Source organism: Corvus hawaiiensis, chromosome 2, assembly GCF_020740725.1.
Source record: "Corvus hawaiiensis isolate bCorHaw1 chromosome 2, bCorHaw1.pri.cur, whole genome shotgun sequence".
Classification (NCBI taxonomy): Eukaryota; Metazoa; Chordata; class Aves; order Passeriformes; family Corvidae; genus Corvus; species Corvus hawaiiensis.
The window spans coordinates 83,842,821-84,996,253 of record NC_063214.1 but is presented as its reverse complement, the minus strand read 5'-3'; the positions used below and the strand labels follow the sequence as shown (position 1 = coordinate 84,996,253).

Below are 1,153,433 nucleotides of genomic sequence, written 5' to 3'. Positions count from 1 at the left end.
TTTATAAAGTACAGGAATATTTTCATTGTAGCTCCTAACATAAAAATAAACACCTTTTTAGTATTCTTCCACAGCTGGCATGAAGTCCCACTCAGTTGTACCAGTTAGTCCATTGCAATGATGGCCATTCCTCCCAGTTTGTTCCTCTTAATTTGAAGACAGAATTAAGGCAGGCAAGGTGCAGAGATCCTGCTGTAATAATTGTTCACCATCCAGGAAGATGTGCTGAGAGAATCCCAGACATCCTCAGGTGGGATTCACTATATCCTATAGCAAATCAGCTATATGGTTGTGTTTTTTCTTGGTGTTTCTCCTCTATGAATAGCACATGGGAGACAAGAAATTCAGGATCTGGTCATTATGCGGAAAATCTAGACAGTATATTTTTAGGGGGAAAAAAGGAAAAACAAAGTCAGCAAGAATTTTTTCTATAAGGACAGAGGTAGCAAAAGGACATCTAAGGAGACTGAGATTGTCATGGTTTAACCCCAGAAACTATGCACCATGCAGTCATTTACCCCATTCAATCCCCAGTATGATAGGGAGGAGAATCAGGGAAAAAAGGCAAGGCCCATAGATGGAGATAAGAACAGATTACTAATTGAAATAAAGTAAAATATAATAATAAGGATAAGAAGAAGAAGAAGATTTAAAAGTGAGACAACAAAAGAGAGAGGGAGGAATAAAACCCAAGAGAAACAAGAGATGCCCCACACAGTTGCTCACCACCCACTGACCAATGCCCACCCCATTCCCCAGCAGCTCCTGGACAACTCCCCTCAGTTTATATACCAAGAATGACATTCTACTGTATGGAATATTCCCTTGGTCAGTTTGAATCAGCTGTTCCAGCCATGCCCACTCCCGGCTTCCTGTTCATCTCCTATCAGAAGAGTAGGTGAAACTGAAAAGCCCTTGATTTAGTGTAAGCACTACTGAGCGAATACCAAATCATCAGCATGTTGTCAACATTATTCTCATATTGAATATAAAAAAACCCAGCACTGTGCCAGCTAGTAGGAATAAAATTAACTCTATCCCAGTAGAAACCAGGACAGAGAGGTAACAAGGAGAAACATGAGGTCTTCAATCCCTTTTTTTGCTTCAGTTTTCACTGATAAGAACCCAGGAGCTACAGGCTAGTCAGCCACACCTCAGACCCTGGGAAGAGGATGGACCAAATGTGCTTAGGAGTCTTCTCCAGTCGTATAAAAGATGACTGCAAAGATTCAACATTAATTTACCAAGGCCAAATCATGCCAGAACAACCTGGTGTTTTTCTGTGATGAGATGACTGGCACTGATACAAGGGAAAGGGCAGGATTATGCCGCATGCTTTGACTTTATCAAGGCCTTTGACACAGTCTTCACAGTCTCTGTATCACCAAATTGGTAAGATATGGGCTGGATGAGTGAACAATAATGTGAGTGGGAAGTTTGCTGGACTGCTGGCCTCAAGGAGTCATCATCAGTGGTGCAAATTTCAGCTGACAGACAGTTAATAGTGATGAATGCTGGGACCAACACCGCTTAGTGTCTCCATTAACATCATGGGCAGCAGTGTACTCTCTGCAAGTTTGCAGGTGATACCAAGTATATTGCTATTCAGAAGTCCTAGACAAGCTGGAGAAACAGGCTGTCAGCAAAACTTTTAATATTTTTATAAAATATCTGGATGCAGGACTAGAATGCAAATTAGCTAAGTTTGCTGATGATACTAAATTGGGAGTGGGTGTGAGCTCCCTTGAGGGTAGAGAGGCCTCACAGAGAGACCTGGATATACTCTGGACAGAGAGCTGGGCAATCAGCAACCATGTGAAATTTAACAAGAGCAGGTGACAGATTCTACACCTGGGGTGGGTATAATCTTGGTTACATGTACAAACTGGGGGATGACAGTCCGGAGAGAAGCTCTTTGGAACGAGATCTGGAGGTTTGGGTTGACAGCAAGTTGAATATTAGTCAGCAATGCCCTGGCAGCCAAAACAGTCAAACATGCCCTGAGGTGCATCAGGCACAGCATCGCCAGCCCGCCAAGGGAGGTGGTTGTTCCACTCTGCACTGCACAGTGAGGCCCCACCTTGAGTCCTGTGCTCAGTTTGGGGCACATCAACACAAGGAGAACATCAAATTATGAGAGTGTCCAGAGGTGGGCAAAGTTGGTGAAAGGCCTCAAGGGCAAGACTTACAAGGAGTGGCTGAGGTCACTTGGCTTGTTCAGCTTGGAGACGAGGAGGCTGAGGGGGGACCTCATCACAGCCAACAGCTTCCTCAAGGGGGGCAGTGGAAGGCAGGTGCTGATCTCCTCTCTGGTGACCAGAGATAGGATACAAGGAAATGGGATGAAGCAGGGGAAGTTCAGATTGGACATTAGAAAAAGGTTCTTCACTGAGAGGATGACTGGTCACTGGAACAGGGTCCCCAGGGAAGTGGTCATGGCACCAAGCCTGTCAGAGATCGAGGAGAGCCTGGGCAACGATGCTTGTCACATGGGTTAGCTTTAGGCAGTCCTGTGAGGAGCAGGGTTTTGGACTTCATGGTTCTTATGTGTCCATTCCAACTGAAGGAATTCTATGACAAGCAAATGCAAAGTCCTGCATCTCAAATGGGAACAACTCCATGAGATAGTACAGGCTACAAGGCACACATTTAGGAAGCAGCTCTGCAGAAATGGACCTCAGGGGCCTGGTGGACAAGTAAAACAAGTAGCAGCATCTGCAGCAAAGGCCATCAGTATCCTGGCTATAAAAGTGCAGACAACGGATCCAGGGAAGGACTTCTTGCTACTTTTGAAACTGCATTTGTAGTACTATATTCTGTCTGAGGGATCACCACTGCAAGAAAGAGAAGGACATACTGGAGCAAGTCCAGTGGACTTAGTGATTAGAGGGAGAGAGGGATGATTGTTATCTCACTGCCCCTAATTACTATCCCTGAACACATAGGCTGTTAGAGAGGAAGTCACATGAATTCATCCACTGCAAGTACCTTGGGTGATGCTCATTTACTGAATTTTTCAGTGGAAAAGCATGGAGACACAGCCTGAAGCATCATTCAAGGTAGAAATCTTTTTCCAGAATTTGAAGTATTTTGGAGGGCTTCTTGTGCTCCCACTGCCTATACAATCCAAGGGATTTCAGCACATGAGACAGAGGTAACCTCCCTGAACCTCAATTCTTTTTTCTCAACTTTCAAGAAAAAGTGCACAATTAAGTTTCATCACAGTTTAGCAGCTTTTGGGTTATGCAGGAGTCTGTGCTTCTGCTGTGACACCTGTGTGAGATTTAGGAAATTTCACACTTAGTCTTATTTGTCTGCAATGAGACAAGTTTTTAGTAGGCAGCCTTCTGCTGCAGTACTGGTGTCAGATTTCCAATTGAAAGTGTTCCCCCACTTGTGATTACCTGAATAACTGAAGGTCTTATGCAATTAAACTAGGGGTATCTGAAATATAGAGATTCCATGGCTTTGATTTACCCTCTACTATGAGCCTGAGCCACAGAAACTCTGCAAGACACAGCTGACAATGCTGTCAGAGTGAGGAAGTTGTAATAGAAGACATAGTTATACTGTAAATATTTTATTTCTCATTACTAATTTATTCTATTTTATATCAATATTTTAATGTCATTTGCTACAGAACATCGTTATCTTTTTTTTTGTCTACAATGAGATTTAAAGACCCCCAAATCCACTAAACTTTTATATGTTTGATTCTGTGTTGGATAAAAGAGAAATGGGGACTTGAACAGCACCTACTCTGTCCTGTATTTCTTATGGTGACAAGTAGTCAAGCTTTGCTCTCCCTGCACATTCAGTGAGACTCCAGTCCCTCAGTCTCCCTGAACTGTCTCTAAAACAGACACATATTGACACTCAAAGGTATTTTCTACCTGGTTAACTCAACAGCATGGCAAGTGTCAGGACTCAATGGAGAACTCACAGTGGATGATGGTTTTCTCATAGAGACACTTGCAAGGGAATTTTGTCTCTCCATTCCTCACCTGTCAGAAATAGTGTTCTCATTCTCCATTTCACTCAGTCAAATTCCTAGTTCAGCTACTAATGCAGACAATTGCTACTGTTGCAGTGTAATTGGTGCAAAGCCTAGGGGATGGGAGGTGGAGAGCTTACATATTAATTATCCCTCCTAAATGTCTGCACAAATATGGAGCTGGGAGCTTATTAAGGAATATTAAGAAGCTGGACCTCTATCTGTTTCAAAATACATGTTTAAAATTAAAGTTGTTTAAATAGCAAGCACCTTTTACAATGTATAAATTTACTTTAATTTAACCTTTTTCTTTCTTTGAAGACTTGAAGATTTGAAGTTTAGCCTGAACAAAACATGAAAAATAATATGACAGACTGGAGTAGGTCTGAGTCCAAAGGCCTATCATCAGAGACACCAAGAGCTCTGAGCTTTTTCAAAATCATCTGCAACTGATCATGTGCAAGACAGGTATCTTTTGTTCTTAATCTCCCTAAAATGTATTTGTTTTACATAAAAAGGGACATATTTTCATCTCAAAGGCATCCCACACCACTGTACCTAGCAAGCTTGAATGTGTGCAATTAACAGAACTTGTTCCATTGCCTTCTGCCAAACTTATTGATGATCCTTGACCAGTGACAATCTAATAAAACTATCCCATGAATTGTGTAAGGAAATTTCCAAGAACAAAAAAGTAAAATATAACTATACTTTATTTTATGTTATAAAATGAGTGAAAAAGACTTTACTAAACTGCTGCAGCTTATCACAATCTTATCTGCTTAGAGAGACAGCTTGCAGTGCTTTCCCTTAGAACAGCAACAAAAAGCACTGAGGAGCACAGAAATAAATTCTTCACTGGATGAAGAATTTGCTTTATAAATCTGTAGTAAACTCAAATTTTTGAAACATGAATATCTGAAATCAAGGGCCCACATCAATACCTAAGCCTGCCTGAAGAAGTGACCTGGTTTTTAACTGATACTGGGCATCCACATCCTCCTTTTGATTAATACAGCAGAAATTCAGCACATACCACGAAATTTGGTGCACCATACGTGTGGTTAAAGGCACCTGAAAATCAGACCACTCACACTTAGAAGCATAAACTTTTGCCCTGAGATAGCAAAATCATCTTTTACAGGTACATACTACAGTTTCTATCATATTGTTAGTAGTCTGCAGGGTATGAATGGTGATGCTACAAGTTCCTCACTATAAAGGAATTCTTCCTATTTGCCTTCTGCTAACTTGCCTTCTAATAATTTCACAAGGAACAGTTCATTTTTTTCTTTAAACTTATTCCAAGTCACATATGGAGGACATCATCAACTTTGTTCTATGACAGCTATTGTATTTTTGGGTTTTTTTTCTGTGGGGTTTTTTAATGGAAATCAATGGATCAACAACCAAGATGGAGAAGATGTAAAAATGAACACTGGGGTTTGGGGTTTTTTCTTACATATGATATCCAGATAAAGAATTCCAACAGTTCTTGGTTTTGGTAAGAATTTTCTGTTTCATCAGTTGTTGGGAAACTTGTCATCACTTACTGACACAAATACTATGGCTTTCTTACATCACTGCTTTTTTCTTCTCTGCCAAACTCCCCATGCAGCTGACTGTGCATTTCCCACACAGAGCTGTGCTGGATCTTGCACCCCCAGCAACCATGGGGACAGTTTGTCACCTTTGCCAAAACATTCTCTCTGACTTCAAGAAAAAGAGAGACAATGACACTGCTGGTAGTGTTCAACTGTTTGCACTTCCTCCTACGACAGTGTCCCCTTTCCTTCCACTATAGTTAGTAAGGCTATAGCATGTAACCTTAAGGTAGAGGAAACAGTGTTTTTTTCTTAGGAGGTGCCAGCATGTTCATTTTTACAGCTCACATTTTCTGTCTTCTTCAAAAGGAAATGACTAGGCAGCATTCTTGTCAAAGCATTTTCCTGACCCAAGCTTCTTTTTATAACTTCTACAGGGCTAATTGTCTCTGTGTCACAAGGCTTTCAAGGTGTCAATACTGAAGTTTTTATCTTTCTGCCCATAAGCCTTAGAGCTGGTGATCCTAATAAATCATCCTGAATTGTGCTGCAGTACTCTCACAAGGATATATATAGTTCTTTTGAAACTTAAGGAATGCTTTTAAGTCAAGTTCATTGTACTGAGTTGTTTAAAAACCAGTTTTGCTTTTCACACTGTCACCTTGAAACAAATCCAAATAATACTTTAAAATAATCTCCCAAATTAGTTACCTATTACAAATTCACCGCAGATGTCACAAGTGCAATGTAATGTAAAGTGTTCAAGTACAGAGTTTTTAATGCATTGAAAAAATTTTCAATCTATAACAGTTTGAAGATAGCCTGCACTAGTCTTGAACTATGAGCAAAGAGAATTCAAAAATTATTTATTTTTTATATTTTTGCTATTTTATTTAATTTTTAAAAGTGATTCATTGGAATTGTTTATGTATTGCAAGAGTAAAATATCTTTGTCCTTCAGATGAAAATAGGAGTTGTGCTTATGTATTTTGACCACATTTTTAACACTTTCCACGGAATCTTCTAATTTTACCCATGTAGTCAAAAAAAGTTGTTAAGCTTGAAGATCTGGGGGATTTTTCTGCTGGTCATTCATCTGGAGTATTGCCTTTAAGTTTTGACACAATGAGCTCATTTTTTTATTTCCAACTGAAGACTTTCAAAATCATTTCTAGAAATCCATATTACTTGTGTCTTACATTCTTCAAATTACTTTTTCACAGTTCTGGAAATTTGCTGTTTAGAAGTATCTTTAAAATTCTGTGTCCACCACAAAGATCATCATGTCTAGTCTGCATTTCTTATTTAATGAAGCAATCATTTTTGATTCCTAGAAGAGTTGGAGATGTTTTTTAATAGTTGGTCCAATATTAATTGTGGTTTTTTTCTACTCTAGCTCTTCCTTCATTACTGTTTTTGCCTATGGATAGTTTAAAAATGAACCCGTGAAAAAACCTACAGAAGTAAAAACAAGCATCAAAATAATTCCTATAAATTACTCAAGTCCAAATCCAGTGTTCTTCTGTCACTAAAAACTTTTACCGCTCAACTACTGTAACTAAGACAGTACAGTGTCAACGTGAAAATCCCTAGCAATGTTTAAAAATATGCTGCTCATATATAAACAGGCATTTAGACATAAAAATACAATTCAGTTTTCAAACAGAAACAAACAGAAACATCAATTTATGCAATGTAGATAACAGACTTAAAAACCAACCAACCAAAACAAAACAAAACAAAAACAAAGAAAAAATCAACTCTTAAAAGGGAGAACTCCCCCACTTGCTCTTCTCAGAGTGAAAGTTTTTGTCTGAAAGGAAGGCCACCATGACCTTTTTGCAAGGGTGGATCAAAGCTGGTACTCGTTCTGGGCAGAGCCAGGTTAGGCTGCTGGACAGCTGCCCCCACCAACCAAATGGGGGACCTGCAGCTGCTGGAGGCTCTGTGCCCTTCTCCATCCCGTTCAGAAGGATCACATCAGGCATTTGAGTTGGACCTCTGTGGAAGGATGGACAGGAAAGCCCCAGGGGACTTCAGTGTGAGGGGCTGGCCATAACCTCACAGCACATAGGGCAGAGGATGCCTCCAGACCCTGCTGTCGCACAAGAACCCACCAGATGTTTCTGAGTGAATGTCTGGATTGTGAGTAGCACTTTTTATGGTTTTAATTGTCAGGAAAGCAAATAACCAGGTTTTTTTATGTTGTAATGGCATTTTGAGAGAAGAAAAATCATCAGTTGTCTAAACTAGACTAGAGGACAAACTATACAAGTGTGAATCAGCACATTGCTGACCCACTACATATAAACATTTTAGATTCTTATGTTTCCCAGTCTAGCAGAAACTTTCCATTCTCTCTAGCATGTTCTAGCACTCTTCTACTCATGTGTTTTTTCCCATGCATTGAAATTTGCTGATATCATATCAGGAGAGATCGGAAGATGTTTGCACATGACTCAGTGCAAAAGGTTGCCTTTCCCATAAGCCTTCCTCTTTCCTGTACTTTTCTGAAACTGAATATATGAGACCTCCTTACATAGTAGTGAGGCTGACAGTTATGAAACTAATGAATCCTAGTACTTTGAAGAAAGTTCTAGGACTAAATCGTTTAACTTGATAATAATTTTGTGCAAACGTATTCACTTTCAAATAAAATATAAAAAGGCTAAAGACTAACTTGTAGTGTACTATGAGTATATATATTTTTGCCAAGAAAAGGAAAATTGAGTACCATTATCAACGTAGAGAAAACATGCCAGATATAACCTTGATCTCCTACTGGTATGAGAGAGAAGCCTCTGTAAATGATAAAACTGAAACCTTCATCTGCTATACCTCTATCTCACAGTAATTGTAGCAGTTTACGTCATCCTCTGAAATATTCCACAAGACAAAGATGAATCTTTTGATGTATCCACCTAGTTTACTACAAAAACAGAAGGCAAAGTGATTGCAAAGGCTGCAGTTGCATTCAGTAAATATTGTCACTCCTTTTAAAACTTGTACAGGGATGCATGAAGCATCAGATACTAGCAAAACCAGCGTGGTACAAATATTTGCCTTGTCATTCTGGAAAATCCTTGACCAACAATGACCATGGTGGAGAGCTTTCCCACCACCTGCTTTTGGGCACTCAGTATTTCCAAATAAGCCTGATTTTCCTGAGCTCCCTTTACGCACAAGGGGGAGATAAAAGTATCGCCACATTGAAACTGATTCAGCTTCACTCCAGAGCCCCAGTCAGTGGGAGCAATACCTGCATTGCTGACTGCCACAGGCTTTGCTTTTGTACATACCAAGTGTCCCTCCTGCTGAAGAAACAAGCCATCGCAAGATACTGTGACACAGGTGTATTTCTGTATGCAATCTCAGAGCACTCAAAATTATATTTCTGTTTTCAATCACTCCCTAAGGTAACCTCTCTCTCTAAAGGGAGTTTATAGTTAGAAAAGAGGGAGACTACTTTTTAAGCTAGACTTGAGTACCTAAAGTTTTAGTACTAAAAGTTAGAACATGTGAACTATCCCTGAGTTTCAAGAAAGGTTTTCAGAGCCCAATCAGAAAATATAGAGAAAAAATATAGAATTAATTTGAAGCTTCATTTCACAAAATAATTCTTTTCTTATTGCTTCGTTGTCTCATGGATGCATGATGAAAAAGTTTTGGAGTAAATTTCTTTCGTTCACTTTAAGGATACATTGTCAAGCTAATCATTACACAAGCTTCAGCAATACTGCCTGCACTGTGCTATCCTGATTTCATCAACTGTTAACTCTATAAAATCAAAGAGGGATAAAGTTCAAGATAATCACTGATAAAGACATCGTGAAATAAAAAAAAAATAATACTATAGCTACTGTTCATTGGAATTTAGAGAATTTAGAGGTCAGAACTGTCGAAGGTTTACATTCTCAGATACAGTACAAACATTGCCTTTGATAAAAATAAAACTCCTACAGACTGTATCAGTCAGTACTGTTCACAGTGGTGAGTAGTTAAAAAGAACGAGAATCTTAATTTAGCTTCGCTGCATATCTCGTAGTTATAAACACAGCACCACAGTGCCCTAGCCTCGTCATAAAGTGTTTTAAATGAGCTACTTAAAAAGAACAGTGCTACGTCATTTGTTGGCTTTCATACCCATGAGATCTAGAACTCGATGCATGAGCCCCTGGGATAAAAACTAACATTTGTTGTGTGGATTCCTTTAGGCACAGCTGATGCTAACTGCACAGCAACAGCTACTTGATATTATGTACTCGCAGCTAATTCAGGATAAGTGTTAAGGACTAACAGGTTTGTGTACAAAACAGTGATGATTAATATTCTGTAAGATTTAGCCATTATCAAGAAGTATGATGTTAAGCACTTAATTTACTGAAGTTAAATTTTAATGTTTAAAGCTGGCCTAATTTTTCAGCCTTCTAAACATTCCTATCACAGTGATCATTAATTTCCTAATGGGTATGTGCTCATTCGCAGTGCTGTCTGGCTTTATCCCATACCTTGAAGTAGGCAGAATTGTTACCATTAAATTAAAAGGAAGAAGATCCAGGGTAAGTTCACTGTTTAATATGTTTGGAAATAGTCACTTTTCCTTCACTTTAGCCATCTTCCATCTTTCTCTCACATACTGATTCTCATGCATGTTTTTTCCCACCATAGGAAAGGATGATATTTTTCTCTCACTGAAGTAAAAGAATTTCTCTATTTCTCTTTTATTTTTGTTGTGAACATATATTCTTTATGAAAGGCTAAAGAGAAGCCAACCATATATGTGAGTAGATTCATGACTTTTACATAGCCAGAGATCCCATAGAAACATGGGGTTGGAGTGCAAGCTCTAGCCAAGATGTCTAAACCAGCAGAGATGAATTACACTGTGAAAGTGGCAATTTCTCTTCATTAACTGGTAAAAGAATTCAGGCACTTAACTTTGAGGTGATTCAAGTTGGCAAAACAAGTGCTGCCCAGAGCAAAGAACTGATGAACATTGTTTCATAATGCTGTCAGGAGTTCAAGGCCACTGTTTAAGTGCAGGATAATGCAGGAACCAGAGTGAGCTGCACAGGCATATGATGGATTTCTTCATTTTCACATCAAGTTTCTTCCTTCCAGGAAACCCTGGACATCTGAGTTTTGGAGTCCTCGCATAACTGGTGCTGGAAAATAGGAGACACTGAGGCTGGCAGATTTCATGGCTCTGGCAATAAAAAGCTTGAAACAAAATTATTTCCTATTGGCTGAAAATGTCCTTATATCCTGTATGCAACAAAAATTGACTGAGCCATATGATCTTTTTTATCATTGCTTGAGAAATCTGAATTGTTTTGAGACCCCTCTGTTTTCATTACAAAGAGATTTGTGTATTGTAACAAAAAATGCATGTCTTTGTAGCAGAAGGGTCTAAACCTCCTAACAGGTATATTGCCTCCTCTAGTTATATTCTTGACCCACACTTCACTTGACTTGAGAAACTAAGAAGTCTCAGTAATATTCATTCCTTTTTTTCCCTCTAAAGATGTAGAAATGTATATCCAGCTCAGAAAAGCAGTAATCAGTGCAGCATTTGGGTACCTGAGAAACAGTAGCTAGGTAAACTAATTTCTCTTATTCTCCATCAGCAGCGTAATGACAGCAAATGTGGTATATGGTTTCCATTGAAATGCTAAACCATCACATATTTCATGACCCTCAACTCTGCATAAAGTATGCTCTATAAAACAAGTTTTTGCTGATACACACATCTAGAAGTGTAATGAAATGAAAATCTACACTCTATGCTCAGTTGTCTCCTCAAGGAAAGCGACAGATTTGAATGCAATAAGGGACAACTCTGGGATGGTGGAACATTTATCTATTTAAAGTAGACTCAGAACAGAAAAACTACATGTAGCTTACCTCAGCAGAAAATACAGGGCCAGAAGCAAATAACTTTTGGGACTGATCAAAAGCACCTGGAGTAATAAATGTTGCTGTAATATACATTCTCTGAAAAATGAGGATTCAGACACAGAAGGATTCATCCTTACCTGATGTTTCCAATGTCTACAATCTACATCTAAGTTAGTCATCCTGAGTGCCTGGTTAGAGGGTGTATTTTCAGGTGTGGTTTGTCCAATCTACACTTAACCTCGTATTTAGGATGGGAGGTGCTGGCTTCTCCCTTGTTTAGACTGGAAATGCTTGTTCCTTCCTGTGGCCTATAAAGGAAGGTGACCTGAGGAACCCATCCAAAGATGTCTCTGCATTACACACGCACACCTGATCCCTTTTAGAGATGCTGAATTTAGGTTACTCAGCACATTATGATTTGCCACTCTTGCCTTCTCCCAGGCAGTATTCTTGAAACTATGCAAAGCACAGAGAGAACAGGAATTTGGGAAGATATTTCATCTTGGGTCATTGGTGACAATTTGCCAGTGACACAGTCTGGCAGGGCAGAGTAGTTTACAGGGTCACAAATATCAGCTCTACATATACTGCCCTCCAAGGACAGCGGATGACCTGAAGCTCAGTGATGCTTACCACATGTTTACACAAACTGAAGTTCAGAATAACCATAAAAGTATCCTGCCCTCTTTGGTGTTACCACAGTGCTAAAATTAGTGCTGAGTTTCATGTACTTAACAAATATGTAAATATTTATAAACACTCCATCAGCATTTTTGTCCCATATGACATTTTCTTTGAATGACTTTTAGGTCACTTTTAAATACAGTGCCACATTTCAAGGGCTGTCTTAATATTACACACATTAGCAAACTGAGTGCTGTCTCTTCCGCTGGGACTAGGTGAGAATTGATCTATTAATGCACAATACACGAAACCAAATTTAACTTCTAAATTGCCTTGTTCCTTACCATGTAGGAAAAGAGCACTCTGGAAGTGCCTGCTAATTGACGCATTTTATGGTCACCAACAAAACCAAGAATGCATAGAGCAAGGGACTGGTCGGTTTCTGGAATTAGTGCCAACTCTTCAGAACTTCCAAGCTCTAAGAGTTGTTTTCTAGACCTGAAGTTCATGACTTACTCTCATCCTAGGTACTTGCTACTACTGGTCCTGCTTACTGGTACTACTAGTAGTACTACTGCCTAGGTACTACTTACTACACGTGACAACTGCAGAAGACCAGGGGAGACAACAACTGCCTTACGCTGGATCAGAGCGATGGAAAATAAGAGTCATTTTGCAAGGGCAGAAATTCCTCTGAGAAAACTCTGGGAAGGGTCTGATGATCATATAATGTTGTTAAATCTGGAGAATGACAGTGGAGGAGATGTTTTCTGGGAGTTCTGTTTTCTTTGGGCAGAAGCTCTACTTTTAGGTTATTGCCCATAGAGCTTGTCTTTGTGGGGGTGGCACCAAAGTAAAGCCTTTGACAAGAAGGTATGGCTTGCTGGGATGCAATTTCCAACACATGAAGAAGTGAGACAGAGGAAAGGGTTCCTCAGCAGTCATTCTCTTCCCTTTTACGCACTCCGGGTACCTTTTTTCTATTCATCTTTTTTTCATGTTTTTGCTTGGTTTTTTTGTTTGGAGACACTTTCTAGTTTAATGAAGAGACTATGAACTGAAGCATCTGCCTGTATTTTGCTAATGCTACTGTGTCTAGAGTCCCAAGAGGGAAGGGAGTGCCAAAAGTTAATTTATGTAAGTTCATTAGCCCTAGGTTTCCTCCCCTCTTGTGTGCACAGGACCGACCTTTCCCAGAAGCTGCCTTGACTTGTGCCTGGCCTGTTGTCACTACCTCCTTGATTTTCTAGTTTTTCATGCTGCAGATGTGTTTTTCACCACATTTCTGGCGCCAGAAGCAGACTCACGTCCTGCATTAAATTCACAAGCAGCATCTTAGCATTCAGAAGGGTAAAGCATGTTCATCAGTTTGTCAGATAAAGTCAATAAATGCTTGTGATTCAGCAGCAAAGGCCAGCCATGTAAACAGAATCCCAGTAGGCAAAACCTGCTGTAACACCCTTCATCCTGGGATCATGTCAGGCCAGGAAAAAGCTCAGCCTCCAGAACACTGCAGTCACAAAGATGTTGCTTGCTGGAGCACATGAAGAGTTTTGCTTTTCCAGGACACCATGGTAAAGGAGCATTAGTTTGTACATGCCCATCAATCACTGTGCAATCAGGATATAACCAGACCACACGTTGGCCAATAACACCAAAACCACAGGAAACAGCCTGATCAAAGTGTTTAAATAAAAATACGTTTGTATCATGGCTCACCATGAAACATCTCCCAAGCAGACTACACCAACTCCTTATAACTCCAGCTAAAGGAGATCTTCAGAGCCCAAGTTAGCGAGCTGGCACTAGCTCAAGGTTGCCTTGAAAGTTATCTTTTCAGTGCTGTTTTATCCCAGCGACAGCCTTGAAGAAAAGGGGGTTAAAGTGTCAAAGGTGGCATTCTAGACCTGCTGCAAGTAAAGAACTTTTTGATAAATGCTGAAAGTTTCCACAGTTAAATGGAGAGGAAAAAGAGAGGCAGAAAAACTTCCTTAAGAACAATAGAGTATTTTGAAAAATGAGAACACTGTGTGGTAGCAGTGTTTTTTTCTTCACACTCCTCTTTCTCTCTAACATCAACTTCTCACATATGCTTATCCATTTATGCCTAAATTTATGCATCAAATATTGTATATCTTATTTCATTCCCCTTACTTTTAAGTACCTATCCCTCTCCTAGTTGCTGAACACATGTTAACAGTAACAAATATTTTGTAAATGTCATTTTAATATAGATATTTAAATATCTGACTGTTCTTTAGCTATAACAACCCCCAAATAACTTTTTCAACTTTCCAACAAATTGAGTTTTACTGTCCATAATTTTGTATATAAAAGTGTGTACATCTATTTCCCATTTCAGGTTACATATATGTGTTATTAATAAAAACATTATAAAAATTATTCAAAAACCAGAGCAATTCACAAGTAATAGGTGTATCAACTGCATCAAAATTAAAAATAAGGAAATTGTTAATATACAGTAATAAAGAGATGTGTACATCAAAGTTAGAAGCTGACAGACTAGAAATTATTGAATATCTAAAATTAAAATGCCAAAGCTGGATCTGATAAATAATGAGAAACCGATTGACTCAATTACCTCAGAGGAAATGAGTTCAGCAGTACAGAAATAAGCAATCAAGTCGATGAGTATCAAATAGAATATTTTATAGATTTTTTTGGAGAGAGAGAGCAGTCTTTCAGACAAGGAGTACATCCTGGAGCAATGCATGGCGAATGAGAAGAACTCTTACAGCTGTGATTTGTAAGATGAGCGAGCTAGAACCTCATTCAGAGTGACAACATTTGCCCTGTTTAATCAAATAAATAATTAATTTTTTATCACAATCCTGTCAGATATCTTAAAACAGGTCACAGATAAACTAATTCATAGAGATCAGATTGATTCACTCCATGGCCAATTTATGACTGATAATTTCTGTAAATTATCTAATTTAATACAGCAAGTAAATAAATTAAACATTTCTTCTACAGCAATTCCTGTTGATACACAGAAAGGCTTTAAAAGGCAATTTACTCAAGATCTGAAATGAACTGAATTTCCAATATCTCTTACTAATCCTTTATTAATATATTTTAATGCCATTGCAAGGTTTTTTCTAGTCTTTGCCAATGCATGCAGTGAAGATGGAGGAAGGGCCAAAAGCTTAGACATTAGTCTTGCAGCTCAATATGATCAGCACTGAGGGAAGCAGTTCTTCACCCTTTGACTTGTTTATTCCTTCTTTAGCTGATGGAGGAAATTAGGTGTTTAATAAAACCTCAGAAGTCCTGGCTGCTTAGGCTGAGTTATCTCAGGTTTCCCCTGCCTTTTCTGTGATGAGTTGGAATGCTCTGTAATGACTGCTGTTCATTATGTCACACAGACACATTCACGGGGACAGAGCTGTGCTATGCGCCAATTCTTGTCAAAACAACCCAGCAAAACAATGCCCCTGAAAAATGTGCTGTCATCATGACATTTGCTCTCTAGAGGGGAAAAAAAAAAGGCGGAGAAAGGGAATGGAATCGAAAGTCTAGTCTCGAAAGCCTGCTGAAGGAGGCAGCAGAGGTCATGGATAGCAGCCTGACAGTTACAGCATCCACATTAGGGATGTGTGGGACCCACCTAAGGGATGCCCCTGCTCCAGGAGAGTTTCTTAACAACCGAGCTGTGGGCATTGTAATCCCTCCCATTGATCCCTCTCTGTTTTGTGTAATATTCTGAAATACTCCAAGCAGAATGAGAATGACTCAGAAAGAGGGAAACTTAAGCCCCAGTCCCCTTTCTAATCCAGTTCATTCTTGGCTTATATTTACAAAGCCAAGATAAGCGTCAGCAGAAGAGGCTGAGAAAACATTGTCAGAGGACATGTATGTTCACCCCACATCCCCGGGAAAGACCAGAAGGATGTTAAGCAGGAGAAGCTGAACGCTTGTCTGCAACAGCCTGAGAGAGGCAGAGGTGTAGCCCCAGGACAGGGAGTCCAGCCCTGCCTCCAGCAAGCTGGCAGCTGCTCTGAGGCAGAGTGAATAAAAACAATCCAGCAGCAAAGAGAAGCAGAGGTAAGTGGCATGATGTTCCACAGCCTCAGTCTACCAGCCAAGTCTACCAGCCTCCGTCTACCACCATTTTCAAGGATTAACAGGCTTCTAATCAGAATTTGAAAAACAAAGAGAATAAGATGTTGAATTACTCCCAGCAGGCAAAACACAGGGGTCTGAGGAAGAAGAAGAAGCATATTTCTCCTCTTCTGGCAATATGGTATCTGTTCCCTTTTTCTCTTGTCAGTATAAGAACTTCATCGTGAAGATAAATGTGGGAACAACCATTTCAAAAAAGACCAAAGCAAACTCCTCTGACTTTTCCTTACAGCATACTTTCATTTTTATGTAACCTAGTCTTTCGGCAGAACTGCGACAAATATCATGAATTATTATCAGCTACCTTGAAACAGTAAGGGCTTTTTTGTAAATATGTTATTCAGAGAAAAACACTTTGCCTAGATCCAATCAGAAACTAATTAGAATCAGCATATGCTTTTCTGCACAGTTACCGTGTCATCTGGAACACGAGATGTACAAACCCAGATCTAATCAAACTGAGATGCTTGGCTTTGGGAGCATTATCATCTGAAGAGTCTTCTGCAGTCAACAGAAAAAGAAATAGCAGCATGATTCAACTTACCTAATATCTTGAACAATCCTCTAGAAATGATTATTGCTCCTCCTTGACTACGGAAGGGGTCTGAGAGTGTGATTTAGTTGCATGAGCACTGGTAACCAACAGTATTTTGGATGGCACAGGGTATCCACCCAGCCTGCACCTGCCCCTTGGAAGAGCACGATCTCTCCTAAGTCTCATGATATATCTGCCAGGCCTAGGCAGGTGTCTCAGGTACCCCAGAGAATCCCAAATGGCACCTTATGAGTTGCACCATAGCTAATTCTGCATGCTTCAGGTAGGGCCTGAAGTCATCATTGGTGAGCCTGGGCCACTGGGCCACTGCTATAGGCTCAGGTGAAGGGTATCCAAAGCTGAAGGACTATGGCTTGGCTAAGAGGGAGTCAAGGAGCAAGGAGCTGCTCAGGGCAAGCCATGAGCATGGAGCTGTTTGTTCTGGAGTGAGGCGCTCCTGTGCGGCAAGGGAACTGCTGAGACACTGGCGTTATAAATCTTATGTGTCATGCTCTGCCTGAACCCACTCCCAACTGATACCAAGTCATGCAGCCATCAGGCACATATAAACACAAATCCCATTCTCCTGCAACGTTTCTTATTCTACACCTATTGACATTATCACAGTTATAGAAATAACACTTAAAGAGAGAAACAACCAAAGAAAAAGCCAGAATGTGCAAAACTGTAATCTTTGGCCATCACTAAATTCTTCTCTGTCAAATTTTCTTGCCTGATGAACATCCCACTTGTCCTTTTGGGGTTCCCTTTTGGATAAAGCTAAATATTTTCCTGTATCATAAAAAAAACCTTCAGTTTTATCATTAATCATAGAAGACATTCATATGAAACAATTCATTTTATGGCAACACAGTAGACTTTTAAGAGGAGATATGAGAGGTTTTCCATCTTATGAGGATCGATGTTGTTGTGCAATCAGGAGAAATTTCAGTCCATTTTTCAAACCATCTGAAGTCTCATGTATTGAAGAAAAATTATTTGGCGCATATAGTTTCAATTCAAGTGGAATATATGATTCTATGTGACTACAGTGATATTTTTAACACTGGCCACTAAAGACTGTGACTGAGACTTTGCCAAGCAAAATGCAATAGTCTCTCAGGCCAATTGCAGATTTTATTTAAACAAATGTGCAAGATAGGACACATTCTTTGCACAATTGAAAACTGTTCACCCGATTTACAGTCAGTACATAATGATGTATGGTTGAACATGTTTAACCAATAATTTCAGAACATAAAAAGGCACAGTCCTATCCTGCTATGACACTATCCAGCTCAAGGATCCTAAAGCAGGTTCCTGCACTGGAAATCTAAGCTGTCTGCACAGAGAAGTAGCATCTGAACTCTGTCTATGCTAATTTTATTTTGGGCACCCATAGCAGATACTTCAAGTCAGGTTCTGAAATAATCCCTACTTTGTGTAATTCTGAGACTGAGCAAGAGGTGGACAGAATGTTAATACTGAAATACATGTAGACTAGCCAAGACTGACACAGAAGTAGGAAGATGGACATCAAAGACTTTCATTCATTTGTTTAATGTAAATATATTAGTGTTTTAGTCCTCTGTGTTGAGGAATACCAAAACACCACTCCGATATATTATATTTAAAACAACTTCATTATTCACAAATGCTCCACCACGTTCAACTTGTTAGGACCACTGTGAGTCTGATGAAGGTGAATGTGCTTTGATCACAAGGTGCATTGAAGATTGTTTGTCCATCACATTGATCAAGTGGAAGGAAGATTGTTCATGTGTGACATTGACCAGGCACAATCTGCAGAACTGCCCAAAGAACAACGGCTTTGTAGAGTTCTGGCCTTTTCAACCTTCAGCTTGGGATAAGAGAAACAGCTACGTGCAGAATTGTTCTTAAACAACAGAGACGTTGCTGGTCGAAGTAAGAAAGAGTGTCACCTTTGATAAGAATGAAGGACAGAGACTCTGTTGAGAAGTCGCAGGAGCACCACTGTTGGAAGCCAAAGAAGAGGACATGATGAAAATCCTTAAAGATATCGGACTGTATACTGTGAAAAAAAGGAAGCTTTTGCAGATATTCTTTGAATGGGCACCCACAAATCATCCAAACACGTTGGACACAAGCCCAGCTTCATGCCCCAGGACCTCGGCTGGCCTCCAAGAAGCACCATGGGCAACTGGATCAGGTGAACTGCAGAAGCTAAGGGGAAGCATGAGAGAATGTATAAGTATCTGCTTGCGAGGAAGCTTCAGCCAACAAGAGCACTGACACTCTTTCCCTTGCAACAGCCACATCTAAGTAAGATAATTCAAATATTAAATATTAACCTGGTGAAATGTATATACTTAAAAACTGTACATTAACTTTTACTTGGAGCATTTGTGCCCCATGACAAGACAACCTGAATAGATTTAGCTTTGTCTTTGTAAATGATTGTAAAATTTCTCTAAAACTTGTTCCTCAGACAAACAAAAACTTAAGGGGAACAAAGCAAGGTCAATCCAAAGCTAACAAGAGCACAACAAAAAATCCTTTGAACAGACCTTGAAGCTGAATGATACACCAGAGCTATTTACTAGTGAGATAGGCAGTGCATGTGCTTGATGACAATAATAATGCTGTTATCAACATGGAAACACTGGGTTTAAACTTAATCTTTTCCCTGATAAACTCTCCCTTCACCAGCCCAAGCATTTGTAGCTAAAAGCATTTCAAACTCAAACTCAGGACCAAACTGTGTATCCGTTTGTCCCATTTCTGTAAGGATTTGAAGAATGTGCATGTTAAATGCAAATGCTTGAACTCTAGACGCCAGAAGCCGAGGAGCAGAGCTGAAGGATCTGAGAAGGTCCTTGGGGAGCCATACAGTCAGTAAAACACCAGTGCAGCCAACTGTGCTGAGAGCTGGCCCAGGGCTCAGCAGCACTCCATGCTCAGAGCAGTAGCTGAGGCAGCAGAAGTGGGGGTGACAGTATCCACCCAGCTGCAGCAAACCAGGGCAAACAAAAGTAATAAGCAGATACTTACTGTTCACACAAGGTCTATAGTCTTGTAAGGAAAATAAAAGTCTTGTGCTAAAAAGTTCAAAGAGGATCTTTTAACTTTTTTTCAGCAGTATATGAAAAGCCTTTTTGCTCTTCCCTAAGATGCACATGTATTTAGAAAAATCATATGTAAAAAAATATATTTCTGCTTCCGATTTTTACAGTGTTGCAAAATTTTTTGTTAAATTTTCACTAATTATTGTAATCAGTCATAGAAATGTAATTTCATTTTTGCTGATAGAAGACATGTACAAAACACCTGAAATCAGAAATGTGTTTCTTGTACCTACGCTTTTCAGTAGCTTCTCCATCATTTCAGAGTTTTCCCCAACTTACTGAAGTGAGAGACTTCCATGACCAAAGCTGGTGATTAGCATGGGGTGATAAATCTAAGTAAAAGGTGAGCCACAGCTACAGCAGGAGAAATGGAGAGACAAAGACAACTTTGCTTCCCACAAACAGAGAGTCAGTCGTTGAGGGATCAGTCAACATCATGTAATTAGGCCATTGATGCCTGAACATATGCTTTGCACCAAAGCACAGAGGTACACGGAGCTTTCTCCAATGTCCAGGAAAAGAAATGGCAGTGCCTTTCCGGTCTTCTACTTTTGACAGCCATGAGGAGGAAAATTAGTACATAATGCTTTGAGAGCAAAATTCCTTCCCTGATGGTAAGAACAGAATGTACAAATCATCATGTGGGTTTTGTTGTTGATTTGCCAGTAGTAACATTCAAGTTGTGACATGAAGCTTTATAATACAGTAAAGTTTATTTTGTATAGATTTTTTTATTAAAAATTGCCTCCCAGGTTGCTTTGCTAAATATTGGACTTGTCTCAGTTAATCAATAAATACAGCTGCAGGAGAGGAGAGCTGTCAGATCTGTAAGCAAGGAAAACAGTTTTCAGGTGGTTTGAGCACCAGGAGTTGCCTCCTTCTTCAAATATCCACTAACAAGCAATTGGCGTGTGCTCATTGGAATAAAGAGGGTTCGCTAAAGAAAATTTTGCTCTCTGTGGCATTTAACCTGCTCTTCTTCAAAACAGAAGATGTCATGTGTCACCATCCACATATTTGATGCAGAACAGTCCTAGAGAACCCAGGAGGAATTTGGACCAGCTGAGGAGAGCAAACCCTAGACTTCCCATGTCAGCTGCTCAGAGTCCATCAGTAACAGTGGAAGGGCGAAAAACAGGCAAAAAAGCTGTGCCCTCATTTTGTGTCACTGCCCACCTGTTTGAGCTCTTGCCTAATATGCAGGATATTTTGCTTCCCGGCCAAAGGGTTCAGAGTTGTATCTTCCCAGTTCTTCTAGTTAGATGTGGAAAAAGTGAGCGTTGTCCCACATTAGTACTTATGGAGAGAACTTCCCCCAAAGCAGAGATAGCAGGTGTAACATCACATCTCTTTAAAAAGCCCCTCAAAGTATACAGTATAAATCCATGCAAATATAAGCATAAAAAGAAATCTAATGGAGCATCTGGTCAACAGATGTAACAAGTCTCGTCTAAACCAAAGAGACTTTCACAGTTACTCTCAAATTTTTCATGATACAATACCTGCAGATAAACCTGTACAATCCTCATATGCCTTTTCAAATTAAGGCAGAATTCTTGCTGCATCCAGGAATCCTTCTCCCTCTGCCTGGGCTTCCTTTGGCCATGTTTTGCCATGATCTTTGCCATGCACAGGTTTACAGCATGTTTCAGAAGAGACTTGGCATCAAGAGTTACCTTTTAAAAGGTACTCTTTACAAGCAAAATAGGCAGCAAGAGAGAAAACAAATTTGCTTAATGGCGTGTCTTTCGCAGAATAATATATTCTCAGATTCAAAAAGTGTCAGCAACATCTTCATGCAAGCCTATTCATTTTTAGGAGATTATAACCCTCTGTGGTTTTTTTGGTTCTTTTTTTCTTTTCCAGGGGTCAGTGCACAGACACAATTTACTAGAGCACAGTTCAGTTTTATTTCAAGTACAGAGTGCTAACAAGAACCCATAATAAGGACTGCTCATTCCAGTTCCCCTTATAGTGATATCCTTGACACTTCCCATAGAAGTGCATTAAAATCAAACTAGGCCAGCCCTATATGTGATCAGCAGAGCACTGTTTCTACATTATAAATCATCAAAAGATTCTTTACAACACAGCTTAACATTTGAAACTGTTTATAAGTGTTCCTCATTTTCACTTTTTAATTAAAACTAATGTACTGTGATGCGCATTTTCAGACTACTAAGGAGAGTAGAAGTAAGCATTTACACAGTCACAAAAGCAAAACCTCAGAGTGTGGATCCTTGGACACATTCCTGGCGTCCCTGCTAAGCCTAGCCTGAATTTTCTGATTCCAACCATAGCAGAATAAGAACTTAGAGTAGGAGTTAATGGCAAACACTGGAGGATGGATTAATAGCTCTTTGGCACTTTGAAGTCTACATCCAGGAGTGAAGATGAAGTGCAGTTAAATGCCAAGTATCATAGAAGTCACCAAACATAATTCTTTCCCAGTTCTCTTCAAAAGTGAGTTTAGAAGTTGAGGTGGGGAATTAACATCAGACTGGAGGTCTGTATTTAGACCTAGCAAGAAATCATTGAAAAGAAAGAATGGCAACCCTGAGACACAAATGAAATGAGCTGCCAAGCAGATTTTTCACAGTCATGATAATTATTTTTGAAATCTCACAGCTTGATTTTCTCCAAGTAGAAAGCAATTCTCCTCACTATTCTCTTTCATGACAACTTGGGCATCAGCTCCCACAAAACTGATTTTCACTTGCAGTGGTACTGTTAATTATTATAATGAGATATGCAAGTATCTAAGGCTCAAAAAAAAAAATCCAGATATGGTGCCTCATTGTCTATTTAATTAGAACACAATAAAGTGTAGAATTTATCCTTTTCAATGTTTTGCAGAAAATTTTCACACATGTGGTAAATCTGTTAGAAATTTCATGCATAGCTAGATTTAAAGCCTCCCTGATGTTTGTCAGATACAGCTGAAGTAGTGATTTTGTGTTGTAGCTATAATTAGGTGGCATATTGCCATGATTTTCCCTTTTTCTCTTTTCTTTTTGCAACTCAGATGTCAAAGCAAATTATCGATCAGCTGTGAGATGTAAGGTCGGTTATGGGGAAAAAATTAAAAATTAAACCTAAATTTTCATTATTTTTTCATTTAAATTTGCAGGTTCCTGAAGCCTATTCTCAGTATGTGAGAATGTGTCCCCCACTCAGTTGCTGTTCTTCTCTCATCCTAAGGCAGCCTGTCATTGAAATGTTCTCACCTGGGAAGTAATTGCTTGTTTCAGTCAGTATCTTGGTGACTGTGCGTCCTCACAAGAACTATCCCCTGTTTTGGCTTTTTTGATTCTTCTGACAACAGAAGAGGCAAGAATTGAAAGGAGATAGTCTGCATAGTGTTTGAGAGCTAGCCAGTGCTGTCTGGATGCAAGCAGAGGGCACTCCATGAGGAGAGCAGAACATGAGATGAATTCCCACCACCCCAAGGAGTTGTCTGCAAAGCTTTCAGGCAGCAATGGGCACCTTGTGCTGGCAGATGCTCTCACAGCTGCTTCTCAGAGATCATGTAGAGACATGGTTAGAGAAACTGACTTTCCTTTTCTCCACCTCTGAATAGCTTTTCTAAATCAAGGGCAGGAGGTAGTGTCAGGGGATTTGGGAAATGTCCTTCTGCCATTTCCAGCTGTGTCCGCTCTCTGGGTACTCAGATGAGAGATGGGGTGAACTTGTCTGAACTTGCTCTTTCAGTTCCCTTCACCACCAGCAGCAAGAAACACATCTCATCCTCAGCTAGACATTTAAAGCAGGAGAAGGGAACCACATTTTGGAATGTGCATTTCAAAGGTGCTTGGGAAGCCTTCTATGGAGCAGACAATGTACAAAAAGAAAAGGTGTCTTAAATTATGCAACATAAGTCCCACTCCAAAGTCCAGAGATAATGATCCAATCCTTTCCTGCACACACTGTGCAAATAGTTTGGGAAATATACATTCATTAGTACCTTTCATAATGACAGACACGAAGTGGAAGGGAAAAATAATTTACCTTTGCTTTCATTTTAAATCCCTTTGCTGTGCTGTTTAAAGATTTGGTTCTTTCATGCAGAAGCTGAATTCCCCCAGAGGGGGAAATTACACTGCCCATTCAACAGCAGAATTTTACATTTTTTTTAATACCTAACTATTAAAAACTAAATGCTTCTTAATAACAGAATTGTATTTTATATTATATAGCTATTTTTTTATTAAGGTAATAATACTGGTGATGTTAAATAAAAATTCCCTCAGTAATATATAAATCTCTGATTTCCAGCTTAGTTTGCAATTTCTTCAACAGTTCTCTGCACCTCAATGGCTCAGATAGCTACAGTATTGATAATTTGAAGATTTCTGCTGTGCTAAATCAAATCCTAACAATCTTGAGACTTGTCTGAAACCCAGAAGTAGTTGCCTTCCTTTTCTGCTTTTGAGCTTATTGACTCAGGCTTGAACTCCTTCAAGTTGTACTGGGTCAAAGGAATGCCTTTCTGCCTCCTTTCTTCGCAGTACCCATCCCTCTGGCATGACTGCACTGACCAAATATCATGCTCATTTTGCAGGGTGAAGGACAGTGGCAAAAAAATCCTAAGAAAAACTTACCACAAAGTTACATGGTGTTTAAGCAGTTACAGTATGACAACACCACCTCCCTGAGCTGCAGCTGTTATTTCCTACTCCAAACACGAGCAGACTAATGATTTGCCTCCTCACCTCTTTCTTCATACCTCTGCAGCTTGTCAGTGAATCCCATACTATTTCTAACATTACTGCTGTCTTGCTTTCAGTCTCCTGCTGAACAGCATGTCAGTAGGTGGCAGCCCATGGCTCATTAAGGCAGCTCTGAGGTGCTAAATTCATAGCACAGTCTGGATTTACAGCTTTTTCAGTGGACAATTTATTATTTTAATGCTTTTTTCCACCGTCTGTTATACTGGGAATGATGGAGACTAGCAGTAATGTGTCTAAATCCAAATTTTACTGCAAATTGCCCAATTTTATGTTCTCTAAACTGTGGCCCACAGTCAGACATTATTATTCACCATGTACAAAGTGTAGTGAAAGATTGGCTGGATATGTATGATCATGCGTTACTGCAGTAATTCCCATGGGGAATTGAAAAGAGCAGTTCAGGATACACCTCTCAACAATTTTTTAACAAACACAGAAAGGTTGCTGTTTGTTTTCGAGAAGGAATAAAAAATAAAAGATGAAATTCCTTCGTGATATTTTCATTCTAACAGAGGACCTTTCTGAAGCACGTCCAAAATTGTGTATGTAGCAACCAAAATCCCAACAGCTAGAAACAAGACCTGTTAATTGCACACCCTCAGTGACTCAAGAACACAACATCACGAGCAATCAGAGAAAATGCCTCCACTGCCCATGCAAAACAAGTAAAGAAGGGACATGAGCTTCTACTGAAGCAATGGTACACACAGCATAAGCATGTGAGCGATTGCATTTATGTGTCCATCTGTACCTTCTTTCTGAGTCTTTGTCACACCCACTGCTACATGGTCAAATCTTGTCAAAGTGGGTTGGGTGTATGATTCATCCTCACTAGTGGATAGCTCAGACCTGGCAAACTGTTCATTTGGGGGTGGCTTTTTTTCAGTTTATGATGTTAAAATTAGGAATGTGAAAAAATGGATAATGTTAAAAATAGGAACTGCCTCATAGGAGGGCCACATCTCCAAGCTCCCAGCAGAAATGAGTTCCAGCAGAGCAAGGTACAAATGCAATAGAGAATTTGCTGGCTGGGGAAAAGACCCTCAGGACAGCCCCAGCAGGCAGGGAAAAGGAGGAGAACAGGAAGGCTGATATTCTGTCCCGGCATGTCTGTCTGGGCAGAAAGGGAGACTAGCTTAGAGAGTAGAGGCAGTTTCTTCTTCCCCTGTCTTGTGTAGAGCTGCTGTGATAGACAGTGAAGGCAACGCTTCCACCTCTGCATGAGCATGAAGCATGGAAACAGGTTCATTTTTACCATGGAGATGTCCTGGCAAATACCATTACAGCATTCCTAACTTTGTCAGCAATGTTTTGAGCATTGCAGCAGCCAGAAAATAAGGCTCACCTGTTCTGATAAGCAGAAGATTTCATTCAGCCTGTATGACTGATGTGCCTGAGTCCTGAAACTGAGCAGGGCTCTGACCACAGCTTGCACAACAGTGACACCTGCACAACCTGCCTGCACTTCAAAATCATCCCAGCAGAGACAACATTTTCTTGGGAAGTTCAGAGGAATAAAAGGGAAATAACAAAATAGGTTACCAGGACTGTGTTTACTAAGGGAGAAGAGAAAGCAAGAGACCGAACTGTCCTTCCAAAGGCAACCTGACATGAAGGAGCCAAGAAAGGACTTGGTAAAACTGTTGGCACAGATTGACACATGCACTTATCACTACCACCCCCCTCTCTTATGTTTCATGACCCACAATAACACAAGCTTAGCACTGAACCAGGCTCAGAAGCATAAAAAGACTTGCTTTAACCTGCTTGTCCCCACCATCTAGAAGTTGGGTAGATGATAGAGTTACCATTTCATTAGGATAGATTTTGATAGAGATAGCTGAAACCTCACAGACGCGGTGGTTTTGGTTATTGCTCTCAGATACGCCACTGTGGTGGACATAGGTCAGCATGAGATGGTAGGTGCCACACAGCCTTATGGAGGCTGACCTGCATTATAGGCTCCTTAGGGAGATCTGGGAGGGGAAGGCAGCTTATCCCATGGCTGCCTGATATCCCTGTCAAACATATGGTAACAGGTCAAGCAACAGCCCTAGAAAAACAGGGAGGAACTAGTAAGCAGACTGGAAACATCGGAGTGCCTGAGAAAAGGCAGACTTCGTAGCACTCAGCAGGAAAACTGTATTTGACTGACAAGAAAACAGTGGCAGGAGGGCAGAGGCTTGCCCAACATCACTCAGGCAGTTACAGATAATTAGAGAAGTTGAGCTTCAAGTACGTCACCCTGTGTTTGGTCCTGCTTCTCCCAAAGATGTTGATGTGGTGTTAAGGACAGACTGATGGATAATGTCTTTCAGATGCCAGGTCTCCTGTTTAAAGCATGACTGCTTTTTGTACAGTTGTCAGCCACAGTTTTTAATCAGGAGCTAAGGAGCTGATTTTCCAAATTGGATTGGAGGTTAGGATCAAATGTTAACTTTTCTAAAAAATTTCCCTTTGAGTTCTCCTACTGTGAAATTCTTGTTGCAAATCCCTTAGAAACTACCTTCTCTTCCTCTGAAGCACTTCTTCCTTTCTGATATTCAAATTGAATGGTAGAAAAAGGATGTAAACACAAAACATTTGGAAAGCAATGGAGTTGGTTGGTGAGGTGTTAAAAATTGATTAAATATTATTATATATAATTTCTGTTTTCACTCTGAAAAAGAATGAAGTTTCTCAGTAATGAGTAGGAGCACCAGCACCACCTGCCCTTGAAAGTCTCCCTTCTGTGCATACCTCCAGACCCATCCAGATACATTCCTTCCTCTTCAAGGGATCACTGCTGCACCTGGAGACTTCCCTGTCCCTTATTCTACAGGAACAGCATCCAGACTCAGCTCACACTCTGCATTCAGCCCTTTTTCCTGGCAGCCTTCATCAGGCCTCTCTGAGCAAAACTGGTACTACTGCTCTCTGCTTCTCTCTGTGACTCAAGCACACACTCACACAGTACAGGGAAAATTGACCTCAAGTAAGACCTTTTCCCACACTTGACTTTCAAAGAAATAAGCCCGGAAGGCTAGTAAATCAGATGAAAATCCAAAGTCAGCATTCTAAATGTCTCAAATTTCTGCCAGATGGAAGCAGTAGAGCACATACCTTGAGGCTCACATGGTGTCCTTTGTACCAGCCTCTCCCTTCTGTCTACAATCCTGTGAGACAAGTTTGTGACAGGAAAGGATTTAAGTGTCGAAGCGGTTGTACTTCCTATGGTACCAATGCCCAACCACAAGACCAGCTGTGAACCTACTCCCCTATTTTACCACCTTCTCCACATGTCTTCACTGGCATTTTTACCTTATACACCTTTTGTGCATGGCACACATGCAATGAGCTGTTCTGGAATAGCATTCCTCTATCCTCCTTCAAACTCTAGCTCAGGACTCAATCCAAATGACGTACCGATTACATTTACGCACATAGCAAAGTCAAATATGTTGATATTAACCTCCTAACATCTCCTCAGAGGAGTGAGAGGTGCTGTGCAAGTCCATGAAGACACCAAACAACTCTAGACATAGCACCAGCCTTATCTAAGTGCCAATACTCCTAAAAGAGAGCTTAGTGGGCACTAGTGAAAGCCCCATTCATAATTATTTTGAGCATTTCTAACACGAAACAAAGAGGCTTTTTGGACTTTCTGTCACCAGAAAATAAGGCAACACTGGTCTGAAATGGAAACATCAGTCTAAAGCCCTTTCCAAATTTGTTGCCCTTTTATTGAGACACAGACATAAAGCCAGCAGCTGCAGTGTTGCATTCTCCACCCCTACCCCACACACCTTGCAGGGCAGCTGTCCTCTGCACAAGCCGGTCACAGGCATGACATGCAGACTGAGTGCAGTGTAAGTATTTATGCAGACAGATGAATCCAGGGGATTCCACTCCATTATTTGGTCATCTTTTATCTCAATCCACCAAACTTTTTCTTGTGAGCCTATTAGCCACACTTTGCATCATGTGTCCAGACATGTGTTTGAAGGTTATTTGCACTGAGTATCAGATAACAATACACATAATAAACAACCAACACTTAAGCATGCATGAATTTTCTATTAAATTGGCTTGTTACCACCTCAAAGAAAGAGATGTGAGTGACCACAGCTTCTCTTTGAAATGCATATTTCTGACCTTTTCTGTCATTCATTTGCCAGCTTGTCTCAAAATGAAGCCTTCCTGGGGAAACAGGCAGATTGCTCCGAGCCATGTCTCTCATGTTGCTGATAGCACAGCTCATCTTACTCACCACAGGGCATGACTGTCACCTAAAGGTGGGTTGGGAGGTGCCAACCTTCATTTACTCATGTTTTCTTCTGCACAATTGAAAGGAGGCAGAGAGGAGGAATCCCCTCAGAGCTAAATTGTAAAAGGAAACTGAGGCTTGTACCTTGCACAGGATGAACCTCGGTTTCAGTGCTTTTAGTAGACGTCAATCTAATGGAGCAGATCTTTAGCCTCTCTGTATTTTCCCTCACTTGTATTTTTCATATTAACTGTTGATTGACTGCCTTTAGCCAGAGGCTTTTTCGGGCCAAGATCTATATCTTCCAGTGACAGATCTCCAAGCTGCACCTATTAGAGTACAAGTGACAGGAAACCATTCTGGTACAAGAACTTAACAAATTCTGAGTCTTTTTAAAAGTTTTTACATTCTTCAACCATATTCTTATACACTATTTGAAGTCAGGGACATAGTTATGCCTGAGCATATGCTAAAATGCTCTGCTGCAGGAAACCATTTTGTATATTATTGCCAAAATTTCATCCTTCCTTAGCTGGCTTTAAACTGGGTGGCTCGACAGCTGATGGCAGGAGTGCTGCAGCAGCACAGACCTCAGGGCAGGATAAAAGCCATAAAGTCTAACCACCTTTTCACATAGATTTTGCAGTCTTTTTTGGTGTTGCTGCTACACATGCAGCAGGTAACAAGTTTCAGTGAAGGCAGCTCAGTGCTCATTACAGTGCCAGTTCCAGTGCTTGCATATGCATCAGTAACCAGGAGTAATGAGAGCTGGTTTCAGGCCCTGGTGCACCAGGGCTTGCTGTGGCTGAGCATGTCATCTGCCTGCTGGGAGGCAGATGTTGCACTTTTACTGTCTGGAGAGGCAAAGAAGGACAAAGGCGAAATTTTGAGAAACCTTGTTTCCTGTATCCTCAGGGTATAGATCTCCTCAAGAGGTGGCCAGCTAAGTGATGCAGATGCTTCAGATAACAGTCACATGAAACTGGAAAAAAATTGTGGTAGAAAAAATCCTTCCCTATGTAAAGATGAGAGGATGAGCATTAGCCTAGTGCCTTCTCTCTCACACTGAGCACTTGAAATCTTCACAGCATGTAGAGGAGCACGTGGGAAGTGGACTCCTACACTATTTGCTCAAAATACATCCCAAACATGCACAATTTGGAAAAAAAATGTGCAAAAATATGTCATATATTTCAGTGGAGGGGTTTTTTGTTGTTTTATATCCCACAGTTTTCACACTGTAAGCACAATAAAGAAAGTCCCAGAACACTCAATCTTTAAAGCCTTCCTTGGTCAGTTGTTAATTAATGTTTTTTAGGGGTTTGGGGTTTTGTTTTTGGCTGGGGGGGGGAAGGGGGTGGTTTCTTTTGTCGGTGGCTTGTTTTTTCTCTAGAGCTACAGTGACCTCCGGTGGCCAAAAGAAGCCTTTCCCGCTTCTAGACTTATTTTAGGAACGGTAAAAGTATACCTGATTATTATCTATGTGTGACAGGTGGGTCTGGAAATGGAGACAGAAACTAGATCCCTGCACTTCTAGATCAAAGCTGAAGACTAACTATCATCGTTATCTCGAATTAAGGAACAGGAGAGAAGTTTAAAGTATTCATTATCTAGACACTTCTTTAGCTGGTATGCTTTTAATTAAACGGAGTTTGTTTATCTATCTATAAATCCTTCTCTCAGCATCTCTTCATTTAGAGTTTAGTGGGATAAATTTCATGCCTCTTCATCAAACATGAACCCAAGTAGTAAAAAAGCCCATCAAATATTGTAAAGTATGGAAAAGCGAATTCCAAGTTACAAGAAGGAACAGCTAAAGTGTGAAAGAAAAGTGCAGAAACACATATACTAAGCATTAAATACTTTCTGGTTCAACAACTTTACCTATTTCAGCTTCAGATGTGTGCAATAGCTTTGCTCAGTCCCATGCTGGACTGATGAACATTCATGGGAGAAGGGATGTAATGGTGCAGCCCCTTACACAGCCCACAGTATGCTAAATCTTATTCTGGCACTAGCCCCTGCCACGCAGTGCCACATACGTGCAGACAGACTGCCAAACCAGCACACTCAACCTCCTCAGACACGGCTTCAGGTGGGAGATACCATCTTGCCCACCGCTCATTTTTTAAGTGACATTCCTCATTATGGTTTCTAGGCTACTAAAATACCACCATGGTTTCCGAGGCTATACTGATACAATGAGTAGCCTGATTGTTGTTAGGCATAAGTGAAAAAAGCCCCCAGGCTTAATACAAGATCAAATAATGGAAGAGCAACTCTTACTGGTCCTTTTCCAAGTAGTGTTATGGAATTCACACATGCAGTCACCAGCAGTGGTAGCACAACCATTTTTCTCTACTGTATACACAGGCTCCCACTCCCCACCACACAACTACTTGCATTGTTTTCATGTCACTCCATCTCAACACCAGATTCCCAGGAAAATCTTCTAGGCCTTGATAGGACAAGTGTTAAAGTACCTACAGAGGTTACATGTTTAAAAGGCATAGGTGCTTCTTCTTTTTGTGTCAAGAGCTTCCCTACAGGTTCATTCACTGTGCCGGTGACTCACAGAAACACATGCCCCAAGAGATGAGGGGGTTCTTGGTTGAAAAAAAGACCGAAGGACAATGAAACAGAGGTGTTATCAAAATAAGACATCCCAATAATATCATAAAGCTCCAAGTAGAAGCCCATAATGCCCGAAAGGGAGGCAGTAAAGTCACTTAAGCAGTGACAGAATCCACTTTGAATTATCACAGTACCTTGTTCCGTCTTTGCCTCAAGATGCCAAGACTTCTAGAACTTTCAGCTTTAGACAGATACAAGCAGGGTCTTCTTGAAGTGTCATGTTGTCCAGCTATTTAAAACCCACCTCTACAACCAATTATATTAAAATACTGTCACAATCTTTCTGTTCATCATTCAGCTCAGTTACAACTGTGCTCTTTGCTTTGGGAAAATACACTGGCAACAGACATACCCATTGCTCAGTGTGTTGATCTCCTGTACGAACAGATCCCTGATCACTGGGAGGGAAGGCTCAGGCTATGGTGGTGCTGTGCATCTTTCTTGGCACAAAGTAGCCCTAAACATGCAAAAAGGTGGCATGATTCCTAACTTCTTAGAGCATCAGCACATTTGTGGGGGGATTGCATTTCACAGGAGAGAACAGGCTGTTAGCTTCTGGGAAAGAACGTTCTGGCTGAAGGAGGAGGCACCTGCCACTGTCAACCTGGATTGCAAGAAACAGCAGAAGGGTGGCATGAACTCCAAATGCTGAGACAAGGTCAAGTGAGACTTCTGCATACCAACAGAGGTACTACCTCCTGTTACAGTGAGCCCTCAGAAGAAGAATACCTGTAAAAGGAGACAGAAAAATAGGGTTTGGGTTTCAGCAGAGACAGAGAGAAAGAAGAGAAGAGAAGAGAAGAGAAGAGAAGAGAAGAGAAGAGAAGAGAAGAGAAGAGAAGAGAAGAGAAGAGAAGAGAAGAGAAGAGAAGAGAAGAGAAGAGAAGAGAAGAGAAGAGAAGAGAAGAGAAGAGAAGAGAAGAGAAGAGAGAAGAGGCTTAACAGCTCTTGATATGCTGAAGTGTTTGCTTTGACCCAGATTACCTGTTGCTCAGGCAGTACACAAATTTGAGTCTCTGTGGGAACTTCATGGTGTCTGCATCTCTCTGGAATGGACACAACTTCAAGGGATGATGATCTATTTCGTACTAATAAGTAATCTATATCTCTTGTGAACATCTGGTATTTGGCTTGTGGGCCACAACGGACCGAACTCTCTAATATCGTAGGCTTATCTCTGAAGTGTTGTCTTAGCTGGAGAAAAGTTCCTCTTGGAAGAAAACACTAATTATCTAATGAACTGGTTCAGTAAATTCTTCTAATGACTAAGAGAAATGTAAGATACAATAATAAATAAATAAATAGTGACATTAAGGTTTTTAATTTGCATGCTTGTCTTTGATATTACCTCAGTGAAATATTAGGTGCTTGCCTGAAGCTGCAAGGATATATCCAGTCCCTTCAGTATTATTTTTGAGGCTCCTTAAACAATTAGCAGAGAGGCAATGCCTCAAGACTTCTGCCGAGTCTTCAAATGCACTTGTCATCCATGTCTCCATCTCTCCATTTATATTACACAGAATTTAAACACTGTGGTAATGATCTAGTTTGCATAAATTATGTATCTTCTTCTCCCACTAAAAGAAAGAGTAAGTGTCTCTTGATCCAGTCTGGGAAGCAGTGGTGCAGAATTTTATGTATTTGTCTAGTGGCTATGGCACTTACTCAAGAAGATGAAGACTGAAGTTCAAGGTTTTTTCTCATCATGGAGCTAGATGGGGACAATCTCTGCTTTGGTTCTGCATCTGGATTGCTCTGCATCCAGAAAGGTAGGAATTATGGGATCAGATACTAGATACCCAAGGCTAAGCTTAGCCCTGCAGGACGAATGACAAAGCTCTTTCAGGTGGGAAGATGCATTAAGGAGTCTCCAATAACTCTCTAAACCGCATATACATTTTATATCAAATTTCTAGGAGGCAGAAAAAATGGATGAGGCCACACACATGAAAAAGCATCCCAGATCTATTCTTTCCTCCTCTTTCTATACTCTGACATCCTTTTTATTTCCGCAGCTATCACAACCTCTGGTACTGCTGAGATTACAAGTGGGTATCCTTATGTACTAAATAAAAGGCAGATTCCTCTTCACAGGCTATGTCAGACAATTTGTCTTACAAAACTTTTTCCTGCATCTATTATTCAGTTGCTTAAGGCTGCTACATGGACTATCTGCTAGGAGGTTACTGAAAATGGGCACTAGACTGCAAAGAAGCATTGAATAAAGCTGAGCTATTTTACATAGCTCAGAAATAATTTCCATATGATTTCTTATCTCTGCAACCTCCTGCACAGCTTGTTTAATATTTTTTTTTCCCACTGCATTTTCCTGATTATAATTTGCTGGGACTCTACTGATAAAGTTCATTTGCAGAGTAAAACCGTGGGTTTACAGCACATATCCGTTTCAACAAACACACTTTGACTGAAAGTTATTTGCTTTTTGTGCATCTAGGAAAACCACATTTCAAAAGTTGAAGAGTCTGTGTCCACTGTTTCATCTGAGCCAAAGTCTTTCAGGCACCTGTCTTGGAGCACAGGGTTCCACCTGTTCCAGGAGACAGAGCCCTAATAGAGGTCCCCAGACATTAGGTGTGACCACCCGGATGAGTCTGGGAAACTGTAAGGCTTGTCATTTTATTCAGATTAAAACACTCTCCAACAGCTTCCTTCTTTGATGAAGGAGTACAGCCCAGAAAGAGGCAAACTGTGCTTATGGAGTGCACTTAAAAATATTTCAACAGTTATCCCTGCTTGAGCACGGAAGTTGGACCAGATGACCCACTGTGGTCCCTTCCAGCCTTACCCATGCTGTGATTCTGTGATCCATATCACGAAGAAATGGGCAAGAAAGTGATTTTTTCTGCTTATAGTCTCCGAAATTCTAATTCGGATTTACCATCTATCTCCATCTGTGTCTCCCCATTTTAAAGCAAAGCCGTACTATTTGATTCAATAAACTGGAATGAAGCTATGTGTCTTTCTTATGGTTTATGGCAGCACAACAGCAGAATCACAGAATGTTCTGAGCCGGAAGAGGCCAAAAGGATCATCAATCCAACTCTCAAAGTGAATGGCCCATACAGGGATCAAATGCACAACCTTGGCATTGTTAGCACATTGGTCTAACCAACTGAGCTAATCTTAGAGGGGGAGAATGTTCCAGAGTTTCACTGTTAGGTCACCACAACCATGTAATTTGGTTGTTCTCACCACTTGGGGAACATTGCTGACAATTTTATTTTGAGAGAACAGCAGAAAAAATCGTGAGAAAAAATGTGCTCTGAACAAAGATGGTTTCTACCATCAAGAAATCTGTACAGTTACCCAGAATGTTCATACACTTTTACCAGTTAATACAGTACTGATTGACTGTTGGTGGGAATGCAGCCAAGATTTAATGACCCTTCTACTCTGCTGCCAAGGATGAGCCCCTTGGAGTGCAACACTCATTGCTGCACACAGGAGTGTAATAACCACAGACATCCCAAGAGCAACAACATTTTCTGTTTACATGAAGTACTTTCAAGCTTGAAAGAATGTGAGTAGGGTCAATAACATGGAGAACAGATGGCCTATAGATAATTTGTAATAATAATCATCTGATAATAATCTGGGTAATCCGATAAAGTAATCATCTCATACTAGAGGTTAATAACCTCTAAAAATCAATTAATTTCTGTAGAAAATTCACCTAATTATGGACCTTCTAGGACATAAGCATTCAGGATTTCAATGCATTTGGACTTTATGCCTGGATAGCCCCTAAAACTGCAGCATCTCTTAAGTAATCCTGATTTACTTGTCTCTTGATTTCCAATTACCATTCTGCCCCAGAGATAGTCATAGTCACACTGGTGTATTGTAGAGCCTTGTGTCATAGGTTAGCAAGCATAGTCCCGGAAGGGATGTCCTTGCTAAGGGGTGCTTACAGCTTCCTCTGGGAACTGATAGAACCTATCAGCTGGCCAGTTTGAATATGGACAATTCTCTAAGCCACTTAAAGTTGTGACCACCTCTGTGATCCACATTTAAGAATAGGCAAACTCCCCCCCAAGCTCTCTCTCGTTTCCGGCGCTGGCACAGGTGGCTGCGGGCCCTGTGCAGGGGGCCAGTGGGCCCGGCCAGGCCCTGCTTGGGCCAGGCCGGGCCGGGCCACGGCCATCCTGGGTCGATGGACCTGTTCCAGCCGTGGAACCCCCCCCACTGCCTTGCCGTGGGCAGCCGGAGCGGCTCGGCTCTCCCCCCTTTCCACTGCGATAAGAAAAATTCAACATTCCAGCTGCAAAGCTGCAAGGCCGAGGTGAGATTAACCCTTTTTATTGCTGTGAAGAGCTGAAAACCTGAGGGAAGAGAGAGAGGAGATGCTTAAAGCTGAAATTCTGTTGCGAAGCTATGATATATCAGAGTATCCTGTTGTAATTTCATGAAGATATGAGAGGTGGAGTGTTCAACTCCTAAGCAAAAGCACCTGCGCTGAGATAGACAGATGCTGACGCAGCTGTAATTTCATGAGAAGTTTGGACAGGGAGAGATGAACCAGATGAGGACTTTTGCTCCAAACAGGAAAGGAGAAAACCTCAGTCCCTAGAGATGAACCAGATGAGGACTTTTGCTCCAAACGGGAAAGGAGAAAACCTCAGTCCCTAGAGATGCTCCCAGAGATAGTCCTAAAGATGAAGATGATGAAGACCCTTTGCTCCCAGGGAAGGAGAAGGGCCTCTGTTTTTGTTCCTGAACGGCTCAACCTTAAAATTCTACCCCAAAAAACTTCAAGAGTGGATCCTCGAAAGCAGTTGCGGGAAAAGCTGCAAGTCAGGGTAAAGGACTCACACGCAGGCAGAGAGACTCCTCTTCCTAAATGGACTGAACAATATTTGGAAGTGGGCGGCTGTCTCGTTGTGATAATGTTTTCATAGCATGAGCAAGAAGAGACTTCTCTTTCTAAATGGACTAAACAAGGTTATTATGGAAGTGGTAACAGACTGAACATCTTAAGGGTTGTCTTTTTACATTGTCAGTGGGAGAAGGGAGAAAGGTGGGGAGAGGAGGAGAGTTCTGAAGGTGGTATAATTTTTTTTCCCCTCTTTTAGGTTTGTTAATAAACTTCTTTATATTCTTTCAAGTTTGGTGCCTGCTTTGCATTTCTCCTAATTCTTATCTCACAGCAGATAAACAGTAATGAGTATTTTGGACCAAACCACTACACTAAATTGGTGTTTCCGCCCGGGAACAAACCGAACCCGCGACACCTTGTATTTCAGATAAATGGCAAAACTGCTGTGCTGTGATCCACAGGCCTTTAAGAAGGACAGGAAAAGAAGACAAAGACAGGAGTGGATTAGTACTCTGTGAGAAGAGATTCGGATAAATGGCATCCTGCTATAGGTAAGACAATGGGTGAGCCAACAGCATACGGGTAAAATCAGAGAGGACACCAACACGGGCATCTGCCATAGACCATCTGGTAGAGAAAAGCTGGTGGGCAAGCCTTCTTTAAACAGTCTGAGGAAGCATCAGTATCATAGTCCCTGGTTCTCACAAGGACTTTGACCATCCCAGATATATGTTAGAAAGGTAACTTGCAACACTTCAAGGAACTCAAGAGGTTTCTGGAGTGCTTTGGGGTCAAAAATCAATTTTTTGATGCAGATGCTGGACCAGATAGGGAAATTGCTCTGCTGGATATTCTACTCATAAATAATGGTCTCATAAATAATGAGAGCCTGTGGCTGTATTGACTGCAGCAACCCTGAAATGGGGGTTGTGGGGTCTGAGAAAAGAGAAGAAGGCAAGTAGCAGAATAAAGACTTAGATTCTATGATATTAAAAAAGATTCTAAAGAATTAGATTTCCAGAGAGAAGGTTTGAAGAAATGAATAGGTGAGACCTCATTGCAGACTACCCTGAAGAGTAAAGGTGTCAAGAGGTTAATCTTCAGGAACAGCTTCCTCAATGAAGTTTGGCCTATGCTATCATGCAGAAAGTCAAGAAAACTCTGGAAAAAAATATGCATGAAAAGGAATATATTCTGAGTGAGCTAAAACCGAAAAAAGAAGAAATACCCAAAAAGTGAAAACATGGATAGGCTACCAAGGAGGAATAAGAGCCATTGCTCAAACAGGCAGTGCAGGAGTTAGGAAAACTAAGGCTCAGCTGGATTAGAAGGTACGGATGTGAAGGGCTTTACACATGAACAGCGAAAGGAAGTCAGTTGAAAATGTGACTTCACTGCTGAGTGGGGTAGGGTAAAAAAAAAGATGTGACAAAGGCTGAGCTAATCCATTCCTTGGTCTTTACTGGCAAGACCAGCTCTCAAGATTTCCATATCTCCCTGTTTAGTGACAGAGTTTGGTGAAAGCAGTAGGAGTGGGGACAACTAAGCTGGCGTCCACTTAAGCCCACTGGGCACACAGAAATCCATGGGACAAGGCAGTGTCCTGAGGATGCCAAGGAAGCTGGCTGATGTCACTGTAAGATTGCTATCAGCTTGAAAAGGTGACAGTCAGAGACAGCTCCCAGTCACCAAGGAAAAAAGCAAATATTAGTCCGTATTCAAAAAGTACAAGAGGGAGGCTCAAGAGGACCACAGTCCAGTCTGCTTCATCCCATCTCCAGGAAGGCTGTGCAAGAAAACCTCCTGGAAGACACTTCCAAGAACATATGTTTGCAAACAACCAATACAAATTTGCTAAGGACCTGAACAAACTAATTACTCTCTATGACTGCTCCTGTGGACTAGCAGAGCACAGCGCTTTTTCTTCCACCACTTTATCACATTTTTTTCCTATAGAGGCTTTGTAGCTCATTTGTAGAGATGGAGATGGAGGAGTGGTTAAAAAACTGAATGGGCCTTTAGACTCAAAGCTAGTGAACAAAAAAAAGCCCAAGCAAGAAAACTGTAGGAGTGATGCAGGTGAGTTCATGACAGGGACTGATGTCATTAGTTTCCATCAGTGACATGGACAATGGACTATATAAACTGAAATTAAACGCTACCAAGACACCAAACAGGGGAAGGGCAGAGTTGCTGCTCAGAGGGGCTTTGGCAGACTGAAGGAATAGGCTGATAAAATCCACATAATCCAACATAGTAACAGGAGGCAAAAGCACAGGCTTTGACTCATGCCAACATGAGTTGACAACCTAGGGAGTGCATCTGCAGAAGAGGAGCTGGACATCCTGATGGAACAGGAACAAAGACAGTGCTGTAGCCTTGCAGTTGATGCAAGTTAACTGCACTGGCAAGAGTGTGGCCAGCAGATCATTCGAAGTGATTATTATGATTATTACCCTTCTACATGGCATAATGATGCCCCATTCGCAGCACTGTGTCAGCTTGTGGAGCCACTAGTAATAGAAATCTTAACAAACTAAAGAGAGTTTGAATAAGAAGAACTAAAAGGGTAAAGGGGCAGGAGGAAGCACAGGCTGAGAGTACTAGGTTTCATCAGCTTGAGTGGTGGATCTCATAGCTGTCTTTTGTTACATAACAAGAGGGCTATTGAGAAAATGAAGCCACAGGTGCACTGCAAAATGACGACAGAGGCCTAGCTGCAGCAAGAGAAATTCCAGTTGGATATCTGAGGTGGAGGTGGGGGGAAAGAAATTAACAGGCTGCTCAGGGGTATTGTGGATTCTTCTTTCTTCAAGATTTTCATGTACAACTGGAGAAACTGAGCAGCCTGTTCAGACTTTGAATACAGCCCAGATGTGAGCAGGAGGTAGGACTAGGTAGCCTTCAGAGGTGCCAACCCAACCCGAATGATTCTGAAATTCCAGGCTATCCAACACAGCCTGTGTATTGTATGTTTGGATGGCTTAATTATGCAAAAGGAAAATTTGTTATATTATTCTGGCCTTGTGGTTGTTTAGCAGTTTAGTTTAGAACACTTGGTGGAGAATGTGGCCTATTACTGACTGCTTATACTTTTAGGGTGTTTATAATTTATCTAGAGTGGCACAGAAGTATTTGTTTTTATGCAATAATAAAATTAATTTACTTTTTTTCTTAATGTAAGCAAATTCAAACAAGGTGGAGCACAGGAAATGTTATTTTTACTGTGAAAGAACTTTGGTACTGGACTTTCCCCTGTGAGTGAGGTTAAAATCCCTTGATATTTAGCTCAGTTTCCTCTTTGCTTTACACCTGTGTAACAACATTACCCTGAAGTCACAGACCTATTATAAGAATGAACATGTCAATTTCTTAATCACACCCATGGAGCAATGACATCTTGACAGCTTCTTTCTATGTCACTGAACTTATCTCGAGATCACCTCAAGGTTACCAGTGCAGTAAAAATGGCTGAATAGGGAAAAGTCCTGCACCATTCAGGTCTGCAGAGTTCAAAGGGTGTTAGCTGAATTGGTGACTTCTAAATCCATTTAGGTTTCAAGGTCCTGGGTTGTTTGGTAAATGTACGATTCCTTCAGATGACTGAGTCACCTGTGCTGACATACCCAATGTTACTGGACTTAAAGATCCATTCAGGAGGACACACGCGATGTTCTTTAATCTTTTTTGCTCACCTAGCACTGACTAGTGCTTGTATAATAGCCAATATAAGTTGTTCATCATTCAACTGCAATTTGGGCCAGGGGTAGTTATTTGGGCATTTTTGGCAGTTGCCTATCTTAGGCTGGGGCTCCATTACTGCTTCTAAATGAAAATGAGATTTGCACAGGAGATCTGTACTGTCATTTGAATTTTTTTTCTAAATTTTCAGCGGCTGCAGCTTTTTCTTACAGTTGTTATAAGAGGTAAAAGCCCAAGTGGGTGGGTGTAGTAACACAAACAGAACCAAATCACTCAGCTGCAACACTGAAACTCAGCAAGAGAGAGACAAAACCACAACACGACCATATGGAAACTCTACAATGTTGAAACTGTTTGTTTCTTTAATTCTGAGAGGCAAAAGGCAACGATTTGTAAAAAACCTTGATGCAATTATAAAATAAGCAGCAGAGTAAATCACTGTAATAATTCTACATACACTTTATACAAAAAGAACCCTTCCTGAAAATATTAGCACTTGAAAAGCATATTGTTTGGAGAAAACTTAGCAAATACCATCAAGTTACTAAAATATACTGCTGCTCTTAGCTTGAAATACATAAAACCCAAGGCATGGATTGAACCTATACCATACACCCCAATTTATCTCTTAAATTAGTTTGATTACCATAACACCCTATAAGCGACTGTAAAAGCCTACCAGCATAGGCAGATTCTCTAGCATTCTTTAGAAGTGGAGCTTTAACTGACCTTCTTGGCCCCTGCCTTTCAGAAACTACAGATACAAATGCCATGTGTATTAGCACTATAATGCACTGAATGACAATTTGATCCTTTATCTGTGATATTAGAATAAAGAATAAGTGGTTATTAAAATTATGACTGACTTTAGGGGTCAGTAATACTTGACATTTATGGGAGACTTATTCTCAAAGAGCATTGATAAACTCCATAGGCAAATGCCACATACAAGCTCACCGTCCACTGGTCATGGCTAATAACCTGCCCATCACACCAGAGGACAAAAGGTGGCTGTACAATAGAGCAGCCAGTCACTAGACATTTCCCAGGAAGCTTCACACAGCAGTGCTAGGCAGACTTGTGAGAAAGAGAACTGATGTTACATTCCAGTACATATTAACAAGCTGTTGGGCCTAAAATGCTGAATCCTGACTCCATTTGACAAACACATCTCCTGCTGCCTTCAGCAGAAGCTCAGCAGGGGTCAGTCTGTGGCCCAAACAGGAGGGCTAGTCAGCAGGACAGCTATTTAAAAGTGATCCCACTTAACCACTTTGCTGTAGTCTTCCACTTTCACCTTCATTGTTTTGGAGTTCACAAGATCATTTCACCAATTATAGTGCCAATCCATTTATCCATGAAACATTTGTAGACTGAGATGCTCTTTCAAATGCAAGGATTATGGTTACAACTGCAGTAGATTTAATGATTGCAAGCAAGTCAAGAAGGAAGCAGGGAGACGAAATCAAGCAATGGCAGAGAACCCTGTTTGTTTCTTAATTCACTTGCTCTAAACTATTTCTATCACACAATGTGGGAAAAAAAATTCCAAGTATTTCCATTTTGCAGTCATGTTTTTCTACAGCTGTAATTATCTAAGGACATATGCATAATAACATCTGTAAGGAGGGGTAATACTCCTTGTCAGCTGGTAAAAAGTCTAATTTTCTAGCTATACTGATTGATCCAATAAAGGATGCTACCTCTGTCTACAAACTTTGTCAAGGAAATTTACTGATGAGGATTAGATATTTCTCTAATAACCTACAAGGCGAAATCTCACATGTGATTTCTTAGCAGGAGAGGTAGAAAATACAGTTGACTCCCTTTCTTTTCATTTTGCCTCTGGGCTGAGACATGCTACTGATTGTTTTAATTTTATCCCAGAGTCACCCTTCGTGTTTCACCAAGGATGCCCCCATCACAATCAGTATCAAGAAAAATGGTCTACCCCTGTGCTATGGTTCCTAACCATTTATTAAGTCAGTCTCACTGTATTCTCCTTTTCTTCCTCCATCTTACCCTCTCCCTGTAGCTACCTTTTCTCTGCAACCCCCCCTCCAACAACAGATCCCTCCTTCCACATCCTCATCCGCTTTCCTTTCAAACATGGGATACCCAGTTCCCACTGGAAAAGTTTGGCAGCTCAATCTCTCCTCTCTGCAACACTTCATGTCTAACACTGGGCACCAATGCTCAGCTGGGACAAAAAGTACATTCCACATCACATTCCCCACAGTTGTGCCAGAGTAAATAAGTAACATGCAGCTGCCACAATCAGAGATAAAAGCAATAGTATGTTCAGGAAATCAACAATAAAAAATAAAAAACTCCTTGAGAGAATATACAAACAGGAGCTAAAAAGATAAATACTGCCAGTCCCCAGAGCCTCCATATTACTAGGGCAGTTGCCTGCTACAGTAGAGTTGGTAAAGCTCTCTTCTCTAGTTTGAAAGAGACTTGAAGGCCTCAAAATCAACTACATACAGAATCAGAAAATACGATGTGTGGAAAAAATAATTTTATTAATGTTCCCAAAAGAACACTCTTGGATAGAGCACCGAAAACAGGAGCATGCAGTACTGAGTGGCCAGGAGGAAAGAATTTTGTTTGCTCACACTAAAAAAAAAAAAAAAAAAAAATAAATAAATCTAAGCCTATCCATGCCTCAGCCACACCATGACAGGCTGGTTTCGTTTTCTGCCTCCAGCCACCAGCAGCCAGCAGTGCAAAGCTCCTCTCTGGATGGCCACTGTCCTTTTTCCATTGTTATTCCCTCAGGTTCAGATAACCGGCTATTTTTGGAGGAGCAGACCTCCAGACCAAGAATTTAAAGTCTTTGCGAAGGGCAGCTGGTGATACACTGTATGCTTCTAATACAAGGCCTTTGTTCAAGCAACAAAACATTTAACTCCCGCTTGTCCCATGTGTGTAGCTGTCTGTTGCAGAATCCCTGAATTTAAGTAAAAAATGGAAGCATAATCAATAAATTAAGAGCAACTAATATATTCTATCTCTTTATTATAACAGTGTGTTTCCCAGGTGGTGAGTTTTTTTCAGCTAATTCAATGTCCTATTAAGGGTATTCAAAGGAAGGATTAACATGATAGTGAGAATGGGGAAATATCAGATTTGACACCAAAACTTTTAAATACAAAGATTTATAGTCTTAAGTTTTAAATAATTGTTTGAACTTGTAAGAGACTGCTCAAAGCTGCAATTGAAAACTTTTGGAAATGTTCATTGTATGAGCCATAACAATAATGGTAAGACTTGTGAAAGTTATTAGAGCTGTCAGCTTAGCACATAAAAGTCAAGAAAATGTCACAGATATATCTCTTCTGTGTATAACACTGTTGGCAAATTGAATTTAGGAATTTATAGGAATGCACTAGGAATCTGATGATTTGTTTTACCTATCTAGAAATGCCATTCATGTAGGTGTCAGCAGCTACTAAAATGGAAATTATTGAACAGAGAACAAGCAGGACAGCTGAAATTGTCACCTCCCTGTATCTCTCTTTCAGACCATCAGTTTGGAAGGTCTGGCTTTCATCCTGCCTTTCCTCATTGCTTTATACAAGGCTATGTTCAAACTGGGAAAATTAGAAATCATCTCTAAGTCAAACAGCGTCTGAAATCTGTCCACAAATTGGTTCTCTTTCTCCAACCTAAATTTCATGGCCCACAGAATAACAGTATCATTCTTGCACAAGTGATCAAAAGTTAGGAGGAGTTCATCCAGGAATGGATGGTAGTAAACTACATCAGCAGCCATAATGTAGTCAAAGTGACAGGAAGACCTAGGAAAGTTCTTTTCCAGATCAATTCCCCAAGACAATTCTTTAACACAAGGCTGGTGCTTGCATTTCTGCTTTGTATTGTGGAGAACGTTGTGCTGAAGGTTTCCCAGTAGTTCTGGCAAATCTGTGGCAGTCACAAAGGCACCTGTGACACAGAGAAAACAAACATAATATTTGAATATACATCAAGACTTGAGTAAAAGCCCATTCACAAAAGCCACTGCACAAGGAACTGGTTTTATCAGGTAACTCTCACTGAGGGCAATAAAGAAATGTAGATGCTCCCAATAACTCTTAGACATTGTGCTTAAAATAAGTATTGCTTCCTAGTAGGTCTACTCTACAGCTTGCCACCTAAATGCAGCTGGTGGGGAGAATGAGATACTTACAGTATGTTGATATCACATTGGTTAAAAGTACAGTGGCTGACTAGGGACTGAAGAATACCAATTACCGAATCCAAGAGGTCAGCATGAGATGTAAGCATTGCCTCAGGTTCTTTCCTTCTCATGCAAGAAGAAGCTTTCTCAGATTACAGAAAGCTAAAGTTCTGTTAAAATGCAGAACCCACTGACCTGGATTACTCTTGAAGACGAATAGGGTGCCATGAGAGTAAACACAACAGTGTCTGCAGCAGAAAAACCAAGTTGCTGAAGGAAAATACTGAAACACAAATGGATAGAAAGTGACCTGGCATCCAAGAGCTATTTGATCAAAGGAAGAGGATGCACTGGTCATACCTACATCTGGGTCAGTCTATTTGCCACTGACATCCTGTGAAGCCACTAATTTCTTATTTTGATCCCCAGTTTAACACAGTAAATGACAACCTATCTACTGGGACCTCCTTTATTGCATCAATACACTCCCAGAAAAAACCCAACAGAGCATGTTTCCAAACAAGCCTTTTAGAATTTACTGTTTCTTGCTCTTGGAAGCTTTCAAACAACAGTCTCTTAGAAGAACCAAGCCTCGTCCTCTGTCCTCCACTATTCATCTGAGAGATGTTTCCAAGAGCATAAGAGAAGTGTCACATACTCACCCAGCAAACTGGCTACTATGGAGACCAAGCCAGTTCCGGCTCCAATTTCAATCACATTTTTGTCAACCAAATTGCATTGTTTAGAATTAGTTTCCAAAAAATAACACAGAACGAGAGCCTGTAGGGGAGGAAATCCATGAACATACTGAACAAATTAATGAAATAAATCCCTTTACTAAATATGAGTTGTCATTTAAAAGCATGCAAAAAATTGTTGTCTGTTCAAATGAGCAATATTCATTCAAGCACTATCCCTAAAGGATCACAGCTCACTATGATCTTTGGGCTCTATAGGTCACAAAATAAATGCTACAACAGGTCTCCATATAGGTCTGTGAATCATTACAGCCAGAAGGAACAACTGCAATTAGATAATATGTCACAACATATAACATGAGCTGTGAAATTCCAGTCACCAGTTCTTCCTTATAACTGGACTTACTTCTGGTTGAGATAAAAGGTGTCCTTCACAAACACATCTTGATATAAGGACTACTTGTGAGAGAAAATCCACAACCACCCTTGTTAAGTTCTTCTAATAGTCAGTTATTTCTGACAGTAATTAATTATTGTTAGGGTTCAAAAGGGACAAATAGATTTACCCCCTTTTCTTCTGGTTCAGTTTGCTTGCAGTTTCTATTTGCTTACCTTGTTAAGCTTAGCAGATTTTCATAGTAAATATAGCCACAAAGAGCATCTACAACAGACTCCTTACACATGTGTATACAAACTGTGATTAAGAATCTTCTTCAGCTTTTCTGCTCTGTCTCACACTGACCAGTGAGTTTTAGCTCACTATTGAAATAGAAATTGCTAATTTTATTTCTCTGATAAAGATGGTTTCCAGATTTTCTTCCATATTTTTCCCAGACTTCGATAATTATATAGTCTCCACTGAAAAATAGAAGGTTGTCACATCCTCTCACAATGCAGATGGCCATTTGGAAAGGCAATTATTAATGGCTTGCTCTGGCAAAGAAAAATTAGTTTTGCTTTTAACTAATTAAGAATGAAAAGGAAAGGAACAGAAGGACTGCTGACCCAATGTTGACATGCTACAAATTCAAACAAAACTTTTGTTTCCTACCTCTTAATTCAGAGCACAGAAGAGAAGGTAATGCAAACTTACACATATCACTTAATCAACAGCACTTTGATATAGAAATCAGTCTGTGAGAACCAGGAATAATTAAAGTCAGGTTCCTAAAGATTGTGTCTGATGTTTGACATTATATTGACATTATATTTGACATTATATTAGGATTTCCTCCTAGTTACATTAATTCCTATAATTCCTTCCCTCAGGGTTTTGGTGTATTCTGTTGTAGAAAATGGTTGACATAATCAAAGTTTCTGAGGGTTAAATCAGGGAAACTTTGAAATCTGCCTTCCTTTCCATGAAACATGCAGAAACTTTACTTTCCTTAAAGTTTCTGCACTCTTGACAAATTTGGCTGACATTTTCAGATGATTTCAAGTATATCTAGATGGAAATGGAAGGGAGAACATTAAGAGACAGAGATCAAAAAAGGGTTGTCTTCCTTCCACAACAAAACCAGCTAAGCCCTTCCAGATGAAAAAAATGTTTTTCATTGAAGTCCATGATTTTGTGAGAAAAATTGGTAGTCAGCCAGACTTTCCATGAAGACATGCACTGAGGTCACTAAAACATATAGTACAGATGACTGGTCCAGGTCTCCTAAAACCAGGAATATCATTTGGACTTCAAAACAGAAGAGTAGGACAACTATCCTCAGCTGAACTGTGGTCATACTTCTAAAAAATAGTATGATCCTAGAAGGATGATGCAGCTGGGAAAGAAATGGAGCATCCTGGGTCTCTCCTATAGGGACACAAATTTCAACATGCATCGTGGCACCTTCCTGGAGATTTCTTTCAGTCTTAATCATTTCAAAACAGTAAGTTTTCTGCATTGTACAGATTCAAAACTTGAAGAAGGCTCCTTGTGCGGTGAATGTGTTGATGGTTCTTACATCAAGAGCCAAGGACAGTGGTTCTCTCCAACTAGATTTCTGGCTGTCTAAGGAACTGAAAGCTCCAGCTGAACGTTTTCCCATGTCTATGTATTAACAAGGTAATTTTTTCTTACATGAGTAGGTTGAGTAGCTTCTATGAGTGCTAACACCTCGTGAGCTCGTATCACAGTTGTTTCCTCAACCTGGATCTGCCTGCTACACAGCCATCTGTATTTATAAAATGTACAGAAGTGCAATCATCATAAAACTGCCATATTTCTTTCAAAGTATGCTTGTAATTGGCTAATAGGATTAAAAGCCACTGGCAAGTGAGGAGATCATACACCTTGCGTGACTGGGGCACGAACAACAAACACCATGTAAGATTTGCGAAACATGAATCCACACAAAACCAGGTTAAATTCAGGTTTGGGATTTGCAGAACAGAGACAGAGAAGCACAGAATTATTCCCCTGGTTTTACAACATATAACAAAATATGTTTATCATACAAAACAAATTAAAAAGTGCTAGAAGACTCCAAATATAAAAAATAATGACACTACAAAAATATTGTACCGATGGCCAGACGACTGCCCCGTAACAATCAGTGGCTTCTGTAATTCTTATCTCATGGCCGGCAAAGTGAAAGCCTTCCCAGGTCTTATGAGTTATAAGATCAGGAAAAAAACGCCTCCCCATGATTTCTGCAACTATCTGTTCATCTTCTTTTTCCCCTGGAAGCAAAAGTATAAAAGGTCAAACAGGCTGAGTGAACTGATTATGAAACTACCAATTCATATTGAAAAGCTGATTTGGAAGCAAGAATATAAATTACATCTGTGAATAAAAATACATTTCACCATTAATGGTTAGCATGGTACACAGCAATTCTTCTGAATTCTAATTGAAATTTTCTGCATGTAACTAAATAATTTCCTTCCTGTTTTGCTGAAGCAGCCAAGTTCATAAAAAGTAAAGAAGGGGAATGTCAGCATACATTGCTTTCCATTTCAGCAACCCAAAGGAAATTTTTAAACCTCTTTTTCCCTTCAAGAACAGCTGCCTTAGTATAGGCACTCATGGTTGTATGCACCCGGATTTTTCATTATTCCCCATATCCTTTTACTGGTCACTTTCCCCATATTATGGTTCTTTTTGACAGTAAACAAAAGGAGCCAGAGTATCATTTATAAGTCTGTCACAAAACTTGAGAAACAGATCCTAGCAACACAAATTATGACAGACAGGAGTGAAAGCACTTGTGTTGTCAGGAAAGCTTATCCACCCACCCCAACAGAGCCCTGTCAGAGGGATTCTTTCCAGTTGGCTTGATATCCTGAATGCCATCCCTGTTGCTAAGCAAAGAATATTTATGATAGCTAACACAATCCTGGATAACTCTTCTAACAGGAGAGGATTCATTCCTTTTTAGCTGAATACTAAGCTAGTTTCAGTTTTGCCATCATCACACAAAACTGCACCACAATGTTAGGAAAAAAATATGTAAGTGAAATTGTCTAGAGCATTTTCTTAGCAAAGTCTAGATTCATTCCAAGTTTTCACAGGAACTTCTCCTTCATTGCCAACTGTGATCTGTTGGAAAATCATCAAAAGCAAAACATGTTTACAAGCTACACCTTCTAGAAAGCATTCTAGAGATTTAGATAACTGTGTTACCACCTCAGGCAAAGAGTTTCTGTATCAAGCCTGAAGCTCCCATTAAAATCACAGATATTAATTTGGGATCTGCATGGAAATTGCGGGCCTGATGGCTATTAAAAATAAAACCATTTTTGCTTTCATCAACAGAAAACACATTGGTCTATTGAAGAGTCTTCACATTCTCTTCCCCCTCGAATCATTGCAGTCACAGGACATAACACCCCAAGTGTTGTCATTTATTTTGCCACATGCCTCAGCATTTTTATTGTGATAACTTACGGACAAAGTTATCTCTCCCTTCCTTGTGATAGAAGGCCCAAGGAACAAAAGCAGGGGTGAACAAAGAAAAAGATGATACCAAACATAAAGACATCAGGAAGCTGCTCAGGCTCACTAGCCAGTGCTTTAAGCTTGTAACTCAACTTTCAGCATCAGAGGAAACTAGAGAATAGATGCGAACAAGGAAGAAAAACCAAAAATATTCGCTCTTGGTATGTTGACACTAAGACACAAAAACCCAACAAAAACTGACTAACCAACCACAATACTTGTAGAATTTATGGGGGGGGGGGCCCCTAATCATGGGATACAGCAAAATTAAAAATAATGCCATGCATATACTACAGGAAGAAATACAGTTTTTATAAATTTTATAAAGGTAACTAAAATAAAATGCTCAACAATGAAACAATGGTATTTTAAGATGCTAGGAAACAAGCAGTATTTGTCAGCCTCTTCAAGCTTCTAATGTTAAGCTGGGAGAAAACACATGCATCACTGTGCCTGTAATCAGGGAGCTCTTGACAAACATGAGTTAAGTGCCAGGGAAATGCTGCTTCTGGGCAAAATTAATCTTTCTTTTATGAAAGAAATAATAAAAAGCTGTCTTATTACACATATCATAAGTGTATTTAATAGATCATCCTTCTTTCCAAGCATACCAGATATAGCCTGCTTTTAATCTTCTCCGATTGCTTAGAGCAGTCTGATCTTGTTCTGTGATCATTACTGGCTGTGGAAGTAAAAGCTATTCTTTCTATTACCTTTCAATTACAACCATTTTTCTTGATTCTTCCTCCCTTGACATCTGTTTTGGATCCAATTTTGTTGAGAACCCGGTAACTTATTAAGCCTTAACTTATAAAGCTCCTGCCAGAAGATCTATAAAACCTTTGCAGTATTACAGCTGCCCCTCTGGCACTTAATAAATATTTCCCACCTATTCCCTACAGGATCAGAAAACTTTCTACTTCAGCTTTGCATAGCACCTACACTAACAGAGTTTGTAGGCCACTGCACTCTTCCTGAGCTGAACTGTCTGTACCCCTGAAAGAAGAATCCTGAATCTGCTGATTGTTGGGGAAGATGAAACAGGAAAGCCTTGGAAATATGATTGCCTGACAAAAGATTTTGGGAATATGAAAACTACAGGCAACATCGAAATGAAAGCCACTTTTGAAATACCAGGTCTTAGTTACTGAACAACTAGAAAACAATGGTATGGCCGACTGAAGTAATCCCCTCTTGATGGAACAATACCCTCTGCTTGCAAACAGGTCCAAGGGTCAGAGCAGACCCTACTAGCTCAGCAGAAGGGGTCCAAAGAGTAGTTTTTAGAAGTTAAGATGTAACACTCTATGGTAATATAAGAACTCTTATAGGCTGTATGTAAATGCTATAGGATTTGTATCTTGTATTAGATTGGTTAGTGACAATTAGAATATTCAGTGCAGAAGATGATTTATTGTATTGTAACCAGGACTTCAGACATTCTCATTCTCTCTCTCTTCTCATTCTCATTCTCATTCTCACTCTCTCTCTTCTACTCATTCTCATTCTCTCTCTTCCACTTCCACCCATGCTCCTACTCTCTCTCTCTCTCTCTCTCACCCGTTCACTCTCTTGCTCTCTTGGGCCTGCTCAGAGCTGAGTCTACCAGCTCTGAGCAGTGCCCCAATACCCACGCCCTTTACAATAAACCGGCTGTGTCCCAAGACCTGCCTATAGAGATCTCTCGTCTCCATCCATCACCGTCTACGTCCGGCCGTCCCGACTGGACCCCAGAACCCCCGTAACCTACAGCTGATCAATAACACCACTTGAATTTTTGCCCATTTTATCCTTTTGGTAGTCTTCCAGGTGGCTTGTCTGGAGAAACTTACACATTTTTAATTTTTTTTATTTCCCTTTAAGAAGACACTAGTATTGTGAAGAATCAAAAAGAATATCTTTTTCATCAGAGTTATCATATGTTAGACAAGGCCTGAAGAAGAAAGTTTATAAAAACCAGGATGCTAATGATCCTGACAGAGTGCTGACAAAATAAGGAGTGCAGACTTTTAGTCGGATTCACTTATTTCATACAAGTTTCCCTTCGCACAGCAAAAAGCACTCCTCTGTTTGCTGCTTTTTATCTTTCAGAACAACTTCTTGTGGGAGTGCACAAAAGGAAAGAAGTTAATTTTACTGTAACTGCCCTCAAAGCAGTGAGAATAGAAATATAAAGAACTAGTGGGAAATCTTTCAAGTGACACAAAAACTGTTGTAAGTAAAATCCAAGTGAGATGAACTCTTCCAATGTCTGAAAACATCAAGAAAATTCTACTGGTACTTTGATCAAACTAGTTCCTTGATAACAGATGTAAAAAGCTGAAAGGGGGTTATTCTCCTGGAAGTGTTTACCTCAGTGTTAGTCCATATTCTCTTGTTCAGAAAAAATGTTCTGAAATTATGAGTCAATGAATGGATTCTAATGACATTTTAAGACAAAAAGAGATGACTCATGAGTAGAATAGGGTCGGATAAGAGAAGAGGAGGCTTGACTGACCTGGCTCTCAATTCTTGTAAGAATGGAAGTGCACAATGGGCATTTCCAGCAATACTCCTGGAGCACAGATACTGAACTATCAGAACTTAAAAGTCTGACAGGAGTGGCTCCTCCCTTCTTCACAAAGCCAGAAGAAAACAAACACACAGGTTGTGTTTGCCAAGATAGCTTTGCCCTCACTCCGCTTCTGTGATGTGGAGAAGCGCAGAAGTGGTACACACACAGAATTGTTTTCTTCAGCCTATTCATCTTTTTGCATGAGCAAACACAGAAATCGCTGGAGTTTCTGGAACCTTATTTACAGTAAGATGAGGCAGTTTGATCCTGTCCAGGTAACATATAGAAATTGAGATCATTTTTCTTAGTGAAACAGATAGAACTCCTTTGTGTTGAACTTGTGTACACAAAGTTACCGTCTATAGATGCCCCAAATTCTTCAACAATATCTTTAAGTTTCTTAAGACTTTTTGTCTAATAGGTTAATTACTTACAGTGTTCTTTGGAATATTTTAGATAAGGTTTGTTTATTATAGAAGTCTAACATCTTTGGAGCATGTTCCATGAGCTCCCTTGATTTTACATTAATATCAGGGCTGAGGGAAAAAGCTCATGTACTACTGACACATCTTGCACTGTATCAACCACATCAAATGAGTGTAAACATCATTCTCAAAGGCAAAGAAACTGAAGTGCAAACAAAGTTTTCCAAAGAGACATACTAACCATGTGGAAGACTGGAGTTGTGAAGTCAGTGGCAGGTTAGTTAGAGGAACGTGTGTCAAACTGCAAAATCTTGTGTAGGGAACCAGAGGATTTTGCTGACACATTCACAAGTCATGGTAAACAAATGTTAAAATGTTATGTATTAGAAGAAAACCTAAAGAAAGAAAATTATGTGAGTTCTGCTGAGAGAAAGCTGGAGAAGTTCTTCAAGTAGGGAAGGGAAGGGTAGAAGTAAAATAACAGGAAATAGACCAGAATAGGTCAGAATGGAACAAGTTGTAAACTGCAGCATCTTTTTATATAACACTGAGGGCAATCTTTATCTGCACACTTTTTACTTAGAATGAGTAGAAATATTACATGTTTAGAAACGAGCTACATGATCAGCTATTTACATCACTTGTCACATAAAATCCTGCCTATAAGTATACAGCTGCATCAGAAATGGTAAATTTAAAATTCACTTGGGTATCTCCCATCAATTAAAAGCATATGTTAAATCTCTCACTGCATCACTAGTGATACCGCCTACAATATTGTATTCTCCACTGAATGAAAAAGCAGCAGAGACAGGCATTGTAAAACAGCATTTAAAATGCATAAAAAGTATTTAAAATGCATAAAAAGCAGCAAAAAAGGGGTTAAATCAAAATTATATTTTAAAAAATGTTACCACTATCTAGATACCTGAATTAAAACGTAGCTAAAAAAGTAAAAGGGCCTTTCCACATGAAAGCTGTGATATACTAGCAGTCAACATCTCCATTTTCAGACTCATTCACAAATAACACAGAGAGTAACAAAACATACTCCAAGTAATTTGGTAGTGGATTAGAAGAAACATTAATTCAGAAACAATAGTTTCACCCATTGATTCATTGGAACAGCCTACAGGGAAGAAAAAAACCATATTAGTCTCTTTCTAGTGTTGGCCTGACTGTCCTTAATCTCTTGAGGTCAAATGGCGTCACAGACCAATGTCATAAGGAAATAAGATCCAGTCATCTTCTGCTTCTCTCCTGCTTTGATGGATTTTCTCCAACTGGCAAAAGGAATGAAATCCAAGACTTCAGCATGAATTTGACCTGACAAAGTCCAACCCTACAGCAACATGTTCTTCCTTCTTCAGAAGCAGTATACTTTCACCTATAGAGTTTAGATTTTAAATTTACCATTTAGACTTGTCGTTACAAATATTTCAATACCATGCATAAACAGCCGTGAAGATGGTTCCTCTATGACTTCTCAGCAATTGCCTCCTCACAGGAGGACTACCTGTTCTGATATTACTGATTGAGTAATGCAAGAGAGTTTCCAAGAGATTCCAAGAATTCATATAATATCCAGGACGCTTCAGATCACCCCCCACTCTGGACACATGGGAGTGGAGTCATCCAAATTAAATACTTAAGATGTATTTTATTTATATTATGTGGACATAATATATATAATACATATTTCTTATATTACAAATATCTGTAATAGCTATCTATATATCCCAAAGTCAAGAGGATACCTGCAAAATGATCAGTAAGGGAACAAACCGGCAACTAGCTCTGTAAGAGATGACTGGAGAAGAGTTACACTACTCCACTGACAGAAATCATCCAAAGGTATCCCATATGGATATTTCCAATGGCTCAGACCAAGTTTATCCTAAAACTACATAAAGGTCACAATAATAAGGGACTCTGGAGTCTCAGAATTTTTACTGAGCTACTGACATGTCAGGATCAGAGTCCTAGTCCTGCAAGCATTACAGACGGCTCCATGGAAACATACACAATCCTGAAGCACAAAGCAGTCCTTAAATTTCAAGCAGTATCACTTTATTATCTTTATTTCATTCCATTTATTTCTATTTTATTCCATTTCAGCCTAAGGGCCCTTAAAGGACAGGGTTAGGAGGGGAAGTTAGTCATGCCCTTGACTTCACAGAAGTCAGATGTAATCTACACCTTTCTAAGAATATAAAGCAAAGTACCATTCCAGTATGTCTAAACTGCACAGCTAATTTTTCCTTACTTCATCCCTACCTACAAAAACGATCATCAGGTAAGTGTAGGCATTCCAGTACATTCGTTACAAGCTCAACCTGCTGAAGTAATGGCAATGAAGGGGTGTATTATATTGATTAGTCTGAGATACCATGTCAGGGTACTGAAATTCTTGAAACTTTATACTTTGAAATGCAGAAATACAAAACTGCCACCCACAGGCAGCCTCTTGTCAGCCAAGAGACAAGATGCACTTAGCCCAGAGCACGAGGACACAGGAACAGGAGAAGCGTTTGTTCACAGTATCCAGTCTATGTATTTACCCAGGCTTGAGAGGCACGTTTTCAATTTCAAATTTGCACCACTGCTATCCCAGCCCTATCCAAGTCACAGGTCATCTAAAAACCATTAAATGGCTGAAAATAGAAGTACTGTAATCATTTTATCTCATGAACACATAATGAATTCAAGTTTGCCAAGTTCTTCCCTTGTTACTTCGTCATGTTTGTCTGTCATTGAAAATATCTCCAAGTCTAGGCTCAGAAGCTATTTAATCTCTAAAAATAACTAAATTATTTCCTTTTGACTACAAAGCAGACTGCGTTCTTAAATTAGGTGATCCAATATGCATTATAAAAGGCAGCTAATTTCCTGACAGATAGGAATAAACTCAAGAAAATGCTGTCAGTTTTCACCTACCAATAATTCTGGATTTCTAAAATATTCCTCTGCATAAAGGACCTGAAAGTAACCTAACAACACCAACCCATGCAATCATACCACTCTTCTCATGTGGCAGTTGAGATATATAATTTATTGTCGAAATGCAGCTACTGAAAATGCTAAAGAAGTGAAAATGGAGAAGATGGGCACATGGCTGAGACAGAAGAATAAGTTACAGACTTCTCTACAAAGTTAATGTATGCTTTGATTAATTGAGTGTTGACTCCAAATTCTGTTCTATCTATACACAAGAAGTTTTCACCTGAGTTTAGCAAGGTCTTAAGCGAAAGTGTGTCTCCTTACTGAGGGGAGAGAAAGAGAACAGAGAAGTGTTAAACTAGTAAGGTGGGCCATCAGGAAACCAGGACTGCAAGAATCATGCTAGAAGGATAACAAGCAAGGAAAAGTCCAACTACAAATTGGGCACTCAGTTGTGAAGAGGCAGGCTTGGGGTCCATACTCAGGTCACAGAATGTTTTTCACATTTTATAACAGTCTTTGAAGTCAGTGAAAAAGCGTCAGTGGGGAAGAGAATGAGAGAGATAAGAAGAATCTTCAGAAGTAACTCAGGAAATATGAATGAGATGCTATGTCACTCCCTCTCCCCAGCTGAATTAACTTAAATTGTAAGTTACAGGGTTAGGATGCTTTTCACTTGGCTCCATTCCAAGTATGTCCTGTGTAAGGCACCTTTCTGGACTCCACCAAGATGCTTGAAATGATGGCAGGAATTGCCATCAATTAGGACATCTGCCAGGCAGAGAAAGTAGAAGGAGTGTGTCCCTTCTAAAATGTCAGGAGTTACGTGAAGGTTACTAGGTCAGCATTTTCTCAGATATTTATGGATTAAAAACTGAGCCATGGCCAAGTGAAGTGAGACGATGGACTGTCAAGGACAAGTACACCTTGCAAACTTGTTCTTCTCCTTTTGTCTCAGAGATAAAATTATTCTGGGGTGAATTTACATAATGCAACTGGGGTAAAGCAATTTAGTATCCCAAGAAATTAGGACAGGAGTGGTAGCATCTGGTCTCAGAAACATTTAACCAAGGAGAGTTAAAGTTAATACGAGAAATTATGAGAGGAAAGAAAAGAGACATCTAACAATGCAGGTGTGGAGAGCTGATTGTTTAAAGTCACAAAAGGAATGATCAGAGTGGGCGAGGACCAACCTGTAAGCTGAGAACCAGTAGTAATGGGAATCATGAACAAAACTAAGGAGTTTTAAACTGGAGAATGTATGACAAGTAAGTTAATAAGCAAAGGGGAAGGCACCAAATATAAAGCTCTCAGACCATGAGGGTGGTGCAACACTGGAACAGATTGCTTGGAGAAGTTGTGGATGCTCCATCCCTGGAAGTATTCAAGACCAGGTTGGATGGGGCTTTGAGCAACCTGTTTTAGTGAAAGGTGCTCCTGCCCATGGCAGGGGGGCTAGAACTAGATGGTCTTTAAGGTCCTTTCCAACCCAAACCGTCTTGTGAGTCTATGATCCTATGACTGAAAGTTGCAAACAAACTGAACTGGAATAAGAACCCTGAGAAATAGATACTGAGACTGGGGAGGTGAAATAATAAAATAGGAATGGGGAAAGCAGTAGAGGAAAAGGATGAGAACAAGGAAGGCACAGGCTCAAAGTAATTGAGCAGGCAAATCTCCATGCATCAGGTTCAGCACCCTTCCACCTCCAGGACTTGGCATGGAATTTAAGATGCCAAAGTCTGGTGTCAGATAAAACTGTAAAGACATCCAATTTTCCATTCATGTCTCCTTATCATCTTGACTAATGTTTATAGACATGGAAGAGAACTACCTGACTCTACACAGACCACAGTTCAGCTGAGATTTTAAACAAAAATATTATGAAAAATAAATTTTTTTTTTAAATCTCCTGCTTTTGCCTTCAGCTGTAGAACATAACTAGATCCCATCCCAAAACATATGCATTTGTCTAATACCTTGCCTACTCCTGGTGACCACTAAAGAGGGGACTACTTATGAAGCTTTAGAATCTTCAAAGATGTGCAGCCATGAAAGTACTTAAGAGGAAACACTGCCAACAGCCCCTGGAGGTATTTGAAGGTAGGGTCTGAGGCTGTCTAGACAGAAACCAAGCTTGTAATAACCAATTCTCCTAACTGACAGCCTGTAAACAAACCTCTCTGAACAGCTTGAGCATAGTCACAGCCTCATTCTCTGGAACTAGACACAGGCAAGAAACTGGAGGACAGATGCCAGGCACCAGCAGGAAACTGCCAGGACAAGACCATGAAGGTATAACACAATTAATATACCACGTGCATTGATAGCACAATACAACTGCACTTTGTGTTGCATTTTCTGTACAAATGCCATAAACACGGTTCTTCAGAAAAAAAATTAATCACAAGCTCATTGTCAGCAAGACACTTTGTTCCTTATACTTCACAATATTCTTAAGTGTAACAAGGAAACATAATGAAACAAGAAACATTTTACCTTCTTGTCTTTCCAATTCTCTGACCCATTGATTTTGTAGCTGATTACGCTGTGATGATGTCAAATCCATACTATGCCACAAACCCTGGGACAGAGAAACACAAGCCTGTCTGAATAAAATTGCTTTATATCTTCTTTCACACACAAGCTTCATTAAAAAAAAATTCCTTGTATTATGCCACAATTTACTTCTATTGATAATAAAGACATGAAGACACGTAAGTATCAATATTCAAGGCATAAAAGTACAAGAAGCAGCAAACTAGTTCAACTGTTACACTGTCACAGAGGAAAAAGAACAGATTTTTTAAAAACCAAACCAAACAAACAAACAAACAAACAAAAGCTTTGATAAATGTTTAGAACTATTTTATGAAATTTTAAACTTATAGTCAATTAAAATCAGGTTGGGTAGGCTTATAAAGGATTTAAAGGAAAGGTAGAAACAAATTCCTGAAAGAGAAGGAAAATTGCACCAATAGGATCTAATCTTGTTTGAATTGATTGGCTTGGAAGGCAAGGAAACCTAAAAGCTGAACATGAGAGTAAGGGAGCAGGATTCACAAATAATATGCTGAACAGAAAGTATATGTGCCTATATGAACAGACAAAGAACATACTGGAGAAAAAAGTAGTAGGAAAGGTGGGACAGAGAATAATACAATTTTCAGCTGTCTGCAGAAAAGCAGACAGACAACCAACAGTCTCCAGTTCTTGATATTTTACAATCAGAAAGAACAGCAAAAAGAGTTCAAAGCAAAAATAAATAAACCAGTGTTTTGATTATTTTTGTTACTTTGATATCATTTTTAGATGTTCACTCTAATGTGGAAATTTGACTGATTTTTGCCAGGATGGTTACAGGCAGCATACAGTTAATCTCCAGATGTCTAAACACCCAACAGGGTTGCAATTAGATAAGGCAATGACTAAAAGAGTATCTCTCTATAGTGGGACCAAAAAAAAAAAAAAAAAAAAAAAAGTAAAAAAGGAAGGGCAATCAAAGTAAAAATATATTCTGAATATCAAATCATCCTCACAGGGCAAAGTCTTAGGCAGGTTTTTCTCTCAAAACTTCAGGATAAAGAGGACGGTATGGAACAGCCCTCTCCTGTTTGAGAGGATGCACCTTACTCTCTTGACTTCTCACTACAAGACACACAGATTTAATGTTTAACTTTGCTACTACAATACCAGCAGCCATTATCTTGTTTGAAGGTGAAAATAACTTGGGGGCTTTCTACATGTCACCACAGCACACAGAACAAAAATATTGCCATTATATTTATGTCTATACATGAACTTAGCAATAGCAACATCATTAGATAGGCAACACAAAAGATACTCCGTGGGATTCAGTCTTTGTATGCAACTTCAGAATAACAAGTAGCATAAGAAACTACGGGGTTATTAAGCAGAAAATGCTACACACATTCATCAGCTTGTTGTCTACCTCAGCAGTATAAAAAAAACCAAAAAGACAAATTTTCTTCCCATCAGAAGACAAAATAAAAGGTAAAATCACCCTACAGGACAAAGCCTTTGTATTTTGTGGTCGTCTACATTTTTTATGTTGTTCTAAAAATATCCTGAGGTACACTGAACTACTAGGCATTCAGGAGTGCTACAAGCTACTAAACAGAGCAGAACAGCTCAGTTACGCTGTTTAAAGCAAATGATACAAAATAATTTAGAGTAAGGGACAGAGACAAGTGAAACGCCACTGGCAGTCACCGCATTTTGGTCAATGTTACCTGAATCTCTCACAGCTTTCCAAAGATGGTGCTCCAACAGCAGCACAGTCCTTTTCTTGCTGGTGGCTTCCCCCCAGACAGCCGCAGGCAAACGCGTGTCCCGAAGCCTGTGTCACACATTGCCAACATCCCCACACCGGGAGCAGTAATAAATCCCGACAGCTGCAGCACGAGCAGAGACAGGGAACCACTCACCGGCCCTTATGTAAGGGAGCAATTGTGTAACAGCAGGAGGCACCCACTCAAGGGAGCTACAACCAACCGAGTAACCAACCTGGGAGTACTGTTTACAAACACAGGGTTAGTGGCAGGCTGTTAGCAACCTCTCACTGTTACTAAAAAGTAACCAAAGAGCTCAAAGTCATTCTTAGGAGCCAAAAGGGTCTTCCAAGAGAAAAATGTACCAAGAGGCAGCGGTGCTTTTGCAGCATCATTATAGAAATACATGCTCACATTGCAATGCAGAACTGTCACGAGGTACACAACCCCCAAAATCCTAACCCCACAACACAGCTGTCACCCTGAATAAATATAAACATACCCCTTCTCCATACCCAAGATGTCCATTTGTTCAAGAGATCGCAAACACTGTCGTGGGAACAAATACAGGTATCTAAGACTTCTCTTTTTTAGACTGTAATCAATTCATGACAGGAGCCATCTCTGACTTTAAGCATTTTTTAGAAAAATTAGACTTCAACCTCAACTGGGGTTTCTGGGTGTTACCAAAAAATAATAAATTATTGTGCAAAAATACTAAACAAGCCCTACAGAGACATGAGGGTCTCTACCATAGTCAGCAGAAGAAATTAAAGGGAGCTCATCTACATTTATAAACAACTCACCAGGACCTGATACACACTTTTAAAGTACAATTCAGTAATGTTAACAAGTGATTTACAAAATAGTGCTGTAAACTGGTTGGACAGATTGAGAATTTGCTTAAAATGTTATAATCTTTTAGAAGAGTAGTATCAAAAGGGATGATTTTCACCCAGTATCATCTGTACATGAAATATTAGACTCCCTGCAATTGTAAGGGCCAAATCCCATCCAGTTCACCTCAGCCATGCACCCATTAGAGGGAGGATAAGGTCTCACACAAAAATTTAATGTATGGACTTGTATTTCAAATAATGAAACAATGAGAAATGCAGCAGAAATATCAAATGAGAAGGAAAAAAAAAGGCATGAAGGACTAAAATGTAACGCACAAACACAAGTAAGACAGGTAGAATTACATGCTTTTCCTCCTTAAACCACAGGAGCCAGAAATAAATTCGATATTCAGAGAAGTGAGGTGTGTGAGAAGTCTGAGCTTCACACTGTCACTCGCAAATTAATCCAATGTGAGTGCTGCAACCAGGAGATACCTCTGAACATCACCTCTGTAAACAAATGTCTTTGGACACAGTCATGTAACTCCAAATCTAGAAACATGTGTTTTACATGCAGAACACAAACAATTGCTGAACATCAGATTATAGAAGGACTTACTGTACTGTATGTTTTTCCTTGAGATTTTTTGAGGGTTTGCATCATCTCTCTTCAATAAAAAAACATTACTTTGGTCACAAAAATTTCGAAACAGGCTTAGTCTTCTTTCCTCAGAAGGAAAGAAGAAAAGTAAAAAACTGAACTTATTTTACTTCTCACACCACCTAGAAATAACCCAATTAAGTTTCAGAATTTCATTTAAATTTGAATTTAGGGAAGGAACAGATTGCAGGTGATTTTAACAGCTCTATCAAGTCAATTAGAATGCAAATAAATGGACAACATGCTTTGGCTCAATTTAAAAATCTGAAGCCTGGAAACTTCTATCAAGTGCAATCTCGGTCTTTCTGAGTAAATGTGCTAAAAATAGTGTTTTCATTGTTTAGAATTGCTTCTATTTAAGTTCCGGACAGAAAATGTGTGACAAAATGCATTAAAAATAGGGATAATTTATTACATTTTATAAATAATTCATTAGAATATTTACAAAGCTCAAGTCAGAAAAATCACACACAGTTTCTCTTTTTTAATTTTTTTTTCTTTAGGACATTTTATTTCTTATTCCTCTCTTGCTCCGCAATCTCTTTTTTCTGCCTTCAAACACAGGTTTGGCAGTCACCATGACTACATTTCCCAGGTCTTCATCCTCACCACTTGAGCTACTGCACCCCTTTTTCTCTTTGAGGTCTTCTGTCTCTGTTGCAGACATGTTTTTCCTCCTTTTGCTCTTGCCTAAATCTCTGCCCTTGGATTCCTCCACTGAGGAGTCACTAGAAGTTTCTGAAAGGTGCAAATTTCCAACAAAACCACCTCCATACAAAAATTCTTTTCTGGAATCTGAATGTTTTCTTCTCTTTCCACTCTGTACTTTTGTTGCCACAGCTTGATTTGCACCGCCTGCGGTACCTTCCCCTTTCCTTTTCCCAGGCTGTGTAAGTTCCACCTCTGTAACAGCAGTGGCTGTTTCCTGAATTTCATCATCTGCTTCTTTTTCCTTTCTCTTCAGACAAGTCACAGCTCTGCGCAGTCTCTGACTTTTAATAGCTTGTTTTTCATGCTGTTCTAGTCTGAAGAATGAATCAATTCGAAGCTGAGTCTATCAAAAATAAAACAGAAACACATTTGGATATTTTTGTGATGGGAATTCAGTTGTAAGCTATGCTATAAAGCATCCAAAACTGAAGCAGGACAAAGGACTAATGAAATTAATACATATGCACATAAATGTGAACAGTAAGATGCATCATTATAGCAATATTCATACTTTATAATAAATTAGGCAACAAGAACCTTTACAGAAACTAATAATTAGCAAACTCGAGAGAGATTTCATAAATATTGTGCTGCTGGTGATTAGACATATGTTGCTATTGTCAACCCTAATACAGAGAATCTCTGTAGTGCTCTTAAGTATGTCCTTACAAACACATCCTTAGCTTCCAGCTGTTAAAGCAGAATGTTTACTAAGTAAATGCTCTAAGTGCACTTCCCATTTGTGCCTGCAAGTGCAAGAACAGGCAGGCTTTTGACTCAAGTTCATTGCACCACATGCTGCTACAGGATAAAGACTGAAGAGCAGAAGCAGTAGTCATCACACCACGTGGATTTCTGCTATTCAGTCACAGCTAGGCTTTTTGTATAGGCTAAGCCACTTGTCTACCTTATCCCTAAAATTGTCTAAGAAAGACAGACACTTCCAAAGGATAATCCAGTCAACCTGAAAGTATATGTATTTAATGACAGGGCTTTTGCTCCTTTTAGCGATACAGAGAACCTAGAACACTGGTTTAGACAAGGTATCTATCTTTTGTATGGCAAAAGGAGAAAAGAATCTGATAGTGGGGACCAACTTTACAACCGACTTTGATATCACAGCAGGCATCACTATTCACTTTCAAGTGTAATTAAAGTTGACAGAACATTTATTTGGAAATTAGAGTAACATTATTAATGGGCTCAACAGTTCAGTCTGCACTCCTCCTCGAAGGATGTGTACAGCATGAAATGGGCAGTATCACTTCACCAAGATTTCAGGGGCACTTTTATAAATATTTTTTAGAGACAGCACAGTCTTCTAGAAGTACTGAACTTGCTTGAGGTACCTGTAGCTTCCACTATGTCCAGAACAAACAGCAGCCTGGGCTTGAGATAGGTGCTTGATAGGTAAGAAAACTTGAAACCAACAATTGAAATTATGCAGAGTACCTCACAGCACACTCAAATCATACAGAAATGAATTCTAGAGAAGCAAGCTTAGTGACTTTTAAAAAAACAAATACATAAAAAGATTAAAAACCAAAGCCCAGCTTCTGAGAAAGATTTTACTTCAAAGCCTTGCTGTTCTTTTTAAAACACTTCTCTCGCAATTTTCCAGTTACCCTTAAACTACAGGTAGGTTTTTACTTTACCTGCTGCAAGTTCAGCTGTTTCATCACAGGCAAAAGGATTCCATCTATCTTTGTCCTAGTCCAGCCAAAGTGATCCTTGCAGAATGTGCAGGAAGTTAAGGAACTTTATAAAATGGCTATTACTGGTATTTTGTAAACACATAAAATGAAAAATCCCTTACATAAACAATGTCTGGAAGAAAGTTGCTCCACTACAAAGCTTTTTCTACTTCAAAATCAGTCTAAAGACTCTCAGTTAAAACAACATATCACTATCACGCTACTACATCTCCATTAGTTGCAGAACTTTTTCTCTTTTGATATTTTAGAAATATCAACATTTCTAAAAGTATGTCTCAGTGAAGATAGAACTTTTTTTGGCTAAATGGTATTGCCTATAAACAAACCTTATTTTTATATTTGCACCCACTGGAAGTTTCATTTACTGTTTAAAACACTTAGCTCTGCATTCATTGCCATCTACTTTTCAACAGTCAGCTGCACCTCAGACTGCAACAGAAGCAAAAAGCAGACATTATTGGAAGAAATGCAAGGAATAACTAGGGATAAACTGCAGACTGAAACACCATTTCTGTCTAGGCTTTAACACTTACTTGTGAGAAATGGCAAACATGCATAGGGAGTGTGCAAACAATCCCACTCTAAGCTGAGAAACAGGCACAGGGCAGTTACAGAAATATCACAACAAACTAGTCAGTTCAGCTACAAGGTTCTCCATGCATGCAAAGTGAGGCAGCCCACTCTCTCAGGAGGGCAGAGCAGCCCTGAGTGCCACACGCGCATAGCTGCATTCCCTTCCATTCCAGAGCTGCTAACATTTTAGGGGAGCACATGCAGACAGGGCTTGGGGCCCCTTACAGCAAAGAGATGTTAAGAACTTGACACTCCATTACCAACTCCTTATGACCTTTGAGTACTTTTACCTAACAAGTAAAAGGATATTCCCTGATCTGCTCTACATCGGGCTTTCCCCAGGTGAACGAACCCCTTGACTCATCTACCACAGGCTTCAGGTATGCTTCTGCCACTGCTGGATTTGGGAAACCTGAATAAAGCTCTAGCTCTCGCAGCTTCTTCTTGACCTTGGTATCACGTGGATTAGGCCTCAGTTTCTTATTCTTCTGAGCCTCATTCCACCACTCACTGAAAAACAGAGAAAATTATTAATTGGCCTCATAAAATAAAATCGGAAATATCAAGAGCTACCATGCTAATTTCAATAGCCTTAGTCTCCGTACTTCACTTACTACAAGAGATGAGGTACAAAATTTCCCAATGAAAGATGGCCATAGGGAAAAATAATCTTGAAAGTAGAAAAGACAAAACACACACATTAAATACAGCCATTGTAAGCCACAGTAGCAAACATCACCTGGATTCCCCATAAGCTGCTAAACAGAAGGCCCCTACTTCAGCCTCACTTGCAGTGGTTCTTCCACACACAATTATCATTTTTGGAGGTTTTTTGGTATGCAAGGAAAAGAAAGGGGAAAAAAAGACTTCTAACCATCCTTGCCATTGCCACTACAGCTGCCTTGGCCCTCTTCAAATCTTGTTCTTGCCCACACCCTTACCTGCCTGTCGCTTTCCAGGTCATCCATTCCTCACTCAAGTCCCCTTTCTCTATGAGCAAGCTACAGCAACCTCTCAGCAAGCCAGGGAGAGTGAACCTCTGCTCCACTATGGATCCAAGTCTCCAATGAACTCTGAGACAGATGCACAATTTTACAGCTGTTCTGCTGTCTTCATTTGTCTTACTGTGATTGATATATCAACTTGTCACCTTACCTGCCTGTCATTCCAAATAGTGATACAATGGAGTCACATTTTAGAGCTACTTAGTCCCATTAATGATACTCAATGATGGGCATACGTTTTGCTGCATGCTTAAGCATCAGAGAAGCATATTCACAAATAATCACAATATGGAGATAGAAAAAAGCAAAACATGACAAAACATACGCGAATTTTAAGAGAGGTTCCAAGCCATGCCCAGGAAATTCATTCAAAATCTCCATCGCTGTTACAAAGCCAACATTTGGGATGCCCTCAGTGTAGTCACTTCCAAGCAAGTACGCCAAATTAATTAGCTTGCTTCTATCTAACCCTGAAAAAGAAAGTGTGTCAATCCAGCATCTATTATCTTACAAATTGAAAAATATTATCTGAAAGGCAAAAACTGAGAGGAACACAAAGGCATTAACTCCGTATAATTATATTTAATTCAATATCAGAATTTGCTAAATTATATTCTGGAGCACTATCAATATGCCCCTGCTAGCTCAAGTACCAATAATTGTGCTACCTTGGCAAATACATCTTGCCAAAATGAAAATGTTTCATTGGACATCAGGAGGAATTTTTCAATGGAAATGGTTGTTATACATTAGAATGGACTGTGCATTGAGGTGTTAAGAGTCACCATCCCTGGAAGTGTTCAAGAAACAACCGGATGTGGCACTCAGTGCCATGGTCTAGCTGACAAGGTGGTGATCAGACAAACATTGGACTTGATGATCTCAGAGGTCTTTTCCAATCTGAATAATTCTGTGATTCTGTAATTTCAAAATTCGGGGTTGTTAAGAGATTTTTTTTTTTTTACATTTATTTAATCCAGTTACTGTCCTGTTCTCATCTAATGCTGACCTGAATTCAGTAATGCCAGAATCAAATAAGAACATTCTGGTTGAATTCTAGTCCATAATATCAATGCCTCTGCTTCCTAGAAGTGTTTCCCAACTGGGAGCCTTTTGCTCTGTGCTGGTACTATTAGTAGAGAAGAGCCTGTGAAACAGCCCTAAAGAAGGAAGAACTCAGCAGACCACTTCTATTTGATAGGCTATAAGGTCTGGGGCAACCAGATTGATTTTTAGTCAGATTCAAGAGTTTAAATTTGAAAATTTTTTTTTTTTTAAATTCGACACAGCAAAGGAGGGATGTGAGTCTAACACAAAGCAAGACCACCATCACACTAGTCATGATATCCATCAGCTGTCCAGATAGAAGAATTTCTGCAGTGCATGGGAAAGAAGGAGAAGCACAAAACTGCAGAGCAATGTGATGTAAAGACTGACGATGACTATTTTCTCCCAATAAACAAATAAAAGATTTGGCTTATCACATTAAAACCAGTTAAAAATCACAGACATGCTTTTACAGCAATCCTTTCCAATTAAGCTACAGTAGCATAATTAAGTAGGGGAAAAATATTTCATTCAATTTTCTGGAAGAAACCAAAGCTACATTTTTCGCCACATAAAAATATTATGAAATTTTTCATGCTAAAGACATTAAAATACTATTTCCAAGTCTACAGCCCCTCAAATTGAAAATGTAAAAACTGATTTTAAGAGAGTTCTGCTCAAGACATAATAACAAGTATAAATTAGCTCATATTTTGCCTAATACTCTATGTGACACAGAAGCTTAGTAGTTCAACAAAATTGGCAACAATTTGATTACACTAGTTCAAGAGTAATCTGAAGGAAGAAAAAAATCTGTCAGTGTCAACTATATGAAAAATGTTTTACACACATTCCAAATCCTCTTTTAATATATTACATCTCAGTACGTCCAAAACTAACTTCCATCTCCAGAAGACTAAGAATCTGATGACACCAGAATATAATTTTCCCACCACATAAGAAAAGTCATGCTAACATTTACCCAGAAACTGGTATAATAGTTCATATCTCCAGCTTTGATGATCATCACACTAACTCAGTATATTAAATGCAGGTGTCTGCAGATTCAGGGGAGCCATCTGGCAATAAAACAGCAACCTAACTGAATGGCTTCAGAGACTCTCCAAAGAACAGACATTGTAATAACAGACACAAAATTCTGTAGAGAATACAATTTCAAAGAGACAGATGATGGAGCTGTCTTATTAAAGAATGTGTTTAACAAATCAATACCTCAGGCTTACCTAGCTGGTTCTGAAAGTCAACATATTGATAATATTCTACATATTTGTTCTGACTGAAGAAATTTTTATAAACATGTCGTGCACCAAACAACCAAACATCACTGTCATCAGTGATTGTCCCAGAGGTCTGATCAGTAAGGTCCAGTATGGCACACTGTGCCTCTGCCTCCATCGGAGCTTCAATATATGGAATGCCAAACAGACGGAGGAGCTCCTGTAGGATGGAAGGAAAACAGTTAATAATTCATCTAAAGAATTAACTTCTAATATACTTCTGCTTGACTCAAAACTGCTAGACTCACACTTGGGAGTTATTTAATATTTGACAACAAATATTAAACTTCCGGTAAAAAGTGCCAAGCTCAGTTAAGTCAAGGGGGAATCCCCACTCAACTCCTCTCAGGCAGACAGTGCCACATAAGTCAAGCACCACTTAAGGACACTTTTACCACACAGTTTGAGAATCTGCCATCTTAATTACACAAGCATACTTAAGTATGGTTTTCCAAAGCAAGGAGAAAACTCCATGCATTACAATTATGTGGGCTCCATGAAAGAAAGATGCAGATTAAATAAAAAAAGTAAAATAAAAATATTCATGTTTAAAAAAGGATTTGGTCATCACTTTATCTAAGAAAGTAGTACAAAAGCATATGAGAAACACTCATATCAAGCAGGAAACTGGGAAGACTAATCATTCCTTGGATAGTGTTTTGATATGCCTCTATTTTGATGCATTTTTGCTTTTATGGGATACATTACATAACCCCAGTTAAATATCCCACACGCACTAGGTTTACAGACTTGTGCTAGTTACACAAGCCTGGATTACATTCTTCACTCAGACGGCTTTTGAGGCTTGACAGAATCAGTCTCAAGACTTTAAATTTTTACTGTAATTAAGAATAAAAGCACAAGATCAAAAGACAATTATAATGGTGTGCCTACAATTATATGGCATGTAATATTGCAACAGCAATCTACTGGCCTTTAAAAAAATCACCTGGAGAAACAAGCATGTGCAAATATTTAACCAAGATTAAAATATCATTTTAAAACTACCTAAACTGTCCCATTAGGAAAAAAAAAATAAAAGCATTTACATATTTCTCAGAATTAATCTGTTAGTGTAAGTTTATTACATCACAGACACTATCACTAGTCTACTATATTTTGGGTATGTTAACCCAAACACATTGTATTAAACCTTGAAACACTGACACAAAACTAAGAGGCTTATTCAGGCATTACTGGTAAGAGTCCTTCTAATTGCTTACTCAGGGCATAAAACTATACAGACTTCTTGTAATTTTTTACCTTTTAATCCCTAGGAGAAATCAGTTTACCTAACACACAAACTGCATCAATTATTTGCTGCTGAATATAGCTTCCTAATATTTTTTGTTCATTTTGCACCTTTCACAAAAACAGGCAAAGATCAAATTGGCCCAAGCTTCAAAATTGGTGCTTAAAAGATACACTGACTTATCCACAACTACATTATTATTTTATAATGTTATAACACTTATTTAAAATTATTGGACTTGAAGATTACCTCTACTCTTTCAGTATTTTAAATCAAGCAAACTGAAGAAAACAAGCTCTTAAGAGGAAGAAAAGGTGCCTTATAACTAAGCTTTTGAGTAAATGACTGGGGTGGAGGAAGCAAACAAATCAAAATGACTCAACAAATACTACCTGGCTTTCCAAGAACATCTGTCCTGTTACAGAAGCAGCAACACGTTCCTGCTGCTGTTTTTGAGACTGAAGCGTATTCTGCTCAGCAGAAAGGTCCTTTTCTAATTCTTCTAGTTCTTCCTGAAAATATAAACCAAGATTTTTATTATTTCAATAATTCAGGTATACTTAGTAAAGTAAAACACTAAGTCTCCAACTACAGTTATTCTAGTAGTATATGTTCCATTAATTCATACTAGGAAGTTGTTAGCTTCTCTAATGGAGCAAATTCTAAGACTAGAGATGGCTCTAGTCATCAATGCGCTAAAACCTTGAAATTTTCCTTTGATTTTAGCGAGAGAGATCTTTAAAGAAAGATCAGTTCCCATACAATTAGATACATATGTGAGAAAGAAATGAAACAGTAAGCAGCTGCCCAATAGTTTTCCTTAACAACTAGTTGGAGACAAAGCACTCCATTACAAGCTCAAAACAAGAAACAAGGAGTTACCAAACTGATGTCTTGCCACTCATCCACTGCATCTTTACCATCAGCTTCTCTTTCAACATTCTGAATGTTTCCCAACTGCACTTCATCAGACTCCTTCAGCAAGTCCTGTGTGACAACATCAGGTCTGTCTGTCTCCACTTCTGGAAGTGCCGTTTCATCACCCAGTTTTTCACCATATTTAGTAGGAAATTCAGCCTCATTACTGATTTCAGCATCCACTTCAATAAAGCTTCCTATCAAAGGAAAATAGAGATTTGTACACATTTTTAACTTGGGCAGTGACTTTTTTCTTCTATATGCAGTACATAAATATAAGGATTGTGAAATTACATAAACCAAGTGGCTGACTTAATGTTTATGTTAATACACCTGTTAAGGTCAATGTACACAACATGCTTTCCTGACTCTCCATATTCTATACTCAGGTTTCAATAATAACATGTGACACCAAGGGAAAAAACATAGCTCAGCTTTTCTTCCTGCCTCCTACATATCTGGGAGTAGATGTATTTTAGAGCATTTCTTACAAGGAGAAAAGGTTACATTCAAATGACTACAAATACAATATGGTCCTATTTTCTCATCTTTTTACACAATTAAAAAGCACATACCACCAGAATCACTGTCTTCGGACTGTGACATCCCTTCTCTTTCCTCCTCATGATCCCTTGCTCCTGGAAATAAACTAATATTCCCAGATACATTTTCCGCTGTTTGGGAAATTACTTCCTGTGTATCTTCAGATATTTTCAAGTTTTCCTCATTTTTAGAAAGCTCTGTTGTTTCAGCATAAATCAAAGCCTCTATACCAGTTTGCACAGGGGAACAGCTTGGCTTCTGCACACACAAATTCATATCCTTATCTCCCGGAGACTTTAAGTCCATTTTGGAACCATTTTTTAATTTGTCTAAGTCTTCATTGCCTTTTCTAGTATTGTCAATATAAGAACAATTTTCAGTTCTGGACACACTGGTATCCTTTGGTGAAATATGATTCTCAGAACCATTTTCTTCCTTGTCTACATCTTCTGTGTCTTTTATAGTATTGTCAATGTAAGTTTCAGCTATAGACATACTGGTGTCCTTGGGTGCAATATGGTTTTCTGAATCATTTTCTTCTTTGTCTATAAGTTCTTTGCCTTTTCTAGTATTTTCAATAGCAGAATAATTTTCATCTCTGGATATACCAGTGTCTTTGGGTGTAACATGACGTTTTTCCAACTCCTGACTCTTCTGTTTAAATTCAGCATCTTGCATAGTCACTTGGATTGATGAATGAATTGTAGCTGTAGGAATGTTTTTTCCCTCTTTAACTTCAGCAGTCTGCTCTTCCTCATCTGAGCTACTAAGCAGAAAATCCTTCACTTCTGGTCTTTCTGACAGCACTCCATCAGTTGTAGCAGTAAAAACTTCCTCCCTTTTATCATCTTCACTCAGAGCTTGCTGAATTGCCCGCAGTGTTCTTGGGGACACACTGCCTTCCTCTGATACAAATTGGTCCATGTTCAATTGCCCTGCATCCAGTTCTTCTTCTGAGCTGCTTTCTACCATAGCTGCCTGGATAGCAAGCAAAGTCCGAGGAGAGGGGGGTGCTGCCACCACACTGTCATCTTTCTCTGTCTGCATCTTGTCAGATGCAGCCAGCTTTGCATTAGCAGGAGATTCATTGATTTTATTTAATTTAGTCAATTCATGCATTTTTGATGAGGGTCCTGCAGTAGTTTCCAAGTCTCTACTCATAGCTTCTTTTGCTTGAATACCTGAAAGAAAGTTTTGTGTTGAAAAATACTCCTTTAAAACAACATTCCATTTTACATAATGACCATCACTATATAAAGATTAATAAACCACTTTTCTGTAGATTTACAGATCACAGTTAATGATGTATAACAGTAATGCACATTTCATACAAAGTACTGGCTACATGCACCAACAAACAATATTGAGGTTTTTCTTAAAACTACCAGTTGCTGAGTGTACACTCCAAACAACAGGTTTTACAAAATTAAGACCTGACATACCCTTTATCAGAATATAGTGAGAAGTCTCTTCAGAGACCACCCTTCTTGATTCCACTTCTTTCACAAAACCACCTTCATTTTCATATTGTGTTTGGATTTCACCCGAGTGCTGTTGATTCATTTCTTTTTGTACATTTTCTATGCACCGATTGAGGTTGCTTTTTTTAAGCAAACCCCTAAGCTGGTACTGGGAAAAGTCATTGGAGTCCTCAAAAAAACAAAACAAAACAAAAAACAAAACAAAACAAACAAGTCAATTGAAATAAAACACCCCTTTTAAGCAAGTTGAATTCCCACGCTCTGGAAGAGTGTGGGAATTGTTTGAAGAGTTCCTTTAAACAGCTAACATTTGTCTTTCACTGGCTGCTGCACTCCAAAGTAACAGCAATACTACACTGGCAACACACAACAATCCTAAAAGGTACCCGTAGCTCTGAGTGCTGGCTAAACAGGAGACCTCGATTTTGTGACCAATAAAACTTAGCTGGTTATCAGACCTCACCCCCACCTTAAAAAAAAGGCAATTAAAAGAGAATCCTTACGTGGATCACTTTAAAATGATGATTCTTAGCTTACACTTGGACACAAGCCATCATTTGATCTGATATATATTGGACTTTCAAGATCTCACTGTAGAAGTGGCACTATAGGATTCCCCACTTCACTCTGAACAGCTTAACACATCTGCCTAAGTTACAAAAGCCTTTTCCCAGCTCCCAGCTCCTCTAACAACCTCAGGGTTTGGAATCGAAGCCGTGTTCATTCTGTCTGGTTGATCCACACCAGTAGCATGTTCTGCAACCTTGGGCATCATGCTGATGAGGCATGAAACACAGCATGATTTTTAACATTTTTGCCAAATGGAATTAGCTCTGCTAATTTTAGTGCAAATCAAGAGATAAGGCTGTTAAGAGTCATTATCTCATTGGGGTTTTTTTCTCCTGAAGGTAACATCTTTTATTAAACAGTCCAGGGCGTAAAGCTTTCCAGATGTAGTACTCTTTCTTCATCTGCATTAATGGCAACAGCTCCATTCTGATGTCTTGAAAGCTGTTTTAAGTATTACCTCTGGCATTGCTTCAAACAATGTTCTTCTTCGCTTCGTAAGTTCTTTAATGTCAGTCAAGATCTCATGTTTTATTTCTGGAGGCAGTTTGTGGAAATCTTCTGATTCAATATCTATAGAATAAGGATTTTCACATAACTGTTCCTATAAAAATAGAAAACAACAATACATATTTTATGTATTGTTGCACAGCACAACAAAAATACTACAATATTTAGAGCATCATTCCAAACAAGACAAAAAAAAAACCAAAAGAACTTTGTTGCTGCTTCCCATATAGTGAGGAAAACAAGAAAAAAAAAAGTAACTACTATGTAATAAAATAATGTTAAGTAGCTCATTACTGATGTACAATATACAGAGAAACTTGGTTTTATTCTTTTTACAAAAAGATACTTAGCATAAATCACAGAAGCAGGTCATATAGCCTCAGCTACTCTGATTTTATCCTTCTAAGAGGTTCTCCTGAATGAGAACGACTTCAAAGACAAACAGTCTTTCCAAGAATTTTTTCTGGGTTTTTTTTTTTTTCTATTGATGAAAGCAGAGATAATTTTATTACTTATTACGTCTTCTTCTTAGGTTATATATTTCTCTTCTCCTCTTCCTATCAGATCAGCACATCAGAAGCAAATACAGAATTTATCTGTGAAAACTAAAGTACTGACGTTCTTCAACATCAGTTCATACCTGGAGAAGCACAGGAATTTTGTTTAATATGCTGTCTTTTACTTGCATACACATGTGCACAAATGCATGCATTTCACCTGCATTGTTACAAAAACCAATGTCTTCTCCACATGTTCAGAGGAAGTAGTAAAAAGAAAAAAAAAAAAAGAGTACCAGAAGAATTTTCTATTCTGCTGTATTCCAGTGGAGAAATTACATTTATATTTCCTCATTAATAGGAATTCTTAGAGTACTTGTTTGCTTGTAAGTAATGCTATAGTAAGACCTATATCTCCAAACAACTGGATTTTTTAAGCGCTTCGTTTGTCTTTTAAGCATAGCATATGAATGAGAAGATAGCTCACAGTAACAAGGCAACTAGGTTGCACATACTTGCAACATCATTTTTTGGCTCATTCTCATTTGCCATTCTTTTTCTTCCTCCTCCTCTGAGCTAAAAAACACAAAGAGAAAACAAAAGGTGTAGATATTCACCCAGGGAAATAGAGTTTCTATTTTAAGCAAAAAGACATTAGTCATCCCTTTGCTGGTTAAGTACAAAAATTCACATCATCAAACATATATATATATACCTATATACATATATATATATACACACACACACAAACACACATACAAATACATGCACAGGTCAAAAAGATCTGAACAGAGAGTAAGAAGGCAAACTTATGTCACTTAAAACTCGATTGGGACAACTGCTGCTGTTTAGATTATGACACAATTCTTAATTGGTCAGCATTTGAAGTTTATAAAAGCACAGATGCGCAAAGAGTGACCCACAGGGCAGCTTCACGTTCTCACTGGGTGTTATTTAAGAAGATGTCACAGGTGTGACAAGTACAGACAAAGCCTGCCTCTGCTGAACATGTCAACACAAAACAGAATCAAGCTGCCACACAGGCAGCAGCCACCCAAGCTTGAACAATCAGTCAGTCCCATTTAGTTGTATGGACATGGCCACAGAGACTGAGGTAGAACTTTCATCCTTATACATGAATCCAGTGTAGAAATTTAATCTGTGGGCTGAAAGCCTCTTCTGTTACTTTCCCATAAATAACTAGAAGGCTTCTGTATCCAAAAAGAAACTGAAATAAAATATAAATTAAAGAAATATACTTTATATATATATTACAGTGTCTCATAGGTCAAAGGCCTTTCATCTGCATCAAAAAATATGGTTTATACTTTTATCCAAGTTTATTAAAAGCCATTTAATCTATTTTTCTTAATTCTACCTACCTGTTCTTCTCTTCATTCTCTAAAGCAGGCAATACATACATATCATCAATTCCTTCTCTTCGAACTTGTGTAATACTGGGAAAAGCTTCATTGCTTAGGGAAAAAAAAGAAAAAAACAAAACAGCAGTTAACAACATCAAAAAGACTTACTATCACTTATAAACAAGGGAAAAATAATTTTTATTCTTGCCTTTTGCCTGTAAGAGCAGTTTTGATAACGTGTCTCTTCAAAAGTGTTTTCAAGAGTTTCTCTGTAGTTTTCCTGGAATCATTGATGGCAATTTCCTTTCTTTGTCTTCGCTTAGCCTATGAAAATAAGATTACACCAACAATATTTTGCTGGATGCTGAAGATGCACATCCAGTGAACCCTGTTAAAATTCTGTGTGCTGAGCCTAGGAGCTACTCCTAACTCATCCTACACCAAGGGGGACAGAGCCTTCAGAACTTCTATGTCTGTTTCCTCTGTGGGACTCAGGAATAGCTTTCAGCTTCTGGGTACAAGCGTCTGCAGAGCTGAGTTCAGGTCCATTCCGGAGCACAAGCCAGGCTTGCATCATCATCTATTTCTCTGCAACTTGGCTCCTATGCAAATCAAACCTGCCTGTATCAAAAGAGAGCTGCTGCATCTTCCAAGAGCTAACCCAGGCTGGAACTGCAAAGGACACCTCCGCAGCAGTGGACTTCAATCCTCCATCCCCACAGCTCAGAAGCATAAGCAGAACAACAGGAAGGACATTGAAAATGGCTACTTACTATCAGCAGACCTACATCCTCTTTTGTATTGCAGTGACTCAAAAAGGTACTTACCAAGGTTTGTCTCTTCAGAAGAGGTGCTTCTCCATCAAAAACAAAGACAGGTCGAATCCGGAAAAACAGTAACTTGCAGAGTCGATGGAACAGAGTGAGGAGGTGAGCATTCCGTACAGAAATACCGCTACGATCTCTGGCTCCCTTTATTGCTTGGTTCAACCAAATACTGATATCTTAAAGAACCACTGAGAGGAAAAAATGTGTTCTCTTACACATATTCCACATTGGGATTTCCTATAAAGTGCACAGATTTGACTGAGTGGCTTTTGCCCACGGCTCCGGGCTTGTCTTATCAAAACCGAGATTATCCAAATAGCTATGAACTTAGAAAAAGAACAAATCATTGCCCCTATTTCCCTGCACAAAAAGCACAGTGGAAGCAAAAGTGCAGCAAATACCTCCCCAGTTATTTTTACAGGTAAATGAAGGGTAACTTCCTTACACGTCTTTCCAGAATTTAACCAAGAATACAGGATAGGAAAGCTGATGTGTTAAGTATAAAACTTTTTCATCTTGTAGTCCTACTGAGAGCAGCACATTTATTTATAAAGTGCAAAATTCTATAGTCCAACGCTTGTATAATGAACCTGTTAAAAAAAGTCTTATTTTTTAAAAGATGAAAATAAAAGAGCTTAGTATTTCACATATTATGAAGTAAAACGCCCACTTACCAGAACGTTGGCAATTTAAAGGTAATAAAAATAATAAAAAGATAATCACTTTTAAATAAGGGAAATAGTTAAAATAATCTCCCTTGCAACATCGGTTCCCCAGCTTTACTTTTAAAGGATACCAACAGCAAGAATTTTCCCTTCCAGTGTTTCTGGGTTTATGGGTCTCCCGGTGCATTCGAGCAGCTTCCAAAGTCCTTGAACTCCCATTGTCCTTTCTTAGCTGCTTTGAGAGAAAACCTATGAGGCACAAAAGAAGGAATAGCCCAAAGACTACACGGCCCGCGACTGCTTCATTAATTCAAACAGAAATAACGAGGCAGCTGCTCGGGCTGGGATAGCCAGGGGCAGGGCCAGGGGCAGGAACAGGCGGGGGTCGCGGTCCCGGACCTGCGGCGGGGAGCAGATCCTGGCGCAGGGACGCGGAAGGGACGCGGAAAGGAGACCCCACCATCCGCGGCCTCTCCGCGCCCCGAGCGCAGGCCCCATCCGGCGCAGCCCCGCGGGCCGCCGGGAGCCGCCGTGCGCGGGGCGGAGCCGACGCGGGGCCCGGCCCGGGAGCGGCCGCCCACAGCCCGCCCCGCACACCGGGGCCGGGCGGCTCCCAGCGCCCGTTCTCCAGCTTCGGGAGCACCGCGCTTCCTGAGGCCGGTGGGCTCCTCGGCTGCCCGAAGGAGAGCCTAGCGCCAAACAGCAGAGAATAACATAATCAATTATGTTGGAAAAGATCTCTCTAAGATCATCGAGTCCAACCTGTGACCGAACGTCGCTTTGTCAACTAGACCATGATCTAAGTCCCACGTCCAGTTTTTCCTTAAACACTCCAGGGACGGTGACTGCACCCCCTCCCTGGGCAGTCCCTTCCAATATCTAATCACCCTTTCTGTGAAGAAATTCCCTTATGTCCAGCCTAAACCTCGCCTGGTGGAGCTTGATCTCCTCTCATCCTGTCACTTTTTACCTGGGAGAAGAGGCCGACCCCCACCTGGCTACACCCTCCTGTCAGGCGGTTGTAGAGAGCGATAAGGTCACTCCTGAGCCTCCTCTTCTCCAGCCTAAACAACCCCAGCTCCCTCAGCCGCTCCTCATAGGATGTGTGCTCTAGACCCTTTACCGGCTCTATCACCATTCTCTGGCTGGAGAATGAAAAAAGTCTCCTGTCCCAGGACAAAAGCCCACAATGCAGAACAAAAGCAGTCCTATGTTTTCCACCCCCGAACATGACTGCCCCTGCAGCCTGTGCTCTCTTTGTTCTGGCCCAACCATAGCCCCAGTGCCCCTCACTGCATGCACCCCACGACCTGGGAATCCCTAGGGAAAGCTCCCTGCAGCACAACCCCAAGGACACGCACCTGGCTCCTGCTAGTGCTGAAGAATCCGTACTACGTACTCCGTGGATGAAGTGTGATAGTCTCCAACCCAAGAGCAAAATAACTGTACAGCCAGAATTTCATCACAACCTACTTAAGCAGAGCAGCCAGCTACCATCAGAGGAGAGACCCTGTTTCTCAGTGCAACTATCACTATTAAGCAAAAGTTATGAGAGACACATGTAACTCTGGCTATGTTAAGTTCTAAATCCCCTGAAGAACACAGCTTAAGTACTCTAAATAAAGCTGAGTCCTCAGCCCAACCTCAGCCTGCAAAAACAGGGTCTGAAAACAGTTGATCTGGAAAATAAAGTTTCAAAACCTATGGGTTTTGTTCAGTCATGAGGCTGGCAGACTTCGAGAAATTAAACATTAATAGTCCCAGGGGCTGCACAGAGCACCACTCTTCATGACCCAAGAGATCCTACCTACTTTGCTAAGTAGCAGTTGCAACTCTGATCAGTCACTTACCTACTTTGCTGAAGACCTTCACTAAATGCAGGGCCATCATTTCCATGAAAAATGAAAAGCAAACAAGATAGAAAACAAATTTTATTGAATGAACAAAAGTCTAAAAGTCTCCCATTTTTGGTTAACAAAAGCAGCAACCTACAAAACCCCTGCATTCCATGACAAATCTTTTTATGTCAAAAAATTAATCCTTGAGCAGGTATGAACATTTGTACACAGAACAATACAACTGTTGAGATGTGTTTGGGCAAACAACTAGATTAACCAGGGAAAGAAAAAAAAAAAGAAAAAAAAAAAAGACTTCACCTGGGACACCTGAAAAAGCTTGAATTGTTCTGGCTGAGAGGTATATCATCGGGGCTGCCAGCAGCTTTCAGCACTTGCATCCCCTTCACACAAAATGAAAAGAGCAGCAGAGAAAGGACAGAGGTTTTAAGACTGAACAAGGAAAAGAACTGCCAACAGAACACAGTGTTCAGCTAGCTCACTTGGCTAATGGTAAATGCAGCTTTTTAATACCGAATTTCATAAGCTTGTGTTAAGTGAGTCCGTGCTCTCAGGAGGCTCCAGGGTAAGAATTCAGCCACTCTACCCACAGAGCAAAAGTAATAGAGAAGTTCCATCCTCGAACAGGTGATTCCTCAGAGTCAAAAACAGGCAACCAGATAAGGGAAAAGAAACGGAGACCTTCTTGACAAGATATGATTATCCAACTGACAGAAGTCTAGTGGGAATTAAATGGAGAATGTACGTTCTCTTTGTAAATCCAACAAGTTTTCTAACAAATGTGATTTTTTTTTTCATTTGCACTGGATATGGGCAGCCTTACTAAAATGAAGTGATAGAAACAAAGGCAATGTTTACTTTTATCCTTACACCATTTGCAGAATAACCCTTTTTTATAAAGTCATACCATAATTTTTCATGCTTTTGAACAATAAATATTTTCAATGAAGTCTGTTTATTACATTGACTGATTTCAATCTGTTCTTTTGTTTTCACAGATCAGGACATAGTACAATTATTTCAAAAGAATGATAGATTTGCTATCATATTCACCTTTGCAAAATTACAACAATCTGTGCTTATTTGTCACTTTATACATCAGATCTCGTCCATTGCAACCACATCAATGTATTTATTTAATAATTATGAAGCTGTATCTTATACCATAATTTCTATTCTTATGTGTTCTAGGACTAATAAATCCCTAATAAGTTTTGATTAAAACTAACTTTAATATATCAACTCTATCATCTAAAGTTAATTTTAATCATTTCCATCATAATCATTATAACTCTGATACCCACTGTTCCTCCTCTCCCGAAGATTAGATTTCTTCCACATGGATTCTTGATGAAAGCTAGCACTGAAAGATCGACCCAGTCGTCCATGTTGTTTCTTAGATATATTGTCTTCACTCTCAGATTTGGAAATTCCTTGTCCTTGTGTTTGGGATTGTTTATTCTGTCTAACATTGCCAAATGGAAAATTCCAAGGACCAAATCTTTGCCAGTTAAGTCTCTGAAAGGCAATGATGCAATGAAGATTTCCTCCAACCTAATCGAAGTAAAAAAGGTTCTTTGTTAAATGCACACTACAGGCACATTTCTAACATACATAGATATTTGATATCAACATTTTGGCAAGTAACACAATACTTTCAAAAAGAAAACAAACAAAAAGTGACACAATACACAAACCAGGAAAAAAAACAACAAACAACAAAACAACACAATCCCATATACACAAATATACAACTTGCATCAATCAGTTCTGATTGTTTCCCAGATTCAATTACTGCTTTCTTTTTCACCTTTTTGATCTTTTTAAGCTACCTATTTTATCTTTCATGGGCCAGTATCTTCTTATCTTCTGCTAGTCTTTTTTTACTTTCTAGCTACCTTCTCAGAAATAATCTGTTCTGGTCCATCCTGATCTTGCTGACACAGTCTTCCACAGGGTCTTCACACCTGAAATAATCTCTTCAGTCTATTATTTCTCACAGACTTTCCATCTTCAAATCACAAATACATCCTCCACCCATGAGATACAGCCCTATCTATAGGAAAGAAAGCCACATGCATTGACAGTAACTCCACACAAGGGAGACACGCATTCTTTTATGCCCAATCCTACTTGATTGTACTTCTTTCCCACTAAAATGTCATTAGAAGGTCACACCCCAAATGGTCTGTAATTTGTCCGCAGAACATTTCTATACTTGCTGCAGCTACATTTTAAAGCAACAAAGTTAAATACTGTGACCAAATACATTCTGTATACACAGATATTGTGGTTCATCCTAGCATATACCAAGCTACTGATGTTTTATATCTTGTCCAGCAAGTAAATCTAAATGACTTTGTTATGCAAGAACTCACATTATACTTTTGTCTTCAGCAGCACTTCATAACAGAACAAATTTCTTCAGTGAAGTTATCTTACACTGCTAAAGTATGAGTAAGTTTGCAAAAACCTACCATGAGTTTCCTCCCATCTCAGTGAGTTTACCTTACCTTCTTTGTTTTTCGATGTTGCAATCCTCTCTCCAGGTGTCGAATATCTAGATATTCTGGATTTTGAGTGTTTAGGTCAGTGACAATATCTGTCCACCTACAGAATAAAATCATTACTACTCAGCTGACATAAAACCTCAGCAGCAGAAAGACTCACATACACATGCACGCAAATACAGATCTGTAGCTTTAAATAGTCTTACCAGTGATTTAAAGATAAATGAATGTGTGAAGTTATGAAAGCCTCAATATTAAGAGACATCAAGCTAGATATAAAAGTGTCACTTTTAATCAAAGCATTCACAGTAATTATTCCTGCTCTTGGGAAACGCCTTCCAAAGTAAGAGCACCATGAGTCATTAGTTACATTCCTTACGCTTACCAATTCATCAGTTTGGGAAAGAAAGAAACAAAGTGTGGTTTAGACAAGGAGAAACATTAGCCTTTTCTTTATTTAAACCTCACCTACCCTTTTGTATTATTTTGTTCAATTCCTTGGTTTTTTTCGCACACTAAATGTGCTTTTACCAGACAGCTCTCATCATAACTAACTCCTCCATTTTATTTAATTCTAAACTATCAATTCAATCACTCCCCATTCATTCAGCTTTTCAAAGATTCATAATTCCTTCCAGCCCAACTGAAACAAGTACTTTCATATTCCAGACCCCTTTAAACCTGCACATCACCTTTTTATTTCTATCAGTGTCTAACTACTTGTTTCTCTCTAACACCACCCTCCAAGTTCAGAAAATGCATTACTACTCCAACCTTTGCCCTCTTTCCTTATGCATAGAACTCTCTCTGCCAGCTCTCATTAGGAGTGCAGCAGGAGGAAGAATGTCTCCACAATCAAAATTAGTATTACAAAGGGTTTTATTATATATTCAGAAACCTTTTCCTGTGCCATTTGTAGCTAATATACCACAGGACAAAGTTCTCCCTTTGGGATCTACAGTATGCCATTTCTCAGTAACCACATGCATAATGTGCTTTTAATTTTGTTGCACTTAATCTTGTAGTCCAAAATACCCAGGTATTTGCAGTTGTCACATCACTGACAAAAAAAAATTAAATATAACTAAGCCATGATATTTCTACATAGCATCCTCTAGCTCTCCTAGTCTGTATGTGTAGTTTAGACATCAACTTTGTATGAGTCAAACCTCATCATAAATGTACTGTTTAAATGCACAGATAAGCAAATAAAACAACAAAGTACAGGCTGTACCTGTACCTGAGCTAGATGTCAGCAGCAACACAATATCCTGTGCATAGCCCAGACACAGCCTGTGGATGTCCTCAGCTCCACCGTAAACTCCTCAAAGGGCCATGCAGTCTTTAAGCCACAACTGGCACGACCGTAGATGGCTGAGGTGCCTTTTCCTCCTGACTAACGTGAGCTGTGTCACACTCAAACAAAAGATACGGGCTTTGGCTTTCAGGAGCCCACATATGTTCTGACAGGTGATACAAAACTGCAGAGCCAGCCTTGAGGTCAAAACACAAAGCCTCTCACTAAAGCAGCATCTGTTTATGTCAGATACATACATATATACACATGTATATAGTCATTAAAAAGAACTAAAAAGTCCCTCGGTGACTCTGAGTAGAGAACTCCAAACTGATTTGAAAGAAAACATTGGGTCACAGAGAGCCTGTGTTGGTGAGGCAGAGTTCAGCCCTCAGCGCTGTTAGTGTGGTTTGTTTTGAAGTGCCAAGTTTTGGGAAAGGTGCAGTGGAAGCTGCTGCATTCTTACCAAGTAACATACCTTTTACAGTGTATTGTTGGATGCTTTCGGCTCGGCTCTCCAATTAAGATCCAATATTCTACTTCTTGCTGCAAGACACGACCTCTGTTCAACAGAAGATACAATCCTAGTAAGATTTATTGTGCATACTAAAAAGAAAAAGAGATATTAACAGTCTGTTGTCCTTTTTAGGATTTTTTAACATTTAAAATTGTTTCCTCAGCCAAACTAAAAACCAGCTCCTGTGCTATAGTGCTCACAATTGCATACAGGGAACCTTTTGTTCCACAAGGCCTGAAAGCAAACCTTGGGGATGCTATTGCACATTAATTGGAAGGAAGACAGATTTTCACTAAAAGCAGTTTTACTTGGATGAAAGACAGTCTGGTACACAATGTAAATATAAATATATAGGAAACAACAGAAATAAGAGTTGTGGAAAGCCACATAAATGTGGTACAAACAGCTTCCTCCCCATCTGTGATGCCTAGCAGTCATGAAAGAGTTCTTTCCACTATTTTTAACCTATACCTTGGCTGGCAGTTGTTACTAAGAGTTGTAGGGTAACCTGTAAGAACAAAAACTGGCAACTTCAAATGCTTCCTTCTAAGCATCCAATACCAGATATTAAAGATCCAAACCTTTGAACTAATCCTAGTTTGCAATCAACTTCCAAGAAGCTCAAAGCTTGCGGTAACCTTGTCAGGGAAAATTTGTGACAGGTATTAGGACAGACTGATGAGACACACAGAAATGCTCTGTGACTTCCTGTGTATAATTATCTTATGAAAAACTGCATCAATGTCAACTGTGACAAAACCTGAGACTTTTCTGCCTATGGTATTAGACAACATATGGCCTTATTTCCTGGAACAATTTGTTTACTTAAAAAAAATTCCCTGTAAAATAACAATGTATTCCATCAGTGCAAAGATGGGAAACCAAGACACAGGATAGATTAATTGACTTACCTAAAGTCACACTGGAAGTCTGTGGTTGAACTGGGAACTGAACCCAGGTCTCCCGAGTCCAAATCCAGCAACCTAAGATCATACAGGAAGTCTGTGGGTGACCTAAGAACTGTCTCTAAGCTCAGCCTAGCAACCTACCTACCCACTCCTTTTGGGACCTAAAATGTTTATTAGCTTGATTTTTAAATAAAAACTTTCCTTTGTAACTAGAGTGCAAAAACTGGTAAACAAGAACTGCTCCAGGATCTATGGGTAGTGCTTCTGCAACAAAACTTTTTTTTTCCTCAGCAGAGTCAGAAAATACAAAGAAAACAGGATGCTCACCTGGTCTGACCTCCAGCCTAAAGTAAGGCTATAAAAGCTCCTTGAAGTTGTTATTTCATGTTTCATTGTTAGAAGAGAACTGTTGTTAAGAAAAAAAGCTAATATTGACTTAAAAATAACATCACTAGTGACTAAGAATCCATTTCAGCCATGGGTAAAGAATGAAAGTGTTGTTCTGACTCATTACTAAACAATATAAATTTAAATTAATTATCAGGCATGTTACATTTCCACACACTGGACCATACTATTTCTCAGATTGCATTTTTGACCTAGTGAACTTTTTTTTTTTAATTTTGGTCTTCCAGGGCAGATTCTTACTAATTGATTGAGTAAGTGCGTGATTAACATTTCGGTAAATTCAAGTAGGCTAATGTGTTGGATTTCTATCTGGGGCATATTTCTTACACTCTCCTCACAAACCTGGCAAGTCAGTGAACTCGTTTCAATAAGAAACTGTATCCTTTTGTTCATATATTAAAAGCTTTCATTAACCCTATCATAAGCCTCACACTGGGGACAAATTAGATTCAGATGATTATGCTTTATCACCTCCAATCAATGACCATTTTGAACTCCAAAAGTAGAGCTAGCATTCTCCATTCCTTGACGTGACCCTACCTCTTCAACACAGCCAAACTCAGACTGCTCAGCAAGCAAATAGCCAGTTCACTTTATACGAGTGGCCTATGCTTTTCATTGTTTGACGTTCCCCACTATTGGTATCTGCTAATTTCCTCGGGGATTGACTACTTATGCTCTATGATAATGCTCATAAATACAGACCAATGGTTGAACCTTGAGAAAGTCCAACAGAATCCTTTAATACATACCATGTTTGCAACTACTTCGAGAGAGGAAAAACAGCTTAATATGATTCAGTGAATGAGATAAAACAAACTACTCTCCACAAGAGAGTGCATAGAGTACTCTACTACGTTTAGCACTCTACATCGAGCAGCAACGTAAATACCTTACAAAAGCTAACACATATCATCTCAAGAATTAATATTTTCAAAGTTAAAATTTGTGCGTTTAATGCAAGACTCCCCCTAAACTCAGTATGACTATTAATGCTATTATCCTTTTTAAAACCAGTATTTAATTCAAAACTGTATCTACTATTGCATTATATTATCCTAGTAGCCTCACCCTGACAAATCTGAAATTATGATACAGGTAACTGTATTTTTATTCTAAAATTGGCATATTAAGCTTATAGAAGTAGTCCAGCATGTCAAGCATTGTTTAAAAAAGCCAAACCTACTGTCAAAGTCCAAAGTTCTCTCCTAGCTTTTCTTCCCCTATCCCCTGCCAATTCCTGGTAACAAATTATTCAGATATCTTTACTTTTCTATGCCTTACACTCCAGTAGCTGGAGTTTACCATCACCATTATTAGTCAACATTAATGCAAAAAAAGTACATAATCACCATCCTGCAATACCCACACAACCCCTGCTCTTGCCACACACAAGCACTGGTTTCTAAGTGTAAATTTCATCACATTCACCTCATGAGGGATTAATATCACTGTAGACTTTTTGCTTCTAGTTTATAAAGGAAAATTGCAACATACACACATTTCTTTTGTTTTCCCTTCCAAGTTCTCTAGAAACAGACTCTCCCCATAATTACTTAGCTTTTTATTGTTTAGCCTTAAAAAAACCCCACCTGGCCTTTTTTCAGCCCACACGTTTTTATTTTTCAGATTAGTTACTTTCACTTGTCCTTCAATAAAATAACCACCTTCTCTCCATCTGGCTAAAAGGCCTTTAAACAAACAATTTCTTAATACCACTTACAGTTTCTCTTTTAAGTTCTCTCAGTGTAGTCTGTTTAGTTATGTTTCATTTTAAATCAGTCCTTTCAAATCACACTGTAGTGTTTTTCTAGCTCAGACAAATGCCTATATGACACAAACTGAAATGTTATTTATGGAGAAAAATGGTATCAATTTGAAGTAAATTTTTCTGTATGTGTCTTCCACTAAAATAAGCATAAACACAGTATCTTACCTATAGGCTTTACTAGCTTTTACTGGGGTTGCTTCAAATCCAATTGGGCAAAAATAATGGTTTTGGCAATGGTAGATATAGGCCATTGATTCGTCTTTCAGTCCACGTGTTAGCTTCGCAAGGGCCCCTGCAGCTACAAAGAAAGGTCAGGTTACAGGCCAGGGTGCTTTGGATCCTATGTAACATATTCAGCAGAAAAAAAGACCTATTTCACAACAAAGTAGTTATACTGCTTTTTGAATGGGAGGACATGACCTGACAGGCATGCACAAAGTACACTTTTGATTTTGAACTTATTATTACTCTTTTGTACCAGACAGGAAATTAAATACTATCTGCTGCACAGTCTGTGCCAGGGAAACACAATATAAAGTATGCTTTGTGTTTAGATCAAAATCAAATTTACAAGAACCAAAAGTATCTCTTAACCAAGGAAATACACGCTGCAACAGAATGTAGTCCCACTGCCCCAAGTCAGATGGGGCGCACATTGATGATACTGCTGAAACCACTGAAAACACCCAAACATTTTGGTATCATGAGTTTCTTGCAGCTTCCTAGTCTCAGGAACACATATGGGCATGCAATGGTTTTTAATGTGACCACAGTGCTCAGTTTCAGGAGAAGACTAGAAGAGGCACTGAAACACGACAATTTTCAAGTGGGATACCAAGAAAAAAAATATTTCCATTTTCATAATCTCTAAAACTTTTCAGCATGGTTTTGTGCTTATAAAAAAACCTTCAGTTAGAAGGTAATTACCCAGACTATACCAAAGGATAGTAAACTGTGCATGAAAGAAAATTTTTTTAAATAGCACGCCTAAAAAGTAGACAAAAATGCAACTTCATAAGCTAATTGAGAATAATCACCTAACTTCAGAGAGAGATGTTAGCTAAAGTCAAGCACAACAGATGAGTTCATTATCTTTAAAACTGGGCTTTTAAAAAGCATAAAACATTTAGTAAGGACTAATACTTTTTGCTCTCCCAGTGGATGACAGCAAACAAATCTTCCCACACACGAATGCAGAACTGGAAATGCAGTGTTTTCATGGATACCTTAAAATTCCAATTCTGTGGCAGCAGAATATATAGCACAGAATGTATTTTATCATAATAAAAGTACAAATGAAAATTTTAGCTAGATAAGAGAAAAAGTAAAAGCAAAAAAGTCAACCAACTTGGAGCTATTCAATACCTTATCTCAGAATGGAAGTACTACTTACAGACTTTGTCCTGTCAAATGCTACACACTGCAGGATTTTTCAATTTATACACTGTAAGATGAATGCTTTAGGATTAGCTACGTACCAGTTTCTCCAGCTGTCTTGTTCTTCCCATGAGGTTTATATAGAACATATGAGCATCCCTTGATATGGAAGTGATCATTTATTTGCCTAAACCATCTGAAACAATAAGCTTAAAGACTGTAGTAACTCAAGAGTTATTAAATACAATGTTATTTCCTCACACTTTCCTTATGCTTGACAGTTTAGGAAAAAAAGTCTTGGTGTGCTACTAAGTACCTACCTCACTAGTATTTAGATTGTAGATGACTATGGCACCCAATACAAACGAAACTTTAAATATCCTAGACAGTAAAATAAATACATAGAGCCTTTTCCTTCATTCTGCTTTTCCAGATTTGACATAGATCCATAATAACCAAAAATCTGGATGTGAAATGTTGGTCCTATTGTACTGAGTCCAGTCACCTCTAATGTTCAATTACTCAGCCTTTAGAAAGACACACAAATTCTGAGGTGCCAAACTTCAATCGTGATTTGTAAGGTACATAAATGAAATCTAAGACACCAGAAGGGACCCTTCAAGTGAGACTTTCTGCTTATCCTGTTGGGTTTCTCTCCCCTAAACTTCACAAAGCCTGAGCATTACAGGAGCCTCAGACTGCATCTCCTCACCGCAACACTAAGCAAGGACAGGCCTGCAGTTTTTCCACATTAGAAGATTTAAATTCACATGTTTGAAGATAATACCTCAATCACAAAGCTATGTTGGGCAATAGGGCTGGCTCTCAGCCATCCTGTTTCGAATCTGCCAAGTACTTCAAAATTACTGGACCAGGCAGGAAAAAAAAAAAGAAAAAGATGAGTAACTTCTCTGCAACACACAGGACACTCACAGGGGAAATTGAAGAAGAATTACAAGTTAAATTTTTGTCTGTATACACTGTTGACATAAAGAGACAGAACATTGTATCAGCTTGGTCTATAAGAGTTGCTACACCCTGACATATTCCTGAAGAGGTACAAATCCTGGATCTGAATTTCCTAAAGCAGGTAAGGAAATTTTCACAACACTTTCCAACAATCCAGCCAGTATGCTGGATGCAGAAGAGACTGCTGCCACATTTTCATATCCAGCACCATCCTGATCAGCCAAACACTATATATTGCCCTAAAAAAAATTAACTAAATCAAATGCAACTCATGAAGCAAGAATAATGCAAAATTTTTTAATCTTACCAAAGTGTAACACAACAAAGCCCTGTCAAAATGTTCAGCACTCTAGTACAATACGCTCCTTGGCTCTGTTTAATCCTAGAATGTCTTATTAATTTAATACCCCAAAAAAAAAAAAAAAGTACTAAGAATTTAGGTCCAACCTATAAATATTAGGAAACAGCAGAGAAGAAGTGACAAAAAATTTCAAAGTGTTCTGTGACTCCAGCCCCATGTTTTTGTTCCTGGACAGCTCCACTAGAGCAAAGGTGCAGCACTATCTCATTTTCAATTCTTAAATTACATTTTACTTAAAGCTAATAATGTATCAATTGTCTTTTCAGGCTGTTTCAGTGACACTAGCAAGTATTTAACATGCATTTTCAAAAACAGGAACGCAAGTATAAAGAGAAAGTTTCCTAACCAGAAGGCTGGACTCATTAGAGTATTATACAACCATTACACAAACTGAACCAAAATTCAAATAGACTTTCACACTGACCTGACCTGTGTAACAACATCACACCATATAAAATGGCCAGTGCAAACAACTCTTTGGGAAGTTTCATTGTCAGAGTACTCAGGTATGCTTCATTATTCTAAAACTTAAGGGGATTAACATGTCGGCCACTTTGTTTTTAAATAAATGAACTACTACTGTATTTTTAAAGGTTCTATCTCCTAGCTGCATCAAAAGAACCAAACATACCTCATTAGAGTTGTATTTCCAGTGAAGGGACCAAACCTAATCTCCTCAAATGGGGGCTGAAAGCCCAGTATATGCAGAGCCTCTTCTTGAGTGATGGGTGGTAAACTTTAAAAAAAAAACAACAAAGAAGTATCATAATTAGAAACATATTTTTGAAGTTCTAGAGGCAAAGCAAAGCACTCTGTGTGTGACTTTACCTTCCAGCTCCCAGTGTACTATATAAGAAATTCCAGCAAGACACTAAGGATGAAATTCCACAGGAGGTCTTGTATTGAGGTCGGCTAACACAATACCTTAAACAAAAAACCCCAAACACATTAGTAACACATTACTGACTCTTATATGATAAACCTCAACTACTTTTTTGTGTGCCATGTCACTAAAGTGCCACATTGTATTAAATGTTTTTATGTCACCTGTATTAAAAAAAAAGCAAACAAAAAAACCGAAACAACTCTATCCCTAAAAAAAAAATTAAGCAACTATGTTAACCAATTTCTTTGTTAGATGCTACTACCCTATTTCATATAAATCAGTCAAATTTCTAACAGCCCCATGGGAGTTCTGTACAAACGACTGTCAGAAAATATAACTCTGTACTAATATAACATATGGATTTTTCCAGTCTCTTCTAACATGTGAACTTGTGGCAAACTGCATCTCTACCAATTTACTAATGAACGTCATTCTGGGTCAGAGATTCCCTAGGTTAACTCCAACTTTCTGATGTCACAGACATAAAGTAAGAACTGGACAGATGCATTAAACTAAGTGAATTCAGTGAACTATATTATTACAATAATGGTCCTATAGAAACGACAGATTCTGATCAATTAAAATTGGGAGTAAAACGTATCAGTGGTACATTTAAGGTTACTTTTTCCCTGACCATGCTACTGAACTTGTATTTCTTTTTGAAATGAATCTCCACATAAGTTTTTCCCTTTACTGAAAGTAAAAGGAAAATTTAGAAGGAAAAATATTTTAAGAATTCCAACAGATGGAAGAGAAGCTCTAATTTTTCTTGTAGAATGCATCAGACAGTGTGTATGCTTAACATATCCCCTTTCTACTAAAAAAATTAAAAAGACACTACCAAGAAGTTGGAAATCGGGTAACTAGCAACAGTGTTTACTGAGAAACTACATGGGTAATTTTAAATGCAATTTATAAATACTACCATCTCCGAAGGTCCAACACTTTTCTCTCCTTCACATCTTCAAGAGCTGAACGCTGAGGACACTCCCTGTATTGTTTGCTCTTTTTCTCCACGGATTTTTTCTTTGTCCCTTGTTTCTTCATGCTGCCTGCAAAACAAATTTCAGAATCAAAAGGATGCCTAGGTTGCCATTCATAGCTTTCTTCCTAAATACTCTTAGTAATAGCATACAGCTCAAATAGAGACACTCTATTTGAGCACACAGCTCAAATAGAGACACAGTGTAAACTGGGACTAAATATGAATTGAAAGGAGAAAGCTCAAATACAGGAGAAAGCTCTAAACTGTCAACAGGTTTGTAAAGCTGCCATTAGCTCTGTAAACAACACGGTGTTTAGATCATAAATGGAATTAATGATGACCTGCCCAACTGTTTAGAGAGGTAAGTCAATCTGATTATTCTAATGCGTTAAATCACCCATCCCAGAAATAGACTCTCAGACCAACATGGACCTCTCATCTCCTAACATTAAGTACACAGGGAACATAATGAAATGCTTGTTTTTCACTGCCAGCCTTGCAAACAGCTACAGTTTCTGATGAAAACTTATATGCAAATCCATTAATAATAATATACACCCAAGGTCTTTTCCTTTTTATAAGCCACTGTGACAGCAGAAAATGGAGAGTTGGGCCACGTGCTCAAGCAGAAGTATTTTTGTCCCATTTTGAAGCCATACATCCAGAGGTATAACGTACTAGGTTCTACTAAAACAAAAGAAAAAAGTCACACCAATAACACAGGGGGAGGGCTGGGGGCACAACAGCAGAAACCATCCCAAATACTATACAGTTAAGCAGAAGCCAGCCTTGTTTTGGATCCACTTCCCCTGGCAGTTACACTCGACTTTCTCTCCTTCTCTCTCACTCTCTTCTGTCCTGATAAGCAGGTTCCTTGAAATGAAGTACAGGCTCTTCTATAGCACTTCCTCACGGGACATGTGCTGGCCAACCCCCTTCACAGACAAGCTGTAAACATGAAGCCTTTTCCTTTCACATCAAAACTTCACCACCTCACCTGCTTTGTTCTTCAGATTTGAGTTCACGCCATTGAACTCTGATTTGTCTATTTCCCATGCCAGTGGAAGCTTTCCAAGATTGCCAGGCAGGCTTTCCAAGTTAGCATCTTCACTGTAGATTATCTCTGAAGCACCAGTTTGAACGCTGAGCAAGTTAGACGTATTATTTCCAACATTTAAGGCAGCACTGCTTGATAGGCAGGCACTAACTGAAGCACTTGGACTTTTACAAATAGATGTTACTCTGTTTAAAAAAGCATAGTCTGAGCAGATGGTATAAAACTTCTCTCTTGTATGAGTCACAGGACATCCCCATGGATAATGCCCATCTTCCCTAGACACCAGGGATGCAGTGGAGGCATCTGACATGCAGTATGGCTTCACGGGATCATGAAGAGAAGCTTCTGGGGATTCTTGCCCAGGTCTGTTTTCAGTGTTTCCATTATTTCCAGAACCATTTTCTTTTTCATCTTCTGAAATAGTAGGCATTGAATGATACTAAAAGAGTATTGCACAGTTAGGAATACTTTTTCTTTATGTTTTAATTACAACAGGGTTTTCATCATTGCCTCCATTGCCTCTGCAAGGTATCAATGAGGTACCTGAAAGAAAATGGTAAGTTAGTATTGGTGTCTCATTCGACATAAAATATACACAAGGCTTATCTTTGAACTCATAGCAAATAAAAGCTGAAATACCGTTCAAAATACCACAACACACATGGTGTCTTTCCCTAAGCATCTCTAGAACCTCACAATCAGCACTTTTTATCATTTTTGAGGTGCCAACAGCATACACTGCAGTGATATCATGATGAGGACATAATGAGCAATTACACTTATAAACCAGCACACGAATAAAAAAATAAAATAAAAAAATTACAAGCTTTCCATATTTACATGGTTGTGGTTGATCTTTTCTATCCCTTACAGTCACAATACACTGCTAATGTGGAGTACAGAATAATTTATACAAATTAATAAATCATCATACAGCATTTTAAGGTCACTTAATTCTGCTGAATCCTGCAAACTTCTGCTGCAAGTGAAGTTCAAGCATAATATTACAGTAACTATAGCCTCTATCGATTGTAAATTGACAACACTACCCTCAATCTGTTCCAGTGTTTTCCTCCTATAGCTGTTAACGGTTCCCTTTTATTTTTATGCGCCTCTTATTCTTCAAGACGTGAGAAAGAAAAGCAGGTTTTGTTTATGGCAGCTAAGAATTACCAAAAACACATTTAGACGGCTGGCTGGCTTGCTTTGAACGATCGTTTTTAAAGGGCAAGCTGACAGCGTGTGTGCTATCTGTCATCTCAGCAGCTCGCACGTCTACAGACACGCGCCGCAGATCGGAACCTGGCGCGAGGGAGGCAGGAATTCCGCTCCACAGCCGCCTCCTGAGACACCGGCTTCGGGTCGCTGCCCCGCACCTGCAGCGCCCCGGGAGCGCCTCTGGCCTCCCACGGCCGGCCGGGTTCCGCCGGCGGAGCGCAGGGACACATCCAATCACCCGCCCCTCCCCCCGCGCTGCCGCCAGTCGGTTCCAGAGTGAACAGCCGCGGCTTGGGGGAAGGGGGCCCCCCGGGACCGTGGGCTCGCTCCCCTCCTGGGCGCCTGCGAGGGGCGGCGGCGGCGAGGGCGGCGAGGGCGGCGGGGGCAGCGAGGGCGGCGGGGCTGCCCCCGACCCGTGTTACCTGCGCGGAGCGGGGCCCGCCGGCGTCGCCTCCCCGGCCGCGGCGGAGCGGGGACGCGGGCGCGCCGGAAGCAGACACAGCCGCGCGCTCACCTGCGCGCCCCCGCCGCCCCCCGCCTCCTCCGCCGCCGGCCCGCACCAACTCCCGCCGCCGCACGGGGACGGGGGGGAGGCGCGTGGCTGCTCGGCGGCGGCGGCCGCGCTCCCGCTGAGGGTCCTCACGGTGCCTCGGAGGAACCGGTACCAAGCGCCTCCCAGCTGGGCCGTGACTGCGCCTCAGCGCCGTCAGTGGCGCCTCTTCAGTCGCCCTCCCCCCCCGTGCGTCCTCATGGTCTCGCCCGCTGTTGCCCCGCGGGCGAGCGGGGGAGGGAGGGGAGGAGCAGGTCGGGGAGGGCGGTGGCGGGAGGTGCCGGGCACTGGGCGCGGACAAGTGAGAAACAGATAGGCTGAGGGAGATGGGCCTGCTCAGCCTCGAAAAGAGGTGTCTGAGAGGGGGCCTCGTCAATATCTATAAGTATTGAAGGGAGAGAGTCAAGAGGATGGAGCCAGGCTCTGCTCGGTGGTGCCCGGCAATAGGACGAGAGGCAACGGGCAGAGACTGATGCACAGGAAGTTCGACCTGAATATGAGGATGAATTTCTTTACTGTGTGGGTGACCGAGCACTGGAACAGATTGCCCAGAGAGGTTGTGGAGTCTCCCTCACTGGAGATACTGAAGAACCGTCTGGATGCAATCCTGTGCAGTGTGCTCTGGGATGACCCTGCTTGGCCAGGGAGCTTGGACCAGATGACCCACTGTGGTCCCTTCCAACCTGACGCGTTCGGTGGTTCTGTGGAAAAGCAAAAGCATTGTTGGCTAATGAAATTTTGATACAAATGGCCCATCGCCACCACCAGCCGGAGCGCTACAGGTGCTGAGTGAAAGCTCCCAGCTCCGGCACTGCTGCCCACTGGAACTGCTCCCTGGGCAGCTCGGGGTCACCCGTGCCCTCACCGTGTCCCCTTGGGGTGTGGGCATCTGCCTGCCCCAAAGGGCTCAGCGTGGCACAGGGCTGCCCAGGGGATGCCCCCGGCACCAGTCCCTGCTGCCCCGAGCTGCTGTTAGGTTAAAGCGGGATAGGGTAGGCCAGGCTCAACACCACTCTTGGCTCAGCTTTGGAATCACACTTCTAACTTGGCTATGTCTTCCCGCTGAGCTTGGGGAAAGTGTAGGAGCATAACAGTGAGCATTGGGTTCTCCTGGGGAACAAGGGACCGATGTCTGGACGTTTTATTTGCACCGGGGTTCTCTTGGTTCCCCTGACAGTAGTAAGAACGTGTAACAACAATGCTTCTGTAAAACTGTATGAAGGAACAAAATTTTAATTTCAGGTAACAGTGTCTGGAACTGCTGACAATATTTCTAATCTCATCCTTCACTGCAGTCAACAAACAGAGTGACACTGAAGATACAACTGGAGCTGCTCTGATACTGCCACAAATATGTAAAATTGATTAAATTTTAAATATTCAGATTTTTTTCATTAAATGATTGGTTTTATAACAAAGTCGTTATCAAATTTTAAGTAAAATATCAAAAAGTTATATGATGTCCTCAAGATAGAGGATTCACTCCTGGCAATTATGACACTGTGCCCTCAGTCCACAGAGCCTCTATTCCCAGCAATACTTTCTGTGAGAAGTGCTGCAATTAATGGGAAAAAAAAAAGAATCTAATATCTCCTCAATTTTTAGTGTTATTTGATAGTTCTCAGTGGTTAGGCTGAGCTACATTGCCAAAGTGCTCGAGCAATTGTGGATACAGCCATGTTTGCAATCCCCTGGACATGAGAAAACCTAGATCACATTCAGTAGTTTATGTGGTTTCATCCTGAGGCAACCTGCCCCTTGTAATGGAGAGCATCCCTTATGCCTTTGCCAGCTGGAAGCCTGTTGAGCCTTAGTCAGCCAACAGCCTTTGATGTAATTAAATAATTCTGCCTCCAAAGCGTTTTTGTCTGAGCCAAATTATAGCCATTAGGATAGCAGCGATGTTGGCTTTGCCAGCCAAGACTAAAATTAGGTTGCATGATTTATCTTAAAACTTGTTTGGGTGCTGACAAGTAGTGCCAAATCTCTGCACAGATTCCCTGAGCTGCACTTATGTAGGGGAAAAAAGCTGGAGGAGAGATCATCAGGAGGGTAGAAGTGTGTCACCTTTACTTCATCACTGCTGTGCTTTTTTTAACATGTCATTGCCATCCTGCTGAGAGGAGGAAGGATGATCTGTGAATTCTACAGCTATCAAATTTCTTTTTAAATAAAAACATCTTTAAAGTTCTCTTCCACTAGAGGAGACTGGCTTCTCTCATACAGCAAAGTATAAGCTGAGGAGTGTGATTTCTGCCTGTAAAACACATCAGGAGAGTAAAGATGGGGAAAGGAGAGGAGCTAACGGGTCATGGATATACAATAGAGTCTGTGTGAATTTTTAGACTAGAAAATATAAGTCTTCTAACTGCTGAATGTCCTGAAAAGTCATGTCCATGAGAACATAACAGGGCAAAAACTATGTATTTAAAAGCTGGAGCTGGGTAATATTTAAGGCATTTTGTAATGAGGTTGTTGGTTAGAAAAGACTCTCTTCATTGATCCAAGTTGTCATTTCTCAGCTTGCAATTTTCTCCAAGCAAGTGATTTTTGTGTGCTTTTCTCTAAGCATATTTGCAGTATTTCAAAATGTAAAATACAAAATACCTTTGAAATTCATGAGTCCTTGCTGATGATTTTCAATTTTCTATATTGTTTGCTTTAACAAGAGAGAAGCAATAAGGAGCAAAGTTGAAAGTATCTTTCGGGATATAAGTTCTGCCATGAAGAGGCCTTAATTTTTGTGAGGTTTCTGTAGCTAAATGTTGACAAAGAAAAGCATTGGGGTATGTGTTTGTACAACCTACCTGAAAGGAGGTTGTAGTGAGGTGGGTGTTGGTTTTTCAAGTAGTAAGTGATGAGAGGAAATGGCCTGAAGTTGCACCAGGGAAGGGTTTAGATTGGATATTGGGAAAACTTTCTCTGCTGAAAGAGTTGTGAAGCAGTGGAACAGGCTGCCCAGGGAAGTGGTTGAGTCACCATTCCTGGAAGCATTTAAAAGATGTGTAGATGTGGTGCTCACGGACATGGTGGAGTCGGCAGTGCTAGGTTAACAGTTGGACCCAATACTCTTAGAGGTCTTTTCCAACCTAAATGATTCTGTAAGTAGTTAAGAATAGCATTAGTGTTTGGGACTAGCTCTCTGCAATTGGAGGCTGGATTACTTGACAGACAAAGGGCCATGGAATCACCAAAGGCCTGCGCTGGGTGATTGCCCTGGTGGCAGCAGGTGAAGTGCCCCTTCACCTCTGCTTCAGACAATCCCAGATCTGCACTACCGGCAGCCACACATCACAGAGTCACAAAACTGCTAGCGTTGGAAGGGACCTCGGGAGATCATCTAATCCAACCCCCCTGCCAAGGCCGGTCACCTGGAGCAGGTGGCATGGGAACACAGTGGGTTTGGAATGTCTCCAGAGACGGAGACTCCACGGCCTCCATCGGCAGCCTGTTCCAGGGCTTTGCCACCCTCAGCGTAAAGAAGCTCTTCACCTTCAGCTGCTTTGAGGAGAATTTTGAAAAAACATTTTCCTGATTGTAAACTCCATTTCCCACCCTGACGTTTGGGAACGGAGTGAAGGGAGGCTGGTGGGCGGGGGGGCGAGGAACTTCAGCTCATGGCACGGGTTAAACAGCGGCGCAGAGATGTCCGGATGCGTAAATGATGGCCGCGGGCAGAGCCAGCTGTCCTCAATGCTTCCCATGCTCCCGGTAATTCCCGGGGGTTCACCCGGCGCCTCCCAACCGGCCGGCGCCTCTCGGCAGCGCCGCCCCGCGATGCCGCTGCCCCGCCCCATGGAGCCGCGCCGGGGGCGGGACTGCCCGGCGGCGGGGGAGGGCGGGAGGCCGGTGCCGGCGGTGTCGGTCCGTCGGGGGCAGCGCTGCCGATGCGTGCGCTGTGGCCGCTGTGCCTCGCCCTGGGAGCCGCGGCGGCGGCCGCGGGCGGGGGCGGGCGGCCGAGCGCCGAGCGCAGCGCCGTGTGGGGGCCCGGGCTGCGCGCCGCGGCCGCGCTCCCCGCACGGTACTTCTACGTGCAGGCCGTGGACGCCGAAGGGCTGAGGTGAGAGCGGCGGCGGCTTTTCGGGGAGATTGTGGGCAGGGTCAAACCGAGAGGATTGCGATTTTGTTGTTGAAAGGGCAGGCTAAAAGCTCTCCACGTGACTCTTTCTGTATATCACTTATTAATCTTTTCAAGGAGTATCAAATAACGGCGCGAGGGGATGAGATAAGAGGATGAAAATGTTCAGCAGCAAAACATACGTGTTAGTCAGTGGAAAAATTCATTATTTATTCTCCTTTGTCAAAACTTTAGCAGTGACTAATATATTTAATTTGTTAGGCTCAGGCAGCCTGCTTCTTTCCACTGTTAGGAACAGTCGTATTTCTCCTACATGCCGAGGTGCAAGATCAGTAGAATAATTTAGGAATTACTCCATAGGCCAGTAGGTAAACTTCATAGGAATGAAGTAGGACGAGGAGCAATGGCCATAAACTAAAATACAAGAAATTTCACCTCACCATGAGGAAAAACTTTCCTCTGAGGGTGGCAGAGCACTGGAACAGGCTGCCCAGGGAGGCTATGGAGTTTCCCTCTCTGGAGACATTGCAAACCCTCCTGGACACGTTCCTGTGTCACCTGCTGCAGGTGACCCTGCCTTGGCAGGGGGATTGGACTAGATGATCTGCAGTGGTCCTTTCCAACCCTAACAACTCTGATTCTGTGATTTTCAGAGGATGCTCGTTGCTTTCCATTCCTGTAGGAAAACTGGTCATACAGCCTAGGTAGGAGCTCAGAATGCTCCATCAAGGTCATCCAGATTAAGTGTGCCATGGCTTGTGTGAGTATGGAAGCTGCCAGTTCAGCTTAACTCGGGTAGTAAATATTTCTTGCATTTAATTGAACTGGCAGGTCTCGAGTATGTCTGGACTCGAGTAAGTTTTAGGAAAGGTGACCAGGATCTTGGGCTGTAACCCCCTAGTTTGGCTACTCCCACCACCTTTCTCTATCCCAGGGTCTCCTTAAATACTTGGGACTATATTTAAAGAGATGGAAGAAAGGTGGAAGGAAGTTGACAGCATTTTGACCGCACCAACTTTGTTAATACCTCAATGATATGTGATAAATTCATGACTATTCAGATTATTTTATTTGCTTTTATGGAGGTTTTTCTATGTTTGGTGTATGGTGAATTTTACCAAAATATCTCATTTGCACATTGAATTATCTGATCCCTCTATAATGTTTTTCCCTGCTTTTTTTCCCCATATAAGCTACCATAATGATTAAGTTTAACTTTGTTCTGTATTTCCTTAAATAATACCTGGAAAATAAGGTAATCTGAAAACATTTTGCTTCTGAATGTAAAATAATAGACTTACTAACCTGCTAAAATGAAATTTGCTCTAGTATTTTTTTTTAATAGAATTGTAGAATGGTTTGGGTTGGAAGAAACTTTTAAAGATCATCTCGTTCCAACCCCCTTGCCATGGGCAGGGACAACTTCCAGTAGTCCAGGTTGCTCAAAGCTTTGTCCAGCTTGACCCTGAACAGTTCTACTGATGGGGCATCCACAAGTTCTCTGGGCAGCCTGTTTCTGTGTCTCACCACCTTCATTGTAAATGATTTCTTACTTATATCTAACCAAATCTACCCTTTTTCACTTTAAAACCACTGCCCTTGTTCTGTCCCTACAGGAAAGGACGCAAAGATATATCCACCAAGATCCATTTATCTGCATGCTCTCTACCTTCCCATCATTTTACACTTGAGCCACTACCAATCAAAAGCTCTGCTGGCTTTTAAAGGTGCTTTGTTCCCATATAGTCAAAGACTGTATTTCCAGTAGGGCACCAAGTGTAGGGTGTCAAGTGATTTTTGGAGCTGCGCTCGTGGCTGACTGGAACCTTCTTGATATCTAATGCTTCTAATGGCGTGAGACATTTTAGGTAGCCTACCAAAATTCTCTTTGGAAAAATCACACCTTGATTGTGAACATTAGCATGTGCTTGTAGGGGCCTAACGTGGTTCAGAGAAGTCACTGGAAATCTGTTGGCTTGCAAAGGAATGGACCAGACTAAGAAATCTTCTATATGTTTCCTTTGTTTATTAAGCTCCCACTTATTCTCTGGGTAGGTTCACTTCATCACCAGGTGAAAATGCATTCCAGGTGAAGATCACTGCTCCCGAAGAACAGTTCACTCGTGTTGGTGTGCAAGTATTGGACAGGAAAGATGGTTCCTTCCTCGTGAGATACAGGATGTATGCAAGCTACAAAAGCCTGAGGATAGAAGTCAAAACTGGAGATAAGCATGTTGCAAAGTCTCCATATATTTTAGAAGGTAAGAGGCACCACTACACACAGGTTTCCTACTATGGCTCACAAAGTGTGTCCCAGAATGTCTTCTACTACAAGCATAGGATTCTTTGGGACCTCGGTGCTTCTCTGGACTATCAAATCCCATCGGAATTACGGATTTATTGTATGTGTCCTACGCATAGTATTCAAAATAATAAAAGGAAGCAAATGCTGTGAAGCTGTTGCCTAATAAATACATGTGGGGTCTCACACAGAAGCTGATGTAGGCTGACATGACTCCATTAGAGTTAAAAAAATTTTCAGACATGTCCATTTAGAGTTGCTGAAGTTTTGGCCCTAAGCAATGAATGTTCAGTGTCTGACCCTCTTCTGTGATCGCAACAGCTCAATATTATGACTTATTAAATAATAATTGTGTTCCCAATAGGACCTATTTACCATGAAAACTGTGACTGCCCTCAGGAGGAGAGCAGTGCATGGCTGGAAGAGATGAACTGCCCTCAAACCATTCCACAGATTCAGAGGGACCTAGCAAATTTTCCCACTGTTGACCCAGATAAGATTGCAAAAGAAATTCCGCAGAGGTTTGGACAAAGACAGAGTTTGTGTCACTACACCATCAAAGACAATGAGGTATGGAATGGGTTGATCTGAAGTCCATATGGGAATTTGGTGGGAAGCCATGTTAACTGGGCAGTTCGTCTGTTCCCAGTTGTGAATGCTTCTTGTAGTCTGTTCTTTAAGAACAAGACTTTGCTTGCTTCTCTGTCCTTGACTACTTTGCAGTTTGTGTATGAGCTCAGCAGTATCTGTCCTGCTTTGTAAGTGCTTTTTTGTCCATGTAACAGCTGAAACACAGTGAAAGCAAATTACTTTCCAGCCAATCAATAGAAGTACTGGGCACACACCCAAGACTCCTAAATGCTAATTCAGTTTCCTGTTCTCTGAGCAGTACTGCTGTGAGGTGTCGCGATCATCTAATTTGAAGTGCATCAATAAATTACATCGTGCATAATTCTGAGGTAAAGAAATATCACTTTTAGCTGCACTAAGGATCAGAGCTACAGTTCTTTATTACAAAGCTGTACTTACTTCAGTGGAGTTTTATACAGAAATTAGAAGAATGGAACACCACAGAAATAAGCAACAGTTTCTGTTTCCATGAAACAGACCTCAAACATCTGCAAAAGCAAGCAAAGCTTGTAATTTTTTATTTTTATTATTTTATTTTATTTATCACTTTTCTGTGATTTCTGTTGCTTCCCAGCTGATTCACAAATCTGTACAGCCATACAATCTGTCTGATGAGTTACTAAGCGATTAAAAGAGCTCTGAACTGTGCCAGCCGTTCTCTGGAATGAAATCACCCAGTAAAACCTTTGTTTATTTTCAGGTTTATATAAAGACATATGGGGAACATGTTGGCTTCAGAATTTTCATGGATGCCATACTGCTTTCTTTGACAAGAAAAGTGAGTACATCTGTACAGCCACTTATTCTGCATGTCCAAATTTATAGAAGCCTGGGCTTAAATACACTTCAGTGTATTTGTTGCTGTTTCTGTTAAAAAACTCTTCCTCGTTGATTAATTATGGAAAGATCATGGATTTTCCTTGTTTGAAGCTGTCATGTTCTAGAATGCCATCTGATTGGAGTATCACGAAAGTTAATTGAATAGCAGGCTTTTATAGGTGATTTTGATAAGCCAGGACAGGGTGTGTTGGTTTGTTTGTTTTCTTTTTTTCTGTAGACGAAATAAATCATCCTGTAACATCTAATAGAAAATTCTGTCTCTGCAAGTACATTTTACAGGATGGCTTAAAAAAAGTAGGGAATGTATGTTGTTCTCCATTAAATTCCACTGAGAAGGAGTAACAAAACCCCAGCAGGTGGTGTGGTGGGAAACTTATTTGATGTACAAGAAAAAAGCAGCACACAGACTCTTTCCTAGGAAAACGCTGAAAAAACCCTGACATTATGTACACAGTGACAGAATATAGCTGGGCTGAAGTTTCAGCACACACAAATATGTCATTTTTACATAAAAAGAATAGTAAGAGAAATAAGAAGATAGCCAAGTTAATATCTATTTTGACTGTAAAAAGAAAAAGTGCCTTTTCTTTTAAAAAGAGGAGAAAGGAGAGGAACTACTGAAGTATGGGGTTCTTCACCTAAAAAGCTTTCTTAAAAAATTAGTAAAAACAAACACATTATTTATAAGTAGCTGAAAGATAAGGTAATTGGTATGAAACAACATGGATTTATCATAAAATATGTCACAGTAGTAAAATTCCTTTCTATAACAAGGTAATAAATTTCTATTATGATGTCAAGTATCTTTATTTTAGGCTTTTGGGGCTAAGTCTCAAAAGCTTTTCACAAACAAGGTAAAAAACTCTGCACAGAAGAAACTAATGTAATCTGCTTGGAAAGACTTACTTAAATAATAGTTGCCAATGCTTCCAGAGACATGAAAGGTGTCACAAAAATATTCTTCAGAGATTTATTGTAGGTTCAGTCACCATTTAATAACTAGTTATATTTTGACTGAATGATGGACTAGAGAATACGCTTATTGAATTTTCAGATAACAAAAATGAAAGAACCTTCAAGCACCTCATGTTACAGAATCATAATTTTAAATTTTCTTAACAAGAGAAATTTATGGAAAAATAGATAAAAATTAAGTGACAAAGGCAGGATAATACACAAATGCTGGAGAAGTGTTATAGTTATGGCAGCTGTTTAAAACAGGGAGTGAGAGGTTATTTTCTGCAGAAAAGTGTGAAGGTTACAGTGTCACTGGTGTAATGTGACTCAGCAGTGGCACTCTGCTGCAAAAAGCTAAACGCAAGTTAACATAACACGTGAAAGAAATGTCAAGTAACCTTTCCACTATCCTCAGGATTAGTAATGGATCAGTTATGCTACTATGTTTGCCTTTGAGTGTCACGCTTTAAGGATTGCTCAATTGCTAACGTTGCTGAACTAATATGGCACAGGAAAATGGGACAAGTGACTAAATGTACAAATGAACATTAACTGGGGTTTGTTTCATCTGACATTGTCTAAGGGAGGACATGATGTCTAAGGGAAGACATGAATGTAGCCTGCAATTTTCTAAAAGATTGTTCTCTGGAAGATGGAAGTAAACTGTTTTTGGTGTCAGTAGTGTTGGACAAGAAATAATGGAGTTAAATTACATCTAAGGACTTCAGACTAAATGTCGAAGAAGGATTGCTAACTCCAAAACCAGAAACTGTTTACAGATCTAGAAAACACAGTTTGTCTCAGTCCCGTTAAATATCTCAAGAATTTCTCTTAGGACAGTGTCAATGAGTGACATTAGATAGTTGGTTGGAGAAGAAGATATAAGCTGCTGAGTGATTCTGCCGCTGAGGATGTGTAGAAAATACAATTTGTAGGGGTTTATGCCCATTACAACCATGAGATGGCACTGTAGTAATGAAGCTTAGTGCTGAGTATTAGACTGTGTGGCAAACACTTTGAAAAGAAGGTAGTATCTTCCACTATTTAGAAGAATGTTTGATATTTGGCAAATTATTAATTTCTTTTGCTTTGAAAGAGGTAGCTGAGGGGTATGTATTGGAGATGTATATTTTTAAAAATGAAATGAAGAGAGTGAGCTATGACATTAGATCTGCACTGACCTTTTATGTGCCTTCAGGGTTCTGTAAAACTCAGCCATATGTCATGTTTTTTCTTTTGCTCTCCTAACGGAACTGTCCCACCATTTTCAGTGTCTCCTCACTAGGCAGCTGGTCCTTTCTTTGGAAAACTACAAAGCTGCCTTTCTTTGTACCTTTTTTTACTTCACCTGAACATACTCAAACCACACACAGTGCTTAATATAGGGGTATTAATGCCTTAATATAGGCATTACAGTTTCATGTAGCAGCAAAATTATGCCCTCTGTCCTGCTTCCTGGCCATCGACAGTACTTTGCTTGCTTTTTGGCTGCGACAGTGATTTCAGGTATGGTTCTACACTACCAAATCTTTTAAATAAGTGATGATGTTATGCTTAATAATTAACCAGAGTGCTGACTAGATGTGGTCTTCCCATCATGGCTGTTTATTTCTGTTTCTTCTCTTCTGTTGGATTTAGGCATCCTGCAGACACAGGGTGAATCAGATCACTGATGTGACAGAAAACTGATTTACCACCCAGCAGCAATTTTCATATAGTAACAAGGTGATCCAACTTACCTTGGAGCTATACAGTTGCTGACAAGGTCCCAGTGCTAGCCTGATAAAATGATTGTGTGGTTAGTCATGAAAAGTATAACAGGAAACCATCTTCTAAAAAGGGTGCTCCTATGCCTTATGTGACTTTGTACAAATCTTCTTTAAAAAATACTATTTTGTAGGCTTTACTCTATGGTCTCAGTACTTCTAACAGGTTTCTAAACTTCAGTGATTTATTACAGGTACATTAAGTATATTAGACACCTGGCTATTTTTTCCTCTTAGATTGTTTAAAAAATGTGAAATGCCAGCAGAATACTGTTCTGTGTTAAACTGCATTTGTACCTACTTTGTTTCTGTTTAGGTGAAAATGCCAGATGTAGAATTTTTTGTAAATTTGGGGGACTGGCCTCTGGAGAAAAGGAAGCCCCCACAGAACTTGCACCCGATTTTCTCATGGTGTGGGTCCAGTGAGTCAAAAGACATTGTCATGCCAACATATGACTTAACAGACTCAGTTTTGGAGACTATGGGACGGTAAGAAATGGCTTAAACTCTTGACAAAATTCACAGTGAATGATCTTCCATAGAGATCCATGACTTAACAGTATATTAACTGTTTTCATTTACTCATTGAGACACTGGCACCCTAGGTAGGCAGTAACTGTGTAATCAATATATTGACATTATACTTCACTGTTTCATTTCAAAAATCGAAATTTATCCAAACATGGTCAAGTCACTGAAAATAGCACTTAAGAGTGTTTCAAGGCTAAGCATTTGATTTGTTTGCTTTGTTTCTCCCCCCATGAACTTGTTGACAACTGGCCAGGTGTCTTTCTTTCCTGATTTTGCTAGAATCCTGTTTTTGTGCACCTTTCATATCCCAACTAGCTAGAATTCTTGTACTAGGAGCTACCATCTCCCACCTTGATTACTGACCATAACTAGCCTTGGCAACTGCTCTGTTCTGTCTTGAAACACTACGAAGATGGCTTCTAAGGGGGATCTTTGTAATCCATCTTGAACTTGTTTATCATTTCACTGCATTTAGTTCATTCCATTTTTTTTTATCAAGACTTTTTCTAAATTTGCTATCCCTTGCCCTCCCAGTTTATGTGTTTTAAATTCTCAACATTTTAAAGGACGTGCAGTATGTTTTATTAAGCAAGATACATTATCCTGCATCACCTTCATCTGTCTGGCAACCATATCCACTTTTACTTACTTTTTTCCATGACAGCTGACAGGTACTCTTTCTACATGCCATGTTGTTGAACTGATGCTGTCATGCCACATGCCTGTGAACTTAACATTCATTATGTTTCTATTGCTGCAAATGACTCATACAGTAACACAGCGTGGTGTGCTCATGACTTACCTTCATCTTTGCTCTCTGTCTATGGGTACTGTGAACTCGTTTAAGTAATTGCACTTTAAAAATTAGTTTCCAGTAGGCTACACTATGAAATCACTTCTTTCTCCTGCAGAGTCAGTCTGGATATGATGTCAGTCCAGGCAAACACTGGCCCATCGTGGGAAGACAAGAATACCACAGCCTTCTGGAGAGGACGTGACAGCCGCAAAGAGAGGCTCGAGCTTGTAAAACTCAGCAGGAGACATCCAGAGATCATAGACGCTGCTTTCACAAACTTTTTTTTCTTTAAACATGATGAAAGCCTCTATGGCCCTATTGTTAAGCACATTTCATTTTTTGATTTTTTTAAGGTAAGCCGCTAATCATTTTTCATAGAACTCAGTTCTCACTGTTTCCCATTATCAAATAACTTAGTTTGTATTATTGATAATAAAGTGATTTTTAGTTTTTCAGGACACCACAAGTAACAAGCATGACTAGACATACCTCCAGTGGGATTAACTGCTATGTAGCTCTTACACTCAGGATAATAATGTCTGACTTACATCTAAAGGTTCTGTAGAACCTTGTGTAATCTATGTAACTTCAAGTTCCTTTTTATTTCTTTTTCCTGATTCAGCGATCAGGACTACTAACATAACTAACATAGTGGGAAAATCAGTGGATGAAGTGGCACATCTACCCTCACATCCGAGGATGAGCGCCTAAGAATTCCCGGAGAACTTAATTGATGAAGCTCTGTGTACTCTGCACTGTGACGAATTCCAAACTAGATAATAAAAGCTTCTTAGACATTGATGCTTGCCTAGCCAGTCCTACATGTCTCAATATCGGCAAGTCAGTAACACCAGTGCCCTCAGAATATAACCTAACCCAGCCACTGGCATCTTGTGGTTTTTAATAACTTCTGGTCCTTGTCTTTCCAGTATAAATACCAAATTAATATTGATGGCACAGTGGCAGCATACAGATTGCCTTATCTACTAGCAGGAAACAGTGTGGTGCTAAAGCAAGACTCCATCTACTATGAGCACTTTTATAACGAGCTGCAGCCGTGGAAACATTACATCCCATTTAAAAGTGACCTGAGTGATCTGCTAGAAAAATTACAGTGGGCAAAAGAACATGATGAAGAGGTAAAATACGCCTTTAGAAGTACTCACTGATGTTTCTAGAAGAGGAAAAAATTGCATTTCTTTAAAACAAAGCAAAAAAATATTAGAAGGACTTGAAAATTATTTTCATCAACTCTACAAACAGGGAAAACACTTAAAAATGCATAATAATGTCCTTAATTTGAAATCAAATTGAACTTCAGGAAAAAAAAGAGTATTTTCATAACAATGCCTTAACATTTAAAAAGAGTGCTTTATTTGAGTTATTCTAAACTGTCAACATCATATGTAACTCCCCAGTCAACAGTAGCACCCTGAAATAAATACTAGCTCTGGGCAATAAAAGCAATAAACCATACTTTCATTTTTTTCAACAGGCAAAAAATATTGCAAAATCTGGACAAGAATTTGCAAGAAACAATCTCATGGGAGACCACATTTTTTGTTACTATTTCAAACTTTTCCAGGTCAGTATATTTTTAACGGCTACTGGCACAAAAATAGAAATCACACAGTGAGAATTCAGGGCAACAGAGCTGCTGGAAGTTGGCCAGTCTTGAACTTGAAGCCACGAAGCAAGCAGCAGCAATTAAAATCTTCCTTTGGTTTACAAACATTGTATTCAGTTATATCCTGTGAAACCCCTTAAGACTACGCTGGCTCTTTGAGAGGCAGTCAGATCCCATAAATCTTGATCTAATCTGCCAGCATACGTTGCCCACAATGATCAAAGAATTCCACATCAGACAGACACCCTGTGAACCACAGCTGAAAATATCTGTGCATTAGCACCGAGATACCAAACTCCAGGGAGGCACCCGAAGGGGCTCCCATCTGCAGCTGAATGTCCGCTCACCCTGTCAGTGACAGAGTCTGCAGGAACACATTGTGTAGCCCCAAAGTTGTTACAGAATGGCTCAGCTGAGTTGCTGCAGTATTGGCAACCAGATGTACAATCTAAAAAATTTATGAATTAATGATACCTTCCTTTTTTTAAAACTAGGAATATGCCAGCTTGCAAGTGAGTGAACCAAAAATCAGAGATGGGATGGAGAAGGTGCAGCAGCCTGATGATGACCTTTTCCCATGCACTTGCCACCGAAAAAAGGTACAGTACATGCAGAGTTAAGTGTAAGTACTGGGTGTCTTCTGTTCCTGTTCAGCCCCGCTGGAGCATGGCTGCTCAGTGCCCCACGGTATCAGTTATCAGGCCAGGCCATTAACACCTATCGAACTTAGAAACACTTCTTGATGCATTTGCAGGACTAGACAGTGAAAAATTAAGCTTCCAGTTAACTGAACCATGTTTCTTCTTTCTTGACTTTCTTTCTTGATTTTCTTTCTTCTTTCTTGCAGGCCAAAGATGAACTCTGACAGAAGTAAATAATTTTTTTCAAAATTTACATTCATTCAGACTGTCTTCTTAAAGAAAGAAGAAGAATCTGGATTAGTATGCCCATGGATAATGTCAGTGGGTATTTTAAAGTTTACCATTTCATGATCTACATATGGAAGAAAACAAAGCCCCCCCGATTTCCTTTTTATCATGCAGTGGTGGCATGTTCACACACATTTTTATAATTTCTTTTTTAAATAAAAACCATGTTTGTAACAGTCATGTGTTCCTGTCCTGAGTTACCTTAGAAATGCAGATACTTTTTACTCATGCTTGTTTATAGTCAGTCTTTTCACTAGCAGAAAAGGGCAGACAAGAATTGTACATCTTCCCCCCTACTCATCTATCTATCCATCCATCCATCCATCCAAAGGCATCTTTTTCAGACCAAACTTTGTTCCTTCAGACACAATCTCAAAGACAGGGCTGTGGGGTTCGTAATAAGTCTTGTTAACCTGAAGGAAAACCACAATTCCAATACTGCTGTAAGCCTGGTTATACCAACAGGTTACTCTCAGCCCATAATGAGAAAGGCTGCAGCTGCCAGTACATACAAAGTGTTTCATCCACTCTCCAGTGTCAGAGCTCGGACAGGGACCTGAGTTCCTCCTGCTAATGGGTGATGAGGTGCAGACCCTGGCCTGCCTCTTCAGAGCCCTCGGGATAGAAGCCTTGTGTGGTATGTCACAATGGATGCAAACTGCTTCCTGCTCCAGGAGTTCCTCCATCACTAAACACAATTTGTCTTCTATGAGTTTTTATATATCAGAGGGCCTCCTTTACACAAAGGACATTGCTGAAGGGGACTTCTCAAAACTGTAAACAAAACCATATTCTTTGCTCCACATGCCCAGCTGTGCCTGCATTACCTCTTCCTTCCCACACAGGCAGAATCTGGCTCCCTAAGGTGGCAGACACTGTAAACGACCAGAGATTCCTCTCCCTGCCTCACTGGTTTTGAAGCACCTGGGAGTGCCAGCATACAGCACCAAGGCAGAGTAGGCTCACCAGTCTCAGGGGAGGTGCTGGCAGAACCCTACAAATCAGTAGGTTTTAATTGCAAGCGAGTGCAGCATCAGTAATAGACTTGGGAATTGAAGACCCCTAAAGATACATTGTCCAATTAGATTTTTTCCAGTATATTACTTCAAATATTAGTCAAAAGCATTACTTAATCCTCTTCATCCCCAAGTGTTGTATATGGTTATTTGCATAGAAACACAGAGAACAATGCTCCCATGATGTATTTTGTTATTTCAAGAAGTTCTTTATTGTTTTGCATATTTTTTTTCATTCATACAAAACTTTATTTGCACTTGCACTTAGACCTCTGAAAAGATCAGTTTAAAAAAATATATGCCTCTCAAAAATAACAAACCCCTTATTGGCCACATTTAGGAAAAACTAAATGAAGATACTGCTTGAACACTGCAAATTATTTGTGCTCCAGTTGAACATTCTCTCTAAGCCAAGAAAAAACTCGCGCATTTATTTCTTCCATGACATCTTCTGTTGTTCGTCCTTTGACTGCCATCCCATGGTTTGCTTTATCAATCCAATGGATTTTTTTAGGGGCTTTCATTTTGCTCACCACACCTTCTAGCAATTTCTATGGAGAAAATAAGAATGCAGATATTAGAGAATCAGCTGCTACAAACTCTGAAACTCCTAGATGTCTCTTGCTTTGCCTGTGCAATGCATAATAGGCAGCTGCTAAAATCCAAATGGATCTGTGTGCACATGAAAAACACCTTGATAGGAAAATGGGATATATTATCTATCCAGGATATAAATACTGGGATCTGCTCAATGCTTCACCCTCACTCAAACAGAGAATAGCAGAAAATTAGAACTTCAAAACCTGCACAGGTCACAACCCTGTGCAGGCACCCTCCCCATACTGACAAAGGAGTCCATTTTTACCGTCAGAGGGTAGTGCTGGCAATAAAAACATAGAACTGAAGAAAGATTTGTCTACAGAGGCAAAGTAGCAATGTAATTCCTTAGGGACTGGCTTTGACACTGTTGAAGTTTCTCAGCAAACAGATCTAAGAACCAGCTCATGAAGTGGAAGATTCCCCCATTAAGAGGGCACTCCAAGGATCTGCTGGTTGCTAGCCTGACTTATTTTAGCAACAACTCCTCGCAAAAGCACTATGACTCCTTAGAAGCTGTCCAAGCATGAAAAATGCCAATTGCACATAGCCCCAAATTCAAGCTGACCTGTTCAAGAACAACAGATACCTGTTTGCAAGAAAACAAGGCAGAAAAGCAATTTCCCTGCCTACCTCTGCACACCTGCTCTTCATCTCTGCAAAAATATCACTTTCTACCACAGAAGCCTGGCTTGTGGGTAGAACTGCTTTGCTAGAAGAATTTGCCATGGCAATGTGACCAGTGTGAAATTGGTGGCACAGCACAGGTTTTGTAACTTGAAATAGTTAAAACAAAATAGTAAATAACTCACTCCTTCCATAGCCCACTTTTAATTTGTGCAATCCTATTGAAACCATTTAAATCAGTGGTATTTCAGTGGCCCAAAGATGAGCATGCTAAAGTGGAAGATCAAGCATGATCCATTAAGTTTTAAGCAGCAAAAGAAAGCACTGCCAGGCTTCTTTGTGTCTGATGAAGTTTCCTACCCAAGGCTTCCTTCAGAAGACACCTGTTCAGGGAAGGCTGTTAATCAGGTGAAATACAGACATCACTGAGGCTCATTGCTGCTCCTCCAGACTGCCCTGTCATGGCAGGATGTACAAGGGTACTCACTTTTTCACACATCTCGTCTGCTGATCCTGAGACAAACAGCACTGGACACCTGGTAAGTAATAAATCTTCATCCCGGAGCTTGGACTGCAGTTTGGGTCGATGCAATGGGTAAGATAAACACACGAGACCTTGAATGAAACCATCATCATCATCATCCTGGCTCAGCTGACGTACCACAGAGGCAGCAGCTCGTGAGCCCATGGAACGGCCTTTCTCCCATGTAGAAATAAAGGAAAAAAGTATTATCTGCTGTCACCTCATCTGCATTCTGGTTTAGTACACAACTCCCAAAACCAATCCAACTGAGTTATTTCAGTGGTATGAAATGCTAGGGATGTTCTACTCCATGAAAAACATTAATTCTAATTTCAACATTTTCTGCTGAGATATTTGTCTAGTTATAACATTTACACCCCTGTTTAAAAAAGAAGCGGAAAAGAAAGAAAATATAAATGGATACAGATCCTTTGCAATACTGAAAGGAACAACAGCCTATCCTGGGGGCAAGGGAAGAGAGGGACTGGTCCTGTGCTCCAGAGCCTGGAAATTTGAGATAGCCATGATACTATCTTGTTAATGCAACCTCAATTTGCCCAAATTCAAAACAAAATTCTGTGCTCAATGTCACTTTGCTCACAAAACAAATCCAGCAAGTGTTTATGCACACCTTGGACTTCAGCCTAAAAGTAAAAGTAGAAGGGAGAAAAAAAAGTGTGAACTTGTAACATGAGGTCAGTCAGTGACAGCAAGGGAGTATCAAAGTATCTCCTCAAAGAGGAGGCATATGAACTGACAGTGCACTGTAATTGAGTGTTACAAGTGGCTGATTCTTATAGCAGCACAGATCTGGTTTCACTTAGAGAAAATTTAGAATTTCCCCTATTAAGATATTCCTAATCTATTCCCCTTCTCACATAACAGCAGACTTTTTTTATCTGCCACTAGGTTTTAATTACCAAAACCTGTTTTGGGAAAACTGTTTTCCATTTACTAGTAACCAGAATTCTTCAAGACCTGCAGTTAAAAAGCACACATGGATAATCAGAAAACTCATGTCCTGTAATTTGTGACAAGGAAGTTTTCTCCCAAAGTACCTGTAAAATACAATCTATTGCTCTTCCCTCCTCTGCAGCAAGATCTATGGGATCATAAGGAGGGCTCATTCACTTCTCACCAAAGTGGGATAGACTTGGAATACTTACAGATTGCTATTATTAGAGACAGTAAAAGAGAGAAAATTATTGATAATAAAAACAATACCTGCAAGGAAAACACCAGAAAGTTTATAATCATCAGAAAGTTTCAAGTATTCCTAAAGAAATAAGAGAAAGAGAAGCATTACAAGTCAGAATTCAGATAGCTGGGAAGCTAGGGATCTCTTCTGTTTGTAGCTACTAAACACAAAATGGGACGCTCTTTCAGCACTGCAGATTAAACAAAGAACAGATACATACAAGGCGCTCTTTTGGGGTTTATCACATTAATGGTTTCATAACATTTTGCAGCAACAACATAATTTCACATTAGCTCTCAGCAAGTCTGAAATACCAGATGCCCTCTCAAGTTACCAAAACATAAGTGATTACTATGTATCAACTTAGTGATAGTAGCAGAACCCATGCAGGCTCTTGGCCCATCAAAAGGCAAGGCGGGTTAGCAAAAATGCCCTTCATTGGGGTTATGTATTTCCAATTAAAAGTTTGTGACATGATCAGTTAAGCCCAACAGAAAAGATAAAATTCAGCAACATTTTTTCAGGTTTTAGGAGATAACTAATCAGATGCTACCTTAGCAGATGCCTTCAAATTACCTTTGCACAGCAGCATGTTAACATAAACGCACTAACAACATTATGCATCTTTAAAAAAGAATGGAGAGCCACATTAAAGACAGCAAAGTCTGATTTCAAATTAATGTACCTATAATCACAATGACATCATACAAAATTCCTTTAGAACTGGACTTTGTTCTGCTATAAAAATGCCTCATGCTCGATGCAAAGCGCTTCCTATGTCCCACTAAAAGTCCCTAGATAATCAGTAAAAAAATTCCATTCCTTCCAACATGCTCCAGATCAGGGAGATAATCTTAAACTGATGCTCTCACAACAAAAGGCTGCTCATTTTAGCAAAACCTAGGCACATAAGGACAGCCTTAATAAGGTAGCAGCAGAAAGAGAAAAACAGATGCAGATAACACTTTAAACTGATTTTGGAATCAAAGGTTACGTATGTTCTAAGGCTCTCATATGCTAATCCCAATCTCCCTTGCTTCAAATCCTGCTGTGACCCAGTCCCCTACTCTTTCCCAAAAGTCTATTTCTCCCAGCTGCCAACCCTCTAAGATCCAGCACAATTCTCAGATCAACTTCTTTCTATCAAAACTGCTTCCAAAGCTGTCTCTTCATCTCCCTTCCCTCACCAAGCCCTCCCAGATCACCACGCTCGCTTCCATTCTAAATTGTTCCATTTTTTTGCAAGCTGTAAATTTTCCTATTAAACACCCTTGCTTTTTGTCAAGCTTTTCTTTCTCCCTGAACTCAAATCTGCACACTTGTGGCAGCTGTTCCAGCTGTTGCCCATCTAAGAATTGCTCCGGTGTTTCTGTTCACACACAGTGCTCCATTTAGCTAAACATTGGTTCTAATTTTCCCCACTGCTGCTTGACTAATCTCTGGCTGTAATTTAAGAAACCTGGAAGACAACACCCGTTGATCTAAGATTTGCTCTAAGAATTTGGTCACTCCTTACCACAACTGTTTTGAAAGCCTTAGTCCTGTAAGCAACATTAAGGCCTTTACAAGTAAACCGCAGGCACAGAACTCCATGGGATGCAAGACAGTCTGCCAAGGACACTAACTGAGGGAAGTTCATGTCTCCTCCAGCTCCATGAGTAAGAATCACTCCATATGTTGGTTTCTTCTCTGGGACAGAAAAGATAGCATCAAGGTATTTGTTTCCAAAAGGTATTTTCACTTTAACCTAGAAATGAAACAAAACCCAATATTACTTAAAAAAAAAAAAAAAGAAAAAGCAGACAATTAAGAAATGAACCAAAATTGCAAGCCTGTTATTATTTCTTCTGTTTAAGAGTACTAAACGAGTAACTGCACCTCTGGTTCAAAGATTTTCCACGCAATAATGCACAAGTCACTTTATGACTCCACACCTTATGTTCTGCATTAGAAAATGAACCATACCTAGCTTCAAAGAATAAACTGAAATTATTCTGACCATCTCTATATTTCTACGTGTAGCTTTTCCAGACCTAACTAGCTGCCTAAACCACAAGACTACGTGACATTAAGACACAGCCTAGCAAAAATTTGGAATTACAGTGTGTTAGCCACTGAGCGAAGCAGCAGCCTGCACAGAGGCAAGGACTGAACCTCCCCCAGGGCCAGGAGACAGCACAGGTTCAGACAAAGCCAGCTCCAGGGGGACAGAGGGCCTCCACCAGCAGACAGCTGGAGGAGCTGATCCAGACACAAGACCTGCTGATGTTCTGCGGAATGAACGGCGACTGGGCAGCACACGTGCCCCTGTGGTGGCTTCTGAGAGCAAAAAGGACACCCCGGGGCTGGGATGGAGCACACTTCACCCACTGCTGTCTCCCGCCGCGGTCCTTGCAGCGCTCCGAGAGGAGCTGCCCAGGCCGAGGCAGGTGCTCAGCGGCCTTGCCGAGCTGCCGCTCCCACAGCCGCGGGAGGGGATGGCAGATGCCGGACAGGGGGATGGCACAGGACACGCGGGACGGCCGGACGCCTGCACACGGAGACGGGCACAGCTGCAGCTGCCCACCAGCCATGGATGCACCGCTCCTGGGAAGGCAGAGGCGGCAGCGCACCCAGCCCGCCCGCCCTGCCCAGCTCCAGAGCCTCCTCAGAGGGGAAGGGTGGGCTGCAGGAGCACACACATCCCCACAGACGCCAGGCACAGGACCCAGCAGCGCCCGCTGGCACAGGCCACTGGAAGCGGCCGCAGCCATACCTCGGCCGGCCCGCTCATCCCGCCGTGACGTCACGTGAGTGACAGCCCCCCGCGCCAATCCCGCCCCGAGGCCCGGCTGCTGCGCCGCTGATTGGGCAGAGCCGGGCGTGGCCCCGCCCCCAGGGGCGGGAACCGGCAGCGGCCTGCGCGGGGGACCGGGAGTTTGGGATGGGCCGCGGTGGAGCCGTGTTAAATAAATAAAACCCCCGTAAATAAATAAAGCCCCACGTAAATTGTTTTTATTCACCTGTGTGCACAAAAACCCCATGGACTGCTAGGTGGTAATTCAGAACAATTTAAGCCAATTGCTTAGGGATTGCTCAGAAAGTCAGGTTCTTACTGACTTCAAGAATTACAGATGTGATGCTTATGGTAAGTTACAGATTCACAGAATCATTTTAGTTGGAAATGACCCCTGAGACCATCGAGTCCAACCTATGACTGAACGCCACCATGTCAACAAGACCTTGGCACTGAGTGCTACATCCAGTCATTTCTGGAACACCTTCCAGGGATGGCAACTCCACCGCCTTCCTTGGGCAGTCCATTGCAATGTTTAGAAACCCTTCCCATGAAGATGTTACTCCTGATGTCCAACCTGAACCTCCCCTGGCACTGCTTGAGACCATATTCTCTTGTCCTGTCGCTGGTTGCCTGGGAGAAGAGGCCACCCCCCACCTGGCTACAGCCTCCTGTCAGGTGGTTGTAGAGAGTGGTAAGGTCTCCCCTGAGCCTTCTGTTCTCTCCCCCAGCTCCCTCAGCTGCTTCTCATAAGACCTGTGCTCCAGAAGCTTCACCAGCTCCATTGCCCTTCTCTGGACTTGCTCAAGTGCCTCAGTGTCTGTGTGGAAGTGAGGAGCCCAGAACTGGACACTGGATTCAGGGTGTGGACTCAGCAGCGCTAAGTACAGAGGGAAGGGTTAGATGTCCAGAGTGACATCAGGTAATTCTTTTTGGCAGCTGTCAGCACACTGGATCTCTGTGACATTGACAAACAGGGGCAAGACACTCAATGGCTGGTTTTCTAGGTACCAACACACATCTGTCCCCTGGGCTGTGCTCTATTGTACAGTAAATAACCTACTGTGTTCAAACGCAGCCCTAAACTGGTGGAAGACAGCACCAACAATGTACAACAGTGCTTGCTGTATTTGTATATTGAGTATTTCATAAGCCAATAAAACCTCCAAAATCCTCTATTGCAAGGTATTTAGTCAGAGCTCATGTTTTCTTACAGTATCAGTGTATAAAGCTCACTCATATCAATTAGGGTGCCCTATTATTTAGCTGATTGAAGGTGTCATCACCAAGCAGAACTTTGTTTTTCATATGTTCACCTGCTGGAAAATAAATGCACTCTGGCTTGTGCCCTCAGGGTCTCACTGTCAGCCTGCCAGCTGGACATTATCAAACACAGGGATGGAAATATTGCAGCCCTCTGAGAAGTGAATCTGGCAGGGTAGCTCAGGTTCTGAGCTGCTGTCTCAGCGACCATTCTGCTGCCTCAAGGCCAATTCCCACCAGGCATTATCATAATAAGTGTGGAAGACAGAAGTGGAGAACCTGGGAGATTTACAGGCAGATTTATTTAACTGAATTTTACCTTGCCTAAAAGATGAGATGCCTAAAGTGAAATGCAGAATCATAAAGCTGAGTGAAAGCCACTGGCACAGCCTGCACAAGTTGTGCACCTTCTGTTGGGAGCTGAACCACAGACAGTGTCCAGGCAGCTGCTCCTGGAGCCATAGCTCACATGTGGGGAGTCCAGCAGACTAGGAAAAAGTCAGATTAATTTATCTTGATTGGAAATCACACTATTCTGATTAGTACTTAACACCAGTTAAGCCTTTGTAAATGAGATACTTGGCAGAAGTGGACTGAGAAGATTTGTTGTCCCAAAGTAGTTACAACCTCAACTTAGAAAACAGGCATGCAAGAGGAAGGTTAAGAAAAACTTCATATTAATTTTCTGGGTTTTTTTCATCACTGCTTTCTTTCCTATACCTAATGGATGTTTATGTGCTCTGGTATAATTTATATTTTTGGTGCTGTTTTGCTCCTTTCTTGGTCTGCTTTTTGCATTCTCTTTCTTTTTAATTTTTCCTCACTCTTCAATCCACCTGCTATATTTGTCCTGCTTTGCACACATACTGTCTCCAGAGCAGCCCTTGAAGAACAGGTATCCCATTAAATCTACCCATGTGTAACCCCTTCCCACTGGAAAACTACTTTCTTATGCTTTCTGCATTCAGCAAGCTGCTACTGGCTTACTTCCTATTTTCTCTGTTCATTTTCTTGGCCCCAAACTCCTTTCAACACTTAAAGCTCTTCTGTGCATAAGCAGAGTTTTTAAGGCAGGGTAGCTAATACCCAGAAAACTGCAAATGCCAGGCTGGATGGGGCCCTGAGCAACCTGGTCTGGTGGAAGGTGTCTCTCCTCACGGCAGAAGGGTTGGAACTAGATGATCCTTAAGGTCCATTCCAACCCAAACCATTCTATGAGTCTATGATGAAATGAATGCGTGAGGAAGGAGAGAGAGACTGTCATTCTTTAATCCTCTGGTCCATGGCAGTACGATTGGACCAGTTATTATTGCCAGTATTTTTGCCACACTTTTCCTGCTGTGTTTCCTTCTAGAAGATAATGACCCCAAGTGTTGCTAATATGTGAGAGGCTAGGAAATTGAGATATAAATACATATATTAGATTCCAACTCATGGGCAAATTATTTATGATGGATAAACTCTGGGTTTTATTGAGTTCTACATATCTAATAAAATACATTAATTAATATGCAAATTAATTGGTTTTTAATTTGGCAGCATAAGGCAATTCTCATACCAAACTATTCCGAATTAGGCCTTTCTGGGTTTAGGGGGACATTTAAGAATATTCTTGTTGATTTTCAAGTGTGCTGAGTAACTCTTCTGAAATCCAGTTATATTCCCTGCCAGGAGTATTGAAAATCCTTAGGCTTTTTCTTACACACTTAAATATGAATTAATATTCTAAGTTAAAGCTCCCCCCAAAAAACCCAATCATGAATCTTTTCTGAACTTCTGAATTAATCTTTTTAATTTAGCATCTAAGAAAACATGGTTTCTTAGGAGCATGGCATGGTTTCATAACTTTAACCTTACATCACTCCTGGAAATAGAAGTTTATTCTGGAGACAATATGCAGTGCATAATAATCTAAGTCTGTCAGCAAATATGAAAATCGTTGAAGGCATGTGATTTGCCATTTCTCAATGGGAATATGTGTTGAGTGTTACAATAACCTATGCACTGCTGTAAGCACCTCTGACAGATTTGATATGCCAAAGGCAGCTGGGTTTGAAGAAACAGTGGCTGTTTATCAAAGAATGACATTATCTCCAGTCTAAACTTGGGACCTGATAACTTTCAGTAGCACATCAGACAATCCCTGTTCTTTTCTTCGGATTATAAATACAGCATTTCATATCAGAGACTTAGATTAACACACAATGGAAACAACAGAGATGACCTTTTGCATTAATCTTTTGTTGGAATAGATTTATTCAGAGGAATGCATAAAAGCAATTATAAAAGTACAAAAACATATGGTGGGAGGAGGTTCTGTATTTCAGTGCAAAATAAATAGTGGCTTAAGGACATTGGGATCACAAACATTTTTTCTTTTCTTAAAGTTTTTTAATAGAAGACCATAAAAAGTTTTTGTTTGTTTTAGGCTGGAGACACACATTTGTTCTAAAAGTTCAACTCTCCCTCTAAATTACAAACTTGACTTTCGAGCAAGAACCTTCTTTTTTTTTCCTGAGGATGTGGATACACACCAGCACGTGGACATGCTGTGTTCACAGGTATCAAAAGTAACTTAACTAATTTTATGAAAGTGATCAGCAAGCTATTACCTGATTAGCCAGTATAGTTTCCTGTGTTTAAAAGTGGTGATATCCATAACACTGCTTAGTTTTTAAATATTGCATCATACTGCATGAGGGTCTGAGGCAGTTTTGAGGTCCTCTATGACAGAGGAATTGATGCAGGCGATAAGCAGAACCACTATAACCTGCAGAAAAATACAGGACTTTAGCATGGCGTGTGTGAATCCCCATGTCTCCAGGGTGATCTGGAGAACTTGGTCACTGGCAGACTTTCTCCTGTGAAGGGTGAAGGGTGAAGGAGTAAGCCCACCTGTTTTTAGTCTATTCAAATTGTAGTGTATCAGTAACATGCTTACATAGTAAACGTGCTACTGATATGCAGTATATAATATATAATAAATATATAACGTGTGTATGCTAGACACCTATTTTTATGAAATTATGCCCTGTACAGAGACTGGTTCCTTTTGTAGCATTATATTGGTCACAAACTCTGGGAGCACAGATAACATCACGTGGCAAATGTGCAGTGCATAAAAGCTTCTCTGTGCACGAGACTCTCTGGGAACATTTCTGGCTTTGTAGTTGTGGTGCTAAATGGAAGTTCCATACTTTAATTAAGGAAGGTGTCATCATGAAACGTGCTTCTGCATGGCAAATTTGGATGCTATACATTTCTCAGAGTCTTTGTTAGGGATTTTGAATTCCCTCATTGTTCTTGATAAATGCAACCACTTTGTTTTACAGTGGCAGCTGTTAAAGTTCTTGTGTGTGCTGGGACTGCACGGGGCACTGGCAGGAGGTTGCTCTAGTTATTCTCTCCCCTTGGCTGGCGGTGAACTGATCTGGCCAGGAGCCAGTGGAACAAACCTTTCTGCTCTCACTGCTGCAAAGAAAGAATTAATATTTTTTGCATGTTCATACAATCTTTGAATGCTGAGCTCAATTCCATGTATGTTTTCCTTCTGAAGTTTCACTCTATCTGTTGCTTTTTAAAAGATTAGCACGGTTAGGGATGGTAAAGAACGTTATTGCTGCTGCTAGGGTTACTTTTGCTGTGAACACTGTGTTAAGATTTGAGTCTCTTTAACATTTAATTCTCAGTTCAAAAATAGGATACCCTCTGCAGTTGGGTCATCAATCATCCAAATAAATTACTTATCTGGAATTTATTGATAGTTATAATTATAAACATAATTCTATGGCCCCTAAATATGGGCACTCTGTACATTTTGCATCTTGCTGCAAGACCCTAGGCCATTTTCACTTCCGTTAATATGATTATTATGAGATGCAGAAAGTGACACCGCACTTCTCTTTGCCTTAAATTCACACATAGGTTCACAGAAATTAGAAAATTAGGCCCTTTGTTTATTCATAAGTTGTCAGAATGAGTAACTGCAGAGGGTCTGCAGATGTATGTTGTACCTTCCTCAATTATCATTCCTCCAGGTCACTTCTTTCATTTAGGCAGACAGAATCACAGAACCACAGAATCATTTAGGCTGGAAATGATCTTTGAGACCATTGAGTCCAAACTTTGGCTGTACACCACCAAGTCAACTAGACCATGGCACTGAGTGCCACATCCACTTGAAGAATTTCAGGGATGATGACTCCACCACCTACCTGAGCAGCCCATTCCAATGCCTAACCACTCTTTCAGTGAAGAATTCTTCCAGATGTCCAACCTGAACCTCCCCTGGTGCAGCTTGAGGCTATGCCCTCTCATCCTGTCTCTGGTTGCCTGGGAGACCAACCCCCACCTGGCTACAGCCTCCTGTCAGGCGGTTGTAGAGAGCAAGAAGGTCTCCCCTGAACCTCCTTCTCTCCAGGCTAAACAACCCCAGCTCCCTCAGCTGCTCCTCATAGACTAACTTATGATGTTTCTAACTCTCTTTTCCAAAGCATTCCAGGAATTCCTTTTAGTCTCACATCACCTGTATAGTTAAGAAGTGTATTTTCTACTCTGGAGTCCAAGATATTTCTGAACACAGTGAGTTCAAGAAAAGAGTGCAAGGAACTCTCTCTGATTTATTCTTCTGTTCCAACAGAATATCAATCTCAGTTGCATTACTCAGAAGTGTTTTCTGGCTTTGTATGTGTGCTCTTGAAAGTTAATTTATGCTATGACTCTCTAGTCTGATAGAAAGAAGCAGTGGCAAAGTTTAATAAAGTCAACATCTATTGCTGTTCACAAAATCTACCGCACTGGGGTAGGAGGAGAAATAATTTGGTTTCACACAATTTATCAAATCCACTGTCAGTAGGTTTCAGAGAGTGTGTATTTGTTTAGTGCCTAGAAGTCAAACTGAAAGGTCTAATTATTACCTTCTTATTTTCCCCTTTTATATTACACACTGTCATAAACTTACATTTGTAATAGGATCTAGTTTGCTACCAGCTATATACTTTTGGCTATAAACATCTGTACTCATATACATGCACACCAGAATTGTTAGCAAGCAAAGAAATGAGACTGAAGACTGACACATGTGGCTGTGGGTGGCCCCAGGCAGAATTTTTAAAGAACTGTTACTTCCAGAGCAGTCTTCTAGTTCATAGTGTGTTCATAGGACAGTTCATACATCCTCTAGCTGTGCTCAGTGAGTCTTAGGTGGAGGAATGCTTGCAAGGCTATCACCAACTATTTTAAATCCTCCTGGTGTCATGCAAGGCTGCACTCAGTGCTCAACCAACTAGTGAATTCATCTCAGCTCCTGTGCTCCATGCATCAGTGCTTGCAGTTGTTAGCATCTTAAGGCACTTGGTAATCACAGAATCATGGAATGGCTTGGATTGGAAGGGACCTTAAATATCATCCAGTTCCAGCCCCGCTGCTGGGGGCAGGGCCACCTTCCACCAGACCAGGTTGCTCAGAGCCCCATCCAACCCGGCCTTGAACACATCCACTGATGGAACATCCACAAGTTCTTTGGGCAACCTGTGCCAGTGCCTCACCACCCTCACAGTGAAGAATTTATTCCTAATAACAAATCTAAACCTAGTCTCTTTCAGCTTAAAGCCATTGCCCTTTGTCCTATTCTTACAGGACCTTGCAAATCCAGGTAAGTGGGCATTCTTAAGTCTTACATTTTGTGCCGTATCTTGTTGTAAAGTATTTGAATGAACCTTGATAGTGTAGCCTGTTGTTAAGTACTTTAACCTTGATAGTGTGCCCCAGCCAAACCATTTTTAGTTATTTTTTCCAGAGCCCTCAGAGTGGGACCAGGCTGGAATTACCCTCACTGGCTTCACCTGGCCTTTCCACCTTCAGCTGCAGCACATCAGCCCCAGGAAGGTTTTTAAGCACCAGTCTGAAGACTCGAGGGGAGAGGTGGGTTAGGCTTATATTTGTTCCTTATCCTTTGTTGGCTTGTTGTTTGGATTTCTGGGATTAACTTGGTTGCTGATCACTGGATGGGTTTTGTTGCTGTCATCATCTTGATGCTGCTTGCCTGGGTCAGGAGCCCCACCTGTTAGAGCCCTCAGGAATTCATCAAGGACTGAAAGGTAAACTGTGCTAAAGTGGAAAAGAATTGAGACCAAAGAAGCTGAAAAACTAAATACCAAGACAGCAAGGAATAGATAAAAAGGACTGTGCTGCGCTAGATTAAAGCCTATCATATTATCAGAAGAGTGGGGGTGGAGCTCATTGGCAAAATAGAAAAACCAATCAAGCAATGTGAGATCTCGTGCACAGCAGTTACAAAATGTATGTGTATTGTTTTACGTAAAAGTTGTAAAATGTGAAAGTAGGTAGCGTGTATAAGTAAGTAAAATGTGTAAGTAGAGTAGTATGTAAAAGTAGGTGGAGTGTATAAATAAGTAAATTGCATAAGTATTGTGTTATGTAGAAGATGTAAAAAGTATACGTAGGTAAGAAAATGTATAAGTAGAGTGATATATATGTAGTATAAGATAAGCAAGTGCAATGTATAGGTAGGTAGAATGTATAAGTAAGGTATTATGTCAAAGTTGTGAGATGTGTGAACACAGGGGTATTTTAAACAATAAGATGCTTCTGTGTAATCATATTGATTTGTTGATGAGAAGGTGTGAGTTCCTGCAGTATCTAAAACCAATCTGAGCACATCTGGGGAGATGACATTTGGCCACCCTTCTTTCTTATCTGCAGTCTCCCTCCCAAGGAAAGACCAGCCAGAAACAACACTGTTCCAGACCTTTCAATCCTGATCAAGTGTGTTCTCACATGTGTAAGAATTTCTTCACATCTTCTATAGCTTCCTGAAAAGCAATGGTTAAGTATGGCCTGAGTGATCCTTCCCCCACTTGTTCATGCTCTGCAGTTTTGGTTGTAAAATTTTCAACAGAGATGCATGGAAGCGATAACATTAAATGGTGACCAAACTAAGACTGCTCTTTGAATAAGACTGAAAGACCTGCTCTGATTATTCTGGGCTTTTTGTGCCCTGCAGTCCCTCAGCTGGAATTAATGGATCAAAGCTGTTATAAAACTATGTGGGTATGGCTCTTGTAGCCATTGCAAAGACTTTGATGGGCTGGGAGTGAAGGCTCCAGAATGGTGCAGGTAGTAGTCCATATGTTGTACATGGACTCATTTAAAATCCAGAATTTAAGCAAAGCTGAGCCTCATAAGTACTTCTCTGCTACATCAAGTGTGTCCTGACCTATTTCCTCTCTGAGCTTCTTGTTAGGTGAAGTTAACCATGTCAGGTATCCTGACTCCACTTGAAGTTGTGTTGGATGTCACAAAGTGTGCTTTTCTTTTACATGGGCACTTTGATTGCCAAGTGGAAAGTCTTTCACGAGATGCTGTGAGAGCAGCAGATTGCTAAAGTCCACGTGACAGCTTTTAGCCTCAGCTGTGTTTGGCACTTCTTCTCCTCAGCCCTTATAAATCAATAGATTATATGATGCGAATAAGTTCAAGAAGATGGCAAGAAGAAAGATGAAGTGTAGGATTTTATCCACTGTGAGTACTCCTAAGACCCTGTAGCATTATGAGACTTTTATTTATGTGGGATTGGTCATCCCAGGGTTAACCTTTGAACTTTTGGACATGCAGCCTTGTCTTGATCACCTGGATACTTCAGCAAGCTAAGCCCTTTGGAGACTGGATCTAAAAACACAGGTCTCTCAAATGTCTGTTCCGCAATTAATCTCATTAACTGAAAAGCAACTTCAAAAAAAGAAGATCATTACACTGCAGCCTTCTGGGAAGACACTAAGGATAGTAACATTACACTCGCAAGTTGGAGGACTTGTTTCCATGGGGAATTTGTAGGTCTTTGCCAATTGCAGCAAATCAGACAGAGAATGTCTGAGCAATGACATCAGACGTGCTGTGGAGTCGAGGCAAGTTGGTGATAAAAGTCAGAAGGAGGCAGGCTTGGCAAACTGCATCATGCCCATGCTGGCTTGTGCCAGGGCACACGGTGAGGTTTTGGCCTTGTGCTTGACAGTGTGATGGACAGGGACAGAGCTAATGAAAGGGGTGGTGAAAAGATGACCTAGGGAAAAGTCATGTGCAGGATGGAATTTATGGTGCTATTTATTTTGTGGGTTAATTGCTACTTTCAGTCCTCCCAATTTTATATCCTCCAAAGAGAATATATATGCTCCTGTGGGTTTTACTTTGATTTTGGGATTGTGGGTAGCTGTTTGGTTTTAGGGGGTTTTGTTTTGGGTTTTATTTGTTTTGTTGGTGGTGGTTGTTGTTGTTTGTCCCCAAGAAAATAACTGCAGGATTTCTGGCCAGTGAGTTTAGAATACTGACCCTTAGGAAAATGAGCCATTCCCAGATTAAGGGAGATCTCTAAGCCCTCAGCTTGGATCAAGATCAGATTTAGCCCAGAGTAGTACTGTTGCCAAATCAGGCTTTGGAGCCAGTGGTGGCAAAGCATGTTTGTGAACTTGTCATTCTCTTAGATGCTCTGTTCGCTTTGAGCTCTTGGTCTTGTCTAAATGCTGAGCTGAGGTTATAGGCCCTTGTGGTCAGGACTGAATTTGTATCTGCAAAAAAGGAGGTCAGATCAATTGATCAGTGAGGTAGGTCAGTTGATTTGTCAAAGAAGAGTTGGAAGAAAGTAATGGTTTTGCATTGATTTTTGCATCAATCTGTTAAAATACTTAAAGTCTTCCTTTCAATATTTGCTAGTGAAAATGAAATGCAGCTGAAACACATCTCAGTAGGTGCTTTGACAATACTGCAGTTAAGTATTTTTTTAAGTGGCAAGGCATTTTACTAGGACTGCAGAAATGAGAGAATCCAGCTATGTCAGCTAGCCCTATCCCTGCCAGTGCAATGTTGTATGACGTTTGCTGTGGTGACTGTCAGGAACTTTTAAGACCACTTTATGGCAGCAGCCCTTGTGTTTGCAGTGACACAGCCCCACAGAGGAGATGGAAGAGGCTGTGCCTGTACTGGTACAGTAGGTAATTCTGTTTAGTCCTTGCAGCTCTCTCTCACTCCTGTAAGTTTTTGCCTATATCAAAGAGTATCATTGACATCAGCTTTTTGTCCTCTCTCCCACTACCTGAAGGAAGTGTGCAACCAAGCACATGTCTTCTTCTGAAATGGATTGCTTGTTTTCTCCTTGCACAAACAGTGCGGGGTAGTGCATTTTTAATGTTCGTATGACAAAGTGTTTATGTGCAAGGTCCCAGTCTCAGATCTCACCTACATAGTAATGAATGCTGGCTCATAAGGTTTAATACAGACCTGCACTTACACTGTGTTTTTATTCAGCTCCCAAGAGCATTCCTCCTTTTGTTTGGCAGGGCAGGCAAGTTTTCTGCAGACTGGCCCACACAGTGGGCACCCCAAGTGGCCTGGCCTGAGCAGGGTGTGCTGACTTTTGACCAGGCAGGGCCCCCCAGGTAAATCCAGTTGAATCATTGAAGGAGAGGCTGGAGGATGCAGCATGCCATGTTGGGTTCTTCTCTTTCCTGGACTGATCCCTCTCTGTCCTCTTTCTGATTTGTGTCAGTGGAACATTGTAGAGAGGAGTTTGGTTTCTGCAGCTCTACCATTACTTAACACTTGCAGACCCATCTCTGTATTTTGGAGTAGCAGAGCGGTCAGAAATGTCTCATTGTCATCTCTCAGATATGTCCCAACATTGTTTGCTACCAAAGAAGTGAAACTGGATAGTTGGCAATCAAATGAGCAGCAGCGACATGTCTCTTCTGCCAGCCTGCTTTACTGGATACGCTCTGTGTGAGATCAGGGGGCTTTACCTGCACACCTTGCCAAGAGCCTCATATTCTGAGAAATCTGAAGACAGAGAACTCATTGTTTCGTGAAAATCTACTCCTTTATGCTCCTGTTCCTATGGATTCTTGTTCTGACCTTCTTTCACAAGTTTTCTAGTTTATTATCTGAGGCTGATAATACCTCAAATATGTCAAGTGTTGCTTTGCATCCCAGTTGTTACATCCTTTTCTTTAGCTTTCCAAGGACACTCACCTCAACTATCTTTATTTCTTTCTTTTATTTTCCTTTTTAAGGAGTTTTGAATTCTCCAGTGCCAGTTGCTTTTTTTTTTTTTTTTTTTAATCAACTTGAAGAAGGTTTAGTCATGTGCTACTGGTGCTGACAGTTTCCCATGCTAAGTGCAGGTAACTTGACCTGCACTATACCTGCTGATTCCATGGGTTATTGGTTCAGCAGAAGCACCAAAGCAACCCCAGTGGTAGCTGTACTGGTAAAGCTAACACATGCTGAAAGTCAGGTGTTCATCTGCATGGATGGCCTAATGCTGGCTCTACATCCTGAAGTTCCCAGAGCCTACTGCACTCCTGTCTCAGCCAGAACTGCAGGAGTGGGATTCCTTCTTCTGCATCTTACACACGTTGAGAAACTGCTGAGAAAAATCAAGGGAAGAAAATGACTGAAATATTAATAGAGAAGCTCTTCTATTTCCCAGTGTATTCCTTCCAGTCCCTAACCAGCTGTGAAAACAAGACTGCATCTTTGGAAGATACATGTACATTTGCTACACTGTTTATGTGGCACCAGGTCTTTTAACTAATCTGCAGGTAATTGATAAAAGGATTTTCCAAGCCACAAGGACTGGTTAGAGCATCTTGAGCCTTAAGGGACCACAGGGATCATCCCTAATGCTTTCTGTTCTCTGCAGAGGAGGCACAAATGGACACTTGCAATACATGCACATTGGTGGGCTATGTTTGCAGTTGTGGAATTTCCCACTCTTCATTCGTAGTGTTATTGTTGTGCTTATTGCAGCTAATAAAATACAGCAGGAAAAAACCAAAACCAAACATCCCTTCTCATGTTTATACCATTGACTCTTTGGCCAAAAAACTTAATGGGGTGTCTTTTCAAACACCAGCACATGGGAATACGCACACAAATGTGCAGGTATGCTGATGTATATGCAAAACAGAACTCTTTTTTTAAGCTTCTACCAGAATTCTTACAAGTTCATGCCCTGCAGGATGAAACAAACTTTCCTCTGGACAGTCTAGCACAAACTCAGCATTTAGGTCTGATTAAAGCCCCAGTCTGAGAGGTTAAATTGCATTAAATGTTGCAGGAGCCTCATGCCACACCTTTGCAAGGGGAGTGGGTAGAGTTCATTCACTGTGAAGTAATGCTTGTGTTAATAGTTAGAGGTAGGATGACCAGGAATCCATGCCTGGAAAATCTGTGATCTTGATGATTTCAGTGCCCTCTCTGGCATCCTGTGAAAAATCTCACATGACAGCTTTGAAGGTGGCTGGATTCCCTTGCCAGTCAGCTGCTCCCTTCTGAAAATTATTCCCCAGATCTTCTCTGGATGGCAGAAATCCCCATCAAAACACTTGTCAGAAGGGAAGGAGCAGCAGCACTGTGTAAACAGCCTGAGGAGTGCCCTCATTTCAGATGAGCCTGTGAAAAACACTGCTAGGTCAGTAACATCAAACCACTGAAATGCTGCAGCACTGGAGCTCAGCTTGAGGTAGGGTTTGGAGCCTAGGCTGCACCCCAGGCTCCTGGGGAAAGCTTGTCCCCAATGCTTAGGGGAATGAGCTGGAAGGTGCATCCATGGGCCAGAAACACCTAGAGAGTGACATCCTTTGGGATTGATGAGTCAGGAATATATAAATAAATAAGTCTTTGTGCAAGGGAGACCACCTTTATGAAAGGTATCTGGTCTGCAGCTTAGGCAAAGGTGCCAGAGAGGTGAGGACAGCACCTCTCTGTGTGCCCCACAGGGTCTATGGATAACTTTGGAAAGCTCCTGGGCACGGCTGTGCCCGTCGACGGCAGTGCCCTCCTTGCTTTAAGCATGCAGATGCTGCAAGATCAATGTCCCCCAGGGAATGTGACTTTTCAGAGATGTTTTGGAGGCCATGCTTGAAATACTTAGTGCTGGTAGGCAGCCTGTGAGGCAGGTTTGTGAACAAGAGGTCAGTGAGTCAGGGAGTTCTCTCTGTGGATGCAAGACTGTGCCTGAGGATGTATTTGAGATAGAAGTGGCCTGAGTGTAGCACAAAGCCCTTCTCTGTGCCCTCTTCCCTAAGGCTTGCAATGTGTAGCTCTGGAGGAGATTCCCACCCTACTGCCACCATGTCCCAAACAGTAATTTCAGGCTGCCTGGCCAAGCAGGCTTTGAAATGATGCCAGGATATGATTAATAAATTCCCATGTGTGTGCAGGAAGGGCAAGGAAAGCAGCGCTGGGAACAGCTGTGGGAGATTGCCAAAAGCATGAGGTGACCTCCATCATGGCTAGGTTGCTGTCTCTAGGCAGCAGAGAGGTACTTGAAAAATTCTGACTGGATCTTACCCCACAGTTCCCACCCCTGGACGGACTCTCCTTTTCTGGCAAGTGGGAACTGCCATCTTTTCCTCATCAGCCTGAGTGCCATTACTAGTCAGTCAGGAGAGGTGACAAACTTCTTGGTGGCAGGAGGCAGCCCTAGCATGCTGAGGCCTCTGTGATGGGCTATAGAGGAAGAGATGATGGCTGGTTTCACCTTTGTTTCACTCACTGGAGAGGAAGGGCATTCTACCTCCACTCTCCTGGGGCCTGGCAGTGAGTTCACAGAGGTTCTGTGAGCAGGGGTGAACTCCTGCTGCTGAGGCAAGTCTTTGAAGGTTCATCTGTTTTTCATTTTCTTCTGATTGCCAGAAGTCACAAGCATGTGGTCCAGCCCCTGCCATGAGACAAGATGTCCATGTCCTGTTGGAAGGTGGACACATGAGGGTCTACTGCCTTTGACTTTGCTCCTTCCCCCATCGGTACTGGTACTGGCCAGTCCTCCTACACTCCCTCCTGTATCCTTTCAGTGAGTTGGTCTACAATGCTCTTGTAGAAAGTCTTGTTGCATTCAGGGAACTGAATGGGCAAAAAGCTAGAGAAAATTATTTTCTGTTTTGCCCCTGTGAAGTTAGTGTCCTGACCACTGTTTCCTGCATCAGGTTCCCAAGGGATGATAAGAGAAAGGGGGATCAGTAGGAGCAGCCTGTCCCTGCAGGTGGCCCTTTGCCATCTCATTGCTGTCTCTGCAGAGGGACAGCACAGCCTCCATCCCCCTCGGGGAGCACATCTCAAGACAGAGCACCTCCCAGTTCTTCCTGGGTGAATGAAAGCGCCCCAGCTTGCTGAGGCAGGGGCACTGAAACTTGTGTGAGGGAGTGAAGAGAAAAGCACTGTCCACAGGTACATGTGGCAGATTTTCTTTTGTTGCTGCTTACTATGGGAAGTCAGGAAGTGGACTGTTCCCAGGGTATTTTGACCATGCAGGCCTTCTCACTCAGCAGTAATACAATCCCCACAGAAGCAGGTTGATCCTATATACTGAGGTGCAGAGGGTAATGCCTGGTGCATTCTTTGCGTCAGCCTTTTTAACTCACTCAGTAGCTTGCCACAGACTGAAAAAAGCAAGCATAAAAAGCTGTGCCAATAGATGTGTAAAATGGAATAAAAATGGAGAAAGGTAAATTGTGTTTCTGAAACTTAGTGAGGTGTCAGATATTGATCAAGATAACTTTAGTCTTTGACAATGCTAGACAGTTTAATTTCCCTGCTCATTTATTAGCAAAATCTTTCTGTGTATAATGTCTCTTTTACTTTGGAAGAATAGCAACACGTTAAAAAAAGCCCTCATTCTCAATTTAATGAAAACACACAGTGATTTTTTATATTTCATAGTTGATAAAAAAACATCTCTCCCAGGAACAAAGACTTCCCAGCTTAGGAAGCATCAGTTTTTCCTTGGTTGCAAAGCTCACTTTTTGCTATAATTGGATATTAACACCTCTGACACTGACAGATATCAAAGGCAACCCTCTGGCACTATCCCAGCAGGTCGGTAGTTGAGCTCATGACAGGGCTGCAAAGTGCTTCTGACTTCAGGTTTCAGTTTCCCAGGGGAGGCCCATGCCAGAGTATTCCCTCTTTCCTCAGAGGTGTGGGGAGCAGGATAAGGAGTGCGCCTGGCTGTGTCAGGTGTCCAGCTTCAATGTATTTCCTGGTACCACAGGGATGCAGCATCACAGTTAAAATATATGGATGTCTGGGTGTGCTTGAAGTGAGATATATTCACCTGGGTTCAAAAGCTCACTGCACATTTTTAAAAATCATAGAATCATAGAATATTTTGATCTGGAGGGGACCCACAAGGATCACTGAATTTCAGCTGCTGGCCCTGCACAGGACAATGTGCCTGAGAGCATTGTCCAAACACTTCTTGAACTCTGGCAGGCTTGGTGCCATGAAGAACCTTTTCCTACTGTTCAACCTAAACCTCTCCTGACACAGCTTCATGTTGTTCCTTCATGTGTGTCAAAGACTTTGCGAAGCCCTTTTTAAAGAAATGTGTGTTTGTGTGTGTGTGGAGTCCATGTAAACACATATGCATATATATGTATTTCAACCTGAACTTGATTTCTCTTAGGTGTATGGACAGTCACTGAATGGGACGGTGGGGCTATTCCATGTAGGTTATGCCTCTTAAGCTCACTGAGATAAGGAAACACGTTATTCCAAACACTTTCAGGATCCTTCTGTATAGTAAAGTCAAAAGATATTAGGAAAAGTTTCCAAGGGAGGCTGGCAAGCTCCAGGATGCAAGAATAGTTACTTGGGAAGAGTTGCACCCTGTGATGGAAATAAACACTTACAAGCTCTTTTAAAATAAAAAATAACCTTAAATGTGAACACCCCTAAATGCATCTGCAGTTTATTAAACAGCTGCTTTCCAGGCCATATTTAACTGAAGAAGGAGCTGCTTGCATCACATACCCATCAGATCCAAAGGAGTTCACTTCTGGGAACCAAGGTGAAACACAAGCTTGTAGGCGCATTCATAACTTGAACATGCCGTGCATTGCTTGATGGTTATGGCTACCCATGCCTGAGTCGTGGGCTACATGTGTACCACGGTGACCTTGGTCAAATTAGAACTTGGGGTGCTGGCTTGGTGAAATAAAATTATGGAATTAGGTGGCCTGATTTGTATCATGAGCATTATTCTAACAGGACTGTGTTTCCATTCCAGCACAGATGTGTCCCATTACCCAGGAGGCTTTGAATCACAGGTGTTACAGCATGTGTATATTAAAGTCTGTAATTCACAGGATTTGTAGCTTCCCTACTCTCTTTGCCTGTGTTTGAAGGAGGAAATCCCTGTCCAGATGTGACAGCTGCATGGGATGAAAGGACACTTGGCTGTGACAAACTCACTATGCTAAGTGCTTTACAGGCAGACAGGCATGGTCCCCACTCAGGAAAACTCAACACTGTGTGATCCAGTAAGAAGTCATTGACAGTAGAAAGTGAAATGAATAATGCAATTGCTGAGGTACCAATTCAGCAGGCTTGGGAGGGCCAGAGTCTCTGGTCTGCTGAGGCCAGGTTGCATTGTAAGTACAATAAGTAATGCCCTTTTAGGTTTTTTTAAATTACATTTTGACAAGTTTTAGTCATGGATTTCCATCAGGAAATTACAGTTCTCTTTTCATAGGGAACCAGTAATCCTGATGCCTGGAGTCTCAAACCGCCTGGGTGAGGTGATATGACTGGTCCAGCAGCCCAGCAGAAAAGGCAGCCTGACTTAGTCACTGTCCCCTTGCACTAGAAATGCCATAATAGACGTGGAAAATGATTAGGCACCTGGTCAGAGGTCTAAATGCAGGCCTTTAAAGCAGGGAGAGGACAAGATTAGAAAAGCTGCTGTTCTGGTGAAAGGAGTCTTTGCTCACGTAAAACTGTGCCAGTGGATTTTTCTAGCCAGGAAATGAGGACAGTATCCTGGAAACAGAGCAGAGTAAGAGGGAGAATGGGAAAGAAATGGACAAGTGAGGTGACTTCTCAACATCTCTATTGCTGTTGATGTACAATGCAAATGTGCTGTATCTGTGTACTGAATCTGGCTGGCAAAGGGGCTGCAGCACTCCTGCACAGGACAAGCCCTCAAACCACAGGCTTCACTCCTGGTGTGTGAATACCCTGTTGATTGATTTAAATGAGGCAGCTGCAGGACTCTTGGTAGGGTGGGAGTCTCTGTGCCAGCACAGAATGGTGACTGGAAATAAGAATGTGGCTTGTCTTCCTTCTTCACTTCTGTTCCTCTTCCCACCGCTTCCCACCTCACAGTGCCACTCTTTCCTTGGCCTCGCTTGGGCGCTGGTCAGCCACTGTGGCACACACAAACCCTCTCCAAGAGGAGAAGTCCCCTCTCCTGTGGGGAGAGGGTTACCAAGCTCAGTGATGTCACAGCCAGTGAGTGTCAGGGCCATGGAAAGGCTGGGAGGTGGCTGGGGAGGCAGGCACAGCTGTGGGGAGCAAAACTCCTGCTTGCAGTGGTGGGAGCACCAAGGGCATCCAATTTTTGATGTGGAGGTGGGTGAACAGGTGGGTGCTACTCTGCCAAGCTCCCCAAGACCTGGATTGCTGATGGCTCCCTATTGTGGAAAACCCCTTGAGCCAGTGGGAACCATCCCAGGTGCCCATTCAGGCTGTCCCCTCCTGCCTCACAGAGAGCTGAGTAGGTCAGGCCTAGGATCAAGTGATTGGAATTTTGATGCTTGACTCAAGAGGGTCTCATGGCTCACTTGAAACTAAGCCTGAGCTAATTAGTCCCTGAAGACAGCAGGTCAGAAATAACCTGTCTGGCTCTGGGTGGCATGGTGGGAGACTGGGATGAGGAAAGCTCATCTCTCCCATTCTGTGCTCTCACCTGACATATGCCATGAGGTGTGTCTTAGCTGGCTCCAACCCAGCACTGCCTTGTCTGCCGAGGGGTGAGGGATGAAGGATTTCCTAAATGCTTTTTCCTGAGTTATTTTGGTTCTGCCAAAAGCCTCTTGCTTTGTGTTCAACTACTGTCATTGTAGTTGTCATTGGATCAAACACTGGAGCAGGTTCTCCCTGCACATGCTGGGCACTATTTGGGTTAACTCCAGGTGCTCGGCCAAGTCAGCTCTGGCAGCAAGGGCCCTGCAGGGCACCACCTCTTCCTTCCTGTCACCAGGGGTGACACCAATTGAGACAACCCCTGGACTTTTCTTCACTTCTGTCTCACCTTTCAGCAGTGCTTCAGAGCCCTAAGTATAGGGAAGGGATGTTTCCAGGGACAGGAAACACCAGGCATTTCAATGTTTCTGATAAATTATACTCACAATGGAAAAAATGAATATCACATTTGTATCCAGAGATCAGAGCAATGGAGTTAAGTACAGAAGTCTCTTATTAAACAACCATCAGCCCGATGCTGTAATTGGTATTATACAGAAACCATTATACATATACTGAATATAATTATATCCTTCTTACACTTAACAGCTACTTATTGATTTTTCCTCCTCTGGATGAGGCAGGCTGTTGCTCTCTTGCTATCTTTATGATTTTTAACTTGGCTTCTGCAATGAAATAAAAAACCAGTCCTCACTTTAAAAATATGTGGTCATGTTTCTTAAATGAAACAGTGTGGTGCTGAGAGTACCGAGACTGTAACTCAAGTTGCTGATCACAAACAGCCAAAGTCATTTTTCTATCAGGATATTGCCTTTCACTGAACCTGAAGATTGACTTACAATTTGTTGGACCATACGTATCTGTTGGACCATGGATGTCTGTTACATTTAGGAAGAGTGATTAGCAAACACTGGCAAAGCATTCTCCTAAGTAATATGGCACCATTACTCACTGCTGAATTTAAATGATAAGATACATATTACACCCCACAAGCTTAGCTGTATGCAGGTTTTGCCTCTGTTGTTTATAACATATTTCTAAAGTAGCAGATAAGAATTTTGGTGGTTTTGGAGCTGTACTTTAGAACCAACAAATCAAAGATCCTTATTAAAGGAGCTTCTTCTATTCAGAGCAGCATAGCTAGATGTTAAGCTAGAAGTGCAGAAGAAAACCTTTAAAACACTGCAAGATAAGAAGTGTGTTTGTAGAAATTGTCCCCTTCAACTGAGGGATATTTGTTTTGTCATAAAAAAATAATCATTTAAAAATTTAAAGTGCTATTCTTTTAGAGGGATTTTATACTGCTTTGGCTATTGCTGGTCCTAGGTAGCAGCTGACTTGAAGAAGCTGTGCTACAAGGCTCAAGATAGTCATGCCAGCAGCATTGCTTTTAGGAAGATACATTTTGTCACCAAGAACTAAGGTAATGACTATCTGGTCCTGAATTCTCCCATCAGTCAAGCAGCAGAGAAATGTTCTGCTAGTCAGACCACACACAAACCAGTGACATGGCTTTCTGCAGAAGAAAAGTGGCCACAGAGAATGCTCTTAGACAAATATTCCTGCTTGCACAGGTGTATCGGAGCTCATGAGACCCGTTTGGTTGTAGCCTTTAGAAGAGAGCCTGTAGCAGTTTGGTGTTCAAGAGAAGGGCTTGAAATGATGGAATAGCTTGAATCTGCATGGGGAAGCTGACAAGAGTTGGTAGAGGCAACCTTATCCTCATTAGCAACATCTTAAATCACTGCATGAATGTCCTTTCTCATGTTTCCTGCACAGATGCTGGAGATAATTCTGAGTCTATAAAACTTTGCTGGATATAGCTCTGTTTGCAGGCTCTCATTCCAGTTTTGAGGAGTAAGTACATTCTTATCCGGACTTCACAGTGATACAGTTTGGAAAAAACAACATGCCAAAGCAGTTCTCTTCCATGTGGTCCTCCTTCAGCATAGACAGCTGCAATATCTGTGCCCACCAAGTGTCACACACTCACACCTTTCAGTTTACAAATGTTTTGAAATGTCGTGGGGGTGGGAGTAGTGTGCCTGCCTACCTATGCTATTTTTTCTCTTTAAATGAGGATTTGCCCTTTAATCTTGCTAAGAAGCACAGTTTAACTTAGAGGACACTCAGCTGTGGAACTTGCTGGCTCATAAGGGGTTGGAGCAACTTCTTGCCATGTAAGTCTCAGTCTAGTGAGGCACCAAGGATATGGAAAGGTGTCAAGTAATGCCACCTCATGCTCAAACACATTTGTGGTTGTCATTCAGCAATGTGCTTGCACATATTTTTCAATTTAATCTTATTGGGTTTAATGGGATTTGGAGTGTCCCTAATGTTTGTGCTACACCTGTGCAATCGTCTGATTTGCAGCTTCAGCCAGAGGCTGAACAAAAGCAAACTGTTCAAACCTGCTTTCACCCTTGCACCCAGCACCTGTGACCCTCTGCTCCTCACAGACCTCCGTAAAATGAAGACTGCACCTCTTGGCAGGTTAGATAAATGTCTGCCAGGAATGGCTCAGGTGTAGTTGCTCCTTCCTTCGACTGGAAGAATGGCCTTCCACATGCAATTGCAACCCAATTTTCTGAAATTTCTAGGAGTTAGATGATGGTTAGACTAGTAGATGGATGACAAGTACAGCTACTAGCTAGTAACCAAAACTGAAACAAATCTTAATTATTCTGATTTTTCTGTAGCTGTTAAACCTTTCTAACTTTACTTAGGTATCACCTCCAAGAAGAGGAGATGGGGGAAAAGAGAATGTTTTCCTGTTGGAAAGAGAATGCTTTTCAACTTACTGATTAGGGGACATACTTTTTTACATACAGTCCCATTTTACCTGTTACTTCTCTCAAGTGTTGACACAGACAGAAAAAAAGTCTAGGTCATAAATGGCAATCATAAGCCTCTTGGGCAGTTAAGTCCAAAATGTCTATCTTGTGAACTCCTACCCCAAGCTGTTGTTTGTCTCTGGCTACATCTCCCCTGTAGCTCCATTTTCATGGTAAAATTTCCATCTCACCAGATGCTGCCCATAGATGCAATTAGTCAAATCCAAATGTTTTTGTCTGAGCACAAGGACTGGTGAATTTCCCAAGGAGACGCTTTTCCATCTCTTTCACCTTGTAAGAAGAAGACTTAATTTTAAGTTTACTTCTTGCCTCCTGTCATACTTTGCTTCTGAATCCCTACACTGAACACATTTGTGGCATCCTTGTCTAGGTGACAGGGGATTCAGAAGCCTCTTTCACACCAGGGGTGCAGTTACAACAAGAGGGACTATGAAAAACTCACTTAAAAATAATCATCACCCTGTAAGCTGGATCGCCATTTGGGGAGGTAAGAGAAGGATGGAATAGAGATAGTTGCACCCATAAATCATCTAGTTGTGGGTTAAAAGGGGCTTTCAGTTCCTAAATCTTGTTATTTTTCCAGTGAGATAGCTTTATTTTGGGGGGTCAGGCTTATACCTTATCTTAAAATTTAGTATCTTGGCTCCTTCTTTAATCAGCAGAGATCTGTTTGATGCAGTCAAGGGAGCCTGGAGGATAATGCCTCACCAGCACAGATGGGCTTCAGCTCTTTAATGTTGGCTCCTCCTGCCATTTGATACTCAGGGCAGATGAGACATCTGCACGGGGCTGGTAGACGTGATGCAAGATGGAGAAAGCCCACATTCTTTTTGGTGAAGCAACTGGATGCCAACGGGGATACTCCACAACACCCAAAATAGCTTTAGACACCTGCTTTAAGGCTACAGAATCCTGGTTTTAGAGATTAATTATTTCTAGATTCATCGATTATACAGAATATATCTCCATGCACTGGAGTGAACTGAACTCCCACACTGATGCCTGAATTTAGATGCTATCAACTCGTATTGAATCTCTTGCTCCAAATGCCCTAAACATGGGTACCCTACCTGGACTTGTGGCTGCTGCTGCAGGAGGGTGAGGGTCTCCCAGCAGTGCTGTGTCTTCTCTGTCAAACCCATGCAATTATTGCAGACTTGCTGAGGTGTTTCAGACGGCTTTAGGCATCTGTATTTATTTGTAAATTATCTGTATTTGTATATATTAAAGCCACCCATGTCCTTACATGGCTGTAAGAGTGCTGTCAGTGTGTTCACTGCCAGGAACACTCTGATGTCCCTGGGAGGGGAGAGCCAAGGTCTGTGCTGATATTATTCACAAGACTTTTATCATGTCTGCTGTGGGTTCACCACTGGCTCACACAGGCAGCACTGATTCACTCTGTGCTTATTTTGCACTGCATTCTGTTTTCCAGCGCAAAAAGCATATTGGAGGCGGATGCTGAGATTCCCATTTTTTATCCTACGGTTTTCTGACCTGGTGGTTCTGTCTAAGCAATATGAGCTGTGCCCTCTGTCACTAACAGCACCCTCAGAAATACCCCAGTACTTTTTTATTAATTAGAGCCACTCTGTCAGGTTATTGTATTTTTTTTTTTTTTTTTTGCCAACCTAGTCCTCAGGAGAGATTTGTGAATTTTATTTCAATATTCAGTGGTTTGAAATTCTTTTTTGGCATCAGCATAGACTTTGCAGAGTGGCAGGATGTGTACTGAGAGTCTGAATAATTCAGATAAAATTCGTCCTTGGCTTTGTCTGACAGCCTCTTCGGATGAGAACAAACATTACCCTCTGTGCACTGTAGTAAAGGGGTAGGGATAACAAGAGAAATCTTGACCTGTAGTGAGCTGTGACAGGAGGGAATAAACTAAAAAAATTAATGGGGATCAATCCCAGGCTAATGAGGAGAGAGTGAAGGTCTTGACATATTTAATTGTTTACAGTATCTTCTCTGACTTTGCAAAGAGATTTGCTGGATGGACGTAGAGAATTGTGTCTGTGTACTCCTGCTGATGAGCATGTTTTTCAGTTGTGAGACTGCAGTTCATGTAGGTGCCATCTCTTTTTTTACCTCAGTGATCAGGTTTAAGGATAACAAACTCCCTTCCAATAAACCTGTAATCCCATGTTGCTGTTTTATGCCAGGGGAGGAGTAGTGGGGATAAATGAAACCTCCCCGCCGAGGTGCTGAAAGGTTTCCATTGTCAGTTTGACACAAGCACAGGAGTGATACAGGAGAGCAAAGATGACACCCAAACTTAAAAAGGTTTGGGCAAACTTGTTATTTGAGAGCACATTACTGTGCTCACATCCTCCCCAGTGCCTGTGTGACATTGCAGAACCTGGTCAGCAAGGACTGAGAAACCCCATCACAAGTGCCTTTGCAATAGATACATCTGTGAGTGCACAGCAGGAGGACCAACAGCTGGGAGAGAACCACATCCATCAGCAATGAGGAGGGAGGCACCCCAGGCTGATCACTGCCTCCCGAAACACGTGCAGGGGGAAGCCACATCAGGAGCAGAGGAGCTTTGGCAGCTCACATGGCACTACCCCTAACAACATTCTTTAGAAGAGCCGCATTGCAGAAGCGATAATTAAAACCAAAGTTATTCTTCTAATTGAATCTCATAACTCATGCATGGATAACTGCCTAGGAAATCATTTACTGCATAACATCCATAATAGCTATTTCCATTTGAAACAGCTGGAGAGAGCTCCTTGCAATCTGAGCAGTACATTTCAGTGTTTGAGCAGAAAGAGAAACAAGGTAAAAGTATCCACACAACAGCACAGTTTGGAGATACGTGAGTAATAATTTCCTTGCAGAGAGGCTTCACACAGAGCAGTGACACCAGAGCAGGTCATGAACACTCAGACAGGTGTGAGCATCACTCCTTACCACCCAAGGACACAGGAGCAGAAAGGCAGAGCACCTGCCGGTGACAGCAAGCTTGCAGGCAGGAAGGCTGGAGCTCTGGGATGGAGAAGAGGATGAGCAAGGGACACAAAACCAGGTTTGGAACACCAGATGTAGTTGTCCAGGATTGCTGATTAGCCTGTGCTCGGTGGCACGATCTGGTTACTCATGGCATACATTTCACTTGAAGATAATCCCTACACTGTATAGCTACTCCTCCTCTGAGCTTCTGTCTGTGCTGCAATGCTGCAATTGCAGTTCTCGAAGAGCTTTTAAAACAATTGTGGTTTTGACCAATTGGCTTGAAAATGGAGGCCTGGAACCACATCCTGGGAGGGGAGGAGGCCAACAAAGTATTTGTGGGGCCCATCACTGGTATGAAATGTATAAAGTAACCCCTCATCTTTTTGGTGGTGCTGGCAGGGAATCATTTTAACCTTGATGTAATAGCTATCCCAAAATATCTTTTCTGAATAGCCTTACAAAAGCTGCCAGACAAATCTTCCATAGCCTTAAGTGTTACTGGTACTTTCCAGATAACGTAATTCTGCTTTTTCTGGGCCATTCCTAACATACTGCAGGCACACTGCATGACTGCACAGGCAGTGGCACAACAAAAGGTTTGCCAGGGCTGACTTCCTCCCTGGCACTGAGTTCCTGGGCCTTCTGGCCTCTCACCTTCACAAAACGCACTGATAAGGTAGGTGAAGCTGAGGAAATAAGCTAAGATTCAGCTGTCTTTCTAATAAAATAAAAAAAAGCCAAATCTCTCCCTTCAAACAGTCAGACCTTGATTTATGTCTCTAATTTGTGCTTCTGCAGACTGAAACCAGAAACTAATTCTGATGTCCTAAAGAAATCATGATGGGTACACTGCCAGCAGTTCCCTCTTCAGTGAGCTAGGAAGGACTTAATGATCACTTCTGACTGAAGATGTTTGTTAAACATCCAGATTGCAATCCTTTTAAACTTCTGTAGAGCCAAAATCAGCATCCTATTCCTACCTAAGAGATGGACAGCACAGGTTTTCCTGTGAAGCAGGTGCACAGCAAGACACAGCAGATAAGGCTGTACTGAATTTATTAGCCCATTTATAGCTCCAGCCAGCAGCTAAAAAATGTGATGATAGACACTGGAGCTCATTAGATTTTTTAAAAATAAATATTATTCGTGACTCAGGATTAAATTCTGCAGTTCTTTCTTGGACAAACCTGCTGAGCTTTCAGACACACGACGCTGCAGCACACAGATCTTGATTAAATCCAAGTGAAACTGGAGGTTTCAGAACTATCCCTTTCGCACCCAAACTCATTCTATAAATGGAGAAAGGGAGAGGCAAGAAAAAACTTTTAAAAAAGCACAATGCCAAATGTAGAAGAGCCCTCTTAAAGATAAACTTGGGAAAAAATACGAAATATATGTTTTTTGCAGTCCAAGGCAAAAAAGCCCCCTGTCTCCAGTGACACAGAACTTTATGGTAACCATCTGACATTTCCACTATGGTTTCAATAATGTCATCAAGAGTTTGAGGACTAATTGAGGCACAGACCTGCTTTGATTTGCATTAGATTTTTTGATTTGCACACACAATAGTTAAGGAAACACACTGTATTTGTATTCTGCATCTGTATAGTGAAGCTCATACAAGTCCAGGTTTGTTAAAAATCACAGGGATTAATGGTGGGCTTGGCAGTGCTGGGTTAACAGTTGGACTCGATCTTAGAGGTCCTTTCCAGCCTTAATGATTCCAGGATTCTAAGTCAATAGACTCTTCCATCTAATATTTTTTAAATACTTCTAGTATTAGTCTGCAAAGACTGATTTCTGAATACTTATTCCTGCTGCAAAACAAATTGCTTCATTATAATATTGCTTGAGCTACTCACTAGTCATTCATTTGAAATGACTTTAAATACACTCTTACTTTCCTTCTAGAGAAACACCACATTTCTCACAAGGGGAAGAGAAGCAAGGAGACTTTTCAGTGGGATACCATTAATCAGAACCTTCATTCTTGCTATTCAGCCATTTAATCAACCCTCACCACAACAAAACCCTCATTGGCTTCAGCAGCTTTACCTGAATAAGAACTTGAAGAATTTGTTGCTTGGCAAATATTATTACAACAGGGGATAATTATATATCCTACAAAAAAAACCCCAAACAAAACCAACCAAAACCCAACAAAACAAAAAATCAAACAACCCAACAAAAACAAAAAAGTAAGCTGTTAAATTATAGCTCTGTCAGTGTTAATGGTGGTAACTGTAATCAACCAAAGCCTGTAGCCCTGAGAGTGGGGTGTTCATCCTTGACACAGCCAGCTTCAGTTGGTCCCTTGTTTGTGTATATGGTAACCAGCCCCAAACAGATTGAGTAAGGGCAGCCCCTGCTGCTAAACTTCCAGTTCAGCATATTAAGACCATCACAATCTTAGCTCTATAAAAAGCTACATGGAATTAGTTCAAGATCTTTCCTTGCCATTAGGAAAAAATAGCAGATGGCATTGAGTCCTTCTCTAGACAAGCAGCAGAGAAATGGTAGAGGGACCACAGGAGGTAAGAGAACACCCCATGGCAAGGCAGGGGGCTCCTCAGTGAAGAGCTTTGAGAGAGTTCAGATGAAAGTTCAGCTTTAGTGACTTCTCTCTGCAGGGAGCAGCAGCTCTCCAAACAGGTGGGATGAATAAGTAGATGAGAAAGAGGTGAAAAATCTGTCCCTGTTTAAAACAGAGGAGAACTGAGATTAATGACAAAATTCAAACTAAAATAATAAGGCAAACAGCTTCAGATTTTGAAAAATTAACTAGAGAAGGTTTGAATATATCCTCAAAACTCACTGCTGAGGGAAGCTGAAGTGTGTGACTTTATTAAACAGGAATTAATCTGTGTCAAAAAAAAAAAAAAAAATCCATGGACAAGTTATATTGCCTCTGCTGTCAAGATGTGAAAATGAGGGCAAAGGATCTGATTTGCCCACGACTTCACACAGTCAAATGCATTTTTCACATGCAGCAGTGTCAGAGGTTGTGCCTCTGTTCCTTCCCTGCCTTCCCTCTGCAGCTGTACCTCTCTAGCCAACCTCCCTGTGCAAGTGTGTGGCATCTAAATGGTCTTTACTATAGTAACAGACACTTATGGAAGCTGGACAAAAAACTCAAAAAGGAAATTACTAGTTTAAAAAAAAACCAAAAAACCAACCGGTTAATTCTGGTATTAGAGTGTGCACTGAAACAATACTCCAGGGCTCTTCACTTAAAGAAAAGTGAAGGAAGGTCCTACTCAGACCGCCAAAAAATTTTGACTCACCTGTCCCCTTGTTTTTCTTGCAAGACAGGAAGAGCTCTTGGTTCAATAGACAACATAGACGGGCACAGAAGGTACAGAACACATCTATCATCACATGAATGAGGCTCTTTAGGCTAATCCAGAGCAGCATAAGTTACAGAGGAAGGTTAGATTTTGGAAATAAATCCTCAGTTTAGAGTCCCATTCCTCACCATCTTGGCTCTTGCAATAAATCCAAGTGATGCAGCACTGGTTTCCTCAACAGCTTTGCTAATGAGCTGCAGTGCTTGCACTGCCAGGGAAGGACAGAGCAGGCATTAAATGCACAAAACACAGCTAACAGCAGTCAGGAGCTGGTGACAAGGCGGGCACAGCCCGGTGTCCCTCTTCTCAGCATAAAATCTTGGAGCATTTCTTCACTCTTCCATGCTCCTGAACATGAAAATCCCCTTTGTGTCAGCACAATTTAAAATAATTACTTAGAATCACAGAATGGTTTGGGTTGGAAGGGACCCAAAGATCATCTAGTTCCCACCCCTTTACCATGGGCAGGGACACCTTCCACTAGACCACGTTGCTCAGAGCCACATCCAGCCTGGCACTGAACACCTCCGGGGTGGGGGGAGGGGACATCCACAACTTCTCTGGGCAACTTGTTCCAGGTTACTTGCCTAGCAACACTCAGCTTTACTCCCCTCTTTGAGATGTGTGTCATCTCATTGTATGTGCAAATAAGGCTAAGCCTGATTAACATGAAACATTGAATCAACTAAAGAAAAAAAATAAAGTTTTTGTCAAGCACTGAGACAGGCTGCCCAGTGAAGTGGTTGAGTCACCATCCCTGACCCAGGCAAGCAAAAGAAGGTATCTACCAAGGAAAATGGATTTCTTATTTTAAAAATAATGAAAACAGTGTGTTTGGTTTGAGGTTCATATTCAGTGTTATCCTACACCTTTCACTGCCCTTATTCAGGAAGGCCACCAGAATTAACTTTGGGTATTAGTGACCTTAAGCTGAGAATTCATTCCACAGCCATAATGAATTGGGAAAAAAATGCCGAACACTGAAGATCATAGAATGCTTTGGGTTGGAAGGGATGACCTTTAAAGGTCATCTAGTGCAATCCCTCTTGCAATGAGCAGGGTCATCCTGAACTAGATCAGGTTGCTCAGAGCCCCATCCAACCTGACCTTGAATGTTTCCATAGATGGGGATCTGTCCATCCCCCAGCATGTATTGGCAACAGGGGTTGCCCCGATACAGGTGCAGCACCTTGCATTTGGTCTTGTTAAACCTCATGAGATTCCCATGGGCCCACTTCTTGAGCCTGTCCAGGTCCCTCTGGATGGCATCACATCCTTCAGGTGTGTCAACAGCACCACTCAGTTTGGTGACATCTGCAAATTTCCTGAGGGTGTACTCAGTCCCTTTGTCTATGTCATTAATGAAGATATTAAATAACACTGGTCCCAGTACAGACCCCTGAGGGACTCCACTTGTCACCAATCTCCATCTGAACTTTGAGCCATTGACCATTACTCTCTGCATGTGACCATCCAACCAATTCCTCAGCCACAGAAAAATTCACCCAAAAAATCCACCTCTCTCCAATTCAGAAAAGGTTGTTACTGGGGACCCTGTCAGAGGTTTTACCATAGTCCAGATAAATGACATCCGTTGCCCTTCCCTTATCCACTGATGTAGTCACTCCATCATAGAAGGGCACTGGGTTGGTCAGGCAGGACTTGCCCTTGGTGAAGCTGTGCTGGCTGTCTCCAGTCACCTCCCTGTTCTCCATGTGCCTTAGCACAGCTTCTAGGACGGATCTGCTCCATGATTTTCCCAGGCACAGAGGTGATACTGAGAGGTTGGTAGTTCCCCGGGGTCCTCCTTTCTACCCTTTTTAAAGATGGATACTTTGTATCCCTTTTTCCAGTCACCTGGAACTTCACCTGACTTTTCAAGTATCATGGGGAGTGGCTTGGCAACTACATCAGCCAATTCCATCAGGACTCTGGGATGCATCTCCTGGGATCCCACAGACTCCCGGACAATCAGATTCCTCATGTGGTCATGAACCTGATCTTCGCTAACAGTGGGAAGCACATTGCTCCCTAGCTCCTGTCTTGTGGTCCACTCACTCAAGAGGTGTGGGAAGAGAGGCTGTCAGTGACGACTGAGGCAGAAACGTTGAGCACCTGAGCCTTCTCTTCAGCTGCTCTTACCAGTGTGTCAGCCTTGCTTGTCATGAGTGGTACAGTTTCTTTTTTCCTTTTCTGGCTGAGATATCTGTAGGGCCCCTTCTTGTTCTTTGCATCCCTTGCCAAGCTGGGCTCCAGCTTTGCCTCAGCCTTCCTCACCACACCCCTACACTGACAGACTGTGCCCCTATGCTCTTCCCAGGACACCTACCCTTGCTTCCACTGCCCATGCATTTCCTTCTTGCCCTTTAGTTTAACCAGCATGTCCCAACTCAGCTATGCTAGACTCTTGCCTTCTTTGCCTGATTGATTGCTCCTGGGAAGCACAATCACTTACACTCTGTGGAAAGTGTCCCTAAAGATCTACCAGGTCTGTACCGCTTCCTTGTTCCTGAGGACACTTTCACAGAAGGTCCTATTTACTACCTCCTTGGAGAGCTGAAAGTTGGCTTTCCTGAAGTTTGCTTTCTTAAAGTTCAGGGGCCTAACTTTATTCCTCACTTGACCCATATCTCTTAGGACTGCAAACTCCACCAGCACATAATATTGGAAGCAGCCTGGGCTGCAGTGATCGACATCCCAGAATAGCCTGCTTGTGTGGGTGACCATCAGGTCCAGTATTACATCCCCTCTGGTAGGGCTGTGTCAGGAAGTTATCCTGCATGCATTCCAGGAGTCTCCTGGATTGCCTAGAGCCACCGTGCAACTTTCCCAGCAGATTTCAGGGTGATTCAAGTCTCCCCTGTGAGCACAGTGCCTCCTGTAGCTGGAGCAAGAAGGCTTCATCAATAGGTCCCCTTAATCTGGGGCCTGTAGGCACCAACACGACTTTCTCTTTGCTGCCTTGGTCTCTGGTTCTCATCCCAGGCTTTTGACCTGCTCATGGCTGTTCTTCAGAGACAACTCTTCACACTCAGTGCAGCTCTTGGTGCAGAGGGCAGGCCCCCCATCTCTCCTTTCTCCCCTGTGCCTTCTGAACAGCCTGTATCCATCAACAGTTGTACTCCAGTCATGGGATTCATCCCACCAAGTTCCAGTAGTGGCAACTAGGTCACAGATTTCCAGCAGCACAGTGGCTTCCAACTCCTCCCATCTGTTTTCCATGCTGCCTGCTTTGTTATAAAGGCACCTCAGCTGAGCTGTCGGCTGTGTCATCTTCCTAGAGAAATATCCCTTAATTCCTGTGACATATTTCACTGGTGTTTCCCTGTCAGGGATGCCAACCTGGAATAAATTCACCTTGCAGTTCTTTATACTTCAGCAGACCATGCCAAGACCATGCTGTAGACACTTAGCTGGTTGCTGACAGATGTCTCCAGCAATAAGAATGAGGAGAATCTGCTCTAGAAGTGTGAGCCTGCCATTTTTCATCAGTCATTCACCAGGTCACCCAGGCCCTCCCACAAATCCTGCAGAAGCTCCAAGACCATGAATATTTTAATTAAAGATTCATGGCACACTGAAAATAGGAGACAATGTCTGAATTCCTATACTAGAAAAAACAGTGTTCCATTTTCACTGGTTTTGTTTGGTTGGTTAGTTGGTTGGTTGGTTGGTTTTTTTCCCATTTCCTTATAAAAATGCAACAATCCCTTTGTGTTTTTGATTACTGATGTGGTTTTAGAGGTATATAGCTGTGGTATATAGCTGCCTCTGGTGCCATTATAATCTCTTTCCTAGGTGGTACTGAGTTAGAGACTGTGTATTATGTGGTACTTGTCAGCACTGAATTTCATTTATCACATTATCACCTCTCATAACATGCCAGAGATCCTTCTGGAACTCTGCAGCTTATTTTGCTTTTCACTGTCTTGAATAATTCTACATTATTGTCACCACATTATTTTCCACTAGCTTTTAGGAATACACTCAGCAGCACAGTTCCTCCTGGGTCATTGGAAACCTGACCATTTATTGCCTCCTAGCTGTCAAATTATTAAAACAAAAGATAAAACACCTTCTCCCAACAAAACTCAATTTCTGTAAGGATCTTTAGTGAGTGACCTATGAAAAGCCTGTGGAAAGCCCTGGACGCTGTAAACTGGAGGACCATCCATGACATCTTTGTAGACACTGTCAAAGAACACACAAAACCTTCTGTACCTCTTATTTATCACCAGCCCTGCTGTTCCTCTCAGTTTAACTAGCACAGATGTCAGACTTACTTGCCCCACTGCTCCCTATATGTCTCCAAGACCCCCTTAGAAATACACCTCACATTTGTACAATTTCCTGTGCTTGGGTATCAAGCCTACTTTCAGATGCAGGCACGACATTTTGGTGTGGAGCTGGTAATACCACTGTGGAGTTCTGAGTAATTACCATCTGGTCCTGTTCATCTGTGGTTATCAATTTAACTGACAAGAATATAATTTAACCTTTCTGGCTTAATCTTGCTGTCTTTTGGCATAAATCTGGCAGGCTTCTTGCTCCTGATGTGTTAAATGACTGTAAATGACTGTAATCCCTGTTTATCACAATCATTTAAATTTTAATAGTTTTACACCACTTTTATGCTGTAATTGCTACTGTTAACAGCAGAGGAACTTTTAAATTTGTTCTAAAATTGAAACACTGTAATCTATAATCCAATAATATGAATACAATTTTACTCTGCCTATACACTGAAGAGAATGCTACTGCTGAGTTCAGTGACAGAGCCAGGAAAAATACTCTTCCCAGCTTTCCTGATAGTTTAATAGCACTAAATGGGAAAAAGACCCACACTACCAATTAGGTTTCACATTACCAGACTTAACACACCCCCCAAACCTATGCAAGCTACACAATTCACATTAAAATACACACATTCTAAAAATACTTGAAGTTTGCTTTACTTGATCACATTTGGCAGCCTGTTGCATTTTGTCTTCCACCAATGGTCTAAATGGCAAAACTTCCATGAGTGTTTAGAGAAACAGAAAAGCCAACCAAATAAGTCAGAGCTTTGTGGAACTGGACGTTGAACTAATAACTGAAAAATGCCCTTTTACACATAGAACTGAGGTGATGTAATGCCCTCAGGCTGCCCATTCACAGAAGTCTGGAGAAATTTTAATTCCCTGGGGCTACCTGTGGGATGTGCCCAGCCACTGCCCTGGAGGGATGTCTGCTGAGATAAGAGACTTCGCAATCGCTCAGCAGGACTCCCTGGAAAGGACTTGAGTCATGGCGAGGAAAAGTAGACCCACAATCCTTTGGGAGACCCTATGCAGATCATTCTGTAACCCATTGGTCTGTCCCAGACCCTCTGTAATCCATTGGTCCCCTTGCTGATCCCCTGTATCCCTATAAAAGAAGACCAGCTCGCCTCTGTAGAGGAGAGAGCTCGTCCCTAGCCTTCCCTTCGCCGGAGGGAACCCACAGTAAAGCTCCCTTCGTGCGGAACCAGCCATACGGGTCTTCTCATCTCTCTCTCTGGTCTGGCTTGGCCTGGAGGCTGCCCCGCAGAGCTGAGCTGGAATCACGAGCTGATAATCACTAAAGAGCTGACAGCCTCTGCAAGGGCCCTCCTGCCAGCAGCTGAGGGAAGACACCGGGCCTCGGGAAGGCGATTCCTTTCGGGACCATCTCCCCGGACCGGTCACCTCTTCCTGGGTCACAGCCTCGGACCCCACCACCAGCTGTAATAGCTACCCGTCCAGACAACACTCATTTTCAATGTTAAACAAGAAATAATTGGAAGTTGAGTGTGGAACCAGAAGTATTTATAGGAATTATATAGTAAATATATGTCAACAAAAGCTACAATTCAGAGTATCAGTGCTGATTCCTCCATGAGTTATAAAAAAAAATGAAGCCATGCCTGCATGATTCATAAATAAGCTGTAACACTGTCCCTACAGTTGCTATCCTTGCTACAAGAGACACAACACAGAGTAAGCCAATTCCTCTGATTTCATTTAACAAATAAACTGTTTATGTCCAGCACCAGCCCCATTCCAAAGCTTAGGACAGAACTTTGACAGCAGCACCAGTCGGAGCTACATTCACCCCTGGTGACAAATACAATAAACATGACAGTGGGAACATGCCTGCTCAAAAGACCACGTCTTAAAAAAGCCATGGCAGTCATTCCAACAGCAGCTTATCTTCATATTTCCAATAACAGCTACTGACCTACCTCAGGACCACTCACTTGCACTACTTGTAAAGTCAGGCAGGTCTGTGGAATGCAATGTTTACAATATCAACTTAATACGGTCACTATCTTAATACTAGTTCCCAAGTATAAATTAAAAAGTATCTTTTAACTATCAAATTTCAGAGGAAATAAACTGATGAGCATTTGAATGTGGAGCCAAGTGTTTTCTGTCCTTGGTGTGACTCCTAGAGACACACAGCAGCCCACACATGGAACAGCTGCCGTGACACAAAAGGTTCGTTTTTTACCTTTGCCACTCCTCAGAAGAGCATTGCCCGAATTCAAAAGCTGTTCACTCCAAAATGAAAACACCTATAAATTGAGTTAAAAATCTGCATTCCCTCTGCCTCCCCCATTTCTTTCACCAGCCTTCAGCTCTTCATTTATTATCCAGGGGTTATTTTCTAGCTTTATGACTTTCAAAGTAGCTTTTAAATTTTTCTGTCCTCTAATGGGATTGAATTTCTTCTGGCAGAATCTTTGCAAAGAAGGAGAAGGGAGGGCAGAAGGGCAGCAAAAGAAAAACAGGAATATAAACCTCTCAAATTCTTAAGATGTGTAAGGAATACACATCTGGTTCATCTTCAACGTCTATGACATCCATCTGTTTTAAAACAATCAGCTGGAAGATCTTCTGATGAAAGTGGGATTTTCATGATTTTCATTTGTTTTGCACCCTCTTGCACTGGATATGACCTGCACTGAAGATGATGAGAAAGTTGTTTTTTCCTTAGGACTGACACTTCCCCATACTGTCTGTGACTCAGGATGAGGAGGGTACCCACAGCTTCCCCAGCCAGACGTTCAGCAGGGCAAGGAAGACTTGACCTTTTCCTGGTAGTGGGAGCTTCATGACCTTTCCCCTATGCTTGGGCTGCTGCCAAGTGGCCACACTCATTATTTATGTGCTAGTTTGCCCACAGTAAGTTGCTTGCATGGTTCAGCTCTGCTGATGTAAGGCGAACACAGGGAACGCGTCATCTGCAAAAACAGAACCAGAGTCTGGAGGAGCCAAGAAAGGTTTGTATGCTTGGGACTTCAAAGTCTAAAAGAGTTTTGATTTTGTACTGCACATGTGGAAGACTTAAGTGTAACACGGTAAGTTCTTCAAGCACTGCCTGGTAATGTTACTCTAAATAACCTGCAATCCGACTGGCTGGAGGGGAAAGTTATTCTTTTCAGGTGCACGCCTGTATAAAAACCTCTGGAGCATGCATCCACCCACAGGAAACTTCCCGTGGCCTCTGCCACATCAGGTACCCACACAGCTGCCCAGCTAACCTCGCCTGACATGCCTTTGTGTTCCCTGCTAACTAACAACAGAAATACCTTTGTCTGAATTCTTGTATTTCATTCAGGTCAGCTCTGTGAGCCAACAGAATCCAGCTCTCTGTTTCGTGCAGAGTGACGGTCACTAGCTTGGGGTATTTGGGTGCATTTACCTTGGAGATTCAAATGTCACATAGATTTACTGTAGTAATGTTCCTAGCATTGACATTTCCTTTATTTCCTACCATTTATATTGTTGGTGTTTTTTTTTAATCTAGTGCATGATAACATGAGAAAATTGCATGAGCTCTAAGAAACAGATGTTAACATATGGTAAGTGTATGGTTAAGCCCGATCTTGCAACGAACAGACTGCAATTGCATTCTCCATGTAAGCAAATGAAATTGGCTTTTGCCCAAATATTTCAGACTAACCCAGAGTACACTGTGCAAGTCTGTGCTGAGATGAAACACATTTCAGCAGAGTTGTGTTTACAGCTGAAGACCCAGAGACATAGCACTGCTCACTAACCTACTTTTTTTTGGCCACGTAGCTGGATATTAAAAGCTCTTTCTGAGCATCGATTTCAGCAGTTTAAGAGGCACAAAGTTTATTCTTACAGGGGATAAACTGTTACCTTAAGGTTTATCATCATCTTACAATTTGCCCCTGTTTCATTACCTTGTTAATTTTATGTAATATTGTCAAATAGATATAGTTTTGTGAATTATTCTTTCTTCCTTAGGTTCTGAAGAAATCAAATGTGATTTTCTAAGTTTTATTCACGACAGATTAAGACTATTAATGAAGTCAATACTGGTTTGAAAGAATTTAGATAATTATTTCCCAACATGACTAATTTGGAAAAAAACCTAGTTGCTAATATTCAGAAAGAGCCAATATTTTCTAAGGGAACAGATTTTGCTTGCAACGTCATCAAACTAAAATTCTTTTAGAGATATATAATTTTCAGTAAAATATGGATCAGAAAAATGTCAAAGCAGGGAGAAATGGGGTTTTTTTTGTAATTCTAGGAGTGCAGCAGCAACTTGAACATATTACACATAGAGAATGCAATAATGCAAACATTACCTATTTGCAAACAGCTTCTCAATACCCACTTGTGCCTGTAGTCTTCATGAACAGTTTGTCATTTAAAATGATAAATAAAGCTGTACATCATTAAGGCCAAGACACTAATATACTTGAATTCTTGGTTTTATAAGACTAAAGCTGTCCTGTAGTTTGCAGCTAAAAAACCCCTTACTTATAACTCCTATGAAATATATAATTGAATACTTATGGCAGTAGAATAAATGTGCGTATATATCCATATATACGCACTTATAAACCCCTTTCTGTTTAGCAAAAGCTACACCTCTACAAGATATTATTATAGCATCTAGAAGCTCCAGCCATAAACCAGAGCCCAGTGTGTCAGGTGACATACAAACACAGAGTGCATAGTGTTTATCCCCCAAATCACCACCTAAGAACCCAGGTAACTGATGGACTTAAGGACCACACCAGCAGCAGGGTAACCACTGGTGCGGATTGAGGCCTCATGATCATTTTAAGGGATTTAGTGAAACCAGCAAAGTTTCTTTATAAATATTTAAGCAGATTCCCATTTTAGGGGAACTCAAAGGACAAAGTGAGGGAAAGCATAACAATTTTTAATTTGAAAATGTAACATAACAAGTCTAATCAAGTTAGAGCTCTGAATGATAATAGGGTATACATATATATCAGGATCAGAGATACAATTTTATTTGCTGTAGGCGCTTAATAGATGATTGACAAATTTGTATTTATTAAGCATGATTCCAAGATATTTTCTGGAATTCACCCACAGCCAACTGAAATTTTGGCCTGTTGTAGTAAGAACTTGTTTAAGCAAGGAAAAAAAAAATACAGGGGGATCACTTTCCACCCAAACTGACAAATTAACAGTTTACTCATTCAATGAGCCTTCTGGTTTTATAAATAGTAGAGTACTGGACAAGGTAAAGTTTTCTCCTGCTTTTTAGTTCCAGGATTGGCTTTTTCAGTTAAATAGCACAAATGTCATGCAAAAGAGCCTTACAAAAAACCTCACCAAAACAAACAAAATACTCACCCAAAAACCCCCAAATATGAGAATGTAGTGCTCTGCATGTTTCAATATAAAATGTTCAGAAGACTATATCTTCAACCAAATGCTTCCCAGCTGTAGCCATCACCATTTCTGACAGATTCTTCTCTTTTCATTATGTACCCTCCCAATTGCACAAGTCTGAGAATATTTTCACAGAGATTTCCTAGAACATTAGAATATGAACAGATTTTATTCTAGCTTAAGGCATGAAAAGGAGCCATTGCTCAAGTCCAGAAGCCTATTTTTGATTAAATGAGAAATCATTGCTGTTGGAAGAAGGCACACTGTCACACGTGGAATGTGAACATGGATGCACTCACTCATATCAGGAAATGCAGTAACTGCACCATTAACTTCAGTCTCTTACCTACCATCATCGTACCTCGAATCACACACAATGGGGGAAAGCCAGATCTTGTTACTAGCCAGATGGAGACCCTCTGAAGAAAAAAAAAAAAACCGTGCAGAAATCGATTTAAAGCACTTTAAAGCACTCTTTTCTGTAAGAGTACAAAATCACTGCCAAGACTGAGCAAATGCAGTGTCAGAGGAATTAGAACAGAAATCACGTCCTTGTGAATAAACACAGCAGCTGATATAAGAAATGTATCAGGTATCAGTAGAACTGTAATGGTGTCAATATCATGTGCAAATTAAATCACCCACGTAAGTCAGCAGTCACACTGCTCCTTAAAAAACTACCTGCAGGCATTGCTAAACCTCTTGGCCATTGGCAAAGATTTACTCCTTTCCAGCCAGGATACCTAAACCAGCCTCCTGCAGTATGATGCAACCCAAACAAATGATACAACACTTTGTCTGCAGTGCCTGTGGCTGGAAAGAGCAAATATGCAGTCTCAAGAATGAGCAGAATGGACAAATGTTTTTATCCTGGATAAAAACATAGCTCACTCCAGCCATCATGTTATGTGGCAAAGGTGAACTTGTACAGCCTCTGGCCAGAGCAAGTCCTGAACCTTTTGCTCTTTAAATATAGATGTGTCTGTGTATATATCTACAGCTATCTATATGTACCTCCACACACTCACAGATATATGCATATACACAGGTGCTTCACTGAAGAAAACTCTAGTCAAGCAAAAAATTCCACTGACCTATTTCTCCCCAAGTAAATCTACATCAAGTCCTGTTCCTGCTTTTATTGATGTTAGCTGGTATCAAGCAGTTCCTTCTTAGGTTGGGTGCTGCCTGTACACTGAGGAGGCACAGTCATTCATAACAGAGTTATCCAAAAAGCTTCATGGATTCAATCTTCTCACTGCAATGATTTCCTGACTGCCATCTGCATACTCTGCAGTTCACTGCATTTCAGTGTAACTGAGTTAGCTGTTCTGCAGGAAAAGACAGAGAAGAGAAGGCAACGCTATGCAAGGAGACAAAATCAAGAGCACTGGCTGCAGCAAATGAAACAGTTTTATCTATGGAATCGTAAGTCCCAAGTTTTTTGAAAATAGTAAATTACACAGCTAAAAAGTCACAGACATGAAAAGACAGGTTTTTTTCTCAGCTATTGCTTCAACTGATAAGAGTAGCTCAATTTTCAGACTGACTAGTGGTATCAATTCAGTGACATAATGTCAAGCTTCTGCATAAATGATAAAATAAACACAATAATAAAAATGATAAATGAGATATTAATAAAAATTCTGATAGCATTACTACATTTCCAGAAACTGCTTGTACCACCCAGTGGAGCGGGGCTGTTACATTTCATCCTGTCCCTTCAATCCATCACTGGAAAAAAAAAACCAAAAGGCCACCAAAGCCCACCCAAACTACTCAATCTCCTTTTCCAGTCATATTTCATATGAAGAGAGTGCCTGCAAGATTTTATAGTATTACTTTTCCCATTCTATTTCAGCTCTTTTGCCATGATCTCTGCACAGCAGCCACCATTCCCCAACAAAACTGAAGGAACAATGGACTGCCAATCCAAGGAAGAAGAAGCCTGCGAAGAGCAGTGTGACACTGAAAACTGCACTTGCAGCTCCAAGCATGTAGAATCCAACACAGGTTTAATCCAATTTAAATACTGCAATTGCTATGGCATGCTAGCATATCATATTTTGATTTTTGTCAGTCTTCAAATACAGTAGATGTCATCATGTCCCTTTTCCTTTGATATCCAATTTTCCCCATTATTTCCCCTTATGTTTGCACATATTATCAGATCAAATCTACAAAAATACTCCATTGCCATAATTAAGATATATATTTAAAAAGGTCTTTGGATTTTACTTAGACATCTAAGAATTATTTCTCAATTACAATCAGAGATATGGCTATCATATGCATTGATTGGGCTGGCACTGTTAAAGCTGTGGTATTACAGATTTCAACAGGCTAAACTGCTCCAACAGCTACCAAGGATTCCAGGCAGGCATCAATTAAAATTCCTGCAAGACAGAGCAAAATTTTCCCTTGCAGTTAATTCTACACATATCCTGCTAACAGGCTTCCAACAAAAGTTCAGTCATTCAGAATAGTGTCCTCATTTTCAGTGACATCAGATGGAACAGTTCAGCACAGATCTGAAAAACTTCACCCACGAGCCTCCTTGCTATGATGAGACAGCCTAGGACAACTGTAGCACTGACTAGCTGAATCACATTGTGTATGTCAACATAAAAGTGTCTTACAACCCTCCTTCTGTGGAAGGATGCTTAAAAAACAACTACTAAGTGTAAGGTTTTCTTCAATGTGAGATGCAAATCCCAAGTCCTTCTTACGTAAAAAGCAGCTTGCTGTTCTGGAGCTGCTGGCCTCACAAACAAAATCTACAGCACAAACACCGAAATACAAGCTAACTTGGTCCTGAAAGTCTTCTAGCTGTTATTATATGGAATATAATTTTATATTCCATATATGAGTTTTATATTTGAATTGTTAGCTTTTCCTAAAAGGCTCATTTCTATCTCTAAATTGCTCATTTGAACACCTAGAATGGCAGGAAATGACCATTGTTCCTTTCCCTCCCTGGCCAGACAGACTGTCTTGTTTTTGGATAGCAACTAGTCTTCACTGAAGGGGTGGTCAGGCATTGGAACAGGCTGCTCAGGGAAGTGGTGGAATCACCACCCACAGAAGTGTTCAAAAGATGCATAGATGTGGCATTTGGGGACGCATTTTAGTGATGAACATAGTGGTGCTGGGTTGGTTAATGGTTGGATTTGATGATCTTCGAGATCTTTCCCAAACTTAGCAATTCTATGACTCGAGACCAATGTCCCGAGAACTTTTCTAGTCCATGTGCCCACACATACTGTTTTTGTAAAATACTTTTTACCCTTTAACAAGTTGCTCACAAACACATGAAATCTTAACTTTTCTCTCACAGGCTCACCAGTAACTCTTAAAATACTGCAGAACTGGGTTCCTAAAGTTTCACACTACTTTGATAAGGAGCACTACACGTACGCTGGCCACCAGATTGTCATTCAGGAGTCCATAGAACACTTTGGAGCTGTGGTATGGCCAGGGGTGAGTACACAAGACCACACACGGAAAGCTGACGTAACACAAGAGCAAACCAGGACAGGACAGCAGCACACAAATATTAAGGAAGCTTTCTTAGATGATGCTTCTGACAATGGAAGTTTTCCTTCCATATGCAGAATTAAGTCCTTCAGCAAAAAGCTCTGCCTTAGGGTAATTTGTCAGTTCATGCCAAAAGGACTACAGCACCAAAGGTTTTGTACATTGGATGTAGGGATTGAAAAAAAACTCAGTAAGGGAACTCAGGAAGAAACATTCCGCTTCCTCCATGCTTCCAATCAGTCACCGCTGGGAAGTAAATAATCAGCAGTATAAAAAGGAGGCTGAAAAAGAAAACTGTGAGAGATTAAATAAGTAAAGGATGTTATAATGATTAAATATACTTATTTTAAAGAAAAGGCTGGAACAGTTTCATTACAGTATGGAAAATCATACTTTTAAGCAGTTCTTCAGTCTCTGCTTCTCCTGCTCTTAAAAACAGAATTTTATGCAGACTAAGAAAACTGCCTTTGAGGGAAGAGAGGGTCAACTGATAAAGACATGAAAATTAGGATTTCAAACTTTTTCAGATCCACATTTATTTAAAAAGCTCACAAAAAAATGGCAGACAATTTCAAAACAATAGAGAGCATATGGGTGGGTGAAACAGTATCTTATTTTGAAATGTCAGATCGTCAATTCTCACATTAATCAAGTGTCAGAATGCAGATGGTAAACTCTCCAAGAAAATTGAGAGGTTGCACAAATTGGACTGGTGATTCATTAGCTGTCAGCTTTCCCAGAGCAGGTAGACAGTGTTGCATTATGAAAAGCACAAGAGTTAAAACAGTAATACAATTCTAAAGAAGAGAAGCAAAAGGGGGAAGACAGTTTCTTTGGCATCAGTTTATGTTGTTTATAAACAGCCCATTTATATTCTACTAAATGACAAAATCTTTACGAAGGCCTGATAATATTTCCATACAGTGTTGTTTGGGTTTTTTCCAACAGTTATACTACTATCAATAAACAAGTGTTGAGTTTGTAAATAACCAATTTTTAATATTTTGTTTGCTAAAAAAATTGTAACAAAAAATGTTTTCAAAAAATCTCTGCTGAAGCCTGAATTTACTTTATGATAGTGACAGTATAGCGTAACACTTGTGATAATAAACCAGAACATTACTTTCTACATATTGTTAAACTTTGCTGTTCTGACTGTATGGTTCACATCTTAACACTGCCTATCCCTGTGGGTCCCTTCCAACTCAGCTTATTCTATGATTCTGTCTTGAGCTGGCAGAGGACTCATGCAGAAGTGTGTAGTAAATCCATATCACATAAACTTAAAACTAAAAATAAACTGCTTTAATTTTTTTTATATATAAAAAAAACAGGATACATCACAATTCTTCCCATATTACATTTTTGTTATACCTTTCAGTGTTGCTCGTTATACTAAAAAAAAAACAACACCCTTGTATAAAAACATCTAATGAATTTTTGTGCAACTTAGCTGTTACCCTCTTATGGATATGTGTTAACCATTTTAGGCACTGGCTTTATCTCAATATCTGGAATCAAATCAAGAACAATTCAACCTCAAAGACAAAAAAGTTTTGGAAATTGGTGCTGGAACAGGCTTGCTTTCCATTGTGGCCTGTATCTTAGGTTGGTAAACTTGTATTTCCTTTTGGATTTCTAGTGAAAGATGATCTAGCTCTGCCCTTGTGAATTTAAGGCAATGAAACAACAGTTGAAGTAAACTTTGTCACTGTTTTTTGGGTTTTTTCTTTTTTTTTTTTAATGAAAATTATTGTAAAATACTGTTTTGTTAACTAAGTAACTACCCTAGTTATTGGGGAGGGGGAGGCTGGACCAGTTATGCAGATTAAGTTTTATACAAGTTCAACTACATGCCTATGAATTTTGCCCTCTCTCAAGTGAAAGGATGAGAGGAAATAGCCATTAGTTGTGCCAGGGCAGTTCAGATTTGATATCAGAAAATTTTTTTTATTTTACAGAAAGGGTGGTTAGGCATTCGAATAAGTTGACCAGGGAGGTGGTGGAATCACTGTCTCTGGAAGCATCCAAAAGGCGTCTGGATGTGGGACTTGGGGATATGGTTTATGGGTGGTTATGGTGGTGCTGGGTTCATGGTTGGACAGATGATCTTGAAGGTCTCTTCCGACCTTAGTGATTTTGTGAATTTAAACAAACTCATGTTTTCTTTAGGAGCTCACGTTACAGCTACTGATTTGCCTGAAGTTCTTGAAAATCTCTCATATAATATTTCAAGAAATACGAAGAACTTGAATATCCACAAACCTGAAGTGAGAAAACTGGTATGGGGAGAAGGCCTCAATGAAGACTTTCCTGTATCAACTTACCATTATGATTTCATACTAGCAACTGATGTTGTGTACCATCATGCAGCTCTGGACCCCCTGCTAGCAACAATGGTGTACTTTTGTAAGCCAGGAACAGTATTACTATGGGCAAATAAGTTCAGATTCAGTACAGACTATGAATTTTTGGAAAAAGTTTGCAATATATTTAATACAACCATTTTAGCAGAATTTCCAGAATCAAATGTCAAGCTGCTTAAAGCCACAGTAAGAGAGAATTAAAGAGAGAACTATTACTGATCTTGATTTAGTGGCAGCACCTCACAGTTTGGAATGCTTTCCAGGATTATGTTGCACCTTCTGTGCATTTATGGTTGTAAAGTTGCAGATGCATCTAAGTTTTGCACTGCAAGTATGGAAAAACCAGCAAGGCAAAAGATACAGCAATTTGTCTCTGGTTGATACATACGATCTGTTCAAACTGACCAATTCCCCTCCACTGAAGGAACCATGTTAGTAAGAAGGCTTTAACAAAAAACACTGATCTTCTGGGCTGCACTGAACCTCTGTTGTTTGTAAGCTGCTTTCTTTCAGCAAGTTTTATTTATGTACTCATCCAGAAACCAATACAATTTTTAGCTTCATTATTTTTATTAATTATAAAAATCTTTTAAAGTATCAGAGTTAACATGGTGGTTTTTTGATCTTCAACTTTGCACATTTATTCTGCTGTGTTTTATATTTTTAACATTAATAAACATCTATGTATAGCTTTACAGTATCTGATCAAGATGTAACTGTCTGGCACTTTTAAACATGTATCAGCCTGTCCTACATCCCCAGCTTCACCAGGATTTCTGAGTTTGCCTGAAATCACTCCAAAATGAAGATTTACAAGAGTACTATGCATCAGCAATTCTGAGAAACATTGTAACAGTTGGAGAGGTTGAATTTTTCTTAAAAACATTAAATGTAAACTCTTGCAAACAATACAGGTGTACATTACTTTCATCTAATAAGTAAGATTGTAGCTACTCTTGAAGTAGCTTTAAGGCCTTCATACAATTGAAATTAAGATCAAACATGTTAAAATTCAGTGTACCATAAAAAATACAGAACTTTTACAGGCTTGTAGTTAAAAGTAACAATTCAGAACCTAACATGCATGCAGTAATTCTTCCCAACCTAATTCCAAATCCTCAATGTTGGCAGTTCTGGCACATCCATTGCCAGCAATGGGATGCACAATAAGGAAACTCCCTGATGACAGGAGTTAGGTTAACAGGTATTAAGCCATACTCAGGTGCCTTTACTGATAAATACACACAATTTAATAATCAGCATTCAGTAATGAAAACATGCGTTCGAATAAAAAGTCAAATTTCTCTTTTCCTATCCTGTCCCATATAAAATCATTTTAATTTTACAATTTTCGATTCTCTAGAATACACAATAATCAGGTGGATACATGACAGGAAGCCAATTTGCAGTGAAAGTTGCACAATGAGTCCATCCAAGCAACTTCATTAGCTGAAAAAAAAAAAAGCACACATTAAAGAATGAGTCTTACTCTTTTTAACATCTAAATCTAAACAAACACTGCACTGATATCAACATCTTACTAAAAGTGTCTACTATCAGAAACACAACAGATTAGAGATCTGGTGAGCTTTGAATTCCTTAGTCCTGAAAGGGGGACCCCTCCTCCCCATTCTATATGATCTACATTCTCTAAATGTAATGCACAAGAATTTAATGATAGGAATTCCCATTGATTCTCCATTAAATTCTACTAGCAGTAGTTATGATTAATAATAGTAAAAAATAACAGTGGTAAACAGCAACATAAGGGGATTTTTATGCAGGTATCTTTGACTAAGTTGTCTCTACTTCTTTTATGCCTCAAAGTAAGTTCCAGAAAGTAAATCTGCTAAAAAAGACAGTTACTCAAAAACGAGTTATTCTAGAAAAAGGAAGAAAAAAAATCACTATTTAAAATGAAGGCTGAGTTACAAAACCTGGAAAAAGTTAAAATGTTACATTCAGTGCTTTCTAAAATGAGAAGACTACAAAAAATTCCAGAAGACTTATATCTGACTTCTGAAAGCTTATGCAGCAGGAACACAGCCCCATTACTTGAGCAAATGTTCCTTACCTGAATGCAGTTTTTTAAGTTGTCCTTTGTTGGCTTTTCTTCTGCAAGTTTGGTGGCAAACTTGAGACCTCTTCCATACATTTTATTTACCAATGCATGCTTATAGGCAAAAGTCAAAACCTACAATGCAAATTAAAAAAAACCCGAACAAATTAGGTATCTTAATATCTTACAAGGCTTAACAAGTAATATCAAATTCTGTTGAGGTAGCAGAAGTGATTCAAACAAAGTAAAACATTTACACAAGATAGCTTTCTCTTTGCAGTATAACAGATGATTCACAGTAGTCATAAACATGAACTTCCTAGAGACTATTTCTGAGTTCACAAACATATTTGACTTCAGAACTTCTTATGTAACACAGATATCACTATTTTAATTTTTTGTCACATTTCTAGCTTCTTTAGATTTTCATTCTCTGCAGGCAACCATATGGCATATTAAAAAGATAATTAAAGAATCACCAACCAGGCAGGTATATTTTTGACCCAGAGAAGCAAAAACCAAATTGAGAATTTTAATGCCTAGGTAGTCACAAACTTACTGCAGAAACAAGTACGAATGTACACAGTGAATGATATATACAGACAAAGACAGAGAAATGTACATAATTATAAACAAGCAATGAAGACAGGTAAGCATGAAGACAAGCCTCAAGTTTTAGGTCAGCTCCTCACTATTGGTAATTTTTTAAGAAGAGATTATAAAAAAGCTCCTTCTTGAGAACACTATTTCTAAAAAACCATCTTAAACTCCTTACCAATGCAATGCTTCACATGAGCAAATCAATGTGTCTACCTAAGAACTACTGTAAAATAAATCAGGTTCTTAACACCCAAACACTGACAATGTTCAGGGTGTTGCAAGACTGTTCAAACCATTTCACCAGTTGCAGCACTAAGAACTAGAGCAATCAAGACACTTCCATAGATTCCCTTTGGAACACTCAGAGTAAACAAGATACTTTTCATTTTTTACTGAAGAGTGACATAGCAGTAAAGTTGGTGAATATGGTATGTGTCTGTTGTTGGAAGTGTTTATGAAATCTTTTATTAGAGCTTGCTATTCATTGCCCCTCATTCATTACAACATTTTCCTTTGCTCTGACTCCACAATAAAGGTTGAAGACTTCCCACTTAAAATGTCCCATTAAGAAAAGCTAACAAAATCCCCTCAAGGATGTTCAGGAATACGTTTTACATTACAGAAAAAAACCTAAGTATTTCTCAAGAATATACACATTAAGGAACCAGAGATCTGAATCTTGCAAGGAGTGAAGAACCTGTCTAGTTTCAGCAGCCTGAACACTTCCATTTTAACGTTAATCACATGCACAAGTCTTTGCAGGATCAATAAATAGTTAAAAGATAAAAAAGAAATAAACCTAATTATCAAGCAAGTCAAGGTATAATTCTGAAGCTCCAAGATACTATGCCAAGTACTCAAGAGTTGCTCATTCTTCTTCTGTCTTCAAATACTTATTTTGCTGTGTGGAAATATTACTTAAGCTGTTGTAGCTTACAACACACACATATATGCAACAATGAGCATACAGCACCATTCACATATACAATTTTCCAAATATTGCTATTGGAAAAATACTCTGCATGCTGCATTCTCCATCCAATTATTTTGGATATTTTCCTAAAGCAAAACACATTAGCAAACATTTCTGAAAAACTGCTCAGTGGATCCATTAGCAGACTTAGTTAGCTAAACTAAACTAAAAAAAAAAAAAAAAAAAATTCCTTCTGTAAAAGATGATAGAACCACAAAACAAAACAAAACAAAGAACCAAACAAAAAAAAAAATCAAATGAAAAATGCATTGGAGCTCTCAGCAAATATAACATATCAGAGGCTAACCAGAAATAATGTCACTGCTCTATGAAGAAAGCTCTTACCTGACCCTGTAAGTTTTGAATGGTTATTGAACATCAGTGATAAAGGCAGGAGGAAAGCCACTTGACAGCATTTCTTTCGTAACAGGGCTTCCTAGAGTTTTTATGGCAAGAAAACAAAGCATTTTACGAAATACCCTTGCTCCGGCCAAGTAAAAGGTTGGGTATTTCTAAATGAGAAAAAGGTTCTCTGCTGAACCAAAAGGTTGAAAACAATGCTCCAAGAGCTCTTGACATAAGACAATAATTGCTGTCTTAGTGTTTGGAGAAAAACCCCCAATCAACTGTATACAAGCTCAGCAAAACTACTAAAAATTCATTAGCACTTTAGAAGTTACGTACAATGCAGGAGTTGCTTTAAAATCAGAATTTGTTTACAAACAAAAGATGTTAGATAAGAAATAGTACTTTACAACTTATACACATATTGGCCAAATTAAGCCTTATAGATAAAATACTGCAAGCTTTATAAGATCACAGAAGTAAAGGTTATGATTCCTTGATATGTGTAAGGAAAAGGTAAACTGGAGTGCTATGAAGATGTAACAGAGAAAACAGCTGCTATCTGAATGTATAAAACCATCAAATAAACCTATTTGTATTATCCAAGACCTAATTGTTAGATGAAAGAATAGTAATGAATTCGAAGTATTTGATATTATTTCATAACTATATAATGAAATAATAAATTATATAATAAAAATAATGAAGGCCAGCTTTTGCATAACAAGTAATATGGCCCAGAAACAGTAAAAAGAGCAATAAAAGGGTACTGAGAAAAGGCAGTGCATACTTCTAGGATATTGGAGGGAAAAATCACTGTTAGATACTTTATTTCCCAAGCTAATGGCCTGGAATACTATGTGTGGGAGCCAGACCCATGAAAGTGTTTGGATGTCCACCTCCTAACTAGCTGCCTAACTTGCCATTGGCTATAAAGATACATATTTAGGACAGTAAAATGCTGAAATGATCTCTCCCAAGAAATTTGTGAGGCTGAAGTATTTAAAAGCCAGAAAACACTCTTAAAAAAAGTATGTTTGAATCCAGCAATACTAAAACACCTAATGAAACTTTTCTAGTATCCAAATGCTGTTATCTACGGAAACAGACTTGCATAATCAATTAATTAATCATTTAAAGAGTTGATTAAAAAACACCTGTATTTACAGACAGTTAAAATACTAGGTTAAACAATATAATCTGTAGGTAACATACTCCAGCTACTTGTAAAAACACTGAAATTGTAATTTCTACAATTCCCAACAAACAAGCTTTTTCAGGTTCATATACATCTATGGTAATAAACTAAGCTTTTTTAGCTACATTTGTTGATTTTTCTCTGCTCTATTAACTGCCCTATTATAAATAAAACCTACATTAATATAAAAAAATTTACTCATTTTTAAGAGAGGGAGGGGAGTTAAGGGAATCAAATGTCCAGCAACACATTTTTGGCAGTGACTGAATAAAATCAGCTGGAAGAGACAGCTGCATCTGACAATGTATCAGGAAAAACAACCCAAGCTAAAGATGTTTAAAAGATAAGACAGAAAGGTACGGGCCTTTTACTTGTTTTTAAACTTATTTTTAAATGTTGAGGGGCATTAAATTCTACAGATTGGTCATTCCCAATAACATACAACATCCCACTACTCTCCTGTAGCAGTTGTGTTTAAAACTGAGGATTTTGGCCTACAAAATTTAAAGCCATGTTCTAGGAAAAAGAACTAAAGTGCCATTATAAACATGTTAGCATAATCAATCAAATACTTGCTGCATAAAGTTGTCTTAACTGGAGTCTATTTGAAATGCTTTTGTGTACACAGGGGACATAAATATTTTCTTTCATGTTTTGTTTAAAATGAACCTTCAGACAATAGCTGAAAGTGTGAACAAATGCACTTACTATCAAAAGTAAAGTTACTTCCCTACATACTTGCTACAATATGGGGAAAAGCAAGTTACTTCAATGACAAACAGACAATTCAAAGGAAGTAACAAATGCCCTGTGGTGCCCAAGTGCTATATCTGCAGAGGAGAGATGAAACAAGGGACAGTATTTTATTTACTAGAAGGTGAGCAGAAACACACAGAAAAGTGATGATGCTCTTGATTCCTCTTTAGAAACAACCTAAAAGAACACATGGTCTCTCTTGGTTTTCAAAAATTTACTTAGCTTTTAATTACTGACAGCTGCATGAACTTTGATTTATGGGAAGCTTAGAACTAAACACACTTAAGAGTAATAATTCTATCTGAAGTCATTATTTTATATATATATATATATAATTGAATGATCAGTGCAGTATTTAAATGCCTTTCTCACTCAGATGTTCCATCTTTCAAGTGCCAGTATCACACAGCCATGTCTAGATAAAAGAAGAGCTCCACATTTTCATCAGCAACACACTGCTTTAGAATAAGCTGTCTCTTGACAACTCTCCTTTGAAGGACATTCACACAAGGTCTATCCCTATCTGACTTGACTGCTCCACTTTCAAACCTCTTATGTCTGTGCTGGTTTAGGATGGGCTAATTAATTTTCTTCACAGTAGCTGGTATGGGGCTGTGTTTTTGATTTGTTCTGCGAACAGTGTTGATAACTCAGGAATGTTTTAGCTGTTGCTGAGCAGTGCTTGCAGAGTCCAGACCTTTTCTGCCTCTCATCCCACTCCACCAGTGAGAAGGCTGGGGGTGCCCAAGGAGCTGGGAGTGGATACAGCCAGAACAGCAGACCCCAAGTGACCAAAGGGATATGCCGTACTATATGACACCACACTCAGCATATAAAGCTGGGTTAAGAAGGAGAAAGGGGGAAAGTTTGGAGTGATGGTGTTTGTCTTCCCAAGTCACGGTTGCATATCATGGAACCTGGCTTTCCTGGAGATGGCTGAACACCTGCCAGCCCATGGGAAGTGGTGAATGAATTCCTTGTTTTGCTTTGCTTGCATGCACAGCTTTTGTTTTACCTACTGAACTGCCATGTTTGCACCCTGCAAGTAGCTCTGTAGCTCTCATGACAGTCAATCAGTTTAGATTTCAATTTGAGTAATAAAACTCAAAAAAGTAGGAAAAAGAAGACATATTACATAAACAGGATGGAAGTTATTTCCATGTGAAATGCTACAAAAATCTAGAAAAGTTTTGTTGGTCTTTTAGTACCAATTTAACAATACGGAATAATCTATTTTCAGAGCAAAATCTGAATATTTGACAAATCCATGGTTAAGCCAGTCAAAGAGAGAGGTTCAATTCCTCATCTGTAGAATTCAAATCAGAGTTACTTATTCCAGGCCCAGAGCACACAGCTCAACAATGTTATCTGTCTTGAAATAAAAGCCAAAGAGTGAAACACCAACAAAACATCTATATTGGCATTCTTCCACAGAAATTATTCCCATCAGCTTTAAAAAAATAAAAAACAGGAGACAGAAGTAAACCAGGGGTTACTGTACTGGAACAAAGTATTGCATTTACAAACAGACAGCAAGAAAATCATGTGCCAAACAATATGATCGAAGCACCAAAATCTGCTACCACATATTATAATCAGTTAATGATTAGAAGAGATATGCTGAAAAGATGTATGTGTACAAGGACATATACATTAAAGTGAGGAGGGTAAGCACCATCAACCTTCTTGATCAAGCCTCCACCCAAAGCACAAGTTCTTACAGGAAGTTTATCTACTGTCAGGGAAGTTACATGTTTTTGTTCTTTTTTTTCTTTACTCTTAGAAGTTTCTCTTTTGTAACTATCTGAAGTGCTTTGGTAATTTTACATAATTATCAACAAATACCCTGGTCACTCCATCTTCCACTAAAACACAGCCATATGTGACAGTTAAGTTCAGAAACTAATTAACATCAATAGCTCGAAAGTTAAAAATACAAAGTCAAAACCTCTCTAAATTAAAAGCTACATAACTAATCACCGACAATGGAATTTTTTTCCCCTCTGAAATTGCTGTCTTGAATGAAGGAGAAAAAAAATTCAGCTCTCAGGATCAGGAACTCTGAAATGTCAGGGAAGCCTGTGCTAATAAACATGTAAGCATAATTAATTCCAAGGGTTTCTCCTTTACCTCTACAGACATTACTGACAGCAAAACACAAAACTTCTCTTGTCCATAGCGTGGAAGAGGCTACAGCATGCAGGACTGAACAGGGTATGGATGCTGCACACTTCTGTGTGTACAGCTACAACAGCGCACAGGTTAATCAAAAATATTCCCTGGAAAGTACAGAAAGAAGCAATTCAATAAAGGAAGCAGCTTTTTCGTGGAAGTCTGGTACTGTCTTACACCCTTCCCTTAATCTCTACATTCACTTGCACAGAGATGGGCTTACCATGGATTTGACAGGCTTGGCAAAATCACCGTGGAAAGAGGTCATAAAGGAAGCACAACATACGGGGACATCATGGAAAAGTAGAAGAGAGGAATGTACAAGGCTGTGCACACAAAGGCAGTGCATAATTCCAGAAAAAAAACATCAGAAAACCCAACATGCAAATGAAAAAAAATCTGCTCTGGTCTCTTACCTTGCTGTCAAAAAGATCAGTCCATTTTGTTGTTTCCCAGAATGTCTCTGTCAAAGCTTCCGAGCAGCTCTCATGATCCTCATCTTTGCCTTCTGCATCACTGGAAGCAGCCCCTTCTTGGGTCTGCAGATGAAGAAGTTGGTCAGCCAGTGCACTGCCCTTTCGACAAAGTGCATCCACTAAAGTACTCTTCTGTTTTTCCATTTCACTAGGGAAAGAAAATACAGTATGAAAAGTATTTAGGGCCTTTTGCAAATACCTCCTTAAGAACAAAAACAGTGCTAACTCAGTTTAAGTTTAAAAGTTTACAGTAGTTAATACACACTGATGTCATGATGATTTTTTGCCTTTTCTTTTATACCCGTTATACCTTTTTACAGCTTCTGTATTCTTAGTGCTTTTTGCCTACATTCTTGGACTTGTTTGTTCAGCTAGGAGACTGAACATTTTAGAATCTTCATAAGTAAGGGTTGATGTGCCCCAGACCCCAAGGTCCTCTCCAGAACACATTCTGTAAATTAAGATAGAACTATCCAGGGGAAGGCTCCTTGGGGAGGGGGGCTCATTCAAGCCTCTCATTGGAGAATTTTTGATAGATATGCTAATTAGTAAAACCTATAATGTTATACCAGATCTTTTGACAGTGGGCATTGTGGTGTGCATTTCAGCACATTCCACCTGGACGTGTGCACCTAAGGATCCTTAAAATAAATACCAAGGTAAAATCCCTTTTCCTTTCTAACCGTATTTGACTCTTGATTTTAAGACCAGAAAAAGGCATCGGTACAAAATGAAAATAAGCAGAAAGATAATTTTTAAAGAAAGGCTATTTACTATAAATTAAACTAATCATAAAAGATTACCTAAAGACACTATTCATTAAAGATACTCAATCATTCTTCTGCATATGAAATGCCTTAGATGACTTAAGGCAAGGACAACTCAGGATTCTAAAAGTAAGCCAGGATCTAGAAATACAGCTTTATAGTTCCTGGCTTTGTAAACAGAGAGTGAAATCCACCACTAACATAAGCAGATACAATTCTGCTGACTTCAAAGGAATTGCATCCATTTAAAGCATTGAATTTGGTGTTCAATTTCAGATGTTATATTCAAACCACATGACCTAATGGATCAACTTACCAAGAAATGTTTAGAATGAAGTTTATTATGTCAAGGCTTTGCTTTTATATCAGCAATTCTAGAATTACACACAAATCTGAATTCAGGATAGCCAGAACAGACAGACTAGCTTTACAACTGAAATCTGGTATTTTATAGATAATCAACATAGATGCATCTCCCATTTTAAGGGCCTAATATTCAGATCTGCTGTTCTGTTACTAAAACAGCACCATGCTACACACAGCAAAATCCATCTCCATCTTCTCTTATTCTCTAGCCTAAGGTGTCACCTTCAAAATACTGTCTTCCTAAGGATATATATAGTGATAGCACAGAGGAACAATCTAAAACTAAATAAGAACAATGGGTCTCAAAAATACTCTGAAGCACATGATCACACTTTTCACAAATGAAATTTTTTGCAAGCAGTTACTTCTTAGGCTGGTGTAAATTTTGTCTTCAAACACAGATCTGAAAGGTTGCAAAACAAAGAAAAGGCAGATAGCATTCAAACAGATACTTCTACTGATACTCCAGTGGTCCCTCTGATCTTAGATTAAGCTTGACAAAACAACTTAATATCCCATTTTTCTGATACATTTACATCCTGAAAGCACCCCTGTTTATTTTATTGAATAAATAAAAAATTGGAAGTTTCAGTGTCCCTGCATTCTGGAGATATAATAAGAGAACACAATAATTGTATAGTCATATTTTAAATTGCCTGTGCCACAATAAAATAATACAAGCTATCAAAAAAAGTTACAGTCATTCCATTTCTTACATGCTGAGACAAAGTACATAGACTATAGAAATAGGATGCAGGAAAATTATTTACTGGGTAGGTACTTTTTTATAGTAGTTGCATCAGGCCTAGGATCAGTCTTCATGGCAAAATATACTGCTAATGCTGTTTGATCAATATGAGAGATTACTGTATTTGCAGCTTCAACGATTTCATCAAGTCTTTTCATTCGCTCCTAAAAGCAGAATACAAAAAGATGTTCAGCACCATGAAACCACACTACTTCATTGTTGATTCTACTGACATTAGGGTGATTGCAAAGCTATGCAGAAATAACATTTGATAATTCAACATGCTCTTTTCTCCACTTCATTCAAATTTTGCTTAAAGAACTCTGAAAACTCTTCAAGATTTCCTGCATGCTTAGTCCATTTCACTGAAAACAAACTGAAATAGGAGGTTGGTATAAGCAAAATGCAGAGAAAGAAAATCACCTTTCAGTACAAATCAGTACTCTTATATAATGCAGTGGTTATTCAATTCAGAAATAAATATCAAATCAGAACCAAATAAAAAGAAAAATATTCAAGCTAGTGGCATATGCACAAAAGTGTTTGTCTTCAAGATTAAAAAAAAAAAACCCACATGCAAACTGTTCTGTTCACAGCTCCTATTTTTGAGGACAATGATGGAAGAACCTGGATTTAGCTGTGTCACTTTAGGGGGTAACTGTCCTCAGTTGTCCGAGTCATGCTGCTAGGAGAAATTACCAGTGCAGAAGAGGAAAAGAATTGGGATGTGTGTTTGTCTCAGTAGCCACCATTCAGAATAAAACTGTTGTAGACTAAGTATGCAAGAAAATTTACAATCTGTTTAACTGAACAAGGCATAACTTGATGAGCAAACACACTCTGGTTAGGCATCTTTTCTTTTATTCTGCTGTGGGATTAAGTAAATCACACTCAAGGGAGGCACCTGTCACTCTAATTAGAAATTTCTGCTTTTTAATACTGAGTACAGTCACTTCAATTTCAAATGTATACAAAGAAAGGCTCAGTTGCTTAAGCTACATGGATGTATTGAGACAAATCAAGTGTAAGAAGTGCTAAATAACCTTTTCAGAATCCAGCTGATGAAGTCTTGCAACATACAAAGGAAGATGATTAGGAAATGCTTCTTTCAACTCACTATACATGTCAGTGGTATCCAGCCTAGAAAATAGAAGGATATAGCATGAAAGACAGATTTTGAGTATTTTTGTGAACTTCAAGCTGCTTCAAGCTTGTGTAGTAATGACAGCAGACATACTTGGTCATCCACTGTATTTTTAGGTCTCTTAAAGCTTCAGCAAATTCTTCTTTTGCATCTTTTTCTTTTTCCTGTTCTTTTTCTTTCTCTTTGCTGCCATTTTTACTCTTTGATGGTGATGGTATCAGATGATAGTGAACAGTAAGGACATCCTGGAGGTGGGAAAAGAGACACATACTGAGAGGGATACAGTACATTTTTTTCTGATGTCATATGAAAGCTACATCATAGCCAGCAACTACTCTGAGCTACACATACAGTGAGTAAGGGTTCTGAGAGCAAAGATATTAGACAGTAAAAATTCAGGAACTCCTTTAAGTTTTTATTCTAAGCAATGCAAGAATGTAAATATTAAAACAGCATACTAGGTATAAGAAAAGAAAGCCTAAAATTTAGCCACTTTGACATTTTTACATTCACATAATTTTACATAATATTAGTTAAGGAATAAGGAAGGTGTTTTTCTGTTTGTTTGTTGATAAAAAAGCAGGTAACTTGGTTAAAAGGCTAAGGGAAAAAAGACAGAGATCCTATTCTACAAATCTGGCAATAAACAAATGAATAAAGATGGCTGAATTCTAAAAAATAATACCACAGTAGGATAAACATGAAACATGTCACAGGATATGCTTATTCCTCCCAAGATACTATTTCTTCCATGTGCATACTGATGCATCCACAGTCAACTGATTTCCAGTTTGCTGCCACAGACTTTCCAGTTTCACCTGTATCTCTGTTCTAATTAAGTAGACACAACAGCAAGATTTTTTTTTTTAAACCTTAAATGATAGCATAGAAATATCACTATAGTTTGAGTTCATGCTACACCAGTCAATAACCACCATGAGAAGATCAGTTACAGCTATTTAAAAGGAAAATCCTAACTCAGACCATGTTCTTGAAGTTACATAGAAGTTTGCAAATAAGGTAGCATTAGATTTCATTCATTGCTTCTAAAACATCAAACTGCTGAGTGAGGCCATTTTGTTCTTTTTGGTTTTAACGTTGCAATCTTTAAACAAGCCTCTACCTACAGAGTGAGGGCACATATCCCATTACTTTACATATCAGATATTTCACAGAGAATATCATGGAAGTTTAAATCCTCTAGATACCTCTACTCTGTTTCAACACGGTGCAAAATATTGAGCCGCATGCTCAATTACTGTGGCAATTTAATTATTCTTACCAATTATTCCAGAATACATTTGTGGGAATACTTCCCATAAACCAAGTCAGTGCTGTGTAATAAAATGAACCCTTGTGTACAAGATGGAGTTAAAGTTACTTAAATAGCAAGTAAAAGGGTGACAGAAACTGCAGAAAGGGACTTCAATATTACACTTCTGAAATATTCAAAAATCATGATGCAGAAAAATTTTATTTGAACTTATAGTTCAAACAGAACAGCATCTTGCTGTGGGTTACTGAACACAATACTGGTAAAAGTGACTACAATATCCCCTTAGAACAATTTTTCCAGCTTTAAATTTAAATACTTTAAATATTTTTAAATACATTTAAATATTTTTTGAAAACTAGTTTAGATAACTAATCTGCATTAACATGTAGCTTTCACAGAACTATCCTGCACACATGCATTTCAAGTATGAAGTGCACGACCAGTCAGTACACCTAAATGAGCCTCCAGCAAGACCTAGGCCAGAGCATGACAAAACAGGTCATGGAAGTAAGTACACACAGGAAGAGGTCAGGAACATGGTATGGGGCTCACTAAGGTAAATATTGTTGCAGAAAGCAACAATACAGTTCACTAAAGCAAACCAAACATTCTAAGAAGTCTAATAAGCTAATTCAGCACAAAAATCTTAATCTACAATGTTTTCTAAAAGATGTCCTCCCTCTATTGAGACCAGTATTTTCCTACAAAAGAAACCTGACTTTCTAAGAAATACTCTTCCAATAAATGAGGATTTCCTTCTTGAAAGTCCTTTTTCATTTCACTTGGCAACGTATTTTTGGAGTTACATATATAGATGACCTCTGCATTCTCAAGCCTTGTCTATATGAGAAGGCTCTGTAACTCTGATTTAAGTTTCAAACCAAACATAATTGGATTAACAAAATCTCACTTATGTGGATGAACACTTGCATTTTGAGAGACTAATCCCATGTAGCTAAACCATCAACAGTAAAATGTCATCTCCCCTTTCTCTCACATAGGTACTTTTGGTCTCATGAGGTTCTGCAAGCCTTACAAGCTATGACCATTGAAAGGAAAACAATGACCTTCAGACCCAGGTACCCTACTCTCAAAAGAGCTTACAGAGCACACTTCTCCACAGACCTCAAACTTAATTCATGGGATAAATAAAGTTTAGGTGTTTATCACATTTAACTAAACTATTACAAGGCCTTAAGATGGACTGAAGGCTTCTTTATTTATTTTATCTGCAAACACTAGGATCCATCTATAACACTTAGTAACTCCCCAGATACCAGAAGATTTCAGAATGGCACTGTCATTGCCATTACAGAAACATAAATCATTAGAGACTAAGGAGAAGAAAGGCAGCTCTTCACAATTCAGCAGTTCAATGTGTTTTCTTATTCAAACTTCTCTCTGACAGGAACAGAATTCCTAGAGTAGTGTACTGGATTTCATTTTATATATAACTATAAAAAGATACAGAGCTATAGACAGAGAAAGACAGCAAGTGAGCATATTATCCACTGAAAAAATTTCTTTAAGGAAACTTTCAAATTATCCTCTAGAAAGATACGCAGTATTGGGAAGCACACAGGATATGCACTTTGGTCAGTGTACTCTGTGGAGTATCATAATCCTCACTGGGTTTACTTTTAACTACAAACTGCACACATAAACAAGCACAGTGCCCTCAAAACAGTCACCTTTTAAAAGAGGTTAATTAACAGTTAATTTGGCTTCCAAATTTCTATTTAGATTTCTCTCTGGTGTTTTAACATCTAGTACTTTACATGTAAAACACATATAAAACTATTGTTATTTGTACTTCAAAGCATTCGCAGCAAAACTAACCACAGGAAAAAGAGCTCCCTCTAGGAACACATCCCAGGTCTCATTTTCCATTTAGTAAGTATCTTCATATTAATGCCTGTCTGCACATAAAGATGAATATACATATGGAATCTGAATCTGTTTTAAGAGGCCTACAATTTGTGCAGTGTTGCTTATTTTTATGGCAACTCTCACTTAATAGAAAATTAATTAAGCTTCTTGAAGTCACCAGGCAGGCTTACACAAAATTTTATCAGACACATACTGCATCCTATTTTTGAACACCTCATGATTAAACAGGGATAGTATGTTAATGCTCAAAGGAAGTCACCCTTTTTCATTTGACTTCACAATGGTATTTATTAGTCTTCCACTAGTACTTATCAATACCTGCATAATGCATTTCTTGCTTCAAATTGGAAGAAAGGATAGCAGAATAGGGAGAAAGTTGTAGAAACTTTCCATCCCTTGGCTAATTGTTACATATTGCTGTTCAAAAGTTGCATTATGTAAACCAACAAAAAATTATTCTTACAGACCAGAAAAAGTCAATGATATGTTTTTCATTCTAACTATGTTCTGGACAAAGCTTGAAGACAAGTAGAAAAAGTCATCAGATTGTAACTGCATTACAAAGGAAAACAAAGACACCTGTTTATTATGTGGAGAGAACCCCTTAACATTTTTGTACAGTTATAAAAGAATTAACTGTCTTTGGAAAACTAGGCTGCTATTTCCTGGCATAACCACAAACTGCTTTTATGCAAAATCAGAGATGCAGTCAGGCAGACTGAAACCTGCTGAACGTCTGGGGCCAGAGGGTGATCAGTGACACACAGTTGGAGGTCAGTAACTAATTGTGTGTCCCGGGGTCAATTCTGGATTGAACCCTGTTCAATATCTTCATTAATTACCTGGATGATGGGGAGGAGGGCACCCTCAGCACGTTTGCTACTGACACCAGACCAGGAGGAGTGGCTGATATGCCAGGAAGTCTGCTGCCATCCAGAGGGAACTCAAAAGGCTGCAGAAATGGGCCCAACAGAAGCCTCATGAAGTTCAACAAAGGTAAGTGCAAGAACTGGAAAAGAATAAATCCAGGCACAGTACATGCTGGGGGCCATCCAGTACGAAAGTAGCTTCGCATCGTGGTGGGCACCAGGTTGAACATGAGCCAGCAGCGTGCCCTTGTGGCAAAGAGGGCTCCTAATCTTACAAGAGGGCCTGGACCTGTCTTTGAAAAACATGAAAAATCTACACATACTTTTTTGACTGTCTACATCACAAAAGAAACATATAAACAAGTTTTCTGTGCTGATAAACATCTTAACTGCATGTAAACTTATGACAGGGCAAGGTCAATATCAAAATTTTTAAACTAGGAAGGCCTCTGAGTTGCATTCTCAGCAAAATGTGTTAATTAATAGAGCTCTTGCAGAACAATGCTCTGAAATACACAGGTGTTTTATTTCACAGAATATACCGAGTTGGAAGGTACGCAAGCATCATCAAGTCCAACTCCTGGCCCTGCACAGCACCATCCCCTACAGTAAAACCATGTGCTCAAGAACATTGCCCAAACGCTTCTTGAACTCTGTCAGGCTGGTGCTGCGACCACTTCCTTGGAGAGCCTGTTCCAGTGCCCAACCACCCTGTGGGTGAAGAACCTTTTTCTAATATCCAATCTAAACCTCCCCAACACAACTTCAGGCCACTTCAGGTCCTGTCACTGGTCACCACAGAGAAGAGACCAGTGCCTGTGGCTCCGCTTTCCCTCACAAGGAAATTGCAGACTGCAATGAGGTCTCCCCTCAGTCTTCTCTCCCACAGCTGAACAGACCAAGTGACCTCAGCTGCTCCTCATGCAGCTTCCCCTCCAGGCCCTTCACCATCTTCATTGCCCTCCTCTGGACACCCTCTAATGGTTTCATACCTTTCTGATATTGTAGCACCCAAAACTGCACACAATATTCCAGGTGAGGCTGCCCCAGTGCAGAGCAGAGTGGGACAATCCCCTCCCTTGCCCGGCTGGTGATGCTGTCTGTGCCTGATGCACCCCAGGACAGGGCTGGCCCTCCTGGCTGCCAGGGCACTGCTGACTCATGTTCAACTTGCCATTGACCAGGTCCCTTTCCATGGCACTGCTTTCCAGCATCTCATTCCCCAGTCTGTCCATACAGCCAGGGTTGCCCCATCCCAGGTGCAGAATCCAACACTTTCCCTTGCTGAACTTCCTATGGTTGGTGATTGCCCAGCCCCCTATTTTGTCAAGGTCTCTCAACAGGGCCTTTGTGCCTTCAAGGGAGACAACAGCTCTTCTCAATTTAGTATTATCTGCGGACTTGCTCAGTATCCCTTCCAGTCCTGTGTCCAAGTCATTGATGAAGATGCTGAAGAGCACAGGCCTGAAGATGGAGCCCTGCAGAAATCCACTAGTTTATTTGCTGCTAGTACACTGATTAGTAATGGAATTACTAATCCATTAGTAGATGGAAGTAACAAGAAGGACAGTTTTTATCTGGGCTTGGGTGGTTTTACTGCTCAGATCTGAACACAAATCTCTGTTCTAAAACCAAAGGAAAAAAACCCCAACAACCAAAAAAAAAAACCCCAAAAGACTACAACCTCTGGAATCTGTTTAATAGTTTTGTTATTCAAATTGTATTATTATGAGAGTTATTCCCTTGTTAGAGATTCACTTAGTGAAGATCTTATACCCTATTCAACAGGAAGCCATGCATTCACAGGGGATTTTAAATTATCTTTCTAAAGGTGATCTGCATGATTTTCAGGTATGAAAATAAAACTCAGCAACGTACACTAAAATCCTGCTTGGAAAGCCTGATCACATTCCCACACGCTTATTACACCAAGACCAGAGTAAGTTAGCAGGTTCAGCTTCCAGCTCACTATTCACAAAATAATGGACTGGACACATGACTATAAACAATATTAGTCATAGTTCTTAGGTCTTACTTCTAACAAGAATCCTGACTAATCTGCATGTCACTCGAGAACAAAGTACCTTGAAATCAACAGCAAGTAAATACCCTTACAACTTAAGAACAAGAAAAAACCCAGTAATGTTATGTAAGTAGTCTAGTAAAATATTTTTTTGCATCTTTTAAACAAACTCGTTTCACACTCTGCTGGCAAATTATTGTATGACCTGATGTGAAAATATGAGAAAGCACAATATTAAACACTGTTATATTAAAAGTCACCCCCTTTCTAAACTATCTTATACACGCTCCAAAATTCAGTCTGTGAATATTACTACCTGCTACATGACTGTATAAACTCTAGCTTCCTACTGTATACTTTTTGTGGCCGTAAAGAAGACAACTCTCAATTTAGTAGACTGGGAATATAGTTAGATTTCAATTATTCAATTCAAATTAAAGTGTTAGGTTCATATTTAACTCTTAACCTGCAGACAAAATAGGCAGAAATGCTTGCCACAAAAAATCTTGAGCACAAACACTGAACATTTCTGAGTATTTAATAACATGAAAAATCGCAGACCACTAACACCACATGCATTTTTACAGCACTTGTTGCAGAAGTATACAGATGCACACGTGCCTCTCAGCTATGTGTTACAGTAGTGTTTTGTCATTCTACCAGTAAACATACTTAAGGTGCTGAAGTAAGTAACTCAGGTCTAAGCAGGTAGATGAAGGAGACAAATTAAAAACCAAGACTGGTAGACAAATTCTTTAAGTCATATGCAAAAAGACTTCAGTATATCTTTTTCAAAAACTAATATTCAGTACCTTTTTAAATTTTCCTTGTCGCTTTGCTGCAGACTGCCCCTGGGAGTTAGAATAACATACTGTAAGAAAACATGCACACACCACACAGGATGGAGACACCTTCTCTGTACAATTAATAGTTATACTTCCAACCTACAGATTTCCAACCTATAGAGAGTCACATCTATGATCAAACATGCTCTTAAAGCATGCCCTTTCAGGTTTTTAAAATTAATAAACCAATGCATCACTGCATATACAATCCATTACTCCTGCAATATAAGCAAGTGTTGTTAACCACTTAGCTTCAATTAATAAATTACAGAAATTCAGCCTTAGAATTTTAGCTTTTTGACTGTTTAGTGGCATTGTTCTATTTCATAATAAATATAGACAAATTAAGATACATTTTCCCTTACCTTGCATCCACCCACTGACTTAGAGACAACTTTGCTGCCTAGTCCTCCTTTTTTTGTCTCCTGGTACATATTGAGGTTCACTAAAGGCAGCAGAAAGTATCAGATGCCATTTGATACCATCCTTTTTCCATTGAAATATGATCATAAGAGTAATGCTTTATACTATGACATGAGAGACACCTCAGCTAGAATGTCCTTCTGTGTAAGATCTCAAGTATTCCCCATCACATGAAATTTGACAGGCTGTATCTACCTATCTCCTGCTTCCTATCCCAGAAACCACTGTACATAGCCACTTAGTCTGGTTTTAAAATAGAACATGCAAGAATTGCAAACAGTAGTTCAAGGAAGCGCACAGTTCTAGCTAGGGAAACTAAATTAGACTAGTGTAACTGATTTATCATGGATTTCATAAAAGCACATTTGCAACCTTGCAGGAATCACAAATATTAAACTAGGTGTTTTAGAGCTCCTAGTTACTGGGTTTTTCCTCACTGACACATAAATTCTCCTGATACATTCTCACCTGCAGTTACATGCAATCTGCCCCAAAAGTACTAGCTACAATCAATTCAGATTGAATTAACTAAACTTTTATGCTCAACAAGATCTAAAGGTATATGCCAACCTACTCACAGAAACTTATTTTCTATGAAGATGTATTCTAGTTTCAGATGTTGTTCAGCCATATCTAGTGGTATATGGACACAGATCAACTACCTCTGAGTACTAACAATCACCAGGATTGACTAAAATTTAGTCTCAGGCTTACCATCTGTTTAAAAACAGCTAAGGGAATCTTCTAAACACTGTAGCACCAGATACACAGAAAAGTGACATGGTTACTATAATCACTGTTGCATTATAGAGTCATACAAGTTAAAAAAACATTTTTCACAGGATGCTGTGTTATGAACAAAAAGATGCTTCTTTTTCTAGCATCACACACAGAGATCTTATACCATTTTGTTGAAGCATACCGTCATACTAGTGGTTGACAACATCAGTGTGTAGCAGGTAAGAAAATCTGTTTATGTATTTGAGTCAGCACAATTCCTACTACTTGGTAGTGGTAACATATGTGTTTAGAAAGCACGTGTTTTTGCTGAAAATTGCATGCAAGCAACAAAGAGTCTTACAGAACCAACATGCACGTAACACTATATGCACGTATTTTTCATTCAAAAATTACATTAAGCTAGGGAGTTACAGATGTTCAATTTTAAAGGCTGCACACCAACAAAAAAGCAGTTGCTTATAGAAATAAAAGATTTCAGAGTAAAAGAATTAAAACTCAAAATTTAGAAAATGCAATGAAATTTGAAATTAGAAGATGAAAATAATAATAGAACTACTTAGAAGTTATGCTGACTTTATAGTGAAACAACTGCTTCTAAAACGTATTATGTTACCAAATCTAATGCTCTTTAAAGTGCTAACTCCACACAATACAGCACTTCCTGGCATGCCATTTGCTCGCTAGAAAGAATTTCAGAAAAACCCCCGTCATCCATTCCATATACTCACAGCTTTCTTTCCAAGTTCTGTTTTAGACAGAGTAAGACTTCCTGCAAGATAACATCCTGGTCCTGCTCCTTTAGGTATTCTGTTCAAAGAAAGTAAGCCCAGTGTTAAACCCAGGTTCACTAAGGTTTCATGGAAACTACAATAAAGAAGCCAAGCAGGGGAAGAGCGACACAAGGAATTACCAAGCCTGGACAGGTAGACACTATTAAAGTATCATTTTAGTGAGGTGCAGAGGCAGTTGCCTAGATGCAATGAGAAAAACAACTTCATAACTTACTTGTCATCAGGCAGAGAAGTAACAAAGAATGGCTGACTGTGTTTTGGTGGTAACGTCAAACTGTTGGATTTCTTCTTCCCTAAGAGAGCAAGGCTATGGTTTTCATAAATATCTAAGCTCAAGGTACTAGACAACCTGTGAGAAACAATAAAGGGCAGGTCTTTGATGCGATCCAGCTCACTGTTCTGCTCATGACGAATTTGTAACCGAATGGTATAATCTCCTTTTTCCAGTTTCACAGAATACTGAAAGAAAGAAGTTCTCATAAATGTCAAGATTAAGTATTTCACCAGTCATAAAAAACCCCGAAGCCCAGAAATAAGGCAGTCATGTTCTTGATCCTTATAGCTCTAGCCATTTAAACTATACCAGATTGCTTGGTTTTGGAATCTCCTGAAAACAAGAGTGTTTTCAAGACATGATAGCAACCAAAACACATTTTGTACTGACTGAAAAAGAAATTAAGTTTTCAGACCACGAGACAGGCTGACATAATACAGTATTAAAATAGGAACAAATTAACTGTTAAAATAATAATCAGAATTCCTGTTAAGCTTTCACTTCAAAACCTCGGCAGGTTTGCCTTAATACACTTTCAATTTACTATGTTGGGGTGCTTTGCAGTTTAGACCACAAAACATCTTCTCCTGTCCCAAACACTCTACCAATTTTCACACCAAGGGACTCAGTATTCCTGTGAGATGCAGTTTAAAGAGCTGCCAGATTCTTTGTCCTGAGCTTGTTACTCAGGAAGATGCAGATATTGTCTCCGTTATTTTAAAAAATCCCAAAAAAACCCAAAACAAGCAACAACAGAACTAAAAACCAGGAAAACAATGCAATTGCTGAAAATAATTTATAAACTTTAAAGCATGTCTCTTGAAACTATCTTTTGTACACTTCCAGAATGATCAATCTATCAAAGTTAACATTACATTGATGATATTCAACTGTGATTTTAGATTGGTAAAAAACAGTTTCAAAACAAAAAAATTATGAAAAAAGCTTCTTTTGTGATTTTTTTTTCTTTTTTTCATTTCTCTCTACTTCCCCCATGATCCAGACACACAGTCTGTTACAGCAGAGATTGCCACAGAGGGTAGAGTATCTACAAGTGTTGTGCAAGAGATAGCAACAGGAAGTAAAAAAAGCTGAAGCATTAAAAAAGCTGTTTGAAGATATCAACAGCACAGAGGACAACATTCATGAATACAGAAGCCTCTGCTCTATCAGCACACAAGTCAGACTACAGGAGAAATAATGGATCCTTTCCACCTTGCACAGAAAAGTTTAAGGTATTGTCTTTGTAAAAAAACAAAATAAAGAACGACACGATTTTGAATTCATTTCTTGAGAAGCACCAAGCAAAATCATAAGAAATCAGAAGTTAGCAGCTTTTCTTCTTTCTCCTTCCTCAGGAGAGAAAAAAACCCAACATGTTCTATTCCATGGACACACATCTGAGTTTTTTTGATAGAGATGCATCATCATTGAACCTTCTATGTCTTCTTGTGAACATATAAGAACATTAAAACTACACATCAAGAAATGTTAAGCGCTAACAAGAGGCTTGGGAGGTGAAAAAGAATGAACGTTTTTACAGTCTGCAGCAAACAGAAGGAAAAAGAAGTACATTACTCTGTACCTGGTGTGGATAGGCATCTCCTGAACCCATTTGTCTTTTGTTCTGGTCAAAAATAATCCAGAGCTGACTATCAAACTCAGATTCGTACAACAATTCACAAAGAAGTGGACAGCTTGGAGTTACTTCTCCACTCTTAGGCTATTAAAAGAAAGGTTAAAGCATTTAATCTACTACAGAATAAAACAATTACAATCCTTACATACATATTCAAAGAGATAACTAAGCTGTAGCCTGTTTCAAGCAACAGTCGCTTTTAAAGTGGACCGAATGGAATTTTGACTGTAGAGCATCTAGAGTGTGAATCTAGACCTCTTTTCTGAGAGAAAGCTAGTTAAAATTAAGACCTGGTTTTAGAAAACATGCTGTGTTTATCAATAACTTTAAAAAAACCAACTACCATAACCCTTACCTGATGGAAGTTATAGGTCAAAATCATCTCATACAGTTGACGATTATTCGGTAAAATATCTCTGGAGCCCAAAGGTTTTATTTTTGCACTCACTGGTCTGCAGTTAAACAACAAAAGGTACTCTTGAGAAACATGTATCTTCTATCAAAATTTGTCTTGCTTAAGTAGAAGCATGTTCTGAGGTACAACTGAATTCAGCACATGCCATAACATCTCATATATTGTAACTATCAAAGCACCATAAATTCCTCAGTTAAAACTAATGTCAGTCCAAAAACAAGGTTTACTGACACTACAGACACTGCTAAAAAAAAAAAAAAAAAAAGCCAATGTAGTAAGCATATCTAAATGCTCAAAATTAAAGGCCATTAAAAGTTTAAGGGGAAAAAAATGTCAGGTTCCGTTTCTAGTATCCATGCTGAAATCAGTACTTGTATTCATAACTGAAAGATTAATGGCACTGCAATTAGAAGACAGAACAATTGGTAATTCCTTGTTATAGAAGGTTATATCTTCAGAGAATGTAAGAAGCCTTACAGAAATCTGAGTAGTAACACAGAAGAATGTACACTACGGAGTGTCTATGTTAACTCAGATACAGTTGGGAAAAGCAGCCAAAGTTCAGGGCAGCCAAACATTTTAGACCTTAAACATCAAAGGCTATAAACAAAACAATAATGATATAGGAAAAATCTCAGCTTCAGAAATAATAGCAGAATCAGGGTGGTCTGGCATCATTTAAGTTTACATTTCATTCATTAAATCAGGCAACTTTTAACTACGTGATCAGAATTTGTTTCCAAGATTCTGTCAGCGCTTTTATCGTCAAGGGCACAGAGTAATCACCCAGTAAGATATGGGTGCTGGCTGGGTCAGACCACACGTCCATTTAACCCAGGTTTCCTGGTCTGGCAGACACTAGATAGACTGCTGACAGAAGTCTTAAGAACTGAGTAATACCACACACGATATGTCTCCCTAACATTCACCCTCCCTCCAAGCACTTGAAACGAGAGACAGAAGGAAAAGCCATACAGTAATTTTTCCTCTGTGTTATAATTCATTAGTTCATTCAAGAGACACTATTCATGCCTTAATACATAAATATTTCTCCATTGTTTACTTAATTGCAGTTCATTTACTGTCAGATGAGTGCCTTAAATATTACAAGGAGTAAAGAGCATTTCCATTTTCCAAACCAAGAATGAGGCAAAGCTATATTAAGGGACAGCTTTATTTCCTCACTTAGGGCACATCGAACGGATTATTTCTGAATCTAACATTAGGTGATATGTTCATTAAACTCCTGGCAACCTCAATTCCACTTACAAGTACCCAAAAGCCCCAGACAGAGCCCAAGGCTCCACTGACAGACCCAGATAATGGAAAACTTTGGATTACTGAGCACTGTGAAATTGTCTGCCCCACATCTCAAAAGTACCGCTTAAACCATATGGCAGTTCTTTATCCTTCTGAAGTGACCAACTTTAATAACTGTTGCACTGTAGAAATTTTCCAGCAAAGTTTTTCCTCCAAATCAGCATGTGTCAAACTGACAAGGTAAACACAGCTTTTCATAAAAAAATCTGGTCAAGATTCTACAAAAGCACTTTTAATAAAGCAAGAGAGAGAGGACAGTCTTCCCAGGTCTAAGTTTGGCAGGATCCCAAGCAGATGCTTAGGGGAAAAAAAAACCACCACAAAAAAAAAAAACAAAAATGAAAAAACAAAAACAAGAAACAGTAGCAGGTAGTAACTCCAATAACTCTACAATTTCCTTCTTTAGATATTAAAGTACCTTTTACCTCTAAGTGTCTGGAAAGCGTAGAATATTTTTGTAAATTTTTCTTCTTTCAAGTTAGCTTAAGGAAAGTAAAGTTTTTGAAAAAAGAGAATGCTGACAAATTAATTGATGCTTCCAAAGCCACTTTGAATTTGACAGGAATATTTTTGTAATCCTGAATTTCACTGCTACAGTGTTACTGTTTTAACTCAACATATGAGGAGGTTTCCCAGTCTCCCAAAACAGTTCCCCAGAAACTCCACCTGAGCGTTTGAACCCAGCTTTTCAGATTTATGCACGGAGCAATATCTTCGTATTTCAACAGGGACTGAACATCAAACCGTACGATGCCTTCTGAAGCGTGCTAGAAGAAGAGTATAGAACAATTATGCTTCTGTGCACTTACAACATCAGATGGGGACCACCTGCTATGACCCTCAAAAATACAACATAAGCTATAATTATTTATTCTTTAACAAGTAATACTGTGTCATTTTGAAAGCGTCACAAGTGCATCTCTATTTTACAACAGCACATAATACTGGGACTTGCAAAACTTTAGCAACTGGAGCTGAAGTTTTATTTATCCATTTTTTCCCCTTCCTAATTTAAATACTTTGTACAGAACTGGTAAGTCATACTTCAAGTAGGACTATCTTTGTTTGTGCATTTGTGATGATTTCCTTTCAATATTTAATATTCTATATTGTATATATTGAATTAAAACAAGTATTTTATGGTGCTTCCTAGGACTATTATTAGAGAATAGATTAACTCTGCAAAAGAGAAACAATACTGCATACATAGACTTGGTGATGGGCAAAATAATTAGAAAAATTTATTTCTATCCCGTAACAAAGACACTGAGCACTATTAAAATTTATTTTATGAAAGTTACTGATGCTCAAAAAGGAAGGGCAAAACTGTTTGCATTATCTTATTTTTCACTGTCCATTATTCATTTGGTGTAATCCTGCTGGGCTGGGGGGCAGCTGCTGTGCACACCATCCCCAACAGCTCTTTCTTTTCCTACTCTACCAATTCAAGACCTGGTACCTTAGCATACTGCATCCACTCTTTCTTCCTCAGTTTATTCAGCTCTTAGAGCCTGAATACATCCGAATTCCCCCATGGGACAGCTATAATTTGCTCTGGCCTTTAGCTGAAAAAAAGGCAGGAGCCAAGACAGATTAGCATAGTGCTGCTTCATGTAGGTACCAGCTCTCAAAGAGCTCTCTCCTAAGGTGGGCAGTGTCGAGTCAAGCCAGGTTGCATAGGACAGCAAAGAACATAGGACCAAGACAAAGTACTCTAAATAGCATACTAACATTTTAAGCAACTTTTTCAATCCTTTAGTATCACAGAACATGAGGAATCATGACACTGCCCCACCCACTGTACCTTCAACTGCCCTAAATGATACATCTCAAATCAATCACCATATCTCAATAGAACACTGAACAGAAAATAAATTTTAATGAATTTTTACTCTGAATATGGTATTGAGAGTGCTGGTGTTTTAGCAACAAGTCTAGATATTCAAGTTCAAGAACTGTGGTCCCAGCAAAGTTTATTTACATAAAACACTTGGTACTGTAAGCATATTTATATTTTCAGCCTTTTAGGACGTTTTTTCTACTGGTGTTGAGTTTAGGGGTTTTGTTTGGGTTTTTTTCTCTTTTTTTCACTACTGGTTTATAATGAAAAGGCATAGAAAAAAATCATAAATAATGGTAACTGGCATTTCTCTGGGACTGAACTCCTATTTAACAATTTTTAAGAGAGAACATGAAAGTCTCACGTACAAAAATACTTCTACTGTTTCTAAATACAGGCAAGAAGAAAAGCTATTTTTTTCTGAGTTACTACAGGATTTCACAATAATTCAATACAAGCACTCTGGAAAACTTACCATGTTTAACTGAGGAGCAGCACAAAGTACACCATGGAAAGAAATTGTGTAATTAATGCTAACATCGCTAAGGCTTGCCCACCACCGAGCAACACAAAATTCAATGGTTTTTCCAGCCTGGGTAACAAAAGCACAAAGTTAGACTCCAGCTCCCATCTTCCTCTTCTATTGACCCCAGCCTCCCTCAGCCCAAGCCAAAAAAAAAGATCAGAATACAATTCAAAAGAGACCTCTTATGTCCAGTTTACTCCAATTGTATAGATTTGTACAGTACCAAGTAAGACAGTATACTTGGCTCAGGAAACACAAAACTCCAACAAAACAGCATGACTGACAAATGCCTCAAAACAGAGTGCCAGGGAGTACTCTACGCTGTAGGAGTACCCTACACAGAAAGGTACTGCTGTTAAATGTTCTGTCTTCCATTCTTATCCTTCAAACCAGGTGGACAGGTTAGTTCATAGATCAGTTTAATGTGTGTCCCCTAAAAACAGGTATTAGAAAAAGAGATCTCACTCTCTGCCTAAGTAAGATGACATGAAACTTGGGAGGTTTGGGTTAGTTTTGTTTTTGTCTGGTTGGTGGGGTTTTCTGGGTTTTTCTTGTTTCAGTTTTTAAAGAACGTGATAAAATTCATGTGTCAATGGGACCAACACAGCTTACAGTCTCCCACATGACATTTTTACAGAGGGCAAGTGACTGAGTAGCACAGAAGTTATAACTATTCTTAGGCCTTAGAGCTATACAACTAAACTGAGCAAAGCAAACTTGACAAACTTGAGAAGAAGGCTCTGCTACCCACACCCCTGAACTGATAGCTCATTCCCTGATGGTTCTGGACTCCTGAGCTAGCATTACCCAGGCTAAGACTGCTGTACCTAGGATGTATGAATGTGAGCCAGTCAGTTACTCCCTTCATCTTCAAGATGAAGATGTCCCAGATAACTGCATTAAACACTAAAGGCAAAATATGCTGAACTATCCAACAAGTCATAGTTCCTATTTGAAAGGGAAACAAACTGCTTTGTATAATCAAGTACAAACAAACTGAAGAGATTAACATGTATGATATTACCAAATAGCTCAGAAACACTAGCAAGCTATTAGAGATCTTCTCAAAACTGAAAATCAGATGCATTCACTACTGTAGCAAACACACAATGTCTTGGGTCTGAGGTTTTTCTTAGGAAAAAAAAATCCCAAATAAGTTATGTTATACTGCACTGATACATTACTTTATGTACCCCACCCTTAAGGTAACTTACTAAGACAGGAAATGCTTCAGTCACTGTGCCTTTTTCTGGTAAGGATGAAAATTTGTAGAACTCATGACTTCTGTATGCTTTTTGTTTCACAAGCTGAACAGCATGAAGTACAAACTTGGCAGTCACATCAGCTGAACATGAACACACAGTCACTTCTAGATTAAGGAAAAAGAAATTTCGACTGAAGACACAAATTTTAAAAGAAAAGCAGAGATTCACCAGAGAAATACTACTTTCATGAGTAGTTTTTATGCTAAGAAGTTATGCAGTACCCCAAGTGGCTCCATATGTGAAAAATGCTTGTATCAGTTAATTTCAAAAGCCCTTTCAGGTTAAAGGAAAACCAGCTAAGTTCAGAGGATGAAAAGAGAAACATGTCTCGATTAAATGGTCAAAATTAATCAGATATACAGATGATACACCTGTACTAAGAAAGACTGTTGAATTCCAAATTAAGAGTCTTATCACTGACTTCAGTCTAAATTAAAGATTTTTGAAAGGATTATTGCTTAGTAATCTCACAAAGACAAGGAAAAAAAAAATCCCTTTTTTCCCTCCTTCTTGCAAAATTTTGAGCTTTTTACCCATTGTGAAAATCACATTTTCTTCAGTTATGACTTCTTTCAACACTACATCCATACACCTTAAAAGCTAAATAAACCTCAGACATTGATACTTTTCCATAAACATGGGGCATTCTTCCAGGTACACACAATAACTTCAGATTGTTATTGGCTGGTTTAAGACTTAGAATCAAGATCCTACTATGCCAAAAACTGTGAAATAACTCAAAATCACTCCTCTAAGAGCTTAAAAATCAAAAAAATATTTACATATTCACAGGCCAAACCTTCAGTATTTATTCAGGCAGAACTCAAAATTATTTAAAACCAACTTTGTCAAGTCTGACAGATGCAATTTTCTATTTATTTAATGTGGTTATTTTCTTTACCAGCCCATGTAGCTCCCTGTGGAACATCAATGAAGTGCCTTCGGATCTGACCAGGTTTAAAATGAACATCTGTGTATGTCAGGTCATAGCTTGATGATTCATCTACTCTGTATGTCAAAAGGAAAACACAAATAGCAGTCAAACAAGCTATGAAGCCAATTTCTGAAGCATTTTTAAATGCAAAAATACTCTAAAAATGTGTAGAATGACGATATTCAACACCAATTATTTTAATCCTTCTAGTAAAGAATCCAACAGCACAATGTATCCAAAAAATTTAAAATGTCAGCTCCACCACACTATGTAAACACCTTCCCACCTCCCTGAAATTAGTGTTTAAACAGAAGTATCACAGAATCCTCATTTTCAGTGGATCTGCTTTTCCTGGCCGAGTGAATTGCCACTGAAATGAGCTAAGGTATAGAAGTAGCAATATTTCCATGAACGAGTTAGAGAACAGTTACTTTTTCTTTCCCCCTTAGGGCAGATTGTCCACCAAATAAGTTTAATAAAATACTCTCCTTCTTTATCAACATCACTTAAGTCTTATGTTTAAACCAATGACAGGCACAGTACCAACTCTAAACTTACTGTATTGAAGTCATGATCAAAGCTTATCCCAATGTACAATGGCCAAATAATGCCCTCTGGCCCTATGTACTCTCATTCACCAGGTAGAAATGAAAAACCAATCTCCAGTTGACCTACATACATGAATAGTACATTGACTGACAGTTTGGTCAACAAGCCAGAAGGCATCTGTATGCTGATGGACCAGGAAGCTGCTGCTACTGCCACTGGTGGCTAAGCCCACCAGGAGACGCTGCTGTCATGACCAAAGCTATAAAGAGCTGCATAAGTCTGCTGTAAGAATCTTTTCAGCTGTTTGTAGGAAGTTCAGGAACTCTCAGAGTTCTGGATTTACTGACCTTGTGGGTATAACAACAGTGATTGGAACTCTGAACAGAGGGCCTGCATTAGGTGTTGCTGTATCATATCCACACACCTAACAAAGTAAAATACAAAAACATAAAATCTTTGGTCAAAATCAAACTGTAGAAGACAACATTCAGCTTAAACTAGTTGCAGAGTATTTTGAATCTTTGTAGTTATCACTGAGGAGAAAAGGTCATTTGACCACTATCACCATAGAAACAGTAAAACACCAACAATCACTGAGAAAAAAAAAATTTTTCCCATTTTGACTCATTTCAATCCTTCCTCAAAAATTTTCAAGCTTTCAACCCATATCTGATAGCCCCTATATAAAAAGCTCAGCTTTGTTTCAGCTCAGAATTTGTGTCAGGCTTATTTTAGTTCAGCTAAAATATTTTTTATTGCTATATAAAAAATACTTTTATCCTTCTCTCCTAGGATTATGTTTGAAAAACTACAGTTTGATTTACCGTGACTTTCATAGTCAAGCTTTAAAAACTATCTCTGAAAATCTGTTCAATCAGAGAATCATTTGGTTTGGAAGGGACCTTATCAATCGCACAGTTCCAAACCCCCTGCCATGGGCAGGGACACCTTCCACTACACCAGGTTGCTCAGAGTCCCATCCAACCCAGCCTTGAACACTGCCAGGGATGGGGCATCCACAGCTTTTCTGGGCAACCTGTTCCAGTGCCTCACCCCACTCACAGTGACTTTGATAAAATGTCCTCAGTGGTACCATAGAAGACTTGCAATTCTAAACATCTCAAGCAAACTTCTAAAGAGCAAGCTGGTACCACCTTCATTATGACCAACCACAATGCAATGGAAACATTTCAGTGTTAAAATGAACATTTGTGATGAGAAGAGAGGGGATGAAAAATGTTTTTTGTTGGTTGATTTTTTTTTTGCAGGACTGAAAGAGGATAGCTGAGAGAGAAAATGAGAAATTTAATGTACTTCCTTAGTACATTGGACCAAATTTGAATGTAGAAGCCTAAAATCAGCAAAATCTTCTACTGTACACAGCCATTACCACACATTTTTCTCCTTCACCTTCCAAAACAGGATGGAGAACAGGTGAAGAAACAAGAAAATTTGTTACACCACTGTGCTCACTCAACTCCTTAAGGTAAAGGAAAATCTTTGTTCCATACAAGACTGCATGGCAACACCACAAAATAGAGAAGTATTTAACATCACAGAAAACCACAAATCTCTATCCTCAATAATAATACAGGATTGAGATACATAGCCAAGGATTAAGATACATCCAGAGGAAAAAAACTTAGTCAATGGTTATTTGGCTTATGTTTTCTATATGCTTTTATTTTTTAAACACAGATAAAGTTCTACAGACATGTGCTATACAGCATTGTATAGCACAAGTGTTGCTGAACCCTGGCTTCAGTCTGTATAGTGAAATGCAGTGTAGCACTATCTTCTGGTCTGTACAGCACACAGATTTTATTTCCTTAAAAATAATTTCTATAAAAAGTTGACAGAGACCCCATAAAGGCACACGAGCGCAGAAAACCTTGCTAAGATCACCAATACTTCCAAACCTCTGTATAATGTACTCCTCCTCTCAGGCCACGTGGATCCACACGAATATTTATGTGTCGACACTGGTTCATGAGTTCTAAATGACTAGGACACTGGACCCACGGTGCATTTGAAGTTAAAGCTAAATGAAGCTGGAGAGATATTCTTTCAGTGTTTTCTGTTAGGAAACAAATTTAAAAAACAACTCAATAACACAATTATGTGTACTTAGTCCACTGTAACTCAGTATTTGCCATTAAAATGTATGCATCAGTAAAATATAACAGAATTCAATTCCTTAGGGCCCCTGGATATCAGATTCTGCACAAAGGAGAGTGTCCTATATTACTTCTTTTAACTTGACAAAAACAGAATAGCAGCAGTAGGCAGTAAAATAAAGGTGATACCCAGCTTTAAAACTCCTCTCCCCTGAAACAGTCAAATCTGACAAAGTCAAACACAGGCTGGGAAGCAATACTTCAGTTACCCACAACATAGTCTGGAAGCAGGTGTAAGCTTCCACCTATAGACAAAAAGTGTTGCCCTGTGGTGGCTGGTGAAAATACATTACAAGGGACAGAGAGTTTTCAGTAAGACAAGTCCCTAGTACCACAAGAACCACTTTATGTTAGGGTGACCAACAAGGCTTCTCCCAGGACGCTTGTTCTGAATTCAGTTTGAATTCCCCGGTTGGCTGTCAGCTCTACCCCCTCGTCACTCCCCCAGAGCTCCCCATTGGCCCCCGTTCCCTGGTCCCGCCTTTTCGTTCGTATTTGCCTCTGCAACCTTTGACAGTGTGGCAGCAATAAATGCTCCTGGCGGAACACACACAAATGCCCTTCTCGACTCCTTGCTACCGACTATAACACTGAACCCCCCACGGAGCCAGGCAGGGACAGTAATATTGCCTTACGCAGAGAAATACAATAAAAAACAATCACATTGATTTTGAATGCTATGCTATTTACCAAACTACATTATAAAGCATACGAAGCAAGAGGTAAAGTCTATTAAAATTACTATGATAATCTAGTCAGATTTTGCAAACAATCTGGCAGATTCTGCAAATTAGCTTCTATGCCAAAAATGTATTAAAGCACAGCTTCCAGAAAAGCATCCAACACAGTTGAAATGTTTTAGCAGGTTCCTCCTGCTCCAAAGATAAGTAACACTTGGAAAATTTTTTTCCTGTTTCCTAGTCCTAATTAAGCTTAGCTTAATTTTCAGGTATTTCATCACATCTTGATTAAGCAGAGAAAAGAACACACTATTACAGGTACATGAGAAGCAATAAGAGCTCAAAGACAGCTTCAACAGATAAACTGAGCAATCAGACTCCCTTAAACTCTTTCTTAAAGTTTCTCTTACTCGGTCTTGTTGAAGACACCAGACACAGTACAGAAATAACTAGGGAAAACAGGTACCAGGGAAAACTAGGGAAACAACGTCTACAGCTACTAGTCATCCACTGCAAATGCCTAATTGTTTTTAGATTGCTTATATCCTGCAGAAGTTTAGGGAACGATTGTTTTGTGTCATATGTTAAATTTAAAATGCACCAATTGCAATGTAAGCTGTCAAGCAATTAAGTTATTCGGAGTCAGTAACCTGCCCCAATTCATAGCCTTTCTGCCCCAAAATAAACTCATCCCTTTGTCACATGCCAACCTTCTTGATGATCACTGGTTTTATGAAAGGAATAATCTCAGTAACAAGATCTCACATGGCTCACTTCGTAAATACAACATAACTCACTCTCCCAGTGAGTTCCAATTTTTACTAAATACAGTACAGAAGAGCAAAATGGTTTGTGGAAAAAAAAGTCAAACCTTATTTTGATCTGCACAAGTTATTTTTACTCTGTTAGTAATAAAATCTGTATAAATTCCTGTAATGCCCTTAGATATAATTATTAGATATTAAACGGAAGTCTAATTTGTTAAACGAGATTTTTCTCAGGTTGTGAAAACTTAGATAAAGCCCAAATCCAGAATTTACAGTCTTTAAATAACAGAGAAACTAATTTCTGAGTAAGTGCTTTCATCTTTAGAACAGTCATCAACCTCTGTCAAAAATTATCTACAACAAAACCCCTGAAGTTTTGTAATTTCATGAAACATCAGGGGTCTATGATTATTTTTCTCTGTCTCTCCCTAGCTCCCCAACTTCACTTTAAATTTCTATAGAACCAAGAGAGATCTCTTTTTTGCAGTGAGAGAAAGCATGAAGCAACAGACTCCCCAAAAAATATGAAAGCCCTGCAGTTATAAATCTGGGGTTGGAAAGGCAAAGTTGTTAATTAGCCTATCTTCCTTTACCATGAAACTTTGGGTTACACTGACTCCTTTTACAGCACAGATTCCTATCACTCCTCATTATCACAGCTTTTTGTTTCAAGTTCACACTTGTATTTCCCTGCACCTCCACCTACAAAAGCTCTTTCCTACCTGTATTCTCAGGAAAGACAGGTTCTATGCCAACCCCATGATCAGATGGTGCCGCTGTCTGGGCTGGATCTCTGAGGTAGATTCCACGGTTGCTGCCGACAGTAACTGTGAAGCCGATGTTACTTGTGAATGATGAATTCTGAATGAGGTAGTCATAGGCTTTATCAACCTGTTAGAAAGAGCAAGTTCTAAATTAACAGATTTCAACGTAATAGCAATTTATGCATATTCCCTCCAATATGAAGTGTTGAGCAAGCACAGCAACAAACAGTAAAGTACCTCATATGCTACCCGAGCCACACGTGCTTGCATGATACTCAATACAGAAAATGAGACAACTTTCACAGTCTGCCACAGAGAGCCCAGAAAGCCAAGAACATTTAAAATAAAAAAAAAAAAGGCCAAGTCACCTCTATTACAAATCTATCAAAAGATTCCTATTCAGAGATTATTTAGAAGAAGAGGACTTCAAGGCCCAAACCTACTAATCTAATTTAGGTGACTTCTTCATAGGTGGAACAACACTAGTGAAAGCATTTAAAACTTTTATACAGTAAGAAGCTGAGCAATTCAAGAGACAAGTAATAGAATACCCATACAAGTTTTATTTATTGGTATGAATTAAAAGAATCAGGTCATGAAATCCAGCCCTTAGTCTAAGTACATGAGCTGTCACAATAAAGTCACATAACAAATTCACCTTTTTGTTTTAAGAAGACACCCTTCTACCTCACTTGCTATTTTACCAACTACAAAAATCTTAAATTCTCTTCTACTTGACAGCAAGATACCTTCACCAGTGAAGATTAGGGTGCTCTCCTTTGAGACAAGTGGACACATAACAGCTTTGTCTCCCAGATCAATTTTAACCACATTTTAACACATTATTTAATCACAGACTACTAAAACACCAACTATGACTGGTGCATTTCATTTTTTATTTGATATGGCTACCACCACTGCTGCCTTCTGTATCAAACTTGGCATCACAGATGCGCTTAGCAGACATTACCTACTAGGTCCTAGCCTCTCCAGAACATGAGTTTTGGGCTAAGCATTTAATATCTGGCATCTTGAAGCCAAGAGAAAAATCTTAGTATTTCTATTAGACTAGGACAAGAGCGACTGTAGGCAAAACCAGGCCCAGCTCTGAAAGAACATAAGCTTATGCACACAGGGAGACACTCAGTATGCCTTCATCACACAAAGGATCACATCACAGATTTCCAAGCTACTCTGAAGCCCACAGGAAACCATGAGCACTCAGAATATTTAGTGCAGGCCTGCAACAAAGTCACTGTAAAATTGCAGCTGTACTTCTTTGTGAACCAGCGTGGGTATCTATTTTCACTGTCCAGAACTTACAGTTCCAGCTTTTGTCTGGACAGAACAAGTACAGCTGTCTCTGACAATACAAAGAAACATTTTTGGACATTAGGACAGAATTTAGGCGCCCAGATCTACATGTGGGTGATAAAAATCTACATCCCACTTTTATGTCCATGTATCTTTTTGATCAGTCTAAGAATGTATCCAGTTATCACATTTATTTTACAGTAACTGCATGCTGAAACTGGAAGAACTTTCTCATTCCTCCTCTCCTCCCACTACATTCCCTTCCTCTCCCCCAGTGAGATTTGAGAATCAAGTAGCATGGAACAAACTGAGTGAGATCCCCTCAAAAGCTGGGGTTTTTTTGTAGGTTAGTTTCTCATCGGCAGTTATTTATATTATACTGGGGTTTTTTTGCTTGCAAGTACCTGAATAATACCATGTCCTTGTGCAAATACTTCTATGTTTTCAGCTTTCACTGCAGTATTTTCTAAAGCTCTTCTGACAGAATGAACAGTGTAATGAACATTATTAGCTTTGAGTCCTGAAATTAAAAATAAGGGTGTTACTGGATACAATGAAAATTTTAAAAGCAACAGCATTTTTTTAAGAGGAAAAAGTATCTAACCTCTTTTAGATGATGCATCTATGTTTAACATTGTAGCACTTTACCTGACAATACTAAGGCAATGCCTCCACATGCATTGGGAGAAGACATGGATGTGCCATTCATGAGTTGTGTTCCTCGCAGAGTCCAGTTTGGAACAGAAGCAATAGCCCCTCCTGGGGCACTGATACTTACTCCAAGGGCTCCATCAGTGCTAGTGTTAAAAAGCAATGGTTAAAATACCAACTTTTTTTTTTTTTTGCACACTTTATCTTGAAGTTGTCAGTACATTTAAAAAAAAAGTTCGCTTTAGAGAACATTCACAACATTTTACTTCACTAAATCCATTAATCCATTAAACCCAAGAAAAAGTGTGCCACTAAGTAACAATTTACAATGTCATGTTAATCATCAGCTATGCCTGTTTTACAGTGAGAGGTTTCTAAATTTTCACTCTTTCAGTATTCTCCACCAGACTTCATTTTAGCCAGCAGAGTACTTCCTGGGATTTGAATTAAAAAATGCACACAACCACCCTATTAAACACTTGAATAAATAAATTAGTGTTCTACACAGCCTATTCAATGGTTATTACTTTCAAAGAAAAAATAGCAAAAGGGAGAGGAAGGCTAGAAAAGATACAAAATCTAGACTTCTAATTTTGCACATTGACAGTTCACTACCAGTTCAAGTTTTGAATTACAAGCCTGAGACAAGAGGGCAAGGGGAGAACACGTAAAAAGTAATGTTAAGAGGTAGATCAGGATCAGCTGGGCCTACAACCCATTTTTTCTTTCACAAGCATATTAAAGAACCAAGCAACTGTGTGCCTATGGAACAGTTAAAGTAGCATCTGGTTTTCAACTCTATGAGCCAGATATGCTCCAACTTTCTTGCTCTGTATAGACAAAAATTGCACTGCTTGAATGAGGACAACCCTGTGCCTGAGCTATTAAGTTCTGTGGAGAGGCATGGTATTTTAGGTTACTTATATCCCACACTAACAGCTTCGTATGTCGAACACCTGTCTGAAATCAGAATATTCCAAGTATGATACTGCAATGTGATGTTTGGACATATTTGATGACAGCTGTATATAAACTCATAAAGAGGTTCTGCATCCCAACACCTCTGGACAAGCAGTGCACAGCATATCTGCCTGAAAGCCTCTACTGCTTACTGGGACAGACTGATCCCTACATGAAGACTGCTCTAGCAAACTTCAGGAACTCTCCAGTCAGCTGCATATTGCACCCTAAAAAAGGAGAATCTCCCTTTGGCCAGACTTGGCCTTTTAGCTGACATATGCTCATTCTGACTATTTTACAGGGCACAACAACTAAGCACACAAAAAGCAATTTATATATATATATATATGTGAGTTTGTCTATCAAAATTAATTATAAATCCACCTCCCTTTCTCACCTGAAGGCAGAGAGCACATTTCTCTTTTCCCTACACAAAACATGACAATTCTTCATATTAAGATTCTTGATACAATATACTTGCCTGTAAATATACATACACCGTAACAGCTAGAGAACAATCCCAAAATCTAAACACAGGCAAGAACTCAAGAAGAGATGCTATTATTTTTTTCTTCATTAGTTGATCACATTACTATCAAATGCTTCTGAGACATGAAATAAAAATTGGAGTTTACATTGCCCTTAAAATTTCTTTTCTAGATCTTTCAGAAAATTTTCTGTAGCGTGAGGTAGAAAGCAATTTTTTCTGCCTACTCACACCTCTGCTGGACTCAAGCAAAACCCTTGAGTAAGTTATGCCATCACAGCAATGTCACTAAAGTCAGAAGTAACACCACTGCAGTAACAGTATTTATTTTAATCTTCAACACTTACAGCCTATTTAACTTCACCACCACACTAACTTAATGGAATAAATGCTATAGAAAAAAGTAAATTAAAAAAAACCAAACAAATTTCCAAACAACCTTTCAGTAACTTTTGTCATCTTTGAATAGGTCTGCACCCAAATACTTTCCTGAAAAATACTGGCTGTGCTAAGGCAATTCCATGCTATACACTCTCCCCCAGGAGTTCCAGAGCCCAACATACAAAACTGTTGCCAGAGGAGCAGGCTAGTTATGCTCTTTCCACAGGAAAGAAATATTTTTATTTTGGTATTAGTGACCAATTTTAGATCCTGAGTTACATAATCTGAACCCCAAAGTAATCAATTTGTTCTTGGAATATAACCTACCTAGGCCCTCTGGATGACCACGTATATTGATTTGCTGGCAGTTTTTCTCTTAAAGAGTATTCAGCAACCATCATGTCAGGTGACACGTAGGCACCAACACCTGTAAAAAACATTCAAGCGTTTTAGATGTAATAAGAATTTTTATTAAAAACTAAAGTAAAATACTTCTGTGGTTGAAATTCATTATGAGAAGAATTCTTGCTTGACATTTAAAATGGAAACACGCATTTTCCATCTCATTAAATCCAGGTATTTTTGCAAGGCAAGTGTAAAACATCACGCTATGCAGTAACAATGCTGATGGGCACACTGTATAACATTAAAATATCATGTAAACGTCCAAGTTTCACTTTTACTCAGCTGGAATATAGTGTATTCACCTTCTACATGTCTTTCACAACAGGCAGCTTTTACATGTCGTCTCTCTCTCTTGCACCCCTTTCCTCTGTTTACACTGCTCTGTCACAAACTACAACAACTGCACATCAGAGCAATCCATGTGAATTGGTTCATGTTCATGTGGCTCACAGCTACACCCCTGGAGCAAATGGCCATATCCACACATCTCAAACAGTCAGGGGAGAGAGCCTTTACTGGGTATCAGTTCCAAGTGCACAGAGTATGTAAATGACTACTTCAAAGCCTGATAAAGTAGCACTTCTAGAAGAGAATGCCAAGAATGCACATTGCAACTATGTCATTTACCTATTTGAAATGATAATGCTCCACTTTGTTTAGGGCACAAGCACTACCAGGGTGGTAGAAAACTACCATACCAAGCTGACAAACTTGGCAAGGCCTGTGTCCATGTGAACTAAGCCAACCTGTCAGCTGTATTTTGCTTTACCCTCAAAAAACAAAAACTCTATCTGGCCCACTCCAGATGGAGGACAGGAGAAAGCTACTTGGCATGTGGAGTGAATAATCACCCAGTCTCTAGAGTGATACACCTAAGTTGAATTGACAGAGTAGAGGCACTGTAAGAGCAAAGCCAGTGCAGACCTGAAAAGAGCTTGTTAGTTCCAGTTCCAACTCCCAGTCTCAGTAGTGAATTAACAGCAGATAAACTTTCAGAAAGTAATCAGCATTAATTCTACTAGCTGCCCTGGAATAGCAGCTCTCCAGCTTTCAAGACTTCATGCTAGTCTCCTTACACACTGGTCTCCTTGCATAAGAATTCTGAGACTTAAAAAGCATCTTGTGTAATGCACTAGTGCGTCAATAGCAGATTTATATAAAAATTAAGACTAAGGAAGCAACCCCCTGAGAGCTAGACATTTTGCTGAAACTTATAACTCAATCTCTCACTAAAACAAAACCATGTATTAACCCATCAGAAAGAGAATTTTAATGACAGTAACAGACTTGCACAGAAGTGGCACTGCAGCTGGAAGAATTCCTCCCCTACAAGGACTTGTCTAGGTCCTGACATGCGATTATTTTATATCCAAATTAAAAACATCTGTATCACTAAAAATAAAAATTAAAAGTATGTGATAAAGACAGATGATCCAAAACTGTAGTTCTAAGAATTCAGAATACATTGCAAGACTTTCCAGAAGATTAATTAGAATCCAACTTCGAATCATATTTTTGTAAGTTGCATTTACCAGCAGCTATTGGTTGGAGCAAAGTGGTGTACTTAGACAGTTACAGTTGAAAAAGTAATCCTGAAATATTCAAATAAGTCAGACCAAAGATTTCTTTTGCAAATTTTATACAAAGCCACATCAAATCAAGACCATTTCTCTCCTACCTCTTTTCTACATAAGTAAGGTCTTGAATTGTAAGTAGATAACAATCTAAATTTGTATACCTCAGCATAGAGCAAGTGCCTCTCTCAGAATTAACCTTGTAGCCCAGCAGACAATTTTTTACATTTACTTCAGCAATCAAATATGTAACAAAAGTACAAAGTTTGAAAAGACAGAAGCTGAATACTGCCAAAAATTCTTTCAGAACAGATTATTTACCTATTACACTAGATGTAGTTCCACCAGGACATCCTACTGTAGAAAGGCAAGGACCATTATTTCCTGCACTTGAAACATAGATTACATTATGTTTCCACACTGCTTCATTAATCACTTCACAAATTCTCCTGAAGTAAGAGAAAGAAATAAATCATTTACTCAACAATATTGCTTTCTTCCACAGGACAAAGCTCCCATTTCTAGTAGAACCTCTGACCATTCACCAAACAGGGAATATTATGCAGCCTGCTTCCCACACCTAGCAGAGGTGGTTCCAGTACAGAAGCTGACCACAACAATATCTTCGGGTTTCAAAAAGGAGTAATAACTATGTAGTGATCTTAGGTCTTCAGAAAATATCCCACAGATCATGTGGTGTTGCAACTACAAAAGTTCTTTATTATGTTAAAAAATTATTTGTATATGTATTATAAATCTGTGTATTATATATTTGTGCCTATATCATAAATTAAAAGCTTTTTTTAAGGGTTTACTTCTTTCAAAGCCAGTTTAAAATTTATACTGCACAGTTTATAACATATGAATCATATGAGCCTGGATAATCCACTCTTAGTGACTAGCTGACTTACACAAAGCTCAACAAATACAATTCCACCTCTGTGAAATTAAAATACTTTAACCACAGCACTACTCACCCAGAATTTGGCCAGTGTGTTGCTTCTCCATAGCTGTAGTTGACAAGATCACATTTGTATTTTATTGTTTCTATCATCTGATAAAGTAAAAATGGAAAGCAAAATATGTACTAGTCAGAGAAAGTAAGCGACTTCAGGAATGACAGAAAACATCTGCTTAAACTGATCTGCTACATATCTAAGAAATACAGACAAATCTCTCGACTCTAGAAAATAATTTACTGCAACCAGTTATATGCTATTTTCCCAACAAACAAAGAAAATTTTAAAAACCTACTCCCTGAATAGCCTTATTCTTGCCATGTTCCCAGCTATAATTAAGACATTACCCTAAGACAAAACCGAGGACAGCAGATGTCACCAGTATTGTCTCTAATGTCTGTCCTCAAGAACATAAAATTCTCCTTTCCTGTGCAGTTTGGTTGAACTCCAAAAAGTTGCAAAAAAATTACTGTTCATGTTGCTATATCAAAATATTCTATGGGCTAGAAATACAATTTTCTAATTTCAGATCCTTTTCTTGTGTAAAATTTCTCCTTATCAACTCGCTGTACAGAAAAGCTCTTTATCATTAACAGGAATGGTATTTTTCCTCACTTGTAAGAAGAGTTAACACAAATACAGCAACATACGTAGTGACTAGTCTCTACTCTAGATTTGTATGTCTCCTATAGTTATTTAAGCAACTACAAAATATACACTGACAACAGAAAGACCTTTAAGCAAGAATGCAATAACTTCTCTCATACATCAAGCTAGTCAGACACTGCAAGACTGTTAGCCTGAAAAAACTTTGTAAGTGCTCTATGCAACAGAAGTCTTGTTTTACATTAAAACACTAGTCTTAAAATATGCTTCAAAATACACTCTGGTTGCTTTTATGGTTTTTGGTTGGGTTATTTTTGTGAGCCTTTTTTTTTGGCGGGGGGGTGGTTGGGCTGGTTTTTTGTTTTTGTTTTCTTTGTTGGAAATATTGTAGGGCCATAAAAACAAAGCCTATGAACAAGTAGGGCATGAAGTTTCACAATATTCTACACTTAAGTCACACTGCTGAGATAAATCATTTATTCAGTGAAATACCCACAGCTCTTATTAGACCAGTGCCAGTTTCCATTGTACTTAGTCTCGTATCACCAATCTTGATTGCAAGAATCTGAGCTCCAGGAGCCACACCATTTCGTTCTGGTTCTTCTGGAAAGTATCCAGCTGCAATACTGGCCACATGTGTTCCATGTGCTCCTGTGCAAATGAAAAGTGTGTACGTTTAGTGGACTTCATTTATATGAACTCAATACGCTACAGCTCAATTTTCACTTACTGAACTGTAAGCACATCAATCCAGTCAGTTGCCAGTCACCAGTGGTGCTGATACCAAAAGGGTGACAGTGTTCACCGGGACTCAGCAGTGGAGCAAGCCCTGTTTAATATTTTTATTGATGATCTGGACAAGGGGATCGAGAGCGTCCTCAGCCACTTTGCAGACAAGTTGGGTGGGAATGTTGATTGGCTGGAAGGTAGGAAGGCTCTACAGTGGGATCTGGACAGGCTGGATCAATAGGCTGAGACCAGCTGTATGAGGTTCAACAAAGCAAACAGCTTTTTGAGGAGAGAAAGGAGGCAGCAGGAAGAGAGGAATGACGTATTAACTTAATTCCACTAATAAAAGTTACTTTAAAGGCTCAACGCTTCCTACTCAAAGTTATGAATATTACACCTGAGACAACTCACATAGCAGGGATTAAGAAAACAGAACTGCACAGAAACATAGAAAGGAACAAAAAAGTTACCATCTATTTGGAAACCTGGACTGCTTATGTAGCTCTACTGAGATGGGATAGTTTCATGAGGAATTAAGAGCATTTTTCAAAGCAAACGCATTCATACCATCCTAACCACTCTGTTTGCTTCCAAAACAAACCATGATTTAAAGAATACACTGAAACGGGTTCAGAGTGGTTTGTATAAAAAAGTTTGTATAAACCTAAATTAAGATCAATACCCATTTTGTTTATGGATATTACATTTAAGATTCTTAAAGTATACAAGTACAAAGGAGAGCAACTAAAAATCAATCATTGCCCTATATTTAACAAACAAAACAAAAGAGGTTTTTTGAAAGAAGGTTTGCTTTAGTTTAGGCTTTAAGATGCAGGAACATCTTAAAGAGTACCTAAGTATGCACGTTCTATGTATATATGCTTATGTACATCAAGTTGACAGTATTTCATACAAAAATGCAAGCAAGTTTGGTAATGAGCTGTCATTACAGATTTAGTTAGGAAATATGAGTATTGCTTTTAAAAGCCATAATAACAGATGCTGTATTATGACAGCTGCCTCAAGCCATCCCAAGTATCAGTATCAGGACCCAATACAAATTACTGCTTCTCATGATACCTACTTAGCAGCAAAATATTCTTAAGATTACTTTCATTTACCTCCACTTGTCACAATAGAAAGGAGGTTTCCATCATCATATATATTCACAGAATAATTCAGCATCTCAGATGTTCCAAAAGATCCATATTCCTGAGCCTCTCTGTAGGTTCTCAGCACTGTACAGTTAGCTAAGTCACCACTCTCACTTGTATCTATGCAGGCTCTGTTGACAAAAAATAAACAAACAAAAATGCAATTTCCCAGCTGCTGCAAACTTTCAGTTATCTACCCTCTCCAGCTGAGAATAGCACAAAGACTTCAGGAAGTTTGGTTCTGTGTTTATGGTATCTTTACATAGTTCTTTAAGCAACTATTTTAAAACCTGGTTGTTTATACTTAAGATTTAGAAACTATGAAGTTACCTAATAAACTGGTTTTCAAACGCTACTAAATCAAATAAACCTGTATTTGAAAAGCAAGCATATGAAAATTCATGCAAGTTCAAGGAAGAAATTTCACTCAAGGTAGATATTCAGTGCTGGTACACAAACATTTGAAGTTTTACTGTTCTGTATGATGCACATTATCAGTCAAGAAATGTGCCATGTTACATCCCTAAGTCTGTGCACAGACACCTGCTTTGTTTTGTTTTTTTTTTATATCACCAATGGATAGTCAAAACAGTTTTATTCTGCTTCAGAAGAAAAATCCCATAAGCTTACACTCACATCACACTGTCTTCAATAAGACTTTATTCTACCCCATCTTCACTTGGGACCAGAATTTTGTCAAGAAACTCAACTGATACAGCAGGATTATTTTAAAGAGAAAAATACTTAAAACCTCTATAAAGATGACAAATATAAAAGGTAAAAAGTCTTCGATGGAAGCTGTTGTTTTATGTATAGAACAAGACATTTTAGACAAGTTTAGTCATTTACCTCCAGGTCTCACCATCATACCACACTACACAATCATATACTGGGCCAGGATCGCTGTATTTTTTTTCAAAAGAATTCAACAACTCCACTTGATTTTGAAGTTCTTCCTTTATTAGCTTATTTACCTAAGGTGAACAAAATTCAGTTAGAGTATTTCCAAAATTATTACAAGATAGGTAATCCCACATTCCTTTCTGGTGCTATACATTTGTTCCATTACTTTCTCAGGAATGTTAGACTATCCTAGGAGTCACAAATATCTAGAAGTTCAATGGCTTTTAACGGTGCACTATTTATTTTTGGCCTATGATGTAAAACTACTTCTAATTCCTGTAAATGTAACATTTAAAGCCATTATTTTCTTAAAGACTGTTGAATGATAAAGTAGTACCTGAGGCATTTCTGGTACTTCATTGAAATTGTACACAGTTTACAAAAGAACGAATATGTTTAGAAAATTCCATTTTAGAAAATTTGAACACAGCAAGGATGGTGGCATCAAAAATTAGCACATTTAATTAAAAATAAAACTTACTGAAAATATTGAACAAATCTTTTGAAGTAATACCATTTTCATAATTGACATCAACTTTCAAAAGTGAGCAACACTAAGCAAACCAACCAACCATCCATATAAAGACTTCTAAAATTAATCAGAAGATATGCTGGTAAGTTATCTGCCAAAATACTAACAAGTACCCTTCCTTCACTCGTCTAATGAAACATTTTAATCCTGCAGCCAGTAACAAACTGTTGCAAAGAATAAGTTTATAAATTTAAACTTAATGCAAACCTGTGAGGGAGAGCTATGAGCAGCATCAAATTCTTCCTGTTTCCTACAGGCCTCTGCTAGAGCCAGCCTGTGAATAGGATCCCAGAGCTTCTCCTTGCGTTCTTTCTGTAAAATAAAACAGAGGTTCCTCAATATATTAAGAAACATATGTCAAAGTATCATGTCTACAAAAATAATTTGAAATTCTGATTTGAGACAATGGCTAAAAAAGTTCCATACAATAGTATAAATAAACATAAAATGTCACATAATTAAAAAAAAAAAAAAGGGTATCAGTAATTTCTGTACTTTTTGCCTCAATGGACCACTGTGAGGAAGAGCACTGAGCCGCCTCCTGTTGCTCTGAAAAAAATCACGGAAGAAATGGATCATGTAAAGAACAAAAAAATCAGAGAGAACAGCTTGCAAGCGCTGGTTAGCAGCCTAAGTATGTTAGCAAATCACATGCTGTGGTTTTCTAACAAAATCAAGAAACAGAACAGTTAAATATGACTATATACCAGAAAGAAAAGATAATTCTTCCTTACCTGAATCCTCTCCTTAAGAGCTTTAGGATAGATATCATAGCCATTTTTTATGCCAATGTGATATTTGCCTGAAGGATTTACCCAGTTTGCTGGAATCTACAGAAAAGTATATTTAGAAATAGGTTAACTAATGGCATTAAAAAAACTCCACAAACAAAAAAGCCCAACACTGTCTAAGAGAGCTTAAGCAGAACAAACCTGCAAATACTGCCAACTTAATTCCCTGTCTCCATAACAGTAACTACTGCACTGTTTTGACAGCTTGACATGGCATTTTCAATGCAGTTTCCAAAGAATCAGTATCAGGTCACGTGACACTGCCATTGAACATCTTTAAGTATCAGTTGCCCTGATAGTCTACTTTTAAAACACAAAGCCTCAGCTTTACTGACTTTACTGGGGAGAGCTCTGGGGAAATAATAGTACTATAAATGAAAAGACACACTCTAACACGAGGGAGTGGGGTTGGAAGTCATGACAAACATCCGAATATCTCATTTCACATCTTGATGCAATTTAGATTCAGTATATCAGGATCTGCTCATCCTAGTAACAACAGTAGAAGAGCAACAGATTCAGCTTTACAATCATCTTCCGTGCAAAACTGAGAAGAAAGTTGACAGCATGGAAAGATCCAAAGATGTAATGCCCCCATATCATATCATATCATCAATCAAATCAGGAAATCAAGAACATGTTAGCAACATTAGCAGTTCTGTGTACCCAAGACCTCTACTAGATTTTGTGTCCTTTATGAAAATCCTACACCATTTCTGTTCTACGCATAGTGAGAATTCAGTGAGTCTAAACTAGGTCCTCACAGAATTTCAGTCTCTAAAACTATTCACCATGCCCTTAACACAATTCCTCTTGCAGCTTATGCAAATGTGGAAAATACTAGCATTTTTAAAGACACAACTGTGTCTGACAGTTTTGAAGTATATTAGCATATTTTCTTCAGCCAATTTTCAAAGCTATATCTGATACTGTTTTGAACAAATAATTTAATTATTATCAAGCCCCCCCAAAAGCCCTGTACACATCCCCATTCAGCTACAGAAAATATTAGAAATAAAGACATAATAAAAGTGTAAGAAACACTAAGCAATCTACATGAAGATGAGCAAGTGCAGCATTAGGTTTGGGTAAGATCTGGTTTGCTGGTGTCAGTTGGGCTAGGGTTGATTTTTCTTCAAAGTAGCTGATATGGGGCTGTGTTTTGGATTTGTGCTGAACACTCTTAGTAACTCGGGAATGTTTTAGCTGTTGCTGGGCAGCACTTGCACAGAGTCAAGGCTCTCTCCCAGGCTTTTTCTCTCACCCACCCCAGACAGTGAGCAGGCTGGAGATGCACAAGGATTTGGGCGGGGACATACCTGGGACAACTGATCCCAACTGACCAAAGGGATATCCCATACCCTATGGCATCATGGTTAGCATATAAAGCTGGAGAAAGAAGGACAAAGGGGGGGTCGTTCAGAGTGACGGCATTTATCTTCAAGTCACCATTATGTGTGGAGCCCAGCTTTTCTGGAGATGGCTGAACACCTGCCTGCCCATGGGAAGTGATGAATGGATCCCTTGTTTCTCTTTGCTTGCGTGCAAGGCTTTTGTTTTACCTATTAAACTGTCTTTATCTCAATGCATGAGTTTTCTCAGTTTCACCCTTCTGATTCTCTTCTCCCCACATTGCTGGGGGAACACTGAGTGGAAAGCTCTATGGTGCTTAGCTGCCAGCTGGGCTTAAACCACAACACCTGGTTAAAAGGAAGTAAGTTCTATAAAAACCAAAACAGGTTATAAATTTGTTAAGCAAAGAAGATGATGTCCAGTGGTGTCTCTGTACCACCAAATACTCACCTTTAAAGTTCTTCCAGAAAGACCAGTAATTTCTCCATCTTTAGGCTCTGCAATGGTACATGTAGTTACATCACCACTGCCTGTGGTGTCAATTATATCAACTATCTTGGGTTTCCCATCAGTTGTCATCTGAAAATATGAGCACAGAAAAACTGAAAATGTATTTGATTACCATTTGGCACACAAACCAGAAAAGTTTTGTTGTTAAAAACATCAACTAGCTTTCTTAGACACCCAACCGTTAACTGAAGGACATAAAACCAACTTGAACTCAAGACAAATTTTCAAAGAACTAAGACCAATATGTCCATCTTTCTGGTTCATACAAATCCACTTATTTCTAAGAAGGATTTAGAAGAGAAACAAGTAAAAACACTGTATCAACAAAGCACAGGCAGACTCAATTTAAAACCAAGCCTAAATTTGCAAAAAACATATTTGCAAGAACAGCTGTTTGTTTTCATATTATTTGCCGTGTTGTTTCTGACCCCTCATTCTGGGCAAATTTTATAGTAATGAGTGCACAAGTAAGAAAGTGAAAGTTAGAAGTACAAGCTCTCACAAGCTGGAGTCTCTAAACTGAGCTTAAAGGAACCTAAAAGGAACACAAGCCACCATTACCTTATTTTTCCTGTTTCAAAGATTCTGCTTTGTGTTTTAATCTATTTGAACTATTAGTAGCTATGGCTATATACATCTAATACTTATATAAGGAGTATTTTTGCCAGGGCGAGGAGAAGAAGAGCTGACTACCCATAAGGAGTTTATGAGCATAAATTTAAAGCCTCCTCAAATTAAAACAAAACTGGCCCTCATGGACTTTAAAGTAGTTGCAGGCAACTAAACATGACAGAAGAAACTATCTAAGGTTCCCTTCACCTAGAGGACTCTCCTACACAATTACCAATAGCACAGTCAAGCATTTCTTATTTATTTAACATTTAGCAAAAATACTCAAAGTTATTTTCTTGCAATAACATGCTTCATCCAGCAGCTACTAGTTTATATAGCACAAAAACTGTATTTCATATACAGTAGTATTTGCTTGAATATGAATTCAGAAGGCTGGAGCACCTCTCCTATGAGGACAGGCTGAGAGAGCTGGGGTTGTTCAGCCTGGAGAAGAGAAGGCTCTGGAAAGACCTTATAGCAGCCTCCCAGGACCTAAAGGGGGTCTATAAGAAACCTGCAAAGGAACTTTTTACAACTGCACAGGCAATGATAGGACAAGGAGGAATGACTTTAAACTAAAGGAGACTACTGGGCCAGGTATAAGGAAGAAATTTTTCACTAAGAGAACAGTCGAACACTGGAAGAGGTTGCCCACAGAGGTGGTGGACGCCCATCCATGGAAACATTCAAGGTCAGGTTGGATGGGGCTCTGAGCAACCTATCTAGTTGAAGATGTCCCTGCTCATTGCAGGGAGGCTGGACTAGATGGCTTTTCAAGGTCCCTTCCAACCCAAACTGTTCTATGATTCTATGAATTGACCATATGTACGTATTTTTACAGTTCTACATCAAAGACTGGTGTAAAAAGAAAAAAAGAATCCATCATCTTCCTAGTATCTCCCATACATTAACTACACTGAAAGTGAAAAAAGCTTCACATTCAGAAAAGCAGCAACATTTGCTCTTTTCTACCATTTACATATATGGAATTGTTGCCTTTATTCTCTATTAATAATTCTGATGTTAGACATAACATAAGGAAGGTAGTTTTGTTCCAATAATGCTCTGAAATTGTGAGGTCAGCTACTGGAAGCTACTGTCAAACTGTTTCATAAAAGTCACTCTGATGCTACCAAAAGGACAAGAGTCAAGCTCTTATCACATCTCAACAAACAAGGATAGATACTTCCATGGTCTCAAATTCTCATGGCTTAAAAAAAACAAACGACAAACAAAAACCCAACCAAAACCCATACAACCCATAAAACAACCTCCCAAAAACTCAACAACACAAAACCAACCCAAACAACAAGCAACACCCCCAATGAAAACTGGATTTAAAAAATAAAAAAGAACCAACCCCAAATATTCCAAACCCATAGCAACCATAAAAAGAGCATCAATTTCATTTCCCAGAAGGTAACAAATACTGTTTTTGAAGAGGCTTGCTAGGGAAGAATTTTCATTACAGAAACCAACACTGCTACTCTGTTCATAGAAATTCAAGTTCACTGAAGAAAATCTTTTAGACCACGTTAATGTGGTAAAAACATCTACTGAACAACAGCTATACAGTAGTGAAAATTGACTTGTGGAACAGTATATAGGCACTAAACCATATAATTTTCGAGCATTGGTAATTAATGTCTTCAGTCTTGGCCTCAACTCACACAAAATTCAAGAGCTGCTCCAATACTAAAGCGACTGCAAGTCAAATCTCAGTTTATCAGCACCAGACATTTTTCAGTATGCCTCTACTCAAAGTGAACTATTCAGTGATCAAAGTACAAGAAAACAAGAATGAAAATGTAATCCAAGGTGACTTGTTTAAAGAAGGCAAGTCATACAGCAACAGGTGGCCAGAACACAGATTTATGTTGCAGCAAGCTTGGGTAGTTTTAGAAGTTGTTTCCTAGCCAGAAAGACAAGGTGCAACTCCTACACTCTACGGCTCTTTGCCTCCTAGCTGAAACCTAGCAGGCCCGCACATGCACGTGAGTTTGTACTGTCAGAACAAACAAATCAGAGTCTTTCAGTCAGACACAAGAAACTCAGAGTTTCAGCTGGTCCAAGGTTCAATTCCTAACAGCAGCAATGCAGACAGGTTCACAGTAATTTAGTGCAAGTAACTGATACAGCAGCTCCTGCTGCCATGAACTGCTCTTCAGCACACTGACCACCAGCAGCAATGCCAGAGTGAAATTCAAACGTTCAGCTCGGTTTTCCTTTTCACATCTTGTAATTCTGAGTTTAAAATTATAATGAAAAATAATAAAGTGAACTTGATCAATTCTCTTATGTGAACAGAAGAGTCCTGAAGTAATGAATTGATTACAGATAAAAGGTACATTTTAGTACCTTTTGCATTAAAATTTTAAAGAAAGAACTTTTATATAGTTAAAAATATTTTATACTGTATTTAGAAAAGTCCCCCAATCCTGCCTTAATTATCATGGCTTGCCTACAGGCATTTGAAAAACAAATTAGTAGTTTAAAACTGAAAATTATTTTGTTGTTTATACATTTCTGCTTGAAGTTTGAAAATCCTACTTACATGTTAGTTCTGACTTTGTAAAACAGATAAATTAGTAAACTGAGAACACTAAAATTAATCTATGTGCATAATCCTAGCACCTGATCAGTTATAACAGAAGTAGAGGAGCACCAGTATCTATGACAATCCCAATGGAAAAGGGAAAGCCAGATACATTTGAGCAAGTTTTTGCCAGACCATACAATTACTGACTCCAGCTGACAGCTACTGCAACCACAAGAGACGAACAAGTTCTTCAGCACTTTGGTCGCGGGACAGCTGATCATCATCATCACAAATAAAATAACTTCCAAGCAATTTTTTTAAACTCAGGGCTGAAAAGCAAGTAAAAGCAAACTAGCTGCTACTGCTAAGAAGTTATCACATAAAAGCACAAGGTAATGTTAGTAAATAATAATTCCAAAAGCCACTTCACAAAATAAGTAAATTTGCAAAAAGCAAAATGAAGGCAACTAAACATGACAGCAAAATGAACTGACTTATCTATCATGAAACATAAGAAGCCACAACGGGAACAGGGAAAGAACAGGGTGGGGTTGAGCACAGACTATACATATACAACCACAACACTCCACTAAATGCACCTAAAATTTCATCAGTCACTGTGCCTTAATGAGGAATTACAAACCATGACTTGGCAGACAGTAGGAAATACATTCTACCAAGAGGACTGAAAGGGGAAAAAACTTGAATGAAAGCAGACAAACTAAACTTTACAGTTGCTGTCAACTGGTGGAAAAACAACGGAAGAGGAGGTGAAAGGAATTTCCTAGAGGGCACTGGCTACAAAAGATTCATAAAGAAAAGGAAAGTAAGTACAAGACTGATTAACATTTTATGTGTCAAAGAAAGCCAACCAACAGGAAAAAGATTTAAGAAGGTTTGTTAAGCTTAATAACTATTCTCCCTATAGCAGCAAGTGTCCAGGGAAGAATATAAATATAGTGGTATTTCCCTGTTAAACTCTGTACCCAAATCTTTCTGTCCCTCGAAAAGGGAACAAACACTGCTATCAATATTTACAAACCAAGTCACAGAATCAACAAGCAAAGGAATCCTATCCAGTAATGAAATACTAGGGATCAACAAAGAAATGAACTGTTTTGTTTTGACTAAGAACTCCATTATATTCAAAACAGGGTAGCTCATTTTAGCCTGTAACAATTATTGTCATTAACCGGAACTCGAAGTTGTAATACCTATTAACCTTGCTATATATAATGTCTCCTCTTCCCTCTAAGTAACTGATTCAACTCTCAGAGTTCTAACTCTATGCCAGGTCAGGAATTGACAATAAGACTGACAGTAAGAAAAAGAAGCAGCAGCAAAGACAGGGGCGTAAAAAACAAACAAAAAAAAAATCCAAAAATTGTCCCAAGGTTAGAAACTACTTCTTGCAGTACAGCTATGCTGCGTCACTTCCAGTGCCCAGGACACTGGTTCATTGCAGGGAGGCAAAATGCAAACTGCCAAATACTCCAGAGAGTGAGGACAATATCTTGCTGAACACCTACAAAGCTATTCTAGACTGTGTGCTGCCTATGCCTCCTTTGCAACTCTCTGTGCAGTATGTCTCCCCCGTCTGTGGTTTAGCAAGTCGCTTAAGCCAGGTCTATTAAGTGGGCAGTGTGGACAAATCACAGAACCTCTTTACAGGTTTTTCTAACAACCCTGCAAACTTACTCTCACCCACTGCAACATGAATTCTACACTCTGCCCTCCAAATTTTTTACTTCTTTTACAAATCTTGTACTTTACTACCTGCAATTTTATCCTGTGCATAAAGAAAATAAATTGGAGAAAACTGATATGGTCAGCAGTGAGATCATGATGGTTCTTAAGTATCCCTTATGAGCCTTGGGTTACCTATATCAGAACAAAGCTTCCCACTGCTACCCATAAATTTTTATTGGAGTTTTGTAATTGTCGACCACTCCTCATTCATAACTTCTAGAAACTTAGGGTTTTTTGCTTTTGTATGTGAAACTTCAGAACTATGCACATCATCTAATTTATATTCATGTCTTCCTAATTGTCTTCTACTACTTTCTGCTCTGCCCATGGTATTATCTTGCTTTCTATTTGGCTAGCTTCCATTAAGCTTTCCAATTACTATGCCACTTATCCACAACTTCTTGCCAAAAGCACCAGCTTCATTTCTGCTTAAATCAATCAAAGTTATAGCTGTCCACTCCTTCCTTCCACCCAACCTGTCCTCTTAACTCATATTTTAGTTTAACTGAATCCCATAAGGAGTCACTTCAGAACACGGAACTAACAATCTGCCAGGGTCAAGTCCCAGAACAAGGTCACAAAGGAGTTAAATCTACACCAAAGAAAGGATGGAAACCAACACAAACCCTGCTTAGTCGAAACAAAACAAAACAAAGGATTCAGCATCCAAGTGAGTTGCATACAACTCCGAATCATTCTTCCAAGGACTCTTCTGCCATCACTCAGGGAAAACATGCTGACAAGAAATCAAAAGCAGCAGTAACACAAAAGGCCACATGCAAATTTACACGATAAAGAAATGTTACAAGACAGCGGTTAGAAGAAATACGTGCTGAGAAATGCCCAAACTGACATCACACACAGAAATTTACAAAACCGAGTGGAGACACATAGCCGGCAGACCCAAAAAAAAGCTGGCAGAATCGAATTCGATACAGACTGCTACTGCAATAAAACGCACGAAAAATACACTAAGAAAGACGGGTATGCTAATCATGCCAGAAATATACTTTTCATGTAAAAGACCTAGGCGGCTGTGTGTAGCCTCGAGCTACGTACTGGCGAAGTAACGCTAAGGTTTAACACAAACACAAAGCGTTCCTTTATAATGAGCTCTGCGTGAGAGAAGGCAGCCCAAGAGATTTAAGTGCCATAACACGCCTGTGGACGGCTTAGGAGGAGGATCCTCACAGCAGCACCCGGAGACCGGTGTGGAGCCCCCAGCTCCGGCATCTCCCCGCCCTCCCGCACCCGAGCCCCCGCTCACGCCCGCTCGGCGGGAACCGTGAGCGAACACACAGCCACGAGTCCCCGGGAGAGGGACAGTCCCCGGGACAGGGACAGTGCCCGGGACAGCCTTCCGGGGCCTCCCCTGCTCTCGCCGCCGTTGCCTCGGGCCGCCCGAATGCCATGGCCGCCCCCGCACACGTCCCCGTCCCCCCGGGGTTGGTCCGGCGGGACCTGGGGGCTCTTTGCGGGCCGGGGCCGTGACCCAGGACCACCGCCGCCCCGCTCTACCTGCATGCCTGGCGCCCCGGGGTCCACGCCGGTGTCCAGCACGGCCAGCAGCACCCCCCGCCCGTCGAAGTCGGGGAAGCGGGCAAGGAAGGCGGCGGCGCCGGTCTCCTTCTTGGGCAGGAGCCCGTGGAACGGGAACGGTTCCTCAGCGGCGGCCGCCATGGCGCGTAGACCGGGGCGCGGGGCCGGCGACGCCGGGGCGGGAGGACAGGCTGCGAGAGGCCACGGGAGGGCGGCGCATGCGCGGTACAGACCCACCGGCCCGCGGGAACGCGCACCCCCTCGCGGCCCGCGGCGCGAGCAGCGCCGACACTAAACTGACCAATAGAACGCCAATGTGGGCGGGGCCTGCTGTGGAGGTAGCCAATCACGGGAGGGACGTGTTCCACGCGCCGGGGTCGTGGCGGCCACGTACGGCAGCGGCGGGAGCCGAGGGCACCTTCCAGCTCCGCGCCCTGCGGGCGGGGCGGCTGTGGCGGCTGTGGCGGCTGTGGCGGCTGTGGCGGCTGTGGCGGCTGTGGCCTCGGGGGGCCGGTCCCGCCCCGGCGCTCCCGGCCGGCCGCGGGCTGCGGCCTCGGGTCCTCCGAATCGAAAACAGAATCACGGAATCACTTAGGTTGGAAAAGACCGCTAGAGATCATCAAGCTATGAGCCACCATGTCAACCAGACCATGGCACTGAGTGCCAAGTCCAGCCTTTCCTTAAACACTTCCAGGGACGGTGACTCCACTATCTCCCTGGACAGCCCATTCCAATATCACGCTTTCTGTGACTAATTTCTTCCTGGTGTCCAACCTGAACCTCCTCTGGCACACACCTTGAGTCCGTTTCCTCTCGTCCTGTCGCTGGTTGCCTGGGAGAAGAGGCCGACCTCCACCTGGCTGCAGCCTCCTGCCAGGTAGTTGTAGCGAGCAGTAAGGTCACCTCTGAGCCTCCTTTACGCAAATAACCGGTGTGCAAACATTTACTTAGGGAATTTTTTTTTCTTCTTCTTCTGCTGATTCATTGTTCCGTATAAAACGGTCCCGTGTCGGCAGTACCACTGCAACTGTTTAGCAAAGAGGAGAAAAAAACCCAAAAATCAAAAACCAACCAACTAAAAAACCCCAAACAGAGAAAACCCCAACCACACAAAAAAACCCAAAAAAACTCAAGCAAAAAACCCCTACAACAAAAACAAACCAACAAGAAAAAAAAAAAAAACCCAAAAGACTACCTAAAAAGGAAAAAAACCCCAACCCAAACCAAAAAGACTACCTAAAAGCTATAGGGAAGCTCAAAATAAAATTTTTGGTGAAGTTGTTAAGGGAAAATCTCAACTTGGAACTTAGGTTTCAAAGATATTTTTCTGGTTTTCATGCTTAAATACAAACTTGAAAAAAACCCCAAACAATGGAGTATCTTGAAAACATACACACAGAATGTCTTTCGGAAAGATGTCTTGTTTGTAGTATCTGACATGTGGCTCTTCAGCCATTTTAGCTGGTAATAAGTGTAAACCTGGCTGATTTCTGAGGGATCACTTTGCTTGATTCAGGCAAGTTTCTATTTAGAGTTACCTTAGCAGACAAGGGTAAATTAACATGTTCTCTGTAAAGCAAAGGGGATTTTGGCTACTGAGAGTTTTTCTGTTTGTGCATTTTTTGTTTTTCAGGTCTAATGAAATTATTATGGAATGTTTGTTAGACATTCATATTCATTGAAATGGAGCTGGCATTTGTTCTTTCTCTAGCAGAAGTGAGAGAGTGTTGCTAGCAAATAGTGGTAGTTCATTTATTTTTCCCATTTTGTGAGCTACCATCAGCATTGTCTTCCAGCTCACTAATGGCTTTAGAGAGCCACATGATTTTTATGCAAGTACTAAAATAAACCTGGAGAGCATTGCCTTAAAAATACACAGTATTAAAAAAGGAAAAAAGTGAAATCTGTCCCATATGAACGTAGTGTGCAACTCAATCTGCTTCCCTCTTTGGTTTTCAATCATGAATCAAAATTTTACATTTTGATGTTTGGATACCATGTGCTCAACTTTCTTAGAATGCTGATGGTGTCTGACAGCCATAATCAGACTTTTTTTTTTTTATTACGTAAAACTTTGACTGATCTTACCACAGTGGAGAGAATTATTCTGACAGGATGGTTGTTCACTTGGCTAATACCTAATTCATTGCCTATTTGAAGTTAGTTTTCCTTCTGTGTATCATTGCTAGTGCATCTCATTGGGAGAAGCTTGTATTTCTGGCAGCATGTTGACATCAACAGAAGTCTCATATATCCTATTCCTAGTACACTTTGAGACATTAAACTACAACAAATTCTCAAAATATTTCACATCCCATTCAATGAAAAAGCTGTGTGTTATAATTTGGAAACATTTATTGCTAACCCTGAGAATTTCTGCCCGGTTCCATTGCCTTGGTCTCAAAGTTATACCACAAACAACTCATCTAATTAGCAGATACAGATTGTTCAGGTACGTATAAATTATGTGCACTGCCAAGTAGCAGGGCAGGTTCTGCAGGAAAACCCAGGATTTGAGGAAGCTGTGCCAATCAACTTTTAACAGACTTGAAAGTGATACCATGAAAACAAAAACCCTAATTTTGGTGACAGTCTTTAAAATGTAGCTATTTTGTAATTGTATGATTACAACTGCAGTGTTAGGACATGAACTTAAGGGTAAAGTTGTGCATCTTACTGAGACTCTGCAGATCCTGAACATCCTGAGAATTTTTGAGTTTTAAACTCAGTCCTGAGCTTCTCAGATTTCTTATGTTTAGTGTGCTAGGTTAATGGTTGGACTAACACTCCCAAGCCCTCCACTAAAACATGTCTTTAAGCACCACATCTACATCTATTCAAATACTTCCAGGGATGGTGACTCAACCACTTCCATGGGCACACTGTTACAGATGGGGAAAACCTTTTTATCAGGACCTATAGCAATAGAGCAACTAAAAGAGGCTAGCTTCAGACGAGATATAACAAAAAGTTTGTCTTACAATGAGAGTGGGGAAACACTGTAACAGGTTGCCCACAGAGGTGGTGGTACAGTTTATACTGAGTGCTATCATGCAGCACTTACAGGATGGCCAGGGCATCAGACCCAGCCAGCATGGGTTTATGAAGGGTAGGTCATGCCTGACCAGCCTGATCTCCTTCTATGACCAGGTGACCTGCCTGGTAGATGTGGGAAAGGCTGTGGACGTTGTCTGTTTGGACTTCAGCAAGGCCTTTGACACTGTCTCCCATAGCATACTCCTGGAAAAGCTGGTAGCCCATGGCTTGGACAGGAGCACTCTTTGCTGGGTCAGGAACTGGCTGGATGGTCAGGCTCAGAGAGTGATGGTGCATCCAGCTGGTGGCCAGTCACCAGTGGTGTCCCTCAGGGATCTGTACTGGGACCAGTTCTGTTCAATATTTTTATTAATGACATGGATGAGTATTGAGTCTTTCATTAGTAAATTTTCAGACAACACTAAGCTGGGAGCTTGTGTTGATCTATTGAAAGGAAGGAGGGCTCTGCAGAGAGACTTGGATCAGTTGGATGGATGGGCAGAGTCCAATAGGATGAAGTTTAGTAAGTCTAAGTGCCAAGTTCTGCATTTTGGCCACAAAAATCCCCAACAACGTTACAAGCTGGAGACAGTGTGGCTGGACAGTGTCCGGGCAGAAAGGGACGTGGGGGTGCTGGTCGACAGCCGACTGAATATGAGCCAGCAGTGTGCCTTGGTGACCAAGAAGGCCAATGGCATCCTGGCCTGTATTAGGAATTGTGTGGCCAGCAGGAGCAGGGAGGTCATTCTTCCCCTGTACTTGGCTCTGGTAAGGCCACATCTTGAGTACTGTGTCCAGTTCTGGGCCCCTCAGTTTAGGAAGGATGTTGAGATGCTTGAGTGGATCCAGAGGAAGGCAACAAGGTTGGTGAGGGGTTTGGAGCACAAGCCCTATGAGGAACAATTGAGGGAACTGGGATTGTTTAGCTTGGAGAAAAGGAGACTTAGAGGTGACCTCATTGCTCTCTACAGCTTCCTGAAAGGAGATTGTAGACAGGCAGGGGTTGGTCTCTTCCACCAGGCAGCAACTGACAGAACAAGAGGACACTGTCTCAAGCTGCGTCAAGGAAGGTATAGGTTGGATATTAGGAAAAAGTTTTTCATGGAAAGAATAATGAAGTACTGGAGTGGTCTACCCAGGGAGGTGGTAGAGTCACCATCTCTGGATGTGTTTAAAAAAGACTGGACATGGCACTTGGTGCCATAGTCTGGTTGAGGTGTTAGGACATGGGTTGGACTCCATGATCTTGGAGGTCTCTTCCAACCTCCTTATTCTGTGATTCTGTGTGGTGGATGCCCATGCCTGGAAACAGTGGAGGTTAGATTGGATGGGGCTCTAGCAACCTGATCTAGTTGAAGACGTCCCTGCTCATTGCAGGGAGGTTGGACTAAATGGCCTTTCAAGATCCCTTCCAAATCAAACCATTCCATGATTGATTCTGTGAACATCTAAATGTCTCCAGTTGTCTAGATTTGCATGGGCATGTGATGCTCCACACAGACTCTGCTCTGAATACTCCCAGTATGGATGTGCTTCCATGTCTGCATCTGAGACCTGGCAAAACTATTCTGGTCTTGACAGCCCTGAGTGATTCCCACACTGCTCATGAGTCAGGCCTGTCAGGATGCCGAGCCAGGCAGCGATCAATTTGATTTCATGTGCAGCCTAATGAACTGCGGATGAGAAGACTAAGGATACTTTCTGCATCATCTGCCTGGTATTACACTCAGAAGTCCCATGCTGGGCTTCAAATCTCTTTTCTGTCTGAGCATGCATCTTTCTGCAAATTAAATGCTCTAGCTGTTGCAGGATTCTGAGTCAGGAGGTTCTGTTTTGCATGGAAACATCCCAAAGTGAACCCGAAACAACATGAATATCTTTCTAGTACAGGCATTGACATGAACGTAGAAGTACTGGGCTGTTCTTTCTTTCTCTAATTAATGTTAAATTATTCTATTCAAAGTATCAACTAGAGTTGGGCACAAGCTCTTTAAATTTCAGTTGAGAGCAATTACCTTAGTCACTATGTTTCAGATTTCACCCACTCCTTCTTTCAACCCTGCCTCAGTTACAACATGCGGAGAGGAGGAATCATCCTACCAGTTAGAGCGTGAGAGGATGTGCTCGATCAAATTGTGTTAGGCAAGGCAGGCACTTCAGTGTTCTGAGTGAGGTCATTAGTTACCAAGGTGCTCAGTAGAGACTCTTCCTTATCCCCCCTTTATGAGAGAGGTCTGGTTTCAGGGAATAATGGGGATAGATAATCCTTGAGTGAGGTGGATGTCAAGATGTGACTTAATTACTGCCATTGCCTTCTGTCTCCCTTCCTTTCCCATTGGCTCTCGTTATTCCTGTGTAAGCATAAAACAGCACAAATCCTCCAGAACAAGCAGTTTCCCACTCCTTCCCAGACTGATCCTTGGCCATTGACTCTCATTCTTCTGCTTTCCCAGTCGCTTGTGCTGGTGTGGCTTCATGATGGAACCGATAAAGGAATATATCTGTCTGAAAACTATCCCATATAAGCAGTTGGAAGCTGGTACCTGAGATAGGCTCCTGTACCACCTCTTCCATGCATATGCTGGTGCAGAGTAGAGATGATCCAGCACAGTACTCCACAGTTAAACACACCATGGGACTAAGGCACTACATGAGAGAACTTGGCCACTGCATGTGGCCCATGACACACTCTCTCAGGGAAACAGGATTTACAGGATTTGTTGGGGTTTTTTTGGTTTTTTTTTTTTTTTTTTACCAGGTCCTGTACTGAGACTTCTGCAAAGTGCCTGGATAGCTACGAGCCAGTGTAATTTTTTTTTGTGTGTATGTATTTAATAAAGATTTGAAGAGAAGACCCCATCCCAGTTCTTTTTTCTTTGTTTACTACCGAGCAGTTCAGCATGGGCAAGAGTATAAAATCTGCAGAGTGAACTGTTCAATGCTCTTACTTCACAGAGAGGAAAACACTCATCTTTTAGTTTTGATAACTAATCTTCCTTAGGGGACAATGTATCTTTAGTTTTGTCTTCAGAAAGTTATTTACTCGATTGGATCAATTTACCATGTCCTTCCCTTGACAAATATAAAATAAAAAGATCATTGCATACATATAAAATTATGACATCATTAGTGAACAACAGCTGGCATTACTCTCCAACATCATCATATTTCAAATATGTCTGTCAGAGTTACCAGAATGAATTCTTATTGTTCTCTGTCACAGACTCTTGAGGCCTAGCTAATGTCTTTAGGGTGTGTTTTCATTTACAAACTTGTTTAAAATTGTCTGAAATTATATCCATATAGAGAGGATATAATAAGAGGATATAATAATAAGGATAAGTTCATATATTGCTTTAAACACTTTCTCAATAATGCTGGTCAAAGAAATTATTAGTCCTGAAAATTCAAGAAGGTAGGGTTCATTTGGCACTGGCCTCAGCAAAAAGTTGCAGCTGCAGTTCAGTACCAGTTGAGCCTCAAACATTTAGTGGTCTGTGGCAAAGTTGTTAGTAGGGTTGCATTTTAAAAACATATTTTTGTGAGAACAGGGACCCTCCTTTAACTATGCTTCAGAAAAGAGCAAAGAAATTACTGACTATAAATTCATACTTTATATTTCTAGAGCTGAGCATGCATATTCATTTGTCATGTTTCTCTGAAGCTTAAAATAGAGTTCAGTCTTTTTCCCAGACTTGGCCTTGTATAACTTGCAGAGATTTGTGATAGAAATACAGAGACTAGTAGAATGAATTATGGATGGAATTGTATGTATATAAAAGCACCAAAAGAAACAATATCAAACAAAGGTTAAAGAATGTCATATGCTGATAGCCAAAGACACAGTTAACGTCAGTCCAGGGGTGAACACCAAGGAATCCATTGTTTACAGCAAGACCAGAAGGCCTAAGTTCTCATGGGGCCACAGCATGACAACGCTTGAGTAGAAGATGTGAACTCTGCTAACAGGAGGATGACAGCAAGGTTGCAGCCACAAAGATGCCCAAATGAGGATACACAGTCCATGGGTATCAGTCTTCCAAAAAGTATATGGAGGAATCTTTAAACAAGATTCTGAAGCATAAGTATATGCCATAGTGAATAATTCACAAAGTGAATTAAAACTATGTCTAAACCCCATTGTCAGCAAGAGGAATCCAAGGGGTTTAATTAGAAGTTGATAGCTACTAAACCTTGTCCATCTGTCATGAATAAGTGAAATTGGCCAGACCACTGGGATGCACACATCTTGGTGCAAGTGAACATGAGAATGCAGGAGAACAATCTATGAGATAATGAATATAAATGATCAAAATTGGTTTTGTTTAACATAGGCAGCATCTTCTTCCTCCAGCTGGTTTCACACTGATTTTTGTTGTTTAGAAATTTTGTAATCTCAGGAATACTGTATTTATAGGGTGATTGCCAAAGTAGTTGGTATTTCAAGAGCTATTCTGTTACATGAAAGTCACTTTGGAGTTTTTAGGCTTTTAATTAGTTGGATTTTGTAAGACACCACAACTGTGTTTCCTTTTAAATTTATGAAATACAGATACACTTACACAGACAACATTATGTCATTGTTTAACCCCAGCTGACAGCTAAGCCACATGCAGAATCTAACTCACTTCCCGCTGCTGGGGTAGGGGAAAGAATCAGAAAGGTAAAATTGGGAAAACCTGTGTGTTGAGATAAAGACAGTTTAATAGGTAAAGCAAAAGCCATGCACAGAAGCAAAGCAGAACAAGGCATTCATTCGCCACTTCCCATGGGCAGGCAGGTGTTCAGCCATCTCCAGGAAAGCCAGGCATCACACATAACAAGGACTTGGGAAAACAAACACCATCACACCAAATGTCCCCGCCTTCCTCCTTCTTCCCAGCCTTTGTATGCTGAGCGTGACACCAGACAATATGGGATATCCCTGTAGTCAGTTGGGATCAGCTGTCCTGGCTGTGTCCCCTCCCAGCTTCTTGTGAACCCAGGCTGCTCGCTGGTGGGGCAGGGTGAGAGGCAGAAAAGGCCTTAGAGACTCACAGAATGTCCCGAGTTGGAAGGAATCCACAAGAATCATCAAGTCCGGCTTCTGACCCTGCACAGATCAACCCCCAAACAAAAGGCTTAACACTGTGTAAGCACTGCTCAGCAGTAATTAGTATATCCTTGTGCTATCAATGCTGTTCAGCACAAATCTAAAATACATCCCCATAGCATCTACTAGAAAGAAAATTAACTCTACCCCAGCCGAAACCAACACACTGTTACAAATTTAAGTACAACAATTAATGCTTATTTATGATGGAATGTAAATCCTTATGAGCTCTTTTTGAAGATTTCCTACATCTGTTTAAACTCTAAAGTGCCACCTTAGAAAGGCTGAAAAACACATCACATATCTGCACACATATATGAAATATGTACATATTCCCTATAATGGAACTCAGGAGCTTTTGTCTGACAAATGCTTTATGCATTTGGAAGTAAATATAGGAGGCATTTAAGGTATGTTTTCTTAGACAGAAACTACACAATATGGCAACTAGGAATATTTCCAGATTTTTCCGAAAGCACTTTTACGATATTTTTGGCAGTATTTTTGGGGTTTTTTTTCAGTTGGTGAGCCTGCACTAAAATGGAGACATCATCTGAGATCTAAAGTTCTAGTTCTTGTCTCTAAGGGATAAATTTGGATATCAAATATCTTTCTTTGGCTTACTCAAATAGGAAATGGGCAGCAGCTGTTGGATTTTGGTAGTCAGGATTAAGGAATGTGCTTTAAGGACCAGCATATCCTGAAATAAAAGAAAAAGAAACTGCATTAAGGTGAGAGAAGTTACTGTGAATTCCCTAAAATGTGCCTTTTGTGAGAAGTCTCTCCAAATGGCAGCAGGTCTTTCCTTGACTACAGTAGTGTCCCTGCGCCCCTCTTAAATCTTTGTTGTGGTACACCATGCAGTAGTACAAATACTCAGTGACAGTTTACCTTTATTTTAAAGCAGAGGCAGCTACTAACCTTATACAAACTAGTTACAACATGTAGCAACACTTTACACTGGCAAGTAATTTCCCTAATTTTTTTTAATGACTACTTGAACACATTGGTAGTCCTCAGTGGGGATATTGCTGCCTCTATTCAGGGTCATAGGGAGTCAAGTCTGTGACTTGAAGTAGTATGTTGACAGTGATGAGGTGACAGCTATCTAGTATGTGTTTTTAATTTGTATCTGATTTAAAAATATTAATAACTCTAAAGCTAAGTTTTTCAGACTGTAATCTCTTCAACAACGTAGTCATCTGGAGATTTAATGGCTGGGATGTGTTTCTGTTTTGTAAAACATAAAAACAGCACCCCTCAGTCATTGTTTTTGAGTAATGTCATGAATTAGATATTTGTTAACGTTTTCCTCTTGAGGGCAGCAAACATTCAGAACTAAAAGTCATTTGTGTTTCTTAATGGTGTGATAAAGAATATTCTGGATTTTAAATAGATCAGAGTTAGCTTGTCCCTTGGCTCTCATGGTTTAGGGAATGCTTCACTTACAGCCCTACAATTCTTGTACTAAAGGACAAAACCTGAAAGTTTAAGTGAGAAATGCAGCATATGAAATCAAGACCTTAAACCAGCTGAAATAAGAGTAACCAAGTAGAAACATATAGAATCACAGAATCATAGAATCATCAAGGCTGGAAGAGACCCTTAAGATCATCAAGTCCAACTGCCAACCTATCCCTACCATCTTTAAGTTTCAACCTCAGTTCTCTGTTAAACTAGATCAGCCTTTTCCTTCAATGGCTTATCTGTCCACACATGGGGATGGCCTGCCCTGAATATTAAACAATACCTTTTTAAAGTGTATCCAGCCTTCCTGAAACTCCTTTGCCCTTCAGGAGTGACTCACAAAGGGCTCTATCTATCAATGTCCTAACCAGGCCACAGTCTGTCTGCTGGAGGTCCGAAGTGGAAGTTCTGCTTGTACTTTTCCTTATTTCACCCCTTATAGAAAACACTAACGTTTTGTGGTCATTATGCCCAAGATGACCACTGACCACCACATCACCCACTAGTCCTCCTTTGTTCACAAAGGTCTAGCAGGGTACCTCCTCTGGTAGGCTCATTCACCAGTTGTGTTAGGAAGTTGCCTCCCACATACCCCAGGAACCTCTTAGAGTACTGTTGGGGTTTTAGTTTAGTCTTAGGTTTTCCTGTTAAAGGAATTTTCTCCCATATGCATGTTGCTAGGGGACAAATAGCTGTACTTAAGAAAGACAAAAAGGGGAGTGGGGCGGGCCTGGCTACTCCTTTGTCTACACCTGGGTGTGGGGACAGTTCGCTCTGAGCGTCCGGAGAGAGAAGCTGCAGAGAAAGGAGCTGCTGCTTCTTTCTTTTTGGCCGTTCTTTCTTCCTGCTGGAAGCAACGCCGGGACCCCAAAAGCCGTTTTTCCCTGCCCTGCTGGAGACCGAGCTGTGGCTGCCCTGCTCCGCTGCTGCTTCGAGCTTTCGCTACGCTGTAGCCCTGCTCGCCCTGCCTGCCTGGGCCTCCGTGGGTTTTTTTCCCATCTGGATACATCTCGTCTGCCACCCGGGATTTGCGTTCGTCCCTGCCGTTCCAGCCTGCTGTTCCTGAGAGCCCGGGATCAGCTGCCCAGGGGTTTGTGAAGCCTTTGTTCCATCCCTTCCCGGGATCCCGGGGCACCAGAGCCGCGTGCTCCCCGAGCTCGCCCCGGAGCTCCCCCTGCAGCCGCGGGGGAACCATCGCACCTGCCCTGCTCACTGGGAGCCGCCAGCGATCCCTGCCGGCTGCGAGCGGAACTGCACCCGAGGGGAAAGGGCCCGACAGCCGAGAAGGCTGGGACTGGGTTTGTGATTGCTGTTACTGCCATAGTTGTTGTTGTTTTGTTTGACTGGTTATATACATATATATAGAGAGTAAAGAACTGTTATTCCTATTTCCCACATCTTTGCCTAAAGGCCCTTGATTTCAAAATATAATAACTTGGAGGGAAAAGGGGTTATATCTGCCACTTCAAGGGGGGCCTCTGCCTTCCTTAGCAGACACCTGTCTTCCAAAACCGAGACAGATCTTGGCGCCCAATGTGGGGCCTGAGGGCATTAAGAGATAGAGGTGAAAAAGGAATAACAGTTCCTGGATAACTTTATTTTGTGTGCTGGATATTGGAACCTTGTTAGGCAGCACTATGTGGTCTAGTTTACCCTGGTTTGGGTGGCATGTAGCCGTGGCTATATTCTTCCCCTTTGCAGCTCCTTACTTGAATATGGGTCCTCTGACTAAGGCTACCATTGCTGTTATCCAGCTTGCGTTATGGGTCGAGAAGGTGAGGAATTCATGGGTTTTTAACTTCCTCCGGAATGTGGGCACATGGATAAACAGCTATCACACACTGAGCACATGTTTTTGGGGTTATGTTAACAATGGTACCTTCTGTGAGGAAATGACACCAGGGGAAGTTTTCTCCCAACCCCTCAACCAGTTCTTTGGGCCCACCCCATCAATTTTTGAAGGGTTTAAATTCCCTCTGAATACTAACCATCTGCTGCTGATAGGCCTACTCTATTTAGCATTCAAGGATAAGTTGAGATTGGCTTGGATATCTACCCGGACACCAGCCCCAGAGACTAGAGATCCTACCCCAGAACCTGACACGGCCCCAGACACTAGAGATCCTACCCCAGAGCCAGAGCCTGCCACAGCCCCAGACACTAGAGATCCCGCCCCACAGACTGATACTGCCCAACAGTCCACCTCAGAAATGGACTACCCAAACTGGGTGGGGGCACTGGCAAAAGGGATGCAGGAGATGTGCCAAGAGATGGGTCAGGTGCGCCAGGAGATATGCCAGGAGATGGGCCAGGTGCGCAAGGAGATGTGCCAGGAGATGGGCCAGGTGCGCCAGGAGATATGCCAATTGCTAAGGGAATACACCTCCTCAGCTAGTGAAAAACCCTCTCCCTGCCCCAAAGAGGGTGAGTCCGATGGTGCAGCAGTGGAACCCACGGATGTTACAACCGTCCAGGCTTCAGCTGAACCACAAGGACAACCACAGCCAGCAGCAGTCGCCCCTGTGCAAAGGAGGAAGTATAAGACCAAATCAGTACGACCAGTTAATGATGATGGGCAACCAGGGCCCTCACAACCAGCAGGAGAGCCAGAGCCAGAAATCATCACTGAGTCCCTGTCGCACGACAGTCTCCGTGCTATGTGAAACGACATTGTGCGAAGGGGGCGTGAGCCTTATACCACCTGGCTGCTTCGGGTTTGGGACCTTATGGGCACAAGTGTGCAACTGGATAGTGGTGAGGCAAGGTATCTGGGATCGTTGACCCAGGACCCAGGTGTGGACCAGATATTTGTGAGGGAGCCAGGGCCTCTCTCTCTCTGGGAGCGGCTCTTAATGAGTGTGAGAGAAAGGTTCATTCACAAAGAAAGAATGCGGGAGTATCATCATAGAATGCAGTGGAAGACACTCGAGCAAGGGATCCAACAGCTAAGAGAGGTGGCAATATTAGAGGTACTCTTTGGGAAGGATGGACAGCATGATAATGACCCCGATAAGGTCAGGTGCACAGGACAGATGATGTGGAACCTGGCAAGGCTAGGGCCATCACAATACACCACCTTCATTGCAACGATTGATGCTGACAATACCCGAGAAACAGTGGGCTCTGTTGCCAACAGGCTCAGGCATTATGACAGCATGATCAATGGCCCGCTGAAAGCTCATGTCTCTGCTGTGGTCCAGGACCTCAAAGAGGAGATGAAGGAGATGAGGAAGGAAATGAGGGAGGAGATGAGGGAGGAGATGAGGGAGGAGATGAGGAGGGTCAGTGTGGCACCAGTGCGAGTCACAGGCCCCCAAGTCAGAGCCCGTCGTCCCCCTGCTAGAGAGAGAGAGTACACCCCACGAGCTGAGCTGTGGTTTTTCCTGTGTGAGCATGGGGAAGACATGAGAAGGTGGGATGGGAAACCCACCTCTGCCCTGGCAGCGCGGGTGCGTGAACTCAAGGAGGGAGGCACTAACCGAGGGGGTTCCGCTAAGGTGAAGGTAGCCTCAGCCTCCCGTGACCGAGCTGCCAGGTATTACAGAAGGGAGGATGATATGTCGGATCCCCTTGAAGGTACCTCGAGCATGTACGCCCAGGGAAAGAATGATAACCAGGGCTAGAGGGGCCCTGCCTCTAGCCAGGAAGAGGCACGGGAGAACCGAGTTTTCTGGACGGTGTGGATCCGATGGCCTGGCACATCAGAGCCACAAAAATATGATGCATTGGTTGATACTGGGGCACAATGTACTTTAATGCCATCGGGACATGTGGGGGCAGAACCTGTATCCATTGCTGGGGTGACCGGGGGATCACAGCAGTTGACCCTTTTGGAAGCTGAGGTGAGCCTGACTGGGAAGGAGTGGCAAAAGCATCCGACTGTGACCGGCCCAGAGGCCCCGTGTATTCTGGGCATAGACTTCCTCCGGAATGGCTACTACAAAGACCCAAAAGGACTCAGGTGGGCATTTGGGATTGCTGCTGTGGAGGCAGAGGGCATTAGGCAATTGAACACCCTGCCTGGACTATCTGAGAATCCTTCTGCAGTTGGGCTCCTGAAAGTGGAAGAGCAACGAGTGCCAATTGCCACCTCAACAGTGCACCGCCGGCAGTATCGGACAAATCAAGATGCTGTGATCCCCATCCACAAGATGATCCGCGAGCTGGAGAGTCAAGGGGTGGTCAACAAGACCCACTCACCCTTCAACAGCCCCATCTGGCCTGTGCGCAAGTCTGACGGGGAATGGAGATTGACTGTGGACTATCGTGCCCTGAATGAAGTGACTCCACCGCTGAGCGCTGCCGTGCCAGACATGTTGGAGCTCCAGTACGAGCTGGAGTCCAAAGCAGCAAAGTGGTACGCCACTATTGACATTGCCAATGCATTCTTCTCCATTCCTCTGGCAGCAGAGTGCAGGCCTCAGTTTGCCTTCACCTGGAGGGGCATGCAGTACACCTGGAACCGACTGCCCCAGGGGTGGAAGCACAGTCCCACCATCTGTCATGGACTGATCCAGACTGCACTAGAAAAGAGTGAGGCTCCAGAACATCTGCAGTACATTGATGACATCATTGTGTGGGGGAACACCGCAACCGAAGTGTTTGAGAAAGGAGAGAGAATAATTCAAATTCTCCTGCAAGCTGGTTTTGCCATCAAGAAGAGCAAGGTCAAGGGACCTGCCCGAGAGATCCAGTTCCTGGGAGTAAAGTGGCAAGATGGACGACGTCAGATTCCCACTGAGGTCATCAATAAGATCACAGCAATGTCTCCGCCGACCAACAAGAAGGAAACACAAGCTTTCCTAGGTGCTATAGGTTTCTGGAGGATGCACATTCCCGAGTACAGCCAGATCGTGAGTCCTCTCTACCTGGTTACCCGCAAGAAGAATGATTTCCACTGGGGCCCTGAACAGCAGCAAGCCTTCGCCCAGATCAAACAGGAAATTGCTCACGCCGTAGCCCTTGGCCCAGTCAGGACAGGACCAGAGGTGAAGAACGTGCTCTACTCTGCAGCCGGGAACAATGGTCTGTCCTGGAGCCTCTGGCAGAAGGTGCCTGGTGAGACTCGGGGCCGACCACTGGGATTCTGGAGCCGAAGCTACAGAGGATCTGAGGCCAACTACACTCCCACAGAGAAGGAAATCCTGGCAGCTTATGAAGGAGTCCAGGCTGCCTCAGAAGTAATCGGCACAGAGGCACAACTCCTCCTGGCACCCTGACTACCGGTGCTGGGGTGGATGTTCAAAGGAAAGGTTCCCTCCACGCATCACGCCACCGACGCTACTTGGAGCAAATGGATTGCCCTCATCACGCAGCGCGCCCGAATTGGAAACCCAAGTCGCCCTGGGATCTTGGAAATAATTACAAACTGGCCGGAAGGTGAGACTTTTGGGTTATCTTCTGAAGAAGAAGAGGAGCAGGTGACACGTGCCGAAGAAGCCCCACCATATAACGAGCTACCAGAGAGTGAAAGACAATACGCCCTCTTCACTGATGGTTCCTGCCGAATTGTAGGCGCTAGCCGGAAATGGAAAGCCGCTGTATGGAGCCCCACACGACAAGTTGCACAGGCTACTGAAGGAGAAGGTGGATCGAGCCAATTTGCTGAGCTCAAAGCTGTCCAATTAGCTCTGGACATAGCTGAAAGAGAGAAGTGGCCAAAGCTCTACCTCTACACTGATTCATGGATGGTAGCCAATGCTCTGTGGGGTTGGCTGGAAAGGTGGAATAAGGCAAACTGGCAGCGCAGAGGAAAACCAATCTGGGCTGCTGAAGAGTGGAAAGACATTGCCACTCGGGTAGAGAAGCTATCCGTGAAGGTCCATCATGTAGATGCTCACATCCCCAAGAGCCGGGCTAATGAAGAACATCGTAACAACAAACAGGTAGATCAGGCTGCGAAAATAGAGGTGTCCCAGATAGACTTGGATTGGCAACATAAAGGAGAACTGTTCCTAGCTCGATGGGCCCATGATGCCTCAGGTCATCAGGGCAGAGATGCCACCTATAAGTGGGCACGAGACCGAGGGGTGGATCTAACCATGGACAGTATCTCCCAGGTTATCCATGACTGTGAGACATGCGCTGCGATCAAGCAGGCCAAGCGGGTGAAGCCTCTGTGGTATGGCGGGCGATGGTCCAAATACAAGTATGGGGAGGCCTGGCAGATTGATTACATCACACTGCCTCAAACCCGCCAAGGCAAGCGCTATGTGCTCACAATGGTAGAAGCCACCACTGGGTGGCTGGAGACCTATCCTGTGCCTCATGCTACTGCCCGGAACACCATCCTGGGCCTGGAAAAGCAAGTCCTGTGGAGGCATGGCACCCCTGAGAGAATTGAATCTGACAATGGGACTCATTTCAAGAACAGCCTTATAAACACCTGGGCTAGAGAACATGGCATAGAGTGGGTGTACCACATCCCTTACCATGCACCAGCAGCTGGGAAGGTTGAGCGGTGTAATGGACTGCTTAAAACCACCTTGAAGGCACTGGGTGAGGGGACTTTCAAAAACTGGGAGATGCATTTAGCAAGAGCCACCTGGTTAGTTAACACTCGAGACTCCACCAGCCGAGCAGGCCCTGCCCAATCTGAACCCCTACAAACAACAGATGGAGATAAGGTTCCAGTGGTGCACATGAGAGGTATGCTTGGAAAAACTGTTTGGGTAAAGTCTGCCTTGAGCAAAGACAAACCCATCCGTGGGGTTGTTTTTGCTCAGGGACCAGGCTGCACCTGGTGGGTGATGCAAAAGGATGGAGAGACCCGATGCTTACCTCAAGAGGACCTTGTTTTAGGGTGAACTACCCATGGCTCTGTACTTGTATCAGTATCAGCATGTATATTTGTATATAATTTGGGTAATGCATAGATTTATATGGTTAAAAAAAAGTTAAGTTTCATGTAACATGTTAGTATGGGAAAAAATTCGGGGTGGATAATGTTGGGGTTTTAGTTTAGTCTTAGGTTTTCCTGTTAAAGGAATTTTCTCCCATATGCATGTTGCTAGGGGACAAATAGCTGTACTTAAGAAAGACAAAAAGGGGAGTGGGGCGGGCCTGGCTACTCCTTTGTCTACACCTGGGTGTGGGGGCAGTTCGCTCTGAGCGTCCGGAGAGAGAAGCTGCAGAGAAAGGAGCTGCTGCTTCTTTCTTTTTGGCCGTTCTTTCTTCCTGCTGGAAGCAACGCCGGGACCCCAAAAGCCGTTTTTCCCTGCCCTGCTGGAGACCGAGCTGTGGCTGCCCTGCTCCGCTGCTGCTTCGAGCTTTCGCTACGCTGTAGCCCTGCTCGCCCTGCCTGCCTGGGCCTCCGTGGGTTTTTTTCCCATCTGGATACATCTCGTCTGCCACCCGGGATTTGCGTTCGTCCCTGCCGTTCCAGCCTGCTGTTCCTGAGAGCCCGGGATCGGCTGCCCAGGGGTTTGTGAAGCCTTTGTTCCATCCCTTCCCGGGATCCCGGGGCACCAGAGCCGCGTGCTCCCCGAGCTCGCCCCGGAGCTCCCCCTGCAGCCGCGGGGGAACCATCGCACCTGCCCTGCTCACCGGGAGCCGCCAGCGCCCCTGCCGGCTGCGAGCGGAACTGCACCCGAGGGGAAAGGGCCTGACAGCCGAGAAGGCTGGGACTGGGTTTGTGATTGCTGTTACTGCTATAGTTGTTGTTGTTTTGTTTGACTGGTTATATACATATATATAGAGAGTAAAGAACTGTTATTCCTATTTCCCACATCTTTGCCTAAAGGCCCTTGATTTCAAAATATAATAACTTGGAGGGAAAAGGGGTTCTATCTGCCACTTCAAGGGGGGCCTCTGCCTTCCTTAGCAGACACCTGTCTTTCAAAACCGAGACAAGTACTTCCTCTCTACTGTGTTGTATTTCCAGTAGACATCTGGCAAATGTGTTTCCATGAGTACCAGGGCCAGCAATCGTGAGACTTCTGCCACACACTTGTAGAATGCCTCATCAGCCTGTTCATTCTGCTTGAGTGGTCTATAACAGACTCCCACCATGACATATGCCCTTCTGAACTTCTCCCATGATCTTTACCCATAGGCACTCAACCTTGTCATCTTCATCATCATCTATTCCAATACAATCAAAACACCCTGTAATGTACAGTAATGTACAGTAAAACACTCTGTAATGTACACCTCTCTTGCTTCACCTGTCTCTTCTGTAGAAAGCTTATAGCCATCCAACAGCAGTCATTGTCATAAAGTTTAAACATGGCTTCATAATAATGGAGCTCAATTGAAGTCGGTGTGAGAAGCTCAGGTGCCTTGGACATCTCTGATGATTCATGAGCATATTCACACATGACCAGCCACGAAGAATGACACCAGTGGCTATGTTCTGTCTACTGTGTCTTTGTCATGGACATAGTGCAATATGTCCAAACAGAGAAAAGGAAACAGCTACCAACCAAATAGCAAAAACTACTAACATATGTTGTGGGTTTGCCCATTTATTGTTTGGGTGTCCCCCATGTATCTTCATTCTTCAGTGAGGTCTCATGCTGCAAAGCAAGTAAATGAAAATTATTGCAGTGGTCAGTAGGCCTGTGACAGGTTTCAGAAAGTATTTCTGTACCTCAATGCAACACCTGTCACTGTTACTTCTTGTGCTGGTCCATGTGCTGCATCAATGCCATTGTGCAAACTCAATTGTCGTTAGCAAAATCAGTGCAAATGTAAAGAAACGGTCTTTCTTTCCTCATTCATTAATTAACAAAAGAGGAGTTTGAACTAGTGCACTGAAAATAATGATGACTTCTGTGTAGTCTTTGAATGAAGCTAGACAAAAGATTAAATTAGACAAGTGTAAGTGTAACCTTTAATACTGGCAATGCTACAAATACACATTGGTATATCTCATTTTACTGTTGCCTAGATTTTATTAATAGAAACTCTGTGTTTCAGAACTTCTCTCTTTGCTTTTGACCCAGAATGTATGCCTTACCCGGGAATGACCTGCTTCCCTTGAATTTACTTATTAGAAAACATCATGCCTTCAAACTTGGAGAGTGATGCAGAGATCGTGGGAATTATGGAAGGAGTTTGATTGTCCTCTGCTTGTTCTTTGGCTTACTTCCAGCTCTCAGGAAAGCTGGATAGCATTCTCAGTTTGGTATATCTGGTTTGTACCAAATTGCACTCTCAGGGAGTACTTACTTGCAGTCTTATAGCAAGAATGTATACTCTGGATCTGTTATCCAAATCCCATGCTTCAAATCCCCAAGTAGTTTACATATATTTGAATTCTTTACCCATTGTGATATTGAAGAGCTCATCATAAGGCAGAAAAAATTTGGGGAAAGGATCTGAGAGGAATATCATGTAGGCCAAAGGAATAAAACTCCTTGTGAATGATGTGAAAGGCAGTGGGTGTTGCATGTCCATGCAGGCTTGTGAAGGAGACCTGACCTTGCCAGTTATTCTATATGGTGTGCAGGGTGAACTGCACCTAGGCTGGTGAGAGAGCATATGGTTCACATACTCCATCTGTCTGTATGGTTGGACTTACTCCCATCACTTTCTGGGATGGTTGACTTCTCAGCAGCTGTTTCAACTTGTTCCTTGCCCATCTGTAAGACTCTGATGTTGGATCATATGGAGCCCACTCCTGCCTGTGCCTTGAAGAGAGGCCAGAGGGCAAGATCAGGACTGGATGGATCATCAGTTCATCCTGCATAGGGCTGGACTGGGGAGCCAGACTATCCCTTGTCCATACACAGTGCCATACACTCTCTTTTGTTGAGGAACTCAAGGACTGGATGCTGCTGGTCATTCTTCATTGCAAATTAAGGCACTGATGGCCCTGTGTGGAGCAGCCAGAAGGACAGGTACTGTGGGAGGTGACTATGCTGGGGAAGCTGGGGAAATCAGTATTGCCTGGTTTCTTTTTCCATTTCCTTGCCTAGGTAGATTTCTCTTTTGCCAGAAGAGCAGCTTATCCAGGCTAAACACAATTTTTGTCCCTATCCTCCAACATGCCCTGAAGACTTAGTTTAATGAAATATTGTATGTGTCTGCTTGCTGTAATATATGGCAAGCCTCTGCTTTCAAGGATTTAAAAACCCCATATCTTGTTCTGGCTATATTAACATTTTACATGTTACAGTTAACTAGATTAATAAATGGCATTATACATGCCAAAATCAAAATGTTTTCTGTATCCATGTGAGTATCTTTAAGTGCTTTCTGATTTTTTTTTTCTTACGTCCACTAGTGTTGTAGCATTTTTTACTCTAACATAATTCAGAATTATGAAGTATTGATTTTTGCACAGATATATGTGTGCCTTTCTTATATGGGTATTTTGAATTTTATTAATATGCATACAATGTAAATAGAAAATAATAGCATTTGATACTCAATATAAAAAATATCTCCCAGATTAGCCATGCAACATATATAGAAATAACTAACTTTATGGCCACTAGATGTGACTGTTGCTCTATGTATACATGACTGAAGCATCATTCACTGCTCTTAGTTGTAGTCGTGTAAAAAAAAATCTGTGGGATAACTCTACAGCTTTCTAGTGTTGTGTCCTTAATTCTATACATTGAATAGTCACCATTTCTCTTAAAAATTACACCTTAGAATTTGTAAAGCAATGAAAACACATTATTTTGTTATTTTGAAGTCTTAACCATTAGCTCTTTATATTAGAAGAAAAATATTATTTCTAGAAAAATCAATTGGTTAATCAATAAATAGATTTTTGCATGGAAAATCTGTTAGATGGTTTTTCATTCTTCGGTTTGATTAGATGCTCAAAATATTCTACAGTTTAGATAGAACTGAAAATTGAAAAACATGCCTCTTCATATGCTAATTTGTTTCCTCTGACTCCAAAATAAACCTTAGGGCTAATTAACAATACTTTCAATAATTTTTAGGTTTTTTTCCATATCACATCAATGAGATGCCTTTTTGTCCTGCCTAGATAACTAGTCCAAAATGTCTCCTGGAGTCAGTCTTCTATTTATTCCTGCCCATGAATTAGTGAGGAATACATATATGGTCAACAAAGTGGAATCACAAAGGGAAATAATTTTGAGGTAAAAACAGTTCAGAATAGGACTCAAAAACTTCAGAATCCTCAAAAATAAAGGAGCTGCTTTCCATAAGCTTTAAGAGATTGTGAGGCATGGGTGTTACATGTTGATTTTTAAGTCAGTGCAGACAGTCCACAGATTTGAAAATATTGGTTGCTAACATCAAAGGTGAAACTTCAGAGGAGATGAAATTCATGCCTATTGTCTCTTATCCTCCCACTGCACATCACATTGGATAGTCTGACTCCCATGTCCTCAAGCTTCTTATAGGTACTGGGGTAGCTGTGCAGTGTTCCAAGGCCATCTCTGCCCCAGGCTGGACAAGCCCCCTGCCCAAGGGACACTGCTCCAGCCCTGACCATCACTGAACTCGCTGCAGTTTATTAATGTCTTTCCTGTGCTGGGGAACAGTATCTAGATGTAGCTAGTGAGTGCTGAGCAGAAGGGGATAACCAATGCCTCCCTGATCTCCTGGCTGAGCTCCAGGGATGCAGTCCCATATGCCTTTGGCAGTCTCCAATGCCAGGGGATGCTGGTGGTTCCTGTTCAAGTAATTGGTTGGAATAAGAAACACAGCATAGGAATAAGTTCTCAGCTGTTTAGATATTAGGAATTGATAAGTAAGTTCTGCATGGATCTGTGTGAAACACGTGCGTGTGCCTGGAGAAAGGAAGTGGCAAAGTAAGAGTTTTCAGATAATACTTGATCTTTGAGGGAAATGAAGGAAGAATGTATCATATATAAATCCTTCAGGAGACTGAGGGCAAAGAAAGAGTGTATCATATATAAAATGCAGCATTATACATTTTTGTATGTATGTCTACTGAGAAGTGCCATTTTGAAATGTTCTGCAAGTGCCATTTTGAAATGTTCTGGATGCATTGGTGAAAACACCAAATCAATGCTTGATAGAGGTCAGAAACCTAAATATTAGGTTGTTAGCAGAAGGTACAGAGTACAGAGAGTAAGGCAGAATGTCATTATGCCACAGCTGTATGGTTCATTACATACAGTTCTGCTTGCTTCATCTCAAAAAGGGAAGAATACAATAAAATGTCCACACAGGAGAAATAAGAAGACAGAAGTAGAAGAAGCTTCAGAGAAGAGCTGCAAAGATGATCAAGTTCATGGATTTCTCAGTAAACTGAAATGCTGGAAGTAGTCTGGAAAAGAGAGACATAGGGGACATCAGGCAGAAGTCTTAACAGATGAGTAGTGTGCTGAAAGTAAATAGGAATAAGTTCTTCTCAAAACCTGGCATGCAGCAAATAAAACTGGATGGATATCTTTGCACACAGTACAACTGAGCTGCAGAATCCATTTTCATGGGATGTTGTGGCTATAAAGAATTTATGGGATCAGAGACCTCATGGTTCTTAGTCAAGTAGCAGTTATTAATACTTATAAACCACTAAGTGTACAGGCCACAAAAATTTGGAGGAGTTTATTGTACAGGAGAAATATCCTACATGTTTCTCCTGTTCTTTTCTTGAGCATCCCCCCTTGTTTACTGCAAGGACAAGGTACTGGGCTAAAGGGACCTCCTCTGTGAGCCAGTGTGGTTACTCTTATTTCATCATTTTCACAAAAATATATCATATGGAGGAATGAAGAGGGGCTTCTGTTAAGACTGCTTAATGCAAATTCAAAAGTTAATTTCTTACCTGACTATTGAAGTCCCTCTAAAATGGCATTACAAGAAAAAAATTGTAACAAAATTGTACAATAAAAAATACATTTTAAAAGTAGGATCTAATATAGTATCACAAAGACAAGTAAGTACTGATTTAATGAAAATTATATTTCTTAATAATTTTCAAAATACTAAGTGCAGATCAACTACTGGATGCCTTATGATTAAGATTATGAGTACAGACTATGTACTAGAACACGGCTTCCAAGATGGTTTGCAGAACCCCTTATGCAATTCTACTGGCTGTCCACCAAAAAAAGAGGGGTTTGGTCTATCAGTTGGAAATGTCTGTTTGATCCAATTCCTCCCTTTTAGTGTTTTGACTGCAGTCAAAGAATTTATATATTTTTCTTAGAAGCTTCAATTTGTCCTTTAAAAAGAAATATTCCACGTTCACACAATTTTTGTTTCTTCGTCTTCATTTTTTTGCAGTATATACTAATCTTTACCTCTTCATGCCCTCACATTTCAGAACTCTTATTGTCTGCTGCCCTAAGGGAGTCACACACCTTTTCAGATTTTTTTGTTAGATGTTATCGTTATTGGATTTTTTGTCTCATAATCCTCTTGTATTTCAGTTTTTCCAAATGAAATATAAACCCATGAGTAAAATATAAAAAATATCAAATCTGATGTTATTTTATCAACTTATCAACAAAGAACCTTTTTTTTCTCATGAGAAATACTCATGTTCGCCCTTGCTTTTGCTTTAAGCTATATTTTTGTTGTTCATGCCCGTTATAAAATTATGCTAGTGTCGAATAGAATAGAATCATAGAATCATTATAGTTAGAAAAGACCTCCAAGATCCCAGGGTCCAACCTTGGACCAAACACCACTTTGCCACCTAAACCATAGCACAAAGTGCCACATCCAGTTGTTTCTTGAACACTTGCATGGATGGTGAGCCCACAACTTTCCTGGACAGTCCATTTTAATGCTTGACAAGCCTTTCAGCGAAGAAATTCTTCCTGATGTCCAAACTGAAAGATTTTTTTTGTCACTTATGTAATTTGATTTGAAATGGAGTACGACTGGAGTTTGGTCACATTAGTACTTCAATTATAGATTACTGCAACAGATTGTGACAGGCCACTGTTAGTGACAGGTTAGTAATTGTTAGTGTAACAGGTTAGTTAATGAAAACAGAGGGAAAATATCAAACAAATGTAGATCTCATTTTTCTCACCCCTATGGGAAATGAACATTCTCAGTGCCAGTTTCACTACAGCTTTAATACAAGTTTCAAACTTTATTGGCAGTCTCTGGGCTTCAAACAGCAAAATATTGGGTTCTGTTTCTGACATGTTTATAAGCCTGTAGTCTGACATCTTGCAGAGAAGGTTACCTTTCAGCTCCCTTTGGGCAGCTTAAAGCTCCAAGTGTCCCACTGAGGATCTTCCAGCCTTGTGTGGTGTGAAGTCTGCTCAATCACCAGTTTGGGATTTTTTTCCTTTCCTGACAGCAAGAGCAATGGCTAAAATCTCAGCATTCCCCATAGTTTTCTCAGTCCTGTGACTAAACTCTTTGAAGTCCTATTGTAAATGACCCAGTGCACCTTCCCATCTTTGAAGGCCCAAATGAATTGTTTAGATATAGAAAAATGCTCTACTCATGACAATTTTCAAAATATTCAGAGTAATCAATCACATCCTTTGGAGACTGTGGGAAAAAATTATCACCATCACCTAGTAGCAACCATTCTTCTACTCCCTACCACCACTCTCCAAAAATCTCACAGGATTTCACAAGATGTCAACTAATTAGATGTTGCCGTGTGTCTGAACCAGCCTCTAATCCCTCTTATTCCTTCTGGCTGATGGCATGTCATCTGCGCTCTAATTTGACTAACCGACAGTGTTCTGCTTGATTATATGGCATTAAGGAAAAGCATTAGGGGAAAGAGGACAGTGAGAGAATTAAAGCTGAGACATCTCTTGGAGGAGTTGTGGGAACAGTGAAAATCCATTGAGTGAAATTATATGTTCCAGGTGATAACCAGGAGTGATAAAGACATTTTTCAAAGACAAAAATGAGAGTTAAAATCACCCCTTTTGGAGAAATGGGATTTGTGGGTTCTTTGTGTGGACTGGGTGAGGCTCTGACAAAGCAATCCTAAAACATGCATGCACTCTTCGCCTTGAGCAATCTCAAGAAACATTTCTCTGTAATTAGTTTTTTAAATGAATGCACTGAATTGCTGTGGCTAAATTGCCTTGGATTTCAGTTAGGTATTAAAGCCACTGGGCTAGAAGCCAGTCACTATCTACACTCTCAACTTAGTTTTCACAGGATGGGGTGAACAGATTTAAAATCACCACTGCTGACTGAGAGGTCTTGCTTCCTTTTCAGTGTGCCTTGCTTCCTTCTCCAGCAGCATGCTACTCCTGCTGAACTTTTGGAAACAAAATTATTTTGCTGCAGCAGCACAAAGCAAACAGGATTTTTCTTTTGTTTGTTTGCTTGTTTGCTTGTTTGTTTGGGTTTTGTTCTGTTTTATTATGGGAAGGGAGCAGGACAGAGCAGCAAATCCACCAACCTTTTCAGTGGTGAGAAGCCATTAATGAGGGCACCTGTCTGTGAGGGGGGATGAACCCTTGAAGTTCAGTGAGACGTAGTTGTTGCTGGGAGTGTTTAAAAGGCAGGTGCTGACTGGGAGCTTTGAGAGCTACAACTCCCAACCCCTCACAAAGAGAGAAAAGAGAGTTTCTGTCATGTGGGTACACTGATGGCATTTCCCAGGGTTACATCAGAAGACCTTCCCTCTGCGATTGAGTACTGTGCCAAAGTTCATTAAAAGCCTCGGTTAAACTTGTCAAATGGAATAAAACCCTGTGGTTATACTGGTCAAAAAAATTAAGTTGACTCTTAAGGCCCTCATCCTTTTGGACCCAAGCCTGTCTGGCACGTGCAACAACCCAACATGACTTGAAGGCTCAGGTTTTTAAGTGGCTTTGAGGCACATTTAAGGGGAAAGCCCAGGCCCCTGCAGCCCCTCAGCATGGACTTTGCCTTTCCTGCAGCATTAAAGGTATGGGCTTGGTGGGCTCAGTTGGGTTTGCTGGTCACCTCACCCACCCTGGAGGAAGGGTCACATGGACACAGAGTGGACCAGTTCACCCAGGCCTTCCTGGTGAATAGCCCAATGCAACCTCCATCTGGTGGCACTGTGTGCTGGTTTTGGCTGGGACAGAGATAGTGTTCTTCACAGTATCTGGTATGGGCTGGTTTTGATTTGTCCTGGAAACAGTGTTGATAACTCAGGGATGTTTTAGCTGTTGCTGAGCAGTGCTTGCAAAGAGTCAAGGCCTTTTCTGCCTCTCACCCCACCAGGGAGTAGGTTGGGGGTGCACAAGGAGTTGGGGTGGGACACAGCCCCCAACAGGACAGCTGACCCCAACTGACCACAGGGATATCCCATACCATAGGGCCTTGTGCCCAGGATATAAAACTGGGGCAAGAAGGAAAGGGGGAAGTTTGGAGTAATAGTGTTTGTCTGTCCAAGTGACATCGCACATGATGGAGCCCATCTTTCCTGGGTATGGCTGAACACCTGCCTGCCCATGCAATGGACAATGAATTTATTTCTTGTTTTGCATTGCTTGTAGGGGTGGCTTTTCTTTTACCTATTAAACTATTTCTCACTTCTACTCTTCTGATTGTCTCCCCCTTCCCTCTGGGGGAGAGTGAGCAGCATTGCATGGGACTGAGCAGCTGGCTGAGGTTAAACCATGACGACAGACTGGAATGAAATATGGGCCAAGATTCACTGTAGATAGCTTGGACTAAATCAAAGAGGAGACAGCAAAGTAGCGATCTGGTTTGCCCAGCAACCTGCTTTGCCAGCACTGGAAGGGAGTGACTGCTTGTCATACCTCTTTATGTTCACAAGGAAATGGTGAAGACCAGGTGTTTATTATCCTAAGCCTCTCGCTGGACATTTACAGACCTTTAGCTAAACATGCCTTGTAAGCACCAACAGCACTTGCTCAACTTGTTCCTCTCCCGCTCTTTTCAGCCAGCGTCACAGCAGTGATCCTTGTGTCCAGGCAAGGTCTGCCTCATCTTCTGGACCTGGCACCTACAGATCAATGTTGTCCCTGTGTTTCTGGACCTAGCTAAATTGCTACTATCTGACTCAGAGCTGACATGGGCTCCAGGTCTGTGACAGATGAGAAAAACCAAGTTTTATGTTTTATAAGAGCTAAGTATGGAACAGCTCTAAACAATTAAACTGTTACATGCTATTAATGGGTTAATCTAGGAGTCATGGCAAGAACAGATGAATACAACTAAAGTTTTAGCTGCAGTTTTCAGTACCTACTTAGAGAGGGATGTTCTTGCTTAACCAAGCATGGCTGCATAGCCAAACTTACATCTATCCACTACAGATGCTGAACTCATTTCAGATCACTGCTCTTCAGAAGGTGTGAACCTGAGCTGCAGGGAATGTAGTGTATGCCATCTCTGAACTGAGTTAGGGGAATTCATATGTTTTATAGTGTGCTTCTGCTGAAGCCACAAGAAAAATAAATGACTGAATGAGTAAAGTCTCTTTATGTCAGTGGAGATCAAATTATCTAACAAATTAACAATAAATACCTTGCTAAATTAAATCTTATTTTCTTCAAATAGCCACAAGGAGTGTGAACATTCAGCAGCAAGCTGATTGCATAAAAACAAAGGCATCTTAGACAAACGCCAGATATTACAAACAAGGTATTATTTAACATCCTGATACTCAGATAAGAGTACATGAATGTGATTCAGATTTTACATAAGCATTCCCTTTTCTCTTTAAAGGAAATCAAAGGTGCATTGCAAAGCAAAATGATGCTTCAAGTCAAAATTATTATACTAATAAAATAGGATTTAATAGTGAAAGATGTTTGTACCTGCTTCCTCTCAATGAGATACAACCTACTGCTCACAATATTACATTGCCCATAGCTATTTTCTCTTCTCCCCTATGGATACACACATACATGTATGCATGCTTTCCTATGTAACATAGAGACACTCTCATCCAGTGCTTTCACACATCCTCAAGGGCTTTTTCAGCTAATGGAACATGCTGCATCCTTAGGCTGAGATGAAATATTCAACACCTTACAGAGGTTATGCAATCATTTTTTTATACGTAACTTAGCTACTCTGCTTTACATGGATTAAAAAATTCATAAACACTTCACTCAGTTAAATTTACTAGTACAATGGAGTCACTCCCTGCAAACACTCTGTATAACTTTCTCATGGTGGCAGGGAGCCATTTTTTTTCCTTTCCTCCAGAAAACCATGAAGAGACGTGAAAATTGTCATCCTTTTGTACCTTTTTTTTTCTTATTACAGAAGCAACAGTGTCTGAAACAAGTTGTCTGTAAAGAGTAATCCAACTGACTTACTGCATGCCTTGTTCCCTCATCTGCTTTCCTCCTATATGTCCTAGATCTCATTCCCCAGCCCTGGATGCTGAGAGGTAGACTACTGTAGCTCTCTATCTGCAGGCTGGCTCCCAAGCTATCACCAAACCAGGTGTATTGCAGCTGAATTTTGCCAGACCTTTTTTGAGTGGGAACATTAATATAAACTCCTTTTCAGAACCACCAATTTTCATATGGTTTACCAGACTTCTTTTATTTTTTCAGGTTTTGCTAAAAATGCCCAGTGGGTTCAATGATTCTTGGTGGGTGCATCACACACCTGGATGCACAAGCAGGTAGGCAGAGAAACTGTAAATTTTTTTTTGCCTTCAGAAAGCCAACCTAGGAAAGAGAAGGGACATAAAATCCTGTTCAGGACAAGATACAGCCATTAACTAAGAGGGCATGGGATAGAGATCCCACTGTGGAGGACCACTCTATTGTGGACAGGTAATTCTGTACTTGTACAAATGCTTTTCTTGTTCCAGTTACTGCTAGAAATAAGATACAGGTTAACTGATTGTATGGACTGATCAAAAAGGACAGAAATATTTACATGTCTTATACAACATAAAGATTAAAAAACAAAAAAGAAAGAGGAAAAGAGGAAAAAGCAAATAGTACTCCGAGCAGCAGTACTGTTGGGTTCTGGTTTGCCTGGTCTCTGATATATTTAAAACTTCACCTAGTCTGTCATAGTGAATTAAGATTGACTGGTAGCTTCAAAAATTATTAGACAGTGAACAAACGGAGAGGTGAACACAGAGGTGGATAGGCAAGACAAAAATACCTCTCCTCTCCAATCTACACCTAATCAAAGTTTAATTAAATTTTCTCATGAAAGTCACCTGGATGAGAATCCTGATTTATGCTCCCATGATTTAATCATATCATCATCTGACTTTCTGACTGAGAAATATAACTATTATTCTAAGTGCAGAAAGATCCCACTAAGTTTCTTGCGTAAGAATCAAAAGTCCTCAGGTGCTGGTTTTCCAAGCTGAGAGTAATATTTTAGAAATCAGTATGCCATGGATTTTATTTCCTCCCCTATGATGATTTGTTGCCCATTACTAAGTTACATGAATGAATATGTTCTGTTAATAGTGACCACACAAAACAATTCGTAAGTCAGAGACAAATCCTGAATTCGGTTGCCAGAAGCTGTGTCACTTTTCTTTTTCCTTCAGCTTTCACTCTTTAACTATATTTAAAAATCAGAATAGTATTTATTTAAGGTCCTTAGTGACTTTGTACTGAGCAGTAACAGCGATGGAGAGGTTGTTCTAGGGGAGGGCGAGAGAGGGGACAAGCCCATGCAGGGCTTTTCCTGGACCTCAATAAAAGGGGCCTGACAACAAAAGACTCAATAATATAATTGCTTTAATAAGACAGACTAGAAAGAAATATAGATAGTGAATAGATGTCATGTTCTTTCAGATGGAGGGCACAGGTGTTCATGCAGCATCAGAGCTAAGACTGAATGGAATTTCCCCATCAAGCTATGCAGAGCTGTTGATGTCTGTGGAGGCAAGGTCTTGCTTTTTGGCCATTTGAGCAATTGTATAATACAATAATTGTACTGTATACAAGAAAACTGCTGTATTCCTACAGGATGCTCACACATTAACTTCTTGCTACCCTTTTTTAGATGAAGTCAAGGCCAGGCAGGTGCTGCGATCAGTAGCGTCAGGTGGGAGCTGCCTGCAGGCTCCCCCAGTACCATGAGTTGGTGGAGCTCATCCTGCAGTCAATGGACACAGATGGCACAATAGAGTCTGAAGGCCACGCTGGACATTCAGCCCAGTGCATACTGTCCTGTGCCTGCTCAGGTGACCTGTGGTGTGGCTCACTCCCTCCTCAATGAGCAGCGCTCTCCTGATCAGAATCAATGCACACCACCCCTTGATCCATGTAGAATTTACCTTTTACAAAGCTATAAGTTGCATATTATATTAATAACATGGGGGCTTCTCAAGCCCTAAGTATGAGCCCTAACAGAGCAGATGAGACCTATCCAAGATCACTGACTCCTGGAATGCAAAGTCTTCAGCAAGGCTCTCTGTACAGATGTGTTTTTAAGATTTTCCACTGCACCTTCCATTTAAAAATAAGTCAGTACATATGAAGTGTGCATGAATCATTTAAAAATGTCACCAGGGAGTTACATTAAAGGGTAATGTAATACTCTGTAGAAATTAGAAATAAATCCCCTAGCGCAGAAAACTGCTGTACTGCAGAACAGCAATTACAAGCAAACAAAGGGAAACAACAAGATTCTTGAATATTCTGGCTGTATCTCTGAACCTAATTAGCTCAGCCTCCAACAACATCAAAGAGTGCTTCATTAATGAACCTCTGAATCATCTGTACTCATCTGTGACTGATAACCATGACTCAGTTTTACCAGTGACGAGGATGAGGTGGTTTGGTAATAAAGACATTAAATCATTAAATTGCCCACTATCTCCAAGTTCTGCCATGAACTTGCACGGGCAGGCTGTCATCTCTGCACCTCAGTTCTTCAGTGAAAGGCAATACTCCTCAAGACTGTGACATTTATATTTCTTGTAGAATGGATCATGCATTGCAATGAGCCTTGAGCCCATCAGAGTCTCCTAGGTAGTCCTGAAGCACTTGAGAATGCTGAGAAAGCGTTCACAGAGGGGGTTCTCAAATACAGAATGACTTAATGTTTCAGATATTTCACAAGGAAGAGATTTCGGAAATGTCTAAGCTGTAGCAGTTGGGAAAACGGGAGCATGGTTTTAAGGAAATGATAATTAGGAGTTCATAGGAGAGGAATGAATAAAGGGGAAGAAATAGTGAGCAGAGCTAAGTTTAAATGAAGAGAGAAAAGGCTGGGGTAACTCAGGGAAAGAAAATAAAGTTGTTATCAGATTATGTGGAGGGAGATTAATGAGAAAAGTGAACAGAGTTATTCTGATAGGGAAACCAGAGAAAGCTGTTTAATGAACAGGGGAAAGAACTACCTCAGATAGTTAATTAAAACAGTACTGCTCCTGTAAGATACTAGGTAAAACTCATAATCACAGATGCCATCATATGCAGAATTGTACTGATGACAAAAGTACATTTTAGCTGCTTCTTTTCTTGCAGAGACACATCAATAATGCATACTTTAATTACATTCAACTACAGAACCTATGTATTAGAGTGGTGACACTTTGGTGATGAATAGAGATATTCAACAATTTGTTATTTTGCAGAGTACAGTACTGGGACAAGCCTAACTTACCTGTGTGGAGTTATAAATCACATTCTCTAAGGGAAAACTGGAATATATGTATTAAAAAGTGCATTCTATTGAATATTAGGAAGTCCCTAACATAAATACTGGGATGAATTCTTGCCTCCTCATTGTAACTAAGATATACTGTTAGATATATCTGAAGTAAAAACAGTCCAAAGAGTGACAACAAAGCAGAAAAAAAAGATGATGCTTCTATGACAAAAAAATGTTGCAAAATCAAAGATCTGCTAATCTGAAAATTAGCAAAAATAATGAAAATATAACACTTCAGAAAAAAAGTTATAATAGTTTCAGAAATTTAGATACTCTAAGCAGGTTTATCTGATTCTTCTAATGCTCTTGCAAGTCCATCAAGTAAAACAAAGCTGAAGCTGTCTTTACATCACATATTTTCAAGTGGCATTAAAAATTCTGCACAAGTTTTCTTGCATATTGGCATATACCCCTTACAGTGCTCTACTGCTAACATACTTTTCACAATACAAGAATGGTAAGATTGTCTGCCTGAGAAGCTGTCAGGCAAAATCCTGTTTACTCTAGCATGTCATATAATCCAAGTATAACAAATTTTATGTCAGTTTAAGATTTTGAATATAGCTGGATCTGACATCAGTTCCCAATATAACAAATTTTGACTGTCAGTTTAGATACTTTAAAATTTACTTGTTGTGAAACTAAATTGAGATAACAATGTTGGCTTTTCATTTCTTTTAAGTATAAAGTTTAAGGTTAAAATTTCTTCAACCACAAGTAGTGTAACTGGAGAGCAGTAACTGATTGCTGTTTGACACCTGAAACTATCTTGCATGGCAGGAATTGAAGTTAGTTATTGCTTTCCTTTTCCTTTTCATCTTTTTCTTTTTTTTTTATTTGCTTGACTGTAGACAAAGACGTGCTTTTCAGATTTTACTTCTGGTGAGAAAGACATTTATTTAAATGTGAAATGCTGGAGGTGGACAGTATGGGCTATGTCTGTGACATCTGATAGGAGAATTTCCCAGATCATTTTCAGGACATGATGGCATGCAGCTTGTATTGGCCTAGAGACTGTCTTGTGTGGAGGTAGGAGTGTTGAAGAGTGGCTGCTTTTGTACAGTCAGGCATCTGGTCTCTGGCCCTCCCTCAAGTGCTCGCAACAACTTCACATCATGGAGCTCCCCACACCCACAGGTGGTCCTCATGGCCTTCTGGGGTCTGATGTAGCTCAGGGCCCACCACACCCTCATGCACAGAATCCCTTTAAAATGTCCAAAGGGCAAGATGCAGCTTTTCCATTTCTGGGTGCTAGTGATATTAGTTCAAGGGTAAGCTGCCAGGAGGGACTCCTTTGCTTCCCTGCTGCACAGAAATTTTGATGCTGAACAACCCAGACCTCCACAGCAGCCAGAGCTTCATTCTAATGGACATTGTCAAAAGTGTCAGAAACATTGTTCAGAGAGGGCTGCATGACATAGAATGGCCCCACCAGGGAGTCAGCACATGATACTTTCAGACCCCCTAGGCAACACCCCGATTTCTGCCAGACTCCTGTAGTCCTACAGCCCAGCTTCCATATATGCCTCAATCCCTGCAAAGTCCAAGTCATAGAAGGCAAGGCCTCTCTTCACGTGGGGAAAGCTCCATGGAGGTGCCTCATATGGGGTCAGAGAGACCCCATCACAAAATAGCAGTATGGAGTCGTGCTGCTAATTACTGATTATTCAAGGTTTTCCCACTCCCCTTCTGGGATGTCTTCAAAGCCATCCTCACCTCCTAGCTCACAGTTGAGTGAAACTTTTCCAGGCATTGTGGACCCATGCATGGCCCTGATGGAGCTTGTGGTGCCATTTGTGCAAGGAAGCTCTCCTATCAATGGAGTGTTCAGATGCTTCTGTGTCTGTAAGTGCTCACAGCCTGTGCCAAAATCTAATTCCTTTTAGACACATGTAAGCTGCTAAATCTAGGAAACTTCTGTGTGCAGAGATGTTTGGAGAAGAAACTACTTCTGAGTGTTAGCTTTCAGACAGCTTTTTGGGGTACATATTTTCCTGACTCCTGCAACATACTTCCCACCTTTGTTGCTGCATTTCTGAGAGATACCTCTAGGCCATTACCCGAAGTAAGTGTGGAAACACTGCAGAAAACTGAGCCAGATTTATTGGTTATGCCCCTTCTATCATTGAGATGTCCCAGATCAGTTGGTGAAGTAGAAGGGACTGGCAGGAGATGTTGTAAATCCTATGCTCAGTTACGTGTTTGTAAGGCCAAGACTTCTGTCACCAGTGAAACAAACACGAAAAGTCTCTATTGGAAACTATCCATGTAAAGGAAACTTTCAGTGCTGAAGAGATCTTAAGGAAGTTGGCTTATGTCAGTCCTGTTAGTCTCTGCCAGGGAACTGGATATCTAGTATTTAGTTTTACTTTACTTCACTCCTCAAATAAAATTGTCTTATAGTCAAGTTTCTTCTCCTTTCATTCCCAGACTGCAAGAATCACCAATCAGACACAAATGAGGCTTTATCCCCTCTATCAGAGCACTGTAACATCTTATTTTATACTTCCGCTCTCATCTTTCTTTGAAAGCTCATTCACGTTGGCTTTTGTTTTTGTTGAACATCCTCAATCTCTCCCTTCTACAAGTCTGAGCTCGGAGCACTTGAAGCATTTATCATCATGTGAGATTGCACTGGAGTGATGTGAGGTGTTACCACTGAATAATTTTTCATTCTCTGTAATCCATCATATGAAGTCAGACAGTGCAAGCACCACAGGTTTTGTGTGGCAGCAATAAAGTTCTGCAGTGGCAGAAAAATAAGCTAAGAAGATTGTACAGTAAAACTTTTAATTCGTTATTCATCCTTAGCCTTGAATATAAATACTAGATGGACCCCTCTCTCCATATTTAGCTAGTGAAGAGAGAGGGGTGACTTTTTGTGAATGAAAATGAAGATGTGGGTAACTAAACTCTTCTATTGCTTTTTCCTGTCAATACTATTCCAGACAGAATACAAATTCAACAGGCCAGATTTTTTGGTCAGTGAGACATGGTAGTAGATGCATGGAAGTGCAATGAATTTGTGGGGGAAAACGACTGATCAGCTCAAGCTATTTCATGTGGAGTGGAAGTCCACTAGAACAGACAAATGCTAAAATGGATGGGTGTCTTCTGTCCTGTGTGACTCCCTCCTGGGAACTAAAAGTACAATTAGGACAAAAAGTGCTGTTCCCAGGAAGGTAGAATAGTCATTCAGTGTTCAAGTGAGCAGGAGAAAAATGTGTTTTGTAAAGATTGTTTCATTCTCTGCAGTTCTTGTGGTGCAGAATCACGCATTAATATTTGCCTTGTCATTCAAGTCTAAGACAAATATCTTAATCAAGATATTATTCTGACTGAAGTTTAAACATAGAACCAAGAAAGGTTAAAAACCATCTCATAGCATGAATGATTTGCTATTAAAAATAAATCTTACTTGTAGAAACAAAAGCTATATGAAAAATACAATTTGAAGCAAACAAATTTGAAGCAAACACATCAACTATCTTGTACAAGTGCCAGAAGTACCAGTATCCTTCAGATCTCCACAGCAGCACAACCTGAAAATACCATGCCCCCTCTCCACTAGGCAATGACCCAGGGAATCATTCTTGGACTGGAAGGCTGGAGTTATAGGGAGACATGTTCCTTAATGCACTCTAAGAAAATCACAAAGCAGAGAGATTAGTATAGGAGGAAACACAGTAGGTGGCTGGCCCGACAGTGGTTTGCTTCCTTCCATAGTCAATGGAGAGAGGAACAGGGTCCTGCCAGGCCAGCTGAGAACAGGAACCTACCATCATGTATTCTGCATTGTCCACACCTCCACTGCCTTAAGCTAGAGCTACATGAAAGAATTCCAAAAGGGAGAGAAAGGCAAAGAAATGAACAAAGTAAGAAAATGGATGGAGAACTACAGAGAGCGAGTACGAGCCAGAAGGGCACTTGGATGAGGAGGAGACCCACAGTTACACAGCAACTTGATTTTGCTTCTCCCAGTAGGAGAGAGCAGAGTTAATGCTTCATCTTGCAAGAGATAAGGACCCAGTCGAGGATCTCAGATCTCATGTTAACTGCAGTTTACAGCAGAATCGAATGAATGTTTCAAGCTGAAAAATTGTGAGATGAAAATGTTCAGTGAGAGAGACTAGAGACTGTAAACTTGGAAAAAAACAAAAGAAGGAAAAGACAACATGAAGTTTTGCTGGTGGAGATGTAAAGAAAAGGATGGATTTTGAAGGATGTTGAAAAAGTAAAGTTGACCATAAGAAGCCTAAGACATGTCAGAGAACTGCACAGCTGGAAATTTGAATTACTGGAAATACATCTGAAATGTCAATGACAATTACATAAAAGAGGGACAGGAAAAAAGAAAATTCAGTTTCAGTTGTCTTAAGCTAAGGAAGTACAGGCCTAAACAATATTCCTATGTTTCCATTGAGAGAGTCACAGAGCCAAACCATGTCCCTAATGCAGGCTTTTATCTTGTACTTAAAATTTAGGCAGATAGGGCCTCCTCCTCAAGGCTTTTAAAAGTACACTCTTCACTCCATTAGATATAGAGGAGACATACAATTTACAAGAACTGATGAGCTAGGAACAAAAAAATGAGGCAAAAATCTGGTTTCTGAGTTAGTCTAGATCTGTGCACCTCACCCCTCTCCCCTTCCCCCCAGTATTTGGGCAGAGGAGTAGGCATAGGTCTATGAGGCAAGATTCCACAAAAGAAGGAGAATTAAAAATATATGCCAGGAATACGCTGACTGAGGAATGGAAAGACTGCAGAGCAGACAGGATATGACACTGAAGTGCAGTGAAACAGGAAGAAGCTGATGAAAAGAGTCAGTGACAAGAGCAGAGGAGCAGTTACTCAGAAGGATGACAATGCCTTCAAAAACAAGTCAAAATTGGACTACAGGAGAGCTTAGCAGAGGATCCCAAGTTTTTTTGTGCCCTGGATATATCAGTTAAGCAAGGAATGGTTGTAACTTCGTAATTCAACTGTTAAAGACAGGTTTGAGTCACATAAACTCATATCCAGTTCTTAATTTCCCTTGCCCACTTTGAAGGGTATTTCCATTTGGATTTGATTCAGCACCATTATTACTTTTAGTGGAACTCCAGTGCATATTGAGATCTGGAGATATTCCTAATTTTTAATGGCATTTTGATTCAAATTTAATACTTACTAAAGAAGGGAATATATAGGATTTATTGGAATTGGAACTTATTTTGTCAATGTAAGCCATAGCACAGTAAAATTAAATCAGCTCATGTATACATTCACCAGTAATATGAAGATAAATTAAAGCTGATCATATAGATCAGAGAGTAAAATTTGGCTGCAGTTCTGTAGACAAAGCTACCCTTCTGCAAAGCATCAAAGAAAACTTCTCTAAGGACTGGTCTGCAAAGAAGCCAAATTTTTTTACTCCACAACAAAACCTGTTAGAAGTCTAATGCACCAGAGATGGCTCCTGCGGAAGTGTAGTTTGGTTAAAGTCTGTTGAGAAAGTCAGTCAACATGTTTTCACAGCAGTTTTCACTATTCACTACTGTTATGGTGAACTGCAAAGTAGCAGTGTATAATCACATCCTGCTCTGACGTAAAAATGGGATTTTTAATTTAAAATAGTAGTTCTCACATTGCCTTCTCACCAGCAGAATATTTTAAGCAGTACTGCATACCATGGTGCTCCATCTGATCTGTACTACTAAAATTCAAAGCATAAGAAAAGGAGATTCATTCACATGCCTCAACTATGAAGTACACATGCTGTTATTGTTTATTTTACTCTAAAATCTTGACCTCCATAGGAACATTGTCATAAGAAATTAGGTGTGATAGCTTTGAAATAGTATTTTTCCAGTGGAAGCCTTTTTAGATTCAACCTGAAGAAAATACATGAGATGAACACACCTTTCAAAAAACCTCCAGTCTATCCCATTTGTGTTCACTTAAAATCAGTGGGAAGTAGCTAAATGACACATCAATTTTTAATCAAAAATATTTTAGCTAAACATATTTCTTTGGGAAGCTACAACAAAATGAATTATACAGTTCTTTCACTGTAGAACTCAAAAGAGAATACTTAATAACACCGTGCAGCACAAATTGTGCTTGCATAGTGATTTTCACAGGGTGTCTTAAGGAAAATTACACATAAAGAGTAAAAACCTACAAATTTAGATCATTGAGTGGAAGCCAAGGAGAACAAATAAAATTTAGGGCTGGATTTATAACCAGAAATTGAATCAACAGAACAAACCTCAATAGACAATATGCTCCAGATGTGAGAAATAGTACCCCAGAAAATCTCTAGCTTCCAACAAATGTTATCATACCATTAAAACAGCTGAAAAAAAAAATAGCACAGTTATTACCATAGTGACATTCTGCCACATATGTGAACAAAAGGCAGTGGGTTGTGCTAGGTTAAAATAGCACAAAAGATGAAAAGTAATATAGTGCTTTTCACAACAGACATACTGGCTGAAAAATGGAATGATGAGCAAAAACATACCAAACTGCAGTAATCTGTGTTGGTCAACATGTGCGTTGAGGTCCTTGTAACAGACCAAAACTTGACTAGTAACAGTAATCCTGAAAGGAGTAAAGTTTCTGGACCTGTTGGTGTTTATCAGATGTATCAGATGATAATGCAAAACTGAGTTTTGATCTCATCAAGCCTCTGAGACAGTGACTTCCCAAGTGGTTCCATGTTTTTCTAGCTAATTTGGTGTCATATAAATTTGACATTTTCACTAACCAATATCTAAGCAGTCTGTCATGAGTAATAGAGTTGTCACCCAGAAAATTCTGAATGCTCCCAATGCTCGGTAATTTGAATAAAAGTCTTTAATCAAAACTTTTAAGCCTTTGAACACAGTTGGGAAGGTGTGCATCAGAAGCCAAATGTGGTATGACAAAACACCTCTAACAATACTTCAATCACATTGTGACTATGACAAAATATTCTCTCTTCCTTTGCCAGCAACCTGTAGCTGAGCTTTTCTAAGCTGGCACTTTTCTTCACTGCCTCCTGCACGAGGCTCAGGTACATGACCAGATTGCTGCAGGGTACAATGTTAGTAGTCTGTGTCTGCTGAGAAGCAAGAGACACCAGTGCACATACTCCTAGACTATGGCAATGTGCAGAAAGCCACTCGCTGCTATCCTTCCTCACAGTGGGCTGCACTGAATGGTATTGCATTGCACTTGTCTTGAGCTGGGGCACGTTTGTCGGCTCAGCCATCCAGCTGTTACAGTGGCTGTGTGTGGGCTTGGACACTCACACTTCCACGCTTGCTCCTAGTCTCAGCTGATGTTTGTGTCAGCTTCCCAGTTAATGTCACAAAGCACTCAGGACTTCAGTCATTGCATCTGAAGCCTTCTCTTGCCTAGTCAGAAAAATCACGGATACTAAAGTTGAGGAAACTTGTCAGCAAACTAGGTTGTTACTCTCCAAATCCCAAGAGTTGCTATTAGGGGAAAAATCCTCCCACCAAAACCAAAAAACTCTAAAAACATCTATGGACGGAAAAAGAAAAGAGCAAAAAACTTCTTTTGCTTTGAGTCTGAATGAGACTGGAAAGCTGAAGGGACAGGAGTTACGTAGTGTTTTATCATTAATTTGGAGTGCCATGCATTTGCCGCCTTACAGCCTGATAGGCGATGTTACTTGGTTAAGGCAGCATGGCATCAAATGAAAAATGGGTATTTCTATTTGCCGCTCTAGGTCTGATATATTTTCCTTTGGAAGAGTGGCACAAAATCACAGAATATCAATGTTTAAAGGAGAACAATTGAAGTTCTACTGAATCTGTGGTTACTTTTTGTCATGGTTAAACAGAATGACGACATACAATGGCAGTTGATTTACTAAAAGGGGAAAGAACACATAAGATAGCATATTAAAATTTACATCAAAATGTCAATAAATCAGAGGAGGAAAGTGAGACTTTGTGGCTTTATCAGAAGAAAAATGAAAGTAATCTATTAATTTTGCGTGCAATAATACACAAACATATACTAATTTAAACTGCTATCTTGGGAGAGACAGCTTGTTTCAGATAAAACTGATCTGCCTTGCTGTCTCCGATGTGTGGTAATGCACAGGTAATGTGTGGTTCCTTAGGGAATACAGAATGTGAATTAATCCATCTCCCCAGGGCTGACACTTTAGCAGATGATGAAATGTACATTACTTAATCAACAATAACTTTTGCGGTCTTTAAATGGGTGAACATTGGAAGGCTTACCATGGCTATGCCCACACCTTGCATAAGCATGAATGAATCAAGCAGTAAGTCAATAAGTCAATAAAATCAGCTACAGAGGTTTTGTTCATTTTTTTTTTCTACTTCAAACATGATTTTTTTTTTGGTGAAATTAGGAACAAGAACTGCAGGTTTCCTTATTGACGAGTTATATTACTTTGAAAATTCACCTACAGCTGTATACACCAACATAATATTATGAAACACTGTTGACTAATAACAGCCAATTTACTGCACAGTTAACCTGTCAAAGTCATTCTTTTACTATGCTATTTTATTAAATAATTAGAAAAAATTATCACAAAAAGAATAATAGTACAGCATAGTACTGATAATTAGCACTTTGTGAGAAACCAAAGCATTTAAGATGTTTGTTTCTTGTGAAGCATCTTTCCTGATTTACTTGCGGAGCTATAAAGCACAGTAATGATGCTTCAGAAGTCTATTTCATTCTTTCATTGAAGGATGAGGATTTAATTTTTAGAGGAGAGTACTGAGAGATGAAAGGCCTGGATATTTAGGGAAATTTCTTCATATCTCAAAGTCCTGATGCCACCCATTTCCTCAGTAATCTTTGGAAAGTGCCAACTACATGAAATTTAACACTGACAAAAATACTGTTCTTAAAAAAAATTCCTTATGTCTGATACTTACACAGTTGATTCACCATTAGCTGGGGATTAAAAAAACCTGACTGGCTTTCTGCTGCATGAATTTTCTTCCAAACTTCCTCTTTTTCCTCACACATTTAACAAATGTTACAGTAGCAGGATATATAAGTTCATTAACGGAGGGCTTAATTGTGCCTTCATTATAAATAGCAAGAGAAACTTCTGGAAAAGTTGGGACAGCAGTATCTTAGTATAACTTTGCAGTTTCTGTATTAAGGCACATAAATTATATGAGCTTAAGCACGCAATTAAATGTTATCAGTATTATTAATGTTAAAACCGAAACGTGAGTCAATCTCATCTCCACTTCTTTCCAGATGGGACCCTTAATCCTGAGATTCTTCCCAAAACAAGAAGAATGTCAGGTCTTAATTAACTCACAGGAATGTTACAAGTCTCCAGTATTTTGTAAAATGCTTTGAAAATATCAGTAGTTTAATGCTAAATTAATGCAGTCCTTATTACAATAATTATTAACTGTTTACAGTTGTAATCAGGTTGCTAAATGCCCTGCTCATTGCAAAGAGGCCGGAAAAAGTTCAATTTGTTGCATAATCAGCTATCTGCTCTTCAGTACACAAGCTAAATATAGCAGAAGATGTCAGCTACTAAATATGTAAGACTTGACGAAACAGCTCCTCTCTAACCTCAATTCTTCCAAATGAGTGCTATCAAATTCTGCTAAATTTTAACTTTCTTTAAATATCAGTGTGGAAATAAACAGGCTCAAGCCTGGTGTAATTTAGATGAAAACCATCTTCATGTGAAGCAGGAATGACCAGAGCAATGCTGTCTTCCTTGAGGTTACAGGCACACAGCTGCCCGTGTTTCTGTTGCAGCTTCCAGCTTTCCCAAGTGTTATGGTTGGACGAGGTCCTTGACACTTGTATCTGTCCTAGATGTCTATTTTAGAATAGATTAATTGGTACTGCCAAGATTGCTGTGGACAGTGGCAATGCCAGGATCCCTTGGGACAACTGAGCAACTGAGAAAACTTGGGTCAGAATCATCCCCCATAAGCTTGGAGAAGCTTTGAAGAAGAGTCACAGTCTGTAACTATTTACAGCAGCAGGAGATACAAAATAGGATGAGAAGAGAAAGACAAGCTGTGGCTTCCTGCTGAACAATAAATAGTTTTGAATTTCCAAAACCAAAGGTGGGAGAAGCAGAAAGAGAACGCTCCATCTGGCTTGAAGCAGTTGGAAGAGCTGACAGGAAAGAAGGACTTTCTGTTATTTATCAGACTCTTACTGAAAAATGCAAATGAAGGGTTTCTCCAGCAGTGACAAAAGCCAAAAGCTTCTTAAGAATCCACGTGTTCCATGTTAAGGAGGGGAGAGCTGATATTCCTTCAGACCAGTAAGAGCTTTTGTTTTGAATCAGTTTTATACAAAGTGAGAAAAATGAGAACATTTTAGCATTGTCCACAGAGTTGGCAGATGTGAATGGACCTTTTGTTCATTTGTTTGCAAAGGTTTGGATTTTGCCTGCTCTGAATTCAGATTCAGCATAGTATCCTCATTATTCTTGGAGAGTAACATTAAAGTGTCAGATGACATCTGCAAATGAAGGTGAAGATTTTTGGAATTGCTCATGTTTCTTTGCCCTTCATCTGATAGTGAGGAGGGTAATAGTGAATAACTCTAGTTGGGATGGGATTAATTTTGCCTAAATTCAGACACTTAAAATCTAGATATGTGCAGAAGGGTCACTCAAGCAGTGGTGAAAGGTCTCAGTCGCATTTCCTCCTGGATTTAGTTCAAGACATAAACGTTATCTGCATGTACCAAGACACCAGAAACAAAGAGTAGGCTGTTTCTAGACTTTAAAGGCAATAATAAAAAGAGCTGTAACTTCAGGTAAAACTCAACTCCAAAGAAAGCAAACCTTGCCAAGAAAGGCAGGTATGATTAACTGCAGTAACAGTGATCTAATGGACAATTATCAGACTCAAATAAAGAAAATTATAAGGAAAGTGCAGCGCTCATACTAACCATTTTAAGATTTTTATATAGGGTTATCACCAATAGGAGATGTATATAAGAAACTGTAGGCATAGCTGACAGTCCCTCCTACAGTTCAATTTTCCTGACACATTCCTTTAGAAGACTGTTTCCAGTTACTTAAAATGTTGCCAAAGATTAACCAAAGTTCTGGACTAATTTTTTTCCTAGGCTGTGAATTTGTAGTTTTTTACAAGATTTTATGTAAGAATGACCCTAGGGACAAGCTCTTTTTCTTTCTGCTATTAAAAGTATATTTGTGAAGAGTTTATGAATGCTCCCACACTACAAAGAGGAACCTTCAAGTTCATAGACAGAGTGTGTTTTCTCCCCTATAATGATCTATACAAATTTAAACTATTTAGAAAATTACCAAACATGCTTAGTTTGGTACTAAGGCAATAGAGTTGTATCATTGCAGTGGCTGAAGACGTTACCTGTACAATGCACTGGATAGATGGATCTGCAGGGTTCTCAGCATCCCACAAAATGAGTGTTGTGGCTTCACTTTAGAAACAGATGCTGGATTCAGAACCAAAATTCAGCTGACCAAATGTGCAACTGTACTCACTGCTCAATGGAGACACATCAGCCATTTGCCAGGAGCTTCTGGTAGCAGGTATTGCTCATACTAGCCCTAGATAGCCCTAGACACTAGCACCAGTCTACTGAAGTGAAAGTATAAATAATGAAGAAAAGAAGAAGAGAAAAAAGAAGAAAAATTTGAGGATTTGACTAACAGCTTCAATGTCTAAATAAAATGGTTAGGAGATAGATTTTTTTTTCCAGACACATGAATTTTAGAAAACCAAAACATAAGCAAACACTATTAAGTTTATCACAGGTTTCAGCTACTCATCGTGAGATGCTTCTTGGAAAGTCCAAATTCTATGTGCTTTCATCAGAGGGACCATTCACATGCTGAAATCAGACTGTGCCACTCTGCAATAAATTCTGCCGACACCTGTGTATTCCTGAGCCATGAACTGCACTTGAGAGTGACTGAGCTTTGGCTGCCTGATAACCTCCACACAATGTAAAAAATGAGACAAGTAGAAATTTTATGGAGCTACTTATAAGCTTATCTCCTCCAGAAAGCCTCACTTTCTAAGTCAGTCAGTGGCAGAAGTCAGTGCAAACCTGACAGTGACACTATTCTTGTAGAATAGTGTGTACTAATGCATCTGGAAGCAAAGAGAAGGTAATGTCAAACTCCAGTATGTGCTAGCAGAAAGAAATCCAAACAAGAAAAGAAGCTGCTAGTAGTTTTCTTTTCACTTGAAGTTCTATTTATTTTGCTAAATCATTGAGCTACAACTAGAAAATCAGAGTAAGCTCTTGTTGTCTTTCCTCCAAGGCAAAGACTAATCCTGAACATGCCTCAAAAGCTGGCAGTTTGAAGAAAAGTCAACCCACATCTCACTGAGCACAGTGTTGAAAACCCACAGATCTATCACTGTAGCAAAGTGCTTTGCCCCTTTCCTCACATTAGCTGACACCCGACCGTTGTTTGGTACTGTGGTACTCCACACTCAGGGCCAACACAGAGCTGTATGTTACTCCTCCATGCCTGCTGTATCTTCCTTTCTCTCTCACTAGACTGGTCTACTAAGCTCTTTGCTAACACTTCCTTCTCTATGTTGCTTAGACTTGGCACTTTGTCTGCAGTTCTCATTTGTTCCAGTCCTTTGACTTTCTTCTCTCACTGCACTGCTTCTGTTTTTGTGCTGAGTATCGGTCCCAGCCCTAGTTCAACTTCATCTCTCACCTCCCCATCAAGTTTGTTTCTGGACCTCATCTCTATTTCCTGCATGGTACATTTTTTCTAATCACAATCATATTTTCTTCTCTATCATTTTCTCTACCCAAGCTCTTCTTTTGCAGCAGTCTTTTCAAATCTGGGATAAAAAATAATACCCCTCATACTCTTTCTCCTGTCTGTTTCTTTCACCTAATTTAAATTGAGATAACTGTTCAAAATTTTGAAGACAGCAGGTTCCTACAAGTGTTGCATGGAAGGTGGGGAAGCAAGCAATCCATGTGCAGAAAAGAGAGTTTGTTTCTTCATTATCCAAGTGCCAGAGTAGCTAAATTCTCATACAGATCTGCTGACCATTTTTAAGGAAATTTTAACTCCTGCTGTTGTATTTAAAAACCAAACAAGCCTGAGAAACTAAAAAGGCTTCAGTAGAAATGAAGAACAAGCAAATGTAAATGTCTGTAGCTGTCTTGTGTTGTTTCACTGTGCTGTAGTTTTAGGAAGAAGGAAGCCATTAATTCAATATAGATCATAAATTGATAAAACAATAAGCAAGTATAAATACATAATAATTAGCTATACATTAGTTATATAATTAAAGGTACAAAATTTTAGATATTTTAGTTGTAGCAATGCAGTCCTATCTGTTAAATCTCCCAATTCAAGAGAGGAGAAGAATTTTTTAAACTTTTTTTCATGCCTGTTTCACAATAAAGTAATTTGTCCCACTTTATGCTTGCACAGTGGCTCATGCAACAGAATTTTACTCTGCTTGGACACTAAAATAAGAAAAAAATTATTATTCATCCATAACTCCACAAAGAATAAAAATGGAGAGCAGTAATTTACAGTACTGCATTTAGAATTTCCTCCTGTTTTACATCACTACTGGAAGTGAAAAAGGTGAGGTTGAAACAGGAACTCTGATCCTCAAGGAACAGCACTGCCATTCTTCATTCAAAAGCTTTATCAGAGACAGAAAGGGAGCAATTGAGTAAGACAGTTTTCATCACATGCTGCTTCACCAAACAGGCTTTTGACATAGTCATATTTTGTGTTCCCCAAAATAGCACTTCAGCATGCTTCAGTTTATGAACTTGTTTTTTTTAACTCCTTTGAATTTAATTAGGCTATTCATCAGTTTGGTAAATGCAAAGAACCTTTAAATGGGGAACAGTGATTGATTTTTAAAGTGCTATAATCACTTCATCTAGCTATAAAAAAATACTTTCCAATATATTTCAAAGTATATTAATATTCACTTTTTAAAGTACATCTTCTGTCCTTATTTTAATATATAACCAAGAAGCTACCATACTATCACTAGGTGAAGTTCTTTGCCCAGCAATGCTCCTGTATAAAGCTCCCATTAATATCCATCCTTCATGTGAACCTTGCTGACACAGGAGGACATTTTGGGAGTCAAATAAAGTTTGTCCTACACAGAGTCTGGATCTGGGTCTGAATGGACTCGCATGCAAACTAAATGTGTATGGCTATATCAGCACATCACCCACTAGCATAAACTACCATTTTCTGCACCCAAATAACAGTTTGAGAGGGGTCTCAAGCATTTGTGTGTGTGACTGCACTGAGCAAGGTTGAAAAACTGCAGAAAAAGGGAAGCCCAGAACCTGCTAATTTGCCAGCAACCCTAAGGAATCATGCAATTCAAGTCTCCATTTTGCAGAGTCTTCCACCAAATTGCCTCAGAAAAATACTTTATATACTGCAGCATTTGTAACTAAGTCAGTCAGTCCCAGGGAGGGAATTCACCCCTGGAATATGTGTATTCTAAACGTTTTCAGCCATAGATGGTGTCACAGACATGTTCCTGCTGCAGAAACAGAGGTTATTGCCTCAAAGAGCAAGAGTTACTCTTCAGACGATCAGTGTGATGGTTTGCAACTTTCATGTTCTTGGCAAGGCCCAAAACCAACAGCTCTATCATCAGAACCATTGCCTGTGTGACAAGGCTGACTGATCTCCCGGTGTATTGTCACCACCACAAATCTGTCTGCTGAGGCCTCTGAAGAATACAATGAGCACAGTTCTGCTGTGTGAAATGCCTGTAACTCTGCCTGGGGCAGGCCAGCTCTGGTAGGAGAACTAATACCTGCACTTTCTCTGAGTCTGCTCCTCTGCAACCAGCAAATGCTGCCATGTAATGAAAGGAAAGGCAGTGGGACACCTTCAGCTTCCCGTTTCCATACAGCACATGCTTCACAGCACTTCTGCATGGTACCTTCTTCTGTACCAACCTGAGTCGTTTACTTGGCTGTCTCACTTCAGCTTCTGTCCTCCTCATTTATCCATCTGCACAGGATCAGCTCTTTGCCATCTGTCAGTGGAGTGTCATCCTGCACTTTCCCTAAGTATTTTTCTCTTGCTTTGTCATTAACAGCATTTCTTTTCCATGTGTCCCTTCATATTACTTTGCTGCTGTTCCTTACCTTACCTTACCTTACCTTACCTTACCTTACCTTTACATTACCTTTACCTTCCCTTTGTTCCGTCTTGGCTAGAGCAACATAGAGGCAGACTTGATCCCATTCCAGCCCCAGCCCATAGCGCACTGAAATCCTGCATGAGCCATGAGGAGAGTGTAGTGATGTGGTGCACACCGGCAATCTGCCTTACCTTTAGCAAACAAGAATATATTCTACTCAGCCCATGGATATTAAAAATTACAAAATGTGTGTGGGAGTGTAATTGCCATTCCTCTCATTTTACTGTTGGGTTTAAAGCATGTTAAATTGACCACTGTAAAAGTATTTCAATTATGCTATTAACAGCAAAGAGAGAGCCAGTCATGAGTCACACCAGTAAATTTTAGGGAAGACAAACAGACTCATACTGTGTGCACACAGACCTCTTCTATTGATATAATTCTTGGTAATCCTGAAGTGCCTGACTCAGTGTTGCATGTAAAGAGCTCAGGAGACTTCTAGTGCTCAGGCATGCTCTCACAGCAACTTTGTCCACAGGTCAGAGAAAGGAGCCTGGAAGGACCAGAATAAGGCAAGTGCCCTTTGCACAGGTGGAGGAGGAGGAGAAGAGGGTGGCACCAGCCTATGCACAGTGTTTTCCAAGAGGATCAGTGGATGTGTGGATTCTGGCCTTGAGAAATGAAGCAGGCTTATAAAGCAGAGAACTGTAGCCCAAACATTTTTCTTTCAGGAGAAAACAGTGTGCAAATGGGCACGTAACTGCAGGTTTTTACTGAGCTTTACACTCCTCTGTCGCATAAAAGTCCTGCAAAAGAACTGTGCTTTTGTTTTGGGAGGGAGTTTCAACTCCTTTCAATGAAGAGCACTGAACAGCAAGTGAACTCTCTTCACTCTACTACATTTTATCTGACAGATTTAAATAATTCATATAATAGCTACAAAAAAATCCCAGAAAGCAAAAGCATTTTAAAATTTGCTTCCATTTGTGTACTTCAGGCTCCAGTGAAACAGCTTAAAAATACAGGCCCATTCAAGCTGAAAGAGGACAATTTTGGGGGTTCTTGCAAAAAATACTTTTATTCTCAGAGTAGTCTGCTCTGACTGATCCTTTTCTTCCTCAATTTTGTTGCTACAAATAGCAAACTCTCCTGCCTCCAATCTGCATCACCTTGAGAGAAAGAATGCTGCTTACAGGATTCAGAACACTACACATGCCATCAAAATATTACAATGCATTTCAAGTCTGGAGACAACACCATGGAAATATGCCCCAAGAATGCCAGAGGTAATGAAAGGCTGATGAATAGAACATGAGATGGAGGAGCCCTGCTCCGTCAATTTCTTCTTCTTTTTTTTTTTTTTTTGTTTTTTTTTGTTTTTTTTTGTTTTTTTTGTTTTTTTTTTTTTTTTTTTTTTTTTTTGTTTTTGTTTTGTTTTGTTTTGTTTTGTTTTATTTTCCCTGGGAAAGCTGATGTATTTTCCTTTTTTTTTTTTCCCCCAAAGAATAAGTTATTTTCATTTATTTCAGTTCTGTCCCTCTGTTATACATAACATGCCCATACTGGTTACAGGATGTGTGAGTGCTTAAAATGGATTCTGGCTGCAAAATTAATTCCGCTTTCATTCAGATTACAGGAAGTTTTATCTACATTTTTTTATAAATGATTGACGCAGATACCTTGATTAGTCTGTTAAAATCTTTGGATTCTGTTCTTACATAATAAAAATAATTTTTAGAGGTTGTAATTATTTTTTTAAACTGTAAACTATTTCCATACATTTAATAAATTAGCAATTAATGATGGCAATATAACTCTAACATAAGAAATAAAAGGGAGGATTGTATCAAGTCAGCATAATTTAGCAATTTGCTTGCACATATATCTCAGGTGTCTAACAAAGGCAATTCTTCTCAAGTAAGTGCCAAATTTTCCTGCATAGACAATTAAGGTGCATCATGGGCTTTTATGATTTCCGAAGGGAGAGAGTTGCTGTTTCTCAGAGCTGAATGGCCTGGATCCTGCATAATGAAAAGCAGGAAGAGAGTCCAATTGTATGAGATCCTATTATATTGAAACATTTTTGCTTGCAACTTTAACTAGATAATCACGTCTACTTAGAAGATTTTAAAAATGAACATTTTATCAAGCTCTGGAGTTCTTTATGCTCTTGCACACACTTTCAGTTTGTTGCCTTTAGCTGCTGGAGAGTTAAGAGAAGGCACTCTTTCATCATGCTAGATTTTGCAGAGAAGTGCTGCATGTCAAGGACTCATCCCTGACAACCTACATTGTGCTTCATGACATCCATTTATACCAGTCTTGTTGTATTCCATCCCATGACCTGGGATAATGAGGTGTATGGCTGGTGTACCAGGACTTGATGTGTTGCAGCATGGCATTATCTGCCCTGAGAAATGTGAAATGAAGGCATTGTCTGCAAAAATATAATTAAGGAAAAGGTTTCTTAGCCCTTAATAGCAGACCATGAACACTACCAAGGCTGCTGCTGTTTTTTGAAAAGAAATAGAATAAGTAATGCCAAATGGAAATGGTTTTATTCTTCTTAGGTTGCAGGAAGCATTTTGGAGAATACAGAGCCTCAAGAAATATGGAATGAACCAAAGCAACTGAAATCAAGGTTATATAGTTCTTTTGAGAACCTAACTGAGGCTTTGTGTTTGAATAATATATTATCATATTTTCACATCACCTGCAACCCAGTAAAAGGAGTTATTCCTTGAAAATAAGTATTCAGAGAATTCATATCCTCACAAAGGAATCATGTCATGAGAATCAAAAGTAAAAGGTTTGCTGGATGATCAGGAGTCGAGGATAAAATTTTCTTGTCCTACCTGTTCATGAAATCAGCCTACACTGCTGCTGAAATCACAGGGCTTTTTTCATAGAAAAAATACAGTCATGTAATTTATGGTTATACAAACAAAAATGCAGCACTAATCATATGTTCTTATGACTAATGGGAATGTTATTTTCTGTAAGGCAGTGGCACCCAGGAGTAGCCCTAATATGGATTTGTCATCCGTTGCATTTAGAGTCCTGGAATTAGGTGTTATACAAACACAATGGCATGTGCTTGGGAGAGCTTACATCCTAAGTTGACATAACTAATCAATGAACCTCATTGGTAACAAATAGGGGGGAACATTGAGAGAAAGAATAAAATGTGGAGAATAAGAACCGTATTATATAAGTGAGCAGAAATGCTCATTACCTTTCTTTCTTGAGGACCTTTGAGAAAGACAAAGCTAGATGTCCGTCGAGGCTCATTGTATGGGAGGATGTGAGAGATGGGTAACCACAAAACCCAGGTCCTGGCAGGGATGCTGCACTTCCCAAGAGAGATCAGTGTTTGACAAAACCCTAAGAAGATGGTTTGACAAAGGAGGAATACAAGTGGAAAAATAAAGTAAAATGTCCCAAAGAAGAAAATGTCTACAGGATGTCTACAGGATCAGGACCTTGATTTTTATCTTCTACAGAGTTCTTTATAGTGAGCTCCGTGAAATTTAAAAGCCATCCTTTCCCTTTATTCATGGGATGAAGCTGTACAGAGATGATGACGCTAGTTGTGCAAGTGAGGTGAACACTATTATCCGTCACTGGCCCATCAGGGCAAGAATCTGTAAATTCCATTTTCATGGTATGACAGAATAAAAATAAGCATGGCAGTATCTTCATTAAGCTCTAAAGTCCCTGTATTAACGGCTAGGTCAGTGTGGATGCATGGCGTTGTAAATGAGAATTAAACTGTGAGCATCTACGTTGTTCTGCAGTACTTTCCTCAAAGGGATGAAGCACACACACACTTCTGCCCGGATGGCTTTAGGCCCCACATTTCAAGACTAGCTGACCCATTGTTGCTTGTTATGGTCAGAAATAGCTTCTTGAAGTAGCACATATAAGTGGAGTTAACCTGCTCTAATTAGGGTAACACCATCAGTCAAGAGTGCAATCTTAACAGGTTCCTCATGTTGGTTCTGTATATCATCTCTCCTTCAGGTTTTAAATGTTCAGTTCTGGCTTTATGAAGGCATTGAAATACAAGAACCATATAAACCACAATGTCCCACTGCCTGAAGTCCTAAATATTGGTGACAGCACAATTGAAAGAAGGGCAGCAGTTCTAATTTTGTCCTGTCTTTATCCTGCATGTGTTGGACATCATTTAATTGCCAAAGCAGTCCAATGACAGATTCCAGTAAAGTGAAATTGCTTTTTCAACTGTTGCAAAATAACAATCACCAGGGTTTGGAGAAAATTGCTGAAAATGATGACATGAATATTGCACACTCAATCACATGCTCCAAAAGAGTCACTGATATAAAAAATTGATTACAAAAGGTGCTATACCTTGTTACCCACCAACATGCATAAAAGATGCCTGTTGTCCAATACAGCAAATGTTGTATAAATTGAATTTGCTGCAGAATATAATTATTTCTGTTAATAACAGTCACTAAAGACATTCCAGGCTCTGAGTTTTTTTACATCTGTTGAACTTTCAGTTTTTTTGATTATATATGGAAATTTAACCAGTAATATTGAATTCACACTAAACCCCTTTACAGATGAGGTCTTTTGCATGAAGAAAAGATGCAAATTTAGCAGTAAGTTTTCAAGGTTTTCATGATACATTGTTGTATTACTGTATAATTATTTTGTAAGCAGAAATGGAGCAAATTCACACCTGGGGTAGTGGAGTCTGTATTTAAGCTTTAAGCAAAAGTTCAGTTCACACTTCGGGAGTGTAGAAATCCTCAGAGTTGACCATGGAAATATAAGGGTGTGCCCAGATGAAAAGATGCAATTGTACCCCTCAGCTCAGGGGTCCTGGGCCATCCTTGCCCTTCTGGCATTCCATCGTCTGCCCACATCCCTCAGAGGAGTTCTGCCCATCCCAGGGAAGCTCCCTTTCTTTATACTGCACAAATCATATTACTTAATGCTTTGAGCCTTCTGTCATTTAGAAAAATGTTCAGGTGAAATGCACATTTAATTACCTCACTGAGAATGTCACATATCATTGTTGGTGTTAATCTATTGTTAGAAATGCCACATTGGTTCTGGAAGTTTCTGATATATATGTCTTTTCACACCAGCCTGTAGAGGTGGGCTGCAGGTCCTGCAGGTATTTCCATTACAATATACTGGATTTATCCAGAGGAAACAGTGGGAACAAAGAGCTGCATTTATCTTTCACCTTGGCATGTGCACATATATTTCATGCTAGACCCTGCATAAAAATTTTCAGGGGGCAATCAGGAATGGATTGAAGGAAACTGACTGAAAATGTTCCCTCCACAGTTTTCACAGGAAGTCACAGAATATGTTTAAGATATCTTTAAGAGCCTTTTTTACTACTTGCATTCTTTTTATGGTGGTTCACTTTTCAGCTGACAAAGTGATTTATTAACTGTCTTTAAAAAGTTCCATTTCATTGAACAAATGAAAAATATCAAAACCTGAAGTTTGACCCAACATCAATATCAAACGTTTGCAGACTTGGTTTATTTTTCAGAGAATAAACAAAAGGAGAATTAATGAATACTTAATATAAGAACAAATTAGAAAAGAGTTATTGTTAGCCACAGTGATTGGAAGACTCAACTCGCTGTGTTAATTCCACTAGAGGCAGATGATAATCACATTTGAAAATCATGACTTTCCCCTCCCCCCCTGCATAAAGAGCATTCATGCAGAAGGAAATGTAGTTTTAATTAGCAAAATAAAGCAAAACACTAACCTGTGTCCTACTACTTTGCCTTCTCCTACCCACCATCCACCTTGGGAATGTTGCATGACAACTGGTGTTGTCATTTCCATTAAACTCACGGAGAGGTGTGACTTGGTGCTCCTGCAAGTAACTACCGCAGGGAAGATGGTCTCATTCCCAAATACATGAACACACACACATTGAGTGCAAAGGCAAAAACTCTGAAGCAGTCAAAATTCATTTATTCATAGAGAATGTGATTTCCTACTGTTCATGAATGCCATTAGTTTCATTTAAGCCATTTATAACTCCTTCATTGCATTTTGTTTAAGCTCCAGCCTTCTTAAATTGATCTTCTTTTCATTTCAACTAGTGTTTAAATACAGAAAGGTACATAAATATGAAAATACTCAAAATTTTGATTCTACTCATTTTACATCTTCCTAATGCTTGTTCAACTGGTTGTCAGAGCAGTTAAGAATGGAAAGGATCAAATAGTACCCAGCTGCAGTGACACCTGGAAATTCACTAGACCTACCTGTGCCAGTCAATTCAAGCCAAGGGTCCTCCAAGAAAAATGGAAAATCCACATGATCAAGTGAGACTTCATGCAACAGCCCCATTACCTCGTTTTATCGATGTCAATTTTCACTCACTCCCTTCCACTCACTTCCACGTGGTGGAAGGCTGAAGAGGTCCAAAACCCTCCAGAAGAGATTCAGAAGTTCTGTGGCCTGTAATTTCTTAAATGGTGCTTCAGCACCAGTAGCAGAGGAACAAATGGTGCATGAGTTTCATCTTTGGGACTGTACATACCGTTTTCCCCAAGCAAATCCTAGACACTACTAGCAGATGATTTACCAGCATAAGCCAGAATACCTTTAGGCTCTTAGAAACACAGCTACTCTGAACATTTCCTGGTGTCCATATGGCACAGCAGCATGTAACAGAAACAAACTCAGTTTTCAGAAAGAATCTGGAAAACTGTTCAAGGAAAAAGATTTTTTGAGTAGAGGCAGAGGGTCAGGAATGGAGATCCTGCAGTGAAAGAAGCAAGAAGCTGGAGGCAGTCAGGGCAGATTGCTCCACTGAAATACACACTTCCTCAGTGGAAAGATGACCAGAGGAAAGGCAGGTTTGAACCAGAACTAAGTACTAAGGGTTTTCCAAATTTATCTCTGAGCTCAAATTCTAAAGGAAGCTTTGCACAAAAGTATATCTTTTAGTCATTTAAAAATTAAAATTTTATTCTACTTCTTGAGCTTTTCAGAAAGATGAACTAGAGGAAAAATTTTGCAACTCAAGGAATACTGAAGATACTTTTTTTTAGTTGCTCTTGTATAGGTCCCTACTGTGTTAGAACTGGCTGAGACACAGAGAAGCCCCTGCACAAAAGCAAGGAGAGGATAAAGAACAGGAGAATGTCATTCTTTGGTGAGACAAAAATAGAGCATAGACAAGAAAAAATGGAGTTTCTGACCTATCTTTTCTTCTGTGAGATACCAGATTGGTAAACAATAAGTGTAGCTTGTCTCCCTGGTGCTAGCTGAAGGCCAAAGATAGCACATCGACCTTCTCCAGGGTCTGCTGGGACTGGAGTAACCTTCAGGGTCAGGCTTGTCAGATTTGCTGATAGCACAGGAGATTGTCTCCATGGCTAAAACACAGGCTGCTGTCATATATCTTTTTGCTGCTTATCTAAGTGACCATGAAGAAAAAAATCAATTTAGTTTCTCTGAAGTAGAACTGCACAAAATTCATGTGGCTGGAAAAATGTGTGGTTAAATGGTGTTAGGATTTGTCATAAGAATAAATATATTTAATTATAACGTCTAGTTCTCCAACAATTTTTAGATTCCTACATAATAATAAGAAACTCAATTTATGTGAATGGTTATGGTGTCAGGATGTTGACAGAGCATATGACAGGTGTTTCTGGGGAGACAAAACAAAAAGAATAAAGAGAAATAGTGCTATATAGACTGGAAAATTTCAAAGGGAAACTCCCCACTTCAAAGGAGCATACTCAATAAGATGAGAATGCTGAAATCACAGGGGAAAGAACTGTGTTCCTGAGCAGTTCCATGTGTCATCCAGGTCCAGCTTAGTCAAAACCAACTCACAACAGTGTTTCAATGCTCAGCATCCATAGCTGGATACCTTCTCCACAATATTAATTACCTGGATTACGTTATTCCTTAGGCTTTGCCAGAGAAGTTGTGAATGTCCCGTTCCTGGAAGTGTTTGAAGCCAGGCTGGATGAGGCTTTGACCACCAGATCTACTGGAAGGGGTCCCTGCCCATGACAGTGGGGCTGGACTCAATGATCTTTAAATGTTCTTTCCAACTCAAACCATTCCGCAGTTCTATGACTTCTGCTTTAACCTCCTCAAATAAAGTCAGAATACAACTATAATACTTCGAATAGTAGAAGCAACTCTATCATTTTGGCTTGTCTTGCTTTTATTTGGTTCCAGAGATCAGATCCTTCCAAGATGACAAGTTTTCATTCTGGGAGTTTCTGGTAGGCACCCATCCTTTAGAACTGAAAAAATCATCAGGAACAGATAGTCCTGTAGAACTACACTCCCCACTGATAATTTGTTAGGAAGAATACGGATTCTTCTAAAAGAAAAACACCATAAAATTATGCTTTTTAGATAACATGATTGCAGGAAAGATTTTTAAGCATGCAAAAATCAGTTAAGGACCTATTTTCTGTAGAGATATGGTGGAAATCATGTGTCTAAATAACATTTTTATATTCTGAAATGTTCCTCTTCAGTGAATTTTCAGTTATTCAATTTGCCAGCATAAATGAACAATTTTCATGATCTACTTAGGCAAACATATTGTACTGAAACCTGAAATGGTTTTAAATTATATATATGGCTATTTTATTTTTTAAATCTGGAAGTATTCCTTTCATGTAGCTGCTGACGATTATTAAAGAACAGAAATGTGTTCTTTACATATCATATAGATGTTCATGAAGTGATGACAAATATGTTCTGAAAGATCTATCATAAGTGGCTGTCTTTGACTTTTTATTTTTCTTCTGTTCTGGAGAAGTAATGTCCAATTATTTTCTGTCTTTTTCCTGATGGCAAAATATATTCATTTTATGACATAGCTCCAATAAGCTTGCTTTGTTGACTACATGCGTTTAGAAATATTTTACTCTATTCTGATATAACTGTTTATTAATAAAACTATAATTTTATAAATTATCTTGAGAAACATCTCTAGCAATATAAATCTGTTTGTCTTCAAACCATTTTACAGTGATATGTTTTGGACACACTGGGACTTTTTTGAGCCTTGCATCTAAATTTTAAGTCACCTACTTCGTCAGGGAGTTAAATACATTTCCCTGTAAGTAGTGCACTTTACAGGTTTCAAATGTGTTTTCAAAACTACCTCTGGCAAAATCTTTGCTATCGAACAAGGCACATATTCAGCTTTTTTCTTCCTTTTGGATCTGAGCCTTACTCTAAGAAGAAGAGTGAGGCAGTCAATATTTCTCGTCTGTTTGATTTTCTCCTTGTCCTGTCCTTGAATCTTAAAATGTTATAATTTCTTTTTAGAGAAGTTGTAATATGTTCACGATGACAAGTAGAAGTTAAGTAGTTAACTCTGCTTTCTTTTTAAAATATAATATAAAAACACCCTAGCTCTCTGCTTTCACAATGACTACAAATGGAAATTCTTCCCACCCCCCGATTATTTTCAAGCAATGTTTTTCAGAACTTAGAAATTTTTTTTTTTTTTGCTTACTCTATGGCCATCTTCATCACCTTAATGTCAGCCTTCAGTGTTACACTGGCCTTAGAGATATTAGCATCACCCTTGATCAAGACGATGCTCCTCCTTGACTGGGGGAAAAAGAGGGAACATCAAAGTGCAGGGGAGAGATTCAATAATGCCTTTGCACATAGGAGCAACACGCCGCTGTAACAGTTCTGCAATAGCTGTACTTCTGTGCTGCAGTAATGTGCTGTGCTACTGTAATATGCTGGACTACCATAGCAGCTCTGCTATCCTCACTTCCAGAGGAAGAGTCATAAAATGAAATTGCTAAAAATAACCCTTCAGATGAGAAGCTGTTCCTATTCAGCTTATAAAAAAGAGGCTGAGATAAGATCTTGCGTAGCTACTTGTACATGTGGGGAAAAAAAGATCTTACAAGTGTGTAGTTCTGGCTTTTAGGAAAGAAAGTAAAACTGGAAGTCTATTCAGTATTATATAACATAAGACAACCAGATCCAACGAGCAGAAGTCAGGAAAATTCACCTTGACGTATGATGCAGCTTTCTAACAGGGAAGATGATAAATTAACGCTGATTTTGGAGGGTGGTGCAGTCACTATAATTGGAAGGTGACGTTAGCTGCTGTCCTAAAGATAGGATTTGATCCAGCTTCTGAGAGTGTGAAGACTGCACAGGCAGGTACCAAGTAAGCCTAAGAGGTTATGGTCCTTCTTGCCTTGAATCTTGTGGCTTTAAATACCACTCTGCCATCCACTTTCAGCCACACATTGCTAGGGCGAAGAGGGTGCAACAGTATTGCCTGTGCAGTGCCACAGAACTGGCAGTTCTGCAATAAATGACTGTAATTGGTTCCCAAGGCTCCTCATTACAATAAGAACAACAACTGGCCAAATTTTGTTTTCTCCATTTTTCTCCCTTATTTTAAGACATCAGACTTTGACTGGAGCAGCACAACAGATGAACTGGTATCCTGAAATGCACCTGTCAAAAAATGGATGATTGACATTTACTCAAAGTCAAATTGAACATCAGATTTGAGATGATAAAGAAATGCTTCTGGGAAGAAAAATATATCCATACTGGAAGGACTCATGGCACTTTTTGCAATTTAAATAAAACAGGTCCTTTCAGTTGTAGTAGATTCCCTTCTCTGTAGACTGATGCCTCAATCTTGTCTGTTCCCACTGTATGGTACAAAAGGGTTTAGTTGCTTGAGGATTGAAATATTTAAGTCTAATTAAAGTCATTGTGTTCAGAACGGAATGTGTGGGTGACATTTACAAGACTTTAATACATGAGAAGTCAGTTTAAGTAATTTAACAGTCATCTCTGGCCTCTATGACATACTCCATGAAATGGTGAAATCACTCCTTCTCTTAATTGATCTCCCTCATAAATACAGCATCAAATCCAGCCATCTGGTGGCATTTGTTACCCTAAAGGTTTTTGCTTACTGAGAGTCTTTTGGGCCCTTCTGAATCCCATCGCCTTTTAGTTTCTGCTACAATGTGTACCCTGCCAGCATGGATGGGCAGCCTGCCTCTGCCCTGGTTCCTCTGTGCTTCCTCATGGGGGAATCTGTAGGTCTCTCAGCTGGGAGAAGGGAACTGGTGCACTAAGCCATGCATGATTTCCACAACATCTGGAGCGTAGAGATTCCAGAATCACCCTCCAAAACTGGGAGCTGGTGTCTCCACCAGAAGCCAAACGGTTTAGACTCACAGCTACCACCAGGAGAAAGGTGTCACATCTTATGGGACTTACTAAGTTTGCCTATGATACTAAATTGGGAGGAGCTGCTGACTCCTTTGAAGGCAGAGGGGCTCTGCAGAGTGACCTTGAAAAATTTGAAGGTTGGTCAATCACCAACTGTATGAAGTTTATCAAAACAAGTACCAGATTCTGCACTGGGAATGGGACAACCTCAGATGTACGGTACAGACTGGGGAACGAGATGCTGGAAAGAAGTGCTGTGGAAAGGGACCTGGGGGCCCTGGTTGACTGAAAGTTGAATCTGAGTCAGCAGTGCCCTGGCAGCCAGGAGGGCCACCTGTGTCCTGGGGTGTGTTAGGCACAGACAGCATTGCCAGCCGGGCAAGGGAGGGAATTGTCCTGCTCTGCTCTGCACTGGGGCAGCCTCACCTGGAATATTGTGTGCAGTTTTGGGTGCCACAATATCAGAAAAGTATGAAACTATTAGTGTCCAGAGGAGGGCAATGAAGATGGTGAAGGGCCTGGAGGGGAAGCTGCATGAGGAGCAGCTGAGGGCACTTGGGTCTGTTCAGCCTGGAGAAGAGGAGACTGAGGGGAGACCTCATTGCAGTTACAACTTCCTTGTGAGGGGAAAAGGAGGGGCAGACACTGATCTCTTCTCCGATGGTGACCAGTGACAGAACCCAAAGGACTGACAGGAAGCTGTGTCAGGAGAGGTTTAGGCTGGATATTAGGAAAAGATTTTTCACCCACAGGGTGGTTGGGCTTTGGAACAGGCTCCCCAATCCTTACAGAGTTCAAGAAGGGTTTGGACAATGCTCTCAGGCACGTAGTGTGGATCTTGGGGCTGTCCTGTGCAGGGCCAGGAGTTGGACCCGATGATCCTTGTGGGTCCTTTTTAACTCAGCATATTCTATGATTCTGCAAAAAACAGGAAGAGCCCAGTAGCTAACAGGCTCTGAGTCCCTGTCTGCATGGCTCCAAGAAAAGGAGCTTCCCGAAGCTATAAATACATTCATAAGGTAAAGATAAATGAAGAAGACACAAGCAATCACAGGAACAATCCTTTACACAGGGAAGAGGTGTCCAGAACCTTTAGCATGTCTGTACCAGAAAACTAAACAATTGGTAATGAGATCTGCTTTACCACTTCTCCCCAGAACTAATACAATTGTCCAACACCTCAGATTCACTTCTACCAGGACCTATTTTACCTGGATGATCCACACCCTCACCTCGGGGCATTGCTTTCCATCCCTTTTCCCAGAAGACCAAAATCCCACTCCTTGTTTTTGGTTATGCCTTCAAAACTTGACTCCAAGCTCTTACTAAAATCCTCTTGGAACACTTTTCAGGCAGGGTAAAAAAAAAAAAAAAGACATTAAAAAGAGATTAAAAAACAGCCCCTCATATACAATCCCATTAGTCATAGCATCCCAAAACTCCACTCCCTGCCCAGGACTTCTTTGAGCTAGAGCGGGTAGAACATTGAATAAAATACTGCCATGTCACAGACACTTAGAATTCTTTGAGCATTAGCTTAAAAAAGCCAGGGAGTCTGGTAGAGAGTGTTTTATATTCAATTTGTGCTGTACAAACAGGCAAAAGAAAGTACAGGGAGTGGAGAGTCAGGTTGGTTCCTTGATTCCTTGGAAGTCAGCAAATTGTTTCACTGTATCCTGAAAGCACCAGACATACATACCATCCAGTGTGACACAGAGAGGTTTTACAATGGGAGTTTTAAAGCACTGATTATAATAAGTTCTGTGGAAGGGGAGTCTGTGCAGGCAAAACACAATGTGTCTACCTGATCTATGAAAATCTGCAGAAATTTGAGGTATTTGGCCTGGCAGGAGAAAAGAGAGTGCCTGCATTTCCTTTAGAGTTAATGGTGCAGGGTAGGTGTCTCTGAAGACAGTGGAAGGGAGATGCAACCTCACTAAGTCAGATCTTTATCTTCATTAATTACACAGAGACTAAAATGTTAGATGACTTTGCCTATTTAGAATCCACTCCACATAGTCCTCTTTGAAGATATCAATCTAATAAAGCATGACCAGCTCTTTTTAAAAATAACATGATAACCATTGTGTCCCACTTTTATATCACATAGATAGTAACAGAGCAAGTGTTTGCTCCAGAGTGGGACAGCCTTGGTCATGCACCCTCACAGACTCAGGGAAGTTTGTCTTTATCTTTCCCAGGAGGATCTCCTAACAGGTTCTGGGGTACTAAATAGAGGAGAATATTTCCTCTCTTTTTTCTAATGTGGAAAGGTACCGGGTAAAAAAGGACAGTCGTGGAGTTTCATACCTTGGTCACTGTTATCCAGGGATTTCTTGAGTATAAATTCTGTCCTTTTTGATATGCTTTCCTACTTCTTTTCCTTGAAATAACACAGATATGACAGGTGATTGAGACTTCTCCCTTTCCAAGTTGCAAGAAATATGTTAACAGCTGTTTGTGTGATCAGCCACATTCATAAGTTGCTAACATGTATGAATGGGCTATGGCACTGGGGTGGAGGAGGGCATAATGCATGTAATATATAGAGTAAAAGCTGTAACATAACCTCTGAGCTTCAACTTTACTAACAGAGGTAGCTAAGTTACCCCACAGGGACTGCTGTTCTTCCCTTTGTGGTGATGTGCTATCTGCAAGTTTATCGGCTGGCTTTTTTCAAGGCTTTCCAACTATTAGGAACAAAAGCACATATCTATCATAATATCTGAGGTGTTCATAAAGCAACATTTTCCACAGCAACTCAGTGATGAACAAGATCAAGCAGAGAACCAGAGCTATTTTTGCAAAGGAGGAAGATAAAACTATCATTTTAAGATTGTAGGTTAGGAGGGTCATTCCTCCCTTCCCTCTCTTGCTGTCAAAAATAAACCCAGTGTAGTGGTTTGGTCCAAAATACTCATTGCTGTTTATCTGCTGTGAGATAAGAATTAGGAGAAATGCAAAACAGGCACCAAACTTGAAAGAATATGAAGAAGTTTATTAACAGACCTAAAAGAAGAAAAAAAAATTATACCACCTTCAGAACTCTCCTCCTCCCCCCACCTTTCTCCCTTCTCCCACTGACAATGTTCAAAGACAACCCTTAAGATGTTCAGTCTGTTTACCACTTCCATAATAACCTTGTTCAGTCCATTTAGAAAGAGAAGTCTCTTCTTGCTCATGCTATGAAAACAGTATCACAACGAGACAGCCGCCCACTTCCAAATATTGTTCAGTCCATTTAGGAAGAGGAGTCTCTCTGCCTGCGTGTGAGTCCTTTCCCCCGACTTGCAGCTTTTCCCGCAACTGCTTTCGAGGATCCACTCTTGAAGTTTTTGGGGTACAATTTTAAGGTTGAGCCGTTCAGGAAAAAAACAGAGGCCCTTCTCCTTCCCTGGGAGCAAAGGGTCTTCATCATCTTCATCTTTAGGACTATCTCTGGGAGCATCTCTAGGAACTGAGGTTTTCTCCTTTCCTGTTTGGAGCAAAAGTCCTCATCTGGTTCATCTCTCCCTGTCCAAACTTCTCATGAAATTACAGCTGCGTCAGCATCTGTCTATCTCAGCGCAGGTGCTTTTGCTTAGGAGTTGAACACTCCACCTCCCATATCTTCATGAAATTACAACACGATACTCTGATATATCATAGCTTCACAAGAGAATTTCAGCTTTAAGCATCTCCTCTCTCTCTTCCCTCAGGTTTTCAGCTCTTCACAGCAATAAAAAGGGTTAATCTCACCTCCGCCTTGCAGCTTTGCAGCTGGAATGTTGAATTTTTCTTATCGCAGTGGAGAGGGGGGAGAGCCAAGCCGCTCCGGCTGCCCACGGCAAGGCAGTGGGGGGGTTCCATGGCTGGAACAGGTCCATCGGCTTCAGGATGGCCGTGGCCCGGCCCGGCCTGGCCCAAGCAGGGCCTGGCCGGGCCCACTGGCCCCCACACGGGGCCCGCAGCCACCTGTGCCAGCGCCGGAAACGAGAGAGAGCTTGGAGGGGGAGTTTGCCTATTCTTAAATGTGGATCACAGAGGTGATCACAACTTTAAGTGGCTTAGAGAATTGTCCATATTCAAACTGGCCAGCTGATAGGTTCTATCAGTTCCCAGAGGAAGCTGTAAGCACCCCTTAGCAAGGACATCCCTTCCGGGACTATGCTTGCTAACCTATGACACCCAGTTTGTCATGAAAGTCTCCTGCATGTAGGTTTGCATGAATGGGCTCTACAGGGACGTACGGACATGGATGAGGAAAGAGTTACTGAAAACAGCCATCTGAAGGCAGGCAATGGAGCTGAGAGGGAGCACGTGAGGCTCTGCCAAGAGCTGAGGAAATCCCAATCCTCCTCCAACCCCATGAGAATGGATAAACCCATAACACCACAAGTCAGTCGAATTTGAGAGTAGTTGCCCATGGGCACCAGCCTCAGCAGTGGGTGAGGTGTCTCAAAGGACGAGGCTGCCTCCCTGCAGAGGCTGTGATCAGACATGCCCCTGCCTCATGGGGCTGGGAGCCTCGGAGGGTGCCAAGCCAGGCTGACGCCGGAGCCCTCAGAACGAGTGTGTGGCTGGGGCGGTCGATGGATAATTGTAGTAGTCTGCCTCTGTTAAGAGTAATGGCTTCAGTAATACCGAATATCAGACACTAGCAGAGGTTTTTGTCTCCCCTGATTTGGCAGCAGGGGAAAGGGAATTTTCAAAACTTCCAGCCTATTTTATACAAAAACCCATCCTTTCCCCCCCACAAGATTACTTTTTTTTCTCAGCCTTTCATTTTTAAGGCTGTCTTGACTACCATTTGGGGTTCTCAGTAATTTATGATTATTGTTATCTTTTTTTGTTTACTTCACTGGAAAAACTGTATATGCGGGGAAGAAAACACGTCAAAGCATGAAATGTTCTTGGTTTATTTTTCAGGGATAAATAAAAAAAAAATTACTTCAATTTAAACAGAGAGCATATCTGAAAAGAACCAACACTTGTCAGGTAGCTCTGTTAGGAAATAACTGAGAGGCCTCCTTGAGCGTGCTATGATAGGAACAAATGAATACAGCTGTGCAACTGCCCGCATGTTCTGGGTAGAAGAGGGCAGCAGATGGACTGTATAAGCTGTTTCTTTCCTCAAGATTCACAGGCACTTTCTGCCTGGAAATAAGCTCAGGTTAGTCTATTAGGAAATGAATAAATAGTGAGATCACTTCACAGGCTTTTTGTAAAATTGAGTCTTCAGCAATCCTAAATATAAATCCACATTGCTTGGTACCAATCTTGTCCTGCTCTATCTATGGTTAGAGTTTGTCTGTATATGGGAATTTAGCTACAAGATAAAATAGTCCTTTATATAAATATCTTATGAGTCAGTCCCAGCTGTAACTCCGAAGTGGTGAAGTTGTTAAGTAAATGCTGTTAAGAGAAATGTAAAATGAGCTATGATTTCTTCACAAGAAAATGCTTTTATGGCATTTAATAAAAGAAAAAAGGTTTTAAAAAAGCACCATTGAACCCCATGTCATGCTGTACAAATGACTATTTGAAAAGTAACAGGGTTAAAATAAGATAAGAATCAACATGTCTGGCATAACTCCCCTGATAGGTTTACATCAGTCACACTGGGGTATCCTATGATGCTTCAGTAGATCAAATCTTACAATATTTTCATTATAAGATAAATGGATCTTCTATGAATATGAGAAATGTACCCTGTGCATAATGTGTTTCTGTCTGTTTCTGATAAATCTTTGTATTATTAGCTCATCAAACCTAGTCAGTTATTCTATTATTAAAATTTGTTAAATTATTAATATAATTTTTAATCGGTTGAATTAATGCTTATAATGGTGGCTTGTGGTAACTTTGATTTCTACTTCTTCTTACCATGAATATTAAAAAAATTATAATTAAAAGACACACCATATTTCTGCGTTTCTTTTTTCATCTGGGGTATTTCCTGGAAATATAAGTTATGCATTTTCTATTTTTTTTGTCACAAAACAGTTATTTCCTTTGTAGCTTCATCAAAACTGGACTGCCTGGGGAGCAAGCCAATTTCATCAGCAATTAAAAAGGTCATTCTTTTAGATTTTAAAATATACTGAGTAACATTTTTTACAGGCCATATGTTAAAATAGAACCATGTTCTGATAAGTGATCATCATGTACACTGGTTTCATGGGATTCTAATTTTTATTATTCTTTAACGGTTTTATTCCACATGTATTGCTTTATAACCAAAGTGTACTTGCCAGCTATGCAAATGTAAGTGTGGGAGCATATGCTATGTTTCTTAGGTATACAGAGACAACTTGGGAAACAGGCTGCATCAGCAAGAAATTTTGGTTTGGTTTCATTTATTTCTTTAGATGTTCCTGGATGCCACTGATTTGTCTTGTAAACTGCCAGTAAAAAGCTTTGTTCCTTTGTGGTCAGTCACACCTGGCCTGCATTGCTGACACCACCAGAGAGCTTACAAGCACTCCCTTTTGATCTGATGACTTTACATAAGGCCCATTACAGGATGAGGATGGTCACCTCACAGACAGGGACATGGACAAGGCAGAGGTGTTTAACACATTTTTTGCCTCTGTCTTCAACACAGATGATGGACCAAGGGGATCTCAGCCTCTGAACTGGAGGACCATGACTACAAGAATGATCAAATCCCAGCTGACCCTGAACTTGTGAGGGATCTGCTACTCCAGCTGGATTCCTACAAATCAATGGGGCCTGATGGGATACATTTGAGAATCCTCAAAGAGCTGCTGATGTCACCACAAAACCTCTCTCGATGATTTTTGAGTGGTCTTGGGAATCTGGAGATGTCCTAGATGACTGGAAGCTGGAAAATGTTGTCCTGATTTTCAACAAGGGCAAGAAGGAGAACTCTGGAAATTACAGGCCTGTCAGCCTCACTTATGTGCCTGGTAAAGTTATGGCAAAGATTCTTCTGGGAGATCTCATCACAGTCTACAAGTTCCTTGAGAGGGGAAGAGGAGGGGCAGGCACTGATCTCTTCTCTGTGGTGACCAGTGACAGGACCTGAGGGAATGGCCTGAACTTGTGTCAGGAAAAGTTTAGGCTGGATATTAGAAAAAGGTTTTTCACCCAGAAGGTGGCTGGGCACTGGAACAGGCTCCCCAGGGAAGTGGTCACAGCACCAGCCTGACAAGTGTTCAAGAAGCATTTGGACAATACTGTCTGGCACTTGGTGTGACTCTTGGGGATGTGTTGTGCAGGGCCAGGAGTTGGACTTGATGATCCTTGTGGGTCCCTTCTAATTCAGCTTTTTGTGTGATTCTGTGATTCTTTGATTCTGCGATTCTCTGAACTGTCCTGGTTTTGGTGGTTAAACCACAATAACTAAATTAGCATTGAGAACAGATCTGTGGCTGGTGTCACTCCTGGTGTTGCTATAGTGGAAGCAGATTAAGCTCACACTTCCGAGTCAGGATGCACTGCACAAAGAAAAGATGTGTCCATTTTCCAGGATACAAAATGAGGAACAGATCAAATATAAAACAATGTTCCCTTCTTTAGAATGAAAACTGGACAGAACGTCAGGCAGAAAAGAGAATTTGCTGCAAAACCAAGACTCCAGACCAGAGGGGAAGGCAACAGAAACAGCAAAGAAGAGGTGTGAGCATAGGCAAGGCCCTTGAAAACTGGCCTCTTTCCTACGAGGGTAAGTGGGAAGCTGAGTGTTGTGTGAGGGTCAGCACTGTGGGTTACTCAGAGTGACCTGCTCTGTGGCTTAACTGCACCTGTACATGCAAATGACATCAGTTTTCTCAGGAGAGAGGTGAGGACGAGTGGTATAGCTTGCTTGGGCTAGCTGCCACCATCAGGCAGCAAGGAATAGAGAAACACTGTGAAGTGGTGGGAATTAGGAAATTATCTGAATCATGGTTTGGACCACTGCAGGGCCATTTTCCAAAGACTTTACTTTTTATGTAATGTATGACACAAAATCCTTTACATTGAAGACGTAATAATATTAGGAAATTATGCCAAAAGGGTATTTAGCTTTTTTGATGAGGTTTAGATCTGCAGACAAGCACTGCTGCCACAAGTGGTACTGTCCAGCTTTCTGCAGAGCACTGCCTATGTTCTTTGAAACACCACTTTCAGAAAACACAGCCTGTGCTACCAGAACTGTTCAGCTGGAGAGAAATTATTTCCAATTTGTTTCTTTGCATATGAAATGAGTATCAGTTTCATCAGTGTCATGCCCTAGTTTAATGAAAGAGAAATGAGAATTCAATCGTCATGTTTCCTCTAGGATGAAAACCTAGACCTCCTAAACATGGCTGCTTAAATTTAAAGCATCTGAGCTTGAAGTTACAGACCTTAGCAAGATGATAGTAGGAAAATATTATTCACTAAGATTAATCTGTAAATGTTTTCTGAGCATTCAGAAAAGGTGTAGGTCCGTGCAGCAGCTGGTGAGTAGCACTATTTCTCTCATCTGAATCCCTGCAGATGCTAGGGAAATGACTGTTTACCTAAGAAGCTGCTCCCTGTCTCAGAAGCACATGGTCAGACTTCTTGATGCCCTGAGAAAGAAGCAGGAACAGACAGTATCACACTGGAGACATCATTATTCCAATGGATGTGAGGAGGGGCTTTCCTTTTCTACCTGAAGGACATAAGAGGAACACACAGATTAACTGCCAAGCTGCCATGGAAAATTAAATACTTGATCTGGTGTGCTAGGCTCTGAAGGATGTAGGTCTGGGAATAAGATGCATTCCTGGGATAGCTCTGATTAAAAAATTAAACACATCTAAAAATTAACTTAGATCTTGTAAAGAAGAAGGTAATTGAAGCAGATCTTTGTATGGGATCCAAATGATTATCATGTTAAGCAGAAACATGCCTAAGGTTGAGCTACTGAGTGCAGGGTTGTGATGTGAGAGTAAAGATGGGAATGCTGTATGCCCGAGTGCATCTTTGGTCACGTGTTTTTCCAATACTGCATCATTCAGCTTGAAGCTAAAGAAGTGGAAAAAGAACAAACAAGTGGGTGCATAAAGAGGCCCTGAGATTTTGGTCCTACTTGCAGTCCTGAGATGAATCTTTGCAAGCTGCTTGCTGCTGTGTGCAAGAAAGAAACAGTCTCACAGCAGCAGACAATGGAGAAGTAATAAAAAAATTAAATTAGATAAAATTCGTTTAAATAATGAGAAAGAATATAGAGGAGATGATCTCAGAGGCAGGTGCCCTTTTGAGAAAGTAGCTTTATTAGATTTTGATTTAATTTATTAAAACTAGGCTGATGGTGTCCTTTTTTAATGCTGTGTAGAACGTTATCTTTTACTCCTGTTGATGGAGAACAACAAAAAGCAGTGCATTTAGAATTGAGTGTGGCTAGAGGGAGGAACTGAAAGTTTTGTTCTGTTTTTCATCTTTGCGTATTTTACCGCTATTTGTCAGTTGATGCCTGATAAATAGGCTTACTGCAGAAAAGCAACAAAATCTTAACAAGTTTATGGTACCTTGTGGCAGCTAACTTGAAAATAACCTCAATAACACAATGACTTAGATTTGGTGCCTCAATAGTGAAAAAAATCAAGAAATCATAATTTTGGTAGTTATTTTAGTTAAAGATTTTCAGGTCTAACATGTTTTCAGTTGCTTAATATGTTTTAACTTCCTGTCTCTTTCAAATGAAATCCAAAGAGACACTATGGGTTCTTTCTATGGTTAGATCAAGGATGACCTAAACATTGTTTTTATCAAACCGTATTTCTTGCTCTTTCTTAACTAAGCTTCCTTACAGAGCATGTTTTAAGAAGGAAGAAATAGGGCCCTCATCCCTAAATTGAACTCCTTCCATTTTCAAATGGCGACATGGCTATAACAGCTCTGGGCACACTGCAGCAGGGCTCTGCCTGGTTTTTTGTCCTTGGTCCCTCATCAGTCCTAATGTAATTTTACTTCTTTTTAATAAACGGTTTATGAAAATACTTGTAAATGAAGCAAACTCAAATTTTCCCATATATGTAGTGCTCTCTACATTGCTCTGTGACTCCATGAGAGTTTGTGAATGGTGTAAAGAGAGATGAGTATAAACCAGAGTAGGAAACTATTGAATCAACCTGTGCTGACTATTTACTTTCCTCTGTGTCATTCCGATATATTCCAGGGATAGTTAGATCCTAGATGTCTAGGCAAGTCTGTTGCTTCCTATGGTCTCATTCTCAGAAGATGCTTCTCCAGCCTCTACCCCCGCTGACTGGAAAGTATGGAAAATGTTCTTTCCTGCCCAGATTCAGGCAGTCCTGAGATGGGATTCAGAATGCATTAGGAATATATATATAAAAAATGCGGGATCCTACGTTATTTATTAAAGAGCACAACTGTTCTCTGCTTTGCCTAGTTTTCCACAGCAGTATTTTCATCCTTGCCATCTGTCACTTAAATTGGATTCTTTCTATAACTCCATTGAAACCCAATACATGTTAGAGGTGGATTAATAAATATAATCAGTAATCTATCCATTCCTAATTGACTTCTACTAGCCTTATCTTGCCACCTTTCAATGTGAAAATGAGCCTTAGTTGAAGAACTAATAGCAGAATTTTTGCAGCTGCTGCAACATCTGAACATATACTAATATTGGTTAAGCTGGTTTCTGTGTTTCTTGATTTTGCTGGTCTAGATGTGACTTCAGATGGGTAAATGGGTTAAAGGAAATGGCCTTAATTCTGTTTTTTAATGCTTTGTTTCTTTATCTTTTAAATGAAAACCAATGAACTGTTGCGCCTGAGGAGTAAATTTTTTCCTTTAAAAAGTGGTAGCAGAATGGCCCAGATGTCTCTACAGAGGATGATTAGACCATTATTCTAAGCCATCTTCTGCTCTTAACCTGTATCCCTAATAATGAATAGCAGCCCCAGTGATTCAACAGTGATTCCAGATTATCAAGGATGCATATGGGAAACGAATTGGGCTTTGCTTTCCAACAACACTCACATTTTAACACACCTCATTTTGAGGTACCTTGTTCTACGGTTCTGTGACAGAAGGCACAGAGCAGTCATTTAGTGTAACATAAATGCAAGATCTAAGATGTGCAGTAGATACATTGTCATTCTCTCTTGTAATTTATTATTTACAATATGTTCTCATTCATTTGCAGTACAAAAGTACATCACTATGTGTTTTAATTTATTAAAGAGTAGACGGTTATCTCTAAGGCCCATGCTCCAAGTACAAAGTAAAGCTTTTAAGTGAAAAATTTTTGGTGATTTCTGGGCAAACGCTGTGCAGTACAAGCGGCTACTCAAAAAAATTTTGTTAATGTAGCTGAAAAGCTGGTGAGTTGCCCAGATCAGATCTAAAACTAATAATTTGGTTGGGAAAAAAAATATGAAAAAGATGCTAACAACTCAAAGTGAATACTTCTCCTTTGGGAAAAAAAAATAAGAAGTTCTTTAGAAAGATGTTCTAGATTAACAGCTTGTTCAGCACAAACATCTACTAAATATTGATAAGAAGAGAAAGACTTGAAGAAAAAAGTTATATGTGTGGTGCAAATCTCTACCTTCAACAATAACAGTATTGAGAAACTATCTGGAAATGACAAGTGTTAAAGAGGTACCATCACTGAAATCAATTAGCAGAATGTAATGCCAGAATCTGTAGGAGAAAAAAACCCCAAAAAACCCCTAGAAAAAACAAAGATGCTAACTGGAAGATGTTGACTGGAAGAACAAGGAATAATAATCGTAGGACCTGCTTTCTTTTCTCACTGAGGAAGCTGTGCTAAAGTTTTCAAGCTGGGTATTTAAATCAACATTTTCACATAGCAATCTAAATAAATGTCCCAATTTTCAGATTTGCTGTACTGTTGCAGCTTTTCTTGGCTCCAGAAGGTATGAATTCTCAGCACCTATAAAGATCAAGCTGTTTATGTGGGAGGTGATCATAGTAGAAAGTGAAACTGATATGGCTTAACTTGCACGTGCAGAAACCAGCATGTCCACACAGAGGGTATTTTTCAGAAGTTGATGTCTGACTGCCTACTATTTCATTGATTTGATTGCCAGTATGATAATTTTTGAAATTAACCCAAATTGTTTTCATTCTGTGTTCATTGGCATATCACCTATATGTAATAAAGGATTGGACTCAACTTGAGATTAAGGCTTTAAACATGATCTCTATTATGGAAAGCTAGTCAGTAGGGTCAGTGAAATCAACAGTGGTTTTTGGCTCATGCAGTGCAAAGCAGACCTGGTGTCTGTTTTGAGGGGAGCAGAAAAACGCTAAACTACAGTCTACTCTAAGTTCTTGACACTCCATTCACTGTGCTGAGGAAATCTCAGACTACCTTGGGAACACAGACAGGTATCTCACATATTGATGTATATAGATTATGTGTAAATACATGTAGACCTCTTACATTTAGGTATTTTAAATTGGGAGCTGAAATCCACTCACTATCACTACCATCAGGCATAAAAATTCAGTCTTGAACAGTCTCTTTATACAACCATTGTAGAATAATTGCATTCCTACATGTAAAAAAACCAAAAAACAGTCATATTATAGCTGTCTCCAGCAATGATTATATGTTAACATGCTCTCAAAACCAAAGCATATAGAAAAATTACACAGTAGAAAACACAGCTTTAGAGCCAAAGAATGGATAGCTTTCCTTTGTAGTCTTGACCAAGAAAAGATTTTTTTTTTATTTATGCAGGAAGAAAATGAAAAAGTGGGTCAGCTGTGGGGACAGATTTCCAAATCTCAGTTTTGTCTCAGTGGCACAGCAAAATTGCCTGTCAAGGTACTCAAGCTAAACCTGAATTAGTTCTGTCTTGGGTAAGCCTTGGATCCTTTTATGGTAGGAAAAAAAAAAAAAAAAAGGAGAATAAGTATCTTTATTCCTCTTGATCACTTAGGCTCTGGAAATGATTAGTGATAATAAAATCTGGCAGGTAGAGAGTTCTTACTGAAAAAATTCAAATGACAACTCTTGACACTGTCTCTGCTTTCTAAGCTCTTTAATTCCTTTATCTGCTCTGTGGGTTTTTTTGCTCTTATTTACCTGGGCAATTCACAAATTTTTGTGTCATGACATCAGACATATACATAACATAGAAGAAAGAAAAAGCTCTAGTCAATACCCAGCCCATGTGTGCTTTACTATACTGGACTGTTGTTACAGATAATAGCAATGACAGAAGACAGAGATTAGATAATCATTCTCTTTATCCTGAAGAGAGCACCTTGCTTCCAGCTCTACAACTTTGGCCATTGGTTCATTTTGCAGGTGGGCTGGATTCAGTTATTCGCATAATCAGTAGCAGATACTCAGGTAGGATTTCCCCTCTTGTCTCTCATGGCCAAGTCTCTAGTTGCTCTAGTATCTTCTCCTTTCCCAAACGGTTTGATTTCTTCACATCTTTCAAATACAACAAAGTCAGATGAAAAAACTCTGCTGAAGCAGAATTATTTTCTTCCACTTAAACACTTAAAGCATTCTGCTGTCTTTCACTGACACCATTTTTAATTTGGCCACAGAACTGTAACACAAAAGCTTTGCCCTTTAGGAACTATAAAAGTTTCACTAGTCAGTCTTCATAGCAATTACACATATCTGAAATTAAATCAAGCAACTACAGATACCAGACCATTGTATCACCTAAACAACTTAGACTAAGCTATTTTGAGTCTTTCCACTGTCCTAAAACCTTCACTATTTGTTTCGTTTCACAGTTAATTGCTTCTTCAATGCCATTGTCCTTAAGTCCGTGAGACATTTCTTGCAGTATATTTATCTTAACTGTACCTACTTCCTCAATGTTTTTATATTTCTCAAGTTACTATCCTCTGCCCTACATGCTCTTGCACTCTATGAAATTCCTGTTATTGAAGGAAAAGAGGCTCAATCTGCCTTTGAAAGCAGTGCCTTGACCAGGTTTGTTTAAAAATTAATTCCTTCTGCTCTATTACCCATAGCTGTATTTTGTCTGAATGACCACAATGATCTCAGATTTCCTACAGCTTATGGTCTCTGCAATGACAGATTTGTGTTTCCACAGAGCAACACACTGAAGAATTAGCCTTGCAATTTAAACAGGGATGCTGCCCAGCCTCCTGCCATAACCAGAGGACTTTACAGCTGCTTGTAAGTCACGGAGTAGTCAGGGCTCTGCTCTCAAAGTTTCAGCCCGTGGAGGAGGCTCTGTGCTGAAGCCATCTGGAGTTGGTACCAGGGCAGCCCCCAGCAGCACAGCCAGCACAGCCGGCACAAGCCAAGATGTGCCTGCAGGCTGAAAGCTCAGTCTGTAAATCACTCACCACTCTAGCCCCCGCCCAGTGCCTTAAAGGCAGTCACTGCCATGTGGGTGCCGCAGGTTAGGCAGAGGCAAGCATGGCTACCACAACCTGCTTGAGCAAGTCTGCTCCATGTCCGATGGAAGGAATTTTAACAGGCTTCCTGAAGACAAATCCTACACGCAAACCTACATGGGTTCCTCCTGCATCATATGCTGCCCTGTTTGCTGACTCTGTGCTCTGCCAGATCGCCTGCACTTAGCCTCTCCCTTGGGGAAAGCAGGGGGGGGTACACACCCAAGTGGACTGATACATGTTTATGGCCACTGGACCTTACATTTGCCAGGGATATATGTTCACACAGTTAAGGCATGCAGGAGCACTTCCGTTTCTATGAACATTGCTCAAGTTTTTTACAGACTAATGAATGGATTACATTTTGTCTAATGTGGGGCAATATCTCAGCAATCTCAATCTGGCTGCTAGTTCCAATTTAGGTCTTTTATTCTCCCCTGAAAAAATAGATTTAGTCCAAGCACAGTCTTTATGTTTTACCAGATCCAGCATGCCAGAGTCCTGACACTGGCATAAAACTCCTTTTTCACACTGCTACATTAAAATCAACAAATTGCTCAATAAGGCAAACTTGGCACTTCCTTGTAAAGCCTCTCATGGGGCTTCCAGTCCAGAACAGGGCAACGGGCTGGGGTTTCTGATCTGGATTTCTGACCATTTCATGTATCACTAGGTCCACGTCACACTCATATCCCATCCACCACCCAGTTAATGTCTCATAAAATCTTACTATTCTCTATGGAAACAGTAGGATTCCTTCCACAATTGCTCCTGCTGAGTATCAAGGCCCTAGGCCTCTACTGAGCAGGCAGCTCCAGGTTCTTTTTCTCCTGTTCACTTAGCTCATTCTTTCCCACGCAAGCAATGCTGTCATGAGACACCAGGTTGCAGGACAGAGGCAGACAATTGAGGACAGCACTCATGCTCATGAACATATCTACTCGCTTTAGTAAACCAAAAGAATCCCAGGCCATCCATGTATGTTCGCCTTTACCCAGGCTGCTCAACCAGGCATCACCTCTACAGGGCACCAGTGCATCACCAGTTTAGGGCACTGTTCACCTGAGCTGCCACAAGAACTCCCTGCACCTCTTTCATCACTGTGGAACAACAGGAAAATCCTCATACCTGGTAACTTCTTTTTTTATGTATGTAACAATGGATTTGGCCAACAGCTGCTTGTAAGAATTTCGCCTATTCCCCATTTTCTCTCTTCCTTTCTCAGGCAAGAAATGTCACCCTTCTAGTCCTACAGATATTGGTACTGGGCTGGAACTGGTGGATCAGCATGTTCAAATTTGTAAGATCATCCAGTGTTCAAAATCTTGCTCTTCATTCACTCAGGGCATGTGCACCTGTATGCTGAATCAAGGGAGATTGACAATCCCTCCTTCTTCCCTTTCCCACTAGGAACAAGGTGACATTTCCAGAAAGGCTCAACACCTTTCTCTCCCTTCCTCTTAGTACTTGGGAACTTCTCTTTGATGTTCTCTCCATGGAATAGTAAAAAACCCTCTACTATTAAGTAAGATGAAGGGTTCATCCTCCCTTTCTCCTCCAGACACTGCCCCTAGCATAGAAGAGGAAGAGATTAAGGGTTTCAGAACAAGCTGTCTCCAAGGATAGCAAGAGTCTACAGGTATAAACATTTAGTTTGGAGTACAGCTTGTAGGCAAGACACCTAAACTGAACTGTGCCTTTGTCTGTGTAGGAGCTGAGTATCTAAGCCCCCATGCAATCAATAAGGATTTAGCAGCTCCATAGAATAGCTTATACACAGGTAGCAATCACTGCCCTTTTGAGATTCTCCAGGATGCACTGTGTGGTCTCCACCTGCAGCTCTGTAAGGGCCCTGGTCTCCCATAAATCCAGAATCATACATTCCATGCCTGATGCTGCAAGATATCCTAGGACATCTCAGATGCCTCTAGATGTCTAAGTTATTTTGGTTTGTGTTTTTTGGGGGGTTTTGGGGGTTTTTTTCCCACATTGGGTCAACTCTTCTTTCAAAAGGCTAATCTTTCTGTGACTTTGACTTTGCATAAAGAGGAATCCTGAATAAATTCTTGCTCTTGCTCAGGTATTTCTTTGCAGGCCTGCCATGCTTTGGGGACCTTTTCAAGGGCACTAAGTTATCAGACAGGCAAGGTGTGTATTTGTTGTCTCAATTGAGATACGAAATTTCTTCTTCTGTTATAATTCTGGTAAATTATTAAATCATATTACTACCATCAGAACCAGCCCCCTTATGTTCCTTAGCCACAATTCCTGACAACTGAACAATGATGAGATGCTACAGAGAAGTTTTACTTTCATTTAGAAAGCAGGGAGTTACATGCTAGCCTGAGGGAGGTATATACCAATTACTTGGGTGGGAAGCTGATAAGTGACTTTTTGTTTTTTACAGATGACAGACTGTGCCCAGCTACATATTGTTGGCTCTTGTGGTCAAGGGAAGATAAACAAAGACCCCAGATATTTTGGGAATACTCTGAATCAGTTTTTTGTTTGTAGGGAGTTGTGACATATGAGCTACCATGAATAGCACTAGGGCTGTTGTGAACTCCCAGCCAGCTGGCGGCAAGGTGGCCAAGCCAGCTTGTCTTCGCGGCAGCCTGTGGAACATCCGCATGCCAGTGCAATAGCTCAACAGGCATCACAGCCAAGGTGATGGAACAAGGGACCAAGCCACTTGTTAGCAACAAGCAGTATCACCTCTTTGACCTTTGCCTCACTCTCTTTCTAACTTTTCTTACATTTAATTTATCAAGCTTTGCTTCTTTTTAGTTTTACAAACTTGGGTGCTCAGAGGTAGGAACTCTCCAAAGTTCTGCAAACCTCGTGGGCTACTTCTCACTATATAGCACTGCATTCCTGTATGTAATTCTTCATCCTTGTAAAACAGGGTAATGATGCTTAAACATCGTGTAGATGAGGATCTAGTCACCAAGCAGCTCATCTATACGTATAAATCCAGAATCTTACTGAAATTAAAACTATTGGAAAATTTCCGTTTCCTGGTGGTTTTTTTTTGGTGTGCTGACCAAATGTTTACTGTAAGCATTTCCCAGTGTTGGTAAGCAACAGATCCTGTCAAGGCAGAAAAAGCACACACACAAACCTCTGCATTTTTCATATTTTAGTCTTACCCTTCCTTGAGCAATGCCATCTTCCATGGGCTCAGGAGAAAACACCAACATCTGACCATGTCTAAAGAAATGTGAATATTATTAGAGATTCCATAGATGAAAACAGTGTCTGGGTACTTCCAGTTTGTACTCTGATACTGGAAAAAGTGAATGGTCAAAGAGCAAACCTTTGCTCAAAGAGGTAAAGATGATCATAAAGGTGGATATAGATTACTTTGCAATGAGAGGAGAGGAGAGGAGAGGAGAGGAGAGGAGAGGAGAGGAGAGGAGAGGAGAGGAGAGGAGAGGAGAGGAGAGGAGAGGAGAGGAGAGCTGTTCACTGTCCTTCTGTTTTCTCCTTCCACTCTCTTCTCAGCAGCCCCTTTTTACTACTCATAGTATTTCCCCTCATTTGTTCATGCTCTCTGTCCTATCTTCCAACATCTTCCAGTATCCAAACAGCCCACAGAGCTTCTAAAGGGGAGAGGGAGAACACAGGCATCAGCTTCCAGCTCTTCCAGCGCTACCACTGCCACGCGTGGCTGCAAACGGTCTGGGCTCGGCTGGTGCAGCCCTCCGGCAGAGGCCAGGGAGGACTGGTGAAAGGGCAGCTCTCCCTGGGTGGGCCTATGGAGAGCATTGACTGGCCCTGCTCAGGAGCCGGTCCGTATGCCCATGGCAGTGTTGTCCACTCGGCTGTGCAGCAGGTGCTTTGTGGGGCTGTTTTAGCACTCCCTCTCTGGGAATTTGTGGTACCTGGGAACCCCAGTCCCAGCCCAGGACTGCACCGTTCATGGCATCACCATACCGTGAGACATACGGTGCTTGCCTCTGCCGGGCCAACTCCCATACCTCACCAGAACACTCTCTAGGTCTGATGCCAGCAGGTTGCAGAAAGAAACACCCCTCGCGGGCTGACTTAGTTCGGGACTGCGTTGGTCATTCGTGACCGTTGAGAGCATGGCATGGCCGAGATGGGCAAGAGCCACACTTGGGGGAGGGACAGACTTCAGGGCCCAGGGCACTTCGGGTGAGGGGGACAGGGGTGCACGCTGGGCGGCCAGCCCCGGGGCAGCCCGCCCGTCCTGCCCGCGGGCGGTGCCGGGCCGGGCCGCACGTGGCTACGTGACGGCGATCGGGGCCGGCGGGGCTCGGCGGCTCCTCCTCCCCCGGCGCCCGCCGGCGACTGGGCGCCGAGGCTGCGGCGGGCGGCGCGGGGCGGGGGTGCTGCCTCCTGCGCGGCGGAGCGGGCGCAGCGGCAGCCGGGGCCGGAGGCGAGCGGCCCGCGCGGGCGAGGGCGGGCGGCGGCGCGGGGCGGCGGCGGGGGCTGCGGGGCATCGGCGGGGGCTGCGGGCGGGGTCCGCGCCCGCGGCCGGCAGCGGTCTCTGCGCCTCAGCCGGGCTTCGTCGGGTGCTGGCGGTGCGCTCTCCCGCCGCGGGGCTGCACAATGGCAGTCGTTCAGTAGGATGGATCCTGCCGTGGCTTTTGTTCTGCAGATCCACCCATCCTCCTAGCAGTCAAGTACCAGGCTATGGTTTTCTCTCTGGGGATCTTTCTTCCGCGTTTTGCCGGTGTCTCCGATGAGGTTTTGGCCTCGGCTGGGATTTCACTACCTTACTTTTCGTTTGGCTTCACGCTGAAAAAAGGGATTTCTTACATTTGCTCTCCACGCTTTTGGTTATAATCCAGTGTTGCTCTAGAGGGAACAACCGTTCAGCCTGGCTGAAAAAAAAGCATCCGTTGAAAAGTCTCAAAGAAATATACCACGTGAGGAAAAAAAACTGGGAGAAGATCGGAATATAATCGTTTTTTCTATGATAAAACTGGTGCCCCTCTTCAGGAGAACTGATCTCAATTTATTATTATGCAACCACAAGGATCTCTTCTTTCTCAGGGTGTATAAGCTGCTGGATTGCTTTTCGCCCAAATCAATGTGGTTTCTTTGGAACATTTTCAGCAAAGGATCGCATATGCTGCAGTGTCTTTGTGGCAAGAGTCTTAAGAAAAACAAGAACCCAACTGGTAAGCAATCCATTGCAATGCGTTGTTTTTCTTTAATGCTACCCTGTCTGTTGCTCGCCGAGGTAGATCTGCAATCCTGCTGAGGGGAGAAGGGGGGATATATCGAGGCCAGCACGGACATGCATGTGCATACGTGTATGAATAAGCAAGGAACGGTTTGTATTAGCTTCAGCCCCTGTCACCACCAAAAGGGGTAAAAAAAATAATATCAAAGGCCATCCTAGCCCAGCTATTTCCAAGGAGGAAACTTTTATATCACTACCCTTCTTGAGGGGAAGCTGGTGGAGCTCCCCCCTTCCGACCCCGATGCAAGCCCCTCGTGGAGACCCCCAGTCAGTTTTGGGAAGAGGAGACTGGGTCTCCTGTGCTGGTGTTAGCCGGCCCTGCCTGCGGTGGGTGAGTGTGCCGGGGCTCGGGTCCTGCACAGCACTTTCTGAATAGCTTGCAGTATGTCACCCCACACGCACACACACCCACCCACCGCCTCGCTCGGCTTTCTAAAGGCAGACACCCCCCTCTCCCGGCCTGGGGGCTTCCCGTTGTCACTCACCCCCGGCACTCTAGGCCGGGAGGGTGGAGGGTGCTGAGGAAAGGGGGTAGACACTTTCTTGGGGCTTGCGCCCAGACGGTAACTCAGCCAGCTATGCCGAGTGACAGCAGCAGCACCGCCGGGTTGGCTGCGCCGCTCCTCCGCCTCTCGCTGCCGGGATGACCCCTCTGTGCCACACGCCGGTGTCTCTGCGTCCGTCTCTATGTCTGCCTGGCAGCCGGAATCATGCGCTTCGGTTCAGCCCGGCTCCGAGGGGGAAACTTGCAGTGCATTACATAAGAAATGCAAATGCAGGTGCTCTGGGCCGCCTGGTCCCTGGGGGTCACGCTGCTGCTGTTGCATCCCTCTTGCTCGGGGCGTCCGTGAGGCCAAGCCCGCGGCTTGGCGAGCAAGGTGGGCGAGAAGGGATGCTCGGCGGGCGGGGGAGCCGGGAGCTTTTCAGGGGAAATACCGGCTCTCCCCGCCGGCCTCTGGTCCCCCGCTCAGCCTGGCTCGCTCACCCCGGCCGGCAGGTTGTCTGCCAGCACTTGCGTGCCTGGGGAGGCGAGAGCCGCCGGAGCCCAGGCTGTGAGGGGAGGGATGCCGTGTGTGCGCGCTGGTGTGTGTGTGCCGGCTGCCCTGCAGTGGCAGCTCCCGAGCAGGAGGCTCCTGACGCTGGCACTGCAGTGTAGTAGATCATAGGCTCTCGTTGCCTCTCTGACACCCCAACATCAACAAGCAGCAGCGCTGGCAGCCCGCACCCCTCTCCTTAAAGGCAGCCGGTGTGCCGGCTGCTGCTTTGCCCAGCCCAGGTCCGGTGCAGAGTCGAGGTGGGCACCTCGGCGGATTTACCCTTCCCCGCCCCCGGCTTCCGTTTGCCAGCTCGTCTCGCCCCTTTCCCCCCCGCCGCTGCCGCAGCAGTGAAAAGCAGACACTTAGCATACCAAAGAGGCTGAAATGCCCCGCCGGAGGCTGCGCTCAGCCTCCCGCAAAGTGTCCTTCGCTTCACTCGTCCCTCAGTACTGCAGCCAGCCGGGGGTCACTTCCCAGCCGTGTGCCCCCCCCCCCCGGGTGGGATGGGCCACCCTCTCGCAGCCCCTGGGGACGCCCCTCTCCGCCTGCCCGGGCCGCGCTCGTGGGGGCCGTGACCGCGGGGAGAGAGCGGAGCGGCGGCGTGGCCCTGCTTGCCCTGCCCGCTGCTGTGGCTCCGCAGCCCCCGGGGGGCCGGCTCCAGAGCCCTGGTGCTCTGGGCAAGAGGCGATGCTCCTGAGGAAGGGATTTGGTGGGGGGGGAGAAGAGGGGGCTGGTGGTTTCTAGACCTTTCAGTTTGCATACCGGGGGGTGAGGTGTATACCCCTCCACAGACACACACCCTCGTCCTCTCCTAAAGAAAGATTTCCTTGCGGAGGGCCGGCTGTCAAGACATCGGCCCCTGAAGCCGAGTTGTGTCCCTCGGAGCACCAGGCAACCGCAGCACAGCTTTCCACCTCCCCGGGGACTTTACCGCACTTACTCCCTCTGCACGGGACGAGAGGATTTGGGTGGCCGGAGCGGCACTATGCTCCGCAGCCACTCTGCCTGCGAAGGGCTGGACTGGCCCGAGGAGGGCTGACCCCCTCTTCTGAAGGAGTGGGGGGAACACGTTTAAGCAAGCGAGGTGGGCAGGGGGAGGGGAGCGGGCTGGGGGCGCGGAGTGGGGCCCTGGTGGGGGCCACCCCTCCGGCCCGGTCCGCGGTCTCACTCCCCGCCCGCACACCCTGCGCTGATCTGCTCCGCTCCGACTTGATCCCGTCAGAGCAGCCGGGACGCTGAGCGCAGCCGAGCTGCACGCCCCGTCCTGGCACCCCGTTCCGGGAGCGCCGAGCTGCGGCTATGTGTCTGAGGAGGCTAATAATCTGCTTGGCCGGATTAGCTGGTAGCTCGGTCACAGGCGCCGTTGCTCTGACGGCAGATCATCTCCATTCAGGCTGGGGTGTCCCGCGGGAGCGCAAGGAGCCGGTGCCGCGATGCGCGGCCTCGCCTGGTGCCCCCGGGCCGTGGGGCTCCCCGTCTGCGGCAGCCCGGAGACCCCTATCCCCGCTGCGGCACGGGGTGCCGCTACCGCCTCCGGCCCCCTTGGCCCGCCAAACTTTTCGGGAGCCGCTGGGCTTTTTAGTCTCAAAAGGCATCAAATGAGCGAGCAGCTGCCGCTGATCCAACCGTGCGGAAAATCCAGCAGGTTGGGCAGCAAACGCTGGCTGTAATTGCAGTTTATTTAGCTATTTTCGGCCTGCTGCACTTTTTTTGTCCCTTTCGAGAGTTGGTCTATTTCCAGAAACGGGCCTGGGTGGCTCCTTTCCAAATGTTCTCTGCTTTGCGTTTCCTCCGCACCGCTGGCTGCAGCCCCCCTTCCATGTGCGGACCCTCTCCCGGGCTCCCCCGCCGTCCCGGGGGGCCTCGCCCCGCCTGCACCGGTAACCGGCACCGGTCGGAGCTCCAGAGAGTGGGGCAAGAGCGCAGGGAGGGTTGGGGAGTCCGAAGGGCTGTGTGTAAGTCTCTGTCAGGGTTGCATCAGGAGGCTTTGGTTTATGGTTGGCTGAAACCCCTTGGTTTAAAATTTGTTATCCTCAATAGAGGAGCCGTGTTTGATTGCTCCAATTATTTACCTCTTTATATTTCTTCATAAGGAGAAAAACTTTGGGAATCAATAGGTGTTGCTGATTTTTTTTGAGTGTTCCTGAGTTTAATGGTACCAAAACTAATGAAGCCCCACATATCTGCAGCATCCTGTCCCTCATGAAAACGTTTGCCATGTGTCAGGTTCCCTGGGACTCACTTGCTTTTGCAATTATTTCTATCTAACTCTGCCCTTCCTGCTTGTCATACACATAGAGAGGACTTCAGAAAGTGCAAGACCAAAGGGACTTTTTCTCACAAATAGTTAAAAAGTTCTCCAAACCATAAGCCCTGAATCAGGGCTTGTTATAATAAGATACTGTCCTCATGGCTTTCCCACCAGCATCTCCAGGCTCCAAACTGGGTATCTTCAGCTGGGGAATGGCAAAGTCATGGGGAGAGTTTGGAGCCTGAGGAGAAGGGGGCAAGGAGATTATCTCTGGTTTCTTTTTGAAGCAAGTCCAGCAAGTGAATAGATTTTTTTTTCCAAATGACCAGTGTTTGGGTGCGCATGGGAGGTGTGTTGGCTGGAGTACTAGATGCCCCCATGGCGAGAATTGCTATCACATTTCACTCCTGGTGGCAACCCAACAGACAGAGGATGGATCAGGTTTCCTCTCCATTCATTTCCAAGGAGAAGCATCTCTGCAACACAGTCAGGAATGTTGACAGGAGAGTAGATGGCAATTGGCATTACTATAAATATATTACTGATGGAGGATTTAGTTTAGGAAATTAGTATCAATCTCACATCAACTTCAAATGCAAAAGCTATTTAAAAAGCAGTACGTCTGAAATCCAGGCTGCAGCTGAACTGGAATCTTTGCATAGTTGCATAGTCCCATGTTAATTTCCTTCTCCATAAAATAGTTTGGCTGGTATTTCATGGTTGCTAACAATTTTGAAAAAGCTTCTAAGCACAGCCATGCGAGGATCTTGAAATGGAAGCTTGTGTCCTGCCCATAAAATATAGTGTATGTGTCTTTATCTGAATTCTGATAAAGTTTGGCCTCCCCACTGCTTTTCTTACTCATAGAAAACAAACCTCCCACCAAAAGGCAAAGACAGTAAGAGCTGTGGGATCAGGTCCTTGAAGTTTCTCTCATGTAGGTCTGAAAAGCAGCTCTGACTGCTTAATTTCTATAATGGAAATTAAGCCATGGTCTGTTTCTCTTGCTCAAATGTAAAACTGCCTATTTACATGTATTTCACCTATTGAAGTTTTGTCCTCTATGGAATACATTTCCTGAATTTATACAAATTTAATTATTCTTGATCAAATTAAATTGCATACTCTACTTATTAAGGGGTGAAATTTATGCCTGCTCATGCATCTTGCTACTGTAATAAAATGTTTGCACCTAGTTCAATGTCTGCTAATGACAGGCCATTTATAAATGAATTCAAACATAAAAAGGATGATTTAGGCTTACGGAAAATATAAAAAATGTATTTACAGATATCACAGGTTAAAATATTTATGTGTATGCATTTTTCATTTGAGCTTCATGTTTATTCTACTTAACCATCTCGGATTATGCTAAGTATATTAATTTTAAGCTAAAATTCCTATTTACTTCAAATTTTAAAAAGGAATGATTTAGACATTCAGAATTTGTCCCTTTGTAAAGATTGTCTGTCTAGGAAATGCCTATAAAAATATAATCTGGACATGAGAGAGTTGCTTGAAACTGGAAACCAGTTTTTCAAGAGGACTTCATAAATCTAGAGAAATGGGAATCAGGCTGTTACATTGACTCTGAGGGGGAATTTTGTTGCTGGTGGGCTCACTACTGAGGTTTTCATAGGAACAATCAACATGTAGGATAAAATGCTCTGAATCTGGATTGCAGATGGTAAATGAAATGGTTGTGTGCAAATTAAACTCTGAATATTTACAGATGTTTGCCAAATGTGCCTGTAAACAGTGAGTCCTGCTGGAGCATGTTTCATTCAGTCAAGGATGATCTTGTTGCTTTGGGAGCAGTGATTTGTTTCTATACCTAGTTCTGGTTTAGATGGCTTTTGTGATTTTGGACGCCCTATTACTTACCTATGCCTTCCCTTCCTGCTTGTTAGAAATTTCAGGCAATGTCTGAGCATTGCACAAGTGTGCTGTTGGCCCTTTTGTTTGTTTTTTGCATTTCAGTGAATGATAGCTTTTCAGAGATAAATTGCTAGTTTCCTGAACAGTTTACTGAGTAACAAAACATTGAATTATCATAAAATTTTACAATCTCTGTTGTGAAAAAAAATTGCTGAGGTGTATCACGAGGCTTGATGTACAATTAATGTATCCAAGAGCTACTTGCCACTGTACCGAAGGAGTGTATATGTGTTTATAGCAGAAGAACAGTTTACCTGGAAATAAACTTTGTAGGACTGCACCCAAGTTTAGTTCAGAAAGAGACCCCTTCTTGCACAGGTGGTCCTTCTATTGTCACAGCAAATGAAGCAGGGAAGGATATCTTTTTATTTGAGATCATACAATAAAGTGTTCAAAAGAGTATATTCACCTTCAGACCAGCTATTAAAAAAAATATGTATTGTGTTCTTGAAGTGGATCCTTACAGTAGATCCACCCAGAAGTACTGAAAATAATAATTGCAAAGGGAACTGCCGGTGTTTAGCACCGTGGTGGACTGAACACACAGCAAGCAAAATATAAGCGATGTATTCTTTTCAATATACTCTGCAGCAAAGAGATATAGCATGTGAATAACTAACAAAGTTGTTGTCTAAAACAGGAGCACACTGACTCTGAAGAACTTTTTAAGGGCAAGACCTCAAAAATCATTAACTGAAAGGCATTTAATGGATACATGGAATGCAGATTTGGTGTATTTGTAGCATATGCTGTTAGAAGCACTCATAAATAGTAGCAAGGAAAGTAAACAGTTGCTGATGAAACAGCACTGAGAAGTCAGAATAATAATATCTGTAGTAATACCTGCACAAGTCAGATTAATAACATCTTCTGCAGTAAAATTCAATGCACTAGTTTAGGTACCATACTGTGGTGAACATAATCAAAATTTTAATAGTTTTTGAGTTAATATTGAATGGTTTTGTGGGTCAAATGACAATAGGTAGCACACAGTTGCTGACAGAAATTGATAGTCTAATTTTAATGTCTGTATTTTGTCTTTTCGCTCTGACACCTGCTTATTTGACTTTCAACTGGAAACAGCATGAGGACTGGCACTGAACGAGTTTAGTGCTTGCATGGAGTAGACACTCTCTTGGAAATTACCTGGCTTAATCTTTTTGTGGCACTAAAATGTACCTGATCCTGTCAGACAGTAGAATGAAACCAAGGTTAAACATTTTAATTCCACTGGAATTTTTTGGTTTTTGCTCGAGGACAGTGATACAAATAAACTGTAATCCTCTATGAAAAACAATGTTCTGAGGAGATTCCCGAAAGACCTGTATTTTACTGAGCTGAGAGAGGAATAGACTTTGCTTTTCACTAAAAATTTATCATGTCATCCGTGTTTTTTTTGTTTATGGCTTTGACATCTGAAAGGATAAGAACATGGTGAAGATACAGAATGTGCAGGACTTGTGCCTCAGCTGTTGAGCATGTCCTGTCTCCATCTCTGGGTATCAGTTGGTGTGAGCAAAAATGCAAGATATGAGCAAATCTTTGGGTTTGATCCTTCCGCTAATTTGTCCTCTCAGTTTTCAGCTGTCACTGGACTGTCTGAAGTCAGAGCTTGTATTCAGGTCACTGTGTGTAGTAGCTTCTGAAAGAGCTACACAACTTTAGTTATCAAACAGCATTTCTATTTTGGGCATCAAAAAGCTTTGCATGGCAGCAAGCTCCACATAACCACGTGCTGTGTGGAAAGGATGTGGAGGAGTTTGCACTTTCTGTGGGTACTCCTTGGTTCTTCTGCTGAAAATCAGAGGCTAACACTGCTATTCCTGCTCCTTGTTTGTGATTACTGTTTATGGAGAGCTTTTCAGGTGAAAAGCACTTCTTTTATGGTGACTTTTCCTTCCTTGAACTGTCTTGAAATCCTGGACATTTCTGTCATCTTGGCTCCTGTGTGGTATAACTTGCGTTTGCTGACAGTATAGGCTATCTTTGACTTTGGAGGAAAAAAATGAGGCAGCAGCTGACACGTCCCCTTTGCATGAGCTGCTTTCGTCCAGCTAGAAGAAGTTAATTTCTATGGATTTTCTAGGGCTATGGGATAAGGAAGTATCTCCTGAAAGGGGCAAGTTTTCACAATGTCCTTTCTCATGAGGGAAGAAGTGGAATACTACTCCCTTGAAGAAGCTTTTAAAGAATTAAGCTCTAGTGTGACTGAAAACTAGAATTTTGTACTGTTGTTGAATGGTTTGAATAGGAGAGAGAGCTTGCATATAAAAGCAAAGACTTCTGTTTACATATAAATCTCTTGCTTCTCACTAATGCTAGCAAAGGAAACATACAGGAATTTCATTGCCCTTTAATGAAGTTTGAGACGAAAATGTTAATTTAAAGAAGGCAAGTTTGCCAGACTTGTTACTCTTTCAGTAAACGTATTTCTAAGCATGTCCTGCTACAATCAAACAAAACATCCAGATGAAACAGTTCCCAGTTCATGATTCTCATTAAAGAAATGTACTGTGGAGCATTATCATTGCTCAGTAGTTTCTACACATATCTACACTCATTGCTGTATAGGTGCATTTATTGACATTGAATGAGATGAAGAGGAACGACCAGTGCAAAACATAGTGGAAAATAAATGAAAAAAAAATGTGGAAAAATTATAGCACAGGGAAATGCTTAAAAAACCCCTGTTAAATCACTAATACAGTATTATCTTATAGAATTACTGATCAGGAATATCTTAATAAGAATTAAAGTAATAGTAGTCCCTATTAATTTGTAGTGCTAATGACACAAAAAGCCACTTTACTGTTCTGATTTTCTTGGAACTGGAAATTGCAAGTCAAACCCAGACAGCTAGTAGTTCCTGAGAAATTGAACCTAAATATGATGTAGGTGGATTATCCCACTAGGAGATCAATGCAAGATCTCAGCTGTGAACTACCTTTAGGATGTCTATAGCCCAGGCGCAATTTTGTGGCTTGGACTCTTTCACTAAAATCCATATTTTAAAATAGCGTTAACAAGTGGATTGAAATTTGTAAAGCTTTGCACCCCTGAGAGAGTTCTTCCTAGTCCCTTGCTGTTTTAAATCTTTTTTTTCTGTTTGTCCCCATGTGAAGGAGACTTTCTGCCTTAAAAAGTCTGGTTACACAGAGTTTCATAACCAACATTTACTAGTCTCCTGGCTTTACTCAGACATTTATTGTCTCTATGAATACGACCTTGATCCATCCCAGACTCTGTCATCTCCATTATAGCCTCTCATGTCTCTTTGAGTTTTTTTTACCTTCTTCTTTTGCGAGCATCTCACGTTTTTACTTTGGATAGGGTCTTTGAGGAAAATTAGCCCCTAATTGTATTTCTTTCAGATATTTTTAAGTCCTCTCCACTACTTTGAATAGTTAGCTAGTGACCATGAGCATAACCACTGCACAGGCTTATTTATTAATGATATAATAGGTATTTAGGATGGACGGAGTGTAGGCAGATGGACTAGCCTTTATTTTATTGGGCACGAGCTGTATACATTATTGTTTTCCCACTTTCTGCTAATTTACAGTAGCAGAACAATAGCAGAATAAAGAAATGCAGAGGCTGTAAAGCAATTGTGATTGATTAGGAAAAGACAGTAAAATCAGCAAGAGCATTTAGAAGACCTCAACAAATGTTATCCTTTTGATTTGTTTTGAGGATCATTTGAGGATAGCACTTGCTTGAGGATAAAATGATTGTGTGAGATTCTGCTGTTAAAACAGGACTCCTCAGCTTCCAGGGAAGTTTTCTGGATAATAGTGCTGGGCATTTCTTATTTGAGTTGGTAGGGAGTTGGTTCCAGGTCCTGGCTTTGTCTGTTCACTTAGGTGCTATGTATCTTCTTGAAGCTTTTGGCCATGGCACCCTGCAGAAGAGATCCCAGAGAACTGCAAAAGCTGTGTGGATGCAAGGCATGCCCCTTATGTCCATAACCTCAGCAGGGCACAGACAGAGTAAACCTGTGGTTTGGATCTTGCTTGCTTTTGATTCCCCTTGTTCGCCTTCGAGCTCACTTTTGATCGACTAGTTCAGGGACATTATTGTAGGAGAAGATTGTAACATGCCTCTTCAGTGCAACATGCTCTAGGGTTTCTGCTGACCAGGGACATGAGTAGCAGAGCCAGTGACTACGTGTTACTAAACCGTGTTTTCTGAAGTGTTGAGCTCTGGCTGTATGCACAAAGTTTTGAAACATGGCAGAGATGAATCCTCTTACCTTTGAAACTTGTAGCATGGACTCTTCCGTAGAACAGGGTATCTGAAAGCAGTATGGATTATTTTACAGAAGATAAAACATTATGTAGTGTTTGTATGGAAGAACCACATTGTTTGAAGGTGATCTTATTTTATTTTCAAACTGGACTTCGAACGCTGATAATGTTTGTGGAATAGTGAAAATATAAGAGAAAAGAAATTAGGCTGTTGTAGTTTCCTGTGTAATACATATCTGGGTAAAATAAATCAGGTTACATGGTAGGAGAAATTTGCACCAAAGTAGTGGGAATAGAGTAATTGTGATTTTCTGTTCTAGTGTCTTTCCTCATTTAGATTCGTCTTTGTAGTTTACATGAAATGATGTATCTGAAGCACTACTGACATGAAGTGGAGATGAATCCCGTGATTTGTGTGCCACAGAAGATAGTCTCTTCTGACTGAAAGTTTTCTGTGAAAGTATGTCTTTGAAGACATTGGCTTTCTTAGCATTTCACCATCATGGATGTTGATTTTGACCATTGCTGCACACCATTGATGAAAACACTCTCTAAGGGGTTCCTCAAGATAGCTACATAAATACGGTGGTCTCATTAAAAAAAAAAAAAAGAAAAAAAAAGAAAAGTGTTTAAGCACAATGAGAAAAAAAAAATTGTACATAGGTGTATGAAGGTGAATATCACAGCAGTTTAACTGTAGGGTTATTAAGTTTCATGCTACTAAGTTTCTCTTGGATGCTGGATGAGAATGATTTTATTCCAGTTGTGCCAGCTGCCATCTGTATGAAACAGGAGGCAGAAGTTTAGGACCTTATAACCAAAGCAGAAGTGAGCTGTACATTGTGCAGTCTGGGTTAAAATCTTTTCAAAAAGTATCAGGAGAAACAGCAAAACAAGGGTTTGTTATGTTTTCGAAGTTCCTTTTCCTTGGACTTCAGTGGCTGTTTGGAGTAACTATGGTCTCGGTTGGCTGCCAAAAAGAACACCTGCTAATAGATTTAAGACAGAAGATGAGGAGAAGATAGATGCTAAGCCCTTGTAGTCATATATGTAGGTTAAGAATTTGGGGGTGGAACTTGCTGAAGTTGGAACAAAAGTAAGTCAGAATGTGATGTTAGTACATTAGGTGAGTTTTTATCAGGGGCTACGTGGATGATACATGAATAGTGTGGGATGCTCTCTCTCCCACTTATTCTCAGAGGGAGATGAAAAACCAGAATGACAAAAGAAATTATAAAGTAAATAATAGAGGGATTAAAGGAGTCTGTAGTCATTTAGATAGATTAGTGATAGAGAGTCCTAGAGGCAAGCAGAATTTAGAAATTGTTGAAGCTATTTATCAATTGAGGAGCAAATAGATCTGAAATTTAAGGACATTTTCATTGAAAATGTCTATTTCTAGAAGTGTTTCTTTCCAAGGACATATAAGAGAGCTATATTTGAGAGTCTAGCTTCTCTCAATTTATTCCATTTCTAGCTATCTTGCTAAAAGTGAGATATCCTTGTAAACATTGCTTTGCTATTATAAATGAAGGTGCTCCCACACTCCCCTGGATAGGTCTGAAAAAGTGGCCTCCAGGGTGATCTTAGGCTGAGTGTCCAGGGCCTCCTGCCTGCCTGCTGTCACGTGGATACCCTGTGAGCAGCCTGTCTGGCAATCCTCCATGCTTTGGACCTGCATGGGTGTGTGGAGCCCTGCATGTGCTGCAGCTGCCTGGGGTAGCACCTGCAGCTCACCTGCAGGAGGGATGATGGCACAGGAGTTGGCTAGTGAGGGTGGCCCTCAATCTAAACTGAAACAGCCTGTGTAGTTGCCACAGCAACTTCTGGTGAGAGGAAATGTAATATCCCCCTCCAAACTGTTTTACAGCACAACTTTTAAAATGCAGAATGTATGCTTCTATGGATCTTAAGCTGTGTAAATCTTTGTATAAGACACCATGGTACAAATTATAGAAGAAGGTACTATAGGTTCAGTATTAATTTGTGTTTTTCTTCCAATAGCTTATTAAGTTCACAGTCAAACAGGTCAAGAATGTTGGGTGCCATTCGGTCCTTGTAGATGACCAAAAATGCGTCAAGGAGCCTACAGTGGAGATCTTCAAGTAACTTCAAAGGGAAAGCCAGTCTCTTCATATTAACAGATGGCAAGTCAGAATTGTGAGTAAGAAATGTCCACCTTCAGTTTGGCATTGATATCCTTCTCCCACCTTAAACTCCTCCTAGTTGTTCAGGAACATAAGACTGAATTTATATTGCTTAATTAAAAAGGGCCAGGGATTGATCCAAGTCCAAATGGCTCTGGCTGGCTCATGTCCACACCACTTACAGTTACCACCCTCGCTGGCAGATTTAACTTGGAGAGAGCTCACTGAGGTGGTGCCCAGGACTTAAGGAAGAGTGTGGATGACTAGGGCTCTAGCACTTCTTTAGTTTAACAATCTGAACACAGTCAAAGAGGATCACAAAAAGCCTTTCACTCCCAGTAATGAAACTTAAGGAAAGCTCTGCTTGTAGGGTGATTTACTTGTGCCCCCAGCTTCAGCGAGGGCCTGTAGTTGGACTAATAACTGCATAACACCATCTTGGAGAAGCTGACGGGTTATTAGAGCTTCAATAAAGTAGATGAATCCCAGCTTCCTCCTTTGAGGAAGGAGCTTCCTATGGGCCCTTGGTTAACCTTGCGCAAAGCTGGTGGAGGAAGGAGAGCAGAGTATACCTGCTTCCAAGCAAGTCTGGCAGCTGAGCAGCACAGATCTGAGTCTGCAGGGAATGAATCATAAGGAGTTTCTGAGGAGGATGAACGAGACAGGAAGGAAAGCTCAATACTGCTGGGGAAAGGAACATATCTCCTCTTTTTTCTCTCTTTCACAAGAAGAAGATGGAGTTCCAGGGTAAGGAAAAGCTGAAGGACAGGAGATTTCCTCTGTCCCTGAATAAAATAGTTTTTCTTCTGCTTCACTGTCTTGTACTTCCTTTCCTTCTCACTGACCTTATTTGGGATCATCCCTTCATTTGTGTGAGCATGTGCAACAAAACTTGTCAGCACTATCAGTCATCTCGGTAACCTGTTGTTTCACTGCACTCCCGCTTTCTATTTGCTGGGCTACATGGGCATCAACCTGCATTGTCAATGCATGTACTTCTTGATCTTCCTTTAATTAAAGGATATCTATTTCTCCCTACATGGCCACCAGTTTCTCTCTCCCCTTATATAGTTGTGAGGAAATGATGAAATAAATAGGTTTTTTTTCTGATTATTGATGCTTTGAATATGTTGGCAGACTAAATCTGGTCATGGTCTGTGAATTTAAAGGGTCTGGCTTATAGTCTGACAGTATGGTCCAGAATATTTGTGTGGTTTTCTTAAATTGATGAAAATTGGAGAGCATAAAGCAGTTTGCATTTTGGTTTTTGTTAGGTGGAGGTTTTTTTACTAGTTTTTGGGAAAATCAGTTTGTGGCACTTGGAATCCTTTGATTCTTTTCTGTGAGGATGCTCAGGGTATATTTACTCTTAGATTTAATGCGAAATGTGAAAAGATTGAATTTAAGCAGTAAATTCCTCTTTCTTCATCAATCTCTTGAAGGCCCCTTAAGGTGACTGTTCCTTTACAAGTTGAATTTCTGAAGAAACCCAAGTATCACTGCTTAATCTGGGGCTAAGAAGGGTATTGCATTTAACAGAGATTTTTGTGTTTTCTTTGCTTACAATAAAAGCAGTTATGAAAAGCTCTGGTGATGGGACACAATTGTGTTTTGCCTTAAAATAAGGCACAGTAGGGGGCTTTATTCAGGCTGTGAGCTTGTTGGAAAAAGCTGGGATTTCTGAAACCATTCTAAACACACTGAATTTGGAAGGCAAGTCAAATCTTCTAAGCCAGTAAAGTCTTTTTAGCAATAGAGGAATAAAACACTTTCAGTATAAATACTTCTCAATGTATTAGGTATCTTGGAAACAGTTTCTTCTGTTAGTAGAACATTGATGTAACATGTCTAGGATTTTTCATATGGCCTGGTAATTAAGACAACTTGGGCCAGACTAACTGCATTGAGGTTCTTTTCAGAAGTGAAAGTACTTTATTTTCAGTCCTGCTAAGATGGAGAAATTAAGTTTTTTTGGTGTCTTCTCATTTACAGTTTTTTTCCTTTTGTCATGGTAACTGAAAGCACCACCTATAATCCTTCTTCTAGGAAGTATCTTGCTATTTGCTTTACATGGCAGTGCTCCATGGTCATATTCGGGTCATCAAAGACATCCAAAGATGTGTTTTACAGGAGGATAAAGGAAGCATTCTCTCCATGGCCAGAACATGGGACTGTTCTTGTGGTGGTAAATGATCTTTGGTCTCAGAAGAAAAAAAAGCAGAGGTTTTTTGGCCTTGGCACACTGCTTTGGCTTTTTTAAAATCTAGCTAGATTTAAAAACTTAGATCCTTTCTTGCTAATCCACCACTCCATGGCCCCTCTAAGGGAAGGCCCCAGTTTCTGTGGAAGACAAAAATTTTCTTGTACAGATTAAATAATTCTGTCCTTAATCTACTATTACTTGAATCATTCTTATAATATCAGCCTCAGTCTGCTTCATCTTCTTGTCATTTTATCTTACAGTGACTAATTTGCAGAACAAGCATACCTTCCCTTGTTTGCACTCAAGGGCATTAACTAATCTAGTTAACAAACTAATCTAGGTCTAGAAAAAACAAATAGAACAAGCAGCAAATGATCAGCTGAGACTGAACTACAATTTCCTTCCATGTGGACATGGTTCTCTTGGGTTTTCCTCTAGAGACAACTGAGTTTTTTCTCAGAATCCCAAAGTTCTTGGTTTTGTCAGTTAGGTACAGGCAACAGTGCAATACAAGTCAAACTGGAGGTTACACAAATAGATTTCAGAAGTCTCAGTGTGTCTTCAATGAAGGACCTCGAAGCAAATTTATTAAATGAAAGGCTGACTTGGCAGGAAGTTCTAATCCTTTTGAAAAATACTTCTAAAAAAAGAGTATCAGAGAATGAAAGTTCAAACTGCCTACATTGCAGTATACAAATTAATAAGCGAGTCACCTGGTAGTCTCCTTGTCCCTGGTACATGGCACTAATGTCTTCTCCCTCAGGGGGATGTACCGTACCCTAAGTCCCTGACAGAGTACTACCATTTTTTTAAAAGTTTTTTTTGTTTTGTTTTTAATCCAACATAGAAAGATCTGGCTAGTATAGAAATATGTGACATTGGTAGATCTTAGCAGTACTTTTTGAATAGTTCTAAAAATACTCATTCTTTTGAGGTTAGATGGAGTGGTGAGTATACAAAGCTTCTGAAAGAGCACTGGTGGAAAGGCCAGTATGTAAAATATTGCCCAGTAGACTGAAAAACTCAATAATTATGAAATAAAAGTTCATCACTGAAAACAAATATAGCAATTCTTGCTTTAAGTTCAGAGATATTTACCTAGGAGAGCAGTTAAGCCAAAAAACTCCATTATATTAACGTGGTACCCTCTGCATGTCCTTGTTAAGCCTTTTGAACTGAGAATACACTGAGACAGGCAGTTGGGGTAGTGAAACTATTTTCTGGAGGGTTTATAGGAACCAATTACAAGCAACTCGTTTAAATTGGTGCTGAGCAGTTCTACATTGACAATTGTCTTAGTGTCTGGAGTGTGGCACTTTGCATACTCAACTCTGCACTTTCAACACGCAGTGCTTTCATAGCAAAAGGATGGAGCTGAATCTTTTCTGCTCAGATATTTTTACAAGTTCTTTTTTTTTCTGTTTTTTTTTTCTGTTCAAATTGTTACCACTCTTTGTACAAGATAATAAATTAGCTGTTGCTCCTATATTTCCTGTAATAACTCTATTAAAAGGCACCATTTCTGTCAGAATATTCCATGGATAATGACTGGGCAGATTGTTCTTGCCCCTAGATGCAGTTATCTAATTAGAGATTATCCTGTTACACAGCACTTTAAGTTGTATTTCCTTTTCTTAGCCCACAGAGGACGTAGAATCACAGAACAGTTGGGGTTGGAAGGGACCTCTGGAGATCATCTAACTCCCCTGCTAAAACAGGGTCACTTAGAGTGGATTGCATAGGATCATGTCCAGTCAGGTTATGAATACCTCCAGAGATGGAGACATGAACATGGGAAAATTATTTTTGCCAGTGCCGTGACCTCTACTGCAGCCCATCTACTTATTCTCCTCCTTCTGCTTTCATCTCTCTTCCCATCTTCCTTTCAGATAAACTTATGAGAGAAAGAGTGAAAATCCTGCTTTAGAGCATCCAGTGGGAAAATTTTTCCACCTGAGGATGGGATTTGGAGCAAAATTTACTCACCACTCTGCTTCTGTGGGTACAGTACAAAGCTCCTGTCAGTTCACATGCTTTGCTGTAGTGCACAGCAGCACTGTGTGTTTTCCTGAATTTTAAATCGTGATGGATTTAAAGAAGCCTGAGAGCTAGGATGCTTCTGCTGTGCTCCATAAGAGGCCTCTTGGTCTTTCTCCTGGTTTCCTTTAATGATGAGAGGAAGTAACCAGGGACACCTTAGTGGCTGGCAGTGACCATCTTTTGAGCATGCTGTGTGGCCCCATCACCTGATGAGTCTCAGCAAGGTGATGTTTCCTAAGAGGAGAAGCCTTTTCCTCAGGAGTGAAGAGGTTTTGAACTTTGAGTTTATGGTACTGTGGGACAAATACTGCTCTTCTGAGAACAAGATCCACTCAGAACAAATTAGGGTGTATTTGAATAACAGATGGGGAGTGAAAAGCTTCTGAAGTTTCTCTAGAGAGAGAACAAGATCTGCTCACTGCACTATCCAGCCAGTGAGCAGAGGGATTTTTGTGAGTGGAGTAGAGGGAGGAAAGAACAAAGCCAGTAAATTCGCTGGTACCTGGATGCTCAGCAAAGGAGCTTCACATTTTGTGGCTGTGAATCAAAATTTTTGGGTCCTCTTACTGGAAGTTCTTCTCTTCTTCAAAATGTGAGAAAAAAAAAAGAAAAAAGAAGCTTTTGTTTTATTATAAAGAGCCTTTCTGCTCTTCTATTATACTGACAGTATTCACTGTATACTCCTCTTTCTTCCTGCTCTTCCCTGCTCATGGATACCACGAGACTGTTGATACTTATTAAAGAACCTTTATTTTGTTTTTTCTCATCGTGCAGCAGCCATTTCAGTTGTGTCCTCAAGTTTGCTCCATTTTTGGCAATACTGTAAGGAGGGTTTAAGAAGATAATGTCTAAACAGAAGTTGATTAGTCATATTTACGATGGATGCACAAGGACCTGAAAGAACTCCTAGAGTACAATTTTGGTAATACTTCTCTGATATCTTATAGTTTGGCATGTAAAAAGAAGCATGAAGGGTTTTTCAGTGGATGTTGATTCAATTAGATTTTGGGCTTTTTGCAGGCATTTTTTAGTTAAAAAATTCTAGTGATAATCTGAGAAATAAATAGGTTGCATTACACAAGTTCTCATTCTGCTGTTAATAGAGCTCAAAATGTTCCTAAAGGTAAAGTGTAATGCTCATGGTGGGATAAGGCTCATGGCCTAACTGTCATACCTTGGAATATCAGCTGTGTTACAAAAATTTCCATTTGTGTGAGAGCATTCAGCTTCAGACCAAAGGTCTTTTGCCCTTGACTTGGATGAGTCTTGGGGAGAAAATTTCCCTATGATTATTTAATGAATGGGATCTATTCAGTTAGCAAGACTATGAAATGGAAGGTGCCACTTGCCTATTTGGTTTTCATGTTTAGTATTACCATTCAGTTTCTTAACCAGCCTTTCCCAACTCTATAGTTTTACCAATGCATTTCAGTATGTTGAGAGGTTTAATGATGAGCTCAGTCATTCAAAAATCATATTAATTCAATAATAGCAGGCTCAAGGCCTGTCTGTGTCTCAGTCTTTAGCCAATGAAGATGCTAACTTCAAATTCACTGTTTTTGAGAGGAGTTGTTCCAGCAAATAATCCAATTATTTGATTTTTCCTTCAGAAACAAAGAAATTATTATTTCTGAGTGAATTCTATTCTATTCTATTCTATTTCTTTCATTTATTACTATTTTAACCTATGATTTTTTACTTACATAAACGGGAAAATACCTCAGTAGGAGATAAGGAAAGTATTTCATCTTAGCAATGTCTTTTAAAAGCTAGAAATTACTCACTGTTTACTCTAGCTAACCTTGATCCTAAGTAAATTTCTATGTTATTTTTCATTGGTCTTTGAAATTGTTCCAGACGTAAGAGGAATGTAATGCTTTATTTGTTTTATCAGTGGCTTGTTCTCTCTTATAAACGAAATAGGTCACAGCACCTATAGGAGTGGAGGGACTAGAGTTGTGGTCATGTACATCTCCACTTTTAGAACCAAGAATGGAAACCTGTCTTGCCTGAAATACTTTTTCAGGCACAAAAATGGTTTAGAAAAATGTCACCATACAGTTAAAATAGTTTTAGGTGGTCACTGTTCTTCATCCCAACACCCCACAATACTTACTGCTTTCTGTCCAAATTCAACTTCTCCTATATGCAGTAACAAAGGGTAAGATTTTATTATTGACTCCTCTGCTTTGGCATGGTATTGCCATGGTCATGAAAAAAGAGCACTAAAATTACATGCTGACTGTGCCAGATACATCCGAAGAAAATCCCTGTACAATAATGTGCACTCATTCAAACTGTGCTATTCATATGGTAAGGGTAGAGATTATACTTTAGTTCTGCACTTGGCATACCAAGGACAAAGTAGTTCTTAGCTCATTCTTGCCCTCATCTTCCTGCAGACTGGCTGGCACAAACTTATTTCTTCTATTCTGGGCACAGAGAGATGTCCAGGAGGTTGATTCTTGACAAGGTGGGGAAGGCCCTGTCTCTGCTGTTTCTGCAGCAGCCAGAAGGCTAGAGGCAGAGCCATGGCTGCAGGATGTAGAATAATACCCCGTTTCTTCCAGTTGCAACAAATCCATCTCTGGTGTTACATGGAATGCTGAAATTCTGCTGATTAAAAAGGCACCTAATTCACAGATTCCTAGTGGCATGTGGGATACAACTGCAAAGCCAGTACTCTGCTTTCATATGGATAGCAATTAAAGTTGACAACTCAACCTAATTTTTTTGTCATATTTTTTGAAGTGTCATTAGACACTTTCTGCTCCTCATTCGTCGCTGTTCTGTAATAGTGAGTTCTACTTAAGTGGCAATTAAAGTTTCCTGTTTTCCTCATTTCCTCTGCTCAGTTGACAGTGTACACTACTGTCAAATGTTGCAGAAATGAAAATAACAAGTTATGGGATGTTGTTTAAAATATTTGACAAATAGTGACTTCTAATGGCCCCTACTTGTGGGTCTAAGCAGGTAAATGAATGGTGAGGGATTTTAGCATCTTTCAGAATTTGGGCTGTAATTCACATAGAGTTGCTAACATACAATATTTACGCAAGTGGAAGCTATATTACCTGTTCTACTGCACTCTCAGCATCTGTTCAAAGATGGATGTGGTTGATATCCAAATGACTTGAGCACAGCACGTGCAATGTGGGCAGAAATCCGGGATGTATTTTCAGCTGTTTATGCTTGAGTGAGGGCAACTTTGGAAATCAACAAAGTGGGGGAACAAAGAACCACCTCCTGCCTGTTGCAGAATTGGGATCAGTTCTTTTTCTAGTATTTCTGGTATTTTCTTTTCAGATCAGTTCCTTGACTATGGTTATGGCACAAAGCTAATGCACGGGCATATGATGTAAATAAACATCCTTACTGCAGACATGCATTCGTTGTCTGGATGGCTGAGATGGCAGTGGGAGAACAAAGAAAAGAAGTCATGCCCCAGTTCCTTTGGGCACGTGAAAGAAAATTGCCCAGGAGTCATAAGTATGTCTCTATCTGATGTGGGCACAATGTTGACATCTCTCCTATGTTTAAGCTACTGGATCTGCAGCAAGATATCAACAGCCTCAGGAGAAAAATTAGCCACACCCTCACCATAGAAAGCGTCTCAGCTGATGAAAACTGAAAGGGTTTCTTTCACATCAGTGATGCTGTGGAGATTTGCTTCTGTCACAACAGCACTTACTCCCTAAAAGGACTGCCACATAATGTAGTGTCTGAAACAAGCGCATTACCTTTTTTTCTGTATGAATAGAAGTAATCAAAAGTGCTCTGGAATATTTTGCAACTGTAGTGATTCAAGGAGAGAAGGGTAGAAGTTTTTGTCTGGTTTCATTGATAATTCCAAGCATTTTGATATTTTTGAGGGGGGAAAAGAGTGTAAAAGTAATTAGTGCTATGGAAACAATCAGATGTGTAGCAGTTTTACTTTTTTTTCTCCCTTTTAAAATTAGGTCCATTTAAATGCATTCATTCAGTGGTGTGCTGAAGGCTCTGAGAGAACAGGGCATGCACCTGGAGCTTTGTATTCCTTTGGTTACTATGTGGTATGTAGAAACTCCAGTTTGCAACATGCAGGTTTCTTCAGCTGTACTATAGAAAATACAGACAAAAAAAATTAATTGCTTTAGTTTCTTGTATCCATCCTGATCATAAATTATTATGCAGGTGTTATTTAGTACTTCCAAAATTTCTATGGGCTAAAGGAGACTTACTAGCCTCTATCTATTTAGAAATAAGAAAAGGAGGACTAGAAAAGCATAATGATTTAATATTTTTGTATAATACTCTTTCTATGAATACAAACTTATTTTCAATACCTTAATCTAAAACCATTCCTTGCTCACTAGCTTTCATACTCTGGCATCCAGCAAGTTAAACCTGGTGCATGTAATCACAGTGCTTGTTTTCATCTTGTTTTTGTTGCTGCTTGACGATATTTGTCAATACAGCCTTAAAACAAACAAAGAAATTAAAATTCATTAAAAGGAGCTGCAAAATCAAGCATTCAAATGTTAGGCCTAATTGACTTTAGAAAGCTGTAATGCTTTAACTACTGCAGCAGGATTAAATCCTGTAGTTTTGAAGGGTGTCGTACCAGGGAGGAATAAGAAGCCTGGGTACAAAGCAACCTCCAGTGTGTAGAGTGGTTAACTTCTTAACTAATGTCCATTATATGTATTAATTTTGTTCAAGTAGGGCTTTAGTTGCTTGACTGCCTTTTGGTTGTTTTCTTTGTCTTCACTGCCTGAGCACTGAGCTTTTCCTGAGCACTGAGCTTTGCCTGAGCACTGGAGCCACACAGTAGGGACTACCTCACAGGCAGCTTGGGAAAGGGGTTAGGAGCAACCCGAGAGAAAATCCTCCTTACTCGCCAATCAAAATCCTGGCCTGAAGCATGCACAGCAGAGCCAGAGATTTTAGCTGCTAAATTCTAGTAAGTCTATTAGAAAAACACATTCTGAGGTTTTCTGTAGTGCTTTTACAGGTGTCTGCTCTACTTCATGGATGCACTAGACCTTTTCAGAGGATTGACTGAGAATTTTTTTTTTTAATATGGGCAAAATGTTTCCAGACAGCTCAAGCTGACAATAGTAAGTCTCAGGAGGACTTATTAGCTCAGGTGTGATTAGAAATCAAGCTGTGTACTTGTGCTGCACCATGGCCAAGTGAATAATGTTTCTTATTACGTGGTGTACTGAAGAGCCCAATACATAAACATCCAAGTGACTACTACCAGCGCTGCCTAGACCCTTCTGAAACTGGTTCTCATCTGGAGCTACAAAGCCCCATATGAATGCAAACTGGTGCCAAGTACCTCATGCCATCTCTTCACTGGTGTGAGCATAACTGGGGAGAGGAAATGTTCCCTCCATATGCAGAAAGTCATTAATGTAGGTGACAGTTCCTTACCAGGAATTGTGTCCAAACCCTTTTCAGGGTTGGGGGCTACTGCCTGCTTAATTACAGAGGCTTTGAGGACTTTGACAAGAGAAATGGTTGCAGTTGCAGTTTGAATTTACAGCTACTATTTTAAAGTGACAAGAGCATGCAGGATTCATTGTTCATTTCTTCCCACATTTTCTTTGTTTTCTATTGTTTCTTGCTTTATCACTTATATGTCAACATTACCAGGCACAGTATTTTCTTTATGGCAAAACTTTATGCTCTATTTTTATGAACTAAAGCATAAAGTTTCACCACAAAGAAAATGAACTATGGTGACCACGTTACTTAAAGCTGTAAGAGGATAATAAAAAATGAAAGGTGGTGTTTCACTGCAGAAGCAAATGGACTTTATTCATGACACTGGGAATGGCTTATTAGTTTGGGCTTTCTACCCCCTAATAAGAAAACTTTATGGAAGGCTTATTTTTGTCACAGAATCATAGAATAAGCTGAGTTGGAAAGGTCCCATCAGGATTGAGTCCAGTTCCTGGCCCTGCACAGCACCATCCCCAAGGGTCACACCCTGTGCCTGAGAGCATTGTCCAAATGCTTCTTGAGCTCTGTCACACTGATGCTGTGACCACTTCCCTGAGGAGCCTGTTCCAGTGCCCAACCACCCTCTGGGTGAAAACACTCTCTGTGATACCCAGCCTAAACTTTCCCTGACTCAGCTTCATGCCATTTCCTTGAGTTCTGTCACTGGCTACGAGAGTGAAGAGATCGGTAACTTCCCCTCCTCTTCCCCTCTTGAGGAAGTTGTAACTGCAGTGAGGTCTCCCCTCAGTCTCCTCCAGGCTGAGCAGACCAAGAGACCTCAGCCACTCTTTGTAAGTCTTCTTCTCCATACCCTTCACAACCCTTGTGGCCCTGCTTTGGATGCTCTCTAATAGCTTAGTGTCTAATTGCTTAGTGTTTGTCAAATATACATAAGCCCCTATGTATCAAAGTACTGGAAAAAAAATCAGTGTAACCACAGCAATGTTTCCCTTTGTGCACTTTCGGAAATGAAGCCTGGGTTTTCCTCTCTTGCTCTTTTCAGAAAGTGTTACACAAAGATACCCAGGTCATTGTATGCAAGTCCCGAAGTGAAATCTAATTTTTTTTTATCTATTGCTTTTAAAAAATGGCTTCAGTCCTCAGGTATTTCACACTGAGCAAAATACAGCATTCAAAATTCTGCCTGAACTATTGTAAAGAAAATGTAACCAATTTGATACAGCTTTTCTCATACCAGTATGAGGCAGTTCACATAATGCACATTTATGGAATAAAGAATACATGCCTCTGGAACCACAAGAGAAAGGAAAGAAGAGCTTTTAGTTTTGTCTCATGCATGGATGTACATTGCTTAGTGTTGATTCCCTATTGTTTTTTATTCTTTGTCGTCACTGTCTGAGCACTGAGCTTTGCCTGAGCACTGGAGCCATGCAGTAGGAGCATGTGCTGGAGAGACTGCTCGTTGAGCCATGGATGCCAGGAAGGCACTGAGGAAGGTGGAGTGAAGGTGAGATGAAGGCAGGTGGTTTGGTCTTGGAAACCAGGTGTTTTTTTCTTTTGCTGGAAGTTTCTGATTGTTGCGAGGGCTCAGTGATTGGGAAGATGGCTCAAGCGGGCTTACTCATGTTTGACTGGGAAGAAAGCTCTGAGGCAGGTTTGAGAAGGGGGTAGGTTGGAAAGGTATTGTCATATGCAGTAGCTTGGCAGGTAAAGATGCAGACTGGGTCCTTTTGTGGTGAAAGTGTTTGCTCTTCCTTACTTTGACTTCAATGCGGAGAAGGGATGGGTTGGGGTGGTCCCATGTGACTTCTGGGAGAAAGGGGCCAAGCTGTGAGCTGAGACTGCCACACGAAATAGATGTTTGGCAGCCCCAGTCACAGCCTGAAATGCAGCATTTGTCATTCAAGCTTTCACAGGTAAAGGTGAAACAACAGCATGTCAGAAGCAAATTCCTCTGCAGGGTCAGAAAATGTGACCCCAACTCTCCTGCCTGAATCTTCCTGTAATGCAGTTTCCAGTCTCAGAAAATATGTCCCAGTCAGTCTGGAAAACATGAAAATCTTGTCTGAGTTCACCATAGCTCTTACACTCTAGCCTGGATGGCAATTACGTTTTTGGCCTTCTGACACCAGCTGTGTAGGTGAGCCAGAGCAGGTCTCCCATCTGCGCCTAGATCTGTAACATCCTGGCTCCTTTCCTGTATTGTGATCTCAGTGGTTTGAACTCAGGCTAAGGGCATGTAGGGGATATATAAAACTGCCCCTGAGAATGACTTCCATAAGCTGTGATTAACCAGTTTGGAGCCTTATCTTCTAGATATTTTCTGGGGAAGTGGGTGGAAGAAGAGGACTGACTGTAGAGAAGTGTTCTATTTCATTCTCTGGCTGCTTAAATAAAGATGAAGCTGGCAAATTCCCTTTTCATTCCTATTACTGTTTTTCTCTTTTTGCTCAAAACTCCCAAGCAATGTGAAATAAAATGTTACAGTTTCAAAGGAAAATTGGATTATACTCAATTGGAGGGAGGGAAGGAAGAAGAAAACAGGCTTTATATTTTGACAGAATTCAATCCAGACTTTAAAAAAATAAAATGAATAATTTTGCAATATTTTGTAAGACTCTGTTTTCTAAAGACACAGCTAATCAGATATGCATGCAAATTTAACATGGGTTGCCAACTCTCAGAAATTTTTTTTTTTTTTTTTTTTTGCTACAATTATGCGGCGTAAAAAATGGCCTCTTGTGAGAAGTTGCTGACAGCTCAGCAGTTCTGCTTCAGTGCTGGCTGCAGAGGGTGGGATGGCTGCCAGTGCAGGAAAGTGGAAGATGGCTTTGGACTGGGATGCAGGATGCTTCCAGTTGAGGCAGGTGTTGCATAGCCTGCACTGGTTTCTGCTGTCCCAGGAGTGACAACCTGCATGACAAAACAAGAAGCCTGTGGCATCTCCTCACCCATCCTTTCCCATTACATAGGGTGAAATGAGAGAAAGAGAAGCAAAGCAGAAAGAGTAGCAGGTGCCCAGAATCTCTGTGTTTCCCCATTTTTCCCTCTATTTGCATGTAATCAGGTCCAGAGGGAAAAAGGTGAGGTGAGGAAAGGGGTAAGAACAGTTTGGAAATAATATTCATAATAATATTAATTTTGCTTGTGGGTTATAATCTTGTGAGGTTGGCAATACTATATATATGTATATATATATATATACCCCCCTGTATAATTTGATAAAATTTGCAACTTGAAAGAAAATGGGAGGCAATAAAGCATTTTAGAGTATTTCCCCATTACTGTGATATTTAAGTGCTGAAGAGGTAGTTACATCTTTATTAATTTGGTCTCTTATTTATTTGGATTTTTTTATAAAAACCTAATTACGCCTTCTAGATATCAGTCTATTGATATTAAAAATCTAAGGCACACGTTTATTGCTTTTAGAAGAGAGATACAGTGTAGTTCATTTTTCTGTTGTATTCTCACATATGATCTTGTTTATTTCAAGACAAGAACAAATCTTAGTTATGCAGTATTATTACCTGTAGTAAGTTCTGATGAATGGCTATGTAAGCCAACAAAGTCTATACAGAGATTTGGTCAATACAGTGCTTTGGTTTGTGCCGAACAGTGGCTGGAAAACAGACCTTCATAGCCTCACTTGTCTCATCACAGGGTTCCACTTGGTTCCGTGGTCAGACTGGGAATTTTAAACCATGTTAGACAGGCAGCTGAAAGGAAGAAAACTTGTTCATTTTTACCAGTCTGCAGATAAGTGAGAGTGAGGGCTAGGTGGTAAACAGTAATGAATGCTAGGCTGACTCCTTTGCTGCTGTGCACCGTGTGAGGCCTCCTGCAGTTGTGTAAAGCACAAACACCAAATCCGATCTGTCTGCCTACTGCACTCTCGTTTTACATGGTTATGAACTGCACAAGTGACAGGAGGAGGGCCGGGGACTGAAACAATGTATGGGCTGGGCATGTGCCACAAGGACCTGAAGCAGATTTACTTTATTGCCATGTGGCACTGTCATCTTCAACATGACACTGCTCCCCAGGTCCGTGGGATGGAGGCTGGATGTGTAGTACGGCGTCTGTGGCACCGTGCTCCAGCTCCAGGCTCAGAGCCCACGTTACGCCCAACCTGGAGCTGCTACGCCTCCTGAGTCTCTACCTAATAGGGAACATCCCATTTTGTTCAGCTTTTTGGGTGTTGCAGAGGAGCAGTGTCAGATGTTCTAACTGAAATGGTAAGATTTGTTGCTCGAGCTATAATTCCCAAAGTGTGAATGTTTTCAAGTGCTAATTTTAACTTTAAGACCAAGGATTTGACGACTATTTTTAACTTACAGACTTGATTCTCTGTGCTAGGAAACTAAAGATGGATACAGTCAAAGGATGTTATAAATACAGTGTGCCTATTCTAAGTCCTCGCTTTCTGCGTCGATCACGTAATGGGTATTCAACCTGAGTGATTTGTATTGTAAGGGAATCTTGACTTTTTTTGCGAGTTATAATTGAAATTAAAAGGGAGAGATGTAAAACCTCAACTTTGTAGTAGATGAGTGGTTATACTATGGGTTGAAAAAGATAATGGTCCAGAAAAGCATGTCTGGTATGGCAGCCTTTGTACATATTTTAAAGGGGTGTTTGAGGGCAGACAGCATATCAAAGCTGATGAATACAAAATGGATCACTTATGTATTTGCTATGAAATCATTAAAGTTTGACACTGTGCATCCTGTTGAGATAGCAGCTTGTATTTTTCATTTACACAAACAGAAGCAGAATTATCTTAATTTCATGTCAAACACACCGTATTTTTCCTCTTTAGAACTTTATAGTCAGATTTCAATTGTATATAGCCACTTGGATTTATGCTCAAAGACAGAACAGAGTGCAGTGGAGCTGTTTTATCTCCTGCTGCAGGTAGCTTGAATCTGTTCAGAACATGGTTACTCATAGAAGTAGTTAAAAAAACTTATTGTTTTTAATGATTATTGGAGAATATAAATGAAAAGTAAATATGGAATTCAGACTCATGAATGGATATACTGCAGATCAGATGAGTTATGCTTGTGTAATCAGCAAAAGGCACATTCAGTTTAAGCTCTGTCAAATTAACTTTAATTTTGAATTGTGAGTATTCAACTTCTGATACATTTTTGCAATGAGCAGCTTATTAAATATCCGTAGGAGAGGATGCAAATGCATAAAACATGCTCAAAAGAATTTTGAACAATGAATGCATTTATGGAAAACATGTTCTGTTCCTAGGCAATTCTTGTTGAGTAATAAGTGCTAAATTTGACTTAATTGCTGGCTATTATTATTCCTTACTGTTTCATGTGGTAAAACCATTGAAAATGACCCAATTTTGTGAATTGAGGATTAAATGAAAAGAAAGTGAAATAGCAAGGATGATTTATTTCATTTTGTACTGAGAAAAGTTTTCTAATCCACTGTGTAAAAATAAGGTGAATTCAAAACATCTGGGTGAACCTTCTCTGAGAAACAGAGACTTTAATATGTTGTAATGGCATGAGATTAGATGGAGCAGTGCACTCAGTATGTGCAACCAGCAGTGAGAGAGTGACTTTTGCTCTGAGTTTACCCAAGACACCTTATTTGATGCAGTTCTAGCTGGGGAGTGATCATTGGGTCTGATTAAGATTAGTCGTAGACTGGCATGGTAAAAAATTTAGGCTGTATCTAGGTGGTGAGTGTATCTGTAACTGCTTTGCTAGTTCTTTGTTCTGTGGACGTGAGCAGGTGTGGATGGGCATGTACAAGACACAGAAAAGCTGTAGTTGCACACAATACCATTAGCTAATTAACCAAGTTCCTCCAATGGGAAAATTACGTTTATCAGTTATTGTACCTAAGCAAAGCTTTGCATTTGTGGACTAAGGAAAGGTGACTGACCACAATCTTATCTTTCATTGTTGCTCTTTTCAACATGAAGTACATTAAAGATTGTTAATATTTAATATGACATCTTTATAAACAAATATATTAATAATATAATAACAGTGTTATAAAACACATATATACATAACATTATATACTATACATTATAATATTAGCCATGTCATCTTTTTTCTAAGATACAAATTTTGTATTGCCCAACTAACTGTTATGATTCCTCAGAAAGAGGCATATGGGTTGTTAGAGAAGATTGAAAGGAATGTGTCTTGTGTTTGAGGTGGAAGGTGAGCCCCATCCCTGGTGTTGATGCAATTCACTGAGGAAAACTTTACTGTAGAAAGTTCCATTCTGCCAGAAGGATGAACTTATTTGCCAAATCCTCACAGTACTTGAACTATGAGATATCTTGATGCTCAGCCATTGAGATCTTTAAAAATAGGGATTAAGGCCTTGAACCTGATACTGCATGGAAAATGCATGTAATCCAAAACCAAATCTGATAATCAAAATGGGTATGGAGATGTGCTCCATTAAGTTGTGTCACCTGCTATTCACTGTTCGGTAGAGATTAAGTTGCTGATCTGCAGCTGAGTGATGGTGAAAGTGCAAACATTCTAGGGAAGTGCAGGCCTCACCAGCTGAGAAGTGAATCAGTTTCATTGTAGTAAGGAAAATCAAGTAAAGTCTACTATCATAATTTCTCAATGAAGACCAATATCCACCAGTCCTTTGTGCTGCTGGTCTGTGTGTGTGTGTACACACACACACACACAAATATATACATGTATGTATATGTGCACCATCTTTTCACAGCCAGCCTGGAACGCAATATGAAGAATTTAATGCTATTCTATGTGCTAACATCTGTGCCTGTGTAGAGCTTTATGGCAGAAGGTAGTCTTTATGGTTCTCTACAGCTTGATTATGCACTGGTGCCTTTGAACACAATACCTGTACGTGGTTTGACATGTCAAGAGGTGCAATTAAAAGGTGAGCTTTCAGATTAGCTGTTCATAAGAATTGAAAAAGGAGGGTGAGCCTTATTGAATTTACCTTTATAAGTGTGTACAATTTCAGATTTGATAGAAATGAATGTAGTTATAATTAAAATGGTCTTTCTATAACATCTTCTGTTCACACAATTAGAAAAAGAAGGCTAACCTTTGTGTGAGTCTTTCTTGAAGAATGTCTTCCTTAGGGAGAAACTGAAATCCCTATTTTAACTCCCACGCTTAATTACAGTTGCATGTAGCCTCATGGCAAAGCTCTCCTTTTTGTCTGTTTTTTTCTGCATTAATTGTTGGAAAAGATATCTTCTTTATATGGCTAGGTGAAAAGTCATAGAATAGAGCAGCATCCCTCCATAGCTGAGACAATACTGGAAAACAAATGAATAGGATTACAATAAGTAGTCATCAAAAAGGCTGAAGCTCTAATTTTGAGTTTTAAAAGCCTGCATTTTTCTTAAATGCAGGGATCTTGACGGGCAGTGTGCCAAGATTTTGAGTTTAATTTAATATTATCTGGAACAAGTAGTCTAAATCAGAGAGGAGTCATGACTGTTAGAGTAACATGCAGCTGACATAAGCAAAGAAACCTTTTGGAGTGTGGGTTGGAACCCTTAAACACAGATGAAATAATTTCTGTGTTAATACCTTAACCTTATGTCCCTTACATGACTCATATAAAAACTTGTAGCTTACTAATATTTTAGATGCATTATGAAAATACTATTGTGTATTTCTTTTGCTTTATTCATTACAAAACACTGTTATGTAGCCAAGTTAAGCTCACAAAAAGTCCTGTTTGGTTTTATATTAACAGAAGTTTTATGGATTATTTTATAAATAAGGGCCTGATTCTCTTTGCCATTGTCTCTTGCTGATTTAATTCTCTAAGAGACAGTGAAAACAATCAGTTCCTGAGGGAGTGAAACCAAAAGAGTCACACCTGTGCACATGAAATCATCCATGGAATCTGCTTTAAAAATTGCTCACTAGAGGACAGGCTCAAAGACATGATTAGTATTGATTTTGTTTTTTTTTAAGTATGTGAACACACCTGTAACTCAGGTGTGTTCAGGATTTCCCTTTCTCCTGAAGTTACGGTTAATAAGGTACTTCTGTCAGAAGGCAGTTCTGGTGCTGCAGCAGAGCTGCATTTACTACATCCGAGGGGGAGGTGAGTTTCATATGCTGTGATTCATGGTGTGACTCTTGGGGATGGTGCTATGCAGGGCCGGGAGTTGGACTCGATGATCCTTGTGATCTTGGTGTCTTCCAACTCAGCTTATTCTGTGATCCTGTGATGCTGTGATTACTGACTGGTGCAGCATGGAGGAAGAAAGACAAGGCCAGTCCTTCTTTTTTTTTTTGAGGGCTCAAAGTGCAAATGATGTGTATGTGGGCAATGAAGTTCAGGCCAGGTGCTGACTGTAGGCACCCACTGTGTGCTGAACTCACAGGCTGCCCCTGGAGGTTATGCAGGCTCCACCCTTGCAGGTATTCTAAAGGTAACTGGACAATGCCCTGAGCAACCTGGCATGATCTTGGAGCTGACCCTGCTGTGTGGGGGAGGTTGGACCAGAAACCTTCTGAGATGCCTTCCAGTCCAGATTGCACCATGGTCCTGTGGAGTGACCAGCAGCTGATTGCTGTTCAGTTGTCCTCAGTAGCACAATCTCCTGCTTGTGGCAGCACCTGGTGCTGGAGGACCTGTGTTCACACAACCAGAGGGGTTCTCCAGTGGTGCCCTGGCACACAACTTTGGCCATGGGACCGCTGGGAGTGTGGAGCGCATCAGCAGTCCAATGTAAATTTCAACTTAAATACAGCCTGTTCCTTGTAGTAAATGGTTGGTGTTGGCACTCTGCTGCTGAGAGATGAACTGGATCTTAGCATGACTTGGAAAAATCTCGGGATTTTCCAAAATGCTGTCAGACTGTTATAGATTTGACAGGCCGTTTTTGCCAATAGACAGTGCTGGAATATTATTTCTTACCTTTTTTTTTTTTTTTTAAATCCCATTCTTAGTATTTGGAAGCAGTAGGACACAATTTGTTCTATATTCTGTATAGAAAACTCCCACACATTGGTTATCACTGCATTAGGTTAGTCAAATCTAACTAGTTGCACTTAGAACTTTTTTTTTTTTTTAAATTATCAGGCATAGATATTATTCCCCATTGAGTTAATTTAAATTGTATTTTGTTTGAAATAAATATTCAGGAGTGGTTTTTCCACTTGGCTCTCAGATGAATATAAATATGGTTCTGTTGCAAAGCGTTCTTTGCCTCGGGCCATATTTTTTATAATATTACACTTACAATATAAATAATTCAACAAGTAGACATATCAATAGATGCTGACAGTTTTGGCCATCAGACACAAAGAAAATAAAATAAATTCTTTATTCAAATAAGGAACTTATAAACATGGAACTTTTAAAATTTATGTTAGGGGTCAGGTGGCATTCAGGTGTTGAGATTCTCTTCCTTTCATGAATTGCACTGGAATTTCCCTTTTTCACTTTACAGAGAATTCCTAAGTTCAGTTAAATTGTGCAAGAAGTATTTTGCCTTAACTTGCTTTAAAACATCATCTATATATCAGACTCTATGAAGTAGCTACATCTCCATAATAGCTGATTTTTTGAATAACATGATGATGTAGGTAATAGAATGAAAGCATTACTTAAATGTTCTTGAATGCCAAAAATTCTATATAAAAGCCTGTCTTTTTTAGTACATAATAGTATTCTTCTGGGTTTAAATTTTTATAAATACTAATTTCCTTTTTATTTCTCAGCACAGCCGTTTATCTTGAATAAGTAAGATATCCAGCCTCATACAGACAGGTTCAAAGCATATCTATAAGCAGAAATCTTCCAGGACAGTATTTAGATAATATGGGTGCAGATAGCAACAGTTTAAGTCATTCCATGTGCTGATGGTGTGCTCACTGGAAAATCAGATATATTTGAATATATAACATTAAATCATTTAAAGGTATTGGGAAGCATAGATAGCAGTCCATTTGCATCTATGTCCACTTCAGTACAGCTGAAGTATAAGGGGACAGATCCTAAAGGATAAAGGGTATTACAAACTTGCTGATGTCTTCACATCAAAAGAAGGTGATCTGAAGAATATTCATTCCATATGCAGCACCTCATACAAAGTCTGCTAGGGTTTATAACAGATCCTTAAAATTTCTGTGGATTTCACTTCAAGCTTGTGAACCACAAGTAATACACTAGATCTGCATGTGGAATTGCAGGTCTGTAATCTACTAATAGCTTTCACTTCATGATTGGCAAAATATTTACAAAAATTGCCAATGTCTGCAAGAACACTTTGATACTTTGCCATGGAAATATACTTAATGCAGCATGTTAGTACTTGTTGTTTGTTTTCATGGATTATTTGTTCACAGGAGATAGGGAATATCAGCCCAGTTTTGTAAGAAACTGAACTCTCACTGACATTCATAGGAGTAAAAGTCACTCAGTACTTTATAACACCCAGTATCTTGCAATATCACAGTTTATGTTGTTGGAATAAAATATGACAGGATAAATTGAAGGGGATTTAAACAGTGTATGCCATTACCAGTTCTTGTGTTGGAAAGAGGAGTGGTGAGCAAGGCTGAATGCAATGAAGCCAAAGCTTGGTTTCAAGCACAGCTGTTAGTAGTTCTGATGATAAAGCTGTCCAAAGAATGGCAATTCTCACTGGCAAATACTTGCCTGCTTGTCAGAGACTTGCTGCTTAACTAAGATATCTAGCAGTGTTCATGACCAGGCTGAAAAATGTTGGACTCAGGATCATTGCTGCATGTTTCCTTTACAGCTTCAAGGACTGGAATTTAAAGTACTAGTATGACATTGTCATAGAAGTTAATCAGGAAGAGAAAGTCAGGGTTGGGAATACAATGCATAGGAGAAGTCTGTGGTTTTAATTATGTATAATTGCAGTGTGATGTACTGTGTGCTACAACTGGTACCTGACATTCTCAAGAAATAGGCAATATTTACAGTATCCTTTAGGGATGCTGATTTACTGGCTCTTTGAAGCTTGTGGGTATTTCCCAGTATAAGTATTCTGTAATGTTGTAATAGCAGAATACTTATTTAACATGTTAACTAATAGAATTTACATTTCATTTTAAAAAATGGAACTTCGCATAAAGTCATACCATAGTTTTGTAAATGCCTTTATCTGAATTGTGGGGGTCAAACACAAGAATACTTAATGTTGCAGAGTGGGGTATTTTGTTGTTTGAAATTTGTGAAATTTTGTGAACCACAACCAGCCCATCAAAAGCTACTTTCTGATAACCCTGAGACCTAACCTGCAGGCACAGGCAAAAAGAAATTCAGAGATTTTGGGAACACAGCATCTTCTGCATTGGAAGAATATAGTAAATCTAGCTGTTCAGAAAATCCTTGTAAAGAAGCAGAAAAAAAGATGAATTACACCAATCCACTATTGTTAATGTGGATTTTCATATCATTTGTACCAAATTTTCAGATTTAAACATCAGAAATCATGCTGGATGTAACATAAAGGATGGTACCTGGCACTGAAGAGACAAAGTATATTCCTCTTATTTCTGTAGATTTTCTGGAAGGTTGGAATAAACAAATCATCTTTCTTACATCCCCCACTGCAACATGAGGAGGACACCTTTCTACCACAGAGCAGTACTGAAAGGATAAATAAACAATGTGCTGGATGATGTGCTCAGAAGTGATGTAACATTTTGCTGTATTTATACCATGTTTTTTGCAAAGCCATTTGCTTTTGATTTGGGTGGGATAGTGCCATTCTAATACAGACAAAAGCTAATAATTTATTAAAGTACATGGGTTTGGATACAGTTTTTTGAGGACTTCAGCTTCTTTCCTTCACACCAAAGTGTGCATGTTTAATTTTTTTTTTTTTTGCCACAGCTGTGAAATAACTTGTGGTGTGGAGCCACACTGATTGCTTGACAAGGAGGAACAATACCTCAGGGGTTTCTGTGCATCACTTGTGTGTTCTGTGAAATCTGCTTCTGGAACTACTGCTGTGCTATATTTCTATGACTAAAGAAAGGTACAAAGAAAACGTGACAGAAGTCGGCACTGCAATTGGAAACCCATTGGAGTGTAAAGGATCAGTGTATTGTATGGATATCCATATACCAATATCATGTTATGAGTTATGGATCTCATTTTGGAGCAAAATATGCCTACGCGGGTCATTTAGCAACCTTAATCTCATTTTATAGGAGAGTAATTTATAAATGTCACGATCTCTGAAGAAGTAAAATTGCTTTGTATACACTTTGTTTATACAGGGTACACTCACAGCCAAAGCATTGCATGTATTGTAATTTATTAGTGTTGTGTTCATCATCCTCTCTAATTTAAAGCAAATAAGTGAGTATTGCCAACAGTCTTTACAGGGATAAGAAGGAAAGTCTGAATATGTGAATATGGTACTTTTTTTTTTTTTTTTTTTTTTTTTTGGTATGGTCTTCCAGTTGTTTCAGGCTCTGAATGTCTCTGAATGTCTCTTCTCAAAGCTCATGCAATCTTAGAATTTATTGACAGGTACAGCAGCTTTCAGGTGCATTGCAGGTACTTTGCCTGCATTTCCTTAAGGTCACGCAAAGCTGTAAATGTCAGATTTAATTAGATTACATACATACCATTTATGTTTTAAATATTCTTAGCAGTAATCTGTCTATTAAAATGGCAATAGCCAAATGCTTATGATTCGAAATGTGTAATTCCCAGCATTCTATGACCTATTCAAAACTCCTGGAGGCCATATTATACCCACTGTTTTATAAAGTGGCATAATGATTAGTACACTATTCGTTTTGGGGTTTTTTTTTAGTTATTTAAATGCTTCAGCCATTAAATGTATTTCCTAAAATGTATTTCCTATTATTGATATTTAGCCTATATATTCAGTAAGCAACACTTTACAATTACTAGGAGTTTTTTGTTCCTAATTGACACATATTTTTCTTAACACTTATATGCAGTTTAAATTCTTAATTTTAGTTCATTCCTTTCAATTGCTTTGTTACCATTTGGAATAATACCAAATATTGTATTCTTACGCAGAGTTGAACAATGTCAAAGCAACTCTTTAAGTTAACAATTCCATGCTGCTCAAGCACTGTCTTACAGAGCAAGCCACTAAGCAAAGCATGTGTATTACTCTGCTTATTTAGTTTCAGTCACAATTTCCTTTCTGGAAAACAATGGGTTTCTGATTTTCATCTTTCCTGTTGCTGTAGCTGCTGCTGTTCCTTTTTTAATACTGTAATTTTTATTTTTTTGTCTGGTCAAAGTGAGGCTTTGTTGAAAGCAACCTTTTACATTTGTATACTTAAATAGTGTTCCTCAGTGGTTATAATTTTATTATCCATGAAAAATTGCAACCTCTTTTTGTTATCCACTTGCAAGCCACTGTGTCTATCATTCATCCCTACTCTTTTGAAAAAGGTTGAAAACTAGGTGTGTTTCCGTCTTCCCCTGTGACTGGAGAGAAAGATCAAACAGGTATCTGCTGTTGGGTCAATACTGCTTGCTTTTGAGGAAATGACCAGCAGTTAGCCAGGTACATGAGCATTGGTTTTGGTGGGGCCACACAGATGAAATGTAGAGCTGAAGATCTTCAGAGGGCTCAAAGCTAGCATAGCTCAGGCTGCTGTGTACACCTCTACCTGTGGAAACCTGATTGTATTTCTCTAAAGTGTGACAGGAGTGCCAAGGAGTGTTTGAAAGCATGCAGGTAGCAAAATACCTGGTTTATGAGGCCTGTAAGTCCCCTTCTCTGTTCTCATAGTTTTCCACGCTCAGGCTTTTTTTATATTTCTCTCAGCGAGGAGGCAAATATATCAGTAAACCAAAAAATGTGTTTATGTCTATGTGGGTGTATATAAAATCTTTAATCTGTCATTGGTTTCCAAAGAAGAAAAGAATTTTCCATAGAAACCCTGATAGTAATAAGACTGGAGATTGTGGTTTCTTTACAGAAAGTTATAGAACTATGGAGGTATAAATCTCTGTTAAAGATTAAAAATACCATTTTTGAGTCTGTAACTGCAATAGCAGTGTTTTCTTTAGATCAAAATAATTCTATATTAAAGGGGCCTTTTCGTGGCTTTTAAGAAACTTTGTGTGTGTAACAGCTTAATTTCTACAGCTATAATTTCTGAAAAAAAAGAGAGGAAGCTCATAGCTATTTTCCTAATTCAGACTCTGAAAAGAAATATGATGACACATGTGATTTGTACCTTGCTCAGAAGGAAAAGAGAGACAAAGAAATCACAAAAGTAGCTTGAGCTGAATAACTGGCTTTGGCTTGGCTGTGTCCATTGGTGAGGATCAATAATGCCAACAGGATTTTTTTCCTGTCTTCCTGCTTTCTGCCCATCTCAGCATTCATAGGCATCACTTTATGCATTTCCCTCTTCACTTGTAGGTAATCAGATGATCAAGTAATATCGTTACGCTTTGCTCTGTAGAGCCAAAGTGCTCAGAAAGAAGAGCAAAGGTGGATCTTTCTCTGCTTACGGCTTCATTTCAGTATTACTGAGGTACATTGCAAAACATAAAAAGTGCATGTCAGTGACAATTACTGTCTCTACTTCCAAAATAGTAACAGACCTATATTATTCTTTTGATTCCCTTGGGGATAGTAGCTTTTACAATTTTCTATGATGGTTGATAATTTGTTTTGTCTTCTAGGAGTTAGTTCCAGCCCTGAATGTGATGTCAAGAAAGTGTTCCAATACTTGTATGAATTTCACTGTTGAAAATGGCAGCCCTGTTGCTGTAGTGGGATACAGGTGTTCTGGAGGATCACATGAAGTTGATTGCATCACACACAGCTTTTAAAGAGATTTTGGTACTATGGAATTTAACTCATCATTTAACAGAGCAGGCAGGTAGTGATGCACTTCATGCTATTGATTTCTCTGTTCTGACTGAATTAGTTCCTTTAAAGATTAGAGGAGTCATAAAGAGATAGTAAAGGCTACTGAAAACTATAGCTATGTAAATAATATGGAGGCTTTACATTTGAGCACATTAAAGCTCAGCTTTCATTTGCCGAGATCAAGTCCAACCTTTTTTAAACCCAGGAAGGTGGAAGGTGTTTTTATTGGAGTGGCTCCAGTTAGCTTTTCAGAAGCAGACATAAATTCAAATTAACAGCCTAGTTACTGAAACTCTTCATGGTCTCAGGGCAGACATTCATTGTGGGAAGGGCTATTGTGGAAGAATTTGTGCACTTCCATCTGCTTTTCTCCTTGCCAGCATTTCTTTAGTCTTCCTAAGATTCAGTTCTTCAGGAGACTGGACTAGCAATGCAAAGTATATTGACCAGAACACAGTTCCTTGTAGGTTTCTGTGGACCTTGCTAGGCTTCATTAAGGTGTGTGTGTTGGACACAATGTTTCATACTCTCAGGAAAGCTGGTTGTCTCAGCCCGGCAAATGCAAGAGTTTCCAGTAGGAATGGGGACACTGCAATCATGGACAATTCTGCAGTGCAGCATCCTCTTTCTAGGTTTTCATATAGATGAGCTGAAAGAGGGGAAAATAATACTCCATTGAGAGGCTTATAATACTCCATTAGAAGGATTGTATTTATTGTTTTATCCTTGACAGGAGAATGCATTTTGGCTTACTGAGGGAGATGAAGGGGCTTTTATCTCACCCACTCAATTAATGATAGCCCCTGAGCTGTTAATACAGTGCTTATTGTAGATCACTTACTGTGGAAAACTCCTGGCATGCCGCTGAAGGCTCCAAGACAGACCAGTGCAGAAGCTCTTTGCGCCAAATTCATGGTTGCTGCTCAACTCCCCTGTTAAATGTTGCTTGATTCCTTCTGTGTACTGCCAAAGAAGCATGAAAGTCTTGAATGCAGAGTGAAGAATTTAAGCAAGGCTGTGGATGAGTTTCATATGTACTGAGGGCATATGCGAAATGATCGCAAGTATGACAAGGTTGGCTGAATTAAGAATTCTGAATTAATTTATCATCTGTCTGATTCCTCTTACAGCCTTGGAATGTTTGCTTTTTCATAGCAAATAATTGTAGCTGCCACAGTTTTATAGTTTTATTTTCAATCCACCGTGGATAGTCAGAAAAAAAAAAAAATCATCACATTCTTTCCCTCTTCTTGTTTATTTCTATGCCTTTGGCTCAGAGAGTATGTTGCAACAAAGAACTCCATTGAGCCAGAGCAGCATGATGGTTACCTCATGACAATGTGACACAACATTTTGTAAAAGCACAGGTGGTATGGTACCTTCTTATTTTGAACACCACCTGGCTAAGAATGTATTCCTAAAATTTTACTTATTGCAATCTAGTGTTTCATACTGGAATAAAAACAAAGTGCAACATAGTGTGGAGAGTGTCCAAGGAGCCACTATCAACAGCAGGAGGAAAATCAAGGGCTAAGCATGGAAAGCAATGAGTTAAGGAGCCAGCCAAAAACATGCACACATTGCTTATGCTTCAAAATATGTCCCTATTCTACACCATGGTTTGTTTTGTAAAATACAGGCTTTGTGTCTTGTGTTTATTTCTTAAAATACAAAAAAAGAACTAGACACTTGGTAGGCCCTGGCTGGTTGTGAATCTATTGATACATGTCTCTGCCTCTCAAAGTGCTCACTTCTGCTTCCCTGTCACTCTGCTCCAAAAACCTCTGTTGGTAATCATATGTTGGAGATGCAGATGGCTTGAACAAATGTCAGAAACCCCAACTTCTCTCTTGGACACACAAAGCTTTATGATTTTACTGTGCTAAGGGCACCCTCTGGCCATGAGTTGCTTCTAGAAAAAATGTCTGTTATCATTTGACCAGGAACTGTACACACGCATTTAAAAACCCCCCTTGCTTGCCAAGGCACAGTCTCCTGTAATAGGGGATTCAAATGGCAGTCATAGTGGGTTTAATGAAATTAACTCTTTTCCCGAGAACAAGTAATCTATTCTAGGAGTTTTACTTGTTATTACTGCTAAGAATGTGTTAGAATTTTCACTGCAGAGACATTTCATATTTTGAGGGAAAATAATTTTCATCTGTCTGAAATTTGGTGTGCTAGTTGAGCCTTTATTTAGACATCTAAATAAACAGATTTGTTTTATCAAAATATTCCTCATACTAAATTCAGCACACTATGAAAGTAGAAACCACTGCAGCAGGACTTGTTGGTGTTCATCACTTTTGGAAATATGGTACTTACATTTGATTTAGGAAGGTGACTCCGAACAATCAAATTTAAAAATTTGAAGTTTAATGCATAATAATACGTAGTTCAGAGCTGCTGTGTCAGGAAGACACCATCTTAAAATAATATACTCTACCAGCAAGCATGTCTTTTTCTATGGCTGTTTCTTTATTGCAATGGTCTGGCTTTTTCTGTTTTAACATTAGAAAACTGGTTGCTCCTGTACTTGAAATAGATTTTTTTCTACCTCTTTCTAAGCTGTGTCAAATGTTCTACATTACAACCTGCACTGTCAAAACATCATCAGTGTCTTGACACAGTTTTAAAGTGGGAAGTCTCAGCAGCTGAATCCGGATTGGCAATGCAAGTAATGCTACCTGGGGACAAAGAAGTTAAAGAGAAAGGTTGAGGGATTTAGGTAACACATAATTCTGAGCTGGGTTCAAGGAAAAGTGAGGAAGTTTACTTACTCATTGATTTCCTAGGTGCTAGCTGATACGTGATAGTTTCCTTGGATTGTCAGCAGATCTCAGAGTCTTTGAGGCTACGGAAAGTGCCACAAAGCTGTCCTGTGGAAGCAATCAGATTTGTCTTTGTTGACACCTCTGCTGGCTCTAATATAGCACAGCAGACGGTTTAGGCCTTAAGCACTACCCCGGAGCCTCAAACTCTGTCATGCTGCTGGCTGTAATGAAAAAACATGGAGCAAGACATAGAGGTAAGAAAGACAAAGAGTAAGATCAAAATGTGCTTAAGAGGGTCTAGCAACAACTTTTGGAGACTTTTCATAGCATGCTGTGAAAGTTGCTGCTTTTTACATTTCATCTAGAATGGAACAGAAAGAGATATCAAGGGAAGAAAAGTCAAATGAAATAGTCACAGGTACAAAATGGTGGAGTAACTTTTTGCCTTCACAAATCTCATGGGCTAGGAAATAAGATCATCATTCAGGGAACCACAGGCTATGAAAATCAGGTTTAAGCTTAGATCAAATCTACCTGGAAACATCCTAATTGCAACAACATATCATAGTTATAGTAAAACAGATTAATTTTCATGATTAGGTAATAAAAGATGGGCTTTGTCCTGAAGCAGCATTCTTCTGGCAATGATTCATCCTCAGTTCTCAGATGCAGGCACAAAGGACACCCTCTTCATCCCAGAAGTGGCATCTCTAGAGAAGCTAAGGGAAGATTTAGCACGGAAGGGCTGACTGCTTGCTAAAGTTTATTGACGTCTTTCAGCTTGTATAAATGTTATCCTTTTGATGAGTTAATAAATTTATACATCTCATGTCTTTCTTTCCTGCAATGCTTGTATTACATGACTTTGGTTTATTTGCCCTGTTCTGCAATTAGTGTTTTAGGTAGTGGTCTTCTGTAGATTGCATCATTTAATTTCAGAACTCATTTGGTAAATAGTTTTACTTTCCTTCTCATTAGGGAGTCATCACTTCTCTTCTGCCTATAACTCTGTGTGTCCCTCGTCTGGTGGTAGGCACTTTGCTTAGTGGTTCAGGAGAAATGTCAAGGTTTGACAGTGGTATTTTGGCCCAGGCTGGTTAGGAACTGCTAGTTAGACTTAAAAAAATGTTTTTTCATAGCTTTCTTAAGCTCCTTCTCAGCAAGTGCTAGCTATGTAGGTTTGTAGTGCTGAAGCAGGTCAAAGGGCTGTGCCAAGTATATGTAGGAAGGTGTGGGAACATTGCTTTAGAAATATTGAGTCAGACAGAGTAGTGAAAGCTGACAGCGTATGCCAGAAGTAAAGGCAAGGTAACTCAACACAAAAAGCACGTCTGCTTAATGTCATTGCTGAGTCTTGGCCTTGGTTTGCTGTTGCTGAGGAAATTAGCCTAATAAGAACATCAGTGGTTGTTGCCTCAGTGTGCTTAAGAAAAGGACATGATATGATTAATTTCTGTTAGAAATAGTCTGTAGCTTCAAAGTTTTTCATTATTTCTACTTAAAGAAACTAAAAATTAGAAAGTCATCCTGTACATGCATTGTGAAGAAGTAAAGGAAACAAGAGGAGTGTGCAGTTCTAGTATTTCTTTTGCTTATGTTTATTAATTTTTTTTTTTTTTTAAAAAACGGGTCCTGGCCCATATTTAAGGAGTTGTATGTATAAGAGCTGGACCTGCCATGGAAGATGCCATGGAGACTACTAGTTCAATTTCCCTTTAAGGCCTGCCAGCCTTTTGTTTCTCATATAAATGACCAAAATGAAGTGTCAGTCACATGAAACAAATACATCAAATTTTGTTGGTTTTCCTGCCCTTTTCATGAGGGAAAAAAAAAAAGAGAAATCCTTGGATGTTTTACTTGTTTTATCGTTTTAGCAGCTGGGATTGCTTAATCACACAGCCATACTTTACTAGAGTCTCCATATGGCATATGAATGTAGGAAAAGCAAACTATACATCACAAGCTTTCTCCTCTGTAATTTATAGACTAGAATATCATAGAGAGGGTCAAAATGATACAATGGAATAGACTATTTCAGTTGGAAGGGACCTACAGCCACCATCTAGTCTTGCTGCCTGACCAATTCAGGGCTGACCAAAAGCTAAAGCATGCTGTTGAGTGTGTTGCTCAAATGTCCCTTAAACGCTGACAGTCTTGGGGCATCAACCACCTCTTCAGGAAGCCCGTTCCAGAGTCTGAGCACCCTCTCAGTAAAGAAGTGCTTCCTAGTGTCCAGTCTAAACTTCCACAAGTGCAGCTCTGAACCATTCCCACATGTCCTATTACTGAGTATCAGGGAGAAGAGATCAGCACCTCCCCCTCCATGTCCCCTCATAAAGATGTAGAGGTAGCAATGTGGTCTTCCTTCAGCCTCCTTTTCTCCTAAGTAGACCAACCTCTGAGGGCTTTAGCCTTCCAGCCCTGTTTGTCCAGCTTTGTTGTCTGCCTCTGGAAGCATTCTGTGGCCATCATCCTTTTTAAACTGTGGGAGCTTAGGCTTGGCTTTTGTTTATTCTCTTTTTCCAAAAGTTGCATCTTTCAGTTTCTTTCTTTTCATCACCTTCTCTTCACTCTTTTGTTCTCTCCTTGTTCAAATCTTTTTATTTTATTGTAAAGACATGGCTACACTCATTTTTACACAGTAGCTATTGATCTAGCGGTGTTGCTGGAAGGTGAGAAGCTGAAACAATGAGCAGTGCGTCACTGGTAACTTTGGCCTCATTTCTTTTTAATTCTTTTCTTATAGTGTGAGTAAAAATCACTCAGAGGAGTTTGAAGAGCACACACCTGTGCACTTTCTGAACCTATTTGCACATGTAAAGGCAGCTGAGGAGGTCTCTGGCTTCCAGTTCCCACCTTCCCACCTCAGCTTGTGATCGTTCGGGTACAAGTGGTCTGTGGATCCTTACTGCACACCCAGACTGGGAAATATTCTGTGTTAAAGAAAATTTTTCAAAAAAAGTGCACAGCTGATGCACTTGCAGACGTACAAGCACCTAAAGCCAAAGTAGGCTTTGGCATTTCTTAAAATGGCTTTGCCTCTGAGAACAAATGTTTGTGAAGCTACGTCCTGATGCAGAGAAACACATAATAATGTAAAGCATTTGTTTAATAAGAACTGTTTTCATCTACGATAATCTTTTTTTTTCCTGTTTGGACTTACACTTCAATATCTGTCCTTGAGACCTTTTCATTCATTGTTTCCTTTAAACTAGGACTTTATGTTCTGGAACGACTAATGTCAACATAGGTCAAAATGATATTAATCATCTTCCCAGATACTATGGCAGTGACATAGACGCAGATTTTTAAGAATAGGTCCCTGTATGAAGGAAGTAAAAGAGCTGAGATGACCTTTTCTATTATTGCTGTTTGATTTTCTCTGGTGATGTTGAATATTTGTACACTTAGCAGGGTTGTCTGGTTTCTAAACCAGATATGTATAAAATTAATGTATAAAACTAAACTTTTTTTTTGTCTTTTTAATAATTTTTCCTTAAAAGAGCATTAAAAATCATCTCATAAATTAAGACCAAATTAAATTTGGTTCGTGGGAGAGTCGATAGTAGTAGGAACACAGTATCTGTATTCCACCATAAAAGAAAGGAGAACTGCAAAGACATTCAGCTTTCAGACAGTGTCTTCTGCTGTGTATTCTCAGATCAGATGCAGGCTCATAGCAGATTTTTGTGCAGGTTGATGTCAAGATCAGTAGGCAAAAGTAATATATCCCCTTCATATTTTGTTTTGGTCACCTGAAGCATGTGCTGATAGAGAGAACTGTAAAATGTATCCCCCTTTGTGGCTTTTCCTTCCTTCCATTTTCTTTTATCAGTTTCATTGATAGAAAATCATGTCTCATTTGAAATCCTCACAATTTCTTAAAAATCTGCCTTGAAAACTGCCCACTGACTGTGTTAATATAAAAGAAATATCTATCTTAGCTGTTGATAAAGTGGTTTGTAAAAATGTTTCTCACTGTGATATCTAGATGCTGAAACTTGATTAGGAAAATTACCAAGATTCATTTGCTTCTGGAAAGTGACAATAATGGGTTTGAATACTGTGAGGTAGCATGATTTCATGAGATTTACAGAGAGTCACGAATGTAAGTCACTTGAGAAACAATTTAGACAGAAATTACTTCTGAGCATTTGATATCCAGCTACTCTTGTTTATAGAGTTTTAGTGATTAGTAGAACTTAAACCCCCAAGATATAAAATATCTTTTTAGAAATACTGAAGATGTGATATTTTTAGTTTATAACAGTGAACAAGGAAGGTATGGAAAAATCCCAAACTGACAGTAGTACTACTTTGAAATCTTAACTATTAACTGTTCTCCACTCTGTACTCAAAGTCTGTGTGATCAAAGATTGGCTGTGGGTTTCAGAACAGCAGGACCTTCCTGGCACTTTAGAGGAGGTCCCTCAATTACCGTGCAGAAACAGAGACTGAAATTCTTCCCAAGATGGAGCTAGTCAATCGATGGATCGTGATCACACATGGGATGCACTGCAGAGTCCTTACTCTGCTGAAGTCACCATCAGAAGAATCCCCATGCATGTCAGTGGCTGTTTGGGTTAAAAACTCACCAAAATACCTGACAATGGTGTTGAGTCCCAGTGCTGGTCACAGTGTTTATTGTTGTTAATCTAGGTTAACTGTAAGTAATGCTTACCTTTTCAGAAAGACTGAAATCTTGTCAATTTGAAGCACTAACAGCAAAATCCCTTGCTGCCCAACAAAGAGAGAGTGAGACAGAGAAAAAACACCACAAACGATATTTAATGTAATGTTTTTCTGATTAGCACTGCAAATTTAATTAATTTCTTTGTAATGATTAATTAAGTTTAAATATTCTTTAGGTTTTGAGAGAATATTCTTTCTTGTATCAATCAGGCCAGGTAAATATTTTTAAGATCAAATTATGGTGTCAGAGAGACATAAAACAGTTTTTTAAGTATGGGGTTTCATTAGTACTCTCTCCAGAGCTTAAGCTTTGCAACTGTTTGTTATTCTCAAATTTAAAACCACATTTGACTATAGATTCTAGTGACAGAAATTACTGTGTATAGGGCACACAAATGCTTGTCTATTTAAACTCACATAAAAGTAGTTTTAGAGATGAAGAGACCTCCTGTTCTTTGTTATCTACAGTTCTGTCCTTGCATCACTGGTAGATAGTCTTTTATCTTGTCAAACATGAGTAAGTCTACTAGGAATCATTAATACCAGAAGAGGCTCTCAAAAGAAGTGTTTCAGTAGATTTATTGCACTGTGTATTGTGTGCTTTTTTGGTTTCAAAGGGGGATGCATCATGTTAAAATACAGTAATTGTGTCCATGTGTCTTTGGAAATGGGATAACTTAGGGGATGGGAGCTAAATGGGTGATAGAAAACACAGCTGTAGAGAGAAAAAGATTTGCAGAAAAATATCATCTTTTTTGGCTCTGAATTAATGCATTGTTTATTAGTACAAAGTTCCATAAGGTATTTTTAATTATTTGGTGTAGTAGAGATAGAGAGTCGGGGTTTGGGGTTTTTTTCCCCCAAAATGCCATCAATGTGGTCATGTAAATAACTTCACAGTCAAGAAATGGATGTACTCAATGCATTGTGATATCTTTGTTCCATCTAAATGTGTTTTATAATATCTGCACTTTTTAAAGTGAAGTTCCCAACTTTTTTTCAGTCCATCTATATATATAGTTGGGTTTTTTTGCTTCTCAGGTTCTCTCTTGTTCTGTCATGGAAACTAAGGTTCATGCCAAGATCCAGTAGAAATTAATCTTAGTTTATTTGTTTATAAAAATCTCTGATTTCTCATGAATTATTAGTCTATGTTTTTGCTTCTGTTAGTTTAAATGGGAATAGATATGGGACTCAGCTATTCATTTTTTAGTATTTTAAATATTAAATATTTAAAAAATATTTTAATATTCAAGTTTTTAATCATTGGGAAATGATAGATATAGCAACTATCATCTTGATTCACCATTATTTTTTGTTTTTCAGCGATGTAAGCAACAAAATAAAGGAAAATTCTAGTTATGGACGTTTTCTGATGTTTGTAAGAAGGTATAGAAATTTATATGATATTACATATAATTAACAGTTTCAGTCCTAGAAGAAACTTCATAAAGTTAATGGAAGCAATTAAAAGTTCATTCCATAAGCAATAAATGGATTTGCCCTCAAAGTGGTTTGCAATGAAGTCGAAATTTAATCATAATAAAATAAAATCATTTGTTACGTTCTTGATGACTTTCCAAAGCACTTATCTGAAAAGGAAGGGGAGAGGGACTTTAAAATTTTTTTTCAAATGAAATACAAGTTATGTGAGGAAATGTTGTTCCCATGCAATTACAAAATTTCATCTAGAAGTTCCATACCAAAATTTCAAGTCCTTAAGAGATAAATCAAACAGGACATTAGAGTCTGGCATGGATATTCCAGGCATTTTCTTAAAGGCTCTCTCATGCCTATAATTCTTTCTCTCCAGGAATTAACTCCCACTGCTCTTGCTCCAGGTGGAATGAAACCTTTCCTTCATCAGGAGAAGATTGTTGGTTGTCAGAACTATCATTACCTGCAGATACTGAGGACTGTTAAAAGCAAACAATGCCAAATCATGGCTGCCGCCCCCTGGTTAGACTAATACTGCTTTACCAGGAGTTTCTATAAGTAGTAAAGCAAGAAAGGTTTTCTCCAAAACACTAACATGCAATGTATTTATAAATTAGCTTGTAGTTCAGTAGTGGTGCAGGAAAGTCTGTTAATGTTCCAAACTGAAATCAGTTTAAAAATTAATCTAGTATTAAAAATAAATAGTTGAATAGCTGATGTTTCTAGTGCCCACCTGTGAACAAAAGAAGCAGACAGCAACTCTTCATTTGGCAAAGACATTGGAAGTGTGCTGAAATCAAAATTAAAAAAGGATTTTTAATGCCATTTTGTAAGTTTTGAACAGGGATGTGAGGGGAAAACAGGCTGTTAACTGGTGAAAAGCAAGGGTCACTAGAGTAATATCCGGGAAGTGAGAAATGAAGTTTGAGGCATTGATGTGATTGAGCATGGTACATTTGCAACCTCAGCTTTTCACCCCCCATCATCTTACCAGCAACTTTCCACTGACTGCCTGGTGATGGCTGATGTCTAGGTCAGTAGAGAGACCTCGAGAAAGTCTGCCCTTTCTCTGTCTTGGCTGCACAGAGCCGTGTGATGCTGGTGATGGAAAGGAGAAGAATTTGCATAGCAAATTCTGTCCATTGTCTGCCAAAACTGTACTGGCTCCCAGTGGCCATCTGAAGGGCTGTGAATTACTAATGCGGTGTATCCAGGTCTTTTTCCCTCTTATTTTTTGCATTGCTTCAGGAGATACATGAGAAACATGGAGGAGAGAGATGGTTTTTCCCTGTTGTAGGGAGGATTTCCTGGTACAGGGTGCAAAACAATGATGGAACAATATGGGGAAACTGATCTTTCCACAAAAGGACTGAGGCTGAGCCACCAGCACAGCACTATGTGTTGGTCTCGTGGCTGTTCTGCTTGTTCTACTTTCAATGCTGTTTTTTATAACCTATCATCATGCTGAAGCTTTTCTTCCCTTCTTATGTTTTTTTTTAATGGAGACAAGGGAAGGGAAGAATAAGTTGGGTTGTATCTCTTCTGAATTTGTGTCTGGTAGTAAAAAAAAATCTACAGAATGTCCTAAGAATAAGACTGAACATCTTAGAAGTTTAAATATACTTTCTATCAGCAAAGCAAAGGGATATTTCAAATAGAATAGAATAGAATAGAATATTTCAGTTGGAAGGGACCTACAACAACCATCTAGTCCAACTGCCTCACCAATTCAGAGATGATCAAAAGTTAAAATGTATTGGTGTTCAACCGCCCTGTTGGCAAAGAAATCCGTTTTAATGTCCAGTCTAATTTTGCCAATTGAACTGTGGTGTTGGGCTTCTATGGGAGATGGGCTGGTGCACCAGTGACACAGGTTGCTCTGAGGCAGGTCTTCTGTTCAGAGATGGGGTGTCTTGCTCTGCACCTATGAAAAAGTATTGGAGCTCACGCCTTGATTCAAGAGGTTCTGAGCTCCGTGAGCTGACTCATCTGAGGACATACGCTACTCGAATTCTAAGTGAAGTGACACAAATAAAGTATCTTTCAGAGAGTTGTAGATTATTTAAAAAAGTATTTTGTAAAAGCTTGAAGGTGACTGAAATGAGACCTTTTTGTATATTGTCAGATGTCAAGAAAAGGATAAATAAATGCAGCATGCATTTTCTTAGGAAAAATATGCATCAGGGAGTGGGCATAAGAAAGTAAGATCCAATCTTGGTATTTGGTTTTGGAAATTTCAAAGGATTTGGAGCCAAAAATTTTATTCAGTGTCAGGACATCCTACAAAGATCTGCAAGGGGTAAGCAGATGGATGTTCAGAGTGTTCCTTTTCCCACTCTCTTGTTGAGTTTGGACCAGTTTTATGACAATTAGCATGCACCCAGAATAACAAGCTTAAAAAGCTGAAGGTAAAGAAGAAGCTTAAGCATATGTTAGAATATTCTGGGTAGACATATAGAAACGAGAAGGAGGTTTTGTCTCTTTTCTTGGTCTAGACGTGATGGAATTAAACCTCTAAATCTGATCTGGTAGTCCTAATTTAGTTTCGTAGCTGATGGAGGGAAATGGGCAATTTCAAAGTGTTTCATCTGTCCATTTTTAGATACATTGTTTGGGCTGAGCTGGATTCCTCTTTGCAAATGCTAGTTTATTTCCATTAGATAAGGAGTGATCAGGCTGATTTGCTCAGACCTCAATGTCTAATATTATATTCCTATGTTAGACTGTGTGAATTTCACCTGCATTGTAGGGGGTAGGAAAGCTGATCAAGAAACATGTTTTATCATGGTAACTTCGTTCTAGTCCATCTGCAGTGACTCTGTGACTCAACATAAGGACCAGTCAATATTTCCCTGCCTCATTCTCGAAGTCAGACTGTTTCCATGCAAAAAAAAATCAAAACAAAAAATAGAGAGGAAAAAAAAGCAGCTTTGAAAGACAAAGATGGAGAGAAGATCACTAAGAAGGAAACATACTGTTTCCATTCGGCCCATCAGAAAATGTGTGACCTCACTGTCTAAAGTGATTGTTTCTCAACAGATCCTCATTAATGAATTGAGGCAGAATAGTACCAACTTACTGAACAATTTTGGTTTACGTGCAGCACTGTGACAGGCTGCCATGCAGGACTACTGGAGGCTGAGCAGAGTTTTACAGCGCCACAATCTCCCACTTGCCTGTTTCCTAAACACATCTTCATGAGCACACTTTGTGGCACCATGGGCTGTTTCCTCTGAACAATAATTGAATTTATACCTGGAGTCTTAGCCCCTGGGAAACAGGTTTTCATGAGAAACAAAGATATCAAATGCAGAGGGGCCTCTAAGGAATATTGTGCAATGTTCAATGTTACACCTGCACTAAAACTTAAATCTTAACATTGTGGATGCTGCAAAAGACTCTTTTGTCACATATATATAATGCAGCTATCAAATTCCAGTGTTTACTTGAAATGTTAGGTTTTTTCTGGTGAGATTTAAACATGATCAATAATTAGTATATGGAATGTACATAGAGAGGATGTATTGTCCCACAACACAAGGTTGTGCTTCCTGACTGTATATTGCAAATATTTGGATACATTATGACCTTGATGATCTTGTTTGCTATTTTGTCTCTTGGGGCCTTCTCCTTCTCATTCACCTGTATTTGTAGCTCCCTCTGGGAGACATGGGGAAAGAGAAGAGGTAGGCCTTGCAGAGTACATGCGTGCATTTACCTGACACGAAGTTATTTTTCTAAGCACTTACTTGGACTGTATTCCTGGAATCTTCATCTCTCCATGGCATCCCTTATCTTCCCTCTCAAGGCCCTGCACTATCTGTCATTTACTGCTAAGACCCAGCTGGCCCAGGATGCTCAATTATATCTTCCATTTTTTAATTATCAAACAAGTGGTTTTGACTTTGCCCCTTAATCTAGGAAGGGTTGTTACCTAAACTTTTCCAAAACTCTTTATAAACCTTTATGTGTATAATTAAAGAGTTATCTAAAAAAGTGCTTTTTCTTTGCGAAATATAAATTCTAACCTCTACAACAGAAAAGCAAACTATGGATTTATGCAACATTCAAAATTTTCTTTTAATTTTGTTTATCAGCCTTTATCACTATGAATATGAATGTGGATATAAGACTTACTTTCTCATGCATTCTCTCCCTTTTAAAAATTTGTTTAGGGGTTTTTTGTTTGTTTGTTTGTTTTGCCTACCTCATTGAAGTATCTCCCACTTATACCTTATTATCTTTATTCACTATATCTTCTCGTCTTCAAGCTCTACAGGCTTGGGGTGGAGGGCGTTACCTGCCTTCTCTGTTGCTCTTCTTCCATTTCAGAGAACAAAAAGTGGTATTCCAATTCAGGCTGTACTGGTCCATGAGCAAGCCTTATAATCAAACCCAGAATTACTTTTTGTTCAGATTGTATCCAGCATTGCTTGTTTTATTGATTTGCAGGGTGAGCAGGTATCTTCACTGAACTCTTCTGCAGGATGTCTATGTTCTTCTCTCATGAATATTTTATCTGCAATTTCTTCCTATTCGCTACTTACTTTTATTGCCTACAATTAAGTACCTGTTCTCTGAAGCATAGAAATACTCACTCCTTTCCCATTATTTCTCTTTTCTTCTTCCTTCTGCACTATTTAAAGATATAAATATTGGTGTTTTACCACCTGAAGCTATTTAAAAATCCTCAGTTTTCTTCATACTGTGGTTAAAATAGTGTATTCATTCCCTACTTCCGTGTCTTTTTGATAAGTTTCTTCACTTTTGTTTTTAAAAAATACTTCTCTCAGAAGATTGGTGCAACAGTGTCATTTTATGCTGTGATTCCATGGAGGAAATTGAACTTAATTGGTTTTTTTCACTGTTACTTAGTGGCTTGTAGTTTTTCTTGAACTGATTTCAGCATCTTTTAGAGAAGAAACTTGAGAATAGCTCTGAGTGCTGCATACTGTGAGAGAAGCTGTTCTAAGAAGCCACCATTTTTGAGATTAAGTGTATGTCACATATTTTGCATGTGTAGCTGAAATATCTTATAATCACTTGACATTTGGAGCTTTTTCTTTTATATCCCTTAACTTTATGCAATTGACTTCCTTTTCTTGGTCACTGGCTCTTGAAATGCTAGTATTACAAGTGAACCAGGACTGCTGGTAAATGATGGGAAGTAGCTCGGTGAGCCCTTGCACCAGCTCCCTTAGTACCCTGCAGTGGATCTAATCTGGCCTCATATGGCTGTGTGTGTCTAAGTGGTGGGACATTTATTTTCTATTTAATAGATTAAGAACAAAAGGAATGTTGGCAAAAGTGTCAATCCAACATGGAATGAAAAACATTAAATTGTTAGCATGATTCAGGAAGAAGAGATTGTTCAAAGAACGTTCTTTTCTTGTATTTGGAAAAAATTAGGGCAGTGTATCCTTATTACATGAAAATAATTTAGACATTCAAATTCTGGTTCATAATTAGGATGGTAAACAATTACTGCTCAGGAAAAGCAGTTTTAAATCACCAGAACTTGTAAGTTGATTGGAAAGTTATCTGCCACCCTAGTGTTAATTTTTAATATATATCAGAAAAATACTGCAAATCGAGAGAGATATATCACAGGAAAACATTGCTTCAGCATTAGAGAAAAGTAGTTCTTCTGATATGGGTAATCATAAATGGACATCAGCACTGGGAAAAATAATGAAAACGTTGACACTGGATGTAATTATTAATGTCTTAGAGAGTAGGAAGTTAATTAATAACAGTCAACATGGTTGTATGGAAAACAAGTCTCACTGAGCAGCCTTTGTTTCATTTTGGAGATGTTACAAATTAGATTGAAAGACTGAAAGAAATCTGTGTAGGTAAAATCTAGTTTCTTAAAGCTGTTGTTTGGTTCTACATATCATTCTAGTTTTTTGGGTTTTGGGACCTGAGAAGTTGCTTGTTTTGTTTTCATAAACTTTCAAGATTAAATTTAAAAGTTACTGCTGATTTAATGCAAACAAAAAGAAAGCAATCATGTCAGGAGAACTGTACCTTCTGGGAAGAGGGATCACGGGGCATGACTTGGATTGTTTGGGAAGGTCTGTCTGCTACAGCAAATATACACTAGGACTGTAATATGGAGACCATATTACAGAAAGGAAGACTCTGCAGAAAGGTAGAGACTTTCAGCAGTATTTGGGAATTATATTGGATGAATACATCAATGTGGGCACCAGGGTGATACTTTGGCAAAAAGACTGTAATCAATCTTTGAGCATGTTAGCATAAATATTGTGGGTAAACCAGCCTTGTTCTGATTGCTAATAACCAGTACAGGGTATGGAGTTCTGATGCCACTGTTTTTTCAAGAGACTTGAGTAAAAGGAGAAGATAAAGGGGGAAAACACAAAAAACCCCAAGGGTTTTAAGGCTGGAGAAAACACCTTTTAGAAACAGATATGGGGAGCTCAGGCTTTTGTAATGTGCTTTCATTACAGTCTACAAGAACTAAGACAAAGTGTCAAAAATCAGGTTGCTTTTCACTTTACCTAGTGGGCCCATGGGGATCTCATGAGGTTTAACAAGACCAAGTGCAAGGTGCTGCACCTGTGTTGGAACAACACTGGGTATCAGCACAGGCTGAGTGATCAACAGATCAAGAGCAGCCCCGCCCAGACGGACTTGGGGATGCTGGTGGTTGAAAGGCTAGACTTGACCCAACAATGTGGGCTTGCAGCCCAGAAAGCCAGTTGTGTCCTGGGCTGCATCCAAAGCAGCGTGGCCAGCAGGGCGAGGGAGGGATTCTGCCCCTCTGCTCTGCTCTTGTGAGACTCCACCTGTAGGGCTGCATCCAGCTCTGGGGTCCCCAGCACAGGAAGGACATCAGCCTGTTGGAGCAAGTCCAGAGGAGTACCACCAAGTTGCTTAGAGGGGTGAAACACCTCTCCTATGAGGAAAGGCTGAGAGGATTGGGATTGTTCATCCTGGAGAAGATTTTGGAGTTGCAACCTTCCAGTACCTGAAGGGAGTCTACAAGATGGAGAGGAACTTTTTACAAGGGTATGTGGTGATAGGACAAGGGGAACAGCTTTAAACTGAAAGGCAGTAGGTTTAGATCAGATATTAGGAAGAAATTGTTTCATATGAGGGTGGTAAGGCACTGAAACAAGTTGCCCAGAGCAATTTTGGATGCCCTATCCCTTGAGGTGTTTAAGGCCAGGTTGAGCAAACTGGTCCAGCAGAAGGTGTCCCTGTCCATGCAGGGAGGTTGGAACTAGATGACCTTGGTGGTCCCTTCTAACCTAAACCATTTTATGATTCTATTCTATGATTCTAAGGCATAGGAGAAACCAATATCTGATAGCTGAAACTGGACAAAGTCCAAAATAGTTAATGATCAAAATGCCTGATAGATAGAACAAATTATTAAGAACTGTATTTTCTGCCTCCTTATGTCTTTAAATCTAGACAGAGTACCTTTCTGGAAAACATGCATAGGTTAAAACCAAATTATTTCATTTAGTAGCTTTTCTAAATCGGAATTCTCCTTGAGTCACCAGACCTGCCTAAGGCACAGGAAGGACCTCTCCTAGGTTTTTGTTTGTTTGTTTGTTTGTTGGTTTTGTTTTGGTTTGGGTTTTTTTTTGTTTTGTTTGGTTGGGTTTTTTTTGGTTGGTTGGTTGGTCCTTTGGTTGGTTTTTTTTTGGCTAGGCCAGTACCCTCCCATAAAAATGGTTGCATTGCCATAGTTTTAGTCACTGAAAGCAAAGAATTGATACTAGTACCAGAGGAATTTCCCGCTTGTATAACCTGCCTCCCTTTCTGTAATTCCCCTATTCCTTTTGGACATCACTAACCTGAGAGCTTACCCTATATTCTACTTTGGAAATGTAGATATCCCAGAAGACACAAAATTTGCTTTATTCAAATCCTAGTCTTTGCTTCAATTAGAGTTTTGAATTAGAAGCTATGAGAGAATTTTTAAGAACATACTAAGGGATTTGATTTTTTTTTTACGTTTTTTCCTTCTTTTTCCTCCGAACTGATGTGGCTGATATGTCTGCCCGCATGCTGAACAGAAAGCCCAGCCTAGAAGCTGAAGTAGGCCTTTTGGCCTGAAAGATTAAGCACATTAAAATTAAACACATTTGTTGCCTTTCACCTTGTTTAATGTATCTTGCATGTTACAGGATTTTAAAGCGACATTTTCCTGTAAGTTCTTTGACAGACTATCACATTTCTTCTGACCTCAATTCTAGAACATATCCTTATTTAATAAGGGATCTTTGAGATTTCCTGTGTTAGAAAGTTAATAATGGACTTGTCAGAAAACCATTTCTTTGCAGATATTTCTAGGGAAAATAAGCCCATCTAGGTTCCTTTCATGTTTCTCAGCTGGGTAGATGAACCCATCGCTTTAGTGATGTCATCACTTTAGACTACAACACTCATATCCAGGAAGCTTTTTGTCTCAATCATTAAAAAAGGTTTTGTCTGTGTTATCACCTCTAATTAAAAACACAACATTAAATTTGTGTTAACAAAGATGTGTGCACACATTAATTTTATTTTTAGGGGTTTTAATGCATTAGAGTATCAGATGGAGGATATACCTGTTCTCTGTACTTTTCTTGGTGGATTGTCTGTTATATAAGTATTTTTCCTACTTTTACCCAGAACTGCTAGAAGGAAACAAATGCCTTAGTAGGCAACTTCTATTTTCTTCTCCCCTAAATGCCTTCATTTTGGCAGGGAGGAACCATCTGCACAGTACTGTAATTTCTTCCCACTAATGTACACTCTGATGAGAAACATAGAGGAGAAAATCAGTCCTTGTTATAGACAGATTTAGGGGGTGGTATTTGCTTGACTAAAAGGCTCCTCACTTCACTTTTTTAAAGCTTCATAGTAATAGTTTTTGCCACAGGTGTCTCCTGTGTCTAGGTGGCCCTTCCAGTTACATGAAAAGTGATTAATGCCAACTCCTGCTATCTGCGTTTTGTGTTTTGCATTTTGCGTGCACGCTCATATTTCCTGTCTCCGTACTCAAAACACGTCCCAGTTTAACAAAGACTTCTGTGAGTTTTGTTGAGTTGATATAACATGAAAGATGGTCAGATATTTAAATACTTCCAATGGGAAATACAACAGAAATACATATAGGCAATAAGAAGACGTCATTTTGAAGTTTAAGAAAGCTCGATTGTCCAAATCTGAAAACAAGGAGTGTTTTTTCAAGAGCATATGTCGTTATGTTATAATAAATTTACAGATCTCCTGTTTTCCTGTGAGCAAGGGGTAGGTTCAAGGAACAAAAAAGCCTTTGCATTTGAATATTTCCTAATCACAGCAGCCTTGGAGGGTTTATAGACTGTGTCTTTGATCTGAGGCCATGTCTTCTATAAGCACTATGTGTACGTTGATATTTGGTTCCTTTTAGGGAGAAAGTCTGAGGCAGGCTTGCCTTTCAATACGTTCAAAATGAAGCAATTAAGATATGTGTTACAGAATCATGGGGTAATTTAGGTTGAATGGGGCCTCTGGAATTTATCTGGTTCAATTCCTGCTCAAAGTGGGCCTGACCACATAAGGTTGCTGAGGGTCAGTGTTGAATATTTCCAAGGATGCCAATAACCTCTCTGGGCCATCTGGTTCAACATTTGAACTCCTTCTGTATATTATCATACAAATGAAGGTGTTTAATGGAAAAGCTCTTCTTTTGCACAGATTGGCATTACAGAGCCTCTTTTTCTAAGGTATTATGTCTTCAAGTTCAGTGAATCAAGGGATTTTCTCACCTTTCTTTTCCGCCATCAGGGCAATGTGTTCCTGTTTTTTTTATGGAAAAGCCATACATTAGAGTAGCAGAGGTCCAGGTGATGCCTCACTTTACCTCCTTCCTGTCAGCTGAGTTATCTATACACAGGCAGACTAGACCCACTATAGTTTTGTCTGTCATTTTGTCAGGCCCAACTTTGTATGTTGTCTGTGATCATCTGGAAGGATTTTTAGTTGTTTTATTTCTGGTTTGGATAATGTCTGATCAAAGGAAACAGAGTTAAGGCTGATGCGGGAGAAACACTCCTTAAGGTAATTCCGTGATTACTCGGGAGAGCATCACTTCAGAAAAATGTTAGAGTATAAGGAAAAATGAGGTGTGCTTGACAAAGTAAAGAGTTTTAAAACAATTGGTGCAACAGCAGCATGGCCACACATATTTTTAAACATGCCCTTAAATAAACTAAGGGGGAATTATACTGATACAAAATGGAATTATAGGTATGAGACGGAATTATGCATACAAATATAATACATACAAGATACAGGTAACCTTCTTGAAAAAAGGGAGGGAGGCAGGAAGGAAGGCAGGAAGGAAGGAAGGAAGGAATGAACACCCTGGCTTTGGAAAGGGCAGCATATGCCACAGAAAGATCTTTTCTTTCAGTGTGCTATGCTGAGGAAATGGCATGCTGTTTATTAATAGCAACAGAAAGGTCAAATATTGCTCCTTTTGCTATCAGCTCTATGTTCTGTCTGCTGCTGTCCCTAGAAAATTCCTAGGGCCTACATTAAGGGAATGAAGGTTATGTTGCAAGTTCACATCAAAAAGATGATGATGTCTGCTTCAAGATGTTACTTAGGAAATTATAGGCGGAATGAGTACATCTTATAATTTGATTACTGGTGATGTGTGTCATGGATCACAAGGTCAAAAGCATTGGAATAAATTCCTTCCAATTTTAACACATTTTGCTGGTATTTTTATTTTAACATTTATAAGTAAAATGCAAAGCCTGTGGTTTGTGTCGAGTGCATGCAAAAAGACTGAAACTTTTCAGTCAGTTGGTGCCACACAAAGGTCTGCAAAGGTCCGTACTATCTCTATGCACTCCAATTTCAGAGCTAACTTCCTTATGTGGAGCCTGAAAGAGGAGGTATGTGGGACTTTGTTGCATGTGGGGCAAGCCAGTAAAGCCTTTTTTTTTTTTTTTTTCCCCCCCTGGGAGCAATGTGGAGGATTCTGTGCTCTGTGTCAATTAATATTATTCTACTGACAGTGAGGGGGTTTTCTCCACTGTTAAGAATATGACAGAAGATCAGTGATGAGAAGGTTTTTTTAAAAAGACTGGAATAGCAGAAGGAGGGAAGTCTCGAAGGGAGAAAAATTATTTAAAGTGTGACCACTCAGTTCAGGAAGGATACAGATAGTAAAGAATGCAAAGGATTGAAAAAGGTAAGTTAAAAGCTCTGATTACTCAGAGATGCAGGGGCAAGCAAACTAAAAGAACAACTAAAAGAAAAGTAAATTAATTAATTAATTGCAAGAAACTCCTGTAGATCAGCAATTCAAATAGATATCAGTAATGAAATGAGTTAGGGTTGAAAGGTTTATACAAGGTACAAAGCAATCAGACACGCAGCAAAGAAACACCAGTAACTGGGCTGGTTCCTCAGCCATGGCCCTCAGTGCTGTGGCAGTAGCTTACATTTTGGGGATCTACCTCTGTGACTTTGGAAAATTCTGTATCTCAACACTTTGAGGCATAAGCTAAACTTTCATTATTACTGAGGGATTAGAAACATTTTACTTTTTCCCTGAAAGAGTAATTTCATGATTTCTTTTGTCGTTAACTGAAGAGCTTTGAGGGTGCTGCTGTAGAAGACATTCCTGGAATAGTCACACTACCAGACAGGCCTAGCTTACTGTTTCTGGGTTGTGCTGGAGCACAAGCTCTGTGTGTTTAAAATGGAGCTCAAGCCTATTTAGTAGTGCAGTGTGATAATTACAGTGTCACCGTGATGCTCCTGAAATAGGATTTAAAATTCTGCAAACTCTCACAGCAGCTTTCATAGGACCAGATGCTTCTGCTCAATCTGTGTTGACTCAGCTCAAGTGAAAACTGCTTGAAGTTTTTGCAGTTGACGAGGAAGAAGTTGCTGTCTCCAGAAGAGAAAAAAAAAAGTTTATTTTTAACCTTCTTTTACAGATTTAAGAAACTGCGATTTTATTTTATGAAAAATCTTTTTGAAAAGACTTACACTCTGTTGTATGAACATAAACCTTGAACTAGCTTTATAATCACTAAAATCGACAGAAAATAAGTGTTGCTTTTCTTTTATAGAATAAGACATTCTTTTCAGTTATTTAAGTATTTATCAAGCACACTTGACCAGATTTGAATTGCAGAATCATTAAAAACAGGTTAAAGACCCCTTCTAGTTTCCAGATCTATCAGTAAGCTCTGTATACCCCTCCCTCAACCATGGAGCTCCTTTCAGCTGGAGAGTAGCTTGTCAGAGACAAGCAAAAATGTCTTAATACTCATATGTGACTTTAATAATTCAGTCTTTCCATCATTTCAGGGAGGATGACATTATCTGAGTGCAAAATGTAAGAAGATATTTGTTACTGTAAATTCATTTGTGTTAAAGTTATTGATACTTTCAAAATTTCATACAGTGCTTTTCGGGGGGGAGATTTGTTTGAAGGAAGGGATCATGACTTCCCTGTCAAGTGTCGTTAAGATGTAAATCATTGATTCCTTAGAAAGAACAAACATGATTTAGTCAGTGATGATTCACTCTGAACTATATATGACCAATATTCTTGAAAGGCTTCTCTTTTTTTCGCTTTTTTCTTCTGTTTTGAGTTGGTAAAAATTGGAATAATTTTTATACAATAAGTCATTGCAGCTTCCTGACAGTTCGGATAATTTTTGTAGCGTTCTGTCATCCGAATGACTTGATGCATTTGGTATGAATAGAGATGGGAACATTTTGTAAGTTATAACCACAAGATAATTTATTCATACAGGGAAGGGATTGTGTTTGATAACTGATAAATTTCATTCTGTTTTCATGATAAAAGCAAAAATGGGTGTGTGGATTGCAGCTGCTCGCTTAATAGTGTTAGTGATGACTAAGGAGGGAATGGATCTTTCTGTGGGTTATATAATCAGTTTAAAAGCTCTCCACATTCTGCCTGTAACACTTTATTACAAAAAAAAAAAAAAAAAAATTAAACAAGAACCCATGAAAGAGAGATCTTTTTTCTTTTTAAAACACCTACCTCTTTCAGAGGAATGAAACAGCCAGATAAAGATCAGGCATGAAGTATTTGAACAGTACGTCTAGGAATAATTTTAAAAGTGAGCACTGAATCTCGTCTGTATTTAAATGAAACTAAATATTATGTTTATTTAGACTAAGAGATTCTCATTTAGGAAACTACGAAGGGAAGGGTTGAATATTTAGCTCACACTAATTGGGAGCTTGCTTGGAATTATGATAATTATTAACAACTGAAGGAAGTAGCAAAACAGATCTTTTTTTCTTCATACACTAGGGGTTAGTGCTTCCTAAAATTGAGCTTTAACTGAAACAGTGATAGCCTATATAAACACACAGTCCACAGGGCATTTGAGTTGTTTCGTAGCCTGGGACTGACTATTGGCTCAGCAAAATTTTAAGTATACGCTTATCTTCTGTGTCTTGTATACATCACATTTACCCCTACTTAGATTCTCTTTAAATGGAGCAGCCATAAAGATGACCTCCAGCAACCTCCCTAAAATCCAAACAAAACAAAACAAAAAAAAGGAGGTATTTCAAAAAATGTGGGCTTGGGTGTTTTGGGGTTGTATTTTTTTTTTAATATATATTTTTTTAAAGCAAGCACAATCTCAGAATAGAAGAAAAACCTTTTATCACATAAGCCCAGAGGTTTCTTATCATCTCCAGGGAGGATGAGGGTGTGTTTGTATCACTGGTTTTCTTCCCTAGACACCAGAGAAGGTAAATGCAAAGAACAGACATTGGCATTAAGGTGGTAGTGGGAGATTTCTGCTTTTATTCCCTTGCATGGGAAAGAGTCTGTTACAAGTTTACCCAAATCCAGAAAAAAAAAAAAAACAACAAAGAAAAGAAAGTAACTGGTTGATTATGGTAGGGAACCATTTTAAAAGAGGTAGGTGGAAGAATCCCACCACAACAAAAACACTCCCTGGCCTTCCTCAGACCCTGACCTTCATCCTGTGACCAGGCACATAACACCACAGGCAGCCTGTATATCTCCTACTACCCACATTTTTCTTCACTCTTTGTTTTATCACAGTAATTTAATACCTTGGCTACCTCAGGTGCAGGATGAAAGAATTATTCCCAGCATTGGTAAAGCACATTAGCTGGTTAAGTAGAAAGTGTCAGAACTGTATTGTTGAACACTTCTGCTGGGTTATTTTCTACAAGGCATTCTATTTTTCTCAATGTTTTCTTAACTGGAATTTACCTTTCTTTCTTCACAGGATGTTTTAGCTTCTGGAGGTCCTTTTGTATTTTCCATAATGCTTGAATGACTTCACAGCTTTACAGAAACAATATTTCTTTGGTGTTAAAAATATATGTTGAAGAAACCAAATGTTAAATACAATGGGATCTACTAGCTTTTGAAAGATCAGGCTTGGACAGTAATTGGTGCAGACTGGCTGAGCTGTACAGGTTTATATATGCAAGATGGTGATGTGTAAAGGGCAGGGAGAAAGGAGAGAGACAAGGGATTTATAATAATAATTTTGTGACACTTTGACAGGAAGCACCAAAAAGAGTAGAAAAACCCATCGGTAATGTGAAAGTGGTTCTGTCCATTTCCAAATCCTTTTGTGCCCAATTTTTTTCCTTATATGTGATACTGGAGGCATCCACTTATCTCTGGAAAAAATGGACATGTATACCAGGTTTGGAAGCAGTTCCAGGAAGTCTGAAAATAAATTGATTCTGGGAAAACACCTACCTGTACACTCAGGTAGTGTTTCTCAGCTTGTTCTTCCACATGATTTTCATAATCTCAGAAGATATTTTGCAGGATTCAAAATCTGGTGATGAAACAAGGCTGGTAGCAGTGCTGACAGCAATTAACAGAGTAATTCTGTGACAGTGGACGGCCTCAAATACTCTTGGAGAGATAACTTAGGAAAACGTTACTAGAAACCACAGTGCAAGCTGAAAGTTTAGCACAGTTTAGCAAGCAAATTGTTGAAGCAAAAACTTCCAGCAGTCCTATTTCTATGCACTTGCAAGCTTAGTTTCTTAGTTCTGCATCCTGAGGATTGGGAAAGTCCTGCTGGGTTGGTGACTTCCATGCTTGGTACATCTGCTCTGGCTGACCATGTGCGGTGAGCTCCAGCAGCCAAGTTCTCACTTCTGTTTTGCAAGGGAGTAGCTCAGACATTTGTTCATGCACTCCAAAGCACCATGAGAGAACCAGAGCAATCCTTTTCAGCTGTTGATTTCTATATAAATAAATAAGTATAGAGGGTAAAATTGTTTGCTGCACAGTTACCTAACAGAAAGTTATTTTGTAATTATGGAGAAAGTAATAAAGTCTGCCTGATCTTTATACCAAAACACCTTGGACTTAAAGGGAAAGAAGAAATAGAACAGATAACATTTTACTGGCCTTTACTGCTTCTGTGGTCTGCAGATAACACTAAGATTACAGTCTTGAACAGAGCATCTTTTCAGAAATACTAAAATTTTTCACATTAATCTCTATTGAAACTGTTAAAATTTAGTGTTTTTGTCAAGTAAATGATTGAATGGATGCCATATCATTTATCATCTTCTGAGATAGCTGGGGCATACATATGAAGTTTGAAGGATCTATTAGCTTATATATTGCAATTTTGTGTTGGCTGACAGGAGCTTAAAAGACAAACAGTCCTGATCACTCCACTGACCTCCTCTCATGTCATACAGTTATGGGAGATGGTATCTAGGCAACCTGTGCAATGATGATTGCATTGTTTAATAAAAAGATTGCAAAGAGGCCTGTTTAGCTCCTGATATGAGTGTTAAGGTAGGGCGTTGCCTACCATGGTGAGAGCATTGTGCTGTGCTTCCTTGTGCTGTGGTGATGTGAAGCCAGAGCAAAGCTGTTCCTTACACAAGCAGTGTCTTTAGGTATCCCCAGGTGGGTCTGGCATAGAAGGAAGCATTAAACACTGTCATTTTGGGCACCAGTATTGCTGGAAGAAGTGTGAAGGTGAGAAAAATATGACTTGCACCAATCTCTGGTATTTCTGCCTTTACCAAACAGTGTTGGTAGGAGAAGATGGTCCCATCATACACAACAGCATTCTACTGTAACTGCAAGGATAGGAGGCTTATCACACTTGTCTACTGGAAACACAAGATAATTTCCTGTATTTCCATAGGGAATTACTTTATTATTATTTTATTAATGAAATAATACTGACTTTTATTTTCAACCCCCTAGAAAAAGAGGTTTTTACCTTTTTTCTTGCCAGACTACGTTATGATTGAATGCAGGGTGTTTTTTCTGGAAAGATACATACATGTGATTCTTCCTGATTTAATCCTAAAATTTAATTTAAATTCTTTTCATTGTGTCTTAAATTAACTCTTTTACCAAAAATGGCTTTAGTAATCTTCAAACACTTGTAGGACACTGACTTGCTCCCCAAGAGAAGCAGCTGTTTTATAGTAAATGCATCTAGTTCTTTTTCACTCTAAACTACTTTGTGCTCTCTCTTATCCTCTTTATCTGATTTAGCTTTGCTCTTTAGGTAACATGTTGCCACTAATTGAATCTGATGATTCAAAGGTAGTTGCCCTCAAGTGCTGAAGAAACACACTCACCGATTACTAAAGAAGGTGTTTTAAAAGGAGAGGAAGTGATTCAGTCATCAAAAAAAACCCTGAGAGAAATCATCCTTGACTTTACTAACTTTAATTTCATTATCAGCAAGTACCTTTATTTTTTTATTTCCTTCAAAATTCAGGAACAGCTGAGTTGAAAGTTACATACGCCTTCCTTTTCTTCAGTAAGATTGCAAGATTGTTTACATCTCCGTTCTCTTAATATCCTTACTAAAAATTCAAATATTGTGGGATTTTTTCCCTATAGGTAATCTGTAAATTTATTTTTATGGAGTATCGCTCTCTGATGAGGTGTAACAACACCAAAGATATGGCAAATTCCAAATTTTTTATTATTTTTTATTTTCTTAAAATAAACTTTCTGTTCTAGAATAAATAGTTTCTTGCTTTTTCTCCATTAATTCACAAGCTTCTATGTGCTGCATGTGTCTTATGTAAATCCACAATATTTCAATTTTTTTTCTCTATCTGATACTTAGTTTGGAAGAATGTAGTTAAAATTACAAAATATGTATTTTGGAGCTGAATCTTTCAGGAGAGATTTTTGCCTAGAACCTTCACCATCTCCTCAGCAGATTTTATCACCAGAACAAGATTGCAAAGGGTACTGTATGGGACTCCAAGACAAAAAACTCCATGGTCCTTTCTTCCTGGGTGGAAAGTATGAGATCCTCAGCAGTTATAAACAGCGTAAATTATGCTGTAGCTTTAAACAGTATAAAATTATGTCAAGGTCCATTTTAGCACTGCAGAGAACTGAAAATATACAGGTGACATAAATTCAAGAGTGTATGGTAGTCCTTTGCAGAATGAGCCTGTTTAATCTGGGATAACAGTAGCTGTATGTGTGCCATTTAGCTGATCTGGGCATGAGTAGAAAGTCTGATACTCAAAAAAATGCATCAACTTTACCACATCCCAATGCAAACAGCCTGTTGAGTGCATAGGCAGGCATCCCAGGAAGGGAAGACTGTGCTTGTGCACTGTGGGTCTGATCTGTATTTATGCAATGGACATTTGGCTATGGTTTTCTGAACATGTGACAACATGGACAGGGCTCCTGCTGCTATACTGACCAATCTGGGAAACACTCAGACTCCTCTCAGGAACTCCTTTGGGTGCTGTGTTCCTATAATATCTAGGTGGAAAGAGAGGTGTGTGCAGAGCAGATGTACTCTGTGATATTTGTCTTGTGTCTTGCAGGGTAGTGCTTGATGAGTTGAGCCAGACAGAAAATTGCCAGTTTTGCTTAGCATCTGGACAGGGAGCAACAGCACTGAAGCTGTCATTCATATGGTGGGTCAGAAAGTGAACAGCTTCCTGAAAGCAGATAGGAGATCTTTAGACTTGGCTACAACTCTGCTTTGATGATACCAAAACTTTAGAATTAACTAATTGACACTGAAAATCTGATGTTTTCAAGAACTGAGTTGCAGCAGAGTTGTTTTATTTTATTTCCCTTAGTTAGCCATTCCTGAATTTTTAAACTCGGACTGTAATTGGTACGCTTTGGTTATAGGTGTATAAAATTGCTTTTACTGTCACGTGCTGAGGCCAAGGATAACACTGATGTGGTGAATGAGTTAACCTCTGTTCTTAGAAATATATTATCTGAAGCATTGCTGAGATAGATTATCTGTGCTTCTGGAAACGTTTTCACATTTCTGCCTATAAGGTATCACCTGCATCTGTTCTTGCTGTAGTTGACAGTATCACTTTTTCAGACAAGAACTTGATTTTTCTTAAGACTTGGGGTTTTTTCTGAATAACAAATAATCATTATTCTGGTCTAGCTCTAGGAAAGAAGATTCTCAGCTCTAGTTATTTATTCAAAGCCTGTGGATGTCTGTGTTCAGTAGCAAATAGGTATGATGGGGCCAGTTCCTAAATTTTTCATGCTCTTGGTTCCCAGATGAGCTAGGTGCTTTAGATTCACATGTACAAGAGAACACGAAATAAGTACATTTAAGTAAACATACATATAGCTGTTTTGTTCTCATGGGTTATATAAAATATTTCATGATTTGCTTTTTGTGATCCGAAAACTTAGCAACAATATCAAAATGTTGTCAAGAAATTACTTCAAACAAGCCCATGATTTTAAAAATAAAACCTGTCAGGTGTTGCGTAAAAACTGAACTCCATGGGACTTGTGCTTTTCCTCTTATTTTATCAAAATGCTGAGAAAACCAAGTGTTTATTGGTTTCCTGAAGAAGCCTACCCATAGAAGGACATCATTCAAAATAGGTAAAAATTTCTGAAAATATTTTTTTCTGTTGGTAATACAATAGTAAGGGAGACACTTGGGACATTTATTTTGCTCTTGTGCATTATAAATTCCAATGTAGATAAGCTGAAATCTTGGTGAAACAAAGAGGAAATGTTTTGCTACGTGGGTTTGTTCTACAGCTTCAAGAAAACATAAGGCCTATGAGGTGGAATCCATTTTGCTTGATTTTTGAAATCTGGAAGACTGAATGTGAGATATTTCTCCTAAGCCATTTTAACAGTCATTAAAGAGGAAAAGACAACTCTAGAAGGTGGTACTTGCCATACTAAAATAGGCACTTGTATTTTACCAAATGAAAAATTAACATCTGATGTAAAAATGTGAATGCCTTAATTTTAAACACCTAATCTAAGTTAGATGTAGTCCAACCTAAGTCAAGAAACTGTTCTTCTAGTTCAGTAGCACCCATGTGAGGAGTTCAAGTAACATTTTACCTTCAGTGGGTAAAGTTCAAACCTGACCCTTTAGGTGGTAAAGCTTGTTTACCTTTTTACCGTTTGTTGCTGAGGCAGTAGGCCAGGCAGGGCTTTACAAGGTGAGGATGCACTATAGTTTTTTAAAGAGTGTCATTTTACTCTGGCAAGTTGTATTCAATAGTTGTTACCTAAAAAACAAAAGCCAGCTTTAAGTAAATACAAATTCAAATTAAGAATATTATTACAAACACATAATGGCTGACAAGTGTTCCTTATGGAATACCTGCCTGCCAAAGTTAAACCTAACCCACAAACACTAAACCTAGTGTTTGACAAAGACAGATTTCAGATCTTTGCATAGAGTCTGATATATAGATTTAGTTTGATTTTCATAAGGTATTAGTTCCTGATGTGGATATAGGGAATTCTTTTGCAGTATCCTTTCAAAATTACTTCCCTAAGAGTGTTTGGGCATTTGATTATCTCCTATTTTCTTATAAAACTGATTTTAAGAAAATGTTAAAATGTTTTTAACTCATGCCACAGAGTCTTTATAATTTAATTAATATGGAAAAACCCCAGATCTTATAAATAGACTTAGATGCAGATAGAGAAAAGTCTGGCTTTCCAGATTGCATGATCCTTAAAAAGGACATAGAGTGGCTCTTTGCTGTGCAGGTCTGACTTGCTTTTCAGAGCCAGAGAGAAAGAAATGTATGCCTACAAAGGAAATTGTGACATAATGAAGAGGAATGAGAGCTCATTTAAATTAGCCCTTTATTACTACTGGAATATAAATCAGCATTTAATCTGAGGGTCTTTTTTCATCACCGGTGTGGGTGTGTTCCCAGAGTTCCTCTACTGCCACTGGCTCTTCTGCCTCTGTGTTGTGCAAGAGGGCTGGGGAGGGCAGTGCAAAGGACTCAGGTGGCTTGGATTGACCTGAGCCTGGATCGAACTATTCAGAATTTGAAAAAGTGCCAAAGCAGGAGTGGGGAGGAAAAAGAAAAACACATACACACCCTCTATTACAGCAAGAGGAGGGGAAGGCAGCAGCACGACCTGCCCCATACAGCTCGGAAGGGAAGACTGTGTTTGGTTGAACATCCAACAACATTGTTGCCCATTTTCTGCCCCTTTGTGCCAGCACAGGATTGAGTCTACTGCAGGAGCTGAAGTGGTCTGCCTGCCAGAGCCCAGGGACATGGCTTGGGGCACCTGCCTGCCAGAGCCCAGGGACATGGCTTGGGGCACCTTTTGAATCAGATAAGCCTGCAAACAGAAGCAGCTGGGAAGTGTCTCTGTAGTTTAAGAACTTCGATATGCAATCACAGTACAAAAGAATGATCTGGCCAGTAAAATGAGATTACTGGATTGTCACATTGTGCTACCTGATTTTTCTTTATTAGTATATTTGCTTACTTGGAGGCTGCAATAGAAGACTGCTTTTAAGAGAGTACCTGACCAGAGATTTTATACAAGGAGAGTGTGCCTTGTCTGTTGCTTTTAAGATATATTTTATGAAAAGAACTTTATTAAAAAATAAGTAATACAGTGAGAAATTTTCTAGTCTGTGTATTAGGCTTTCTGAAGAGAGTGAATTTTTTCATACTAATAGAGGTGATTGCAGTTGGCATCTGAACGTCAAAAGAAAGAAGGTGCTCCAAAGGAAACCAGGAGGGATCAGTCCTTCACTATGATGGTTCAACTTATTCCTGCCTTACAGTGAGAATAAATAACCTTTCTTCTCATTGATTCCGCTGCTCTGTAGTTCTGAGTTGTCCCAAGGCTTAGTTTATTTAAACGTACGTTGTGTGACACTGGACATCTGATGTGACGACTCAGCACTGTGGGCTTTCACCCTGCAGGCAGGATTCAGAGTGGATTGCAAATAGAGTCTTATGCAATGTTGTCTTCAAGAGAAAAATACTTCAAATTATCTGCTTTCTAATGAAAGAAATGTTTTGAGGAACATGTACCAATTTGCTGAAAATGTTTTTGTGCCAGTAAAAATGTTTATCTAAGTTGCCTGCCAGGTTTGTGTGCAGAAATGCTAATGCTATTTTATGAGATGATTTTGAGCTTTGAGGTGGGTTACAATGGACTGCTGTCATGTATTGCATATCTTCAGCCTTCACAGGAGCCTGATACTATTCCATACCATTGCAGAGGCCTCTACAAGTTACTGTAATCCCACTTCTTAAAGGTTGTGGTTTCCTTTTCTTTTCTTAGATTCAGGTTGATGAAGCATATTAGTTATTTCAGTGTTTTAGATGCTTACTGTTATAATTGCATTACTTTCTATGGTTTTCTTTCCCTTCTCACATTTTCAGAAATCCAAACAAATTTTCCTCTGGCATTCAAATGAATTTTACACTAAAAGAAGAAGAAGAGGTCTCATCTCTCTAAGCTGTTCTGATACACATAGATAAATTCAAGGAAATATGGTGCTAACTGAGGAAATCAAACATTTATTCATCCTCACCACTCAAATTTACCTTGCAATTAGCTGATTTCACTGTTCTTAAAACAAAGCCTGTGCAAGGTGCAAAATAATGCTGAGAAAGAAGGTAGCCTTGAGGTAGTTTTTTGTCTCTGAGCTAACATCAGACGCTCATGACTCCTCAGAATACAACAAAATGGCATTTCTGACATTTATCCCTTTCTTCCGTCTTTCTGTCCTTCATGCGTTGAGTTTCTCCTCTTTCCCTACATTTTTACTTTCTTTTCCCCATAATAGATGAAAATGGTTCCTATTATTAACGTTCCTTTTTCTCTATTATAGAGGAGAAAGTTCCAAAACACAAACACAAGCAGCAGCCATGAGCACTGTTTACGTAGAATTTAGGTGAGTGTTTTGTGAGCATCCAGCAGCTATGGAGCTGATAAGGCAGGATTCAGGGGAAGCAGATGAATTATACTTAAATACTGTTGAATGTTCACTAATATGTCCCTGTCAGGGACATTAGTTTTCTTAACCTCTCAGCTGATTCAGGTGGCTGACCTTGAATAAATATACACTGTTACAAATAATTTGCTTGCTTCTGGCAATTTTTGGTACTGTGTCCTTTTCTGTACAAAATATACAGCCACCCACTGCATTTTCAAATGATGTGCAAATTTCATGAGTGAGAGTAAAATGTTTGGTCCCACAGCAGTAAAGGTTTTGTTTATAGTTCTGAAAGGTCTTAGGCATGCATAGCAAATATTACCTAATTAGAAGCCTGTTATCTGAAAGATAGTACACTTAAAAGATGTGACACTTTTATTTGTGAGTTTTTCTGTGTATGAATATGTACCTCTCAATGTTATGCATTTGAACTTATTTCTACTGAAAGATCTTCTTTAAAAAAAAAGTCCTAAACACAGTTAATAATTTTAGAAATGCTTACCTAAAATATTAAGTACATTTATTTTTCAGAAATTAATGAAAGAAAGCTCAATAACAATGGCTGTCTCCAAGCAAATATGCTTGGTGTAGTAGAATGATAAAAATACATCTTACGAAGCTAAGACAAGATAACAATTTCCAAAGGAACTAAAACAATTGAGTCCCAATTGTTTAATATTTATTGTTTTTATTTTGTACTCAAATGCCTGTCTAGTTAACCAGAAAGTTTAAAAGGACTAAGTGAACCATTGAGAATGCAGGAAGCTTTGTGTGTGTGTGTGTGTGTGGACAAAGATAAAAAAGCGGTAAATTGTTACATGGAAAAGTGATGCAACGGTGATTACTTGTAATATTTTCAATTTACAGGCTGTTTGAGATGGTTTGTGAGCTGCCTCTTAAGCAGGAGATAACACAATAACGCTTTTCTAGGCTTTCACTTCTTGAGAGATGTTCCCTACCAAAAGGGCAAGAAGGAACTAATTTTTCTTTCATATTCTTGGGTTTGCTCTTTCCTGTGTCATAAGAATGTCTTATTCAAGAGATTCATAACTTCCCATACTGTGTTTCCACCAGATGTAAACACATCCTGGAAAAATAACCCCAAATATGTAATAGAAGAGAATAGCAAGAGAGAGGATAACATGCACAGAACAGCTGTTGTAATAGCAGTGACTGCTTAATGATACAAGGGATGCTCAGTTTGCAGTAATGTCAACCCATATATTCAGAAAAAAGCAGTGAACCCGTGTGCACCCTGCACCCTGGTGTGTGAGACTAAAAGCTCGCCTGCGACTTCTGACTCTTCTGACTTCTGACTCTCAGGTGAGAGATAAAATGCACTGCCTCTTTCCAGAAACTGAGTGGTTCTCACATAATGTGGAAGTGTAGCTCCTACTGCCTTTGGGCTGGGAACAGGGCTAGGTGCTTTCTCACGTTTCCTTCTGAGGGACTCCTCAAGCACTGAGCTTCTCTGAACATGAGTTTTCATCTCACTCATGCCCACTAGTACCATGGCAGCTTCTGAAGCACTAAGCCATTTTTGAAAAAAGCTCAGTTTCCTGATCTTGTCAGCAAGCACTGTTTCTATTCTGCCGTGAGGGTGAGCTGTGCAGCAAGCACTTTGCATTACCTTGTCTATTTGTGATCCATTATAGCCTGTGTACCTGTAAGAGGATCACTGAGATTTAGCAGGAGCCATTAATGCACTTATACATCCATCCCAGTTTACTTGCTCTTTTTGCTAAAATCCTCTACTTTGGAGTCAGATGAAGATTATACATATCATTGTTGGAACAAGCAAAACATTTACAGGATCAGAATTTGATCCCTATGCAAGCATGAGGCTGAAAGATATAAACAGCATTCAGTGAATCTGCCTGCTTTGACTGAATAGCATGAGAAGAGAACAGATAAGATACTTTAAGAAACAGATCTTCTCTAATCTAATCTAATCTACTCTGTGTATAATTTGATTTTATTCAGACTCAGAGGAAAGGTAATTTTTTTTGACATCTTTACAGAAGCCAGATCAGCAGCCTTTCCATCTTGAACACTGTGTATTTTAATTAGTTTAATAGCCTAAAGGCTGCAAATATAAGTCCCTTGAGGTGAAAGATGAGGAGTCAGGCAAAAGAGATGTCCCAAAGAATGTCCATACCTAGCCTACATGGTAGTGGTCACCAGCTTCTGAGGATCCCATTGGGAATACTCCATCCTTCTAAGCGTTTTACAGACACCCCTACTCAGGCTCATCAAAACTACTGTAGCATATTTAGGCCCTCAAGTATCTGACTCAGCAGGACCCCTAAATAGCTTCTATCCAGGCCTGCCCAGCTTGGTTATAAAGTCACCAAATAAGCAAAAAGAGAACTAGGCAAAGAAAAACCTTTTCCAGGGAATAACTTCTAGCCTGTAAGTTTCTCAATCCTCCTACATAATTTGGCAGCAGAATTAAAGGACTTTCAATTAATTTTTTGGGGTGCAGAGCTGATCTTAATCTTATTGGCTAGCCGTCCACTTTGTTATAGGGCAAAACCCTCTCCTTTTCTCTTTTTCCTTCTGTGGCAAGGGTCTACATCCTCAAAGTGCTGGCTCCAAGACTTTTTATAAATTTTTTTAGACAGTAGGGTTACATCTACTGTTAACTAAAAGAAAACCAAGGATCTTGATAACCACTTTTTTTAGGATGAGCTTCTCCAGAGCTGGCTGGCTGGCTGGCAACAGCATGGTACCTGTTATTGGTTCCTCTCTGGGCCCTGCGTGGGGAATGTGTGGCTGCCTTTCAGAGCAGCATTTTGATGTGTGATACTCAGGCTGCTGCAATCCCTGGCTGAGAGGCGCGTGCCTAACCCTGCAGAACTTGGGACATAGCTGGTGCCCATCACGTGGTATTTGTTTCTACTGCCTTTTGGCACAGTTTGCACTTTATAAAGTGTCCACAGAAGAGTAACTAGGATTTTTTTAGAGAGGACAGTAAATCCAGGATTCAGTTGCGTGATGAAATATCAAAGAAGCAACGGGAAAACTTCTGTGATTTAGCAGTGTAGGTGTACCATAAGAATCTGGCAAGTTGCGATACAATGTTCAAAGGCTCCTTTTGAGCTGTGTGGTTGAGGTGGCAATGTGGGCTCTTGAGATTTTTTAATTTTGCTGCAAGAAAAGTATCTGGGAGAAGTTAACATTAATGTGACTGCACTGCTTCTTATATCAGAAGGCTGCCACACAGACATGCTTGTTTGCTTGCTGTTGCTGGGGTAGTCTTTGCCAAGGCCCCTTCTTGCTGCCCTAAGCACCAGCATATCCTCCTACAGGTCATAACATTTATGGCTGGATCTTCCCTTGACTGTTTAAGACAGTTTTCCCACTCTAGGGCTTTCATCTAGTCTTTTGAATAGCCTGTCTCTTTCTATACGCCTCCAGTATATGTTGTATCTCCACTTGGGATGACCCAATAAATGTATATTACATGCTTTCTACTTTTTACCCTCAGTGTTGGCCTTTTCTCATTGGTGCAACCTTTCAAATTTTGTTATGATGCAAAAGAAAAACAAATCAGGAAGTCCAAGCAGCTTGAAAAAGTTTAATTTTGTCTTTCACTTATCTCCCAAGGTTTTGAGTCCTTTGCAAACTTCATCTTGTTAAGAATATGTAACTGTTACAGCCAAGGGCTTTCCAGCCATGATTTCTGATGTCTAAAACTCTTAGATGAGGTTTGAGCCTTGTTACACTACAGCCTCTGACTCCCACTGACCTTTAAGAGAGACTTGTAAAACAGTCATTACAATTTTTCTGCCGGGAAAGATTTTCTTTTGCTTTCTGCCGTAATATATAGAAGGTGAAACGGAAAAATGAAATTTTTATTGCTATCTCTCAGCAAGTATTTGGCATTTTATCTTATGACTGAGAAAAAAATCAAGGTTGTGTTATTCAGTTCCTCACCATTATCTCATTTTCCTGCTGGGGTTTAGTGTGGGCATCACTGGGGCCTTTGTGTGGAAAAATCTTCAAGCAGATGGATCTCTATTCTCCTATTGTGTCTGGAGAGAATACGGAGGGTGGTGTCTTCATGTATATTATTTAACACTGCTGATAACTGTTACAGTCCTGTTCAGAAATGGTCAATATGAATCTCTGATTTAAGCACTTGTTGCAATCAGGTCAACTGATTTATGTGTGAAAAATTCTGGATTTATACATTAAGAGATATCCTGCTCTTAACAGACATCCCTCTTCCTTTCTTCCAAGGGTAGAAGGTGATTTCTCAAGGTTCTTGATGTCTTTATCTAATTTCCCATTCACAGCTACTAGAATTGATAATGGGTGAAATGTAGACCTTAATTTTTTATGTAGATTAAAATATACTAAGGCTGTAACCCTTTCAAAGGAATCAGGGTACATAATTGTCAGCACTGAAAAGAGGTTCTTTTGGTCCCTGTCATCAAGGCATTTGAAAGGCATCTTAAAGAAGAGGTTCCAGCTGCTTATAACCACTCTACTCAGTATTTCTTTGCTTCCTAAGATGAGTGAAATGCCTGTAGTATGTGAAATAGTTTTGAAAATTATAGTTCAGCAACTTACTTCGTCTGAAAGAAATGGTTCAGTAGAGGAATAAGGATTAATTATGTGGCAGAAAAACTTTGTAGTATAAAAGATAAAACTTCAAGATATTTTAGCTTTCCTGTTCATTTGTCATCTTAAGATGTAAAAAAAGAGGTCTGTTGCAGTTGGATCAGTGTAAGGAGTGTCCACTAATTGCTCTTATCCTGAACTGCAGCTCATTCTTCTGTACACTTAATCAGGATTTTGAAGTCTTCATCTTTAGACAAACTGTGGAGCAAAAATAAAGCTCGGAGATGCTTGTCCAGCTTGATTAAGAATGGGAATAAAGAGAATATTTTCAAAATAATGTAATAATTTATCATTCTCCAGTATAAGAGGAGCTTCATAATCAGTCTGGAATGAGGGGGTTTATGTGTGTGTTTGCTTGTTTGTTTGCTTTTAACATTCTTACAAGCCCACAAACCACCCCTTTTTTTCCCCCCCAAGAATTCTTCATCCTCCGATAACCTCAAATCTGCCAGACAGTTAATGGCTAAACAACCTCTCACTATAGTCTGATCAGGGAAGACAGGATTTTCCAATCCTCTTTCTCTCTAAAGGCAGTTTTTCTCATGCAGTTTTGCCAATCTCTGTCTTTCTTGATGTTCTGAAAAGTAACAAGGGAATTTCACTAGCTAGCTTGACATCTCGACCTGGATGTTGGGAGCTGGGCCCAAGAGGATCTCATGAGGTTTAACAAAACTAAGTGCAAGGTTCTGCACCTGGGCTGGGGCAACCCTGGTATCAACACAGGCTAGGGGATGAACAACTGAGAGCAGCTCTGAGAGGGCTTGAGGGTGCTGGTGGATGAGAGCCTGGACATGACCTGGCCATGTGCATTTGCAGTCCAGAAATCCAATCATATCCTGATAGCACCAAAAGCAGTGAGACCAGAAGGTCAAGGGGGGTGATTTTGCACCTCTTTTCCAGTCTGATGAGATTCCACCTGTAGGGCTGCATCCAGCTCTGGGGCCCCCAGCACAGGAAGGACATTGACGTGTTCAAGCAAGTCCAGAGGAGGACTTGGTGGAGGACACCAAGATGAATAGGTGCATGAAGCACCTATCCTATGAGGAAAGGCTGAGAGAATGGGGATTATTCAGCCTGGAGAAAAGAAGAATTTGGGGCAACCTAATGGCTGCCTTCCGGTACCTGAAAGGAGCCTACGAGAAAGATGGAGGCACATAGTGACAGGCCAAGGGAGATATGGCTTCAAAGTGTAAGAGAGTAGGTTTAGATTAGATTAGGAAGAAGTTCTTTACTGTGAGGGTGGTGAGGCACTGAAACAGCTTGCCCAGAGAAGTTCTGGATGCCCCATCCCTGGAAATGTTTAAGGCCAGGTTGCACAGGGCTTTGAGCAAAGTGGTCTAGTGCCTTATATTCTATATTTCTAGGAAATCTCTGCAGCCAGTGCTGCTGCAGCTAAATAGCTGTCCCCACCCCCGCTTCCAAAAGGTCAGTAGTCACCACTGAGTCCTTACAGATGCCTTTCCTCCCTACCATGACTCTGTCACCTCTTCCAGGTTGCATATATGACCCCTAGTTGGAAAGTTTTGTTCAGAGGTTTGAATTTTAGGGGTCAAGTATTTTCCAGGATTGTCTTCCTTTTAGAGAGAATGGTCCAGCTGGTATCAAAGGGTGCTCTTCATGGTCTCCTGCAAAGTATCTCTGCAATCACTGAGTTAAACCACCACTTTCAATACGCACTTCAATTCTTCAGCCAGATCCTGTTAGATAATGAGGAAACTATGGCTCCTAACAGTGAATTCACTTGGTAGCATACCCAGGGGTTTTTGTGCTGCTAGCGGAAGTTACAGAACAGGCACTAAATGACTATTAGATTATCTAAAATGGCCTTTTTATTTTGACATGAATTATTCCAACCTCATTGTCAAACTTGACATCCAAGGCAGGGTCAGGAAGCAGAGAAGTCCAGAGTATAGATGTCAATTCTCAATTTATATGGATTCAGTATTTCATTTACCAGACATCATGAATAGCATTGTCCTTGCCAGCATCCTGCCCAAATGAGGACTGTGCATTCAGTCAACAGCAGAAATGGGGGTGTGCCTTTACAAATAGTAGAACAGTACAAAAAGGTAAATAGATAGATACTGGAGCTGGCTGATATATCTTGAGGATCTGCACGGTGGTGTGTTTTCCTTTCTCCCAATATTATGCTGACACTGTGATGCCTTTTCCTGTTCTTAAAATCAAGAGTCATACACGGTTAGAAGGGGAAAAGGGATTTTACCTTGGTATTTATTTTAAGGATCCTTAGGTGCACTCATCCAGGTCATATGCATCGAGATACACCCCACCAAGTCTATACCCCAAAAGATCTGGTATAACATTATAGGTCTCACTAATTAGCATATCTATCAAAGATTCCCCAATGAGAGGCTCAAGCGAGCCCCCCTCCCCAAGGAGCCTTCCCCTGGATGGTTCTATCTTAGTTTACAGAATGTGTTCTGGAGAGGACCTTGGGGTCTGGGGCACACTGATCCCTAGCTACGAAGCTTCTAAAATGTTTAGTCTCTTAGCTTAACAAACAAGTCCAAGAATGTAGGCAAAAAGCACTAAGAATACAGAAGTTGTAAAAAGGTATAACAGGGGTATAAAAGAAAAGGCAAAAAATCTTCATGGCATCAACTGCATCAAGTGTCTGCCCTGAATACATAGGAGAATTGGGAGAAAATATTATGTAAGTGAAATACTAGAATTTAGTATTGTCTTTGAGAAAATAGGGAGTTTGACATGTTCCTTACAGACATAATTTATTGAGATGAGATTATTCATTGTTTAGTCTATGCTTTTTACTGGAATTTTTTGGTCCCTTTCATGGTGGACCTCCCTTTCTGTTCTTTTTTTTGTTTGTTTGTTTTGTTTTGTTTTGTTTAAGGGCTTGATTCAATGAAAAGACAAATTGCCTCTGTCCTGCATGTTTCAAAGCTCAAATGATGCAGGATGTGCTAAGGCATACGGAAGAGATATACTTCCAGATGCTGGGAATATCTGAGTGTATACACAATACAGCTGGAATTTCTAGAGCTAAGAGAGGAGATGAGAATATGCTGAATAATAAAATGTATTTCATTTCAAAAGAACACAGAAGTGACAATTGCTCATGCATCTTATTTCCTACTGTGTGGTTTGCTGCAGTCTCTCAATGAAGAGCTAGATAAAATAAATAAATAAACAGGACACGTTCTGTGGCTGATTGTGGGACATTGTATTCCAAAACAGCAGCCATCAATAACAAAAGAGGGTAAATATCAAATTGCACCCCTTCACAATGCATCCCTAGTTAGTTTAGTGATCATAAATGGTGTTGCAAAGGGACGTTTTCCTGCCGTATGGTGCTCTGCAAACAAAACCACACTTTCCTCAAGCTTCCATTAATTTGGGAATACTCCAGTTCCAGCCTTCTTTCTTGTTTTCTCTTTGACCAAAAAAAGGGTTTGTGGTCTCTTAATGACTTCAACACCCTGTAATTTTGGCTGTGTAATGAACAGGGTGAGCTGGGGTCCTGTGAATGCATTGTTGGCCCAAAGGGGTACCATGCTTGGGCTTGGGTTTTCCTATGGCTTCCTGAGATGCTGGAGACATCCAGCACCCCCTTTTCAGGAAGTCCAAACTTTCAATTAGTACAAGAAACTATAGGTGCAGGATCTGGTTTACTGCTGTGTATGCTGAAATCCCCTCCTTTCTCTCACCTAGAGATAGAGTCTATCTTTAAAAAAATCAACTTTCTTTTCTAGTTTAGTTCAGTGGGGGATCTTGATAGTTGGAATGATGTTTCTTGTCTTTTAATGATTTAATTTTTGTTTTTGATCTCCCTAGCTTCACTTTCCTGACCTAACCGTCTTGGATGGTGTTCTCATTCAATGGAAGGTTTTTCAATATTGAAGAATATCCATTACTTAGTGATGCCAGCACTGCCTTAGATTTCATTTATAAAGTAAAAATAATAATAGATATGTCAGGTTATTATAAAAATTAAAATATAAGCTGTCGTTTAGCAAAGGAATACACAGGGAGTTCATAAAATCAGACTGGTTTCCACACCTTCATGATATAGCGTTCACAGGACCCCACAGTAATTATATTTTATAAACTCCACCACATCAAACTGTGAACATGTCTTAAATTTCTGGATATTCTATTACCACCTGCAGCTTTTCAAACAGAGAAACCTAATAAATTATCAGCAGAGGGATTCAGGCAGTAACAGAAAGAGAGCAACTGTGGAATTCATCTCTTTCTTTACAACAGTGCAAAAAAATCTAGTAAAGATGATTTTACCAATAACCTGTGGTAAAGCAGGGAATTTCCTGGGGTTCAGCCATTGTACAGCAACTGGTTACTGCAGAAGATGACCAATCCATTGACACGTCTGAACAAGCTGAAATTAATATGATTGCAGTCCCTGGATACAGCTGAAATTCATATAGAGGCTCCCAGTGCCTCAGGCACTTCCGTGTGCAGTCTGGCCTTGTCTTTTTAAATGCTGTATAGGATGATATGTAGGCTCCATAATTACCTACTGTCACTGCAAGTATTGCCCTTTGCTTTCAGTGACCTTTTTCAGCTGTAAGAAGCCATGGGTTTTGGACTTTTATTGGTTTTTATTGTTTGCCAGTCTGAGCCCTCATGTTTCCTGCACCAGAGTAACCATTTGGATGGACAGGCAAAACAACTACATGCTTTGGTAGGACTGACTTTGGTTCCAGTTGAAATCAATTCCTCTAGTTCAAATAATGTCTTTTCTTGTCGACCTCAGAAGATATGTTGTTGAAGCCAAAAAAAACCATTGGACTATACTTACCTGTACAGAAGAAAAATCCAGGTTGAGTGGCAGAGTGATGCCTGAATCACTTGTTTTAAGCCTCATATGAGAGGAATCCATGCAAATATAGATTCTTGTATATTATAAAATATAAACTAGCAAAACTAAGTTGATTTAGACAATATGTTAATTATTCCACTGTTTGCCCTCAAAGAAAAGTAGGGGAAAAAATGAACACTGAGAAACATGAAGGAAGTTATAAATGCATTTTGTCTCCTGCAAGCTTCTTCTTGTCTGTCTTTCCTATGGATGCTATAGACATAATTTAATTTTTTTTTTTTTTGGTCACAAATTATTTTATAGTCTTCTGAAAAAAAGTCCCAGACAGGACAGGAATGCGATGCAATTGTCAGTGTAAAGGAATAAATATTTTTCCTCACAATGTAACCCTTGCACTGTGACTTTGAGCATCTGATTCAGGATTACAGGATGTTGATGTTATGGAGGTTGTTTAATTAATCACAAATAACATGGAAAAAGAATGAAAATTTGTCTCTATGTGCTGTTAATTACAAATAACTTGATTTCACTTTATATTTGCACCATATTTTATTTGTTTTCCAAGCAACATTTACAGATGCAAGTTTAGAAGGCAGTAGTTGGCCACAAGGAGGTATTCAATTTGCCTATGTAATAAGGGGTAAACCTGGCCTCTCAGGGATTTTTAAGGGCATTTACTCCATTGATTGTATCAGCCTCTTTGACACTTCAGTTGTGAAGCTTTAGCAGTGCTTGAAAACGTACGTGCAAGTTAGGGAGAGCAGATTCCTGCCACCTGCTTGCTTTTCATAATATGCATATAGCTTTGGTTATTTTTTGTTGAAGATGAAAGATATGATCAGAGCCGGTTCAGATATTCCTGAAGTAGTGTTCACCTAAATCTGACAAGGAGATGCAGGAGCACAGATACACAGCTACAACCTTGTTACCAACAACAATCTTATTACTGTACTTGAGCGTTATCAGCACCTGAGCCCTGCTTCTGCCTGTGTTGTACAGATTTACCCAGGGAAAGTGCAGTATACAAATACTTGAAGTGTCCCTGGAAATAGCCATTATTGGCTGACCAAATTACCACAATTTATGCAGTTGGTTCTCATTAGCCATAATGCGAACATGTAGATCTCTCTATTCGGGCTCAGTAATCCCTCTCTCTCCCGTGTGGGAATTTTTGTGCTATTCTCGGCAAAAGTAGTGCATTTATTTCCAAGTCTCTTCAGAAGAAACTTCAACATGTACATGAGAGGCACGAGAGGAAGATGATGGGACTGTAACAGTAGTGAGATATTTTAAAGTTAATTTTCTTTCCTTTTCTTCTCTCCATCCTTTTATATCTTCCCTGTAAACTCTCTGCATTAGGGACCTCAGAAGTCATAAAAAAATTATCACCCCATACCTCCTCATCACAGCTACTCTCAGGAATGGAAAAGTGTTTTGTATCATCATTCCACCTCACCCTTAGGCAGAGCAGATGTCCTTTGCAATCACTTATATGGAAAGCAAAATTGCTTGTTTAGATTTGTGTTACGCAGATAAAGCACAGTGATTACACAGATATCGTACAATTGTAACTGGTTGTGTCATTTTTATAGGTTAACAATTCTACTTCTCCTACTATGAGGCAACTTGCATTAAAGGCAGGTGCTAGAGCTGCCATCTCCTGTGACTTTTTGGCACAGAGGAATGAAGATTATTCCTCTGGAGGAAGTTGTTTCTCAGTATTAGTGTGTCCTTTTTTTATCTCTCTGTATAGCATGCAGATGCAGCAATGTGAAACCTGATGCAGGTTTACTTACAAGACTGAGTAAAGTCAGATGGCTACTGTGTAGAGGATATGACCTGATTATAATCTCCATCATTTGCTGTGTTGTGGTGCCTTGAGAACTTTAACTCCATAACAGGAATATTTGAACTGAATGTGGTAAGACAGAGACATGGGCTTTTGATGTTGACTTTGATGCTATTATGTTAATAAAAATAGTAACACTCATCAGACCATTAATATTAAATATTTTCCCATGACAACATGTAGCATTATCTGTAGTGGAAAACCACCTTGCCCTTTGGCTTGTCACATTACAAGGACCTACTTTATGTTTGGCTAGTTTATGGTTTATGTTTCTCCTGGCCTTTCTCTTGGTGTCAGTCTTCAGCAAATGCTGGAAATATGAGGTATAATATAGAACTATGGGAAATCCTCACAGCTGTCTGCAGCTTCAGAGTGGATCCACTCTCCAGTGCCTTTGAACAGAATTTGCTGAGGTAGAACACAGAGGCTGTCATTCTAAAAAGCTATAAAAAGAGTATGACTACATGTATATGTAGAGGGGGTAATAATAACTATTTGCATTGCATTTTCGGTTTCATAGGACAATTTGCCATTCAGAAAATTCCAATTTCCCCCCTTTCTTTTAAAATATAGAAAAAATGCACAAAACTTTAGTCTTGTAACAAACTTATTATTTCAGCTGCACTCCCAAAGCATTTATATTTTAGTCAAAATGCCTTAAGCATTTGAGATAAAGCAGCACTACAGTCTGAACTATGAATAGAAGGTAGGCACTGATGCTTTGTAAGATATGTGGCATTGGCTTTTAGTCATCTACATATCTGCCTTGAAAGTAGATGATTGCAGTGGAATCTGAGGCCTGTGTTGCTCTCTGTCATTTCAAGCAACAAAAATTCTGAAAACAAAGGGAAGTTTAATTCTTTTTTGGTTTGCCTTGGCACCTTAAAAGAGTATGTCATTAGCCTTGATGGAACATTTCATGACACCAGTTCACATTCAAAAATGTCTGGTGTATTTTTGGCTCCTTGTCAGAGCATCTTGAGACAGGACACATTTGTGTAGACTTTGAGCTTCACAATCAAGCTTAAGCATCCCATTAATGCTCATTGTTCTCTGAGAAGACTGATAGTGCTCGCTGACCTCACCACCCATTTTATAAGTAGGAGGATGTTTAAATGACTGACCTCCATGAGAAGACCTGACAAGTTCTTTGTAGCCTGTCAGAGTTGCCTTGCTTTGGAAAATGATTGAGCACGAATTTTTTTCTCTCTGAGCCCAATGCTCGTGGAAGGTTGGCAATGGATACTGAAACATTATTGTAACATTTCAGATTCTTTTGAAAGAATATGAGAGTCTGTAAGAAATTTCTTTTTAGCCTTTATTTCCAAACAGAAACCCCTGTATTTCAAGATCCTTTTGAATCATGTACACTCTCTTTATCTCACCCTATTGCGCTATGCATGACTGTATCCTAATAGGTAGCAACTCCTGTTGCTGCCTTAGCCTCTGTAGAGTGACTTCTGCTGCATGTCTCTCCCATGTTATTGCAAAGGAGAAAGCCAGGCTTGTGCTGGCATCTGTGCAAGAGTGAGAAATGTATAACAGTATTATATCTGGCAAGTCATATGGATGCCTTGTTTGATCACATCAATCATTGGCTTTGCAGCTGAGACTTTTTAATGATAGTACCAAGCACGTTCCAGGAATCTGACTGAAACAGAAAAGGCTGGACCCAAAAGGCTTTTCTCAGAATCTAAATGTGTCTCACACAGAATTCAGAAGCCAGTGCACAAAGTTGTGATGTGGAAACTGCTGTTCACCTCCTCCCTAACCTAGGAAGGGCAGCATGAGTTCTGCTCTCTTGGACTACAGAATTTCTTGGGCACCTGCAGTCTGACTTTTGCGACAGTAAAGGCTCTATGATTCTTGATGTGATCAAATGGCTTGCACTTAAGCACCATTTGAATCCAAAGCTTCCTCTCCTTTACCCTCTGGAGCACTGCTAATCTGATCTGAATTCACTGAGCTGCTCAGACAGCAAGTAACTAATGTTGGTTCAGTTTCTTAGTGAGCCAAACCTTCCAACTCCCAGGAAATTGCCCAGTACCACTTTGTAGGCATGTCTCAGCAAGGAGAAGGGAAGCTTCTCTGTTTTCTGGCTTCCTATCACCATGTAAAGCAAGCTTTCTACCATATGAGAGCGAACTACTGTGGTCCCTGGCTGAGTTGAGAAATGTTCATCTAATGTCATTAAAATCAATCTTTGGAGCAGGAACTGGCGCTCTCTCAGGTGTGTATTGCAGCTACAAAATACAGTGTTTCTAGTTTTTAGGTGGCATTGCCTGGTATGAGGTAGAATAACTGTCATAGATGAAAAAATGGATTGAACTGTCAATGCCATGAGGGTGCCCTCGTGGGCATGGGTGAGTGTCCCAAGTGGAGCCGCTGAACTCCTGAGCAGGAACCTCCTACTTGCTGGCTGCAGCCAGTGTAAGTTGCTCGTAAACTTTGGTAACAGCTGGACTAAACAAAAGTGTCTTGTCCTCAGTTCTTCAATTAAGAGAATCATGAGCCAGAAACGATTGGGTGTCTGATCACATACTTCTGCATGTAGACAATTTAGATGAGGAAAACTCAGGGCTTGGAGTGCTGGAAAGAAGAGCTGATGTCAATAAGAAGGGTTTCTGAAAAGAAAAAAGTCTCTGAAAAAAAGAAGAGAGCCTGGAAAGATGAAGGTGAAGAACATGGTTGGAAGAAAGGTCATGGAAGTGATCCTGGAGACCAAAGATCTCACACAGACCCAACTGGAGATGGATGCCAGGCAACACTCAGGGACCTTGGCTTGTAGCAACCAACATGGGTCACGGTGAGCAGTGACATGGTAGGAACTAACTTGACTTTTTTCCTGACTGTCCTGAGCCAGAAACAATATTCCTGCTGGAAATGGATGGCAAGGTCTAGTAGCCATCTGGCAGTGGGGGCAGTGGAAGCATGAGTGCCTCACAATCGAGTAAAATTCTTGTCTCACTGGTTGTTAAGTAAACCTCAGTACCCAAATCATCGAGGGGATGCTGTTCACTCTGTCATTGCACTCTGAATCATGGATCCTGTGGCTATCAGGTTCCCGGTGACTTGGAGCCATCTTACAATTGCAACTCTGCCTTCCCTTAGGGAGCAGGAATTTCTGAAGCTGGAAGGATTTTTGACCACATCCATTTTGCCTCTGTCATGCATTAGCAAAGCCTACAGCTATTTCAGGCCAGGAACTCATACCAAGTTAGCATTTTCTACTAAAACTGGGTCTTTGGAAGGGCTTACAATTATCTAACTCAATGATGCGACCTGAACTTTTGTAAGACAGATGGTTTTAAATATAAAAATACACTTCCTGTAGATACATATTTTTGACTTATTTCTCCTCTCCTCTCCTAACTGAGTGACAAGTATTTAAGACTTGCAGATACCTCAGTACAACTCCAGCATAGGATTCTCATTTTCTTCACCTTTCTTTCCTTCACCCTTACTTTTATATCTTACATATCTTACATTTCTCTGATTTGTAACCCCCATGTTCTTTTTCACTGTTCTACTGTATCTTCAGGTCTCCTCTTTCCCTAAGTGCTAGAAGGCTTTTAAGTGCAAGTTCATTGTCATGGAAAAGTCTGTGAAATACTTCCAATGTCCATGTATACTCTTTGTCAAGGATTTATAAACAGAAAAATTCAGTGTCCTGTCAAAGGAGGAAAGGCATTTATTTTCTTTAGTTAGGGAAAATCACTAGCAACAAATTTGGCTTATATGTAATAATGCCAGTAGTGCTCTGCAGGTAACTCCATTTTATTTGATGTTTAGATTTCATACATCTGGTAGAAGTCACAGAACTGGTAAAACCGCTGGATTGATGGTGGGGTATAAGTAATGAGCAGTGTTTTGGTATCAAAATGAGAACAGAAATAGGCCATATGGGACACTGCTAGTAACACCGCTGGAGGTACTTCTGGCATGAGCAGTGTACATGTGCTAGAATTAGGTCATGCTCCTTGTCCAGCTTCTAGCACAAAATTGTCTGACCCTGGCACTTGCCCCAGTGCACCTGAGGGAGAGCGATCTGGCCTGGCATCTGCCATCAGTTTTAAATCTTAAAACGGAGATTTATGATAGTCTGTGGAAAAAACATTGCCTTAAGCAGATCTGCTGTGGTCTGCATTACCTTTCCTGAGGGTGTCTGTGATTCTTGACAGAGTCTTGGTTGTTAGGAAGGAAAAGAGGAAACTGGAGGGAGCTTATTTGAAAGAAAAAAAAAAATCTGGCGGGGTTAAGTAGGACGTTATGAGAAGATATGTCCCTATAAAGACTCAGAGTTCACAAGCTGAGTATCCCAGCTTTGAGAGGCACAGACCTTGGGGATTTCTTCACTCCTTCTCTGCAGCACAGACCACAGGTCAACAGCTGAAATTATCTTGGTACTTCTAACTCACTGGCTGCTTGCCATTGCAAAAGTATTAGATATTGTCTACATGTCAAACTCTCCTGTTCTCTTTGTATAAAAAGTGACTTCTCAGCCTCTTTGTAGGTTGAACTTCTTATGTCTTTACTGGTAAATAAAGTGAGCCAGGAGATGGCCTCTGGCCGTGCAGCCAGCTTTTACAGCTTGCTTTGCACCCTTTGGGTGATGCTCTTCCATTTTAAAACAAGGCTACACACACCTAGCTAAAATCCTGTAAGAAACAGCTTTAACATTTCAATATTCTGAAAGAAAGTTCGCCAATCCAATACTCAGACATGTATATTTGTACCCAACAGGTAGATGTTTATCCAACCAAAGTCTCTGGACCTTTTCTAGAGGTGTTCATTAGCCAGCTAACATGTAAAACCTACCTGATGAGATCTGTTTGTCCCATACTAGAGATATGGAGAATGCCAGGACAATCTAAACATAAGGTTAAATGGGTAGATAAAAGCTGTGATAACCCACAGGTGCAATGTAGGGTGTGTATGTGGCATGGGAATAGACCTTCTTTATATCCTACCTCCTCTTATATCCACACCTCCAGTATGTTGGATTGGGATTTGAATATTAGATGCTGGGATTACCATGGTTTATAAAATTTATGCTGGTGCGGGAGGCAAATATTACGTGTTTCTTCTGTGAAGAGGTTTCTCTGTGATTTCTGTTACTAATGCTCTTGTAGAATTAATCAGATTTCTATGTTTTAACTGCACAAAGGTTGATATATGTGTAATAAATATTTCAACACATTTTTTCTTTTGTTCCTGCAGTGTAACATGACATTTATACTATTTATTGCCCAACCAATCCTACGTCTTGTAAAACTATGTGATCCTCTATAATAGAAAGTCCTTGTGGGCCTAATGTCAATGATGCAGGTGAAGAAACACTGTCTTTTTGCTCACAAAAGGAAGCTTTTGTGCAGTGGAAAACCACAATTGTTTTGGATTTTTGCTCTGCAGATCACGTAATGTTGTATATATAACAATGAATGGATAACACAGCAAAATATTACACCCTTTTAAGATGATTAAATGAATGCCTTCTTTGACTGATGAACAGCTTAATGCTAGAAATAACTTAGGAGGCTTTTTTATGTCAGCCTGCTTGTAGAGAGAGTGTGGCAGTGTTTTAAGTAGTGCAGTATGTTCTGTGAGTTTGGTGCAGTGCAGCAAGCTTGTATAATATTAGCATCATCTTGATGTTACATTTGGATCTTAACTTAGAGAAATGGAAAGCATCCAGTGTTTTGCCTTTCTTTTCTGTGTCTCTTCTCCATGTCTTCTTTTCTTAAAAATAAAAGTATAGCTTAACAAATGAGTTCCAGTACAATGTTGCTACCAGCAAGCCCACCATTTGCTGTGGTTTGATGTTTGTCTAGATGGTTAAAGACTTTTGAGCAAACTTTGTGCTAACCCTGGGAATTCATGGGTCTAAGTCCTGTTGTAGTCCCATGTAAGTAGGGAATAGATGGTAACACACTTCTGTGATTTTCTCAGTTTAATGTTCTTAAAAAACTGTTTTAGGGTCAGATCCATTTGTTGTCAAGTATTATCAAAATCCCCAGAGCTGGTAGTTCTTGCAGTACTAATATTTTGTACTTTGTTTTCTCTAAAATCTTTGGAAACATCCATGTAACACATTTTCCTTTTGCTACGAGGTTTGATATTTTCTCACTTGCATTTGTTTCAATATAATAGGACTCCACAACCAGATTCCTGAATTCTAGAATGTGAAGCTCTTAAAAGAGTAGAAGTCTTTAGCTTCTGTCTGTGAGTTTTTTCCTGCAGTAAAGGTGTGTTTTTCCAGGCCTCTTTCTGTAGGTCTGCTTAGTCTCATAGTAATCTTTTCTGCTTACTCATAAAGGGGCAATCTAATTTAGAAGGCTGCTTCTCCTGAAAGATAATTTTTTTATCTGCCAATTCTACCCTTATTTTTCTAGAATGAAGTCATCTTTTTCATAACTGAGGACTAAAAATGATGAATGATTTAATTTATTTTTCCAGGCAGAATAAAGCACTTTTTTTTTGTATCAGGCTTATTTCAGAATTAATGCACCTAAAACACAGTCAGCAGTCAACTGTCTTATTTTCCTCAGTTCCTTGCCATGATTACTAATTAAACTGCATCTTTTAAATGTAAATATACTGCAACAAAGTAAAATTGTTTTATGACCATAAATCTCATGGGTGTTGTTGCTAGTCTGTTTATGCACACTGTGATTATTCTGCAGCTCTTAGGAGGGGTAACAGTGATGCAGTGATTTATAATCTCAAAAAATATCATTTACCAATCATAAGATTCAAATGCCTTTCAATGATAAAATCTTAGGGATTTTTTTGGCAATACATTCGCCCCTCAATATTTTCTGATGTCAAATGAGTGACAGGAGAAAGAGAAATGGGTCAGGTAGGATCTTTCTGGTATATTGAATATATCGCTATATGATATTTTATATGCACTGTTACATATTTTCAATCACTTTGTCAGCCTCCTCTCTTCTTTTTTTTTTATTTTCTCTCTCTCTTTTTTAAAAAAAAATCTATTTATTGTTTCAAATCCTGCTCTCCTTCTTTCAGTTTCCTGAATATACTACCTGCAGGAACAGCAATTTCTGATTCAGTTTACTGTTACATAGTTTCTACTAAAGGAAGTTCATTCTTAAATGATTCCTGTAAATGAGCTTTCTAGCAGAAAATGAGTCTTGATGTTGGATGCTGCACCAAAATCTGATGATGCAAAGACATCTGGGCAAAGGCAGAAAGGAGATTTAAAGCTGACTTTTTTCTTCTGAACTCATTCTGCTCTCCCACACACATACATGCACAATTTCTCTCCTCTGCCTCCTAGTACATTTGCCACCTCCTTTCTTTCTTACTTTTTTTTTTTTTCCTCCCGCAATAAATGTCTAAAAACTGGAATTAGAGACTGGTTGCAGTCATGTTGCATTCATTGTAAAAAGAAGCTCTAACTGCACTGGCCAGGAAGCAAAAATCAGCATTCCTCAAAGGTCATGGCATGCAGTGGTAATGAAGAAAAAAGCCACTGAAATTCCTCTCAAACCTCTAGTCTCTATTTTTGATAGCTTCTTATTCTCAAAGTTTTCATTTAAACTCCTTTTTTTTTTTATGTACATGCCTTATATTTCTAGTATTTTTAACACTGAGTGTAAAGAATAATGAATTTAAGGACAGCCGCTGCTCTATTAAAAAATAGACTTTTTTCTCAACTGTGCTTGGGTATGTTCCCCACAGGATGAAAGCTGCACACGCTCTTTAGCTAAGATACTGCAGAGCCCCAGTGAACATAAGGGGGTTTTATACCTCCCAGATAGAATACAGATCAAAGGATAGATTAGGGTGGAGCCTGGAAGTCATAATATATTTTTAAAACTACTAGACTCTAGTCTTCACCAGTACCTCATCTCAGAGGTAGTTACCATAAAAATACCGATGGGTTTCTGCTGAAGAAAGGCTGTGTGAAAGAAATAGAATCTGTCTGATATTCAGAAAACTTCTAAACGTTACCAGCCTCGAATGCAAAGGCCTGGGAGGAGCTGGTGAACATTCTAATGGCTCCTTGCAGGAATGGCATTTTTGAAAGTATTATGCTTGTTTCTTCCAGAGGAAGGACCCGGCTGATGCAGTTACCACCCCCAAAAGTGTGACCTAAGTGCAAGTTACATCACACTGCCATTCAGAAAGGTGATGCTAGACATTTAGAAAGAAAGCTTTAAAAATGCCTAAGATATATTCCCAATTAATTGTAATTTCCAAAGTTTTGAATTCAACTCTTTCTCAAACTCTGCATTTTTCAGTAGCAGCAATTTTTTTTTTTCTTCTCAAGCTCTCTTAAGGAATTTTATCATCCTCTGAAGGAATACCATTTTTTTTCTGTCACTTAAAGGAATTAACTTTAGGAAGACCTTTCCGTTACTAAATATCTTCTTTGTTCCCTTTGGTTTTCAAGGTTTAAATGTCTTTGCATCTGCTGCCCCTTTTTTGTGTTTATCTCTTTTTGTGGTACGCAGAGAAGACTTAATGTTAGTTAGATCATGGCAGATAGACTGATATGATGGTTAAGAAAAAAAATCTTTGCTATTATCTAAGACATCAAGATGTGTGGTATAAAAACTAGATGACTCCTCCATTGTCTGATCTTGACCAAACTTGCTAGTAGTATTTTGATGCAAATAAGGCTTTGGGTCGCTGAATCTTTGCTTTTGTCCAGTGTCAAGATAAACATGGCTAAAGATTCAGGGACTTTGGGAGATTATACCTCCAGTATTTTATGATATCCCTTCTTCAATTTCTTTCTGAGAGAAAAATGCTTCTCTAATTATAGTGGACAGAGATTTTCTCATTCATTTGTCCTATGACCATTTGGAAGGCTCAGTCAATCACACCTTTGTAGAACAACGTGAGGCAGTTTAAGCATTGAATAAATCTCTTCTTCAAGGTAAAATGCAGCCTGAGAAGAATGTTTTGGATAAAAATCAGCTACAAATCTTTAATGAAGAGAGGCTCTCCTCTCTCATTTTGCTCTGTGAGAGTACTGTGAAACAAAGGGACTGAACAACTTTACCTAGTAAAATCTGGATTTTTCTTCCTTCATTAATAATCAAGAAATTTTCATCCAGTCTGAGCAGGCCATGTACAGGAGTATGGGAAGATAATTTCTACTCTGGTGCTAATTTATTCTTAGTCACGAAGAAGATGCTGGAATGAAGGTGCCACATCAGCAAGCAAGGTGGGCACCCCAACGGGTATGGACTGAATGTAAGTTTTGTAGGCGAAGCGAGGTGAAAGACTGCTACTAAACATCTCCCTCATTTCCAAAACTGGGACTAGAGCATCCAAAACTGGATGCTGAATGACCTAACAAAAAAAAAGATAGTAAATTCTGAAGAAAATACAGATGTTTGTGCCCCAAATTTGAATTCTGAGTTATATTTTTATTTTGGCTGGCCGTTCTTTGTTTTCCCCAAATTACCCTGCCATTCAAATTTGAGCAGTGTATATTCAATTTGAAATAAATATGGTATTAGGTATTGTATAATTAGATCTATGCAGTAATTTAAAAATACCCTAAACCAACCTAAATTTCTTCTTCAAATTTATGAACAGATTACTTAGATATGAAAAGATAAATAAGAATTAAAACATATCCCATATTAACTGCAGGTAGATTACAGAGGTGAATGCAATATTTACAGGGTGCAGAATCTCAAGTCTTTTGAACGTGAGAGATGAAAGAAAGAACATCTAAAATTATTAAAGTCTACATTTCGATATTATAAAAATATTCTTAGTCAATCTGTTCATATTTATATTCAGTGCTACCATGGTGGTAACATCACACTGGTGAGTCAAAATACAAAAAGAGAAGCTTTACTTTTTCAAGAGTGAGTAGGAGAGCAGTTTTCATGCATCTGCAGAGTAGCAGCAAGACTTACTGGAGTTTGTGCAGAATAAATTTCTCAATCGCTTACAAATGACTGTCAGATGTAGGGCAGCATGCAAATCAAGCAGATCACAAACCCAACCCCAGCATAGCTCAAGAACAGAATTCTTGAAACTTTTGCAGTAATAAAATTATAAAATAAGAAAATACAATATGTAATAAAGAAGATTCTGGAGTAAGTGTGTCAGTTTACTACATATTATGCATAATTATTCATACTGATGAATTAACTATGGTGAAAAATTAAGTACTGCTGTTTTCCACACAGTAGGATAGAAAGTTTATGAATAGTCAATCATGTAACACTTCTTAAAATTAATGACTTGTTTGAAAGGATATATTTTTCTCTGTGACCACTGATGCCTCAGACCAAGGAAACATCAAAATGCTTCCAAATTATTTGTTATTACATAATCTCAGTGAAAAGAATCTATTGTTTCATTGGTTATATTTTAAAAGAATTAGGAATATCTTAAAATATAAGAATGTATACTCTATAAACTGCTTTCAGTTTTGACAGGGTATCTTCATCTGCAGCTAAGAATACTTCTATTTGTAGACACTATCTTGTCTAGAGATAAATGAAATTTAGGATGAGCATTTATTTATAGTATTTGCCAGCTTTTGTGCTGCCACTTTCAGCAAAGCCAAACATCATCAATTGAAAGCTGTGTAGTAAAAATTTTTATTTCCTTCTTGCTATCAACTCCAAAATACTCACACCTGTTTATAGTCAATGAAATTTCCTCTGGCCTCTGTCACACTTTTCAGCCTGCAATTAAAAGTATATAAAAATATTTTCCAAGTGTTTTAAGTTGCTTTCTACTTTGTATGAAGACAGCAATTTTAAAGTCCTTAATGAAAGACAAAGAAGAGGTGCTGCCAATGACATAATTTTAATTTCTATTTCTGTCACAGTATATTTAAAGTTTTTATGAAGGAATTTGAAAGCTAGATAAAAAAACCTATTTTATACATGACAAAGTTTTTGACACAGTATAATCACCCGAAGAGTTAATGATAGTAAGTAATTCCTGAAAAAAAATCTGGTTATTATTTTTTCAGTATATACATATCATGAAGCAGAAAGACACAGAGACTTTAATTCTACAGTGTATTAGCACATAAATGTCTGCCTCTAAACAGTAATTTCAACAAGAAAATTTACCTTAACTTGCTTTAGCCATTTGCTCTTGTCTGGATTTTAGTCATTCTGAACTCATGATGTTCAGTCTTGCCTCAAACACAGCAGTGGAAAGACCAGTTATCTAAAGAGATCTGGACAGATTGCACAACCTGCTGAATATTGATTCTGTTAAGCCTGAGCTTCCAATTAAAGTTCAGTTTTTCATACCCAGAGTTCTGTAAATGAAGAAAGATGTATTCAAATAAATTAAAACTGATAAGTGCTACTTTAAGTAATAAATTTATTTTTGATTATTGAACAGTACATTTGGAAGCTGTAGACGTGTACATTTCAGGAAAAGTACCTGTTATGTGGCATTGGACAGATCATGTGTTATTTCATTGTCTTTTTCCATCCAAGGAATATTTTGCCTCCAGTTTGACCTTATTATCAAAATAAGAATTAAGTGGTAAAATATTATACTGGGTAAAATCCAATAATCAATAGGAAAATTTTACTCAGGCTTGACTAGCTGCAATAAACATCTCCTGGCAATGATAGAAACGGATGTTTAAAAACAAAATACATTAAGGTTTTGGTTTTTTTTCCCTCCAGTAAAAATAAAATTAGACCATGAACTAAAGGAACTCATCAGATGTACAGCATGTTGTTGATGGCAAAAGGAAATAAATAATTTATTTTCAATGATAAATCCTCATTTGTTTCTTAGCAATTTAAAAACAGAATGTAAATGTTGGCTGTACAGATAAAAGCCTTCTTTGAAAGGGTGTATCTTTGAGATGACATCATGCTGAAACATATCACTTTTTTGTAACCTGATTCATTTGACTTTTATGATTTTATTAACTGATTATTTATGCCTTTATGCAATTTTCTTCTAAAGAGGTTTGGTGCTAATTTGTTTCTGTTTAATTAGGCAATCAACTTTGTGTCTACCTGCTGGTAGAAAAAAAAGAAGTGACAGCCTTACACAATGTGTTAATTTAAAACTGCAAAACATCAACTTGGACTAAAAACCCCAAATGGGCTTAAAATACATTTGAGGATTGTTAATGGTGAGATTTTTATGTTAGCACAACTCCATTGCTGGGGTATAACACATGTTTTCTTGCATAGAATATAACAGAATTTTTTCAAATAAAACATTCTTTAACTCAGTAATCCTTCTGAGACTTCTAAATTCCCTGAAAATCTCATGTTTAAGTTTGACCAGATTTTTCTTCCTTTATTCGATTCAAGTAATGTCTCTTACCCTTTAAAATTCTTACTGTAATCCCTGAGATCACTTGCAGGATAAAGTGATGCCTGTTCTCCCAAGAATGTGAGAATTCTTAACATAATGTCTTTTGGAAGGTGCAGCACATAAAATCAGCAAATTTCTTCAAAAGAGAAGAGATTAAACATGTCTGCAGCATACTTCAACAATTTAGGGATTTCTGGGACGACATATGGAGCCAATTCCCAAGTTGTGGACTTCTTAAAAAAAAAAAAAAAAAAGCCCCGATAACATTTTATTTTTCTGTATTGAGAAACCTGCGAAAATATCAACAAGAGCAGTTATCTTCAAAACCTCAAAATGCAGTCCAGAGTAGCTCATTTTGGTTACACAACGTGGAAGAAATCAAAGCTATCAAACATTTCTGAGCCCTGGGTCTCAAATCATCTTTTGCTTCTTTTTTCTCCACCTGCAAAGTAAGTGGAATAATAACTATACAGTGTTTACAAGCTTGAAAGTTAATAACCAATGAAAAGGCACCCAAACCCTCTATTATATACTTCCTTTAAAAATATAAAATACCTCTCAAGTATATGTAATATCTTGCAGTGAAAATAATATGGTTTTTTTGGTAACTTCTTTTTACCCCTTTTCATGTGATATTTTCAAGCTTTTCATCATGAACATGAAGACTACACATTTATTATAATTTTTTTAATAGAAACCTCTCATGGTAATGTACGATTTTAATTTCAAAATTTAAAGGAAAAAAGCTCCAAAGTACTGAAAACCTTTTCATAAATTAAGGAGCAAGTATGCTACTTTATTACTGATTTGCTATGGCACTTCTGGCTTCAGGAACTGCCACTGTTTGGAGCAGTAGAGGAGTATAGAGTGTTCTCTGTTCTTGCATTTACCTTATTTTTTCAATTATGGATTAAAAAAAAAAAAATCAATAGTTTTAAAATAGATTGTTCATATTATGGTTCAATTATCCCATTGAAATGTGTTCTTTCGTTCTTCTTTTGTTTGATACTTCAGTAATCTTTGTCAGCTTTGCAAGCTTAAATCTTCTCACAATATGGTTCAGTTATTGGCCTAATTAACATACAGCTTTACATGATTGAGTGATCACTGCAAATTAAATACCAACAGGGGCCATTGACCTAATGTGCAGACAATCCCCGAACTAGATCCTCAAAGTTTTTAATGGCTTCAGAGTGTGGAGTTAGCACCATATAGCACTGTGTGGCTGAGCCCTGGGATTAAAAATAGTTCTCCAGTTAAGAAAAGTAGAGAGGACTTGAGTGTGCCCAAAATACTTCACGGTGTCTCACTCCTATCAATGAATGGATCAGCAGAAGGAAGATGAAAAGTGACCTTGGTCATTATTGTTATACCATTGTAAAAGTTGAAATGACATTTTGAAGTGAACCATCCCTTTCTTTGGGAAAGCTCAGCCTCTTTATGATACTCATTTTACTGGAAGGGGGGAAGGGGAGGTAACACTGAATTTGCATATTTGTAACAAATGAAAAAGTGTGTATACTTCTGATGGAAAAAAAATATCTCAGAGCATCTGTAAATATTTGGTGTAATATTACCTTAGAACTGTTCACAGGTGTTGATGACTAGTACTTACCAGGGGGCAGAGCCAAGGATATTTGCAAAGCCAAAGCCAAGTGGATCCCATGGCTCTGCTTAAGTCCTTTCTAGGACTTATTTGGAGAAATACAAGGCCTGATCCCATTGGATTAAGGGCAGAAGCATGTCTGTTGCTAAAATTTAGGGATGAAGGATATGAAAACACTCTTTAAAATGCATGCAAGAATGCCAGTTTGGGTTTTCTCTGTGACATCTGCCTGTGAGGGTCTGTTTTAAGAACAGCTAGGCTGTGTGCTATGTAAAAGTGTGGTTTGCCTTGTTAGAAACTTTACAGTTTAGGCAGTTATTTGAGCTGCTTACCTCACAGCCTTACAACAGTTGTGCAGAAGCTTCTTCCCTGACTTCCCAGTTTATCCCATTATAAGCCAGACCTGTAACCTACAGGTGACAAGTGGCACAGGCCACCAAGCGCACCATTACCCAGGAAATACCTTGACCACCACGTTTTTGCTGGTGTCTGAAAGCATGAATGACATCAGGGTTTGGGTTTTTTTTCCTCTGATATTAGATGACAGATTGAGTCAAGGCCCATTTGTTAAAAGGTTTTCTTGGCATCTGAAGCCAAAATATTCTTTGAACACTTCAGAGTGAATAAGTGCACTTCAAAACATGGACATAGGGTTGTCTTTCATTTTTGCCCCTGTGTACAGCTTCACAAAGTGAAACAAAGGGAGATTTATTGGAAGAGGCTTCTCATGATTTCCATTTATTTATTTATTCATTTGTTCATCCATTCATTCACATATTTTGAAAAGACTCTATTAATTTCATTTGTGCATAGCAGATAAAATTAATTACTGCACTGCAGATAATAGCACATAAAGGTCATCCTCAGAATTGTGTTTCACTTTGGTGTCTTTATCATGCTTTGAAGATAACGGTTTGATGTTGTTTGTACACTGTGGAGTGCACTTCTATCCCTTGGGAAGCATACTGAGTAAACAAATAATAGTAACAGAATGGTACAGCATAGCTGTTCTGCAGTGTTTGCCCCTGCTTTAAAAGTCTCAGCTGCTTAAGCAATGCCTGATGACAGTGCAGAGTTCCTCAGTCTGTAAACATGGAGGCATCGATCTGAAGACAACGAAATTGATGTATCTGTGTGTGAGAAAAGGCATGTGGTGTTCTGGCAGCTATTAAATTATTCCTAGTGATTTGTTGCTGTGGAGCATTTCTGCAACATTCTTCCTGTGCATCCTCTTCTCACCCCGTGCTGGATTAGTCAGTTTTCAATGGGTCTGGGAAGAAAGGTGTTTTGCTTATCAAATGTTTTTGCCCATACGCAGTGCAGGAGTATAAATGAGGTTGCTTGGGAGAAAAGTGTTACATTTCATCAGCACTCACATAGAAATTTTCCTGTGGACAAGTGCTATGGGCTTACTAATGGTCACAGAGCATATGGTTCAGCTTCCCCAGTTCAGCATTGAACTGGGTGACAAATGAGATGCAGATAGCAAGTAGCATGTGTTCAGGGCCTGCTTTGGGAGAGATTTCATTTTTTCCTTTAATATCTATGAGCAGGCCCAGGTTTCATTGTCACATGATGGAGTTAGCTGGGCCTCATCAAGATGTTTGGTCACACCATGGGCCCATGTGGGTCATATGCTGGAGGGGGTCTGACATGACATAGCTCCTGGGTCAGGGGAGGTGCATACACATGCCTGTGCACGTCATCCCAACCCTGGCTGTGGTGTGGCTCTGCTGCTTCTCCCTGTTGGCTGCAAAGCTGCTGGGAAGCAGTGAGTTGCCAGGACTGTGACAGGGAAGGGAGAAGATAAGGAACAAGGAGTGATATGAGGAACTCAGGGGTTGGATCTTGATAAAAGCTTAAGCTCCCTTTCCTCTTCTTCTTGAAAAGTAGCCCTCGATGTTTGTTAGAGGTGTGTTGCTGCTAAGAGGCAATTATATGGCTTAGAAAAGCATCTTTTGGGTAGATGTGAAGACGAGAGAGAGAGGAAGGTGGCCCCATTACAGCTCATCTTCTCATGAGCATTCTGTAGAGTTAAAGTAATTTCTGACCTGTGAAATAGCAAAAAAACCTTAGTTTTAAAGATGCTGCTTTTCAAATAAGATTAAGAGTATACATTTTAAGTCATTTGGGAGACTTGGTAGTTTGGTAGGAATGATAATGGTGTTTGAAAACTTCTACTTGTAGATAATGCTCAATTCAGAATGTTTAATGCTATCCAAAAATCTAAGTAATTTATCCAATAGCTTATTGAAACTGTGTTGGTTTCCATGCAGCTTTCACTAGAAAGATGCCTGCTTAATTTTTCATTAATTAACAATTAATGTTCTAAGTATGGTTTAGAGAAAGAACAGGAGTCCTAACAGTAGTCATGACTACAACATGTTGGTGGACTACTGTGAAAGGCATCTGTTTATGGCCATGTAGTTATGGAGAATATGACAATCTTTTTCTCAAGGTCACAGTCATGCCTCAGAGAAACTGAGATAGCTCTCAGTATATCAGCCCAGTGTTCAAATGATGTGGCTTGCAAACAAACTCCCTGTATAGAAATTTAAGAGGAGAAAACACCATTTACTGCTTAACTCCAGATGTTGTGGGTTAGGTTCTTTCTAGGAATATATAAGCTATTGTTGTGGTTTAAGCCCAGCTGACAACTAAGCACCATGCAGCCATTCACTCGACCTCCCTGTGTCCACCCTTTACCCTGGTGGACAGGGGAGGAGAATCAAAAGTAAGACTTGAGGGTTCCGGTAAGAACAGTTTAATAATTGAAAACAACGTAAAATACAATAATAATAGTAAATCATTTTAATAGTGGTAATAAAGAGGGAAAGGAAAAAAATCCGAACACATGATGCACAATACAATTACTCATGAACTGCTTGCTGACGCAGGCCCTGTTCCTAAACCCAGATTGCGCCCCCCTTCCAGGTAACTCCCCCAGTTCATATACTGGACATGGTGTTCTATGGTGTTAAATATCCATTTGGACAGTTCAGGTCACCTGTCCTAGCTATGCTCCCTCCTAGTGGGTTTTTTTTGTGGACCTCCTCAATGGCAGAGCAGGAGGGCCAAAAAATAAAAATTTGCTTATTTTACTATAAATTCAACTTACAAAAACCAAAACATCAGAGTTTTATCAACATTTTTCTCATTCTGAGTCCAAAACATAGCACTGTAGCAGCTACTGAGAAGAAACTAACTCTATCCCAGCTGAAACCAGGACAGCCATAAAAAAGAGATATCCTACTTTGCATTATGAACAAGTGTTGTACAGGTCAGAGGTGTTAAATTTGAAGTGGTTTAGAGCACGTCTGGGTCATCTGCAACCAGGAAAGGATGCAGTATGTCCAAAGTACTTGTAATAAGCTGTAAAATAGTTTGAATTACCTCTGATGCCTTTGATAATTACAATGTGATCCCTGGCTATTGATAGAAGTATTTCAAAGGAGACATAGCACTGAATCTGGAGGACATTGTTAGGGCTGATGAGATTGCTCCTAATCAGTAAGTGGTTCATCATCCTCTTAAAAGCCAGTTGGGAAAGCCAGGAATACAGAAAAAAGCCTCAGAGGAATGGTGTCACTGTGTGTCACATTACTCATATCATTAGACGAATTCTCGTAATAGTTTTTTGTCTAGAAATAATTCTTCATGACAAGCAATATTTGTGTCATTAAATGTTTGTGCCATGTAATAGGACCCAGGCTTGAAGGGTGTAAGAGAAAAATTGGTGAGATATTTTGAAGCTCAGATTCATGTTCCAACTTTTTTCAGTGAAAGGACAATAAGATAAATATGCAGCTAGAAAAAATGAGAAAAAAAATTCCAAGAGTAAGGTACTTTTCCTTCCATCCTTAATTTCCTACATTTATTTAAAACAGGTTGGGGGTATTTTTACAGTGGCTGCCCTGCCAGTAGATTATTGCTGTCCAAAAGGGAAAAGTATTTGTGCTGTAAGTGCCCGTTCAATTTTGGGAAGTAGCACTTTTCACACTGGTTACTAAACCTAAAGTCAATAAAAGCCGCTGTGTAATTCTGACATTCTGTCAAAGATTTTCAAGAGGTCCAACAAACTAGCTAGGGATATCTAAGACAACTGTTCTGAAGCCATGAAACTTAGCTGTTCAGGTTGATATGTTCAAGTTTATTCAGGTTGTTAGGTTTTTTCCTGTAAACAGTTGTAGAGAATCATTCGTCCAGGCCTTGTTTACGCTCAGTAGCTACTCAGTGACTGGAGAATCTGTAGGGTGCTTTCTTCCTCACCAACTGACACCTTCCATTTCTTAAAAAGAAATTGTCAAATCAAAAGCAGTGCAAAAAAGAGATTCTTTTTGAATTCAGAATAGCTTAAAAATAATCAGTGATCAGCTGGTTGTTCTGTTTGTTGCCAACTCACAGGCTGCACTCCAAAAAGGCTGTTTGTGAGTGGAGGCCCTGCATTGTCTTAAATGAAAGTTGGGCACTCACTTATCTGAGAGGATCTGAGCCTTGTCATAGAGGGGGAGAAGAGGATAAAACCCTTAAAAGTAGTGTCTTTCAGATACTGTGCATCTCTTGAAGGTGTGCCAGAGACTTTTAACTCATTTAGCTAGATTATTTAACCTGTTTTCTTTTCTTATGACAATGGACAAAGGTGCACTTCCTCCTGCAAATCTGAGCAGAGCTCATTTGGGCAAAATTTCATTGTTTCATACCCAATAATTCTCAAGTCTAAAGAGAGACAGTAGGAACAGAATAGGTTCAGACCTATTCAACAATGCAGGAAGCTGAACTGCTTCCAGAGAGCTTGCTTTGTCTGCTGGCAGACTCCCTGAGACAGGATATTATGGGAAGACGCCTCTGTCTCTCCTCCACCGCCCATCTCCAGCCCTTTGTATAAGAGATTCTGCACTCTTTTGTTTTTGCAGCAAAGAGGTGGCTCTGTGGAGCCCCTGTGTGGTGGGGCCCACATTCACAGCTTTGTTCCCCATCAGGATGTGCAGGAGGTGTAAGTATTAGACATAAGATTTCTCATGACATTGCCCCAAAGCAGGGAGCCGTGGGACTTCTGTGGATGACCTGTGGCTCTTCATCTGTCCAAGAACAAAGCTCCCCTGCAAAACAACACCACACAGGTGGTCCCACGAGGGACAGTGGGCTGCACGTGCTCATCCCTCCAGCCTTTCCAGGGGACTGGAATTAGGTCTCCTTGTGGCAAACCCCAAATGAAATATGGGGCTGCTTTCTCCAAGGCAAGCACAGGCAACATAAGCTTTTGATGTGCTTCCTGCCGAACCAGGCAGCAGGCCTACTCATCACCTTGCTTGATCCATTCATTGCAAAAGAAGACTGAGGCTAGCCTGCTGGGTCAAGGCTGGGAGAGTTTTCTTTGCATCAGCACAAGACAGACAGCTGTGGTAGTAAGGGAAATTGTGTGAAGCATACCTAATCTCTCCTAGTCACACGTATCTGCTGATGCCTCATAAATGTACCAAATCATAAACAAACCAAATAAGATACCAAATTACATTATCCAGCATCCTGGGCAATATATCTCATACTGCTCTGAGCTCTGCTCTGCCACCAGAGCGCAAGAAGTGCTGAAATCCAGGTGCTGAAGCAGTCAGCCCATTCTTGAGGTGATCACAAATAGAAATGAGCCTCTTTATGTTATTTCCAGCCACCCATAATTTGAGTCAGAACTCTTTTCAGTCTGACCTGAAATAACAGTATCACTTTGTATCCTCAGTACCATCTTTTCCTTGTTTCTGAATGTGACAGTTGTTCCCACTCATGGGGAGGAAAGGAGCACATCTGCACCCCAACGTGCTATGGTAAGAGCAGAGGACTCATAAATTCCTAATTTCCTATAGGGCTCATAAGATTGTTGATAAGCCTTTCTCCAAACCCATGAGATGATATCCCTGACCTAGCACAACAGCTTTTGTCATCGCCATGGCATCAACTAACTCCAGGCTTCATCTTCAATTTTAACCTTGGAAGATTTACGTCTCAGTGAAGTCTTGAATGTGCCAGTTTTCTTCCTAAAAGCTTCTGTCTCCACTAGATGAGGCAATGCTGAATATTTTAGACCCTGTGAGGCTTTTGTGGCTTTGCAGCTAGATTGGTCCAAAAAAATCTGATGAATTTGTGCTGATAGTTGGGTTTAAGAATTTATTCTGCTTACTCTGGTGAAATCATTATAGCTACCACAGATCAGTTGTTAGGAGTCAGGCCTTGCCTACAAGAATGCTCTAAGATGGCTACTATTTCTGTACCAGAAAAATTTTGTAGTTAGATTTGGACCGCTTCTGATAGTTGAGATCTGCAGACAACCTCTCTTTTGGAGCAGAGCTCAGTGCTTAACCTTATGAGGCACGTTTGGATCCACTCCCCAGATTTGGTCAGTTAGAAGGTCAGCTAAGAATTTCTTTTTAACTATCCCTCTTTTTCTCAAAACTTTGGAAGTATGGGAAGTTTTTGGTAAGCACCCTGGTATAGGAAAAAAAAATCATTGAAGAAAAAAATGAGAGTTTCTTAACAGTACCTGGAATTTGATGGAGACACCTGCCCTTCATCCCTACCTGTATTCCTGTTTTCTTGCTAAAGTCTCCTGGCTTTACAAATAACAAGATTATAGAAATTTGAAATTATTTCCTGGCTATTATGGATTTTTAGGGTCATGACTAAATAGATGTTACAGTGAGTTTTTAGATGTTTCTATTAGCACAAGTCTTCTGTTATAGTGCAGCTGTTCACCCAGAAGGGATGCCAGTTGCCCTTCTGTTTGCAATCTGCAATTGCAGTGAGTTGCTGGATGCCCGGCAATGCCACACAGCAGTTTCTGCCTTTTTACACCGTGGAACAGATACTGATCACCACATTTCCTTCCAAGTACTGTCATGCTCAAACCTTCTCTCTTTAACCTTGAGAAGTCAGGATCACACAGACCAGTACATTCTACTACATAACTCATAAAGAAATCTAAGAAATGTATTAGCATTTTCTTCACTTTCTTTCACTGGAGTACTTCACAAGAAGACTTTGCTCATAAACCTTCCTGTGAGCTTGGAGGAAAAGTGATATCAAACTGGACATATAGTTGGGACAACTTTAAAGGGAACTCTATTTAAATTTGGTGATGGAAGATCTCTAAATTTAATAAGCATCTGTAATGGACTTTACATTTTGTGCAGCTGGAGTTCTTAGTGATTATTAGATAGCTGTTAGGCAGAGAATTAAGGCTTAATGTAGTTTTCAATGTGTTTAGTTTGACAGAGGCCATGCAATTTTTGTGTAACACAGTAACATTTTTAAGCTGATTCAAGCACTTCATGCAGGCATGCTGTCCAAGTTTTCTTATTACAATTATGCATAATAACAATAAAGTTATATGAAAATGACAGTGCTTAGGTAATCACAGTACCTAAGCATTTGTCCTTTATTGTGAAGAGCAGAGAAGTGGAAAAGTGCTGGATGTGGGGAAAGGAAATGAATATTTGCCCTTGCAGAACACTCTTCTTCTACTGGATTTGCATACAACTCATCATACCTTTTCTGCATCTCGGTTATGCTTCTGTCCAATTCAGCAGGAGAACTCTTTTTGTTTGATGTTGGGGAACAGGTCTGAAACCAGGAAAATTAGTTTTGGTTATTCTTGTGAGAGAGTGTACAAAAGCATACAGTGGTTTTCTCTGATTGCCCCACTCTCTTCATATCCAAGTAGTAGTTCACATTGGTCTGACTGGTAGGAAGGTCCACAGGGTACAGGGGAACAGACATGCTGGCTGTAAACATGCTGCTTTCCAGATAAGCAGTATTTTCTGCAGTGGCTTTATTCTCATGCTGCAGGTCTCTCCTGTGGCTCTGGGCATTAGGAAGCCTGCCTGTGCCACAGCTCCTTCCAGGCCTCTGCAAAAGGTCCTAAGCTACTGCTGCCCATGGAGTACATAGTTGCTCAGCACCGTAGAGCACACAGGGCAATAAACATGCTCAATTAAGTTTCAAGAAAGACTTTTAATGTGTGTGACTTGGACAGGGTCCCCTTCAAACCTTTTACACTGCCAAAGTATGCTCTAGATGCTGAGTAAGGGGACCTTACTTGGTGATAAAAAAATGTTGTCCATTCATTCCAATTCTTCCTGTGAAGACTGGTGAAACCCAAAACATAGCTTGTTGACCCCTTATGTGTAGTTGCATCCTATCTGGACTTCCTTTTCTTCCTTCTAGTGAAGTTGTCCTTCAGTGAAATCATACTTAAAATACTGTTGGCTTATGCTCCAGCACCTCTTTGAGTAACTGCTGAGGGCTGGATACAGAAGCAAGGACATCTGAACAACTTCTTCCGAAGAAGCTGCTCAGACTTCCAAATATAGCATATAAATACTGTTTAACATGTAAACCCCTGTCATTTTTCACCTGGCTAATACCGAGCTCCTATACTTGCCTGTTACTGCATTTAACAAAAAATACAACATACTTCTGAATTTTATGTATCATGATTAACTTCTGGCTAGCTTACACTCTTTTTTGAGACTTTATGTACCTTAGCAGATGGTGTTAAAGTTTCTGTGAATAGTTTAATTTAATTTCTTCCCACTTTCTTAGCATTACCCTTTGCTTTTAATTATTTGCTTGCAAACTAGCTGACACAAACTAGTTGAACACACTGATGACAATGGATTGCAGTAAAATTATAAATTTTAAGATGTCAAGATTTAAGCAATTAACTGTTTTTAAGGAAAAACTTTTCAAAAATGTGTCAACCTCTTTATTACAGGTTATTATAAAAAATAGTTACAATAATTTAAAAAATCCATTATAATGTTATGTGATAGATACTCCTGAAATTTGGCTGCATATTATCTTGGACACAGTCACACTGAAAGGGAGAAACACAAAGACGAAATTTATCATCTTCCAATTCTGCAAAAACCATCTTTTTGTGTGGGATCCAGAGAGTTGGGGCCTTTGTCAACAAAAACACTGGGAACAGATTTATACTCAGTTATGTCATAATCTCATTTTCAGACATCTAAATATATAGCCTTTTCCAAGGTGTGCAGTATGTGCCATTAGTACAGTTCAGAAATATCTGTAGGCATTTAATTCTGAAAGTTCATTATTTCAGGCAGGAACGATATAGGTGTGAAATGCCATCAAATGTACTGCTGGATAATATAAAAGACTTTTAGGAGAATCTCTGGAGTGCTGGTTAAAGTTAGACAAGACACCTCATGGTGCTCAAAGTTGTGCTGTGTGTCTCAGACAGTGAATCCAGAATCTGACACAGTGGGAGCTTCTAAAAGCTGACCACTTTAGAAGTCATGTACACATCGAAGCATATATATTGCATCCAATCATATTAATTTAATTTTAAATGATAATAATAAAAATTTTTCTACTTGCTAAAGTACTAGCAAAAACAAAAAACCCCAAAACAGTGAAAATTTTCATGGTTATGTGTTCTAAAAATAGTATTCTTGCTGTCCTATCTGTTATTAATGGCAATCTCCACACCTTACAATCTTGTATTTTCTGCATCATTTGCTGCAGTATAGAATGCCATGTTATTTACAAACTGCATCTGTCAATGTATGGAATAGTTTTACAAGGTCCTGTTGACAACAGTTGTATGTGAGCTAAAAACCAAACTTAAGAACCTTAAGTTTCAGGTATTTTGTGTTTAACTTATCTGGAGCCTAAGCCTGAATCCAACTGAATTTTAATAAAGTAAATAAAAAAAATAAATTAATGCATTTCAACTGATGAAAAAAAGTTATTCCCTCTCTCATGATTGTAAAATATCCTCATTTTTCTCTCTTTTTAGAACTTTCTGTGCCTGTCAGCAACTCCATTTTACACTCTGGCAACATACAACTTTTCAATCTCCTTTTCCACAAGCATTACACTGTTCCACTTCTTCTCATATCCACCAAAAAGCATCTTCTTAGTTCAACAGTGAATCATTAACTTCTTTTACCTGGGCACCAGCATCATTTGCCATCAAATAAAAAAATTGGTGCAGCTACTTTGATAGAGTTGCACAGGTTTCTGGTTTTATAAAAAAAGGAAAAGCTATATTTAGCTGGAGTTACATTTACTGAACTGCAGCCTGAAGCTGAAACCAGTTTTCATTTTGAAGTTCTGTTTTTCTGCAGCTATAGTACCAGCTTGCAATACTGGCTCGGCATAAAAAAGACCAAATTCATGCTGGAAGCAGACGTTAGTGTCTTCTGAAAATTTCGAAATGAAAAGAAACGCATCTTTGCGTCATCCTTCCCTAAAGTTCTGACTTTAGTCTCTCCATCTCCACTGCTCAAAATAGCCCCTTACTGATATGCCAGAATCAATCTCCTTGCACACCTGTATGGTAGCTGTACTATAGGAACATCAGATGTATCAGAGCAAGGCTGCAAGTGGTTCTGCAGCCTACACTGTGTGGCTCAGTTCTAACCTCACTAGTGGGAGTTTTATCCCTGCTGCAGAAGCATGAGAACATATTTCTAAGTGTGCCCATGGAAATATGCAGGGAAAGATATAAATATGGATATATTAACTGAATGCTTATTTGCTCTGACATTGAAAGACACTCGGTAGTAGTTCAAGCTTATATAGCTGTGAACAACAAGGTCTATTGAAAAATTTTCCCTTTATTTTACAAAGAACGTTGCCCAGCTCTTCTGAGCATTCATTTTTATTTACAGTTGCTATCATAGGTAAATTAAATCCATATTTGGCTTCTTTCTGTATAATGTTGTAGAAATAAGATGGGGTTCATTTTGGTATTTTGACTTGCCTGTGGTACTCTTTTTTCCACTGAATTTTGCCTGGAGAAGAAATAGAGGCTTTTCTTAAGTCATCGTGAATATATAGTTTTAGTAGAGTCTTCTCATTTAAAGAGCTTCAGATATCTTTTTCATGAACAGGGTGTAGAAAAAAAATCGAAATTTATCTAAGTAGTAAATAAAAAACCAAAACAAACCAAAAAAAGAACAAATGACAAAGCTTAAATACATAATAACATTCTTTGTATTACCTAGGAAATACATGTAGTGGAAACATTCAGTTGCAAAATCTCATGTGCTTTAGCATTTTTAAAATGCTAATAAAATGTTATTGGGACATTACTGGCATTTTTATACCCACACATACCTTTTACTGGTATTTCTGTACCTGTTCTGCCCTTTATACTTGGTCTAATAAAAGACCACGAGTAGTTATGATGAATAATGTATTTGAAAAATGTTGTCCTTCTTTTCCCTGTCTAAGCCAGTCTCACGCTCTTACAGTTTTCCAGCACTTACTTGCCTGTGGCTTTTCCAAGACAGCTGCACAGTATGATAGGCTTTCATCTCCATTTTCTCAGCAGCTTTTATTACGGTGTCTTCACTGCTTTCTATTTGTTCAGACAGCTTTTCTTTATCTTCCTAAAGGTGCATTTGGAAAGGGACCTCAGTATCACAATTTTTATTGAAATCACTAATTTAATCTCTCTTTTTATTTATTAACATGTCTTCTTTTTTTGTAGTTCTTTCCTCTTAACCTCTGAGGAATAAGAAAAAAAACAACGTAAGAAATACACTATCAGTCATGTATTTCTTCTTGTCTTTGTCTTTTCTTCTGCTGATTTTCACTCAGGTTTACTGATCCCTTAGCATGAAACTCTCGTCACCAGGTTTCTTATGAATACCAGAATACGTCTGTCCAAATTTTCTGCTCAACTGTGCGACCCTAACTGAATGCATTAGCATCACAGAAGTCAATAGATATTTAATTAATAGCAATATATGAGATTGAGGGGTCAGAATTTGTTGCAAGTAAATGTTGTCACCAAACAGAGCTTAATAGTGAGGACTTTCACCTAACATGGGCTTCAATTTCAGGCTACTGATTCCCTTAAATTAATTTGTTCTGCTGAACTATTTTAATAGAAGTACAAATGGAAAGAGTTGGATACCTCAGAAGTATCCAAAGGCAGAGCCATTTTGCTGGAATCTGTATATTTATTTTAGATGGACGTGCTATTCTTCTGCAGGTATTTCCTGCTCTCCATTTGCAGTATGAGGAACTTTATTATTTCCTTAGATAACGGCTTCACCACTTCAAGTTTGAGTGCAAATTATCCGCTGCAGTCTGGCAGACTGTGCCAACAAGGTTCAGCACAGGCGCAAAATCTTGCTTAGGAGCACTGTAATTTTCTTTGCAAAACGGACGTGGAGTTGTTCTGTAGATTGCCCAAGATTTGTGCTCAGCTCCAGCTCAGCCTACGCTGGCTCTTATGTGCTTTAAGAGCTGTACATGGCCCAAGCACCTGTGTTAAGAATGCAGAGCAGACTGCCCCATGAAGTCAGTAGGGAAGGAATTAAATTTTCTCGTCAGAAAGTAATGGGGATTTTCTTTGTTTACACTTGAATTTCAGAGCCCTATTTTTTTACAGCTTGGCTAAGCTGAATGCATATTTAAAGAATGGTACAAGAGATAATATTTAAGTGTGGAAAACTGTGAAAACAATTTAAACAAGTCTTTCAGTTAAGCTTGAAAATTGCTTTCTGGCATGTATACAAACAAGAAAAGCACACAGAAATGCCTGCCATTTAATATCCAATCCATTATTTTTGTAATAACAACAGCTGAAAGAATAAAACTCTAACTGGAGATGCATACATGTGCAAGCACAATCTTTTACTCCTTTGCAACTGCCTATGCCCAATGTTTGTCAACTGTGTATTGACATGTTGGTCAGAAAAACTTTTGCTTAAATGAGAAATGTGAATTATTGTTGCAAATAGTTACCATCAGAAAATAACACCCCTGATTCTGAGCTGCTGTTTCATGATCAACAAATATTTGCTCTATAGAGATTAATTTCAATGCAGATTAAGCTTAATGCATTTTTTGTTTAATTATCTGGTTTTGTAAATGGCAGGTACAAAGCCTCTAGCATCATAATACACTGGAAAAGAACTTCTCTAGACAGATTTAGAAGGACTACGTTGCTCACAGGCATTGAATGTAGCACTGATTAGGAAATTTTCTTAAGGTTCTAGTTCTTAAAGCAATACAAAATCAGATATTCACTTTAAGTATTTTATATATTCTTAGCTCTAGGGCCTGCAAGAGAAACATCAGGAAATGATTCAAAAGTGTTGTTTAAATGTTCAAAAAACAGAAAGCACCCAAATGGTGTTCCTCTCCCACCTAAATTCTGCCTAAAAGCTTGTGGGGACCTGGTTCAAGAATTGTGGAACCAGTAATAATGTCAAGGGTGTGGGAAATGCTTGGGCTTTCACATACACACACACACACACACACACACACACACACACGCACGCATGCTCACACGCTCACACCTCCATTGTATTGATAAATTTCCTTTTCAGAAATAAAGAAAACTGTACCACAGGAGTGGGGGAGCTACTGAAACTGAGTAGGCATCTGAGGCTGTAATGCCATAGAAAGAATGAGAAAGCTGTACTGCTTGTTCAGTGGAATGAAATAAAAGAAGGAAAAAGAGAAATAATGAGTACTGAAGGAAATATCATTGGTCCTAGGGCTTTCTGCATAGTGGTGGCATACTGGCATTGGGGAGAGTAGTGTTGTCTAGAAATCATGAACACCTGCCCCAATTCCCAAAGCCATTCATAATCAATACTGAAAATTAAAAATAATTTTTAGTTGAATTTTTTACTCTGCTTTTACTGGTTGAGATTCTATGCACTGGATTTTTCACAGCCTTAGTATAGCTTCAGAGATACTGAATGGGGAGATGAAGCACAGAAATAGTTATTTGTGTTGATGATAGCACACATGCACAAATAGACTTGAGGAGCTCATGGAGAAATCTGAGACAGATGATAATTCACAGCAATATATATAATAACTATTGTGCATTTTTATTCCTGACACTTAAAGGATATTAACCAAAAGCACTGGTTAAAAAGGCTGAAGGAAGAGAATTTTATTTCTTTGGCAAGGTGCTGGTAGTAACAAGTTAGTACTTAACAAACCAATTGAAACACTTGGAAAATCGTTGTTATGTCTTCTGGGCAAATTTTGTGCAACTAAACCCCACACAGCCACTCACTCAGTGTCCCTGCATCAGGATGTGGGAGACAATTGGAAGAATAAAAGAGAGAAAACTCACAGGGTGAGATAAAGGCAGTTCAATAGGGAAAAAAACCCCATGCAAGCAACCAAAGCAAAGAATTCATTCACTGCTTCCCATGGACAGGCAGGTGTTCCCATCTCCAGGAAAGCGGGGCTCCATCATGCCTAATGGTGTCTTGGGAAGACAAACATCATCATTCCAAATGTCCCCCTTTTCCTCCTTCTTTCCCCAGCTTTATATGCTGACCATGACACCATAGGGTATGGACATCCTTCTGGTCAGTTGGGGTCAGCTGTCCTGGCCGTGTCCCCTCCCAAATCCGTGAGCACCCCCAGCCTGCTCTCTGATGGGGTGGGAGGCAGAAAGGACCTTGACTCCATGCAAGTGCTGTTCAGCAATAAGGAAACATCCCTGACATATCAACATGTTTTCCAGGACAAATCCAAAACAGTCCCACTCCAGCTCCTGTGAAGAAAATTAACTCTCCCACAGTCAAAACCAGCAGAGCAGATGACTTCAGCAGATAGCTAGAGACAGGATTCTTAGAGACAGGATAACAGTATTGGCACATGGCCATTGGAGGGCACTTAACAGTATCAGTTTGTTCCAAGTCCTGTCACTTGTATGCGGATACACAGACACCGCTTGTTTCATTTCCCAAGAATGCATTTGGCCAACCTAAATCAGCTGCAATCTCATCTCTTTTTTCTGGTGGCTGCATGAACCATAAATAAATTTTATTGTTATAGATGTCAATCTCCTCAACAAATCTCATCTAAGCAATCTCTTGCAAAATAATATCCTTCCAGTTCATTCTTTTTTCAATTTCCCACTTAACAAAACATGAGGTTGTCCTGGAAACTCAGAAATCTGGCAGAAATGAATTATCTCCTCAGAACTTTTTGACAATTTGAACCTTTTTTTCCCTCATGGCTTATTGAACTGATCTACAGACCAGTCCTATTTCACCAGATTGCAAAAGAAGATGCTGACTGTGACACAGAGTTATGGTATTTTAGCATGAGGGATAGTAGGTACTTCTTCTGATGGATAAATTTGATTTATGTAAGATGTCTGTTGGAAGTCCTTTTATTTTTTGTTTTTCAGTATGAATTAAGAGACCCTGAGTTATGCCAGTTTAAAAATGTCTTAACAGTCAGGTTTTGAGAAGTGGTGTGAACTTGAGTTTCAATTTTTTTGTTCTAGAGGCAGCTGCTCTATGAAAGCTAAAAACAATACCTAGTACCAATCTCTTAAGGGCAGGAAGTCAAATGTCTCTCTCTGGTTTGCTTATCTAAACAACAGGCAGAGATTTGAAGCGGCCCCAGTATGCCAATTACAGGCTTTTAATAAAGTCTTCCAATGTTTGTTTTGGGCAAATTTCATTTTATGGATCATTCAAATGACTGGCAGCACTCATGTTCCCTGGTGCTGAATAATAAAACTGTATAGAGACAGTTAAGTTAAAAAAATGTTTCACCAAGGAGCCACACTCAAGCATTCTTACTCTATTGAAATTATTGTTCTGTTCACGTCTGACACTTTTTTCTCCCTTGTCAAGAGGAGAAAAGAATGTTAAACCCAATGATGATGATTTTTGCTACCTTATATTCGTACTTGCATATCTCCATTGAACCACACAAAAAAGATAAAATTATAGGAAAAATTCATTGGAGTTGCAGGTTTTGAAATACACCTAGCTATGAAATAGGCTTTAATCCTACAAGCACAGACTTAGCTGAATGTAAATGAATAGTTCCATTTAAGTCAGTAATAATTTTCATGTACATAAAATTAAAATAGCATTTTTATTTTCATAGGTGTACAAACACAGAATGGTTAAAGTTCACCTAGTTCCAACCCCTTTGCCATAGGCAGGGACACCTTCCACTAGACCAGGTTGTTCAGAGCCCCATCCAGTCTGTCATTGAACACTTCCAGAGGGCTTCCATTTTGTACTGTTTAAATCTAAGACTACACTATGCTTTTGTTTTTCCTCGGAGCTGGATGAGTTGATGACTTGGGATTGGAAAAATAAGGCTTAGAAACAGGAAAAAGAAATCATTTATTATAGAGACCCAATGTTATTCTGCTTATTATATGCTTTTCACTCTTTTATATGATAGCTACCATTTAGGCACTAGGAAAACTTCACAGAGATTAGGATTTCTTACAGCATTTTTAATATTTATAGTTTTATTTTAACCTTCATTTCTTGTTCTTTCAGCTCAACTCAAAGCATGTATTTTCAGATCAAAAGGAAAGTGATTAGAAACTCTCCCTTTCCCCAAATTGCCTTGTTCTTCAGAACAGACCTATTCCTTTACAGATTGTAGGTGTGTTCATTCCTTAATGAATTAAGAATTCATGAGACACTGTCTCTCTGGTTTTTTGTGGAGTTGTCTGTGCTGCTGCTGCTGTTTTGTATTGGTGCATGGTACTGTAACCTCTAACTTAGGTGGAACACTGTTGATGGGTTTTTTTGCCTGAAGTGTATAGACTGTAGCTCCCCTTGGAAGGAAAAATAATGCAGTTTCTTCATTCATGCAACTTGCTTCTGTGTACTTGCATGCTTCATTTTAATCATGGTTGAACTACAGAATCACCACTACTATGCTGCTGTAATATTTTCACTATTACAGCAGGGTTCTTGAAGACTGTAGAATAATTTTTGAGGGAAAAAACCACAAATTTGTTCTTATTTCAAAAGGGCCAGGAGTGTTAAATCTTTACATTACATTTTATCACTTCTCCAGACTGTTTCCTCCAAGTGCAATAAGCTAATGTGCTTTTCAGTGTGCACAGTACAGATAAATGCTAGTAAAATATCTGAAGTCATGGTGTGGGGTAGGGTTTACAAGCTCTTTCAAGCAGAGAAATGGTTAATGTAGGCACTGGCAAGACAGCAGATGGGATGATGAAATGCAGCTGCAAGGGATTAATGCACTCAGGAGAAGGCTGCAGAAGAGGGGAAGTGCCTAAGGAAGTAGGGAGAGCACTTAGAGGACTGCTGGTAAAAGGGCATGCTGTGAGGCTCAAGGTGACATAAGCCTCTGAAATTAGGGAATAAGAAAACAGCTATGTGCAGGGGAAAAAATAAAGATGCACTTTTGGGAATGGGTTTGAGGATGAGTAAATAAGAGCCTTTCTTCCTAGCAAGGCTGCCCCTGGCAAGGATGAGCACTCAACATGTTTGTAAGGGCATGGGTAGGCTTCAGCTCCCCAAACTTCAGAAGTCTTTTATGTGACAGAAGTTTGCATTTGAGCTTATTGGTGTTGGCCCCTTCACTTTCAATGGAAAGAAAGAGATGCTTTTAGGGAATGATTCATCTGACCTGTTTTGAACACCTGCCTTAGGAGGAGTTGAATCATGTCCTAGAAGTATTTCTCTCTATTGACTATAAGGAGAGCCTAGGGCAACTAACTCAGATTTAAATACCTATATTATAGATATGTTGGCTTGTCCAGATATAAATGGTCCCAAAGAATACCATGTCAGTGCAGAAGTCAATGTTTGAATGTCATCATTGTGACAGCTCTGGAGCATGAGCACTACAGCAGTTTCTCCCTATTTAACTCCACTGCTTTGTTTCTATTCAGGATATGGGCAGTGGGGGGTGGTGGTCTAAGCACAGCCACCTTTTGACACTGGATGTATGCTGAGGTCTGATGGCTGCTGCATAAACCTATGGCTCTGCCAATTGCCCCAAAGCTCTGCTGATTCTTAGAAATTGCTTCCCTTAGACCTTCAGGTGAAAAATTCACAAAGGAGAGAGAAAGAGAGAGGGGAAAAAACCCAAACACACCAGGTCCTTCCTAACAATGAAATTGGCAAGCCTACCAAGTTTCTGTGAAGGCTAAACTATCTCACAGCACCATTTGTAAAGAAGTACTTCAGTAATTACAAAGAAGATTGTGAAATTTTGCTGTGGAAGGGATAAGGTTATCTTGAAGTGAGATTTTTACATGGGAAAGGTAAGGTTATCTTCACATCAGCTATTTTTCCCATGAAAATATACTCAGTTCTGTCTGAATGGCAAGCCTCCATGTACCTCAGTTTGCCTAAGCTTGACTTGGTATTTGTGGACATATCTCATATGATGTCACTGTGTCACAGATTCCTAGCTGTGAAAGCAGGATTGCTGCTACAGCCCTCACTTGCAAAGATGAATTGTCCTGAAGCTTTTGTTTAGCATAAATGATGGCAGCCCTCAAAAAACCCATGAGGAAATAAATGATTGTTCTTTCAAGCTAGGGTTTGAATCATTTTAAGTAAATAAGATATTGGGCTAAGCATCCAACAATAACGAAATGTTGCATTATTGCAATAATGAAATGTTGCAACAACATAAATGTTCATCAAATGTGCACCATGAAGCTGATGTCTTTACAAATGCATTGTGGGAAAACAGTTTTAAAAAATGGCTTCTCCTAATTCTGGCATTTCCTAAAGGTCGAGTATGAGCAAGTGACTTTGCAACCATAATAACATTCTTTGATGAAACAACCACCTGGATGGCTGAGGGGACAATACTGGATATTGTCTACCTTGAGTTCAGCAAGGATTTTGACACTGTCTCTCACAAGATCCTTGTAGGCAAACTCAGGAAGTGTGGACTGGATGAGTGGACAGTGAAGTGGGCTAAGAACTGGCTGAACAGCAGATCCTAGAGTGTTGTAGTCAGTGACACAGGGTCTAGCTGGAGGCCTGTCACTATCAGTTCCCCTCCAAGGTTCAATATTGGGCCCAGGGTTGTTTAACTTGTTCACCAATGACTCAGATGAAGGGACAGAGGTCTTCTTAGCAAGTTCACTGATGACACAAAGCTGGGAGGAGTGGCCAATATCCCAGAGGACTGTGCAGCCCTTCAGAAGGGCCTCAACAGGTTGGAGACATAAGCTAATAAGAACAATCTGAAATTCAGCAAATACAAATGTAGGGTCCTGAACCTGGGGAATAATAACCCCAGGCACCAGGACAGTCTGGGGGCCAACTTGCTGGAAAGCAGCTTTGCAGAGAATGACCTGGAGGCCCCAGTGGGCAACAAGCTGTCCATGAGCCAGCAGTACTCTTTAGGAAGAGCATTGCCATGAGGTTGAGAGAGGTGATCCTTCCCCTCTACTCAGCCCTGGAGAGGAATATTGTGTCCAGTTCTGGGCTCCTCAGTACAAGAGAGACATGGAGAGGGTCCAGTGAAGGGTGACAAAGAGGACGAAGGGGCTGGAGCATCTCTCTTGCGAGTAAAAGCTGAGGAAGCTGTATCTGTTCAGCCTTGAGAAGAGACAACTGAGAGGGGACCTCATCACTGTCTATAAGTATTAAGGGGAGGGTGTCAAGAGGATGGAGCCAGGCTCTTCTCAGCACTGCCAAGCAACAGGACAAAAGGCAAAGGACAGAAAGTGATGCACAGAAGTTCGACCTGAACACGAGGATGAATTTCTTTACTGTGCAGTGACCAAGCACTGGAACAGATTGCCCAGAGAGGTTGTGGAGCCTCCCTCATTGGAGATTAAAGAACTGCCTGGATGCAATTCTGTGCAGTGTGCTCTGGGATGACTCTGCTTGAGCAGAGAGGTTGGACCAAATGTCCCCCTGTGGTCCCTTCCAACCTTACCCATTTGGTGATTCTGTGATTCTTTAAATGAAAAATATATGTGCAATATAAAAATATTTTAAAAATAAGGTTTTTAAGGTACACTGTAATTATAAGTGTGTATATAATCTCTAGGAACATAAGTTTGAGGCTGTGATTCTGTTTATAATATTTGTGCTAAGAAGTGAAATATCTTCTGTTATTATCAAGCACAAGCTTAAAATCACTGCAATTTCTCTATAAGCCCATCACACACCAAGTTTGGCATATCTCCTTTTTCTACAGTAGAAGCTTGGATATTTGTCAACACAACAGACTTGGCTAGAGGAAGTAAATTTAGGTCAAAATGCAGATCTATATTCTATATTTATTCTTTACATTTACAGTGAGATGATATCATGACTGACTTTAAAGATGGCAATATTTGAATTTAAAAATTAATGGAATTAATTCTTATTTTATAGTTTAGAAAAAGTTCTGCCTATTTTGCATATTAATTATCCAATTATTTCATACCCAAAGTTCAGAAAAGATAATTTTCCAATATCACCATTTTTCATTAAACCTCACCTTTAACAAACCAAAGCACAAAGAAGCCAGTCCATCGCCATTAGGGTGTTTTTTGGTTTTCAGTCTGTGTTCTGCACATTTTCATATACTGTGCTTTTCTTTCACATGCAATTCAAATGACTCAAGGAGAATTAAGTCTTTGCTTAATGAGTAGTAAACAAGCATGTTTTCAGAATTGGCCCTAAGAAGTGAATTTTAATCAGGAAATATTTTTGCCAACACACTATACATTCACCTGGAATTTGAAAGAAAATCGTCCTTAATGAGATTTAGATTATCACCTTACCTACATATTTTTTGTGTATATTTTATTCTGTCTCAGTGCTTCAAGTTTGTCTAAATAATCTTTAATGATCCTTCTAGTCCAATGTTTGATGATACTCCCACATAAGGGGAGAAGAGAACTGAAGTGGCACAAATGAGGCCTGCTCTCTTACTATAATTTTATGGATGCTGAAGCTTTCTTATAGCTAAAAGAAAACACATCCAACCTCCTCTTCTAGTAACAGGAGCAAGGGAAAACCTGATTAGGAGAATTCATTGCTTATTGTATTTGTATTATATGTAAAGTTCTCTTTATGTTCCAATGTTGAATGAAAGGATCTGAAGCTTGTATTTAAAGTTAGACGAGACACCTTGTGGTGTATTTAAAAAGAAAGGAATATTTAACTGATAATACATAATTATTAAAAATAAAATATGAAAATTCCCAAATTGCAAGGCATGCCTCACTACAGAAGCCACGTAAAACAGATGAGGTTATTTGATGAAAATGTTGCTGGAAAGGAGAACTCTCCCATCCAGATAACCAAGCAGTTTATCAAGGCTGCCTAGAGCTCTAAAACTGTCTCAGATTAGTTTAATTTATTTACATTTTGCTTGAATAAAAAGCAAAGTCAGGTGTGCTGCTAAGAAAGCTAACACTGCCTTTTTAAGGTATCTACTTTTTTATATACTCTGAGTTGTTAATCACATTTGATACATTGGTTTAAAATCTATTATTTGAAGGGTTGGTTTAAAAGAAGGATATCAAAGATACGTGGATGAGCCTTTTTGAAGGAGAGACTAACAACTTGTTCTTTGTTGATAGAAGCTTCTGACTCTCTAGCTGCACACATTGTACTTGTATATTTTTATATTTTTACTTGTCAATAAGACATAATACTGTTTCTGACTTCTGACTAAATTAAGGAAATATCTGAGGCAGACTAATTTATTACTTTCACCACCTTAAGATACGATTTGAATATGTAAAATAGATAGGGCAAATGACAATTTCCCATGAATTTGTTTGAACAAATAGTTGTAATTAAATACTAGTGAACTCTCTGCATTAAGAAATGTGGATGTAAATAAACCTCATATCTGGGATCTTGAATGTTTGTTCATATTTATAAACATGCATACAAAGTAATTTTTTTTTCACTTGAAACTTTTGGTCACTTTTAAGACTTCTTTCATTTTCAATATCAAATTTGCGTTTCCCTTTGCTGGGATTTTGCAATTCTGTACCTGAAAAGGGTCTTTATCTTTGGTATCTGCTGGACTTAGTCAACACAGATTGACTTCTTGCAATTGCTGATTATCTTTTTCCCAGAAAGAAGCAGTAGCATAAGTCTGCCCTGTGTTTGATAAACAGGTTTGACAAACACTCTAAAGATTCACTCGAGAAATATATTCTGAGTGTTTCATGATAACAACAACAGAAGCTGCATAAGACTTAGTAAGCTGAGGGAGTAGAAAAACTTCAAGGAAATAGAGAAAATAAAGTAATACCTAAAACTTTTGAAGATTTGGAGCTAAGTCCTAGTAATTTGTATTCTGGGAAGTGCATGGCCTGTCTGCCAAAACCTTTAAAAACTCCCCCCTGACTTTTCTAGCGTGGCAATTTTTATATCACTAAGGACAGGCAAAATGGGTTAAGTCAGTCACTGTCCACTTCAGGTATTCACCTGAAGTCCAACCAGAACTGATTTTTTAGTGATTTCATTGCCAATTAAATATAGAATATGAGGGCATTTTTGTATACCTATGTGGTAAACATCCACTCCCCCTTCTGCAATTCCAGACGGATAAATGCATATTTTTTGGTACTCAGGAAGTACTTGAGGTGCCTGTGGTGCTCAAGAACAACCTGCTTACAAATTCAGTGTGGTGAGTTTAATGAGTTGGAAGGCAGTTCAAGGTTTAACTCGATCTGGAAGACAGCAGCTGTAGCCATCACTTGTCCTTGTGACCCAGGAGCACAGGAGGAGTAGCTGTGGCAATAAATACTGGTGATCATGCAGAGTTCAGTCACTGGTCTGAACTGGCACTGATAGGTGGTCAGGTCTCCTTTTTTGTAATGTGATGTAAATGGCCAAACTGCGAGCTGATTTAATAAAATATCTATTAACTTCAGCAAAAAAAAAAAAAAAAGTCTAAGCTTTAAATGCCTTTTTTTTGTGATGTGTTGGGATAGTTCTGTTCTTTATTTTCTTTTTTTTTTAACTTGGTCATAAATGTTTCCCTTTTTGGTTATGAAAGCAACCACTATGTAATAAGTGCATAATAATAGCTTTATAGGTGTAAAAGTCAAAATGCTATTAGTGCTGAGAGGTATTGTTTTACCAACTGTATCTTGTGTGGAAGAACCTAATTTTTAATAATATAATTTGCTTATTGTTATGTATCACAAAGTTAACCGTCAATGACATTTCCCATGCACTTTCTTTTTTGAACAGAAATACTTTTGCCTGCCAGGTGCCATGTTATTAAAGAACGTTAGTTAAATTAAAATTGCACCTAGACTGAGAGTTTTCACAACTCTTAATGGACTTTTTGCAGTTTGCTTCCAAGTACTTGTCTACTAACAAGATTCCAGGCATATAAGATAAGTGTATTTGTGGGGGGAAATTGTGTGTGTAAAAATAAAGCCACTTTCAGCTGCACGTCTTTTGAGCCATAAATTTATCACAGAGAAGGTGAAGCAAAGTAAGCATCTCTCCTGCCATTGCTGCTGTAGTCTGGCAAGGCACTGAGCTGTAGCAAAGGGGAAGTACCTGCCCCAGGTACTCTGAAATAAAAAGCTAAAATAGCAGGGAGGTCTGAGCCTGTCCTACAAGAAGGGTGGTGCATCCTGGGTGGCAGGCTGGTGGCAGGCAGTAGCTGTAAACATCTGGAGGTGGGAATGTGGAGAATGACTCTCAGGAGAAATCAGCTCCCCTCCTTCCCACCCTACCTTTATGCCACAATATTTTCTTACAGTTCTTCTGCAATAACCTACATTTAGTGAGAGCTTTGTTACACATTTATGGTCTTGTGCAATTTGATAACTCCTCCAGACAGCAGAGTAACTTTCCACAATACAAGCATATTATTTCCGAAAATTGTCAGGGTCTCAGGAGACTTCATCAGTATTTATAAAATGTCTTTAGATGTTTCTATGAGAGCTGTTTTATACTGTGATAGCTGTTGTGGAACAGGCCCTCCTCCCTCCCTCCCTCTATCCTATACCTACAACAAACATCTCTACAGTGGTAATGAGAAATTTCTGTAGCGCCAAGACAATTTTTTTCCTCAAAGGGCTGTACCGTGCATTTTATGGCATTCTCTACATTGGTATTCAAGTCTTGCATGTGGTAGCATGGCAGAGCTAATCACATCAATACAACGTTCTGAACTGGGCCTGAACCAAAAATACCAGATTGACTCTAAGTCATACAGGCATTTTGTCCCACTCTAGTCTCATCCTAAATTGAACTTCTCCCTGTCGCCTCCAGTACACAGTGCCGGCAGAGAGAAGACACAACAGAAGCAGTCTGAATTGCTGCCCTGTCCATAAGGCTGTCTCAGTGTTCCTTACCTGCATGTTGTTCAGCTGAACATCTGGATGATTTGGGGTGGTTTCTCTTTTAATTGCTGTGCCAGCCTTTGTCATGCCACACATTCCTTGTTTCATACAAGCAGCAACCAGATTCATCACCTTATGTTCTAGTTGTCTTGTTCTGGATGGGTCACTGAACTGTTTTCTAGACTATGTGTCCTGTTACCTGCATTGAATGAGAACAATGTATGGGGCTATAACGTACAGAGAACTGACAGCTATAGCTGTTTATGGTTTGCATCTTTCACAGAGAAAGAATTGAGATTGCACTTTTCAGCTTCAATGTGGAAATAAATAGGCACTTTCTAAAAGTGTCATACTAGGGTAAAATCGATGGGAGCAACACAGAGACAGATTACAAGAGTACAAATGATCCAAATCCAAATTAGAAACCCTACTCTAAACTTTCAGAAGTCAAAAGATGGAAAGAAATATTTTTAGTTCTGCATATTTGACCAAAAACTAGTGTAACAATAATATTGCAAAATATAGATAACACTCTTCCACTAATTGTGAAAACATCCTTTAATGGTGGGATTTCTCCAACTGATACTTATTCCTACAGAATATCTCACTTTTATATTTTTTTTTCCTTCTTTCAAATATACAGATTTTAATATGCTAGTAGCCAAGTTAGCACTTCTTAAAGATGTCAGAATTTTTGAATTATAACATCAGAAAGAAGTCTTGCTTTTATTAAGGAACAGAGGGAAATAGAAATTATGTTTCCATCTTTTACACCTGGAAGACTAAACCTTATCTTGATAAAGTCTGCAGAGATTAACCCCACGTACAGAAGCTAATTCATATATTTTAAAAATGACCAACCTTGGTTTGTTTTGGTTTTTTTTTTAGAAAGGACTGTGTGCATTATGTCTTCAACCTGTATGGCACTATTTGCATAGTTTTCAGCATTCAGCCATCTACAAATTAATAGCAAAGGGAAACAGATATTTCCTAATTGCAAGAAATCAGAAAATGTGTTTGGGGCAGATTAGCCTTTACATTGTCCAAACAGGACAACCAGTGGGAGAGATCAATTTCTGGAGATGGATGATTCAAATATGCATGCTCAGCATCATCACCAAAGGAACCTTAGGCAGCCAGGTCACCCCTGAATGACTATATTGGTTCCAGGAAGTAGAAGCAGTACTATTAGGAACAGGTACCATAAATCAGTGTCAAAATGAAAAATCTTGAACAATTAGAAAGTAATAATATTGTACTGTTGAAAAAAAAATACAAGACTCAGCAATAAATTTACTTGAGTGGAAGATCCATATGTCCTCCAATAAAATTAAAAGACTCATAAGCCTTCATTTCAGTTAAAGATTTATAACTCATTACCATGAGAGTAAGACTGAACCATAAATTCTGGAGGAAATTTAGAGACTAGCCAGCAGGAATTTCTTTTCTTTGTGTATACAGATTGAATTATTAAGCTGGTCTTACAACATTATTTTTAAACTTGCTGGTCATGTCTTTATTTTCTAATTTCAGCTTGCTTTGAAGATTTACTTTTTTCCCCCCCCTAAATTGCCCTTTAGAATATTTCTTCTGATTTAAAGAAAAGCGATTTCTTGTCTGGTAGTATATCCTTCACCACCATTCCTGGCTTGCAACATTTATTAGGAGGGAAGTTCAGATCCATGTTTTCACTTTTGGGTTTTTCGGGTTTTTTTAGGAGTGGAAGGCATACTTGGAGAGATTTGGTAACAAGACAAATCCATGCAATGGGCCATCTATCACAGTATCATGTCTCTAATGGTCAGCTGTAGCAGTTGCTGGAGACAGGACAAGCATACTGTGAACTTTCTTTTCACTAATTATCCCAAATTTCAGTAGTCAAAATTTAAGAGGCTTTCCTTTCATGCTTTCAAGGTGACAAAACAATTGCTAAGGGTCAGAAGAGAGTACCTCCTGAAAACTTGAAAGAAATAGATTTTCCCCTAGGCAATATCAACTGCTTCTTAACATTCCTAACTTTTCAACATCTGGGAACAACCAACCCTGGAAACTAGTGTTATACTAGCATTAATGTGTTGTTGCAATATCTAATGCCTTAAAAAATAGTTCATTGTTTCTTTAATTCTTTTCCAAAAATGATAAATAGGCAATATTTGTTATGTCTCAGAAAAATTAGAATGAGATACGTTTTTCAATTTCACTGCTGTATTCTCAGGGCTGTAAGTTTGTCTGCACATGCTATTTTCAGTTGATAAATTATGTTTTTTCTGTCTTATTATATACAGACCTATATGTAGCACATGGTGACTTTTCCCCCTTATATATAACTAATTTGTTCCATACAAATGTAAATTTTAAGGTATTTTTCAAAATCAGGCAGAGTGAACATGCATTAACCAGGAAGTTAATGCACAAAGGTTGCAGGCTTTTTCTTTCTTTGTCTTTAATTTCCAGCCAGCTTTATATGTGTTCAAAGCTCAAGGCAAGGAGTTTAAAATAGCCACTGAGGTCAACAGGTAATTTTTAGTAGTAGGCAAAGGTAAACTTGTCTATTTTGAAGGGGGTGTTTTCATATAAAGACATCAAGTGGGCCTCCAGCTTGCTTTCAGAGCAGGTTTTTACTAGACAGTAGATAAGCACTCTTGAAGAAGCTGCACTTCACAGACCTGTTTCACCTTTCTTCAACAGTGCTGTCATGATGTTTCAGGTGGATTTGAAAAAAGTCTGAATGGTTGTTCACCTCTGCTTGCCCTCTTCATACCCTGGCCTCTGGGTGCTTGGAAGGGAGCTGTGCTAAATTATCCCTCTTCCGTGAAGCAATTGTTGTGCTTTTCCTATTCCTAACTTGCTTTTTGGGCCACATTCAGGTATGACCCCAGTAAGGATAGGGCTCATTCCCAGGAGGTAACATCCTCCTGCTCTTCGCATGTTAAAGCCATCTTACTCCTTATTTTTGAGAAAGCCACCAGTTTTTTACCTATCCCTGCTGGTATCTGCAATAACTTGTGATTGTATCAGCAGTAGTGTGACCAGCAGGAGTGCGACAGTGATCCACCCCCTGTGCTCAGCACTAGTAAGGCTGCACCTCAAATCCTGAGTTCGATTTTGAGTCCCTCATGACAAGAAGGACATTGAGGTGCTGGAGCATGTGCAGAGAAGGGCTGGTGAAGCTGGTGAAGGTTCTGGAGCACAAGTCCTATGAGTAGCAGCTGAGGGAACGGGGGCTGTTTAGCCTGGACAAGAGGATGCTCAGGGGAGACCTTATCACTTCCTACAACTACGAGGCAGGAAGAGGAAGTGTGGTCTCTTCTCTCAGCTAACAAGGATGAAGGAAAATGGCCTCAGGTTGCACCAGGTGAGGTTTAAATTGAATGTTAGGAAAAAGTTCTTTATGGAAAGGGTTGGCAGGCATTGGAACATGCTGCGCAGGGAAGTGGTGGGGTCACCTTTTCTCGAGGTATTAGAAGATGTGTAGATGCAGCACCTGGGGACATAGTTTAGTTGTGAACTTGGCAGTGTTAACTATGTTAACAGTTGGACTTGATGACTGTAAAGGTCTTTTACAACCTAAAAACCCCTGTGGCTCTATGATTCTACTATACTGTATAATTTTAATTTGTGCTTTCATTATGCACCACTGACCTATATAGTCATATAGCTACTATTTACACTTTGTTAGCGGAGTTAAAAGACGCAGGAAAATTACAAAGGTTTTTCATCCTGACAGAAGTTCTTGAAGTGCAAGTTCATAGCCTTTACCTGAAGATCACCATTTTCCTTCAGATTTATTGTGTAGAGAAGTCTAATCCAAAGTCTAAGTTTTTCAGTGCATATATGTATATGATTTTGTATATGAATAATTTTCATATTTGTATATGACAAGTAAGGATACAAACCTAACTAATCATATAAATAATATCCTTTATAAATTTAAATTTAATTTGAAAATATCATTTTAGTTTCTGAAAATCAGATACAGTCATGGTCACTGTAGAAAGGTAAAGACAGATGTGTAATAAATACCATTGTGTAGGAGGATGAGAAGAATATTTGCATAATATGAGACAGAAAAAAACAGAGTTACCATATACAAAATCAAAAGAAAAATAATTTTGTGAGTGGAGTTTTTGGCAGCTCGTTCTTTTCAAATGACAGGCTTACTTAAATTTCCCCTTGTAAATACTTAGAGAATAGTTGGTATGAAAGCTGTCATAGTTTCCCTACAAATGCATGCTACTGATTATTCCAATATATTTTAATTTATTGCAGTGCTAAAGGTAGTGTAGTCAAAGACTGTACTCTTGCTATACTGAAGCAGAAGCTGAATTAAGTACAAGAAAAATAAAATATATTAGTTATTAGACGTGTATCACTTTTATAACCTAATTACACATTAAATAGTTTTTAATGTGTTGGAGTAGAGAAAATGGTAATGAAAATGCTTGAGTTAATTTTAAGTTGAGAGGACCCTACTAGAAGAAAATTTAGAGGGTGACAGTTAGACTTTGCATCTGGGGAAAAAGTTTGGTGGGAAATGACAGGATCAGCTGGCTTTTCACTAATTAGTGAGAACCCAGATGGAACAGCTGTCTGCTGTTGTGTTCAGAAATGCTGTGGTGTAGAGAGGGGAAAAAAAAGGAACATCTAACCCAAAATTAGTAAATTAATTTTCCTACAAGAAGTCATATATTGAAGTAGTTTCTGGATACCTACCATTGTGTTCACAAAATGCAACTCATCAGCTCAATCTGAGTGTAAGAGTTTTTGCAGAGTACAAAATGATTAAATTTCAAGGAAATGGTTAATTTTCAAATTGGTCTGTAATGAAACTTCTCTACTCTGAATGGATTTATGCCTGAAGTTGCTCTCTTATCTCCTAGTAGGGCATTCTGTTTTGGTAGATAAATGAAAGATTTGTAGGGGTAAACATACACAGGCAGACAATATTGAGGCTGTAAAGAAACACCAGGACTAAGTGCAGATCCGTAGCATTTTAACAAAGCCTTTTTTTCCACCTGCCACACCCTTCAAAGCAGTAATCTGTATAGCAGCACTAATGAATACAGATTTTGGGTTCCTCATGCTGCTTGGAAAGCTTCCTGGGTTTTAGTCCACATTTATATGCCCAGAATTCTAGAGCCCAGTGTAGGCAATGCATCTTGTACAGGCCATATGTTAATGTTACCTGAGTTATAAATTGGTGTGGGGCAGAACCAAGTGGTTTGTGTTCATGCTGCAATGAAGTATGGAAAGGTCTCTCATTTGGCTACCTATTGCAAATACGCTGGACCTGCAACATTAGTGATGGAGTAAGGCAGAACCATAGAAACATCATAGAACAGTTTGGGTTGGAAGGGACCTTACCAATCATCTTGGCAACCCTCCCTGCCATGGGCAGGAAACCTTCCACTAGACCAGGTTGCTCAAATACCTTGTCCAACCTGGCCTTGAACACTTCCGGGAATGGGGCATCCACAACTTCTCTGGGCAACCTGTTCCAGTGCCTCATTATTCTCAGGATTTCTTCCTTGTATATAATCTTAACCTGCCCTCTTTCAGTTCAAAGCCATTAGCCCTTGTCCTATCACTACAGGCCCTCATAAAAAGTTCCTCTCCAGCTCCTTGTAGGCCCCGTTTAGGTACTGGAAGGCTCTGGAAGGTCCCCAGAGCTTTGTCTTCTTAAGGCTAAATAACCTCAATTGTTTCAGCCTGTCTGCATAGCAGAGGTGCTCCAGCCCTCTGATCATCTTCATGGCCCTCCTCTGGACTCAGTCCAACAGGTTCATGACCTTTTTATGCTGGGGCCCTCAGAGCTGAGCACAGGACTCCATGTGGGGTCTCAAAAGGCAGAATCACCTCCCTGGACCTGTTGGCTCTTTGGACACAGCTGGGTTCCTGGGCTGCAAGTACACATTGCCAGCTCCTGTTGAACTACTTCTCAACCAACACCCCCAGGTCTTTCTTATCAGGGCTGCATCAAGTAGTGTTAGCTGGAGTTGTGGGGAGCCCTCCTTTCCACCAACATGTTTTCTTCAGGTTTAGGGTTGAAGGAAGTGTGTGACAGCTCCACCATAGGTTATTTTGAACTGTAATCAAATCACACCTGGAGTTAATCCATTTGTCCTTCCAGGGAAGTCCCTCCATTTTTGTCTAGACCTGACTTTGCTACCCCTCTGCTTCTCTTGAAAATGTATCTGTATAGAGACAAACTTATTCTTGGCTTTGGGCAAGTTGCACCGAGCCTGTCACACAGGGACATTACCATGAAGTATGCTAAAATGGAGTAAGGTATAATTCCTCATGCAGCATAAGTGGATCTAAATGATACTGCTGAGAAAGGTGGCATGTTGACATGCCCACCCCACCTGCCAGCGTCCCCTGACCTGGGCACACAACTTGTGCCTGCTTAAACAAAAAGCAGTGTGCCCCAGTGAGGCCACCTCTGCCATCCAGCTGAAAACACCCAGCAGAATGGGGATGGACCTTGGTTTCTAGTGGCTGTGCTGCTGCATGATACATCTGCACCAGGCCTTCTTGGCAGATGATCCTGGTTAGATGTGCCACAAGGTGGCTATGTTAACTGTGTCTTCACAATATGGGCATTTGAGTTGCCTTGAAATATCTGTAAATTCATCCTCATCAGCTCTCTTTTGTAGACAAGCCTTCCAGCTTTTTACAGCACCTTTTTTTTGTGGGTGGGGAGAACGATGTGTGCTTTAGTTTTGTAAGTTTACATCTCAAAAGACCTTTGGATCCTGAAAGAAAAGTAAATATTAAATCCACAAAAATCTTGTTTATTATAAAACTGAGGATTCAAGGAAGGTGGGAATTGATGTAAGAATTGACTGTTATTCCATTCAGAGTTATTACCACCTACAGATTTTTACTGGGTAGGAAGTAAAATCCTTGTTAATAATAATGTTATTTGTAAAGAGTAATGCCCTTATTCCCTCGGGTAACTGACTTCATTAAGTGTACATGATCTTTAAAGTGGCAGGCAGGTGGGGTGAATACAAGCTCTAGTGATAATCACTTGCTTGGTGGACTCACCTTAATGCTCTTTCTTTCAAATCTCAGGCTTTCTTTCTTCCATGATGTTTAATATTTTAGAAAGTGGCTGTTACAAAATTTTGTAAAGGAAGCTGACAGGAATAAACTGAAAATGCTACCCTTTTCTTTTTGTGACCCCACGGGTTTTTGCTGGATATGGAGAATCAAGCTCTGTCTTAGGATGAGGCATAAAGCTGCATAGGATAACACCACCTGGGAGTATCTGTTTTGTTTAGGATTGCTGCAGGCTGATGTTTTCACCTACTGTGTGCCTAATAATTGCATTAAACAGAATGGTATTCCTTTCCTTCCCCTATAACTGTTGTTTTCTTCTTTCCCAAGTGTGCATTTTTAATGTTTTGCCTGTTAATTTGATATTTGCATCAGAAGTCTCAGGATTTTTGGTCACAGATGAACACAATACAAAGTAATAGATTTTTCCTGATTGATTTCATCTGACATATTATGTATACTTAAATTGTGTTCACATGGATAAGATGGCAGCTTAGTAAGGTTTTTGTGCAACCAGTCTTTTTTTTGACAGGGTGGATGGAAATCTGAAAAGAGAAATTTTCCTGATTTGTATGTACAGTGACTACTGATGAACACATATAAAGCCATAATAAATTTGAGAAATAGCACATGAAAAAAAAAGAATAAATGAAGAAAGATGAAACTTCTTGAAAATCTTTCCCTAAGATTTTTTCCCCTTCTGGTGTCTTTCATAGTATCAAACTGGGTAAATTTCTTGATTTAGTATTCTTTGGGGTTGCCAAAATAGGAAATTAATTCAAAATAAGAAACAAACTTTTTTGGGGGCAGAAAGTTAAAAAAAAGTTTTTAAAGGAGAAAACCACTGATTTTTAATTCTACTTTATTTTCATTTTAGATAGAGGTTTCAAGAAAGGGATTCAAATCATGCTCCTCCTCCAGAGTATCTCTGAATCTGTAAATAATTGCAGATATTCCACTTCCATAGGAAGGTCCAGTTGCAAGAAAACCTTGAAGCTCTCAGGTGTCACCTCAGTTCCTTTAGTAGAATGAATGTCCCAAGAAAGGAATGAATTTTAGTTGCCAAATAATATTTTCATATTAGACCAAGCTGAGAAAGGTTTTTGAGTTTTATATTTATTCACTGAATAATAATGCTTAAAGTCTTTATTTTGAGTGAAAAATGAAGCAAAGGTGTTATAATAGAGATTCTCTAGAGAAAAAAAAGGAGTTTTTATTCTGACATAAATTTTTTGACAGGTTGGGATGATATTGATGTTTTAGTGAATTGAGGCTTAGGATGATGCTGTACTTATCAAATCTGTCCCAAATAACTCAGAAGGTATAGCCTTGTAAAATATACACCTCTTATTTTTTTTAGAATTGGTTTCATTAGATGTGTGTCAGTTTAATTATTTCTGCAATGAACACAGAATGGATGAAGAAATGTACCTTGCTTTTTTACCCTTTCCTCAATACCTGGAATTTGGATAAGAAAACCCTCACAATTTACTACATTCCAATAATACTGAATATTTATTTTAAATGTTTTGGAATGGAAAAAGCAAGCATATTTTTGTTTTACTAAAAACCATCAGTCCAATAAGAATGATTGAATAGCTGTAATTTCTCTTGAAACCATAAACTTTATCAAACCTTCATTCACTAGTTGTTTCTTGTGTTCTTGGTGTCAAGTTATGAGAAAAAAAGCCCTGTAATAGTTACATAATTTTAATCCTGGTGAAAGATGATTGCCCTGTCTTAAGACAGAAAAAACCTATTGCAGTTGGTAACAGCTTCTGAAGGGCAGAATTTCAGGTAGCAGAGCACCTAAGTGATTCTGTTTCGAATTACTGGGCACTTGAATAGGTATAAAAAATTGTATTTTTTAACTTGTGGCCAGGGAGATTCTTCAGTCACTTACAGCACTCTATGAGAAGTTAAATTCACTGATGTATTTTCAAATTTTTCAGGAAGAGGATTTTGAGGCTTAATCTCTCATTACCAAACTTTTGTGCTTCTAGCTACCACTGGTGAAGTTGTACAAGTGGATAAATAAGTGAAGCAAACGAGTGTATTTTGAAGTGGTTTGCTTTTCTGTATAAATTATCTTGTTCAGATATATATGGCAAGCTTGCAATGCTTGGGATCCTTTCACTTGTGTGTTCAGCCAGGAAAAGATGAGCAAACCTGTAATGGGAAAATCACATACGAGAATGGAAGTTTGTGAGGTGCAAGTAAGATGAATTGTTGAAATATAGGTAGTTAGAGAAAGGGTCCTGAGGAAGGAATGAAGCAAAGGTCACTGTGAGACTAAATGTAAGCAAACCATTGGCAGGGGCAGAACTCAGATTTGCAGCACTGCGAAAAGCTTTGCCGAAGCAAGAGGAGGGTAAAGACCTTTCCAGGATTCTGTGTTGATATGAACTTTGATACCCAAAAGAGACTTTTTTATGTTAGGTTTTACAAAATTCCCAGAGCACCCAAACTAAGTAGAATCAACTTCTGTTATGGACAGTGAAGCAGGCTATTTAGGGTGCTGGCATTTCCCACACCGACACTGAATCCCCATCTCAGTGCTCAAGGATTACTGAGAGGCAGCACCGCATCTTCTTCCACCAACACAACCCCACGTCTCCTTGAGCCCCAGGCCAAAGTGCTACGGTGCTTGAAATCTGTGCTGGAACAGCTGTTCAACACCTTGTGTGAAATAGCTCTACCAATAATAATTATATGGAAAGCACTCTCCTTCAGGAGCAGGAGCAGGGGTCAGACTTGGTCTGTGACCCTTCTGTGCCTACCAAGTGTGAACAAAGAGGCTGTTGAAAATTGAGTCTGAGTGAGGTCTTTTAAAAGTGTATTTTGTATCCTCTTACATAGGGACTAGGTTTTGGATTAGACACTTCCTTCTTTCTGTTCGTCAAAAAACCATTAAATTTTTTAGCTCAAGATTTCAACTTATCTAAACCTGCAGTTATTCTTATAGCACTTTATTTAAGAGTTGAATTCTCAATACAAAGTAGTAGTAATAACAATAAAAGCCCAACAGCCAAGGATTGCTTAATGTAGTGGTGTCCAGGAAAGCACAAATCCAGTAATTCTGATACTGTGTCTATGTGTGCTCACGTAGCCCTTAGATTTCTTTCCTTACCCATCTAAGTAAGAGAAGCCAGCAGATCTTCAGGGCAGTCCCTGGTAGTAGGACTTGGAACAGGGCTACTCTGCTCATGGAGGTCTCTCTGAGTGCTTCACCCACTGCTCTTCTAAGGTCTGCACATCTCAGCAAGGCTGACTCAAGACTTGCCCTTGCATTAACATGGCTGTACATTGTCTGAGTGTTTTTATAGTGACCACTGTGTACTCAGAGACTAGGCACACGTTTGCAAGGTGGAGTTCTTTGGCTACTTCTTGCCAAACAAAAGGTTGTCCTGGAAAGAATAAGTTTCACATCATAAAAATTCAGCTACAGCCATGTACATGAGTCACCTCTAAGAAGGTTTCTCATTGTCTAGAAGAGGAAAATAACTGTATTTGAAGAAGAAGGAACTCAGATGTGATTGATTCATCTGACCTGACATTCAGGCAGGTGTTTACAAAGCACATGGTTGATCAGAGTATTACTCAGCTGTGAAAAAATATGTACTCCATACTTGTCCCATTTCTTTGTAAATTCTCAGCTAAAAATTGATTTATTTTTTGAATTAATGTGTACCATGCTTTGTTTGTTTGAAATAGTTTTTTTTTTTTTTGCAGATCACACTCTTCTACAAACTGTTTTGCTCAAATCAATATTTGCTACATTTATTCTCCAAGATGTGGGGTCATCCTATGACATGCTCATATCTTGAAAGAGCTTCTGACATTCATGCCTGTTTACAGTACTGAGTATTTTGCAGCACTGAACTCTGATTACCCTTTTACTGTCTTTGATCTCTGCACCTGAGTCTGTCTGCTTGAGGAATCTCTCATTTCTTACCATTAATCTTTTCAGCTTGTGTACTGTTGTTTAGTGAAACTTTAAAATGGGCATGTAAAAGATTAGTCTGTTGATTGCATTGGATCCCTTTCACAGCAGCCAGTAGAGTTGCCTACACTGTTCCTTTACATGAACTCCCTTTTCACAAAGGACAACTGAGGAATAAATTGTCCCCTATTCCCATTTTGCCATGCAGGTGTTTATTGATTGCAGTGAAGATAGACATATGCAAAATAACATGCAACATCTGTTCTAACAGAGCATTCAGATTAAATTTATTCTAGTTGAAATGACCTTTGAATTCAGACACAGTCTGGGCATATAAGGAAAGAAAGGGTTTACTTGAAATATAATTACTCGTCTTAAGTTACAGACTTCCCAAGTCCTGTGCTTAGTGTTTAAGGCTACATATATATATAAAGAAAGTATATTAGAGAATTAATTAATAAACTTATACATGGAGTCTCTCTTTTTTATTTTAAAATAAAACCTCAAAGCCCTTAGACTTTGAACAAAACTCCCCACCCGCCTTTCCGAAAGTGAACCTTGTTGTGTGTTAAAGTATTGTAGTACGTAATTTTCAGATAGGAAAAACACTATATTTACTAAAGGCTAGGCAAAGAAAATGTGACACACTGGTGAATAGGGTGGGTGATTTAGTAACAGGAGGCATGGATAAGGCTGATAGATTCAATGTCTTCTTTGCCTGCGTCTTCACCAGAAAAGTCTCTCAGGTCTCGTGCTCAGTGAAAGGTTTGGATGAAGAGAATGACTAGCACTGGATGAGGACGGGACCAGATTGGCTGCATTCAAGGCTGCCTAGAGACTTGGCTGATGTACTTGCAAGGCCACTTTCTATCATTTTTGAAAGTCAGTGAGAACAGAGTGGGTTCCCAATGAATGGAAAAAACAAATATTGCACTTGTCTCTGTAAAAGGCAAAAAGGACAATCTGGGGATCTACAGAGTTTCAGCCTCACTGTGACCCCTGTGGGTGTTTTAGAAAAGTCTCCTTAGAGCACATTTCTGGGCACATATAGAAGGTAACTGGAAGCTGCCAGAATTAATTTTCCAGGAATAAATCATGTCTGACAAACTCGACTGCCTTTTTTGGATAAATTTATTGGATTGCTGGACTAGGGGAGAACAGTGAATGGCACTTACAACTTAACCAAAGCTTTCAGCTCCATCTGCCACCATACTCTTCAGTCCAAGTTAGGACACTCCAGACCAGATAATGGACTACCGGATGGGTGAAAAGAATGGATGATCAGGCTAAAGTTCAGTGGTTGTGCTCTACTCGGAGGTCAGTTACAAGTGCACTACTGCAGGGGTCTGTCCTGGGTCCTACCCTCTTCAATAACTTTGTCAATGTCCAACCAACTTGGAGGAGGCAATGGAAGGCAGCATCAACAAACGGAAGTCATCAGTATGTTTGAGGGTAGGGCTGCCATCCAGAAGGATGTACATAAACAAGAGGAGTCATGAAATCCTACAAGGCCTTATGTGAAGGCCTGCAGTGGGGGAGGTCAAGTTGGTCAGTGCTGTGGCAGGCTGAGGAAGAGGGGCTTATTCAGCCTGGGGCAGAGATGGCTGCAGAGGACCTAAGCACAGGCACATGGTGCCTACAGGGAGGGAACTGAGAAGTCTGAGCCAGTCTCTGAAGCAGTGGCCACAGACAGAAAAATGGGAAAAGCAACATTCTTTTATAGGAGTGTATCCCATGTCCTTCTCAGGAGGACACTTGGGCAGTGGGATAGGACATGCCCATAGAGATTGTGCAGTGTCATTCTTGCAGGGTTTCAAGATGAAATAGCTTCACCTGAGCGACCTGGTTGTACCTCAGAATTGACCCTCACATGAGCAAGAGGTTGGACAGAAATAAAATTATATTTAGCTTTCACAGAATGTAAGGTAATGTATCAATTTCTGTGTGTTCAGACAAGATTTTTAAATTGGGAAGTGAGGGATTGAGCTGTCTTAATCTGTAAAGTGTGTTCTTTTCAGAGTTTGAGCATCAGTATTAATAAGCACTGGGTATGCAGAGGCAGAATAGATGAAAAGAGGGAGATTTATCTTCTGAATTGGTGGTGTCTTCACTTCGTTTCAATCATAAGAAAGTATTTTACTTAAGAGTTGGAGCCCATATACTTCAATTTCTTGTAGATAAACTGATTCCAGTGTGATTATTTACTGGATGTATTCCATCAAGTATAGTGTTTAATGTTTCTCTGACTGATTGCTCTGACAAAAATTCCTTATGTACTCATATAAAAATAAAAAGGGAGGCAGGGAGCTTGAGTTAGCAGCCTTCGAAACAACAAAATCATAAATTCACTACTGGGTTGCTTTTCTTCCCTTAAGCCTGACATTGTTTTCTTCTGAGTGAATTTATATCTTTTGAAGGGTGAAGAAAAAAAATGGCAACTGTGTTTTGCAAATACAAGAATCTGTGAAATAGAATAAATTGCCAGCTATTGGCTTGAGTCTGAAACTTGAATTCAAGCACATGGTTGGTTAGTCATACAAGTATTCCTCAAGTAAGTCAGCACCCTGTTCTCAGGTGTTAGGTTTGGCATTGATGTGATGAACAATTTAAGATATTTTGAGTTGATTTTAGTATTACAGTTGTAATTATACCTAGGCTGGCTGTGTGCTTCCTTTCTGGTTATTGAGTTTTTAATCTACATTTGAGTGTTTTGAAAGCACAGACTGCTTTTTGTATAGGAAAGGTACATGCTACCAAAATATGAAGCAATTTTATGGAGTATATAAGGTATCATGATGAATGCTCCCCTTCTCCCTACTCTCCATTAAAACAGACAAAATTTAAAAAGACCAAGGGCCTAGTCTAGTGTATTTGTTACTGCCTTAGATCTGCCCACAGCTGTCTCTTGAGGCATGCACAAAGATTTGAGAGGCAAACGTTGCCAGATGGCTAATGCTTGAAGGGAAGGTTTTCCTACAAACATTGCAAAGTACAGAAATGCTGAGGCGTAGCAGCATTCTACAGGCGTAGGACTGCTCTGTGCTTTGAAGGACGTGCTCATGCATCTCATCTCCTGGAGTGGGGTCAGAGGCTCAATCAGCTTTTCAAGTGCCCTTGGCACAGCTGACATTAGCATGCACATTTGTGGTCTTGACTGAATGAAAAAATGAATACACTGTAGGGAAGTGTTTAAGATTAAGGCGCCTCTAATGTGCAAGTTCCTCAGCATCCCACAGATGGACAGGGAGAAAGAAGGCATAAAAAGGGAAGGAAACTCTGGAAAAGCTGTTGGCCTTGAGTTAACACTGTGCTGGACACACCGTGAGTGAGGACAGGACCTTGTGCCAGCTGGTGGCTGTTGAGAGAGGAACATGTTCTTCCTCCTCTGTCCCCATCCCTGCCCTTGTGTACAGCTGATACAGCCAAGCAAGAGTCTATTGAGTACAAGAAGTGGTCTTTTATGCCTTAGTTGTTGTGGCTGTGTTATCAAAATAAACTTTTTGTGGTACTGAGGCAGTCTCTAGAGAGGAATATCACATCCTGTGACATAGTTGTGCTGGGACAAGCACTTAAATCTCCTATACAGATGAATGGGAAAAATAAATTCAGGTCATTATTGTGTATTTATAATTTCTTCTTTTATAAACTGTGTTTGGGGAAGAATAAACTAAAAAGAATGAGATTAGATACATGTAATAGCTATATATTACTAGTTTTCCTGTCCTGTAATATCATTTCCATTAGATTTTGGACATTTGTGAAGAAATGAGCCTGATTTTAAAAAGTAAGGATAGAGTCCTTGGTTGTAACTTCAGAGTATGAGCCATCAAGTCTGGAAGTGTAAGCAACTAGTGCATCCATCTATGCTTTGCATCCCCAAGGTCTCGCATCATGTCCAGCATGGATTTTGACAAAATGGAGAGAATGTAAGGATTCCTACAAATATTCAGGTCTGTGGTTCTTGGGGGAACTCTACTCAACCTGTAGTATAAGATTATGGTCTGAGGTGATGTTAGCATCCCTTCCACATTTGCAAGCTTCTACCTTCATTTGCTCTTTTCTCATCATAGTTGCTTAAAATTCAATTCTTAACTACAGAATTACTATAGAGAACATCATACAAATCTTAGACAGCTGAATGCACTCAGTGATCTTGGAGAACTCTTTCAACCTTAATGATTCTATGATTCTATTATTCTAAGTTTTACACCCTTTTCTGAGCATGAGAGGTAACAGTGAAAACTGAGCTGTTGTATACAAGTTGTTGGCAAACACTTTTCCTTGTGTAATAGATTTTCTAACCTTGAGATGTTGGAAATGAAAACACCAAGCAAAGCAATAACTCTGGATGGTTGTGTTACTGGGAAGCATCCCATAATTGCTTCCTAAAACACTTAATCATGAAATTCTTTGCTTCCCAGACTTTATGTAAGCAACAGATCATAGGTCTGTTGAAAAAAGAAACCTCGGTAAATTGCAGAGGAGTTTTATTGTTATAACCTATAGAGCATCTCTTTCCTTACTGTTCATCAGGATGACCTTCTTAAGAAGTCTAAAATTTGTTTTCTTCAAGGTATGAAAATGATTAGCTTAGGCATTTATAGGATGCAAGTGTTTTTCATCACCTTTGAACAGCAGCACATTTTTATCTGTAAATAGATGTTGTTGGAAGATATCGTGTTGCAAGGGAATTTTACTTGTTGGTTGTGACTCACACCTGAAATGAGTGAGTAATCATTGATAATTTGACAGGCAAGCACCATTAAGTTACAGAAAAATGTGTTTAAAGTTACTGCAATATTAAAATATTTGTAAAACCAAATTCAAAGCATATTCCCCTAAATGCTAAAACAAATTTTCTGCTACAGTTGCAAAAGCAATGAACTTGAACATCTTTATTCACACAAAAACCCTTTTTCTTATAATACGAAGTAAAATCCAAAATTAGTAGTCTATTAGGACCACATGCCATGTTTCAAATTTTAACAGTTATTCCTGTAGTCTTTCCTTAAAGGAATAAAAATAGGATAAAAATATCAGCCTAGGAACATTATTTTTCACTGTTTGACTTTTGAAGGCAAAGGAAAATATACCGTAAGAGTACCTACAGAGCTACCAATTAGTGCTTGGTAAAGAACTGCATAGTGGAAATTACTTGCAGGATGAAGGAGCCAAATAGTGGTACAGATCACATTGATAAATAATGTACCTCAGCAGCTTCCTGTGGTTTTTAATCTCAGCTGTTTCAAAATGTTTTCCATAACTGTATGAATAAACCACTTATTACACGCAGTAAAGAGTATTTCATTATTTTCTTCCCTGAACTTGTTATGGTGGATCATGTAGCACACCTCACCTCTAGAAGAGAAGAAATAGAAAGCCAGCAATGCATGCCAATCACTCTTCCTTAAGAGGTGGAAGGATATGATTAAGTGGTACAAGTTTAAACAGCACTGTAAATCTCTTACAGAAACAGGAGTGGACTGGACCAGTGAGATTTCTGTACCTCCATACAGAAGATGTTTCTGTATTTCAAAGGGAGCCTCAGCTGAGGCCACAGAGCCCCACAAAACTCCACTAAGATCTTGAAGAGATCAGGCATCAGAAGTGTTTCAGGTAGAATCTTTCTACACAAGGCATTCAGGCACTTGCAAAAGATTATTTAAATGAAAATCACAGAATCATAGAAACATAGAATAGCTTGAGTTGGAAAGGACCTTAAAGGTCATCTAGTTCAAACCACCCAGCCATGGACAGGGACACCTTTCACTAGACCAGGTTAGTCAGAGCCCCATCCAGCCTTGCCTTGAATGCAGCCAGGGATGGGACATCCACAACTCCTCTTGGAAACCTTTTCCAGCGCCTCTCCACCTTCACAGTAAAGAATTTCTTCCTAATATTAATCTAAACCTACTCTCTTTCAGTTTTAATCCATTCCCCCCTGTCATCTCACTACATATTCTTGAAAATAGCCTCTCTCCATCTTTCTTGTAGGTGGTATATTGCAAGCCACATTTCAACTTTTTTTTTATGATATTTATATTTTTAGGAAATACCAAGTAAGGATTTTTTCTTTTCTTTGTTTTTGCATTGGAAGGTGCTATTTTTAGTGGTTTACAAGTTTAACAACTTTAAACATAGAAGTGAAACTATCAATGCTGAGTGCTTGCCTCAGAATAGCTTTGGTTTGCTTAGTGATTTTTGATTTCTTTTTTTTTTTTATACTCAAAGGATGTATGTTGAAGGGAGGCAGAAGACATGCAATTCTGGGGAATTTCAAGCTATATGTACTTTGGCAGGTCTTTGATGATCTGTAGCTGAATGTGAGTCATCTTAGATCTGAAATGGTGTCATGTTTTAACCAGGTGGCTAAACACCACACAGCTGCTCTCTCACTCACCACCCCAGTGGGATGAGTGAGAAATTTGTGGAAAACAAAAAGCAAAACTCTTGAGCTCAGATAGAGACAATTGAATAGAACAGAAATGCTTCTTGTGCACCCCCACCCTGCTCAGTAGTGGGGTGGGTTGGGAGGCAGAAAAGGCCTTGACTTTATGTAAACACTTCTTAGCAACAACTAAGGCTTCAGTGTGTTATCAACATTATTCTCATCCTAAATCCAAAATACAGCACTGTACCAGCCACTAGGAAAAAAATTAACTCTCCTTCATCTGAAACCATGACAATACCCACCCCTAATTGTATACCATTTCCATCATGGACAGGTCCCAACGTTTCCAACATATTCTTTCCTGTCTTTTGATATATATATGCAGATATAGTTCCCTTAGTCTATGGGCCATTCCTCTAAAATATCTAAGGTGGGCTGATCTTTAAGATTTGGGCTGATTTTTGTATTATCCTGTAGATCGGTCACAAATGTATAGTGCAGATAGAGCATAAAACCAGATCTCCCTCTAGAGACAGCTTTGTTTTGTTTTTTTTTTCTTGAACTTTCAGCAAAACAACATGAAAGCTTGGAGAAAACCTAACTTCTTTTTGTAAGAAAAATTCCACACCAGTGATGGCAAGCCTGGAAATGGGTGATATCCAAGTGGGTTCCACTTCCATGTAAGGATTGGACATGAAAATTTTGTTTCACCCAACTGCCACTTTCTTCCTTCTGCTGTATAGTTTTTGAAAATTAAATATTTGTTTTGATTTTTGCCTTTTTCTCCTTAATGTTAAAGTTGACTTAGAACCCTGAATCTTCAATACCACTTGAGTATGGAGGCCCAAAACAAGCAGGGTATGGCATGTTTGGAAGAGCATGCTGGTTGCAGTAGCTGGCTTTGCCAGTTACAAAATGCCCGTCAACACAGACACCTTAACTAAGATTCCTCTTCAATTGTTTGCTGTATATATTAAAGAATGTGATTTTTTTGAAATGTGTGACTATTTTGGAATGTACCTATGGAGAAATGAACAAAAAGTATGTATCCAGCAAACACAGAAGTGAAATATTGATCCAGGAACAAGGCGTAGGCAAAGATGTCTCAAAGAAGAAGCTGCAGTCAGATTTCAACCCCCACCTCAACAAAACAGTTGATGTGTGAGCTTTTGCTGAGATGAACTAGTTTAGCATCAGAGTGTCTTCTCTGAATATACTGTAATAAAGGGAAGGCTTACATAGTGTCATAAATATTGCTTCATTACCTTGGCAATTTCACTGCTAAAACGGGTAACTCTGAATTCCATATAATGTTTGTTTGGTGTTACAAATAACAGTGTAACACTTTTTTACATAGAGGAAAATACAGAGTTATATTGTATTTCTATAAATAAACATAAATAATTAAAGGTGTTTAAAGCGTGTCTCTCACTGTCAGTAATGAATTCAGAGATCATTTTCAGTTTCGAATAACTGGGAGTGCACCAATGTCAGCTTTTTAGTGGATGTCAAGTCCCTAGAGCCAGCTTCTCTGTTCTACAGATCTGTTCTTTTTATGGAGCCTACATGCTACTGTAGATGTCAGTGGGTACTGTGGGTTTCTTTCATATTAGCACATCTTTATCTGTGCAGGATAGATGAGAAAGAAGGGAACAGGTGAAGACAAGCAATGAGAATGTTAAACAGGAACTGACTTCCATTTTTGTGGGTTTGTGTTCCTTTTAAATTTCCTTTTATTTTTTCTAGAAAGTGTGTGGTTTTATTTTGTTTTGTTCTGGTTTTAGTTTTTGTTTGGCGCTTTTTTTTTATTGTTTTTTTAATGGGTAGAAGTCCTGCTTGAGTGCGTTTTACTATATTTAGAACTAATGACCATTCTCTTAGGTACTGGGGAAGGGATGAAAGAAAAAAAGTTAGCTGAGATGGACTGCTGGTTTAAATATTTTTCTTAAGACATAATGTACTAGAAGAAAGCAGCAAAAATAGAAAAAGCCATTCTTGTCTCAGGTGCTGGAAAGATGTAGGCAGAACACATGGTCTCGTCAGCTGCTCTGTGATGTGTTGAACCTGTAGCAGGATTGGGCTGTTGAGACTATTACTGAGTTACCTCATTTGTCACAAATTCACAGAAATGTTGTCTTGTACAAGAGATGGCCTTGCATGTCAAAATGAGACTGTCAGATAAGAGAGAAACAGGCAGCAGTACAAACCAGGTATCTCCCAGGACTTGCTCATGATCTGGCCAAAGGTCATGGGTGTGGTGCTAAATCTACATCCATCTCTCTGCTGAGTCTTACTGGGACAGCACTCAAAAAGTAGATTCCTCACTGTCCTAATGGGTCTGTGGCTCTGGGGAATGATGAAAGGGGTAGTAGTGACGAGTGTTCATCCCCTTAGTTTACTTGCTTCCATAGTTTTCCTTCCCATGTAAAGTTTTCTTCCACCTCACCTCTGACCTCCAAACCAGAAATAAATTAGTGAAAAAAAAAGATGTAATTTACTTTATTCTTTTGGGTCCTTTATTGTTGTTCCTTTAAACACCGTTCAAAATTTTTTTCTTTCTGTCGAAGGCATTAAATCTTTTTTCCAGATTAGATCTCCTGTCCTGCTCCACTTCTGTGCCTTAATCCAGTAACATCAGGATGTTGGGATGCATTATGAGTCTTCACACAGTTTTCAAGAGTGCAATCTGAATAATACATACTCTTATATAATATGGTGATGCTTATATTAACTAGGTGTTTTGTAAAGTTGTAGTGGTCAGTCTCTTGAAATAGGGTGTTTAAGGATGTGAATATCTCAGCTAGGATGGCCAGGTCACCTAGTTACAGATATTTAACATGAGGATACACTCTGGCTTTCTGATCAAAAGAGAGAAACCCTGAATGGGGAGGATTTCTGAATTATCCTTGAATTCACAAAAAGCCCAAGAAAATAATATTCCAAAATTACATACTCATAGTGAGGCACTTAGAATCTCAAAGCTAGTTGATATAAACCTTTCTTTCCAAGCTCTGGTCTGTGAACTGCTCTCACGCCTGCCTCTCTCCTCAGGGAAAGTTCATCCATTAGTATTCCCATGATTTGAACACAGCACTGTGTTCCCGAGCCTCATTTTTTTCCCTACTTGCCCTTTCCCACTCCTCTTCTGCTGTTCTGTCCCACTGTGTTCTTTCTGTTACTTTATTTGACATGATATAATAAAGAACAGGCTCTGGGAAGAAAGATCTGGGCATTAAAGCCTCTTTTTAAAAATCCATGTGCATAAAGTAAAAATAACAAAAACTGTCAAAAGAAGCTGCTAATATGAATGTATTTATTTTATCTTTTGTGGAAAAGCTTGACTCAGCTCCAGGACTTCAGGACTACAGTAGTCAGTAATTTCTATATGAGTAGAACATCTATTTCTCTTTTGAAATATGAGACAATCTGAACCCCAGGTTGTCAGCTGCTTTTACAAGTTTGAGAGGGAAAAAAAAAAGAAGAAAAAGATAGACCAGCTATTTTTGAACCATTTATCAGTCAATAATCCAAGTCACTTTTGGGAATGGTGTTAAAGCATACCTGCAGCATAAGCGAATACACTGAAAACTGCAACAGCTTAGAACCATATTCCTGGAGGTAAGGGGAGTAGTGGGGTCATTTCACAAGCAAGGAGAAACAGTGTGGGAAGGAAGGAGATATTTCAGCAGGTACCATGGTAGCTCTTTTAAGCTGATGACTTCCCACTGCCAGGGACTGGGCTCCCCTGGCATCCCTGGTGCTGTGCAGCCCCAGTGCCCAGCTGTACCCACCCAGCCAGTGCCGAGCTGTGCACACACCACAGGTGGTCGCCCACGTCCACTGAGGTGGGAGAATCGCTCACATGACTGAAATCAGGAGCTCATCTGTGGGCTGCTGGTTCTTCTGTTTGGAGACTGGCTGGGAGGAGAGGAGATGCTACGGAGATGTGATTCATTCCTGATAATGAGTGGGTGAAACTCAGGCAGGCAGAAAAGCTGTGATTCAATGAACCTCCTGTACAAATAGAGGACAGGAAGAGAGCAACCAGCAAGGGGGCTTGGAGAATGAGCTAGTGTGTACCATTTAAAAAGCTATACCATTGTGTTCCCTTGAAATAGTTTTTTTTGAAGGCAATCACAGTTCTTTATAACACCCAAATATTACAATAAATATGTGTTCCTTAGTGCATTAAGACATTTCTCTCTAGAATTTCCTTTATTTGCTAGATAATGGATTGATTTGAACATCATAAGAAAAATTACAGGCTAAGAATAAATAAATCTGTAAAAAAGTATATAGAAATATTTTTCAATATTTGATCAGAATGATATTTTCTCTGCTGCAGTAAATTCACTATTGTAAACCTGCAGGGGGAAGAAGTAAGCAGAGAGAAATTATATAGCATGCTGCCAACTTCACAGCTCCTGGGTGGGATGAATCAGATGGAGAAATGAAACCCAGAGCTGAAGGTCTATTCAGCATCTTAGAAGAAAAAACGCTGATGAAGGAGGAAAAGAAAAAAGAGGCATAATAAATAAATAAATAAATAAATGATAAAAATTTAAACTCCTGAACGTGTCTACTTGCATTCCTCCCACTGTGATACTTTTTATCTGTAGCTTTTCTTTTGAAGTACCAAGTCCTTCTCAATTTCATGAGCAGAAGCAATAGACTATGCAGACTTTTATGGATATTTCAGGGGGTTGGCACCGACTGAAGAGCCGTGCTTATGAATTTCAGCACAGCATCAAACTGCCAGAGGGTGTACTCTCTAGGGCAGGGATTATTAGCCCTTCTTTTGTGCTTTGCTGAGCCTATTTTAGATACTATCCCTGGGCAGACAAGGGCTCTGTTCTGTGGTTGCAAAGCCCCAGCTGACAGGGCGCTGACACTGCGGCACCGCTGTGTGATTACCCTCTTGTGCTGCCACATTCCAAGGAGTGCTGATAAGAGTCAAGCATGGACTTCATTTCCGGGACTTGGGAGTGTGATGTGGGTCAGAAGAGGTTTGGCTGGCATTTTCACTCACTGTGTTTCCAGCCCTCACCTAATATCACTATAAATATTCTTTTTCAGTAGTGTGAATTAATTTGTTTCTATCTGGGTTGTCATCTCAAGATAACAAACACATTTTAGGACAGTCATTTAAGAGGTAGCTATATTGAACTGTGGAAATCAAGATTAATATTGACATGTTCATGCATATTATTACTTTATATTTGGACAAAACCAGTAGGCATTTCTTAAAGAACTAAATACATATAATTATTTGTTTGCTCACTCCTAGACAAAAGTGTCCTGACCTTTCCTCCAAGTTCTCAGAAAGTAGTAATGATAGAAAGCACACTTCATGAAGGGAAACTGAGAGGTCAGATGAAACTGTAAAACCTTACCTTGTAGGCAGTATCCCACTATTCACAGGTAGAGCTACTAACTTGAGGAAGAAATTTCCTACATATCCTTCAATAAAGGCAAGCAGGTGCAGCAGGGTATTTATTATCATAGGGCAAGTTATATGATGTGCAAATATGTTGGCAGCTTGGAAGACTTCTTCTGCTTTCTCATATTTATGAATGTATCTGTCTCAAGGGATAACAGGGAAATGGAGAGGCCATTTCTCTCACCTAGCAATATTGATCAGTGAAGCTACTGTTTCCACGAATTTCTTTAAAAATTCCTTCCATGACTGGAAGCTTCTTCTTTTGAAATATATATATATGTAAAGCTGATATAATGCCTTATATCTTAATTGAAAAGCCTGGAGTGTTCATACAAAACACTACAGAAATTACAGTGCACCTATAGAAATTTACACAGTGGACAGGGTGAAAGTTTATAGGTGCTCTAAGTAAGTTGAGAAAATCCTGAGTGATGAGTCCAAGGCTTGTATTCATGAAATGAAAATTTTTATTTAGGAAAGAGTAGGTATTAGAATGCTTTGCTTTCATTTGAAAATTAATTTAAGCTGTAATTATAATTACAACATCAAATTCCATTACATCTGTGCTGCTTATTATTACTTTGTATGTTTAGGAAGTCTTTCAATGAGGTTTCTGAGCATGTTAGCCCATGCTGAGAATTCACCTTCCCGTGAGCATTTTGGAAAAAACTTTATTAAAAAGCATTGAGAAGAACACTGATATTGCAGTTAGAGCATTGGTTTTAGTGTCAGTACTGTAAATGTAAATGTACTGGAAATGATGACCCATTTGCAGAATTCTTCTGACCTTAGCAATCTGTATTTCATGGCCTTTTTTATCTACATTCAGTAATGCTTTCTATTTTAATCAAAACAGTTATGGTGGCAGACTCCACACTTGGGCTTGGGATGTGGCACTGTTTTGTCAGGGCATCCTGTTCTCACATTCAAAGTAGAAACTCAGTGCAAGCACTGCTAAAAACACATGAGGAAGCTGATTTGGATATTCTGTATTCAGGGCATGAAAGTGTCAGAAAGTTTCTTCAGAGCACAGAGAAACAAAGTCTGTGACGAAGGTTCAAGGGGAAGTTGTAAGGACCAGCCTGGAGTGAAGGTTGGCTAGTGGCTGTTTTCATGGCAAAGCCGAGTACTTTGGCAAGGGTGCAGTGAGTCTCTGCTGCCCCAGCAATAGCCTGGAGGGGAGGCACACAGTTCATGTGGGAAGAAGCCCATGGGAGACTGACAAAATCTCTGATTAGACAGGCAGTCTCGTTGTGGGCAGCCATTGTTCCTGGCACACAGGATGTCCCCAGACTGCTGTGCTAATACGGGCTCGGGTGTCTTCACACTAGAGTTAACAGCTGTAGGCTGGGTTGAACATTATCTTGGTTGACCATTGGTGCAGGTACAGTAATTCCACAGCAGTATCTTGTTCCTTTACACTCTGGTTGTTCTTTCTGTTCACTTTATTGATTTGCACAAAGGTTTCCTAAACCTGGACTCTGTTTCATTCGCTTCAGCAAGGGCTGGTATTTGCAGAACAAGAATCCAAATTCAGGTTTCCTGGTTCTTGCAGTCCCTTTTGGGCTCCACTGTTACCTCTTACTGGGGAAGGCTAAATGTATGAGGTGCTTACTCCCTCTGGACTGTCTTAGGTAACCCAATATCTGCAGCTTGCCCAGGTGCAAGTGTGGTGGCTTGAGCAAATCTCCAGTTTCAGGAATGAGCTTAGCTGCCCCCAGTTGTTTCAAAAAGAGCAGAACTAGTACTGCTTTTAATTTCTGGGCTTTGTTAGCTTATTTTAGAACTTTCCAGAAATATACTATTCTGCTGCGGTTTATAGAAATAAGTCTACCTATGCTTCTGTATCTTCTCTGTGGAGCCTGGCTCCTGTTTTCAGAGAGAGTAGGGGTCTCACAGGATAATCCAGTCCTGAAGCAAAAACTAGCTACTGTTGCCAACAAGAATCTGATGCTATAGAAGGCAAGTAGAGCAGTGCTTGAGGGAAGTGCAGTGAAGGCATTTTTGTCATTTGGAAAGCACAGAAACTAATGAGTCACTTCTTTAAAACTGAAGTTTTCCCCAAAAGACACTACTAGGACAACTAGCTGGTGTTTGTAATTTTGTGCACCTCATTTAAAGTAAACCTTATCTTGATTTTGAAAAGGTCAGAGGGAAGAGGAGAAAATGGTGCTGATTGAAAACAAAGTTTTGGGTTGGGCATTTTTTTTTGTTTGCTTCTTTTGCCTTGCCCATAGTGATGCCGTTCACATCTCACAGGCAGAGGTATTGTCTCTCTGGGCAGAGGTATTGCAAAGCCCCTATCTTCAAACGTACCAGCAATGTAAGTGGAGAGATCCAGTAAAAGATGGTCCTGAGAAGAAGGGTGAATTTTTGATCTTGCTGAAGGAGGGAATCATAACTCCTTGCCAAGGAAGAATTTGAAAAAAGGCAAGTTTGAGAAACACCAAGCCTCCTAAGGAAAAAAAAGAAGTATTTATAACTTTGAATATCATCTATTAGAAGTCAGTTCCTAGAAAATTAATTATTAAAAGATAAGCCACTTTAATAGTTATCTTGTCATAGTATTTTGAATAAAAAGGTTTTTACTAACATTACATAAAAACCAGTCAATTTAGAGAGGATGGGAATTAACATGAAAAATTCCAATAAGAAATGAATGAGGGATATGGAAACCAGTTGGGACTGAGGGAATGCTACTAATAGTTGCTGAACTGCATGCATAAATATGCAGGTGAATAAGAGCTTAGATTAAAAGACAGAAATATATTCATTGCATTAGTTGTTTCAAATTGGAGGGAATATAAAATAGTTAAGTCATAGACACTGAGATTTGTTAGTTCAGTTTTAGGCTAACTTCATACATCTCAGAAAAATCTTGTCCCTTATAATACTTTTGTAATTTACTTTTTTTTCTCTCCTCTAGTGCAGATTAACCTGATTTTCTCCCTCTTGTTTCCACCACAAATTAATCCTTACTTTCCACTCAATTTATTTGTGACTGAGAATTGCTTCAAATGTAGCACTGTGTAATTTATCCCTTTCTAATACAAAATCAGAAATAAAGAAGCAAATGGATTAGCAATTCTCTCTCCTTAAATGGAATAAGGGACATTGTTAAAAAGTCATTATAATATCCATTTGAGCCTTCTAGAGCTATTAAAAACTTATATTTCACATTCAATATTAGAACATACATGCTGCAGAGTACATGTGTGCTCTATCAATTGAATGGGTACTATTTACATGAATGTCATTTTCACCATTTAATTAGATGCCTCTGAATGTAAACCTAAAATTCATTCTTTTCTCCATGGGGATCTCTGCAGCTTGGAGGAACTTGTATTCTGGTTTTTTATTCTCCAGTTCAGGGGTCAGGAGGGACAGTAAAACTCTTAAAAGAGATTTAAATTCATCACTATTCACATGAACATAGTGCCTGACAGTAATTTGCTCAAGTTTTTGTCACATGTCTTTTATATAGCTGATGTTTACTTCCAAGTAATTTTTAAAATATTTTTCCTGTCTTGACAAGGTTTCTTATAAATAAGAAGTAAATTGGTCAGGCCATGACTTCCTTTGAAAAGAAAATTTCAAAAATCTTAGGAGGTATTTGGTAAGATTTTCAATAGTCATTTAGTCCAAAAGTTCAAAAGAAGGAATGAAGTATCAGTGATAAAGGAGAAGGAAACAGATATCTTTATAAAGGGTATAAAAGAACAAACTAGATTAACTCAGTGTGTTCACTTGAACTTGGTTGGCTTGCTTTTACTTTGTCCTTTTTCCTTCTCAACCAAGTATTTCTCAATTTTACCTGATACAATCAATCCTTCCATCTACGATATTACCTAGTGTTTAAGGATTACAGACAACCCAAACTCTAGCAGAATCAGTGAATTGAAGAACAGTCTCTTCAATATCATATCTCTCACTGGAAATATCTGAGGGTAATTTTAGGTGATAAACTGTAGATCTGCTTAAAGTAGGCACTGCATCACTGTGGAGTAACTCTCTGATGTGAATATTTCTGAACTTTGCAGGGTCTGAAACACACATCTTTTCTAAGCACATCTTGTCTAAGATTGATTTATAGCCAGCTCCAGGCAAGGAACATGTAATATTTATATTGCCTCTGGAGCAGCCCAAAAGTGAAATTAACTCTCATGACCAAAGACTTGGGCCAAGTTTCTGGGTATTATATTGTAACAGTGGAGGTGTGCTTTCTCCAGTCATCCACCTATTCCAGACCTTGAACAGATCTTCACAAGTTATTGAAAGACACTTCTGAAAGATAATCCCGTAGCCTGTATCATTCACTATGAAAGGCTTCCTGCCTAGGCTCTATACCTTCATGGTTTTGGACAGCTCTTTTCCCTGCCAAAAGCTCCTGAATATACCCTTTAAGTGGATTTTTTCTTTTGTTTTGCACCTCTGACTGCATCATTCATCTCTGTTATTTCCTGAGAGAAATAAGCACTTAAATCTTTCTATTAGGTAGTTTTAAAATCAGATGGATAAATCATGAGTTATTGCAGAATGTTAACTTTTGACTTCTTAATAGTTTACAGTTTTCACAGCTCCTCTAAGAAATTAGAATTCAGAAGCAAGAAGGGATACTTTGTGACTGATTAATTTCTTGATTCTCTTAGAGCCTGATGCATGGATTGCTCATCAATTTTATGGGGTAATGTATCATGCCACTTATAAATATCTCATTATCTTCTCTATGCAAACACGTGTATCAGAAGTACAGCAGTTGAATGCATGCAGGATTTATATTTCCCCAGGAAAAAGTAAAACTTCAGACTCATTATAGCATCCCTAGACCCAGTTGGCTGGCATACCAAGCATCACCTGGTTTGCTGAGAGCTTCTTACAGGTTCAGGGTGGCAGAAAATGTATCCTAGTCAGGGTGTTAGGCAAGCATTTGGCATGGTCACAGGAAAATTAATGTTTTTCTTATTTTTTATGAGAATTTCTTGCCTTTGTCCCTTTTACTGTGTGATAAAAGTGGAATTAATACATGAGGAAAAAGTAATGCTTTACTTGTAGGGCTTGTTTACACAAGCAAGAGCCATGCAAATGACTTGAACATTCTTGTTATTTTCAACTTTTTAGTGCTACTAATTTTCATCCCAAATATTCAGTAAATATATGTTTAATCAAAACCAGAGGTATAGATAGAGATTTATAAATGGAGATTTTAGCAAAGAAGACTGGAAAAACCTTTCCTTTTTTTGGAAAACCAATAATTTCAAGGGATATTATTGATTATGACGGCTATTTTTATGGACCTACCATCTCAGTAACAATCAGAAAGTATCAAGTGCTAGGAATTTATAGGAAAATAACAGAAAACTGTAAAAGAACAAAGTGTATGTGTACAGGTCTGTGGCTCACTCGTATCTTGAGCACCAAATTGTTCATATTCCCTCTTGTCAAAAAGGTCATGTTGCAGAAAAGGAAATATTCAGGAAAAACCAATGAACAGTCAAAGGCAGGGAACAGCCTCCCCTACAAGCTGTGACTTGGGGGGCTGGCCATATGTATTTGGTTCCCATGGCAAAGTTTTGGTAGCAGGACGAAGTGCAAAGGTGGCTTCTCTGAGAAGATGCCAGAAGGTTCCCCTGTGTCTGAAAGAGCCAATGCCAGCTGGCTCCAAGACAGATCTGCCACTGAGCCCGCTTGTGATGATGGTAGAGATTCTGGGATAATGTATTTCAGAAAGGGCAGAAACTGCTGGGAGACAGCGCCTGGGAAAGAACTGTGAGAATATGTGAGAGAAGCAGCTGTGAAGACATCAAGAATGGGAGGGAGGAGGTGCTCCAGGCACCAGAGAAAAGATTCCCCTGCAGCCCATGGTGCAGCCCATGGTGAGCCCCTGCACTCCATGGAGGTCCATGGTGGAGCAGATATCTGGAGGACCCCATGTCAGAGCAGGTGGGGTACCCAAAGAAGACTATGATTCCATGGGAAGATCATGCTGGAGCAGGGTCCTGGCAGGACCTGTGGACCCATGGAGAGAAAACCCATGGTCAAGCAGGTTTTCTGGCAGGACTTGTGACCCTAAGGGGAGCCCTCACTGCAGCAGCCTGTTCCTGAAGGACTGCACCCAGTGGAAGGGGTTCACTAAGAAATGCAGCCTGTGGGAAGCAGTTCATGAAGGAGTGTATCCCGTGGGAGTGCCCTCATACTTGAAGAGTGGGAGGAGGAAGGAGGAGCAGAGACAATGCATAAGGAATTGACTGAAACCCCCATTCCCTGTCTCCCTAATCTGCTCACAGGGAAGAAAGTAGTGACGTCTGGAGGGAAGCTAAGCCTGAGAAAAAAAGGGAGAGGGGGAGAAGGAGGTTTTAGATTTTATCTTATTTCTTGCTATCTTACTGTGTTTAATTGTCTATAAATTAAATTAATTTCCCTAAGTCAATTAAAGTTTTTCCCATGACAGAAACTGAAGTGTGATCTCTCCCTGTCCTTATTGCTACCCATAAGCCTTTTTTTTCAGTTTTCTCCCCTGTCCTTTTTAGGGGAAGGGAAATGATAGAGCAGCTTGGCAAACACCCAACAGCCAGCCAAGGTTAACCCACAGCATATGACACAAATAGACGACATGGAGATGGGGAACATGGAGGATAGAGGCATATAATAATTCTAAAATCATGAATGCCATGGCAAAAGGAGACACTGCATGCTGTCTCTTCAAATACAAGAACTAGGGGAATGAAATTAATCTGAGAAGCCCATTACAAAACAGAAAAAAAGAGAAATTTCTTCATGGGATTGGAATCAGAACCAAGGAGCTTGCTGATAAGCAGTGTTTTGAGTGATTAAAGGTTACATGGTCTCTAGGAGGAAATAGACAAGTGCTTGGAAGAAGTATCTTTTGGGAGTTAGTAACCGAGAAATCACATCAGGCTCTGTAAATCATCCAAGTGGAAAACATATGGAAGCTAGGAAAGTACTCAGGGGAATCATGTTCAGGTAATGTTCTGGATGGGGCTCTGAGAAACCTGATCGAGTGAAAGCTGTCCTTGCCCATGGCAGAGTTGTATTAGGTGGTCTTTAAAGGTTCCTTCCAACCGACATCATTCTGTGCTTCTGTGTGGTTGTCCCTGTTTTTACTCTCATCAAGCAGGTGGCTACAGCCATTGATAGAAACAGAATACAATACCAGATGAATCCTTAGACTTACAGAATACTGATATTTTTAAGAGGAAATACAAGAATGAAACTTATAGATAGCTATAGTTAGACAAGATGTATCTCACTCAGATTTCTGAGAGGAAAAGTCCAATGTGCGTAGTTCAGGGGAGAGAAAGGGGATGAATATTCTTCCTGGTATCAGCTCTGACATCCCCTTTGCCCATACAAGCAAACATCTGGGTACAAATGGTGAGTAGTATCACTTTGAAAGCACTGCTCTGAAAAGGCTGTAGAAATGTTGAGAAGTACAATCTTTCAAAATACTGAGAATAGGAACAACGTACAACATGCAAAAAAGTATCTCTCCACTAGGTAATTTCTAGTAAATTTTCTTCAAAGTTCAGGTCATTTAGGTAAACCTGCACCAAGGAAAGGAGCAAGCAGTTTAGAGGCAGACACTCCAACACATGAAAGGAAGACATTAAAATTACCTCAAAGACTGCGAACAGCCTGTTTCCAGGCAGGTATTTTGGGGTTATTTCTTACAGTATTTTTATTTTGTTTTGAATGATATCATACTCTTTTCTTGTAACCTGTTGTATTCAATCTTCCATTGAATTAACAATCCAAAATTAGTGTCTGAAGGAGTATGCTGTGAGGGACATGGGAGCTGAAATTCTTACACCACAGCCTAAACTATTATTTAAAGTATTGACAAATAGATTAGTCATATTCTTTTTGATGAAGATGAAATTATATCTATGTTTCTTAAAATATAAGTGTTCTTTCATCAATTTTTATGAATTTTCCTTATATAGAATCAGAGAACAATTTAGGTTGGAAAAGACTTGTAAGGTCATTGGGTCCAACCATAAAGTTAATCCTGCCAATTCCACCACTAAACCATATCCCTAAGTGCCACATCTTCATGCCTTTTACATACCTCCAGGGATGGTGACTCCACCACTTCCCTGGGCAGCCTGTTCCAGTGCTTGATGACTCTTTGATGAAGAAATTTTTCCTAATATACAATCTAAACCTCTTCTGGCCCCACTTGAGGCCATTTCCTTTTGTCCTGTCACTTCTTACCTGGGAGAAGGGACAGACCCCCACCCTACAATCCCCTGTCAGGTAGTTGTAGAGAATGATAAGGTGCCACTCCTAGTCTCTTTTTCTCCAGGCTAAACAACACTGGTTCCCTCAGCTGCTCCTCATAAGACTTGTGCTCCAGACCCTTCACCACCTCTGTTGTTTTTTTTTGTGTATGCAAATCTACCTATCATCTAACCAGCTTTGAAAAACTCAGCTTGCATTCACCTTTTCCAAGTACTTTGACAGCTTTGTACAGAAAGGTTACTCGCTACTGCTGGTAAATACTGATTTCATCCCTGATTTCTCTTAGAACAGCTTACCATATACTAGAGAGTTTTTGCAGTTTACTACCCATCACTTTAAAGTGAACAGAAGTCAGAGGTATGGTACAATAAAAATATGTAAAATCTGCCTGGGTTCATGAAAACTTCATTTTTCTTAGGTTTGACACAGTTTCATCCTTCTGAGGGATGCCTTCTTGTTTCTAATAACCTCCCTAACCTGCTGTTCAGTCCTCATGACTTTTCCACCCTTTCTAAAAACACTTTTAAAAAAATCTGTGGTATGCATTCATCAGTGTTGCTCATTCAACAATCTCCACACTGACTGTCAGGTTTTAATTCTCTTAGCTGCTCGTTTTAAACAAGTTTCATTGTCTTTGTGTGTCTCTGCCTCCTGAAATAGAGGAAAATTGTGGTGTATCTTTTTGGCTTTTTTGCTCATGTAAGGACAGGGTTTATCGTGATTGACACGTGCAGTTTTGATCCAAGTCACGTGTGATAGGCAGAACAAGCTTAAGAGCAGTTCTGGTTAAGTCCCGGTTTGTGGGCTGCCTTCACAGCTGCTTCAGGATGTACTTATCGATGGCCTTGTAAAAATGTGATCTCTGTGTCACAGTGTGAATCTTCATAAGGGTCCTATTCCCCCGTTTCCTCCCCTTTCTGCCTCCAATCTCCCGTGGGATAGCAGTTAGTGCTGCCATCCTCCCTAGGTGGTCACTAATGTCTTATGTTCTTCCTATTTAGGCCTTGAATTTTGGTCTCTAAGGACATTGAAGCCCTTGATCAGGCAGATAGTTTGTCTGTTTTGATTTTTATCAAATTGTGCTTCTCCAGTCCAGTGACTTTTGGGAGGATGAGTGTAGACATGAGAACATGAGACAGGAAGGCAGCAGCAACAGCAGTTAGGGAAAGGGGTTCTTGCTCCAGGAATATGCCCGGATTTTCTCTACAGTCAGAGAAGCAAGAGGAGGTCTGCTAAAGACCATTTAATCCTGCATTCTTTAAAATAGGACTAGCCAGTTTATTCTTAAACTTAGATGGGCTGTTTCTCAGTTATTTTTCCAATTACAAAATATACATGTGAGGTCTCACTAATGAGGGATTTAAGTGCCTAAAGTATGTCTTCAGGGAATAGAGGTCTGTTATGTAGACTGATTGGTTTGCTCTCCCTCCTCCCGCTGAAAGTGGTCCAATTAAATCTTTTAATTTCTGAGGACAGAGGTCCTTAGCTGGTAGGACTCACAAGAGGAGGGCAACAGAAATGGGATACATTGCTTCCTGTGCTTGGTCTAAGGACTTATTTTGATATGAAATAGTTAATGTGTAAGTGAAATCCTTGGAATAGAGATTGTTTGCCAATAAAGCAACTTTACTCCTTAACTCTCTCAGGCTTCCACCAGTTCTGCTTAAGCTTGGAAGCACAGTTCCAGGTGCCTAAAGGACTTTGAAATCCAGATTTTGAGGACTAAAAGTTTTACTCTTTTCAGGGAGAATGGAACACTTCTTTGCATAAAGAGAGATAGATAAATGAGGATGGGAAAAATAGGATGAGAGTTGTATTTTTATGCCTGATGCTTATAGAAGAACTTAATTCCCCTTAAGTAGCTCAGAAGAGATATGTTAGTAATTTAAGAGGTACATAGCAGTTAAATGGATTCAGCAATAGAAATACTGGTTTTGTGTAACATATAAAGCTTAATAATTAAGTGATTAATTCAAGACTGTGTGAGACAGTAAGCTTTCTGTGCCATTCCATTTGGAAAGGTGCAGGCACTAAACCATCTCTGGTTTGAAGGTGAGCAAAGCTATGGCACCCCATGACAGCTGATGAACAGCCTATAAGTACATAAAACATGTTTCAGCAGCTGCTGTGATTTAGCAAATTTAAAATCAACTTATGAAAGTTGAAAACACAAATTTTTTGTTAATGTTCCAAATAATACATGTCTTTGCAAGTGTTGGTCAATTTCAAATTTAGTAGACATTCCACAGAATAGTAGTATTACTGCCTGAATTGTTTGATGCTAGGCTAGAAGTAGGTCCTCGTGGACCTTCTTCCTAAGAACAGAGTGTGCTGTTTTGTTCTGGATCTTTTTTATGACTGTACTCAGAGGAAGCACTTAATGGGTGGCAATTCGCGGATCTGAAGTCAATTTTCAGTGTACATGACTCTGTGGACTATATTTCAAAAACAACATCACAGGGATTTAAATTATTACCTTTAAAGAAAGGAAAAGTAGAAAGTTTTTTAGTACTTTTGTTTAGCAACAATATTAAGCTTCCACTGGTATGTGTGTTCCTGTTCAACAACCCAGTGAAGCTGCTTAAACTGACAACTTGCACTGAGTAACTCCAGCCAGAATTATTCTTATCTGCAATCTCATGTATCAAAGCATTTATATTCTTTTGTTCCATTTCATATAATGTAAATTTTCATTCTGAAGTGTCTGGGCAGCTTTCTGGAGTTCAGAAAGTATTGTGACTAGCATCTATCATATCTATTCTTGCATCTATCCCTTATGGGAAAAATGAAAATAGTGGACATGTTTTGAGTTTATAAATGAAGTCAAAGCTGAAAATAGCTTTTGTACATATTTGTGCCCTTTTGTTATTCAAGAAATGCATTCCAAACACTTAGCCCTGGAGAAAATAATGCCTCTAGTGCAGATGAGCTTTACCCTCACCGCAGAAAATTTCAGCATGTCAGAATAACACTGCTGTTGGCAACATTGCTAATGTTGGCCTTTCACTTATCCTTGCTTGAAACAATGATGTACTTAAAGACAATAACTGAGTCCTTGGGCAAGAATAAATACTGTACAGAGAGCTGGTTCAGGAAGCAGAGGACAGTTTTGCTTCCCAAACAGTAGAAAATGATATTTGAAGGAGGTGCTATAGCATTTTGAACTTAGTGTTTTCCAAGTGCTGAAGGCTATAAAACCAAATCTGCTGTGTTACCTCACTCAGCTCTGAATTCTTCATGAGATAATATGGTCACTGCCCACTGGCGTGAAATGGAGGACTTCATGTCACTGGAGAAGAGCAATGTGGCTGACAGACTGATGCCACTACTGGGTGCCTCCAGCAGAAAGATTATTTCAGGCTGACTTTTAGGTGTATCCTGATATAACACCAGCTCTAATACCATACTTTGGCTAAACAGAAATACTAACGAGCTAAGAAACAAGATCAAGCTTTTTCCTGGCTAGAGGAATTACTTTTCTGGTATAAGTAACTCGCAGCAGTCTGGCCATTAAAACTAGCATAAGGTTAGTCTGTCACCTTCCCATATCCTGCACTTGATCTAAATAAACAAATAAATAATGTCCCTCCAAGTACCCAAGAATTAATCTCTCCAATAAAATTTTTTCTCCTAAGCTGTGTATGTGTTAGTTTTAACCCTGTGGGAGTTGCTTTTCTATAACCATGTCTGGAATTTGGCCCTTAATAGTGACTGAGTCTTCACTCTGTAATGTAGGTCAAGAGAAGAAATTAAATGATGACATTGTGCTTGCTTGCTGTGGCATCCCCCAGGAGTTGGTGTGCTCCCTACTGATTGCCTTGAATCATTAATCAAAGGGAAACGGCATTGCACAGCCTACAATATATTCTCAGCAGGCTCATGCATTGATGATGCTGCACCATGAAAAAGACTTAATTGCATTGACAGTCCATTTTTTTCACAGTTTAGAGTGTTTATCAAAATTGTGCTTGTAGCATCTAAAAATACTGTAATTAATGCAGCTTTTGGCCTCTTCACACAGTTTTCTTTTTAGTTTCTTCTGTTAAAGAAGACAGCTGTTTGCTAGGAAAACAAATTCATCTCTTTTCCTTCCCTCTCGCGCCTCCTGTTTTGTATTTGAGTGCATCAGTAGGAGGCTCACAGTTTGTTGTAAATGTTCATTCACAGTTTCTGCAGATTCCTACATTCATATTCACAAAGGCAGAATATTTCAAGATGTCCTTCATATCAAGTTACTGCTACTTCACATCAGACATGAGGAATACAAAATATAGGCATTGCTTCCAAAGGCAAAACAACGCAAACCAAAAAGCCCCCAAACAATAAGGTACAAAACCCACTGTCCTCGAGGAGTATGTGGCAATTTGGATCAGCCATTTCTTCATTGTTAAATTGTTTCCTTTCATTGCTGACCTAAGGGTGGCTTGTGGGTATTAACATGCAGACTATATTATAGAACAAGGAAAGCAGATCTTCTTCGATAATATAAAGCATCTGCAAGATGCTCCTCCAAGGGGAGGGAGATGCTGGTGAGGAGGTTTGTGACACCATTAGGCAGCTGCTCTTTGCCTTCTGGGCAGACCAGGACAGTGTTTTCCTTTTTCCTCTTAAATATTCAGGCTGTGAGAGCAGGAAAGGACACAAAAGCATGACACATAGTTTGGGTCAACACCATGAGCTGTTGCTCCTATGCTGCACAACGTGTGTGTGCGAGGACCTGCAACCCCATGAGAAAGCCAACCTGGTTAGTGGTGAGCAGACTGGGAGTAAGGGAGCAGCATCTGCCCTCCTGTGCAGAGAGCAGCAAGAGCAAAGGGAATTTGTACTGGAAAGAGATCTGGGTTAAAAAAGACACTGGGGAAAAAAATATCTGTTTGAGCATTAACAAAAAAGAGATTTAACATCTGTTTTGCCCACACCTCTTCTGAAAAATAGTATTATCATGACTCATTTTTGTCATCCATCTGCTACCATTAACTACTGTAAAGTGCTCTGTTGCATCAAACATCCTCATCAGGTTTTAAAATGTTTCAGTTCTACGTATTGCCTTGTAAATCTTGTATTACAGTGAAGAAGACTGTGTATGTAGAAGAGCTTTGCAATTTCACTGAAATGACTATTAATACCTTATAGACTGCAACGGTAAAGCTCAAGTGGAGCAGTATATGAAATCCTATGGTTAAATAATGGATTTTACAATACTATTACAGTGGACTTTATATTTCTGCTGCTGATGTAGGACTTGAACTTCTATTAAAACAGGAGCCTATTGAACATTTTTATCACTGTCTGGCGTAAAAGCCTGCACTGTGTACACACACAATGTGAAGGTTCAAGATCAGAGACTAAGTGGAAGTATCTTGAGTTTATCAAATGCTTTCTACTCTGTGAATAAAGATATCTGGAGTCAAGCTGCCCTTACACTGCTAGTTGGTGGTGCATGTTAGATTGGGTTTCACAACTGATAGCAGAACCAGAAATGGTCACGTGGTGAAGCCTGCACTTAAGCATATAAGCACCACGAGGTGAATTAATCAGGAAAACATACAAAGCAATAAATAATAAATTAAATATAATTAAAGAATAAACATTGATATAGTTAACAGAGAAAATTAATGAAAATCAAATGTATTTTAAGTAGTCAAGATTTTAATGAAAGTTCATTTAAACCATTTTTTCTCCTTCAGTACATTAAAGCAGTGTTTTCTATGGGATGGAAGAGCTTGAAAAATTCTGTATGGTAGTCTTCAAGGATATTTATTGAGCAGACAGATTTTTTTAGGCTCCTGGTTGCTGTAATCTTCCAGAGTAATTTGAATTTAATGTATTTGGAAAAGATCAGACCGCTTCCTTTTCCAGTACAAACTTTGCTTTTGGAAGTGCTGTTTCACAGATTAGATTAAACTTAATGCATTTAAAATTTGAGGTTTAAAACCACTGAAGAAACAAGGTGCCCCTAGAATAGAAGATGCAGGTTTTGCTGGCAGTTCTTTTAATTTCATTCATCACCAAGACAGCATTAAAGTGCAGTGGTTACGTCATTGCTATTAAAATTACATGAGGGGTGATGAAACACAGACCCAACATTCTGCACCTGATCACAGATCAACTGTTGAAATCACCAGTGGCCTTTACATTTTAAGATCTTTTTTCTTGTATAATGTGGAGAATAATGGGTCTAGCTTGTTAATTTTCCTTTGTCCGTGATTTGGAAAATGACAGAAAAAATTATTTTGTAACAGAAAACTACTTTCTGCTTTCCCAAAGCATGGTACTGTAAAGTGTTGGATGAATAGGAAAGAGTCCTCCCTTTGCATCGAGCTGCTGAGGCTTTTCCAGCCTTTCAAAGAGGCTGTCATTACGGATGAGAATACTGACATGTGAAAGCCCTCTTACCTGCTGATGCAGGGAAGTGCAGAGCGACTTCTCTCTTCCCCAGCCATGCCCAGCTGCCTTCACTTCTTAGCAGAGACACCCTTGGCCTTCAGCTTAGCAGAGAAAGAAAAACAGCAGAAAGGGAAACATTGGTCATTTAAGCTTACTCTAAAAAAGCACATGGATTTTTGAATAAGTAGCAGCTTTTTAGCTAGTTGTCTGTCATCATCCTGTTTCACTGTGTCCCCAGACCAGGGCAGTGAGGCAAGCCCAGGGCACCACGGGTACCTTGAGAAAGCTGCCCACAGCCCATGAGGATCTGCCATGCCGAGAGCAAATGCTCTGCTTGCAGCCCAGTGCCTGGGCACCTGCAAATGCCCTGACCCACAGCATGAGCACTCATGTCTCTCCTCTTTTCTCCCACTCACATGGGGTAAATGTCTTCCATGGCGCAGCCACAGAGATGCTATGATGCCATCTCACTGCAACCGTGTATTCCTGGCTCTATTATCGCTTTCTTAAAGAAGTGAGTGTCAAAGACGTCACTAAAGGAGACAGAAATGATGGGTGGGGTCAGCCCGAAAGAGAAACTGCAGTTGGCAGCTTATTTGATTACTGTTTGTTCAACACAGAATCATCTTCACACAGGCAGGCTCAACTTTTCACTCCTGTTGTTGTCCCTTCTCTGGTCCAGCAGTTTACAGAGTCTTTGAGAAAGATTATCAACTTTAATGAAAATACAGGGTTAAACCAGTAATTTAAGTTCAACTGTCACTTTAATATTACTCCTAGCTTGCTCCATTTAAACTGCCTTTTGTTCTGTGCTATTTTAAAAACTCTTAGTAATTTCAAATGCTAAAATACAGGTGCTATTACTGATTTTTTAAGCTGTTCAGTTACACTAACATTGCAATTCTTAAAATATTCCAGCCTAATTTTGCCACTGAGATGAAGTTTGGGTTGTAACTCCACAGGAATCAGCTCTGGAAAAGCAGAAACCAGGGTAGGTTGCAAGCAGTTCCTATCAAGCAGCCATTCAGATAACTGCAGTGCCAATTGCTTTACAAAAAGCCAAATTGTTATTTTCAATAACTGGCTCCTGCCCACGATGTTTGCTGGTATCAACATCTAAAAAGTCATCCATGGCTGATGATTATTATACTGAAAAGGATATGGAAAACCTGATGTTTTTTCAGGGTGTATGAACTTTGAAAAAAAGAGTTTTAAACAATTTCCTGTATAATTTTTTTTCCTGCTCTTAAACACAGAAGAGTAATTTAGGGAGATATTTCAGTTGTCAGTCGATTTCAAATGTTGTTAAGGGTTATTATTCCTCATATAAATCATACATTAAACTCCTTTAGCAGTCACATGAGTTATGGGCAGTGCTGAATGCTCTATCTCTTGTTCCTTACTAGCCTAATACATAATTTTGTGTATATGAACAACACACAAACATCCCCAGTTGTAAGAAGTGTAAAGTTTTTTTACAAAACCAACAGACATTTACTAGAGCATCTATGGTATTTTGCTTTTCCTTCACTCATGGATTAGTTTTTCACACATTCAGGTGATGTGAAATGTCTTGGCATACTGGAATACTGTAATTGTGAAACTCAAGGAATTCATGCGAAGTCATATTGCTTCCCTTCAAATATGGAAACAAACTTATACCAGCCCTCCTTTCTAGGAAAAAGGGAAAAAAAACCACACCCAAGAACAGACCAAGTTTAAAAAAATAGATTTCTAGGTCCTTGACTGAAAGCTGCTTTTGTTCTTGTACTTCTGTGGCCATGGGTTTTGGCAGCCTAACAGCACAAGGTGCTGTTTGTCGAGTGACAGTGTTTACTGCCCTGAAAACCAGGCTCAAGATCCTTTCATCACTCTTTGATACACTGGTTAATTATATAAGCTGGGTCATTGAACTAGTACTCCATAACCACTGGACTAATAATAGTGGGTCACAACTCTTTCTCATCCTCACTTGGACATTCATGTGGTTTCTGTGTTTCTGGATCCTAACATAAATGTGTTAATCCTTCTACAGTAATTTATCTTGAGCATATCCGTACAAACTTCTCTTGCCACTCATCCCTGGGGTGTTTCAAGTAGTTCTTTCACTGCCACTCACCACTGTGTAACCAAGATCACTACAGGGCTTTCTGTTGCTGCATTACTCCTGTACAAACAATTATTACTGAGATCCAGAATAAGACTATTTTCTACGCAGAGATCATTGCTTAAACTGTCATTTTTCTCCTGTCTTGCTGAATACAACACCATCACCCCTCCCCAAAGACTTGCTAAGCTATGTTGTGTGTCTCAGGCACCCAGTGTGTTTCAAGACATCAGTAACAGCACCAAACTCTCTCAACATGCTAGAACCACTCATTACATCTATAGTAGGATTGGTGCTGTAAGTATCTCCTGGATAACTATACCTTAATTTGCTGTCTCCCAATGGGTTGAGCAACTGGTCCTGCCCAATCTTAAAGTCTAAATATTCCTCAGATAGTGGAGCTGCAAGTGTTGCTTTCATATTGCTGGAGATCTCCTGCTCTTGGTTTCAAGGCTTGACTCTTGAGATCTTCTCTTTAATTTCTAGCATACATTTTTGCCAACCTATGCACAAAGGTGGTTAGTGGTTTCTTACTCATTTGGCTGTATCTTCTCCCAGGCATTCAATTTTTAATTTGAAACTCAATTATTCTAATTGCAGTGCCATCTTCATGGCTCATGCAGCATACTTGGAAAAATAAAAATGCAAAAAATCCCTCTGTGCCATCCTGCAGTCAAGCTCCATACACAGAACTGCAGGGGTCCATCTTGTCTTTACTTTACAGGGGCCTTGCTTGTATATCTTCAGGGTCTGTATTAGCAAGCATTAAAACTGCTTGTATCTTTTGTACATATTTGCCTTCTCCTTTTTATTAGGTTCCCTGGGCTCTCCTCCCTCCTGGAGAGTATACCCCTCCCTGCCGACCTGCCCTTCTGAATCCAGACTGTTTATGTTAGCAGGGTTCAGAGGACCCATAATCATGTGCAAGGGATGAGTGAATCCTCCAGCGCTAGTTTTGAATGTTAGCTCACCATAACTGGACTCCCTCTGGCACCCATCTGATAATTACAGACAATAGTTGCTTTTACATGTGACTCTGGACCCATATGGCTTTCATTCTGTCAAACAAAGCCCTGTAGACACCATTTCCAGCTGCTTTAACACATTTCAACTCTGGCTGTATGCACAGTTCATTTGTTGTTGTTGGCGTTTCTTGTGGGTTGCACATGAACCATTTTGTGGCTGCACAGGCTGTTTCAGGCAGGTGATTTTGATCTGCATTGGTCAACTGGGGATGATTTGTTTTCACAAGGAGCAGTACCAGGTGGACAGGGATCATTCCAAACCCCTCTGTGTTAGTCATCAAGACCCTGCTTTGCTAGCTGTCCTGTAGCTTATACTGCTCTACCCATTTTATCTGTTATTTCTGTGTAAGCATCTCAGTTATCTTCATGTAAGAGTTGTGATCCTCACCTTCCCATCTCCTATACTCTGTTTTCTCCAGCAGCACTTGTAACAGCTACCTTAGCCTTAGCCAACTCAATTTTCTTTTTTCCCCACACATTGTGATATCTGAAGCTTCTTTCTTTGGTCTTTCCTCCCACCCTTACCATCCTCTCCTACCAGCAGCAGATTTTAGCCCTTCTGCAGCAAAGGTATACATTCTTCAGCCTTGTACTCCCCAGCATGATCCCCACAGTGATTTTTTTCTTCCCCTAATGCCCTGCTCTTATCTTCACATTGCTCTCACTAGCTGCCCAACATTCCTCCAGCCCAGGCCACCCTCCCTGTTAACTCCTCCCTTCCCATAAACAATCCACTCTTTTCCAAGACTCAGAAACTTACACAGCTTTACTTAAAAGACTCTTAAAAGCTTCACATGTCTATGGGTGAGGATACAAATGTACTGCCTGTTCTTCTACCATAGAAGCCATGGTAGTCTCTCTCCTTCAAAGGCCATGACTGTACTCACTGCTGGATTTGAAAAGTCCTTCACTGTCCTGCTTGGCATACATGACACGGGTTATGACCTTTTTACCAACTTGGTATTTGAATGTTCTTGCTCCCTGTGTGTGACAGTGATACAATTTCTATTTCTGCTCCACTCAGGCTCCCACATTCTTGCTCTTATAGCCTTGGCTGTTGAGTTCTCCTCATTCTCTACCAACCTCTTTCATGAAGAAAGGTGCCTTTTGGTGTTGCCAGGACTCATCTGGCGCAGAGTGGATGAAAAAGAACAGGACTGTTTTTTTACTTCTTTTACTGAACAAAATTGAAAGAAACATAATTGCTAGCATTTGTGTTGTGCTAGGCATTTTTTGGGGTTACATTCATGTGTTTCAATTTGCACAAAGCCTCAGGGCGGAGACAATTAAAGAAGAAACAATTTTCGACTGGAATCGCACATGGTAGGCGAGCTCTTTTGTGCAGTGCTCTTTGTGGTGTCCATGTACTGTCCTTCATATTGCTCTTCATATTGCTCTGTATACTTACCTTCATATTGCTCTTTATATAGTGCTGTTTCACAGGAAAACATATTTTATGTAGTCTGATCAAGTTGGTGTTTTGGCAGTTTTCATATACTTATGCATATGCAACTATATTATGTATAGGTGAAATGCTGTTTTGTGAGGTGGCCTTAGTTTTGCAGCAACTTTCCAACCTACTCATATCTCAAAGCATTTAGTTCCACTAATCCTTTAAGATCCCAGGAGCCCATAGCAGCTGCATTCTGCAGCGGAAATAGTCGTGGTCAGCAGCAGTAACCAGGATTCCCTGTGCTGGACATTGTCCACTTGCAGTAAAAATTAAGTGGAACTGAAGTGGTTTGTGGGCTCTTTTAGCTGCATCATGAGAACTGTAATTGTATTCTTCATTTAAAGCTTTTGAATATTAACAAATCTGTCAAGACATTAAAACTACTATGGAGTTTCATTAATTCTTTCTTTAGCAAGGAAAAGCTTGGGGTGGAAACTACAAGTAAAATGGCACTGAAGTAAGAAGAAAAAGTTTGTTTTACTTCAAGTTTTGTTGCGAAGCTTTACTTTAATGAATCTGGAGGGGGGTTGTCTATTGTTTGTTAGTCCTATAACCAGCCCTACAGGGGGGCTGCTCATGAGCATTGGCTACACAAAAGTAAATTTCGTCATGTTTTTTATCTTGTCTGTGTGCAGTTTCCCATTCAGTTTTATCAAGATTGAGCAAACCTATGGAATTAGTGAATTGAACATAATTTCCCATGTATGGAAGCAGTTTCAGTTTTTTATTACTTGCCATCACAGTCATCTTTGGCTTACTCTTAGCAAATATCCTCTGCAATGTGCTGGTTTTCAGCTGTTCCTAACAGATTTAAAATTGTCAAGACAGTGTTTTCTGTTCTCTTGCTGCCAGTTTTGACAAGGAATTTGCTTCGTATTTTACACGTGCTTTGGTCAGCCAAACTGATTTTCTCTCTCTCCGTTTTTTTCCTATTGTTGACAAATGTGCAGTTCTGGAAGCCCAAGCCTATTCCACACCCTTTTCCCACTTGCAACTGAAATATCGAGCATAACTCACCAGAGATTTTTCCTTGCAGGTTTGCTTTGTAGGACCCCCAGGAGTCTTACTGGTATTTGTGGGTGGAATAAACTGCAGTGCATGTCCCAGTTTACTAGAGCTTTCTGATGTATGGTGGTTAAACTTCACCAGTTAACACAATTTGATTTGGGAATTCCGAAGTAATAGGGAGATTGCTACAAATCAGATAACTTGGTCATGTTAACCAGCTACAGATTTGTTAAAAAAATATTAGAAAATGGAAGATTTTGTTGATGAAAATGGTAATTAAAAAATAGCACAGATAGAAATCAGTATGTTTTACTCCATACCTGTTTTAATACCGGCTAATCTGTGAGGGTAGACATTTAAAATTCTTAGGCCCAGGAATGATGTAGTACTACCAATGGAGAAGCTGTTAACTTGGAATCTCCTTCTTTCTTTTGAGAGAAAAGAGAAAGACTAGAGATAGAAAAGGTTAATACAGCTCATTCCTTATGAATTCCCTGTGCTCCTTGCCTTTATATCCCTGCTGCTGAAGACAGAATGCCTTTTCCTTCTGAGGCTTCTTCATGGAGGTTAATATTACAAGGTTAAAAGGAGCCTTGTGAATGGGCACAAAGATGTCGCAAGGAATAGGAGAGTTTTTATTACTTTTAAAATTTCTTTTCTGTCTTTTGTGGGAAGAGATTCACATGTGGTTTGCATGGTTTGCATTCATGCCTTTTATTTGAAGGTGGCTTTGAATTTTGGGGAGATTTATCATATGCGTAATCACACATGCATCTAGCAACGTCTGAAATCTGTTTCACTCTCGCTGCAACCCGTGTGTTTTAAACATGATACACAAATGAGTATTGACACTGACAAGTCAAACCTGGATTAGTTTACACCTTGTAGTCCTGTTTAATTTTGGATAACATTCTGAGAATAAAAGGTATCCTTTCATTATGCATCTGCCTAAAAAACAAATGATTCAAAGGGTGCCAGTAGGGACTTTGTCCTGAAAACTGGAGCTTGCTATTAAAATTTGCCAGTTTGTTACTTAAAAAAAAAACCCCATCAAAAAAACCTATGTAAAAAAGTCAGAATACAGGCAGTCATTATCAGAAGTATGTGAATTTCAGATAGCATTTGCATCACAGAACAATAAAAAGCCCACCTTTCCTTATAGAAAACAAGCATATATGCTTCCTGGTTGTGGCGGCCAATGATTCTGACCCCCCCAAAATTTTCGTTTTGTTTTGTTTTATGGTGAGAATATTCTCTTACAGCAAGAATATATGCTAGCACTTTATAAAATGTTCTGCTGTACATCCATTAAATGCACTGTGGGCTTCTCTTCATTGAGTATGCTGCCATCATTGGCTTAATAGAAGCACTATAATTTGAACTCTTCTAACAGCTCATTTGATTTTATTTCTTTTTAATAACCTTAAGCCCCACACTTTCTCTGTTTTGGTTTTGCTTGGTTTCATTTTTTAGTTAGTTTTCTTCTTCTTTTGCATTGGCAAAGAGCCTCAATATTTCCTTGCATCAGCTGCAAAGGTTATCAGTCCATCAGGGCTTTTACCTGATACCCCTAAATTCCTGGGGGCTAACCTTAAAAAACAAAAGAGAACTTCAAGAATCTACCTGGATGTACTTAAGTGGAGATGTAAGAATAAATTCTGATTACAGATAGAAACTCTGACGGTGTTTGTTTTCCATCCAAGCCCTTGGTATTTTCTCATAACATGCACACTCCTCCCAAACTGCAAGAACTATTTAATTTTATTTCATTTCATTCCAAAGGATCTAGTTATTGCCCTTGTTCTACTTGTTCTCTAGATAATGATGTATAATATGTTTCTGGGCAAACGGAAGCCCAAAACAAGAAACTGAAGAAAAGAAAGGGCAGCTTAGTATTTTCAAGAAGGAATGTTTGATTCCACACTGGTTAAGGCTTAACATCAGAGAATCCCAAAACACCTAAAACCTCAAAGGCTGTATTCAGAATGTGTGCAGCTGTTACTGAACATTTAGCTGTGTTTTTTTTTAAGGCTGGGCAGGTGGATGGCACCCCCACCAGACCCCTGAAAAGGTCACCTGCTTCAAGTAGCACACTTCATTTCACCCAAATTCTAGAATTAATTTCTCTGAACTCCCACCCACAGTATTTCCCTTTTATTAAAGTTTGCCTAATTGTTGCAGTGGGGATCCTGCAACACGCATATATCAAACCAGGAGTCCCGTGGAAAGGAAATATATATATGGACAGATAGATTCTTGCTAGCTGTTTCAGAGATGTTTATTTTTCCAGCCGCATGGCCGGGGCTCTGCCGAGGAACTGTTTCAGTCACGGGACCAAGGGTCCTTCTGCCCGCGCAGGGAACACAAACCAACCAATGGGAACGAGGCTGAGCAGGGACAGGGAAACCCCGTGTCTGTGCCCTCAGGGCCCCTCTCCCAGGGCTCCATGGCAGGGGAGCGACCCCAACACCTCACCCGTTTTATTTTAATAAAAGGAGAATGAAAACAACTGGATAAACATAACAAGAACAGTTTCAAAACAAAACAAGCCACCCTCCTGAGTCTTTAAATGTCCAAACAGATTCTCTGGAACATCTTAGGGCTGACAGAAGGGAGACAGAATTCTCTGAGCATGCTTTGTGGGGAAACTGAGGCAGGAGAGGGTTTAACTTCTTCCCTCCCCCTTTTCATCCCCCACTCGGCATTGGAAAGGGATTTTTGGGGAAACAATTGGCAAAAGCATGGTTTTGTGAGGGAAACCATGGATGAAAAAACGGATTGGGAGTACACTGGGGGTAATAGGACATAGGGTAAAAGGGAAAGGTGGGATTAGGAAAGGGAAACTGTAGGGGGGGCTTACAATGGAGATACTGTCTAACATGACTACGATTTTTTGCATATATACTGCCTTTTACAGGAACACCATCAGGCCCAGTGACCTGCGATGCTTGTAACCCTTTTCTCCCTAGTACAATATTAAATTCCACCACTTCTCCATCTCCCAAGCTTGGGATCCATTTTTCAGGGTTATTCTTTTTAATAGCAGTTCTATGCACAAATATGTCTTGCTGGTTGTCATACCTTGTTATAAAACCATAATTTTGCTTAACATTATACCATTTTACTATCCCTAAGGTCTTAGTTGCTATGATCTTTTCCTTTTTCCGAGTGGCTGCTGTTTTCTGTCTCGCTGCGTCTTTGCTCTCTCCTTCGGTCGCTCCCGTGTTGGAATTGTCGGGGCTGCTCGTGCCTGCGCGCTCTTCCCGGGGTCGCGTTCGGGGCTGCGCGGGCCGGGCCGGGCCGTGCCGCTCAGTTCTCCGTGCGTCGCCTCCTCTGGTCGCAGCTTCGCTGCCGCTGCCGGGCGCTGCACCCACGTCTCGGCCGGGCCCCCGAGCGACGACCCCCCCGCGCCCTGCTCCAGCGCGCGTCTCGGCTGGGCGCGGCTCCGCTCCACCGCCATCGCCGCCAGCCGCCGCCCGCGCGCCGCCCCTCTCAGTCGGGCGTTCACGGGGCTCGCTCCACCACGCGCTGCACGCGGCCGTGCGGGTCCTGCCGGGTCCCGCCGCTCCCACCGCGCCTCGCTCCGCCACCGACACTGCGGCTCGCGTGGCTCCGCCCGCGCGCGGGAACTGCCTCGCTGCTGCTCTCAGAGCGCTCGGTGCACGTGGCCTGGGCCGCACGGTCCCTGCGCCACGCTTCCCTTCACCAGGACACAGCTGACATTGCTCAACAGTCTCGGTAACTAAATAATATTCACGAAAATATTCTTCCATCGGCATATATTTTGACTCCAGTATTAACTGTGTCCAAACGGTTTTCCAAAAGCCCTTGGTAAGAATTAAATCCCAAGAAACATAGAAAAAGTTCTTAAACAACCATGCCAGGAAGTGTTTCAGTTCTTTTTCAGCTTGAATCAAGCTAAAATTTACAAATCGTTGTTCAAGAATCATTTTAAGTTTAAGATAAATGTCCATATGCGGCTCTGAGAGCCAAGAGTCTTCCCACGGTTCCTCCATAGTTTAGATATGGAATAGCAAAGCAAAACCAAGAAGAGGAATCCAAAGTTTCCAGGGTTTACTCACACAAATCAGTCGCTTAGGGATCGGGGATCGTTCTGCTCACAAATCTCCACCATTTGTTGCAGTGGGGATCCTGCAACACGCATATATCAAACCAGGAGTCCCGTGGAAAGGAAACATATATATACGGACAGACAGATTCTTGATAGCTGTTTCAGAGATGTTTATTTTTCCAGCCGCATGGCCGGGGCTCTGCCGTGGAACTGTTCCAGTCACGGGACCAAGGGTCCTTCTCCCGCGCAGGGAACACAAACCAACCAATGGGAACGAGGCTGAGCAGGGGCAGGGAACCCCGTGTCTGTGCCCTCAGGGCCCCTCTCCCAGGGCTCCATGGCAGGGGAGCGACCCCAACACCTAATTTAATTAGCCTGACTCTCTCCTCCTGTCTTTCTTCTCTGCTCTAGGGTGTCTCATTTAATATTCACATTAATACTATTTTGTTAACCCTAATAAATTTAGCTGTATGGGTAATAATATTAAGCCCCCCTTTTTTGAGTCTCACTCCTGTTCTCCATTATCAGAAGTCCTCTTCCTTTGAATGTGAGGTCATCATATCTTTGCATCTTTCAGCTTATTTTTTCCTTTGGCTTTGATTTCCCCTGAAATTCCCCTAAAAAGCTTCCTATATATGATTTTTTTTTTTTTTAACGTGCTGATAATTTACCTTTACTTGTTTTCACCAGAATGCTTAATCAATAAGAATTTTTGCTTGTAGTGGAATTGAAATAAACTATTATATATCCCTCTCTCATATCTAGACATATACTATTTGTATTATATTAAATTAAAAAAAAAAAAAAGAAAAACAAAAGAAAAAGAGCATGGGAACAAGAATACAAATCTTAGCCTTTCTGAGGTGCCTTCTGAAATGCTGCTGGCAGTGAGGCCAGCAGCCTCCTGGATGGGCAACAACCTGATCCTCTGTCTGTGCTTTAGCCTTCCCAGCAAGCCTGAGCCCGTGGCAGCTTACAAGCTGCATGGCATATTGGATTGGATTGTGGGCTCTTTTATAATTTTAATATATAGCACAGCTCCCCTCTATGCAGACTGCAGCAGTGTCCACCTCTGTATCTGAGCAGTCAGGCTCTCGGAGTATATGCATGTAGTTGCTTTGCAAGGAAATGCTTTATCTCCCCAAATCTCTACTGCATGTCCCAACTTCCGTAATGAAAGTAACTTTTTTCCACTTTTTTTTTGGCCTCGGTAAACATTTTGCTCCTCTTTCTCAATGTATGATCACTGTAAAGATATCTCTTTGCAGTTATTTTTGAAGATACTTCATATTTCCTCTTGGTTTCAGACAGGGAGAAATCTATAATGGGAGTTTGTAGAAAATTTGATTCATTGCTGTGTTACTCTGCCTAAAGCCACTCTAACTCTGTCCAGCAAAATGGAATTGGATCAATTCCTGGGAAAATTGCTGGTATAAGAGTCATGTGAAACTGGGGTAGTGCAGTAATACATCAGACCTATTCCCTTTTTAGTTGTTTTCCTGCATCGCTCTTGATGCTTCTCCTAGAGGTGCACTTAGTAACTTCTGCCATTCTGAATGCTGTCTTTGTAGGTTTCCTGGATGCCTACAATGAGCCTTTAGCAGCCATCTGGTAAAATGCACTGTGGTTTGTTATTTACTTAGCATTTAACTATGCCTTCATAAGCTTCAGTATGTAATGAAGACCAACACTTTCCAGTGAGCAGCACACTGAAAGCAGGTTTTATATCATGCTCTATCCAACTGTTAAAGAAAAGGAATTGATATTTAACTGTAGGGGACTTCCACTACAAAATAAGAAAATTAATTCTTACTTTTACCTTGTGTGATTCTTGGCTTTCTGGGGTTTTTTTTTTCAGTTTTTTTCAAGAAGCACAGTCAATCTCAGAAGTTGCCATGGGCAGTACCATCAACTTTGAACTTTTTACCGTAATTCTCTTGCCATTTCTGATTTAGATAGTTTGTCTTTGAGGACATTCTATTTTGTAAGGGTTTTTTTTCTTCAAATTACACAAATAGAAGTGCCGGGAATGGAGTTATATTGACACATTCCCCAACATAACATACAAGGGATTAAGGCAAAGCTGTTAATTTTCTCTGCTTCCATTGATGCAATTTGGAATCATCATGACGCTGGCAAAGGAGACTATTTAACAACATTGTTCTGTTGCTATTTATAAATGAGATCTCATTTAAATTTAGAACACAAAACCTTCCTGGGTGGAAAACTGCCATCTTGTGTATCTGCATGCAGTGCATTGCAAGGGATCCAATCTGATCGCTGTCAATATCACAGCTGCAATACAGACAGCAATAATGAGAACAGCACTGAGCTGTCCTTAGGGTTCGATTCTGTAACCTTGTCACTTCTGAACCTATGCCCTCAGCAGTATGTGGGGTTTTACAGAGACGTCTTTAAATGTAAATCAGGAGTTGTGGGGCATCTGTTGTTTGTACTGAGGGACGTCAGAGCTATGGGAAGTCTGAGCTCCCAGGGGTGCCTCCCAGCTACACCCAGGCAGCACCTTGGGGTGCATGGAGGATGCCTGTCCTTTTCTTTCCCCTTCTCTTCTCCTGCCAACCCTCTCTTTCTTCCCCTGGGAAGCAGACTGGGCCAAGAAGAGGTGGGTGTGTGGGAAGCACTGGGTTTTTTCTGAGCCAGCACTGCCATTTTGGTGTAAGTTAAAGAATCTTAGTGTTTGCCTGGCTGCCAACAATGAAAACATAGGCTAAAAACTACTAAGAACTACTGCTTTGCTGCAAACTCACAGAGAAAAAATATTGTTAGTAAATAAGACTATTTGTAACCCAAATGAGATATTTTGGATATTGATGTAGTCAGTTCCTCTGTGGAAATTCTCACTAAGGTATGTAAGACTTGAAGTCCTGGATTCAGCTCTGCTTCTACTGTTCCAAATTCTTGTAATTTGCTGAAAGTAGTGATTTTTGTCCATGTAGGGCAGGAAATCCTTGTACTGACAGGGATTTTTCAAGGATATAGTAAAAAGCATCTAATAAATTCCTGTTTGTCCACGTAGTTGCCACTTTCATCTAATCTGAGATAAGGAAGAGTGCATTTATGAAGACTTATGAAAGATCTTTGTCTAATCTGTAATTTCAATCTGCTAGAGGCACTCAGTTTCAAAGTAGCTTGCATTTGCAAACAGTGCTTCATAAGAATTACTTGAAATTGTGATTTGCCCTGAATAAGAGATGCAGGAATCAGAAAAGCCATTAAGTTATCCAGGTATTTTGAGCCACATTTGTTCCACGTGGGAGAGACGGATTGTCCCAAGTCTAAACTTAAGTATCAGGTGTGAAGTAATTGGTATTCAACAGTGCTTACGAGAAAAGAGCACAGTCATATAAATCACAATAATTTGACCACCTTGGATTAACAAATTACTGCCTGCCAACTAATCAGCACTAACGTGCCAGGTAAAAGTCACGAAGATGATTTTTTTACAGTTAGTGTAAATTTATTATAATTATTTTTTGAAAAAGCAGTAAAAAAGCTACATTAATATTCAACTTCTGTTGATATTATATCTACTTGAACAGTTAAGGCATCACAAATTGTCTATGTGTAAATCCATAATATCAGTCTGTCTTTTTTCTTTGAATAAATTCTGGTTGTATATGAGTGTTCAAATGGCAGAACCTGCTCTTTGCACTATTGCAAGATGTGTTTTCTACCTTTTGACTGTAACAGTACTAGAGGTATTGCATTTGTAAAATGATAAGAATGATAAGAACAACAACAACAAAAAAATTTCCATGCTTGGAAGCAGTTTCCAGGAGACAACGATGTGCTTTAACTCTACCACTAGAATGCATTTTCTGTTTGTTCAAGATTGGAAAGGGATATAACTAGAAATATTTCTGAAAATTATACACTTGCACTGCTGTAATTGACTTTGCTGTGGATGCCTGCAGTGGACATAGTGGATATTCCTGCTTTCCAGGTTTTTTATGTGCATTTGAAACACTCTTAAGCTAGTGTGGAAAAAAACAAAGTTCAAAGTCAAGAATTCAATACCTATCTGAACAAACAGAACAGCTGGTGAAATCTTGCACTACAGGAATCAGTTATAAAATTTCTATGAATTCAGTGGGCCCAGGACTTTACCTCTAAGTTAAACTTCAGAAATTATGTGCAGAGGATAGGTGTTACTTCATTTTATCTAAATATATTTCAAGTTATCTATTTCACTGGCTGGTCATTTATATAACTGGTAGTTTATTAATCAGTAAGTGATAATAAACTGTGAAGAATTTGAAAGACCTGAAAACTTCTTTCTAACTTTGGAACATCAAAAACATTTCTTTCAGCCTCTCTCTTAAAAGTGTCACACCACAAATTCATATCTTTGCCAGAAGTGCAGGTTTTTTGTGTCTGGCACTGATGGCCACAGAAGATGTTCAGATACTGCTTGCTTGGAACCATTTTTCTTTTTGAAGGGGGCTTGCTATGGTTTAAGTGACATGCCATAAAGGTCTAAGCTGTCTTAGCTGCAGGATCTGTCCATACCCATCCAGTTTTATGATGTGTGCCTTTTTTTTTGTTCATAGTTCATTAGGAAGTCCTTCTTTTCCAGTACAGATGTGGAGATGAAGACAGATGGTGATGTTCAGCACAGCTTAAGTCACAGTGCAGCAGTGTCTTCTTGCACTTTTGTCTACTCAGATTTCAATAATTGGAAATAGGGCTTTATCATTCCAAAATGTGGTGAACCTTGTTCCTGAAAATTCACTGACAAAGCATGGAAAGTTCTTCCTGGCCTTTTTCATGTGTAGAAGTGAGGGCTTCAGACAAAGTTAGTTAGAGAAGCCCTTCTGTTGAACCACGAGGTGCAGAAAGGAGCCCTTTGCATTCTAAACTCCTTCTTGAGAGCGGAACCTGGGTCCAATCAACCTCAGATTGTCAATGGTTTAAGTAACCTTGTCCTGCAGGATTAAAGATGGTAAATCAGATATATTTATATAAAATGAATAATTTATTATGGCAAATGATTAGACAGAAGATCTTAATCAGAATTATTTACTACTCAGTATAAAAGTTGAAACTACTAGCAGTGTATAGTATATTGTAGTATAGTGCAATATATCAAAGCAATTTTTTCAAAGCAATTATACTAAAGCTAGCAAGAAGAAGCCATTATTAAATAGAGATTGATGTAACTCACCCAGTCAGGTAAAGTCTAAGATGTCTGGAAAAAGTGAAACTTTATACCCATCTTTAAAAAGGGTAGAAAGGAGGACCCAGGGAACTACCAACCTGACAGCCTCACCTCTGTGCCTGGGAAAATCATGGAGCAGATCCCTCCTAGAAGCTGTGCTAAGGCACATGGAGAACAGGGAGGTGACTGGAGACAGCCAGCACAGCTTCACCAAGGGCAAGTCCTGCCTGACCAACCCAGTGCCCTTCTATGATGGAGTGACTACATCAGTGGATAAGGGAAGCGCAACAGATGTCATTTATCTGAACTTCTGTAAAGCCTTTGACGCAGTCCCCCACAACAGGGGGGGACTCTTAGTCCGTTTAGAGAGACTTCAGAGAGACTTTAGTCTCTTCTCTAAATTGGAGAGAGATGAATTCTGTGGGTGGACTGTTGGGTGGATAAGGAATTGGTTGGACAGTTGTATCCAGAGCGCAGTGGTCTATGGCTCAGAGTCCCAATGACCCTCAGAGGTCTGAATTGGGACAAGTGTTATTTAATATTTTCATTAATGACATAGACAAAGGGACTGAGTGCATCCTCAACAAATTTGCAGATGTCACCAAGCAGAGTGGTGCTGCTCACACACCTGAAGGACAGGATGCCATCCAGAGGGACCTGGACAGGCTCAAGAAGTGGGTCCATGGGAATCTCATGAGGTTTAACAAGACCAAGTGCAAGGTGCTGCACCTGGGTTGGATGAGTCTTCGAGCAACCTGGTCTAGTGAAAGGTGCCCCTGCTCATAGCAGGGGGGCTGGAAATAGATGATCTTTGAGCTCCCTTCCAACCCAAGCCATTCTATGATTCTACAATTCTATGATTTAATGACAACGTTCGCTGTAGACAGCACACCTCCATGCCTAAGCAGCAAAACCATTGGCTTCCATCAGGTTTTTTATATTTATTTTATATTTATTCTGGAGGAATATGATCCTCAGGGTCTATTAGTTTTGTGGCTTGGAGATTGCATCCAGTATTCGTTCCTAGATTCTAAGTACATAATCTGAAGCACTACTTTCAGATTTGAGACATAAAAAAATCCCAGACGTATCTGTGCAGCTGTAAAACCAATGAAAGGGTAGGGCACAGGGAAGGAGATTTTACATAAGATGGAAAAATGGCCCCACAGTGACATCAATTATATGGACAGTATATCTAGGGAGGTAGGGAAAAGAGGGCAGCTGTAATCAGTGAGAGGGAAAGTAGCTTACTGGCTATTATCAAAGCCCATAAAAGAAGGTGGAATGGTGGGCAGCCAGATTTGTTGAAACAGATATTAGTTACAGACCAGAGCAGGATGGGGAACCCAGCACTACAGTGAAACTGAGGGGAGAAAACATGTACAAAATTAATTAGTAATAAACAGAAATGAGCTGTTTTGCTGAAGTCAAATAGTAACAGGGGTTAATAGCAATGAGGGTGAAACAAAAGTTTCAGAAAATGGAAAGAAAGCTTATCCCTTTTATAGTAAAGTTAATAAGTTGTCATGTTCAGAGATGGGGTGTGGGCAAAAATGGGTTTCCCTAAGAACAAATGAGCTCCTGATGGGCACCAACATGAACCAAGCTTGCACGTCCACTGCTCATCTTGCCATTCAGTCAGGCTCCCAAGGGCTTGCCTGAATTCTGGTTTAAGTGAAATAGCATTTTAGATGAGCAACCTTATACTGAGGGCCAGCCTTTCCAGGGAGTCCCAGTAGTGGGATTTATTTCACTGATCTGAAGTTTAAGTGATAACACCATCTATTTTTAAAGTGAGATGAGTCTCCTTCAGTACGTCTGTTCCAGAGAAAGTCAATAAACTTTGCCTTGTGACGCTGGGAGCAGGGCAGGCACTCCTGGGAGACAGTATATCCTAATTCTTCTATACCTGCTTTGGAGGGGATGAACTCTCTCTGAGAGGGGTTTATTTTTTCTCTCTGGGTGTAGAAAAAAGCTTGAACTACTGTCACTAACAAGGGGTGTGGTTCAGGTCCAAACTGAGACATTCAAGGAAATGCCAACAGGAACAAGTGCCTGGGCTCCTCAGAGTCAGTGGAGAAGCAGTAAAAATATGCCTGGTGGAGCAGAGGCCACTGTTCAGACGGCCAGAACCAATGGTTTCTCATGGTGAGATAACTCTCCTTCTCTCCCCATTGGAGACACTGACTCAATCTCGAATGATTGCAAAGGGACTACAGGAACCCAAAGTCAGGTGTCTGAATCAAGAACTGCAATCCAGCATAGACTCCTAACTTCTAAACTACTGAAGCCAACTGAAGTGAATTTAGGCATTGAAGAACAATAAAAGCCTTTTTCTTTATTCCTAGCTCAGGATTTTGTTTCTCCAAGCTGTAGGTCTTCTCATTTCCCTGCTTTTACCGTAACATTTGCCTTTAACATTTCACTGCATTTTCATTAAATTAAAACTATGCCTATAACTACAAAAGGAAAAAAAAATAGTAACAGAACAAAGTCTGTATTTTCAGATGTTGAGGTGAAAGTATGAATTACCTTAAAATAGGCAGACATTCTTTTACATATTCATTTAACTTTTTCCACAGACTTGAAACTTGTCAATCTTTACCCAGAATACGTCTTCCCTTGAATGGTTTGCCTACATGCTCTGCTAATGGGGATGGGTTTTTCCTTCTTTCCACCTTAGCATACGTTCCGGTAACTGAATGAATGATATAAGCAATTGGCAGACTTTCCCCCTCTGCTTAAATATTGACTTATTACTTGAATTTGGAGCTTGGTCTGAGAATTGGACCCTACTCTTGCGAAAGATGAATGTGTATTCTCTACATTTAATGACATGAATAGTTCCACTGAGATCTGGGAGTACATTGCAGAGTGAAAATTAAAGAGCTATAAATCTTTGCAAGATAAGGCTGTGGAAAGAAAAAATTAACTAAATGCTTATAGTGGATCAAAAGTAGACGTAAGTTAGCTTGCTAAATTTGTAAGATCTATCAGATATATTGATGCTCTTACATTAAGGAATTTAATTTATTTGATTTAATGAACCCTCATGTTCTATTTGTCTAATATAAATAATTTGGAAATTTTTTTCTCCTTTCTTTTAAGAAATCCATTTGTCAGTAATCAAGCCTTTAAGGTGAATAAACTATGCTAATTTCAAAACAGTTATCATTTATTATGCATTCAGATACTTTGCTCAAGTTCTCACACAGATGAAATGCATTTGTGTGTGTGCAAAATAATTTTTTAAAAGGTTTGAGAACTCTCCTTGCTTGCCCATGAATCCGTGCTTCTACTCCCAATTTGGTTTTATTTCTGTTTGGGTCTTGGTAGGAAACTCTGAAATTACCAACCTTTTTACAAGATTGCTGTCAGGTTAAATTTACATTTGAAAAGTTGCTGGGATTTTGTTGGCTTTTTAAAAATTACTTTTATTCTTGTTAGGAGTACTAGCTCTACTGGATGTCAAAAGCATTATTTTTAAAAGCTGTTAAAATGCCCATCCATATGCAATATCTGAAGGGACCTGTGTGTCCCACAGTTTCACTTGTGATAATGTATTATAACACAAACGGAAAAGCTAAATTTTTCATGGTGGTATACTACCTTTAGAGCTTTTTCTTAGTATGTATAGACTTAATTACAAGTATCTTAGTTCATCTTTTTCTAACTTAATATTTTGGGCTTTTAAGGATTCCCCTGTCACCCCTGTAAACATTCATGGACAGGTAACAACCAAGAAAGAGACTCTGTAGCTTTGAAATGCTTTGTGTACATTTTGTGCTAGCCAGAGAGCTGATAAATGCAAGAAACAGATTGGAGAATGTATTCCACAGAAAATTGTCTTAAAGAGCTTTACCACCTGCGTGTTCCTGTCAGGCGATGCTACCGCAGGAATAGTCACTGCCTGCTTTTTCAGGCACTGCCACTCCCATCAGCTCTTGGTACAGGCATTTATCATCCTTCTACCTTGTCTCAGGCAAGCAGCATGTATTCTGGTTTCACTGTATGGTTAAACATACAATGTTTATAACAGCAGTTTGCTAGCAAATTTTTTGGCCTTCAGTTCATCTTTTATTTTCTTTGACTTTGTTTACAATAAGCTTTCATTTTCTTGCGCTGATATGGTGAAAAAATCAAATTTCAAGATCTTCAGAGGCAGGACACTTGCAGAGACCTGCTTCTTCTGTTGAATTGTTATCACTAATATACAAAAAATACTATTGTTTGTTGAATCTTTATCATGAAGATTTTTTTATCTCGGAAGTTCTTCTCAGCAGAAATCAGATGAGAAATACAAAGCTGCACAAGCAGTAAAATGTCCTTTTTAAAAATTTGTATCCTTGGTTTAATGCTGTACTATAACAAAGTTTAATAGGAGGTGCATACCTTAAGGTGTAAAGAAACATACTCAGGTGTCTCATATAATTGAAGGTTCATCTGTCTGTTTTCACATAGTCCTAACACACAAAGGTAAATTAAATACATACCAAAGACTGCATTTATGGTAGCAAACTTAGAGATAAGTTTTAGCTTTAGTTTTAATTTAGAAAGTCTGTCATTGATCAACAAGTTGTTGCCTTAGATAAGCACAAGAACAAACTGTAGAAGGAAGCAGCATGTGCTAAGAAGTGTTAATGGTGTTTTCCTCGTGGGGATTTTAGAACTTGTTTGATAGTCTTTTACTGCACTACAAGGACTCAGAGCCTTCCCTCCGGTTCTAACGGGAAGATCCCACACCCAGGTCTACCTACCTCCTATTCAACCTTCCAGCTTCTCATCCCAGCTTTTACTTCCGCAATAAAGTTAGTCATCAGTCCTCTGGATTGTAGTTTGAGATTAAATGGTAATTGTCCCACAGTAACTTTCTTCAATTTCAGCGTCTATTTTCTGATGCCTGGAGCCCTGGAGGAAGAGGCAAGCCCATGAGGATGGCACTCTACTGCAGCTTTAATTACCAATAAGGATGCCTGTATTACCCTTTCCAGTTAGTCATTCTTGGAGACATATTTTTAGTAAAAAGGATGGGATTTGCATGTAGAGAGAGCCTATAAATATTCTTTAATAGATATGGTTCTGAAGAATTGGAGTTCTTCAGTAATTTGTCAAAACACACTGAATGAAGTGAGGGGTGAAGTAATATTTTTTTTGCTGTAGCAATGTCTTATTTGCTCTGGGAATGAAGCTGGGCGGCTTTAGACAGAATTGTGTCTCCCTCTCTGCTGCATTATTTGATGTCTATTAAATTAAGAAGAGCTGGTTTTAACCAGTTGTATCTTGGCTGTCGCAACTATGCTAGCTGTGCTGGTGAAATACAGCTTCCATGAGCCATTTGGTTTACCGGTACCTGTAATTTAAAATATATTTTCCTCTCCTCCCTGTTATTTCTCCTGTGTGTAACATTTTCAGCCTTTTTCATTTCAGTGCCTCTTAATACATTAGCAACTTTTAGAAAGACATCTTCTGATACTCTTTTGAACAGACTCTCAGATATCTGCCTTTTTTTCCCAGCTATGATGGGTAACATTGAGTCTCTTTATGAAGAGGAGATGCTGCACCATGAAGCACAGATGATTCTCTCTTCTCTGATGTTCTGTGGAATAGTTAATTTTCCTCTTCAGCCAAATCTGAGAGGAAGAAATGCTTGTTCCTTTTGCCTGTGCATACTGATTTTTTCTCAACTCAGTGGTCATCAAAACTCCCTTTGTCCAACCATTTTTCTAAACCCAACATCCTTTATAAAAGAACGGAGGAAGTCTCACTTCCAGTAGGGCCATTTATATCCCCAGTTCCCAGATCCAGTTGACTGAGTGATGATCTGGTATCCCAGGATTGCAGCTTCAGTTCTTTTAATGGTCCGTGCTAATACAGTGTTATTGGTAAGATACTGGACAACTACCACTGTCGAAGTAGTATTTGGCTACAGGAGTACACTGCCTCAATGATTTGTTTTTGGAAACATAAGGTACATGGGAACACCACTGTTCTCATGTAAAACCTAATAGCTGTCATTGCACAAAACGTGTGCAGCAAACTGTGTGCTTTTTATAATTCTTCTTCCAACCACTTGGCAAGTAATTCTAAAAGAAAAAAAAAAACCAAACTGTGTAAATATATTTGAAAGCATATATTTGTAGGATAAATTTGAGTATCTTTTGACCATTACACTAATGAGACAATATAAGCAATAAGAGAAATAATATTAATATTAAATAATGTTCATGAAACCGCCGAATTTGAAAATGACAATTCTTTTTCTCAACAGGAATTTCACTAAATTTGGTACTTAATATTTTTTTTCCCTGAGGCTGTTTTGTGGACTTTGTGTTTGAGATTGTTGGGAAGGAGAAGTAAAGCAGGATCTGATTTGAATGGCTCTTTTGAAAGGACTTGCTGCTTTGAATTCAGTCCTCATGCAGTGTGTGGTGATTCTAGACTGCTTTTATTAACTTGATACTGTTTGAAATTCATTTTTTGAGAAGGATCATGGAAAGAACAACGTTTAGATTTTGAATGAAAGCTAACCAGTCCTTAAAATGAAAGATTGTGTGGTTTCCATCCTTCCTCGATGGTTCAGCAAGTAAGATGAATGGACGTAACGCCTTCATAAAGTCCTAAAATGGATGATGTAGAATTGCTTTAGATCTCTGTTTTCATTGAGTGTTTGTACCCTGTGGGATTTTTTTTTTTTTAACAGACTTATTGAGTCATGTATTATTTTCTTTCTTTGTGGGAAATGAGCATATTTGTATTATTGTCACAGATAACTTGCTATCAAAATAATCTCACACTTCTGCAGAATTGGCAGGGGGAGTTTTGGAAGGGTGAGAGTTTGGAATTGGAACTGTTGTTTGCTGACATGTTCAGCTTTATACCAGAATTACACTTTTCAGGGTTTTTTTTGTGTGTGCATGTGTACATAGTTTCAAGTAACATGACGTGTTAAATCTGTGGTATGTGTCTCCTGGCAGCTACTGTAAAAATTTAGCCCAGAGGCACTGCCCTCATCTCAGCCAGTCTGTCAGTGGAGTTCAGCAATCTCACAGGATGAGCACTAGCAACCTGTTTCCAGGGTATCTTGTAATTTGTTACAGCTCAATAAATCTCTGCATGAGCAGTAAAATCTGTGCTGCAAATCCATCCATGGAATCAGCCAAGCCTCACATTTAGAGCAAAGGATAGTACTGGGCTTTGCAGTGTGTCTATGTGTGCAGGGGTGGTTGGGTCTTCCCAACACACACTGTCAGGGGATGGTATCTCTCCCCAAAAACTGAGCTTTCTGTTTCAAAGGGATGCCGTTAATGTTTTGAACACCTACATTTGCATCTCTTGTGAAAACGGATTTAAAAGACAATGAGAACCTACTCTAGGATTAGAGAAGACATTTCCCTTTTTCTTGCTCTGTTGGACCCAGGAGTATAAGAAATTAGTTAGCTCCTGGGTAGAGTGAAAAGCAAGTGAAGCTAATGTTTTGAAACAAATTTATGTTTTAGAAATTAAGAAAAGGTGAGGAAGGTCAGTAAAGAACTTAGGACAATAAGTAATATCAAAGTATCACAAAATGCATTGAAAGGTAAAATGATAAGTTTTAATATTGTTTAATATTCTGCCCTTTATTTTATTTCTTTTTTTAATCTAGGAGGGAAGAACTAATTAATTTGTGCCCACAATAACAAGACCAGAGTATGGACTCGTTTCCTAATCATTCTGACAAAACTGAAATTCTTCTGAGTCCCATGTAAAGGAAATTGAGCCCTGTAACCTCCAATAGCATAGTGGTCTTGGGAATATAGACATGTATTTGCAGTTAGCATAGAGGATCTTTAAGGAAATTATAGAGAAGACCCATATTTAAACTCAAGGTGGATGCCCAACCGAGTGCCACAGTATGTATTTTTTGCGCTGCCAATTTGAAATTTAAATGAGTAACAGTTTCGCACATGTAAGCTATAGACAGAGCTTTTTTTCAGAAGACTGTTGCAATACAAACAGCATATGGCTTGTGCCCTTCGTAACCCTTGTTCTGGAAGTGACACCGACAGTTACAGTGACCGAGGGACATAAGATCTCTTGAAGTCTGTCACCTTGTGCTAAATTGAGGTTCCAGTGACTCTGGAGAGCTGTGTAAACTCTCCTGTTTGGGCAAGCATAAGTGAAAATAAGCTTTATTATGAATCAACATTTCTGGAGTCTTTAGTTCTTTGAGGCAATAGTTAAGTGATGGCTGTAGGAAGAAATTGATGTGTTGGCATTATTTACTGAGGCAGGAGACATTCAAGCATTTTTGTTTCTAGGCTCATTCTTGTAGCACGGGGGACTGGTGCATGATCTGAGCAGAGTTTTAGATTGCACTGGAATTTATCTATTTTTGAGGCATATCTTCAAGCACCGTCAGACGAGTTCATATGAGTGCTACCTTTAATAGTGCTTAGAGCCAAAAGTCCTCCTCAGTTACTTATTGTACTAAGCTTGGTGTTCTGACCTAGCTCCTTCACAAATACTCCTGTGTTTAGTGATCAATGATGTGGTTTCCCCAGCTGTTCTCCTAGAAGGTTGAGCATCTTCAGTGGTGACCACTTCTGGCATGCATTCCCAGATGTGCCTTCTATTGTAACTCTAATTGTGTGTATCAAAAACAAAACAATGCCCTGCTCTTAAACTGGGAGGGGCTTTGCTGTAAGTTTTTTTAAATAAATGGGGGGTTTAAATTTTTTATGTTTATTATTTTATGCTTTCTGAAGTACTAAGGGGCTATTTCAACCTAGTCAATCTAAATTCAAACCAGTGCTTCTGTGGTGAGACACAGCACATTAAAACATCACAGTTTTCTTGACAGTTTTTTGGGGTTGATTGTATTTTGGCTTTTTTTCTTTCTTTTAGAAATACACAATTTTTTTTTGTTTTTTTTTTCTCTGCCCCTCAGATGTTCATGTCTTCTGTTCGGTTGGTTTTTTCTTACCAAAGAAGCAAAAGAAAAACCTGCTGAACATATGTTGTAAAACCTCTGCCAGATGCATGAAATAGTCAAGAGTAAGAATAGGGGCAAAAGAAAAAATCCTTTTAACTGTTGAAACTGCTAAATCTATCCTTAAAGAGACTTCTCACAGTGTCACTACAGGCTTTTGCTTGAGCACCTTAACCCCAAGGTTGTCCTTGCTGTAAATCATCTTGGAAGGGGATTAGGAAAGGTAGAAAAGTTTTGCACTTGTTTTATGGTCTGAAACGTGTTGAGCTTGGTGATATGAGAGCACCCACTTTTTAGGTTTTTATTTTTCAGTTTCCTAAACATTTTTCTTGCAATTACACCTCCGTACTTTATACTTGTAGCACTACTGTCAGCACGTATAAAAGATAAAATTTGCCCATTTTATATGATGACTGTTTTCTGTAAACTGTAGCAATGGTCTTAGGGAACAGGACCTAAAAGTCAGTCTTTGGGGTATGGCCAGATGTTGTGCAGCTGCATCAGTGTCTCCTCTGGCACTGCTGCCTGCAGGGCTTCAAGAGGGGCAGGCTGCATGGTGTAGCCCATTCCCAGCCTGTGACTCTGGTCCTTGGTCTATAGCGTGCACTGAGGCCAACACCAGCCCTGAAGGGGAAGTACTTGAATTCTGGAGTTCAAGGAAACAACATGCCTTTCCCTGCCTCCAGCTTCCTCCTTAGAAAGATGAGTTGTGGGCACTGCTTGGCATACCAAAATTGGGACTGCAGGTTCCAAGCTGACTTCAGAGTCAGAAGATCCAAGGAATATGAGCTCATGTCTCTTGTTAATGGTATTTCCTACTGCTTAGTTTTTGATGACTTGCCACTTGAAGCATGAATCTCTTGCTTTATGTCTAATTCTCCTTGGGCATTTTATGCTTGCTCTCTGTCTAGCTCTGAATTTTCTATTCTGCTTTTTGAACAAGATTTAAAAAATTAGACATTATTTAGACATTGCCATTTAGTTACTCCTAATTTAAGACAGCTGTTTCCTTCAGTGGATTATTTTTTAAGTCCTTTTATGGATTCAGGCCCAGACATTTTTAAGTTTTGGTCTTCTGATGTCTGGTGTTAGAATATTCTCTATCACTCTGTCGATTTAGTAGCAATAAATTATCTTGAGAGTTTTATGGGCGAGCAAAAAATTTGAGTCTGCATCCAAGGCTGGGACTTTAATCAAGGACTCTTTCTTGTGGCATATGGTTTTCTGTGTTCCTTGGCTTGTTTGACTGATGAGTGTCAGTGCACTACTTTTCAATTAGGCAGGATTCTTCATGTTGTGTTTCTGAAACAGGGATTGGATATCTATTCAGCTGAGTTGGTTGCATCAGTAGTCTGACTACTAGGATAAATTAAAAATCAGTAGTTACATGACAGTATTTATGTGCAAGATCATCCAAATTATTTTCATTATTTTCATGACCAACCAGTGCCCTGCCAAAGTTGTTTTCAGCTTTTTTGGGGTGCAGTTTCTTTTTACAGTTGATCAAAACTAACTGTGGGTCTAACCCCCCACCTGGACCCTCAGAGACTTGCAGCTTCAGTCCCCTTTGCACTTGTGCAGCATGCAGATGAGTCATATTGATTTCCTTTGTGGATAATTAACTAGTGAAAATGTAGGATCAAGGGTTTCATTAGATCACCAACCTTATCCTATTTGCCCTCCATCCATGTGTTCATGAGATCTGGCAGGAGGCAGAGTAGAAACGTGTTTTTGGCCGGAGCATGTGCTTAGACTTAGGCAGGTGTAACATAAGACACCTTCTGCCAGAGAAGGCAGTGATTTAATGTTTGTGTTAAGGAAATATTGAGTGATGTTTTTTTTTTAGGGCAATATTGAGTAAAATTAGGTCATATTTTTAGAATAGCATTTTTTAGATCCCATTAATAAATTGATACCCGACCAGCCTAAGCATAACACGTAAGAAAAGGATGATCCATGCAGCAGAGCAGTGTTACAATCCTAAGTATAGGTTATAAAATGTGCTAAAGAATCTTGGGAGGAAACCAGGAGAAGATTCAACAGCAGTGAATAGAAATGTCTTTCATGCACTATTGACAACTGCACGAGCTCTCTCTTAAGTTTAGATAACTGAAATAAAATAGTATAACACATTAATAACTAGTTAAATCAAAGTTTTAACCTGACTTATCTAAGATTTTAAAAAAAATTATATTATTTCTTTAATAATTTTGGACTTTTAAAATGTTTTTTCTGGCATTATTTTTCCATATATTCTTGGCGTTTTGTCATTGCTGTATAACAGCTGCTGCATCACACAAGAAAATTATCTGTGTGGCCCATTTGCTGAAGTATATAATGAATAGTGTGTACTTTCAGAAGCTACAACTTACTCTTTAGACTTACTCAGTATTTTAAGTGCATTCCTTTTAATGAAAGTTTAACCACAGAGCATGTTTCTGCATAGTACAGGGGAAACATTGTGCTACCGGAAAAGAATTAAAAAGCAACAAAACTCCTTCATTTGCTGGTTGCTGAGGGGTCTGTCAGGCTTGGTATCTCAGCTGAACACCCGCATATTGGAACAACTTGAAGAATTAACATGAGTTTATTTTGTCATTCACAAAATGTATAATATTTTTGAGACCACAAGCCAAAATTACGTATGCATAGTTTTATCTCAGCTTTCTAAGAAGCTTTGACCTCATGCTCTGTGAATATTAGTAAGTGTTCTATGACAAATATATCTTTAATGTTAACACTTTGAATCTGGTAAAACCCCCTATATTTGTAGCAAGTAATGGAAATTTCCAACCAACAGGCTTTTTCCCTCAGAACGTCCCTCTCGTGGACATTTTCTTTAAAATATTGGGAACCCTGTATATTAAATGGCTTACAGTTTCTGCCTGAGAAAATGTAATTGAATCCGATAAAGGTGATCTTAGGCCGTCTGAACTAACAAGGGAAAAGGTCTCAATGAGCAATTAGGCATATTTTAGTGTATAACAAGATAATTAAGTTCCTTCACTGCAGCATGAAGAAAGCTGATTCTTGTTAGAAGGATTGGAGATAAACTTTATTTGGGATGCAAACCCGAAAGAAGTCAGACATCTTAACTACATGGGTACTGAAACTGTTCTTTCCAAAGTGTGAAGACCAGATGCTCTTCTTTCTAAGAATGTCAAAAAGAAACATGACTATTAGCATCTTTCATAAAACAGGTCTTTATTTGTTTGTTTTTTTTAAATTATTGTTAACCTTCTATTCAACTTTTGTTCAATCCCAAAAGGGAATGGGTCCTGATTTTACTTTCACTTGTGTTAATGCAAATATTTTAATCAAGATATCTTATCTACATGCAAATAAATACTTCTTATACATAGTGAGAATCTGCATGTGATGCTGAAGGTATGGAGTAAAATACCTATTGTATCTATAATAGAATGATAAATTCTAGCTAGTTATATGGTAGATGTACTGCCACTCTGAAAACATCAACTAAAAATTTTTTGCCACTAAAATTGCTTTTTCTTCTTTGTTACGGAGAAGGGACTATTGGTTAGCATAGTCATTCTCTCCTGCTTTATAATGGATTTTCTTTTATCTTGTTTTTCTGAAACCTCATATTCCAGGGATAATGGCTAGAAAGTAGCACATCATGAGATCAGAGTAATTAGTAGTACGGTTAAAAGTTCAATGTCTTCTACAACCTTTGGACATTTTCTTTCCTGAGTCAGACTCAGCTGACAGTGAATACTGTTTTCCTAAGTGATTTATTGCATTACTGATGGAATGAAATGTTCTTTGACTGCGTGACTGTTGGGAAGTGGCATGATCATGGCTAAGTACAAACTAAAAAACAATACAGGGGCCAGTGGACAGGTAAAGGATTCCAGTACTGCATGGTTCTTTGAAGAAAAACTTTTTAGGGCTGATACTTAACACCCCCCACTAACTTGTATGTTTTTGTAACTTTAAATCTTATGAGACACTGAACATATGTGTGATATTTGGGAGAAATAGCAGTTTTATATCTTAGCCCATGCTATACCGGAAGTGATGGAAAATAATTGCAAACCTTTGCCACACCCCAAACATTTGGTCATAGTCTCCTGAATGTTTATTATCAGCTCTACTTCTAAAAGAAAAGCCCAGTGCATGGTCGTTTGTTCCTACACCTGACGGAGAGAGCCTTGGACTGGCACAAACCCTTGAGCAGTAAACAGAGCTGGAGAATTTCTTCCGAGTTACAACCAACCTGGTGGGAGTGTTTCTTTCAGTGACAGGTCCAGGTTAAACTGGTGTAAAGTGTTCTCTGCTGCAAGTACTTCATTAAACTTCATTAAACTACTAACAGTCAAGAAAAATCAAGCAAAAACTCCCTTGATGCACAGGTCCTATCCTACTGTAAGTCCTGTAAAGTCTCTTTACAAAGATCCGTACGGGAATTTTTCTTTACTGAATTGCTACATCATCAATGTGAAAATGAAGCCTTTTCCCAGCTGCTGTAAAATGTCAGGAAATTGTTGGCAGGTACAGCAAACAGCTAAAACACTCTACTTCTCTTTCTCTCAGCAGGTTGGCAGCATTGAGGACCGTTGGGGAGGAAGTTTCTCTAGGTAGTAATAAATATAATGATAAAGTTCCTATGGCTGCTCTCTCTGACACAGAAATGTTCCTTTTTGCTCTGTTTTGGTGATAGAAATAAAAAGGAGGAAAGCGAAGAGTTCTAGTAATCCATTTCCTGAAAAAGTCAAACTGATAAACACCCACATCATGGATACTAACTTCCCCCTCATACACAAAAGTGAAGCCTATGATGCCTCTTTCTTCTTTATGTTTTGGTTTCTTTACTGTAGGAAGGCAGATCTGTGGTGTGGTGGCAGCTTTTATCAGTAGTATAAGTTCTACATAAATTCCTTGTATGAATTTAGCTGACTATCTTTTTATTTGTTGAGGACTGTAGTTGCATATTTAACTTTTGCCTGTGTAGGACAAAAGCAAGGATTTTGCATAGAGTCCACCTGTTTTTCTCCTTGGTTGACAAGCTTTGGAAAAATAGTCAAACCTAATTTTTTTGGGTTTTCTGTTTGTTTGTTTTGATTCTGAGAGTGTGCTAGTCCTCTCCTTGGTTATGGATTCATTTAGGTAGATGTAATTATGTTTAACCTTCTTCCAGATGCCAGCAGTTAAGGTGACCAAGTTCAGGCTTGCTAGAGCTTTTCTAAACTTAAATCCAGGTGGCAAAGAGCTTTTCCCAAAGCTGCCTGTGGTCATTTTGGTACTGGGAGTTAAAACAGAACCTTTTTGAGTGTCTCACATTCATTTGAACCTAATTAATGTGCAGAAATAGGAAAAGTAAAACTTTTTACTTGAAGGGTAAAGTAAGAGAAAATGGAATGTGAGGAAACGTCAACCAAATATATAATTAAAAGAGCAAAATATCACTTATATTCAGGAATCTAGCTTGCTTCATAGATACAACAGCTAAATTCCTTGGTCTCATTGAATCATAAAATAAATAAACCTCTTTGGCAGGTTCTTGGCAGTCAAAGGCAGCATCCCACACTTTCCTTCCCACTCTTTGTGCTCTTGCACCACCAATCACCACGGAAGGTGCAACAGGCATTTGTGAATTTTTGCAACTTTTATGAATTTTTGCAGCATTTCTAATCTGGCTCCCATTTCTTATTCCAGAAATGGTATTTAAATAATTATATAGAAACAAGAGGAATTTTTTATTTGTCCTCTGTCTATTTATCCACCAAAGTAAGTCCCCTTTGGTCCAAAGGCATCTCCTTCATGAGTTTGACCTGGAGGCTGGTTTGACAGCCTGTCTTGTCCTGCAGAATCCCTCCTACCAGCTGATTATTTTGTGCAGTAAATGCTCTTATATGATGCTATTACATGAACTTACAGCTTGAAGTTGGTCAGCGATGGAATAGACCCATCATCCTCTTTTCCCTTGGTTACTGAAGAACACAGAATGAATTGTCTCAGATCAAGGTGACCCACTTGTCTATTCCTGTCCTGTTGCAGCAGTATGCAGTATTCCACACACAGTCAGAGCCTGAATTCCTAGTAGTACTACATAATGTCATGTGAAGCTCTGGGTTACCCTCAGTCACATCCAAACTAGTGTCAGTGAGATGGGGTAAGCTGATTACTTCCTCCTAGAGAGGGAGTGTCATTCAATCCCCCTAAACTTCGTAGCACCAGACCTCACACAGATCAGAAGTAATCCCTATTTTGATCTATAAACAGGATTGCATATCCAGGCTTCTCTCTGAGTCGATTTAGGATTTTTGAAGTTGCCTGAGAAATGCCCTTGAGACTAAAGGGACAAAGTTTTCCTTTACGTTTTCCTTCCTGCTTTAAGGAGCTGTGGCAAGCGTGCTGTGAAAGCAAATAATTTGTCCTGAGCATGTTGTAAAGGAAAATGATGCAGAAAAATAGTCTGTAAAATACAGTGTGTTTTCAGTCTATAAATAAGGCTTTTCATGGGGGAAATAGAAAAATGTCTCATGATTCCGTAAGACAAAGAGGAAAATAACCTCACGGCCCTGTTTGCTAAATAAAAAAAAAAAGGATGGTAGAAAGCCTTCCGTAACTGAACTGGGGGTCAGATCTTTGTATGGATTTGGAGGATTGCTTCCTGACCTGCTGCTGCTTCTGTAATTTCACATAATTTACTTCATCATAAATAGCTTCTCCTCCTGGATGAAGTCTCATTTCTTGCACAGTTCCTTTTTCTTAACAGTTTAATCAAACTAATTGTGACAAGCAGTGTATTTTGTATAAATATTTAAATGTGAAGCACGAGGATTGAATTATTTATTCTGCAAATGTAAGCTTAATGTAACTATCTTTGGAAACCAACTCATTCTCATATGGTTGTGCAGTTTGGTCATGCGTGCTGTGTGCTCAGTTCCATGTTTAATGTTGCAAATGGCTCCAATAAATTATATTATTTGCATAAGAGCTAAACAAGATGCCAGAAGAAACAAAACACAGGAGATATCTTGGTTTAGCACATGCAAAAACTAGTTGTCTTTCTAAATTCAACCATCAAGGGACTCTAGATTCCTGAAAATGGGTTAACAAAGATACAGATGATGTCATTCGTTGTCCAGTCTCATCTCATGCATGAAGAGGCATATGTTCTACCAGATTTTTGTCTTGTCTGATTTTGTGACTTGTGCAGCACCCCTTTCTGGGGGGGAGCAGATCTGTATGTAATAGTGCATCCCACTGTGTAGATGAGTGACTGCTCTTTAGGGAAAACAGCAGTGCTAAATGTGAAAAACGTACCACACCACAAACCATACCACATCCAGTAAGTGGGTGACTGGTAGAGTCTCTTTCTTGACTGCATGCATTAAAGGGTGGCTTAACAGGGCAGAAATACTTCTTCCTTGCACTTTCCATCCCAAGACTCGGATCAGCTGGCCCCAGCTCTGCCATCCCAGCAGCAGAGGTTACACTCCAGCTGGGCTTCAGCCACTGAGCCAAGAGCTGTTTCAGCAGCTGGGCTTCAGAAAAGAGGCAAGGAGGAGGAGACCAGAGAGAAGGTTTGGGAGGGGGAATAGGGTTGGTGGCATAGATATTAACCAGTATTTGCTGTGCTTATTTTTGCCTTAATTAGGCACCGCAGCAATAGGGTCAGTATCTCTAGACTATACCTTGTGCATCCTTATCCTACATCTCTAATTTAGTGGGATCAGGGCAGAAAACTTCAAGGTTATTAGTCAGTGAGCTGAAACTAGTTAATAACAGTAAACTCCAAGCTCAGAAAGAGCAGTAGAGACAGTATTTCCCAGCCCTGTCCCTGAACTCCCCATGTATTCTTCCTTTAAAAAGTATGGAAGCATTTTCTTAGGGGAGAATGTTCACCTCCCGCTGACAGCCCCTGGTGCTGATATCACCTGCAGCATATTTGGAGAACACTTTTACTCTCCCACTTCTTAGCTGCACAACAGATCTGCAGCAAAAATAATTCTCTTGTGCTTTTGAAAACACCTTACTATGAAGAATTTCTTGTTTAAATAATTCAGGATGCCAGCACTACTTCAGACAGGTTTACCAGTTGATGTTAACATTGGGAGTTTTCGGTGGGAGGTGAAGTATAATCCCAGGGAATTATGATACAGAAACCAGAGGGTAGATACCAATCCCTTCTGAACTGCTTTTTTGTCTTCCTTCTATTTTTATTTTCTCTGAATGAAATTTGCACTGATTCTCAGCTATCTTGATCAGAGACCTAGAGAAGCCAATTTGCCTGAGCACAGCTTGTTGTGGGACTGCAGTTTTATTCACAAGCAGCCAAATTTTTCTACAATCTTATTGTTAAACCCCAGAAACTTGTCCTAGTTCTTATACTCAGATCAAGTATTCAAGGCAAGAGTTATTTCTAATTAGCTCTTGCCTCTGTCAAAACCCATCAAATTATATCAAATGTCTCCAAATTTTTACAGGAGTTACTAGGACCTAATTTCTGTTTAAAAATGAGACAAATGTCTCTTGGAATAAGTGGCATTTCAGAGTTCAGGCTATTTCTTTGATATGTGAGAAACCCAGGCACGTGTGTTTATGTTAGGTCTACACTGGTGTAGTGCCTTTCTGGCTTAGGTGCTTTTGGTGGAGAGGAGGCTTTTTCATGAGATGTCAAAACTCTAAAAAGTTGAAGAAAAAACTTTCAAAACATTTTTTGTGATTTTTTTTATTTTTCATCCAGCTCTGCCTGTGTCCTTCAGATGATTTCATTCTCTGAAAAGAAATTGCGTGACTATTTCTAGAGTTGCTTCTGGGCTTGTAACATAATTTACTCAGTTTAGCAGAACTGCAAAAGTCTAAATTAACAAACCACTGTGCTCTGGTGCTTGAGCTAAATCAACAAATAGTGTTTTCTGTGAAGCATTGCAACTTTTTTTCCTCCAAGGTTTCTTTCACTGGCAGTGTGTCAGCAGGGGAAGGACACATATTCAATGAACAGCTAAAATTTTACTGTGTTACAGTTTTGGAGGGCCTTTCTTTCTCTCTGCCATGGATGCTGATCATTTCCAAGAGAACTGAATTTCCTACAAAGATGCCAGTTGTAATTGTGCTTTTATCACAGGTAAAAAAATTCCAACTTGATCTCAGTGAGTAACTTCTCTCAAAGGAAATACCTCTTTCAGTCACGTGTTGTCAGAGGGTGCTTTACAACACCTACAGCAGCATTTTGGGGATGTTGAGAGCATGAGCATGTACTGTGCACCCCATGCAGAAGGCTGCAGCAAGAAGGGCGTTGGCACCACCCGGGCAAAGCTTTCTGAAGCCCTGCTGGTTTTCCTTTTCTCATTAGAGCCAAAGACAGACACCTCCTGACTTGGATGGAGCGGAACACCCTTATTTGTTCCTGCTACTTTGCAGGTATAAAACAGCCAAACAGCCTCCTTGTGTTTTTTTTCTTGAGCAATTAAAGTTTTCTGCTATTCAATTCTTATCTAGCTGAAAAATATTTTCATTAGGACTGTGTAGAAATTAGAGATTTGTCTTGTATGATGGGACAAGGAAACCACTGCCAAACTCTTCAACCCAAAGCTATGTGATGAACTGGAAAGTGTTCTGCTGGATCCTGTGCCATTTCAAATGACAGCAGAATTTTGGCCGTAATATTGAAGTTGTAGAATTTACTTGAAGATCTCAGTTACTCAAAAAGAAAACTCAACAAAACAACTGCTATTTTTGCTTAATTTATGCCAAAAATTTAGATAGATACCTCACAAAGAAACTGTTCCAAAGTAAACTGGTATTACTCTCCTTTAAAGAACTATAAAATTAAATAATAGAAGGTATAAAGGTCATTTTAATGGTTTCCAGAGGAAAGCTTTGCCTGACCAATTAGCCTGTTTATGCAGCATCTTCCTCTGGGCTGCATCTTATCTCAAGCCACTTAGAGATTATGGCTGCCCAGAGCAGCAGTCTGTGTGTTTTCTCACTTCTTTTATCTCTCTTCTTGAAACTGGAGAACTGCTAACTTCATCTAGGTCTGAATGTACATGAATGATGATTGGCACACATTTTTTAATGGGAAAGAGGAGGTTAGGAAAGTATGACACAAGCTTTGGAGGGCGTAGCTCTTCTGGGCTGTGTGCTGCTGTCCTCCAGTCCATTTTTAGCTCACTTCCGTGACAGTCCCTCGAGGCAATGAAGCTTCTTACTTTTATAAAAATGAGAATATTTTTGTATCCTATCATTTAAAACATTTTGCTTAGTCTTAGATTATAATATTTTCCTTTTGTGTTGTATATTTATTTAACCTCTTGAAAAAAAATATAAAATTCTTGCGTGCTAGAAGCCCAACTGATAAGATAGTTTAGCTAGGGAATTTCAATATAGATTTTCTTTTAAAACAAATTGGATTTTCAAGCTTTCTCTAGACTATGGAAATATTTCCATATGATTCCATATACATGCTCTAAAACATCAAAAAGAAATCTGTAAGCTACCATATTACAAGAAATTAAACTGAATGTGAAGGTGACAAGGCAAATGTGGTTGCTTTTGTAATAGATGCAGTTTATATGCCATTACATGCCATGACTCTATGACTGGTGAAGTTAAAGGAAATTTATGTTGCAGGAAGCCTTGAAAGAGGCAGGGCTTTTGGGCATGGATGAAGGAAACTGGAAAATAAACCAAGCCAGTGTTTGGGGGTTGCTATTAAACAGCAGTTTTCTTACTCAAATGTTAATATTTTCTTCATCACACCAAGAATACTCCATCTTTACTTGAAGTACTGTTGGGACACTTTGCTGTCTTGCATGGCAGCTTGCAAAGTTGCGAGATTGAGTTCTTTGTTCTACATTGACATATTATGTGACTGTTTCTCAAATGGTAAAATCGAGACAGTCAGAAATTAGTGTCTGGCTCAGGCTATTTATTTATCTTGCAAGTGTTAAACCAGCATACACCTGTCAAATCTTCCAGAATATTTAACATTCCAATTTTTAAAAAATCATAACTGCACTGAAGTTCTGAAAGGCTGTTTTATTTTCCTAAATGTAGATGGAAAATGACGAAGTTCTGAAATTTAAAGTGCTTGTTTATATGCAGTGTTTTTAGTATACATTCCATTAATTTAATAGAACATATTCTATGTACAAGTGATAGCTGGTGTGACTGACATTACCCAGACTCTTAAGGAATATTAAATCATGAGAATAAATTAATTTAGGAAGGGAAGAGTGAGTGACTGAAGCAGTTAGACACTCCAGTAAAGATTATGTGCATAGCAAGTAGTTCAGTTAACATATGAGCTCTGACATATCAGAATTTCTGCACTGATATCAGTTTGAGTTATGAAGTTATCAAGCATGATGGAGAAAAGACAGAAATAATGAATTGTTTTGCTTTAAGGAAAGCTGGAAAATGTGGGAGTGCTAGCGCCACATGACTTATTTAAGAAGTCAGAGGGGAAAGTTAAACATCAGCTAAGAAACAAATACTATTTTTCTTCCTGCAGATTTGGTAATTTACTAGAGATGTTCAGAAGAACTGATCACAACGTTCTGAGTCAGTGACAAAGTTAAAAAATTCTCATACTAGTGATGCATATATGAGAGCCAGAAAATACAATGGGTCAGTACATTTTGTTTGCTTTAAAAGAATAGACCGATAGAGAATACTGCAGCCAGGTTAGTTTGTCATCAGAGCTTGAAGACACCACAGGAGATGCAGTGAGTAAGATATCAGAGGGTGAAAATTTACTTGGGTCAGTGAGTATAATTTCATGAAAAATGGGACCTGTCACCAAAAAATCAGTGATACCTCGTCATGCAGAGATGACAATGCTGCCTGCTGACAGTATTTCAGAGTTTTTGTAAGGCTCTTGATTCAGTATTTGGATTTTAAACAGTCCCATGCTGCAGTGGTTCAGTCCCCTTATTAAGACTTGTAATTTAATGGGCCTTCTTAAAGATGCAGTGGATATTTTCTACATTGCTTAAACTCATTATTATAACCTCAGCTAGTTTTCCTTTAATAACAGAGCTTAATATTGAGACCCCTGAGGCAGAGAAACAGAAGCTTGAAAAAATTGGAGTCTTTCTGAATTTAATCAACATTTTTTGAAAGCCTGAAGCTGATGGATTGTATTTTATATCAATTTGTAATTAAAAATTAAAGGGAAAAAAAAATTAAGGTTTTGCAACATTTCAATATTATGTTAGATAATATTGATATTATATAACTGGTAATAGCTGTTAGAGATTTTATGGAAATCAGTTTTTAGTTTCAGTTCTGCATTCTGTTCAAAATTTCCTATTAGATATGAAGTCAACCAGATATCTTAAGCAAAGACTTATTCAAGACTTTCTTCTATTTGCCAAAATACCTGTTATATTGACTTACCTTTCATTGCAAACTGCAAGAGTTGACATTTGGATGTACTGTCAAGTGAACACTCTTAACATCCTCGGTGTGTTGACACAAGTGGTTTGACTGTGAATGGAGGAAAAGCAGTACAGAGAACATCCTTCCCTTCGTTACAGGAAAACACAGAGGCCAGTGACACTGAGTGCTTGAATCCTGGTGTTTTCCCACACACTGAACCACTGCTTGGGAATCTGGATGGTCAACTACTCACAAAAACTTTGCAAGTTTCTGGTGTAAGATTGAAAGTGAGGTAATAAAATGGAAACATACTTTATAAGACTTGTTAACAGGTTGAGACACATTAATTTGTAGGATACTGCTCTGTACATTTTTCTGAAGAAAACGGAGATCAAAAAACCACATAGATAGAAAAAACAATTTTTTCTCAGCATTTTCTACGCAACAGTATCCTGTTGCATTCCTTTTCCCCATGGATCAATCATCTTAGAATATTTTTATTTTACATCCATACTGTATATGTTTAGGAACTGCATAACAAATGATCCGTATAGGTTCTTGTTTATAGTACACCAGTGGGCAGGATTTATAAAGGTCTGCCCGATCCGTGTTGATTTGTAAAACAGTGACTTTACTCTGTCATGCTGCTTAGTCTTCAAGGTGTTACTATCATATGCAAAAGGAAAAAACAGATTTCAGGATAGTGACGTGCTTCAGTAATATGTCTGTTATTTAATTGTTTGGTGTTCTAAATAGCCTTTTTACTGACAAGTTTTAAGATTTAATTCAGAAACCCCTTGTGGACCACCATAGGTTCATAAAAGAACATATCCTGAAGAACAACATTAGGAAGATACCGGCAAAGAAAACAACTCTTATTAAAACTGAGTAAGAACATTGCCCCAACATTTGCTGTCTTTGATATAAGAACCTGTTGGGCTTATCCTGTGCTCACTGAAAGCAAAACGTTCCAACAGCACTATCTAATATGCTTCAGAGATTTCTTAAATGTGAAATGTCGTCTCTTGACGATCAAACTTCAGAGAGGAAAGATTTATTAAAATCTTTTGAGCAAATCACTGAGTAAAATCTCTGATTATGTCCACAGTAATGCAAGCATGGTTATTTACCTCCTCTTGCTTTCTTTTGTTGTTCATTTCTAGTGTTCGGCAAACAGCTGAAATAATTTTGATAAAATTACAGATAAGTTGGGAAATGTCATCTTGGTCACCCTGAAATGTGGAGCTTACAATCTGGAGCTTCTTGAGGGACTTCATGCACTGAAAGAGGCAGGAAACTCTCCTAAGCAGGTCCAGCCTGACCCAGCTACTCCAGAGTGCCAGAGTGGCTTGTGTCAGCTGCCTGCCTACCTCTGTCATGCTTTTTTGAAATGTTTGAGTCAGTCAGAGAGTGAGAGAAAGAAGTGACTCAGGAATCTCACCTCAAGCACAGTCCTTTTGAGAGGTTAGGGCATCCTGGTGTCATCCACAGCCCCTGAGGCTGAGACAAGTATCTTTTGGCCTCTGTTCCCCAAATATTCATGTTTTTTAACTTGCAGATATTTCTCAGGAGATGATTCTAGTTAGTAGACTTAGATTCTGTATGAAGATGCATATATTTATCTATTTTAAATGCGTGATGTAATAACAATTGAACTCCAGAATGCAGTTCTATTTTAAATACTCAATGTGAAATTCAGAATTTCTTTGGAATATGTAGTTTCTTCATATGATTTTTAAAACTTCTAGTCTGTAAGGATCTTTTTTTCTTCTTAGGATGCAATTAATGTACAAAACTAAAGAACAATATATGTATAAATAAAATAACCCAACCCTGTTAAAACGTGTGTCTTTAAAATATTTCTAGAAAGAGTTAGCTGTGAATGTTCTCCTGGAATTCATTACTAATCCTTAAGTTAGAAAAAATAAGATGTCTGCGACTTGCAAAGAGGTGTAGCCTATTTGTAGCACCTGTTTGGCAGAAGAGGCAAGCACAGTACAGTTCCCTCAGAGTATAATATGGCTGAGGGGGTTTTTACTTTGGGAAAAAAATGTGGGAAGGATGCTCTGTTTCAACAGGTCCACTCCTTGCTTGTATTCAGGACCTCACCTGCTCAGGTGACCAGAAACTTAATCGGTATTTTTACTCTGTTTTCTACACTTGAAAGGGATTGAAATGAATTCTAGTTCACCTTACACATCACCAGAATAGCTCTTCAAATCACGCCTGTTATTTCTGAGTAAAAACAATGTTATTCCGCACAGGGTTTGTGCTCCATCCAGTCCAAATTGCATTGCTACCACAAGCTTCTCCACTTCTCTTCTTGGGTAACTGATTAACTATGTCTTTACCATAAAAATTTATAGTATCTTCTTCCTTCCGCTTCTGACATTTGTGGCAGAGAAAATTTGCGTGCTCCAAACCTCTGAATTCATCCTTTGCACCTGTATTTAAGGGATTTAATGTCTGCAAGCTGGAAAGCCAATATTAGCTTGGTTACTGTGGTAACAGACTCATTTTCAGCAGCCTGTAATGAATGCTGCTAGAAGCAGTGCTGCTATTCTTGAATTTTATTTATGTAAATGTGTTTTAAACACCTTTCTCCCATATCATATCTCCTGCTAATAATCTCCAAGTATGAAGGTACTGGTATTTGAGGCTTTCTCATAAAGTTCAGGTTTCAGTGTGATGGTGCAGTTGGGTAAAGTAAACTCAGTTGCTTTTGCAGAAGTCTGGCCTATCACCCCAGTTTATGCCATACCGAAAGTCTACCCTCAGAACTGGGTGCCTCAGTGAATCTTTGCGCTGCTTGTCTGTTTTACAAAAACTTGTAGATTAAAAAGCCTCATGGCCTCTTGGTTTTTATCCACATTTTTTGAGATACCAAAGGAGCCTGCCCATCAATGCCTTTGAAACTGGGTGTATATCTCAGTTTAATAATTATGTTGTTGGAGATGGGAACATTGTTCCCTGGATTTCTTGTAAAGCAATAAAAACTCTTTAAATCACATCACAAAAAGCCCAAACAAAAAAACCAAAAAAATATTTTAAAAGGCTTTCTCATCATTTATAAAGCTGCCAGTACCTTTATGGGATGCTTTGGTTTTCACTCTCAGTGCTTGGCTCTCTTTGGAGTTAAGTTTTCACAAATGTATTATTTTCACATATGTATCCATTTTGAAAATGTAGTATTACCAAGGCTTGTCGACCTCTCTGCTTTGGATCCATTACCCTTGTCTGCTTCTTTTCCATCAAGGGAGGGTCTTAACATGAAATGTTTTCCATTTCAATATTTCCCTCTCTTCCCTGTATGATGTCACCAGATTTTTTCTAAGTTTACTTATGCCAAAACCTAGAGACAGCATTCTGTAGGCCACCACCTTGAAACAAGAACCTACTTGTTACTAATAATATGTTAGTAACAAGAGACAAAATTAGTACAGCACTTAAAACAGGGTAAAAAATAATTCATAATATTTGTTGACCAATAGGCATTTCTTAGAGAGACTAACTTATTTTCACTACAGAATAGCTGAATAAGGGAAATAAAACCAGTATAATTGTCAGTGTCATAACTACTTTCCAATATGGGAACAATCCTTAAGGGATTTTTACTAAGATTACAGAAAGTTAATTATGAGAGCATGACGTAGGAATGAAATACAGACACCTGCATTAAATCAGTTTGTTGCTCAGAAGAACTTTGGAGGATGTTCCCTACCCCGTGGCCAGTAACTTCCCCATGAACTCAGAATGACACAAGCCTGGCCCTCAGGCAGAGGGAGGATGGGGCTGATATGATGGTTCACCACAATTACTCAACCTTTAAATGACAAACCTACCAGCAATGCTAGTAGCACCACTATGTTTTCCCTTCCTGCTGTGAAAAATGCTTTCTATAACTTGGAAGGATTATCACAGAAGTATTTTTCTCTTGTATGTTTTCTCCTCTGACTGCACCTGAAAACAAGCTATGAGAAGATATATAGAAAAGATGTGTTTGAATTTGAGCACAGTGGTCCCCAGGGTCAACCCCAGGTCACCTTCTGTCTTTCACATTGCAGTACTTCTCCCAGAGTTTGTAAGTACAGTAGGAGGGAGGGACCAAAGCAGAAATGGTTTTGGTATCTATCTGATACAAAACCACAAAATCTGATACTCTGATACAAAAATGTATCAGAGTACTGCTTATCAGTATGATACTTATTAAACTCAGGTTTTCTATTCAGTACAGGGATGGATTTTTTCACTCTCTTGCTTCTCTCCTGGAAATCTCTAGTAACATATCTTCCCACTTGCTGCTCCACTTAAGTGTTAGTTTTACCAGAAACACACAGGACATTCAAACAAAATTGAGCCCCTGTTTTTTATTCTGCAATCACACTCTAAAGTACTGCTAGACAGTTGTTAGAAGCAAGGATCAGACATCTTATTCTGTAACAGCATCTCACTATCTGTCCTCTGAGATTCATGTTTTAAATTTTCTAGTTGAAAGGCAAATATAATTACCAAATAGTCTTTTTCTTAGATGGGAGGACTTTTAGCTAATCCTGGAGCAACAAATTGTCAAAAATTCCTCAGCTACTTTATGCTGTGCTGCAGCATGTGTGGATTACAAAGGCTAAGATGCTGTTATGTTCTGCTTTCTTCCAGAAGGTGATGCTTGCTGGGGACAAGCACACAAGTACAGTGATTTGGCATGGCTGGCACTGCAGCACACAGGGTTCATTAAAGAGAGAATGACCTGTGGTAGCTCCTGTGTCCCTACAGTAGTGCTCGTACACATGCTCTGCAAAGAACCGTTACCTACTGCCTCAAACAACTTTTAAAATTCATGGAATAGTGTACAGGGATCTGGGGTTTTTTTATTTACAGCAGAGAAATGATGAGTGTCAGCCCTAGAGGGCTAGAAAAGCTCTGTGATAAATTGCTGGTGAGAGCAGAGGCCTAACAGGGGTTTCATGTGCATATGGAGAGCAGCAGAAAACGTATCAGCAGTACTTTCTCTTGGAGGGATCAGTGAAAAGACACAGGGTGAACAGATGTCTCTGGCTTCTGCAGGCTTTTGCTAAGGTCTTCAGTTGGACTGTTCGGGACTGAATCTGCTCAGAGGCATTGGCACAAAGCAGCCTGTGCCAGAATGAGCCTGTGCTTGCTCTGCTTGTGCTTCATCACTGGCCAGGAGGGGCCAAGTCCTGCCTGACAGGAGGGACCAGGAGCTACAGCTTCTGTCTTTGTGCTGTTCCAATTCGTTTTTGTCTCACTGATGATGCTGTTGTCTGTGCTTATGACACAGATCATGTAAAGCTGTGATTGAATCATGGGAGATGTTTTCCCATGCCTGGAAATGGACAGGCTGGAGCAGGGCAAACTCCAGGGCTGTATCAGTGCTTCTTAATTGAGGCTAGTTTTGGTTCACATTCAAAATTTTGAATTTTATTAGGAGACAGAACACAGACTGCTCCTGTTCTGCTGCTTTCATGGCCTTGCCAGACTGCTTGGTATTGCATACAGAAAGCTAAAAACCTGCATTTAACGTGTGATTCCTCAGATAAGCTATCTGAAAGCACACTGCTGCAAAGTTGAATAGATGGTGAGGTTCATGTTGTAAATTATGCTGTTCTTCTACTCAAAACAGAGATTTCTATCTGGATGTGAATGGAATAGGGAGTTGTTGAAATATTCTGAAACATTTTAAATTTGTAACAATCTTAAAAAACTGTGCTTTAGGGAGTATAAATATCTTGGGGGGATAATGAAAATGTTGGTGGTAAATGTGTTTTAAAATTATGAATGTGAGTACAATCTTGTACGTAGTTATGGGAGCTTATGATGTGATTAATATGACCTTGATGTGGAACTGGGAAAGAGAAAAGAAAATAAAGATACTTCTCCTTACATGTGTCCATTAACAGAATATTTATTTATTCCTGTTAGTAGTCTATCTCTATTTCCCTCCTTCCATCCACAGAAGAGTACTTCGGGGAACAATTAAAGGTATTTGACTTCCCCTTGTGTGTTGTTTAGCAATAAATGAATTAATTTTTCCAATACCTGTGTCAGTTAACTATTTTAAGTTCAAAGTCTAAGCTCAGTCAAAGCATCTCAGCTTACTTTCTTCAAGAAGAAAGTGAAAGGGGAGTTTGTTTCCTTGCTAATAAATTTAAAAAGAGATTGTAGCTGTTTTCTCATTTCAAATCCCCATGTTACTACTGAGAATGAAATAATTTGATAATAGTACTGGTATAATGAGTAAGGGAAAATTTGATAGTTTTGCAGAGGTTTCTTTGGGTCATTGATAGGAAGAGGGCATGGAATCTGGTTTTTTTTGTGGGGTTTTGTTTGTTTGCTTTTTTGTTTTTTCATGCTTATTTTTAACTAGTATTGATAGAATCTGCTTAGCACTGAAATCCGTTTTTGCCACTGCAGTGAGTATCAGGATGACGCCACTCAGGATTGGCCTGTAAAAACCCTACAGCGTCTCTTGCAGTCATGTCTCCAGTTGCATACTGCAAATAGATAGACCTCCTTCTGCTTTAGTATGTCTTATTGGCATGATTTATTCCTAAGCACCTTCGCTTTAAGATAGCGATCTTGGGTGACCACTGGTCACCACTCCTCCCAAAAAGAAGCACCAGCAGTAAATCCTGAAGGACTACCTAGCTAGGCACATTTAGTATGTGGGGCACTGTATCACAAGAACCAAGACTGTGAGGCACTGGGATGTGCTCACAGCTTCTAGACAGAGATGGAGGAGTAGGAGGAGTAGCCATAGAGTTCCTAATGACATATTGCAGAACCAGTGCAGTGTGAAAGCTACAATTACTTCTGTGTACTGGTAAGGAATCCTCATGAGTATTTGCTTCCTGCAGCATCCAGGGCCTTCTGTTTCCAGTGACATATCTGTTGTCCCGGCTGCTGAGGGTCACATGAAACTTCCTCTAATGGACACCAAAGCATTTCACTGCCCAGCAGAATGAATTGTGCAGGCAGCAGAGTTTTCTCATAAAACCTTGTTGTGTTACTGAAGCCTGTGGCATAACTAATACCAGCCCGCTGTAAGCTGCAGGAACAGCTCTAATATTTAAATTCAAATACTACTTGATGTCAATTTTTCAAGGGAATGAAAAAGTTGCCAGCTTTTGGTAATAATGATTTCTTGTATTTCTCTCTTTTCCTGATGAAGAATTACATCATAGTAACAGAACCATCATGCATTTCATTTAAACAACTGAGAGCACAAATTTGTCAGCAATGAGAATAAACATTAAAGTGTCACGCTTCCACTGCAAGAACTGACCACTTAAAAAAAGAGAAATTGTATTTTTTTTATGTTCAAGCCTTCTTTTGCCCCAGTTCCAGGTTTTCGGGTGATAAAGCAGTATGTATTTATAAGGCAGTAATAACCCTCTACTTAATGGCAGGATATACTTGAAGAAAAAGATAATTTATTATTAATACATTTTCTAATGAGCTGTATTCCATAGGGAAATTGAGCCTAGAAATGTGTATGATTGATAAAAGACTGGTGTATTTTCTCTACCAAAAGAGAAAAATGAAATATATATGTAAAAGACACAAAAATGGGACTGGTTTAAAAATAGGGTGATTTTGTTCTAAGGCATTTGCTTCCTCCCTCTGCTGTTTATTTTATTTTAGGATGAGTTCCACAGTTTTCACCCTCACCTTCTGGAACTTGTACATCTCTTTAAAGCAAATTGTTGTAAAGCATATTTAGCGTTTCGAGTATTAATACCAAGCTACATTATTCATCGAAATTTCTACTAGCATCCAGTAAGTGATTTAAAGGAATACCAACTCAAATCTGCTCATTTTAAAAAAGCACATTTCAAGCACCTCATTGTATAGCATTTTGATCAGGTTTTGTCATCTCGTGGGGGGTTATTGGGGGGCTTTTTGTTCGTTGTCTTTTGTTCTGAGAGAAGGGAAACATCCGTGGCCAACCAATCGGGGAAAACTGCAATGTGCAGTCTCCATGTGCAGACCATTCTCTAAAGCTTATTTGGATGTGTTTGGATCCTTCCAGTACTGTTTTTTTAACTGGTTTTGGTGCAGCATGCTGGCCAATGGGATGTACACATGGCAGTGTACAAGTGTAAAGCTCATGCTTTAATACTGTTACTTGTATTCTTTGTCACCAGGGGTTATTTTTATATTTGATTATTTCTATTGAGCTGACTTGGTCTGTTTTGCTAAAAGCAACACTGACTTTTGCTTTTCTAAAACAGATATCTCTTGTGAACAGGCTCCTGATGGACCTTAAAATATACTGGCATATGATCAGCTGCAGGACTCTCATTGCTGAGGGAGCATGATTGTCCTTCGTGCGTGCTCCTCATGCTTCCTGGCTCAGACTTGTGCTGAGAGGAGGAGGGAGAGGCAGGCTGAGGTCTTCTGTGCTTCCCTGCTGCTGCTCATGGCACCCAGGCTCATGCCACATAGCACAGTGATGGCTTCTGCAGAGACCAGAGCTGTGCTCACTTTTTTTCATAGATGGGAATTTGCTGTTTGGGATTGGTTACCTTAATTATATTGATGTGGTCATCTAAAGGCAGGTATGTGGGCAACAATATGTAGCATGTTCAAATTTACTTGTTCAAACCAAATGTCCATCCAATTCTGTTTGCCATCACTCAATAATAGATATTTGGGAAACAGTAAGAACAGAGTGAGCAGGTAGGGATGCTTTTTTCAGAAAGATTTCCTGTAACAATAAATAGGATCTTCCTGAGTCAGAGGAAGTATATTTTTATTAATTTGACTCAGAAATTTTGCCTGAGAACTGGTCAAATCAATTTTCAAGTCTGTTTATGGCTTGATTCATCTACAGTATTCAGTGGCAAAGAGCTTGACCCTGAGATTTTGTTTCTTTTATGCCTGTCCTCTCACAGCTTCAGCTGGTGTCAGAGTTCTCAAGCACTTGCTCTCTTTATATGATCTCTGTGGCACTTCTGAGTTTACAGGAAACTCTTATGCTCCCCAGCCACAGCAGTATTGCTCTCAATGCTGATTCTAGTTTATGCAACACTTCTAGGTAAAACAATCAAAATGCTGATTTTTTTCTAGCATTTCCCAATATTTTTCAACAGAATCTATTCTGAACTTTTACCTAAAATCCAAAATGGATTTTATGGGAATAGAAGCAACCAGTGTCTGAGTTTGGTGATTTTTTTTTCCTTTCCTGTATCAACTGTTTCCTGGATCTGACTAATGCTTTTCTGCATTTTCTTTAATAGAAAAACCACAAGCGTCAGTATATTCCACCAACCCCACCCGACCTGCCCCCTCTGTGCCCCCTACCCCCAAAAAAAGAAAACTACCTGTCTATTCCAAGCAAATCTTCCTAAGTTTCATTTTCCTTGCATGTGACCAAAATTTTTGCTGCATCATTAGGAAAAAATAAAATAGTGGCTTTGCTTTTATAGTTCTACATGTATGTATGAGAGTGCATGAATAATAACAATTTTTTCAGCAGTTGCTATGGAAAACAGTTTTGTGTGGTGAATCACACTTTGACTTTTGTTGAACAAAGTCATCCTACTTATTTTATAATGATTTTAATTACAAGTATTTGTTGAAAATTAAAATGTTAAGATGTAGGATATATGTTTAAGTGAATACACTTTAAATAAGATGCTTTTTTTGTTGTCCACTGGATGATGTGTGGCATTTTTAATGCCACTCCATAAAAGAAAGGATATCATAATATCATAGAATAGCAGGTTGGAAGGGGCCTTATAGATCATCTGGTCCAAATTTCTTGATGAAAGCACAGTCTGGACAAGATGTCCCAGAACCCTGTCCAGGCAAATCTTAAAAGTGGTCAATGGTGGGGAATCCACCACTTCCCTGGGGAAACTATTCCAATGGCTGATTGTTCTCAGTGTCAAAAATTTTCATCCTCTGCCCAATTGGAATCCCCCCAGGGGTAATTTGTACCCATTCCCCCTCAGCTTTTCCATGTGACTATTTGTAAAAAAGGAGTCTCTACCTTCCTCTTTGTCACACTTTAAATAGTGGAACGTGGTAATGAGGTCTTCCCTAAGCATTCCTTTCTCAAGGCTGGACAACCCCAGCTCTCCCAGCCTTTCCTCATATGGCAGGCTTCCCAGTACTCTGATCATCCTTGATATAAAACCCTTTGAAGTGGTATGTGGGAACAATTGGGAGGGGTGATTTCCCTGTCCTTAGGACATGCCAGAATTTAAATGCATTCTGCACTGCAGCAGGGCTGACTGATTGGAGATGAGCTAACGGGCACGTGCATGTGTCTCAGAATAGCTAATCATCCAGTTAAGACATAACTGCAATTTATTTGCCATTTTACTGTATTTAGTCATTGAACCAAAAAAAGCCTGATAATCAATAGTCACTGGGGTATGGAGACCAAGGTTAAAAGGTTTTGCAGCCAGTGGATCTTAAATGGGGTCTCCATATACCAAGTGTTGCACTTACTGGGGATGTGATTCAAATATTACTTCTCCTATATGCCTTTTTCCCGGCTTTTTTTTTTCTTTCATCTTCCCATTAAAAAAAAGAAATCCATTCTTGTGCAAAGTGACAAATATATTCCAGCCAAATATTTAGATTTGGCAAATTATTATTTTGACATCTTTTCACATTCTCTCCATCTCTCTCTCTCTTTTTTTTAATTTATTTTTAAAAAGTCAATATCCCCATGCACTTTATGAAGAAATTGCTGATCAGCTGCTTTTAGACCACTAAGTGAAACATGCAGATAGTAGGAGAAAGCTCCTAATTTCAATTAACATTTCTGAACATGAGCTAAAGTAGTTTAAATAAAAACAGTAATAAGGAGTGGAAAGTTGTCATAGCAGACTAGTGTTTTGCAAGTCAATTTACGGTAAATAAACATTTAAGTCTTTATTAATTATATTTTTCATTCCCCATCAGCTCCCTTTACTGATTTTAGCATCAAATCTGACAAATGTAACCTTTAGAGAAAGGACAAAAAAGCCAGAATCTGACATAGCCATCTTCACACCTATTTCTTTCCCTATATACACTTTTTCTTTATTGAAGTTGTTTCATGAAAACCTTGACATTTGCTACTGGAATAAAATATAAGAACTGTCAAAAGAAGGTCATATTCATTTTTGGCCTGTTAATTATTTTTTTATTCTTGTATTTTATAACAAATTCAGTAAGTAATTGGTCATTATGCATGTAGGAAATTTAAATTGTCCTAACACGTGCACGTGACTAAAACAAGAAATTCCTGGCAGTATTAGATGTAATTCAGCATCTGAACTGCAGAAAGCCTGTGACTTAATTTCATCCAAAGGATAAACTAAATCCAGGTCTTGAAAGACTTTAGTCTTTGTCTTATCCCCCTACTTAGGTAATAACTGTTCTTCATTACCAGAAAAAAATAAACAAACAAAAAAAATCACATATAGTTTCCATTTTAATCTTTTCACATTTTAGCTCGTTTTGCATTTTATTCAGCGTCTTTTTATAACTCTTAATTATATGAAATGAAGAGATAACAACAAAAAATGTTGCCTCCATTATTTGCTAGCTGTCTGGAATCTGAACACATTTGTCTTCACCTGGATTGTCTCCATAAAGTTTCAGGATTCTTGTCCTACCCATCCCAAGCCTATCATGGCTTTCCTTTATGAGTCCTAAAAATTGCATAAAATCTGTAAGGAATGGCAAACTGAGACTGGAACTCTGAGTCTTATGCCTTCTAATTTCATGCCCTTCATGATGTTTTCACATTGTTCTTGCTTCAGATAGCTCTCCTCTATCTCATTTACTTTTCTCTTGTTAGCGGGAGGAAAAACTTTTGTGATAATTAGTGATGCTTGGTTTCAGGTCTTCAAATAGGATATATCTCAGTTGTCTAATAGCAATTGGATTTCTTGTCTCGGTATATTGCCTTATTATTCTCATTTCTTGTTTCAGCACAAGCTTTAATAATAAAAAAAAAAGAATGTAGCATTATGGAAGTAAATAACTGTGATGCATTGGGTTTACCTTGAAAATTTGTAAAGTTAAGCAGACACAATTACTTGCATCCAAGTTAATCCAATGAGTAAAATTAACAGAATTGGTATTAATTAATCTGTATACAGGAGAAAACAAGATTATACAAAGTAAATTCCATTTTGCCTTTGTGTGTTCTCTGTGTTCTCTGTGTGGACTCTCTAGCCAATAATATTTTTTATATTTGTAAATGATTCAGCAGTAAGTATTATATATTACCTAATAACCTGAAAAAGCTAATCTTACAATTTCCTGAATTTTATGAGTATAGTGTGGGGTCCTTGTTTTTATTTCCAAATTAAATTTCTTCAACTGTAAGCAAATAAAAAGGAGTACTACTGGGTGTTATTTATTTTTTAACAGCCCTGGTATGTAGTGATCAGGATTGTTTCAGCCTTATGGTAGTATCAATAATGTATCTTCTGTTCCAGATTATTGAATCTTTCTCAGAGCTCTCTTTTGTGTCATAACATTTTGTAAATGTAATTGAAAAGGTACAGCCATTATCCACCTTAGGGTGTTTTGCGAGTTTGTTATTTTACCAGTGCATTTAGAAGAAAACCAGAATAGCTTGTTGGGCAACTCCTTTAGTTCTAGTAATGCTTCTTATTCAACATTATCTAGAAGAATTTAAAACTTTGGCTGTGGTGATAAAACCATAATACCTCTTTTGGAGCAAAGTCAGTTGAGTGGGACAAAGTGTGGAAAGAAACAAAAACATGGTGAAGCGACATAGAGGAGATGGAATGTGGGTACTTTGATTAATTATTTTTATTGGTGGCTTTCCCCAGCACACACCTCACCTGAATTATAGCGGTTTAGTGGAGATGAGGCATTGAAAAAAGCTGTAAGCATATTCGCTGGAGCTATGATCTTCATTTTTATTGTTCACGTTATTTAGGACTTCTTTAGCGGAAAAAATGCTGAACCACTGGATATGGAAAAGAATTGTTCTTATGAGCCAACAGCTGACAGAAAAGTTTGCAATTTCCAAAGGCACATCCAGAACCTAGCTGAAAATGCATTTTTTTAAAAGTTTAAATTTTGAATGCCTCTATATTATGTATATGCTATTTGACAAGGGAAGCAAAGATATAGGTTAAGATTACAAGTTTGCAGTTTTTGCTCTAACAGAGCATCTGAATGTTGGTAGGTTGGTGGGTTTGTTCCTTTCTGCAAATGCTTGTTTTCATTAGATAGTGTTCTTTGCTTTGTCCCTTACATCTCAGAGGATTAATATCAAAATTTTTTACAGAAATATGATTCTTGTATGGGTTTAAACATGTGAATTCATAGAATTATGGAAATGTAGAATGGTTTGGTTTCAAATGGACCTTAAAAACCATCTAGTTCCAACCCCACTGCCAACAGGCAGGGACACCTTCCACTAGACCAGGTTGCTCAAACTTGTATCAATTAAAAAAAAAACCCACCCGAAACATTAAAGCCTAATTTTCTCAAATGTTTTATGTTTCTAATCATACTGTGGGTATATATCTGTATAGATATATAGATAAATATTTATATAGTGGTGATAAAATAATAGTGGATTATGAAGTAGCCAAGACTTTTTTTCAGGGTCCACCTGAAAGTTGTATCTATGTTCTGCTAAACCTTGTCAAGCCTCTGCCTGTTGAACTTGTCAAAAGACAAGGGATTCAGCCAGGGTCTCCTTTGTAGTACCTTTTCCTATGTGCCCATTGACTGCCGTATACATCCAACCTTCTGAAAAGACTTTTCAGGTCTGAAAAAAATTTTGGATTAAATTAATTTTTATTTCTCCATGTGCTTTTTCCTCTCCCTTTGCCAAAAAGCATTTGGGGCGCAACATAAGAAAAGATAGGAGTTAAAGGTATTTTTAGTGAAAGCAGCCATATACATTGTCAAGAGCATGGACTGCCAGAACAGCATGAGGTTTTCAGCAGCAAAAAGGCCGTTATAATTTGTATGCTTAAAGTGCACCAAGGACAATGTGCTTTCCCTTACATGCACACTCAGACCAGCCAGTAAAAATATTTTTTTTAATTGCAAAATATTCCTTTGTAAATAACACTTAAAGGCTATTTTTTGAGAAGACAAAAAGCCATGAAACTTTAAAAAATATAGAAATAACCTGATTTTGAGGACCTTTCTCATAATGGTATTTACAGATATTTATATTTGTAGGACATACAAAAATATTTATAGGTACGTCCAAATCATATACAAATAATATTATTTTAACACTAGTAAAAACCCCCCAAAAATGGTTTGTTTGGGGTTTTTCCTAATGATGTGTTTTCTGGAATTTTTGCCCTTAACCATGTTTAGCATCATTCTTTCCTACCACTTCCTGCCTTCCTTTCTCTGTTTCTTTATACCTGAAAATATATATTTTCAGATGCAATGGCACAAGATTGTTTTATATACAACATTGTATTCTCATGAGCAAAATCTGACTTTATTTCAAAGCTTAAAAAGTGTTTTCTGTGGCTTCTCACAGTAGCTGCATGACTGTATGACCTATGGGAGATTGGCCTCTCTGAGGTTTCTCTTCTGCTTTTTTTACATATTATGGTATACAGCTGTAAATTTTAATTACTGTAGTTTTTCTTCATTCAGCACTATATACATTTAAATGAAGTGCAGAATATTTCAATTACATGACTGAAAACAGGGTCACAAGCATTTTTAACAAGCTTTTTATAGTTTTTCTAAAAATGCTCAATCATTTCTATTTAATTACTTGCTCTCAGTTTATTCCAAAGTTTTGTTAACTAAAATTAATCCCCTTAAATACATAAACCATCATCTCTCAATTTTTGCTCCAGTGTTAAAGTAGATATTTCATATCTATTCCTTGCAATCTCATACTGTATATGCAGCAAGGCATAATTCTGAGGCAGTGAATTCCATATATTCCATATAGTATATTCCATATACAAAAGTATGCATGTTTACATATATAAATTGGGCTTGTGACATGGCTTGTGTTTTTCCACCATCATAATGTGCAAGTCTCCTGTTCCCTGCATGGTGCTCTTTTCCCTGTTTCCTGAGCAGAGACACCAGGAAAGGGGGCAGACAAAGTTGGGTGGATGCAGTTAAAGAGGAGGCTGGAGAGAGCACGGAACAACCCCTGCACTTTGTGCAGCCCACTGTAATTTCTATTCTCTTGAATTTATCATTGGCACTTCCCTAGCCAGGTAAGAGTGATTTATTCCAAACTCTGTTATCAATGGGGCTTTTATTTTAGTGTTTCCAAGTTTATCTGGTATCAGTAACCGTATCTCTACTTATCAGAGACAAAAACATCAGTTAATGTGCTGCAGTGCTGAATTTATAATATTGCTTACAGTGCTCTTTTGAATGATGTTACAAAACCCCACACAAATGGTGTATAAAAGATGCAGTTACTGTGGAAGACAAACAGTGATTTACTGCTGTGTGCGGTGGTGCTTTCACGCATTGTCGGGAATAGCTGGGTGTTGTGGTTTCCTGAAATGCTGGGATGCATTTGAAATGTTTCAGACTTCAATGTTAAGATAAATAATAATATTGAGTCACAAAGCTGAAGGCAGGGAATCTTAAAAATATAAATATAGATAAAATTGCACACGGGAATTTCTCATATTACCTAGGCATTGAGACTTCTGTTTAAATTCAGTTTGTGTTGCTTTCTCCATAGACATTGCAGTTAGTGCATGTTTCTGGACAGATGGGTGCAGTAAATAATGGTTGCAATTTCAGAGAACCTGTTATACTTACTAAAGGTGTCCTCATGAAAACATTATTTACTGAGTATAATTAACCTCCTGCCTTTTCAGGTTCCTGCTGCATACAAGTAACTGAGACAAATAGCTGTTTTATAATTATCTTCCTGCACTTGCTTCCCTCTCATTCATCTTAAAAAGTTATCACAATTTTCACCCTTTTATGTTTCCTATATTATTTGCAAAATTTTACTTTTATGTTGATTTTACTCAAATCTGAAGATCATTTTGTTTGGTCATAACTGCCAGGAATTTGAGAATACAATGACTGAGAGACTTGTGCAGAGTTTCACCCTCTTATTATTGCAAGCAGCACAGCTATCCATTTTTAAATTTTTCCGTGTCAGAAATTGTTACTTTTGCTTCTTTTCTACTACTCTTCTGGGTAAGGTGTTCTAAAATATCAGATATTTAAAAGTTCGGGAGCTTTTTTCTCCACAATTCATTTGCTCCTCCATAACTTACCTTCATATATTCTTCAGCCAATGTAATTTTATCCTGAAGGAAAGTTTAAAACTTCAAATACTTTTGAAGAGTCAAATTTTTCACAAAATCAAATCCTTGTTTACCAGAAGAGTAACTAAATTCTCAATTTATTTTAATTTAAAAATAAAGCCTCAAATTATTTTTTTTATTTTGTATTTAATACAAGTATTCAGGCTTCTCACCTTTAGGGTCCAATTCATGGTACAACACAGAGTTACAGCCCAAAACAAAGAGCATATCTGCTGTCTTTGCAATGATATCTAACTTAAATATTTTGCTTGAACATGAATATCCTCTGTGAAGTCTTTTGGTGGACCAAAATTGTCAAGTTAGTGCTGCTATTTTGACTGAACTTGCTGGGCATCTTCAGATTTACCTTCCCAATTCTGATTTTTACGAGAGATTTAAAGATTGAAAAAACCCACATCTGTGGAAGGGGAGAAAGGGGAATAGGAAATAGGTTGGTGGGCTTAAACAAGAAGATGGAAAAGCTGTGAAAGGATGGAAGGATAAAAGAGAAGAGGTTTATGAAGACAGCAAGAATGGCAACAGTCATACCCACTCCCCATCATAAAAAAATCCAGTGAAAGCTGAGCAAAGTGATTTATTATGTCATTTATCTTGTACCATTTGTCAATGATCAACAAATACTTGTTAAGAAAGATACTATTCCTGCATATCTCTTAACTCTCCATCACTGCAGAGGGGGAAAATCCTGATAGTGATGTGCATAACAGCTGTGTCCAAGAGCCCAGATTTTGCTGACACTGATGGGTCTGATTTCGGTTGTCCTAGTGCCTCTTGCTGCTTCTTTGCCTGAACCTAAGTAGCATCAGGGCAAATTGAAGGGAGAGCTACACCCTCTGATAACTCCTGGTCCATCAAGAGAATGAAGGAGGTATGGACAAAGAATTACTGGAGCTCTGGAGGATGAAGGAGAACTCAGATGTTTTTTACTGTGAAGGTGGTTCTCAGACTGTGGTCTCTGCAGCTGCAAAGCAGTGGATTCATACTGGATTTTGGAGGCAAGGCTTTGAAGGAATTTACAGGGATGTAAAATTTGCTCTGATTAGTAGATTTATATTTTTTAAGGTGCTCAGGAGTGCTACTTGTTGCGGCTGCTGTGCAGAAATATATCTGACTGAACTCTTACCTCTTCATAATTGCAGACATGATACCTGTGTATTTTCCCTCAAATTACTTTGAATGGTGAACACTCAATGTCTATTTTGGAATTTGACCAGTAGTATGTCTTTATAGCATATAAAGTAAAGGTTCTTATGAGAAGAAAAATTTTAATTTCTTCTATTTCCTCCTCATTGCTATTTTTCATGTGGGTGGGGATAGCATAATTGTAGACATGTTTCGTTTTTATCACATGCTTTGACAGGAATGAATAGCTAAATATTTTTGTTCCCTTTTTTCTGATAATAAATTCTGATAGTAAATTTATAACACCTGAGTAACTTTCACTCTGTAGTAAATTGATTCCGTCTATAGTAAAATTACATATTTTTTTAAGCTTCATTAAATACCTTGTATTTTACTTTTCATAGAAAGAAAAGTTCTTTAACCCTCAATCAGTCAGAAGAATTTTACAGATAATACAATCTCTTGGCTTTTGTTTAGTTGGGATTTTCAGGAAGTGGGATTGAGAGGTGCCCTAAATGAAAATGTAAGGAGGTATCACTTTTATCACTTTGTTTGGGTAGATTTTCTTAAAAAGAGTATCTTGCTAGGATTTATTTGAGCCCAAGTGAAGAAGAGAACATTTATGAAAGCTGAAGGTGTATGTACAGAAGAAAACACTTTGTGAGTGCTTCTTGGGATCAAACTGTAAACCATGCTTAGCACAGTGAGAAACATGGCCCATAGTCAAATTCTTCAAATAGAGCTAGTTCTCCCAATTGCTAATAACAACAACAACAACAAAACAATCTGACAGGCTGCTGAAATTCTACTTCAGGAATCCCATATAAGAGGCTTTATGAGGCTGAAAGAGTTGCATTCACATGCTTCAAGCGACTTAACATGTGGTAGTTTCACAGTGGGCTGAGTTTGTCCCATGTGAGGACACCATGTCCAGAAGGTTTAGTGTTCTTGCACATAAAGTCTCCTTGAAGTGTGGCAGCATCATCTCTCTATGTCAATAACAGCTGATTTCCTCTTGTCTCAGTTATCTCAGTTCAGGAACAGCTTATTTGTCACTCTTCCTGCTGCCAGCTAAGAGGGACACTTTCTCTGGGAAGAAAAAGATCTTAAAGCTTTTCTCTTTTTTTTTTTTTTTTTTTTTTTTTAGTAAAACTCTTTAATGTATTCAAAGAATTTCCCTGTAGTATGAGAAACTTTCGGTGATATTTGGAAAGCTTAATTTCATATAGAACTTGGTGAAAATTTTTTAACTGGGAAGAATTTGGAAGCTTTCTGCTCCCCAGAGCCAAAGATAGTAGTTTACAAGAGAATATTTTAATTATATTTTACACTGCATTTTTAAAAGTGCTGAAATCAAGACAATGTGCTGAAACTGTGGCTTGTTGAGTAAGATATTGATTAAAATGAAATATTGTTGGAAAAAAACCTAGTTCATTTATCATTCTAAATTTGGTATTGAATATGATGATTAAATCCCTAAAATTTAGAAGCAATTTTTTCGTAATTTTCTGGTGTTCTTCTTCTTGATTTTCATAATAATTAGGTATTTACTGTGGTGATACATACTGAATATCCATGCAGGATTTGTAATTTGAACCTTCAGCAACCTATATCCTACTATAACTCCTTGCATGTGTGTACGTACAGAAGAGGTTCCTTTGCATCAGCAGGGGGTGGTGGTGGTATTTAGCATTTAGGATGTTTGTTAAAATTCTCAGCTGTACTTCAGTGTCGATGTTACTCTTCCCCTAAGTGCTGGATTTAGTTTGTCTTCATGTTACAAAAACAAGTTTCTAGTTCTAATGGATGTGTGTGCAATTGATTTGCTACAATCAGGCCACTCAAAGAAGAGAAGTGTTCATCTTTACTTATTTGCAAAATTTTTTATTTTTTATGCTTTTAATCACCTATAAAATGGAAGACAATTGACTTATGAATTTTTAGCTACAATATTCCAGTTCACGTGACAGATGTTGATGTTATTAACTTAAGTATTTTTCTTTTTTGGATGGTATAATTTTTTTTCCAGATTACTTTACATCTTTTGAGATGAAAATGGCAGAACAGAACAAGTGATGCTGTTTTCTAAACCCCCTAAGACTTTCAGAGGTTTCTTTAATTTGAAGTCCCAACAATTCATCTTGAGAAGTGCTAAGAACTCTACAGATAGTGCAGGGAACTCTTCAATTTGCAGACCCTGACTCCTTTAACTATAAAATGCATACCCTCTTCCTTGCAGTATCCAGTGCTGCTTCCCTTGAACTGCTTTGTTCAGAGATTAATTTTCCTCTCTGGTGATCGCATAATGCTGGATTAAATCCAGCTCTGAGTCCTTGCCACTATCAGAATATTCCACAATGTTCTTGGGATAACATCAGAAATCTGAACATTTGAGCAGATTTTTTCCCCGGCCAATTGAATATTGGTCTGCTGCAGAAATTTGAAGGAGACTGTGGACAGTTTGCCCTAGGATCTCCCTGACCGTCAGCTGTTACAGACGTCAAGAATGGAGATTACTGTCATCCTTAAAAATGTGTGTCCTATGTTCCTCTGAGGAACCTCCACAAATAGCTTGGTAGGAGACACTGCTGGCTTCAGAAACTGTGACAGCTCCCATTTCCTATGCTGCTACGCATCACCTGGCCCTCTGTTCATGATCCCTGGTATATAAACCCTGTCCATATGTGACAAGTTAGAGGGACAGCACACACTGCACACACATAGGAGTGCTGAACTCTGCCATTCCCAGGTGTTTACAGCTGTTATCCATTGCTTAATGATGGGAGGGTTTGTGGGAGCAGTGTTACAGATCAGGGAGGATAACATACATCTCAGGCCTCATTTGTGAGAATATGGATGGCCTGTCTTTGGGCAGTTTTGCTGCAGAAAGTTTATCATGTGTATGATTACAATGCTGACTGATGTGAAATTCTGTAATATTTTCCTTGTTGAAAAATTTTGAGATTCTTTGAGGTGGAAATCCATTCAAAACTTTTTCTGTGAAATATTCAAGAGTGGGATGTGAAGCCAGATTAAATTATACTCTTTTGAAGGACATCTGGTAAGGAAATTAAAGTCTTCGATCAGACCAGGGTAATAAAGTATTTAACCCAGAAGAGTCTTTTGTTGTACATATTAGGAGCTATCATGCTTTACTCTCTTGGTAAATATACTTTCTACTTCAGAACCTCTGAGTACATTTAGGTGAGCACATTCTTGCTTTGCATCTTAATTTGGTTAAGTCTTATACTGTCCTTCCTTATTATTTCACAAAAGTTAAGAGTGTGTGTAGCAGGCTATATCTTTTTTTCCACTTGCCATGTTTGCAGAGCTGGACATCATGCTGGAAATATACTTCAGGTCCAAATTAATTACAGTACCGTTAAGGTGATTTTCTTTTGATGTCAGTGGAAGAAGATTAGGTTTCCTAAACTAGATTTTTCTTTTTCTAAAACACTGGCAAAATACTCCAATCTTATATAGCTACCAAAATAAGACATAATTTTTTTGGAATATGCTAAACATGTCAGTTGCTAAGCATTTTGGAAAATCTTTTTTAGGTACCTGAGTGGAAGCTGGGCAATTACAAAAATCATGCAAAAAGCATTTCTTAACAGCTTTTTTTTTTCATTACTATAATGTGGAGGAGATAGGTCAATATTCACTTATTGGAGAACATTAGCAGGAGGTGAGAGAATGTGCACAAATCTAGTCTGTAATCATTAGTCTATGTGGCAAGTTACAACAACTTACAAAGTGTGAGTAACAGTGTAAAAAGAAGGGGCTTTAAAATGTACAAAAGGCAGGTAAATGCTTAATTTTCCGTGGAGTTTACACTTTCTTTCCTTTTGAGCTCATTCTTGAGATTTTTTTTTAGTAGAAGAACAAAGAATTAAAAAAAAAAAAAAAAAAAGAAAGATTAGGAAATAAACCAGACATTTGTCATTGTGCACAATGTGCTGGACCCATAATAATTGCTGATGCAGGTTAGGTTTAGGTACCACTCAACAGCTGTCTGGTATGCAGACTGGACAAAATGCCAACCCTGGATTCAAGCTGTTACAGACCAACATAATGTGTTCTTACTACTTCAGCACATAATATACTTTAAAGAAAAAGCAAGCAATGTACTGTGGGGATATGATCAACACTTCTACAACTGATATTAGTCAATTTAGCTCATATTCTAGTGCTTGGGAGAGGTTATAAGTTAAAAAACAGCCCAGTTCTTGCATGTTAGAGTAAATTATCATAGTATACAGAAAGACCTCAGTATTCAAATGCAGTTCTACAGCCTTAGACATTTAGTTGTGTGTCTAAACACGTAGATGTATTATATAATTTTTATAGGTTTTAAAAACTACTTTGGGCAGTCAGAATAGTGTGCTAGTGAGACCTACAGAAAACAGATTTCTCGAAAGATATTGAGGTGTCATTTATTTCTCTGTTTTCTGTTTACTGTATGGATGTTTCTTTCATGTATTTCTTCTTTTTGAGATTAATTATAGTTTGTTAAAATCTATTTTCAGCTCTTTTAAATGCCTGGTTCCCTCATCTGCTAGTTGTCTTCTATTTTAGTTTCTTCTGATGTTAGTCTTCCCCTGACACACACACAGGCATGCACACACACACACAAACTCTTTCTGTTATTCTGTTGTCTCCAATTCTTTTCTCTCCTCCAATTGTAATTCCTCACTCTGTTCATATGGGGGTTCAGCTTGTGTAGCTTGGAATAACACTCTTTCCTCCGGGTTAAGTATCTTGTCATCAACACTTTTGATGTTCATGTAAAACTGACATGTATCTCTTCATTTCTCATCACACATTCCTGCTTTTCTCTTTTACAGCAGCTTTTGCATCTTTTCTCTAGAGGATTTTCTCTTGTCTTTCATGATGGCCATTGTATATTACTCACTGAAATTTGGGGGTAGTATTATAATTATTGTATCAGATTCACACTTAGGTTACTGCTTTACATTAGAAAGCTAATAATTAATTGCATATTCTCCAACACACAAAAAAGTATGTTTATATTGCCAGAAAGTCAAAACATTACAAGCAAGTGTCTTTATCTTGATGTAGAATTAAAAAATCAAGTAGTCTTTCCAAATAAATGATGGACAAAGAGCCACAACTGAATAACTTTGCACAAAGACTTTATATTTAGACATGTTACTTGTACTGTAGTAGTACCACAGAGGCCCAGTACAGGTCCAGAAATACACTGTGCGCTGTAAAAACTGAGAGCAAGCAAAGTGGATTGTCATGCTCTAGCTTTCATACCACTGAGGAATGCCATCCTTCCTTGAAGCAGCATCTCTCTTAAATACATCAGTGCTAGAAATACAATGGAGGTTAATTGCAATATGGTGTTATTCTAGTATTTATTGTATGAGCTTGGTAGGGTAATGTGATTTTCTTTTCTGAGTTTCTGGTTTTCCTTCAGTCCTCATAACCATATCCCACAAGATCTGCACTTGACTACAGGGCTTATATCCTAGGCAGTTCATGCTATCTTCTTTTCTTCCCTAAGACATCTTGTATGTAATTTTCTTCATATAAAAATGGCTTGAAACAATAAACATGGTATTATCAAACAGTAATTGTTTATGAAGCAAACTTGGGAGAGCAAAAGGTGCTCATTTATAAATGAAATTAACTCATTTAATTATACGGCTGCATTTTTACAGCTGGTATTTTCTTGACGCATTTCCTGTCCACAGTACAGTGAGTGATTAACTGTTGTGACTAGACAATAATTATTAATTATATTGAAATTTTTGAGCTGTTATGTGCATATATAGTAACTTTGGTTGTGCTATGAGGGCTGTTGAGCCAGAGGAGGTTATCTTTCAAAACAATTATGAAATGTCTACAGTTGACTGTAAGCTCCAATGTGTGCATTTATAGTGAGCTATCAGGTACACAAGCCTAACTGGCCCAAACATTAAATCCCCAGATTATCCCCTAGAATATATTAACCCTTATTTTCACTGTAATGATAACAAAAAATGAAAAGACTCTGGAGAAACAGAATTGTGTGGTCTCATTAAGGTTGTTTACATGCCCATCTGAAATGTGTCTGAAAAATGTCAGGTCTCTTTCATTTAGTTACTACAATTTACTATTATTGTAGATTTATATATTTTTTTTTTTACTTTTTGAGCAGTATTGCAGTAGGAGTAAAATCCTGAAAGCCAAACTCCATATTCTCATCTAGTATGTATTTTCTTCCTTTTTTTCCTTCCTTTCTTACACTTCCAACATCTAAGATGCTGCTGTTGTGATTGCAATACTGGTCTTTATGCTCATCTTTCAGAGACAGCTGAATCTTACCCAAGGAAATTTTCTGTCTTATTTTTCAGACTTCATCTTAATTTTATTTTCATATGTTGCTTCTTACCTTAGCCCACAAAATAACTTCCCTTACAACAAGCAGTATAGCTCCACCCATTTGAAATGAGGAAACAGAATGAAAATTTAATAGTGGGAGGTATAAACAATTCAGTTGCATGCTACCTTAGGCCACTGGCTCTCTTAACTCTTGTGCTTCTGAGCCCAAGGCTTTGGCTTCCAAGGGATAACAGGGTGCTCAGACATGAGGTATATCCCTTTCTGTACAAGCCTCAAAGATACCTGAGGGGAAAAAAAAAAATCATATTTAGACTTTTGTTAACATTATTGGCCCACATGTCACAGGTTGCCAGTCTCTTGCAGAAGTGTGGAAATTACGTTGTTCTATCTTTGAGCATCTCATGTTGCCACAGAAATATCCAATATCAGTCATGCTGGCAGAGCAGTTGGTTAGTAGGAGCTGTCTCCTTCTTAATGTTTAAGGGTTCATTGGTTAGTTTTTGGTAGTTTTTTCCTTTTTGTTTTCTATTTTCAAAAATCTTTTCTCCTCCTTTCCCAAATAAGTCTATTTTTCCTAATTAATCAAGGAAAGCAGAAGTTCCAGTATTTGAATGCTATTTTCAGGGATATGTCTTCTGCTCATGCTTATGCTAAAATTCAGGCTGCAGATATAGCTCAGTACAGTGTCTTTTCAGATTTTGTGAGAAATTTCCATTTTTGCTTTTTCTTTTTTCTTTTTTTTTTTTAAATCATGAAATGATCTATCAGCAGCCTTTTTTTGTCCTTTTATGATTTTTGTGTCTTTTCCTTTGTATTTCTCCCCCCCTCCAAGTATTCTGGCAGCTGATGTGTTCTTTACAATCAATAAAACTGTCCTTCATCTCCACTGCCCAAGTGGTCTTTTTGTAACTCTTTCTATTATTTAGTCATTCTCTTTTTTAAATAGGCATTCACTTCATACTCTTTATTCTGTTCACACTCACCACTTGCTAAATGGAGCATGTCCCACCTAGAAAAGACTGTCCCTCCTGCAGAAATAGGTTCCTTGCTTTTTGTGTCTGTACTGCCTTCTTCTGATCCAGCACTGTGGCTGGCTGCTATGCAGACCAGTGGGACCTGTTCTTCAGGTAATTAGATTTACACAGATAAAAATACTTTACCAAAAAAGCAATTGCTTTGCAGATTGGTAAAGCAACTTACAAATGGGGTTTTTTCTTCTGAGAAAAAGAAATCTTTCTAGAGATGTTTAGATGAATTTTCAAGAACCCTTAGGATATGATATTTAGCACCAAAAAATGGCCAACTCAGATTTTGATTGACTTCAGTGTTTCAGCAGATATTTCTGATGTCATATCTTTTGTGTGAGGAAATTACTGCAATCCATGAAACTTCTGCAACTTCAGTAAAGCTGCTTAAGATCAAACATTTTTTCTGAAGGAGCAAGAAGATAAGAAATCCTGTATTTCATGTCAGTTAAAATATGTTTAATTAAAATCAAAGTTTCGATGATTTTTGCATAAGTACAAATTTTGCACTGTGGAAATTGGTTATATATTTTTTGGCTAACTTTTCATTCCAAAGGGTCTTCCATATAACACAAGTGAAAAACATCTCTTAATGTGCTCTCTATGGTTTTCATGGCCATTAACATGTTTCTGGTAAGAAAATCATATGTGTTATTTGGAATGAGGATGACTAAGTGCAGAGTTTACAGGCCTAAGAGCATTATGCTCATATTACCAGCTCTGGGCTGTGAGATTTGGGCCTCTGTGGGTATTCTGTATTATGTACTCTGTGCAGGCTTTACTCCAACTAATCTGGACAGGCGCATGTATCTGACAGCAAACTGCATGTAAAGATGATGCAACCTGACTGCTGGGTCTACGAGGACATTGCTGCTGAATAAAAAGTGTTTGAAGGAGGGGAGTTTGAACTCACATGGGAAATCCACGCTTGCTATGTTCTGTCTTCAGTGGCTGATGTGTATAATCTGGATTTGACTGGAACTCCAGGAACCTGTAGGGTCAAAACAGCCTCCACAGACAAAAAGTCAGAAGTGCAACCCCATTCTTTGTGTTCCTTCCAATTCCTTATTGGAGTTTCTGCCTTTTTGCTCTGGAAAAGAATTCTGTAAGTACAAGGGCGGAGGTGTTGTGTCCTCTGTATAGCAAGATCATCACAGAATTATAGAATAGTTTGGGTTGGAAGGGAGCTTAAAGATTCTTTCTTTCCAACCCCCCTGCCACAGGCAGGAACACCTTCCACTAGACCGGATTGCTCAAAGCCTCATCCAGCCTGGCCTTGAACACTGCTGGGAATGAGGCATCTACAAATTCTTTGGGCAACTTATTCCAGTGCCTCACCACTCTCACAGTGAAGAATTTCTTCCTAACAGCAAATTTAAACCTGCCCTTTTTCAGTTTAAAGCTATTCCCTTTGTTCTATACTGCTTGCCCTTGTAAAAAGATCCTTTGAGCATGGTTGATGGTTCTGGTTTAGGTAAAGCAGGCATGAATGGTGTATTTGGGCAGCCAGAAATTGCTGGGTATTACAGTAGCTGTATCATTTGCCTGCTACTTGCAGCATCTGTAGGATCCAGTTTGCCTTGTTTTCCCTAACCCAGTTGATCATCTGCTAGTGCTGCATTCTTTTGTTCTCTTGTGATCTGTGGCCTTCCAGTTTTCTTGACTGTCAGCAAGTATCTTCTCTTTGCTACATGGAAATAGAAGTTTACAGATTATTTTGTAGCTACAATATGGCAAATATGTAATTTATTCTGCTTTCTAGTTTAATTGCTCTGTTCTCCAGGAATGAGAGTGCATTTCTGTTTTCTCTCACAGTTTCTCTGATTCTGAGTTGATTTTTTTTTTTTTTTTTTTTTTTTTTTTTTTTTTTTTTGGATTGGGTTATTTAATCTTCAACCAGCCTCAAAGTTTTCTTCTGCTGGGTTTACTATTGAAAAAAAATCAACTTATTTTGTCTTCTCTTGGATTTTACTTCTTCCATCATACTGCTGTTCCGTCTTGCTCTGTCTACCCTCCATGACTTAATTATATTGTTCTAAAGGAGAGTTCAAAAGGAGTTGAAGAATTTTAATTTTATATGTTCAAACTTTTGCATTTTGTGTAGGCAATTTTTTTTATAAAGATCATTTAAGAAAAAGATCACGCTCTAAAGTTTGGAAACTTCCCAGTAGTGTAATATTTATTTCAAAATATACAGCTAACTATATTCCATTTTCTATGGCTTAGTGAATGAACCGTAACTCCTATGAGAATTGACATAGAAGAATAATTTCTGATTTTCTTGAAACCAGATCGTTTAAGATCCAGAACTAGCAGTTAGAAGATGCATTTATTTAACATGTGAGAAAACTTTGTTTCTGAAGCTTGTCCTGTTGTAATATTTCACCAGTGATTGCACGAGTATCTAATTTCCCCTCTCCTCCTCTTTTGGCTTAGTTGCCTACTTAAATGTGTATGAAAGCAGTGCAATAACCTGATGCAGAAATGTATGTATTTTAACAAATATTCTTTCAATCTTCTCAAACTTACCTACAATTCTGGTAATGATTACACCCTAGTTGTCTTATAGTTGCAACGTCAGTTTCTCTTTATAGTTTTAAGAATTGAAGCTGTTTTACATCTGTTGAGCTCTCTTAATTTAGAATGGTTTTGTTATCAAGTGATCTCTGATTGGGTGTTAATTCCTCCTTCCAATAAGGTCATCAAAAAACTCTTTTTAATACTCAAGAAGTTTCTGTGCCTACTGTATTCAAGATACAACCTGTTAGACATTAAGCAAAGGATATTCCTTATTTCAAAACAGATATTACAACATTTTCAACATAAGTTTCTTTGAGCCCTATGATTTTCTTCTACACAAACAGTTATTGGAGTCAGAATTCAGTATTTTTCTGAACTAATTACTTCCAGATGAACTTTTGTGTTTTTCTCCTTCAGTTTTCAACATTACACATGAATTGCTATACCTCTTGGTTACTTAAGAGCCATCAGATGTTCTTGCATCTCCCCTGACCTAGATCACACTCATTTGAAGAAGAGGTCTGTTTCATTCCATGAGAAAGGAAGGATATTCTAGAAATATGCAGGGCTATGAAGATACTCAATTTGGCACAGAAAATCTTTGGTGTGTACCTGTTCATAAGTAGCTCATTTGAAGCATTTTAATCTTCTAGACCAAGGACGGAGGCAGCAGTATTTGTTACTTACAAAGCTGAGATTTGATCCTTCATACAGTTCTTGCCACTATTGTTATCAAGACTTGGTGCTTAAGATATAATTTGATTGAAGAATTCTTCAGGCTGGCAATTTAGACGATCCTGTCTAAATTTCTGATCTGCCAATTTCACTTCTTACCACTTCAACTGGTTGTATGGAATCTTGTTTTGTAGGATGGGAGGAGACAGGAATTACAAAGGTCTAAATTACGTATATAGTAATTGTCTTTGTCACAGTCTTGTTTTCTGCCATCCTGTCTTCCTCCTTCTTTCCCCTTTTTACATTATGCTGACTTTCTCCATAATAGTATATTTCCTTGTTCTACAAAATTTTTCATATTTTATTTAAGGACTGCAAAGGGGAGAAAGGGTGGAAGTTTTCTGTATGTAATACCCCATGATTGACAATCTTTTTGCCTCCTGCTTCCTAGTAGGTAGATAACGCTTGCTATATGGGATCTTGTTTTGTAGGGTGGAAGAAGAGGGAGGACTACAACAAACACAAATAGTGGTATGTAATTTTCCCTTTCTCCTTTGTCTCTCCCTACTTACCAGTCTTAACATAGAATTTGCTCAATCATATGGTGATACCTCATACTGCTATTTGATGCTTTTTATAAAAACACATCTTCGCAGTTTTTGTTAGTTAAATGCCTGCAACATTTTAAGAAAGAATGCCAATGAAATATTAGGTACAACACATGGGCAGTGAATCAGACTGTGCTTACTCTTGGACACAATGTGACTGAACTTAAACTGACAGGTTCTATATCACATTGCAATATCAGAAGTCTTCTAGACAGCTGGTATCTTTAAAAATATATAACAGGCTACTGTATATGGGGATTTTGGAGAAAACAGCTGTGATGGGGAAAGTGTAATCATACTATTTAAACTAAAATCAACTACATGCATAGACTGTGCTCTTTTGAAAAGCTAATGCTGTAGACCTGATAGAGAACCACCTGCTTTTCTGGTCCAAGTTTCATCAAAATGTTGTAAACTTAAATTCTACTTGCAGAATCTTAGTTTGAATGACACAGGGAGATGGTAGTCATCCATGAATAACACAGATTATCCAGGGGTAAAGGTATCCTTTTTGTAAAATAAAGGGAAAGATTGCCATTAGACAGCAAAGTTGTATTACTTCTAAGGGTAGGACAGACAGCACTTTAAAAAGTGCCGTGTTTTGTGGTATTTGAACACTTCACTCAAAAGTGCAGAAGTTATTCAAAAGCCATTGTCATTTGGTTTGGGTTTTGGTGAGATTTCTTCTGTCATGAAGTTCTCATTTCTGCTCTCTCATTAAAAAGGTACAAGTTGTTTATTAGAGAGATACATAAAGCATCATAGCTGTAGCACAAAAAATTATGGGGAAAATGCTTTATTGAATTCAGTTATCAAAAGGAATAGAGAAAAGCAAATGATGTGTCAAAAACTTGTTTCAAGAAAGATACGATCTTCACTAGACCAATTTTTCTTTGCTTTGTTCTGGATTGTTGGTTCACTATTGACTGAGAAGGAACATGTCTTCTCAGTGAATCATTCCTAGTTTCTATGACACCCCTAAGATCTGCACAGTACAGCTACAGCAAAAACAAGTCATATTTTCAAGGTCTGAATAGCTGTGATAATTATGAAACAAAAGCTGCATTTGTATTCACCCTGATGATAGGAAAGCCTTTCCATTTCAGTTGAAAACAAGAACAGAACCAGTAAATTCTCAACAGAGTAGCGAATCTGTGCTTCTCTTGGTGACAGCACATAAGAGATCTGATCCTGTACATTAACTGATCTGCACAGATTGTGTGTCAAAAAACTAAGTGGAAAAGGTAGAATAAATTTTATCTGTTAGATGCTCAGTAAAATAGAATTTTTTTTCCTGTGAGAAAAACATGTTATAATGGATTACTTTAATCCTCAGCATGCTGTTATTGTTTATGGACTCGCACAACATCTATGATCTAGATAATTCTTTTCTTTCTACTGTGAAACTAGAAACAAAGGGATTTTGTGTGATCTCTCTGTGCTTGGTCCTTTTAAGAGGAATGTAGTGGGTTGACCCTGGCTGGATGCCAGGCACCCACCGAATCCTCTCTATCGCTCCCCTCTACAACTGGACAGGGGAGAGAAGGGGTTCAAGAGGTTCATGGGTTGAGTTTAGGACCAGGAGACATCACTCCCCAAGTACTATCACAGGCAAAACAGGCTCGGGGATATTAATTGAGTTTATTGCTAAAAAAATCAGAGCAGGATAATGAGAAGTAAAAGAAATCTTAAAAATCACCTTCCTCCCAATCCTCCTTCCTTCCCAGCTCTACCTCCAACTGTGCAGCAGTGCAGGGAGAATGGGGGTTATGGTCAGTTCATCACAGGTTGTTCCTGCCACTGCTCAGGGAGAGTAATCCTTCCCCTACTCCAGCATGGGGTTCCTCCCACAAGAAGCAGTTCTCCACAAATTTCTCCAACATGAGTCCATCCCACAGCCAACAGTTCTCCATGAACTGTTCCAATGTGGATCACTCTTCCATAGGGCACAGTCCTTCAGGACTGCTCCAGCATGGGTCCTCCACGGGGTCACAAGTCCTACCAGGAAATCTGCTCCAGCGTGGGCTCCTCTCTCCACAGATCTGCAGGTCCCAGACAGGAGTCTGCTCCACCACAGGCTTCTCATGCGTTCACAGGCTGCTCTCAGGCATCCACCTGGTACAGTGTGAACTCCTCCATGGGCTGCAGGTGGATCTCTGCACTCCCATTGACCTCCATGGGCTGCAGGGACCCAGCTCCCTCACCGTGGTGTTCACCATGGGCTGCAGGGAAATTTCAGCTCCAGCACCTGGAGCACCTCCTCCCCTTCCTTCTTCACTGACCATGGTGTTTGCAGGGCTGTTCTTCTCACTTATTCTCTCTTCTCTGAGAGCAATTACATCTCCACAATACTTTTTCCGCTCCTTAAATATGTTATCACAGGGGCATTACTATCATTCCTGATTGTCTTGGCCTTGGCCAACAGCAGGTCCGTCCTGGAGCTGGCTGGCATTGGCTCTGCTGGACATGGGGAAAGCTTCTGACAGCTCCTTACAGAAGTCACGCCTGTGATTCCCAGCTACTAAAACCTGGCCATACAAACCCAATACAAGGAAATCCATACTTTCAGTGGAGATATTCTTCCCAGACTAGGGTAAAGCCTAAACTGACATTGTCAACGGAGCAAAATTACTCTATCATGATGGAAAATGAGTCCACAAAGTGTATTTAATCTAAATAATAACTGTATATTGTGGAAAAATATGAAATAAGATGATAAAGAACTAATTAAGATGTACAGGTTTTGTACTTCTGGCATTTGGAAAAAAAATTAATTGCTTTTATTCTGAGGTTCATAACTTTATCATTAATTTTCATGATAACTATTGCATAGACATGACACATATTGAATAGAGCTGTCTGTTTGACAGAAAATGCATGGGCTACTAAGATGTCAACAATAATGGCACTTTAAAAGTTTCAAAGGGATGAATAATTACTGTGGATTAAGTTCTATCTGTGCTGGTTGCAGATGGGTTGGGTTTTTTCCTTTTTTTTTTTTTTTAATGGAATTGTGATCCATCTATGTAATCACCAAAAAAGTCATCTGTCCATGCAGCCTAAAAGGTTATCCATTTTAATTTCAAGAGTTGTTCTTGGCCTGTAGTGGAGGGGGCACCACCTCCAGGTTATACTGGTACAAAATATCTTTATCGTGGCACTGTCGATCAGAGGTATTTTAATGGGAACGGGTGTGGGGCAGTGATTCTTTTACCATTTGCATTGAAGAGGAATAGTGGTACTTGGGGACTTGTAGAGAGTCCTTGGTAATTCTGCATCACCCAGAAATCTTTGCTAGCAGCGGAGACACCAGTATCCATTTTGTCTGAATTATGAACAAAAGGTATATATTGCAGCTTGTCAATCTTGTATTTGCTGGTTTTGGCATAAGAAAAGTTTGCAACAACACTCCTAATGTGGTGAATTAGATACATTGTTTGCTAAGAATACAAAACCTTTTTAAACAAAGCTTTCCTGTGGCATAAATAAATACTTAGTAGCAGGTGTGTGGGTGTATTTTCTGCCATTTCCTAGATTTTAATAATTTTTCTGTTATAAATAATGAAATGCAGCACTTAAGAATACTGAGGGGTAGGCTTTGAGACTGGATACTTACAGTGTGAAGTTAATTTAAAAAAAAATCTAGTTCTTCAGTCATACTGAATTTTTAAAGTGCAAACTAGAAAGATGTCATGTTTTGAATTGCATCAGTACCTGAAAACTGCTATTCTGGTATTACAAATCAGATTAACAGTACTCTGATGCTGATGTCTATTTATTTTGCAGTGATATATATACTTTTGGCTGGCTTTTCTTTGACCCATAGCTTAAAATTTTCTTGCTTTACGCTAAATATATTATGTTTATTTTATTATTACTAGAATGATCGTTGTCTTTAAAATAATTTTTGGCCCTCTGCTTCTGACCTTTTTGTTTAAAATTACTATAAAAAGTTTGTAAATATGCCCATCCACTTTTTTTTCTGCCTGTTTCAAGCTATTTATAATTCTCATTAGCAGTAGTAAGAGAAGAGAGTTCTCTTGTTAAACTCAGAAATGGGATTCTGGAGATGCCGTGGAGGGAAAATTGTTAGTCATGGACTTGATGTCCAAACAAAATAGACATCAGCCAAAAAGAAGAAGAAGCCTTCTTATGCAACTACTTCTGAAGAAAGGAACAAATATTAGCAAAATATTAGCTTTCCTGAGTTTGAGGCAAATCTGTAGAGCATGGGGAAGCAAAACCAAACCATTCTATTATTTGCTCAATTTATGAAATTTACTCCAGTCTAATTCTGCTAATAAAAATAAAAATAATTTTTAAAAAATTATGTTCGTGCCCTTGCTTCCTTCATAATCCAGCACTTCTGACTTTTGTGAAGCTGTGTCTGACCTGCCCAGCAGTGCTGGAGATGACTGACAAGCAGGGTTATGATTCAGCTCACTTCCCTCTATCCTCTCTAAGATACAGGGCTGCTTATTCATGCTCAGTAGAGAGAGACTGGCCCTATTAGAAGCTGATCCTTCCTAGCAATCTGAGCAGAGTTAGAGACTTGTCTTAGCATCATTCTTATGACTGGGGTGTGGTAAATTATTATTTCACAAGTCCATTCAAGAAATATATAGCTCTAAGAGCTCTGCTGGTTTTGTTCATGTGACTTTTAGATAATTTCTTCTGCTTGTGGAAATATGTGTATTAAATTTTCTCTATAAAAGAGACTGGAAGACAGATTGTTTCTCTTCAAAAGATCACCCTTTTGCCAAAGAAAAGAACTATGCACTTTACAATGGTACGTAACACAAAGAAATATTAATGATCTTCAATAAAAATTAGATTTCTTTACTTTATAAAGAAGAAAATGAAAACTTTGTCCTTTTGTCTAAGGAACTCCATGTTATCATTCTGTTTTCTGGTTAGGAAATCGTTAATGGTTTTCCTCATAGACCTTTCCAAAGTTATCTTACACATGGTAACCTTCTCTAAAAAGTGAAACTAGGGATGTAATAGTGAATTTTCTTCTCAGTCTTTTCAAAAACAAGTTCATCTCATGTTTAGTAAATTGGCAACCTATTTCTTCAATAATAAAAAAATTAAACCTAATCCAAAATTAGTCCATTGTGAAAGAGGGGAAGCTTTCAGTAATGTTAGGAAACAACTAACCAGTTAAATGAAATCCAAGCAAACCAAAGGCAAAACCAAAACTCCGCCTAGATTTTGTAAAATTGCTGTTTGGGAGTTGTATTGAGATACCAACCCTGAGAAACGTTGAATCATCAAAGATAACCAGACCTTTAGTAATTTCTCTAAGGTTACTTACAGAGTTCTCACTGAGAAATGTGAGTAATTTGATACTGTGCAGCATAGGACTCAATATTTTGGGTTTCTTTTTCAGATTCTTTCTCAAGTTTCCACATTAAATATTGTCAGTTTAAAACATATGTGTTCTACAAAGCTTTCAAACCCTACAGAGTTGGCCTAGAATTTAAAAGACATTGCAACTTCTCCACTCCCCTTTGTGACCATCAATATATTTCTTCCATCAATGTTTCTGGTCAAGCTACATGCTTCTCTCCTGTTTCCAAATGCCAGCCTATGATATACTGTCAATTCCTTTTTCTTTTCCTGATAGCATTTACTTTCAGGGCCATAAAACCATCACTGAGGTAGAGATTTGTCTGTATACGAACACACATGGAAAGCAAATTTTTTGCATATAAAGGAGCCTATTTTATATGTTCACTGCAGGGAGCAGAACAGAACTCTGGTCTTATGCTCTGGACTTTGAAGGGAGAAATCAACAGTGGCACATGCTTGGATGTGTGATCTGAAAAAAGTAGTCCCATGCTACACTCTTCATATACACCCAATAACTAGATTTGCAAAATAGATACTTGACTGTTTGTTGCGATTAAATATTTAGTAGCACTTAGATTATTTCTATCAGAAAAATAATGCTCATTTTATACTTTTGACGCAATGACATTGTTCTCTGGTTTAGAGGAGAATTCAGAAAAGTTACTGAAATATCAAAATGTAGATGTAAGGGAGGTATATGTTTGAAAGAGCTCTTCCTTCCATATTTGTCCAGCCTGGATCATTTTCAGTACATACTCAGTTTTTGCTCTTCCTTTGAGTTCTTACCTTATTTATTTGGCCTAATAACTGTGATTACGTTATTTCAATTTAACCCACAGAGTATGGAATGTTAAACACGCTTATTAAATGTATTAGAATCAAATGATTTACCATGGAAACTGAGGGTTTCCCAGTCTTCATGTGGTATTCTTGGAACACATCTTACCAATAATGGAGTTCATTTTGTCATCTGCTTTATATCAATGAATTTTAGTGCAGCAAAGGAGGTGAGATGGGGTATGTGGTTTTTAAAACATGACTTCTTGAAAAAATTTAAAAAATAAACATTCTCTATCAAAGGCAAAAGGACAACTGGTCAGCTTTGTAACTCAATCATTCTTCACTGTTGCTTATCTTCTTCTTGAAGTTATCAATATCACATGACTGAATTTACAGAGGTTCTGACTGGAACTCTGCAAGTCGGTAAGAGCTGGGGCAGTCAGCTTTCTAAAAATAACTGGCCTGATTTTTATACTTTAGAGGAATTTTCACTCAAGCAAAAAAATTGTCACTGCCAGATGGTGATGGAAGCATTACTACAGCAAGGGAATGTTAACAAAGAGGCACTCAGGAAAGAAAATTGTTGCCATAGTGACAGGATGCTAAGCATTTTCAAATAAATAAATAAATAAATAAAATTAGACAGTATTATTTAGATAGCTCAATGGCTAAAACCCAAAAAATTTGCATGATTTTTCCTTTTGGAAATAGATGTGTTTTTTCTACATTTTGCTTAGAACTTTGTTACAACATTTTTTGCTGACTAGGTGCATTTCTTTCAACCTGAATACCCTTCTCATTTGTATTAATTTTTATTCCAGAATAAATTCCGTTATTTAGTCCCTTTCCTCTCTGCATTCTTCCAGCACATTTTTACAGCTAAACAGTCCATAGGTTTTGCAAACACCCTTTAGGGTTTGGTAGCAGGATATGACAAGCCCCAAAATTAATATTGGTGTTGTAAGAGCTTCTCATTGTCCTCAGCCAGTGACTGGCCTCCCACTGTGCTAGTTACCACACAGAAATTCATAGAAATGTGGCTCCATTAAAGGGTCTCAAATTTGGTGTTTTGGCCCACCAAAAAGAGGGCCAAATGAAAGCTTGGAGGAGGGAAGAGCTTGGGGTGCACAGGAAAGTTAAACCAGGCATATTTTAAAAAAAGAAAGCAGTAGTAATATGTTTGTCAGGCACATGGCCAATGTCAATACCTTTACTGCTGGAGGGGATGGCCGTGGTGGTTATTTTTTTCTCAAAGTCCTGTAAAAGTTCTTTGAGCCACACTGAAACTTGCAGAGCATTTACAAACCACCATCTTTACACCAAGCAGGGAACGGAGGGGAAGAGTAGAGCAAGGAGAGAATGCACATCGTCTTTTCTTAATCATCATGTACCACTTCTTTAAACAAAAATTTCAATCCACTAAATCAAGAACACAACAGGCTAAGGCTAATGCGGCAGGATTTTACAGTTAAGAGATTTCTCATCCTTAGAAATGAGAGAAAATGGAGCTTCTCTTGGCTCAGTGGAGCCATTTTTTGGTGTATTTGAAAAGTGTCCGGACAAAGGCAAGAAAATGTAGATTAGCATGGGGTGGTTCTTGAACTGGTTTGACAACTTGTTGGTTTATGTAGGAAGTGTGGCAATTCTGTTGCCGTTGGGACCAAATCATTTTCTGTTTAATTTGTTCACCACCAGCCTGAACATATGGAATATTGGTGTTGCTCCCATAGTTAGGCTCTCTTTCCTGCAGGATCACACTGTGTGTTGTATTGGCACCATCTGTCTCTATTTTAAATATTTAGATTAATGGTCTAACACTAATCCAATGTCTCAAATTATTAATTGCTCTAGATGTGTAGAGAAAGACAAAGAAAAAATTATTTCCTCTAGGAAAACTTTCTCTAATCTGATTTTTCACTTAAAATATTTTTTAGATCAGGGCCAAATACTCTGATGCAGTTCAAGCAAGCAAAGTGTTCAGACATGAATAATCTATGAATATACATAATAAATCATACTTAATTACATTTTGATGTCTGGATAGAATCCAGTATGTTTTGTCAAGTCTCACAGGGAAACTGCACAGGCTATTTATGCATCATTTCATAAATTGTTTCACCACCAGCCCTCATTCTGTTCTTCAGGCATATTTTAAAGTTGACATCACTTACTAAGACCGGCACTACATTAGAGGAAACACAAATTTCAATATAAAAGCACCAAAGAATAATCCAATGAAACTTTACTCAGTATATCTGAAAATTTTCCCCCTCTTCTTGGGTTTGTCTTTTCTTTCAAAGTAATAAATTTAATCCATTAAGAACCTGTTGATATTTAATATGTTAAATTTGGTAATCTTAGATGCAACCTCTAACCTTCTTTATGGAAGTGCAGGTATAAAATTTACTAATAATTTTTCATCTGTGGAATATCATCATCATACCTTGAGTGAATGTGGCACTTGACTGTTATAATTGTGTTAGCATTTAATAATCATAATGCGTATTTTTCCTGAAGAATTGATTTGTCATCTGTCTGCAGTGTGCACCCACATACACACCTTTTAAAATATGTAATGCAGCACCTTAATGATACACAGACCTATTCTAGCTTTTTTCTTTGCTCCCTTGCTTGCTTGGTCATTTTTTGGGATGGAGCCTTCAAAAATTTGACCTTTAATTACTTTGTTACTTGTTTTCTTTGCAATAGTAAGTACCTCATTTTCTGTGGTTGCATAAATAGGTGAAGTTAAAGATTTTGATTATATTTCCAGCTAGGGCAAGAGCAAAATCCAGAGGAAACAAGATAATTGAATTATTTTAAATAATAAAAGTCATGATATATAAACACATTGCTACTTTAGCTGTTTACTAAATGCATTTATGTGATGTAGAAGTGTGTGAGAATATATTTGTCTTAGCCTAAAAATCAGACATTTTCTTCAGACATTAATTTGCATGAATATTTGGTTATTATGACACTCATACTTAGTCTTGCTAAGATAATGCTTTGGTTTAGTAAAAATAAATATTCTTTTCTTACACGTGTAGCTTACTTCACCACAAGAAACACAAATTAATTCAGCTTTATTTGTCATGCAGGCCTGCAATCCCAAACAAATTAAATAAGGTAAATCTGACTGAACCAGTATCAGGAGGGTTTTGGAAATGGATGCTAGAACAGCAAAATGGTATTTTTCTTTTTGATCCTTGGCCGTAAATCTATGTTGGTATTAGGTAAATACTGCTGCTGACTCAAAACTGTGTGAAGTCTTGAAGAAGATGTCTCCCCTGAAGAATTTAGACATCCATGTCATAAGTACTGCCATCTCTTGGGCCAATTACTTCCTTCAGTGGGCTCCTAATCTCCAAAAATATTTGGGGTTTGACTGAGGCATAGCAGTCCTTCTACCTCAAGGCTCTCCTCCCTTTGCTGTTGATGTCGGCAGAGCATTGCTGAAAGCCTCAGCTGTTTATGCCGCTTTCCCACTGCCAGTATTTTTGTGTCTGTCATTAAACAAATTTTTCCTCACACAGGTGAGGATTTTCTGAACCTACTTGGAGAGAGTTTCTTTAGTTATGCTCTGATGGAAACTAACTTCTTTTTGGTGTTTTAGACAATATAAGTGATTTTCTATTTGGTGTTATACACATGATTTAAATAGCTTGCAATGAAAATGAAGTTTCATCCATCACAAATTGTCAAAGTTGGATTGCATTATCTAAAATTATTTCTTAAAAAAACATACTTTTACCACTTTGGAGTAAAGAAAAGTTGAAACTGGAAGACTGATGATTGGTAATATATGGATATACTTGAGGCCCCTAGAAAGTATATGATCTGCAAGACACTTGCATCAATAAGAGCTTTGGTGGCAGCAAGGATGTTGGAAGAAAAAGGAAGGTGGGAAGGAAGGCTTATCTTCCTTTTTTTCTAGGAACTTAGACTATTAAATAACATGGGTAGGTGTCATCAGAATAATTTTTATAGATATTTTTAACTTCAGCAATAGATTTTAGGGGGTTTTTTGCCCGACAGTGTTCTCATCATTTTTTTGATAAATACCAACTGTTTAATTTCATTTGCATGGAAGATTCAGTAAAACTTACCTACTTTTATGAGCGGAATATAGACCAGATAAATGTCTACATTCATACTGTTTCTATTGCAAAAAAAAAAAAAAAAAAGAGGAAGAAAATATATTTATGTTAAATGAAGAAATTTATGTGACAGCTTGTGATTTTTTTTATTCCACGTGCTTTTGCTATTGCAAAAACAAGGCACTGCTTTGGTTTCTTTCAGTTCTGTTTTAACAGTAGCTGCTCAAATGTAACATTATCAAAGTGGTACAGGTTTAACTTAAATTACTTGTGCATGAAAGTAGTGCTCACTTTCTCTCAAAACATGAAACATGAGGTGATATCCTGACTGCCCTGAGTTGAAAGAAAAATTGTATTTGCCTCCTTGTGACATCATTGGCTTTATTTTGTGTCATCGAGCTCATAGGTACATATGCTTTCAAAATGTCAGAAAAGCGCATTCCATGAAGAAAAGTGTCTTCTTGCAGTGTTCTAGGAGCAGCTGACTGCATCATCATCATGCTCCTGGTTCCTCACCCTCATCATGTGTTTAACAGACAACTTTGCTCCCTCTCTTGGGATCCTGGGGACCATCCTGGGCTTGGACAGTTCTGCCAGTATTGCTGTGAATAAAGGAGGCATTGAGCAAAACATGTAGGTAGGCACACAGTGTGTAGTTTTGGCCTAGTTAGTAGATGACTTTGACCTACTAGAATCTGAGCTGACTAGCTTTTGTGTTTAGGCAGTGTAAAGATGCATGGGAAAATCAGCCTGAAATCCCAAGTTTCAGCAGTGAACCCCGCTGTGAGGCCCTCTGTTTGCCAAGCTGACTTTGTTTATGTTTGTATCCAATAGTTTTAAGTGTGGGGCTGGATCCAAACATTCAGGCATTTGATAGTCCAGTGTCACAGAACCTGCAGAACTTGGATTAGTTAAAAATTTTAATATCTTAGGGTTTGGACCTCATGTCTAGTGCTTCACAAAAGACAACAGACTTCTGGTAAATGAATCAAATATTTCCATTTGTCTTCTCTGCATGAAGTTCTTCATCACAGCATATTTCTGCTTACATAGTTTCATTGAAGCAATGCAGTAATAGCCCAGTTTTAAAATCCCAGAGAATGTAACTATTTTTTTTCTTCTTTCTTCATATTCTTGGAACATTCTTTTCTTTGTTTATTTTTAAGAATTTTACTCAAATGAAACCAAATACAAGACTCCACTCCTGTGCACGCACATGCCAGCATCTTCAGTTCTCTCACACCAGTTTTCAGACAACCCAGCTGGCATTTTTTCTATTGGTAATTCTAGAAAAATGCCTTACATTTACATTATTCCATACCTTAGACTGTAAAAAATGATTATGAAGTCAAGGTTCAAACCATATTCAAAACTTTTAAGTAAAGAGTTTATTCATTTCTTGCTGACCTTTAAAATTGTGTGCTTAGTCAACCAAATAGAAAAAGTGCTTCACTATTAGAGGAACAGTTTGATGCTGAGCGTTCTTTAAAATCATCTCATTTACACCAGTGACTAAATGTGGCCTTTTTTCCTGCTCAATTCAATTAAGTATTTTGAGCTGAAATAATATATCTAATGGAAAAGTCATGGTAGCTGTCATTCAAAATGCCTTTTGTATTTGGAAAATATAAGTACTACCAAAAAAATACTAGTTTCTAATATTAAAGCCATATTTAGTAATTTAGAAAAGAAAATACTAACATTTAAGCTTCAAATAATTTTGAGTGTGTGATGTATTTTGTTATATCAGAAACCTATTTGAAAACAAGTACAGAAATTCTCTGCAGTTGCATTTACTTAGGAAAAACAGAGCTACCTTAGAATACCAGGTCTCCTCTATCAAAACTAAAAGTGAGGTTTGATAACCATAGAGGAAAATGTCTGAACTAGTGTCTTCATTTCTCTTTCAGTTTTACCTCAGATCATTCCCTGATTAGGTGCACTGGGCAGAAGATTTAACTTTTCATCACTTTGGTTATATGAATTTTGAGTTTTGGCAATTATCTTCAAATGTCTATATGCATGTGCATATAATATATATTTTATAGTGAAAAGCTCCAATTATTCTCTAAACAATGGTGTCTATATACCAGATATAAAACTCTTTTCAATTTAAGAGTTACTGTTCTTTGATTTGAAATGTCAGTGAGCATGTTTTCATTGTGCCTTTTAAAGATATTTCACTTTAAAACAATCTTCATTTAGCCTGTCCCGAGGTTTTATTTTTGCTTATAGTGCCCTCACCTGTAACTAAGGGCCAACTGCAGAACTTTAGCAGTAAGAATAGCTGTATTTTCTTTGAATCATAGCTTGTCTTGTTTTGACAGCCAGAAACAACTAACATGTTCCAGCTGACTTGTAGTAGTTTGCAATATTACACTTGAAATATTACTGTGGGTTTAGTGTACCCTAAACACAGCTTACTTTTATGTCAAGCCTCAGTTGTGTACTTTTACTCCAGAATGGAACCTGCAAACCCTAATGAAGCAATTCATTCATATTTTAATTTCAAGTACTGTCCTTAATCTTTTTATCAAGATGTGGGATACAACAGACCAAAAGAGAAAGCAACTGGGGTAGGAGAAAAAAAAATCAGTGTAGCTGCATTTTTGCTGCTTTTTTATTTTTCCTTTTCTCACTTCTATTACCTTCCCAAGTAAAATCTCTCTCCTTAGTTCACAAGAATGATAAGCACACCTTTCAATAACAGACTTCATTTAGGCAAGTTTTCAGAAGCAAAGAAAACTAGGAAGGATAACCAATTTAGTCTGAATCCTTTTATGTGGATTTTTTAAAATTTAAGATCATATAGAACAATTCTAATAGTCATCATTTGTATCTGAACACCGACTTAAGTGGATAGGCCTGTAGGATGTAAAGTTTTCTCATTCTCAGGTCATCTTGGTTTGATACACAGACAAATACAGCATGGGACACTTCAGTTTGCACTGTGACTCCCAGTTTAGTACACAGACACAAGGTGATAGCTGATAGAGTACAGATATTTTTCTAATTCCAGGTCTGGGATGCAATAGCTTTTCTTTGACAGGGGAAGTTGAATCTTGCAGTACTGGGTTCCTGGGATTCCTTTTTTGGGGGAACTTTTCTCTCTGCAGTGATTTTCCAGGCTATGGATCTTCAGCACCCACATTGTCAATCAGGCTAGAGAAGCAGCTGGGGGTACCGTTGTGGAATGCCAGGTGAAACCAAAAAAATCCTGCATTGTTCTTTTTTAAGTGGAAAATTTGTCATACAAAAATTCAAGATTTTGGTCCAATGAGAAATGGTGTAATGTGAGAAGTGGTGTAATGACCACTAAGCCTACAGATCAATCACTAGAATTAAAAAAGTTCAGCTTTCTGCAAAATTTACAGGCAGATTTCTTTGAGTATGATTTCCAGCCAGGAGCTGACTGTAATTTAGGGATCCTCTTGACTAACTCTTTCTCTGAAGCTGAAACCAATATCCTGTAAATCAAAGCTTGCTTCCTTTCATACCTGCACATTCACTTTCCCTCCTCCCCTTCTCTACAAAACCATACATCCATTCCTTTTGTTCATACTAACCTTAGTATTTCCTTTAAAAATTTCTCGTGGAGTGTACAAACTCTTCTTGTGCCTGATTAGACAATGGAAGGTTGTGATTAAGGACAAATATCTGATCTTCGTGCAGATACATTTCAGGGAGGCATTTCAGGGATGTGGGAGAATGAGTATGTGGGATATTACCTGCATTGCTTCCTGCCTACTTTATATGTGAATATTTATGCATGGTTACTCTTCTCATCTAATACCTCTGTGTCTTGGGCCAGGACCCCACTGTGCTGAGCCTGTTCCAGTCTTTCCGTGTTTGAAAGCCAAAATTAATGGGATATGTGGGATCACAGCCAATCTAAATTTAGTTTTCACCATATGTATTCCACTGACACAAATAATAATTTAAATCCCCCTCCCCCACCTTTTTTTTTTTTTTTTGGTTTTGGCTTCTATATGTACTTTTGTTCCACTTCCCAGTTCTCAAGCTTTAACATTATGGTACAATAGCTGGACAATGAAAAGTGAGGACATATTTTTTAAAGACAGCTTTTTCAAGAAATATTTGTTTTGTGACATTTTTGCCGAACTTAGGTTGTTCAAAAGGTGTCTTTATACCTCCCTTATGAGCTAATTTACATAGACAACTATTCCTTTAAATATCAGTTGTTAATGGCTATCTTCCTCAATGCTCATTCCAATGCACACATTCTATCATTCTTATTTTGATTTTCAAAACATGAGGTTATTTTAGAAATTATGTATAAGCCGCTGGCCACCGGTTTATGTATGATTTATTTAATAAACACTGAGAATTTGTATGGGTACAACAGATGGAAAAGGGCTCAGTGGTTTTTACTGTCCTGTATCATGACTGACATTATTAACCTTGGGCAAGGATTTTGGCTTGGCCTTCCAAAAATGGAGATTATTAGCCTTTGCAAGTGCTGGTGGGTAGGTTGTTACCCTAATAGCATTGCCTCCGGAGCCTGCTTTTGAAAGCCTTGGCCTAGGTTGAGAGGCTCAAAGCTGGGGTGATAAACACATGGCCATTTGCTAGGAAAGCAAGCTTCTTGTTTATGTGATGGAAGAGTTGAGGAGTTTCTTTGGAAATTTCCTTTAAATTGCTTTAGAAACTATTGACCAAAGCAAGCTGAGTATGATTTCTGTCCAAAAGCCTATTTTAAAAAGGAAATTAATTTGCAAGCCTCCAGTTTAATAGCAAGATATTTTATATAGCTAAACAGGAAAAAGAATCATATTCTTTTGGACTTAAATGTGCAGTAACAGTGAGTTTTGTATGCTCTTATGTGTCTGCCATTGTAGCCACAACTTCGGTAATGTGTCATTGGCTGGAACCACCAATATTGATGTTTTTTGAGGTCCAGCAATTTTTGTTTCTTTTTTTAATAGTCGTTGTTACAGCTAGCCTAATGATAACCTCCTGTTGAATATTCCTCTAAGGGCATGACTCCTCCTATAGGATAACCCTTTAAGGACATGACTCCTTTTGTGACGAGTCTTCAACAAATAACAGCTTTATTTTAAAAAAGTCAAGAAAGCCTAAAAATCTGCTTCTGAATGTCAGAAGCATGTCAGAACATGTCAGAAACTTCTATTAGTTATTCCTTTTCGAAAGGAAACTTTTTCATTTTGATAAATCAAAATTAGCATGGTATTAAGATTTAAACCTTCCATTAATTTAAGTCTTAACTAAAACAATTTTTAGAAGCTGAAGCAATGTAGTTCATGCATTTAGAGAAGGTCTAGCAAAGGATTCTGACATGGAAAACACATCAGACATAATACCTGCATTCATAGTTCTTTTGTTGTATCAAAGTAATGCATTTCAGCAAAACACTGGACTAGTTAATAACATTCTTTAAGAACCAATGCATTCTGGCTTTTATCTCCCTTTGTGAACAAATAGATTTGAATTCACCTACTTCTGTTTCTGATTTCTTTGATTGTCCTTCCTTGGAAGTGGTGATATGTGATGATCAAATAAATCAGCAAACTAACTTTTACCAAGGTTATGCAGGGAGTTTCTGCCTACTTTTTAGGGCTTTAATTATATTTGCATGCATATTCCAAGAAAGTTTAATTTTCCAGCATACTTACTTACAGTTTATGAAGTGAAGCTGACCTTCTGAAGATAACAACATATTCTTTCTTTTCCCCTCCCTTAAAAATGTTTAATGAGAAATTTCTTATTCAATGTAGAATATTGAGTTTTTACTATGTAAGTTTTGGTGTTAAATTTACCACAAGCCAATCTCAGCTACAGCTTCTTACAGAAGGAAACAATTTTTTCCTGAGTATAACTTCTATGTCAAGGTAGTATGTTTTACATAATAAAGTTTCATAAATATATCTGGCTTACATAAGCACAGTTATTTTGTAAGCAATCCTTAGCAGAACCCATTCATTAATAATAGCTGTAACTATCACATATTCAAAACACTCTGATTTACTGTAAAATTTTAAACTTGGCCATTAAACTTCCAGTGATTTTAAAAAATATCAAACCCAAACATAAAGTAGGAGACAGCTCTGGCTAATTGCTAACCCTCTGATGCCAAACTTTTGAGCCATATGTTCAGGAAACCGTAGTGTGTTTCCTACCAGCTCAATTTCTACATGTGCAACTGTGACTGTGTTACTCTTCTGTATTCCACTTCACTGTGGAAATAAAAAAGCCTCACTTAATGGTTAACCTCACTATCATCTGAGTGTTGGAATCCATTGTTTACTTCCAATTTCTTTGCATACATGTTTAAAGAAAACCTCTCTGATATGCTTTAGTTCATGTTATCCACAGTAATTTTTAAACCACACGTTCTTGATTTGTGTGTATTCCTACATTTTATGCGATGTAAAGTCTCGATGGACTGCCTAATGAAAGTCTCTGACATTTCTTTTAATTCATAGTATAAAACATTGTGAGTGAGGTCAAAGGTAAGATATTCTCACACAGATATCAGTATGCGTGAAGCCATCAATTAGGAAAATATGTTTTTATATATAAGGGCTATAGCAAACTAAGAAGCTTTGTTATTATTTTGAAGTGTTAGCATAATAAACAACCTTTTTCTCAAGGATGATACTTTAAAAACAACTATACTAACTAATATTTGCAAACCTCTTTTCTGACTTAATCTATATATCTATTTTACATCGATGGGAAACTATTTCCTTCATGGTTTTTAGTAGCTATTACTTATGTCTTCTTCCTTCCTTAGGATTCAGCCACTACCTTCCCTTTTTGCCCTACTTTTATTTATATTACTTAAGACAAATTCAGTATTATTACTTCATACCAGGCTGTGTTTTCTGGTCCAGGCATTTAAAATCACACCTTTTTTTGAGGAAGAAGCCACAAACTTTCTCATCATTGAAGCCATTTCTTACAAAGGACAGTTATTTCAGCATATGTAACTCTTAGTCATCAATTTCTAACGGTTTTCATTAAACTAACCATGTAATGTGCTCTGATCCACCACAACAGAAAAACAGAAACCATGTATAATGCAGTATTTTATTATCCTTTTCTCATATTTCTTGTTGCACAAATAAATTTTGTGCAAGCTGAAATAACAAGCAGCTCTTCCCCAACTGCCTCAACAAAGATAAACATTTTTAAACGCATTCAAAATAAATTTGGAGTACTGTAATTGGCAGCCATTTTGGGTCTGATCTATCAAAATCATTGACATTTTGCCATTGATTCCATGAAAAGTCACTTCATTGGTACTATCACTGTAATAAAAATAAGCACTTGTTATGAAGTAGGCTGGTATGAAAGAGGTTTTCAACATTATAACAAATATAAATACGCAGTTTCTGTGTCTCACACAACCCAGTCATTGAATCTGCATGTTTGAAGCAATTGGGAAAACAGGTCAGTGAACAACTTAAGACAATCATAGAATCATAAATGTTGGAAAAGACCTCCAAGATCATCGAGTCCAATCTTTGACCAAACACCACCACATCAACTACACCACAGAACTAAGGGACACATCTGTTTTTTTCTTGAATACATCCAGGGATGATGACTCCATCACTTCCCTGGGCAGGCCATTGTAATGCTTCCTTTCAGTGAAGAAATTCTTCCTGATGTCCAGCCTGAACTTCCCGTGGCACAGCTCGAGGCCATTTCTTCTTGTCCTGTTACTTGTTGCCTGGGAGAAGATGCCAAATCCCACCTTGCTACAACCTCCCATAAATTATCTGAATTCATAAGTAGTTTACTAAAGTCAGTCAGTTGCTACACAGGGAAAGCCAAGGTAGGACCACACTACCACAGATCTTTGCAGGACTTGTACCATGGAATGATAGCTTTTGTGCCTAGTATCAGTGAATTCCAGTGCACAGGTCAAACCTTAAAAACCTTGTACTTCAGAAGTCATGATTAAGACTTGGGTCAGACTGGTCTATATTTTCTCAGAAAGCCGAGATCACATACAAAATAATTTGCAGTAACAGTTATTCTTCAGGTTTGTTTTCTAAAGGGGGTTTAGTAGCTGATCTAGTAATCACAATGTTGAACTATAGAAGAACATTTGCAAACACTATACAATAGTCTGAAAATTCCTTGAGACCATAGCATCTCCTTTCTCTCAATACAAAAAGTCTTTAAATCATCATACGTTCCTGCCATTGACTTTGAAAAAGCCCAACCATTCGCATGAGTTACTGTCTCTTTACAAAAAACCTCAGGAACATTCATTAAAGTAGCTTTCCATTGATTTAAAAAATGTAACTCAATTATTTTAAACATTTATGAAATCCTTGTGATAGAATATTACAGTCGTAGACTTCCAGTAGCAATAACACTTCTGCTAACAATTGCCGGACTAACACGCAAACTTCAGAAGTTCAAGCATGCAAGGCAACCACCTCTTACAGAGCACCAGACATTTTAAGAAAATACACTAAGCTTTTATAAAGTCATTCATCTGGGCGGACATAGGTTTTTTGTGGTCTCACATTCCTCTTCTCTGCCTTCCAGCACTGTGACTACATGGTGAGCAGGATCAGCACGTAGATCCAGCAGATTAACCTGCTAAAATGAATGCTATTTTTCCTATTGGCTGTGTGAGCGAGCTGCTCTTACTCCCCGTAAAACTGTTGGTCACTGGAAGAGGGAAGCAGTGCTTGACTAAGGGAGCTGGAGATTAGTGGATAAATCAACATAAAGTGAAACTGCATTTTGTTCAGGAACTGAATATCTATCTAAACAGACACAGAGAAAATGCAAAGATAAATGCGCTCTTGGCTAAGACCTTTCATCTCCACAGAATGGCCACGTCTTCTATGACCAGCAAATTATATTTCTATACCTCTAATCACTTTCAAAACAAGAGATGGATCCCTATTCTTGGCTCTTCATTGCTGAGCTCTACTTATTGCCCCTTCCAGAATTTCAAAGCTGAGAATAAGTTGCATAAGAGGGGAGAAGTTGTCTGAACATATTCAGTGTTTTGGTGGGAGCATTCATTGACTAATCATTGACATTTCTTTTGTGCATCTTGCTGACATCGACATGGCAATTAATTTTGCTTCTACTGCACCATTATATGCAAGAAGTGAGGAATGGCTAGACATTCCCAAATTACCTGTCAACCTTTTAATTTGTAGCTCTTGGGTTTGTTAATGGTTAAGACACCCACTGTGATTTTTTTCTCATTAAAATGGCTTCTAACACAGGCATCTGATAGTATTCCTTGAATTTACACCTTTTGTTTCAAGGCTATGTCAGAAAAAAGGGTTTGCTGGTTTTCTGCTAATTAGAATATAGTCTTTTTGTATGATAACATATTAAACTCTGCATTCAGATAAAATTTTGTTTGAACCAGAGAAACATTGTCTTTCCAAAAGAACAGGGGAATAACGTCAAAAGACAATTTCTTCTGCGTCCAATAATATTGTAGATATTTATTTTATGATATTCAAAATAATGTCTAGTATTGTTAACTTTTTATATGCAGCACAGACAGTTGAGATTTTCACAAATGACCAGCAAATGAAATCCCTTGATTTTTGTCTAACTAATTTAAAATTCATTTTAAAGCCATGTCAACTGCACCTGTAATAGGTTGCAGTGTTGAGCATTAGTTCCTTTCAAGTATTTTTTCTTTTAATGCTTGTTTGTTTAACTAAAATGAAAATACTCAGTGTTTTCACATGACTTTTAAACATGAAATTAGAGTGCAAAGGCAGTATCCCTGTCAAGCAAAAGAATTCATTTGTGAATAAAATTTGTTTTGTCTGTAGTTCTTTGTCTGTACTAACAAAACCAAAATTTTAGTTCTTTTCTTCAATAGTGCAATAAGCTACTGTGGAATTGTTTGCATTTGTTCACTTGGTATTTACAGCCAAAGCCTTTTCTGGAGATTGGGATCAGAAACTTCTTTGTCATTTTAAGCATTAGATTTAGTTAACTTCTCCTGCCATGGTGCACAGCTAGCACAGAATAAAATGATGCTCATTTTTTAAAATAGCCTCTGCAGTTACAGATTTACTTGCTTTGGACTATAGATAGAGATGCAGAGATATCTATATAGATAGATCTTAGCTACACGTCTTTTGCAGACAGGAGGGGTTTGAGAATGACGGTTTACAAACCAGGCAATGAGAAGGGACAATCTCTTTCTTCTGTTCAGGCTGTAGCCCTGTGCAGCAAATACCTTCTAACAGAAGGGAGCAGCAGGTAAACTGGTAGCCTTGTAACAAAAGAAACAGAGGTTTTCTGGCTTTCATTTCCTACTGGTAGGGCAGTTCTTTACCCTGCCCAGTGAGTGTTTAGCCTAAAATCCCTTACACAATAGGTGAGTAATTTACAGGATTTAGAATTCTGAATGGAAAGGCAAGGATGGTGGGTAGAGGGAAAAAGCAAGAGAAGGCAAAAAATTGGAGGCAGAAGGTAGTGAGACAGAAAGCCCATTAAATGATTTCTGCCACTGTTAAGTACTGGAAGCATGTCTGATTCCAGTATTTAACAGTGCTTGTTAACAGGCATGTCATTCACAAAGATTAATAACTCAGGAGATTAATAAAGTACTACCTAACCAAGAGCATAATAATCCTCAAATGTTGTTTATCATTCTTACTGCTCAGGATACTAAAAAAATAAAATAAATATAAATCATTAGTATTGTCCCTTAATCCCTGAGATCTTCTTACAATGAATCTAGCATGCCCAGATGTTCTACTGAAAATTATTCTTGCAGGATTTGAATGCAGTGATTTCCATGGGAAATTATTTAGCTAAAATAGATGCAGCTAATGAATTTTAATTTCTCTCTGCACTTTTCATTTGAATATCTTCCTACTGTATCTACAGAAAGTTGTGACATTTATGACCACATAAACACAAAGACATGTTGACTGTGCTAAACAAATCAATGTTCCCTCTCCTGTTTCATACCATCTTGATGGTTTTAAAGGTCTTTTCCAGCCTAAACAGTTATAGGATTCAACACACAAATGGCACTATGCCAACTGCACCTTGACACAACATGAGTGCTCTGAGGCAAAGCAGCTCCACTCTGGTTCATGTCTTCTCTGATTCTGGTCTGAGCCTGACCTTCAGCAGAGAATGAACAGCTTCTGTGATACCTGTCTCATATCTGGGGAGAGAGAGACACAGAGCTCCAGAAAAGAAGAGAAGGAATAGTTAGCAAAATACAGGATCGAAAGAATGGAGATGACCTATCTGCACGTTGGACAAAGCAGGCTTGTAAAATCTTGACCTGGACTATGAAAACCTCAATCAGGCAGAGATCAGAGAGCTCCTTGTAAGAAGCTGGATGCAAAAACAGTTCCTGTTGTACTAAAGCTGTTGAATGCTTCCCTCTCATTTCAACTAATTCTTAGGAGCACAGATTTATTTATAATCAGTAGAGGGTGGTGAGATTTTTCCAAAGTCTCGGTGGGTGTTTGTCTCCTTTTGACAAGTTCATCCATGTAGAGGGAGCCTAAATTCCAAGGTTCTAGTGATGAAGTTTAAGTGACCTCAGTCTAGTTCTTTGCATCTTTTGGTATTATAAATCTGAATCCTCAAAGAGTTCTTAATGCTTTTATGTATCATACTTACATTCCTGCATGATCTCCCACTCTGGATCCCCACAGTGTTTTCTTAGCAATGTTCCTTTGATTAGCTGAGGATTTATTAAGGGGTCACAATAAAGATGAAGGATTTTTCAAAAATTTGATTAATATTAGCATTGTTTGGAGCTTGAGTGGAATTACTATTATGCAAAGAATAAAGGAATTATCTTTGATCTTGTTGTGAGGAAACTAATACATAATAAAGGGTTTTGGGTGAGCTTGAGCATTATTGTTGCTCTTTGTGCCACCTGCTGGTAAGAGAGTAAGGAAAGGGGAATAGAGCAACATTTCTCTCACTCTAAGGTTCAATTTCTGAATGAGATTGTATTACCTGGCTTTTGTTTGTCATAAAACAACAAGTAGTTTCAATTGGCCAGTAATCAGTTAAGGCAACACTACAAGTGAATTAGACTGTTCTGAGCCTCTATGATCTTGGCTTTTAAAGAATACGTACTGGTTTCTTTTTTTTTGACTCATAAAATTTTAATTTTCCAAATGTCTGATTTAGGGCGTTTGTTGCTTTATTTGCCATGTTATGTGGGCAGAGATAAGCAAGTAAATTGTCTCTAATTAACAGTACTATTGAATGTATCAGAGAGAAAACCATTCTTTGTCTTTTAAAATCTACCTACTGTTCTTCAGAGTTCATTTCCTTTCCTGTATTAGTTATCATAATTACAACAAAACTAAGATTTCATGGACACCACTGAGAATATGGCCCTATTTATGCTAAAGTTAGGTGATCTATATAGTCTAATTTATATTAAAGGAAGTACAGCTTTGTGCTCTACATCAGAACTTTATAAATATTCTGATGCTGGCAGCAGCACTGATTTCCTCCTAATATTTTGTATTGTGGGAGAAAGCCTTTAGTGGGATGGATAGGTGATGAAACCAGAAATGTTTAGCATATGGAGATCATCAGTGGGCTGCAGGATTTGTCTTGCCATAGCTGTCACAGGGGCTCAGTCCTTGCACTAGATACCACATATACGGAACAGTATAACACTATGGGTTACTTCAGTGGCTTCCAAAGGAAAGCTCTGCCACAAAGGGGAGAATAAGATTTGATTATAAGGGAGCTAAAAAATAATTAACAATTCAAAAATAATACAGACTGAATCTCGACAACATGTAAAGACTGTGGTTTTTCAGTAGCATGAGAAAGTTAATGAAGCCGAAGTAATGGAACAGAGAAACAGGAGGATTAATGGTGCTGTCCACCAAACAGAGAAAAGGGACGCTGAAAATATATTTTAGGAAAAGTCAGTTTGTTGTTATTAATATACATTTGAAAAATTGAGTATCCACAAGGAGATCTTGGAAAAGTAGAGGGGCTTGTTTTGCTTGCACATCTGGAACAGAGCAACCCAGAGCAGGGCAGTATCTCTAGCCTGAATGAAGGTAAAATTCATTTTCCCAAGGCAGTGTCAACATGTGCTGGTGGTTAGAATGAATAAACTCGTGTTTTGTGCCTTAGCTAAATAAGGTATAGTTTTTAATTTTATGGCAGAACTGCATCAAGAATATTTTTTTAATAGCTGACAGTTTAATGAGCAAAATTACATTAAGTTCATACAAAAGGACAATCAATTATATAGTATTTTAATATGAGGTTTTAAAGTGGAAATATTCTTTCCAACCCAGAGTGTGTGTGGAAATGGTTGATGCTTTTCTTTTTTCTCAGAAGATGTATTCCAATACAAGCTGGGAGGGCTTTACAACATAGAGCATCTCAGATTTTCATCTAATGCTTTCATTTCCCTTCCTTGCTTCCACCCCAAAAGCCCATCATTAACCAGTATCTTGCCACTTATCTGCAGAGAAATAGTGGGGACATAGCCAGCTCTTATCATAGAGAATAGTTGCTCACACTACTATTAATTTCTGTTAGCTAGATAATAAATCTGCAGTTACTTTCCTCTCAGCTCTAAGGTCACTATGGGAGCCCCTGTGTGCAAAAACGTACATGTATACCAGATTTTGTTAGTATGTTAGAATGTTGATTAAGTATAGTCAAAAGAGAAAGGAGATCTGTCTTGGGATGTGTTCAGGCATCACGGAATAACCGGGACAAATGATCAGAGCTACGATACAAAATATTAAAGTTCCAGCAGATACAACTGAGTGCATGAAAGTTGATAATCCCTGATAATTTATATTGTTACAGTACTTCACATTATAAATATTTTACATAATCTTTTAATTAGCACCCTTGCTGGCTTTTGTGAGAAAATTTAAATGGCCTAAAGATTTCTGATGGGCATGAGCATTATAAGCAGGAAAAAAAGGAAATCCAGGATATTTCAGCTGATGCTGGAATACAAAAAACCTATTTCAAATGATGAATTATTAACTACTGAAAATTGATAACATTTTTAATAACTTTGAAAATTTCTTTTTAGAAAAGCTTATCTCAAACTTTTTTAGTTAGTATAAACCCCTATAGGAACTTCAATATTTCATAATGTTTGAAGCATCAGAGAGGCATTTACAGAGGCAGATTTAGGCTCAGGAATCTAAATCTAGAAGCTACGTTTAGGGCAAGTGAGAGAGGAATGGGGTCTTGCATACAGCAGCTCAGAATCTGTGCTGAAAAAATACCTGTACATACAGGGTGCTGAATACCACTGTTAACTCAAACTCTGTGACAATTCATCTTAAGGTAACTGTCTTATGAAGGAGATTTTCCCAGCAAATCCACTAGTCTGCCTTAATTTTTGTACGAGAACAAAAGGTCCTAGTTTTTGTTTGGAGTGAATCAAAAAAAGGCACAGCAAGGCTTCTCCATGAATAATCACTCTGTCTTTCCTTAGATATTATACTATTCCTTCTTGTTTATTGTCAAAGTTGTTAGTGATGGCTGAAATTGTTAAACATTTGCTCTAACTTTGCTATATATGATAAATTATCCTACTGATTTCCATTTCAGTAAGATCAGGTTTGTTGACTGGTAACAGTATCATTGTCTTAGACTTTTTTCTTTCTTTTTTTTAAATAATTAACTCATAAAATAAGTAAGTAATAAATAAATTTACTGACAATTTTTGTCATATACTATTATTCTCATAGAGAAAAATGGCCAATTTATTTTTCAGTCTGCAAAAGATAGTTCTTTCAGTTCAAAAAGCTTTTTCTGTAGCTTAATTTGTTTTCTTGGAATCAAGAATACTTGGAGTCAAGAAAACAGTCTTCATTTAGTAATGATAGATGTGAAATTTGCTTAGATGACTAAACTGGTCGCAGATTTCTTTAAATAACATCTTAATTTATATTATTTTCTCTTCTCTCTCACATTTGTGTGTTTTCACACATGTCAGTATACATATATAAGAACTTAATTCCTCTATCCTTGTAAAAAAATTCTGAGGAATTTTAAAGAAACATTCTCTTATGCCCTTCCATATTGTGCCTATCTTATCATTTAGATTCACTCCTGATAGGCTATCTGAGGTTTTGTTTTCTAGACTCCAGTCTTACATTTCACTTTTGGCAGTGGGAAAATTTTGTGTCACTATCTGTTTCATTTCTTGTATAAATCTATGCCATTTTAAAGTATAATTATTAAATAAATATTTTTAAGTAAAAGTATAAGAAGTTATGTCCTGTGATGATCTTTGGAGAAATGTTTAGAGTTTGAGAACTAAATTGCTTAAGCTTTGTCAGGTAACTGCTGATATTCATATTTGAGCCTGTGTAGACTATTGATAGATTAACTTCATTATGGTTCATAAATCAAGGACATCAGAAATAAATATTGTGAAAGTATGCTGGAAGTGGTAAGGATTATCTGTGCTTCAGAAAATCACATGTCATTTGAAGCATGTAAGAAGCAGTCAAGGTTTAAATTGCCAACAGCTCCACATGTTTAAATGTGCTGAATAAAATCATAAAATTGTGCCCAGACCGCTTATCAGAAAAAATATTTTTCATCCTTTTTTTGCATACATTTTCAGTTAAAAGATCCTGTTGTAAAACAGAAGTGTTTTTCTGTCTTGGGAAAAAGAAAACCATCAGATTTAGAAATAGCTATATGCTGTTCAGATCCAGGTCTGCTGTTGTTGGTAACCTTTTTTTTTTTTTTTCAATTAGGAGATTTATTTTAGAAATGGATTCAATGCAAAATTGATCTACCTGTATCCAAGGTTTTAGTGGTTAATTTAAAAAATGTGAGTGGCATCAAAGCACTATTATTTTGTATGACACAATATCAAAATCCAAAAAAACTTCCTTATATGAGTGATACTTAGAGAATGGTATAGTACCTTATTCCTTGTGTAAAACTGCAACGGTAATTTTAAGATTTCTTTTTCTTCACAAAAAATTATGATATGTACATTGTTTGTCTTTGAGCTTTAAGGCCCAGAAAGTAATGTTTTGTCTCTAGAGAGAGAATACTAGCAAAGGAGCTAAGGTTCACAGCAATTTGGCTGCCAGATTGTTCTGTTTCTAATGACTTCTGTTCTTCCTTTTCAGTCTAGCATAGCCAGAACCTCTCATTTACTATTTACAGAGCACAGTTTGGATTGCATCAAAGAGAGCTTCCACTCATCAAGCTGTTTCCTGGTATTAATTTAGCTCTTCCTCCCTACATCTGTAGCTAAATCAAGTTTCCATAGTGCTTAAACTAAGGCTGGAAATAAGTAAAAAAGCCCTGAGACTTGGGGTGATAAATTTTAATTTACTTCTGTAAATACAAGACCTACCTTAACATAAAAGGACAATGCAAGGGATACTTAGAGATTCCTCGTAATAAATCTGTCCCAAGGGATTGAGTTTGAAGAGACACGTGTCCATCAGTAGCAAGCTCAGTTTTATGGTGGATGGCTTGGGAAAAGTGGGGTTTGGGACCGGTGTCACAGGCTGAGCAGGTTTAAGAGCTGATGTGAGTGGAAGGAAGTTTCAGCAGTCTCTCAGTCTAGTCCAAGCATTCTCTGTTGCCTGGATTTGTGTACTGACTGGTGGCTTCTAAGTCACTTATACACAAAATAAAAGACTGAAAAAGTCATTGACCAGATGGATACTCCAGGTTTTCAGAGACTGGAATACAGCCTGACAGAACCCAGATCTCATACCAATATTTCTGAAGTTCCCAGATTTCTGGAAGGCAATTTCACAGCAGTCTTAGGCAGATCTCAAATGATCCTACCACTGAATACAACTGGCTTTTCATATGGCAAAAGGCATAGTTGTGGTAGGCTTTGTGGGAGTCCCGTGTACAGGTACTGGCAGTAAACTGTTGGGCCCTGTTTATGAGGTTTCAGCTGTATTAGGCAGAAAATGAGCTAATTATGCTATTAAGATACTGGACATTCTTACATGAAAACTGCATTTATTTAAGTGTTAGACTGATAGGCATTTTGGGAGGAGCTTAATGAGTCATTTGAATACTGAGATAGGCAGGTGATTGCTGTAACTTTTGTAATAGTGCCTAAGATAATGTTATATGTGATTAAACCTGTGCCTTGCTTTTTAAAAATGCTTAGACTTTCTTTCTATTTTTAAGATTAATGGAAACTGTGTCCCAACTAGCTAGGTTGTTTCTACTAAACCTTCTGCAACTCTTCATGTTGGTCTTATAGATATCTATTCTTTCATCCTAACCAAAGACCTACTGTTCCGGTTTGGCCAAATTTAGAAATATATCCTCTGAGAGAAGGCACAACCACCCCTCCCCCACCAGGTTTGGGAAAAATAAATTTTCTTTGAAGGAAAGTGATGGAGATAAAAATTATTTATTTAACAAACACATGGGAAAAGGATAATAATGCTAAATAATAAAATCTCTCGCTGTGGAGAAAAAACCTGGGAAAGTGTCAGAGTCCTCCCTTTGGTCTCCTCGGAGCTGGGGCTTGGCCCAGGGCCAGGCCCTCTGTGCTCAGTGGAAAGTCCTCCCAATGTGTTCTGATATTGAAGCAGTCCAGCAGAAAAGGGAGAAAATCCGAAAATCCAGGGAAGGAAAAAAAGGTTCAACTCTCAGTCTCTCTCCAGAGAAAAAGAAACTGAACAACTGGCCAAAAGCTGACTGCGCGGCAGCAAGCCGGGTGCTTCCTCGCTCCCCTGCCGCAGCTGGGGAAAGTCGCCATCTCTGTGTGACCTTGAACAAGCTGCAAACTGCTTTGAAAAAGTTTTGCTCAGTTTTTCCTTCCCCCTCTCAGGCTCAGTTTAGAGGCACAGAAAGGCACAAGAATTAATTTCTGGGCATAGGGCAGCGATATGGGATACACATCATAAAGTCACCCCAAGATACCTACTCGTCAGCTTAACTTCAAAGTGCCTGTAAAAATATCAGTGGGTAAAACATATCCTTTGCATATCCTGAACAATTGTATTATTAAACAAATGGTACAATATACTGAAGTAAATATTCTCCTTAGAATTTTTTAGCTCGCTCATTTCATTATTTGCAAGAATTTTGTAGAAGCAATGCAAAGGCTGTACAGTTTCATTCTCATAACCATAAGTCTATGAAAAATACAAGCAAAGAATTGTTTATTTTTTTATATCAAAACATCTTTTACAACTTGAAATTATGATGATTTAAAAAAAAACCAAAACCATGTGAATAAGTCTATTTTTCCTAAAGTTACTTAAAAATAGTATGTAAAGTAGTATGCTATTACACAGATGTTGAAAAATATTCCTACCACACAATTTTTACTCAGCTTGTGTCTGGTACAAATAACTCAAGTTTTTTGTTTATTACTTGCAGTGCAAGTAATAAAACAAAAATATGCCAATATGTGTAGCAAGATATTCCTCAGTCAATATATCCATGAATAACTAGACAAACAGTGTCCACTGCTGGCAAATCAGATAATTGCACTGCACATTAGAGAGATACGATGTTGAAAGGTTTTGATGAGTTGTCTTAATTGTCAGATATTTTGTATTGAGTTCGTAAGACTGGATTGTAAAATCAGGTCACTATGTTAGAAGTATTCATGCTATTACCACTAATAATAAATGCTGTGGTATTTGAACTAATAGCCAGGAATATCACCACAGTAACATGAGCAGGTACTGCAATTTTTTCAGGATTTAAAAATAATTCTAGTATTCATTCTATTCTATCAGGTCTACAAAATAAGTAAAAAGATAGCAAAAGTCTATGAACTTTGTCTTGATGTTCTAGGATCATATAAGTAACAAGATGGGCAAACAGAAGTTCTTAAATTCTTTCTTTTTTCTCTTTAGGTCAAAGAACTCCTTACTAGTTTTGTTAGACTTTTTCAAATACATAAAAAAGTATAGAAGAAATGAATTTTTTTGTTTTGGAAGAAGTAAAATGGAAATGTGCTGATATAGGAAGTACCACTGGTGATGAAGCTAGAGCTGAATTAACTGTTTATCAAAGAGAGGAAAAGAGAAGGCTGATATCTGAAAAGCTTCCTCGTGGCTTTTTTTGTAATAGATAATATTTCTTTGCATTTGTTGCTTAACAATATTGTGTTAGTGCAAAGAAAATCTTTCAGTCAAAGAAAATAATACAGAGTGAAAGAAACATTGAGGGGGAGAAAGCAAAAATCTGTTCCTATGCTAATATAAACTATATTAGCATGTCAGATACTTCTGAAAGTCTAGATTAACTAAAAAGAAGCTAGGCATACTTGCTTTTCAGGGATTTATATCTGTCATCAATTTACTGCATTCAATAAAAGTATTAGACAATGTACTGAATTTTCTGTTTGTTTGGAAAGGGGAACACAGTATGGGACTTTTTTCAGAGAACATTAGTTGTGTTTGAACCCCAAAAGGAAGGGACATATCTGTGTGATTAGATCTGAGAGGAGATCAAGGCTTACCCTTTGGATGAACATTGGATGAACCAGAATTGTTCTATATCTACATTTTCTCACTTCAGTACCCAAAGATGACCTTCCCTCTTGAATAAGAAAAGAACAGGATGCTAGTTTTGGGTTTTTTTTTTTCCTTGTAAATGTCTCAAAAATAGTATGAAAGGGATTGCAAAGCAAAAGGTATTCAAAAATAAATGGTAGAAGAATTGCAAACAAAGATGACTATCTGAAAGTTATTTTGTGAAATTAATCACACTGTCAATTTTAGGTCACATAGCAGAAAATAAAACTATTTTTTCCTAGATTATTTGGCAGGGAGTGTGTTTCATGCTTTCTTCCAAGAAACAAAGTGTTGTTGTTGGGTGTGTTTGTATGTTCATGTGTGCATTCACAAGCATGGACAGACATGCTCCAGTTCTTCCTGTCACTGGTTAAAATCACTTTTTATACTTAAAAGATTATTAGATGTATTTTGAGGGGAATCATCCTTGTGCTTCTCAAGACAGCAATTTATATACATCTCTGTTCATACTGTTTTTTCTTATCAGTAGTTTATTTTAATGGATATTAAGTGCCTTTTCTCCTGGATCTCTGTGAGATGGTCAAAATCCAACACTTCCCTTCTTCTTAAGGTTCACAAATATTGCACATTTTTTTTCTCATATTGTCATGTGTTTTCACATTTGTTCCAGGGAAAGCAAGAAAGCCACTTGTAAATATGCTCTAAGTGTAGGAAATCCCCACTGGAGAGTATTCTGAAACAGGTATAGCAACTTACATGCTCTGCCAGCTGCACTGACTCCAGAGCAAATTCACTGTAGAGACCAAATTTCTTAGGAACAGTATTTCTTTTGTTTCTGTAGAACAAAATTAAGCAGACTCACCTTACAGAGACTTCCAGTTACTTGAGAGGATAACAGCAAAGTCTGTTGCATGTTTCAGAAGTCAGGCAAAGCAGACAAGTCCTGCTGTGCCTAGATAAGTAAATGCAACAGATGTTGGCTTAAGCCGTGCATATTAATGAAGAAGCTCTCCATGCTGTTTTTAGGCCTCTAAATCTTAAACTGCTCTCTGCAGCTGTGTGGACTAAAGATGGGGGGGGGGGGGGGGGGGGGGGGGGAGGGGTGTGTTTATGTTTGCTTTTCTCTAATTAAAGTCCTTTTTCTGGCTTGTGTCACCAGAGCCTTGTTTGAAGCAGTCTGGTGGCAGATCTACTACTAGCTTCAGTAGGAACAAAATTAATGGTAATGTGTATCTGTTATTAGTTATTACTAACCTCTCTTTGTAGAGACTATTTCATTTTTAAAGGTAAAATCTTATATATGTCACTGCAGAAACCACAATGTATTTAATTATTAATTACTTTTTCAGATTTTACACTAGAAGTGATCTTGATTATTTTTATGTTTCTCTTCCTTCACTTCTGTTGTTAACTGTTTAAAAGAGACTAAATGGGTTTAAGTTTTGGGCCTGGGAGAGCTATTTTGGAGATCCTTATATGATCTGTGTGCTGTTCAAATACTCCTGTCAATCCAGCTGGTTTCTTTTGTTCACCTGGTCTGAAAAGAAGTGGTATTGGAAATAGAGGACAGGTGGAGTGAAAAACAGGAAGAGTCATGAAAGATGTCACAGGAGCTGTGCTAAAAGTTAGCAGATGTAATCATACATCTTATCTGGATGAAAGATCAATTGTTAAAAATAGCATTAAGAATCTTTATCCGCCTTTTTCCCTTGTTGAAGGATGAAGAGTTAGCCCATGGAATAAAAAATGAAACTCTGAATTAAAGCAGGTGTTTCACTTGACACAGCACTACTCATGAGACTCATTACTACAGGATAATCAGTGCAATTTGTCATTGGAAAGGGAAGGGGGACAGCAAAGTCAAAAAAAGCAAAAAAAACCCCAAGCAATCTGAGAATTATGTAATGTCTAAAGAGTAAGGCAATATCTAGTGTAGAGGTACTCAGTCCTGTGAGTTACAGATGTACCTAGGAAATACGTGAAAGAAATATCACTGGTCAATGCAGAAGAAATATTGCACCTGAGCTGCTATAGGCAGTGTTACATATTTGGATGGTTATGTTCTCTGCATAACCAGTCATCTAATGCAGGATTTCCTTACATGGTGCATTAATTTATTCTTGCATATACAGGGATTATGTTTTAATGTTTTTTCTTATGAGTTGGATACATAAGATCAAGTAAGTCCACAGCCTGTGAAGAAGCTGGCTGAAATATGTGCAGTCCTCTGACCAACATATTGGAAGCTTACTTTTGTTTTAATTAAACGGATTCACCTGACCTATTTAAACAAGTGACTCCATAAGACCTTCTATGTATTTAGTAAATTTTAATAGGTATGATTTTGGCTCTTTGAGTGCATTGTGAATGCTAAGACTGAAAGCTGAGTGCTTTTGATACAGAGAAGTGCGAAAGGATAGAAATCCAAATTCTGCAAAGTATATCACCATGTTTAACAAACTTTGTTCTTAATGTTCTTCAAAGTCTAATCAATGACCATCAAGTGTTCAGGGTGTTAAGGATTTCAAATTTCAGTGCTTCATACTAAATTCACTTTTGAGAAATTAACAATAACTTATAAGGAGAATTATATCCATATGAATATACAAGAACATATAAAACTGACCTCATTTAAACTCTTTGCAGCTCATTGCACAAACATACCATACTAGTCTTATGATAAACATGGAATGCACATGAAATATCTGAAAAGGGAATTATTATCTATGTTTTAATATGTTCATACTGGTATGCTCATGAAAAATGTGATCTTTTAAGCTGACGAACGTTTTTCTAGCTCATTCAGTTTTGTATAATTAAACGCTTACCTACCTACAGAGTAAGCCATAGATTATATATTTCACCTTGTTCAAGTCGTTAAGTTATTTCTCTTGCTCCATCTTTTTCCCTCAAGAGAATTAAATCAAGAACTATTGCTTGCCAACACCCATCCTCCCCCATATATACACACTGTGTGCCCTGGGAAGATATCAGTTTGCAATTACATGAATAATCCTATTTGTAGGACTGTATCACATTTTCTTATGATATTTTGGGGAGTGGAGGGGTCTTAGTATGTACCTTGAATTTAGACAGTTTAATTATGGTCCACTAAAACTACCAGCAACCTTCAATACATTTTTTTATCAGAACCAACAAATCAGAATCACAACTTCAGCTGGAAACAGTACTTTGGGAATCAGTCTGCAGTCTTATCAGAAGCACTATAAGGATGATTAAATAAAGCCATCACAATTTAGAAACAAGTGATTTTTCCACTCCTGAAATGTCTCTTCTTGGAATATTAAATTTTCCCAGTGGTCTAGATGTAGTTTTATGCATGCCTTTCAATTGCTAGGCCTAAGTTGGTACTTTTACCCCTAGACTTTCCTTTCTACTTTGGGTGGAAGTAAAAGGAGTAAGGTGCTAATATTTTTTGCAACTATAGCACACAACATCTTCGAAACAAAAAAGACAAACATTTTCAAAGACATGAAACAATCTTCAACTCTGTAAAGTCTGAAAGAACATCTAGATTCACTATACTTTATTAATGACTTCTAGAATGTAAGCTGACTTTACCTCATCATCTTCTAGTGTATTTAACTGGACAAGTGAGCTGTGTGTGCCCTAGTGTTGGCAAGTAAGTGCAATAAAAACTTCAGTAGAGTTCATGAAACTTAAACATGCTTAATAGCAGCATTATAATCTGGCATTTTACACTTGTAGAAAATATATTTGTAAGAACTTTCACCTTTATTTGATTTATTTTGGTTGGTTTTGATATCAAGAACAGTTTCAGGATATCTGGGAGGAGAAAATTTGGGTGGAATGTGCGTTCATGGGTACATACCTGTACATTTTTGTTTATATCGAAATGGTTTATGAAAGGAAGATCTCTGTAAAGTTTTAATGTCTGCATTGACCAGATATTACTCTGCATCTTGTAACATCATCCAAATTATTGCAAAACATATAATAAGTGAAAAAAAAGAAAAAATAAAACTCCCACTGCACATACTGTATAAGGATGACATTTTAAGTTCTACAAATTTTGTAGCATATGGATCTAGGTTATGATAGACTATAAAGCATTGAATACCATTTTTCCTAATGGAAGTTATTAAAAAAGCATTTTATGTATATCTAGTATATGCATATACACAAATATCAATGACATATATTTTAATATTGAACTTTGATGCCTGAAAAGATCACATTGAAATGTACATGTTAAATTAGCTGGCATGTAATATGGCTTGTTCCCAGTAATACAGCAAAAAGTAAATTAAGGAATAATAATGCTTCATACCCTAGCATATAATAAAGCAAGCATTTTATGCACACTTTATATACATTGAATTTTTTACTCTAAAATTCGTCCAAGAAAGCAATTTTACAGATTCTGTAATGTTTTTGTTTTAGAAAACTCCTGAAATCCGTAATAAATTACCAGTTAGAAATGAACAGATGGGAGAATAGAAAGCACTGAAAATCTCTTCACCCCCTCTTTGGCTTTTAATCGTTTGTTTTCATATCCCGAATTTTGTTAATCAGAAATAAAACTCTGTTTTAATGTAGAAAATGTCATAATTAAGATATTTCCATTTGTCCTAAGTGCATAATCTCATGCAGTTCCTAGTCTATAAGGTAGCCGATATGTTCATACTTGTACAATCCATCTGTTAGCAGAACCTTCGCTTTGACTCGAATTGCACACATTTTATCACAGGTTAGGACACCAGATGGCTCTCTTGAGTTTTCTTTGTAAAACCCTAAGCTGTAAACAACTGCTCTGCATTTCTGAGATGTGAGTACAAAGCTATTTTTTTTTTTAATGTAAAAAGTAAGAAACACATTTCTCTTTGTCTATAGCACACCGCCCGTTTTCACCCTCTCTCTTGCCTTTCTTTGCCATCACCCTGAGCATCATGTTGTTGAGAAATGTGTGTTTTGGCAAAGGCCCAGTATTTGAAGGAAAACACAGAAAAGGAACAACAGTAGTAGATGGTATATAATGCATAGCATCATCGGATACTATAAAGAGGAACTTGGGACCCACACCTTTTTGGAGAGAGTTTCTCATGCAAATGTTAGGGCTATATGTATGTATCATAGCCCTGCATTCCTGAGAAAATGAGAGATAGTGGGTGGCTGGCCTCTATTTCACTCTACTCTCTCTCATTCATTCCTTTGTTCGGAGCCAGCAGCCAAGTCGAGCTGACTTTGGGCTATGTCCTGTCAGCTCGCCCACGGCAGGGACGGGATGTCCCTGTGCCAACCGCGGCCGGTCTCTGCTCCGCTGTCCGTGGTGCTGCAGGCAGAAACAGACCGGGACAGGGAAGGCGGCCGGCACGGGACCAGGGCCGGGGCAGGGGGACGCCCACTGGGGCGGCACTCGGAGGAGCGCTTCCCTCTTGAGGGGTCCGAGGGAAGGCAACACCATGTCTTGTCCACTTTTGAGAAGGAAGGAAAAAGAAAGCAGTATGCAAAAATACTACACTGAAATTTAAAATTTTTAAACAACAATCACCTCTCTGTCTAATTGCATTAGTTAAGGCAATTGTAACCGTTGTAAGGAAATTGCTGCTCTGTAAAAATTGCCAGATAGAAAATCCAATGAGTCTGAGCTGAATCTCTTTAGAGACACTTTTAAATAGAATTAAAATGTATTATCCAGATCCGATTGTGCATGTTCTGTTCCTAGTTGGTCTAGTATTAATACAAAATCCCTGTATACTGGAGTTCCCACCATACACTTTTGCCCTTTGTATAAAAATAGCACTTCGTAGATTAAAGGATTTAGGGGAAAAATGGTCAATATCAAAGAAGCTGAATCCTCTGCTGAAACAAGAACCTATTCTTACATACTAGGTTCTGTATTGCAAAGCAGTGAATTTTCCTGGATGAATATTTACACCTCCAAGCCTGTTTAAAAAAAAAAAAAAAAAAAAAGCAAAACAACAACAACAAAAACCCCAAAACCATCTGATAAGAAGTTAGAGTATTGTGAAAACAGTATAAAAATAGATAACTGCCTGTGCAAGCATCTGCCCTTCTTTATAGGCTAACTGCATATTTTTCTGTGTAGCTGCTTGTTTCCTTCCTCTAGTTTCCTCTGGCTAGCTAAAACTTCAGAAAGTTTAACCATTAGGCTTGCAGAAAGTAAATACGAAAAACTTTGGGCCATTATTTGGAAAGGGAGCCAAGCCAACAGAAAAAGATGAAAGGAAAGAAGTGGGATGTCTTATTTTACACGGTATTTACTATTTGCAGCGCCTTGTGAACTTCTCGGGGCAGATGCTTCTTAGGTGTTCTGTGTCTAGTGAGCTTGGCTGGTGCTTCCTTAAGTGCTCCAAGACGTAGCCTATAATTTTACACGGTGCTGGTGATCGATAAATCCACCTGCTGTGGCTATTTGTGGGTGCCCTATGTAATCCCTTTGATATTTGGGTTGAAGGTCCCCTCAGCCCCGTAGGTGTGCTTCTCCCTCACGGCTCTAAAACCTTCCCATGAGGCAGAACCCACTCTCCCTTCAGACTTCACCTCCTGCTCTCTCCGTTCCTGGATTGCGGGGCGAGGAGGGGCGGGCGGGCACCCCTGCCCAGCTGCGGACGGGCTGGCGGGCGGAGGGGCTGCGCGGGGCAGGGTGCCCTTGGCGGAACGCGGTGTCGCCTCAGCCGTCTGCCCTGCCTCCCGGCTCCCCCCGCCTGGGGACGGGGACAAGTGCCGGTGTCACCGCTGGAGGCGGCGGGGGCGGCCGGCAGGGAGCCGCTGCCGGGGAGCTGGAGAGAGGGTGCTTGCGAGGGATCCTCGGTGTGCCGGGGCGGGCGAAGGAGAACGGGGAAGGCCATACGCCCCTCCACCAGTGCGTAGGGCCCTCCTTCTTACCCTGGGAAGGGAGCCCCGCACGAAGCCACCCGGAAACCTAACGGGGGGCAGAGGCAGCTGGCGGCTGATCCACCGGGAACCTCCCGGCTCCCACCAGCAAACCACATCAGCATCACCCCGTCCCTCCGTCTCTCTCCCCCTGTGCTTTATTCCTCTGCCTTTCCCCATTCTCACTCCTCCACTGCTTGCACCCTCGCCGCCCCTCGCCTTGGGGAGGACAAAAAAAGCTCCAGCGGTGCGTGCCTCTGTGTGTGTGTGTGTGTGTGCGTGCGTGCGTGTGTAGGGGAGGCTGGAGCGGGGTGGGACCGAGGAGCCGTGATTACAGCTCTCCCTGGAGAAGAAGATTGCTCTCTCCAGATGCTGATTTCTGAAGCACTTGGCAATCATCAGGCGGGAGCCAGGAAGAGGCGGCGGTAGCCGCCCCGGCCGTGGCGATGGCAGCGGCGGGCGAGCGGTCGGCGGCGGCTCGGGGCTGAGGGGCAGCCCCGGGAGGCGACGCTGCCTGGCGGACCCGACCCGATCGACCCGACCCGACCGGGCGCGGCTCTGCCCTGAGTCCCACTCGCTCCGTGCCGCTCCGCTCCGCCAGCCCGCCCGCAGACATCCGCCCGAGCAAGTGCCCCTGCGCCGGGACACGGCGGGAGGGACGGCGGGGCACCCATGCGGTGACCCTCGGCGGCGGCAGCTCCCGCCGGCCGCAGGGTGCCGGTGCCCCTCCGCAGCCGTGCCTCGGGCCGGAGGAGGCTCCCCCTCGCCCGCGCCCCCGGGGATGGGTTCCCGCCGGGGCTGAGCGCCTCGCCGCCTCCCTCCTCCCTGCCCGGCGTGGGCGAGCCGGCGAGCAGCCATGGCAGCGGCCATCGCCAGCGGCTTGATCCGCCAGAAGCGGCAGGCAAGGGAGCAGCACTGGGACCGGCCCTCGGCCAGCAGGAGGCGGAACAGCCCCAACAAGAACCGCGGGCTCTGCAATGGCAACCTGGTGGACATCTTCTCCAAGGTCCGCATCTTCGGGCTCAAGAAGCGGCGGTTGCGGCGCCAAGGTGCGTCCCTGTGGCCGGGCCCGCCCGTGGGCTCCCGGGGGGCGGGCGGGAGGGGGCAACCTGTGGCGAGAAACTTCCCGGGCTGGGCGCCGCCCCCGCTCCCGCCAGCCGGCGGCTCCCTGCTCCCCGGCAGCGGGCGAAGGGATCCGCGGGCTGAGGAGGGCGGCAGCCGGCGGACCTTCGGTCGGGACCCCCTGGGCCAGCCTTTCTGCCCGGCTATCTGCGCTGGGGCTCCGGTGTGGGTCACGACAGGTGTGCTGCGGGCAGGAAGCCCCTCGGGGAGACCTGCCCGCCTCCCCGCGCGTCCCCGTCTCGCTTGTGTTTCCCTCTGAAGGACAAAGAGCGCACGGCGCTTTGGGTGTCCGGTGTCCGGGGGCCATCCTTCGCCAGCCCCTTCACTGAGCCACCAATATGGCTTTGGTAGGTGCAGCCCGGCTGTAGTGAAGGGGTCCCGCTCCCCGCCGCTCGGTGACTTCCCAGTCAGCACAGTGAGAGGTGAGGCACAGCCGGCAGCTGTGGGAGAGCTTCTCGGCATCCCTGTGGGCACCCAGGTGCAGGTCCACCTGCCTGTTGCCCATCGCCAGCCAGGGCCTTGCCATGCAGACCAGCAGGTTTTGCAGGCAGTTCTTATTCAGGGAAGATGACCAGGAGTCAACAGAGAAAACTGGTACCTTGGTGATTGCATTCTATCCAGTACTTTGTATTAGAACCCTAGAAATAAAAGAAGTACAATGGTATTGCAGTGACTTCTTTGTTTTTGAATTTTGTGGTATTCAACAGCATTCAGAAATGGTAATGACTTACTCTATGTCCTCAGGAAACAAGCACTTTTAGAACAAAAGGATTATATCATGAAGAGTGAAAATGTTAAGTATCACTTGAAACATGGCTAATACCTACCAGTCAATGATAAAGTACAAACCACCCTCTGTTATATTACAGAATGCCACCATGTGTTGTGGTTTCGTATGTATACTACAGTTCCTCTTTAGGTTGGGTCGGAAGATCATTTTAGGAAGCATAATCAGGGAACTGTCCTGTTCCTCCTTCTTTATCACGGCTCACATTTGAAAAAGCATAAATCAACAAAATCCACACAATTTTATTCTTACATGGCTTTCTTGCAGTAAACTCCTAATGCAAGCTAAATCTTGCCATTTTTAGATAGTACAGGGATACAATGAAGATGAGCAGGAAAATGTCAGTGGCAACATCTATGGTGGCTTTTTTTTTAAGCAGTCTGTGTGTGCTTTAGCAGACTAGAGTATCTGGTATATGATGGTGGATTTTTATAAATGATATTTTTCAGTAAAACAAGTTTAGGGGGATTTGCTAACTGAGCAACTGTGCTTGACCACCTGTGCATTCTTATTTGGGGGAAAACTCTGTATTTGACAATATTACCATTTGAGGAGGAGATGACTGCCTCACAGCACTGAGATGCCAAACATTTTTAAGGTGAGGAGGGGCTTTAAAGAGACTTGTGAATTCATCCTTTTTCATTCATTCATTTTTCATAAGGCACTTTGTCACATCCTTGAATAAGAGAACTGAATTAGAATATAACTCCTCTGTTAACCTGTACCACTGACACAGAACATTTCAGCAAGAATAATCAGAACAAGGGCTACTCACCAGTAGAATCTGCAGTATCAGACCCCTGAGTTTATTTTCCTTTATGATGAGACATGGTGATATTTGTCCATTGGTTTACATTAAGGTCTCAGAATTACTGCTCATCTGTAAGAATTCCTGCTGAAAAAAATACTGTCATACGTTCTGCTATGCATGTTCCTGATGCACAAAGTGATACATGGAATACCTGTGGATTCAAAGTTGCATTCTATTTAAGAGGGAAACTGAAGAAACAATCAGGCCGAAGTCATTATTTAAATATCTTATGCAGAGTAGCTTAGAGTGAATAATTTCTGAAAAAAACCCAAACAAACCACATTTTATAAGGCTGATTGCTTTAAAATACATTATAAGTGTTACAAAATGAACATTTATCAGAGTCTGGTTTTAGTTTTTCTAAAGTGAGTTAAATGACCAGTGAATTCTTCACTGAAATCATACTGTCACATCCATTAAAATAAGTCTTTGCCAAGCAAAATAAGATGAATTTCAAAACATCTGTTGTCAGAAAGGTGCTATGGGATTTTGACAAATAAACCTTGTGTAAATGATACAGAGTGTCACAAGAGCATTGTGAAAAATGAGCTAATCGAGATGTGACAAACCATCTGTAGCATTCTCATACAATTCAATGGAAGAATAGAAGTATATGCAAAATATTTATGTAGAGTAGTAAAAGCTAAACTTTTTCTTGGAATGAAAAAGTGTTTTGCTTTGTGCTTGCATATGAAAAATAACTGTCTTCCCATCTTTGAAATAGGCAGCAAAAACTAGTGATGCAGCTTTTAAAATTAAAAATACACGTTTACTCTTGTACATACATGTATAAGTGAATTAGGTAAATAGATATACACAATATATGCACACATACCAACATGTTAGCACACTTTAAAAATATTCTTTATTTTTAAATTATTCTTTTAAAATGCCTGTTAGTACTGTTCTTGTTCAGTGGGATTTATTTGAGAAAAAATGAAGTTATTATGAATACATAAAATGCTCCAATCATGTATACCCTGATGAATTTTTTTCTGTCATTGTGACATATTCTCTGTTCATGGTCCTTCCTTTAGGGGCATACTAAAATATCAACAGAAGTTTGCTTTGGGAGACTAACATTTAGGAATGGTAGCATTAAAAATACATCCAGGAGCTCACTCAGAATAAAGAGTAATATTTGTATTTACTTGTATATTTGCTCTAATGATAGATGCCATGGTAGTTTTAAACAGCCTTTCTAAGACTTTGATTAATGAATTAAACTGCCAAAGTGATTTCTTGGGGAGACATGTTTGCTAATCTACTGAGTGGATGAAACCATTTTCATTTACTGGACATATTTGATTCATATTGTTTAGTATTATGATATTTCAAATTTATTTAATTTTTATTTTATTCTACCTGTCATCTGATGAACAAATCACTGTCATTAATTTCCGAATAACCAGGAAGCCAAGATCTTGCCTATCTGATGCCAGACATCAATCAATTTTGAGTCATCCTATCCTGCATCAGAGGTTGTTTAGTTCTAACAGTTTAATTTATGTTAATGTAATCACAAATAGGAGAATTGACAGATGATATTTTGTTTTCATGTGAAATAACCTTATCTAACCTGGAGCTACCCAGTAAAAAGAAGAAAATAAATGTCACTTCACCTCATGCATCTACAAAGTGCAGAGCTTAAAGCATATGCTTGTCACTAGTGCAAATTCAAACTTCTTAGCCTGTATTTTCATCTACATATCTAGCTGCTTTGCTAATCTGAAAAATCTTCATTTGGTTAATTAGGTCCCTTGAGAGTATTCTACTTAAAAATGCTCAACATTTAAATGTATTAAAAGCCAAGTGTGATGTTTACTGTTTCTGTGTGCTAATACCACATTAAGACTTCTAAATTTATACATAGAGTGTATGAATTTTGGGACAGCTTGGCCCCTGATTTCGTACATTAATATTTATAAGAAAGAGAGACCTAGGGAACATGTTCCGAAAATGCACTGATTAGATTTTACTGCATCTACAAAGGTAATTTAATTCTCCAAAGAAAGGATTTTTGGAAAATTCATCAGTAGATCAGCTAATGTTTTTTTGGCAGATGTGGGAGTCACCCATAATCTCAGATATAAGATAATTCCCAATATGCATAATGCCCTAAGTAGTTTCTAGTTCTCCTACTTGTGGAATGAAGTGGAGCTGGAGTGGAGATCTGTGCATGTGAGTGTACATGACTTGTTTCCCAAAGTTTAAGAAACCACATCAACTCCCACCAGTCAGCTCCAGCGCTGGATGATCTGCCTTGCTCAAAGTTTCAGAAGGCCAAAACTTGTGTCTGTGTTTTCCTATGTGACTGTCTTCAGAATTAATTCTTGGTAGTTCACTAAAGTCCACTGCTCCTGCATTGTCTAGGTGCAAGACTGTCTATTTTTCAGGGTGTTTAGCTGATATTGCTTGTTTTTCATTATTTTTCTTCAAATGAAATTGATTAAACCAAAACCCTTTTGGAACTATAAACACTCTTAACAGTGTATAGAAGAAATTATTACTTCTTTCCTTCATTGCTGTTAACCTGTTCAAAGGACTGCATGATAATCACAAACTGAAATTGTGTAGCAAATATGCTACATTTCGTGTAAAATATTCTAAGCATGTTTAAAAAATATTTTTGAAAACATGACTTTTTAGACTCCGTCTCAAGCTTTCTTTCCCATGCATTCAGTATTTCACATAAACCCTGTGCTTGCTAAGGGAAGCTTTTGAAAGAAATGCAGTAATGGCTGGGATGAAATTTTTATTCTAAACTGGTATTGGTGGCTCTAAAAGTGATGAATGAGTTGGCTTTGAGAGCAAATGGGAAAAAACAGCTTGAAAATCGTAACATAATTTTAGGGACTATTGATTTTTAGAAATATTTCGAACAGGAGTGATAGAATAGTGGGCATTTAATGTAGGGATAGTGCTGTAGCAGTGTCATTTCAGAATATCTCCCATATACTAACATTGCTTTTGAATGTCTTCACTTAGTAATTGGTGATTTAACTCTTCATTAGAAAATGAACTCTTCAAGCTTGAGTGATCTTCTGGATCTCTAAAGTTCAGGCAGTTTCAGTCCACATATAGCCTTGTAAGGTATATCCCTTATTGTATCTATTAAATGTATTGTAGAACTAAATTATCTGATTATTATAGATATTAGGGGAGATTGCAGTACAGGTCGTCTCTGATTCATGGTGATGTACCAATAGAAATGTTACAGGTGAGGTCAGGTTTCTACACTGTATTTAAAGACAGAATGCTGTCTTTAAAAAATATATTATCTATTGACAGATAGATTAACAGTATTTTGACATTAATTTTTTTGGTGTTTCAGGCTCTGATTTGAATCAAACAAAACCCAGAACTTAAAATTTGTTTTGAATGAGTTTTCAAGTCAGCAGTAGTAATTACAGAAGTAATTAATTTCAATATAGAGATAACACCAAAAAAGTTTGTTACAGAACAGTTTTCTGTTGAAGTCTTTTGATTTAGACTCTAAGCATCATTTTGAAGATACACAGCTGTGGATCCCCATTTTTTGTAGTGAGTAAACAGGGGTCTGTCTTACTTGGTCATACGTAAGCTCCTTTCTGCCTTAGGCAACTATTGGAGTTAGTGATAGACAGGAAGACGTACTCCTGACGTGCACTCTTACTGTGCCATCAGCTTTTTCTGAAACCCTTTGACACTGGCCCGTTTTTGTTCCCAATAGTTGTTGTTGTTGTTGTTATTATTATTATTAATCATCTCCGATCTTATGCTCTGCCATAGACTGAGCGGTGTGAAAATAGAAAGGATATTCCTGTTCCATGGTAGAAAAATATAAGAAAATTAGTAAGGCTTTAAATTTCTTTTATTATGATCAAAAATCAGCAACCTGCTTTCATTACATTGTAGATGGCAACATTTCTGTACTTCAAGGGTTTAGTTTGTCATTTCCATTATATAAATAAGATAAGCTGCTGAGGTCCAGTGTAGATCTTCCAGTTAATTTTCCTATGTGACTGAAAATTAAAGAACATATGCTTTCCTGGTGCCAACGAAGAGCCTAGATGCTTTTGATGCCAGGATTTAGGAATATAATTTTTGCATTAAGTTACAGATGGGCAGGAGTAGAGTCCAGGACTACCAAGATCTGATTATATGTTATAAACTATAGCTGTTTTCAGTAATAGGTAACATTATCTAAATTTATATTTTGGTAAATAAATAGATAACCAAAGAAAATGGAGAATTTTTTGTAATTCAAAGGAAAGCTAGTATAAGATAGGAAGTATTAAATGGTAAAAGCTTGATATAAAATTTAGATAGATGGGCTGTGTTGAAAAAAATTACAGAAACCTTGTTCCTTCAAGGTTTTCAGGATTTCAGGTTGTTATGGTTGCCATTTTGTAAAATGGTGAGTAGAAGGTAGTAAGCATGATATTGGATGTTCGCTCAGATTTTCATAAACGAAGCTAGAGAAAGTTGACGGAAATAGGAATCTGAATATCCTTTTTCTGGGATATAAAGTATAATCCCTAGGATGTAACTAAATTAAACAATTTAATTACATCTGTGGTCTTTATTCTAGTCCCTTACCCAGGTGTAGAACTTTTGAAAGGCATTGGAGTTACTGTGCTATAAAACTACTGTACATTGAACCAAGATTGGATACCTAATTGGCAGTGATCAGCAAAAATAAATGACTGAACTCAACATTTAAGAAAAATATTAAATCAAGCATTTTGTTTCATGTAAGAAGAATTGAGCTTTATGAAACACAAGCACACAACCTATTCTCTCTGGAGAAGTTAATTAAAAAAAATATAAAAATAAAACCACCATAATTTATTATAATTTCCATTGCAAAGTCTGCCTTTTCTGCTTTATTTTGCAAATTCCAAGATGTATCCAAGTTACTAAATGTAGCTGCTCCTTCTTTAGTACTGTGAAGCCTGGCCCCAGAAAGAGTGTAGTTTTGGTTGTTAGATTATTTTCAGTGTTTTTTAGAAAAATACAAAAGAAAAGGAAAGAAAAGGAGAAGGAAGGAAGGAAGGAAGGAAGGAAGGAAGGAAGGAAGGAAGGAAGGAAGGAAGGAAGGAAGGAAGGAAAAGTTTTAAATTATTCTTCATTTTTAATGGTTCTTTTTACAGGTGAACATGAGTGGAATTTTGTGTCCTAATGAAAAGGGACTTTTTGAGCCTCAAGGCATTTTTATTACTGAATTTCAAAGTCACTCAGCACACAGCAGATCTGTCAGGATTAAGAAAAGGTCAGCAGGTTTCTTTGCAGTAAAGATTCTTGTGGAACTAAGAGCCTAGAGGTGGGAGCTGGAACCAGGGTCTCCCTTAATGCAATAATGCATTATAGGTATTTCGTGTTTGGTTTTGATGAGCATTTGCACTCCCTGAGTGGTAGAGAGAGACTTCCTTAGTTACCATTTAAAACTAGAGCAATGGCTCTAGTTTTTTTTTTTTAGTAAATTTACTGTGCTTTTGTTTTAGGATTTTCTGTAGTGTGAAAAAGGGTTGTCTGTGAAAGGTAACTATTTAATTCATACTTCTGTGATCATAAATACTAAATTTTTGGCTTATATATACCTACTTATGTGAAATCATTACATATATATAATGCTTAGGTTATGAAAATACTCTTTTTTAAAAGTATGTTCTATAATGAATCAAGTGAAGTCTATTTCAGTATGATTCTTATGATTTCTCTACAAATCGGCAGCAGAGTTTTTCATACAACAGCAGACTTAATTTTTGTGATTAAAATGGTGTGTATGAAGCTTATTGGTAATTCCTAAAGAACAGTCTGTCTGCTAGAATATAAAGTAAATAGGTGTTTACATTTGTTTTTGTTTTAATCCTTGATTATTTCTTCTTTGTTTTTAGGAACAATCTTATAAAAAATTGGTATATTCAGAAATGTGGTGAAGTAAGAACTTCTTCCAGCCACTCTTCCTTGTACCTCTGTAGTTCATGGATTATAGTAACTGTTCCAAAATCTTTCAGCATTTTCTGAGTGTTTGGTTGTTCACACACTTACTGCTTTATGCATTGTGAATATTCCAGCCCGAGCAGATGCTCCTCTAATTTTCATCTATGTAGTTTATGTATAACTGGGACTTGGATTCCTCTAACTTAATTAGTGGTTTGTATCTCTTCATATGAAATTCTGATGAGTTGAAAAATTTGCCACTGTAATCTGTATACCAGCGACTATCAAATAAATGAACTCTTAAACTTCATTGCTCTACTTTACTCTTTCACTTTTCTCGCTGTGTAATCAGAACAGTTCCTTCTATGTAATCAAAGCAAGTACACATAAAATGGGTAATATTTTGTTCCAAACAGCATTTTAAACTGTATTATTAAAGCCAACAAAAATAAGATTCCATCAACTATTGAATCTCTTTTTAAGGCCCTAGAAAGAAACTTGCAAGATAGGAAGGGCTTTGCTACAGCAAAATTTAGCAAATCTCCCCTTGTGTCCAGAGCAAGTTTTGTCTTATCAGAGGTGTGGTGAGGCTTGTACCTGGAAGCAGAGTTATGTCATTAGTCCTGAGGATTAGCCATGCTTGCCCTCAGGCAAGTAGAGGCATGATTACAAGATGAAGACCTAAATATGGTTGTGTAAGGATACACAATATGTTAATAATGGATTCCTCATGCTACTAGTTCCTCTTCATTATCTTATCAATTATCTGGTATCATGACTGTGCCAAGAAGTAGGAATAGTTATAAAATGGCACAGGATACTTTGGAATATTTTAATAGAAAACCATTCCTGGGGCTGAAAAATTGAGAGATTGATCCCTGCTGATATAGATAATCCGAAGAAAAGCAAAACTTTTTTGCTTCTAGCAAGTGATATTGAACTTAGCTTGTGTATGTTTTAAGGATTTGAAAATTTATATGCTCCTCCTAAGGTACTCATCAGAAAATTATTGATCGTGAACAATATGCATTGTCGTCATCATCATCTATCATCATCATCATCATCAGTTCTCACTACCAAGCAAGTAATTTTTTCATCTGGACGCTTTAAATTTTTCTTTGGATCTTACTGTGGATTCACTTTCTTTTAATCTTACTTTGGATAATCAAGTTTAGTATTTATCACTAACTCCAATAGGAGACTGGTGCACATATTACTTACACATCTTTCACAAAGATTAAAAAATGATGACCATAGTCTTAACCTCCTTATTAACATAGTTAGGGCTTGCTTAAATGAACAGTCTGAATTCTGACAACAGGGGTTTTTTGCTTATCTTTTTTTATTTTCCCTCTGAAGATGGTTTTGTGCAAAGATTAGTATATGGCTGAACTCTTCAAGGCATTCGATTGATAAATCCAACTTCATTATTGCTTCCAGTTGTATTTTAGTTTTCTGACAAAGTAGAAATATCTGTCATTCTAGTTTATGTATCCACAGACTTTTGCCAAAACAAATGAGAAAGCTGCTTCCATGGAGCATCAGTAATGACATTTTGAGGCAATATTTACGGAAAAAGAGATAAAACTTTTTAAATTTCGGCTCTCAAGTCAGATGTCCCCAAATTTGCAATTTATGTACAACTAAGAACTGTAGCATTTTAGCACTTTGGTAGATGTAAATTAATTCATTAAGTTCTGTTGTCTAGGTTGCTTATATGTGCTAAACAACTGCAAGGTTGTGATGTTACTACCCTAACACCAGGTCTTTTGATGTAACGCACATGATTTGGGGAATCCTTGCAAAATTAATATGTACTGCTCTGTATAACAAATATTCTCTTGCAAGTTCTATGTAAAATGACCAAAAAGAAAAAATGCATGTAAATAAATCAAAATGAATGGATGGCTCAGATTTATATACATTATGACACTTTGAAAACCCTGAATGCTCCTAATAAGCAGCCATCTTTCTTTGGAAACAGTGAATGTCGCTGTAGAGATAATTGAATCCAAACCACAGAAAGGAAGAAAAACTAAATCATTCCCATTAGCCATACTCTCTAGTTCTCTATTTTAGAAAAGTGTATAGGCACTCTCAGAGTTTTTTTTTGTTTCAAAAGTGTGTTTCTGTTAACAAGAGAGAAACAGACTCATGTTCATGTTCATAAAGTTAAAAGTTATAGAAATCAATGCAGGTTAAGCCTGAATAATATTGTTGTATTGTTGTAATTATACTAAGGTATGAATAGTCATTTGTATCTCATTGTTGTGATGACAAAGTGATTGGATTAAACAATAGCCATCTCAGGGCTACTTATCAGGTTCAGTGTAATTCAATCAATCAATCAATCAATCAATCATCATCCTGTTTACCAGTGGTTTATGTTGCAAACATAATGGTTGAAATTAACTGGTGCTGTAAGCAAGCAGTTCTGTTGAATTACTGGGGTATATTTTTAGGTCAATGGATGCCAGTGAGGTTGTGTTCAAAATTTGTCAGGGATAAACAGTCAACAATTCAGAATCTGAGTTACTAAAACTCTCCACTTTCAGAGCTTAAGCAATAGCAGCTAAAAATGGTTTAAGCAGCTTCAGTGGCAAAAGTGTGAAGACTATGGTGAATCTCATCTTAAAAATTGTTTATGCATACAGGTTCTTAACTATAATTTTGTCAGATCGTTACCACCTTCAGACAGTATTGTTATTTTGGTTTTCACAGTTTGCATTTGTTTCAAATATTGAGAGGGATGCAAGGAAGATCAGCCTGTTTTCTACTCTTTGCTGAGTGTTTAGGTACAAGTGGTACAAGGGTTGAAGATAAGTAGTTGTGGGGAATGAGCCGGTGGAAAATTGCTGATGATGTTTTTACAAAAACATCAACTGAAAATTTTTGGCTAAATTTTCAGAAATTTCAATCATGTTAAGGTGTGGAAAGGGAAAGTTAAATGCGCCTGAGCAGACTGGCTAGAGATCTGAGTACTTGTAGATTAAACAGACCTGTAAAGACAAGGTAATTTTTAGGATTTTTTATTATTTCTGTCCTGGTATTAGCATCCATCTGGGACATAATAGGAGTTGTTTGAAGCACTCTCTTTGAATTGAATGAACTTTGAATATAAGTAGTATGATAACTTCAGAACTTTAGTTCCTAGTTCTAGTAGGGATACCAGCTACATTTGGAGCCTGAAGCAGCAAAAATGTTTTGTTTCATTTTAGGTATTTTTGTTGCAGTCAGTTGTATCAAGGATGACCCAAACTACAACAAACATGATCTGATGTAGAAACAATCTTTAACTATTTGCTACATATTTTTATTCTACTTTATTTAGTTTTTGATCGTGCAGTATTTTAGATGCAATGGTGTTTTTTCCAACTGGTTTCCAGATAGATGTGTGCCATTACATAGGAACAATTTAGGTGTTTGCTGTTGATTTTTCAGGGCTGCTCAGATGTGATACCAGAGGACTAATGGTGCAACTCACATCCTGAGTCCAATAGATTGTGGCATACTGAGGTTTTTTTCAGGGATATGTCGTAGCTGCGTAGGAAGTGAAAAAATGTTTCTTCACTTCTGCCATAATATCAGCAATGTCTTGCACAGTGGCTTTAGTATGTTGACAGCTCTGTGAGTCTTGAGTGCCTCCATTTGGTTATTGGGTTGAATTTTAATGTCTGAGAAGGCTTTTTTCTTTTATTGTTAAATTTTTTTGTAAGTAACATGAAAATTACACAGTTTTGGACTCTTCTGGCTACTGCCATGGAAACAGAAAACTGTATTTACTGGATAACTATTGAAATACCAGTATTGAAATACCTGCCATTTTTGTATCCTTTGTTGAGCTTTGTTGCCACCCTTCTTCATTGCGAAGATAAGGCTGAAATAAGGTTTGCCATGGCAGTCATTAAGGTAAAATCAATCAGCACTGGATCTCACATCTTGTTCCAATGGGAGCAGTGAAACAGATACCCTAGAGCTTATATGCCACTTGGTTAACTATGTGCCCTCAAATTAAATTAGAAAAAAACAGTACAAGGAAAGAAGTTCTTTTTTGACTATCCTAGCAATAGGATGGAGCTGCAGATACATAAAATATGCAGATGAGTTATGCTATTAAATATTAAGGTTGCTCTGGGTATTTATGTGACTCTGTGGCAAGTAGGTAAGGTGGTAATGTTGCTTCCATGAGCACTTGGACCCTTGAATAGAAGAATATGACACTCCAATGTAGACAAGGCCATAGTTATCATTATCTATGCTGTGACAAAGTTTAGACCACTGGAAGGCCTGATACCTTAGGTCCACACCTTTAGACTACTTAAAACCCAAAAATAGAGTAGTAGTTTTTTGTGGTCTGCTCCCTAAGAAGCTCCAAACAGGACATAGTGCATTGGAAACTGCTCCGGCTGCAGAAAAGCTTCAGCTTGAAAATCACAGTAGCAACACCAACAACTTATTAAACAAAGCTGTTCAGAAAATGACTGTACTGTCATCTGGGAAAGCAAACCGACATTCAGGTTTGTGGAGTTTTTCACTGTGAAGAATGCTGCATTTTCTATTTTGTCGGAACAGCATTTCCAGTCAAAGCCTGTTTTGACAGACACATCCGGACTTACCATATTGGTAAAACACCTGATTACCCAAGGGCGAGGGATGGAATGGGGAGAAAACTCAAACAAATGTGCTATTCATGTCTTGTTCCATCTGAAATACTATGGCAGATATACCAGACTTATTCAAAGAGTAGTTATATGAATAATTCAGGCTTTAACTTTTATTTCATTGGTTCTGTAATGCCTCGTATCTGCCACGATCCTGTGCAGTTTTCATGCATTAAAACACAACAAGGGGAGTAACGGTTTGTGACAACCAACTGCCTGACAGTATTACCACAGCCCTAGGCCCTAGGGTATATCACCGTGTCCCGCAGCCTTAGAGGAGGAAGAGGAGAGAAGATCCAGCAGGCAGGAATTGTGCAGCAAGATTGATCTATTTAATTTTACAAACTCTTTTATAGACTTTTTTCTTCATAATTGGACAAGGATCAGCCACCCCTTGGGGGTGATTGGCTAAAGTCCTAAAACATCCATTGTCAAAATATTTTTCTACTGTACTCTAAACAAGACTTTTCAAGGCTGCAGGTGTTTGGTTGTTTACATAACTCTGCTACCTCTTCTGTGTGAGAGAAAAGTCTCTCACGGGCTTAGAAAACAGCAAGAAAATCCTTGCTAGCAGCATTTTGTATCCACATGACAGCAATTACGTAATTTCAGTCAGTGGAGTGGGGTTGACAGCCAAGTCACGCTGTGCTGTGGCTGAACTTCAGGCCTATCCCTCTATCCCCAGTATATTTCACTGAGCTTATTTTTCTTATATCTTTCTATTACTAAAATAGGCAGATAGATGAAATTTGTTTCAATCTGTAAAGAGAAAATTAAATACAACCAGTTTTTTCTGGGACTGCAATTTTGGAATCTGCTAATGACCACAACCAACTTTTGTACAGGTTTTGATAAACAAAATCAGAGATTTTGATTCCATTTCACCAATTTCTGTATGTGCAGAATTTATATAAGTCTTTCAAGACTGAGTTTTTCATTTTAGCACATGAAGCTGCAGAAATTGCTCCTCATTCTGAGTTCACCACTGCAACTAGCAAGCAAGGCTGTGAGACCAGACAAGTAGTTCTGGAAGTAGTAGATATATGAATCAAAAATATATCTTCCTTTATGTTCATGTCCACTGAATATAAGGAAAGATACTTGTGGATTCATTAAACTGCTGTGGCCTACTAGAAATAAATGTTGTAAGGTTTCATTTGAGTGGAAGCTTTAAAAAAACCAACCCACTCATTCCCACTCCCTCAGAACTGAAACAAGGATCAAGAATTGATTTAAAATATAACTACAATTGTTCTGTTGATGCAAGTTTTACTGGGTGTTTTCTAAAATGAGTCATGTTTGACATCCAGACACGTTTCCGTACATTGCATTGGTCTTCTAGCTTGCATTCTTAGAGGAGCTGCACTATCAAATATAAGGAAATCTTCCAAACTTCAGATATGGAAGCACAGCAACATGTGTGGTTTGACATCACGAGCTGTGTAGCTTAGAAAGTTCCAGTCATCATTCTAGAGAAGCAGGGACAGGCATGTTACCTGGTGTAGGAACCTGAGTCAAGAGTATGTTTTAAGAAATTAGCTTCATTTATCTAGGCTTTATTTTTAGCAGCCAAACATACGCTTTGTAAGGGTTTGTGCTTTCTCATACTGACAAAGGAGTCATGACAGTGGTAAGTCACCTGTGCTAGAGAGGGTAGAATACGCACTAAGAGTTTGTGGTAATTTTGAGATTGTCTATTGCTGTTGTAGCAGTAATGAAACTCTGCCCTAATGAATATGAGATCTGGGTAATTTATTTTGTGACTTCTTCAAGTGACCTTCTGTTGTGCTTGTTTAGTTTTGCATTTCGCTTTGGTTTTTATGCTTGTTGCTATAATTGCTTTAAAAAATAACCAAACATGAAGCAGTTCTTTAGGACTGTATATCATCATCAAGGAAAGAAGAAAAGAATTAACCAAATATTTTATGGTGAGCAAGTAAAGTGAAATTGTCACACATAATCCTTCTTCCTAGGCAAAGGAGCTACATTTTTTTTTTTCTGACCTTCTGGTAGAGGTTGTTGGGCTGATATTTTGATTTTGCCTGAAACTGTTTTACTGGTCTGTCAGATTTGGCCAAATGCCAAACTTCCATCAAAACAGGATAGTTCTGTTAAAATTTGTGCTGGAAAACAGTCTTAAGGCTGAAGTTTGTTTGTATGTTTGTTTGTTTTTTAAACCCCAGGGCACAAAAAGCATCTCTGCAGCTCAAGCACTTTTCTACCACATGGACATATCAAGTCTTGAGTTCCTACTCACTTTGATTCAGACAAAAAGCCTTTAACCCCAGCCTGCATTGGTTGCCAGGCTGATAGTTATTCCTGTGTGAGTAACCCTGGAAATGTTTTTCCTTTCCTTTTAATTTTTGTTGAAGAAACCTTTATTCTGGGCTTTATCCTGAAAACATATTTCACAATGGAAACATTATTTTCTGCTTAATTCTGTCTGGAAAGCTTTTTCAAAATACATTGACATAGTCAGGTAACAGGTGACTGATCTTTATTACAAATGCCAGGACATTATCAGAGAGGGTTTGGTGGTGTGGAGTGATGGTAGTTGTAGGCAGATAAAGCAAGAGGAGTCGCTTCAATGTCTTAGAACCATTTTTCTGTTAAACAAATGTATAAACTTTAACCCTCTTGAGGCTGGTTTCATGCATTTTCCCACACCCACATGCTGATTTTAGACATCAGTCAACTAATACATGTGGCACATGTAAACCTGTTACCTGTACACTATGAATGGGAGCTAGATCTTTATGCAGAATGCTTTTTGCTGTTGAAGGATCTCATAAACTTGTTTCTTCAAGGGACTGCATAAGATAGGTGTCAAGTAGGATAGGGAATTAATTTAACTTCTGGAATGCTGTGGGTGTGTGTCACAAAGGCAGAGGGGTTGTTCCCCTTCAGGTCATTCAGGGAAGGTTTAACCATTACCACATATTTGTGTAGACTTCTGAATTTAAGGTAGTAATTTAAAATTCTTTGGAGAAAAACAGAGTTACTGAGCACCTTTTCCTGTTCTTCCTGCTAGGAAATAATTTCCTGTTAAGTCCAGTTTTGAAAAGTTCTGCCTTAAGGATGGCATTTCAAAGGATTTCCATACTGGCTGGGTTCAGATGACTCACAGCTTTTCTTAGACAAGTTTCATTGCAATCATCATTGTTACATCATTGATTTTTTTTTGCTGTGGTCATTTACCATTGAATCTGAATGTTCTTCTATGATATTTTGATTCTGCTGAAGTTTCAGGATGAAGAATGTTTTCCAACAGCAAATATGTGGCCATGGATCTACTCTAGACCCTTGGAATTAGGTTCACCTGATTGAATGAAAATTCTTGCTATGTGGATACCAAAACTTGGGCAATTTATAGGTTCATGTTTTGACTGACATGCAATTAATTAAAAATATTTATTTCTAGGGAGTAATTCATGACACCCTAAAATAGATGGGTTCACTAGCTGTGAAGGGAGCCAAGGAGGGCTGCATCAGATGTATGCTTTAGAAGGCCTAATGACTCTAGTCATAGAGTCTGCTCTAGAAGTAGGATGCTTCTGAAATGCTGCACAGCAGGCCTGAGGAGAGCTGAGACCCACAGTAGTAGTTTAGGTCCCAAAACAAAGCCATCTGCCTCTTTACAGCCTCCCAGTTTCCAGTGCCTGGACAGACAGCAGGCTGGCTGATGGAGTTGGGAGCCTGAACCCTTGGGAACCTTCCCTTGGACTGCAGTGGCAGCTTAACTTCCCAGAATGTCCTGCTCTCAGCAGAGCTGAGAAAACTGGATTTTTCTCTCACAGAGAAGTCAGATTTCTAAAGAATAAGGAGTATTTTAGGGTGCAATAAATATATTTTGAAATCTAAAATTTCCTGCCATTTACCCTTCCATTTGTATCATCCAAAATATTCTGATTATCTTAATTATAGCTCTTGTCACTAAAATTTATTGTCTTTTATCATGCCTGGAGTATAGAAATTCCTTTGATAGAAACCTGAAGCATTTAGTAGTGTTTGCTTATTAAGGAGATTTTGAGAACTTCAACATTTTAGATTTTCGCCATTGTCCCAACAATATGTAAAGTAATTTCCATACTAATTTCCAATTTACTCAGCTCTAAATTTAGGTTGCCAAGAAAAGCTGTGGATGCCCCATCCCCAGCAGTGTTCAAGACCAGGTTGTTTGGGGTTTTGAGCAACCTGGTGTAGTGGAAGGTGTCCCTGCCTATGGCATTGGAAATGGAACAATATGACCTTTAAATTCCTTTCCAACCCAAGCCATTCTATGATTCTGTGAAACATCTCAGGACTTTTAGAAAAGTCTTAGAGCTATTTATGGCTTACAAAAACTGCCATTAAAATAATTGGTGACTTTTCAGAAGAGCTAATTCCACTGAGAAATTATGTATTCTGAACAACACATATCCAGTAGTTAACATGAATTAACCAAAACATAATTTTAAAAGCAAATTATTTGATTTAGAATTGTTTGGAAACTGTTGACAAGAGTTTCTTTTTATTTTTTTCCCCCTTCCAGTTGCATTCATCAGTAGATGACATTTTGCTACACAGATAGGAGGCTTCTAATAAATGATATCTATTTGCACTGACATATTTTTATATTATGAAGAGTGGCAAGCCTTTTCCCCTTCACTTACCCCACTTTAAATTCCTCTTTTAAAATCCTTATGTTTGCCTCAACAGTGGGATTAACACTGCTTTACAGAAACAAACACACTCAATCAATGTATGACTTGGGGCCTCTGACGTGCTTGTAAATAGTGCTTTCTGTCTACCCAGTTATTAATTGTGTCTTTTCCAGTCCTATTAAGTCCTTCTGTATAGCCTGGCAGGGACATCTACATACTGGACTAGGATGCAGAAAACCACATTTGTATTGCTGCTTTGGACAAACTGTTCATCCTCTTCATTTTTCTATTGTGTTGTCTGTTAAGTGAGGGTGTTGCTAATCCCTTGTGTTTAGGTGTGGCCTGGAAATTTGCTGGCAGCAGGGGCTTTTTACTGTGACTTTACAATATGAGGCCAGTGCTTATCCTCTTCCAGCAACATGCCCCTGTGCTCTGGACCAGCCCAGTCCCCTCCAAAGTGGAGCCTGACCCACACTCCTCTCCTGATTGAGACCTTTCTGCTTTGCCCACAGGGCCATCCCCGCTTTTCTCATGCTGCTGGAGTCCAAGGATAACATATTGACTAGAGTCTACAGAATATTTTAATCAACAGGACACATTAAAAATCTGGTAGATACTACAGGTTTTTTAACCTAAATATCATGGAGGCAGCTTGTCTTTGAACTTGAACAGTAATTTCAATGAATAACTCTATGGCCTTTAAAATATATATTTCAAAATATTCAAAGCCAACCATGTTCTGAAATTAAAGAATGCTAAGTAGAAATACAGAGGCAACTTCTGAGGCAATTTTAGGCAGAAATTAAAAACTATCTTTGGTTTTCTTTGCATTAGAGCTGGACATCTGGAGATTTCAGGAGGCAGCCAGGAAAATTCAATGGAAGACACTTGTCCTCTCTCAGTGCATGACACTTTCCCAGTGAGTGGGTATAGATTCTGCTCTTATGAAAATCTGAATCTGGTAGTAATACTCTGCTTCCTTGGTGTCTCTGTGTTTCCAAATTGGGCATATACCTATGACAAGTTCTTTAGATTTCGAGTCCTTTCATACACACCAGAACTAGGCTGAAAGCAGAAGCCTCAAAATAAATCCCATTAGTTCAGGTGGAAAAGATTTATGTGCCTCTGCTTTAGATAGATTATTTGATAGGCCACATCTGTGTTTAAAGGTACTTTTCTTCACAAACTTGTTGATTCCTAAATGTAGAACTCAAAGCAACAAAAGAGTCTTCACAGACATGTGAGTTTAACCATGGTTCTCCTTGTAGGGAAAAGGTATGAACCTGGGAACAGTCTGGAGTAAAGCTTTTATTTTCAGATAGATATTTCACAATTTTGAATTTTTTTTCCCAGTTTTGAAGCAGGTCTTTTTTTCATGTTGTCAGTCAGTTGAATTTTATAATTTTAACTGTCTTTGACTGAAAGGAATATTTAATTCGTTCAGCAAAAAAGGATTTAAACTCATAGTTAATGATGATTTTGTTTGTTTTGGTGGGACCAGGTGTCTTTTTCTGCAAAATACACTGTGAAAAATATGGCAGGTGGGTTTTGTGGCAGCATATAGCTGACAGTGCATTGGTCAGGGTCATGGGAGCTTTTACTTTCTCTTTCCCCATTCCTCCTCTTCCTTCTCTGGTAAACCCACACTTTGCATACAGGTAGAAATAATTTCTTAGAAACATCAAGTGTCACCCACTTGACGAGGCTGCTGTCATGGATTTTAGTGAAGAACCTAATAAAGCACAATGAAGGCTAATCCTCACTTTGTGTGGAGAAAGGAGTTTGGTTTGTGTGTCAAATCTGAAGAGTTATGTTGGAGACTTCTGCTGTGATTGAGTTGAGAAACAGAGAACTATATCAAAGGTCCCTGAGTAACAAGCAAGACTTCTGCTACAAAGCTTCATTGAAAGCTTCATTGAAAAGGAAGTAGATTAATTTCAGGTAGCTTTCTAAATTAGTAATGGCCTGTTTGTTTGTTTTTCCTGACTGCGCATGGGAGCTGAAGAAGCTTGAATTTATGTCCTGATAAAAAGTAGATGTGTTAGGTGTTTCAGCTATGCTATGTTGCTCTTGAAGTGTATGTAAATCTGCACATGCGTTAGGATACTAAGGCACACGGTATTTCACCTGCAGTATTACAGGTGAAGCACCAGCAACACCTCTGCTTATGGTACAGAGGAGCAATCCTTGGACTGTTCATTGGAGAGCCTGAGTAAGAGAATGTGAGGTTTAGAAAATGAAAGCAGGACAGGCAGCTCAGGCCCTGCATTGGGAAGCTAAAGAAATCTCAAACATTCAGTTGAGGGCTGTCTTTAGAACGTTATTACAAAGTAAAATTTGCAGCACTTGTTGCAACTGCTCATTGCTCTGGGCTGATAGCAGAGCTGTCATTGCAGCATCACCAGGCACAGGCAGAAGTTGCTGTGGAAGTCCCAGGGACAGATTTCCTACTTTTCAATTTCTGTAATCTTTCATCTTCTAATAACATTTAAGTTGTCAGTAGAATAAATGTGCAGGAAATATAAGAGATTTAAAGCGGGTTTGATATTAATACTCAGAAAATGTTGTAATTTCTTCTCTAGAAGCATACCTGTTGGGTCTCCTGAATGCTGGATCACATGGTTAACACCTCAGTCTTGCCTGGCTCTCACAAGTGATTGCTGCAGTAGAAACACATGGATCTGGAGAATGAAATTGCTTTTGATTTCTGTTTAAAACATGCTAGTTGAATTTGTGTATTCTTTAAAGTGGTTTTCAGGACAAGCTTCAAATTGAAGGGTGGAGTGGAAGTCCTGGTGTGAGAAAAATCAGTAGCTGATAGTTGAGGATGCTAAGCAAGCTAGTTTAAATTTAGTTGTGCCCATATGGTTGAATTTTTGTAGTATAGGTAGGTCTCCTAACACAACATAAGAGTGAATGAGCTGCTGTCTGGAGCTGGCCATAATTCTGGCCCAACCAGATCAATCTGACAGGACTGGAGCTGAGTCTTGGGGTGGGGGTGAAAAGACTTGTCCAAAGTGTGGAGAGCATTAGTGCATCCAGAGTGTGAACAGGTCTGAAGAGCACATGATATATGTTTTGGGTGGATAAGTAAGCTCTCTTGGGTGTAGTTAATTCAGTGCATTTTTGGCCTGTCCTTCAGAATGAGCTACCTGTTTCTCACTACTCCATCTTGAAAGAATTAAAAATCACTAGCTCCGGGGAAGATGTCCATACGTGGTTAGAGGAATGTCACCTCTTACTTTATTGGGAGACACCAAGGAAGGAGGTCTGGAATTTGCCTCGTTTAGTATCTTCACACATAATTGGACATCTGTAAGAAATTAAGAGATGATGCCAGACTTGACAAGGAATGATGATGCTGTTAACTCTTTTAGCCAAGCAGACAGTGAAAGCAGGAGCCATAGTTATGTAAGTGTTGTGGCTCAGCAGCCTTGAGGAATATGTTTTGGTTCGGGGTTTTTTGTCAGTTTTGTATTACACATCTTGAGAGAAAATACACATTTGAAACTGCCATGGTTCTTCAGTCTGACTCACTACTTTGCAAAACGCAGCTGGATGGCTGATGAAGTTGCCGATGGGTTTGGCTCTTTGTGCTTATATACCTCTATGATACGACCAGAAATTATAGACTGCACTGAATTTCCTGGTAGCTACAAGGTGAAGTTTGTATCTTCTGTTAAGTTCACAGCCTGAAGAGAATCTGTTTCTGTAAATTTGTAAAGAATGACATATGTGACTGAAGGCAAATTTGTTTTATTTGTATAAGCTTACAAATCTATTTTGTTATTAAAGTTAAGATGTGATTAGGCAGCAGGGTAGAGTGTTATCTTCTTATGTCCTCTTGAATAGTCAGCATTGTTGGATGTGCACAGCTGGAAAACAATACCTGAACAAGAATAAAGCTGGGAAACAAGAAAGGAACGAGAGTACAGTAGGTAGGGAGTGAAAGACAGCATGTGAGAAATTGTGGAAGGAAGGCCTGTAATCTGAACATGTTAAGAAAGTACATATGGCAGATGCATAGCCATGATGAGAAAGCTGCACTGGAGGGAAAGCAGGTTGAAAAAAAACAGATCATGCAATCACTGTAAAATTGCACTAGATAGGATGGGAGATTCCTTATCAAGCTCTTATTTTTTATTTCATTTTCAGTTTATATATTTTAAAGCTATATGTTCTGGTCTGTGTTTTAATAAAATTTAGATTCAGAGATTGAAATCTCTATCGGTGTTTTTGAGGTATTTTTGGGCAGGTCATCATCAAAACATGAACCAACTTTGAGCCAAACAGGAACAAGCTCCTCCAAAACCTAGCAGATATTTTCAATCTTGAGATACTTTATACAATACTTTCATTTTCTGTAGGTGACAGTGAGTGGCTGAGTAGTCTCTTCTGAACCTCCATTATATTATAAAAAGATTCAGAACTGGAAGATTTACTCCTTATTAGTGAATAATCAAGTTGATCTGAAGTGATTCTGCACATTTTCTCATAGATGCTATGATTATAGTTCTGAATATTTTCTGGTTAGTAGCTAAATATCTGGACTAAATAGTGTTTCCAAAACATTCACAGTAATCTAAATGGTTTTGTTTGGGGATTTTTTTATCTGTTATTTTTCCTCTAGGAGCATTAGCTAGAATAAATGGAATTTGCCAGTTTTAGCCGTGCCTTTTTTTCTTGCTAGAGTCAGTCTTGAAAAAAGACTGAGAAGAAAAGGAAGGCTGGTGTGCTGAAGTCCCTCAAAGAGGTTCTAGTTGAGTGACTGCCTGTCACAGTTTCCTGTGATTGTCCTGTATCATTAGTGTCAAATTCTACTGATTTCCTTAAAGCCCAGATCCTGGGGTCATGTAGCTTCACAATAATTTGTTTTCTTTCTGTGTATCCCAAGTTTTCTTGGATAGCGAGATGGGGAGAAGACAAAAAAGCCTTGAAGGTGTGGCCCAAAACCTCAAACTCAAAAAATAGGCAGAGAGTAGCTTCAGTAAAGAGGTATGGTTTTGTCATACCGATGATAGAAGAACTTACTCTCTTATTCAGAATTCTAAAATGTTCAGACTGTGTTCTTCAAGTGCAGGGGATTATTTTCTTGTCTCTGAAAATCAGTTTTCCGAGGTTCTACTCTTAGGATTTCTGAATTGTGTTTAATACCAGAGATTATAAAGCCTTGCAATCTGCAGGCTGAATGGACTTTTCTCTTTCTCACAGGGAGAATTTGGGAAAAAATTAGCTCAGGAAACCAAAGCAGCCAGGCATTGCTTCTCTTTCTGTCTCTCCATCTCACTGCATTCTCACAAATAAAATGTAGAAGTGCTTGTGTATATGGTAGAATAAAATATAGGAAAAAGTCTGTTATTTCTTCCCTGGTTAAAGAGCATTCCCAGGTAACACTTGGTTACACATTAACTTCATATTTAGTTTGTCTTGCTATTTTCTGGTTCAAAGAGTTCTTAATAATCCATTTCCAGTAACTCATGTCCTTTCTTCGGTATATAATTTTTTAAAAAAATAAATAAATGAAAAAAACAGAAGACCCTCAATTATACTTCTTTTTAGTAGTACTGCCTCATTTTCACCTCTGTTGCTTTTAGTAGTTTTGGAGGTTATAAGTGAAAACAGCAACCCTTTGTGAAAGAGGAATGTAATGCCGTATAAAATGTTAAAAAATTGTTAATGACACTGTATGTGTAATGATATTAAAAATTCTTTTGTAGCTCTTCTATAAGATTTAATGCCAGTGCATTCATGCTTTCCTAGACAAATAAATATTTTTCTAAGTAAATAAGGCATTGTATTCATACTAACAGCACAAACAGTCTGCTTGTCTGATGGAACCTCTGTAATCTTGCTTATACAGAAACAATAATGTTCTTAACTAATAACTAATACAGAAATATATTTATTTCCTTTTCACAATGGGATTATCCATTTCTCAATCAATTTTCCTTTGGATTCCTGCATCTCCAGTAATATTGCTTGTTCATGAAGAGGACTGAAATGCAATTTGCACTTAACAGATCTCACTTTGCTGCGATTTCTTTGTAAACAAATTTTGTCTTTGTAAACAAATCTGTTCAAACTGTTGGTGAATGAAATGGTTTGACAATGAGGATATATGTTAAAGCATGAGGATTAAATACTAATATATAAAAATACATGATGTTCTACTAAGTAAAATCCTTTTTACTTTTTTAAAGGTTATAAGTCAGCTTATTGATCCAAATTTTTCACAGTAAATGTTTTCCTGTCCAATATAAAAAAGAAATCCCTTTGTTTTGTAAATTATTGAACACTAAATTGAAATGTAATTGTTTTATCAACATCTTAATTTCCTTTTGAATGAGTTTTTTAATCTGAAACAGGTTTATTTATCTTTGGTTACTACTTAATGCTTTTATTTTGTTATTAATCAGGAGTTTACATTTGTGCACTAATTTGTTAGTACTGATGAAAAAGGATAATTCCTGTTTCTTTTGGCTTTCTGATTTATATATTTAAACCTGCACAAATCTCAACTCAGTCTACTCAGCTCAACAAACTGTCATGTGGAAATGACAACCTGTGATTTTTGTAACTTTATAAAATGTAGTAATGTATCTGTGGTGGCAGTAAAAAAAAGAGACTGCTACAATAGGAGATATTTGAAATCTGCTCCACCTGAAACCAGGAAAACTTTTAAGTTGTTCAGCTATCAAAGAAAATTTAATTTTGCTCTGCAATGTGTCTCTGACACATCTTATGAGAAAAAATCTTACGGGGAGTGGCTGAGGGAGCAGAGGTTGTTTAGACTGGAGAAAAGGAGCCTCAGGGGTGACGACATCACCCTCTACAACTGCCTGAAAGGAGACTGTATCCGGGTGGGGGTTGGCCTCTTCTCCCACGTAAAAAGTGGCAGGACAATAGGAAATGGCTTCAAGTTGTGCCAGGGAAGGTTTAGGTTGGATATTAGAAAAAAATTCTTCACTGGAAGGATGAAAGCATTGAAATAGACTGCCCCAGGAAGTGGTGGAGTCACCATCCCTGGAGGTGTCTAAAAGACACGTAGATGAGGCACTAAGGAACATGGTGGTGGACTTGGCAGTGCTGGGTTAACGGTTGGCCTTAGCAGCTTAAAGGTCTTTCCAAACTACATGATTCTATGATTCTATGTCTTGCAATTCCTAATGATTCTATATTTTGCAATTTCTAATTACCACTTCCTAACTAGGACAAATCTCCTTTGTCACAGTACATTGGCAGTGCAATTTCTGTTTTTCTCCAATTTTTAGACTAGTCAGTAAACTAAAATTTCTTGAATATAATATGAATGGCTTATTACAGTATTTTGAGCCACTGGCAAGAAAATAAAAGTAAATATGATCCTCTATGCTCTTGACAAACATATTTCAGAAGTGATGGTTTTGCATATCTGAAAGCAGAGGGAATACACTTCATTATGTGGACTTTTATGTATTCTGGCAAGAATTAAATAAAGTTAATTACAAGTTAAAGACCTCAGCCACTTGATATTACAGAAGCCTCCTGAATACAAAAATAGAAAATGGAATGCGGTGTAGAATTCAATACTTGGCATTCGAATTATCCTGTTAATTCTCTCTCCATTAACCATTACTCTGATGGCTTTGAATTCTTGTAAAATAGATTGTTTAGGCACTTTAAAATTTAGTTCTAAGTCAGTTGGTGAAAGAAATAGAAGCTGACTTCAGATATTTAATTACTTAATGATGCGGCATGCAAGGAGATAAGTAGTAAAGGTAGTAAATACAAATGCAATGTTCAAACACTGACTTCTAAAAATAGAAATTATTTAGGAAGGGGAGTATCAAATTAATTCTTTTGTAAGTTAGGTGTTATGTGAAATATATTCAGTTACATTTATAAAGGTCATCTATGACCATCCTATTGTGCTTTCAATGTTCAGTGACATCTTCAGAGAAATCTCATTCTTAAATCCCATTTATTTACTGATTCTAAGGGCAGTGCATTAGTCAAATTTTATACATAGCTTAAGTGGTAATAGAAGCTGCCATGTTGTGCTTTGGTATTTTTTGAGTGTGAGAAAAATTATATTTGGCGTTTGACAAAAGCTTTTTATAGAAAGGTAACAAAGTAGAGATTATTGCTAATTGAAGGTACAGAAATTACTTAATTCTGGGATCTATTGCTTGATGCTTTTTTTTTCCAAGAGGAACATTAAACAATATTTTGTATAATGTTAATGTTTTGCTGTTAGAATTCAGAACCAAGAATATGCTAGGTAGAACTATGATGGTCAGGTATAGGAAGGGCTTCAAAACAAAATACTAGAATGTTATTTTATCTAAGTTCCTAACGTTCAGTAAGACATATTGGGTATTTTTTAGGCTTATGTAAAATGAAAAGAACAAATAAAAACTGTAATAGCAAGATTTCTCTAACATGGAATTTAGACAGTAGAATTTTTAGGATTTCAAAGTAAATTGAGAAGGTGAATATAGTTGCAAAGATGGGGCTTTTTCATCAGTGGAAGTTGAAGCTTTTTAGTTAAATATATTAAACTGTGACTGATGCTATCTAAGTAAGCTTGGAAGTAGAGACCAGCTTTTTCTCCATATTCCTGTGTATAACTTAAGCTTAGACATCATTTAGATATTAAGAAAGTGGAGATCATTGAATTTTAGTGTAGTAGGAGAAACATGGGTCAAAAGTGGAAGGCAGTGTTTAGGCAGGAATTTCCCAACAAATCCATGTGTTGCAAGATCAGAACCATTAGAATTATACAATGTAGTCCAGTAGGAAGATAAATGGAAATTATTAAATGAATTTACTAAAATTAAACTACTATGGCCATGTAAATTGTGATTTTGGAACAAAGTGATTTCTGAACAACCTAAACTTCTTCCCTTTCCAGCAAATACACTCCAAAAATAATGTCTGGTAAAGGAGGCTGTTAATTATTATGCTGTAGACAAGTCTATTAAATCCAATCACCTTGTAAATCTGAACAGATATAGATTATCCCAGCTAGAAGCCAAGTTCCTGTAATTCTATGGATGATCAAATTTGTTCAAGTAAAACCATATAGCAAGAAACAAGTCTTATGTAGTTTGAAATGCACTGTGAGACCCAGAGCCAAAATGTCAGTGCCCACAAATGGAAGGGAGCGCATTTTGCAGTTAACATAAAAACATTTTCAACACAAAGGCAAGGATACCAGCACAAAGGGGGCTTTCAAGAAAAGCAACCATTTTGCAGAACTCCAACCTGCTTTCATAGTTTACTGGGAAATTTCATAAACGCTGTGGAAGTGCCAATGACAATGACAGAGCAGGAATGTAGGAGGACTTTCTGTCTTTTAACCGCGCTCTCAAAGTGAGGTTCTGCAGGAGATGAGCTTGTGATGTGAGACATAAATGGACAAAAAGTAGAGTTAAAAATAAACACCAAAGTTGAGTGCCCTGTAATCATCATGAGAACGGAAAAATAAGTGAGCAAAGAGAAAGCCACCTCGTTTCAGAACAAGTACTATTATTACTTATGGGAACAGGGAATAATGGAAGCTATTGCTTTTCTGAGTTCACATTATGTGCTTTTCTCTTCTGCCCTGAATAGAGCAAAACTTTCTTTCAAAAATATTTTTCTTTCAAGTTTTTAATTAAATTTTAGTTTTCTGATGCACATTGTGAGATACTGAAAAAATTATTAAAATGAGAGAGCACTAAAATAAAATAATAACATATAAAATAAATGTCCATATTTTATCATTTCCTATTAACAATGAGAGAAAGTAAAAACACGATCAGAAACTTGGAAACATTGAGACACCAGGTGATAGGACAGTCTAATAAAGGAGTTAAGGAGTGTATAAAGCTTTTGAATGTAAGAGCTGTATCACTGGAACAGCTGAAGGCTTTAATAATGAAGGATGGTTTCAGATGCCTATTTAGGATTTTATCACCTTTAAATGAAGTACAAAGTTCTGTATTTTGAATTCCCCATTGGCAATGTACTTGCTTCAGGAAGCTTGCCTTTATGATTGTGTAACACACATTTCAGAGGACCCTGCACTTTATGTGCTGGAATGACGATGCAAGGCTTGCCAAAAACAAGGCAAAATGTAATGTTATAATCTATAACAACTGTACCTGTTTGAGTACTGTTGCAATTGAACATAAGCAATATGCTTGAGAAGAAGATGACTTTTGGAAACTGGGAAAAGCATTACAGCAGGAACTGAAATACCTGAAATGATAATCCAAAAAAGAAAATGTAATTTTTACATGGCATTTTTTCCCTGCTTCCAGAGTTGAATTGCTTAGTGGAAAGTTTCTGAAATACTAAGCACTACAGAGACAAGTTTGAAGTTTTAAAAAGTATCCAGACATTGAAGCAACAATAGGTTTCTGTGCAGAAGTCAGTGAGGGGTTGAAGATGTCTTGAACTCTGGTATAGTGGATGGGGTCTAAGGTGCCTGCAGGGGGGTAGTTAATTATTTATAAACTAGAGATGCTTCAGCAAGAGACATGGCAAGAATTCCAGTCCAGCACACCCTACACACACACTACTGTTAGAGTACTCTTGTGCGAGAAGTCAGGAAGCCCTTTTGCACTTCCCAGGGCTTACAAACTAATGAGAAGATGTGTCTGGAGGGAATGAAACACTCTGGACTTTGGGTGGGTGTTTTACTTTCCAGCTTCCAAAGAAATCTGCTGGTTGCAGGATTTTGGGGGGTTTACTTTGTTTTTAAAATCTGAATACATATGTTGGGGTTTTTTTATATTTCAATAAAGCTTAATAGATGAGGGAGAAGATTCCTAACAAAAGCTGACCATAACATCAGCGAGCAAGATATGACAGCCAAGTCATGGTAACTATCAGCGTACCATAAATCTTAAAGAAAAAGGTGCTCTATTTTTTTCCTGGACCAATGTGAGTGGTACTTTTAGCACTGAAATATCCAAAAGTGAGAACTGCAGGATGGAATTGTGAAGAATAAAGGACAAGTAAAACATGAAGGACCTGGGTTACCAGTTGTTATCATGAGTTTGATGCTCTGCTATCTGAGCAGAATGTACTTCTAAATACTGGCTTTTACTTGGCCCACTGAGCAACTCATTTTGTGAGAGACTGGTAGATGACTGGATACTGCAGTTTATTCTCCATAAGAATGTGAGTTGATGTGAGACTCCCCCCCCCATTAAGCATTTGCTTGTCAGCAGGCTTTTATTTAGGATCTTTGCACAGAGGAGGGAGGAAATAAATAATGACAGTAAAAAAAAGCCTTCCTCTGGTAAAAACGAAAAATTAAAACTCCAGTGGATGCTAAGGGACTAATTTTTTAAATATACAATAGGCATATTCGCCACTGTTCTTTTAGCATTTTAAGTTCGTCTATGTCTTAACACTCATATTTAATGATTTTTTTTTTCCCTTGTTTATTTTAAATCTGTAGTTTCTAAATCTGTTCTGGCAGTGTGTTGGAGTGGGAAAGTACATGCTAAAGCCATTCTCTCTGTGAACAGAAAATATTCACAATTCAAAACATAAAGTGTCATAATTTTTCTAGAGCAAGAGTTGCACTCAGCCTGTCGTGAGTTAATGCCAAAGCCATTTTTGTAGCCACTATTTGAGAGAGAAGACATCTTAATTAAACTCTGCCTTTGTTGAGGACATCAGAAAAGCTACTGACAGAGTGTTCATGCTAACTGCAATCATCCATCCTGCCATCACCACTGACAAGGAAAAAAAAGCAAGAAAAGTGGGCTGCAAGTGGCTGCTGTCACACAGATTGCTGTGAAAGAGAGTCTTGAAGAGCTGTTGCTTTGTCCATTCAGTATAGCTTTGAATTTTAAGAGACAACCTTTAATAACAACAAGTCAGAATAATTTTTCCCAATTTTTCCCATTGCTGAAATGTCATGCTGAACTGTTCAACCTCAGAAGTCAAGGTGCAAAATAAGATTGCTTAAAAATCATTAGGAGATGTTGAACTGTCTCTTAATTTTTGATGCATGGTGAAGTTTGCTTTTTTTAGTTTCATTTCCCCTGAAATCAAGGTGTTTAAAATTAAATAGCAATTACATTGTTCACAAAATAACCTCACTGCAGCAGCTGGGATTTTAAGAGAACTAGTAACAAAACTTCTATAATAAAATCATGGGAGCTGGGAGCTCTTAGGTGAGGTTGTATGCTCTCATCCTGTTTGTTTGTGGTTTATTTTTTTACAGTATTTTCTTGCCATTATCTTTCTTTCACATATGGGAAGATAAAAGCGAGTGTGGGGGCTAAAGGGTAAGAATAAATGCTGGTCTGTCTGTCTGTCTGCATCACTGTGGTGAGAATTAAAAAGGTAACACACCCAGAACACTTGTGGACAGGCAGCACCAATCTTCTGCTGTTGTTTCTGGGCATTGCTGCTCACTACTGCTGTCCAGCAGACAGCAAAAAGAAAAAAGAATTAAAAAGTGTGGTCAACAAGCATTTGAGAAACTCATTTGTAAATCACCTGAAGCTAAGACTGTTCCTGTAATATTATTAAGAGACAAAGGGTAGATAAAATGATACGGAAATACAGGGACTAGCAGATTTCTCTTCTCTGCTTGCTGCTCAGGTGTCTCAAAAAGGGCCAGAAAAAGTAATTTATCTTTCTGCAAGGGGAAGAGATAAACTTCTTGCCTGACAGGATTGTCTGCTTCATCTTGGAGATATTTACCTTGAAGCTGTATGGAGCAGTCTTATTATGACTTGCATCAAGATTGATGTGTCATTTCACTTTCATTCAAATATCATTTTGGATAACTGGTAAAGCAGGGTTAAATAATGCTTTTGATGAAAACAGACAAATGATCATTAGAAAGTAGATTTAATTTGTCAATTTAGAAAAATGAATAGAATGAGTATAAAGAACAACTTTGAAAGTGACTTCTAAGTTTGACATTTTTCCCTTGAAGCAGTAGATGTAAACAGCTGGTGACAGTGAGTTGACTGTACTTTGCCTTCCTATGAAACTTTGCACTAGAAAGGGTCGATAAAAAATCACTTATTCATGATTCCTTGGGAACAGAAAGTGTTTTTCAAAATGCTGATGTTTTTCCTGTAAATAATTTTTAAAGATCTAGTTTTAATAATATTTTTACTATACTTTTATTTAGTCTTTAAAGATGCCTTTTTAATAAGTGTTAACCAAGCATGTCAGTTTGAAAGGACACATTGAAAGCCTACTTTGACAGGAATAGTGCCTATGTAAGAGGAACTCACTTTTCATTTTTAAGTTATGAAAATACTTTTGAATTACCTGATGAAGTTGATGGAGACAGTACATTCAAATGAATTACAGTTTAGCATGTTTAAAAATTTTAAAAATATTTGTTTCTGAGTATTCATATATAAAGACAAACTTATGCAAATGTAAAAATTACCAGAAAGCAAAATTTGCAGTTAAAATACATTTTAAAAAATTAAGTTGTAATATGCTTATATGTTGATCTTCAGTTGTTAAATTATTTATTTCCATGCCTCAGAAGTCTTATGGTGTTACTGTTTATAGTAACAGTTTTTAGTATATTTACAGTTTAATCTTCTATTTTTAATTTAGATGGGCTTATTGTTTAATATGACTTCGTAATTTGGATATTCAATAAAGACATTTGCAGGATAATTTCATAGGACTGAATCTCTACAGAAATTTCAGTACATACCACTTAGAGGCAGTTTTGTTTATTACTGTTTATTTTCACATCCCCTTAGGATACTCTAAGTAACTCAGCATGATTAATTGTGAGAGCAATTATACACAAATTTTGTATTCTGGCCACAGGGTTGCATGAAAATACTTTCTGTCTTCCTTCAAAGTTCACGTTTATTTTATTACATATCTGTATCAAAGTATTTATGAATTTAATGCCTTACAGCAGGGCTAAGCATGATATGATATAGATGCTTTTAATGCCAACCTTCTCACAAATTTATGTACTGGCGGCCTGGAACTGGGCCTAATAGTTAATGTTTGACGATATTAATACTGATATCACACAGAGGTAGTTCTGTTGATTTTTTTGAAGATGTGATGTCTTCTTTCTCTGAATCACTTTTACAACAGCTCAGTTTGTGATTTGGTAAGGCAACATCTATGCTGTGAATCAAAAACTTTGTGACTCGGCACTCCCTGCCCAATTCTTGGCAATTTTCATGAATGCAGCGTATTTAATGGAGTACCTTCATTGTTCAGCTACCTGGATTTCCTGTAGCTTTAGCTTACTGAGAAGTTTTTCAGCTTTTTCCTTCTATTGAACATGGGTTATGTCTTGCCCTGATTGTGGGTGTTATTCCCTGGGGGTGGGAGAGGGCAGGTGACTTGAATCTGCTTCTAGTTTGGTTAAAATATTTTGGGAACTTCAGATGGTACTGTTGTAAATTATACCAGATAGGTTTACCACTTTTGATAGGAAAGGAAACAGGTCTTTTCGACCCAGTTTCCCTAAAACTTACGTGCAGTACAATAAGTTGCTAACATATATGAATCGAGTAAGGTTTTTCAAATGTTTTGTTAGTTTCTGTAATGGGCTATACTTGTTGCTGAAGTCTAAAATTTTTTTGCAGGGCTTAATATGGTTTAAGCTTTTGACTGTGGGTATTTGGGGTGTTCTTTTTTTTCTCTTTCACCTGTATTAATGATAATCAAGGATGTTGGAGGCAGAGAACAGGACACAGAACTGAGCTAACAACACTCTGCAGAGAGATTTTTCTCGATCTCCATCAGGACACATCCTATTGTAGTACTTACTTTTAAGACAGCATTGCTGCTTCACCAAACTTCCTCCTACAGTGAGAGAAGTAGGGATAACTCTTGGAAAAAGTTTTGAGGCTAGTGACAAAATATGTTTGTCTTTCAGATCCCCAGCTCAAGGGTATAGTGACCAGGTTATATTGCAGGCAAGGCTACTACTTGCAAATGCACCCCGATGGAAGTCTCGATGGAACCAAGGATGACAGCAGTAATTCTAGTAAGTGACTGCCCCAGGGGAATGTCTTAATCGCACACGCAGATCGCATCGCTCGAATGTGTATGCACAGGCACCATGTTAATGCCTTTGGAGGGGTTCTGAATGTGTTTTGTTCCAAAGAGGAGGGTTCTGTCTGTTTGAACCACCACCAGCTGATGACCACCAGCATGGCTCATGCAGGACATTGGCCTAAATGTTTTGCCTCTGAAGGGGAAGGCATAAGTGCTCATGCACCTTAGGAGGGAGATATTTAGGCCAATGAATGTTTCTGGTAATTTTATGAAAGTGGTAAAATTATAATAAAATAATTTTTTTAATTAAAGCTCTTTATCTAACATAAATTTCTTATATTCCAATAAATAACAATGAAATAACAAGAGATGGAAACTAAATTTCCCTGAAAAATCTGAATTTACAAGCAAATAAATGTATGCTAAACTGTCAAAGTCCTTAATAAAACACATGCTAAATTACCTTGCTGAAGGTACTAAAAATTCTGGGGCTAAAAATCCTACAGTCCCTCCACCAGCAAGAATTCCAATGATGTTAAGAGATTTTCTGCCACTGCAGAGACTGCAACAGTGGCAGTTTTTAAAAATATTCCAAACAAAAGAGGTCTTTAAAGGCCGTGTGGGTTGCTGCTTTGGTATGCTTTTCCTATGATACTGCCACATATTTTCATTCAATGAGCATATATATGTTTGATAACTTAGCTGCAAATGGTAATTAAACAAACCTATTCTTACTCTAGAAACATATGATTTGTATTTTGTTTATTTTAATTATCATGACATATTTAAGTAATGTTTCTGTGTCATCTTGAATTTTATTTTAAGCACTTTTAATACACAATATTTATCTTCTTGTTATGCACACATAAATAACCCCTTAGTTTCCTTAAAAATGTTGGAATTAGGCTGCAAAAATTAAGGTATTTGGGGTTTCGGCTTTACATTGGTAAGGTCTTGATTTTAATTGATGCACAGCTGTCATTTATAACACCTTTCATCAGCACATCGCATGATCATCTTTTGTTGTTTGTTTTGGTTTTTTTCTAACTGAGAAAAATTAGATAATATATTTTGTTGTGTATCTCTCTGCTTGTTTTCCAAGTATTTTTGTTTCCCTCCTTTGCCCTCCCCATCCCACCCCCATCCTTAATTCTTTTCTTCCCTCAATGTGTCCATCTGTCATCCCCACTTCTCTACTGAAGTACATACTAAGACCTTAAGCAAGACAAGATTATTATCACTTTTTTTAGAAGCTTTGCCTAGATGAGGTCTCAGAACTGTCTTAGGGTATAAGTGCGTATCTCTCTCCCTCTGCCCATCTCTCTTATTTTCAGCTTCAGCGAGAAGGTGTGTATGACTGCAACAATTTTCTAATGTTTTATTGTTATTTCTGAGAGGTTTTTTAACTCTTAGATCTCTATGGATTTGGAGCCTTTACAAAGCTAGACCGCAGTGCCTTACTTTTCTGTTTTTGGTGTTGTCAGCTTCACAAATTGTCCTCTTTTTTTATTTACTCTTTCTCTCCCCTCTTCTGTGCATTTCTGGTTTTCCATCTCTATGCCTATCTCCCTTGTTCTTGTTTTACCAAAATGCAGAATGAATAATCTATATTATAAATATTCTGAAATATTGAACTTCTCAAAACTCAACCAAATTCCATATAGCAGTATTTTGTATAAATATTGTTAGATAATTTGTTTTTCTCCAAAATTATTTTCTGGCTATAAAGGTGTGGGGTTTTGGTTTTTTTTCCATAAAGTCATTTTTTTCTGTCTTTCAGTGGTGTGATTTTTTTTTTTCTTAACTAGTCCAATTTTCCAATATTTTTTATTAAAGACAGTTTAAAACAGAAGAATGCAAGATTACTGTGTTTGCCAGGAAGGCCTACAGTCTCCATTGGAAATTTTGCTGGTATATATGTATCAACACTATATTAAGAGCCAAAAAGATTTATCTACTTGGTATATTCATTAATGTATGAATATGTGTTTGTTTCTTTTGCGCTGTTAGTTTTTTCCCTTTCCACTCTGTTTCCTTTCATTTCCTGTTTAATTTTTTTTCTATTGCTTTTGTTTATTGCAGCATATGTTGTTTTTCCTTCTCTCACTTTAAAACAATAATTTTCTCATGGGTAGAATTTCTAGTATTTTGATATTTTATTTTGTGAGCTTCTTAGCATGATAATTTCTGTCTGAGGCTTACAAGTGAATAAGTTTTGGCAGCTGCCCAAGGGAGAAAATCCTGCTTCTGACTGTGGTGCTTGCAGGCTGCCTATTTAATGTGCTCAGTGGGTGAAGGGATGGACATGTATTAGCTGTCTGTAGGACAGATAGAATATTTACCTGGATAATGAGGATGACTTCAATTTAAAGTGTATTTCATAAAAAAAAAGAAATACAGACTGCCAAAGGGTGTGCATCTCTGCCAGCCTTCCACCTGTCTTCTGCTCTATTCACCGTCCCTGAAGAGAGCCCACTGAGTAACTGGGTGTCAGAGAAGCCAGAGGGAGCGAGGAGTGAGGGAGAGAAAAAAGATGCAATTTCTTTTTTGTCTTCAGCAAGAAACTGTTTGAAGCTTAGTCATGCTGCTACTTTTTGTGCTGCTGCCATGTATTCTGTGTCAAGCAGTTAGAGGTGTACTTGAAATTAAAACTCCCTCAAGTGCCTATATCATTTTGTACTCATTTTATATGTATGTCAGTAAACATAAGTTACACACTTTTGGAGTCACAGTGTTATAGAGAGGTAGCTCAAACTAAGACTAAGGTGGTTTTAAAGCTTCTCAGTAGTCTCTTTAATGTGACTCTTTGCTTCCATCTGAAGTCAAAATGAGTTGTACCAGTGGTTTTAGTAAGCTGCTCATTGTCCCAGTTTGAGTAAAGTCTAAAGACTGCAGAGAGAGATGGCAATACTTTTAGTGTTGTTATCACTGTGCGCAAATGCTTGCATGAAAAAGGAAGAAAGATGTGACATGTAATTGCATCCCTGAATGTACTTTCGTCTGCTCATGTTGATGGCCATGATATTAGAATCCAGCCTAAACAGACCAACAGGTTTCAGTTCATTGCTGTAATATCTTTTTATAACTTTTCTGAGTTAATGATGTTTCATGAAACAATGGTAATAAATGCACCTATTGCTTAATGGTGCTGAGTTTCCTTAAATCACTTCACCAAATCAAGGCTGTTAGCCAAACAATCTTGTGTGTACAGTCTGTATTTTTTTTTTGCCCTGCTCTCAGAGGTATCTTGTTTTAGTTTTGTTTTTTTTTTTTTATTTTCTCTAATGCCTTACAGTTTCTGGTTTGCTTTTGTGTCTTGCTTGCAGCAAAGGGCAGGAGCGACTGTAGTTAAAGCTGTAGCTGTGGTTACTGAGGTCCCACTCAGTGTAGCTGTCATTATCTCACACTGATTTTCCTGGATTTTACAGGTGCAAATGCAACTTGCTTCACTGGCCTCATCATTATTACTTAGGAAACACAAGCTACTACACAGAACTCATAAAGAAATAGAAACTATTTTCATGTGTGCTTGTAGTAACAAGCATTACATTCTCCTCCTGTCCTCCCCACCTACACCAGCTCATTTTTAGGCTTTGGTCTATCTTCAAAGTTTTGTCTCATGAATGAAGGGTAGGTTTAGTAGGAAGACTAATTAATTTGAGAAACAGAAAATTCCAACTCTAATTTCTGAGATTGAAACCCTGAATCTTGCAGCTCTATCACTTGTTTTAATTCACCTAGAGTGTATCTCAGGCAACAATCACTGAAAAAATGCAACATAGATTATACTTTCCTTCATAGGAACCGTCAAATGTTGCAATTTGTGCCCCTTATGAAATTTCAGTCGTGTTTATACCATGTTTATAATATTCTCTAATTGAAAGAGCATTACTCATTGGTAGTCTTATTTCATAAACTGATAAATAAGAAAGTGAACCTTATCCAAGAAACTTTGATTTGGCTGTACTGTGCACATCTTTTATGATGCTGCAACATGCTTTACCTCCTTTGTGGTGCTTTGTACCTGGTATTGTTGCTCTTCAAGAAATCCTGCAACCATTTAACATTTCTTTATTTTCATCTTTTTATGAATGCATGCTTCTAATGGTCCATTTATATCTTCCAAATTGAATGTGGAAGTATTAACTTTTTAATGTCTTTATAAAATACCTACCACTATCATATTTTGGTTTGAAGATACTCATAAAATAATCTTTACAGCACCCTTGAAAGGTAAAGGAGATAATTAGATAGAAATAAAGCACATAAAGATTAGGAAAAAAACACCTGCAGTGCTGTTAAATTTGGATTAATGAATGTTAATTTTGGATTACTGCACTATCTGCCGCCTGATACTTGCACTGGTTTTTACTCAAGTTTGTCTTCAAAGAATTATACAGGCATTTAATCATCTATTTACACCACCTCTGGGAGTTAGATAAGCCTGTTTCTCCCACTGGCATAATCTTAGTCTGATAGGGTCAATGTTCAGTCATGCTCAAAAAAAGTTTTAATTATGTCTTCTGTAACATCAGGCAGGTGGAATGGGTTTGCTCCATAAGAAATGCATGGACAAACCTCTCAACAGCAACCTCCTTGCAGTCATTGCCAATCTAAAAGATGTTTTGGTGGAGTTGTCATTTTTGTCTGTGGGCCTGCAGATGAAAATAAATTAAAGAAATGGTTACTTTGATCTGATTGGACATTTGGTGCTGTGGAAAGTTTTGTTAACTGTCACGAGGGCAGTGTGCATGCAGAAGAGGCTGCAAGTTTGTAACTCTTAAGCCATCGGTTTATAGCAAGATCTTGAGAAAAACAGGGAGCTGTAATAGCAATTTTCTTGTAGCTACAAGTCAGCTGTACCTCAATAGACTTTCACGAGCACATGGAAATATCTGAATTCAGGCATTTCAGATTTCAAGTTAATGGACTGTGTTGGTATAACACAAGAGAAGGAAAAAGTTATGTGGCGGTTTTGTGTTTTGCTCAAGAAAGGAGTGACTGCTTATAAAAAAAAAGTGGACTCAGACTTTTGCTAAAACTTTTTGAGGATTAGAATCCAACTCAGATCTGGAGTTCCTGCAAGTCTCCTCCATGAAACCTAAACCAATAATCCTTTTTCATGCAAGTTGTTCCTGCTAACTGTCCCCACTCTCATTTTCTGATATTCTTGCGGTGGGAGTAGGCTTGCAGGCTTAAGAAAAGGAGGAGAACCCAAATGCTTTATGGCTGTGGTTTAGATAGAATACAATGCAAAGCTAAGGGAGTGCGCACAGCACTGAAGAGGAGAAGGGGTTTTACTTGGACCATTTTTGCCAATCTGTTCCCTTGGTTTCCCTGATGTTCCCACATCTTTCTTACATTTGGAATTGCCAGGCTTTCTACTTAAGCATGCAGCATGGGAACACTGAGCACCAGGCACAGCTATATTTCCTGGGCTGTTGGAGGGTTCCCCCTCTCTCGACTTATCTGTGGACTCATTGAACTGGCTTTAGGCACATAAAGATGTTCAGTGACCTCACTCCCCACACCCCAGGTTTTGGTTTCAGATCATTTCCTTAAAGATAGAAGGGAGCAGGGGACATGGCTCTTTTTAACAACGCCCTCAGGTAAGAATATAGGTTTGGCTGTGCAGAACTGGAATGCCGGCAGACTCTGGAAGGCTTTCTGCTTTTCTCAGAGCAGGTTTTTACTAGAATGAGGGATAGCACAGGTGAATCCTAAGAATGTTTGAAATGTGTAATTGAACAATAAAATCTTGCTCAGTGAAGGGTACTGTGCAGTCAGGTTCTGGAGGAAATTGATTTTCTTTTGTCCAGCTTCAAAGTACATTAAAACCACATGCTGTGCCTTACTGGTGCATGTTTTGCTGACCTCAGTATGAAACACATTGCTGAATATTTGTCAATCAATAGCTGAATGTAGGCTGGCCTCCCTAGTTTTACTCAAGTCTGAAAGATTTTGTGAAACTTATTGAATATTCTGTGTGTGCAGAATTGCAGCAATTCGCACTCTAAAATTTTAAGGGTTTAGACTAATTACAGGAGCTCTGAAAATCTCCAATTAAAATTTGGTGGCAGTAAAAGATATATTACATGCCCTCCACAGTGCTTTCTAAATTCACCAGCAACTATAAGCCACTTCAGTAGCTTTATAGGCTGCATTAAACACTGATGTGTTACAGGCCTGTAATTCTTGTTCAGTGGTGGTTGGATTTTTTTCTTTTTTTTTTCTAGCTTTGGTGCTTTATTTTTATTTGTAATACAGAAAATAATATCTAGCATCCAGAAGTTTTGACTGAACCACTGTGACTTGGAGTTATTTTTCATTAGCTGACCTAGTTCTCATGGCTGACTTGTCTTTTGTGTTCACTTCTTTTCTTTATACAAGTATTGTTTGCTTTTCCTTCCTGGTGTCCCCTCAATTGTTTCTTCACTCCTTTAGCATGGTGTTCCTGTGCAGGTTTCCTCCTGAAATTTCTTTTCTTCTAGGAAAAAACCCAAGCTCAATTCTCCCCCTCCACAACCCACAGCAGTGATTTTGCTGGTTTTGACATTGTTTCGAGGGTAATGACTTTATAAATAATTTTAGCTCCCAAATTTTATTGAACTAAAAGCCCTCAAGCCGTGCAGTGTTTAGCCTATATACTCTTAGGATATCTTTTCTGTGAGTGCCATATTTCACTGTTTTACACCTATTAGAGAGGGAACCTTGTCTGTACCAAATATTTTTTAGTAAACAGCACTGTAATATCCTAGCGTAATGGAGAATTTTGGAAATGACAGAAATTAAAATGCTGTTTATTTGTGCTAATTCTTATAATCTCTTTTATTTTCTTTGTAAACCTGCCAAATTGTTTTCAGTTTTTCTAGAGCTCTTTTGAATATATTTTTCTTTCTACTGCTCTGGGAAGTACTCTGCTGCAATTCCTAGCTTTATGTTGGCTTTGTGTGTTCCGAAAATGATCTAATGTTACACATTCTTCTTCTGCATGACAATGCCGAAGGAAAGGTGTCTCTTTTTTTTTTATAAACTCCTATCTTTCTAATAGTTAACCTATGGTTTTTTCTCAGTTGTAAAGACTTGATCATCTTCATCATAAACAAACTGTGGATTTTTGTCCTTTGACCAAACAGGAATTTTCACACCTTGAGAAATGTGTTTATCCACTGCAATTAAATTATCCTTCTTCTCTTGATTTGGGCTCTAGCTCTGGCATTCTGATTACAGATAGCCTCATACAGGACACCTTTTGGTCACACCTATGGATGTCCTTCTTAAATTTTGAGGAACTCATTGTAGGTGTTACTGTGTTCCTGAGACCTGACTTGATAGAACCACAGTCCCCACTGCATATGTTGTGCTTTTGGTTTTCATCCAAGGACTTGGGTGCCCCTGGCTCATCCACAGTGGAAAAACATTTAGCATGAGCGCTGTCTCACCGAGGTATTTTGCTCCAAGACTGATGTGTGCTTTGCATCTCATTTTCTAGCATGAGTCAGTAAACTTAGTATAGGTGTGTGCTGGCATAAGTTTTAGAAGAATTGGTTCCTGCCACCTACTTAAACAAGTTGTGTTTTTCTGTGGTGAGGCTGGTAAACTCCCACTCTTCACACTGGTCTTTTTTCAGACAGTAATCAAAGTTGTGGCTGTTTTGATTACTACAGAAGTATATAGTATTTCTAGGGTATTTGTTATTAGGTGGTTTTCTAACTATTTTCTTATTATTATGCCAAGTTCTGTATTCAGTTCAATAACATTTATGCACATTTAGAGTCAGGCACATATTTCAGTGCTTTGATGAGCTATGATAAGCCTTTTTCATTACCTGACACCAGTGTCTTACTGCTTCTATCAAATATATCATTCACAAAAGCAAAGAAAAAAGAAAATTGAAATCACAGACCCCTTGACATCAGTCTTTAATGAGGAGACCTCTTAACCAAAACCTTAAAAATGCCCAAGAAAATACAGAGCTACTTGCCAGAATCAGAGAAGCAAGATTTTCTGAGTGAGTCTAATTTTAAAAGCATTAAAAAATTATAGAGGAACTATTTTTTTTTCTTTTTGCTAATTATGTTTATTTGAATATTGTATTAACCATAGCATATTTATATCTGGTCATGCTTTTCCTTCACAGCTTTATTCAACCTTATACCAGTGGGACTTCGAGTTGTCGCTATCCAGGGTGTAAAGACTGGGTTATATATAGCCCTAAATGGAGAAGGTTTCCTCTACACATCAGTAAGTATTTTGCTGGACTCTGTTTAAGAGGCACAGCTGAACTTGAAATCTACACAGGAATGAGACGCGTGTCCACTTTTAAGGAGTTCGCAATGTCTGTATGTTACACACACCGGGGTTGTGTGCAGCCTTATCTCCAGATGGGATACACTAGAAATTACTGTGCACGACGTATGAAAGTCTGCATGTTAACAATCCTAAAAAAACATACCATAGAGCTCTTTTCCTGGTAGGCTATACTGGTAGAGTGCCATATGCCACAAAGATTAGAATTTTCAATTCAATTCTCCAAAATTTTTAAATAGAGACCTGCAGTTATTTTCTTAGTGGCTTGTTGATCGGAATCCAAAAACTGCTCTAACCATTACTTTTATTGATGAAATTTATGAGTGCAGCTTCCATCTAGAAGGTCATTAACAGTCTTATGGTTTATCACCATAATCTTGTAACTGTATGCTTAGCATTATTGATTTTTTTATATCAAATATAAGGAAAATAAAGAGCTCTGTGAGGGACTATTATCTTTGTGGAATGATCAAAGTTTAAAAAAAAACTTTTGAGTACAAAGAAGGCTGCTGGATAAAGTGACTGGAAAGATCTCAGATTGTTTATGATATTTCAATGATTTAATGCTAATCACTCAGTGCGTTGTTGTGAATATAAAATTCCTCAGTTTTGTGTAAATTTAGTGCCCTAACTTCCTTTAAAAGGCAAAGCTACTTTAATGTGAACAGGCAGTTCTGTCAGGTATTAACAAGGTGGCTTAAAGGATTTTTCATTACTATATTTTTATTGATATCTGTGTTAAATTTATGTACATAGTGCTTTTCCCATTTTTTTATGTCACATGGTTCTTAATTCCCAACTGAGTTACAACACACTTCTTTGTTTTCAATGTCTATTGAAAGGAAATTAGAAAGATTAATTTTCTGATGCCCTGAGGGAAAGTATTCTGTTTGTTTCAAACATACAATTGTCTTGGAAAAGCTAATTAGGAAGAAAAAATGGAACTAATCTTGAATGTCAATGTCAAAACAAAGAGAAAATTCCTTCTCAGAAAATGCCTGCTGGAAACTGCTGAAATTCCAGCAGTATGATCTACATTTTTTTTGCATTTATTCAAAATAAAAATTCTATCACAGGAAAACATGCAGTATTTGCTATCAGAAGGAGGAAAACTAGAAGGAAAAACCTCGAGCTATTAGAGAAAATGAATTACTGGCTTTCCAGTTCCATCTCATTGTGTGAGGAGTTCATTTCTGGATCATGGCATGAGCAGCATTTTTTAATGTGTTGGCACACTGAAGAATACATTCTTGCCCAGCACTGTTCCTGTAGTAAGTTCTTAGTACTCCAGAAGGAAATACAAATTTCAGAAAATGTGCAGTTTCCTGATGGTTAATTCTGAAGGGGGACCACATATGAACAAATTGTGATAGGCACTGTATTTATGTATTATTCTGGAAATGGTTCAAGTTAAATGAAGTTGAGCAAGGCAAGGAAATGAATGTTTTTATAATGTACTGCTTACTCTTCCTTGTGCAGAAAACGAAAGATGAGTGGCTGGCCCATTAAATGACAAATTTGACATATTAGAAAACACAATGGAAGACATAGTTTTGTTATGTCTACAAAATGATTTTCAACTTAAACCCTTGCCAAATAGAAAAATAATAATATTTGATCAAAAAATTTAAAGATAGTGGTTTCAAAACATCAATGCTGGTTTGATTGTTCATATTAAAGTACCTATACAGGTTTGATTGTTTCATATTAATGTATTGACAACACTGATAATACATTTTTGTCTCAGCAATTGCCTGCTTTCACCTTAAAGACTAATGCATTTGAATATAAAATGACAAAGCATCAGAGAGAAGTCTGTCTTCCCCTGAGGATCAAGATGAAGAATTATATATCATCATTTGTAGAAAAATATTTTTAACCAATCTCTTTCTGTTACTGTCTTGGTGGATTTTTTGTCTTTTTGTTTTTCACATCTGTGTATCTGTTGCACATAAATGCAATTCTGTCTTGCATGTCACACGTTTTTCCCTTGGCTATTTGGGAGAGGATGGGAGAAGAAAGATTTCTAAGTTTCGTATGCCAACTTCCATCATTGAAAAAGACTGCTGCATAATGGGAATGATCGTTAAAATGTGCACATATTTATATTTATTACCAATTTCTTATAAGGATTTAAAAAATGGAAGCATGCTCTGTAGACTAAGTAGCACTTTTAGTATAAGTTGAAACTGAAGTTCTGTATAGTCCTCCGCAGCACAGCTTGGTGTCCCTTCTTCCTGTCACATTCATATTCACAGTATATGGAACCCATATCTTGTGAGAATAGCCCACATGTTGATGCCTCTCTTCAGAAACTGAAGGCCCCAACTCAATTATTTTTATAATAAGGTTCACATCATGTTGACTAATTAAGCAACAGCACCGACAGGAAAGGTATTATGTGTGAAGTTGCTGTGTGTTCTTGAAGAAGAAAAAGAAGGTACAGTGACGGACCAGTTTCACATACAGATTAGCAAATGTGAATTTACATTGTTTCTTGCCTTTTTTAATGGTTGGTTGCATCAGTTTGAGAGTCTCTCCTTTTCTTCCCCCCTTTATTCTGGCATATTTAAAATTTTTTTCAACTATTTCTCAGAATTAGAACGAGAACAATGTGCAGAAACTTCATAGAAGAGTGTTATGTCAGTATTTCTTAGAAGAGAAACAGGAGGGCAGCACATTGTGTGGGAAGATCAGTCTCAAGAGCTTTTCATACCTATTTTGCCTGCTGCAGCAAGTGAGATTTGTATTCTGTCATTTGGGAATTGATTGAGCCAGGGTCTCTAACATACACTATCAAAGTCTTGTCAAATAAAGGAGAAGCAAAATCTTTGGAGTTTGATAGGGTTTTGCAAAATTCCTGAGACAAATTTTCCAAATTTTTTTCCAAAATCATAACCTGATTTTTTCTACGTGTTTAAAGTAATTATTGTAATGCCATAATTCATTATTTTCTATCATATGAAATATGAGAACAATAGCCTTTTCATGTTGTGTTTTTCCTTGATCTTTTAAGGGTTAGTTCACTGAAAGACTATCCATTAAGCTCACCTGGCTTGAAGCTTTGGATTTCTGCATCCAACTTTATTTTTCTGTGTGTGTATATTTACATATACTTATATCTGTATATCAATATATATCTAGTCATAAATAGCATATATTTATCTACTAGCGGCTTCCCAGTTCTGCATGTATGCTAGTGAGCAATGAGAATTTTAAAAATTAGTTGAAATTTATTTTAGATGGTTTAATGAACTGTGAATAATTTAATATTTATGACTGACTTAATAACTGTGAAAGCTAGTTTGAGAATCTGGATTTTTCCACAAAGAGCCATCTCAGCGAGATTTTTGATGTAATAGTTATGGACTTCATATGTTAAAAGTCAAAAATTATGCCTTATTCCTTTCTTCCTTTGGAAAGGGTGAGCAAGATGAGGTTTCATTTCCAGGTTTTGTCTTGTCAAAATCAAAAGGAATGAAACTGGCTCTAGACACTGAGAAAGGGAGCACAACTGCAGGGGTTCTCCATGGGGAACAGGTATTGCCTGCAGCAGGAAGATGGCAGTGCAGTACTTGGCAGAAGCTTTTGCTGGGTTTGATGTTAATTTTGATCAACTCCCTTTGCAAGTGGTTCATTAGTTCAACTTCCAGGGGGCTGCAGGTTTTGTTTTGCTTCTAGGATTTCCTGCTATTTTAACAGGATGAATTCAGAGTTAAAACCTATAATATGTTAGTCATTTTTATAATTCCTGTTTTCCTGCGATGAGGATGTGAGAGTCTTCTGGGGTTATATCAATGGACTTTTCTCCAGAGTTATTGGATATATATGGGAGTGCTTGGAAGGGCTACTGGTTCCCTCTTTCATCATAGGAGCAGTTTGGCAGGGTACTACCTTTTATTTGTGGCTATCAGAGTAAGAGAAAAGGGAAAACCCAAAATCTAGACAAGGGAAAATCCAAAATCTAGACAAGGAAAAATCCTGTCTAGAACACCTTAACCTGCTTGTGTTTTCTTCTTTGTGTTTCCTCTTTCACCATTTCTTCTGCCACTTTTCTGAGACCAGAGATGTGGACTAAACCAGAGAGGAAAGAGTACACCTGTGGTATTGTCAGCAGCAGGTATCAAAGTCACGAACTCACTGCATGGTTTCTTAGTAAGACTGATGCTTTGAAAGATGACTGAACCTGCAGGGCCAGGTCTGACCTCCCTCATCCCCTCTTCCATCATAGTGCACTGTGGCTCCAGAGGTCTTCTGGGTATGGTTGTGGGAACCTCACTGGAAGGAGGTAGAAAGTACTGGGGAGACATGGTTGCATTTCTCAGAGGTTTTCCCAACTTTTTGTGAAGTATTTCAGAATTGGGAATGTCACACTACTCGCTTAACAGAATAATCTTGTGAAGTGGGGGTTTGTTTTTCTGATCTGCCATGATACACAGTGTTGAGGGTGTTGGAAGGGTGTTGGTTGGGGTAGCATTTCTGTTGCAGTAAGCTATCAGTCTGTGCCACAGCCTTCATGAAAGAGAGAACATCAATATCTGTTGCTGAGAAGTGTATTTGTTCTATCGCTCCAGCAACTCTCACCTGAAAAAAAGCCTTTGAGGATTTCTCCTGACATTTCGGCAGCTTCCCAATGCCGTTATTTCTGCCACTTCTTTAAGCCCACATAATTGACCTCTCTGAGGAGAACAAAATTAAGCCTCAAGGAAGAACATAGGAGCACCTTCAGTGAAGCCTGAAAAAGAGTGAGAACTGAAGTAGTCTCTATTTCTAATATTTAAATCAAAGTCAAATGAAAAATAAATTTTGTGTAGCTTTTCACAGAGCCTTGCTTTATGCTTTAGAATAGCAAAGCTTAGCATGTGCAGTACTTTGAGTGTTCAAAGGTGCATAAATCTTTACAATAAACAGAGCAGAAGGGAGTTTAAACTAGACAAAACCAAAGAGGAAATGCAATGTTTTAAAATACTAAATTTTTTATAAGAATGATCAAGAAGGCGTTAATGTTGACATCAAGACAACATTTTTGTAACAGTAGTTGACCTATGTTTTGGCAAAGACCATTCTCCACCTTGCAAAGTATTGTAGAAATAGTCAGGAATATATCTGTTTAGAGAAAAGTAACAAATAGAGCTTGCTCTGTGATTTAAAAGATGTAGACTTTTATTTCTAGTGGTCAAAAGTATACTAAATATCAGAAAAGGGTGAGTCTCTCTGCTCTTGAGGTATCTGTGGTTCTGTAAATGTAAGGACATCAGGGTGGAGTGTCTCATAATATTGTGATCAATAGAAAACATTATTTGCTTTCTTATGTCAGACTTATGCTTTAGGGTCTCAACCTGCTCCCACACATTTATCTTCCAGCTTAGACTTTAATAAGACAGGGATAGGACCTTATTTCACTTGTCATTATCTGTATCTTGGAAGTATTCTGGCTCACTTTGGAGAGAGGAAAATGGGTATATTTAGTTATTTGAAAATCATGGCTCCTGGTAAAGACTTTTGAAAACTAATTATGTGATATTTTTAAGACTGTAAATGCACAGACCTTATGCAAACTCCCTTATTTTAAGGACTTACTATTAAAGTGCTTCCTTGCATATGGATACCATTTTTGCATTTCCTGTTATCTTTTATTCACTTTGGGATTGGTTAGAAAGTGACCTATATTTGCTTCATATTGAAAAATTTTTTTTGAGAGGGGATTATATAGCATGTTTCAGAGCTGTGTTCCTCTGTAAATTGGGCTGCATCTCTCAAAAGGTAAACAAGTTCAGCATGTTCCAGCAGTTGAAATACACTGACAGGGAGGAGGAAAACACCTGCATGGTTTATGCTTATTTATATCTGTGTTTGGAGGTAGGTAATTTGTCTCTCAGGTTGCCTGCCAAAAATAAATACAGAAAATTGCCAATGAATTTATTCTATGGTAGCACTTAAGGAAAAACTGATAACATAGCCCCGTTATATTGCACAAAAGACTGTCAGATGTCCCTGCCACAGCATGTAGTAGAAAAGGGGTGCAAAATACACACTAAGTCCATGACTTTTTTCAGTGGGTTAGGTTTTCAGCACATTTTTGATTGAATGTGCTGAAGCCAATGCTTTCACACACAAGATAAGGTAAAAAAAGGAGGCATGCAGAGACACATAAGAGTTTGATAAGGCAGGAGAGAAGTGAGAAGGGAAGAGATGAATGGAATGAGGCTGACATGAGGAGACTGTGATAAGAAGGGATATAAGAAAGTGGATAAATAGCACAGTGGAGCAGAGCAGTATTGTAAAAAACTCTATAATGATATCATCATTGTAGAAATGTTTAGGATGATATCACTATTGTTCAAGTCTCGTGCTTACATTTATTGCTACCTTTCTGAGTTTTTCACACACAGAAATGGCTACTATTCGAACTACAGCTCATAAACCATGTTGCTTAATGAAATATTCCACTTTGAATATATAAAAAGATAATTAGTAATATAAAGAGACAGTGTTTTAGTGTGACTCCTTACTCTATGGCAGTTGTTTCCTCCTGGAATTTAAATGCTGTACTGGGGATAATAAAATAATTTGACTCAAAATTTGCATCTCTGTTTCTTGCCAGTTAAACCAAATATGTATGTCCTGTTTGGTTCATTAATGTCTACAGTATCCAGGATCTAGCTGAATTTTTGTCTGTAAGAAACAGTTTCATACTTGCTTAAATTATTTGTTTTCCTTTCTCATGTATGTTTCTCATATCCACATGCAAAAATCTCTTACTATATGTGTTCTCTCTCCCTGAAATGTACATAAATGCCTCAAGATTAAACGTTGCTCTTCCAAACTTGGCAAAGCACGGACAATCACAGAGTCAGCAGCTGCAGTTGGATATTTTTCAATGATTGTATGACAAGGAATAGTAACTGTAGGTAGGTATGCTAAAATGAGGTGATCTAATGTCATGCTTCAGGAAGTAGGATGACTGCCACAGGGACCGAGAGGAATGCTTTCCACAATGTACAGCATCATTTAGTGCAGTTGCACTGGAGGAGGTTTGTCTCTAACTATTGTGCAATGGTCACAGCTACAGGCTGAGCACAGGCTTGATGGACCAGCAGCTTAATCAAGTCTGTCAAATTTCTGCTTCTGGCAATTCTGTCTCTCATGTTAACATCCCTGTATTTTTGGCCAATGTTTGTTTTGTTGCATAAACACAACTACACTATTCTGGATGTTTCTTCATTCTCTGCTTTGTTGCTCTTAGACGTTTGGGGTTGTCTGTAATCCTAAATGTTGAATGCATCTCACTGCCTGTTGTATACCACTCTTGGCTTCTGTTCTCTTACTTCCCTTCTAATTGTCACTTCCCAAGCAAAAAGGATCATGTTTGAAATTTCTAATTTTCCATTCATTACTGTTCAATCTTACTCATTCATTTCATCCAAGTACAAAAAGACTACCAAAGACTTAGAATCTCTCAAATTTTAGACAATTATCAAAAACATGTTTCCAAAACAAAGTCCTACTACTTCTTTCCATTAATGGTTAATGAATATTAAAAATATTAAAGCCAATTTTTGGAGGATTTAATGGTAAATCTATTTCATAATAAATGTCATTCTTACGGTGTAGAGAAGACTTCCTATTGCATCATCAAGATCTGTAGGTAAGAAAAACCCCCAAATTTCTGTGGAGTAGCACAGTTAGACTCATGTGGTGCTGTCTATCACTTCTGTAACTGCATAGTTAATGCATCTTCTGTTATTCAGGACTATTTCCAAGATATATGTATCTAGATACAAAGATAGATGAACAGAACTGAACTGAGAGCTTTTAGATATATAGTCTATTTTCAAAAAAATATTTCTGTTTGTCTGAAGAATGGCTTCAGTCAGGCAAAAATTTGCTTTCATTATGCGACAAAAGATCCACATTACCTTGCAGAAATGAAATAGTCAAATGCATATTTTGTGATTTTTTAAAAAATTTGTCTAAAATTTTAAATATCTATATCAGAATATTCAGTTTATATCTGATAATATTAAAACAAAATATGTGAATGGTATTTACCTAAGTAATTAAAGAAAATTATGCAAGGATCCTATAATTTCAGGGAACTTTCTAAGGTACCCCTCATATCCTATAATAAAATGGTGTGGGCTCAAGTATGTGCGTATTAAAATATCATCATATCTTTACAACAAAATTCTGTATCATGTGTGGTCCTTATGATTAGACTTCAGAAGAAGGATGGCATATTTAAAATGTTGTTGTAGTGTGCAACTCTACACAACAGGGCTTTGTAGAAAAGATACAGTTGTGTAAATATCAGATGCTGACAAAAGTTGTAGGGGCATTTGGTATTAGTGTTATATACGTAAATGACTGACTTATACACAATATCCATTACATTTTTGTAACAGGTTTCCTATTATTCTTGATTTCGGGGGGTTCTTGTTTTACCTTGCTATCATGCACACAAATTTTCTTGCTGTAGCAGATTCATTTTTTCATTTGAAGAGGCAAGTGTGCAGCTAAACTTAGTGACTGATGGTCAGTGATAAATTTATATCCCTTGTAATCTTCCCATATGCCTATGGAAAAATTTGGGATATTTCTGTTTCTAAGGCAGCTTTAGCCATGGGCTGGATCGTGTATGAAAACTTGACCATCTGGGTAGGCCCACAGAAATGCTGATTCTGAATGTCCTGACTAATGACCCCTTACCTTGACCTTTCACATGTTGGCAGAGTTTGTTAATCTGCCCGAGGGTGTTCATAGTCCCCTCTCTTATGTCTGCATGCCACAGGGGACAGGGGCTGCTTCCACAGCCTTTCCCTATGGGATTTTCTGTGACCAGAGACAGGATCTGCTGTGTGGCTTTGCAGACCTAAGACAGTCTGTGGGCGAATATGTCCACAGAAAAGGCTGGGATTATCCCTGAATATACTCAAGACCACATTTTGTTTCCCTTTAGCTAAATTTGTAGCTAACTATTTGTCAATTAGAGTTCATTTACAACATAAATAAGTGTGTTGACACTGATTTTCACGTGTCTAAACAAAACTGACTAGAAAAACAAGCGTCCAGCAACTAGTACATAGTTAGCTAACATCAAGTCTTGATTTCCCTCTTGGTTTGTCAAATTCCTCAATCCTCGACTTTCTCTGCTGGCAGCTTTCCCTAACGGTGTTCCTTGGTGTATTCCTGTGCATAGTGCATGATCATATATGCTCATTATGCTCATTTAGACAAGTATCATAGATCTTCATTCCCATACAGGGCCATGAGCTGAATTTCAGTGATTTTTGTGAGTCGCTTCCAACTCAGGATATTCTATGATTCTTACAACCTTCTTTTGACATTTTTGTTTGTAGAGTGTGAGTCTTTCCTGCTTTCTCCTCTTTCCCTCAGCTGGGACACCATTCAGTCAGAGGCAGTTTTAGGTGGAAACAGACATCCTGAAGGAGTGTATGAGGTTCATCTGTCTTGTTACCTGACCAGGCACTAGTTGTGGCACGGCATCAGAATAACACATAGCAGTGGTGGGGCCTTTTATGCCCACAGCTTAGTGTAATTAAAATTTCCAATTCAAATTTCTAAAATACTGCCTGAATGTTGAAGGGCTCTTTTTTTTTGGAGTACCAATTGTTGGCCTAGTTATGATGCCAATTACAATTGCTGATTTCATAGGTATCAGGGTTGGCGTAACAGAGCATTTTCAAAAATCCCTCTTGGAAGAGTTAAACTGGTGAGTTTGTTGTGCAGTGTTTATTCAGCATATTCTATTCACTGTCAGATTAGAAGCTCTCTTGACTGATTCCTCTTGATTTGACAAGGATTCTTGTTTTTCAGCAGACTACAAATACAGCCTTGGGGACATATTTTCTCTCCCCGAGGGTGTCTCACAAGGAATCATAAATCTGTAGAAAATCAGCAGTCAAACCTGAATTTTACTGCAGCAAAAGCGTTGGAGTAGGGGTGAGTAGACAAGTCACCCCATTGTGTTTGAATTCAGATGTGACTCTCCTCTACATTCTGTTCTATTTATCACTAAACATTTTGTAATAAAAGTGGCACGATGCCACTACCTGGAAAACCATGAACATCTGGACTTAATATACAGGATTTGTAGGAAAACCTTGTACTTTGACTAAGTGGAACAAAAACCCGAAGACTTAATTCCTTCTGTGCACCCTTGGTTTCTTTTTCCAATAGCACATCACATTATGGAAGGCTTTGGCTTATTAACAGACTGATAAGATTTTTTAGTGTTACCAGACATTTACATGATATTACTTAATCTTTAGTGTAATTGTCTGCAAAGCTGAAAATACAGTGTTTCAACATGAAAATGAAATACTAGTACTTTGTGACTCCACAGATGTACAGAGCTAAAGACCCAAAGTTTTCCACAAAAGAGATGCGATTGCCTAATTCACCATGGAATTGTTTACTTATTGCAGAATTGCCTAACAGCTGGTGAATTTTAAAAAGATAGAGAAAGGGTTTTATACCACAGGCACAAAAAAAGATATAGCTGACATTTCAAAAGCATCATATATTCTCTTTTTCATGTCCCTCTTGGCCAGCATGTGACTTCTGTGTTGTGACTGATGTCCCCTAAGCAGTTATACCCTGTCACATTGCTGTTCAGGCTACAGGCCAAAACTTAGCACAGCCCAGATCATCAGGAAAGAGAATAATATTATGAAAAAATCTACTCTTAAAAGTAGCTTAGATGATGTTAGGAATAGGTGGAAGTATAAGATTTTTTTAATCTATTTGCCAAGTATTGTTACTATTTCTACCCCCCAGTGTTTTGTATTTCTGGAGGAGTATGGCTTTATTAAAAAAAAATACATAAGGGTTTAATTTTTATAAAATTTTAATTAAAAATAGACCTGCCTGGGATTAACTACATTCCAAAATTCTTGTTGGCATTTTGTTCTTTACCCTAGGATGGGTTTGGATGTTCTCTGCCAAGGGAAGAACAAAATACATGTTACTGTGATAAAGAGAGAATAGTCTGGTCAGACAAAACAGTGAAGTATAATTAATATAGAATAATCTGGAAGCACAATCTTTGTAGAGTAACTTCTGTTTTTACAATGGCATAGAATGACTTTTAGATTTGGTAGCAATTTTTCCATTTGTTCCAGTGGGATTTGAAGCTATTGGTCTATACTTCAGTAGGTACTGGAAGGATTTGGGTAAGTGTAAGCATCATTCTCATTCAGCTTCTTGAAAAGAATATATCAGGGAGAATTCCTTCATTCAATTCAGTACACAAGTACTATTAGTAAAAATGGATTTTTAATTTCAACCTGCTTTCAACCTTGTGCTTTTCTCTTGCCCTCCCCCCACCCCTTTTTTTTCCTGGAGAACTTCTTTTAAGTCTTACGGTAAAATAAAAGACACAGCATTTAATATTCTTTTTCAACATTTAATTGTTCATGAGGAGGACTGAGTTGACTATTTTCTTCTTGACATTTGAAGATCAGGAGTGTGCCCTTGTCTCTTCATTTTCAAGTATCTATTGGCACCAGCAACAAAGGAGATGAAGGAATCGGCCTTTCAGGCATTGGAAGTGACAACTTCAGGAAGCATCAGCTGAGGCTATTCTATCACCCATTTAGCATGCATCTGACCACTGAAGGTAGCTGAAGAATAGCATTTGAAAACAGAATAAAAGATAAAATTGGTATTTCCCTTAATACTTACAGAAATTTCACCGCATCTTTGACAAATGTCAGCATCCTGCCTGGTGCTCAGAACTGTGAAAGTCACTTTTCTTCAATTGACACAATTAGAGTAGAAAATAGGTCAATTGATTTTTGATTTCCAAGGATTATCATATGGAGGTGACTGCTCTATAGATGGAATATGAGGAATAGTGAGGTAGTGTCTAAACTATTTCCAACTCACAGTTTTTGATGTGCAGGTATGGCACAGAGAAAGAAGAAGGCAGAAGAAAGGATTAGGTAGATGATCCACAGGTAGATTATATTAGATTCACTTCAAACTCTGCCAATCATATGAAAACAGTCTCGCTATATGAAAACAGTCTCACTAGTGAATATTGTCAGAAACAAGCCATGATAAAAATAGCCTCACTTGAAATTGTTGGAGTTACCTTAATAGGAAGTGTAGGGACATGGGCCATGTTAGAGACAGAAAAGATGCAAAATTCACACTAAATGACCTTTTATTCTGGCAGATGACAGCTTTTATTATGAAGAGGCATGCTCAGTTTCATTTGTTTGTAGATAACATCAAACTCAGAAATATAACATGGAGTTCTGCAGTCCTAGTCTTAAAAATTACACTATAACCTTGTTATCCTCATGACTTCCAGAGTCATATTTTTGTGTGTGAGCCTACAGTGGTAGAAGCTTCATTAATAGATTTGAGCAATAAAAAACTCATGGAAATGTAAAGAAAATGCTGATTAGTTGTTTAACTGAAAAGTCAGAAAATACCTCCACGAGTGTAGCTGTTAACATAGATATTGCCAAATAAAGGAATGACACATAAATTGTAACACTGTAGGCATTAAAGATACTAAATAAAAATTAAAAATATTTTGAAGAAAATACTCTGAATTTATCTAGGTAATTTTTTTTTTAATGAAGTAAATAATCCAGAAATGCAGAAAACCAGAAACAATTACTCAACCAAATTTTCAAGATCTTTAGGAACGTAGAGAATTCTGAAATCTTCCCATAATTTTTAGTAAAAGTTCTAGATAATCAAAAGAAAAGAAAAGCATAAATACGAATGCATTTTTAAATGCTTGTATTTTTTATATGTGTAAACGGGTGTGTTAGTGTATATATCCCAATGCATGACTAAAAGTAGTGTAAACTATACATAAAGATGTAATTTAATGACAGGCATTAAAGTTATAAAAAACCCAACCAAACAAACCAAAACCAAGCCAACAATAAGCCCAAACCAACCCAACAATAAAGCAAACTCACACCCTATGAAACTGTTTTGAGAGTGAACCTAACCTGTATTAACATGCCTAAATATTTAAAATTATTATCCATTTTTACAAGAATATTTTGCAGATTCAGAGTATTTGTGCTTCTATCAATAAATACAAAGTATCACTTATCAAATCAGGAAGCACTGAATTCAAGGCTGTGTAACAGTAACTTTATAAGAAATCAGTGAAAATTAGACAATTGTTTCGCCTTCTTAGTTATTACCATCTTTGGGTAATATATAATTAGACTAAGTCATATTTTTATGAAAGAGACGGACTTCAGAAGTTCTGTAAATAGGTTTGTTCATACGTTTGGGGTTTTTTTCCAAGAAGCTGAAACAACCTCCTTTTCTTCACTTTCTTCCATTTGTCAAAACAAGAAATGTTGGAAAATACCCGCATCTATTTTCTCTTTTTTTGTCAAGTCCTATTTGTTAAAGTAGTGCTATACTCTTTTTCCTTTATCTCTGGATGTAAGAAGGAATTTTATTTGGCATTTCAGGGCCTGCTGCTTTTTCTAAAGGTTTCCAGCTCAGTTCCCATCACTGGTAGACAGCAGGGGGTTCTCTCGCTATGCTTAAGATTGTTGGTAGTATCTTAGTATCTTTCTCTTAATGTCAACTTGATATCACTCTGTGATTGAAGTGACCTGGGAAAGCCAGCTCTGCTGGATAAGTCTTTATTAAGGTGGCACACTGTTCTTTTATTCCAAAGTAAATATCTACTTTACACTGTAAAAAGACCATCAACTAAATAGGTTCATTTATTTATTCTAGAGTATGACTAGGTAAAACAGGTAACCATAAAAAATAAGCAAATATTTTCATTAACATTTTCTTTGACACATTCCATTCTAAACATTGGTGTTGAAATATTGGTAGGAAGGCAGGCTTTTGTAGGACAGGTTATTAAAATTATAATCTTATATTACGCTAATAAAGAAATATGCCAAGGATTTCTCACACACTTCAGTAGTTTCCATGCTTTTGGGTAGCCTCAGTAAAGGGGAAACACTGTTGCTTCCAGGAGTGAAACCAGAGCCTTAGCAGTGCCAACAAATGCCCATAATATCATAGTGACAGAAATTTATTTTGTTGAAAAATTCCACTTTGTGACCCCAAAAACTTTGACATGCAGAAATAAATGTAGCTTTTTTACTCCCATGTATGCTCTTAGGGAATGCCAGTAAGCTTTCTTGTCTTCCTTTTAAAAAATAATAAAATGTCGGAAGCTGTTTAATAGAAAAGAGTTTAATTGACCATAGTCAATTAAAATATATATTAAGTGTCACAGAAGTATGTATTAAGTGTCAATCATGAAGCAGAGATTTGAGATATGTGAATATGTAACAGTAGAAGCTAGTCTGCACAGAGCCCCTAGATCTTTCTCTAGACTGTTTCAGTCCAGGCTCTGACAGGATTAGGAAGCAGGTGTCTGAGTTTCCCATTGCTTTCTTGAATTTGAATGTCCTAATAAGTTCATTAGAGCACCATAGCATGTGATTTTAGTCACAAAGCCTTCTGTCACCTGGGAAATGTCTACAGAAATTATTGACATAGATTCAAATGATTTGAGCTAACTTTATGGTAGAATGAATGTAACAAAACTGTGAAATTCTTTCTGCAGCAAGCCTCATGTAGTCTGCAGTGTGGAATACCCTGATTTCTGCCACTAAACCATGGCAAAATTGCCGTTCATCCACATGCTGTCTCCAGAAATGCGTCTTCAGTAGATTCTGTAAAAGTCCTATCTTTTTATCATTTTAACAAAATGGTGAACAGTGGCAGAACAGTGAAAAAAAACCATCTTCATACAGTTTGTTTGCTGGGGGCTAAAATCTCATGTTCAAAGTAGCTGTCTAAAAATGAGCTTTTTGTCTTCTCTTTTTTATTTTTGAGTTCTGGTAACTATTTCTTCCCTCAAGGCTGTTTTGTTGGCTAACTGGATTACCTGAACACAGGGACTAAGAATTTTATATTGAGCCACCTTATCACTATGCAGATAAAACTTAACTTTCACAACCTGATCTGGCTCATTTGCTCTTGACCATGGATATCTCCTAGCTGTGCTGTAGATGAATACAAAGCAGCAGTATCAGGAAACAGGTACAGCTTTTAGTATTTTCTACTGAATCTTGGAAAAGTTTTTCTAAATAAGAATCTTCTAGTCTGCTCGGTGCAACTTCTGCAGTGGAGAATAGTAAAAAAAAGGCAATATTGAACACATCAAACATAACTAATCATTTCAGATGTCAGTTTTAACATACACATTGAATAATACATAATGATTTAAAAATCACATCATTTAAAAAGATAAAATCCATATTTCATGGGTAGCAATTAAGTGAAATGCAGTGAGATGAAAAGCATTCCAGGCCATATGCTGTTAAAGCTTCTTTAAACTTGGCAGCTCTCCTTGAGAGCATCAAAGGTGATTTGAAATGTAAATAATGCTTAGAAAAATAGCTATACTTTTATTCAGACCTCTATACTTAATTCAATGATACAACTTGCAAAGTTTTTATATTTGAAAGGTGTTATGTCAATAAAATTGAACAGGGTCCTTTCTTTTTGGTGAGATGTACTTGGTAGTTTCTCTTTCATCTTAAAAGTAAAGTAATAATGAAAGATTTAAGGTTGAAACTGAAAGTACACTTTTATTTCCATTTCTTTATATTAAAATGGTGTTATATCTATTTTGTGCAATAAAGCTAATAAAACAAAAATTATCTTAGCATTAAACTGCTATTTTTTTCTAAGCTACTGAAAAAATTAAGCAACATCTCTAGCTAGGTGTAAATGTGACATTGCAAGACACCTGTCTTCTCTTGTCAGAACTCCTGGCCCTAGGGAGCTTAATATATCTCTGTGAATGCTTTTCTTAAGTGTAGATCACCATGTATATAGTGGATTATATGAATGCACTTACTTTGCGCTTTAAGAGTGCTTCTCAGCGTTACTTATTCGAATCCTGGTATAATCATTTGGGTAATTTTTCCACTTTCTATATTTTCAAATGCTGCATGTCAGGGGATAGAACACATGAAAATATTTCGAGTATGTCACTCCTTTTACTTCAAAGATCAGCTCCAGATGTTTTACAAAATTTATGTTGAAAAATAGTGTCTTCTAGTGGTCTAGAAGACACTACGATGTCCTAAAAATGTCCTGGTAGTCATAGTAGTATTAAGAAACTCAAAGCCAATTTATGCCTTTTGCCAAAGAAACATAGGAGTATAGAGAAGCAAAGAGTATAGGACATGGCTTATATGTGTGTTTTCTTTTGGTCTGTATCTTGCTTAACAAATTGCTAAAAAGGTAATGAAATCAAAAATAGCCCCAACATTAAAAAAAAAAAAAGAGTCAATATTAGACCCTAATTAACAGCCCTTTATTGTAGAGAAAATGCATTTTGCAGTATTCCTGCAGTTGAAATTAGAGGTGCTTTGTTGCTGCCTGCTTCAAGCTGCCCTTCCCCCTCCCTGGTCAAACAAGCCATGACTTGTCCTTGCCATGTGCTCTGAGCTCCTTTGTTCCAAGCGCGGGCAAAACCAAACATAACTCAGACTCTTCAGCAGTGTCTGATTGGCCGCTCACCCCGGGTCTGCCCCCAGTCCTCCCCTTCCCCCTTCTCCCAATAAAAGAAGGACCTGCGAAGGGGCCCACCCTCTTTGGCTCGCACCCCTTCTGCGAGCAGCGTCTGCGTGTCTGTCTCTGTTTGAAAGCTTCTAATTGCAGGAATTAGGCAAACCAAAAGCTGTATTTCTCCCTCTTTGCTTCTACTGGTGGTATCAGCTTTGCAGCTACCATTTGCCACTTTTAGAGCTACTGAAATGGATTGCCCGTGCTACCTCTCTAGGCTGCCCGAGGCTTTCTAAGGCATTGAACTATGAGTGCTAGCCGGTAAAAAGCTGTGAATATTCCACAGTGCTTAGTGGAACGGAGCTTTAGGCTGCAAACAATATTCCTGAGGGGGGTTATAATCAGTGAGTATTATGAAAAACCCAGCTACAAAAGATTTTCCAAGAAAAGTACAAGTGTAACAGATTCTAGCATCCAATTTTCTACTTTTGTTCCTTAAGACTTCTGCTTCCTTGCTGAAAGGAAATGGAGGGTACATTAAAAGTGGCTAAACTTTTAAACCATAAGAATGGCAGAGCCAAATATAAATGCAGTCTTCTGTAGTAGAATTATATATGTATATACACATGGAGTTGGAAAACTTAAATAAAAGTATTTTCCATTACGTATAATCATTTGCTTTTCTATTCAGAGAACACTGTTGTAACAGTGGTCAGGGAAAACAAAAAGACTTCTCAGAGAGAATGCCTTCAGGATGTACTGTACCATCTAGCCAGTAGTATGATGCTGGCTACCTTAGCAAAATACCTTAATAAGAAATAAAAATAACAAAAGAAATACTGCAATAAAAATTTCCTGTTAACTTGGAAATGTAAGATGGTAATGAGAATGCATTTTTCTAACACCCAACTCTGAGTGGCTCTTCAAGACAATTACCAGGAGGAGGTAGGAAGCAGACAAGTGCATCTGAAACCCCTTATATACAAAGTAGAAATTGTTGCAGAGATAGCTTTGAAATGAGAATGACCCATGAATAAAAAAATCATAGAAGAAAATGTTACTGGAAGAAAATGATGTGAAAATATGTGAATAAATATATACCATACTTTTTCCTGTTGAGATCTGAAAGGTAATCTGAATTTTAACTGCAGGGTAGAGGTTTGTTATGTAAACTTAAATGCTATCTGTAGCATAAATAGAAGTCTTATCAGTCTGTAATGTAGCTTTTGCTTTGTTTCTCCCTTTCTCTTTACATACTTGTACTAGTTTGAAAATAAACCAGTGGGAGGCACCAAGTCAGAATAACAATTTAATGGAAATTAAAGAAAAGGAAAAAAAGTAAAAGAAAACACTGGTTCAAACTGACAGAGTCAAGATACAACCTGACACCCTGTTAGCCAGGGTGGTGGTATCAGTCTGGTAGAATGGTGGCTGCAGTCCTCTGAAGCAGTGATGCTGTAGTAAAGGGCTCTGCTCTTCCTCAGAAAGTTCAGTGGTAGCTGTGTAGCGCCTGTCCTCTGGAAATCCAGTGGAAAAGGGGTGTCTCTGGTGTTCAGAGTCCCCGACTATATCCACGATGGGATGCTTGGTTCTTCCCTCTGGGTGGAGCATCTCACAATGGGGTAATGAGTCATGAGGCCAAGTGTTGATTAGGCTCATTAACAGAAGATACTCCCAAGGGAGTTATCTTTGAGTCACGAAGCAGGACAATGATGGGCAATTAACAGAAAGATAGTCTGGGGGAGGAGGCAAGAAAACACTGCCCCACCTGATTTCAACAGCTCATGAGGATGGTAATAGAATACACTGCAACCCAGGACATACTATTGAAAAATCTTTTCCATGGTATTGCTTTCTTAGGTGTGCTTTCAGCTTAGCCTTTTTTTAATGTAGAAATTATTCAGTAAAATTGTTCTCTTAATGTAAATCCTTATAAAAAAGTTTCGTCACATGTTCATGTTGTTTGAATGTGTGCTTCAGACATTAAAAAAACTTAGTAGAATCTTTTAAGAATTTTTGGTACTATAAAGTTTGGGTTCATTTCCTCTAATACTTCCATTTTCATGTGACACATGCTAAAAAGTTAATAATTGTTACAAATTGTAGAACAAATGGAAACAAGGATATGAAGAAGCACTTGAACGCTCAAGGCACGTGGTGTGACTCTTGGGGACAATCCTGTGAAGTGCCAGGAGTTAGACAAGTTAGATCCTTGTGGGTGTTTTCCAGCTCAGGATTTTCTGATTCTGTGGTTCTGTGTGGGCTAGTGGTGAACTGATCTGTCAGAGAGAAAAGTTAACTCATGCTCCAGAAAGTAGAACTCGTACTCCTTTTGGCCTCCTGGTCTGTAAGGCTTATGTCCCCTCCTCCTCTGATCCTCTTCTCCTTCCCTCTCTATTGCAAATTTTATCACCCTAAAATATTTTCATTACAATCTAATATATTGGTAGTATTTATACACTCTTTTTTAAAAGGAGTCATTTGCTACATGAAAGGGAAACTGTTTAATTCAGTCAATGAACAAAACCTAGTGCTCTGGAGATCTGCGGAGAGGTAGTTACAGCACTAGTATCAATTCCCAAATTTCTTATCCTGATCCTTACAAAACACAGCTTAGAGCTTTGTTTTGAATCATCAGACACAAAAAGAAGAATAAAGGAAGGAAAATAGGAATGATTCAAAATAGAAATTAAATCCAGCAGCACGGAGCATAGAAAATCCTTCTAATAATATTTTGTCCACTTCCTCTCTTTTTTTATTTGCTTTTCTCAGTGCTTCCTAATGGTTGTTTTGCTAGTTTCTTGTCCAATACTAGCGTCATAGTAGACATTCATTTTTACTTGTGTGCAAAGCTAAAAAAGCACAGACAAATATTTACCCTCAAATGTTCTAAATAGTTTTTAAATAGTCTTCAGTGCTGTCCTTTTTCCCACAGAAGTCTAGACCTTCATTTTTATCATTGAGAGAATAAAATGAAATGAAACTATCTAGTCTAAATTATTTCTCAGAAAACAATGCTTGCAATGGCCTTCATTTGATGTCCAGCAGAGCTCAAAGGAAAGGTAATGTGTGGCTGCTGTGCCTGGTTGAAATCTCATGGATCAGCAGCACAGGTTTGTAGCTACACTGCAGGTACCTCATAACCTCCTTCAGCAGCTCCAATGGCTCAAACACAAATATGTTCATTTTAGATAAAAATCCCACTAAATTCAACTGGAGCAAAGCCCAGGTAAGAGTGAATACTTTTGAAAATTCCACTTCCTATTTCATTAAATGGAATGATGAAACATTTGTCTGTTTTCTGGGGTAATGAGGTTATCGCAGAAAATGAGGTACCACATAAAAGGACTCAAAAGTAGTTGAACTTCTAACATTTTGAAAAAAAAATGCATTTATTGCTGTGATTTACAGTTCAGTTTTCCTGGCATTAGTTTGACTGTGAGGTCTGAGAACTTTTAAAATATTCTTGAGAGGTGGTGTGTTCATGAAGGGAGAGACAATAATAACACTTGATTAGTTCAGCAAGCTGTTAAAGAATAAATTTATATTTTAGTTTAACCTTCTGTGTTTAGGGATAGTTTATATTTTTTTCAAGATTTCCAGAAGCTTTGCTCTATGGTGTGCTCAGTGCATTTTAGTCTGAATTGCTTTTCACTGTAAGGAGCAAATAATGTTCAGAAAGGGAATGGCATGATGACCAGATGAGAGTCCAGAAATGGCATAATAATCCTGCCACTAGTACAATATTTCACGCTACTGATAGGGAAAAAAAGTTAGAAAACCACAGAAAAACAATTTTGATAAGCTGTGTTAAGAGTAGAGAAATATTTCACTTTGAGTCGTGGATGCAATTTAAATGCTGCATACCCCTTTATTTTTCCACCTCTTCAAAAAAAGAAAAACCAAAATAAAACCATTAATTGTCAATAAAGGAAATTTTATCACAAATAAGAAGTAAAATAAGTTCCAGGAGATTCCACTAGCATACTGTATAACAGTAATAACTGAAGTATATATTCCTTGAGGAACTTATTCTGTAAGCTCTCATGTGACTTTTTATTGTGTTCTAAAATGTGCCTTCCTAAGAAGCTCCCGTTTCAGCTTGTATTGTGCACCACTTCTTCATTCCCCTTTTACTTATTTTCTGGCAAAAGCTAGAAATAGTTTTAATGCCTATAAAATCTCTTGAAGGCAGTTTAATATGACATGGCTGTGCAGTAGGGCATAACCTTTGAGCTTGCTGTGAAGGTATTCTTTAGAAATATTACAGAGATTAGGAAGCAATCAGATAGATGGTTATGACTTCAAGACTTAAAAAGCCTCCACAACACAAAAAATAAAAGCCTGAGTGTTCGACCTTTTTTTTAAGTTGACAAAAGTGTTTCAGAACAAAATAGTGTTGTGCAAAGGAGATGCTTGAATTGTGGATGTATGCAATAAAAGATAAATAGCAAAGGTTCATGCTCAGTCAATTGTTTTGGAGCCTCATAAATCTACTGCACCAATTTTCTTCAGTTACCACAGTGGGGTTAGAAAATATTTGAGGTAATCCAATCCTATGAGTTTTCTTGATGTTTTTAGATTGCTTTAGTAGTGTGTAAGTATAAAAGGTTCAAGAAGTGAAATTATGTAGACATTGGCATGGAATATAACTATTACCATTGAAAGACAAGTCTGCATCCTCTGACTAATAGAGACTGTCAATGAAGACACTCATCTCTCTAACCTTACTTCCTTCAAAATACAAGAATAATATTCAGTAGTTTTCGTGGATCAGCTCCAAGAATTTATGACTGAAAGAGTATTTAAATGAGTGTGGTGGCTTCTCTGCAACTTAATTGTAGACCATAAGGTTACCTTGATTTAGTTCTCTGTAGGGAAAGTTCTAGACCCCAGTATTTTGGGGTGTATATTTATTACTGAGCTAGTTGTTCTCTGATACAGACATAGATTAGAAGATATGTTACTGAACATAACTAAGCTGAGTTAGTACTTAATTATTAAGAGTCTATCATCTAGATATTTAAACTCTCTGAAATATACTTAATTTGAATCATGCATCCTAGGGCAGGTAGTTCTTTCTACACTGTAATCGAGTCTTTTGTTGAGTGAAATCTGATGTCACTTTTTTTTTTATTTGGAGTAAAAATTCTGTATATGCTAAAGTGTGGTTCTTGTCACACAAAATTACTCAGTGTTGTGGTGGTAGTGCTTTCTTGATAAGCTTATAAAGTCAGTTCATAAGGACTGCATGCTCCATGTGTTAAGTGATAAATGTAAGGTTTTAATTAAGCCATAAACTACAGCAACAGCTAATTGTTTTGAAGGTTTTGGGGTGGGTTTTTTTTGGCAGAGCAGTACATTGTAATTGGAGTCACCATGAAAGAAACAAATTATACAGTAACTGTCTGCTTAGTTCAGCATGCTAAATTCCCAAAATTCTTTCTCCATTGGTGTATAGCAAACTGATTTAAACATTTAATTGAAAACATGAAAATTCCACAATTAAAATCCAGACCCAAATTATAGTAGCCCTGTATCCTTTATCCAGGACTAATCATCTTGTGCAAGTCACAAATAAAGATAGTGCCCAATATCTTCTAAGACTTCTGTAAAGAAATGTATTCATGTTAAAACACTGTTCTTCTTCACTGAAAGAGGTCTGCCTCCACCCTACTCCCTCTGTCTTGTACTACATGCAAATGTTGTTGTTATTGCTCTTACAAGAAAGGAGGGGATGCAATGGGCACAAGAATTTCATTTTGTATAGGCCACCAGCACACTAGGAACATACCTGAATATGACTTACAGGTTTGGGCTTTTTTTCCTTTTTTAAAAAAAGTAGTCATACTGATTTTCTATGTACCATATGTTTTCTGTGTTGTTGTTGTAGGTTTGGGGTTTTTTTTTTGCTCTTTCTACATGAATATATTTTTGGCTGCTCTCCTGTGTTACAGGGCTAGATGGACTTTGTTCCGATACAACCCTTCCCTGTGGAGATTTATTCAATGGGATTGCAGCTGGGTTTATGCTGCTGCAATTCTCCTGTGTGCTGTGTGCTTACTAACTACACAGCATGAAGCAAGCAGAGTAAAGGCAGTATTTAAAGATTTTTGGAGGCCGCATCCACATCTGCTGTACCTCTATGAAATTTTTCTATGTTTATGTTCCCCCAAGTTGTAATCTCAGCAACAGCAGTATTCTGTGTCTTTGGTAACAGCCAACCGCTGGCATCATGCTAGATAGTACTCCTTGATGGTGCAAAGGTATTTGTCATACTTTGTAGGTACAGAATTAAATATAAAAGTTTAAATTGCAGCTTCAAAAGGTGGGTTTCTAAAAATGTAGTTTCTCAACTAAGCAACAGCTTCCTGTGCTTTTTGCTCTTGAAAGGAAACATCACTCCTGTTATTTATTTATTCTATCTTAATTAGCCAAGAGCAGTATTAGTGTATAATTTAAGATCTCCTGTGTCAAGGTAATGCTACCTTGGTTGTTTCCTGAGCTTTCTGATCCTGGTCTTTCTCCTTGTCAGAGCAATCCCAGGAGACAGGGATGGATACCTGGGAGATTTCTGCCTCTTATTAGGATGTGCCAATACTCATTACTCTTGCAACACAAAGTCGGCATGTGGGGCCTAGGTGTGGGCACAGGGGTTAACCTAACTAACCTGTAAAGAATCTGTGATCGCTTTTGCAGAGCACCTGTTTTGCTGACACCTTCCTCCAGGAAGGTAATACAGGACAGGAGGCACAGGGAGATGTGCAGGCAGGTTACTGCTGCCTCTGTGCTGTACCACCTGCTGTTCATTTCCAGGCTTTGAGGTCACAGGTTGTGGGTCCTTGTTACCCAAGCTGTTTCTGAGGGGACAGGCACACAAGTGCCCACTGTCTGTAACCAGCCACAGAGGCTACAAACAGCTCATTTTTCGTTTTACTCCCCCTTCCAAAGAATCATTATACCGCTGCCAGGGCTGACAGTGCTACATTAAGATAGATGGCACATATCAGATACTTACAGCTTTCTGCACTAGCTCTAGGAAATTCTACTAGTATTATCAAATTTTGTGTCTGTGTTTTAATTAGCACGATTTTAAGAGTGACACACCTGGTTTTGCACATGCAGCTATGCAAGAGAAGCACAGTAATTTATTTCTAAGAGTGCTGCAGTTTTAGCTCAAAACATAACTGAAGAGTGCTCCTGATGTAGCACTGACAGTGGCTGTGATTGTATTTTAATTTCTTTTTAACTAGAGATCCTTGTTAAAACTCAGACCATAAGGGAGTCTAGACACATGTGCAATATGAAAAGTTTTGTTCAGTTCTTAATCATTGATTCATATAATTCTTTCTGACCCTTTTTTTTTTTTTTGGCTAGAAACATAAAACAGGGATAGAAGATTTGATGTGGAACTTGCTTATAATTTTTTTTTCACATACAAAAATAGAAAAAAAAGTTGTGCAATAAAAAAAAATTATTTATTATAATTTATATATTATATATAATCCTAAAATATATTCTCCATTATTGGTGTGAAATATTGTCTCTTAAACAGCAAAAACTATTGGGACAAGAGTAGGTGTATAAAATATATATAACAATTTATGAGTACATGACTTAAGCAATAAAAAAGAAAAGGAAGTTTTTAGCTCAGAACAAACAACAGCACAGTCACTATTATGGATCTAATAAAAATCATGTTGGCTTTTTATATAGATGAAAAATCAATTTTTACTTTTAATGCACACAGAAATCAATGTACTAGAGTGAATCTTTCATAAAGAAAAGTCCTTCTGCCTCTCGGTTTAATATTTTCAGATGCAGCTAACTTTAAAGGGACTCAGTAATACTGAATTTCTGATAAAAGGACTGATTTATTATATAGAATCTGGGGCAGTTTCATGATTTGTTTGTGGTTTAATGAGGGTGTTGTGGTGGTAAAGGAAACCATTATTACTTGTAACAATCTCATTCATTTCAAATGGCTGAAGCAATGCAATTCAGTGAGCAAAATTTGCAAATCAATGCTGTAAAAATGATTTGTTGTACTTGATTTGAACAGCTGATGTGTCTGTTGCCTATAAAACTGAGATATAGTACATAGTGCAATGATGTGTAAGTGGATACATAGTAAATAGAAATAGATGGGGTATTTTCTTGCATAAATTTCTTTTCAGTGTCTATCAAGGATGCATATGTGTTTTATGTAATAAAGACAGTACCCTTAAGAGTATTTTTCATTAATGCTTTAATATTTCAGACAGAACAGACTTAACTCAAGGGAAAGCAACAGATTAATGTGACATTTCAATAGCAGTAACTGTTAGACAGTAGTGACGCAACTGATTTTTCATGTTTTAGAAGAATACACAGGTGTAAAACTGATAACTTTTAATTGTTTGGTGTGTTTGAGGACACCCAAGTCAATTGTTTTGCATTATCTTCATACCTTACCCTGGCATCTGATTTAAATCTCCTGTTTTCACATATTACCATAGTAGGTTAAGTACCTTTTTCATTTTGTTTTCTTTGCTCTTGAGTTTTCACTGCAATGAGTAACCAAGAGCCTTTTCAGAAGGAAGACTGGCAAGTCTGATAAAATTTTAGCTTTTGATTTTGCAGACTGTGATTGTTCAGATTTGGCTTTACTAAGCTGATCGATAGTATCTTTTTCACTTTTTTCTATATAGGAGAAAGTTTCAGTGTTTGCTTTTGTTCTGGAAAAGCATCTGCCTGTCCCATGACTAAGATTTAAGTCAAATTCTATTTGTAATCGTTTGTTTATTAATTTTATGAACTACTAAATTTGAAGATTTGAAGAAGCGAGAAGAAGAAATTTAAAAACCCCTGCCAACCAACCCTGTTCAAAGCAGTTCTTTTCTTTCTATTTGACATTTTATTCAAATCTCTACAAATCCACAAATTTGCGGGTTTTCAAAGCATCTATTTTTTGTCATCAACTATGGCTTTTAGTGAACTGGATATCCTTCAGAATTCAAAACAAAACTGTTACTTTCCTTCTCCAGTGTCCTTTGCAAACATGAACTGGTCAATTCTAGCATTGGTATTACCACCTTCATTGTTTAGCAAGTACTGTAAATAGAATCCTCGTGGGCTGAGATTCCAGACCTGGTGAGATTCCAGATTACAGAGCTGTCATAGTAGAGCATAGCAGAGACGGGGGAGGTCTCCACACAGCCTCAGGTGCTGTGATGTACGATGCACCCAGCTCTTCTGTATTGCGCAGCTGTACAAGCTTCTTCCAAAAATTCAGTTCAGACAAGGTATTCCATTTCTCCTTGTGAGCAGACTACAAAAGAGATTCATCTGGAAGATTATTTTAGGCTGGAGGAAAAAGGAGGTTGTTTCACATTCATGTGTTCAAAGTTGATCCAAATTTAAGCAATTTGTAATACAGCTGGCATCATGGCATTCGACCTCCACATGTCTCAGCTTTTGTGGTGTTACAGTTCTTGCCTCTGACTTCCTATTTGATCTTAAGACCCTCTTTGGCAAAATAGACCAGATGCTAATTCTCTTACAGTTTTTTACTTCTTTGTGTATTCCATTCAAAATATAATTCAAGCCCAACCTTATTTCCCAGGTTTCATATACCAGTAGAAATAGCTGCAATTTTTAATTAAGAATTGCAAATAGAGGAAAACAAAAATTATTTCACCAGTATGTTTCTTAATGCGTCCTGTAGTTTTCGTCATGGTACAAAACTACATTGATACACTATCTGTCCTTCTGCACAGGGCTCCTCTGAACAGTAAGAGTAGTGTCTTTGTAATAATTTTGATTCCACATACAGTACTTTCGATGAGAAAACAAGACAAAACTTTATTGACTTAGTGGTGTGTGAACCTCTATAGTGTACTTAGGTTTATAACTTAGAAAATTTTAGGATTTCTGTGCACAAATTTTGAAATTACTAAAAAACCCACATTGAAATCTTTATGTAAAATTTCATATTTTAGTTTATAAATGCCTTGTAAAAAGTTCTTAAATAACCGTTAATCTTTATATCAAGAAAAACATTACAGATAACTCCTGTGTTTAGTAGGGGATCTGATAGGCTGAGGCTTCATAGAAAACAGTTGCACTCCAGAGATATCTGTGGAAGCATACACTGAATTTCACAATCACACTCTTGTGCGTAAGTATTTCAAATCTAAGTTAAACATTCTTTTTCACAGCTTTAGTGAGACATGCTGCCTCAAGTATTTGAATTCAACGATAGGATTTTTTTAGTCACAAAATCTCTAGTCTAGTGGTCATCTTCAGGGCTGAACTGAGATGAGTTCAGGGCTGTACTTAAACCTGGTTATGGATAATATATGATTGAGTTCATTTCTTTGATAATGTTTTGTCTTTCTGTTGTGTAGTTTTTGAAAGGATTGAATGTAAGTAGGGAAATGTGAATAGAAAAAAATACATTTTCCCAATGACCGGTTGAACTACAATTTTGTGCCTCGAATTTCTGTTTGTTTAGTAATATGCACTTAAACAGCATTGCAGCTACACGGAGCAGATTTAATTTGTGAAGCCCAAGCCAGATGACATCTCCCAGTCATTGCTCAGTCAGAACAAATGATGACAAATATCAGTTTATAGCAAGGCCATGCCTGATTGGGAAACTTCCTTCCCTGGGTCACTCTTACCATTCCCTCTCAGTGTCCTTTGCTCCTGCTTCAGGTTTAGCTAACTTTACATTTTCTGTATTCTCTTCAAGAGTGTTAAAACTTGGTCTTTAAGCCATGTCATAGGATGTTCCTGTAAAGCAAATCATTGTCTCTCCAGAACTTGATGAAATTATATATTTTTTCCGTGTGTTTAGAGTTTTCCATGCCATACTGTATTGTACTTGTCAAAACACAGCTTGCTTCAGAGGATGAAATAAGCAACTAAAAATCAATAAATCTTTTTACAGTTTGCCACTAGTGATCATTATATAGTGTTTATTGGTTGTCTTTCTTGCCCTTCAGATGTAAGAAATAACAAATCTGTTGAGCCTTAGTGTGTCAGACTACTCTGCTGCCTGACTGTGCTGCCTGCTGTGAGGTATCAGCATGGCTGCCGTGAGCAGCAGCAGTCTGGCCATGCTGGGGAGGCATCTGCCATTGGCCAGGTGTTGGATTATAACACACTGGGACATCTTTTCACAAAACATTTTTTTGTAGCCCTTTTTTTTCAACTTTCATGCTTCCTCAGCAGGACCCTCAGTGATTCAGTGCCAGGTAGTATAATACCAGCCACTGAAGAAGATTAGGAATGCTGGCACTTAGCGCTTGAGGGGTGTCAGCAGGCATGTTTACTGCACATGGCTGCATGCCTTTTTCTCTCCCTCATGGCTGGGACTGTGAGGAGCCCCCAGATATTTTTCTATTTTGGAATTTCTCATCTGTCCCCTGCTTAACTGAGGTGCTCCATGCTACATCCAGATCAGGTGATCAATGTACATGGTTCGAACCCATATGTTTGAAAATATAATTTTCTTCTCATCAGAGAGACTAATGAAAAATACAACCATAAGAAATTCTGAGATATGAAAGCATAAGGTGCTTTTCTCCTTTTCTCAGAAATTTTTCTGTCTTTTTTAAAACTTCCTTAAATTTTCTGGTTTGGCTTTCATATAGTTTTTTAAATTCCAGTTTTACAGATCATTGGTAAGTGATGTGGATTAAAGAAATCATACTTGGATCTTTCATGAACAAGGAAACCTGACAATTTCTTAGTTTAAAATAGCAGTAACTAAAAAATGTTTGCTTAGCAATTCATGCAAATGGTGTAAATGTGAAGGAGATAACATTTCTCCCAGGGAAGTGATCACAGCACCAGCCCTGACAGAGTTCAAGCAGTGTTTGGACAATGCTCTTGAGTGCAGGGTGAGATTCGTGGGGATGGTGCTGTTCAGGACCAGGAGCTGGGCTCCATGATCCTTGTGGGTCCCTTCCAACTCAGCATATTCTGTAATTCTGTGATTATGTGATTTTATTCAGGCTGATGAAAAAGGAGGTAATTTAGTCTCTGAGCCTGGAGGAGTCCAACACACATTTTGTCCTAATAAAAATGTACCACAAAAGAAAACTGGTTACATGTCTGTTTGTTTAAATGGCTGTTTAAAAGTTCTTTTACATTTGTGATAATTTTCATTGTGACTCTTTTTATAGGCTTGGGAAGTGGTGGGCTGGAAGCTGTTATCAAAACTCGGTAATGAAGACTAGAGGCAAAAATCTGAGGCAAAGTAGGCAAGTGAGCAAAAATAAAACAGGAGTTAAAAATGGTCCTTGTTTCAGCTATTCTCTGTGCACTGAAAAGACTTCAAATAGATTTTTTCTCTTGAGATCTAGGCCAAAATAGACAATCTGAAGTTGAAATTGTCACCACTAACCTACACTTTCCCTGCACATCACAGGTGATATTTACAGTCTTAAAGTTGTTTAAACATGTCTGTCTTCTGTACAGATTTTTTAATGTGAAGGAGAAATCAGTACAGAAGACAAAGCTGCAGTAGAGTCTCATTATCCACAAATGCAACTGGGCTTCCATGTAAATCTCTCTTTAAAGTGACATGAATTTTTTCTTTGCTTTGTGACTGTATCAAAGCTTAATATCTTTCATTCCTGTAATGTGTCGTGTAAAGCATCAGACACATTAAGTTGCCTGATATATTTTTGCTATTTTCTTTCTGGCATATTATCCCATGAGGCAAATGACTAATCTGCACTGGCATATTCCCTGGTGACTTCGTATCAGCAGAATTAATTCACAACTCAAATCCCTTCACATGCTGTTCTGTAGAGAAGTAGTTAGATGGAGCGTGTGCTAAAAGTCTGAATGAAGTGTTGAGGGCAAAATTATGGGTGAAAAGGTTAAGGAATAAGAATTAGCTTTGTTTCCATTTGTTCCTAATTGGAGCATCACTATCAGGAACAGGATGTTCCCTGTAGTAAGGGGAAGTCAAGCAGACTCAGCAAGTCCCTACAAACTGCAGTAATCAACCTCTACAGCTAACTCGAAAAATCCTGAGAGCTTTTCCCTAACTGTTGCCTGCTCAGGTGACTGGTATCTCCGTGACAGGATCCCAAGCAAGAGAAGGGATATCCCATTCCTAGGGAATATGGCATCCTAGTCCAGGTTAGAGACACCTTTTAACACCTCCTATGCACCAAACCTCACTGTTCTCTGCTATTTTATAGATGTAATATCGGACAAAGCCTAGTCTATGTGCCTGGCAATTGAAAAGAAGAGGGGAAAAAAAGAAGAAAGGTTAATAGTTCAGCACATTTATTACTTGAAATATTCAACACCACTTTCTGCTCTTTATCTTTATTCTCCAGCCTGCCTGTACATGTTGTTTTTTGCTATCGGGCACCCATAGCATTATTGCAGCACTGCCTGGTGGAGTGGTGGTGGAGACCAGAACTTCTTTGCCTCCTGGTTGCACTCACCCTAAGCAGAGCTGCATCTGTTCTGTGGCATTTTACTCAGATACTGGCTATGGCAATGCTTTCTGAAAAAGCACGTTGGAATTCTCAGCTGTGGAGTTCCATCTGAGCAATTCTTGTGCAGTTCCCTGATGCCTATCTTTTCATAATTAAGCCATCACACGAGCTGTCTCCAACCCAGCAGTACAGAAATTCTTCTTCTAGAAACTCGGTTTAGGCTGATAAAATAGTTAGAATTTTTAGATCAGTTTGGGGAAGAATTAACACACATAAATCTATCCAGATTTGGGTGTGGCTGCCTAGTCTTGATGAATTTTTGTTACATAACTTTTCTGATACACAGATCTCCGGCATAAAAGCCCTCTGAAATGAGTTCTCTAAGAAGATAGCTAAAGCTATATAGAGAATGATTAATAAAGTCTCCTCCTCTCTTTCCTCCTTCCATCCATCTGGAACAAAACTGTGGCAGACTAGAGAGATACACATTACTTTTTTTCTGTCATTATGATCTGGGTGGATTTTTTTGGAATCTCTTGAGAGGATGCAGAACAAGCACATTTTGATTTTGCTTTTTGATTCTGTCAGAGAAGCATTTTCTGCTCATATCCCAAACTATGGATTTAGGTTTGCCTGCACCCTAGGGTAATCAGTAATCACTTTAGGATCAATAGAAGCTTTTCTGTGCATTAAAATGTCATTGCTTCTAAGTATTGTATCTTTCTACCTTTGAGGAGTGGGATTGAACAGTTTCCAGATTCTCACTGGCTCACAGTACTGAATTTAGTTCTTACAGGCATTCAATATCATACTATTTTCAGAAGTAAAAGAGTGTTGGGGTTCTTGCTTAACCTTTTACTGCTGATAATTTAGACATCTTTCAGAAGGATGAGAAGCACACTTTTAATATTACCATTTTACAATCCCTAGTACATTCTTGATACATTCTTCCTCACAACAAAATTTATGCATACCAGCTCACACAATTGTAAGGTATAAGTATTTTGATTAATACCTGTGTAATGTAACATATATGACCAGCATTTGTTCATCAGTCCTGAATTAGATATGAATATGTGACTAAATTTTAGAGATCATTGAATTTCATTTTTTTCCCCCTCACAGTTTTCTATCCCTTCATTCTTAGAGGAGAAGTGTTGACTTCCGTGGAAGATAATGGAAAGGTTAATGAAACACAAAAGCATCCTATTTTCCATCAGTAAAGCATCCCTAAACCATGAAGCAATGAGCCAAATATTTGTACTACAGCTTAATACAGTGCTGTTTGTTCTGTACATGTTTATAAAAGGAGTCTTGTAACCCCAGGGATTTCCTCATGTGCAAAGTAACTGGGTGAAAGCTGTAATCCAGAATTATTTCTCAATTACTTTAAATTTGGAGATTGTACAGTCTTTTGAGTGACAAGTGCACCAATGTGTTTTGAAACTGCCATTGCAGATGTAGGATTTACCTTCATATGTTACTGACACTGTGATATTTTAGTACATAGTACTAGTACATAGTACATAGTACATAGTACATAGACGATATCATAGTATTCCATAGTAATTAGTCTATGTGAAAGCCTTGGTTCATATTCCTAAACAGTCAGTAAATCAGTAGACTTTCAAAGCAGTAGGAGTCAAACATGCTAACATACCATTTAAAAGTATTTTATTTTGCGATAAGCACTTTTATGCTACTTCAGGTTATTTATTTCATCTTGTTACATAATAAGGGGGATAGTTCACATTCAGTCTTCTAGGATTTCGAAAGATACAGCCTGCATTACTTATTTTTTAATCCAGTGTAGATCACCAAATGCTGCCACTTGCAAGTACTCATCAGTGCACTAAAACATTGCACTAATAAAATATCTGGTAGCACACAACTTCTAATTTTCTTATGGTTCTGTGCTTCTTTCATATTTTAATCTTTTTCTAAGGTACCCCTTTCTCACAACAATGTTTTGCGTGGCAGAAATTAATTGCAGCACTATGCACCCCTACTGTCCTAATACTATTTCCAGGCATGCTGTGCTATAAAAAAGCTGCTCTCAGGGTGTGGTAGGTGATGAGGATCAAACTCCCTAAAATTTCTTTTTTCATCTTCTCCATTATGTGGATTTTTTTAAGCATCCAGCCACTATCTCCTACTTGTTTTCTGACCACTGTTTCTTAAACTAACTTTCACTCTCTTCACAACTTCCTCATCAGAAACTTCTGTTTTGGAAAAATCAGCTAAGATACTTCATTTTAGAGTATGTGTAACCAATTCTTTTATTTTCCTTAATTCAAAGCAACTACTAGAGCAGTCAATCATGCTATGTTGGAAATCAGATCATTTGAGAAACGCATGATGAAGACAGTTAATGAAGGTCACCAGATGAGGCAGGCATCTACATACCAATTGCTTACGGTGGAGTAGTAGTTGTGAGCCCATTAAATACTCAATAGCAAGTGTGGGAAAATGAAGCTACTTGTTGGCTGTTGCAAAACTTTCACACAGGGGGATATAATCCCTGAAATTGTGCATCATGCAATTCCTATTCCTGCAGTGCTGTGAGACAAGCAAGAGCTGGCTTGATGACGGAAATACAGCTTGTGTCCTGCCTAGATTTGGACAACAGTAATTATTTTGGTATCAGAAAATCCAGGGTAAGTGTGTTTATCGCCGATAGATAGCAAATTTCAAGGCCAAGCAGGAGTATTCAGTGCCATTATTATTCCAACAGCAACTCTTTTGAGCCCAGACTGGTCTTTATCTTATGAAACTGTAACAGAGACGACCCAGAATTATTTGCTGTTGGAGTAGACACAAGTCAGTTTGGCAGCAGAAGTATCACAGGACGAAGCCAGATCCCAAGTCACCAAATATTGCTGTTGTTGCTGCAAGTAGAACTAACAATGCCTGCACGTGCTACTTCCTTCTTCTCAGAGGTGACCTGCTGGAATAGAGCAGTAATGAAAGGCAGATTCACACTGACTGTGGCACATATCTTTCCTCGCTGGAGCATGAGCACATTGCATAACAATGTGGGCCAGTGGTCTGGGCCAGCACCTCCTCCACCACCATCTGAACACAAGAAGAGTCTTTGTTTTCCTTCCTCCCCCATAGTAAGACAAAATTTATTTTCTTTTTAGAAGAAAACAAACTAGAGAGAACAAATCAGTCATTACTCCAGAAAAATTTAAATAACTGTGCACTGGTATAAAAAATCTAAAATTAATCTCAGAGGAACTGTTGCTACTGTTTTGTTCTTACAGCATTCTGTAATTTGTCTGATTGTTGAACCAAAGTGCAACATGCAAGCAGTTTTCTTTGCACTTGACCTTTTGGTCTTAATTACAAAAAAGCACATGTATTTTTATGTAGAAACACTACTTTTGAGGAGTTCTTATTAGTATGTTTTCAGTGTGGCGTAGTCCAAGTATCCAGTTGCTGAATTCTGAGACCTTCACCACACTTAAATTAGCTTAAATCAGTAATGTTCCATATACATTTCTATTTGTTTCCTTTGTGAGCATGTTTACTTTTGCCTACATTAGAAGCCTCTGATAAAATGTTTTCTTTGTGGATCCAGACTTTTTTTGGTTGACTTTATAGCTTTTTTTTTTTTTTTTTTTTTTTTACGTAAGACCTAATAAGAAAACCATAGCCTACAACAAACACCACCACACAGTAGATTTCAGGGAACGACTTGTTGGGGATATGATTTTTTTGGCATGCTCCTCTTTGTAGGTTGAGATTGATTAACAATTTTTCACCCTGTGTGCCTTCTTTTACCACCTACATGCCACAGAAAAAAACTGGCTACCTTGAAATAAAGAGTCTTTGTTCCTGACATTTACAGTGGGAAGAGAAGGGTTTTGAGATTGTGATGGGACATGGGGAAGCAAATGAAGGAAGCAATAAAGAATGATGTTTTATCTTATTTTTTTAAAATGCTTATGGGACAGAGAGTTTTAAACTGCTGGTTTCCTTTTCCACCTTTCTCCATAGTTTTGTTGAATCTGAAAGAATTCATGGTTCTTTATGGGCTCTGCATCTTCTGTGTTTGCTTCCTCTATGAATTCTTCCTTGCCTTTCGGCACTGGGTAGCCTTTCCCTGGGTGTTGCAAGAGTATTCTGTGTTCCTGGAATGGCACTGATCCCTGTACAAAGAGGCCCTAAGCCCTACACAGCATTGTGGCAGCACTCCTTTGTATATGTCCTTTGTTTTCTTGTTTCAGATCTCAGCTTTCGCCATGTGGTGAAGAGCATCTTCCATTAGATTTTGTGTCTTTTTTTAAATGTCCAAAGGAGCATCCATATTCACTCTGATTTCTGGCAGCTGACCTTCTGTACTGTGTTATTATATCCTCAGACTGGAAAAACAGGCAGGATACCTTTCCTTAACTAGGGCAGTAGGGTCCACTTGTAGTTATCCCCTTGATGACCTGGGCAGAGAAGGGGCATTTCCAAGACAATGTGACATCTTAAAGTTTGTGAATGTATAGTCATTTAATCCTTGGGTAGCAGAGTTAGAAAATCCAGACAGCCGTGCCAGTGTTGTGGACACAATGGCACTGCCGCGTTGGTGTTAGAGCTGTTTGTGCTGCCAGACACCTACACAGACTGTCACAATGCACAAATGTCAATCAAAGGGTCACATAACTCCAAGGATTGCTATTGCTTTACTTGCAGAAGGTCAGAGTTCAGCTGTCTATGTGTCTATGTGTCTATGTGTTTATGTGTACCCTGGACCATGCTGATAGAAGATGCTTTATAGCATAAACCATATCTGGTATATTTTCTGGAAGAAATCTCTCTCAAGATAATTCCTCAAATAGTTCTCAGCCTAGATTTCTCTTTTTAGATGTCCTTGGTTGCTTCATAATCTTTCTTTTGGGGGACTGTTTGATACCAGTCCCCAGGCTGCTTGTGTTCCTATCCCACTGATGGCAGCTCTTGTTCAAAGGACATTTGTAGCAGCTATTTAATTCTGTGTGGGGAGCAGAAGCCTTTGAAATGGATGGAGTTGTGGTGAACTGTCAGAAAAGAGCATTAAAGAAACACTTTTCCTGTATTTAGAATACTGTTAGCATTTTACATAATTTAAACATTTGGGTAGTCATGTTTTACTTATTTGAATGCTGCTTACTGTGACATGCCTTGCAGTAGAGCTGTGAAGGGAGTGGTGATATTTCAAAATAACCCAGCTTACTTGGGCAATATCGAATTCTGTGAAAAATAGGTTATCTGAGGGGATTAGGCTGTGCTCATACAACCTTAAAAGTATTAGAGAAGAGCAGCAAGCAAAAATATAAATTTAAGAAATGTTTTCTTCTTTCCCTCTGCTTCTTTCTTTGCTATTTCTGCTACACAGGTCTGTCCTCACACCACTGAGTGGGAAGCAGAGGTTCTCATGGTTCAGAGGGTATTCTGTGGTTTTGAAAACTGCAACTGAAATTAGGAAGGAAGGAGCCTGAAGAATTTCAGCAGTGGGTGATGTTGCTAGAATTAAGAGTAAACATAACTGATTGTAAAAGGGATAAATGGCTTTGTAAATGTAGCTGCATATTCTGAAGGGTCTGCCCAGGAGTATTCAGAATCTGACATCCTGTGGCCCTCAGCTACTTTTTGCGAATCAGCGTGCTGAAGGTAACTGTATATGGGCTGATACCTAAACTCTTGCCATTTCACTGCTTAATATAATTTTCTGAAAATTAAAAGAAAAAAAGAGTTGCCAAAAAGACCCAAGTCTGCCCTCTGGTTGATTCATTACCAGTCCTGCAGATAAAATTAGGGAATCTTTTCCTTGGTTTCTGGTTGTCTATTTTTGTGCTTGGGGAAGCTGGACTCCCAGAGGAAAGCAGTTACTGATTCTGTTGTTCTTTCAGAGATACTTTTTGACCGACCTTCCTGTTCATAGAATTTTGACAGTGCAGTTCAGATAACTTGAACCTGGAGTAATGGATGGAAAATGGTTTAAAGAGAAAACCTGAAGCATTTCTACAAGCTTGTGGACTGAGGAAGGACCAGCAGCTGCATTTATCCTCACAGTGGTATAAAAGCCATAGAGGGCCAGTGCCAACTGTCTATGTCTCTTCATCTGTTTAATTGCTAAGATGTTAAAGCTGGGCACTTGCTGTGCAAGAGAACTGCAGGGAAACCTTGTGTATGGGAACTGGACAGGAAGGGTTAGTTATGTAATAATACCCTGTAGGGCATCATCTGAGCTCAAATCTGTCATCCCACTTGACTTGGTGGCATCATGTCTGATTTCAGATCAAAGCCAGTGGTGAGCAAAGTGCATTATTTTTTACTTGTGGTTGTGCAAAACAGGGTGTCATGCCTTATTACACCAAAAAACAGCCCAGGTTTGTCCCCGGCTTTAGGTATCTCATTGGCATGCTTAACTCATGAGTTCAGTCCTTCTATCACCCTATGCAGTGAGATCGAGGATAGAGTCACTAGAAAGTCACTTACTTAGGCTGAATTTGTTTTCTGAACTTTCAAACTACGGGTCCAACTTGGACGTCATATGTACAAAGAATTCTGTCATAATCAATTTTTTTACTAGTGCAGGACATCAGTGCTGAGATGAGGTACACACACTCAATTAGCTCATCTTTTTCACCATCCATTTGGATAATAATGCTCTTGAAATGGTTTTGATTACTTTGTAATTTCTAAATTAAAACTGTGATTTATTTAACCAAAATTAAAACCTAAACTTAAATAAAATTTTTTTTGAGACAGATCTATTTCTTCTACAAGCATTAATTTTATTTAGTTTCCAAAAAAATTTAAAGAGACACCTTAAGTCTCAAATACGTATTTTTTCTTTCCTTCAGTTATCAGTTTCAATAAGTTACACACACAAAAGAGATATAGTCTTGGCTTCTAGTGCTTCATCTTTGACACTCTTGCTCCTCTTGTATACTGAAAAAAATTGCAGTCAGTCCATTGTGTGCCATTTGGTTTGACAGGGTCAAAAGCTTCTGAACATCTGAAGCTGTAGGTTGCCATGCCTTTTTTGCCTCCCTTTGTAGTGGCACCCCCCATGTGACTGTGCAGCACCCTTAGGAGTGAGTGCTGCTCAATTACTCACACATTGATGCTCAATCTTTCTCCACTTTCTCAGACTGTCTCAATATGAGGATTAAAAAAATTCATAAAATGTAAAGTTTCAACATAAGCATGAGACTGAAGTTGTGACAAGATATTGGCAATGGCAAAACTACCTGCAAGTCATCAGACAGAATACACAAAGTAATTTTAAAAAAATATAGCCAAATGTATTGGTGGAATAAAAATTCATGCTTCTGATGAACTAAGAGAAAACTTACATGAAAATTTATGTCAAAACATTGTCTTCTAGCTAGTTGTCAGTCCCATTTCAAAATACTTCTCTATAATAACAACTCAGTCTTGCCATAATTGCAGCACTTTCTTGATATAAACATGTAAGCATCTAGTGAGATATGGGACATATTTTAAACTTTATCCTTAAAAGCCCTCTAATGGATAATCCTTTTAAAATGGATTTAGCATCATCTCAGTTTGATAGATATTTTTGTTATAAAAGACCTATCCCACCTGCTATTTTCCCTTGTCAAATAGGATTATTCTTACTCTTGGTTACTTGATAATGCTTTATTAAATGGATTGTATTCATTTAGACATATAAACTCTGTTTCCTTTCCCAGAGTTCTTGCCTTTATTTTTAGTGTTTGGCAGCAGTTAACAGGTTAAATATATTTAGTGTACAAAATTTAAATAAAATAGGAATGACAGCTGTCTAATACAGCAGTGTTATTTAGCATAATGAACACTAATAAAGAAGATAACAAGTCTATTAGCTAATATTAATTCTTAGACAGTGTGTCCAATTAAATGCAGGACAATAAAGAGGAATTTAATGGTTGAAAAGGCATTAGTCCGGCTAGTTTATCAATATCTGGTTTTAATTTTAGAAATGTGAATCCTTTTATTTTTAATTATGTCTGTTTCTATCTCCTTGAGCACCCCTTTTTCTACATAAATATTTGGATGTGGAATTTTTGATTGTGTTCTCTCCTCATAAACCTTTCTATTTTTGTTAAAAGGTATGACGGAATGAATGAACCCTTTCAACCACCTCTGTGCATTTCTTCCAAAATTGCTCCCATTTAGCAGCATGGAGTAGCTTCAAGCTGCGTATGATACTCCCAAGCGTGAAACCAGCAACATCATATGGTTTAGGTAATCAGTTCTATGAGTACAGCAATATAGAACCAAAATCTCAAATTCTTAAAAAAAGTTGTACTACACATACATCTCTAGGATGTACCTTACATTCCAACAAACCAGGTCTCTCGGAGACTTACATTGGGAAGAGTGCCATCAAAGTCTCCTACTTTTTGTGTTGTGTGAAATAAAAGCACATGCTTTTGTTTCACATTTACTCCATATAAGACAGGGTTTCTTTCTGTGTATTATCTTTAATATTATTTTTTTATATCAGAGTAAGCACATTTTAATAAAATATACTGTGTGTTACTGAGAACCTAAAACCTTAACTTTCAACTAGCTGTTAACAGAGGATACTAATATAGGACAATCCTCAGGTCTGGGGAGGAGATTTTCTTGGCAAGTTATTGTTCCTTTGCATTATATTCTCAATTCCATGAAGACTTAGTATTAACTGTGAATTTAATTAGTGCTGTTATCCCGTTAGATTACTTATGACATTGCTATTTAAAATTTAAATTAGCACTATGTATGTATGTTGTCTATACTTCCCTACTGAAAAAAACTAATGCTAAATAGGAATGTGTGAAATAACTGAGCACTAAAAATTAATATATTTTAAATTTAGTATCGTGAATGACCTATATGAATGACCAAAATTACCTATTTTTCTTTTAAAACTTTTTGAAAATGACATCTGAAATATTTTTTGCATTTTTTATTGAAATTTTTTTTCTTTCTCTGTGGTGATACAAAGGAAACCTTGGATGATATTTTTGGTGTAAAACTAGACATGGTGATGCAAATTCAGAAATAATGTAAAATTCATGAACAAAGTTATAGAAAAATGCAAAGGAGATAAATGCAAATGATAAGAACATCCCAAGATTTGATAAGACTGATGCTTGCTTTAGGATGGAAATGGTTTGGGGAGCCTGAGGTATTGATTTTGTGAAGTTTGGGCTGCATTTCCCCCTGAATTCAGAATGGTTTAGAAATCATCTGCAATAGTGCTCCTTCTTTTCACTCCCCAGACTTCTGCATCCTCTGGAGCATAAAATCTATCTTGAAAAGGTTCTCTCTGTTAAAATTGAGAGGTTATATCCCAACTGCAATTTGCTTTTTCCTCTCATAAGATAACCAGAAATAATAGCCAATTTCTGGTGGTTTTGCAACCTTTTGGTATTTAGTAAAATTGAAGTATTTTGTTAAATTTTTGCAGAGGTATATTTTTATCAGATACTCTGTTGTATCAAGTTATTTCTTGCAAAGCTATGATGTGGACTCTTTTCCTGGTTGAGTAGATACTGCTGTTTGCTTGAACAGTTTTAGTCAGAGAGTATTTCTCTGTGGGCACGCAATAAATTGTAGAAACATTTTCAGAGTTCATGGCATAACCCATGATGATAAGTCATGTTAGCATAAGTTGCAAAAATACTTTTTTCACTAATCTATATCACTAATCACTATCTAAATGCTTTTCATTCTTATCCTGGAAGCCAAAGGTGGCTTCATAACTATACATTACAGATTTAGCAAGAACGGAATATAAAAAGTATTTTTATTTTTAACATTCAGATCTTGTATAAAATAATAGTATAAATAAGGAAGAATTGATTTTCAAGTTGTTCAGTGTTTTTGCTAGGAATATTTATTTCCTTACCCATATACAGCAAACTTCTTTGAAAAATGGGATATGATTACCAAAAGATGCAATAGTTGAATTCTAAGCTCTTCTATGCAATGAGTACTAGTTTTATCCTGGTATGGAATACTAAATAAAGAATGTCTGTCCTTGGAACTGCCAGTGGTATACTGTGCATTTGTCTATAAGGTGGATGATGAGTAGTCAAACTTGACCTATATCTCAACAATATAGATTATGAGGTATATCTAATTCAAAATTCACATATCTTCATTAGTACTCTGACTTGTGTAGTCAGTATACTGTTTCTCAACAAAACTTGGAGCCTGATCGCAGAACTCTGCTATCACAGAGGTTATAGACTGCAGCTGCCCTGTGTCCCAGAGCACAAGGCAAAACTTGCTCCAAGTTATTCAGTCTCTTATGTAGGCATCCCCTTAACATTTACCAGTTATCTGGTAAATTTTAAGGGGATGCCCACGTATCAGGTTTGTATTAGTTCCTCCTTTTCATGATAGTGTGATAATACCGTGGATATTAGGGGAGGGCAAAAGGAAGACCAGTAACATTTCCTCTAAGTGTAGGGCACAGCCAGTGACACATAAGGCAGCCCCATTCAGGCAGCCAAGCTTGTTGCAGAGGAGCTGGCTCTAGCACAGCTAGCAGCATTGTACTTGCATCATTTCATCACTATGCCCGTCCTAATTAATTTCTCATGACAGCAATTAGTATGGGTGCAAAAGTATGATCATGATGCTATAAACTACCTTGGCTATGCTTCTATGTTCCCAAGTGTCCCAAAGCAGTTTGTGTGGCTCTCTTCAACAGATGTTTTGGTTGTCTATTATTCATGCAAACCACATTTTGATGCACCCAAATTTTCATTCCAGTCTCCCTTGGAAAACCTCCTGTAAATTTAAATGATGGACACCATACACCTGAGATTATTTCAGAAGAAGCCTTTTTTTTGCAGAGGCAGCCCAGTAGACACTAAGATACAAAAGTAGCCAATTTAGGATGACTAGTTTGGTTACCAGCTTTCAAGGCTTTTACCTTTTACGACATCTCATCATTTTGACCAGTGAACATTGAATCCATCCTCAAAAATATGTGATATACATCTTCCAAAAAGAACTGTGATGAAAGAATAGATAAATGCAATGCTGCCCAGCTCCACAGCTGCTTATTCCCATGCTTCCAAATGTAAAAGAAGGGGCATCAGAAATGAAAACACTATTCCATCACTGACCTGATCGTGTTGTGCAGAGAGGTAAAGCCACCTCCACTTGGTTTTGGTTTGTTAAGTCCAGTCTACTGTAAGCCCTGTTTGCCAAAGCACTGTGCACTGAGAATTCATGCTAAATTCATCTCCACTGACCTTCTGTCCTGTTTAGTTTGCATTTTCCATGATTCTTAATCCTTGTTTTTGAATTTTTATTTGCATTTTGTCCCTAAGTACCTGAGTCTCCATGGCTACATTAAGGTATTTTGTCTCAATGTGCCCCTCTTACAAGCAGTTCACCCAGTACCTGTCTTTCTCATTTAGGGTGTTTTCCAAGAGAGATATGGTTGAGACATGTCATTTTTTTCAGTCAAAATGCTATAAAGTATCAAGTAAGATGCTTTTGCAAGTTGAAATATGGTATATTTGAACACAGTTTCTTTTCCTTTGTCAGCTACCAAATTTAAAGTAATGAATAAATTGGTATTTCTCTGAAAGAAAACCCAAACATTTTCTGTAGTACAATGTTGAATTGACTACTTAAATGCCTAAGTTTTAATTACTAATTAAATCCAATACAATTTTTGTTGTTATTGGTTGTTTTCTTGCCTGGTGATTGATGCACCTGGTTGTTGCTGTGTTAACTGACATGCAGTCAGTCCATTTGCCCTTTTCAAATATTGGCACAGCTTTAGAATGAGAATTTCCCAACTAATACCTATTTGTATTAAAAATGAGCATGGTTGCTGGAGAGTCATCTTAGCTAGCTCTTTCACCTTGTAGAAAAATAATGTATGTTCAGTTATTTTCTGCAAAAAAAGGCTGCCAGGTGTTTGTAAAGATTTCTGCGATGGTTTGATACTGTAAAATTGTCCAAAATATAGAGGATGTGGTTCTTGCCTCAAAGATTTTACAAGATGCGTTACTTGTCAGTCATGCATATTTGCACATACCTACAAACACATCCTTTCTTCTCTATGGGAAGAAATAGTGATGTTGCATTCTCTCTCTCACCAGAGATAAAAAAGGGACTGACAACAGAAGTCTCCTGCTCATTAAGTAAATTGCACGGTGAGCAACTTTTCAACAAAACTGGAATGATCCCCATGTTTTTGTGCCCTGAGAAAATTGTCTAGGTTTTTAGTATTTTGTAGTCTACAGGATAGCTTAGTTTGCAGAGCTGTTGGCTGGTTTCTGTGTCACTGGAGTCGGGACTTCAATGGGCCCACACTTGCTCCCTAGCTGCAAGTCAGCAGAGACTCAGCAGCCCATTGGGAGCATATATATTTTGTGTCCAGATGAAAGCAGGCTTATGCATTTATTATGCACTTAATTTGGTGTGACAGGTTGCATTCCTTTTGCAGTTGTGATTTTTGAGAAAAGGAGGCCTTTCAGCAATTGCCAGAAAACTTTACCTTTGCACTGTACCATGCAGAGTTTGGTACAGTTAGCCCATTCACAGATTGGCCTGGCACACATTACAGAAATCAGTAGAAAATTTGGAGTCAAAGTGAATCCAATGTACCAATATAATGTATCTAATGTAAAAGAAAAATTAAATATCCAATAAGCAAGAGGGAAGTATAATTAGCTTTCCAGATGAGGAACTATTTCCAGATCCCATATTGCATGCAGTCTTCAAAGTAGTTCTAACTTAATTGATAAAGTGAAAAATTCTTAAAATAAATGGATACAAAGCCATTAACCACATACAGTATCCATAATAATTTATGTTGCAATTAATCAGAATATCATATGGTGAATTTTAAGGGCTGGTTTTATGAAAGAACTGAGTCTTAGAAATTTTTTGATGTCATCTTTACTTGCATATCCCCTAGGAACTATTCAAACAGAAAGATTGGATCTAGTGCGTTACCATCTCTCTGAGCTTTCATGTTTTTACTTACTTTGAAAATTCTGTAAGCTTTGGATAAGACCTGAAAGAGGAGGAAGGTAGAGGAAGGCCAGGGACGTGTGTACGAAACAGTGTCATGTTGAGACACCAGTATGAATTTCATGGTCTTTAGTCTTTCAATGTTTGCTGTCTCTGTAAAGTGGAAGCTGGAGACAAATATTGGTGAGTGATCATCAACATGTCCAAAAGACTATGTAGCTTTCAAATGAAAAGCAGGAAACCCGTTAAAAAATTAAATATTGTTTGCAAATTTTAGTTGAGGATTTTATGACCATATAACAGCAGATGTTCTTTGTGGCTGCAAAAACTTTCTGGATGGTCTCTATATTCACATTTTTGTCAATCCTAATTCTATTTTGGCACTCAAATTGTGTCTTTACAATAGCTTCTCCTTGTCTGTCTGAACCAGAAGCAATTAATTTCTTGTTGAAGTTCAGAAAAATTGCCTGGTGTGTTATGCCACAAACTGCATCTCTAATCCTTAAAAAAAGAACAGTGTGGGCAGGTGATTTCACCTAAATAAAGGTTTTTTGGGGGAAGTCAGGGGACTCCATGTGGGTGTAAAGATCTACATTTATACACCTGTGGACCTCAAGACTCAGGCAATTAGAAGCTCTATTTGCTTGAGTACTTCCATTAATTTTTAGTAAGACGATTCACAGTAATAAGCACCAAGCTCAGAAGCAAATCATGATCAGCCCCTACAGTATTTAAATGTTTGTGTGGTTCTGGCATCTTTGTCACTGAGCTTTTCTCTTTTATTCTTACATAAACAAAGGATGCAGCTGCAAATGAGTCTGAAAGCAGTGGTCACCTCTGCAGGATCAACATCTGTTGAATGCACGAGGCCATAGATCCTGTGCATGCTTCTGTCATTTGTCAGTTTTCTCCCCTGCTTCAGGAAAAGCCCAAGGACAGTGACAGTGATACCTGTTGGTAAACAGATGATCTATGAATGCTGACAGCTGTACTGTAAAATCCCTATTATGGATAACCTTGCCATACTATTTGACTTTGCAAGGAGCGTCTGTCATTTCATAAATTGAGTGATTGGATGGAAATTGTCATTCTTAATATGTTTACCTTCCATTTAATGAGCAATCCCTTTATGAAGGGTGAAGAAAATGCAGCCTGACACGCAGGTTTTGTTACAGTTGATCAAAGAAAATCCCCTTGCAATGTCAGAGCTCCTCTGTGGCAGGCAGCACCAGAAGCTGTAACTACCCACCGTGGAAGAGGGAATCATTTAAAGTCAGTGCAAAAAGATTAAAGGGAGAAAATTTCAAACTGGGACTTATCTAAGGCCAGGAAATGCCTCAAGGTCCTTTCTTGGAATTTCAGCATTTTGCACTGTCTGGTAATATACTGTATGAGGTCTTCCAGTAATCAGGGCTTCTCCTCCCCTGCTACCCTCACCCCCATTCCCTATTGCCTAGGCTTCATCATCATGACAGTGTAAAGACAATAGAAAGACGTTTCAAGAGATTTTTTCTGCTTTCATGAATCTTCTCTGACCAATTTCTGCCTTTCTGTTGAAGTTAAAAGCATGGTTGGTGGCAGAATTTGTATTGCTTATTGTGGTTTTAAAATACCCACATATTCTTTGGCTAGTCGATAAGTGCAAAGAGAAGTCAAACAAGTCTAAACTCTAGGCAAAAATCTATTTTATGGCCAGGGAACATGTGATGTGCCATGTCGTTGCCTGCCTTTTATGCTCCATTATTCCGGTGAATGATTTCCATCAATACAAATGGTTCCACAAAATTCAATTTCATTACTAAACTGTGGTCAATATCCTGGTCACAGGAACAGGTGGCCAGAGTCTGTGGCCATCACATGTAGGGTTCCATCTACATGTTGTGAAGTGCTGGAGCCGTGTGTCCTGACGGTTTCAATGGCAAGCCAGGTTTGATGTGCCATTAAACAAAGGTCAGTTCTCATATTCGCTCATGTGGAGCTAGGAGAGTGGTTAAAAAGCTAGGTTTGATTGAAATATTTTTACTGTGGCTATTTTTTTCCTGCATCTTTAACTCATAAAGAATTTACATGACTGTCCAATCTTCTTTAATGCCTGACCCATACTTTTTTGTTTGTTTTTCTGTCGCGTAAAATATGTAATCAGTGTTGCATTTTGTAGTGAAAAAGCTGTATGAACTCTGGTTTTTTAGTTGTTTGGAAATCCCTTTCATTGTACCATTAAAACAGCATTTTCCACTGTATTTTAATAAATGGGTGGATCATTTTTAGGGCATTCTATATGCTTTTTCTATATTTGAGTCCCAGATACTTTCATCTTCCTGATTGTACAGATTATATATTGCTATGCTTTTCTACAGCTTTAAGTTTAATTAGAAGCATAAAAAAATATAATATGTGACCAGAAACCCCATAAAATCATATGACATCTAACTAGAGCAACGGATTCAGATATTGTCTGGAAATGGAGGCACTGTGTTGAGTTTGAATTTGTATTTCAGTGGAGTTATAGTTTCCCCATAGTTAATATTGATAACATAGAGATCCTATTCTAACAAGGCTAAGCAAGGTCAGTAATATTGTATATATTTAGCAGCAGAGAGAAATTGAAAAATGTGTAGATGACTTTTAAAAATTCTCTTTATGTTATCACATACATGAGGTAAAATTAGGCATTGTAATTAAAGATACTTAAGGACAGTATTTCCTTATTTATGATTGCCTATTTTAGACACCTTTCAAACTCTCATTACGAACTTTTGATTTTATTTTCATTCCTAACACTTACTTTTTAATTTGAAAGAAGAAAGTATCTAAGAAATCATCAGATTAAATTTCTAATGGAAGTCTAAGCAATTTTAAAAAAAATAACATGAATGTATTAATATGAAATCATAACCCCTTACAAATGAGGGTTACTTTTGTTTTTATACAGAGTTCACATTTACTAGGAGCATACTTTTTGGTTAAGCCCAATTAGTTACACATTAAATTGAAGTCAGATCTCTTTTCAGATTCTGTGGCCTCAGACTCATTTTGTTTCTTGGAGGTGATGCTGGAAATAGCAAGCTGAGTTATTTTCAAGGGCTACTGGAAATAGTAGAGACAGCCAGGTGAGGAGGTTAAAATAAGGATAAAACAATTGCTTGGTGAAGCATGATACACAAAAGAAAAAGAAATAGGTTTTTGCCTTATCCAGTAGATTGAAGCAGTCTCATGTTGAAAGCTGGCACAGAGAAAATCACTTGGGATCAAGAAGGGAGTTTTTGCAATCTAGGGAGAAGATAAGCATCTTTTTTTTTCCCTTGTAAGAATATTGAAATTTCTGTTTACAATGCAATATGAAGCAGCTTATAACATTTTTACACCAGAAAACCAATTAGCTCGTGGGAAAACTAATGGAACTGGAAGCCATTCCCTATAAGGATACTCAGCTGAGGACTGACAGGAATTTTTTTAATATGTGCATATATGTCTTTGTAGTGCTACCTAAATAAATCATGTTCTTCCAACTAGAAAAATACTTGCAGAGCAATGGCTATATATAATTGGTAGCAATTGGAAACAGCCTGGAGTCCCAGAAGCCAGAAATACAAAGGTCTTGAAGAAGAAACTGCTCTCCCATTCTGAAGGAAAAGCCAACTTTTCCTTTAGTTTCTTTCAAAGCCAAAATTTGGCACAGTTACATAGGCCACCATTGACCACCCTTTGCACTGAAGCTTCCCTAAGCCTTTGTTTTCCAAGCATGGTTTTCCTTTGAACTCCTCCTAAATTTTAAATTCACTGCATTTTTCAAAGGGCTTTTGTTGTTGGGGTTTTTTTCTGAGGTATCTAACAGAAGACAGCTACTCTATGGTGGTGGTAATCTCATGGGTGTATTTGCTTACTTCATGTGGAGTAACAGTGACATCCAGTGGTTGGCTATTTCAGCCAGATGTATAAATCAGTGTTCCAGGCAGTATTTCCGTGAGGGCACTCCTGCCAGTGTTTCCCTTCTAGGGGTTCCCTTGGGTGGGAGATGACGGGAAAGAGAAATAAAATTTATAGTGCAAGAGATTTACTCTGGGAGTTTCAGCAAGTGTTGTGCTGAAGTGACAGAAAATTATTTATGATTTTAAATTCAAAAAACTTTTTTTTTTTTTTTTTTTTTTTTGTGCTGATTTCTGTGGTTTAAAATCAGTTCATGCAGCACTGGAAGGTTGCTTCATGACGTTTTGAATTTTACTTTGTATCTGAAGTTCATAGAATCATAGAATGTCTCTACCACATAACTATGCAGATGTGCACATAAAAGAAGACATTTTCCTTTGCTGTCTGCAATTAATAATCTTGTAGTTGAATAGGGGAGAGAGAGAGAAGATAATGAGAAGAATTTTTCATCTCTTTTCTTTGTGGTATGACATATGTTTATTGTAATGACTTGTTAAACTAAAGGGTCTGTTATTATACATAAAATAAGCATCCCAGTAACTGCATTCATTCTATACTGTGCAACTTGTTGGAAGAATTTTTTGGTTGTCAGAGCTTGAATGAAGCTCTTAAAAATGAAAAGAAACTTTTAATATTGTTCATCTGAATCCATCACGTTGAAAGGCATCCGAACAAAAATTCTTCACAGTGTATTACTGTGCAATTTTTCTTGTAGGCCTTATATGCTTCCATTCTAAACAGATGATCTGTCAACTAGAAATGTAAACACAAATAGCTTTTCTTTTATATATATACATATATATATATATATAAAAATCACTTACTTTCACTCTTGTCTCACATTCTGTCATAGTCTCTTCATAAGCTCTCAGTAGTAATTATTTCCTTGGTCAGTAAGGAGAAAGAACAGTGGTGGTACCTCTGCACCGCCCTTGCTGAATGATAAAGGATTTTTGGTCCACACTGTAAGAAATCTTTGTTCTGAACTGCAAAAACATTTGAAATCATGTCTGAGCTTTGAAAAGGTTGAAGTGCTGGTGCATGGCTTCTGACTTATGGCAGGGATCATTCCTGAAATAGTGCTCAAATTGATTAAGATAAGATAGATGGCAATGCCTACAGAGTAATAAAGAAGTGCTTCTTTACAGTCCCCCTTGGTGGTGTGACTGAAGAAGTCAGCACGTTGCAAATCAAAACAGGCAATGTCCCCATAATTTTAAGGCAAATACTGGGAAGCCTGTGAATTTTCTTACCAGTTAGGTAAATAAGAAACATTGATTTAATTTTGAGAAAGTAGCAGTATGTTTCCATTCTCTCATGTTTGTGTATTCTCCTGTTTCCCTGGGTGCCCTGCTTCCAGTAGTCCTTAATGAAATTTCTTGTCATAGGTTACACGGGAAAACTTTGAACAAAAAAAGCCCTTGTAGACATTTCAAATCTGGTGATTTGTGACCAATCTCTTCCAGGGTTAAAATGAACAATACTTTTCAGTTAAAGGCTGAGAACTGTAAGATTTACTGCAAAGTCCCCCTAGGCTGGAAATAGTGTTTTCAGCCATGTGTGCAGTGAAACATTTACTGTGGAGGTGTCTGAGGAGACGTCAGCAGTTGTTTGGGGAAAATCTTGTGTCTGTCCAAGCCTTTGTACATGTGCAAGCTGATCTTCAAAAAAAGGAGTTTATTTTAGCCCTTCACTGGTGCAGTTGGATGCTTAGTTTAATTTTATAGATATCTTTCAATTCAAAATTTAAGTTAAAAAATTATGTTTGCTGTTCTTGGCTTCAGTTGTCATTAGGATGTAAATCCTTCAGAGCACTCAGGTGAGCTTCTGGGGAGATGCACTTCAGGGCTGATTTGCTGATGTGTGAAAAAGAAGAGAAGTGGTTGGCTTGCTCCAGTACTTTGGGTGTAGATGGAGATATCTGTCTAATTAAATTTTTTTAACATGAAGTGTATGTTTCTTTTGAACATGAAGTGTCCGTTTCTTTAAAAACTACTTCACAGCATATCATGCACAGGATGTATAGTCTGAAAAAGCACTTAATTACAGTGAAAGTAATACTTTGACTAAAAGGGGTTTTCCACTTGCATTTAATCTACGGCTAGTTAAAATTTTCTTCTCAAAATGCTATCTTCTGGTTTGGAAACCAGTTACAGCACTCCAATTCTTTTCACTTCTTTCTTAGTAAAAAGTGAAAGCAGTGAAATACAGAAGGCTGTTATGTACCAAAAAACCATCTTGTGAATTGTCCTTAGTTAACAATGACTGTGAAAAGGGTCACTGGATCTCAATATATAGATACAATTCTGACTTAATAAGCAAGAGCTCTTGCTAATCTGTTTAATACCAAAACTCTCCTATCCAAATCTACAGCAGTTTCCATCCAGCATTCCTAGCACCAGTCATAATTTAATAAACATGTTTGGTTGGAAAGGGCATTTTAGAGGGATTTTTAGGTTGCTTCAGTTATTTGTCTCGGTTTTCCTAACTTCTTTGAATCTCTGTAGCATACAGGCTGTTATTCATTTGGTCTGTATCCAAGTTGGCATAACTAAAACACAGTTCCGTCTGAAGCTTTTTTTTTGTCTTGTGAAAAACTTCAGATATCTGTTTCTTCCTTATTTTAACCTTGAGCTTTGATCTTTAGTGACAGTTCAGATTTAAAGTCACTTCCTACTGGATCACATCAGTAGGATGATTGAAGGGAATTGGAACCCAAGCTGTTTACTCAGTTGGCTGTCAGAAAGTTTCCCTTCAAGGGAAGCATTTCAGTTAATGTTATGCAAACCACAATGAGAGTGGAGACCAGCCTAAAGCCATGTATACGGGTGTCAGTTAAATTCCGATGTCAAACATGGCTTTTAATTACAGACCTACAACTGCAAATCAGTGGTATTTGAAGCATGCTGGTGATTTCAGCTTCACTTTGGTAACCCGTGATATCTGAAAGTGAAGTGAGAGCCTACAGGTAAAGGTTTATGCACGGGCCCTGTGTGCTTCAAACTGTGAATACAAAAGGTTTGTTTGCTCATCAGCTGGAAGTCTAATGAGTAAACAGACTCTTCTCTTCAGAAGAAAAACAGACAGTTCTCTTCACTGTATCTTTAAATGATGGAAATGGCATTCTGCAGAGGGTAAACACCGGGTAAAGATGCCTTAGAGGTCTTCCAGCTCTATCCTCTATATATCCTGCTCTCAACCAGAAGCTCACCCTATGGGCACTTCTTTTTGGAGATTATGTTAATGTTTGAGTGTATACTTTCTTTTTACTAATTTTTTGTATTTCACCTCCTGGCTATTCACAGATTTCAGTTTCATCTGTAGAGTCCTCAATTTATCAAGACAAATGTTTCTCAGATTTCTTAGAATATTTTTGAGGCACTTTTGAACAGTGATGAAAAAAAAAAAGGAGGACCATCATGATTTCCAGACAAGGGTGAAAAAATTGTCTAGTTGGCATTGATATGGTGTCATGGAATCTTTCAGATTTAATTGTTTGAATAAAAGAATGACAGTTCAATTCAGTTGGAAATAATGATATTATTCCAGGTAGAAAAAAGTACAACTTTCTTTTCTGGGTTATTGAGTGTTCTGTTTACTCTTCCATTTAACAAGCATCATAGTAGCACTCCACTCTTTTAGCTTAGTGATAGATGCTTTCTATAACAGTATTCTCAATGTTTCAGAGCTTTTACTTTGGAAAACAGAAGAAAAGTTTTCAGCAGAAATGTACAGATGAAAATATGTAATTTCCAATTATAGGCAATTTTCAATTTTTGTATTCAGAGCCAAGAGGCAATTAGGTGTTTTATGTTTTCCAGATTTGTCCCTTTCACTTGACCAAGACAAAAATAGTTTTCTATTTGAATTCTTGGTGCAGTTCGAGGATCACAACAACAACATGACTGAAATATTTAAAAGCTACCATTGCTGAAGCAAAACTATGGCTGAAGGCACAAGAGTAAAATCAGCCTGACATGGTACCCTGAACTGCACCTTTGGAAGCAAGGAGACCTAATGGAAGCATTATTGCAAACTGCAAAGTCAGTCAGCAAAAAATTTAAAGCAAAGAGTGTTTAGCTACATAAGTAGAATCATAGACTCATAGCTTGGAAGGGATCTTTGAGATCATCCAGTTCCACCCCCCTGCCATGGGCAGGGATGCCACCCACTAGACCAAAAACAGTACTGAGAAGTAGCTGCAATAGATTTAATTTCTGGTGATAAAGATATTCCTAAGCATGAAATCAATAGTTTTGTTAAAATTTTGGTAGTATTGTTCCCCTGCAGTACATATTCCATTCATTTCTAAAGCTTAGCACAGCAGAAATTTAGATAATCACTGTAGAACTTAGCGCCAAAGACCTCATATCTGTACAGCATACATTTGATAATTATAATCCAGAGCTAAATTTTTTGGGTTTTCTGGGTGCATTCTTTGGAGCCCATGCAAATTGAAGAGCAATACACCTACGTTTAAAAATATAGCATATTCTTTAATACGCAGTTGTACCACAAGAGCTGTTTTTCTATTTGTGAGAGATGAAGATGTATTGTTGACACAAATTTTTCTCTTTTGTACATACATGCAGTGTACACATATCTGGAGAGAAATAGTCTTTTAAAACTCTCAGTTATTTCCCACTAATTATAGAAAAGTACTTTGGACTATTTGAGTTCCTCATTAGACACAGCTGAATATATTTTTTCATTTCCTTTTCAGAACTTGTTTGAAGAAGGTGCTGATAAGGGTTAGATAAAATGTTAATTGGATTACATTGTATTTGTGAGAGAGATGAAGAGGGAAGACAAAGTTCTTGCTCTGAAAAAAGAGTGGAAGTGACTACATGTCCGAGATTATGATAATGTAATTTAGTTCAAATAATTACAGGGCATTTCACTTACAGAAAAAGTTTTATTGGCTCCTACTCGAGCTCTTTTGCCCTACCGTAATGACAAACAGTGTCTGCTAATTAATTTTCTTCATATTTAACTGAATGTTTCTCTGCTTAAGAGTAACCCTTATTGTCATCAAGCTGGGATTCAGCTGCTTGACTCTCATTTTTGTCACTGGGCCATAGTGGCTTTAGGAGATGCTATAGTGACATCTGGTGAGCTCAGGAGCTGCTGGACAACATTTAGGTTAGTTTAAACTAAACTGTTCTTTAGAAAGTCTCCAAATTCAGATAATTGAAGTCCTCATTCAGGTCTTCTGTTGAGTGTGGGGTTTGTAGCAACACAGGAGTTCTAAGTTTTTTTCTGTCTTCTGGATTGTTAGGGGGATTGATTTATTTATTTATTGAATAGAGCTTATCAAACTATTTTAAATAAGTAGCTAACTTTGACTGTGTGGTTCTGAAATGAAAAATAGTGCAAATAAACACCTCTGACCTAGCAAATCATTTGACTGTAGGAAAATCGAATATGCCAAACCTGTAAATGATTTAAATCAGGATAAATGGCTTTATAATTTGATACTGCATTGCTGTAGAGACTATTGTCCCCTGTTTGTCAGTGTGCCTGGACAGTATATGCGAGAGCACCCAAAGCAGGTATGATTTGTCTTGTATGAATGTAAATAGCACTGCTAAGCTGATCTGGGGTCACTGGGGCATTCTCTGCTCCTGGGAATATCTCTTACAAGTAATTAATCCAGCACATGCTCATTAAAGTTCCAGAAGAGGGATGCAGTTTCAAGCTAAACCCATGGTGACATGAGTAGTGAAATTTTTCAGGTAAGGCTGGGACAGTTTTGCACCATGACCAGGAGGACTTTTGTATCTTGGCTGCCTTGACCACCCTGTGGTCTGAGGAGCTGCTTCAGACACTTTTCTATAGGTTTGGGTTCAAAATCTTTATCCAACCTCATCCCTCCCTGATGAAAAGCTGAGGTGAACAGGAATATTTTTCAAATATAAGTACTGAATTGAAGTGGGCTTCTTAATTGCTGCTTCAGTGTAGTCCCACCACTCTGCTTCTTATGCTTGCTATGACCTTTCCAATACTTTCACATTTATGCATAACATTTAAGAAAAGATTGCTGGTAATGTTAAGTAGTAGGTATGTGGTGATAACTGCCTGCCCAAGAGATTAAAAGGGCAAATGAATACCAACTGAGGAACACCATGATAAATTTAGGAGTCCATGAGGAGGAAATAATGATAATTAGAAGCTCTCCAAGTATTTGGCTCTGAAAACTACAAGGCAGGAAAGGAAAAGGAGTCACTAGTAGTGAAAGCAATGAAATAAGGCTACTAATGATGATGAGCAATCAGGTGAAATCCTGGTTGCAGGAAGACCGTTGCTGATGAGTGGCAGTTTGAGGAAAAAGCAGCAGTTTTTTATGCTGGTGCCAGGTCAGATGTTACCAGGACCAGCCAGTCCAGCCAGGACTTTCAGGCACTGTCCCTCTTCCCAAGTATGCAGGAGCTGACTTTAAGTACGTTGCCCTTTTTCTCTGTGTTTTACTGCAGGAAATGGATGTTTAAGTGCAATATTCTGCCTAAAGTTTCACTGGTAACACTGGTTTCCAAGCTGGGTGGTTGTGAGCCAGAAACAAGGTGCAGATGAAGAGCATGCATTTTTTGATCAAATGCATAAGCACAAAGGTGGGACACAGAGAGCACCATAAGTAAAGGGGGACTGATGAGGAGGAGGGAGTTCCTCTGAACCTGGATATTCATGACATCTCAGTCTCTAGAAAACCACATCTTTTAAAATATACTTAATAAAATTAATTTATAACCATTGTGTTATTGAAGCTTCTATCTAGAATATTAACTCTCTGTCCAGAAAGAATCTCTATCTTTCAATTAAATCACAGTATCTCATGTCTCTCTCAACATGCTTGTCTGTGTGTGTTGGTTTCTGAAATACTGAGCATTGTGGGGTGATGATTAATAGGATGTTTTGTTCCAGCAGTATGATTTTTTGCAGAGAGTTCTAGTTGATAGTAAAGCCACTGACCAGAGCACAAACACTGGTGTCAGTTCCTGTTTGGCTGCTGCACATAAGAGGAAGTATTAGTGATGCCATACAATTGTGGAGAAAGCTTTTGTTTACATGGGATAATGGTTTCTTTAGATAGCCTGTGTGCCACAAGTTAGGAAGATGAGGAGAGATCTGTTAGCATAGACCTCTCCCAGTCCATGTGCTGCTGCATGTCCTGCTGGGAGCAGACTGTCTGCTGTCTGGATTCCGTGTCACCTAAAGCAGTGACCAGACTGCTGCCCAGGATTTCTTACTTGCCTTGGACTAGCTCACAGGTTTCCAGTCTTGGTGGACTGAGCCTGTTCTCCACCTTCCTAAAATTGCATGCCTGTAATGCACTATTGAGTAACGATCTAAACCGTGAGTAAAAGATCCTACAAAGTAAATTGCGATAACTATTGTATTTAGGCTGTTGGGGTACTTGGTGTGATCCATCTAACTCCTTTATAAGAGAACAGGGATACAGTTTTGCATCTCCTGTGAAGTTAATTGCTCTTAGAGTCTTGGAAACACTTCCAAGGCTGCAGTTGCTATGGTGATAGATGTAGTATGGAGATGTAGAGAGATTGCCTGAGCAGTACTAGCCAATCGTCTTTAAACTTCACTTACCACAAGCCATACAACTGTCATTTGTTGGTTTCTTTTTTCTTTCTCTTTCACAAACTGTATTATGCCTGATCCTATAATTGAACCCTTGTGGGCTGTATTCACAGGGCTTGAGTGCAAATCCTATTGTCTGGATCCTACGGTCTCTGTATCTGAACACAACTTGGAGCATGAGCCAATGATTGTTTAATAAACTTTTTAAATAGTTAAATATACTTTTTTTTATAATTAGTTTATTCTAACATATAGGGATATTTCTGGGTTTTCCTCTGTTGCAGTGTGCACTCAATGAAGCTGAGTAGTAAACACTAGCACCACTTCAAGCCCCAAAATTCCTTGATGCCAATTGTTTTTAAGTGCTCACCCGGTGTTTTTATTTATAGAGGAGTATCTGTGCTAGATACTGATGGATTGCTGGCAGTATAGATCCCTGTGACACTAAACACAAAATAAGAGAAATTGTACATTCATTTGCATAAGTTATTAAAGGACATGCTGCTTATGGTTATAACACTTGGTCACATATTTACTATTCAGTATTTTTTCCACACCCAATGGCTTTGGGGTTTTTTTCTGAACTTCAGCAATTAGCATGAGATGATTGTCCTATGACATTGCCTCATGTGTTCTTTATGACCAGTATAGGAGAACCATTCTTACTTCAACATCATAGGTTGCGAAGGGTCACTCTGTGAAGGTACATCTGTCTCTCAACAGGCTGCATAAGACTTCATAGTTAGAGTTATGCAGAAGAGACCCTTTATATCCACTGCTACTGGATATCTGTACTCTAGGGTAGAGTTTTTTCCCCGTGTTCTAGGAGGGTGTAGTCATAGTAGTTACACCCTAAACAGACCAGGACATAGAATCATAGCATGATTTGGGTTGGAAGAGACTGTAAAATTTATCCAATTGCGACCCCCTTGCCACAGGCAGGGACATCTTCCACTAGACCAGGTTGTACAGAGCCCTGCCCAACCTGGCCCTGAACACTTCTAGGGATGAGGCATCCACAATTTCTCTGGGCAACATCTTCTTGTACCTCACCCCTCTCACAGTAAAGAATCTCTCCCTAATATCTAATCTAAACCCACCCTCTTTCAGTTTAAAGCCATTCCCCCTTGTCCTATCACTAAAGGTTCTTGTAAAAAGTCAATCTCCACATCTCTTATAGTCCCCCTTAGGTACTGGAAGGCCTCTGGAAGGTCTCCCTGCAGCCTTATCTTCTCCAGGCTGAGCAACCCCAACTCTCTTGGCCTCCTGTCTTCATAGGAGAGATGCTTTAGCTCTCTGATCAGTTTTGTGAACATTCTCTGGTCTTGCTCTAAGAGGTCCATGTCCTTCTTATGCTGGGGACCCCAAAGCTGAACACAGTACTCAAGCGGGGACTCATGAGAGTGGAGTGGAGGAGAAGAATCACCTCTCCTGAGTAGGAGTGTTCCTACTCTTACCTGGTGTTTTTTTCTCTCTCTGGCATGAGCAGAGCATTTTTCAGTGACAAATAGTATCAAGTAATTAAATCCTTTCTGAATAGTTCCTATGGATCGTTTTTCTTAAGGTGTTCAGGTTATTCCCTGGAAGACTGAAGCTGAGCAAGAGACTTTGCATGAAAAACAAGTCAGAGTTGGAGCTCCACAGCGAGGAGGCAGAACAGCACTGAAAGATGCTCCCCAGGGCTGCAGCAGCAAGCCTGCCCTAATGTAGGTCATTGCCTAGAATGAAACTCTTCCTCAGGGCACCTGTGGAAAAAGAGACAGGCAGGAAAATTTGGCTGATGCAGGTGTAGTCTGAGGAAATAATATATTTACAACCGCTGTTTTAAACAGCATCATCCAAGGCCACCCAACAGCTGTTTTATATTGAGGTATAAGCAGAATTCTCAGTGAATAAATATTCTGCAATTATTATAGTTAGCACTACATGAATAAATATCCTGCAAAAAATGTAGAGAGCAGTAGTACATAGACGCAAAAAAAACCCCATCTGGAGCAAGGACCCAGAGCGAAAGCTGTGCAGTCATAATATGTTTTTAATGTATTTGCTGCCAAAGGCTTCAGACAGCTGGATAATGACTCATCAGAAAGCCTCTTGGAGTAATTCCACAGTCCTGCAAACCCCTAGATTTGGGCTTTTTTTTCCCCTAAAAAATGTCATCGGCTATTTAGTTTCACACTGGTTGGCCAAGCAGCATGGATTAGCATGGGTAATAGTCAAATAATGAGATGGTTTTATTTTGTCACTGTGCTTGAGAATATAGGACAGCTGGCAAAATGTGTCAGAGTGCGATGCTTTGCTCCAGGAGTTCCACGAAAGTATCGCTTGGCAAACGGCCACACAGGCGCTCAGCTCAGCGTCTCCTCTGAGGGCCGGAGAAATCTGCCCTGCAATGGAAGTTCCAGGGAGAAGATGCTGATCCTTATCAAAGCCAGGATTCCGAATTTGTGAAAGTATTTACTTAAGACCAACAGTAAGCCTTCTGGGTAGTACAGCAGTTAGTTTGTCACTCTTAGGTTGTGAACAATAATTTTCATTTCATTTATTTACCCTAGTCTGCCAGGAGTGAGATCAAAATGATCTTTAACACAATGAATGAGACACAGGATTGTTATTCTTGAAAGATTTGCTTTGAAACTCTCCAAACACCCCAGAAAGAGACCACTTTTTTTTGTCTTCATAGAGTTAATAGCATGTTATCCACTTACACTTATTATAGATTAGGCAGGCGAGCTCAGAAATTTGCAGGGCAAAAACCTCACTTTGCTGCTTATGTACTTTGTCTAAGAGTGGCTCCATTTTTGCAATAGCCCGCTGTTCTTTTATTTCTTTAAATTGTATACACCTGCACTCTGATTTGCTTCTGATCTGAGAATTTTCTCCTTATGTGCTTCATGAAAAGATGCTCATTTGCTCCCTCCCACACTTTCAGAATAAAAACTTTGCCACTTTGTCCTGTTTTTTGTGGGGTTTTTTGTTAGCTAAATCTGCTCTCAAGCATTATGAGATGATTGTCTCCAAAAAAGTAGTTTTTCTGCACTGAAAAATTACAATAAAGATTGGCTACAGTCCTAGTCTCTGACTGTAAGTCATTGCAAAGCTTATTTCTCTATGTACTGCTGCACATATGCTGCAAAATCCTTGACAGGCTTCATATCCTAGGCAAAAAAATTATCACAGTAAACATTTAGTTTTTTGGGTGTGGAAGGGAGGTCAGGAAGGGTCTTGCACTTTTCCGTCCTGTTGTTTCCATTTCTCTGCCACTGTCTGGAGAAAGTGAGACAAGTCTGTGTTTTCCCATCCATTTTATTCTTTAGTGTGGATAAAAACCTGTTATTCAATAATAAAGTAATTTTTCTGAACATCTTGGGATCAGATTTTCACGTGGGTGGAATCAGATTTTCCAGGGCATGGTTGGAAAAGGTGCTTTCAGAGGCTGTGTGTTTCCCCATAGCCCAGGCCCAGGTGATGCCCTCACCCAGACCTGGAGAGGTGCAGGAATTGGAAGTGACATTAAGGGATTTCATGAGCACAGGTGGGGAGGTGCTTCAGGCACTTAGATGAAGCAAGAGTGGTACAGAAAAAAAGAGTAAATAAGATAGGTAAGCTCAGAGTGTTAAGCAGGCTTAGAAAGACTTTATCTGAGTGGGTATTTTGGAAGATGCAAATATGCCTTTGCTTTTACTTCACAGGGTTGTTAATCTCAGGATCTGTCTTTGCTTGTGTTGCAGCAGGAGGATGGGAATAGCAGCATTTACTCAGTTCTGTGAAGTACCTAAAAACATACAACACAAAAACCTGCCTTGGTCTTACTCATTTTTGATTGAAATGCATTAGAATACTACCTATATATTTAGGTGTAAGCTTAAAAGAATTTAAAGGAAAGAGTATTTTAAGCTGATACTAAATTTTGCCAAACAAACAGAACTCACAAAAATGTATTTAACCTCAGCCATATGTTGTTTTAAAAGTGGTAAATAATTAGAAGTGGAACAGTAGGTTACTTCTATTTCTTATGGTAATATAAAGGGTATTAACAATATGATGAATAGGAGTATCAAGGCTGACGCACTGCAGAAGTTCATCACAAATTTAAAAAAATTGTAATGTACAGATAATTATTTATGATTATTTTCACAAATGAAATATTTTTTAAAGCGATAATTTCTTTCTAAGGCTATAAAATTAAGCACAAAAAGAATGTGAAAAAAAGTGGTGGCATGTCTTTTTTTTGGCTGAGAATTTTACTTCTGGTTTTCTTCAGAAGCAGACTGAAGGCATGTCAACAGATAGAGTGTAGGGATTGCTGCTAAAATACGTAATTTTAAATTACATGAATAACTACTATTCTTTGGCATTGACTTCACTGAGCATTCTTAATATTTTATTAATGTTGGATCTCTGTGATTTTTAGATCCCTCATGATCTTTCTAGCTTTTCTTTTTTTTCCTGGTAATTCAGTTAAGAGGGGATACTTATTTTGGAGGAAATTTCACATGTTTTAAAGTGAGCACTTGGAATTTGAAGAGTTTGGGTTTATGGTACAGTAATTATCATCTGATAAAAGCTGACTTAAATATGACCTGAGTTAGAAATGCCTTAGAAAGTTGTTATTGCATAACCAGTTTGTTGTTGTTACAGCACTGTACTGTTCCTCACAAGTAATTGGAAAACATTGATTTAAAAATTATGAGATCTGAAAACAGCAAGTATCAAGTGTAATTTAATGTTTTTCTTTCCTTCCTTGTCACCAATGCAGAAAATAAACTAATAGCAGAAAAAAAGCATTAGCATCATCCTCTCATATCTGACTCTGCTTCAAGTACTGGTTGGACCTTCTGAAGCCTCTTTTAACCTGAGTTATGCTGGAAGTCTGCTGCTACAGCCAAAAAAGCTCTAGCAAAGCTCCTGGCAGGACATGACAAGCCCAAATAGAGCCTGACATGTCATGAATACTGTCCACCAGCCCAACACCCAGCTGGTGGCCTGATGGAAGCAATGTGGAATGCAAGCACCCTTACCTGCCTCCACTTCTGGAGTCACAGCAGGGTCTCCTTCACCTCCAGAGAAGAAGGAGGAAACTCATTATTTCACTCTTACTCTTGTGGCTGTTATAAGCATCCCAGTTTGACTTCATCCTTCTTATTCTTGCTCCACACAGCCCCTTCTGTTGCAGGGCTTTTCTGAACGAGTAGCTCTTAGTACATTACAGTAAAATGATTCAGCTCACCTTTTCAGAGGTCATCACTTCTCTGTGTACTCAGGTCTCATCTGCTTATCAGTAGAAATCCCATAAGGTGCTGCAGCTTTTCTTTGCAGCTATAAAGGAACACCTGAAACCTGTTCTTAATTAATAAGGACATCAAAAGGGAAAATATAAAAGAAGAAAATATAAAATAACTTAATGATGTCTTTAAATGCTGTGCTGTGTCCATCTAGAGGCAGAGATCCTTGTGGTTTTGGATGCTCACATTGGAAGAAGGGGCCCAACTGACCCAGTAACAGCATGGTGCTTGTAGCTTGTTCAGTGAAGCCTGGGCTTACCTTTGACAATTGAGTGCCATGTTCTGATATACAAGTAATAGCATCTCCTTCTCCTGCTAATACATCAGCTCTGACTGACTTTTTATGTCAACGATGTATTTAAGCACTGAGGCATTAAAAATCCAAACAGAGCGTTGCTCAGGGCATCTAAAACACTTAATACTACAATAGGAAATAGTTTTGTGAGTTCTGTGGGTTAGTTACTGCCTGTTCCACTTCAGGAGTTTCCTTTATCTTTCAAAAAGTTCTTGTAAATCAGTTGAATGAACTGGAACTTAAAAGAAATTATTTCTTAATTTACTGCCTAGCATCCTTAGTTTTGGTCTCGTACAATATCTCATCTATTTAGATTTGTATTCTAATAAGCTATGCCCCAGTTCAAATACCTCTCAGTGGGTTTGAAAGGAAGTACACAAGAAGCAAGGCACATACACATCACTGGAGGAAGAACCTCATTTAATTCAGGTTCCAGATGAGCTCAGAAAGACAGTTCAGTTATGCCTAGACTGGCATCTGCAGTAGTTAAAGAGAGAGGCAGTGGAAGGGAATATTTTAGCAAGGATTGTGTTTGAGGAAGTATATAATTTTTAGAATGGAAAAAGGGATTATTAGTTTGCCAAAACAGATGTTTAAATATATTGACTTATGGAATAAAATGATAATGCTTTCTCGGTTTCAAATGTGAGAATTTTTTTTGCTGTTGAAGAAATGGGGATCTGATCTTTCACGAGAAAAAAATTGGATCATCTTGTAGTATGAGGAAAACAGAAATACAGAAAAAAATATAAATTTAATCAAACAAAAGGAAGGGACTTTGAAAAATTTTAAACAATATAGGACTTTTAAAAAGCTATTATTTGTGTTCTGGTTTTAGATTAGCTGCTGTATTCTCTCTCTTTTTTTTCTTTTCTTATCTGTAACAATATCGTTGACCTAGTTCCCTGCACTGTCATTCACATCCACATCATGTGCAGCTTACTTACTTATGCACAGTAGTATTTTGTGAGAGCAGTTTTCCCTTTAGAATAAATATCTTAGTTATGAAAGGATAGGAGAGAAAATAATTCCAATCCATCCTAATCCAAATATTAGGTTTTGCCATAGATTAGGTTCCAAATCCCACATTTTTTCAACTGTGTCTTTCTCAGTGGCAGATATAGATGAGGCCACCTCCATGTCTGCTTAAGGAAGCCAGCATTAATAAATACTCTGGAATACTTCTCAGAGTACTTCTCTTAAGATAATGATGTTTTTCATATATTTTAGTTTATATATATGAGTGTCCTTCTAACATCGGGTATACTAATTAAGGTTATTTATATTTATAAATGTTTGCAGGTTGGGGCGTTATTGTCAAAGGCACTTGAGAGTTTTTAAGGCTGCTGTTTTAATCCATGGGAAATAAACATAATAAGATCTCTCCTGAGTGTTGTAGGGCCTCTCTATTCTTCATGATGAACAGTTTTCTGAAAGTGATGTACCTGAGGCTTCTGAACCTTAGAAAGAATCAGAGTGCCCAGCAATAGGGATTAAATTCAGATGAGACTATCCATATGAGTAATGTGTTCCTGATTTTTATTTTAATAAAATAAATTACAGCTCATAACATTTTATGTTTCATTAAGTAATTTCTTAAATGAGAATCATATAAATATTACATTTAGGCAAATAAACACATTAAAGACTATAAATTATTCCAGAGTATTTTTACTCAGCTCTATTTGCCGTTTTGCTCATTGGCCCCGAGGATTGACTCCTGGTAGAGGTTTCAGCAAGTCAGTGAAATACTCAAGCTATTAAAATACATAAAATTATACTAATATTATAATTTTTGCACAGTGCTTAACATTTCATTTAAACACATGTAAACCAGAATGTTGTTCAGGAATGATTTCCCCCTTTTTTTCCATTTTCTATTTGGGTTTTTCTTTTGGAGCAGTGAATTAAAGGGAAGAAGAATATATTTCATGAAATATAGGTGGTAAACTATTTACTTTTAAATATGGTGATACCTACAGAAGGCCTTTATCCTGAGAATTAAACAAGGAGTGACCTATGAACAAAAGCACTCCCCAAAAGTTAAAAAGATGTAAAAATTAAATTGCTCGAGGACATGATTTTAGAAGTGGAATCTAATAAATGCATAATAAAGAAATGGCCAAGATAATTAAAGTCTGGTATCTTCTGAGTTTCAGTAAAGGGAAAGAGAGCCTATTTTAATATTCATAAATTGAGCCATGACCCACCTAGGAGCAGGTTCCTTCACCTGCCCACCCTGATTGATGGGCTTCCTGGAAGAATCCAAAAGAAAACGATGTTGAATATCTGTCATGGCTCAATCATGGCTCAATTTGTCTGGGAGGCTCAGATCCCTGTTTACAGTTGCTGTGCCCCAGCACCAACTCCCTGTTCCCCCATACCAGGAGCATGTAAATCCAGCAGGAGCCAGGCTGGTCCTGACCAAAGTGCCTTTAATGACATCCCTGTAGTGTCCTCACGGTGTGATCTGTTTATCCTAAACTCAGGGCTTCAATTAAGGGCCTTTGAAGCTCACTTTGCAGGCTGGCTATCACTTTTAGGTGATGGTGGGCATGGAGTGATGCTGATGTGAAATATTAGGTGTTTACTGGTTGGTACTTGGTGAAATCTCTGGCCAGGGGTAGCTGTATAGCTCTTCCTTTAAGCTAAATGTAAAATCTAGCGTTTAACCAAAGAGAATAACTCACATTCAGTAATAAAAACAAGTATACTTTTATCAGAGGTGTGGAGCCAAGTACTTAAAGTATTAATTCTTACGTCCCAGGGAGGATCCTAAGTATTCTTGTATCAGTTTTCTGAGGGCTGTAATATTTCAAAATTTTACCTCTACTTTGTAACTCTACGTAGATGAGGTTTGAGTCAGTCATATCTAATAGATACACAAGCTGAGGTACCAGATAACTTTTTGGTAAAAGTTATGCAGACTGTGGGTGTTATACAAGTCGTGAGCCGGAGTAGTGTCAGGCAAGAGACAGATTCTATGTGAGTAGAGAAGGGAGATTTTTTTTCTCAAATATTGTATCACTTTATTATTATTGATAAGAGTAGATAATTAAATACCTACAATAGCATTTTGGAAGCAGTAATAGGTTAGAAAAATAAAGCAGAGGGTTTTCATCTCCTTTTCTTTGTAAGCATGACTCCATTTATGTAATTTCAGATTCTGAAAAAGCTTGGCTAACAGGAATTGATCAGCTGAGGCAAGGGGTGGATGGTACTCCCCTGGATATCACTTCAGAGCAGCAGGTACTTCCTGTTCACTTTGGAGCTCTGATAAAGTGTTTTATATGGAATTCTAACCCCTTTTACAGTGTCAGGCTGCAACCTGTGGCAACTTAGTTGTCCTATGAATATTTCACTTTCCAGATCTAGATAAGTATCCTGCATGGATTCAGCTTGGGAAGAAGGCTGGCAAAGCAGGGAGATTCTTAATATCTGCTTGCCTTTCCATCCTGGGGTCATTGCCTCTCCTAGCATCTCCTGGAGAAAGCTGGATGAGGGATTTTTAAAAAGGGAGGAGTGGCAGGAAGATTTGACAGCCTCCTGCCAAAAAAATGAGGCAGAGCTGTAGCATGTCCAGCTACTTGAGTATCCGGATGTCCTCAGGCCCATCTGAGGACCACCAGGTCTTATATCCTTAGCCTATCCCAGGTACTTTTTTAATGATGAAAAATGCCATTCTTCAGTGATAAAATTTACAAGAAGCTCTGCAAGCAAAGCCTAGCACTTCACTGAATATATGGGAGGAGAGGTTTCCATAAGCAATATTTTCATACCTGCTCATTTACCCACAGTGTCTTAGCCCAAATGAACTCTGCTTTTGATTCATATGACTGAGACCTTGAACATCTGTACTGGTTTTTCTCTGTCCTATAGCACAACTTTGTCCCATGCAATTCTCCTAATCTATCTGAACTCAGTGGATTTCCTTTTTCTTAAACACTTAACACTGATGAAACACCAATAGGAAATCTATTCACCCCCACACTAAATAGTTTTGAGGATTGATTTGCAACCACAGCTCTGAATTGCATTTGATCTGCATATGTGTTTAGATGTGGACTGGTTTTTTTAAGTTAGATAGTGAGATATCTAACTCTTTGTTGAGTGTTGTACAGGAGGTATAGGCAGGACAGCATAGGGATAACAGTGACAACCAGTGTTGAAAAGGCTCCTGCCCGTTCCTGGGGCTTCCTGAGGAGGCCTAACATTGGCAAGCAAAGCACTTCAGCTGGACTGAAAAATGGGACTGATTTTGTGAGTTTAGAGAAACTAGTTTCTGAGTAGATTTCCACAGTTCTATATTTGGGCACCAAAATTCCTGGCCTGATTTTCAGAAGCACCAGAGCAGCTGAGAGCAAACCAGAGGTTGCCCAGCACTGCATAGCTGACCATCTGGCCTCCAGGTATTGCTGCTAAAAGGTAATCTCAAAATCAGAGATCACCTTTGAGAATGCTGGCTTTAATCTCAATTTTACAGGTTTTTCTAGATGTGCTCCAAAAGCTTTTTCCCAACTTATTTATTTGAAATGAAAGAGGAGTATATTTAGATCGGATATTCAGAAGAAATTATTTACCCTCACGGTGGTGAGGCACAGAAACAGGTTGCCCAGAGAAGTCATGGATGCCCCATCCCTGGATGTGTTCAAGGCCGGGTTAGATGGGGCTCTGAGCAAGTGGAAGGAGTCCCTTCCTATGGCAAGGGGGTTTGGAGTTATATGGTCTTTAAGTTCCCTTCCAACCCAAATCATTCTGTGATTTTCTGATTCTGTTTGCTGTCAATGGTGGGTGGAAATACTAGTACAGACCTTTGAAGACATAAAGCTTGACAGAAATGAAAAACATAAAAAGTTTTCTGTTTGTCTTTTTGTGAAATACCAGTTTTGTTATTGATGTAAATCACACAGAGTGTAAACAACATGTTCTTGTTACTGCGGGGGACTGAGTGCCTCAGCAGAAACTGTGAGTGCTATTCCTGGTGACTCCCTCTTTTCTAATTATTGATCTCATGCAAGTACATAAGAGAATTAAAGTTTATTCACTGAAATTAGTGACTTGGGTAAGCAGGTATATCCAATGACTCCAATTTTGTGTTTACTGGCAGCATTGTTTCAATTACTGCTTTTTTCCCATGAAAGAGTTCAACTCGCAGGTGGATGGGTTTCCAGAAGCAGCAGAGGAGACACACCTATAAGCACTGCAGAGGCAGCTCCCTGCAGCAGCACTCATCTCTTAATCACTGACAGAGCATCATGTCAGTGCACATCCTGAAGAAGAGGGTTTCTTCTTTTTCTTAGCAGTCTCATTTGGAATGTCACAGCCTGTTACTGGCAGCCTGCTTCACACCCTGAGATTTTCCAAATATCTTGGTGCTTCCTGCTGACACCTTTGAATGCTTGGTGAAATACTGAATGTGCAAGGTGAAGTATCAGTATAAAGGACCAGGTCTAAATGCCAAAAAGATGTTACATTTTTGAGGATCCAGACGAACTGTACTGTGAACCAATCTCTAAATTTGGATTTAAAAAGAAATGTTTATTTTTTACTTAATATTAAGACTGTGTTATTGTTTGGAAAAAACTGCAGCCAGTTGCTGCTCCCATTTTGTTTTAAGACTGGTAGGTCTGCCAAATGATTGTTATTTAGTTAAGATATAAGAATTTTCTCTTTTTTGCAGCTGTTTGAGACATTCAGTGTATAAAGAAATAACCCTGGATTAGCCTAGTGATAAATCTGTACCAAGCTGTTGTAAATTATACAGTAGAAAAATACCCACATTTCAAAAACTTCTGGATGTCTTGGCTTGCTTGGGTTTTTTTCCTGTTTATTTGCTTTTGCTTAGATCAAAAGTACAATTAAAAATACCTGACAGGCAAACTAGAGAGGCAGAAGAAGAGGAGCTGCCACCTGCTGTAAGTTTTAGGTGCTCAATTGCGTGTTCTGTTGGTTGATTTCTCCTATAATGATTCTGCAATCTCAATTTTTTAAATGAAATACAGTAGTCCCAACCCTTTATGAGCAGACTGGGTCTCCTTAGTGTTATTTTCACACACTTTATACCCTATCCATTACAGAAATCAGAGATTTGAACAGAACAATAATGGGTAAAATCTCTCAACTTCAGTGGGGGTTTTTTCAGTAGCTGTCTGAAGTCTTTGCAAAAGAACGGAAGTGGCATGAATAAAGTCCTGAGGAAATACCACTGATGAGGGGTTAAAACTCACAGTTAAAAAAAAATAAATTAAAAAAAAAGAAAAGAAAACAGGGACAGCACAGTACAGAAAATAGTTTATAGTTTGGGAAATCTTTCATTTATTGCAGTCAAAGCTCCATTTCCATGTCCACTCTTTCATTTGTTCTTCCCCAAGTCATTGTTTTTATGCATTTTAAACAGCATAAAAGGTATGACACTGTGTCTATGTTCCATGCTGACCTTGTCCCTTGTAGATCATGGACACAGACAGCGTGTTGCTCATTTGTGAGTTACTCCACTTCTGCAGGCTCACCCCTTGTCCAGGGTGTGCCAGTGATGCAGAGGGCATGGCTGGAGATGTGGCAGCACAGGGCAGTCCCTCGGGACCACTGTGAGTTAGCACCGGTGAGATCAGCCTTGACAGGCACTGAGTCACACCAACTGCTCCAGTCCCAGTCGAAAGGTCACATTTGCTTGCCTCTTCAGTAGAGCTCATGTATCTAAAAAATCATGTTTTGTAGGGAATTACAAGCAGCAAGAAAAAAACAATCTGTTGATTATACAAAGGGAACAGTATTAGGAATTTTCAGGGAAAAGAAAACACATCCATATCTAATTCTCTAATACAAGCATGAGGACAAAATTCAGTTGTGATAAGTATTGAAAAATAGGCTCTTTACACAGATTTATGTGGGACTGCTTGTATCTATCGGGACCAATGTAAAAAGTAGAAGCTAAGAGAAATGTAAACAAATGGAACAGGAGTTTAAATCTAAACACAGGTCCTTCATCTGCGTTTTGGCTCAATTTTAAGAATTTAGTGAGATAATCCAATGGGAATAAGAGCAGAACATACATGTAACTTTGATAGATTTTATGAATGCGTGTCATGCAATGCCTTTAGGACAGTGGGAGAAATTGGAAATCCAGATAAAGCTGAGGATAAGCAAATTGCACGTTTATAGCTCTAAACATGAAAGTATAAGCAGGCAGTCAAACCTAAGGTCAAGGTAAACAGTTACGTTCCTCAGCATATAGAGGTATAGAAACAGGTGTGCAATCACCGTGGCTTTCACAGGACAAGGAGTTCCTCTGACCTGTAGCAATATTTTAATATGCTAATGGTTTGATTATTGGGGGAGAAAGATTCAAAAGGTTCTTGAAAGACTTGAAGGAAATGGACAAGAAAAATGGAATGTAGATCAACAAATATTAAAATATTGTTGCAAGGAGACAGCTGAGATCAGGGTAACTACAGAGGCATCACCAGGCATCAGCTGGGACTCACCAACTCACTGTCTGCAGTTCAGCCTCTTTCCAGCTCTTCTGAATTATTCCTTGAAGTTCAGAATTTGTGTGTAGTATGGCTTGATGCACAGTTTTCTCGTGACAGGAACATATGAAAACTGTGCTCAGCTTTGGTGAACCAGTAAAAAAGTGTGCTTCCAAGAAACTTGGAAATCAAAATACCTGATATTTTCACCTTCATGCCTTTTGCTGTAGAAATCAGAAGACTGTTTCTAAGACCTTAAAACGGTCTTTTCTTTGCATTTAGCAGTTTGCCCCTGCTTCTTACAGATGATGTAGCAGGGAACACGTTAATATGTGTACCCATTGTGTCTCTTTTACCAGCTGAGGGAAGGTTACAGATCAACTTACTGTTTTGAATTGGCTAGAGTTTTGACCCTGATCCTCCAATTGTTTTTATACACAGTTCAATAGTAATATATGTTTTCTAATTCAGTTTATCCTTGCAATTAGCCACTCAAGTCTATAGATAATGCATTTTTATTGCCATGTTGACAAAGAGGAAGATCCTCCATTTTTCAGGAACATAGTTGATGTAAATTAAATTCCAAGTAGCCATAAAAGCAATTGTAATCTCAAGTAAAACCTCATTGCTTTCTTGGAAATATATTCACAGCAGCTGAGCCTCTTTGAAGAAGCTGTTATGTTTTACAGTCTGCCTTCCTCAGGAGTAGATTAAAAGGGTTAAAAGTTGGATACTTTCATCTCATTATTCACTGGGATAGTTCATGAATAGATTGAAGATTTATCATGAATAGATAAATATGTTGTGTCTATGTAACACTAACCTCTGACTTTCTCAGGACAGCTATAGAATATCCTATAACAGACAGTGAGTTAAGTAGTGGCTTGATACAACTGATTTTTTAGGAGATGATCAGATTTCTAGCATCTTGAGTAAGTAGTGGCATTGACTATAACACAGTCGGCAGGAGCTCTGGACAAAAATCTTGCTTTGTTTATTGTTACCAAAACTACTTGATAAAACTACTTCCAAAAAAAATTTTTTTTTTTTGGCTCTGCAATGCATATTGTAACACTGAGGCAGATAAAAATCCATAATCCTTTGCTACCACTCTGATTTTTGTACCTTTATGGGTTTTGCCAGGCATCTATATTCACCTTGTTCATCATCAACCCTTACAAGTTTGCTGCTGAAAGAGGAATTTTATGTGAGCATCAGGATGTAGCTATAATCACCTTGGTGTTACCCATCCATAACGAAAACAAGCATCACTGCTGAGTGTGTTAAGAGTTGCATGTAATCATCTCCTTTCTAATGAGATACATTAAATTTCTGAGGTTTTAGCATATAAACATATACCCAAAATTGTCTGACTTGTTTCTTTTCACAATTTCCGACTGGTTAATGGTGTGATGCCATTCCACAAAAATACTTTTTAGTGCCTGACATTTTATTTCCCATTAATTGTTTAGTTAAAACAGGAGACAGAATGGATTTTCTTTTGTATTGATTCATGATACATTTTTTGAGTGTTTGGTATGAGTCTCTGTACTTCAACTTTCTTCTGATAATGGATACTTGAAGTAACAATTATGTAGATGTGTGAAAATTAAATAATAATAGGAACATATTTTTAGATCTCTAGATGAACTGAAATATTTTAAGTGAATATTGCTATTTGCATTCTATATATATATAAATATTTCCTAACTAGAAATACTTTTTGGATTTGTGTTTACATTTATTAATTTCAGGACAGGCAAGTTTGCTCTTGTGTTATATTTTCTGGAAAGATGTTTCAGCAGTTTTTTGGGTGGCCCATCCTATGTGCACTGAGTTTTTATTTTTAAGTGGAACAGTGCTATAGGCATCTATCTTTGTGAAAGAATGAAAATGCAGAAAACAGGAAATGGTACAGAATATTTAAGAACTTGTCAACCTGTCAGGTTTTGGCTGTCTTTCTGGTTTGGTGTCCATCATTTTCTATCCTCTCATTGGAAAAGGAGAGAATGGATTTAGAGCCCTTTGTCTTCATATGTGAAAGCTGCTTTGGAAGGAAATGGGGAAAGCCTGTTGAATATTTAGTTGTGCTTCCAAAGCAGAAGGACAAAGATGGGCAAAAAGATGCAGAGTGAAAGAAGGAAGAAATTGGTGGCTTCTCCTAAAACACATATTTGCTGTATAACAAGAGCTAAGTAACAAACATCTAAAAGTTGTCTCTGTTCTCTGTGCTTCCCAGCATTCCGTGATCAACTGCAGCTTATATTGAGTCGTAAAACCAAGAGCAGGCTTAGCTAATGCATTTTCTGAGAGATCTGATTACATTCATTGCACAATAGTTTTGCCTTATACAAGTCTCCTCAGACTAAGGTTTCTCTGAATTTACCTTTCCTGCTCTTTTTATGAACACCGAGTGTAAAACAGCAAAAGGATGAGAAAGAGACATTAGCAAGAATTTCATATAATAATGACATAGTTATAATTGCATATAACTACCGTCCTGAATTTTATTTATTCCAGCTCCTGTCTTTTAGAATAGTTGATTTTTAGACAGGATAATTCATACACTGACAGGTCACAAAGAAAGGCTGCAAGCAGAAAAACAGGCTCACAACTGTAAAGAAAAAAGAAATAGAAAAGAGTACACTAAAGTAGGCCACTTCATATAGCTTGGGTGTTCCTGCAACTTTTTCTGGCTTCTCAGCTTGTAAATTACACCCATTTTGAACTTTCATAAGTTCACACATCTTTTGGAAGGAACACATAGAACTGAAGGAGCCTAAATTATACTGTAAAAAATACCTCTAAATTTGCACTTATTTATGTTTACTTTTGGATTTGTACATGGTTATGGACATGTCATACTATCATACTAAGGGAGGTCTACAAAAACACCATATATATGAAAATATACCATCCCATGTGATGTTGCACAATAGTGGCAAAAACTGGAATAATGTTTCTTTATCCAATATTTCAGTGTATTAGAGAGGAGCAGAAATTGCCTTGTGGTAAACAACTAGAAAAAGTCATCCTTCTTGCTTCTTTTTGGGTGCTTGGCCCTTCCAATAACTATTTTTTGCATTTTTCTTTATAGTTAGTTTTATTTGAGGCATTTGCATTGCAGAAGATTGTCTACAGTAATGACTTCAAGTGTCTGGATAAACTTGTGTCAAAAAATGCCACTGTCATTTGGAAAGGTTTGGTCTATGACTGAATGTCTCTGTATTCCTCCTGCATTATTCATCCAGGGACAGAACGGTGGATTGATGGGCAACCGGATGAGAATTTCTTCCCTATCCCACTGTGGTTTGTTTCAACAGCTATGTCATTAAATCCTTCCTTTCAGTCTCTTAGTTTAGTGCTGTCCCATGTTTCCCTTGGCACTGACCTTTTCTAGATGAGAACCTGGTTGACAAGCTGATGAATTACAGCTGTTCTGAGTGGAAGTGACCATCAAATATAGGCTGGTTTACTCATGTTCTTCTCCAAAAGCCCCCATGACAATACTGGAAGAAAATATTCCCTACAATGCATGCAATTTCTCTTAGTCATGCCTTGGGGCATCTGCCTTTCTTATTGACACTGGGTTTCTTTAATCACAGATGCTGTACAGGAGATAAAGGATGTCTCTCTGTGTTGATACCGCAAGGAGTTATTGTTGGTGTTTAAGCTGAAGCCTTAAAGCAATTTTTACTGCATATTTGAATCTTAAGGGAAGGTAGAGGCTGAGGATTAGGTGGGGAGGAGATTATGCTCTGGGAGAACGAATATCTCATTTCAGTGATACAAGGATTCTGGCTGTGTTTTCTTTAAAGCCAAAGATGTACCCAAGCCGAAAACTACACATTTCTGTGAAAGTTCAGAGCTGGAATGAAGCAGAACACAGCTTCTCTCTCATTTATGTGTCTGTGGGGATACTTGACAGTACTCTATACCATGTGATGGCTCTTGGTGGGCTGCAGACCATTCTAAACCCATAGATACAAATTTGGCTTCTCAATAATATTTCTAAAATAAATTTTGCTTCTTTTATTCAGGTGAAGCAGCACTTTTTTAGTGGTTCTACTCTTGAGCATTTAGTGAAGTATTCTAGTTTTGGAATGAATGCCATAAAGACAGTTTTGAAAATTAGTACCCTTTTCCAGGATGCTGCCCCAAACTTTCTCTTGAGTTTAAACAACCTCTACTCACTTATTCCCAGTGTGAGGGTTATGTTTCTGATATTCATGATGGGCTGCATTTCACAAACATTAGGTCATTTTTCAAGTAAAACTGTCCAACTTTAAATAACATATATCAGAAATTCTCACATCAAGGAAGTTTGTTCTATTTCAGCCATATCCCACTGAGTTGATGTCTATGAATTGTATATAGTGGTCAAAAGAAGATTAATACCAGAGCACTGCTTGTAACATAATACTAGCTTCTATGTAAGTAGGAGAGAGAAATAGATGACTTCTCCTGGGTAGTATATATAAGTAGTAATTTGGGATCATTCTTGCAGTTAGTATTTAAAATATTCTTTTTCTCTGACATCATTGTTTCGTCTTTCAAATGGTAACTTTATGAAAAAGCATGTGCTCTGCCTTCCATAAAAAATATTATTGCCTTTTATAAATTATATATTAATATGGCCATAGCTTCTAGTTGTAAGCAAGGCAACCTATCTGTTGTGAAATAAGGAGATTTTTGTAAACCAAGATGCTATATTTTGGTTTGGCCTTATAACTCTCTACAACTGCCTGAAAGGAGGTTGTAGGCAGGTGGGGGTCAGCCTCTTCTCCCAGGCAGACACAGGACGAGAGGAAATGGCCTTAAACTGCATTAGGGAAGGTTCAGGTCGGACATCAGGAAGAATTTCTTCACTGAAAGGGTGGTTAAGCATTGGAATGGGCTGCCCAGGGAGTCACCATCCCTGGAATTGTTCAAGAAATGATTGGATGTGGCACTTAATGCTGTGGTTTAGTTGACATGGTGGTGTTCAGACAGAGGCTGAACTTGATGATCTTGGAGGCCTTTTCTCACTTTAATGATTTTTATGATTCCAATCTGGACATAAAATTAAGCCAAACTTGGTATTTGATCAGTGTTAGGGGTGTTGGACTAGATGATCTCCAGAGGTCCCTTCCAACCCTAACTCTTCTATGATTCTGTGATCCTCTTAAACACATAGAGATCTGTTCAGGCTGTTTTTTGTTAACTTATCTTTATGTATGCCATGTGAATTTTATTCATGACCTTATTTTATGTGCTTATGAATGTACATGAATAAAAGAATTGCTACATGATCAATATTACCATTCATATCCCTACTAATTAGAATCCTAGTTAAGTAAGTGCTAATATTTGCAATAGAATTAATTTACATTGACTTTTGCCTAAATTTAGTCAAAAGTTGTGTTTTATTTCCTTATAAGCAGTTATAGTCACATTTTCAGAAGTTGAAAGTGAGATACAGGAATTGTAGCTAAAAGCTTTCTTTCACACGCTGACATTTTAATGTACTCTCAGTGATTCTTTAACCAGCAAGGATCATCCCTGGTTTTTACCTGCATGATAGCAAGTCCTCTTTTTATAATTTTCTTCTTTTTTAAAGACCACATGTTTAGTAATCTTCCAAAGGACAGAAATAACATTAGCTTACAAGAGACAATAATGGTGTTCTCTGACTGTAGAAATTTATTGAGGAACTTTTCTGTCAGAAAATGGTAGAAAGTGTGTGAAAGGGGCTGTGAGTGTTCGCTGCTTTTGTAGGACATCTATAGGATTGTCAGGTTCAGCTATTACTACCTTTTATTTTGAAGTTAGTTAGTAAAGTGACTGCAAAGCTTGTCTTGTGTTCCTTCGTATCTTACTTGGCCAGTTTGCACATAGAAAATTTTGTCAGTTTTGCTCGTTCTTGTTCTAATGTCTAAAAATTGTGCTTGTATTAAGGGGTTTTTAGGCCAGACATGCTAAATGTCTTCTGAACCTGCAGTAAATAGAATACAAATTTCTCCTTAATTCATAAGGTACGTAACCACATGTTGCTGTGTTTTCTGCCATTTGAAGAGGAGCTCATGCACAAGATAATTTCAAACTGCAGACTTCTAGCCATTTAAAGTGTTGAGAAAATTTGGTGTTATGGATGGGAAATATTAAGTGATTATTTTGTTTTCCTGCACCAGCATTTGTCAAATAAGTTTACTGTAAGAAGGTAGTCTAACTCACCTAATTCAGTGTGCAGCAAGTCACTGGAATATCAATTTAGGTGTTCCAAGTCTCATGTGCAGGTGAAGCCTCCAGATCTTACAGGTTTTGCTGCACAAACACCTCTATGACAAGGCCTTTTGCCATTCCACTGCACTGCAGCTGTTTGCTGGGATCTCATAATTTCACACCTCGATCACTGCAGCATCCTCCCCTCCTGCACTGAGCAATACAGTGCTACCTCCACAGTCTCCATTCACAACTCTGCCACAAAGTTCATTTCCCACCTTCATTATTTTAACTTATTTCTTTTCTCTTCTGAGTGCATTTTCCTCATTAAGCAAACTGCTTCTTTTCCACTTTAAGACCAGTCTTCATGAGTCATTTCCAACCTTTCTATCCACTATTAAAATGTAATTTCCTTTTTTTATTCCTGTGTTGCTAGCCTCTAACTCTCAAAACACTTTTGTGCTGACTCTGTGCTGCTTTTCTCTCTCTGCAGAAATTTCTCATAAGTCTCCACAAAGCCAGCGTTGCCCTTTCTCCAGTCTGTCCTTAAGAATCCTTTGTCATTATTTCTACAGAAAAAAATATTTGATAACCACCTACCCATGCTGATATCATTGATTGGATGTGTTGTTTTTTTTGAAATGTGAAGCGTTCACATCAGGCAGGTTCCGCTTGGCCTGTACTTCAAAAGCACTGAGGTCCTGTTCCATAATCTGTACTTTTAGGTGCAAAAAATGAATAGTATCAGGGTTTTCTACAGTGCTTGATTAGACTGGCTGTTCCTCGCCTGGCAATCTCTTTGAGCTTGTATTGCAATTGTGTCTTCTGCATGGCACCAAGGAGAAGCTGCAGCTAGTCCAACTACAGCTGCGCTTTTGCTGCCTGGTTGATGAACAAGTCCTGTTGTGCCCATCTCCAGGGGAGTCCACTGCCTCCTTGTTTGCTGCTGGCTTTATCACTTCTGTGAGCTGTAACTAATGCCCTTCCTTCGTATATTTCAGAATAAAACACAAATCTAAAGAGGCTTAAAGGTTCAGGACTCAAAGGTAGGAAACTTTTGTGGGACCCCTTATTGTTGGTACAGCTGACCATTGTAGAGCCATGTTCTTATGCTGTCCCTCATGGTGTGCAATGGAAGGTTACTTTGTGTTCAGTCCTGACAGTTCATTATTGTTTTACTGAACAGAAATATAATTTAAAACTGCAGGTGCCCATTTAATTTTTAAACAATATCTGGAAGTGATGTGGCTAGTTGTGTTGTCGTGCTAGTTTTTGCTTTTTAACTCTGTGGTTCACAGCATATTTCTTCTTTCTGAGACCTGTACTAGAAAAATGCTGTGCTTTGTGGGGTTTGTTTTAAGTGAAAGGTCATGGCTAAGACAGGACATGTGCAGCTTCACTAAAGCTAGCTAACTTGAACAAACTAAATTGTGAAATCACAGCAATTAGAAGTTACAGGGATAATCCATTCAAATCATTTCAATTACTCAATGGTTTGTGGGACAATAAAGTTTGCTGTACTTTGATTTTGAACTATGGCCATTTGCTACAGTGCCATATTATTGATTGACATTGAGGCTTAGCTTTATCATGTCAGACTTCAGCTTTTGATTGACAGAATGACATTACTTGGTAGGGAATTCATCTCAGTTGTCATCTGAATTACTTTTTTCCAAGAACCCTTATATCTCTGTGTTGACACCACACAGCTCAGTAACCTGAGCTCTGATGTTCAGGAACTCCCAGATTTGAGAAGATAATGGTTCTTTTTTGATTTGGATAATGGTTCTTTTTAATTTTATTTCTTTTGTGTTTTGTTCTTATATGAAAGTAGATTCTGATACCACCACATGATTCCATGAGGTAAAACCCCATCATTTTGAATACTATAATGCTAAGATTTGGCAGCTGGTGGGGGCCCCAAAACTAAGAATGCTGCAATGACTGAACTTTTGATTCCACAGGTTTGAACTCACAATCTTTGTGTTGTGAATGAATTAATGCTACTGCAACTAGAAGAATTAAAATATCTCCAAATAGGACTCACATCTAGCAAAAATTTGGTGAGAATGTAGAAAAAATATCCAAGTGAAAATTCTTCTCAGCAAAGTATAATTTAATACATCCTTCACTTCTCCTGATGCCTTGAAGTGGCTATCTGAAAACAGAGGCTACCCAAGATTAAGAGAAAAAAAGCTGGTATTTATTTGAAAGGCCTTCAAAGGTACGCTTTGGGAGTCAAAAGCCTCCAAGGGGCTCCACCCAAGATGGACCCCTGGTCACAGGCTTTTAACACTTTTATAAGTTTGGTCCATTTGCATATGAGGGTTAATTCTCCAGTTGTGATTTCACGTAGTAATGTAATTACCTCACGTTTGCTCCCCCTGTCAGAGGCTTTAGTTATGTATTTTGGGACCTGGGACAACAAGGTGTCCTTGAAGGGCAAACCTAGAGAGGGTTTGTTATGGTTAACCAGCATGAGAGAACAGTAGCTAACAGGCTATGTTAGCTGTATGAAGGCTGTATGAAGTTTCAGAGTTACATACTAAGCAGTTCAGGATTTGAAAAATACAAAAGTTAAAACCTAAGGCATCACTCTGGGACCCAGGAAGCTGTATCAGATTGCAGTTCACAGTCAAAATCCATTCCTGGGGTTTTGGAAATTGGCAGCTGGTATGCACTTTATTTTTCAAATGTTGCTTTGACAGGATAAAACTATTTTTTATATAAAACTACAGGTTAAATCAGGGCTCTGACCTTGAAAGAGGAATCCTGAGCACAAGTTCTTGTTTTCAAGTCATGTCTGGTTTTGCAATTTATTCATTCACTTCCCAATACAAAATGTCCTGGGATCAAAAACCAAAAAGTCATTCTTGCAGGGAAGATCTAAATTATTCATGTCAGCCAGATGCAGATTTGGATTCCTTCAGGTTGGATACAGATAGGGAGGTAGCCTAGGGGAGTGTCCTCACCACTCCGTTTCCTTTTTAAAACTCCACTGTACCACCTTTCCCCCAACAATAGGTTTAAATAAAGTCGCCCACGGATTTTTTTTTCGTAAGTCAGTGCTGTTAGCACATTAGTAATTTTCTGGGAATTCTTACTGGGTTAAGTCAGATATACAGATCTAGATTTGACCTAGGTACATGCAAAAACAACATCTTAGGTGTTATGGCTACTTTACTGGAGAAAATTCAGTACAGCTTTTCAGCCAGCTGAGATGGTGTCTGAGGCAAGACTTTAGGCACCACTCTTAACTTAACTTAGAAATATTCAATTTCACCTGAACCCCAGGGAAGGGGGCCATTTCAGAAGTCTCCTTCTGATTAACTCTTTCCTTAGAGGAACTGGTGTCCGCAGTTGAGTATAATTGTCAGGTGCCTAATTTTCATTAATGAATACTCCCCACACTGCTGGAACTATTAGTCTGCTTTAAAGCAACATATATTTAAGGGACATTCGACTGAGAGTTTAACTCGGGTAGAATGGCCTCCAAATATACTGGATGAATGCAAACCCTGTCCAAAGATGTTGCCTTGCCTGGATATCTGGTGTAGGATAGCTGCAGTATTTTTAGGTAGAATACAGTCTTCGGGTTTGACTCTTCCTTGTATGAAAAAAAAAAAAAAAAAAAAAAAAAGAAGAATTATCAGACTATTATTATGGTTTTCCTAACTACATAGTAGTAATGATGCCAGTTTGTCCAGGAGTAGCCAAATAATTGTGTTGACATAATCTATTTTTTTTTTTCTTGGTAAAGTAAATGCCTACCACTTCATATACTCTGCACTGTCAGAAACACTACTGCAATGCCAAAGAAATGAGAGATTCAGAGAAGAGATATGAATTGAAGGAACCTTGTTTAAGTATCATAATGGATATTGTTAGGGAAAACATACAAATAGTGTTTAGAGGCAGCCAACCAGCTCTAGTACGGAGGAACATAGAATGATAAACAGCTTTTGTTTATAGCACAAAAAATATGAGTATTGGCTAAGAAGTAGTGTTTATGGTAATTGAGCGTTACAAGGAAGTAAAACTTCATGGGGAACACAGGGGGTAGCATTTTCAGTGAAGTAGGCAATGAGGAGAGCTGTGTAGGCATTTCCTGATAAGCATCTGCTGTTTCAACAGCCAAGGAACACGACTCGCATGTAAATTCTTGTGCTAGGCTTTAACAGGCATTCCTTCTAGCATGCCACCCTGCCTTCTGGTTTTATTTTGAGTCTCCTTGAGCCCTACTGTGACTTGAAATCAGTGGAGGAGAAAGGAGAGTAACACAAACAACAGATGTCTTAAAGTTTCAGAGAGAAAAAGCCCCATGGCAAAGGAGAAGGTGCAGTTAAGGTGTTTTCCTGTCATTAGTATTCAGTGCCTCTAGTACAGACTCTGTTTGCATTTTTGCATTTTCATATCTATATATAGGCAGTTGTACACATGGGGGTAAAGAAGTGGTAGTGCAAAAAAATGCCCATTGCACAATTCAGAATATTTTTTTGCATCCTGTAAGAGTGCAACCTATAGACACGAAGTATACTGGCTGACACAGCCAAAGCAACCTATTTTACAGCAGGCTCACAAATTATTTCCCAGCTGCTCCATAACTGCTTTTAGTCTCTTGCTGCATAAAATACATCAATTATTTTTAATCTGAAGTTCAAAGATGCTCCATAATTGAGAATGCTAATAGTGTGCCTGGTGTTCATCAAGACAGCTTTGCTTACAGGTGGTAACTTAAGCTGTAGCAAGACAAATACCATGTACGCCACCACATTAGGAGAACTAGGTTGTGCACCAAGTGACATTCAGTGCACATTCAGAAAAGTATTTAATCGGTGCTTTTTGGTATGGGGAACTGTGTCTTTAAGGACTTTGATTTCCAGAAAGTAAATCTGTGGCAGAAACAGCTGTGAAATTCTTCCAGTATATCAGCAGCTGGGGATGGCATAGAGACCCTGAAAATACACTGCCTGCTGGGTGTTAACTCAGTACTGCATGGGGCCAGGAACAAAAAGAAACGGAAAAAAAATACTGTGAATGGAGAAGTGAAAAAATATGATGTTTCTAGATTTTTTCACTTCTTAGGAAAGATAACTAAAAGAAAGATAAAAAGAGTATTCAGGGCTGAGAACTTTGAGCTCTGAAAACTTAGCAAGCTACTTCCTCCTTTCCCACATCTACCTTCTCCTTTTATGTCTTATTTCTTCTACAGGCTTCAGCAGATAGGTCCACAGATGGAAAAATCACATTCACACAGAATCCTATTTTCTTGTGATATTTTAAATGTATATTTATTTGCTTACTAACTTGCTGGGTTTTTTCAAATAATTTTGGTAATCTCTATGTATGTTCACACTGTTTATTTTGCTAGTTAATTGTGTTATTAATATATATATATTAATTATTATTTGGCTCTTGGACTACAGAAGTTTATGCTTAGATTAACCTATATAGAGTTTAGGACAACTGCTGGTATTGAATGTAACTTCTGAAAAAAAATTCTAGTTTTGGAATGAATGCTGAGGATGCCAGTAGGAAATACTTTTCTTTGTCCAGAAATTTGTACATCAGAATAGTATTTCCTGTGGTGGTACTTTCCTGGACTACAGGGAATGCTGTATATGTCAATATGTTGGTAGCAGCACTTTAAGCATCAAATATTAGTTGTTGTTAACCGAAGGGAGTCTGCTGCATTCAGTTAAAACAGAACAACTGATACCTCATTAATACTATTTTAGCATAGACTTTCTTAATCTTTATAAGTATATCCTATCAGAAAAATAGGCATAATAACAATAATTATGCCTGTATTTTAAATAGTGCTGTTATGCCTGTGTGGCTCTCTTTCTACTTTAAAAATATACTATCTCTGTTGCACAGATGGGTAAACTAAGGCATGCATGGGAAGTGAAATAAGTTCACTGGAGGTCTTCCCGAGAAAGACGGTACTTCTAGTTTTAAAGCAGAACCTTATCATAACTCATATATACAACTTATCACGAGGTATTTGTACATTAAAAAAACAAATCCTGCACTTTGGAGATACCATTTAACATTTATTTTTCTTCCCACAGGAACTTTTTACACCAGAGTGCAAATTCAAGGAGTCTGTTTTTGAAAATTATTATGTAATCTACTCATCCATGCTCTACAGACAACAGGAGTCCGGGAGGGCCTGGTTTTTGGGGCTGAACAAAGAAGGGCAGGTCATGAAAGGAAACAGAGTGAAGAAAACAAAACCAGCAGCTCATTTTCTACCCAAGCCATTGGAAGGTGAGGCTCAGTCCATCCCTGGCAGACCCTCCTATAGATCTCACAAGAAGAGGGAATGGTTTCCAAAATGCCCTTCCTGAATGTGCATGCCCCACACAGGGGCCAATCCCAATGCCATTCCCAAAATTTCATGGAGAAGTTTTGTGCTTCTGTGTAGAGATGCTACAAAGGGCATATGTAAAAACATTTTTTCAGGGACAAAGAGGTCATTCTACAAGAAAAGAAATATTTTGTGGAAGAGCCTTTTGCTGCTTTTAAAATATTCTGCTGTTAGGGACAAAAACTGTTGTGAGTCTTGCAGTGAGAAAACAGTCCTTTCATTAGGCAGAATTAAATAATGGATGTTTTAGGATGATTGGGAGTTATAAAGGGAATGGATGAAATGTTAGCATTTCAAAGTAAAAGCTTTCTAATACAAAACAAAAGGTCTCTCTACAAAATAAACCATGTTGTATTACTTTGCCAATTGGAGTAATGTACACAACTCATGTAAGTTGGCCTTTAAACCAAGACAGGAGCAAACAGCAGTCACAGTAACCTTACACACCAAAATGATGTCATATTCTCTGAAAAATCCATTTATATCTTGGAACTTTTTTGTTATCCTATGTATTCTGCAGGCCTTTATAAACCTATGCTGCTTTTTGCTTCTTGTCCTGATGTCACTCCTCATTGTTCTAATTGCTACACATAGCCTCAGTCATTCTGAAAATTATCTCGTTATTTACCATCTGAAAACGCATACCTGAGTAATGCTTTGGTTAGCAGTCCAATTTCTTTTGATACTTTAACTTAAAATTTTTGATTGAAGGAGTTTGTAAAGTACTTTAGTTTCATCATAAGGAAAGAATCAGAATAATCTTATGTTTATTTGAAGTTAGGTTGATGCCTTTGTGCTTCCCTTGTCTTGTGGAAGCTTACAGTTGTTTCATAAGCTCTCAACAATATCAATACTTTATATCTTGATCCCTCTGTATTAAAGTGAGAATTATAGGGAGGGAAAGCCAGTGCATTTTTAAAATCAAGGCAATTCCTATGGATTAGGAAAAAAGTTACTGTTTTTCAGTAATGTTTGGATGATCAGACTCCATCAAAATAGCTTACACAATGCTTAGAAATATCTTGATTTACATTGCTTATGAGAATCATCAAATATGACAGCTCTGCTATATAATTCCTTACTTTATAGTTCCATTTCATGTTGTTCAACATAATAATTTTGTAGGTCACAGTGTTATTTCACCAAGCTCTTTTAATTAATCAGCAAAGTGCCCTAAACACATTTATGGGCCACTCTGAAGATATAGATCATAACCAGCCTTATGTACTCTAGAGAAGACATTTAATTTCAGTCTTCCAGAAGCTATAAAAGGATTTAGATTATGTCACTGGAAATGTTAGAACAAGTATTTGATTACTTAATGATGCTGTGGGGCCCTTTACATTTATTATGAAACTTCACACCATTGAAGATCAAGGTCAGTACTCTGAAACTCCAGCCTCCTACTCTAATTAGCCAAGGGATGAAGGAATTGTGCTAAGGCAGCACACACCCAGTCTGGAAATCAGAGTGATGATTAATTCCTTTGACTGCTGTGACACCTCTTTTAACATTGCTCTGATATAAATAAATGCTACTGAAGTTAGGTATAAGTGGAAATATTACCTTATTCAGTGACATGGAAAATGAAATTGAATTATCCAAGAGCATTAATCATTAAGGCAGCTTAATGCTGGAACTGTGTAATTGAATACATGTACTTCCCTCAAAGGATTTAAAGTGGTTAGATAGGGACAGAAGCCCAGAGACAAACTTCTAATTCCTCTAAGAATTCAGTTAATAGCTTAATTTGGAGTTTTCTGCACTTCTACAGTCAGTGATGCTCAGTGGCTACTGCATATTTTTTCGGAAATGAGGAAGGAAAACCCCCAAACCTTTTTTGTACTCTCCACATCTCCTGGACATTTCTTCAGAACATACCTTAGGAGCAGACCATGGCCAAATTCCTCAGATTTGGGAGACTGATGTACACATTACTTTGTAGAAGTGGACCCTAGCCTAGTCTTGCAATGTATGACTAACAACACTTAAGTCTAGACAACTGTATTGTATGATCCCATTTTTAAATTACAGTCCGTCTTATCACATTTTACTTCTAACAGCTTGCGTGTTTATTTAATGTTCATTTAAGGACTGTATATACATACACATGTGTATATACATGTGTATTTTTGTGTTCCTCATGCAAAGACAGAACACTGGTTTTTCATTTCCAAGAACCTATATTAGATATTAGACAAGCAAGAATTCAGTTTCCCACTGCATTTTTAAGTCAGATGCAGAAGTGTGAGAATTTTGGAGGGTCACGCAATTCTATCAGTGGTGCAAAACCAGTGTCTGTCAAAATAAGTAGTTTCCCTGGTATGCAAGAGGAACATAGAAAATTAATCGTATTTGAGATGAACGCCTATATTTGATACATTGTTAAAAATGCCTCTCCTTTTCTCTTCTTTCTCCTCAGTTGCCATGTATCGAGAACCATCTTTGCATGATATTGGAGAAACAGTGCCAAAGGCTGGGGTAACTCCAAGTAAAAGCACAAGTGCATCTGCAATAATGAATGGCGGCAAACCAGTGAACAAGAGCAAGACAACATAGCCAGATCCTCACAGGTGTTGTGACTTTACTGAGTCCTGAGTACAGTTGAGTGATTTATCCTTGCCAGACTTCCCCTCGGCCGTGTCTGTGGATCAGCTTGCGGCAAGTCACCAACTTGCCCGTTGCTCTTTCTGAACTGAGTTGTTGCAAGTGGATAAATCTCAACATGTAGCTCCACCACAACAAGAAGACACCTGGATGAACCAGCTAAACTCAGACCATGGAATGCCCTACCAGATATTGGAATGCCTTTTTAATATCTTTTCTGTGACTGTGACACTTCATGTGAATGACATACTTCACAAGTACACTTGATACCTTGCCTGCTGACAATTGCCCATAATCCCTTTTTGAGTCCAGTTTCAGCAAAATCCATGTGTTTAAGTTCTATTTTGTAGCACACAAATAATCAAGTAATTTCTAGTTAGATGCTGTAAACCTGTGCTATTATGGATTTCTCTTCTTCCCTTTTTTATAAGGCTGCTCGCTCCACTGTTTGTGACCTTTTGCAAGGATTGTGTTTCTCTATAACTTAAGTGTTGCCGGTGGCTTAGTTTTGAAAGCAATCAGGGAATCAGGAAGCCTTCAAAAATCTATTATTACAAATTATATCTATAAAGAATAGGATTGTTGTCTCTGGCTTAAAATATTGATTAAATGTGAATACTCTTTAGTAACAGATACTGTGCTTCTGAGGTTGGCATTGAAGTGAAGAGTGTCAAACACAACCAACGGGGAGTTTTCTGAAATGTGTGTTTGGCATCCCACTATAGTTTCTTTTTGTGTGTGTGTTTTATACATATCACAGGCTTACTGGTAATGGTAACATTTGCCTTGCCCAGCGAGCAAGACCCACTCATTTTTGGAAAAGTGGGTCCAAAGAATTTTGTAGGCCTTGTAGGCCTGAATTAAGGCTCATTTTTCATCTACTAAATCTTCATTGTTTGAAAAACAACCACCACCAATAAAAAAAAATAAAAAGTAAGACTAATCAGAATTGCGCTACCTAAATCCATTTCAAATATAATCCTTTCCTGTTTTTAAGGAACCGAACTTAATGCCATTGTTATTTTTGGCTGAATCCCACACCTACTTAGCAAAGCATGGGCAAGGATGCTGTTGTGTTCTATTTTGCAGCACCAATGCAAAGGGTAGTTATAAATTATAGGTTAATATTTCTGGTGTTTTAAAAAAGAAGTTTTAAAACTGGACATATTACAAAACTTTATTTTTATTTTTAGCTAAGCATGCAAAGTCCGGTCCTATGTATTTCACTGATATCCCAGTATGTACCTCCACCCAGCTTCCTAGGATAACATGCCCACCAAATTGCTAGATTGAAGGTGCCTTGCCTTGATCTCTATATACTGTACTTTCTCCTACATGAACCTAGAAGAAATCAAAAACATCATAAAATTGAAGCCTTGGGTCATATTACCAGAAACAACATCAACCCTTTGAGTTTGTCACTTGTGAACAATTAAGTCAATGTTGTGGGGGATGAAGGACAGGAGGGTGGGGGATGAAGGACAGGAGGGTGGGGGGAAAATTTAGAGAACACCACAGAGATGCCACTGAAGTTTTTGCACACTTAGTCACAGGCTTTCAGAGGATTAAAAACATGGGCACTCTCTGTATGCTTAAGAAGGTATTTGCTTCTTAGAAATGGCAGCAAAGATCAAACTGTATCTCAGTCTGGAAAACTGTGGCAACACTCTCTTGGCCTCTTGCTGTTACCTTGATATTTAAAGACAAAAAGAGGAAACCATCCATTCCTTTTTTAGCACAGTATTTCTGGCAATTTGTTTTATCACATCTTTGTGCTGAATTCCCTAAAAGAGACTGCTGATTATTTCAAACTCCCTGTCTGCTCAGCTGAACAACTGATTCAGTCTGAATGAACCCTTCATACTACTTTTCAAATGTGTTCTGTTTTTATAAGCAACATTTAGTGCACTCTTCAAGGAGGCTACTGTAAGCTGCTAAATTCTAGATAAACTTTTTCTTTTTTTTCTGTAGGTCAGACTTCTTTTTGTATATGTGATATGAGAACAGCAAGATAATGCTTGATGTTGGGTCTTTCTAGGGAGGGAATGAGTTAAGCATGAAGCCCTCTATCCATGTAGAGAAAAAAAAATACAAACCTAATCTAAAACTGTGATAAAAATGCAAAGAAACTTTGACTTAAGACTGTGCCCTTGCCTGCTAGCACTAAATCTGTGTGCGTGGGGAAAACAACACTTTATTAAAAACTTTGGTGTGCCCTTCTCATCCCATCTGGTCCAGTGGGATTTGTGCACCATCCCTGAGAAAACAAAATCAAACCAAAGCAACTCAGATGGTGAGCTGGGGGCTTGCTCTGCACTGCAGGCCCCATGAGAGGCAGCAGCCTTGATGCTGTACTGTCAGCAGGGTCCCACTGTGGCCCCAGGCCTTCCTACAGTTATAAGAGGAGAACTTGACAATATTTCAAGTAAGATAAAACAGCTGAAGGCTACATTCTCTCTCACCTGATTCATGAGGAGGGAATACATGAGTTCATGTCCCATTCAGCTGTCTTTTTACTCATCCATTGTAAGAGCCTGAGGAGAGACAGGGCTGGAGACCTGGCTGAGCCATGCAAGGAGGATCTGGTTTATTGCCTGATCCTATATAGGCATTGTTTTCAACATTAACCTTTTGGTCCTGAGTAACTATGATCTGTGAACCAGTTTGGGAGGCTATAATTAAGGCCAGATTTAATTTCTTTAAGCAGTTAGTACATACTGAAAATACAGCTTTTTTTTTTTTTTAATTATGGTCTTCTGATTTTGTTTCTGTGGGCTAAATTCATATGAGTGTTTAATCCAATGAATCAATGTCCTAATTTTTTTTCTACAATCTGTTTAAACATAACAAAGGTATCTTTGTGCATTGTTTCCTCCCTTTAATTTTGTCTTGTCTCATCTGTTGCATGGGAAGAGTATGGCAAGGATGAACTAACTGCATGTTGTAGGTTGTCTGTCAAAGAACTGTTGGTCAGTGTTACAAATTTACATACATATATGCAAAGAGTTTGTCCGCATTGTACAGTTTGTGTTTATTCTTATTTGTTGTATACACAGATTCAACATGATGAATAAAACATTTATATGAAGGCATACTGGAAACCAACAAAAAAGTTTATGTAAGAAGCAGACTGTGCAAAGCATCATTGCACTGGCCACAGGATGGTGAAACTTCATGTAAATAGGTTGGCAAACTCAGTTCTCCCCCTTTACCATGCCAAAGAAAATTTCAGCTCCTTAATATAATACCTCTCTTGCTGTTCTCCAGGATGAGACTTCACCATTTTATTCCCTCTAAAATTAATTTTGCTGTTAAGTGAAAGCTGTTTTCAACTGTCTGTTACTACTAAAGTACTGTATAGTAAACCTGATGGAATCAATTTGTATTTACAGATTGGGGTTTTTGTACTTACATGTGCAGCTGTCTGTGAATCTGCAGCGTTCCAGGTCTTCTGCATGCTTACTTTGTATTTTGTTCTTCTGGGTTTTCTCTAATCTCTGAGAGACTGTTCACACTGCAATCTAACCTCATCTTACCATTTTATATGTTAACACTGCACAAAGTCATTCTCTCCTTTTCTCGTTTTAAATCTGTGTTTCAGCTACAGTTCTATTTAGCAAAATCAGTCACACCTGCACAGTTTTAGAGATCCAGTTTTGAGGAGATATGAACTACTTCAACAAAGCACCATTTTGCTGTACTTCAAAAATTTTATAAATACACAAGAATCCTTATGAGATTGCTCACGTGATAGAGCCTATAGAAGGGCCTCTAGCTCCTTTTAAGTGCTTTGTAGTTCACATAACAGAGCTTTTGCTTTGTATTCTGGGCTTTTTAGCCATTCTCAATTGATTTTTTAATATACTGTCATTTTCATTAATGTTCTTGTTAATAAATCACTCCCAGCCCCTCCCCTCCACTAGATAAAAAGTATAGCAATCCACTTTGACTATGGTCATACCTGAAACAATGATAAGAACCCTGACATACATATACATATACATATACATATACATATACATATACATATACATATTTATGGGGAAACGTTTTGTCTTGGTTTAAAACTAGCTTAAGAAATGAGGTATGAAAGCAGGCAGTTTGGTCCATGCAGTAAAAGTGTATCATGATGATCCATCTGTTTATTGGTATAAAGAAGACATTATTCAGCTACATTCCAATGCGAATGGAAGCAAAATTAGACTAAATAAGAAGGTTCTCTTTCTTTTAAATGGCCCTTTAGATAAATTCATATTTCGTGCAATGCATTCTAAAATGTTTAATAATGGGGGTTTTTTTCTGTGATGACTAATGCAAATGCTATGTCTTATTTTTAAAGATGTAATAAAATTTTTGTTCAATTACTTAGTCACAGAAATATTCAACTTAGCTTTCTTCATCCCAGTATCATTTAGCTGTATCATTTAGCTACAAAGTGAGATGTCATTCTGCAAAGAAGCAAGGGCAATGCATCAGAAAAGTGAGAGCAAGTACATGATTAAATGCATCTATGTGTTTCTAAGAAAGAGTATAGCCACAGGAAAAGAAGGATCACAAGCAGGTTAATAATTTATAGAAGCAAATCAATCCACAGGTTTTTATAGGTGATATTACAGGTATGCTATACACAATAGGCATAATCCTGCAAGTTTATTATAGAAGCATTGGCACACTTCTGGATTGTGTTCTTTCTCACATCAGAAGAAAACAAGGCTATAGTACCTTTTTGTTTATAAGGTTTATCAATCTAATCATTAAAAAGTCCCCATTTATCCAATTTGGTTTTGCCTTTTGCCACAGGCCTGGAAGCAGGTTTTTACAGTCACTAATTATGAAGAATCAAGCAGTAAGCTTCACTTCCTTATGCCTCTTCCTGTATTTACAGTTTATATATCTGGAATTCCCATCGTAGGGAATGAGGTGTAAGATAACAATGTATTAATACAGCTATTATATTCACATATGTGGAATAATAATCTTATTCCTTCTGATTTCATTTTTCTAGAGAGGAAATGAGCCAAAAATAGATATGCTGGGTGTCACATCACCCGTTACCTCAGCAAGAAAGCAGGGGAAATGTTCAAGCAACATTATAGGAAACAGAAGAAAAATTGGAAAAGAATTAATGTGTACATTACATTTTTAGTAGTCTTAGTAAATACTTTAAGGTTTATAGTAATAGCACCATTTTGTTTGACAATTGCATTTTCATGAACCACTGAGAGTAGCTGTCTTAGATATTCTGATTTTTTTCCATATGTAAGTTAACAAACAACCTGAATAACAATTTTTGAAATGCTATGGCTACATAATTCATCCAGTAGTCAAAAGGCTGGAGTTGATTGGTTTTTAAAAAAAAAAATTAAATAGAAATAAAAATTAATTTATACTCTTTAAGTATATAAATTTAAAATTAAAGCAAATGACAAAGTAAAATGCATCAACAACACTGCAACCACCTAAAGAATTGTTCTTTTATATATGAATGAGTACCTGAAATACCACAGCTGATCTACAGTATATATAAATATGTTATGATGCCACAAAACAAGTCAAAAGCATCTACTGACACCAGATAAGAGTTTTGATTATCTAGTATTTTCTTAATACAGTAGTAAGTACAAATGGAAGGAATGGAAGGAGAACTTTGTATCCTTCATTGTTTACACTCTGATTCAGCAGATGAATGTATAAGCAAAAAACCCAGCGATTATAAGATGATTCAGGTCAGTGGTATTCCTTATTCATAAATATAAATAAAAGCAACAATTTGTGCTCCCCAGACACTAAGGTTGACAAAATGCATATATGCTAAAACTTAAGAAAATATTCCTGTTGAACTCCATGGAGTTTAAGGGTTTTAAGTATAAAATATAAAATTTCAAGATGAATTTTACTTTGAAGATTCTTTATACTTTATGAATACTGTTTAGAACTCTGCCTAATATTTTGGTTATCTGATAAGAGAGTAGCTAGCAGCTTTGGGATGTATGTCTAGTTATGTATCTGCATAGCTTATATATAAGTTGGATGTTTGGTAATTATACTTCCTGAAAACATGGGCTTCATGAGCTTCATTTATAGAAAGAAAGAAAGAATCCAGGTTAAGGGGAAAAAAAGTGGTAGTTAAATAGCAAGCTATATGGGATGGGGGAATAATAGAGCAGTTAAATTAATTTGAAACTTTGCATTCTATTACATGTTCTGTACCATTGTATTTTCCTATTTCAAAACTGTCCTTCCTAAAAGAAAACTAATTTCTAGACCGATAATGGAAATACATTTTTTTTGTTAATACATAGTTCCATTATTTCTGAGTCATGTGCCTCTTCAAAAATCAAGACCTTGGCACCTAAACCACAATGCTAAAGTTTGGTATCTAAAAGAAGTATTTTTGAGCCATTTAATCAATTTCTTGCTCAATCATGGTTTCACAAAATGTAAACACTTTTGAAACTAAAATGTATATTTCTTTTTTTTGCTCTAAAGAATTCAAGGGCTGCCAAATCTACATGTACAAAAAAATAAGAGACTCATATGTAAATAAGTTAGGGAAGTCCCAATAGTTGTGCATCATTCATAACTCAATGTGAATTTCACACTGAGCAGCATTTCACCATTGGAAAATAAAAATAAAATTTTTGTTCATACCACTGCTTTGTTTGTATTTACTGTATTAGAACTTTAATTACTTTGTTGACATAGTCCAAACATCTTTGGCTGAGACCAAGCTACAGCATAGCACAGATGTTTTTTCAAGTTAGTTGACATTCAGGTTCTCCACTTCTATAAAAGCAGTTAAATTCAGTGAATTCCACGTGTGACAGGGCAATCTATCCTGAACAGTGATTTCTAAGAGTAGACAGAATTTTCATCCTAAAAGTTACTAAAATAAAAAATTTTCCTTTGCTTTACATGTAGGAGGCAACTGTAGATACACAGAACAGTACAGTAGAAGTACATCTGAGCTGCAGAATACACATGCAGAATAGGCAATCACACTTTTATATCTTTATTAGTTTCATTCCTTATGTTTCTATAGGTTATGTATTTGAAAGTATTGTAATATGTAGATTAGATAACCAACTTACTGACATATCAACCACAGAAACTAAAAATTCTCTTGTGGAAAAGGTTCCATTCAAACATTTTGGGTCTTCAGTCTAGGGGTGTCACGTAATTGGACCTCAGTGACACAATTATTTGACCAAATAAAAAACCATTAGTATTTTTATAGGCTTCTTTACAGTTTCTCTCATTTTATGAGCTGGTGCATAATCAGGATTATTGGAAAGAAAAAAAAGGGACAAATCATGTATTTTTCAAACACCATAAAACAAATCAAACTAATTATTTGACAAATATTCAACTAGTGCTACTCTTCTACAGGTGCATACTGATAAGGAGATGTGACAACCAAGTAAATAATGTTAAAAAAACGGTTTTCTTATACCTTTGCCTAAGGTTGCTCAAAGAAATAGTCACAACAGGTATAATATCGGTTCCACTGAATTTAAAAAAACTCTGGAGAAGTTCCATAGGGCCAGTATTTTATGACTTCACCCTCTAGAGCTTGGGTTGTCCTGCTTGCTTGTTTAGTTTTCTGATGCATTTCTTTAATGAGCAGATCCTCAAATGTGTTCTAAGGTATTTACAACCACTTATGTGTGCATTCATGCACACCCACACCCAGACACTTCTGAAATTAAATGTCCTAGCAGCCTAAAGAAAAACAAACAAAAAAACCCTCCTCAATCTTCGACATCCTTCATTAAGGGTATTCTCTCCCCAGCCAGATTTCACAAGCATTTCCATTCCATCCTTCCCAGCACTCACAGTTTCCACAGCTACAAACACCGTTACCTAGAATAGAATGAATAAAGGGCAATTATCATAATCGAAATGTAATACATTAAAATGTATTTTGTGGGAAGTAAAAAGCTATGCTAAAGTAGTTTCATTGTTCCTTTATTATTCCCCTACCCCTTTTTCCTTTGGAAGGAAGCAATTACTGTACCATTGCATTAAGAAGCCACTCCACACCTATACTTACAAGGCATTAATAGCATGTTCTCAATATTCCGTCAGCAGTATTGCAAATATTGTAACTGTGTATGGTGTAGTGTAATTGTGTACACCAGTGTTTGTACCCAGCTGGTGAGGCTTAAATGTTCACACTGTGCCTCCAAGTACAAGGAAAAACAAGATTACTTTTAACTATTATTCATAAAGAAAAAGTCATTAAAAGCAACCAACTGAATAGCAATAAAACCATGACTTTGAACACAAAATCTTAAACCTAAAATCTAGAAGTGCTATACAAATAAATCCTATCTCAAACTCTCTCTTAAGTGAAAAATATTTTGGCCCTGTTTTGAAACAGGGAAACATTTAGTACTGAGATCCATGTATTAATTTTATTTAAATATTTTTTATGACTCTCAGATGTTCAGCTTGAGACCTCTGTAGTCTTTGTATCTATGTAAACTCCTCTTCCTTCTGACTTTATGAAGATCCATGACTAGCCATTAGAGCTGCAGATAAGGCTCTTGTTGCTGCTATACTGGCTACTTGCCTCCAGAAAATGACCCTTGCAAACAGGGCTAGCTGGAAGACACAATTTACTAGTGTCAGCCTTCCCACTCGCACTCTAATCGGCTTGCAGAGTTCTTTCACATCTAATAATCGCTCAGCAAAGATTTTCTAAAATTAAGATTTGTAACAGGAAGCAGCCAGTGAGTTAATTTAGCAATTCCCATGCTACTTCTTGTCACTATGTTTGTCATGAGGGTTTGTTGGCAGCCTGCCCATTTCTATCGACATCTGCCACCTGCATATTCAGACAATGTTAAGGTGAAGCTGCTTGAATCATTTACCATCACTTCATAAGGAAAGCTACCAGGTGTTCCAGCCTCCCACCGACAATTGCCTGATTGCTAGGAAGCTCTGTTAACCCACACAACTATGCCCCTAACCCACCAGGGATCATGAGACAAGTGAATCTTGTCTGTGACTTAAATGGACACATGGAATGTCCAGTAAAAGAACAAAGGCAAAGGAAACCTAATGATTGTAATACTGAGACTGCGTCCTTTGCCAAGAAACAGTAACTTGTAGTCTGTTAGAGTGAGAATTGTTGATGGGTTCCATAGCTGGCTTACTTATTTAAATTCATACTCAGGCTTTTAACTGTTGTTTTGAAACCTTAAGATCATCGTGCTGCATGAAGAAACAATCATAACAGGTTTGAATAACCAGCAAAGGTGCTTCCTCCGTCAACGGGGAAAGAAGCTGGGCTTTGTCTAACATAATTCCCATCAACCCAGTTTGTTTCCTGAAGCAATTAAGTGTTAGCCTGTACTGCACCTGTGCAAATGAGACCATCATGTTTGTCACAGTCTCTGTCATCGCATTCACAGAAATCACCCGAAATGTACCATTCCTGGGGTGAACAGATGCACTTTCCACAGTGGCAGGAACCTGAAATCACAAAAATTATTACACACAGTCGAAGAGTACTGGCACATTCAGGCTAGAAATAACAACCCAGGTCACACATATGCACACATACACACATGTGCATGTGCACAAAATTGCTGTCTAAGAGGCCGTTGCACAAAAGAAAATAATCAAGCTAAAAGCCTTTTGAATGGAAGGATTCTTTTGGCGTGAGCTAGAGTATGGTGGGATGTTACTACTAATGCTTTGATCCTGCTATTTCACTTAATCAGGATTCACATTTTGAAGCTTTCTTTTGGTTTCAGAGACCTACAATCAGGACTTCTCTTCCCAGGAACTTCATTTTTTTTACTAGAAAAGCTCAAATTGTCCCTGACCCATTGTTACTGAAAGCAATAAAATCACACCCAGGAAGAAAATAGTCCTCCTCATCTAAAGCTTTTAGGGGTGAGTTCACAAAAGACCAGAAGTGCCCAAGAATAACATCTGTAGACCCCCAAAATCTTTATCAGCACAAATGAAGCTTTTCCACCTCCCATTGAATTACTAAATATTTGCTCTAGGTCAGAAAGAGTTTGTGCATATAATGGCAGCTCAGCAACTGGCTCATTCCTGCAGGGTGCCCTACTGCCTCTTGTTGGGACATGCTGTTCTCCTTCTCCTCAAGGATGTCAGGCCACATGCTCACAGGCAAAGGAGGGACTCTCTGGTCAAATTCAGGTAATGCCATAACCCATGGAGCACCAGAAGCCTCCCTTTAAGGCTCTGAGACATTCTTACCCTCGGGAGAAGGTTCACGGCTCTGAATCCTGGAAAGTGACAAGTGCCCCCTGACAATCGTGTCAGGAAACCTGTAGCCTGAGAAGTGGGTGAGAGAGGCTTCTCTGCAACTAGAAATGCCACAAGGAAATGGTAATTCGCCTAAATGATTCCAACACTTGGCTTAAGAGACTTGGCTTTTACAGATCGCATCTTCAGCAGCCTGGCCCTGTACAGATTTCAGACATGTAAACACTGAGGTGAGGATCTTAGTATCTGCTAAGCAAAAATCCTTTTGTGGGCCTAGCCCTAAAAAGGGATTAGAGCAGAAATCAATGTTAAAAAAATAAAATAAACACCAAATAAATTATAGCAAAGAATACATGCAAAATTTTCAACTATGAGAGGTGGAGCTAAAGAAAAAATGTCACCAAAGAAGCAGTTGACCTTTTACAGAAGATGCCTATAAATGTGTTAAATGCACTTGGAAATCCTAGCCTCCTGCAATATTTCCAGAATGATTCCATTAAAAATTCACCAATGTGTTTAATGCATTATTAAAGAAAAACTATATAGAAGGAAGCGAGGTTATGTCAGAATATAACCTATACAGAATTCATGGCTTACTTAACAGGGCCTGAGCCAAAGCCTGTAAAATTATGCTTTTCCATCTTCCCAGTTCTTTCAGTGACCTCTGAATAAAATCCATAGCAATAATCCTAATACTCTTAAAGAATAAACGTTGCATCGGCTGATATCAACCAATTTTCCATTGCTTTTCCCACAAATACTGAAGCTTAATTCTTGAATACTTCAGAACAGCCTCAGCAGAGTATCTAATTTTTAATTAAATATGTAATTTAATGCTTATTTTAAATTTACAAAAATTAACTCATTGCCTAATCTTAGGGAAATGCTTTAACTTGGAACATATGGAACATGTAAATATATTCAGGAAGAGCTAGTGATCAGAACATTTGAGGATGGAAGTATTTGATTAAGCATCTACTTTTTCTGTGAGTTCTGAATATTGCTTACTGGGCCACTGGCATAGAAAATATTGACATTCCCTACAAGGATCAAAAATGCCGTTGTATAAAGAGGCAGTGGAGGATAGCATACGTATCACAAGGTTGCTCGGTAAGATACACTAAGACATATTTGAGGGTAATTTAAACCAAATACCTCTGTTTATACAAACTGCAAGGTACTGACATTTGAAAATAATGAGGAATAGTATGAGCATTTCAGTGAAATTAAAGCAGTTATTAAGAGTATTACTACACTGTAAGAAGCCTGAAGTGATTCTGCATAAGCAAGCACTGATGCTGCTACTGAGGGATGCCCAAGATGTTTGAAACCGTTTTGCAGAAGATACAGCAAATTTAACACCAAGTCAACCAAGGAAGATAAGGCTCCAAAATACAAAATCTGTTAGGGAAATGAGTGTATCGAGTCTTTTCCCTGAACGGGGCATGCTGCTCTGGGAGGCTCCTCAGTTTAATTGAGTCTAATGAGTTGCAGGGTGTTTCCTGGGATGCCAGCCAGATCCTCTAGGATGGGATTTGGCTCATTACCTTGCCCACATCCTGCACCGTTACAGTCGCCATGTACAGCCCTATCTTTACTGCCAGGGAGGCAGCAGTGTGGTGGGTGTTGTTGTTTTCCTTGGGAAGAGCTTTTGCCACAGGTGGCACAGTCAGCGAGCCAAGATTCTGAAAACAGCCTAGGAAAGTGGATGCCCAACTTTGCTTATATTAGCAGAGTGCAATTTTCTAATAGTGTTCAGCAGTTATCTGCTGAAAACCAGGACTCCTCACAGTCTATTAAAACCTACACACAGAAATTCAAGCTATCCTCAGTCCACTATACCACTTGCATATCCTGGCTAGGTTTCCAACAAAAATGGAATAACCACCATTAGTGCACAGGTTTGAAATTCCCTTTTATTTGACCAGCAGTCATTATTTTCTTCTCACTCTAATGAATCAGAAAGAACAATTTGCCATTTTGGTTTCTGGGTAGTGCTTCACTAGCTATGAACAATGTTTTAAAGTATGAGTATGCGGTAAGACATGATTTCCAGACACGTATCTTAGGATCAAGAAAGAAAAAAGAATAAAAAAAAAGCGTAACAACGAAAGTTATAAGTAATTAGATAAATTAGACTGTCTTTGCCTGTGAACCCCATCCTGCTCAGAGAAGAGGCAGGAGATCGTAGCCTTCTGGGATGTTTACTGACCACACACTGCTGAAGATGCCTTATGGAGGTCATTTCTCTGCTGGGACAGGCACTTACTTGTGAATTGCTGTTCCTACAATAAAGCTGCTATCGCATCTAATTTGACACAGCTTTTCATATTGACTGTCCTCAGGGCAACCTTCCATGACAGTGGAAGCTAATATGTGTTCAGAGGCCAAAGAAACTTAACAAAAAAAATAATAAAAATCCCACCACTGTTGCTGAACATGGATTTAGGGTCACAGATGGGTAAGGTTGGAAAGGACAACAGTGGGGTCATCTGATCCAACCTCCCTGCCGAAGCAGGGTCTTCCTAGAGCACATCAAGCAGGATTGCCTCCAGACAGTTCCTGAATATCTCCAGTGAGGGAGACTCCACAACCTCTCTGGTCAGTCTGTTCCAGTTCTCAGTCACCTACACAGTAAGAAGTTCTTCCTCATATTCAGGTGGAACTTCCTGTGCATCATCTTCTGCCTGTTGCCTCTTGTTCTACTGCTTGGCACCACTGACAAGAGCCTGTCATAGGAAGTAATTGCCATAGGAAGTAAAGGCTGTTCAAAAGACCTACTTCCTAGAAAATCTGGGCCTTTGGAACCTCCATTCATACAGTTTAAAAGCAAAACCTGCCTGCTGCTGATTACAATCTAGAGCACCTTTCAGGCTGCTACAGATTACATCAGTGACCAGATCCCAAACCATGCTGGTGGCATAGCCAACAGAGGAAAAAATCCTTGGTATCCCTGCAAATTCCTGAAGGATTATCTGCTCCCAAAGCCTCAAAGTAAATTGAAACCCTTGATACACATGTTCAAAGCTAATTGTTCTCACAGTAAGACCCACAGGCTGGAACAAATAGCTTTTAGCCATCCTTAGAAAAAGGTAGCAGATTATATGAATATTTTAAAAACCAACATAATTTTTCATGTTTATATTTATATAGAACCTTACATCATGCATTTTATTGATATTATATATTCCCTCACCTTCATGGTTTATATAAAAAAATCTCAGTGAGACACACATTAAGAGGAAAAAAGTTAACTTCTGCAGTAAAACAGAGTAATTTCTATTTCTGCAGTAACTCACCATCCTCTTACACATATACTAATTTAAAGATAGTCCCATCTGGAGAAAAAATAGAGAAACAGTGCAAATTTCTCATTTTTTATGACATCGCATTAACTGAGGGGGAAACAAAACCAAAAAAAAACAAAAAAAAGGTGCAATAGGGGAGAATTCTGATAAGTGATAATACAGATGGATGAAGGCTGGGCTAGAAACTGCATTTAAATTTCCTTTGCACTGAAATAAAAGTTACCAAAGGGAAAACTGGAAATCTGCCTGACGTAGAATATTTCTGTTTTTTCCAGCTGGCAGATTTCTTTCCTGTCTATGCAAGGGACATACAAATATAGGAAATGGCACAGAGAGTCTGGATTGGGTGCATTCTAGCCTCCAACCAGTCTCTTTTTTGTCTATTCTCTTTCAGACATATCATATACAAAAATAGGCAATTTGCACTATGGGGGAGCTAAAAAGCCCTCTTTCCATTAATGCAATTTCCTAGCCTGAAAGATGGCAAGGTAAGAACCTCAGAGAATAATTTCAGATAATTATCAAGATTTTCTAACTTTTATTCTTCCCTGTGGCAATTTTTTAGAGCTGAACTGAAGCTGATGCAACCATCTGAATGAAAACTGGTAAATGAGAAAGTTTGCAGGATTCATTTGTGGGGGTTGCAGACATCTACTTTTCCTTTGCAGATGTGTTGGGGAGCAGAGTGATTAAGGATACCACATGTTGCTTTTAAACACTTTCCTCCACTTACTGTTGTCCAATATATTACATTTGCCATCTTCCCCACTAGAGTGTTACTGTGGGTAGTGCCCTTTTCCCCCAAAATGGAAGGAGCACTAACAGTTAGTTTATAATGTACAGCTGTTCCACGCAGACCATCAGCTAAACACATACAGGAAATTATATGCTACTAACAAATTGCATAGGAGAGCAGCGCTGCTGAACCCGTATGGCTGGGGTGGGTGTCTGACAAAATGGATGTAAGTGCCTTACGGACCCAAATATAACATCCTTTTAATAATGAGTGCCTTTGAAGGAAAGGGTTACTAAACAACAACCCCCTACCACACACATTAGTCTTCCAGAAGGTGATTATTTTCCTCTGGCAGGCGCTGACATAGGGTAGCTCAGCTGCCAGATCTTACCCTTCCCGGAGCACAATATGCCATCCGCTGACTCGCAGAGACTTCTGCTCTCCTCCTCCGTCATGTTGCACTTCCTTGAGTGCTGGCACAACTTTCCAAACCACCCATCCTGGCAAATACATCGGCCACATGAGCAGATACCGTGGCCTGTAATGACACCAAGGTTGGTTATGAGCAAGACAAGCAGAAACCAGTGACTGTGGTCACAGCTTCAGACCTCTTCAGTATGAAGTGCATGCAGACAGATGGGTGGATAGCACAGCTTCCCAGCAGGATGGCCTTCTCCAGTTCTCTCATCTTGTGTTTAACAGGGCTCCCTAGTGGGGTGCAGAAAACAACACTGGGAAAGGTGAAAGAAACCCTAGAACATGGGTGAAAAATAGACTCTAAAAGCCACAATTCACACTTTTAAGGGAGGGGTGGGTGGGAGATAAAATATAAATTTTTGAGAATTATTTGTACAAAGATAAATAAAAGAATTATGTTGAATATTTCATCAAAAATATGTGGAATAGTAAACTGAGTAGAAAATTTGGCCAAGAAGAAGGGAAAAGTGACAAAAAATACAGCCAAGAATATAGGAATGGAGAATAGAAAAGAAAAAAGAAGTAAGAAATGTCTCAGACAGAATTACATTTTTCAGCTTTGAATAGTATTTCTGCATCAGAGACAATAATTCCTGAGCTAATCTGGGAAGCAAATTATACATACCAGTGACTTTTGTCCTATCCTACCTGCTATGTAGGTCAAGGGAGTAGAAATGAAGGGACTGAGATAATTTGGGAGCACAGGCTGGGAAGAAGGGAATAAGTAGTAGGAGTATCTGGGAAAGCACTGAGCCATAGGATGCAGGGAAGCAAACCATCAATTTTGTTTTTCTCATTAGTGGACTTCCTATAAGCTTCCAGTGCAACTTGATATTGTAAACTGAGAGGCAGCACTGGCAGAGGCCCAGAGGAGAGACAAACCTGGTAGTTTGCTGTAAGTGGAATTCATTCAGGCTTACTGATAGTCAGATACTTTACAAATTCTAATTACAAAAATACTGGGAGCACCAAAGTCTTGGAGCTGTCATTTCCAGCACCTAAAAGTTTAAAATAACTTTTGTATCCCAGATTCTGTATTGATCTTTGGGTTTTTTTATCATATTATCTATACAACCTTTAAAGGCTCAGTAAAAATGACACAGTCCTATTATGACATTATTTCTACCCACTTCTAAAAATTGATAACTAGCAACAATAGAAGCTTGATGCTACTTGAATTTCTGTGTTAGACTGGGAAGCAGGAACAACTATATGACAACCCAAAATACAAGAGGTAAAAACCAAGCATAAGTACTTTCCCATATGCTCCTTCCAGATATGTCATGCAATTGTCTACATTAACTAAAATTAAGCTTCTGTCAGAAGCTTAATTTTTATCTACCTTATTTATTTTTAATTAATAACATAAAGATAAGAATTCAGATTGGCTCAACCAATTAAGAGCAAAATATACAACTGGATGTCACTGCTGGAAAATGATTTGTGAAGATACAAACCCTTGCACTCATTTTTGCAGTGAATAGTAAGAAATCCATGGCAATTTCTCTGAGAAAATAATTTTAAGGCATTTTTCTTGTAGTCATTATGTGTTATGAATAAAGAGACTGATCATGTCTGTAAAGCCTTTACACAAGTCAAAAAGGTAATGAATAATCTATAAATTTGCATCAAACAGAGCTTGTTGTTTACCACATAAAACCTGACTTGCATTTTTCTGTAATGACCACTTCTCTCCTCCTTTATGCCATATAAATCGCCAAATCATAAAGGATTCTTTTGTCTCAAATAATCAGTTTTACAAAAGTAATATTTGTTTCTACCTGACACCAGCTTGGGCAGCTGCAGCTTTTTGGATGCCTCATATATTGGGTGGCAAGTGTACAAGTGTTCAGCCCAGTGCTTGTTAACTTTAAGCTATCTCATATGTGTGTGGTAGCCTGAGAAAAACTGCTTTACATGGTCTAGTTGTGAATATCCTCCTTGCAAATCACAGAACAAAGGGGCAATCTGAATAGTTAAATGAGTGTTTTATGATGTTAAGCAATTCATTTCATCTGGACTTCTTCAATTAGAGATTTTTCTTTACCCCTAAATACTCAGATTAAGCAGATTTACTGGGAAGTGTTGGTCTATTAACATTTCAGACCTAACATAAAACAGTTAAAATCAAAACCAAATTGCATTGAAAATGCTCATTCATAAAAATCTATGTTAATGAACTTTTAAATAATCAACAATGTTTTAAAAATTAATTCTCAGAGAATAAACACTTTGATGGGGAGAGGTAAAGGATAGAAAGATGGTGTCAAATACACTATCATTTTATTTAGAATTATAACTCACATAACCACAAGATTTAAATGTGAAACATGAATTCAGCAAAAAAGCAAGCTGTGACAGATTACTAGCAGGAGCCCATTATAACCCAAATCAACCTGAACCAAACTGGACACCAGGATGAATTATTTCTTGCCATGCCTGGAATTGAAATTGTATTGTTGTGGGAAATTTCAGTTTGGGACTACTCATGCAGCTGCTGTTGGTATTCCCCAAAAATCTGCATGATCATTTTGTAATACAAAAGGCACCACTACATGGGAGCACCAGCACAATGAAAAAAGTGAAGTAATTATTACAGAGGAAGCTGGTTCTTCTTTACAGACCAATTATTACAACCAGATGATGTTCCTGAACGGCAAATTGAGGCCAGGCCCAAGCAAAATTTGGCACCTCAGGAACAGAAGTTTCTCAAATTAATATAATATAATGTATTTTAACTGGATGAAAAATAAAAGTTTTAAAAGTGTACTAAGAATATGAAAAATTGCAGCATAACACAGGTTCCCTGATAGAGAACACCACAGAAAATGAAACAAATATTTCTCTCTGTATTTAAATAGAAACAGGTCTTCCATTTTTTTTTTCTTTTAAATTGCAGGACTTTCCATTTTATTATTAACAGAAGAGAATATTAAACCACATATATCTGGGAGAAATACTTCTGAGCAAGCAGGCTTCATTACCCTGCCCAAATATGCTAAACAAGTTGCTAAAAACATTATTAGAACACTGATTTTTATTTTTCAGTTTTTCTTGAATATCAGAAGACAGGAACAGTTGTGACAACTGCAGTTGGAGAAGCCTAATATAAATGTGAAGCTATACACTGACCGTCTATTATATTTTCAAAGTAGGTCAGTTAGTCTTCTCTAATTCTAATAAAGGTGGACTGTGGCTTCAGTTTGAGTAATACAACTGTCAGGCAGGTCAGTAACACCTTCAAGTGAAACTCTGCAGGAAAAAGGGCCAGTGTCATCCTCACATCTACCTACCCAGAGAAAAGTGAGCAGGAACAAAATTGGAGCATTGGTGAGATGGCGTTAAGTTTGAAGAGATTTTTGCAAGACGTGGAAGGGTACTAAAAAGTTCCAAGGAATTCAAAGGGTATCAGAAAGGGTATTCTCAAACTACCAGAGAAAGACAAAGCAAGAGAGAAAACCTGATAGAGACAAAATCATTTAAGAAATGAACCAGCTTTTCAAACAAGGGTGATGACTACTGGAACAAACTTTTAAGTGATGTTGGTGTGGGCTACACAGGTCTTAGGGGTTCTGAGAGCATGGCCTGCTGAGACATAGTGCAGAGAGTGTAGGGGAAGCATGGGAATAGTGTAATGGCTATTTATAGCCCAATAGAAGAGGTTCAACAGAAAAGCCCCTTCTGGATTCACAATATTAATATCTATTAATCAACTTAAATGTTATAATACTAGCAATTCCTTTACTGCCCATTTGAGCAGAAAGATTAAGTTAAAATGCTTTTTGCAAACATGAATCACATTTTATGCTATCTGAAAAGCTAAACAAACTAAGCTTTCTGTGTATCTGTGTAAAGTGTTGACTTTTCAGACAAATGAAAAGTCACCCACAAATGTCTGGGTGACCAGGACAGAAACTTGTAGTGCATTTAAAAGAAACGTTAGAAAAATTAAAATTCATTTAATTTAATGCAGACTATGCAATGTCATTAATACCTGTACCAGCTACAGTAGTCACTCTTGTATCTAAGACCTACGAATCCTTTCAGATTTATCTGTTGCTGCCCCTGGATGTGCCTCAGAACTAGGATGAAGCAGTTAAACACAAAGGCACAGGCATTGAATCATTAACTCTCCTCTTAGTATTGTCAAAATAAAACCCTAATTCGCATTAGTTTTATTCCAGTTAGCCTAGGAGTTCTCCATTATTTGATACTATCATTTTCACTTTTGTTAGTAGCAGTTTTACTCAGTAAACATGTGTTTGAACTGTTGGTTTGGTTTTCTGTTTAGTTTGGATTTTTTTCCCCCAAGAGAATAAATTGTATTTTTCAATAACAAATACCATCATAAAAATTCTCTATTAAGTAATATATAGAGAGATAATATATCTATCTAGTATGTTCACTTTCTATATATAGTATACAAACTGAATGCTCTAACAATTATATGTTCAGATTCCACAGTCAAAAGAATATGGTCCCTCCTTTAAAGACTCCTCGATAGCACAGATGAAAGAACTGTTGGGTAGGATATAAACTCTTATTTTAACATGGCAGGAACCTCAGAGAAATTAGAATTTCAATTCAGATGCCCAGTGCCATTGGACAAGCCCTAAGGCATCAAGGACATCTTTATGATGGCAGCAGCCAGGCAGGCACCCCTGTGTCCTTGTGGAGCCCAGCTGGGGTCAGGCAAAGGTAGTCGTGGGAATCACAGGTGATAAAAGGTGCTTTAACTTAGGTGGCTGAAGACTTTGAAATTATGTGCCATATGGTTGGTGAAGCCATGGTAGAATCAGGAATCATATTTCTGAATTCTCAGACCAGTCAGTGCCAAAACTTGTCTTTGTTGGGGAGATAGACAGGTATTATTTTTCTTTCCTAATTTGGTTTCTACATATATTAGAGACTTCCACAAATGTCTTATATACTTCTGTTTCTGTGGTTCAACATCAGTGCAAGAAATGAGAAAACTGTCTGACTGAAATGAGCAACTGTACCATACTTTGCTTTTTCTTAATGAAGCATTTAATTAATCATAGCTTTCTCATTTCTATGGTTATGGTCTTACTGGTCCTCATAAGAACATGTTATCTGAAAATATCATGCTTTTGCTTCACTGAACAGATGACAAAATTAAATGTCATTCATAATTTCTGCAGTACAGACATAGAACTTCCATAAAAAAAAGGTTTTACAGTTTTACATTTTCTGTTGTATATCTTATATTCCAAAAAAAAAAGAAAAAAAAAAAAAGCAGTACTTCCTCTGAATCCAATTATTTATCCTGGCTGGATAGCAATGAAAATTTTATATTCAAATGAACATAGCAATTAGGGGCAACTTATACCAGACTTTTGAGAGGGAGCTTTACTGTTGTACATCCTGGTGATGACTGTGCAATCCTAGAATCCATCACTATAAGAATGTGATATGGAAGTTTCTGCCTCAGTTTCAAAAGTTTAAATCATTGGAAAGCTGCGAATTGTGGCTTAAGGTATATGTATGCCTTACAAACTCCAGATTTTCCCTTGTTCTCTGGCAATTCATAGAGACTAACGTTGGAAATCTTAACACTGCTGTGAATGACGGATGGATGGAAATGTGTAAGTAAGCACCAGAAGAAACACATGACCTACATTGATAACCAACAACACATTCACAGAAGTAAACTAAAGAATGTATTACTTTGTCAAAATCAGAAGGTCTGCACTCTCCTAAAGCAATTATATAATGAATGACATGATGATTTGCTGGCAGAAGACTGTTTGATCAACAACAAAAGATGTCAGTGCAGATGCAGCACATAACTTGTGTCATTCTTTTCCTCATAAGCCCAACAAGAACAACTTTGTCCTAAGAATGTCAAAAATCAGGAAGCACAGACAACAGGCACCAGACTTGCCTGAAGTTTACAGAGATAAAAGTAAGCAAAACTCTGAGTCAAAAGGATTACCCTAACTTTTGTGTCCTAAGTATATAAAAGATGTATTTAAAGACCAGGTTGTTATTGTCAGTCAAGAAGAAACAAAGACATACCGAGAACTTGATGGGTGGCATCCCTTGTCCATGTTCTATATCACACACAAGGAATCCTGACCACACTATTAAATGCAGACACTTTGATGGTTGTATTTGGATGTGAGGGTATGAGTAAATGAAATCAATGAAAGGATGTGTCTGAGTGCTGAAAATTAATTTACTTGCAGATTTCCTAAAAATATATTAGCTTCCCCTCCCATAAAGTCTCAAGCAGAGTTTTTGCTGCACTTTTTTCTTAGAGAAAAGAGAGGTGTGAAGGCAAATCTGAGTAAGGAGGGAAATATTAATTACCTCAGCATTTACTCCAAGAATAAGTCAACTCCTCTAGCTTCTACAAGCTTTTATAGTATAACCAGAATTTCAAACTAATGATAACTAATGCCTTTTACCAAAAGGCATTGGTATAAACAAACAAAAAAGATAATCTGCATTTACTCTTTGATGTGACATGACACAGCTGGATTCCCTACAGTGTTAGGATTGTGTTTTGGTGAGGATTGTATTCTAATGTGCTGTAGCCAAAAGAATTAGTTAAAAAGTCATCAAAGTGGAATTGTTCACTTGCAAATAAAGGAATCAGACTTAAAGTATTCCACTGTCAACAGTTAAAAACTGGTTTACTGGAATGATCAGTCTTAGTTGTTTCTTAGTGCTGAGGACAGTGCAGCCATCTATGAATAAACAATAAAAGGTCTTACCAAAGCTAATGTTCTAATTGGTGGCCGACTATTTGAAGCACAGAATGATATACTGATGTAATACAAAATGCCTGCATCCACAGAAATATGTAAGAGTCTTGTTATGAGTTACCTGTTACAAGTTTAAACCTTTGCTAGTGATCCTCGTTTCAACCAACTTTTTACTATTTTTGTTGGGTTGGGTCTTATTGCAGAGTTTTTAATCAGCATAATTCTACAGAAACTTGTAGTATGCAGAGGACCCCAGAGGTTTTGTTTCATTCTTTCAATGGCTGCTACTTGGCTGTGAAAAGATCTCATAGCTAAGCCAATAATTGTCCAGAGAACAAATCGAAGTGAATGGAGTTCCATTCCAAATTGATCTTTACTGTTTTTCTGTGTTCTTGTTGTCTGCCTGCCCTCAATCCTGAAATAGAAAAAAATTGTAATGGACAACGGTCGACCCCATGAGGTAGAGCAGCCAATGATGAAATCACTGGAAAATGTGACTGGACACAGAAAGAAAACAAATACCACTTGAAAGCTCAGGACACATCTGCGGTGAGCAGCACAGCCATAACCTCAGAGGGCAGAGAGAAATATATCTCACCAGTATATGGGACAAGTAAATATCAGCCTGGTGTAAAAAAGTGACACAGCCTTGCCAAGAACTTATGCTGAAAAACCTGGGATTCTCTGGTCATGTGTGTGCACCAAAACCACTTAACTTGCACATGAAAGACTCAAAGAACCAAATAAAGCCAAAGGAAATGTGATGTTAAATACTTCTGTGGATCAACACTGCAGTACACCTGGGAAAATCTTACATAATCAAAAAACCTCAACAGTAGGGAATGGGCCATTAGGTAGAACATATCTATCTCAAAAAGGCTGCATGAGACATCTCCTCCAGTCTTAGCATGTTAAGTCTCTGTACAGAGGCACAGACAAAGGAAGTGGAACGTGAAGGAAAGACTGGGAAAGCAGGTCAAGGAAGGTGAGACTCCCCCTCCACTCCACTCTGATGAGACCCCAGCTGGAGTACTGTGTCCAGCTCTGGGGTCCCTAGTACACGAAAGACATGAAACTGTTGGAGAAGGTCCAGAGGTGGTCCCCAAAACTGGTCAGAGGGATGGAGCACCCCTCTTATGAGAAATGGCTGAGAGCATTGAGATAGTTTATCCTGGAGAAGAGAAGGCTCTGGGGAGACCTTACTGTGACCTTTCGATGTTTTAAAGGGGGAGTATAAAAAAGAGGGGGAGAGATTTTTTTACCAAGGTCTGTAGTGACAGAACAAGGAATAATGGTTTTAAACTGAAAGACGGTGGGTTTAGCTTGGACATAAGGAAGAGATTTTTTTATCATTAGGGTGTTGAGCCCTGCAACAAGTGGCAAGAGATGTGGATTCCCCATCCCCGAAAATGTTCAAGGCCAGGTTGGATGGGGCTCTGAGCAGCCTGGTCTTAGTGAAATGGTCCCTGTCCATGTCAGACTAGATGGTCTTTAAAGGTCCCCTTCAACCCAAACTATTCTGTGATTCCATAATTATATGAATCAATTTCTAACAGCAGAGTGCTGTGAAATCTATGCCGACTCCTCCTGCAACCTCTGTCTTTGTGGAGACATTAAGTCTCTATTCTTGGTCCTGCATTGATGGACAGCTGAATTTTTAAGTGAATGACTCACCACAATCACGCAGAAACATGGCCATAGGGTCTCATTCAGTTGTACCCTAATTTATCATAGCTTTCGCCTCATGTCTTTCTTTCGTTGCATGGACAGCTGGTCTAGAAAGCAAGCTATTAATCAGTCTCTGCTGGTTGGAGGAGGACAGCAACAATTCCTATTCAAGTCATTTAGGTTGTCATTCACATTTCTCATTTCAGCATGCATTTATTCTGAAAACACTGGTCTTCCTTCTTTGTGCTTACAGGCACTCAGTGCTCACTGTCAGACCCCACACAGTCCAGTTTATAATGCTCCAAAGACAGATTTACTAGCAAGGGCTTATGTCCTTACTGTGATTGCCTAGGCAGCAACAGTGGTAGAAAAATAGCAATGAAAAGAGGACAAGGAAAGAGGAAAGAATAAGCAGTTCAGAAAGACATTTCAGGAAGTTCAGGCTGAGATGGAAGTATGGACAAACCCAAAAGAAAGAGAGGAAGATGTAATAATGTAAAATATGAGTGATATAAACAGATATTTTTAGCATGGATGATGATGAATTTTGTTTCCCAACTATTTAATTTCTAACAAATATGAAACAGATTTTCAGTGCTTCTCAGTACTTTTATGTCCTTTACACAAAATTAAATTTCAAATTATTTTTCTTCTACACACTTATTATTGAATTACTCTGAATGCTGTAAACTATTTTTATGGCTGGTTAGACATTCAAAGAAAAATTTTCTATATATGTCTATATTCTGCATGGCAGACACCTTGAAGAAATATTCCCTGTAGTCAGAATTTTTTATGTACATGAGGATCATGAAGCAATACATTCTTTTTCTTACATAGAAATAAGGACTACAATACAATGTGCCATTCTTCATATCAACAACTTTGTTAATATTTAGAACCAAACAGTCATTTTAAAAATAAAGCAAATAAAATCTAGAAAGACAGCATTTAGGGTAAATATTATTCACCTGCTTATAAAATGCCTTGTGGTATGTATGCACTTATATATCCCAAACTATCTTGAAATACTGCTAAATGCCGATAAACTTTACTGAAATATCACAAGGTAAGGTTTTCACTGGCAACACTAAAATAAACCATCTGCATCTACAATTACTATGACACTGTCTCTCAAGAATTTTAGATTCTTTCATAACATATTTTGCTACTTTTTTTAGAAAACAGGCATATCACTGTCAGTGAATATGAAATATTTAAAGGTTTTTCTGGTCATTAGTACCTTCAGGTTTATTACAACACCCTCAATAAAACATCAATTGTACTAAATACAATGTAAAGTTACCTAGTGCTTTAGGTTTTTGTTAAAGTGCTTGTATTCTTGTCTAATGAACACTGATGAAATTTAGGATATACTACAGCACTTTCATTTATGTGTTAACATTCCTGAAGTCTTAAGATAAATGTTCCCTAACATATTCAATGTTTCTAGCGCTTGTTTCTTACAGAATCTGCCATCTTATTATTAATCAAAGATGTAAATTGTCTATAGTGACATTACACTATAAAATCAAGGGGAACAGAAAGCTATATAGTGTCAAGATTTAGTTCTGTTATGTTGTTAAATTAAGCTATGCTGTGTTATGTGATATCAAGTGAACACATACCCCCACAGACATCGCCATCTGCATTTTCACACTGTCGATCATCACATTCACAGTTTTTGCCATGAACTCTGTTGTCTCCTGGAGGGAAACAAGTGCATTGGCCACATTCACATCTCCCTGCAAGAATAAATAATTGTTAAGAGTCATGATTCCAGTAAAGTAAAATAAAATAAATTGAATAAAACCCTAAATCTATGCTATTCTATCCCCAAAAACAAGTCATGGTCTATTAATTAAAGTATTGCTAATAAACACAATTAAAAACCAACCAACCAACCAACCAAAAACATAGCAAGACAAAACTATTCCTCTTCCATGGCAACCACATGGAAAGTATCACTGTTATAATCTTAGTGGAAACAGCAACAATAAGCAATCACTGGTATTGCATGTTTTTCATATCTGAACTTAGCATACCTGAGCTGGCCCATGCTTATCTGCATAATTAACCTCTATAATTGATCTAAAATATTTAGCACATACCTCAGAAACACCAAGAAGAATGTGATCAGAATTATAGTCTATGTACAGAGCTACCTAAGATACTCTTTATTCATGTAGAAAAATAATTCCTCAAATATTCTGTCAAGCTTTTTGAAAGCAAAAATCCCCATAATTTTTGTCTAGATCTGAGGAAATAAGCACGACCTCTTTCACAGTCTCCCCTTCCATCAAACTATTTACAGGAGAGCTCCCCAGAGCTTAAAGGGACAACAGATTTATCCAAGCTCCCACAGATCTTCAACCCAAAACCGTAAATGGCCAGATGTGGAAAAAAATCAATATCCAGGACAGTCATACATTCCACACATCTGAGACAAATTTAGTTCAGGTAATGGGCCCGAACTTCTAGAAGTTTGCTTTTGTATGTTTTTAAATTATTTTATGCAATGCTGGTGTGAGAACGTTCCAAATATGGCACCAACCATGGACCAAACTCCTACATTTGATGGGCTTGGGAAAGGATATTGTGTGTGAAAAATTGCCACCAGAGACACAGACTAGGATGCAGAAAACCTGCTCTTATTGATTTAATTTAATCACAGCATCAGTGAAACTCAACTTGGGCCTCGTCACTGCTCTACTGACTGCAACCCCCAAATTTACAGTATTGCTAGAAAGTAAAAAATATCCTCCAAGTGCAGCCTTTCATTATGCAACCAGACAGTTCACAACACACCGCACTAATTTTTTTCAGCATTTGATGAAATATTTTATTGAGCAGGACTGTTAGTGAAAACCTTAGTGGAGATTTTCTAACTGTAGGTGCCATGACAATAAAACCTTTTAGGGTAAGGTACTGACAGATAATTATTAACGTTCTTTTCCCAACTTCTAACCTTAATTTGTTATATTTTTCTGTGGGGTTTTGGGGGTTGTTTTTTGTGGTTTTTTTAAGAAAACAGTTAATTGAATCAGATTAGGGAGAGATCTTATTATTTATGGAAAAATATTTCCTCATTTTATAACTTCTATACTCTTCATCTTCCCAAGCCTCAACATTGCACTTTTGAGCTGACATTTTATGCACCAGGATTCAATCTAGAAGGACATAAAGTCCAAGAATTTTGGAAAAGACATGCTGATAAAGAGAATTAGAGAAAATGCTTTTTAATACCTTTATTATATGCATAGTTTAAAAATTATGTTGCATTGGCAATTATATGAGGATGCTTGTTCCAGAAAGAAACTTCTTACAGTAAGTGCATCTCCCCCGTCAAGGAATAGAGTTGTGCTTAGTAATCATGTCAAAATCTAAGATATGATTATGTACAGAAGAAATTATGTTATTTGCCTACATTCTCTGAGCTATAATTTTTTGCCAAGGACAGCCACATTAGAAATTGGGAAAAAAAATCCTTAGTGCTTAAACATACAGAGAATTTTATTGAGTCTAATTTGTCCCTTTTTATGCATTCATCTTAGGCAACCTGATCACTTCTACAAAAATGCAGCATCACCCTGTCCCAAGGAAGAGTCAGTAACCTGTAGGCTGAGAGGTACCTGATGAACAGGACCCACCTGTTGTGGAGATTATAACATAAACAAAAGAAGAATCCTCAGCAGTGGTCTCCTGGCCAGCCATTGCTATAATAAGGATGCCTGAAGATAGTAAAATCATTTTAAGCAAGCTGATTTGACTAGAGGAGTAATCAGAAAGGGAAAATCCTTCAGAGGAATGAGCAAAGGAAGGTCCTGTAATGAGGATCCTGCATGTTCTGTAACTAAGAATTATCTTCTTTAATGCTTCATTTAATCAGTTAGAGTCCAGTGGCTGGTCCCTTGTGATGCAGTGGGAACAGGCTCCTCTCAGTCCCTGCTGCAAGTAATATTATCCATTTCAGCTAATGTGCAACAGTTTCACCAGCAGAAAAATGGAGGGAAGTCCATCCATAGGCAAATCAGGCACATCTTTGTCATGTAAGAGATACATGATCAAAGGGAATTTAGGCCCTACTTTCCCAATCTGTGCCTCATATTTTATTTTGCATGGCTCCCACCTAAGTTCAGGGTACAGTTTAGATATCTGACTGCAGACCTCAGCAGAATTAAAAGTGTCTTGAAAGCAGACAGAAACCTCAGCCAGCAAGTTCTCTGGAAAAAGGATTTCTTTGAGCTATTTCTTTACTTTTAAATATTCAAAGATACAATTACAGTAGCTTAGTACAATGCTGCTGAAATTGATACTCAAATTATTAGTTCCTTTACTTTTACAAATGTTACAAGATCAGCATGAGAAATTAATTTAGTGGTGTCACTAAATAACTGGAACTTTGTACTGGCTATAAAGATATTTTGCCTCCAAAAGTAGTGAGATTCTGAAGTAGTGAGATTTTGGTTAGATTATGTGAAGTGGGCTCACTCTAAGGAGATAATTTAACAAAGAATTAAAGTCCTATTTTTTCTGAACAGCTAACTATATAGGATGTGTCTGCTACTGAAATACCAAAAGCCACACCTTATTCTGTGACCTTTGCTGAGCTATTGTGATAAGATACTTACAAAACAAATTCAATCATTCGAAACTAATTTGAAGCTCATGTTATACTGAAAAGGGATCGGCGCTTTACTAAACATACTTTTTCTTTGTATAGAATAATAGGTTTACCATAGCAACCTGATTATACAGGGAAAGCTACTGCCATACATCCTCAATTCTCTTTAAATTCCAAGGCATATAGAGACAATTAAAAATGGAATGACTATAATATTCTGCACCTTCTCAACCATCTGTGCAAGAGCTACACTTTATGAGCAAAAAGAAATCAGTTGACCTCAGACAATTTATAGCAAGGAGCTTCCACTCTTCCTTGCTAAACAGGGAGAGTAAATGTCATAAACTGATGCCTTCAGATGAAGGAAGCATTATGATGGAAGTTGTACGAGTTATTAGCATTGAAAAGCTTAAGCTACTTATTGCAATGCAAGATGCTAAGAATAGAATAATTATACGAGACATTTATTTGCCTACAGTCTTAGTATTTCCTCACACTTCTTCCTCCCATTGATGTCAATAGGAGTATTAACTTATCACTAATAATTGTTAGTACTTGAAGAGTGACAAAAGATCAGCTTAGGTTGGGTTTTTTTGTTTTTAAAGGGAATTAAAGTGCCACATCTCATCAAAACACAAGTTCATTAGATAACTGAGTCTAGAATTCTAAAAAAAATGCCTTAAGCATTTAGCTTTTGATTTTATTCCCCATTTACTATAGTATTTTTTCATTCCTCACATCCAACATTTATAAAAACATAACTAAACAGTGCCTAGATTTACATTAAACCTGCTCCCATGCAAATTGCTGTGACCATTAGCTGCTTGCATTCAAACCAATTTCCAGATGCCTATATGGATTAACTGAAAGTCTCTTTTGTACAGGTAATTTTAAAACACTATGCTAGAAGTACATAATTTGTGGAATAAAGCATTTCTACCCTGTTATTGCCAGCAAAAATACGAGGAAGAGACAGCAATAGCTTTCAATGTAAAAATAAACACTGAATATACTTCATTGTATTTCCCTGTCTGTAACTCTATAACATAAAGGATTTTTCTGTGCAGGATGATAAAGCCATTTTTAATTTTTTTTTTTTTTAATGTGTAAGAAATACAGTGCCAAATTGCACTGAGACTGTGGTAAAAGCAAGACAAGTTTCATATCAGAAAAATGGTGTTTTGGGCTTCTGATAAATAGGAGGGAATCTGCCTTTAGTAAGGATTTTTCTGCCCCATGGCTGTCCCAGGCTTAACATCTGAAAGCATTACCTATCAGAAATTGCAATTTCTTTTTTATCAAGTAATCTCAGGCAACTTGAGCACATTAAAGCTGCTGTGTTTTTCTGCCAGCAGAACTCATTTCATGCTGGATGTGAACATGATCTAAAATAATGTTCAGAAATGGCAAAGCAGACAAGGGGGATGGGAAAATTTGTACAGAAGATCACAAAGTTTCAGTGGACATAAAGGGTGTGGGGAAGCAGATGTGGCTGAAGGAAGTAATAGCAGGCAGCAGATTCAAGTAGGGCAAAAGAAAATTCACTGACTGAGTGGTGGAGGGAAAAAGAGACCAGTAAAGGGAACAAACAGTACCACAAAACTGGCAAACAAAATGCAACACTTGCCAAAAGTAGGGTGGGCAATATCACCATGCCTTGCTCAGTCTGAGGTGTTCAGACCAGTACACTCCAGCCAAGCTTGATCAGTGTTGAAAAACTCAAGCAGGAAACAACAACATATTTCTCAGTGGACATGCACTGTGTGTTTTGTATGTCCTATTCCAAAAATCACCTGGAATTAATTCCCATCTAGAATGGCTTTAAAAAAAATTTGTATAAAAATATTGTACTGACTAGACAAAAAGAATTCCACTTTACACATGAAGGGATCCTTGGGTTTTAAAATGCTGGCAATTCTTGGATCTGGTTGGTTGGGTGGTTTATGAGGAGTCAGAAAAAGGGAACCTTTGGAAGCATCTTAAGTATGTACAAAAGTATCCTTAGAACCCCTTTGAGTGCATGAATATCTGACTGATCTCATCCAAATGATGAAAATCTCAGGATTAGTTTCTTACAAGGACTTTAGGCAAGCAAGAGATGAACCTGTACCTGCGGTTATGCTGGGAAAAGTATTTCCTCTTCTAAAAAATGAACTTATCAGTACAAGATACAAAAACCACAAAGGATTTCTTTTCTTGGTCTGCACAGGATTTCTCTACTAGGCTGTTAGGGGCTTGGGGTGGAGGACTTGTTTGTGTGGAGATAATTTGGAAATTGGGTGAAACTTGGGTTTTCCACAAAATGTTAAAGCAACAAGCACTTTTTGTTTCCTGCAATACATTATGGAAAAAAAAAAAAAAAATTGTGCATTTATCTCCTCCTACATAAGAAAAAACATTCTGCAATTATTACAAGAACAACTACTTGTTTGGATCTGGATTGGAATCTTTCTCCTTCTAAATCAATGTACAGAAAGTAAACATGCCTTGAGTCTACTCATAAAAAGAGATTATTTGCAGCATGACTGACCCAAGACCTCAACTAAAGATATAACAGCTCCAGAGAAGAGCTTAGCTGAATCAAACCAACATAAAATGAAATGAAAATTGCTTTAATAAATCTAAAGTAATTTCCAAACTTCAGATTTTTGTACTCCTTTTTTTTCAAGAATTTTGTACACTAAAGTAAACTATTAGCAGCAAATTCTGAGATTTTTATTTAAATAACATGAACAATAGCTGAAGTATATAATTGGGGTTAAATATCTGTATTTTTCTTAGTCTTACTGGTCACCTCTCAGCTGCTATAACTGCATCAGCTACTACATTCAGCACTATCAACAGGTCTGAAATAAATGTAATCAGCTATCATATAACTATATCCTACATTTCAAAGACTTGTAGCTATAGCTGGTAACTTCTGATTCCAGGCTGCTTTATCTCCAGGGTACTTTCACGCAATGATTTTGTTGCTTCACGTTTTTATTTTAATTTCCATATCATGCTTGGAAAACCTACTCCAAATCTATTTTAAGTTCTCAGTGACACGGGGCCATCCAGTGTTACATGGAACTTCAGAGTCCCATGTGAAAAGGCCAGGGGCAGATTGAAAGGCTTCACAGGCGTGTGCAACGCAGCCATGCCATGGTGGCTCTGCAGACTTTACCCTTTCCCTTTAAGAGAGGGTACTTTAACTCCCATGTCTGCTTATCACCCACACTCAGTGTCTGGCAAAGGCTCTTGGTATAAATATCTAGCCTAAGAAAAACAGCAGAAATTCACAAATTAAGAAAGTCTTTTGTTAAAGACTGCCTGAGACTTTCCACTACTGTGTGTTTTACCAAGTTGTTCACTTGTACAAGGTACCAAGCTTTCCCTCAAATAACAGGCAAAACGGGCATATTTTCTTAGAAAGAAAAGGTATGCTTCTTTTAGTCTTTTATAAATTGAATTGCTTTATGATGTGAAAGAGCACTAAAAAAGGTCTGACAATTTAGTTTGTCCTTAAGGGTAAAAAACCTCAAAACACAAAGAACCCAAATAACCCTAAGATAAAAAATCTCAAGAAATAAAAGTATGCTATCCCAAACAACACAACTTTCACAACAGTGAACTGAAGCAAGCAACTGAATATCCAGTATTGTAAAAGCAATTGTTACGCAAGAGCAACTTCAAATGGCTGAGACTTGTCCCCCAGTTTTAGAACACACACGATGTATGACTGGAAGCCTGATTGCACAGTTGGCATATGGCACCTGAAGTAAATGCTTTTTCTTTGTGACAGCTTAATAGTGAAATACTTCTTTAGATAATTCCACTCAACAGCACCATTTTACAGATTTGGCATCAGATAGTCTTTTAGAGCTCCTGCCAATCAGCAATACTGATTTGTATCTCCTTTTCCATGTGGTCTTTCTTTTTTGTTTCTTTTTTTTTATTTTTTTTCCCCTCCCTCTCTTTAAAAATTTTGGTAAGAAGTACTGCTGCACTGCTAGTTTCCTTTTCAGATTGTTAACTTGACATCTGCTATCATCATCAAGCCGACATGTCTCCTCCATCTGCCTGCTCTCAGTAGCCCTGCTTCGAGGATACACTCGAAAGCTCCAGTTGCATTTCTTCATAGCCAGCAGGGAATTTCTAGAGGAGTTCCAGGAGAGGAGTTATCCGGAACACCCCTGCCCACTTTGCAGGAGCAGGATTTTAGCCGGATGCATCACTTTTCCTGGTGACATCTTCCTCAGGCTCTCCCACTGGGAGGGCATCCTTGGCAGTTTACTCACTATATTAAGGAGACAAGTAGGACTAGGAAGGCAATTACTTCTCTATTTGAAAGAAAGGTGATAGTCAAAGTCACCACATAGAGGAGAGATGTGTGAAGAGGACAAGAAAGAAGGTGGCAAAACACTTTCTAAAGAAATGTGTTGTTAAGGCAGAGAACAGTGGAAATTGAAGGGGAGGAAAAGGAATACTTTGGGGGAAAAAGAGAAAAATAGACAGCACAGCAAATGCCACTCTGAAGATGCACAAACACTAGAATTCAGAAAGCCATCATCTGATTTTTAACTTCCCTTCCTCTCCTCATCTCTTTTTTATTCTTCCTCCCCAAAATGCTTTCAAAAACTCAAACTATGAAGAAAAAATACTGCAAAGAGATGCCACTAAATCAACAAAGGATACAAAGCATTCTACTAAAACTAACATTTTCTCCACAGAATATTAAAAATGAAGTTATGTTTGATTTAAAGGATCTGACCTGAGAATGCTTTCTCTTCATCTTGACAGCTATCAGGAAAAGTAAGTCTCATTTCCTTTTCAGCCTGTTCAGCTGCCTGATGCTTAGCATAAGCTGCTACAAAATATTTTTCAGCAAAAGCCAAATATAATAAAGAGGCACAATCCCATAGTGAAAGATACATGAAACACAAGGCCATTGTTCAAGAAGCCGTGATGGCTTTTGAGCCATTTAGAGCTTTATACATTTGACTGCCTTATCGCCCAGGGGATTGACTGCTTTCCCCTCTTTTTACATGATCTGCCATGTAATGAGTCATAGCACTAATTCCACAGAGATATTTAATTTGCAGATTAATTTACTAGAAAATGTCAACTGCTTTGTGGAGATTTAATCACCAAAATGTTAACCTTGTTCACTTCCTGCTGATGCCTGTTGTTTATTAGGTAGTAAAATTCAAGATATTTTAGGGTTGTAATAGAAGCCTATCTATCAAAACATTTAAACTCCTAAGTGGTCTGCTCTTTGAAGCTTTAGCTAAGATTAAAGTGCTTAATAATGGTAAAACAACAATATGAAAAGATTCAACTGCATAGCAACCATCAATACTATTTGCAGATAACAGACTACTAAGTTCAGAAACCATGGCAACAAATGACATCACACTGGATCTACTTTATTGATTAGCTTTCACCTCAAGACTTTTTCCAGAAATGAAAGACATTTCCTAGCAACTGCATCATCTACTGAGTAGTTCCAAGCTAAAATGCTCTTACCCTCACTCTTAAGCAAATTTTTCCTTTTTTGCTGCCAACTGGCCAGATTGTGCACTAGCCTCTTGTTACAAGGCTCTCTATTTAATCTGTTGTAGAGACACTGACTTATGGCTCTTAAAATCTTTGCCCCAAATTTAATGGCATCTGTGAAACAATGCTTCTCCGCAGTACCCAAAAAGGCTGGCTCTGCAGAAAAGTATCTAATATGGAACAAAGAAGTAACAGCTTTTGAAGGAGTTTGAATGAAGGAGTAACAGCTTTTTAGAAGCAAAGTTTAGAAAACAACACAATCCTTCATTTCCCCACTATGATTTGAAGTATAAGTAGTAAATTCTTCACTGCAAGTAACCCGGAGTTTACAGATTTCAGGAAGAGTGCATAGCAAAGACAAACCAGCGACCCAAAGGTTCTCAACGGACCAGCCAGAAACATTATGTATCACTCTACAGGTGTGCACTTGTTTAAAGTCCTTGAAAGTAACTCCCTCTTTGCTCATCTGTCTTGATAGAGCTTCATGAGCAGGCAAGGACACTGGTAAGACTGAGTTGGAGAGAACAGGTATAATTAGGAGCCACATGTATTTATACTCAGCCTCCTGTTTGGATGACCTGAATAAAATTCAGCAGAGACAGCAGTTTTCAAGCTAGTTGAAACACATGCAACAAGTAATTAAAGCCTACCAGTGACAGCTCCCCTATTTCCACCACAAAAAAAGATGGATATGAGATCAGTTTCCAAACCTTCCCGACAAACACAACAGTGCTCTGAAACACTAAAATTAAGGCAATTTTCTTCCACTTAGTTAACTCAGACTCCTATGAAGAGCCCAATACTGAAGCAATTACCCTTAATATTCTTCCTAATTCTGAGAGCAAAAGATCAGGTTTATAGTGTGAATTAGCCCCAAAATTTCTAGAAGGATCACTGCTAAAGAAGATGTGCTCTTGCCAAGATTTCTGCCTTGGCTGGAACTGACCTTTATTTTGCTGGTCAGCCACAATCAGCAGATTAACCTCTGTATTTAAGTTGTAGATGCAAAATGCAGCAGTCGCATTGTGCAGCCAGCCTGGCTCTTCTCTACCAGCTGCTATCAGTCCTGACCCACTCTGCCACCAGCTACTTTGTGTCTGTTCTCAGTGGGGTGGCCCACTGAAAACAGTGATGTCTGGAAGAGCCTCAGCCCTTGGCCAGTGTCACGCACTGGACAGAAAGAAACACCATCAGTGGGAAAAAGAGGTGCTTGAAACTGAATGGAAATATTTTTCCCATTAGTACAGAGGCTGTTAGACTACAACACAAGATGAACTTCTGGGAGTGGCAGGGAAGTTTTATATAACTTGCAATTCCTCCCATAATTTCTCTCAAGAGGGAAGAGAGAGAAAGAAGAGTCCCCAGTGTTCCCCAGAAAACATTAAAAGCCTTCCAGCAGCTGGAGAATTCAAAACACATGACCAGTCATTAGTCCCTTGAAAACTTTGGTCAATAAGATTTTGAGGAAAATTTCAGTCATATGCATGATATTAATGATTGTATCTCTTTTGGTTGAAAATGACTAATCATTTCTGTCTTTAAAAGTCACTGCTTAAACAGTGATACTGTTATCAACTTTGATACATGGAAAAATTAAAGATGAAAGTAAGATTAACAAAATGTCAATTTTTTTTTATAGCATTGGAAACATTCTGAAGTCAAATGAAGCAAAAATAGAAAAACTAAGGTCTATTATATAAATCACAGAGTAAGAGGATCTTTTACAACTGATTAAAAATGTTAAGACTGTAAAGCCTGATAAGTACTGTAGGGAATTCTACACTAAATTGGAAACATCTATCCTCTTCTGTTTTGGAAATAAGTATAGATACTACACAAAGTACTGCTTTGTCAATCTCCTCAGTCATCGTGTAAGAACACAAAGACAATGCAAATAGTTCTTTCTACAGACCAATTGCTCTATTAAATATTTAAAACTTCATCAGAAATGAGATTGCTGGCTATAAAAAAAAAAAATGCAATCCTTTCAAGGAAAAAGCAATATTCACTAAAAAAGCCTAGCAAAAAAAAAAAATCTGCCAAGCCAAAGAACAACTGAGCAGAGAAATCTGGGCCTATCCAGTGAACCCTGAAGGTTTGTACCTTTCTGCATAGAGAAAGAATGCATCAAAGCTACATGCTGTAGTAATTTGTGTACCTGTTCTCCCCCAAAGTACTTTTTATAAGCACGTCCAGTAACTTGTAAATTAAATCTGCCTATTTCCCCACTAATGAATGTATGGAGAACATAGTGTTCCCAGAGATAGCAGCTCCTAATACAGAAATCTGAAGGTAGATGCAACTCCCTACTCCCTCCAGCTATTTAGGAACAGTTCTTTGCAACTTTAGAGCAAGGTTATTCCAGTGGAGGGGAATGAAAGAATTGAACCCTTCACATAAACCATGTTTGCGGAATAAACCCAATAAAAGTTTATTTCAGTACATTTTTAGCCTTAACTAAAGCTCACTGGTAAAACAGTGAAAGTCAACAACACAGAAGCACAATGGAGATGTCAGTTTAAAGGTGGGAGAGGTTCCTGGAAGCTGTTTCTTTCTTTTTTAGTGTTTTTACACTCACAGGTAGGAGCAGGAAATACTATCTGAATGGTTTCAGAGGCAGCAGAAGATGGGACATGACGAGAAGAGAAGACCATTTAAAAAACCACTTAGATGATGCTAAACATGCTCTGGAATATGTACGTGTAAGAAATGTAATCTAAGCTCCACCAAAGAAAGTATTCCCAGACTAATGGCAGAGATACGGATGAAGGCTTAATTTGTATGGGTAATGAAATTATATGACAGTAGAGTTACGGCCAGATACACTGAAAACTTGTAAATCTGGCAAAAAAAAAAGATTTTGACAGCGCATACCTAGATGAGATGAATGGAAAACTTTTGGCCATGAAGTCAGGACGCAAAAGCAAAACCATTTACACAGAAGAATAAAGCTCAAAGGATAAGTTTGGAGTTCTCCAAACACCCTGAAAAATTAAGATGCAAAATGGAAGGAAAGAAGAGCAAAGATGCCTGCAAATCACTGAATCACAGAATCACAGAATCACTTAGGTTGGAAAAGACCCTTAAGAACACCAAGTCCAACCATTAGCTCATCACTGCCAACTCCACCACTAAAACATGTCTCTAAGTGCAACAGCTCTATGTCTTTTAAATACCTTCAGAGATGGACCCTCAGCCACTTCCCTGGATAGCCTGTTCCAGTGCCTGACCACCCTTACAGTGAAGAAATTTTTCCTAATATCCTGTCTAAAACTTTCCCTGGTGCAACTTGAGGCCAGTTCCTCTCGTTCTACTGCTTGTTACTTTGGAGAAGAGACCAATTTGCTACAACCTCCTTTTGGGTAGTTGTAGAGAGTGATGAGGTCTGCTCTCATCCTTGAGGGACAGACAAGAGTGGCAGGTAAGCAGCAGAGCTCACAGAAGAATAAGTGGGTAATGGTGAGAGAACAGAAAGCAAAATGATCAGCCAAAAGAAAGAACTAAGTAAGAAGGAGAACCTGTGATTGACACTTTGCAAAATGAGGCGAATGAATCTCAAAAATACAAAGGTGTGCCAAAGGGATGAGGATGAGTAATTCTGAGGAAGATGTTTCAGCAAATGGAAACCCAGGTGTTCTCAGGAAAATTTTTCCAATTTGAAGAAAAGTGTCATTAAAAGAGAATTAAACGCAATAGCTAGGTCAACCAGTGATGTGAAGAGAGAAAAATGCTTTCTTATCCTGTAAAAGAAAAAAAATCTTCCATCCAAGTCAAATTTACTTTATCTATAGAAAGAGCCAATATATTTTCCACAATACATAATCAGACTCAATTTCTCTAGCAAGACCACTCAGATTAATCAAAACATTCACCTCAGTGAAGTATGAAGCAATGTATCATTTGAGAGACCACTGAGCCAACAGAAAAATCCTCTATTTCCTGCACCATCATGGTTCAAAACTTTACCAGCTTTACCAGTTCTTGTCTGAGAACAATTTTGCTGTCACTGCTATGGTCACCTTACCCCTTACACACTTGCATCTAACCACCCTCAGGATCATGGTGCATGGTTGCACCTTCTGAGTTTCACCTTGGATCTGAATTCAGGCAATCCTTAGCAATCCACTTACTTGTCTACAAGAAAGAAGCAGGATTACAGCACCTGAGAAGCAGAGCCCTAGCAACCAGTGTATTAAAAGCAGTCGGCATGCAAAGTGGTATTATGAAAAAATCCACATCCCCCCATGCCTTGCAAGAAGGGGAAGGTGGCTGACCCTGGAGACAAACTCAGCTGTTAAGCTTAGACTTTGATTCACAACAACCACTGGAGATGAGCCAGGAAGCTTTGGAGCATGAGTAAAGTAGCATTTGTTGTTCATGGCTTTCACTATGAGAGATTGAAGTGATATGAAAGAACAGACAGGAGGCAAATCCTAGTGGTGAAAAACATTCTTTCAGCACTAGGATGCCATCTCTGACTTCAGCATGCCATGAATTAGTGTTAAGCCATGTTTGCTCATATGGATTTTTACAGACTATCAAAAATTTATCCCAGACCTTTTCCAGGAAATGTCAGAGTTCTATTTAGCAAATACAAAAAAAAAAAAACCCAAACCAAACCCCAAGCCAAGCCAACCAACCAAAACAAATAAAAGAAACCCCAAAACCCAAACAAACAAAAAAACCACCCAAAATTACTGCTAACCAGATAGAACACATTGAGTTTGACAATCTCTGTCATACCTGATTTCAGTTGGAAATCAGGCCTAGATGGAGTATTCCATACTTGCTGCAAACATTTTATTATAGAAACAAAATGGACCTGGTATTACCAGTTTAAATTTGTGAAAATTGCTTTAAATACAGCAAGAATGTGGCATCTACTTTTATTGCTGTTCTAGAGAAAAGTACTCAAAATAACTCAGACATATAAAAGAAACAAATCTCTTGCCTAAGCTAATAAAGTTTTTGGTTTTTTTTACTTTGTTTTTTTCTAACAGCAAGCGGTAATGATCTAAAGAGCATTTGTTTCTTCAAAGAAGGTGGTTTGGCTCCTCCTTGCTAATACAGTCATAAGAAAATTGTATTTAAGTGTCCCCTCAGTAGCTCCATGCAACTGAAAAACTGGTGTGTTATTAAATTCCTGTGCAGCAAGATGTACAGCAACTACTTGGATTTTAACCCTTCTCCCCAGGAATTTGAGTTATGGCAGAGCACTGACAGTAGCAAATAAGAGCCTGCCACAGAAGAATTACTAATTTTGTTGCTATTTTCATTTCCCTCTTCCTGGAGTGGAAAGGCTAGTGAGGCTTGTTGCTGAGGGAGTGGGAAGAAATAAGGAAAATAATCAGTAGAACTCATTATTTTTCTGTGAGAAATAGTGGGAGGCATAAGTTACAGGGGGCGGAAATTGTAGATCAGACAAGGGAAGAAACTGATACTCAGTTGTGAGAGGAAAAAGAGCAGTGGAGACATCAGCTGAAAACAAGCAGCAACCACATGTACTATAACATCAGTAGCATGCAAAACACACCAAAACTCTTTCAGTGCACACACAAACACAGAAATGAAGCATTTATTTTAAAAACTCAGTGACTCTCTGCTTCCTTCCCAAGAGCAGCAGCCCTGCCTTCTCCCCAGCAGTGAGGCTGCATGCATTTCAGCATCACTTCCAGAAGGACTCTCCACTTCACACAGTAATAGTCTGGCTTTCAGTATCTTTGATGGTAAAAGGGGTCAACAGGCAAAGCATCAGCAGGCAACTGCCAGAGCAGGCTGTGTTGCAGCAGACCTGGACAGTCTGGGAGTGTCGCTTTCAGGATCCAGAGCCCGAGCACAGGCAGATCGCAATGACAGAATTTAATATCTTCCTTGAAGCCTTCATTATCAGCACTGCTACTTAAATGAATGACTCATTCATCCATCCTGCCTCAAAGATCACAACAGGAAACATTACACCCATCTCTATCTGTTTCTCCATTACTTTATTTATAGCTGGAATTAATGAAAAAGAAATATATTTTCCCAAGAAGTTTCATGGAACAATGGAAAACTATCGACAATCTGAATAGTTTATACAGTGTAAGTAATACACATGAAACTATATATACAACCCAGCCTCACTTTAGTATCTAATTGAAAGGTAACCCAGGCTTACCCAAAAAAAGCCACCACTGCTGAGCAGAGGTTCAGTGTTCAGAAGAGCAACAAAATCAGAATACAAAACCAAACAAGCCCTACCTCAAATGTCAAGAGACAAGCCAAACACAATATTTTGATATGATGGGGGTAATGGTTTTAAACTAAAAGAGTATAGAATTAGACTAGATATAAGGAAGACATTTTTTTATTATGAGGGTGGTGAAACACTGGAACAGGTTGAATGTGTCCCTGCTCACTGCAAAGGGCTTGGACTAAATGACCTTTAGAGGTCCCTTCCAACCCAAACTAATCTATGATTCTATGCTTCTGATTCTATACTGCAAATTAAACCATTTTCATAAGCATTTTCCCCCTGAAATAACTTGATCTGCAAATTGGTAGTACAGACGGACACAGGTATTTTCTTTATGTAAACCCCATGCAAGACCACATTCATGTGTTTCTTAAAGGCAAAATGCAAAAATGCTGAGCTTTCACAGCATGCTGTATCAAAATTACATGATCATGACTTATGACACTGAAGATCAATATAATTTCAGGGAAAATAACACCACCACCACCTAAAAAATTCAAATAAAATAACTTCTGAATAGAGAAAAATTTGGAATGGCAGATAAAGTAGTGTGTGCACACCAATCTGCAACATCATGAAATCTGCTCACAAGTCAAATGGTGCAATTCTGTGTTTCATAGAATCGCAAAATGGGTTGGGTTGGAGGGGACCTTAAAGATCATCTAGTTCCAACCCCCCTGCCATGGGCAGGAACACCTTCCACTATACTAGGTCGCTCAGAGCACTGTCCAATTTGGCCTTGAACACTTCCAGAGACAGAGCATGCACAACTTTTCTGGGCAAGCTGTTCTGGTGCCTCACCACCCTCACAGTAAAGAAAGTCTTCCTTATATCTGATCTAAATCTACTCTCAGTTTAAAGCCATTCCCCCTTGTGCTATCACTACCTGTTCTTGTAAAAAGTTTCACACAGAACAAGCCCCGGTTGCATTGACACAAAAGGGTAAGAAATTACATGTCAGCCTTCACCCATTCCTTCTGCTTCTGCTAGGAAGTAGATAAAAGCTTTAATGATTGATCTGTACAATCTTTCCAAACAAAACTGGATCAAAAACTAAGTTATCAGCATGAACACAGGTGCTTAAGCAGAGTTCAACAACTCAAGCATGCTGCTACACTAATGTGGTTTCATCTCTGGAGCTAGATCTTGCATGGCATAGCTAACACTAGGAAATAAACTCAGGATTTTCTGTATAAGACCCCATGGACAAACTCTTAGCAATGCTAAAGAGTTTTGAGCTCATTCATAGTCTGTGTTCCTAATGAAATTATGTATTTGTCTGAAGAATCACATTAATTCCTAGACAGCTGTACAAACCATACAAAGGCCTTGACTAGATGCAGTCCATGGTAACTAGGAGATGTGTCTGGAACTCAAGCTGTGTGGAAGCTCATATATTTGTTTCCTGCATATAGATACTTAATGAAAATAAACTCAAATTTAAGAATGCCTCCAAATATCTCAGTAAAGTAGAGCCCCACTAGGCAGCACAAAGGCTAAAAAGTGAACCATAAACTGGACAACAGGGCATGTATGCTTCCAAAACCTGAAAAACAGGAGGAGCAGCTCTCCTAAGTGAGCTCCCTTCAGCTCCACTTCAGCTCCCCTCTTTCTGTGAATGTTAAGTCCAGGCAGTTATGGCAAGAGCCTGCTGCAAGGGAACAAGTTCCTGAGTAGCCAAGTGATGAGTGACCTTCCAGTTTTCTGTATTTGTTACACAAGTAAAAAAGAAAACACAGCATAAGATAAATTAACAGTAATATCTGCATAAATATGTAAACCAGATACACATACTGAGGAGTGTTTTATCTTTTCCTTTGCATTGACATACATAACAACACTCAGAATTCAGCCTATTAAAATGAATTCACACCATCTCAACTTAGAAAACAGATGGACGAAGTATTCTACTCCTACAGGACTGCAATACATTATCTCTAATTGAAATTAATTCGTTTGTATTAATGGGAAAATGAAACTGTTGCCATGAAGCCATGCCGCAAAATTCAACAGATTAATGTGTCCTTGTGGGAAAGTCTTTTCAGCTAATCTAAGTCACTAAGTGCCATCAACAGGGATCACAAAATAGTTGAGGTGGAAAGGCACCCCTGGAGACCATCCAGTCTAACCCCTCTCCTCAGCACAGGGTGACCTACAGCTGGCTGCCCAGGACGGTGTCCAGTTTGTTTTGAATGACTCCAAAGGTGGAGACGACATAAAATCTCAAGGCAACTTTTTCCAGTGTGTGGTCACCCTCCTACTAAAACATTTTTCTTTAATTTTAAACTCTTTCCTCTGCTGAACTACATTGCACCAAGATGATCATGGCTTTCCATTACACAGAAAATCACAGAATTTCAAGATGAATTATTATGATATTTCTCCTATAGGTGGTAAAGAAAAAAATGTTTATTGATTAATTAGTGATCATTAAGGGAGTTTTGAGAAAAACAAATACAGACTTCCCAAAAGCTTGTGGTGGAACTGCACAATACACATTTGCACCCAACATTTTCTGATTCATCAAAAAAATATGAAACAATCTGGGAAATGCAATAGTTTATAGAAATCAATATGCCCATCCTGCACTTCTTTGAAAATTAAGATATGTATTTGTTTTGCAAAGTCTTTATACTATTTGTTCATAATAGGTTATGCTTTTTCCAAGCACATAAATTAGGAACAGAATCAATACAGCAACATATTTTACTTACTTCTAAGTAACATAGAAATTAATTCTTAAGAGTGTTGTTTTTGCCAGCTACCTTTAAAACAGTTACACTTGCACATCAAGTAATTTATTTAAAAACTATGACAGCATTAATCTTCCTGAATGTTCTATAAAGAAATTTCAACTTATCTTTCAGTTTTCTCTGATCAAAGAATCAAATAGCTTGCATAAAAAGATATTCAGTGTTCTCATTTTGAGTCAGTCGGTAGTACTAACTGTAATTAACACCTAATGGTTTGTCTTATGTTCTAGCACAAGATCTACTGTAGGATCTCAAGACAAGTTCACAGAATCACAAAATCATCAAGGTTGGAAGATTATCTGTCCAACCTTCCACCACACAATTATTCAAGATTATCTGTCCAACCATCAACTTAGCACAACCATAATCGTCCCTAAACCATATCTCCAAGTGCCACATTCAGACACCTCTTGAGCACTCTCAGAGAAAATGACTCCGCCACCTCTCTTACCAACTTTTTCCAATGCCTAACCACTTCTCAGTGAAAATTTGTTTCTATTATCTAATCTGAACTTTCCCTGTTACAACTTAAGACAATTTCCTTTTGTCCTTTCTCTTGAGAGATGGCAGAGGAGACTGACCCCCACCTCACTACAAGCTCCTCTTAGGTAGTTGTAGAGACGGATGAAGTCCTCTCTGAGCCCCAGTGTTTACCTTCTCTGAACCCCTTCATTTCCCTCAGCTGCTCCCCACACCACATGTTTTCTAGACCCATCCCGAGGTCCACTGGCTTTCTGTGGACACACTCCAGCACCTCACTGCCCTTTTTGAAGTGAGAGGCCCAGAACTGGACACATTACTCATGGTGTGATCTCACCTATTGCCAAGTACATGGGAATGATCACTGCCCTGGTCCTGCAGGCCACACTGTTCTTGATACAGGTCAACATGTCACTGATGTCCTTGGACACCTGGGCACACTGCTGGCTCATGGTCAGCTGGCTGAAAATTCTTTCTGCTAAGCAGCTCTCAAGACACTCTTGACCAAGCCTGTAGCACTGCATGGGGTTGTTTTGACCCAAGGGCAGGGCCCATCACTTTGCATTGTTGACCTTCACACCTCTGGCCTTGGCCCATCAATCCAGTCAGTTCACATCCGTCTCCAGTCTTCTGGCCTCCAGGAGATCAACACCTGCTTGATGTCATCAGGAAACTGACTGAGGGTGCACTCAACCCCTTCACCCAGCTCCTTGCTAAAGATATTAAACAGGACTAACTGGTCCCAGTACTGAGCCCTGGTGTGACCAGCCACCAACTGGATGTAACTCCTCCACTGGAGTGTGACCAGCCACCAACTGGATGACCAGCCACCAACTGGATGTAACTCCTCCACTCACCACCACACTCTGGGTCCAGCCATTCAGCCAGTTTTTCACCCAGTGAAGAGTACACCCATCCAAGTAATGAACAGTCAGTTTGTCCAGCAGAATGCTGTGGAGTTCAAAGCACACCACATCTCAAATGCACATCTCAAAAAAAAAAAGAAAAAAAAGAAGTGTGTGCTAGGAGACACAAACACAATTTCTGGCAAAAGAAGCATAACAGTAGAATAAAGCCTCTGAAATACAAAAGATTAGCAATTCCAAATAACACAATTCAGATGTCTTTATCTGAGCTTTGTATAGCAGGATATACAGGTGAACACACACAAATTATGCAACGGTGCCAAAGTGTCATTGCTGCTGTGTTTGTTCACTTACATACAAGTATATAGATAACTGTAACTGTTTTGTTCTTATCATAAGCAATATATAGAAAACCCCCAAATCACTAGAAACAGAGTATTTATTCTTTTTAAGCAGAGGGCTCTAGTCTATAGAGATTATCATGAGACTCTGCAGTTAAAAACAACAGCCATCTTTGATCCTGCACTAAATTTATTTCATATCCTGCCCATGTTATTGGAATAAAAAGGGCTGTGGGAAGTGTCAAATTCAAATGTCACTTGAATGAAAATAATTTCTCAGTATACCTCTGTTTTTTAATCTGCAAAAGATTATTCAGGAGCATGGGTTAACTCCTACCAAGCGTTGTTTCTGTGTTACAGAGTGTAGATGAAACAGCAATAGAAGTGTTCTTTTCTCTCTCTTTTGAACAAATTATTCCAGTGAATTATTCCTGTATAATACCAGGATGAATTATAATGCTAGCATCAAAAAACCAGTAATAGTCTAAGAATGAGTGCAGGGGCTTCCACAACACAGCCAGTTGAATTACTTGAAATCAGTAGTATGAGTCACCAACCTACATGAACAAATTAGGAGGCTACCTTACCAGTGTTCGATGTACCGAGACAGGTGCATTGATTCATTAAATCAAATAATGAGGCAATATAGAGGGCAGAAGGATGTAGTAGAAGCCCATGACTCTTGCTGCATGGTCTAGGCAAGGTAACTGGCTGGCTTCATCTTCTTCCAGGAAAAAGGAATGTAGAAAGTGATACAGTCATGGCCCTGCAGACTCCTTTCAGCATGCTAAGAAACACAACTGATTCACTGAGAGAAGGATCTCATTGCACCATCTGTAATCAGCACTGGTTAGGCATTGCCCAAGTCCATTAATGAGCCCAGTGAACAGCTGTATCTCCTGCTGTTCACTTCTGCTCTTCCTTAGGGACTTTTCCTAACATAGTTATGCCCAACACTTAGCTAAAGAATAGAGGAGGAAGGACAGGAAATTATCTGCTGTTATTCAGATCTTGGGATCTTTACCCCTGAACTTCATCTTTTCTTCAAATCAAAGTATTTCTGTGCATTGTCTTTCATGAAGTTATGGTCTTCCTGATATCTGACTCAATAATTAATGTGTAAAGTTATTGCTTGCATGCATAATCTTTCTGTCTCATGAATATGTGAAGGAGGAAAGATTATAAGTTGTCAAATGCTTCCAGAGCCTCTCTCCATGACAGAATGATAGATCCCAATGCTGTATTTAAAACACAGCTGAATAGATAAAAATAGTGTTTAACTTTTATAGTCATTATGAACCACAGTAATTTATTGAACCCTTCAATCAGATGAGGAAACAAAAGATTGGGAATGGGTGAATGACTCATTTCTTTTCATGCTGTGTGCACTGATGCTCCAGTAACTTGATGCTCTAAAGGCTAAATAAGACTGCACAAATGTATCACTGAAATGAAGCAAACAAAGCACATCATAAACAAAAACAAATCAGTGGAAAGCACTGAGGGAAACTCCAACTAGTGGTTGGCTCTTAATTAGCTGTATCTGCAGGATGTGTCTGAAATAGTTGAGAAGACAAATGTAGATTCGGGGGAAAAAAGATACTTTCAATAGGAACAAAAATCTAAGTAAATAGGCTCAGATATTTCTGCACCCAACAACTTGACTAAGGAATACATGCATATGTTTTGCACCCTTTTTTTTTACTTTTCCCTGATGTTAGGACCTATCCATAGAAGGAATATGGATGTCACTTTAACACAAGGCAGTTTGACTGTAACCTCACAGTGTATATTGATGAAAGGCATCATCTATTTATATTTACAGAAGACATTAAAAGATTTTTGTGCTACCCTGTTTATAAATTGGAAGCTGAGGTACCACCTGTCATGGAGTATCTGATAAGTTGGTTGCTTGAATAAATCTGCCAAAACACACAGAGATCTTGATTCTGGTCCCTTATATCTGATTCTGTATCCCTTCACTAACCATGAAGAGCTTTGGAAGATTCATAATAATTCCATTTGCTATGAAAAACTGTGTTACAAAACTTAGGTCCCTACCACGCATCCCTCACAGAAGAGCAGGACCCCTTCAAGATTGCCTACAGATCCAAAAGCAGACAAAATAATTATAAAAAATCAGATGAGAAAAGGGCATATAACATTGAATTATTACCATTCTTGCTTGATTGAACATACAGAGAAGCCTATTTCTTTCCAAGTGTCAAAGCAGTAAACTTGTAGGAAGGTAAAACAAAAAGGGAAAAAAAAGGAGGGGAGGGAATAATCCCTCCTTGTCCTGTTCCATCCTCTAAATTTTCCCCTTTTCTCCCCAAGGAATTCAAACAACCAGAAAGATCATTTCAGCACCTTCAAATGAAGGTCAAAACTTTGAAAGACATATAGACACTTCTCATTGACTCCTAAGAATGGAAGCACCATCATTATGGGCAGCGTTTTGAATACAGCTATGAATACGAAATCTTTTATATGACTTTGCATACACTGATGTTGTAGGTTAAATTGTAAATGCCATTGCCGTTGACACATTTGCACTTTGCACTCATAAAATGAAGAGAATTCTTTCAGTTGCTATCAAAGAGCACTTAAAAATAATTCTGCAAGAGTTTTCATTTTGCTTTGAAAGTTTTGCTGTTCCTTATGGTATCCCAAAGTCCTCTTGGAATAAGCTGACAGAAGCTATAAGGTGTGAACTAAAAATAAAATAGATAACCATGCTGAAATGTCTCACTCAGGTACCAAGTCTGTCCTCATTATTAGAACTGCCCAATATTGGTCTATGTCAGAAGTGTTCATAACACCAAAACAAACCCAAATCACACTAAATAAAAAGCAGTGAAAAGAATTCCTGACAGAGTAAATATGAAGATAGTAATAAATGTTTGGTGAAATCTAATTAATCTGTGTTGTTTTGAAATATTAATTACTGTAATTACTCCTCATGGATCCATCAAGGTGGTAGGCAATTAGGAAGGTTCTTGAACCCCATTATGGGCTGTGAAAGCAGATGTTAGTCAGTATTTCAGACTAAAAGTTCAAATTATTCCATCTTGCTGTTTTTAAATATCCGGTTGTGTATTTCTTACAGGGGAATATGAGGCTTCACAATTCGACATATAGTCTGTCAAACCTCAGAGCAGAGAAAGTGACATTATAACACAGAAGACAAGAGAACAGTTAAAATCTCAAGTACACTAATCCTGAGAAGGGAATGTTCCCTTTTGTTCCCATGTGCCCTCATTTATTGACAGTGGAACAGAGCAGTCCCTCTTTAAACAGGAAACCTCTTCAGACAGAAGTCATCACTTGTTACCACATAGGCTTACAGTGCCTAAAGAAATTCTGCTGTTACTCCCCAGTGGAGAGCACAGGAACTAAGAGAATACAAATGATGACTGTGTAATTGAAATTAAGCTGGTGGCTAAATGCAGAGCCTAAATATAAACCTCAGTTTGGTTTATTGAACATATAGACAGAGCAGAATCATTAGCCTGCCATTATGCATCTACTCGCATAAAAATAGTGCCATTTAAAAGACTCACTGTGCAGTATTTTATCCTTCCTTAACACTAATGTGGTGTCTTTGAAAGCAAATATTAAAAGAGATCTGAGCTATCTCAGTCTGAAGTGAGAGGTTACCTTGAAGCTGCCTGCAAAACTGCAAAACTATCCTGTAGTGTATTTCTTTGTGAAATTCACAGCATTGCATACAGCTGTAAGTATTGCACAGCAAACTTTGCAACAGGCCCAGTTAGAAACACCATTATCTGGGGCCTTTTGGAATGGAGAACAGGTTCCACTAATCACATCACTACCATCCAGAATATCATCTCATCATTTTGGTGGTTTATTAATGAAGTAAATAGAGCTGGGGGGGAATAAAACCATACAATTAAGTTCCAATAGTTCAAGTTTTTCTCCATTAAAAATCATTGCTTGACTTCAAGACATCTGTTGTTACCCGAGAAAACAGTAAAAGCAATCTTAGCCTATCCTGTGATGCTTTGTTCTAGGTTTCAGCCAAAGACAGGGTTAATTTTTCACAGTAGCCATGAGGGGTTCGAGCTTGGATACAATATTTGACTAAATTCTGTTGTTATAGGTTAAAACAGAAAAGGTAAACAAAGGGAGTATATACCTCTAATACTGTGTTTTAAAAAAATAAAAAGTAGAAAAGAGAAGTAATTGAATCTTTCTTGCTAATATTTTTTTTTGTGACTGTATAGGTTTATAGAAATTTATATATTTTTGCTTTGTATCGTATCATCCTTTACTATTGTTAGAGATGTTTGTCTTAATTTTTTATCTACCATTCTTTGCTATCCTGATAGCTATTTAGCACTAACTGTAAAGAAATTCCAACTTTGGGACTTCTTAACCTTATTTCAAACATACTAGTACCCAAAAACAAGTACAGTGCAATGAAAGTACACCTCCTGAATGATGACTTTTGGACTGCTTATTTGGAAAACCAAGAAATTTCTTTTAAGGTGACACCAAGACCATGCAGAACATAGTTGTAATGAAATTCTATTAAAGTATTGACAGTCTGTGCTTTTACCTACCTGTATCATTCAGACCAGGTATTAGTAGTCATTATTCAGTCTTAGTCCATAACAGCAATCACCGACATTACCCAAAATTTCATGCAATGATTTTTAGTCTTGATTTCATGTTGATTAAGGATAACTGCCATTTGACAAATGAATCACTAAAACAGCATTGACTTTGTATGAGGAACCTTTTTTTCTCTTTCCTAGTGGGCCAGTCCCAGAATTAATGCTTGTTTATTTTTTAATTCTTGTATGGAGTAAAGGAGACAGTGTTGATGACTTGTTGGGTAATTGGATTGAAAATGGTTATAGCAAAAAAAGTCTTTTAAAATCAAAATGCAGGCAGAGAAAGTGCTGGTTTCATCTTCCAAATGAGAGTCATAGGCTTTTCTTGAAGATACAGCTTCATTCATAAATTAAAAAGAAACTAATGACCTCAGTACATGTCTGTATGGAATCTAAACATCTGAATTGTGAATTGTTTTTTCAAAGTTAAATTCAGTGGGCACAACAGACCCAACCTGGAGAAAATTAATTTTAATTATAAAAATAATATAAATATTTAACTACTAATAATGAATATTTAATATCTGGTAATATTAAATAGATATTTAATTACTAATTTGGGTACTGGGAAACAAAAAGACAAATATTAAAACTAAACATATCTTATCCATTTCCTAAGTTCAGCTTCACTACTGCACTCAGGAGACTCCTCTCCTCCCCTGCCAGAAGAGGCACAGGGGGAAAGGGTAATGGAAGTTCTCGTCAGGTCATCTCTTCTCTGCCTCCTTCCTCCTCACATTTCTCCCCTGCTCCGCTGCGGGTCCTCCATGAGCTGCAGTGGATGTGTGCTCTGCCATGCAGCACCTCTTCCTCCTTCTCCTTCTCCTCCTTCTCCTCCTCCTTCTCCTTCTCCTGTTCCTTCTTCTTCTCCTTCTCCTTCTCCCCCTTCTCCTCTCTGACCACAATGTTCACACCGCTGTTCCTCACTCGTTGTTTCCCTCCTCCCTGTCCCTCATTTTCTGACCTTTCTTAAATACCCTTTCCCAGAGGCACCACACCCCTGTGTCTGAGGGCCTGAGCCGTGCCCTCTGGTGGGTTGGCTGCAGTTGTCTGGAACCGACCCCCGCCTCCCCCCAAGATAGAGGCCATCCTTGAGACCCCCACCACCACCTTGACACCTGCACCCAGCACAGGAGAAAAAGAGAATGGTTATTTTCCCAGTATTTTTGCATTTCAATTTCTTCTTCAATTTCAAAGTCCATTTTACACTATTTGGAGTTTATCCTTTTTTTATCTTTTTTTACTGCTTTACTACTGAGCTGTATGTAGTTATTCAGATACAGCAGGAACACTTCATCTTGTCATAAATGTTTCTACATTCAGCCCCCACTGTCTCCAAAGGAGTTTTAAAAAGCTGAGTGAAAATTTACATCATACATTGATTATGTGACTTTTTGTTATTGATGATAGTGCCTTACACTGAAACATTTCTGCCATTATTAGGCAAATCATATTCTAGAAATACATCATTAATATGAAAATTCAGCAAAAACTACTTGAAGAAACACAGAGTTAATTATCTCCTCACAAGTATTTATTTCATCAAATGAAGAACCTCCTGAAGGCCTCCTACATATAAAAATGTAAAACTATATAGAAAATACTCAGCAGAACTCAAGGGCTTTCACTGTGCTGAAATGTCAGCCTTGCAAGGTTTTTGGCATGAGGCACAATGCACTTAGGATTCTGACAGAAGAGTTTAGAAACAGTAAGGTTCTCTGTAATATAATGCAGAGTGCATTGCCTTTAGCACTGCACAATCCTTACGGACACAAAGTAATTCCATGCGAAGATTGTAATCATGTCCCTGACTGGCTGATTTTCTAGCCTCTGGAAGAAGACTGAAAAATTCTGTTGGTTTTCTGAGCCAAACTTTACCCTAAATTTAAAACAATAGACATGCAGCAATATGGAGATTCTGTGAATATCTGTGTAAGTAAATTCCACTCATCTGCTCAAAGATATGAATTCTTATAGAGGCACAAGCAAGATAAATGAAAATTTAGTTTTATATTTGAAAATACAATGCCTACAGTCATCCACCTTAGCTATGACTAAATGTTTGTAAGAGACGGTCCGAAAATCCCTCATCTGCCTCACGATCATCGCCGAAGACAGAGACTGAACACAGCAGTCCTGGCCTGGCTGAGGTGGGATTGTCTGCCAAGTGTTGCCTACGGGTGTGCCCACTGGGAACTGGTACGCATTCCTGAGGAAAATTAGTGCAGGTCACAATGGACTGTGCCGTTCTTGCTGCCCAGGCGGGAAGGACTGCGCTGAAGCGGAAAGGAATGACCTGTCCTGTACACCTCTCCGGTACACCTGTCTTGTACGTCTGTCCTGTACCTGCTTCCCAAAGCAACGGACCCCATAACAACGGCTGTAGATTTCCCAACCTCTTGGCCAGTTGCCCCTCGCTTCTGAAAAGGACTATAAAGGGATCTTCTGAAATAACTGAGCAGGAGATCTCCCCACGGAAAGAAGACGAATCTATTAGCGGAAGACCACGAGGACTTCGTCTCATCCGTTGGTAGCTATTGCCACTCTTTTTCCCCCTCTCTACTTTGTTTTTCTCTCTCTCTCTCTTACTCTCTTCTATTGCATTACTGTGTTGTGGGCACTTAATAAAGGTGCACTGTTTTGATTAAAACTGAAATCTCTTGTGTCCTTTTACACTCTGAGATCGATAAACAAACCATCATGACCCCCGCTTGCATTAGCGGATCGTGACATTAAACTGGCATCATGGACAGGATCTGACAGACAGAAGGGGTTGCAAGGTTGTGTGTAGTCTGTAATAGGGGAAGGACGTTTCGCTCCAGCCGCACCTAGCCCGACACCCCGAAAAGGGTGAGCAGTGTCTAGAAAGCAAGGGGGGTGACTCGAATTTCCCGCAAACTGCACACACCTAGGTGAAAAGCACCCCATACTCAGTTGAGGGCTCTGTCTTCAGATTTTTCGCAAAAGATCTCTTAGTGTAAAAGAGGGAACTGTGTTTTTTGGTGTGTGTGTGAATTTGGACTGCTTGGTGTAGTGAAGAGACAACCATAAGTAACTTAAGGAGTACCTCCCAAGCAGATTTGGTCTCTTCATCCACCCAGGGAAGCGAAGGGAGACACAGTGAAGCTGTTTGTGTTGCAGTGTGTAATTAAGTTTTACCTCCCTGTGGTGGTTTTGATCCCTTCATAAAATGACTGAAAACCCTAGTGCAAAAGTTAAAGCTGCGTTTTATGCTCTGCTAGCAAAACACAATGCCTGGCCCTCTCCGGGAGGGGAAGAATGGGCTCAAAATAACTGGTTTAATTTGGATAATGTAACTGACAGAGTATGTTCTTTACAACATGAGACTAGATTTAAATTTGGCCGAAATAAAACCATAATCTGCTCTGTCTTAGGGGCATGCCTTGCGGCGGCTATAGATCATCGCTTAAAGCGATGTACTGAGGAGAAAGCAATCATAGATTCACTTCAAAACCTAGTGGAGATTTTACAAAAACAATTAGATGAAGAGAAGAATAAAAATCATTTGCTAGAAACTGCTTTAAAAGAGGAATATTTTAAGAATTCACAGAACACTGAATCACCAAAAGAGACAGAGGAAAAGGAAACTCCTCACATTAACCAAATATACGCCCAGAAAGAACTAATACTAGTAAAAAATTGTGGGGAAAACTGCTGCCCTCGTATAAGACCCCTGATTAAAACAGAATATAATTATATCAATGATGAAGATCTTTAACCGCATATCACCACTAAACAAATACCATACACTGCTGTGGAATTGGCTAGGTTAAAAAAGGAGTATGGGCGGCTCCCCCATGAATCTGAGACGGAATATGTTTTCCGAGTGTCCCTCACTGGAGGAGACCAAATTCAATTAACTGAACAGGAGGCCAGTGGATACTGGGGACATGGAGTTTTCTTGACAACAGGAGACAAACGTGGCACATGGTCCCTGACTCAGCGTGCAGCTTTCTGGGCCGGGGGACTCAATCCTTTAGAAAGGGGAGACCCTTTAGCTATAGTCGGTACCCCCGATCAACTTCTAGAAAGCGTCCACAAAGCCGCCTGTCTGCAAATGATCCATGAAAGGAAATTAATTCCTGGATATGAATCCCCCATGCAATTACCTGTGAAACCTGAATTGATGACCCCTTTAATTCGAAGTCTTCCAGAATCACTCAAACCTACAGCAATTGTCCTTCAAAAAACCATAGAAGCTGTAGGTCCCATAGAAAGGCTGGATAGATTCCTTGGAAACCCAAGCGACCGAACCGGATCTACCGATCCTGGGTTTACTCCATGCTCAACCCCCTCTCAGCCGCCAGGTTCACAATCGAATTCACCTGCTGGTGATCGCAAAGTTTGGACATGGAGTGAGGTTGCAGAAGATCTGATTAATTACAGTAGGAAATATGGACCTATAAAAATCCCAGAGGAAAAATCAGACAAAACAAAAGGTGTCAGGTACATTAGGGCTCCTCATAGTGAAAAACCAGAGAATGTAAAACAGATCCCTAAGCGTCAGCATTGGTGGTTATTAGGCATCAAAAAGGGGGTCCCCAAAGATATGATGAATGGCTTACCCCCTGATAAATTGAGTAAGGTAGTGTCTAACTGGCACTGCCGAAAACCCATTCTACCAAATCCGTCACTTCAATCCAGTGCACTCCTCCTCCCTCAGAATCTGGGCAGTGAGTCAAAGCAACCTCTCCCTCAAAACCAGGGAAACTAGACACCCTGTCTCTTGTCAGTGGGCGAAGAGATGGAGCATGGGTATACCTGAGAATGCTCACTAAAAATAGAACAGGAGATATAATGATCACAGCTATTACAGGCCCTAAACGGGCACCTGTAACTTTTCTGATTGACACTGGAGCACAAATTTCTGCGCTGACAAAGAAAGATGCCCAGAGGTGTGGAATTGTTCCAACAAAGAACCGATATTGTGTTTTAAATGCCTTGGGAATGCTCTCACTACAGGGACCAAATGATCCTAAGAATCCTGCACACTACCCTGGACAACCTGTTTTGGTAGACCTTCCTACTGTAAGAGAAGTACCACTAGTGCTAAAAAGGCCTCTGAATAAATATGCATGGGTAGCCTCTGATGCCCTCGGGGGAGAGCATCGGATACATACACGCTGCATAATTCCATCATTCTAATTTTTCTGCCTTTGGCGGCAGACTCTGTTGTGTTTGCTTTTCACAGAAGAACTCTGAGGGACATGAAGAATCCAGCATGGTCCCTTAAACAAGTCAAGTTGCTGATGCAAAATAATGTCTCAGAAGTTCAGCCAGCTTGTTCACCTTTTTTGCAAACTTCCTTCGAGGGGTGGACAACCTGGTTGCAAAAGCGGAACCCTTCTAAGAAACGAACGCAAAGAGACATAACCGGTGTTATGGGAACAGGATTGGGAATCTTAAATAGTATTGATTCAGAAGTACTAATGAATAAATTGGCTGCGACAACTACAGATTTGACTAAAATACAACAACCACTACAGTCATCCCTATTAGCCTTGGGAAGCCATCAGTGGTTGTTATCAAACATATTACCAAATTGGGAAAAGGTAAATGTGAATGACCACAAATTGATAACTGACGCACACGATGCTACACAAAACAACATTTCTTTGGCTCTCAGCTGCATCCAGGCTCAATTATGGATGCAGTCAGTTGCTGCCTCAATTATAAGAGAAGGCGAAGAAGGCACTTTTCCTACTGAAATTCGGAAAATAATCTGGGACAGTGCCGCTGATTTTGAAAGAGAATTCCAATCCTGGTGGAACTTAGTAAATTTTACCTACGATCCCCTCACAAAGACAGCCACAGCCTTTGTACTAACCATACATAACGCTTCAGTGCATTTGATATTCCCTGTCATTGCATTAGGGCTGAACCATGATGGAGCTGTTCTCTATCCTTTCGAGCATAGTGAATGGGCCCGTCAAATTGGTGAGAAGTGGCAAACTGTTAATTTAGAAACTTGTATTGTCCGAGAACAACAAGGGTTCATCTGTGAAAGTAATGCAATTAGAGCTCAAGACATTTGTTTAGATACAGAACAAAATATCTGTCATTTTGAAATTCATCCTAACAAGATTTCTGAAACAGTGCTTGTCTATATAGGTAATGGATGTGCATGCTTAAGAACTGCTTGCGATAAAATATTTGTAGAAAATGTAGTAGTAGATACTAAAAATCATTCAAATTTTTGTGTTTGTAACTTTACTAAAATCATAGGATGTGATTTTTCATATTTAGCCCCAGTTACTTCTTATCACCTTTTACAGTCCAATTACACACTGATTCACCAATTATTGCCTACCCCCATTGGGATGAACCTTACTTTGGTAAAGCAATTGTCGCTTCACCAAGATTTAATTGAAATTTTGGAAAAGATCAAGAAAAATGGACAGAAAACCTTGGTAACTGTTCATCACAATGTGAAAGAAATACATCGTGTTCTAGAAAGGGTAAAGAAAGATGCTGAACACAGGTGGTGGGATACTCTTTTTGGGTGGTCACCCTCTGCTACAGGTGTCCTGAACAAATTGTGTCATCCCATCATTGTTCTCTTGATTTTGATCTTGATTGGTTTTGCTTTATCAGCAGTCTTATACATCATGAATTGGAGAATGATGAAACGGTTAACACAATTGACATCTATAATAGATGTCCACGTCCCATCCACTGTGGACATCCCCAAGGTTGTTGACACGAGACGAACTACACGAGTATTAAAATAAGATGTGATAAGAAATTAGAGGTATTTTGATTAAAAAATTACATGTGTATTCTGATTTAAAAAATTATTTACTTCTTTCTTTTGTTTCCTTCTTTTTCTTTTCTTTTCTTTTCCTTCCTTTCTTATGTTCTCTACCCTTTTCCAGGATATGCTACCAACATTGACGAGTCCTGAAGACTTCACAACGACACTACGAAATCGTGCTGATGGAGCTCGCTTGATGACAATCGTGAGTCACAGGGTGGTGTAAGAGACGGTCCGAAAATCCCTCATCTGCCTCACGATCATCGCCGAAGACAGAGACTGAACACAGCAGTCCTGGCCTGGCTGAGGTGGGATTGTCTGCCAAGTGTTGCCTACGGGTGTGCCCACTGGGAACTGGTACGCATTCCTGAGGAAAATTAGTGCAGGTCACAATGGACTGTGCCGTTCTTGCTGCCCAGGCGGGAAGGACTGCGCTGAAGCGGAAAGGAATGACCTGTCCTGTACACCTCTCCGGTACACCTGTCTTGTACGTCTGTCCTGTACCTGCTTCCCAAAGCAATGGACCCCATAACAATGGCTGTAGATTTCCCAACCTCTTGGCCAGTTGCCCCTCGCTTCTGAAAAGGACTATAAAGGGACCTTCTAAAATAACCAAGTAGGAGATCTCCCCACGGAAAGAAGACGAATCTATTGGCGGAAGACCACGAGGACTTCGTCTCATCCGTTGGTAGCTATTGCCACTCTTTTTCCCCCTCTCTACTTTGTTTCTCTCTCTCTCTCTCTTATTCTCTTCTATTGCATTACTGTGTTGTGGGCACTTAATAAAGGTGCACTGTTTTGATTAAAACTGAAATCTCTTGTGTCCTTTTACACTCTGAGATCGATAAACAAACCATCACGACCCCCGCTTGCATTAGCGGATCGTGACAATGTTCCACCACTGGACATCTAGGCATGTTAGACCCCAAAGAAAACCTGCTGTATGGAGGTGATACAGCCTTTTTCTATGTCCTAAAAGATAGCTGTCAAGAAGTCACCCCTCTCTGAGGAGAAAAATTTCTATTTTAATGGATTTTAAGTAGCATAAATCATTAGAACTCTCCGTTATCTAAATGATATATTGCTCCACAATCCTTTTAAATTAATCTAGAAAAGATTATGTCACCCTGCTGATTCAGTTCATACTGAATACTCTGAAGAGTACAACACCGAGCTAGATGGACAAGATGGAATAACACCTGAAAATGTCACAATATCCAATTTGTGATGATATGAGTCATTCCTATTGAGGAAGAACCACATCTGAGAAAGCTCTTCAGAAATACAGATACATGCCACATGACAAAATGACAGTCAATATGCAATTCCACATCAGTAAGCACTGTTTATAAGGTCACTCACTTAGTATGAGTTATCATCCGCCCCTAAAGGAGCCTCAGATCTTATTTAAGATATTACTTACCACTGGCTATGTTTGCATGTCCTCTTTGCACTGCAGCTAGGTCTAGCTAACCTAAACACATCATGTCAAGTTTCATAACTGTTTGCTCTAATGAAAATAACTCTAATCGTAAGTATTTAGAAGTTAAGCAAGAAAAACTGCTGAACAGGAGAATGAACCCTTGTAGAACACTTTTCTTTCTATAGAGTACCTGCTTATTAGATCATCCTTGAAAGTTTGTCATCTGATAAATGATCTACCTGATCTCAATAGAAACTGATACAATTTGTAAGTTTACTGGTGTTCAAGCTTCCTGCCCAGAAGACTGATGATCTCTTCAAGATGCACATAAGATTGGCAGTGCTCAACATCAGGAATGAGAGATTTTCTCTGAAATTCCTGTAAATTACTGTAAATATATTCACTGAGATGACCCAAGAGTGGAATTGTAATTAATAACTGAAGTTTCGCATGTGAGATAATTCTACAGGTGACAGATTTTTGCACAACTTGCTTTGATTTAGGTGCAAGTGCTCATCATAATGCACTTAATTTCAGACCTCTGAAAAACCTGTGTTAATGTTAATTAATACATTTGTATTTATATTTTTAATGCCCTTCCTTCTGTCTTTTCAGACTTTTTTTTCCTGCATCTTTCTTTTTTGACATTGCCACCAAAGAATTCTTAAGGCTTAGGAAATGATAAGAGCCATATTTACACTTCTTATGATTTACCTCTATGCACCATTACCATTTTTGCTGTGTTAATTACTGAAAATTCTTATAAAGTTATGATTGAATGTTTATTATTCAATTACTGTTCCCCTGTATCCTCACAAATACTGGACAAATACCTTCTTGACCATAAGATTATGGTGATATCTCCAATCAAAAATCAGTCATCTATGACTAGTCAGTGCAGGAAGCTAATTAACAAATTGACTGCTTCATATATCCAAGACCAAGAGGCCTCTAAGTTGATTACTTCTTGCAAATATCTGTATTATATGATAATCAATTAGGCATCACATTCCAATTGCTAAGTGATCAGCTAAGGTCACACTCAGGTATCAAAAAATATCTTGGAATTTGTGATGTGAAACAAAAAGATACTTAATACAAAATAAAGTTCAGGCTGTTCAGATTAGCTATCTCATTCTTTCTACATCCAGAAGAAGAGGGGAAAAAACCAGCATATTTCTTCCTTATGGTAACAGCTTTTAAGTATTAAAACATGCTGAAACTAATAGAACAAAACTATTACTCATCTGGGCACAAGCTCAAAAAATGTTACTCGAGGTAAAAACGTGAATGAAAAGATCCAGAATTCGTAACATTTGTATGCCAACTCAAGTTAAATATCAATCCAATAATGATAAAGACGATTAGTAGTCAGTGCTTTTTGGCATAGGCATCGATTAGGATATTAAATCAAATTTAGTTGACAAATATTAAATTGCACCTCTAATTCAACAGAAAAGCAGAAAACAGAATTCTAGTATGTCATTACATACATAGAAATGCATATATTTGTGGTATTTCTGGTTTATATTAAATCCCTTTATCTTCAGAGTTCACTCAAAGCTTATATGAAACTTTAAAGGGTGGGAGACACTTTGGGCTACTCTTCAACTGTGCCCCAGTGCATGTCCTGTATAAAAATCTGAACCTTTTTGCAGTGGGGGATAAATACCTACATAAAATTAATGTGATTCCTTATGTGTTGAGGTAGTATTTTCACTAAGAAAGCACCATTTTTGAAGGTCATTTCCAATGAAGACTGGGTAAATGGAATAACCTCTGAGCAGCAGAGCATTACTGACAACCTGAATATTCTTTCCATAGGCATTTTGTGCATAATCATAAACATAGTTAAAATATCTTTCTTCTTCCCTGGGTCTCAACTTGGCCCTCTAACTACAGGATTGTGACAACAATCACCACTGCAACCAGGTCACAACCCACAGGACTTCTGATAGTCCTGGGAATAACAGATTTTTCTCCCAGTAAGCACAAATGTGCACTCAGGTAAAAGTCTAACTTTTTTCTTCAGAGTTAGGGGGTATAAGCCTTTCCAGGTCAATTGACCCTGTGGCACAGAGAAGATCAACTTAGCTCTTCTGTTTAACACAGCTGTACATTATTAAGGACTGAAAGTCACTGCAATTCAAAGGCTGGGTTTAGAAACTGAGCCATCACTGGCATTAATTCATTATTTCATACATACATATTCGTTGTCACTAATAGTTGGTAGCTGGAAGGTGTTCTGCATTTGGCAGTACCTCCTCCAGCCAGAGGAGGCTCATTTGCCCAGAATCTGAGAGGCTGCTGCTCACACTCTCCTCGAGCTCACATCTGGATACAGATCACTTTTACAGGCACAACGTAATGGAATGTGTCCACACATGATAGCAAACTGAACCAAGGGCACTGTGTTCCAGTATCCCAGCTGGGAAAATTAGAATTTTAGTCCACACAACCTCAGGGTCCTATTTACTTGTTGGTGCCTGTGAAATAAACATTCAGCACAGGCAAAAGCCACAATGATCAATATCTGGATTACGCACTGGAATATGCAATACATTTTGAATTTCAATGGATCTTGAAATATCTTTTACACTTCAGCTGTTCATTTTTCATTGCAAAGGCCATGGATTCCAATATGATTAACGCATGAAAAATCTTCTGGTTAACTTCCATCAACATAACTTTCTTTGAAAGCAGTCCTCTGATTTCAGTGTGTGTTGGAACAGGCCACAAAATTTCTAATGCCGATATACATCTCCTTTTTAACTTTAGTGGGCTTTGGATTAAGCATTCAAATAGGCAAAAAAACCCAACCAAACAGCTGAAGAGCTATAAACTATACCTGGTCTTGGGTCACTGAGTTATTCCCTCAGTTCTGCCACAGATCTGCTACAGAAGAAATGGCTGGGTCTATAGTCTGTAGGTGTTGCAGACAGTAAGCAATACAGGAGAAAAAAATTCTTAAAAGAAGTTTTCTAGAATGAAAGCTTCAGTAATATATAACTCTAAACTCTCTATTAAATATTCTATCTTCCAGAAGAGGAAAAGAAAAACCCTTTCCTTTTCCTCACCCAATATAAAAGTAAAAATTACTGAGTGAGTTGAATTTGTAGCATTCCATTATTCCATAATTATTTTCATTTTGGAAAGAAAAAAAAAAGAAGACTGCTTAGCTGAATTAAAGTAAGGAATTCTGACAGATATTTCAAAACAGCAGGCATGTATGATTTCCATGAATACCCTGAAAAGTAAATGTCTATCATCCACCCTCCCTCCCTGCAAAAAAAACCCCAAAACAAACTGACAAAAAACTTTCAAACTTTTAAGTTATTTAGTTAATATAAAGAATGCCATCTACCGGCAATAACAATAAGTAGCACTGTTTGTAAGTTGCTAGGTGGGGTAAGGTTGCCACTTTCACACATTGCAAACAAGTCCAAAGGTCATTTCTTCAAAAAGAAATCTCTAAATTTGAAACAAGGTGTTAAGTTGCACGTTTCTCTTCAATGTCTATTCTTAATCATTGCCTTATGTTTGGAAACAATTCCCTAGTGGGAAATAACAGACTAGGTTCATAATCCACCTAGAAAGAAGGATTTTTTGTGTGTGTGTTCCACAGCCTTATAAACACACAGTACTGGCATAGGTACTAAATGGACATCTCTCACAATGAGAAGAAAGACATGGTATAGCAATCAAAGGGTTGTTGTTAACAAATTAACTCCTAACACACAGCTCCTATGTTGGCCTGCATTGATGAGGCAGAAAATGCTGTTAAAAGATTCTTGAGTAAACTGATAAAGGGACCCCACCAGACACATAGCTTCACATTAAATTCTCTGTCCCACAACTTTGCAAAAACATTCATTGTTAAAGTGCTGTCATTTTGAAACATGTAATTAGGCAATGACTGATTTACAATAAGCAAAGTAGATGCTGATCATTTATTATAGTACATATGAGAAATAAAGTACATATTGCACTTTGCAAAAAATTAGGAGCAGCGTGTCTTCAGATATTCTAGCTGTAAAACCATGACTATGACCCGTGAGAGAAAAAAAAACCCCACAAACCAACAAAGAAACAAAAAAACCCCATTCAAAACAACCAAAAAATCCAAAGGTTCAAATAATACCAGTAATGTTTATTATGATTTGCCTGCCTGTCTCTGCTTCAATGTCTCAGAGGGACCAGATTCAGCAAGGATTATTATGTTTACAAAACAGCAGCTTCTTGAATCTGGTATTTATCTGTCTTTCTGGAAAGCTGTATTGTAAGACAGTTGTTTTGCTTGGTTTTACTCAACATTATGCTTTAAATTTTAGAACTGGAGAGCTGAGGTAACAGTAAATTTCACTGAAAGTATGATTTAATCAGAAGAACTTATTTTTTTGGGGTCATGTCTTCCTTTATTGGCTTTATGAAATGTGATTTAGATGACAAACTAAAAAGAACAAAGACATGGACAAATATCTGACTTCAAGTGTGCCAAAAAATAATTTTCCTAACAGAACTGACAAAGCTGTCTCCTGAAAGTATTCTGAGCACTGGATAAACGAAGGTGGCAAGGAAAGGGCAGAGCATTTGAACCCACAGGCCTATTGCTTAGAAAAACTTCAGCAGTTCCTGTAAAAGAAGTGCATTAGTGGCATTCAGGAAACAAAAATGACATAAGGTATTACAGCAATTTCTAGTTCCTCTTCGTGAAACCTTGTGTCAGAAAGAATCACAAATTCTGGGACAAAGATTTTGACTAGGAAGAAGACTTTTATTAGCGATTTCTCAGTATGGAGATAAGCTTTCAGCCTGACTTTTCTTGATTTTGAATTGTCTCTGAACTTTGCACAAGTTTTCCCCAAACATAAACTGCAGAAAACAAGTTTACCTTAGAGTTATTGCCCAAAATTTCATATAAATATTTAGACTTACATCTAACTAAGATTTTAGAAAGTGTTTAGGCTTTTATTTGTTAACTATACTTCCGACTATTCACCGATAACTGCAAAAACTCTCAATGAGTGATCAAAAGCCAATACTCCCCCCAACTGCACTTCTCTCCATGTTCCTTTCTTCCATTTAAAATATTTAATCCAGTCTGGACTCAGGTCTCACAATACACAAATATCTATAATAGCATGTAAAAGCAGGGAAACAATTTCATACATCTCTCTCTCAAGGTGCTTATGCTGTCTTTTCAGTTTTCCTAGGCAAAGCAAAGAATGCAATTGCTTACAAAATCACAGGGAACAAAATACTTTAAGCACTATCCACAAAAAATGTTGCTTCGTTTTATAAATAGGTGTTTGATAGACTTAAAACTCTAAAGAACATCTTTTTACAGACATTCTTACTTAACAGCAACTCACAACATTTCCTTCTTATTTTTATCAGAAAAGAAAGTGCTTGTGCAAGATATTATGCTTTTTTTCCTTATAAATCACATATTGATCACTATGTATGTTCACACCAAAGAAGCACCCTCTGAAAGTAACAGAGTAGAAGTTCAGCTTAAATATCAAAGTCATGTTGATTTAAATTCAGCATTTGCTAAATGTATTAACTTCTAAAAGTTTGTTAAAAGAAAGATGGACATTTGTTCTTGATAGAAAAGCCTACATACTTTGAATATGAGATTAACTGACTTAATAAATTACCTTTATAGTGTTCTGACTCTTAGAAATACCTGTATCTCTAATGTACCAGTCAGTGCTTCATGCAAAGTTGGCAAACAGCACTTCAGAATTGAATAAAGCAGAACATAACTATTGATATAAACATGCAAGTCTATTTTTGACTACCAGAAAAATAAAGTTGGTTTAGCTTTTTATTGGCTTTCTTCATAACAGAATTTGAAGAAACTTTTAACCTTTGTCCCTATGTGCTTCAAATACCCTACTGATACGCAGTTACCATGGGAGTGGAATAACTCATTTTGTACCATAAGAACAACATAGCAAAATGCAAAACAAATAGCAAAATTGCAGAGAAATAATGAACTCCTCAAACAAGAAATTACAAAATAGATAAGCAAGTAAGCATTGATTAGGTTAGAACTTGGTCAGGCCTAAATCCAGTTAAGAAAAAGGAGGGGGGGGGGGGGGGGGATGTCATTTTTGCCACAGAAAGTTGCACTTCTAAAATTATTCTATCAAGTCCAGGCTTTCTTTCCAAAAAGCAGAGCCTAGAAAAACACATCATGGTTTTCACCAGCAATCTTAATACTTGCAATCCTTAACAGTTTTCAGCTTAAAAATTGGTTTTATTTGAATTTTCAGGGTCTTTCAGATATTTTTAAGTAAAAATTTTCATATGCACAAAAGAAGTAAGAAATCAAATTACTCAATCAACATGGAAACTTATTAATCATCTGTCACACTACACAAAATCAGTTTTGGGTCAGAACTGATCCATTTATTTTACACAAGTTGCTGCCTTGAAAAAGGCACAGAGCAAGTAACAGGTTCAGAGTAAGCAGTGGGTCCTTGACATCGTGTGCTGGAAACTCTTGTCTTTCTTTCATCTTTTCCTGAGGGCTTCCTAGACCTAGACACCAACCTCAGTGCAGAAAGAAAGTCAATCTTCATGAGAGTAACCACAGTACAGTATTTGATAGATGTCCCTTTACTAGTCAATTAAATGGGATTGGTACAGTTCCCCGGCAATGAGGCCAACTGGCATGGAAGAAACGGCATCTGTACTATCAAGGGGTCTTCCATGAAGGTGGCCTCCTCCAGACTGCCTACTGGGACCAGTGACTAGCCCACACTAATTCCTGAACTATAATCAGGAGCTGTTTGGAGAGAATACTAGCTGGCACAGGGCAAAAGTGGGCCAGTGGCTGTTCTAGCAATCCAAATTTACAGACAAGCAGATTGCAGTGCCTCAGGGTGATCCATAGAACTATTTAACTTACTAGTAGAGATGTCACTGCCAAGGCAGCTCAAAACACTCTACAAATGACAAGTATTCAGGAAAGGACTCTTATCTGCATATCAGCAGCAGAGGTTCTTTGCTCCAGCAGACTTCTATTAACTTTATTTAAACTAAAGAAAGACACTACATTTGGGGTAAATAATTTCATAAATTGGCATGATCCATAGAACCCAAATGCAGGCATCTAAATGTTAGCCCAATATTAATTCTTTTAAGGACAGTATGGTAAAGTATGAATTATGACAATTCATCTTAGAGTAACACAGAAATATAGAAGAAATGGGCAAATTGCTTCTGATTTAAAAAACAATATCACTCCACCAAAACCAAAGGCTGAAGTATCTCATGTTTTTATGTCTAGATAAATTTGAGATGAACCTCACCCAGAATAGTCCTCTGTGTTTTTACAATAGCTAGCATCTATCTAACATGATGACTTGACTCTGTTGTGCACACACAAGTCAGTTCTGCATTTCCAAATGCAAGTTGACTTCATGCACTAATGTTTCAATATACATACATTTCTTAAGGGGATGAGTAAACATTTTGGACAATACAGACCTTAATCTCAGTTTTTGCTGCACCATACAACTTCATGACTTTACAGGAGATATTTGTTCTAGTAAACAAGCTGTAAAATCTAATCAGCTCTCCCACATAAACATTTGCACACATCTCACTTGCTTCTTTTTTCCAACAGAGATTCTTTTGGAATGTCTCCTGTTACTGTGATTAAACTAAAAACACTTGATATACCAAAGTCATGAGAGAAGGTACTTAAAGGTACTTCCATTTTAAATAGCTGTGTCACTTCCAGAAATGCAAAATGAACTGGCATCTATGTCTCATGTTGTATGCATTGCAAAAGCATATTACAATTACCCTTGCACATTGCAATGAATAATTTTTTCATCAGTGTGAATTATTCCCATATCCCTGCAAGTACTCAAGACGTTCATAAATCCTGACTTCTGGTCAGACACCACTTTTTGAAGTGAACCAAAATAGGATAACTTGGAGCAGAAAAAATCTAAGCTACTTTAAAAAATATTATTAATTTTAATTGGTTATATCTTCTCTGACTGAAATGCATAGCTTACATTCTACCACCTTACAAATTAGTTTATGATATCAAAAACAATGATATTTAATGTATGTTAGGCATCCTTCAGCAGAAACTAAAAAAACTCCACCTCAAATCTCTGACTGACAGGATTTACTGCTTAAGAGCATGCAGTTTCTCTGTCCAGCACTGACAACAATGTATTTGCTTTCTAGGCTCTATAAGCACATACCATCCATCAGAGGCCTTGATGTGTTGCGGGTCTATCTGCAGCTCACTGTCTAATCAAATGAAAGAGACAGACCAGACAAAAGATTAAGAGGAAGTCTAGCATAAATGAGTGTCAGTCCAGTCTTTGATTAGGTAATGGCAATTATGATAATTACAGCAATCCAATACAGGAAAACATTCTAAAATTGCCAGCCTGTAGCAAAGTCTCGCACTTGCAAGTATCCACTTATGTAAAGCTTTGCCAGAACATTTTGAATACTAACCATGTTCTTTCAGTTGTAAACAGCATAATTTGGCTTGATAATTTAATACAGTGATCTATTACATATATTAATACATAGGTGAATTCTTCTAAAATATAGTCATCATCTACAGTTATAAATCTCACTGGAATGCAAATAGAGCAAGCACTGAAGATTTAACCCAAATTCACACACAGTTTTAGGCAAAACTATTATTTCTCACATACTGTTTTTCTGGATAGCGATTTCAATATTGAGACTTTCATGTTATATAAACAAAAGGCAAATATCATTTTTTTTCTTGGTTTGTGTTCTCTATTATGTTCCCTGCTCTGCTAAAGAAATCAAGTTCAAAAAATTTGAAAAAAACAGGGGTGCCTGAAAAAAAGGTCAACTAAAAAAAGACACACTAACAATCACTGAACACTGACACTTAGAAGAACAGCAAAGGAGAATCATGCCAATTGAAATGGGGAGATATAGGCAAAGAAGATTAATCAAGACTGGGATACAGAAGAGACTATGTACAGAAGATAGCTAGCTGTCAAAAAGAAGGCAGTCCTGGCCTTCAAGGTCTTTCACAGATGTCTTTCACGGATGAAAGAGGTCTTTGCTGGAGAAAGAATTACAATCAAGGGAACAAGAATGAGGAAGACAACATCACACACAAAAAGAAATTTGCAATGTGTCCAGAGGTGGTAGCATTTCAGAGGCACTGACTGAGAAAATAACAGGTATCTTTCACGTTGTCATTGCTTACAGCCATCAGAAAAACACATTCCTCCCTGAGCAGTAAGTCTGCTATTTTATAGATTTGTGTCTTTTGTACCCTAACCATTCTTACCCTTCAGATTAACCTTACCTAAACCAGTGCCTCCAAATACACTCCAATAGGCATATGGCTCATTAGAAATAAAACTGTAAGTTGGCTGTGATTAGCAAGGCCTCCAACCTTGAGGCTTTCTTCAGCTCTAAGAAGGACTGCAAAGCTTCATTTACATCCTTTCTTGATCAGATGGTCTGTAGCGGACACCTACCACACTCATAATAAGTAATTACATACTAATGTATCACATATGAATAATCAGATATATCGTATGTAAATAATTGATCTGGCCTCTTTCATATTCATTTAAACATCAGAATTTGTTTTGTCCTTTACTGCCTTTCTTACTGGTGAGAATAAAATTAAATATATTTTAATGAAAACATGCTACATTGAAAAAGAGCGTGTCAAATTTTCCTGGTTGGTGAGGTGGCATCCATGGTTTAAAGATTCCTTTTTTTATACTGGGCTTTTATCCCACAGCCTTAATTCCTAAGTATCATCCTGAAGCAGATATATTACTTTTCCTCAATTCTTTACTGCTTCTCAAAATTCTCACCATGAAAACAAGTGAGAGAATTCAGAACAGTAATAAATTCTATTACAGAATTACTTCACTATTAGAATATCACCTAAATCTCAGAAACAGACATCTTCCAACACACCCTGCTTCTACCAGAACAGATTAAAAAGCACTTATGCAGAAACAAAGTACTTTATGAACCATTTTTTTTACTATTGAGTTATAAGCACTGCAAGTAAGGGTTCACTGAAAAAATGAAATGTTCTTTTGATTTAGTCTTCCCTTAGTTCCTCTGTCCCTACTTGATGTCTCCCAAAAACACAACAGTATAAAGTAAAAACAATAGCAAGGAGTGCTGTAGGTGGGTCACAAACAAATATGTAGCTTCCTGTCTGAAGTGTTGAGCTTCTGAATACTTTCTGATTAAAAAAAAAACCAAAAACGATAAGAATTAAAATTTAAAATTCAGAAGCCTTCCTAACAAAAGACAGCATCCAGTGTATTCTGCTTCAATTAAGAGCGAAGGCTCAAACAGAGCCTGAATCAGAGAAGCTGTTTAAAATCAGTGATCTAAACTATTGATACCCAAATCTAAAAGGAGTGGGATGCAAAGATTTTTTTCTATTTTTCTTTCTTAGACTTCAACAGACAACAAGTGGAGTGCAGAGTGCCAGTCCAGCATATAAGAGTACTCCAAATTGTGTAACGAATACTGTTAGGCCAGCTCATTCAGCATTAACATGTGCATAGCAAGAGTGCCTCTCTGCTTGAAGTACACAGATGTAGAAAAGAGCTCGACCTCAAAGTTGATGAGATAAAAGCTAGAGATGTGACACATGAGTTGAATTTCTGTTCTGTTCTTGTTACACCAGCTAATAATGCTGCTTGCTGCCAGGCTGTCGACTATAGTGCTTTAATTAAGACCTCCTTCAGAATGCAGGGGTCATACAAAATGAATGAAAACAGCATGCCAAATTCAGAGATGATGTACATTAGAGTAATTTACACTTCAATTAAACAGCACAATTTGCATAATAAGAGGCTGCAGTAAAGAGCTAGTAGCAGGGGTAGTAACCTAGATTTTACCTTAGGATTGTTTACACTTTTCTGCTCTGACCCCATCCTGTCATGTAGAAAGTATAGTGAATTATTCAAATAGCAACTTCTACTATCATCTCCCCTTACTAAGCCAACAAGCCATAGGTTTTAGAAGCAATGTTTTTCTATAAGTGTCTAATAGAAACAGGAAATTTTTTTTGTTGATCAGTTTTGGCAATATCATACTAGAGAGGGACCCCAAAGTCCTTAACTAATAACTGTACCTAGAACAAAATAACCAGGACTGTGAGGACATAAAATCAATGAGGCTCCAGTGGTAACAGAAAAACCAAAAGGCCACCAGCAGCCCTTCTAACCTTTAAAGGCATCATACCTAATTGTAGGGACTTATCTGTTGGGAGAGATCAGCATTACCACTACAGTTTGTATAGATTTAAAAATCTTGAATATACACTGAATGATGTAATTCAAAGCTTTATATCAAGCTACAGTAGTTAATGACCCAACCCAAAAATTATTTACAAGCTGAATATTTTATGTCATGTTTTCCATCAGTCATGTAAGACTTCACAAAGGTCAGAAGAGAGTTGTATAGTTACACCTGGTTTTAGGCAGCTATTTAGCACGTTATTTTTATCTAGGTTCCATCCACTCTTGTCACTACACAGATACAATTCCTTATGTGTGTTCCTCTTTCCTTCTGCATATGTTCACCATGTTGTATCGACTGGAATTTACAACAGTTGACACAACAACAACGTGCATGCAATGAGATGCTTCAGAGCAGCACAAAGTGCATATCATACAATAGTACACACAAGATACTCCAGAAAAGGATTAAGTCTTTGCAGCAAGCACTGGCCAAGGGCACTGCTCTTTGGAGCCCCCACTGACCCTTGTTTTCAGACTTCAGGAGATGGTATCTTGCCAGACTGGCAATAGCATTACAGAACACAAGGGATTTGTTCTCTGTCTTAGTTCAACACAATGAATCTTTAATAATGCATTGAACACTGTTGCTTTTCCATTAAGTCAATCAAAATCTAATAATTTTAAATAGAGAAGAAACAGCAAAGTTACTGTAAAGTAATTCTGTCAGTAAACTTTCAAAATGCCACACAATTTTTGAACTAATAATTTAGTATTTTGAAAATGGGATTTAGGGGCCTTTTTAAAAACAACAGAAATTTTTTAAGTACAGAATCAAAAAATCCCTTCATTTTTCAGTTAGCCAATGTTAGAGCACAGGTGTAAGGAGGAACTTCACCAATAAAGAAATAGTTTCATTTTCTCCATGTGGCAAATAACTAAAAACAATTATAGAAAATATATTTAAATGGTAAAAGACAATGCCAATAAGAAGATTTTTCATTTATCTATCTTTGGAAATCTTCCATGGAATGGCTGCGTTCACCAAGGGTAAGTGAGGAAAACAAGATTATTTTTAAAAACCCCTCTCATCTATTATTCTCAAAACCTACTCTTTTTAATTTCAGCTCTCTTCCTGAAGGCTTTTTTATTAAAACTATTTTTAAATCTGCTTTGTACCTGAAGGGGAAACTCAAGTGAGTGATGTGCATTTTAAAGAGAAAAGTGGTTTGGCTTTTCCCTTAATCCTGATAACAATATAGTATTTCTTTATTTCTAACCATAATGATTTTTTAGTATGTCTTTTCCTTTATCTCTGACACTGGTCTTGCTGCACAGTGTGCTCTTAAAGGTAACTGATTTTCACTGTGAAAAAAAATGACAGTATTACATCTACAGTTAAAAGTCATGCAGCAAGTTTAAAAAAAATCAACATTCTTGGGAATAAAAGTGTAGAAGGAATTCTTCACTTTTTATGAATGAAGATGCCTAGAATCGCTCCTCGTCCTCAAAAGACTTTTGTACGGAAAGTAATTTTTGGAAAGTACTTAATGTGTTTTTATTCCCAAAATTTTCTTTTCTCACTTTATATATAACAGGAACTACTGATGGTATAGGCAGCCTGATTGGTGTAACTGAGAGGATTTGTAATTCCTCTGTCTTTATAACATCATTTTAGCATGTAAACATTTTCATTTACTATGCAGTATGTCAATATGAAGCCTCCTCTCTCCTTCACCTGCTGGAGCAGCTAAGAAATGTAAGACCTCAGTGTAATATGTTTTTGGCAGCCTCTCTGTTCTCCCCACATGCCGACCAGCACCCATGAAACAGCTTGTTATTCCTGTGAGCAGGGAAAACCAGGAAGGGAATTACAGTCTGAAAACCAAGTTCACCTTTTCATCTGCTCTCAGAAGAGCAAAATGTAGACTGAGAAATTATAATTTATAGCATTTTATAGATAGTGATTGTCTAATTGTGTTTTTCCTAACATTTTTTTAGTTCTCTAAAACTTTAATACAAATTTATGTACCCCTGATACATTTAAGGTACAAGAAGATGCTTTTTTCACTGTTATTTTTCTCTTATACCTTTTTTTCTCTTGCTGAGATTACATGACTAATCGTTAAGGGAACCCAGGGTTCTCAAAATCTGGGTGAGATGTGCCAATTCTCTTAGTTTCCATTGCTAAAGACAAAAAGAGTATCTAAATCTAAAAAAAGAGGTACAGATGAACAGAAAACGTTCTTTAAGGAAACACTGTACATGGCAAAATCATAAAGTCATGCACCTGCATCTATGGACATCCTGTTGTGTGTCTTATTCCATACGTGAACTGCCTTACCAAAAGCTCCCACTAAATAAGGACATAAGTACTCAACTTCCTCAGCAGTGCAGTGGATTACTGACCTGTGCAAGGATTACTGTTCCTCTACCATCATTTTCAGATGGAAAAGGTAACATTTCCTTTCCCTTTTCGAACTTTCCTTTCCTCGTCACACAATCTTCTCTAAGGACATCAGAAAAATTGGGAATGTTTTTACAAGTGTATGGCCTTTCCCACTCCTGAAGACTTGAAAGAGATTGTGTTTGATTGGAAAACCTTATTATGTTTCATTTGCTTGTGTCACACTTCTGCCCGTGACAAGTAGTGAGATTTCAAAATGGCACCGAGTCTAACTGCGCAAGTCGAATGACAATTTTTCATAGGAACTAACCCCTACTTTAGCAGCTCAGAAACTTTCTTACACTTTTTTTTATATCCAAAATATCATGGAAGAAAGGGAAATCCATGGAGTAAATCCAAGGTAAAAAAAATACACTGTCCAGTAAAACACAGATGAGTAGACTAAAATATCTTCCCAATTTCTTAAACAAAATTGTTCATAGGACTAAAAAAAGATAATATTTTCCATTTTTAAATGGAAGTTTTCATGGGGAATTTTTTTCAAGCCTGGAATGCAGAATTTCTTGTTCCTTTATTAGGAACAAGCAGTTGTCTATCACACTATGTCCTAAATCCACACCTGTGCCTTTTGCACTCCTTGAACACCTTAGTGATCTCTTCTTGTTTGGAAGTCAAAGTTCAGTGAAAGCCACTACCCATTAAGCCTTTTGTTCCCATAGATACTGCTTTTGAAAATTTTGACCAACAGATCGTTCAGTCAAATGAATTCACCTGCAAATTACTTATTTCTGCCAGTATCTCAACAGGAGAACATTCTCAGCATCATTAGGTGTTTTTTCAGATAGCCAAGAGGGTAGAAATATTGTCATTGATGTTAAAATCTTTAAACATACTCTTCTTATTATGCCTAATTTAAAGAATTCAACACTGTATATTTATTAAAATTAAACTCGGTTTTATGATTTTCATTCGTCCTTTGTCATTTGACTCTCAGAGAGGATGATGCAATTAAATCATGCAATTAAATCAGCTGACTCCAAGCTCTCAAGATACACAATTTGTAGTGCAGCAGATGAAAGAAGAGATATTCAGCATCCATAAGGGCAGGAAGAAAAAGATCCAGTATTAAAAAAAATAAAGTAAGTCAAAAGTCAATGCTTCTTTCTTTTAGTTATCATTCTTGCAAACATGAACAATAAAATTATATTAATTTTCTAAAGATGCCTATTTTTCAAATAACTTGTAGTCAAAAATTCTGGTGAAAAATTTTAGCAGGAAAAGAGAGATACAATTAACTGGAAAACTGTAGCTTAATTAAGAAAAAAGCAAGCAATTCTGTCAATACATAGTTCTTTTAAGATACTCCTAATGCTACATTTATGAAGTAAATGAGCTGCTAGACAATTACAGGGGGAGAATAGTACAATTATCACAGACATAACTTGGGTAGACAGCCTACAATTTTTGACTATGTTAGATAGCATTAGTGAAAGAATAAATCACAAATGAACTGACATTAAGGGTCAAATGCAGTAATTCAAGAGTTGCTTTAGACCTTTCCCAGAAAACACTTAAATAGGTAGAATTCATAACTTCAATTACCAGTTCTAGAAATAGTCTGTCTTGTATTTACTTTTCTCTCTTCTCTCTGCAGAAAACCACATTTTCACACAGCTACAGAGGAAAATTAGCAGGTCCTTTTCCTTCTGAGAAAAATTGCTTGCAACATGTATTTAGTGACTTACTATATATTTTTAGACAAAGCTTTCGAAAAGGCTACAGTGTCACAAAGAAATGCTTCAAATGAAAAGCCAGTGGCCAACTAGCAAACTGTGCTGAAGCACAGCTGCATTTTATAGAAGTCAGTCCTGCACCTAAAGGGCAGTTTCTTAAGCAGAGAAAATCCAAGCAGTCCTTATCACAATGGTGGCACAACATTTTACACAGGCTGAAAATCTCATGCTGCTTTTGTCAAAAATTTACAAAATAGATTCATATTTTTAACGTATCTTTAGTCAAGATTAAACTATGGCAATTTTCAAAGCACCCTTGAAAACATCCAAAATAAACATTAAGATATGTAAAATAAAACACATAGCAGGAAAAATAGGTGACCTTTGTATTCTTCTCCTCCCTTCTCCTAACTCACAGGGTGTGATTCATTAACAAAGCCAAGAAGGTACATATTTTTTAGTACTAGTAATGCTGGACATCTGTTAATATTCTTTTAATGGAAGTACATTTAAAGGGCAAGAAAATTCTTCCAGAAATGTGCTTACCTCTTCCAGAGCAAGGTAAATTAGAATTTCCTTGGCATTTCTTAGCACTTTCTTCAACTGACATTGGACACGAACGTGGATGTTCACACTTTTTCCCAGTCCAGCCTTCTTTACAGTCACATCTTCCACAATTACACTGTCCATGACCTTTCCAATGAATACAATTCAAGATTAACCTCCATTCTAATGAGGTATAAAAAACTCATAATTGGATGAACTTTATCAAACTTGGGGCTTCATTCAGTAATTAGACTGGCAAAAAATACAGCCAATTCACTATATCTACTTTTGTTTCTGAAAATAGCACTAGTCTACCATTCCATTTGAGCCATATTCCCTTTTCTGGTTTTTTCCTTAAGGGATGTTTTGCCATTTAGCATGTGATCTAATGCAAAGGATGGAAGAAGGATTAAAAATATACATTTCAACACTGTTTCGAAAAGTGGAATGTCATAAGGCAGTATTTCATTTGTGTTCTTTTTCTACCATAGTTGCAGCATATTCTCTCAGAAATATATCAATACCATCCTTTATCTACTTGCAATCAACATGATCCCCTAGAGAAATGTCACATCAATGCCAAGTCTCAATCCAGTGCCTTCTACTACAGCGATATACAAATAATAAAATATTGAAATATTGGACATAATCAATTCTCATTTCAGTAGGACAGTTGGGTATGGTTTTTGGTTGCATGTTTTGGACTCTTCCCTGCATGTACATTTCCTCTATATGAATGCAAACATATCCAATTTTTCTTGAGTTTTTCTCCAGAAAAACTAAGAAAACAAAGATCATTGTCCTTCTCCCTCTTTATGCTCTTTGCGTAAAGCAGTGACATTCTGGCAATACAACATGTTCCTTGCACTGAGAAAAGCTTGAGAATCAGCAAAACAACATTCCTTGCCACAAAATCAAATGTTTATTTCCATGAGCTTGGACAGCAGATTAAATCTCTCACAATTTTCACACAGTCATCATTCATTGGACACAGGGCCAAAGCATTGCTCCAATGTCCACTTCTCTATCCATACTCTTCTTGAAAACCATAGTTACAGACATTTTATCTCTTTCTAACCATACTTGCATTTTAAGACTAATTTATAAAACATATTATTTTGTCAGTTCACAAGGATAAAATGGGAGGAAGCAAGCATTCCAGTAGCCATCAGAGCGCTCCCCAGAATATGTTTTATTAATTTCCCAAAACAACTTTTCTTTACATCAGTCATTTGGGTTTTTTTTCAAAAGCATAACAAGCTTCCTCTTGTTTAGAGGGTGAGTTTAGATTAGATTATTAGGAAGAAATTCTTTGCTGTGGGGGTGGTGAGGCTCTGAAAAAAGTTGCCTAGAGAAGCTATGGATGCCCCATCCCTGTAAGTATTCAAGGGAAGCCTGGATGGGGATTTGAGCAACCCAGTCTAGTGGAAGGTGTCCCTTGCCATAGCAGGGGTTGGAACAAGATGATTTTTAAGGTTCCTTCCAACGCAAACCATTCTGTGATCCCATGATTCTGTCCTTTGCTTTCATGTGTCCCTGCTGACAGGTTGTGAATTGTATTTATGTTCCCTGACCCAGATAGATACTTATGAGAAGATTATGTGCTTTCATACAATAGTTTCTTTGCTAGAGCCACACCAAAGGAACTAATGAAATATATGAACATACGAATTTTCTTATGGAAGCATGTTTTCTTTCTGTGTCAAGTCATGAAAGCTATTATCTCTTTAAATGAAGATAATCACTTTAATGTTGAGAAGATTTCTGAAATACAGTTTTCAGAATTCAGTAACATTCTGAATAGCACTTCAGGTGTTAAAAGAAGGCATCCAGTTGACAATATGATGTACTGTGAAATAACAGTCACCTCAAGCCATATGAAGCTTCTGCAGGGAGCTGCCCTTGTGTGATGTCAAATCCTCACATCAGGGCTGTCAACCCCTGTAATTTGTATTTTATTAAATGAAAATAGAATTTCATTCAGTTACAGTAAAACTCTTTACATGAAAATGTGATTTCCTATAATTTCTACATGCTACTCAGGACAAAGTGGTTTCCTGTCTCTACCTATTAGGTAGACAGAACAAGACAAGAAAATTTTGTATCATTTCTGTTTGATGAAGGTTTTAAGAGAGATGGATTATTTTCCCTAATCTAACAAATCATTCTTGGATTCATTCCAAATCAATTTACAAATAATTGTGAGAAACAATGAAGATATTTTGCAGATAAAGGGTGCACACTTAGTGCAATAAGTAAATTGTTTTCATATAAGCAATTAAAAAACCTGTCCCGCTACAATTCCTCTATCAAACCTTTGATTTAATTGCAGATTCTGCCTGTCTACCACAATAAAACAAAATTAAAATTTATGCATCGTTTCTATTTCTGAAACAGGACTAAACAGCAGGACTAGAAGACATTGTTCACACTGCTGCATGTGCAAATGGATTTTTTTGCACAATCTATTTTAGGAATGTATACTTGGATGGCCAGCTAAGACTGAATTAGGCTTTTCTAAAATATAATGGAAAGGGAATGGATAAAAATAATTAGTACTAAAATTTTTGACGAGTTGACAGAAAAATAAAGCTATACTTCAACTTGATTTTTAGTCACATTAAGCAAACCATATGCATCCCTCCTTTTATATCTAAGTTTTCCTCATTTACAGTTATGTCTTTGTAATAAAGAACAATGTACCAGTCCTTAATCTGATATCAAATGGCAATATCTTCTCCCAAGACCCTTTGTAACTGTCTGTACTTTCTTATCCTCTGCTTTCTTACCCTCTGCTTTCTTACAACCATTACCATCCTGGGCAGCAGCAGCTGCAAAGGCAGTAACGTCCAGGAAAGGGGGAGTTCAAACATCATTATTTCAGTTCTACAGCATTTTTTGTAAATGCCACAGGCTTGCTTTAATCTAATTAGCTTTAAAACTCCTGTGTTCACCCTTAACTAGAAAGTGCATTTACCTTGTTGATTCGAAGCTTTGTATTCCTTAGCTGATGCTGATATTTTGATCAGTGCCTGAGTGCTATAACTGACAGCAACACAGTGATACATTCAAAAATTGACAACAAAGTCAATCTTCCTGCTGCTCTCATGACTGCACACAGTTCTACATCATTCCAGCTCATTCATTAAATAAATCTATATAATATCTGCAAGTGGCTGAATAGTAACTAGTAAATTGAGTCACTGAAGGTTTTCAGCTTTTTTTCCCCCTCATTTTATTAGCTAGCAATTCCTGAATATGTATTTAAAAAAAAATAAACACAACAGTTGCAAAACTTCTCACTTTTTAAACAGGCAAAGAAAAGGCTGAAAACTTTATATATCATGTTGGTTTCAGCTTTCTTTCTCTACTACAGACAACTCCTATGATCTTTCTATGTGACGTCTCTCACTCTAGGAATAGGATGAAAATATACCACATCATTATTGTCCTTGATGTGACTGCATTCTTCCTATTATTAATTAGGCCAGACCAGATTTCTACAGGATCCATTCAAGCTGACAACCTCTAATCTGTAAAGTCCCTTTGAAACCGTGTTCATTTGCTTTTGCAGAGTTCCTGTGTGTACAAACTGCATGCTGTGTATTGATCAAAGTCCTTCTCTCCTGCATAGTATTAGCATCTTTATTAGCATCCACATAAAATTGCATGCAAGTCTCTCTCAGAATCTCAGCTTTTGATAGCTGATGCATGGAACATCTAAATTGCAAACCATGGATGGATGGATGGAGGGATGGACAGATGGAAACTGTTTTGAATATAATGCTCTGAAGTACAAGTAGAAGAAAAAGGAAGATGGATGTGTCTACGATGTACAGTCTGGGCTACAGCTTCAGATGTGCAGCTGGACCACATAGTCATATTTTTCAAGTATTGATGCTCTACTTGTTCTCATATTAATTTGAATTCTCAAGGTACCATTTCTCATTGACTCATTTTTTATTTTTCCTCTAATTTCTTCTTCTTGATTATCATCTCCCTGACATATAAAATGAAATAACAAACACAATTTGATCTAATGAACTTTCAAAATCAAATTTCCCCAAGAAAGTACAGATCTATACTTTAAATTTTCAACTATTATCCAATTCATCTTAGGTTACACTGAACACAAGAGTATTAGAAAGGAGATGGGCACCTAAAAGAATTTAATATTTACAGGATTTTGTTAAACGGCATGGAAAAAAAACCAGAATAATGTCTTTTAATTTAAAAAGCCTCCTTCAAGCCCCCCTCCTGCCCCCCAAGCTGGGTAAATTTTAAGATAGGAAAATGAGAATTGGAGCACTAGGAAAGAGGAAGATCAGACCAGCTGGAAGGTTTTTTTATGAAACTACACATAAGTCCCCTTTATAGACAAACCTTACCTGAACAGAAGTCATCAGAGTATCTATCATACACTGCTTTGCAGTTTCTTTCATCACACTCACAAGTATCTCCATGAATATCTCCCCAGTCACCAGTTGGGTCAACATCATGGCATGTACATTCCCCACATACACATGTGCCTAAAAATGATAAGAAAAAAAAAAAAAAGACACAGAGATAGAAGATTAACTGTGTAATTTAGAGTAATAGCACTCTGATTACAGGAATTTGCACTTGTGAATTTTCAGCTCTCACAGGAATGCAGTTTCAAAGCTGCAAGTGATAATCATGACGTTGTGCATATCTTCTATGATTTGAAACCTTCTATGATTATTTAGTAGCAATACTTTATACAAACAAATTGGCTTCCTGTTCATGTTTCTTTTTGCTACTGAGCCTTGTTAGGAGTCAACAAAAAAATGTACCTCACAGAAGAGTTGTACATCTTTGACATCAACAGTAATTTGCCCTGTCAGTAATGACAATGAAAATCAATTCTGTTTAAATGACTTGGGCTTGGGCACAGGGGATAATTAATGGTTGTTAAAGCATAAACATTTAAACTACAAGAGAATCCAAACTAGCACAGCCGAAAATGTCTAGGAGGTCATTCTTTACCTATGAAGAACAACAGCACAGATCTACATGAAAGGATACTTTTCCACTTTTCCCAAGTCAATATTCAGGGCCACACCCTGTTGCTTACAATAAGAAGAAATATGAATATGACAGAAATACAAATTTGCATATTTTACTAATATGAAGAGAATATGCATCCTACTTATTTGGGAAAATCTGAAAAAAAAAAGCTCAACCAAACAAAAAAAGGTATTTTCTTTATTCAGAAATGCAAATATGCTTCAGGGCAACACACTCACTACTTTTTTTGAGATGCCAACAGGCTTTTAGAAGCAGCCTGACCTTACTGATGCATGCAGTTCATTTCTTGCAGAGTGGCTTCACCTTCTGCTACTCTGCCTACACCACTGTCATCTTATTTATGTTACTCTAAACAATATAATGCATTTGAGGACAACAGGACAGGATGACTAAACAGTACACATAGATATGGGCACATTGTCTAAAAAAAGGAGAAGGTCTACACAATCCAGCATGCGTGACATGAAGCAGGAAGGGCTACTACCCTGTTTAGTGCTAAAAACCCTGAGAGAGCCCTCAAGAAATTTGTGCCTAATTTTTTACACTTTAACAATTCAGTGACATTACTGAAGAAGAAGAAAAACATCCAACCAACCAACCAACCAACAAAAAGAGGAAGTGCCTCTGGAGAGTGATTAATCCTCCCAGAAACAACTTCAAAGTTAATTTGGATCAGCTGTCCTGCATGTCAGAATGCAGAACATGATCTCACCAAAGTTTAAAATCTAAATTTTCACATGTGGTCTAAGATGGTTGACTAGATAGAGCAGGGGAAAAGATAAGAACAATTTATCCATCTTAGTACTGAAAGAGGGTGGGCAGCGAGGTTAGCCTTGATACTTGATTTTAGAGGGCTCAAGACTGACAAGATGAACTGCACTTTTATCACAGGATGTATAAACACAGAACACTCAGTAATTAAGACTAAATGGAGCAGAAATACTTTCTTGGAAAGCAACTTCATGTTGTCAGAAGCCTACATAATTCTTATGAAGATAAAATCACAAATACATGACAGGCTAAAGACAGGGAAGTATCACACAAATGTACCTTTGTACAGGAGGTTGCAGCTACTCAGAACATCAGCTATGCTATTCACACAATTTCTCCCATTGCAATGCCAGTTTAAAGAAATCATCGCACATTAAAATTTCAAATTTGATTAAAAGCTTGCTTTGATGAGAAATTCTTTGCCAAGAAATTACTTTCTCAGTGCAAAGAAAGCATCTGATATGAAAACACTTTGATATCTATTATTTCCAGAACTACACAAAAATTTTATGCTAAAGTCCCAAGACTAAATGAGCCTACATGATCTCTGTATTTGAGCCAAGCTTTCAATTTCCTCCCAATTATGAGAAGAGAGTTTTCTAAATGCTCTCAGGATGATTAGATGTTCACAGTACAGCAGGTTTTGTCAGTAGAGATGTTTTTAAGAGAGGTATCTATGTGACTCTTGCTTATGTGCTACTATAATTATTCTGGCTTATTGTCAAAAAAAACCCAGTATTTTTTTTAACTCCTTGTTCAATGAAGCTGAAGACAGCAGCTAGTGAAAAGCAACCTTATTTTGTGGGTGCTTTTTTCCTTTTTTTCTTTTTTTTTCTGCCAAAGAAAGGCAAAATTAGACAGACGTATAAGGTAAAATTTAAATTCCAGAACTTTCTGCAAATAAAACCTCATATAGTTAGAAAAACTGTATGAAGTCTACCTTTCCAACTCTATACATTCCACAGCATTGTTACTGAACACTTCACAGGTGTTTTTTCAGGTTGTAGGGGAAATTAAATGCTTTGTGTATTCATTTTCCCCATTCAACTGTGGGTCCTAAGTCTTCTTTAAGAGGGAATCAATATATACAGTTCTGTGACCTTACAGCACCAGTTCATTCAAAGTCAAAAATATTTTATTTTGCAAGGTAGGTATTTCACCAAAACACAGATGTACTAAATGACAAATTATCCTGCTCAGTCTTACTACAAAAATAAAGAATATGAACAACTTGGGTTTGCTTAATCAAGAAGTGGATGTGGATTTGTGTAAGTTTATACCAAAACACAGGTATCTACCCACTTGGAAGTGTATATTCAGACCTGAAATAGGTGAGAACAATGAGAAACTCTTAGCAAACACAATCTATGTCCTACTGTGGAGAATGCATAGAGTAAAATAAAAGCCAACTATATAAATATGTGTAGAACGTCCATGCAAATGACACACCTCTGTTGCTGCAGATTTTCCCATCTGGAGATGTGCATCTTTTCTTGATCTCCCAGGGGGTGATGTCACACTGGAATTCACATTTATCTCCATGCCAACCAGCCTCACAGTAACAGTTTCCACAGTAACACTTTCCATGGCCTTAAGCCAAAACAAATTTTGTACAGTAAGAAAGAGGCAAGTTTTTAAAAGGCATTAACAATTTAACTGTTTTGATCTTTTCTCTTAAAAACTTTTAGTGCTGTACACAGAATAGAAACAATTTATAGACCATGTAGGACTACATAAAATAAGACAAAGTATATCTGAACTATACTTTTCCTTTAATCACAGATTAAATGTAATCAATAAACGCTAATTGACACAATTATTTTATCTTTTTGAACTTTTTTTTTTTTTTTACTTTATAGGTAAACTTTGAAGACTGTAATAAAATTTAAGCACAGTTTTACACATTAAGGCAGGAGACATACTTGGCATGTCTAAGAACACATTGTGTGTCTCTGACTCCTCAGATAAAATCAAGGTCCCTTTACTGCAACTATTATACACGGACTATGTTGTATATGGCTTCCCTTCTTACCGGTCAAGAAGATTTTAGAACATGGATAAACCAGCTCATAAAAGAGAATTATTTACAAAAAGAATCTTTCAGATGTTCATTTAACAAAACATACATTCCCAAAAAAGATGGTTGCATCATCTGAGCCTGGATGAAACCAGCTCTGGAACATTTTGATCTGCTAAGGTACCTGTGCCATGTGCTTCATGGCACAAAGCTCTTAAATTAAGTAGCTTCAATTCTTACTAATCTTAGAGCCCAAAGTTAATTCTTTAATAGAAGGATCGAGTCAGGATCTTGTTCTTTCTTGCTTTGAGTTCAGTAGATCTGGGCACCTCTGTCACAATCTGGTCAATTTATATCCTCAGTTATCAAGACTGCAAATTTTTCCTTTTTTTGCAGCTACACATGGAATTTTCGTTACAATTGTTTGGTTAAATGTCAAAAAACAATTAATTTAATTAGATAATTAAACAACAAAGACAATCTAAAATAATTATTATTACCAAGAGGTTGATCATTAACAGTGGACAGCAAATAAAAGGAAAAATACTAAAGGAGTGTAATAATTTGATCTAGAGGCAATTTTCACAGATTAAAACATCAGTACTTCATTCTTCACTCATACTTTTATACTCCTCAAATAAATATGAATTAAACAATAAAATTTGCCACTACCTCTTGTTGACAGGAGGAAAAACTGCTCCCTTAGAGTAAAAAGCCTTAGTTTAAAAAAAAGATCAGGACCAGAATTTAATTTGCTAGAAGATACGATACTTTTTAAAAAATAAGCTGTATCTTGATTCCAAAGTTTATGTAACCTCAAATAAAAAGTGATAGTCAGCTGACTGATAAAAATCCAACTGAAGATGGAAAAGCTTAACACATCTTTGCAACTTTGCCCTACCTAATAACTGATTTGCTAAAAAAAATGCAGTGCCCTTGTGCAAATATTAAAAGGCATGTCATCTATATCTCAGCACAACATTGTATGCTTTTCCAGGATAAAATCCCAGCTCACAGTTGAGGAAATGATGTGCCTTTGACCTTAAGTTCATGGGCTGTCATACACATTTTTTCTGCATAAGGCCTGGTTCAACACATGATTTTGTATTGTAGATATTTGTTAGAAAGTAAAGCAACATATAACACTCATAAGTTGTGTGCATAAACTTTTCAGCTTACAACAACCTAGCCAAGTCAAGCAAAACATTAGTTTATAACTTATACCTTACTTTAGAAGACTCCAAAAATTCCATGAGGTAGCATGGCTTTAATACTGATCAATCACGGACTTCAGAGACTTCAATCTACCAACACTTTCTGTCCCTTTATATCCCTTTGAATCCTCCATACATATAAGACTAGTTTTATACACAGATGCATTTGGTCTTTTCGGGAATACAGCATGAGTGGATGAGACAACAGGAAATAAAAGCTAAGAAAAACCTAACAATACAAACCAGCAACAAAACAGGCGTGGGGAAAAAAAACCAGACAAAAACACCAGTAGGAAAATTTTCTGGAACTAAATGAATGACAATTTTTTTATCATATTTGGTACCATATGCAATGGTTAGAAGCAAATATAAATGGAATCACTGGCACATAAAAATTGTTGCACTCCATTCATTTTATTTTAGGCAATTACTGGAAATACTATGTCCTGCTCCTGAATCTGGACTTTGGAGGACCTTTCTGTATACCCTCATTTAAAATACCTACTTAATCCTAGGACTTAAAAAAATAGTTCTTTTTGCCTTCAAAGGCACTTAAATATAATTTATTTTGCTGTCTGCATAAGGAAAAGACAGAGGAAGCTATTTTACACAAGTACTCTCTCTCTTTATACACACACAGAGGAAGCACTACCACCAGATATGAACAGTCTAGGAGCAGACTGGAACACTCTTGTGTGCGTATGGACACAATCTTCACGTGTGTAGCTTGAACAAAGTTTGTAGCACCTTCCAGCTCAAGGACAAGCCTCCTTCGTAATATAGGCAACAGCATTTATAATGCCATAAATGTTGTGTGCCAGGTTCCTGCCTTATAATGACATGAAAGAACAGTTTGAATTTCAGTTGCTTTTCTATCTATCAGCAAAGTTCATTCCATCTTATTTTCTTGCCTTTCCTGTCGCAGGTGATTTTTTTCCTTATTCATTCCTTTCTCTTTTTATCTTCTTGCTTCTGAGTTATCATCCTACATTTATTCTTGATATTTTTAATTTTTGTTTCCTTGAAAAAATTCCTAATAATCTATTTTCTAGTTTTGGTTTGGGTTTTTTTTTTTTGTATGTCGTCCATTCTGCTCTCTCTCATCTGTGCCACAATGTTCTCACATTCCTCATATATTCTACTCAAGAAAGACACACTAAGCTATGAATTACCTTAGTGAATTATCCTGTACAATCCTCCTTGAAGCTCTTCCAAAAAGAGCAGTGTGTCACAGGATTTATTCGTTCTTTAACCTTATGCTTAGTTCATTTTTGCATCTGAAATTTCCCCTTACAATTTGCAATCTGAAGTCTTGCAAATAGAGTTACTTTTAAGCCGTACATTCAGTAAAAACATTTTATAGAACCACACAATTAAATAACAGCCTGTATTAATCTTCATCATTTTTCTTGCACTCATTAAGATACATACCTGTACAAATCTCTCCTGTTTCATCATCAATGCATTCTCTGTCATCACATTCACAAAATTTGCCATACACCAGTCCATTTCCTTCTGAGTTTGCACATTTGCACCTGCCGCACTGACATGTGCCTGTAAACATTTAAGAGATTACTCAATGACTGCAGATTATAGAAATTGTTTCATTAATCTGTCCAAGATGGTACATATTTTATTTCCGAGAAGGCTGAAATCTAAAGATCATCCACCCAAATAAAGACAGACACAGAAATTATCCATATCAACAAAAAGCCTAATCTTAGCTGTACAGAGATAGAGCACTCAAGTGCCTTGGAAGTGTAAAGCTGTTTTTTTCACAACATAAACCACAAAAGAAAGCATTCTGACATAATGAAAAGCCAGCACACTCAGGAAATGCAAAGAATGCAAATGGATTTGTAAACCGATCTCTCTTCTATCACCTCTCATCTGGTCACACGTTTGCTCCTTGGTGTTATGAGGAGGGTTGCCCCTCAGCTCTGTGGCTGCCTCCCTCCATGACCTGCCCTCCTGAATAGGAAAAAATTGTTTTATTGCTCCCTGGGAAAGAGGAATCCCCCCTTTTTCCTCAGAGGGTCTATCTGACCTGGGGCCATAAATAAACATATGAATGAGTTCCACAGTCCAAAAAAAATCACAAATGCATTAAAATGACATTAGAAACAGAAGTATTACTATGCCATTCATATAAGAAACCCCTTTTCCCTACCTCTGTCCCTACCTTTATTAAAATTGAAAGGGTAGGAACTTTGTGCAGTATGCCATTACTGGGGCCTTGTGGTCAGCTAGTAGAGATTTTTTAAAAATTCACAACATTCATACTCTTCACATGACTTCCATATGTATTTTAGAAAACACGGTTACTGGCACCAAAGAAGTTCTCCAAAATATAAGTTTTATGCTGATATTACACAAGATTGCAGAAACCAGTTGATGTTTTACCCTTACAAGCATAGCAGAACTTTTAATAAACGTCACAGTAATCCAAAGAAGAGAAGTATTGGACTCTGTGACAGACATGGCCATTCCAATAGAGTAAATTTTTAAAATGTTTGCAGGAGCTAATATAGTAAGGTAATACAACTGATAATACAACATAAGTAACTTACAGGGCTACAATTATTTTCAACAATTGCTTGGTAAACAAATACAAGTGCAATTTTTGAGAAAACAGTTATGATTACAGACAATTCCTGAACAAGAAAGAAGATAAAACAGAAAATTGATTCCTATATTGGGTATCTAAACAGGTCAGAGAGACTCTGTATCATAAAAATGTTCATTCCTTCTGTTGCCAAAAGCAGATATTGCTCACATAGACAACTCAGTTTAGGCAGATGCCCTAGTTGCTCTGACAAATGATAAGGAACAGAGTCAGAAAAGTGAAATTTTAGGTGGATCTTGATCGATTACCAAAAAAAAAAATTACAATAAATGATTATTTGTGTGACACCAGAGCACTGATTTTTAACAGCTCATGTCATCCCTTCCTATCTTTTATTGGCAATTACACAACAGAGCTCAGACCCTAATGACAGCGCTAGTAGCAAATCAAAAAGCAATCTCACCAAGACAAAATACATATGGCTACAGCCCATCAAAGTTACCCCAAACTCCTTAGTCAGTCTCATTGGAATTCCTGTCCTGTTTAATGCAAAAGCATTTATTCTTTTCATGATGCCACAAACACTTCCCCCTTAGCTACTTGGAGTGGTTATTATGCTATGTTCATTTTCCTGTGAAGACTGGGGAGCCACTTCTAACCAAGGAAAGAAATAGGTTCTTTTTTAAGAACTTTGACTAAATACCAATAACTATACTTATTTTTGAGAGTCAGTTTCTCATTTAGCTATCTCTCATGTCTCTCTTGATCACAACTTTCATACATCTATTGTCATAAATTAAGTGTATCATTTACTCAGTATGCTGCATACTAATAGTTTTATGTTAAATTGGTTTCTTATCCTGTTGTGAGAACCAGCTTCTATGTAACAAGTCCCACAAATCCTTGGGATCCTTTGCTCATGTCAGGAACTAACTTGTGACAAATTCAGTTGCATGAAAATGTATGGACTCAACAGAAATTAAAGACCAGCAATAGTGAGCAGAAGTGCGGTTCTTGAAACAGTCTTTCACTTGGAGATCAATGTAATGGAAAAACCAGAAGGCAATTTCTGGTCTCAAAACTTGATTGGTAGAAAATGCCCTTTAAAATGTACCATTCTTCAATGAAGTTTTCTAAAAAGCCATTTGGTTTTCCTCCGGTTTTGGGGTTTTTTTACTGAAAGGGCTTTCTATTTAAGTCAGGACGGTTATAAAACCAAACAATTACAGAAGAGACTGTTACCAAATCAAAACAGTGAAGATGGAAATGCTCCTTTAAATGATTCAGCGTATCTTCTACACACTATTTTAATAATCACAGGTACAATTTAAAAGTGTTTCAAAAAATTGTACAGTTTATAAATGTCTGGGAAATATATTCACAAATGCCATTTCTTCATTCTGTAAACACAAACACATGATTTGTTGCTGCCTGTTCTGAGCTTCCCCTCCCCTCCCCAAGACACTTGCCTCTGCCACGTGCTCTGAGCTCCTTTGTTCCAAGCACGGGCAAAGCCAAATGTAACTCAGACTCTTCAGCAGTGTCTGATTGGCCGCTCACCCCGGGTCCGCCCCCCAGTCCGCCCCTTTCCCCTTCTCCCAATAAAAGTGAAGATCAAGGGAGGCCCCGCCCTCTCTGGCTTTGCAACTCTTTCTGCGAACGTCTCTTGTCACCTGTTTCTTTTTGAAAGCATCTAACTGCGGGAAATTAGGCGAGCAGGGAGCTATATTTCTCCCTCTTTGCTTCTGCTGGTGGTATCAGCTTTGCAGCTGATACAGGTACTGATTTTAGAGCTACTGAAATGCTGGATTGCCCGTGCTACCTCTCTAGGTTGCTCAAGGCTTTCTAAGGCATTGAACTACGAGCGCTAGCCGGTAAAAAGCTGAAAAGATACCTCCTCAATGATAGAAATTACATCATTTCCTGTGATAATGCCATTATCACAACATTTTGATGAGGAATAGAAATGACACGGCTGGAGTTTCATCAAATCAAAACAGCTATGGATAAACCAGAGTACTAAAGTAGGTGTTCTGAATCAGTGTACATTACATGCACAGAAACAGGCCTTTAGGAAAATTAAACATTTTAGTATACATACAGTTATATCTCAGTCTCTTAAACATACTCTACAAAATTACTAGTTAGAAACGACAATGATTCTCAAGATAACACTGGGAGACCACTAAGGTATCAAAAGCAACAAAAGACATCTTACCTGCACCAGAACAGATGATATCTTGAGAATTCTTGCACATTTCATTGCTTTTCTTCCATGTAAGATTGCAAGTAGTTGGATACTGACAAGCTTCACCATACCAGCCTTCATCACATTTGCACTTCCCACAGTCACACTTTCCATGGCCTAGCAAAGGAAGGAAAGAGTGTGTCAAGTCCCTTATTTTTTCATTCAGAAAGTGGTATTTTCTTATCCAGCTTTTAAAATAGATTACATCAATTACATTGTTAAATGAACATGACTAACAGATTAACTTAACATAGTTCATATACAATAAAAAATAGAAAGGAGACAGCCAGCACATGGCTTCACCAAGGGGGAGTCCTGCTTGACTAACCTGTGCCCTTCTATGATGGAGTGACTACATCAGTGGACAAGGGAAGGGCTACAGATGTCATTTATCTGAACTTCATAGAGCCTTTGACACAGTCCCCCACAACATCCTTCTCTAAATTGGAGAGAGATGGATTTGATGGGTGAACTGTTAGGTGGAAAAGGAATTGGTTGGGTGGTCACATCCAGAGGGCAGTGATCCACTGCTCAGGGTCCTGAAGGACACCACTGGCAGCTGGAGTCCCTCAGGGGTCTGTACTGGGACCAGTGTTATTTAATATCTTCATTAATGACATAGGCAAAGAGATCAAGTGCACCCTCAGCAAATTTGAAGGTGTCACCAAGCTGAGTGGTGCAGTTGACACACCTGAAGGATGTGATGCCATCCAGAGGGACCTGAACAGTATTAAAAATGCCCTAGGGTATATCACCGTGTCCCGCAGCCTTAGGGAGGAGGAGAGAAGATCCAGCAGGCAGGAACTGTGCAGCAAGATTGATTTATTTAATTATTTTACAAACTCTTTTATAGACTTTTTTCTTCATAGTGTAATTGGACAAGGATCAGCCACCCCTTGGGAGTGATTGGCTAGAATCCTAAAACATCCATTGTCGAAATATTTTTCTACTATAGTATAAACAAGGCTTCTCAAGGTTGCAAGTGTTTCATTGTTTACAGAACTCTGCTACCATCTCTGTGAGAGAGAAAAGTCTCTCACGGACTTAGAAAATAGCAAGAAAATCCTTGCTAGAAGCATTTTTGTATCCACAGGACAGGCTCAAGAATTAGGTGCCTTGGAATCTCATGAAGCTTAACAAGACCAAGTGCAAGGTGCTGTACCTGGGTCAGGGCAACCCCTGGTATCAACACAGGCTAGGGATGAACAGATCAAGAGTAGCCCTGCCCAGAAGGACTTGGGGGTGCTGGTGGTTGAGAGGCTGGACAATTTTCACTACTTATGTTGCGTACTAAGTATCATTTCTCACACTAACTTCCAGATGCAAATTTTTATCACTTCATTCTTTAGCATTCCTCTACAATTTTAGGTAGTAAATGTGAAAACAGTTTCAACTCTTTTAAATTAGGGCATTCAATTTTAAAATAAATATCTTTTGAATATATATTTGATTTACAGAAGATTCCCTCCCTATCACTGCATCTTAAAAACAGAATCTAATTGCGGTCTATTTTTAACGCATTGCGGTTAGAGTCAACAGCCTGAAAAACACAACCTCAGTCTGCTGCCAGTAAGAAGGAATTTAAATAACTATTGTAAATACACAATTTTAATTAGAAAAGGTAGTCTCTTTCGTTGCTCAATAAAACTTTGCTTGCCTTCCAATATGGTCCTAAGACATGATAGTTCAATAGCTGCAAAACACATAAACCAAAACCATAAGAGAACATGCTAGTTCTTGTTTTAGAACATGAATTGCCACCTTAAAAATTGCTGAATAACTCTCCATTGGTAAAGGAAAAGAAAAAAAATTATAAAATACAGAATAAAAAACCTACTCTAGTGGCTACTCTGCTTCACCGACAGACAAGTGGTGGTGAATCCTAGGGCAGCTTACAAAAAAAGTAAAGAAAAAAAATAACTGTTTTCCTTCCTTTGAAGGATTACTTGTCACTATGACTTTGCATTCTCTATATGAGACACACTTGTGATTTAACAGTTTGATGTCTGCTGGTGAAAAAAAGATATTCTAATAAAAGTAGGACTCATTTTCCCATTCCCATGTCTGAATGACAGAGTAAGGCAGAAGTCACTCCTTATAAGTTATTACCAATGGTCCAGCATAACCTCTCTCAGTTAGAGACAGAGATGCACTAATCTAACACATGATGCATGAAGGGAAAACAATAATTTCACTTAAAATGCACACAGCCTATTTAAAGAAGATTAATAAAATACTTTCATGAAAGTGGTTATACAGAGCAGTTTCTTGGCTTTATTTAACAAGAAAATACAAAAGAAAAGAAATTAATTAAACTTTGAGAAGTAATGGAAGATCACTTGCGTGCAACTGAAAGAAATTGTCAGGAATCTAACTAATATGAATTTGTAAGATTACACGTGTGATTTTCACCTTGACCATCCCTTAAAATATCTCACTTTTTCCATTTGGATTTTTTTTTTAAAATGTAAAGCAATGGCAACATTCTGCCCAAAAATTTGGGTGAGAGGACTATACTGAAGCATAGAAGGCCATAAAACTGCCTGCAATAGCTTGTATACTTTGCTGCATCTTCCCTGTCACATGGAGGATGCAGTAGATCTGCAAATCAGTTTGACATAATCCTCTTCTTATTACCCAGGTGTACCAATATTATTGTCTTCCTCATGGCAAAAATAATGATGTGATGAAGTATAAATCAAGTAGGTGATAAACTGTAAGAAAATTAAAGAAAGCACAGAAGTTTTCTCATTGGGTTTAGATTTCTTTCAGAAAGGTTTTTGTAGGATCCCATTTGTTGCATACAAATTTCTGCATTATTTAGAAATCAAATAGTATTATGAAATAGTAAATAAGGAGTAACTAGCACTATGAAAATTATGAGGTGAGATTGAAGCTTCCCAGAAAATAAATTCTAGCAATAAAGGGTAGACCCAGGTATTTGAGGATGTGACACATAACATGAGAGAAATGAAGTATAAGACCTCACTAAACAGTTGGTGAAGAAAGCGGTATCCCAAAATGATGACACATTCATTCTAATTTTTTTAGAATAGCTGTTACACAAATAAATGCTAAACATAAATAAATCAGAACCTCACTTTAAAGAAAAACCAAAAAAAACAACATCAACAAAAAATAGAAAACAAGGAAATAAGGAAGACTCAAGAAAAAGCGGTAATTCCTTTAAGAAAAAGACTGGCTGTGGACTGTGAAAAACTTGCAGCTTCAAACATGTGGAGAAACCTTTCATAACAAAGGGCTCCATTTCTAACTAAATGAGCAGTCATCTCAGAGAGTATATCCAGATTATGCAGAAAGCTTGTACAGTGGAACATAAAACTAATATGCTAGGAAAACTGTCAGATGTCAGAAAATACATGAAGAAAGTGAGAACAGAAAATGTTAGGCAGGGTCATATCTTGCAAAATTGCAAGTTCTAAAATGTACTTTCATCATCCAAATAAAAAGAAAACAGAAAAAAGAGTGGCTTCACCAAGCAGCAAAACCCAGTTAAGATTAAAGACAATTTACAGGCAGTCCAAAACAAAATTAATATGGGGATGTTGACTACCAGTAGCAAATGCAGTGTGGCTAATGACATGCTCTGTGGGAATGAAAATTATTCATCTAAGATGAGAAGAAAACAAAGACATAAAACTATTTTTAAGGAAGTGTCTAGACCTAGAGGCCAAGACCCCATAATCTCCATTTGAGAGTACTTAAAATACTTTTACAATAAATGGCAGTTCAACAACAAAGACTTTTAATGAATCTATCAGGCTGGAAATCAACTGTCTGAAAAATAAAACCTAGCTTTTATTTCTTTTAAGCAAAAGGAGTGAACATGATCCAGACAACATAAAAACAAGTGCCTGTGACCTCATGAGCTATGCCAGGATTTGAAATAAACTATGAAGCATTGCATAGCTAGAGACACTGAAGTAATGAAAATGGAATATAAGAAATAACAGCTTTAACCCAAAATAGACTATCATTATGCCAAAACAGCCTGGCATATCTTTTTATGAGATAATGAATATTGTAAGAAAAGGAACATATGAAATCCATGTGATAGGATCATGTATGTTGGATACAATGCCATTCAAGAAAAGAAAAATTATTCTGGATTAAATGCTCTAGAAATGCAAAAGAATCACAACGTTGTTTAAAGGAAGGAAACAACATTAGGACAAAAGAGGATATTACTGGAACAGAGGATGATGACTGGCTATGTTTCAAATGATGTTTCTGGAACTGTGGGTGTTTTACTGATACTGATACAAAAATTCAGATAACACCAACAACATTTGGCAATAACAAACCTCTAAAACCTCACTAAAGAGGTGAAGATGAAAGATCATACAAAAATAACTGGACTGACAATCTGAAGGACTGAAATAGTAAAAGTGGATTGAAACTGGAAATACAAGCACAGGATCACACACTAGGGGCAAGGAAATGATGTTACAGGCTAAGATCTCTCCAGTTGGAAACAACAAGAAGACTATGACTGCATATTGACATCAGTCCTGGAAAGATGGCGTGACTAAGCCTTTAGCTGACGAGTGTCTGAGATGTGCCCATTGAAGAGATATCATTAGGAACCGGAACCAGTAACAAATCCACATCTGAAGTTATGCACACAGTGTATGTGATATGGTCCTGAGCCCAGTTTATCCTTTAAAACTGCCATTAGGTCTCTAAACCTTGGAAGATTGATGTCAAGTTTCCCAGGGAAAATGTGAAGAATTTTAACCATGTAGAAAGTTACAACTGGTTGGGAATTAAATCATCTGAGCAGAAAGATGGTAATTTAAACCACAAGCATTAGGCTCTGATCACATACTTTTGTGATTAGACACCTGACCTCAACCCAAGTGCCTTCTAAAAATATTTTTCTACTATATATTTGCATGCCTACAGGTGCAAGAGCAAAGGTAAAAAGGTAAAATCTCTGATGAAAAGTTCTGAATCCACATTTGTATTGCACATATTCAGGGCATCAGTTTGGAAGCCTGCTTTTGCTGAGCTCTGTCTGTAATCCATCATGAGAGACAGGCGCTTCTGCAGAGTGACTCAGGTCCTGTGTAGGCTGAACAGTCCTCAGAGGTTGTCCGTCTTTCTTCACTAAACTGCTGGGAAGCTGGGACTTTGGAGTTCGATGCATCACTAGATACACTTGCATGCAAATACAGATTCATTTATGTTCTTTTGCTTCACTCATCTATACAATATTTTATGTCGGGTTTTAATTATTCTGACACACTTTGAATAAAAAAGGAGCATGATGTCAGCCTAGTTATAGGTTGAACTGCATCAGTTTATAAAAACAATTACATTAAATAATTATTGGATGGACCAGAAACTAAGTCTGAATGTTGCTTTCATTTTTATGTGTCTACAGAAATTGCAGCATGCAGTAGTGCTATTGTAATTTTTGTGCGTCTTACTGGAAAAGATTCCCTCCACCTTTGTACCCGTTTTCATTAACTTTTTTTATTACATACTAATGTGTGGTAGCCAGTGAGCCTGTGGTATCAAGGAACAAAGAGAGTCCGCTGGTGGGACAGTCCCAAATACCAAAAGATCCTCCCCAGGTTAGGGTGAACAGAAAAGGCTTCTCCCAGGATGCTCTGTTCGGTTATGTTAATCTCCCCCAGTTCTCCTTCCCTGGTTGGCCTGTGGCCCCTCCGCCCCTTTCTTACCTTATATGTCCCATGCCCTCGAAGGTTCCCCATGCCAGGTTCCCCCCATTGGCCCTTGCCCCATTGCCACTCTCCCAGAGTTTCCCCATTGGCTCCCATTCCCTAGTCCCGCCTGTGTACCACCCCCGTGCCCTCAGATCATTGGTCTTTGATGCTTGATCCACTCCCATACTTAAACCTGGACCCCTTCATAGTGTGGCTGCAATAAACCTCATCTGTGGAACCCCATACGAAGACCCTTCCTGCCTCTTTGCTGTCGACTCATATTAGTGGAGCTATCCGTGTGTGCGTGCACGCGCGTGTGAGTGTGTGGTGATCCTGCCGAGCGGCTTCACTTTGGAGACGCTTTTAGGAAGGTGGCAGCACCCGTACTCTGGCACCGCAAAGCTGCAGCGGCCGGCTAGCGACAGACTAATGTTCACCGTGACTGAAATCTGCTACATCCTTGTGGTTAAACTTTCCATAGGCAATGAAAGCAGTCAAAACAAACGACTTTCTTTGTCACCTCCCATGCTGTTGGTAAGTGCGTGTGAGAATGTATGCATGTTTATCTGCCATGACTATCTTTTCTACAGAGCAGTGGTGGGGCACAAAAATGTAGACTCCTTAACAGGGAACAAAAATAATAAAAGACTGATCTTGATGTTACGAGCTTGAATTGGAAGAAAGGTGACTGAGTTCAACTGCTGTATGTTTCATTTTCTGGATAACCTCTAGCACACGACAACATCACCAGGAGTCCAAGGGATGAGCTTAAAAACTCTTCTTTACAAAGCAAAAATTGGTTACTGACTTTGTAATAGAAATTTTGGTAAGGATAAACTTCTTGGTAGTTAAGAGCTTTCAGATGTTACATATGACTAGAGGTAGCTAATTCAAACAGCCAAATGAGGCAACATACTACCTTTGAAATTACATGTAGTCACCATTTTTCTCAGCAAGATGAATAGAGCACTCCCTGTCCAGAAGGAACTGTGAAACTATGGTCATGCACTTACTAAACTGCCAAAGCTTTTAAATAAATTCTTGGTTCATTAAGTAAACACAACTGGAAATACTGGTTTTGGAATAATACCTATTTATGTGGTTGTGCCACATTAGTTATAGCAAAGTAACCTTCACTTCAAAAGAAGTGTCTTACTTGAGTGCAAAGATCCGGGCTGTTTGACCAGGCATTAAAATACACTCAGATGTCCTTGCTGTCACGTATTTTTGATAACTAAAGCCCAATTATTCTATGTAAGATCACAATTGAGGGCAGTTCTTATTTTAAAATTGTAATGGAATCAATTTTCTACAGGCAGGTGAGATGCTTATACTAAGATAAGGATTTCTCTCTCAAGCATGAAGTCAGTCATCAGAAGAAAATCAGCAGCTGGCATGCTAAATGAATTGGGCACATTACTATGCATTTTTAGCAACCCCTGAGTGATTCCTGAAGTGCTTTTCAAATCTAAAAAAATCAATTCACTAAATAGGTAAAGAAATATGAAGAATTTGTTGTTATGGATTCCAGATTCCGACTGGGATATTAGATAGGAAGCATGATTAAGTTGTAACAGTTGACAACTTTGGAAAAAAAATTAAAAATTGTTCTGCACTTTCAACTTAGACCAGCACAGTGAAGATGTTTTTAATATTTCTTTCCAACTGGATGACTTTCTTTCCAGTAGCTAGTGAAATAGATTGTGCTACTTTACACCAATGTAAAGCTAGTGAAAACATTTCAGGTTATACTAAGATAGGATTTGAAAAAAAGACTATTCTATTTAGCTGCATTTGAGATTCTCAATAACTGTGCCTGGAACTCAGATGAAGCATTTCTCTGAATCTCCTTTTCAGAATTGTTAGAGTTGCAGTTTCAGGGGAAAAAAAATAAGAAGAAAGTTGGTATTATTACTTTTTTTCTCTATCCCTGTATGTTTAATTAATCTCTTTTTAGGGTTGGGGTCTTGGTTGTCTGTGTTGCACTACCTCCAGCAAAAGCCAGGTCTTCTTGACCTTTGCAGTATGCCCAAGGGATTCTGCCCCTGCTGAAAGGAGGTTCAGCAATGCTGGGGTTTTCACAAAAATACTGCCTCCTCCTCCTTCACATCAACCTCTTGTTACTCTCCCTGTGATGACAGGATGAGGTTAAACTATGGATTGACCAAGGGGACTGGTTGGAATTTAGAAATAATGCTCAAAAAAGCCAGGGGGAGATTTCAAGGGAAAAGCTGCCTAATGATAGTAGAACATTTCAAGCCAATTTTGTCACTGAAGCTCCTTTATCAACAAGCCACAGTGCTGATAAGAATTTCATCAGAGATTTTAAAAGCAACACAATAGGCCCAGAGACCTATAAGGAAGAAAAGAAATTTAACCTTATTTATTTCTCAAAAGGCTATTAAAAATGAAAAGAAAACTTACGACACTGGAACTTAAATGCTCTCACATTAAACCAGTTTATCTGTGTTTATTTAGGGTATCCCGACCTTGAAGTAGCCCAGAGTAACAGACAAAACCACTGAGCACTGGGCTGTGGGCAGCCTGAGTGACTGAGTCACTCTGACAAGAGCACACAAGGTCTCTAGCAGAGTCTGCCTCTCAGCACTCTAGTGATTGGATTCCCCACTTGCATTTAAATTTATCTGAAATGAACTTTCAGAGTTAAAATGAAAACTGATGACAAATCATCTCAATCTAGTCATTACTGGAAGCACTTTAACAATGAAAACATCATAAATGTCATTAAATCATAATTCCAACAGAGGTATGGATAAAACCTAAATAAACTACTGTAGATACTTTCTAAGAAAAAGCAAAAAAATTTCTCTTGTACTTGTGCTGTGTGCTGCAGGGATTGCTTAGAACAATGTTTTAGTAAACAAATATCAAATAGGGTTTTAAAATGAAAAAATCAATCAGAACCCACATTAAAATACAGAAAAATTACCAGAGATAGGTGTGAAGGCATGACTGCTGATGGTATTTACTTTTCAGGTTATGAATCAACTAGACACAGAGACTATTATCCGTACTCTACAATATTATTTATAGCAATAACATCATTGTTTCATGTTGACTTGCGTCAATGTGAAAACAAAAGGTTTTAAATCTTCTAATCATCTCTCAATACAAGTTGTGCAGATAAGCTGATTTAAAAGTACTATTGCTAAATTTGGAGATTAAAAGCATTAGCATTTGCAGAAGAGTATTTTAAGAAAACACTTAAAATTTGCATCAACACGATACATGCGTGTATTAGATAAATACACTAATATAAATAAGAAACTATGGATCAGATCAAAAAATACCTTAAAATCAGTATCTTTAGAAATTAAAATAGGCTAGAAATTTAAAAAATAAAACAAAAAGTAAAATAAAAAAAGTTGCTCCCCCCTGGAAGGCATGAATAGTCTCTAGTACTGAGACTGTAGTTGTCTTTCTCTGCCCAAAGAGGTCATCATGAATGATTTTTCTTAGTCTTGGAATTTAAAACTATACTTACTGGCAATTGCAATTCCACTGACAAGATTAGAAACTAAAGTAATGCTTATAAAAGGTTTTTATTGCATATACTGGTCATAGTACTGTTTTTTTAATATATGCTATTATAATCCTATATTTTAGAATTTCAGAACAAAAGTTTCTGAAAGAGGCCAGGAAGTATTTTCACTCTTTCACACAGTCTATGACTCCATATAAATTTTAAAAAATTTTTCCCCCTCAAATATCTGTCTCAGCAAGAGACATATAGGTGCCATTGTCTCCTGTGCTCTTAAAATTTCTCTGCGCACAACTCTTTGTGTTGGGTTATACAGTTGTGTAGCCCTTTCTACATCTCCATCCGTCTTCCACTTAAATGCCTAACAAGGCATTAGAAATGACTGCTTTCAGCAAATAAACACAAAAACAGTACAATAGGTAATAATTCTTTTTAATGTCAAAGAGTTCCAGATGACATTAAAAAATGTTTTTGGAAGTTCATTTCATGGCAAATTCTGAAATAATTTTTTCATAATTGTTTAAAAGAAAAAAAAATTAAGCAAGATATAAAAGGTTTCCAAATGTTTCTACTCCAATTTCATTGTTTCCAGTTGCAACACATGACAGGTAATACATATTTTTAGCACACCTATGTACTGGACAGTGCTCTGAGACCAAATGGTCTTTCATAGCTTGAGTCTTTTACTTGAAGTGTATATAAAACCCACAGTTGTATTTGTAAAAAAAAACCCTATGTTTTATTACTACACATGTGTAATTAGTAAGTTTGTGCCTATGTATACATACACATAACTCAAGAATCAAAGACAACACACATTTTTTCTCTACCTGTAGTAAGAAGGTCCAAAAGACAAGAGAAAATAAATTATACTGCTGCTCAGTGACATGTCTTTTTCTCCCTCTTGGCTATGGATTCAAATTCCCTGTAAAGTGAACTGACTCAATTTTAATAAAAATCAATTGGATATTGTGAATGAATCAAATGAAGGAAAGCAACACTCAGCTGAATCAGCTCCAGTTTGTTACACTGGAGGTGGCACAAGTTGATATCATTTTAAATGTGACTCACGCTGTTTAGACAGATGATATAAATATCTCAGGGAGACAGAGATAAATTAGTTTTATCCATCAAAACAGTCTACAGTCAAGGTTTCCATTAATAATTCAATTTTTCTGTAAAAGATTTCCTACTTATTTTTAACCAAATGGTTTCTTTTTTTTTTTTTAGAACAAAAATAATCAACTTTTGAGTAAGAAGGTCTTCAAATAGGCAGAGCAAGTATTCTTTGGCTTCTCTAGAAGACTGCTTTTCCATATATTACTTTCCCAGTGTAGACTTTTGCACAGATACTGCACATATCAAACAAAATTATACCTGAGAGATGAACAATTCCTTTCCATGAGATAACTTTCAGAGAAGTTAACCCTGGTGGGATGGGGGAGAGAACTGGAATGGTAAAAGTGAGAAAACTCGTGGGTTGAGGTGAAGACTGTTTAATAGGTAAAGTAAAAGCTGTGCACACAAACAAGACAAAATAAAGCGTTCATTCACCACTTCCCACCGGCAGGCAGGTGTTCAGCCATCCTCAGGAAAGCTGGTCTCCATCACACATGACTTGGGAAGAGAAACGCCATCACTCTTAACATTCCCCCTTCCTCCTCCTTGCCCAAGCTCTATATGCTGAGCATGACACCATATGGGATATCCCCATGGTCAGCTGGAACCAGCTGTCCCATCTGTGTCCCCTCCTCACTCCTTGTGCATCCCCAGCCTGCACCCTGGTGGGGTGAGAGGCAGAAAAGGCCTGGATTCTGTGCAAGCACTACTCAGGAACAGCTAAAACATCCCTGAGTTGTCAACACTGTTTCCAGCACAGATACTGCCACATCCAACTACTGGAAGGAAAATCATCCCCAAAAAAGCCAGCACAACCCCATTTCCTGAGTCTAGTCAGTTTGCCATGTACTTCAGGTTGACTAAAAAATGTTGTCCCAGATACCCTTCACTGGCTCTTTCCATGGTCCGTGGCTACACATGACCTTTTGGGCTCTGTAAGCCTAAAAGCAATGAAGCAAACCTGACTGAAGAGAAATTTCTGATTCCCTGTGAGATTAAACATACCACCATCTCCCTATGAAAAACCCACAAATTCTGCATAGTTTTTTATTTTCAAAAAAAAAGGGCCACATAGATTTATTAAAAACTGTGCCTCCAAATGCCTGTGTCATTAGTACTGAAGAGATAGCTACAGACAGTAAGGCTAAAATATACCTAGCTAAGCAGAAGCCAAATGTTGCCAGTGTATCAGAGCTCTGAGGGGAAAAAAAATAAATCAGAAAGTTATTTAGGAGTAGAGCTATGTTATACACATTGCACATTCAAAATGAATCCAGCTGGTAATGCGGCTTACATAGAGCACAGGTTGACACCAAAAACTTGCTTTAAGGAGCGGATGAGCTCAGATTAGCTCTGTAACTTTTGATCTGCTACGTATGAAATAAGTGGCCACCTGTGTAGCTTTGCCTTGGTCTTGAAGTTGTCATGTGAACATCCTTTTGCCTGACAGTCAGAATGACCCATAATGGTTACTTCTAAGAAAATCCTATAAGAGGTCTGAAGGGCCATCACACTGGTGAACCTCAGTGTGGACAGATAATCAGGCAGCTTGACATGCCTTGATTAGAAGTCCTTCTGATGCTGCACAGCTTAAGGAGATCTGTGCTACTCGTTTTTTCCTTCTCGTGTTGTCTCCAGCAAAATGTATTTTAAACAATACCTTATGGAGTCTGAGAGCCTTTATTACTGGGATTCACAACAAACTCTAGAACAGATGTGTTACAATTATCGAGCATTCTCTAATGAAATCCCAGACATTCTACCATTTTCTGGTTATCTGCTGGTCAAACAAGTCTCCGTTAAACATGCCAGTTACAGAAACATTACATGGAACAAGTCAGCTGGGCAAGACAACTCCACGGAGTACAAAAATGAGTCAGATATTATTTACAGCATGGTAGACCTAGTGGCCAAAGGGTCAAAACTAAAAGCCTGGCACAAAACTGAGCTGCACACAGGAGAACCTATACCTAATTAAAGCCAATGCACTGTACAAGGCCTGTTTGGTGACCGTGTAGCCACCATTGAGTCAGAAGCTAAAAACTTTATGTTGTATCTCCTTTGCATTGCCTCCTGCAATGACTACACTTAAAAGAAATCCATCAGCATTGTGAAAGGTATTGTTATTCAGTAATTGTGCTTAAGAAATGACCGACTGGTGATACAAAGACTTCTGTTTTCAAACTCAGGATCTCCTAGAAGATGTGCTTTCTTATCTGAAAGAATTACATTTAGTATTATCTGTTAATGATAGATTTCTAATATTTGTTATCAAAGTTTTGTGTATGTGTGTTGGGGTGACTTTATGATGTGTATCCCATATCGTTGCCCTATGCCCAGAAATTAATTCTTGTGCCTTTCTGTGCTTCTAAACTGAGCCTGAGAGGGGGAAGGAAAAACTGAGCAAAACTTTTTCAAAGCAGTTTGCAGCTTGTTCAAGGTCACACAGAGATGGCGACTTTCCCCAGCTGCAGCAGGGGAGCGAGGAGGCACCCGGCTTGCTGCTCCCAGGTCAGTTTCTGGCCAGTGGTTCAGTTTCTTTTTCTCCCGAGAGAGACTGAGAGTTGAACTTTTTTCCTTCCCTGGAATTTCGGATTTTCTCCCTTTTCTGCTGGACTGCTTCAATATCAGAGCACATCGGGAGGACTTTCCACTGAGCACAGAGGGCCTGGCCCTGGGCCAAGCCCCAGCTCCGAGGAGACCAAAGGGAGGACTCTGACACTTTCCTAGGTTTTTTCTCCACAGGGAGAGATTTTATTATTTAGCATTATTTTCCTTTTCCCATGTGTTTGTTAAATAAATAGTTTTTATCTCTTTCACTTTCCTTTGCGGAAAATTTATTTTTTCCCGAACCTGGTGTGGGGGAGGGGTGGTTGTGCCTTCTCTCAGAGGATATGTTTCTAAATTTGGCCAAACCGGCACAGCTTTACAAAACAATTTATCCATCATTTCATGATAAATATAGTTAATTATTTGAAATGGATAATTTTATTTAATGGCATTAAAATGGTGTTTTTACATTTGGAGGAAATTAAGGGATTGCACATTCTTCCTATAGCTCAAGATGATAAATACAATTAACCACGTCCTCTAGAATTATGTCTGGCAGGAAATCTGGTGCCTTTCTCTTCAAAACAATGCAGATATATACAACACAGAAAACAGAAATGGGAAACAGCAGCTTGTCACAATTTAAATTGTTAAATACCAGCTAGTAATCCCTGAAATTGAATCACTAATGTCTCCAAAACTTTTGCTAGCATATGGGCAAAACTCAGTACAAAAATAAGAGTTGTATAAAGCAGGAGTATTCAAGCTTGCACTAACATTTAAAAACAAACAGCATGGCACATAGTTTTAATAGACCATTAATAGAGCAGAAAACATGGGTGCATCAAAATCTTGTTCTAGAAAGTTTTGAAAATATCTGACCACCAAGGACACATATAAGGGTTATACCTCAACATTCCAATGAACAGCATGGATGAAAAATGAAATACAATTCTGAGCATATAAAGTTGCGCCCACATTTATCTACTGCCAAATGTTAAACAAAGGCTTCTCGAGATTTGTTTTGGCTATTCTCTTCCTCCACTGTACTCTAGGTATTAGGTTTTTCTTCCCTTGCTTTTTGAATACTAATCAACACTGCCAAAATTTTTCCCTATGCTTTTAGAAAAGATAAATATTTGTAAAGTTAACCTGTTCAGAGATTATGGTGTTTTCTTTATCAGCTTTAAGAAGAATCTGAAGTTCAGAAAAATAAAGATGGATCTTGTTTCCCAGAACATGCCTCAGGTTGACAAGTTTTCTACAGTCCAGCCAAACCTCCTGCAGCACCTGTTGTTAACACATTCTCCAAAGTACAGGCTTACCAATTTACCAAGTGGTGCACTGGCTCCTTAGTGAAATTAAAATAGACTTCACCTTCCAAAACATGGTATATGGTATTTTGCAAATTTTTTTCCTGAGCTAACAGAGTCTAAAATATATTGCAATTGCAGTATCTTCAAGATAAGGTCAGGTCTAGATCGGCAGCATCCTGACTTCTGAAAATATTCCTCATCCAGTGACTTGATTCCATCAGAAGGAAGGCTCAGCAAGTGGAATAATAGGAGGACTGGTGAAGAAATCAGGCATTCAAAACAGGATTCCTTAAGAATTCACTGCACTTTCTTTATAAATAGGAAGACTGCCAGAGACAAGAAGGTGGTGGGGATGAAAAAATTTACTTTTTTCCAGATGGATCATAGAATCATACCATAATCTGAGTTGGGAGGGACCCACAAGAATCATCAAAGTCCAAAGTCCCTGAGCATTATCCAAACGCTTCTTGAACTCTGTCAGGCTGGTGCTGTGACCACTTCCCTGGGGAGCCTGTTCCAGTGCCCAACCACACTCTGGGTGAAGATATTTTTCTAATATCCAACCTAAACCTCCCCTCACACAGCTTCTTACCATTCCCTCAGGTCCTGTCACTTCTCACTACAGAGATCAGCACCTGCCCTTCCCCTCATGAGAAGATTGTAGACTGCAATGAGGTCTCCCCTCAGTCTCCTCCAGGCTGAAGAAACCAAATGATCTCAGCTACTCCTTGTACTGATTTCCCTCCAGGCCCTTCACCATCTTAATGGACCTTCTTTGGACACTTTCTAAAAGTTTTATATAAATAAGTTATATATAGTAATATAATTATATAAAGGGAGATAGATAGATTTTATTTTGAGACAATTATGAAAGCACTAAGGTCAGTGGCCCCAGAAAGTGGCTTGGTTTGATTCAGAGCTTATGCCTGGAGAAAAGAAGTCTCTACCAGGATATAAAATATTCTTGCTTTTAGACCCCTAGACGTTTCCCAGATAACATGTGATTGTTTTCAGAAAACTCATATATTTTGTCAAATACATATTAGAACTGATTTCTTCAGTTGCCTTTTTTAGAAATGTACCTGTAGTTCGTAGCACCTCACAGCTCTGCACAGCACAGTCTGAAAAACAATGTAGGCGTCTTAGTAAGCTAGATAAGTTACTAATTTAGGTGCCTTGGGTATGTCACCATAATTGGGTGGGTGAATGTGCTCAGACCTTTCTGTAAAAGGTCAGAAAACTTGGGCAGAGGCTTTTTCAGAGTAGGAGATATTATATTTATTCTTTGCATCAAATTACTTAAAGAGCAACACAAAAAGCCCTCCTTGCCCAGAGAAAGAGTGAGAAAATAGCTGGCAGGTGGGAACAGAGCTCCAACTGTGATAGTATGCACAGATTACCATCCTTTTAAACAAAGAGTAATCAGCACAGTATTATACATTTTTAAAATACCAGAGACTGCAATTCATGGCAAACTGAAATTAACTCTATTTTTATTCCTTGGTTCAAAATAAATCAGGGAAATCTTCTCAACTAAAAGAACATAATAGATAGAAGGTGAACAGATTGTTTTATTTGCATTTAAAACATTGTTCCAGATTCTTAGTGCAAAAAGATTATTTCTAGGTGTGGGTGGTATAATTGAACTTCTCAGTCTCTTCATGTTGTTATTCTCAATGCACATTTAAATGTAGTGCTAATAAGTAATGAATTTAGAAAAAAAAAATCCAAACAATTGAATGACATTTTCTAGTCCTTACAAAGTTTGAAGCACAGGGAAGAATATATCCCAAAGTTCTGAAGTAATTTCAGGTGAAGTCCTGAATTCTTTTAATTTCAGATATTTATATAGTTCTATTGTCAGATTATCTTAGCATATCACAATCTATTATTAGGCATTTGTGTGGCCATTTACATTCATAATGTCCAGAAACTGTGGTGAAAAAAATTACCCACATTTTATAAATAAGGAATAAAACATACTGGAAGACATGTAAAACAAGTAAGTTTAGCTAATGCTCCCAAGGTATTCAAGCTGAGCCAGTCCCTGTCTTTACACTCAGATCACATAAGTCAGTGGGCTTGTCCCTACACTCTGCCCTGTGCATTTCCTTCTTAGAGAGTAGGTAGCCAGGAAGGAACGGAAGAGAACATACAGAATGAGTATTGTAAACAGAGAAGGATACAGAGGAGACTGGCCTGATGAAGTCAATGGCAAAATTCACATTGATTTTCTCATATCTGGTTTCACTCTCGCTCATGACAGAGGTGTCCTCTCATCTAATGAAGCCGTCAGAGGATCTTCAAAAGCTCAATCACAGCAGCAAGAAAGGAAGGCTGTTCTAACAAAGGATGTTAGGCACCTTTTGATAACAAATCTCTCACATGCACAGACATAAAGGCAGATTCTCTGTCAGCTTTCAAAAGACAAAATTCCTAAGAACTTTGGTTGCAATAAATGAAAAAAAGAAGAGGAAAAAACCCTCTAAAATTACAGATTCAGTAAACAAGACTGTCATTGTTTTTCTGAGTTTGAGGTTAAGAGAATGAACCTTTTAAAGGACACAATAGAAAAAGAGAGGAGACAAACAATTAAAGAATTTTCACCAAACTGGCTTGATAATAGAAGAGTACTTTTTTTTTGTTCCCTAGGACTTCTACGCTTTTAAAACATTTTGAGGAAGAAGGTGGGAGTGAAAGGCCTAGAAACTCTAAAAGGAACTAGTATGGACAGTTCAGAAAACAAGGATAAAAACAAGCTGTTTCTGCTTCTAACTGAGACACACCAATAGAACACAATGTGTACTGCACTCATAATTTTTCTGTTCATGCTGGTTATTCATGCCTTTTAAAGCTTGACATAATCACAAACCCATTCTAGTTACAATAAGACCTTGGGTAGTCAGAGAATTAAATGGTTATTAATATAATTTTTAAAAAGATACAAAAAAAATTAACTTGGAAAAAAACCTTACTACAGTCACAAACCCCAAGAATAATGCAATAAATAACTGCTAAAATAGTGTTTTGAAAATCATGAACAACTCCAAGTTTCCCTGTTCCCCTTTTGGGGAGCACAGCTTTGTTTCCCAGAGCTTTTTCAATGTGCAACCTGGCTAGCTTTCATACTCTGTGGAAAATCAATTATCACAGAAATTAATAATGTCTGTTTATTATGGATATGTTAGTTGTTCTAAGAAGCAGATCAATTTGAAAGATAGATTAGACAAGGACAACGAACTCATGCCAACACTGACACTTATGAATATGGATTAAGTTAAGACTGACTATGATGGCTTAGACAAAAAAGTGTATGTGAATGTAAGATCAATGTAACTACTTTGTAAATAGTACTTAAAAATTAAAAGCTAAGATGAACATATTTCTTTTTAGTAAATATCTTTAGTCAAGGCTTCCCATCGGAAAAAAGAAAAAAGATAAAAGCACAGGCTGGAAGGGGAACGCATAGTATTGGAGAGGGGAGGAAGGGATAGGAACCGGGTGAAAATATCAGTTGCTTTAAGTGGCTGTGGCAGTAGGGGTAGGCAGAGGACAGTATTAAATAGAATATGTGTAAGAAACCTAGAAGCAAATGAAGAAGAAATTAAAGAGTCTGACGGCACAAACAAAGAAACCAAGGAGAGACAGAGGCAGGACAAGATGAGTAGAAAGGACTGGAATATAATGTGGACCACAGAGAGGATTCAGAAGAAACAAAAGAAGGGAAGGTGAGAAAATATAAACATTTGTTAAAGCATATACTTAAAATAAAGAAAGAAATTAAAGAAGAAGGAAGAAAGCAATGACATGGAAAATTCATCTAAAAAAAACATTAAAAAACCTTGGCAGAAAGAGTCAACCTTGTCAGTCAAAAGGATGAGATGTGATGACATCAAGAATCAATTCAGGCCTTGCAGAAGATATTCCCAAACAGAATGCAATTTCCCTAAAAGAAATGCCTTTATAACAAGAAGAATTAACAAATCAATAGAAGAACTGTTTAATTTTCTTGCCATTAGTTCAAATTCATGTTCTCTGCAAAGAATGTCTGAATGACAATCACTGAGCAAAGCAGTATCTCATTCTTACTACAGTTGCCAATCAAAGCTACAAAGCTACAGTATGTATTCAGCTGGGGTCTTTAGTAGATACCTAAAATATAGAGGTCCACAACCAAAAATCCAGTTAAATCATAATGAAATAAAGTTGTTTTTTTTTAATTTGAATATAAATTAATAAAGTCTTTCTCTGTTACAAGTATTTTTAAATAAAGGTATGTGTAATAGTGTGATTTTCTTGGAAAATGTGCATCTTCATGAATTCATTATGAACACGGCTTGGTTTAATCCCAGTTAGACAGTGGATATTTTTTTAAATCTTGGAAAGGCTTTAAGATCAGACAAGCAGATGTAAATTATCACAGGTGTTTCTAATTTCTTCTACATGGCTCACCCAAATGCATATGTAATACTCAAACACTATTTTCTCTCATCTGAAATGACTGGTTATTGCTACTTTGTACTGTATCAGGAATATCCTGAAGGATGTCTTCGTGTGATCTCTCCAGTCCACCACCACAAACACATAATCATTTCTCTTTCACTTCAGTGTCCATAGGATGGAACAGAGATGAAGAAAATGCTGAACCTACTGAAAAGACTGGCTAAATTCCTTTCCTACATCCACACCCCTCACAGTGAATAGGGGTGCTGATTTTCAAGACCCTAATTTTGTGCATTAAAAAGCAATTGTGTGTTTTGTTAATTCCAACTGAAATCAACGTTCTCGAGAGTTGCTCAGTACATCCTAGAAAAAAGCTTCCCCAAAATGCTGGGATTTTTTTCTCCCATGGAGCTGACTGCCCACGCAAGCAGGGGGGCTTACATTTTGTGGGCATAAATTATTGGTTAGGAAAAGAAGTTTATGTTCATTTTAGAAATACATCACAGGCAAACTGCATTGGAAGCAATTTAGCATTCCTACTAGTTAAACTGCTGGATTACTTCTAAGTGCTATTTGGTAGGCACACTTTGCCTAGCAACAAGTGCCAGATGTCATTCCATTTCCTGCATGCACAATAGAGGTCCATAAATTGCTTCAGGTTTAAGCATTCTAGAATTATAGCTGCAGCTCAGAATTTATTTAGTCACAAAATACCTTGCATACAAATATTGTATATAATCTCATTACATAGATGAACGTGTCTAAAGATAAATACGTGAGGGGCTGTTGGTTTGGGTTTTTTTCCAAATGCTTGTGGTTTCCCATAGGGAAAGTCACATTACTTAAGGAGATTTTACAAGGGCATTTAGCAATAGGACAAGGGACACAGCTGTAAACTAAAAGAGAGTAGATTTAGACTAGATATTCCGAAAAAAATTTTTACTGTGATGGCACTGGAGCAGGTTGCCCAGAGAAGCTGTGGATGCTCCATTCCTGGAACTATCCAAGGCCCAGTTGAACAGGGCTCTGAGCAACCTGGTGTGGTGGAAGATGTTCTTGCCCATGGCAGGTGGGTTGGAACTAGATGATCTTTAAGGTCCCTTATATTCCAGGCCATTCTATGATTTGGTGATATTAGCAAAAATACTTTTAAAAATACATACTTAGCGTAAGAAACCAATATACTGACATACCTAGATTCCAAGGAGACTGTAACAAACAGAAAATTATTTAAAAACTTAGAATGTAAGGTAGAAAATTGGTAATACGTAAATATACCAGGGAACTAACCAAGTACTAATGTTTGTTGGTCTACTGAGAGTCTGAAGATAAATCTAGGCTAAAAATGGTGCCTGCTAGCAGAAACCAAAAGAACTTGAGTATGAAAAGCATCATCAGAAAGAGTATTCCCTCATAAATACAGGGATTATTGATCTTAAAAACAAAATTGGAAAATATTTTAGGATGTATATTCATGAAAGTAGGTATTTTGAAACAACAGAGATCTGGAAAACACCTGCAGTCAAAAAGAAACAAAAACAATATTTAGAAAATACCACCTAGGTGGACCACGTAGTCTGGATATTAACCTTTGTATCAGGTAGGTGGGTATTTAGTTTTCAGTGATAGGAATGCAAGATCATAGTGGAAAGGATACCACAAAATTTGTGTGAAGTGAAAAAAGGAAGTTGGAACAGATGGTGGAGAAGAAGGTAGGGATAAGACTCAGGAAATAAGTAAGTTTTAAACAGAAGAGCACTGCACAACTGTGATCCTCCCTGTTACTAAGTTACCAAAAATCATTATAATTTTGTCTTCCATACACAACTTTTTATCAGGAGTATCATGTGAAAGCAAAGGTAGTAAAACTACCTAAAAGAATTTAAGTTTATCTTACTATCCCAGATAATGGTGTGGCTCTCTTCAGTTTAAGAGATGATAACTCCATTGGGAGCCATGATAGAGCAAGATCACAATTTTGAACAGAATACTTCCAGGTCTATCAGGTTGGAATTTCCCATCACCACACAAATAATGTTGTTATTCTGAATTTTAAAAAATTCCAAAGTGACAAATAAACTACATTCCCCATCCCCTGCCCCCACCAATATTTAGCATTAAGTGTTTATTACTCTTCAGGTAATACCTGTTACATGATAATTTTTTATAACAGAAATAGAAATAATAGTTTGTGATATCACTAAAGTTGGTAATGTAAATAAAAATAACTACTAGCAGGGAAAGTACACAATATCCCACTTAGCACTTTAATATGTGTATCTGTTGCTTAATTTCTCCATGATGTCTAAAAGAAAGAACAGCATACAGAAACTTTAAAGACAGAGCTAAGTATTACTCATTGTTTTCCTGGCATTAAACAAGCCAGAAAGGTTACCTGTAAGTTTTTCCAGTGCTTTTTCAAACCAATAATTTCCACATACAGGTATGTACATCCCCCCCCTTCCCCCCCCCATATAAAATATAGGTACATATATATCTATAAAAATAAATATACCTTAATTAGCACAAAAAATATATATATTTTGCAGAGGTATTGCAAAAAGAATAGAAAATAAGTAAAATGGAAGATAAAAAGGTATTTATATCTCCATGCTTGAAACAGCTATCAAGAATCTGTCTGGGGATCCTGCAACACATGCTGCCATAAAATGTCAAAATAATTTTTTAGAGGTCTCTGAAAATGTATTAGGAAAATAAGCCTCAACCACACATTACTAATGGGTAAAGCAGAAAAATGCAGTGGGTCTGTTTAAAATTCTTTTGAAATAGAAAGTGGGCACTTTTTCAGTACAAATCATCAGTAGATTTCACGAGAAGCTATTAGAGCAAGTTGAGCTTTGTTCTTTTTCTTAGTACACTCTCTTTTTCAATCTTTCACTTTTGCAATGACTTTTCTTAAACTACCTTTTCTTTGGAAGGAAATTGAGAAATCAAATGTGAATGGCAGCAGGATCTTATTATGCATACTTTTTTATTTATTAATTCAATATAGGAAGTATCTTCTTTTCCTTTTTCACACAATGGCTGCCTAGAAAGAGCAATGCAATTCTGTTAACTTGGATTTTATACTGATTTTTTCACCTCTGCACTTTCCAAAAGAGAGCTGCATTGACAACTCAAGAACTTCTGATTTAGTCATAGTTAGAATGCTGTGAGAAACAATGTCAAAGACTACTGAAGTCCAGACATACAACACTCACAGCCTTTTTCCCTCATCTACTCAATGGGTTACCTTGCTACAGAAAGAGATCGGGTTGGTCAAGCAGGACCTGCCTTTCCTAAACCCATGCTGGCCTGGCCTGGTCCCCTGGTTGTCCTGTGTGGGCTCATGATGGCACTCAGGAGGATCTGCTGAGGTCACACTGACAGGCCTGTAGTTCCCCAGATCCTCCTTCCAGCCCTTCTTGTAGATGGGTGTCATATTTGCTGACTGCCAGTAAACAGGGACACCCCCCCCCCCCGCTTAGCCAGGACTGCTGGTAAACAATGGAAAGTGGCTTGGCAAGAAACTCTTACATTCTTTGGCTCTTTGGAAGTGCTTTTCTTCTATGTTAGTGAGGGCAGTCTTGCAAAATACCTCCAGAGCTTCCAGAAATAATATATAACAGGTTGGGATGTTTTAGGCTGGACTACACATGGGAATGTGTGTAGGAGTAAGTAATATCGAAATACTCTCTTTTTTTAAGAACAGCAATACCATTAAGGCTTTTCAGACTGTAAATTGCAGAATGCTGAAAGCACAGATCTGGATACTCAGCTTGTTTCAAACTGGGATTAAGGTGAGATTAAAATGCAATAATCAAATACTTCCATACATTTGTGGTAGCTAATTGAGACTCAATTCTTAATCAAGTTATAATACTTTTTTCTTTGTGCTTTAAGCTGTTTCAGTATGCATTTTCCCCTCCCATACTGCACATCCAGAATCACTCCTTTCCCTGTTTCTTGCAAAAATAGATCACTGAGAAAATTCTTCTAAACATGTTAACCCACTTAGTAGGAAGGGAACACCAGGATGTGAATAAAGTTGAAATTCTAGATGCCTGCATGATCTTGTGCTGACCTGAACACAGGAGACCTCCCACATGCTATTAACTACAAAGCCAAGGTGAAGTCATACTTCCTATGCCATGGCTTTCATTTGCAGTGAAAGCTTTCAAAATAAAAAATAGTCTTGTTGAAATCAGATTTCATCCTTAGGATCTTGTGTCACCCACATCCCAGCACAATCTGTCCCGGTACTCTAGCTCAGCCTCTCTGAAGCAGACAGAAAGGAAAAAGCACCAAGGAACAAAAATCATGCTATTTTTAGTGGCAGTTTCCACCCTAATTTCACCAGTGCAGGATAGAAACATCTCTCACAATTCTAGCTTCCCACTTCTGTTCCACAAATTTACTTATCTGGTGGTCTGAAACTGCCATGAGTGTCAACTGATGCATAGTAACTACAGGGTCCTGTAAGAAAAAAGGACAGGACATTCTTCAGAGCCTCTTCCTTTGCAGAAGTCAAGAAATTTTTGTTTCAAATGAAAACATTGTGGGTCATTGTGAGTTTAAACCAGTAAGAAAAGCTAGAGGGGCTGTACATACTGATTTGACCTGTCATCTGCATTTGTTACTTTCTACAAATGATTTGGGTTTTAAGGTAGGTATTTATTGCATGGATCAGTCAGGAATTTTTGCACAAGAATCTGTTGCTATCTGTAATTTTCTGGCCTTGCAAACTCTTGCAGCCACACGTATGAATCTAAGGCTTGCTATGGCGCTTCAGTGGCTTTTCTCATCTTTAGTATAAATTTGCAATTTTAGACAATGTTTAATTTTCCAAGTATTGAACTGGTAAAATAATTCCATTGTAACATGCCATGGAAATCAGGTAAATCCAACATTACACATGTGTTTTAGAGAGGACAGTTGCTCTAGTAAAGTGAGTTTCAATTAATCTGTTGTCAGGTTTTATTTGAATGTTTTAAACTTACAGCTGTTTATGTTTGTCCTTACTGGTTTCATCATCTTTTGGACTTTGTTTTTTTCTACTAAGCTTTTCATGTGAAGATTTATTACAGTATTATTATTTTTAGATAACTTAGAATATTATACTATTTATTTATTTTTTAGAACCATCTGAATGCTCTTATTGCTATCTGATAGCCCTTGTAAGTGGCTTTGTGGAAAACACCCAAGCAATTTTGATGACATGTTCGCAGTTTGGCCCTGCTCACACTCACATTAACTCCAACTGGACAAGGATTTCACACATAAATTATCAATATCTCCTATATTAGAAGGAGAAAACAGAATATTTCACAGTTGTTAAAAGTCATAATCGGTTTTAAGTGAAAGCCTCTGGATTCAACAAAGATAGTCCTACCAAATATGGCATCATGCAAACAAACATTCACGGATGGAGGGCAATGAACACTTCCAGTGGGCCCTGAGAAGCTGTCTGCTGAAAACAGCAAAATGAGTGGGTGTGCAATAATAAGCTCCTGTACATGGACACTTGCTACACAGGAACATCTTTCTGAATGTATGAACAGTCAGTTTGAGACAACACAACTGAATTTCATTACTGAATTTGTTTCATTACTAGTAAACTTGCCACAAAAGTGGGAATTTGAGAAGAATGGGTTCAAACTCTGTTGCCCAGGTAGGAGAGATTTGAGGGCTAATAGAGTCCATAACACTCAGCTAGTTCATCAAGCCACCCATTTGTTATGAGGCTAGGTGTTATATAAGTGTTAACAAAATGGAAATGAGAAGTTGCCTAAAGCAAAATATATGTCCTGACCAACAGTGTCTGGCCTTCAGTGGATCTAGCAAATTTGTTTCTGTAGTTAACAGACTCTGATAATTATCTTAACTAGTAGCACCATAAAATGGAAAAACAAAGTAACTCTCACACTTCCAGGTCTAAATAGGTAACACTGGGATTTTCTAAAACTGAGCATGTCAGCATTAATAAAGATGGAAGGGGAGAAGGGCAACAGAGGCTACATACAGCTCCGTAACTTTCATAATGCTCTTCTGGTTCTCTTTGTCCATGATACAAGTATGCAATTACTTAGTGTTTTAAATAGTAATTATGACAGAGCGTAGAAGACATTAAGATCAAAGTGCTCTGAGAAGGAAGGCAGTATCATTCCCCTGTTTTTTCTAGAAGCAGAACCCCTGACTGAACATCACAGAGCCAGTCACTGGCAATGCCTGGACCCAAAAGCTGGTCAAGCCCAGCATTAGCTGTCTGTCCCCTAAGCATCATTTACTGACTAGGTCTCTGACTTTCTCTAGAAACAGCCCTCATTTGTGATTTTCTTATATCCTGTACAATTTCAGAATCTCCTCTGCTCACTGGAATGAACAGCAATAAGGAGATTAAACTAGAAACCCGGTCTTTTGCACATCCCATCAGTGGGAATGTCTGCTTACATATAATTACTAGCCTTGGGTATCAAAGATCTGCAGATGTCATCATTTTAACATAATCCCTATAACTTTAAAACAGGAAAAGGCTACAGGGGTAAAATTTCTAATTCTAGGTATGCACAAATGGACAAATCTAAATGTCCTACTTAAAAAACAACAGAACTCCAACATTCAAAAAAACTTTTCTTTGCTTTACATTTCAATTTTTGTCTCAGGTAAGGCTTTCTATATAACTCTGCTTCGTTATTTTTCCTCCAGAGGTTAAAATAAATCTCCCAGATTTCTATAGAATTGCACCATATGACTTCCTGCTGACACTGAATTGAAACATATAGTATTCTCCTCTACAGTCTTCAAGCTATAATAATCTTCCATGGCACTCCCCCATCTCAGAAGTCTAATATCAGCGGATATTTCTCTAATAGTCTAAAAATTAGCATTTAAAATGTTAATTGCTTCCTGACTAATGATGAAAATTATGAGTTAAATGTGCAAGAATTATTTATAAATTGCAACGGCACGCTAATTTTCTCTTCATCTTATAAAAATACAGCAGCCAATGAGGAATTTCAGAGCAATTAGTAAGGTAGACTACACAAATCTGTGCAAGTCAAGCTTTTGTAGTTTGTACTCCAGGCTTTTTTGGTCTCTAAGGGTAAAGGCTGTCAAATTTCTTCACCTAAGAAAACCTGCTAAATTCACTGTCAGTGGTTTTCTTAAACTTCCACACTGGATAATTAACTCCTGCAAGGATTCAGCAGGGAAAAATGTAAGTTACAGTGGCATCAAGTTTAATATACAAACATTACCACAAACAGTGGAACAATTTAGCTATATGGGGTTTTTTTTTTCCATTGGCTCTAACACTTAGATTTTCCTTAGGTTCACACACTGGAAGATGAATGAAGCGCCTCATTTTCAGTGTGGTACAGATTAGGTAACACAGTTCCTACAAGTTAAAATACACATATACCTATATAATACTACTGCATTGCACAGAAAAGAAAAAAAAACAACAAAAAAAGAAAGGCATGTATACATTTTCTTCTCAACAAAGAGAGAAAATGGGTTTATAAGAAGTCCCTTAAACTGGCTTCAGTGTACTCCCAAAATACTTCTACTGCAAGCTCCACAGCTGTGGTTCTGGCTCCCTATTCATTGCCTTGAAAGCCACAAAACTTGATACTGTTTTCCAACTTTTAGTCTTGAGACTCCATCCAAGAAATACCTGCAGAACTGCCCTACTAGGAATGAATCCTGAGTGCTCATACTTCAATATCTTGCAAAATACAGAGATGAATTCTTTCCCCCACTTCAATTCTAGTAGGAGGTAAGAGAAAATTACAGCTTACCCAATGTAGGGGATGGAAAAACCCACAATTTATTTCAAAAGAAGAAAAGTAAATCAAAGTTAACACCTTTAAAGATCAATAGTAAGGTTATAGAATAAGATAATTATGGAAAGCATGTAAACAAGATACTGATAGACAATTAGGATATAAAAATAGAATGCTACAGTGACATTTTAAAGCCAGTTTTAGAAAAACAGATTAATTTTTACTGTCATACTTCACTTTAGTACCTCTGCTGGCCCCAAGTTATAATTTTGGCAAGAAACTGGAGTTTTGTACAATAACCTACTTTTAGCCTATGCAGATCTACCGTAGACTGAATTAATTCATCATCAGTATTCATTTATACTGAAGTGCCTATGTCTAGAAGGGGAACAGGGAAGATGTTTTTTAAAAAAGAAAGAAAATAGTCTGAAAGAAAAGAAAGATAACATAAACGTTTTTGTATACTGCTTTAAAGGTAAATTAAAGCTGCATTTGCTTGTTTGTCCATCACTTTTTACAGCAGATACCCTGAGGGCACAGCTATTTTTATAGCACCACAAGGAACATATTTTCACATCGCTAACATATTTTTGAATAATTGCTCCAGTGTATTAGGGATAAAAGCATTCAAAAGTGGCTACACAGGGTTACTTTCATCTTTCCTAAATCTGAATATATCAGACCCTGCTCCAACACCGCTTTTCTATCTGTTGATATTTCACTAAATACGGCAGCATAGCACACATTTATGGACAGATGAGATGGGAGTGCTGCCAAGTCCCAGAATCATAGAATCTCAGCGTTGTTATGATTGAGAAATGTCTCTAGGATCACTGAGTCCAAATAGGATACCATTCAAACAACTTAAAACATGGTGTTGGGGTCCCTCCCCTGCCGTGTAGCCCTGGGAGAGGGGCCCTGAGGGCACAGACACGGGGCTTCCCTGTCCCTGCTCAGCCTCGTTCCCATTGGTTGGTTTGTGTTCCCTGCGCGGGCAGAAGGACCCTTGGTCCCGTGACTGGGACAGTTCCTCGGCAGAGCTCCGGCCATGCGGCTGGAGAAATAAACATCTCTGAAACAGCTATCAAGAATCTGTCTGTCCGTATATATTTCCTTTCCACGGGACTCCTGGTTTGATATATGCGTGTTGCAGTATCCCCACTGCAACAAATGGTGGAGATTTGAGAGCAGAACGATCCCCGATCCCTAAGCGACTGATTTGTGTGAGTAAACCCTGGAAACTTTGGATTCCTCTTCTTGGTTTTGCTTTGCTATTCCATATCTAAACTATGGAGGAACCGTGGGAAGACTCTTGGCTCTCAGAGCCGCATATGGACATTTATCTTAAACTTAAAATGATTCTTGAACAACGATTTGTAAATTTTAGCTTGATTCAAGCTCAAAAAGAACTGAAACACTTCCTGGCATGGTTGTTTAAGAACTTTTTCTATGTTTCTTGGGATTTAATTATTACCAAGGGCTTTTGGAAAACCGTTTGGACACAGTTAATACTGGAGTCAAAATATATGCCGATGGAAGAATATTTTCGTGAATATTATTTAGTTACCGAGACTGTTGAGCAATGTCAGCTGTGTCCTGGTGAAGGGAAGCCTGGCGCAGGGACTGTGCGGCCCAGGCCACGTGCACCGAGCGCTCTGAGAGCAGCAGCGAGGCAGTTCCCGCGCGCGGGCGGAGCCACGCAAGCCGCAGTGTCGGTGGCGGAGCGAGGCGCGGCGGGACCCGGCGGTGCCCGAATGGCCCCGTGCAGCGCGTGGTGGAGCGAGCCCCGGGAACGCCCGGCCGAGAGGGGCGGCGCGCGGGCGGCGGCTGGCGGCGGTGGAACGGAGCCGTGCCCAGCCGAGACGCGCGCTGGAGCAGGATACGGGGGAGTCGTCGCTCAGGGGCCCGGCCGAGACGTGGGTGCAGCGCCCGGCAGCAGCAGCGAAGCTGCGACCAGAGGAGGCGACGCACGGAGAACTGAGCGGCACGGCCCGGCCCGGCCCGCGCAGCCCCGAACGCGACCCCGGGAAGAGCGCGCAGGCACCAGCAGCCCCGACAGTTCCAACACGGGAGCGACCGAAAGAGAGAGCAAAGACGCAGCGAGACAGAAAACAGCAGCCACTCGGAAAAAGGAAAAGATCATAGCAACTAAGACCTTAGGGATAGTAAAATGGTATAATGTTAAGCAAAATTATGGTTTTATAACAAGGTGTGACAACCAGCAAGACATATTCGTGCATAGAACTGCTATTAAAAAGAATAACCCTGAAAAATGCATCCCAAGCTTGGGAGATGGAGAGGTGGTGGAATTTAATATTGTACTAGGGAGAAAAGGGTTACAAGCATCGCAGGTCACTGGGCCTGATGGTGTTCCTGTAAAAGGCAGTATATATGCAAAAAATCGTAGTCATGTTAGACAGTATCTCCATTGTAAGCCCCCCCTACAGTTTCCCTTTCCTAATCCCACCTTTCCCTTTTACCCTATATCCTATTACCCCCAGTGTACTCCCAATCCGTTTTTTCATCCATGGTTTCCCTCACAAAACCATGCTTTTGCCAATTGTTTCCCCAAAAATCCCTTTCCAATGCCGAGTGGGGGATGAAAAGGGGGAGGGAAGAAGTTAAACCCTCTCCTGCCTCAGTTTCCCCACAAAGCATGCTCAGAGAGTTCTGTCTCCCTTCTGTCAGCCCTAAGATGTTCCACAGAATCTGTTTGGACATTTAAAGACTCAGGAGGGTGGCTTGTTTTGTTTTGAAACTGTTCTTGTTATGTTTATCCAGTTGTTTTCATTCTCCTTTTATTAAAATAAAACGGGTGAGGTGTTGGGGTCCCTCCCCTGCCGTGTAGCCCTGGGAGAGGGGCCCTGAGGGCACAGACGCGGGGTTTCCCTGTCCCTGCTCAGCCTCGTTCCCATTGGTTGGTTTGTGTTCCCTGCGCGGGCAGAAGGACCCTTGGTCCCGTGACTGGAACAGTTCCTCGGCAGAGCCCCGGCCATGCGGCTGGAGAAATAAACATCTCTGAAACATCTATCAAGAATCTGTCTGTCCGTATATATTTCCTTTCCACGGGACTCCTGGTTTGATATATGCGTGTTGCAGTATCCCCACTGCAACATAATCTGAATTAATTTTAAAGGCAGATCAACTGCAAATCACTGAGTTTCATTATAAAAAGCTGAAATGAGCCTGTAGGTCCTCACAAAATCTTTTCCAGCCTCCCTGCTTTTTCACTATGTAGCATTTACATAAATCTTTAGCTACCACAGTTTAGAAATTGTCTGCTACTCAACAGTTTTATGGACAGGCAATTCATGGTTTGTGGGTCTCAGATGAAGCATCCAGTCAGCCTATGTACCACACAGCCCTAAAACACACAGGAACTCTGCATGCACTGTGCTGCAAAATGGGAGAGAAATAGCAAGTGGAGTCATGAAGATGGATGTTCAGCGGGTGTAACCAGACGAATGGTCTGGCTGTAATAAACCAGGCTAAGGAATTACATGCTGAAGAAATTGCCTAAACCCCTTACAATCCCATTCATACCAAACCTTGCCACCTGGTCTTGGCATTTGAAACAGAACTTGCATCAGAAGAGATTAACATTGCCTCCGGGGCTAGTCAAATTTATTCTAGCAAACTAATGTGAAGCAAATAACGCTCCCTGAGAGCATTTATAAGAATAAGACAAAAGAGATCAAAATTTAAATATCCAGCAGGATTATGTTACTCATCTTTGTAATGAGAAAGAAGAACTCACTATAGAAATTGTAATAAAAAATAAGAAAGCACAGCCTAAAAGACCATAATCATCTCTCACTATAAACAGACCTAATTTGTAAAAGCAAATGTGGGCATAAGGCACCCAGCTCCCCTTGCTTTTCCAAGAACAGCTCCCTGTGTTTTTCCAGGAACAGCCATGTAAAAGAACAGTGTAGGTGTACAGAACAAAATTATTTGGAGCATTCTGTCAATAGGAAATGATCAATTGATAGGCACTTGGTTGGAAAATATTAGCAAATTTTAACCATCTGTGATGTTGAAAATGCATGAACATAACTATTATTCCTTGTCAGTGTACTCAGAGTAGATAATGTTCTTGACAGAACTGGGTATAGTTTACAGGCACTGTATATTACCATGATATTTGTTCCTGATCAGCCTTATTCAAAGAATTACTATCAGAACTTCCCCACATTCAGCCATTTATTTTTTCTGAAAAGCTATTTTACTTTTTCGGCATACAGCATGCACTGAGAAATGTTGTCAGATGTCCTGGGGCTTTCTCATGGGTCTTGGTGACTGCAATTACAAGAATTTACATACAGTAGTAAACTGAGATATAATTTGTGCAAATACTGTCAGAACATAATGCCTTCCAGGACAATAAGCACCACAATTATTAGAGTTTGGACAGCACACATCATCATACTGATTAAAATTTTCAGCTATTTTGTATGCTACATGAAAACAGAAAGAAGTTATTTTTATTTTTAATTGAATAATTTATACTACCTCCAGACTTTTCATTCCAGTCACCTGTGCTCTTTCAGTGATATTCCAAGAAGAACTTCCAGTGTATAAACACTGAATTAAAACATTTGAACTATTGCCTTTATCATAAAAAGAAAATCAGAAAAAAAATGGCATTAAGGAATTTGAGTCAATCTGCCAAGAAAAGCCAAGTCATAAGGCAAACGAGGAGACAGCTCTGAAGCTGGCAACATACTTGTCTGAAGATTCTGCCAAATAACCAGATGTTTCTGCTACACAAGTGAGCCCAAAACTCAGCACAGGAATCCTACCAGAACTTACTATAGTACAAAATTAATGACCAACGTTTAATCTAGAGAAAAATGTTCATTTCAGACCACGCTTTCACCAACTGTTGTCAAGAAAGTTTAGAATAATCACAGGAGAAAGGAAGTTATCAAACAACTAATTGATAAATGTGTCTTTAATTAACTGTAACCAACCACTGTCACACTGTAAGAAGTAATTGAAATCCATTTTTGCAATATTTTAAAAAATATTTCTGAGATTAATCATAAAAATAGCTAAACCAAGTTCACCAGTATTTCTGTAGGGTAACAGGAATATTGAATCAACTCTAGATCACAACATTTGCCTATGAAAACTAGAAAATCAGTTCAGAGACTGGTGACAGAGTACAACTTTACAGTCATTGCAAATTCACAGCACTTAGTGATATCAATAGGAATTGTTTCTTTGAAAAAATTGCAAGACACTTTCCTACAGCCACCCCAATGGAGCAAAATTAGAAGTACTGCCCTTAATTTTCATTCTTCCTTTTCTCTGCAGCGATATAGTAAAGGTATCAAAAAACTAAAACTTCTAGTGGTCATTGGTGTGACTCTCAGTGTTCTTTGCAGAAGTACAAGCTGAATATCTTCTGTTGGCAAAATATAACTAATAATGCTAAGACAGCCTACAGCCTAGCTTGAGTTGCTCTAATTACCAAATATCAATTATGAGTTTTTTTCTTTCTTTAATGTTTGAAGTAGTTACACTTTTCCATGGGAAAAGAGACAAATCTTGTAATGGTAACAAGTACAACAGAAGTGAGTTCAAGCAAATATAAACAATAATTTGGATCCCCAATGACCATGAAAAAAATTAACACCTAACCTTTGGCATAAACTCTGAAGGCCTTTGTGAATAAAAATATGTCCTGGCACTGAAAGGAGAAGCAGTATGGGTTTTCAAAGTACATAGACCAGGACTTTGCTCTTAGAAGGAGTGCAGTACTTTTGCACATGATATGTACACATTAAACTTAGGTTTAAAAGATCTTTAAAACTTACTGAAGTTTATTCTAATTACAAGGATTCTACCAGCTACTTCATTTCTAAAGAAGTCATGAAAACTAGAGAAATGGATCTGTCTGTAAAATTAATTTAGATCTTTGTTTAAAAATAAGAGCCATTCCTCCTTCACCAGTAAGATCTGGAGCACCAGGCCTTGCCCCTTACACCCAGAGCCACGCAGTCACACTTCATAAGCTCCAGGTCTCCCCTGTATCACATGGAAGAGCAGCAGGGTCAATAGTCTGAGGGCTGGACCAGGCTCAGCACTCTCTCCATGTCTCAGGTCCATAACTGTGACCAGCAACAAACAACCATTGACAGCAGGTTAGGACACCAGACTGTGACCTCCATTCCCTGCCACAGGGATCTCTTGCTCTCTCTCTTGGTGCTGCTGTGTGGCTCAGGATCAGCCAGCTTCAGTTCAGTTTGTCATTGAAGGTAACTCCCAGCTTCTCATCTGCTACCAGGACCGTGATCATCTCCTATGAGTGCCAGAAGTCACAAGTTTCTGGGCTTTGTCATCATTTTCCAGTCAGAAAAATGCAGACACTGCCTGCCTCTTCTTCAATACAGCTGTGCACCCTGGTTCCTGTAGCTGCATGGTGTTGGAGAAGATCTGGCCTTTTTTGTTATCATCTCATGCTGTGCAGCTGCTGACCTCCTCCTGCAGCTCCTTTGTTTAGTGACAGAGACCCTCCACCTGCAGCCAAGGGCACCATCTCCCCAGCCCCTGCCTTAGTGAGAGGCTCTGGGCTCTCACTGTGTCCCCAGACCCAGAGAACTACATTCTCTTTTGGGACCACTGTCTGACCTAAGGCTTCTGATGTTCCAGAAATAGTTTCTCCACTTGGTGCTGATAACAACCCTGACCTGTGGTAAAACACCACCAGCACCAGCACATGGTTTTACTGCAATTTGCTGATGGCTCATCAACATGAAAAAGGTGTGCTTACCATTCTAAGCTTGATGCAGAAGCAGTCCTATTACCATCATTCACCTGTGGGTTGATAAGTGAATCAATAAATTCATGATTTGCATTGAAAACACTTGAGTATGCCCTGTATATTCCTTAGTAGAATGCCTGTGAGCACCTTAAAGAAAGTCACGATTCCCGGCTCTTTCTTTCAAATGGTATGTCTAGTTCATTTCAGCCTCACAGCTATCATCCTGCTGTGACAGCACCTACTACTGCAGTGTCTTCCCAGCTTATGTGAAGGGTTTATTTGCATATCCATTTTTACATAAATTCTAGCTAAAACTAACACAAAGATCTACTGAGAGGCTGGTGGTGCAAAGTGTATCCCTGATAAATATAAAAATATACACAGCGTCCAAAACCAGAAGTTTTTTTGTTAAAGCGTTCTTTCCTGTTTGACTTGTGACTTCCCCAAGTTTGTACCTACTGATGTCATCAACTTGATTAACTAAGAGAGAGTCTAAATTGTGTATTTAGAGACATCAAGCAGACACATCTTCTTTCATTCACTAACTTAAAAGTTTTTTCATGGTCCAGCATTCATACAAAGATGCTCTCAGGTAACAGTATTCCAGCAATGCCCATTGTGAGAAATTTTGGGCAAATCCAAAAATCTACAGAAATGTTTATGGTCCTCTTCAGAGGACTCAGGGGTCCTTCCTCTCCACCATCTTCCAGGACACATCATTTGTTTAGCCTGCATCAGGCGGAGGACTATTGCCAAGCTCAGGCTTAAAAAGACCAAAAAAAAAAAAAAAAACTACATCTCAGAACTCTGGACAGGCCACTAAGCAAAATTCATCCCTCATCCAACTGCACTGGAATTACTACTTCTCACAGGAGGAAAAAAAGCCAGTTAAATAGGAGCAGAATTTCTCTGCTTGTCTGCATGTACTTGAGTATATAATCATCCCTTCAATCCGATGGATCAGACTTTGTTCAGGTCTGAAATCCAACAGCCAGTAACCATCTGGCTAAATCATTATACACAGGTATTGTTTAAACAGCTACTGCTTTGCAGAAGCAGCTTTTACCTCTCCTTCTGTGGCTTCTCTCCTTGCATCAGCATCAAAGGTCTTCTGTTTGAACTCCCTGAAAAGGCAGTCTCAAGCTATTTTCTATCTGGAATGATATAGAGACAATGCTACCAAAAGCCTCCCACAGCCAACACCTTGTTGCCTCCTGCTTTTTCATTTGCCCTCTACTGCCCAGCGTTGCACCTCTCTATTCTCGCATGAAAAATGCTGACAAAAGGCCTGAGCATTGCCATGGAAACACTTTAGCCAATATCCTTGTAAATCTATTTGCCAGGGGAGGCATGGGTCTGCAAAGCATTAACAAACTCTCATCTCCTAAATAACCAACACATACTTTCCTCAAACAAAATGTTTTTGCCTCTGTTTCAAAACCAACCACAAGCTTTTTTTATTTTTTCCCTCCCTAGGAACCGCAAGTGCTGCTTGGACCCAGTAATTCCAATTTGCTCAAGTAGGATTTAATTTCCTTCTCACCTCAATCAGAAAGCACAAACTGGCCCTGAGGCAAGGCTGGAACACCACCTATGGGTGAAAAGGCCACTGTTAGAGACCTTCACTATACACCTGCTTTTGTTACCTCAGAGGACAAACCTCTAGAATCCTCTGTGCTGAAACATGGGAGAAATTGAGATGATAATGAGAATGATGCAGTCTGAAAATGCCAAATGCCCTCCCTGAAGCTGGCCCCCCAGCCATCCTTCCCTTGGCTGGGAAGGGAAGTGATGGCTTTCTACCACAGAATATCTCCCCAGGTAGTGTTCTTTACTGACCCTCTTTCCACCACTCCTGTTTAACTGCATTTACAATTTAGTGATTTGCTTCTATAGTACATCACTTGTATTCTCTCTCCTGTGCTCTGAAACAAGCTTCCTACAAACAGATACCACTGTGTTTCATTCTGTATTCCTACAGGTTCTTTTCACATTTAAAAGGATTCAATAACAGTCCCCATCTATTAACCCACCAATTCAATTTATCTGAATCTTTCCATAATCTGTCAGACTGTTTGTTTTTCCACTATTTTCTATGGAATCTAATTGAACAGTATCTCAAAAATTTGAAAGTTTATCCATTAGCCTTGTTAAACTAATTAAAGTGCATAACAAAATCACACAGGGATAAATAATAATAACCTTGTTCATTAAAAAATTAATTCTGTTACATCTGCATTATTTCTTTTCTCAATTCAGACATGAAATTTAAGGACATTTTTTGTTAATTTTTAGTCAGTGTTATATTCAGTTCCAATTTTCATATTCAGTGATTCATAATATTTATAACTGTTTTGCAATGTGCAACCTTTCTAGATACACACAGACAGTCCACTGTAAATGATCAGTGCCAATTTCAATCAGTGTTTTTCCTCTCTGCTCATATTGCCAAGTAACTTTCTTAAAGAGTCCATAGACAGCATATCAGTAGGATGCAATCATCTGTCCTTGTAATAATTGTTGTTAAATACTATTTTTTCAAGGATCCTTTTATGAGTTAATCAAAATAATGTGCACACATTGGCCACCTTCCATGAGAGCCTTGCAAGATATAGTCTTTATTTTATGTCTGTCTCTGAAAAGAGAACTTTGGGTGTTAAAAGCTGGACATTCCCTACTCCCTACCCCAAGTCAATATTAGAAATTTAGTGATGAAAAGAAAATTCAGGCCCTTTTGCCACTTCTTTTATTCCTCCTGAGCTTTCTTTGCCTTTTGGAAGTATCTCCCCTAATCATCAAACACTAGATCCATGAGCAGAACATGGATCACATAAGCATCCTTGGTGACAGTTAGACATATCACTATTCTAGTGTTATATGCCCTGATCATTCTGACTCACAAAACTTAGGCATCCCCTGAGGGCAAATAAAGCATAAAGAACCCTGGCTATCTACAGGGCAATGCTGTAAAGCTGCTTTCTCCCTATAAAAGGACTTCATTCAGTAGACTCATAGATTTACAGTGGAGAATTTTAAGCCTGAATTGCAGAGGCCAGATGTACTTGACCATGTGCTCAAGGACCTATCCTTGACTGAAGAGTCACTTACCTGAGCCAGAATAACCTCTCAAGCTAGAGCATGTAAGGCATGCTCATGCTGATGGCTTGAACTCACGGCTCTGGACTGGCAAAATTCTGCCCACTGTGCCCCCTCAAATACCTCTGCTAAAGACAAAGAAAAGCAAAAAAATCTCATAATTTCACAGGTGGCTCACTTCAGTTGCTATGCTGTGTGACACGGCCCTTTGAGCCAACTACAGGTAGAAGGATGCCTCCTATAACACCGAGGCAAGGACACAGGAACTTTTATGTCACATGTTTCAGACACAATACTGAAAAGGCAAGGATAGCAACTGCAAATAACAAATCTATCTAAGGGTGAAAAAAGCAGTGCAGGCACGACCTGGCATTGTGAACTCTTGTCCCAGGTAGCTCCATACTCATTTCCAGGTGCTGACTTAAAACACCACCTTCATCCTGGGGTCTATGACCCAAGCCAATTCAGGCCAGAAAAGTGGCATTCTGAAGAAGAAGAAAACCCTCTCAGTTCTTCAAAGGGCAGACAATTTTTGAGCTGTGTGAAGGCATCACACTTATTTTTCAGTATGCATCTGTGGTCATCTCTATATAGAAAAGGGTTTTTTGAAAATATATTAATACACTTTAACAAAAACAAGTAATATCTTGTTAATTCAATCAAATGTGAGTTTATCCAGGGAATCAGTCTTTGTCCCCCATCATGTGCATCTTTCTTGGTCCTTCTACTCAGGCTCTCCTTTACTGCACATTCTTTTTGAATTGTGAATTCCTATAGTTCTATTTAATGCTTCCCTGATTATGTACTAATAGTAATGTTAGAAAATATCTTTATCAACCATTCTGCCAGTCTCTCTGTCTTGTAAATTGTAATCAGTATCCAACACCTTTTTAAATCAGCAGGTCTCAATGAGAAAATAAATTGAGTAGTGGCTGTTAGTAGAAGTTCACTCTAAATACCTCTAAATACTCTAATATCAATAAAATGTGAATCCACCAAAAAAATAAGAGCCTGGTTCTGAGACTGCTTGATGTTAACATTAATGGTGGTAAAATTTTAATCTAAATTGGAAGACTTTCAGTAACAAAACAAATACGACACAAAATTAGTGTCCCAGCTAAACAACCACTTTGAAATTTGTAATTTCTTCAGAGAATTAATTCAAGTTAATTTGAAGAAAATTAATTTTAAAAAATCCATAAAACCAGGCTGACAGTTATAAATTAAATTCTTATTCGTTAATTCTTTATCAACCCAATCACAAGACAGTCCTTCTATTATTTCACCCCAAACTTAGGACACCCTATGGGTCACCTGGATCATTTGATTTGGAGTTTTTTAACATTACTATTATACGTAACTCTTTAGTTCTAATAAAATAATGTGTAAGCTGAGCATCACCTTATAATTTTGGTGTGCAAGTTTTCATACTTAAATTTTAAATTATTTAATTTTAATCATAAAATGATTTTTCCTAATAAAAAATGTTTCATTTGGCCCTTGATAATAAAGGGTTGAGATGGTATTTTGTAATCATCACATGATAATATGTCACTCTTTCCAAATACAGAACATTAGTACCCATTGAACAAATTCGCTTTTTCTGCCAAAGTACTCAGCAGTGCTAAGAACTGCCACTGTGTTCTTAATAAGAGATTTTTTAACTAGCATAACACATCTTTTAATAATTGAAAGATGTGTTATTTTCAAATTGTTTCCCAAGCTACTGGTCACAATAGTAGTGTTCTCTTTAATTATATATTATTCTGTAGTAGTGGGACAGATACATTATTTGTAATAGATATAAAATAGTATAGGAATAGATGTTACTTGTCTTTCCCCTGAACAATTCTTGATATCAAAAAGTGGGGGTTTTTTTAAACAACTTACAAATTAAAACTGCCTAAATTTGTAGTCTTCTATACTGTTTACCTGCTTTATTTTTTACTTCAAGTATTTTGATTTAGTGTTAGCAGGCAGCTGTTTAAACTTGCAGGTAATAAGTCTTTCAGTATCCATGTTTCATCTTTGTCTCTCCTGACTAAATTCCATAAGAAGTAATGTCTTCCAATTAAAGGGAAAGAAGTGGATGAGGGAAAAAGGAAACAGCTGAGAAGGGTGTTAAAATTTCTTTCATTCCCAAGGTTCTATTTGACCTATGAACTTATTTTTCTCATACTTGCCAACAATTTTGTATTTATTTTTTTAATGGTAATAAGACTGTATGCTGCATATATTTTAATTAGACTGTTGACCAATTCTACTTTTTCTGTTCATTTCTATTGGTATCTAATATTGGCTGGAAGTATTTTACCACCATTTTAGAGCAATATTTCTAAACACAACTACATTTAACTTCAGTTTACAGTAACAGCCAAGGAAATAAATGGAACAAAGGTTTAAACAACAAAACCAACCTGCATTAAAGCAGATTAGATCTCCAATCAATAAGGTAAAAAGAATTAGAAATACAACTTTAAAAAAAAAGGAAACAACAAACAAACCTTATAAAGTTAGAGTAGCTAGGTTGGATACATTTTTTCTGGTCTTTATTTGCACAATCCAGTGAAAAATGGCATAATATGCAATTCCTTGCATTACCCTAGCTGTAATAATGTTCACAATAAATAGAGAAATTTTCAAACACGTAAGGTGGGAAATACCTTTTTCCAAGAAAAGTGCGAGATATAACTGGCAAGAGTCAGAATTTTAATTTAAGCATGCTTCATGGGAATAGACTGACAGCAGTGAGGATGATAAAATGGTCTGTCAGTGCTTAATAAAACAAAGCAGCATCCAAGGAAAGCAGCATCCAAGGAAAACACACTACTTAAATGAGAGCAAAGCCCAGCTTTCTCCTAAGTTTTAAATGCTGTCTTTTAAAAAGTTGTTAATGCTTATTGATAGTTTTCAGTCTGACACATTTTACAAAAGTGCTATGTGCATCTGCATATAAATTCATTACCCTTCATTCAAGAGACTGAAGTGATAATTTTGTAAAGCCTGTTGTTGCCTTTCTCAAAGTACTGTTTCTTCTAGAGTTAATATCAGTAGTTTTTCTTTCTTTTTTTTTCTTTTTGTTATTAAAAGCAGTGTGGATTTCTGAATATTTGAGCACTACAGAGTTTTTGCTTTCCTCATCAAAGCTGGGAGAAACATACTTTTGATTCTACTGATTCATATATAAAGTTGACTTTTTAAAAATCTTTTTCTGAAATGACATTAGGGTAAGGATAAGAGATGGTCCTAAATGCCACTACTTGGCTTGGCAAGGGTTTTGCTACACTTTTATCCTATAACTATTCAGTTATTTTACGTTAAAAACCTGTACACAGAAATCTCTGGGAGCATCCTGTCAGTTCCAATAGTAAATTACAGCATACAACCAAAAATGCTAAAGCAAGGTTAGCACTGTATCTCAGAAATATTGGACAAAGAATTAAAAGGTAAAGGCAAGTAGGAAAAAAAAGAAAAAAGCTCCATGCCCCAAGGTGGCTGCCTTTGTGTGCTCACCACCTTCACTTCAGCATGTGTGATGCAGCCCAGCAATCACCCATCCTTTTGGGTCACCTCTATTAACTTCCTTGCAGTGGGAGGTTTTCATTTATTCATGGTTTTAACATCTGGCCCACTTGGGGAAGCCAGCTAGAGTATCCCCCTGAAGGGAGACTGCCTTGACTTAGTTTCTTAGTACTGGGGAGGGGCAACTTCGTGCCACCTACTGTTCCTGCCTCCAACTCCTGGCATTCAGTTCAGGCAGGAAATCAGTTTTCAGTTGCTGCCAAACTGGAACCTCACACAGCAATAAGTTCACAGTGCCATCCAGAACTTTGTAATAAAGCAAATCTTGAGCACCTCTTCATATTTACTGAGCAATGAAATATCACGCCAGAATTAAAGGGTGTTTCTGAAAATAGTTTGAATGTGAATCAGAGGATATTTCAGCAGATCCAATGGAGTAATTACAGGGTAGGAAGAACAAACAGACCCTAATAGATAAGTGAGACAGGCAATCATAGACAAACTGTTTACTTCCCTGCTGATGGATGAATAGAGCAAACGGTCACCTAGGTGTTTTTTTATTTAACTTTTTTTCTGGCAGATTTATTCTTGAAATCAGGCTCAACAGAAAAGACCAGATTGAGCATTCTTTTTAACATGAAAAGATTCTATGTTCTTCAACGACCATATAGAATAGCTTTTATTATGGAAGGATGGTAATTACGTCCCATTTGTAAAAGGAAGGATGAGACATAGGGTTAACTTAAACCTATCCCACAGTCAAATTGAGCGGGGGCAACAAGACCTTCCAAGTCTTAATCATGTTTTAAGCAGTGTCAAAGCAGCTGCCTTTGCAGGCTGTAATCAAGTGCTAGGAAAAAACCTTTGAATGAAGTTCCCAGAAACTGTGAGTCTTGAAGTCATTAAGCCTTTCATGACCAGTGACAAACCAACTTGATAAAGGCATGATCTCACTAGGTACAAAGTTAGAGACACAGAGAGTAGTTTTATGATTCCATTTTATGTTAACAGGGACATATTTGGGCCCAAGAAATAAACCCAAATTTTCTTTTTTAAATTTTTTCATCTGAATGATGAATTTTCATGTTCCTTCCTTCATGTATCTTCGACTTATGAACTCTTAAGATCTTCAAACTTCAAAACCCTTTACTTGCACTACTAAGTTTAACTTTCTGCTTTCTGTCACGTCACATACCATCTACCCCTCGTCTTCCAACAGGAAATGCCCAACAGTGCATCACACACTCCACAGAGAAACAATCACTGCAACCAGTTAGCATATATTCAATAGCAAAAGCCAAGTCTTCTAGTGGCTTGAGAGGTCAAAGAAATATGAGAAACACAAAGTAACCTGGGGCAGATGGACAGATTGTGTGCTAATGAGGTAGGCAGAACTACCTTAATGAACAGACTTTCCTTAAAAGACAATCCACAACAATTTTTTCTTTTCTGTGCTTGCTTTTTACCTGATGTAAATTAGAGACCTTTTAATTAAAAAAAAAAAAAAACAACCTCCCAGGATAAAATTATTATACTTTTCATTAAAATAATGGCAAAATAAACCAGTTTAGTTTCATAAGCCACCTCTCCACATGTCAAAAATTATTTTTAACTGTTCCTAATTTTTGTCAAATGAGTCAGATAATTAAGCATTATTTCAGCAGAAGTTAATTTGTGCTTCTGATTTTTTTGTCTTGTCACATAGACATACTTTGACTTCATGTGTACAACAACCCTGAGTAACTCTGAAGAGAGCCCTCCTTCAGCAGGAGGTTGGACCAGCTGACCTCCCCAAGGCCCTTCCTAAATTATTCTCTGATCCTATTCTGGTAAACTGGCTATGAACCAGACCGTTCTTTCTGTTTTCACCATTTAGCGAATGCTGCTAAAAATGATGGCAAAGAAGACCTCTAGACTAGCCTTACTTTGTGATGGCAAAACATATTATTGTATATTTATCATAAAAGGTATATAGAAGAAGGGATTTGCTTCTGTGGGGTTTCTGACTGATGTATATATTTTTCCTTTTTTCTCCTGCCAAAATTTCTGCTTGACCATGAGAACTAGCATTTTACACAAAACAAAAAAAAAGAAAAAAAAAAGGGAAAACAAAACGGATTCATTCTGATGCGATAGATTCCTGTAGGGGAGTATAACTGGATGTGTACATCTGAATTTCAGAAAAGAGCACTAAAATTCCTCTTTTGATCCTGAGGTTTAGTTTGCCCATAATGTTGAGTGTGTGACATAAACAAAATCATGACACTGTCAACAGCGATGAGAAGAAGAGCCTGAAAATTCCATCTCAGCACAGCTCATAGTAATATTGCAGAAGTTTAATTTTCCTAATCCTGTCATTTCTGCTGTCTGAAAAACAAATACCGATGTACCCTTTGCTAGTCGCACCTAATTCCCTTTTGCATGTGCTAATTTCACTGTGACCACTACAAACACTGCAGGCAAAGGAACTGAAGTTTTGCAGGCAGGCAGAGAAATGAAGCAAAATGACTGTTGTTTTTAATAAATATTAACAGCTATATCAATGTCTATCTTCTTCCTCCTCATTTCATCCTCTGTGATGAAATCCTCTCTTTCATCCTCTGATGAAATTCCCCTGATCATCCTGTAGGATGAACAGTTGCCTCTAGGCATCCTCTGTACAATTTGTTCCAATACCAGTGTTTCTGTCAATTCCCTGCTCATTTACCAACTGCACAATTGTTTATGAGATTCTGAGGACCAATTCTCATTACTCAGGAACCAAAAAATATGTCTTGAAATTTTGTGGCAATACTAGCTTAAAATGTTTACAGGCCCACAAGCCTATTCAGCAGACTGTACAGATCTGCATCACTTTTAATTCCCCAGGATTTGTAAATCAGAGAGCATTCTTACACTATTTGCAAAACAGCAAACATGATCAAATTTCTCAGTCATATTAAAATACAGGTGGAAATATATTCAAGAGAAAACAAAATTTGAGAGTTGAACTGATATAAATGGTACGCAATACACTCTCTTCAGAGAGCCTTCTGTAGCACATCCTACTATTAAGTGCTTGGAAATTAGCAGAAAAGATTAACTGAAATCTCTACACATCACTACAACAACATTTTGTAAAGAAAAAAACCTGGTTTCAAGATGCATTTGTAGACCAAGTAACTCCTGACAGAACTACTCTTGCTGTACTGCCTCTGGAACTGCTTGAAAGCCAGGTATATCAAAGTGTACCCTTGATCAACATAGATGCTGTAGCAACAGAAAAACTGCATGCAAGAACAGCAGAACAGATGACCCTTACAGGCATTAAAGATGCTTGTATTCCATTTACAAAACAAGGAATCTTTGCTTTTAAGGTTTACATCTTAAAACAACAAAAAAAATCAGTCTGACTTCACTGATTTGTCTCTATAGAAACCAGAAGAAAGACTCTTAGTTTTCAGATGCTGATGCTCTGCTCACCAAGTCACTCCACTGTATTTGGACAGCATCTGGTTTAGTTTTCAAACTTAAAAGTTTCAAAAGCTATCATGCAAGTATTACTTTTAACTGCTTATTTGACACATTCCAGTATTTTTGGTGTGGAATGGAAAAAAAAAACATTTAAATTGCATTATATTACATAAGGAGAGTGAAAGTGCTTTTATCATTGAAGGACTACCATGGAAGAATCCAGTACTGGGGGGAAAGGAATGAAGATACTGAACTATGCTCATTTCCTTGCTCATTTCATTTTAATGTCAAAACATATAATGCCAATACAATATGTTTCAACACAGCAGTCAAACAAATCATCTTTTTTGGCTCTCTCTTACATTTCTTCTAGAAATAAATCTTGCTTATCCAAATGTCTAAAATAGATTTCCCTGCCCAGCTGTTTGCCTAGAAAGGTGTTAGTATTTCCCTATTGATTTTTGGCATCTGTCAGTTTAGTCTCTCCTTTCTATACCACATGCACAATGTCTTCAGGCATTTGTCTCTTCCATTTGCAGGCAGAATGAAACCACTGAGTTAGGAATTTTGTGAATGTTACCATCACAAAATTAAATCACTGTTTAAAAACTGTTGCTGCTATAACAGACCTACATTTTCCTGTTCTGAGGAACACTCTGTACTGCATGAGGTTTCATACATTCCAGCTGCCACTTGTATATGAAGTCCTTACATTTGTTTCCAGCCTTTAATCCTTTTCTTCTCACTTTCACCACAGTAAATTTTCTATGTGCATTTTGATTCTTTTTCAGCCAAGCAGTAAGACACAGCAGAGTGGAACTCTTGGCTTCTGATGCTTGCCAGAAGGTGTTAGGAGGTATGTAGCCAATGTAATGCTCAGTCTGATCCATTTTTGAGAAAGGATTTAAAAATTCAAACTGACAGTTCAGAATAGAAACAAGAGCTTGAGATTTTGACACTGCTATGACCACACCAAACAAAAAGTTTGCTTAAGGAAAACAAGTATTTATTATAAAGGTGTCAAGTAGATGACCAAATGAAATTTTAGCTTTTAGGTAAGAAAATTACTCTGTATATTGTGACATTAAAGTAGGGACAGAATTAGCAAAACTATATGACTCACTGAAAGACATTTAAAACCACTTACGTGACTCACATGGGGAGAAAAGACAGATCAAGAGGGTACAGTGGGAATGTGCATTATGTGAAGACTATTGGACTCCTCAACATCAGCTTCCGTCACTACACTGGTGAGGTGACAATTCTGTCACATAGCACAGATGGAGTAGCATCACCCATTAAAAGTACTGCTTTTCTTCTCAGGTTAAACTAACAAAAAAAATTAAGCACCACAAAGTTATTTGGCATTATAGAATACACAGCCCAGAAATGCAGATACTTCCCTTACAGCACAGCACTTTCTGAAACCATTGTTTCTCAGCAGCAACAGTTGAATGACACAGTATCAGCCAGACCAAAACACAGATCCATGAAGGGCTTGTCCAAAGGAATGTGGGGAACACGGGGTAGAAGGAGAAGTTAGGCAGTAATGTTTTCACATTCATTGGATACAGGAGAAAAGAAGACTGGGAAAGCTTTCTGTGGGGGTGGAATTCCCTATTTCCTTCCTACAAATGTGCACAACGAGTGTGATGAATAACATATGCCTAGGGAATGCAGGAAGATCAAGAGAATGAGAGAAGGAAGAAGAAATATTCATACAGACCTGTGCTGTATGCTGTGTATATAGGATTGTCCTGTGTATACATGGGTGATTTAGCTGAAGAAGGGAATAGTAGGGGCAGTTTCTCAGTGACCTGTGATATGAAAGAAATCAGTTTGATGGAATGGAAGTGTTGTCCCCCAACAATGGCAATATCTTCTGACTTGTCATAAATCTAAGTACTGTTTTCAGCTACCAATACAGAGATCAGTTCGTTGCTGTCCAAGAATAATTAACTTTCTAGAGGGTATAATTTTGCATTGAGACAATATAGGGAATACACATTGTCATGGCAGCAGTTAAAAAAATGGCAGTCCAATACTACTTGCTTCCCTGGTTTCATTATCCGACAAAACATGTTTACCTATTTGCTTCCAGTGAAAAATTCAGAACAGATGTGATTCCTGTTTAAGTAGGAATTATGTTCTTTGCTGTTTAATGGACCCAACAAGGATTAAGAGCTTCTAGAATATAATTTTTAACGTGGTCTATATTGGTCTACATCGAACTGCAGGGCAACCATTCAATTTCACCCTGTGTTTTGTTCATTTTGCCATAACTCCAGAAGGTCAGTAGTCAACTAAGAATCCACTTGTTAAAACAAAGCAAATTTAAAAATAGAAATGTTTCTGTTCAATGCTTTGACTGTTATTTTTCCATCAAATTGCAAGGAATGGATAAAATATGTTTTCCATGGCTGTGAGCTTGCTACAGAAGTCCATCCACCACTTATATCTAGAAACATTAATTTATGTCTTTCTATTGAAAAGATGCCTAAACTTCAAACAAGCAAGCTTGTTCTCAAAATCATTCCTACTTAGAGACTCAGTAGTAGTCATTTAAAAATGTGGTAGTTTAAAAACTTGAAACACATTCATGTTTTATAAAGTACTATAAATACTGCAGAAAATGAAAGTTCCTAGTATTAATAGATTAAAATCAGTGGTTATGCATCCATTTCAATAAATTATTACATTTAGAAACATAATTGCATGACAAAATGCCACAGATCCTCCTCACTAAGGCAGAGCATCAAACCGAGAATTGGTTTCACAGCAGCATCAAAGAAAATCAGTCTCAAAGAGAACTCTGGAAGAGATCTTCTGGTCCACTTCTTTGGAGTCACATACAAGGGTGTGTTGATCCTTCCTGACTTGTCCAACCTGTTATTAAACCCTCAGCCACAGAGATTCCACAGTCTCCCTAAGACAAGCTTTTTACTATGGTCAAAACCATTCCATCTCTTGGGAATAAGAAGCCCAACTAATAGACTGTTTGGAGAAACTAAAACAAACTGTAGAATTTCAGTGTGCTGTGCCACCTGTCTCAGGGAGGAGAAAGGGGTGAAGCAAGCAGAAATGATGATACAGGAGTGGGCACCTGATTTATGCCTGTTTTAAAGTCTCTGTGGTTTAGATTCATATCCGACCAAGCGCCCCTACATGTGAACACCTGCATGAATAAAGCGTGAGCTAAGAAAGAGTGTTTGATTGAATACAACTGTGGTTAACTTCTACAAAGTCTGTGAATACCCAAGGCAGTTCAGCTCCTCTTGATGGCATGATTCCTGGGACACAAGATTCCTGGGACACAAGAGCAGAGGTTGGAGAAAGAGCCACCAGGGAGTGTAGAGAAAGCCAAGGTGGATCTGACTTCCACCCAGGTCCTCATGGAAACAACTGTTCTTTGATGTGCCAGAGGAATGGATTAAGAAAACTGTGAGGAGCAGTGCCAAGGAACTGAGCCAGATAGAGACCACCCAAAAAGCAGAAAAAACTCTGTGAAGAGGGAATGGAATTAGTAAAACAAATTGGCAATTGGAGATAACGAAAATGTTGAGAGTGCGGGTGGCAACTATGGCTCACGCAGAAAAAAATGGGAGGAAAAGCCAGGACAACACCTGGAAAATACAGAGAACTGGAAGACCATATCAAGGGCCAGAGGAATTATGATATTGTTTTGAAAGAGCTTGATAAATGATGTTCCATACACAGTAATATTATTTTAAAAACCTCTGAGCACCTTTAATAGGCACCAATGAAATAAAAAGAAGTCTGTGGTCACTGTACTATTTAAATAGTATCCTTCAAGGTATTATCCAGCAAGAACTTCATTCAGAAATTCTCATGTGATATGGCCTTTTGAAACTGCCTACAGAGAAATCATGTTGTATTTTCTCGCCAATATCTGTAAATAAAATCTTTTCTAACCTGCATGTAAGTGTACCAGACATACATTTAAAGCAGTTGACACATTTAGAATAGAATTTCCTCATTTACAAAAAGGCATATACAAAAGCTTTAGGATGGTGAGAGGAGAGGGGCTTGAGACTTACCCTGCTCATCCAATTAAAAAATCTTAATTTTACTGTGCCTTTCCAAACCAGCAGACCATTTAATAAAACTTGGGATAGTTCTCTCAGCGTAAACAATTCCTTCATTTATACAACTGAGTCTAAATCTTTGAAAGACTGGTTTTCATTTATCAGAGTATTTTCACACAGAACTCTCATTCCTGCTAAATCCAACTCTGACACTCTGGAAAAAAATTATTTTGGTAAATGTCCAGTCAAATTACCACTAACTAACACATAACTATTTAAAGTAGCACAATACAGAGAAGAAAAACAAAACAGAAAATCATGTAAAATGTTGTCAAGCTTAAAAGCATTCAAAATTTTGGAGATGACATTATTGTTATTATTGTTTTACCATTACCACTTCAGGTAAATGACAGGATTTACAGTTTGCTGTTGTAATTTCGTTTGCTATTACCCAGACATTTTGGCCAAACAAGGGCCAGAATTGCTGTGAGACCAATTCTCTGTTGGCATAACTTTATTGATTTCAGTGGACTTCTGTCAGCAGAAAACATTGGCTTCTCTTTAGCTTTGGGAAAAAAAAAAAAAAAGCCACACAATCTGCTTTTATTAAAACATATTTTTAAGCTGAAAAGTAGAGATGGGTGGCAGGATCCACTCCTAAATCTAACAAAGTACATGACTGGGGTTTGGTAATTTTGCCAATCCCATCTCCAATCAATTTTTTTTTGTATTTCTGTATCACATACACAAAGTTTGTAGGAAGTTAAACATTATAAATCTTGAAGAGACAATTACTTTTTATTGTGATACAAAAATCTATGCCACATTTAATTCTCTCTGTTTATTACCAATGCCAATGATATGCTATAACATTTCTCTGCTATGCTTCAATTAATTAGACAGCCTTGGGGGAAAAAAAGGCAGTAAGAAATGTTCCAGTACTTCTCACTGTAGGATGATGCCCTAAAGCGCTGTGAATGAGAAACTAGTATGTTCTAGAAAGAGAAGTTCACTGTATCTGGGGTTGGTGGACAAAAGGATTTCCAAAAACACCAGCTGCAGGCAAACTCACATAAATGGAGAGTAGTTGTACCCAACTGCAATAGCTCCTACATTCTCCATTGCCATCCAGAGAAACTGGATGTAGGTGGTGGGCAGTGATAGCTGGCACCTTGATCTCTTCCTAAGCACAGTCTGGGAGTTGTGCTTCATTATACTTGCTATGTCTCTGATGAGGATTGGCTGTGGCTTGAAACAGAAGTGAGAATGAAACAAAATTATTTCAAAAGACAGCCAGTAGAAGTACCAGTGCAACAACAATACTTAAGTGCTTCAAGACCATTTTTTGATTTTAAATGTATTTCTTACTGGTTACCTGGTTCCCACAGAATTTACCTGACTACAAAGGCACAGAAAAACCCTAAATAAATTTGTAATACTCACTTCTATGATTCTGTAACAGAAGGTCTCAGCCTTACCTCTGCAAGTCAGACTACAGATGTACAATTTATTCACTGCCACTATTCTTTCCAGTTTAAAAATTGTTTGAGAAAGCACTGAGTCAATCAAGACCATTAGGGTAAAAGTGTGGTATGTTCCACAAGACAGCATAAGTGTTCTTTTCATGTAAAGTACACAGTGATTAAAAGGCACAATTCTGCAAAAGCATTCAGGAAACTACAGTGCAATATGTTCTTATATGACATTTTGTCATGGCATCACCACCATTCAGCATGATTTGGACCTTCTGCAGGTCATGAGATGAAATTGGTTGTCCTCCTCCATTTCAGTTCTTTCCTGTTCCTGAAGTGAGAGGTCTGAACTTCTCCAGTAATCCTTCAAAGCACGGCTTTGAATCCTTACAAATCATTACAAACCACTCTTTTGAAGACTGTTCTCTGGAACAATCTACCAGGCATGTCACTGCACCTACAGTTCTCTATGGGATTGACTTGCTACAAATTCACCTCCCTATTTATATGTGGAACACTTTTAAGCTGGAAACACACTGGTGTTTCCATAAAACCAACTTGCTCTCACTCAAATAATACACATAGAAATCAACAATTTTTGCATACGTAATGCACAGGTTGTTCTTAGGAAAAGGAATATAGGACTATTTTTTGTAGGAAATAGTATTTTTAGGATCTAAACATGAAACATAATATGTGTTTTGACACAGCCTAAGTGATAGTTTTAATACTTACACATTTTATTCTTACAACTCATAGGGACTTGGTGGTTTAAGAGACCCTAGGAAGAACTCAGATCCTTGGGTTCTCTTCTGAGTCTCACTATCAGCCTTTGATGATCCGAAGGTATATTTTTGATCCCTGACCTCAACTTCCCCTCTCTTCAATGTCAGAAGAAAAATGCATACCTTCTAGTAATTTGTTGCAAGAACTGCAAAGAAAGGTGGATATGAGAACTGGATGCTGTGACCATCACAGTTCAGTGCCATATATCAGGCATGTTTCCCACACCTGAAGTGGCTCTTGCATTTCTGGAGGGCAGGAACTACATACTCACAGGAGATACAGACATATAAATGGTTTGGATTATGTAAGTTTAGCACTTGTTCACAGAATACCATTCATTATTCATCTCTTAAAAAACACCTGTATCTTCTTCTGCTGAAAAGCCATTCAAATTATATACCAGCTCTGCTTGTATCCAGTAATTTACAAAGGGGTAAGGATAGACAAGAAATTAGTCTGGATGTTTCAGGAAGTCAAGAGGAACAGGGTTTTCTGAAGAAGAGGGGCTTTTGACTCCTGAGATTTAATGAGGTTGTACCATTCCGTTTCACAAGTATCCAGTTACTTTCTGCAAAATATTGCTTAAAACACTTGGAGTAAGGAAATGAGGTGCCAAGAAACCTGTGTTACCTGACACTGCTGTGTTACCAAACTGTTTGCCACATGTCTTCCCCACATTTCAGGCAAATGAATGGACTAAGGTAAATGATTAACATTTTATCTTGCTTTAAATGTGTTACCAAGTTCGTGAACTAAACCATTTCAAATACTAGGAAGCAACCATTTTCCTCTTGTCATTGCTGCATAAGTTCACTGGAGAAAACCATAATGAATACAAAATCAAAAGATGCATAATAGTGCAAATGCACAGGACTCTTCAACAAAGGCAGACAGTCAGATTTAGCATTTCTTAGCTGTCAACCACACAGCTTCAAGATTTAAATAACTTTAATACATCCTTTTAATTAAACAGGAAATTATATGCAAAACAGGAAAAATACTTAAATGAGCTATTTTTACATTCAGTAGCCTCTAACTGTGGATCATAAAAGCTAACATCCCCAATATTTAAAATGACAGACACCACTTGGTTTAAAAGACTGAACAGGACCTGCTGGAGGCAGACAACTGGAAAAAGCATGCCTGAGAAAGGTAGACTTTGGCAGTCTGTTTGGGGCATGGGAGGATTCTCCCCCAGCCCACTCACAAATCTCCCCACCCCAGAATTGTCCCCAGGAACAAAACACTGTGACCAGGTGCTCCAGTTAGAACATCTGCTGCTGCATGGAGCTGCCAAGGCAACAGCATTCGGCTGTGACATTTCCCAAATCACTAAGTTAGTACGCAGCTCACGCCTGACAGTGTCAGAGCTGGCACTCCCAGTGCCCTTCCCCATTAAAATGCCCCAGATATGCCTCCAAAAACTCTGACTGAGACTCTTTAGGTCACTGACAAGAAGGTGTCCCATATTATATCACTGATGCCAGTCAGGTGGACACACAGAACGGCAAAGCAGCTCTTTCAAGAAAGGGGACAGGTGCAACTCCAGTTAAACTCTCTTGAATCTTTATTCTTCTACATATAAGAGTATGGTCATGGAACTTTTCAAGTTGGTGTTCCAGCCCACTCCCTATGTACCAAAAGTACACAAACCCCCGTCTGCAAAAATTACTCCCTCCATCACTAAGAAATGAAGCTTTTAAATAACCTTTTAAAAGAGCATTTAAAAGAAGAACACAGTTTTTTCCTTCATAGTTCTTCCACCTCCAAAGGAAATTTGAATCCAGCAATACAGCTGTGGTGCACCATAAATGCACCATAACATGTCCTCGACCACCACACCCTCCAGTTAAAACACTGATAAGTTCTGGTACCCCATATATATTATGGGGTCCTTCTTTGCATGGCCAAATTCAAACTCCAGTACCTTTTAGGCACAAATTGCCCTTTTTCCTGGACATCACTAGCAACACGTCCTTTCCTCCCACAAAAGCTCATGGGAACTTTTTTAATCAGTGAAATGTTGTTTGTCAAGACAAATTACTTGGGAACACTAACACTGAAAGGTCTACAGTCCAGTGCCATAAGTGATGATTGTTTGAAGTCCTTTACAGAACCAGCTATCAGCAATAAAACTTTTAATAAGCATAGAAAATTATACCAAGCCAGTCAGTTTGTCCAAAAAAGGCTGTCAAAAGAACACGTACTGAAACCTATCCACTGATGAAGCAGGTAAAATCATTAATAAACACTTCTGTAACATTAAATACACCATCTACTTTCTATTCACCATATCTTTTTAATAAAAATGATACTGAAACACAAATATTAATAGAAGGACAGTCTGTGTACACTATTTTTTCATAAAGAGCATTCTTTCAAATAAATAAAAATATACTTCAGTTTATTATCAGACTGTAAAAAGCATAAAAATTCAAACACACTTCAGGACACTTATTTGCTTTGACAAAACTCACACAAAGGTTTGTTTTTCCTCTGCAATGGATAAGCTTGTCACCCCAGACTACAGAAAGACAAAAGGTGAAGGAGATGCTTCTCCCCACCTTGTTTTGCTGTTGGTGACAGCCTGAGGGATGACATTCCAGCTCTGATAGGTGCTTTCAAAGCCTTTACCTTCCATATGCCCAGCAAACTAATTTTTACTTTTTAAACTAGCATCTATTTCCTGTCAGTAGTATCTATAGATAAAGGTGCTCAAAATGAGGGCTAAGCAGCTAAGGGACATAACACTTAATAAGCTACTTTTAAAATGCTTCCTTTCCATTAATCTCCCCTGCAGTTTTTGTGTCTAAGCTTCCTCCTGCCTCACTCACCACTGCTATGAACACATACACTGCATTTGGAAAAATTGTGTGTGTACAGCAACTGTCAATGTATCAAAGGCTGCTTGATTTTACCTAGATCAGATACCAACAGCATAAAGCTGAGAATAATATAGGCTTTAGCTTGTGCTTTTTAAGTCTGCCGGCACGTCGAGCACTTAGAAAGGCAATGAACCTGCAATGAGGTCTATGCTATCACGATTTCACTTCTACTAGAACCTGAGGAACCTGTCTTGAGGTGAATATGGATGCTATTATCACACCTACACACCCCTGCTCCAGGAGGAAATGTCACAAAATGCCAAGTTCTGAAATCTGGACTAAAGCAAACTAGGTCAGAGCAGAACTGCCACCTCCATTTTCATCAGTAGCCTCCTGCCCTATTTTTAACTTGGGCTTTTTAGGAGGCTCTGTCTCCAATGGACACATGTGCCACAGCTGAATCTTCACAAACATGGCCTCTGACAGAGAAGAGACTTACATCTGTTCTCAAAATCCAGGGCTTTGAATTTCACTTTGGATCAAATGGCAATCAATACAGGTCACAGGCTGACTTTCCTTCACACTTTTAGCAAGAAATGCTGCTCAATGAACAATCAGCATGTCAGACCTCCCTTCAGTATGAATACAAAAGCACAGTTGTTACAGCCTTTCCAACTTCAACAGCTCTGCCTAAAGACACTATTCAGCTTCTGTGGAAAGAGCACAGCTCAAAATGTCCTCCAAATTCCATTTCAAATTCCTAACTCTCTCAAACTGGTATATAGGACCATACATCCAATAAACTCAATTGGATACACAGTATTACATCAATACTTTAATTTGGATTTATCTTGTTCTTTCTACATCTACTCCTTGTCACTTTAATTTTTCACTTCTGTTCTCTGCATAGTTTAAAACCTTACAGATTGGAAAATAATGGCATTTATATCCTTTTGCCCTTCATGTTGTGTATGATAACACTTCTGGCTGTGAAAACCTACAACTAACACTGACATTATATTGTTGAACTAGTCTTAAAATAGGTACAGCACCCACAGCAACCACAGCTTTGGAGAAAGAAACCGAAAAATCTTTCACTGGCCTGAAAAGCAGCAATTAAAGTTCCACAGCAACTGCTTATGGAAAATCACATTGTGCCACCATTTTTCAGTAGATGTAAAAGGTATTTCAGTTTGCAAGAAAAATGAATTATAAAATCTTAATAACCAAAAATAACCAAAGATAATGAATATATAGTTCTGAGCAAAGACAAACCTTCTTCATACGTTGCTGTCTATGTCGTCATCAAATTTTATCTGTCTTTTGATCTCACCAACTACAAGCAGTGCAATCATCCTGTCACATGTCCCAGCTGGCAGTTCCCGTGGTCCATTCTCTAAGAACATGTAAAGTGTTCCCACTTCAGTTGGCCAAGGAAGTCTATGCTTAGTTTAATTTTTCTATTTTCATTAACCACAGATGCAGTAAAAAAGATTAAACAAAAAAACCAAACCAAACAAACAAAGAAACCCAAAACCAAAAAAAACCATACAAACAAAAAAAAAAACCAATAAAAACCCCCAAAAAACCCCAAACAAAAAAAACTCCAACCAAACAACAACAAAAACCAAACAAACAAACCAAACAAACCAAGAAAAAAAAACCACCAAAAAAACCCCCAAAAAACCCAAACCAAACCAAACCAAAACAAAACAAAAAGAAAATTCACTAAAATTGATTTTCCACCATACTGCAAAAAACCCCACAGAGAAATAGGTATCAAGCAGTGATGTGACAGAAATTAGTTCTGTATTCCACTTTCCCTTGCACACAACATGGGCTCTACTTATGCTAAGAAAGCCTGAGGCAATATGCAACTGTCTGAGGTCAGAACTACTACCTGCAAATAAACAGCAACAAATATATTGTCTGCTCTGAATGAAGCATAAATCCTTTGGGGATGTGGTTGGTTTTGATTCAGTCTTCCTCCTCTCAGCTCATCTCCTTGAAGATCAGCAACAAAAAGATAAAGATGACATTGCAAAGAGAATGACAGTATCTACTCGATTTCCTCTACACCCCGTGATACATCAGGCAGATAAAAAGGCTGCTGAGGAGGACAGGAGACTCAGTGATTCAGACCACAGTACTTGGTTTCTCTCTTCTTTGTTTCTGACTCCATTAGGGATCACCTCTTACTTTATCAATCCCAGTGGGATAAAAGGCAAAAAAATTATTGGAACTCCCTCTAAAGCACCTGGAAACATAATGGGAGGGAAATACAGCAAAGAAGTGTCAAGGGAAAGTAAAAGGACAGAAACATTTACATCTGCTCTTCTTTATTATTCACGGCATAAACTCTTTCCCATTTTTATACAAGGCTTATCAGAAAAAGCAAATCAATCAGATAGACATCTGACGTTTTCTTTACCTTCAGGCCGTCTCTCCCCAGAATATGATTGTTCAACAACTGGTCCAGAAAGTGGATCTGACACAGAAAGTGTCTTTAAGATAATGAGCTGCATATTGAACAACTAAATCTTTTGTTTAGCGTGGGACAGGCAAGGGAAGTGGAGGTATGTCTGAACTGACTGGCAGGGAAACACAGCTATCTTTGGCATTTGTGACCCAAACAACTCTGCCTGTCCATCTCTGAATATGAACATCATTGGTCACTTGAAGAAGGAATCACTCTGGCAACTTGAAAACTAGCTTGTTTTAAACAGCATTACCCTCAAATACCACTTGAAAGTGTTTTTAGAAGTTCTCCATGTGGTACCAGTCAGCAGTTACAGTTATTGTATCAGGAGAGATCCGCAATGAAACGGGACAGCAAATGTCAAAATACAAACATGAAAAACAAAGCAGGAAACAGAACTATAACTGCAGTAAGATATTTTGACTATTCACTTAGAGGAAACACAATTTCATCATTAGTGAAAAAATGGGCCCAAAAATGCAAAGAAAGGGAAATATGTCACACACACTGGAAATCAGCCTGCTGATGTAATGTTAAGAAACATCAGTGGATGCAGTTCACTGAATAGTTGGGTAGGGGAAAATATTACTCATACAACATAAGGTCCAGTCTCCTGCCAGTTATCCTAGATCTGACCTTCTTTTCTACGCTCCTTTCCTCCCTTATACACACAATTTCAGTGACTAAAAACATGAATAGGGGAAAAATGAAGAGGGCAACAAGCACAGCCTGAAAGGAAGTGTTTCACCACCTGGATCCCAGCCCCAAAAGAGTTACCTGGGGCTGCTCTCCTGCAGTGCTGGGCAGCCCTGGACTGCAACAAAGTCAGCTGGACTTTCAGCACTACTGTCGAAAAACCCAAACAAAGCAAGCAAAACTCCTGCACCCTTCACAATTATTTCCCTCCCCAGGATTTTGTACTGAATTTTTTACTACCTTTTTTTTTTTTCCCCCCAGAAGAGAGAATTCAAATTATTTCACATCTCAGTGGTAAAGCAGCTTCAATACTCCAGCTAGGAGTGACAAAGTGACAAGTACAGAAAATTGGTTTTTAAAATACATTTAATCACTTAGCATTCACATCTTTGAACTGCTCCATGAAGTGCTACCCAAAAGCTAAATATTGTTAAGAGATCTCTTGGCTCTGTTTATTCTGTCAGCACCCTTTACCACCAAAGCACTGAAAAAACTTGCAGCCACTGTTCATAACATTAACAGGAACATAATGGTGGAATTTACAGCAGAATATTAAAATTGAAGGAGCTTTCAGTTTCCCTTTATGCAATTAACCCAGCAACAACAGCAAGCACTTTCAAATCACACTACCAATCAAAAAAATTCATGTTTGGCGTAGGAAAGCACTGAAATGCTATGATATTTCTTATGTAGGGGGATTTAACACTGCTAACTGCAGAGTCTATAAATCAGTTTCTCTACAGAACTCCAAAGTCATAGGTGCCAAATATAAATCGTTTTCTCATAATCCCATTTTTGATCTTCTCATGTTATTACTGGACTTCCTGGATAAATTGTTGCTAAACTAAGTTTGCTCTTTTTTCCTACATAATTTGCCAAACCAACTGCTGGAATGCATTTGTATTGTCCTCTTACTAGAAGAATTCCTGTAACATTCCCATTGACCTAATTGCAGGTTTTGGCCTGAAAAGATGACACGTTTCTGTGAATCTGGTAAAGCTGTTGAAGCAGGGATACTAGAAATGAAGTACCCTTCTGGCCCCTTTCATCAAGCTCCAGGCTGAATCCCTTTAGGAATGTGATGGTATTTCTTCTCCCTGCTTTTTTCTAAAATCCTATTCTAAGCTGCTTAAAAAAAAAAAAAAAAAAAAAAAGATGAAAATCTGACCGAAATAACCCAGAAACTTAAGTAAAGACAGCTGGAAAGATGAAAGAGTGATAATGTTTAGATGTAAACCAAGCAACATGTTCCAACAACTGGCAGGGACTAAATTCTGTCCCAGAAATGTATGTTATTAAAGAATACAGTGTCTGTCAGGAAACCCCTGAAACCACAATACAGTTACATCGGTTTAAGTCTTTATTTGGAAAGCATCATCATTACTTAGACAAAAACAGAGTTTTCATATTTATATGCCCTCAAAATTGATTGTTTGGAGATAAAGTGTGGGTAGATACCGTAAACCATTATTAGGCAAGCAGTTCAAATGAAAAAAAAAATTTTACAAATGTGAGCAATATTGCATCCTGTGTTAGATTTAAAACACAGTTTGCAGAGCCTCCAACCCAAAGAAACTTCTGCTTTTTCCCCTGATGCAGAGGAATCTTGCTCTAGGCTAAGTCCCATTTTATGTCAGACACAGTACCTGTAACACGTATCTTTTAATCTGGAAAAATCTTTGGATGTGCCCACAATTCCCTTTAGAGTCATGGTTCAGGGACCCACATATAATCACCTCTACTGTATCAGTGTGCTGTGTTCCAAACATAATTCTGCTTTTAACATACACTCCTAATTTTCTAAGATTCTGTCATCATCGGGGCTTCCTCACCTGCGCAGATCTTCCCATCGTAGGTCTCACACACCCAGTCGTGGCACTCGCAGAGCGGGCCGTAGTATTTGCCAGACTCAGTCACTTGGCAGATGCAGACTCCACACTCACATCTGCCTCTGTCATTGCACAGCTTCCCCCCTGGGACGTGGCACCTGAGCTCCGACTCAGCCTGGGACAGCCGGCAGGAAGCAGGAATACCCAAACCGTTCCTGTGGGGGACAGCAAACAGAATAACCTGCGGTCAAAGCCAGGGGCTGCAGCTCAGAGCCCATGAGAGCTTAGCTCATGGGAAACCACCCTCCTTCCACTGGCTTCAGCCAATACCCAGAATATTGTTCTTACCACCTCTTCAGTTATGGTTGCAAATTATTACTTGCCTCAGATCACCCAATTTTCTTCGTTTTCGTCAGAAATCTCATTGCTACCTGCAGGAATGCTTATACTTTATTTTACTTACCTTTTTAACTACTTTGGGCTCATCTACTTTCTCATCAGGCATATCTGGTATATATGCATAGACACGTATAGTTTGATTATCTATCATGAAACATTTTGATCTTAATTAATTCAAAAAGCTTAGAGACACCACATACATCCAAACATCTGGGTAGCATAACAGGAATATATATCATAAAGCAAACTTATGGTTGATTCTAATAAAATATGCTTTCCAAAGTAATCCTTCTGGTTGTCAGACATATATGATCCATGCTTTCAATGGAAAAGGAAACCAAAGTAACCACAGCTTTCCATGCAACAGTGTAGTTTGTGGCTGTGGTTTTAGTAAAGCCAGCAGAATCCAATGCTAGATCTGTAGATTTGCAGTTCTGCCATGCAATTGTACCATGCACTGGAGCACGTGGAGATCAGGACTTTCAGGACATACTCAGGAAAAATCACACTTTGTCTCACCAGGAGCTGAATAATAGGAAAAAAGAACAAAGGACTGCTCAGGCCAAAAATAGGTCTTCACAACACTAAGGAATACTAAAGATGCAGATGAGTAGAACGTGCCCTTCTCAGATAGATTTTGCAAGGCTCTGGAGCAAAGGAGCTGCTGGCTCTAGGAGCCGGTGTGTGCTGGCTGGTGGAGGTGGAGAGCGAAGGGCAGTGTGCCTTGCTGTGCCAATGCACCGAAGTGCAGCAATAAGCAGGGTTCTGTGGTTAGGTGCCTGTTCCACTCAGGGAGCAGAATTTAGAGGTTTGGGTGGAAAGAGTCATCACTATCCAGCTCTTCCCCCTTCACTGCTTTCAAAGTGTACATCTTGGGCATCAAATACATCGTTGCAAATAACTCTGCAGTCTGCACAGGCACCTACCTGTTGAAGTTCCCAATGACCCAGAGCGCTTCCCTCACTGTCACTTTTAAGCAGGCAGAGGAAGAGCCAACAAACTGCTCCACTGCTCCCTCCACAACCGCAGCTTCCACGCTCCTGGCACCTCACAATCAGTCGCAACCCCCCGTGAGACTTGAGAGCCACACTTACCGCAGGGCCGGGGGCCCGGCCGGCAGCGCGGGGCCCAGCAGCAGCAGCAGCCCCAGCAGCCCCCCTGCGAACATGGTGCGAGCTGTGCTGAGCCGCAGCTGGAGCGCTCCTGCAGACGGGCGCACAGACAGCCGGACAGACCCGCCAGGCACGCGGAGAGCTGCGAGCTGGACAAGCCCGGCTCCAGCGCTCTCCCCCCGTGCTGCAGTGGCTCTGATTAGCTGCCTGGGAGCGGGATTTGGGCAGCACTCTGGGAAGGAGGCCGGTGCCAAACCCCAAAGTTTACAGTCTAGGCAGGGAAGTAATTAGAAACAGTTGCGCAGCCAGATGGTTTATTTTGATGTTTTAAAAGTGGCCCGTTCACAGATGTGAACGAACTGTCTCATTCTCAAAGTACAGGCACCGTAAATATTTGAGGTATGTGTATCCCCCTGTCCTTTGACAGATGGCTGCTTGGGATAATCTGTGAAACTTGTAACCTCCGAGGAGACAGGACCAGCGCTCCCCAGCTGCAGCATCCCTGCCTGACTGCTGGAGCACCTCCCTGGCGCCTGCCTTCCCAGGTCCATCCCTTCCCTCCTTCCCCTGAGGTCACCTGCTCACGTCACTGCACCGTGCGACACTGCAGGCTGCCAACCTACACCAGCATGAGTGACCACACATTCAAAGTATTATTAGTTTGCCATTTCCTAACGCCTTATTAAAACACAGTCCAATACTTCATCGCAGCAGTGGGAGATTTTTTGTATTACTTTAAGCTAAAAGGAAGGATAGTCTCTCCAAATGAATCAGCTTTGGCAGATATGGCCACGTGCAGTTCTTTATGCTGTGGAAAAGTTTTCGATCCCTCTGGCTGTCCTGGGAAATTGCTGATTGCCTGATACCTCCCTGGGATGGAAGGCTCTTAAAGAAACAAACTGACCACAGAAGATGGTAACTTAAAAGTGTTCTACTCTACACACACACATACACGTTTTTAAAGCAGGCAGCTGACAGAAGCTTTCACTGGTTCTGAAGCCAGTATTGGAGATTAAAGCCCATCAGCTTTCTCAGAATGAACAACTCTTGTTTTAATTTCATATTAAATATCTAATATACCACAGATTATACTGTTCCAGAAAACATTTTAAGATTTAGTTAAAATTCTCCGACTCAGAGGCTGCCTTTCCTATGAGTTTAAGTGGGTGTCTTACATTTTACGTAGTGAACTCAAGGGTACAATTCACAGCATTCCTGCTAACATAACTAGTTTTGCCAACTATCTTCCTGGAAAAAAAAAAAAAAAGCATCAAGCATTTGACCTTGTTCTGCTGACCGTGTAGATGACAAAAGAACCTTTAAAGTCTAGTTTGGGGCCTGTTTTCAGTCAAGTACCCACTCTGGTGGAGGATAAAACTTTATCGAAACACAAGAGACTGGACAAAGTCTGCTCTAGCATATTTGTAAAAATACATTCTTATTTCCTGAAGATATACAGGTTCAACCCAAATATTATTCCAATGGACTATTAAAACACAAGACTTTTGTCATATTTGAGTAAGTTATCTTGAAGTTGTGAACTGCAAAAGTTCACTGTCTACTCATAGTGTACTACCTTCTTTATGACACACAATTTTACCCTAAAATACAAGCAAGTAGAATTAGGATATAAAAAAATCTAAAATCCCCATATACAGCTGTTGCATACTGTATCTATTTTTTATCAGTTTTGATGCCCTTTATAGTATATTTCATATTACAAATGCATTAAAATATTTTCTCGAGCAACACAGATCATAAATATCCTGTATTGAGTGATCTGTTGGCTTCAGTCTTGTGAATGTTTACAGTGCTGCTAACCCCATGCGTCTGACTTACTTTGATGGATCTAGTGAAAAGGGAAGTAATACTGGCAGGCATTTATTTCTGACAGTCCTTGAACTTTGAAGTCCATGCTAAATGCAGCACTATCTGTTATATCTGTGTGATAGTTTTTCAAATGTATTTATAATGCTACAGTAAAAAAATATTTATCAATTAAAACCCCTTAAATTACAGAAAGGAGCACTTTTAAGAACAATGTGATTGTCAGAAATTGTACTGCCTGAAGTCTCAATTTGTAGAAGAAAAAATAGAAAGCTTTGCATTTTAAACAGTAGTAATTCCCTTTTAGCACTAAATTTATCTTTAGTCTACAAATTTAAAAGTTGCCATCTGTTCATCTTCCTCCTTTTTCCCTGAGCAGACTGGTGCTGACAGGTATTCAGAAGACTTTAAAGCAGCCTACAAACTGTAACTCCAAATGTGCGAGAAGACATTCATCATATGATGACCTTATCACTGTCTCATTTTTTATTTAATTACATCTGTCATGTTTTGAAGAAATACACACCTTTTGGCTGTGGACCTTTTGAATTTGGAGAAGGCATGCTCACATAGTCCAAGGGTGCAGTATTTGAAATGTGCACCCAGAGCTTAAATTTAATAAATGCTTCCATGCATACATGTCTCTAATACAATATCTCAGTGCTCCCTTAATGGATTTTAACCTTTGCTCAGATTTATTATTTAATCATTTAAGCCTAGAATGTTTGTATGCATGTGTGTATATACACGTATACAAACATACATATATACATACGATGTGTATGTATTCAGGAGCTAATTGGCTTCCACACAAACTGTAAATTCAATTTAAAAGGAGTCAGTCTCTTTCTAAATGGGAACCCATCATGCTGCCTTGAGAACTGCTCCCTTCTATTCAGCCACTCCTGTGCACAACCCTAAGGAACTTTGTTCTCTGCTGGATAATGTACACCTACACGAAGCACAGAGCTCGTAAAATGCTACTTTTCCTATGTATTGGAGTTTCAGACTAAGGTTCTTGACTTGTAGCTGCTTGATAAATGTATAGTTTACAAGTGGTAATGCCACTGCTTGCAGAGTAAAAGTAGAAAAGAGAAAGTCAACATATTGCTGATGAGGAGGAGAAGCTTCTAATAGTAAACAGCCTTTTCAAAAGTAGGCACCAGGTTTAAATAATACTTATCAGATGCAAAATTACTTCAAATAAAGACATAGAATAATAAAAAAAAAAAAAGTGCTGTTAAGCACACTTACACTTGAACCTCATTTTTTTTAGTGTATTCCTATTACTGTTCTTGATAAAATTTTGCAGGATTAGGTATGGTCAGAGACTGGGATAAACCTTTTCCCTGCAATTTTATTGACCAGTAGAGGAACCAGTAGGGTAATTTCCTATCCAAACTGGTGAAGGTTATTTTTGTGGTTTTGTAGTCTTCTGAACTGTGTAGAAACTAAGTTGCAGGCCTGGCAGTAGATGAGGTAATTCAAAGGCAGTGATTTTAAAATGTTTTTTAAAGGCAAGCAATATCTTAACTTTTAACTTTGCCGGAACTGTTTTTTAGAATAAATCAAATAAGAATAATATTTAAAAAATAAGGCAAAAAACCAAGAAAAAGCTTTTTTACTATAAGACTGGTCTAATGCTGGAGCAGAACGCCCAGCAATGTTGTGGAATCTTCACCCCTGGACATATTCAAAAGCCATCTGGACAGGGTTTGGGCAACATGCTCTAGGCTATCCTGCTCTGAGCAGGTGGGTTAGACTAGACCATCTCCAGAGATCCTTCCCAAACTCAAATATTCCATAATTCTATGACTCTGATGACATAATGTGCCATTGAACAAGGTTTGATTTGGCTTGGGGAGGCAGATGGACTTTACCCACTCCTTTATTACAGCCTCCTAGTGAACATTTTAATTTTGTTGTCACTTTAATAAAGCCATCAGGTTTGCAAAACACATTCCATACCATTCTTAAGGATTTTTTCCTTAATAAAACAAATGGAAATGCACATACAGTGAACAGTCTAAGCTTAAAAAAAAAATGGAAACCATCAAAATCTGTCAAATAATCCTCCTGGGTTTCCACTGAAGCCATTTTAGTAACAGCATGGGTTTGTAAGAGTGGAGACTGAGGCATTCAAATGCAGACACATTCAGTTATATCACAATTTCTAAAATTAACCAGAATTTGAAAATCCCACATATCAAAACAAGTTACTGTTCCTCCATAAAATGTGGAAGGAGGAGAATTATAAGTGTCCAGTGATTCTTCTGATCAGGATATACAATCACTGCGTTAGATGGCTGTAAAGATCTGTGACAAACCACTTTAACAGCCATGAAGCAAAGTTCTCGATGGAGTTAACTAAAATCTGTCTAAACTGAACAGTTTAGAAATGCATGCAGCTCTTGAGACTCATCGCTGTGCTGGTCAGTGTCATCCCTGGAAGGGAGCAGGAGACAGAGTACAACAGAGCTGTGGAGAACTGAAAATCTTGTGTTAATTTTGCTGACATGACATGGAATCTGGGACAGCTGAGGGTATCACACAGGGAATACAAATAGCTTTTGGATCAAGGTTAGAACAAGATAAAAGCTGAGCTGGTCTGAATGTTGCTGGCCTGAATAGTACAGTATATATGCTACCCAAACAGTTCATAGGCCAACATTAATCAAGATGTTATTGTGTTATACTCTTGTGTAAAAACGTAGCTTACTCCTTCATGCCTCAGTTGAAACTTTAAATAGCTAGTAGGTCTTCTGTTTGTTCAGTGAATTCCCCTAAACAGCAATAATACCCTGCTTTTACAGAGGCCTTAAGGAAGCAGAAGATATTTAAGCATGATCTTGCAAGAAAGCTCAGAATGCCAGCAACAACAGTGCATTTTAAACTCAAGTCTATTGCATTCTTAGCTGTTTAGCACTTACTTCAGAAAGCAAATAAAGCTCTGTTATAAGCCAAGCTAACAGTGTCATTTAAGAGCCCAAGAAAGGAAATAAAAGGCATGTAATTTTTCACCATAAATTATTACTCTGAGGTCAATTTGTGCCTTATTTCTCAAAGGGATAATGTTTCTTCATGCTGGGAATCTTGAAAAATCAAAAGTAGTGAGAAATACTATTTTGTGATCTTTTTAACTAGTTACCTGACTAAGTTACAATGAAGGATCATTCTCATATTTTGACCGAAGAGCTCTTCCTAAGGACAGCAAATTAATTAAATAGATGCTGCTGACTTCTTAAGGGCAAAACAGCAGTAACTCAGGTTGAGTGCCTAAACTGATCACATGCACACCAGATTCTCCAGGGCAACAGCAACCATCTTGTATGTTTTCAATGTTCTGTCTTGCACTGCTTGATGTTAAACCAAAAATGAAGGAGAGACAGAAATTAAGAAAAAGGAAGTGTTGGGAAACACCACTATTGCCCTTCTTCTGAGAACTCGGTACCTACTGAAAGCAAACTAATTGTATACACAGTTAGTTGCAGACTTGGGACTCTCCTTAAGCTGTGCAATTAAGAAAACCATACTCCATGTCCTTTATTCTGGTTCATCAATGTTGACACAGGTCACGGACACTCAAGAATGACAGTTTTTAACCCATCCCAATCAAAGTTACTCATGAACGTTAACTGAGTTTCTCTTGCTGTCATTAGTCTGATGTTGCTGTGTGACCATTTCTGTTACGGTTACACACTTCTGAGTGAAACTACCACTAGCCAGAGATGTAAAGAGCAGACAGGTGGAAACAAACTGGGCTGCTCAGCTCATCTGATTCACATGGGACCCCAGTAATATCGAGGTGCTTCTCAGCATGAGTAGAGAAGGACTTGAGACTATAGGAGAACTTTGTGGTAAACACCATTAAGATGACTAAGGACTTGGACACTGAGGCTAAAGAGCAACAGGAAGAAATTTAGCAGTTTTTGACTTGTATCCTATGCCAAAATGATTAAATCTTCCTTTGGGTCTGAGGTTTAATTCTGAATTGCTAAATGATATTTTGTGACCTTTTTTAAAAGCTCAAGCATAATTTCAAAATGAATATTTCATGAATTCTTTTAGTCATTACAGACTATCTGAAATCTGATCAAGCACTGCGTTCTTGCATAAGTGGTAAATCAAATTCCAACAATGGCAATCTCAATAAGCTCAGCTCCTTGGGATGTTTTCAAAATTTGTTTACGTTACTCTTCATCCTTAAGAGATGCTATGAGAAAGTAAGGACAAGTGAGCAAATAAAGCTCAAATAAATTCAGAAGTAAAACCAGGGCTTGAGGGCTGTCCAAATTCTGTAAGGAAACATGTAAAATAAATAGATGTTTTGAATTCCCCTTTTTTTCAGGACTTACTGAGTGAGCAGGTCTAGGAAACTTTGGTTTGTTAATTACCTTTTATCCAGGAAGATCTTACTGTGTTTGTAGATCATGTTACAGAAATTAAAGTTATAGGTAAGGTTGAGAATTCTCCCCTTGAATTCTCCATACAAATCTTCTGGAATTTTCCAAAATTTTCTTTGGAATGGACATTTTGCCACGGCCAATTTCAAACATGTTGAAGTTTGAAGGATGAATAAGGAAATTCCTTTATCTGGTCTTGATTTGTAGAGATTAGAGGTAAATCTTTACTAAGAAATCTCTTTCCTTTTGACCTATTTAACATTACCATCAAGTAACATTGTAAGATTAACTCCCAAATTCTGTCCTTATATATATGTTTATGGCTTGTTTCTTAGGTCAGTGTGAATTTTCTAAATCAGAATTAAAACAGACTTCAGCCTTATTTAAGGCTGAAGGCTTAAACATTGTTACAGACTTTAAAGGACTAGTAGGCTCTTTGCAAAATTATCTTAGCAATTTTACAGATACCCAAGTTTTCCATTTTACCCTCACACATCTGCTATACGCCACTTGAATTCTAAAATGTTCATAATTGCTTTTCACGTGCCAGGTCTGAAAGTAAATTTGTGGTCAAATAGCAGAGAAGAAAGCCCAAGAAAGGGCTTTTTCTTGCCAACAGGAGACCTCCAACATCTGCACAATTCTATGAATGGAAGACTCCGGTTTTGCTTTTGCACACAGGCAGGTACATCAAGGTATCAAAGGCTAAATGCTTCTTCCAGCACTAGCATCATCTGATGCAAGTTGTGCTCACAGATAGGCTGTCAAAGAGATTTCAGTCTTCTGCTGAAAGTGTGGTCCCCATTAGCAGCTTGTGGTTCACAGAGGAAGGGCAGGAAGTAACAATAGGCTACCAAATAAGACACCAGGTAAAAGGAGAAGTGCGAAATACATAATACGTATTCTATAACACAAACCACATGTAAGGAAATTAATTCCCTCTTTTTGGGAACTTATTAAACAGTATCTAAGTTACTGTAACAAATTTTAAACCCCCCTCCAACACATGACAGGTGCTAATACATGAATTCCGTGGCAGGCCACCAAGGTGGTTGGAGCTGGAGCACTTGCTCCATGAGGAGAGGCTGAAGGAGCTTAGCTTTTTCAGCGTGAAGGAGGGATGGCTTTGGGGGCACCTAGGAGCAGTGTGCCAGGCTCTGTGACGAAGCTGTCAAGAGGACAAAGCTGGGCTATTCCCAAGTGTGCATTGCAGGAGGAGAGACAGCAGACTAGGGAGGGTCAAAGTGCATGTCAGGAAAAAATCTTTCAGCATGAGGACAGTCCAGTACTGACACAGGCTTACCAGGGAGGCTGTGCTGTCTCTGTCTTGGGAGGTTTTCAAGACCAACCGGATAAAGCCCTAAGCAAGCTGGTGTGATCTCATCTCTGAGCCTGGTTTCAGCAGACCAGTCAGACCAGATGGCCTCCTGAGGTCCCTTCCAACTGGAAAATTGTTCTATCGAGAATTATTTTCCAGAGGCCAGTATATCCATAGAAAAAATGCCACACAAAGTCACATCTGCTGGCAAATGTTGATTTCTTTTGTTTAGATATAGCTGCAACATTTCACTGTTTGCAACTGTAAGTTTTCATTTATGAGATGCTATCACCAACAGCATAATGCTGCCTAGCAACTTATTCCAAGTAATGAAATGTAAGTGGGGAGGAAAAGACAAAATGGGAAGAGTATTATTTGTCAGCACATTTATTCTTAAATTGTTTTGCTTTTCAAATTTTTTCTCATGAAACATCAGCTGACTGTTACCAAAAACTGCAAACACTAAAATTAGGTGCTTAAATTTACTGGAATTGCTAATGCTGGTAATACATGTAAGTAGTGCTGGCAGGACTGCATCTGTAATCCCGAGGCCAGCTCCCTAACTGGCTTATTAGTTTTGGTTGCCAGCATCAAATAGATATAATTTAAAGGAGCCTAATACAATTTATGCCATACACTTTCCTTCAGCTTTCTGGGGTATTTTGCTAAGGGCTTTGTCTTCTGAATCCTATTCCATATCTTTACCATCTCCAGAAAGTTATAGGCTCACATTATTCCCCATGATCCAGTTTCATTTAAACATAAATTGTACACAACTTTACTATTTTTTTTCTTTGTTCAAGAAGATAAAAATACAGATTGGAGCATGCCAACTTGATTTACAGAAACAATTTTCCAAGTATTTCTTTTTTTGTCTAATTGTGGTATCTCTTTCAAAGAGTCATTTAGGCTGGAAAAGACCTCTAAGATAATCTAGCCCAACAAGGGAGAATATTTAATGAATTTATTTCGCTGTGGAGCTCAAGACTGTGCTTTTACATGGCTCATCAGTAACCTGAAAATTAACCAGGCCACCCAGCTGATGCCACACCAGTGAAGTAGGGAAAAGAGGTGTACCACTAGTAGAAGCAGCCCTAAGATGTACAAATAGGGGTTCTTACCAAAATAAATTATCTATCCTAGCACTTTAAGAGCATAATGAAAAGCAAAAACAAACCCCCAAACCAACCAACAAAAAAAAAAAAGCTGAAGCGCAAACTAAAGCCCTACAAAATTGCCGCAGCAAGTGGCGCGTCCGCCCGCGCTGCTGTTGGCAGAGGGGCAGTGCGGGCTTCGTCCCGAGCCGGGCAACGCTCCTGTGTTTCGGGGCTCAGCGAGCTCAGTTCCAAGCCGCTGTGGGGGTGTTTTGCGTGACGGGACTGCCGTGGGCATCACCCCCGGCTGCGGGGCCGCTAAGCCACCTCTCTTCCCAGCCGGATTCTTGAGCAAGGCGGGGGTCTATTTGTTCCGAGGCGCCCGTGCGCGGTCGGCACCATCTCCTCCGCACCTGCTTCCTCCCCGCCCGCCCCCGCCGCCGTTGCCGAGAGACTGAGCGCGGCCGCCGCCGGGCGGGCCCCGCCGCCCCGATCCATCGCGGGGAGGGCGGCGTGCGAGGCTGGCACAGCACCGCGACACCCGCACAGCCGCGGGGGCCGCTCCCGACCGCGCCATGAAGGGAGATGCTGGCGGTAGGTCGGAGGCGGCGGACGCGGCTGGCTCTCGGAGCGCGGTGGGGCCCCGCGCCTCCCCGCTCCCCTCCCCGGCCCCTCGGTGCCGGCGGCCGCCGCGGCTGTGCCGGGAACGCTGGCGGCTCCCGGGGAAGGGACGGGCGCGGCGAGAGGCCCGCCTGGCTCCGCGGCAGGGGGAAGGGGCGGCGGCGCCCTCCGCATCGCCCGCCCCGGCCGTCCTTCCCCCGCGGTGGGAGGGGGCGCTCCGGGCCGGCCGCCGTCGGCCTTCCCCCGCGCCCCGCGACCCTCCGCAGCCCTCGTCAGTGAGGCAGAGCGGGGCCGTGGGGCGAGCAGGCCTCTTCGGGGGGCACTCGTTTCATCGGGTGGTTGTGGATGGGGACGGGGGTCACCGTGGAGAGCTCCCTCCGTGAGGGGAGCGTTCGGCTGGTTCGCATGGGCTGCGGGCTTGGCGTGGTTGGAGGTAGCGATGTACCCAGGCCTGGGCTAAATCTCTTTAACGTGCGGTGTTAGGGGTTCGTTCATCGAGAGAGAGATGCTTAATATTCTTTTGTTGTTGACATCTATTTATTTTAGTACTCCAGTAAAATCAGAGACATATTTCTAGAAAGGATCAAGGTTTCTGATGGCCTTAACGTGCAAACATGGCTTTTAAGTCAGCTATGATTTGGTAGGCTAACCATTATTACATTCAGGCAAATATTTACACAGAGAAAACACTAACTAATTGCTGTTTGAGTATTTTGTGTTTGTCTTAAGCATCGTCAATTTCCTGATTCATTTCGTTGTCCCCTTTTTGTTTTCATTTCCTTCCCCAGCAGCCCCGTTCCACCTGCCCTCTGAGTGATCAACAGAGAAATGATATATATTAACAATGAACTATGCTCTGCTGCATGAATCACAAAGCCAAAGTTTCTTAACTTCACATTTCTTTGAGTTGGTCTCTCTGGCTGCTAGAAGACTCCAGCACTCTTCAAGAATATGCATATACCTTTGCGGACTTCTAGGAGCAGTTGGACTTGTTTTCATTTGTTTTCTTTTTTCATTTTACCGTTTGAGCTTAGTAACTTTCAAAACTGTAACAATCAGCATGTCATTTTTGCTTTAGTCTTCTTGTTTGGTGCATCTGTTTTATTTTAATCTGAAATGTGGTCCATCACAGTTCATTCCCATTTAAACTATACCACCTGGAAATATGACTTACTCTGATTTGACTTATTTCCAGCTCTAGGACACTGCTGATATCATGAGGACTGTATAGGTCTGTATGGCATTCATCCAAACCTAAGTATTGAGTCAAAGACATTTTGCAACTTAAACCTTCACAGTAGGAGATGAATACTATCACACTATGTTGTAGGGGGTAATGGGCTACGGGATCTAGCCCTGGAAGACTTCTACCAATGAGAATGTCTTCTTGAGGCATGAGTAGCTCATGATGAGATAGAACAATACTTCTGGGGATTTGGGTTTCCTACACACCTGCCTAGGTATTTAAGAGTTCAGTCTGTTACAAATAAGATTTCTGATGTGCTTGTGAATAAACTAGAAGTGCTGCATTCAAAAATTATTTTTACTGTGCTACTGATAGAATGCTTCCATGGTTGGATTTCCCATAGACTTTGAGCATGAAATCTTTTGGAGATAAAGAGCAAAGTCAGCCTAATATGGGTGTTACAAGTTGAATCATATTTTCTTTCCCTTTCAACATTTCTCTGTTCTCCCTTTCATTACCTTCATAGGACCTTTTATTTAAATTGAAGTTTCCTGGATTGGTTAAGTACTGATAAATGCCTTGCTTTGAGAAGTACCAGTCCTAGACTACAGTTGCAAATTGTCTTGGTTCTACTAGGTAATTTCTTTTTCCTTTCTTTATTTTCTACGATATTTTCATCTTTTATCTCTCTCTCTTTTTTTCCCCCCCTCCACGGTGAGGATAATCAAGTAGTGAAACAAGTTGCTCAAAAAACCTCCTTTGTTGGAGGTTTTCAAGATCAGACTGGAGTAACCTGAGTAAACTGCAATAGCCTGGGCTGTCACGCTTGAGCACAAGATACGACTGCAGACCTTCTGAGATTATAGAATCATAGAATGGTTTGGGTTAGAATGAACCTTAAAGATCGTTTAGTTCCAACCCCACTGCTGTGGGCAGGGACACCTTCCACTAGACAAGATTGCTCAAAGCCTCATCCATCATGGCCTTTGAATACTGACAGGGATGGGACATCCACAACTTCTCCGGGAAACCTGTTCCCGTGCCTCACCATCCTCACAGTAAAGAGTTTCTTTCTAGTATTTAATCTAAACTTGCCCTCCTTTATCTTGAGGTCATTCCCCCTTGTCCTGTCACTACATGTCCTTGTGAAAAGTCTCTCCCCAGGGACTGTAGGTACTGGAAAGCTGCTCTAAGGTTGCCCTGGAGCCTTCTCTTCTCCAGGCTGAACAGCTCCAAGTCCCTCAGCCTGTCTTCATAGGCGAAGTGCTCCAGCCCATCTCTGTGGCCTCCCTGGACTTGTTCCAACCGATCAATGTCTTTCTTGTGTTGCAGGCCTTGGAGCTGGGCCCCCTGGAGAACTCAGGTGGGGTCTCATGAGAGTAGAGTTGAGGTCCTTCCAACCTGAACTGGCTTATGATTCTGTGAACTCAGTTTTCCTTTTTTTTCTTTTTTTTACTTCATTCCAAAATAAAGCCTTTGGGTACAGTACCTACAGTACCAGAGGTTATGGCTGCAACTTCTAGGACCTGCCCTGCAGTAAGGGCACATCAATTAATTTGTTTTAAAGGAAAGATAAGAGGATAAAAAAGAAAAAGTACTAATTCTGTTTTCAGGACTTCAAGTTTAAAATCTATAGGCATTAACTTTTTTGCTGGCAATTTCTTAAAGGATAGAAAAGGAAGAATTTGGGAAGGGAAGATGATCTAGAATATTTCAATTTTTTCAATAATTATTTTAGCAAAAATTGTAACAAGTCTAAAAGAATGTAATTGCTGTTTATTTTAATTTTTATGTATTTAAGTTGTGAAAAGATGGGTATACAAGGTTCTAGGCACTCTAGTATATAATTAATGATACAACAAAATCCCAGAAACATTAAAATAATCACTTAAGCAGGCATGCTGCCAGCTGTCTGCCTACAGAGAAGCTCCTTTCCACCCCTGTATCATTCTGGGAAGGATACCCTCATTCCTTCCTTTAAAACCCTGAAAAATTGATCCACAGTAGTCAGAGCGTGTTACTGAATGTGGGGTATTACAGAGAGAAGATGGGTTGCTCCCTGAATCCACTCAAACAATGACCTGGTACTGCCTGTCCCCTTACTTCCCCGAAGGAGTAAACACAATTTCCACCTGTACATGGGTTAGGCTGCAAAAGCAAGTTCCAGAACACTGCTCTGTTTTTTTCCAGCATGATTCTTACTAGGGATGTTGCTGCATGTCTTTGTCAGGAATGGGCTCTGACATTTTTTTGTATAGACTACATTGCAGTTGACCTATCTTAGGTCAGCAAATGGTGGGTAGGTGGCCCACAGTCAAAGTGAACTTTCAAAATAAACTAGTTGTTAAACTGTGCTATGTATTCCTAAAGGAAATACATTGCCACTGGTGTTTTCTCTGTAATTACTGTGCATTCAGTGGCCATCAGTAAATTTTAGTGTTTTATCAGCCATTCTGACAGCATAATTGTAGGACTTGGAAAGCTGTCATGTTCACCGGTCATTCCAACAACCAGCCTGTTGGGGAGAGATGGAGGCTGCTCACCAGTCTTGTGCCTTGGTTTCCACTGAAAAGCAAAAGCTGGCTACTTGTACAGGGAACTAGCTGCTTCATGCTTGGATGTGTTCCTGCTTTGGGATACATAGGGACCTGGGACTTTGGAATGTGAGAGGGTACCTTCTTTTTACTACATAAGTTGCTTTGGAGTACCTGTATCTCTGTTTTGTATGTTAAACAGGTGTAGTGGTATGTGACATGGTGTGGTCTAAAAGTATCATTTGAAAAATCATCTTCAGTTGTTCTGGCTTTTTTTTTTTACTCAACCAAATCTCTTAATTAAAAAAATGTGGAAAAGCTAAGCAATTCTATTTAAAATTAAAAAGTTCCATTTGTGGCTGCATCGTGGCACCATGTACATGCATGTGTAGTTTCTTCAAAATTGTATATTCCAGATATTAGAAGGGTTATACTAAAAAGAACAAGATTATGTGACAGTAGCAGTAGACTGTATGTCTGACTCACAAGAGATCTGCCTTTGTATGCAATGAGATATTTGATTCTGCTTGCTGAGTATTATTTTGGCTACATTTGAGAGGAAGAATTTATGTAAGAAATAAATACTGTAAGAGCATTGTCCTTAGTCAATAATAAGGCAAGACACTGGAAGTGCATTACGAGCAAAGAGCTAAAGTCTGAACACCTGTCTGTTTTGAGACTAGATATTCTTACATTTGCAGCCTCAAGCAATTGTTAAACCTTTCTCAGCATAATTATGAACCCTAGTCCTGGTATCTTTGGCCTGGGATCCTGTTAGTAAGTACAAGATATCATCAGTTGTTCTTTCCTACCTGTATCTAAATTATTTGAAAATGTGAATGTACCTGATTTTTAGAATGTTTCCTTCAGTGTACCTTCGTTGTGAGGAACCAGCTTTGTTTTTAATAAATACTAAAGTTTGGTCAGTTATTAGCGGTATATCATGCTTAAATAAAAAAGAGATCTTTCAGAACATTTCAGAACATTTCATCAGATACAATGATACCACAGAGAGATAAAAAGAACTGAAATAAGTCTTAACTTGAAATTAGTTATGAGTTAATAAATGGTAGCATGTGCCATGTGATTGTATCCACTGGAATTCTGTCTTTACCCTTCTAAAATAAATATATCTATACTATTGCGTGTGCAACTTGCTCACGTCAAATTTTTGCTACATGAAAACAAATACTGAAATGCCATTTAGCTGTACCTGAAATCAGGGGTGGAAGAATGCGTGGATGGAGGGAGCAGGAAATACATAAATAGCGTCAGTTTGCAAAGAAGGAAAGGAGAAAGCTATTGAGATGAAAGAATGGGAAGTTATATTTTTGCTATAACCATGTAATGCATGCTACAGTTAAGAGCAATCAGTTTCTTTAAGGTAGCCTGTACTTTGGGGCTTTTTTAATGTGTAGTATGGAAATGGGGTTTTGTCATCATGCTGTATCTTATGGGTATTCACATCATCTTTCTGTCACCCATTTTAGCTCTCACATTTGTAATTATTGTCTTGAAGTGTATGTGCCGCTTTCTGTGTCCCTGGTCTGGGAAATGTTGGAAGAGGAGTTGACATTTTCAAAGGAGAATTGAAGAGAGTGCTAGTAGGTGGTCTGCCTTGGGAGGTCCTTCAGGCAGTACTCATATGATCTCAGGTGACGAAGTCAATAGGCAGCAGGAGAAAAGTATGTTGGAAGCCAGGCATTGCTGATTCCAAGGATTTGTCTGATTTTTGAACTCTTTCCATAAGTTGTAGGTAGGAATATCTGCATTATTTTCCTGTTTATATTTCTGTGAAGTCATTTTTCAGCTGCCTTTTTTATCAGCCAGAGCCTTTATAAGCATGTTTTCCTGACTTTGTGATAGAGATCTTTTGAGCAGATTATGCTATATACAGTGAGCTTGCTTTATAAATGAGACTCAGATTTCTCAGCTTTTGATGTTGTGGAGGATAAGCTACTTTTTAAAATTTGTATTTTGATTTTTTTAGGAACTGCATATTTCCATCTGAAGGAGTGTCTTGCTCTTAGTGGGAATATTGCAAACTGGTTTATACCTTCTTCAGATTATTTTTTCCCAAGTGCACAATGGGTCTTATGTTCACCCCAACCATTGTGCTGGCATGCTTTCATTTCAGCAGAAGCTGCAAATTTAGTGGGTGGGGCTGGTTTAGAAAGTGTAGAGGTTGCAGAACATGCCTGCAAATTCAGAGATAGAAAGGAAGAGAAAAGGCTGGCCTAATGGATCTGGAGGGGCTCAGAGTATGAGTAATTTTCTGTTTAGTTTTATTCCTTTTAATTTGCCTTTGCTTCTAAAAATAAGAGAAATTTAAAACCAAAGACATTACGTTGCTCCCTGAAAAGGTTCACCTGCAATGTGAATTTTCATTGCTACTATAAAGAAAGTACTCCAAAGAAATATGAAGTGGTTGTAGCCCCAAAACTCCATTATATTTTCCTGTCTGAAAGCCCTGCACCCAGTATGTCTTAAAAGCACAGCAGCTAGAAGTACATCCTAGGGAATGTATTAAGCCTTTCACATTAATAACAGGTTGTGATCAAAGAAAGACCTAATGACGTGTGTCGGAATCAATGCGGGAGCTGCAGGGGTGGATTTGTATCAGGGTTAGGGAGGACTGCATCCCCCCCCTTTAGCACAGCTTGGTGCGCCGCTCACTGCGTGTCACATGCTGCAAGGAGTTCGTGCACAGCTCCCCTTCTCTTCATCCTCCAGCTGGTTCTTCCCTGAAGAAACAAGTGCAAAAGGAATTAGTAGTCCAAGGGTTAAAATTCTGTACATAAATACCAGAGTCCCAAAACTGCAGCACACGGAAAAGCGTGTGTATTCCCTGGTAAACTAAAAGTAGTGAGAACAACAAAAAAAGTTGCATAAAAGCTTGAAAGCAACTATGCTGTATTTTGAATAATCTTGCTGAAGACCATTTCCAAAATATTATTGGCTTGTCATCTTCATTCTGAATTTTTTGTGTGCATTTCTGGTCATTTCAAGTAGAGAAGTAAACAAGCTGATTCTTATATTCCATAACATTTCCTCCCTTCCATTTGGTTTATATACATGGAGATTTGTTTATTCAAGGCTTCCTCTTAAAAATAAGAATTCTAATCTCTTCAGTCACAACACTGATTAGCTCAGTTGATCAGAGCATGGTGCTAGTAATGCCAAGGTTGTGGGTTTGATATCCGTATGAGCCATTCACTTAAGAGTTGGGCTTGATGGTCCTTCTGGGTCCCTCAGAATATTCTGTGATTTCTGTGATCTAAGTATGTGAACTGAATCCATTATGGACATTTATTATGAACATCTAAAGTTCATGTTATTTTCTGTGCCTGGACCAGTCAAAAAATTACTTGAACAAACAAACAAAGAGGAACTGGGTAAAAGGATAAGTGGGAATTTCATTAGAAGGATATGGCTAATCTTCCTACACATCAGATATATAAATAGGCAATTCTCAGAAAAGCATAAAAACAACAGTCTTTCTAAAAGAGCATTGATAATAATTTGCTTTCTTCCCCAAATGGACATAGTATTTTATTTAGACCACCATTTATTAAAAAAAAAAAAATTAGTAGTGCCTAAAAAAAAAAATCAGTGTTTCAAATCCTGAACTTTTTCTCATAATTATTGATTGTGCTTATCTTACTAATTCTGTTTATTTCTACATCTTTTCTTAAAAGCTTACTAGGAGGACAGTAATAGCAATTACCAGAACTAGTAAACATAAAATTATTATTTTGTTAATTCACTGATTTGCTTTTAAGTAACAGTTTCCCAAAGAACATACTTAAACATTTCAGGCAGTGGATTTTTTTCCTAAGGGTTTGGGAAATGCAGTTCCCAGGGCATTGCAGTAACTTCTTATCACTATGCTAAATGTAAGATTTTAAGGTTTCATGACCTCAGAAAGCACACCAGCATCTCTGAGACTTGAAGCATTTCTGGTTGTGCTTAAGTAGAGAAAAAAGGTCAATACATTAGGCTGAGAAATTGTTACGATCCGGTTTAAACCCAGAAAAGCAAAGCAAGCTAAGTTTCTGAGCATAAACCGGAAAGAACTTAGAAGGTTCAAAATATTCCCAGAAGCGAGATTAAAACCAAACGAGGTTAGATGTTGATGCCAAAAAATGGATGTATTTTATTTAATAGTAAAAGAGGCAAAGAGAAGGGAAGAGAAAAGAAAGAAAGAAATGGAAAAAAGAAGTGTGCGTGGGGGGTGGGGGAACAGGGAGAGGTGACAGGGGTTAGGTGGAAGCAATCACCCATCCGAGGGTCCCAATGATGTCTCGTTACTCCCCTGCATTTGGTCTGCTGGTGGTGAGGGTCCCCCATCGCTGCCATGGCCACGCCGCCACACCCCACCACAGCACACACCAGAGAGTGCAGAATCCCGTGGATTAATAGACACTGTGGGCCAGGTGGGAACGCCCACGTGTCTCCCCTTGCAGGGGCTGGCTTGACACTGTCCCTTGCAACACTGAGGCTCTGTTGCATCATCTCTGGTGTTCTGGTGCAGGGTCTGGGGACTCCTTTGAGGGGGGCCCCTGTGATGGGCCATGTCACCCCCTTCTGCTGTGGATAAGCTTCTCCCCCCAGTGAGGACCCCTCAGCTGGGCTCCTCTGCACAGTGGAGGATGGGCGGTCACTGCACCTCTGACCAGAGGCTTTTCCCAGATACCCAAAGCCTCTCCTCCCTCCACCCCTTGGTGCGAGGGTCTGTGGGAGCCTGGCAGCTGATAGCCCTGGGGCTGTGGTCTCCACCCTGGAGGTGTTAAGCCTGTGCTCAGTGAATGTCCCCAGCCCTGAGTTGTTACTTTATCTTATCTTCATCAGTGAGCAGCAGTGTAAGGCCTCAGTCAGGGCCCCCATTCAGGGTTCGGTAGTCTTCTTTGCAGCTTTTGTAATACAGTTTTAAAAGTCCTTCAAGAAAATGTTTAAGTCATAAATTATAGTATTTCAGTCTCTGACAGAAATAAATAAGAGAAAGTGGAAAAAGAATGCTAAAGAGAAGGAAGAAGTCAATTCAGTTAGAAGACAGAATTGAGAGCATGAAGCTTGAGCATGAACGTGAGAGCATACAATCTCTGTGAATACTGTTTCAGTCTTCATTTGTTAGAGAAGGGTTATTAATATATAATATCCATTTCCAGTATTTGCATGTTTTTAGTGACAGCTTACCAGTTTCACTTGTACTAAGGTTGCTGTGAATGACCACTTAAAATGAATATAGGTGTCAGAAATTGTCCCTTATTTTGTGCCTTTTTATGATTTCTGTTTGTTTTAAAAAATCAGTTATTGCATAATGTCAGCTCCTCCAGCTGGGCACATTAGTACAAGACCTCAGCCCTGTTACTGTGTGGTTTGTACAAAGACCAGTGGTTCAGACTTGGTTTTACAGAGACAGGAACTGACCTCTTGAATCTGAAAGAGAAAACAGAGGAGGGGTAGACTTTGAGGGATTTGGAATAAGATTAAGGGTTTACGTTTGCCATAAAAGCTAAAAGAAGAGACAGACAAGGATGCATGCATAGTGTTTGGACATGAAGCAGCAGCCCATGGGATTGAAAAGGCCAGCTGAGACCAAGCACATGGGCACTTCTGCAGTCTTGAGACCACTGTTGCCTCCAGCTAATTGAGGACAGTGTTTCCTCCATGCATTGATGTTGCAGCTGTCATTGTGACACTTGAGGCTGTAATGACCAGGGCTTGTAGTGACAGGACAAAGGAGCTGATTTAAACTGGAAAAGGGAAGATTTACATTGGACATAAGGAAGAAATTCTTAACAATGAAGGTGGTGAGACACAAGAACAGACTGTTCAGAGAAGTTGTGGTTGCCCTATCATTGAAAAGTGTATGGGACTTTCGCCTGATCTAGTGAAAGATGTCCCTGCCCATGGCAGGGGAGTTGAATTAAATATTTTCAAAGGTTTCTTTGAATTCAAAGCGTTCTATGATTCTTATACTTGTTTTGATACACTTTTGTTTGTCACAAGGCAGTGTCACCTGCAAACAGCACTTGGTCCAGACTAAAGGTCCAGAACAAGGTCTCAAGATCTTGCTTTCTTCCTCCCTCTCACTTGGCTGAAAAAAAAATCTCTAAGGAGTTGTATTTCATGAACAATAGAATTGTACTTCACGGGCAGACAGTTACTTCCCAGGAGAGTGTATCTTCCTCATCTGTTTGGATTTGTTTAGACTCTGGAATCCATGAATTGTGTCTGTGGGAAAGTCAATACTAAGATCTAACTCACCTTTCTGCTCTCTTGGTGTGTCCCCTAGTTGTGGCTCACATGGCTGAGCATACAGAAGGCTCAGTCACTGCCCCTCATGCAGGAATATCCAGACTCAGCCTGACCTTGTGAAAGTGACACATTTTCCTCCTTCCTTCCATGTGCCAACACATGCCCCACAGACAGACAGCTATCTGGCTGTTGGATAAATAATTGTTAACATTAAAAAAAAGTATTAGAAAAATGTGTTAATAGTAGTATATAGCAAAAAGGCTCTTCTGATTTCAGTAAATAACATCTACTGGCTGCTTAACATCACCTGTTTGCCTTTGGCATGTTGGGATTTATCTTAGCCTAGTGTAATAAATGGAAATGTCACCATTTCATTAAATGGCTCCAGGTCAAATCCATCCAATGATTACTCAGTGTTGAAGTTCATAGCAATAGCATTCTTTGCATATTGGAACAAATTTTCTGTCAGCATTGCTAAGTTTCTGGTAATTGTCTGTGTTGCATACCTTTGTATAATTTTTTTGTAAACTAACAAGAGTCATGTCAGTGATTTATATATAGTAAAATCAATATCCTATTAGTAAGTACAAAAGTATGCATGAAAACAAAATGCTTTAGGTTATTTATAAAACAATTCAAAATGCATCGTAAAACTGTTTAAGTGAATTAATGTTTTCTGGGTTTTTTTTCACCAAGGAGGTTTCATGATTATAGATAAGAGAAGTTAACTTCAGGATGCTCAAAAGGAAACAGAGTTCAAGGGTGGAAGCCCAGCCAGTTACAGATTTTGGTCCCGATGAATCCTTGTCAGACAATGCAGATATTCTATGGATTAACAAACCAGTAGGTATCTCTTTATGTAATTACTATTTTAAGTTAAATGTAACTTGTATTGTTGAAATATGACTTCCACAAAAAATTCTGAATTAGGTACTAGTCAGAAACAAATTTTGGATTATAGTTTCTAGTGTACCAGTTAATTTTTTGAAAAATGTCGAAGACTAAATAAAATTGTTTCTTTTGGCTGTTGCAAAATTATGGGATGATTAAGCAGTGTGTTCCCACCAGTCCATCTGATTGATTCATTTAAAACAGCCATCCTTTCAATGTCTCCTGTTCCTAAAAATGTTTGTTGAAATTAAAAGTTCATAAAATGAGCTTTTGAAAAGGATGTTAAAAGGAGCTTTTCATTGTTCAAGTGGTAGACAGCAGTAAGCACTTTTGACTTTCAAATATCTCCTTTTACAATATTTATGAATGTAAAAGTGTATTTTGATTGTTAATTTTGAAGTACAGCTCTCGTTTTTCTGGTGTCATTTAACCTAAAACCTGCCCCGAGAAAAAGAGGTGTAAAAGTGTCTGGCAACTTGAAACTGGGGAAAGTTACATTAGGAGTGGAGTTATTAATAGACTGTACAGTATAAAGAAAATGTCTTTACCATGTAAATATAGTTGTGATTATTGAATTTATTTATATATAATAATAATAATTATTATTTATAATAATTATATAATATATATAATATATTATGTATTATTATATATAATAATTATTATTTATTAATGCAGTGAGCATGCATCCAGGATTTCTATATTGTGAATGATTTCTGGTTTTGTAGAGAAGGCATTTTCATATTTCTCTTACTGTATAAATTTTTTACTTTTTAATAGCAGAAGGTAAAATATGCTGAAATAATACCTGTTGTTAGCATTGCACTCATTTAAGGGAACCATCATCTCATTTGCAGTAAGGATGCCAGATGCCCTCAGCTTTGCTGCTGAGTTTTAACACCTAAAACTATTTAGCATTAATTAATATATGGATGTTGTCTTGTAAATGATTTAAGTAGATTGTTTATATTGGCTGCTGTAATAAACTCAAAATGTCATTGCAGAAATATTTGATGGGTTATTTGCCTACATTTCTCATCACACAATGCACAACGAATTTATTTTATGGAATAATTTTTTTTTTGTCATGCTGATGGACTAGTTGTATATTGCTTAGTGTTTGTAGTACTGACAATTTACTGTGGAAGAGAATGGGGTTTATATCAGCCACACTTTAATACCTACGTTAATTTTTTCAGTTGAAACAAGGTTCAAAACAAAGTGGATGTTAAAGGGACATTAGAGATCATTCATCAGGTGGCTTCTGCTTCCAAATTATTAATCTGGGCTCAGAGTATGCAAATGATAGAGCTATTCAATTTGGGTCAAATATCATTATAGTTAAGTGAGTGAACAGTGAATATTAAATTCGGTGGCTGTTCTTAAGTCTTCTGGATATCAAAAGGTCTGAGATACACTGTAAATGAGTGTAGAATTTTTCCCCGGACGAACAATTTTGATAAATATACTTCAGTGGTTTTTGTTTAAAGATTTTTTTTCTTGCTGAAGTATCTTTTCCTTTTTGTTTTGATAAGTACAACTTTACCAACTATGATTCATTATATTTGTCTAGCTTCAAGATGTTCCAATGATTTTTTGATTTAAAATAAAAAAATCCAACCCTAAACCTCTGTATTGATATGTTGTGCTTTTTTGTTACACCTCCCTCTCTGACTGGCAGTAAGGAGTGGGACTGAGTCCTAAGTAGTAATAGAAATGAACTGTTCTCCTATAGCAACAAAACTTGATTGGAACAAAAATGAATCCTGAAAGAAGTAGCTGTCTGTGACATAGTCTCTTTTATATTTATTCTTTTTATATTATTATTTTCATAACTGGAAGGATGGTTTTAATCCTGTGCCTCTCACCTAGTTTTTTGAATTGTGAATTTATTTTAAAATAATTTCTTCTAAGTGTTGAGCTAAAATTTTCCACAGATATTTTATTTAATCTATCCACCCAATTTATAACCCCAACTAATTCTACTTATTGTCTGCCCATAAATGTGATGACTTGTCATTTGAAAAGAAATTGAATTACAAATGCCACAAAATAGAAATTATGGAATCCTAGTTCTCAGTTTCGTGGCTCTTAATTCTTGGTTTCTGAATTATACAACCTCACAAATTAACTACTAAAATTATATATGGGTCTATATATGTATAAGTAATTTAGGAGTGCTTGTTTTTGGTTGAAGATCTTTTTTATGTGGATCGTGATGTAAAAGGACACAGACGTGTGTTTACAAAAGAGTGCCAGATAAGTTATGGAGGCTGAATATTTGAGGTGTTTTTGAACATCAAAGCAATCCTGCAATATCTTGTGTTCGGTTTTTGTTTTTTTCCAGTGGGTACACTCTTTACTACGAATTTGTGCCATCATCAGTGTTATTTCTGTATGTATGAACACTCCAAAGACCTTCGAGCATTATCCACCTCTCCAGTATGTTACATTTGCTCTTGATACTCTGTTGATGTTTCTTTACACTGCAGAGATGATAGCAAAAATGCATATCCGTGGGATAGTTAAGGTAAGCATTTAAACAGTATTCTCTGTGTGCTCCAAGTGATCTGAATGTATGCTAATGACATTTGGTATTTTTTTTTAACTTGCTCTTCTTGCTATGATTGTTTTTATCTGCAGGCAACACTATGGTGTATAAACTGAAAAGACAGATGGATAAGGATGTAGCTTTACTGCATATTTAATCCCCCCAAAATATAATGCAAACATTCATAATAAAGGTTTTCTAGAAAGAAACAGATAGTTTCTTTTTATTACTATAAAGAATGAAAGGAAAATTAAGCCATATACACATTAGCAAGAATATTTTGTAAATGTCTATTGGTCCATATATGGACTTAGAATTTTGATTTCGTTTCCTATGGCTGGATGTGTTGTTGTATGGTTACTTTACTTAAATAAGAGCATGAGTCTTATGGTGAGCTAGTAGAAAAAGTGATCTTGCTTTGAATTTTTTTACCTTGATATAGTCCATGTTGGTAAACAAAATGCTTCTCTTATATATGTCTGCTGTTGTTGCTGGGTTAATTTGTGTAAGTGGATTGGAGGCTGCAGAACTGTGAAATATTTTAGTAAACGTTATTTGGTACCATTGTTTCTAGTCTTCTGCAAAAAGATACAAATTCAGCTTTCATGTAGAAAATCCATATGCAGACCTTACTGGCAATGCAATTATATCACTACTGCACATAATAGATAATCAGTGTGTTATGTTATACTTGCTTTTAACTCCTTAAATAAAGGTCTGGTGACTCCAGCCATCTGATGTTGTACTTAAGCTCTTGAATTTTTTCTGAGTTTGCAGATAGCAAACAAAAAACCCAAGCTACTGTGTCATCATACTTAATGAATATTAATAGCAGAAGTTGAATTGTCATTAATTGTAATATTTAGAAAGTTACTGAAATAAGATGATTCTCAGAAAATCTTCATGGGCTGTATAAAGCCAAAGTAATCCTTTGTGCAGTGCTACCTGTGCTCTCTTATTCAGAGGTGTCCATTAAGAAAGTGAAGATGTGGACACAGGATTATGCGTGAGGAATTAGTGACCATCATGTACATTTGAACAGTGTGGGGATAAAAAGTTACTGTTACAACCAGTACAGCCTTTGCAGAGAAAAGGAAATGTAGATATTAATGCAGAGAGAGAAGGAAGTCTGGCCAACAGTGTGACTTTTGTACAAGGCTTGATTTCTGAGCTTTTGAGTATGCAAATACCAACTTCACTGTCAGTCAACACCTAGGGGCTATAAAAGATATGCTGTTGCATAGCCTACTGTCTTTACTGGGTTGTTTAAATTTCTGGATTTGTGCGAAAAGAAAATTAAGGACTGCCATTGTCCTTATGGGGGACTTCAACTTGCCAGAAATTACCTGGGAGCATCACATAGCTGGTACAACCTGGGCCAGAAGATTCTTAAAAAACCTGGGTGACAACTTTATGGAACAAGCCCCAAGGGAGGTGACTCAGAAAGGTGCCCTCCTTGATCTACAGCTTGTCAACAGAGTCGATGTCATGAGTGAAGTGGAGATTGGTGGCCATCTTGGCGAAAGTTTAAAATCTTTGTTGACAGGAGGAAAAGTATCAGCAAAACCTCAGCTCTGGACATGAGAAGAGCAGACTTCAGGCTGTTCATGGAATTAGTAAGTAAGGTTCCCTGGGAAAAATTTTTTGCAGATACTGGGGCCCATCAGTGCTGGTCACTTTTTAATCATCATCTCCTAAGGGCACAGGAGAAGGCAATTCCCAAATGTCAGAAGTCAAGCAGAAGAGGCAGAAGGCCAGCTTGACTGAACAGAAGTCTTCTCTTGGAAATAAGGCAAAAAAGAAAGATGTATGCCCAGTGGAAGCAAGATCAGGTGACATGGGAAGATGGGAAGATGCTACTTGCCATTGTAGGGAGAGAACTCATGGGGCTAAGCTCATCTGGAGTTAAACCTGTCAGAACTGTGGGGGACGATAAAAAGAGTTTTTTCAAGTATATTAATGGGAATAAGCAGTGTAAGAATAACGTCAGCCCTTAACAGGATGAGAATGGTCACCTTACAAACAGGGACATGGACAAGGCAGAGGTGTTTAACACATTTTTTGCCTCTGTTCAGCATGGATAATGGACCAAGGGGATCTCAGCTTTTGAACTGGAGGACCTTGACTGCAGGAATGATCAACTCCCAGTTGGCCCTGAAAATGTGCAGGATCTGCTGCTTCAGCTGGATTCCTGCAAATCTATGGGGCCTGATGGGATGTATCCAAAAATCCTCAAAGAGCTGCTGATGTCACCACAAAACCTCTCTCAATTTTTGAGTGGTCTTGGTAATCTGGAGATGTCCCAGCTGTCTGGAAGCTGGAGAACATTGTCCCAATTTTCAATAAGGGCAAGAGGGAGCACCCCAGAAGCTACAGGCCTGTCAATCTCACTTGAGTGTCTGGTAAAGTTATGGAGAAGATTATTCTGGGAGGTATTGAAAAACACCTGAAAGACAATGCCAGCATGGCTTCATGAGGGGAAAGTCCTGCTTATCAAATCTGATTTCCTTTTATGACAAGGTAACCCACCTAGTTGATAAAGGGAAGGCAGTGGATGTAATCATTTTGGATTTCAGTAAAGCTTTCAATACTGTCTCTCACAGGATCCTTCTGGACAAAAGGTCCAGTACCCAACTGGACAAACAGATCATGTGATGGGTGAGCAACTGGCTCATGAGTCAGGCACAAATGGTTACAGTGAACGGGGTGACATCAGACTGGGGACCTGTGACTGGTGGGGTTCCGCAGAGCTCCATCCTTACCCCTGTGCTCTTCAACATCTTCATAAATGACTTGGACACAGGACTGGAAGGGATACTGAGCAAGTTCACCGACACTACAAAACTGGGAGGAGCTGTTGACTCCCTCAAAGGCAGGGAGGCCCTGCAGAGAGACCTTGACAAATCAGAGGGCTGGGCAATCACCAACCGTATGAAGTTCAACAAGCGAAAAGTGCTGGATTCTGCACCTGGGATGGGGCAAGCCTGGATGTATGGGCAGACTGGGGAGTGAGATGCTGGAAAGCAGTGCCATGGAAGGGGACCTGGGAGTCCAGGTCTACAGAAAGCCAAATATGAGTCAGCAGTTTTGAGTGCCACAGTATAGGAAAGATATTAAACTATCAGGGTGTCCAAAGGTGGTGAAGGGCCTTTTGGTATGAGGAGTGGCTGAGGTCACCTGGTGTGCTCAGCCTGGAGGAGACTGAGGGAAGACCTCATTGCAGTTACAACTTCTTCGTGAGGGGAGGAGGAGGGGCAGGCACTGATCTCTTCTCTCTGGTGACCAGCGACAGGTCCCAAGGGAATGACCTGAAGTGGTGTCAGGGGTGGCTTAGGTTGGATATTATCACCCAGAGGGTGGCTGGGCACTGGAACAGCCTCCCCAGGGAAGTGGTGACAGCACCAGCCTGACAGAGTTCAAGAAGTATTTGGAAAATGCTCTCAGGCACAGGGTGTGACTCTTGAGGCCGTTCTGTACAGGGTTGGGAATTGGACTCAATGATGCTTATGGGTCCCTTCCAACTCAGCTTATTCTGTGATTCTGGGATAGAATGGAATGGAATGGAATGGAATAGAATAGAATAGAATAGAATAGAATAGAATAGAATAGAATTAGTTTGAAGGGACCATTGGAGGGGAGCTACAACCATAATCTAGTCCAACTGCCTGACCGATTCAGCGCTGACCAAAACTTAAAGTGTTTTACTAAGTACATTGTCCAAATGCCTCTTAAACACAGGGTTTGGAAATCAACCACCTCTCTAGGAAGTCTGTTCCAGTGTTTAACCACCCTCTATATGCTTCCTAATTACCAGTCACTTCTGTGACACAGCTTTGAACCATTCCCACACGTCGTATCACAAGGTACCAGGGAAGTCAGCACCTCATTCTCCACTTCCCCCCTTCAGGAAGCTGTAGAGAGCAACGAGGTTACCCCTCAGCCTCCTTTTCTCTGGACTCAACAGACCTGGAGTCCTTAGCTGCTCTGCACAGGGTGAACTTATCTCTGATTGTCATATGATGAGCTTGTCTTTGAAGCATGTCTGATGAGTCTGGGCACACAGAATTAATAGCTGTCTGGAGCTGGTCCCATTGCCTCGATTCGTTTTATACGTGCATAGATAACAACACAGATTGTTTCTTTCACGCACTGACGTTTTGCTCTTCATTTATCTGATAAAAATACAGTAAAATAGATTAGACATAACCACTGTTACTCAAAGATAGTTTAAGCAGAAAATGGCTGCATTTATCATTATTTTAACAGCTGAGGATTTGCTTAAAACTTAATGTCTTGTAGCATTCATCAGTGAATATAATTACACTGAAATGAAGTGCCTTCTTTGGTGCCATTCAAGGAATCATAGAATAGCTTAGATGTAAGGGACCTCCAGAGGTCATCTGGTCTGGTCTGCTGCCCAAAGCTGGTCCAGTTAGGCAACATTGCCCATGGCTTGTGTTGTCCAGATGATTCTCAGACTCCTCCAAGGATGAAGATTCCACAAGCTCTCTAAACAGCCTGTTCCAGTGCTTGACCAACCTTATGCAAAAAATCTTTCTCCTAATGGCTAATCAAAATTTTCCATGTTTCTTTCAATGCTGCTCAATGAATAATCCTTTTTAGTGAAGTATTTGACTTATTCTTTGGATTATTGATTCTAGGGAAAATATTAGTTTAGTATTATAGTTTTTCCAAGAACATATTGATCCATGGGCTGCCAAAGATAGTGACAAATGAAGTAAATAAGGCACTGTTTAGAAACCTATTGGCATTTATTAAAGATGTTTGTATATGAAACATTTTTATATAAGGCAGTTCATTACTGAAGTCTCCTAATTTAAATGCATTCAAGACTTTTAGTGAGTGTAGTACCAATGAATGCACTGCCATATGGTTCTAATGAATTTTACCATGAATCAGTATTTCTGTAAATGCTTTAGGAATTGAAATGCTAATAAACCTTTGAACCATGACTAATGCAAAATTACAGTCCAGCAAGAAACCTAATTTATGGAGAAGTTAGGCACCATTCACTAAAGTCCCAATTAATAACAATGCAAGTATAGAGCTAAGAAGGTTTTGAAAATGTTAAGTCATGTCTAATTAACACCTTCTGAGGACAAATGAAAAATATACTTCCTTTGATTTCAAGGGGTTTTTAGGAAAGAACAGTACTTTCTAAACTGCTAGCCTTTTGTCTGTAAAATGTTTCCCTTTTCCCTGGGTAAACTAAGTGACAAAAGAAACCAATGCCTCCATCCAAGAGTTTGTTGTCCCAGAAGGAAATGTTGCCATGGGTGATGTGTCTTTTATTATTCATGTTTCCTTCTGTGTTATTGTTGCTGTGTTAGTAAAATCTATCCAAAATTTGGGCTGCCCATGCAGCTATTGTCACATGTCATGAACAAGTGAACTAATGCTATTAATACATCTGTCTTTACTTTGAAACTTGTATCTGAAAGAATTAAATTCAGACTGTAATTTCATACTGATTAAGATACCTTATAAACATTCTAGGACAGTCTGCCTAATGTTGTCTGCATTGTATATGTATGTAGTGGCTGCATTGTATAAAATACATGTACAAGCAGTAAGAATTTGGAGTGGTTTGTGAAGTTTTATATGAGACAGAGACAGAATTAAAGCAAATCTGTTTCTTACGACGTATGCTTGCATTCTAAACAATAATCTTATATATTGAATTAAAAAAAATCTATATTGAAGAATGATGGCTTGTGATAGTAAATGTAATAAAAAATGTAATCAATTCAGTGCATAGTTAAAGCTTACTGAATTCATTTTGACATTGGTATTTTCATGATCTTTTCAGTTTAGAATTCCACTTCCTTTGATTGATCCTAGATTTGTTCTCATGCTCTTTAATTCCCAGAATGTAAACAGGGTTCAGTGACTCTTTGGTTCTGATTCCTGTCATGTTTCATGCTCCTTGGTCAGAAAGAGCTTTGCAAGAATCAGCTGCATCAAGGAAGTATTGTCTGTCAAATGAAAGCAGATCAATCTCCTTCACTTTATCATCAATAAAATTTAAAGTGCTCTCCAAATTACATGCAGTTTATGTCTACTGCATAACTTACTGATTGATTGGCAGGCTTCTGAGAGCACCATGAAGCAACTACTCTTTGGGTCTGTCAAAATAGTTCATGAGTCAACCTGGAACTGAACTGACAAGTCTTACGGTCCCTCAGAATCAAAGCTCTCATTGATGTGCCCACTCATATGTCACTGAAGAGCATGACTGTATGTGCTTGACACAAGTCTGTTCACTGATTGAAGGAAAGTTTCCAAAATTATCTCCTCCTTGAAAAAGGAGGTGGGATGGAATTGGAGAAATGAAGGGTGACTCTCAAGCCTAAAACAGATGTGATATTGGATGAACATCAGACTTCTCAAAGAAAGAAGGCATCCTAACTGTGACAGAAGGACTTTATTTCGTTTAGTCAGTGGGATGAAAAAATACCTTCTGCTTTCTAATAATGCATCTTCTGAAGGTAATCTCACATGGGTATGATCAAGGTAAGGATACCTTACTTTAAAGGCATCTTTTACCTTTATTAGAAGTATTTACTTTTGGCTTTTGTGTGGGGAGATAGAGAAATATTTCAGGTAAATTGTATTAGGCACAGTTGCACTGGTGACATTATATATAATAAAATAACCAAAGAGGAAAATGTGCCAAAACTATAACAAAAAGGAACCAAGTAACAGTTATCTCAGATGATAATTCAGCCTTTAGGGAATTAAAGATGAATGGATATAGTTTCATTCCATAGACACTGTGAAGGTATATGAAATTTTCTTCATTAGACTGCATCCTCCTTGCAGCTTCTCATCACTGTTACGATGGTATGAGAGAACCTACGCCAAAATCATGTTGTGAAAAGAAGGCATGGTTTATCCTACTCCTACATTGTAAAAAAAACATGAGAGTTCCTTCTCCTGTCTGTTAAAAAAGCCACTTTGACACATAATGCTGAAAATGAGAATGTTTTTTTATACAGCATAAACACTGCACTAAATTCAATAGAAGTATCTCTTTTTTTTCTCTGTGCAGTTATGACACATGTCAACTAACAAAGGAGATTGCAAAAAGTCATAGGTAATGGTCCTTAACGTTTTCCCCATTGTTAAATCAATTACATTCACAGCAAAACTTTTGTACTAACTGAAGTAGTTGTGAGTGGATTTGTCAGAGTCTTATTTCCGTAGCGCTGTGTGCTCTTCACTGACTTCAGTACTCCTGCAAGGGGCAGAAGTGAATGGTTGCACCAATAGCTTTCTGTGTTCTTGGTGAATTCAGGCAGGAACTGAAACTATGCTTCATCTTCTACCAACACAGTCACAAATAGATGGGATCAGTTTCACCCGCTTCTATCTAGTAGTAAAGACAACAAATTACTTAGTTAACTGAAATCAGTCTCTTCCAGCATGTCAGGTTATTACCGCAGGCCTGGTTCCTACGGTATATCACCGTGTCCCGCAGCCGTAGGGAGGAGGAGGAGAGAAGATCCAACAGGCAGGAATTGTGCAGCCAAGATTGATTTATTTAATTATTTTACAAACTCTTTTATAGACTTTTTTCTTCATAGTCTAATTGGACAAAGGACCAGCCACCCCTTGGAGGTGATTGGCCAAAATCCTAAAACATCCATTATCAAAATATTTTCTACTATACCATAAACAAGACTTTTCAAGGTTGCAGGTGGCTTGGTTGTTTACATTCCCTGCTACCTCTTCTGTGAGAGAGAAAAGTCTCTCACGGACTTAGAAAATAACAAGAAAATCCTCGCTAACAGCATTTTTGTACCTACATCAGGTGTTTCCAGGCAGCATTTGTCCTGTTCAGAGAGAACATTTTCCTCATCATTTCCTCATCATTTTTCTGATAGGTGCTTTGGTTGCTGTAGTTGCTGTCTGTCTGCTCAAGAGGAGAGAACTGAGAATGGAGCTTGCAAAAAATAGATTTTTAGACTTAAAATAGGCAAAAAACCCCAATATTCATCAGCACTAATTTGAGGGACTGCAGTTGTCTGCACACTGTTTGTGTCTAAAGTAGACTCTTTCAAAGGATAATTTATTTGGTCTTTTTTTTTTCATTGACTGAAAGGGAAGTTTAAAGTACACAGGCTAACACCTCACCAGCATGTATCTCACAGTCAGCAATTCTCTAACTCATTGTATATTTATTGTCAGTGGGCAGGTGGGGACTACAGAAAGTATAGAGACAATGGGATGCTAAATTCTTTTTTAATACTTACGGCATTAACTCATTTTATGCTAAATGAGTTTTTTCCATAATCATCCTAATTCAGAAGTTTGTCTTGAGTTATCAATTACAGAACTCATGTTTACTGCACTTTATTACAAGTATCTGTTTTGCCTTCTTTTCAGTAGTTTTAATATTAAATATGCCATCTTCATCAAACAAGAATGGAGAAAACACAAAAGTAGTTTAATCTTTCTGATAAGTGATGGAAATATTAATAGAATTATGGTGAAACACTGTTAACTGGCTCACCAGCTTTTGATAACTTTGTCAAGGGTGTTTCTGTTGCATTACAGACTGAAAATAGAAGATTGAAATTTTGAAAATAATTTTACTCCATGACTTTAGAAATGCTGTATACCCATAGTTTATAAATGAGTTAAGGATCAGAAAGTTGTGTTCTTTTCAAAGGTCGGCTAGTAAAACAGAGTATGTGGCTCCTGTCATCCAGCAATAACGTGCTCTGATGTGCTTTCGATAGCTCTGCTGAAAGCTCAGTCTTGGGATGTGCAAGTCACAAACAAGTGAGAACCTTGACCTGGAGGGCAGGGACATAACCAGCAGAATTAGTGGCAAGGATAAGAAAATTTTGGGATGCTTTGACTAAACAGAGTGTAGGGAAAAGAAAGAGAGAACTACTTACCTGTGTTAGTAAAAAGCTAACAGAGCAAACACAAAAAGACCATTTGTCATAAGATTTGAGTTTCTCTTTTACCCTATGTCTTGGGATTATAAGATGAAAATTACTTATCCTTGTGACAAATTATTTTACAAATATAGAAATATATTAAAATACATACATGTATATATACATATATATCAAAAATGGAATTTTGCACTATGTATAATGGTGTTGGAAACGTAGATGTGACATGCAGGTCCTATGCTATCCTGTGTTGGGAAAGAATATGTTATTTCAAATTGTTTTAAAATATAACTTAAATACTGTAATATTTCAGTGTTGGAGCTGTGATTGTTAGTTTTAAATATTATTTCATATAAACAGTATTTATATCCATTATCTGAATTAAGACAGTCTACAAAAGTTGATTCTTCTGTCTCACCTTTTTCCTGTGTTTGTTGCTGTTTTGCTAAGTGTCCACGTCCATTGTAAGGACATCTGTTCCCAGCCTACTGGGATTGTGTTGCTCATAAAATGCTTGGATGCTGTTTCCAGTCACAGGAAATTAAAGAAATTAAAACTGATTATCATGAGGAAAAGAAATTCAAAGTCGCCTGCAGCAGGCTGCTAGTTGGGTGTTACTGCCTGTGGGCCAGGGAAGGTTAGAGACCATGGCACTGGAATATACGCACCTGTTTCTATGGTTACTTGTGTCTGGTTTTATTGGAGTGTTTATTACAGGAAAGTAATGACTCATATTACACAGTGGGGCTTTTTGCACCATTTTTGCATTAACATATTAGAAAATCAAGGGCATTTAAATTACTTGGTGAAAGTACATAAGCAGTATTTCTAAAATAAAAATGGTATTTATTCTAACCAGTCAAGGGGTCATGGGAGTTTTTAGTGAGAAGTCATTCTGGGGCATGCATTGAAGTAGGTGTCCATATAATACTTAGTGACTTACCATGGTGATCAAAATTTAACCTAAAAGTTACTGAGAAAAACTATACTGCTCGCTGACTTTCATAGTGTAGCTAGAAATTGCTCTTTCAATATACAGACCAATTAGATGAACAAAAATTATGTTTTGGTAATGTTATTTTTTTCCTCTCTAATAGCACTTTCAAGGATTACTTTCTTGTTATTCTTCATGAAAGCAGCTATTATTGAGGGATATTTTTAATGTATTACTTCATATCAGAATAAAATGACACATATACTGGGAAAGCAGTGAAACCAACATATTGGATAACACATTATGTTTTCAGGTAGCAAGAGAGGGAAATTCATTCCTAATGTACCTTTCTGTATTGAAATTTGCATTTTCCAGGAAGTTTGCTATAATTAAAAAATTCTGGTTTTTTTTATTTTGTTCCCATGCCATCTCTCTTAATTTGAGAGGATCAAACAAGACATGAAGATAAACAGATCTTAATGATATCCAAATCCCTGTTGAAGGGAATAAGAACATTTCTGTGCAGCTGTATTTTCATAAAAATGGTGAAATTTGTGTGGGATTTTTAAGGGAGTAAGATGAATGTAAAATTGGATTTCAGAGTATTGTTTTCTCCACCACTAATATAAATACAGCTTTCTTACAGCTGTACTAGGATTTTTCTTTCAATAAACTTTTCCTGGTCTCGGTAGTATAAAATGTATTCTTCAGTTTTTTATAATGCTAATTACCAAATAATACAATCCTCTTTCTGTAAAGTGGCTCCTTCTTATGTATTCCAACCCTCATCATTGTGGCTTTTTTTCTGTTGAATGAGAGCTTTTAATGTCAATCATAAATCTGAGTTTTGTCATGTTAGATGAAACTGTTTGCCTATCAAATCTCCCTGTTCAGCCTCCAGGCAATATTTGATACTTCAAAGTAAAAGCTTTCACCTTGAAACATTTGGATCCCAATCTGCCCATTGCATCCACCATAAACACTGGAGCTAGGCAAGGGCAGAATACTGCTGGACAAAGCGCAGCACTGTTTGCTTCACATCACTTCTGCGGGGCTGCAGTTTACTTCCAAGCATGAGCAGATATCCATGCATGTGGAACTAGATGTAGAACTGGAGTCAAGCCCAAGAAAGTGGCATTTGGAGGAGATTGGCTTAGATGCTCACAACCAGGGAACAGTCTGGGTTGGAAGGAACCTGAAGAGATGGTGTGGACCAACCTCTTGCTCAAAGCAGGGATCAGAGTTGATTAGTCAGGGTCCTATGAAGCTGAGTCTTAAATATTTCTAGCAAAAGACATGTTGGCATTTCTCTGGGCAGCGTGATCAGATATTTAACTATTCTCACAGTGGCGATATTTTTCCTGTGCGCTTCCTGGAAACAGTGAGTGCTGTTCCAGGTAGGGGAATCCTATTAATCCTCCTCCTGATCAACCACTTTTAGATTTGCTGAACCCTTTAGATATCCAGGGGAGCTGAGTCAGCTAGTAAGGCAATACCTGGGGCACTGCATACAGATGGCTAATGAGCAGATGGAGTGGGAAATGAAATTTAGGCGTTCAGTGCAGTAACCCGTAAAATCTCTGCAGGGCATGTTGTCACGCAGCTACAATGGTAAGGTGGTGTATCAAGAGAGCAGCAATGTGATACAGCAGCAAAGCTCCCTTTCCCAAGGGTTTAGGACTCATATTTCTGTTGGGAATTAGCATCTCTCCTCTATGGACTAGATATGAAGAGTGTGCCTGGAGGGTCTGTATAGTGGTGAATCCAAAATACTTGATACTCAGTTGAACTGAGATGCTCTACAATGTTGTGGGTGACACAGGTGGTGTGTTGTAGCATTCCTTTCCATTGTTCTGTGGAAATGGTTATTCCCTTCGATAGTTTTGTACTTGATGAAGTGACTGCAACACTTTGATGCTTGTCTCTGGTTTGGGTTTGTTTGGGGGTTTTTTTGTGTTGTTTTCTTTTTGTTTGTTTTGTGGGGGTTGTTTGTTTGTTTAACTTAGCAGTTTTGGTTTAAAACACTGGTTTTTAACTCTTACTAATTCCTCCACCCATTTTTTTACAGAAAACACTGTTACAGGATTTTTAGCATTTCCTTTCTTGTCTGTCTGAAAGTCTTGAGTTTTGCTTCACAGCCAGAATTGTTTCTTCCTTTACAGTCTTTTTGGCGTTTGGTTGTTTGGTTTTTTCTGTTAAAAACAGCATATGGAATGGTGAATACTATAGCTTAATACCCTCCCATTATGATATGAAACATTAAATACTAAATTTGGTGTAGTTAATTACATAAATTAATAAAAATCTAGTGTGCCTTAAAAACAGGTTTGAGACTGTTCTTTAGTGAATAGTTCTTTAGCCTTGTATCGTCATTGGTGTTTCCTAAAACAATCTGAAAATCTCAACAAATTCAGTTCAAAATAAATTTTTGTAATATTTGCAAAGGATGAAGTAGTGGTTCTGCAGTGATTATAGGAAGTTTTTTGTAATGATCAATTGGAACTATGTGTGTTGTGTGTCTGTAGTATGTATGGCATCACTCTCTAACCCAAAGGACTAGAAAGGGTTGTGTTTCATTTTATTAATTAAAACAGAGTAATTTTGGGTTTTGTGCTGTAATATCTAATGGTTTTTTAAATGTTTTTCTAGCATAGAATACAAGATTCCTCTCAATATTATAGTATATGTTAGGAAAAAGATAAATTATGTACTATGTGATGTGCTACTTAAACATCTGATGGTGGAGCAGTTTGGTACAATGCACAAATTGAACTTGTTTAATTCAGTGATGATAAAGTGATATTATGCTCATTGTAGCCATTCAGAGTTAAGTTTTACACAGAAATTCTAATTCTGTTGGCTTTTTCAAATCAATTGCTGTTTATGTGAGTATATTTTAAATAAGTTCTTTCGTTATGAATGAAGATACTTTATGATAAAGAAAATGAGAAGCTGTGTCATTCCCACACACATATATTGTTTATTTTTTTTCCCCTAATACAGACTTTTTAAGAAAATGTATGTTGGTTTATTTTGAAGTGATCCTATCACTGTTGTAGAGGACTAAATTAGAGGTGATCACCCATTTTAAAAGAAGTCAGCTTTTCTTCAGTTATTAGCATGGTCCTAACTAAGCAATTCACAATTTCCTTTGTTTCCTGCTAAGGTTTGACACATGAGGACATTAGCGAAATAATTTTATTTTGAGGGATGAAAAAGGAGAATTTAGAACAGAAGTCAGACATAGGTTTTCTTCTTGATTGGGCCATATTTCTTCATTGGCTTTACTGTGTGAGTAAAATACTGAAAGCATTTGTCAGGTTGGGGTCTGAACTGGATTGTCCATATTGTTCTGCTGCTAAGCAGACTATAAACTGCGGGTTTTTAAGGAAATAGGGTAAGTTTGAAGTTGAGCCAAAAACATAAGGAATGTATGCATACTCTGTGACCAGGTAGGAGATACATACCATCTGTGTGTGTATAGGTATCTGCATATGCAAGGACAGAGAGAGGTTAGGAAAGGTACTCCCTTGAGCTCTGATTTAATTTTGTGTCCCACTCAGACTTCTGTGCCAAGCAGTGTTTGTGTGGAGTCAGGGAGTGGGGGAGGGAAGGTTGGTTTCCCTAACTCAGCTGTGCTCTCTCTTATAGCTTGCTTTTTCTGTGTTATAATGAGCATTGCATCTGGAGGAAAAAAAAATATGCTCCCAAATTCTGATTCCCTCTATTCCTTCCATTTCCTCCTGTGCTTTTTTGTTGCTCCTAAAATCTCCATAAATGTCAGCCTCCACACTTTAATGCTTGTTTGTAGAGCTACACAAAGTAGCCCACAGGATAATCTGAAGGGTGTACCAGAGTTTTGGATCTGCTTTATTTACCACTACCAGCGCATGTAGGATCCAGTGATCATGACAGAATGGCTCAGTAGCTTGTTGTTACGGAGCTTGCTGGTCTCTTTGCATTCTTTCGGATATCCTGTTTATCAGAGACTGTGAGGAAAAGTGGGAGACTAAGGGTCTAATGAGAGAGCCAACACTACAGGAGTCCTTTCCAAATGATGGTAAATCTGATTTTTCAGGGCAGATATATTACTTCTTTCATTTAGCTTTCAGACAGAGTCAGCTGGAAAGAGGCAGGAGGGAAGGGTTGAGAGAACAGGTTGTAGTCAGGGATGACAGAGAAACAGAGATTCCTGAAGGCAAGAAGGGAGGCAGAGGAGGCTGTTCATTTGCAGGGATTTGCTGTTCATCCCAAGGTGTTCCTGAGGTGTTAAGAGACAAGCAGGGCAGAAATGACCTAGGGAATGTCTATGCTATCATCTAGCTAAGCTATCTACCTTACCACAGAGATACTGAAATTGCTTGAGAAAATTAGCAGACATAATCAATCTTTAAGCAGATTGCTTTATGCAATTTGGATGCTAATTTCACAGACTATTTTGTTTTCAGCAGAGTTGATAATGAAATAAGCATTTATTAAAGAATTGCAGTCCATCTAGTCATCCCTTCTGGTACAACTCAAACTGTAATGGCTCTCATGGAGAGACTGCCCCAGGTGTTATTAGTTCTGTCTGTGGTTCTCTCTTGTGTTTTGTACTGACTCACATTTTCAGTGTGGTAGGTCTTAATTTTTTTTTTTTCCTGTGAACTTGTATAATGATTGTTCAGGGCACCTAATATTGGCAATAGGTGTTTTATCTTTAATGTGCTCAGCACAATTGAGAAAGTGGATCTTCTGGCACCTTGTGGTGCTTTATTTTGGAGAAGTGGCAAATGATTTTGTTGTCTAGATAGGCTGTAAATCATGTTGCTGGAGAAGCTTTCAGGACTTGCTGTGCACAACAAGAATCCACTATCCACTGTAGGCAATAGGAAGTCAGCAACTTTAATGACTTTAAGATATTTTGATTAGTCTCTGCATAAGGCTTCTTGTCTACAGTACTAATCCTTCATGTTCTGGAATAGTGCATTCAGAAAAAAATACCAAATGAAACTTCCTCAATAATTCTCAGATTTCAGCAGACACAATGAAAAAATGGTGTGGGGTTAACACATTGCAATACTTCAGCTACTTTAGGTACAATGTCACCAGAGGTATTTAAATGTCATTTATGCGTATTCCTTTCCAAGTCTAAGAACAAGCTGCCATTGACCATGAGTGTAGTATTTCAGCCCAAAGAATTTTTTTTCAAATGTGAATGAAACTCACTGTTCATTTCTATTAATATGTAAGTTCTAGCCTGTATTTAGCCAGAATTAGATTTTTCATGGAAGTAGCAGGTATATTCTGATTTTTGCATTAAGCAGAATGTGGTCCTGCCTTAAGAATGCTTCCAACAGCAACTAACATCCAATATGTCAGTACACAGTATGAAAGCATTAAAGATTCCCCACCACATCCACTGCCAGACAAAAGGCAAACAGGATTTAGCCAAAAAAGCAAATAGGATTTAGCCAAAGCCTCTCTACATGTAAAGTGGAAAGGGCCAGGACCTCCCCTAAAAGTAGTCTTTTTTTCAGTATTGAGTAGTTCAGGTGCTCTGAGTTTCTGTGGGTGATCCACTGAAAGCCACCCTTACGGGGAGGGTGAAGCGGTGGAAGCAGGCCTGGTGTGAGAGAGAGCAGTGAGGTGGTGCAGCAGCCTAACTGGTGAGAAGACTGGAAAGGGTCATGACATCTTCCTTTGTAAGGAGAAAACAGCAAAGCTGCTTCAATCATACCATACCTATTGTGGAGAGAAAAAGCAGTTTCTAAAAAAAGATTTGGCTTTCAGTGAGAACTTGGTGGGTTATTCACAAGGGAGTGAATATAGGAACTCCTGCACAAGTTCATGCTCAGATCTGTACAGAGCAACTCAGGGAAGACTTTTTGTTTAGACAAAAGGTGCTTAAGAGAAGAAAAGTAATTTTCAAGGAGTTCTTCAGCAAGAGAAAGACCAATCAGCATTTTTGTTCAGAGCCACAATTGAAGGACTCAAGTTGCATGTTGATACAAATCTCATTGGAGATTTGCTCCAGAGTAAGAGATTCAGAGTGTGAGTAGCTAATCTCTGTAGAGAAATAGCATATTTCTGCTTCACAGGTACTGAACATAACAACTAAATAGCTGAGTTCTCTCAGCCCTGAGTGAAGAGTTACTGAGTAGCTCAGTTTACTCAGGGAACTAAGTCTACTTTCTTCAGGAAGGACGGGCAAAAAATATGATGCAAAAGTTGCTGTTCTGTTTCTTCCCTGATTTGCAGTCTTCCCCCTCTTAGTTCTTGAATTGAGAACTGTAACATCTTTAGGTGTTAGAAAATCCTTGGCTGAAATTCTCTGTCCTTTATTTCTGATATGAAAATCACTTACTGTATTTTCCTGATACGCTAACAGTTCACTTCTGCCCTGAATAATTTTAAGCAACAGAAATAAATATTTAAAACATATTTTGTCTCTGTTTACACAATATATCATGCTGTCACCTACTGCAAGGAATGATAAATCATTTCTAGGATAGTGTATGTCATTGAAAATATTAGATTAAAACAAATACTGAAATAATTATAACTGAGATACGGAAAAATGTTTATAAAGCCAGGAATCACATATTAGGCCAAGTCCAATAACGGCTTCAAGACTCTTGAGGCATGACAATAATTTTTTCCCTCAATTATACCTGTGAAAAGTGGATGTCAAGCATTGTCATATGTACCTGGAAGATCACTTAACAGAAGAGGACCCAAAGAATGTATGAGGCAGGGAAGGCTGTATTAAATCTGTTGTGAGAAACTTCATTTGAAAAGCTGTGATTTTGTGCCCCGAGATGCATTGTCATTGTCTCTGCATATGTTTCTACATGAATAGGATATCCACTTTCCTTAGGCATCTTTTTGTCTAGTCTCCCTTTCAACAAGCTTCATCTCTCTATATGTGCATTTGTTCCCCAAATTCCTCTGTGCTCCACGAGATCCACAAAACTATCTAATGCTTAGCCATAATCTATCTAATAAATGTAGATATTTTTCAGTTCAGTGTTTGAAGTGTCTGGCATTAGCAGCCCAACAAAGAAGTGTTCTTATAGCTTGCAGTAGAGGGCCTGTGTCACATGTTGTCAGGAATGGTGTGAAACATGAGGATATTGAAGCATGCAAACTGGAACAGAGGTTGAGAATAGTGTTGTATAAAGGAAACTGAGCTTGGATGCAGAATTCTCTACGCTGCCTTTTAGGAGTGATCTCTGGATTGGACTGACACAAAACCATGCTCTGATGTTGTTACAGTGGTTACTATCAAGTGTTTTTGAAATACCAAGGCTTCTGCAGAGCATGGAAAATGACTGAAAACTTATGAAAAAATGGGTGTAAAATGATACTGATTTAATTGAAGCTGTTCAACAGTATTCAAATAATTGAATGGCACAACAGATTGCTAGATTGCTAGCATCTTACACTTACCTTCCTGTGTAAGTATTTTGTAATGGGCAATACAACGGAAAAGTACAGAGTTCATTTTGTGTGTTTTTTGATTTACAGCAAAGTCTTTGTAAGTTCTTTTTGAAACAAACTTAGAATTATTGCACAAGAATGAAGTTAGTATTTATTCATCCACAAGATGTGTATATGTGCTTCTAGCATATTCTAATCCAGATACTAGGCTTTTGGAGTCTTTCAAAAGTGACCTCTTAAAAATACACAGGGAAGACTTCTTCTTCTCCTTCCAAGAGCTCTTGCTTATGATATTTGTAAATTCTGACAGTAAACAAAAATTAACCTCTTAGCATTCCTTTCTTGTAGGGTGATAGCTCCTACGTAAAGGATCGTTGGTGTGTGTTTGATGGATTCATGGTCTTTTGTCTTTGGGTGTCACTGGTTTTACAGGTAATCATTTCACTTCCTTTTACAATGAATAGTTCCTTAATTGTGAAAAATACATGGCACAACCAAATAAATGTGAGTTGTGGAAGTAGAGTTGTACATGGATCAAATTGTTTTTAAAAAACTGTGCTGAATTAAACAGGTTTATAATTGCACATTGCAGCATATCTACATTAGTAGTAGACTTTATCTTGATTATTTTTCTTTATTTAAAATGAAGTTTGTTAACATAAACCCTGTGCAGTCAGAAGGAGAAAGAGGATCTTCAGAGAGACATTTCTCTCTTACTCCACATGACAGTTGTGCTCATTTCCTTCCAGTGAGTCTAGCAGGATGCCATGGTGACTAGGTCAGGCACCTAGAAGAATTATTCCAATGGTAGATGTTTGCCATTCTGTAAGTGTAATGATATAGTGAGTGGAGTGATTTCATGCAATATCACTCACACCTAAAAAACATTTTCCAAAATTCATATTAAAGCATGATGAAAAAAAAATACATTTGGAAACAGTTTGATAAATTTTTATAAAGAAGGGAACTTGGACATTTTGCAAAAAAATTACAGTGTTAAGGTGTAGGTCAAATTTTGTCCTACAAATCAATCAGTCCTTAACTGTACCTGGTTTTCTGGGTAAGAACAGGTTGAAAACTCTGACACTGAGCTTAAAGTAGCATAAGGATTGTAAAAGTTCTCTAGTGATTGCTGTTCGGCACTTACACATTTCTTACAAATTTAAGACACATTGTAATTTTCTGCTTTTTACACAGGGGAGACTTTGGTACACCTTGTACACGTGCAGAATGAAGTTTGATCATACAGATAAGCACCGCACATTACCCAGTTCATGCATTGCCAGGTTCCCCTTCCATTTTCTTAGTACTTTGAGCAAACATTAAATCAAGCAGTTACTCTCCAAGAGTGAGAGACAAGGATTAAAACAAGACATTTGCACCCAATCATTCAGCTAAATACTCTTTATGGAGTGCATAACCTGTCAGTGTACTGAGGAAATGGTTCCCTGTTCTGTGCCTTGGCTGAAATTTATGTTGTAAGTGGAGTCTAGGAGAAGATGATGTACAGTTTTATCATGCACTTGGAATTAAATGGAGAATTTATAGTCATGTTGCAACTCATTAGGCAATCTGTGTACATGTACTTTTATATAATAGTAAAAACCTTAGTGCTGTACAACATTAACAGATACTGATTTTCATATTTGGAAATAGATACTAATAACTTCTAACAACATTGTGGGAAACGTTTGGGGTAGGACTAGCACAGAAACAGGCAGATGGCACAAGCTTGCACGGTCTTCTTGAGCTGTTTGAGACTCAGACATTATGAACATGAGCAGCTTATATTTTGTTAATTTCATGAGGGTAATTTAGAAGTGGATTGAAGTATTTACAAAAACTTTTCTTTTAAAAAAATATGGTACACATAAACTATAAAATAAACTAAGAAAAGATTGAAAATGAAAATAAAAAACATGTATAGTATTAATACTTTTAAAGCTCTCTAAATGAGCATGGGTGCAGGACAGGGTCATCAAGACAAACTACTGATTCTTTTCTTTGTAGGTGTTTGAAATAGCTGAAATAGTTGACCAAATGTCACCTTGGGGCATGTTACGGATTCCACGACCGCTCATTATGATTCGAGCATTCCGGATATATTTTCGTTTTGAGCTGCCAAGAACTAGGATAACAAATATCTTGAAGTAAGTAAGGCAGTTGTCTGAAAAATAACAGAGCTTATTTCAGTTTTGACTTAGAAGACTGACTATGTAGTCAGTCAGTGACCCTTCATGCTTAATGGGCATTTTCCCTCCTGAGTTTTAGTTCTGGCCAAAAAATTCTTGCTATTTTCCATATTTAAGGAATCATCAGGTTTTATAGAAAATGATCTGAACTTTCAAATATTAAATTAATTTTAACAAATTTTGCTAGTAACTGTAGCCAGCAATTTTCAACCAATGGTAGTAAATTCTGTTCCATTAATATGGCCATTTAATAATCAAGGTGAATACCCTTAGTAGGATAATATTTGTAAATAACAGTACATGAGCACATGCTCTAACCATTCCAGTTACGATTGTGCATGTATTGGTGTGTATACAGAGATGCAAACACATGTAAGTGTGTTTGGTACAGCATGTAATGGCAAAAAACATGTCATGGTAAAGTGAAAGAGTTTTTTGGTCTTTATTCACTATCAAGTTTATTTCATTACCATATCTTGTCTGTATAAGTTGTTAAATAGTATTTTACAGAAGCTAGATTTTATGCGTTTTATTTGGGTATTTTTGTTCCACCCTTTGCCATTTTCAGGTGGTTTAATTACCCTAACTTAAGGGTTTAGAAAAAATCACAGCCCCCTTTTCTGTTTGTGCACAGAGCGAGAGAACAGTTTTAAGGACAAATTTTCTGCAGCATGAAATACTGCTCTCTTTGCATGAGCATATTTTCTATTTTAGAGCTTTTCAGAGGAGACTTCACATTGCCTGTGCTTTCAGTGACCTGTTTATCTTTTTGCCAGGCGTTCTGGAGAGCAAATATGGAGCGTTTCAATTTTCCTTCTGTTCTTTCTTCTCCTGTATGGGATCCTGGGAGTGCAGATGTTTGGAACTTTTACATACCATTGTGTGACTGACGACACACAGCCAGGGTGAGTTCACCTGTGCAGGCATGATGTGGGCCTGTTCTTTCTTTGCATATGTTTTATTTTAGTTGGCATCAGTAGATGTAAAATGGACTTAATAGATTAAAAGCAGTCCAGCAAAATACACTAACGCAAATTGGGGAAACAAAAATAGTAAGAATTATGAAAAATACAAATTCTAACCGTGACAGAGAGATTACAATTTGTGGCACTTGGCTGTAGTCTGACTTACGGGACTGAGTGACTGTGTATATTGGGTGGGGCAGGGAGGTGAGAGAGCAGGAAAGCATAAGGGATTTTTAAGAAGAGCATTGCCACTGGTGGCTGATCTGGGTCACTGATGATTCATCAGCTTTTGCACTCTTCTGTCTTTTTCTAGAATGTCTTTATATGGGGCCAGACCTAAAGAACCCGTAGAATCATAGAATCACAGAGTAGTTTGGGCTGGAGGGGACCTTTAAAGGTCATCTAGTCCAACCTCCCTGCAATGAGCAGGGACATCCTCAAGTAGATCATGTTACTCAGAGCCCCTGTCTAACCTGACCTTGCATATTTCCAGGGATGGGGCATCTACCACCTCTCTGGGCAACCTCTTCCAGTATCTCAGGCCCTTTCAGAAATAAGAGTTCTCTGGGACCTGATGCTACGGTTCAAAGATCCTTTTTTCCCAGCCTTGGCAAAATACCGATGATCAATATTTTACACTGGTAATCGAGTATACGTCACGTTCTTGATTCGACATGTACTTAACCACAAGATTACCTCGAAAGTACAATATAGTCTCTTGAGTCACTGAGATGGCTCATAAAATCACAGATAACATGCTTACCTGTCCTGTTGAATTGGGGGCTTGACTGTGTCCTTGACTACCATTACATTGTGAGAGTCTATTGCATCTATTTCTTTGTTTGGTCCCTGTTCCTTTGCATAGGGAGATGTTGGCTCTGGAGTTGTGGCCTTTGTTTTAGTCAAATTAGATCCTTTTATTCCTGTATTGAATTTGTCAGAACATAAAATTAATAGAGTAAGTATTGTAAGAAAGCAAAACACCAATTAATCTGCTACTGAGCTGAATAAAATATCTGATCATTGCAAAACTCTGTGTTAAAGCTTTTTCTAAACTAGAACTAAAAACTATCAAGTATAAAATCAGAAGCAGCAGATACAAAAATGTTTATAAAATTATTTGAGAATATGGTATACCAAATACCAAAATATGATGTTTTGTTGAATTAAAAAAAAATTGCTTTGGGGCATTTTCTCAATTATGTAATCAATAATGTAGTAAAATATGGAGCTGATCTTCATATATTTCATGCACGTAAGTTCTTTCATTCTAACTTTTCCTCTCTTTTTTAAGAGAAAATCTTTATAGGACAGATGTTTTGACAGTTTCCTGTAGACATGGGGAAAAAGATTCTTTGTAAAAAATTTGCTTGTGGTAATGAGAAGGTCTGTAATTCTGTGAGTTAAAGAATGTTCTTTGGAAGAACAAGAAATGGAATACACAATGCAGGAAAGATTGCGCATCAGGTACTTGCTTGTGTCACTGAATATAACTGTTCCTTAAAATCAGCAGAAAAAGATGAAATGTGACATAATGATGTTTGCCATATGGAAATTTAAGTTTATAACTTTAAGGCTGGCCATAAATATTTTGGCTAATTTTTCTGCATTGGGTTGCTCTCTGAATAAGGCATTATTATTATTATAAAAAAAAAAAAAGGTATACAGAAACCCCTCAATTTTAGGTTTTTGAAAGGCTGGATTACAGGAAAATGTTAGAAGGGACAAATGTCCAGTGTATAAAATAAAATTTAAAACCTGCCTAAATAGGGTTAAAGTTGGAAAAGTCAAGTATGCAGAACTAAGGGAATTTTAGACTTGAGGTTTGAACATCTAGCATTAACTCCTTTTTTTTTTCAATATCATCAAGTATATATGGTTTTAGCTGTATAAATATTAGTAATCTAATTTAAGTTACTTCTAAGGTACCTGGGATTGGCACCCTCAGCAAGCAGTTAATCACTTTTGCTATCTCCAAACCAGAGTTATAATTTTAAATGGTTCCTGTGATTGTGTATGATGACTACAGTTACATTGTACACCACTTTTTTCCCTGAAAGTGTTCCCCCATTTATTCTGATGAATGGTGCTCATCCAAAGAACAACATACTTTCTTCTTTGTTTCTTGACATGTGAATGTATACCTCAGTTTTGGCATACTGCTCATTCCTACTCTGAAAATACTGATTTCCTCTTCTTGTCTGTAATATTCACCGTGATATATTGTGGAGACTTACACCTATTTAAATTTTGAGGAATGCGGTGCGGAAGCTCAGGTTGGAGTTACAGTGGGCCTTCTTCATGTAGGTCAAGGCTGACCTTCCTGGAGTTAACTGCAGAATTTATAATTCCCACCATGGGCTAGGAAAATAAATATAGAGAAAGAAATAACAGTTCTGGTGCGAAAAGAGGACAATATGGACAGATATTGGTCCAAAATATAGTTAGAAAGAAGGGGCCATTTCACTTCTGAATCCAGGAAAGTTTATTAGCTGGGATGTAATAGAGTACAAAAGCATGAAAATTGCCTTGCCAAATTTTACTTTTGTTTTTGAGGTTCAGTTTCTCAGCGTTATAGTGAGGGTTAAACATTCCTCTCAGAGGTTGAGTCTGTCTGTCTCTCTTTCAGGTGGCTCAGTTCCAGGCAATGGAGAGTGGCCAAAGTTGGCTGTACTTGTCCTTAAATAACTTTAGTGTTTACTAAGCCATAGCTGTAAATTTTCAGTATTTCTGCAAACCAGATCCCAGGCTCCTAAGTCAAGATTAGAGAAATAAAAAGCATCCAATTAGTGACCACCTGTGAGAACTTTAATTTTAAGTAATTTGCTTCTTATTATGCAGAACTCCACAGCAAGCAGCAAGGGTAAAATCTGATTTTTGTGGTCAAGACTTCATCTATTTCTGACATTTTAGAAATCACTCTTACGTCTACTGCCTTATGAATTATTATTATGAGGGAGTCAAGTGTCTTTTGAAAATGGTGTCTTAAAATCTTCCTGTTCTTTTTTATTTGAAAGGACATGACATCCTCATCAGGCATTTATTGTCTCTTGACTACTGCAGGTTATCTTTTCATCCTTTTCAATGCCCACACTGCCTGACCACCTGTCTCTCCACCTTCTCAGTCATTTTCTGATGTTAACTCCAACAAACAGAAATACTTAAGTGAGCTAACCACAGTCGGAGTTTTCATTCTGTTTGAGAAATCAGCAGAATCTAACTTGCTTACAAAGGCTGAAAAGTTTACTGTTGTTTGATAAGTCCTTTTTTCCTTCATTCTTACAATCATCTTCCCTGTAGGGAACATTGTCTTCTTCTTAGATGATTTTATTACTCTATTCCCTCATGATTATGACTTACCTTTTTTCAACTATGCTGTAAAAACTTTTTCCTGATGATATCTCCAACCAATATATCTTTTTCTGTCAAGAATTGGTATATTACATGGATTTACTTAGTATGGATCTTCTCTAGTTGCTTGAAAGATGGTATGTTTGGAATGTAATCTATGTATAATCCAATTATCTTGATAATAATATTAATATATAAATAATAATATATAAGTCTATATATTATAAACAGTTTGGCAGGATTTTTTTTTTTATATCTGAGATTAATTTCAGGGATGAAATTAATTAAGGTGAAAAAAGTTGTGTTCCTAGATCTACTGTAATTTACTCTTGGTAACCCCCAGTATACAAAAGGAACTTTCACAAGGACAGGAGAGAGAAATTTTTTCCAAATCATTGCTGTAGCTACTTAGTGCTTTCTTTACTCCCAAGATACGTTTGGCTACACAAGAATGATTTCAAAGTGCATAATCAGTGTATATTTATTCCACAACAGCAAATTTTCCTTTTGTAAATCTCAGTCTGCACTGGAGCTAGGAGAGAGGAAGCTTCATAAACAGAGAAAATGCTAATCTTGCCTATTTCTTTTCCCAAAGTAATTTTTTAAGGTGCTTTTTTTTTTTTTTGAACACTTTTGATAAGGTATAGTCTGAATACTTCTGTAGACCCATCTGCCTTGTCACCATGGCAGTCAATTTAAAATCCTTCTTTGCAAGGTTTCTTGTTTAAAGCAGGAGATGCCCAGGAAAACAGATAAAAAAATAATTACTGAGTAATGGAAAGATCTAAGAGGTTCCTGGTCATATTTCCATGTGTCTGTGGATAGGCCACGAAAATGTCAGAAAACAACTTCAAAGACTCTGAAGCTGAAAGTTCACCACAATATCTAATAGAGAAAATAAATACGATTAAAAAGAACAAAAGGAATTTGAGATACTGTCTTACATCAGCAGTGGGAAAGTAAGAATGAGTAATCGGGTTTCTGAGACAGGGAAGAAATCAAAGACCAAGCTTGAAAAATCAATGTAACAGGACTTCTTTAACAGAGCACATTAATTTATTGATTTTAGTGAACAACCAGATCTGCTTTAATATTGTCTTTGGGATTTATTCACACTGTCTCTTATTGGTAACATGTCTCTAGTATAAACTCCTCAAGGACAAGAGAATGGAAAAAATCTTACTTTTCCAGGCCTGATGTTGTTTATAAAACCCCAACAGACCCTGACCAAAACCAATTAAAATACAGCATCAGTCAAAAAGTGAAGTCATGCAGTTTAAATGCAATCCTGTCAGAAGAGTGGAAGATAGTGCTAATGTGGTGACCAGTACTGGTGCCCAGGGGAAAGAACCTTCAGGAGCTGGACTCTCATCACTTTCAGAGGGCATGTGATTTCTGAGCAGAAATCCTATTTTTTATTAGAATTGTTATACAGATAGTTATTCAAAGTTAGTATGCTTCTGATTCATTTAACACAGATTTTACAGTGTTTTTGTTTATCCAGCTCAGTTTTAAACAAAAAGGTGATCTTTTAGTGATGGTCTAGGATAGAATGAGAGAACCCAATTACCTCAGCTCCTGGTGGCTCAGTAATGACTTATGCTTGTCTGTATTAAGATTTGGAGCCATTTAGCTTTACACAGTTGTCTGTCTCAGTGCAGACGTCAAAATTGATTGAATTTCTTCTCAGCCGGTCAACCTTTATGGGGCTTTTTTGAGAGTAAGTCCTTTTGAGTAAGCTGGAGTGGATGTTATAGATTATTGGGAAATTGGCTCACTATATATACAAGAATTTAAATAACATAACTACCTAATCTCCTCTCTGCTGTAAGGAAAGTTTATATTTAGCCACCACAAGATTTTTTACCCGGTAATCGCTGTACTGAGATAAGGCCTGGTGGGTAGTGAGCTTTCCACAGAAACCTGCAGGAGACCATGATGCTGGAACTCAGAACATCCTCCAGTGTATCACAAAATTTAGGGAAAGACCAGACATCGCCAGAGAAATGGAATCCCAAGAATGATCTCCACTGAATCTGCCTGATGGGTGATTGGGTATTGTTTGATTTCTTAAATATAAAGAAAGCTGGAAAAGTTCTGTTCTTCATATTGCAAGAGGAAGCCAGGCAACTAATAGAGCAGGCTGTGGATGTCCTGACATTCACGGGTTAAATAGCAGTTATCACTGAACATCTAACTTAACCTTGAAATGCTGTGCAAAAGAGTCACTTCTAGATGTGCAAGCATTTATAAGGAATATTGAGAAAGAAGTTTTAAAAGAGATCTGTTTCCATTATGTTTCACATCTCTTTCCATGAGTGATCAATTTCATATACTGTTTTGAAAACCAGGTGATTTTTTTTTTTTTGTGTTGTTTTCTGGAAGCTGAATGTGATGCCTAAATTTGATTCGTTTCCCAATCCTTTGGATTAATGCAGTTCAGTAAGGCCTGGGAAATGCTGGAATAGTCATCCTGAGATATTTGTGAGCAGACTGAAGCTATCATCTCAGCTATTTTATTATTTCTGAGAGGTAGTGGAGGGTGGGTGGGAAGCAGAAAAACAGTAGAAGTTTAAAAAGGGAGGAAGGGATAAGTAACAGGGCAAGAGAAGCCAGGGAATTACAGGGAAATACTGTATCCTTGAAAGAATTTGGTGATGAATAAACAAACAAAAAATTTGTAAGCAGTTGGAGGAAAACAAGGAAGTGAGTAGGAGCTAATACGGATTTGTAAAGAATAAACCATGTCAAACAAATATAATTGTCTATGGCAGGATAATAGCCATGTGAATTGGAGAGGAGTGGATGTCATATTTCTTTAGTTTAGAAAGGCTTTATAGCAGTCTCACAGGACATTTTTGTAAGCTGGCAGGAGGAACATGGTTAAGGTGAAAATAATTGTAGAGTAGGTTCAAAACTGCTTAAAAAACCTGCTCAGTGAGATGCTATTAATGTCAGAACAGAAAGAGCAGGGGGTCCACATAAGCCTGCCATGTGCTTTTTGGAGTTTCGTTAACATCCTGCGTGGTGGCACATAGGATACACTTACTGCACTGAGGATGATGGGGGCTTGGGAAGGACTGCACATGTTTTGGAAGGCAAGATTAGAATGAAAATTATCTTGAAAAATTGAAGACATGCTCTGAAAAGTTGGATGAAAGCAGAGACAATGTACTGCACTGAGGAAATACCAACTGTACAAATACAGCATTGTGAGTGATGTGGAAAAGATCTTCATAAAGTGATTTAGGAGCATAATGAAGGAACAGAGATCAACAGTACTGTGCTCCTGTAAAAATGTATAATTGTATTATCATACATCATATAGGCATCATCTGGAGAGGGTCTAAAGGAGGTAAATATATAGAGAGAGAGCAGAGCTGATAGTGTTCAGCAGTTTTTTAACTTAAAAAAGGTAGTGGACATATCACAGGTTTTGAGTGGATAAGCACTTTTGCACAGAGTAAAGGAATCTGGTGTCTCTTTCTGTAATATCCTAGAATAGGAAATACATGTATCAAATTTCAGGACGAAAATTTCATCTCAGATAGGATATTAGGAAAAAGTTTGTAGTGGTAGGGATAAAGTTGCACCTGTCTATTCCTTAGAGAGGCTCTCAGTTTCCCTGCTGAGGATCTTTAAAACAGGCTGTGGGAACTTCTCTTGGGAAATGTAGAAATACACTGTGGCAGAGAACTATATTTAATGTCCTTTTGAGTGTTCCTATCCAACCTTATTTTTCTGTGATTTTATGTGGTCCTTTTTGACATAACAAAAGGTCAGGTATTGTTATCCTGGCCATCTGAAGAGTTTTGCTTTTGCTACATCTCTTTTAAAGGAAGACATATTGGAAGTGAGGAGGATTGGATGCAGAGCTATTGTACATTAGGACAGAAGTGAGAGAGTGGCTTCCTGCAGTTTTTATTGGTTTCTCTCCCTTTGTGTACAAACTTTGGAGTAGGGGTGACAGCCTATTCCTGAATGTTCTGGCTTCATTTTTCATCCTACCCCACATGGACTATCCAAACCTCCCACCAAAACACACTTCTTACTATCAGAGGTGTTATTATTAATTTTTGGGTTCCAGCTATGTAAAATATATTTCTACTCAATCTTTATATACATCTCCCATCCCTATCACTGCTTTTTTAGCCTCTTATGTAGTTGGTCTCTCACTCCCCTGCTCTCTCTCTCATGTAAGATAGAGAAGTTTTTTAATAAATTTCAAGAAAAGGCCCCCAAATCCAACATCAGTCCTTACTGTAGAACACCTGCTGTTATACTCAGTGAACCACATTGTTTGTACTTGACACAACTGTTTGTACTTGACACTAATGCACACCACATTCGCTCTTTTCCAGAGCCTAAAATACTTGCCGCCCTTTTGTCCCTGTTGTAGCAGGCTGTGCTGGTTTCACTGATGTGTGATTTGACCAGTTTTCTTCACAAATCTGTACATCACTGCCACCTTCTTCCTTTCAGCTCCTTGTCTTCATCTCCAGTTCACCTCAAATAAACGCTTAACCTCCTCATGCTCTCTCCTTATGTGGGGCGCCTGCCAAGGCATCAGGAACAAGAGTTCCTGTTACAATTACTGCCTGTTACAATTTGGTCTTTTGTGCTGTCTGCCTCTTTTCTTGATTGTCATGGCCATTGCCCAGCAGCAGTATTAAAACTACAATCCAAACCAATTTATTGTACACCTTCTACCTGGCAGGTTAATGAGAAGGGCTTTTCAGCTGCTATTTGAGGACAAAGCTTTGGTTACAGACTGTCAATGCCTCATTTAATTTTTCTTTAGATCAGGAGGTAGCCTGTAGGCTTGAAGGCTAGACCAATTTGAGATTTTACATTTGGGTATCTTGGAAACCCAGCAATATTTTATATCCCTGAAAAAGTTATTTGACCTTACTGTAGGTCTGCAGCTGCATATTTTATGATACTGCTGTCTGTAATGCCCTGACAGAGAAGCCATTTCACCAGATAAAACAGCGATCAGTTTTGGCAGTAAGTCTTCTTGCCCACTTTGAGTAGCAGTCATGCTATCAAATGGAGATATCAAGCAGCTTTCTCCCAGGTAAAGTGAGAGCTTTGGCAGATGGGCTCAATCAGCTGGCCAGTTACCACATGCTAAATAATTTCCTTTTGGAGATAGCTGGATGATGTTGAAAATTTTTTCTTACGTGCTCAGTGGTAGCAGCCCCTTCTGCTAGGCTAAGTCACATCTCCTGATACTTCAGATGTTTGTGACTGGTGTGTGTAAGTGTATTTGATGAAGGCATTCTGTGTATGGTCTTGACACTTTGCAACACAAGCTTTAGGAAGGAATTGGTTTTGCATGTAGTGCAGATTTGGATTCATGGCAGTATTTTTTTATCATGCTGAAGATAACCCTGTCTTGTGCCTAAGGAGAAAATCTAGTGAGATAAAACTGCATGGTGCCTTGGTCCAAAGAAAGAGTCAGGAATACCTCCCCCATTCAATGGTTGTAGCTAGAACTCTGCTCTGTGGGTGAGGCATCCAAAAGTGCTCATAAGATTTGATGAAAGTAATTCCCAGATGAATTTCAATCTTGGGATTTTCAAATCCTACAGTGCAGATTATTGGCCTTGTGTTTTCCCTATAGTGGTTAGACAGCAACTTAGAAGATATTTTTCTGTATTTCATCCAGAGAAGTCCGATATGTAACATTAGGGTTTTTTTAAGTGGTCCTGAACGTACTTTAAAATGTACTTGGATACAGTCTTCAGCTTAGATTGTTTCATACATTTCAGTTCATGACTTTGTAATTTAAAAGAGAAGAGATGTGGTTTTTTACTCTTTCTTTTAAATTCTATAAATAAATGCTGGTTTTGATTGTAATAGTACTATATGTATGAGATCACTTCAGCTTGTAAATAAGTCTAATTTAATATACCTCAGTGACATGCAGATTCATGCAAGCTAGCTAGATTTGATTTTAAATCTTCCTGTTTATTTCCTGTATATTAAGCACTTAGAGTGACAGCCTCCTTCATTGTGTGAATGCCATTAATTCATGTTGTTTTGATTCCTGTGAAACAGGTTTTGCATTAGCATACGTATCGTGCAATTGTCATTTGAATTCAGCTCCCTCATGACTGATTGTTGCAGTCACAAAAATGGGGTGTCAGAGAGTTGTTATGTCATGTGGAATTTGTTGAAGTCTCAAAGTAGTACTGTTTTTGCATGCTACTTCATAAACAAATGCATACTGGACCTTCTGAAATTTTTGAGCTTTGTTTTCTAGTGCCTGGATGTACATTTCAGCCCTGTCCATAGGAAATATTTCTTCTCATTTTTCTGTGGTGAACTTCAGTGACTTTGTTACTTTGAAGGGTAATGGCTGAGTGATTTGAATTTAATTTCCTCTAGTGCCAGTAACAAGAGATCAAACCAATAGCTTGTCAAATTTGTTGAGTAGCTGCAGCCATCCTGTTTTCATTTGGGCAATGACACTATTGCCTTTGTGTAACATAAGGGATCTGCCATGAGTAGAGAATCATCTGACTTTGATGTTAGCACCTGTGCCAGGAACCTGAATGCCTTGAATTTCCTCTCTGACAGTCACAGAGAGAAAGGTGCCTCAGGAGTGTGGATGAACCCACTGACCTCGAACCTCTGGAGATGTATTTCTCTCTCTCTGTCTTCATTGCCTAAAATGAGGTAGGGTAAGTCAGGACACCAGAGCTGCAGTCTTTACTTGTGCCACTCCTTCTAGAGGTTCAGCAAAAAGGTGTTCAATCTTTGAACTTTTGCATCCTGAAGTGTGAGATAAGTTCAGTGATTTAATCTCAACCTGTTCAAAATTCCTGTGCAGTGAGTAGCAATAGAAGGAACATCAAAGGTATATTTTTAGACCTTAACTTAGGTCACATATGAACTGAAAAAATAATACAATCAAAATCAAATCGAACTTTACTCAGTATTGCTGCCTCACGTAATAGGCAGTCTGATGTAATGATGCCTTATTACTGAATATGGGTGGGAGAAGAAAGTGAGTAAGACCATTACTTTTCTTAATTTGTTGAATAAACATGTAAATAATTTTCTTCTTGTAAAATTGGCCAAAAAAAGGAAGAAAATCCAAGTTCCATCCACAGACTCGATCTTAGACACTACAAGATTGTGAAAACTGGCAAAAAAACCCCAACACTGAAGCCTGAAAGTGAACAGATAAAGAGTGAATAAAAGAGCTAAACTGAATTTCACGATACTAAAAAAATCATTTACCTTTGGAAAAATTACTGAAAGAAAATATATTAGCAGTAGTAAAATATTACTGTATCTATATATTGAATTTAAAATTAAAAGTAACTATTGGATCATCTAGTCAGACTTCAATTTGTTTCACTTCTATGAAACCTTATAGCTTGTGTCTGACTCCAGTGTGTCTCCCAGGTGTGTATCTATTCTTGACTAGTTTGCAGAAGAACAGTCATTAGAAAAGAAACTTCTTGTTTCTTACAAAAACCATTTCACTGTTAAAAAATGTTCCTAATTCATCATTTTAATTTGTCTGGCTTCAACTGTTAGCTTTCTATTCTTGTTATACTTTTTTATGCCAGATTACACAGAACCTTAATTCTTAGTATTTTCTCTGTGTGAATCCACTTACAACAATTGAAGCACCTTTCAATATGCTTTTTAATAAACTAACATTATTTAGCTCTTTAGGTATTTTACTGCAAAATATGTTCTTCAGTGTTGTAATTTTCTTTTTTTTCTATAACTTCCTCAGTTTTTCAAATACTAAACTGTGATCAAAAATATGTATGTAAAATTAATCATAATTTGTATGAGTGTCATACAGAGAGGAACATTAATTCATTATTGCTTTGTGTACAGTCTAGGGGAAGCACTGGCTTTTTCTTGCCATGATGTTATTGGGACCAATATATGCCTTGTTTTATCCCCTCATCTCAAACTTTTATGTGGCACCTGTATTCTATAATACGGTATTTCCATCCTCTTATCCTTTTTAATCTATAGGCCACAGGACATAAGATTTGCTTTCCTACCATTGTAACTTTGCATTTGCCTGTATTAAAGCAGATTTTGGTTTATTTGATCAAGGTAACCAAATAATTCCGACTTGTTAGAATGTCTTGCTCTTATTGTTATTTATGTTTCTATCCTTATTCTTAATTTTATATGTTTCTCTCTCATTGATTCCGGTAGATCATGGTGATCATTTCACTGGCAAGTGTTTTTTTTGACATGTCAGTTAATCAGTTTTCAGCCCATTTAGCTGGGGCTTTATTGATATTATATAGTGCCAACTTTTTAATCAGTCATGTGTTACTGAATTAATTGCTTTACAAAGTCAAAGCTAGGCAATTTTATTTGACAAATCTGTAATCTTATAAAAATCATGTTACTATGATGAGAATTATTTTCTCTAAATCCATTCTGGCTGCCATTTGTTACATTAATGCTCTTTACTCTTTAGCAATTAGACTTTTTACCAGCTCACTCTTTCTTTTGTCTTGGTTGATGTCAGGCTAAGCAGTTGGGCTGCTTGTTCTTTAAAAATTAATGGCATTAGCATTCTTCCGGAATTTCCCTGCTATTTCAAGATTTATTAAAAATTAATGGAAGAGATGCCCTCAGTTATTTGGGCTTGTTGCTTTGAATATAATTATCCCTAGCAGATGCTGTCTGATATTCTCCTCAGTTACTAATTCTTGATTAGTAGAATCTGTGTTTGCCAAGCTAAAATGTAAAATATGGAATGTTGCCAAAGCTTAAGCTATGTGTTTATGTTGTTCGTAAAGCCATGAGTCCTTAAGCATGCCCTATCTTATCTTTTAAAGTGATAAAAATAATGAATAGATATAAGAGACAATCTGTTACCAGAAAGGGTTGAAAGCTTTATAGTTGTAATTACAGATATAATTATGAGAAACATTAAATATGGACGAAGTTTTCACACTTACAGTTTAAAAGATAACACAGATTTTGTTGTTGGATTAAAAACAGGAAACTGGCTCTGTAAGTATGGTACATGATGACTTTAGATTTAAATTTGACCAAAAGCAAAATGCTAAAATTATAAAATATCAGAGGAAGAATTGTGCCTAAACAAATCTGTAGTCCTTAAACCAGAGAGGTACTCTCTGAAATTTCTTTCACTTTCACCAGTGAGTTTGGATGACACTGTTATTGTATTCTCTAGAACCTGTAATAACTCCAGCAGCATCATGGTTCTAAGTCACAGTCTCTTTCTGCACAAGCTAGAAGATCTATCAGTAGAACTCAATTGCAGTATGGTGCCGTTTCACTGAAGTTAGCAATTATATATGTGTCTGACTTCAGTGAGAAGAGAGTTCGCTCACACTGAGTGCACTTTGAAAAAATTCTGCCCAATCATAATGATAAACTACTACTGCAAATTTTAGAACTATCAATATCAGTGATTTATTCATTAATATTGTCCTTTTTAAGATGAGATCATAATGGGGTAATAATTATGAAAATGTTAAATAGAAAACTTCATGATAGAAACAAATCTGTAGCAATTATTATAGCACAATATTATTATTCTAACAACTGTGCAGGAGCAGCTGTTATTATTGTTAGGCCTGTAAAAAGAGCACAAGTGTAAGGAAGTAGTCTAGGAACCATCTGTTAATAGCAGTTGTATGTTCAGAGTTTCCCACAGGAGAAAAGGATTTGATTGGATGAACACAGTAAGAATTAAGATATGGCTTTGGGAATAAGAGACACATTTAAAAGGACAAAGTGAAGGAAATTTGCCTAGGTGTTTAGATTGTTTTCATGGTCACTAAGCAACAAATAAACTTTAAGCTTTCTCCATTTTACTTTTTTACAAGGAATCAGGTGATACAAACAATTTTCCATCTAGGCTTCCTATCTTTCAAGTTCCCAGAGTTTCTGTAAACAAATGTAACTTGGAATACAAAATAAAAATTTTAATATTTTTGACTACCTAATGATATCATCAGGTGTGTAGTAATTGCCATGAACTATCTGAGCTTTTAAGAGGATAAATTCTAAATAGAAAAGTAAATTTAAAACTTCCCTTCTGCACAATGTTTCTGTATGATATTGTCATAAGAATCTTAATTGCAGATTTTCTCATTTTTATTGGTATAAAATTACAGCCATTAGTAATGGTTATGCCATGAATATGTTTTTTTTCTTTCTAATTCTATAAATTATCTTCATTAAGGAAAGTCTTTTGATTGGAGAACAAGGTCATGTGCTCTATAACTGGCTGGAGGTATGGGGGGAAAACAAACTAAGGCTGATGACTTGGCTGATGATAGGAAGTGTTATTTTTTTTAGCTTGAAGAGTTTTAAACTTGATGCACTTACCCATGTGCAGGCATTTGGTGTTACTGATGTATCCAAGACACTCAAGTAGGATACAGGGCTCTCAGAGATGTGCAACCTCCTAGATCAGCATCTAAATGTTAAAAGGGCTACCACAAGGCATCCCAAAGGCCCCAGTAATCTGTGTGAGGAAAATAAAATTGAATTACAAGTCTTGGCTATATTCATGGACTCATTTGTGGGAGGGAGCTTTAAATCTAGAATGTGAAGTGTTGGTGACTAAACAACTTATTCTGCATTTGGTGTGAAAATCTGTTCTTTTGTATGATTCAATGAATTATAAATAAATTTGTAAAAAATTATTTGCTACCCTAGCAATTAGCATTTACTATGTCATATTTTTGACCTGAGAGGTTCCACTACCATTAATATACATCTATACATATTTTGCTTTTATCTTTTGTTGTTTCAAAAGTGGCTCCAAACCATTGTTAAAATCAGAATGCTCTTGTCACAGTTGACCTTACTTTCCAACTATGAATTCAGCTTGTAATTTACATCTCATTTCATAAAATACTGATATAAGATAAAATTTAAAGCTTTAAAAAATGAGTTCATGGACTATAATCATTGTGTTGAATGGTGCAGGGAAGTTGTTTCATAGTAGTAGATCACCCTGATCATCAGAATAAATACAAATTAATTAGATGTTATTGACCTATATATGTAAGAGAGCAGTGTATTATTATTCATCAGACAACTTGTCTAAAGTCAATGTAGAAACACAGTATTACTTCATCAGAAAGTATTTATTTGGGAGATCCTAGCCCATCATCCATTTAATTTCAGCTTCAGGAACAACTTCTGTGTACCATGGAGTTCTCTGAATTTATTTTAAGTTTCTTGCTGGAGTCTCACTAACTTGGTTCTTTTCCCTTGTGTTCTGGCAATATGGCAAAGCAGAAGCATCTCTTCTGAAATGTACAGGAATGGATTTTTTTTTTTTTTTTTGGAGTTTTATGTTCAGAATTAGATGTCTAGCAGAAGAAAAGACTATAATTCTTGGTATCTAAAAGAAAAATATTTTATCAGTCATCTGATCTAAGCTTATTTCTGTATTAGTACTTTCTATACAGCAGTGTCCATTTTGTGTTTAGGTTCTATCACTTTCTGAATTCATTACTTGACATTAAATTACAGTTATTGAGAGTAACCTTTAAAGTCTTCAGAACTGCATAATCTTTCTCTGTTCTCAAAGGTTTTTTGTTATCCTTCATCATATGTTTGGTGTGATTTTGATGAAGCTGGGTTCATAAGGTCCCCCAGGTCACTAATGAAAATGGATCGCACAGAAATCAGTGCCAACTCCTCTGAGACCCCAGTTAATGTATTGCTCCCTCTTTGGAAGCTGCACAGTTACTACTTATTTGCTTCATGATGTACCAGCCATTTTTATGTCTGCTGTGGTATTTTTAACATGCAGTAGCTCTCCAGTCAGCAGCTGGGCAGTGCCTGGTTTTGTACAGGGACAGACATGAGGTTCCTTTTAACAAATGCAGAAAATCCTTCAGCTCCAGCTAAGTCATTTTTACTTATTAATTTCTTTACCTAACTGACCATTTGAAATTATTTTTTTTATTACCTTATCAATAAATATACCTCTTAGGTTTAGTTTTGGGGTTTTTTAAAATTTTCTGGATCTGGAAACTACATAAGAAGCTTGCTAATTTTGAATAGCTTTCTGGTCATATCTTAGAAAATTAATAGAATACCAGAATAAAAAAAATCCCATTTTTTTCCCCATCTCTATTTTCAACAGAGAAAGTCAGGCTGGCAGAAAACAAGAAGCTAGAAGCTACCGTGGTAATTTGTCTCTTAAGGTGTCAAAACCCCTCTTTGAAGAACTGCCCTAATAAGGAGAAGGTACTAAAAGAGAGATTGTTCTCACATCACACAGTGGTTGAAAGACCAGCTTTGTAACAGATGCCATGGAAAAGAGGCACTGTACTCCCAAGAGATAACAGTTCAGGTTCTTCCTGTGATGTACACATGTATGTAATCATAACATTCTTCAGGCACTTAAAAACATGTCAGAGTAACAGTCCTATGTCTTTTGCAACAATCTTGTTATTGAAGGATGCCTATCAAGTGATGTGGAGTCAATTATCTCCTTCTGCATCCTTGGCATTCCTGTGGAGAACTAATTTCTCAGCTCGCTTGTTGGGTTGATGCTGCACTCCACAGACATTGAATACTCTGCATAGAAATATTGTTGGTCTATTGGGATGAATTATTTCTTGTTCATAAATTTATCTGGGCACCCTGTTCAGCAAGACATTTAAGCACATTGCCTAATTGAACTTTTGAGATGCTTAAAACTAGGTATGTGCTGAATCAGTATCTCAGTACTTAATTGATATTGAGTATGTCCCATGAAGGAATAAAATTTAAGTCATCTTATATTGAAAACATCTGGTGAGTCTATGCTTATTTACTGTCTAGAGGCAGAACACAATTTGCCAAGTGACAGTGATCCAAAAAGGCCTGTATCTGTACAAGTGCTATAAGCAGAGATTCTTCATTTTTACCCTAAATCATACTCAATGCATGGGGTCAGTTTTTTTTTTCTTTCAGAAGGAGGTTAAATAAAAAAATGGTCTAGGTTTAAATGAAGCACTTAAATGAATGCTTTTCATTGCAGTGATTGAGCCAGCAATGCTTTTAATAATATGCCCTCACACTGCTGGCCTCTTGGGATTTGAGGGATTTTCTAATGCAAACCATGATGTGAAGTTCATTAACTACCAGTGTACCAGTGTTCATTAGCTACTGGGGTTCTGAATCTTCCTGAGCCAATGAATTAATCTTAATTTCTAAAAATATATGTAAAATATTGTTTTATGTTAGTCCTATATATTATAATGACTTTTGGATGGCAGTATCATAAATCTAACATAAAGCATACAACTGGGTATGAATTAACATCTTCTAGTTTAAAGGAATTAGGGTGCACAGATTAATTTTTAAATTCTTGAGTGACATGTGCTGAGCATGTTTACAAAAGTGGAACAAATACACATATGCTTGTGTATCTTGTATTTTTAGTTATGCACATTTGTAAATTTCAGGGTGTTCTTTAAAACTCCATCTGGAACTGTGCATGTCTGTGTGTGCATCCATGCAGATATATATGTCTCCCTGGTATCATGAAGAAATGACTACAGGATAGATGTGACAATAGTTATTTATCTGCATTTATAATTGCTTAGGAAAAATTTTGTAGGAAGCTTTGGTTTCACACCGACAGATTTCAACTAATGTATTGCTATTCCATGCAGTGCATAAAAGCAATAAAAATAAAGTAATTAAAGCTTCTGTTCACCCAATTTAGTTGTCAAAATGCATCTGTGAGTTAGATTAAAGGAAAAGGACTTCAGAAAAACAATAAGATGCTAATTATCCTAAAGGGCAGGCTGAAAAGTTTCCCCTTTTCTGTGGACAAGCAAGATTAAAATGATATATTTTAAGACACTGGTTAAAGCCTTGGGATAACAGGGTGAATACTACAACATTTTTTTGTAACTTTCAGCAATTCATTTTGGGTGTTTTTATACCAAAAGTCTGTGCTGTAACCAGGAGGTCAAAATCAACCTGAACATGAATGGAAAATGGTGTTGACTTTTTTTTCTCAGACCAGAACTCACTGTGATTAGCTTTTCACATCTGATTTGAAATTGCCCTAGGCCTGAACCAAAAATCAGGGTTTTCATATGCTGGATGAGAGAATACAAGCAGGGAGGAAAAACAGTTGTTGTTTAGCTGTGTGCTCATTCAGCAGAGTTGGAGCCTTATTTGGACCTTTCTTCTCTTTGGTTTGCCCAGCAGCCCCACAGCACAAGTGATGTGAATCCCCACTTCTGTGCTGTGTGGCTTTGCAGACCCTGACAGGGACCTGCTCAGGGTGGAGCGGGATGGTTTGCTGAGGTTGCCTCTTAACCAAACGACTTCTGGGAAAATGGGGTGACCAGTCTTTGGTTTTGGCAGAGGACTGTGTATTGTGATTATTAACTGGGCACTGTAAGTGATTAGGGGGAATCAACTGCCTGAGCTTCTCCTTCCCAAAGTTTGGGAGTACTTAGGTAACCCATATTTATGTGTACATGCGAGAGGCATATATTTAATAGAACAGAGAGCAACAAACTTGTCCCTCTCCTTTTAGCTTCTATGGCCCTTAGCTCTGGGCCTACCTAAATTCCCATTTTGTCCAGTGTGACAAAGCCTCCAACAGCTCAACCACAGCTGCCAGAGAAACAGGGAAAACAAGTGATGCTCAGCCTCTGACAACAGTGAAAAATGACCAACACTGTGTCACTGTGTTGGGGCACTGTCCCTTGTCTCATGATCTTTCTATTTTAAAATGTTACTAACAGTCAGTTACATAAATCAGTTTGAACCAATTCAAACCAGTTCAAATTTTTTCACCTCTTCTACTAAATCATTGCTGGACTGACCTAGAAGTAAATCAGATCTGTTTCAGTCACAGCAGTGCCTAGATACTAATTGCACTACACAAGTAATGGTTTGACTTCTTTCCTGTGACCCTTCATCCATGGTGGAAACCTGTCCTGACCAAGTTACAAGAAGCTGAATACATATTCAGGTGATTGACAAGTCATCCACAAGGATCCTTTTAAGGAGTGTCAAAGCAAGCACAGGTAATGCCTTTGTAAGTCAAAGTCATAATATTGGCTGCAGTTGAACACACTCTCAGGATCTGCAAAGGAGCTTGAAACATCGTGTCCAAATTGCATTACAGAGCAGTTGGAACAGCTGAATGTTAACTCTTCCATTTCTTGGAGAGTCTCCATTTTTATGGGATCTCTAGGCATTAGTATGAAATTTCTGCTGTTAGTATTTGTACTGTCATTGCCTAAGGCTGAAGTTGTAGGAGAGTGTTAGCTTGCTCTTTACAATAAGTGCTTAATTAATGAAAACAGCGTATACCAAAGAACATCAGATAGTAAAAATAACTGCTGATGAACTTTTCACTTTAGTCTTCTCACTTTCAACACTTTCAGATGTGTAGTTTTGCTATGGGCTGAGTTTATGTAACAACTTAATTTTGTATTTTTCACAGAAATGTAACCTGGAATAATTTAGCTATCCCAGACACCCACTGTTCCAGAGAGCTAGAAGAAGGTTACCAGTGCCCACCTGGATTTAAATGCATGGACCTTGAAGATCTGGGACTAAGCAGGCAAGAGCTGGGCTACAGTGGCTTTAATGAGATAGGTCTGTCCTACTGGTAAAATCCATTTCAGTATCCATTTTAAAATGTTTTTGAGATGAATGGAACAGATAGTTCATGTCTGTACTGAAAAGACATCAAGTGCAATCAGTATTCTACTCAAGTAGAGCACATGCCAGAAGGAGAGGCTGTGCTATTTGTTTTGCAGTTAAGATATATTTTTACATTGCCTGGGATCCCAGGATTTAAATAACTTTAAAACAATGTCTTTATAAGGAGTCAACTGTTGATTATCACCAGTATGCAAATGTGATGACTAATTTCTGTGTTTTATTTTTGATTCATTTTAGAGTATAAAATTCCTTCTGTTTGTCTAATTTTAGTAGTAATTCCCATGCAAAAAAAATCCCATCCAGAATTACTTTGATAATCATCTTGTTACTAAGGAGAAGATGGGAGAAAAAATGATACCATGTTATCTGTGGCAATCTTGATCCAAACTGTGTAAGTCAGAACATCAGCCAGAAAAATCATTGAGAGTCAGGCAGATTTTGCAAAACTGGTGCAATTTGTGTTCTGTGCAAATCACTGCAGTTACCAGGAGAATACGTTCTCTGACAGCTGCAATGTGTTGTGCCATCCCCATGAGGAAATGAGTGTAGAACACAAAAGCAGGAAAGGTGGCAAGAGCATGGGCAGCCGTGGCAAGATCCGCATCCAAATGGAAAATATGCAGTTACTCTGTCAGAACATTGTGGTTATCTCACATTTATTTAACAGACAGAGGTCTAACAGGAGTCTGCAGCTGTAAATTTTCATTTCAGGACAGGTAGGGAAGTACCTTCAAATGACAGAACATACCCACAGGCTGAATTCTTTCTGATGCATCTCTTTGACTCTGATAAGCTTTTTTTTTTCCTTTTCATTTTTCTGGCTTGAGCTCCAGACTGTTATCCTGGCCTCAGCTGAATTTGAAGGTAATGAAAAGATTTAATGACTGAATGTCTGCAATCCAAAAAGTTTTTTTGAATATCGAAAGTCTTTACAGCTGAAATTGCTTCAGTTGGTTCCTAAATATTCAGGTTGCTGACTATACACTATGAGCCAGAGAGTTACAAGAAAGTCTCAGAGTCGTGCTACAACAAGTACTCTGTAATACCAAATAATTTCTGAACAAAAAGTCCCATTTATGTCCTTTATTTTTTCTTGTGAGAGAGGGAGAAAAACCTGATTTCAACCAAGCACCATTCTGTTTTGACTCCCTGTGGGAGTCAAAAGAGTACCATTTGTACCAGTACTGCTAAATGAATAACACTATCAATAGTACCAAATTTTCTATAATTTTTTTCTTCTGTAGATCTCAAAGGATAATCCTGTCTGATCTCTCAGTCAACCTTGAGATTTACTGCCATGCCTGGAAGAACATGGGCTGAGTTCACACTAGAACCTAAAACCATCCACATTCAAGTTCTGTAGTTCCAGGTAGTTTGGAAGGGGAGCACAAGATAGGGGTATTGTCAGAATAATTAGGCCTCAGATTGAAATCACCCTTCTTATCTTGACATATGAAATTATTAGTGGCATTGAAGGGTGTTGTTCTAGCTGCCTACCTGGTCAACAGGGAAAAGTAGTTGCAATGTCTTAGACAAGCTTCAATGGGTAGAAGAGTTGAATGAGACCCAGAGTGCTTAAATAAAGGAGGCCAGCTTGTTTTTAGTGATGGGGGCAGGTTGGCAAAGGCAGGTGAAATGTTTTGTCCATGGATGCCTTCAAAACTGGTTAAAAAATCAGGACTGAAACTCTGGTCTCCTGAGTCATAGTCCTATGCCTTATCAATGTGTATTTCTGAGTATTGCATTTTAAAGGTCAGAGATAGCTAATAGACCTAGGAGACCTGTAGCTGATAAATTGTTTTTGTCTAGAAATAGGTAACCAGGATAAAACACCTCTAAGTACAGTAGCCAGAAGTTAAATTGAATATCAGTTGAAGGCTGATTACTAAACTTTAAAATACTGAGTAAGACACAGAAGCTTTCCTACAAAATGTTAAATAAGCTTCCTCAAATTAGGATTGTTACAAACAGGATTATAACCATCACGTATATCAATATTTTATAAATATCCTTTTTGTGATGCACCTTTGTATGTAGTTAACAGGTAAGTAATGAAATAAATCTTTTCTGTGTAATTATACTATTTTATTGTACTTTCATTTGTATTTCATTTGCAGTTATTATGATGCAGCCTGTCCTGTTGGATCCTGAAATCCTATCATTACAAAAATCACAAGAGTATAGCAGTTTTACAACTACTTTATAATTAGTAACTCTTAATTTGTGGCATATAAGTACAAGCTATGAATATTTGATCATTTCTGTTATTTTTGTTCTCTTGAAAGAAAAAAGAAGGGATTTTTACAATTTTATTGCTGGGTGAAGACCAAGCTGTCCTAATCAGATAAAAGTTAATAGAGTTTTTAATGCTGTGAATATACCAATTAGGTAGCTTCCTATTTGGAAAATACCTTGATTTTGGCCATACCTTGGTCCCACTTTTATAATTAGCTTTGACTTTAAAGGATGAAAGTTGGAAACATGATAGTGTTCGTTTTGGTACTTACTCAAATAAATAAAATATATTTATTTCTCAAGTTTTCTATTTTTAGTTCTGAGGTGTTCTGTTTATCTGTTTTATGTATGTTTCCATGCAAGCGTATACATATTGTTTAAGGAAGAACATTGTTATAGACTACTGATAAATGTGTCTGGAAGTCATCTTGTCAAGATAATTTAGGCCATCTCCTTCTGATGAGAAACAGACTTCATCATCTTTCCAGGCAACTTACTGTGTTGCTTCATTGTCTGTACTCTTAGGAAGATTTTCCTAAAGCATAACCTGAATCTTTCTTCTTTATGCAATTTAAGATAGTAATTTCTCACCTTATTCACTACTGGCATAGACAAAACCTTAAAAAAAAAGCGTTTCTGCATCTTTCGTTATGCCTTCCATATGGCTCTAAATGTTTCAGTCTTTTGCTAAAAGACTTACATTTTATACTTTGAATTGTTCTTACTGTCCTTCTCTAGACCTTCTCTGGCTGATTCAACACTTTGTTGAAATGCAGTGCTGTCAGAATACCCCAGTAGAGCCATAATTTTATGTGGTTTTAAGCTCTGTTACAATTTCTACATCCCAGTGAGATGTTTTCCATTTTCAGAACAGCATGTTGTGGGTGATTCATGTTTTTCTAATTTATTACAGCCCTTGTGTCCTACTGAAAGAGCTGCCATCCCTGTTTTCTATCCTTTTTTTATTTACTTATTTCTTTTAAAATGTAAACCCTTACACTTGTCTCTGTTGAATAGCATACTTTCTTTTGTTTTTCCAGACTATTTCTTCAATTTGAAAGATCTTTTGGAGTTTTAAATCTCTCCTCCTGATTACTTGTGCTGCCTTTTATCTTACTTTTATCTGAAATTACATGAGTATCATTTATATTCTATCAACCTGATCAAGAGTGAAGAAATAAATAGAACCAGACCAAGATTAGTCTCTGGAACTTTGACAGTCTTCCTTTTCTGACAGTGTTTCATTAATAGCTGCTCATAAGGACACCTAACAAATGGTTTTGCACCCATCACAGAGCAGTGTCACCTAGCCATATTCCTGTGTGTTGTCATGGCAAGACAGTGTTAAAAGACTTTAAAAGCCTTTTAAAAGATGTAGACCATCAAGTGTTTCCTTTCTCTTTACAAAACTGGCCTCCATTCCACATTTGTACAGCAACGATACAGGAAGATTTGAGCCATAGGTTGTCAAGTGCCTGTGCCCTTTAATATATATTAATAACATGATATTTACACAAGGTGATTGTGAAGATCATTTTCCAAAACAGGCCACATCAGCATATATCTACAGCTAATGCCTCTGTCCTTCAATGTGCATATTTCTAGATTGCATGTAGAATGAAGTAAAGACCAATTAGTATTGCCCATTTTGCAAGTGTAATCTCTAAAGAGAGCGCAGTTACTAAAAGCCAGGGAAGTTCTGTCTGGCAGTACCTCTGGAAAAGTTATAAGCAAAAATCACAGAGGTCTACCTCATAACTGTTCATGAAACTGAAGAATTGATGAAACAGGAGTCAATTAGCTGAGCTTTCAGTACCTCAAATCCTTTTGTCTCTGAAGTTCTGAAACGGGAGGAAGGATAGTAAGGAAAGAATAAGGTACCCCTTTAGGTGAGGTGACTTCAGCTGTTTCAGGTTCCACCTGATGGGAGGCTACCGGAAGTTCTTGCTTTCCCATAGTAAATTGCTTATGAACTCAGTAGAAACCCAGCTACTCTTTCCAACAGTTTGACACAGAACTTGACTTCTTAAGTAGGTGTTGTAACAGTGTGAGCCTTAATGTAAAATTGAATCTTTTATTCTTCAGGGTGCCTGAAAGATTTTTTGAGCACTACGTGTGGGGCTGAATGGAAGTAAGAGAAAGGATATGAATGAAAGGCTTGGAAGCCTGTGTGGACGTGGGTAGCAAAGTTCCTCACTATTGACTGTACCTGTATGGTACTGTCAAGCTCTTCTCTTTCTCAGACTTCTTAGCTGGTTTTGATTCAGGCTTCTATAAAAAGATTGATGTTTTCTTCATCTTAGAACAGCCTTCAGCCTTGTCTCCCACTGGGAGCATCAGATATGTTCACAGCTAGCCTGTTTCTTCTTTCTGATTGTGTTCTTTTCTTCTCTGTATTTTTCCTAGCCATGTTTAATTGCGTAGGGTGCAGCTGAGACCGTGACAGTATTATGAAGTGTGTAAGACAAGTTGAGCTAAATATTGAGAAAAATTACTTTTTTTTTTTTGTGAACAGACACTACTAATTTTAAAAATTATTAGTCATATGATTATATTTGTTTAAGTATTTGCACCTAAAAAGCATAAATATAATTGTTGAATTAAATACGAGCATACAAGTCTTGGGAATTGGAGGGCTATGACAAGTACTTCTACCTTACATCTAACTGTTTATCTGAGTGTGCATCTACCTTTACTCAATATTTAACATGGCAGTAACTGCTATCAGGGCCACACTGAGGGTGTTGGCAGAGGGGTCTATTCATAGGGTTCTGTTGAAAAGGGTGCTTCATAGATGCAAATGTGCCAGAATCCCCGCTATTGTTGGATCCTGTACAGATTTCCTCCTTACCTGCACTTTCCACACTGTACAGATTCTTTTGCATTCAGGTTTTTGTAACATCAGCTAGTAATCATTCCACATGCCTCATGGGTGCAATCATCTGCAATCATCTACAGATGTACACTTGCAGCACATCACTGATTTCACTCTTCACATAATTCTGGAGAAGGTTTTTTCCATGATTTACAGTGATTTGCATTGCTTCAAATAGTCTCAAAAGGAAAAGGAAGTCCCAAATTAAGATACCTAAAGGTTTAAAAATATTCTACAAAGTAAGAAAGAGAAGTTTTAGGTCATGAGAGATCATTGTGAAAGGAGGAGGAGGAGATCTAATTGTATCCTTATCATCAACCCATCTACCAATTGCTAGGGCTAGTATCCTATTAAATTATACTAATTACTTCTTGTACCTGCAAAGAGTATTTGAGAAAGACCACCATGTTAATGGCCATTTTACATACAGGAGATAAACACTCATACTTTATCTTGAAGACAAATAACAAAATTTCCATGGTAAGGAGGGCTTCAAAGTCTATATACAAAGACTACATCTGTGTTAAATCTTACTTGCCTTACAGTAGAAGTGAACACTGCTCATTGGCACAGTGAGCCAGCAAAACCATCCGATTTTATGGCCTGTGAAACAGCAACAGAGCTTTGGGTCTCAGATATTTCCCACTTTTATTACAAGGACTTCTTCCTTTTAATGTGGGACCCAGAAATTAAATATTTTTTGCATGCCTACATTTGAGAGCCTTTTTAAAATTGATAACTGTATGAAAAAAAATTGTATGTCACTGTGAAAAATGTCTGCCATGGTTAGATTAAAAGTGAACATAATTTAATGTTTGTGAAAGGAAACTTCACAGTGGGACCGAATTTCCTCAATTCTCTTATAGGTATTGTTTTAATAAAAGACTCATTCAATGATCAAAATAGCCCCTTTGTTTACCCATAAATTGGATAAACAATTTAAATTTTGATGGGGAAAATACTTGTGAGTGTGCAACCAGTTGGAATTGCAAAGGCATTGCTCTTAGAGTGGAAGATTGGGTGGCATTCGGTGCATTGTTCAGAAGGAAGGAATTAAGATTAAGTTAGCATGCTGTGAATCTGGATCTGCCACAATCCATTAAGTAAATTTTCCATGAGAGATTTTAATGTTTCTTAGAAATTGGGTACCTGTCTCTTGGACTAGAATTCATAATGGCCACAGAGTTTGTTGAGTGGTGTGATGTCATAAACACTTAAAGAGCAAAAATCTGGAGAAGGAGGAAGGATGCTCACACCAGTCTAAAATAAAAGCTGAAAAGTGAGTCTAAATCAGACCCCAAATACGGTACTTCTAGAAACTGCGAGCGTTCAGAGCATCAAGTCCATTTGTTTATGTAGACATCTTTATCATTAATTTGATACAAGTTCTTAAAGCTAAAGTAAAAATGACCCATGTTTTTATATAGTAGTACAGTGGTCAAAGGGAGAGTCCTGCATTCTGGAAGGATTCCCTACTAACCCCTATGTACGGACTAAGCAGAGTGTGGTTCCTTCTTTTTCCTCTGAGTCTGCAGCAGCAGGAATTCCTGCTTCAGGCACCTTAGGAAAGCAAGCAACAGGAGACTGGTTCTAGAGGGAGTTCTATAAAGACTTCCTCCTTGTCATTCTTCCATGAAATTATTACCAGTTTTTCTCCATGGACCACCTCTCCACAGCATGGGTAAAACCATCTTTAGCATTTAGGAGGCAGAATGTTAACAAGGCATACCAAGATGAAAGAGAACGCTTGAGAATCTGATTTACATTCCAGCTGCCACTGGATGAGAAAAGTGCCCTTCGCTGGTGGCAGAGGCTGACCTTTTAGGTACTCTGTCACTACCCACCCACCTGACCCAGGCAGCTTGGCTCTTGGTGGCAGTATTAGCAGCCACTTGGTCTTTCCTTTTGGCATAGGCAAGAGGGGCAGGTGGATTATGATTGATGAATTGTCCTAAGAAACTGACTACTTTGCCAGCTGTGAGACTTCAATGTCCATGAGAAGCAGTTAATTATGAGTTGATGAACTGAATAAAATTTATATTACCAGGTTATTTGCTCAAAGTAGGAGATAAAACTGATAGTTGCAAGGATTGCAAGGGTTTCTGTCAGCCTCTCAACATGCCTCCTTCCTCCCTCCACTGCCCTTTCACACAATCATGTCTCCTGAATGAAGCTGGTGTCACTTTGCACAGACAAAGATGGCCAGAAATGCAGATCAGCATCACCACCACAGCCCGCATCCCTGGGCTCTGAGTCATTTGGTATCTGGGATAATAGAAAGCAATGAGGGGATGTAATTGTTTAGTCAGAGCCTCCATTTAATTGTACTCATTGAAGGCTGAAAGGTTGAGCTCTTATGAAATAAGCATTGGTTCAATAATGATTTCATCAAAACTTCCAGTCAGACTCTTTTAATCTATAGATGATATATATGCTTGATACATGTATTGAGTCTTCATGCTTCATTTATTCTAGAAAGTATATCATAGTATTAAATACTTTGATAAAGAGGTCTAATTTATTCCACTAATGATGCTCTTTGGTTCAGGCACTTTCATGCACAGTGTCAAGGAAGAAGCCCTTCATCCATGACTTCGACCTGTGGAGTTATCATGTGGTAACATGACAAGTGATAGTGATGTTAATGTGTGAAGGTGTCAGAATGTAATTAGGGAAGCTATTCAGACTGTCTAGTAATAAAACATGTATTTTGTAAATGTGAGCCAGAATGACTTAAAGCAGGTCCCATTAGTCCACTGATTGAGAAACCACTAGAAATCATTATTTCAAAAATGGTGGTAGATTTTTTTTTTTTCCCCCACTGGAATTCCTTCCTAGACCTTGCAGACATTGAGCAATAGAGCCCTGACACCAGCTGAGGCACTTCAGTGGGTAAATCAGGAAATTTCCCTTGTTTGTTTTACTGACAATTAACATAGTATAATCGCTCACTCAGGTATTAAGAACTAAGGAAGGCAAACAGTTAAGAGGCATTTAGGGAAAATGCCTTTACTCCTTCACCTGTCACATCTTCAGTCATCTCCTCCCAATGTCCTAGTCCCCACTCTTCTGCTCTTGCAGCATCTGAGGTGGGGAGTGGTACAGGAATCTGGAGTAGATCCATAATACTTTTTTTTTTTTTTTGCAATTCTTTCTTTCTTTCTTTCTTTCTCTTTCTTTCTTTCTTTTCTTTCTTTCTTTCTTTCTTTCTTTCTTTCTTTCTTTCTTTCTTTCTCTCTCTCTCTCTTTCTCTCTTTTTCTTTCCTTCTTTCTTTCTGCTGCTCCTTCCTAATTAAAAATTTCCTCTGCTCCAGAATGGACTTAGCCATGGGCAGCAGTTTTTTAACTGCTGTCCCACTCTGGAGTGTCCACTACTACCAAACGCCTACCAGTTTTGCACACTGAAGCCACCTAAATAAACTTAGACATGACAACCACCTTTACATAGTCACTTTCAGAAGGTTATACAGGGTTTTGGTGAGCACAGAGGAGCAAAGAAAACAGTCTGTGTGCCTGTGCAGGTGCGAACAGTTTGCACTCCTCATTGTGTTGTTCATCTTGGGAAGTAATTATAGTTTCGAGGGATGCAAATGCTGTGAGGAGTGAAACATGGCTATGTAAATAAGGTATATAAGTTCACTTTGTTTCTTGGAGATAATGGACAAATTGAAAGTGAGTCAACTAACAAATCCCTGTTTGGGCTTAAAGCACTATACTGTTTTCACTGGTTTCAGCTTCTTAAGGACGTGGTTACAAGGCCATGTTTAGTTTCTCATTAGAAAAATTTTAGTAACAGAAGTTATTAAACTTATTTCAGTTGTGTTTTTTCTTTGGGAATTCATTTTAGTTGGCAGAAAAGGTACTAATGAAATTCAGTGGTTGGAAGTTGAACGTAGACAGATATATTTAGGAAAAGATGAACATTCAAGGCAGGTCCTGCTTGACTAACTTGATCTCCTCGTATGACAAGATGACACAACAGAAAAGGACCAGGGAGTGTTGACTTTACTCCTTGTTTTATATTTTCCTGTTCTCCAAACATTTAATAATTCTAAACCTGTTCTTCCTCCCTGTAGTGAAAAAATGCAGATCTGCAATATATCCCGTTTTCACAGAATACAAAAAAAAAGCTGTATTTTTTGACAAAATTTTCCTTTCTCTTGATGCTCACCTTTGATTCCACTCACTGTTTAGCCATTCTTTCCTCTAAGGTTCCAAATGCCAGTTTGTGTAGAAGCTTAGCTTCAGAAAGCAATCTTTCTATAAGGATTTTACCCACAAGCATCCTTTTCTATTATGCTCTTCTGTACAGTGTGTAATTTTTGCCATCAGGTGAGTTAGAAAGCATTGGAAGCTCTGTCTTACATTATGCTTGCCTGTGTTTTTGTTGGCATTAAATCTTGTACAGGTTACAGGATAATATGTTTTAGATCAAATTTTCCTCTCACTGAAATTTTCTTGATAAATCAAGTCGAAACATTTAGGATACTCTTGTCACGAACCAAAGCAATAAAGGTGTATTATCCTTGATGATTTTTTTTCTCAGAAATTCAAGATTTTTACTCTGTTTGCCAAGTCATTACATTTCTGATGCCTTCTTAGTATGCTGTCTCTCATGATTTTATGTCACGTAGGTGACTAAGTTACAGCTCTTTCCTTTCCTCTAGAAGGCTTTTCTTTTGAGTGCTTTATCCTCCATGTGCATTTAATATCGTTAACTTACTAACTGAATAATTAAAACAGTTTCAGGCATTCTGTTCCATCCTTCCCCCAGTGCTGACATGCCCAATAGTTTAGTTAATTACTTAACCTTGAAATAAAAAATAAAAATTACATAATCTTGAACTGACAGAACGAAGAGATTTTGCAATGCAGTGTGTAGAAAATTTGTTTACTACAGAATACTCAGACTTGTCTAAGAAGCAAAATAATATTATTTCATTCTCAAATTTGTGCACCACGAAAGGACTTGCTTATGGGCGGAAACAGAAATGAAGACTAGGCAAACTTAATTTATCAAAGTGTGCTTAGATGACACAAATATTCCCAGCCTTGGCAGTGTCCATGGCATGTGCGTTATCTTGTATTGCATGGTAAAGCAGAGTCTGGTAAACCAACACCTTGCAGACAACAGACAGCAATATTTCTTTCCCTTGGCCTTTCCCCACATCCTGCAAAGTACACTTTATGTTTTGATCCCATTTCTGCACCTGTTGAATAAGAAATATTATCAGGAGCTTTGAAATTAGCTACATAATTTTCCAAGTGGGTCACCAGTTCTGCAGTTTCCAGAACTGTGCTGTCATGGGGTGGTGGGTGGTGGGTCCACTGCTTCTGTCTTGACAAGGATGTCCCACCTTATGATTGTAACTTGACCCCCTTAAGTGAATGCTTAGGGATTGCTTTATGAACTTTAGCTCAGCTCCAAATAGAGGTGCCTATGTTTTGTTCAGCTATAATGCTGTCAGAACATTTGTGCTGCTGCATCGGCAGGCCCCAAAGGCACTCACACTGGGTTGTTGACTCCACAAAACTTTTTCTTTATTTGGAGACAGCCCAGCCCTCATTATACCTGTATTCTCCATTTAGATTTAAGTTTATTTGAGGTTTCATAAACCTTATCATCACATTAACAAGTCTTAAGGCATTTCCCAGGATGACTGGCCAGCAGCAGACTGGTTTTAGAAATGCTGATATCCTCAGCATGGACGTTTCTGCTTAGCAGACACTGAGGGACTGGCCCGTACTTACTGAATTCCTTTGGTCATAAATATATGTATTGTTTATCTTTTGTAAATCACTTGCTCCTGTAGCCTGACAGGCCAGGGATCATAACCCTCTATTAACTATATATGTAAGTGAATATCCTTATACATAATACTTAAAAAATAGTTTTTCTTACTTAATAGTTATGGAAAAGGTTTATAAAAAGCAGGCCAATGCATGTGATTCACAATTTCTTCCTGCTAGAGATGAGATATGGTAGTTACCAAACAGTGTGGCACTGATAGAAGTTTTAAGGTGAGTGGTAGTTCGCTCTGTTCAGCAAAAATGCTAGGGCACATGGCAAAATTATTATTGCTAGGACTGAACAGGCCTTTCAACCCTGAATTTTCAATGGAAAACCTTTAACTAAAGGTTACTTCTCAGCTGGTTAGATTGCATGTCTGAGGTCTTGGTTCTGTATACTGTGTCTGTTGCCACCTATTTTTGTGACCCAATACCAGTATTCCTGCTTGATTTTTGTGGCAGAAAGAACCATGATATGTGGACCAGAAGGCAGCTGCTGTCCCACTTTCCTGCAGCTAAGGCACCACTGTCCTGCTGTTCTACAGCACACACTGACTGCTTAAACTGCTTGTATAGTGTGGGTCCACAGACATGACTGGGATGTTAATATTGGCTGTTACTCATGGTCACAGTGAGCACTTTGTATTTCTGTGTTAAGGATACCTAAACCCACAGAGGATACTAGGACAATACTTCTGATTCCAGACAAGTGAAAAAGTGGACTGAATACAAAAACAAACAAACAAGCCAAACAAAAAACACAAACAAAAAAAACCAAAAGAAACAAAAAATGCCACACACAAACAAACAAAAAATCCCCACCAAAACAACAACAAAAAAAGACACTTCCTTAGCTATTTGATGTTCCTGAAGGCTTCACTCTTCAGTTAAGCCATTCTAGTTGCCTAGTTAATCAAGACTTTTTGTTTTTAAGCAGTGGTATAGAAACAAAAAAATTGCACAAATAATGTCTGTTGAGTTAGCTCTTATGCTAACAAAGTGGTATGTGGGAAGTTGTAGAGTTTTGGAAACTTAGAGGAATTTGAGCAGAGCAGCCCTCCAGAATTTTAATTTACTGCTGTGTTAATCCCGAAGTAATTGAGTCTTGCATTAAGTCAGGCAATCAGGTGAAACTAATGTGAATAGATTAGTATAGTTGTACTGACAGTCAAAGAAAACTTTACTGCTGCTGAGAGTCTTCAGTGGAACATACTTTCCCCTGCCATTTCAGGGTGTTCTGTGTTAGTGTTGGTACCTAAATAGGTGGATCTATAGTGGAATAAAACAAATTTCAAAAAAACTTTACTTTTTCTTTTTTTCTCTGTTTTATTTGTAATTGTGGACCTTTCCTGGTGGGCATCTTTTGCTACTTTATATATTTTGATATATCGCCTGTGTTGTTATGGTATGCTGCATAGAATTTAATCAGCCATCCAACGTCTGTGCTGTGCACTTCCTTCTATCTCTTTCATTCCCATCTGCTCCTGAGAATGCAGAGTTTTTTGCATACTGGACCAATATATTTTGGTTAGATTTCATTATCAAAGTAATTATTTTTGAAGTTTTCCTTCTAATATGCCTTCTAATAATTGCTTGTATTACAGTGATGATGATGACAATGTTAAAAAAAAAATAAATTCATATTCGCTGATGTTAGATAAAAGGCCCATAAACTGTCACTGGTCATAAGACGAAAAGGTGAAAGAGCAAAATGTGGCAGAAAGGCAAACTTATTAGAAGGGAGTAAGAAAATGAAAGTTGAGGCAGGTCAAATGCAAGTTTTAATTGCATCTTGTTATTTTTTTTTCAACTGTAGGCTATATCACCTTAGATGAATTGATGCCTTGCTGACATAAAACTTCATGTACTGTTTCTTAATTTATCTGAAGTAGTATAGTCTTAAATTCTATACAAGTAAGTTTTCTCCTGAGATTGGTAGGAGATCAAATGTATTTAAAAAAAAAAAAAAAAAAACCCAACCAAAAAAAAAACCAAACAAAAACAAACAAACAAAAAAAAACAACAAAAACCCAAACAAACAAAACCCCCCAATGCAGCAGAGCACTGGAGAGCTCACTGGCACCAGCACAGCTGCTGAGTTCTTAGTGAACCCCTTAAGTATCAACACCCCTTGCTCCCTACTGCGCTGCATCTCAAGAGGACAGATGAGGACAGACATATGTGCTACAGCACAATGGTTTGAGGAGGCCTGGATTGGAGCTTGCTGGAAAATGTGGTGCTGGAGACATTGCAGCTGGCTCTGCAGGATCCAAGCTCCCAGAGGGCACCCCTAGCTGGGGACAATCTTTGCACTGCATCTCCTGGAAACCCTTCAGCCTGCCCAGTGCCCTCTGCTGCTGTGTGAGAGTTACATGCAATGTAGATACTATTTCCACAGTGACCTTCTCATGCTTGCTTTCTACTGCCCCTTCTCTAGCACAGCAAGGCCTCCCAGCATGATTTTATGATACATGTTCTGTGAAGGCAGAGGAGGAAATTCGCTTTACTGCTGCTACAGTTTATTTATAATTCCTATGGAAAGCATGAGATAAAACACTCAGGTCTATTATCTACCATGACATTTCTTTTTCCCCCTAGTGCAGAATGGTAACCAAAGGGTCAGATAACTTTGAGAGGCTAAGTAAAGCAACCAAGGGGCATGTATTCTAGGAATATCATGGTCAAAGGGAAATAAATGCACACTAAGATAATTTCCTTAATGAGGATTTACTAAGAAAACAAATAGAAAGAGCTGCTACAAGCAAAACCAACCTCTCAGCCCAGCAGTTTTCACTACGCATGAGAGTTGAAGAAAGGCTTGTGTCAAAGACAATGACTGTTTGTGTGGATAGCTACTCAACAACTCACAGTCTGACAAGGAATGGAGAACAGTGAGAAAAAAAGAGAGTTAAAGGTGTGACAGGTGTGTGAACAGCCTGGAAACAAAAGGTGTGACTAATTTCAGCCATGCTAAGGAGCAGAAAACTCTTAGCCAATAGACAGAGAAGGAAGTCAGGCAATTAGAAACCTGTCATTCTGTACCAAGAAAATTAGATCCTATCGGTTTAATTATCAGTCAGTGCCATTAAGACAATATAGCGCTGCATAATGAAAGCTGCAGTTACCGAGTAATAGAGGTAATTTTTTTCACAGTGGAAGATTTTCACTTTCAGACAAGAGCTTCAGGGTGTGACCAGTTTACAGGCTTTGACCTTCAGCACTTGTGTAATGCAGGGGACATGTGGTTTTTACCTTGCCTCCTGAGATTTGATTATTTTATCCTAGACATCGTTTTCATAAAGTTGGTGGAAATGAGCAAAGCCACCCACTAGAAATCCAATGTTCAATACTGATGCAACATGCCCTCTGTTACTGTAATTAGAGCAGCTTACCAAATCATTTTTAAGACCTTTGATTTGATAACACAGGGCCAGCTTGCAGCTTGGCGTTCCCACTTCTACTGGGGAATAACGGGGGATAATGCTATTCCAGAAAATCTAGTTCACAGATGGCCACTCAAGAGGGGGGAGCGCACACAGAGCAGCAGCTTAGGTGTGACTCTCCAGCACATCAGCTCATCTGTGGTAACTGGCTTCATACATGCTGCTACCCTGCGGCAAATGTGTGATGCCGTGCTCCTTCCTCATTAAATAGTGCACAGTCTCACTTTATTACTCTGTTACTCAAGTATTTAAATATTGAATGTTTGTTTTTCCCAGTGCTTTTTCTCTATTGTTATTGGAGACTTCCAGTGGCTACTGTATTTCTACTCCATTGTCAATGTCATGACATTGCCTCATGAAGAAATTCTTACCACGCTATCTAGTATGCATTGAGTGGTATTGGAAAAGATCTAGGTTACAAGCTAAAAGAATAGTATAATATTTTGGATCTGATGTGAAATATTGAAATACTTCTTAAAAAAACTGCAAGACCATTCACTTCCAGTTACTGCCTTTCTCATAGCAACTGAGAAAGATTGGAATGGCTTGAAAGACCAAAATCTTACCTAAGAACATTAAATACCTTGTGTATTCTTTACTCGGATCATAAGTTTTGGTTGTAAACAAACTGAGAGCTAGATCTTGCAGTAGCAGGTGATCTAACTAAATCTTTTTAATAAATCTTTAACACATCTTACATATAGTTATCACTTCTGTATTACTCAAGACACAGTGTTGGGAAATACATCTTGATCTCTTTGCCACAGGGGCATTTTTGTTCTGTGAATTGTTTCAATACGCAAATAATTGCTATTTTTCCTAAAAAGACTGCTTAATTGTTCAAGCTGCTTCTGAAGTACTCCTTAATACTGAGCATATTTTAAGACTTTTTGAAGATATGCAGTTGCATCTCCAGGGAAGGAGTGACTGGCCATCTTGGGAAATGTCAATGTACATCTTCTCCCATAGTACAGTCAGCCTTTTCCACTCTCATCCAAAAACTCATTTAGAAGGTTATCCTCTACTTTTCCAACAAGTCTGTGGTACTGCCGCCTTGCTGTGGAAAGTACCATAATGATCATTACTTTGTCTCATTTCATCGTTGCATCAACCCCCAAGTTAAGAATCTCAGCTCACATCCAAAAATGAGTTAACCATACAACACTATGACCTTTTTCTTTCCAATGTGAAGAATATTGCAGTAACTAAGCTCCAAATTTTGGCTCTTAATTTAAACAGCTACAGTGAACTTGGATGATTTTGAGGTCATTTCCAGCTAAGCTCCACACTTTTTAAATTAATGATACTGAAAGAATTAAAATTATTTCTTGCATAAAATTCAAAAAAAGTGAAAACAGTTAGCAAATCTACTGTCAAAAGACTTTGTCAGTCATCACCAAGACAGGGACATCTAACTGTTCATGGAGCATAGATGCTCTACGGAAATATGTACAAGATAAAAACTTCAGAAATCTGTTCTATATCTTGAGGAGCTGACTCTACACATGACTGATTCATCTTGACAGAAGTTACCCAGGGGCTGACAAATTCAAGTAAGATAGATTAGTCACAACAGGACTTCTCTATGTCTCTTCTGATAAACTGTGATATTATTTTCTTCTAATTACCTGCCTGTGGCAGGTATTGCATAGTTTTTATACTGGTATGTGTACTACTTACATATCCTTCCATATTAGCCATTGCTATATTGTACATAATAACATTTTTCTTACGTTTGTTTTACTCAAAACTTAGATGTTTTTAGGCATTTTAATTAGAATTCTGAAGTTAAGTGACAATTAACTGTGTCTACTACCATCTCTCTTTGAAGCAAAAGGCTTCAGTTGAACTACTGCTTAATCTTCTTCTCTAGAACAAAGTCCATATGCGTTTTCTCTCTTCTATTTTCATTTTTTTCATGTAGAATCATAATTCTGTCATTACCTGGATGTTTTCTTTTTGTCCTTGTTATAGGATACAAAACTGTGGAGCAATAATGAGGATTCATGGGGAGGTAGTGGCAATAAATGAAAATTGCATACTTAAAAAAACATTTAAAAATTTTCAGCACTCTACCATCATTATACCATAACCACAAATATGTATTTCACTGACATTCACAAAGCAAGATGGTAAATGCTCTGGAAATAGCTAAAGATATTGACTGAAGTCATTTGAGCATTCACAGAAATTCTGAAGAGATTTTGGAGTGTCATGGGGGAATATTGGTTTTGAATAGTTGCTCTGGGAAGCTTGTAGGATTAATTTAATAGATGACTTTACAGTTATTTCAAAATCAGATTAGTCTTTCCAGGCTTTTACCTGGTCATTTTATCCACTGAGGAATGCTGCTTCTGCTGTGCACTTACTCAAACTGTGGTTAACCTGCTTTCTACAGCAGTTTCACAGGTGTCTTAAACCTAAATGAAGTGGTTTAGTTGCTTCACGCCCATCTGTTTCTATTCTCTGCTTAAATACTTTACTAAATTTGTCAGATATGATGCTTTATGTTATACCAGACAAGCTAGTCTCCATCAGCATGTCTTTCTCCAGTTGCTTTCTGATTTCATTCATACCTTAGAAATGCTATGAAATCCATAATATACAGGCTTTCATTGAACTTGTGGACTCTTAATATTTCCAAGAGCTGTGACCTCTTTTTCTTTTTTTTCCCTCCCTTCCTTCTAAACACATGCTTGATTCCTTCAGTCCTTAAGCAGTCTTTCATTTCAGTTAAATATATTATAAATAGGTTTGACCTACTATGCTGACAGCAACTTTTAGAGTGTTCAAATTGTTAGAGCTTCTGCAGTGAATGTTTTTGGCCAAAGTATAGACATACTGTTAGTTTTATATGCAATTCATTTTCCACAGACATGCACAATTGCACCTGTGTCTACAGTGTCCTCAGGCACAAGTGGGAAGGTGCAACTCAGGAACTGAGTTTTCGCTGGAGAATTTCAGTGCAGTTCAGAGTAAACACATACTTTGTAATGAAACCGGACACTGTACCAAAGAATTACTTTCCCCAGCTGTTGTGCAGTACTTTATTAAATCAGCCACATTGCTGAGTTCTTCCTGCACAGACCACAGTGTTAATCCTTCCTGCATGACTTCATTAGAAGCATTCTTAGAAATCTCTGTCAGGAAGCCAATGAAAATGAAATTGTGTTTTTGTACTATTTGTGACTTGAGGATTCAGCCTGTGTTATTTAAAACAATTGCACTCTATTGAACTTAGAAGGGGTTTGGTTTGTTCGTAGCCTATATCATCACATTTACAGATGAAGCCTTGTTTTTCATCTGGAAAGAACCTTGGTGATGCTCTTGTCTACTCCTTCTTGTGACCTTAGGGAACCGTGTCATATCCATTCTTCATACAAAGTGTGAAGTCCCAACTTCAAAAGAGGCAAAACAAGATTAAAAATTCTTTCAGGACTTCACTTCTCTGATGATTAGAAAATACCTAAAGCCAGCCTACCTCAGGTTCTTTCAATGCCAGTATTATCCTTTGCCTTTCTTTGTGGCCAGAGACAAGTACCTAGTGCTGTTTTGCCCTCTATGTATTCTAATTTTTGGCAGGCTAAACTTGGGAACTTCCTACTGATATTGGTTGTATTCACACTTAGATATTTGGCCATGTATTTTTTGGATGCGTAGTGCTGCTGAGCCATGTACTCTGGAAACATGAACTGTGAAACTGTGTCAGGGGCAGGATTTCCACTAATAAAATCATCTACTTGGCATTGGTCTTTGGTCTGCAAACAATGTGATATAGACTGACAGGTGTTTACAGTGCTCAAGCCTGGTCCATTCTATAGCTGAATGGTTGATATCCATATGTACTGGAGTTGGTTTTGATTTCCACTGACCCCGTGAGTCACCACTGTGACCCTAAAACATAACTCAAAAATAGGAGACTTTTCAGTCCAAAGTTCCTGTGAGCATTGTGTCACATTCCTGCTGTCGCAGCCCACCAGGGATGTGATTTTGTAACCCAGTGTAGAAGGAATGCATGGTATGTGGGAATGTCAGCCTGTGGAAGATGCTGAGGATGTGAGCCTATTTGGAATAGTACTGAAGGTGTGTGTTGGGGTTGGAGGGAGCCACACTTGGTCCAGGCACATCCGTACAAAGATAAGATCAGGGAACAGGAGCTAAGGTGTTTCACTCCATAAGTGCCCACAGGAGAGCTACTTTGCAGTAGCCCTAGGCTGTGGTTTGACATGTGATGAGACCTAAGTAGCAATTGCTCAGGATGAGGCAGGGCACATGAATGTGTTACTGTCAGTGTCACTGAGGGTGGCACAGAATGCTGAAATTATACCAGCTTAATGCCTTTGGGACAACTTTGTGCTGGAGGTAGAAGAGCAGACCTGCTCTGGTGCAAGTTGGGGTGCAGATGGACAGTGCCACTTGAAGTGTTCAACCTTTCATTACAAAATGAAGCTCTCAATAAAAGGGTGTTTTTAAGGGGCAGAGTCAGTTTATAGCAAATCAGTGCTTCGTGTCATATGGTTTTGGTGCTTGTCACACAGTAGTCAGAACCTTCCAGAGTTAATTTATCATCAAACCGTGTCCTGAGTGACATTTTATTTATTCCCAGTGTTTGTTGACATCTCTTACTTTACAGAAGTTAGAACCACAACCTATGACTCATAAATGCTTTCTTTATGGAGAAAAAAAAAAAAAAGTTTTATTTGCTGAAAAATTATGGTTTAACCAGTTAAGAAGAAGTGGAACTTGGCTCTGCACCACCACTCCTACAACACTTTCCAGGCTAATCCCTAGTGCAAGGGGCTTTTTGGACTTTGATCTTCATTTCTTTGTGGTGTTGTGCAGCCTAAACAAATACAGATTACTTTATCCATGTTAATAAGTTTTTTTCTTTTAATAACTAGTAAAGATAAGATGCTACACTGGGTCTAGAGAACTCTTAAATGCTGTAAAATTGGAGAAAATTAGTATGAACCTAAAAAAGATATCTATCCAAAGGTCAAGCTCATTGCCAGGCCACTCCAGCATTGAGTCACCTGTGCCTATCTTATTTCTTATAGGTGCTTAGCTGATGTGTTCTTAAACAAACTCCAAGGAGACAAACTCTTGGTTATTCCAGTGCTTGCTATTGTCTGCTAGCAGTTGTTTCTCCTCTGTTACAGTTATCTCTGACCTGAGCTCAGGAATACTACTAACAGGATTTACTTGGTACTTTTGCAAGCTTTTTAGGAAAGTAACTGGAAAGGGTTTCAGTACCAGGGTACCACGGATCTGCCTGACAGTCCCTTTTGGAAGCAGATATTTCTTTGAAGTTCTCCTGTTGCATTTGTCTTCATTTAGGAAACCCATCTCTGAGAGATTGTAGAATTAATGGGTCTGGAAACAGCTGTGCTTTGTTCTTGCGACAGCATGTCATAGTATTAATCTCTGGTTTTATTTTTTATGTGGCAGGCAATTTAATAAGTGTTTTGAAAACACCATGTTGATCAAATATACCATTTTCCCAGCATCTTTTATGTTTTGTGGGGACTTAAATGGTAGAATCTCAGAGCCATAAATTTAACTCTGTTTCTGCTAAAGGAATGATAAATTCTTCTTTTGCTTCAAGCACTAGCATTTAGGCCAGGGTTAAAAATTTTGAATTTGTTTCCTTCAGCATTTCAAAGAATCTGAGTATATCCAGCTATCTCAACATCAGCTCACATGCCTGACTTTGGGCAGTGAGTTTTAAAAATTGTGAACGTAATTTTCCTCTCCAAAATATTACAGAAATGTATTGGCAGAGCTTACAAGCTAGGATCAGGATTTGTTTCATGTTATGAAAAATATGGGGCCGTAGTGTAGCAACACAAAATTTCTACCCAAGCCATGGTAGGACTTGCAGACACATTACTGAGGATAACAACGTGTTTATAAGGTCCAGCAGTAACTATCCTTATGTATGCTTTTAGAGGTGCCTTTGACTTCAGTGAAGGGAGGGGATAGACTTCCAAGGTTGTTTTTTTTCTAATTGAAGAGTAGACAAAGAGGTAGTCACGGTGAAGTAAATGGCATGCAGAAAATCAACCCTGAATTTATGCATAGCACTTGTTTGCACCTTCAGATCTAAAAGCTCTGTTTTTATTTCACCCACTGAAAATTATTTTCATATGGAAAATGAGGTCTCTTTAGCTCATCCTTTGATAAAAAATTGCCAGGAGTAGGTCTGATTTGTATTTCTTGTGAAACTGCTTCACTGAGCAATGCCAAAATGTCTTTTTTCATACACAGTCCTTTTTTTCAAATCACGTGTTCATGTGTCTTAGTACAAAATGCCGCATTTTCCACTTAAGCAAAAAGCTTTGAAGAAAAACTATGCTAAATATCATTGGTCTATAAGAAATTAATGCAGCTTTGAGTCAAAGCACAGAGTTGACACACACCTACTCAAAGAATAAACATCTTTGCAGGTAAACTTGATGCTGAAAAAACAAGAAAAAGGCCTATCTGTGAAAAAAAAAAAAAAATCATTGATTTGACAGTGAGAAGTCCCAGAAATTTCTGTTATGGGTATGTGGGACTATTTTCAGTAGTGCATAAAGATCAGAAAGCACTTCTGCAAAAGGAGATAATATTGAAAACAACGTTTAAAAGAGAGTGTATTAAAACTTTGGAAATACTCTCTCCCAAGAAAAACCTGGAAGTTTATACAGCTTTTCTTGCCAAAGATTTTGATTTTAATCTCTTAATAAACCTGCCAGCTGCGTTAGTCTGTTAGTGCATCTTCCAAGAATTCTTTTGATAATCAGTAGATCTCTGGTCATGCAAATACTTTCTTTAAGGCAGTCAAGAATAAAACAAGTCAGATGTTACAAGAATTGGTTTTCTTTTCAATTCAGTATTTTGTTTTCTGAAAGAAAGGAAAAGAAGTTGTTCGGTTTTTTGCTGACATCCATGTATGGGATTTTTATTTTAAAAAATATCAGGCTCTTTCTCTTTTGACACCCAGCTCTTTTAAAATCAGAAATCTTTAAGATAGCCTCATCTTAGACATTTATTGTGTTGCTGCTTGAGGAGAGTCTCAGAGTCCCTAACTTAATACAGCCGTCTCTGAAGCAGGACAATATGCTTATCTCATAAAGGTGCTGTGGGGTTCAGTGAGCCATCAGCTCACTAAACCACTTCTCTATGTCTCCATGCTCTCACTAACTGCATATATTAGGATAGTGGGCAAACCACTCCCTCACATCAACAAAGTAGGTGAATTATTTTCCTTCTAGTGGCATGTAAAAGGCACCAGGGAGTACTTACTAATAACTAAACAAGTCGTTGAGTGAGTGTCATTTGGGTTTTCTTGTAGCAGTCAATCACAGAGCTCCTTTCTTTTATTTTGGAAGGGAAGTTATTGTCTCTTCAGTTCGATTAGTCTCTTATGATGCATTTGATGCTGTATATTTGTTCCTGTTATTCAGATATGTGGAGGCTAATGAGATTTCTAACATGTATTGGTTTTTATAATGTCTACTTGACATTAGAGCTTTACTGTCTGTTCTTTTTTCTTACAGAAATGCATTGATCTAAGTGCTGTTGCTGCCTTATTTCTGTTCACTGAATACTCGGCAGGTCTTGTTAGTTGGGATTTTCTACTGTTGCCCTTTGGTGAAACTTTTATAAAAGAATAAAATCTTGTTCCGATATGCACTATAGCTGAAGCAAATCAAATTAGGATTTTTTGGGGGGAATTTTTGAAAGCATCTAATTTAAGATGACAGCAGTTTTACCACTGATTTTGGTAAAATCTCATGCAATTGCTTTTGAACCTGTTATCCATTCAAGAGAAAGGGGCTGATCTCTTCATTTTAAGAGAGCAAGTACATCCTCGGAGAAGTGCCTACAATTCACAGGTGATGCCCAGAGGAGCCAAATGAAACTGAAATACAGCTTTAGGATGAAGCAGCTTTGCTGTTCCATGACTGTACTTAAAATGAATTAGATTGCTCTGTCTGTGACTATTGGGAAAGCTAATGCAACAAGTGAATAGTTTTGATTAACAGTGTATAAAAGTCAGTGCTGAATTTGCATGCTTTATATCAAGGAAGATTTGCATACTTTGTTTTCTAACAAAGTAATCCATCACTACCTTGTTTTTAATAGTCATTCCTAGCACTTGGCTGAATGACAATCCAAATACATATCTGTACTAAAACTTCTGCCTTGAACTTTTCTCTTTAATATGATAACCCTTAAAGTGCTCATTAAATTTTAGATGTAACAATTTTGGGGAATTTCTAAATTTTGATTTCTGGGCTGCTACTTTTACTGTATAGTTTTAAACACTTCTACATATGTAATGGATTTTAAAAGAAGAAGTAACAGTCCTATAAAAAGATGGTTCATTTTCAAAGGAATAAGTTACTAAATTATAGAGATTCCTCCACTGAACTTTTTTTGTTATACAGTTTTGTCATAGCATCTACTATAATGTAAATTGTAATGTAATGTAGTAATATAATGTAAATAATGTAATGTAAATCTCTCGTTGACTCCACTATGACTGCACTTTCAATCAGAGGCATTTCATTGGAAAGACTGAGGTGGTGACTGGCCCATCTTCAGTGTTTGTCACTCTTAAAGCCAAGGTCTAGGGGTTTCTGTATTCTTGGTTTCTAGATCTGAAGAGTATTATTACCATTTGATAAGGAAAAGCACAGCTATGGCAGTGTCCTATTTCTAGGCTTCAGCCTGAAGCTCTGCCTGTTCTGTTGAGGATGAGACCCCAGAGATCCAAGAAATGTTGTGTCCTTAAAAATACTCTGTAAAGCGAAGGAGAGGTGGGAGACTTGACTGTGCTGCAGAGCTTCCAGGAAGCCATATATCTCACAGCTCAGCATTTACTTGATTGTCTCCAGCTGCCACTAAATTTTGTAAAGTTGCCTCCCCACACTCACAAAAGTGATTGTCAGACAGACAGTATATTAGCCTTACAGTTGTGTAATTGCCAAAAGGAAAAAGCAGACAGTATTTCTGCATATAAAGTCAGCTTATGAGGTCTGCTGACATTTTGGATCCCTCTTTGCTAAGTTATTTGTGAATCTATGGCTATTGTAATAAAAAATTATTAAAGAAAAGCAGATATAAATGCTAGTCTGGCTAAATGTCCATAAACAAAGCACAAGTAAAGTCATTTTGAAGAATGCTGGTCTTTATTTACGCCTTGGACTTGTTCAAAAATGTAAAGCAGGTTTCTCTTTTCAAAGCGTAAAATATTACATCAGGGAGCTTAAGCACTATCACATGTAAGACATTAATGGTACAACTAATCATGGACTTACCCAAAGCACGCTCCTATTTACCCTGTGCAGTCCATACATGTGGCCAGCATTCCTACATTCCTATTGGTAAGCTGACTCTTCTGAATATTGAACGCATTTCTAAAATACTTGTGAACAGGGCAGAGAAGTCCATTTTCTTTTTTTTTTTTGGCAGTTTACTGACTTCGTGTCTTTTCATTACTAAGTCTGTAGATCAGATTGCATTGATCAGAGAACTTGTATTTGCAATGTTTCTTTATCTCCATATTGGTTCTTTTATCTGTACGGTCTCTGTTTATACTCTTTTCTCATACATAAAAGCTTCATCTTCTCAAAAGCAAATAGATTTTCAAAATGAAGAATCAGTGCCACATCACTACTGTATATTTTAAGTCACTATGCTTAGCAAGGATTAAAAGACTGTGTTCAGACTGGCAGTGGGTTTTTTCTGCTGTTGTAAATCAGTTTTTCAACAGCTCAGTAACAGGAAAATGGCACTGGGGCTTGAGGTTTCAACAGATGAGCAGAGAATTGGCATGGTTTTGTTTTTTTTCTTTTCTTCCTAATTTCTGCTGGCTGGCAAACTGGCTGGTGACAGTTGGTTTGGGAAAGTAAAATAGATTGGTCACTCAGGGACAAGCAAGAAACCCCATGAAGACATTCAAGATTTGATCTTTTAGTCAATTTCAGTCCTCTCTGCCAGTTGCTTCCCAGAGGTGTTAACAGCTTTGTCCTTGCATTTCTGGACAATTTTTAGTCCTTTCCAGTTTCACTGAAACAATAGTATAAAGCACCTGGAAAACCTGACTGCATGCAATATTTTACAAGTATCTTAATACTGAAAGATAAGATAAATTAAAAGGTGACTGGTGAATGAACTATCCATGCCCTGCAGAAACGTTCAGCTTTGTGATTTATGAGTGAAGGTAGGCGGGGACAGAAACAGGCATGATAACATTTCCATAGCTGAGGAAGAGGATATTGCTTTACGGACAATCAGTCATAGAACCGTGTTAAGGAAGGCTGCCTTTCAGTGTGCAGCACAGCACACTGAGTGAAACTAGAAAGCAGCACCTGCCAGAAGGCGACTTAATTTTGCTGGCAAATAGAGGAATCAATCCTTTTGCCGGCGCACCGAGAGGTTGACACAGTCTGCGCTCTGCGGGGTGGGCTCTCCGCCGCCGCCTGATGTTCCAGATGTGCCCGAGGTGCACGACCCCCATCTAGCGGCTGCTGTAAAGTAAGGGAAAGGAGCGTGTCACTGCCCGGCATCTGGTGCATACCTTGCGTGGCAATGGGTAGTAGTTTAAGCTTTTAATAACAACGCATGGATTTTTACTTGCCTGAATAATTCCTGATTAAAAAGAAAAACAAGAAATTAAAAAAGCAAACTTTGGTTTGTTCGTTTTTTTGTTGGTTTGTTTTGGTTTTTTTTTTTTTACATGAAGTGGCCCTCTTGTAGATTTCCTTTCTTAGCAGCTTCACAGCAGTCACAAGAAAACTGAGAAAATCCTAACATGGTAAGCCAAGGTAGTCAATATAGGTATGTATATAGGTACACATGCAGAAATTTCTAGTGTTAATGCATATCTAAGGCTATTTTCAGGTTTTACTTCTCAATTGGAATAGCTACACATAGCACGAAGGTACTAATTAATGAAAGACACCTCCTCAGCACCATACATTCTCTTCCTCAAATAATACAAGATTTTGAATCAAGAAGCAAGAATGCATCATCGAGTTAGGAGGAAAGGGTTCTGTTTCCAGTCTCAGTGAATTTTCCATGTGACCTTTTAGCTCTGCTCCCTTAATTCTTCTATTATAAAACTACAGCATTATTCAGTGCACTCTCTTTTTCATGATGTCCATTTGCAGAAGGAACTGATTATAGAAGGAGATGGTCACAGAGCATGACGGTGTCAGGGTCACAGAAACAAGCAGAAAATCCTATGTATTTAAAAAATATGTATAAATATAAAATACAGAATGTTGAAGACCATCCCTGCATAGTAATATTATTTTTCTGTTAACTTTGAGTCCTTTTCTTAAAAAATACATATACCTTCTATATTCATTAGTTATTTAAAAGACAGGGTTTTGCCAGGATGTGTTTCTTCACTCCCCTAAGAAAAGTCATCACCTATGTCCTCTGGCTCTTTTAATCATTTTCTTTTCCCTGGTAATCTATTTATCTGTAGAGCATGGAAGAGCCAGGCTACCTTGCTTCCTGTTTAGACATGGATACCATTAGAATTTTCTTTTATTATTATGATTTAGGTGTTAAAGAAATTATTTTCTCCAAACCCCTTCAGGCTAATGTTCCCATCTTCTAGATCTGAAAGGCACATGTATTGAAGAAGAAATAAGCCTCCTGCACTCTGGTGCTGAATCCCCATATACTAAACATACAGTATCAGTAAGGATACAGTGCGTCTCTCATTGCTGTCTTTTCTTCCATACAGTATGGAACAAGTAAAAATGTCACATAAATTGAGCAAGATTCAAACTCTTTCCTAGTATTTCACTAAATCTTTCATTTTCTGAACTGTTTTTTTCTTTTCTCTTTGATAATGACCATGTACAGCTGTAAAACATTTCCAAAGGTAGAAGTGTTTCTTGTTTGGATAAAAGTAGTCTTTTGAGATTGGTACAGATTATGATGTTGATTTATTTAGTTTTAATTGAGAAGTGTTTTCCTTCTTTGTTTTGTTTTACTATCATTGTGTTTAAAGGAATTCTTTTATCATAACATCAAAATGTGGAATTTATAAGACAAATTCAAACAAAACACAAAAACTTCAAAGCATGTTACTTTATTTTACCTCTTTTGTCATCAGGAAGTTCCTCCCAAATTAATATTTAATGCCATCAAGGTCTAACCATCTACTGAAATAAGTAGGAAAATTACCATAAATATTTGGTCAATATCTCAAATTCAGCATGTTGCCCATGCCAACATGCCTAAGCTGATAAGCAATGTCATAACAGCCATGTGTTTAACTCTCTTCATGATTGAAAGCTACTTCATGACTGAAAAGTCTCGCTGATGCCTGCAGTTATGTTGCATAAATCATGATCTTAATGTTCAGGACATTGACAAGAGGTGACTGCATTCTGAAGTAGCAGGGCCTGTTGCATGTTGAGTAGCCAGGCCATGCAGGTTTTCAAGTCCTCATTCTGTGACACCCATATTTCTGCTGCAGAGGGATCTATGTTCTCATATGCCCTAACCATGAGACTCTTAGCACTAAGCTGTCATTACTTAAGCCTTTTTAACTAGTAGAAAAAGACACTGTGTCACTGATAGAATACAGACATCTGTGGAAAACGAGAAATTTGCCATTTGATCTGAGGGGCATATGTTAAGTTTCATTTATGGCAGCATTCCAGTGTCTGGTTTTTTGGGATGTATCCCACCATCACTTAAAATTTTGATATTTTCTCACCCTCCATATGGCTTTGAACATGGTGAGAAAAACATAGTATGTTGCTGTGAGAGGAGAGTCTTTAAATAACTTACGCATTGGCTTTAGGAAGAGGTAGTCAGATATTAAAGAAATAATCAGAAAAAAACAGAAGAGCAAAAACATGCAGTAAGGCAGATGTTAACTAAGAATTATTCTTCTTTTTGAAGGCAAAACATCTCATGGTGTTGCATCCCTTATTCTGTATCCAGTTGAAAGAAGATTTCCAGAGATAGTTAACAACATGGTTCCTGGCATCAGTAGTGAAAGTTTTATTACTTTCTAGTCACATATGTTAAGCAAGAATGTATATTCTTAAGAGGGATTGCTTTCTAATAGCCTTAAAAATAACTCTACCAGTTATACACTATAGAGACATTTTTACTTTAGTGTCACAGGCAAACTCATTTTAATTGGGTTGTGCATTTTTGTCCATTCACAGTATTGCTTTACTGTGGCAGATGGCCCAGTGATGTGTTATAAATACTTTGCATGACATCCCCTCTATTTTACTAATCTTCACTGTGACTTTCGCATTGGTAATGACTAATGACAGTTTCCTAGCCAGCAACTTTTAATAGATTCCTTTTTTTTTCTTAATCTCTGCCTGTCCTCAACAGCACTGTTTTGTTCAATAATTTAATCAGTTCAGCAACAGTATATTATTAGACAATTGAACCATTACTTTTTGAATTTTTGAAATGTAAAATACCCATGAAGTAATCACTGATGAATATTTCAGTATTGTAGAGACCACTTTTTCTTCTGAAGAAATAGAAAGGGTTTTGCTTTCTATGCTTGAATGCTTTTCCTTTCCTTTCCTTTTCATTTCTTTCTCTTGGTCCTGACAACCGTATGCAGTAAAAAGAAAGGAATCCAATTACTAGAAAAACTAACAGAAATGATTAACAGTTTTGCCTACCCACCATGCCCATCTTAACCATTTGACACCTACCTATCAAAGGTATAGGTGTTATACAGAAAAAATGCCATTCATCCCTATCTCCTCTCATAAGTGAAGATTTATCTGCAAAAGGGACACTCTGGCTCCAGGTTCATCCCATCCCTGTTAGCAGACAAAAGGATATAGATGTTGCAAATTCAACAGGAAAATAACAGTGCAGAGTTCCTTTTAGGCTGGTGTGATTTTTTGGGAAACTCCTGGACTCCAGAATTTCTGCTCAGAACCACTTCGTCTCTGTGAAAAGAATCAGATTGTCAGCTTTCTGTCTTTATGTTGCTAGCAGCTGCTGTGTTTTGCTAAGGGCAGTGCTTGTCATGCTCCCTCTCTTTTATCGAAGACATTCCATGAAACACAGTTGTGGAGCAGAACTAGCGGGTGGCTGTAGGACAATTCTGTGATTTCACAGCAGTTTGTGAGATTTCACGGTTTAATTTCACAGTTTAATTGTGTTTCTTCTTGGAACAAAAAATTTCTTTAAACAAGAATGACTTACAAGCCATAACTGGTCTATATTTTGAAGCTTTCATTGCAGAGATAAGGAGGAAGGGTAAGCTAGCAAAAGCATATTATCACTCAGACATTAGGTTGAGTTTGGACTTTACGTTTAAAATTAGTAGCTTTATAGCTTTTATTTGAGAGTATTTTCTGCACAAAAAGGTCTTTCATAACTTTCCTTTCATCTTCTCTCCCCCCACTCCCCAGTGATATTGCAAGTTCAACTTAAAAATGCTTCTTTAAGGCAACATATGTATGTTAATGCAGCTGCTTTCTGAATTTCAAAATGGTTCAGTAGCTTGCTGTAGATGCTTACCTGTGCTTGCTAGTGTCAAGCACCTTCTTGGTGTATTGCTGCTTGCTCAATATTACTGATATTAATAGTGATTTCTTTAACCTACTGAATGTTAATCCTTGTTAAATCTGCCTTTTCTCAGGGATGCTGCTGAATGCAAATAATGGGACAAATTCTGCCTTTGGAGACACTTGCAGACTGCCAGTGAACCCTTCTAAGAGATTATACATGTGTGTCCAGGGAGGGAAGGGAGTCAGTCTGGTTTGATACAAAACCAATTCATATTCAATTGCAAAAGGAAGAAATGTGGAAATGCACCTGAAAAACTTCTCTTTGAAGGAGGAATGGAGAGCTGACACCCTTTAGAAAAAACAAAAATAAGATAGATAAAAGTTTGTTGTTTGCTGATACTGAAAACTTTCAGGGAGGTTTAATGCCAAACATTTTCATTTTTTCCTCTGACAGGCACAAGTATATTTACTGTTTATGAAGCTGCTTCTCAGGAAGGCTGGGTGTTCCTTATGTACCGAGCAATCGACAGTTTTCCCCGATGGCGTTCATATTTCTATTTCATCACCTTAATTTTCTTTCTGGCCTGGCTTGTTAAGGTACTGAAAAATATGTCTCTTTAAATTGGCCTGAAACATAGATCATATTAGAACTAATTTCTTCTCTTTTCTGCTTGCTGAGCTTTGTGTCAGCCATTCTTTCTTGTTCTTTTTCCAGAATGTTTTTATTGCAGTCATCATTGAAACATTTGCAGAAATTAGAGTGCAGTTCCAGCAGATGTGGGGGTCCAGGAGCAGTACTACTTCAACTGCCACCACCCAGGTGAAGCACTTGAGATGCTGAGATTCTTTGGGGATTTGATTTGGTTTAGTTTATGAATTAATAATAAGCAAAAAATTCCTGTCATATGTGATACATTTGACTTTGCATGTTACTACCTATATTCTAAACACTACATATGAATTTTCATGAAAAAATAAATTCTTTGTTTCATTATCTAACTAGTTTTCCTTAGAAAGGAATAATAGAGAAGACTGTTAATATGGTTCTCTATATGGCTAGGTATGTTATTACTGTGTTTGTATTCTTTTTAACAAAGTATGATAATGCTTTTTTATCATGTCATTGGTGGGTTTGAAGTCAGGGTTGCTATTGGATACCACTTTCTGTGCTAAGAAATAAGAGCTGAAATCCCAAAGTTGTAGCTGGAAGAAGAGAGGTCAGAGGGTAGCTGAAGTGTTTGGGGAAGCTGGTCCAGGAACTGAGAAGGGTGTGTTGAGACCAAAGAGAAATGAGTTCTTGGGGCAAGGAAAGAGCCATGCTTACAGCTGGGGCAATCACAGAAAGTGAGATCCTGAACAGAAATAACGAATAAGAAGAAGCCATGGGTGGGCTGGGTAGAGGGAAAGAACCCAGTATAAAAAAGAAGAGCTACTGGGTTGAGATTTAAATTCTCTCGCTCATTATTTTAACCATCAGTTTATGTGCCCAAATGGGCAGAGGACCAGGCTTTTCCAGGCTAGTGCAGTTTGCCATCTCTGTGAAGAGCTAGTACCAACTGCCTGCAAAAAGCTCTTAGAAAGACAGATATGAGAAACATACCCACGAGGGAATTTTTTCTGACCGTGTAGCTGGAGATTATTTCTTTTCCTAAGCCAGAGGATTTAAGTTTTCAAAATCAATTATTTAATAGTTTTTATATTCTTCTCGATATTCCTGAAATCAATATGTTAATCTAGTCCTTTTCTGCCGGCTGCTACATCTTTTGCCGCAAATAGACTTTGTGGCGATAATTTCTGCTCTATATATGTCTTTGTCAAAGCAGACTTTGTGATATCAATTTAAAATCTATAAAAAAGGACGTTTCTACATGACATATGCTTAGCCTGGGGAACTTAATGTTCGTAGGACAAATCCTGAGCATATAGGCTTATCCAGCATACTCTGAACTAGAAGATGGAACAGAGAGTTCAATGTAGGAAAACACAAGAAGCAGCCAACATTAAGAAATTTAAAATATCCAAAATAATGTCATCATGCCAAAGAACATGTTGCATATAATCTGCATCACACAAATTTAAAGTAGTGTACTGGCTGCAGACAAGCAAATGGTTCGAATGACTGCTTTGTTCCTCGAGTCACTGACATACTGGGTCATCAAGAGAGTCCAGGTTACCAAACTGCAAAAACAACTCATCTTTTTCTGTATTAAGAAGGGCAGCAAATATCTTGCAGGATTTCTTGTTTAAAGCACCAGACAAAAGTTAAAACCCTTGCTTGTTTTGTGCATGAAGTAGCCTGGAGATACCTGCCTTCATTTGTCCACTTCATACATTATTGAGCTGTTTCCTGAACTTATTCCTGTAGAAAAGAAAATGAGTGTCCTTGCAGTTGAAGTCTAAGAAGGAGTCTCCAGAAAACTATAAAAGGAGGTTCTTGTAAAGCACTTCAGCGCTGCACTTTAAAGCATGGTAAAAAGAGGAGTAACTGTGCTGATCTTAGTTGGCAACTCATCCTGCTGCAGAGATGCTAAATAAAGACTTGGAAGAATTACAACCATATTTGGGTGACACTGTCCCCAGTCTAATGAGCACTTCTCTCAGGATGACTTTTAAGCTTCAACCACGCTCCTGTGGCTGTGTTCTTGAGGTGACTCGTTTGAGTGCTGGGTGTCAAGGAAAAGGTGGGAGTGAAGTGGGAACTTTGCCACACTTCATTACATAGTACATGCAGGTGGCAACTCAAAATGCTGGAGCCATTCATTTTCTTTCAAGGACATTTTCAAGGACAGTGTTAATCACTTTGAGGCATGGTTTCTCACAGTTCCTTATGTCCAGCAGTCTGCATCATTTTGTGTCCTAATTTCTGAGAAAAAAACCCAATAAAACAGAATGCCTACATCTACTCTTCCAGAGGCTATTGATAAAATGTGGTCAAGAGAGCCTTTTCCATTGACATCATTAGAGCCTGGAAATATTCAGCTATTTACAGGAATTATAAGCTCTGTGAAACAATAACATAAGGACTATACAGCTACTATTGATATGCATCAGTGCAACAAAAATGAAGTCGTACTTGCAGTAAAATAATTTTGCCAGTAAAAAGATGAGGTTCTCTGCAATCGCCAAACTCACCATGAAACTTATTTTTGTGGTCACAATGTATTTGTGTTTCCTTAGGATAAGCTTACCTTAGTAACGAAATTTTTCTGAGCAGGTACCACCATCTAATGATGCTGGTCAGAGATTAATTGAATTGGTTTCTATATTAGGACTAATAGAGATATATTGTGTTCTATGTTATCTGAGTAAAATTCAGACAATTAATGGTGGAAAAAGCATGTTACTTTTTTTTTCCTGTAGCAGAAAGAGTCATTCCTCTCTTATTTTAAACTAGCTATCACGAAAATGTATGCTGGTCCTTAAGGGGAATGTATTACATATCACTTGTATTTATTGCCACATAAAACATTCTGACAACAGTCTTCCCTTTCAAGATGTTTCATGAAGATGCTGCTGGAGGTTGGCAGCTTGTGGCTGTTGATGTGAATAAACCCCAAGGCAGAGCTCCTGCATGTCTACAGGTATGACATTGCTTTTTAATAAATCAGTGTGTGTAACCAGCATCACTCAAATGTTGCCATAAGGAAACTGTGCTGAGAAATAGCTACAACAGTTCTAGTCATATTTTTTTAAATGCATTGCTTTCTGCAGTGTAGACTTGTTCTTGAAAATCACAGATCAACAAAAGAAGATGTACCACTCCCAAAGGGAGAAGATTAGAAAAATCATTCCTTCTAGGCTCTGTTTCGTGTGCTTATGAGAGAGAGATTTAAGATTTTGAAATATAATATAAAATAATTAATCAAGTTTTATCTCTCAGAATTTATATACGAACATATTCTGTTCCTAGGATATTCACAGCATAAATGCTTGTTTATTAACTGCAAAATACAATCACATATGCCAAGAAGCATGAATAATCATAATAAACACAGAAGTACCTAATTTCTCTTGTTCCCTTGTGAAAATAGGCTCACAGAAAAATGGAGAAGAAGCATGTAGGCAGCAAGCCATACAGTGTTTGAAACTTACAGATTTTATATTCTTACTTTGATATAAGTTAATTTGTAAAACTCTGTCCTCATTGTTTAAATAAATCCAGACTAAGATAAGTAATTTTTTTATAAATCCATTTTTAGTACAGAACACTGTACAGCAGCTCAAATTTTTATTTGTGAGTTAAATAATGTCATTTCTCAATAAACAAACTAAATTCAGAATGGAAAGCCAAATCAACTATAGCATTTGCTGGCAGTTTTTGGTTATGTTTGGTTTAATGTGTAAGCTAAAATACACGTTCTTGTTGGCAGCATGTACATTGCTGAACCCTAAGCTGGCAAGCACCTTCAATCCCCTCCACAAGCTGTTCATTCTCAAATATCTCTGCTTTGCCAAACCACTGCCATATATTTGATTATAGCATATGTCTGAACAGATAATTCATCTTCCCAAATTTAATTCTTGATTTTGACAGCAACAGGAACATCATTTGTGGTGTTCTCAAGTAACAGTCTCAGGTATGTGGATAAAGTGTAACTGAACTCACAGTGAAAACAACTTCAGATGAAAATTAAGATACCATCTGAGTTACATGGTCTGCCTTTGTAATATTGCATTTTTTCCCCTTTTAGGAATCATGTGAACACAGTGAATTGTGTTCCAGTAGACATAAACCTCATGCATTCAACTTTTTATATTTGCCACTCAGATAGCAGTTTTCTTCTTGTTCTTCATCCTTTTGTGAAATAAAAGAAGTTTTGAAACAGTGCTTTAGTGTCCGTTTTAAGACATTAAACTACATGAAGTCTGTTAGGAGTGCATTAGTCCAGTATTCAATTAACTATATGAACTCCATGTCCTAATTCCTATTAGGAACTTTATCCTTCATGGCATTACTGTCTCTATCGACGAATAAGCTGTATTGATGTTGGTGTTGTCATCATGGAGGCAGTAAAGAGGATTGCTGTTCTATGTTTTATGTGTGTTGTGCACACTCTAACTTTCAGATATCAGAAATAAGAGTTGAGCAGTAAGACTTGCTTTCTATAATTTGGAACTTCCATGCATTAGATACCTCTGCATTCATAAATATAAGTATTCTGTGTGATGTAGTACTTCTAGTTTTTTAACTGCTGGTCTACACATATTAGGGTGGTCTAATGGTTTTAAAATGTTCTGAGAAATGGATGTTTTTTGTTCTGCATCAGATTATAATGCAAGAATTGCAGAAAGAAGATAGTCTTACCCTTCCTCATTGCTATGCTTCCCCCTCACTACATGCCTGAGCTGGCACAGTATTTATGCAGTTGTTCAGGGAATGGAATCAAGGTTGTCAGGGGGAAAGGAGTGGATTTGTTATTGATCAGATTCCCTGCAGCTGCCTAAATGTTTTTTCTGACACAAGAAAGGGACCAGAACATTAGTGGGAGCAGTCTGGGAATGTGAGAACTGCCTCCTTCAGCAACAGTGAACTATAAAGCATGAGTACAAAAATTTCAATCGAGTTTGTTTTAAAAGACATGTGGAAATTACTATAAAAATCAGTTATATAATTATTTTTGTTTCTTGTTTGGTATTGGGCCAATATCAGAGAGGTGGCTGGTCTGCTAACCTGTGCAGCTTGCTCCTTATAACCCCTAAAATACTCAGCGCTGGTGGCTTCCAACCACCCCGGTTCCTCTGTGCAGTTCTCAGATTTATTCATGGATGCACTTTATTTATGTTTATTTTTATATGTCTGCATGTCACATACATGTATACACTGTTGTTTAAAGATGCAGTCTAACTACTTGTAAGACAATGATGGGGTGCAGAGATGTGAAATACAGAGCTTGTAGGTGGTGTGGAGATGCATTTCTCCATGGCCCTGGATAGGCTTCAGCTACCTGTGGGAACCTAGTGGGGTTCAGAGGTGGTGTGTGGTACAGATATGGTGGTGTAACAGTGGTGCCTTTGCCCATGACTGTGATAGGCTTCCAGCTGCCTGTAGAAAAGTAATGGGGTCTGGAGATGAAGGGGGCTGTTGACATCCCTTTGCGCTGAGCTTCCAGATGCCCACAGGCCCATGATGGAGTAGGGAGAAGGTGCAAGGCAGACATACCTTTGTCCCTTGTAGGAAACTTCCAGTTGGTACAGAAAAAAGAGAGAAATGAGAATCAATGACCAAACCAGTCTTTTTACATCACCTTAGACATCTCATGCCTCCCTGCCTGGGGCTCTGCAGCTCTGCCATCTTTCCAGTTTTTCCATCCTTGCAAGAAGAGGCAAATAGCAATAATAGCTGATAATGCTGTGGAGGTAAACTAAATAGATGTAGCAAAAATTTGAAGAACAGCTCAGCAAAGTTTTAAATAGAAGCAACAGGCCCTATCTACTGCCTGGTTTTAAAGACTTGTGCTGCTGAGATTTGTGGGTTTGAAGGCTAAATTCTGGTAGAAAAATGCTTGTCAAGTTAACTGGAGGAAGTATTTCACACATTTGAGATTAAAGACCTGTCTAGTGCCAAGCACTGCAACCATGAGTTGCTGACTGCACTGGAGACATCTCTGCAATTCCTGTAGATCATACTTTTTATTTCCCTGACAGGAACCAGAGCTTTTGCAGAGATTGTCCTGTGCTTCCCACTTAGTTAGACACTAGAATGAAATACATAAACTAACTTCCATCTCCTTGGTTCCTTGCAAAAGTATTAACATCCTCTTTCACAGACAGGACCAGAAGCAATGGGCACAGCATGAAACAATGGGAGATGCTCTCTGGACAGGAAACAGCTTTTTACTCTGAGGGTGACTGAGTGCAGGCAAGGTTGCCCAGGGAAGTGGTGGAATTTCCATCTTTGGAAATATTTAGTAGCTGTCCTGGGAAACTGGCTCTCAGTGTCCCTTGCTTGAGCAGGGGGCTTGGAAAAGATGACCTCTGGAACTCCTGTTCCATGAAATAAAGTCTGCTTTAACTTGTTTATATAAACTGTACAAAATCTTCCACTAAAATAGAACTAGTGAAATTAAAGCCAACCAAAGGCATTCCCTTGTTTCCTGAATGCAATCTTATCACCTAAGGAAGAGCAGGGAACCAAGTGAATCTGTGTGCTGTGAACTATCTCAAATTGCTGAGAATTGCAGTGATGTGGTGTGTTTTGCCTGTGATGTCTTCCTGGTTTACTGAGCTACAGAACTGAAAGGATTCTGGGCTGTATTTCCATTTGCAGCTTCTCTTGCCGTTACCATTTGGTCTCGTCCGTTTTTCTGAAATGTGACTGTGGATTTGTAATCAGAGACTTGTGAGTTTGGAGCCTTTTACAGTACTTCCTCACAGATTGATATTTCCAGACTTCAGCATTTCTGAAAAGGCAGCATGATGTGCCTGTCTTCCTCTCTCAGAGGGCAGTAGCAGGTCAGCAGTGCAGTCTGCATGTACTTTTGGCAGTACAGTGTGGTTTTATTCATGCTGTTCCTGGCCATGTACCTTTCTGGGTGGATGAGCACTGGCCATGCTACACAGTGTTTGCTGGAGGCCCATCTTGTACATTTTGTTCAGCCTCCCTGTCTCAGGAGCTCACTGCTCTTGTTAGTTCAAAGTGCTCGTGGGGCAGTGATTTTAGTAGCATGATGACCTGATCCCAGTGTACATGGGTTTTATGATGCATGGGGAAGATATAAGGCTCTTGGAGGCAGTATTGGAGCACTGGCTTTGGTGCATGGAATAAAACTGTTCTACACTTCACCTCAGATGGGCAGAATAGATGTAGACTGTAACCTAGTATGTTCTTTCAATCTGGCTTCCTCCATTCTTGTGAGCTCCCTACCAGAAGATGCTGAAAGTTAGGGAGGTGTTGTGGCACACGCAGGGATTAGGATCTGGGAACAAAACAGGACGAGACAAACTCACAGTGTGAATATATCCCCAGTGGGTGGACAAAGGATGTTATGTACGGAGCCTTCTACATCTTAAATACAGTACCTACAGCCATATGTAGAGGCTGTGGTTGACTACCATCACCTTTCTCTCCTCTACTGTATTAACTAGGATGAGTAACTGCTTGCCTTTAAGCTTTTCGCATAAAAATTTTGGTGAGATTGCTGATTAGGAAACAAATATTTCTTGCTTAATGAAAGAAAATAAGAACATACAATTTCTAAGAGAAATTGTAAATGAGAATTTGCAAATGCCACTGCTGATCTTAAGTTGTGTGTTTAAGGTATCATCTATGCCATGAACAGTATTCCGTTTCTCTTTGTTAGGAGTTCCTACAAGTAGATACTTCAGTATATTTGGATCTTAGGGAATGACCCTGATTTTATTTGGGGAAAAAAACCCAAACAATTTCTGATTAAAAAACAAAGGCTTGCTGACAAAGCTTAATGAACTTGATTTTTGGCTGGCAGATTTGCTGTATTCTCAGCAAACTTGAGATCTCTTCTTACCTTCTTCCAGGCAATATATGCAAAGAATATCTGCAAAACAAAAGAGATGGCTATGAGAGGTATAAGCTGACACTTATTTTGGCAGGATATTAACTTTGAAACCTAACTCTGGCAGAAAGTACATATTATTAATATGTACTTTGGGAGTGAAAGAACTCAGCTAAAGACTGTGTCCTTTAATTCTTCAGTTGTTTCAGAGTATGTATCCTGATGAGCTACAAAACAAGTGTAATACTGTCTCAGGAGGCAACTGTGTAGTACATGGAAAAATGAAGATAAAGAGCATAACACTAAATTCAGCAGAGAATGTATTTTTATGTTTAATAAAACCTTAAGCCTTTCTTAAACATGTTGATGTTGCAGACTCTTAATGGCTACACTGGACTGCTGTGGGATATGGCCCCAGAGCTCTGCCCTACATCCAATTCTGACAGTACATTTTTTTAAGTATTTGTTTAAAGTGTGTGTTGCATCCCCAGCAGACTCATCCTCTTTTCTCTTAAAAGGCATTAAAACCCATTTAAAATTTAAATCCACAGGACCACTACTATAAGTTATGTAACATTCCTGACTGAGAACTAAAGTCACAGACAAAACAGGTAACTTGCGAAACATATTTTTTACAGTCTTCCAGGGAGGTCATGGAGACTCCATCTCTGGAGACATTCAAAACCCAAGGAACACATTTCTGTATCACTGTTCTAGGTGACCCTGACTTGGCAGGGAGGTTGGACTGGATGATGTCCAGAGGTCCCTTCTAACCCTAACTATTCTGTGATTCATTGATTTTATGAGGATGTAGTACTACCTTTGGAGAGCTGGCATCTAGGTATATTAGGTAATAATTTTATGGGGAAAATAATGCATAACTTTTTTGGTTTTTGTGCTCATGTAAGTGCAGGACTGTGTTCAGACTCTTCCTCATGCAGCAGCCTGTCTATCTGTGTCCTGAATGTTTCATGTTGACATTTTTTTTGCAACACGGAATCTGAAGTACTGAAGGGCAGGTTCTGATAGTCTCATTCTCTCTCCTCCCGGCTTGGAGTAATGCAAAACCCCCCTCTCTGTAAGAATGAGCCTATTTGAAATGGGATAGAAAAATACCATCTGACCTCTGGTTGCTCTTTACTTTGCATGTACCAAATGACAAACCTCAAATCTATTTAAAATTTAAGAATCCTTCACAAATTTACATCTTAAAATGGTAGATTAATATCTGTGAGCATGTTTGTCCATACTGCAGGATTGGGAAGGAAATAGTTAAGGGCAGAGCTGCTATTCAGGGGGAAGTAAGCAGGTCTGGGGAAAGGACCAGCAGGGACATTAGCTTAAATTCACAAGCTGCACTTCAGGAGGAACCAGCTGTAGCAACATAAGCTGGGGCTGGGCACTGCTGAAAAGGCTCTGGAAGTGTCTGTAGACAGCATGCTGAACAGGAGCCGGCGGCCTTCCCTGGCAACGGAGGAGGTCGACAGGATCCTGGATCATTGTGTGGAAGGAATGATCTCCTGTTACTCAGCACCACTAAGCCCGAATCCAGATACTGTGTCTGGTTTTGGGCCCCTGGTACAATATATATTGTAGATATATTGAATATATACTGAATACTGACAAACTGGCTCAGGTTCAGCAGAGGGGCTGCAAGATGTTTGAGAGGCTTACTGTTTTTCTGGTCTCTTTCAATAAAAAATGGTGAATTAAAGTATGCTAAAAAAATGTATATGGACAAAATATGTTTGGTTCTTCAGTGTTATGAGATTATCTTTTTAATTCATAACAGAAAAGGATAGTGATTCTTACCACTTACATTTACATTTTATTTGTTCTGTCCCCTTTTTCCTCTGGTTGAATGAACTGCAATCATTTCAGCCATCTGAATTCATAACTTGTTTTATTAACATAAACTGAAGTGGACACCAGTTTATATTATCAGACAAGACAGGAAACTGAGGTGTCCCAGGAGTAAACTCACTGCTTCTTCAGTTGCAGCTACTACTGTGGTCAAGGCCTCTGAAAAAAGGGGCAAGCAAATAGCAGAGGATGGTTAACAGCTTTACCTTCCTCATGTGAAGTAGCATAACGCTGAAACTGAGCACACATTTCGTGACAGCTCATTTGTGAATCCCCAACCAGTTTCTGAGAGTAATCCAGATATTGGAGTTTCTATCCCTTTACACTATTCACCCCACTTTCACCATTTCTTCCCATACTCCATGTACAATTTGAAAATAATGGAAGTCTCTTGATTTTTTTTTTTTCATAATGCCCAGTATGTACTATCTTCCCATGTACAACTGAGGATAGCAAGGTAGGATAGGGCTGGACTATATTGTGTATGTTCTTCTGTTGCCAACATGTTTAGTTTCTCTGCAGAGCTTTCTATTCCTCCTCATTTTTTAACTGTTTTTATCTCACCAAAACTAAGTTTGCTTTTACATTACACTTTGCATACTCTGCTCCCGAATCTCCTCAGTAAAACTAATATGGTTAGTTTTCAGTACTGTTTCAATGCTAAGTGCATCACTAAAGTGTCCAAGCATCTGTTAACTAATGCAATTTCTAGATTTTCTAAATGAGAACAGGGCATAAAAAAAAGGATGGGTTTTTATTTAATTGCAGCCTCAGAAGTTTAGGATTTGGAATCACTTAATCTTTTTCTGAGTAAACTCATATAGTCAAATAATAAACTCATTCAAATCAAAACTTAATTTTAGCAAACTGAAAGAGAAGATTTTTTCTTCCACTGTAAGAGATGATCCCAGTTAATTGGAAGGAGTACATGTATATAATTTAATGAAAGCCACTGTAGATAAGAAGGGAATAGGGCAGAGTAGGCACACCTTTTGCTGTTGATTCTTAAGTTACGCTAAAGGGCAAATTAGTATATAAATAGACTACCAACTTTTCTTGTTCACCAATAATTACTTCCCATGAAAGAGAAGAAGAGAAAACCCACTTATGTTCTCTTCTGTTATTCCTGCAATGAAAGTCCCTAAGTACTGTTTCGTTTCATGTCTCTCTCTCTTATTCAATATATCCCTCATGAAACTGCTGAAACACTCAATTCCATCTTCTCTGGCCATGTCTCCTCCAATCTCTATTTTTTTTTATGCCTTTGGATATTGCTTTTCATCTTTTTTGTCTCCTTCAAGTTTCTCTAGAGTTCTGTAATTTTACAGAACTCTAACAAATTGAGATAATGCGTAGCATGAACCTTTTTTTGATGCAAAAAATATGCTTAAATTTCTGACACTAATCATATATTTAAAAGTGCTGTAATAATAATAATTATGTCACTTGCTCGGATCATAGCTTTGTGACCTTTTGTTTCTTTCCTAGGTGAGGCACATATGATTAAAAGTGAATATAGTATCTTTAATCTGTTGAAGATTTTACTATCAGAGTACAAGTCCACATACAGTTTGTAAGAGACTGCTTCTGTTCATGCTGACCCATCAGACACAGTATCCTCAAGCTTTTTCCGAATATCATTCTATCTTCAGCTCTGCATTTCATTTTTGCCCAAACTATTAACATGAACAGGGAATTGCTGTCTGGCTTATTGTTCCTACAGAAGCCACAGTGGGAAACTTCATAATTTTTCTGTTCATTACAAAACTATGTATTGCGAAAGCTGAAGATGTCATTACTTTGTGTTAGTAATACCAACCACGGTTTCACAGAAGACACAAGTTGAATCTCTCTCAGCTTTAAATGAGTATGTGTAGTTTACAAGTCTTTGCAGACAGGAAGACAAAAAGAAGAAAGGAGTGACAAAATCATTAGCAACCTCTAAAATGAATAGGAAAAGAAAAATAAGAAACACTGTGCATTTAAAGGGTAAATGCAGGCTCAAAGAATTTTTAAAGGCTTTTCTTCTGAAAACTGGTCCTCCGTTTTTCTTTATTTGTGAACTGAGAGCTTCCTACTAGGCTTGTAGGAGTAACTCATGGTAGGCAGGAAGTTCTAACACACTACAATGTGTTAAAGTAATATCAACAACAGCAAAATAATGTGGCAACATGGGAGCCTCAGCATGCATTCATACCAAATGGTTCATGTTGAAATGGAAAACACAAAGATTATTTTTCAGTAAGAAAAGAAAATCAATATTTTAAATCAATGCCAGTCATAGGGAACAGTGAGAACAAGTAACAAAAGACCACAAAGCACCTTTGGGAACACTCAAAAGAAAAATGCAATAAATACAAAACCATTGTATCAAAATAAAAGCTTCTTTGGCCCACATTAGGATGGATTTACTAGTCATAATCAGGAACCATACTAATTTTTCATTTTGCAACTTCCAGCCACTTCTGTAAAATTAAGGAAAACTTAGGTGACTGAGTCAAAGCTCTTAAAAATACCATATTAGTGCCCATTTTTCTTGCCCACTTGTCATGGTTTAGTCTTATTTACTTTTAGCTACTGTGCTGCTGTATGCAAGAGTCCCTTGCAGATCCCGTATCTGTCCATGCATGTTAGTTCTGCTCTGCTGAATGCCATGCACCCAAGGATAGGCAGGTGGGCTCCCAGGATAGACAAGAGGGGTATCTTGGCAAGCCCAGCATCACTCACCTATCCAGCAGGTTACACATACCAAGGCACACTACTCACCAGGTGGGATTCTGGAACTCCTTTGTAAAACTTCTTTGCAGATCAGCTGTCACAGAAATAAAGACATGGTCAACCTCCTCATTTGTTTTACCTAATTGAGCAGTTTGGTGCAACCACCACATGTTTGTGTGAGACAAATGAGTTACAAAGGCTCTGCACAGAGCCTATAGGGTATCTCTGTCTGAATTATTGTTTGCTCAGACATAAAACCAGACGTGCATTGCTCGACGCACCATTGCAATGTTCTACCTCAGCTAGCAAGGTCTGACAGGGTGAAACACTGCCCTGGTCTCTGGGAGTAAGCACCATTATATATAGCAAAACCCAACAGATCTAGCTGGCCCATGGGAAGTGGTTTTAGCTGGAAGTAGTTTACTTGATGATCCTTATGGGTCCCTTCCAACTCAAGATATTCTATGATTCTAAGTGTCTTCCAAAGCATGTGTTAGGGAGGGTTTTTTGTTAACACACCACACATAAATCAAGTTATTCTTTCCTCCATCACTCCTCGCTTTAGAGAGCTGGTGTTCCAGTTTGGCCAAATTTAGAAATATATATCCTCTGAGAGAAGGCACAACCACCCCTCCCCCCACCAGGTTCGGGAAAAAAATAAATTTTCCTCGAAGGAAAGTGAAGAAGATAAAACTATTTATTTAACAAACACACGGGAAAGGAAAATAATGTTAAATGGTAAAATCTTTCTCTGTAGAGGAAAAACCTGGGAAAGTGTTCGAGTCCTCCCTTTGGTCTCCTCGGAGCTGGGGCTTGGCCCGGGGCCAGGCCCTCTGTGCCCGGTGGAAAGTCCTCCCGATGTGCTCTGATGTTACAGCAATCAGGCAGTCCAGTAGAAAAGGGAGAAAATCCGAAATTCCAGAGAAGGAAAAGTTCAACTCTCAGCCTCTCTCCGGAGAACAAGAAACTGGAAAAACTGGCCAAAAGCTGACTGGAAAAACTGCAAGCCGGGTGCTTCCTCGCTCCCCCCGCCCCAGCTGGGAAAAAAAAACCTGCTATCTTTATGTGACCTTGAACAAGTTTCAAACTGCTTTGAGAAAGTTTTGCTCAGTTTTTTCTTCCCCCTCTCAAGCTCAGTTCAGAGGCATAGAAAGGCCAATAATTAATTTCTGGGCATAGGCAGCGATATGGGATACACATCATAAGGTCACCCCAAGACATTCCACCCCTTATCCCATATTGTTGGCTCAATGCCCAAACTAAGATATTCTAATTCTACACACATTAATACATATGTAAATATATATATACAGCTATATATGAACAGTGACAGTGACAATCAGCAAGCAGGGGTATACCAGCATTTCACACTACAGGTGGTTTTCACACAACAATCAGATCTCCCTGTGGTACACAACGTGTTGTGCCATCTTTCTGCATTACCCACCATGTGCAACCAGGTCCCTGAGCAAAGACAACCCCACGGATGGGTTTGTCTGTACTCGAGGCAGAATTTATCCACACAGGTTTTCCTAACAGACCTCTGACATGCACACTGGGACCTTATCTCCATCTGTTGTATGCAGGGATTCAGATTGGGCTGGACCAGCTCTGTTAGTGGAACCTCGGGTGTTAACTAACCAGGTGGCCTTTGCTAGATTCTGTTCCCAATTTTTGAAAGTTCCCCCACCCAGTGCCTTCAAAGTGGTTTTCAACAATCCATTGCACCGTTCCACTTTGCCTGCAGCTGCTGCATGGTAAGGGATGTGGTACACCCACTCTATGCCATGTTCTCTAACCCAGGTGTTAATAAGGCTATTCTTAAAATGAGTCCCATTGTCAGATTCAATTCTCTCAGGGGTGCCATGCCTCCACAGGACTTGCTTTTCCAGGCCCAGGATGGTGTTCCGGGCACTAGCGTGAGGCACAGGATAGGTCTCCAGCCACCCAGTGGTGGCTTCTACCATTGTGAGCACATAGCGCTTGCCTTGGCGGGTTTGAGGCAGTGTGATGTAATCAATCTGCCAGGCCTCCCCATACTTGTATTTGGACCATCACCCACCGTACCACAGAGGCTTCACTCGCTTGGCCTGCCTGATTGCAGCACATGTCTCACAATCATGGATCACCTGGGAGATACTGTCCATAGTTAGATCTACCCCTCAATCTCGTGCCCACCTATAGGTGGCATCTCTGCCCTGATGACCTGAGGCATCATGGGCCCATCGAGCTAGGAACAACTCTACTTTGTGTTTCCAATCTAAGTCTACCTGTGACACTTCTATCTCTGCAGCCTGATCTACCTGCTTGTTGTTTTGGTGTTCTTCATTAGCCCTACTCTTGGGGACATGGGCATCTACATGGCGGACTCTCACAACCAGCTTTCTTACTCGGGCAGCGATGTTTTTCCACTCTGCAGCAGCCCAGATTGGTTTTCCCCTACGCTGCCAATTCGCTTTTTCCCACTTTTCTAACCATCCCCACAGAGCATTGGCTACCATCCATGAATCAGTGTAGAGGTAGAGCTTTGGCCACTTCTCCCTTTCAGCAATGTCCAGGGCTAGTTGAACAGCTTTGAGTTCAGCGAGTTGGCTTGATCCACCTTCTCCTTCAGTAGCTTCTGCCATCTGTCGTGTGGGACTCCATACAGCTGCTTTCCACTTTCGTTTCATCCCTACGATGCGACAAGAACTGTTGGTGAAAAGAGCGTAGTGTGTGTCTTCTGATGGCAGTTGGTTGTACGGTGGAGCTTCTTCAGCGCGTGTCACTTGTTCTTCATCAGCGAGACCAAAGTTTTCACCTTCAGGCCAGTTGGTAATTATTTCCAAAATCCCAGAGCGATTCAGTTTTCCGATACAGGTGCGCTGTGTGATGAGAGCAATCCATTTGCTCCATGTGGCATTGGTGGCATGGTGGGTAGAGGGAACCTCTGCTTTGAACATCCACCCCAGCACCGGTAGTCGGGGTGCCAGGAGGAGTTGTGCCTCAGTGCCAATTACCTCTGAGACAGCTTGGATTCCTTCATAGGCTGCCAAGATCTCCTTTTCTGTTGGGGTGTAGTTGGCCTCAGACCCTCTGTAGCTTCGGCTCCAGAATCCCAGTGGTCGACCTCGAGTCTCACCAGGCACCTTCTGCCAGAGGCTCCAGGACAGGCCATGGCTTCCGGCTGCAGAATAGAGCACATTCTTCACTTCAGGTCCTGTCCTGACTGGGCCAAGGGCTACCGCATGAGCGATTTCCTGCTTGATTTGGGCACAAGCTTGTTGCTGTTCAGGGCCCCAATGGAAATCGTTCTTCTTGCGGGTAACCAGGTAAAGAGGACTCACAATCTGGCTGTACTCAGGAATATGCATCCTCCAAAAGCCTATGGCACCTAGGAAAGCTTGTGTTTCCTTCTTGTTGGTCGGCGGAGACATTGCTGTGATCTTATTGATGACCTCGGTGGGAATCTGACGCCGTCCATCTTGCCACTTTACTCCCAGGAACTGGATCTCTCGGGCAGGTCCCTTGACTTTGCTCTTCTTGATGGCTAGCACAAGTTTTTTCACTTTCCTTCGAGCCACACAGTTGGGCGCCACTAAATTTGTTCCGGTTTGGCCAAATTTAGAAATATATATCCTCTGAGAGAAGGCACAACCACCCCTCCCCCCACCAGGTTCGGGAAAAAAATAAATTTTCCTCGAAGGAAAGTGAAGAAGATAAAACTATTTATTTAACAAACACACGGGAAAGGAAAATAATGTTAAATGGTAAAATCTTTCTCTGTAGAGGAAAAACCTGGGAAAGTGTTCGAGTCCTCCCTTTGGTCTCCTCGGAGCTGGGGCTTGGCCCAGGGCCAGGCCCTCTGTGCCCGGTGGAAAGTCCTCCCGATGTGCTCTGATGTTACAGCAATCAGGCAGTCCAGTAGAAAAGGGAGAAAATCCGAAATTCCAGAGAAGGAAAAGTTCAACTCTCAGCCTCTCTCCGGAGAACAAGAAACTGGAAAAACTGGCCAAAAGCTGACTGGAAAAACTGCAAGCCGGGTGCTTCCTCGCTCCCCCCGCCCCAGCTGGGAAAAAAAAACCTGCTATCTTTATGTGACCTTGAACAAGTTTCAAACTGCTTTGAGAAAGTTTTGCTCAGTTTTTTCTTCCCCCTCTCAGGCTCAGTTCAGAGGCATAGAAAGGCCAGTAATTAATTTCTGGGCATAGGCAGCGATATGGGATACACATCATAAGGTCACCCCAAGACAGCTGGATATATCTATTTGCCAACTTAACACAGTTCTGTCTTATCGAAGTGCCTCTCAGGTAGCTAGTTACTATGTTTAAATACCACAGTAGCCAAATCTCACAGGGATATATTTTTCCACAATAAGGAATGTGAACTACAGCAATAAACCTATTAAGCAGTTTTCTCAAGGCCCACAGGAAATTTGTGCTTAGACAATAAATTGAACCCAGATCTCCAGAGTCCCTCTCTATTCCCTTAGCCATTAGGATATTTCCTTTCCCAGTGCACAATATAGTGTGTTGAGGGACTAAGTTCTAAATAACTCAATACACTAAATAAGTAGAGTTTTGCCAAAGGACAGGCCCAGACTCATGCAACTGTTGAAACAGAACTTTTAATAATATTCCCTTTCATTTTTGAAGCAGTAATGTTTGCAGAGCCCAGAGAAGAATTAATAAAACCAAACTTACTGCAAATTTTAATTAAAATTATACAGGGCAGTAGAGAGTCTTGACTATCTTTTACTAAGAATTCCATCCTTCACAGGATATTGAGTGACAATATACTTAGCTAAGAAAGGTCAGAGGAATGCATATTAATTGAATGTGTCCTAAAGGCAGGATATATATTTTCCAATCTGATTAACTCTTTCCTATATTCAAATTTATGCACCATTTTCCTGAGGAACAAAACTCACCCAAACCCTTTGAAAATAGCTAGCATATCTCTCACTAGACTCTTAATACATAAAAAATGCCTTTAATAGATTGCAAAAGCTTTAAAGGCATGATTTTTTTAGGAAGTCTACATTCCTTTTAGTTTGGTTTGATGGAACTGAAACAGTAATGCATGGTGAGATTAGTAAAGACGTTTGTGTTTATCCAGATTTTGAGATTTTGCTTTCTTTTCGCAGTATTTTGGTCAATAATTCATACTTAATAAGATTAAAGCCTATTTGGGGTGCTATCCCAAAAAATAATACTTTAACACATTGCTTTCCTTTTGATTGCTTTCTTTGGATTGATATCCAGGAATGTCATAGATTGCTTGAAACCCTGCAGTGCTCATAAAACTAGCAGATAAACAATGCATTTGCCATGTCTTAAAACTTGGCCAGTCTCAGCAATAGGCGTATATAGATCATCCTTCTCTGAACTTCTGGATACCCATTTATGCTCTCATTCCCTGACTTGCACTCTAGCAGTAATTCATTTAGGGACCTTCTGAAGTGGGTGTTAAATTTAGGCCATTATATTTAGTATCCATTGAGGGATTTATCACCTATCTACTTGTCTAGCCTTTTTTTGAGCCCATTTATCGTTTTGGCCTCCAGAACTTGTTCGTAGGAAGAGGTTACATAAAGTAACAATGCAGCATTTTAATTGATTGCAGTTGCAGATTAATTTAAAGATTTTCCTGAAATTATGCAGAAATAACACAAAACAGTACAAAGACTATTGGTTGCAATTTTGAGATGAGTGCTCAGTTTCAATAAAACAAAGAATTTGAAACAACAAAACTTGACAGTCAGGAACACAGGCTGTTGTAACATGCAATCAGTAACAAGAGGAGGGAAGGCAGGAGTGTCTGAAGACTATAAACACCAGCCGTGGGACATGGTTGCTCTTTGTGCCTGTGTATACAAATAGAACTCCCAATGCTGAGGAAACATCAGAAAGGGAAATAGACTTTGCATATCAGTAAGGACTGTTATAAAAAGACAGTTTTGTATTTGGTGACAGGGCTGTCATTTGTGAGACAACTTTCAAATCTTCCCATAGGCAACATTCTGGCATTAACAAATATTAATTTAATTAATGATTATTAGATCCCTACTGTAATTTTGTCTCTACTTTTATTTCTCTGCTATTGCATACATGCATCAAAAAGAAAAGTAATTTCTTAAAAAGGGGAATGCAGAACTGCAGGCATATTGCCAGTTTGCAAGGTATACAGCCTCCCTCCCAATCGCCCTCCTTCCTCTCTTTCTTGCCTACCTGCCTTTTTCTTTGTAACTATTATACCAAACGACGTGTTAACAATGAGTTAGACACAGTTCTTTTGTGTTCGTAGTTTCTTCTCCATAGCTTTCCGTTTACTTGCTGAACTGTCTGTTCTTGTTCACTGCAACCGAAGTAAATTACTAGCCACAGTTTGTAGCAATATAACTCCCGAAACTAAACAAAGAAAGAAAACATGTTATTGTTCTCCCTGATTTGCATTTGAAAAAATAAAGCATGACTTACTCAGTTTGAACGTGTAATTTTCCTGCAGACTTAAAAGATTGGAATCACATCAAAAACACAAAATGGATAGGTGTTTAACTATGATTAAGCTTATAAAAGGATAGTGGTTTTCCTTGGCAATAGTCCTTATTAGAGGAGAGCCTGCTGCAGCAGAAAACTTGGTCACATTAGGCCCTTGGCATCTTCTGGGAAGATTTAGGATCGAGTATTTTGAATTTATCTCAGGCAGTAGGTTTTCAAAACCCTTTCTATGTCAGAGTTATATCATATAATCGTTGAATTGTTAGGGCTGGAAAAGACCTCTAAGATCATTGAGTCCAACCATTAGCCCAACACTGCCCTGTTCATCTCTAAACCATTTCCTTCAATCCCTCAGGTGTTTTTTTAACATTTCCAGGGATGGTGATTCCATCACTCCCTTGGGCAGCCTGTTCCAATGCCCAACAACTCTTCCTGTGAAGAAATTTTTTCCTACTATCTAAACTACACCTCCCCTGGTGAAACTTGAGGCCATTTCTTCTCACCTTGTCACTTTGGAGAAGTGACTGGTCCCCACCTCACTACAATCTTCTTTCAGGTAGTTGTAGAGCGCAGTAAGGTGTCTCCTGAGCCTCCTTTTCTCCAGACTAAACAACCCCAGCTCCCTCAACCACCCCTCATAAGACCCTTCCTCAGTTCTGTTGCCCTTCTCTGGACACACTCCAGCACCTCAACGTCTTTCTTGTAGTGAGGAGCCCAAAACTGAACATAGTGCTTGAGATGCCACCTCGCCACTGCTGAGTACAGGGGGACAATCACTGCCCTGGTGCTGCTGGCCACACGATTGCTGGTACAGGCCAGGATGCCATTGGCTTTCTTGACCACATGGGTTCACTGCCGGCTCATGTTCAATGGCTCTGGACCAGCACCCCCAGGTCCTTTTCCACCAGACAGTTTTCCAGCCACTGCCCCCAGCCCTGTGGTGCCACCTGGCACTTGGCCTTGATGAACCTCATGCAATTGGCCTTGGACCATTGATCCATCCTGTTCAGATCCTTCTGCAGAGCCTGCCTTCCCTCCACCGGATCAACACTTCCATACAGCTTGGTGTCCTCTGTGAGCTGACTGAGGGTGCACTCAATCCTCTCATCTAGTTCATTGATAAAGATATTACACAGGACCGGGCCAAACACTGAGCCCTGGGGAACCCCGCTGGTGACTGGTTGACAGCTGGATGTAACTCCATTCACCACCACTCTCTGGGCACAGCCATCCAGCCAGAAGGATTGGCTGACACAGCCAAAATCTCTGACCTTCTTGGTTTTTGACAAGCCTGACTAGAACCTTTTGTGTAGCCCCTGATTTTCAAATGGGTCCACAGAAAACTTGCTCCAGAAGTAATAAATTTTCCATAAGGAATTTTTATAAGTCTTGACTTTCTTTTGTACAGATGTGTTGGGTCTGGCTGAGGTGGAGGTAATTTTCCCCACAGCAGCTCTCATAGTGCTGTGCTTTGTTAGAAAGGTGTTTTGGCTGCTGCTGAGCAGTACTCACACAGCATAAAGGCTGTCTCTCCAACTTTCTCCCCTCACCAGTAGGCTGGGGCTGGGCATGATCTGGAGAGGGTACACAGCCAGGACATCTGACCCCAGATGACCAAAGGGATGTTCTATACCATATGATGTCTGCTCAGCTATAAAAGCTAAGAGAAAGGAGAGGACACACACATATTTGTTATTACAAAATGTGTCTTCTAGAGAAACTGCTAGGAATGATGAAGCCCTGCTTCCCAGGAAGTGTCTGGCTTTCACCAGCTGAAGGGAAGTAGAGAATAAATCTTTTGTTTTCCTTTGCGTCCACATGCAGCTTTTACTATTACCCTATTAAGCTGCCTTTATCTTGACCAACAAGTTTTTTCTCCGTCCACTCTTTCCAGCTGAGAAGGGGAGTGATGAGAGTGGCTCAGTAGGAACCTGGCATCCAGGCTGGGCCAATCCACCACAAGAGTTCGCCCATTAGGCAGTGACATTGAATTCTTACAACATCATGGTCAAATTAATAAACCAAAAATCTTCTACAATAAAAATATGCAAATTGTTTTAATATTTTTAAAGACTGCTTCAGTTGTTTTCCTTTTTTTTTTCTTACTTCAATCTTTTTGCTTTGACCTAAACAGGCAAAATATACCATTTTTCTAGCATTCATTTTAGCAATGGACTTCAGTACAGATTGTACTCATAATTTGTACATAGAAATTTGGGGCACATGAGCTTTAGTGGATTATAGGAACTATTCAGTAATGCCACTAAAATTGAAGTTCAGCTGAGTTTCCTTTAGAAAATTTTACTTCTGGGGTTAAATATGTCCAGTGTTTCAAATCCTATCAAGCTGAAAACAGGTATTTAAATTGTCATGGGGCTTTTCTGTGCTTAGCACAATTAGAGCAATCAAAGTGTTAGGAGTAGCAGCAGGAGCAGCATGACTTCTTTTGGAGCTGTAACTTGGATGACAAATCTGAGCAAAGTGGAAGACTGCAGAGTCTTAGAATAAAACTAGCAGGGTTTTGGTTTTGGTTTTTTTGCTTTATGTGGGTTGTTTTACCCCGCAGTATTTTCTATATTTCTAATATTTCACAAAGAAAGCTCTCTTTTCACTAGGACTGCAAAGAGTATCTTGTACTACAGCTCTTGCAGGTTATTCGTTTGTTCTTTTTAGAGTAATTTTTAGATTTTTTTAAACCTTTTAAAGCAAATGACTTTTTAATATCTTTTTGTTACTCTTGGGGTCTCTGAGGTGACTCTTGAGAATCAGTGTGGTCCTGACTCATCTCATGTGTCTTTAAGCCCCAAGTGGTAGGACCATAGTGACACAGAGCCAGTGGAAAGTAATGGGCACTGCCAGAGGTCTGTGGAGGATTTGAATCCAGTGGTGCCCATCACTCTACAGACTGCATTGGACATTTTAGGTGTGCCAGTGTTTTTCAGGTGAATCACTAAAGCCAAAGTCTGTACCTCCTCTGTCTTCAGTAGGCCTTAATAATGTATTTCTGATGTGTAGATTTAAAGCAAAATTAAGTCCTGCTTCACCAGGCATGCATACTGAATTTTCACAAGTATTTTGCATTTATTAAATCCTACTGAAGTCGGTAGAAGGTACCTAGAGTTTTTAGAATCGTATTTTCCTGTGAGTGATTTCATTCACATAAATGCAGCTGTTTTACAGAGAAGTATTTGCAGTCATGTCAAAGTCTATATCCTTTATCCTTTGCAAATTTTTAAAGTAATAGCTAAAGAGCAGCATCTTCACTCCCCTATGCATTTTAACAAGCTGAAGGCTGCAGTGCAATACAGTAGATTCAGCTCTTCAAGCTGATTCCCTCACAGTTTTGCTTCCCCTTCCTGGGATTCCATTTCTTTCCTACCCTTACTTCAGACCTTTGAAAAGAGGATCTTTAAGGCCCAACAGGAAAAAAGAGGAGAGCTAGCAATGTGGCATATGGACAAAGGTGACTGGCTTTCTTCATGTTTAATGGATGTGAACAGATAGCACATGTTTGCAGTCCTTTTTTTGGCACAGATGTACTTTGATTTCTAGCCCTAGGTTTAGTTTTTTATTCAGGGTAAATATTTTAAAGTTTGAGTTCTTTTTTTTTTTTAATCTGTTATTTTAATTCTTCTATACAAAAAAAAATCCTTTTATGTTCTTGTCTTGGAGCTTTCAGACAATATATGAAACTGAACTGTCACAATAAGAGTGTGCATTTCCTTTAACAGGAAGGGAATATTTGCCTTTATTTTCCTAGCTAAAGAAGGATACCTGGCCTAGACACCATTGGACATGGACTATGGCCTTCTAAACTTCCTTCTCCAGAACAGATCGGTCATACCCCTTTTACATAGTGCTTGTCCCTTTGTCTCTTCTGGGTCCCTGTGGCATCCCTGTGTCTTTCAGGCACAATTATTTCTCTTCTGAGTACCCAAAATAAATTAAGTGTAGTATTGGCGACTTGCCAGAATGATAATGGTGTGATGCTGAGATCATGCACTGGATGCTCTCAGGTTTGATACCAGAGGGAGTGAGGTCAAGGGTACAAAGACTTTTGTGGTATTAGACAATTGTACAGAATGGAAGGAGCCATGCTTGGCTGTTTTTCTAAGGAGAACTGTCTGAGGAAGTCCAAACCAGAGCCATGCAGGCAACTGACAGTTGAGCAGACGCCATCAGTTTTTGTGGTTGCTTCTTGGCTTTCATTTCCTTAACAGAATAAAAGTACCAGATGGTAGCAGAGGGTGAGTTTTCCTCAAAGGAGAAGATTTTAACAAACTCTTTCATAGCACAGAGGCAAAAACAATACAGTACAATACATAGACACAGAAAACAAACATGCCTGGTTGTTAATGATGAGTGTTTTAAAGGATTGAGTAGAGAAGACAGAAAATTAGGTTAGGGTGGAGCAGGGTATACATTATATGTGACAAGCAACTACAATCATTACAAGGAGTAATGGATACAAAATAAAAGAAGGTATATTTAGATATTAAGAAGAAATTTTTCACTATGAGGGTGGTGAGACATTGGAACAGGTTACCCAGGGAGATTTTGGATCCCCCAACCCTGGTGGTGTTCAAAGCCAAGTTGCATAAGGTCTTGAGCAACCTGGTCTAGTGGGAGTTGTCCCTGCCCATGGCTTGGGACTAGATAATATTTAATATTTAGTACAACCTCTTAACATTCTATGATTTTATGATTCCATGATTAAAATAAGAAAAAAATTTATGGCTATGAGTAAATGTCGTAGATTCTGTGGAAGAGTTTGTGTGGTAGCAGGAAAATACCCTCCGATGTCTGCAGCCATTTCCAGGCCAAGCTGAACAAAAAAGCTAGAAAGTAATTTTGTATTGGTAGGGATAAGGATAATGGTGCAGCAGATACTCCTTTTACTCTCTTGTGGAATGAACCACCTTTCAGTGGTGCCCAGCAACAGACAAGGAGTGGCCGTAAACTAAAATTCAAAAAGTTCTGCCTGAACATGAGGAAGAACTTCTTTACATTGAGGGTGGCAGGAACAGACTGCTCAGGGAGGTTGTGAAGTCCCCCTCTCTGGAAACATTCAAAACCCACCTGAACACATTCCTACGTAATCTGCTCTAGGTGATCTTGCCTTGACAGGAGGGTTGGACTAGATAATCTCCAGAGATCCCTTCCAACCCTAACAATTCTGTGATCCTGTGATTCTTTGAGAAAGGCAAAAATTAATCACAGCTGTAAAACTGGCACTCAGCTATGTTGGGTTCTTCCCCCAGCTTTGCCTTTTGTCTATACAAGGAGCCTTGATATTTCCACCTCAGCTTAGTGCAGAGCTGTTACTTGGGCTTCCTTTTGTCAGGACAGTTGGCAAAACACTACCATATTCTTTCTTCATAAGCAGTAACCAGTTATTCCTATGGGCAGGAATGGGCATCTAACATACTTTAGATATTTAAAAATTATTTGTCCAACTAAGGCACAGAAGGCTATACTTAGTGGAGAGAAGCAGACACTTTCTTTGCTAGTTGTTGTAAGGACTTAAAGATCACAGTTGCCTCTCTCAAACACTGTTAGGGCCAAAGAAGGACTGTGCCATGAGATAAGAACAGAATGGAGCAACAGGATGGCCCTAATTCCAAGCCTGGCAGAAGTGAGGTCTGGCTAACACATCTTGGGTAATACATCCAGACAAAAATTCTCACTGTGGCAAACTGTGTAAAGAAACAACTACTTGTAAACATATTACTCCTCCAACAAAGATCACCCCAAGTTATGGGACAGATGGCATCTGGGATCACCGAAGTGCCCCCCCCCCCCGAATTTGCCTCCATGGATGCCTGGAACTCGGATTGTAAATGAAGCCACTGTGACAAGAGCTTGATATAAGAGAAAGGTGGTTCTACTGTCCAAGTGCTATCCTAGACTTTGGGGGATGTAAACAAGTCCAGGGGAGAAGAATGCATCTCTGCTAACGGACATAAAGAATGCAGCCACAAGGAAAGCAAACCCAGGAACTGTACTGAAATCAGCTCTGACCAGGTAAAGAGTAATTCCAGAAGGGGGAGATCACGATGACCAACTCATGCCCCATCTACCCAAGAAACTCGCCAACCCAAAAGAGGAGAAAGGCTGAGAATGCAGACTAATTAGCGCTAGAGGAAAGAAAATCACTTAGCCAATAAACATTAATTCCTTTGTTTGGTAAAATGTATAAATAGTGAAAAGTTTTGAATGACCTCAGGACTCCCTACCATCGAGAAGCCCAGGGTGAAAAAGGACCAGTGAGATGCTGCTGGATCCATGAGTGGTGACGGGTTTGATCTCTCTCTCTCTTTCTCTTCTCCCCACCCTCCTTTCCTCTCTGTTTCTTTCTATCTCTCTACCTCAAGTTTTATTGTTAAATAAAATCCATACTATTGACTTTGACACATGCTCTCATTTGCACCTTAATTCAGACAGAGGCATCTCTTAATAATCAGATCTTAACAGTTGTGACAGATTTTTCCATTTTTATAGGCCTAGACCCACAACATATTTAAATTGCAGTGTTTCAGGAACTCTCATAATTAATTTCCATAATCCGTCATTTTCATTGAATCTTCACCTCATCCTCTGAATAGTAGCCTGAAACATCATACTTTAAGTGACATATATTATTTTGCCATTAATGCCACCTGGTGCATATATTGTATGTGGTGACATTTTATTAGTTGCCCAGTACCAAGAGTATATATAAATAATTTCCTCTTCCCTGTCATAATCTTTGCAGAAGGTTTGGCTGAGGAAAGCAGATATATGTACTAGTGGGCTTGTTTTCAGAAGATTTTACTACAGACACTGCTAATATAGCAGAGTTGGCAGTACATGTGCTGTGCTTCTTTATTTCTGGCCTTCGCTTCCCTGATCCTAGATAACTGAGAGGAGGAACTGAAACACTAATTAGTGAAAGCAGACTGTACATCCAATTCCCTCCCTCATCCTCTCCTTAGCTGCATAAACTTTTGCCATCCAGTCTGTTATTCTGTTGGCTCAGAACTGTCATCCTGGATATCGCAGTTTTCTTCAATATCCTGTAAGCCATTTCTCTTTTACTGAGAAGCTCCCTCCCACTGACGATTCATGGTTGTTTGCAAAAGTCTTACTATTTTTACACTCAGTAGGTCCATTTTGTCCTCTGCCCAAAGTAAAATTTTCTAATGCTTCATAGCACAGAAGCCACTACCAATAGATCTATTCACAGACCCTAAATTCTTCTTTCTTTCTTCTTTAGCCAGAGCTCAGCAACCTTTGATCTATGCTGTCTGTCCTTAGCCGAGGCTGATAACCTCCACTGCTTAGAACTACTCTCCCTCATCCATTTAGTTGCTGCCACTTAATCAGAACTTATAAACATGCTCCTCCACTCACATGCATATACGTATGTACAGCTATATGCATATCAGTCACCGAAAAAGGACAGAAACAATGCAAACAAGTGGGAGAGCTCTCTGAGCAAGTTAATTATGGGTGAGCAATCTCATGTTCTGTCTCTGGAAGATAATCTGAACCATTTCTTCTGGTAGGGGTCTTGCTTTTCTGCTGAATTCGTGCCTGTTGTATGCTCTGGGGAACTACAATAGCTCCTGTGCTGCTACCGGTCAGAAGGATTTCTGTGGGAGGAGGTAGCACTGTTTCTTTTTCAGGGGCTACTACTGAACATGTTTCACATGAAGATTGCAAAGGATGCGGATGAAGTCAGGCAAGGTACAGTGTTACAGCACTGGCATCTTCCAGTTTATGTCAGGAGGCTCTGAGGTGGCAGTGAGCAGCATCCTTCAAGAAGTGATAGGAGCAACTTCCTAGGGGATAGAGAAAATTGAGTGGAGTTTATTTTAGCTGAGAATGCTATTGAGTAAAGTAAACCCAAACCTGCAGTGAAGATCTGCCTGCAATGATACTTGGGCAAAGAGCTGTGCATGATACAGAAATACCAACTTTGGCTTGTCAGTCTTACAGCTGAGTATTCTGAGGCAGGTTGTTATTCACTGATTGAGCTGCAAAAGAGGATGATTCACTGCTCCTTTTCTGGGTTTCTGAGAGGAAATTGATGGGGGATTCTCAGTGTTCTGCAGAGCTAGGTAGAGTCAAACACCAATGCTTCACCTTCTTCTACCTGTCCCTCAGAGAAGAGGTGAAGAGGGAGGGACATGAGACTAGCACAGGTTTTTTTTCCACTCTGTTCCTCCAGATTTTTTCCCTTTCTGTTTAGGGGAAGTGCAGAAGAGAAGCAATAGAAAACTGGCACCACCAAACTCAGTGAGAATTTTGCCACTGACTGCTCTGCAGAAGGATTTAATTTCTAATGTTTTAAATATAGAACAATGGGTTTGTAGTCGTTAAAATGGCAGATTGAAACAAAGCTACATATCAAACCATCTTGAAACAAATAAAAATACCAAAAAGCCATGATGTGAAAAGGTCATGCACTTGCTAAGTGTTCCTCCTTAAAAGCAGGAAGATTTAGGGATGTATGGGAGAAACTAGCTGTTTATTTCTTTTAGCTATAAATATAATGAAAAAGGGAGTTCCTTAAATTTACTTTACTGCTTATTTTTTAACATTAAACACGTTTTTGAATACTGCCTAGTTGTCAGAATTAATGATGTACATTGGAAATGCTTCAGCAATTCCAAGAGTTGCTTTATGACTATTTCATTACTTAGGGAGAACTTACATGCCTAAATCCACTTAACGGCTTTGAAGCTCTTGATCTCTAAGAAAACTCTTCAACATGTGAGTGTGCTGTGTTTTTATAAACCAGTAAGGAGTTTATATTGAGACAGATAAGAGTATGTATAAGACTCGTGTTGTATGCCACAAACTTATTTATTTTTGTGGATTGTGATTATGCAAGTGTATTCAAGAAAAAACATGATGGACTTGCATAATCATTGAAATGACAGGATGGTAAACCAGTGTAGTTACTTTCACAGATCACTTGGAAAACTGCCTGTAGTAATGCTGGCACTGAAGTTCCTTTTTCACATAAAAACCCCCCACATTTTAAATTAATGTACAGTTTAACCTGTACACACTGTTTCAGTTCAGAATTAATCATTATATATGTAACATGTAAGGTTAATCCTTCTGGTTGTTTAAAAGAATAATAAGATAACGTGTGCAAAGGGTGAATAATAGAATAAAACTGCGGCTTAGAAGGGGATGTATGGCAGTGATAGATACCATTTTAATTTTAATGATTTTATTCTTTGCACTGGTGGGATAGCAATATTAACTAGAAATTAATTTTAAAAATACGTAAAAGCCTTATGGGTGGGAATGAGGGCAAAAATAGATAGCTATGCATAGGTGTGGTTGTACAGACATAGACATAGAAGGAACAGAATTCATTTGGCAGCCTTATGAGGCTGGCAATTAAATGTACTGATAGGAGTTGATCACCTTAGGCACTTTATAATCAGAAGAAAAAGAGACCAACAAGAGGTGATTCATGTAATTTTAAGACAGTCATTGATGATAACTCAAAACCTTGGTCATTTAAATGTTACGATTCCAGCTGAATTCACACTGGAAATACTGAATAACACATTGTGGTAGTGCATTTTCAGTAAGCCTTACTCTTCCTGTAGGTTTAAACCCCCATCATAGTCATAATGAGAAGCATTTGAGTTTATAGGCACACCAAATTTCATCTGCTTAAAATAAAATTCTAATTAGTCAAAGCCAAAAATTGGATGGAATCACAGAATTAAGTAGGTTGGAAAAGACCTTTGAGATCATTGAGTCCAACCTCTGATCTAACACCACCTTATCAACTAAACCATGGAACTAAGTGCTGTGTCCAGTCTTCTTTTAAATACCTCCAGGGATGGTGACTCCACCACCTCTCTGGGCAGCCCATTCCAGTGCGCCATCACTATTTTTGTGAAGAATTTTTTTCCTAATGTCTCACCTAAACTTCCCCTGGCACAGCTTAAGTCTGTGTCGTCTCATTCTGACAGTGTTTCCCTGGCAGAAGAACATACAGGTCTGAAAAGTTGCTACTTCATTGATATTTAGTAGAGCATATTAATTCAGTATTCTGCAGTAGGTCAGTGACAAGAGTTCCCTTTAAAGAATTTCTACATTATAAAAATACACTGCAGGTGTATATCTCATCATCTCTTACAAACAGTTCTTCAGTTTTGGATGTATCTGAGTCCCGTAATTAAAGAGATGGTTTTCAAAAAAGACAAATTTCTTCATACTTGATCTAATCAAAATGATATAAATCTATCACTTTAAAAAAATCTGGAATTTCTGTATTTTCCCATTTTTCAGGAATTATTATAAATAAAAATGTTACTTAGAGATATATATTAATGTGACAATTTTTAAAAGTGCTATAGATCTTCTTTGGAAAAATAAAATAAGTGGAATGATTTTCAGATAAGAAAATAATCTAAATTTGCAGAACTTGCACCAATATTGTCAGACATGTTATTAGTTTATCATTTAATTACAGCATATTTCTTTCCTAGAGTCTTATGAGATACCTTAGAATTCCACTGAGAATTATCAAATAAGAATTATTTATTACAAATATAGGACAGCAGCATTTTTCTATCAAAGGATATTCCTTTGTTGTTCAAAAAAATGTTTGATGCTCATATTTTTAAAGAAATCCTTTGAAGTTCACTTCAATAGAAACTCTTGCCATACAGACCAGACAAGATTTCGTTTACTAATTAGCTGCTTCATTTTGATTTAGCATATAACAAAATCGAATCACAATTATAAATTTTTTTTTATTAATTAAACTTTTAAAAACAGCTGTGTATGTGCTGATGGCAAACTTTTAACCTGTCTTCTTCTTTTATTTAATTTTCTTTCTTCTCAATTCCCAGCCTGATTTAATGTTCTACGTTTTCAGGCAGACACTGCACTCACCAGCTGAAGAGCAGGAGCTAGAAGTGAGGCTCATACAAATCCTTATTGTAGAATGAGTTTCATGGCCCATGAACAGCAATTCCCCTACAATTTCCCCTCACAGTTCTGTCAAATGCTCTTACAAAGTTCACCATGGTACTAAACCCGTTTTTCCTCCTTTGCTCTTATTCTGCTTTTCTGTCCTTCCCCTGGTGTGAACATTTCTTAAATCCCTCCCTGTATGCTTTCACATCAAGAAAGTATTTCTGAAGGCAAAATTCATAAAGGACATATGGGACATATGGGAATAATTTTTGAAAGAATGGGTTATAGGAAGAAGAGCATTTTAAGAATTCAGGAATTTGTAGGAAAGGAAAATTACATATTTTTTTACTCTCCCTTACTTAATCAATTTCTTTCTATCCATGTCTCTTCTCAGTATTGAGGAGATGCCCCAAAATTTATAATTTTCATCCAAAGTCACACATTACCTTTACTGTGTGTCTTTACTGCTTGATCAACCCCATTTATTTTGTGTAATCCCATCCATCTCTAGTAGCATTCAGAGAAGCAGCTCTTGTTTAGGTTGTGTTAAAGCTGTCAGCGTTACAAATCAGCTTTACATGAAACTGAACTACTCTTTTTGTTTGCTGGGTATAGATGAGCAGAAGGTAACACAGCTCTGTGAAGCTGAAATGGTGAAAGGAATCCAAAAAATTGTCTTGTACCTGTCAGAAATTGAAAATAGTTCATGCCTCAGACATTGATATAAAGTTTTGCTCATTATAAAGAAGCTACAACCGTAGGAGCTTCCCTGAAGAGTGCAACTTTGAACTGGAAGTCAAACTGTTGATTAGGTAAAGGGAAATGCGTTGTTCAGTCATCTCAGGCTGAGGGAAAGGTGTGCATCCACAAAAGGCCAAAGCCACCAGCTGCAACTATCCGTGGTTGAGTTTGGGGAGGGGAAGAGCACATCTCACAGAAGCCAGGTTTACACAGACTCCCCCCAGCCAAGGTGGAGGAGGAGGTTTTGGGTGCATGGTGCAACCTCTGGTGAGAGACAATAACCACCCATCCTCCAATTACACAAACTGGGCCAGCTGTGGAACCCCCAACCCCACAGGGCACATCCACAGGACTTTCCTGTGAGAGGCTTGGCCCCACAGGGCTGCACGTGGTGCAACAGACCCAGAGTCTGCTGTGAGAGACTGACCCCACCCCAGGGGGACATGGCCAGACGTGCCCACCCAGCCTGAGCATGTACACCCATGGGACTCTGTGCCTTCCGGGGGGACCTTCACCACCCAGAGACCAGCTGGAGAGGATCAACGAACAGTGTTGAGATCCATGGAGTGGTGATATTTTCCTTATTCTGTCCCTGTCACTCTTTCTGTCCCTCCCACCTATTTTCTACTTCTTTCTTTCTTTCTTTCTTTCTCTCTCTCTCTCTCTCTCATATTTACCATCAAATAAAACCCTTACTATTGTCACTGGCATATGGTCTCGTTTGCACCATAATTCACGCAGAGGCATTTCTAAGAACCTTGAAACTGGATCATGACAGTACCCCTCTACACACAACCTCCCAGACTTTGAAAGAAGGCTTGATAATACCCGCATTTGGTGCATCTGTTTGTCTTTTGTAGGACCTGCTTGGTTTTATGCCCCAAGTATGACCGTAGTTATGAACACTACACATTATGCTTATTTCTTTTTATATGGCATCTAAATTTTGAACTCTTCTTAATCCTATTTGGAAAAACATTCAAAAAAACCACTGGAAGTTGTGTGGGTGTTTCTAGAATATAACCAGAAGGTTGCATTCTCCTTTGTCCTATGACTCCAGCATCTCCAGGATATTTATGAGACAAGATTCCTGGTCTAGTCCAAATCCAACCTTAATATCATGACTATTTAAAGTGGGGAAATAATGTCTTCTGCTGCTACCTATGAGATGGAAGCAATTAAAAACAATCAATGTATTTTCATTCTGGGATGCTACCCCATTTCATTGATACTTCATTGATATTTAGTAGAGCATATTAATTCAGTATTCTGCAGTAGGTCAGTGACAAGAGTTCCCTTTAAAGAATTTCTACATTATAAAAATACACTGCAGGTGTATATCTCATCATCTCTTACAAACAGTTCTTCAGTTTTGGATGTATCTGAGTCCCGTAATTAAAGAGATGGTTTTCAAAAAAGACAAATTTCTTCATACTTGATCTAATCAAAATGATATAAATCTATCACTTTAAAAAAATCTGGAATTTCTGTATTTTCCCATTTTTCAGGAATTATTATAAATAAAAATGTTACTTAGAGATATATATTAATGTGACAATTTTTAAAAGTGCTATAGATCTTCTTTGGAAAAATAAAATAAGTGGAATGATTTTCAGATAAGAAAACATCTGAATTTTCATTATTTTGAGTAGTCTTTCCATATCCTTTTGGTTAGATAGGTCTAACCACTGGTTTTACCGTAGTGAAGGAAAAAGGGATATCACAGCTTGGCTGCAGTAAAGGTAGTCTGGCAGATGAAGTTGGAGAACAGATGCTTTGTAAGAAAAAGGGAAGTATAAAGCCAATCACTGCCCCTGGCCCTCTGAATTAATGGCAATCAAAGTCTCTGATTAGCTCTGCTATCCCCCTGCCCAAGGCAATAGAGCCTAAGTTGTCAGCAGTTTCCAGTGCTATTTCAGTGAGGGAGAAATACTTCTATAATTCTCCTCTGTGTGTTAAATTTTGTTTGATTGGAAGCCACTTTACTAGAAAGTAGGCTTTGAGCCTAAGTGCAAAAAATATTTTCTTGCTTCTAATTATTCATCTGATCACTTCTTTAATGGAGTATTTGATTTGTTTCAAAGTAATCTCTGCTTTTTATATGTAAATCATGAGTTTGAGAATGTGCTAATTAAATTACGCAAGGAGAATGCAAGAAAAAAACTGTTCTAATCAAAAGGTGGAAATTCCATTAAAATGTTTGATATTTATTTATATAGGCTTCCAAAGGAGGTAGCAATTGCCAGTCTGAACTACACTCTACACCATGTTCCCAAGACAAATGCAGTACATACAGTAACTAAGAAGATGAATGCACTCTGTGAGGCAAGGCATTGCAATCAAAAACCAATAATTGATATAAATGACCAGTGTGACTGGAAAAGATCTTCATTAATTACAGGTTATTTGGAGTTTTCTTATTTTCCTAATTGCAGAAACCAATAATAGATGCAAATGTCTAGTCTGATCCAAGAAAATATTTTCATTATCTGGGTGGAGTTGTCTTAATTGCCTAAAGTACACATTTGGCAGTTTTTAGTTCAGAAGGGAAGTTATCAAAGAACTGAAGTATTCTAATTTTTCTAATGCTGATCGAGTACTTCTCTAAGTTTTAAACAGCTCAACAATACCAGAGCTGTGAAAAAGTGCTGAAATTTAGCTCAGCCATCTAAAGAAGTTCAGAGCACATGTGTTATAATAATCATTGTACTAAGATAAAAAGCTGCAGTAAGTACCAACAGAATATACGGAGCTTAGCTGTGTATAAAATTCTTCCATGAAGGAGGGTTTTATCTTAGTGTATTTTCCAGGAAATACAATGATAGTAAGAAGTAATTAATGTAAGAAATGATAGTAAGAAAAAATGTTTCCTTCCATGAAGAATTGCTTTTTTAGAATCTCATTTTCCAGGTTCTCATGCTGTTTGTAAATACCGACAGCAAGTTGTCCAAAGAGAGAACTGGATGCTTCCACATGTATATTTCTATAGAAATAAAAGAAACTTAGGTGGGCATATTTTTTGCTGTTTCCATGCATGTTTTCCTTGAAGCATTTGGATTTTTTTTTTCACTATCATGTCTTAAAAATGAAGTGTTCCCCATGTCTCTTTTTTTTTCTTTTCTTGTTCTTCTTTTATGTTAAAATGTTGGATTTTTAGGGCTTTCTCAGTAGTTGGGAATTGAAAATAGTGCTTCATCATTGTACAAGAGGTTGCAGGCAAATAGAAACTCAATCTCTACTTATCATGAATTACTCTCTACTTTGTTTTTTCATGAGCTCAAAGGTAAAGATATGCCTTGCAGTCTTCCTAACAGCAGGATTTACATTTTCAGTCCTCCAACTCACTCTGAGTACTGTAAGCTTTCTCCTGCCTCCTGTCGCTTCATACTATCAGCAGAACACCCACGTAAGTCATTCATGAGACGTGAACACTATTGTGAGGAGAGCTGGGCTACAGCACATGTGGCTAGTGCTGAGCCATATCCCTACACAGCGTATGCAGAGGTAGTAGGTACCAACTGATATGAGCCACTCGCTCATTGGAGTTGACACAGCCACAAAGCCACACTGAAATGGAATCTCCACTGAATTCTTGAGAAAGTGGTTTAAACTGTGAGAGGGCAAAAAGGGAAGGGAAGGCAGTGTATTTCATTACTCTCCAACTCAGCTACACCTGTCTTGGTACATGGGTAATTTCCTAAAAATAGTATCAAAAATTCTGAAGGATTTTATGATGATCCTGAGTACTAACTGCAGAATAAGGTGCAATACTTACATTACGGTCTGTTGCTCTTTCAGCTCATGACTTACTCATTATAATAAGAGCAACCTTTTCCTTCATATTTATAAAGCAGCTAGTAAATGTACAGTATTGGAATAACATAAAAATAAAAATTATTCTAATGAATTGAGAAATAAAAAGGCAAGAAAACAGAGGCAATGAAAATGGCTGATTCACACCTGCTTAATAAATGATATTTCAGAGACATGATTCTTGAATTGAAATGTAAGTGAAAGAGTAAGTAGTCTATTGAAGCAGTTTCAGGGAGGCCTTCCAGGTGAGATCTTCGAAGGCATATAGATCAGGGAACAGCTGTTAATTGAAAATTGTTGGAAGTGAAGTTCCTAGAGTTGTAAAATGTGAAAGTTACAGAAATTTTGAAGGCATGGAAAGAATTACAGCACAAGTAGGATCCAGATTCTTTCCATTGTCACTCACCCTCCTGAAATTTGGTGGAAAGTTGAAGCTTAATAATCAATTACTTGTCAAAATTATATTTAGTGTGTATCTGAAAGAGTCAGCAATATATTATGTACAACAGCTCATAAATGGCACAGCTTCTAGATAGTAGCAAATAGATTTAGTATTAGAGATGGAGCTGTCTTGCTACAGAGTAAGTACAACATTATTACTCTTTTTTTTCTTTTGTGGTTAACATACTTTCAAAATATAAATATGAAAACATGACACACATAAAATAGGAGACTATATCTAGAGGATTTGGCAACTGTATGTAAACGCAGATAGTGCTGTAATGCTGATAGTGAATCAGCTGGAGTTTTCAGAGAAGAAATTAGAAAATATAGATTTAAAATGTCAGGCACATCCACTGTAAGGTGATTGACTGAAGGCAGCATCAGCAATTGGCTATAATTTTGGCCTGCCCTGTAAGTGGCTATTTATATAAATGTGTTTATGTGCATACATAAATTGTTTATCTAATTATGTATTTATGTGGTGTTTATCCATAATATGAGCAGCTGGGAGTGTTTCTACACCTCTTCCTGTACCTGAGGTTCACAAATTGGCTAAGCTTGGAAGGCAGCACAGGGGGACTTCTGGTCCAACCTCCCTGCTCAAGCAGGATCACACTAGAGCACATGGCACAGGATTGTGTCCAGGCGGTTCTTGAATATCTCCAGTGAGGGAAACTCCAGAACCTCTCTGAGCAGCCTGTTTCAGTGTGTGGTCACCCACACAGGTTAAATGCACTAAGGTTAATATATATAAAATGCACTCAAGTTAAATGCATTTAGCGTTGTGATTTTAAGCTAGTTCAGTATTTTTTATTGTGAGAGGAAAAGAACTTGTGTACTTTCTCTTTGCAAGTACTCTGGGATTAGGAAGCATATTTATCCCCATAGGACACATAGGTAATTAATCACATCTTAGTAAAGTACAGAGTGAATTTCCACCCTACAGCTTTGATGAAGTCACTAGATATAAAACAAAAATTAATTTGGCCTATTTAATTTCACATTTTAGTCATTAATCATTTTGACTTATATTTTCTGAATTGATCTATATGGCTATATTTGGGAAAAAAAATTAAAACTTCATATTATTTGGGTTCTGTTTTGCATTTCATAGTATGTAGCTTTAGAGTAAATTACTGCTGAGGTGATGATATACTTATTAGCAGTTCTAAAAATCTGACAGGTAGGTAACAATTTCTGTGCATTGTTATTATCGTGAACAATTTAAGTAGTATTTTTAGATTTCTTTTATGTTGCAGCAGCTGCTCTCAATTTCTGTAAGTCAGATTGCAGTCGCTGAAAGGCTGCTTACTTCCTCTCTCTTCTTGCAAAGAAAATGACATACTGTGTTAGCTGATTTATAAACTGTTGGGGAGGAGGGTAGTTTAATTTCAAAGAAGCCATTATTTCATGGATTTTTAGGGCAGAAGAGTCACCATTTTCTTTTTGACTGTTCTATTAGAAGTTTGTGGGAGGAGAAAAGTGGCTGCTGTTAGTAAGAGGCGTACAGAAGTGTATCTATGCTACAGCTTTATTCTGTTTTTGCAGGATGTGAATTAACAGGATGCAGCTAGTCTGAAAGAGGCATATGCAACACATTCTTTAGTCCTATAGCAGAAATAGAACTTTGACTTTCAAATCTAGGATGTAAGGGAAAAAATGTATCTAATTTCTGACAGAAACTTTGGACTTAAAGGCTTGGTTACTCAAAAAACTCTACAAGATAAGAGTTTTTCATTTCTCTTCAGTAGACTTTCTATCATTATTTCAATCTGTTTACTTCCTAAGTGTGTATTTTCTCATTCTTTCTGTCTTATTGACTTTACTTTGTTCCTTTGATCAGAATTCAGTTTGCTGTTTTTTAAAGTAGCTTTTAATTTTTAAATCAAAATTATCTATTCTAAAAGGCAGGAGAGTCTGTGTAAATATGACAGATTAATGACTCACCTGTATTTTCAAATATTACAGAGACATTTAGACTGTTGGAAGATAGTTCTTAACAACTGCCGATTTCTGTATGATTTTAGCTATACCATGTCACCTGAAATATTTGTTGCCTTAAAATATGTTGTTGTAGCACAAAATCTTAATGCATACCTATTGGAGAGCATATTTGCATGTCCTGAAATGTTACCATTATTTAGAAATAGTCCCATTTCCAGCTTGTTTTGAGGCTGCATGGTAGGACACCCTGTAAAAACACAGATGCAGTGGCTACCTTAATTTTTGCATCCTAATCAGATGAGGTAGAAGGTGGAAAGAGAAGCACAGTAAAGTGAAACTTGTAGAATATTTTACAAGCCCGGACAGTTTACTGTTTATACTTCTCTTTCTGCCAGGCCAGGGTCACCTCTGCTGCAGCCAGAAAACATTTATAGAAAGGTTTCCAAACACGTATTCTAAAACTTGCAGAGTTATGATGTTTGTGTTTTGGGGAGTATTTTCCTCCCTTGACTATCACCTTACCATCTAAATTATCTCCTGCAGCTGATAACAAAGGTTCTCTGTGCTAAGGTGATCTGAAAGTAACCTAGAGTTTCTAGGGAGATTTTTCGCTGGGCTGTGAATCTTAAAGGGTCTTTACATTCATCTCTACCACATCACTACCCTAAGAACTTCCTCTCTACCATCATAAAAATGTTAAAGCAAGTGTCTGTAGTCAAAATTGCTGAAGAACCACCATGCTCTCATTGCACTGGGACAATTGTCCTGCACCATAAAGCCAAGACTGCCTCTCTGTCATCACCAAACATCTGAGCTGTGGCTACTGACTTGTTTCCTTTGCAGTATCTAAAAGCCACCTCTTCCAGCATCTTTAAACTCATCATTTACCATTTCCTCAATGAAGCTGCATTATTTGAATTCATCTAGCATCGAAGTTCCTCTCAAATAAAGTGGATAGTATCTTAGATTTACAATGTTTTTTAATGTCCCATACTGATATATAACTGCATCAATATAAGATATTAAAAAGTTTGTTCCCATAAAATTTCTGGTTAATGCTTAATAATTTTCAGAAATGTTCAGATTGCAGAGCATGGGAATAATTGCTGAATTCTCCTCACAAGCATATCTTTGTCAGGCAGTCATAAAGTAAGTTGAAAGCAAAATGGTTTATAGAAAATTAGTTACATAGCTTGTAAAATGCTCTACAATGTACTGCAAACAAAAGGGAAAATTTTCTGCAATTTCACAATTTTGTACTTGCTCAGATGGCCATTAACCAACAAGATGAAAATCAAATTTATCCTATTCACGCTATGAATTATCTGTGATTAGCAGTGTATAGAATGTGATTTTCTAAAGCTTCTTTCATATTCAAGGTATCTTCAAGCACTTTGCAAAAAAAAAAAAAAAAAAAAGGACGAAATAAACACCATAAGTATACTAAACATGTATAGGATAAAAAAACTTACCCTTTTCTTTAGGCCAGGATTGAATCTTTGCTTAGTGACTCTTAGAAATCTTGTGTCATAGAATCCTGAAGTCAAAGGGGTATTGCTATTTCTGGTCTTGTATATTATAATAGTTTGTGAGGCATTTGATGTGTCCTGCTTTCAACATTGAATCAAGAATGACTGGCAGTCATGTTCCTTTCTTAGTGGTGTAAATGCTGTGCATACACCTTAAACTGGCCCTGCTCTATGAAACCATAATCCCTTTATATGTATTTAGGAGCCATGGGCTGATCTCTGAATGTCCAGAAAGAATGAGAATTTACTTACAATACTTTCATTTTATTACTATTTGACCTAGTATTTTCCAAGCTGCTACAATGAACTTGAGTCATGCTTTGTTAGCTCTTCTGAATAAGGGTTCTGTATTCTGTGATGCCCACATAACTCCAGCTAATTGGGCTTTCTGAAGTCACTGGGTACCATAAGATTTGCAGTGCTGTTCCAGAATGTATCTCCGCACATGATGGTGATTCTGTGCATGGAGATAAGCTGGGACTTGAATTTGCCTTTGTGTCACTGTGGTGGTAGATCTAGGCTGCAACAGGCCCATAAGTAAAAAAGACTGGAGTAGCACAAATTTAAGCTTTTCAGTTGCTGTTCAGTAATATCACCCAACTCTTTTGTGCACATCCAAACAACTTTAACAAACCAAAGTCTGTTCTAACTACCAGAAAGGGTGGTCTTCAAGTAGGCATGTATAGAAAGGAGTACAAATAACATACAGGATCATTATAATGATAGGTGTAAACCGCAGTGATCATGTAGCCAGTACAAGGTCTTTAAACAGCTATAGCTGGAAGCTTGGGTGGAATCTTTTAGCAGGATCTAGCTTCCTTGTGCAAATAGCAAAAGCCAATGAAGATGAAAAAGGAGTAAGAAGCTTGCTAGAGCCATTCCATTATAACACAGACGAGGAGATACTACTGGTTTATGAAGTGTTAAAGTATATCTAAAATATAAAGAAATACAGATACAACTGTATTTTTACCATTGATGAATGCACAACTCAAGAGTATCAAAATCTGAAAAAAAGTTGCTTACCCATGTAGTGATTATCAAAGTCTTTTAGTTAAATGATGTTTACACTGTTCATTAATTGGTTTGGTACTTTCAAGAGCTACCCTGCCAGTTTGACAATTATGCACTCTAAGCTTTTCGCACACTAAATAGCCAAAATAAGCAAAGCTTTTCTACAGATCAGATCCTCACCATGTCTTGCTCAGTACTAATAAGTTTGAGGGCTTTTTAGGCAATTTTTTATTCTTCAAGATGATTTTTCCTCTTTTTTTTGTTTTCTTAGACTACCACCAAGACTGTTAATATTATCAGATCCCATCTGAATTCCTGTAGGTCTAAACTGAAACCACTGAGCCCTTTGAAGACACCTCTTTCAAGGTTTCACATGATAATATTAAACATCATCAGCTGGGTCAGTTTTGAGATAGTAATATCAGGGTAATGTAGCCCATGGGTTCTTTCATTATTAAGTCTGTCAGACCCCACAAGTTTACAACATTTACCATCTTGCTTAGTAAGTAAGACCTATTATGTACTTGAAACAAAAATCCTGTATGAAGGAGGGTGATACAAGGAGTGACCTAATGTGCATATCAAGCCCCCAGATGGGATCTAGCATTAGGAAAAGGTAGTTTCATATTCAGTAATTCCAGTTTGCTTAGTGACTGCATTTTGCGTGGACCACTGCTTTCCTGAGCCAGTGTCTGTGTGGCTCTGACTGTGCAAAGTGGCAGCTGCTGTGGATGTTCTCCAGGACAGTGAGCTGGCAAAGGCAAATTTATGTCACTCATCCTTCCTCTGCCATGCAGGAACGTGGGAGGAGTATTAAAGCAATGTACCCCATTCTGATACTACCGGAGTGACAAAAGACCTCTTTACACTGTGCATTGTAATGCTCTGTAAGACTAAGTGAGCCAGGTAGTCTCCACCTGTCAGCAATTGCAGTGTCATTACTTGAATTTTTGGGTGAACCTGGGATATGAAATACAGTTTTTCATTCAGAGTTCCTCATCTGCACCAAACATGTCCGTAGTGTTGAATCAATGAGTAGTATTTTAGAAGTATTTTTTGCAGTCATGAAATTCCCATCTGAGCACAAAACAGATTGGCTCCTTTGTGTATTTCCAAACAATGAAAGAATTTCAGTCATTAACAGTTTGTCATGTACTGGTTTTTATGGCCACTGCATCTTTAATGCGCTGTGCCATACAGGTTCTTCATTGTCCTGGACACTGAGAATTAGCATCCTGCATCCAGTCAGATGCCAGCATTATAGGTAATTCATAGTAAATGTAAGAAATTCGTCACTGTTGTAGTTGATTGATGTCAGCAGCAGGGCATTTCACTTGAGACTTCTTCAACACATAATCTTAAATCAAATTAAATATTAGGTACAATTTACCATTTATCTGGCTGACAGCAACATCAGAATATTTCTTTCATCTCATTCCTACACAGCTTAAGAAACACACATCCAAGGGCTAAAAAAAGGTCAGTAAATTAAACAAGAACAAAAATTGGCATTATGTGTCTTTTTTCCAGTTTGCGTGGAGAATTTTCCATGCCTATGTGCCCTGAAAAGGACTGTAATCCAAATAACACACTGCTGATCCGATGATCCAAAATTACTTTCAAGGCTTGGGCAAGAGCTGTGGATTAAATTCAGCTTTCACTTAGACCTCATTCCAAATACAGAAATATGTAAAGAAACAGTGAATTCTCATGGTTGAACGCTGCAGCAGAGGTGTGTCTGAATCATTTTAAGGGTGCAAATCCAAATTAAAATTCTGTGATGCAGAAAGAACAAACTAAGATTAGAGTAGGGGGAAAGCTGGACACAGTAGGTCTGTGGGTTAGAGTACTGTGATTGGTCTTCTAAAGATACAGCAGTCTGAGAGGCCAACGGGAAAGCTGCTAATCATGCGCAGCATTCATGACAAGTGAGCAGCTAGATTCTGACATGATGTAGAAAAAGTCAAGAAACACAGATGCCAATCTGGTCCCTGTGAACTGGCCAGTCCTGAGATGTAAAAATGATGATTGATTTTTTTTTTTTTTTTTTTTTTTTTTTAATCTCCTCAGCACAGCACTTTTGCTGTGTGTGCAGGGGAGGTATTTGCTCAGATACCTCCACCTTGCTGGCCCTTTGTGTTCTCTGTCTCTCTGCCAGCACCTGGGTGCTTTTAGTGTTCCTCACCACAGCTATCTCCTAATTTGTTGCCTCAGCCAGCTGTTCCTGCCTTTACATAGCCTGTGCCTGGCTTGCATCCTGTCTGAGCCTCCTTCCTTATTATCTTAATGTTGAATCACATTATGCCAGTGTAATACTCTCTATTAGCTAAATAGTCTCTTTTCAGTTTAATTGGGAAGGCGACCTTGACAACAAGCTTTATTGAATTTTACTGAAAAATAAAAGGTGCTGCAGTGAGTCCAGGGAAGGGCAAGGACCCTGGTGAATGAGCTGGAGCACAAGTCTTATGAGGAGTGGCTGAGGGAGCTGGGAATGTTTAGCCTGGAAAACAGGAGGCTCAGGGAGGACCTTATTGCTCTCTATAACTACGTGTAAGGAGGTTGTAGCAAGGTGGGGGGGTGACAGGATGAGAGGAAATGGCTTCAAGTTGCACCAGGGGAGGTTTAAATTAGATATTAGAAGAAATTTCTTCATGGAAAATGTTGTTAAACATTGGAACAGAATGCCCAGAGAAGTGGTGGAGTCACCATCCCTGGAATTTTTAAAAAAACACGTGGCTATGGCACTTGAGGACACAGTTTAATGGTGAACATGGTGGTGGTGCTAGGTTAGACTTGATGGTCTTAAAAGTCTTTTCCAACCTTAAGCATTCTGTGATTCTGTGAAACAAACTGTGGTTAGGATATCATTTCTGTTATTGCTATTTATTTTCCAGGATTAAATATGCCACTGGAAAATCTTTTTATGAGTGTCTGTTCTGGTTCTGGCCAGGACAAGATTAGTCTTTGCAGTAGCCAAAAGGGGGGCATGGCTAGAAGCTGGAGGTTATTCTATACCACGTGATGTCATTGCTGGGGTCAGGGGCAAAGGAGTCTCTTGCAAGCAGGAGTCTTTTCCAGTCAAGTAAGTGTTGCAGAGGGAGTGCTCGGGTAGTGCTGATTCTGAACATTTTGTGCATGGCTCACTCACCTCTCTCTTGTACAGTTGTTATTAATGTTGTTGCTGTGACTGTTCATTTTCTTATCTCATTGCCATCTCCAGTAAATTGTTCTTATCTCAGCCCATGATCTTTACCTTTTGTGCCTCCAATTCTCCTCTCCAGCCACCAGCAGGGGAAGGGGACGGGGGGGGGGGAGTGAGCAAGTGGCAGTGTGGTTCAGAGAGTATCAGTGGCAGCACTAAATTGAGGAGTACCATTCCTAAATCACCACAGTGTCCAGAGGTACAGACTAGTGACAAAGTGTGCGTATACGTACATGTGTATCGAGACAGTTTATGCATTTTTATTTTTCCCGTATTACCATTTTGCTTCCCTGTGAAAGGAGATAAAAGTGCCTTTTGCAGCCTCCCTTACTAGTTTCTTTAGCAAGTACTTTCACAATTGAGACAGAATACTTCATTATTATGATGGAAATTTTGACACCATTAAAAATACAGTGTAAAATATGCAGAGAGACTAACTATCTGGTTAGAATTTGTGTGAAATGGAAATGTAAAGGATGACACCTGTTTTGAATCACACTACTGAAAAAAAATGCATGATTGATGCCAGTAGCCCTATCTTTAATTATTGTATTCTTACAGCTTGCCTTGTGGATTAAAAATAAAAGCAAGACCTTATTTAGCCACTATTTTGGTAACTTACCTGTGCTTTAGGTATTAACCCCTGCTTGTTCTGTAAATTACTGGATGTAAGGCTTTATCTCCTGACCTCCTTTTCTAGAATAGAATATGCAACCATTTTATGTCACTAGGGTCAAAAGGAAGCTGGCTTGCATGAGAAGGGTTTGAGCTGTCTTCTCTCTGTAATGCTACCTGTAATTCACACAAAAAGTCCAGGTGTTAAGAGACAAGAGGCAATTCTATCAGGTTGTATGCTTGTAAATATGTGCTTAGTCTCCATTCAGCTTCAATTTAAGGAAGCTATCTTAAACACCAGTGGAATTCAAAATGAAATTAATTATTCAGTAGGCAGGCACAAGGCTTTGCTAAAAGCTGAACAAATACTAGTCCTTGCAGCCTCCCATACGGCCCATATTATGTTCTAATTTCATCAAAAAAGAAACATACAACAACCCTACATATAAACTCAGAAACAAATAAAAATGGCTTTTGCCATTGTTAGCACAATTTAGAAACATACACAAGGAAACATAATGGTACTTAACTTACTTATATTAAAGACTTGAACTCTATTACTTGTGGGAATTTGTAAAAAGTTATCAATATTAGTGACCATTCATTCAAAGGTGGATTAATGTAAAATAATTTTGTCTGTTTGACTCTTGTTTCTACTGTGGCTGACCTGGTGAGGGAAGTGGTTAAGTTTTCAGGGTAAATCCTAAGTCCATGGTCTTTGTGGTGGGGGCTTAGAAGTTATTTCTTTGAACTTCTGCATACTTCTTAGGTATCTTATCAGTAATGTTTTGGTATCTCACAGATGTAAACTCCTGGATGGTGCTCTGTGTCTCTGTTTCTCTCCTCTCCTGTGTCACTGCAGCAGCAGTGACACAAAGCTTTAAGTACACAGATATGTGAATTATCTGTGAGTACTTCACAGCTCGTTGGCCCAGATGTGTATATCTACTATATGTAGATGTGTTTTATTCATTTAGGCAATAGTTTGACATCAGAGGAATCCCATAATACATCTGTTTCTTGAGAAAAAGCAATGCACAAGATAGAATTGATGTTACTTTTTCCTGAACAGTAAGTCATCAAGATTTGCGTGAATAAATCATAATGCAGGAATATTAACCAGGGCCAACTGAGTAGACAGACATGCTCTTTATGCTTTAAAACATACTAAAGTAATGGATACCATATTAAATTATAAACCTTCAGGAAGAAGTCAATTGACAAATAAAAACTGAAAAGTACAAAAAAATCCCCCAAACTTGCCATGTAAACCAGTTGAAGCAATATATTAAAACATATTTTAAAGATTAATAAATTAGAATCATATAAAGAAGCTTTAGAATAACACAGTATTAAAGCCAATTATGTTTTGACAATGTAATAGAACTTTAAAATGCATGTGGTTTGACTCCTTTTGATGATAAAATTTACTCTTTCTTTTGTAGAAAATGATGAGGTCATCCGTGTTTCATATGTTCATACTAAGCATGGTTGCTGTCGATGTGATTGTTGCTGCAAGTAATTACTATAAAGGAGAAAATTTCAAGAGACAATATGATGAATTTTACCTTGCTGAGGTGAGTATGCTGAAACAACTATCTGGGTAATTTTCAAGATAAGCTGAAGTAAAAAATGTGACTGTCAAGAACATTTTAGTATGTAATTTTTTATTCCCTTAAGCATTCCAAGAATACTTTGCTAAGTTGTTCAACTTCCTCTGTCTGACAACGGCTGACAGCTCTATCTTACAACCTTTTGAAAGGTAATTTCCTCAAACAAAATGTTAGTGGTAGTAAGTGGAGGCTTAAGTGTAACATCTGCAGGGAGTGCATGGCTGCCGAGTTGCTATCTTTCTCTAGCAGGAGTGTAACATTCAGAAGAATTTCACTTTAAAAAGATGACAAAACTGTATTTTAAAAATACAGTATAGAAGTTCTTCCTAAATCTTCTTTATTTGGTAGATATACTTAGCTGCCAGAAGGTCCTTAAGCATTACCAAAATAGTGTTACAAATAGTCTGGCTTCAGCAGTCGCAAGAGCGCACCACCAAAAAAAAACATTTATGCAGGCATGATTTTTTTAAAGGAGGAGTCTGTGCTCCTGAACAGTGAAGTGGAGGTACAAGTGACATTTTGACAGGAAGCCTGCTTGAGTCATTAGCTGGTCAAAGATCTTACTGTAGATCAAGCACTAGAGATCCTAGAACCTTGCATACTTGTCTTTTTAGTAATAATTAATTCAGGTAAAGGAAAAGAAAAAAGAAGTAATTGAAGTCTTTGGTACTAATGTACAGGCAAAGCTTCAAATAGATATTTGTTTTTCCTAAATCAAGTGCAATCAATATTGTAGCATTCTTTATTAAAAATACTTACTTCCATGGGCACTGTGAATTGTTACTGTATCAGAGTAAAAAATCACCAGTGTTGAAAGATCACTTCTTTAACCAGTGCACCAAGATCAGTTCTCTGAAAGTGTTGATCACAGTTGCCTGTATTGGGCACATGTCTACTTTATGCTTACTGCAGTTTCCCTGATTTCAATAGTTACACAGTCCTTTGGAGCCAGAGGGGTCATTCTTAGACTAGAGTGCATGATAGCAGAATGTTCCTGGTTGTTTCTCTGCTTTTGGTTGTTGTGTGGTTTTCTATGTCTAAGTATTTTTGATATTCAGACTCACACACCCAACTTTAAGCCCTTTAGTCCATAACAATGCAATGCTTAATGAATCTCTTTAGTTTAAGGAAGGTTGAGTCAATACATATTTTTAATCTTAGTTGTAGAATTTGTATCTGATCTCTTAAAATTGTATGAAGCTGAGAGTTCGTGAGTTCTGGGACAAAAATGAGAGCAAAAAAGCCCGTTAAACACAGCACCAGAGTTCAAACCTTTAAAAAAGTGCAGATTATAGAGACAGCACTGCTGCATCATTCTCTGTTGTCTCTCATGCTGCTGGGTATGGCTGTATTCTGTGTGAATATTGAGTCAGTGTTGGCACGGACAACAATTACAAGACTAATTGTGAAATGTGTTGTCTTTATTTTGTCTGAAGTTCTAAGTCTATTTGAAAAACTACATGAACATGAAAATTATTATCCTGAAAATAAGACATTGGAATAAAACCAGCAAATGCTGGCTTGTCTTATGACACGCCCCACAGATCTGAGAGTAGAATTGAGGGCAGAGAAACTCATTCTAATCTTTATCAGGGTTTAACCCCAGCTAGCAGCTCAACCCCATGCAGCCTCTTGTTCACTCTTCCTCAGGGGAATGGGGGAGAGAATGGTCAGAGTAAAAGTGAGACAACTCATGGGTTGAGATAAAAACAGTTTAAAAGGTGAAGCAAAAGTCATGCACATAAGCAAAGCAAAGCAAGGGATTCGGTCACCACTTCCCATGGGCAGGGAAACCATCTTCAGGAAAGCCAGGCTCCATCAGCCATAACAGTAACTTTGGAAGACAAACACCATCACTTTAAGCATCCCCCCCGCTTCCTCTAGCCTTATATGCTGAGCACAATGCCCTGTGGGATGGGATGTCCCTGTGTTCAGCAGAGATCAGCTGTCCCAGCTGTTTCCCCTCCCAGCTCCTTGTGCCCCCCCAGCCTGCTCCCTGGTGGGGTGAGAGGCAGAAAAACTCTTGACTCTGTGCAAACACTGCTCAGCAACAGCTAAAACATCCCTATGTAACCAACACTGTTTCCAGCACAAATCCAAAATAGCACCATACAAACTATGATGGGGAAAATTAACTCTGTCACAGGCAAATCTAGTACAATATCCTTGGCTGGAAACAAATAATTAAGTCAACATTAACGCCTGAGGCCATGAACTCTTCACAGCAGGCATTTTTGCTTTATCCCCAGGATACAGCAAAAATGCCTGGATTCTTAACAAAATGACATTAATTCTATTTATATTCAAAATAGGGAACACTCCGTTTCCTATTTCTATTTTGTCTCTGAATATATAGTATAATAATGCTTTTACTAATCAGTGGTAGAAACAATCTCTTCAACATTTATTTCAAGTATAAAGTTTGCAGGGGGTTTTTTTCCGATAGAAATATTTGCCAGGGTTTATTCAAGGTGAGTATATAATGTAGACTAGTGTATTATAATTCTGTCCTAGAAGCAATGTCCAGTTCGCTTTAACAATATATTTTTCTGTTTCTGCATAGCTTAGATAATTGATTTTTAAGTGGAGAGGTTGTCAGAAAACACATTTGTTTACATTCTACATTTTACATTTCGAAGTATATGAGGTAAAGTATTCTGAGATAGAGAAACGTGGGATTTTTTTATTTGTAAAGCATTTCTTTAATGTCCATTTGTTTGGTTTCCTGGTTTTGTTTTGTTTTTTAAGCCTGTGATGCTTTTACTAGAGGCACTATAAGAATCAAACTAACAAAACCCTAGTATGTTATGGAAGGAGGAACAAAGGAAAGTATCAGAAGAGCAGAAGAGTAAAAAAATCCTGGGAGAGAGGAGAAATTGATAAGCTGCTGTCATTTCCTATTTGGTTGTTGTGAAACTTGTTCTTTGTAGCACAAAGGGTAAACAAAGGAAATATTTTTAAGAGCCTTGAAGAGGCTGAATACTCAAACAATGCAGATTATTCCACAGTGGCTAGTCTGTTTCCTTGGTGAAGAAGACTAGTTGAAGCAGGATGCACTGCTGCTGCTCTGTCTTTTCTATTAGAGTAGGCTACAGAAAGCTTTCCCTTCAGTGGGAGCTGACTTGAGGAGCCAACAGTGGTGAGGATTCCCTTTGATAAAGGAAATGGCCAGATAGATTACAGCAAGCATATCTGGCTTTCTGATACATTTTCCAGAAGTTATGTTGGAAGCTGCTGGCTTTAGGAGAAGATATGTCTAATGAAATATCTCACTTGGTCCGTTCTATGGGTCACATATTAATACATCTGCTTAAAGTCAGTGGGTAAAATAAATGGATTTATTGAGATGCCCAATACCAAGAAAAGTAACCTGTTTTCATTGTTGAAATGAAATTAAAAGGCTCAAGAAGGCAAAGGTTAGACAAGAAGATAAAACAAATTAATCTATACCCAGATCCCATTGTTTGCATAATTTTGTATACCCAGTAGTAAATAAGAGATTCTGGCAGGCATTTCAACTTGTATGCATCAGTCCTGCTGATTAGGCAAAACCAGAATTTTAACAGGATGACTCAAAACGCCAGTGCAGTATCCTGGAAAGAGTAGAGTTTCAAACACATTTTGGTAATTTATAATGAAGATGCTAACTTTAACTGCTCAATACCTAGACAGAATAGTGATGGATGTTTGTTTCTTATGAGTCTTCCATTAAAACATGTTACAGACTAGCTGTCTTATTTGAGTTGCATATGATTCCTACAAATACTGTCTGAATACCAGAGTTCAAAACCAAGTGCTCCTATATAGTTTCTCCTAGATTCCTTTTGTAACCTGCCCCCTTGCACTGCTGCCTTTGGGTAGCTTTTGGCCTGTCCTGGATGAAGGAAGGATTGAATGCTGTGTCAAATCTGGTAGTGAGGGAGGGGCTAGAGGTCTGTGCCCTTAATCCCACTGATCCTCGTTGAAAGAATTCTTGTCATTCCCGACAGCTTGATAACCTTTCAGGTAAGACACAAAGAAAACAGAGTCTGTCACTGTTGGATGCTGACTGATAGTAAGCTCTGCCTCTGCCAAAAAAAGAGGCAAGTGGCTACTAGCAAAATTTAGTGTTGATGAAGGTGTCATTGATACCATAAAGCTTCCAGGTGAAAAAAAGGGACATAACTATCAGAGAAATGGCCCATTCCTGTTAGGTCCTCCTTGGCCTCCCCAAAGCAAAACTGACAACACGGTGGAGGGTGGCTGCTCAGTGGCTGCTCATGTCTTACACCTGCTTTTTCTGGTTTGCCATGTTTGCTTTTGCCTTGTCTCTACAGCAACGAAAGGAATTATTCCAGCTTAAAAAAAAACCACACAAAACTATAAAATTGTATTGCATTTCATGCCTAACAAAAAGTTCTAGTCAGATATTCTGAATCTTCTCCTGTAATTAATTACAAGGAAGGAAAAAATACAAGCTCTGTCAGCAGGAAGACAGGTGTATAAATGTAATCAGATGTTATGCAAACCATTTGATACATTTTTAAGTGCCAGTGGTTTGAATTCATTTGACAAGCATGTGAAATGCAAATGATCCTGCCCACACATTTTTAGAATAAATTAAAATACACTTAACATCATATTTGTTAGTCTTGTTCTAATAGGAAGCCTATGTGCTCTGAAGTGTGTATGTGTGTATTTAAATGGCACTGTTATTCCACCTGCTCTGAGCTAAATTGCAGCTGCTTTTGAACCACCGTTCCATTTTGCCTAATTCAATGCCCTTCTTCTTTTATGACTTGGTTAGATGTCTTGTCATTAAAAGTGAGCTTTATTTTTAAGGGTTTTTGCTAAAACATTTTCCTCGTGTCTTAGAGATTTTCATGTAAAGAAGTAGCTTCTTCAAACCTGGCTCTTTGAGATCCCATAGCACAGGCTGAAAAACTGGCCAGATCCACTTGAGGATAAGGGCATAAAAGCGTCCCTACACTGTCTGTGACTGAAAGCACACAAATATTTCTTAGTAGCCTTTCTTTCCTAATATAGTGGTTTGGTCCAAAATACTCATTACTTATTTACCTTCTGTGAGATAAGAATTAGGAGAAAGCAAAGCAGGTAAAAAATTTAAAAGAATATAAAGAACTTTATTAACGGACCTAAAAGAAAGGAAAAAAAAAGGGAAAAAAAACCCCACACCTTCAGAACACTTCTCCTCCCCCCACCTTTCTCCCTTCTCCCACTGACAATGTAAGAAGACAACCCTTGAGATTTTCAGTCTGTTTACCACTTCCATAATAACCTTGTTCAGTTCATTTAGGAAGAGGAGTCTCTCTTGCTCATGCTATGGAGATATCTCCACAAGAAATTCTCTCATGGCTTCAGTATCACAAGACAGCCACCCATGTTGGTTCTCTGCTCGCATCATGTGGGAGTCCCTTCTCCCAACTTACAGCTTTCCCCACAACTGCTTTTGAGGGTCCAATCTTGAGCTGTTGGGGTACAATTTTAAGGTTGAGCTGTTCAAAAACAAAGGTTCTCCTCACCCATCTCAGGGAGCATCTTCAGCTCCAGGAACAGAGGCCCTTCTCCTTTCCTGGGAGAAAAGGGTCTTCATCATCTTCATCTCTAGGACTATCTCTGGGAGCATCTCTAGGAACAGAGGTCTTCTCCTTCCGGTTGAAGCAAGAGCCCTCACCACTTCCATCTCTCCCTGTTCAAACTTCTCATCAAATTACAGCTGCTTCAGCATTTGCTTATTCCAGAACAAGTGCTTTTGCTCACAATTACAGTTTGAACGCTCCACCCCGCCATGCTTCATGAAATTACAATGGGTACTCTGATATATCATAGTCTATCACCACCATAGCTTCACAACAGAATTTCAGCTTCTAAGCATCTCCTCTTTCTCCTCCCTCAGGGTTTCAGCTCTTCTTTCTTTACTTTATGTCTGCAGGCCTCATCTATTCTGGAGGAAACTTACAGCACTAAAAGGGTTAATCTCACCCAGCCCCGCAGCTGGAGTCGCTTATTGTTGTTGGTCACATGATCTTTGCCAGGCAGCGGGGCAGCTTCAGCTGAATCTTCGGCCACACTGGAGAGGGGGGAGTGTGTAGAGCCCCGGCTCCACACCGTCTGCACAGAGCAGGGCTGGGGGGACCACAGGTGGAACAGGGCCGCACGGCTCCAGGATGGCTGTGTCTCGGCCTGGCCCCGGCTGAGCAGGGCCCGGCCCAGGCCTGCTGGGCCCCATACAGGCCCAGCCCAGGTACCTTTCCCAAAGCCGGAAGCAAGAAAACTCTTTCCCGGGGTTTGTCCATTCTTAAATGTGGACCACAGAGACGGTCAAAATTTTAAGTGGCTTAAAAATTGTCAATATTCGAACTAGCCAGTTGATAGGCTCTGTCAGGTCATAGAGGAAGCTGTAAGCACCTCTTTGCAAGAAAATCCGGAGCTGTGCTTGCTAACCCGTGACACCTAAGAAAAGGAAAATCTCCTGATTGATGGAGTGCTATGAAGCATTCTGAGGACATTTGAAGCCTGGTAACTATTTTACATGCCTTGAGGAAGCCATATAATACAGCTGGTAGCAGTGCTTGTAAATAGCTCTGTGGACTAGAGGAATAAACAAAGGACATAAGCTTCATTGTTTCATTTCCATCTCCACTCCTGTTTGTGACAGTCCTGTACACATAAAATATGTAAAGTTTTATTTAGCTATCTCCCAACCTCTCTCTTTCATGTTGGTAAATATATTTTTGATGGACTGTAGAGTTTAAATTTTAAATAATGTAAATACTTAACACAGCATCCCAGAGATTTTCACTGTCAGGGTCAGCATTAAAATCTTAGTCTCTAGCATTTTTATCCCCAGCCAAATTCAGTAGACCTCATGGCCCACAGTCAATTAGTCTCTCCATCTTAACAGACTAATAATGCTAGTCCTCAAAGGAGATGTAAGCTGCATTTTCTTTATTTTTACTGCACTTTGTAAGTATTAGTTGTATTTAGTTGTGATCTAATGTTATTTTAGAGTCTCTTTTAAGTCCCAATGTGTGTAAAGGGTCTGAGGAGAACATTTCTGAGTCACAGAAAAGTGTTTCCATTGCATTTCCTGTCTGCTGGACAGTGTGGAAGAGAGCACCTCAGAGTATATACAGTGGTAAAATAAGAAGGCACATGAGGAAGTGTGTCTAGCCAGAAGGATTTTTGGTAGTGAGAGAAGTAAGAGAAAATAAATCTTGAAGACGTACACCTATCCTTTTGTTTAAGCTGAACATTATGCAATTTACTGTGCAAATATTTCAGGAAAGGCCTCTGGAAGAATTCCAAAGTCATTTAATCACTACAGGTTGATTTCTTCCCTTGTAACTTCCCACCATGTCCAAGTTCTTTAACATTATTGTGAAAATTAACCAATTCTGGACTAACTTTGAATTTCAGCTCTTTTAAAAATTTGTTTTTGGTGCTTAAAAACCGTTGCCTCTTTTCTAGCTGTTTTGGTTGTCATATTACTCTGGATGTTTTAGAAAATTGAAGTAGAGGTTTTCAAACTAGAGGCCTTTAAACTTTGGTGTCTTTCTTAAATCTCTTAAAATCCTTCAGAAATCTCATTACTTCATAATTTGAAAAAAAAATAAGTTGTAAGTCATATTTTCTTTTTTATATGTGTATTTAAGTGAAAGATCATCTGGAGGGATTTACTATTTCATGCTTTGCAAATTGTGAAATCTACCTGTCTATGCTGAGTCTAGAAAATTTTATGAAGTGAAATCTATTATTGTTTCTTCTGTTCAGAATATGGTTGGTTTTGTTAAATATTATGAAGATCTTTATTTTTGCCATACAAAGCCCTGATAGACATCATGACATAGAAACTTCTAATTTAACTCAGTGTTTTGAATGCATCTTTCTTATTTTATATATCCGTCTAGGTTGCTTTTACAGTTCTGTTTGATTTAGAAGCTCTTTTGAAGATCTGGTGTTTGGGTTTCACAGGATACATCAGCTCATCTCTTCACAAGTTTGAGTTGCTGCTTGTGATTGGAACCACTCTCCATATTTATCCAGACCTCTATCACTCTCAATTTACATATTTTCAGGTATGATCAGATACTTTTACTTTTTACCCTATATACCAAATTAAAACATTACCCATCCACATTTCACACAAATTTCAATTTTCTCACAGTATTGCCTCATTTTGAGAATAACTATAAAATAACAAATCTCTGCTTTTAACTGTGTTCATTGAGTAGATTTACAGAAATAGGATTCTTTCTAACATTGCTGAGAAGTCCTTTCTGTTTTCAGTAACTCCCATTTCTTACCTAAGCTTCACTGCTCATTAAGTTCTGTTCTGTTTCTTCACTGTTCTTCATTGAGCCTTGACCTTGTACACTGCTGTTTATAACATCACCTTCCAGTAGTGTCCACCACTACTCTCCTGACTGCTCTCCTTGAGGCCTCAGTTCACTTGCTGTTGCTTCTCCAAATTTTCATCTCTGTGGCAGTCACATGCCTAACTAAGATACTGTGGGTCTTCTGAGGTAATTTATCCAGAGTCATCCTAGACTTGGGTTTTATAGTTGTCCATCTATTCCTTATCTAGAGGAAAAGTGTGTTTATTTAGGCTCTTCCTGCATTTTCACTTGGCTGAAGAGCAGGAAAGAGAGACAAAAAAAGACTGATTAATTCTGACTTCTAATTCTTCTTGTCAGCCAGCCCAACCAATTCCCTATTCATGCTCCTTCAAGTGCTTAGGGTTGTTCCAGTTTTGGGAGAAAGCACTGGGATTCATTATGTGTTATATTCTACAGTGCTAAAGAAAGGGGTTTTTTTAAGAATATATATATATTAAAGGATTCATATCTGCCCATTATTCAGCAATGGATTGGCATGGTGAATACGTAATACTCAATAAAGGCAAATAGTAAATCATCAGACAGACTCCTGTCAATAAATGTGATTAGTTATAGAGACACATCTTGTAATCATGAGTACAATATGGGGGAAGCAGTCTCCCCAAGTGTGGGTTGAAATATAATTTTTTTTATAATTTTTATAATTTTCAGATTTCTGCAAATGTCATCCTGTATTTTTTCTAAATGGTTCTGCAGACCTGCTCAAGAAAGCTTTCAGGATAAAAAAAAACTATTTTGCTTTCAGCTGATATCATTTGAAGACTTTAAGTCATTCTAGCTTTGATTTTCCTGTCCAAATATGTAGAATGTTGTTACTCAGTGCAGCATGATACATCTAAGGTGCAAGAAAGGATGATCTGTCAGGAGTATGCCATTGCACTCTTGTGTCAAAAGTACACAGGGAGCATAGCTGGGAGCTCTCAGTTAAAGCAGTCAGCAACTTAGTTAATAATTGGTCTGTATTAAAACATAGTCCACTTATGACTGGTGGTTTCTTTGTAAGAATTTTTAGTATAAAATATGAATGTTGGACTAAATGGATGATGTCATCACTAACTCATAGGATTGAAAGTGTAACTAAAATGTAACCAGATGCTGATAATAAAATAATGTCTTTTTAATTGATTTAATTAGTTTAGTGGAGCAGTGGTGGTGGCGGTGGTGGTTTTTTTAATTACACAGTGCTAGCTTTTATGAAAATTTCAAGATGCGATGTTTTTTCCAAAGTCTATGAAAGACATACGTTTTACAAGCAGAAACACCTGCTACACTGAAAGATTTGGGTTGTATTTTGCAATCCAAATCCCCTAGGAGGCAAATGATTGGAAGGTTTCAGAACACCTTTGATGTCAGCATGTAAGGTACACACGATACTCCTCCACAGTTAAGTTCTGGGCAAGCTAGATAACACATTTTCAAATCAACCGAGGTCAAAAAGTCTTTTTCACATGAATATGTCTTAATGTTAGGCAGATTTCCAGGCATTTAGGTATTCATGATGACAGGGTAAATGTGTTCCTTGTCAGCCAACAAAACAGATTACTGAAAACAGAAGTCCTTGACACATTCCAGAATAGCAAGCATGAATTGTTGTTTGGCTTGTCTAGTCCTCCTTGCATACATTTCAGTTTGCATTATTCATTAGTCTGTATCATTACCTTTTGCCAGCACATCGCTCACTCTTTACTACATTGGCTACTGTCCACCCTCCCACCTATCTTCCTTGCATTCACTGTGCATTCATTCAAGACACTTTGCAAAGCCCTCTGTGAAAGACTACAGCAAAGGACTGTTACATGGCTATAATCTGTAGGACATAAAATCAGTGGAGAAATGACAGATTTTGCATATTATTGCAGAGATCTGTAATGAACCAGCATAAAAGGGAGAGGTTTAAACAGAATTAAACCTATACTGGACTGAAGTGATGGTATTGTATTTGTGCTTGGGGAAAATACTGCTGACTCATTTTCTGAATAACTATCATCCCTTGCAGGAGATGCAGCCATTATTTGTAACAAAGCTGTGGTTCCTTTTTTGTATTACTCATTTTGATTTGTTTTTAATATATTTTTAAATCTAATCCAAATAGTGCATCTTCTACAGCTCCTAAATTTAATACAATTTGCAGTCCAATTACACAAAATGCATAAATTCATTAGAATGTACTTTTGCTAGATTCAATTTGTCACCTAATGAAAATAAATGAAGAAACCAAACAGTATCAATAAGATTATTGTGTTGCTTAAAGGTCAATTAAAGTTCCCCAAAGAAAAGGGAAAAAAGTAATGCAGATAATTGAGTTTATCTAAAACACCACTCAGAATATCAACTAGTATGAAATCTTCTCCCCACTGGGGTTTGTGTTGAAACTAGCATTGATGGGAGCAGAGCTAATATTTACACCGCGAGTAAATCTTGTAAGTAAGAAGGCACCGTGTTTACATGTTAATGGTACTTGGAAATCTCACTCATCTCACTGTCTGCCTTAGTAGCCAGTTTCATGAACTCAGATTATATGTAATGTAGTCAAGGTACCAATATGAAACAAAGGACTTTATTTCACCTTGTGCTAACGTTGTGTAAATTAAGCTGTCCAGTGTAACCCTGAATCTAGGACCCTTGTTTGTCTTTGCCACAGAAGACAGCAAAGGCTCATCCTGTCTCACATAAGGGCTCTGGTATGCTTGGAGTAAGCTGCTCTCTTGAGCGGACTCTCTCTCTCTCCCCTTTGGTAGTTGAATCTAGATGATAAGCATATTCTGCATACCTTACAAATGGGTAGGAGATAAGCTTCATGTGAAGTCCAAAGGTATACATTATTAGAAAGATACAGGGTACAGTAAACTCATTATATGAACAACTTCTGTCATACTTATTTTCTTTCCAAAAACAACATAGTAATAGTATTTGACTTGTACATAAGGTCAGCCAATAACTGCACTGCAATTCCTACCTTTTAGTTCCTGTATGATTCTTGTGGAAATCCAGGTAATACCTTGGAATAGAGTCTTTTTCTTCCCTAAGAATTGCAGAATCTCAGTTGCCCCATGTGCTGTCTGGTGTCTTCAGCAACTACTGTTGCTGCCACTGCCCTTGTTGATACTGATGTTCATGTCAGTGTGTCAACATCAATGGCAGAAACAGGAAAATCAGAATTGTGAGCAGCTCTTTCAAGGTAGACTCAGCAGTGAATGGGTGAGGAGTTCCACACAAGGTCAAAGTTTTGCTGCCACTGCTGAGAGGTCTGATATGTCAGGGGCAAACAATGCTGTTGTGTGATACTGAGTTTTTCTGATACTGAGAAGCACCACCCAAAATTTCCCATGCTATATATAATATGAAATATTATAAAAAATAATTTATGCTCATTACCAAATTTGCTAGGTTATGTGGTATGTAATGCCAAACAATTTTGCCTCAGGTCACTGAAATGGAAAGATGATCTGTGGAAGAAGACTTGGCAGTTCTTTATGTGAATATTTAACCTGGTATAACAAATATCATAAAATCAGAGAAATCTAAGTTGGAAGAGGCCTTTCAACGCCATCTCATTGAGCCCACTGCTCAAAGCAGAGCTTTCATCAAAGACTGTTCAGGATGCTGTCCATTTAGTATAATAATGACATTTTAACAGTGATGATAATCAAACTGGAGCCATTTACCTAGCCCTTCAGGAGATTCTCAGTTACTAAATCCAGACTGATGTGCTTTGACTCCTGTCTGGAGCTGTTCTTATGTTTGGTAGCATACTATAAACCTCCTTTGGTCTCTAATTCCACATTGCATTCAGATTTAATATCTGTGATGTGTTTTGTCTATGTTTTTTGTTCCCTTTGTTACCCCAAAGCTGGCTTTACCCAGTTGCATTTCTGCAATGACTGTTCACGGTCGGTGAGTTAACTATAGCCTTGGAGACCTTGGGTCCTCCCATGCCTGTACTATCATCCCATGCCTGTATGCCTCAATGCTGCTTATGTTCCAGGTTTTGTGGTTTTAACCTAACACACAACTTGCCATCTGTTACAAGTGGTAGAAACTTGATATTTATTGGTCTACAAGGCTGCAGGTCCCTTTTTGTCCGTTAATGTCTGATATTTTGAACATTGTTGATTAATGTGATCATCAAATAATTGATACAGTTGCATTTTTCTCTTTCCTTGCAGGTTCTTAGAGTAGTTCGCCTTATAAAGATTTCTCCTGCTTTGGAGGATTTTGTGTATAAGATATTTGGACCAGGAAAAAAACTTGGGAGTTTGGTAGTATTTACTGCCAGCCTTTTGATTGTAATGTCAGCAATCAGTTTACAGATGTTTTGCTTTGTGGAAGAACTGGATAGATTTACAACCTTTCCAAGGGCAAGTATAAAAAGCACTGATTACTCATTCCTTGTTACTATTTTCTTATAATGGATATTTTCTTACCATGGATGGTGAACTTGGCAGTGTTTGGTTAATGATTGGACTCAATGATCTTAAAGGTCCTTTCCATCCTAATGATTCTGTGATTCTGTCGTGATTTAACCTGGCCAGTAGCTAAACATGACACAGCCACTTGTTCAATCCTCCCCCTGCAGTGGGATAGGGGAGAGAATTGGGGAAAATAAGTAAAATTTGTGGGCTGAGATAAAGAAATTTTAGTAGGACAGAACTGGAAGGGGAGACAATAGTGATAAAAGAATTAGAATATACAAAATCAGTGGCTCACAATGCCATTGCTCACTATATGTAGACCGATGCTCAGCCTGCTCCCAATTTGCAGCCTCTAACCAGTTTTGCCCCCAGTTTATATGGTGACCATGATGCCATATGGGATGGGATATCCCTTTGGTCATTTGGGGTTGGCTGTCCTGGCTGTGTCACCTCCTAGCATCTTGTGCACCCTCAGCCTGTTCACTGGTGGGGTGAGAGGCAGGAAAGGCCCTGACTCTGCGCAAGCACTGCTCAGCACCAACTAAAACATCAGAGCATTATCAACATCATTCTCATCTTAAATCCAAAACATAGCATTGTGCAAACTACTAGGAAGAAAATTAGCTCTATCCCAGCCCAACCCAGGACATATTCTATCATGTGTGTTACATTAGCAGTCTTCCTTTCCTTCTGCAAAACATGAAGCAGTTTATCTCCATATGTATAGATTAAAAAATTGTATTTTCTGGGTGTAATAGTCTTCCTGTAGTCCTTCTGTAGTGAAAGCCATCTTTCCTTGAGATAGGTATTCTATTTGTGCTGTCAAGGGAACATAGAGGAATTTTACCTATGCACCGTGATGATGACACAACACACTATATGGCTTAACAGTACTCTAGCATGTTACAGGAAGAGGATTCATGTCCACAGGCACAAATATCAATCCAAGAATTTATGTAAAACATGTCTACACATGAGTTATATCTTCATATTATGAAAGTGGTTGTTCTTGAATTGTACAGGAATGCTTGTTTTGCATGGAGTTATAAAACCTGTCTGCATTGACATAGTAAGTGTTTGCCTTTTGGGTATAAATAATGGATATTTACGGGCATTGTGCTAATTCAGAACAGAACATTGAAAATCAGTGGAAATTGGAGCTAATGTATTTATTGAAGCACACTGTTCTGAATGAAAATAATGCAGTTTCTTTAATAGTGGATTAGACTGAGTGTACATGGATTGGTTCCAGTGACAATTTATTTGTTTCTGTCATTCCAGTTTGGTTATCCAATGTATCTATTTTAGTGAAAGTGCATTGGTTGGAACAATTAAATAACAATGAATAAGGCAGCCTCAAGGGTCATGCATTTAGTGAACAAAATGGCTAAACAACAATTTGTAATTATCAAGCTTCAACTTGATGTATGGGAAGCTGGCCATCAAATGTGAGACAAAAAAATACCTACCCACAGGGAATAATGTGACACCATGCTTTCTGTTTTGAAAAACATGCTTAGAAAAGCAGCCGGTAGAATTAGATATTCAGTATAATTCATTAAATGCTGAAGAAAGGAAAAAAATGAAATAAAATTTAAGCTTTCCTAATTAAGTCAGGTCTCTAAATCAGGTGATATTACCACCATATTCTGTGCTCAATTCCCATGTAAACCTTCTGAAAAAAACTTCGAACTGCAGGTTTCAAATCACCATGGAATTTTGTTTTAGGATTATTTTATTATTTGTGCAAAATGTCAATGAAAGTCCTGAAAGAATAATTGTGGTATGACTAAGACAGGATTGCAATCACCTGCACATTTTAACTAGATAAATTGATACAAGTACCTGAGAAAAATCCACTTGCAATGAAAAATTTCCAATTTATATCAATACATTAGTAATGTTTTGGATTATTTTGAGCATTTTAATCTGCTGCCATTTAAGCTTCAATAAGGTCTTCTAGCATATTGAATTTTAACAGGTGTATGAAAATACTAAATCCCTGTTTGAAGGGTGATAAAATATTCTCTCCAACAAATTAAACCATGTTTTTACAAACAGAGAATGTCTTTACTTGTCTTCTATTTTCTGACTTAAGTTCTGGAAAAAGAAAAGAGCTGTTAGCAACAATGCAAGAGTGTTCCAGCAATAATGAATTGAAATTATACTTTTCTTATCATAGCCAGAAGCATGAGTCTCTCATTATTTATTTTTTTATTTGTATTCATATTCACCTTGTTATATTTGTTTCAGAAGTGTAAAATTTACAGTATGTGGTTTCTTTTTGCAGTTTTATAGTGCAGCATCTCTTAAGAGGTTAAAATTTAGCGAAAATTTTGTACTCAAAATTGTGATTGATGGTGTGAAATAGTGGTATCCCTCTAAAGGAGTGTGTCCTCCTAGCAAAGTCTGGGGAGTTCTCACATTTTCTGCCCTGAATAAAGATCACTGAATCAGTTTGCAATAAGACAATTATAATTATTTTCAAAACATAACTGAAGACAGAATATATAACATATGAGATGATATGAAGTCTGCAATACCAGAATTTGCTAAGATAAATTATTAAGAGCTTACTCTCAAAGAAGAGCAGACCTTAAATAGCCAGGACTGTTACTGTGAGTTTTTTTCAGTTGCAAATACAGAGATGACAAGCATGATGACAAAAATGGTGACACTAGAGGCTAAATTTTGAGTTTGTATATTAAAGTGCTTTCTACACTGAAAGAGACAAAACCTAAAATAATTTTGAAACTAAGTGCTTTATAAGAAGGCACAGTATGGGTTTTGGAACAAATAGACCTCCTCCTTTTGCTAATGCCTCTAAATTGCATGTTTTCACATGGTTTCCTGATGAAAATCAATAGGCACAAGCTCACTGTTGCCATAGCTACTAATTTCACCCTTCTTTTGGCCATTACAACATGCCAAATGGACTGGCTTTCTCTCTAATACTAAGTATAAAAATATAGATGTTTGCTTTACTGTTTTTAACCAATCTGCCATCTCTTATTTTTGCACATCTTCTTCACCTGCACATATTGAGCCATGAGGAAGGACAGGGCCCCCTGAAGAAGGAATGGGAGGGGGAAACTGTTCAAATAGGTGTAAGGTGGCTGCTAAGAAAATTCACTGTATGGAGAACAAAACACATTGTTAGTGTCCCTGACTTCCATGCCCTGGTTTCTTTTGGAGTTTGGGGCCATGTGCTGACTGCTCTGTGTCTCAAGTTACAAAGTTGGGAATTCTGCCCTTCTTTTAAATGGGTCAACACAAGATGAAAGCCAGGCCCAACTGATCACAGCAGCAATAATCCCTGAGTTTTCACAAAACCAAGTCTCTGCTCCTAGCCTTGAGCTTGGAGAAAGTTCATTATGTGAAATACTAGTTCAATCTAAGCAACACGTATTAAGAAAAGATGAACAATGCAGTCTTAATTCTCTGATGAAGTTAAAATCTCAGTATCACTACCACATTTTTACAGGACGGTTACTCTTCTCTCAGGGCATCACTGAGCCCTCATGACTGTGTCAGAAGGAAAACATAAGTTTATGCTGGTAGAACAGTTTGCAAGGATGTTACAGCAATGTCCTAAACCCCCTTAATTTGAAGAAGTAATTCCAATGATTGTAGAACTGCTTCTATGAATTAGGCCAGTGGAATTTGGTCCCTAAAATTTTGTGGACAAGCACCAATTACAAGACAAGCGCATTATAATTCTAAGTAATAATTTGTGTGACACCACCCCTGTAACAGTTGGACAAGATGTCAGAACTGGCACTTTGGCTCATATATTCTACCAAACCTTTGCCAATCTTACGCTATAAATAAAAAGGTAGTTTGACTTCCATCATCAAAACAGCTCATTAAGTAACAGGGCATAAATACTCAAAGAAATTGACAGTCTTTTCTATAACACAAATTAATTCAGAAAATCACCATTTGCATAAATTTCTAAGTCTCGTCTTCACAGATGTTGATTCTGTCAGCTGGTTGCATTTCAAATTAATTTTAAAATAAACAGTGGGAGGTACACCTTTCAGCTTAAAATAACTTGCTCTAAAGAAGATTGCTTGGTGCAAAGCACATATTCATTGTGCACTTCTTTATTTACTTAAAACTAATGTTTTGCGTTGTACTGGACTTCAATGTTATAATGAAGTGCTTAAATTATATTGAAAGGCCATTTTATAAAACTATATGCTTTATGCACAACTGGTTTGGATGGAAGATTAGATTTTTTGACATTAGAAGAATTTCTTCTCCACATTAATCTAGTGCTTGTATTAATGAGGAGTCCACAACATAGTATTGAAGGTATTTTTATACCTTGAAGAATTAAGTAAAATATGTATTTTCTAAAAGCAGTAAGCTGTGGCAATTAAGTGTGGTTCAGAAGAAAGGATACTGCACTAGTTAAGTTATCCAGTCCCTCAGGTGTTTTTAAAGCTAGCAGTGGGATGTATTACTTAATGTAGTGCCCACCTTATGCTTCAGCAAGGAGTGCCACACCAGCCAGGTGCAATGGCCACTGGCTCCAGGGATGCTCTGAGTGCAGCCAAATGACAGCTGCCTGGTTTAGCTTCAACTCCCCGTTACAGAGGGAACCTGAGACCAAGAAGCAGTGCTGAGCACTTTAAAATATGTATTCTTTAAATCAACAAAGGAGAAAAAGCTTTAGTGCTAGAATCCTTATCTGTGGTCAATAGATGAATGGACAGGCAGTATCAGTGGTCTTCTGATACTGTTTAGTCAACTTCCTTCCTGCTTCCAGCAGACTTTCTCCAAGGCAAGCCCTGGGTACAGACATGGAAATTGTTCTCTCCAACTGGGCACTCCAAAAAGGCAGTGTCTTTTATGCAGTGCCTGCGTAACAAGATGCACTGGATTAGATTGTCCCTGCCTTACCCAGTCCTGTTACACCATCCTAGCATGCTTTGTACTTGCAGGCCCTCCTTTGAAATGTTAGGCAGATAGCCCTTGGTATATGCTTGATTTCATGATACAGAAACAGCATGTAGCAAGTCATGCCACATCCTCATTATTTCAGATAATTTGAACCAGCTTCTTGTCACCACATATTAATGATTGTTAGCCATAGGGATCTCACATGGGGCCGAAACCAAGTGCTGTATACATGCACATGGACAGTCTTCTCTAGAGTAAATTTGCTTTCACTGCAGGTGAGAAGTCACAACCTGGAGTGGACTCCCTTAGGGGTGAGGGTATAACCTTAATGGTTCTGTTTGCATTGGAAGAAACTGCTAAGAGAAATAATTTTTTTGTTTGAAAAACTCTATAAACTTGATAAAGAGCCCAAGCGAAGTATTTTCCTGTGGTTTATAATAATAATAGAAACTTGAAGTCTCCCACCAGTTGTTTTTGCCAGCAGCTTTAAAAATAAATTAGACCCATTTCATTGTTTCCCAAGCACATAACTTTGTATAGCTACATGTTTTCAGCTTTTCCAGCACAGGTTTTAGCTTAGGGTAAGTTGATGTGAAGGGCTGTCTGGATACTGTTTTCTCATGGGTTTGACAAGAAGAATCCTCTTCTCTTTGTGCCATTGCATTAATGCATTAATCTGCTGCTGCTGGGCACACTGAGCACAGATCTAATATATCCTTGGAACTGTGTTAACATCTTGAATTCTAGGAATCTTATTAGCTGTAAGCTGCACTGTTGATGTCTTCAGTTTCTAGCCCTTTTTGGTTATGCATAAACTTCAGTTAAGATACCAGCTTTGATCCTCACTGTCTGGGAAGAGAATGCTTTGGATGTCAGGCAAAAGCAAAAGAAACTTATACAATAGTTTGGCCTCATTGATACCATACTCAAATTTCTGTTTCCTAGGCAGTGTGCATTCCTCAGTGTCTGTATAGGATGTACATCTGCAGTTACACATTGCTCACATTGAGTTCAATTCTAGTTGGTGCTGCAGGCTCCAGCTGGGGTTTCAAAGGTATCTGGGTTCTAGGCTTATCTGCTTTCATATGTTCCTATGGCTAAATAAAGTTGTTTGAAACATTCCCATTATTTCCTATATTTTTGACATATATACCTGGTCTCAAGGAATTCAAAAATGTTACAGAAGTTCCACAAAAAATGCTATTTACAAAATATAGAGGAAAAAGTCTTGATTGGCTGAATCAAGAGACCTTGCTGTGTGTTGGTTATTCTCATCTGTGGAGTGCCTAAAACACTTCCGCTATCAAGATAACATAATTTATGGTCACATTTAATTGTAACACTTTATTATAGGTATATTTGTAGAGAGGGAACATGGAAGAAAAAGCATAATCAAAAAATCACAATACAATATAACATTCAAAACAATGATCCCTGATGCTCAGGATATTTAGCCTATTTTTTCAGCACTGAAGAAAACCAAAAAGTTCTTTGTATGGGCTAATGAAACTTGGACTATGTTACAAATTGCAGTTTACAGTTCTGTCAAAGACCAAGCTATTTATTTCTCCTTTAGCTCATGAATAGCCTTTCACTTGGCTTTAAAAGTAAAACACATTTGTTAAGGTTTAAAAAAGCAAACCAAAACAGGTGTTCTGCTCTGTAAAATCAGTTTTAGGAATGTGTCAATAAAACCGTATTAGTATAATTTGTTAATATGTTTGCAGTTTTCTTTCTTGCAGGCATTCATGTCAATGTTTCAGATTCTCACACAGGAAGGATGGGTGGATGTCATGGATCAGACACTGAATGCTGTAGGACATATGTGGGCACCAGTAGTTGCTATATATTTTATACTATATCATCTCTTTGCTACTCTGGTAAGTTTTCACTTAAAATTTGTGCTGTGTTTCATTTACTTTTGAATTATTCTCATAGCTCTTGTATTTCTTATTATTCTCAGCTAGTTAAAACTAATTGTGGTGCTCATTTTTAGCATAGGTGGCTTTTCTAGTTTGTGGATGTGGTAGAATAAATTTACCCTTCAGCCATGTGACATGAGGTGGTGACCTTTGTTCTGCTGTGAGGTGTTGTTCTTCTTAGATCCAATATAATTGTTATCTGTCTTGTACCTTCACAGCTCTAATGCTTTCAGAGTTAAGTGATTTTATTTATCATGTAGAACTGGTCTCCTCAGCTTTCATTGCATTCTCTTTGCAACAGCAATTAAAGTGAGAAGTGTAAAACCTTAAGATACAAACTCTTAACTAGTCATCCCTGCTGTCCTGTTGCCTGATACAAAATCAATGCATGGAAATGTGATATACTATATGTGATATACTATATGTGATATAGTATATCAATCAGTAAATGATGAGAATTAATACAGCAGTTCCTGCATGTAAACAGAAATGTGGATTATGTTAAAAAAACAAAAGCCAATGTTTCTATCTGTATGCATTTCAAATGGAATTATTACCTTCTTTTATAGAGAAAATGGGAAGGAAAACATCTCTTTGGTTATCTTATATCAATAAGGGCTTGGTACTTTATTTGAATACCAACACAGAGAAAATACCACAATCAGGAAAATAACCATTTTATGCACCCTTAATTCACTCCTACTATTGCTCATTTTGTGTTTTCCATTCACTGCAGGTCTTGATGCACTTACTCTTATTTTCACTTTCTTCATTCCATTTTCTTCCTTTGCTCAGATGTCTACTTACATAAGGTATTAACTGTATTTATACAATCTCCACCAGCTTGTATCTACTTCTTTTACATTACAGTGTATTTCACTTCTAAAGACTGAATAATTGGACAGCAGTTGTGGGTGTAATGGATTCCTTCATATGGATTGAATACTTGACCACTTTATAAATGGCAATAAAGTGCATTTCATGCTCTTAGAGCTGCTTAATCACATTAAAGTATAAGCCAAACAAATGTATGTATCAGAAGATACATAGGACATGTAATTTGCTCACAAGGGTCAGAAAATACAACTTTTCATGCTGGAGTGATCTTTAAAACTCCATGGGAATTGGGGTTATAAAGCAAAAGGGAAGTGAGCTTTTGGTCATGGATTTGAAAGCAGTTACTTGTATTGTAAGAGAATCTTATTGATGTTTTTTTAATTCTTCATCAAGAACATTTTCTAATCAGGAATCCATTTTTACTTCTTAGATGAGTATTAAGCAATTCCATGAAGTAAAATTGTGTCAAGTGACCTATCTGCTAAAAATTCATATCTTAGTTGAGAAATAATTTAGCTGTAAAAACAATTTTAGTATTCTACTTTATGTTTTCTATTTTGAAAGAGTCATCTGGGACTTCCTATTTGTTTACTGAAAGCACTGATTTTGCTAGGAGCGAAGTCACTTTTCAGTACACCATCCTCAGTCCTTTGGCAGGGAATTTGCATTTAAATGCACAGTTCTTGCTTTGCTCCATAAGGGTACACTTTTCTTCTCATTCACCTATGCAAATTCCACATGAATGAAGAAACCCTGCAAAGATAACTTTGCAGAATTATCTGGGCTTACGAAATTGTTAGTTTCAGTTCTAAGATCTTCCTCAGACCTTGGAAGGGAAAACTGTGTAGGACACAATTGTCTGTAGGCGAAAGAAATTTGAAAGAAAATAACATGGAACTGGTTAGGGAGCATGAAAATGGTTGGGCTGCTACTAAAACCAAAAAGAAGCATTCTAAGAATAAACAGCCATCAGTGAATAACAAAAATGAAATGAAGAAATTACTTTCATCAACCGGAAGAGGGGGGACAATTAGAATTGAGAATGATAATTGCAGGCATTTGGCATAGCAGACTGTAGAGACTTGGAAAGAAATTAATAGGTTTCACATTAGAAGGCAAAAGAAAACTAAAGCTCAAAAAAGACTCCCTCTCTTGGAAACAAGGACTGTCATTAGTTGAGATGGCGGCAGAGGAAGTTAACAAATAACAAGTTTGCATTTAACTTTTCTTTTGTGGTACATTGTCTTTGGTTCTTGTTGGAAAAAAGCAAAAAGGGAGTTAATGAAAGTCTTGTCTGGACACATATCAGTGCATGAATCAGCAAGACTGTAAGGGGTGATACATTTAATGAGTACTGTATGTCTTTTTAGTATGGAACTGAACTTCCTTAACTGGTATGCTTTGAGCAGCGTGTACTGGAGTTTCATAGAATGAACAGGATGTCTGAAGAAGGAAAACACCATACTGTAAAATCTTGACGGAATTATAGCAAAACTGTTCATTAGCAACTAGGGATCAAAGTAGTTTGTGTGTGACAACCCATCCTTAAGATGAAGGAGGTACCTAAGATTCCTTAATGCTTGTTGGTCAAAAGGAATGACAAAAGTCAGAGGGTCCACAATCAATCAGAAAGTTCCAGTTGGCATGGAAATTAGTATGTTGACTGTAGTATATGACCTACTATATAAGCACAATGCGGTGGATTTTGAATAAAGAGGTAAGGTGAAAGGGAAGAGAGACATTCAAGAGGTATGGATGAATTAAATAAAGAAAGAGAGACAGAAAAGGAGAGATAAAAAGACATCACTAGTCCTGTTTCCAGCATTAATCCAGCTGGGGGAATGCTGAGCCTGGATTTGGCATTGATCCAGCAGCATCCATCTGGCTCATGAGATGTCCAGAATCCTGGGGGTGATTATCCAGCTAGTAAGTGTAAATCCAGCTGTGTCGGTATGGCCAGTGGGATGTATGTCCAGGGTACTGGAGGGTGCTGCCTGGGCTTGGGGGGAAACATTTTAATGGACAGGTTTCTCTCTTTTTATGCTAATTAATTATCTTGCACAGTCTGTTCAGGCCTTCTGGAAATGGGTTAGAGGGCTTTGGAGGTCTGTGGTGGTGTCAGTCCCACCCTACAGTCCATGCCCATGCCTTGCCCATATCCATGTCAAGTCATTCTTGCGCTTGCACTGTACTGTGTTGTGTTTCAGCTGGTGGAAAAGTGCTGCCCTATCTCTGCCTCACCCCCATTCTCCATCTAAACCTTGTTCTTTCCTCTGGCATTTAATACCCATAGTTCTTGATTATTACCAATGATTTTTGCCTGTCATTACTAAAAGCCCTTGGCTGGCTCCACAGCCATCCAAGTGTTTGAGACATACATCTTGTTCTGGGAATTGAGTGCTCAAAAGGATCTCACTTTGGACCACTGTTTATAGGATCATTACAGAGTGGGCTTTAGTCATAGTAATTTTCCATCCTGGCCACAACTTGAGTCAGTAACTTTCTTTGAAGGTTCAACAACAGAAATATTACTCCTCTTGGGCTGTTTTGCAGGCAAGAAAAATATTTTTCCCAGGCTGTTCACTAAACATCAGGTGCTCGTTAGACACCTGTTAGTTCCCTGTTTAGGGAACAGTGTTTCTGATAAGCTCAAGAGGGGCTTAGTCCGAGTGCAGTTCATCAAGGCGGAGGCCTAATGAGCATTTCTCAGATCATAGTGTCGCTTGAGTGGCATGAGGGGGTGCATCACCACTGTCCATCCTGAAACTAAAGTCAGCTTCCCTGGGCCTCTATATCGTGCCAGGGATTATGTATTTTATCAGAATTCTGTCTTGTGTTGCTGTTCTGAATGCTGTCTTTTTTTCTACTGTTCGTAATAGTTGGATCACTGAAAATTATATGTTCTATTGTTTATGTGGCACATACAATTTGTCACTTTGAATAAGTGCAGGAAATTCTACATATTGCTAAAGCCAGCTTCCTGTTAAAAGAACATTGTTTTTTCGAAACTCTGACTTTTTTGAAAGTTATGGGCCAGAGTCCTTCCTATGTCTTCTGAACCTTTATAGTTCATGGAGGGAAAGAAAATCCTGCCTTGGAATAAGGTCCACACACTCAACTCAGATACAGTTTGAGTTCCAAACTCCTTGTCTGGTAAATGAACCCACTTAAATTTCATTTCCTATATAGATGGAGAATAAATTTCCAATATGACAGGTAAACTTACACTTCATTTAAAAGTAGTGGTGGAAGGATATGTTTGCTGTGGTTGTCACGCAGTGGTCCAAGACCACAGAAAAATTCTATGCCTGTACCTCTCTTAAAAAAAAGTTAGGTTACCTTCTGGTACCTCTCTGGTATATCAGAAATTGGTGCTTGCCTGTAGAAGCTCAGTGTGTTTGAGAATGTTTACATCAAACTTCAGAGACTAAAACCTTGGCAGTTGCTGAGAGCTGTTGACTTATGTATATATACATATTTACTGCCTTAATACAGAAGTTTTCTGATTATGTATGCTGATATATCCTCTGTCACCTACCATACTCTCTTAATTCTGTCTGCTTCTCAGCTATGTCAGTCACATTTTCAGCTTCTTTGGCCTCTGGTCAGTATCTGTAGACAAGGAAAATGTAATAATCTGATACTGATACACACTTTTTTTTCTCTCCCTGGGATTCTTCCTCCTAGAACCATATCTAAACAATATTTAATGTAGAGTAAATGGAGGTACATGATTTTCCTGTCCTGTGACATGAGTTTCCTATACATGTGATGCATGCAAATAATGAAGCAGCTTACTTTTCTTCCAAAGTGGAGTTAGCTGCTTTTCACAGAGGCACTCTGAGCATAAAGAAAGTCCATAAAGTAAATGACTGTCAGGTGGCTAAAAAGTCACACCTTAATTGAAAACCACCTTAGCTTTACAAGATATTTTGGGATTTTGCTTTGCATTTATTTTACTATTATTATTATTGTTGTTGTTATTTCTGATTAATTTAATTTCCTCTTCATGTGTAGTACGTTTTAAGGAGTATATTGTTAAACATATATAATGCATTGATCATCAAACCTAGAGTTGAGCGTTTTTAAACTCATACTAATTGCATGGTAAGATAAAAAACAATTTACTACTTGCAAAATGGCTAGTAGATATACAGTAGCAGGTGATACTAGTTCAACAGATGTCAAAGCAAGAATCGTGTTTACATCAGCAGGGCCACCATTTTTCCATATTATTTAACAGTACTTCTTAAGAAAAATAAGATAAACTTTAACAAATCATTTACAATTGTTTTGTAGATTCTACTCAGCTTGTTTGTTGCTGTTATTTTGGACAACTTGGAACTTGATGAAGATCTAAAGAAACTTAAACAAGTAAGAATGTTTTTATTGTGCTTGAAAGTATTTTCAATAAGGCATTTTACTTTTTATGGCAAAAGATGGGAAACGTCTTCATCACAATGAACAAAATAGTACATGCGGAAGTGAATAGCAGTATTTTGTTAGATAGTTTACTATTGCACAACCTTAAGGGAAAATTAAGATATCATAAAAGAGATGTAGAAATTTGGTTTAGTAATCAATTACAGTCAAATTAGATACTCTTGTAATTAAAAAAAAAATTAAATCACAGCTAGGCCATCTTTTTGCTTTTAAACTAGTGAAAGATATCCCTGCCCATGCTTTGTGAGCACAGCACAGCTCCACTGCAGGGGAGGGTACCGGGAGAGGGTCCACAGTCAGGAAGCAGTAGAGCACACTCTAGTCCATGTGTCAGGGGAGGGCTAAAGATGCTTGGAGGAGTTAATTTGCTTGATTGACTCTCCTCATTTGAGGACCAAGAAGCCGTTCTCTCATGCTTTAAACCCCAAATGCCAATCATATAAAACAAATGTGAGAGTTCACATTGGCCTTTCTGACCCTGTGCACAAACCTCCAGAGAGGAAGGTATCCATAGCTTTTAAATAAATATATAGCTGCGCTTTAATCTGTACAAAGAGAAGCAAAGTCATAAATATTTCCCTATTTCATGCATGAAATAGCATGAGCTAACACGTGGGAACTTCTTCTGTAATATTTGGCTTATAGCCATCATTTGTTGCTTTTGTTCTTGTTTTTGAATTATGTTCTTTCAGTCCTTGAAAAATAAGGACAGACAGCTGAGATATTTTACACTGGAGTTCTACATGACAATATTATGTACTTTTAATTTGTCTTTATAGAAGTCAATGCAGAAATTAATACTGCTTTTGCTGTTGCAGTATTAAATATCTGCATGTATTGCAAACTTGAAGTAAATTAAAAGGACAAGTATTCTCTGCGACAATGAAACACACATACTGGATTTCAGTTGATCAGTTTACATAAGTGAGAGATCTTAGAGATGATTTTGGGATGGCAGGACACTCTTGAGTATGCAAACCGAGTAGGCCAAATCAAGGGCATTCATTTTTCTCTTTACCAGTCTCAAGAGGTAAAATGATCTGAAATGAAAAGGGCTCAGATGTATGGTAAGCAATGTCATATCATACTGATAATCTTACAGGAAATTTTTCATAGTGTCTGCATGAGTTAGGGGCACAAATCAATTTTCCAGACTGAAGAGCTTAAGATATGAAATCCAGTGGATTTCTGTGAAATGTAGCATCTTTGATTCATAAAGCACTTTAAAAGTCTACACCTTTGCTTATTAAATGGCAGCAGCAAGGCTTTGTGCTTCAGCCACCTGCTTTGGAAGTGGTGAACAGAAAGCAGTAATGAGAGGCCACCACTAGCGATGCTTGCCACATTTCAGTCTGAAATCTTGTTAGGAATTCTGTCTCTATGATAGCAATAGAGTACACTTAAGTAAAAGACATAAATACAATTTTAAAAACAATCTTTTAACTTCATAGCTTTGAGACTGCAGCAGCATAACTACATGAGAGTAGTACTGGGTCAGAATAAAACTGCTGCCCAGCCACCAGACCTTCTACTACCATGCCAATGACAGACTGTTTCCATGACCCAGGAGGGCATTTAACCAGAGCAGAGCACTTTACCATTGGACATAGCATAATGGTATATGGATTCTACATGCATTATAATTCATATTATACACCATTCTGATGCATAAAAATGTCCAAGGTGGCTGACGCTAGTTCACTTGTACTTATGTTTTTGAAATGTTCTCTTGAACAGTGGTGTCTCTTCAAAGACTATTACTATTACTATTATGTATTACTATTACATATTGAATGCATTCCCTTCTGGTATTTTATGCAAACGAATGTTATACAAAGTGTTGCATATTTTAAAAATGCCTAAGGTGAAAGGAGGTAAGGGGTCAGTTCCTGGAGTTCAGTGATATGAGATTACTGGAATGAATGTACAACTGATTTAGTGTCTAGAACAGAAAAGGTTTCCTGAGGGGTAAATGCAATGGTATCACAGGCTCAGTGGTGATGGTGACTGTGCTCTACTGTGCTGAAATATTGGTTGTCTTATCTCAGAAGATAAAGCAAAAAGAGTTTTTAATTGAATGATATTTTGAATTCTCAACTTAAAAATGGAGTTTAAGAAGAAGCAGGATTGTAGGGTAATTGTTATATTTTAATCAAGACCATTTCTATAAAGAAATAAATCTGTATTGCTGCACAGAAAAATTTTTGACATCTGTAATTAAAAGATGAATGGTGTTCCAAGGGAAGAGTCAAGTAATTCAAGCTGTTAATGTAAAAGACATTGATTGGTTGAAAATGATGAAATTGTAATGCTCGCCATACTTGGGGATATATTTTTTCCCTGCCTTTATGGGCTGTAAAGCTCAACTCCTAGGGAATTTTCAGATGATGAAATACTGAATTATTTTCTAGGCAGGAAGGAGAATATATTTGTGCCAGAAATCACACCTACCTAATAATCCCTTTTGAGCTGTGTTCTTCTTAATTATGACTTAATTTCTTTCCTGGAACTTGTTAAGAAAAATTTTATTACTTATCTTTCACATTATTGGGAAAGGACTAATTAGTTAATATTTGCAAGGTACTCTAGAATGTAAAATGATATGTAAACACTTGGTATTCATGTTCCTTCAGTAAATGTATTTAAATAGTATAAATAAAAGCAAAAATGCATGAAATTACTAGGAGAGTCTAAGTGAGATTATAATAGAATGTATTTAAAAGAAAGTGAACCTTTAGAATTAAACATGCCACTGCAAATTTAGTTAAGGATATACATCATGATTTAATTTTTAATTACACCATTACATAATATTAATTCCAAAAGTCTGGCCTCAGTGCAAAGAGTACATAGAGCTCATTTTAATAAACCACTAATCCATTTATTGTACAGTGTGTGATCCTGTGCATTATTTATTGCACAGTATTCAGGCTTTGCTACAAAGACAAAACTATTAATCTCCTTTCTGTCTTTTTTATGGTACCCCTCATAAGTATGTAGAACAAACATAGAACTTGTGAAAGATTAATTTAAGTGATTTACTTAGCAGCACAGGCACACATAAGAATAGAATCTGCTTTTCCAAGACACCATTCAGCTGGTTTAAGACCAGAATCATTCTCTGTATCCTTACAGCTCTATTCATTTGCAGTACATCTCTCATCCTCTGCCACATTGCATCCTCTCATCTATGTCTGCCATCAAAGCTCAAGTGAAAAGGGTTTGCACTATAGCTCATAGTCACCATCTATCTGTGCAATAAACTTGACTGCAGCAACCCAGACTGACCCTAACACACTACTTAGTCTCCAGGTATGACATTGATCCTGCTCATGTTCCCATGGGGCCCTTTTCTCTGGCATTTGGTACATCAGTTATGCAGATGATACCAAACTTAGGCACAAGAAATCTATGAACTACGATCCTGACTTCCTTGTCCTTTAGGCCTGTCTTCTCTGCACTCTCCCTAAACTATTGCCCCAAAGTTAAAAAGAAACTGAGAGGATTTCTTTGATGTCTTTTGCCTTTTGTGATAAAGTTTTAACTTTCTTTTTAGAATTCATCACTCTTAACAGATTTTGAAGTATGACTTTCTTTTGCAGCAGCTGTTTTAATTTTTCCCATTATGTTTTCCACATATTCACTGATTCCATTGTTACATATTTCTATCAATTTGCCTAGATATGAAGTCAGACTGATTAGGTTCCCACTTCTCGTACTCTATCCTGAATCCCTTTTTTAAAGTTTGTCACATTTGCCACTTTCCTCTCACTCCAGAGTTTATTTAGGTGACAAATTATCTACCACTGCTGCATGTCAGCCTTGTTATATCTGAGATCCTTTAGAAGTCTTGAGAGAGTGCTATCAGGTGTTGGAGAGTAACAAATTGACCTTGTGTCAGTTATCTTCCGAAAGCTTTTCTCCTGACCTTTTTGAAGATCAGTCTTTGGCACAGTTGATGGCCTTCTTTGACCTTGTCTGTGGCCAACACTGTTTATTTTAATTTCTTGTTTTGGTTTTATTTTTCAGAACACACCCAATTAATAGTCTGTTGCTCTTTTTAGACATCCTGCTTTCTTTATGTCTTTAAAAGCTTTCTTATTAGATTTTATTTCATTAGAAATTAGTCCCTCAAAGTCTTTCATGATCTGCCATTATTTTTATACAAAAAAAGCTAGAATTTAAGTTGGGATTTTTTTTCCTCTATTCTTTGCTTAGCATATGGCTTTCTTTTCTGAAACATATCCATTTACTTTCAAGTCTTCTTTGCACTCCATTTGACGTTGCTGGTCTTATTGACCTTTTTGGAGTTTTTCTGTAGGTGGTGGATGTATTCTGTGCTTCTAAAACAGGATATTTAAAGCTACTCCATATACCCCCCCCTTCCCAGTTTCTGTCATTTGTCCATTCCTTTAAACTTCTTTTCAAAAGCTTTATGATTTTAAGTAATTAATTTTTTAATTTAAATTCAGTGTAATAGATGGATTTGACCTTCTACTTGTAAAGTAAAATCTGAATTTAAGAGCATTTTTATCACTGTTACATAATAGCTTTTTTGATATTTATGCCATGAAATAGACCTTGCTCAGTAATAAACCATGAGCTACCTCTTCACTTAGGTGTTCTCTGGCTATATTAGTCAGCAAGGAATCACTTATGAGTAAAAAGTTTCTCTTTCTTCTGCCCTTTTCTAAACATACATGAGGGTAAACAAAGGCTTCCCAATGTTATTACTTCTTGTCTTTAGGCCTTGAATACTATTTTGCATTTTGAAATTACTTTATAATCCTCATTTACACATGTGCGGAATATTTCTTGCATTTCGGGACACGGTTTCAAGGCACGTGGATTCTGTGCTGTTTGTATATGCATTTACCTTATTCACTGCATTGACTGTAGAATTTCTGTAACATATAGCACCAGTCTTTCACTGGTGCCATGAACTCTCCATCTGGATAATACGTTGCCTGTTCTGCATAGTCTGATTCTGTAGGATCCTACTGCCTGTTACTGCTACCAAGTTTCTGAGATGTGTTTTGTGACAACATTGTGGAGTTTTTAATGACAAATTCTAATTCAACCATGGGGGGTTTTAAAGTTTTATTATTAATATAAAAGCCTGTATGTGTATTATTCTTGTCTAGTTTTATGTCCTCTCCTTAATATGGCTTTATTTTTTATGTTTTTCTATTCCTATCAGAATTTTATAAACTTTTAGATTCTCATAGCTTTGTTCTGTATGGGAAAACTCGTGTTTGCCTTGTTGACTACTCCATTCTGGGCTTACTCTGCTGTTTTAGTACCTGCTCCTTTAACAGCCTTTGCAGTCAGTGAAGTTCCTTAAAAATGTTATGAAGATTTAAACACCTGGGTCGAATTCATCTCAGTTCACCAGTATATTATAATGTTGTATATGCAGTTTGAAATATTCATGTAGATTTCCTTCTCTAGTCACTGAAGAGTAGCAGATACTTTTGGAGGACAATTTTGAGAGACACACACTTTTTTAATAGGGCAGCTACAAGAAAACTTGAAGCCAGCCATAAGATTATCCTCAAGCCACCCTCACTGTATGAACTATCTTTCCTTCATTTGTAGCATAGTCTGTAGCTTACAGCAGTGAAACCTGTATGGCACTGCTTCTCAAGCATATAATGCAGCTTTACTGAGAAAGCACACAGGAAATAAGACCATTCTTTCTTTGGTCTGTTCTTTGATCTCAGAACCCTTTGGCTGGTCCTTGTCAGGAAAAGGGTACTGGACAGATGGACCTTTGATCTAACCTACTGTACTCATTCTTACACCCTGGTGTTTCATAATCTGAACAGGATTTCAGAAACAACTTGCAAATAGCATAAGGATGAGCCCATTGGTGGCTAAAGGCATGTGTGCCACTACTTCACTGTTTTATAATTCCACAAGGGAAAGAGCAAGCATCTCAAGCATCTCTGAGCATGAGCCATGGTCTAACTTCCTTGACCATGTAATCTTACCTCTGTAATCCTATTTCCTGGAATTCTACCATTAAAATATATTATATAACAAAATTCTAACAATATTTTTTTAACAAAAAATATTTTAACAAAATATAACATTTTGTTTACCTTATGCTTATAACCCACCTTACCTCACTAACTTTGGAGGGTTTATCTTACAGTTTGTATCAGACAAGATTATCGTGTCCCTATTTTACTACTGGAGAATCAAAGCTGAAGTGACATCCCTGGGTTCATACACAAATTCCCAATATGATGAGGAATCAAAAAAAGTCTGGTTTAGGGCTTAGGCCCCTTGAGTCAATCAGGAACATATGTCCACTTTTAAATTGTTGAAATCTCACATAAGTGTAGTTCTTTGATTCAAAGAGAAAATCCCTTAAGGAAGATCAGATTTCTGTCATCACACATGTGCTGTCTGTACTCACTAGTGCACACTCAAAACGTCATTACAGATGGCATCCATTACTAAAAATATTTTCCCTATGCTTACTACCTGGCAACAGAAATTCTTGGAGGAGTAAGCAACAATATGCAGTAGGGACATTTTTCTTCTAATTGAATTAAATTCACACACTTACCAGTGAAGGTACTTGTCAGATGTACATGCTCCTTTCCCTCCAGCTCTGCTCCACACCATGAAACATATGAGTTTTTCCCCCCTAAATCCATATCAAAGCAGGAAGTGCTGCAGAGGTATATTTATATGCAGAGGTATATGTGTGTGTGTGTGTGTATGTGTATCTACCTATATATCATGGTATATATCTATATCTACTCATACATAATTTTTTTTTAAATGAGTTGCCTTTAGAATTATATTATCTTGCCTATGTGCTTTGAAAAGTAACAGATTTTTGCCATGTTCATTTTCTCTCTTAAATCTCACTTTTAACTCTTTGATGTTGAAAACAGAAACTTTCATAAAGGAGATAATGACAGATTCTTGGCTATATTTTCTGTTGAGATAGACTCTTGTTTTAACAATGTTTAATGTCTGAACTCTTCAATTTGATGTCAGTGGTTCCGGGTCACATTTTGAAATGCTTAGAAGTTTTGCAAAAAGGAGGTAGTTAACCAAACTTTAGTGGGTTTTGCAGAGCTTTCACAGCAAAAGCATAAAAGAAATAAAAGGAATCTATTAGGCAATCTGTCTCATAAGAAGGCACAATTGCAGTAGAATAAAGTAAATTAGGATTTGAGTGCCATCAAAAATGGCAGCACTATCATGGAATCTCATTCTATAATGCTTAGGGGTTTTTGGTGGTGGTAGTGGTGGTGGTGATGGTGATGGAGGCAATGGGGAGGTCTATACTGGGATATACAGCCACCTAATTTTCCAGAATTAATGCAGCAGAGTATAGATGTCTTAGAAAATAATTTTAAAAACCTAATAAATATTTATGTGTTAATCTTTCTTATCTTAAAATCTACTCTATTTTTTCTGTTCTTGTTGTCAGGGAAACATAGCAAAACTTAATATTTTTTTTTATCACTACACAGTTACTTTTCCTTTTTTGCTACTCAGATTAGAAAATACCTGAATTATAATAAGACTTTTGGTGGCCTACTGTCTAAAGGGATAGTATCTTATTTCTGAACATTGGTAAAGATAATTCTGGCACATATATTCTAAATATGAATTTGACACTACTTCCCTTTTATGCAAGAATACGTAAGTGGAAGTTTGGTTAATTGTAGTCAAGACAAAGCAAGTTAGTCTCTAAAGGGATAGTGCTGAGTCCTACATTTTTCTCTAAAGTGCATTTGAATAAAAGTTTCAAATCAAATATTTATATTAAGTATAATAAAATATTTTTTATTGTTGCATGACTGATCACCACAGCATCCTGTTGTTTTTGGAAAACTCAGAGGTACTTGGTTGCTTGAAGAGTTGGACTCTTTATTAAAGTAGTATTTACATGCCAAACAATCCAAACTTACATCCCCAGAGCAAACATAAAATTTTCGTACTGTGATTCCTATTGTATTCAGCTTTGTTTGTCTCTAAACTGGACAGAAGAAGCACAATTTGTACTTTTGATCCTAAATTCATGTGCAATCATTTGTTGATTTGCAATTTTTACTTTGATTCCAGTGTCTGTGCTTTTCATTGCTAACTCAGAGCAATTGAATTCACATTCTTAATCCATGTAAAGAAACCTCCCAAGAATAGAAAACTTCATGCACTTAAATGCATTTATTTTTAAGAAAGAAGTAAGAGTATCTTCTGACATATACTGAAAAAAATAAATCATTATAATACTGTACACTTACACAGTAAACATAACAGAAGTTTTAATGTTTTTATATTTAATCCTACTCTCAGGAGTTTAGAAGCAACCATCTTCAAGTTTTTGAACACTTACATTCCAGGAAAAAAATTCTCATTCATTTAGATAAAGGTTGGAATTTTCTAAAGTGTCAAGGGACAAGATTCGTGTCACTTTGTTAGCCATGCAAAAAGTTAGGCATGTAGTCTAAGCTAGTCATCTGCACTTGCCTGTAGTCATAGTTACCCTCCAGGGAATGATTCATCCCATCCAAGTTTGGTGCTCTCTTTTTTCTGTTACAGGGGAAGTCTAGACAGTTAATTAGGCAAAATGCCTGATTTTCAGTGGATAAAGTTAAACTACATAAATATCCAAGTTTAATGAATTAGTAACCCATATTTCGTTGACATTTAATCAAATGGGTGCTTTCACATTAATGAAGCCAAAAACCATTGTGTGTAACAGCAGGCACCTTACTGAAGTGCCTAGGCTGGGATCCTAATTTAGGTTAGGGACTTAGATGATAATGGCAACAGAGAAGGATAAAAGTCAACATTCAAAGCTGGTCATCTCTCTTCACTCACAGCAGAAAACAAAGCCTGCATTTGTGAATTTAGGTTCATAAAGTAGCAGGTCCCTGGCACCGGCACTTCAGTTAGTTTTCTAGGGGTACGTGGCACAAATCTGGCAGGATCTTTTGTAGAGGTTCCTGACCTCCACCTGGGTTGGTTCAGAAGGCAGTACAGGCCCTGTCTCACTTGTGGAGCAAAAGGTATGCTGAGACGCAAAAGCAGTGTGGTCTGTGTGAAACCAGACATTCACCATTTGCTATAGGAATATGTCAGAAATGTGACTGTCATGTATTTTAATGTATCCTACTAAGGCTTTGTAGTTATGTTTGGTCTTAAAAGACAAAGATACAAATAATTGCTTCCCCAGAGAATGAGGCTCTCACTGCACTGCCAGTGATGTTGAGGATATCAGTCTTATATTCTCTGCAATGACATGTTAACAAGTGTTGCTGCATCAATATCAAGATATTGGAATTACTTTTTTTGAATTTACTATGTTTTTCCAGTAATATTCTTGCCAATATGCTTATCACCTTTCTCTACTCATCATCACCACTATGGTTCCCATTATCTCAGCTACTGCTCTTTCTCCTTCACATCCAGAAACAGTTAGTGCTGTCTTTTATTTGCATTAGACCATACATTTCTTAGTGCCAATGATCACTTCTCCGTGGTCATTGTCGAAGGAGTTTACTCATCCATCCATTGTTAAAAAATTGCGAAACAACAATCTTTTTATTAGGAGAGCTTCCATAAATTCATGGATGCAGCATTGGTTTCCTTGAATCTCTCATTTTATTGGTATCTCTCATTTTTCAAGTTGGCTCTTGCTCTGGTATTTTTCACTCCTCTTTTTTGGACTAAAACATCCTTCTAATAATTCATAATCAGTGTTTCTGTGTCCCAGGCATATATCTATTGCTGAAATTCATGATGTGAGAGAAAGCTTTCACACAAACTAGGCTTCCAACATGACAGTCACCCTGACAAAGAGATAAAAATATTTTAATAGTGTTTTCTGGAATGAAATGCAGAACTCAGGTCTACATTAGCTTCCATTAGCTATTTTTTCTCTTGCACACATAGCACCTTTCTGCTTTCAGTGCTTGGGATGATTGCAAATTTTAACTCATTTTTAGGTTTGGGGGGTTTTTTTGTTGTTGTTCTGTTGAAATCAGATACTAGGAAGAGAAGGCGAAGGTTTTACTACTGACCTCTTGAGTATACGTTCATGATGATTGGTGAAGCAGTTGAACTGTCATGTTTATGCCTTTTCATTTTTTGTTTGCTTTTTTCACTATTTCTACATATTAAGCTGTGAAATTTGGTTTCCATGCACTCTTGCCCTTCAGATATTCATAACATCTTCATGTGAAGCAGTTCTAACAACTGAAACAGCTCACTTGTCTAGTGGAAATACATGTTATTTTTATAACTTCTGCTAGATGCTCCTGCTGATTTTATATTATTGTCTTTAGAACAAATAAAGGGAGCAACCAGAACTAAGTGCACCGCTTATTTTTCTTTAACTTCTAACTGTGAGCTTCTAAGAATAAATATTTCTGCATTCATCCATTAGTTTCTGTCAAGAAGTCTTCATAATTAAGCCCCTATAAGAGCCTTGCAGAGGTGAGGACTAACAGAGAGGTGTATTCAGCAGAACTGTCATAGAAAGAAGATGAGTTAAAATCTGACTGTCAGCCAAACTGAAGTCCATGTTCTCCAGTACCCTGAGTGAGGCCAAGTTCTACCTAACCTTGGTTCTGGTAGAAGAAAGCTTGTCTAGTATGAAGGATAATTGAATTGATAATTCTGGCATCGTGGGATGCCAGAAGCAGTACAAAAATAAAAGCTTTTCCTTAATGTGGATTTGGAAGTCAAGCAAATATGATCAAGCTGCTTGCAATAGCTCTAGGAACCGAAACTGTTAATGCAGTCTGTTATTTTTAATCTTTGAATTGTGACATCAACAGATCTGCATCAAGCTTCTCTAAAAAGCCTTCCTGATGTTGGAAGAAAATTATTTTCTGGTTCAGTTCTAGGAGATCACTTTCCCAGCTCATTTCCTGAAGCTGCAGCTCGTATAGGAGTAGAGGAGTTGTAACAGATTTTCTCCATGAGAGCCATAATGTGATCTACATTTATATTTGGCACCACTCATATTTTCTTTTTGTTTCAAATGTGTTTGCCTTGAAAAACTGACTTGAAATCCTGTGATGCAGTTAAGTATTAGTGAAAATAAGTGGAAAAAATATTTGTGGAAACTTGTTGAAAGTTGCAATTTGTAAGAGATGGTACGGGTTTCAATAGATACCTTTTTATCTTTAAGGTGTGGCTGAGAATGCATATTTTTATGCATATGTGTGGGAATTTTGCTGGCTCTCCCTTAGCTCACAATTATGTGACAATTTTGACTAAGCATGAGTAGGGGCAGGAGAAAGTCATAAGATCATTCACAATGGCATTAGAGAATCATTGGGGTTGGAAGTTCATCTGGTCCAACCCCCTTGCCAGGGCAGGGTCACCTGGAGCAGGTGACATGGGAACACGTCCAGGTGGATTTTGATTGTCTCCAGAAAGGGTGACTCCATGACCCCCTGGGCAGCCTGTTCCAGTGCTCTGCCACCCTCAGTGTAAAGAAATTCTTCCTCATATTGAGGTTTTAGTTTATGACCATTACTCCTCATCCTGTCACTGGGCACCACTGAAATGGTAGAGATGGTCATTATTTTTTGTTTTCCAATAAAAAACAACTAAATTTTCTTTGTGTTGTTAGTGTTTCCTTGAAAATTAACAGTGTATATTCTTGTTTTGTAAAATACTGTTCTGCCAAACTCCCCCTGTGTTAGACATTCATACATGTGTGTGCACACAGGCGCTCCCATACACAGGTACACATTCTCAAGAGCACACGTCTGCTATGAGGTTTTCTGTAAAGCCTTCCAGGACTGTCCTCACTGCGTCATGCTCAACCGTGCAAAAGTGACCCCTTCCAGTGTTTCAAATAACAAGTGTGACCTGTAGGCCTGATTTGATCTGTTCTGACATCCATTTGTTTCATGCCTCTCCCGCTACTCCTTTTCACTCTGGAGCTCCAAAGAGGTTTGCAGTATTCTTGCAAATTCTGAAGGAAAGTGAGACCTGTTTTAATTTTTAATTCATTCCCTCTAACTTCTGGCCTTGACAATTTAGTTACATCAGTTCTCTGAGGAATGGAAAGGAATAAGCTATGTTAGATCGTCTTTCCATCACGTCCTCTCCTGTATCTGGAATGCAGGGTACCCACTTTGCAAAGCTACTTGCCTTTACTTTTTTGCTTATAAGTCAGAGGATTCTGGACATCAGGTTAAAAACTAAGATGGGAGATCTCAGAGTCGGGCAAGGAGCTTGTAGAAAAGGTATAACTAAGCACCTAACAGAGAATGCAGATCCATTTGCATTGGCCATGTCCTTCTGAAAAGAAACATGTACTTCAGTCATATTTAAAATATTTCAGTAAGGTTTTTTAAAAAGAGAGAAAAATAAACCAAAAAAGTAAAGAATCTTAATATTTATCTTCTAAAACATACAAAAACCCTCTGAATCAGATATATTTTGGTTTTACAGTCAGTGCCTTGAGGTAGTTCAAAAGCTTGCAATGTGCTACATTCCATTCTGCACTAAAAATAATGTGAATTCTGGGAGGATGAGGTACCCTCTAGGCAGTAGTATAAGCAATTATGTTCAGGGCAAAAAAGCACCAATCAAAATGTCAGGACAAGCTCCTCTTTTTGCAGTTGTTCCCATGTTCTTTGAAAAGAGTATAAGAAATTTAAGACCTCCTGAGTGTACTTGCAGATGCTTGTTTTTTCCATTCTGTGCATCTGATTATCATATCCTATATGTATATTTTGGGTGTGTTTACCATAAAAACACAGTATATATTTTTGCTCTCTAATACAAGTAGCCTGTGATTTTGAAACTACACAGACATACGCATATGTGCTAACAATTTCAGAATCATTAAAGTTTTTCTCCATTTCAGGTCCTGCAAATGCCTTTGCTACATATGCATATGTCAATGCAGGTGTACACACACACCCACACAGAAAAAACTTGTCAAATATACAGTTCTTCAAAGTGAGTGAGTTTTACAGTTTGCAGAAAAACATCAAATCCCTTTTAAAATCATGCCAATTTTATTAAAGTGCTGAATATATTGCCAATGCTTGAAAATGTATATGTATGCCTTATATTGTTCTTTAAAACAAAATCCTTAAATCCTTAACAGCTCCAGTAGTGCCTCTAATGAGTTTCCTTCTGTTTAGTACCTTTTTTCCTCCATAGAGCATGTCTTAATTCCACAATATTATTTTATCCTTTTTCAATAATGAAATTATATGGATTAACTACATATCTTGTTTGTAATGGCAGTGGATTGTCCTACTAAAAACTTTTACTTTGGTAACCCAGGTGTACTGTGTTTAAATGTAAATCCTTTCAGACCTCTACCCTAAAATTACTGCTCTTGAAGTATGGTGATGTTTGGTATTCAATGTGATGGTCACTGACATCAGAGGAAAGCCTCTCACATCCTAGGAACGATAGCTTCATGCCTCTCTTATAGCTCTAATTATATCACTAAATCACAGACTATTCTGAGTTGGAAGGAACCCACAAGGATCATCAAGTCCAACTCTCAAGCAAATAGCCCATGCTGGGATTGAACCTGCAACTTTAGCATTATTGGCACTATGCTCTATCACTATCAGTGTCACCTGAAAGTGGAACCAAGGCATTCACAATTGCTTGCACTTCCTTGTGACCAGTGATTGGTAGAATTTCACCATATATGTTTCTGATAAAAAGAAACCAGTGCCAAATTGTCCTTAGAAATTTATTATGAAACTCACTGAGGAAGAATCTCTAGACTTGGAATAAACCAACAGGTCTGCTGGACCAAAGCAAAGGTCCTCCTGGATCAAAGTCTAGTTCCTGACAGTGGCCAGAAAAGTATGTGTTGTAAAGTATTTGAACCTTGATAGTGTGCCCCAGCCAAACCAATTTTAGTTATTTTTACCAGAGCCCTCAGAGTGGGACCAGGCTGGAATTACCCTCACCGGCTTCACCTGGCCTTTCCACCTTCAGCTGCAGCACATCAGCCCCAGGAAGGTTTTTAAGCTCCAGTCTGAAGGGTTGAGGAGAGGGATGGGATAGGTTTATATATGTTCTTTGCTGGTTTGTTCCTGGCCTAACTTGGCTGATGATCACTGGATGGGTTTTGTTGCTCTCATCATCTCGATGCTGCTTGCCTGGATCAGGAGCCTGACCTGTTAGAGCCCTCAGGAATTCATCAAGGACTGAAAGGTAAACTGTGCTAAAGTGGAAAAGAACTGGGACCGAAGGAGCTGAAAAACTAAATACCAAGACAGCAAGGAATAGATAAAAAAGGACTGTGCTGCACTAGATTAAAGCCTATCATATTATCAGAAGAGTGGGGGTGGAGCTCATTGGCAAAATAGAAAAACCAATCAAGCAATGTGAGATGTCATGCACAACAGTTACAAAATGTATATGTACTGTTTTATGTATAAGTTGTAAAATGTATAAGTAGAATAGTATGCAAAAGCAGGTGGAGTGTATGAGTAAGTAAAGTGCATGAGTAGAGTAGTATGTATATGTATAAGTAGTATAAGATAAGCAAGTGAAATGTATAGGTAGGTAGAATGTATAAGTAAGGTATTATGTCAAAGTTGTGAGATGTGTGAACACAGGGGTATTTTAAACAATAAGATGTTTCTGTGTAATCATATTGATTTGTTGATGAGAAGGTGTGAGTTCCCACAAATATGGTTAGGAACTAACGCAAGAAAAGGGAACTCACAAAGTGGTATTTCATTCTCTGGTAATACTTCATACTTGAGTGATAGTCACTTTCCAGAGACACAGGAGCTTCCACTGTCCAACATGGTGTATCTTTGTCTAGTAGTTCTTGATGGATTTTTTTCTTGCATGTCTATTATATCTATTTTCAAATCTGTGTATATTCTATCATTTACTGCCTGCAGTAGCAAAGATAAATTTACAATGCACTATGTGAAAAGACATTTCTTTTTCAACTAATGAGTCTTCCACTTGTTTTTGTTTGATGCCCTCTAGCCTCTGATGTACAGTATTCCAGTCAAATACTTCCTCAGAGCTCTCTCTTTCCTAGAGTGCCTGTTATTGCTTCCCATGTTTTTCTGTCTTTGTGCACCTGTAGATGTAGCTTTAGAATCAGATCAAAGTTTCTTTCCACTGAGTAGCTCTATTTCAAGTGATCTCCTTTTGCAAGAAAATGTGGCAGTTTAACTAACACATCTTGGAAAAAGTCATTCCCATTTATATTCCTTATAAACACCTTTTTTTTGTTGGTTTTTTTTTTGGTTTTTTTGAGGTCAATAAGAGCATATGAAGTTACTAGGATAGAATTTCTGTAACATCATTTCTTCGAAGTTGTTTTCTTGTTAACAAGAATTCAAAATATCTAGGCCATATTAGAAAAAGCACTAGGAAGTCAGTCCTGCATGCAGCTAGGTTGCTGATGCTTTGCTGGTCCTGTTTTTCACAGATTTCATTTTTTGTTTCCCCTTTGTCTTCATTTGCTCTCCACAGACCTCTTTTCTGGTGAGGCAGCTTAGTGTTTGAAAGCAAGGTGTTTACAGGGGAAGTCCAGGCCAGCCAGATACAGTCCTTATTCACCAGAAGACAGTTCTGACATTACTCCTGTTAATACCAATGGGTCTCACTGTCCTGGTAATGCAAATATCATTTTGGCAGACCTATTAATAACTCTTTATTTAGTGAGGAGCAAAACTGTACTCACACTTTATGACCCAGTATTACTTTTCAGTGGGATGAAGCTTCTCTTCCCCTCTGCTCCCTTCTCCCCTGATTCGTGTTAAGTAGAACCAGAGCACATGGTTGACTACTGCTTTTAATTGATACCATGAACAATGACAGGTCAAACACTGGTAACTGGCTTTTCAAGTACATGGCTCCAAAAGCTATGTTGAGTGATACCTCAGAAGTGGCATTTTGTCTGTCAGTAGAGGAAGAGTTGGAAAAGACAGGATTTGGGATGCTGAACACGTTTGGTCAGAATACATTGCCAGAGCCCTCTGCCTTTCACCTAGCACCTCCAGGAATTCAAAAGATCCAGGAAGATGCCAATGACAATTTCAGCAGTTGCATCATTTCCAAATTGTGTGCTGAGGCTTCAGAATTAAAGTGGGAGTTTCAGCATGGGGATTTTTCTTGAACATATTGTGTGAACAAGGTGTTATAATGGGTGTATCTAATTTAAACACACTTGGCATAAAATTTTATATATGTGAATTTGTGTGTGAAAATCAAGGAGCGTTTTGAAGCCTAGTTAGAGTTACTTGCCTCCAGAGTATTTTTATTCTGAGAACAGTGCTTGAGGTAATTCTAAGTGGGAAATAACTATAAAATGGAATAAAAATGAAAAATTACCTTTTCATTATATCTGATTCCATGTGAATGGATTTTTAACAACTGGCAGGAAAGATAAGTGTCTAGCACATTTCATTAACCAATGAACAGTACACTAATGGTTCCACACTGAAATTTATGTACTACATAAAATGCATAAAATCCTTCTTTTCATCATAGAGGGAAGATAGAAATGTCACAAAATTCAAGTTGGTCCCCCATTCCTGGGACATATACAGAACATTTAAAGAGGCATTATTTCAAAAGTAGTAGTCTTTACGGAGACTATGTCTATTTCTAGAAAACAAACCAGCCTTTCAAGACTGGAAAATACGGTCATCTGGAAAACCACTCATACTAGACTATTTCTTTTTTAATAACTAGGAAAGTTTTGAAAGTCTCTTGAAGGCTGTAGCTTCAAGACACCATTGTTGTTTGAGGTTTTTCTCCTACCTCTTCCCTCATCTGTCACATTTTTTAAAAACAGCATCAATGGATCACAAATTCTGGGTGATATGTTTTATTTGTAATGGTGAAATGAACACCTGACTACTAATTCAGAAGTTGCCAATTCCTGGTATATACAATATGGTATTATCTGTCAAAAAATCTCAAATTCAAGAGAGTTTCTCCTGGATGAAGTTTTTATGGTATAAAATAGAGACCTTTGAATATTCTAGCCAAAGATCATAATCAAAGCAGACATTTTTCAAGGAGGAGGGATGGGAGCTGTGTTTGCTTTGAATGTGTAAATAGCAGTAACAAAAATGTAAATGTAAGCTTCTGCTGCTTCATTTATATCATCAGGGAATAAAATGCTTACCTAGCTTTTTTATCACTGGGAGATCATTTAATCTTTATTTTTTGTTTTATTTAGTTGATAGCAAAGGAAAATGCAAGTGCTTGTCAGGGCACACAGATGATTCTAGATGCTCCATCCTCTGAACTAAGGGAGAGTCCTGCAGCAGTTTGGAATGAAGGGCTTATGTAGCATTGCTAGTTCTTTTCTTAGCAGTTGGGAGTCTTGAAAATCCATGCTGGGTTTGCCTTTGTGCCCTTCTGTGTGGCAGAGGTCTGCACTGCCTTTTCTGAACTGTGTTTTAGGCCCATGGGAGCTTGTGAATCTTGTGTACACATGCTAATTAACTTCTGCATTCTTGAAAAAAAAGTAGAGGCCTGGCCTTTGCATGAGAGTTAATTCCTGTTCATTAAAAAGAGCTAGCAGCTTAGAAGAACTAATTAATTATATTTTTACTGCATTTTTTTGGTACCTGAGTCTAAGACAGTCACTTCTTTTCCACTTAGAATTCAGAGAATGTCTCCTTTTTATAGTTTCTCAAGAATGAATCAGGCACTCTTTTAAAAACGTGACAGAAGATGAGGAAGCCTGCAGGATTTTCCTGCATAATATCCAATGAGTGGGAGCACTATTTCAGAGTAAAGGGAAAATTCTTACACATATCTTTCTCTTTAAAGAATCAGCCCATGACCACAAGGACACAAAGAAAACAATCTCCATCCCTTGTGAAAGGGAATAAGAGAACTCAGGAATCTAGCCCTGGCTAAAATTTCATCAGCAAACTTGTGTGGGAAAAAGGGCAGCCAGTAACATCAAATTATTTCTGTTTTCATCTAGTCCAGCCAAGAAGGTTTCTGAAGTAGTTTGGATCAGCCTTTGTGATCTCCTAATTACCACTTGTATAGGTTTGCCTCTGTGTGTCCTTTAGTAAAATAAATCTTCTATCTGAATTTCTGTACTGGAAAAATACTGTGAAATTCCAATGCATCTAAAACTCAGGCCACTTATGTCAAATTAAATGTTCTGCCTCCAGTTCAAAATGAACAAACCAACCATCCACAAAAAGGCTAAGGGGCAGCTAATTTGTGCAAAGACAAAGTCTCTCCTGTTTAAAGAGATGTCCTGGATTATGGCCTAAGATACATCTGTGAATTTTTTCTCAACTTCAGTTATGTTTTCTAAGTAAGGACATTTGATTGTAGAAATTACTCTGCAATGTGGATGGCAAATACTCAAATCTAAGTTATACTAATTATCTTCCCAGAGAATCTAATAGAGCCCAGTAATGATTTGAACAAAAGTAGAAGTTATTAGGAGATGATGTATGCATTTGCACAACAGTAAAACTGAAGAGCATAATTATCTGTTGTCCTGCAATTAATAGTTATCACCAAGTCATAGAACCATAGAAAAGTCTAGGATGGAAGGAACTTCTGAAGAGCACCAGGTCCAACCTGCTATTGAAAGTAGTCTGTTAGATGAGGTTACCCTCATCCCTATTAGGTCAATTCCTGAACATCTCCAGTGATAAAATTTCCTTGGTTTGTCTAGGCAACTTATTCCAGTGGTTGTCTTCATAATGAAGAATTGATTTGTTCTATCTAGAGAAACTCTTTTTTGTTAAACAAATGGTATTCTTTGCCTCCTGTCCTGTGACTAGGTCTCCTTGTGAAGAGTGTTCCTTTATATTCTCTAGAACTACATTACAGATAAAATTTCTGCAGCCCTTCCACAGACCCTCTCCAATGTGGCAATCCCAAACAAACCTGATTACATGGAGATCAGATCAAGTGTACAGCCATGTGCATATTTAGCTGAATACATTTAAGGAAACAAGTACACATGATAATGGTGTTTATAATAAAAGCACTTGGAAAAAAGTTTACAAAAAGTGCTGTGCACTGTGGTTTACATTTGCCTACCTCTGTAAGACCAAGAATAATGAATTCATTATCACATTTAGTAGTTATGTTATCAGATTCTTAGGAATATTTATCTGGTGTTTCATCTGAATTGTGTTCTGTGTTTCAAATGAAACATCTTTGTCCTAAAAACATGTTGTCCTAAGGATGTAGGTCATCCTTTTTGTCTTTGTTGAGATCATTTATGTTAGAATATACTGTAATATTGGCCTATGCCAGCAAAGTATCCATTTACAAGTGTCTAAACAGACTGTAGCACACCTAAAAAGAAGGAAACACAGGCTTGCATTGCTACAGCCCGCAGAAACAAAATACCGTCTGCTGCACAAGCACTTGCATCACAATCTGTGACAAATATTTTTCAGCATCTACACATAATTGCTTCCACCTGAGAGAGTGCTCACAAATTCATATGGATTGCATAGGTTTGCTTTGAAATCTGGAATTAGGTTCACATAGCAAAGGTGTTTGTCAAGGTTTAACCCCAACCACACAGTTGCTCCCTCACTCCAAGAATCAAAAGAGTAAAAGCAAGAAAACTCATGGGTTGAGATACAGACAGTTTAATAGGTAAAGCAAAACCCATACATGCAAGCAAAGCAAAGCATGGATTCGTTCATCATTTCCCATGGGCAGGCAGGTCTACAGCCATCCCTAAGAAAGCCATCTTCCATCACGTGTAACAGTGACTTGGGAAGAGAAACCCCATCACGCGAAACATCTGCCCATCCTTCTTCCTTCCTTGGTTTTATATACTGAGCATGATGCCATATGATCTGGAATATCCCTTTGGTCAGCTGGGGTCAGCTCCCAACCTCTTGTGTATCCCCAGCCTCCTCGCTGGTGAGGTTGGGTGAGAAGTAGAAGAGGCCTTGACTCTGTTGAAGTGCTGCACAGCAGTAAGGAAAGCATCCCTATGTTGTCAGCACTGTTTGCAGAGGGAATGCAAAACACAGCCCGATGTCAGCCACTACGAAGGAAATTAACTCTACCACAGCCAAAACCAGCCCAGTGTTTCCTACCCTGCAGGTGAAACTAAGTAGTAAGTCAAGCTGGATATGCCTTCTGTCCCGACCAGTTTAGAGGTGATCTATGTCATGTAATACCCCATACAATGCATAGAGCAGCCTATACAAATCACATGGAATAAAAGTTTTGCATGTATGGGAAAAATTTCAGGCTTTCTATACTTAGGTACTAAGAGGACCTAGGTAAAAGTTATTTTCCTTTGTTAAACTATGGGCAGGGATGTACACATTCTCTGCAGATTGAGTCATTTATTCCTATGATCTCTCTACTCTTCAACGTTTTAAATATCTCTGGCTATCTGTATCCTGATAGCTAGTCAAGATGATGACTTCCTCAGTCAATCATGACCATCAGGCTCACTGAGTGTCTTCAGCTCTTTTTTGCATGAATGGGAGCTGCCTGTGGTGAGAACCTTTGAAAGTCTGCCCATAATTATAATTTCCCAGACTGGCTCTGTTTTTTTGTGATCCTGGCAAGGCAGATGAAGATGTGTGCCTCAGCTACATTTAGGTAAAGGACCATTTGCAAAGCTACCTCTAGAAATCTTCCTTTGTGTAGAAAATAGAACAGGAAAGCAAACATTAAGAGTCTCTGAATTGTCTTGCAATGGTAATTCCTTTGCTTCCCATGCAGAAGCACCCTTTCAGGTTGTAATGAATTCACCCTGAATCTTGAAGATGAATGCATTGTAACTAGTCAGTATTGAAAGTTTACATTTGTGCAAGAGCATAATTCATGCATCTTGTGCTTTTGTTCACTTGAAAATATTTTAGTTACTTGTTGTTCATCGCAAATGTAGTTCATAACAAATAATGATACCTAGTTTACGTGAAGTTTCAAGCAGTTTCCCCTGGTGAAATGGAGCATGTAATGCATTTTCTATTATAATGGATATTCTTTTGTAACTCACTAACCTTTGTATGGAAACAAAAATGTTTCTGCTACTTATCCCAAGAGAAAAATAATTAATATAAAAATGGTATTTTTTCATATTCATTATGTCATTTATATGTGAAATGGCTATGAAAAAGACTTATGCATGTTAGCGTTAAATTTTCATTTTCATTATCTATTTTAAACTATCCATCAAAATATGTACCTACCCCTGAACTGTTTTAAAATAAAGGGGGGGTTTATCTTATCTAGCGTTAGGTTAATGGTTTGACTCTATGGTCTTAGAGGGCTTTTCCAACCTAAATGATTCTGTAAATCTATTATCTATTTCATCTTCCTTACACTAGAGCATCTTCTCAAAGATAGTAATTTGGCCAATCTGTATCAAGAGAGAAAGCTCTCCAGGACATGCTGTCTGTCCTTAAAGCTGGCCAGCTGCCACAGCCTGGCTTGTAAATACAGCAGTTATTTTCCCTTCCCAAAACTACCTACCATTTAAGTAGGAAGGGTCCATACTGCCTACAGGGAATGTACCCAGTTGGGATAAGTGCCAAACTGTGCTCAGGCATGATCAGGGGGAGTGCCAGCTGGCCAAGGCAAAAAGTGAAACTTGGTCTCGTTAACAATATAACACAATGGGCAATCTTATTCCAGTTCTTAGGCCCATACCCCATTGCTGGGACAGGTGTAGCTGTACACTGCACCTGTATTCAGTGATGGAGTTACCCTGAGGTGACAGTCCATCTTGCTTGTCTCGCTTATGTGTTGGTATGGGATGATTCAATATCTGGAGATAGCTTTTACAATTAAATATAAGAAGTGCCTAGATGACTGTACAGTTTAGTTCCCATTTGGAGAACTGTCATTAGCTGAGATGAATGCCATCGTAGATGCTATGGCTTGGATTCATCCTGCTGCTGGGAGTCAGGTATCTGATTTGAAGAACATACTGGATTCAAGTTCCCAGTTTAGTCAATGGAAAAAAATAAGCATGTGTGAAGTATATAGCCAACCCAAGGTCTGAACTGACCTCTACAAGTGTCTCTTCCTCCCTTTTGGCTATGAAAGAGACCCGAACTAAAGTAATTCAGGTGGTTACTTCAGTCTAAAGGCAAGAAGGTTGACTCTAGTCTGGTAAGCACACTCCTGGGGCCTGATTGCAGACACAGACTGCACAGAACCTTGGATTGCCCATTTTTTAAAATTATATAATACTTGCCCCTGCAGAGGCAAAAATATTTGGAAATATGGCTAAAGTGTAAACCATGTAGCAATGCTTGCCAGTTTGTAGTCAGTATGAAGTAATACCTCTGAAAAGTTCTTTTTATTTATTTCAATCACAGGGAAACTATGAAAATTTGGATTCCTGTCTTCTTTTAGATAAACAGACTATATCTTAGCCAAATTTTGCTAGATAAGTTTGAATTGGATTCATAGCTTGTCAGCAGCATTTGTTCCTGAAGAGCTGATAGGAGCTACAATTATTGGAAGGAAGCTACTAAAAATCCCGTATTTGTGAAATCTTCCTCAATATCTGTTAAATTTGGAAGACTTAATACAAAACTAAGAAAAAGTTATCTAAATGAACAACTAGGGAATAGCAGTCACAGCACCAAACCGTGCTACACACAGCTTATGAACCCTGTGACAGAGAAAAGTTGTTTATTAAAAAAACAGATCTTGTGCCTATGAGAAATGCATGTAGTCTGGTTCCTCCATCTGTCAGGAACTTTTGCAGTTTATTTTACTCTTATATTATCAACAGTGCAGTTTCTACTCTGAATGCCAGCACCACTGTAATAATAGCTTCTGGTATATTTCACTGAAAATTCCTCATGGCAATGCTGATTGTGGTTAAAATCAATTTAGGTTCTGTTTTACCATACCTACATGGGAGAATTTTTTATTGCTTGCAGTGTCCCCTTTGTTTAGGTGAACCCAAAGGGCAAAATTCACTACTGGTACATCTAAGCAGTAAAAGAGGACAAGAGAGCAAGTTCAGACATTGAGCCCTTGTCTGTGCATGCTGCAAAACTCATGCTGGGTCTCTCCTGTAGCTCCTGCTACTTTCTTCCAGACAATACTTTGATATAGTTCAAGTAATATTTTAATTGAGAGACTGCTTTCAAAGAAAGAAGAGAGAAGGCTCCACCAGGTTGGACTCTAAGACACTGTAGTGCTCTCCCACCTCTTACCAAACTGCCTCTCAATTAAGCAATGCACAACCCAAATGTCATCCTACAGAAGTGCTGTGCAGGAGAATTGCACGCAAAAGCTCACATGTTGTTTCAGATGCCTTGAAGAATTGGAAAACCCATAGAAAAATAACTGGTGTAATTATGTCTCAGGGCCACCACACAGGGCCTAGAAGAACCAAGAGGCAAATATTATGGCTTGAATTCACCATGTACCATGTGACTTTAGGCAAGGGATTAGGCTTTTGTCAGTCTTTTATATAGCACTGTAGAGATACTAATAAGATCTATGCTTCATAAATACTTCTTTTTAACACTGCAAGTATTAGTTTAATTACCCAAATTCTGTTTATCCAATTTTTTACACTAATTTCCAGGTTGATTTTGCCTTCCATTTATTTCATGATGCAGAGTGCTCAAAGAAAATCAACATTTTCCTTCATTGCAAATGAAATTGCAGGTGTAAATAATAGTAACTGAACATCTGATTTGTGTTTAATTTTAAATCAAATGCAGGTACAAAAATGTTGTTACAATTTGATGCCAAAGCTGAGTGTGGGATGTGACAGCTTACCCATATGCATATCTTCTTTTAATATGGCTCATTCATGTTGAAAAATCTGCCAGGTCCTTAGGATTTCAGAATAACAGAAAGGAAAAAAGGGGCTCATTTAATCTGCCTTTCTGATTTTTAGTTTTTTAATTAATGTCTTATACTGCTAATTACTTAGCTTTCATTCAAAGCTCCTTTTGACAAGCCAAAGGTGATGGCAAATCTGAGAACTTGGATAAATAAAAAATTCTGCAAAGCTGTTGGTTGGGTGCTGGTATCAGTTTTTAATGTCTTTCATCCACATGCAGTCTTGTGCCCAAAGTGTTTGGGGTTGGAGCACATGGCATATCCTGCTAAGCATGCAGCACAGATTATATGGTCATTTTATTCTTCAAAAGCCCCTAAAGAAGATTTGCAGTGAAAAATGTTCATATTGCAGTGCACTGTAATGTACCAAACAATATTGATTTAAAATCATCCACTAGTGAGGCCTCCTGAACTTTGGCAAAAGGTTTGAACTTTTCAGTCACCATGAAATTATTCTGGGCAGCTGGCCAGGTCCTAAATAGGTTGTGCGTACATCAGTGGCAAAGCTTTTAATTTGGAATGATTTATTTCAGTCCGTCAACTGAAATGAAAGAGTTAGAGCACTGCTGTAATTTTTTTAATAATTTGATTTCATTGAAATGGAGTATTTAAGTGAATTTCACATACACTTGCCTCACAAACTCTATGAAAACGGCGTCTTTCACTCTTTAAGTTTGGCACGTTACTGGCTCCTCTTCTGTGATCAGAACTAAATGAATAGAGGACAAAACAAAAAGTTAGGATGGGTAGGTCTTAGCCTTTAGACATTGTTAATTCTGTATCTCCTTTGGCATGTTCACACCAAAGATTAATAAATAAAACCTAAAAATCATAGAGAAAAATTTCCCAATATTTTGTTTCAGTTTATTGGGTTATTTGGGTCTAGCTGTTGCTAGAAACATTCTGTACCATCATAGCCCAATTTCAACATAATCCTGTACCTTTAAAAATGTACGTGTTTGTCAAGTGTTAGAGAAAGTTGAAATACAAAGGTTCTAAGCAGCAATACAAAACAGGATGTGTGTCATGTGGAGCAACAATTACACCCTAAGTGCATGGAGAAGAACTCAGGGAAGCTAAATGCCTCATGCTCCCCAATATGTAATATTATCACAGCATGAGTAATTGGAGATATTCTGTAGAACTGCCTTGACTTTAAGTTATTTTAAAGCCTATTTTAAAACATTCCCCTATCCCCTTCTTTACCTTTTGAACTATACCGTTTCCTGCTTTCAAGCTCTCCCTGTTCTGTTCTGCACTAAGACTTCAGACAGCATTGCAATGCTCTCTATTCTGTATACACTGACTAATGAAAACAGGAGTTCATAGCTGTAAGTGACATTGACTTGTTGAAAAACAAGTCTCGGAAACTGGAAACCTTTTCTTCCTCTTAAAAATAATCCCTTCCCAAAGCTTTCAACTGTACAATGTTGCAGAAAAGCCGTGTTAGATTATCCAATTAATTTCCTTGTCAGTGAAAGATTTCTTTTGGCAATGCTCTGACATTTCAGGGGTTCTGACTAGTCTGATTTTGAAATGATGAGGCACTTCCCTCCGGAGATCTCTCTGAACGCTTAGAGATTTCCCCATAAGGCTAATAATCTTTATTCTCATCCTAGAAATCCTATTTCTAAATTTCGTTCTCTCATTCCTTTATTTGGTGTACACTATTGTATACTTGAAATAATTTGTTTTCACATATTTCTTACATAAATTTACATCATCCCCCCTGCTCTTACTTTATTATCAGGTATGGTAGATGTGGAATAAATATTGGGACCCTTTAGTCTTTCTCTTCTTATTTCTCCCTTGTCCCAGTTGGTTTACACAGCCCCTCCCTCTTCCCCCCCCCCCCCCCCCCCCTCGGTTTCATGGCTCTCTTCAGCACTACTTTGGCTTGTCAGTGAGAAAATGGTAAAATGGCATTTAGAAATTACTGCATACCCAGATATGTTCTCCTCAAAGCAGCACAGAGAGGAGCTGTGGACTTCCATATCATTTTTCGTACCTCTGTAACATCTAACCAACAGAGCTTAGTTGTGAACATAGCCTTTGGCTGGTAAGGTAATTGGTGCCCAAATTGGCCTTTTGATGCTGTATTGAAATCCAAGGTCTTGTTTAGTTTCTGCTCTTACTCTTTATGTAGAATTTTTTCAGTCTGTTATTTCCTGCCCCTATTTCTAAATGTGTCCTCATCCTTGCCCAATGTGGTATTTGCAATTCTTCACATTTTAATATCGTGTGTGCTAATGTCATCATTTCTTCCTTTTAAGAATCATTAATAAAGCGATGAAACAGGACTGGACACAATACAGATTTATTCAACATTTCCCTTTTATTCTGAATCAGCTTTGCCATTAATCATTAGTCTTTGTTTGTAGTTTGTTTGTAGCTGTTCAGTTTTCTTCAGTTTTCAGTCCACATGACAACTTATATCCAACCAAATATGAATTGATTTTCAGTTTAAGCTGTCCTGTGGCTGGAAGTGGTGATGTTGCTGATAGCATGACAGAGCAGCAGAGCAGATTTTCTACTATAGCATGCTGTGGGAGCATGCATTTCACTAGGCAGGGCAAATGAGAGTTAAAGCTCTGTTTGAATTCCTGGGCAATTGTCCCTGGTAAAAATCTGTAGCTGATGTCTATCAGCAGTATTCCCTGCAGGTGTTGATGGTGAAAATGTTTTCTAAAATTTAAGCTTCTAATCCTTTGCTTACAAGCAGGGGTGAGAAGGATAATTGAAATTTCAGTTGCATGCTTGTTGAAATAGTATACAATACACATACAGTTTAAAATAAATGTGAAAATTAATTTCATTGCTGCTTTTTGACTTGGTATTTTGTTGCAATAACACAACTGAATTGCTAGGTAAGGTAATCAGAATTCAGGAATCATCTCTATATCATATCTTTTTATCTTCTATCATTTGATTTAGCTATCATCTGTCCGCATAGATTTATCTGCCTTTTCTGTATTTGGATGGGTGACATTCCATTGAATAACTGTTTGTGGATAATTATAAATGCAACATTTGTTATATGATTTGCCATAGCTAAGTATTGCTGATGTAGATGGATTCTTTTGAGTTCTGTATTATTACTTATGATACTCACCTAAATGTAATTGTCCTGTTATTTTGTGTTCTGGGAGCTGGATTCTCTTAAAATTTCTGCCTTTGAAATTGCTGTGTTGTCTTCGAGTATGAAAGAGCTGTCAGTATATACAGAAAGATGTGCCTAATAAGAAAAGACCATGGGTGGTTTTTCAACAAAAGTGTTAAAATCTGTGAAGAAAACATAGAAATAAGCATATTGAATAGGACATTAATATGCTTTATATTTTAAAATTAAAATTATTAGCAATCCTCCCATTTTATGTCTTGCAGTTAAAGGCACGGTATTGTTAGGTATTTGACATCTTTGAACACAAGCCTTTAATGCGTATCAAATTTACCTTCTGTAGGTCTTTGCTGCCATCTTCTGTTTCTTTAAATGATTGCCATTGTTATTATTTGGATTCTGAAAAAACTAGTGGGATATTACAGAGCAAAATTTCCTTTTCTGTATATTTTTTATTTCCTTGTTTTCAGCTAAAGCAAAGTGAAGCTAATGCAGATACAAAGGAGAAGCTTCCATTGCGTCTACGCATCTTTGAAAAATTTCCAAACAGGCCACAAATGGTGAAAATCTCAAAGCTTCCTTCAGATTTCACAGTTCCAAAAATAAGGTATTGAAATATTTCCTTTTCTAGTATGCTGTAAACTTTTCTAGGGCCATATAATACCCAAAATATTTAACTTTTTTTTTCTTGTCTGTTAGGCAGGTAGTTCAGAAAATAAGTGAAACAGAAGTAACATAGGCATTCAAAAGATGCGGCATTTTGGGTTTACCTCATTTCCCTCATTTGGGAAAAAAAAAAAATCCTAGCATTTCTTATACCTTATTCATGAAAGCACCTAGATTGACCAGAACTGACACAAGTACAATATAATTGAAAAGTGTATTGTTTCTCCCCTTTCATTTGGCTTTTAGTTTCTTGACTCACATAGACAACTAGCAGTCTAATGGATTCTCATGTAGGTTTTTAAAGATACGGGTGAACTGGCAGCGAATCATTAGAGGGGGTAAAACAGACCATCCAATACCAGTTAGTCTGTGATGACCTTGTCCCTTATTTGTATTTGCATAGTTACCACTTTCCTGTGAAACTCACCTTAACTAAAGATCAGACGCTCAGTGATCTACTAGATCGTTCTTTACTGTGGGGGTGGTGAGGCACTGGGGCAGGTTGCCCAGAGCAGCTGTGGATGACCCATGCCTGGAAGTGTTCAAGGCCAGGCTGGATGGAGCTCTGAACAACCTGGTCTAGTGGAAGGTATCCCTGCCCATGGCAGGCAGGGTGGAACAAGATGGTCTCTAAGGTCCCTTCCAACCCAAACCATCCTATGATTCTGTGATCATCAGTTACAGTAAAATTATTTTTGCTTGATGTCATAAAAACCTGACAGAAATCCAAGGGCTTCTCTAGTATATACAGGCTGCAAAGTCTGCTGACACAGCACAAGCTGGCTGGTCAGGTCCTCTCCAGGTCTGTTTCAATATCCTCAACAAGCACATGCCAGAAGAGAGGATGATGTGAAAGATTCCTGCCATTCTTCTGAGTCTCCTGAGGTTACATTTCTTTTGATTAAATTCACAGGAAAGGTAAGGCAACTGGTTTGACCTGTTTGTAGTACCTTAGCTGAACAAAAGGAATAATACTGGTCAGAAAGGTCAGGAAAAACAACCTTCCAAACTTCAAGGAAACAATCCTAAATGTTTTACTTTTAGTATCAAAGTACCATTTGGTTATATCTGGAGGGCATTCTTCTCCTAGTCTTAGTCTTTTTATTGGTATTTCTTTCTAGTTATGTTTTTCCCAGCATATTCTGTACTCACTCATGATCCTATTAACTACTTCAGACTAGCATTAGCAAATCATACCTTTAAATCTGAAGCTATTGTACTATGTAGTAATACCTCTCCAGAGAAAAATTAGCTGTGACATAGTTTACACTAAAAAGAGACAACTCTACTGAACTTAAAATATGGCAAGATGAATGTATATTTGTTTTAAACAGAAATGTCTCTGTGTTTTAAACATGGCATATGTGAGGCACAGAATTGCTGAAGTGCCTTAATACTGACATTCAAGGCAGTTATATGAACAGATGTTGTTTGAAATCTTCAAGAGAATTTCATGCAGAGGGTATGTTTCCTTTGGATTATATCAGGATTTGATTTACATTGAAGTAACAACTTGCTGTTTAATGAGCTCAAAAGAGCTGAAAACTGCAAAAGGCACTTCAAATACTTAGCACCTTAATTGGTCAATAAATAAATAATAAAAGCAATAGAATTATTTTATTTGAATCTATGTGCAAAAGATCCAACTCTCAATTCAGTTATGGATTTTTTTAATAAATGCATTCAAGTGTTATCAGTTGTTCCGGCACTCCGTTCATTTATATATCTATAGCCCAGTACAACTTTTTCTCAGGAGTTTATCTATCTTTGCGCTAATGGATTGTGATATGTTATAAGAAAAAACAGATATTAACTCTTCTTGGGGTTTTATTTGTTCACAAGGGAAAGTTTTATGAAGCAGTTTATTGATCGCCAGCAACAAGATACCAGTTGCTTGCTGCGAAGACTTCCTTCAGCATCTTCTTCCTCATGTGACCACTCTAAAAGATCAGCAATTGAAGAAAACAAATATATTGATCAAAAGGTAAATCAAGAGTAGAGAGTTTATGTTTTGCCTAGAGTATTGTGAGGAAAGGCATCAGATTATTCAGTTTGTCAGACTACATAAAAAGTGAATGAATAAAAGCTAGGATGATTGAACATAGGCTAAATGGTTATGTTTAATTTAGCCTAAAAGAGACATCATAGCAGATCCTCTTCTGGTTTAAATTTTCCCATCTCCTTTGAATTCAAAATTCACGATTTGATACATTATTTGTTTAATGCATGCATCACCTGAAGTAATTTTTTTAAGTAGTTTTGCTGTTAATCACTGAGCAGCTAGTGGAAAATTAAAGTTTCTGAATATCACATTGGATTTTTGAGTGCCTTGATACTATTGCAATCTTGAAAACACACTTCACCAAAGGAAGTGTGAAGGAAGTCTGAAAGAAGGAATCGAACCTAAATGGATGTCATCTGCTTTAACAAGCAGAGCAGAGAAATTGAATAATTTGTTAAGATCTCTGTGGAATCACTGAAGATGAGTAAAAATTTAAAAATTATTCCAATTGTTTAGAGGATATTGACCTATGTGTAAGCCTGGGAATCACTAGAAAACAGACCTGAACAGATATATTTGATACTCATTGTGCTAAAAGCTGCTAGTCTCCCATGGATGGTTGGATTTGAAAAATACTAACCCTGCTTGGAATGATGACCATGATGATGATGATGCAGCAGCATAAGTAAATGTACGTGACTTCTGACACCTTATAAAACTAAAGGGGCAGAAAAAAATGTTCATGTGCATCATAGAAGATAGTGGTTTCGCAGATTTCTAGTGGCATCTACATAGATATCAGTCCTTGATCACTTGTAATCTTGCATAATTTAGTGGCATTTTTATAGACAAAATTACTTTCAGTATTGTTATGTTTTAGTATTGTTTCAGTATTGTTCATTGTTAAATCCTCTTTGAATATTAATATCTGTGGTTTTTAAATACATTTTAAGTTACAGAATTGCAGACAAGAAAAAAAAAAATCTATGCATTGCAGTTACATAGTACAACTGGCTTTCCTGTGTGTTTGCAACCATAACCCAGGGCAGCATTCATGCACACAGAGTTGCAGAGCTGGGAATCAGAACTGGGAAAAGAGAGTTGGGAAAAAAATTACTCTTCTGATAATGAATAAAAATATACAATTTATAAACTAGTGTTAATTGCCATCCCTAGTTCTGTGCAAGAACCCATTCTTGTGGCTGATGTATTCTATGGCAGCAGTAAGCCAAAGCTGAGCAGCATCGCCTGAGAGGGAGGTCTGTGGCAAAATATGACATATCAGGCCAAGAAGGCTGTAGGAAGGAGTCAAGCCTAAATGGACATCATCTGCTTTAACAAGCACAGCATTAAAACTGGATAAGTTATTAAATGACAAGCCTAGGGGCTAGCAGAGCTATACCAAGTATCACTAATAATGGATCTCAAACACTATGCCAGGGTAATCAGAGTACATTTCTACCATGTAATGAAGAGATGAACAAAGACCTTAAAGTTCTCTCAGCCACACAGGTAAGTCCACAGTACGCAATGCAGAGCTGTGCAGTGGCTCAGTAGATCTGTTTACATGAATATAATTTAGGTATATTAAATTCCATCTTAATTCCTTTTGTTTGCTGTTTACAAAAGTGAATTGTTACTGTGTTTGAAGACAGATGAATACATGGCACAGTTCATTCAATGAGATATTGCAATATGAAAACAGAATGCTGCATTCTTTTCAAATTTTCAATTCCCTTCAAAAGCAAATATACATTATTTGACTTTATTTTTTTAATTTAAATAAGCATTTGCAAATTGGTTTTGCACTATTCAACCTGCTTTAAGCATATACTTTAGGATCCCCATGCCTCCAGGGTACAAACAATGATAAGTAACATTTCTCATAAATGTAGCTTAAAACAAGGTATTTACACATTCCTATTAAGAGGTGAAAGCATTAAGAAGGATTTGTGGAGGTAATTACTCTAGCTTTCTATAGTTACAGTTGCCAAGGCAACCTCACTTTTGTATGAACAAATCTTCTTTAAAGTATCCTTAAAACAAGCTTGGAATGACTGGTTGTGCTTAAGTATAAACCTTACATCCATACTTTACTTTTCTTTGTAAAAAAAGAAACATGACAAAACATTTTACTGATCTCAGTGCCTGGTAGGATGCCTTCTCACTGCTCCTGGTAGCAGTAGGATGGCTTCAGAAACTTTTCACATGCTTTTGCATTGTAGTTGATGGAAAAAAAAGTGGAATTAAAAGGTAGAATCAAAAGGTGAGATCCTGCTGGCAGATCTGACTCTGTCCTTCCTTTGTGGGAGCTGAACTGTGGCTAGTTCCTCCAGTTACTCCTGGACTTAAGTCAGTATCTCTGTGTTCCAGAGCTGCCGAAGTGATAGGAAGCCTTTAATCCGTACATTCCCCTATTTTTCCCTTATTTCCACTTCGGCAATATTCTTTTCTACTTTCTTGAAAAATCTGCCACTATAATTTTTTGTGTTCAGAATCAATCTGCCCCATAATGTGTGATGATCAATAAAGAAGATCTTATATATGTTCTTTTATAGAATGGATTTAGTTAGTGCTTTCAGTGTTATAATTATTATAATTACCAAAATCCTTTAAAAGTTGTTTTAAGGTGTAAAGGGAGAGTAGATTTTCAGTGCATTCTTCCTTTTTTTTTTTTTTTTTTTAAGGTATTCTACCTTCTCAAAAGATTTGGAAAAAATTATTTTTGGTGTATATCACTGTAACCATGACTACAATCCATTTGATATTATTTTCATCTATGCCAAATCAAAAGAATAGCTTTGGAAAACAGATTTCTCTGCTATACTCTTTTTTTTCTAGTGAAATCTGTGAGTTTCATAGGTTTTTCTAATTCCAAATTTTTTATCAATTTTGAAAATAATAAACTTACCAAACACTGATATAAAAAATCGCTTTTGGATACCTAAATGCCCTTTACCTTTTATACATCTCCTAAGAGTTCTCTGTCAGTGTGTGGAGTCTGAGTGGGTATGTGGATACAGATTGTACCATGTTCATCCTTCTACATCCAATGCCAGCAACACCTGGGCTCTCCCACATGCAGATGCTTGATAGGCAGCTTAGCACTATGCTTTGTTTGAGTTGTCTATTATTATCTGTAACATTTTGTGTGTAAAACTGAGATTCTCTGGGGTTCTCTGAACTTAATACAGCTGGAAATGGAGGATCATTTTTTGCTCTCCACTTGAGGTCCTGCAGAGCAAATTTACTTAAACTCAGTGATCTCACCACAGACCTACTCCTCCTGCATGCTGATCTAGTCTGTCCTGATGTGGTCTGCAGCCCATGAGCTGAAGAACCCACGGTCAAATTAGAGAAACCAGGGCTGGTCAGATTGGTGAGCATTCCCCAGTTGTAGTAGAAAGCACTGTGAAGGTATTTTCTGATGAAAGAAGGAAGACTTCTTGGAAAAAGTATGAGATTAAAAGAGGGATTTAGGGTATTAAATGTACATTGTAGATTAGGAAAAAGGAGAGTTTAGGAACAGAGAGGGAAGTGTTCTTTTATACTTCTACATTTGCACGAAAATTATTCACAGTGTACTGAGAATTTCTTTATCTAACCAATATTTCAGTAAATTCTTGGATGGAAGAACTGGATGAAGTATGGAAACATAATTTTAGTGTGAGTGGGTGGATGAGAAGAAATGTAGTTGGCAGAAATTAAGGACATCTTAGTGGCTCAGTGGCCTTCACATAGCCTGAGGTATAGTTGCAGCAAGTTTCAGGGGGACAAAGAATTAAATTAACATGAGATTTACAACAAATCAGGTGTCCAGTGAAATACATCTGAGTTGGCTGTAGAGCATTGGCCTTGCCTTCTTAACTTCAAGACTGGAATCAGATGGGCACAGAAACCCTTCAAAGTGCTTTCCGAAGAGACATACAACTTTTAGCAAACCTTGCAGAAAATTATTGTGAGATGGACACTTTTGAACTGGTTACTTATCCTTGGCCTTACAACACAGCACATGGCTGTTAGAGTAAAGTTCAAAACTGACAGACTCATGAGATGAACTTTGAAAATGCCTATGGCTCAGTATGTAGAGATAATACAGATAACCCATGTGCACGTTTACAACAGTGGCAAAGCAGGAGTGAACTACAAAAGAAAGCACAAGAGCATTTAATATATCCATGTATTTTATGGTTTAGACTTGGACCTCTCCCATTTAACTGAAGGAAGATAAGCAAGTCAGCTCCCCTATTTCTCTGTTTGTAAGATTAACTGGATAGTAGCAAACATATTTTCTCTTTTTCTCTCCTTTCAATCATCCTGTTTCTTTTCTGATTCCTTTCACATGTATGGGTTTTGTTTTTAGTTCTGCAAGCAGTGCAGTTAGTAGCCATTCCTTTGTCCAGTAGGAGCCAGATGAAGTATTAAGGTCTAGCTCCTGGGAAAGCTTGACCTCCCATGCCACATGAGAGTCCCATTGATTTCCTGCTTACAGCAAAATGTACCTTTTTGATGGGAGGTTGTGGTCAGGAAGTAAGAGCCAATCTCAGAGGTAGCCAGAGTCATTGCCATGGAAGATTGTGAGTATTAAGCAGCAGATGTCGTGCTGGAATCTGTGCTTAATGCATTTTGTTAATATCATAGATACTGCATTTGTGAGCTGCTGAGACATGCTGCCTAATCTTGATGGTTTTGTTTAATCTGGCTATATTCTGTGTTGGGTTTTTTCTGATCTGTGCTCAGCTTCTTTAACTATTCTGTTTCTTAAGGAAAAGAAAAAACAATCTTCTGAGAGTATTCCAAAAGGACTTTTCCTTGCAGAAAGTAAGTGTAAAAGCTGAAATAGCCTTTTAGCTTTTCTAAGGCATAGCTTTTAGTATGGAAGACAGGGTGTCCCAAGATACCTTTCAGAAAACCATCAGGCGCAAAGACATAGTCATACAATTTATTTGCATTTTTTTCCTTAGAACTAAAGGGAGAATATTTATTCATAAATTCCAGTTTCCAGAATTTGTTTCTTACTGTAATAAACTTATGTCCCAAGTTAATCAACCTCTCTGAACTTTATTTTGGGCATTCAGTTGTGCAAAACACAATTTTGGCACAAAAGATACAGTGGTGGTGTGTTCCTGATTATTCTTTTCTGTAAGTAATTTGAAAGAATAATCTTATCACATTAATTTTGAATATAGCAGAAACGAATAAAGTGTAATTGCACATGTATTCCAAGTATAAAAGATTATTTTTGAATACTAATAAATACTACTTTTTTTTCTGAAGTAATTTTTGCAGAGTTTTGTGCATATCAACAAAAATAATTCAAACTTTTTCTTCATTTTCTTAGTTTGTCTGAATTGAACTCTGTCCTACCATTTCAGTTTCCATATACCACTCATTAATTAAACACAGCCAAGTGCTTCAAGTCTTACCTATTTATGTCATTCACAGGATAATGCCAAAATCAATCTTGTTATAACATTCAGAAGAGTCATTAAAACAATGTACCTGCTGGGATGATAATGGCTTATGGAGCCAGCATTTTTGTGCTCATTACCGTTATGATTTTCAAAGAAGATAATTTTTGTACCATGTCTGTTCTCACCAGTTATTTCTAATGAAGTTAATATATGTAAATACAGTAAATTTCAGGTTTACTGAAAATCAGCTGACCTCTTTTTCTCTTTTGCATTTTAAAGAATTTTTTATATATATATAAAATGGATATGTAAAAATGTCCCTGTACCTAAATAACCAATTTATAGATTTATCATTAAGCATTTTACCAAATACACATTTGAGCTGGTAATGTTTTACTTCTCTGACCATGTTTGCCTTCAGAGTGGAGAAGACACTTCTGCAATAGTATCAAGACTGTTCTTGTTGTGGTCTGTCTCTGACTTCTGATGATTTTAAATTGCTTTGTCACTCTTGCCTATGCATAGTATGTTCAAAAGTCTGCCTGAAAAAGTGCCAGTTTTCTGACATTCTGAGAGAAAGGAGGCCAGGGACTGGATACTTGGCCATTTTCAAAAAGAACCATAATTCAGGACTTCTTCAGGCATTTGCTTTCTACTGCATCAGTTTTACACTAAAATATTTCAAGTGTTTGATGCAAAGGCTGTGAAGATGCATTAAAACACAAGGGGACACTCATACTTCTCTTTTTTTCTTCAATCAAACAAAATGCAAGTTTTAGTGCAGTTGGGTTTCAACCAAGAGCACACATTAGTTTGGCATGAAGGAAAGAGGCAATGAGGGATTGAGTTACAGGAAAGTCCTTCTGTTGAGCCTTCTACATTCCCTGTTCCTTCTTCTACCAAGGAATCCAGATCTCCATCTCCAGGCCCTTCAGTCTCCTCCACCCACTCACAGGACTCATTCACAAGAACTGATTAACAGTAGTAATGATTGCTTTTTTCCAGTGAAGGCAATTAACTGCCTGTGCTTGTACAACCAGAAGTAATAGTTTTCTTTCTCCCACTTGAAGCTCCCTGTCCATATCTTCCATTCCCAGTCCAGCCCAGCCTGACAGTCCCTTCTTCCCTAGAGCTTCAAGATCCCCAGCTCAAAGTGTGGAGGGTAAGCCTTCTCCTCCAGTGCTGTACACCCAGCAGAATGTATAAAAACCCCACATCAGCTTGGCCAGGAGTCCTCAGTTCCACCTGCTGTTGGCTGCCATAAGTAATCTACCCAGCCCTCTTTATCAGCTTCTCACAGGGTCTCCCTGGCCCCTGCACTGAGTAGATAGAAAACAAAAGGAAACAAACCTATCCAAGGCTGCACTTGTCAAAATGATCAGAGGGATGAATTGTCTCTCCTATGAGAACAAGCTGAAAGAGGGTTTTTCAGCCTGGAAAAATAAAGTTCTGGGGAAACCTTACAGCAGCCTTTCAGTAGTGAAAGGGGGCTTATAGTATGGGGATAGACTTTTTTTACAAGGGCCTGTAGCAATAGGATGAGGGGTAATGATTTTAAACTAAATGAGGGTAGAGTCAGGCTAGATATAAGGAAAAAATTTTTTTATGATGACAGTGGTAAAACACTGAAACAAGTTACCCAGAGACATGGTGAGTTCCCCATTCCTGAAAACATTCACTGTCAGATTGGATGGGGCTCTAAGTAACCTGATCTGGTTGGAGATGTTCCTGCACATTGCAGGGGGAGTGGACTAGATGGTCTTTCAAGGCCCCTTCCAACCAAACCAGTCTATATTTTTATGAAAAATCTACCCATTAAACCTATGAAAGTTTAAAACTCAGGTATGCTAAAGGGGGAAAAAAAAACCCACCATGTTTTTGTAAGGCGTAAAAAGAGAGGGATTTTTCTCCCTCCCCAGAGCTGCTCCCCTGTGTGTTTGAGATGCACTATCCCCCCACTTTAGGTCTTTGGAGACCTTAGGAGTGCTAATATTAGCCTTGTCCATGATCTCAGACTTAATTGAAAAAGGTTCTTGGTTATGAAAAGACATGTAGATTTTCCAGACCAGTAGTCAGCTAATTAGAAGAACTTTACCTTCCTTAAAAGAGAGGCAGCAATCAAGAGCTACAAAATGAATCAAGGCTATTTCAGGTCAATGACTCCCAAGAGTTAAGGAGATTATGCCCACTTCTCATTCTAGACATCTGATCCAAAGGGACAGCCTTTGAGTCCTTGTGGCACTTACCTAATGCTAGACCACTTTCTCTACTGTGTAGTGAGCCCATTTCTTACATAGGACAACCTCACAAAGGGCCAGATTTTCTAAGTCCAAATGAAAATACTTCTACTTTGAGAGAGGGAAATGGATTACTGATCTCTAGCACTCTCTCGTAATTGCAGCATTTTTGCAGAGTTTTCAAAAGAGCTTAAGAAATTCCCCACTACCTATAGGATTTAGTCACTTAACCTGCTTAAGTGTTTGTGAACATTTTGTTAGATATCTGCCAAAAACTTGCAGTCTGGCCTTCCATTGCTCTTCATATGACTTTTGTCACATTCATTTTGAAAGAGTCCAATCTCTTCAAACCAAAGAGGCATAGGCAGAATGTTGTTGAATTTGCATTTGAGAGGCTATACAGCAAACTCCTGTGGGCCAGGAATATCTTATGTTTTATGGAATTTTATGGAATCCTTTCAATTCTCTTCCCAAGTATTTCCTCGCTCTTTCTTAAAAATTATTCTGATATATTGCTTATTGTACTGACTCTTCATATTTTCCCTAGAAGCTGTACATGTTTGAATAACAATGTAATACCTAACAATCTGTTCATTCTGCAAGTCTACATAAAACATCCATTGGCATGCAACAAATTCTAAACTGTAACAGAAGCTTTGGATGTTTTTTTTTCCCTTCCTTGGAATTTCTGGCATGGCACAGCATAGTACTCCCATATGGTCCTGCAGTTGCCTATAAGAGCATTATTAACAGCACTAAGCTAAAATTCCTAATTTTAATATAACACTTAAGAAATTGCCTTAGAAAAATGGATTACATGCACTTCTTTTTTTTTCTACTGTCAAGCAAACATTTCAGATGTTTGTCTCACTTGTGTGTGTCTCACTTTCAGATCTTGTCTCACTTTGTGTTCCTGAACACCCACCAACACTTGTCTCTTCTGCCAACTCTGAAGTAGTCTGATGCAAAAATAATACACTACATCACCACAGATTTTACCTGTTGATAGCATACAATTCTTTATCAAATTCAAGTTGAAAATTATTGCTCTATGTAGCATTTGTTGGAGTCTGGGCATGCAAACATGTTGCTAGAAAAATACATCAAACCTTAGTAAACCAAAATATACAGCATTTCTCAAAACTTAAAACCACTCAGCCATATCTTAGCTGGTGTAAATTGGCACAGATCCCCCTGAAGTCAGCAGTGCTGTGCCAGTACATCTAGTGTGTAGGGCTGGTCCACAGTCATTTCCTGACACTTCACAAAGGTATTTTCCTGTGTTGCTTTGCTTTTAATCTTATGCCAAGGATTTTCTTTTTCCAGGGTAGAAAGCCTGGATTTTTTAAATACACTATTAAATAAACATTGTTGAAAATGTCTGCAGTACCTTTTCAAAGCAGCGGGTGGCACTTGCAGAGCAACAATGTTCTGCGGTTTAGCTTATTTTACAACAGTTGCTTTGTCCTTGTCGGCAAATGGGATTTCATGGGCTGTAGCATTTAGACCAAGTTCACTCTGACTGAACTGAATTATTTTGTCTGCCTGAAGTCTTTCCTGCCAACAGCAGCAGAGAAGAGTGTCAACACTTGTGGAAGAGAAGCACTACCTGCAGATTTCCTAATTCTGTGGTCATATCTGTGTAAATAAACTCAAAGAAACGTGGGAACCAAGACACAAGCTTTATTCATGGTTTAGTAGCAGCAGGTATTTTCCATCCAAAACCTTTTCATTCAGGAAATACTATTGGGAATTTGCTGACCTGCCACAGCAGTTTCAAGTAATGTGCAAGAATTCTTTAAGGTGTGTTGCTGAAAACATATTTTAGAGTAATCAGATGCTATTAGGTGATTTCGGACATTGTCGTATGCTAAAAAATAATGTTCTGTAGCAGAAAGCTGTATGGCACTGTGATTTCTGCATCGAGTGTACTTATAGGTGGCTTAGAGAAGTAAATAAATTAATAAATAAATGCTAATAAAGATGCACTGAGGGTGTTCTCACAGTACAGTGCAATCTGTAATAAAAAAACCCAGCAGGCTAAACAGATATACCCTAAAATAACCTCAGTAGAGTGTACTGTACTTACTTAATTTCACATTGTCTGATTGAGTAATGTCTTTTGTACGTTAACACTGCTTATAATTTCCTCTGCAACATTCAAGAACTCGGCAGGTATCACAAGTTTTAATTGCCAGTGTCATTCTACACCAGCATGAGGCATCCAGACATTATTAAACAAAACACTGATCATCAGCCCCATTTTCTGTTTGTACACTCCCACTGCATTTGCCTGGTGTGCTATGCAAATTTGGAAAATTAAATGGGAAGTAGTTTAGTTCATTTATCTAATACAGAAATAAGGATTCTAAAAATTCTATTCTAAAAATCTATAATAATGTTTGATTTTCTTCAGCATGCATATTGACATATGTGTGTTGTTACTTGACTGACTACTGACTCCTCTAAATATGAGAAATAGATCAATTGTGCTTATCTAAAAATATTTTCCTGTATTGCTTCTTCTGAAAGAACTCATGATAAATTCACCAGTGTTCTGCTGAAGGAAGGACTCCTGATTCCTAAAGAGAAAGGAGGACCATTATGTTCAAAAGTCATAATCCTTGGAAGTGCCTAGGTTGTTTTGTGAATTCCGTTTTGGACCACTGAGATCCCTAGGCACCGAACTCTAGGATCTCATATACGCCTATGTATTCCTGGATTAAAGAATGGTTACCTGGCTGCAACCTAAATTCCATCACAGTCCAGACACAGACAGGATTGTAAAAAAACCTTCCAAACTTCACCTAAGCTGCAGTTTCATTGGGTATGCTTAGACCAAGGTCAGTGCCCAAGAATGTCCTGTCTCGGCTGCAAGTTTCACAGCTAGTCCTGAAAATAAGTGAAGGAAAAGTAAATGCACTCTGCATAAATAATGTGATGCAACACCCTGTTCTGATACCTTTCTCCATTACTATGACTTCTTAGGCATGGAGGGGAACCATTTGAGGAGCAACTGAGGTCACTTGATCTCTTCTACCTGAAAAAGGAGTGAGAGGAAACCTCATCAAAGTCTACAACTTCCTCATGACGAGAAGGGGAGGGGCAGGCACTGATCTCTTCTCTGTGGTGACCAGTGACAGGACCCAAGGGAATGGTCTGAAGTTGTGTCAGGGGAGGTTTGGATTGAATATTAGGAAATGGTTCTTCACCCAGGGGGTGGTTGAGCAGTGAACAGGCTCCCCGGGGAAGTGGTCACAGCACCAGCCTGACAGAGTTCAAGAAGCATTTGGGCAATACTCTGAGGCACCTGGTGTGACTCTTGGGGTGTCCTGTGCAGGGCCAGGAGTTGGACTTCATGATCCTTCTGGGTCCATTCCAACTCAGCATATCCTGTGATTCTATAGTCCTTATTTATTTGCTCAAGCATCGCTAAATAAAATTCATGAACAGCTTTGAAAATGCAAACAGAACGCAGTCTTTTCTCTCCCATCTCAGTGGCTCCAGACGTGCGCTCCTTCTACAGCTTCCCTTCATCTCTCTGGCTGATGCACCTCTGGCTCTGTGACAGCCAAATACCACAGTACAGCACTGTTCTTGCACAGCCCCAGCAGACAACTACAGCATTCATTGAAGGCATCAAGCACAGAGGATCAAACTATTTCCAGCTGGGGCGGCAAAGGGATTTAGCAGTGTTTTTATGCAAAACATACACCACTGTCTCCTTTGTTAGTCTTGCTGCCTAGAGCGAGGCTTCAGCAGTCCCTGGTAGTGTGTAAGTAGCCCTTGTCCTAGATCTGCCAGCACCTTTTCTTTAGATATTCTTCTTCTTGCTGGCACTAGGTAGTTTAACATTTGGCTTGTAGCAGCACTAAGTGACTGCTCAACATCCTTGTGGAGTCTTTGGAAATTCACAGACTCCTCATTCCTGCTTTCCCAGGGCATGCTTCCTTGTTGATGACCTGGGTGAATTTCCTTGCTTGAGCCACAACCTTTAATGCCAAGGTGTTTTGTCACCTAATTTAAACACTGAAAAGAAGTGGTCTATGACAGATAAGGAGCTGTAGAAAATTTCAGGAAAATTTGCATGACTCAGCTTTTTTTACTGAGATCAGATGAGCAAGAACTAGAAATTTGGTAGAAAATTAATGTTTCCTATGTTTGAAATCTTTTCAATTTCTAAGATGCTAACAAGAATTGTTGTTAGAAATAAATGGACATAACACATTACTAGGCAGCACACTTTTTTTTTCTCTGATGTTTCATGTAGTTGCAGTTATTCTAAAGCATTTCTTTTTAAAAGGAAAAAAGAACTGAAACAAAACTTACGAGTTTCCACCCTCATTATTCCCATAACCCTGAGCCCTAAAAAAATTATTAGCTGACATCTTGTAAAATAGGTGCTCCTGTGGTTTAGAAGCTTCTTTCTGCAATTCTGCTAAGGGAGAAAAGGTTACACAGGATTCCACTGACATTAATTTCATTGACATTAGAAAAAGAAAATATGTGAAAGAGTTGCCATTGCTTTCAGCATCATCAGTTATATCTAAATCCATAATAAAGTACAATGCTGATAAATTCACTAAACCTGTGTCAAGATACTGCAAATGAGTTAAAACCTACACAAATATGTTTCAATATATGACATATTTATACCTACAGTATATTTATTATAATGGTATGTTACTTCCCTGTCTGACCATTCAGGAGCCCCTCTAGTAGTCACTCTTCCATCACCTGAGCTGACCCCAAGGCCCCTTCACAGCTACACACCCCACATTTACACAGTCACACCAGGTTCCCTCATCAGGTCCACCCCAGGTTTCCCACAGCAGAGTCTCAGACATTCAGATCCTTAAAATAATTTAATTTTGCTACAATAACTGAATAACAAAAGAGCAGCTCGAGCTTGGTGCCTCCACGGAGAGAGCCCAAGCAAAAGCACCCCGGGCATTTATACACTCACAGTCTAAGCAAGCTAAAGTCTGGAGTCATCAGCTCCTGCCGTGTCTTTGAGTGCCACAGGTCCCTGTGTCCTTTGTTAGCCAAAGGGTCATCAGTTCACAGCCTCTTGCCTTGGGCTCGGGCTCCTGCACCTGCACCCCCAGAGCTCAACCTGCAGCTCACACTGCAGCTGCACAACCAGCTACCTGCACTGGATGTATTCCTCAACAGATATATCTCATCCTATGATTTTCAGTTTATTTTTATGTTAAACATATACAGCCAATGGAAGTTTTTCTTGTTTATATTCAAATATTCTACAAGTTTATTACTCTTTCTGTAACCTTAACTGAAATTCCAATACCTTATTTTCCAAACTACATTCTGAAGTGTTGCATACCTCATTTCTGTTTCCAAGTTGCAGGTTGTTAAGGAACCCCCAGATTCTCAGAACAGGGGTGTTTTCCATGTTATTACTTCTACAGGCTGTACAGAGATGGTCTAGGACATGAGAAAGGTTAAAGGGGCCACACTTGAAAGGGCAAGGGGTAGGAAAGGGATTGTAGCTTGCTGTTACAGTTGTGGTTTAAAAAGCAGTATCCATTTTATTCAGTACAGCCAGTATAATTAACGAGTTTTTAAGGTATTTTCTAGGCTTCTGTTTCTCTACAAAGTAAGATCTTACTGTGACCCAGAGTCAATATGAGTCTTGAGAGAAGTTCTAGCAAAATTATTTGTCAAATTACTCTGGATTTGAGCTAGTGTTTTAGAAAATTTAAAGAACATTTAAAGAAATGTGCTTAAAGATTCCATTTCAGATTGATCAAAACCAGGACACAGATTGCTAAGAGTTTTCCAAATCTCTCTCAACCATTTTCTTCAAGATAACAATCTCCAAACAGACAGATTTAAGTCTTACAGTGTGCCAGAGGCTTTCTGTTCATCACAGGTGCAATTCCTGAGCTAAATTCTTCAGCTATGGTTTGCTCCTTGATTTGCTATGTTTGTTAATCACTTGCTTGTTTTTTCATGTATCTCAGTCCTTTCCTTTTACATTCAGGAAGTCCTGTTCACAAGAAGATTCCTGAAACACTGTTCATGACCAGAGTCAAGCATAAGCATATTTTGCTCACCACATTTTTTCTCTGCATCTGTGGGAAAAAAAGACATTGAAATGATACATCTAAGCTTTGTTAACTGGCTCTTTTGTACAATCAAGGCATCTCCAGAGTGTGATCCAGCCTAGTCAAAATCCAAAGTGAAGAAGTAGCAAAATGGTGTGATTTGGCCAATTGGAGAAGGAAAGAAAGGTGTAGTAAATTAAATTTGTGCTAGCCAACAAAACTATCTGCTTCTTTCTACACAGAACTACCTAAGGATTAGGATTGGAAGGCCAAAAGATGTACATAAGCATTTTGGTTTTTTCCCACCATCATTTTCATGCATTCAGCATCATAAGATTTAATTGGTCTGTCCGATACACATGCTATATTTTAAGACAATTAAAAAGTATGCTGTCTTTTTCTTAATTTTATAGCTCCGTAAATCTGTTTTCAGCATCAGAGCAAGAAACCTTCTGGAAAAAGAGACAGCAATCAATAAAATTCTAAGGTAAGAGTCAGATGTGATTTGATATTTTTTCGAGTGTCGTCTGATTTCTCACAGCCTTGTTTGTCACGAATGTTACTGGATGTGTAATATTCATAGTAATGTATCCCTTTGTAGGACATCTGTTGCCTTCATCATTAAAGATATATTGCTTTTTGGCTATTTTATATGCTTGAACAGCAAAAAGAGAGGGATTGTACTTCTTCAGTATGTATTTGAATTGTGTCATGCAGAAAGATCATGTTTCAGCTCTTTTCACTTCTTCTTTCTAAATTAACCAAAATATGTCTCTTCATAAGGGGTGTTATTTTACCTAAAGAATTCCAGCCTGGTTCTTGCAAATGTCTGCACATAAACATTTGCAGGGATTGTGCACTAGAAAACATAGACTACAGCTAATCATATTCCATGTACGAAATGGACAGTGAAGATTTCCGAACTATGACTTCTGTAGAAGGATTTCCTGAATGTTTTAATAATGATCCATCCTTTTACATCAAGTAAGTACTCAGCACTGTAAGTGAATAATGCAAGCCTCAGTATCCAAGACTCATTTCTGAAGTTATCACATAGGTAACTCCATGCTGCAGTTTTTCATGCCACTGTTGGTTTTACATTAGAATGACTGTTCTCAATATAAGGTGCATTATTAATGCAAACAATGTATAGGTCACTTTTTTTAATATTTATATTAACATTTTATCAGTGAGAGGTCCCAGGCAAATACACAGTATCAACAGGAATAACTGATCTGAAATGTACAGATTAAGTAAGGCAATGTTTTATGAGGAGCAGTGAACTAGGGGTTCAGTGTGAGTTCTGAATTTTCAAGTTTCTTGAATACTGTTTGAGAAGTTTTACAGCTCTGGTTCTTTTTAATGCTCTATAAGAATGCAGCACAGGGAGAACTTTAGAAATTAATGTGAAACTTTTTCTGTCTTTAAACCCATGTAATGACAACATAAAAAAATCACTGATTCAAATGAATACTCATTGTAAAAATATCAGTGATAAATGTAAATGCAGTACCATAAGTATTCAATCTTAACAAAATTTAGTGCACTATTTGTAAGCATTTCTTTCAGTTGTGTGCCTTGATTTTACAGGAATTACTGTTACAGATAGATTAAGCAAAATACTTTTAAAAATGCAGGTTTAGATATGGGCATCCTCACAGCATTTCAGTAAAACATTTGTAATGAAATTCTGTGTTATATGAGAACTGTGAAATGTTACTGATGCCTCCAGGATTACACAAATGTCAGGTTTTTTGGTGTGTTTCGTACACTGAACTGCAGAGAAAAAAACGTAGACAAAGGAAAAAACCCTACTTCTATATATTTAAATATTTTCTTTAAAAACCCTGATATTGTAAGAGTTCCATTCTTTCTTAGATAGGAGAAAAAAATTAAATCCCGGAAGCTGAAATTCAGAATTCTCCCATCTGCACAGAACTTTCGCCTTTTCAGGAGCAGTCTGAAACAGTGGGAGGATAATCCAAGCAAACCATTGAACTTCACTAAGTTCTCAGAGTTACAAGGACAGAACCAGAAATCAATCCTGCCAGTTTCAATCCTGCTGGATTCCACTTGGTCCTTCAGATCATGGCTTCTGCCAAAGTCTCGTGTGTAAAAGGACTTCTCATCAATTCACCTGAGTTCCTCTGAAAAAAAATTTCAGAGGCAGAAGAGTAAAGTTTTCATTTACTAATCTAGTATTTTATTTTTAATTATCTATTTACTCTGTTAATTTAATCTACATTTACTGAATTTTCTAATCTATTTCCCGGATCATCAGCAATGAACTTTGAGAAACAGAGAAAAGGAGAGAACTTCTGTCAAGTAAGAAAAACATGGATCGCATGTCCTCTAATGCTTTCTTGAGCTGCTTGTAAGTCATTTACAAAGAGTCTTACTGTCCTCCTGAGAAAAAGAATAAATACTGTTTATTGTTCCTTGTAATTGCCTCAAAATTGTTACATAAGCTCTGATCTATGACACTTGCAATGCATCTGTTCCAGCATAAGAAAACTGTGTTCATGGCATATCTGGTGGGCAAACTGATAGAGAGCATTGCCAGTGATGTGCTTGACTGGTCCTGAGCACTACCAGTGTTCCCACTGTTGATTATGGGGAGTTTTACAAACAGGAAAATTCAAACTCTCAACATGAGAGATTTTTGTTCTTATTTTTGCTTTAGTTGTAAGTGCTGTAAACTCCTTCATAAAATTAGGTGACTTTCAGCTACTCAGAGTATCTGACAAAAGAAGAAACAGCATTTATGCCAAAAACAATAAGAGATAACTCAGAATGTCACTTCTGAAAAGATTGCTTCTAGCATCATTTTAATTTTTCGTCTACCTGAATTAAGAAGCATTTATCTAAGGCAATACCTCTATGTAGGTAAAGCTGCCCGTGGGCAACTTCAACTTGATAAAATTGCTATGATGAAAGGGTATTTTAAGTCTGTTCTAACCTAAGTCCACCTCTGACCTTTCCCCCCCACACGTTTTAAACCTTGCCAAATTATTTTTTAATCAAATTGTGAATGTTTCAATATAACCAACTGTATAGAAGGACTGTGCGTTACACATAGGTACCTTCATGTCTCTCTTGTGTATCCTTCTCTATCCAAACCTCATTTTTCCCTTTTATATGCTGAACTGCAGCTTGACATCTTCTTCCCCAAGAGGAGGAAGAAGGACATCAGTAGCCCTTGACCACCAAGAGAGACAGATCATGCACTCCTGGGTGTCTCACCTGCTCATCTGGTGTTACATTATGCAGCAAAACTGATCTCTTGGGTCTCTTTGTTTCCTGCAGCTTTCTGGGTCTCTTTGTTTTCCTGCAGCTTTCTTGCCACACCCCCAGGGAAGTGTCTCATTTCTAACCATCCTTGTTTAGAAACCAACCTTCACCTTGCCTCCTTTGGGTCTTTGTGCAATTAGGCATGGGAACCAAGTCAAGCATGTAGCAACTACTGTCCTGGTACTTTGATCAGTTCTTTGCATCTGACACTGCCAGTGTCAGAGCAAGAAGGCCTTAACTCTTCACATAAATCCAATCTGAGGTGAGGTCTTCAACCATGAAAAACGAAATAAAGTAAAAGTGAGTTAGAGACAGAACAACTTTTTCAAAACAAGATCCCATTTAATAGTGCCTCCGAATTGCAAACGGCTCCATTCCTTTCTGAAAATTACAATGCATTTCCCTCAGCAGCAATAACCACTTCTAGCAAATTTACTTTCTCCTGTATATCTTCAGTGGTTCACACTTTTCTCTCACTCTGCATTGCTGTGAGCACTGCTTCTCTTAAAAGCAAGTTTTGTGTCTGTGGTTCTTCTGACCCTCATTCCTTGCTCGATCGTTATCTACAAATGGGGTCTAGTCCTTTATTAGTCCCACTGGCTTTCTGAAGTAGAGAGAGTAGAGCAGGTCCAGTCAAAATGTTGAGTATAAATCACTTCATTCTCTCCAGTGCTGAGGATAAGTTGTAAACAGCACAGAATGGTGGGGAAAATGAGCAAATTAAAAGTAGTCTCACATAGTCCAAAATATAATCAAAGTGTCAATAGTGCAAAACCTCATTCTGGTCTCCATTAAACTGTGCTTCACAGAATCAGAGAATGGTAGAGATTGGAAGGGACCTCTGGAGGTCATCTGGTCCAATCTTCCTGCTCAAGCAGGACCACCCAGAACAAGTGGCTCAGCACCACGTCCAGACACTTTTTGAATATCTCTACAATGCATATATATAAAACATATTTTGTGACAGGTTGGGAAACTGGTTTTTTTTTTTTTTTTCAATGGGCAGCTTTTTATTTGCTGTTCATTACAGCTGATGCTATAATCAAACTGTAAACTGATGCTAGAGGTGTGCAATAGGATTTTCACTGTTCTAGACAAGATTTGTCTGATGTGTTTCCTGGGCCTGAGGGAGTAGCATAACTCATGCTTAAGTGGAATGTTCAGTTTCATAAACAACTAACTGAATGCAATGCATTTATCTTTTGTTTGAAACTGAGACTGCCATGGGGGAGGGCGGGGAGGGAGGAAGGGAGAGAGGGAAGAAAGAATTGCTTGAATTAAGTATCCTATTCTAGTTTGTTAATATGTTAGAAGATAATTCAGACTTTGTTCATACAAGTATTTCTGCAAAATACAGTGATTTCTAGGAAAGCTATAAATTTATCTCTAAATAAAAGTCTCTCTGAACACTAGTACAGAGAATGAGCAAAGATATTTTCCAACCTAAATGATTCTCTGATTCTATGATCCTAGAAGATATACCTTTGGTACCCTCTATTAGAAATTTGCCTGTGTTAAATAACTGACTTGTATTAGTTAGTTCTGAATCACTTGCAACAAATTTATTGGCATATATTTTATGTTTTCTCTCTTAAGAATATGAGTTCTTTCTTTGTAACTTTGAGGGTTTGACCCCATGCATTTCTCAGAACAAATGTTTCAGGTAAGTTCCATTGATGATTGTTGTCATCCAGTGAAAAATCCAGACTTAGTCACCACCTTCCTAAATCTCTACGAATGTATGCCATGACTGAATTTCACCTGCCTGATGCAAAGACAAACAAAAAGAAATGCTGCAATGCACATGTCCATTGGTAAGAAGTTACTCTGTTTTATGGGGTTTGTGCCAAATGAACACCATTTTATGGATCACTGCAAAGCACAGTTGTGGAGTTATTGGGCTATGGAGTCTCCAAAACTGCAGGTATGGAATTGATCCCATTTTGAGAGAGGTGGTAGACTGGATGCCCACTTGAGGTTTCTTCTTCTGCATTGCTTTTATTGATTCTTCTACAGTCCAATAAAAATTGTTATTATACTCCTGTGAGAGGAGAAGCTTAAACAGCAAGGCAAGAATGACAATCAAGAATAAAAATTGCTAAAGGAAAGTAAGTCTCCTGCCATAGCTCAACTGCCTGAGCAGTCACTAAAGAAAATAAGTGACTGGGTTTTTTGCTTTAGAGACATATGGAAGGAAACAAGAAAAAACATGGAAAAGAAAAAAACTGACTTAGCCAAGTTGCATTAATAATCCATTTTATTTCACCAGGCAGATTCAGATTTCTTTAAAAAATAGTATCTTTTTCCCCCAAAGAACAGTAGTGTGGCTGTGGTGAAAATGTGCATTGTGCTTGCTATTCAAAAAGTGCCTTATTAAATTAAATTTATAAATGAATGAAAGAAACTCTACAATGCCTCTCAAGTGGATTCCCTGTGAATCTTAGGCTGTCACATTTAGCTATATATTCCAAGTTAGATGGAATTATAATGAGAGCATAGAAAGATTTAGTAAGGATAGAGAGTCATAGAGAGTGACAACAGTGCTGAATGAGGCTGATAACTACACTGAAGTGCACCACACTACTGAGGCTTCAGTGTGAGCACGTTTCAAGGAGAACAAAAGTACACAGCAATATATGCAGTTGCTACCATTACTACATAAATACTCACTCATTAAAATAATACAGAAAAAAACCCCAAATCAGTGTTACACTGGAATGCAGGATGAGTAAATACTTGCTGTAGAAAGGATGCCTGACTTAAAAATCCAAGCGTGCGCCACATGCTTACCCTCTGCAAGAGATCTCCAAATTTTCATTAAAGGTATGGTATTTTGAAGTATTGATGAAAACCTTTAACATTTTACATTTGGTCAAAGAATGTTATGTGAACACTCTGTTCACGACTTATTTTTCAGGAATTCCAAAGCATGAAATAGTTTGAAGGACTTCAGAAATGTGGACCTCCTAATTGGTTGCAGGTAATACAAACTATGTGGTACAAGCTATGTGGTATTGCAGTATTGTCTTGTTCTGTGTGATCTTCACCTGGCTTTCTCGTAACCTAAAAAATTGCATTTTCTCTTTCAGGATACTTTATTACATTTGCACTTTTCAAGACAGATTTGGAGCATGTGGTTTGCAGCTGCTGAATGGTGTTCAGAGTTCTGCAAGGTGAGTACAAAGTCCAGAAGCTTGACATATTTATTTTCTTTTCTCTTCTCCTTTGTTTCATACCTTCCTTATTCCTCCACAAGTGAAAGTGAACCTATCTAATATTTCAGAGGAGTAGTATAGGAAGATGAAAAGGGCAATTTTAGCTAAAAAGGGTAATTTTGCCTCTCTTGTTTGAAGAAAGATCAAAATATTCTGACCAGCTACAGTTACATAAAAATGTATCAAGGCAAGAAAAACATTTTTTTAAACTCCAATTTTCAAACCACATAGGACTGATTTTTTAACACTGTGGCACACTGATTGTGCCTGGTTTGGGATTCAACTCCAGGCAGCCAAATCTGCCTGTGAGCTAAGGGATGAACTCTACCATCTAGTTGACAGAGCTCTAATCAATAAAGGTTATGGAGCCCGGTGAGATCTTCAGCTGACTGCTTTGTCTTTAGATGCCCACTTTATGGTTAGTTTAATACCTTCCAAACATCATTAATTAAATTAACTGACCAAGCATTCAATGAATTTGTTCACATATGGACATACAGTAATGTGTGGGATGCCAGAGGATGTCCAAAACATCCTCTGGAAGATGGCAGGTAATATAGAAGTTTATAGGTGTATTGTACCCTGCTGGAGCAAGGCAAAATACTCGAAGGCATGGCAGGTGGTGCTGGCCACCTCTGTCCAACCAATTTAATTGAGTCCTACATCTCCATTGGCCGTGAGTTGGCTAAAGGCCTGCACACGTGGCTCACAGGCAGGCACTGAGAGTAAGCACATACATGTACATGTCTAAAGTGAGAACATAAACCCTACTGCAGACTTTAAAAGTGGCAACTCTGCAATTCTGAAAAATTTATGGCACCTGCTATCTTTTTCAAACGTCCCCAAAGATCTGCAACTCTAGGTGTCTAAGCAGGTGAAAAATATCCAGATTCTGAGTCAAAAGGATAACTAAGCATGGCTTTTACTAAGAGTTCATACAAGGAAGATTAATTCCCATGGCACTAATTCCCATGAAGTGGAGAATGCCAGGAGAGAGGCTGTCAAAAGTAGACAAGGCCTTTTCAGCACAACATCTTTTCCTCTGGAAATACAAAAAAGTCTCTTTGGAGTTACTTGATAAAAATTTCTGATCTCTGTGCTAAACAACTAGTATTTCATTATTTCTCTGTTGACTTCAGAAGAGCTGCAAGGCTTCCAGAGGTAATGAAAATGAGGCAATGGATATAAATGCTAAATATAGATTTAGGAATCTAACTTAGAGCTCATGAACAATACTAAGCCTTTCTACAGGTGTTACTCTTTATGCATGCCCATTCTGCCATAGTATGCCCGTAGTATATGACTATGTCTATTTCATAATATTATTAATAATCAAATAAGCCATCTCGTTCATTATTCAGGTAAAGAATTTATTGCTTGAGCCTTTAAAGTTTTCTTTTATTATGGACACTAAGTGTTTATGCAACTTGGAATTCAAGTTTCTGTGTACAAGAACATGAAAAGTTTATGAACAAGTTACTTTTTGATGTCAAGAAAATAATTTTTAGCTGTTAAAAGCAGAGCATAATAATTTATATCTACAGGGGGAAAAAGAAATAAGTTACCCTCTTTGCCACACCAAGAAGCCTCTATAGAGAAGGCAGACCCCAGAACTTTTCATTGTCTCTGCTGGGAAAAACTGGATTTTAATTTTAATGGAGTTAGATAGGATCTGTTTTTAGGATATAATTGTTTTCTTTTTTGCCTTTTTTTTCAATCAAAAATTGCAAAGGTATTCAAATATCTCAGTTGCTTTCAGACAGTGTTATGTGGTATCATCCTCCACAGTATAATGCTTAAAATCCTTTGGTATTAAAATGTTCATGGTTTATCTAAGATGAGCTGTGTTTTATAAGACATGCAGTAATTTTCTTATGTGTCATGATGCTTTAGTGCAGTGTAGTGTAATCTAATGCTTTCTATAACAAGTGTAGCACAATGTATTTTTCTAGCATGCTAATCTGATTGGCAGTGGTGACACTGACAAGCATTTTAATGTTCTCATTTTTGTTCCAGATATCACTTTGCATTGCTGCTTGTATCATTTATGTGTTTAAATCCAAAAGATGAAGAAAAAAGTGGAGAAGAGTGAAAAACAAAGCCACAGTGGGGAAAGAACATGCCATGGACACCTTCTACCATCAAGCATGGTCATTCCATGCTGTCAAGGCATTTATCTAAGCCTTACAGTAGACTGGCAAATAGAGTGGTTACACAAAGAGCATATAGTTTTTTTCATCTTTTCAGAAAAAATGAAGATTCAGTTCAATAAAAAGTATGGAATATTACCAGCTGGGTCTTGTGTTTTTCTAAATGGTCTCATAACACAAAATGAGCAATAAGGAGTGTACAGTGTAAACTTCAAATTGAATCATTCTGGAAAGTTAAAATATGTTTCCAGTGTTGAAATTCCATTTCTCAGCCATCAGAGGGATCTGTGTGAGCTCTTTTATTGGAAACCTTTTCTTTTCTTAAGCAAATCAATTTCATTGTAGCCATCGAGATAAAGATACATATGCTCTGTTCAGCTGTGGCACACTTACTGGCCAACAAATACTCATTTCTGCCAAAATGTGTAAAATGTGTTTCCCAAAATTAAGCAAAAAACAAAATGAACCATGAGCAAACAAGTGAGAAAACCCACACAACAAAGTGCTGCAAGTTGAATGCATTCCCAAAGAGCAGACACTTCGTATTACAGAATATCAGCAATGTGCAGCTTTTCATTTCATACCATGTATGGTTCCAGTTATTTTGAGCACTCCAAGTTATGTTGTAGGTCATAAGTATGTGTGTGCAGCCCTAAAAGGGACTAAAATTGCTGTTGTACTTGTTCTATTCCCTTCTTTATTGCTGAGAAACTGGTTTTACTGATGGTTAGTGCATTGCTTGACCCCTTTCACACTTAGTGAAGTCTTGAGGGATGAAAAATTCTACAGCAAACTGAACGAAAGTCATAGATGGCCCTTGCTAAGGCATGGAGAAGGTTCATTGGATGACCAGTTGTGTTGCAGAGCGGGGGTCCATTGCTTTGGACATATTTTCCTGGAAAGTCAATTGCTCTTGTATTGTTATTCTCTATTGCTCTTGAAGTCCTTGCTCCCCACAAAGCCAAGATGATTTCTCTGAATGTGCTACCTCTGAAATTATCATTTATACTGAAAACTCTGTGTCTTCATCTTTACATTTCTTCGTAGGGCCTGCACTAGACAACGCATGCTGAGTGGATCATTTGAGGGGCAGCCAGCAAAGGAAAGGTCAATACTTAGTGTCCAGCATCATATACGACAAGAACGCAGGTAAAAATGGACAGAAGGGATGGTTTTAAAATATTCTTAAAATAAAGGTGACAAAAGGAATTAAATTTGAGCAATCCCTAACATATGTAAAGCCAAAACTACTTACTTGTACAAAGAACTGAATTCTACATTCTTCCTTGTAACCATAATGAAATTCATTGTACTGTATAAATGGAAAAAATGCCTTTTTATTTCAAATGTCATTTCCTTTGCCAACTACAAAGCTATCAATTTAAAGATCAGAAGGACAGAAATTGGCTTATGTTAGACCAGATTGAAAACAATTGAAGAGCATATAAGCTTCTGATGTTAGCAAGAGAAAAATGATAAGAATTTGAGATATTGAGTGGCTGAAGAGCAGTGCTTAATAATGGTCATCTTATAAAGGTCAAAATTTCATCTTGAGATGTATTGTTAAATTGATTATGATTGTTTCAGGTCACTGAGACATGGTTCAAATAGCCAGCGAATCAGCAGAGGAAAATCTCTTGAAACATTGACTCAAGATGTAAGTCCTCATAGAAATGCTGGTTTCAATTTGAAAATATAAGAAATAAGAATAGGTACTATCAAATAAATGCTTGTGTAAGACTCATTTCTGTTTATGAACTTGCTTGCAATTTGTCTTTTGAAATCTTGAAAGGAAGTCATAAGACAAATGCTGTAACTGCTTTAGAATTATCCTCAAAATAATTGACATGATTATTTCACTGATAGACTTACTGTTTTTGGAATGCTTGCTGAGAGATTCACTGAATCTGCAGACACTGCATTGGGAACACAACGATTGCTACCCAGGACACCTTAAAAAGTGTTAACTCTGAAATTAGACAAATCATTCAGGCTGGCAAAATAGCACTTCAAAATTTCTGATGGAAGTTTAGCAATATTTTCCAAGCAGCAGAACTGTCAGACAAAGGGACAAAGACTAAAAGGGAGAACAGCAATCAAGGATTTCACTGTGGTATAATTTCATGTAGTTAAGTGCATTTTCATTTCTGCAAATTCATATATTTTGTGGATCTCTGTGACAATGAAAAGTCAAGGGGCAATATTAGTCACCCCATTTCCAAACTATCTCAGTCTTTAAAGGTAACTAAAGCAGATGTGGCTTTGCTAGTATACAATAGTAAGGATAACACCCAGCATTACCCCACCAGGGGTGCTTCAAAGACTCACATAACTCAGAACAGTAGTGCTGATTGTTCCCTCCACTCCATGAGCTCAGACAGCATCCTGCCTCGCTCCCTCCCTCTCCCTCAGCCCTGCACTCAGCAGTCACTACCTGTATGATCTGCATGCCTCTCAGCCTGGCAGCCATGCAGCAGGCTTGAGAAGCTGAAAGAGTGTGTAAAGCCTTTTCTTTCCTTGTCTTTGCCCCTAGTAACTTTGATGGTATTCATTCCAGTTCAGAGAGATTGGCTGGACTTACAGGACCTCTGTTTTTTAAGTTAAACGTTAGATTGGATGGAGCCTCAAGCATGAAATTAAAACTGAAATTAACCTTGATGAAAATAAGGAGCCTTGTGCTGTAGATAGAAAATACTGTGCAATATGCTTGACTGAGTTGATGTGTATTACATTTGGAAATAAAGATCTTTCATTTGAATATTTCTATGTAAAATACCATATCTTGCTTTCATCTGAAACATTAAAAAACAACCCTCAGACCTCGATTAAAAGGAATCATTTTGCTTCTAGCACTCCAACACAGTGAGATACAGAAATGCACAGAGAGAAGACAGTGAGATAAAGATGATCCAAGAAAAAAAGGAACAAGCTGAAATGAAGAGGTATTTAAAAATCAAAAGTCTGAGTGCATATTTTCTGTATTAACTACTCTCTGTATGAAGTTAAAAGTATTAAGAGTCAACATGAAAAAAGGAACAAAGTGTAAGGGATAGTTTTGCCAGGCATAATGTGTAACACTTAATAATTTACGTTTTTTCAAAAGGAAAGTCCAGGAGGAGGAGCTGCGAGAGAATCACCCGTATTTCGATAAACCCCTTTTCATAGTTGGCCGTGAGCACAGATTCAGGAACTTCTGCCGAGTGGTGGTACGGGCTCGCTTTAATGCGTAAGTTCATTTCATAGCAACATTGGCTCCAATGGGTGTTTACTTCCATGTCCTTAGAAATCAAGTTCTAACTTGATTTTCATTTACAAGGAAAACTGCATATAGTGTGGTCACCAGACAAGCTGGCAGCCAGTTGTCTGTGGTGTCGTCTTGCTGTTGGAGGAAAGGAAGCAATAAAATGCTGTGTAAGGGCAGATGTGTTTGAGCAGTCTATGATGCTGAGGTGGACAATACTGTGGGGAAACTGCAGGCATGAGCTGAGAGGAAAGGCTAATGTTTCCCACTTTTAGACCTTTGGGAATCAGCTTGCTATTCTCTTCCTGTTCCTCATCATAAGGTGAGAAATTTTTATACACCAACAGTTACTCATAGAACAGAAGGTGAAGAGAAATGAATTGCACCTATGCTCACCCAAATACTCTCTAGCCCATAGTTAGGGACCCAGAATGGAATGGAGAGGTGTTCAGCTGTGGGAGATAATAGGAGAAAAGCTGAAACCTGATGAAAACCAGGAGGACTCAGCAAGTAAGCTGTAGGTATATGTGAGTGTGGCATGTACAAGCCATGTACAAGCAGCTTGATATAAAATCATCTCACAGCTCTTCTTTTAAACCTCTGTCTCTTGCTGGCGCCCTGATTTTAAAAGGTTAATGCATGTCATCTTGCAAAGAGACAGTGTAAGATAGCTCAAGGCTATGAGCTTGGCACTTAGAAGGACTGGTTTCAGCAGCTGCTTTACCACTGATTTTCTCTGTGCCCTTCAACAAATTACTTTTAATTAGCGTAGCAGGATGGTTAGATACTCAGTTTTAACAATACGTGTATTTAAGGTTCTGCCACCTTTGTAGAGACGTGTCCTTGAGTTACATCCCCACTTTTCTATGCAGCTGCTAACTTGATTGTGGTGCACTGGTCCATGAAGCAGTTGCAAATTAAAACAGAAAAACAAAACACACAAACAGTCAATCAAATCCACTTAGCAAGTGGATTGCCTCTTAGCATTGTGGAGTGCCCAGTGGTAACAGGATATTTATGTTAAAACAGTTTAAATAAAATATTTGCAATTACAAGAATAAACTGATTTTCTTAAACAGTCTTTTTTTTCATTTACTTATCCTACCTGCTTTATTTGTTTTCTCATCTAGCTTACCAAGTAAGATATTTTAGATACCTTTTTCAAAATTACAGGATACATATTTTCTTCTAGTAAAAAAGGCTGAGGAATGCTGCTATGTACAATGTAGGGAGAGGCATGAGTCTAAGAAGCAAAAGTCATTGGATTCAGTGGAAAGGCACCTAATCCAGTATGTTCTGTGTACTTACTGGTGTTAAGTGGGTGAACCTGGCCTGTGGAAGATGTTTCTTGTTCTCTTTGTATGTCTTGTGCATTCCTGTAATTCATAACCATGAAATCTGTCTGGTGGTAATTCCTCAAGTGTGTTCAGTCCATTTTTCACTTTAAGCTCAGCAAGGAAGTATTGGCAATTTCACATCCCGATGGCTAGAGCCCTCCAATGAAATATAGGATATGTCACTGCAGATCCTGTCTTGGCATGATTTCCTGTGGGAGTTGGAAGATAAGTAAAAGTGCCTATAACCAATGGGCCAGGGGAAACTTCTTGGAAAGTATTCTTGTAGCTTCTCCCACAGCAGTCATTCTACTTTGTATGAAATTGATAAATAATTGCTGCAGCAGGAACTTAACTCATGTCACCTAGATACGTGCATATTACTTACAGAGTTGTTCTCACTCTTTGACTGCCTAGTGGTGTTTGGATATGGTAGGTGGAGGACAGCAATTACATGGGAAAATTCAGATACAGAGAATATAAAAATATTAATCAGAAAAAGATTAAAGAAATAATAAAAGACAAGAGCTTGTGGAAGGATTTTTGTGAGAGTGTGTGTGTGTGTATGTGTGTGTGTGTGTGTGTGTGTGTATTTTAACTGGGGATATCATACGATCACAGAGGCATAGAGTGGTTTGAGTTGCAAGGGGCCTTAAGAATCACCTAGTTCCAACCCCTCTGCCTTGGACAGGGACACCTTTCACTAGGCCAGGTTGCTCAGAGCCTCATCCATCCATGGTCCAAGAGGTTTTGAAGTAAATATGAAGAGCATTTTGGTAAATAAAATTTGGTACATAAAATAAAGCAGGTTATCCCCCTTATTCCCAAGAAAATTACAAGATTAAGTCCTTGTTTACAAATTCAAGACCCAAAAAACTGTCAGTTCAAAGAATCTTAGGGGAATTACAGGTATGCAATGAGTTAAAGTGATACTATCTATGTTGATAATATGACTGAAATTGCATAGAATTAAATGAAACTTATACAGACATTTAAAATAAAGACAAGATAAAATGGAGCCTTGATTTTGGACAGAAATTACTTTGAGTTGACGGATGCATGGTATAATTATAATGCAGACAAAAATAAAATGTAAATTACTGTATCTTTTCTTCTTTTTATAGTTCTAAAACAGATCCTGTTACTGGAGCTGTGAAAAATACCAAATACCATCAGCTTTAGTAAGCACTGCAAAAGTAACTTTGCTTGATCACATAAGCCTTCAGTATAAGTGTGTGTGCACACATGCATGGATGTGTGTAAATGTGCATGCACATGTGTATGTCTCTCCCCCCCCCCCACCCCCCCACCCCCCCCCCAAAAAAAAATGTTTTTCTTACTATGGAGTTGTTTGGGGAGAAGGATGAACAGGAAGAAAAATTTTTAATCAAACTTTTCTTCTTCACTTGCATGTAACTCCTCTAGTTTCCTACATGTTTCTGAAATACTGAAATCTTTGACACAGCTCAATTTATTTTTCATAGGAAAGCACTTAACTGTAGTGTAGGCACAAAACAGGTACACAGAGCTCTGGGCATTTCTGTAATGGCACTTCCTTATGTATCGTTCACAGTGACTTGCTGGGTTTGGTTACTTACCTGGACTGGGTCATGATTATTGTTACGATATGCTCCTGCATTTCCATGATGTTTGAATCCCCTTTTAGAAGAGTTATGCATGCTCCAACACTCCAGGTACTGCCACCGAATCATTTTACAATTATTGAACCCCAGTCACCTTGCTTTTCTCCACTGCCTATTCCTAAACTATGATTGTTCTCTGCTTTGATTTTCAGATTGCTGAGTATGTTTTTGTAATATTCATGAGTATTGAGCTTAATCTGAAGATTATGGCAGATGGCTTGTTCTTTACACCAACAGCTGTCATTAGGGACTTTGGAGGAGTTATGGACATATTTATATATCTTGTAAGTTTCTATATTTATTGAAGTTTGTTGTGACATTCTTAATTTTTATATATTTGGTTATATAAATGTTTAGTAGTGTGAAAAGGTTTGGCTCTGTACTATGATACAAATGCAGTAGTGTACTTTGTGTTCAGACACCATTGTTTTCATGTGCAGTCCTATCAGTTATCTGTACAAATACTTGTTTAGACGTCTAAAAATACACTGATGTGATAAACACCTGGCAACTTAGTGTGGGGTCATTGTATGGCCCCTTTTAATTCTTTTATTTGTTGATATGTTTTTACTATCAGATCTGATGTTCCTTCAGAGTAAATTCAAGATCTCTGACATTGCTTCAGCATTTTTATGCAGGAGAATCTTTATTTTACCTGTTTCATAGATACTAGTTGCTTCTTCCCCTCTCAACAATATTCCTGCTTTACTGAAGGTGTTTCAAAAGCCTTTACCATTTGACAGAGGGCACATCTTTGTTGCTGGTATTGCTGTAGAAGAAAGCAAAGCAACATTTTTCTATATCCTATATCTATCAGTCGTGGTTCTCAGGGAAAAGTTTCTCAATAGTGCCCTTTTTTTCTGGGAAATCTCTTGCATTTAAATACAAGAGGATGGTGTCCATTTCCTCTTCACCTATGACAGTAAACACCACAGAATGTGTCAAAAACTGTGCTCAGTATAATAGAGTATGAAATAATTTCTAACTGAAGAAATTACTGAGAAAAATGGCTTTGATGGATTTAGATTAAATCTTTCAGAGATTAATCCACCAGGCAGATGTGCTGCATAAAATTTGTCATGACCAATTTGTATCAAAGATTCCATTGTTAGCATAAATAAAAATATGCATACTTGTACAAAACCCTGTGCAAACTGTAGTATGCACAATTCCTATGTGCTTTAGTTCCTTGAAATCTCTCTGAATCCCTCTGCTTGTCTGAAGGAAAATCTAGGTGGTGTAGTTTGGATATTCCAAATGTGACTGTGGTGATGTTAAAAGAATGTGGAAGAAAGTCAGAAGCACTGGCAAGTCTGTTTGTTTTGGTGGGGTGGCTGTCTTTTAATTTTTTTTTTTTTTTAATTATATTCTGTTTTAAATCATTGGTGATATCATCTTGATCCTTCATTTTTTTGTGCACTTACTTCTTTGTCATACTCTCACCTCTGTCCCCCTATAATAACACTGGCTTTTAAAAAACAAGAAGCACTTAAGAGACTTTAAATCAATAACCATTTGTCAGAGATTGTTCAGGCTACGTGACACAACTATGCTGTTTGAAAACACTTTCAAATACATAACATTCGTGTGATGAAACCACATGGTGATAAAACCGCTTATGCCTGTAACAATGTAGTAGGAAAAACTGTCAGGAAAACTGTTAACAGACTTTCCAGGTGAGGATTTCTCAGTTTCAGGGTAGAATGTCTGAAATGAGAAGGAGGGAGAGGCATAATGCTGCCTGCTCCAAGAATATAGTTTGTGTCCGTCTTTTAAATCAGCCTAATTTATTTTTCCTTTGGGAACTACTCCATCTGATTAAGATTATAAAACAGATTTTGAGTCAAAGGGGGAGACAAAGACAAGCTGATGTCCATTAGTTAGGACAATAAGCCAGGGCATAAGAGAGCTAAGTCCTTTTTGTAAAAAAGATTTTTTTTTGCCTTATTCTTTCCTCTAATTTTAAGATAGAGAAGTGCTCTTTGACCTTCTGTGCTGTGTCTATGCCAGGTAAGACATTGTAAGCCTGATCCTTCTTTGCCTCTTCCTGTCCTGTTACCCCCAGGTGAGTTTGATATTCCTGTGCTGGATGCCTCAGAACGTCCCTGCCAAATCTGGAGCTCAGCTCCTAATGGTGCTCCGCTGCCTCCGACCTCTTCGAATTTTCAAACTGGTCCCTCAGATGAGGAAGGTGGTGCGAGAGCTGTTTAGTGGCTTTAAGGAAATTTTTTTGGTATGTGCCAATTTTTTTTTCTTGTAAAAATGTATGAAGGTGTAATAAGTTAATATTTTGATATAAAATTCATGCTTTCTGTTCTTTTCACTGCTGTTGTCTGTTTATATTTCATTGTGGCTGTCACTGCAAATGACCACACAACAGGCTAAAAATTAGAATATAAGTAACTCATACTGAATAAAGCTGCTGTAATAATTCTTTTATAAATTATATTACTTGCTTAGCATACATTTGGTCATAATTACATAGGACTACTGAAAAAAAATCTACCTCTTATTCACAGTTCTAGTTGGTCAAGAAAGATGAGTAGTAGTGGATGGCAGCTCTGCAAGAACAAAAGTAAACCTGGTTTCTGAGCTGCAGATCTCTACCTTCAAGTTTTTTGAGAGGCAGCCAAAAACAATACAGTTGTTCATTACATCTTTTTTGTTATTATTATGATCATGGTCATGCACTTACAGTAATAAGAACAACAATGGAGTCTCCAATTGCTTGATCAGAACATAATCTATTGTCTTGGGACCCTATGTGATATTGGGCAGCCTAAGCAACAGCCATTTTATTCCTTAACAGAATGCTTTACTAGGTCAGGTTGTTATAAAACACTAAGCTACAGAATACTTGTAGACAGCAATAGAACAAGGACAAAAAGTAAAAAGCTAGTGGGCATTCCATAGATACTGTATTCTGTTAAAGATATTTACATTTTAATTTGCCCATGCTTATCTTTATTGGAGCTATCCTGGAATTAAATACCCAACAACGGCTTAATCAGCTTAATTAGCCTGAATCAGCAAAACAGAAGCAGCACATATGCAAGTACTCAAACAATGTATTTAAAGTGAGTGGCAATTCTTATGCATACAGAATTTAGCAAGGTAGTACACTGAGTGCAAGAAAGCTTTCATCCTTATCTGCAATTCTTAGATCCTATGTTAAAAATAAGACTAATATAACACAGCACCTGGTTACTGGATCAGAACCTAAAGTAACATGTCTGTTACAAAAGCCGTATCTCCAGGTTTATGCCACAAAACAATCCTCCCTGCAGTTCACCAAGGGAGCTGATCTTCTTCTTCAAGTCTGCAGAAGAAGAGGTTGACAAGTACAACTTCATTTTTACAGGTTTCTATTCTTTTGCTGACATTAATGCTTGTTTTCGCAAGCTTTGGAGTGCAGCTATTTGCTGGAAAACTGGCTAAATGCAATGATCCTCACATCATCTCTAGGGTAAGAACTGCTTTTCTGCTTCCAAATAATGGTACTTTGTGCCATTTTTGCCTGCTGGGGAAAGCAAGTGGGGCAATCAGAGCTATCATATGAGAAACAGAGATCTTGGGCTCTTTCTTCTTCAGAAGCAGGATGATGGAGGGAAAGGTGATAGAGGAGTCAGCAACTGAGGGTAAGGATGGGTTTCCACATAAAAAGTAAAGCAGGTCCAAATATTGGAGACTGTCTTAAAAAAAAATTGTCAAATGAATGCCATGTTATCTGCAAAAGACTGGCTGGCACATGGAATTAATCATGGAAAATGACACCTTTGCATTCCTAGGTCCGCAACTGAAAAACAGGTTAGACTGCTAGAGGTCTACATCACTGGGGATGCCATGTGGGTTACATGGAGAAAGTTAACTGTGTTTCTTACTTCATTTGGAGAAATATCATCATCACCTAGGGAGCAGTGGTCTTTAGGAAAGAGGTGAAAGGCTACGTAGTCTTGCAAATTGTACAGCACTGTCAGTCCTGAAGGAAAGATGTATTTCTCATGTGGGTAAAGGTCCATGACTATTAATCACAGACTTATAAATAACCCTTCATTTCTGTGTATATTGCTTTCCCATCGTGGCAAATGTGCTATTTATGCTGCCATGTTGGCATCTCTCACAGGGTTCTGTTTAATCTCAGTCTGTGGTTTATTTCACTATAGGAAGATTGTCATGGCATCTTCAGAATAAATGTAAGTGTTTCCAAAAATCTCAATTTAAAGTTAAGACCTGGAGAGAAAAAGCCTGGATTTTGGGTGCCACGAGTCTGGTGAGTTGCTACACTTTGGCCTGTCTTTCTTCAAAAATGCAGCTGTTGGTGTAGAAAAATGGTTCAAATGTGATGACATCAAATTACTTGTGGAGGGGTTTTATTGTAACTCAAATGACATTAAGTGTAAAAATTCTGGCATATTTAGTAAAAAGCCAGAAATATGAAATTTTCCAGACTTAACTTCCACTTCATAAACAGAAAGGAAGAAAAAAAACCTGCTAGGTACTGAACCTATATAGGAATTAGATTTGATTTGGTTATTATTACAGCAGGAGCTATTTTCTTGAAAAGTATCATCACTTAGTTGTTCTTTAGGACTATTATGAAGGCATCCTGAGAGCCATAAAGCAACAATAGAACCTAAGAATAGATAGGAAAAGATGGGAAGAAAAAGAAATGGAAATCAACCTGCCTACAGCTACCCATAAAAACAAATGATCATATCATGTCTAAAAACAGCCTTTCTCTTCTATGGCCATCAACCATGCCAGCTAGCAGTTTCTTTTTTTTTCCAGTGCAGGGAATCCTTGTGGTCTATCTGGTGCAGAAGTGCAGTCAAAATTATTTAAAAGCTAATGTATGTTTTTGATTAGTGTTCTGATGAAGTCCATTTAATATTTTCCAACACCTGAACAGGCAAAACTCACTCTTTTTAATTATTTATATTTTTCACTTGGTTGGCATTTTGCAAAATCAGCTTAACAGCTACAATTATTTTAATTTGCCATGTCTGTGGATAAAGAATGTACCAGCAGTGGTAGATTCAGAGCCACCCTACACTAATGAAATAGTATGCTGTGATTTGAACAGTCAGTGAAACTCTGACATCTGCAGAAGTCTTTGTTTCTGTATACTTCAGAAAAATTCTTCCTCGAGTAAGCAAATCCAATCCTGTTCAGCTTGATCCAGAAATAAGCAAAAACCGTCTTAATCAGCATAACTGTAAACTTTGGGGAATGCTTTGTTATTGCAGAAAAATGTTTTACCGCAAAGAAATTTATACCACCTGTTGGTTGTCAGGCCAGATTTTCAAGAGCCAGATCTTAATATAAGGACTGCATTAAAAAGAAGTATCTACATCTGAGAGTTCTCTTTTCACCGAATGGTTGGATTCCAGAAGCACCAAATACTTAATAACTCTTCTGGAATACAACTATTTACCTTATAAACTGTCGAAAACTCATTGGGCTCCTTGGATTATCTGGCTCAGATTGTAGAGGCAGAGCAAAGTGCTAACCTAGCCCAAAGAGAGTACTTTTAATGTTAAGCTGGAAACATTGTCTTGAATCTCAACTGATAAAAAAGGTCAGAGCAGATGGTATAGGAAAGCCAAGAAGATGTGACATCCTCTCAGTAAGTTTTGCTTTATACTATCAGTTCCTCGTGATAATGAAATAGAGAACAGCATTTTCTAAACCATCTCACTGACCTTGGAGTCCAGATCTTTTATGCGTGTTAGAGAATTATCTCCTGCAGGTAAATTTATTTTAGAATCTGGCCAATGCCATCAGATCGATTGTTTTCTTGAATTCTGTATTTTTCTTATGTCACTGGCAAAAGCATTAAAATGCAGCAACATAGAGTCAATAGAATGGTTTGGATTGGAAGGGATCTTAAAGATTCTCTAGCTTCAACCCCCGTGCCATGAGCAGGGACACTTCCCACTACACCAGGTTGCTCAAAGCCCCACCCAGCCTGGCCTTGAACATGTTATAAGCTTTACTACTGTGAGTCAGATTCTGAGTAAGAAAACAAAACATACACAGGGATCTAAAAAGTTATGCTTTACATATTTATTGCTGTTGCTATTGTTTTCTTATTCCTGATATGAAACTTTGATATGTTTCAGAGGTTTCACGCCAACTTTGCAAGTGTTAGACTATGAAGAATCAAGGTAAGAAATAGAACAACTTTACTGCTGAAGTTACACCTATTTGTGTACTGCATTTCAGGGCAAATCCTCGGAATTTTAATTTTGACAATGTGGGCAATGCAATGCTGGCACTATTTGAAGTTCTTTCGTTAAAAGGCTGGGTGGAAGTCAGAGATGTTATTATTCATCGTGTCGGTCCGGTAAGGAAACGCATCAGAGTCTTTTAATTCTACAACAAATAACTATGAATTTTTTTGACTATTACTTATTTTTGTCTATTCAGATCCATGGAATCTACATCCATGTTTTTGTATTCCTTGGCTGCATGATTGGACTGACCCTTTTTGTTGGAGTTGTCATCGCTAATTTTAATGAAAACAAGGTACTAAGTGAGGTGGTTTATTCTGAGTGAGGGGGGTTTATTGAGTGGAGAACTGGCTCTGTAAGAAATCTGAAACTGGTATTATGCTGTCTACGTTACCTGATAAGGCTGTCTTTAGTACTGCCTTACCAATCTTACATTTTGCGAGACTGCAAATATGGCTTCAGATACACTTGTTCCATACTTGCTACAAAATTGAAGCCTGTGATGACAGCAATCCATCACACACTCTAACAAAGCTGTTAGAGTTTATTTATAGTGCAGCTGTGCTGCTAGATGGAGATTGAACATAAAGCAAGATGTATTTACAGATGCAGCTGTTTAGCTTGATGTAGGCACACGTGGTGGCAGATAAAAAGACATATTATGCTTCCATGTGTTGCAACTAAGGGGTCTCTTTAGAACCCTCCCATTGCAGTATTTCAGATCCAAAGTAAAGCTGAGTGGCTTTTTCCTTACAAACAGCAGAGTACATTGTAGAAATAATTGTCCATCACTCAAATAAAAAGGTAGCTAGTGTTCTAGGCAAGTTCACATGGGCTTTTTGGATTACCCTGAAAAGGAGAAAAACCTGCCCCCAGAGGAATTGTTTCCCAGCAGCTCATGTCTACACTTGTTAAAAGGTAGAATCCTCTGGATGGGACTGCTGCACATACACTGCACAACCTTTAATCTGAGGGTTTTTTCTGAGCCTATTATGGTGCCTCTGAGGCATCAAGACAAAATTATTAATTTTTTTCATCTTTCAGTTCAAGCTCACAAAAATAATGAGATAGGATATTTTTATCACTTGTGGCATGGGAGGGAAAGGATGATTACACGCTGTGAGGTGTGGAGATGTGTGACAGCCCAGTGTGCTCGTGCTGGAGCTGGGTGCTGGCTATGGCCCTGACCTGAGCTCAGCAGCAAACACAGCAGTTGAGTTTGTCCATCAGGGAAACCACTTCACTCCTTCTGGAAAGGAGCCAAGCAGCACTTTACAGTGCATTAATGTGGGCAAGCAGGGCATCATGAAATGGGGTCAAGAAGATTGTGAGCCAAAAAAATTGCCTAAAATCTCTCCTGTTCTGAATGTATTTTTATGTTTGCGTAATTTTGGTGAGATGAAGTGCAGTCATTCCTGTTAAAATGTATCTGTTCTAAAGAACAAGGAGCAATGTGCTAATAATTTTTTTTCTTCTTCACTAAATTTTGACTGGTGAATTAACAAAACTGAAATTTCTACAGTATGAGAATTCCACTGGATTTTTATAGATGCTTTTGTCACTTCTTGTACAGCTATGCAATATTACTCTTCCTTCAAATTTGTCAATACACAGATGAATACAAAAAGCTTTATGCTTTTTGTCCTTGCTCACTAGTAACAGTTCCCTGTAAATTACACTGAACAGGCGCATCAGGCAGTATTTCTATAGAATTCACATGATACTTAAAGTATAAGTCTTTCATATGTTCTGGTTCAGCTTCTTCAGTTGTTTCTTAGTAACTGGCAGTGGCATGTAATGTTTGTTTTTCTTTCTTTTTTCTTGACTTCTTGTTACTTTTTATGTATTTACTATAGGGAAAAGAAAATGTTTTCAGATTTGAGTTGAAAAGATTAATGTTAATTAAGTGGGCAAGAGTTTCAACCCAATTAATATTCAAATAGAGTGAAGAAATGCCCAGAAACTAAAAAGAAGATTGTAGAGAGATGGCTGGCAACTAGCCCAGAGAGTGAGAGCAAAACAATCCACAGTGTGAGATTAGGTTGCATTTTCTTAAAACTAGTTGCTTGACCAATATATTAGTGTTTAAAGTAGATATTTTCTTTAGAAATTTCATGGCTGATATATGGTTAGAACAATTACAGGAGTTGTTGACAAGGATCGGAGTTGGACAATTACTGAATAAACTATTTTACATGAGAACAAATTTCTAAATTTTCTAAAAAGAAAAAATATTATAATTTCAGATATGCTCTAGTTTTTCATATGAGTTGGAACTGCAGCTGTAGAAATGCTGGACTGGCAAGTACTGCAGCAAGCTCTTGGCTGTGTCCTTGGTTGTACCAGTGACTGGGCAATAGCCCAAATTATTCCAACCCCCAGCCCCATTTTAATTCCCACCTATCACTTGTCACAGCTCCCAAGTTCCAGGATTTCAGTCAGCAGTGAAGATGTGATCAACTAAAATATTAGCTAGCACTTTGAGCTGAAGTCCAAATGCAAGCACAGCTCCTCCAGCCCTAGATCTGCTTGCAGTGCTCTGCTCTGTGGTTCCCTTATGATGATCCTGCTTGTAGAACTGGCAGTTTCTGAGCAACAAAGCAATTTGGCACCATTATTTCTAGATTTTACAAAAGTCCACTCTTTTTTGCCACCTTTTGTCTTGTTTGCTGTGAAGGCTCTCCAAGAATATAAACCAGACATGCTCATTGAGGTGTTGTCTTTTAATCTGTGTTTCTAAATGGTGTCTTTTGGGGTTGACAGGAATAACCAGCATCTTTACATCTGTCACTTTGTCCACACTGTGTTGGAAGGCACCTCTTCCCAGGGTACCATCTAGGAACACAGCTCTATAAAGAGATTATGATCACTAAGAGGACGAAATCCTGACCTTATCAGTTGCACAGCCAGCCACAGTTCCAGCATCTACACAAGCCTATGCCCAGCAAGCCCCAAAGATCACACCAGCCCTCACCCAGCTCAGTGCGGCTCTTTTCTGACTGGGACAGGAGCCAAGTGTCTGGGAGACAGGCTTTTGACATTTACCTTGAAAAGGTCTCCTTTGTTTTTGTAACTCTACAATCCTTCTATGAGATTTTACAGTTCTCTGAAGTGATAAGGAACTTACTTTGCTTTGAAGGTCATTTTAGATAACATTGAATTGTGTTTGAAGTTTGCTATGTTATGTGAACATTTACACGCATTACTACCACCCGCACTAAAGGTGTGTCTTCACTTCTCTTTGAGCTTCCTCTGTGGAGAACTCTTGTAGATTCATAGCATACTATTATTTTATTTCAATTACACCCCAAGCAGAAGAGCTGTGGAGAGCAGCGGTGGTGTCCTGGAGGGCTCCTTCCCTGAAGAAACTGTAGTAGCACTAGCAAGCCACAGGATTTTCTGCTGCAAAGTCCAGACAAAATCCACCATTCTGCTTCCTGGCAAATGACATTCAGTCAAATGGAAGACCTCCTGCAGTGTTTCACTGCCCACACTGGGCTGCTGCTACACAGGGCAGCAACTGTGCCTGCTGAGTTGAGTCTCAGAAACTCACAGCTAATGCATCCAGAAATCCTCTTGAGTAACAGCTGATACTTCAGACTTCTTTCCCCAAACAGTGTGTTATTTAAGGGAAGTTGTGTATGTAACTTTATCTCAGCCACCAAGGAGAATGTTGTTTTCATGTTGCAGTGTTGAACACTCTAGCTGTTAAATGACAAAAGCTTTTATATGCTTCTCTTTGTATATTAAGGGGACAGCTTTACTGACTGTAGATCAGAGACGATGGGAGGATCTGAAAAGCAGACTGAAGATAGCGCAACCTCTTCATCTCCCACCTCGTCCGGGTATCAAAGATATTTTGATTTTATTCATGTTGAGCCCTAGTGTTCGTAATTCCCCAGGAGTCTGCAATTCAAATTAAAACTGTAATCGTGAGGCCACTAGGAGGTTGTGCATAAGTTAATGTGGAAACAGGCTCCAACTACAGATCTCTCCATAAGGCTATTAAAATCAACCCAAAAAAGGTTGTGCTTCGATGGTTTTAGGATAAGCCTTAATGAAAAAATGAATTTCTAAATGAAAAATATTTGCAGTTGGCTGTAATGATATGAATGGAATGTATTAACCTGACAGCAGTTGAATGATGCACTTGCCGTAAAAGTACCAAAGCTTTCATGCAACACTGGTGTTCAGTATTTGAAATTATATGTTCAGAAGCCCTGTTTGATATGGAAAATTGTGTCAGAAAATTAGAAATGTATTTTGAAAATGGGAAAGGATTATTTTGCCTCTAATGAACATGGAAAATATGTCAAGAAATAAGGGGGAAATGTCATTTTGTATTTTAGCTCTCCTCCTCAAACTCTTTCTTTTTCAGATAACGATGGCTTTAGAGCTAAGATGTATGATATAACTCAGCATCCATTTTTTAAGAGAACTATTGCTGTACTTGTTCTGGCCCAGTCTGTGTTGTTATCAGTTAAGGTAATTGTGTCTCTTTTAAACGTTTCATTACAGTAGTACAGCATGTGTTGCACATTTCCTAACACCAATTAATGATCAGTTGAGCCATTAGTGTGGTGAATGCGAGGAAACATGATTCCTAGATACAGCAATCTCTGTTGGCATAGATCACTGTAGATTAATTGTAATGTGGAGCTGAGTCAATTTCTGCCTTTTTGTAGTGTTGTCCACTGTTTTTAATTTCTAATTAAGCTGTAAACCTGAGAGAGTACACCGAGATGCCATTCCTGTCTGAGTATATTTTAAAGTGAAATCTATTCATAACAAAACCCTCAAGAAAAGTTAAGGCAGTGAAGAGGCATTTATTCTGTTTAACAGCTATTCTTCTATGAATGGATTATGTTTGCTTTTCAGTGGGATGCTGCAGATCCAGTGACTGTGCCTTTAGCAACAATGTCTGTTGTTTTCACCTTCATTTTTGTCCTTGAGGTAAAGTAGTATATTTATGACTTCTTGAGATTAAGACTTGTATTTATATATTTCATTTTGTCTTTAGGGATGCTTCTCATTCTTCACAGTGGTGTTTATTTCTGAATGTGTACATTCAGGGTTCTCCGTGTCACTTGTCTTTAAACATGTAAGAAGAAACTTTTAATGTGTTATAGTCATACTTCTCTACAACCTTGAGCTTTGTGTCTTTTGATATATATTCAAGTCTGAGTATTTAACAGTGTGCTTTGGTGAACCCAGTGAACTCTTTTCTTGCAGAACATCTCATGTTACCTTCCCTCCATACAACAAAAGGTCTATGTTGTCTAATGGAAGTTCTGCTTCATTCATTTATGTTTTTCCTGATGTGTTCCCCACTATTCTGTAGCTGTGAAAAAATCAAACCTTTCTCCATTTTGTTTTAAGTATCGTACTTCATTTTAATATCTTTTAATAAGCTGCACCCCAGCTCCAGTATTGTCTATCTTTTGTTGCACAAGTCTGGCTCCTGTGTGGTAGCAGCTCTCTATCTATGAGAATATTGTTACTACGATCTCTGCAAGGTGTATTTAGCCTATTTTCATAAGACTGGAATCTAATGATTTAAACACATTTTGAAAAATGTATATTTTTTAATGTATAAGGATATCCATAGTGTAACAAAGCACACACTTATGATGCTAAAGAAGATGTTTCCTCTGTGGTTAGGTTAGTACACAATTCTTTATAAGTTTTTGGTTGACTACTTTTCTTGTCATTCCCCACTGAATAGCTGACACTGACCACTATCAGAAACAGGATAGTAGACTTTGTTTCCCACTGCTCTAATCCAATATGACAGTTCCTATGTTCCATTGATAGGTTTTGCCAGCAGTGATGAATAAACAATGAAGTGAAGACCTTGTAGCAGCTGTAGCTAGAGTATGTCCATGTTGTTGCTTCTCTTTTCCCTACCCAGGAGAAATCAGTATCTCTGGAGAGACTGTGCAAACACAGAAAAGTTTTATTTGTGTCATACTCAGGCAGGTTTTAATTTACCTAGTAACTATGTCTTTGGAAATACTTTTTTCTCTTATACTGCCAGGGGAAACAAATACACTTCTAGAATTTCAAAGGAACTTTGTCAGAGCCAAGAAAAATTTGTTGGCTGTCTCAACAGGCAAGCTATCACACTGTGAGTGCACACACAATTTATGGAGAGAGGAAGCAGCTTCTTGACCAGGATCTTCCCTAATGCAGCACAGTCTGGTTTCAGAGTCTGCTGTCTGCTTTCTGCATAGCTGATGGTCCCGTGTCCAACCCTACACCTCCTGATTCAGCCTTAAACCTCTACTGCTTACATCCTAAATATGTGGTATAGAAAATAGGAAGAATTTGAAGATCTCACTTTTGTTACCACACTGATGATGACAGAGTAAAGGGAGATGTGATTTTTTTTATTTCCATGGTGTGGTATTCAGTTCAAGTTTATGGACACCTGAAGCTAGGTGTTTAAATTCTACATGTGAGGTAGGTGTTTAAGCTGTTACTGTGATCAAGGGAGGTGAAGGGTGAAATTCAGTTACCTCCACTAGCCACTCCAGAATGCCAGGGATGTTTACAGGTCTTATGTCATCCTTGCAAGTCCCATCCATCCATCCATCTTCAGTTCCCTAGGGCATCTCAGGTGACTGTAAATCTGGTATAAGGAGTCAAGATACCTTAGGTAACTCAAATGATAATTAGAGATTCAGAGACCACATTGTTCACTTTGTAGTCAGGCTTCAGAAAACATTATAAGGTAAAAAGCTAACTGGAAAATCAGCCTTTTACCTCAAGCTAGTGTCTTCTTATATCTGGTTTCATTTTCAGAAATGTTAAATGGCAGGGTTGCAAGGTGGGATGGAAAAAATAATGTAATGAATGCCTGACATTTATAGCCTTTTTATAGTGACTCTTAACCTGCTCTGAGATTTAATACAACTTGTATATGAGAAACTCTTAAGCGTTCCCTTTACATGCATCACTCTACCTTGGTATCTGTTACCTGATGTGACTATTTCTGTAACCATTAGTATCTATTCTTGAGCTTCTCATCTGCATTCCTGTAACCTAAATTGGAAATGTCAAGCACTTTGGAAGCTGTCTTTTACCAGGTACATTGTAAAACGTACTGCCTTTACTGTTCTTAGCTTTTTTTTTTTACATGCTGCTGAGTAGAGATGATTCTGAGTACAGAATATTCCTTAAAGCAAGAAATATTTGCAATATATGAGAGCTTTTTAATTAATCCGAACTGTGGTTGCTGCAGAACACAATTATATTCCTGAGTTCAGATGTGTTTATATCATTTTAGCTTGCTTACAGACAGTTAGCTAGCTAGGATACTGCTAGCTTTTTTAGCTACGTTATTGACATGACTTGTTTAACTTTAAGCTATCTGAAGCCCACATTCACCTCAGCAATCTATACATTAAGCATTAAGTCTGTCTTTGATACTTGATGGAGACAGAGAGACATTTCAGAATGCTGTTCATCCCTTGGTCATCTGTGGTCTTACACAAGTGCCAGTTTTCCTTCATCCAAGGGAAGCTAATATTATCCAGTTAGTGCACGTGGGAATATTTAGCTGATGTGAAATCTACCCCTCATTGTTTGAAACTATTTCATAAAATGGACCCAGTCAAACATTTTGGGGAATGGAAGAGGATCTCATGGCAAGGAATAATCATTTCTTCATTACAAGTTAGAATTTTTTTTATCCGTAGGTCACGATGAAGATTATTGCCATGTCACCTTCTGGCTTCTGGCAAAGCAGAAGAAATCGGTATGATCTCTTGGTGACATCTCTTGGAGTTATATGGGTGATACTTCACTTTGCCTTACTGGTAAGTTATACAAAATGCAATTCCAGTGATTAAAATTATTTTGTCTTTAAGCACCAGCAGTAAGATTGCTGGTATATATCCAGATAAACCTTTGAGAGTTCAATAAGGCTGAAATATGTCTGAAAGAAACTTAAGTTTGATGCTAAGAAGAATGAATCATTGTCTTGGACAATCATGTAGTGCAAAAATTGTCTTACTGGTACAAGTTAGAGTGTGTAAATGTGGTAGAAAACAAGTCTTTTGGAGGGATGTAAGTGAGGAAAGGAAGGAGACTGAAGAGAGTGAGAGTTCTTGCTAACAGTCTTATGAGCATGAAGGAAGAAAGAGGCAAGGTACAGAATACAAACAGGAGCAGAGGACTGGAAGAAGACATAGGTTCAAAATTGCTGAACTAGACAAACCCTCCCAAACCCAACAGCAATTCTATACCACTGGTGTTGGTTAAGGGGCAGTGTTTAATTCAAGAAGACACATGAAGGAGAGCGGAGGAAATCAGCTCTCCCTTCATTTCACATGTTTTTTAAATTTGACTACACTCCTGGTTTCTTTATTTACAGGAGAAGGAGAAGGGGTGGTTGATACTTGTCATCAATCACAAGTTGTCAAAGTCACAACCTTATAACGTCTGCAGGATTCTCTCTTGTCTGCCCCAAGTTCTGTTTGTTTCTGTTCTGTTTTGTGTGACTAGTCATTTTGCCCTGACATTCACAGTTTGCTCAGGGAGCTACTAAGTAGCTTGGAAGGCCTGAGGAGTTTCTGTAACCCAGAAATTGCCTAGATGAATACACTGGGCCTGATGGACATAATTAATAGAGGACTGACGTTTCTTTGGCTTGACGTGTGAGGAGGTTGGGTTTGTGTTCTTTATATTGTTGCTACTAGTTTATGATTTATTTTATATGGGGACTGCCCTACATTACTAAAAAATCAGTTCTTGTGATCTGTTCAAGAGATTCCTGGGGGACCATATATTAAGTCTTCTGTGTTTGTGTTCCAGAATGCATACACGTACATGATGGGGGCATGTGTAATCGTCTTCAGGTTTTTCTCCATTTGTGGGAAGCATGTAAGTACAAATTAGGAACTACAACTATTGCAGTGCTCATGTATAGATTAAAGGACTAGATGCTGTGCATCTCTAGTGAAAATTCTGTAAGGCTCAGTTTTCTAGGAGAAAAAAAAGGAGATTTCAAGCAGCAGTCTCCAACTTTACATGCTGTCTTTAAAATGTCAGGATTTTAAGTATATTGTATAATAGTGCGATGGTTACTGGAAAAGTTAATTTTTTTAAGAAAACAAAATGCAGCTGCAATACTGCAGCTTTTAAAAATGCTCTCTACCATTCTGGACATACACTATGCTACTTTCAGCCCTTTCCATTTCAGTGAGGTGTGATGGGCATGCTCTTTATTTATTTTCGCTGCAAGACTATTGTAGTGGTGGTTGAATGCACTCATTTTGATATGATAGTGCTCTCTTAAAAAAGTTTCTTCCTCCAGACTGCAGGTCTGTGTCTTATGTCTTTACACTGTATGTCTTGTCACAGTAAAGGATTTATATTCAATTTAAAAACAATTTTGGGCCAAGATGTTCTTCTGGAAACACTGGAATGGTGACAAAGCAAGTCACTTCTCAAGTTTACATTTCTTTTGTGTTTGGATTTTCTCTGGTGTAATGGAGAGTAGACTGGCAGAATAAGCATAAGCAGAGAACAAACACATTTATTTAACAAGTGGTGACACTGCATTCCCTTGCTGTAGAACTTCTTAGACTATCCAAATATTTTCTGTGAAGTCTGACATATTAAAGTAAATGATAAAAAGACTGGTGTACTAGGTTGCCAGGGTTAAGAACAGTAAGTCAAAGGGTTTGTTCAGTAAAGATAAAAAGTTTTCTTTCAATCAGACTACACAGAGCCTGTAGAGCCTTGGAAGTCAAATGAAAAATCCTTGCTTCTCCTATGCAACCAGACCAAGTGATTGCCTTCAAAGCTTTCTGATTGATTGTAAAGTTTTTTCACGGTTTTAACCTATTGGTTTGTACTTTCGTGTTACAAACTGTGTCAGTTTCACTAATTTACCTGTCCTGATCCAATGTGATGACTAAAGGTCAGCAGGAATTTGGCACAATTATAAAGAAAAATGACGCCCTCAGTCCCATTAAAGGGAATTTTTCATCGCATCCAGAGTAGTTAAGGGTGTTAGGACAATCTAGGGCAATAAATTTATCAAGAGTAAAATATAAAATATACATGCATGGGAAAGTAATACCTATTATCAAGGACTACAGCCTATGAAATTTTCATAATTATGTTCTCATCTTATGCTCTTTGGCCAACTTTGCAGAATCATAGACTCACAGAGTGGTTTGGGTTGAAAGGGACCCTAGAGATCATCTCGTTCCAACCCCTTTGCCAAGGGCAGAGACACCTTCCACTAGACAAAGTTACTCAAAGCCCCATTCAGCCTGGCCTTGAACACTTCCAGGGATGGGTCATCCTCAGCTTGTTTGGGCGACTTGTTCCTGTGCCTCAGTACCCTCACAGTGAAGAATTTCTTCCTAGTATCAAATCTAAACCTACCCTCTTTCAACTTAAAGCCACTTGCCCTTATTCTGTCACTGCATGGTCTTGTAAAAAGTCCCTCTCCAGCTCCCTTGTCACCCCCTTTTTAGGTACTGGAAGGCTTCTGGAAGGTGTCCCTGGGCTTTCACAAACTTCCATGAGAAATTACTAGCATAAAGAAGCTGTACTGATCTTAAGGAAATCCCCTTCTCTATACATGAAGACAGTCCTTTAGGTAGGCTGCAGTACATGTGGTTTCTGTCTAACAGTTAGGATCACTTTCAGATAAGCCCAGAGTAGTTTACTGCACCACTGTTCATGCATTGCTAATGCTGATACTTCAGGAAAATACTGGTCCTGGAATATTATAGTTGAGCTTATGCTGTACCATCACGGTACTATCCTACACTGTATATCCTATATATACTTCTTGAGGAGCAACATCTTGACCTTGTAAATGAGGGAGATGTGCTGATGTCAATAACAAATAAAAAGCACACACAGTTCAAATCACATTCATAATGTACCATTTTACTGAGCTCATCCATTAATGAATGTGTATAAAGGATTTGTTGTCAAAATGGCAAGTGTAAGAACTGTTTTTCTCTTTTATCTTTGCTTTCCTGAATGCTGTCATGGACTGCTTTTTCTCTGTCCTTCCAGGTGACACTAAAAATGCTGCTCCTGACTGTGGTTGTCAGCATGTACAAGAGTTTCTTCATCATAGTGGGCATGTTCTTACTGCTTCTTTGTTATGCTTTTGCTGGAGTAGTGTTATTTGGTACAGTGAAATATGGAGAGAACATTAACAGGTACAGTATATAGTTCCTACCTCATGGGGAGGTTCTTTAAACAGCCTGAAGAAATCACATTCTGCTAGAGAAGTTTATCTGTGGTAAAAGCCAGACAGATCTGCAGGTCTGGCTGAAGAGTTCTAAACAGAATTTCTGATAGGAGACACGGTCGAGTCCTTGTGCATTGGGCCAAATGACACCTGATCCAACCCAGAGCAGACTGAGAGCTGTTCTTCATTATGCCAGCTGAAATATGCTTCAAAGCAGTACTGTGCTAGCCCACAAGCTGCTGAAACACAGTGTACCTACTGCATCTTATTAGCATCACCCAGGAACAGGATCCATATACCAGGCTGATACAGAAAGGAGACACTTCTTTGAAATGGCTGTTAGCTGGATTATTTCCCAGTCATCATCAGGCTTACAAAAGAAAATGGAGACAGGAAATAGGATCTGGCCTTGAGTTTTCTTTAGATCTCTGATAAAGTGAGCTAAAATACTCAGACCTGAGTATTGAGTGTCTGAGCTAGAGTTCAGTTATTGTATTAAGTCATGAAATAAATATTTCAATGAGCTCATTCAAATAATACTGTAACTATTTTTGGGTTAAAATAGTAGAACAGTAGAAAATGGAAACATTTTTTCTTGCCAGTGTTTTAATTCTGGGAAGTGAAACAATCTCTCATTCTCAATCTCTCTCTCTCTCTCTCTCTCTCTCTTTCTTTAAAACAGACATGCAAATTTTTCATCAGCTGGCAAGGCTATTACTGTACTCTTCAGAATAGTCACTGGAGAAGACTGGAACAAAATTATGCATGACTGCATGGTAATTACAATACTGCCAGAGATAAGTAGACAAGAAATGAGAGCTACCCTTCCATCTCAAACTGTTTTCCGTATCTTAGCTTTGTACAAGGAATGTTGGGCTTGCCTTTATCTCTTCAAGAAAATAATGTTCACTAAACCTCGGAACATGACACACAAATTGCAGTTCCAGTCTCATACTCACAGTATAATATTTCATGGAGCTAGGCTATTAGTTGATTTAAAAACAAAAATAAAAAGATGGTTTCAAAATCAGAAATGCAATAACTTAATTTTTCACTATTATCTCTGCTTTGACTGGGGCAAGATGTCTTTTGAGATTAACCTTGTCTTTGATTCCTGTACTTTGGCTCATTCTATGTGAAAGATAGTCTTGATGACCTCAAAATTCTGCCTTGAATTATTACATTTTGCCCAAGTAAATGTTTATCTGTGCTTTCTGTTGCAAGGAAAATCATATCCCTTTCCTTTTTAAAATTAATGAGCAGGGAAGAAACATTTTGAAAACCACTATGCTTCAAAGCACCAGGTTGTTCCTGTATAGTGGCATAATGCACAATGTGCCCTCTGTGTGGTAGTAAGATCCATGCCTCAGCCTTTTTTGTCATACCTCTCTCTCTTTCCTGGTTTCTGTCTACTAAAGGAAGAAAAAAACCTGCCCACATTAATGCCCGCAGTATTATTCCCTAATTGGGAATAAGCCTTAAAGAAATAATATTAAATATTGTATTGATTGCAGAGAAATTAGTAGTTTTTTTATTCTTATTATCACTTTACTTTGTTTTCTTTTGGTTTGAAGGTTCAGCCTCCATTTTGTACACCAGATAACAGCACCTACTGGAAAACAGACTGTGGAAATTATGCTGGTGCTCTTATGTATTTCTGTTCTTTCTATGTCATCATTGCATACATCATGCTAAATTTGCTTGTTGGTAAGTGAAAATACACATTAATAACAAAAAGATCCATCTTGGGACGTAGTTTGTTAGATGTGAGTCTGTTGTGCTATTCAGGTATGAGGCTACCTTGTACCGTCAGTGTTACCTTGTATGCATATAATGATTTTGATACTTCTTTGGCAGGGGAATGCTAAAACTCAGGAAGTTTGGGAATGAAAGCTTTTTGAACAAAGAGGTATTTTCTATTTGTAGAGTAGAGTTACCCTATGGAACCCTGGTTTCTGAGCTTAACTGAAGAAAGAAAACCTTTGTTCAAACATCATTGGAATTCACTGAATTGATCTTAGATGTTAGGTTAGGTATCTCACCAGCATTTAAGATACAGCCTTAAAGATACATGCTCACTTAAAAAGTGAGCATGGTAAATACTGATGTGGCAAGATAGTATCTTATGCATTCAAAATCCTTGTCTGAGCATACAGGCGTTTGTTAATGTGGTGTTTGCACAACAGAATTAGATGTTACAATGTAACAACAGACTTTCTTCAGGGTATATTTTGTTCTTGTGGTTTTCAGCTATCATTGTGGAGAATTTCTCATTGTTTTACTCAACTGAAGAAGACCAGCTCTTAAGTTATAATGATCTAAGGCATTTTCAAATTATATGGAACATGGTTGATGACAAAAGAGAGGTAAGAATAATAATTTCTTGATAATAAGCACAGAAATACAGTAAATTTCCAGTTTTTCTTGAAAACGAATACAGAGAAAACAAAGTGTGTTGACAAAATTCTCTGAGCAGTTACTGGTCAAATTTGAGAAGTGAGCATCATTTAATGTTGCTCATGGCGCTTCAAATACTAACCTGTATTCTGTGAAGTGCTTGTAATAGCAGATTTACAAACAAACATACCTATTCATAGGATCAGTATAATACCATCTTTCCTCCCAGCTCTCTGAAAGTTGTTCCCTTGGAAGTCTACAGATTCATATCCATTTTTGTGTCTGATCTTCAGAAGAGCTTTGCTGAGATTTCAGCACCATCTCCTGTAAAATTCTTATGGAGACACTGATCAAGTATGGGCTGGGTGAGAAGACAGTGAAGTGGATTGAAAACTGTATAGCCAGGCCCAGAGGTTGATGATTGGCAGGGTTCTAGTTGGAGGCCAGTAACTCACTGTGTGCTCCAGGGGTCAATACTGGGTCCAGTCCTATTCAACATCCCTATTAATGACATGGACAGAGTGGCAAAGGGCACCCCCAGCACACTTGCTGATGACACAAGGCTGGGCAGAGTGGCTGATCTGCCACAGAGTCGTGCTGCCATCCAGAGGGACCTTCACAGGCTGGAGAAATGGGCTCACAGGAGCCTCTTGAAGTTCAACAAGGAGAACTGCAAAGTTTTGCATGTGGAGAAGAATAAACCAAGGCACAGTACATGCTAAAGCCACCCAGTTGGAAAGCAGCTTGGCAGTAAAGGACTTGGGGCCCTGGTGGACACCAAGTTGAGCATGAGCCACCATTGCGCTTGTAGCAAAGAGGGCTAATGGTATCCTGGGCTGCATTAGACAAATTATTGCCAGCAGGCCAGGGCAGAGAGGGTCCTTCTGCTCTGCTCAGCCCTGGTGAGGCCTCAGATGGAGTCCTGGTTTCACATCTGAGCTCCTTTGTACACAGAGACACAGACATACTGGAGAGAGTCCAGCAAAGAGACAAAGATGATGAAGAGACTGGAGCATGTCTCCTGAGAGGAAAGGCTGGGAAAACTGGGACTGTTCAGCCTGGAGAAGGCTCAGGGGAATCCTGTCAATGCATATAAATACCTGCAGGGGAGTGCAGAGAGGACAGAACCAGGCTCTGCTCGGTGCTGCCCAGTGGCACGACTGGAGGCAATGGGCACAACCTGAAATACAAGAGTTACCTCTGATCAGGAAACTGTCACTGTGATGATGACTGAGCACTGGCATAGGTTTCCCAGGGCAGTTGTGGAGTCTCCATCCTTGGAGACATTCAAAAGCCATCTGGATCTGACCCTGGGAAACTGGCTTTAGGAGGCCTTGCTTAAGCAGAAGGGTGAGACAAGGTGAGCTTCAGAGTTTCCTTCCAACCTCAACCATTCTGTGATTCTGAAATGAGAATAACATCTGGGATACTGAGCTGCTCAGATGCCCACACAAATTAAATCATCATCTGAATGATTCATGACATCACTAAGATTTGAATGCGAACAACATTATGGTGGAAGTGGTTGTCTGTAGTTGGCATGTGGCTGTGCTGGAGATGGAAGCTCCTGTCTGTACTCACGGAGGGGAGAGAGTTTTGAATCCATCGTGCCCAGCACTGACAGTATCTCTGATGCAGAACAACACCCTGCAGCAAAAATAGTTCTGATGAGGCTTGTTTAGCAGAACAAAATATTTGAAGATTGTGAGTACCACGGTTTCAGAGGGAAGTACTTTCAGTCCTAATTTAGCAACAATAGATAAAAATTGTTGTCACCAAAAGTGCAGGATGCGCTGCCTCTTAGAGCAGATAACCTCTAAAAAGCCAGTAAACTCTCAACATTCTCCTGTTCCTACAGAGATGCACAGAGAAGGGCAGAGGTTTACAACGAGTTATAGGCATGGCTATGAGTGTTTAAGCTACAGTTTAATTTCCATTTTTCAATGGTAGCTCTTTGGGAGTATGATTCTAATTACAGATGAATGCAAATGGGGAAACTAAATCCCCAAGCAATTTTGAAAATTTCTGGCAAAATTAACGGCATAGAGTCTCATTGTATATGAGTCAAATAACCACAAAGACTTCTGTGAATTAGCTGAAGAACTGGCTGAATGTGCACGTTCTTCAATAATGTGTTCACAGTGACTTAAATAGGCTAGGAGAAATAGTTTTTCTCTCAGTGATCAAGCTGAATGCCTGAGTTGGTTGTTGGATCACAGTAATAATTTACCATCCATTATGCAATTTAACACAGGGTGTAATCCCTACCTTCCGCGTGAAATTTTTGCTGAGGCTTCTGCGAGGCAGGCTGGAGGTGGATCTTGACAAGGACAAGCTGCTGTTCAAGCACATGTGCTATGAAATGGAGCGGCTCCACAATGGTGGTGACGTCACTTTTCATGACGTGCTCAGGTACCCTGAGATTTTCTCTACAGTTTTAGAACATGTATAACAGCCTGTGTTTCCTTCCAGGCTAACAGGTAGTCATTAGGTTTGGGAGAAGGTAAGACTGGTAGCTACAGAAGCACTTCAATTTTAAATGTTTTACAAAAATTTGATTTCCTTTTTTCTTCCTGCAAAAATATTAGTGATGGAAAATACAGGTCTTAGGGAATCAGCTGTAAGTATTTTAACATTTTCATTGCAGGAGGTTTGTCACAAACTACAGTCACATGTCCCTCTTGTATCCCAACTAATGAAATGTACCTTCAAGTGTAGCAACATGACAGTGACCCTGACTAGAAATAAAATAGAAATGGGAACGTTATCCAGGCGTAAACACTTAGGGGGAAAAAAGCCCCAAACCACCACAAATGCCCTAATTCCTCACAGTTCAGCAGTTCACCTGTACTGGATAGCTGGATGTGGGTGATGAGGTCTTTGTTTTGAGCACAATAAGTCTCTTCTAGAATCATCTCAGCAATTTTTTAGCTTCCAATGTGAATTTACTGTGCTACCTGAATTACGTATTTTCACACTAAGGTCTTAAGTATGAGCTTTGATTTTCTAAATTAAGATGTAAAGACACCAGCATTTAAAAATAAGTAAATTTTGTTTCTTCCAGCATGCTTTCATATAGGTCTGTTGATATCAGAAAAAGTCTTCAACTGGAAGAGCTGCTTGCTAGGGAACAACTGGAATACACCATAGAAGAGGAAGTGGCCAAACAGACCATACGAATGTGGCTGAAAAAGTGCTTAAAGCGAATCAGAGCAGTAAGTCAAGCTAAAGCAGGATCTAAATGGTTGCATAAATTGAACTGCTCAACGGTACTGGAATCTGCTGTTCCTATGCTTCCTTTACTCTGGAGTCATGATAACACTTATTTGAAAAAGTATGTAGCTGTTGCTAACTGAGCAAAAATGAAAGATTGTTACAGGTCAATTGAAAGTGCTACAAAAATAAGCATTTTTTTTTAAGGCAAAAACTGTCTTCCTGCCCAAACTTTATCTGTCTTTTCAATACAACAGGAAGATGCATGTGCAGAGACCAAAGTCAAAGGAATAAAGAAAAAAATAGTGTAATTCAATGAAACTTCATAGGCCTAATCTTTCCTCACAGAATGCAATTGTATAATTTCCTTGCCTCTGCTGGCAGATGAGAAACCTGTAGATGATTCTCCAAATGGAGCCTGTATTAAGATAAATCATTTGAGTGAGCCATTCCAGTTACTTTGTGTGCAGGTATATGAAAAGTGGCACGCTGTAGCCAGTAAACTAAGCAGGGGCAAGGTGTTGGCTCAGGACTGGGATGGGGTCACCCACACTCACAGCATGTTCCTGTCCATACTCATATTCCCCAGACCACTGCCACAGGAGCATCCCTGCCCGCGGGAGCATCACTGCCCTCCAGGCATGGGTCCAGGCAGAGACCACTCCCAGCAGGCAGTGGTTGAAGCTGCCTGGTGTGGTAGAGGGAAGATTAGCCAGATGACACAAATCCTGGCTTGTCACTTGCCTTGAGCAGTGCAGGAAACCCCAGTCTCTTAAGTTATTAGAAGAGACCCAGCCAGTGCTTCTGTGTTCTGATTATGCAGTGTTTCTGATTGTTAGAAACATTTTACCTCTGATCAGGATGGCTACAATATATGCTGGTCAAAGTTTGGCTTGGATTAAATTTATATTACAAAAAAAAAATCACGACATTTGATTTAAGTTTTGCAGTTATTTTCGTCTCTTCTTCCAAAACCAACTCTTCCTTTATATGAAAAGTCACAGCCTGGTTGCATTGATGACTGATATTTCAGTTACTGTAAGTCTGAGTCCAGGTTTTGACACATATATATTTTATTTTTATAAAAAGTTTCTTCTTGTGATTGGGGATTTTCCATAGTGATCTGTAATCATGGCATCTGTCTTCTTCTGTTTGTAAATTTATAAAAATACTTAGCTGGACATTTTGAATATAATGTACATTCCAGCTGAAACATCAGTTCAATGATACATAGTTTCATTTTGATCTCATCTCTGTAATAATAACGGCCATAAATTTAATCTCAGCCCTCAGTTCTGGGTTTGTTCAACTCTGTTGTTCATTTCATTATGATACTGAACTACACTATGTTAAAGTAAATATGCTATTCATTTCACTCTAATAATATGGTTCAGATCATTTCACATTCTATGAACCATTTATAAACTGAATGTAATTATATGGAATGTAATTATATGGAATGGAAGTTAAGATATATTTTCAAATTCTCTTGTTATTCTGTAAGTCTCCCTAGAGGGATTATGTGAAAACTACCCAGGAAAGTGAAACCCTTCCTAAGTGCTGTTTATTTTAATTTAAAAGCAAATTAGATTGTAAAATCATAATGGTAGTAGGTTTGTTTTTCTATTTGTACTGCAAATCTATACTTAGTCCCAAGGTTTTCACTACTATTTTATTCAGTCTTACTGACAGCCCGTTCCAAAGTCCATGAAAGAAATCAGAATTTTTTCATTGCCTTCACGTAATTACCTGTGAATCTCCACCAATTGCCTGGTTTCTTTTTCTCTGCAAGAACTTTTAACTGATAAATTCAAAACTTTGTATGTGTTTAAACTCTAGATTTAAACTGACAATTGAGCTATGTGCCTTCCACTTAATGTAGTTCATGAGTTTCAGCCTCTATTCCCTAAAGGTTACAAATATGCTGGAATTCACTTTATTTAAGTAGCGACATCTAATATGTGGACCTTTATCAATGCACCTGGGATCCACAGCTGGTGCTCACTGTTCAGTTAAATATTTAGAATGCTTAAAAAAAAAATCAGATTCATTGGTGTGACATTTTTTTCATCGCATATTGTACCTTGATAGAAACAGCAGCAGTCATGCAGCATTATCCATAGCCTACGAGAGAGCCAACAGCAGGAGTTGAGCCGATTTCTGAATCCCCCCAGCATTGAGACAACACAGCCAAGTGAAGATATGAATGCCATTAATCAAGACAACAGTGCACAGCCAGAGGTATGTTATCCAGAAAACTATCAGCTACTCATAACAAATCAGAAAATGTCCATGCTTCTTATTTGTTCTTTTTTAAACATCATTTTGGCTGAAAAAAATTAAAAACAATACCTTGTTTTACCTCAGTCTATGCCATCAGATGTAAAGGCAAGATGCTCCAAGGTAGTATTTCCCCGACATATTTAGCTGTCTTGCTATCACCATAAAGGGCGAACTCAGCTGTACAACTCTGGCAGCCCCATCTTTCAGCTCTTGCATGAGCGGTGTGCAGGCTTGGGGATGTGAAGCTTTCCAGTTCAGGCATTCTGAAATGGTGTTTACACTGAGAGTGAAAACACTGGGTATGCTGGGACCTCTGAGCAGGAGTCCTGGGCTCTTCCAGGATAGGGAATATAGAAGGTACAACGTAAGGGCTGCTTTCTACAGTAGTTGGAGTAGGCTGAGAATAATTTCATACCCTTCAATAGGATGAATTGCAAAGAGAGCCCACATGATCTTTTTGTTAGTAGTAGTTTTCTGGGGTATTAAAGAGTAGAAAGCATGCTGCCTTAACCAATGGCAACATGTTTTGTTTGTATTCATGGACAAATCTTAAAACAGAATAGAAAGGTATCCCTTCCTAGGCTTACACACATGCAGGGGGGAGCTATGACTGAGATTCTTTTTCCTCTCTTCAGACAAGTAGCCAGCAGCAGCTCCTTAGCCCGACACTTTCTGACAGAGGTGGCTATAGACAAGACTCTGGAGATGCTGGGAAACCTCAGCGGAAATTTGGACAATGGCGTTTGCCATCAGGTAAGTGAAAAAGGTTTATCAGTAGAGTCCCCACATGCAAAATTGGTGCTGTGCAGTAACAAGGCCAAGAGAGGCTTCATGATGCATGGTTCTGCCTCCTGGCTGCTGCTTGCAACCACATCACAGCTTTCCTATCCTCATGCCTGTTGAAATAAAGCAGTTTCTCCTTTTCCTCACAATGCTGAAATTTTGGATGGGTTCAAGCATTGCCCTGTGAAAGAGGTTGCATTTTTCACTTTTTCATACATTTACTCAGGACCTTTGACATCAGTCAGTCCTATTCTGAATCAGAGCACTGCCTTCAAAGGCTGCCACAATTCAGACCCTAATCATATCTAAGTGGAAGTAGGAGAAATAGTCATGCTGTTCTGTTATTGACCCTACTTTAGTGGCCAGTTTACTTGTCCAAGAAACAGGATAGTTTAATACAGAGCTTTCAATCCATGATTTCCATTTAAATATCACTGGGCAGCAAAGATCAACATTTTGTTGGAAAAGAGAGAAAGAGTGAAACATGCTAAGGAGGAATCATACTACTATAGTCAACTGCACAGGCCTTCGAGTGAGAAAGCTTGAAAGAATGACTAGCTCAGGGTTTCCTTTCTTAGCACTGATCTGGTCCATGTCAATTTTGAATGTTCCTCAGTGAATGGTCCTAAAAAGGAGGGTCATCTCCATGCACAATACAGCTGACAGATAAGTAGTCTGCCTCCAGTCCAGCAAAGACAGGTATTTAAAATCATGAATAGCATAATTAAGATCAATTGTGTAGTTAATATACTTAAGACTTGTGGTTTAGTGCCATATCAGCAACTTGTACTGGCTTCAACCCCTAGGCCATAGTAAAGTATCACTTTCTAGACGTAGCTCCCACTTCTAAAAGCACCTCCCCCACCCCCCCCCTTCCTCACATTAATACTGTCACCATTTTGACAGCAGGTTAGCTCATGTAAGTACTGCCTAAATCATTTAGGTTGCAAATAGCTGGATAAGAAGAGATATCTTGCATCAGTTATGCCAGCAGAAAGAAATGAGACACTGCTCAGTTAAACTGCTCTACCAGCAGATTAGTGGGAGCAGTGTGAACATCTGGAGCTGGGAAAACAAACAAACAAAACAAAACAATAAAAAAAACTAAAAAAAACCACCACCACCACCACATTAGAACAGAGCCCTACTCTTTCTGAACTAAATCAGTTTAAAGGTGCCGTAGTCCTGCTAGTTCTGTATACCTGGATTCTAAGCAAAAATGTTCAAGAAGAAGGTCAACTCTAATACAGAACTTTGTGTTTAATTTCCTAGCCCCCAAACCAATAAGCCATTCAGTGTCTTCAGTCAACCTCCGTTTTGGTGGACGTTCAACTGTGAAATCTGTTGCATGCAAAATGAATCCCATGTCTGATGCTGCTTCCTGTGGATCAGAAGTCAAGAAATGGTGGACAAGACAATTAACTGTGGAGAGTGATGAGAGTGGAGAGGACCTTCTTGATATCTGACAAACATTTAAGTCATACTACAGTCTAATTTTCTATGTTTAGAATTAAAGATGCTGTGCAATGTGTGATTTATTTAAAATCAATGTCATCAATTTTCTCTTATGCTTATCCTCCTGCCATATGAAGCGTAGCACACACTTCTGTGTTAGAATTGACCTTTATAGGTACTAACTGTACTCTAAGAAATCTGTATACTATAGCAGTACTAAAAAAGCCAGAAAGACTATATTGCCTTTAGCAGACAGAGTGTTGAAAGATTTCATGTGTTCTGTAGAATCATAGTGAAAATTTGATATACACGCCTCTGTGGTTTTCTTCAATCTCTACCATAAAGTGGCAACACTTTACAATGCAGGGGCAGTGTATTTCTTCTTGTTGTGTTTTCCCTAAGTTCTTATTTAGTAACATTTCTTTAGAAAGATTTTATTATTCACAAATGACCTGAAGAGGTCAGCACTGACTTCATGTTCAAGGGAAGTATTTTTACTAAGTACAGATACTGAATTACAATTCTAAGCTTTCTCCAGACCTTTTTTTAAAATATGCAAGATACAGGATTACTCATTTTAAAATGAGAAGGTGAAGGATTGGCTTTTAAAATGTAAATATCTTTGAGGTTTGGTTAATTATGCAAAGAGCTTGATTTTCATAGAGAAAACAAGGGGAAAAAAAGAAAAAAAATACATGAAAAACTGTGTATTTAAGCATCCAGCAGAAGACTTTCACATAAAATTATGGGTTTATGCTTCATTTTCAGAATATACCAGTTACATACATGTGTGGTGTCACTATTCTTCTTTTAACTGGGTCCCATTTTTCTTGTGTAGTCGTAAGATTTTCTTCTTGTCTGTGATAAAAATTAGCATGTTGGGGATTCTAATTACAAAATAGTATTTTATGTCTTCAAAACTACGTTCAGTTTTGCCTGGATAGGTAGAATTTTACTTAGCCATGTTACTGCTCATGCTACAACCCTGCAAAGGTAAGGCATGGCACTGTGCTGTGGTTAAGTACTTTTGTCCCTTTTATCCCGACGCATCATATTTGACATGTTAGCCTTCACTTGTTTTGTGAGCCACCAATAGTGCTACACTACCGCTGGTGAAAAAGCAGCTATCGCTTTCATAAAAGCTTTTCCAGTGAAAGGCCAATGCTATACAGATATGGAGGTGGAGAAGGAAAGCCGCAAAACACAACCACATTTGCTAGTTTCAGAATCTAAGGCTGTCAAAAAATGTGGGGTAAAATTGTGCCCTTCCCTCAGGGAAGAACTAAGAGGTTGCAGATTTTGTTGCTTGGCCCCTGACTAGGTTTTATAGCATAGCTGGGACCTTTCTGTTACCATTGTTTCCTATGGAAATGATAGTTTGCTCTAACATGGCCTGATGTGAGATCTTGTAAGAGGCTCACAGTTTATTTACATCACTACTTCAAAAATATATCCTTTCAAAAGCAGACAAAAGCCAGTGTTTTGCAATTTTTATCTGGCCAAGATATTAATTTCAAGTGGTCAGAATACAACAGTGAAAACACACAGATGTCTTCACCAAAATTGAAAATTAGTTTTGGCCATGAAATACAGCTTTCTTGGTATCTGTTGATGTTTTTTCCCAGTGTATGGTTGAACACTGTTTAGATTTTTTTTCTAAAATAGTCATATTGAATACATCTGTATTTTGTGGGGGGTTTATGTGTTTTGGGGTATATTTAAGTTTAAATCTAGTCAACTGTAACTCTATAGTAAAAGAACGTGTGCATTCTCTTGTTTACTAGATTATGAACTATCAACAAAACTTCATATGCAAATCCATTACTTTGTGTTATGTTTTGTGCTTGTTTAAGCTGAGCTTTTGTATATATAACAAAAAGATAATTACTGAATTTATAAAAGATGGTATCTTTGACAGTTCAATAATACACTGAACTGCAGATAACTCTTGCTGCAAGCCTTCTTTTTAAAAAATCTGGCAAACATTTTTTCCTTGCCTTACAGTACACTGTCAATAAAAGTGAGTTGCTTTAAGCAATATTCCTCCCTGTGGTTTTCATTGTAACTGCATTGGCTATATCTGGCTCATCCATGATAATGCTGCACAGTAACAATCTCTGTGGTTTGTACAGGATTGTGTAGAGGTGCTTTCAAACTCTTGCAATTGACAGCTTTTGTTTTTCTCCAGCAACTGACCTCATCAGTTCTGCCACAAGGGGTCTCAGTCAAAAGATGGGACTAAATAGGACTGTTCATTTTTTTTTTTTTATTTAACCCAGTTTTTTCTTTGTTTGCTTCAGAGCCTGCATGTGAGAGAGAGAGTGTGTGGGTGCCATTTTACTTTTGCAGATATAGGAAGCGGAATAAAGTTACAAAAATGTGAAAATAATATATACACAGGCACACAAGCAACCAGTTTAAGGTAAAGAACCTCAGCACAGCACTGCCAACATAACTAAATAAGGTCCTACTCTGCAGCACAGCAACCAATGCACATTTGCACATTAAGATGAAGAAGCAGAGAAGAGATCTGAAGAATGATGATGAAAGTTCAAACAGCTTGCACCAACAATAGAGAGACACAAAGAGGAAACAGTGTGTCAGGAAGTCAGTCAGTCCAGAGAGCCTTAGAGAAAAGTTCAAACAAGAAAAGATCCTAAGCAAAGGTAAACAAAAAATTGCTGGAGGAATATTACTATCCAAAGTTATCCTATACAAATGAAAAAATGAAGGTGTTTAGACTTCTTTTCATCCACTAAGGGAGCTCTTTTCCATAGGAAGCAGGTTGTAAAAGTGTTTGTGGCTTCACTGGACAAAAAGTGTAGTGCATATTGTCAGTGCTCAAATAAAAACCTACTTGTGGGAAATCTGAAAACACACAGCAAGGATGTATCTCAATATCATTCCAAAGTCAGATCAGATTTCAATCACTTTTTTAATGAAGAAATTAATCATCTGAAAACATTTGCTTTTGGAAGATATCCAACTGAATTAAGAGCTGAAAACATAAAGTATGCTTTTACAAGCTGAAAATACCATCTTTGTTTTGACTAATGTGGTGCAATCAGGCTTAAACATCTTCAAAATAACATTACATTCAGTATTGTCTGCATTTGAAGACCAGTATCACAGCTTCTGAGAAGCCAGAGAAGATTAAATGCCAAGAGCAAGTGAGTAACTTTGTGAGAATAATCTATTTTGTTCTCTTCTTTTATTCACAACACGCCCATGCAGATTAGGGTGTCCATGAATAACTGAAGTAGAAGAGTTTGCACTGTTGTAACAGTAATTTGGAGGACAAGCAAACAACCTCCCATCCAAAATGCCCACTCCTTCTGCAGTATTTCCACAAGCCAAAACAAACACTGCCCTGAGTTGTCAATCAAAATTTCCAATAGGATTATTTCAGTCTCCCTGAATCTAGCTTTCAGAGGCTGAATTCATTCCTGCTATTGAAGGCAGTTTAGTCACACCACAGATGAACTTGCCACAATGCATAGGCTGATGCTGGGAAGTTGGCTGCCCTGGTCTGTCCAATCGCTCTGGAACACAAAGGAAGCCTCACTAGAATTCAATTAACCTTCCTCTTCATTGCAAGGGCGCTGGTGTCAGACCCCATTAGCAGCTGTTGCCCATTGTTCTCAACGAAAAACCTCTAAGCACGAAGTTATTAACTCATCAGTGAGCTAAGTGTATGGGCAGTGGCATTTTATCCCCTTCCACAGGTTCCTGTCTCAGATGCTTATTCCAGTACCCTTACTGGTTTCATACTTTTACCTGACTTGCATATCTGCCTTGGGGAATTTGGGTGAATTGCCTGAGCACCTACAAAAGTTTGTTTCATAAAAGGGTATCTTCCTGGAAAGAAAGAAATGTCTTTAGTACACGTAGAAAAGGAAGGAAAAACTCCAAACACTATCCGTCAACCTGAAGAGCTGTTGACATAAACCTGTTCTTCCTTCTGAATTCAGGCATCAACCACCAGTGGCACAAGCCTCCGGTATCTCAGTGGGAATTACTTTTTTTCAGGGAAACTTTTGCCAAGGTTGGAAACAAAGTGGTTTATACCAGGCAGATATCAGTGTGTCCTAGAGACTTGGGCAGTCAGGTTCTAACTGGGTCCTCCAGATGCTGGAAGTCACTGTGGTGGGATTGCTGTTGGCAAGTACATCTTCCCCCAAAGGTGAAAGAAGAGAGTTGGCCCTTGAGTTCATTGTCAGAGAAGCTGGATGTTAGTTACATCGTCTCTTGTGCCCTGTTTTCCTGGTTTCCTTTTACGTTTTGCTCTCCAATATCATGTAGGGTGGACAGTGTTTAAGCATATTCTCCATTCTCAGCATGTGCTCCCAAGAAACACAGGATTCAACAGGTGTGATTTCACTATAATGTACATGATGCCAGTTTATAAGGGTAATAAGTATTGCTTTTGTGTCTCAGCACCTATTCCATAGAACGACGTGTTCTACAGATCAAGTAGTTTCTCCTCTCAGATTTTCTAAATTCATACCACCTGGGGAATCTGTTCACTGCATGTTTAAAAATAGGGAGAAATAAAAGTGAAAAAGAAAGAGAAAGAGAAAAATAAGAAAGAAAGAAAAAAAAAAAAGGTAGTTACCTGAGCATTGGGGTTTAGTTTTTGGGGTTTTTTCCCATTTTTATTTTAGCAGCTATTTAAAAATATATAAATCTCTGTTTCTAAATAAAGACAAGCTTCTCAGTTGTTCTGACCAATCTAAGAAAACGAAAAAATATTTTACTTTTTTCTTAAAGTCTCTGTTTTTCAAATGCATCTGTTTTGAAAAGAAGAGCTTTCACATTTTGTCCCTACTTTTTATTTTTAAATCTTATCAAAACCTATTTGCTGTATTTGACTAAATATTATCGATATTTTGGTTATGAAAAACTGATGTTACCCATAAATTTTTATCATGCATAAAATTTTTATCATGCATAAAAATTCACCCAATTATTTTTTATAAGTCCCCCAGGAAAAGGTTCATTTGGCTGAAAAACTGGACATGACCCAGCAATGTGAGCTTCCATCCCAGAAAGCAAATCATGTCCTGGGCTGCATCAAATGCAGTGTGACCAGCAGGTAGAGGGAGGTGATTCTGCCCCTCCACTCCACTCTGGTGAGATCCCACCTGGAATGCTGTGTCCAGCTCTGGGGTCCCCGACACAAAAAAGACATGGATCTGTTGGAGCAAATCCAGAGGAGGGCCACGAAGATGATCAGAGGGCTGGAGCACCTCTCCTATGAAGACAGCTGGGGCTGTTCAGGCTGGAGAAGAGAAGGCTCAGGGGAGACTTTATAGCACCTTCCAGTACCTAAAGCAGGATGATAAGTAAGACAGAGAGAGTATTTTATGAAGGCCTGTAGTAACAAGACAACAGTTAATGGCCTTAAACTGAAAGTGGGTAGATTTAAATTAGATATTCGCAAGAAATGCTTTACTGTGAGGGTGAGGCACTGGAACAGGTTGCCCAGAGAAGTTACGGATTCCCCATTCCTAGGAGTTTTCAAGACCAGGTTGGATGAGGCTTTCAGCAGCTTGGTCTAGTGGAAGGTGTCTCTGCCTATGACAGGCGGCTTGAACTTAATCATCTTTTAAGATCTTTCCAAGTCAAATCATTCTACGTTTCCTGAATTTTTTTACCTGCCATACAGAAAAATCACACCCAGGAGAAAGAACAACACTACCTTAGTTATCAGTATGCTGAAAAACTGTACAAAAAGAACATTTTACTCAATTTACTGGAATTTGTTCAGAGAAAATGTTGGTTTGCTGACATCACTGGGTCTTCTTCCCAAGCAATTCAAGTATTTCAAAAACTAAACATCACCAAGGAAAAAAACAAATCACTTTCCCCAGTTCCTTCTCAGCTGCCTGCCAAGTGCTACCAGATGCTTGGTGGTGAGTTTTAAAGTGCTTGTAGGCACTGCTGGCCCTGGCCACCCAGCTGTTAGAAGCAACTTCCTCCTCAAAGCTGGCAGATGCAAATAGGTGCCTGTGCCTCTGTCTTCCATGACAAAACTCCGCTTTTTCACAGCACCCACAGTGGGGAGGAGTTAAAGCTCTAAAAATGTCATCAGGCACTGAGAAGATGCAGGTCCCCTCAGGCTGCTCTGCCAGGAGAGGGACACCTCTGTCACCATGATGCTTGGGCAGCCAAGAGCAGCCAACAGACACAGAAAGGCTTGCCTAAGCTTTCCTGCCAACACTTTCAGATCAGTGATATTAGGTGTATAATTTATCCACTCCTACACTGCAGACAGTCCTGAGGGTGTGATCCAATAACAGGTTTGGCTGCTGTGATTAAGAAGGTGGCAAATGTAGGTGCTTGCAGCGCCAGCTCCAGCTCTTACACCAGAAAGTACAATGCCCTGAACTTGGCCAGTTTAACTCTTCACCCAGTTGCTTCTTCTGAGCTCTGTAAAATGCTCCAGATTTAAAAATCCAGGTATTAAAACCTTCATCTTAATTGCATCAGCAATAGAAAGAATATATATCTGATGCTGGCCTATAGATTTATTTCAACTTCATATGCATTCATCAGTTCAGTGTGTATCTGTAAGGGATTATCTACGTGAGGAAGTTGCACCAGCTTAAATTTAACCTGTTATTGCAAATTGATTTCTCTAAGTCACTTTGAATACCTGTGGAAATGCTTATTTCAGTTTAAAGGTTATTTACATTGTTATATGTTTAAACCCAAATAACCTTGCTTATATTCCAATGGCAAGAGTGCTCCCACAGGTCTACCCAGTAGCCCTCTCAATACCTGCACCTTTAATTATGTGGTTCCAAATCCTTTGCATAGAGGAGGCCCTTTTTATGGTCTCTGGCAGGAGCTGAGATGATAACTAGAAGCTGTCTCTAGGAGCAGCTTGCACCCTGCTGCCCGAGCATCCATGGAACCCAGTGCCAGGGCAGCGCTGGCTCTGCCATGTGACACTCCAATTTGCCCCAAGATATTGTTGGGCAGTTTGGGGCAATTTACACCAGGAGACATCCCCAAGGAGTCATTTCAGATGAGTCTGTATTAGGTACAATTCCCTCCACCTCGTGCAGTCCTTGGAGCAGCTCTATGACCCCCAATATTCCTACAAGCCTTCCTGCCACACCACAGAGAACGCGGGACATCCTTTGTTTCACACTGTGGCTGGTGCAGTAAATTCCTTGCCTTATCCCAAATGACTGAGCTGAACAAAGCACACATCTAGACACAAACAGTCGACTTAGGCTCAGATTGCTTTCACCAAACCCTTTCTTCTTTCAAGTAAATCAGTGCTTTTCATCAGGAGAAGGTTTTTGTAGGATCTCTAAGACCTGTTTTCTGAGCTAGTCTAACTACAGAGTTTTAATATATGATCAATCCCCCACAGTTGTAATCAAACATTATATTCCCCTGGAGCCGGACAGCCAGAGTTGCCAAAAATAGACCATCTCAACGATTTCTGATAGCTGAGCCTTCTACTGAGGTATCACAGAACTATGACAAATGTGAACTCTTTTAACACTAGAGGGCTGGCGTTACTTTACACTGGTCTCTGCACACATTCACACAAGTGGCTTGATCCTCCTTGTGGTAGTGCTTTAATACTGGTTTAATTATTTTGGTTTGTAGAGTATTTAGATACTGCAGTGACAAGATATTTCTACCATCATTATATAACAAGGGACCTTTCATTAACCTTACAGTACTTCTAGAAAAATTGCTTTATTTTTTTGTGGAAGCATGACTTTTTGGGAAACTCATGACATTTGAATTCCCACTTGTATATGATGTGCACAGAAGTTGTAATAGAAGATTGAGTTAGCAACAGGATTCCATTTTCTGTGTCTCCAGTGACTATGATATTTGCATGTCAGATGGAATGCAGTTTAAATTTGCATATCAATTCTCAGGAAAATTCAGGAGTGAGACCATTTTCAAAATCCAGATACTAAAGCTGAAGAAACAAATAGTTAAGGATGCCAAAAGCCTTATGCCACAAAATAAATACATATTTCACTTCTTGGACACAGAAATTCTGCTCAATAATTTGAACAGTGATGCCTGCTTTTTATTTCTGGATCTTCTTTGCCTGGCTGCAAGTATCTACACATGTTCACTTACAAGCTATGGTTAGATGAGAAATACCATAACAGATTATATTTGTTGATGGATAGTTAATCATTCTGAGAAATATTTGAAAGTACAGCTTGCTTTGTGTCTTTTATCATGAAAACAGGGAGTGCTTGGGGTAATTTTTTTCATAACAATTTTTACAGTAAAAGAGGGGGAAAAAACACAGAATGGTGCACAATGTCCACTAAAAGCAGCATGGAGTTTCCTTTCGGCTGCAGTAAGCCCATGGTGTCCCTCCTTAATGGACAGTTTAGACTAACGTGGTTCATTTCCATTTCAGATGCCCCCATGTGTGCAGTACCCAGCTGTGTGCAGTGACTTGTCCAGTTGTGGTTCACCCACATTCAGTTACATGCCCACATCTTCACTTCACATTACAGTCTGGGCTTCTTCCTCAAGGGCTCATCTAACACGAACCACAAGACTTTCTGCCATAGCAAAGTATTTCCTGGGTAAACTCCCACCTAGTGGATTAGTCAACTTGAACTGTGCATGAATTTCATTTGAAAACTCCCATGCACATCTGCGTCTAAAAATTGCTGCAAGTGCACTGCAGAGTGGTGCCTGGGAAGCAGCCCACAGCCTGTGAGCACACAAGGCACTGCTACCTTGCAGCGAGGGCAGGTTTGCTCTTGTGATTGTCAATTGCATTTGGCATCACAGTTAAACACTGCCTGCATTGCTCAGCTTCTGTGTGCTGGGGGAAGCAACAAGAGAGAGATTTTTCTTTCCTGTGTGCAGTGGGGTACCTATCAACAGGAAATGTAATCTGGAGCCCAGACCAGTGTAAAAACCTTCCATTGTTTCTTTCCATTTCCAGTATTTAGCTGGGAGGGAGGAGCTGAGGGTCAGCCCATGTGGAGGAATTGCTGGAAATTTCTGTGATCATACTGTTGATAAATGCAAGCAGGCTGCAGCAAAGTTACAGTTGTGCAGTGATGGGAAGATTGAGGCAGTAAAGGCACAGAGAAAAGATGAAGGGGAGAAAGATCATAGAATCATAGAATGATTTGGGATGAAAGGAACCTTAAGGATAATCCAGTTCCAACCCCACCAGACACGGGCAGGGACACCTTCCTCTAGCTGAGGTTGATCAGAGCCCCATCCAACCCAGCCTTTAACACTTCCAGGGATGAGGCATTCACAATGTCTCTGGGCAACCTGTTCCAGTGCCTCACTTTCCTCAACCCACAAAGATGAGGCTGAGGAGGGTCTGGATGTTTTTTTCCTGAGTGTGTCTACTTGGAAAAGCCCTGCAATGGCTCCAAGTCCTACAGCTGTGCAATTGACAGCAGCAAAGGCAGAATGTAAGATGCATAAAATAATTTTTCGGGAAATCTTTACAGAGCTTCCCTGCAGACATTATTTTTCTTTCCATGTTTAGAAGTGAGTAGGCAGGGCCTTGCAGGAGTCTGCTGTTCCTCTGCCACCTCTAACTGGTAGTTAGCCGGCATGGGGCTGGTCCTTAAGTTGCCAGGGATGTCACGGTAGTGGTGGGTGCAGCCATGAAGGGGGTACCCAACTGAAGAGTCCCTGTGGTACCAGTGGGTGCCGCGGTGCCGCCTGGCTAGCGCGCTGTCCCAGCACCGGGCAATCTTCTGCCTGCTCTGACCGGGGAGGACGGAAACCGATCGCGGCGCAGGAGGGCAGGCAAAGCTTCGGGTTGGGTTCACCTTGCCCACCGGTGGCGAGGGTGCGCGAAGGAGGTAGGAAAGAAGCAGAGGGACTTCTTCGTGGGAGAGAGGGTTTACTGGAAAGAAAAATCCATGGAGAAAGCCAAAGAAACTAGGCTTGCAGGAGGTCTTGTACCTGTTACAATCCGGTTTAGACCCAGGAAAGCAAAGCAAGCTAAGTCTCTGAGCATAAACCGGAAAGAACCTGGAAGGTTCAAAATATCCCCAGAAATGAGATTAAAACCAAATGAGGTTAGATGTTGATGCCAAAAAATGGATGTATTTTATTTGATAGTAAAAGAGGCAAAGAGAAGGAAAGAGAAAAGAGAGAAAGAAAAGAAGTGTGTGGGGGGGGTGGGGGAACAGGGAGAGGTGACAGGGGTTAGGTGGAAGCAATCACCCATCCGAGGGTCCCAATGATGTCTCGTTGCTCCCCTGCATTTGGTCTGCTGGTGGTGAGGGTCCCCCATCGCTGCCGTGGCCACGCCGCCACACCCCACCACAGCACACACCAGAGAGTGCAGAATCCCGTGGATTAATAGACACTGTGGGCCAGGTGGGAACGCCCACGTGTCTCCCCTTGCAGGGGCTGGCTTGACACTGTCCCTTGCAACACTGAGGGTCTGTTGCATCATCTCTGGTGTTCTGGTGCAGGGGCTGGGGACTCCTTTGAGGGGGGCCCCTGTGATGGGCCATGTCACCCCCTTCTGCTGTGGATAAGCTTCTCCCCCCAGTGAGGACCCCTCAGCTGGGCTCCTCTGCACAGTGGAGGATGGGCAGCCACTGCGCCTCTGACCAGAGGCTTTTCCCAGATACCCAAAGCCTCTCCTCCCTCCACCCCTTGGTGCGAGGGTCTGTGGGAGCCTGGCAGCTGATAGCCCTGGGGCTGTGGTCTCCACCTTGGAGGTGTTAAGCCTGTGCTCAGTGAATATCCCCAGCCCTGAGTTGTTACTTTATCTTATCTTCATCAGCGAGCAGTGTCAGGCCTCAGTCAGAGCCCCATTCAGGGTGTGGGAGTCTTCTTTGCAGCTTTTGTAATACAATTTTAGAAGTCCTTTAAGAAAATTTTTAAGTCATAAAATATAATATTTCAGTCTCTGACAGTACCCCCACAACATGGGTGTGGAAAACACACAGTAACCAATGGAACATCAGCCAGGGGGTGCTACCAAGGAGGGGAGAAGGAATTACAGCAAATGGGAGCAGGGTAGGCAGGGAGGAGTAACAAGGGCCAATCAACTACCAAAGAACATAGAACTCTCTAGAAAGACAGCCAAATATGAGAAATACGGGGAGGGGAGGGCTGCAGCCATGGTAAGGCACGGATTTATATATTTTTCACAGCCTTTTGAATGCTCAAGGCTTTTGGGCTGTGGAAGCATCAAACCAATGGACCTTTTGGTCCACTTGATTCAGTTGATCATGGCTCACTGCAACAAGCGGGCTTTAGGGGTTATTTGCAAAGGACATAGGACAATAATGACTAGAGTCACACATGGTAGTAAGGGTGAGTTCACACCTCAGCAGTGCAAGACTGGGTAAACAGAGACAATCGTTGTATCAGATGTGTCTCCAGCAGCTTCTGTTTAAAATTACAGGGAGCAGCTCAGGAAGACAGGTCATGCCACTGTTTATCGCGGTGCTGTCCCAAAAGGTGAGGTGTGGAAATAAGAGGGAAACATATGTTCTCCAGGCAGGAGAAAAGCAACCTGCAAAGCTATATGATCTCTGTGCCAAGTCAGAGCTTTAACTGGCCCAAAAATTATCTTCACTAACACCTGCAAGCGAGTGCATAGTACACTGCAAAATTAATAGTCAGAGGGAGAATGAATTCCTTAGAGCACAAAGGAAAAACATTTCCTCTTGTAGATGATGGTGTATCAGGTATCTCAGGCTGCTTCAAAGCCAAGGGCATTACTGGTACCAAGAACCAGAACCATGACACCCTGCTTTATTTCAGGTTGAAACCTCTTCAATAAAAGTGCTCTCCCTCAAACAAAGGAATCTGGCTGAAGCTGCACAAGCTTGTCAGCATACAGATTAGTCAGGTGAGAAGGACTGATAAACAAGCACCACTGAAAATGAGTCTGGGATATGTTGAGATAGTGGAAAAGACAGTGAAGCTGGTCTCTGTCAAAGCTTTTCTGTTACAGAGAAATGGGTGAAAGATGTTGAAAGCAAAAACAGCAATTCTCTAACATGACAGTCTTCTGAAGGTGCTGCTGCTATCTCTTATGTGTGTCATACATGTTTCCTCCCTTGTTTTTCACAATGGGGTCAAACAAGAATCATAGAGTTATAGAATCATATCATGTTTTGGTTTGGAAGGGACATGGGCAGGGACACCTTTCATTAGGCCAGGCTGCACAAAGTCCATCAGAGTGTCCTTGAATGCTTCCAGGGGTGGGACATCGACAGCTGCTCTGGGCAACCTCTTCCAGTGCCACATCACCCTTACAATAAAGAATTCCTTCCAGATATGTAATCTAAACCTACTCTCTTTCAGTTTAAGGCCATTACCTTAATTCAGTCACTTAACACCTTCATAAAGAAGGCCATTCTGTTCCTGGAAAACTGTACTGGTAAACCATAGGGAAATGTATACAGGTTTTACCTCTTTTGCTTGAAACATGCAAAATTACAGCTTACCAGCAGTAAAAGTTCTCAGGAAGGCTCCTGTAAAGGCTTGTATTTCATATTTCTTCCTCTTTTTCTTCAGTTGCCATCTCACCCCAAGGAACAGCACTGCATAGCAGAGCACCTGTGCCAGGGTGTGTTGGAGGCTGGCCTGGGTCTCGGCACACACCGTTACCCACCGCCCCGGGAGTGGCAGCTCCGCCTTCTGCAGGAAGGTGCCAGGCAGGAGGTCTGCCCCAGGAACTGCACCTTGGAGCCCTTTTCAGGAGCCATCTGGACTCTGCCCAGCTCCAGCTGGCACAGAATTACGCAGGACCTAATTACAACAACCTGGTGACAGCCCAGTGAGAGGAGTTCCTCATTAAACATGATGGTCTGGATGCCACAGCTGGCACGGGAAACTCTTAAATGGTTATTGCTGGAAACTGAGAGTGCATACCAGGGGAAAGATCACTCTATAAATGTGCTATTTCTTACATTCTTTCTCCAAGCATCTCTCATTGCTCTCTGCCAAAGACAGGATATTGGATCTTTAGATTGGCTCAGTGAAGCCAATCTTCTGGTTTTATGGTTAGGTCTGTAACAGCAGCTACAAGAAAAACTTTAAAATACTTGAGTGGAAAAAATTCTTTAATGGTATTTGTGCCTTTTTGTTTGCCTTCTGAAGTAGTAAGCAATACAAGGGAGATGCATCAGTATTGATCAGAACCATCCCCCTAGCAGTATTTGCTTTCTACTTCCACTGTATTATAGTAATATTTCATAGGACTTAAATTAATATATATTGAAATACTACATAAAGTAGAAGACAAGCCTTTTCTGGCACAGTTTGTTGTACTACTGTGGTGAGCAATAGTTCTCATGTTGTATAGCACATTGTGGAAAAGCTTTTTGCCTTTTTACTGAGATGAGACAGAATAAAGAATAGGTCTAGCCAGCAGAAATCTGTCTGATATAAAAGTAAAACAAAAGGCCTAAAAAAACTGCACAGCACCCACAGACATTTGACAAGGTCTACTCAGGGACTGGATGTGTGGCCTCCTGATTTCAGAAATGTGCTTTCTCATCTCTTTCTTCACCTTGCTTTTTGAGTTTTGTAAGCCAGCTGCCATGAAGCTGGTTGGGTGATTTGGAATACCAATGGCTTACCATTTGCCAAACAGAGCAGTAACAAGTTTCTCCTTGTATTTGTTTGTGGCATGAAGGTCTCAAATGTTTCTTGTCCACTACATAAAACACCTCTGGCCAGGCTACCACCAACACAAATGGATCCTTGCTTATTCTTCCCAAATATCTTCATACCTGATGTGTACCACAGCTTATACAGGCACATGCAGTTGGTTCTCTCCAAGCTGAATTCTTCCTCTGGCTTTAATGTGCTCACCTGAGGCAACCTGTCATTGATTGCATCCCCTTGGGTGTGGTGCCTCCCTGAAGCAGCAAAGTGTGTGATCTCAGTGAAAATATGGCTGTGGCTTTTCTGGCGGGAGCAGTAAGCCTTTGGTACATTGACCTGTAATTAGCATTTCATTCCTAGGGTCACAAATAATAAAAATTGACCCTAAGTGACTCCAGCAGTTTTTTAATTGCTACTCTTCTCCTGTGAATCTCTGTTAGTAACAGACCAAACAACAATGCAGCATAGAAGCAGACTTTAGTTTCTTTTTTATTTTACACTGCTGTTTCCTACTGATGAGGGGCACTGAAGGACAAGTAAACATAAATGGAATATGAGCCCCCAAACATGAAAGCCCTGGCCACTGTTCTTTTGCTGAGATAAGTGATGAAAAAATCTAGTTAAAACAAACTTTAAAGTAGATTTGCTTTAAAATTACTCTAAATTTGCAAAGTCAAGCCTTTCAGGCTTCAAATAATAATTATTTTAGCATCTCCTTGTTTTCAGAGAAAGCTCTCCTTGCCAAGAACGGTACTTTTTCTGTATTTATCTGGGAGCCACACAAAAGCAATGCTTTTTTTTTGACAGTTTCTGCTAAGCTCAGGCCTCCTTGATGCTCTAAAATGCAAAGAAAGAGGAAATCTTTCCCCAAAGGACTTTAAGACCCAGAATCTTTTAAGTCCTATGGAGAAAAGCCTGGGACCACACCACTGTGGACATGGAGAGCCTTGACATCAGCAGGAGTGGAGAATTTTTAAAAATGCTGTTGCAGAGATGTGTCCAGCCCATGGCACACATCTGTCAGGCATCCAGGCTCTGGGGGAAACACCTGCTAAAGCCCCTGGCACAAGGCAGTGTTGCAGATCTCGTGCCATAACCAAGGTCCCCAGCAACACCCATGCCCTGCTCATGTGTGTCAGGCTCCAAGGCTGCTTCAGCTAACTCTCAGCAGCCCTCTCAACAGCCTGGTGCCTCTCCAGGAACTGGGCTTTATGATACTGCCTGCTTAGGAGAACTTTCCAAAATTCCTGAGCAGAAGTGCTCCTGCCCTGTCAAAATGTTAGGTAATGCTCACAGCCCCACTGCTGCCTTGCTCCTGCCTGCTTCAACAGAAGGCTCACTGTGCCTACTTTCAACTAAAAGTGTGTTTTACCAAAATGGCTTCTTTTGAAGCACTGGAAGACACCTCAGCACTCACTCCTGGGCTATAGAAAGGGGCTATGGAAATCTATGGAAAAGTTTTCACTTACAGAAGTCTGGTGGTATCTGTGGCTGTATAGTGGTTGAGGATTGTCCCTTTGTAGTCTGCAGTTTGTGAGGGAAAACATGACACAGCTCAGCTGGGTGGGGGTCTCTACTTACCAGACAATGCCAGTGCTGACTGGGAGACTTACCCGGGTACTTCGACTCCACAAACCTCTGCCACTAGGGCTCTTTCTCCTCCTGTGTCTTCCCACACACAGAACATCTGGGATATTTGGCACAGCCCCATGTTCCAAGCTCAGCTTGGACATCGACTCTCTCAACAGCAGCCAAATACCATGTGGCCTTCTCCTTTAAGCAACAGACCAAGGACAGACCCTCACAGAATCATGGAATGGTTTAGTTGGAAATGGGACCCTAAAGATCATCTAGTTCCAATTCCTATCACCACAGTGTTGCAGTGGGGATCCTGCAACACGCATATATCAAACCAGGAGTCCCGTGGAAAGGAAATATATATGGACAGACAGATTCTTGATAGCTGTTTCAGAGATGTTTATTTCTCCAGCCGCATGGCCGGAGCTCTGCCCAGGAACTGTTTCAGTCACAGGACCAAGGGTCCTTCTGCCCGCGCAGGGAACACAAACCAACCAATGGGAACGAGGCTGAGCAGGGACAGGGAAGCCCCGTGTCTGTGCCCTCAGGGCCCCTCTCCCAGGGCTACACGGCAGGGGAGGGACCCCAACACCTCACCCGTTTTATTTTAATAAAAGGAGAATGAAAACAACTGGATAAACATAACAAGAACAGTTTCAAAACAAAACAAGCCACCCTCCTGAGTCTTTAAATGTCCAAACAGATTCTCTGGAACATCTTAGGGCTGACAGAAGGGAGACAGAACTCTGAGCATGCTTTGTGGGGAAACTGAGGCAGGAGAGGGTTTAACTTCTTCCCTCCCCCTTTTCATCCCCCACTCGGCATTGGAAAGGGATTTTTGGGGAAACAATTGGCAAAAGCATGGTTTTGTGAGGGAAACCATGGATGAAAAAACGGATTGGGAATACACTGGGGGTAATAGGACATAGGGTAAAAGGGAAAGGTGGGATTAGGAAAGGGAAACTGTAGGGGGGGCTTACAATGGAGATACTGTCTAACATGACTACGATTTTTTGCATATATACTGCCTTTTACAGGAACACCATCAGGCCCAGTGACCTGCGATGCTTGTAACCCTTTTCTCCCAAGTACAATATTAAATTCCACCACCTCTCCATCTCCCAAGCTTGGGATGCATTTTTCAGGGTTATTCTTTTTAATAGCAGTTCTATGCACGAATATGTCTTGCTGGTTGTCACACCTTGTTATAAAACCATAATTTTGCTTAACATTATACCATTTTACTATCCCTAAGGTCTTAGTTGCTATGATCTTTTCCTTTTTCCGAGTGGCTGCTGTTTTCTGTCTCGCTGCGTCTTTGCTCTCTCTTTCGGTCGCTCCCGTGTTGGAATTGTCGGGGCTGCTGGTGCCTGCGCGCTCTTCCCGGGGTCGCGTTCGGGGCTGCGCGGGCCGGGCCGGGCCACGCCGCTCAGTTCTCCGTGCGTCGCCTCCTCTGGTCGCAGCTTCGCTGCCGCTGTCGGGCGCTGCACCCACGTCTCGGCCGGGCCCCCGAGCGACGACCCCCCCGCGCCCTGCTCCAGCGCACGTCTCGGCTGGGCGCGGCTCCGCTCCACCGCCACCGCCGCCAGCCGCCGCCCGCGCGCCGCCCCTCTCGGTCGGGCGTTCCCGGGGCTCGCTCCACCACGCACTGCGCGGGACCGGACGGGCACTGCCGGGTCCCGCCGCGCCTCGCTCCGCCACCGACACTGCGGCTCGCGTGGCTCCGCCCGCGCGCTGGAACTGCCTCGCTGCTGCTCGCAGAGCGCTCGGTGCACGTGGCCTGGGCCGCACGGTCCCTGCGCCACGCTTCCCTTCGCCAGGACACAGCTGACATTGCTCAACAGTCTCGGTAACTAAATAATATTCACGAAAATATTCTTCCATCGGCATATATTTTGACTCCAATATTAACTGTGTCCAAACGGTTTTCCAAAAGCCCTTGGTAAGAATTAAATCCCAAGAAACATAGAAAAAGTTCTTAAACAACCATGCCAGGAAGTGTTTCAGTTCTTTTTGAGCTTGAATCAAGCTAAAATTCACAAATCGTTGTTCAAGAATCATTTTTAGTTTAAGATAAATGTCCATATGCGGCTCTGAGAGCCAAGAGTCTTCCCACGGTTCCTCCATAGTTTAGATATGGAATAGCAAAGCAAAACCAAGAAGAGGAATCCAAAGTTTCCAGGGTTTACTCACACAAATCAGTCGCTTAGGGATCGGGGATCGTTCTGCTCTCAATTCTCCACCATTTGTTGCAGTGGGGATCCTGCAACACGCATATATCAAACCAGGAGTCCCGTGGAAAGGAAATATATACGGACAGACAGATTCTTGATAGCTGTTTCAGAGATGTTTATTTCTCCAGCCGCATGGCCGGAGCTCTGCCAAGGAACTGTTCCAGTCACGGGACCAAGGGTCCTTCTGCCCGCGCAGGGAACACAAACCAACCAATGGGAACGAGGCTGAGCAGGGGCAGGGAAGCCCCGTGTCTGTGCCCTCAGGGCCCCTCTCCCAGGGCTACACAGCGGGGGAGGGACCCCAACACCACAGGAAGTATAACATCATTGTGTGAGTTCAGCATGGGCCCCATCTGACATGCAAAATACGATAAACAGCATGCATCATCTTGAAAGAAGTTCATCAGTGATATGTGGCAACCTGAAACATGACAGTTTAAGCAGCTTCTGTACTCCAGAAAAAAATGATGCCTTGCATCTATGCATAAATTCTGTCCTATTTCTAGCTAGACTTCAGCTCGAGCAGTCCATTCCTCAAAAACAGTCCTGGCCCTACATGATCTGCTGTATGAACCTGAAATCTTAGGAGTCAGACTTCAGCAGGAATATCTCCTAATTTTGCCATGTGCATTTAAATAAAACTACTTATCATCCAGCTGACTTCCCCTGCTCAAGCTGAGAAATGACCCACACACATAAATCTATTTCCATAGCTCACTGTTGTTGATCTGGATTCACAGCCACACACAATTATTTTCATCTACATTTTAAAAGCAGAACTTAGACTATAAAGGTTATTAGCTTCCAGAACTTCTTATCCCAGGGCAGTCTTACAAGGTCCCTGACTACCAACAGCAGCTTGCTGCTTGTTCTCATTATGGTGACATGTAGGTTTATTCAAAGACCCCCAAAGAACAGGAGGTTTGTTGCACTCATAAATTTCCCAGGATGTCTGCCAGAGGCATAACAGGCTCCCAACTATTTGAAAGTCATCAGTGAACTCCGAGAAGCCAATATTTTAAAACCAAAGCTAACAATAAATGTTTGCACTTTCTATAAATATAATAAATATATATATAAAATATTCAAATTAGTTTCTTGATGTGGTTTGAAAAGCTGATGATATAAAAATTTTCTCCTTCTCAGGAGGAGAGAGGTGATTGACTAGCCTTAGGTAAGAAAATGTTGCTTGTTAGGCAAACAGTCAAAACTGGATGCTATAAGCAGAAATCCAGGACACTTAAGAAACTGGAAGTGAATCCAGTATGGATAGGACATGTCTGTGAAGGCTTATGCCAGTTTGGAAGGGGCAGTAGCAGTTCCAGGACTCATCTAGGAGTAGCAATAAGAAATTGTGACTTAACTTTGACACTTTACACTAAATTTTGGAGATACCTAGGCAAGGTAATATCCCTAGCCTGGGGCAATTAAACCATAGCTTGTTGCTGCTATTAGCATCAACAGTGTTTGTGCCAGGGAAGCCTTTGATTATTTGATTTAGCCATGTATGAAAAAGATATTTTCTCCTCAGCTGAGAATCGATGGCTATCCTGAGAAGAGAGAGCTGGTGCCCTGCCTCCATGGGGGTTCTGTTGATTGTCTGGAGATTCTTGAAGCTGAAAGCTTCTCAAGTGCCCCTGGTCAGAAGGAGAGGACACAGCAATGGGGAGCAAGTTCTGTTCTGAGGGAGAGGCTGTTGCCTCCCAATAGGGCTATAAATGAGCACAACCAGTTCACAGATAAAAAGCCACAAATTACTTCTTCACTTATCGCACAAGCTGTCAAAGAGGCTCGCTCCCCTGAGACAACACATGGACACTGGCAAAGTGTTCCATGCTGAGTTAAGCATTCTGGCATGCAAACTAAAGAAATAATCTGTTCTTCCTTTTGTTTAATAAAATCTAAGTTAGTGTAGCTAAATCTTCAGATGAAGATTTAACTTTCTTCTGAAGAGTTTCTCTCTTCCTTTGGAAGTCATTTTGCATCAGGTGTGGGAGATAGATAACGGCCAAGGAAAATTTGTCTTCTATTCTCAAGTGAAGCTGTGTCCCACTGCATGTAAAATTCTGTGTAACAATGCATTTATTCGTTTTCATCCAGAAATCTTTCCTACTGTTGCTAGCATTCCCCCCAGCTGAGAGTCTGGCTTCCATGCAGCTCTCACACCAAGCTGTTCTTCCAGCCTTGAAGAATTCCTTGAAAAATGGATTTAGGATGCCCACAAGTCTGCCTGGCTGTTGGAGCTTCCTACCAGGCCTCCAGTGCTGCAGCCTGTGAAATAGTTGTTATTCAGACTAATGAACACTGCTTGTGCAAGCACTGGTGGGTAAAAAGGGGCCATGAATAAATTTAGGATGGAAATTAAACATATATTTCTAAGCCTCAGAAAAAGGATGGTTCTGCAAAAGCCTTTTGTTGTAGCAGTGGTAGCTAAATCCTGAAATACTTCAATTAAAAGTAAAAAGTTCAAGTAGTTTATGCTCTGCCTGCAAAACAAGACACCAAACCAGGATTTTCACCCACTCTGTTGCCAAGCCCGAGTTTCAACACAAGCAGATCAGCACCTCTGGATTGCTCAGTGGGGGCTACAAAGCACATGGTAAAATAACCCGTTAAGCCTTGTTACTGCAGGGCATGAGGACACAGGCATGACAATCACATCCTGGTGTTTTAAGTCAGGAACATGGGTTAAGGTAAACAGCACAGATGGCTCTCTGGAAATGCCAGGGCCCCTGGCTGTGGTTCAGCAGGCTGGAGGGAGCAGCAGGGCTACCCATGAGGCTGAGACGCCCACACGTTGCACTGCAGGACACCCACTGCCGAGGGGACTGTGAGATGGCATGGAATTAAAACATCCTGGGGTTTGTTACAGAAGGATGTTCAGAAATCTCTGGGCATTCATTAAGGTTTTTCAACGTCTAGTGCTGTGTTTGCCTGTTGCATTTGTCTTGAATGTATATTTATGTGGTTTCTCGTTACCTTACATGTCAATAATTAGTAAATACTCCTCTTTTATCTAGATTGGGTTTAAGCAGCACAGTGTGGCATTTCCCTGTGACACAGCAGTTGAAAAGATGGTCCCTACCTAAAACATTTTACAAGGGATGAGTAAATCAGATGGAGAAGTACAAGAGACCACAAGCTGAAATTACGCTTCCAGCCACAGCGTTAGGCAGAGGTCTCTGCTCAGCTGCAGCCTGACCACTGTCAAGTTTTGCTGCTGGCATCACAATAGAGAAAGGTTTTAAGAAGGGATTAACCACCAGACCATCTTTATTCTGCATTCTTTTGTGCTTTTGTGCTTTCTCTGCTGGCTCAAAACCAGCAGGTAAGTAGCCTGTATTATTGTCAGAGATTTTCTTGCTGTTACTGATGATCTGCAGCAGCACAGTGGGAGCAGGCGGAGCCTTGCAGAGTATAGGTCCAAAGAAACAAAACTAGGAAAATCAATGTTTGCTAACGGAGAAAAGAAAATCATCTTCACTGAAAGGAACTGACTCATGGAATGGAGTCTGTGAGTTCCTGCCTTGGCTCCTGTAGGCAATCACCTATGTTTAAAAAGAGACAGAAGGAAAGAAGGATAAGAGAATGGTAAAATGCTGCTCCATGAATTAGGGTAAGTATTCTGCCCATTCTGGGATGTTTCAGCTTTGCCTGCAGAGTCTGCTTAAGTCAAAGCCATTTGTGTGATGTATTTTCATTTTATATCCAAATAGCTGTACATTACCTTTTGTGTCCCTCTCAGGTGTGCAATGGCCGTGTGCTAACCTATGTCTAAAGCAGCACTGAGGGGAAGAGGTAAAATACTGCTCCTAATTTGTGGCAATGGAGAAAAAAGGTCCTTTCTTTCCTTTTTATTACTGTCAATGCATGGAGCTCATGTGAATGGACTACTCAGAATGGGGTGGCTAGTTCTTATTCAGAAGTGTGCACTATATGGGATTATTGATTTCTTCTCTGCTTGGAGATAAAAAACAGAATAAGCAGGAAACAGTTTTCACACTTGACCTCATGCATGTTCAGCCCTGAATTGTTTCCAAGCAGGTTCTCCTGCATCCATTTTTTAACCTTTAAATACCGCTGTCTTTACGCACTCAGCAAGGGCATTCCACACACAGCTATCTCCTCCTAACCACCAGCTAATTGGGCCTTCCAAAATGCACCATATTCAACCCCAAATTATTAAATCAATGGTGTTTTTTGAATAAATCATTAATGATTTTACTTCTGCTTGTCTGCTTGATTTTGTCTGGTTTTCTACAACCCCGTCCATTTTATACTAAGCAGCAGTTTTGAATTATGCCTATTTTTTCATCTTCTGTTATTAAAATAGGAGTAATGATGGTGCTGACATAGTTCTGGAAGAGGAAAATTATTAATTAGGGAATACATCAATAATCACTTGGCTTTCTCTTACTGTAATGAAGTAGTAAAGGTTTTAGCAACTCTAGAAATAAAAGCCTATTGAAAAATAACAGTCCCCTTTTATTGAGAAGAACACTTACACTACAAATTTATTTTAAAGCATACAGTGTTCGTTCTTGCTCTTCAATTTCAAAATCAGTTATTTTATATAAAAGCAATTTTCCTTTCTCACGGAGTTGATATACAACTGTGTGTTACATAGCGTAGGAAAGGATACAGAATTATTCTTGTAAATGGAGAGTTTGTTTCGAACACCTCTTCCTGTTTTGTTTTGGGGGTTTTGTAGGGTCCCATCGTTACTTGCTCACAGTATCAAATGAACACATGTGACGTACACAATCCCTTGGGACATCAAACCATATATTTCTTGAATTATACTTACACATGGGTTCAGCCTTGTTCATGCACATGCTTATAATTTTTCACCCACTATTGCTCACCTTCATGTTTAGAAGCTTTCGGTCAACCAGCCCTGGTTGAGGTGCAACAGTAGCCAGCTTATCCTGCCAGAAAAGGATTTATAATTCAAGGTCAATATAATTGGAGGCAGTTCTGAAGTGTTTTGCCATCATCCTTTCCACTTGCAGCAAACATACTCGAAATGCCAAGATGAAAATGTAAAAGTCCGAAACCGTGAAAAAAGAGAAAAATATATCGTTTATAAACTTTACAAACAAAGTACACAAGCTGTTGGGATTAGTGTATGTCATTTAGTGTCAAACTTCATTTTGTGGTCTAAGATACAACAAAAAGTTAAGGAACAATGACAACATTTTTGGATGGCTTCCTTTTGGCCTTGCACTACTTTTAATGAGCATTTTTCCTGGGTTGATAATTTAACTCCCCAATTATTTTAATCCAACTGGCCCCATCGCTAGCAGATATTTACAAAAGAAACATGGATTTGCTGCAGATAAAGAAGCTGGTGATTCACGCAAGTAAATAATTCCATCTAGTTCCTATTGGGTTTTTGTTGGTGTCATATTTCCATGAACAACAGGACATTTTTAAAATATAAAACAACAATTGAATTGTCACAGTATGGGTGGCATTTCAGTTCTGCACCACTTCCTCACTGGACCAGAAGATAAAAGGTTGAAATATTAAGGGACATGGAGCCAGACATGCTTCATCTGTTAGCATCCCAGCATGGCATCAGAAATGGGCTTCTGAGAAAGAAGCATTAAAATGAAGTTCCCAGAGATGTTAACCCTTGTGTCACTGTTCTTTACCTTCATCCCACATGTTCCTTTCCTCAGAAAATGGGGGTAATGCCATGGTGGAAGCAAACACTACGCATTTGAAATTATGTTGTCAAATTTGCATTGAAAAGTATGAGTTGGCTGCTGAGGACCCCCACATCTCACCAAGGGTTAATATTCAGTGGAACTCCTCCTAGAATCTCAACATTGCAACCAAATCCTTGCATGTCCAAGCTTTTTGACGTCATCTTTTTTTTTTTCTATTATTTTTGTTTTTCCCCTGCAGCTTCTGTTGCAGCTGAAATCCCAGATCTCTATAGCCCTTCTCCAGCTCTTTTCCCATGGGCTTTCATCTGGCAGCTGCAGGACATCTCCTCACTTGTATCTCTGACTTCACCTCACTGTAACAAAGACAAAACTATTTTCAGCTTTACACCTTTTACTTCTGACACCCTTTTCCTTTTCTGAACAGCTTTCTTGGCTGAGGTGCCTGACCTATGACTTTATCCCTAGAGCTATTTCAAATTTGTTTGCAACATGTAATTGAGAGGAATGAGAGTATTTGCCAGTTTGCTTGGGAGAATGTGAAGCCTGAAGCCAGCCCATGCAGTTGAAACTGAACCCCTCTGTGTGATCTGGCATAGCCAAAGATTCTGACACTTCTAATTTTCCTAGTGGAGAGGCAGCCCAGATTATTTAGCCACTGCTCACCACCTGTACCTCCATTGTGTAAGGATATAATGTTGTTTCTGAGAAGGTCCTGTTTACATTCCAACAAAAATTGATCCCTTCTTCAAAACTAGAATGAAGCCCTGTTTCTAACTGTTTCAAGATAGAAGAGGAGTGAAGAAATTAAATGGAATAGAAATGTAACATGAACAGTAGCCTCTCAGCTTCTTGGGAATCTTAAGTAAAATGTAAAATTATTTTTGAAAGGTCATGTAGTAGAAACTATCAGTTTTAATAAGGCATTCCTCTCCTCTGTTGAGGCTAAAGTGTCAATATGTAACAACCTCCGACCAGAAGTAGACAAAGCAAAAACCTCTGGTGTATTTAAATACTACTGGAAATCATAGAAAATACACTCTCACAGAATAGACAATTTATCGCTTAAATAAAGTCAAATAAATGGAAGGTCACAGTCTCAGTAAGGCTGAACAACAAGAATGAAAAAGAAGCTGAGTTCTGTGGACTGAATTTTCAGAGCAGTGCCTGGGCAACAGTTTTGTAGGACTCCACATTTTGCATGCACGGAGAAAATACATCTCAGCAGCACAGAGTGAAGCACCTGCAATCTGAATTTGTGGGCTTCTATTTGCAATGGTGATCAGGTACCTGCACAAAACTCATCATCAATTCAGTGGTCCCTGGAGAGTCATGTTAATTAGAAAATCCTGGTCTCAGTCAGTAACAGCAGAGGTCACAGCTCCCATGCAGACTGCCCCACCAGACTCCGCAAGGTTTAATTGATGAGTTTACACAGACTCGACTGATTTTTGCCCATAATATTTAACTTGTTTGTGCTTCTCCTAGCCAATTTATTAACAGGTCTTTGTGCAATAAATATAGTTACCCATTTTCTTTGAAGCTCGTCTTTCCTTACTGCACACATTTGCAAAAAACGTCTAACTACTGCAAGTATAAATTAAAGATATAACTGGATTTTCTTGATTCACTCTTGTTATTTGTGCAAAGACACCTCATATGGATAAAATTATGCCTCTCCAACCTAATGAACGACTGAATTCCTCCATGTGTTTCTATTATTTATTGACAAATATGAAAAAGTCATTTCAATATGAAAAAGAAAGTAAATGTGTGGATTGATCAAGTTATTTTTCTCTGCCTGCAAACATGGTTATTTAGCTCCATCATACTCCAAAAAATACATAAACCTTCATTACATAGTTGTCAATAATGTCAATAATAGAGTTAATTATATCTGTTGCCGAAGTTACTGCACTCCTTGAGCATCTTCTTGCACCTACTGCCAGTGCTATCAGTGAAGATGGAAGAATGAGAACACATTTCCTCAGCAATAGAGCAAAGGAACAAGGAAGGGTTATCTGATTAAAAAATAGCTTGGATATATTAAAAAAGCATGGCTTTTTGTTTGGGCTGCTGAGGTGAACCAGATATGGCTCCTGGCCAACAGACAAGACAAGATTTCTGTAGATTTCAGTGGGTCCAGAGTTTCACTTCAGAAATGGAAACACAATAAAAAGAAAAAAGAGCTTCTCAAGAGGATTTTAAAAAGTGAATAGTATACATAATGCAGTTAAAAACAGCAAAACAAAAATTACAACTGCTTCTCTGTATTATTTAGAGAGATTCAACTTCTCTTATTCTCATGGTTTTATTCCAGAACTCTTCAATGAAAAAAAATTTTTAAAGGAGCTCGTCTTTGGGTCCTTGTCAGTCACAGACCCAAGTCATGTTGCAGAGCCACAGTTAATGTATTAAAGTGATTGCTTCATCACTTACAAAAGGAAGTATTATGGTCATTTTAGTCTTTCTGTCCATTTTTAAAGACCTTCTTTTACAGAAACAGAGTGTGGGATCCCTGCAGACTTAATGAACAAAATTCATTCTCAAGATTACATATTATTGTCATCATCTAGTTGTCATCTTGCTGGCTATTTTGTATGTTCAGTCATTATTTTCTTTCTCTAATTTCTTGGATGAGGCATTTTTCAGTGTCCCAGACAAGAAAAACCATCAGCTTTCCCTCTGTCTAATGGTTAGCAATACTAGCCAGGCACAGCAAGCCTCTGATTTTAAGGAACCAAAAACATCCTGTCTCTTCTCAATTGTGCTGTTATTGTACTCTGGTTAAAAGTGGACAGAAGGGTAGTAACAAGGCTAAGAAAAGGCTGGAAAATGCTTACAACAACTGCCTTCTTCCAAATATTTTACAAAGAATAAAGGGAGACATAAAGATAGTGATGGTTCCTTCTTTCAATGTTCAATGATTCTCGGTTCTGGCTTTTGCAGTGTTTGTGTTGGCTGCACCACAAGAGTTTTCTGCAGCCATAGTACTATCCATGCACACCAAAGGCTTGCATGGCATGAGCAGGGGCTCAGACTCACCCAGGTTCTTCTAAGACATCAGCTCTCTAGAGAAGCTGATCTCTGAGTAGAAAAATTTTTTAAAATTCTGCAGTGGAAATCTATCTTCTCTGTCACTCTTGAAATGACACTTTAAAAAATAGTTCTTGCCTGCTATGAGATTTCTGTTTCCCTGTGATTACTCCTGAGAGTCTATGTAATTGTACAATTAATCCAATTAACTAATCTTTTTCACAATAGTCTTATCGCATGGCTCTGTGTTTGTGGGTGGGCAGCTGCTGCCACAGCCTGCTGGGGCAGGTCTCAGAATTACAGCAGAGAGAAAGAATTATATTCATGCATCATTCCCTTCTACCCTGGGGTGTAATAAATAAGAGTTCTTGTGATAAGCAGTTGTCTGGCTCAACCAGAAGAACAGAATATGTAAAACACTCACAATTCTGTTGTTCACCTAAAAGATGGTAGAAATTGCTTCTAGCCCCTCAGTTAACAAGGATCTGTAACAACTCAGTCCTTGGCATTAATTTTTCTCTATCCTTTGCAGTATTTTTTTCATCACCAACTGACTTCATGCTGAGAAAATCCCTTCTCTTTCGCTTTTTTCACAGGTATTACCTTCTGGGGTTCCAGTTTAGTCACAGCAGATTTCTGTTTTATCATTACAAGGCAGAGTAGAACCTCCCTGTCTGTGTGCTGGGAAGACTAGACTAGGATGTTTCCCTCATGAAATGTAGTGACCTTCAGAGCTACACTGGGGGTGACATAGCTTCTTTCAGTGCTATGCTCAGAAGACTCAAACTCACCTAAATGCAGTATCCCAGGACTCTCTGGAGCAGAGCAATCCATCAAATATCAGGAGGGGATGTTCAGACAGCACAGGGAGGACACCAGACATGTCTGCTGGGCAAAAGCAGCACAGCCAGGCCAAATATGTCCTAATGATCTCAGCAAACAATGGAACCTCCAGCCTTTGTTGGGGTCCCTCCCCTGCCGTGTAGCCCTGAGAGAGGGGCCCTGAGGGCACAGACACGGGGTTTCCCTGCCCCTGCTCAGCCTCGTTCCCATTGGTTGGTTTGTGTTCCCTGCGCGGGCAGAAGGACCCTTGGTCCCGTGACTGGAACAGTTCCTCAGCAGAGCTCCGGCCATGCGGCTGGAGAAATAAACATCTCTGAAACAGCTATCAAGAATCTGTCTGTCCATATATATTTCCTTTCCACGGGACTCCTGGTTTGATATATGCGTGTTGCAGGATCCCCACTGCAACAAGCCTTCACATTCGATTGTCCACACCAAGCATCTACCACTGTTTCAGACACCAGCAGGCGCTGGGTGTGATCCCGTGGGGCTGGCAGAAGCATGAGACTTACAGAAACATGAGCCCTAGGGAAAAACAGGGAAGATCTGGACAGAGACCCACATCAACAAAACCAGTCTGACTTTAGTGTTTTAAAATACATGCTTTCTTCCTGAATTTTCCATTTTCCCTTTTTAACTGTGATCTTTGAGCTTAGTGGTCTTTCCATCTCTCAACTACCTGAGACTAATCCACAACTTCTTATGCTGGAGTCTAATATCACTATTTGGTACTTTAGAAAATGGCATTAGCATTTATTAGCATGCATTAGCCTTAATAAAAAGCAACAATATATTTGCTGTTTTGTTCCTTCAGACATGATCCACTGGTCTGAAACAATTTTTGAAACTCTCGTAACAAAACCATAATACAAAGGTCACACTGTAGCGAGCAAATTAGAAGCATGCTTGTATTTTTACATAAAATGCATATGCAAAGAGGCAGATATCCATCTTGCCATTGAAAACCCATAATTTGATGTGCTTCTCTAATAATTCATTTGGGAATTTAGAAAGTGTGCAATACAGATTTCAAAATACATCACTGAACTAAAAGAAAACGCTGACATACAAAGACAAAAAGTAATAATCTGGAAACTGAGCCAAAAAAATCCCCAAACATTGTTTATGCAATCATTGCCTTTTATTTTTTCTAACACAAAGGAGAATGTCTCATTTTTGTTTGTACATATGTAACATCTTGTAGTACTAATGCCACTGGATGAAATGCCTATGTGAGACTTAAATTGCACATGTTTGCACCTTATAACAACCAAAAGCAGATTCTGTTCACAGCTTAAGGCAGTTCAAGGTGTGAGCTGCGTCTCTTAGTTCCAAATAAACTCCGTGGAAATGTGGATAATACATCAGAAATCGATTCATTTTTCCGTGTTCTGTTCTCTGGTTTCATTGGAGGTGCCCTAGGGCATCCCAACTACCTTCACACCATGATCTCTAAGTGTGAGAATCATATCAGCTCTGTCAGTCCAGCTCAGGTGTCTCCGATTCTTCAGGGCATCAGGGATACATGGTGTATCTGGGTTTAGAATAACTTCACGGACTGCTCCTTAAGTGGTGTGTGGAGAGGGATTCATCAGGCACCCACACGTCACCTGACCAATTTCAGATGTCCAGATCCCATAAAGGGCTGGGATGCTCATCAATATGCCAGATAGGGACACAGGGTGGGCGCACAACTCAAGCTTATGGAAGACTGCTCTTTCTGAAACAGACTCTGGAGACTGACTGACCTAAAATGACTTTATATCTCTGTGTTTATCCAAGGCAATTCCCCCAGAATTCTTCAAGGCCTGTAACAGAGGCTTGACACACATTTCAAAACCAGACACAAAAGCGCAGACAGACACTTCAATTTATTGAATTTAACCTCCATGGTCAGCTCTCCAAAAAAAGTAAAATAACTTTTTTATAGGTCTTGTTAAATAGTCAAGGGTCTTTCATGTTCATTAAAAAAAAAAAAAAAAAAAAGAAACAGATTTAATCATATTTTTCAAGCTGTGGTTCACAGGAGGCCAGAAAATTCTCACGGATTTGCCATGCCTTACACACAAAATTATCCTCCCTCCTTTAAAGACCTGAAGCCAGACATGAGAAATGTTCACAGTCTTTCTGCTGAATGTACAAAAGGCTAAGACAGATAAAGTGGAGCAGGACATCTTCCTTGCTCGGGGCTTGTCTTAATCAGAAAGAACGAAAAGAAGCATCATTCCTCAAAAAACATGTTCAAAAAGGCAACTAAAGAGCTGCCTGAGAGCCCTGTCCACAAGGGTAAAGGGAAAGGGGAAAAGGGGAAGGAAAGGGATGGCAAGGCAAAGCAAGGCAAAAGGCAAGGGGAAATATCAAGACTTTAATTTCACAAAAGAACCTTATGATGACACATCCCAAATAATAGCTCATAAAAGGTAAGAAAATTAAAAAGCTTTTTATATTAATGGGTGTTTTTTCCTTTAAAACTTCTGGTTTAACTCAAGATCACTTACAGGAGTGCGATTTGTGAATTCTGAACATTTGGGGTCAGCTGTATTAAAACACATATGGAACAACAATAATGAGGGATGATCAGAAGAGTATGATGTGTCTTCAGGTTTTACATCTGATGAATTTCCCTCAAAGACAAAAGCATTAAAGGGAACATCACTGGTAGTAAAAAGCTGAGCATTTAAATGCCTGCCATGCCCAATTCCCCACTGACACTGAAGTGCCTGAGATAATGCAGAACAGTACCTCACAAGACTTGCTTTGGTTCCCTTTCACTGTATCTAAATGTTTCTCTCTCCTCATATGGCAACCATTTAAAAAGCTGAGTGGTTATCTTACCCAAGTATTTCAAATATAAAAACTTACTGTAAGGTTGGGAACTTACTATAAATATGTCCTGTTTCACAGAATCATGGAATCACAGAATGGTATGGGTTGGAAGGGACTTAAAAGATCATCCAGTTCCAACTCCCCTGCCATGGGCAGGGACACCTGCCATTAGACCAGGCTGTTCAAAGCCCCATCCAACCTGGCCTTAAACACTTCCAGGCATGAGGTGTATACAATTTCTGTGGGCAGGTTTCTCCTATTTAATGCTGAAATAGATGTACAATTTCCATCCATTAATATTAAAGCGCCATCTTCCTCTCTTAAAGGTGAAAAAATGGCAATGTAATCTGATCTAATGACTCCTTTCTAAGCAAAGGGACATGGAGGCAGATTTTCCAGTCACTGGATGCAGAACATCAGGATGTGACTCTGTCACCCTGCACAACATGAATGTTCCTGTAAGGGCTTGACATGGTCTCAGTGATGATATGAGCTGTTAGGTGGTGTCAGCTCATCCAGCAGAGAGCAAAACAGGGAAGAGCAGCTGGAGCCAGCTATTAGGAGCCTGCTGATAGGGGCCTCCAAGCTGTAATGTCAGAGGTCTGTAGAAAAAGAAGACATCATGCTCACTCATTTCATCCCTCCTTAACAGAACTGCCAGGCAGGATCAGACCAATTTTCCAGGAAGTCCAGAGTCTTGAGCTGATCTAGTCACACCTGGCAGTGCTTCACTTTTACACAGGAGGGAGGAGAAGTGCATGCCTTGAAGCTGCCAGTCCAGAAAAAACAGAATGTTTCTGAACCCATGTGTTTCCCCTAGGGCGTATGTGGATCAAATGGACTGATTCCCTCACAAAACAAGTAATTCTGAACTGAAACATTACCTGTCTTCCCACTCTGGGGAGCTGATCATTTGTTTCTGGTAACTTCAGAAGTTATCCAAGTTACTTGGATGAGTAACTTGTTCAGGTAATTGAATAGTCCATGTTATCAAAATTTAAGCACCATTGCTCAAAGGCATTCCATATTTTTAAATGCCTTCACAGTGATTGCTTGCATTTGACAGTAAATAGGTGCTGTTTAGAGCAGAGAGGTTTTTCTCACACAAAAAAATAAGTGCCTGTTTCCTGGGGATGCAGTATTCTGTGAACCAATCACTAGTACAAGATAACCCAAAAATTAACTGTTGCCTAGGTAGCAGTGATCAAGATCTGATTGCACATGTGTTGTACCAACAGACAGTACACCCATAGATGCTGTATAAAGATATATGTCTTTGAAAACACATTTTCTAAAAATTAAAACAACTGTTGTCACAGCTCATAGTTTTAAATGTAGTTTAAAAATGCTCTAAAATTAAAGTTTGCAGAAGTCTTCTGGGCAAGAAATCCATTTCTTTGAAAAAGGGGTTTAGCATTGATATTTAATAAAAAATTTAAACAAATCAATGCTTAGAGATTGGATGGCTAAAGAGTGGATTAAAGGAAATGCCACAAATATGGGTAAGGAAAGCAGTCAATACTGATAAAGGCACTAGAAGCCACTCAAAACATACTCAGAAGAAAACAAGCATCCTTTCAAATAACATAGATGCAAATGGCAAAAATGGAAAGCAATGGTATAAAAATATTCAGTCTATATACCTATTCCACATTTTAAATCAGACAAGAGGTATCCAGCCTATTTGATGCTGATGGAGAATGCTGCCTGCTATTGACATCAAAAAGGGTGGTGGGGAAAGTATTTGATAAAGTTCACATTTTATGTTGCACAAAGAGAAAGAATCTATATCTGAAAAGGAAGCAGGGGAGGACCTTCCTGGAACTGTCATTTCATTTTGGACTGATATTGGAAAGTAGTGACATTTGCAGTGGCAGTTCAGAATATCAAAAGGCAAGTCAAAATGGTATACAGATATACTGAAAACTACTGGTAATACTTCAGGGACTTGGTAAAACTAGTGAAACTCCTGAGCACAGCCACTGCAACTACAGCTGTTAAGTGAGTGCAGGGGGTTTACAGCCTGGTTTGACTGATATGAAAAAAGAAGACAACAAACTAAAAGCTAAACCACAGCTAACAGCAGACTCTGCCAATAGGTATTTCAAGGCTGAGGGGGAGATGTCAAATTGTTCAAGACATAAATAAAAATTGAGAAAAACTTTAGGTACCTACCTATCGCACATTTCTAAGGCATGAGGAGTTTTTGATTTACCACTGCTTTCCAAGTTGCCCAAATGTGCTACAGTTTTGTTTAAACTAATCCTTAGTTTAGAATAAACCTGTAAACTCTGCTCCATCCATGGAGATAGACTAGGAATAAGAGACTGGAGTTGTAGGAAATGACATTGAGACCAGGGATCCCCATACCTAAGTCAGAAAGAAGAGGCCTTTGTCAGGTATTCTAGGAGCTGTCTGACATGGGAGACCCTAAGAGGCAGACCATGGTGCATATGTGCATTTTACCATATGCAAGCAATGAAAAGCCCTTCCAGGTGGAAGTACACATGATTGGGTGCAGCATCCATGTGAAGTGGCTCTAATTCTACATCAAAATTTTCTCATGCCCTTCTCAATAGTTTCTCCTAAAATCTTCACACCCCTAGTTACTGAGGCAGGTCAGGAAGGATAACAAGGTCTGAGAGAGGAATTTTTAAGATATTGAATGGTTCAAGGGTCTGAAAGCCAACATAAAGAACTTTGGTGAGCAAATGGAGTGTTGAAATGGGGCCCTAATTTTTTGTCTGTGAGGTCCTGGTTTAAATTACACTGTAACGTATTTTGACTGTAAGGCATTACTTCTGACAGACTTCTCACTCAAGAGATCCAAAGTGAGTGGTTTGCCTCAACTCAACTCTCAATAAGAGTGCAATCAGTCTCCAAATTCCACTGCTCCTACCACCACAAATTGCAGACTCCATCAGGAGATCAACAATTTATCTGTCACAGAAAAGTGGCATCTTACTGCTAAAGGCAGGCTTGTCAGATCAGCACTGAAAAACCTGTCCTTCTGCTCCCAGTGCTGTACCTGCTCTGTGGATAATGAGAGGACTTCAGGCTCCAGGACTGTCAGACTGACATTTTTGACAAGGTCTGAATCCTACAGCAGTGAGGGAGTTGTCTGGGTTTGGATTTTTTGTGTTGGCTTTTTTTTTTAAGCAAACACTTCTGACTATAATTGACTGCCCAGCCCCACAAACAGTACATTATCCTTACTGTAATCCAGCTTTCTGCTCCTCAGAGATGACACAGGCTGCCTGGGATGCACTTGTGCACGTGCTGGCTGTTTTACTGACTTCCTCCCAGCACTAAAATCCTTTGTCTCAGCCAGTGCAACAGATTTTGCCACAGAAATTACAAATGTCACCTTGTGCTGTTGGTGTGCAGCCAGCACATCACCACAAAGGTTTTCTCCCTGAACCTGTGACTTTGCCATCTCACTCTGTCAACATAGCCTTTCAGCAGCTCTTCTGCGCAAGCCAGAGGTCATATGTGCCTTCCTCCTCTGCAGTCACCTCTTCCTCCTCCCTCCCTCACCACAAGCAGGTCCTGGGGAAATGCTTAACCTGCTACCTCTCATGCATCTCAACATTTTTGCTGTCTCTTTAAGGTCTGTTGCCTGTGGAAATTAAAATGGCAGGTTTTGAGGAATGAGACCATCTCGTTGTTCTGTATTTGTGTAACACACAGTGACACAGAAATGTCTCGTGTTTCTAGCTGCTTTGGTAATACAAATTAAACAAGAGTAGAATAGTGGCATGGCTTCCTAATTACCCTGTTTTCTTCCCTGTGTCGGCAGCAATTTCAATCAGTTGAATTTTGTAATGACAGAGCTAAGAGTGGGCACCATACCAGGTCTCTTTTTTTGCCTTCTGGTGACTGAGAGCTTCTGGGCAGGGGTCCTTAAAGAGCTAATGTCGCTGTGAAAAGTCAAAACTTAGAGTGATCTGCTCCTTCTCCAGGTCCTTAGAGTGATCGGGGGATGTTTCTCTTCCCCTTCTTTGACATTTTTTCCCAGAACAGTGTCAATCTCATTTTCCTGCTGCAGCCCTCTAGAAGGAGGCTCTGAGTCTCTTCCCCTTCACTCTCCCGCTGGGGTAGGCAACTCCTGCTGGTGCCACCAGCCATGTCCTAGGCAAAGGCCACTCATGTGTTGCACTCCTAGCATTGGCTGCGCTGCCACGCTACAGCTATTAGATGTTCTGCCACATTACACTTTTAAAAATGTGCAACTTCGGCTTTGATCTTGGCAGTCTGAGACAGTGATTTAAATGCCTCCTACCTCCTTTCCTGAGTCAACGCTTCAGCATCACTGCTAAGAAGCACAGCTGGCTGACAGCTCTTCGGGAGTCAGCCTCCTGAAACAAGTCCCAGGGAGAGGGAAATATGGCATCATGCCCTGCTTGCTTTTAAGAGCTGAAGCACACAGGAGCTCAAATGACTATTTCTTCAAAGTTTTCCTTTTATAAATGACCAGCTTTCTAAATATGGTAGGAGTCCTTGAGGCTGTTCTTACCCGAACTTACCCAGGACTGTGCTGTTTGTTGGATTTTTTTGTGTGGTAGGCATTTGGGTTCATGTACTCCCCTCTTGTAATGTGGATGAGGGGATCTGTGGTTCTTCCTGGGGCAGCCCTCCTAAATGGGTTTCTCTCTGCAAGAAACTCAACAGTTCTGCAGAGGAGAAGCCTGCACCAGTACTGAACCAAACATCAATCTCCATTCAGCTCAAAGTTCTCATGTAAACCAGACTGCCTTTTCAAAGGCATATTCAACCTGAATTTTTATTGCTCCTAGCTGAAACTTAAGTAAAAGAGTCCATGAATCAGCAAACTAATTGCCTTTTGTATTAGCTGGGGATATTTAGTATGAGTGCATAACTAAGTAAATATTGAGATCAGTGCTCTCAGGAGTAGGTACTTTCAACAGATATTTTGGATGGAACTTGCATGTGAATTGATGGCAAGCAAGGGATATTAAAGAGGAAGCATATGTAATATGAAGTGGACTGCACTTAAGGACTTGTTTTAAGTAAGAATCAAGACCAAAAGAAGCTAAGTGGTCACAAAATAATTAATACTAAGCTTTTTCTTTTTTTCCTCTGATGAAATTAATGGGAACTTGAGATAGTAAGATACAATTTCAATTGGACGTGACCTCTCAAATACCCTTGATAGCGAGATCCCTCTTCCTACAGAAAACTCCTACAGAGCTGTGTTTCTTTGACATTGTCTGTTGTCTTTTTTAAACAAAAGTTTATTAACTCAATCTGTTGTTTCTGATGAGATATGAGAAATGACACTAAAATCACTACACAGTTGATGTGGAAGTCGATGCACAGTGCTAGGCAGCAGCAGTACTGAGCAGCTGTATGGACAGCTTCTCCCACAGACTCAGAATACAGGTGCAGAAAAGGCCATCCTTGAACCTTCAGCTGGGAATTTGCCCTGCAAAGGAAAATGTCCATTCATACTGACATATATGAAAATTAACAGGGGTCTTGGCCCAGTGGCTTCCTTGTGGCATGGCGCAATCTCTGATGAAACCAGACACACTAAATGTGATTTCCATTTTCTAATGTAATGAGCTTTGCCTGGGGCATCCCAGGTTGCGATATTAGCTTTTCAGTTTTAGGTAAAATTTACATTCTTAGAAATACAGGAATTGCCACACAGAACTGAACCAAAATCCTTTTTCATCCATTGGATTGGCCCTGACAATACCCAGGAAGCAATATATCCCTAGGAGGTATAAGAGCAGCTAAATGTCTCCTACTAAGTCAGCAGGAACCCCTTCTCGCTCAAGCAGTCATGTAGTGCCTGACAGTGCTTGCTAGGTACCTTTTTCAAGAAGCCTTCTCTGAATTGCAGCAATTTACCTGACTAGATTTTTCATTATGTAGTTAGTTTGCCATGCATATGTGTGCTGCACACTTTTTAAAAGCTGCATAAATTACAGCTACAGCTCATAATCTGACAAGGTTTATAGCTTGGTCAAATGAAGCCAATTCCCCACAAAACAAGCACAGTTGCTTCTTTTCAGCAAATGCTGTTTCCCTGCCAAATTCCACTCACAGCCTCAAGCCTTTTCACCCATCTCATATAATTTCATATACAGCTGCTTAAAACTTGGGCTTTTTTTAAATCACACTGAACTCGAAAACGCCTCATCAATTTTGTCTGTCTCTCTCGCTCCACCCCCTTAGGGCAGAAAATAAATATTTGACTCACTCGTACTTTTACCTACCTGATTCTATAGAGGAACACTTGCATAAGCCCTTAGCAATGATCCACTGGGTTCTTAAAGGGGGTTTCTAGAAATAGAAGCATTTGAAAATTTTCAGTAAATGAAAAACAAGGTCAAAATTAAGTCTACATAACTCTAACAAAGGGGGTTAACACCTCACTCTTAATTGATGGAAGGACCCAGAGATGTAAATGGGAAGCTAGACAAGTAAATGGTCAAGTTTGATGTGTTATGGTTGCTTTCTATGCCTTAATGAAGATAAATCAATGCACCTTTTGTGAAAGATGACTACTTACCCTAGGAGATTCATCTGTTACTGTGCACTGCTACTCTATGACTCTGATTCTTGTTACTGCAAGCTTGATTTGCTGAAAATAATGGTGTGTTGAAAGCCAAGAAAATTAGACTTACTTTCGTTACGATGTTGAATCAAATTGACTGACAAAACTATGAAAGCTTTGAAATGAAGACTGTAGGGATGCATTAACCTAACGTGCATAGATCTTACTGTAAATCTTCATTGCATTTGACTATTTTTTGAAGATCAGAAAAATAAATGATCTGTGTCCGGTTACATACCAAATTGATTCCACCCAATTCTTTGTCAAAGAGCCATCCCATAGACAGGTCTGAGCCATTACGTTCTAGAGCTGATCAAGGCCGTGATTAAGCACGGTGGCTATTCATCACTTTTAAGGCAGAACAGTAAGTCAGAGAATGTAGTCTTCATTTGAGTAAAACTTCCAGCCACTTCAACCTGAGATTGCTTTAAAAAAAATTGCCAAATGTAGCACTTGGACAAATCAATCTACCAACCACAGAAAAGTTACAGAGCGTAAGTATGGGAGTCATATAGCAAAAGAACTGTTCGTAAGTGCTTAATGGCCTTTTGCCACCAAGTAGGTATTTTGCACTACAGACTGGTAGAGAGGAACAGTCTGACCATGCTGATTAGAATGCAAAATGGTTGTGTACAGGTTGATTTTCGTTGAGACAAGTCTTGTGGCCATGAAGCCTGTGAGCCATTGTGGTTTACAGTGGCTGTGGTTCTGAACAGATTGTTTCTGTATCCTTGCTGCATAATTCAAATCGATTTAACTTAAGGACATTCTATTCACTCTAGGAAAAGAAAAATACCCCAAAACAGCACACCACCATCCTCAGGAACTAAATGGATCTTCCCCTTACACAAGATTCTCCTAATCAAACACCTAATCTAAAAGAAATACATTCTGACATTTTTTCCATAGCAGAAGCCAACTGAAAACTTGTCTCGAGAATGGCAAAGATAGGGACAGTCCAACTGGTAGATAAAGCAAATACCTGTGCAGGAAATCTGTTGCATGTGTGTCCAGCTTTCCTGTTTGAGTTCAAAGGACTGCTCCACCCACCACAAGATCCTTGCTAAGAGAGAAGCTGAATGAAAAGTTAGCAGAGGTTTGCTACTACTGAAGTTGCTTTGAAGTTGTTGAGGAACCTTGAACCTGAAAATTATGCAGTGTGAAGTACAAAGTACATTCTTTATAGCAGATTTTATGGTCAGGTACAGCTTTAGTCAGAGAATTCAACCAGTGAATTCTCTGATCAACATTTGATCAAGGAAGATGGGCATGCACTGAGAAAACCCTTGCAATCAAATGCCAGCAAGTTGTATATGATCCTGTGCTAGTTTTGGCTGGAATAGAGTTAATTTTCTTCACAGTAGCTGGCATGGGACAGTTTTGGATTTGTGCTGCAAACAGTGTTGATAACCCAGGGATGTTTTAGCTGTTGCTGAGCAGCATTTCCACAGAGTCAAGGCCTTTTCTGCCTCTCACCCCACCATTGATCAGGCTGAGGGTGCACAAGGAGCTGGGAAGGGACACAGCCAAGACAGATGATCCCAACTGACCACTGAGATATCTCACACCATATGGCATCATACTCAGCATATAAATCTGGGGGAAGAAAAAGGAAGGGGGGATGTTTGGAGTGATGGTGTTTTCTTCCCAAGTCACCACTGCAGGTAATGGAACCCAGGTTACCTGGGGATGGCTGAACACCTGCCTGCCCGTGGGAACTGGTGAATGAATCCTTTGCTTTGCTTTGCTTGTGTGCACGGCTTTTCTTCTCCTTCTGAACTGTCTTTATCTCGATCCTTGAGTTGTCTCACTTTTTCTGTGATTTTTGATTCTCTCCCTCATCCCACCAGGGGGTTGAGTGAGTGGCTGCAGAGTGGCTGAGCTGCCAGCTGGGGTCAAACCACATCAGACCCTCACCACCGTCTTGCACATCCAGCAGCACAAATAAAACTGTTTCTAAAAGACCACACACTTCTGTTCTTCTTTTATTAACCAGTAAAAGTGCCTGATCCGTGCTGGGTTGCTAATCCCAGCGAATTCTCTGCAAGCAGCTGTCAAAAGATCATCTGAATCTCAGCATCAAGCAGGAAAATACTGAGGCATTGAAGAGAAGTAACTCACAACATCCTCCATACCTATAATGAGAAAATGGAAACATGGAAGCTTTTTATGCTAGGAAAAATCATTGATGCCGTCTCTAAAAACTGAATGAATGGAAGTCAAGGCTGACCTAGCTAATAGAAAGCAGAAGTATATCAAGCTTCTATGGGTTTGCCTTTTATCCTGCTTTTTATTTCATTGAATGTGTGTGAACTTTAAGTGCCTGGTATTTGTCTGAACATCTTCATTTCTTATTTGACTATAAACACAGAGCTAGTGAAGATTAAAAAAAAAAAAATACTAACTAAAGAAACCAAACACAGTTTTGAGCAATTTGCCAGAATCTGGATCACTTTCTTCATCCAATTTACAGCATAAACATATATTTATCTGAGCTATCTGAGCAAAATTCAGAAGAGGGGATTAGCTTGCCTCCAGAGGACAGGTATTTGTTGATGGGTTTGAGAGGAGGTAGGAACTTCTTTAGTCAGCTTTATCTCCAGAAAAATCATTGCACCCAATTACTCCTTACTGTTAACACTTACAGCTAATGAGATTAGACTTCCTTAACCTTCAAGTGAACTTGTCACCAGACCAGAATAAAGACAAAGAAAAGCAATGCAGAGACATCATGGAGCTACTTTTGTTTGAACTGCTGTCCTGTTCCCAGGAAGGAATTGAGAAATGGATGGATTTCCTGGACAAAAGAAAACCTGCCTTTTTAATTGTAAAGTTTTTTGTTAGCCATAGGTACATTTGGTCATGCCTTTTCAGGAACAGGACAAATACAACCTGTTCTGTTTCTGCACCAAGAGGTAACTTGACATTCCTGATTATTAGGCATCACTCAAACTGGCAAAGTGAGAGATAAGTTTATTTTTGTCAACGAGTTCGCTGAGCCATGAAAAAGTGTCACAAAGGTATTTTAACCTCAGTTTCAATGTGATTTTGGAGAAACTGAACTGTCTGTTTTGCAAACATGTACTGCTAATGCATCTCTTATGACTGGGATAATGCTGCAGGTAATTAAGTCAAATAGTCACTTATTGTACAATTGAGTTGATAACATCCTTTTCACTATTGACTTAATCCTGTGCAGATGAAGTTTAAGAGGAAAGCCCAGTTGCAATATTAAGGCTCCAATTCACACTGAACCTTTGTAACCCTCAACAAAATCTAACTGAAATTTCCAAATGTGTATTCCCCTCACACAGTAAAAGCACTTTGTGCTGCTGTACAGTTAACTCCAGCATTGTTTTTAAGTGTTCATTTAGTCTAATGCAAAGATAGCAATTATTTTAAATTCCTGACCCATTTCAGCCTGTTTTTCTGTGGAAGCAGTCTTGCATGACCAGTCTAGATGGGATTCAACCCACCTAATTTCAGGTATCCTTACACACATATCTGTCCTATAATTGGTTATAATTTCTGTTGAAATGAGCCTACTTAGCAAAGACAAATCCCGTAATTATAAAAACCAAGAGAAAGGCTACTGCCAAAGTTCCTCCGTTGGCAGGCTTCAGAGAAACCACATAGATGCAATTTGGCAGAAGTCCCAGGTGGGCAGGGGCAACTCGTCTCCTAAATTGGGCATCTGTCATAGATATAAATTTTCAATAACTAAGGTGAGAGTAAACTTAGACTTGGAAGGTTTAGCTTTACAATATAGATGTTTACACCTGAACTAATCACTTGAGACTCCCATTTCCATTAAAAAAAATTAAGAAATTCAGGGTGCTGCTCATCTGACCCATTTTAGATGTCTAAATGAAACTAAGAATTGCATTCTCAATGTGTGTCTGTCCATGGGTAATAAAGGATTTTAGCGCTACTAATTTAGGTGTTCTTTTGGTATGATGAATTCCTTCCTGCCATCCTAAACTAATGCCTATCTCACCTGTATGAGTAGTAGAGAGGGCAAGATGCCTTCAAATTATTAGAGAGGAAAGTACCATCCACCTAAATAAGTTGTCATTTGATTACGTGGCAACCTTAGATGCACTGCCCACTACTTCCCTAAATTTTAAGAACAACTCGATCTCTAAGTTAGGCAAACTAGATCTTGCCACTAGCTTCATCAATTCTCCTTAGGAAAAAAAAAATGTATAACAAAAGGATGATTCAGTTTCTGGGCTCTCAGGTTACCTAGATGGTCTTACCTGAAGACAGCACCATTATTCAAAATCTTTAAAAGTATTTGTAAGAAATTATGGAAGTAAAGAATGAGAAGTGAATGAAAAGATTAAGAGGAGAAGAGGGAGACAAAGCTCATGTAAAAAATAAATATTTCTATTTACTTCAAGAAAATCCTATGAATGTTTGGAAATAAATACTGGATAAATTCCCAGGAAATGCATAGCAGCTAGTCATAGCTTCCCAAAAAATCTCCATTGCTCTTAACTGTTTCTGGCAGACTATAGTTTGGATGCTTTTCTGTACAAAAATTAAGCCAAGTATTGCAGTATGTTATTCTTATTTTCCCGGTCAAAGGAGAAGATTCATCTTACCCAGTTTATATCCTCTAGGGATTATCATCTCCTATAGTTACAGGAAAGAGATGGGAGAATCCAAACTGATATTCATCCTAGCTATGGAAGGTTGTCTAGACCCATCACATGGAAGGCAGCACAGATGTTAGGCTGAGGACAGAAGGGAGCTTGGGGCCCATCATTTCAACAACATCACATCTCATATAGACTTAGGCTGACCATGACACTGCACTTTCAAACCACTGTCCAAAGAAGGGATGAGTTGCCTTCTTCAGGGCCTCTTTCCCTCTACTGACTGCAAAAGGAGTTTAAATTTATGCATTAAATCCATAGATGTTGAAGATTAGTTGAAGAAATTGCATCCAGACTTAATCAAAATGAAGATATCCTGAGAGAGACAACCAGTGCTCTCAGCATGTTTCATCAGGGAAGTTCACCCTTCCACAGAAAGGGACCAAATGAATGCTCCAAAGAACATCTGTTTGCCTGCTGTAAAGAATTAACTTCTTTTTTTTTTTTTCTGTGATGGGACTCTGTGCTTTGCTCAGCAGCAGCATTCAGGGAGGGTATGCAGTGATACTCAGGTCTCCAGGTCTATTGCAAATTCCCAGTCAACTGTGTAATGTTTTACTCGTGGATTGCACACACACTAAAGTCTTACAGGTAAAATATGCCCATTCACTACATCATTTCCTTTTTTTTTGATAATTATAATCTGATTAATACAAAATTTGCTTCAGCCATCACTAGTTACAACTACAGAGGAATTTTATAGCATTAGATTTGGGCATGCAGACTGCAGAAATAACATATTTCCTTAAGCTTTTTGTGTTCTGTCATGGAAGCAAATCAGGTCCTTCAAAAGAAATTAGGTCCTTCATAAGAAATCTGACAACAATGACATACTAATTTATGCACCTTAAAAATTTTGGAAGCACCTTGTTCATATGGAGCAAGAAGGAGATCGGATAGAATCCTTTCAGATAGATTTTCACCTCACTTATTCCCCTTTCTCAACACCACCAACTTGAACTGTTTATATCTTGTTCACACTAGGGTAAGAGATATCTAAGGGAGCATTATTTCATTAGGGGAGGGATGGGAATTCTTGTGAGGATCCTCCTTTTCTACAGTGTTCTACCATTCATAGACTAAACTGCAGTATCCAAAACAACATATTCACTGACTGATAAATAAAATAATCTTATACTGAGAAAAAGGAAACAGAGGAAATGAACAAACAAAATTAGAATATAAAGGCAGAGATTAGAGGCACAAATGTGTATACACAAAGGTGCTGAAACTTTGACAAATCAGAGTATTGTAGTATCTGCTGCCAGAATCTGAATGAGGGAGAAAGGGAAGTAGGCAGGAAAAAGCTCCATTCACGTCTGATTTGAGTTTTCTGAAAAAAATATGTTTATCTTTAATTGAAAAATTTGACTAGTAGTTGCACCAGATCATCTAGTGAAGCCCTCAAAAGACAGAATAAAATAACAAAACAGCTTTCAATTTTCTGCTTGCAGATAAAAGAAAAGCAGACATGGATCTAAAGCAGGAGAGAGAAGAATAAATACTTTTCTGTAAAGCTGCATGCATAGCCTCATGAAATGCCTTTTATAACTCCAACGATTACTGGCTCTCTCCCACCATTTCTGGAGGCTGAGACATTAATCATCACCTGAACAATTGCCACTAATAATTCTTTTGGCTACATTCCCAATAATAGTGGGTAGCAAGACAGTCTTGGAGTTGTATATATGGGTAGACACAGGAATATTTTTCTAGTTACTAACCAGTTCAGAAAATCCCTAAAGACACATTTTAAAAACAAACCAAAGCAAAGCAAAGCAAAGCAGAGGAGGAATATATGAAATGAAAAATCACTGAAAAAAGGACTTTTCCGTACACAGGTCAATAACACCATTTGCAATGAAGCATGATCAGGTTTCAAAGAGTTATTACGTAAGAAATTTTCCAAAGTACATGGTATCTCAGGCCAATATTTTCAAATGGACTAATTATGATCTGACTTCTGAAATCAGTACCAGTCACTCGGTTTTGAAACCTTCTTCTTTAATCTACATATAGATTCAGAGATTAACATTTGGGCTGAAATCAATGAGAGAAACAAAAAATAGACTACAAAATTAAAATATTTTAATTTATGGTGTTCTAGAATGCAACATAAACAATTTCATGTGACAATTCAAGTAAAACATGATCTGGGTCTATGCTGGTTTTACAGTCAGGCCCTTCCTAACGTAGAAAACACAGTTCAGAAATGTATGGGGAAAGTAGGGGAAGTGCCTAGGGACTCAAATGTATCCACAAAAGGTCGAATCCTAAGCATTCTCATGTCAGTGGGAGACCTGCTTCTCTAACCAGGACTTCTTGTATTGTCTCAGCTAACCTATTTCTAACTTTTGTAAGATGTATTCCTAAGGAGTTTTTTCACTAGTTGCCTAGGCTTTGGTACCTCAGCACCAAACTTTTAAAAACATAAGTGGGTAAAGTGAACTTAAGACAAATAATGGTCTCACCAAGAGTTCAAGTGACAAAATCCATGTATTTTACAAATTGATATATAAAGCTTTTATGCCGCCTTTGGCTGGAGTAATAAGCCACGGAACTCACTCAAGTTTGGGGTCTTTTTACAGTAAATTTATAAGTGACAGCTCAGAACAAGCAGCTAAGATTTCAGGTCCCTCAGTGCCAAAAAGTAATTAGCTTGAACTTACATGAGTTTGTTTGCAGTTAAAGACAAGCTGAAGTGCTTTATATACCTTGTAGAACATCATCCTTTCAACACAGTGCAAATGAGCTTTCTTTGCAGACTTGCACAAGTCTATTGTAAACTAAAGCCAGACTCTGTCTCAGAGGAATGAAGCGAAATCTAGGGACAGAATTTGGCCTATACTCATAATCACCTGCAAAATTAAAAATGTCATCTCTTCCAGGCACAAATTTGTCAACTCCTTTCAAATGATGCATCTACAATAAACCATAACAACACAGTAAATCATAATGAATAACAGTAAAACCAAGTATTAATTAAACTCGTGTGAATTCTTTTATAGCAGAAGTACAGAGGAATTCAGATCTCCATAGCCAATGAATGTAGAAATTAATTCAAGCTCTACCATCCCCAGCAGCCTTTTAACAATGCATGGGTAGTTTGATAAAATGACAAACTATTGCATTTTATTTTACAGCTGAATCAGTACTTTAGGAAGTCTCCTAGCCTGTGAAGTTCCTAGCACATAACAAAAAAAAAGAGCGAGGTGATGACACAAGCTTTACTTCAGCATTTGACCTTTCGTTGTTCATACCATCACTGAATCTCTGGATTGCATGTAGGTCATTCTTTCCAATTAAAACATTGTGAACTATAAGGCACTTCATTGACAAATGAAGGGAAAGTTATTTCCTTTGAACATGCATAAAGAGCACAGTGATTTGAACGAGGTCTTCCAGTGTTTGAGGCACAAGAATCAGACTGGGAAATAATTTTCTTCTAACTTTTCTTTCTTTCTTTATTCCCTGGATCTTGCTGCTTTAGTGTAACAGAAAACCTGTGGGACAAACTTCTGAACTGCAGCTCCTAGAACAGAGTGACTATTTTCACTGAGCATAACACTTTCAGATGGAAGTGAAAAAGCTTCTGCAATTTCTACAACAACATAGTTAGCAACTATAATCTTCAATCAGCATGAAATGGCAGTCACTTGAAGTCATGCCAATACAATAGAGAAATAATTGGGTCATTGCATTTTCCAATTTCCGACACAAAAACATTGAATAAAGGAAGAAAATTCATTTCCACCAAATGCACTATTGCTAATCTCACTCTGAAGACATTCTTCAGTGTTTCAGCCTCAGTGTCATTCTCTCTGCTCTCCTAGTCCTGCACCAGTGACAAATTGCCAGTCCTACTTAACTGCAGCCCCATTTCAGCTTTTCATTTTCTCTATTCTCTCTCTCTGTGGAATAAAGAGTTACCCAGGAACATTTCCTGAGACATTTCATTCATAGATTATAGACGTGAAAATACAGATTGTGGCCAATTTTTAAAATCCCACTTCTGTAACTCTCTCCAACTTCATAAGAGAAAAAGGTACCTTTACTTAAAAGCCACAGACTTCAAACCTGTATATATAGAACTTGCCTTTGAAAAGCAGATCCAAACATCAGTGCCTATATTTGGTTAGAAGCCTGCCTTTAGGCTGGCTTGCAAGTTTCAATATTTGGTGGAAACACACAGAGATAAAATAATTTTTTTCCTTTTTTAACAGGGATTTCTTCTCTTCATAGTTCTATTAATTCTTACAGTGCTTTTAAGCACATCCAAGTAAAGTGAGATCTAGATCATTTGCCATCAAATCTTACATCTATCAATGAGACAAAATATCCATTCTGTCATAACCACATTGTCTGGGGTTTTTTCTCATATCTAATAAATGCCTTTGGGATTTGGAGGTAATCTATGGTAATTTATGACCTGCTGATATTCCACAATTAGTAAACAGAGAAAAATATCATTAAAAAATCTCAGGGGGAAAAAAAAGGGCACTTGTTAGTTATGAGTTTATATAGAATTTACACAAAAAGACCGGGATGAAATTTCTGTACTCCTAGATAAGCACAGACCAATTCTCTAGCAGAGATGAGAGACGAATGCCTGAGGATATAGCATCTTTGCTGCACATTCCAATCTCTCTTACTGTTAATGGAATTACATACACTACTGAAATGCAAAATCACATCTCTCTGCTGGTGTATAAACAAGGAAATAAAAAATGTGTTTATTACAGAAAGAGAGCTTGTAAACATACAGCATGGGACTGACATTCCTAAGGGTGTTCTTATGACAGTTGTCTTGTATTACCTTGATGGACAATCTCTGCTGTCAGGACCTTGAAGGAGGTACTGCATTCCTTATTAGCACTAACAGTCTAAAGGATGCCTACTCTGTAATTGGCACCTGGATTAGGACACTATTTTACAAATAGCAGGAGATATTTGTACAAGTTCACATACAATAGTTTTGGGAGGAGCTGTTGTCTCCCTCGAAGGCAGGGGGGTCCTGCAGAGACACTTTGACAAATTAAAGGCCTGGGCAATTACCAACCCTATGAAGTTCAGCAAGGGAAAGTGCCAGATTCTGCACCTGGGGTGGGAATACCCTGGATGTATGGACAGACTGGGGAATGAGACTCCAGAAGGCTGTCCAATGGGAAGAGCTAGAAGTGTGAGACTTGTACCCAGAAGGACAAAGCAAGAACGATGGCAGTACAGGGTTCAGTACAAACAGCACACTGCACACACATGGTTGGCTTGGAAAAGATCCTTCAGACCTACTAGCTGGTGTTGGCAGATAGGGTTATTTACAGAAGAAATGTAATATCCAAGATCAGCAGTGACCAGTTGCTCCCTTGGAACCGGGGAGCCGAGTGCTGTGGGGACCTCAGGGAAGAGGGTTCTGGGTAGAGCTGGGACACTGGCAGCCTCTAACACTTCTGGGAAGCAACAAGCTGAGCTCTTAGTCTGTCCAGAGTAAGAAGAGAGGCAGGGCTCAGCCCAGATACTCCTGCAGCATTGCTGGAACTGGGATGGTTGAGCTGCAATGGGACCCAGGATCCTGGTTGGGTGGTCCCAGAGTGGATAATAAGGCCCAGTGTTGCCCTCAGGACCATTAACTTTATCTCAGGAGAAGTTTTTAATAATGCTAGAAGTTTCCTTAGTGATTCCCTTTAGTGTCCTAGATCTGTTAGGGAAATGGCTGCAAGCAAGCCAAGACACACACTAGTATCAATGCCATGAAATCTGTACATAGCCATGTACATTTTCCGACTGACATCAACTTCCCTCCCCTGCCACAGCCAAACACAGCTACAAGGGAAGTTCTGTGGTCAACCTGGAAGTAACACTACCTCCCAAAGGCTGAATTGTACAAGCATTTTTAGACCACAGGAATGCTTTTCTTTTCCCCATCTAGCTCTATAGATGCTGACTACCCTTGGTCAGAAACCATTGCCCAATCTGACAGTGGAACAGCACCATAGTTTTTCTCAAGCAAACTCAGACTGGTTATCTTAGAGTTTAAATCTTTGGTTGAAGATTACCTGACTGATTTTGCCTGTAGCAAATTAGGAAACACGTGTGTGCCACTTTGCAGGTCTGTAGTCCCAAAGCTTCCTCTAACATAAAAGCCTGCCTTGGATGTTTTTATATATATAAAATGGAAGTGTCTGCTTTCATCTGTTAGGATCTGTTGCTCTGTTAGCAATGCTTATTTTGTTATCGCACTGTATTACAGCTATACTGAGCAATAGAGAACACGTAAAAACTCACCTCTGTCCTCCCCTCCTGATAATGGTGGGAACAGAGGCAACTTTGCCTGGAGGGAATTGAAGAGAACTGGATGATTTTCCATCACCTCTTCTAATATTTGGTGGCTATAATTCAGTGGAAGAAGTTGTGTGTGACACAAACCCCACTGGTATTGCCAGATCCACCACCTGCAAGGGGCAATCATGGCCAATATATGTATCTCCATCTGGACTCAAGACTCTCTGAATGACCCTCTCATTCCTGAGAAGACTCTTGGTACCCTCAAAACTTTTTTGGAGATTCTTGGACCCTGTCCCATATGTCATACACACTGGTTTATTTCCATTATCTCCTTGAGAAATCAACAAAGATCTGCAATCTGCCCTCTTTCCTGAGGGAGGCAACAGCCCAGCCTCCAAATGGCCAGAGTTTGTAATGACTGGGTACAGGACAGACAGAAAGGAGTTTCTGCCATGTCCACCAAGGAAGAAGAGGCAATTAAGAGAGGAGAGAGACCCAAGGGCCTTTTCAAAGCTACCAAATTGAAAGTGGCAAGGTTTGAAGGGGTAAGACCCTTCCTTACAAAAACGGAGTTTGGGCATGAAGTGAGCCCTAACAGACAAATTAGAAATTAGTTTTTCTTTTCCTCCTTGGAGATCAAGAAGCTGTGCAGAGCACACACATAGATTTGTCCTTTCTGAGATGTCTAATTACTCAGACTTCATTTATATAAAAGGTAGTTCCTCTCTGGGGCCCAGCCAGAATATTCAAAGAAAGATAGAAAACATAAAAGTAGGCTACCTCCTGACTTGGCTTATTAGAAAATTCATCATTCTTGTGTGAAAGGGATCTGTTAGACTTAGTTGATGCTCATAATACAAGCTCTTCTCCTACTTTCACAGCCATATTCTTCATTTATCTCTTAATTAACTTTTCAGAGCGCATCAAGAATGGAAAACAACCCATCTTTTCCTCACGCTTCAAAAACTCTTCTTTATTATTTCCCGTCAGAGGCTCAAGGTTTGTTTAGCACTCTGTAGTTAAGCAAGGAAGAACAGGATGGTTATCAGGGTGTGTTCAAGAGATTTGAACTATATAATAATCCTATAAGTAATGGAACTTGAAATACATTTTCATATAAGAAGTGAAAAATTTAGGGAAATTCTTGGACTTCATAATTTTTCTCAGTGCCCAAGATACCTTTTACATTGCTGTGGGTGCTGCAGTCACAATTCTGCAGCCTGCTTTTCCCTGCCAGCTCTGTACCCTCTCACTCAGGCTAAAAAAGCAGCATTTTCCAGATTCTCCAGAGCCATATTTTTCCCTTTTTGCTCTAATACTATTGCTCTCATGTTGTTATTCTCATGGCCTTGCATCGCCAAACTCTGCTAAGTGTCATTATAGATTCTTCTTTTTGCTGTTGGCATGAGAATACCACCTTCTTTCCCCCCTGTCTCCTATCCTTGGTTGCAGTGTTTGATTTACACTAAGGGAGAAAATAATGCCATTCAGAGGGACCTTGACCACCTTTAGAGGTGGGCTTTTTCAGACCTCATGAAGTTCAACAAAGCAAAGTGCAAGGGCCTACACCTGGTTCATGGCAATCCCAGGCACACCTCCAGGCTGAGCGAAGTGGTTGAGAGCAGTCCTGTGGAGAAAGACTTGGGTTTGGTGGTTGATGAAAAACTCACCATAAACTGGCAGTGTGAGCTCACAGCCCAGAAAGCCAAGTTAATCCTGGGCTGCATCCATAGCAGAGTGGCCAGTGGGTCTAAGGGGTGATTCTCTCCCTCTGCTCTGCTCTTTGACACTCCACCTGGAGCACTGCATCCAGCCCCAGTACCACCAACATAGGAAGGACATGGAACTGGTGGAGCAAGTCACTCCAGGAAATTTTTGGGGGGAGAAGGGATTCTGATGCACTGGAGAGGGCATCTGAGGAGATTGTTTGACAAGGGATCCTCATCGCTTTTTCTCCTGGATGGACCTGGGGAAAGCCTTTCAGCTTTGTTTTTCAACTTGCTCTCTCTTCTTCTATTCCTAATATTTTTCCCCAAAGTAACATTCATGACTACAGTCTATGTATGTTAGTAGCTACAGACCCTGCTAAGAAGTCTTTGAGCATGTGAACCCAGCTCAGCATCCTTTGTGAAGCAATAACAAAGCCATGTCTCCAGTGTTAGAGATACCCTCTTTCTTGGTAGGCTTGTGGAGTTCCCAAGTAGAGTATAATGGGGATTAGAGAAAAAGGCAATTAGAAGAGTCAGAGCGGAGGAGACAGCCTCAGATCAGGATTCAAGGCTCTGAAGAAAAATCAAAACAATGCAGAAGTTCACTGAACTATGGGATCATAAACCATTAAGATGATACAGAGCTAGGACAAAACTTCCAGTTAAAAGCCTAAAAAATGCAGTCAGACAGAGTTTGTGAAAAACAGCATGAAAATTGTTCAAAGGGTAGAAACATAGACATTAGAAATGTTCAGTCGTCAGACAACTTTTGTGTTTTTAAGAAGCAAAATCATTTTATGAAAGTCTGGAGACATGGACTGACAGTACTGAAAAAGAAACAAAGTGAAAATGCTATAATAATCTATATCACTGCTAACAAGTCTTCACCAATAGTCAAGACTTCTGCAAGCAAGGAAGCAAGACAATTTGTTCTGTCAGCTCTATAAGACGAAGCTACATCCAGGGAATAAAATAACATATAATTAGTAACATATTAACTTATAATTATTACCATTATTAGGATGTTAAAATCAAAATAAAATTATTAATTATAAAGGTTTGGTACTATTCAGTGTTTATTTCTGTTGAAAATTAACACTTAAAACAAATGCTTCAATGTTGTTCATTGTATTTGGTGTATTAGATAACTGAATGATTTCAAACACATTTGTTCACATTCTGTGTAGCAATAATCTTGCCTGCCTGTGGAAGTGGTATGAAAATAATTTCAAAGTTATTTGAAGAGTGTCACTGCAACACATTACGAGTGAATGACAGAGCATGAAAAGGAGTGTCTGTCTCTGACTAGAAAGAAGCAACACATGCTTCATCCTGTACCAGATACCACATGAGAAATACACTTCCATGTCCTGCTCTTTCCTTTCCGCCGATACCACAGCAAAGAGCAAACTCAGCAATGAAGAAAGGTGCCAGACCCGTGCTGTTAGTCCTGGCACAGTCCAAACCTGGGAACTGCTTGGCTAGGGATGCAAATCCTGTGCTACATCACATCCCAAGTGCTAATCGTAGTACCCTATATCTCCCACATATGTGACATCATAGCAAGTAGCACTTCCAATGAAATTCATAATTCCCTTTCGCTTTTCTTTTTTATTTAATTCAACTCCTTATCATATTTTCTTGATTTTTCTGAGGTGATAGCCACACTTCTGCAAGTGTTGGCAAACAGCAGTAATTCCTCAGCTATCTCCAGGAATGAAATGACACAGCAAAGGTATACATCCCCAACATCAGGGGCTGTTCAACTTATTCCATAGAGGCCGACAGCCAATCTGATATAGTTTCTGAGGTCAGTGTACATAAATAGTAGCTTATGCTGTTTTCACCCTCCTAATCCCATATCTTGTATGGATTCATTTCCTGCAAATGGGTTTATAAAACGCCTTCAGGGAATGTTTAGAGATGAATATCATAATGGAGATTACTGCCCTTTTGTTTCTAAGTTGTTTTTCTCTTGCCGTAGTATGTGGTCTATTTGGCAGCATGGGAACTTTCCATTATAAATAATATTACTGCCCTTAGAAGACTTCTGTGTTTCTGCCTGGCTATCCCTTATGGTCCTCAATACAAATAACATGGGCAAAAACTTTCCAGAAGTCTAAGGCTGTTTTGGGATCTGTTGGGGGATGGATTTCAGAAATATTTAAGTACCAAAAAGTGTTTTTCACAACACCTTTGTTCATCTTTTGTCGATATCTTATAAAATGATCATGGATTTAGTCACATCTTTCCACATGTTCCAGGGCAGGTAAGTGAGTGCAAAGATCTTGGTCACCAACAAACTATCCAACACGTCTTCTGCCTGTGTTCAACACCTCCAGGCCCTGGAGTAGTCTTCACTTTACTGTTAGCTTATTCAAAGGTGTCCAAAATTGTGGGCAAGCATGGAAGAAGATTTTAGATTTTGATTCCTGTGAGAAAGACTAGGTTTTGGCTTACAAGCCTGAAGATCTGATCAATAGGAAGTACAAAATTGCTCCATTAATTTTTCAACGGGGAACTTAGTTAGCTGGAAGATACTGCTTGTGATTTTTCTTTCTAGATCAAAAATGTACGAGAAAAGTAACCAAGTCATACTGTAAGAGGAATTATTCATGCAACATCATGGACAAAATAATATGTTTTGGTAAAAGTATTTTTTAAATAAAAGTGAAGGAACAAAGGCTGAGCTTGAGGCTAAAGTAATACATAAGGAGTCAAGAGATAAAGGTTCATTTCCCGCCCCTGATACTTTATACCTGTGTGACCTTGAATAGTTCATATGTAGCTCAGTACTGCACCCATGGAAGCCAGTGACAAGCCTCATAACTTTCAGTGGTAAAATTGTTAAGGTGGTAAAATATGAGACCCTGAAGCACTGTAGCATGTGTTTGATGCAGATGTATAGAGAGACCTCATAAAGTAGTAGTGGTTCCATCTCGGGCCTCACTGTACGTAGTCTATCTGAATTAACTGGCTTTACTATTTTTCACAGCTATGTAAGTTATAAAAACCCCAAATGTGCAATGCAATGCAGTACACTGAAGTAAAATATGATAAATAATATAATGTCAGCAATTATAATGCAATACAATTTAATTATAATTATTATATCTAATAGCCTCACAAAACTTAAAGTTAGAAAACAAGTTCAAATGCATTTATATTACAGAAAATGTGATGAGCAGCACTCATGCATAGTAGGCGCAAAAGAGAGGTCCTAACTAAGATGTGGAACTCATTGTCCCAGAATGGTGCACTTACTAAAAGTTCAGGACACTGTTCATGCTCATAGAAAGGAAATACACTGACAGCTACTGAATTCTTAGTAACTATAAGTCACTCAAATTCTCCCCTGAGCTGCTAGAATTCAGAGACTCATAGAGTATTCAGAGAAGAATCATGTTCTTATACTCTACCTGGAAATAATACAGATTTAGCCACAGTCAGAGAAAGGATAGATAGCTGCACAGAAGTGAAGCTAGTGAACCTGTATAGGGACCAGTGTGGTCCCTATATTCTTGCAGAGGGAGTCTGTAACTCAGAGGGGAAGTTGATGTTGTAGGCAATTTAGCACATGGCCATTTTAATCATGTGAGTGATCCCTCTGAAGTTAGGTCTTAAATCAATGGCATATCTACTACAGTAGGGAAAGCTCTGAAGTCTGGAAAGGAGAAACAGTCCCTGAACTGCAAGCAAACCCCAGTGAGTGGGTACATTTACAGGCCATGAGGGGATGGGGAAGGAGGCATTAGGAAGTATCGTCTGAGGAGTAAGTGAGTGAAGAGCAATATGACTGGGAATTCCAGGTCACCATTCTGAATATGAAGTTGTTAATTACTGGCTGATGAAGCACCTGTGGCCTGGCAAGAGAAAGATCTGTGATGGATGACCACCTCTGCAAATGCACAAGGATTATCTTTATGCACGCCTGGCTGGGGCCATACACACTGCCAGGGATGTAATACTCCAATTTATGCAGAGGAAATCTAAAGAGACAGGACTTACTGAGACTGGTATAATTATTCAAACAGAAGGTACCAACTCTCAGCTGAAGATAGTTTTCTAGACTGACAGATTATTTCTTTCATTTAATGCTTTTGCCTGAAAATTTCCATTTTAGTCATATTTTCTTTAGAATGCGATCACAGAAAATGAAAGAAAGCTGTGAGGTAGTTGTTTCTACAGTGTGAGGGTTGGTGCAGAGGGTCCCCTGTTTATTAGATATTTCTTAAAGGTATGATCGGAATATCGAAGCTTCATACAACCTTGGTTCAGGGGCCAAGGTCCAAAAGCCTGGTAGTGCTGCACTGCGTTCCTTCAGAGAAATAATGTTCACATTTGCCTTGACAGTAGTAATGTCCGGTGGAATGACACAGCTGGTGTGCTGGCTGAGTTCAGCTGTAAAAAAAAGTAATCTGCTCAGTCTGCCCTCAGGTCTGCTCTTGCCATTTGGGGTCAATTGGCCATAAAAGAGAACTTTGACTGTGAATCATCAGATGACATTAGGGGATCTAATAATCTATGTTATTATTTTAGACAAAAAAACTTTACTGGGATTTTTCTCCTCAGATAAAATAACTTGCAATAAAGAAAAGGCCATAATTAACATTTAAGATACTATTTTCTCTCTCATGTAACCTCACAGGCAATTAAATGTCTGCACTTCATAGACCTGTAATGATAACCAAATCTCTGCATAGATGCTATCCTATTGCAGACTGAAGTAGAAATCATATTTTGGACCCACTGAAAAAAAAATTCTGTTTCTGTGAGGTAGGACTTAATTTTAAAAGGCTAACTCACATTTCAAGATTAAATGCTCTTAATTTATGAAAACTGCAACAAAAATAGTGGACCTTTAATATGCAAAAATAACATAGCTACTTCAAAATTATTCTTGGAAGAAGGCATGGCAATTCTATGCCTTCAGAAAGTTGCAAGTGTTTCTTTTCAATGTGCAAGATCAAGACATAAAATTATTGTTAATTTTTATGTGAGTTAAGATAGAAGCAGGAACTAGGTTGCCCAGGCAAGTGGATGTGTGGATGAACTCTCTCAAGTTCACTGTCTCTGTGTGATGCAAAAACAAAAAAAAAAGTAGGCTTTAAAATCTTTTTCTGTACAGCTCTTTACCTATCCCTCTGACACTGCCTTAAATATCAGTTCTCCTCTTTGCAAAGGATGTATATTTTATCATTCTCTTCATGTAAGTTGAACTTTTGTCTCAAGCTTACTCCTCACAGTAGTGGAGTAAACAATTTCTTTTTCATGACTGTGGACAAAGATTGAAGAGAGGTGATCTGTACTGTTCTGTAATTACATTTATAAAGCATTCAGTGAATAAATCACAGAATGTGTTCTGCCTCCAAATGCAAAAGTAAATTCAGGATTTTAGAACATCATTGCTACTCTTTGCATTTCAGAAGAGATTTCAGTGAAATTAATGAACTTAAAGACCCATGAGGTATCTCTATTAACTACCCAATATAGGAAGTGACTATTTCCTGTTCATCCTGTCTCAGAGGACAGTAGAGAAGACTTAGCACTGAGTTCCTTAAAACCAGCTATCCTGTGAAAAATACAACCTATATTAACAGGAGAGAAGATCAATTTTTTTTATTACTAATATTTTGACATTTTTATTGCATGATCATATAACTCTCTAAATCTCCAGTAAGTTCTCTGCCTCCATACAAGTTCCTTAAATGTGAACTAAAACCTTTATAAAAATTGATTAAAACTGATGTCATGATCAATAGGTTAGTGTCTGTTATGAAATATAATCTTGAATACTTCATCAATTTCTCTGAAATGACCACATATCTTCTTGGCACCTGAGAGCCCATAATAAGAACCTGGGAATACACCACCATCAAATATACCTTTGCAGCCGTCAGAAAAGGTCTAGAGTTAGTGGCACAGGTTGGAATAGTAGTCTGGGGGGTAGCCACAGATCTCTTCTGGTTTCACAAAACATGATGGATATGCATCAGAGCATTGCTAACTGTTTTGGTCAATTTCTTCCCTACACTCTTTGTGATTTCTGAATCTCTCACTTGGAGAAAAAATCAAAATGACACTGATAAAAAATACGCAACTATTCACAGCATATTTACAGTGTTCATGCCAAAAGTTCTTTTTTCTTTCATTTTACTTGTTCTGTACCCGGCTATTAACACAGCAGGTCAAATAAAGCATTTACAGACATTTCAAAAGCTGGTAATTTTGCCATTGTTGAGATCTGGCAGAAGCAAAGACCTCAGCAAGATATCCTATGCTGAAACCTGTGTCTGGCTTTTTGTGTGTGTGAAAACTTTCAACTAATATGGTACAAGTGCTTCCTCACAATCCCATCCAGCAAAGGATAGAAAGAGAGTTCTTTCCAGGGCAGGTCATCCTACCTACCTGACAATTACCTGAGAACAAGAAAAGTCATCTCCTGGAGATGCCTCTTTCTCTTTACAGACTCAGTGTGCTCACAGAATACTTATTTTAAATGTATGTGTCATTTTTGAAAGGAAGACAGAGATAAGAAGAATCCCTTCAAGAGTTCTTCAGTTCAGCTTCTAACATGAAGGAAAGGTGAAAACAAAAACCACTATTAAGATTTTGTGCCTATAAGTTAGAAACCTATATCCTCAGTGTGTCTAATGGTATCAAGAATTTTTTATTACAACATCAGTTCTAGAGAGGGTGTTGGTTGCATTAATTCAATAAAAAAATGCTGTGACAACCAACAGACAAAACAGCATTGGCAATGTGTTGATTTACTTTGGTTTTAATGGAGCTGTACTAGGTTTGCTTCTGAAACAGTGTGTAAAGAGCTACTCCAAGTAGGGCATTTCAGACATTCCTTCTTGAATGCAGAATAAATTCATTTGCTCCCAAATGCCAAGAAGTGGACTTCAAAGAAAAGATCATGGAATTTGTTTTCTGTGTACTAAATACTTAAATGTCAAAGCATTTTATTCATGTGTCAGTTATTCCTTTTATAAAGGATGACATGTAAAAAAAAAAAACCAAAACTGGGTTTGAATGTTCTCTGCATTTTCCTGGCAGGATAGCCAATGCTGAGTCAATTAAAAGAAAAAACTGAAATATGGTGAGCCTTATATATCTATGTTGACTTCCATTGGAAAGACATTTCAGATGCTAGCTCAGTCACAGAGGCAAGATATCCTTTCCAAGCTGTCTTCATGATATAATGATGCTGAGTATCATTATTTTATCATGCTGTATTTTGATTTTTTTTGTTTTTTTTTTTTTAAGTAGCAACTTCTAGAATGGAGAAGGGCATGATCTGAGATTTAAGAAAAAGCAGTTTTCTCAACACTAAGAATGCAATGGTCTCTTTATTAGGGAAATGAAAAGATGTAAGAAGCCAGCTCTGAAAATCAGTGAAACTCGACACTTTGCTCACTGTTAATAAGAAAACACTCTGCAAACATCAGATAAAGTATAAATTAAAGAAAACTTAGCTAATCTAGAAGATAGGAAAGGCTGGTGACACAGATAACATAAAACAATAACTAAGATAACAGAAAATTAGTTTGAACATCTACACTGGAAGATGGAACAGGACCGGAAAACCAAATTTCATTTTGGAAACCTGATAAATTCATGTTCTTGCTGAACTTTCAGCAGGCAGTGTTTATAAAATTCTGGCACTTGGGTATGGTGGTTGTACCTTTTTCACTATTAGCAGTACTCGGCCATGACAGATTTTACTGCCAAAACACTGAAAACATTTGTTAAGAAAAGATTTTTTTTTTCCCCTCTCTTATTGCTTAAGTCATATGGTTTTGAATGTAGAATTGGATGAAGGCAGAGGCAGAAATTTATTTATTTAGAAAAATAAGGTGATTTCCTAAAAATTCAAACTTTTTTGTTAGCATAGTAACACTATAAATATTCAAATTTTATTGTTGATCGAGATTTAATTACAATATTCATGATTTACTGGTTTACTCTGCTTATTTTAATAGTTTTGGAACACGTTCACTATCTTTACTACAGTTTTGGGATTTTTTTTTTTAGTTCAAGCACTGCAAGCTTTGCATTACCTATAAAAAATAAGTCTTTTTCATCATCATTAGAAAAAGAATCAATCATAATTTGTTTAAGCTTCCTACTATTACTGCAATTTCACATTTGATAAACATCAGCTCAAATCTGCAAATACCTACTCAACCTTAATACCTGCAAGTAACTTCAGTGGAGTTGACAAGTAAGATTTAAAGGATACTCAGTGACATCACAGCAATCTTCCTGTTGACTTAAAGAAATTCGGGTCAGTTATCATAAGGAAAACTGGAGACAAGAGGGAGTTCCTCAGCTGTGTCTCAATCATTTGTGCATTTCTTAGAAATTATGTGTCGAGTACAATTTCACAGCATGGAAAAGCATACCTGTAAATATAGCTTTCTTTGAAAGACACCCTGGGACCACTAATTACTTGAAATTCTGTTTGAAAAACATTATTGCTTTGTACATGGTCTATCAATATTTGGTCTTAAAACAGTCTTAAAAGATGTGGTTACTGTTATAATTGAGGACAATGTGACTGTCCATTCCTACTCCTGTGCACCACTTTTTGTGCTGCTTTTTTTACTCAGCAATGACCACAGAAGAGCCCCAACTTAACTACAGCAAATTCTACATGCAAGTGTCATGTGAAGACGAAATTTGATGGGTCACTTTTTGTTCCTGAGGATCCATCAGACACAGCACCACAGCTCCCATCCGGCTTGCATTGCCAGGGCTCAGCACATTCACTCACAAAGCAATCCCAGGCTGAGACAGAAGCCTTACTGAGCAGCCGTGAGCCGTCTCTTGGCTGCTGGAAGACAGCCACAACCAGCCTAGGCTGTGTCAGAACAAAGCGCTCATTCTGTAGAGGAACCTTGTCTTTGTCACATCCAATTGCCTGCTGATCCTTGAAGAAGCTGCTATTGATTCATCCTACTGTCAGCCCAACATCCAGCTTCTCCAGACTAAGCAAGCAGAAACAGAAATAAGGCAAATGCTAACTACACAGTCAGCGTAAGTTATCACCTAAAAACAGACATTTGTGGATGTAGGCTACAAGGTAGAATGGGAACAGCTACAGCACTGCCTGTGATTGATCAGCTGCTTTCGATGCTATTCCCATCTGCTGGGATCACTCTACAGCATCTGGCAGTCTCAAGCATGAGCTATGGTGATGCCTTCTCAAAGTAGGGCTCAAGAAGTTTGCTAAATCAGTTTAAATCTGTCCTGAAGCATAGCAAAATGAGACTCTACCTCTCTTTTCAATGTCTACCAATATTTACTTTTACTCTTTTCATATTCATCATTTACTTAGAACTACTAACTAAACAATCAATTTGGTAGAAAAGCAAAGGAGAATATTCTGAAAGGTTTTCAGAGATGCGGGTACACATCCACAGAAGTAAATTCAAGTCCCCACACTGTTTTCTTTACTGACACTAAGCTCTTCTGTAGTAGAATTCCTAAGAAGACAAGTTAGATCTGTGTGGTTATGAGACTGCATCCTGTCATTTGTCTGTTGATTTTCCCTTTCCTATAAATGCCTTTATCACTTCCATATGGACAAAAGCAATGAAATAACCTAGACTTCAACTAGAACAGAATATACATCAGTAAACTTCAACAATGCAGCATCCTAGGAGCATATAAAACCATTTTTCTGCTTTCTGATTGTCTTTCTATAAAATATCAAATGAGGGTCAAGTTTTTGCACTTCCTCTTTAAGGCTTCCTCTCTTTAAGCCTGCTGCAGGCTGACTACATAGCTGACAATTCTGCATAATGCACTTTTCTATTGTAAGTGTACAGCTTTCCTGTTTCAGACAAGCAGCTTTCTCAAGAGACTGGAGGATGCAGGACTGCATAGACTGAACTAACATGGAACCTTAAGATCATCACAGAACTCAACACCTGCTGCATCTTCTATGTCTCTTTAGTGCAAATAGAGGCTGACTTGCAAAGCAGAAGAAAGTCTCCAAATGTGTCCCACCCACCATAAACACACCACTCTACAAGTTATTCTTTTTCCAGAGGAAAAAATTCAAGAAAACATAGTATGAGAGATGTTAAGTATGCTGCTTAATAAACCTCTGAAAAAATGCTGGACCTCTTCTCATAGTGAGACTACTATAAAGACTAGGACAGGACAGGACACCACAACACAGAAGAGTGGAATGGAATGGAATGGAATGGAATAGAATAGAATAGAATAGAATAGAATAGAATAGAATAGAATAGAATAGATCAGACCATCCTCTAGCCAAGGAACTTGGTATTTAATGCAGTTCAGGATGTCACTTCAGTGGCTTTGCTTTAATATCAATGTAGACATTGATCTTCACCTCCTTGGTCTTTAGTGTGAAATGAGAGCACCTGTACTCACCAGATGAATCCTAATTCTGTACTGCCTTGCAGTCATGAATGCAAAGTGAGTACGGATGTCATGGTGATGCTGAGTTTTTAACAGCCTTGGAACTCTCTTTGCTAAAGTGGAACTGATTGCTCGAAGGCAAAGGCAATGAAGATCCAAATAATAGTGCTGGGAAAAATGTTCTTGTCATCTTAGTTACATACAGCAGCTGAAAGTTTGCCTTTGTCTGTCAGTTCAGGTAGGTTTCATGACTCAGTTGTTTCACTAGAATAGCAAAAAGAATGTGGGCTGATGTTTAACCATTTGCACAGGTAAAGAAAGTTACCATTAAAGAAGTATAACCAAGCAATTGCATTGAAATGCTTTGTTACCTAAATAGAAAATTATTAATCTAGTGCTGGTTACAAATTATGTCCCTGTAACTATTGTGAAGACTACATGAAAACAGATTCACTATTGGGGATTCAAACCCAAAAGAACTGATAATCTGTGACAGGTTAGGATTATCCAATTGTGCATTTCAGCTTGAAACAGTAGTGAGTGTTTTTCACTGAATAAAGAAAACATTTGAACTGTTGTACTACTTTGAACTTTTCATTCTTTACAAAATTAGAGGGTGTGTCTTTTTTATAATTCAAATTTTACCTGAAGTGGTAAAAAAGTGGTAAATGTTGAAGTTTAACATTGTTAAAAGCTCATAGCAATATGTTCCATGTTCAGGTGGTTGCTTTTGTTTATCTCATTAGCTGATCATGCTTTACTTTAATTATGGAAAGTCAATACACAGTTTGACAGACTGTGTTACATTATTTGCATTAATAGGGGGTATCATAATGAAGAAATATTCACCATAATTACGACTGCAGCCAGAGGCTGGGGTGTGAGACCACTTCCAAGTCTGATGAAACCCCAGTTGAGACCCAACCACAAAACAAAATTAAACTTGGGTATACTTTCACACTTCACTCTATTTTCAGTGGGAAGGTGTTTTAGTGGTCAAGCCTGGATGGAGCTGTTGTGTACCCTGACAGTTTTCCCAGTGTGACAACTGGAGCACCTGGATGCCAGGGAATACCATGTAGGAAAACAATCCATATCTCACATAGCTATAATGGCTGATGGACATTAGGAAATTTCAGCTTTAAGGGCCATTAACATTGGCAGTCACTGACATTTTAATCAATATAAGAAAATTCAGCTGTATTCTCTCTTGAGAATTCAGCCCTACTCTTTTGCACAGCCAAATTGTCTATGTGTGCTGTAACAACACATTCTGTAACTTCTAAGCACTGTGTATGCATTACACTAGATAAATTTTAACTAGCTACTGTTAAATTTGTCATTAGAGAAAATGAGTAACTGAGCTGTGAAATATGAAAGCTCTTCTAAAAGTGCAATTTTGGAGAATTAATTTACCTCTTAACAAAGAGTATTGAAATACTAATCAACATACCACAATTAAAGACTGGCATTGCTGATAGGATTTGCAGAGCTATAAAAAAACAGAGTTAAACCCTTCCTTATTTATTGGATTACTTAATCCTTTGGCAGTTTGATATGTGCTAAAATTCATGAGTTTATTAAAAAGAATTGCAATTCTGTGTATGTAATGCATCCCAACAGAATTCCACTAGATTTTATATTGTGTCGTATGTTAAAGGAATATCAGAGGAGTCATTGTAAAGAATAAAACAGTTATATTTGGTTCTCTGGTACACTGGTTCTCCATTGAGCACAGGGCTTACTGGACAGCATGTTTGAGAGTTCAGACATTCACACTATGAAATGCTTCCAAATCCAACCTTAGCCCCAGCTGAACGTTCTTTTTTTATCATTTCCTTTTTATTTATGATTCACCACATTTATTAAGATAAAAGCTTGCATTGCAGAAACAGTCTAAAGTATACCCCCTACATACAAACTGATCTCCAGATTACCAGCAAAATTGCTGCCTTTGTATACTTACAGGCTGACGTGATAACTGAAAATAACTTCCATTAGCACTATAAAAACTCCAGCTGATACCAAATGAATTTCATTTGATACCAGCAGAGAAAAATATTGGCTACTGAGATATTCTTTGTTCATGGTTATTTACAGTTAGCCATAATCTGTGTACTATTCAGGAATCAGAAGTCCCCAGATGTTTCTCTTTACATCATGTTGTCAAACACAAGCTTTTCCCTGTCTGAATAAGTAACATTCATATATTCATATGGAATTCTTCTCTCTTGCCCAGTATGGTTTCTCAATCTTTCATTCATTGCAAAAAACAGTTCTTGTAACCGGGCTATAGTAGCTTGACCACCACCTATTTTGATTTTATTTTACTTCTGCAGAATTTGCTGAAAAGATTGCTCTTTAGATTCATGGAAGGTGGAGGTAGCCAGTGTTACAAGCTATGGTGTGTTCCTTGGTATCTTGCTAAACCGTATTGCATATGCAGAACCAGGGCACTTTTGTATAAAGACAAGACCAAGATGCCATGCATATTTTTAATGTCATTGCACCCCTAAGTAAGTGATTTTGTACATCATCTACTGAAGGGCGAGTCACAGAGATTATGTTAGTGCATTACAATGGATCAGGAAAAAAACCATAACTTGATGGGTAATTGGAATGCTCTGGTGTTGCTGTATAGTTCCAATACTTTCTCACAAAGCACAGGGAGGCTTTTTGGTTGCCATGAAAATACCACTGTGAAGCAATGCTGTTAGATCCAGCTGCAGATTACTCTCAATTTGCCTTTGCTGTGTAATTAGTGACTCAGGGTCAAAAAAAAAAAAAAAATCGAACCCCAAAATACAATCCAAAGCCATAAAGGTCATGAAGGTCATAAAATGAGAGGTCATAAAAGGAGAGGTCAGTGGATTGCTTAAATGTAAAGTTCTTGTAATTTAAGGATAGCTTTTCTTTCTTTGTAGTTCACTTGTTTCTTCTTGGTGTTATTCTTAAATATAAGCATAATTAAGAATTTTATTTCCACAAAGACCCTTTACATAGGGTTCATTTTTTCTAACTGTCATGTGTTTCTCTACTTTTTTTTTTCTATGTATTTCCATATTTTCCAAGTTTTTTATTTTTCACTTTTGTTTTTGTACACAGCAGGTTTCAAATGAAATGAAATTATTTAAATATTCCTTATAGTCAGAAAAGAAATAAAGACACTTTCAGACAGAAGCCTATCCCGTGTAAAAGTGGGTGCCTAAGATATGGGGGACATGGAATCCTCTGGAAAGTATGACTTTGCTGCCTTACAGCACAAGCCTAAATGGTAAGTTCTTAACAGACATCTAATTTTTCCATGGCTCCTGGTGGATGAGATAAATTCCACATGACACAGTTTGTTTCATGGCTTTTTTTCAACAGCCCTGGTGATATGTAAAATTATATCGTTTAAACTTATTTGCCCAAAAGTAAATGTGTGTCCTAGACTGGTATTTATGGAAGTCTCTTCCAGTTCCTTAGGTGCTAGCTTTCCTATTTACAGATCCAGAAGGCCTTAAAATGCTGATTTTTTGTTTCTTCAGATATTCCTTATAGTTTCATTGAAAAGAATGCTAGACACAAACCCACATTTAGATCACACTTAATCTCAGTTATGTGAACCCTATTTCTGGAGTGAGTTCTCAACTGTTGATTCCCCTGAAATCAGCAAAGTTTGAAAGTTTGAAAAATTTTATGAAAACCAAGCCAGAAAGTAAGTCTAGAGACTTTTGTGAATTTTTTTTTTAAATTATTATTTCATACTCACATTTGGATGCCTAGCTCTGAATAAGCTTAGTCCTGCATCCGGAGGTTGCTGACGACATAACGCAAATTTTGTAGCAAGGCTGTCATCACAGGTGCTTCCCTTCCATGGAGGACAAGCATCTGTCTCTATTGTGGAATGGAATACAAAGATCTTCAGTCAAGCTCTGGGTGAACTATTACATGCATGTGGCAACCCAGCACCAATGTCACTTGGGTCCCACGAAGGATGCACAGCCAGGCCCGGAGACCCCTGTGCATCGCAGTGATGGGGTACGGAGTTTGCTCAGTTGAAGTGGGCTGAAGGATTTGTCTCCAAAACAGTGTGAGCTGGGCAAAGATGCTCCTAGATGCTCAAAGGCACTTCTGGTTGTAAGCCAATTTCTGCTATTGCCAATTTAGAAGTACTGGGTGCTACTAAATAGTGCTCAGCACAAATAAGGGCAGTAGGAGTACGCTCCCTGGTAGGCTTCACTAGCAAGTATGGAAAGGAAATATCCATTATTAGAAAACGTCACTTTGCTGGAAAATTATACTGAAACATCAGCTAATTTCACATATTCATGTCCAGCACTCATTATTGTAGGAAAAACTGTAAACTCATACAACTGCAATCAACATTTTTAACATTTACTAGTGTTACCTTGAGTACATCAGACAGCAGACAGTTTCCCATTGACTTTGTCTAAACTTTTTCTGAAGGAATTTTCAAAAATTTTTCATCTATCTCCATCGACAGACTTTTCAAAACAGAGGTTTTTCAGTGACTCTCACTATAAAATCTTCTTAGCTGTTTAAATATTTGTGGTTTGGTTTTGTTTTGGAGTTACAGAATAATCTTTTCAGTATAAACTTCACGACCACCCAGAAATAACAGATGAATTGCTTACACCAGACTCAGAAAAATAAACAAATTCTACAATTTCTTTACTCTTAGGAATACTGCTATAATATTTATTTCTCCAGGTTTCTGACTTAGATCTACCAGGGCAAATAACGGCTCTGGGCCTTTCTGCTGAAATATCTTCTGTATGCAGTTTTAGCCTTCAGAAGGAGTTGAATTTTTTCTATTTCCTGATAAAAACAAAACAAAACAAAAGAAGACTAAAACAGTGGAACAAATGAAAGTAGGCAGCTTGAATATTTGCAGGTTTTTTAGGTTTGTTTCAGCTGTTGTGATTAAAGAGATTTTCTTTTGGTCAGTGAGCAACTCAGTGGTCTGCTGCCTCATAGAGCTCTACTTACTACAGATCATTTATAATGCATTTCTAATTGTGACAATTTAAGACCTTGCAACCTGTCACTAATTTTTCTTCCACAGTGCTAAAGGAACTGGATCCAACAAGTTTTTCCTCTTGGAGATTTGTTATAGAAAACTCTGATAGAGAAAATAGAGTGAATATAGCACTGTAGTTCTTTATTTCAGCACTGGTGAAATAAAGAACCAGCTTTGAGACCAGTGTTATGAAGTCCAAAAAGTAGAACAGGACAGAGCTTCCTTAGCCTTAAAGATAAAGTGAGGAAGTTTAAATTTATTGATCTACTTCAGCACTGAAAAGGGATCTTATAAAGAAGAGATGAGGCCTAAGTTATAACACAGGATATAAAATCTTAGGGTTATACATAAATGCAAATATTTGATGACTTTCATGATCACAAATCATAAATGAGATTCATCCCTGAGACATATTTTCTCCAAAATTTGTCAATGTTTGTGCTGCCAAATTCTCTGTACTAAGCCACTCATTGACCTTCAAAGTGCCTGGTATCAAGGTCCATTCAGCTGACAACTGGCCAATTTTCCAAGATAATGACAATGGAGAAGTAGACAATGCATATTGTCTGTTAGGCAGCTTAAGCTATATTTACTGTTGAGTCAGTGTTTTGTTTCTATGGAAAAAACAGAATGGGAGTCCTTTAAGCTCTGATCAGATTGACAGATTGGAAACAAAATGCTGAAAGATTGCCTACCCTGCAGCTAAGCCTGTATTTTTAAAACGAGGTTATACACCAAAAAGTGACTGAATAAATGGCCCAATTTTTATTTTATTATTTATTTGGATTTATGAGTATATAAAAAGTGGGTAAACTGTGTTTTGACATTTTTAAACCCCCACAAATCAAACTACAAAGGGAAAATGAACAGCAAGTACCATTATGTACCACAGAGTGGTAAGTAGGCAATCCTCATAAAAGACTACAGAGTATCTTATTTTCTGGCTTTCCCATCCTGAATCACTCTTGAAACCAAGGGAAAATCATCAGTTCTGTGGCACACTATGACGGTCACACTAGTTTCTTATGGATCTAGAGTACATTCACAGTTGCTCCCCTTTCCTGCCATTGCTGACAGCAGCTCTAGCACTGTTTTCCACATTTCTCCATCAGTACAGAAACAGGTAATGTTGATTTTGACCACTGTTTAAACTCTGTTCAGATCCTGCCAGACAAGCCAGCCCCTTTCTAACTTGTGCAGGTACAGCAAGATAAACATTCCCAAGCACAGCAGGTGACACTAGAAATTAATTAATCATTCTGTCAAGGATGGGCATGCCCCAGGGGACACGAGTGCCCATTCACAAGCTTTCTTTGGTTCTGCAGTGCTAACAGTATAACACACTCTTGGATAACACAAAAAAGGGAGTAGGTATGAACAGCCTGCAAAAGCCTCATTTTCTATCATCACCACTCTCCAGAGAATTATCTTCTTGCATTGGTTTGGCACGGCCTGGTTTTTAGGTAGCGGGGGGGCCACAGAGGTGGCTCCTGTGAGGAAGCTGCTGGAAGCTTCCCACCATGTCCAGCAGAGCCAAGGGCTGATGGCTCTGAAGATGGACATGCTGCTGGCCAAAACTGGGCCAATGAGAGAGGCTGGTAACACCTCTGTGATGACATATTTAAGAAGAAAATCAAAATAAAGTCACAAGATTTTGGATTCTAGTCAGAGAAGAAGAGGAGGTGAGAACATGTGAGAGAAAGCAACACGGCGACACCAAGGTCAGGGAAGAAAGAGGGGCAGGAGGTGCTCCAGGCACCGGAGCCAAGATTCCTCTACAGGCCATGGTGATGACCATGGTGAAGCAGCTGTGCCCCTGCAGCCCATGGGGGGATCCATGGGGGATGCAGAGATCCACCTGCAGCCCATGCGGGAGGTGCCCATGCTGGAGCGGGTGGACGCCTGGAAGAGGCTGTGATCCAGTGGAAGACCTGTTGGAGAGAGAGGGCCCTTGCTTCCAGCCTGGAGCAGCCTGTCCTTGGAGGACTGCACCCCATGGAATGAGATACCCACGGTGCAGCAGTTTTGGGAAGGCTGTGTGCCCATGGGAGGGGCTCACGCTGCAGCAGGGGCGGTGGGGCTGCTGCTCCTGAGAGTGGACCCACACCGGGGAAGTTCACAGAGAACTGTCTCCCGTAGGAGGGACCCCACGGCCTCACAGGGGAAGACTCCTCTCCCAGAGCAGCAGAAGGAAATCTCAGTGATGAAGTGACCAAACCCCCATGCCCTGCCTCCCTGAGCTGTTGGTGGGAAGGAGGGAGGGGCTGGGGGGGAAGGCATTCTAAGGGCTTATTTTACTTCTCATTATCCTCCTCTGATTCTGTTAGTAATAAATTCACTTCACAACTTAAGTTGAGCCTGTTTCACCCTTGAAGTGTTTCTCCCAGTCCTTATCTCACTCATGAAGCCTTTGTTAATTTTTTTTCCCTTTTCCCTCCTCTGCCCAGCTGTAGCAGGGGAGGGTGAGCAAATGGTTCTCATGGGTCATTGGGCCAGCATCAAACTATGACACTTCTTTACCACAAAACCTAATCAGCACTCAAAGATAACTACACAGGTCTCTAAGAGAGAATTCAAATTGATCAGAACTTTATGGACTACCAACCTGAGTTTTGGGAATTCCTCATTTACCAGAAAAAAAGAGATCTGAGTCTTGTACAGGGTAGCATCTCCTTTCTAGGTCCTTCCTCAGTACAGATATTTTGTACAAACACAGGGTATTAATGTGATGTTTAGGAGAGATGTCATTCACATAAACAATTATTTAACATCTGAAAATCGTTGTTTTATGAATACCTAGAGGTTATTTTCATACTACTTAAATTATGGTCCTGGTAACTGGTAAACATATCTGCATTCAAGAGACCAATGAGTGATTCAGATCAATAGGCACCCAGGGCTACCAATGTCAGTTCCTCAAGTGGCCAGTGAAGAAAAGGAGTTCTGACTCCTGTTGGACATTTGAAGTTGTCACGTGATGTACATTTGTCATCATTTCTCTCTGCTGCCCACTTAAGCAGGTGTAAAGGTCTCCCAGTCATGCGTGAGGTGTATTTCTCCTCCACCTCTTGAACTTTGTATAACAGCAATGGCCAGTAGTGAAGATCATTATTTAACACTGATTGCCTGCTGATCATATGTCTAGACTAGGATAGACCATCTAACACTGAAAGATACAGGCACTTTCAATGGCCAGGTCTTTTCACTTACCTCAGACATTTAAAGTACCTGTCTCACCTGAGATGGACCTGGAACCATCCACCTCACTCTCCCTCTTAACTATTAAGTGAGACAACTGGCTTAGTCCACACCTCATCCTTGGACAGATAAGGATATTTTAGCATGACCCCTGTTCTGTTAAATTAACAATTCTAGCAAACAAATTTATTTACTCAGACAATTGGTAGATATATTTGTTCTCATGCCAAGATTAAATTGCTATATTGTCAATACACTGGAACAGTTTTCTAATATTTGCTTTCTAGAGACGTCTTGTTTTAATCTATTCAATTATTGATTGATGGATATTCTCAAGGAGCCACTGAAGTAAATGAAAAGTCAAATCAGCATCAAGTGTTGCACAGCTGTGCCTTACACTGTCCACATACACTAAAACTTCAGTCCTACATATAGTCTCATTTTTACTGTATCCTATGCTAATGAATCTAGATTGTATTATTTAGCTGGTCAAAAAGATGTTTTTGTTTATTCTTTGTTGTGGGAGACTGACCTTTAAGGTGAGTTCTATAAAATAGCAGGTTCTGTAATATATATATATTACTTTAACCTGGGTTCATTTTGCAGTGGAAGAAAGAGAGAAATATGAAGAAATACCCACATAGTAAGTACTATCACATGCCTATAGGATGTGTGTGTATTTGGGCATGAAAACTCCAGAGCTATTTACTGGACTTCAAAAATAGTACAAAAAATAAACTTACTCTTTACTTAATTTAGCTTTCCTGATAGGGGAAATACCCTTTACTTTTGCATATGCCACAAAATCTGGCCTCACTCAGGATTCAACAGCACTTCCTCAGGCTGGTTGTCCCATGGAGATCAGCAGATCCCCACTGCATTTGTTGAAGTTTATAAGACAATTCATAGGGTGATTTTTCCAAAGCTTTTATTATCATTGTTTTAAATTTCATGTGACACAAGTGTCCATTTGGCTTCCTTGACTTGCTGCACTCACTTTTCTGGTTGTCTAGTGCTGTCTTTTAAAGAAAACTCTTCATCTCTTCTCTTTTTTGTATCTACCACTTTGTGCCATAAGGGTTCTGCTCTTCATTGCTCCTTGAAGTACAGCCAATCTGGGCCACCTTCCATATCCTATGTGCTCATCCCATTCCCATCGCCTGGTTTTGCCATTTCCAAGCTACTCCCTTTTCCCAGGGCTCACCTCTCCCCAGCACTTCCTCTATCTTCCTCTATGCTTAGGCTATTTTCACTGGAATACAAAAAACCTGGATCCTTATGGAATAATATAGTCTCTGCATTTTGCTCAGATGGTCCTTTAATCCAGTTCCACAACAACAGTTGCTGAACTCACACAGACAGACAACGCAGCTGTGTTCCTTGTTGATGCAACAAAGAACACGATTTTCTTTTGAGTCTGCTCAGTTTTGGTGCCTGACTTAAGCATGTCTCAGAAGTAGCTGAAGTTCCTGGTGCTCAGTGAGAGGGGATAGTCTTTCTACCCAACATAGCTGCCAGAACACTCGGAAAGCACCTTTCATTTACGTTTCTCATGTAAGGAAATAATGCACTTGAAATCTGTTACTGGTAAGTATTTAATGCTTCCATTGAGAGTACAAGAAAACAAAAGGAATATTGAGCTTTTTGTCAGGTCACTGATGTGTCCTCCTGTGCCCCTCCTGAGAATAAACACGCCCTAGTGCCCTGGGATGATCTGAGCAATAGTTGGCCATTTTCCAGACAGGAATGCAGGAGACACAGAGTTATATAAGGAACCACGGCAATGTCAGCAGTACATCATCACCTCACCAGATTCTTGTCTGTCCCAGTGATGGCTAGAGAGGGGCATGCCCTCAGCTGAGCTTGCCTTGGCCTTTTGATCATTCCTTCTGGATTTCTCCCACTCTAGATGAGTGTTGCAGTTGCTATACCTCTGCATACAGGGTAAGATCTGCTATGACACAGATCAAGCCTGAATATACCTAGCTTTTTGTCATTCTGCAGGAATTTTAGCAAGTATCTGCTATATAACTTTAGGAAAAAAAGTAGGTACCTATCTCCCAAGAAACAGTCATTTCAGGGAGACTGTTCACAGACAATCAATAATAAGCACCAGAGGAGCTTTCAAATTAAGTAGGGAGGTATCTAAAGAGCTGAGGTACATAAAAAGTATCAAGCAATCCTGCAAAGGGAAGAGACCAGATTGCTGTCTCACCCCAGGGTAGGTTTTAATCACTACTAGTGAGTATTGTTTCCTCCAAGGTCAAAAATGCCAAGACAGTTTTATTCATGCCTGCCTCTCACATCAAATATGAACATATCTGCATATCATTTTCAAATGCAGGGCAGGTCCTGATCCCTTGACTACTTGCTAATTGCTGTGACTTCTGTGAAACAGTGAACTTGGGTACTGACAGAGAAACAGGCTCTTTGGAGGAAGAGCATTATGTTGCTAATGGGCAAAAAACACCATTTTCCTAAAAAAAAAAAGTACACATTTGCAGCACAACACAAATGTGCTTAAACTTAGCATACTGATATGAAAAAAACTGTCTTAAATTGCTGGGAAAAAATGTGTTTTCTTTGCAGTGTCACGACATTAAACTATAAAACGCCTCTACTTATTTAAATCTGTGTACACCAACATAAAGTGTACTTAACCCCAGATGTTGCAGAAATATGATCTGCAAACTAGTAACAGCATATTTAGAGGCTGGATATCATAGCAAACAAACTTACTCCCTTACACTAGAGTTCCCTTTTTGTTTGTATGTTAGTTGCTTTTGTTTCTAGGTTGGAAAAAGGCTAAACAGAGAATATTTGATTAGAGAAAATAAATTCCCATTAGCACTGTGAGATATACAACGGTGCAACACCCTGGCTCTGCTACAGCATGATGCCAAATGAAGCCACAATGGAATTAAGTATTCCATACAGAGAGAAACATACATGCTTTGTTCACTGTCCTATGCCCCAAATTCACATGGGGAGAGGAGGCACTTCTCACCATGTGGAAACTGTTAAAAGGATGTGAAAACAAATGTTTTTAATTGAAATTGTCATTGCTGAGCCAGACTGCTGTCTGGGGTATCTTGCTGAAAAGTGACAGCAACAGCAGGGAAACAATGTAAGAGATTGTAAAACCAGTTTCCATTATGCACTAATTCAGGGACCACATATGGGATGCTATCAAGTTGTTTATTTTAAGACTTAACACTAAGGGTGGAATGCCTCTTGCTGGTGCAAGGCTGAGAGTTGGGGAGAAAGCACAATCCAGGCCAGGGACGGGAAATCTGCGCTCCTCCTCTGCTGACCTGCTGTGTAGTCTTGTGCCACTCATGTCATCCTCCCTGCCTGTGCCTTCTCTCAAGCTCTGTGATTATTCTGTCTCTTGACATCACCATTTCCCTGGGGATTGAGGCAATCTTTTGTAGTGCATGCTTAAGTACTAATGCAATATAATTGTGAATAATAAAAAGTAATAGTTTGCAGCACTAAATTGTCTGTGGGAGGTCTCACTTCCCTCCAGTCCAGCTCTCCAAATTCATAGCAGGACAGTCTGACAGAGACTTGTCAATCCTGGAACAATTCTTTCTAAAGAATAATATTTCTTTAATTCATATTCAAAAAATTCTTTTTTATATTTGCTGTTTTTTATTCAGTGAAGTCTTGAAAGTTTGTCTATGTGAGTTCCGTGCACTCAGGCCAGGGTGCTGTAGACATGTGTTGCTGCTGAGCACACATCAGCAAAGTGCCCAGGCACAGGGTCAAGCTGTCTTCTTCAGTTCACCCAGAGAAGATCAAAGCTGTGACATATCAGCCCTACCTCTCTTTCTCACTGCAATATTTATAGCCAAACCATGTTCTTTAAGGACAGGTATCTAAAGCTGGTGCTGGTATCTGGATGTCAAGCACAAAGCTGAGAGATGATGTGTGTGATGACTCTGCAGCACTTCCCTTTCAGCTCCTGCTTCAGGCTTTAAAGCACCCTCAAAACCCAATGTCATCTAGTTTTCTTCTGGTTTCACACAAATTAACCCAGCAAAGGGTGAAGGGATTTGAACCCCAGAATGAGAAGCATTTTGATTTTTTCTTTCTATAAATCAGACAAAAAGGCTTTATCTTATTAAAGAAATGTGGTGAAAGCAACTCTTGCTAAGCCAGACTGATCTTTCTGAAATCAGAAGACAGAGGCAGTGCCAAAATGGTCTCAGTGACATGAATAAGCATGATAATATATTCAGGTAGGCCAAAATTATCTGCTTCTGCATCAGTTCACAACATGAACAAACTACAAGCAAGCCTTTTCTGTTTCAGACAAAATGGAACTTAAATCAAAGAATTTATGTAATTTTATATTCCTATTCAGAGAATTGTATAACACTCATGCTACCACTGAATTCATAAATAGCCTTACTTCTCCTGCATGCCCTCACCTCTGTAGTTCTTGAAATATTAAAACCTTCTTGATAGCATCCTTTGGATTCTTGGTTTAAACACTACATGAGCTAATTAAGTTTGTATATATGTATAATGTAATGTTCATGTGAGATGCCCCTTCACCGTGCATATATGCATCTTTGATATGGACATGGGAATGCTTTGGGCATGTGGCAGTTTGCAGGCCATTCTGGAGTCATTCACTTATGGCAAGAATTTGACTGCTGCTTCTTCCTCCTGGGATGGGGAATACCAATCCCCAGGCTTCAATGGGGCTCAAAGCCCTGCTCAAGGCGTGCACTCTGGTCATGCACCATGCTGCAGGTAGCAACCAAAACCTGAGCAGACACCATCTCTCCTCTCCCTGTGCCTGCTTTCTACAGGAAGGGAAGCTTTGAAAATAGAAAGGGTTACGTGCAGCTTTCCCATGGCAGCATTCCCCAATGAGTGACTGGGGAAGCTGAACATGGGGCAGATCACTTTTGCACTTCTGTTTAAATATAGCCAGAGTCTCTTCATCATTGCCCTCCTTCTAAGGGAGTAGTCTTGTTCCCCCAAGCAGTCTCTTCTGTCTTTGTCCCTCAAGTCACATTTTAAGCACATATCCCCCTGCCTCCTGAGGATGCTTCCAATTTTAATTCAAAAACCATCTCCCTTTGACACAGATTTGTGTCTCCACACTTTTGTAACGGAAAATTATGAGCAGAAATAAATAATCATGAGCCTCTGGTACCAGAAAGAATTTGTCCCCTAAAGGAAGGAATCCTCAGCAATATCAGTTATCTGCATAATTAATTTTTTTGTGTCCCTCATTTGGAGTCTCTGTCACACTTTGCAAATCCACACCAGGGCACTGCAGCTATTGCTTTAGGGCACAAGCCATTTATATTCTCCAAGTCCCATTTTGGATGCCTCAGTCCCACTGAGTAGATATTATACATTCAAGAAATCTCACTGATACCAAAATGACTAGCTGTGTGAGTGCAACTCACAGCATCAATAAGCTACGTGACCTACTCACCAAATTAGTATTGCTTTACAAATGCATTGCAAAGTAATGTAGAGACTGTGTATTACATAGCAGAAGGAATGGGTTGAATCACCATCACCTTTACCTCACAACTGGTTGACGTGGAGAAGGAGGAGCTGTTTTGGCTTGGTTTTTCCTACAAGATTTTTATTACTTCAAACAGAAAATATGTACTCGTTGGGGAATAGCAAACAAGGGTCTGAGTACAGGAAGCTGGATTGAATAATCATAAGACTAGTGCTGAGTAGATGTGATCTTCACATAGTTTGTTTCATTTCCTCCAGTTCAAATGTGCATTATTGTTAATATTAATCTCAGTGTAAAACTCAGCACTAGACATGAAATATTAAGCATGCTATGAAAATGGTAGGCTTTGTGAATGTTGTTAAAAAGTCAGTCAAATTCAGAATTACATCAAAAAACACCTTTCAGCTTTTCCCCCTGCTTCCACAAGTGTCTGTATTATCTTATTCACATATTCACATTATGCCATTGCCTACTCTCTAACTGCAACTTCAGAATTCGTAGGCTGGCATTTTTATTACTTATATCCACTTCAGAAATAGCTCAAATCGAACTCTATTTTCTATGACATAAATTACTTTGGTTTTTGAGTTTGTAACTATAAAGTGTGTTATTTTTGCCATGACTGTCACATGGCATATCTCATCTTTTTCTAGAGCCTCTGTTCTACATAAAGGGTGAACAAATTTGGTTTGGTTTGGTTTGACTCAATTTGACTTGTTTTGTATTGTTGCCTTCATTTTTTAAGTCAGAACATGCAATGTGCTTTTTGGCCAGGGCAATAAGTGTTTTTGCTGTCCTTCCCTTGAAACAAGCGTTAATAACCTAGAGTCTCTCCTGAATTTAATTTTCATTTCCCTAAAGTTGCTGCTATGCCACGTCTCTCTCTCACTGAACACAGCTGCTATTTCTTATGCATTCTCCTCTACCAGAGCTTTGACTTACTTAAACAATGGAAAGAAAACACTGCCTCTACCTTTTTCCCCTTGAGAGGAGACACTGCTCCATAATTATGAATAATTCCCCTAAGATGGTGATGCGATTGGGTTAGCAACTAAAATATTTGAGGAAAGATAACCTGAGCTGATTTTAAAAAATAATAATTCAATAGATTTTAAGATCATGGAAGCTGCTCTGATTATGTGGGTCACATTCCTACAAAACAGTAGGCTAATTCCTATCTGAGTTAAACAGTATATTTTTGAAGCCAAATCACTTTTGAATTAAAGATACATCCCTTGGTAAATCACTCCAACAATTAATTACCTTTGCTACTTAAAACTGCAAATCCTCCTCAAAATGTCAAGCTTTGGCTGGCAGTCCAAACACATACACAAGCTCTTGCTCCTTCCATGAGGTTAGCAATTCACTGGTATCAGATACTCCCACCCTCTCTAGGGATGTTCAAAGGCTGCTCTCAGCTCAGCTTCAAATCATCTTTTTCAGGCTAAAGGGGCTGATTCCACAATATACAAGAGTATATCTTCCATACCTGTAGTTGCAGTTGTTTCTTCCTAAAATCCCTTTAGATTCCTAAAATTATCTTTCCTAAAATCTCTCCAGTTTTTATCTTCTCTTTTTTTTTTCTTTCTCTTTTAAGCCTGGCACTAACATGGGGCACAGTATCCAGCAAACGATCCTGCTTCTGCAGTATGGGAGGACAGGGGCGGAATACACACTCCCCCCAACTCCTGCTTGACACCCTGCTGTTTACACCTCCTTGGCTCTCATCCACACTCTCAGCTAGCACATCACAGTGGGAGCTCATGTTCAGTTCGTTAACCAATGAGACTGGCCATAAAAACTTAAAATGTAACTGCTTGTTGATAGAAGATTTTAAGACTACTTTTCCTGCTTTCCACCATGCTCCAACACACACACATATGTAAAAACAGAAATTAAATGCTTCAGCTGCCACTTGCTGCTATAATACCCTTGGGTATGACAGCCAGTTTTCTCCCCCGTGTCCTCAGTGGGTAAGGCTTCTCAGTCCAGCCAAGAGCTGAGAAGAAGAGATGAAAATGATGACAGGAACCAGAACAGGAGGAACACAGCCCTTTTTCCAGCAGGGCTCCAGTGCCCTGCTTCTGCCATGCACACGTTTTTCTGTCAAGAGGAACAGCAGTGGCATGGCATGGCACTGTTAGACCCGAAGTACAAAGTGGGTCAGCAGTGTAAAGTCATCCAAAACCCAAATATCATGGTGTTCAACAGGCAGCTGTGAGAATTGGGCTTTGCCATGTTAAATCACTGCAGTTTTTGTTGTCCAGATTCACACTCCCACCAAAGGTTTCCCCAATTCATGAATGGGCCTACCACTGCGCCTTGGGTCCTCTTCAAAGTTTCCATTGCCTGAAGTGTAAAACTCCTCCTTCTCCATCCATCAGGTGCACGCAACCCTTCTGAAATGCGGTTACAAGTTTGGAAACAGTTATTTGGACTGGATACAAGCGCACAAAGGATACAAAAGGGCAGCAAACTCAGACTGACCCAACACCTGACCTCCACAGGTGACCCTGCGCTGGGAAGGAGCACCCAACCTTCCCTCCACAGCCTTCTCTTCGCGCTACATTCTTGAACAGACTTAAGAGCTATACAACCAGTTAGTACCCCCTCTTGTCACAATATCCCAGCCTCAACTCCCTACTCTGCTATCACTTTCTCCCAATCCTATTTTCTTTATTTTAGCTGAGCTAACATTTTTATCCCAACATGTTCACTTCAAAGTTGACTGATTGTTCATTCTTCTCTTCTCTCACTTTATTTTCATCCACTTTCTTCACATATCTATATGTCTTTGAGAATAAATACTTGCATCTTCAGTATGAGTGCCTAATTCGAGTATGAGTTGTGAAAACAAGCATGGGGCTTTTGATTAATTTCAAGTCAGTCACACTGCACTGTTTCAGTTTGCACACATTGTGTTTAAGGTTTAAAAGATCTCTTATTACATATATTATAAGACATGGACTGTTTGATTGGCACACTCTGGAAGGCATGATATGAAAAGTTAACTTTCAGAAGAAGCTGAGAACAAATGGCAGTCCAGTAGGGTTTTAGATAAAATTCCCTTGATTTTATTCCTCTCTTAGAATTCTTGACAGAATTTGATCTCTCTTTTGTGTGTGTGTGTATCCATGTTTATAGTATTTCATATTACCCATAAAGGAGTTGTATTAAAAGAAAAAAAAAAAAAAGGAAAGAAAAAACCAGGAAGAAGTAGGCAATTATTTTTGCCTCTAACAACTAAATATCAATCTATGTGCCAGTTTGCCTTGTGATTCAATATGGCCCTACTCAGCAAAGTTCCCATCCACACACTTAACTGTGAGCTTGCAAATAGTCTCACTGACTTTACTTTGCCATATGTTCAAGTTTTACTAAATTGAGACTTCTAACAGATGTACGTAACCTTATTAAACACAAAACTGAGGAAAACAAGGTGCCTGACTTCCCCAATAGTCTGAAAATCAGGCAGAAGCATTAGAAAGGTTAATCACATTTTTGAGGTTTAGAGTGGAAATCACCAAAAAAATTAACTTTTTCTTTTCAAGCATCACTTTCCCTTCCTGACCCTGACACTGACATCCTGAATAAATGCAAACCCAGGTTCATACTATTCTGTCTTGGTTTTGCAAAAGCTGCATCAAAAGATTTTGCAAAACCAAAACTAAAGTCATCATAGCCTGTCTGCTGCAGTCTGTCTGATGCTGAAAAAGGTTGCATAAAGAAGGTTGGCCTCTGCAACTTAGATGCCTTTGATCCCATTTCCTGCCGTTAGCTTTCATTCATAGTCTGTCTCAGATCACCCCATACTTTATACAATTATGTCTCCAAAGTTTTGATTTCAGCAGAGGACTCAAGACATTCACTTGTTGTTTTTTCTTTAGCCATCCTTTCCTAAAAAAAAGCAAAATGTGGATGGATGGACAGTGAACATGGAAAAGGACAGAAGAATGATGGTCTGTAGTGAACATGAGATAGCTTTTAAAAAGGCAGCTGAATTTTCTTGCTGTGTGGTTCTGAACCCTAAAATGTTTGGGCCTAAAATACCAAAGCAAAAACTGTGAAATCAGAGCACCAAGTTTTGTACTGCTTTATACACCTGTTCATCTCACCTGACCTGACATTGGTTGGGAAGCCAGCTCCAAGAGTAAAGGCCAGGGAACCTTTCATCACTTAAACCTGGAACAATGGACTGTGTGACTGCAGCCTTTTGGAAAATCTCTGATTTCGCAATTAAAGACCAAGGGTGGTCAAAATAAAGAGAATTACATCAGTCAGCAGCTAGTGGACACCTGTGAGTCTTCCAACTGGAACTTCATGAAGACTAATTGTGTTGTGTGGCAGAGGGTTGCAATGTAATTATTGAAAATATTTCCTGACAATTGGGAAAGCAGCAAGACCTGGAAATGGTTCTGTACTCAGAACTTGGACAGCAACCAGCATGGGAAGGGGCGTGAGACAGCCTGCTGAGCACCACCAGTGATCTCAGGAGAGATCCCCCAGGGGACAGGTGATGCTTAGGTTTATGCAATGGATTGAGTTCCTCTTCAGCTGGGACAGTCATGTCCAGACAGCCCTTGAGCATTGTTTGAAAGGGTTAGAAAAAGAGCTCTTTGGAAGTCTCAGATTCTGTTGATCAGGTGTGTGATTTAGTTACTTACACTTAGGTATCTGGTATAATTTTGAGATATGTTGTTTGCCACTGAGCAGATTTTCAAGGTGTAATAAATTGTGTGATACACCTGGTACCTGAAAAGAATTATCTTGAATACTCTATGGCTTCTCAGAATGCATTAATCAATCACACATTGGCAACTAACATTCTCCTAGACCTCCACTGACTATAGCAGGAGCTTGTACTCACAGATCACAGAGACACATGCAGACACTTGGATTTGAGTTTCTTTGTCATTGAGCTGAATCCCATTCCTGCTGACCCAGTAACCTTCACCGTGCCCAAAATACACACACAGTTAAAGGGCTAAAAGATAGATGCTCACTGACTTTTTCTCACTTTGCAAAGGGCTCTTCAGAGTCAGCATACTAATTAAATTGCTTGTAGCTCCTTTCGCTTTTTTTTTCTCTGTCCTACTGTACCTGTGCTACATCGGTTATTTCAACTTCTTTCCTTCTTCCTTTTTCACTTCTTTTATCCATTGCTCTCTGTACACAGAATGGCCATCCTCCTTCAGTCCCTGTGTGCTGAATCCTGTCACAGTCCTTAGAAATTAGCAAGGCTGCTTAGCAATGCAGCCAGTCAAGGACTACTGGAGAGATCATCTACCACAGTGCTGAGGTCCTTGTTTAGCCAGCTGAGTGGTAGGTCTGACATTGCCCAGGATGAGGAACACCTTTGATCATAGTCCGGGTTAAGCACTGATCAAATGCTCTTGTATGAAACAAGGTGCCACACGAGAAAAAAAAGCAGCAACCAAGGTTTTGAAGAATTACAGGATCAGATATTCCTGCTCTTAGCACATCCAGTCAGCTAACTCTAGGTACTTCCTGGTCTCTGTGCTAGCTGGTTTTGATGTCATTTGGAGACACTGAACTTGGATATTTTCAAATGCCGTGATACCATGTTGTGAAGGTATTTTAGCAGTCTCTGAGACAGGTGTTTGAAGTGCACATCACTGTAGTTCTCTTCTGGGGTAACTAGACCTGCTGAGAAAGAAATACACAGGAGCACTGAAACATGTGGGTAAGAAGCTATATGAAAATTGTGAATAACTGATTCATTTCTTCCGGGTATTCTGCCTTCATTGGATGTGAAGCTCCTTAAGACTATGTGTAGATTAAAAATCTGGACCATTTCCTGGTACTTAGGTACATGTCCCAGCAGTGTCCCAATTCCAGAAAGGTCAAGACGCCTTGGTGCATCTAGGTTTCCACAGAGAGGAAATTCATAGCTGCACATTGGAAAGGAAATATGCAGTCCAGACAGCAGCAGGCCAAGATGATGGGTGCAGTAATCCAGATTCAGACAGTCTCCTAAACCTTTGGATTTTTACTCCCTGAGATCGAAAACTCCCACAGGCAGAGAGCGCACTGCTTTGTGTGCTGAGTGCAGAGCAAGCTGCCAGTGCTGAGTAAATAATATATAACAAGTTTTATAACCAGGACTTAAAGTGTCTATCGGTTCTCTCATGGCAGCTGCTTATTTGCTTACTGTGGGAACTGAGTGACATTTGAATGAGTGCATCCAGGCAGTGAGGCAGTCTGGGGAGCTCTGCCATCCTTCCTGCCAGCTCCTGGCTCTAGCACCTGATCCATGACAAATGGGTGATATTTGGTTCCAGCCTCAGGCAAATTGCAACAGAGGCATAGATTTGAATCTTCAGAGGGATTTCTAGGGGCATAGGAGAAGCTGTTTATCTAGGACTTTAAAGCTCTGATTACTGAATTACCAAAATTACTGGTGCACCATCTTCCTTGGGGCAGCAATGTCCCTCAGCCACATTTGTCTGGCATTTGGAGGGGAGAAGTTTTCCTGAACCTGAATCCTGGAACACCTCTCTGAAACTGGAAAGAGTTATAAAAATAAAATAATACCTTCAAATAAGGGCTGTATGTGCATTTTAAACCATTTCTCATTTGTAATTGGCACTGATATTATACCTTATATTTTCATTCAAAATGGAGAAAATAGACAAGGTGAAATATTTCACTCAATTTTTCTTGTTTTTAAAGTAAAAAAGGCATTTTTCTTAGGCCTGAAAAGAACTTCTTACACCAACAAATCCTGTTTCCTGCTGCATCTTTCAATCATGTTACTTTATCCCTTTCTTCAGCTGTTTGTGCTCTATCTTGAATCTACTCAGGCCTCTTGCAACCTCTGTTCCTACAGGGAAGCAGCTCCAGACCTTTATTCTTCCTCTGCTTAAAAACCTATTAATTTGAAGATGATATATAGTACTAGCCTGTTTGTATTTCTTAGTTCTGCTCTCTGTCTTGCCTTCCGCCTTACAGAATCCTGTTTCCCTGAGGTACTCGAAGGCAGCAATCAGTCTCTGTTTCACTTGGTTCAACAAGCTAAGGTCTAGGGTTTTTTTATCTCATCTTCGGCCAAATAACTTCCAAACAAAAAAAAATGTACAAGCAACTGCGCTCCATGACCCTTGGGAATTTGTACTTGGGAAAGAAAGCCACCTAGAAAAAGACCATGCCACAGGATTTTCACTTGCCTCTCTAAGGGAAAGGTGTCAATCCCCTGAACACGTCATGAAAATGAGTGCTTGCAAGAACACGGAAGAGCTGGGGTGTGGATCCATGCCATACATTCCTCACTACTTTTCCTATACTTTTCCTCTGTGGCTCTATTCTCATTTCCATTCTTTCAGCTGATTACTTATCTAGAAGTGTCCCCTGATTTGGGGGTAACTGTGAGGATGGCTCCACACATCAGTCAATATTCCCACGGAGAATCCCATAATTTACACCAAGCCCGGTTTCTCTGTCTGAAGCCCCAAGAGAACAGCCCCTCCTGGTATAAAGGCTTATGTGATGCCTGTCTTTTGCACAGGTCTCTGAAATGGGCAAGATTTTCCTTTCCTGCTCTACATCTGCACAAAAATCACCGGAAACCTTTGTAGGATTTAACATGTTAATAGGCTTGCACAGAGTACTAGAGCTGTAAAATCAACTCTTCTGCTGCAGGTTTAACCTTCTATTTTTCAATATATACAAAGAATATATCTCTGGATGTTTTCTGGATGTTCGTCATGAGAAGATGACAGCCAAAGCTTCCTTCTCTAAGAAAAATACAATTATGAGTTATTTTAGAATGCTCTCTTTTAATGGGTTGTCACAGATATGATCAAATCATAGGAGGTAGTTAAAAATATGTGTCACTCCAGACACTTCAACCTACACCATGTTTTCAACAATTCATGTTCTGAGTGGAAAGTTACCTTTGCCATGCTCAATATTATCTGCCATATCTGAATAGGTTTATTTTATTATAATATAGATATATTCTTACCTTGCAGTCTTTAAGTTTGTGTTCTACTTCGCTTACAACTAAGTCTTTCTTTTTCTTGGGTTGGATTTTGATTGCTCTTTTTCCTTCCCCAAGCATGTACAGCAAAACTGCTAGTGAAAAAAAAAGTCCACTTACCCATAGGTGATAAAAATTCACAGTAAAGCCACAGATGTAGCAGAGTGAGAATTACTGTAGCAGCAGGAACAGAAGATAAAAGAGGATTACATATGATGAAATGTAGTAATTGACTAGAAGTCACTGAAAAATACCAGATGGATGTCACTATTCCACACAGCTCTAATTTGCCTGTAGACTTTATTGAGCTTCACTTGAGCTTTGCTTTTAGTATTTTCCTGAGTGTAATTGGGGTTTATCGATACGCTATTATGGGCCAGTTTATATGTTACCATAAAAAAATACAGTTTGAGGCCCCAGTATCACCAGGAACACAGTACTATTCTGCTTAGCTGAAGACAGTCACATTAATGACTGCAATAAGATAAATTCTTGTTTTCTCCCTCAGACCTTTGCATAGAGTATGAACAGTAAATGCTTCACACTGCATTTAAATTGCAGAAGCATTTTCAGTGAGGGATTGCTGCATAAAAAGATCAGGCATGTAATTTCAGATACTGCCAAAAGAAGCTTATATGGGATTTTGATTCTGGTTTTGTGTATAAAGAAAACAAATCTACATACTATAATGACTTGCCAGAGCCAGTTTGGAGCTCTGCTTAGTTATCAAGAATTTATTTTTCTATTTATTTTAGCACTAAGGGCAGGAGAGAATGGAAATACTTGAATTTTGCTCTTTTTTATCTCCTTCCACCTGGCAGGGGTTGAAATAAAAGGAAGTGAGGGACAGCTAGCTCTCTCTCTTCTGACTGAGTGGGAGAATCCTGCTACTTTCCTGGTTTGGCTGGAGAAATTGTGCCTCAGTGGCCAGGAATTTGCTATTAGTTGGTACCCAACTCAAATCTTTCTGCCTTTCTGGAAAAGGATCGCATATGGGAAGAAAAGATGCCTCACCTGAGTGACCCACTGAGAATGGATTTTCACAAGGGACTGAAGTATAGTGTTTTGAGTAGATGAAAGCAACACTCACATCTGCACCTGTCCTTCTGCAACCCTCCACATGCAGGGTGGGATGCACCATTTTGCCTTATCTCTCCCAAAAAGCATTTGAACAAACACCTAAACAAGGAGTTTGCACAGGTTTCTTGCAGGGAGGCTGCTAAGCCAGATGGGAAGTAGAAGAGACCCCAACATGGCACCTCTGAAATACCAAAACACGGGGAGATCCTAGGCTCTGGTCACTGGCTGAGCCAGGAGCTAAGTCCGAGATCAGGTCAGAGGAAAAGCAGCTTCTGCAAACATCCAGCACAGGGCAGGCAGCTTCAGGCATCTGCTGGCCATGACCTGAGGAGTAGCACTGCAGCATCAGCACTGCTGGACATGCCAGCAAACCCTGCCACTGCTGCAGAGACCTGTCTCCTTCTGTCCATGATTACTTCCTCTAAATCACCAGATCAGCATAACTAGTTAGCTCTCCCTTCCTGATGCAGGGGCTCGCATACGTGCTCTGCCTCCACATGGCTTTCCTAAAAATGAGCAAAAGGGAGGCATTTCCCACCCTCTGGTAACCTGCTGCAAATCCTTCTTCTTAAAGCTTTCATTGAAACGATGCTTTGACTGTAAGGCATTACATTGGCCATTTTACTCACACAGGAAAGAAAACACAATTGTTGCAGTTTAATTCTCATGTATTGATTTCCTTTTATCCTCGTAAAGACTCTTCCTCTGTTTGAACCCTGGAAGACAAGCCAGGAACACCAAGCAGTATAGCCCTGCTCTACTGTGTGTGCTATATGTTCAAAATCCCACTTCTTTTCCTTCCCCCTGCCGGGGCACCTGCATTTCTGACAATTACCACTCTGTTTTCAGTTTATCTTCTTCTTTTCTACACGCAGTCAGCAGGGTGACCTTGGAGTACATCCAAACCTTTGTGATGGTTGATGAGACTACCCAGATATGCCCCTAAACGCCCACCATGTCACTGAGCAAATCAAGGTGCACCATAGCTGTGGCCACTGACATTGAGTCACTAATTAAAATTTTGCACTTATTGTACAGTAGATGATGTGCCCTCTGTGATGTGTTTTATTTATCTTTCAGCAAAAATAAGTTTTTTGGTTTTTTCCCTTTTAAAATATCTTTAATTAGTGTTAGATTTTAGCCAGTAACTGTATGGTAATTCAGTACTTGCTCATTTATAGGAATTAAATAGTGGGAGGCTATCACACTGATTGCCCTTAAACCTATTTGAATAAATTGTATTTACATAATATAAATAATGATACTATACCAGAAATCAAGTAATTTTCATTTATGCAAACAGGTTCTTTATAGGAAGAATGAGTTGTTCTAGCTGTGACATTGTCCAGACTGTGCATGTTGCCTCTGGATGTTCCTCATAGTACAAATGCATCTTATTACAGGGACTTGTTTCCACTACAGATATTTTAGTTGAGACCAGAAATGCCATTATATGAAATGGTAAAAAGGAGTTTGCAAGTCCATATTTTCAAGTAACCATTTTCTAAATATTTGTAGCAAAGGAAAAATAAATTTTGCTGAAAAAAGGTATTTTTAAAAGTTCCTTTGATTGAAACTAAAAATACTGTTTCTGTTTAAAGACCTTACCCCATTTCTAGAGAAAGAATCCAGGACAATTTCCTAAAAAAATCCCTTGGAATATATAAAGCCAAATATTTGTCCAAACAAATAAAGAAAACAAGCATTTTTATTATTCAGATTTTATTCTGTGATATGTTTCTTAAGAAAATTTCTTGGTGACAGTGAAGCAACCTTGTAAAGTAGTTTGATAGTGTAGGATATATACCATATCTTTAGCGGGGACACTCCATACAGGAAAACAGTAGAATAAATCATGTTTGTTCTCTACAATTTTTCACACTCAACAAAGTGGATGTCTCTTCTTAGACGCACAACTATTTTCCTGTTGTTTCTCTACCTTTAGTTTGCTGTTCAAGAGGACACATATTGTCTGCATATTTGAGAAAGCACCTTTTTCATTGCTGGTAGTAAATTAAAAGCTGTCACAAGAACACATAATAAATAGATAAAATGCATAGTTCAACACTTGAAGATGAAGCTGTAAACACCAGCAAGCTGTCACCTTGACATTTGCTTGCATTCGTCTGGAAGCCAATTTAAATATCTTTGACTGTTCATTTCGGTATATTGCCACTGCCTGTCTCTAGACAGATACATTGAAAAAATTTCTAGTATGAGAGCAGAAAAAAAATCTTCAACTAATTTGCAGCCCCACTGCAAATACAAAATTCTACTCTGTAGAAACCCACCTAAAGAAGTAACTATAAGAAGCTGAGCATAACAGTAAGTCTTTGAAAGTGTCCAAGAGCTGAACTGGAGCAACATCCATATGTCAGATGTTTACTGTTTCATTACAGGGCTGGGGAAATAAGCGTCTCTTTAGTCCCTTTTCTTGATCCTCCCATACAGACAAGCTCCTATGTACTCAAGCACAGCCCCACACTGTTTGATAAACCACAGAACAGGGTTTTGGCACCAGCATTAATTATTTTCCGACAACAGCCCCAGCTGCACCAGGTAGTTACTCATTAGTATGCTGCCCTACTGCCAAGGGAGGGATTAGATAGAAACAGACATAAGAGAAGAGATAAAAGGAGGTGAATGGGGGGAAAGGCCTTTTAACTGTCTGTCTCTCTTTCCTCTGAAGATCTCCCTCCCAAACTACCTTAAGTCAAGTGGCTGACGTACAGGTTGCAGTGCTGGTAGAGATGCAGTACACCCGTCTCAAGTGCAGCTATTTGGTACTTTTCACTTTGTCTTTGCCTTCCACAATAGTGACAAGAAGACAGATTATTTCAAGTGCTTCCATGGTTATGGCAGAGTGAATGTGCCTTGTTGCTAATAATAGAAATAATTGTTTTTCCAAGTTCTGTATTTTATTTTGAGCCAATTCTATCAATTTTAATAACATCACATGTTGAGAAAAGAATATAATTAGCTTTATCTTGGCTCAAGTAAAATAAGCAAAATTGTTCTCTCATCGATCAAAAAGAAGTCAGTGAAAAGACAGCTGATTACAATGCACACATGGTAACGTCTAATCTAATATTCCACTTTATGAGGGAGGGAAGGATCAGACATGAAGTTTATATCATAATCATATCAAATAAATACATTCCTACAGTCTCGTCTGCAGTGCTGCAGTGGAATTGGGATGACAGATCCAGTATTTATGAAGTCTGACAGAGAAGCACAGCTCAAGAGGTTTTGATATATGCTGGCACAAATACGTCCTTTTTATTTTATTTTGCTGCTTGGATCAGACAGAAATTTATCACTCTGATTAGTACGTATTTATGTCAGCAAATTCATAATGCTATAAAGCATTTCTTTCCCAGCATTTCTGTTTTCACAGCTTTGGAGATTTTCAGGGAAACAGGGAAAGCTAGAAGGATATCTGTATTTCATAACAGACAATTTTCAGCAAGAACAGTAGGCAGAACCAACTTACAAGCTCATAATCACCATTTAAGCAGGTTTGTAGTTCATTTAGGAAAGGTAAGAGACCTTTCTTTTGATCTGTAATCATAAATAGCTTATTACATAGTAACATGATTTTGCTTCTATGCTTCGCCATGAGGATAATAGAGGGGCTGCTTCTTTATGTAACTCTCTCTAAGCAATTTTGGGTCTCTATGTAGAAAAAGACAGTTTCAGAGCACTCATTGCTCACAGAAATGTCCAGTCCCCATCCTGAACACAATCAAATTTTCTAGTGAGTATCATCAGAAAGGTGCTGTTTGGGAGATATTTACAGTGATGTCATCTAAAGGGTGTCATAAGCGAAGAATGGTGTCATAAGCAACCTATCTGCAAAATACATCATTAGAGCATCAATCCTTATTATATACAGCAGATGTAGGAGTAATGGAATAGTGACCCTTCCTAGTTCAGGAACTCTTGTCCATTCCCCCTTGTTTTTAAATCAACTGTTAACCATGCAGAGACCCCTTATTTTTGCTCACTGAATTTTGGCCTGCCTCGTATTTCAGCACTGAGCAGATTATGTTAGGGACCGGGGGGCCCTGGTCAATGGCAAGTTGAACATGAGTCAGCAGTGCCCTGGCAGCCAGGAGGGCCACCTGTGTCCTGAGTGTGTCAGGCACAGACAGCATTGCCAACCGGGCAAGGGAGGGGATTGTCCCACTCTGCTCTGCACTGGGGCAGCCTCACCTGGAATATTGTGTGCAGTTTTGGGTGCCACAATATCAGAAAGGTATGAAACTATTAGAGAGTGTCCAGAGGAGGGCAATGAAGATGGTGAAGGGCCTGGAGGGGAAGCTGCATGAGGAGCAGCTGAGGGCACTTGGGTCTGTTCAGCCTGGAGGAGACTGAGGGGAGACATCATTGCAGTTACAACTTCCTTGTGAGGGGAAGAGGAGGCACAGATCTCTGCAGTGACCAGTGACAGGACCCAAGGGAATGGCCTAAAGTTGTGTCAGGGGAGGTTTAGGTTGGATATTAGAAAAAGGTTCTTCACCCAGAGGGTGTTTGAGCACTATAACTGGCTCAAGTAGCATTTGGACAATACCTTTGGGCACGTGGTGTGACTCTTAGGGATGATCCTGTGCAGGGCCAGAAGTTGGACTCAATGATCTTTATGGGTCCCATCTAACTCAGCTTATTCTGTGATTCTGTGACACTTCTGCTATGAAACCTTTCCCTTGGCCTGCAATTTGATTAACAGCTTCAAAGGCTAGAGATGAACTGATGAATAGACACACATTTTCTAATGTTGGCTGCAAAGTGGTCTTTCACTGATGCAGAATAAGTAATTCTATGAGCATCCAATGTGATAAAGCCTCAATTTCTTGACATTTTTGTCCTCTGACATTATTTGTGTTTGCCAAATTACACAAGTACTTTTCATTAACACCACAAATACATGCAATTGTCTTCCCACAGAATACATTGGCAGTGACCTTTGGACTGGCATGTTTAGTGATGCCAAGAAGCCAGAGGGATCAGACAAAAGCCGGGGGTGAATTTGCAAATGTTCATACTTCCATTTCTCGTCTACCCAAATGCCCACTTTTATAAAACTGGTAAAAACATAATTACTTTTGAGGCCTCTGCCTCTCTGTCAAAACTGGCTGAAAACAGCTACTGAGTTCATGAGTTATTAAGAGTGAGGAGAGAGACCTGTGGACAGAAGAAGGGATCATTCCAGGCTTGTTTCCATGGGAAATCAAGATACAAATGTTCAGGAAAAAAGTGTGGTTTAACACAGTCTACAGCCTGAGTGAGAAGAGCTGGGAATGAGCCAGCCTCACTCCAACAGGGAAAGCTGTCAAGGCTGCTAAGAAAAGGATGGCATAGGGGAGAATGGCATAGGGTCAGCCAGGAGAAGGAGAACTGAGGGAGGTCCCAAAACAGGATCAGGTATTTGCAGATGAACTCTGCTGCGCTGTCCAGACTAATAAAACTCTTCACAGCAGTTGTTGGCAAAACAGAGAGGGACACCAAAACCTTCTGGCTCAGCTCAGCTGCCAGCAGCAGAAGCCCTGGAAATCAGCCATTCTCACTAACATCCCCTCCATCCCAAAATGGGAATGGGAAAGGGCTCCTATGCCATCATCCCTCTTGCTTGGCCATTCCCAAACACTTGGTAGCCTTATCATTGATGTTCAAAATTACTTTTCCCTGTGTAGCTTTGCAGATACTCATCACAGGGCACAGACAGACTCCTCCTCACAGGCAGGGTTTCTCTTCATGTACACTTTCAGCTTCCAAGAAACTCTAGGCTCTAAACAAAGCTTTTCCCTCTCTTAGGGGTCTTAACAGATATCTCTCCAGGGTGGTGCCCAGTGAGATGAGAAATTATGCTAAAGCTTTCTTTCAGAGAAAACTCAGGAACTACACTATTTTTGAGACTTCCAGGCTTCACACTGGGTTGAATTCAGTCACAGGCTGTTCACACAGACCTAGCTTTTTTGGAAAGTAATGCTAGAAATGTAGAAACGCACTCTGATGTGGGTAGTTTTATAGTAATTCTCCTGATGTTTCCTACTAAAAGATCAAATTTTCTATCTGATTTCAGACTAAGCCTGTATATCTCAGAATGCATGATCTGCTCCAGTTTATATTTATAATGTCTTGATTTTTAATTTCATATTTGAAGGAATGATTTTGCAAGGAAAAAAAGTCTATTTCCATGCCTGATTTCTTTTTAAAGTTAAAAACACCTGCCTTAACAAAGAGAGTGGGATATCTTTGAAGATTGATTCAAGTTTGAATCTGCTATTTTTCTGCTAATTAAAGCCATTAATCCAAAAAGATTATTATGGACAGGAAATCTTTTCTACCTGAAATATGTTTCTTTGATAATGAATTGCCTGTTACCTGAAAATCTATCCTGTGCTGTTTTGTTTTTCAGCTTGGCACAGCAGCCTGAATACTATATGCAATTTTTCTTATTAGTTGCCTGTACAGAATGCATTTTTTCCCCAGTCTTTGAGAATTGCCTCTGTCAACTTTGGCCCTTCTGTCTGGATTTGAGTGTTTGACGAGGATGTGCATCCCCCTCTGTGCTCATTACCCAGCAAGGGGAACTGTGGGCAAGATAAGTCCGGATTGAAACTGCATTTTTGAATCACATGTCACAGCACCAGAGAGAAGTAAAGTGGGGGAAGTGTAGTGCAGCCTGCCTGCAGGTTGTCAGTGTTTATGCATTCATTGTACTGATGGTACAACTTTGTGGCTGTCTGCTGTTGAATATCCTTTCATCTTCATCTCTCCTGCCTAGTGACGTGTGCTAAGAGACTTAATCAGCTCTGTCCAGATGGATGCTAATGAAGGAGACATTATACAAAACAGTATTATAAATTCTTATTCACATCTCATTTTCTTTTGTCTCACTCTATTTTTAGAGCTGATTTCTGGAGATGCAATTACAATCCCGATATTTATCAAGCAGGCAACATCTGAAGGTGCTATTTCATGTCCACCCACTCTGATTTTTTCTGCCAACAGCTAATGAACGAGTCCTACACATATTTTTCATCTGTCCCATAATAATATTGACCTTGTGTGACATTTAAATAACAAACAATACCAAAAACACGTTATGTTTTTAGATATGCGATAAAAATGTCTTTTTTTCTACATACTAGGGCAGACATTTTTATGTGGGATTATTTGTGGTCACACATGGGCAGCAGCAGTACATAAATATTCAGGACAGCAACTGGAAAATATTTCAGGTTCCAATTTCAGGAGACATTAGGAAGGAACAAGTGGTTCTGTGAGATGCTAATAATGTCTGGTTACTGTCAGATTTGAATATTGTAGCTGACTGACTTTGGCCCCTAAGAAGCTGCAAGAACCAGTGAAGCTATTGTCAAAATTAGGACATTTATAGTTCATCTCTCCTGTTTAATTTTTATGGTGTCAGTAAAGGACAATGTCACACTCTCAGGGCCTCAAGAAGACTTCTCTAGTGAGAACCCACCCTCACAAAGTTCAAAGAAATGCAATGATCTTTGGAATGTTTATTCTTTTGCAAAACAACTGAAGCTGTCAATGATGCCCAGAAATAATTTACAGGGAAAACAGACAACAGGATGGGCTCACACATGAAGATTTGACAGCCTTACACAAAACTGTGAACACCAGGCAAAGTGTAACTAGTGAAGTCAGGCCACACCATGGATACTTCCTAACAGCATGCTTGTGCTTCTGTACTAAGCATAACTGTTCAAGCTTTGGATTTGCTTTTGATTCAAAAGATGACATTTTATACAAAAGAACATTTGTTCTTTACATGCTGGGATTTCTTTTCACTGCTGACTTAGGAGTACATATACCTCCTGAGAAAGGCAAAAGCTTGTATTTTCTGATGCTCTAACTGCTGGGATCAGGAAGAAAGGAAGGAAGAGAGTTGAGTCCAATGACTGCTGTGCTCCTGCAACTGTAAGAAAAAGAAGACAGGCTTGATTTTGAGAAAAGTGACCTCTGATGTTCTGAGGAAAGAGAAATTGGAGTAGAGGCAATTCCAGTAATGAAGTCTTGAGTTAAGATTTCCTGATTTTTTTCCCTTATTCCTTGGTCACTTAAAACTTTGCCAGACTTGAGCTTCTTGGGCTGGCCTTTCTTCAACCCAGTACCTATTTCTGTTGACAGACCATAATGCCACAGGCAGTGCCCATTGCACCCATCTGTCTCAAGAGCAAGGTGGACAGAAAGGATGACACCACCTTAATCTTCTTACTTAAGAGAATCTGTGATGGTGCGCAGTGTCCCATATACTGGAAAAGAGCTTGGTATTATCAGGAAAACAATCTCATTGGGGTCAAAGTGATATTTTCTCTTTCTGAAATTTGCCCCATATTTGGCCATGTAATGAGTGGAGAAATCTTGTCTTGCCCGTATTGTTCCCTCCAAACAAGTAAATGCTCCCCTGAACCAGCAAGGAGTACCTCCCTTTCTATTTTTTTCTATTTTGTTTGTTAGCTTCTGGCCCCATTGATTTATTATTTTTATTTCCTCCCAACACTTGTGTTTCACTGGGGGCTGAACAAGGACAGAAAGTGGACAAATCCCCTCCCTGGAAGAGCTGCCAGCCTGAGAAATACAAGAAGGCAACCAGACTAACTGATTTCAGGCCAAGGAATGGCTCTCTTGCAAGCTTTAAATTATTCATGAGCACTCTTTTTAAATTATTAAGTTCCTAGTTCCTAGATTTAGTTCTTTGAGTTTACAGGATTCATTTTCTGATGCTCACATCTGTAGCTGGCTGCTGTTCATCTCACTCAGAGGATGGAAGCTCAGCTCTTCAGAGTTAAGCATCCTAGTTTTGCGTTCATTATAATTTTCTTTTGGTTTCTCTGCTCTTTAAAAAGAAAATGACCAAAGGCAGTCAAGGGAAAGGGATGGAAAAATACTTACATCAACACTTAACCATGCCTCAGACCACTCAGATTCCTCCACTCATCCCAAAAATCTGCTCAATCCTCTACTGCTAAATACCAATGATTTCAGCAACTCCAGTGCAAAGAAAAAGAAAAGCAAATCTGGCTTTTTTCAGGACAGCCCTCCACTGGGATACTCAGAATACACCATCCCAGTCTTGGTGTCTGCAGGATCAAGGCCAGAGACACCACTCTGAACTCCTGCACATACCAGGTAAGTACAGACCTGTTCATGTTCCTTATCCTCTTTCTCTATACATAGATGTTAATCAGCAAACAGCAAAATTTCAGTGTGCTGTCTATCCACACTGCTTAGACAGTATTGTAATTCACCTGAAAGGTCACTGAGGATTATTGTCCCATTGGAAGACACCGAGAGATTCATGCCAGCATTTAAAATCTGGATGTCATGAGCCATGTTGTATTTCATTGAAATGACATTTTAGAATCTCTTACTGCTGGTAAGGGAAGGGCAATAATGTCATTCTTCACAGCAATATTGTGAAGGAGAGATTACCTGCTGTCATCTCCACACATCTCAGGTCTCCTTCTGAAGTATCCAACCCTGACAATAGAGAACAGTACCACAGTGAGTTAGGTGGATTGCAAGTTTGACCTGGCTTGGCATTTCTTGTCCCCCTGCTTTCCCAGAGGTGCTGAGTATTCACAGTATCCATGAAGGTATCCAGAATTTTCTCATGTGGGTTTTGGGGCACGTGAAATGCAACACTTAAGCAGGGGAAGAGCTTTGTCTAGAAGTATCATAAATGACATCCCGAAACCCAGCAAACTGCTGCCTCAGGCTTGGTAATGTTGCCTTTGTTTTCAGAATAAGCCAGGATTTCTTTCTGTCACACTTGTTTGATGGGCTCTTTGCCTCTCCTGTTCTAATTCTCTGTTGGATACTGGCTTTTCTTGGCATATTTATGTTCTCAGTCTTCTCTATGTTGAGAATTTACTCCCAGTGTACCTGAAACTTGTTCCTTGACATAGGCTTACCTCTCTCCCCCTCTTGATGTGTATACTTTCTTTGGCGTCTGGCTTTGCCTCCTTATAGCTCTTCTTCCAGATGTTTGCTACATGTCTTTTGTATTCCTTTCACACATGACATACAGTTCAACTTACCTTATAAACTGTGATTAGAGAGGTTTGGAAATCTGCTGTGACAGGTTATTAACCCAGCCCCAGATCTGCCAAATTGAAACTTTGGTTATACTGCTGTGGTGCCTTTCTCATCTTTTCATTACATTAATGTCACAAACAAGTTTTTTCCCATTTGCTTCAGACTCTTGAAAAACCCACCTCAGTTATAAGCTGGATCCCTGTAGCTGTGGCTGGCCTAAAAGAGACAGCAAGATTTCATGCCCCAGCAGCCTGAATGCAAAGTCAGCAATGACTGACTTTGATCCAAAAGGATCTGAGAAGGAATATGAAGAAGACACTAAAATTTTGGAACAGTCAGAATTCCTTATTTCTGAGAATTCCTTCTCCACCATTTCTATATATTGTTTGTGAGTTGCTTTTTCCACACACACACACACACCCTCCCCTCCAAGGGATAGAAATCTTCATTCTGGAACACTAGAAATATTTTTTCCTGTGCCAGCAGAGGATTTGAATTTGCCTGTGACACATCCTCAGCCAGTCCCAGCTGTGCTGAGTGAAGAGCTCAACCTCCCTTGCTCACACTCCATTGGTTGTCTTTACTCTTTGATGGAGGAGGCAGGGCTGATCAGGTAACCAGCTGTGCTAATCTGCTTCCTGTGGAAGGAGGAGCTGAGCAAGCAGTTAATTTTCATACGATGTCTGCCATATATTGTCTAGGATAAATTAGGGACCAACAACACAAGGAGTGCTGTGGGTCCAAGGACCCCCCACCCAACAGGCAGGTGGTGACAAGTAGCTCTTCACCCTCTGGGAATGACAAACCCTCAAGTAACTTTGCTGAAACAAGATATGTGTCCCCAGCCTCAGCAGTGCCACACCAGGCATAGGCAAATCTTTGGACCAAATCCACTGTTTCTCCTTATTTTGAGTCTTAAAATTCAGGACCCTGCTAAACAGTGCTAGGCAGTGGCACAGGCTTGCAAGCAGGCTGCAGTTCTCCCACTTTTCTAATAAACTGAGTCAATTAGCAGTTCCTCCCCAGGGCTGCTAGGAGGATTTCTGATTTGTTTGTACAAGAGTAAACAGTCTGAAAACCAGAAAACAACATTGTCATGTCGATCAAAAGCTGGTATCAACAAACTGATTGGCCACAAGTAAACAAAGCCTTTTTAGGGCCTAATTAAATTTTATTTATCTTCTGTTGATTCTCATTTATTTTCCACAGACTTCCAGTTTTTAGATGTTGATGGACAAAGGTAGAAGTACAAAAAAAATACCAAAATAAAATACCAAAAAATACCAAATATCAAAAACCACATTCATGACATTTTCATATTTTCAGTCTCAGAAAGTAGCAGAAAACAGGGAGGAGGTTCTTCTGAAAATACCTCATTTCAGGCTTCCACATACAGATACATTTCAGATATGAATTAGTTCCCCTGTTGGACTATAATCTGAAATAAACACATCTTGTTACATACACTGTCAGAAGAGATGAGGAATAATCAGAAGCCCAGTGATTAGGGCAGGAAAATATGTGGATTACGAAACCATCTCATATCCACTCATTTGTGTTTGTGTCATGATCTCATTTTGCAAAATTCTCAGCCCTGCTGGGTTCTATTGAAGTTGTTTAGCAGTGCAGTGATTGCATTGAAGAGTGAAGCTTTTAGGTATTGCCACTTCTGAAGCTGTGGTGTTTATTTGGCACAGGAACCTTTCACGGAGCTGCAAACTCACATGCTGAACTTCACTTTTTTCAGACACAGACTAGAAAGAGGAATGAATATACAGGAGAAAGTTAAACTGAATTAGTCTTATTTTCTTCCACACAACGTAGTTCAAAGGTATTGATTATTTCCAGCTTCAGGCTATGCAGGAAGTCATTGCCAGGCAGGCAGCTGCAGAAGCTGTGTGCTTGCTAACTGAAGAGCACCCAGGGAAGATACTCTCAGCCCTCCTGAGACATCCTCTCCCTTCTGATAGGTAAGCAGTTGTATGCCCAAAATGAGAGTATAAATTAATTTGCTGGTCTTAAGCCAGACTCTGCATCTCCAGACTGACCAGACAGGAGAACCATGGTTCATCATGCAATGGAGGCTACACCAGAGAACAGTTTATCTGCAGGACAGTGTGAGAAGCTAAAAACAGAGCAGAAGAGAGTAAATGCGCACAAGAGCCCGAGGCAATCCTGCTAACTTTGCAGTGGTTCTGGCTCAAGGCTCATTTTGTGGGGCAAAAATGGTAAGAAGCCGAAAGTCCAGTCCCTGCACCCTTTCACATAACTACTCCCTGCCTTACTGCCTCAGCAGAAATGACAGAGAAGAGGTTTGGTAATACCTGGTATTATCAGTATGTTTTCTTAAATTTACAGCCATTTGACTCAACTAGCAGAGAACCAAAAGACATTTCAGCTTCCAAGTTCTTGTAGAGCTCCTCGAAGTGACAAAAACCCCCTAAACTTTACTTCAACAAGTTTAAAAGCTGTGAATTAAGTCACAGATTTGAGGATCATGCCTCTCTGCTGCCTGTTACTGT

The 1,153,433-nt window shown here is 38.8% G+C and overlaps 10 protein-coding genes and 1 long non-coding RNA gene across 35 annotated transcripts; 5 read left to right on the top strand and 6 right to left on the bottom strand.

The window, feature by feature from the left end:
* Window positions 1-40,325: 40,325 nt before the first annotated feature.
* On the bottom strand, window positions 40,326-59,166 carry LOC125322236 (protein-lysine methyltransferase METTL21E-like). 4 transcript variants are annotated; one of them, XM_048295930.1, is made up of 5 exons: window positions 58,985-59,166; window positions 57,231-57,340; window positions 47,397-47,554; window positions 44,843-44,960; window positions 40,326-43,945 (listed from the first exon to the last, which is right to left on the bottom strand). In XM_048295930.1, the coding sequence occupies exons 2-5, from the start codon at window positions 57,298-57,300 to the stop codon at window positions 43,521-43,523; spliced, it is 771 nt and encodes a 256-aa protein (XP_048151887.1). In that variant the 5' UTR covers window positions 57,301-57,340; window positions 58,985-59,166; the 3' UTR covers window positions 40,326-43,520. The 4 variants fall into 4 exon arrangements, with proteins under 4 accessions (XP_048151887.1, XP_048151884.1, XP_048151885.1 ...); XM_048295927.1 differs by having other exon boundaries at window positions 57,231-57,336; window positions 58,985-59,071; XM_048295928.1 differs by having other exon boundaries at window positions 57,231-57,315; window positions 58,985-59,071.
* A 1,744-nt stretch (window positions 59,167-60,910) lies between these two features.
* ERCC5 (ERCC excision repair 5, endonuclease) lies at window positions 60,911-77,425 on the bottom strand. 5 transcript variants are annotated; one of them, XM_048295919.1, is made up of 16 exons: window positions 77,346-77,425; window positions 75,627-75,727; window positions 74,831-75,006; window positions 74,212-74,327; window positions 74,022-74,114; window positions 73,155-73,215; window positions 72,093-72,236; window positions 71,027-71,234; window positions 69,617-70,765; window positions 69,006-69,238; window positions 68,516-68,635; window positions 66,818-67,031; window positions 64,852-64,996; window positions 63,832-64,032; window positions 62,890-62,974; window positions 60,911-61,577 (listed from the first exon to the last, which is right to left on the bottom strand). In XM_048295919.1, exons 2-16 carry the CDS (start codon window positions 75,712-75,714, stop codon window positions 61,023-61,025), a joined length of 3,588 nt encoding a protein of 1,195 aa, XP_048151876.1. In that variant the 5' UTR covers window positions 75,715-75,727; window positions 77,346-77,425; the 3' UTR covers window positions 60,911-61,022. The 5 variants fall into 5 exon arrangements, with proteins under 5 accessions (XP_048151876.1, XP_048151874.1, XP_048151875.1 ...); XM_048295917.1 differs by lacking the exon at window positions 77,346-77,425 and adding an exon at window positions 75,895-76,021 and having other exon boundaries at window positions 75,627-75,744; XM_048295918.1 differs by lacking the exon at window positions 77,346-77,425 and adding an exon at window positions 75,895-76,021.
* BIVM (basic, immunoglobulin-like variable motif containing) lies at window positions 77,409-92,138 on the bottom strand. Of its 5 annotated transcripts, XR_007201890.1 has the most exons (12): window positions 92,038-92,138; window positions 90,338-90,940; window positions 89,281-89,407; window positions 88,298-88,393; window positions 88,101-88,205; window positions 86,241-86,335; window positions 84,928-85,060; window positions 82,587-82,658; window positions 81,637-81,720; window positions 79,865-79,961; window positions 79,250-79,407; window positions 78,815-78,905 (listed from the first exon to the last, which is right to left on the bottom strand). XR_007201890.1 is itself a non-coding variant. In XM_048295923.1 (11 exons), exons 2-11 carry the CDS (start codon window positions 90,825-90,827, stop codon window positions 78,615-78,617), a joined length of 1,590 nt encoding a protein of 529 aa, XP_048151880.1. In that variant the 5' UTR covers window positions 90,828-90,940; window positions 92,038-92,138; the 3' UTR covers window positions 77,409-78,614. The 5 variants fall into 5 exon arrangements, 4 of the variants coding, with proteins under 4 accessions (XP_048151880.1, XP_048151881.1, XP_048151883.1 ...); XM_048295923.1 differs by lacking the exon at window positions 79,250-79,407 and having other exon boundaries at window positions 77,409-78,905; XM_048295925.1 differs by lacking the exon at window positions 78,815-78,905 and having other exon boundaries at window positions 78,912-79,407.
* A 3,899-nt stretch (window positions 92,139-96,037) lies between these two features.
* On the top strand, window positions 96,038-106,799 carry POGLUT2 (protein O-glucosyltransferase 2). Of its 2 annotated transcripts, none has more exons than XM_048295912.1 (10): window positions 96,038-96,225; window positions 98,299-98,504; window positions 98,910-99,115; window positions 99,876-99,953; window positions 103,055-103,227; window positions 104,181-104,418; window positions 104,995-105,204; window positions 105,561-105,650; window positions 106,187-106,291; window positions 106,540-106,799. In XM_048295912.1, exons 1-10 carry the CDS (start codon window positions 96,053-96,055, stop codon window positions 106,555-106,557), a joined length of 1,497 nt encoding a protein of 498 aa, XP_048151869.1. In that variant the 5' UTR covers window positions 96,038-96,052; the 3' UTR covers window positions 106,558-106,799. The 2 variants fall into 2 exon arrangements, with proteins under 2 accessions (XP_048151869.1, XP_048151870.1); XM_048295913.1 differs by having other exon boundaries at window positions 96,127-96,225; window positions 98,333-98,504.
* Window positions 106,800-107,823: 1,024 nt separating this feature from the next.
* Window positions 107,824-113,428, bottom strand: TEX30 (testis expressed 30). Of its 3 annotated transcripts, none has more exons than XM_048295915.1 (5): window positions 113,338-113,428; window positions 112,099-112,329; window positions 110,609-110,660; window positions 109,349-109,476; window positions 107,824-108,188 (listed from the first exon to the last, which is right to left on the bottom strand). In XM_048295915.1, exons 1-5 carry the CDS (start codon window positions 113,353-113,355, stop codon window positions 108,015-108,017), a joined length of 603 nt encoding a protein of 200 aa, XP_048151872.1. In that variant the 5' UTR covers window positions 113,356-113,428; the 3' UTR covers window positions 107,824-108,014. The 3 variants fall into 3 exon arrangements, with proteins under 3 accessions (XP_048151872.1, XP_048151871.1, XP_048151873.1); XM_048295914.1 differs by having other exon boundaries at window positions 109,349-109,557; window positions 113,338-113,427; XM_048295916.1 differs by lacking the exon at window positions 113,338-113,428 and adding an exon at window positions 112,842-112,998 and having other exon boundaries at window positions 109,349-109,557.
* A 34,318-nt stretch (window positions 113,429-147,746) lies between these two features.
* On the top strand, window positions 147,747-156,478 carry METTL21C (methyltransferase 21C, AARS1 lysine). Of its 2 annotated transcripts, none has more exons than XM_048295907.1 (5): window positions 147,747-147,845; window positions 152,114-152,265; window positions 153,590-153,732; window positions 155,280-155,397; window positions 155,962-156,478. In XM_048295907.1, exons 2-5 carry the CDS (start codon window positions 152,124-152,126, stop codon window positions 156,354-156,356), a joined length of 798 nt encoding a protein of 265 aa, XP_048151864.1. In that variant the 5' UTR covers window positions 147,747-147,845; window positions 152,114-152,123; the 3' UTR covers window positions 156,357-156,478. The 2 variants fall into 2 exon arrangements, with proteins under 2 accessions (XP_048151864.1, XP_048151863.1); XM_048295906.1 differs by lacking the exon at window positions 147,747-147,845 and adding an exon at window positions 147,859-147,923.
* Window positions 156,479-156,703: 225 nt separating this feature from the next.
* On the bottom strand, window positions 156,704-209,726 carry TPP2 (tripeptidyl peptidase 2). Of its 2 annotated transcripts, XM_048295904.1 has the most exons (30): window positions 209,495-209,726; window positions 203,017-203,145; window positions 201,157-201,252; window positions 200,630-200,734; window positions 199,837-199,961; window positions 198,955-199,118; window positions 197,601-197,755; window positions 196,517-196,593; window positions 195,861-195,988; window positions 193,888-193,987; window positions 191,730-191,878; window positions 191,486-191,601; window positions 189,726-189,894; window positions 187,299-187,456; window positions 185,727-185,803; window positions 184,798-184,904; window positions 183,846-184,000; window positions 182,581-182,697; window positions 180,932-181,032; window positions 178,886-178,982; window positions 178,477-178,614; window positions 176,832-177,076; window positions 176,555-176,633; window positions 174,630-174,668; window positions 167,853-168,004; window positions 167,659-167,755; window positions 166,649-166,779; window positions 164,675-164,882; window positions 158,230-158,349; window positions 156,704-157,604 (listed from the first exon to the last, which is right to left on the bottom strand). In XM_048295904.1, exons 1-30 carry the CDS (start codon window positions 209,654-209,656, stop codon window positions 157,515-157,517), a joined length of 3,786 nt encoding a protein of 1,261 aa, XP_048151861.1. In that variant the 5' UTR covers window positions 209,657-209,726; the 3' UTR covers window positions 156,704-157,514. The 2 variants fall into 2 exon arrangements, with proteins under 2 accessions (XP_048151861.1, XP_048151862.1); XM_048295905.1 differs by lacking the exon at window positions 174,630-174,668.
* A 76,050-nt stretch (window positions 209,727-285,776) lies between these two features.
* On the top strand, window positions 285,777-669,687 carry FGF14 (fibroblast growth factor 14). 4 transcript variants are annotated; one of them, XM_048295903.1, is made up of 6 exons: window positions 286,263-286,459; window positions 505,285-505,324; window positions 574,806-574,916; window positions 583,068-583,171; window positions 663,062-663,260; window positions 665,783-669,687. In XM_048295903.1, the coding sequence occupies exons 3-6, from the start codon at window positions 574,865-574,867 to the stop codon at window positions 665,917-665,919; spliced, it is 492 nt and encodes a 163-aa protein (XP_048151860.1). In that variant the 5' UTR covers window positions 286,263-286,459; window positions 505,285-505,324; window positions 574,806-574,864; the 3' UTR covers window positions 665,920-669,687. The 4 variants fall into 4 exon arrangements, with proteins under 4 accessions (XP_048151857.1, XP_048151859.1, XP_048151860.1 ...); XM_048295900.1 differs by lacking the exon at window positions 505,285-505,324 and having other exon boundaries at window positions 285,777-286,459; XM_048295901.1 differs by lacking the exons at window positions 286,263-286,459; window positions 505,285-505,324 and adding an exon at window positions 541,893-543,033.
* Window positions 669,688-671,089: 1,402 nt separating this feature from the next.
* Window positions 671,090-811,766, bottom strand: ITGBL1 (integrin subunit beta like 1). The gene is made up of 11 exons (XM_048295899.1): window positions 811,487-811,766; window positions 809,997-810,208; window positions 752,584-752,730; window positions 749,231-749,353; window positions 746,018-746,158; window positions 743,137-743,277; window positions 738,749-738,895; window positions 690,764-690,880; window positions 680,651-680,797; window positions 675,334-675,447; window positions 671,090-673,830 (listed from the first exon to the last, which is right to left on the bottom strand). Exons 1-11 carry the CDS (start codon window positions 811,558-811,560, stop codon window positions 673,739-673,741), a joined length of 1,455 nt encoding a protein of 484 aa, XP_048151856.1. The 5' UTR covers window positions 811,561-811,766; the 3' UTR covers window positions 671,090-673,738.
* An 8,558-nt stretch (window positions 811,767-820,324) lies between these two features.
* On the top strand, window positions 820,325-1,060,623 carry NALCN (sodium leak channel, non-selective). Of its 6 annotated transcripts, XM_048295892.1 has the most exons (46): window positions 820,326-820,740; window positions 822,480-822,589; window positions 831,445-831,591; window positions 833,987-834,169; window positions 851,825-851,908; window positions 853,487-853,626; window positions 854,445-854,573; window positions 873,439-873,593; window positions 902,976-903,118; window positions 903,237-903,341; window positions 906,016-906,102; window positions 947,738-947,869; window positions 955,816-955,983; window positions 960,471-960,662; window positions 967,367-967,504; window positions 972,683-972,757; window positions 1,000,208-1,000,344; window positions 1,002,246-1,002,387; window positions 1,003,846-1,003,917; window positions 1,016,538-1,016,611; window positions 1,025,828-1,025,929; window positions 1,026,368-1,026,437; window positions 1,027,631-1,027,722; window positions 1,027,884-1,028,006; window positions 1,030,480-1,030,536; window positions 1,030,929-1,031,049; window positions 1,031,151-1,031,282; window positions 1,033,064-1,033,231; window positions 1,034,360-1,034,464; window positions 1,035,162-1,035,268; window positions 1,037,224-1,037,344; window positions 1,037,428-1,037,526; window positions 1,040,983-1,041,076; window positions 1,041,610-1,041,716; window positions 1,042,110-1,042,184; window positions 1,044,932-1,045,051; window positions 1,046,049-1,046,117; window positions 1,048,278-1,048,426; window positions 1,049,141-1,049,234; window positions 1,050,033-1,050,165; window positions 1,050,709-1,050,824; window positions 1,053,110-1,053,267; window positions 1,053,920-1,054,070; window positions 1,056,160-1,056,309; window positions 1,056,987-1,057,104; window positions 1,058,407-1,060,623. In XM_048295892.1, the coding sequence occupies exons 3-46, from the start codon at window positions 831,484-831,486 to the stop codon at window positions 1,058,598-1,058,600; spliced, it is 5,289 nt and encodes a 1,762-aa protein (XP_048151849.1). In that variant the 5' UTR covers window positions 820,326-820,740; window positions 822,480-822,589; window positions 831,445-831,483; the 3' UTR covers window positions 1,058,601-1,060,623. The 6 variants fall into 6 exon arrangements, with proteins under 6 accessions (XP_048151851.1, XP_048151849.1, XP_048151850.1 ...); XM_048295894.1 differs by lacking the exon at window positions 1,030,480-1,030,536 and having other exon boundaries at window positions 820,325-820,740; XM_048295893.1 differs by lacking the exon at window positions 822,480-822,589.
* On the top strand, window positions 1,020,679-1,024,918 carry LOC125322224. The gene is made up of 3 exons (XR_007201888.1): window positions 1,020,679-1,022,395; window positions 1,022,505-1,022,588; window positions 1,024,647-1,024,918. It is a non-coding gene; the product is annotated as an uncharacterized LOC125322224 (long non-coding RNA).
* Window positions 1,060,624-1,153,433: the final 92,810 nt, after the last annotated feature.

Bases quoted from the DNA above. Each gene is read 5' to 3' on its own strand.
- LOC125322236 (XM_048295930.1), bottom strand. From the start codon at position 57,300: ATGGATTTGACATCATCACAGCGTAATCAGCTACAAAATCAATGGGTC. The intron at 44,961-47,396 runs GTACAATATTTT...CCTCCCCTACAG, and splicing joins GGGCAGTCGTCTGGCCATCG to GCTCTCGTTCTGTGTTATTT. The intron at 43,946-44,842 runs GTGAGTATGTGA...TCTGTGTCACAG, and splicing joins CATAGTAGCCAGTTTGCTGG to GTGCCTTTGTGACTGCCACA.
- ERCC5 (XM_048295919.1), bottom strand. From the start codon at position 75,714: ATGGGAGTTCAAGGACTTTGGAAGCTGCTCGAATGCACCGGGAGACCC. The intron at 74,328-74,830 runs GTAAGTACCTTT...TTATTTTCATAG, and splicing joins TTCTGAAGAGACAAACCTTG to GCTAAGCGAAGACAAAGAAA. The intron at 70,766-71,026 runs GTATGTCAGGTC...ACTTTCTTTCAG, and splicing joins TCACTATATTCTGATAAAGG to GTATTCAAGCAAAAGAAGCT.
- BIVM (XM_048295923.1), bottom strand. From the start codon at position 90,827: ATGCCTACTATTTCAGAAGATGAAAAAGAAAATGGTTCTGGAAATAAT. The intron at 85,061-86,240 runs GTACGTAGCTAA...CTTTCTTTGTAG, and splicing joins CAAGACAGCTGGAGAAACTG to CTGCAGGGGCCCTTGCGAAG. The intron at 79,962-81,636 runs GTATGTTACTTG...TTTATTCTGTAG, and splicing joins CCAACAATACACTGTAAAAG to GTGGACAGATATTGTCACTG.
- POGLUT2 (XM_048295912.1), top strand. From the start codon at position 96,053: ATGCGTGCGCTGTGGCCGCTGTGCCTCGCCCTGGGAGCCGCGGCGGCG. The intron at 99,116-99,875 runs GTATGGAATGGG...GTTTATTTTCAG, and splicing joins ACACCATCAAAGACAATGAG to GTTTATATAAAGACATATGG. The intron at 105,205-105,560 runs GTAAAATACGCC...TTTTTTCAACAG, and splicing joins CAAAAGAACATGATGAAGAG to GCAAAAAATATTGCAAAATC.
- TEX30 (XM_048295914.1), bottom strand. The intron at 110,661-112,098 runs GTAAGGAGTGAC...TTATTTCTTTAG, and splicing joins AGGCTTTCAAAACAGTTGTG to GAATACTTGAAACTTTCTGA. The intron at 108,189-109,348 runs GTGAGTACCCTT...TTTTCTCCATAG, and splicing joins CAGACGAGATGTGTGAAAAA to AAATTGCTAGAAGGTGTGGT.
- METTL21C (XM_048295907.1), top strand. From the start codon at position 152,124: ATGATCTCTGCACAGCAGCCACCATTCCCCAACAAAACTGAAGGAACA. The intron at 153,733-155,279 runs GTGAGTACACAA...TAACCATTTTAG, and splicing joins GAGCTGTGGTATGGCCAGGG to GCACTGGCTTTATCTCAATA. The intron at 155,398-155,961 runs GTTGGTAAACTT...TGTTTTCTTTAG, and splicing joins CATTGTGGCCTGTATCTTAG to GAGCTCACGTTACAGCTACT.
- TPP2 (XM_048295904.1), bottom strand. From the start codon at position 209,656: ATGGCGGCCGCCGCTGAGGAACCGTTCCCGTTCCACGGGCTCCTGCCC. The intron at 185,804-187,298 runs GTTTGGAAGTAT...TTACTTTGTTAG, and splicing joins GAGGAGTACATTATACAGAG to GTGTGTGGATATGATACAGC. The intron at 184,001-184,797 runs GTAAAGAAAATA...TCCTTAATCTAG, and splicing joins ACAGGGAGCTACATGGGCTG to AAGTGACTGTGTGTTCATGT.
- FGF14 (XM_048295900.1), top strand. From the start codon at position 286,252: ATGATAAAACTGGTGCCCCTCTTCAGGAGAACTGATCTCAATTTATTA. The intron at 574,917-583,067 runs GTAAGTGACTGC...TTTCCTTCACAG, and splicing joins GGATGACAGCAGTAATTCTA to CTTTATTCAACCTTATACCA. The intron at 583,172-663,061 runs GTAAGTATTTTG...TTCTTCCCACAG, and splicing joins AAGGTTTCCTCTACACATCA to GAACTTTTTACACCAGAGTG.
- ITGBL1 (XM_048295899.1), bottom strand. From the start codon at position 811,560: ATGTTCGCAGGGGGGCTGCTGGGGCTGCTGCTGCTGCTGGGCCCCGCG. The intron at 749,354-752,583 runs GTAAGATGTCTT...AAATGTTTACAG, and splicing joins TATCATCTGTTCTGGTGCAG to GCACATGTCAGTGCGGCAGG. The intron at 675,448-680,650 runs GTAAGATCTGGC...TTGTGATTTCAG, and splicing joins CATATTGTGCTCCGGGAAGG to GTTCCTGCCACTGTGGAAAG.
- NALCN (XM_048295893.1), top strand. From the start codon at position 831,484: ATGCTCAAAAGGAAACAGAGTTCAAGGGTGGAAGCCCAGCCAGTTACA. The intron at 1,003,918-1,016,537 runs GTAAGTCCACAG...TTAATTTTATAG, and splicing joins AAGTTCTCTCAGCCACACAG to CTCCGTAAATCTGTTTTCAG. The intron at 1,048,427-1,049,140 runs GTACAGTATATA...TCTTTAAAACAG, and splicing joins TATGGAGAGAACATTAACAG to ACATGCAAATTTTTCATCAG.